The sequence below is a fragment of the Bombina bombina genome, chromosome 2 (genome assembly GCF_027579735.1).
Source record: "Bombina bombina isolate aBomBom1 chromosome 2, aBomBom1.pri, whole genome shotgun sequence".
Lineage (NCBI taxonomy): Eukaryota > Metazoa > Chordata > Amphibia > Anura > Bombinatoridae > Bombina > Bombina bombina.
In genome coordinates this window covers 378,948,886-380,102,318 of record NC_069500.1, presented here as the reverse complement: position 1 = coordinate 380,102,318, position 1,153,433 = coordinate 378,948,886, and the positions used below count along the sequence as shown (strand labels likewise).

Sequence of the window (1,153,433 nt, the reverse complement as noted above, 5' to 3'; positions counted from 1 at the left end):
ACCCTGAAAGAACACGGAGCAGAACCGGATCGCGCTCCTCTTATCTGGCTGTCAGCTCTTACTACTCCGGAAAGACCTCAGAGGTACAGGCAGTCACAGTGTCTGCCTTGAATGCTTGTTTGGAGCGGCGCCCTGTTAGAGAGAAACCTGGACTGCGCTCCGATATTGGTAAGACCTCTTCTATGCCCAGAACTCACCCCGAGTCAGTCAGTGACGTCCCACCGGCAGTAAACCAAAATGTAGAGAAGCCTAATATCTTCAGATGGCCTGCAGCTGCGATTTCCCCCGGGAGATTATCACCTTCGGATTTCATAAACCGCACTGTAGCTGGCAAAGACTTAACCCTTACAGGCTGGACATTTGAGCTATGGGAATTGACAGGCATTTGCAGCTTAGTTACCTTATGCGGCATAGGTTAATGAGGGGATGCAACGCTTCTTCTGTTTGCTTTCCCTACAACAGATGAAAACTCTATACGTGACTTTTGCAGTGCTTTTAGTTTTTCTCAAGCCCCACAGGTCACTGTTAATGATGACACATTTAAATTGTCTGATGCGGGGTTCCATGGGCACTCGTTGTGTTTATTTAGTTATTGTTGGGACAGTTTTCCTTACCATTTAGAACTGAGCTTGTTTAGGCCATGCGACTGTTTGTCCTACCACAGTTTTTCTAACATTTTCAATTTATGCTAATAAGTGTATTAGTGTGTTTTATCTCTATAATGTTCATACATTGTTGCACGAGGTCAGGACTTCATTCCATATGTTATATGGCCAGGGCTCTAGCTTATCATTATGTTTTCATAGTTATACATGAATGAGAGTGATGTTCCAGTTATTAGACCTACTTAACACCACATGCTTCTTTACTCCTGCAATATAGCCTTTATAGTTAGCTCTTCTAGATTCTAGTAAATTATTCTACACAAGATACTATTGTATGCTCACAGTTAAAGGAACTTGTCCTCCCTATGGTAGGAGGTCTCCCTCTTGTTCACTAGACAGTATTGGACAGTGCCTCTTCATTTATTTAACATCAAGTTAGTTTTGGTTAACATTAATTGTTTGTATAGTATCTGGCAAAACTGACCACCTGTTGGTGTACAGATTTTCATACTACATGCTGCTGGATACCACCATAGTCCGACTATATTCAACCTCATTTATGTCAGGAGGGAGGCTCCTCTTGCATTTTTACTGACTCCTACAATGCACACAAATGTATCACACTTGTTGGGGCCCTCACTTACTATTCACAAAAACCTGATAGTGCGTGCTCAATAATAGGGGTCTCCTATATTAATTTACCACCTCTCCTAACATAGAGCACGTGCTGTAAAGTTTATATCTGAAGAATTGCGCCTATGTAATTTTAGGTTTATGTTAGCTCCCCATTAGGGGTTTCTACAATTTTGCTGAACACTGTAATATAGTCCTATAGAGTTTTGTTTCAGTAAGCTTGCCTTATTATACACTTTCACTTTGTCGCACTTAAAAATCTGTTAGCAGCCTACTAAGGTCTCTCTATATTGTATATTCTAACTGGCTGTATGATTCGCAGGGATATTCCAGAGTAAAGTCTCCTACAATCTACTCTACTATATTATATGTATCCCCTAATACTCAAGTGTACCGAGGGAATATCTATATTACTCCTATAGAATATAGCTCAGATCCAACATGACCTAGCTGACGATTTTATGTTAGAGGCTATTCTATAAATATCGATGTTCACGTTTACTGTATCTCTATCTACACTTTACTTTAGCAAGGTTATTGAGACCACACAGACTTATAAGGGCAAAATCTATTACAAGCCACTCTAAACATTCTTACCCCTATACTAGCTTATAATAGGCATGCTCATGAGGGATACATAGTTTCGCCAGAGTGCCCCCTCCTCAGTGCATATAGGTAGGTCCCCCTAATTCTAGAATGTGTAGCAATGCTCCTTTATCCTTTAATGTTTGGGCTCATTATGTTAGATGCCTCTTAATTTAATCACTCCGAGCCATTCTCACCCCTATATACTGTATATGTGGATTAATGTGCCTAGCTAAGTGTATTTATCAGTACAAGATTACTCCTATATAGAATCTGATACCTGCTAGCCCTTCACTTACAAGATATATTTTGCACAGCGCTAGGGTATCAGTGCTTCATATAGCCTCCTCTAGTCCTCTCTAGCTCTTATGGCACAAACATATTACTCTGCCCTAGCTTGTCAGATTTATATAGCCTTCTCTAGATATTTAGCCCTTATACTGAGCTAGTATGTCTGAATTTTATTTATATTTTTTCTAATTATAGTTGTCCATATTCACCTCCGATATACTATACAGCTATTGCTAAAGGCTCCGCCCCCCCCTTATTATCCCCCCCCCTTATACTGAGCGGCTCTTGCCCGCTGAATTTCCCCCCATATACTCTGACCCAAGAGAGGCCAGACAAAAGCCAACTCCCTACATCATACCGCTATTAGCTCATAGAGCACCGTCTACATCAGGGTAGGGACCATTAATTATATTATATAAAAACTGAGGTTTTTTTTTTCGTTATGTGTTCCAGACACTCTTGTTCTCTATAAACTACCTTGCACTTTATGTTCATGGTTTCAGGAATATTGTTTTATATCATGTTAGTAGCTAGTTTCTGCTAATTGAACCTGATGTATCATTTAATAACGATTCTCATTTGTATACATCTGCCACTGCTTTTGTTTGAATTTAGTGACATTAATAATTGTAATGTTGGTTTTTCAATGCTTCAGTTTCAGTTTAATTTCTATATGAGAAATGTATAACCATTCTTCTCGTTTATGATCCGTGCCTGGACACATTTTCTGTTTTGTGATTATTTTCCATTACCTCAATAAAAAAAATATTAAAAAAAAAAAAAAAAAAGGACCCCTTAACGCTGCTTTTTAAGGCTAATGCAGAACTCGTAATCTAGGTGATTGTATCTTATTGTCAAATAACTCTAACCTCACTTGGATAGTGAATAGATACGTTACAAATTAAACTAGCCATAAAAACTTGGAAATGTCTTCCGACGATTTAGCACAGCAAGTTGTTGATTTGTCACAGAGGTTGGATAGTTTGACTCAGACTATCAGAGACCTGCAAAGTGATAATGAGACCGTGAAAATGTGCTTAAGAGATTTATATGCTGCCAAGGTTCCTCCTGCAGACAATCTGCCAGAACCTTAAGTTAGTCTTCCAGAAAAATTCTCAGGCAACAGAGCCCAATTCAGGGAATTCAAGAACGCCTGCTTACTTCTCTTCGAGCTTAAACCTCAGACTTACTCCACAGATAGACTAAAAGTCTTAACCATTATTTCCTACCTCTCTTGGCAGAGCCCCGTGCTTGGGCTGACTCTTTCTATGAATTACAAGATCCCATACTAAACTCCTTGGAAGATTTTCTTAAACAGATGTCATCCCTCTACAATGACCCGTTCAAGCAAAGCACAGCTGAGTCTGCCATAAGAGCATTAAAACAAAATCGCTTGCTAGTAGAAGACTATAGACTACATTGCTCAGTTTAAAATTCATGCCAGAAACTCCTTATGGAACGAACCTTCACTGAAGAACCACTTCCGTTTGGGTCTCACAGATGAAATAAAAGATGAGCTATCACGAATTGGGATTCCCCACACCTTAGATGGATTGTACACTTTGTCCATCTCTATTGATAGACGTGTCAGAGAACCCCGCTTGGAAAAGAGAGGTTGCTACAGCAGCTCCAGAAGATCCACATACCCCACACCTACAGCATCTAAGGATCAATAACCCACCGTCCCAATGGAGATCGGCTTCATTAAAGGTCCGCTCACTCCCCATGCAGAGAACAGGAGGCGGCTTCTCAACCTGTGCATGTATTCTGCCTCAAAGGATCATGAAGTCAAGCAATGCCCTACTCTGCTAAAACAGAAGACTGGTACGTTCTCCCCTTTTTGTCTCAATATTTCTCCCAAGATAAGAAACGCACCTTATTTTCTCTTGTCTTTCTCTTTACAGTGGCGTCGACACTCGGTCAGAGCTGAAAGTTTAGTAGATTCTGGGGCTTGCAGGAATTTTAAAGATGTAGAGTTCGTTAGAGCTAATAAAATTCCCATTGTAGCAAAATGTTCACCTGTGTCTTTTAATGTTGTTGATGGTACCCCTCTTTCCTCAGGGCCAGTTCTACATCAAACAGTTACCCTACTCATGGTGTCTGCTCATGGGCATACAGAGCAAATTTGTTTTGATGTAATAACCTCTCCTGTTTTCCCAGTCATTTTAGGTATCACATGGTTAAGGTTACACCAGCCTACCCTACTTTGGGATCACATGTCTGTATCTCTTACTTCAACTTACTGTTACACCAATTGCTACCCTAACTCTCTTAACTCACTAGTGGTAGATACCTCTTTGCCTTCTTGCTATAAGGCATTCTCAGATGTTTTTAGTAAGTCACAAGCTCAGTCCTTACCACCTCATAGATCCTATGATTGCCCTATAGACCTCCTACCTGGTTCTACAGTTCCCTCAGGCCATATCTATCCACTCTCAAAACCTGAGCTTGACCATTTAAAGAACTACATACAAGAGAATTTAGACAAGGGCTTTATCAGACCTTCCACCTCACCTGCTGCCTCTAGTATTTTCTTTGTCAGAAACAAAGACCAGACCCTCAGACCTATTATTGACTACAGACAGCTCAATAAAATTACAAAAAGAACAGGTATCCACTGCCCCTCATTCCAGAACTCATAGAGAGATTACGTGGTGCAAAGGTTTTTACAAAGTCGGAGCTCAGAGGTGCCTATAATCTCGTCAAAATCAGAGCCGGTGACGAATGGCTGACTGCTTTCAGAACTCAATATATTTGAGTATACAGTTATGCCATTCGGCTTATGTAATGCACCAGCTACATTTCAAAACTTCATAAACAGCATATTCAGGGATATTCTTGACACCTACAAAGTCATCTATTTGGACGACATATTAATCTTTTCACAGAATGTAGAACAAAATATATATCCCATGTAAAAACTGTCCTGGCTCGTTTACGTTGCCATAGTCTCTATGCCAAACTAGAGAAATGTTCCTTTCACACTAAGGAAGTTTCATTCCTAGGCTACCACATCACAGACACTGGTATCAGCATGGAAGATGCTAAAGTTAGTGCGATTCGTGACTGTCCCACTCCCAAATCTAAAAAAGAATTACAGAGGTTTTTAGGTTTTGCAAACTTTTATCGTAAGTTCATACATCATGTTGCAGCCATCACCAAACCCCTGTCCGATCTCACAAAATTACACACTAAATTTCTTTGGACACAGTGTGCACAAGCTGTTTTTGAATTATTTAAGACAAGTTTCACCACTGTGCCAATACTCCAGTTTCCTGATCCTAACCTTCAGTTCGTGCTAGAGGTTGTCGCCTCTAACTTTGCTCTTGGTGCAATACTTTCACAACGTAAGTCCTACAAACATCCCCTTCATCCAGTGGCTTATTTTTCCAGACTTATGACACCTGCTGAACTTAAAGGGACACTGAACCCAATTTTTTTCTTTTGTGATTCATATAGAGCATGCAATTTTAAGCAACTTTCTAATTTACTCCTATTATCAATTTTTCTTCGTTCTCTTGCTTTCTTTATTTGAAAAAGAAGGCATCTAAGCTAAGGAGCCAGCCAATTTGTGGTGCAGAACCATGGACAGTACTAGTTTATTGGTGCTGTCCAATCAGCAAGGACATCCCAGGTTGTTCACCAAAAATGGGCCGGCATCTAAACTTAAATTCTTGCTTTTCAAATAAAGATAACAAGAGAATGAAGAACATGTGATAATAGGAGTAAATTAGAAAGTTGCTTAAAATTACATGCTCTATCTGAATCATGAAAGAAAAAATTTGGGTACAGTGTCCCTTTAATTACCCAGTTGGCGAAAAGGAACTGTTAACCATTAAGTGTTCTTTTGAGCACTGGCGTCACCTTCTGGAGGGTTCCTCCTCACCCATTGTCGTTTACACTGACCACAAAAACCTTCAATACCTACAAATGAATAGGTCTCTCTCGGCTCGACAGCTTCAATGGAGTTTATACTTCTCGCGCTTTCAATACGTTATCACATACCGACCCGGTACAAGAAACGACAAGGCTGATGCTTTATCTCGAATACCCTCCAAACCAGTGACCTCAGTACCTCCTTCAACAGTGGTACCACCTCATAATATACTTTCCTCAATCACAGTACAAGCTTGTGATCTTAGGAACAGTCAACTATTGGATTCCACCAAACCAGTACATCTCCTCAATAAAGCTTCTGATGGTTTGCTTAATCATAACCACCGTCTATACATACCACCGCATCTAATAATCTCAACCTTACAATCTGTGCACGATACCCCCCTTGCTGGTCATTTGGGCATCCGGAAAACCTTAGATCTATTGCAGCGTTCGTTTTGGTGGCCTTACCTTACATCCTCTGTCATCCTTTATGTCTCAGATTGTTCTCTCTGTTCTTGCTCCAAATCCTCCCACATGAAGCCAGTAGGTCTGCTTCAGCCTTACCCAGTACCTAGCAAACCCTGGACTGACATTGCAATGGATTTCATAGTTGATTTACCAAAATCCTCCTCTTACACCTGCATAATGGTCGTTGTTGATATCTTTTCAAAGATGGCACATTTCATCCCTACAGCTTCCATTCCCACTGCGGTTCAAACTTCACACTACTTTATTAAGGAAATAGTTCGTTTACATGGCCTTCCAACATCCATACTCTCGGACAGAGGTTCTCAGTTCACCTCCAGGTTCTGGAGGGAGCTGTGCAGATCTTTACATATTACCCAAAAGCTTACCACCTCTTACCATGCTCAGACAAATGGCCAAACGGAGAGAACAAATCAATGGCTTGAACAGTACCTATGTTGTTACTGCTCACAACAGCAGGATTCTTGGTCTTAATACCTGCGACTTGCTGAATTCGCCTACAATAATGCAACTAACTCATCCACTGGTCATACTCCCTTCTTCATTAATTACGGAGTACATCCCCATTTTCATTACTTCCCATGGATTCAAAACTCTTGCCCTCAAGTTAATGATAACATCAATGATATCTCACAAGCCTTCTCTGTTATTGAACACAACAGCAAACATGCACAAGCAACGTATAAAAAGTATTACGATCTCTGCCATAGGTCACAACCAACCTATCATATTGGACAAAATGTTTGGCTCTCTACAAAGAACAAGAAATTGGGGAATTTATTTATTGGTCCCTTCCCCATAATTGCTCTTCCAAATCCTGTTACGGTCACCTTACAACTGCCCCATTCGTACCGGATTCATCCAACTTTCCACATCTCTCTGATTAAGCCCTGTACCTCCACATATACTTCTTCCCATTCCCTCCTGGATTCTTCCAATGATTCTGAGTTTGAGGTTCATAGCATCCTGGATTCTCGCTTACGCAACGGACAACTGGAGTACCTCATTCATTGGCGTGGTTCCGATCATAAGGGTGACTCCTGGAAATCTGCCACTAACCTCTCTGCACCCAAACAAGTTTCCCTTTTTCACCGACGGCATCCGGACAGGCCGTCTCCTTGAAACCTTGTTGAGGTTTCCTTCTGGGGGGGCTATGTCATGTTCCTTCACTTCAACATGCCTATTGGTGCTTGTCTCTTTAAGTATACCTTTCTAACAGGTTGTTCAGCTATTTAAGCTCCTCCCACAGAACTCTGATTGCTAGTTTAATGTGGTAACATGCAACCTGTGCTCTGCATCGTCTCTAGCTATCTCAGCTAAATCTCAGGATTATGAGATACTAAACTCTTTCAGCCTCTCCCAGATTGTGCTGATAACTTCGCTACCTGAACTTAACTACAAGCTGTGACTGGCTCACCTCTCATTGTAAGTTTTGCCTTCTCAGCTCAGCAAGCAGTACCGCACTTAGACCGGAGACTCGCATCCAGCTTCTGACGTCATCAGCTACTGCCGCTCTATCCTCTGTCCCTACAGCCACTCACATGCTGACAGGTTGTATTTGACGATTTCCCCTGTGGATTATTGTACTTATCTAGTAAGTGTACACGTACCTGTCTTATTCGTTTACCAGCCTGAACATTGTACTAAAGCCTGGTTATCCTATGTATGCCTTAACACCCTCTGGATATTACCTGTTATATGCTGACTCATAGTAATACCGTATACCTTGCACAGTCTGACTTGCCAGTTAATCCTTATTTCTGACATCAATCTATATGTTTAGAGATACCTTTTATTGGCAATACTAAGTCACAAAGTCAACATGTTGGCTGCAGTTGTCTTCGTGACACACATATAAGCTACATTGTATCCTAACTTGACTCTGCATTAAAGGAACAGCTTAAGTTTAGGTATAAATATTGTGTCTTATTGTCAAATAACTCTAACCTCACTTGGATAGTGAGTAGATACGTTACACTAGCATTGTTTGTTTGCTTCAACATGCTAATCATTTTATCTGTGATGCTATTTTTGATATCATCAAGATTGATGTTAAATCTATGTCTTTCGCTATTTTAGCTAGAAGAGCTTTATGGCTCAAATCATGGAATGCTGATATGGTATCTAAATCTATATTACTATCTCTATCATTCCAGGGTAATAATTTATTTGGTTCTCAGTTGTATTCTATTATTTCCACTATTACTGGGGGAAAGGTAGTTTTTTTGCCCCAAGATAAAAAATCTAAGGGTAAATCTAAAGCTTCTTATCGTTTTCATTCCTTTCGTCAGAATAGAGAACAGAAAACCATTCCTTCCCCGAAGGACTCTGGTTCCAATTGGAAGCCATCTTCGAGTTGGAATAAATCCAAGCCTTATAAGAAACCAATGCCAGCCCCCAAGACTGCATGAAGGTGCGGCCCTCAATCCAGTTCTAATGTGTGAGGAAGATTTAAATTATTTCAAGACATTTGGGCAGATTCTGTTCAGAATCATTGGATTCAGAACATTGTCTCTCAGGGGTATCCAATAGGTTTCAGAATAAGACCTCCTGTGAGTTGATTCTTTCCCTCTCACGTTCCAACAAATCCTGGGAAAGCTCAGGCCTTTCTGAAGAGTGTTTCAGATCTGGAGCTTTCAGGTGTAATTGTACCAGTTTCACTTCTGGAACAGGGTCTGGGTTTTTATTCAAATCTATTCATTGTCCCAAAGAAGGAAAATTCATTCAGACCAGTTCTGGATCTGAAGTTTTTTTTTTTTTTTTTTTTAAACAAAATTTTATTTATTTTCAAACTTATAGGAGTAACAATGAGGGACACGCAGGTCCCAAACACAACATTAATGGCATACAGGAGTATATGGTTATAAATAGAGCCAGGGGTCCCAAAGATGAGAAACAATAAATATTAATAAGATTAGATGGACTCCCCTGGTGGAGAGATGGCATCTTACATTAGTCTGAGGACAAATGGGATGTCTGAAAAGGAACCTATATAACACAACACCTGTCTTGAGGTCAGAACAAAGTCTAGGGAGGGGGGGAGGGGGAAGGAGGGGGGGGGGGAGTACAGAAGAGGAGAGGGAAATAATGAGGAAGATGGTAGATAGATCAAGAAGAGTCAGGCTGTAGGCTTTAGGACGTGACAGGAGGGCTCCAGGAAGTATCAAACTTGTCTTTCCAATCTGCCCAAGCAAGTTCGAATATATCCAGTTTGTTTAAATCAAAATATATAGTCTTTTCCATGGTGTATATGAAGGCCATGGTTTTCTCAATCTCGTTCCATGAGGGGGGGTTTTCTTTTTTCCAGGACCTAGCCAGGTTAGTCTTAATAGAGGCCAATAAGTAGGTACTGAAGATAGCTTGATGCTTAGGTAGATCCTGTAGGCCCAGGTGGAGCAAAGCAGTAGCCGGGCCAGGCGGAATTCTGATTCCAAAATCAGTAAGGGCGCGGAAACCTTGAGACCATAAGAAAGTAATTTTAGGGCATTCCCACCAAATGTGGAGCATAGTGCCCTGCAAACCACAGTTCCTCCAGCAAAGAGGTGACACACCTGGGTACATCCTTGCTAGGCGTGTGGGAACCAGGTACCAGTGAGAAATCACCTTGTAATAAGTTTCGAACATAGTGATGCAATGGAGGGTTTTTTTCGTCAGAAGGATGGCCCTTTGCCAGGCGTCTACCGAGATTTGAGAATGCAATAAAGCATCCCAGATCTGCAAGTGCGGGGCAATTTCAGGTGGGACAGTGCCATCAAGAGTCCTGTAATGGAACGATAATGGCCGGATAAGTCTGTGACCCGTCTTCCAGACAGACTCCCATGGGGTGGACTGACGAGAGGTAGTGGGGAGAAAACCCCAACTTCTCAGGAGACTTTTAATCCTGATAGTTTCGAAAAAGAGGACCAGAGGAATGTCCCCAGGGGAGCCCAGGAGAGTCGGGTCTATAAAGCCATCGGGCTGTGATGCGGACCAGAAGTCCGCGACCCGCCGAATCCCTAGTCTGGCCCATATATTCGGGTGAGTATCAGCCAACCCAGAGAGCAGACCAGCCACCGAAGTGGCAGGGGAAGGGTGGGGGACAATTAGTTGGCGATGCCGGATCTTGTCCCAGACCTGAAGGCATTCTGTGATGACTAGATTGCTGATACCTAAAATTCTGCGACTGTGTGGAGGAGTCCAGATAATATCCTTGAGCAGGACATTATGGGGTAAAGAGGCCTGTTCAATCTCGCGCCATTTGTCGCGGGACTGAAGAACTCCCCACTGGGAAATGTGTGTAAGCATGGCCCCCTCGTAGTATTTTACCACAGAGGGGGAAGCCAGGCCTCCTAGATGTATGGGGAATTTCAGGTTTTTTTGAGCTATCCTGGGGGTCAAGCCCTTCCAAATAAACTTTGTTATTTCACTCTGGAATTGTAGCAAGAGTGACATAGGGACTCTGATGGGAAGGCACCTAAACAAGTAGGTGAGCTTAGGGAGGAAAGACATTTTGATAGAGGCTATACGCCCCATCCACGAGATGGACTTGTGATCCCAAGCGTTTTTTAAGGATCTCAGTTCTGACAGCAAGGGGATGTAGTTATCCTTGACCATTTTTGAGGCATTGTTGGATATTCTAACCCCCAGGTGTGTGACCTGCTCCTGTGACCATTTGAAGTTATACCTTTTCTTTAAACTGTTAATGTAATTGTGGGGGTATCCCCACCAATATATCTCTGTCTTTTGAGTATTCAATTTATAAAATGAGAGGTCACCAAAAGTCTTCAGAACATCCAACAGTCTGGGGACAGCTCTACCGGGGTCCGCAGTGAAGATTGTGATATCATCTGCGAATAGCGCAATTTTTTGTAGAGTGCCTGAGAGCATTATCCCTGGAAGGGAGGCATCGTTCCGGATGAGGGCAGCCAAGGGCTCGATCGCGAGGGCAAACAACAGCGGAGACAGGGGGCACCCCTGTCTAGTACCATTGGAGATGTTGAAGGGGTCAGACTGAAAGCCAAGACCTCTAACAACGGCCGACGGGGCAGAGTATAGCGCCTGGATAGCCCTGCATGTGGACTGAGGGAAATTAAAGGTTTTGAGGGTTTCCCACAAGTAGGACCAGCGGATGCGATCAAAAGCCTTTTCGGCATCCAAAGAGATAACCGAGAAAGGCTTCTGCATTCTGGTAGATTCACACACTATATTAACAAGGCGCCTAGTATTGTCCGGCCCCTCGCGCCTATGAATGAACCCCACTTGATCCGGACCTATAAGGTGCGGGAGAAGCCTGCTAATACGGTTGGCAAGGATTTTTGAGTAAACCTTCACGTCCACGTTAATTAAAGAAATTGGCCTGTAGCTTGCACAGGACGAAGGGTCCTTATCTGGTTTTGGCAGAGTGACTATGGCTGCCTTCAAGAATTCCTCCTTCAAGGAACCTTCATCACTTGCTAAGGCAAAAAACCTCTGCAAGTAGGGGGATAATTCATTGACAAATACTTTATAAAACTGGGCAGAAAAGCCATCAGGCCCTGGAGCCTTGAAGGGTTTTAGATTTTTTATCGTTAGCTTAATCTCCGCCAAAGAGAAAGGAGCTGTGAGAGAGTCTTGTTGCTCTGTAGTAAGAGTGGGGAGGTTAGCAGAGGCCAGGAAGTCTCTGGTGTCCTGGCTAGAAGTTGGGGTGAGAGTCTCCGAATTTTCGATATTGTAAAGTTTGGAGTAAAAGTCAGCAAAACATTCTCCAATCTGAGAGGGCCTCTTATGCAACTTGCCATTATAATTGATCTGGGAGATGCAGGAGTTACTATGCTTATGCCTGAGCTTATTGGCAAGCATAGTGTCAGGTCTATTACCTTTGTAATAGTATAACTGTTTTAGTTTGCTGAGATTAATTTGTGTGCGGCGGAGCTCTAGGAGGTTGATATGCTCCTTAACTGTAGTAATCTGCGCAGCTACCTCGAGGCTAATGGAAGTGCGATTCAGGGATTCCAAGGATCTGAGTTTTGCGTGTGCCTGCGCAAGGGTAAGGCCCGCTTGCTTTCTCAGTGCTCCTTGTTTGCGAATGATAAGGCCCCTGATAATTGCTTTGATCGCGCCCCAGAGAATATCGTCTGAGGTCTGACCATTGTCATTACAGACTAACAGTTCAGTCAGGTCCCGTCTTAATTCCTCTCTGAACGGGATATCAGCCAAAATGTGCCTAGGGAGGCACCAATTGGATTTACTAGGCAATCTATCTGAGAGAAACAGCCCTGCCGTTACAAGGTCATGATCTGACCAGGAACAGAGGGGGATGCTGGAGCGGGAGACCGAGTCCAAAGACCCAGCCTGACAAAAGATGTAGTCCAGCCGGGAGTAAGTTTTGTGGGGGATAGAGAAATGGGTGAAGTCCCTATCGTTGGGATGTAAACTTCTCCAAATGTCGAAGTATCCAAATTGTGACATTACTGCCCTAAATTGGGCAGAAACATATGTCTCTTGTGAAGGTTTACTGCCAGCTTGAAGCTGTTTGCGGTCGAGAGTTGGCTCCCATGTCATATTGAAGTCTCCCGCGATCAAGACCCTCCCTTGCTTGATCGTATCAAGCGTCTGCAAAATAGTACGAAGAGATGCAGGTTGCCGGGAATTGGGGAGATAAACGGAGACCAATGTATGAAGGACATGGTCCAGTTTACAAACCAGGATTGTATATCTGGCTTGAGGGTCAGTAAGTGCGTAAATTTGCTCGTAGGCGATCCTGTTGTGGAGCAGGATGGCCGTCCCTCTAGCTTTTTTGGAGAAGGGTGAGTGTTCCAGGACTTTATAGGAACGGGAGTGAAAATATTGATTGGCGCCCGACTGCCAGTGAGTCTCCTGCAGGAAGACCACGTCGGGGTTGTGAAATTTAAGTTCACGAGACAAAAGACTCCTTTTAAAGGGGGAGTTAAGCCCCCTGACATTGTGTGTGAGCACCTTTAAAGAGTGCACCATCTCTCGGCCTTGGCCTGTGGGCAGGGGATAGAATGGAAAACGAAAGGAAGGGGTTAGGGGGGGAAAATAGGGTAAGAAGGCAGTTCAGAGGTGTTGTGATGGGAAATGAGGTGAAAATAGTTCACCTATGTGGAACCCTGGCGTGGGCTACCTATATGGGGGGGGGAGCTAGGAATAGGAACAGAGAGAGAGCCGATTCCATCGGCCCCCCTCTGTGCACACGTGGAGGATACAAAGAAATATATAAACATAAATTAAACCTGTGAAATCAGCAATGGAGATGTACATACAACCATAACGAACCTAAGTAAGGTACGAAGCATCCAGACTAGGTAAGTATAAAGTCAGTCATAACATGTTGAGAAAGAATAAATTCTTGTGCTATCTAAAGGGTGGAGGTAATACTATGCCTATTCATTTAGAGATGAATGACCTGTGCTGGGTTTGACCACATATAGAGTTAGAAAGCATACATAAACACTGATAGTGCAAACCTGCACATGAAATACAAAAAGGAAAAAATAATAATATTGACTGTAACTTAAGACCCAACGTGGGCCGACCTATGCTGGGTTGATCCCATATAGTATTAGAAAACATATATAAACACTGGTAACGTAAATATGCACATAAAGTAGGACCCTCCACAACGGGTGGGTACTATGTTAGGTCATGATGTCAGGTTAAAGCTGATGTTGACCAATGGTGCCATACATTCAAGAGGAGGGGTCTTGAGGACCCAGAGAGTCCTGTGTCTGCTGCGTTTTTTGCCTTTTGGAGCGCTGATCCTTAGCTGACCATTCTGGGGCAGTGGCCCTCAGTTTTGCCTTAATGGGAATAGGTTCCGTCGTGTCTCCTTTGGTGAGACCCCACTGTGCTAGCAATACAGTGCCCTGGGCCAGTGAAGAAATTATGTGGGTTTGATTATCCCTTGTAATTAACAACTTGGACGGGTACCCCCATCTGTATCTGATGCCAGCATTTCTGAGAGCCAGTGTGACTGGTTGGTACTGCCTTCTGAATTGTAGGGTGTGAGCCGACAAGTCGGGGAGAAGCTGGATGGTTTGGAACTTTTCTGGCAACTGAGGCTTACGGGAGGCGGCCTGCATCAGCTTGTCTCTAAAGATGAAACTGTGAAAACATGCTATAACATCTCTTGGCTTTTCTTGCGAGACGGACCTGGGGCGTAGGGCTCTGTGAACTCTTTCAATAGTAGAAGTTAGGCCCTCCACAGGACCCAACAGGCCATCGAAGAGCTCTTGGAGGAAACCCTGTAAGTCTGTTGGTGTAATGTCCTCCGGTATACCCCGAAATCTGATATTATTTCTGCGGGCCCTATCCTCAACATCCGCCAGTTTAAACTCGAGCTGACTCAGCTGGTCAGCCAACGATTCAGAATAGGCCAAGAGGTTGGATTGATCCGTAACGATATCATCCTGCCGCCTTTCCAGAGAGTCCACCCTTTCTCCTATTTCTGAAATGTCTTTTTTGAGTTCGGCGTGGTTTTTTTGAATTTCTTTGGTGATGAAGCGAGTTTGGTTAAGGAGCATCTTCTGAAGGGTATCCTCAGTAATGAAGTGCTGAGACCTGGGGTTTGACAAAGCATCATGCTGAGAACCATCTCCCAGAGATTCTGACCCACTTAGGCCATCATTAGAGTCATCTTCCAGCTCCTTTCGTGGTAGAGAGAAGTGATCTATCACCGTTTTTTTCACCGCACCAGGTGTTTTAGTGGTTCGTCTGATCGTATGAGGCATTTTGAGATTGTGGCAAAGGGAGAGTCCGTGAGGCAAGAGCAGACACAGGGCAGGTAAGTTAGTGGTGACACCAGAGGTTGGATTCACAGGGGGTTACAAAAATAAGAACATGAGCAAGTAATCACATTAGACAGTACACAGAGAGGGGCCCAGACGGCCTCCCCGACCCCTACCCCTCCATGACGGCCACCTCACCAGGGATTAAATGACCACAGGTCCAGTTTGCAAAAGAGAATAGGCCGCCACCGGGGGGCGAGGGCCGGCGAGACCTCCCAGACACAGGTCAGAGGTAAATTCACTCCAGAATTTATGGGTAAAATTGTGGTAAGTCCCCTTCTGGCCCGGGAATAGGGGGTACGACCTTACGGAAGGGAAAAGGAGAGAGGGAAGTGACCAGCCCAGACAAGCAGGGCCGGAAAGGGGGGGCCAGTTGGGGTTCACCTATTGAATGTAAACCAGTGCAATGCAATACAAAAAAAGAAAAAAAAAAGAAAGGCCAGAATGGGCCTCAGCAAGTAGTCTGGTGACAGGGAGTAGGGGATACGACCCGAAGGAAGGGAAAAAGGAAGTTGGAAGTGACCCACCCGGACAAGCCGGGCGGGAGCGGAGAGGTGAGGGGTCAGACAGTAGCCACCAAAAGTCAGATGATATGTCACAAGTAGGTAATGCAGATAAGTAAGACAATAAACAAGGCCCCGGGGGGGTTGAGGACAATAACTAATTAGGGTCTACAGAGAAGCCTGTGGAAGGAAAGAGATGTTATTAGATGACACTACACCATAGGCATCATGCCTAAGGACAATTGCACTGACGCAGCAGCCTTTCACATTTATTCCTTAATTCATGCAACATACACTAGCTGTTAGAGTGACAAAGGTGGAATATGTCCCAGTAGTTGCGCTCCTCTGAGGCTTATGTGCGTAGAGTTAGTGTTCCTGCAAAGGGGATGCTGCCTGTATTTCAAGCTGCTATTAGAAAAGGTTAATATGTTTAAACAGGCTCTGTGGTCGCCCTCTGGGTATAGGCTGCCAAAATATATTTATTAAGAGGTTGCAGTCCCTCGGAAGGTAAACAGTTCAGTGTAAAGTATAAATGCCAGTAACAGAGGAGATGCTTTATGGCACAAATATTTGCCTGTGGGGGTTTTACACTTAGTGGTCTGATCCCAGAGCAGTTTAGGCCCAAGTACAGTATTTATTATCTCTGTTAAACAGTGTGGAGCACAAATGCTCTATGATGGAATCGTGTCTCGGTACCACTTTAGATCAGGTGGTTTGTGGGCCGTGTAAGATGTAAGGACTTATTGCTGTGAGGTATGTCCCACGTGGGGCTGGTATAATGTTAGGCTGTAGGCCTGGCTGAAAGGAGAGGCCCAGATGTTACCCGTAATATTGCAGCTTTAATACTGCTAGGTGGTCGTTTACTTGGACTTTGTTTATTGGGTAGACTTTTCCCCCTGTAGAAACCAGACAGTGAGGCTATATCCTGGAATCAACAAGGCAGAGTTTGATTTTTGTTTTTATTTTATGTCCCCTAACTTTCAATGCTGCAAGCTGATGAGTTCACATGTATGGCAGCAATCTGTTGAGGGTTAATGTGGTCCTCAGGGCTATGGGGGGATAAAGTGTGGCAGATCTGCTCCCCTGATAGTATATGCTTAATCTTAATATGAGTGAACTATAGTAAATGACTCAGAGGTAACGCTAGTCAGGGAGCCAGTTATGGTGTGATCCGGCTAATGGCCGCGTTGTGATAAGGGTCTAAGCTTGTTGGCCTCCAGTCACGGGAGAGGTGTTGTGCAATAGCCCCTTCGCTATACTCTCTTACCTCTCTTCTTCTTTTCCTACGGGAGCTTGGCGGTGGCCAGATCCTGTTCACTCCGCTGGTGGTCGAGATGTAAGGCCGGGATGATGTAGAGACCCAGGCCTCAAGATGGCGGGGATTCGCGCCAAAAAGTCAGCGGCGCAGCTCCGCTCACAGTGTGGCCCCGAGGCCGCTCACCCTACAGCCCAGTACCGGTCACAGCCAGGCCGATCTCCGACACTGCTCGCCACTAGGATGTCAAGGTAGGACTTTCTGCCAGAGGAGATTCACTTGCCGGTAGTGTCAGGCCGCGTCGCTCTCACTGATGTCTGTATGGTGTGAAGCTGCTGCACCGGAGCGGAGCCCCGACCCTCCGGGCAGCAGGGGTAAACAGGCAGGGAAGTAGCTTGCTGATAACTCAGGATGGTATAGTTAGCTGGAGTGTGGGGTTGCCAGCGAACACCTCCGCTGATTGCGAGGTCACTCTTCCGATGCCGAAGCGGAGCTTCCAGGCAGCAGCACAGTTGTCTTCCGTTTTATATCCCAAAGGCTTCAGTATTCCCCAACCAGTCACAAGGGTCGAACTAGTGGAAGATCTGGGGTGAAATAAAACACCTTTTGTATGATTAGGATGACTAAATTTATGCTTAAATCGCTTAGTTAAGGGAGAGCTCCTGCAATGCACGTCTCTCCAGTTAGGCAGCTAGCTCCGCCCCCCATCTGAAGTTTTTTAATTATTTTGTAAGAGTCACAACTTTCAAGATGGTGCCTATAAGGACTATTCTGCCTTTTGTTCAGCAAGGTCATTACATGTCCACAATAGACTTACAGGATGCATATCTTCACATTCCAATTCATCCAGACCACTATCGGTTTCTGAGATTCTCTTTTCTAGACAAGAATTACCAATTTTTCGCTCTTCAATTTGGCCTAGTGACAGCTCCAAGAATCTTTTTGAAGGTTCTCGGTGCCCTTCTATCTGTAATCAGAGAGCAGGGTATTGCGGTGTTTCCTTTTTTGGACGATATCTTGGTACTGGCTTAATCTTTTCATTTAGCAGAATCTCACACTAATCAACTAGTATTGTTTCTTCAAAGAAATGGTTGGAGGATCAATTTACCAAAGAGTTTCTTGATTCCTCAGACAAGGGTCAGCTTTTTAGGTTTCCAGATAGATTCAGTGTCCATGATTATGTCTTTAACAGACAAGAGACGTTTAAAGTTGGTTTCAACCTTTCTAAACCTTCAGTCTCTATCATTCCCTTCAGTGGCTATGTGCATGGAAGTTTTAGGTCTCATGACTGCAGCATCAGATGCGATCCCCTTTGAATTAATGGTGCAGGGATTATACTCGGATATCACATTTGATATTCTTAAATCCCAACACTCAACTCTCTCTGACTTGGTGGTTAGACCATCGTATTATTCAATGGGCCTCTTTTGTTTGTCCTTCCTGGACTGTAGTCTCTATAGATTTAAGTCTTTCAGGTTGGGGAGCTGTCTGGGGTCTCTGACAGCACAAGGGGTTTGGAATCCTCAAGAGGCAAGGTTACCAATCAATATTTTAGAACTCCGTGCTATTTTCAGGGCTCTTTAGGCTTGGCCTCTATTAAAGAGAGAACAATTCATTCGTTTTCAGACAGACAATATCACAACTGTGGCATATGTCAATAATCAGGGTGGGACTTGCAGTCCTTTAGCTATGAAGTATCTTGGATACTTTCTTGGGCGGAATCCAACTCCTGTCTAATTTCTGCGATACATATCCTGGGTGTAGACAATTGGGAAGCGGATTATCTCAGCCGTCAGACTTTACATCCGGGGGAGTGGTCTCTCCATCCAGATGCATTTTGTCATATTGTGCAGATGTGGGGTCTTCCAGAAATAGATCTGATGGCTTCCCATCTAAACAAGACACTTCCCAGGTACCTTTCCAGGTCCAGGGATCCTCAGGCAGAGATGGTGGATGCATTGGCAGATCCATGGTTTTTCCAACCTGCTTACATTTTTCCACCTCTTCTTCCAAGGGTGATCTCCAAGATCATAATGGAACAATCGTATGTGTTTCTGATAACACCAGCATGGCCTCACAGGTTTTGGTTTGTGGATCTTCTCCGGATGTCAAGTTGCCAACCTTGGCCACTTCCTTTAAGACCAGACCTTCTGTTTCAAGGGCTGTTTTTCCATCAGGATCTCAAATCGCTAAATTTGAAGGTATGGAATTTGAACGCTTAATGCTTAGTCATAGAGGTTTCTCTGACTCAGTGATTAATACTATGCTACAGGCTCGTATGTTTCAAGGAAGATTTATTATTGGGTTTGTAAAACCTATATTTCATGGTATTCTTCTCAAAAAATCTCTTGGCATTCTTTTAGAATTCCTAGAATTTTACTATTTCTTTAGGATGGTTTGGATAAAGGTTTGTCTGCAAGTACTTTGAAGGGACAAATCTCTGCTTTTTCTGTTTTATTTCATAGAAAGATTGCTAAACTTCCTGATATTCACTGTTTTGTTCAGGCTGTGGTTCGTATCAAGCCTGTTATTAAACCAATCTCTCCTCCTTGTAGTCTTGATTTGGTTTTGAAGGCTTTGCAGGCTCCTCCTTTTGAGCCTATGCATTCTTTGGATATTAAACTACTTTCTTGGAAAGTGTTGTTCCTTTTGGCTATCTCTTCAGCTAGAAGAGTTTCTGAGTTATCTGCTCTCTCTAGTGAGTCTCCTTTTCTGATTTTCCATCAGGATAAAGCTGTTTTGCAGACTTCATTTAAATTTTTGCCTAAAGTTGTGAATTCTAACAACATTAGTAGGGAAATTGTTGTTCCTTCTTTGTGTCCTAATCCTAAGAATGCTCTTGAAAGATCTTTACATTCTTTGGATGTTGTAAGAGCTTTAAAATACTATGTTGAAGCTACTAAGGATTTCAGAAAGACTTCTAGTCTATTGTTTTTTTCTGGTTCCAGGAAAGGTCAGAAAGCCTCTGCCATTTCTTTGGCATCTTGGTTAAAGCTTTTGATTCACAAAGCTTATTTGGAGGCGGAGCAATCTCCGCCTCAGAGGATCACAGCTAATTCTACTAGATCAGTTGCCACTTCTTGGGCTTTTAAGAATGAAGCTTCGGTGGATCAGAGTTGCAAAGCAGCAACTTGGTCTTCTTAGCATACATTTACTAAATTGTACCATTTTGGTGTATTTGCTTCTTCTGAAGCAGTCTTTGGTAGAAAAGTTCTTCAGGCAGCTGTCTCAGTTTGATTCTTCTGCTAATGATTTAAGCTTTTTTCTTGAGATTTATAAGAAAAACTTATTTTTGTTTGGATTTAATTTCTCAGCTGAAATAACATAATTTATGTAAGAACTTACCTGATAAATTCATTTCTTTCATATTAGCAAGAGTCGATGAGCTCGTGACGTATGGGATATACATTCCTACCAGGAGGGGCAAAGTTTCCCAAACCTCAAAATGCCTATAAATACACCCCTCACCACACCCACAAATCAGTTTAACGCATAGCCAAGAAGTGGGGTGATAAGAAAAAAGTGCGAAAGCATAAAAAATAAGGAATTGGAATAATTGTGCTTTATACAAAAAAATCATAACCACCACAAAAAGGGTGGGCCTCATGGACTCTTGCTAATATGAAAGAAATGAATTTATCAGGTAAGTTCTTACATAAATTATGTTTTCTTTCATGTAATTAGCAAGAGTCCATGAGCTAGTGACGTATGGGATAATGACTACCCAAGATGTGGATCTTCCACGCAAGAGTCACTAGAGAGGGAGGGATAAAATAAAGACAGCCAATTCCGCTGAAAATAATCCACACCCAAAATAAAGTTTAAATCTTATAATGAAAAAAACTGAAATTATAAGCAGAAGAATCAAACTGAAACAGCTGCCTGAAGTACTTTTCTACCAAAAACTGCTTCAGAAGAAGAAAACACATCAAAATGGTAGAATTTAGTAAAAGTATGCAAAGAAGACCAAGTTGCTGCTTTGCAAATCTGATCGACCGAAGCTTCATTCCTAAACGCCCAGGAAGTAGAAACTGACCTAGTAGAATGAGCTGTAATCCTTTGAGGCGGAGTTTTACCTGACTCGATATAGGCATGAAGAATTAAAGATTTTAACCAAGATGCCAAAGAAATGGCAGAGGCCTTCTGACCTTTCCTAGAACCGGAAAAGATAACAAATAGACTAGAAGTCTTTCGGAAATTCTTAGTAGCTTCAACATAATATTTCAAAGCTCTAACTACATCCAAAGAATGCAATGATTTCTCCTTAGAATTCTTAGGATTAGGACATAATGAAGGAACCACAATTTCTCTACTAATGTTGTTAGAATTCACAACCTTAGGTAAAAATGTAAAAGAAGTTCGCAACACCGCCTTATCCTGATGAAAAATCAGAAAAGGAGACTCACAAGAAAGAGCAGATAATTCAGAAACTCTTCTAGCAGAAGAGATGGCCAAAAGAAACAAAACTTTCCAAGAAAGTAATTTAATGTCCAATGAATGCATAGGTTCAAACGGAGGGAGGAGCTTGAAGAGCCCCCAGAACCAAATTCAAACTCCAAGGAGGAGAAATTGACTTAATGACAGGTTTTATACGAACCAAAGCTTGTACAAAACAATGAATATCAGGAAGATTAGCAATCTGTCTGTGAAAAAGAACAGAAAGAGCAGAGATTTGTCCTTTCAAGGAACTTGCAGACAAACCTTTATCCAAACCATCCTGAAGAAACTGTAAAATTCTCGGAATTCTAAAAGAATGCCAGGAAAAATGATGAGAAAGACACCAAGAAATGTAAGTCTTCCAGACTCTATAATATATCTTCCTAGATACAGATTTACGAGCATGTAACATAGTATTAATCACAGAGTCAGAGAAACCGCTTTGACTAAGAATCAAGCGTTCAATCTCCATACCTTTAAATTTAAGGATTTGAGATCCTGATGGAAAAAAGGACCTTGCGACAGAAGGTCTGGTCTTAACGGAAGAGTCCACGGTTGGCAAGAGGCCATCCGGACAAGATCCACATACCAAAACCTGTGAGGCCATGCTGGAGCCACGAGCAGAACAAACGAGCATTCCTTCAGAATCTTGGAGATTACTCTTGGAAGAAGAACTAGAGGCGGAAAGATATAGGCAAGATGATACTTCCAAGGAAGTAACAATGCATCCACTGCTTCCGCTTGAGGATCCCTGGATCTGGACAGATACCTGGGAAGTTTCTTGTTTAGATGAGAAGCCATCAGATCTATTTCTGGAAGTCCCCACATTTGAACAATCTGAAGAAATACCTCTGGGTGAAGAGACCATTCGCCCAGATGTAACGTTTGGCGACTGAGATAATCCGCTTCCCAATTGTCTATACCTGGGATATGAACCGCGGAAACTAGACAGGAGCTGGATTCTGCCCATACCAGTATCCGAGATACTTCTTTCATAGCCAGAGGACTGTGAGTCCCTCCTTGATGATTGATGTATGCCACAGTTGTGACATTGTCTGTCTGAAAACAAATGAACGATTCTCTCTTTAGAAGAGGCCATGATTGAAGAGCTCTGAAAATTGCACGGAGTTCCAAAATATTGATTGGTAATCTCACCTCCTGAGATTCCCAAACCCCTTGTGCTGTCAGAGACCCCCAAACAGCTCCCCAACCTGTCAGACTTGCATCTGTTGAAATTACAGTCCAGGTCGGAAGAACAAAAGAAGCCCCCTGAACTAAACGATGGTGATCTGTCCACCACGTCAGAGAGTGTCGTACAATCGGTTTTAAAGGTATTACTTGAGATATCTTTGTGTAATCCCTGCACCACTGGTTCAGCATACAGAGCTAAAGAGGTCGCATGTGAAAACGAGCAAAGGGGATCGCGTCCGATGCAGCAGTCATAAGACCTAGAATTTCCATGCATAAGGCTACCGAAGGGAATGATTGTGAATGAAGGTTTCGACAAGCTGAAATCAATTTTAGATGTCTCTTGTCTGTCAGAGACAGAGTCATGGACGCTGAATCTATCTGGAAACCTAAAAAGGTTACCCTTGTCTGAGGAATCAATGAACGTTTCGGTAAATTGATCCTCCAACCATGATCTTGAAGAAACAACACAAGTCGATTTGTATGAGATTCTGCTAAATGTGAAGACTGAGCAAGTACCAAGATATCGTCCAAATAAGGAAATACCACAATACCCTGTTCTCTGATTACAGACAGAAGGGCACCAAGAACCTTTGTAAAAATTCTTGGAGCTGTTGCTAGGCCAAACGGCAGAGCCACAAACTGGTAATGCTTGTCTAGGAAAGAGAATCTCAGAAACTGATAGTGATCTGGATGAATCGGAACATGCAGATATGCATCCTGTAAATCTATTGTGGACATATAATGCCCTTGCTGAATAAAAGGCAGGATAGTCCTTATAGTTACCATTTTGAATGTTGGTATCCTTACATAACGATTCAATATTTTTAGATCCAGAACTGGTCTGAAGGAATTCTCCTTCTTTGGTACAATGAAGAGATTTGAATAAAACCCCAGCCCCTGTTCCAGAACTGGAACTGGCATAATTACTCCAGCCAACTCTAGATCTGAAACACATTTCAGAAATGCTTGAGCCTTCGCTGGATTTACTGGGACACGGGAAAGAAAAAATCTCTTTGCAGGAGGCCTTATCTTGAAGCCAATTCTGTACCCTTCTGAAACAATGTTTTGAATCCAAAGATTGTGAATTGAATTGATCTAAATTTCTTTGAAAAATCGTAATCTGCCTTCCTTAAATGAAGTACTATCTGCCGTAGGAATAGTAGTACGTTTAGCAAGAGTAGAGACAGCCCCATCAACTTTAGGGATTTTGTCCCAAAATTCTAATCTGTCAGATGGCACAGGATATAATTGCTTAAAACGTTTAGAAGGAGTAAATGAATTACCCAAATTATTCCATTCCCTGGAGATTACTTCAGAAATAGCATCAGGGACAGGAAAAACTTCTGGAATAACTACAGGAGATTTAAAAACCTTATTTAAACGTTTAGATTTAGTATCAAGAGGACCAGAATCCTCTATTTCTAATGCAATTAAGACTTCTTTAAGTAAAGAACGAATAAATTCCATTTTGAATAAATATGAAGATTTATCAGCATCAACCTCTGAGACAGAATCCTCTGAACCGGAGGAACCATTATCAGAATCAGAATGATGATGTTCATTTAAAAATTCATCTGAAAAATGAGAAGTTTTAAAAGACCTTTTACGTTTACTAGAAGGAGGAATAACAGACATAGCCTTCTTAATGGATTTAGAAACAAAATCTCTTATGTTAACAGGAACACTCTGAGTATTAGATGTTGATGGAACAGCAACAGGTAATGCAACATTACTAAAGGAAATATTATCTGCATTAACAAGTTTGTCATGACATTCATTACAAACAACAGCTGGAGGAATAGATACCACAAGTTTACAGCATATACACTTAACTTTGGTAGATCCAGCACCAGGCAGCGTTTTTCCAGAAGTATCTTCTGACTCAGTGTCAATCTGGGACATCTTGCAATATGTAATAGAAAAAAACAACATATAAAGCAAAATTGATCAAATTCCTTAAATGACAGTTTCAGGAATGGGAAAAAATGCCAGTGAACAAGCTTCTAGCAACCAGAAGCAATAAATAATGAGACTTAAATAATGTGGAGACAATAGTGACGCCCATATTTTTTAGCGCCAAAAAAGATGCCCACATTATTTGGCGCCTAAATGCTTTTGGCGCCAAAAATGATGCCGTATCCGGAACGCCGACACTTTTTGTGCAAAAAAACGTCAAAAAATGACGCAACTTCCGGCGACAAGTATGACGCCGGAAACAGAAAAAAAAATTTGCGCCAAAAAAGTCTGCGCCAAAAAAGACGCAATAAAATTAAGCATTTTCAGCCCCCGCAAGCCTAACAGCCCACAGGGAAAAAAAGTCAAATTTTAAGGTAAGAAAAAAATTGAATTATTCGTATGCATTATCCCAAATATGAAACTGACTGTCTGAAATAAGGAACGTTAAACATCCTGAGTCAAGGCAAATAAATGTTTGAATACATATATTTAGAACTTTATATAAAAGTGCCCAACCATAGCTTAGAGTGTCACAGAAAATAAGACTTACTTACCCCAGGACACTCATCTACATGTAGTAGAAAGCCAAACCAGTACTGAAACGAGAATCAGTAGAGGTAATGGTATATATAAGAGTATATCGTCGATCTGAAAAGGGAGGTAAGAGATGAATCTCTACGACCGATAAAAGAGAACCTATGAAATAGACCCCGTAGAAGGAGATCATTGAATTCAAATAGGCAATACTCTCCTCACATCCCTCTGACATTCACTGCACGCTGAGAGGAAAACCGGGCTCCAACCTGCTGCGGAGCGCATATCAATGTAGAATCTAGCACAAACTTACTTCACTACCTCCATAGGAGGCAAAGTTTGTAAAACTGATTTGTGGGTGTGGTGAGGGGTGTATTTATAGGCATTTTAAGGTTTGGGAAACTTTGCCCCTCCTGGTAGGAATGTATATCCCATACGTCACTAGCTCATGGATTCTTGCTAATTACATGAAAGAAAACTGTTTTTATTTTATCCCTACCTTTCTAGTGACTCTTTTGTGGTCTTCCACATCTTGGGTATTTCTATCCCATATGTCACTAGCTCATGGACTCTTGCCTTTTTATGGTGGTTTTGATTTTTTTTTGTATAAAAGCACAATTATATTTCCAGTTCCTCTTTTTGTATGCTTTTTTACTCCTTTTTTTGTTATCACCTCACTACTTGGCTATTTGTTAAACTGAGTTGTAGGTGTGATTGGAGGTGTATTTATAGTCATTTTGAGGTTTGGTAAACTTTGCCCCTCCTGGTAGGAATGTATATCCCATACGTCACTAGCTCATGGACTCTTGCCAATATGAAAGAAATTAATTTATCAGGTAAGTTCTTACATAAATCATATTTTTTCAATCAGGATCTTAAATCTGTGTGCTTGGTGGCATGGATATTTAATGGTTAGTTCTCAGGCAGAGAGGTTTTTCTGATTCGGTTGTTGAGACTTTGATATAGGCCCACAAGCCTGTGACTAGAAAGATTTATCATATGGTCTGGAGGGCCTTTATTTCCTGGTGTATAGATCATTATTTTTTATTTGGCATTTTTTTAGAATTCCTAGGATTTTGCAGTTTTTGAGGGATGGCTTAGATAACTGTTTATCTGCCAGCTCTTTGAAAGTTTAAATCTTTACTTTTTCAGTTTTGTTCCACAAGAAGATTGCTAATCTTCCTGATATTCATGGTTTTGTTCATTCTTTGGCTAGAATTAAATCTGTTATTAAGCCAATTTCCCCTCTTTTAAATCTTAATTTGGTATTGAAGGTTTGCATGCTCCTCCGTTTGAGCCAATGCATAAGATGGATATTAAGCTTCTTTCTTGGAATGTACTGTTTCTGTTGGCTATCTCTTCTGATAGAAGAGTTTCTGAGTTGTCTGTTCTTTCATGTGATCCTCATCTTATTTTTCATCAGGTTAAGGCAGGACTTTTTACCTAAGGTTGTGTCTTTGGATAAAATAAGTCAGGAAATTGTTGTCCCTTCTTTATGTCCTAATCATAAGAGTTCATCAGAGAGGCTTCTTCATAACTTGAATGCAACTAAGGATTTCAGACAAACATATAGTTTACTTGTTCACTTTTCAGGTTCCAGGAAGATGCAGAAAGGTTTGCTGTTTCGTTGGTTCCTATTTTGTAACTTTTGATTCACAAAGCTTATGACAGCCACCACCTAAATAGATTACAACCTCTTCTACCAGATCAGTTGCCACTTCTTGGGCTTTTAAAGGGCAAGTCAACCTAAAAAAATGTTCTTACTCATTTTGTTAAAGTTTCTAAGGATTAATAGTAAAAACTGTAGCCCAATTTTGGAAAATAAATAGTGTACAAGTAAAAAGACTTACTAGTTGTCCCTCGGCCGTTTTAAAATGGCCGCCTGCCCTCTTCTCTTGATTTCGTCATCCCCATCTTCCAGTCATCTTCCAGTGAATGTACAGTGGGGCAAAAAAGTATTTAGTCAGCCACCAATTGTGCAAGTTCTCCCACTTAAGAAGATGAGAGAGGCCTGTAATTTTCATCATAGGTATACCTCAACTATGAGAGACAAAATGTGGAAACAAATCCAGACAATCACATTGTCTGATTTGGAAATAATTTATTTGCAAATTATAGTGGAAAATAAGTATTTGGTCAATATCAAAAGTTCATCTCAATACTTTGTTATATATCCTTTGTTGGCAATGACAGAGGTCAAACGTTTTCTGTAAGTCTTCACAAGGTTGTCACACACTGTTGCTGGTATGTTGGCCCATTCCTGCATGCAGATCTCCTCTAGAGCAGTGATGTTTTGGGGCTGTCGCTGGGCAACACGGACTTTCAACTCCCTCCAAAGGTTTTCTATGGGGTTGAGATCTGGAGACTGGCTAGGCCACTCCAGGACCTTGAAATGCTTCTTACAAAGCCACTCCTTCGTTGCCCGGGTGGTGTGTTTGGGATCATTATCATGCTGAAAGACACAGCCACGTTTCATCTTCAATGCCCTTGCTGATGGAAGGAGGTTTGCACTCAAAATCTCACGATACATGGCCCCATTCATTCTTTCATGTACATGGATCAGTCATCTTGTTCCCTTTTCAGAGAAACAGCCCCAAAGCATGATGTTGCCACCCCCATGCTTCACAGTAGGTATGGTGTTCTTTGGTTGCAACTCAGCATTCTCTCTCCTCCAAACACAATGAGTTGTGTTTCTACCAAACAGTTCTACGTTGGTTTCATCTGACCATATGACATTCTCCCAATCCACTTCTGGATCATCCAAATGCTCTCTAGCATACTTCAGATGGGCCCGGACATGTACTGGCTTAAGCAGCAGGGGGACACGTCTGGCACTGCAGGTTCTGAGTCCCTGGGGGGCGTAGTGTGTTACTGATGGTAGCCATTGTTACGTTGGTCCCAGCTCTCTGCAGGTCATTCACTAGGTCCCCCCGTTTGGTTCTGGGATGTTTGCTCACCATTCTTGTGATCATTTTGACCCCACGGGGTGAAATCTTGTGTGGAGCCCCAGATCGAGGGAGATTATCAGTGGTCTTGTATGTCTTCCATTTTCTAATTATTGCTCCCACAGTTGATTTCTTCACACCAAGCTGCTTGCCTATTGCAGATTCAGTCTTCCCAGCCTGGTGCAGGTCTACAATTTTGTTTCTGGTGTCATTCGACAGCTCTTTGGTCTTCACCATAGTGGAGTTTGGAGTGTGACTGCTTGAGGTTGTGGACAGGTGTCTTTTATACTGATAACAAGTTCAAACAGGTGCCATTAATACAGTTAATGAGTGGAGGACAGAGGAGCCTCTTAAAGAAGAAGATACAGGTCTGTGAGAGCCGGAAATCTTGCTTGTTTGTAGGTGACCAAATACTTATTTTCCACCATAATTTGCAAATAAATTCTTTCCAAATCAGACAATGTGATTGTCTGGATTTGTTTCCACATTTTGTCTCTCATAGTTGATTTATACCTATGATGAAAATTACAGGACTCTCTCATCTTCTTAAGTGGGAGAACTTGCACAATTGGTGGCTGACTAAATACTTTTTTGCCCCACTGTAACTTTGTGTTCCTATGCGTTCCTGTGCTTTGCGCATGTGCAATGCACCAATTTTATTGAAGGGGGCCTTTTCAAGGTTCCTTTATGCGGTGGACCAGTGTGCTTTCTCTTCATGGCTCAGACAGCCTACCAGTCCCAGAGCAGTTCCTACTGTATTTGAAGTCATCTGCATTGGATCTTATCGATATTATAAAGTATGTGGATAATGTGGGTGGGTAATGACGGATAATAGTACACAAATACAAAATAAAGGCAGCAACAGCATGTATGCTAATTTAACACAAGTTTCATGGTATATTTGCATTCTTTTTCTGTAAAATTTTGTGGATCTATTTTAATAGTTTGAGCCCCAAATCAATGTCCCCCACATGACATATTAATGGTTATTGGAGGTGCTAGCATCACTTAGTTACAATTTTTTGTCATTCTCTTAATGTTTTGAACTACTGGCAGTGTGAAGTGTAAAATTAGTGTACATGCTGCCTTTATTTTATAATTGTGTGCTATTGTCCTTTGTTATCCACCCACATTATCCACATACCTTATAATATTGATAATATCCAATGCAGATGACTTCAAATACAGTAGGAACTGCTCTGAGACCGGTAGGCTGTCGGAGTCATGAAGAGAATGCACACTGGTCCGCTGCATATAGGAACCGCTATGATACTGAGTGGTTGTTTTTAGTTCCTTCTTGAAAAGGCCCCCTTCAATAAAATCATTGCATTGCGCATGCACGAAGAACGGGAACAGGAAATTGAGAGGAGGGGACAGGCGGCCATTTAAAAATGGTTGAGGGACAACTAGTAAGTATTTTTACTTGCAAACTATTTATTTTTCAAAATTGGGCTACAGTTTGCACTATTGATCCTTTTGGGTTGACTTGCCCTTTCAGAATGAGGTTTCTGTGCACCTAATTTGTAAGGCAGCTACTTGGTCTTCTTTGCATACTTTTACTAAATTGTACCATTTTTATGTTTTTGATTCTTCTGAGGCAGCATTTGGTAGGAAAGTCCTTAAGGTGTTTAATTGCATGAAAAAAAGAGAGAACATGTTTACCCTTTTTTTCTTTGGGTTCTATTGGGGTTGTGGATTTAGTTTCTCTTTGATATCCCACCATTTTTTCTCATTACTCGTGGACTCCACAGCTTGGGTATTAGTTCCCAGAAGTAATGAATTGTGGACTCTCACCAGAAGTAATGGATCATGGACTCTCACCACCTGTATGAAAGAAAACATTTATACTTACCTGATACATTAATTTCTTTCATTGTGGTGAGAATCCATGAGACCCCACCCTATATTTTTGGTCTTTTCTGGTTTATTTTTGAGCACATCTTTTTTTCCCTATTCCTATCATTTTGCTCTTATTAACTTTTTTGCTTGGCTATCCATCAGACTACTGAGGTGGGAGGGGGTTTATAGAGCTCTTGGGGTTTGGGACTCTTTGCCTCCACCTAGTGGCAGGGAAGATTAATTCCCAGGAGCAATGGATCATGGACTCTCACCACCATGAGAGAAATTAATTAATCAGGTAAGCATAAATTATCTAATTTTCTTTTTTCCTTGGTATCCTTTGTTGAAGAGTAAAACTATGTAGGCTAATAGAAGCTTTGGAGCATGCACGTGTCTTGGAAACAATGTATATAATTTGTATATGGAAACAATGTATAACATTGCTACAAAAATTGTTGCCAAGACTGCTGCCAGGTGGCTAAAGAAATATGAATGCTCCTGAGCTCACCTTGGAATACTCATTTCAGAAAGGATACCAAAAGAAATAAGCAAAGTTTTTTTTAAAATGTCCTACACTATCCAATCCATTTAAGTTTTATTTTGACATCAGGGGCAGAACTACCGCGGTCACAACAATAGCGACTGCTACCGGGCTCTTGAGGTTGGCCACTCTGGGGGAACCCAGCAGGTGTCACCTGACCTCTAACTCTAAAAAGTTTGTGCGTGCGTGCCTTTTCCATGGAAGCATACGCACGTGGCACACAAGTGCAGTCAGCGCAAGGTCTGTTGCGTGGTGCAGTTGAGATACTGGGAGCTTGCTTTCCCATTCACTAAGTACGGAGCGTGTGACTTCACGCTGAGCACTAAGGTAAGAGAGCTCTTGTCAGCACTGGTGACCTGGAAATAGCACATTCCCACAACATTTTGTGTGCCACCTTGGGCAAGCATGCCATACTTCACCACCTCTGGCCTAGATTCACTAAAACTGGAGAGTGAAACAAAATTCAAAATGATATGCGCTTGCTTAGCATTTCACCAACTGCTGGTTCCTACAGCAGTCAGTGAATCGTGAATCTCTGATACTAATTTGTGCCCTTTACAGTGGCACTAAGGACTTTATACAGCCACTTCTGATACAAATTCCATAGTAGCCTCCCCAGTGTACATTTCTAAGCTCTATATTTATCAACAACGTCTAGTAGACAAATGCATTTGAATGTCATATAACTGCTCTGCCAACAAACTGTGATAGTTTTTATGTGGACCGAGGAATAAAAAAAACCCAACAACTCTCAAATCTATTGTAATAAAATTAAGTTCTGACTAAAGTTCATTAAACAGGTTAATGAGTTTGTTGTTTTGCTCTACTTTAGACAACCTTAAAATTTGGCCTGAAGACAGGTTTGTAAACAAGGGCTTTAAGGTAAGAATTTAATTTCTTCTCTCTATACAGTAGAAGCCTTCAGGAGTCTTATAAGGCATGCCTCAATGCTGATCGTCAGGAACTAGATAGCAAAGACTCCTGAAGGTTTAATAGACCATCCTAGCTGTCCTGTGGCATTTTTGAATTACAGACATTACATAAGAAGTACATTATACAGTAATAAAACTGGGACCAAAATATAATCTTTTATAAATATAGTTATTGTTGCCTTGAATCCTCTTTTTCCAAAGAATAAATATGCTACCTAAAGTCAGCCAGCTGTGGTGCATACCAGTTAAACAAAGGATACTAAAAGGAAAATACACAAAGTAATAGAACAAACACATCTTGCTTGTTACACAAGCAACACATAAATATTCTCACAAACCAAATTTGTATATACTGTACAATGATATTTTGGGCTATTGTTTGTTATCCACTGAATAATAATCAACAATAGTTAGAAAATCAATGCTCTGAAATGTTTTGTTAGTGCTATTATTGTTGTCCTTATTGTTTTCTTTGTAATTGTTTCTAATGCCATTGCAATACATATTTTGATTTTCTACTAGCTTTTGGTTTGTGTTACAGTTCACATCCCAGAAGTGATCAAATGGGAAGCAGATTTTCACAGTCATCGGTTCCTTCAGCCAGGGGGAAAGGTCTCTTCATCCAGAAGTATTCAATCAGATTGTGGATCTTTGTGGTTATCCAGAGGTAGATCTGATGGCCTCTTGGTTGAACAACAAACTTCCCAGATCCTTTCGAGGTCTAGGTATCCTCTGGCAAAGTTTGTGGATGATCTGATAAGCCCCATGGTCCTTTCAGCTTGCCTATGTGTTTCCACCTCTAGTAATTTTTCCCAGAGTAATTTACAAGGTCAGGCAAGAGAATTCATCAGTGATTCTAATTGCTCTAGCCTGGTCTTGCAGAGTCTGGTATGCAGATCTGGTTCAGATATCCAGTTGCCTTTCCATGGTCTCTACCTCTGAGGCCAGATATTCTTTTCCAAGGTAAGTTTTTCCATCAGGATCTGAAATCTCTAAACTTGATAGCATGGAGATTGAACGGCTACTTCTCAGATTCTGTGATTGAGACTTGGAAACCAGGAAAAATTGTCATAAAGTTTGGAAAACTTTTATTTCTTGTTGCCTTAGTCATGGCTTTCAGAATTCTTGCAAGATGATTTAGATAAAGGTTTCACAAAAGTATTGCTAATCTTCCTGTTATTTCATTCAGGCTTTGATTCATATTAAGCCTGTTATTAAACTAAATGCTCCACTTTCGATCCTGAATTTGGTGTTGAAAGTTTTGCAGGCTTTTAAATTTGAGCTTATGCATAAGGTGGATATTGAGTTTCTTTCCTGGAAGTCTTGTTTTATCTAGCTATTTCCTCTGCTAGAAGAGTTCTGAACTTTCTGCTCTTTTTTTGTGATTACCTGATTTTTTTTTATCAGGATAAGGCAGTTTTAAGAACCAAATTGTATTTTATTTCTAAGATCGTGTCCTTGGATAATTTAAAGGTTAATTATACACATGATTTTTCTTTGCATACATGTTTTGTATATAACCTATACAGATTTTTTTTTAAATGTATAGTTTTTGCTTATTTTTGAATAACTGCACTGATTTTCAGACTCCTAACCAAGCCCCAACATTTTTGAAGAATTCTGATGTATACCTACTCCAGCTTGCTCCTGTTTGTGTTAACAGTCTTTACATATGCAGAGGAAGAGGAGGGGGGGGGGGATGTCTGCTCTTTTTGTGGGTGTTCTAGCTAACCATTTCAACAGAGCTAAACTGGAATCTTCTAAGAAAGTTTTGAAATGGTTTTATACTGGATTTTTAGATCAGTATCTGTGCATATTATTTTTTTATAGAAGTGTTAATTACATGCAGTTAAATGAAAATTGGTGTATACAATCCCTTTAAGCAGGGAAATTGATGTCCCTTCTTTGTGTCCTAATCCTAAGAATTCTTCAGATAGGCTTCTTCACAATTTGGATGTGGTGAGAGCCTTAAAGTATTATGTTGATGTTACTAAGGTTTTCAGACAAACTTCGAGTTTGTTTGTTCATTTTTGTGGTTCTAAGCGAGATCAAAAAGCTTCTGCTGTATCTTTGGCTACCTGGTTAAAGCTTTTGATTCATGAAGCTTACTTAAAAATTGGGTCAGACTCCTAATCGGACTACTGCTCATTCTACTAGATCAGTGGCTACTTGTTGGGCTTTTAAGAATAATGCTTCAGTTGACCAAATTTGCGAGTCTTTGCATAATTTCACAAAATTTTACAATTTTGATGGTTTTGCTTCTTCTGAGGCAGCTTTTGGTAAAAAGGTCCCTCAGGCTGTTATTTCTGTGTAATTTTGCCTGTTTGTTTGGTTGTTTTTAAGTGCATGGAAAAAAAATAAATAAATATATGTACTTTCTTTTTAGGGTTGTGAATTTAGTTTCTTTAAGGAAATTTTTTTTCTTATCACCCTATTTTTTTATTACTTGTGGACATTCCGCAGCTTTGGTATTGGTTCACAGGAGTAATAGATTGTGGACTCTTACCACCTTTATGAAAGAAAGCATAATTTATGCTTACCTGGTAAATTCATTTCTTTCATGGTGGTAAGAATCCACGAGACCCCACCCTGTTTTTGGCAGTTTTTTGTTGTTGTTGTTGTGGCACATTTTTTTCCTTGCTACGCTATTGTTTTGCTCTGTATTTCTTTTTCTACCCTTTTTTTTTCTTGCCTATTTATCAGACTAACTACCAGTGAGGTGGGAGTGATTATATATAGCTCTTGGGGATGGGGATCTCCTCCTAGTGGCAGGGAAGGTGATTCCCAGTAGAAATTGGTCAATGACTCTCACCACCATGAAAGAAATTCATTTATAAGGTAATCATAAATTATGTTTTAGTTCTTTTCTCTAAATTGAGCTGAATTAGGTTGTCTCTGATTGTGTAGCACTGGAGAGAGGAATGACCAGATTCAGATTGTTTTAATGTTTTTAAGTGTGTAATTTTCTTATGTAATTTGGTTAAAAGTTGAGTTTGAAATATAGCTAGTTTATTGTGTCTTTTGTAGGTGTGCTGTGGGGATGCTTCTATTTTTCTCTTCTTGGTGAAACATTTTGTTAGCATCCAGCAGTGACTGATCATTGCCTCACCTGATTCACATCACCTTCTTATTTCAACTTGTCACATCGCTATTAGACATAAATTGCCCCATCCCAACTTTTTCATCAGATTTGAAAAAGTGTATATTTTCAAAATTACAATAAATTCACAAAGTAAAACATCAAATAATGTGCTTTTTGTATATTACAGGGTGAATTGAATTTTTAAATTAGTCTTTTTGTTTGTTTTTTTGCATTTTTCATACTGTCCCAACTTTTTTGGAATTGGGATTGTATTATGACATCAATCTTCATAGATCCTTACAATAAAAGTTTAGTACATATTGTGCATGTATAACCACTGTTTAGAATTTTAAAGATAGTAACAATGAAAAAGATATTTAACATATTGTACCTTTAACCTGTTTCCTATCAGAAATATCACAAATACCAACTATATATGTATTTTGTTAAAAAAAGTTAATAGAAAATTCATTTAGTACTATACTGATCTAGCATCACCCTACCCACCTCTCTCACAAAATAATTATATAGTAAGATCCTCATTTTTATAATTCATTTTACTCCTAGATCTAATTACCATGGTTCCATGGTTGATAAAGTGACAGGGAGCTGTGTGCAGCATTCAGTAAAAACAGAAAAGATCATTTACAAAAGCAATACAACATACACCCGCAAAAATATGCTTATGACGCCATCTTGAATTTTAATTTACAATATTTCAAAATATCTCAAACTACTAATCACACAAATTTTCACCCAATGTAATGGCAGACCATCACCACACGATATATTCAAATACCACTCAAACAAATCCATTTCTTAGATAAAGTATTCTGTATCTTCAGTATGAATCCTATCGGATTTTAAACTCATGCCCCTGTTTTTTCAATCTCAAATATGTCAAAAACGACTTAACTAAATCATCTAACATTTTCCATTTTTCTAGTGCAGATCTAACCGCCACATTTCAGCAAGATATGTTATTCCACTCCAAAGATATGAACATTTCAAAACTCAAATTTTGAAAACAATAAAACACACACATGCAAAAATCTGCTTATAGCATCATCTTGAATTTTAAATAACTTAAAATATCTAAAAAATTACTAATCACACAAATTTTCACCTAAAGTAAAGGCAGACACTCACCACACAATCTATTCAAGTTTCAAAAACCAAGTTTTAAACAAATACATGCAGCTGATTCCCAGATAAACATGTCTAGATCTCCAATGTTAAGTTTATGGGATTTTTAATTCATATGTCATGGTTGTGCTATGTTGCTTCTATGGATTTTTGGCTTTTGACATGTATATTCCTCGCCCATTCTTCTGCCTGCTAATTCTACTCTGTTTATGTCTGTTTGGTTTTGACCTTGGATCTGCCTGACTTTTTTGAGTTTTTGGACATTGATTCTGCTGCCCAGTTTTCCTTGTAGTCTGACTCCTGCCTTGTGGAATTCACCTTGACCAATCCAGTCATTTTCAGTTATTCAGCTTTCTGCATTAGTCTTTGTGCTCAGTCATCTATCTCCTGGGTCCTAACACTGTTTCCCCAAAGATATTTCTTTATTATTCCACTTGATGCTGGGATAACAAGACTACTGTCTAGGATTGGTGTGATAGAGAACTATCTGAAGGGCCTTACAGATATGAGCATATTAATATACACAGTGGATATAAAAAGTCTACACACCCCTGTTAAAATGGCAGGTTTCTGTGATGTAAACAAAATGAGAGAAAGATAAATAATTTTAGAACTTTTCCCACCTTTAATGTGACCTATAAACTGTACAACTCAATTGTAAAACAAACTGAAATCTTTTAGGTAAAGAGAAGTAAAAATAAAAAATAAAATAATATGGTTGCATAAGTGTGCCTTAAACTAATACTTTATTTAAGCACCTTTTGATTTTATTACAGCACTCAGTCTTTTTGGGTATGAGTCTATCAGCATGGCACATCTTGACATGGCAAGATTTGCCCACTCTTCTTTACAAAAACACTCCAGATTGTGAGGGCATCTCCTGTGCACAGCCCTCTTCAGATCACCCCACAGATTTTCAATCGGATTCAGGTCTGGGCTCTGGCTGGGCCATTCCAAAACTTTAATATTCTTCTGGTGAAGCAATTCCTTTGTTGATTTGGATGTATGCTTTGGGTTGTTGTCATGCTGAAAGATGAAGTTCCTCTTCATGTTCAGCTTTTTAGCAGAAGCCTGAAGGTTTTGTGTCAATATTGACTGGTATTTGGAACTGTTCATAATTCCCTCTACCTTGACTAAGGTCCCAGTTCCTGCTGAAGAAAAACAGCCCCAAAGCATGATGCTGCCACCAAAATGCTTCACTGTGGGTATGGTGTTCTTATGGTGATATGCAGTGTTGTTTTTGCGCCAAACATATCTTTTGGAATTATGGCCAAAAAGTTAAACCTTGGTTTCATCAGACCATAACACCTTTTCCCACATGCTTTTGGGAGACTTTAGATGTGTTTTTGCTAAATTTAGCCGGGCTTGGATGTTTTTCTTCATAAGAAAAGGCCTCCGTCTTGCCGTCTACCCCAAATCCCAAACATATGAAGAATACGGGAGATTGTTGTCACATGTACCACACAGCCAGTATTTGCCAGATATTCCTGCAGCTCCTTTAATGTTGCTATAGGCCTCTTTGCAGCCTCCCAGACCAGTTTTCTTCTAGACTTTTCATCAATTTTGGAGGGACATCCAGTTCTTGGTAATGTCACTGTTGCGCCATATTTTCTCCACTTGATAATGACTGTCTTCACTGTGTTCCATGGTATATCTAATGCCCTGGAAATTCTTTTGTACCCTTCTCCTGACTGATACCTTTTAACAATGAGATCCCTCTGATGCTTTGGAAGCTCTCTGCGGACCATGGCTTTTGTGTAGGACGCGACTAAGAAAATGTCAGGAAAGACCTACTAAAACAGCTGAACTTTATTCGGGGTTAATCAGAGGCACTTTAAATTATGGCAGGTATATAATGACTATTTAACATGAATGTGATTGCTTACTTCTGAACACAGCTACATCCTCAGTTATAAGAGGGTGTGCACACTTATACAACCACATTATTTTAGTTTTTTTTGTTTACTTCCCTCCAACTTAAAGATTTCAGTTTGTTTTTCAATTGAGTTGTGTAGTTTATAGGTCACATTAAAGGTGGAAAAAGTTCTGAAGTGATTTATCTTTGTCTAATTTTTTTACATCACAGAAACCTGACATTTTAACAGGGGTGTGTAGACTTTTTATATCCACTGTATATATTACATTGTTGCATTCCTATTGGCTAAAAAATTCATATCAGCTAAAAGGAATGAGAGCTTCTTAAATCCCATTGGCTGTTCAAATCAGCCAATAGGATTTAAGCAGCTCAAATCAGCCAATAGGATTTAAGCAGCTCTCATTTCTATTGGCTGATTTGAATTTTTCAGCCAATAGGAATGCTACGGTACCCCTATATAAAAGGGGTACCTTGCATTGAATCTTCAGTGTGTGGCAGACGATTGCATGAAGAGGACCTCCACGTTGGACCGATAGTCCTCCGTCTGGACCTCCACCTCTGCACATCCACCGACCGCTCCACCTCAGCCGTTCCCGCGATGGATACAGATGGAGCTGCCTGGATGAAGACGCTTTGCCGCTTGGTTGAAGAGCAGTTAGTACCGATTTTGGGTTAGTGTTTTTTTGGGTGTTTTTTTTTTTTAGATTAGGGCTTTTTTATTTTTAATGGGCTTTTAAAGAGCTGAATGCCCTTTTAAGGGCAATGCCCATACAAATGCACTTTTCGGAGCAATGGGTAGATTAGGTTTTTTTAGTTAGTTTTTTTTATTTTGGTGGTTTGGGGGGTTTGTAATGTTATGGGTATTTGTAATTTTTTGGCAAAAGAGCTGTTAACTTTAGGGTAATGCCCTAAAAAAGTCCCTTTTTAGGACTATTGGTAGTTTATTATAGATTAGGTTTTTTTTTTTCAAACGGGGGTATTAGAATAGGAATAGCTTTTATTATTTTGTATTATTTTGTCTGTTATTTTTTGTAATGGTAGTTTTTTTATTTTTGTTTTTTTTTATTAGATTAAGACTTTTTTATTTTTAATGGGCTGTTTTTGTACTTTTTTTTTATTTAGGGGGTAGGGGATTTGTAATGTTAGGGGTATTTGTTTAATTTATTGGCAAAAGAGATGTTAAAGGGTCAGTATACACCAATTTTTATATAACTGCACGTAATATACGCTACATTAAAGAATAATATGCACAGATACTGATCTAAAAATTCAGTCTGAGACCTTTTAAAAACTTACTTAGAAGCTTTAAGTTTAGCACTTTAAGTTAATGTTGGCGATGTCGGGGAACGGCGGTTTAGAGGTTAATAGGTTTAGCTAATGTCGGCAATGGGGGGGTGTTGGTTTGGGGGTTAATAGCTTTATTTAGTGTTGGCAAACGGTGGTTTAAAGATTACTGGGTTTAGTTAGTGTTGGCGATGTGAGGGGGGGGGGTGGCAGCTTAGGGGTTAATAGGTTTAGTTAGTGTTGGTGATGTGGGGGGGGTGGCGGTTTAGGGGTTAATAGGTTTAGTTAGAGTTGGCGATATTGGAGGGGCAGTGGTTTAGGGGTTAATAACTTTATTTAGCGTCGGGGAACGGCAGTTTAGATAATTTTGTTTTCGCAAATTAGTTATGTGTTAAGTTAAATTGTTTTTCGGATCTGTTCGTTATTTCGGATCCATTCTTTATTCATATATTCATTATTCTATTGTAAACTTTAGAATAGAATAATGAAAATGAATAAAGAATGGATCCGAAATAATGAACGGATCCGAAATAATGAATGGATCCAAAAAACTATTTAACCCCTTGAGTGCTAACAACGGTACTGTGCCTTCACAAATTTTCTCATTCAGGTGCTAAAGATGGCTCAGAGCCGTCGCTAGCACTCACCCACCTTGAGGGCAATCTGGGGGCTCCCACCTACTCCTATACTGGCAATCTGGCCTGATTAGTGAGATGTCAATTTGCATCTTTATTTATTTTAAAATGGACAATGGACAAATATAGGGAGATGGGGGCATGCTGCTTAGAAGCCTGTATCTCAGGCATCTAAGCAGCTACAGACCAACAAGACCCACCGTTGGAAAGGTAGTCGACTAACCTGGAAAAAAAATAAAAAAGTTAAGAATAAATATATTTAAAAAAGTAAAGAAAATGATGTGGGGGTCTTTAGCGGCTCATAAATAAAGATAAAAAATTGCCAAAATTAATTTTCTAAAAATAAACTAGTATATCTTTAATTTTTTTTTATTGGTTTAAGTATTCTAGCTAAATGATCACTGTAGTAATCAGTGTAAATGCAGTGATCACTTAGCTATGAAATGTCACATTCCCTTTTCCAGACATCCCAACCTGAAAGAACTAATTTCCGGGAGGTGCCCTCCCTCAACTGCCCCCCAATCATTTCCCCCATCCCAATTCAGAATTCCTCAGTGCTCTGATTATGAAATAGTTGAAATTTTTATCACAAAGAGTATGTGGGGGAAAAACACACATCTAAAGACAAAATGAACCTTGCATGTATAAATATCTATATAACCATTTTATAGCTATAAAGTATAGGAGTCTGGCACAATATACAGTATGGGAGTCTGCACAATATACATTATGGCAGTCTGCACAATATACAGCATGGGAGTCTGGCACAATAAACAGTATGGGAGTCTGGCACAATAGAAAGTATGAGAGTCTGGCACAATAGAAAGTATGGGAGTCTTGAACAATATAAAGTATGGGAGTCTGCACAATATACAGTATGGGAGTCTGCACAATAGAAAGTATGGGAGTCTGCACAATATACAGAATGGGAGTGTGCACAATATACATCATTGGAGTCTGGCACAATAGAAAGTATGGGAGTCTGGCACAATATACAGTATGGGAGTGTGCACAATAGAAAGTATGGGAGTGTGCACAATATACAGTATGGGAGTGTGCACAATATACAGCATGGGAGTCTGGCACAATAGAAAGTATGGGAGTCTGGCACAATAGAAAGTATAGGAGTCTGGCACAATAGAAAGTATGGGAGTGTGCACAATAGAAAGTATGGGAGTGTGCACAATAGAAAGTATGGGAGTCTGCACAGTATACAGTATGGGAGTATGCACAATATACAGAATGGGAGTCTGGCACAATAGAAAGTGTGGGAGTCTGGTACAATAGAAATTATGGGAGTCTGGCACAATATATAGCATGGGAGTCTTGCACAATATACAGTATGGGAGTCTGCACAATATACAATATGTGAGTCTGTACAATAGAAAGTATGGGAGTGTGCACAATATACAGTATGGGAGTGTACACAATATACAGCATGGGAGTCTGGCACAATATACAGCATGGGAGTCTGGCACAATATACAGTATGGGAGTCTGCACAATAGAAAGTATGGGAGAGTGCACAATAGAAAGTATGGGAGTCTGCAAAATATACAGTATGGGAGTGTGCACAATATACAGCATGGGAGTCTGGCACAATAGAAAGTATGGGAGTCTGGCACAATAGAAAGTATGGGAGTCTGGCATGATATACAGCATTGGAGTCTTGCACAATATACAGTATGGGAGTCTGCACATCTCACCTTTGACACCTACAGGTAGAAATGAAAAGTGCAGGCACAAATTTGATTTTCTCTGGCACTGCTCTTTCCGGGATTTTGTGTTTAATTTGCGGGTGTAAGGGAGCCACTATTTCAATGCGGGAGACTCCCAGAACTTCCGAGAGAGTTGGGATGTCTGCTTTTCTAATATGGCTCCTCATATTATATTTGTAATCCCATGATCACCTAGATCATGTGGTTACAAATTACCAATGGTAGAAGGATGCTTTTTATGAAAAACTAATATTTTTATTAGTGGTAGAAGAGTAAACATCTTCTGCTCAGTTCTCCACATAGTCTAAAATCCTTTAATTTTTGCTACCAAAAGCCTTTTTTTTGCAGTAAAATGTATATCTTTTATATATCTTTATATAATTTCTAGCAGCATCATTTCTTTGAAAATATCTTTATTTTTGTAAAGAGAATTATGGCTAAGCGGCTGATGAGTGCTGAGAAAGCAGCTGAGATTCTTATGAACTCAGACTCTGATTACTTCTCTGACACATCTGCTGCAGAAGATTCTGATAGCGACTTTTTCCCTGGGCTTTCATCATATAATGACAGTTCAAGTAAGACAGATGGCGTGGCCACAGACAATTCAGAGCTGTTCCCGTGGCAGAGGGATGGCAACAACATTTGCAGTGGCCCCACAGCATACTGTTGGAGTCATGGGGGATGTTGCAACAACTACAGCAGTGGTCACACAGCAAACTGTGGGAGTCATGGGCATGAGACAATTTGCATTCCCAGGTGCAAGCAGGCCTGTTCCAAGCTACAAATGGACCTCCCCTAATATGGTTCAGCCAGTGTTGCCTTCATTTACTGGCAATTCTGGCCTCTTGGTGGGCACTGTAAATTATGAACCCATCAACTACTTTCAGTTGTTTGTGGATGATGAGTTCTTAGAATTTATTGTTCAGCAGAAAAAATTTTATGCGGATCAATTTTTTCAAAATACTGGCACAGAATTGAGCTGGCATGCCAGACTGCAACCAATTTGCAAGAGATGAGGAAATTCTGGTGCCTCACTCTGCTAATGGGGATTGTGCAAAAGCCAAGCATAACCTCATATTGGTCAAAGCTGTCTGCTCAGATGACCCCTATCTTCCCTGCTACAATGAGCAGGGACAGATATATGTTACTGCTCAAGTTTTTGCATTATAATTATAATGCAAATGCTCTCCCATGGGACAACCCAGAACATGACCGATTGTTTAAAATAAGGCCTGTTCTTGACCATTTTTTGGCAAGATTTCAAGAGTGCTATAATCCAGGTCAGAACATATTGGTCAATGAATCCTTGATTTTATATAAGGGACGTATTGTTTTTAAACAATACATTCCTTCTAAGAGAGCTTGCTATGGGATCAAGCTGTATAAGCTGTCTGAGAGCTGTAGTGGATACACCTATCAGTTTAGGGTATACACTGGCAAGGATTCTTTTCTAGCACCCCCTGACTGTCGCTCCTCTCTTGCTGCCAGTGAAAAAATAATGTGGGACTTACTCCACCCAATATTTAATAAAGGTTACCATGTATATGTGGATAACTTTTACACTGGTGTACCATTATTTAAATTGCTATATAGAAAGGGCACTGTCGCGTGCGGCACAATCCGTGCCAATCGCAAAGGCTTTCCGACTCACATGTTCAGAAAGCAAAAGAGAGAAGAGACCACAGCTTTGTGCTCTAATGAGCTGCTAGCTGTGAAATTCACAGACAAAAAGGATGTGCATCTTCTCACAACTATACATGATGAGAGCACATCACCTGTCTACAGGGAGTGCAGAATTATTAAGCAAGTTGTATTTTTGAGGATTAATTTTATTATTGAACAACAACCATGTTCTCAATGAACCCAAAAAACTAATTAATATCAAAGCTGAATAGTTTTGGAAGTAGTTTTTAGTTTGTTTTTAGTTTTAGCTATTTTAGGGGGATATCTGTGTGTGCAGGTGACTATTACTGTGCATAATTATTAGGCAACTTAACAAAAAACAAATATATACCCATTTCAATTATTTATTTTTACCAGTGAAACCAATATAACATCTCAACATTCACAAATATACATTTCTGACATTCAAAAACAAAACAAAAACAAATCAGTGACCAATATAGCCACCTTTCTTTGCAAGGACACTCAAAAGCCTGCCATCCATGGATTCTGTCAGTGTTTTGATCTGTTCACCATCAACATTGCGTGCAGCAGCAACCACAGCCTCCCAGACACTGTTCAGAGAGGTGTACTGTTTTCCCTCCTTGTAAATCTCACATTTGATGATGGACCACAGGTTCTCAATGGGGTTCAGATCAGGTGAACAAGGAGGCCATGTCATTAGATTTTCTTCTTTTATACCCTTTCTTGCCAGCCACGCTGTGGAGTACTTGGACGCGTGTGATGGAGCATTGTCCTGCATGAAAATCATGTTTTTCTTGAAGGATGCAGACTTCTTCCTGTACCACTGCTTGAAGAAGGTGTCTTCCAGAAACTGGCAGTAGGACTGGGAGTTGAGCTTGACTCCATCCTCAACCCGAAAAGGCCCCACAAGCTCATCTTTGATGATACCAGCCCAAACCAGTACTCCACCTCCACCTTGCTGGCGTCTGTGTTGGACTGGAGCGCTCTGCCCTTTACCAATCCAGCCACGGGCCCATCCATCTGGCCCATCAAGACTCACTCTCATTTCATCAGTCCATAAAACCTTAGAAAAATCAGTCTTGAGATATTTCTTGGCCCAGTCTTGCCATTTCAGCTTGTGTGTCTTGTTCAGTGGTGGTCGTCTTTCAGCCTTTCTTACCTTGGCCATGTCTCTGAGTATTGCACACCTTGTGCTTTTGGGCACTCCAGTGATGTTGCAGCTCTGAAATATGGCCAAACTGGTGGCAAGTGGCATCTTGGCAGCTGCACGCTTGACTTTTCTCAGTTCATGGGCAGTTATTTTGCGCCTTGGTTTTTCCACACGCTTCTTGCGACCCTGTTGACTATTTTGAATGAAACGCTTGATTGTTCGATGATCACGCTTCAGAAGCTTTGCAATTTTAAGAGTGCTGCATCCCTCTGCAAGATATCTCACTATTTTTGACTTTTCTGAGCCTGTCCAGTCCTTCTTTTGACCCATTTTGCCAAAGGAAAGGAAGTTGCCTAATAATTATGCACACCTGATATAGGGTGTTGATGTCATTAGACCACACCCCTTCTCATTATAGAGATGCACATTACCTAATATGCTTAATTGGTAGTAGGCTTTCGAGCCTATACAGCTTGGAGTAAGACAACATACATAAAGAGGATGATGTGGTCAAAATACTAATTTGCCTAATAATTCTGCACTCCCTGTATGTCAGGGGGAGAACACGCCAACTATGAAACCCATATGTGTCCTGGATTACAATCGGCATATGGGAGGGGAAGATCAGACTGACTGACCAGATGCTTGAACTATACTCTGCTTCTCGCAAAGCATATACATGGTACAAGAAACTGGCAGTCCACTTGATACAATTGTCAATGCTTAATGCATTTGTCCTGTATCAGGCTACTCAAGGAAGAGGGCTACGTTTCCTGAAATTTCAGGAATCTGTTATTATAAGCCTTCTCTCATCATCAGGGGATATTACAATAACTGGGTCAAGTGAGGAGAATGCAAGGTTCCATGGCCGTCACTTTGCTGAGTATATACCAGCTACTGAGAAAAAAACTTTCCATAGTAGAAGGTGTAGAGTGTGCAGTCAGCATGGACACCCGTTACTACTGTCCAGACTGCCCCTCTAAACCAGGGCTATGCATGCCAGAATGCTTCTGTATTTATAATACTATGGAAAAATACTAGCTGCATACCCTCACAACCCCAGGAGGCTCAAGATTCTGAAATGCAGATACATGGCTCTGGTTACGCCTGATTAGCCCATTGCCCTGGTTGAGGCTTAGGCCTGACCAGCCCAGTGATAATGGAGATATGAAAGGTGTGTGACTGGCCAGTGGTAGGGGTTGTGTTTCTGTGAGTGAATGAAGATACAAAAGGAGTGTGTATGGTCAGTAGTAGGGATCAAAGTCTTAATGTATGTAGGGGGTGGCTGCTTCTGTGAGTGAATCAGACATGAAAGGTGTGTGAATGGTCAGTAGCCAGGGTTAAAGCCTTGATGTGGCGTTACTGCTCACATGGGTATCCATGTGCTAATTCAACCAGTGTGAGTGCCTGTAATGCTTGTGTGGGTAATGCAAAAGAGTTTTATATTTTTAAACAGAAAATAAAATAGTTTTGAATTAGATTAATAAATTAATGAGGTAGATAAAACTGTTTAACTGCAGATATAACCCCTATATGTTTAAAGTGTTTCAAGGTAGCCATGTCTGCAGTTTGACATCTGTAGCCACCTGGGGATTAGAGATACAGTATACAAGGTACACAGTTTTGGAAAGTACACCCCTTGACGCATCAAATGAGGGGCTGCATGTATTGCTAGCACAGATTTGGAGTGTGTAAGACATAAATGAACGCTCAGTTCAGATTTTTCCTTCTACAAGTGTTATGTGTCCTGAGCTCAGGTATACCATTGTATCTTCAGATGGTGAAAATTCCTCTGAGAAGGAGGATTCTTCATCTGAAGTTGAACCTGATATTTCCTCTTTTTTTTGTTTGAACATTCGTTCTCTTTTAAACAAGGTCTTGGTAACTTTAGGGTTTAAAGTTCCTAAAGCCTCTAATGATAAACCTTATAATTGTTTAAATTCAATTTTTAGGAGTGTTGTTTATCCCCCTAAGGGTTTTCCTGTGCCTGATGCTGTCTCTGACATGATTGAAAGGGAATGGTCTAAGCCAGGTGTGTCTTTTAATCCTTCTGCAAGGTTTAAAAAATGGTATCCTTTACCTGCTGCCAATCTAGAGTTAAGGGAAACAGTTCCCAAGGTGGATAGGGCTATTTTCACTCTGGATAAACGTACTACTATTTCTTTGGAAGACAGTACTTCTTTTAAAGACTCTTTATAACCAGCATGTAAAAAGGCCCTTCTATGAAAAGATTCTAGCTTCCTGTCTATTCTCAAACCAGCAATTTATATTGCTGATATGGCTGCTGCTTCTATCTATTGGTTATCTAGCCTTTCAGAGCAGTTTTCTGATGAACATTTTTGTGTGCAAATCTACTGGGTTTTGTTCAGAGTGCCAATTCTTTAATTTGTGATACAGTGTTTGATATTATGAAGAGTAATGTCAAAAGCATGTCTTTAGCAATTCTGGACAGGAGGGCCTTATGACTTAAATCCTGGTCTGCTGATATGGTGTCTAAATCAAGATTATTGCCTCTCTCCTTTCAGGGAAAGAAATTATTTTGATTTGATTTAGATTCTATTATTTCTACTATTACTGGAGATAAAGTAGCTTTTCTTCCTCAAGACAGACGTCTAAAGTGAAATCCAAAGCCTCTAATCATTTTAGTTCCTTTCATCAGAATAAGGAACAGAAAACCGACTCTTCTGCTCCAAAGCCAGGCTCCTCAGTTTCAGTCTGGGGAGCCAATGCTAACTGGAACAAGTCTAAGCTCTTCTAACACTGCATGAAGTTGTGACCCCCGATCCAGACGTTCCAGTAGTGGGAAGATTAAGCCTCTTTCAAGAGGCTTGGTTTTAGTCTGTCCTAGATGCCTGGGTTCAGAATATTGTTTCTCAGGGATATCGGATTGGATTCAGAATAGGGCCTCCCAGATTACATTTTTTTCTTCAATCTGTCTCAGATCTGGAAAATATGGGAGTGATTGTTCAGTTCTTTTGCAGGAACAGGGGATGGGATTTCATTCAAACCTCTTCATTGTTCCAAAGAAGGAAGGCACTTTCAGACCAGTTTTGGATCTAAAGGCTCTGAACAAATTTATAAGGATTCCATCTTTCAGAGTTGAAATAATCAGGACTATTTTGTCTTTTGATCAGCAAGGTCAGTTTATGTCCACAATAGATTTAAAGGATGTTTACCTTCATGTTCCAATTCACAGAGAACATTACAAGTTTCTGATGTTTGCTTTTCTGGACAAGCACTTTCAGTTTGTTGCTCTTCCACGTGGACTAGCTACTGCTCCAAGAGTATTTTCCAAGGTTCTGGATGCCCTTTTGTTTGTAATCAGAGCTCAGGTTGTTGCAGTATTTCTTACCTGGACAATATGTTTGTCCAAGCTCTGTCTTTTCCTTTAGCAGAATTTCACACCAACTAACCCTTGTTTTTTTTCAAAAGCATGGTTGGAGGATGAATTGCCAGACAGTTGGTTTTTCAGGTATAGCAAAAAGGATAGTCAACCTCAGCTCTGGGATTAAGATCACAAAGCAGCAGTGTATATATAAGGAATCCCTCACTCCTTAAGATCTAGTATTGGGACAGGTTAACTACACTGTCTGTAGTAAACTGCAGACAGGTAATTGGCCACAGCTGCACTATTTAGAAATAGCATAATGTGTGCAGTATCTTTTTTTAAAAAATAGAAAGGAGAATTATATGTATTTAAAATTGAATTTGGATTTAAATGGGTATTAAAAAACTTTATAACACAAAAATCATACAATTGAGCAATGCATTGTAAACAAATAAATAAAATGTACACAGTCAATACAGATAAAAATTATGCACAGTTAATATAAATCACAGTTAATAAAACACACAATTAATCTAAAACAATACCATATAGCTTCAAGTGAATATCACAATAGGGCAGTCTCTTATAGCAGCTTGAAAGTCTGTTATGGCTGATAGAGTCTTTGTTAAACAAGTAAGACGTCGTCAGGCAAGCTTTTAGTAAATTTTCATCAAGCAGAGTGTTAGTCGCAAAGAGTAGCAGAAGACAAGGGTTACTTTCCTAGGTTTCTAAATAGACTCAGTGTCCATGAGTCTTTCCGTTACAGAGCAGAGAAGTTTAAGATTGGTGTCCACTTGTCTACAACTTAAGTCTCTTTCATTTTATTCAGTGGTTCTATGTATGGAAGTACTAGGTCTCATGATTGCGGCTTCAGATGCAATTTTATTTGCTCAATTTCACATGAGGCCTCCATCTTTGTATGCTGCATCAATGGTGCAGGGATAATACTCAGTTGTCTCAAACAATGTTTTTTGATCCCAGTACAAGTCAGTCTCTAACTCTGTGGTTGGATCGTCAGTCTCTTATTCAGCTGGCTTCTTTTGCTCATCCTACTTGAATAGTGATCACTACATGCACGACTTTCAGGTTGGGGAGCTGTTTGGGCATTTCTAACCGCACAGGGGGTTTGGGATCCTCAGGAGACGAGGTTACCAATCAATCTTCTGAAACTCTGTGAAATATTCAGGACTCTTTAAGCCTGGCCTCTGTTGTAAAAGGATTCTAATCTCCATTTTCTGTCAGACAATGTCACAGCAGTAGCTTATGTCAACCATTAGGGGGAATGCTCAGTTCCTTGGCTATGGTGGAGTTGTTCTGGATTCTTTCTTGGACAGAAGCCAATTCTTGTCTAGTCTCTGCAATTTACTTTACATGTGTGAACAATTGGGAGGCAGACTTTCTAAGTCACCAATCTCTACATCCAGGAGAGTGGTCTCTTTACCAGGATGTGTTCTATCAGATTGTGGATCTTTGGGATCTCCCAGAAATTGATCTGATGGCCTCTCATTTGAACAACATTCTTTCCAGGTACTTTGCAAGTTCCAGGGATCGATCCTCAGGCAGAGGTAGTTGATGCTCTAGTAGTGCTCTAGTAGTACTTATCTGATTCCTCCTCTGGTTCTTCTTCCCAGAGTGATTTCCAAGATAAGTTTGGAGAAGTAATTTGTAATCCTGGTAGTCCCATCATGGCCTCACATGGCCAGTCCCACTCTCAAGGTCCTTTCTTCTATCCATATCTCAAGTCTCTAAACTTGATGACATGGAAATTGAAAGTTTAGTTCTAAGACAAAGGGGGTTTCAGACTCTGTGATTGAAACTCTGATTCAGGCTTGTAAAAACCTGTTTCTTGGAAGATTTATCACAAAGTTTGAAAATCCTTCATTTCTTGGTGTGTCATCATGGTTTTTCCTGGCATTCTTTTAAAATCCCTAGGATTCTTCAGTTTTTACAGGATAGCCTAGATAGGGGTTTATCTGCCAGTTCTCTGAAAGGGCAGATTTCAGCTCAGCTCTATTAGATTTGTTCCATTGAAAGATTACTAATGTTCATTGTTTTATTCAGGCTTTGGTCTGAATGAAACCTGTTATCAAGCCTATTTTTTGCAGGTTCCTCCTTTTGAACCTAAGCACAAATTGGACATTAAACTTCTTTCTTGGAAAGTGTTATTTCTTCTGGCTATATCTTCTGCTAGAAGAGTTTCTGAATAGTCTACTCTTTCTTTTGAGCCTCCTTTCATCAGGAAAAGGCTGTTTTGCGGACATTATTTAATTTGTCTTTCATCAGAATACTTTGGTAGATAAATTGTTGTTCCTTCTTTGTGTCCTAATCCTAAGAATGCTTCTGAATGATCTTTGCATTCTCTGGATGCTGTTGATTGATTTTACTAAGAATTATAGGCAAACTTCTAGTTTTATTTATTTTATTGGCCTAGGAAAGGCCAGAAAGCTTTTGCTATTTATTTTTTTGCTATTTATTTGCCTCTTGGTTAAAATGTTTGATTCACACAGTTTATTTGGAGGCAGGTAAGCCTCCACTGCAGCGGATTAATGCTCATTATAATAGGTCAGTTGCCACTTCTTGGGCTTTAAAGAATGAGGCTTCGGTTAATCGAATCTGCAAGGCAGCTACTTTGTCTTCTCTGCATACTTTAACTAAATTCTACTATTTTGATGTTTTTGCTTCCTCTAACGCAGTCTTTGGTAGAAAGGTTCTTCAGGCAGTTGTCTCAGTTTGAGGGTAATGCCTGTTTTAAAGTGCCTTAAAAAAAATAATTCTTTGGGGTTGTGGATGTATTTTCTCAGTAATTTTTTTTTTTTAAATGCTCCCCGTTATGTTATTACTTGTGGACTTTACAGCTTGGGTATTAGTTCCTGTGAGTAATAGATCATGGTCTTTCACCACCTGTATGAAAGAAAACATAATTTATGCTTACCTGATAAATTAATTTCTTTCATGGTGTTGATTGTCCCTCCAACTCTTAGTTTTTTTGGGATTAGATTTTTTTGAGCACATCTTTTTTTCCCTGCTCCTTTCATGGCTCTTATTCCTTTTTCCTTACTTCACTTGGTAGGCTATATGTTAGACTGAGGTATGTGTGAGGTGGAAAGTGTTTTATAGAGCTCTGGAGTTCAAGAATCTTTTACTCTTCCTAGTGTTAGAGAAGAGTAAATCCCATGAGTAATGGATTGCGGATCACCATGAAATAAATTAATTTACCAGGTAAGCATAAATTATGTTTTCTTCTAAGTGAAAAAGAAGGTATTTGAAGTGTTTTGTAATGCACCTTTAACTTTATCGAAATTCAGAACAGGCTTTTGAAGTGTGCCCCATAGTAGTCTATGGTGAAGGAAGTTACTACAGCCGCACGCCTCTACTTGTAATCCAGCCCATAATGCTCACACCTGAGCATAGCTTAGTAGTACTTTTAAAGAAAGGATACTAAGAGTAAGAAGTAAATTTGACCATAGGAATAAATTGGAATGTGTTCTTCTTCACATACTTTTATTGTTAAAGGGTCAGTGTACTTGAAAATTTTTATTGTTTAAAAAGATAGAAAATTCCCTTTATTACTCTTTCCCCATTTTTGCATAACCAAGACGGTTATATTAATATACGTTTTACCTCTGTGATGACCTTGTATCTAAGCCTCTGCAGACTGCCTCCTTACTTTGCTTTTTAACCAATCAGTGATGACTGATAAATAACTCCATGAGAGTGAACACAATGTTATCTATATGGCACACATGAACTAGCACTGTCTAGCTGTGAAAAACTGTCAAAATGAGAGCGATAGTAGTAGCCTTCAAGGGCTTAGAAATTAGCATATAAGCCTACCTAGGTTTAGCTTTCAACCAAGAATACCAAGAGAACAAAACAAATTTGATGATAAAAGTAAATTGGAATGTTTTTTGAAAATTGCATGCCCGATCTGAATCATGAAAGTTTAATTTTGGCTGGACTGTCCCTTTAACTTCTGTGTGTTATTTTCTACTTCAATAACGAAATCATCCACTTCTACACTTAAACTGAATCTAGGGTCAGAGCTGCCTTGATTTGTGATAAAGCCGTTCTTTGCATTTGTACATTAACATTAGACATGGGCATCATTTAATATTCAAGCACTCGTTTTACAAATGGATGCTGAATATGGCCACAGACAGGGGCATTCTGCTATTTTCAGCACCTGATTTATTTGTATACTAGTACAACAGAAAACGATCTGTGCAAATCAAGATCTTTGTGCGTTGCACTTTCAAACAAATATTTCTGGCGTAGAAACTAGCTGAATGCTGCTGACTGTGGCCATATTCAGCATTCGTAAAACAAATGCTGAATACAAAATGATGCCCATGTCTAATTTACACATTAACCATATCAACCATATGTAAACCATATAATATACAAGTAACCATATGTATTGCAAGATTTTTGACTATTATTTATATTTATATTTGATTATTATTTATATATTTCAAGCACATACTTATTCCACATTTAGCGCCAGTTGCCAATCCCAAAATCCAAAAATTTAGTATTCTACTATTTTGTTTTCTATTTTTCTAGTTACTAATTAAAAAAAGTATTATTTGAAAACATGTGTACATATATACATATCCTGTATATAATGAATACTACTAGGTACAATATGAAGAAGTATTAAGAAATACACAATACTTTACATTTTATTACTTAAATATTTATGTTTTATTAAAGGGCCATAATAATAAAAAATGACATGCATGTACTTTTAAGACTACCAACTCTACATCTATACTACAGTGTGCTTAACCCCTGCAACACATTACTTTGTGTTAAACACTGCCACTGATCCAATCAGCAGTGCTAGTTGCACAATTTAGATGTGAAAATAGTGCTGCTGATTGGATCAGCTGCAGTTTCCACTTGGGACGGGTAGTGCTCTGTGGCTCCAAAGCTGCACTTCTACTGTGTATTTAACTCTTTGCAGTGGTTAAACACACAGTAGTGCAGGGTCAATAGTCTTAAAATTACATGCTCTAACGAATTAGAGCGTGTCATTTTTTTTACTATTATGGCCCTATAAACAGTTTAACATAACAAACATTAACATTGAAACTACTAAAGCAGGGACGTGGCATTTAAAAAAAGCAAACAAAATAAAACAAAAAACACTGCAGGCACAATAATTAAGTAATGTAGGTATATAGTTTATTTTTTCAATAAATATGATGCTGGGACATTGTGTGCTATGTATGTTTGCATGTGTATATATACAGTATATATATATATATATATAAAGATAGATATAATATTTAGATATAATATTTAGATAGATAGGTAGATAGAAATATAGATATAATATAATGTATAGATTGATATAATATATAGATAGATATAATATAGTAGATATATAAAAATTTGAGTTACTAAAAACCTTGACTGCAAATACCCCGTAGCCTTGTATGCTTCCATATATGTCCCACATATACATAGCTGCAGTTGTTTTCCTTATTTTTCAAGAGGAAGCTCACATGGAAAATGCTGCTTTTTAGCAGATACTAAAATATTGAAATATGTCATGAGGGGTCTGCGAGGAATAGGGAGCTGCAGCTATTAGACCCATCACTTTAATGAGGTGGCTGCTCTTCTTTTTTTTTTTATATAGATAACAAGACTTAAAGGGACAGTCTTCACCAGAATTTTTAATGTTTTAAAAGATAAATAATCCCTTTATTACCCATTCACTAGTTTTGCATTACCAACACAGTTATATGAATACACTTTTTATCTCTGTGATTACCTTGTATATAAACCTCTGTAAACTGCCCCCTTATTTCAGTTCTTTTGACATACTTGCATTTTAGCCAATCAGTGCTTACTCCTCAGTAACTCCACGTGCATGAGCACAGTGTTATCTATATGACACACATGAACTAACTGTCAAAATGCATTCATATAAGAGGCGGCCTTCAAGGTCTAAGATATTAGCATATGAATCTCCTAGGATTATCTTTCAACTAAGAATACAAAGAGAACAAAGGAAAATTGGTGATAAAAGTAAATGGGAAAGTTGTTTAAAATTACATGCTCTATCTGAATCATAGCATTTTTTTATTTTGGTGCACAATAAAAACAATCATCCTAAATGTAGTCAAAATAACCTACAGCCTGTTCCTTGAATATAGAAGATGATACCTCTGCCATGCTCACTTAGATAAATACTTTCCCTTCAGCAAGGAAAACCTCTCTGTTTCTTGGACTATTTATTGTAGACTTTAAATGGTAAATTTAATATCTCAAGGCTTTCTAGAATAACACAAGCATTGGAGAGAATGCTTAATGAGTATATTTGTTACTAAATATTATAATCTGAATATTATGAATGTGTTGCCTACCATCCCATCAGTGTTGCTATAACATTTATTTCTTTCATGTAAATGGCAAGAGTCCATGAGCTAGTGACGTATGGGATATACAATCCTACCAGGAGGGGCAAAGTTTCCCAAACCTCAAAATGCCTATAAATACACCCCTCACCACACCCACAATTCAGTTTTACAAACTTTGCCTCCTATGGAGGTGGTGAAGTAAGTTTGTGCTAAGATTTCTATGTTGACATACGCTTCTCAGCTTTTTTGAAGCCCGATTCCTCTCAGAGTACAGCGAATGTCAGAGGGACATGAAGGGAGTATCACCTATTGAATGCAATGATTTTCCTAACGGGGGTCTATTTCATAGGTTCTCTGTTATCGGTCGTAGAGATTCATCTCCTACCTCCCTTTACAGATATACTCTCATATACCATTACCTCTACTGATAACTGTTTCAGTACTGGTTTGGCTATCTGCTATATGTGGATGGGTGTCTTTTTTGTTAAGTATGTTTTTTATTACTTAAGACACCCCAGCTATGGTCTGGCACTTTATGCATTTATATAAAGTTCTAAATATATGTATTGTACTTATATTTGCCATGAGTCAGGTTCATGTATTTCCTTGTGCAGTCTGTCAGTTTCATATTTGGGAAATAAACATATTAAGAAATATTTTTTTCTTACCTGGGGTTTTGTATTTTTCAAATTGACTACATTTTTCTTACAAATTGTGGGCAACATTAAGCCCGCGGGTGCGCCAAATGCTAGACTTTATTGTGCCATTCTTGGCGCGATATTTTTTTTCCCGCGAAAAGTACGTCCATTGACGCAAGTTCGTCATTTCCGGCGTCGTAGTTGACGCGGAAGCCTTACAAACGGTTGCGTCGTTAGTGACGCAAGTGTGTCATTTCCGGATATTGTTGGCGCTAAAAAATTTTTCACTTACGTTGTTCATCATACTTGGCGACAAATTTTTCATTAGTTTTATACCTCATTGCTGTTTGCCTCTTGCCTTTTTCTATGTCAGAGGGCTATGCTGTTTGCATTTTTTCCCATTCCTGAAACTGTCATATAAGGAAATTGATAATTTGTCTTTATATGTTGTTTTTTCTTTTACATTTTGCAAGATGTCTCAATCTTATCCTGCCTCAGAAGTATCTGTTGGAACTTTGCTCCCTGACATGGTTCTACCAAAGCTAAGTGCATTTGTTGTAAGATTGTGGAAATTATATCTCTGAATGTCATTTGTAATAGTTGTCATGATACACTTTTACATGCAGAGAATGTATCCATCAGTAATAGTACATTGCCAGTTGCAGTTCCTTCAACTTCTAATGTACATGATATACCTATGAATTTTAAAGAATTTGTTACTGATTCTATTCAAAAGGCTTTGTCTGCATTTTCGCCTTCAAATAAACGTAAAAGGTCTTTTAAATCTTCTCATAAAGTTGATGAAATTTCAAATGACCGCCAACATAATGATTTATCCTACTCTAATGAGAATCTATATTATTCAGAAGATCCCTCCTCAGATATTGACACTGACAAATCTACTTATTTGTTTAAAATAGAGTATATTCGTTCTTTGTTAAAAGAAGTGTTAATTACTTTGGATATTGAGGAAGCTAGTCCTCTTGACATTAAGACTAGTAAACGTTTAAATGCTGTTTTTAAACCTCCTGTGGTTACTCCAGAGGTTTTTCCTATTCCTGATGCTATTTCTGATATGATTTCTAAGGAATGGAATAAGCCAGGTACTTTTTTTATTCCTTCTTCAAGGTTTAAAAAATTGTATCCTTTAACAGCAATTTCTATAGAGTTTTGGGAAAAGATCCCCAAAGTTGATGAGGCTATTTCTACTCTTTTATCCTTTAGATAGGAAACTTGAATCCTATCTAAGGAAAGCCTATTTATATTCAGGTCATCTTCTCAGGCCTGCAATTTCTTTGGCTGATGTTGCGGCTGCATCAACTTTTTGGTTGGAGAATTTAGCACAACAAGAATTGGATTCTGACCTATCTAGCATTGTTCGCTTACTGCAACATGCTAATCATTTTATTTGTGATGCCATTTTGATATTATCAAAATTGATGTTAGATCCATGTCTTTAGCTATTTTAGCTAGAAGAGCTTTATGGCTTAAATCTTGGAATGCTGATATGACATCTAAGTCTAGATTATTATCTCTTTCTTTCCAAGGTAATAATTATTTGGTTCTCAGTTGGATTCTATTATTTCAACTGTTACTGGAGGAAAGGGGGTTTTCTTTCATGTAATTGGCAAGAGTCCATGAGCTAGTGACATATGGCATATACAACCCTACCAGGAGGGGCAAACCTCAAAATGCCTATAAATACACCCCTCACCACACCCACAATTCAGTTTTACAAACTTTGCCTCCTATGGAGGTGGTGAAGTAAGTTTGTGCTAAGATTTCTACGTTGATATGCGCTTCTCAGCATTCTTGAGGCCCGATTCCTCTCAGAGTACAGCGAATGTCAGAGGGACGTGAAGGCAGTATCACCTATTGAATACGATGATTTCTCTAACGAGGGTCTTTTTCATGGGTTCTCTGTTATCAGTCGTAGAGATTCATCTCCTACCTCCCTTTTCAGATCGATGATATACTCTCAAATTTACCATTACCTCTACTAAGAACTGTTTTAGTACTGGTTTTGCTATCTGCTATATGTGGATGGGTGTCTTTTGGTAAGTATGTTTTCATTTACTTAAGACACTCTCAGCTATGGTTTGGCACTTTATGCAAATTATATAAAGTTCTAAATATATGTATTGTACTTATATTTGCCATGAGTCAGGTTCATGTATTTCCTTCTGCAGACTGTCAGTTTCATATTTGGGAATATAAACACTTTAAGAAATTTATTTCTTACCTGGGGTTTAGTCTTTTTTAATTTGACTACTTTTTGCATTTGCGGGTATTAGGCCCGCGGGTGCGTCAAATGTTAGACTTTATTACGTCATTTTTGGCGCAAAGTTCTTTGGCGCGGGAAATTACGTTTTTGACGCAACTTCGTCATTTCCGGCGTCATACCTGACGTCGAGACCTTTCACACGGCAGCGTCATTAGTGACGCAAGTGTGTCATTTCCGGTCATTTTTGGCGCCAAAAAAGTTTACGTTACATTGTGCGTCATACTTGGCACCAATTTTTTCTTCATTATTTCAATACCCCATTGTTGTTTGCCTCCTGCTTTCTTTTCTATCAAGAGGCCTATGCTTTTGCATTTTTTCCCATTCCTGAAACTGTCATTTAAGGAAATAGATAATTTTGCTTTATATGTTGTTTTTTCTCTTACATTGAGCAAGATGTCCCAATCTGATCCTGCCTCTGAAGTTTCTGCTGGAACATTGCTGCCTGACATGGGTTCTACAAAAGCTAAGTGCATTTGTTGTAAAATTGTAGAAATGTCACCGAATGTCATTTGTAATAGTTGTCATGATAAACTTTTACATGCAGATGGTGTTTCTATCAGTAATAGTACATTGCCAGTTGCAGTTCCTTCAACTTCTAATGTGCATGATATACCTGTAAATTTTAAAGAATTTGTTTCTGATTCTATTATGAAGGCTTTGTCTGCATTTCCACCTTCTAATAAACGTAAAAGGTCTTTTAAAACTTCTCATTTAGCTGATGAAATTTCAAATGACCAACAACATAATAATTCATCCTCTTCTGATGAGGATTTATCTGAAACAGAAGATCCTTCCTCAGATATTGACACTGACAAATCTACTTATTTATTTAAAATAGAGTATATGCGTTCTTTATTAAAAGAAGTGTTAAGTACTTTGGATATTGAGGTAACCAGTCCTATTGACGTTCAGTCTAATAAACGTTTAAATGCTGTTTTTAAACCTCCTGTGGTTTCCCCAGGTGTTTTTCCCATTCCTGAGGCTATGATTCTCAGTTGGATTCTATTATTTCAACTATCACTGGAGGAAAAGGAGTTTTTTTGCCTCAGGATAAAAAACCTAAGGGTAAATCTAAGGCTTCTCACCGTTTTTGTTCCTTTCGTCAGAATAAGGAACAAAAACTCAATCCTCCTCCCAAGGAATCTGCTTCCAGTTGGAAGCCTTCCTCAAATTGGAATAAATCCAAGCCATTTAGGAAAACAAAGTCTGCCCCTAAGTCCGCATGAAGGTGCGGCCCTCATTCCAGCTCAGTTGGTAGGGGGCAGATTAAGGTTTTTTAAGGATTGTTGGATAAAATCTGTCCAAAATCATTGAATTCAGAGCATTGTCTCTCAAGGGTATCGAATAGGATTCAAAGTAAGACCTCCTGTGAGAAGATTTTTTCTCTCTCGCATCCCTGTAAATCCAGTAAAAGCTCAGGCTTTTCTGAAGTGTGTTTCAGACCTGGAGTCTTCAGGGGTAATCATGCCAGTTCCTCTTCAGGAACAAGGTTTGGGGTTTTATTCAAACCTATTCATTGTACCAAAGAAAGAAAATTTGTTCAGACCAGTTCTGGATCTGAAAATTTTGAATCGTTATGTAAGAGTACCAACTTTCAAGATGGTGACTATAAGGACTATTCTGCCTTTTGTTCAGCAAGGACATTATATGTCCACAATAGACTTGCAGGATGCATACCTTCATATTCCGATTCATCCAGAACACTTTCAGTTTCTGAGATTCTCTTTTCTAGACAAACACTACCAATTTGTCTTCCATTTGGCCTAGCAACAGCTCCAAGAATCTTTTCAAAGGTTCTGGGTGCCCTACTATCTGTAATCAGAGAACAGGGTATTGCGGTGTTTCCTTATTTGGACGATATCTTGGTACTAGCTCAGTCTTTACATACTGCAGAATCTCACACGAATCAACTAGTGTTGTTTCTTCGGAAACATGGTTGGAGGATCAATTTACCAAAAAGTTTCTTGATTCCTCAAGACAAGGGTCACCTTTTTAGGCTTCCAGATAGATTCAGTGTCCATGACTCTGTCTCTAACAGACAAGAGACGTTTAAAGTTGGTTGCAGCCTGCCGGCACCTTCAGTCTCAGTCATTCCCTTCAGTGGCTATGTGCATGGAAGTTTTAGGTCTCATGACTGCAGCATCGGACGCGATCACCTTTGCTCATTTTCACATGAGACCTCTACAGCTTTGTATGCTGAATCAATGGTGCAGGGATTATACAAAGATATCACAATTAATATCCTTGAATCCCAATGTACGACACTCTCTGACATGGTGGATAGATCACCATCATTTGGTTTAAGGGGCTTCTTTTGTTCTCCCAACCTGGACTGTGATCACAACAGATGCGAGTCTTTCAGGTTGGGGAGCTGTTTGGGGATCTCTGACAGCACAAGGGGTTTGGAAATCTCAAGAGGCGAGATTACCAATAAATATTTTAGAACTCTGTGCAATTCTCAGGGCTCTTCAGTTCTGGCCTCTACTAAAGAGAGAACCGTTCATTTGTTTTCAGACAGACAATATCACAACTGTGGCTTATGTCAATCATCAGGGTGGGACTCACAGTCCCCAAGCTATGAAAGAAGTATCTCAAATACTTGCCTGGGCGGAATCCAGCTCCTGTCTAATATCTGCAGTGCATATCCCAGGTGTAGACAATTGGGAGGCGGATTATCTCAGCCGCCAGACTTTACATCCAGGGGAGTGGTCTCTCCATCCAGATGTGTTTTCTCAGATTGTTCAGATGTTGGGGCTTCCAGAGATAGAACTCATGGCCTCTCATCTAAATAAGAAACTTCCCAGATACTTGTCCAGGTCCAGGGATGTTCAGGCGGAAGCAGTTGATGCGCTGACACTTCCTTGGTGTTATCAACCTGCTTACATCTTTCCGCCTCTAGTTCTCCTTCCAAGAGTGATCTCCAAAATCATCATGGAACAGTCTTTTGTGTTGCTGGTGGCTCTAGCATGGCCACACAGGTTTTGGTATGCGGATCTGGTTCGGATGTCCAGTTGACTGCCTTGGCCACTTCCGTTACGGCCAGACCTACTATCTCAAGGTCCGTTTTTCCATCAGGATCTCAAATCATTAAATTTGAAGGTGTGGAAATTGAACGTTTCTCTGACTAAGAGATTAATACTATGTTACAAGCTCGTAAATCTGTTTCTAGAAAGATTTATTATAGAGTTTGGAAGACTTAAATTTCGTGGTGTTCTTCTCATAAATTCTCCTGGCATTCTTTTAGAATTCCTAGAATTTTACAATTTCTTTAGGATGGTTTGGATAAGGGTTTGTCTGCAAGTTCCTTGAAAGGACAAATCTCCGCTCTTTCTGTTTTATTTCACAGAAAGATTGCTATTCTTCCTGATATTCACTGTTTTGTACAGGCTTTAGTTCGTATTTAGCCTGTCATTAAATCAATTTCTCCTCCTTGGAGTCTTAATTTGGTTCTGAAGGCTTTACAGGCTCCTCCATTTGAGCCTATGCATTCTTTGGACATTAAACTACTTTCCTGGAAAGTGTTGTTCCTTTTGGCTATTTCTTCTGCTAGAAGAGTTTCTGAGCTATCTGCTCTTTCTTGTGAGTCTCCTTTTCTGATTTTTCATCAGGATAAGGCAGTTTTGCGGACTTCTTTTCAATTTTTACCTAAGGTTGTGAATTCTAACAACATTAATAGAGAAATTGTTGTTCCTTCCTTGTGTCCTAATCCTAAGAATTGTTTGGAGAGACCCTTACATTCTTTGGATGTGGTAAGAGCTTTGAAATATTATGTGGAAGCTACTAAAAATTTCAGGAAGACTTCCAGTTTATTTGTTTTATTTTCTGGTCCTAGGAAAGGTCAGAAATCTACTGCTATTTCCTTGGCTTCTTGGTTGAAACTTTTGATTCATCAAGCTTATTTGGAATAGGGTCAAACCCCGCTTCAGAGAATTACAGCTCATTCTACTAGATCAGTCTCCACTTCATGGGCTTTTAAGAATGAAGCTTCAGTTGATCAGATTTGCAAAGCAGCGACTTGGTCCTCTTTGTATACATTTACTAAATTCTACCATTTTGATGTATTTGTTTCTTAGGAAGCAGTTTTTGGTAGAAAAGTTCTTCAGGCAGCTGTTTCAGTTTAATTCTTCTGCTTTTGATTTAAGTTTTTGTCTTTCAAAGTGAAAATAACTTATTTTTTGGGTTGTGGATTATTTTTTCAGCGGAATATGGCTGTTTTTATTTTATTCCCTCCCTCTCTAGTGACTCTTGAGTGGAAGACTCCACATCTTGGGAATTTATATCCCATATGTCACTAGCTCATGGACTCTTGCCAATCACATGAAAGAAAACATAATTTATGTAAGAACTTACCTGATAAATTCATTTCTTTCATATTGGAAAGAGTCCATGAGGCCCACCCTTTTTATGGTGGTTATGATTTTTTTTGTATAAAGCACAATTATTTCCAAATTTCCTTTGTTGATGCTTTCTACTCCTTTCTTTATCACCCCACTGCTTGGCTATTAATTAAACTGAATTGTGGGTGTGGTGAGGGGTGTATTTATAGGCATTTTGAGGTTTGGGAAACTTTTCCCCTCCTGGTAGGGTTGTATATCCCATATGTCACTAGCTCATGGACTCTTGCCAATATGAAAGAAATGAATTTATCAGGTAAGTTCTTACATAAATTATGTTTTTCTGCCTCAGGATAAAAAACCTAAGGGTAAATCTAAGGCTTCTAATCATTTTCGTTCCTTTCGTCAGAATTTGGAACAAAAATCTTATCCTTCCCCAAGGAATCTGTTTCCAATTGGAAGCCTTCCTCAAATTGGAATAAATCCAAGCCTTTTAAAAAACCAAAGTCAGCTCCTAAGTCCGCATGAAGGTGACGCCCTCATTCCAGCTCAGCTTGTAGGGGGCAGATTAAGGTATTTCAAGGATATTTGGATTCAGCGCTGCAGAATCTGTTGGCGCTCTACAAATACCTGATAATAATAATAATAATAATAATAATAATAAATTCTGTCCAAAACCAATGGATTCAAAGCATTGTCTCTCAAGGGTATCGAATAGGATTAAGAGTAAGACCTCCTGTGAGAAAAATTTTTCTCTCACGTATCCCAGCAAATCCAGTAAAAGCTCAGGCTTTCCTGAAGTGTGTTTCAGACCTGGAGTCTTCAGGGGTAATCATGCCGGTTCCTTTTCAGGAACAAGGTCTAGAGTTTTATTCAAATCTATTCATTGTCCCAAAGAAGGAAAAATGATTCAGACCAGTTCTGTATCTGAAAATTTTGAATCGTTATGTAAGAGTACCAACTTTCAAGATGGTGACTATAAGGACTATTCTGCCTTTTGTTCAGCAAGGACATTATATGTCTACAATAGACTTGCAGGATGCATACCTTCATATTCCGATTCATCCAGAACATTATTAGTTCCTGAGATTCTCTTTTCTAGACAAGCATAAATTTGTTGCTCTTGAGATTCTCTTTTCTAGACAAGCATTACCAATTTTTTGTTCTTCCATTTGGCCTAGCAACAGCTCCAAGATTCTTTTCAAAGGTTCTAGGTGCCCTACTCTCTGTAATCAGAGAGCAGGGTATTGCAGTGTTTCCTTATTTGGACGATATCTTGGTACTAGCTCAGTCTTTACGTTCTGCAGAATCTCACACTAATCAAATAGTGTTGTTTCTTCAAAAACATGGTTGGAGGATCAATTTACCAAAAAGTTTCTTGATTCCTCAGACAAGGGTCACCTTTTTAGGTTTTCAGATAGATTCAGTGTCCATGACTCTGTCTCTAACAGACAAGAGACGTTTGAAATTGGTTGCAGCCTGTCGGCACCTTCAGTCTCAGTCATTCCCTTCAGTGGCTATGTGCATGGAAGTTTTAGGCCTCATGACTGCAGCATAGGACGCAATTACTTTTGCTCGTTTTCACATGAGACCTCTCCAGCTTTGTATGCTGAATCAATGGTGCAGGGATTATACAAAGATATCACAGTTAATATCCTTGAATCCCAATGTTTGACACTCTCTGACGTGGTGGTTAAATCACTAGCATTTAGTTCAAGGGGCTTCCTTTGTTCTGCCAACCTGGACTGTGATCACTACAGATGCAAGTCTTTCAGGTTGGGGAGCTGTCTGGGGATCTCTGACAGCACAAGGGGTTTGGAAATCTCAAGAGGCGAGATTATCAATCAATATTTTAGAACTCTGTGCAATTCTCAGAGCTCTTCAGTTTTGGCCTCTGTTGAAGAGAGAACCATTCATTTGCTTTCAGACAGACAATATCACAACTGTGGCATATGTCAATCATCAGGGTGGGACTCACAGGCCCCAAGCTATGAAAGAACTATCTCGGATACTTGCTTGGGCGGAATCCAGCTCCTGTCTAATCTCTGTGGTGCATATCCCAGGTGTAGACAATTGGGAGGCGGATTATCTCATCAATCAGACTTTACATCCAGGGGAGTGGTCTCTTCATCCAGATGTGTTTTCTCAGATTGTTCAGATGTGGGGTCTTCCAGAGATACATCTCATGGCTTCTCATCTAAACAAGAAACTTTCCAGATACCTGTCCAGGTCCAGGGATGTTAAGGCGGAAGCAGTGGATGCGCTGACACTTCCATGGTGCGATCATTTTCCTGCCTCTAGTTCTTCTTCCAAGAGTGATATCCAAAATCATCATGGAACAATCGTTTGTGTTGCTGGTGGCTCCAGCATGGCCATACAGGTTTTGGTATGCGGATCTTGTTTGGATCTCCAGTTGCCAACCTTGGCCACTTCAGTTAAGGCCGGACTTACTGTCTCAAGGTCAGTTTTTCCATCAGGATCTCAAATCATTAAATTTGAAGGTATGGAAATTGAACGCTTAATACTAAGTCATAGAGGTTTCTCTGACTCAGTGATTAATACTATGTTACAAGCTCGTAAATCTGTCTCTAGAAAGATTTATTATCGAGTTTGGAAGACCTACATTTCATGGTGTTCTTTTCATAAATTCTCTTGGCATCCTTTTAGAATTCCTAGAATTTTACAGTTTCTTCAGGATGGTTTGGATAAGAATTTGTCTGCAAGTTCCTTGAAGGGACACATCTCTGCTCTTTCAGTTTTATTCACTGTTTTGTACAGGCTTTAGTTCGTATTAAGCCCGTCATTAAATCCATTTCTCCTCCTTGGAGTCTTAATTTAGTTTTGAAGGCGTTACAGGCTCCTCCGTTTGAGCCTATGCATTCTTTGGACATTAAACTACTTTCTTGGAAAGTGTTATTCCTTTTGGCCATCTCTTCTGCTAGAAGAGTTTCTGAGCTATCTGCTCTTTCTTGTGAATTTCCTTTTCTGATTTTTTATCAGGATAAGGCGGTTTTGCGGACTTCATTTAAATGTTTACCTAAAGTTGTGAATTCTAACATTAGTAGAGAAATTGTTGTCCCTTCCTTGTGTCCTATTCCTAAGAATTCTTTGGAAAGATTCTTACATTCTTTGGATGTGGCGAGAGCTTTGAAATATTATGTTAAAGCTACTAAAGATTTCAGGAAGACTTCTAGTCTATTTGTTATATTTTCTGGTCCTAGGAAAGGTCAGAAGGCCTCTGCTATTTCCTTGGCTTCTTGGTTAAAGCTTTTGATTCATCAAGCTTATTTGGAGTCAGGTCAGGCCCTGCCTCAGAGAATTACAGCTCATTCTACTAGATCAGTTTCCACTTCATGGGCTTTTAAGAATGAAGTTTCAGTTGATCAGATTTGCAAAGCAGCAACTTGGTCCTCTTTGCATACATTTAATAAATTCCACCATTTTGATGTATTTGCTTCTTCAGAAGCAGTCTTTGGTAGAAAAGTTCTTCAGGCAGCTGTTTCAGTTTGATTCTTCTGCTGATGTTTTAAGTTTTTCTTTTCATTATGAGAATAACTTTGATTTTGGGTTGTGGATTATTTTTTCAGCAGAAAATAGCTGTTATTTATTTTTATCCCTCCCTCTCTAGTGACTCTTGAGTGGAGTTCCACATCTTGGGTATTGATATCCCATACGTCACAAGCTCATGGACTCTTGCCAATCACATAAAAGAAAACATAATTTATGTAAGAATTTACCTGATAAATTCATTTCTTTCATATTGGCAAGAGTCCATGAGGCCCACCCTTTTTATGGTGGTTATGATTTTTTTGTATAAAGCACAATTATTGCAGATTCAGTCTTCCCAGCCTGGTGCAGGTTTACAATTTTGCTTCTGGTGTCCTTCGACAGCTCTTTGGTCTTCACCATAGTGGAGTTTGGAGTGTGACTGTTTGAGGTTGTGGACAGGTGTCTTTCATACTGATAACAAGTTCAAACAGGTGCCATTAATACAGGAAATGAGTGGAGGACAGAGGAGCCTCTTAAAGAAGAAGATACAGGTCTGTGAGAGCCAGAAATCGTGCTTGTTTGTAGGTGACCAAATACTTATTTTCCACCATAATATGTAAATAAATTCTTTCCAAATCAGACAATGTGATTGTCTGGATTTGTTTCCACATTTTGTCTCTCATAGTTGAGGTATATCTATGATGAAAATTACAGGCCTCTCTCATCTTCTTAAGTGGGAGAACTTGCACAATTGGTGGCTGACTAAATACTTTTGTGCCCCACTGTAAAAAGCCCCCCCAAAATAAAAAAAACCCTAGCCTAAACTAAACTATCAATAGCCTTTAAAAGGGACTTTTGCGGGGCATTGCGTCAAAGTAATCAGCTCTTTTACCTGTAAAAAAATACAAACAACACTCCAACAGTAAAACCCACCACCTACACAACCAACCCCCCAAATAAAATACCATCTAAAAAAACCTAAGCTCCCCTAAGGACCTCTTAATGCTGCTTTTTTACCCTAACGCACAACTCGTAATCTAGCCGTAAGTTTGCATGTGGAAAAGTCACTCCTGGACCCTCATTGCAATTAAAATAATAAAGACTTAACGACCCATAACAATTTATATGATGAAAATTATATACAAACTGGTTTTAGTAGCTGTTAATAGGGGAGGAGCTATATATATATATATATATATATATATATATTTGTGGAGGTTAAAAAAATAAAATAAGAGCCATAGGCCTAGATTTGGAGTTTGGCGGTAGATGGGCTGTTAACGCTACGCGGGCTTTTTTCTGGCCGCACCATAAAATTAACTCTGGTATCGAGAGTCCAAAAAAATGCTGCGTTAGGCTCCAAAAAAGGAGCGTAGAGCATTTTTACCGCAAATGCAACTCTCGATTCCAGAGTTGCTTACGGACGCGGCCAGCCTCAAAAACGTGCTCGTGCACGATTCTCCCATAGGAAACAATGGGGCTGTTTGAGCTGAAAAAAAACCTAACACCTGCAAAAAAGCAGCGTTCAGCTCCTAACGCAGCCCCATTGTTTCCTATGGGGAAACACTTCCTACGTCTGCACCTAACACTCTAACATGTACCCCGAGTCTAAACACCCCTACCCTTACACTTATTAACCCCTAATCTGCCGCCCCCGCTATCGCTGACCCCTGCATTATATTATTAACCCCTAATCTTCCGCTCCGTAAACCGCCGCAACTTACATTTATCCCTATGTACCCCTAATCTGCTGCCCCTAACACCGCCGACCCCTATATTATATTTATTAACCCCTAACCTGCCCCCCCACAACGTCGCCGACACCTGCCTACACTTATTAACCCCTAATCTGCCGAGCGGACCTGAGCGCTACTATAATAAAGTTATTAACCCCTAATCCGCCTCACTAACCCTATCATAAATAGTATTAACCCCTAATCTGCCCTCCCTAACATCACCGACACCTAACTTCAATTATTAACCCCTAATCTGACGACCGGAGCTCATCGCTACTATAATAAATGGATTAACCCCTAAAGCTAAGTCTAACCCTAACACTAACACCCCCCTAACTTAAATATAATTTACATCTAACGAAATTAATTAACTCTTATTAAGTAAATTATTCCTATTTAAAGCTAAATACTTACCTGTAAAATAAATCCTAATATAGCTACAATATAAATTATAATTACATTGTAGCTATTTTAGGATTAATATTTATTTTACAGGCAACTTTGTAATTATTTTAACCAGGTACAATAGCTATTAAATAGTTAAGAACTATTTAATAGTTACCTAGTTAAAATAATAACATAATTACCTGTAAAATAAGTCCTAACCTAAGTTATAATTAAACCTAACACTACCCTATCAATAAATTAATTAAATAAAATACCTACAATTACCTACAATAAAACCTAACACTACACTATCAATAAATAAATTAAATACAATTTCTACAAATAACTACAATTACATAAACTAGCTAAAGTACAAAAAATAAAAAAGAACTAAGTTACAAAAAAATAAAAAAATATTTACAAACATAAGAAAAATATTACAACAATTTTAAACTAATTACACCTACTCTAAGCCCCCTAATAAAATAACAAAGACCCCCAAAATAAAAAAATGCCCTACCCTATTCTAAATTAATAAATTTAAAAGCTCTTTTACCTTACCAGCCCTGAACAGGGCCCTTTGCGGGGCATGCCCCAAGAAAATCAGCTCTTTTGCCTGTAAAAAAAAACATACAATACCCCCCCCAACATTACAACCCACCACCCACATACCCCTAATCTAACCCAAACCCCCCTTAAATAAACCTAACACTAAGCCCCTGAAGATCTTCCTACCTTGTCTTCACCTCAACAGGTATCACCGATCGGTCCTGGCATCCGGTGCTGAAGAGGTCCAGAAGAGGCTCCAAAGTCTTCCTCCTATCCGGCAAGAAGAGGACATCCAGACCGGCAAACATCTTCATCCAAGCGGCATCTTCGATCTTCTTCCATCCGGTGCGGAGCGGGTCCATGTTGAAGCAGCCGACGCGGATCCATCCTCTTCTTCCGGCGTCTCCCGACGAATGACTGTTCCTTTAAGGGACGTCATCCAAGATGGCGTCCCTCGAATTCCGATTGGCTGATAGGATTCTATTAGCCAATCGGAATTAAGGTAGGAATATTCTGATTGGCTGATGGAATCAGCCAATCAGAATCAAGTTCAATCCGATTGGCTGATCCAATCAGCCAATCAGATTGAGCTTGCATTCTATTGGCTGTTCCGATCAAGCCAATCGGATTGAACTTGATTCTGATTGGCTGATTCCATCAGCCAATCAGAATATTCCTACCTTAATTCCGATTGGCTGATAGAATCCTATCAGCCAATCGGAATTCGAGGGACGCCATCTTGGATGACGTCCCTTAAAGGAACCGTCATTCGTCGGGAGACGCCGGAAGAAGAGGATGGATCCGCGTCGGCTGCTTCAACATGGACCCGCTCCGCACCGGATGGAAGAAGATCGAAGATGCCGCTTGGATGAAGATGTTTGCCGGTCCGGATGTCCTCTTCTTGCCGGATAGGAGGAAGACTTTGGAGCCTCTTCTGGACCTCTTCAGCACCGGATGCCAGGACAGATCGGTGATACCTGTTGAGGTGAAGACAAGGTAGGAAGATCTTCAGGGGCTTAGTGTTAGGTTTATTTAAGGGGGGTTTGGGTTAGATTAGGGGTATGTGGGTGGTGGGTTGTAATGTTGGGGGGGGGGTATTGTATGTTTTTTTTACAGGCAAAAGAGCTGATTTTCTTGGGGCATGCCCCGCAAAGGGCCCTGTTCAGGGCTGGTAAGGTAAAAGAGGTTTTAAATTTATTAATTTAGAATAGGGTAGGGCATTTTTTTATTTTGGGGGTCTTTGTTATTTTATTAGGGGGCTTAGAGTAGGTGTAATTAGTTTAAAATTGTTGTAATATTTTTCTTATGTTTGTAAATATTTTTTTATTTTTTGTAACTTAGTTCTTTTTTATTTTTTGTACTTTAGCTAGTTTATTTGATTGTAGTTATTTGTAGAAATTGTATTTAATTTATTTATTGATAGTGTAGTGTTAGGTTTTATTGTAGGTAATTGTAGGTATTTTATTTAATTAATTTATTGATAGGGTAGTGTTAGGTTTAATTATAACTTAGGTTAGGATTTATTTTACAGGTAATTTTGTTATTATTTTAACTAGGTAACTATTAAATAGTTCTTAACTATTTAATAGCTATTGTACCTGGTTAAAATAATTACAAAGTTGCCTGTAAAATAAATATTAATCCTAAAATAGCTAGAATATAATTATAATTTATATTGTAGCTATATTAGGGTTTATTTTACAGGTAAGTATTTAGCTTTAAATATGAATAATTTACTTAATAAGAGTTAATTCATTTCGTTAGATGTAAATTATATTTAAGTTAGGGGGGTGTTAGTGTTAGGGTTAGACTTAGCTTTAGGGGTTAATCCATTTATTATAGTAGCGGTGAGCTCCGGTCGTCAGATTAGGGGTTAATAATTGAAGTTAGGTGTCGGCGATGTTAGGGAGGGCAGATTAGGGGTTAATACTATTTATGATAGGGTTAGTGAGGCGGATTAGGGGGTTAATAACTTTATTATAGTAGCGCTCAGGTCCGCTCGGCAGATTAGGGGTTAATAAGTGTAGGCAGGTGTCGGCGACGTTGAGGGGGGCAGATTAGGGGTTAATAAATATAATATAGGGGTCGGCGGTGTTAGGGGCAGCAGATTAGGGGTACATAAGGATAACGTAGGTGGTGGCGCTTTGCGGTCGGCAGATTAGGGGTTAATTATTGTAAGTAGCTGGCGGCGACGTTGAGGGGGGCAGGTTAGGGGTTAATAAATATAATACAGGGGTCGGCGGTGTTAGGGGCAGCAGATTAGGGGTACATAAGTATAACGTAGGTGGCGTTCGGCAGATTAGGGGTTAAAAAAATGTATTCGAGTTGCGGCGATGTGGGGGGGGCCTCGGTTTAGGGGTACATAGGTAGTTTATGGGTGTTAGTGTACTTTAGAGCACAGTAGTTAAGAGCTTTATGAACCGGCGTTAGCCCAGAAAGCTCTTAACTCCTGCTTTTTTCCTGCAGCTGGAGTTTTGTCGTTAGAGCTCTAACGCTCACTTCAGAAACGACTCTAAATACCGGCGTTAGGAAGATCCCATTGAAAAGATAGGATACGCAATTGACGTAAGGGGATCTGCGGTATGGAAAAGTCGCGGCTGAAAAGTGAGCGTTAGACCCTATTTTGAGTGATTCCAAATACCGGCGGTAGCCTAAAACCAGCGTTAGGAGCCTCTAACGCTGGTTTTCACGGCTAACGCCGAACTCTAAATCTAGGCCATAGTCAAGTAAGGGATCAGCAATACTGGGTTATATAGTATGCTGGCTAACCTATGAAGACAAAAGGATCTGACATAACAAGCTAACTTATGCCTCAATAATAGTAATATATGTAAAAAGTAGTAGCAATCGTGTTTTCATCTAGGATATCACAGAAAGCATTATTACATCTTTATTAGGAGAGGCTGCAAACTCTCATAGCGAAAAGGGTATGATCATTCATATTTAACAGCTTCCTATTGTATGAAGTTGGGGGGAGTTCCAAGCCACTATTAATGTTAGCATTGGTTGGATGTTTTATGAGATATATCAAGACATATGTACAACAAAGTATTGATCCTAAGCTCAAGTCCCTTAATATTCCTGTTTATATGAGTACATTGCAAGTAACCTGCATGTCTCTAGTAGCTAACACATTAAGACTCTAGATAGCTAAGTTAGAAAAATAAGTATTGACCATCAGGGTTATGTGACCTATACCGCTCAACCCCCCAATCAGCTTGCTATGGTAACTTTAGAGTTGTTTAGAGGCTTTGAGGGACATAGCAAGATGTGTTTATAGTAAAATGAAGTTTAACCTCTTAAGGACATATGACGGAATTTTTCCGTCATAAAACATTTGAGCAAACTGAAAGCTATGTCCTTAAAGGGTTAAAGATAAGTTATGTGTGTTTTATGGAGTATATGAATACATTGCAAGTTGCTTGCATGGCTCCTATATATAACATAACAAGACCATAGGCTGCCAAGTGAGATGAATAAATATTAACATTCAGAATTACATAAACTATATCTCTCCACCTCACATGCAACCTGGTGATTGAAATATAATATATAAAATGCCTCTGTAAATAGTCCAGTCTCTAAATCAATAGGGAACAATCTAGATTCTACTATCAAAGAGAGAATTGTAGAAACAGTAATGTGGTTGTACAAGTTTCATCCCACACCAGACCTCTTGATCAATGGGGGCCTTGGTTGTATGTCCAACATGTTCTGTATTTAGCCGCCATTTGTTTTTGTTTGCCGGGGTAAGGATAGAGATGCAGAATACAGAACTCCATTGTTTCCATTTATGAATAGAGACTCAAAGATCCGGCGTAACATACCATCTGCAGTTACAAGCTTCCCTGATCTGATTCTCCCAATCCGTGGGGTAGAGAGGTCCCTATATGCCGAACCTGAAGGTTGCAGACTAATCCTAGTCCAATCGGTTAGGGGTGCCAAGTCTTCGCAACCACCAGGGAGGCCGGCCACTTCCCTCCCGGAATCAGCAAAAGGCCTGATCAGTTTGGGGTCTACTACCAGTGTACGCTGCAAGGGCTGCTGACTGTTCTCATCCCCCTTGTAAGGTTGGAAAATGCATGCTCCTTCCAACTACTCAGCCAGAATCTTTGTCTGCGTCAGAACCTTACTTTGAGAGAGCGAGGGAGTGTCCATGTCATCTGGTGTAGGTAAGTACACAGTTAATAAGGGGTCATCATGACTGCTCACTGATTTACAGATGGAGACGAGGTCGTAAAACTTGCTATGCATTTTGGCCTCCAAATCTTTAAGAAGAAATCGTATGTTTGTGTTTAGCTCCTCTATACTGATAAACATTTATAGAAGATACAGTCCTATTTGTGACTGATGTACCCGGGCTGTCGGATGGGGGTGCTGAGGTTCTCGAGGAGTTCACTGCCCAAGGCCCCAGCAGTCCAGTTCAGTGCTCGTAAATCAAGTATAGTTTGTTCTGGTAGATTCTCCTTGTACTACAAGTAAGAGTATATTTGTCCCAGCTTAATATCTAATAAGTAAGCGTATATATTTAAAGGCAAGCTGGAGATTCAGTTAGATTGAGCAGGAGCCTCTGAAAATGCAACTAAGCATCATCTCTGCCCAGACACGCCCCTCATATGGTTTTTATTTTATACCATAGCAAATTAAATAATCCTACATACAGTAATAAATTAACAAAAATAAGTTATAGCAGTTAGAAACATCAACTATAGGTTCTGGGGAAGAAAACAGCTTCCTAGAAAAAGAAAGTTATTGAACTGAGAGAATGGAGAGAGTGCTGACAGTCATGGATGCCAGGTTATAGCGGACATGGAGGTTTTTTTTTTTTTTAAATAATTTTTTTATTGAAGTAGAGATTAACAAGATTCGCCCTTGAGCTATTGTTACATCACAGTAAGTCATATATTGTCTATAAGCTGATATTGTCAACACAACAACATTCACATGTAGAGAGAAAATTACATATCAAGTCTTAAAATGGTGATAGACAAGAGTTTAGGCGAGATTGATTGGAACTTAATTTTATATTATGTAACGGAGGATCTCCACAATGCAATAGAAAACATTTTTTAAACTATCTGAGTCAATGGTATCAGCCTGTGGAGAATTAGCATATGTATCGGCCACTCTTGGGCCGAGGTATGTAGGGGGGGAGGGAAGGTCAGCGGGCAAGAACAGCTCAAAGTGTAAGGGGGAGGTGGGGGCGGAGCTTTCCAACAGGGGGGATGGAGCTTATACTATGGCTTAATATTAAATGGTTTCCTCGACTGTTAAATAACTACTAAAAATAACTATAGGGTTATTAGGTTCCTGTTTCGGAAAAGTCAATCAAGCTTATTTCTGCCTATGTAGAGTAGGAGTATATACCACAGTGTGATGGGTATATTGTGAGATTAGTATACTGTGTAATTATACAATCTATAGGCACAGGGATAGTCAGATACAGCCACTACGGATAAAGTTTTGTTTAACATATTAATTGGGTATATTTAAATATATTTGTAGAAATGGATATGGAGATCAGGGATGACCATAGAGTTCAAAAAAGGGAGGTTAATAGCAGTGAGTATAGAATACTCAATAAATGCCTCTCATTATTAGATGTGGAAGGTGTAATAGTGTGGGGATATAGTTGTTCTAATAGGAAAGCAAGTTACAGGGCATGTATAGGCGAAGCTTATGGCAATATTATCTGTATATATGATTAAAAAGGACTATCAGTAGGGAGCTTAGTATCTGGTAAAAGCCTAGTAACAGTTGTGGGGGAGAAAGCTGATATAACACATTAGCTTGCTTTAGTGAGTATAATACATAGAATTCTCCCAGAGTCTTCTAAGAAGGGCATCTTACTTAAGAAGGTCTAGGGCAAACCCCCTAAACAATGATGATAGGTGGTCTAAAGGTATCAGGGGACTGTTATATGGGCTTACTAATATGTAAATGATGAGCATACAAGCATAGAGATCCCAAAAACTTATTGAGGAACATTTAAACTCCAATGGACATTAATTAGGCTACAAGTTCCATTCACAAGAGAGATATAGTAGTAATATATAACAACCCAAAATTGTAAAACATAGTAGTCTGCCTAGGTGCCTTTAAGCTTAAACTTGAGAAGGGTAGCTTAAGTAGACATAGAAACTTTTGGACTGGACTGGTACGCCTGTGACTATATTATGAACTAGTTATATTTTCCACAGACCTCCGACTAGCAAGAAAAGTCATAGTGTGATAGTGAACCAAAATAGGAATTATGTATTATATTATATAAGGTGTCATGAACTAATTAAAAAAAACCAAAAAAAAACATACTTATACAATATTAGACACTAAATAAGGAGGGCTGTGGGCTGGTTTACATCTAAATAACTATGTAGTCAGAGTAACCAAATTTAAATAAACGACTTTATAAACAGATATGAAAATATAAATGTCTCTCGTCCATGAGAGGCTGTTAGGATTAGTCTGAATTTCAGCCGCTCTGAGCTTCCAATGTGGGTCTAATGATAGCCAGTAACAACCGGCTATGTGCTTTATAAGTAAGGTTGGTGTGGTAACGCATGAACACATATGCGACATTGCACAGTGGGACCCGAATGACAAGGTTACACTTAGTGTGTAGCAATGTAACTATATTCAACATTTAAATAGCTGCAGAAATATGCGTAAGGAGAGTAAGGTACAAATAAATCAAGGTTCTCTTTTCAAAGTGCAGACAAACGGCCCGTCGGCACAAAGGGTTTGTGGAGTTGTCTTATCTTAGCCTATTCCAACCCTGGCCTGAAGCGTGGCATAGAAGATATACCATCTATGTTGCTGTACTGGTGCTATTTCCCTGCCGGAACCATATGCTGTATAGACCGTAAGACAATGGGAACAACTCGCTCTGTAGTAGGGCAGTTGGGCTCTCAGCAGATTACTTCTGGAAGGCTCTGGTACAATCCGCTCTGCGCTGTGACTGTTGATGTCGGCTGCCTGATTGGGTAAATTACATGTACTTAGATTGAGCACTTCTGCCTGCGAGTGGTTTAGATAGAGAAAAAGGAAAGGACTCCCAGCTTTGCCAAATAGCTACAGAGAGCTCCCTGGCTTGCGGGATGGTTTTCGGGTTTTACGAAGTGCCTGCCCCGCACCCGGAGGGCGCCTTCCCCGGGCCACGGTGAACACCCTCTTCGGATTGGTCAGCATCTGGTGAGATGGGGTGTCATGTGGGAGGGGACCTCTTTCCACCACCTTATCTAACTTTAGCTTTTGCGCGGGTCGAGTTGTCTGCAATGGTCGCGGTCCTCTATAGATTAGTAGTTGCATCGGCACAATGTGCCTCTGGGTGTCCACTAACTTAGTGTGTTGGGTTCGCCGACCTCCATCGTCTCCCTCAGATATCAGAAGCCTCTTGCTGACTAGTCTGCATAGTTGCGATAGACTGTGCTTGAGTTCTGCAAAACAGCGGTCAGAGGCTTTGAACGCTGCTTCGAATACTGTGTCAGCTGTGGCCATTTTGGAATCCTGGGGTCTGAATTAGTGCTCTGTGGTTTTGGCAGCCTAGTTAGTTATTCAAAAGGTTCAGAATCCTCAAAAGTACCGTAGGGCTGATTAGATCTGTAGTCCCTCTGGAAGTTTATATTCCACTTGCATAAATCATTCAAAGCTCTTCTGTAGTGTCAAACGGAGCTTCATTTAAGCAAGATCCCAAGTTGTGATGCCGGGCAATCTTGATGCGACACTTCTTAGCGCCCTGTTTAACCTTTTTCTTATAAAATCTAAATATGTATATCCTGGTTGTTCCTCTTGATGTATAGTCTCATTTTAAACAGTATAGAGGTCTCATTCTAGCGTTGTGTCTTGATATTTCTAAAACTTTTTGCAGAGAGTCATGAAAATGTGGCCATCTCGCTCCATAGCTGGCTCCGCCCCCCCCCGAGGTTTTTTGTTTTAATAATTAACTTTCTCTTCTCTCTTTTAACTATATTTCTCAACTCCCTTCTCTCTTCAATCTCTCTTTTTACCCTCTTCCTTCTCTCTTAGGCAATATCTTCTCTTTACTCTCTTTCTTTCCCCTTTCTCATATCTCTTCACTTTTTTCTCCATTGTCTCTTAACTCTACCTTCTTTTCCACTTTCACATTTTCTCTCCAATCTCTCTCTTTCTCTCTCTCTCTCTCTCTCTCTCTCTCTCTCTCTCTCTCTCTCTCTCTCTCTCTCTCTCTCTCCCCTCTCAGAAGTAACAGTTTAAGCACTAATAGGTTCCCTAAAGCACTAGAGGTATAACATATCCTGGCACTTTCATGGATATATAATATCCCTTTAGATAACTGTTTTAGCACAAAGCCCAACATGTATGTTTGTCAATGCTGCAATAGGAGTGTACATTCTGTAAATACAATGTGCCAACTGTGCTACTTACAACACGCCACCAGACTTCGGACTCAACATTCACTAACTAACTTTCACTCGCCACCATTAAATTTCCACTCACCAATAGCTAGTGGGCTAGTGAAAATGTTGAGCCCTGCTATAGCTAGTGTAAGGCAAATGTAGCCTATAATGTACATAAGGGTTAAGGATCCTTGGAACTGAATGCTGTGTGTGTGTGTGTAAGCAACATTGTTGCAATAGAGAGGGGGGAGTGCATTACCATTTATAGACCTGGGACAGGAAATCCACTTCCTGTTTGGTTCTGTGGATTCCTGGAAGCTTCCCCACCCTACCTTCCTTTTATTTATTTGGTTACATGTGCGGCAATCATTTTGGTATCCTTCTTATGAGGTTTCCTTTGTGTATTCGGGCATGAGAAGGATTAGAACTACTTCCTGGGACAGCAATGTTTCCTCCCCAGGTTTCAACATTCTTTGAGTCTCATTCCTGGAGCTACTGGTTTGAAGTTTATAAGATGATTTGTAACCTGGCTTAGGTGGTTCACCTTGGCCCTAGCGGCTGGTTGAGTGGTCAAGTGACGGTCTTTGCAGTAAGGGTGATGTCCCCAGGCTCGTAGCTTGATGGTGCTCTTGAGGGTTCCCGCACATCTAAAGCATTGAGCCGAGCTCCTTTTGTCAGCCATTTGGGCCAATGACCATCTAACCTTGCAGGGTTTCTTTTATACTTAGGCCTCTATTGCCGCCACCTGATTTTGGTTATAGTTATTTAACTGCCGGTTTTCTTGTGTTCTGCAATAAATGCGACCCTCGGGTCTTATACCCAATTATGTTGCTGTGTATTTATTATGTATAGTTAAATGATAGCTAAATTATTATTGGGTTAAGTGTGCACCTCAGGTCAATAGGACATTTAATCCCTTATGATTCCTATATTGACTGCTATTATAAATAAAAAAACAAATTTACAGAAAAACATGATTAAAAAAATAAATTAATCCATGAATTTATGCTTCTACATAGAAATCAACTTGACTCTATCTAGTAATTCCCATGTCTGTGGAAGCAGCTGTCTTATTTCTAAAGCTTGCTATCCATTCAAGCAAATAAAACACTCAACTGTAACACTCCAAGTAATTGCAATAGGTTCTTTACTTACAAATGTGTGTGAGGATTCTGCAAATATAACTGCTGTCTTTGATTATTATTATTTTTTTAAATCATAGGTTTTAAATACTTTATTTATGAAAGTAAATATTCTAAAATTATTAAAAATTTCTGAAATGGAAATCAAGACAATCTGGACAATTTGGCTTAGCGACTATAAGAGACCATAAATCAATGTGAGTGTATGTGTATATATATATATATATATAAATATATATATATATATATATATATATATATATTATATATATATACAGTTATGCTCATAAGTTTACATACCCTGACAGAATTTATGATTTCTTGGCCATTTTTCAGAGAATATGAATGATAACAAAAAAACTTTTCTTTCACTCATGGTTAGTAATCATAATGACAACAGAAACTACCCAAATGACCCTGATCAAAATTTTACATACACTTATGATTTTGGCCTGATAACATGCACACAAGTTGACACAAAGGAGTTTGAATGGCTATTAAAGGTAACCATCCTCACCTGTGATCTGTTTGCTTGTAATTAGTGTCTTTGTATAAAAGGTCAATGCGTTTCTGAACTCCTGACAGACCCTTGCATCTTTCATCCAGTGCTGCACTGACGTTTCTGGATTCTGAGTCATGGGGAAAGAAAAATAATTGTCAAAGGATCTGTGGGAAAAAAAGGTAGTTCAACTGTATAAAACATGAAAGGGATATAAAAAGATATCCAAGGAATTGAGAATGCAAATCAGCAGTGTTTAAACTCTAATCAAGAAGTGGAAAGTGAGGCGTTCTGTTTAATAACATACTGTATTAATCTTGCCATCAATTCTGACCAAATTTCCTTTGTAGCTTACACATCCCCAAAACACCTGAGTTTTGATGTATATTGAACTATACACTGTATAACTTTTTGGAGTCTCCGACGCTAATAGGTGCTCTGGGAGACGTCCCTACACACTTATTCAAGTTTTTATATCACTTAGCATTTTTATTTTTAACCTGGCTTCTGGAATTTAGGCTTCATATATAAGTTTGATTGGCTTAGCATTTTTTAGGTCTTTTATATTTGTACATATTATTATGCTTTTTTAGCACATATACCCTATTCTGAGTGACCTTTATTGTATAAATTTTTACAGCTTTAATTTCCAGTGATATATCTCATGTACTATTTGACAAAATATTGTGTATTTATATACATTTTTGCTATGTTAGAGAGATCTTGCAGTTGTAATCCTATGTTAGATAATACATTCTCACTCCAGCCAATTGGTGACTATAAATTGTGTGTATATATATATATATATATATATATATATATATATATATATATATATATATATATATATATATATATTTGTTACATTCAAATTTCATAGAGATATATAATTGTCTGCTTAGATTTAACTATTGTGTCATTTAAGAAAAAAAAACTGTAATAATTTTATTAATTAGTTGTTTTAAGCTGTCTTGCGATCAAATATTCACCATATACACTAGACTATTACATTACTTTGCTTTGAGCGCCCTCCAATTTTTTGTCTTTTTTGTGTCTAAACAGATGGTGTCTCACATGAAAGGTGACATTCAGGAGAGGCAGTGAGTTGCATTGTCCAGCACTACACTTCTATCTATACCTAAAAGTACCTCTAAGCATGATCACTACTAAATCCCCTCACTCCTCTCGGATTCTGGTACCTGTTACTCTTACCTTTCTTCAGAATTCTGTCCACACTCAAGCCTTCATTGACTCTGGGACAGCTGGAAACTTATTGGATCCCCATTTTATGATTCAAGCTGGCTTACCTCTTCTGCAGAAAAGACTGTCTCAAAATAACTACTCTGGATGGTACCCCCTAGGTCCAGGGTTGATCCATTTTGAGTCAGCACCCCTGAGCCTGACTGTGGGAGTCCTTCATACAGAACAGCTGCAGTTTGAGGTCATTCATTCCCTAGCACAACCTGTCATCCTTGGTCTTCCTTGGCTTCGTATACATAATCCGCAGTTCGATTGGACTGAAGGACAACTGGCCTCCTGGGGCACCTCCTGTTTCCACTTCTGCCTTGCTAAAGTCACTCCTCTGCTCCACAATACTATAGCCAGTCTTCAGACTCCTTCAAGCCTTCCCTTAGTTCACAACTTTGCAGATGTGTTTGAGAAGAAAGCAGCTGACGTGCTGCCACCCCACTGTCCTTATGACTGTAACATTGATGAGAAATGGATGATGTATAAAGCGCCTAAAAGGCTGGGTAATATATGTCACTGGTCAGACCAAATATATATTTTAGCTCCTTAAGACACTAAAATGTATAAGTTAAGTGTTCATGATAAAAATTTAAATATTAATTTAATACAACAAAATACAATAGTATAAAAACAATACATATAAACAGTGGTACAATGTAGATGGGAATTCCCAGGTCAAAAATACATAAAATCCAAGATCCAATAAATATCCAAATAATGTCCAACAAATGAAAGTGTCCAGAAGCCAAGTGTCCAAATTTCTGTATCAAAAAAGTCACTGAAATAAAGTCTTTAAATCCAAAAGTGGTGATGATAAAGCTGATGTAGTGAGGTTAAAAAAATGTGAAAAAATTGTGAAAAAATCAAAAATAAAAGTGAAAAATATAAAAATATATAAAATATATATATATATATAAAAATGTAAAACACACAAAAAATTAACAACGATGATAATAGTAAAAGCAAAAAATCCTCCAAATGTAATCCTACTAGTATTCTGTGCTTTAAAATTTAGTGTTGAAATGTCCTATAAAAAATATAAAACAACATAGTGTAGACCATATAAATTAAAATGGAATTATTGAAAATTTGCCTTGTAATGCCTTGTAATGCCTTTAGGGCTGTGTAATGCACCTGCAGTCTTCCAGGCATTTGTAAACAATGTCTTCCGTGACCTCCTCAATCGCACTGTCATCGTCTACCTGGATGATATCCTTGTTTTCTCTTCCTCATTGGAGGAGCATCATAAACATGAGAGACAGGTACTTCAACAACTCCGAGACAATTCTTTGGTAGCCAAGTTAGAAAAATGTGAGTTTGATCAAGTTCAGATCCAGTTCCTTTTGGGTGTTTTTTTTTTTTATATTAGGGATTTGGGCACTTTTAAAAGAGCTGAATGCCTTTTTAAGGGCAATGCCCATACAAGTGCCCCTTTAGGTGCAGTGGGTAGCTTAGGATTTTTTAGAGTTAGGTTTTTTTATTTTGGGGGTTGGTTCAGTAGGGGGGGTTTACTTTTAGGGGGGACTTTGTAATTTTTTTTAGGGTAAAAGAGCTGTTTAACTTAGGGCCCTTTTAAGGGCTAGTGGTAGTTTATTGTAGGTTAGGGGCGTTACTTTGGGGGGGGCTTTTTTATTTGTATAGGGCTATCAGATAAGATGTAATTGTTTTTATTTTTGATCATTTCGTTTATTATTTTTTGTAAGCTTGGAGTTTTTTTATTTTTCGTAATTTAGTGTTTTTTAAAAATATTTTGGTAGTATTAGGCTTTTTAAAATTTGTAATTTAAATTTTTTTAAATTTTATTAGAATAGTTATGTTACGTTAATTTATAGTTTAAACTTAGTTTTTTTTATTTCACAAGTAAGTTTTTATTTATTTTAAGATAGTTATATTTATATTTAAAGTTATGGGGTTGTTAGGTTTAGGGATTAATAGTTTTATTTAGTGTTTTGCAATGTGGGGGGGTGGCGGTTTAGGGGTTAATAGGTTTAGTTTAGTAGTTACGATGAGGGTGGATGGAGATTTAGGAGTAAATACTTTTATTGATATCTGACAGTGGTAGAATAGGGGTTAATAATTATATTTAGTGTCGGCTATGTTGGGGAGCGGCGGATTAGGGGTTAATCACTTTATTTAGTGTTGGCAATGTTGGGGAGCGGCAGATTATTGGTTAATCACTTTATTTAGGTGTTGATGATGTTGGGGGCAGTGGATTAGGGGTGTTTAGACTAGAGGTTTATGTTAGGGTGTTAGGTTTAAACGTAACTTTCTTTTCCCCATAGACATCAATGGGGAGGCGTTACAGCGATCTCCATTCCGCGATCACAGGTGTTAGTTTTTTTTCTAACACTTTTTTCCATTGATGTCTATAGGGGAAAGCGTGCATGAGCACATCAAATCAGTCCTTGGCTTTTGTGCGGTATGGAGCTTAATGCACCATAATGCACAGCACAAGGAGGCTTTTCAGTAACTCGTAATGGCAGCGATATGGAGAGTGCAATGACGTACATTTTTTGGCATTAGTTTCGCACCCTGTTTAGCGCAAAAACTCGTAATCTAGGTGAATGTAAATTGTGTTTATTGCTAAATTGAGGTATCTCCTCCAGCATATTTTGGGGCCGAATTATCAAGCTCCGAATGGACCTTAATGCCCCGTGTTTCTGGCAAATCTAAAGACCGCTGCTCCATAACCTGTCCACCTGCTCTGAGGAGGCAGACAGACATTGCCTGGAAATCAACCCGAATCGAATACGATCGGGTTGATTGACACCCCCTGCAACCGGCCGATTGGCTACGAATCTGCAGGGGGCGGCATTGCACCAGCAGTTCACAAGAACTGCTGGTGCAATGATAAATGCTGACAGCGTATGCTGTCAGCATTTATCGATGTGCAGCGGACATGATCCACAATATCGGATCATATCCACTTGCACCTTCTTAAATATTCCCCTTTTTGTGACCCATAAATTATATTAATAAATTTAAACCTAATTTTGCTTCTATGGGTATTACTGTTTCTTTTCTTTCTTCCTTACAGGGAATTTCAGCAATCAACAACTTTGCTCCTGAAATAAAATAGATTTTCAGATTTTTTTTAATATGCTGGCAGCTCTGCAACCTTCAAGTGAACATAAAAGGTCAGTTAATAATTTACCTTTTACTTATGTTATTTCTGATGTTTCTTTAGAAGCTGACGTTTCCTGTTAGATTCAGTGGTTTTTCTTCTTATTTTCTGTATAATTTATCCTCTTTTTTAATTTTTAGTAGAACATGTCCTCTTTTTAAGAAGATATTTTACCTAAGGGTTTAGATTTCTAATACTGTTGAGGTTGTTCTCTCTATTTGCTTAGATTATATTTTTAATATGTGGTTAAATCCCCTGAGGTTTTATTCCGTCACTGTTTCTATTTTAGAAGGTTTCAAGGAAATGGTCTAGGTCAGGTAATTTTTTTTTTATTCTTTTGCAAGTTTTTAATTTTTCTTACCTGCCTTTCTTTATTGCACTGTGGGATATTTATCCCTTAAAGGGACATAAAACACAATTTTTTTTCTTTCATGATTTAGATAGAACATAACATTTTAAACAGCTTTCTAATTTACTTCTATTATCAAATTTTCTTAGTTTTCTTGTTATCCTTTGTGGAAAAGCAGAAATGTAAGCTCAAGAGTGTTCATGTGTCTGCAGCACTATATAGCAGCAGTTTTGCAACAGTGTTATACATTAGCAGGGGCACTAGATGACAGCACTATTTCCTGACATGTAGTGCTCCAGGCATGTGCACGCTACCTACCTAGGTATCTCTTTAACAAAGAATAACATGAGAATGAAAAAAATTGATAATAGAAGTAAATTGGAAACTTTTTTAAAATGGTATCCTCTATCTGAATAATGAAATATTTTTTTGGGGTTTAATGTCCCTTTAAGTTAATAGGACCATTTCACTTTGGCTAAGTGTTTTTTTCCTTGGTAAAAAGTATCTCTTGTAGGACCCTTTTGTTTTAAGGTTGGAGTACTTTTATAGAAGGGCCTTTCTGTAAGTAGATTGTTTAATTTGATCAGCTAGCCTTGTTGCTGATGTTTCTGCTGTTTTCGACTTGACTTTGACTTTACTAGTAAGATTTTTTGGACTTTTTTGGATTTCTTATTGTGCTAATTTTTTTATTTGTGTTGCTGTTTCTGCATTATTTATACTATTGTCAGAAATCTATCATTGGCAGGCCTTTTTTTAAGAATTTTATAGTTGGTCTGCTATTATGTTGTTTTTAATCTAGACTTTTATCACCAACCTTTCTGGGAAAGATATTATTTAAATTCTAGGACACTAGTCCAGGGGTATATCTTAACTTCTAATCACTTTTAGTTCTTTAAGCTTTTTTTTAAGAAACTAGTTTTATCTGGGAAAAAGGGATACTTATTGGTATGTTCATTTTCACTAGGATTATTATCAGTTTCTGAGATCTGCTTTTTTGAACAAGCATTTTCAGTTTATTGCTTTATCATTTGGTCTTGATTTAACTTCTAGATTTTTTTTCTAGATTCTAGGTGCCCTTTTGTCTATAACAGAACTCAGGGTGTTGCAGTGTTTCTATGGGCCTTATCTTTTTATTTAACTGATTCTTTCTCCAGCAGTCTATTGTTGTTTCTTCAACAGCATGGTTGGGAGATCTTTTTTTCCAAGGTGTTCCTTAATTCTTCAGACAAAGGTTCCTATCTGGGTTATCATTTGGATTAATTATGCATTCAATTTTTCTCTGTCTGAGAAGGACGAAGTTTTAGTTTGCTTAATTCTTCAGTTTCTTCCCAGATACCTTGCAAGGTCAGGGGATCCTCAGGCAGAGTTTGTGGATGCTTTAGTAGCTTCCTGATCTTTTCTGTTTGTTTATGTGTTTCTTCCACTGTCTCTTTTTCCTAGAGTTGTTTCAAGTTCAGGCAAGAGGAATTTTCAGTCTTTCTTATGGCTCTATCCTGACCTCCTTCTTTCTTTTAGAACATTTTTTTTCCATCCAGATCTTAAATCTTTCAATACAATAGATGTAGTAGGAGACTGCGCTTGGTTATTACATACACGCTACACTATAAAAGATCTCCTAACTGGATCTTAGGTGATAGATACTCAATACTGAAATTATAGGAGAGCCAAACTGGCTAGTGTATGTGAACAGGAATAGACAATAAGCCAAAGGGCTAAAGGATATTATACTAATATACCTAACAAGTGTATACAATGTATAAGATGTTAAAGCCTATTTAAAACATATTTAGCACATTTATCAAGAACAAATCCTCGTCTAGTTTACAAGTTTTGCGTTATGAGGGTTGCGGTGCTAACTTGCACGTTATTGTCACCGCTCACCTCCCTACAGCGTTGGTATTACAGGTTTATAAAAACCCGGCGTTATCAGGCAAAAAGTGAGCGTAGAGTAAAATTGAGCTCCATACCGCACTCCAATACCAGCGCTGCTGAAAGCCGCGGTGAGCTGGTTTTACGTGCTCGTGCATGATTTCCCCATATGTATCAATGGGGAGAGCTGGCTGAAAAAAAGTCTAACACCTGCAATAAAGCAGCGTAAAGCTCTGCAACGCAGCCCTATTGATTCCTATGGGGAAACAAAATTTATGTTTACACCTAACACCCTAACATGAACCCCAAGTCTAAACACCCCTAATCTTACACTTATTAACCCCTAATCTGCCACCCCCAACATCACAGACACCTTCATTATATTTATTAACGCCTAATCTGCCGCTCCGGACATCACCGCCACAATAATAAACATTTTAACCCCTAAACCGCCACACTCCTGCATCACTAACACTAGTTAAATATTATTAACACCTAATCTGCTGCCCCTAACATCGCCGCCACCTACCTACATTTATTAACCCCTAATCTGTTGCCCCCAACATCGCTGCCACTATACTAAATTTATTAACCCCTAAACCTAACCCTAACACCCCCTAACTTTAATATAATTATAATAAATCTAAATAAAACCTACTATCATTACCTAAATTATTCCTATTTAAAACTAAATACTTACCTATAAAATAAACTAATAGTTACATTGTATCTAGCTTAGGTTTTATTTTTATTTTACAGGCAAGTTTGTATTTATTTGAACTAGGTAGAATATTTACTAAATAGTTATTAACTATTTACTAGCTACCTAACTAAAATAAATACAAATTTGCCTGTAAAATAAAACCTAACCTGAGTTACACTAACACCTAACCTTACACTACAATTAAATAAATTACCTAAATTACAAAAACAAACAAACACTAAATTACACAAAATAAAAAAAAGAAATTATCAGATATTTAAACTAATTACTCCTAATCTAATAGCCCTATCAAAATAAAAAAAGCCCCACAAAATTAAAAAACACCCTAGCCTAAACTAAACTACCAATAGACCTTAAAAGGGCCTTTTGCGTGGCATTGCCCCAAAGAAATCAGCTCTTTTATCTGTAAAAAAAATATAAACAAACCCCCAACAGTAAAACCCACCAGCCACACAACCAACCCCCCCAAATAAAATCCTAACAAAAAAACCTAAGCTCCCCATTGCCCTGAAAAGGGCATTTGTATGGGCATTGCCCTTAAAATGGCATTTAGCTCTTTTTCAAGTGCCCAAACCCTAACCTAAAAATAAAACCCACCCAATAAACTCTTAAAAAAACCTAACACTAACCCCGAAGATCCACTTACAGTTTTGAAGACCAGACATCCATCCTCAATGAAGCCAGGAGAAGTCTTCATCCAAGCAGCAAGAAGTCCTCATCGAAGCCGGGAGAAGTCTTCATCCAAGCTGGGAGAAGTGGTCCTCCAGATGGGAAGAAGTCTTCATCCAGACGGCATCTTCTATCTTCATCCATCCGGTGCAGAGCGGCTCCATCTTCAAGACATCCTGCGCGAAGCATCCTCTTCTTTCCACGGCTAATGACAAATGAAGGTTTCTTTAAATGACATAATCCAAGATGGCGTCCCTTGAATTCTGATTGGCTGATAGAATTCTATCAGTCAATCGAAATTAAAGGTGAAAAAATCCTATTGGCTGATGCAATCAGCCAATAGGATTGAGCTTCAATCCTATTGGCTGATCCAATCAGCCAATAGGATTGAGCTTGCATTCTATTGGCTGTTTAAAAAAAAAAAATATAAAAAAATATAATGTTCTTGAGAATGATAATCCTAGTGTCTAAAAGATAATCCTAGTGTCCAAAAGATGAGTGGGCAGAGATGAGGTAAACTCCCATAAGACTTAATCCTGGAAATCCCACAACAATTTTGATAGTGTATATTCTGTGTGATATAAGGATGATGTCGATAAACGAAAATAACCTAAAAAAGAAAGAAAAGATCTACATGTGAAAAAACGCTGTTTAAAAGGTGGAGTATATTGAAATAACACTCACCAAATAATAGACCATCCTGGGAGAAATACAAGCCTCACAAATCCTGGTACGAATTGGTCTGGTCAACGCATTTTGGCCCTTAAAGAGGGCCTTTTTCAAGACATAAGGAGGCTAGTAATAATCTAAGCTTATAAATGGTCTATTGACCAATAGTGTTATGGCAATCTTACCGCCAAAAAGGACAGCTGTTTGTGTTGGCGCCACTAGTTATCGCATTAACTTGACGTCACTTCCTGTATTACTGACGTCACTTCCGTTTTTTGCCACTACTTCTGGTTTTGCCTCTATATCCGGTTTACCGTTTTTATCTCACTTCCTGTTTACATAAAACGGAATCCATATTTGATAAGGGCAATTTCTAGCTAAGAGGAATTTATTATATTTAATGTGTAATTGATTTAATTGGAAAGAGATTTTTTAATCATTTTTTATAAATAACAAAATAAAGTGTAAATGTTTGTTTAGAAAAAAGGAGTCTGTCACAGAATGTCTTAAAACTCGCAAAAAGGTAAAATAATTTGAAAACTCTATAAGACATGTAAAAACTTATAATAATGATAATAATGATTATGGATAATAAAAGATGAAAAATTATGAAAAAATAGAAGTTAAAAATTAAATGGATTTTAGGCTTATATACCCCCCAAAAAGGATGTACATCTGTTGGTCAAATTTATAAATAGCAATCATAGTCTATAGTTAAAATATCATTATATAAAATTGTTAAGCCATTGGATTTGCACAAAGAACATAAGGGTATATAATTGTGTAAACAAAGCAATACATTGAATCTAATATTGTTAATTAGCGTTATATCAAATTTGGAAAAAAATACAAAAAAAATACATAAAAAATACACTTAAAGCTCTGACAAATAGAATTATATAGATAACATAAAAATGAAAAATTAAATAGCATTTATCTTTAAGGTGCTATGCTAGAAAAAAATCTAGCCCAACAATATCAAAGTAAAATCAGAAGAGGTGGACCACTTCAAAGTTGTCATGTAGACCTTTGGGGTAGATGCAGTCCAAATGAAATATCCATTTGGATTCTGTTCTAATCATTTTTAATTCCATATCTCCCCCTCTCCAGTCTTTGGGTTCTTTGCTAATACCCTTATATTTAAAGCTGGTGTCACTACCTCTATGGACATCTTTAAAATATTTATAGATAGGTAAATCTGCTTTTTTCCATTTAATCTGTAGCAAGTGTTTTCCGATTCTATCTCTGAGTTTGCATGTGGTCTGTCCGACATATTGCAGTCCACACCTGAACTCAATAAGATAGAAAACATATCTATATATACAACGAATGATGTTTCTGACCCTAAATGTCTCATTTGTGACCTTTGACTTGAAAGTTCCGGTCTTTTTCCCATGTTCACAGGCTTTACATAGGTGGCACGGGAAAAAACCTTCAAGTTTATTATCCATAATATCCAAGCTTCTTGAATTGGTCCTATAGTAGAGCGGGTGCTGCTGCAGGAAACGTCCGTCGGGTAAGAGGGAAACAGACCCACTCTGAATAGGGTAAAGTATGGAGCCAGTCCAGAAAAGCAGTGGACAGCCGCAAAAAGGTACAGAACAAAGCAGGCGGCTACTGAGCTACTGAAAAAAGGTACTTTTATTCCAGATAAAAAGTAAATATGAAACAAAAAAAGGGTGAATATGACACAACAAACCAGGGAGGGAAACAGCAGACTTACATGTTTCGCGCTGACTAGCGCTTAATCATAGAAGCTGTTAGACAAGTGAAACCTGCTGTGGCACTTACAGGGACAATGCACCAATCAAAACACCTTGTGTCAAAATCAGAACAAAACAGGTGTTGCATAAATGTATTGTTTCAAAATAAATGTCCACTAAAAGAGTCACAGATCAGATAAGAATAAAAACATAATATAATGGAAATACTTGTGGAGATGTTCAATCCAACGAAAACATCTGTATACTTAAAGCTAAATAATATAACAATATATTCGGTACACATATGGGATAATTAACACATGTATGCGAATTCAAATTCTAAAAAAGCACCATATACAGTGTTAACAAATTTTTGATTAAACAAAACTAGATGTAACAACAAAATATAATATATATTTTTTCAAAAAAGGAGAATAGAGTACAAAGATAAAACAGGAAAAAGTCTCTCAATGATTTGAAAAAAACTCTGAATAATCTCTTAATAATTTAGAAAAGATTGTGCTGCCAAACACTTAGAATGATTTTACAAAATTCAAGAAATTGCACATCTCCACAAGTATTTCCATTATATTATGTTTTTATTCCTATACGATCAGGCTGATTGATAACCCCTGCTAGCGGCCGCGAATCTGCAGGGGGTGGCATTGCACAAGCAGTTCTGGTGAACTGCTTGTGCAATGTTAAATGCTGACATCGTATGCTGTCGGCATTCAGCGATGTCTGTCAGCTACAGTGTATCATGCCGGACAGACATTGATAAATTGGCCCCTCTGTTTCTGGTTTAGAAGCTTGTGTCTAGGAATCTCTCTTCATAGGGTCTGTTAGGCCCTTTTATTCCTTAATGTTTTGGAATATGGCTTCTCCTGCTATTTTTTTTATAGTTTCATTGTGCAGGTTGGATAGGATAAGGGCTTAACTCGTAGTCTGTTGAAAGGGTGGTTTTCTGCTCTTTACAGTGTTTTTTTATCGAGAAGATTGCTTATCTTTCTGATTTCCAAAGGTTTTTTTATTGAGATTTTTGGGCCATATTTAGCTTAAAGGGACATGAAACCCAAAATGTTTCTTTCATGATTCAGATAGAGAATACAATTTCAAACAACTTTCCAATTTACTTCTATTATTTAATTTGCTTCTTTCTCTTGTTATCCTTTTCTGAAATGTTTATCTAGGCAAGTTCATCTGCAGCAGAAAACCTAGGTTCTAGCTGTTGATTGGTGGCTGCATATATAAACTAATTGTCATTGGCTCACCCATGTGTTCAGTTAGAAACCAGTAGTGCACTGCTGTTCCTTCAACAAATGATACCAAGAGAATAAAACAGATTAGATAATAGAAGCAAATTATAAAGTTGTTTAAAATTGTATTCTCTATCTGAATCATTAAATATTTTTTGGGGGTTTCACGTCCCTTTAAGTAAATCTTGAGGTCTGGGTTTGGTGTTGATTTTTTGTGGGCTCCTCCGTTTGAGCCTATGGGGTATATTTAACTATGCGCGATCGGACATGATAAAAAGTAGCGTATCATGTCCGCTGCACATCGTGGCACATCGATAAATGTTGAAAGCATACGCTGTCAGCCTTTATTAGTGCACCAGCAGTTTTTGTGAACTGCTGGTGCAATGCCGCCCCCGCAGATTTGCGCTAGCTTGGGGTGTCAATCAACTCGATCATATGCGATCGGGTTGATTTCTGTCCACAGCCTCAGAGCAGGCAGACAAGTTATGGAGCAGCGGTCTTTAGACCACTGCTTCATAACTTCTGTTTCCGGTGAGCCATATGGAGCTTGATAAATATGCCCCTAAGCCTGTGTATAAGGTAGCTCCTTTTGGCTATCTCTTCTGTTAGAAGAGTTTTTTGAGCTAACTACTCTCAAATTATCTTTTTAGAAAAAGGTGGTTTTTAGGACTTTGTTTTTCCTACTTTATGTTCTATTTTAGATTTGTTTTATAGAGGTTTTTATAGAGGCTACTGAAATTTTCAGACCCGCTTTGGTTTGTTCACTTTCCTGATTTTATTCATCTTTCCTTGTTTTTTTTTTTGTTTTTTTTTATAAATTTTTATTAAGTGATAATTAAAACATTACAAGCGGGCATTTCACAATTTTTGACAATAGCATTACAGTTTTTACATTATCCATCAAATAAAGTATAGGAAAAAACAAAACAATAAGAGGGTAAAAGAAACTTTGGATAAAATAAATGAACCTACATTCATGATACAAAGAGAAAAAAAAAACAAATAGAGTGAAACCTCTTCATTTTTAACTCCACAGAGCTTAACGTAATTGTTGCTTTGTTCTTCTAACAGACACACTTTTTTTGTGTTGGGCATATTTCTTCTATGTTCTTGCCTTTGTTAGTCCAAGGGGTTGTTTTATCTATTGGTATTATTAGTATTGTGTGATATAGTATATTCTTCCCACATAAAATAAATAGATAGTAGTTGTCAAGTCTTTTGGAGATAACAAAGTGATACTTTCTTTCATGTAATTAGCAAGAGTCCATGAGCTAGTGACGTATGGGATATACATTCCTACCAGGAGGGGCAAAGTTTCCCAAACCTCAAAATGCCTATAAATACACCCCTCACCACACCCACAAATCAGTTTTACAAACTTTGCCTCCTATGGAGGTGGTGAAGTAAGTTTGTGCTAGATTCTACGTTGATATGCGCTCCGCAGCAGGTTGGAGCCCGGTTTTCCTCTCAGCGTGCAGTGAATGTCAGAGGGATGCGAGGAGAGTATTGCCTATTTGAATTCAATGATCTCCTTCTACGGGGTCTATTTCATAGGTTCTCTGTTATCGGTCGTAGAGATTCATCTCTTACCTCCCTTTTCAGATCGACGATATACTCTTATTTATATACCATTACCTCTGCTGATTTTCGTTTCAGTACTGGTTTGGCTTTCTACAACATGTAGATGAGTGTCCTGGGGTAAGTGAGTCTTATTTTCTGTGACACTCTAAGCTATGGTTGGGCACTTTTTTATAAAGTTCTAAATATATGTATTCAAACATTTATTTGCCTTGACTCAGGATGTTCAACATTCCTTATTTCAGACAGTCAGTTTCATATTTGGGATAATGCATATGAATAAATCAATTTTTTTTAAATCCATTAAGAAGGCTATGTCTGTTATTCCTCCTTCTAGTAAACGTAAAAAGTCCTTTAAAACTTCTCATTTTTCAGATGAATTTTTAAATGAACATCATCATTCTGATTCTGTTAATGGTTCTTCTGGTTCAGAGGATTCTGTCTCAGAGGTTGATGCTGATAAATCTTCATATTTATTTAAAATGGAATTTATTCGTTCTTTACTTAAAGAAGTCCTAATTGCATTAGAAATTGAGGATTCTGGTCCTCTTGATACTAAATCTAAACATTTAGATAAGGTTTTTAAATCTCCTGTAGTTATTCCAGAAGTTTTTCCTGTCCCTGGTGCTATTTCTGAAGTAATTTCCAGGGAATGGAATAATTTGGGTAATTCATTTACTCCTTCTAAACGTTTTAAGCAATTATATCCTGTGCCATCTGACAGATTAGAGTTTTGGGACAAAATCCCTAAGGTTGATGGGGCTGTCTCTACTCTTGCTAAAATCTAAAGGTAAATTTAGGTCTAATAATCGTTTTCGTTCCTTTCGTCACAACAAGGAACAAAAACCTGATCCTTCATCCTCAGGAGCGGTATCAGTTTGGAAACCATCTCCAGTCTGGAATAAATCCAAGCCTTTTAGAAAATCAAAGCCAGCTCCTAAGTCCACATGAAGGTGCGGCCCTCATTCCAGCTCAGCTGGTAGGGGGCAGATTACTTTTTTTCAAAGAAATTTGGATCAATTCCGTTCACAATTTTTGGATTCAGAACATTGTTTCAGAAGGGTACAGAATTGGCTTCAAGATAAGGCCTCCTGCAAAGAGATTTTTTTCTTTCCCGTGTCCCAGTAAACCCAGCGAAGGCTCAAGCATTTCTGAAATGTGTTTCAGATCTACAGGGAGTGCAGAATTATTAGGCAAATGAGTATTTTGACCACATCATCCTCTTTATGCATGTTGTCTTACTCCAAGCTGTATAGGCTCGAAAGCCTACTACCAATTAAGCATATTAGGTGATGTGCATCTCTGTTATGAGAAGGGGTGTGGTCTAATGACATCAACACCCTATATCAGGTGTGCATAATTATTAGGCAACTTCCTTTCCTTTGGCAAAATGGGTCAAAAGAAGGACTTGACAGGCTCAGAAAAGTCAAAAATAGTGAGATATCTTGCAGAGGGATGCAGCACTCTTAAAATTGCAAAGCTTCTGCAGCGTGATCATCGAACAATCAAGCGTTTCATTCAAAATAGTCAACAGGGTCGCAAGAAGCGTGTGGACAAACCAAGGCGCAAAATAACTGCCCATGAACTGAGAAAAGTCAAGCGTGCAGCTGCAAAGATGCCACTTGCCACCAGTTTGGCCATATTTCAGAGCTGCAACATCACTGGAGTGCCCAAAAGCACAAGGTGTGCAATACTCAGAGACATGGCCAAGGTAAGAAAGGCTGAAAGACGACCACCACTGAACAAGACACACAAGCTGAAACGTCAAGACTGGGCCAAGAAATATCTCAAGACTGATTTTTCTAAGGTTTTATGGGACTGATGAAATGAGAGTGAGTCTTGATGGGCCAGATGGATGGGCCCGTGGCTGGATTGGTAAAGGGCAGAGAGCTCCAGTCCGACTCAGACGCCAGAAAGGTGGAGGTGGAGTACTGGTTTGGGCTGGTATCATCAAAGATGAGCTTGTGGGGCCTTTTCGGGTTGAGGATGGAGTCAAGCTCAACTCCCAGTCCTACTGCCAGTTTCTGGAAGACACCTTCTTCAAGCAGTGGTACAGGAAGAAGTCTGCATCCTTCAAGAAAAACATGATTTTCATGCAGGACAATGCTCCATCACACGCGTCCAAGTACTCCACAGCGTGGCTGGCAAGAAAGGGTATAAAAGAAGAAAATCTAATGACATGGCCTCCTTGTTCACCTGATCTGAACCCCATTGAGAACCTGTGGTCCATCATCAAATGTGAGATTTACAAGGAGGGAAAACAGTACACCTCTCTGAACAGTGTCTGGGAGGCTGTGGTTGCTGCTGCACGCAATGTTGATGGTGAACAGATCAAAACACTGACAGAATCCATGGATGGCAGGCTTTTGAGTGTCCTTGCAAAGAAAGGTGGCTATATTGGTCACTGATTTGTTTTTGTTTTGTTTTTGAATGTCAGAAATGTATATTTGTGAATGTTGAGATGTTATATTGGTTTCACTGGTAAAAATAAATAATTGAAATGGGTATATATTTGTTTTTTGTTAAGTTGCCTAATAATTATGCACAGTAATAGTCACCTGCACACACAGATATCCCCCTAAAATAGCTATAACTAAAAACAAACTAAAAACTACTTCCAAAATTATTCAGCTTTGATATTAATGAGTTTTTTGGGTTCATTGAGAACATGGTTGTTGTTCAATAATAAAATTAATCCTCAAAAATACAACTTGCCTAATAATTCTGCACTCTCTGTATTAAAAGCAATTAATGACTTAGCCTTGGGGAAAGCTCCTGGACCTGACCAATTGCCAGACGAATTTTATAAAATACTCGCGGAGACAATAGCTCCTACATTAACAAATTTATTCCATTTATGTTTCATACAACACAAAGAACCCTCTAAATGTTTTACAGCTTCAAACATTACGTTAATACTTAAAAAGGATAAGGACCCAAACTCAATGGATTACAGACCAATATCATTGCTCAATAGCGATTATAAAATTCTGGCAAGCATATTGGCAGGTCGACTTAAAGGGGTAATCGGAGAAATACTAAACATTGATCAGACTGGTTTTATTCCAGGTAGAACAGCGCAAAAGAACATTAGAAAAGCAATGATATTTATTGAACATGCTTTGCCCTAATAACGATCGATGCAGAAAAGGCGTTTGACTCTGTTCTGTGGGATCACTTATTTACTACCATGGAGAAATTTGGATTCGGAGGTCACTTTTTTAAATATTTAGGTATCCTTTACAGAAATCTCATTTCCTATCTTAGTATAAACAGTCTGCTTTCTACTGAAATTATCTTAAATAAAGGCACAAGGCAAGGATGCCCACTATCCCCACTACTATTTGATATAGCATTAGAGCCACTAGCAATAACGGCTAGAAATAGGTTAGAAGGTATGAGTACAGGTCAACCAAATACTATTCTATCACTCTATGCGGACGCCATTCTATTCTATATAAGGAATTAAAAAAAATATACAGATTCTCTTGAATATTATTGCAGAGTTCAGTAAATTCTCAGGATACAAAATAAATCTATCTAAATCAGAGATTCTCTGGGTGATTAAAAAAAACAACCCAGTTTATTGATAAATCCATTTAAACTAGTAGAGAGAAGCATAAAATATGTAGGAATACATTTATCAAAGAATCCAGAAGAATGGTATGATATAAATTATGGACCACTGTGGAAAAAATGTTTCAATCACTTTAAGCATTGGAGTAGGCTACCACTTACATTATCGGCAAAAATCACACTAATAAAAATGTAAGAAAATCAGATATCCAAAATTTTGATTCTAAATGTTCTTGGTTCTTATGGTCTTCTAAGAAACCACAAATTTCAATATCAAGGCTAACAGATCCTAAAGAGATGGGAGGATTTGCGCTTGCTAACATCCAATATTATATTCTTGACTGTCTATGTAAAATAGCATTGGATTGGCTTACAGAAGCTGATTATATTACAAACTATAAAATAGAAGAAGCGATAATCGCCCCGTATTCACTTAAAGCATACCTACACTCTAACCAACTTAGTGTAATGAAAAAACTATCCCTAAGATACATTATGCATAACGTAGTATTGGCATGGAGCAAAATTTGCTCCAAACTAGGAATCAATCGCACTCTTACTAAATATCTACCCATCCGGGGAAATATAGATTTTATCAGTGACTGTACATCTTCTACATATAAAAATTGGGCAACCAAGAACTTGATAAATGTGATTCAACGAGAAACTATTTCATTCTTGGAGGGCAGAGTTTCCAGATATCAGCATGAACTTTTTTCAAAAAAAGCTAACTAAGAGTTGAGAGATATTCATATGATATTACAATAAGAGAGTCACATTATAAACTCATGAACAGAGCATATCTTACCCCCAAGGTAATAGCAAAATGGAATAGACTTGGCATTAATTCATGTTATAGATGCAACTTCCAAAATGCTGATCTGATGCATGTTTTCTACAGTTGTCCAAAAATACAAAGTCTATGGAGACAGGTAGAGTACTGGTTAAATAAATATCTTCCAAATAGGATACACCTAGAAGCTTCACATATATTCTTCCTTTACTTGGAAAAGGACACGTTAAATAAGCCACTGATTAATACTGCAATACTATTAACCAGACAGATGATATTAAGAACCTGGAAAGAAAAAAAGGCCCCTAGTATAGCATCCTTTACACATAACATAATGTATCAAATGGTGGTAGATCAACATGACCCTATGATCTTCCAAGAAAACAAACTAAAATGATTTATGGACAAACAACGAATGGAGGTGGCGCCTATGGCTGTCTAACAGTAAATTTGAATCACTTGATAGTGCTTAAATGATTTAACAGTATGTAAAACTATTTGGGGATAACAAATATAGAATGTAATAATTAAAAATAATAATAATTGGAAATATATATATAAAATGTGTAAAAAAGCACAGGCAAATTGCTATATTAAAAACATATACATTTATTTAGATAATTCTAAAACAATACCCACAACAAATTAATCAGTGGAATACCCCCCTAATCTAATAAAGCCGGTGTTATATTATAAAATTTGAAACTCAAATAGAAAATGGAGTTAAATTACACTTTATTTAACAAATATGCTTGAAAACAGACGTTACTCATAGGGGGTAATATATAAGGGAAATAAATCCAGGGTTATGCAACCTCTGAACAAAAATTCAATCAGTTCCAATTCCCAATATTCCTCTATAGGTAATTAGACAAGTAAAAAATAAGGCAATATAGAAAGCTAGTGAAGAATGGGATTGTCACTTCCATAATTCAAAAATTCATTGCCTATATTCTATAAACCCAAATATTAAAATTAAGGCTGGTGGACAGGTGTAGCATGTCTAGTCAGACAATAGCATTAGAAAGAGAAGTTAGCAAAAAGATAATCTCATATGCACAAGGGGTTTCAATCATACAGGCATAAGCAAATATGCACTAGCTATGCGCTCAAAGGCGTCCTCCTCTCTGCGTACTGCTCTGATTTAACAGAGTCAGCCGATTTCTAACTTTTTCCCCTATCAGATAGGTCTAATTCACATACATTATTATCAGTATTAGAAAACTTAGCAACTATTCAGTGGAGATGTTATGCTGAGTGTTAACTAACAGCTAGTATTGCACTAGGTTAAATGCAAGTAATTTCATTTAGTCATAAGTCAGAGAATCAGAAGTTACTATGTAACCAAACATATAGCGTAGTAGCGTTTTATGTATAGAGTTAGACAAACTTGTTAACCTTACATTGAGTGCTAATTAATGGTAGTGTAACAGCATAACAGCAAAACCCCCCCCTGTATATAACCCGATATAGGCTAAGTAAGGCGGTATTAAATATAACAAACCGCTAAATTAGTATGTGAGCATTGTGACCGGTCTGGTTAGACCACGCTAGCTACAACACTGTCCACGCCCACCGATGCGTTTCCATCACTGAACGTGACTTCGTCAGGGCATAGGGCCAGCCCAGCATTAGATGCGGTGAAATATACTGATCCGTCGTCATGGCAACGTATGTAAATCATTACACAGTAAACACGGAGGTGTAAACTCCGCTATGGCCTCATTTGAATACATTAGATATATTAAGTATATTTTAAACCTTTAAAGTATTGATTAGTACCAAAACTATTGGGGCAAGAAGGGAGCTTAAATTAAAGCGCTCATATAACTAGATATATTGTATATTAGATCCGTTGGTAAAAGACACAAGATTCCCTCAGTAACTAGAGGTATAGGTGTATTGATAAATTACAGAACATATCTTGAACAGTAATTTCTTCAAAGGATTGCTAGTAATTACTAAATTAATTTAAATTTAAGCAATGAAATGATATACTTATAAGACTACTCGAAGGATCTTGAAAAATGTCCCTAGTGATCTACCTAAATGATCGTTCAAAATTAATTATTTACTCATTAGAAAGTCAAATGCTTATTAGGGAGAAGAGACAATTTCTCCTCATTGTTATACACAGTAAAGTATTAGTTTATGCAAACTAATCGTAATATTTAAATTATTTCAAAAGGTTTCAACTCATTTATATGCCATTTCAAAGATATTATTTTACAGTAGTGCATACATATTTAGTTTCAATGGTCAGAAGGGAACGGTTTATAAATAATAGGCATGCAAGACAAAATGTATATCATGATCCGTAGACTATAAGAAACATTTATATGATATTGCTTCATTCAGTCCCTTAGGTGAGGTGGATTGTTATTCATGAATCCATCTACATTCTTTTTGTAATAACATTTTAGTAATATCGCCCCTCCTCCCTTTCAATTTTACTTGTTCAATTGCACAGAAATAGATTTCATATTTATGTCCCTGATGTTCATTATTCATGTGTTGTGCTACAGGAACATTTCTATTCCATTTGATATCGCCTATATGTTCTAGCACTCTGGTTCTTAGCTCTCTCGAGGTCTCACCCACATAGATTTTTGGGCATTTGCACATAGCGATATATATAACTTGCTTAGATCTACAGTTTAGAAAATCTTTAATTTCATACTGTTTTTCTGTGTTGGGGTGTATGAAGGTTTTAGTAGGGGCCATGTTCTTACAGGCTTGACATCTTCCACACTTATGGAAGCCTTTGGTTTCTCGCAACCAGGTTCTAGGTAAGTCTTTAGAGTAATGACTCTCCATAAGTATGTCTTTAAGGTTTTTTGATCTTCTATAGGTAATGTTAGGTTTTTCAGAAATTACTTCCTTTAGGTCTTCGTCTTCTTGAATAACATGCCAATGTCTTTGGATGATATTCTTTATGCAGACATTTTTGTCATCATATGTACCAATAATTCTTATGGGCTGCTGTTCGTTTGTTTCTTGTGCATTAATTTGCTTACTGGTTTGCAATAGTGTATTTCTATCCAGTAATTTAGCTCTTTGATATGCCTTTTTAAGGCATCTACCTGGGTACCCTCTTTCTTTAAACCTTCTTTGTAATTCCCTCGCTTCTGTTTCAAAATCAAGTTCTGTGCTGCAGTTTCGTCTGGCTCTTAAGTACTGACCAAACGGAATGCCCATTTTCAATTTCTTAGGGTGATAACTCTCCCATTTGAGGAGACTGTTGGTCGCTGTCTCTTTTCTATACAGTTTTGTATTTAGTGTGCCATCCGTCTCTTTTCTGATCTCTAGATCTAAGAAAGAAATTTTGTTTGAATCTATAGTTGAAGTATACCTCATACCATCTTTGTTGTTATTCAGCCACAACATGAATTTTTCAAAGTCATTTTTAGTGCCCGTCCATAGAATTAAAACGTCATCTATATATCTAATATATAGATCCATATAATGCATATATGGGTTAACGTCTTCATTGAGAATACTCTTGTTCTCAATCCACCCCAGGAACATGTTGGCATATGTTGGAGCACAGCAAGTGCCCATTGCTGTGCCCCTTTTCTGTAAGTAGATCTTTTTGTTGAATAGAAAATAGTTATGTCTTAGTACATAATCTAATAGATCAATGATGAATTCATCTTCATCATTTCTGGTTGGGTTAACTGTTCTCAGGAAGAAAGTAACTGCCTCCAAGCCCAGGTTGTGGGATATGTTAGAGTATAGACTTTCAACGTCTATGCTAGCCAACATAGTATTATCACTGACTATAACATCAGCCAGGCATTTCAAGACATCTTTAGTATCTTGTACGTAAGATGTAAGGGTGTGTACAAAATGTCTCAGTTTTTTATCTAAAAAAATGCTTTCATTTTCAGTGATACAGCCATTTCCGGAGACTATAGGTCTCCCGGGTGGTTTTGTCATATCCTTATGAACCTTAGGAAGGCTATAGAAAGTAGCTATTCTTGGAAACTTATTAAACATAAACTGATGTTCTGCTTTAGTAATTACCCTTTCTTGTAGACCCCTATCCAGGAGGGATCTTAATTCTCGTTGGAAGGCATCAGTTGTACTGTAATTATCAGTATTGCTCAGAATATCGGTACAAATTTCTTCATATTGAGAATTGCTCAAGTAGTCTTATAAGTATATCATTTCATTGCTTAAATTTAAATTAATTTAGTAATTACTAGCAATCCTTTGAAGAAATTACTGTTCAAGATATGTTCTGTAATTTATCAATACACCTATACCTCTAGTTACTGAGGGAATCTTGTGTCTTTTACCAACGGATCTAATATACAATATATCTAGTTATATGAGCGCTTTAATTTAAGCTCCCTTCTTGTCCCAATAGTTTTGGTACTAATCAATACTTTAAAGGTTTAAAATATACTTAATATATCTAATGTATTCAAATGAGGCCATAGCGGAGTTTACACCTCCGTGTTTACTGTGTAATGATTTACATACGTTGCCATGACGACGGATCAGTATATTTCACCGCATCTAATGCTGGGCTGGCCCTATGCCCTGACGAAGTCACGTTCAGTGACGGAAACGCGTTGGTGGGCGTGGACAGTGCTGTAGCTAGCGTGGTCTAACCAGACCGGTCACAATGCTCACATACTAATTTAGCGGTTTGTTATATTTAATACCGCCTTACTTAGCCTATCTCGGGTTATATACAGGGGGGTTTTGCTGTTATGCTGTTACACTACCATTAATTAGCACTCAATGTAAGGTTAACAAGTTTGTCTAACTCTATACATAAAACGCTACTACGCTATATGTTTGGTTACATAGTAACTTCTGATTCTCTGACTTATGACTAAATGAAATTACTTGCATTTAACCTAGTGCAATACTAGCTGTTAGTTAACACTCAGCATAACATCTCCACTGAATAGTTGCTAAGTTTTCTAATACTGATAATAATGTATGTGAATTAGACCTATCTGATAGGGGAAAAAGTTAGAAATCGGCTGACTCTGTTAAATCAGAGCAGTACGCAGAGAGGAGGACGCCTTTGAGCGCATAGCTAGTGCATATTTGCTTATGCCTGTATGATTGAAACCTCTTGTGCATATGAGATTATCTTTTTGCTAACTTCTCTTTCTAATGCTATTGTCTGACTAGACACGCTACACCTGTCCACCAGCCTTAATTTTAATATTTGGGTTTATAGAATATAGGCAATGAATTTTTGAATTATGGAAGTGACAATCCCATTCTTCACTAGCTTTCTATATTGCCTTATTTTTTAACTTGTCTAATTACCTATAGGGGAATATTGGGAATTGGAACTGATTGAATTTTTGTTCAGAGGTTGCATAACCCTGGATTTATTTCCCTTATATATTACCCCCTATGAGTAACGTCTGTTTTCAAGCATATTTGTTAAATAAAGTGTAATTTAACTCCATTTTCTATTTGACTTATTCAGTGTATAATTCTAAACTTGACTTCAATGTCATAAATCCCCTTTTGGTTCCCTAACCTTACTACTATATAATATTTGAAACTCACATTCACTTTGAGGCCAATACACTTATAATCTATTAAAACTCTAAAAATGATATATTAAAGCAGACTTTTTCTGATCACTATAATACACAAATATATTGGGTTCAATTATATATAACAAATAGCTGGTGTTTAATCCAACAATATATGGATCACTGCAGGGTTACGCAAAGTCTATAAATTTATGTCAGTTCTTGCAATTCAAGTATCAACCGCAATAGTTCAAGAAGCTTGGTTACATTAAAGATGTGAATGTTCTTAGAAATAAATTTTCAGCAAAAGTTCCAATATGTCTAACACAGGGTGAGCTTTAAGCGGTTTCTCACACTAACCCAGTATCAGCTGTAGGGGTGGAGTCTCTATTTCTACTTTGTCAAGGCTCCCTGGAGAGCTGAAACACGTAGAACCTGTTACCCGACACGATTGAAAGGAGGACAACCAGCTGACTGTTTGCTGTTACATGCTCTGGCTCCCAGAACCGCAAAGCTACTTGTGACTGGAATCCTCTTCACAAGGATTAAAAATGGTAGGAGTACACTGAATGAACATAGGAGATCATCTTTAGTGTGCACACTTCAAAAGAGAAATCCTGTTTACATCTATTTGTTTCAAGTACATTTAACAAACACAAGCGGCAGAATTAGAGACTCCACCCCTACATCTGATACTGGGTTAGTGTGAGACACCGCTTAAAGCTCACCCTGTGTTAGACACATTGGAACTTTTGCTGAAAATTTATTTCTAAGAAGATTCACATCTTTAACGTAACCAAGTTTCTTGAACTATTGCGGTTGATACCTGAATTGCAAGAACTGACATAAATTTATAGACTTTGCGTAACCCTGCAGTGATCCATATATTGTTGGATTAAACACCAGCTATTTGTTATATATAATTGAACCCAATATATTTGTGTATTATAGTGATCATAAAAAGTCTGCTTTAATATATCATTTTTAGAGTTTTAATAGATTATAAGTGTATTGACCTCAAAGTGAATGTGAGTTTCAAATATTCTAATATAACACCGGTGTTATTAGATTAGGGGGGTATTCCACTGATTAATTTGTTGTGGGTATTGTTTTAGAATTATCTAAATAAATGTATATATTTTTAATATAGCAATTTGCCTGTGCTTTTTTACACATTTTATATAAATTTTTCCACTTATTATTATTTTTAATTATTACATTCTATATTTGTTATCCCCAAATAGTTTTACATACTGTTAAATCATTTAAGCACTATCAAGTGATTCAAATTTACTGTTAGACAGCCGTAGGCGCCACCTCCATTCGTTGTTTGTTCATCTTTGTATTTTAGTTAACTGAACAAGTTGTGAGAAGTGCAGTTAGTGAGGCAGCAAGTCTAACATTAGCTTAAATCTCAGTCACCACAAATCGTATTTGTTTGTATAAAATAATTTATGGCTAAATGGGACAGAGTTATCCTCGACCAACACAGTGATATTCAATTACAACTGATAGATTATTTCCGTTCCTCCCCTCTCTTCCTTCAATTAATTCTCATAAAGAATTATCCAAGCTTTTGGAGACAACATCTCTTCTAAAAGAGAACTTCCTTTTTTTTGTGTGTTGTGTTTGGTGGTTTGTGTTGACTGATAGAAGAACAATGGGACAAGAAGTCCGTAGAACGGTCCGTTATTTATGACGTTATTATAAGTTACTATAAGGAAATCAAGGTTTTGTGCAATCCTTAAAAGCAGACGAGATACATTAGTAACAAGGATTTATATTATGATTGTGCTATGTTGTAATATTTAAGTTTAGGTTGAATTACCATTAATGCGAACTATAAATGTAAGAGAAGTATGACAATGGTATAGATGTCTGTTTTTTTTCTGTGCAGTAATTTCTAAGGTAAATCTGTAACAGTCGTTCTTGTGTATCTTTATATGTTATGAATCACTTTCTGAAAAACTAATAAAAAGCTTTATAAAAAAAAATAAAAAAAAATAAGAGTGTCTCCCCAACCTACATTTGGACCTTGGGAGCAGTTCTATAGGTTGTTACCCACTACAATGACTTTCTATTTTAATGTTTTATGCAGGGGTGAAACTACAAGGGGTGCAGAGGTCGCAATTGCGACTGGGCCCCCAAGGGTGGGGGCCCAGCTTGAATTTTTTTTCCACAATAAAAAACGCTGACCTGCCACTGCCTGCACTGATATCATGTGAGTGTGACATGATGCTTCACTAGTGTCTCTGACTACAGGGGTTAGTGTTTTACCCATTGGTTTATGTGTGTGTGTGTGTGTGTGTATGTGTGTATGTATGTATGTGACTGTGTGTGTATTTATGCATGTATGTGTGTGTGTATGTTTTTGGAACCAGCAAATTACAGACCTTGCTACTACAGCATGGGGGAGGGGGTAAACAGTGTCAGTATATACAGTACCACTATATACAGTACAGGGGGGCTGGACCATGTCACAGAATACTGTGTTCACTTTATAAAGTACTGGGGCGGATAGGGTCAGGCCAGCCATCTCACCAGCAGATTACAGACTGTGTCACTGACTCACTATATACAGTACTGGTGGGTTAAACAGCGTAACTATATACATTAATAGGGGGTCAGACCATCTCACAGACCATGGGCACAGGGTACCTCCTTTTGCAGACATGGAATCTGATTCACATTTTTTTCGGTGTTAAATGTAAAAAAAATAAAAAAGAGATATGTATCAAATTCACTTTTTTTTTTTGGGGGGGGGGGGGCTTCTTAGATTCTTGCACCTGGGCCCTGTGGTTTCCAGTTACGCCTCTGGTTTTATCATTTTTAAGAAATCTCCACATATATATGGCATGCTCTTTCTGAGTCATGTAAGTTTTAAATTTTGAGTTTACTGTCCCCAATGCAAGGAGGAAACATATATTACTATTACAATTAGCAAGCCCATTAACAAAGAAAATGTAACTGACCTTATAGTTTGCAGTTAGTCTTGCCTTGGAATTTTGGTGCTTATGCCATTCTGATGTTTCTGAAGCTATCTCAAGGCCAAAATAAGTTATTTCATGTTAATAAACCTTTCATTGCAATTCCTAAAGTTATTTTAAAAAATTAATCAATGCTATGAAAATACATATTATCAGGGACTCATAATGGCAGTTTCTTCACTTGTGTATAGTATAGTTCTGATTAAAAAAAAGACCTGCATGTATTTTCATATAATTAGATTACACAGCATATTATTGACAACCCACAATCTGAATAGGAGACAGCTGCTAAAAAATTCATGACATCTGTTTAAATTGTCACCACATCTCCTGTGACATTAAATTGTCACTTATTATTTACCAGGGCTGGAGAGTTCAAACTGATAGATCAAAACAAACAACAGTTCCAAGTCTCAGACTTTATTTATATGTGTCTCTTGACAAACTTTTTTGAATAAAATTGACAAATGTAAATGTGTTGCATTTTAAAATTGGGGTGAGCTGCATATGCAGTGGAGATAGAGGTTAAAAAGGAGCAGACTGCGTAGGACTACCTGTCATTTCTGTACACAGAATTAGATTAGTGTAGACTTTTATCTCTCAGAGATAAATATTAATGATATCTAGTGGCGTGTTCCTGACCTCCACTGACTTCACATTTAGGACACAGACAAGTGCAGTTTATTCTTCATTGTGATTTTCTTTGAAAATCAGATTTGCTTATTACAATACAGAAAGCAAAATAAATGTACTGTAATCTTATAAAATACAACATGATACAGATAGGTTGGGATTACAAATATACTTGTATGGTGAGATTCCAGGATTTGACTTGCTGTCAAATTCAGTCCTTTTAGTTTTCCCTCTAAAACAGTCTCAGGTTATGTTGTAGTACTAATCTGTACATGCTAGAGATGTGAGGTTGTCAGTTACAATAAATGACAAACCCACACTGGAGTGTTTTCCCTTTCCTCAGTTAAGTTAATGGTACAGTATATGTGGAGTAGAGTAGAGTGGAGACCTTGGCATTTGAATGAATTAACCATAGATTTATCATTAATCATCACTATCTTTGGAACCAATCCCTATTTATGAGCTGACTGGAATTTAAACCCAATTTGAGCTTCTGTTTTCAATTCCACTGTAACTGTGGAATGTGACTTGAGATACTATTGTCGAGTCAAAATGACACTTTTATGATTCAGATAGGTCATGAAATTTTAAACAACTTTCCAATTTACTTTTATCATCAAATTTGCTTTGTTCACTGGTATTCTTTGCTGAAAACTAAAGCTAGGTAAACGCATATGCCCTTGAAGGCTGCCTCTTATCTCAAAGTTTTTCAGAGATAGACACTGCTTGTTCATGCGTGCCATAGAGACACCATTTTGCTCACTGCTGTGGATTTATTTATGAGCAGCACTGATTGGCTAAATACAAGTCTGTCAAAATAACTGAATTAAGGGGGCAGTCTGTAGAGGCCCAGATCAAGTATGGTGATGAAGCGCAGGTACGCCAGTGCAAAACATGTCAGGTGCTCCTGTCTGTGCTTTCCCTTGACTGTGGTTGAAATAAATCAAACTTTCTAGGCATTCACTTTGTCTGACAGCAGTTTCTTTCTCTTTTATTATTGGATTATTTACGGCTTGAGAGAGACGACGATTCTTCTGCTTCCACCAACATTGTGCAGCCCTCTACTTAACAAGTCTGGTTTGCCATTTACCTCATCTCCGGACCCGCCACAGACAGCATTACTCAGAATATACCCAAGGCAGCGTTTGGACCCAATCCTGGTCTGTCTTGGAGGACTCACCCCCTTGACGCAGGCTCTTTGACGTTCCATGACGGAAGCAGTGAATGGTGCAGAGGACGGTGGGCTACCTCAGCACCGGATTGGACTTTTCCTCTCTCTACATTGCTGTAGCTGTTGTGAGTGGTCGGACACTATTGTGCATTGAGTGACTGTGAGGGCATATACAGGCTAAAGCTTAAGCATTCCTCGGTCTTTGCTACTGATTAACATTAATATTTATACTAATTGTCAAAATTCTGGCTGGCTTACGTTTTTGGTTACAGACTGCACAACAATATTGGCTAACACTGGGCGGTGTACCTTGTCTACCCCTTGCTGTTTTCATGTGTATGTATATATATATATATATATATATATATATATATATATATGTGTGTGTGTGTACATATGTATTTCTGTATTTATATGTGTATTTATGTATTATGTTACACATCTGGTAGCGGAAAGAGTCTTTTTTTAGTTGTGCTCTATATGATATTTGTAGGTTTGAGTATTTGTTTGAGTATTTGTGTGTACACTTCCTGTCTTTCCTAAAGAGGTTGCTTGGCTGCTGCTCCAAAGGTGTCCACTACCACTTGTGGAAGAGGATCTAAAAATGTAAAATAATAGGGGGAATGCACAAAAGCAAAGGGAGGACAAGAAATAGATCCCTATTAGCGTAGTATTTTACAATTCAATGTATTAGAGAAAGTGATTTAAAAAGGCTTGCTCACCTTTTCATAACTCAAGCATATGAGGTATGTGATGCGTGTGGATGGAAGATTATTTCCTATCTGTGCTACAGCTGAAACAGGACACTTCCTTGTTACTTTAAACTGCTCTGTTTCACTTTCTTCCTTGTCTCTTGGAGTATAGTAGGTAACTTCTGGATCCAGAAGAAACTCACGATCCACAATCACACTTTGGTAACTTTCTTTAATGTTATAAAATCTAATTTATCTCCTTTTAATATAAACCTTATCTGTTAATAAGGCAAATGTTCCGGATAAGGAGTCTTTGATTAAATAGTCCAGATAAGAGCAAGGACTGAGGGTTAATCCTCCGATTCATGATAATGGAGAACTGTAACATCTCTTTGTCAGTCGTCACTGAAACAGTTTCTGCTTTTGGTGGTCTCGCCACACCGGAAGTGACATCACCTTTATGTGTTTCGTGAACAGTTTCATTTCATCAGGGGGATGGCTACATGGATGCTTCACTCCTTCTTAAATCGGATTTGCTACACTTATACTAACTATGGGCTAGATTACAAGGAGAGCACTATTTATCACTTGTACGCTAGCTCCACAAGAAGTAAGGTTTTTGTGTGTGTTGGTTATCGTGTGTATTACGAGTTGAAAGTAAAACGTTTTCGATCGTGAACTAACCTGGAACGCACAAAAAGCCAAAGTTAGAATATTGCGACCATGGTAATGTATTCCCCCATAGGATTCATTGGGGTGAGAAAAGTGGAAAAAAAAACAAGTTGAGCAAACTCGACTGCATTCTCTCAAGTGCCATAAACTGACATGAAATGTTAACATTTCACATTTCAATGTTCTTCACCTAGAAGAATATGTTCTATTTATTCATAAATACATATTTCTATAAATATATGATTTTATTTGGTACAATATATGTCTATACCTATATATATATATATATATATATATATATACAGTATATAGATATACATTGGAATATGTATTTACAAATTCTTAGAACATATTCTTTTATGTGAATAACATTGGAATGTGAAATATTTATAGTACAAACACAGTTAAACACTTTAAAAACCCTTTTAGCGCTAACGATTGCTCTGAGCCGTCGCAAATTGCCCCAGTCAGGTACTGACGACGGCTCAGAGCCGTTGCTAGCACTCATCCACCTTGAGGGCAATCTGGGGGCTCCCAGCTACTCCCACCCCGGCGATCTGGCCTGAATAGTGAGAGGCATCGCCGAGGCTTCACGATTCGTGCGATGATGTCCTGTGCAATGACGTGATGACGTCACAGCGCAACTTTATTTAAAACTAACAATGGACAATATAGGGAAATGGGGGTATGCTGTTTAGAAGCCTGTATCTCAGGCATCTAAGCAGCTACAGACCCCCAAGACCCACCGTTAAAGTAATCACCTAACCTTTCCAACGGGATCTGGAAAAATAAAGATATTTTAAAAAAGTTTAAAACAAAAAAAGCTCAAATCCAGCCTAGCACCCAGGTGGAAAATGGATTAGCAGCCAAGAGGTACATATGAATATTGATTAAATATTATTTTTTATGTTTTCAACTACTTGACTGTAAAGGGCTCCAATGCACTGTAAATACATATATACACATATAAATACATGAAAACATATGTATACAGATATAAACACACACATACATACATCACATATTTAGACATGTACAGTATATGTATGTATCTCTATGTTGAAGCCTTTTGAATGCCCCTCATATCTTTGAGCCCTTGTAATTTTCTTTTACAAAGATATGATGAGTTCACAAATTTCATCCTTACTTGTGGGATATTAACCTCCTGCTTACAGGAAGTGGCAAAGAGCACCACTGCAGAGCTGTATATATAGCCCCTCCCTTCCCCTCCACCCTCAGTCATTCTCTTTGCGTGTGTTATACTAGGAAGACATGGTAAAGTGAGGTGTTAGTTTTAGTTTCTTCAATCAAGAAGTTTTTTATTTTAAATGGTACCGGTGCATACTATATATCAGCTCTTTTACCTGAAAATAAAAATACAATACCCCCCCAAAACTACAACCCACCACCCACATACCCCTACTCTAACCCACCCAAATCCCCCTTAAAAAAACCTATCGCTAACCCCCTGAAGATCTCCCTACCTTGAGTCGTCTTCACCCAGCCAAGCCGAATTCTTCATCCAAGGTGCGCAGAGGAGGTCCTTGATCCGGCAGAAGTTTTCATCCAAGCAGGGCAAGAAGAGGTCTTCCATCCAGTAGAAGTGTTCATCCAGGCGGCGTCTTCAATCTTCATCCATCCGGAGCGGAGCCATCTTCAAAGTAGCCGACGCGGAGCCATCCTCTTCAACCGACGACTTCCCGACGAATGAAGATTCCTTTAAGGGATGTCATGCAAGATGGCGTCCCTTCAATTCTGATTGGCTGATAGAATTCTATCAGCCAATCGGAATTAAGGTAGAAAAAATCTGATTGGCTGATGCAATCAGCCAATCGTATTGAACTTGCATTCTATTGGCTGATTGCATCAGCCAATCAGATATTTTCTACCTTAATTCTGATTGGCTGATAGAATTCTATCAGCCAATCAGAATTGAAGGGACGCCATTTTGGATGACATCCCTTAAAGGAGGATGGCTCTGCGTCGGCTCCTTTGAAGATGGCTCGGCTGGGTGAAGACGACTCAAGGTAGGGAGATCTTCAAGGGGTTAGCGATAGTTTTTTTTAAGGGGGGGTTTAGTGAGTTAGAGTAGGGGTATGTGGGTGGTGGGTTGTAATGTTGGGGGGGTATTGTATTTTTATTTTCAGGTAAAAGAGCTGATTACTTTGGGGCAATGCCCCGCAAAAAGCCCTTTAAAAGGCTGGTAATAGAGCTGATTACTTTGGTAGTTTAGAATAGGGTAGGACATTTTTTTATTTTGGGGGGATTTTTTATTTTATTAGGGGGCCTAAATTAGGTGTAATTAGTTTAAACTTCTTGTAATTCTTTTTTATTTTTTGTAATTTAGTGGGGGTTTTTTTGTATTATAGAATTGTTTTTTTAATTGTATTTTAATTTAGTTAATTGTAGGTAATTTATTTAATTAATTTAATGATAGTGTAGTGTTAGGTGTATTTGTAACTTAGGTTAGGATTTATTTTACAGGTAATTTTGTACTTATTTTAACTAGGTAGCTATTAAATAGTTATTAACTATTTAATAGCTATTGTACCTAGTTAAAATAAATACAAAGTTGCCTGTAAAATAAATATAAATCCTAAAATAGCTACAATGTAATTATTAGTTATATTGTAGCTATATTAGGGTTTATTTGATAGGTAAGTATTTAGTTTTAAATAGGATTAATTTAGTTAATTTTAGGAATATTATTTTGTTTCATTTAAATTATATTTATGTTGGGGGGTGTTAGGGTTAGGGTTAGAGCTAGGTTTAGGGGTTATTAACTTTATTATAGTAGCGGCGATGGTGCGGGCGGGAGATTAGGGGTTAATAATTGTAGGTAGGTGGCGGCGATGTTAGGGAGGGCAAATTAGGGGTTAATACTATTTATTATAGTGTTTGCGAGGCGGGAGTGCGACGGTTTAGGGGTTAATACATTTATTATAGTGGCGGCGAGGTCCAGTCGGCAGATTAGGGGTTAATAAGTGTAGGTAAGGTAGCGGCGACGTTGGGGGGGGCAGATTAGGGGTTAATAAATATAATATAGGGGTCGGCAGTGTTAGGGGCAGCAGATTAGGGGTTCATAGGGATAATGTAGGTTGTGACGGTGTCCGGAGCAGCAGATTAGGGGTTAATAAGTGTAAGGTTAGGGGTGTTTAGACTAGGGGTTCATCTTAGGGTGTTAGGTGCAGACTTAGAGAGTGTTCCCCATAGGAAACAATGGGTCTGCGAGGTGTTAGTTTTTTTTCAGCCCATTGTTTCCTATGGGGATATCGTGCATGAGCACGTTTTTCAAGCTTACCGCTACCGTAAGCAACGCTGGTATTGAGGGTTGAAGTGGAGCTAAATTAGGCTCAGCGCTCCCTTTTCTGAGCCTAACGCAGCCCCTCAGACAACTCGTAATACCAGCATTGTCTTAAGGGTTCGCTGGGAAAAAAAGCAGTGTTAGCTACGCAGGTTTTTACCGACAAAACTCTAAATCTAGGAGATAGTCATTTAAATTTAAGATTGAACACCTCCGCCTGTTACTTAGGGAGGTTTTAGTGATGATTGTGACCCTATTGTGATTCCTCCAGAGAAATTGTGTAAAATGGATAAATATTTGGAGGTACCTACTTACACTGATGTTTTTCCGGTTCCTAAGAGAATTTCGGAAATTATTAGAAAGGAATGGAATAGACCAGGTATACCGTTTTCTCCCCCTCCTAATTTTAAGAAAATGTTTCCCATATCAGATACCATTTGGGACTCATGGCAAACGGTCCCTAAGGTAGAGGGAGCTATATCTACCCTAGCTAAGCGTACTACTACACACATAGAGGATAGTTGTGCTTTCAAAGACCCCATGGATAAGAAATTAGAGGGTTTACTAAAAAAAAATTTGTTAATCAGGGGTTTCTTTTACAAACTACGGCTTGCATTGTTCCAGTAACTACTGCAGCAGCTTTTTGGTTTGAGGCCCTAGAAGAGTCTCTTAAGGTTGAGACTCCATTAGATGACATCTTATATAGAATTAAGGCTCTCAAGCTAGCTAAATCTTTTATTACTGATACTGCTTTTCAAATTGCTAAATTAGCGGCAAAAATTGCAGGATTTGCTATTTTAGCACATAGAGCATTGTGGCTCAAATCTTGGTCTGCTGATGTGTCATCAAAACATAAGCTTTTAGCTTTTCCCTTTAAAGGTAAGACCCTTTTTGGGCCAGAATTGAAGGAAATCATTTCTGATATTACAGGAGGTAAAGGCCATGCCTTACCTCAGGATAAGTCGGTTAAAATGAGGGGTAAACAGAATAATTTTCGTTCTTTAACTTTAAACTTTAAAGGAGGACCCCCGCTTTTTCTTCCTCAAAGCAGGAAGGGAATTTTACCCAATCTAAGTCAGCCTGGAGACCTAATCAGAACTGGAATATGGGTAAACAATCCAAAAAGCCTGCTCCTGCTCCTAAGACAGCATGAAGGGGCAGCCCCTGATCCGGGACTGGATCTAGTAGGGGGCAGACTCTCTTTCTTTGCTCAAGCTTGGGCAAGAGATGTTCAGGATCCCCGGGCACTAGAAATAGTGACCCACGGTTATCAATTGGAATTCAAGGACTTTCTCCCAAGAGGGAGATTTCATCTTTCAAACTTATCTGCAAACCAGATAAAAAGAGAGGCATTCTTACGCTGTGTAAAAGACCTTTCTACTATGGGAGTAATTTGTCCAGTTCCAAAATTGGAACAGGGACAGGTGTTTTACTCAAACCTATTTGTGGTTCCCAAAAAAGAGGGAACGTTCAGACGCATTTTAGATCTCAAGTGTCTAAACAAATTTCTAAGAGTTCCATCATTCAAGATGGAGACTATATGAACAATTTTACCAATGATCCAGGAGGGTCAATATATGACTACCGTGGACTTGAAGGATGCTTAAATTCATATTCCTATCCACAAGGATCATCATCAGTTTCTAAGGTTTGCCTTTCTGGACAAACATTATCAATTTGTGGCTCTTCCCTTTGGATTGGCCACAGCACCCAGAATCTTCACAAAGGTTCTAGGGTCTCTTTTGGAGGTTCTCAGACCACGAGGAATAGCGGTGGTGCCTTATCTGGATGACATTCTGATTCAGGCGTCAACATATCATCTGACAAAATCTCATACGGACGCAGTGTTGTTTTTTCTGAGAACTCACAGCTGGAAGGTGAACATAGATAAGAGTTCACTTGTCCTGCATACAAGGGTTCCTTTCTTGGGAACTCTGATAGACTCGGTAGCCATGAAACTATTTCTGACGGAGGTCAGAAAATCAAAGATTCTAAATACTTGCCGAGCACTTCAGTCCATTCCATCAGTGTATGGAAGTAATTGGATTAATAGTAGCAGCAATGGACATCGTTCCGATTGCTCGCTTTCATCTCAGACCACTGCAACTGTGCATGCTCGGACAGTGGAATGGGGATTATGCAGATTTATAAAGCTGGATCAAGAGACCTGAAACTCTCTTCTTTGGTGTTTGTCACCGGATAATCTGTCCCAAGGGACTTGTTTCCGCAGACCCTCGTGGGTTATAGTGACAACAGATGCCAGTCTTCTGGGCTGTGGTGCAGTTTTGAACTCCCTGAAGGCTCAGGGTGTTTGGACTCAAGTGGAGTCTCTTCTTCCAATAAATATTCTGGAACTGAGAGCAATATTCAATGCGCTTCAGGCATGGCCTCAGTTGGCTTCGGCCAAATTCATCAGATTCCAGTCGGACAACATCACGACTGTGGCATATGTCAATCATCAGGGGGAACAAGGAGTTCCTTAGCGATGATAGAGGTATCCAAGATAATCAGTTGGGCGGAGGCCCACTCTTGTCATCTGTCAGCAATCTACATCCCAGGAGTAGAGAACTGGGAAGCAGATTTTCTAAGTCGACAGACTTTTCATCCGGGGGAGTGGGAACTTTACCCGGAGGTATTTGCCTCATTGATTCTCAGATGGGGCAGACTGGAATTGTATTTGATTGCATCCTGACAGAATGCCAAGCTTCCAAGATACGGATCCCGGTCCAGGGATCCTCAGGCCGAACTGATAGATGCCTTGGCAGTGCCTTGGTTGTTCAGCCTAGCTTATGTGTTTCCGCCATTTCCTCTCCTCCACGCGTGATTGCTCGAATCAAACAGGAGAGAGCTTCAGTGATCCTGATAGTGCCTGCATGGCCACGCAGGACTTGGTATGCGGATCTAGTGGATATGTCCTCTCTGCCACCGTAGAAACTTCCATTGAGACAGGACCTTCTCATTCAAGGTCCTTTCCAACATCCAAATCTAATTTCTCTGCAGCTGACTGCGTGGAGATTGAACGCTTGATTTTATTGAAGCGAGGATTCTCTGATTCGGTTATCAGTACTTTGATACAGGCTAGAAAGCCTGTCACTAGTAGAATTTATCATAAGATATGTCATAAATATCTTTATTGGTGTGAAATCAAGGGTTACTCATGGAGTAAAGTTAGGATTCCTAGGATTCTGTCTTTTCTCCAAGAAGGATTGGAGAAAGGGTTATCAGCGAGTTCCTTAAAGGGACAAATTTCAGCTTTGTCAATTCTGTTTCACAAACGTTTGGCAAATGTACCAGATGTTCAGTCTTTTTGTCAGGCTCTATCTAGGATTAAACCTGTATTTAGACCTATTACTCCTGCTTGGAGTTTGAATTTAGTTCTTCGAGTTCTCCAAGGGGTTCCGTTTGAACCTATGCATTCCATAGATATTAAACTATTATCTTGGAAAGTTCTGTTTTTGGTTGCTATTTCTTCTGCTCAAAGAGTTTCTGAGCTTTCAGCGTTAAATTGTGATTCGCCTTATCTCATATTTCATTCTGATAAGGTGGTTTTAGTAAACCGTACCAAACCTGGTTTTCTTTCTAAGGTTGTTTCAAATAAGAATATTAATCAGGAAATTGTTGTTCCTTCCTTGTGTCCTAATCCTTCTTCTAAGAAGGAGCGTATGTTACATAACTTGGACGTAGTCCGTGCCTTAAAGTTTTACTTACAGGCAACTAAGGATTTCCGTCAATCATCTTCATTATTCATTGTTTATTCTGGAAAGTGTAGGGGTCAGAAAGCTACGGCTACCTCTCTTTCTTTTTGGCTGAGAAGTATCATCCGCCTGGCATATGAGACTGCTGAACAGCCTCCTGAAAGAATTACGGCTCATTCTACTAGGGCTGTGGCTTCCACATGGGCTTTTAAAAATGATGCATCTGTTGAACAGATTTGTGAGGCTTCGACTTGGTCGTCCCTTCACACTTTTTCCAAATTTTCCAAATTTAATACTTTTGCTCCTTCTGAGGCTATCTTTGAGAGAAAGGTTCTTCAAGCAGTGGTGCCTTCCGTTTAGGTTCCTGTCTTGTCTCTCCCTTTCATCCGTGTCCTATTGCTTTGGTATTGGTTTCCCACAAGTAAGGATAAAATCCGTGGGTCATATCTTTGTAAAAGAAAACTAAATTTATGCTTACCTGATAAATTACTTTCTTTTACGATATGACGAGTCCACAGCCCACTCTGTTCTTTTTAAGACAGTTTTTCTTTATATTTTTGTAAACTTCAGTCACCTCTGCACCTTTTTACCCTTTCCTTTTCTCTTCTTATACCTTCGGCAGAATGATTGAAGGTGGAGGGGAAGGGAGGGGCTATATATACAGCTCTGCTCTGGTTCTCTTTGCCACTTCCTGTAAGCAGGAGGTTAATATCCCACAGGTAAGGACGAAATCCGTGGACTCGTCATATCATAAAAGAAAGTAATTTATCAGGTAAGCATAAATTTAGTTTTTTTATGATTTTTTTTTAAAATAAATTTTATTAGATAGTTTTATTATTATTATTATTGGTTATTTGTAGAGCGCCAACAGATTCCGCAGCGCTATAAACAAATGCGGAGTACAACTAAACTATTATAGGGATTAAATGGGTAGTGGGCACTGCCAAGAGTTGCACTGTTGTAGTCAGCTCTTAAGATGGTGATCTACAAACAGCTGAACTCTTAGGCTTACATGCTAAGGGGGTTCAGGGGATAGCAATGGATGAGAGAGTGGAATGAAATCTTAGTTGTGTCTTGTGTAAGGAAGTGTCTAATTTTAGAGATGTTTTTGAGGTGGAAGCGGCAGGCTTTAGCCAAGGACTGAATGTGAGGAATGAAAGAAAGATCTGAGTCAAATGTGACCCCAAGACATTGGGCATGTGGGGTAGGGGTAATGATGTAGTTGTCAACAGTTATAGAGAGATTGGGGGTGGAGATTTTGGAAGAAGGGGGAAAATATGGAGCTCAGTTTTGGAGAGCTTTAGCTTGAGGTAGTGAGAGGACATCCAGGAAGAGATGTGAGAAAGACAGTTAGTGACACGGGTTAGCAAGGAAGGAGATAGTTTTGGTGCAAAGAAGTAGATTTGGGTGTTGTCGGCATACAAATTATATTGTAAACTGTGGGACTTTATTAGGGAACCTAACGATGATGTGTAGATTAAGAAGAGAAGGGGACCAAGGACAGAGCCTTGTGGTACTCCAACAGAAAGTGGTGACAGGGCAGAAGAGGTCCCAGAGTAGACTACACTAAAGGTACGGTTTGACAGGTAGGAAGAGAGCAACGAGAGGGCTGTCTCACAGATGCCGAAGGATTGGAGGGTTTGGAGCAGAGGGTAGTCGACAGTATCAAAGGCTGCGGACAGATCAAGGAGGAAAAGCAGAGAGAAGTGGCCTTTTAATTTTACTGTAAGTAGGTCGTTGGTAACCTTAACAATTGCTGTCTCTGTGGAGTGATGGGGACGAAATCCAGATTGCAGTGGGTCAAGGAGGGAGTTTAATGTAAGAAAATGGGATAGCTGCGCATATACTAGTTTTTCGAGAAGCTTTTGAGGCAAAAGGGAAGAGGGAAATAGGGTGGTAGTTAGATGGGGAGGATGGATCAAGGAAAGGTTTTTTGTGGATAGGTGTGACCAGTGCATGTTTCAGAGATGAGGGAAATATAAAGGTGCTGAGGGAGAGGTTGAAAATGTGTGTGAGTATAGGGGTAAGTGTAGAAGAGAGGGAGGGGAGTAGCTGTGAGGGGATAGGGTCGAGGGGACAGGTAGTGAGGTGAGAGCGCAGTATAAGTGCCAAAACTTCTTTCTTAGTAACAGGGGAAAAAGAGCTAATGCCTATGTGGGTTGTGGTTGATTGAGAACCTTTGAGGGGGTGAGAGAATGGAATTATGTTGAGAGCTGATTTTGTTTCTGATGGAGTTATTTTTGTTATTGCAGTGGCTGGCAAAGTCTTGATCTGACAGAAAAGTTGTATTAGGAGGTGGGGGTGGGTGGAGAAGAGTATTGAAAGTGGAGAACAGACGTTTTGGGTTTTAAGAAAGATTAGAGATAGGAGTAGAGAAGTAGTGTTGCTTATAGAGATTAACGGCATAATAGTAGGAGTTCAAGATGAGTGTAATTATGAGTGTAATTGTACTTTTTAATGTATTTAATGTGTTTTTTGCAACTTTTTATTTGAGTGTAACAGTTAACTAGAGCTCTATAGTTGCACTAACCTGACGCTTGTTAAATTAAATTGCACCTTAGTAAAAGTGTTTACTTTCAACTTGGAATATGTGGCTACTTCTGATGCTATTTTCTGAGTTCTATTAACTCCTTCAGTATTGGAAATTTCAGAAAAAAATCTTGCCCAAAGTAACAGAGAATTTTTAGCATTTTTGCAAATTGTACCAGCATCAATCAGCTGCTCACTCCAAAATGACAGCTGATGACACTGATCTCCTGCTAGTTCCAACAGTGCAACGTGCTGCACAAAGCCATTATTGAAAGTGGTAGGAATCCTCCCAGACTTGTATTCATCAAGCATGCCGCGCACTGCTCCATCAGCTTGATGGTATATACCAGGGTTATAATACAATTTATTTATTATTATTCTTTAAAATAACCTCCAATTAAAATGTATATACAAAACACATTGCAATATATTAAGTAGAGACTAGCTTATGAATCAATTAGACACGTTTATTCCATTATAATATTCTTTACAAAGATCATAAAAGATATACCTTTAAAATGAAATTTACTCACAATGAATCACATTAAAATACCAGAGTATGGACCATTATCTTAACAGTGTTTAGTTAAACAGTATAACAAGAATTCTTCACACAAATCTTACTGGATCTCAGTAGATTTAAGATAACTGTCAGACAAATATAATTAAGCTACTTATCCCACAAATGATTCTATATAACTCCAATTAAAAACACATTGGGGCCTATCTATTAAGCTCCGAATGGAGCTTGATGGCCCATGTTTCTGGCAAGTCTTCAAACTCGCCAGAAACAGCAGTTATGAAGCAGCGGTCTAAAGACCGCTGCTCCATAACCCTGTCTGCCTGCTCTGAGCAGGCGGACAGGAATCACCGCAATTCAACCCGAATACGATTGGGTTGATTGACACCTCCCTGCTGGCGGCGATTGGCCGCGAGTCAGCAGGGGGTGGCGTTGCACCAGCAGCTCTTGTGAGCTGCTGGTGTAATGCTGAATACAGAGAGCATATTGCTCTCCGCGTTCAGCAAGGTCTTGCGGACCTCATCCGCACTGTCGGATCAGGTCCGCAAGACCTTTCATAAATAGAGGCCCATAAGTTGTATATATTATTAATGCAAACTGACAATTTATATGACAATAAGTCTGACCTGAATTTACCTCTTATTTAGCTACAATAAGGCAAGTTCTAATATATATATATAGCATTAACTGTAATTAATGTATGATATTAAAATACAGGATTCTTCCTAAACATTAATATTTAATACCAGTGTACTTATTACCCTTGGTCTAATTGATATTAAATCTAAGAATAAATCCTCCTTTTAAATCACAACTCTGATATAACTATAGTTTTAGAATACCTTTGTTTAAAATATTAAATATACAATTGATTATACTTTACAAGATCACCAGTTTGAGAATTCAGTTAATATCCAAATATGTCTATCGTCATATGTCTTAGGGGAATTATGCACATTTGTAAGAGAATTAATCTTGATAGTCTCTTATCCACAAAGAGTGTCCCAATGTATTTGTCTTACAGAAACTGTGTTCACACACTGGTCTCTCTATAAGCAAAACATGAGACAAATGTTCTCTTTTGAACCCTTTAGATGTATAAGGTAGAGGGGGGGTTTGCTGTAGTTATAGCCAAATCATTTTACAGGTGGCCCTCGGTTTACGCCAGTTCAAATTGCGCCGTTTCAGAATAACAACCTTTTTTTCAGTCATGTGACTGCTATTGAAAAGCTTTGGAAAGCAAAGTGCACTAATTAAAATAGCCAGTAGGCGGAGCTGTCCGCTTGTTTTGCAGCAAAGTTATGCAACTTAACAGGTCTGAAATTGATCTGTGTACACAGAGCAGACATTAGCTATCGAGCAGCCACTTCTCTATTATCTTCCTGTCCAGCAGCTTCAGATGAGGGTGCCTAACTGCTTATTAATCACTGAAGATTGAAATGCATAGAATATGTACAGACCCAATATTATCTAACATGCTAACAATGCAGAGAACTGATTGCCGAAAAATGCAAGTAAAAAAACGTTTTTGTTCATTAAACTTAGTTTGATGATGATGCAGTCTATTGTGTGATTATTTAATTAGGTGATGTTTAGCAAATGTTTTTGTTTATTAAACTTAGTTTGATGATGATACAATCTATATTATTAGGTTTATAATGATGTTTAGCATTTAAAGTCTTCATTTCAAAGCTTTAAAAATAGTGTATTAGGTGTTACTTATGCCAATTTTGAGAGGGGCCTGGAACCTAACTCCCTCACTTCCCATTGACTTACATTACAAACTGTGTTTCAATTTACAACGGTTTTGATTTACAACCATTCCTCCTGGAACCTAATCCCGGCGTAAACTGAGGGCTACCTGTATATCAGGTAGATATTAGTTCAATGGAATTATTAAAGGGACAGTCTACACCCGTATTAACCGTTGCTTATTATTTCGATCTACTTCTGATATTTCTAACTCACCCCACTTCAGTTACTATAGTGATTCACCAACGGAGGTATTCATATTCAAAACTCACTTTATCTTCTTTGTAAATGGCCGCCATGCCCCTCCTACTATTACATCATCAAGCCTCTCGATTGAAACCATCCAATCAAAAATAGATCACGGATGGAAAAACTTGATTGTGCTTTCGTCGTTTCGCGCATGCGCACCCAATGTGGAACTTAAAAACCGGAACAAAAATATCATTTAAATTTTGACACGTATATGTTTTTTAGAGTACATGCAATATCTATTGTAAGTATAGAGTACACTTGAACCTTCTCTTATCATTTCCGACTTAACTTCACTATTTAAAAAATAAAAATAGATTTCTTTGCAATGGGTCTTTTCAATTTATTTCACAATTGCTAGCAGCGCAACTAATGTTATTTTCACTATTATAAGCATCGCTCACAATTGTCATTTGAGCATATCACTAATAATCTAATAGCAACTTGTCATATCTATATTCTATTTTTTTATGTACTACCTAAGATATATTATTTTATTGTGAATGCGGATTAACAATTGGATTTACCATTCAATATTCGTTCTTCAGCTTTATATGATAAAAAATATGTATAATTTAAAATATTAGCTCTTTCTATCGACTTATAGTGCATATGTTTGAGAACAAAGACAATAGTTCCCATGCTTTATTGATATCATGTTTATTTTTAACTGCATACCCATCATCATCTTTTATTTATTTTTTTACTTTAAATGTTGAACCTCGAATCTAAAACATGAAGCACAGACGAACTTTTGCATTCACGTCACTTGTGTATATTCAAGCATGCGTATTCACACGCATGTGACGTAGGTGACTGACAGTGCACGAGTATGGATTAGATAGAGAAGGGAAGAAAAATTTAGAAGGAGAAGTGAATGGGCGGAGTTTGGCGGCCATTTATAACGGGTGATAATAAAGTTTGAATTTAGGAGATGCCGGTTTGGGAATCATCATATGAAGCTTGGAGCGGGTGAGTTAGAAATATCAGCAGTAGATCGAAATAATAAGCGACTGTTAATACGGGTGTAGACTGTCCCTTTAAATTATGTGACACATGCACAGTTTATCTAATGTCATTCAGCAATACCTTGACAAGCTCCATCAACTCAAAACACCAATGAAGATCCAGTCCACAACCATATGGTCTATGAGCCACCAGTGCAGTATGCAATATCTGTGTTAAGTTCTGAAAGTACGCAGGCTGAAGGGAAAAGCTTCATCGAACAAAAAGAAGAAGACTAATGGCACTACTATCTGGTATTCTTATGATGCTCTATAATAATTAAGACAGGTAATTTACCTTACTGTAATACTAAGAGTTAGGTGCTGTGTACCGTTTTATTCTGGAAAGGAGGGATTGTTTCAATACTAAGATTGAAAGATGTACACTAATTAGCACTCACATCTGAAAGAATGTGGCTTATAAATTAGAACATGTAGTTCCAAAGGGAAGACGGTCTATGCCGTGATATTTAAAATATAACCTTTATTAGGATTTAATAAAAAATAGGGTCCACAAAAGAAACACAAACATAAATGAATAAAAACACAGAATGTTGAGGAGGATACTGTGTACTGGGTATATATGCTAAACGTAGGCAAATGCACTGAGAATTGACTCTTAATCCAGGATTAGAATATTCCTGGTCAAGAGGATATTCCCTTATTGTGGCGAATTTAGTATACAGTATAGTGCTTGTGAATATAAGTATGTGTGATTCTTGAACTTAAACACTCAATTTTTCATGGTCATAGTATTTGTACTTCTAATAAGATGATATATGTACTTCACATCTTATTGTGCTCTTAATTCTATCAGTGATCCAGTATTGTGGTCTTTAAATTACTCTTTTGGTTAATACAGCAGGGTTTGCTAGCTGGGTTGTGGTTGTTAGATTATAGCCGTTATTTTAAAATAATATTGGCTCTGGTCACACTAGAATATAGAACAGAGTGCCCACTTGATTTGAAAAAAAAAAAAAAGAATATTTTTCATCACCCAATAACACGGTATATACACTACCATGCACTTATCATCATCTTATCTTGAACTCATCACATTCACGTTTTCATTAAAACCTAGGTCTCACCCTTTTATTATCTTATTATTATTAATTTTTTGAAATTTTTTTGCACTTTGATTTACACTCAATAGTTTCATTCACCTCAACAAACACCTAATTGTCACAAAATACAATCACCAAAAGGTATCTCTACAAAATATATAATAATTCCGGATCAATAGCACATCCTCAAGATATAAAATAATTTATTGCATAAAGATGCGATAAGATGCTGGCCAATAAGACCATGGTGAAACTACCCTTGAAAGTAGAAAGGAAACATGCAATAAACACTGAATAGTGAAAGTATTGTTTATTATGGACTTATCGTTAAAGCAATCTTTATAGTACTATTCATTTATTAATTACACACCTTCCAGCTAATGTGAGCCCTAAGTATAATTGTACATTTTAGACATGATATATAGTTAAGGAGATTAACCATAATATAGTGATCACTGAATATCATAGGTATTGATCATTACGAGTCTGATCCCTATAGATTGACACATACATACATGATATATCTCCTAGCCAATATGAATCCCATAAGTACGATCTGACAAACAATTGAGACAAACATTTGACACATTACTTTCAGCAAGAAAATAGTTCCGAAATTTTAATGCAAGTGAAAGAAATAGAAGTTGATAGAGCGAGCATACAGATCATAATATCTTTTTGACATCTTCTAAATCATTGAATACCGATAATGACCCAATCAGGCAAAAGGCAACATTAGGTTGTGATGTTAGAACCATTCTGATTGGTTCATAAGTAACAATGAATCGGATAAGACGTTACGTCATCACAAGGGGTGGGACCAGAGTCTATAAGAGACCACGCCAAACGCCGCGCCGTACCCTTTGAGAAAGCCACGCTGGTGGCGAAACATGTTAGGGCAGTGAATTGTTGTTAGGCTTTAAGCCAAACTTTTAATCAGCGAATGTTGAGAAAAGATACAGCACTTAGCTGCGTTATCTAAACCATGTTGTTATAACTTTGAATGGCGATTAGCCAAATGTACGAATGAATGGTGGAATTAACTTGCATCTAAGTCAATAGGCCATTAATACTAAAGATTTAGCTAACTATAGCAGCACGTTGCAGCGTTGTTAAAACTACGCCAATAGAATATAGAATGGCTAATAGCTAATTGTGTGAATGAATGGTGGACTATCTTACAACTAAGTTAATGGGCCAGTAATATGAAACGTAAAACTAACTGTAGTGCATTGCATAACAATAGCATGCAATGTTATTAGTACCTAGTCATTTAATACCTCTTGTGTGAAGCCCTTGGGCAGTTGAGTTCTATACCCTTAGAAACACGACAAAACAACCTGTGTATGAATCCACACTGTATGGATTCTTATAACCGCTACATTTAAAAGGCAACATTTGTATCAATTAGTGGAAGTTATACACACCCTTGAAAGTGTTACACTTATGTGTTAGACACTGTGGTTTTCTTATTTAGTTATAATACTTACTACAACCTGTGTACACCACATGGATGTGTAACTTAACTCACTATTATAATCCTATTAAGAATATAGCCACACGTGTCATTATAATTCAAGGATAATACCGGTACATGACACTAACCGCATGTCCAGCAGTTAACGGTTTATAAGTACTAACATCAATGCGTACTATTTATTAAAAGATTGTGTATCTATACAACCTAACCCGAAAGGGGAACCTTATTGTGTAAACATCCTTAAGGGTCAAATCAAGTGGGCACTCTGTTCTATATTCTAGTGTGACCAGAGCCAATATTATTTTAAAATAACGGCTATAATCTAACAACCACAACCCAGCTAGCAAAAGCTGCTGTATTAACCAAAAGAGTAATTTAAAGACCACAATACTGGATCACCGATAGAATTAAGAGCACAATAAGATGTGAAGTACATATATCATCTTATTAGAAGTACAAATACTATGACCATGAAAAATTGAGTGTTTAAGTTCAAGAATCACACATACTTATATTCACAAGCACTATACTGTATACTAAATTCGCTACAATAAGGGAATATCCTCTTGACCAGGAACATTCTAATCCTGGATTAAGAGTCAATTCTCAGTGCATTTGCCTACGTTTAGCATATATACCCAGTGCACAGTATCCTCCTCAACATTCTGTGTTTTTATTCATTTATGTTTGTGTTTCTTTTGTGGACCCTATTTTTTATTAAATCCTAATAAAGGTTATATTTTAAATATCACGGCATAGACCGTCTTCCCTTTGGAACTACATGTTCTAATTTATAAGCCACATTCTTTCAGATGTGAGTGCTAATTAGTGTACATCTTTCAATCTTAGTATTGAAACAATCCCTCCTTTGAAGGGAAAAGCTTGCCATACAAAACAAAGGTAGCTGGTACTTCTCCAATTAAGATCTTGAAGTTTATTGTCACTTTAAAATAAAAAAACATATATGGTGGAGGTTATGTCTTACATGTGTCAGCTTGGTGCCTTATTCATAGATATAACCATAGTAAAAAAACAAACAAGCACATTTTTAAAAGACTACACATTATGTTATTGAGCAATTGCTAGTCATGTGACATATTCATCTCCAAACTAAAGGTGGACGAATCTATAATGCAATACTATAACCATCAATTATAACTCAATATATCTATAAACCTTAATGTATGGTTTATTACATTTTAGCGATAGGCACATTTTAGTTTTCCATCTATCATTGATATGTGTTACTCTGCCTCGCATCACCCTGCAGCATCGCATCATCGCATCGCTCTGGCTGTTGCCAGGAATGCGGCAGTTCTTCTGAGTGTGCAACCATGAAGTCATCGTCAACGTCTCCTCCTTCCTGATGCCAGTCCTGGAGCTGTGGCACGAATCCTGCGCTTATGTAAGTCTCTTATTTTCCTGTTACCCCTGCCCAAGTATAGGTGTTTCTTAGTGTGCTTCTGGGTGTTATTTTTGCACTCTGCTGACTAATATACTGTTGCGGAACTCTGCTTGTTTGACCACTCTGCTTGTTAACCCCTAAAATGCTGGACTGATATACTGCTGCTGAACTCTGCTTGTTTGACCACTCTGTCTGTTAACCCCTAAATTGCTGGATTAATATACTGCTGCTGAACTCTGCTTGTTGACCACTCTGCCTTTTAACCCCTAAACTGCTGGATTGATATACTGCTGCTAAACTCTGCTTGTTTGACCACTCTGCCTGTTTACCCCTATACTGCTGGATTGATATACTGTTGCTGAATTCTGCTTGTCTGACCATTCTATTGGTTTATCCATGAACTGTTATACTTTTGGATTTCTCTTGGTTGTTAATTCCTGCCTGTTCCTGGTCCTTCTATTGGTTTTCCCCTGAACTGCTATACTGACAGATCTCCTTCCTATTTCCGCTATGGACTGCCCTGCCTACTGTGAGTACTGCGTACCTCATTTTGCAAACTTTCTCTGCTCTGGGATATTTTCTATCACTCCACTTGACGCCAGGAAAAGAAGACTACTAGCCAAGTTTGGTTTGATAGAGGAATATCCCACGAGTATTAAAATATGTTTATGAATTAATTAATTCCCAAAAGCTGAATTAAAGCCCCCTAGGCACATGTGTACACAGTGTAAAAATCCAAAAGCTTTCTCTCTTATAAAGCAGTTTATCAATATCACCTCCTGTTCTGTGATAAAGTGCTTCGCTAGTTCTGATCATTTATCTGATCTCTTTTATCAGAGAGGTGCTCTCTGATCCCTTCTCTCACCTCATGAGAAGTCCAACCTACGTACTGTTAGCAAAACATGTGCACAGGATCAGGTAAATAACATTCATAGAGCTACAATTTGCACATGATTGAACCTGGTATCTGTAATGTAGCTTCCAATCCCTCCCTCTCCATACCAAACCTTGGTTCCGTAGTGTAGCGTCTGCCCCTCCATCTCCTTTTACCTCTAAGCCATCTCCATCCTGTCTGCGACTCTCGCCCGTCCAACCTCACTGTTACTGTTTGTAACACAGTAACCATTTGATTGCTGTGATTCCCTATCAGAGAGATCACATGACTGCCCTGGGCTTTAAATTATTCCGGACACACTGCATCAGTTGTGAGATATGTTACGGTGCTGGGATGCGGGATCCCCTCACAAAGTCGATCAAAACGGGGGACGTACCATTACATCACCAGTGTTCTTAAAACCCATTTTTATGTGATGTAATGGTATGTCAAAAAATCCCAAGGGGTTAATCTTTCTCTGCCTTTAGTCGCTGGAATTTGTTCGGTTGCCTTTATTTTAAGTTTTATGACAAGAAAGGAGGCTCCTATTTTGCTTTACTTGCTTTACTTACTAGATAAAAGCAACATAGTATCTCAGTACAACCAATCAGAACATAGTCCATATAATATAGCAGGACTCTGGACAATACTCTTTCTCTTTTTTTACTGCTCTTCAGCAGAAAGGTGATGTAAACATTTTGTACTTGCAATTTGGATAATTTATATATTTAATCTAAAGACTCTGTCTATTTTTAAATCTATTCCGCTCATTCATTGAGAGCGGATCTTTCTCTTGTCTTATGACTTGATCTTTCTTTAATAATACTTTATTTTATTACCTTTTATTCTATTTCTCATTCTTTCTTTCCAATTCTGAACTTTCGGTTTCTACTATATATGAGTAATAAATTTTACATTGGTGATTCAGCGCAATCTTCACCATACAAAGGTTAGTAATCTAAAATCAAAACACAAGGAAAGAGGCACCGTATGTGTGGCAGTCAACCGGTTTCGGTCTCCACTGACCTTTCTCAAGACAGTCTTGAGAAAGGTCAGTGGAGACCGAAACCGGTTGACTGCCAGCTGGGTTGCTGAGAAAGCCAGCCTGCCTCTATTGGCACAACTGAGTGCCGCCACAGAATGTGAGTACCCTGCACGGATTGCTTATTTATCGGTGTACCCATACAGATTCACACAGTGGTGGGCCTTTGTTTGCACCTAGCTCCTGTTCCCATATCGTTGGACCCAGTGTCTACAGTCTGCTGAGAGATAGAGCCCTCCACCTTGGGTGTCCTGATTTGCCGGTTCAGCTAGCTGGTTTGCTGTGAATACCAGCCTGCCCCTATAGGCACACTGGAGTGCCTTTTCACATTGTGAGTACCCTGCACATGTATTATACCTGTTGTCGGCTGTTTCAGATTCACACATACGGCGCCTCTCTTTTGGTTAATACAGCAGGGTTTGCTAGCTGGGTTGTGGTTGTTAGATTATAGCCATTATTTTAAAATAATATTGGCTCTGGTCACACTAGAATATAGAACAGAGTGCCCACTTGATTTGACCCTTAAGGATGTTTACACAATAAGGTTCCCCTTTCGGGTTAGGTTGTATAGATACACGATCTTTTAATAAATAGTATGCATTGATGTTAGTACTTATAAACCGTTAACTGCTGGACATGCGGTTAGTGTCATGTACCGGTATTATCCTTGAATTATAATGACACGTGTGGCTATATTCTTAATAGGATTATAATAGTGAGTTAAGTTGCACATCCATGTGGTGTACACAGGTTGTAGTAGGTATTATAACTAAATAAGAAAACCACAGTGTCTAACACATAAGTGTAACACTTTCAAGGGTGTGTATAACTTCCACTAATTGATACAAATGTTGCCTTTTAAATGTAGTGGTTATAAGAATCCATACAGCGTGGATTTATACACAGGTTGTTTTGTCGTGTTTCTAAGGGTATAGAACTCAACTGCCCAAGTGCTTCACACAAGCGGTATTAAATGATTAGGTACTAATAACATCGCATGCTATTGTAATGCAATGCACTACAGTTAGTTTTACGTTTCATATTACTGGCCCATTAACTTAGTTGTAAGATAGTCCACCATTCATTCACACAATTAGCTATTAGCCATTCTATATTCTATTGGCGTAGTTTTAACAACGCTGCAACGTGCTGCTATAGTTAGCTAAATCTTTAGTATTAATGGCCTATTGACTTAGATGCAAGTTAATTCCACCATTCATTTGTACATTTGGCTAATCGCCATTCAAAGTTATAACAACATGGTTTAGATAACGCAGCTAAGTGCTGTATCTTTTCTCAACATTCGCTGATTAAAAGTTTGGCTTAAAGCCTAACAACAATTCACTGCCCTAACATGTTTCGCCACCAGCGTGGCTTTCTCAAAGGGTACGGCGCGGCGTTTGGCGTGGTCTCTTATAGACTCTGGTCCCACCCCTTGTGATGACGTAACATCTTATCCGATTCATTGTTACTTATGAACCAATCAGAATGGTTCTAACATCACAGCCTAATGTTGTCTTTTGCCTGATTGGGTCATTATCGGTATTCAATGATTTAGAAGATGTCAAAAAGATATTATGATCTGTATGCTCGCTCTGGTCTTATTGGCCAGCATCTTATCGCATCTTTATGCAATAAATTATTTTATATCTTGAGGATGTGTTATTGATCCGGAATTATTATATATTTTGTAGAGATACCTTTTGGTGATTGTATTTTGTTACAATTAGTTGTTTGTTGAGGTGAATGAAACTATTGAGTGTAAATCAAAGTGCAGAAAAATTTCAAAAAATTAATAATAATAAGATAATAAAAGGGTGAGACCTAGGTTTTAATGAAAACGTGAATGTGATGAGTTCAAGATAAGATGATGATAAGTGCATGGTAGTGTATATACCGTGTTATTGGGTGATGAAAAATACTCTTTTTTTTTTTTTAAAAGAATATTTTTCATCACCCAATAACACGGTATATACACTACCATGCACTTATCATCATCTTATCTTGAACTCATCACATTCACGTTTTCATTAAAACCTAGGTCTCACCCTTTTATTATCTTATTATTATTAATTTTTTGAAATTTTTTTGCACTTTGATTTACACTCAATAGTTTCATTCACCTCAACAAACACCTAATTGTCACAAAATACAATCACCAAAAGGTATCTCTACAAAATATATAATAATTCCGGATCAATAACACATCCTCAAGATATAAAATAATTTATTGCATAAAGATGCGATAAGATGCTGGCCAATAAGACCATGGTGAAACTGCCCTTGAAAGTAGAAAGGAAACATGCAATGAACACTGAATAGTGAAAGTATTGTTTATTATGGACTTATCGTTAAAGCAATCTTTATAGTACTATTCATTTATTAATTATACACCTTCCAGCTAATGTGAGCCCTAAGTATAATCGTACATTTTAGACATGATATATAGTTAAGGAGATTAACCATAATATAGTGATCACTGAATATCATAGGTATTGATCATTACAAGTCTGATCCCTATAGATTGACACATACATACATGATATATCTCCTAGCCAATATGAATCCCATAAGTACGATCTGACAAACAATTGAGACAAACATTTGACACATTACTTTCAGCAAGAAAATAGTTCAGAAATTTTAATGCAAGTGAAAGAAATAGAAGTTGATAGAGCGAGCATACAGATCATAATATCTTTTTGACATCTTCTAAATCATTGAATACCGATAATGACCCAATCAGGCAAAAGGCAACATTAGGCTGTGATGTTAGAACCATTCTGATTGGTTCATAAGTAACAATGAATCGGATAAGACGTTATGTCATCACAAGGGGTGGGACCAGAGTCTATAAGAGACCACGCCAAACGCCGCGCCGTACCCTTTGAGAAAGCCACGCTGGTGGCGAAACATGTTAGGGCAGTGAATTGTTGTTAGGCTTTAAGCCAAACTTTTAATCAGCGAATGTTGAGAAAAGATACAGCACTTAGCTGCGTTATCTAAACCATGTTGTTATAACTTTGAATGGCGATTTGCCAAATGTACGAATGAATGGTGGAATTAACTTGCATCTAAGTCAATAGGCCATTAATACTAAAGATTTAGCTAACTATAGCAGCACGTTGCAGCGTTGTTAAAACTACGCCAATAGAATATAGAATGGCTAATAGCTAATTGTGTGAATGAATGGTGGACTATCTTACAATTAAGTTAATGGGCCAGTAATATGAAACGTAAAACTAACTGTAGTGCATTGCATAACAATAGCATGCAATGTTATTAGTACCTAGTCATTTAATACCTCTTGTGTGAAGCCCTTGGGCAGTTGAGTTCTATACCCTTAGAAACACGACAAAACAACCTGTGTATAAATCCACGCTGTATGGATTCTTATAACCGCTACATTTAAAAGGCAACATTTGTATCAATTAGTGGAAGTTATACACACCCTTGAAAGTGTTACACTTATGTGTTAGACACTGTGGTTTTCTTATTTAGTTATAATACTTACTACAACCTGTGTACACCACATGGATGTGTAACTTAACTCACTATTATAATCCTATTAAGAATATAGCCACACGTGTCATTATAATTCAAGGATAATACCGGTACATGACACTAACCGCATGTCCAGCAGTTAACGGTTTATAAGTACTAACATCAATGCGTACTATTTATTAAAAGATTGTGTATCTATACAACCTAACCCGAAAGGGGAAACTTATTGTGTAAACATCCTTAAGGGTCAAATCAAGTGGGCACTCTGTTCTATATTCTAGTGTGACCAGAGCCAATATTATTTTAAAATAACGGCTATAATCTAACAACCACAACCCAGCTAGCAAACCCTGCTGTATTAACCAAAAGAGTAATTTAAAGACCACAATACTGGATCACCGATAGAATTAAGAGCACAATAAGATGTGAAGTACATATATCATCTTATTAGAAGTACAAATACTATGACCATGAAAAATTGAGTGTTTAAGTTCAAGAATCACACATACTTATATTCACAAGCACTATACTGTATACTAAATTCGCTACAATAAGGGAATATCCTCTTGACCAGGAACATTCTAATCCTGGATTAAGAGTCAATTCTCAGTGCATTTGCCTACGTTTAGCATATATACCCAGTGCACAGTATCCTCCTCAACATTCTGTGTTTTTATTCATTTATGTTTGTGTTTCTTTTGTGGACCCTATTTTTTATTAAATCCTAATAAAGGTTATATTTTAAATATCACGGCATAGACCGTCTTCCCTTTGGAACTACATGTTCTAATTTATAAGCCACATTCTTTCAGATGTGAGTGCTAATTAGTGTACATCTTTCAATCTTAGTATTGAAACAATCCCTCCTTTGAAGGGAAAAGCTTGCCATACAAAACAAAGGTAGCTGGTACTTCTCCAATTAAGATCTTGAAGTTTATTGTCACTTTAAAATAAAAAAACATATATGGTGGAGGTTATGTCTTACATGTGTCAGCTTGGTGCCTTATTCATAGATATAACCATAGTAAAAAAACAAACAAGCACATTTTTAAAAGACTACACATTATGTTATTGAGCAATTGCTAGTCATGTGACATATTCATCTCCAAACTAAAGGTGGACGAATCTATAATGCAATACTATAACCATCAATTATAACTCAATATATCTATAAACCTTAATGTATGGTTTATTACATTTTAGCGATAGGCACATTTTAGTTTTCCATCTATCATTGATATGTGTTACTCTGCCTCGCATCACCCTGCAGCATCGCATCATCGCATCGCTCTGGCTGTTGCCAGGAATGCGGCAGTTCTTCTGAGTGTGCAACCATGAAGTCATCGTCAACGTCTCCTCCTTCCTGATGCCAGTCCTGGAGCTGTGGCACGAATCCTGCGCTTATGTAAGTCTCTTATTTTCCTGTTACCCCTGCCCAAGTATAGGTGTTTCTTAGTGTGCTTCTGGGTGTTATTTTTGCACTCTGCTGACTAATATACTGTTGCGGAACTCTGCTTGTTTGACCACTCTGCTTGTTAACCCCTAAAATGCTGGACTGATATACTGCTGCTGAACTCTGCTTGTTTGACCACTCTGTCTGTTAACCCCTAAATTGCTGGATTGATATACTGCTGCTGAACTCTGCTTGTTGACCACTCTGCCTTTTAACCCCTAAACTGCTGGATTGATATACTGCTGCTAAACTCTGCTTGTTTGACCACTCTGCCTGTTTACCCCTATACTGCTGGATTGATATACTGTTGCTGAATTCTGCTTGTCTGACCATTCTATTGGTTTATCCATGAACTGTTATACTTTTGGATTTCTCTTGGTTGTTAATTCCTGCCTGTTCCTGGTCCTTCTATTGGTTTTCCCCTGAACTGCTATACTGACAGATCTCCTTCCTATTTCCGCTATGGACTGCCCTGCCTACTGTGAGTACTGCGTACCTCATTTTGCAAACTTTCTCTGCTCTGGGATATTTTCTATCACTCCACTTGACGCCAGGAAAAGAAGACTACTAGCCAAGTTTGGTTTGATAGAGGAATATCCCACGAGTATTAAAATATGTTTATGAATTAATTAATTCCCAAAAGCTGAATTAAAGCCCCCTAGGCACATGTGTACACAGTGTAAAAATCCAAAAGCTTTCTCTCTTATAAAGCAGTTTATCAATATCACCTCCTGTTCTGTGATAAAGTGCTTCGCTAGTTCTGATCATTTATCTGATCTCTTTTATCAGAGAGGTGCTCTCTGATCCCTTCTCTCACCTCATGAGAAGTCCAACCTACGTACTGTTAGCAAAACATGTGCACAGGATCAGGTAAATAACATTCATAGAGCTACAATTTGCACATGATTGAACCTGGTATCTGTAATGTAGCTTCCAATCCCTCCCTCTCCATACCAAACCTTGGTTCCGTAGTGTAGCGTCTGCCCCTCCATCTCCTTTTACCTCTAAGCCATCTCCATCCTGTCTGCGACTCTCGCCCGTCCAACCTCACTGTTACTGTTTGTAACACAGTAACCATGTGATTGCTGTGATTCCCTATCAGAGAGATCACATGACTGCCCTGGGCTTTAAATTATTCCGGACACACTGCGTCAGTTGTGAGATATGTTACGGTGCTGGGATGCGGGATCCCCTCACAAAGTCGATCAAAATGGGGGACGTACCATTACATCACCAGTGTTCTTAAAACCCATTTTTATGTGATGTAATGGTATGTCAAAAAATCCCAAGGGGTTAATCTTTCTCTGCCTTTAGTCGCTGGAATTTGTTCGGTTGCCTTTATTTTAAGTTTTATGACAAGAAAGGAGGCTCCTATTTTGCTTTACTTGCTTTACTTACTAGATAAAAGCAACATAGTATCTCAGTACAACCAATCAGAACATAGTCCATATAATATAGCAGGACTCTGGACAATACTCTTTCTCTTTTTTTACTGCTCTTCAGCAGAAAGGTGATGTAAACATTTTGTACTTGCAATTTGGATAATTTATATATTTAATCTAAAGACTCTGTCTATTTTTAAATCTATTCCGCTCATTCATTGAGAGCGGATCTTTCTCTTGTCTTATGACTTGATCTTTCTTTAATAATACTTTATTTTATTACCTTTTATTCTATTTCTCATTCTTTCTTTCCAATTCTGAACTTTCGGTTTCTACTATATATGAGTAATAAATTTTACATTGGTGATTCAGCGCTTTATACAATTACCGTTTTGCTGATAATCTGTATCTAAATAAAACCCTCAATCAGGATAGCCGTTGCTTACTTCTTTGCCGCCACATGGCTCTCCGGCATCCATCTTGGTAGATGAGTTCTATCATTGTGCTCTACGCACGCTTGCAACATCACACCACGTGACTGTGGCCATTTTGTATATCATTATTCACTATATCACCAATGTTTTTTCTTACAGAGCTTAATAAATATAGATGTTATTAGAATCTAACTACTCTTCCGATTCTGTAACTTTTAATTGTTATTCAATGTTTTGTGACAATAAGGAAAACAGAATAATAATAGGGGACAAACATATGTATTATGTTTTACAGCATAACGATAACAGAACGATTACCAGCAGCAATTTTCTCTATCAATACTATCTAAAAGAAATAATGTATCCTTTATATATATATATATATATATATATATATATATATATATATATATATATAAAGGTAATAGAAGACAGCACTTAAATAAAAGCTTCTATTGCTTATCCTTAAGCCCAGCGCTGTCTTCTATTACCTTTATTTCTACCTGCATTCAGCACCCTGGCAACTGGACACCTGTTTGTGCGAGTGCACCAACCTCTGTGAATATATATATATACAGGTATACCTCACTTTACAGCGCTTCACTTTACAGCGCTTCGCTAATACAGCGCTTTGTGGAGCTGAAGTTCAACCTCCAAGGATTTTGAAAAAGTGCTGTAATCTTCGTGAGATTGCGAGAAAAGGGACTGGCACCATTTTGTTATGCTAAGTTCACTCTGTTTACAGCATTACAGTGCAATCTGTGTCTCAGTGTTATAGTCTGGCAAATTTTACTACAGTAATTCTTACTATTTTACAGGTACAGTATTTATTGAATACTAATTGAATACTGTGCTGTGCTAGTGTTAAACTAAACATAGCACTATTGCACCCCTAATATATGTTAGTTCAAACATGTTTTCAAGTTTTTAAACACACTGGCAAGTGAAAAGAAAGCTAAAACCGCCTTGTTTCACTTTAAGGCGGTTTTCACTTTACAGCGGGGCTCCGGTCCCTAACCCGCTGTATGAGTGGGGTATACCTGTATATATATATATATATATATATATATATATATATATATATACTCAAATACATTTATACCATACAGAATAAATATCTAGTAATTCATAGCGGAACTCTATGAGTTCCGCAGCAGGCATCTTGTGTGTGTTTTTTCCCTTATGTAATATATATATATATATATATATATATATATACAGGTGGCCCTCGTTTTACAACGGTTCAATTTACACCGTTTCAGAATAACAACCTTTTTTTCCAGTCATGTGACTGCTATTGAAAAGCATTGAGAAGCAGTGCATTTATTAAAATAGCCAGTAGGTGGAGCTTTCCGCTTGTTTTTCAGCAAAGCCAAGCAAGCTGAAATTAATCAGTTTAACCAGACATGAGCTATCAAGCAGATTTCAAAGGAACAAGATCTTCCTGTCTATAAATTAGTCCAGATTGGAATGCATAGAAAGAACTGTTTGCAGAAAAATGCAAGTGACGTCTGTGTTGTGTGATTATTTTATTAGGTTTATAATGCTGTTTAGCAAACATTTTTGTTCATTTAACTTAGTTTAATTATATATTCTGTGTTGTGTGATTATTTTATTAAGTTTATAATGCTGTTTAGCATTTAAAGTCTTCATTTCAAAGCTTTAAAAAGCTTCTGGAACCTAACCCCGGCAGAAACTGAGGGCTACCTGTATATATATATATATATATATATATATATATATATATATATATATATATATATACAGATATCATGTCTGAAAGTTAAAATGAAACCCCTATCAATATACAATCTATGGTTACGGCCTCTGTATCCCAAGCAGTCTCTTCAGATCTAGATGCTATCTCCTCCATAGTTAAGACTATGATACAGGACACACTAGAACCTTTAGCTCTGACACAAAACGCCTCAGAATCCTCAGAGCCCTCAAAGAGGCGCACAGCAAAATCTAAACACCAAGGGGAGAACCCCCTGATTAAAAGAAACAAGCCTGCTTTAACCCCTACCCCTGTGGTAACAATATGGGATGATAATATTGATGAAAATGATAATACTGAACCTCCCAATTCAAAAGAAAAATACTACCCTGAAGCGTATTTATCAGATAATGAGTCAGAGAAGGATTGCCCTGAGGAGCCCCCTGAAATTCTCTTACCCAGGAGAGTATTGAATACCCTGCCCAGACCAACCCATGTTTGACACAGACCATATTAGACAACCTAGGTCATCTGAATGGTCACCTTCTCCTTATATTGTACAGTTTCTTCAAACTTGGTTAAGGAAACCCCTCCCAATTCCCACCAGAAATAAATTAAGGATGGAATGTCCTAGACCAGTCCTCCTGGATAGGGAATCTTCCACCCCTGACTTTGATTCCACCATGGTTACCTTCCTTACCAGTGGTGGGAGAGACCCTAGACGGGGCATAGATCGGTCCCTTAAATCAGCCCAGGACAAACTCTAAGATATGGTGGGCCCCATTACCAAACTTTTTCAGCTTGCATTACTCAAATTGTTCAGCCTGCTGGCCAAGCAGTTATAACTTCTCAACCCCTAGACCCTCATCAGGTCAGGGAATGGGCCAAGAGAACTATATGATTACTAGGAAATACCAACGTGGCCCTCTCTACAGAGAGACGCAGAGTTGCGTTATCCAGATTGGACCCCAAACTAGCGGACATGGCTAGAATTGAAGGGGGCTCCTTGACCAAAGGCTTGTTTTTCGGTGAATCATTCATTAAGGATTTAAACAGATATGTTTCTACTTTCACATCCCTAGATAGGCCACAGGCTAATGTACGTAGAGTACTATACAACAGAGGGTTTTTTGCCAGGGCTGGTCGATTCAGGGGGCCGTTCGTCCAGCTGAGCAGCATTCAGAGGCTCCTTCTGAAATCCACAATATGTACCTCACATCAGACCTCTATTCCCCACTAGAGGGTGACCTTTCAGAGCTTGAGGTCACCAACAAACCCCTCCAGCCGCCACTAACCAAGGTGAGTCCTTTACCTCTACTTGTTTTCCCCGTAAATTTAGCGGGCAGACTTGCCTCTTATTTCAATACCTTGTAGACCATAACCTCAGACCAGTGGGTCTTGCAGACAGTTCCAGGAATCCACATAGAATTCTTTCAGCTCCCATCACAGCCTCTCCCTCCCAACCCGATACCCTTTCCTCCGTCCATGCGGGAACTGATAGACACAGAATTACATCAACTCCTCTTAAAAGGAGCTATAGAACAAACCTCCACACAGGGTATTCTGAGTAATATGTTCCTAGTCAGGAAGAAGGATGGGGGCTTTCATCCTGTCATGAACTTTAGAGAATTAAACCTATTTCTAGCTTATTGCCATTTCAAGATGGAGGGTATACACCTCCTCAGAGATACCCTACAGAGCCAGGACTGGATGGTTTGCCTAGATCTAAAAGATGCCTACTTAACAGTCCCTATGCGTCAAGCATTCCATCATTATTTACAGTTCCTATAAAAAGGAGAATTTTGGCAGTAGACATGCCTTCCTTTTGGTCTCAGCTCTGCACCCTGGTGTTTCACGAAGATTATGAAACCGGTAGCTGCCTTTCTCAGAAGCAGGGGCATCAGGCTTATCCTCTATCTAGACGATATTCTTATTCTGGCCCAAAACAAGGATCTCCTACTCAATCACCTTGAGTTCTCTATAAATCTCCTTCAGAACTTAGGGTTTGTCATCAACCATGACAAATCTCTCCTAATCCCTTCCCAATCTCTAGAATTCCTAGGTTTCACAGTAGATTCAGTGTCAGCTACCCTTGCTCTCCCAGAAAAGAAGCTGACCACTATCAGGAAGGAACTCAGATCATCTCTGAAAAAACCCCATATCCAACTGAGACAACTGGCCAGAATTATAGGCCTTCTGTCATCCTCCATCCAAGCGATCTTCCTGGGTCCCCTGTATTACAGGGCCATGCCGAGGCTGAAACATTCTCACCTTCACGAAGATCCCTCCTTTGCCCAATTGGTGACTCTTTCCCCAGAAGTCCGGCAAGAGATATCCTGGTGACTTCACAACATGGAAGACTGGAATGGCAGGGCTATTTTCGGATCCTCCCCGGATTTTATAATAGAATCCAACGCCAGTCTCCTCGGTTGGGGAGCATCCTGTGACTTTCAAACAACAGGAGGCAAATGGACACAGGTGCAGTCATCACTCCATATCAATTGCTTGGAGCTTATAGCAGGCTCCTTTGCCATCCAATCCTTTAAGGACTCATTAACAAATTGCTGTGTCATCCTCCAGTTAGACAGCATCTCGGCTGTCCAGTATATAGGGAGCAACAGATCACTGACCTTGTCAAATTTAACAAGACAATTCTACCACTTCTGCTTTGCAAACAATATATCAGTAGTGGCGGAATATCTTCCGGGACAGCCCAACAGCGTAGCGGACTGGTTTTCCAGGTACTGGAGAGACGCCAGCGACTGGAAACTGAACAGATGGATCTTTCTCCAGATTCTCACACTCAGAGGTCCCTTATCTATAGACCTTTTTACGTCTCGGACCAACTTCCAGTTGACTTTAGTTGGTTACCAGACCCAGGGGCTCAAGCCTCAGATGCCTTTCTCCAGACTTGGCCCACGCACGGAGCTTACACCTTTCCCCCATTCTCCATGATCTCCAAAGTCCTAGCATTTGTTGGCAGACTCCAGATCTCTTTCGTGATAATCACTCCATTCTGGCCAGCCCAAGCTTAGTTCCCAGCCCTGTTAGAATTTTCGTGTCACCCCCTCTCCTAATGCCACCTTTTCAGGATCTCCTGATGAACATGGAGGGAGCCCCTCACCCATTGGTCCTAGACGGATCCCTCTATCTCCTATCATGGACTGTTTTAGGGGCTCCTGGGATCAGGCCTCAGGCCTTTCAAGCACATCTCAGGGTCTCCTCCAAGACTACTGGGCTCCAGGAACTAGGCGGTCTTACTTGGCCACCTGGTCAGTCTGGGTTTGTTGGTGCCTGGAAGAACGTGCTGATCCCTTTTCAGCACCTCCAGTAACGGTAGCCAATTTTTCGGCACACCTTTTCAAACAAGGAAAGACTTACCGCACGATAAACCTATTCCGTTCAGCCATATCAGCCGCTCATATTCCCATAAATGGAGTACCCTTAGGTAAGGATCCCCTTATATCTCATCTCTTTAGGGGCATCCGTCTTAGGATTCCTCCTCAATCTTAATATAAATCACTCTGGGATGTTTCTAAGATTCTCTTGTTTCAGTCATGGCCGGATAACTATCAGCCAAATTGGCCACTCTTCTCTGTCTCCTGTCCTTTAGAAGAGCTTCTGATGTTCAAGCCCTAGATGTAGATGAATTTTTTTTATCTCCTTCAGGTCTTCAATTCCACATTAATAGACGTTCAAAAACCTTTTTGTCCTCCGTCTCATATACTTCTCTGGATTCAGAACCCCTTTTATGTGTAGCCAGGTGTCTTAAGGAATACTATTCCTTTACAGCTCAGTTATGTAGGTCAGAATCAGGCCCCTTACTGATTACTTATGTTCAACCCTTTTGTCCTGTTTTGGTTCCTACCATTGCCAGGTGGGTCCGCTGGGTCATGTCTCTTGCTTGCATTCCTTCCTCCTTTGGAGCGCATTCAGTTAGAGGTTCGTCTGCATCATGTGCCTTTAGGAAAGGGTGCTCTCGGCAAGATCTTCTGGTAAAGGCAGATTGGTCTTCTGATACTGTCTTTCGAAAATTTTATTTTAAACCTGTTTCTCAAGCTGCTTTGTCTTTGTTAGATAATTAAGCTTTAAAAAAGCAAAATAGGAGCCTCCTGTCTTGTCATAAAATGTGAATTATGATAGTTTTTGTGACTCTATAGTCCCAGTTTTATTAAAGACAGGAGGCAGGATTCCCCCCCCCCCCTTATATATTATTCCCTCCATTTAAAAAAAATGGAGGAAAACATTTATTACGTGTTATTATTATGCATTATTTGTTTTCTTCTAGTGTGAATCAGCTGCCTTTGATCTAAGAGACTTCTTCTTGGAGATATCCATTAAAGGTCCTTTTAGTTCCTGTTTCCATTGAGGACCGTTGGCCGCTGTTCCATTCAAGTGTTCCTGAGGTGTGGTCCAGTTTTGAGACCAGTAAAGAAAGAGGATTGTCCAGAATGCTGCTATATTATATGGACTATGTTCTGATTGGTTGTACTGAGATACTATGCTGCTTTTTTCTGTACTTGTATTACTGCTGGAGTTTTAGGGGCCTATCTATCAAGCTCCGAATGGAGCTTGATGGCCCGTGTTCCTGGCGAGTCTTCAGAATCGCCAGAAACAGCAGCTATGAAGCAGCGGTCACAAAGACCGCTGCTCCATAACCTGTCCGCCTGCTCTGAGCAGGCGGACAGACATTCCCGGAAATCAACCCAATCGAGTACGATCGGGTTGATTGACACCCCCTGCTGGCGGCCCATTGGCCACGAGTCTGCAGGGGGCGGCGTTGCACCAGCAGCTCTTGTGAGCTACTGGTGCAATGCTGAATACGGAGAGCGTATTGCTCTCCGTATTCAGCGAGATCTGGCGAACCTGATCCGCACTGTGAGATCAGGACTGCCAGACTTTGGTAAATATAGGCCTTAGTAAGTAAAGAAAGTAAAGCAAAATACTTGCCTCCTGTCTTTAAGAAAACTGGGACTATAGAGTCACCAAGGCTATCATAATACACATTTATCTGCATTTTTATTAAAAAATATTCTCCCAGTCCATACTCAGAATCCTCATATTTAATATTATTTAAGTGTTCTCTTTAGGGTACGTTTCTTGCAACGTGCATTCTAATAAATACACAATGTATTCAGATTTGCAATTGGGATTTTTCTATCCCCTGTGTTTATGATCCATGTATTAATTTCCCTGTTCTTGTCTATGTGGCTACAGCAAATACAGTTCTTTTCGGCCACATTTGAAAAATCCTTTTAATTTTTGTTTAAGATGTGAGCTGATTTCTCAAATTCTGCTTAATTTGAACAATCTCTTTTCACCCTTTGAAACTGTCCAAAAGATATGTTTTTATCAACCCTAGGTAGTGGCAACTTTCCACGTGCAAATACCAATTGAGGTCAGTTTTGTAATGTAACTTTTGATCTGAATATTGTTGTTCTCAATTTATAGGGTAACATCTAGAAAATTCAGGGAATCAAGTTTCTGTAAATTTTAGGCTAAGGACATATTTATTTAGATCAGGGGCGCGATCCGATATACGGCGTAGCTTTCGGCGCAAGCGAGGTAACCCGCGCCGCCCATAATTTCACCTCGCACATCAGGGTATTACATATATGGCGTCGTCAGATGCTAAAGTGGCGTAAGTAGGACAAACTGGAGTTGTTCCGAAAAGTGCGCAAATACACATTTTAGTCGTCGCAAGTACTTATGCCAGTATTTTGTCCACGTAAAGTCTCAATAAAGTGTAGTTTTATGCAAATTAGGCTAACACTCATAAAAATGACCCGCAGCTCCATCTAAAAATGCGCAACGTAATTACGCTATTCAAAATTCATATATAAACCCATGCGCAGCCGCCATTTTCTTCAGTGTGTTTGGATGGTTCGTTGAGCTACATCACACTACAGTGGAGTTGAGAATTAGTTAGAGTAGAGAGAGAGGCGCAAACAGAGGAGTTAGTTAGGTCGCATTGTTGGTTGGGTAAGCTTGTACACTTACACATCTTTTTACATATTGCACACATTTTGCATACATACATATACAAAATACACAACACTTTTTTTTTCTAACACCTCACACATTTTGTTTCAATTTTACAGTGTGATAGGCTGAGTGTTTGGTTGTGATTGTGTGTGATTGAACTGGGAGTGAGTGTGTGAGTGTGTGTAGTGTGAGGATGGTAGGGAGAGGTAGGGCAGAGGGGAGGAGGAGAGAGGAGTGGCAGGGAGAGGAGTATTGTAGCGGACAGGAGGAGCAGCGGGGTCCCCGTTAGGGAGTAAGTGGAGTGGGGAGAGGCAGGGCCTGATTTACATCTCAGGTGCCTGTAGGCACAAAAACCTGAAGCGCCCCTCCCCCCCCCCAAAAAAAAGGAAAATAATGAGGACTTTTTTTATTATTATTTAGGACAACTAAAAATAAATATTAGATGTAAAATTACATTTTCCCTTTTATGGAGATACACAAATACACACACCAATTGCAATATTTGTTGTAATGGAAGCTACACCAAAAATCAATATTTCAATATTCACTTGACTCAAATGGCCATACAATTTCTATTATGTATAACAAAAACAAATCATGTTAAACTTTTAATGCAAAATATTCTAAAGAAAACCCTATTTAAAGGGACATAAAATGTGACAGTTTGCTAGGGCATTTTATTATTGCACTAGAGCTTGCACAGAAGTGTGTTAGCCTCTTGCAAAAGAGTTAAACGCATAGTCAATGTCAGTTCTGAGACCGCAATACACATCTGTGCAGACCCAGATGGGATCATAGGACATGTTTATTGACAAGCCATTAGTGTATTGCTTTTCTGGAGATGACTTTGACTTTGTGCTTAACATTTTGTTGGAGTTAAACACAGTTTTGTGTAAACAATAGCAATATTAAAACTAGCAGCATGCAAGCTCATCAACAACCTTTGCAGCCAGTGGAAGAAAATATAAAATGTAGGTTTTTTTTCCACTACATGAATGTTGTAGATTATATGTAATCCAGGGGTCAACAAATGTGTTTAAAATGAGAAATTTGAAATTCAGCTTACCACAAAACACAAATATACCACACTTACTTGATAAAAGAACAGATTAACAATTTTTAATGTGATGTGTGTGTATGTATGTACATACACATACATACATACAAACAAATATGCAATGTGAGTGGTTTACACACATACACATTTTATAGCCTTACAGTCTACAAACTTTGTTGTCAAAGTGCCCTAAAGGCTGTAAATCACAATTGGCAGCTTGTAATAAAGAGCAGAGCAGATAGTCCCACATAACCTCCTCATCTCCAAGGCCTTTATAGAACAAAAACATTCATCCTGAAGCAGAATTTAACCCCCTGGCTATCAAAATGCCCTACAGCACATAACAAGTGAATAAACTGCAACCTTCTCTGGTAGCCAAGGGGTTAAAGTGCTCTGCTTGTTATGTTGTCATTCTAGGCAGCATTAGAAGCCTTGTACAGTCCTAACCTGTTGTTCTGAAGCTTTCATTCTTTCAACAAAAAGTGTCTGCTACACATCAGCATGGAGCTTGGCTGTGTGAGGCAACAGAAGTACATAAAATAAAAGTGAAACTAAACATGCCTGGTGAAAATGGGAGGGGTTTAGTTTTAATCTTTGCCCCTCTCTCCTTCATGGCTCCCTCAACTGCTGTAACATATTCCCAAACTGCTGTAACATATTTTCAATGAAACACTGGACTCTGTAAGCACCTGGCAGCACAATTCTTACTAAAATGAATGCCCTCACAAAATTTTTTTTTTATTTTTTTTTTTATTATTACTGACAGGCAGACGCCCCTCACTGCAAGGCGCCTGTAGGCATATGCCTACTGTGCCTAATGGGAAATCCAGCCTTGGGGAGAGGGAGAGCTAGAAGGGATGATGGGAGGGGAGATGCCCAAGAGCCCCAGAGACCAGGGACATCAAGGAGAGGGACAGAGGGTGCACATGGGGACAGAAGGGGGGAGGAGGGAGAGGATAGGGAGTAAACCCACACCAGGGACATCGCAGGGAGGAAGCCAGGTGTCCACAGTGGATGAGAGGATGAGATGTCCTATTTTCTCATTCTCTGAGAATGTTGCCCTAGTCCAGGCCATCATTGACAATCACAGTGCCCTCTTTGGCCCGGAGAAGGGTAAAGGTGTTGCCAGAAGGCGGAAAACAGCATGGTTGGCGGTAGAGGATGCCGTCAACAGCGTGGCCCCGCAGAGGAGGACTGTTGAGGGCCTTAAAAAAGGTGGAACAACTGTAAGAGGCGGGTGAAAGAGAAGATGGGGCAGGAAGCCATGCACCAGAGGGGAACAGGCGGTGGTCCACCTCTGGACACAGAATACAACACCTGGCAGGAGATGATACGCAGGTCCCTGAGTATCACAGCAGTCCGTGGACTTCCAGGGGCTCGTGACTCAGGGGCTGCAACCACAGCACCTCATGCTGGTGAGTAACATCCCACACACCAGTATCATATGTATTTGAGATATAACATCCTTTAATGTCACACATTCATGTACACAATGAGGAGCATGGTATTTGGCCTACTAACAAAAACATCTACAATTATATTTCACATTAATGCTACTTAACACAATGCAATTCATGATATGAGGTGGAATAATGCAATACTAACATGTCTCAGAGTAACACAGGCCACAAACCACAAGCCACATGTAGAGTTTTCAGTAAATGGACACTATAGCCATCACAATACTTTTAGCACAGAAAGCAGGTTCTGTGCCTGCATCAGGCTAAAGTAAATTGTGTGACCATAGTGTCACTTAAAGAACACATTTTCTCCATCATTGACATGTACACATAACTATTGTATGAAACACATACCTGTATACTGTGCAGATTAAAATCCCTCATATCACAAATCACATTGTGCACATGCATGTTATAGAGTTTGACATGAGAATGAGTATAGGCCCTAGCATATATCAATGTACATTGTATGCCCACATGGACATATATATGACTGTACTAATCCCTCTCATCATTTGACTCCTCCACAGAACCTCCTGTCACCAGGCTGCAAACAGGCATGCCGCCACCTCCACCAACACCACCAGTCACAGGCATGCAGCCACCACCACCGCTACCACCAGTCACATTCATGCAGCCACCACCACCAGTCTTCAGGCAACAACTTGAACATTATGTTCCCAGGCATGAGCAGGGTTGGATGGCGTCAGTAGAGGACCCAAAAGTGATGCCACCACCATTGGCATATGACCCCTGGCTGGAGGAATACTCTTCTTTTGGCTTTGAGGGGGAGCCAAGTCAGCCACAAAGGGTACATGTCTTTACCCCCCCAAAAAAACAATATCAGGGCAGTCATGGATTTTATACACAAGGTATGTCCCAAGAAGTGCAAACTGGACAGGCTGAGTGGTCACACACTGCTCATCAATGGGACTACCAATCCACCCTGAGAGCTTCACCATCCTCTTCCCTTGGGAGAGCTCCACCATCTTCTTCCCTTTGGAGAGCTCCAGCATCCTCTTCCCTTGGGAGAGCTCCAGCATCCTCTTCCCTTGGGGGAGCTCCACCATCCTCTTCCCTTGGGAGAGCTCCAACATCTGCAGATGAGCATATAGCTGGAATTACTGAAGCACCAGCAGATGCAGCTGAGGATGTCCCACCAGCAGATGCAGCTGAGGATGTCCCACCAGCAGATGCAGCTGAGGATGTCGCACCAGCAGATGTAGCTGAGGATGTCGCACCAGCAGATGCAGCTGAGGATGTTGCACCAGCAGATGCAGCTGAGGATGTCCCACCAGCACCAGCAGAATCAGTTGGACCTGCACATCAAGCACCTAGAAGCCCTGCTGATGAAGAGCCTGTGGATGCTCTGTATTCTCCCCTGGGTGAGGAATACATTTCACTACAGAGGAGGCTCATAACAAGCTGCAAGAGCATTCAAAGAGACCAACAGAGGTTTCATAGGAGCCAAGAGAGGTTACTCAAGCGTAGCATAGAGCTGCAGAGGGACATTGCATCATCATTAAATGGAATTGTACAAAACCAGTCGCAGATGATGAGAATTCAGTCTGATATGCAGATGCAGATGGACAATAGATTGTGGGAACAAAATCAACTCTTGGGTGTGTTGGTTGAGCACTTTACACACCAGCAGAACACTGCATCCAGCCTATCATCTGTGGCCAGCACACCAGCAGAAACAGAACAATCCTCTCAAACCAGGAGAACAAGGAAATCCACTATAGCCACCTCAGCTCCCTCATACAAGAAGCCAAAAAAGAAATAAATACTCTTATAGTTCACCATAAATCTTGTCCTCTGTTATTTACCATATAATTGTCATCCACATCCATGTGAGGTGTGTTTTAGTACACTAATATTGTTAAAACATATAATATGACCTGTGTGGAAATGGCAAACAAATGTATTATTATCATGTTTATGACATATTCATGTCCTATAAAACACATCACATAGTTGTGTATGAAGGGTACATATAGTAATATTCACTTCAAGGATTTCTCACATCCAATATAAATTGCCACATGGGTATATATATATATATATATATATATATAAATAATAATGTATTTACAGAAGGTGTGAACATAAGGTATAAACATCCGTTTTCATTCTTATTAATGATAGTCAATAAATCATAGTGACATAAACATAAATTAAACAAATCAGACATTTTCAGTAATTAGGGTGGTTAAGGGAAGGGGGGGTGGGATGTAGTAGTTTCACTTACATGCAGTGGAAATCCACAGTATGTAATTCTGCAAGATATGATATATACACATGCAATGGTTGGTGAGGTACAGTCAAACATCATAATACTTGTGAATGTTACGGTTTACTGTACTTATGAACAAGTAACTTACAGGTGAAGTATTGATGGATGACAAGGTCCCTCACTTCATTCCCCTTCAGTGTCCCCCTGTCCACATCCTCCGGTACAGGAACCAGCTGCTGATCTTGTTCTGGTTCCATGTCCCCCAATATACGTGTGTCCACAGCAATGTTATGGAGAATACAACATGCATTGACAATGGAACACACTTTATTGGGGTTATACTGTAAAGCTCCGCCTGTCAAATCCAGACACCTGAATCTGGTTTTGAGTAGGCCGAAGCTCCTTTCGATGACATTTCTGGTCCGTATGTGGGACTCCTGGTACCTGAGTTGTGGCTCTGTAAGGGGGTGTACCAAGGGGGTTAACAGCCATGGTCTGCAGCCGTACCCTGTGTCCCCTGTCATGTAACATATGTATTCTGATTACTACAGGTTCATCATGTGCTTAAAGGGACATAACATGGATTTCATTTAAAAGATATATTTTGCAAATACATTAAATTGGTGAATTGTAAGCAATCTACTTTTATGCCAGGATTAGTCTAGACAAAATTCTATTTTCCTGATTCAGATAGAACATTCCATTTTAATAAAATGTCCTTTTAAGTGAAAAACTATTTATAGTATACTGTCCCTTTAAAGGGGCATGAAACACACATTTCTTCTTTCATTAGTTTAAAAGAACCTGCAATTTTATTCAACTTTATAATTTACTTCTATTATGTAATTATCTTGATATCATTTGCTGACAAGCATATTAGATATGCTCATTAGCTGCTGATTGGTGGCTGCACATAGATGCCTCATATGATTGGCTCATCTATGTGCATTGCTATTTCTTACACAAAGGATATCTAAAGAATAAATCAAATGAGATAATAAAGTAGAAGTAAATTGTAATGTTGTTTAACATTGTATTCTCTATCTGAAACATGCAAAAATTATTTTGTGTTTAGTGTCCCTTTAGTAGAAATATACAGATAGAATGAAGGTAGTGCATACCCACCAAGCAGCCAACCTCCCGAGAGTGTGCCAGATTCGAAAAGCTGGAATAAGGAGGTCTGGCGCAGGATGTAGGAATCATGTGCACTACCTGGAAAGCCTGCATACACATGTGTGAATTTCAGAGTGGTATGGCAGACCATCTGGCAATTCAACGAGTAAAACCCTTTCCTGTTAATATAGAGGAATGGCTCCTCATGTGGGGCCACGATACGCACATGTATGCAATCAATTGCCCCCATGACATTGGGAATACCCCCCAGTCGATAGAAGCCTTGTTTAAGACTGTTCTGTTCCTGGGGGGTATGGGGGAAATTAATGTATTGCTGTGTCTGGTTATCTAGAGCAGTCAAAACCTCCCCTAGAATCCTGGAGAAGGTGGACTGCGCTAGGCCAGACACAAGCCCCTCTGTTGACTGGAATGAGCCGGATGCCAGGAGGTGTACAACACACAACAGCTTCTGCATACCAATCAGAGCTAGGTTCCTATTCGCTTGAGGGTCAATATCATCCTTCAAGACCTTATATAGGTCAATGAGGCTTGCAGAAGTCAAGCGATACTTTTCCCTGACCTCCACTTCTGTCATCCCAAACAGGGTGACCCAAACCCTGTGTTTCCTTGCTGCCCTTGCTCTTTCCCTCTGCTGATGTCAACGTTGTATAGGCGCTGCTGGCCTATGACCAGCTGCAGCAACAACAGCAGCAGGGGCAGCACCAGGAACAGGGACAACAGCAGGAGGAGCAGGGACAGCAGCAGGTGGGACGGCTACAGCACCATGACCAGGTACCTCAGCAGCAACTATATCCTCCACAACAGGGGCTTGTAGGGCTTCCAGCACCCCTTGTGCCCCACGATGCTGTCTCTGTATGTACAGGGAGTGCAGAATTATTAGGCAAATGAGTATTTTGACCACATCATCCTCTTTATGCATGTTGTCTTACTCCAAGCTGTATAGGCTCGAAAGCCTACTACCAATTAAGCATATTAGGTGATGTGCATCTCTGTAATGAGAAGGGGTGTGGTCTAATGACATCAACACCCTATATCAGGTGTGCATAATTATTAGGCAACTTCCTTTCCTTTGGCAAAATGGGTCAAAAGAAGGACTTGACAGGATCAGAAAAGTCAAAAATAGTGAGATATCTTGCAGAGGGATGCAGCACTCTTAAAATTGCAAAGCTTCTGAAGCGTGATCATCGAACAATCAAGCGTTTCATTCAAAATAGTCAACAGGGTCGCAAGAAGCGTGTGGAAAAACCAAGGCGCAAAATAACTGCCCATGAACTGAGAAAAGTCAAGCGTGCAGCTGCCAAGATGCCACTTGCCACCAGTTTGGCCATATTTCAGAGCTGCAACATCACTGGAGTGCCCAAAAGCACAAGGTGTGCAATACTCAGAGACATGGCCAAGGTAAGAAAGGCTGAAAGACGACCACCACTGAACAAGACACACAAGCTGAAACGTCAAGACTGGGCCAAGAAATATCTCAAGACTGATTTTTCTAAGGTTTTATGGACTGATGAAATGAGAGTGAGTCTTGATGGGCCAGATGGATGGGCCCGTGGCTGGATTAGTACAGGGCAGAGAGCTCCAGTCCGACTCAGATGCCAGCAAGGTGGAGGTGGAGTACTGGTTTGGGCTGGTATCATCAAAGATGAGCTTGTGGGGCCTTTTCGGGTTGAGGATGGAGTCAAGCTCAACTCCCAGTCCTACTGCCAGTTTCTGGAAGACACCTTCTTCAAGCAGTGGTACAGGAAGAAGTCTGCATCCTTCAAGAAAAACATGATTTTCATGCAGGACAATGCTCCATCACACGCGTCCAAGTACTCCACAGCGTGGCTGGCAAGAAAGGGTATAAAAAAAGAAAATCTAATGACATGGCCTCCTTGTTCACCTGATCTGAACCCCATTGAGAACCTGTGGTCCATCATCAAATGTGAGATTTACAAGGAGGGAAAACAGTACACCTCTCTGAACAGTGTCTGGGAGGCTGTGGTTGCTGCTGCACGCAATGTTGATGGTGAACAGATCAAAACACTGACAGAATCCATGGATGGCAGGCTTTTGAGTGTCCTTGCAAAGAAAGGTGCTATATTGGTCACTGATTTGTTTTTGTTTTGTTTTTGAATGTCAGAAATGTATATTTGTGAATGTTGAGATGTTATATTGGTTTCACTGGTAAAAATAAATAATTGAAATGGGTATATATTTGTTTTTGTTAAGTTGCCTAATAATTATGCACAGTAATAGTCACCTGCACACACAGATATCCCCCTAAAATAGCTATAACTAAAAACAAACTAAAAACTACTTCCAAAAATATTCAGCTTTGATATTAATGAGTTTTTTGGGTTCATTGAGAACATGGTTGTTGTTCAATAATAAAATTAATCCTCAAAAATACAACTTGCCTAATAATTCTGCACTCCCTGTATTGCAGATAATGCAGGGGGAAACATGGTGGCTAATGAGGGTGTGCATTGCCAGGTGTTTTAAGGCTGCAGGTGAGAGGTTGTGCTGTTTGTGATTGGTTTGACACACTTGCAGGGGCAGGAATTCTGAATGCTTAGAAGAGGTTTAACTGTTTGAGATCTACTGATGATATGTATGTGATTGCGCATGCGTTTGTTAGGCCTTCAGGGAGTTACGTTGTTTTTTTAGTCAGTGCAAGGGTTCCTGCGCCTGCAATTTGTGGCGAGATGAGAATGGAGTAGATTTTCTGCACGTCCTTACACTGTAAGTCCTTACGCTGTATATTGGATACCAAATTGCGCATAGTTCTATGTTAGTGTATGGTTAAAAAAATTACGGCCGAAGGGTGAAATATACGCGCGTAACTTGTATGCTACGCCGTATATGTGATACCAAACCAGCGCAAAATCTGGCGTCGCCGGCTTTTGCGGGTGACGCTGCATATCGGATCGGGCCCCAGATGTGTAGGAGTTATATTCCTCCTCAGTTCAGTTCTGTTCCAGATAATAATAATATTGTCAATTAATCTTTTCCAAAGGACAATATTATCTGATTGTTCCAGATTTTTTGTTCCGCTAAAAAACCCATATAAAAATTAGCAAAATTGGTTATATTTGGTCCCCAATGCCGTGCCTTTTTTTTGTAAATAGATATTTCTTTTGAACTGGATGTATTTTTTTTTGTAATTTGAATCTAATTGCTTCTGTAATGAAATGCATTTGTTTAGAATTCATTTCCTTACTTTGTTCTAAATATAATTTTACACAATTCATTTTTCATGTGGTTTTGCTGTCTATAGTGCAGTTACATCTAAAGCAACAAAAACATAACGTTCAGTTCATGTGAAATTGTTTAACAAAGATAGTAAGTGTGGTTTATCCCTTAGATAGAACTGAAGTCGGTACTATTGTTTGTAAAAAAGTAAACAATAAATTGTTAGAGATAACTGGTAAGGCAGTTTGTACCTGATATTGAGCTCCATTATGAGTGGAGCGCTAACAGTTATGTGCAAGCGATAAGGGGTTTATCGTGTGTGTTTGTGCGTGTCAGGTTTTTCGCTCGTAATACAAGTTTAAATTAAATTAAACGTGATCACTTGAGCTCAACTGAAGTTAATGTTGTCGGGTTAGCACAACCTCTGATCTCTGGCGAAGCAAAAAAGGTGACACAAAACACATAAAAAATAAATAACAAAGTACACTTAAACTCATAATAAAAATCTAACATCCAGGCTTGTTACAGGGGGCAAAAACCTTTTTCTTTCTACCTGCGTAACAGAGTCTCATGGGCAATCAGTCCAATGAGAAAAGTCTTGTTTTGTATATACCATCAATGCAGATTTAAATACACACACATGCACACACAATGCTGTGTAAGTTGTGCACGAGTAGGGTGTTTTATTCCACTTTTTTTGCCCCATTAACTTCTATGGGGGAATAGATTATCATGCACGAAGTAAGGTTTTTACACGCATGCAAGTGAAAACTGTTTACTTTCAACCTGTAATATGAGCACAACCCATCACGCGCAAAAACCTTACATCTAGCCATAGTTAACGCTCGAGTGGAAGCATTAAAGAACCAGTAAACTTTTACATTTGCTTATCTTTTTTATTTAATTGTGTTAAATACTTCTTTTTTTAGAATGTATGTTATTATTTTATTTCTATACTTTTGTTTTAATTTGCTTTTAAACTTTTTTTTTTTCCCAAACCCCTTTTTCTGTGTTGTCAGCAGTCCTATCGGTTCACACTATCTGGATAGGACTGCGGCTACGCGCGACTCACATTTGCGCATGCGCAGTTGCACACTTGTACTGTAAGTGAAGATCTGTGATTTCACGTCACTTACTCGAAGCGGTTTTGCGCATGCGCAGTTGCGCACTTGTACCGTAATTGAAGATCGGAATCAGATCTGTTGTTTGACTTGTTTTACTCGAAGCGGTTTTGCCGCTCTGCAGTCCCATCAGTTTAGCGATTTGCTCATTGCCAGAGACTGCTTCTATTGATATATTTGCTATTTTGGTGCCACTGTGAATTCAATTGCGCATGCGCTCGGGAACGAGCACAGCCTAATTAGATATTCAAAACAAACATGTTTCATAGGTTGGATTTTAAATGAGCGTGAAGGGGATTTTTGAAGGGGCGGAGTTTACATGGAAAGACCATGAAACAAAAACGGTAAAATAGGAGATTTTTTTTAAATAAATTATTGAAAAAAACAGTTTAGCTCAATATTCATGCATATTTTTTAAGATAGCAATAAAAAAAAAAACTACATTTAGAAAAATTTACTGGTCCTTTAAATGACACTCTTCTTGTAATGTGGCACATTATTTGCCTTCCTCTGGGAATTTTTCATCTTTATGTATTTTAGGCAGGTAACACTGCTGTCTTGGGGGTATCGAGATTCAAAAGCTGAATTCATCTTCATTTAATATTGATTCTGTTTTGCTTCAATATTAAATTGTTGTATTCACTGAGATATTTTTTTTCAGTTGGATAATTCCTGAATATCTCGTACTTAGTCTTATCCGCTTGAAGTCTATGTGCTTCAGATATGTAATCGGAATTATTTTGAATTACTATAGCTCCGCCTTTATCCGCCTGTCTGAAAACTATCGGCTAGATTATGAGTTGTGCGTTAGGGTAAAAAAGCAGTGTCAACAAGTCCAATGCTGCTTTTCTATGCCCGCTGGTATTACGAGTCTTGAAGGTTTAGGGTCACCGCACACTTCTTTGGCCTTACCGCAAAATGACTTACGTAAACTTTTTCTCTATGGGACTTCCATAGCGCTGGTATTACAAGTCTGTCCTGGGAGGCCAAAAAGTGAGTGGTACACCCTCTACCTCCAAGATCCCTAAAGCATTTAAAAGTCAGTAGTTAAGAGTTTTATTGTACAACACTGTAACATAAAACTCATAACTAAAGTGCTAAAAAGTACACTAATACCCATAAACTACCTATTAACCCCTAAACCGAGGACCTCCCGCATCGCAAATAATAAAATAACATTTTTAACCCCTAATCTGCCGCTCCGGACATTGCCACCACCTACATTATATTTATGAACCCCTAATCTTCTGCCCTCAACATCGCCGACACCTACATTATATTTATTAACCCCTAATCTGCCACCCCCAATGTTGCCGCAAGCTTCCTACACTTATTAACCACTAATCTGCTGCCCCCAACATCGCCGCCACTATAATAAACATATTAACCCCTAAACCGCCGCACTCCCACCTCGCAAATATTAGTTAAATATTATTAACCCCTAATCTGCTGTCCCTAAGATCGCCGCCACCTACCTACATTTATTAACCCCTAATCTGCCACCCGTCGGATGAAGAGGATGCTCCGCGTCGGATGTCTTGAAGATGGAGCCGCTCCGCGTCGGATGGATGAAGATAGAAGATGCTGTCTGGATGAAGACTTCTGCCGGCTTTGTTGAGGACTTCAGCCTGGTTGGATGAAGACTTTTGCCTCTTCCTTGAGGATGGATGTCGGATCTTCAGAACAGTAAGTCGATCTTCAGGGGGTTAGTGTTAGGTTTTTTTAAGGGTGTATTGGGTGGGTTTTATTTTTAGGTTAGGGACTTTGGGCCGCAAAAGAGCTAACTACCCTTTTAAGGGCAATGCCCATCCAAATGCCCTTTTCAGGGCAATGGGGAGCTTAGGTTTTTTTAGTTAGGCTTTTATTTGGGGGGCTGGTTGTGTGGGTGGTGGGGGGGTTTAATGTTGGTTTGTATATTTTTTTTTATAGGTAAAAGAGCTGATTACTTGCCCCCGCAAAAGGCCCTTTTAAGGGATATTGGTAGTTTAGTTTAGGCTAAGATTTTTATTTTTATTTTGGGGGGGCTTTTTTATTTTGATAGGGCTATTAGATTAGGTGTAATTACTTTAAATATCTTGTAATTTGTTTATTATTTTCTGTAATTTAGTGGGGTTTTTTTGTACTTTAGCTAATTTAATTTAATTTAGGTAATTGTATTTAATTTAGTTTATTTAATTATAGTGTAGTGTTAGGTGTTATTGTAACTTAGGTTAGGTTTTATTTTACAGGTACTTTTGTATTTATTTATTTAGTTAATAACTATTTAATAACTATTCTACCTAGTTAAAATAAATACAAACTTGCCTGTAAAATAAAAATAAACACTAAGCTAGATACAATGTAACTATTAGTTATATTGTAGCTAGCTTATGGTATATTTTATAGGTAAGTATTTAGTTATAAATATGAATAATTGAGCTAATTATAGTAATTTTATTTAGATTTATTTAATTTATATTTGTTAGGGGGTGTTAGGGTTAGGGCTAGATTTTAGGTTTAGGGGTTAATACATTTAGTATAGTGGCGGCGACGTTGGGGGCGGAAGATTAGGGGTTAATAAATGTAGGTAGGTGGCGGCGATGTTAGGGACGGCAGATTAGGGGTTAATAATATTTAACTGAGTGCGGCGGTTTAGGAGTTAATATGTTTATTATAGTTGGGACGGCAGATTAGGGGTTAATAAGTGTAGGTAGGTGGCGGCGACATTGGGGGTGGCAGATTAGGGGTTCATAAATATAATTTAGGTGTCAGCGATGTTGGCGGCAGCAGATTAGGGGTTCATAAGTATAGTGTAGGTGGCGGCGGTGTCCGGAGCGGCAGATTAGGGGTTAATAAATATAATGTAGGTGTCGGTGATGTCGGGGGCGGAAGATTAGGGGTTAATAAGTGTAAGATTAGGGATGTTTAGACTCAGGGTTCATGTTAGGGTGTTAGGTGTAAACATATATTTTATTTCCCCATAGGAATCAATGGGGCTGCGTTACTGAGTTTTACGCTGCTTTTTTGCAGTTGTTAGACTTTTTCTCAGCCGGCTCTCCCCGTTGATTCCTATGGGGAAATCGTGAACGAGCACGTACGACCAGCTCACCGCTGACTTAAGCAGCGCTGGTATTAAAGTGCGGTAAGGAGCAAAATTTTGCTCAACGCTCACTTCTTGTTTTTTAATGCCGGGTTTGTAAAAACCTGTAATACCAGCGCTGCATGTAAGTGAGCGGTTAGCGAAAACTGCTCATTAGCACCACATAGCCTCTAATGCAAAACTCGTAATCTAGCCGTATATTTCTATTTTTACTCAAGTTTTTTAATGCTTCTCTTTCTCTATAGCTCAACCCTTTTGTTTAATGGAGAAATTACCATATAGTTCTTCAAATTTGTGATGGACTATATCTTCAAACGATGTTAAATGTTTCATTTTGAATGTATTGGATAAAAAACAGATTTTTATTAAAATCCACTATATTTCTATTTCTGTTGAATCAGATTCTAAAATAATTAAAGTTTCTAAAGTTTCTTTATCCCTTTGAGTTACGGAGTTTGATCTCGTCTTTTGCACTCATTCTTTTTTGCAAAATGTCTTTGTAAAGTGAGTTTATGAACACATTTCTTTCTGTCAATGAAAAGTTTAAAGGGGTCTGATTTATTTGTGGGGACAAAAGGCCTTTTTTAAAAAGTTCTTCTTCATTTGTTGTTAATGCATAGTCTGATAGATTCAATTTTTGAATTTGTTCTGTGTTATTGGGGACTTTCTCCACCACCTAAATACATAATGAACATATGCATATATTTGCATTGGAACCCTTTGCAGTCAAGTAGCTGAAAACATGGAAAATCATATTTATGCAATATTCATATTTAATAAAGTTTTTAACTATGTATTTACTGTAAATATTTAAAATTCCAATGTTCTTCACATGAGGTAATATGTTCTAAGTATTTATACATAGATATGCCTATATACAGTCATGGCCAAAACATTGGCACCCCTTCATTTCTGTCAGATAATGCATCACTTTGCCCAGAATATTGTTGGAATTACAAATGTTTAGGCATTCTCCTGTTTATTTCTTTTGTTTGTATTGGTATGACACAAAAAGTGGAGAAAAAATGCCAAATCTGACAGATTCCACGCAAAACTCCAAAAATGGACTGGACAAAATTATTGTCACCTTCTCAAAATTGTAAGAAATAATTGTATTCCAAGTTTGTGATGTTCCTGTAATTTGTAATTAAACTCACCTGTATCAATTAACAGGTGCTGACAATATAGAAATCCCACCGGCAACCAGTTAAAATGGTGAAAAATTGACTCAACCTTTCTGTTGTGTGAGCATGGAGAAGATATAGAGCAGCAAAGAATTGTCTAAGTATTTGAGAACAAAAATTGTGAAAAAGCATAGACAATCTCAAGGTTACAAGTCCATCTCCAGAGATCTTAATGTTCCTGTGTCCACTGTGCGCAACATTGTCAAGAAGTTTACAGCCCATGGCACTGTAGTTAATCTCCATGGACATGGACGAAAGAGAAAAAATTATCAAAGATTGCAAAGAAGAATTGTTTGAATGGTGGATAAAGAACCTCGATGAACTTCCAGACAAATTCAAGCTAACCTTCAGGCACAGGGTACAAATGTGTCAGCTTGCACTATACGTCGCCATCTGAATAAAAAGGGACGCTATGGTAGGAGACCCAGGAGGACCCCACTGCTGACACCAGATTGAATTTTGCCAAAACTTACTTGAGGAAGCCAAATTCCTTTTAGGAGAATGTGCTGTGGACAGATTAAACAAATTTACAGCCCATCATTCTACTGTTTTCAGAAAAAGAAATGAGGCTTTTAAATAAAAGAATACAGTCCCTATAGTCAAACATGGTGTAAGTTCATTAATGTTTTGGGGTTGCTTTGCTGCTTCAGGCACTGGATGTCTTGGTTGTGTGCATGGCATTATTAAATCTGAAGACTACCAAAGAATTCTGTGGTGCAATATAAGGCCCAGCGTCAGAAAATTTGGTCTCCATCAGAGGTCATGGGTCTTAAAGCAGAAAAATGACCCAAACCACACGTCAAAAAGCACCCAGAAATGGATTAAGACAAAGAGCTGGAGAGTACCGAACTGGCCAGCAATAAGTCCAGATCTCAATCCCATAAAGCACCTGTGTAGAGATCTCAAAACAGCAGTTGGATAAAGGAACCCTTCCAATCTGAGAGACCTGGAGCAGTTGGCGAAAGAAGAGTGGTCCAAAACTCCAGTAGAGAGGTGTTAGAAACTCATTGATGGTTACAGGAAGCAATTGATTTTAGTTATTTTTTTCCAAGGGGTGTGCTACCAAATATTAAATCTGTTAATAGTTTATTTTGTCCAGTCCATTTTTTGAGTTTTACGTCAAATAAGTCAGATTTGCCTTTTTGTTCTCCACTTTTTTGTGTCATACCAATACAAATAAAATAAATAAACATGAGAATGAAGAAAAATTTGTAATTGCATCAATTTTCTGGGCGAAGTGGTGCCTTATCTGACAGAAATGCAGGGGTGCCAATATTTTTGGCCATGACTGTATATAGGCATATCTATTTATAAATACTTAGAACATATTACCTCATGTGAAGAACATTGGCAAGAAGGAGATTGCTTTTCTTCTCTGTGAACATGCTAGAACTCCAGTATTATACACCTTGCCAAAGGTACATAAGAAATTACTTGCACCCCTGGGGCATCCCATCGTATATAGCATGAATTCAGTATGTTCTAACATTTTAATTTACCTTGACCACATTTTAAGACCTTTTGGTGAGTTATCCAGTTCATATATTAGAGATACTAGCGATTTTTTTATTAAATTGGGTGACTTAAATATGACAACTGATAAAACCATTTTACATACAATAGACGTATCTAGCTTATATACCTCTATAACGCACACATCTGGTATGGAAGCTGTGAAAAAGGTTCTACAGTAATTTAGTACATTTATTAACTGTCAAATTGATTTTATCCTTGATCTTCTTGAGATTGTACTAGGATGCAATTATTTCCTGTTTCAGAATGAATTCTATATTCAGCAGCAGGGCACGGTCATGGGGTCTAATGTCGCTTCAACCTACGCAAATATATTTTTGAACATCTTCAAAGAGAAATTTGGTTTTGAGAATTGTCTCTTCGTTCTATATGGCGCCACTTGGTGGTGCTACATAGATGATATATTTGACTTGTGCTTGGGCGACATTGGACCCCTGTGGAAATTTGTTAACCAATTGAATAGTGCAACTACACATATAAAATTTAGTCTAAAATGTAGTGAGGAAAACATTGAATTTTTAGATACCAAGATTTACAAATCTGGATATGGTTTTGGAACTGATTTACATGTAAAATTCACAGATAAAAATAGCTTGATTCACTTCAATAGTTTTCATCCAGAGTCCCTGAAATAATCATTGCCCCGTAGTCAACTCTTGAGAGTGTCTGATGATATGCAAGTCAAACAAAGACTGATTGAAATGGGTGACAAATTTAAATCTAGACAAAGAAATCAAGGAGGTAGCATTAATACCCAGGAATAGTCTGCTGGAATCATCCAAACCAAAAGTAAAGTTTAAGAAAAAACAAGATTGTCTGTTTTTTGTCACAAAATTTAATAATTTGAGTAATTAAATAAATTCTATACTTAGAAAGTATTGGCACATTTTGAGCACATGTAATCCCTTGGTTAAGGTATTTCAGTCAGGCTTTACACCAGCTTATAGGAGAATTGAGAACTTACGAGATAGACTTATTAAGGCCAATATAGGCCCTAAGAAATTGAATGTACAAACCTTTATTTCTAAAAAGTTTTTAGGATGTTACACCTGTTTGGAGTGTTCCAGCTGTAAAAGCATGATAAAGGGTAAATATTTTTTCCATCCAAGCAGTGGTAAGAAATATAGTATCAGAGGCCTATTTACTTGCAATACCACCTATGCCATATATATGATCAAATGCCCTTGTGGGGGGGAGTTACATCAGAGAGACCACTAGGATGGTCCGGGAGAGGATATGTGGGCATAGGTCTGATATTAGAAATAGAAAGATAAAAAATCCAGTAGCTGAACACTTTATCCAGGCAGGCCACAATATCTGTCAACTTAGGTTTCAGATTATAGATCACATTGCTATGCCCAGAAGGGGAGGGGACAGAGAATTGTTTTTTTAAGGCAGAAGGAGTTTTTTTGGATAAACAAATTAGAAACCTGTCATCCGATATAAATAAGTAATATGACTTTTTGGTCTTCCTTTGATATACCAGATGCCCTCCTTTTGCTTTGTGAACAACTGATGATGATTATGTAAATGACACTTTGTAGTCTGTACTTGCTTTTTCTGTATTTGAATATATTTAATATGTATTATTGTTTCAATTTGCAACGATTTTTTTTATATATGTGCACTTTGTATTTTTGTCACTAGATGGCGTATTCTCCATAACTGCTATGTATCACACATAATCTAATTGTGATTATACAATGAATGGGTTAAGATTAGGAGGTGTGGTTTGTTATACCTACTCCTTTATTAAGGTGTGATACCTGCATTAATGTATTGACATGTCTAAGGACTAGAGGTCTTTTTTACCTTGTTGTCCCAATAAAGACAGAAGTTTTGTTTAACTGGTGAGTGCTGCTGTGTTCTTGGACATTGTTGCATTAGTTTTGGGGGTATTGTGTGGAACCCTCTGCATCTTGCACCACCCATTACCATTGTGCTGTACCACACAAACTTTGTGTGCCAATATTTTTGGCCATGACTGTATTTATATATATCTGTATATCTATACCTATATATAATCATCTATGTACAGGGATAGATATATATATTTACAAAAATCTATCAGATATACAGTATATTTAAATATTTATTTATGAATAAATTGAACACATTCTTCTATGTGAAGAACAATGAAAAGTGAAACATTAATATTTCATACAAAAACAAAAGTCCTGGAGACATCCGTAATGAATAAAACCAGCTTTATTTTGAACTCTTTAAAAGGTGAAGCATCACAGACACACAAGAATCTGGCTAAGCTTACGCGTTTTGACATATTCATAGACAGGTATATGAATACGGTACAAGCCGAAACACGTAAGACCGGCCAGATTCTTGTGTGTCTGTGATGCTTCACCTTTTAAAGAGTTCGAAATAAAGCTGGTTTTATTCATTACGGGTGTCTCCAGGACTTTTGTTTTTGTCTTTACCACTATGGTGACTACCAGGAGTCCCCATCACCTATCTGGATTCATCCACCTTTTACCTCTGGATCCCAGCTTCTGTTCATTTGCTTATGGAGTAATTTCTACTGCCTGTAGCACATTGGATCTTTGATTTTATTTTGATGATCCCTAATTGGATGGGCTTCATCACGTGTCTTACGCCAAGTCTGGTGATCAACCCACAACAGTCGAGAGGAGATATGCCAGGAAGCGCTACTCTCAGACTGGGAGTGGTAATTAAACCACATTTGCTTTGGGATAGCACAGGCCAGCGTCCATCAACCTTCACCAAATACGCTTAGAGAATTGATCAGAGCACACGCAGCTAATGGAGTCCACTTCATCTATCCAGTGCACAGCTATACTTACAGAGCGATCCGAATCTCATTTGAATATATTTGCCGGGTCTTGTTTGGTAACCAAGCAGGGCCGTCTTTAATATTGACTGGACCCTGTGCAAAAATTTTCTTGGCCCCCCCCCATGCAATTTAGCTCTCCACCCCAACATCCCAAAAAACAACTAAATCAATTTTTTTTTAATTATTAGCCCAGCAGTGGATCATCCACTGCTGGGCTAATCATTTAAAAAAATAAAAATGAAATAAATTGCAATATGTGAAACTGGACCTAAGCAGTACTAATAAGTAAATAAATATATAAATTCCTCCACTGTGGATTCATTTAATATTCTTTTGAATGTGATTCTGGTGTGAGGTTAGCTGGTTAAAGCCAACAGGAGCAGCGCAAGGTAAAGACTGAGGAGGAAGCATGGAGGTGCAGACAAATATACGTTTACTGACTGGAACAGAAGAACTACTATGGGAAGCTGTAAAATCTGAGACAGAGAGAAAACTATAAAAATAAACATTACATTAATGTGTGAAGTATCAGCATGACACTATACATCAGCCACAGCAGCACATGTCACTTCTTTGCTAGGAACAAGTTCCCTTTCACCCTGCACTAGACAATGCTGCATGGGGAGGGGTGTGTGTGCATTCACTTATTCTTCCCACTGACACCTTTCTACAAAGCACTGTTCCCCTAACAAGCTTCAGTTAGTTGATCTCAGCAGAAAGAGCAGGGCTAAGGGGACCAGCAGACTGGATGCTGTCTGTCCAAGGCTGCATGGATATAGTGTGAGATAAGTCACACAGTCTCAAGACTGTGCGCAGATGCTCAAATCCTCACGCCCTTGCCGCTCCAGCTTTCTGCTGCATGCGCCTGCAGTCAGCCCTACCCAGAAACAATCTCCACCACCAGAGCAGTGACCTGGTAACAGTGGTAACCCCAGTAGGACCTTTTCTGATGGCTGGATACCAAGTTAGGGCTTTGCATTCAGTGCTGCACAGTGCACATCTAAAACAGCACATGGCAATAGCTTAGCATGTCACATGACACCGGCACGGTCTGGCAAAGTTAAAAAAAAATATATAAACAGAGTATTTTTGACTGTGACAGTAGTCACATCAGCAGTCTAGTATGAACCATAAAAAAAAATTTTTTTATTTTTTTTTAGGACTCTTGGGCCCCTCAACAGAAACTGGGCCCTGGGCAGCTGCCCCTTTTGCCCTGTGTTAAAGACGGCCCTGTAACCAAGTATACTGGTCTGAGAGATTGAACTTGACTTTTTGTTCTGATTAATATTTCATGTTGGGCTAGCACACTTTGTGAAAATGAATTCATTTTTGCTTACCTGTTGTTCGGACATATGCCTGGCTATATATGCTTCAGGTGGATAGAAAATATAATTTCTTTCATGGTGGTGAGCCATTACTCCTGGATATTCCACTCATGGCGACTAGGAAGAGGCAAATATTTCCAAAACACCAAGAGCCCTTAAAATCTCTCCTTCAGTATTGGTAAACCATTTTGACATATAGCCAAGAAATTAAAAGAAGAAAGCTAGGAAATGACAAAACCAAGAAAAAAAGGATCAGGGAAAAAAGAGGTGCACACTTAAACTGCCATCAGAAAAATATAATTAAAACCTAGCAAAAAATGGCCGGGTCTCATGGAATGACACCACCATGAAATAAATTAATTCATCAGGTAAGCAGACATTATATTTTCCTTCATAAAGTTGGTGAGAGTCCACTAGCCATTACTACTGGGAATCTGCGGAGTCCACGAGTAATAAGGGTGGGGTAAAATAATTTTAAATTATACTTATCCTTTAAATCAAAACCCTGCTTTTTTTTCTTATAAAAAATCTAATGTCCAGAAACTACTGCTTGAAGGACTTTCATACCAAAAGCCACTTCAGAAAAAGCAAAAACATCATAAATAAACAATTTGGAAAAGACATGAAAAGAAAAACCAGCACCCATAACTTTGCTCAAAGAAGCACCCTTCAGCTTGTAAAGCAAATAAGCTACCTGCTAGCAACACCCTGGTCCCAAGTATCTGCATTGCAAATTTGATCAATTGAAGCCTCATTCTAAAAAGCCCAGGAAAAGTCACCGACCTAGTAGAATGGGCAGTAAGATGTTGAGGACTCACCTCCGAAAAGCTTATGAATCAAAAGCTTCAATCAGAAAGCAATTAAAACAACTGTTGACATCTGACCCCTTTTAAAACCAGAAAAAAAGAACAAACTAGAGGATTGGCTAAAATCCTAGTAGACTGTATATATAATTTCAAAGCCCTAACAACATCCAAAATAAGAAGCCTCTTCTTAGAATTTTTTTGAATTAAGATTAATAAACTAATGATTAAAATTGTCTAAAGACAACAAGAAATCAAACTATCTCTCAAAACAACCTTATCCTGATAGCAAACCAGGAAAGCAACAGACAAAACAAAAAGTAAATGCTAATACAGGGAGTGCAGAATTATTAGGCAAATGAGTATTTTGACCACATCATCCTCTTTATGCATGTTGTCTTACTCCAAGCTGTATAGGCTCGAAAGCCTACTACCAATTAAGCATATTAGGTGATGTGCATCTCTGTAATGAGAAGGGGTCTGGTCTAATGACATCAACACCCTATATCAGGTGTGCATAATTATTAGGCAACTTCCTTTCCTTTGGCAAAATGGGTCAAAAGAAGGACTTGACAGGCTCAGAAAAGTAAAAAATAGTGAGATATCTTGCAGAGGGATGCAGCACTCTTAAAATTGCAAAGCTTCTGAAGCGTGATCATCGAACAATCAAGCGTTTCATTCAAAATAGTCAACAGGGTCGCAAGAAGTGTGTGGAAAAACCAAGGCGCAAAATAACTGCCCATGAACTGAGAAAAGTCAAGCGTGCAGCTGCCAAGATGCCACTTGCCACCAGTTTGGCCATATTTCAGAGCTGCAACATCACTGGAGTGCCCAAAAGCACAAGGTGTGCAATACTCAGAGACATGGCCAAGGTAAGAAAAGCTGAAAGACGACCACCACTGAACAAGACACACAAGCTGAAACGTCAAGACTGGGCCAAGAAATATCTCTAGACTGATTTTTCTAAGGTTTTATGGACTGATGAAATGAGAGTGAGTCTTGATGGGCCAGATGGATGGGCCCGTGGCTGGATTGGTAAAGGACAGAGAGCTCCAGTCCGACTCAGACGCCAGCAAGGTGGAGGTGGAGTACTGGTTTGGGCTGGTATCATCAAAGATGAGCTTGTGGGGCCTTTTTGGGTTGAGGATGGAGTCAAGCTCAACTCCCAGTCCTACTGCCAGTTTCTGGAAGACAACTTCTTCAAGCAGTGGTACAGGAAGAAGTCTGCATCCTTCAAGAAAAACATGATTTTCATGCAGGACAATGCTCCATCACACGCGTCCATGTACTCCACAGCGTGGCTGGCAAGAAAGGGTATAAAAGAAGAAAATCTAATGACATGGCCTCCTTGTTCACCTGATCTGAACCCCATTGAGAACCTGTGGTCCATCATCAAATGTGAGATTTACAAGGAGGGAAAACAGTACACCTCTCTGAACAGTGTCTGGGAGGCTGTGGTTGCTGCTGCACGCAATGTTGATGGTGAACAGATCAAAACACTGACAGAATCCATGGATGGCAGGCTTTTGAGTGTCCTTGCAAAGAAAGGTGGCTATATTGGTCACTGATTTGTTTTTGTTTTGTTTTTGAATGTCAGAAATGTATATTTGTGAATGTTGAGATGTTATATTGGTTTCACTGGTAAAAATAAATAATTGAAATGGGTATATATTTGTTTTTTGTTAAGTTGCCTAATAATTATGCACAGTAATAGTCACCTGCACACACAGATATCCCCCTAAAGTAGCTAAAACTAAAAACAAACTAAAAACTACTTCCAAAAATATTCAGCTTTGATATTAATGAGTTTTTTGGGTTCATTGAGAACATGGTTGTTGTTCAATAATAAAATTAATCCTCAAAAATACAACTTTCCTAATAATTCTGCACTCCCTTTAGAAACAAAACCTTTCAAGATGAAAGCTGAGTATTCAAATAGTGCATAGGCTCAAAAAAAGCAACCTTAACAATTCTTTGAACAAAATTAAGGTTCTAAAGAGGGGAACATGGTTTTACCACTGGCTTGATCGTGTAACAAAACTCTTGTTTCTTCCTGATGTTTAAACGGATAAAACACTATCCAAACCATCCTGAAGAAACTGAAGAATTCACAGAATTTTAAGAGTGCAAACTAAAAAAAAAAAAAATACTTCACATATCAATAAATCAAGGACTTTCAATAATTTTTAATAAAAGGGGAGGACTTTTAGTTCCTAGATTTATGAAGGAAATAAAAATTGACAGAAGCCTTAGACTTCTTGTTCTGAGGGAGAAAAGCTAATTTACCTCCAGTTACAGAAGAAATTATAGCATCCAGAGCAGGCGCAAACAAAAAAAGTCCCTGAAAAAGAAGGAACAAAAGCCTAGAAACCATGACTTAAGGTGATGGTAAACTTTCCCCTTTATAAAAAAAAACTGATCCAGAATGTTGGTAATATTTTTAGATGGAGCTTAATTCATCAGTTGTAATGAAGATGCGCTGTAACTTAGTTTTTAATATAGATTTGAAATTTAAATTCCACTCTGCCGCCCACTTCAAAAGACAATATTTCTGTGAGCTAAATGTTTGAATTGTTCTCCAATTAGCTGACCTTAAAAGTCTTAAAGGGACATAATACTCATATGCTAAATCACTTGAAACTGATGCAGTATAGCTGTAAAATATCATCAGAGCATCTCTATGTAAAAAAGGAAAATATTTTACCTCACAATCTCCTCAGCTCAGCAGAGTAAGTTCTGTGTAAAAAGTTATACTCAGCTACTCCCAGCTGCATGTAAAAAAAAAAATATGAAGAAATGAACAACAGCCAATCAGCATCAGCAATGCTGAGGTTATGAACTCTTTTACTGTGATCTCATGATATTTCACTTAACTCTCATGAGATTTCATAGTAAGCTGAATAGGGAAATAATATGAGAGTGCACGAGGCTCATCCCCTTAGCTGTCCCAGGACAGACATACTAAAATGCTTCTTAGAAATCCTTTACAATGGGATGTGGCTACTGAGGAACTTTTGAGGTAAAATATCTTTCTTTTTTACATAGAGATGTTCAGGTGATATTTTCTAGTCAGCTTTTTACAGCTATACTGCATCACTTTCAAGTGTTTAAACATTTGGGTATTATGGCCCTTTAATTGATTCTAAAACTCTTCACCACCAGAATCATCTGAAAATTGCTCTGATAAGCTATCACACCAAAGATTTAAGACTGCAGCAACACAAATACTAATTGCTGGTCTAGAAAAGAAACCCATTTGCTGAAAAGTCTTCCTCTGAAAATAATCTAACTTCCTATACATAGAGTCTAGTAAAAGAAGTACTATCCTCAAGAGGAATATTAGAATGTTTAGCCAAAGTAGAAATAGCCTCATCCATCTTTGGGATAGTTTACCAAACTTCAATGTTAGAAGCAGGTAAAGGAAACACCCTTTTAAATATTAAAGCTGGAATAAAGGGGATACCAGGCTTTGGCCACTCTATATAGATTAGTTCAGAGATAACATTAGAAACAGGAAAATAACTTTGGTGACTAAGCAATAGGTTTAAAAATCAAATCCTATTTTTTAACAAACCTACCCTCAGGAACCCTAGGATCCTTTCTCAGGTCTAAACAGAAAGAGGAGGATTCTGTATCTTTATCACAGACCAACTACTGATCATTTGAAAATACCTCACCTTCTGAGAACAAATAAGATGAACTAGGGTCTGAAATATACAGCTTAACAGACTTAGATCTATTTAAATCAGATAAGCAAAATGAGGATGATCATAAACCAACTCTATATGCTTAATTAGAGGAGGCATAGTCACAACATTTCAGATACAGTAGAGCATACAAAATCTTTAAATCCTGGAGAAAATTTTTAAGAACTTCCCAGTATAGAGCAAACAGAAGGAGGGCAGATATCCTTAGAAGCAAAATCAGCATTGGTCTGATTAAAATGCAATAAATGATCCATACATGAATTGCAATGCTAAGCAGGCATTGCATCAATGCACGTGGCAAAAAACACACTCAATATTAGTAGGAACGTGTTTAGAGAATCTAGATTCTAAGGAACCAATTTTTAAAGTAGTGGGGACAGAACCAGAATGCTCTTTCATGAAAAAAAACAGGTGTAGACTTAAAACCACAGAAATAAAAATGAATGTGGTAGGCAAAGAAACTATCAAGGATTTAAACACAAAAATCATTAAAAAAAAACAATAGGCAGGTAAATACAGAGCAAATAACCTTCATTAAATACACCCCACAAAATCGAAAATCTTACCCCCCTACCAGATAATGCCAAAGCAAACTGAAAAAGCGCTATGAAATCATGAAATAATGTGGCAGAGAGTGAAAGCAAGAACAAAAAATAAACACATAAAGTGTGGCAAGAAGCCGACACGTGCTTACATAACTTGAACACCCCATCATAATAATCCTCTGGCTATGATGTACAATACTAAGTGTACCTACTAATACCCTATAGGATATGTGAATGTCCACATAAATAAACTACAAACTTACTAATAAACCCCCACAGTAATATGTGGATTATAATGACAATCCAACAGGAGGAGTCTAGGAACCCGTCCCCATGACACCTTTGGAAGGTCTGTGACTATCTCCCACTCGGTGTAATTGAGCCACTACCTAATATGCGAAAAACCTCCTTCTGTCCAAACAGTAGTTTTCTAAAGGGGAAAATTAATGTCAAATTGGTCTGAGAACTCCTCTCACAAAAGAACACCTGGAGCAGCTCCATTCTTCACCTTCCTCCTGTGGAGGCAAAGATGAGACTCATTTACCAGTAAGGTAGGAGAGTTTTTAAGCACTCTTGGACTTTTGGGAATCTTTGCCTTCTCCTAGTGGCCACCAGTGGAATTACCAGGAGTAATGGCTCATAAACTCTTAGCACCTGTATGAAAATTATTTTATAAAATTTTGCATTAATAGGTTAACGTAATAGGGAGCCATCATTATACAACACTTGGCTTGCCTTTCTAAATTGTTAGGTAGTGAATGTAGTCCAGCGCTAGATTAGCACGGGTAGAGTATTTAGTTAAATTCTATAATTTGAATATATTGTATTTTGTGATTGGATAAATGTTTAATGTATGTACTGCAATGTTTTTATTATATATTTATTGTAGGTAATCCTAAGTATTTATCAACATTCAGTTAATAAAAAGATATAAACAGGTATATACAACTGATATATATAAACTTGTTGTCTAATGTGAGCTTCTTATCTATATATAAAAACTAATAAAACATTTGTATAATTAAACAGAAATTTAATAACTTGTTAAAAGCATACATAAAATAAAAAGAGACGTCTCCCTTATAACATCGATTTCATCAGAGAAAACAATTGAATAACTGTAGTATATATTTCTGCTATTTGATAATCAGGTACCTGTTATATAGTGTAACAAATGATAATGTCCAGAAATTGGATTAAAAAAACTTAAAGATCCAAACGAGATGACCTCCCCGCTATTGTGGCGGGTGTGTGTTACCGGTCCGTTAGTGAGAGACTGGTATTTAAAAATATGTCATGTGACTTTTCCTACGTCACACTTGTGATCATAGCTGTTTCAATATAGTTGTAATGTAACCAGTGATCCTTGATATTCTGTCAAGCGCTTATTATGTTGCAATTTTTTTAACTTTAATCTGTATGTGTATCAGAAGGTGTATTCCCCTATTCCGTGTGTAATTAGGGAGTCTTGGGGGAGATTGCAACTTACGCTGGTCTCTTGGCACACCTGATTTCTCTTTTAGTGTGGTCTTTGCGGTCACATTCAGTGACTTGGATGTTAAACTTTGCGGTCACGTGCAGTGACTATAATGCAATCCTCGCAGTGTGGACTTGGCGGTCACTTGTAGTGACTGTGATGAGGTCTTTGCGGTCACGGAGGTGACTAGTGGTGGGGTCTTTGCGGTCACAAGTGGTGACTAGGAGTAGAATCTTTACTGGACATCAGTGATGTTATACAGCAAGGTCTTTGAGGTCACAGATTGTGACTTGCATGTATTAACTTGCGGTTATATCTTTGCGGTCACAGATTGTGACTTAAAAGTGGTCTTTGCGGTTACTAACAGTGGTGACTTAGAGGAAATCTTTGCGGTCACTAGTAGTGACTAACAGAATGATCTGTATCGTTGGAGATCAAAGTAAAACTTGACAATCTCTCTGTGCAACTTAGTAGAGCTGATTAGAAACAAATGCAGGTTGTAGCAACGTCCAGCTGCAATGTTGCAGGAGGTAATCAGCAAAGGAAGTCTTGTAGTAGTTGTCTTTCCTTTCTTGGCAATTATAACAGCAATCAAAATAAAAACATAAAGTGCAAAGTGACAACAGTGTCAAGGTCAACGCGTTTCGCCCTTAGGCTTTATCAAGACATGTTTGTCTGTGTCACCTGAGTCTATATATAGGACTTAACTGGTTTGGATTGGCTATTCTATGTAATTTAATTAAATGTGGAAAGTATAGATATATGGAAATTCAATATAAAGGTGGAATTATATAGTTATGTGTGTCTACAAGAAGCTTATTGTCCTTCATTTGTTTTTGTTCTTTGTGTTGTAATAAATGAAAGAGAATTAATAGATGCTAGAAAGGTTCTTGTAAGAATGCAATAAACATTATTTAGAGAGTTCTAAATATATCTATATAATGTATAATGTATGTATTTGTATTGATTTTGATGTGCTTATAGTTGCTTGAATATTGAGCATATGTTAATTTTTAAATATATAAAACAATTAGAAATTATAAGTAAAGATTTTGTTTGTTTTCAGTATTTTCTTTTGTAATTGAACAGAGGGTATTATCTACTAAACCACATCTACCTCAACATTGTATATAGTGAAATACATGTATTAGTGAAAGTATATGTATATACACACACATATATGTTTATATACATTTATATTTACAATATGGTTTTGTTTGTATAAATGAAGACCATAGAGAAAGAAGTGATGATATTCATAAGAGACTAAAATCTATATAGATTGTTTTTAGTGGTAGTAAGGGATGTTTAGTAACATTTACCTGAACCAACAAAGGAATGTGGTGGGAATTGAACTCATGACCTTTAGAGTTAGAGAGGGAGATCTTAACCATTAGGCTATGTGTATCTCACTTTCTGTGTTAGCATAGAATGGAGGTATTTATATATATTAGTATGATGTAAAATTATTATAAGAAAGGGGAAATATTTAGCTCTGAATTTAAGCCAGTTGGAAATAGTATGTCCAAATTGTAGATCATTTTTGCTTCTAACTTCAATAATTGATTTTCTAAATTTCCCCCTCTCCAATTAAGTTTTATCTTGGCTAGACCCCAGAATTTAAAATGTTTGAGATTGTTATTGTGAATGTCCGTAAAATGAGAATAGAGGTGTGTGTCAAGAGTGCCTCTATCAATGCATGACAGATGTTCCCTAATTCTATCGCGGAGGGTTCTTGTCGTTTCACCTATATAGTACTTTTTACATGAACATTCAATTATGTATATAATTCCTTTGTCTTGACATCTGATTGTTTCATCAATTCTGTATTTAAAGTTATTCACTTCTATTTCTTTTAGTTTGCTACTGTATTTACAGGATCGGCATCCAAAGCATGGAAAGAAGCCTTTTATTTTATTTCCTTCTAAGTTTATATCTTGATTTCTTGTTTTTAGTGGTTTCAATTCGCTTGGCGCTAGTTTATTTTTTAAATTTTTTGCTCTTCTGTATATGATTTTTGGAAATTGTGTTACTTTATCCCCTATTATGGGATCCGTCTGTACTATGTGCCAGTGTTTTTTAAGTATTTTGTTTATTAATTTGTTATTGCAGTTGTAATCCGTAATAAATGACACATTTACCTCATTCTTTGTATCACCATGGCCCCTACTTTGTTTATTTCTATAAGATAGTAGATCTTTGCGGTCTATTTTATCTACCTCTTCCCTTGCTTGGTGTATTATTTTATCCTCATACCCTCTTTCTTTAAATTTATTTTCTAAGATTGTTATTTGTCTTTCATAGTCTAATTGTTTTGAACAATTCCTTTTAATACGCAGATATTGACCTTTGGGTATGTTATTTTTCCACCTTCCTAGGTGGCAGCTTTTGTAGTGTATGAAATTATTAGCGTCTACTTCTTTGAAGTGGGTAGACGTATTTAATTGGTTATCAATAATTTCTAGATCTAGATCTAGAAAGACAATTTTTTGTTTACTGAAAGTATATGTAAAGTTAATTGTCGCGATCGCTCAGCTGCTGATCGCTTCTTTTTACTTCTGCCTTCATTGGTTGCCTAGGAGGCCTTCTTATTCCGGCGTCTCCTCTCATCTGTGCCTGTTTGTTTTACTCGTGAGCTTTTGTGAGTACAGATTTATTCCTTTGATATTCTGAATCTGTGCCTGTTTATTCTGAACCCTAATACCCTACCTACCTGATATCGTTGCTGGACACTGCTTACCGGACTACTCTATTGGTTAACCCCTACCTGCCTGATAACACGTTGCTGGACACTGCTTACCGGACTACTCTATTGGTTAACCCCACCTGCCTGATAACACGTTGCTGGACACTGTTTACCTGACTACTCTATTGGTTAACCCCTACCTGCCTGATAACACGTTGCTGGACACTGCTTACCGGACTACTCTATTGGTTAACCCCAACCTGCCTGATAACACGTTGCTGGACACTGTTTACCTGACTACTCTATTGGTTAACCCCTACCTGCCTGATAACACGTTGCTGGACACTGCTTACCTGACTACTCTATTGGTTAACCCCTAGCTGCCTGATAACACATTGCTGGACACTGCTTACCTGACTACTCTATTGGTTAACCCCTATCTGCCTGATTACACGTTACTGGATATTGCTTGCCTGACTATTCTATTGGTTAACCCTTTCCTGCCTGATTACACGTTGCTGGACATTGCTTGCCTGATTACTCTATTGATTAACCCTTACTACACGAAGTTTCTTCTCCTGACCCTGCTGTGTCATCTTCCACTCTATTACTGTGAGTATATATTACACTACAGCTGTCGCAGGGTCAAGTCCTGGTATATACTCACTGTGCTAGGGTGTTTACCTATCCTGACATTACAAACAGGCCATATAATGGACCCTGGTGAGTTATCCAGAGCTGTAGCTCTACAGGGACAGCTTCTTGGAACCCACTCTGCACACCTGCAATCCCTGGATTCTAAATTGGATCAAATAACTGCTCTTTTGCATAATCTTTCTCCTCCTTCTCAAGTCTCGGCAACACCTGTTGTTCCTGTGGCCAGCTCTAACCCTGCATTTAATCCGCCACAACCTGCAGAACAATTTATTCCTAGAATTCCACTACCGGATAAATATGACGGCAATCCTGAAGACTGTCAAGGATTTCTTAATCAGTGCCGCCTTCACTTCAGAAATAATCCTGATGTTTGGTTCCTCTTCCTCCAAGATCACCTTTTTTAATTTCTCTTATGAAAGGTAAAGCCCTGGCTTGGGTTTCTCCACTGTTGGAAAAGGATGATCCTTTGCTCCAGGATATTGACACTTTTGTATCTATATTTTCTTCTGTGTTTGATAAACCTTGTAGATCAGTGGCGGCTGAAGCAGGACTTTTAGATTTAAGACAAGGATCTCTTTCTGTAGCACAATACGCTATAGAATTCCGGACTTTAGCTGCTGAAACTATGTGGAATCATGGGGCACTGCGTGCAGCATTTCATAAAGGTCTTTGTGATCGTTTGAAAGACGAATTGGTTTATAGGGATCTTCCCGATTCTCTAGAAGATCTTATCAATCTATGTATCAAGCTTGATGCTCGTTACTCTGAGCGTCTCCATGAACGTGACCGTAACAGAAGATCCTTTATCAGATCTTCCTTTCGTCCTATGCCTCATTCTCCAAAACTTCCTACTCCAAATACTTCTATCTCTGAGTCAAGTGAACCCATGGAGGTTGGTGCTATTAAATTATCCGAAGCTGAACGTCTCAGAAGGCGTAATCTGGGACTTTGTCTTTACTGCGGTATTAAGGGGCATATGTTAAAAGATTGTCCAACTCGTCCAGTAAAAGCCAGGGCTTAACTCCAGGAAGAGGGGCTGAGTTAAGCCAAAGTTCTTTTTCTTCCCTCAATCCCAAGCTGTTTGTTCCTGTTACTGTCCGCTTTGGCAACACCAAATTTCAGGCTCAAGCACTCATCGACTCTGGAGCTGCAGGAATGTTTATGGATTCAGAGTTTGTCAATGCTTTTCGTATTCCTTTGCTTTCCAAGAGCCAAATAATTAAAGTCACTACTGTCAGTGGTCAACCTTTAGGTTCTGGTTTCATTCGATATTCTACCATTCCTCTTCTCATGTTTCCCCTCATTTTGGGACTTCCTTGGCTTCAACTACATGATCCAGTTTTTTCCTGGTCCAAAGGAGAGCTTGTTGCTTGGGGATATTCTTGTTTCACACAGTGTTTACGGAATGCTCCCAAAACTTCTAGTACTGTTGTGGCAGTTTTGGACGTTCCTGATTCTTTGCCTGAACAATATCATTCTTTTTGTGATGTCTTTTCCAAAAAAGATGCTGAAGTATTACCTCCTCACCGGACCTTTGATTGTCCCATAGACTTATTACCAGGAGCACCTCTACCTAAGGGTAAAACTTACCCACTTTCTCGTCAAGAAAATGTTTCACTTGAGGAATATATCAAGGATAATTTGGCCCAAGGTTTTATCCGCCCTTCTTCTTCTCCAGTAGGGGCAGGTTTTTTCTTTGTGGAAAAGAAAGATGGAGGTCTTCGTCCTTGCATTGATTATCGAGCTCTTAATCAAATTACAATCAAGAATTGTTATCCACTCCCTCTTATTCCCGAATTATTTGATTGTCTCCAGGGTGCTTCCATCTTTACCAAATTGGATCTTCGTGGGGCATATCATTTGGTCAGAATTTGTAAAGGGGACGAGTGGAAAACTGCCTTCAACACTAGGTTTGGACACTACGAATATTTAGTTATGCCTTTTGGTTTATGCAATGCCCCTGCAGTTTTCCAACATTTCGTTAATGAAATTTTCAGAGACTGTACAGGATCACATTCATCATGTTACATTAGTACTCGAGAGATTACATGGAAATTCTCTTTTTGCCAAGCTTGAAAAGTGTTCTTTTCATCAAGAATCTATTCCTTTCTTGGGTTACATTATTTCTCCGTCTGGATTCAAGATGGATTCTGACAAACTGTCGGCTATCCTAGACTGGCCTAGACCTACTTCCTTAAAATCTCTTCAAAGATTCCTGGGGTTTGCCAATTATTATCGTAAGTTCATAAAGGACTTTGCTAACATCTCGGCACCCCTTACTGCTCTTACTAAAAAGGGTCAGGATTGCAAGCATTGGTCTGATCTAGCCTTACAGGCATTTGAATCTCTAAAATCTGCATTTACTTCGGCTCCCATTCTTTGCCATCCTGTTCCGACTCTTCAATTCATTCTTGAAGTGGATGCTTCTCTGATTGCTGCTGGGGCAGTACTATCTCAGCGAAATCCTGTTTCTAGCAAGATTCTTCCTGTGGGATTTTTCTCCAAGAAGTTCAATACCTCCGAACTGAATTATGACGTTGGAAACAAAGAACTGTTAGCTATTAAAATGGCTTTGGAAGAATGGAGACATCTGCTTGAAGGCACTGTTCAACCATTTCTTATACTCACAGACCATAAAAATCTTCTGTATCTTCATACTGCCAAACGCCTCAACTCAAGTCAAGCCCGATGGGCTCTGTTCTTCTCCAGATTTAATTTTGTCCTCTCTTATATTCCTGGCTCTAAGAATACGAAAGCAGACGCTTTATCTAGACAATTTCTGGCTTCTGATTCTACATTTCTGGATTCTGAACCCATTCTTCTCCCTGCTAAAGTTCTGGCTCAGTTATCTACGTTTCCTCTACAAGCGTTACAGTCTGCTCAAGCTTCTGTTCCTTCATCTTATGACATACCTCCTGGGATCTTATTTGTACCTACTGAATTCCGCCTAAAACTTCTTCGTTGGGCTCATGATAATGTTCTGTCTGGACATCCAGGAGTACGTAATACTTTGTGGAGACTCAAACATCATGTCTGGTGGCCTTCCATGGGCAAAGATGTCAAAGATTATGTTGCAGCTTGTAATTCCTGTACCTCAAATAAACAATCTTCATCATTACCTCTTGGTCTCTTACAACCTCTGCCTGTTCCGTACTATCCCTGGTCTCATGTTTCCATGGACTTTATTACAGATCTTCCTAATTCTGCCGGAAACAAGACCATATGGGTGGTGGTAGACAGGTTTTCCAAAGCAGCTCATTTTGTTCCATTAACTGGATAACCATCGGCCCAGAAACTCGCTGAATTGTTTATTCTCCATATCACCAGATTACATGGTTTTCCTTTGGACATCGTTTCCGATTGAGGAGTTCAATTTGTCTCAAGATTTTGGAAATCTCTGTGCAAACAGTTTGGAGTTACTATATCTCTTTCTACTGTGCATCATCCTCAGTCCAACGGGCAAACTGAGCGGGTAAATCAATCTCTTGAGTCCTATCTCAGGCACTATGTTAATCATCAACACTCCAATTGGTCTCAACTTCTTCCTTTAGCAGAACTTGCTTACAATTTCCGCTTTAACTCTTCTTTACAGACTTCTCCTTTCAAGGCAGCCTATGGATTCGAACCTAGAACTTTTCCTATGTCTTCAGGAGGTTCTGGAGTCCCTGGAGCAGATCGTACTGTGAGAAGTCTTTGTAAACACTGGAAGAAGATTCGGGAAATCCTTCTTCTCTCTACTCAAAAGTATAAACGATTTGCTGATCGCAGATGCCGGAAGGCGCCCTCTTTTCGGACTGGAGACAAGGTTTGGATTTCCACCAGATTCATCCAACTCAAACAACCCTGTGCTAAATTGGGTCCCAAATACATCGGACCATTCAGGATTGTTTCCAAGGTATGTTCTACTGCCTACAGGGTGGCTTTACCAGACAACTTGAAGATTCACCCTGTCTTTCAAGTATCTCTTCTTACACCAGCAGTCTCTAACCAGTTTTCCACCAAATGTAGAGTTCCCTCTCCGTTCCTTGTGGATGGTACTTCAGAATTTGAGATCAGTCAAATTCTTGATTCCAGATTAAGGGGTAACTGTCTGTACTATTTGGTCCATTGGAAGGGATATCCCATCACTGAACGTTCTTGGGAACCTGCTTCTCATGTCCGTGCCTCTGCTTTGATCAAACGGTTCCACGCCCAGAATCCTTCAAAGCCTGTTTGTGTTTTCCGGAGGGGTCCTTGAGGTGGGGGCACTGTCGCGATCGCTCAGCTGCTGATCTCTTCTTTTTACTTCTGCCTCAGCGCGGTAGCGCTTTCATTGGTTGCCTAGCAACCCTGTTCTTGTCGGCCCTTCCGATGACATCAGGAGGCCTTCTTATTCCGGCGTCTCCTCTCATCGGTGCCTGTTTGTTTTACTCGTGAGCTTTTGTGAGTACAGATTTATTCCTTTGATATTCTGAATCTGTGTCTGTTTATTCTGAACCCTAATACCCTACCTACCTGATATCGTTACTGGACACTGCTTACCGGACTACTCTATTGGTTAACCCCTACCTGCCCGATAACACGTTGCTGGACACTGCTTACCGGACTACTCTATTGGTTAACCCCAACCTGCCTGATAACACGTTGCTGGACACTGTTTACCTGACTACTCTATTGGTTAACCCCTACCAGCCTAATAACACGTTGCTGGACACTGCTTACCAGACTACTCTATTGGTTAACCCCAACCTGCCTGATAACACGTTGCTGGACACTGTTTACCTGACTACTCTTTTGGTTAACCCCTACCTGCCTGATAACACGTTGCTGGACACTGCTTACCTGACTACTCTATTGGTTAACCCCTACCTGCCTGATAACACGTTGCTGGACACTGCTTACCTTACTACTCTATTGGTTAACCCCTACCTGCCTGATAACACGTTGCTGGACACTGCTTACCTGACTACTCTATTGGTTAACCCCTACCTGCCTGATAACACGTTGCTGGACACTGCTTACCTGACTACTCTATTGGTTAACCCCTACCTGCCTGATAACACGTTGCTGGACACTGCTTACCTGACTACTCTATTGGTTAACCCCTATCTGCCTGATTACACGTTACTGGATATTGCTTGCCTGACTATTCTATTGGTTAACCCTTACCTGCCTGATAACACGTTGCTGGACATTGCTTGCCTGATTACTCTATTGATTAACCCTTACTACACGAAGTTTCTTCTCCTGACCCTGCTGTGTCATCTTCCACTCTATTACTGTGAGTATATATTACACTACAGCTGTCGCAGGGTCAAGTCCTGGTATATACTCACTGTGCTAGGGTGTTTACCTATCCTGACATTACAAACAGGCCATATAATGGACCCTGGTGAGTTATCCAGAGCTGTAGCTCTACAGGGACAGCTTCTTGGAACCCACTCTGCACACCTGCAATCCCTGGATTCTAAATTGGATCAAATAACTGCTCTTTTGAATAATCTTTCTCCTCCTTCTCAAGTCTCGGCAACACCTGTTGTTCCTGTGGCCAGCTCTAACCCTGCATTTAATCCGCCACAACCTGCAGAACAATTTATTCCTAGAATTCCACTACCGGATAAATATGACGGCAATCCTGAAGACTGTCAAGGATTTCTTAATCAGTGCCGCCTTCACTTCAGAAATAATCCTGATGTTTGGTTCCTCTTCCTCCAAGATCACCTTTTTAATTTCTCTTATGAAAGGTAAAGCCCTGGCTTGGGTTTCTCCACTGTTGGAAAAGGATGATCCTTTGCTCCAGGATATTGACACTTTTGTATCTATATTTTCTTCTGTGTTTGATAAACCTGGTAGATCAGCTGCGGCTGAAGCAGGACTTTTAGATTTTAGACAAGGATCTCTTTCTGTAGCACAATACGCTATAGAATTCCGGACTTTAGCTGCTGAAACTATGTGGAATCATGGGGCACTGCGTGCAGCATTTCGTAAAGGTCTTTGTGATCGTTTGAAAGACGAATTGGTTTATAGGGATCTTCCCGATTTTCTAGAAGATCTTATCAACCTATGTATCAAGCTTGATGCTCGTTACTCTGAGCGTCTCCATGAACGTGACCGTAACAGAAGATCCTTTATCAGATCTTCCTTTCATCCTATGCCTCATTCTCCAAAACTTCCTACTCCAAATACTTCTATCTCTGAGTCAAGTGAACCCATGGAGGTTGGTGCTATTAAATTATCCGAAGCTGAACGTCTCAGAAGGCGTAATCTGGGACTATGTCTTTACTGCGGTATTAAGGGGCATATGTTAAAAGATTGTCCAACTCGTCCAGTAAAAGCCAGGGCTTAACTCCAGGAAGAGGGGCTGAGTTAAGCCAAAGTTCTTTTTCTTCCCTCAATTCCGGTTACTGTCCGCTTTGGCAACACCAAATTTCAGGCTCAAGCACTCATCCACTCTGGAGCTGCAGGAATGTTTATGGATTCAGAGTTTGTCAATGCTTTTCGTATTCCTTTGCTTTCCAAGAGCCAAATAATTAAAGTCACTACTGTCAGTGGTCAACCTTTAGGTTCTGGTTTCATTCGATATTCTACCATTCCTCTTCTCATGTCTGTAGGAGTACTTCATTCCGAAACCATTTGCTTTGACATCATCTCTTCTCCACATTTCCCCCTCATTTTGGGACTTCCTTGGCTTCAACTACATGATCCAGTTTTTTCCTGGTCCAAAGGAGAGCTTGTTGCTTGGGGATCTTCTTGTTTCACACAGTGTTTACGGAATGCTCCCAAAACTTCTAGTACTGTTGTGGCAGTTTTGGACGTTCCTGATTCTTTGCCTGAACAATATCATTCTTTTTGTGATGTCTTTTCCAAAAAAGATGCTGAAGTATTACCTCCTAACCGGACCTTTGATTGTCCCATAGACTTATTACCAGGAGCACCTCTACCTAAGGGTAAAACTTACCCACTTTCTCGTCAAGAAAATGTTTCACTTGAGGAATATATCAAGGATAATTTGGCCCGAGGTTTTATCCGCCCTTCTTCTTCTCCAGTAGGGGCAGGTTTTTTCTTTGTGGAAAAGAAAGATGGAGGTCTTCATCCTTGCATTGATTATCGAGCTCTTAATCAAATTACAATCAAGAATTGTTATACATTCCCTCTTATTCCCGAATTATTTGATCGTCTCCAGGGTGCTTCCATCTTTACCAAATTGGATCTTCGTGGGGCATATAACTTGGTCAGAATTCGTAAAGGGGACGAGTGGAAAACTGCCTGCAACACTAGGTTTGGACACTACGAATATTTAGTTATGCCTTTTGGGTTATGCAATGCCCCTGCAGTTTTCCAACATTTCGTTAATGAAATTTTCAGAGACTATCTTAATCAATTTGTTATTATCTATCTTGATGATATTCTGATTTATTCCCGGACTGTACAGGATCACATTCATCATGTTACATTAGTACTCCAGAGATTACATGGAAATTCTCTTTTTGCCAAGCTTGAAAAGTGTTCTTTTCATCAAGAATCTATTCCTTTCTTGGGTTACATTATTTCTCCGTCTGGATTCAAGATGGATTCTGACAAACTGTCGGCTATCCTAGACTGGCCTAGACCTACTTCCTTAAAATCTCTTCAAAGATTCCTGGGGTTTGCCAATTATTATCGTAAGTTCATAAAGGACTTTGCTAATATCTCGGCACCCCTTACTGCTCTTACTAAAAAGGGTCAGGATTGCAAGCATTGGTCTGATCTAGCCTTACAGGCATTTGAATCTCTAAAATCTGCATTTACTTTGGCTCCCATTCTTTGCCATCCTGTTCCGACTCTTCAATTCATTCTTGAAGTGGATGCTTCTCCGATTGCTGCTGGGGCAGTACTATCTCAGCAAAATCCTGTTTCTAGCAAGATTCTTCCTGTGGGATTTTTCTCCAAGAAGTTCAATACCTCCGAACAGAATTATGACGTTGGAAACAAAGAACTGTTAGCTATTAAAATGGCTTTGGAAGAATGGAGACATCTGCTTGAAGGCACTGTTCAACCATTTCTTATACTCACAGACCATAAAAATCTTCTGTATCTTCATACTGCCAAACGCCTCAACTCATGTCAAGCCCGATGGGCTCTGTTCTTCTCCAGATTTAATTTTGTCCTCTCTTATAGTCCTGGCTCTAAGAATACGAAAGCAGACGCTTTATCTAGACAATTTCTGGCTTCTGATTCTACATTTCTGGATTCTGAACCCATTCTTCTCCCTGCTAAAGTTCTGGCTCAGTTATCTACGTTTCCTCTACAAGCGTTACAGTCTGCTCAAGCTTCTGTTCCTTCATCTTATGACATACCTCCTGGGATCTTATTTGTACCTACTGAATTCCGCCTAAAACTTCTTCGTTGGGCTCATGATAATGTTCTGTCTGGACATCCAGGAGTACGTAATACTTTGTGGAGACTCAAACAACATGTCTGGTGGCCTTCCATGGGCAAAGATGTCAAAGATTATGTTGCAGCTTGTAATTCCTGTACCTCAAATAAACAATCTTCATCATTACCTCTTGGTCTCTTACAACCTCTGCCTGTTCCGTACTATCCCTGGTCTCATGTTTCCATGGACTTTATTACAGATCTTCCTAATTCTGCCGGAAACAAGACCATATGGGTGGTGGTAGACAGGTTTTCCAAAGCAGCTCATTTTGTTCCATTAACTGGATAACCATCGGCCCAGAAACTCGCTGAATTGTTTATTCTCCATATCACCAGATTACATGGTTTTCCTTTGGACATCGTTTCCGATTGAGGAGTTCAATTTGTCTCAAGATTTTGGAAATCTCTGTGCAAACAGTTTGGAGTTACTATATCTCTTTCTACTGCGCATCATCCTCAGTCCAACGGGCAAACTGAGCGGGTAAATCAATCTCTTGAGTCCTATCTCAGGCACTATGTTAATCATCAACACTCCAATTGGTCTCAACTTCTTCCTTTAGCAGAACTTGCTTACAATTTCCGCTTTAACTCTTCTTTACAGACTTCTCCTTTCAAGGCAGCCTATGGATTCGAACCTAGAACTTTTCCTATGTCTTCGGGAGGTTCTGGAGTCCCTGGAGCAGATCGTACTGTGAGAAGTCTTTGTAAACACTGGAAGAAGATTCGGGAAATCCTTCTTCTCTCTACTCAAAAGTATAAATGATTTGCTGATCGCAGACGCCGGAAGGCGCCCTCTTTTCGGACTGGAGACAAGGTTTGGATTTCCACCAGATTCATCCGACTCAAACAACCCTGTGCTAAATTGGGTCCCAAATACATCGGACCATTCAGGATTGTTTCCAAGGTATGTTCTACTGCCTACAGGGTGGCTTTACCAGACAACTTGAAGATTCACCCTGTCTTTCAAGTATCTCTTCTTACACCAGCAGTCTCTAACCAGTTTTCCACCAAATGTAGAGTTCCCTCTCCGTTCCTTGTGGATGGTACTTCAGAATTTGAGATCAGTCAAAATCTTGATTCCAGATTAAGGGGTAACCGTCTGTACTATTTGGTCCATTGGAAGGGATATCCCATCACTGAACGTTCTTGGGAACCTGCTTCTCATGTCCGTGCCTCTGCTTTGATCAAACGGTTCCACGCCCAGAATCCTTCGAAGCCTGTTCGTGTTTTCCGGAGGGGTCCTTGAGGTGGGGGCACTGTCGCGATCGCTCAGCTGCTGATCGCTTCTTTTTACTTCTGCCTCAGCGCGGTAGCGCTTTCATTGGTTGCCTAGCAACCCTGTTCCTGTCGGCCCTTCCGATGACGTCAGGAGGCCTTCTTATTCCGGCGTCTCCTCTCATCGGTGCCTGTTTGTTTTACTCATGAGCTTTTGTGAGTACAGATGTATTCCTTTGATATTCTGAATCTGTGCCTGTTTATTCTGAACCCTAATACCCTACCTACCTGATATCGTTGCTGGACACTGCTTACCGGACTACTCTATTGGTTAACCCCTACCTGCCTGATAACATGTTGCTGGACACTGCTTACCGGACTACTCTATTGGTTAACCCCCAACCTGCCTGATAACACGTTGCTGGACACTGTTTACCTGACTACTCTATTGGTTAACCCCTACCTGCCTGATAACACGTTGTTGGACACTGCTTACCGGACTACTCTATTGGTTAACCCCAACCTGCCTGATAACACGTTGCTGGACACTGTTTACCTGACTACTCTATTGGTTAACCCCTACCTGCCTGATAACACGTTGCTGGACACTGCTTACCTGACTACTCTATTGGTTAACCCCTACCTGCCTGATAACACGTTGCTGGACACTGCTTACCTGACTACTCTATTGGTTAACCCCTACCTGCCTGATAACACGTTGCTGGACACTGCTTACCTGACTACTCTATTGGTTAACCCCTACCTGCCTGATAACACGTTGCTGGACACTGCTTATCTGACTACTCTATTGGTTAACCCTTACCTGCCTGATAACACGTTGCTGGACACTGCTTACCTGACTACTCTATTGGTTAACCCCTACCTGCCTGATAACACGTTGCTGGACACTGCTTACCTGACTACTCTATTGGTTAACCCCTACCTGCCTGATAACACGTTGCTGGACACTGCTTACCTGACTACTCTATTGGTTAACCCCTATCTGCCTGATTACACGTTACTGGATATTGCTTGCCTGACTATTCTATTGGTTAACCCTTACCTGCCTGATAACACGTTGCTGGACATTGCTTGCCTGATTACTCTATTGATTAACCCTTACTACACGAAGTTTCTTCTCCTGACCCTGCTGTGTCATCTTCCACTCTATTACTGTGAGTATATATTACACTACAGCTGTCGCAGGGTCAAGTCCTGGTATATACTCACTGTGCTAGGGTGTTTACCTATCCTGACATTACAAACAGGCCATATAATGGACCCTGGTGAGTTATCCAGAGCTGTAGCTCTACAGGGACAGCTTCTTGGAACCCACTCTGCACACCTGCAATCCCTGGATTCTAAATTGGATCAAATAACTGCTCTTTTGAATAATCTTTCTCCTCCTTCTCAAGTCTCGGCAACACCTGTTGTTCCTGTGGCCAGCTCTAACCCTGCATTTAATCCGCCACAACCTGCAGAACAATTTATTCCTAGAATTCCACTACCGGATAAATATGACGGCAATCCTGAAGACTGTCAAGGATTTCTTAATCAGTGCCGCCTTCACTTCAGAAATAATCCTGATGTTTGGTTCCTCTTCCTCCAAGATCACCTTTTTAATTTCTCTTATGAAAGGTAAAGCCCTGGCTTGGGTTTCTCCACTGTTGGAAAAGGATGATCCTTTGCTCCAGGATATTGACACTTTTGTATCTATATTTTCTTCTGTGTTTGATAAACCTGGTAGATCAGCTGCGGCTGAAGCAGGACTTTTAGATTTTAGACAAGGATCTCTTTCTGTAGCACAATACGCTATAGAATTCCGGACTTTAGCTGCTGAAACTATGTGGAATCATGGGGCACTGCGTGCAGCATTTCGTAAAGGTCTTTGTGATCGTTTGAAAGACGAATTGGTTTATAGGGATCTTCCCGATTTTCTAGAAGATCTTATCAACCTATGTATCAAGCTTGATGCTCGTTACTCTGAGCGTCTCCATGAACGTGACCGTAACAGAAGATCCTTTATCAGATCTTCCTTTCGTCCTATGCCTCATTCTCCAAAACTTCCTACTCCAAATACTTCTATCTCTGAGTCAAGTGAACCCATGGAGGTTGGTGCTATTAAATTATCCGAAGCTGAACGTCTCAGAAGGCGTAATCTGGGACTATGTCTTTACTGCGGTATTAAGGGGCATATGTTAAAAGATTGTCCAACTCGTCCAGTAAAAGCCAGGGCTTAACTCCAGGAAGAGGGGCTGAGTTAAGCCAAAGTTCTTTTTCTTCCCTCAATTCCGGTTACTGTCCGCTTTGGCAACACCAAATTTCAGGCTCAAGCACTCATCCACTCTGGAGCTGCAGGAATGTTTATGGATTCAGAGTTTGTCAATGCTTTTCGTATTCCTTTGCTTTCCAAGAGCCAAATAATTAAAGTCACTACTGTCAGTGGTCAACCTTTAGGTTCTGGTTTCATTCGATATTCTACCATTCCTCTTCTCATGTCTGTAGGAGTACTTCATTCCGAAACCATTTGCTTTGACATCATCTCTTCTCCACATTTCCCCCTCATTTTGGGACTTCCTTGGCTTCAACTACATGATCCAGTTTTTTCCTGGTCCAAAGGAGAGCTTGTTGCTTGGGGATCTTCTTGTTTCACACAGTGTTTACGGAATGCTCCCAAAACTTCTAGTACTGTTGTGGCAGTTTTGGACGTTCCTGATTCTTTGCCTGAACAATATCATTCTTTTTGTGATGTCTTTTCCAAAAAAGATGCTGAAGTATTACCTCCTAACCGGACCTTTGATTGTCCCATAGACTTATTACCAGGAGCACCTCTACCTAAGGGTAAAACTTACCCACTTTCTCGTCAAGAAAATGTTTCACTTGAGGAATATATCAAGGATAATTTGGCCCGAGGTTTTATCCGCCCTTCTTCTTCTCCAGTAGGGGCAGGTTTTTTCTTTGTGGAAAAGAAAGATGGAGGTCTTCGTCCTTGCATTGATTATCGAGCTCTTAATCAAATTACAATCAAGAATTGTTATCCATTCCCTCTTATTCCCGAATTATTTGATCGTCTCCAGGGTGCTTCCATCTTTACCAAATTGGATCTTCGTGGGGCATATAATTTGGTCAGAATTCGTAAAGGGGACGAGTGGAAAACTGCCTGCAACACTAGGTTTGGACACTACGAATATTTAGTTATGCCTTTTGGGTTATGCAATGCCCCTGCAGTTTTCCAACATTTCGTTAATGAAATTTTCAGAGACTATCTTAATCAATTTGTTATTATCTATCTTGATGATATTCTGATTTATTCCCGGACTGTACAGGATCACATTCATCATGTTACATTAGTACTCCAGAGATTACATGGAAATTCTCTTTTTGCCAAGCTTGAAAAGTGTTCTTTTCATCAAGAATCTATTCCTTTCTTGGGTTACATTATTTCTCCGTCTGGATTCAAGATGGATTCTGACAAACTGTCGGCTATCCTAGACTGGCCTAGACCTACTTCCTTAAAATCTCTTCAAAGATTCCTGGGGTTTGCCAATTATTATCGTAAGTTCATAAAGGACTTTGCTAATATCTCGGCACCCCTTACTGCTCTTACTAAAAAGGGTCAGGATTGCAAGCATTGGTCTGATCTAGCCTTACAGGCATTTGAATCTCTAAAATCTGCATTTACTTTGGCTCCCATTCTTTGCCATCCTGTTCCGACTCTTCAATTCATTCTTGAAGTGGATGCTTCTCTGATTGCTGCTGGGGCAGTACTATCTCAGCAAAATCCTGTTTCTAGCAAGATTCTTCCTGTGGGATTTTTCTCCAAGAAGTTCAATACCTCCGAACAGAATTATGACGTTGGAAATAAAGAACTGTTAGCTATTAAAATGGCTTTGGAAGAATGGAGACATCTGCTTGAAGGCACTGTTCAACCATTTCTTATACTCACAGACCATAAAAATCTTCTGTATCTTCATACTGCCAAACGCCTCAACTCATGTCAAGCCCGATGGGCTCTGTTCTTCTCCAGATTTAATTTTGTCCTCTCTTATAGTCCTGGCTCTAAGAATACGAAAGCAGACGCTTTATCTAGACAATTTCTGGCTTCTGATTCTACATTTCTGGATTCTGAACCCATTCTTCTCCCTACTAAAGTTCTGGCTCAGTTATCTACGTTTCCTCTACAAGCGTTACAGTCTGCTCAAGCTTCTGTTCCTTCATCTTATGACATACCTCCTGGGATCTTATTTGTACCTACTGAATTCCGCCTAAAACTTCTTCGTTGGGCTCATGATAATGTTCTGTCTGGACATCCAGGAGTACGTAATACTTTGTGGAGACTCAAACAACATGTCTGGTGGCCTTCCATGGGCAAAGATGTCAAAGATTATGTTGCAGCTTGTAATTCCTGTACCTCAAATAAACAATCTTCATCATTACCTCTTGGTCTCTTACAACCTCTGCCTGTTCCGTACTATCCCTGGTCTCATGTTTCCATGGACTTTATTACAGATCTTCCTAATTCTGCCGGAAACAAGACCATATGGGTGGTGGTAGACAGGTTTTCCAAAGCAGCTCATTTTGTTCCATTAACTGGATAACCATCGGCCCAGAAACTCGCTGAATTGTTTATTCTCCATATCACCAGATTACATGGTTTTCCTTTGGACATCGTTTCCGATTGAGGAGTTCAATTTGTCTCAAGATTTTGGAAATCTCTGTGCAAACAGTTTGGAGTTACTATATCTCTTTCTACTGCGCATCATCCTCAGTCCAACGGGCAAACTGAGCGGGTAAATCAATCTCTTGAGTCCTATCTCAGGCACTATGTTAATCATCAACACTCCAATTGGTCTCAACTTCTTCCTTTAGCAGAACTTGCTTACAATTTCCGCTTTAACTCTTCTTTACAGACTTCTCCTTTCAAGGCAGCCTATGGATTCGAACCTAGAACTTTTCCTATGTCTTCGGGAGGTTCTGGAGTCCCTGGAGCAGATCGTACTGTGAGAAGTCTTTGTAAACACTGGAAGAAGATTCGGGAAATCCTTCTTCTCTCTACTCAAAAGTATAAATGATTTGCTGATCGCAGACGCCGGAAGGCGCCCTCTTTTCGGACTGGAGACAAGGTTTGGATTTCCACCAGATTCATCCGACTCAAACAACCCTGTGCTAAATTGGGTCCCAAATACATCGGACCATTCAGGATTGTTTCCAAGGTATGTTCTACTGCCTACAGGGTGGCTTTACCAGACAACTTGAAGATTCACCCTGTCTTTCAAGTATCTCTTCTTACACCAGCAGTCTCTAACCAGTTTTCCACCAAATGTAGAGTTCCCTCTCCGTTCCTTGTGGATGGTACTTCAGAATTTGAGATCAGTCAAAATCTTGATTCCAGATTAAGGGGTAACCGTCTGTACTATTTGGTCCATTGGAAGGGATATCCCATCACTGAACGTTCTTGGGAACCTGCTTCTCATGTCCGTGCCTCTGCTTTGATCAAACGGTTCCACGCCCAGAATCCTTCGAAGCCTGTTCGTGTTTTCCGGAGGGGTCCTTGAGGTGGGGGCACTGTCGCGATCGCTCAGCTGCTGATCGCTTCTTTTTACTTCTGCCTCAGTGCGGTAGCGCTTTCATTGGTTGCCTAGCAACCCTGTTCCTGTCGGCCCTTCCGATGACGTCAGGAGGCCTTCTTATTCCGGCGTCTCCTCTCATCGGTGCCTGTTTGTTTTACTCATGAGCTTTTGTGAGTACAGATGTATTCCTTTGATATTCTGAATCTGTGCCTGTTTATTCTGAACCCTAATACCCTACCTACCTGATATCGTTGCTGGACACTGCTTACCGGACTACTCTATTGGTTAACCCCTACCTGCCTGATAACACGTTGCTGGACACTGCTTACCGGACTACTCTATTGGTTAACCCCAACCTGCCTGATAACACGTTGCTGGACACTGTTTACCTGACTACTCTATTGGTTAACCCCTACCTGCCTGATAACACGTTGTTGGACACTGCTTACCGGACTACTCTATTGGTTAACCCCAACCTGCCTGATAACACGTTGCTGGACACTGTTTACCTGACTACTCTATTGGTTAACCCCTACCTGCCTGATAACACGTTGCTGGACACTGCTTACCTGACTACTCTATTGGTTAACCCCTACCTGCCTGATAACACGTTGCTGGACACTGCTTACCTGACTACTCTATTGGTTAACCCCTACCTGCCTGATAACACGTTGCTGGACACTGCTTACCTGACTACTCTATTGGTTAACCCCTACCTGCCTGATAACACGTTGCTGGACACTGCTTATCTGACTACTCTATTGGTTAACCCTTACCTGCCTGATAACACGTTGCTGGACACTGCTTACCTGACTACTCTATTGGTTAACCCCTACCTGCCTGATAACACGTTGCTGGACACTGCTTACCTGACTACTCTATTGGTTAACCCCTATCTGCCTGATAACACGTTACTGGATATTGCTTACCTGACTATTCTATTGGTTAACCCTTACCTGCCTGATTACACGTTGCTGGACATTGCTTGCCTGATTACTCTATTGATTAACCCTTACTACACGAAGTTTCTTCTCCTGACCCTGCTGTGTCATCTTCCACTCTATTACTGTGAGTATATATTACACTACAGCTGTCGCAGGGTCAGGTCCTGGTATATACTCACTGTGCTAGGGTGTTATTAACCTCATTCTAGCATTTGGGTCTAACTCTGGACTTTACCTATCCTGACATTAATACTCATATCATTATTGTTCATGTCATTGATTAACATTTCTAAATCTGACAGTTCCCCTTTCCATATAAAAATAACATCGTCTATGTACCTCTTGTAGAGTACAAGATTTGCCTAGGGAAGAAAGATTCTTCCCAATATCCCATAAAGAGATTGGCATAGCTGGGTGCAAATTTTGTACCCATGGCTGTCCCAGTCCTTTGTCTATAGAACTTGCCCTCAAAAGAGAAATAATTTTGTTCAAGTATAAATCTGATACCATTTAATATGAACTCTTGTTGTTCTTTCTTTAGAGTGGTATCTTTATCAAGATATTTTCTAACAGATTCATGATTAATTATCGTATATAAGGAGGTCACATCACATGTTACAAGAGTGTAGTTGTGTTCCCATTTAATATTATTTAAAATTTGAAGTATTTCTGTAGTATCTTTGAGGTATGAAGGTAATTCTTTAACATATGTTTGGAGATATCCGTCTATATATTTTGATAAGTTAGAGGTTAGGGAGTCAATACCTGATATTATTGGTCTACCTGGGGGATTGGTGGAATTTTTATGTACCTTAGGTAGGTAATAGAACACAGGGATTTTAGTTATTTTTGGTAGCAGGAAACCATATTCTTTATCATTTAATATATCTTTATCTTTAGCTTCATTGATTAATTTCATGAATTTAAGTGAGTACTTCTTTGTAGGATCAAGTTTTAGTATTTCATATGTGTTGGTATCACCCAATAGTCGGGGGCAAATTTAGAAAATCAATTATAGAAGTTAGAAGCAAAAATTATCTACAATATGGACACACTATTTCCAACTGGCTTAAATTCAGAGCTAGATATTTCCCCTTTCTTATAATAATTTTACATCATACTAATATATATAAATACCTCCATTCTATGCTAACACAGAAAGTGAGATACGCATAGCCTAATGGTTAAGATCTCCCCCTCTAACCCTAAAGGGCACAAGTTCAATTCCCACCACCTTCGTTGGTTCAGGTAAATGTTACTAAACATACCTTACTACCACTAAAAACAATCTATATAGATTTTAGTCTCTTATGAATATCATCACTTCTTTCTCTATGGTCTTCATTAATACAAACAAAACCATATTGTAAATATAAATGTATATAAACATATATGTGTGTGTATATACATATACTTTCACTAATACATGTATTTGACTATATACAATGTTGAGGTAGATGTGGTTTAGTGGATAATACCCTCTGTTCAATTACCAAAAGGTTGTGAGTTCAATCACAAAAGAAAATACTGAAAACAGTTTTAAAATTTTTTTTTATTTTTTTTTGAAAAATGACTCACTAAGTCATAACTTTTTTATTTTAAAAAAATCTTTACTTATAATTTCTATTTGTTTTAAATATTTAAAAATTAACATATGCTCAATATTCAAGCAACTATAAGCACATCAAAATCAATACAAATACATACATTATACATTATATAGATATATTTAGAACTCTCTAAATAATGTTTATTGCATTCTTACAAGAACCTTTGTAGGATCTATTAATTCTCTTTCATTTATTACAACACAAAGAACAAAAACAAATGAAGGACAATAAGCTTCTTGTAGACACACACAACTATATAATTCCACCTTTATATTGAATTTCCATATATCTATACTTTCCATCTGTAATTAAATTACAGAGAATAGCCAATCCAAACCAGTTAAGCCCTATATATAGACTCAGGTGACACAGACAAACATTTCTTGATAAAGCCTAAGGGCGAAACGCGTTGACCTTGACACTGTTGTCACTTTGCACTTTATGTTTTTATTTTGATTGCTGTTATAATTGCCAAGAAAGGAAAGACAACTACTACAAGACATCCTTTGCTGATTACCTCCTGCAACATTTCAGCTGGACGTTGCTACAACCTGCATTTATTTCTAATCAGCTCTACTAAGTTGCACAGAGAGATTGCCAAGTTTTACTTTGATCTCCAACGATACAGATCATTCTGTTAGTCACTACTAGTGACCGCAAAGATTTCCTCTAAGTCACCACTGTTAGTGACCGCAAAGACCACTTTTAAGTCACAATTTGTGACCGCAAAGATATAACCGCAAGTTAATACATGCAAGTAACAATCTGTGACAGCAAAGACCTTGCTGTATAACATCACTGATGTCCGGTAAAGATTCTACTCCTAGTCACCACTTGTGACCGCAAAGACCCCACCACTAGTCACCTCCGTGACCGCAAAGACCTCATCACAGTCACTACAAGTGACCGCCAAGTCCACACTGCGAGGATTGCATTATAGTCACTGCACGTGACCGCAAAGTTTAACATCCAAGTCACTGAATGTGACCGCAAAGACCACACTAAAAGAGAAATCAGGTGTGCCAAGAGACCAGCGTAAGTTGCAATCTCCCCCAAGACTCCCTAATTACACATGGAATAGGGGAATACACCTTCTGATACACATACAGATTAAAGTTAAAAAAATTGCAACATAATAAGCGCTTGACAGAATATCAAGGATCACTGGTTACATTACAACTATATTGAAACAGCTACGATCACAAGTGTGACGTAGGAAAAGTCACATGACATATTTTTAAATACCAGTCTCTCACTAACGGACCGGTAACACACACCCGCCACAATAGCGGGGAGGTCATCTCGTTTGGATCTTTAAGTTTTTTTAATCCAATTTCTGGACATTATCATTTGTTACACTATATAACAGGTACCTGATTATCAAATAGCGGAAATATATACTACAGTTATTCAATTGTTTTCTCTGATGAAATCGATGTTATAAGGGAGACGTCCCTTTTTATTTTATGTATGCTTTTAACAAGTTATTAAATTTCTGTTTAATTATACAAATGTTTTATTAGTTTTTATATATAGATAAGAAGCTCACATTAGACAACAAGTTTATATATATCAGTTGTATATACCTGTTTATATCTTTTTATTAACTGAATGTTGATAAATACTTAGGATTACCTACAATAAATATATAATAAAAACATTGCAGCACATACATTAAACATTTATCCAATCACAAAATACAATATATTAAAATTATAGAATTTAACTAAATACTCTACCCGTGCTAATCTAGAGCTGGACTACATTCACTACATATCAACCACTGTTTTCTTAGAGGGGAATACATTAGTCTAGCAGGGTCAATTCTCCAGCGCCTCATCTTTCTCACTACCAGTTTAATCTCCTTTCTAAATTGTTAGCTCAAGTCTATGGTTTAGCCTAAAACTCTATTTTCTTTCTGTATTACTAGCTATTAATTGTATGACTTTCAATGTTGCAGACATGTCTCGTAGCAAACCAAATAAAGGTTTCCTCTTATCATAATATTTGCTATTTTTATTACACATTATTTAACAGTGTGTTCAGTTTCATACTATTCTCCAAATAAACAAGACTGGGTAATATATGTTGGGCAGATGGTATAGTCTATTAAATATTCAACTTTCAGATGGCATTAATTAAAACTCAGGGCCTTGGCATATGTTTCTAATTTGCTGAAATTGCAAGCAGTTAGTAGCACAACTTGTTTACACATCAAATATATTTATATACATACCCTGAATTACAGTTTAAATATGTGTAACTATAAAGCAAAGGTTGCATCAATAGCACACAGGCAACAACTTTAAAAGTAGATACTAAACGTCCAAGTAAAAATCATGAGTTTTAATCAGATGCCTGCAATATAAACAGCCATATGTGCCTTTTCTATTAAAAGCAGTAAACAAACTTCAGGAAACTGAACTCTGCTCTCTGTTCTGTGAAGTGTTCATTATTGGAAAAATAAACACTAAGGTTTCTCCACTAAGAAATGATGATGATTATTTCAAACTCACATTTGAGCAGTAAATAGTTATTGGCTTCAAAACGGAGCTTTAAAATGGAAATGGTCTTCCTTGGACTTATATTATGATAATAAAAAGGAATAACATTTGATTATTTTAGTGGAAGGAAAAGAAGAGGTTAATGAATTTATAATCACAATGGTTGCTACTGGATAGCAATTATAAATACAATTATTATGGACCAGTTCTTATATCCAGGTCTATTTCCTTCAACAAATATAATTTTTTCTCTCTAAATTAATTTTTAAAACTACTTCTATCTCTATTCTAGTGGAAAAACAATGTCATTATTATTATTTGGCTTCTTTATATATATATATATATATATATATATATATATATATATATATATATATATATATATATATACGCTGTGTGCAGAATTATTAGGCAAATGAGTATTTTGACCACATCATCCTCTTTATGCATGTTGTCTTACTCCAAGCTGTATAGGCTCGAAAGCCTACTACCAATTAAGCATATTAGGTGATGTGCATCTCTGTAATGAGAAGGGGTGTGGTCTAATAACATCAACACCCTATATCAGGTATGCATAATTATTAGGCAACTTCTTTTCCTTTGGCAAAATGGGTCAAAAGAAGGACTTGACAGGCTCAGAAAAGTCAAAAATAGTGAGATATCTTGCAAAGCTTCTGAAGCGTGATCATCGAACAATCAAGCGTTTCATTCAAAATAGTCAACAGGGTCGCAAGAAGCGTGTGGAAAAACAAAGGCGCAAAATAACTGCCCATGAACTGAGAAAAGTCAAGAGTGCAGCTGCCAAGATGCCACTTGCCACCAGTTTGGCCATATTTCAGAGCTGCAACATTACTGGAGTGCCCAAAAGCACAAGGTGTGCAATACTCAGAGACATGGCCAAGGTAAGAAAGGCTGAAAGACGACCACCACTGAACAAGACACACAAGCTGAAATGGCAAGACTGGGCCAAGAAATATCTCAAGACTGATTTTTCTAAGGTTTTATGGACTGATGAAATGAGAGTGAGTCTTGATGGGCCAGATGGATGGGCCCGTGGCTGGAATGGTAAAGGGCAGAGAGCTCCAGTCTGACTCAGACGCCAGCAAGGTGGAGGTGGAGTACTGGTTTGGGCTGGTATCATCAAAGATGAGCTTGTGGGGCCTTTTCGGGTTGAGGATGGAGTCAAGCTCAACTCCCAGTCCTACTGCCAGTTTCTGGAAGACACCTTCTTCAAGCAGTGGTACAGGAAGAAGTCTGCATCCTTCAAGAAAAACATGATTTTCATGCAGGACAATGCTCCATCACACGCGTCCAAATACTCCACAGCGTGGCTGGCAAGAAAGGGTATAAAAGAAGAAAATCTAATGACATGGCCTCCTTGTTCACCTGATCTGAACCCCATTGAGAACCTGTGGTCCATCATCAAATGTGAGATTTACAAGGAGGGAAAACAGTACACCTCTCTGAACAGTGTCTGGGAGGCTGTGGTTGCTGCTGCACGCAATGTTGATGGTGAACAGATCAAAACACTGACAGAATCCATGGATGGCAGGCTTTTGAGTGTCCTTGCAAAGAAAGGTGGCTATATTGGTCACTGATTTGTTTTTGTTTTGTTTTTGAATGTCAGAAATGTATATTTGTGAATGTTGAGATGTTATATTGGTTTCACTGGTAAAAATAAATAATTGAAATGGGTATATATTTGTTTTTTGTTAAGTTGCCTAATAATTATGCACAATAATAGTCACCTGCACACACAGATATCCCCCTAAAATAGCTATAACTAAAAACAAACTAAAAACTACTTCCAAAACTATTCAGCTTTGATATTAATGAGTTTTTTGGGTTCATTGAGAACATGGTTGTTGTTCAATAATAATATTAATCCTCAAATATACAACTTGCCTAATAATTCTGCACTCCCTGTATATATATATATATATATATATATATATATATATATATATAATCTAGTTAAGCACACAAACACTACTATAAGCAATAAGCATATGTTAAGAATACCTTTCGGAAGCAAAAAATGCATGATCAACACAACAGTAAAACATGACAGCTAATTAATTGATAATGACTGCACAACAAAATTGAAGTTAAGAGACAATTAGGGGACAGAAACAGTATGTAAAATTGAGTAATAACCCAACTAAAAAAATCCAGTCAGCCCTCTTAAAATTACTTAATGAAGCTAGGAAAGATGGGCTTATATCTCAGCAGGAATTTCAACTTCTGTACCCTGAATTCCCCAAAAAGCCAGTTTTTTATACCATTCCAAAAGTCCATAAAAGTATGTGTCAGGTTTTAACTTGTAAAGAATCAAATGTGCAGAACTGAAATAGTAAGTTCTTTATAAGAAACAAAATATTTAAATGATACAATCACATAAAGTGTATCTAGCAGGATGATATACTGTTTCCAGTAAACACATGTAGCAGTTTTGTTTGTACAAACCCAGAAGTGAACAGGTCGATAACGAATGTGGAAAACACTAGCACCTAGATTTAGAGTTCTGCGTTAGCCTTAAAAAGCAGGGTTAAGGGGTCCTAACGCTGCTTTTTAACGCCCGCTGGTATTTAGAGTATGGCAGGTACAGGTGTACCGCTCACTTTTTTCTGCGACTCGAGGCTACCGCAAATCCCCTTACGTCAATTGCGTATCCTATCTTTTTAATGGGATTTGCCTAACGCTGGTATTACGAGTCTTGGAGAAAGTGAGCAGTACAGCCTCTACCTCCAAGACTCCTACCACATAAAAAAGTCAGTAGTTAAAAGTTTTATGGGCTAACGCCGGAACATAAAGCTCTTAACTACAGTTCTACAAAGTACACTAACACCCATAAACTACCTATGAACCCCTAATCCGAGGCCCCCCCACATCGCAAACACTATAATAAAATTATTTAACCCCTAATCTGCCGACCGGACATCGCCGCCACCTACATTATAGCTATGAACCCCTAATCTGCTGCCCCTAACATCGCCGACACCAACATTATATTTATTAACCCCTAATCTGTCCCCCCAATGTCGCCACAAACTAACTACACTTATTAACCCCTAATCTGCCGACTGGACATCGCCACTTTAAAAAATGTATTAACCCCTAAACCGCCGCACTCCCGCCTCGCAAACACTATAATACATTTTATTAACCCCTAATCTGCCCTCCCTAACATCGCCGCCACCTACCTACAATTATTAACCCCTAATCTCCACCCCCCTAAGTTAAATATAATTTAAATAAAACAAACTAAAATTACTATAATTAAATAAATTAATCCTATTTATAACTAAATACTTACCTATAAAATAAACCCTAATATAGCTACAATATAACTAATAGTGACATTGTAGCTATTTTAGGATTTATATTTATTTTACAGGCAACTTTGGATTTATTTTAACTAGGTACAATAGCTATTAAATAGTTATTAACTATTTAATAGCTACCTAGTTAAAATAATTACAAAATTACCTGTAAAATAAATCCTAACCTAAGTTACAAATACACCTAACACTACACTTTCAAAAAATTAATTAAATAAATTAACTACAATTATCTAAACTAAAATACAATTAAATAAACTAAACTATAATACAAAAAAAACAAGCACTAAATTACAAAAAATAAAAAAATATTACAAAAATTTTAATCTAATTACACCTAATCTAAGCCCCCTAATAAAATAAAAAAAAACCCAAAATAATAAAATTCCAAAGTAATCAGCTCTTTTATACTAGCCCTTAAAAGGGCTTTTTGCGGGGCATTGCCCCAAAGTAATCAGCTCTTTTACCTGTAAAAAAAAATACAATATCCCCCCAACATTACAACCCACCACCCACACACCCCTACTCTAAAACCCAACTGATCCGCCCTTAAAAAACCTAACACTACCCCATCGAAGATCACCCTACCTTGAGCCATCTTCAGCCAGCCCGCCACCGATGGGACAGAACAGGACATCCAGACCGGCAGAAGTCTTCATCCTATCCGGGCAGAAGAGGACATCCGGACCAGCAGAAGTCTTCATCCTATCCGGGCAGAAGAGATCATCCGGACTGGCAGACATCTTCATCCAGGCGGCATCTTCTATCTTCATCCTTCCGGAGCGGAGCGGAGCCATCTTCTATCCAGCCGACACGGAACCATCCTCTTCTTCCGACGGACTAACGATGAATGAAGGTTCCTTTAAACGATGTCATCCAAGATGGCGTCCCTCAAATTCCAATTGGCTGATAGGCACATTGCAGAGCTGAATGGCATCACTGTGTATCCATACCTGGTACGGAAAGCAGTGAGCCATTCGTCTCCACTTCTGATTCGTATGAGATTGTATGCTCCCCTTAGATCCAGTTTTGTAAATATTGTGGCACTAGATAACCTCTCAATTAATTCATTAATTAGGGGAAGAGGGTACCGATTTTTAATAGTTATTTTGTTTAACTGCCTGTAGTCCACAATAGGATGAATGGTATTGTCTTTATTGCAGACAAAAAAAATACCTGCACCTGCAAGAGAGGTAGACGGTCTTATGAACCCCTTTTTTAAGTTTAAATCTAAATATTCCTTCAAATACTTTAACTCTGGTTGGGAGAGTGGATATATGTGACCATGTGGAACTACAGAGCCTGGATACAGGTCTATAGGACAATCGTATTGTCGATGGGGAGGTAGAGATTCAGCCTCTTTTTTGTCAAAAACTTCAGCAAACTGAGAATACTCTTTAGATATGGGTAAAACTGGAGTGATTTTGGGCTCTGTTACTTATAAAGTTGAAATAGAATTAAAACACTTATTCCTGCAGTGTTCTGAGTGAAAGTGTAGTTGAAGGGAGGACCAGTCTATGGTGGGTTGATGGACCTTTAACCACTTTTAGCCCAGAATGACTGGAAATAAAGGGAATAACAGTCTCTGAAGACACTTTACTGGTGTCATTAGATGTTGGAAGCCTTTACCCCAGAATGACTGGAAATAAAGGGAATAACAGTCTCTGAAGACACTTTACTGGTGTCATTAGATGTTGGAAGCCTATACCCCTCCATACCACATGACGTTGGCATAGAAGTGATAAGATCCTTTTTAGAAACAAGAGGCTCTAGGTTTGATAAACGCACTAAATTCATTTGTGATTTACTTGAATTTATATTGGAGAACAATGTTTTCTGCTTTGATGGTAGAATTTACAGGCAGGTACAGGGTACAGCTATGGGGGCGGTATGTGCCCCCCATCTATACTTGTCTCCATTTAGGAGCGTGGGAGCACAAAATTGTTGATAAATACAGTATTGTTTTTGAAGAATCAGTCCTAATGTGGATAAGATATGTGGATGACATCCTACTACTGTGGGATAGTCATATGGATAGCCTGATAAGCTTAATAACTGACTTAAATGTTAACAATAAGAATATTTTTTTAACTAGTGAAATTGACACTAAACAACTGGCATTCCTGGATATAAAAATTAAAAAGGAGGGGCTCTACATAGTCACAGAGAACTATAGGAAACCAAACGTAACCAATAGTATATTGGAGGCTAGAAGTGCACATCCTTATTCTTTGAGAGGTATCACGGTGTGCTAGTTCTTAAGAGTAAGGCGCAACTGTTCTTCCCTAATAAAATTTGATGAACATGCGATACCCATGATGGATAGGTTTAGAAAGAGAGGCTATTCCAGCAAGTGTATAAAGAAAGCCTATATTAGGGCTGGAAATACTAACAGAGACACTCTCCTCTATCAATATAGACTCAAGGGCAATACTAGACAGATAAGGTTTATAACAACATATAACAACCAATGGAGAAATTTAAGAGAAACATTGGAAAAAAATTGGTACATTTTGCACCTGGATGATAAGGTAAAAGAGGTGGTGGGAGATTTTCCCCTGCTTACAGCAAAAAGAGCACCAAATTTAAAAAATAAAATTGTAAGGAGTAAATTTGAAAAAAGCCCCTCATCAGTTGATTGGCTTAGAAAGAATAGGTGGATAAAAGGAAGCTTTCCATGTGGGAAGTGTGTATATTGTCCATACATGGAGAAAAGTTATAGGTTCAAAAGAATTTGATGTAAGATATTTTTTCAACTGTGATTCAGTGGAAGTAATATATCTTTTACACTGCAAATGCCCCCGATTCTATGTAGGAAAAACAAAGCGTGTTCTTAAAGACAGGATCCAAGAACATAGAGATGATAATTATTATAAGAGAGATACTAATGTAGCTAGACACTTTTTAAAGTGCCATGCGGGGGATCCAGGTTCACTGAAACTTGTAGCCATAGATAAGGGGGATCCAAATAATAGAAGAGGCGATATAGATAAAAAAATTTATGTCAGTTAGACGGTAGACGATCTCAGAACAAGGATGGCCAATCACCGGTCTGCCATTAGAGCAGCTATAGATAAAGGATCATCTGATCAACCGGTGGCCAGGCATTTGCTGATGCAAAACACAGTATCGCTGATCTAAAGTACATCATAATTGACCATATCTCACCACTGCCAAGAGGAGGAGATTGAGCAAAGATGCTACTCCAGAGAGAATCCAGGTGGATCTACACCTTAGGAACTATGGTACCTCGAGGGTTGAATGTGCACCTGGACTGGCACTGCTGCCTCTAAAATTGGCATGCATAGATGTACATAGTAATGATTTTTCCAGTGCTGTTTATATATTGAATTTTTTACATTTTGAATTTTATTGCCCTCTCATTTTAATTTTAGTAAGATTGCCCTCTATTTAGTTTCTCTTCCATACTGTATATGCGCATATGGTGCTATATTTTCCACTATAAAAATGCTAGACTCTGCGGCAGTTATAAATGCCCAAATATCAGTAAGTGTTTGCAGCCCCCTTTTGTATATAATTTTATTCTTATTACAGAATAGAATCGGTCCCTGTTTTTGACCTAACAAACGAGCACTTTATTATGACAGCTGCTACAGTAGTATCATGAGCTGAAAGGATATTAAGCAGTGTCGTTTCTATCTTTAGGGCAAATACATGTTGCTGATTATCCTCCAAGCAGGTTAGTTATATCTAGGTTCCCCGTATTAATGCCTATTTTCAATATTGTAGATCTCGCTCCTGCATGTTCACTTCTGTTTTGTTTTTAATTTCACATAGACGCTCCTGGTGTGGCGTCTGGTTACCATGGTTACGAAGATCGTAACGCGTTGGTTATGTGACATTGGTAACTTCCGGGACACCGCCAGGAATGCCATAATGGTGTAGGGTGTTTGTGTAGAAAAAGGGTGAGTTTGCACTGTACTTGTTACTTGCTTTGAAAATGGGGGAGACCCCGAAACTGATAAATAGTATATTTTAACTTAAGACCCTGTGAGTGCCTTCCAAACTTTGGAGCGTTATATATATATATATATATATATATATATATATATATATTAATAAATGTATTTCAAAGTAAAGACTGTACTCTCTGGATTTAAATAAAGGTGATAATCCTTATTTACTGCATCCTCAAGATGTTTCAGGGCATTCACCCCTTCATCATGTATATTTATACATTTTTGAGCCCTTTTTATTTACACGCCTTAAAAAATAATTTTTATTCAATTTTAATATTTAAAATGTGTTTTACTGTGTATTTACTGTAAATATTTTACATTCCAATGTTCTTCGCATAGAAGAATGTGGTCTTTGTATTTATAACTATATATTCCTTTATATATCTGTATATACCTGTATCTGTATATATTCATATAGAAATATATTTTATAAAAAAATTATAAAAAGTTGGGACAGGGACAATTTAGCACTAATAGCGATGTGACATGTTGAAATAAGAAGGTAATGTTAAACAGGTAAGGCAATCGTGTAATCATAGTATATAAGGAGCCCCCAAAAAAGGCCTAGTCCTTTAAGAGCAAGGATGGGGCGAGGCTCGTCAATCCGCCAACAGATGCGTCAGTAAATAATATTTCAGCACTTCAGAACAACCTTCTCCAAAGACAAATCTCGGTGCGTATACAGCAAGGACGAAAACCACTTCTGAATGTGCATTATCTCTGTTCTTTTTTTTTTTTTTTTAAATATCTTTATTTTTGTGTGCCACATACAGGAAGACCAGAACATTGCATACTCAACATGAGCATGTTAACACATAATTACAACATGACTTGTAGTTCATAATAATAGGCTGAGTCTACTGTGTCTTCATCTGTAGGAAGGTCAAAGAAAATGTCCTTGAGAAATACCGTTCCCCTCAAAACATAATATGAAAGCCTATGGACCTTAGTTCAGTCCTCCTGTAGGACATTTTTTAAACATAAACACAATACCAACATTATTACCCTAAACAACATTCGCCACCTCGGATTGCTTCACCTCTCCTCCTGTCTCTCACATTTCCCTATGTAGTCTAATTCCACTCCCCTCTCAAATTAGCCTCAAGTATATAGTCTGTGTGTTTGAACGGCGCTTCCGGGACACCGCCAGGAATGCCATAATGGTGTAGGGTGTTTGTGTAGAAAAAGGGTGAGTTTGCACTGTACTTGTTACTTGTTTTGAAAATGGGGGAGACCCCGAAACTGATAAATAGTATATTTTAACTTAAGACCCTGTGAGTGCCTTCCAAACTTTGGAGCGTTTTATATATATATATATATATATATATATATATATATATATATATATATATATATATATATATATATATATATTAATAAATATATTTCAAAGTAAAGACTGTACTCTCTGGATTTAAATAAAGGTGATAATCCTTATTTACTGCATCCTCAAGATGTTTCAGGGCATTCACCCCTTCATCATGTATATTTATACATTTTTGAGCCCTTTTTATTTACACGCCTTAAAAAATAATTTTTATTCAATTTTAATATTTAAAATGTGTTTTACTGTGTATTTACTGTAAATATTTTACATTCCAATGTTCTTCGCATAGAAGAATGTGGTCTTTGTATTTATAACTATATATTCCTTTATATATCTGTATATACCTGTATCTGTATATATTCGTATAGAAATATATTTTATAAAAAAATTATAAAAAGTTGGGACAGGGAAAATTTAGCACTAATAGCGATGTGACATGTTGAAATAAGAAGGTAATGTTAAACAGGTAAGGCAATCGTGTAATCATAGTATATAAGGAGCCCCCAAAAAAGTCCTAGTCCTTTAAGAGCAAGGATGGGGCGAGGCTCGTCAATCCGCCAACAGATGCGTCAGTAAATAATATTTCAGCACTTCAGAACAACCTTCTCCAAAGACAAATCTCGGTGCATATACAGCAAGGACGAAAACCACTTCTGAATGTGCATTATCTCTGTTCTTTTTTTTTTTTTTTTTTTAAATATCTTTATTTTTGTGTGCCACATACAGGAAGACCAGAACATTGCATACTCAACATGAGCATGTTAACACATAATTACAACATGACTTGTAGTTCATAATAATAGGCTGAGTCTACTGTGTCTTCATCTGTAGGAAGGTCAAAGAAAATGTCCTTGAGAAATACCGTTCCCCTCAAAACATAATATGAAAGCCTATGGACCTTAGTTCAGTCCTCCTGTAGGACATTTTTTAAACATAAACACAATACCAACATTATTACCCTAAACAACATTCGCCACCTCGGATTGCTTCACCTCTCCTCCTGTCTCTCACATTTCCCTATGTAGTCTAATTCCACTCCCCTCTCAAATTAGCCTCAAGTATATAGTCTGTGTGTTTGAACGGCGCTATAATCATTTTACTTAGAGTCATTGGGAGTGTGTGGATGAAGGGTTCCCACTTCGTGATAAAAGATTTCACTCTCTTAGTCATGTCCCCCAACCCATCTGACTGCTCAATAAACAATTGGTTAAGGAGTGCCTGTTTCAACTGTGCTACAGTAGGTGGGTTACGTTTGATCCAGTTTTGGAATATCAGACGCCTGGCTACCAGAACTATGTTGGCCATGAATAGCTTAGAATCTCTCGGAACTTCTCTAAAATCTAGCAGTATGATATTTCTAAACGTTACGTCATGAATGTGTGTATGCATACTAAGGTTTGCCCAATACGTCGTCATTTTCCAGAATTTAACTATCTTGGGGCAGCTCCATATCATGTGTCTAATGCCTGCTTCTTTCTTCCCACACTTTGGGCATTTATCCTCACTGTCAGTCCTCCACTTCTGATATTTCTTGGGTGTTATGTAGCTGTCGTGTATGAGTTTGAAATGTGTCTCTCTCATCTCAGACAAAAGAGTAGCTCGTTTGACCTTAAGAATACTTTCCTCTATCTCCTTACCAGAAATCTGCTCACCCAATAAAGAGCTCCAGACCTCGGCAATTTTACTCATGTATGATGTGTTCATCCCCTTGTTCAAGCTCTTGTAGAGCGGAGAAATGGACGTGTTACCTTGTTCTACTAAATGCACAATTTGCAAAATCTGCGATTGTTCCACTCCCCTTCCCTCCCTGAGCAGTGCCTCGTAGTAATGTCTAGCCTGAAGGTACGCATAGTGATGTGTTCTAGGCAACCCAAATGTCTGCCTCAGAGCTTCAAATGTTTGCATGTGATTCCCCCCTGGAACTAAGGTTTGCCCCACTGTGTGCAATCCCCTTTCCCTTCAATGATTAAAAGCCTCAGATGTAAGTCCCGCAGGAAATTCAGGGCCCCCCCCATGGCAAGTAGGTTAGTAGCCTATTATTACCTCCTAACTGTTTACATGTCAGCCTCCACGCTCTCGCGGGATGACTTAGTAAGTCAATGTCCGTCAGGTACTTAGTTGCTTGTGAATGGGTCATGTGTGGTAACATATCTAGTGTCCAAGGTTTGATTAATGTGTTCTCTAATTTAGTGTTTGTAAATTTCCCCTGCCCCGTCAACCAGTCAATGGCAAACTTGCACTGAGCTGCCCAATTATAGAATTCAAAGTTGGGTAACGCCAGACCCCTCATCTCACGGGAAGCTGTAAGTTTTAAGTAGCTAACTCTGTGCTTTTTGTTAGACCATATGAATTTAAGGACTGTCTGCTTCACTTCCCTTAAGTCTGATTTTTTAAGTAGGAATGGGAGTGTCTGGAAGAAATAAAGTAACTTTGGAAAGTACACCATTTTTATGAGTCCAACTCTGCCCGAGAGAGACAACGGGAGCGGGGACCATGTTTTAAGCATGTTCTTCAATTGACCAAGCAGGGGACCATAGTTTATCGAGTACCACTTCCGGGGATCTAAATTAAGGGTTATTCCCAGATACTTAAAGTTCCCTTCTACTACCTTGAAATCAAAGTTTGGGATCTGCCTGTCGCCTTTGGCTAACAGCCATAGTAGTTCTGTTTTGTCCGTGTTGATCACATATCAGGAGATCTTACTAAATTCCCTAATTAATTCCATCAATCTAGGAATATTCCTACAGGGGTCCTGAACAAATAATACCATGTCGTCAGCAAAAAGCGAGACGTGTGAAACCGTTTCCCCCACCTGCATTCCCTCCAGGTGATTCCTAATTCTCCACGCTAGAGGCTCTATTGCTATGTCAAACCGAAGCGGAGACAGGGGACACCCCTGTCTCGTGCCCCTGTGAAGCATAAAAGGGGGTGAAGCCGCTCCATTCACCAGAATGGAGGCCTGCGGGGTCTTATATAGGTTAGATATCGCCTGTACGAATGAGCCTTCTATCCCCATCTTCCCCAAAGTGTAAAAAAGATGCTCCCACAAGACCTTATCAAAGGCTTTTTCAGCATCGATTAGTAGTAGAGCTGCTTCTGTGTGGCGTTCCCTCTTTTTGCTGTCTCGTGACACCCTCCAATAATACTGTATGACTGTTTGGATTCTCCTGATGTTAGTTACAGAGGATCTTCCCTTAACAAAACCGGTCTGGTCACTATGAATGAGCGATGGTAAGACTCACGCCAGCCTATTCGCCAAGATTTTTGTCAGGATTTTATAATCCTGATTTAGCAGGGATATAGGGCGGTAGGACTGGGTCAGGAGAGGGTCACGCCCCTCCTTTGGTATAATACTAATGTGGGCCTCTGCAAGTCTAACCGAGGGTGTCACAGTGTCCTCTAGCAATCCATTAAATAGCTTCGCGAGGGTCTCAGCTATATCTGACCCCATGATTTTGTAGAATTCCGCCGGTAGTCCATCGGGACCCGGGGACTTCTCCAGTTTTAAATCTTTGATTGTGGCTACTATTTCTTCTGGGGTAATGGGGGCGTTAATTCCCCTGAGCTGGGTCTGATCTATCTTGGGTAGCTGAATATTATTCCAAAATCTGTCTCTGTCAGAATCGTGTATGCGTTGCTTAGAATATAGTTCTTTATAAAAACTAATGAAAGCTTCTTGGATGTCTGTGTCTTTATTATTTATAACCTCTCCTTGTTTTATCGCTAGGACAGAATTTCTCTTTCTAGTCAGCTTGGTCACTCTAGCTAATAGCTTCCTGGTTTTACTTCCAAACCTGTAATATTTAGCTTGCGTTTTAGCATAAGCTTTGTTAGATTGTTGAAAAATGTAGTTATCTCTCAGCGTTTTGGCTTCCCTATATTTTTGTCTGTTTACTGTGTTGGGATTTCTAAGGTATCTGTTTCTTGCATTAATGAGGCATGTTAGATACTGCTCTGAAGTTAGTTTGCTTTGTTTCTTAATTGATGTGGCATAGGCTGATATGATTCCTCTTAAGACAGCCTTGGCTGTTTCCCAGAAAAGAAGGGGGTTCTCTATGTGTGTTTTATTAAGGTCTATGTAAGAGTGCCATTCCCCTAGAATATGCCTGTAGAAATTGGGATCCTTATAAATGTATGTTGGGAAGACCCACTTATTGGGTGTACGGGCAGTACAGCCTGTTTGAATTTTCACTACTACAGGAGCGTGATCCGAAATTGTTATAGGGTCTATTGCTGCCTCTATGACCCTTGGGCAAAGATGCGCAGAGACCAGAAAGTAGTCTAATCTCGAAAGTGTGTCCTTTGCTACTGACATGCACGTAAATTCCCTGCTTTCCGGATATTTGGCTCTCCACACATCCTGCAAGTTCAAAGATCTCGCCAGTGTGTGTATCACCAATGATTCCTTTCTAGAATTCTGTATTCTCACAGCTGAGGGGGCTTTCCTATCCCGGATTAGAAAATCTATCTGCGGGTACCTGTGGGGCAATATTAAAGTCTCCTCCAATGAGGATAGGTGAGGTAGTGAACTTTATTATTTCAGAGTGTAGTGTCCTCCAAAATAATGATTTTTGGGTTTGCGGGCCATATACTCCCACCAACGCAAAGGACAGCCCCTCCACCTCCAATTGTATCATGACATATCTTCCCTCCCGGTCAATCTGTGTTTTGGTGATGGTGTATTGCAAGTTTTTCTTAAATAAGACCGCCACGCCTCTAGCTCTCCGCTGCTCGTATGTCATGTAGAACACTTCCCCTACCCAACTCTGCTTCAATTTCTGGTGCTCTAGCTGTGATAAGTGCGTCTCTTCTAGAATGGCGATGTCAGTCCCTCTAGAATGTAAATACCGCAATATTGCTCTACGCTTTTGCGGTGAGGTAATGCCCCCTACGTTCCAGCATGTTATGGATAGGTTACTAGGCAACATAGCTTAATATTCTATGTGTGTTCTGTGCTAGTATGTATAATCTTTTAATATGTTGTGTTGTAGCAGTTGTGAAATACCTTGAGAGTACCGTCTTTCTAGTGGTTATGGTCTGTCGGCTAAGACTTATCCCCCCCTTCACTGGGCCCCCGGAAGAGAGGCGAGCATCCTGTTGGCTAGACAAAAAAACAATAATTAAACAACATAAATAAAATGTTTGAACATTCATCAGATTTTTTGACGATGTACACCAGTTTTTCTTCAACTCTTGACTGGTGTTCATAACACTTTAACGGAACAGTGTAATACAGTACAGTACACCTCCCCCTTAAGACTAGTTTCAAAATCAAACGGCTAAACAACACTAAATTGAACTAATGGTAACTCTTCCCCCTGAGATTAGATTTTATATTGAGAGGTTAAACACTGTAGTTTTTACATTCCCTACTCTCTCCTAGGTGCTCACTGATTTAGAGAGGAGTGGGGGAGCAGATCTTACTCGCTCCTCGTTATGCTGGTCCGGCAGTGATTAAGTTTGTCCTGCCAAGGAGTTTAACTTTTTCGGCCGTAATTTGCTAACGGGACCTTAGATTGCGAGCTAAAGCACCCGGAGCTCCTCAATCCTGCGTCCTACAGCAGCGCCCGCCCACCGGAAGCTCTATCTCTGTTCTTTTAGATGTCACTGTCTCAAAAACCATCATGATACTGTAATGGATATCCTGACATAGGCTCAAGAATACTTTGGTAAACCTTTGACATTCTACTCCATTCGCCACTGCATCCACAGATGCAAGTTAAGGCTTTACTATACAAAATAGAAACCATACATCAACACTGTCCAGAAGCGCCGCCAACTTCCCTGGGCTCGGTCTCATCTGAGATTGACAGTAGCACAGTGGAATTATGTTTTGTGGTCTGACAAGTCAACATTTCAAATGGTTTTTAGGAAAACAGTTGTCGTGTTTTCCAGGCCAAAGAGGAAAAGGACACCTGTCATGGTATGGGGGTATGTCTTTGTGCAGGCATGGGTAACTTGCACATCTGTAAGAGCACCATTAATGCAAAAAGATATGTAAACATTTTGGAGCAACATACACTGCTACCCAGATGGCGTCTTTTCCAGGGACATCCCTGCATTTTCCAGCAGGACAACGCCAGACCACATTCTTTAGCAATGAAGGCTCCGTACAATTGTGCAGCTGAAGACATGCATAATGGATGAATAGGGGAAAATTCCATCTTGCTAAACTTAAAGGGCCATTATACACTCATTTTTTCTTTGCATAAATGTTTTGTAGATGATCTATTTATAAAGCCCATAAAGTTTGTTGTTTTTAAAAATGTATAGTTTTGCTTATTTTTAAATAACATTGCTCTGATTTTCAGACTCCTAACCAAGCCCCAAAGTTTTATTTAAATACCGTCAGCTACCTTCTCCAGCTTGCTCCTGTTTGGGTCTTTTCATATGCAAAAGAAGGGGGAGGGGGGGGAGTGTCTTGTTTCCCACTTGCTGTGGGCTTTCCAGCTACCTTTTCAACAGAGTTAAACTGAAAGCTTCTAAGTACGTTTTTAAACCATTTTATACTGGATTTTTATATCAGTATCTGTGCATCTTATTCTTTATAGTAGTGTCTATTACATGCAGTTATATGAAAATGAGTGTATACTGTCCCTTTAACCAACTGGTGTCTTCAGTGCCCAAATGCTTAATAAGTGTTATTTAAACAAAAGGTGATTACACAATGGTAAACAGTTGACTGTCCCAACTTTTTTGAAACATGTTGCAGTCATCAGATTTGAAATGAGTGTATATTTTCAAAAATACATTAAGTTCACAAAGTAAAACATAAAATAATGCGTTAATGTGTTTTAAATATAGTACAGGGTGAATTGAATTTTCAAATGACTCTTTTTATTCGTTTTTTTGCATTTTCTATACTGTCCTAACTTTTTTGAAATTAGGGTTGCATATATATTTAAAAATAAAAAGAACATTTTCTTCTATGTGAAGAACATTGGAATGTAAAATATATGAATAACTCACGCTGGGTTGAGCATACTTGGTCTTATGTGGTATTGGGTTTGCGCGTAAGCAATGTGTTTTTTTTATCAGAGCACTCCATTAAATTCTATGGGGAGAAGAAGTTTGCACGGTAGCAATATCTGAAGTCATGAAGTTAGCATACGATGGCTTATGCTTGCGCGCAAACCATTTACTTTGAACTTGTAATACGTGTGTTAACCCACGTACGTTAAATGCTAACTTTCAGTGTTGTCTGCGCTGAGCAAAAGCACTAAATAGTGGCCCTATATGTATCTCTTTCTCATGTATGATTATGTGCATAAATCTTCATAATACTTGTTTGCTTCCACATTTACTAATCCATGTGATCAAAGTTACCATTTCATCTAGAAATTCCCTTTTCCAAGTGACAAAAACCAAATGTAACACTAGATTGGTTTATCTAGCTTAATTTTAATTTTTTTAAATCCCTCTTCTTCCCCAGTTACCATTCTTGCTGCCTTGCATAGTGCATTGGACATGTAATCAAAGGCACTTCCATGCAAATCCATCTGGCACTTTTAATTTTTATGGATTATACAAGAAAGAACCAGTAACCACTAGAATCACCTTGGTTCTATACTTCTATATCAATTGGCCAAATAAGGCACGCCATTTTACTTATATGAAACAGACGTGACTGGCAGAAAATAGTCTAAATTTTAGCGAAAAACGTACACTTAAAATGTGCTCAGTTCTCCATAAACAAATTGCATTAAAATGTAGAAAATTAGCAGAGTTTTCACTAGAATATTTTTTGTTTAATGTACCAATTTAAAATTAGTTTGGGAAAGAAATTTAGGTCATAGTGTGGAAGAACAAGTAATGCATATGTTGACAAATTTCTGGCATGGATGGACTAAGCTACAGATTTAACGGCGAAATCTGTCAAGTGAAGTGAAGTGCTTCAAAATTCTAATAGAGTAGAGGAGATTTCTCCACATTAAACATACCAAGAATTATATATTCCCAGAGAGGCCACATTTTGTAACCCGTTTCTATGCTTCAAGATGAAAACAAAAATCGCACCTGTTGAAGAGTGCACTGAATTATCATAGAAACTCATACATTCTTCAATATTTATTCTACAATGTAGATGAAATTAACTATTTTATAAATGTACATTTTAAAATTAAATTAATTCTAAAAAATCCACACAGTTTTAATAAGAAATTATACTATATGCTGCCTAACTGTTTCAAATATTAATTTACCCCAAGTGTAAATCAGATTTTTGTGTACTGAAAATTAAATTAAGCATTTTTATGTGAATATTTGCAAAAATAAAGTAGTGGTTAATTATTATTTGTATAATGTATGCATCATACTATGCTAGTAGTGGTGGCTTGTAAAACAGAAAATAATGATACAGTAAAATGAAAAATAATTCAGTTCACTCCCATTAGGAGGTAAAAGCAACCGAGGGCCCGATCCGATATGCAGCGTCGCCCGCAAAAGCCGGCAACGCCAAATTTTGCGCTGGTTTGGTATCACATATACGGCGTAACCTAGAAGTTAAACTCGTATATTTCACCCTTCGGCCATAGTTTTTTGGCCCATAGAGTGATATACCAAACCCGCGCAGTTTGGTATCCAATATACAGCGTAAGGACTTACGTGGCAAAAATGGAGAAATCTTACTCCATTTTCACCTCGCCACAAATTGCAGGTGTAGTAAGCCTTACGCTGAGTATTGGAGCCCCGTAACTCCCTAAACTACCTGCAAATAAATATAACCTAACACCTAAAGCATGCGCAATGTCTATCAACCTGTCAACTGCAGAATTACAGTAGCTCTTATTCTATTGGCTATTCAAATCAGCCAATAGAATTAAAGTAGCTCTCATCCGATTGGCTGATTTGAATTTGAAGGCTCAAATCAGCCAATAGGAATTCAAGGGACGCCATTTTTAATCGCGTACCTTGAATTCCTATTCAGTGTACGGCGGCGATTGTATGAAGAGGATCCTCCACGCTCCATGGCTCCGGTCTTCAGTTCCAGCGTCGCCGATCTTCAGTTCCTGCATCGCCGGTCTTCAGTTCCAGAGAGGACGGTCTTCAGCTCCGCGGTCATCGGTCTTCAACTCCTCTGCTCCGCTTCGGCTGGTTCCTGGAAGAAGAAGAGGTCGCCGCCTGGAAGAAGACTTCTCCGCCTGGAACAGGACCTTCTCCGCTGGTCTTCAGGACAGGTAAGGACCACTTGGGGGTTAGATTTAGGTTTTTTTAAGGGGGGATCGGGTGGGTTTTAGAGTAGGGGTGTGTGGGTGGTGGGTTGTAATGGGGGGTTGTTCTTTTTTTTTACAGGTAAAAGAGCTGATTACTTTGGGACAATGCCCCACAAAAGGCCCTTTTAAGGGCTGGTAATAGAGCTGATTACTTTTGTAATTTAGTTTAGGACAGGGACATTTTTTTATTTTGGGGGCTTTGTTATTTTATTAGGGGGCTTACATTAAGTGTAATTATCTTAAAATTCTTGTAATCTTTTTTTATTTTTTGTAACGTGTTTTTTTTGTAATATAGTTTAGTGTATTTAATTATATTTTAGTTTAGATAATTGTAGTTTATTTAATTAATTTATTGATAGTGTAGGTGTATTTGTAACTTAGGTTAGGATTTATTTTACAGGTAATTTGGTAATTATTTTAACTAGGTAACTATTAAATAGTTATTAACTATTTAATAGCTATTGTACCTAGTTAAAATAAATACCAAGTTACCTGTAAAATAAATATAAACCCTAAAATAGCTACAATGTAATTATTAATTATATTGTAGCTATCTTAGGGTTTATTTTATAGATAAGTATTTAGATTTAAATAGGAATAATTTAGTTAATATTATTAATATTATTTAGATTTATTTCAATAATAATTACGTTAGGGGGTGTTAGGGTTAGACTTAGGTGTAGTGGTTAATATATTTAATATAGGTGGCGGCGGTGTAGGGGGATTCGATTAGGGGTTAATAATTTTAATATAAGTGGCGGCGCTGTAGGGGGATTAGATTAGGGGTTAATAATTTTAATATAGGTGGCAGCGGTGTAGGGGGATCATATTAGGGGGTAATATAGTTAATGTAGGTGGCGGCGGGGTAGGGGGCTCACATTAGGGGGTAATCATTTTAATGTAGGTGGCGGCAGGGTAGGGGGCTCACATTAGGGGGTAATCATTTTAATGTAGGTGGCGGCAGGGTAGAGGGCTCACATTAGGGGGTAATCATTTTAATGTAGGTGGCAGCGGGGTAGGGGGCTCACATTAGGGGGTAATCATTTTAATGTAGGTGGCGGCGGGGTAGGAGGTTCACATTAGGGGGTAATCATTTTAATGTAGGTGGCGGCGGTGTAGGGGGATCACATTAGGGGGTTAGACATTTAATGTAGCTGGCGGAGGTGTATGGGGATCAGATTAGGGGGTTAGACATTTAATGTAGCTGGCGGCGGTGTAGGGGGCTCAGATTAGGGGTTAATATATATAATATAGGTGGCGGCAGTGTTGGGGGCTCAGATTAGGGGTAAATATATATAATATAGGTGGAGGCGGTGTAGGGGGCTCATACAGTTAATATAGGTGGCGGCGGGGTCCGGGAGCGGCGGTTTAGGGGTTAATACATTTATTGTTAGGAGTGAGAGGGGGGATTGCGGATAGAGGGGTATACGTGTCGGGCTATGTTTGGGAGGCGTGTTAGACAGTAACGGGAGATTTAATATTTTAGCCAGTTTTTTTGTGCGGCGGCAGTTTCTAAAGTGCCGTAAGTCACTGGCTACTCCAGAAATTTGTACTTACGCAGATTTCTGGACATCGCTAGTTTGTCAGACTTACGGCACTTTAGCAACTGCCGGCGCCGTATATGTGATAGCTCACTGTGCGAGCTGAAACTACGGGTAACGCATGTTTCCACGCTTGCGCCAAAACCTACGCCGTATATAGGATCGCGCCCCCAGTTTTTTGATATTCCTTTGAGACTGGAATCCACAATAGTCTACTTAAAGGAAGTAAGATGAGCATAATCAGTTAATCAGAGGAAGCTTCTCACCAACTCTTCACAAGAATTTCAGCTTTCTTATCACACAAAATTCATAGTATACTATACAGATTTTCAACACATTTCAACTGTAGCATTCAAATGGATAGGAAAGTCAAAATTAAACTTGCATGATTCAGATAGAGCATGCCATTTTAGGACACTTTTAAATTCACTTCTTTTTTCAAATGCACTTGGTATCCTTTATTGAAAATGAATATGTACATATCCTACATTACTGGGAGCTAGCTGGCGATTAGTGGCTACCCACATTTGTCTTTTGTTATTGGCTCACCAGATGTGTTTAGCAAGCTGAGCTCCCAGTAGTGCATTGCTACTCTGGAGCTGACTTTCTCCATGTGTTTAATCCCTTTACCGGCACTAAACATACAGTTATATACAAACAATAATGCATATTAGAGCATTTTATTTTTGCACTTTTATTTCCTTTAATGTTACAGAAGCTTTTAGGTATCTCCATATTACAGATTGTTATATCCTCTCCTAAAAGACATTTGACCATTGTTTACCCTCCCATGGCAATACTGATGTACAATTAGGCAGTTTTTTTTAGAAGGAACTGAGGTAGCTGACTGCTGCTTTGTGAGGAAAGTATAGCTATACTTTAAAGTGATACTAAACCAAATTTTTTTCTTTCATGATTCAGATAGAGCATGACATTTGAAGCAACTTTCTAATTTACTGCTATTATCAATTTTTCTTCGTTATCTTGCTATCTTTTGGCTAGATTACGAGTTTTGTGTTATGAGCTGCTCGGTAATAACTTGCACGTTAAAGGGACATTAAACACTTTGAGATGGTAATATAAAATGGTAAATTGTATATATAAAACAGCTCTGCAATATACTTTCATTATTTATTTTATCCTCTTTGCCTGCAATTCCATTCTAAAATTGTGAGCTTTTCAGTTCCTGTTAGAAATGGAAGTGCAGAACACTGTTAAATCCAGCACAACCATTGGCTGCACACTCTAGTGACCTATTTATAACTGTCTCTAATTGGCCACAGCAGAGAAGGTAACACAAGTTACAACATGGCAGCTCCTAGTGTTTTATAGACACTGTCAGGCCCATTTATCAAAGGTCTTGCGGACCTGATCCGACACGTATTCGATCAGGTTGATGTCCGACGATTCCTGTCCGCCTGTTCAGAGCAGGCGGACAGGGTTATGGAGCAGCGGTCTTTAGACCGCTGCTTCATAAGTTGTGTTTCTGGCGAGTCTGAAGACTCGCCAGAAACACGGCCCTTCAAGCTCCGTACGGAGCTTGATAAATGGACCTGTAAAACTTTACACTTATTTTGTCACTTTTTAAACAGCTAATGAAACTTTAAAAAATACATCTACATGTTACTCATGGACTAATCTTTTCTTTGAATGTATCATTTTATCTAGCATGTATTTAGTGTTTAATGTCCCTTTAATACCACCGCTCAATTCCCTACAGCGCTGGTATTACAGGTTTACAAAAACCCGGCGTTAGCAGGCAAGAAATTAACGTAAAGCAAAATTGAGCTCCATACCGCACTCCAATACCAGCGCTGCTGAAAGCTGCGGTAAGCTGGTTTTACGTGCTGGTGCACAATTTCCCCATAGACATCACTGGGGAGAGCCGGCTGAAAAAAAGCGTAACACCTGCAAAAAAGCAGCATAAAGCTCCGTAACACAGCCCCATGGATTCCTATGGGGAAACAAAATTTATGTTTACACCTAACACCCTAACATGAACCCCGAGTCTAAACACCCCTAAAAATTTTAACCCCTAATCTGCTGCTCCGGACATCGCCGTCTCTATAATAAACATATTAACCCTGAAACCGCTGCACTCCCGCATCACAAACACTAGTTAAATATTATTAACCCCTAATCTGCCGCCCCTAACATCACCACCACCTACCTACATTTATTAACCCCTAATCTGCCGCCCCCAACGTCGCTGCCACTATACTAAATATATTAACCCCTTAACCTAAGTCTAACCCTAATACCCCCTAACTTAAATATAATAGTTACATTGTATCTAGCTTAGGTTTTATTTTTATTGTACAGGCAAGTTTGTATTTATTTTAACTAGGTAGAATAGTTACTAAATGGTTATTAACTATTTACTAACTACCTAGCTAAAATAAATGCAAATTTACCTGTAAAATAAAACCTATCCTGCCTTACACTAACACCTAACCTCACACTACAATTAAATCAATTACGTTAATTAAATACAATTACCAAAATTACAAAACCTCCCCACTAAATTACACAAAATAAAAAAAGAAATGATCAGATATTTAAACTAATTACACTTAATCTAATAGCCCTATCAAAATAAAAAAAAGCCCCCCAAAATAAAAAAAAACCTAGCCTAAACTACCAATAGCCCTTAAAAGGGCATTTTGCAGGGCATTGCCCAAAAGAAATCAGCTCTTTTACCTGTAAAAAAAATAATACAAACAACCCCCCAACAGTAAAACCCACCACCCACACAACCAACCCCCCAAATAAAATCCTAACTAAAAAAACCTAAGCTCCCCATTACCCTGAAAAGGGCATTGGGATGGGCATTGCCCTTAAAAGGGCATTTAGCTCTTTTCAGCCCTAAACCCTAATCTAAAAATAAAACCCACCCAATAAACCCTTAAAAAAGCCTAACACTAACCCCCAAAGATCCACTTACAGTTTTTGAAGACCCGATATCCAAACTTAACGAAACCGGCAGAAGTCCTCAACGAAGCAGCAGAAGTCTTCATCCAACCAGACAGAAGTCTTCATCCAGACGACATCTTCTATCTTCATCCATCCGGCGCGGAGCGAGTCCATCTTCAAGACATCCGGCACGGAGCATCCTCTTCAATCAACGTCTTCTTCCGAATGAGGTTTCCCTTTAAATTACATCATTCAAGAAATCTATCAGCCAATCGGAATTAAGGTTGAAAAAATCCTATTGGCTATTGTAATCAGCCAATAGGATTGAGCTTCAATCCTACTGGCTGATCCAATCAGCCAATAAGATTGAGCTTGCATTCTATTGGCTGTTCCAATCAGCCAATAGAATGCAAGCTCAATCCTATTGGCTGATTGGATCAGCCAATAGGATTGAAGCTCAATCCTATTGGCTGATTGCAACAGTCAATAGGATTTTTTCAACCTTAACTCCGATTGGCTGACAGAAATCTATCAGCCAATCGGAATCTAAGGGACACCATTTTGGATGACGTCATTTAAAGGGAAACCTCATTCGGAAGAAGACGTCGAATGAAGAGGATGCTCCGCGCCGGATGTCTTGAAGATGGACCCGCTCCACGCCGGATGGCTGAAGATAGAAGATGCCGTCTGGATGAAGACTTCTGCCCAGTTGGATGAAGACTACTGCCGCTTCATTGAGGACTTCTGCCGGCTTCATTAAGGATGGATGTCGGGTCTTCAAAAACTGTAAGTGGATCATCAGGGGGTTAGTGTTAGGCTTTTTTAAGGGTTTATTGGGTGGGTTTTATTTTTAGATTAAGTTTTTTGTCGGAAACAGAGCTAAACGCCTTTTTAAGGGCAATGCCCATCCAAATGCCCTTTTCAGGGCAATGGGGAGCTTAGGTTTTTTTTTACTTAGGATTTTATTTGGGGGGTCAGTTGTGTGGGTGGTGGGTTTTACTGTTGGGGGGTTGTTTTGCACCGTAAAAGGCTCTTTTAAGAGCTATTGGTAGTTTAGTTTAGGCTAGGGTTTTTTATTTTGGGGGGCTTTTTTATTTTGATAGGGCTATTAGATTAGGTATAATTAGTTTAATTAGTTTAAATATCTGATCATTTCTTTTTTTATTTTGTATAATTTAGTGTTTGTTTGTTTTTGTAATTTAGGTAATTGTATTTAATTTAGGTAATTGATTTAATTGTAGTGTAAGGTTAGGTGTTAGTGTAAGACAGGTTAGGTTTTATTTTACAGGTAAATTTGTATTTATTTTAGCTAGGTAGTTAGTAAATAGTTAATAACTATTTAGTAACTATTCTACCTAGTTAAAATAAATACAAACTTGCCTGTGAAATAAAAATAAAACCTAAGCTAGATACAATGTGACTATTATTTATATTGTAGCTAGCTTAGGGTTTATTTTACAGGTAAGTATTTAGTTTTAAATAGGAATTATTTAGTTATTAATAGGAGGTTTTATTTAGATTTATTTTAATTACATTAAAGTTAGTGGGTGTTAGGGTTAGGGTTAGACTTAGGGTTAGGTTTAGGGGTTGATAAATTGAATATAGTTGCGGCGATGTTAGGGGTAGGCAGATTAGGGGTTAATAATATTTAACTAGTGTTTGCGATGAGGGAGTACAGCGGTTTAGGGGTTTATATGTTTATTATAGTGGCGGCAATGTCCGGAGCAGCAGATTTGCAATGCGGGAGGGCCTCGGTTTAGGGATTAATAGGTAGTTTATGAGTTTTATGCTTTGTTGCGTAAAACTCATAACTACTGACTTTCAGTTTACGGTATTGATCTTGGCGGTATAGGCTGTACCGCTCACTTTTTAGCCTCCCAGGCAGACTCGTAATACCGACGCTATGGAAGTCCAATTGAAAAAGGACTTTTTGAAAGCTGCAGTAATTACGTTGCGTTACGGCCAAAAAAGTGTGCATTGTCCCTAAACCTGCAAGACTCATAATACCAGCGGTAGGGAAAAAGAGCCTTAATGCTGCTTTTTCACTCATACCGCAAAATTCGTAATCTAGCCATTTATTTATAAAGCAGGAATGTAAGGTTTAGGAGCAGGCCAATTTCAGATTCAGCGCACTGGATTGCGCCTGCTTATCGTAACCCAGGTTCTGAACCTAAAATCAGCCAGTTCTCTCCCTTCAGTCCAGAATTACTTTTCTGGGTATGATAATCGATTCGGTCTCTTTTAAGCTTTCCTTGACAGAACAGAGAAGGTTGGAGTTACTCTCAGCTTGTGTAAATCTTTAGACAGTTCCTTCTCCTTCTTGTGGCTGTTTGGAAGTTTTAGCTCTGATGATAGTAGCCTCAGATGCTATTCCTTTTGCTCAGTTTCATATGAGATCTCTTCAGCTTTGTATGCTTTGTCAGTGGTACAGGTTTCACACTCAGCTCAAAAGATTATTTTACATGCCAAAATAAGAGAATCCCTTTCTTGGTGGATCAATCATCTGTCTATTGTTCTGGGAGGCATATCTTGTCCATACAAATTGGACTGTGATCTCAACAGATGCAAGTCTTTTGTGTTGTAGTGCAGTCTGGGGGCTCAGAGAACACAGGGAGTTTGGTTACTTTGAGAGGCAAAGTTGCCTATAAGTGTTCTGGAACTCTTTTTCAGGACCCTTCCTTTTGGCCACTTCTGAAAAGAGGGACGTATCTACTTTTCCAGTCAGACAATATCCCATCAATGGCTTACATTAATCATCAGGGGAGAACTCACAGTTCCCTGGTGATGAGGGAGGTTTCACATATTCTGACTTTTTCGGAGAGCAGTTTCTTTATCATTTCTGTAGTAAAAATTCCATGAGTGATCAACTGAGAACAATACTTTCTCAGTCATAAATCCCTTCAACCAGGGGAATGATTTCAAAGTATCCATTCAAATTGTAGACCTGTGGGGTCTTCTAGAAGTGGATATGATATCTTCTGGTTTGAACAAAAAAATCCCCAGCTTGTCCTCACAGGATTTGGTTTGCAGATCTGGTGCAGGTCTAGTTGTCCTCTGTGGCCTCTTCCTATGTTTCATGACCTTCTGTCTCAAGGTCCAGTCTTTCATCAGTATCTAAGATCTCTCAACTTGATGGCTTGGAGATTGAATATTTAGTTTTATGACAGAGAGGTTTTTCTGATTCTGTCATTTAAGCTTTATTTTAGTCTTGTAAACCTGTGACAAGGATGATTTATCACAAGGTGTGGAAGGCTTTATTTCCTGATGTGTGGAACATGGGTTCAGTTGGCACTCTTTTAGAATTTCTAGAATTCTTCAATTTATTCAGGATGGTTTGGATAAGGGTTTATCTGCTAGTTCATTAAAGGGCCAAATCTCTGCTCTTTCTCTCTTGTTTCACAAAAAGATTGCTAAATTCCAGATATTCCAGGTTTTAGTCAGGATTAAATAAAAACACTAAAAAAAGGAGCATGGAACAAATGAGGTGCATGCTTTAAACTGCCGCCTAAAAAACCCATCACAATAGAAATAATTGGGTGGCGGCTTGTGGAATCTCACCAGCATGAAATAAATGAATTTGTCAGGTAAGCATAATTATATTTTCTTGTTGTGAGAGTCCACAATCCATTACTCCTCTGAACTAATACCCAAGATGTGAAGTGCACGAGTAATCTGGAAGAGAACAATACTTATACTATTCCAAATACATTGGATGATTATTATTTTTTTTCTATGCAGAAAAAATATAAATGCAACATATGTAATGCCCAGAAACAGATGCTTGAAGGACTATCCTACCAAAACCTGCTTCAGATGAAGCAAAAACTTCAAAATGGTAGAATCTAGAAATAGTACGTAAGAAAGACCACATCACTGCTAATTTGATCAACAGAGGCCTCCTTCTTAAAGGTCCAAGAAGTAGCATCTGATCTGGTAGAATGGGCAGTAATTCATTCAGAAGGAGACTGACCTGCCCCCAAGTAAGTTTCAAACAATAGGCAAATGAAACTGCAGTAGCCTTCTGACCCTTTTTAGCACTAGGAAAATTAAAAAACAAGCTAGAAGATTGTCTAAAATCTTTAGAATGAGGGCACAGTAAAGGATAGTATTTAAATCTGAATTCAACTGACACTAAGTATCTTGATAAAGCCCACACACGGGTGAAACACATTGAAAGTGGTGTCAGTTTGAACTACTCTGACATTATTATCTACTTTTCTCTCTTTTGGTATGTGTATGTAGTCTGTGAAATGTTATGTATTTACTCTGCTGATATATTGTCTTTATCTATGTGATGTTCAAACCTTGTCAATACTTGTGATATTTCCTAAATTTTTGATTCCACAAATGGTATAACCCCAACCTCCTCCAAATTCTATTGTCTGCTTTCTTAACTTATCTCACCCTGAATCAAATTTTCCCAATTGACCTTTGACTGTCTTTGATCATGTCACCAACTAATTTATTGCAATCAGCTGAATGCTCTGGCCTATAAATGTAACACTGCTATGGGGAAGCATTGCAGGGGTGGCATTGCAGGCTTAGATAGCAGTATTGTAACATCATATGTTCACATCTCTTAAGTGAACATTTATATGTGAGGCATTAACACTTGGGCAAAATAATTACACAAGAATTGAACAAGGATTGGACAAGGGATTAGGCAAGTTCTGTTGTAGCACTGTGTTTTATCCATTGTTTCCTTAGTTTGTTATAATGCTCACTATCTTCACATTCCTTTTTGCTGCCCTTTGTCTCTATAACAAATTTCTTTATTCAATTACTCCTTCCCCCTCACCACCTGCACTGTTCATTAGCCCATCTCTCTTAACCTCACCATACTTTTGTATTCATGAACTTCACACATTCCTAAATACTCTCTCCCCCCCTTGCACTTTAGCCTGAAAACAGTCTCATTGCTGCAAATCTGCATCTCATCTCATATCCCTCTCTCTCTTGTTTATACTGGCTGCTGGCGATGTCTCCCCTAATCCTGGTCCCCCACAACTTCCTAGCCTTTCACATCCATTTGTGCCTTTGAATAGACTTCAAAAACAAAACTCTGTTGACCTTATTCTCATTCCTCTTGCATCTAAAGCCACCACCCCCTTCACTTGTGCACTCTGGAACTCTCGCTCTGCTTGCAACAAGCTCACTTCTATCCATGACCTCTTTATCTCCTACTCTCTCAACCTTCTGGCTCTTACAGAAACCTGTCTCTCTGCTTCAGACACAGCATCCACTGCTGCACTGTCAAATGGGGGTCTCCACTTCAGCCACACTCCTAGCTCTGGCTATAGACAAGGAGGAGGCGTTGGTATTTTACTTTCCTCTCGTTGCACCGTTCAACAAATATAGACCTTCTCTTCCCTCACATTTTCTTCATTTGAAGCACACATGATTCGTTTATTTTCTTCCCTCTCTATACATGTTGCAGTCATATACCGCCCCCCTGGATCTTCAACTCAATTTTTAGATCACTTTGCTGTCTGGCTTCCTTATTTCCTTTCCTCAGACACCCCTTCCCTCATTCATGGTGACTTCAACATTCCTCTTGACAATCCCACTGCCTCCTCTGCAAAACAACTTCTGCAACTCTTTTCCTCTTTCGGCCTGTCACAATGGACTTACTCTCCCACTCCCAAAGATGGTCACTACCACAATCTGATTTTCAGCTATCGATGCACTATCTCAAATTTCACAAACATCCCTTTTCCTCTTTCTGACCATCATCTCCTCACTTGCAAAATCACTTCCCTCCCTACAACTCCCCCTCCCTCTACCCCTCAAACCAAACTTCACAGAAGCACTAAGTAATTAGATAAGCAATAGCTCGCTAGCTCTCTCGAACCTCTCCTCTCTTCCATCCCCTCCTTTTCCTGCCCTGACCAATCTATCTGCTATAACTACACCCTTACATCGGTCATTGACAATCTGGCCCCACCTACCATAGCTCAGAAACCACACTCTCATCCTCAGCCCTGGCATACTCCTCTGACATGGTACCTACGCAGATGTTCCTGTGCAGCTGAGTGACACTGGAGGAAATTTGGAGTTCAGCCAACTTTCTTCACTACAATTTCATCTTGAACTCCTACTATTCTGCCCTTAATCTTTTTAAGCAACAATACTTCTCTAATCTCATCTCTACTATTTCCTCTAACACAAAACATCGGTTTTCCATGTTCAATACTCTTCTCTGCCCACCCCCACCTCCAAATATAACTTCTCTCTCAGCTCAAGATTTTGCCAGCCACTTCAATAACAAAATTGACTCCATCAGAAATTAAAGGGACACTCAGGTTTTATTAAATTTTAATGATTCAGATACAGCATGTAATTTTAAACAACTTTCCAATTTACTTCCATTAAAAAAAAATGTGCATAGTCTTTTATATTTACACTTTTTTGAATCACCAGATCCTACTGAGCATGTGCAAGAACTCAGACTATACGTATATGCATTTGTGATTGGCTGATTGCTATCACATGGTACAAGGGGAGTGGAAATAGACATAACTTTGAAATGTGTTAGAAAATAATCTACAACTCATTTGAAATTCAGAATAAATGATATTGCATTGTCTTGTTATCTTGCATTTGTTGATTATGCAAATCTACTGTGTTTACTGGTCCTTTAAATCAGCTCTCAACCTACTACCAATCCCCCACCCCCTCAAAGGCTCACAATCGTCCAAAATCCAAATAGCCATAAATTTAGCTCTTTTCCCCAGAACTGCTTGTGCAATGCCGCCCCCTGCAGATTTGCGGCCAATCGGCCGCTAGCAGGGGGTGTCAATCAGCCCGATTGTATAGGATCGGGCGGATTAAAGACCGCAGCCTCAGAAGCAGCGGACCAGTTATGGAGCAATGGTCTTTATACCGCTGCTTCATAACTGCTGTTTCTGGCAAGCCTGAAGGCTCACACGGAAACAGGGGCATTAAGCTCCATTCGGAAGCTTGATAATTTGGCCCCATAAAAGGCATAAACTGATGTTTCTGAAACAAAAAATGAAATGTTGAAGAATCTGACACTGTTACAGAAGTAAATTAGGTAAAATGATGTTCAAATTATGTTCAGTTCATCATATTAATATAATCAGTATTTCTTTTAAAAACTCTATTTATTTATATAAAATGTATACTTTTATATATATATTTAATTACAAGTGTATATTGTATTGTTTTTGATTAGTTCAACATTTTGTTGGATAAGTCTTGTCTGTAATTATAACATCAGACACAGCCGCAATGTTAATTTTACATCTGTAAAGGGCTCATTGCTCTATGTATGTTTAGTACATTTTCTTCTGCATGTTTCTGAATTAATTTAACAATCCAGTATTTTTAGAATGGAAATAAATGTCTTCACTATCAGATGCAACATTATGATTGTGTGCTTGGTCTAGAAAAGGTTACATTTAGCACCTTTTATTACATTAATACAGTGATGGAAACTATCTGTTTTCTTATTGAACTTTAAATCAAGTCTATTGCTAAAACAATTAGAAAAGTTGTTAGAAAATGGCCATTTAAGGTTAGGAACGAACAGAGAATGCTGATGAAAGCTGCCCTTAAAAAAATGTGTCTTTACATTAGAACAGATTCATTAGCATTACATGATTAGAATCTGGCTTATCAAGAGGTTTGTGTGTGGCTGATGGATATATTTAAGGAAATAGGTTCTACTCCAAGCAGATGTTTCATTACTACAGTGGAAGAAAGTATAATATATACTATAGTTATTATGATGGATGAAGATGACAGTGCAGTGTATTCTGTGCCGAGGCAACATTGTGCCAAGATGCAACTCCTACAGGCTAATGGTATGTCTACTTCTTACATTAAGTCATTGTGTGCATTCCCTTTAGAATAAGACAGTACAAAGAATGTGTCCAATTAAAGACATCTGTCTGATGTTATCTATAGATGTGTCAGGTAAAAAAAAAGAATCCTTTATTTTTCTTCTATAAATAAGCATTTGACCTGTATTTTACCTCTAGATTTTCTTTCTCTAGAAAATGCAATTACATACTTTTTTTTTTTTTACCTTATTAGAATATAGCCCTTAAAACCAGAAAAGAGAGAGAAAAATCCTTCATGTCAGTAAGATTACTTAACTTTCATTTAATTATTCTTTCCTCATCTTGAGGTTCCTTTCTAATTAACCTTCTTGTCACATGACCTTACTGTGGTTATTAAATGAACTAAGTTAATATATATATATGTTGTAATAAGTGGAATATTAACAGGTATATAAACACATATATTTTACATACAAAACAGTCAAAAAAAATATACAGGGCAACTCTAGCTACCACAACTGCAATTTGTGCAACACTGCTAACTAAATAAAATAATCACAGTGAATTGTATCCCAGGAATACTTAGCCACAATCAGTCATCTTTATCATGAGGTGGGGGAGGGGGGCTAGTTTGGTTTCCCAGTTTTTTGCTCAATTCAAAAGTTTAGCCTATCATATGCCATTCAAAGGCTAATTGGGAGTATCTTTAACACCTAGCCTAAGAGACAACGGTGTATCTGGGGGGAAGGGGAATTTTAAAAACAGTTATGTGAATATTCCGTGGATAAAATAAAATCTGTAAGCTATGTCACCATACTTACCTTCTCTAATTCATTAGAAAAATAAATTCAAGATCATCTACCTCACTTCTATCTTCTTATTCATTGATATGCCATTTATTTCTAATTACATTCTTTATACTGACCCTGCTGCACAATGTTTTAGATAACTGTACAATGTGTTCAAGTTCAGCTTTTATATACAAACACAACAATTTTTTCATCCCACCAGACCTAGACTTGATCTCCTTTTTGAATACATACTTTACTTCTACAGCAGTAGAAGAGACCTTCAATTATTTTCCATTTCAATCAGATTATTGATTTGCTCTCTTACCATTGTATGGTCAAGCTATTTTTTTCTTGTCTCTTTTTTTTTTTTTACTAGTGCAGTGGTTGTTTTAGTCTCTTGGCTTATACATATTGCAAAGAGAATGTTGTGTTATAATGGTAAAGAGACCTCTTGTGGTCTTCTGAAAATTATATTTTTTTCTACCAAAAGCCAATCATAATTATTTTGTTTGCTTATTCAAAGATTCTACAATACAGAAAAAAATGAACCAAATCTAATTAACTCTATATTATTTACTGCTTTAATTATTTATTGATTGAAATATAAATTGTAGGTTATAACTTTCATATGAAAAAGCAGAATATAAAAATATATTTTTTTTGCATAACAAAATAGACTAAAATATATTTTAATTTAAATGGCTATTACAGAGATAAAATTGCATGCTATTTTGTAATTTTATCACTAGCAACACTGTAATATATACAGCACAAATGCGCAAAGCGCATCCATGATTCAAGTTATGCTAAAAACTGCTTAAAATCCACTTACAGAATGCAAAATCTTCAAAAGCTTAAAATACACAATCATAAAATCGTTGACCTCTGGTAGGTCCCTGTGAGTGTCCGTGCTAGGATAGCGCCACGCAAAACTATTTATTTTCAAAGCTTTGTATCGTTCCAGGGGATGATTCTGATGTGTTCCTTAAACACAAGTATAGGGTCTGTATCAGATCCACCCTACTGACTTTATACTTGTGTGTAAGGAACATATCAGAATCATCCCTTGGGACAATACACAGCTTTGGAAATAAAGACTTTAATGTGACACCATCTTAACATGGATGCTCAGAGAGACCTACCAGAGGGAAATGATTTTCTGATTGTGTATTTTAATGTTTTGTAGAATTTGAATTCTGTAAGTGCATTTTAAGCAGTTAGCTTTTAGCATATTAAGATCCAGATTACAAGGAGAGTGCTAAATATCGCTTATAACGATAATGTGCGCTGGTATTACAAGTAAATGACAATGCAAATGCGAGCTTATGTTCACATTGCTGGGAAGCATTGTACTCACGAGAGCACACCTTGCGCAGTGAAGGGGGTAAGTAGTGCAGCGATGGACAGCATTTTTAAATATATATGTATATCATTATATACATATATATTTACATGTTTACATGTTAATATGTGTATATACACATAACACATAAATATATATGTATATAATCATATACATATGTTACATTGAGGTCTATGGGAACACACAGTACCCATAGACCACAATATAAAGGCACTTTTCAGTGTCGTTTATTTTCTAACACTCCATTCCCTAAAAATTTAGACCCCAAAAACTGCAGAGTGCAATATTTTTTTTATTAAATTAAAAACTACAATGCCCTTTTTTTAGGGCATTTTAGGCACTTTTAGAAAATTAACCAGATCTAATTTCTGATTGAATTCTGAAGCTCTGATTGCTACCGCATGCTCACAGTAGCAATAACCAGCCACTTGTAATGGCTGGTTAATTATTGCACTGCCGCAAACAGGCAGATTTGACATTTGCGGTAGTGCAATAAATTAGCACTCCACTTGTAATCTAGCCCTATATGTATTCCACTTGAACAGCGGATGCACCTTGTGCATTTGTGTTTTGTAGATCGCTTGTTTTTGAGTCCTTTTGCTGAAATGCTGCTGTACAAATCTAATTGAAGAAGCCAGATCAAGCTTTCCATGAGAACATGTGACTGCAATTTTGTCATCCTAAATCATCAATGATTGAAACTTATTTAATCTACACAATACTGGGTGACTATTTTGTATGAGTCCCTTTCAAATACTGAGTAGTCCAGAGATTTTTCACTATACTTTTTAAAACAATATTTGTAATAGAAATAAGAGTTTCAATTTTTATTTTTATTTTTTGCCCATTTGCTATTTTAATCTGTCAGGGTTTGGCTTTGCGCTGAGATTAGTATAATGGGTTTTTGAGAAACACTGCAATGCTAATGTCAAAGCACTGCTGGTCCCAAGCCTAAATGTAAGCTGATCGAATCAGCAGTAGTAGTTGCATGAGCCGCTGATTGGATCAGCCGCAGTTTCCACTTATGACCAGCAGTGCTCTGCGGTTTCTGAGCGGTGCTTTGTGGAGGCTAAGGGGATATGAAACCAAAAAATGTTCTTTGTCATTGAAACAGAGCATGGTATACTTTGCTGAAGAGATATCTAGGGTCTGACGTGTTATGTGGGAGGAAATAGTGCTGACATTTAGTGCTCTTGCAAAAGGATAGCATGCTTGCAAAACTGCTACCATATAGAGCTCCAGGCACATGCACACTTCTTAGCTTATGTCCCTGCTTTTCAACAAAAGATACCAATAGAACAAATAAAGTTTAATAATAGAAGTAAATCAGACATTTATTGAATATTGCATCCATTATATCAATAGTGAAAGAAAAATGTTGGGTTTCATGTCCTTTTAAACACATAGCATTGCAGTGGCGCTAGGGTTGAATTGACATGTTCTAAAAGCATGCAATTTTACACCTGAGTAAACAATACAAATTCTTATTGCGAACACTCCTAGACCTCTAAAAAGATAAAACTACCCAAAAAAACGTATGACTCCCCAGGGTTAAAAATCAAATACTAATACACACAGGGGTAGCGCTAAAAAAGCAATCAAGGTCTTCCAATCAATAATAATTTTAATAAAATATATATAAAATATACAATATAGACACAATAAATATTGAAGACAGAATATATATATATACATATATATATATATACACTCACCAGCTACTTTATTACTTTATTAGTCGGCTGCACATCCATGATGCAAATCTCTCGTTCCACCACATCCCAAAGGTGCTCTATTGGATTGAGATCTGGTGACTGTAGAGGCCATTGGAGTACAGGGAACTCATTGTCATGTTCAAGAAACCAGTTTGAGATGATTTGAGCTTTGTGACATGGTGCATTATCCTCCTGGGAGTAGCCAATTAGAAGATGTGTACACTGTAGTCATAAAGGGATGGGCATGGTCAGCAACAATACTCATGTAGGCCGTGGCATTTAAACAATGCTCAATAGGTACTAAGGGTCCCAAAGTGTGCCAAGAAAATATCCCCCATACCATTACACCACCAGCCTGAACCGTTGATACAAGACAGGATGGATCCATGCTTTCATGTTGTTTACGCCCAAATTCTGACCCTACCATCTGAATGTTGCAGCTGAAATCGAGATTCATCAGACCAGGCAACATTTTCTTCCCCATTCTGATGCTCGGTTTAAACTTCAGCAAGTCAGCTTCACCACATCTAAATGCATTGAGTTCCTGCCATGTGATTGGCTGATTAGCAATTTGTGTTGCCAAGCAATTGAACAGGTGTACCTAATAAAGTGGCTGTTGAGTGTGTATATATATATATATATATATATATATATATATATATATATATATATATATACACACAAATATATACTAGGCGATATGCCTGCCTAGAGGGCAGTCTATTTAAAAAAAAAATTACAAACCCCAAAGCACAAATTACACAAAATAAAAAATGTTAAATTACAGAAAAAAATAAACAAAGCTATCTAAAATAAAAATTTAAACCTAAACTAATACCCCTATAAAAAATCGCCCGAAAAATAAAAACACCCCCTAATCTAATACTAAACTAGTTAAACAGCTCTTTTACCTAAACAAATTACCAATTACCCATAACAGTAAAAACACTAAAAAAAGCAACTAAACTACCCGAAGCCCCTGAAGGGGCATTTGCATGGGCATTGCCCTTAAATGAGCATTCAGCTCTTTTACTGCCTTAAGAAGGGCAAACATCTCTTTTCCAGCCCAAAAAACCCTAATCTTATAAAAAAAAGCCACCCCAAAAAAAATAAGAAAAAAAGCCTAAGACTAAGCCCCAAATAGGTACCCACCGTTACTGAAGTCAAACGGAGAAGGTCTTCTTCCAGGCGGCTCCATCATCTTCTATCTTCATCCATAATTAAGGTGGCGCAGGGCGGAGGTGTGGAGCTGTCTTCCACGATGCGTGGATCTGCTGTGGTCCTCAATGGCGGCGGTCCTCGGGGCGGCGGCATTCCTAGGCGGTGTGGAGGCTCCTCTTCATCCGATGTCCGTCAAACACTGAAGATTGAATGCAATTCAATATGGGGTACCTTGAATTCCTATTGGCTGAAATTTTGAAATCAGCCAATCAGATTAGAGCTACTGAAATTCTATTGGCTATTCAAATCAGCCAATAAGATTTCAGTAGCTCTCATCCTATTAGCTGATTTCAAACTATCAGCCAATAGGAATAAAAAGTACCCCAATAAATATGGGGTACCTTGCATTCAATCTTCAGTGTGCAAAGGGCAATCGCATGAAGAGGAGCCTCCACGCGCTGAGGACTGCCGCAGCTGAAGACCCCCGCTGAGAACCACCGCTGAAGACTGTGCATCGGAGAAGACAGCTCCGCACCTCCGCTCTGCACCCCCTTTGCTCCGGATGAAGATAGAAGATGATGGAGCCGACCTTCTCCGCCAGGCTTTAGAAATGGTGAGTACCTATTTGGGGCTTGTCTTAGGATTTTTTTTTATTTTTTTTATTTTTAAGTTTAGGAATTTAATGGGCTGTAAAAGAGCTGATTGCCCTTTTAAGGGCAATGCCTATACAAATGCCCCTTTAGGAGCAATGGGTAGTTTAGGTTTTTTAGTTTCAGGTTTTTTTATTTTGGGGGGTTTGGTGGGTGGGTTTTTTTTTACTGTTAGGGGGCAGTATTTTTTAAATGTAAAAGAGCTGTTTAACTTAGGGCAATGCCCTACAAAAGACCCCTTTAAGGGCCATTGGTAGTTTAGTTTAGGGGGTGTTTTTATTTTGGGGGATTTTTTATTTTCATAGGGATTAGGTTTAATTTTTTTTATTTTTAAAAATTTTGTTTATTTATTTTTTTAATTTTAGAGTTTATTATTTTTTTGTAATTTAATGTTAGGTTTTATTATTTTAATTGTAACTTAGTAGTGGGGTTAATTTAGGGGGTGTCAGGTTAGGGGGCTTAGTAATTAAATTAGTTATTTGCATTGTGGTAGGTTTGGCGGTTTAGGGGTTAATAGGTTTCTTAGGTTTATTGCGATGTGGGGTTTGGCGGTTTAGGGGTTAATAGGTTAATTAGGTTTATTGCAATGTGGGGGTTAGCAGTTTAAGAGTTAATAGGTTAATTAGGTATATTGCGATGTAAGAGCTTGGTGGTTCAGGGGTTAATAGGTTAATAAAGTTTATTGCGATGAGGGGGTTGGCAGTTTAGGTGTTTGTTAATACTTCGTGCGGGAGGTTACTTTTTTGTTATAATTCGTGCCGGCGGTTTACGTGTTTTTTATTTATTTCTTGCGGGCGGTTATGTGTTTTTCGTTATTTCGTGTTTGCATTTTTTTTTTTTTAAGGCTTCGGGTTTGCCTACGCTGCATCCAGGTGGATTCCGAAAATAGCAAGGTGGTAAAAGAACCATTTTCTTTGCTGCATCCAGGTGGATTCTTTTAGCTGCATGCGCAGACAACATTCTCTTGGCTGACTTGCGCAGCCAACATTCCTTTGAGGATGCGTGCACAACTGGCGATGGTGATGGATGCATTACAAAACGCGATTTTAGTATAGATATATATATGTAAAACCAGTGCCAGTATCCTTATTGGAATCACTAGTAGATCTATCACACATTTGTGAAGGTATATGAAAATCTAGCATTAGATATATTAGATATAGAGCACACATATCGTAGATATAGATAATAAAATACTGGGTGTATTAAAACATTAAATAATCATACAATGTAAAAAGTAAGGCTCCACAGCATTAAAACCTTAAGCTTCACCAAACTTATTTAAAACTTGATAGTTTATGGCAATATAAATACATAGATAAAGTAGGTGCTCTGAAAGTTCGGCTCCCCAGTGTGTAATTGGACATGTATCACTGTAAGAGGTGTGGTAATAGTTCAATACCTTCTAGTGCGCGGTTCCACTCACTTGTTATTCTTTAATTTCCTCTGATCTCTCCTTGAGAATGAATTGTATAGTACTTAGACAATAAAAGCTTTCCGGACTATGTTGGCTTTCTTACTGCAGTTCCTCACTTGGTCCGGAGACCGCACTGCCAAAACCATCACAGTCCTTCATGACGCTGATCAGTTAAACAATCCTCTGTGTGTGTGTGGTATACCTCAACTGAAATTTACAGGTGCCAATCAGGGTACAGCCCTACGCGTTTCAGCTCCACCTGAACCTTTGTCCTGTGTTTTAGTATGCAATTTTACACCAAAATGTCCCTTTAAATTCAAATATATTTTAGCTTACCTTTTTTAATACCAAAATATATATATTTAAATGCTGCTTTTTTATATGAGAACTTTAACTTGAAGCTAGAAGGCAATGTATCATTGCCCATAACTAGTATGTATAGCTGACTGGGGTGATAAGGAGAAGTCTGACAGGGAAAGGTAAGTTTCTTTGACACAATACATCCAAACAAAACAGTAATATAGTTTAAAATACCTGTCTTTTAATGGAACTAAGACACAAAATAAGTGTAATGCCCCCTAGTCGTATATAGACAAAAATTTGTGTACCAAGTTGGTTTATTTTAGGAAGGTTTGAAGTAGGTTAGGGTGTAGCCGGAATTATAATCATACTAATTAACATGCAGGTAGATTACGAGTTATGCGCGTTATAGGGAAATTAACGAACGCAACAAAAGTTGCGTTATTCCACCCTCTATAGCGCAGCCATTACAAGTTTTGAATCAGCCGGCTTGTGCGTGCAATATGGTTGCGTTGAGCTCCATACCGCACACAATACAAGCGTAGTTTTGACGTACTCGTGCACGCTTTCCCCATAGACATCAATGGGGAGAGCGGGCTAAAAAAAAAACTAACACCTGCGATTGTGGAATAAAAATCTCTGTAACGCAGCCCCATTGATGTCTATGGGGAAAATAAAAGTAATGTTTAAACCTAACACCCTAACATAAACCCTAAGTCTATTAACCCCCAATCTGCCGCTCCCGATTTCGCCACCACCAAATAAAACTATTGACCGCTAATCTGCTGCTCCCGATATCGCCACCACTATACTAAAGTTATTAAACCCTATTCCCCTGCACCCCAACATCACCCACACTATCATAAATCTATTAACCCCTATTTCGCTGCTCCCCTACATCGTCACCACTAAATAAAGTTATTAACCCCTAAACCTCTGGCCTCCCACATCACTGCCTCTAAATACACCTTTTAACCCATAAACCGCCAGCCTCCCACAACGCAACAACCTAAATTAAACTATTAACCCCTAAACCTAACCCTAACAATAAACCTAACCCCAACTCCCCCTAATTTTAACATAATTAAAATAGAGCTAAATTAAAGTTACAAATATTAACTTAAATAATATCTATTTAAAACTAAATACATACTTACCTGTGAAATAAAACCTAAGTTAGCTACAATATAACTAATAGTTATATTGTAGCTAGCTTAGGGTATATTTTTATGTCACAGGTAAGTTTGTATTTATTTTAACTAGGTAGACTAGTTAGTAAATAGTTATTAAATATTTACTAACTACCTAGTTAAAATAAATACAAACTTACCTTGAAATAAAACCTAAGCTGCCTTACACTAAAACCTAACATTACAAAAAATAAAAAACACTAAACTTACAAAAAATAAAAAAAACTACCATTGCAAAAAATAACAAACAAAATTATCCAAAACAATAACAATTATTCATATTCTAATACCCTTTAAAAAAAAATAAAAAATAACCCACCCCAAAATAAAAAAAACCCTAATCTATAATAAACTACCAAGGGCCCTTAAAAGGGCATTTTGTGGGCCCTTAAAAGGGCCTTTTGTAGGGCATTGCCCTAAAGATATCAGCTCTTTTTCTACAAAAGAAAAACAAACACCCCGTAACAGTATACAAACCCCCACGCCCCCAACCCACAAAATAAAAATAAAGTAAAACCTAATCTACCCATTGCCCTGAAAAGGGCATTTGTATGGGCATTGCCCTTAAATGGGCATTCAGCTCTTTTGCTGCCCATTACAAATAAAAAATGGCTATTCTAAAAAGAAAAACCCACCCCAAAACGGAAAAAAACATTACACAAAATAACAAACGAATTATCCAAAATAATAACAATTATTCATATTCTAATACCCATTTAAAAAAAAAAACACACCCCTAAAAAACCTAATCTATAATAAACTACCAATAGCCCTTAAAATGGCCTTTTGTAGGGCATTGCCCTTAGTTAAACAGATCTTTTACCTGAATAAAAATACAAAGACCCACTAACATTACACACCCCCACCCCTCCAAACCCACAAAATAAAAAAAACTATCTAAAAAAAACTAATCTATCCATTTCCCTGAAAAGGGCATTTGTATGGGCATTTCCCTTAAAAGGGCATTTAGCTCTTTTGCATTGCCCTGAAAAGGGCATTTAGCTCTTTTAAGAAAAGCCCAAACCCTAAACTAAAAAAAAAAACACCCAAAAAAAACCTTAAAAAAACCTAACACTAACCCCTCTTTAGGTACTCACAGTTGCTGAAGTCCCGCTTGAACGATCTTCATCCCGGTGGCTCCATCTTCATCCAGGCGGCATCTTCATCCAGACGGCTCCATCTTCATTCATTGCGGGACCAGCATCTTTTTCATCCCTGCAGAGTTGGAGCGGCGATGCGCAGAGGTCCAGGCCAAAGTCCAGGAGGAGGTCCGGGCGGAGGTCCAGGAGGAGGTCTATCGATCCAACGTGGAGTTCCTCTTCTTTAGATCGTCCGCCGCACACTGAGGATTGAAATGCAAGGTACCACTTTTATACTGGGGCTACAATTGCATTCCTATTGGTTGAAAAATTTGAATCAGCCAATAGGAACTAGGGCTGCTAAAATTGACTTTTCAAATCAGCCAATAGGATTTAAGCAGCTCTCATTCTATTGGCTGGGGGGTTTTACTGTTGGTGGTCTTTGTATTTTTTTTTACAGGTGAAAGAGCTGTTTAACTTAGGGCAATGAGCTACAAAAGGCCCTTTTATGGGCTATTGGCAGTTTATTGTAGGCTAGGTTTTTTTTAATTTTTATTTTTATATGGCTATTAGATTAGGTGTAATTCTTTTTTATTTTTTATAATTTTGTTTGTTATTTTTCGTAATTTAGTGTTTGATATTTTTTGTAATTTAGTCTTTTTTATTTTTTGTAATTAGATACTTTGTAATTTTTATAGTTGTGTTAGGATTTTTTTAATGTGTATTTTAGTTTTTTTAATTGGTAGTTAATTTAATTTTAGTTTAATAGTTATATTAGTTTCATTGTTAATTTAAACTTAGATTTTTTAATTTGACAGGTAAGTTTTAATTTATTTTAAGATAGGGGTCGCTAGGTTTAGAGGTTACTAGTTTAAATTAGTTTATTGCGATGTGGGGGCTTTCGATTTAGGGGTTAATAGTTTAAATTAGTTTATTGCGATGTGGGGAGGGGCAGAATAGGGGTTAATAACTTTAGTATAGTGGGGGCGATGTGGGCGGACGGCAGATTAGGGGTTAATATTATTCAAATAGTGTTTGCGATGCGGGAGGGCGGCGGTTTAGGGGTTAATAATTTTATTATAGTGGCGATGATGTCGGGGAGCGGCTGTATAGGGGTTAATACATTTTATTAGGGGCAGCGATTTCAGGAGCGGCAGATTAGGGGTTAATAACTTTAATATAGTGTTTTCCGATGCGGGAGGGCCTTGGTTTAGGGGTTAATATGTAGTTTATGGGTGTTTAGTGTACTTTGTAACACTTTAGTTATGAGTTTTATGTAACAGTTTTGTTGCAATAAACTCATAATTACTGCTCTCAGATGGCGGTACGGATCTTGTCGTTATAGGGTGTAACGCAAGCTTTTTAGCCTCACTGCAAAACTCTTAATGGCTGCGCTATGGAAGTCCCATGAAAAAACGTAATTTTTACGAGTGCGTTACAGGCTAAAAAGCTTGCTGTACAGCTATACCGACAAGACTTGTAATGGCTGCGGTGCTGTTTTAACGCTGAAATTACAATTTCTTTCAGCGTTAAAACCCTAACGCACAACTCGTAATCTACCTGATGATTTATTATCTATAATCTAAACCCAGGGGTACATGTTGCTACAATAATTCTAAATTGTGTATAATTCTTTTTTGCCTATATTTATTTTTCTATTGCCTACTTTAGCTTGAACCTTAAAATGACAGAGCATGTTGGTAAAATGCTAGCTAGGTGGCATATATGTAATTGTATTATATTATAAATTATTTGCACCATGATGCCCACAGTATTTGTAATGCTTTTGGCATCTCAATTATATAGAAATGCATAAGCAGTAAATGATTGGGCTTTTGAAATAAAATCCCTATCAAATAATATGCAAATAAATGCATTTCTTTTTCGAATCAAAGCAGTACACATGTTAGAAAAAATGTTTCTAGTTAAAGTATGTTTCAGTAATATATTTCACTGTTCATAGAGCATATCTGCATTCAAGCAGCGTACCTGCGCAGAGAGCATATATTGCATTCGCTCTTTTTGACTCAGTTTGCATCATTGTTTAGGAATAAATGCATAGGAGCCGGCCCATTTTTTTTCAGAACCTGGGTAGCACTTTCTGATTGGTGTCTAAATGTAGCCACCAATTAGCAAGCCATACCCAAGTGCTGAACCAAAAATGGGCCAGCTACTAAGCTAAAATTCAGATAAAGATAACAAGAGAACAAAGAAACATTGATAATAGGAGTACATTAGAAAGTTGTTTAAATAGAAACCACTGATAGTGAGGGATTTCTGCAACACCAATTCGGATAAACTATATACATTTGATAAATTTCAAGAAAACTTCCCCGCAGCACAAAGAAAACACTTATTTTTCTTCATACAAGTAAAAAATTATATTCTTAAACTAATAAACTTAGCTCCTCAGATATGGGGACATCACCCTCTTGTTGATTCAGTAAAAATAGGGAAAGGTTCACTGTCTTTAATCTACAAATTTTTGCTATCCTTAGAAGAAACCTCTTCGGTGTCAGAATTGGCATCTGGCTGGGTAACAACGGTAGAGTTAGCTGATTTAGATAAAACATTGTTAAAAAGCTTAAATACTATCCAAAAACTTTTTTCCTCATCCTATTATAGAGAATCCCAATTTAGAGTAAAATGGAATAAAACTGTGTCTAATTTTTGTCCTAAATGTCGTTTTTATGACCCAGATTTAGCCCACTTGCTATGGGATTGCCTTAAACTGAATCAGTTCTGGGCAAAGATGGAATATTTTCTTTCAAATATAGTCAAAAGGAAAATACAACTGACGAAAAACTTGTTCTTTTTCTGATGACCCACACTTCTTGGGATAGTAACGTGAACTTTATATTATCAGCATTAACAATTGTTAGGACACTTATCTTTAAGAACTGGATTACCTATAAAATACCTTCCATTGCAGAAGCAAAGAAATTGTTACTAGACTCAGCAATTAAAGCGGCGTATGAACTTAAATTAGAGGGGGTGACAGGAAAATCTTTTTATAAGACGTGGAAAGATTTTGTATGCTCCCAGGGTAAGGATGTTGTACTTTATATAGAACAAATTGTTAATATGAAGTTGAATTAGGGAGGGAGAGAGGGAGGAACAGGTGGAGGAAAAAGGGGGCCCTTTTTTTTTTTTTTTAATAGATATAAAGAGAGGAGAGGCATGGAGGGATTAGATTAATCCAGGCTACTGAATTGGAGGATTACGAACAATGTTTTTTTTGATGCTTTGTTTTGTTTCTTTTGTTTTTGGGATACTACCAACAAATCTTTGATGATTATGTTGTTTGTTTTTATGTATTGTACTATGTTGTTATTGTATGGTGTTTTCCTTTGTCTTTCTTATTTTTGTAAAATAAAGTTAATAAAAAAAAAAAAAGAAAGTTGCTTAAAATTGTATGCTCTATCTGAATCATGAAAGTTTAATTTTGACTAGACACTTTTTATTCGAGTGTAACAGTAAACCTGAGCTCTGAGGTCACGGTAATCATTCTAGCGTAACTCATGATTGTGCTCATGCGTTTGCATTTTCTTTCAACTTGTAATATGAGCGCTCCTTCCATTGCTCCTAAACAGCCTCAATAAACCCGATATCACTTGCGCGAAACAGTTAGCACGCCACTTGTAATCTGGCCCAATGTGCCCTGTCTGTGTGTGTGTCTGTGTCTATGTCTAGACAGGTCTGTGTGTATATCAGCCTACCTGTGTATTGGAGCTAGCCTTTTTATAAGTAGGTAGGGTTGCCACCTATCTTGCAAATATAGTGTGCGACAAGAAAAAAAACTTTACAATTTATTCTACAGACAATTTTACTTTCTTTTGAGAACATTTGTTAAACCTTGGCTCCTTTGAATGACACACTGAGCAGCATGTAAATATCTTGCGCACTATGTGGCAGCTAATTATTTCACCTGTTCTCTAGTTTAGATATGAAAATCTGGCCTGTGTTTGCTTTCACTGTATACAAAGATACATTTTTATAACTTGTTGATCTATATTGTAAGATAATTTTGAAGTACACAACACATTTTATTACATGCAGTCTAGTATAATAAATATGATTCATTTACATATATTTGTGGTAACCCATGCAAAAATATAATTTTATTATGTATTCTTATTAACATTACAATCAATAACTTAGCGTTCTTTTAAAAGCAGGGAAAAACTATTTTGTTATAATAAGCAGTTTATATGAGTTGTAGTTTCATGAAATTAACTAGCAATTCAAAAACACAGTAAACTTTTTTTTTGCCACAGATTCATTCTGTTTCATTAAAACCTAGTTCAATTTTAACTTGCTTTTTTCCCAGCAATGTTTAAAGAACAGTTTTCATGAAATGGGAAAAGAACCTACATTAAAAACTTCAGCTAATTCAAAGTAAGGGATTTAATCGAAATGCTAATTGCTGCTGTAATTGGATCTGAGTGCATCTCAGATTACTCATTCATAGGCCGTAGGAAATGGAAGACTTCCAGATGCCTTTAGTTCCCCGTGAGTTTTACCGAGTTGAAGAAAAGCTGATCTACTAATGTCTGCCTAGTCACCATATCTGAGTGAGTACAATGGGTTTCAAAACCTTCGTTCAGGTCCTAGAGGTATACACTAATTGGGTGCCAGCTGTTAAATATTCTTCTGATGATCATCTTTTGTTGGTATTTTTTTCTGATTTCAATACATTTTCTATGATTTTTAATGATGTCTCATCATATTGCTTTGCGTAATTAAATAAAATACATAAACTGAACCAAGCAGATTTCATTCTCAAATGAAGTCATTTGCACAGAAGTGAATGTTTTTAGGCTAGCGTGCGTAATACACATTGACACCATCTGTAGAAAGATTAGCTAAAGCCAGTAAACAAGCCCAGAGGTTGTTACCTACTGACTTTGGGTTCTTAAAAATAATGTATCCATATTTAATGTCATGGAGGACAGGTTTCTGATTAATTATGAATACATTACTAAGTTCCAATACTCAATTCTATAATCTTTAGATTTACATGTACAGTTAAAGGGACATTCTTAAATAATAATAAAATTCTCTAATTTATTCAAGCATTTAATTATAATTACATAAATGTTTGCTGGTAGCTATGAGTTTAACTCCTTCTTAATAGTTAAACACATAGGGCGAGATTATAAGTGGCACACTAACGTTAGCGCGGGACGCGATATGTAATATTGTGACTGCACTAACTAGCTTGCATATTACAAGTTGAAAGTAAAAGGTTGAGCTCGAGTGCAAACAGAAACTGTGCTAGAAGAATTAGTGAGACTGGAGACCTAGCGTAAACAGTAAGGGTTAAGATTTTTTCCCTCAAAGCACATCAAAAACATAACATAGAGATACATACATTTACATGTCTAAAGATGTACTGTATATATATATATATATATATATATATATATATATATATATATATATATATATATATACTGTATATATATACATATATATATACAGGTGGCCCTCGGTTTACGCCGGTTCAATTTGCGCCGTTTCAGAATAACAACCTTTTTTTTGAGTCATGTGCACTAATTAAAATAGCCAGTAGGTGGAGCTGTCCGCTTGTTTTGCAGCAAAGTTATGCAACTTAACAGGTCTGAAATTGATCTATGTACACAGAGCAGACATTAGCTATTGAGGAGCCACTTCCCTATTATCTTCCTGTCCAGCTGCTTGAGGTGAAGATGCCTAACTGCCTATTAATCACTGCAGATTGAAATGCATAGAATAGGTGCAGACTCAATATTATCTAACATGCTAACAATGCAGAGAACTGTTTGCAGAAAAATGCAAGTAAAAAAACGTTTTTGTTCATTAAACTTACGCCTAGATTTAGAGTTTTGTGTTAGCCGTCCAAACCAGTGTTAAGGGGTCCTAACGCTGGTTTTGGCCGCCCGCTGGTATTTAGAGTTAGTCAGGAAAGGGTCTAACGCTCACTTTCTAGCCGCAACTTTTCCATAGCGCAGATCCCCTTATGCCAAATGCCCCCCCCCAACGTCGCCGCTACCTACCTACACTTATTAACCCCTAATCTGCCGACCGGACCTCGCCGCAACTATAATAAATGTATTAACCCCTAAAGCTAAGTCTAACCCTAACCCTAGTTAATAACTATTTAATAGCTACCTAGTCAAAATAATTACAAAATTACCTGTAAAATAAATCCTAACCTAAGTTACAATTAAACCTAACACTACACTATCAATAAATTAATTAAATAAACTACATACAATTATCTATAATTAAATCAACTAAACTAAATTACAAAAAAAAACAAACACTAAATTACAAAAAATAAAAAAAGTTTACAAGAATTTTAAACTAATTACACCTACTCTAAGCCCCCTAAAAAAATAACAAAGCCCCCCAAAATAAAAAAATGCCCTACCCTTTTCTAAAATAAAAAGTAAACAGCTCTTTTGCCTTACCAGCCCTTAAAAGGGCCTTTTGCGGGGCATGCCCCAAAGTAAACAGCTCTTTTGCATTTAAAAAAAACATAGAATACCCCCCCCCCAACAGTACAACCCACCACCCACATACTCCTAATCTAACCCAAACCCCCCTTAAAAAACCTAACACTAAGCCCCTGAAGATCTCCCTACCTTATCTTCACCACGCCGGGTATCACCAATCCGTCCAGAAGAGGGTCCGAAGTCTTCATCCTATCCGGCAAGAAGAGGTCCAGAAGAGGCTCCGAAGTCTTCATCCTATCCAGCAAGAAGAGGACATCCGGACCAGCAGACATCTTCATCCAGGCAGCGTCTTCTATCTTCATCCATCCGGCGCGGAGCGGGACCATCTTGAAGCAGCCGATGCGGATCCATCCTCTTCTTCCGGCGACTTCTGACGAATGAAGGTTCCTTTAAGGGACGTGATCCAAGATGGCGTCCCTCGAATTCCGATTGGCTGATAAGATTCTATCAGCCAATCGGAATTAAGGTAGGAAAAATCTGATTGGCTGATTGAATCAGCCAATCAGATTCAAGTAAAATCCGATTGGCTGATCCAATCAGCCAATCAGATTGAGCAAGCATTCTTGGATGACGTCCCTTAAAGGAACCTTCATTTGTCGGGAGTCGCCGGAAGAAGAGGATGGATGGATCCGCGTCGGCTGCTTCAAGATGGTCCCGCTCCGCACCGGATGGATGAAGATAGAAGACGCCACCTGGATGAAGATGTCTGCCGGTCCGGATGTCCTCTTCTTGCCGGATAGGATGAAGACTTCGGAGCCTCTTCTGGACCTCTTCTTGCCGGATAGGATGAAGACTTCGGACCCTCTTCTGGATGGATCGGTGATACCCGGCGTGGTGAAGATAAGGTAGAGAGATCTTCAGGGGCTTAGTGTTAGGTTTTTTAAGGGGGGTTTGGGTTAGATTAGGGGCATGTGGGTGGTGGGTTGTAATGTTGGGGGGGGTATTGTATGTTTTTTTAAAATGCAAAAGAGCTGTTTACTTTGGGGCATGCCCCGCAAAAGGCCCTTTTAAGGGCTGGCAAGGCAAAAGAGCTGTTTACTTTTTATTTTAGAATAGGGTAGGGCATTTTTTTATTTTGGGGGGCTTAGTTATTTTTTTAGGGGGCTTAGAGTAGGTGTAATTAGTTTAAAATTCTTGTAATCTTTTTTTATTTTTTGTAATTAAGTGTTTTTTTTTTTTGTAATTTAGTTTAGTTGATTTAATTGTAGATAATTGTAGGTAGTTTATTTCATTAATTTATTGATAGTGTAGTGTTAGATTTAATTGTAACTTAGGTTAGGATTTATTTTACAGGTAATTTTGTAATTATTTTAACTAGGTAGCTATTAAATAGTTATTAACTATTTAATAGCTATTGTACCTAGTTAAAATAAATACAACGTTGCCTGTAAAATAAATATAAATCCTAAAATAGATACAATATAATTATTCGTTATATTGTAGCTATATTAGGGTTTATTTTACAGGTAAGTATTTAGCTTTAAATAGGATTAATTTATTTAATAAGATTTATTTTATTTTGTTAGATTTAAATTATATTTAATTTAGGGGGGTGTTAGGGTTATACTTAGCTTTAGGGGTTAATACATTTATTAGAGTAGCGGTGAGGTCTGGTCGGCAGATTAGGGGTTAATACTTGAAGTTAGGTGTCGGCGATGTTAGGGAGGGCAGATTAGGGGTTAATACTATTTATTATAGGGTTTTTGAGGCGGGAGTGAGGCGGTTTAGGGGTTAATACATTTATTAGAGTAGCGGCGAGGTCCAGTCGGCAGATTAGGGGTTAATAAGGGTAGGTAGGTAGCGGCGACGTTGGGGGGGTGGCAGATTAGGGGTTAATAAATATAATATAGGGGTCGGCGATGTTAGGGGCAGCAGATTAGGGGTACATAGCTATAATGTAGGTTGCGGCGGTGTACGGAGCGGCAGATTAGGGTTTAATAATAAAATGCAGGGGTCAGCGATAGCGGGGGCAGAAGATTAGAGGTTAATAAGTGTAAGGTTAGGGGTGTTTAGACTCGGGGTACATGTTAGGTGCAGACTTAGGAAGTGTTTCCCCATAGGAAACAATGGGGCTGCATTAGGAGCTGAACGCTGCTTTTTTGCAGGTGTTAGGTTTTTTTTCAGCTCAAACTGCCCCACTGTTTACTATGGGGGAATCGTGCACGTTTTTGAAGCTGGCCGCGTCTGTAAGCACCGCTGGTATTGAGAGTTGAAGTGGCGGTAAATTATGCTCTATGCTCCCTTTTTGGAGCCTAACGCAGCCCTTCATAGAACTCTAAATACCAGCGGTATTTAAAAGGTGCGGGGGAAAAAAAGCACGCGTAGCTAACGCACCCCTTTGGCCGCAAAACTCTAAATCTAGCCGTTAGTTTGATAATGATGCAGTCTGTTGTGTAATTATTTAATTAGGTGCTGTTAGCAAATGTTTTTGCTCATTAAACTTAGTTTGATGATGATACAATCTATATTATTAGGTTTATAATGCTGTTTAGGATTTAAAATCTTCATTTCAAAGCTTTAAAAATAATGTATTAGGTGTTACTTATGACAATTTTGAGAGGGGCCTGGAACCTAACTCCCTCACTCCCCATTGACTTACATTATAAACTGGGTTTCAATTTACAACGGTTTCGATTTACAACCATTCCTTCTGGAACCTAACCCCGGCGTAAACTGAGGGCTACCTGTATATATATATATATATATATATATATATGCAACATTCACCTGTCCGATTTATACCTATGTTTCTCTTGCTTTAAGGGGGTGTGAACTTAAAGCACACATCACCAAAAAAAGCACATTCTAACTCATATTGTTGCTTGGTATTGATTGTATTGATCTTTGTCCTGGCTCGGTTCTGATTTTATCCGTATTTGTAGCCTGCTAAAAATTCCCAAGTCTAATCCTCATCACTTGTCTGAAGTTGTTTTCATCATCCTCTGACTTGGTCATTTACCTTTACGGACTTCTCTGGTAATCACAGAATTCTCTGCTCTGAAGTATCAGCTTTCTCTCCATCTGCCTTCAAGCATGCTAGCGGCCGGTGACATCACCACAACGAGCCACTTGTAATTCTCTGCCTGGATTCAGCCATTACTCCATGCTGCCAGCTTTAGCGTGTAAGTTTGGTCCCCTTAACGAGCCGCCTGTTACTCTCTGCCTGAACCAGCTGCTCACTCCATGTTTTCAGCTTCATCCTGCACAACTCAAGATTCTGCAAGCAGTAAGTTACTTTATACACCTTGGCAGATCGTATCTCATGTTGCTCTCCTTTACATTTACTGTGCACATTCTATTTTATCTTTTTACTGCAGTCCTGGGTTGCTACTAGAAGATCTGTTCTCACAGCACTTGCTGGAGCTGCGTATTCCATTTCTTCCAGCTGCAGTGTTTGTGGTAGTAGTAAACCATATATCAAACTGCGTATATTACATGTAATATATTTACTTTGAACCAAGCAACATTTTTCTGAGTATTAGCACTGCAATTGAGGTCTACAAGTAATACATTTTCACTCTAATATAACTCAATTTTAAGAGGTATCTACTTTAAGTAAGAACTTATAAGTCCTATCATTACAGAATACCAAGCCCCCCAACATGGACCCAGCAGAGCTTACTAACCATGTTCTGGCACTATCTCAAAAAGTGAATCTTCTCATGCAGGGATTAAGAGTTTACAGGTTTAAAAAATAAAAAAATGTAATTAAGGAAGGTCTCAGTAATACCACTCCTATCCCTGAATCTATATCTGAACCACCAGTTACCCCCCCCCCCCCCGATTAATATCTTTAAAACAACAAAAAAGACCTGTTGAAGATTATATATCTGAATTTAAAACATGGCAAAAGGACTCTCTAAAAAATCAATTTCGTCTTGGTCTTTCTGGGACTATTAAGGATGAGTTAGTGAGAATAGATTTGCCCGATACGTTAGAATCACTCATGTCCTTAATCATTAAAATAGACCGTAGATTAAGAGAAAGGAAGCAGGAAAAGTACCCCTCCAATACTCCCCAAAACCCAACTTTTACCCCCCAACACCAGTATATAGTAAACCTACTGACGAACCTATGGACATAGGCTTTATCAAAGGACCTCTCTCCCCAGTAAAAGCAACGTAGATGCTTACACAGACTGTGTATGTACTGTGCCTCTAAGGAACAGACATTAACGGACTGTTCTACAATTAAAAGACAAAAGATGGGTAAGCCTACTTATGATAATCACTGCCTTTCTCTAAATAATTGCCAAACATCTTACTGTTTACTTACTGTCTCTTTGCAGTGGGAATACCAACATTTCAAGCTTGATGCAGTAATAGATTCAGGTGCCTATGCAACTTGGACACAAATATTATAAAAGCCAATAAAATACCACTTATTGAAAAAATAAACCTGTCATTGTGCATCTCATTGATGGTAAACAACTTAAATCTGATAACCATTGCGAATATATTTATTTTGATGTCATAACTTCCCCTATCTTTCCCATAGTATTAGGACTACATTGGTTACATCAACATCAGCCAACCATGCATTGGTCTGATAATAAAATGTATTTCTAGTCCAAATACTGTAAGACCACTTGTTACTCCTCGCTTCCTCTCCTTAACCTTACAGAGTCTCAGATTCCCTGTCAATATACTGATTTTGCACATGTTTTTGATAAACAGGAGGCAGAGACCCTTCCTCCTCATAGGGTTTATGATTGCCCCATTGAGCTGATCCCTGGATCAGACATTCCATATGAACACATATTTCCCTTATCAGAACCTGAACTACAAGAACTATAATCGTATTTTAACAAAAATTTACGTAAAGGATTTATCCGACCATCCACATCCCCTGCAGGTGCAGGTATATTTTTTGTCAGGAATAAGGACCAAACATTGCGTCCTATAATAGGCTACAGGGAACTTAACAAAAGGACAATACAGAATCACTAGCCTCTCCCACTCATTCCTGAACTGATTGAGAGATTACAAGGGACATCTATATTCATCAAATTAGACTTAAGAGGTGTCACGCCTCTGCGCTCCTAAAGCCGCCGCCGCTCCATTGTCATGGCCGTTGCTATGGACGTTGCAGTAGCTTCAGGTGCCGGCAATGATGTCCTCACCACATGCCTCTCTTCTGATGCCAGTCCGGATCCCTCCTGTGGCGTGAATCCTGCCCTATGTAGTGCCTCAGTTGCTCTCACCTGTGCCCAAGTATAGGTGTTGCTTAGTGTGCTCTTTGGTGTTGTATTACTTTGTGCTGGATTACTATACTGTTGCTGAACTCTGCCTGCTTATCCCCTGAACTGCTGAATTGCTATACTGTTGCTGAACTCTGCTTTTCTGACCGCTCGGCCTGCTTAACCCCTGAACTGCTGGATTGCTATACTGTTGCTGAACTCTGCTCGTCTGGCCACTCTGCCTGCTTAACCCCTCAACTGCTGGATTTCTATTCTGTTGCTAAACTCTGCCTGTCTGACCACTCTGCCTGCTTAACCCATTAACTGTTAGATTGCTTTACTGTTACTGAACTCTGACTGTCTGGTCCTTCTATTGGTTTACCCCTGAACTGTTATACTGCTGGATTTCCTTTTGTTGTTGACTCCTGCCTGTTCCTGGTTCTTCTATTGGTTTACCTCTGAACTGCTATACTGCTAGATTGTCTTACTGTTGCTGCCAAGAACTACCCTGTCTTCTGTGACTACTGCTTACCTCATTTTACAAACTCTCTCTGCTCTGGGATATTTCCAATCATTCCAGGATAAGAAGACTACTGGCCAAGTTTTGTCTGATAGAGGAATATCCCACAAGCATTACATTATACTTGGGCCATAGACCCAAATAAGGTAGCAAGAGCAGTCTCTCTTTAGGGACAGATGCTGGGAACCCATACCATGCATTTGCAGAATTTGGATTCTAAACTAGAAGCTATAACCACTATGCTCTCCTCACTGGTTGTAGAGAAGAACGCTGCTCCTGTTGTTACACAGCCGGTCCCTGCTGCTAGTGCTGCAGCTTCTTCCCCTGCTTCTGGAAGTATACCCTGAATACCATTACCTGATGTATGATGGTACTCCCGACTGTAGGGGTTTTCTCAACCAGTGCAGGCTGCACTTTCGCAACTTCCAGTCTCATCAGTCAAAGGTCAATTTTATCATTTCTTTATTGAAAGACAAGGCCCTAGCCTGGGTCTCTTCCATTTTGGCAGCTCTCAACTCCTGAACAATGCTGATGCCTTCATTTCTGCTTTGTCTTCTGTGTTTGGGACCTCCAGCCTCACTTCTGCTGCAGAGTACTCTCTCTTGGATCTCTGCCAGAGCAATTGAACTGTGGCACAATACGCCATCGATTTTTGCACCTTGGCACTTGAGACCATTTGGGATGGCAGTGCTCTCAAGGCGGCCTTTAGGAGAGGTTTGCATGAGTGCATCAAGGACGAGCTTATTTATCGTGATGTTCCTTCTTCCCTGGATGATTTCATAACACTTTGTATCAGTATAGTTTCTCTCTTTCAGGAGACACAAGCTGAGAGAGACAGAACTTGTAGAACCCTTCCCTCTCGTCCTCCTACTCATCCGGTCTCTAGACTATCCTCCTCCCCTTCAGTACCTCCAGTTACCTCTGTAGAGGATAAATAAAAAGAGAGAAGCGCTCAACCTGGGAACGAACAATAGCATAATAGCTTGTTCTATGGCAAGTTACCACCCTAGAAGCAGCCTCTTTTTGCTCAATATGTGCCTTTCACAGAGAAGAACTTTCCTGTAGCATATCAGTCTGATCCTGACTTCACAGTACAGTCCAGCCCCGAAATACCAGGCAATCCCTCTCTGAACAAGAGAAACAGCAAAACCCCAGACGTACGTTTCGGCCTATTGTGGGCCTCGTCAGTGAGGTGCAGCCATATCCCTCTAGGCACACTGAGCAACGGGTCCACGTCTGGATTCCCGCATCACACTTAGGGAGACTTCCCCAAGTGTCATAATTTGCATAAATAAAAAGTGAGAAGCGCTCAACCTGGGAACGAACAATAGCATAATAGCTTGTTCTATGGCAAGTTACCACCCTAGAAGCAGCCTCTTTTTGCTCAATATGTGCCTTTCACAGAGAAGAACTTTCCTGTAGCATATCAGTCTGATCCTGACTTCACAGTACAGTCCAGCCCCGAAATACCAGGCAATCACTCTCTGAACAAGAGAAACAGCAAAACCCCAGACGTACGTTTTCGGATCAGACTGATATGCTTCAGGAAAGTTTTTCTCTGTGAAAGGCACATATTGAGCAAAAAGAGGCTGCTTCTTGGGTGGTAACTAGCCATAGAACAAGCTATTATGCTATTGTTCGTTTCCAGGTTGAGCGCTTCTCTCTTTTTATGTATGCAAATTATGACATTTTGGGAAGTCTCCCTAAGTGTGATGCGGGAATCCAGACGTGGACCCGTTGCTCAGTGTGCCTAGAGGGATATGGCTGCACCTCACTGACGAGGCCCACAATAAGCCGAAACGTACGTCTGGGGTTTTGCTGTTTCTCTCGTTCAGAGAAGGATTGCCTGGTATTTCGGGGCTGGACTGTACTGTGAAGTCAGGATCAGACTGATATGCTTCAGGAAAGTTTTTCTCTGTGAAAGGCACATATTGAGCAAAAAGAGGCTGCTTCTTGGGTGGTAACTAGCCATAGAACAAGCTATTATGCTATTGTTCGTTTCCAGGTTGAGCGCTTCTCTCTTTTTATGTATGCAAATTATGACATTTTGGGAAGTCTCCCTAAGTGTGATGCGGGAATCCAGACGTGGACCCGTTGCTCAGTGTGCCTAGAGGGATATGGCTGCACCTCACTGACGAGGCCCACAATAGGCCGAAACATACGTCTGGGGTTTTGCTGTTTCTCTCGTTCAGAGAAGGATTGCCTGGTATTTCGGGGCTGGACTGTACTGTGAAGTCAGGATCAGACTGATATGCTTCAGGAAAGTTTTTCTCTGTGAAAGGCACATATTGAGCAAAAAGAGGCTGCTTCTTGGGTGGTAACTAGCCATAGAACAAGCTATTATGCTATTGTTCGTTTCCAGGTTGAGCGCTTCTCTCTTTTTATGTATGCAAATTATGACATTTTGGGAAGTCTCCCTAAGTGTGATGCGGGAATCCAGACGTGGACCCGTTGCTCAGTGTTCCTAGAGGGATATGGCTGCACTTCATTGACGAGGCCCACAATAGGCCGAAACGTAGGTCTGGGGTTTTGCTGTTTCTCTCGTTCAGAGAAGGATTGCCTGGTATTTCGGGGCTGGACTGTACTGTGAAGTCAGGATCAGACTGATATGCTTCAGGAAAGTTTTTCTCTTTGAAAGGCACATATTGAGCAAAAAGAGGCTGCTTCTTGGGTGGTAACTAGCCATAGAAAAAGCTATTATGCTATTGTTCGTTTCCAGGTTGAGCGCTTCTCTCTTTTTATGTAACCTCTGTAGAGGAACCCATGAATATCTCCTCCCTCAAGCCCACAGAATCTGAAAGACAGAGAAGAAGGAGATTGAGACTGTGTTTCTACTGTCGTTCTAATGCACACCAGCTAAAGAATTGTGATATTCTGCTGGGAAAAGCCAATGCTTAGAGGATAAAACTGGGGTACCTCTAAGCGTGGTCTCTACTAAATCACCTCACTTCTCTTGGATCCTGGTACCTGTTACCCTTACCTTCCTTCAGAATTCTGTCCACGCTCAAGCCTTCATTGATTCAGGGGCAGCTGGACATTTTCTTGATCACTGTTTTATGATTCAGGCAGGGTTGCCTCTTCTGCAGAGAAAACAATGTCTCAAAATAACTACTCTGGATGGCACTCCCCTTGGATCAGAGTTAATCCATTTTGAATCTGCACCCCTAACCCTGACTGTGGGAGTCCTCATACTGAACAGTTTCAGTTCGATGTCATTCATTCCCCAGCACAGCCTGTCATCCTTGGTCTTCCTTGGCTTTGTATACACAACCTGCAATTCGACTGGACTGAGGGACAGTTAGCCTCCTGGGGTACTTCCCGCTTCCACTCCTGCCTGGCTAAGGTTACTCCTCTGCACCACTTCCCCATAGCCAGTCTACTGACCCCTTCAAGTCTTCCCTCACTATATGCAGATTTTACAGATGTGTTTGAAAAGAAAGCAGTTGATGTGCTGCCACCCACCGTCCTTACGACTGCAAAATTGACCTCTTTCCTGGAGCACCACTTCCTAAAGGGAGGACTTATCCACTCTCCAAAGTTGAAACCAAGACCATGGAGGACTATTTTCAAGAGAACCTAGCTAAAAGTTTTATTCTCCCTTCCTCTTCTCTACAGAGCCCTAAACAACATCACTATCTAGAATCGCTATCATATTCCTTTAATCACTAAACTTTATGATTCGCTCCAAAATGCTCGCTACTTCACTAAATTGGATCTACGTGGGGCGTACAATCTTATTCGTATATTCCCAGGGCATGAATGGAAGACTGCCTTCAACATGAGATCAGGGCATTATGAATACCTCGTAATGCCTTTTGGGCTGTGTTATGCCCCTGCAGTCTTTCAAGCATTTGTCAACAATATCTTCCGTGACCGCCTCAATCGCACTGTCATCATCTATCTGGATGATATCCTTATTTTCTCCTCCACCCTTGAGGAGCATCATGATCACGTGAGACAGGTACTTCTACACCTCAGAGACAATTCTCTGGTAGCCAAATTGGAGAAATGTGAGTTTGATCAAGTTCAGATCCAGTTCCGTGGCTATGTCATCTCGAAGGAAGGTTTTGCTATGGATCATTCTAAGCTCACCGCAGTTCTGGAATGGCCTCAACCCACTTCATTAAAGGAACTACAGAGATTCTTGGGGTTCTCCAAATATTACCGCAAGTTTATAAAGAAATTTTCCCAGATAGTTGCTCCACTCACTGAGTTGACTAAACGGAACAAGGTGTCATGACCACCTATACCTTTAATTCTGAATCTCCACCCACTTTATTTACGTATTTAAGGGCAGCCTGGTCACAACTTGCTTGAATATCAGCAAGCATTACTGATTGAATTTTTGTTTGTTCTTACAGCTTGTCTGCTTCACATTTTGAGTCTCAGTCATTCTTAGCATTCCTAGTCTCTCAGTTACTGCATTTGTTATGCTCTTACCCTGTAACAACATTCCTATCAGAAATATGAAGCTGTAATCAGAGGACCTCTTCTCCAACAACTTGCAGCCCAGGATTTACACTGAACAGTTTGACGTCATCAAGAGCCGACACCTCTCTGTGTTTCAGCGTGTACCACAGCTCATAGTTGTCTGCTGTAACACATTTTCCTCTGCTAATGGCTTTCTGGTTCACTGACCCACAGCACTTCTCAAGTTTCTCCCTGACAGCATCTTAGTCCGGAACTGAAGCATACTGAAAAAGCAAGTATTTCTCCTGCACGGATTTTGAACTGCCATAAATCTGTTTTACTTGCTTACTGTGCATAAGATCAAAGCTGCAAGTATTACTCCTTCTTGGAGTTTCATCTGTTTCTATCCTGTGTGCTTGTCTAATTTATTTATTTATTTATTTATAAAATATTTTACCAGGAAGGATACATTGAGATTTCTCTCGTTTTCAAGTATGTCCTGGGATCACAAAACATTGCATTTATCAAATAGGGTACAATAAAATACAAAAACAATAATAAAAATACACATTATATGCAAACATTTAACATAGAGCAGGTATGAAATATTTAATCAACCATGACAGGAGCATTCTGTTTTGAGATATGTATAGAGGGATCTCTTAAAGGATTTTAGGCTTGGGGAAGTTTTTAAAGTGTGAGGGAGGTCATTCCATAATTGTGGCGCTCTGTAGGAAAAGGAGGATCGAGCTGCTTTTTTTTTGTATTGAGGCAAGCTAAATAATGTGCTGTTATTGGATCGGAGGTTATAGGAGGTGGGAATAGCAGGGGAGAGCATTCTGCTCAGGTAGGGTGGGAGCTTCCCAGAAAGGCTCTTAAAGACAAGGCAGGAAAGATGGAGGGTGCGTCTGGATTCCAGCGACAGCCAGTTTAGTTCTTTTAGCATGTCACAATGGTGGGTCCTGTAGTTACATTGTAGCACAAAGCGGCAGAGCGAGTTATATAACGTATTTAGTTTATTAAGGTGAGTTTGCGGAGCAGGTGCATATACTATGTCCCCATAATCCAAGATAGGCATCAGCATTTGCTGTACAATCTTTTCCTTTACTGTAGGGCTGAGGCAAGATTTGTTTCTGTACAGGGCACCTAGTTTTGGATAAAGTTTAGAGGCAATTTTTTCTATGTGGAGTCCAAAAGATAGATTGGGGTCTAACAACATACCTAAGTATTTAAAAGAGTGGACTGCGGTCAGCGTGCAATTGGATTTTGTTTTGATGCGAAGATGGGAATTTTGTAATTTATGTATTTTAGGTCCCATTCCAAAGATCATTGTGACCGTTTTGTCAGTGTTTAGGAAGAGTTTGTTTTTCGAGATCCACTTTTCTACCTCTGTGAACTGGTCTTGGAGCACTGTTTCAAGCTGCAGCAGATCAGATTTGTTTGCATAGATTACTGTGTCGTCTGCGTACATGTGTACAGTTGAGGATTTGCAGACATTAGGCAAATCATTTATAAATAATGTGAATAGTAGGGGGCCGAGAATGGAACCTTGGGGAACACCACATGTGACTGGGAGAGGGAGGGAGTCAATGTTAGAGACAGAGACATATTGTGATCGATCCGATACATATGATTTAAACCAGGTTAACGGGTGATCAGCAATACCAGAGTTTTTTAGTTTGAGAAGTAGTAGGTCATGGTCCACTGTGTCAAAAGCCTTTGCAAAATCAAGGAAAATAGCTCCAGTTAGGTCTCCTTGTTCCATGGCAGTTTGGATGTCATTGCAAACTTTTAGGAGGGCAGTTGTAGTGGAGTGATTCGGTCTGAAACCTGATTGATCAGGGGTCAGATAGTTAGAAAGTTGGTAATACTCGCATAATTGCGTATGGACGCATTTTTCTAGGATTTTTGACAATACAGGGAGCAGTGATATAGGACGATAGTTAGAAACCAAGGTTAACTCCCCACTTTTATGAATAGGCACTACTCTTGCAGTTTTCCAGAGTTTGGGTATGTATCCAGACACCAAGGATTCGTTAATTAGGGTTGCAACAGGCTTAGCAATTGCCGGCGCACTGAGCTTCAACAGCATTGCTGGGATTTGATCAGGTCCTCACTGGTTTTTCATTTTTAGATTATCGAGGTGTTTCTTAATGACATTGAAGGGTACAGGTCTAAAATTTAACTTTTCTATATTGGGTCTTTGCTGTTTTAGTGGGGCCTGATCCACATTTGTAGCTTCAGGATGCGTGCCATTTATTAGTTTGTCAATCAGGGTGGTGGAGCATCCTACAAAATAATTGTTAAAGGCATTTGCTACTTCTAAGGGGAGTTGCAGGTTTTGGTTATCCACATTGACAGTGGAGGGTTGGGAGTGGATTGGTGGATTTTGTAAGTTATTTATGAGTTTCCAAAACTTTCTAGGGTTACATATATTATTGTTCAGATTTTCACAGAAATATTGCGCCTTAGCCAATTTTGTTTGTTTAGTACATATATTTCGCCATTTTCTATATACACAGTGATCATTCATAGAGCCAGTATGCTTGAACTTTGACCACAATGAATCCCGAAATTGGTACATTTGAATGAGGTCAGCTGTGATCCAATTCAAGTGTGCTCCTTTTACTCTCACCTTACACAGCGGTGCATGTAAATTCCAAACTTGTAGGAGTTCAGACTGAAAGAATTCAACTGCAGAGTCTAGATCTGGGATTAGGTTTAATCTGTGCCAGGGGAGGTTCTTGATGTCATTTAGAAATGATTGAAGATTAAATTTTTTGAAGGACCTGGTGATTGTAACCTTGGGAGAGGATTTAGTTGCCTTTATTTTGCGCACGCAGTACACTAAGCAGTGGTCACTGAAATTGTTAGGGAGAACACCTGACTCCTGGATTCGGTCGGGAGAAGTGGAGAGAATCCAGTCGAGCAGGGTATGATTATGGCTTTTGATGTTTATGTGAGTTGGGGAGGAGATTAATTGCGTTAGATGCAAAGATTTAAACAGCGAGCGACAACTGTTATTTTTTGGATTCAGCCAATCGATGTTAAAATCTCCAAAAACCAAAATTTCACTTTTTGGGTTTTGAGTTATGGATTCACTAAGGAGCTGTGCTATGTCCGAAATGGAATGCACAGGGGAGCTTGGTGGGCGGTAGATTCCTGCAACAATGATTGATTTACTGCACGGGATCTCAATTTTGCCAGAAAGGAAATCAAAGGTGGCAGGAGAGCTAGATTTTTGTAAGGGGGTGAAATTTGTGGAATTGTCAACATAAATTACAATGCCACCTCCTCTCTTTGCTCTATCATTTCTATGGCATGAATATCCATGTATTGCAATGGCAGAGTCAGAAACGTGTCAATTCCTTTCTCAGAAGTAATTACAACTATTGTTTTCATTATAGCAAAGGACTGTGCTTATATCTAAAACTACACATATATGAGAGTTACAATCTATTCACTCATTGGGGGGTAGTTATCAAGCCGTCTACTTTTCTGGCTTCGTCGGCCCAATACGCCCGCCTAAGCTCGCCTACCTTCACCGCTGCGGACCTGAAAAAATACGCCTAAGTTATCAAATAAAGGTGTCAAAAAGCCGCGGGGCGATGAGAAGTGGACTGTGACAGTTATCACTCATCCGATCTCGCTGCTCTTCGGCTTTTTCCCAGCTTTATTGCTAACCTGTCACTAAGCACTCACACTAAACTACACTGTTCTATCCCTATACCGGCGCCCCCGGAGCCCCCCGCAACTCAATAAAGTTACTAACCCCTAAACCGCCGCTCCTAGACCCCGCCGCAACTCTTATAAATGTATTAACCCCTAAACCGCTGCTCCTAGACCCTGCCGCAACTCTTATAAATGTATTAACCCCTAAACCGCCGCTCCCGGACACCGCTGCCATCTACAGTATACCTAGTAACCCCTATCCTGCCCCCCCTACACCGTCGCCCTCTATTATAAAGTTATTAACCCCTATCCTGCTGATCCCGCACCTCTCCGCAACTAAATAAATAGTTTAACCCCTAAACCGCCGCTCCCTGAACCCGCCACAACCTATATTAAACCTATTAACCCCTATCCTGCCCCCCCTACACCGTCGTCACCTATAATAAATTTATTAACCTCTAATCTGCCTCCCCTACACCGTCGCTCCTATAATAAATTTATTAACCCCTATCCTGCCCCCCACTACGCCGCCGCCACTGTAATAAAATTATTAACCCCTAAACCTAAGTCTAACCCTAACGCCCCCCTAACTTAAATATTAATTAAATAAATCTAAATAATATTTCTCTTATTAACTAAGTTAATCCTATTTAAAACTAAATACTTACCTATAAAATAAACCCTAATATAGCTACAATATAAATAATAATTATATTCTAGCTATCTTAGGATTTATTTTTATTTTACAGGTACCTTTCAATTTATTTTAACTAGGTACAATAGCTATTAAATAGTTATTAACTATTTAATAGCTTACCTAGCTAAAAGAAACTGAAATTTACCTGTAAAATAAATCCTAACCTAAGTTACAATTACACCTAACACTACACTATACTTTAATAAATTATTCCTATTTAAAAATAAATACTTACCTATAAAATAAACACTAAGATAGCTACAATATAATTAATAATTATATTTTAGCTATCTTAGGATTTATATTTATTTTACAGGTAACTTTGTATTTATTTTAGCTAGTGTAGTATTAGGTTTAATTGTAACTTAGGTTAGGATTTATTTTACAGGTAATTTTGTATTTCTTTTAGCTAGGTAGTTATTAAATAGTTAATAACTATTTAATAACTATTCTAACTAGCTAAAATAAATACAAAGTTACAAAATTCTACTTTTGCCGGTCTCGAGCCTTTGATAACTAAGGCGTATCAGCCTCGCCACAAATATGCTGCGGAATTCCAGCGTATTTGAGGTTGACGGCTTGATAACTAGGCCCCAATGTGTTTATGCCTAACATAAGAATATCTTGTTATTCACAAATATCATATAATTGAGACTCTTATGTGATATTCCAAAATAAGACTATATTGCTATTTTCATATCTGCCTCAGCTCTCTTAAACCCTATTGAGCTGATATTTTAAATAGCTACATATTCAAACTTAATGTTCAACCTTATTTGCATTAAATCAGTCTAACAAGATATAAGAAACTGGTTATTGTTATTGCACAAGGACTGCAAAAATTGGCCTCCTGAAGCCATGGATGCTTTCTCTCATTTGAAAAAGTCCTTTTTTTCTGCTCCTGTGTTCTGCCATCCTGGTCCTGACCAGTTCACTTTAGAGGTTAACACCTCCGAGATTGGAGTTGGAGCAGTCTTAACCCAAAGGGATCCTTCAACCTCCAAGTTGCACCCTGTAGCCTTTTTCTCCAAATGCTTTACTCCAGCAGAGAGGAATTACGATGTGGGTAATTGTGAACTCTTAGCCATTAAGATGGCCTAGAATGAATGGCGTCATTGGCAAGAGGGTACTGGCAACCCCATTCAAATTCTCACTGACCACAAGAATCTGATGTACCTAGAAACTACTCATCGACTCAATCCTCGACAGGCCAGGTGGGCCTTGTTCTTTCCCCATTTTAACTTCGTGGTCTCTTATCTTCCTGGGACCAAAAATAAAAATGTTTCCTCAGTCTAGTGATTCCTCTGAAGCTTTTATTGAACATATCATACCCCCCTCCTGTGTGGTTGCTCAACTTAACACCTCTCTTCTTCAAAGACTGCAACGTGCCCAGTCTAGAAAGCCTCCTGAAGTCCCCGGGGCTCCTGATATATTTTTTGGCAATATATTCACTCTCAGTTACGTTCAGCTGTCTCCAGATATGAGAGGTTTACTGATCATCATTAAGCTTCTGTTTGTGCCTTTTCAGTAGGTGAACGTGTCTGGGTCTCTACTCGTCATGTTAGTCTACGTCAACCCAGTCACAAATTAGGGCCCAGGTATATTGGGCCTTACAAAGTCCTTAAAAGACTGTCTCCTGTGGCCTTACCCAGAACCCTGCACATACACCCAGTCTTCCACATCTCCCTACTCAAGCCTTACATCAAGAACATATATACTCAGCTCAGATCCCCTCCTCCTCCACTCTCAATTTATGATTATGATTTATGGTGACCCTGAGTATGAGGTTGCTAAGATCCTGGACTCCAGATACAGGCACAGGTAACTACAGTACCTCATGCATTGGAAGGGTTACTCTGTGGTAGATCGTTCCTTGGTTCCTGCCCGTGATGTGCATGCACAATCTTTCCACGCTGCTCATCCTTTGAAACTGACTCTGGTTCCCGGAGGGCACCCTTGAGTGGGGGTCTATGTCACGCCGCTGCGTTCCTGAAGCCGCTGCTCCATTGCCATGGCCGTTGCCATGAATGCTGCAGTAGCTCCAGGCGCCGGCAATGACCTCATCACCACATGCCTCTCTTCTGATGCCAGTCCGGATCCCTCCTGTCCTATGTAGTGCCTCAGTTGCTCTGCCTGCTTAACCCCTGAACTGCTGGATTGCTATAATATTGCCAAACTCTGCTTGTCTGACCACTCTGCCTGCTTAACCCCTGAACTGCTGGATTGCTATACTGTTGCTGAACTCTGCTCGTCTGGCCACTCTGCCTGCTTAACCCCTTAACTGCTGGATTGCTATACTGTTGCTGAACTCTGCCTAGCTAACCCCTGAACTGTTGGATTGCTATACTGTTACTGAACTCTGCCTGTCGGTTCCTTCTATTGGTTTACCCCTGAACTGCTATACTGCTGGATTGTCTTCCTGTTGTCGCCAAGGACTACCCTGCCTACTGTGATTACTGCTTACCTCATTTTACAAACTCTCTCTGCTCTGGGATATTTCCTACCATTCCACTTGACACCAGGATAAGAAAACTACTGGCCAAGTTTGGTCTGATAGAGAAATATCTGACGAGCATTACAAGAGGTGCTAATAATTTGATACGCATACATTCAGAAGATGAGTGGTTGACTGCTTTCCATACTCGGTACGGATTATTTGAGCATATCGTTATGCCGTTCCGGCTTTGCAACGCCCCAGCCACATTCCAGAGATTTATAAATTACATCTTCTGAGACCTTCTGGATACTTGTGTGGTCATTTATTTGAATGACATCCTCATATACTTTTCAAATGTCACTGAACACATAAACCATGTAAGATATGTACTTTCTAGATTACAATCCCATCATCTATATGGGAAACTAGAAAAATGTATCTTCCATACAACTGATATCACTTTCCTTGGATACCATATATCCCCTAATGGTATACACATGGAAGATGGCAAAGTAAAAGATATTCATGACTGGCCTACACCAAAGAATAAAAAACAAGATTTCTAGGATTTGCAAACTTTTATAGAAAGTTTATAAAAAACTTTGCCTCTATAGCAAAGCCATTAACAGGTCTAACCAAGTTGAATTCAACTTTTGCTTTGTCTAAAAAAGCTGAAAATGTGTTTACATTCCTAAAGAATTCTTTCACGACAGCTCCTATATTATCGTTTCCTAATCTTAAACTCCAATTCGTTCTTGAAGTTGATGAGTAATGTCTCCAGCTGAATTGAATTACCATGCTAGAGAGAAAGAACTACTTGCTATGAAAAGCGCCCAAGAACATTGGAGACACCTATTGGAAGGTACCAGTTTACCCATATTGATTTAAACCGATCATAGGAATCTCCAGTATCTAAAAACAAACCGTACCCTAACAGCTAGACAAGTTAGATGGAGCCTGTTTTACTCTAGATTCAACTACCTAATAACTTATAGACCGGCATCAAAAAATGCAAAAGCTGATCTCTTGTCTAGAATGCTACCTAAACCAGTAGTAGTGCCATCTCAGGGGACTGCAATACCTAAAATTATATTCTACAAAATCATCCTACAACCTTAACCTCCATTCACCTGGTATATAATATAATATAAACTCTACATACACTCCAGATTAAGGGAATCTTTGCTAAACGCAGTACATGACTCACTTCTGGCAGGTCATCCCGGAACCCAGAGAACACTACAACATCTGAAGAGATCTAATTGGTGGCCTAACATGTCTCAAGACACTAAAAATCATAGCCAAACCTGTAAAACTTTTACCACCTGTAAGATAGACAGGAAGCAACCTTCTGGTTACCTATTATCTCTCCTAATTCCGGAAAGACCATGGAAAGAAATAGCCATTGATTTTATCGCAGACCTACCGACCTCAAACAACAACAAAACTTTTATGGTAATAGTAGATCTCTTCACAAAAATGCCTCATTTCATTCCCTACCACAAATTACCCACTTCTCTAGAAACTGTTACTCTACTCTTTAACAATGTAGTGAAACTCCATGGTCTGCCATCATCCATTACTATGGAGAGAAGGACTCAAATCACCTCTAAGCTCTGGCGACAGTTATATCAAACCTTAAAAATTGAACAAAGATTAAGTACTGCTTTCCACCCACAAACAAATGGACAGACTGAGCGTACCAACTGATGGATGGATGAGTACATCCACTGTTACACCACCCATCAACAAGACAACTGGTCTTCACTGTTGCCGTTAGCTGAGTTACAACAGTTCACATTATTACACTCTCAAAACAACTCCCTTCTTTTCCAACTATGGTTACCACCCTACCTTTCACTTTTATCCAGAACTACAGAGTGATTGTTCCATGGTGAATGATCTCAATAATTCGATCTCTGAAAACTTTTCTGTCTTATCTGACAATATCAAGGCAGCCCAGATTTGGCAGAAAAAATAATACGACCTTTGAAGGAGACCTGCTCCTGTTTTCTCTTTAGGAGACTAGGGGGCCTATTTATCAAGCTCCGTATGGAGCTTGAAGGCCCGTGTTTCTGGCGAGCCTTCAGGCTCGCCAGAAACACCAGTTATGAAGCAGCGGTCTAAAGATGACAGTCTTTCCAAAACCTATATGCATTTATAAGATGATGCTTCATGATATCCCCCTTGTCTTCAAACCATTAAAACAAAAAACAAACATATACAGTATATCTAAATGTGTGTTAATGTATACATGACTATGTATGTATATACATGTGTTTATATGTGATTATTTTTTATTTTTTATAAATGATGGATTTTTCTAACATAATGTCTCTGATGTTCCTCAGCCCCCCGCTCATTTCCTGGTTTGGCAATTTTACAAGTAAGAGCAGTCTCACCCACTCTTACGTGTTCATCTGTGCGCGCTACCGAGAAGCAACATGTTTTGCACATGCATGATACGGATTACCAATATAGTTTAAACTTCTCTAATTATTATATTCTAATATTTTGCAATAAATATATAAGCTTACATTGTCTATGTATATTCTAATAAAATTATTTACTCATCATTTATTTTGAAAACGATTCCCCTGCTTGTATTATTTCCCTACTGAGGACAATGCCCATGCGTGTCTCATGAACGCTCTTCTATACAGGGAAGAAAACCTAATGAGACACGCATGGGTAGTTGAAGTTGGGGGCTTATATTCATGATTTTTAGATGCCACTGGGGGGACCAATAAGAACCTTTAAGATGATTTTTGCCATATAAAAAGAAAGTTTTTTTTTTTTATCCAGGCAGAGGAACGGTGATAAAAATAACCGGATTGAAAGGTACAATTGTGACCTTATTAGATTATATATAAAAAAAATCATGAATTAAACTCAACATAGTTTTATATGTATTTTACGTTCCTGCATAGAGGTGATTGATAGTTTACTTTAACTTTAAGGAATCATGGGAATTTGCTTCCTCCTGTAGGACTGGACTTTAATCCCACATGTGATGGCTTATGAACTCTCACCATCAAATATGAAATTAAGTTATCCAATAATCATAATTTTTTAAGTAATGTATAGGAAAGCAACATTAAGGTAGCCCTCTAAAGTGTTGTATAATGATGCACGTTGCATTCTTTTTTGATTTTCACAGCACTATTATCAAAAAGTACATGAATATTTCATTGTCGTACCTTTCCAGCAAAATATATGTAAGTCAGATTCAGTCTCTCTCCTCTTAGAAAATTATATATCTTTAATATCTCAATACTATTGCTTTGCCCTGCACATGTATAAATAAATACATATATATGCCTTGGCATGCATTGAATACACCTTTACTTTATGTTTTGCCAGCTAGTCACTTTAACTCCCTCATATCTGATTAAAGCTTTGACATATAGGGCTACATTTATGAAGATACTTAAATAGCTTTGGAGTCCTTGAGCGGCAGGCTCACTTACAACACTGCTTACTGATTTTTAATGTTGAAGATATACTGCAGGATAGCTTACATGTTAACGCCTAGATTTAGAGTTGGGCGATAGCCGTGAAAACCAGCGTTAGAGGGTCCTAACGCTGGTTTTTACCGCCCTCTGGTATTTAGAGTCAGTCAGGAAAGGGTCTAACGCTCACTTTCTAGCCGCGACTTTTCCATACCGCAGATCCCCTTACGTCAATTGCGTATCCTATGTTTTCAATGGGATCTTTCTAACGCCGGTATTTACTGTAGAATTGTGGCTGAAGTGAGCGTTAGAAATCTAACGACAAAACTCCAGCCAAAGAAAAAAGTCAGTAGTTAAGAGCTTTCTGGGCTAACGCCGGTTTATAAAGCTCTTAACTACTGTGCTCTAAAGTACACTAACACCCATAAACTACCTATGTACCCCTAAACCGAGGTCCCCCCACATCGCCGCCACTCTATTAAAATTTTTTAACCCCTAATCTGCCGACCGCACGCCGCTGCCACCTACGTTATCCCTATGAACCCCTAATCTGCTGCCCCTAACACCGCCGACCCCTATATTATATTTATTAACCCCTAATCTGCCCCCCTCAACATCGCCTCCACCTGCCTACACTTATTAACCCCTAATCTGCCGACCGGACCGCGCCGCTATTATAATAAAGTTATTAACCCCTAATCCGCCTCACTCCCGCCTCAATAACCCTATAATAAATAGTATTAACCCCTAATCTGCCCTCCCTAACATCGTCGACACCTAACTTCAAACATTAACCCCTAATCTGCCGACTGGAGCTCACCGCTATTCTAATAAATGTATTAACCCCTAAAGATAATTCTAACCCTAACCCTAACACCCCCCTAAGTTAAATATAATTTTTATCTAACGAAATGAATTAACTCTTATTAAATAACTTATTCCTATTTAAAGCTAAATACTTACCTGTAAAATAAACCCTAATATAGCTACAATATAAATTATAATTATATTGTAGCTATTTTAGGATTAATATTTATTTTACAGGCAACTTTGTACTTATATTAACCAGGTACAATAGCTATTAAATAGTTAATAACTATTTAATAGTTACCTAGTTAAAATAATTACAAAATTACATGTAAAATAAATCCTAACCTAAGTTACAATTAAACCTAACACTACACTATCAATAAATAAATTAAATAAAATACCTACAATTATCTACAATTAAACCTAACACTACACTATCAATAAATAAATTAAATACAATTCCTACAAATAAATACAATTAAATAAACTAACTAAAGTACAAAAAATAAAAAAGAACTAAGTTACAAAAAATAAAAAAATATTTACAAACATTAGAAAAAAATTACAACAATTTTAAACTAATTACACCTACTCTAAGCCCCCTAATAAAATAACAAAGCCCCCCAAAATAAAAAAATGCCCTACCCTATTCTAAATTAAAAAAGTTCAAAGCTCTTTTACCTTACCAGCCCTTAAAAGGGCCCTTTGTGGGGCATGCCCCAAAGAATTCAGCTCTTTTGCCTGAAAAAAAACACATACAATACCCCCCCAACATTGCAACCCACCACCCACATACCCCTAATCTAACCCAAACCCCCCTTAAATAAACCTAACACTAAGCCCCTGAAGATCTCCCTACCTTGTCTTCACCTCACTGGGTTCACCGATTGGTCCAGAAGAGGGTCCGAAGTCTTTATCCAAGCGGCGGCTGAAGAACTCCATCATCGGGCTGAAGTCGGAAGTCCATCATCGGGATGAAGTCTTCTATCAAGCCGCATCTTCAATCTTCTTTCTTCCGGAGCAGAGCAGAGCCATCTTCTTCCCAGCCGACGCGGATCCAACCTCTTCAAGCGACGCCTACTAGCCGAATGACGGTTCCTTTAAATGACGTCATCCAAGATGGCGTCCCTCGAATTCCGATTGGCTGATAGGATTCTATCAGCCAATCGGAATTAAGGTAGGAAAATTCTGTTAGTTTGCATCCTGTCCTGATTGATTTTCTAGCCAGTATTTACCCCGGGGTGTTAATCCCCTCTCACATTTTTTGTTGTTTGACAAATGTGTTATTGTCTTCACATTTTGTGCCTTGACGCTACTTTTGTAAATAAATATTTTTAAGTGCAAGTACCGCCGCCTGTGCTCCTTTTTTCTTTTTCTTTTTCTAGGAAAATTCTGATTGGCTGATGGAATCAGCCAATCAGAATCAAGTTCAATCCGATTGGCTGATCCAATCAGCCAATCAGATTGAGCTCACATTCTATTGGCTGTTCCGATCAGCCAATAGAATGCAAGCTCAATCTGATTGGCTGATTGGATCAGCCAATCGGATTGAACTTGATTCTGATTGGCTGATTCCATCAGCCAATCAGAATTTTCCTACCTTAATTCCTATTGGCTGATAGAATCCTATCAGCCAATCGGAATTTGAGGGACGCCATCTTGGATGACGTCATTTAAAGGAACCGTCATTCGGCTAGTAGGCGTCGCTTGAAGAGGTTGGATCCGCGTTGGCTGGGAAGAAGATGGCTCCGCTCTGCTCCGGAAGAAAGAAGATTGAAGATGCGGCTTGATAGAAGACTTCATCCTGATGAAGGACTTCTGACTTCAGCCCGATGATGGAGTTCTTCAGCCGCCGCTTGGATCAAGACTTCGGACCCTCTTCTGGACCGATCGGTGAACCCGGTGAGGTGAAGACAAGGTAGGGAGATCTTCAGGGGCTTAGTGTTAGGTTTATTTAAGGGGGGTTTGGGTTAGATTAGGGGTATGTGGGTGGTGGGTTGTAATGTTGGGGGGGTATTGTATGTGTTTTTTTTCAGGCAAAAGAGCTGAATTCTTTGGGGCATGCCCCACAAAGGGCCCTTTTAAGGGCTGGTAAGGTAAAAGAGCTTTGGACTTTTTTAATTTAGAATAGGGTAGGGCATTTTTTTATTTTGGGGGTCTTTGTTATTTTATTAGGGGGCTTAGAGTAGGTGTAATTAGTTTAAAATTGTTGTAATATTTTTCTAATGTTTGTAAATATTTTTTTTATTTTTTGTAACAGTTCTTTTTTATTTTTTGTACTTTAGTTAGTTTATTTCATTGTATTTATTTGTAGATATTGTATTTAATTAATTTATTGATAGTGTAGTGCTAGGTTTAATTGTAGATAATTGTAGGTATTTTAGTTAATTAATTTATTGATAGTGTAGTGTTAGGCTTAATTGTAACTTAGGTTAGGATTTATTTAACAGGTAATTTTGTAATTATTTTAACTATTTTAGCTATTAAATAGTTCTTAACTATTTAATAGCTATTGTACCTGGTTAAGATAAATACAAAGTTACCTGTAAAATAAATATAAATCCTAAAATAGCTATAATATAATTATAATTTATATTGTAGCTATATTAGGGTTTATTTTACAGGTAAGTATTTAGCTTTAAATAGGAATAATTTATTTAATAAAAGTTAATTTATTTTGTTAGATTTAAATTATATTTAATTTAGGGGGGTGTTAGTGTTAGGGTTAGACTTAGCTTGAGGGGTTAATCCATTTATTACAGTAGCGGCGAGATTCGGTCGGCAGATTAGGGGTTAATAATTGAAGTTAGGTGTCCGCGATGTTAGGGAGGGCAGATTAGGGGTTAATACTATTTATTATAGTGTTATTGAGGCGGGAGTGAGGCGGATTAGGGGTTAATAACTTTATTATAGTAGCCGTGCGGTCCGCTGGGGAGATTAGGGGTTAATAAGTGTAGGCAGGTGGAGGCGACGTTGAGGGGGGCAGATTAGGGGTTAATCAATATAATATAGGGGTCGGCGGTGTTAGGCGCAGCAGATTAGGGGTACATAGCTATAATGTAGGTGGCAGCGGTGTACGGAGCGGCAGATTAGGGGTTAATAATAATATGCAGGGGTCAGCGATAGCGGGGGCGGCAGATTAGGGGTTAATAAGTGTAAGGTTAGGGGTGTTTAGACTCGGGGTACATGTTAGAGTGCTAGGTGCAGACGTAGGAAGTGTTTCCCCATAGGAAACAATGGGGCTGCGTTAGGAGCTGAACGCTGCTTTTTTGCAGGTGTTAGGTTTTTTTTCAGCTCAAACAGCCCCATTGTTTTCTATGGGGGAATCGTGCACGAGCACGTTTTTGAAGCTGGCCGCGTCCGTAAGCACCGCTGGTATCGAGAGTTGCAGTGGCGTTAAATTATGCTCTACGCTCCTTTTTTGGAGCCTAACGCAGCCATTCTGTGAACTCTAAATACCAGCGGTATTTAAAAGGTGCGGCCAGAAAAAAGCATGCGTAGCTAACGCACCCCTTTGGCCGCAAAACTCTAAATCTAGGCGTATGTTAGTTATAAGGTAGTTTTACTCATACAATTTCATGCATATTTTAATGAATGTAACTTATTACAAAACTTTGATCTATAACATTGCTTGCTTAAAATAATATGATTGAAGTGGGCAAATCACTGCCTTGGCTGCTGGGATGTAAAAAACAAAAGTTTTTTAGGATTACTTAGTCTACGTATGTGACTTGTGTATTGCACTCTGGGTGATTATGATCCAGTTTTTTATTTAGCTGCACTGAGCATCCTATGATAGTGATTTATATACGGCTAGATTTAGAGTTTTGTCGGTAACGACCCACGTAGCTAACGCTGGCTTTTTTCTGGCCGCACCTTTAAAATAACTCTGGTATTGAGAGTCCACAGAATGGCTGCGTTAGGCTCCAAAAAAGGAGCGTATAGCATATTTAACGCAACTTCAACTCTCGATACCAGAGTTGCTTACGGACGCGGCCAGCCTCAAAAATCAGATTGAGCTTGCATTCTATTGGTTGATCGGAACAGCCAATAGAATGCGAGCTCAATCTGATTGGCTGATTGGATCAGCCAATCGGATTGAACTTGATTCTGATTGGCTGATTCCATCAGCCAATCAGAATATTCCTACCTTAATTCCGATTGGCTGATAGAATCCTATCAGCCAATCGGAATTCGAGGGATGCCATCTTGGATGACGTCATTTAAAGGAACCGTCATTTGGCGAGTAGGCGTCGGGAGAAGAGGATGTTCCGCGTTGGCTGGAAGATGATGGCTCCCGAAGAAAGAAGATTAAAGATGCCGTTGATAGAAGACTTCAGCCGGATCATGGACCTCTTCAGCTCCCGCTTGGATGAAGACTTCAGCCGGATCATGGACCTCTTCAGCTCCCGCTTGGATGATGACTTCAGCCGGATCATGGACCTCTTCAGCCCCCCGCTTGGGCTTGGATCAGGACATCGGAGGAGCTCTTCTGGATCGATCGGTGAACCTGGTATGGTGAAGATAAGGTAGGAAGATCTTCAGGGGCTTAGTGTTAGGTTTATTTAAGGGGGGTTTGGGTTAGATTAGGGGTATGTGGGTGGTGGGTTGTAATGTTGGGGGGGTATTGTATGTTTTTTATTACAGGCAAAAGAGCTGAATTTCTTGGGGCATTCCCCGCAAAGGGCCCTGTTCAGGGCTGGTAAGGTAAAAGAGCTTTGAACTTTAGTAATTTAGAATAGGGTAGGGCATTTTTTTTATTTTGGGGGTCTTTGTTATTTTATTAGGGGGCTTAGAGTAGGTGTAATTAGTTTAAAATTGTTGTAATATTTTTCTGATGTTTGTATTTTTTTATTTTTTGTAACTTAGTTCTTTTTTATTTTTTGTACTTTAGTTAGTTTATTTCATTGTATTTATTTGTAGATATTGTATTTCATTAATTTATTGATAGTGTAGTGTTAGGTTTAATTGTAGGTAATTGTAGGTATTTTATTTAATTTATTTATTGATAGTGTAGTGTTAGGTTTAATTGTAACTTAGGTTAGGATTTATTTTACAGGTAATTTTGTAATTATTTTAACTATTTTAGCTATTGTACCTGGTTAAAATAATTACAAAGTTACCTGTAAAATAAATATAAATCCTAAAATAGCTATAATATAATTATAATTTATATTGTAGCTATATTAGGGTTTATTTTACAGGTAAGTATTTAGCTTTAAATAGGAATAATTTTTAATAAGAGTTAATTAATTTTGTTAGATTAAAATTATATTTAATTTAGGGGGGTGTTAGTGTTAGGGTTAGACTTAGCTTTAGGGGTTAATACATTTATTAGAATAGCAGTGAGCTCCAGTCGGCAGATTAGGGGTTAATGTTTGAAGTTAGGTGTCGGCGATGTTAGGGATGGCAGATTAGGGGTTAATACTATTTATTATAGGGTTAGTGAGGTGGATTAGGGGTTAATAACTTTATTATAATAGCGGTGTGGTCCGCTCGGCAGATTAGGGGTTAATAAGTGTAGGCAGGTGGAGGCGACATTGTGGGGGGCAGATTAGGGGTTAATAAATATAATATAGGGGTCGGCGGTGTTAGGGGCAGCTGATTAGGGGTACATAAGGATAACATAAGTAGCGGCGCTTTGCGGTCGGCAGATTAGGGGTTAATAAGTGTAGGCAGGTGGAGGCGACGTTGAGGGGGTCAGATTAGGGGTTAATAAATATAATATAGGGGTTGGCGGTGTTAGGGGCAGCAGATTAGGGGTACATAGCTATAATGTAGCTGGCGGCGGCGTGCGGACGGCAGATTAGGGGTTAATAAGTGTAGGTAGCTGGCGGCGACGTTGTGGGGGCAGGTTAGGGGTTAATAAATATAATATAGGGGTCGGCGGTGTTAGGGGCAGCAGATTAGGGGTACATAAGGATAACGTAGGTGGTGGTCGGCATATTAGGGATTAAAAAAATTTAATTGAGTGGCGGCGGTGTGGGGGGACCTCGGTTTAGGGGTACATAGGTAGTTTATGGGTGTTAGTGTACTTTAGGGCACAGTAGTTAAGAGCTTTATGAACCGGCGTTAGCCCAGAAAGCTCTTAACTACTGACTTTTTTCTGCGGCTGGAGTTTTGTCGTTAGAATTCTAACGCTCACTTCAGCCACGACTCTAAATACCGGAGTTAGAAAAATCCCATTGAAAAGATAGGATACGCAATTGACGTAAGGGGATCTGCGGTATGGAAAAGTTGCTGAAAAGTGAGCGTTAGACCCTTTTTTGACTGACTCCAAATACCGGCGGTAGCCTAAAACCAGCGTTAGGAGCCTCTAACGCTGGTTTTCACGGCTACCGCCAAACTCCAAATCTAGGCCATAGTGTTTCTTTGTTACTATTACTTTACCACACCTTTTTTATCTAACTCCAAAGTGATTTTCTACATAAAATGACCATTAAAGTATATGGGGATTTTTTTACGAAAATTAGTTAAGTGTTTGTAAAGGATTGAAATCAACCCCTTTGGGGTCGATTTATTAAAGGCTTCTCCTGCCGACGACTGCAGGTTCTCACAAGAGAATTTATCAAGCAGCAGCCATCAGACCGCTTCTTCCCTAACTCTTTGCCACCTCTTAGGTGGAGAATTGATTTTTTTCCTGGTCTTGTGGAGATTGACAGCTCCTGCCTGCCTGTGAGTAGCTTTGCGCGGGCAGGGGGCAGCGTTGCACAAGAGCGCAAATAGCGTTCTGGTGCAATACTGAATTCCGTTAGTGGAATTCAGTCTGCCAGAGGCAAGATGTCCGCTGTAGCTTGATAAATCAAGGTCTTTGTGTCACCTCTCTTTCTTTTGTTCTGAACGTTGTAACAGTACCTACCTTGATCAATGTTTTCTTTTTTAATTGAGGCCATAATGTTGACCTTCAGCCAATCACATCCTGTCTGTGAAGACCCCTGTTGCTGGCTGAGAACATGCTCTGAGCCATTTTGCAGACACCCCCAAAATGGATGTTTGTAGTTTTCTCAAGGGTCATTAAAAAGTACCACTGTGTTACATTGCACATGTTGTTCTACATCTTTTAAGTGTCTGTTTTCAAGTTAGAAACTTCCAATAAAAAACATGTAACCAACTATTTCTTGTCATTCTACACTGTATACTGCTCTAGTATTGGCATGTTCTAGTAAAAAGGATATAGACATTCAGACATTCAATAGCTCCAGCATACTTTGGTAAATAACTAATTGCATTATAAATAATTGCATTATAAGTTGCATTGGTTAGAATTGTATTTAAACACTGTGGGGCCAATTTATCATAGTATGAGCTGACATGATACGATGTAGTGTATCATGTCCACCACACATTTATCATTGTGCTTGTGCAATGCCACCCCCAATCGGCTGCTAGCAGGGGGTGTCAATTTCTGTCCGCTGCCTCAGAGCAAGCGGACAAGTTTTGGAGCAGTGGTCTTTCCAGCAAGCCTAAAGGCTCGCGCAGAAACAGCGGCATCAAGCTGCATTCGGAGCTTGATAAATCGGCCCCTGAGACTATAACTTTATGCATGTTCATGATGATAATCTCAGAGCCTTGCGAGCCTGTGATTGCCAGATGCATTTATTTTCCATGCTGGTTGATGGCATCTTCTAATTTTTTTTTCATGCTGTTTTCCTCTCAGTGTTGAGTCACATTCTCGTGCTGTGTCATTCCATGTCTTGCGGTATTTTTTCATGCACTTCACTTTCATGACAATTTGTTTCTATATTATAGAATTTGCCTAACTTCCTGAGTAATTATTCTTTTGCCTCACCCTTTTTCTGTGATGTTTGGTTCCTGCTTGCTAACCTAGTATTTAACCCTGGCCTGGCTACTGATTATTCTGTTTATTTCCTCATTATCAGTTCATGCTGCTGCTCTCCTAGGGTTTAGCTCATCATAGGCCTGTAACACATCCCCCAAAGTGTTAGTTCCAGCTAACAACCAAGTTTTTACCTTACAAAATGCCTTTTATGATTAACTATACATAGCTTTAACCATGTCAAATGTATAAATATCACCAAATCTTTCTATTTATCAGTTTAGCTCTATTTCTCTATAATTTCTCCTTTTTATTCCGGTAAGCAGGTACTTTTTGAAATGTATTTTCTTTAACTCACTTAGACAAAACAAAGACTAAACAAAAAAAAAAAACCCAGAAGAATTGGCAACACTCAGCAATAAACGTATTCTAAAGCACTGGAAAGAAAGATAATCATGAGGGAGAAACACTCAAGCTGCGTAATTATCCAGTGAACATAAGTCAATTTCTGCCTTGGATCAATAGGGTAACAACCTTCCAATACCCAACCAGACTTCTTTTGTCCTTCACAGATCACTGCTTTATATTCAAACAACACAGCTGAGCTATTTAACGTGCATCAATCGCATCACTGATAGGGCTACAATGAAGAGAATGTATTCAGACTTATTTGACTGTGCTGGGGAATTTCATTTCATTTCGGTGTTCTCACCAAACACACAAGTGATCAATAAAGAAAGAGCAGAGAGCCCAGATGGACCTGCTATTTTACTTGAATTCCTGCATCAGAAAATAGATTTTTACATTAGAAAATTAAATAAAGTATGTGAATCCAACAACATAGATTCCCTGGTGCCAAATACTTAGGATTGAATGGTTAGTTACAATTGAGTTTGAATACAAACAGAAGGTTTTCACTTCTGGGACAATCTGTTCACTTGCAAAATAAGAGCCATGACTTGCTTAAATTGCACAACATTATTTGGCTCCTTACTTCAAAAACATTGGTAAAACTATTATTTTTATTGACCCAAATTTATTTTCTAAAAACAAAATAAATATTAATAAACACTGAAGCTTCTAAAGCAAACATAATCATGCTTCATAGAATTGTGTTAGTTTCAATATTTAGTGACTTTTATTTTTTTACTCTGTTATATGTGCTAGCTTTATTATTTATGCATATTGTTTTCCACAGGCTTAGAGTGGCAGTTTAGTAAATAAATAAACAAATACCTTCACTTAGATCAGAGCTTTCCAAACTTTTCATGTTGGTGACACACTTTTTAGACCTACATCATTTTGCGACACAGTAATTCAGATGTACTAGCAAACAGTAGGTTATCTAACGGTTTTAAGAGATATGGACACAAACATAAATTATATAACAAAATGTATTTACAAGTAACAGTATGTGTGTGCAAGAATTAAAAAAAAAGTTTAATATCACCAATAGCTACTTACTATTTTAATGGGATGTATGAGGTTGATGGGATGAACTCGCATTTCATCATCAAGCATTTTTAAGCTTCCACTTCCTATTCATATATTAAGAGCAGGAGCAGCAATGCACTACTGGGAGCTAGCTGCAAAAAAAAAAAAAAAAACACCTTCGGCTAGATTACAAGTTTTGTCGTTAAAAACTTGCGTTGCTAACAAGCTTTTTTTCCAGCGCTTACAAGTTTTCTGAATGGCTGCGTTAGCCTCAGAAAAGTGAGGGTTGAGCAAAATTTTGCTCCACTTCTACCTGTAATACCAGCGTTGCTTACGATAGCGGTAAGCTGGCAAAACGCGCTCGTGCACGATTTCCCCATAGGATACAATGGGGCTGAGCTGGCTGAAAAAAAACCTAACACCTGCAAAAAAGCAGCGTTCAGCTCCTAACGCAGCCCCATTGTTTCCTATGGGGAAATAAAAGTTATGTCTGTACCTAACACCCTAACATGAACCCCGAGTCTAAACACCCCTAATCTTACACTTATTAACCCCTAATCTGCCGCCCCCAAAATCGTCGCCACCTGCATATATTATTAACCCCTAATCTTCCGCTCCGGACACCGCTGCCACCTACATCATTCCTATGAACCCCTAATCTGCTGCCCCTAACATCACCGACACCTACATTATAGTTATTAAACCCTAATCTGCCGCACCCAACGTCGCCGCCATCTACCTACACTTATTAACCCCTAATCTGCCGACCGGACATCGCCACTATAATAAATGTATTAACCCCTAAACCGCCGCACTCCCGCCTCGCAAACACTATAATAAAGCCGCAACTTAGACGGCGAAACATGTCAGGGGAGGGTGTTGAACCTCTTTTCAACCCCTAATTATTTTAACTTTGCAAATAATTTAGACCGCCAAAATCACAATATGTTTGTTGATAACTAACTATAGTAGAACCATTTGCTACCCTATAATATACAAATAGTATAATGAGTTACTACCTAGGTAATATACACAAACCTTGTTGCGATCTAGATGTTCATACTGTAGTGAATTGAATTAATGATACATATATTAGCACGGGGAACGGCTCAAAAAACGGCTACCTTCATTAATAATTTATGCTAATTCAATACTCAGTAGTGCTATCTAGGTGGCCCTTACTAGGGCTAATTTGTAACACTTCAATACTACTCAATGTGAAACACTAGTACGTGACTCCTTATTCAGTAGCAATTTATAACGGATTGCAGCTATTTAGAAAGTGCTTCTAAAACTATGATAGAATGGAGCACCATCACAAACAGGTGCAAATAACTATATAACGCTAATATTGAAGCACCCAGTAATTCCCAAGGCTGTCAGTTAGCTAACCTGAAGTCCATATTGGAAGTTGAAAATACTATTTACGATATCTTACTACTTCCAATATATTAAAGGCTATATTTGAATTTATTTATTAAGTAGTAATTTATAACCGATTGCAGCCTTTTGGAAAGTGCTTCTAACAACTATGATAGAATTGAGCACAATCATAAACAGGTGCAAATAACTATATAACGCTAATATTTAAGCAGCCAGTGCTTCCCTAGGCTGCCAGTTAGCTAATCTGAAGCCAAAAATGAAAATACTATTTATGATATCTTGCTGCTTCCAATATATTAAAGGCTATATTTGAATTGAGAATAATGTTCCAGAGCAGTCTAATGTAATACAAACATAGCATTTGATGTCAGTATAATTTTCAAACCTATTTATATAGCAATACAGGAAGTTACGTTGAATTGCATGGAATAAGTGGACAATACGAGCCACCGACAAAAGACACTTTGCTATATCAAATGACAGATACACCCTTATTCCAATAAATTCACATGTACTGAAATTATTAACTAGAGACTTTGAATCTCAGTTAATGTATAGAAGTCCATATTTACATTAATTACTCAAATATTTTAGGATTATAATGACTCAATGCAAAAGATGAGTTACGAATAAGGTGAATTGCATTAAATGAATCCCAGAATAATTGACAGAATTTTATATTCTCATTAACACCGAAACGGTAGATACCCCAGTAACACTCACACTATTTTGATACTCATTATAGGCATAATGACAGTATAAACAACAATCACTGTGGACCATGTAATCCACAAATCTATATATACCACGTATTTGGTGACAATATCACATTACCTTATATTTATTCAAGTGTCTCTTTATCCATTTGAAAAGGGCACACTACTACAAATTATTACCTTTACGGGGTGGCCAATACAACATTCTACTGGTCTAAATTATTCTGTGTTTTTTAAACGTTATGTTGTTGTTGTTCTGTGATTTTAATTAAACTAATAAAGGTTAAATTTTAAAACACATCACCTAACCACATCTCCTAATAAGATGTTATAACCACTGTTATTTACAGGGAGAGAGAAGTGCTATATAGATGCATACTTTTGTTCAACTCCTATGTTGATTTTTTCTCTACCCCTAATCTTACACTTATTAACCCCTAATCTTCCGCTCCGGACACCGCCGCCACCTACATTATCCCTATGAACCCCTAATCTGCTGCCCCTAACATCGCCGACACCTACATTATAGTTATTAAACCCCTAATCTGCTGCCCCTAACATCGCCGACACCTACATTATAGTTATTAAACCCTAATCTGCCGCACCCAACGTCGCCGCCATCTACCAACACTTATTAACCCCTAATCTGCCGACCGGACATCGCCGCCACTATAATAAATGTATTAACCCCTAAACTGCCGCACTCCCGCCTCGCAAACACTATAATACATTTTATTAACCCCTAATCTGCCCCCCCAATGTCGCCGCCACCTACCTACAATTATTAACCCCTAATCTCCCGCCCCCAACGTCGCTGCTACTATAATAAAGTTATTAACCCCTAAGTCTAACCCTAACACCCCCCTAAGATAAATCTATTTTTAATAAATCTAAATAAAATTACTAATAAATTATTCCTATTTAAAAATAAATACTTACCTATAAAATAAACCCAAATATAGCTACAATATAACTAATAGTTACATGGTAGCTATTTTAGGATTTATATTTATTTTACAGGCAACTTTGTATTTATTTTAACTAGGTACAATAGCTATTAAATAGTTAATAACTATTTAATAGCTACCTAGTTAAAATAATTACAAAATTACCTGTAAAATAAATCCTAACCTAAGTTACAAATACACCTAACACTACACTATCAATAAATTAATTAAATAAATTAACTACAATTATCTAAAATAAAATACAATTAAATAAACTAAACTATATTACAAAAAAACAAACACTAAATTACATAAACTAAAAAAATATTACAAGAAGTTTTATCTAATTACACCTAATCTAATCCCCCTAATAAAATAAAAAATCCCCCCAAAATAATAAAATTCCCTACCCTAAAATAAATTACAAAGTAATCAGCTCTTTTACCAGCCCTTAAAATGGCTTTTTGCGGGGCATTGCCCCAAAGTAATCAGCTCTTTTACCTGTAAAAAAACCAAATACAATACCCCCCCAACATTAAAACCCACCACCCACAGACACCTACTCTAAAACCCACTAATCCCCCCTTAAAAAAACCTAACACTACCCCATGAAGATCACCCTACCTTGAGCCGTGTTCACCCAGCCGGGCACCACTGGTCATCCGATGGGGCAGAAGAGGACATCCGGACCGGCAGAAGTCTTCATCCTATCTGGGCAGAAGAGGACATCCGGACCGGCAGACATCTTCATCCAGGCGGCATCTTCTATCTTCATCCTTCCGGAGCGGAGCCATCTTCTATCCAGCCGACAATCGGATTTTTCCTACCTTAGGATTCTATCAGCCAATCGGAATTCGAGGGACGCAATCTTGGATGACGTCATTTAAAGGAACCTTCATTCGTCGTTAGTCATCAGGAAGAAAAGGATGCTCCTCGTCGGATGTCTTGAAGATGGACCCTCTCCGCACCGGATGGATGAGATAGTAGATGCCGCTTGGATGAAGACTTCTGCTGGATGGAGTACCTCTTCTGCTCCGATTGGATGAAGACTTCTGCTGGATGGAGTACCTCTTCTGCTCCAATTGGATGAAGACTTCTGCCGGTCCGGATGTCTTCTTCTGCCCCATCGGATGAACACTTCTGGACGTATCGGATGACAACTTGTGCCCGGCTGGGTGAACACTGCTTAAGGTAGGGTGATCTTCAATGAGGTAGTGTTAGGTTTTTTAAGGGGGGGATCAGGTGGGTTTTAGAGTAGGGGTGTGTGGGTGGTGGGTTGTAATGTTGGGGGGTATTGTACTGTTTTTTTACAGGTAAAAGAGTTGATTACTTTGGGGCAATGCCCCGCAAAAAGCCCTTTTAAATGCTGGTAAAAGAGCTGATTACTTTGTAATTTAGTTTAGGGTCGGGAATGTTATTATTTTGGGGGGCTTTTTTATTTTATTAGGGGGCTTAGATTAGGTGTAATTAGTTTAAAATTCTTGTAATATTTTTTTTGTAATTTAGTGTTTGTTTTTTTGTACTATAGTTTATTTAATTGTATTTTATGTTAGATAGTTGTAGTTAATTTATTTAATTAATTTAGTGATAGTGTAGTGTTAGCTGGATTTGTAACTTAGGTTAGGATTTATTTTACAGGTAATTTTGTAATTATTTTAACTAGGTAGCTATTAAATAGTTATTAACCTAAAGTGTGGCGCTTTAGGGGTTAATACATTTATTATAGTGGCGGCGATGTCCGGTCGGCAGATTAGGGGTTAATAAGTGTAGGTAGGTGGCGGAGACATTGGGGGGGCAGATTAGGGGTTAATAACTATAATCTAGGTGTCAGCGATGTTAGGGGCAGCAGATTAGGGGTTCATAGGTATAATGTAGGTGGCGGCGATGTCCGGTCGGCAGATTAGGGGTTAAATAATTTTATTATAGTGTTTGCGATGTGGGGGGTCTCAGTTTAGGGGTTCATAGGTAGTTTATGGGTGTTAGTGTACTTTGTAGCACTGTAGTTAAGAGCTTTATGTTCCGGCGTTAGCCCATAAAACTCTTAACTACTGACTTTTATATGCGGTAGGAGTCTTGAAGGTAGAGGCTGTACCGCTCACTTCTTCCAAGACTTGTAAAACCAGCGTTAGGCAAATCCCATTAAAAAGATAGGATACGCAATTGACGTAAGGGGATTTGCGGTAGACAAAAGTTGCGGAAGAAAAGTGAGCGGTACACCTGTACCTGCCATACTCGTAATACCAGCGGGCATTAAAACTCAGCGTTAGGACCCCTTAACGCTGCTTTTTAAGGCTAACGCAGAACTCGTAATCTAGGCGCTTGCCTTCTGACTTAAGCTCAGCATTTAAGATGCTGCACTCAGAGCTCTGCATGTCTGACTGACTACAGCCTGCGCCACAAACACACTGCTGTCCCACTCACTGACTACACATGCAGTCAGGAGCCAATGTGCCGCCAATAGGAATAGTTTCAGTTCCCGCTGAGCAGCAACAATAGGTTAAAATGATCTGTAACCCACTAGGTATCAATCATGTGTCAACCACATGATTTGCATAGCAGGCAGATGGAAAGTCGGAAACCTAAAAAAAAATGTAAATTAAAAAAATTTATGCTGAAGCTGGGACACACCTACACACTGCTGCCGACACACAGTTTGGAAAGCACTGACTTAGATTATTACATGCATAAGCAATGCATGAATATATCCAATAATTTTGTTTTGCAAAATAATATAACCATTACAGCTTTTGCTATTATATTGTTGTCTTTGAAACAATTGTTTTTATTTTTTTTATGCCTAGAGACACATTATAGCCAAAATTAAACTTTCATAGTTTGGATAGAGCATACAATTTAAACAACTCTCCAATTTATCTCTATATAAAACATTTGTTGTCTTCTCTTGGAATCCATTGACCTAAGTAGGCTTATAGGAACTCAGGCATGTGAACATGTCTTTATCACTCTATGGCAGCAGTGTTTGCAATAATGTTTTACACTTCAAATTCAAATCAGCCTATAGGATGAAAGGACGATACAAATCAGCCAATAAGAATGCAAGGGTTCCCCTATATAAAAGGGATACCTTGCCTTCAATCTTCAGTCTGCGGATGCAGACCACATGAAGAGGACCTCTGTGTCACTGGTCTGGAGAGGAGGACTGACATCGCCGCCGCTGCTGACCTTGCCGCTGACACTGAGATGAAGATAGAAGATGGACCACCGAAGCCGATGGAAAAAGATTAAGATGGAGCGCCACCCATCATCATCGGTGAATACCAATTTTGGGGTTAGACTTATTTTTTTTATTTATTTTTTTTAGATTATTTTTTTTTATTTATTTTATTTGGGCAGCAAAAGAATAAAGAGCTGTTCGCTTTAGGACAATGCCCTATTAAATGCCCTTTTAAGGGCTATTGGTATGTTAGTTTTTAATAGGGCTATTTTTTTTTGGTAATTTTTTGGTAATTTCGTTTGTTATTTTTTGTAAGGGTAGATTTTTTTTATTTTTTGTAATGGTAGGGTTTTGTTTAGGGTAAGCTTAGGTTTTACTTTAATTTTACAGGTAAGTTTTTATTTCTTCTATGCTAGTTAGAATATTGTTTAGTTAATTTATGGGTATTTTAATTGGGGTTAAGTTAGGGGGTGTTAGGTTAAAGGGTTTAGATGTTAATTACTTTGCGTTGTGGGGGGTGGCGGTTTAGGAGTTAATAGTTTATTTAGTTAGTTTGTGTTGTGGGGGGATGGCGGTTTAGAGGTTAATAGTTTATTTAATTAGTTTGCGTTGTGTGGGAATGGCGGTTTAGGGGATAATAGTTTAGTTAGTTTGCGTTGTGGGGGGAAGGCAGTTTAGGAGTTAATAGTTTATTTTAGTTAGTTTGCAATGTGGGTGTATGGTGGTTTAGGGGTTAATAGTGTAGTTTATGGGTGTAAGTGTACTTTATAATGTATGTTTGTTGTGTTTTGTGCAACTTTTTATTTTCGTAGAACAGTTTACCAGAGCTATAAGATCGTGGTAAGGATTGAAGCAGAAAAGGCTATTGTGCTAGTGCAATCGTGATTTCTACCGACTTGCAATATCAGTGGGAGATAATGGTTTGCGAAATCACGATTGCGCTAGTGCAAAATCCGTTGGGCGGCACTTGTAATCTAGCCCTTAGTAAGGTGATCACCGCAGCAACAGTGTTATTTACAAAATCTTTTCAAAATATATATCTTTTTTTTTTTTTACATTTTTGTAGCAGCCATCTTACCTGCAATGCAATATACACATAATAATCGTATATTCGGAATCTACTCATTCTGCTGAAAAAAAAGATATATAATATGGGTCACTTACTGATATATGACTTAAAGGGACACTCAATTCAAAATTAAACTTTATGATTCATATAGAGCATGCAATTTAAAACAGCTTTCCAATTTACTTCCATTAATAAAATGTGCACAGTCTTTTTATATTTACACTTTTTGAGTCACCAGCTCCTACTAAGCATGTGCAAGAATTCACAGTATTTATGTATATGCATTTGTGATTGGCTGATGGCTGTCACATGATACAGGGGGAGTGGAAATAGACATAACTTTGCAATTTATGTTTAAAAAAATCTACTACTCATTTAAAGTTCATACTAAGTGCTATTGCATTGTCTTCTTATCATCCATTTGTTGATTATGCAAATCTACTGTATTGACTGGTCCTTTAAGACAGTGTCTAAATGTGAAAAGCAAAAAATTAAAAACTAAAAACTAGCTTAGCACACAGGTATGAACAAGGCTTAGTAGCGAGGGGTTTAATCCCTTGCTCCAAATGGACATAGGTACTACATCACACAGTACTTTGCCCAGCATACTGTGTTTAACATAGAGGTGCATGCTGCAGTCCCCAATGTCAGCTTTTACATTGGCATATGTCTTCATTTGGTATCATGCTCCCTTTACCATAGGAAGACAGATCGCCAATACAAACAGTGACACAGCATACATGTCATATGCTTCCTCCAGGGCCCAGTTGCACCTGGTGCCCCCCTCCCCAGAGTGCTGGATTTCCAGAGTACCAGTCAAGACTGCTAGACCCCAACAGAGTGATGGACTTCCAGGGCCTGGTCGTACCTGAGAACATTGTGAGCATGGTTGTTCCGCCACTTGAAATGGGTGTAAAGTCTTAGGCCTAGATTTGGAGTTTTGTCGGTAACGACCCGCGTAGCTAACGCCGGCTTTTTTCTGGCCGCACCATAAAAATAACTCTGGCATTGAGAGTCCACATAAAGGCTGCGTTAGGCTCCAAAAAAGGAGCGTAGAGAATTTTTAATGCAGCTTCAACTCTCAATACCAGAGTTGCTTACGCAAGCGGCCAGCCTCAAAAACGTGCTCGTGCACGATTCCCCCATAGAAAACAATGGGGCTGTTTGAGCTGAAAAAAAACCTAACACCTGCAAAAAAGCCGCGTTCAGCTCTTAACGCAGCCCCATTGTTTGCTATGCGGAAACACCTCCTAAGTCTGCACCTAACACCCTAACATGTTACACCCCTAACCTTACACTTATTAACCCCTAATCTGCCGCCCCCGCTATCGCTGACACCTGCATTTTATTTTTAACCCCTAATCTGCCGCTCCGTAAACTGCCGCTACTTACATTATCCTTATGTACCCCTAATCTGCTGCCCCTAACACCGCCGACCCCTATATTATATTTATTAACCCCTAATCTGCCCCCCACAACGTCGCCTTCACCTGCCTACACTTATTAACCCCTAATCTGCTGAGCGGACCTAAGCGATACTATAATAAAGTTATTAACCCCTAATCCGCCTCACTAACCCTATAATAAATAGTATTAACCCCTAATCTGCCCTCCCTAACATCGCTGACACCTAACTTCAATTATTAACCCCTAATCTGCCGACTGGAGCTCACCTCTATTCTAATAAATGGATTAACCCCTAAAGCTAAGTCTAACCCTAACACTAACACCCCCCTAAATTAAATATAATTTTAATTTAACGAAATTAATTAACTCTTATTAAATAAATTATTCCTATTTAAAGCTAAATACTTACCTGTAAAATAAATCCTAATATAGCTACAATATAAATTATAATTACATTGTAGCTATTTTAGGATTAATATTTATTTTACAGGCAACTTTGTAATTATTTTAACCAGGTACAATAGCTATTAAATAGTTAAGAACTATTTAATAGTTACCTAGTTAAAATAATTACAAAATTACCTGTAAAATAAATCCTAACCTAAGTTACAATTAAACCTAACAATATACTATCATTAAATTAATTAAATAAAATACCTACAATTACCTACAATTAAACCTAACACTACACTATCAATACATTAATTAAATACAATATCTACAAATAACTACAATGAAATAAACTAACTAAAGTACAAAAAATAAAAAAGAACTAAGTTACAAAAAATAAAAAAATATCTACAAACATAAGAAAAATATTACAACAATTTGGACCTCTTCAGCCACCGGATGATGGATCGCCAACCCCCGCTTGGGTTGGATGAAGATTTTGGAGCCAGGACGGATCGGTGATACCTGGTGAGGTGAAGACAAGGTAGGATGATCTTCAGGGGCTTAGTGTTAGGTTTATTTAAGGGGGGTTTGGGTTAGATTAGGGGTATGTGGGTGGTGGGTTGTAATGTTGGGGGGGGGGTATTGTATGTGTTTTTTTACAGGCAAAAGAGCTGAACTTCTTGGGGCATGCCCCGCAAAGGGACCTGTTCAGGGCTGGTAAGGTAAAAGAGCTTTTAACTTTAGTAATTTAGAATAGGGTAGGGCATTTTTTATCTTGGGGGGCTTTGTTGTTTTATTAGGGGGCTTAGAGTAGGTGTAATTAGTTTAAAATTGTTGTAATATTTTTCTTATGTTTGTAGATATTTTTTTATTTTTTGTAACTTAGTTCTTTTTTATTTTTTGTACTTTAGTTAGTTTATTTCATTGTAGTTATTTGTAGATATTGTATTTAATTAATGTATTGATAGTGTAGTGTTAGGTTTAATTGTAGGTAATTGTAGGTATTTTATTTAATTAATTTAATGATAGTATAGTGTTAGGTGTAATTGTAACTTAGGTTAGGATTTATTTTACAGGTAATTTTGTAATTATTTTAACTAGGTAACTATTAAATAGTTCTTAACTATTTAATAGCTATTGTACCTGGTTAAAATAATTACAAAGTTGCCTGTAAAATAAATATTAATCCTAAAATAGCTACAATGTAATTATAATTTATATTGTAGCTATATTAGGGTTTATTTTACAGGTAAGTATTTAGCTTTAAATAGGAATAATTTATTTAATAAGAGTTAATTAATTTCGTTAGATTAAAATTATTTTTAATTTAGGGGGGTGTTAGTGTTAGGGTTAGACTTAGCTTTAGGGGTTAATCCATTTATTAGAATAGCGGTGAGCTCCGGTCGGCAGATTAGGGGTTAATAATTGAAGTTAGGTGTCGGCGATGTTAGGGAGGGCAGATTAGGGGTTAATACTATTTATTATAGGGTTAGTGAGGCGGATTAGGGGTTAATAACTTTATAATAGTAGCGGTGCGGTCCGCTCGGCAGATTAGGGGTTAATAAGTGTAGGCAGGTGGAGGCGACATTGAGGGGGGCAGATTAGGGGTTAATAAATATAATATAGGGGTCGGCGGTGTTAGGGGCAGCAGATTAGGGGTACATAGCTATAATGTAGGTGGCGGCGCTTTGCGGTCGGCAGATTAGGGGTTAATTATTGTAGGTAGCTGGCGGCGACGTTGTGGGGGGCAGATTAGGGGTTAATAAATATAATACAGGGGTCGGCGGTGTTAGGGGCAGCAGATTAGGGGTACATAAGTATAACGTAGGTGGCGGTCGGCAGATTAGGGGTTAAAAAAATTTAATCGAGTGGCGGCGATGTTGGGGGGCCTCGGTTTAGGGGTACATAGGTAGTTTATGGGTGTTAGTGTACTTTAGAGTACAGTAGTTAAGAGCTTTATGAACTGGCGTTAGCCCAGAAAGCTCTTAACTACTGACTTTTTTCCTGCAGCTGGAGTTTTGTCGTTAGATGTCTAACGCTCACTTCAGACACGACTCTAAATACCGGAGTTAGAAAGATCCCATTGAAAAGATAGGATACGCAATTGACGTAAAGGGATCTGCGGTATGGAAAAGTCGCGGCTGAAAAGTGAGCGTTAGACCCTATTTTGAGTGACTCCAAATACCGGAGTTAGCCTAAAACCAGCGTTAGGAGCCTCTAACGCTGGTTTTCATGGCTAACACCAAACTCCAAATCTAGGCCTTAGATTCTATAAATTATTGGGCCCTACCAAGTTGAATAACAGAGATTCAATCAGGGCATACATTATTTACATACTCTCTCTTTTATTCACTAAATATATGTGTCCCTAAATTTTCTCCTAAAAAGAGGTGGAAAAGAGATCAGGACAATAAAAACTGGCAATCAAGAGTAAACAGTTATACAAATGTAAAGCTTCAACATTTTAATGTCATTATATAAAAAAAAAAATTATGTAAAGGCAGATTACAAGTGGTGCACTATTTAGCACTTTTATTCATGCGCAAACAATGACAGAAGAAAAAACTCTTTATGAAATATTAACATTTATTAAAATGCTTTTTATGTTTTGAGGTATTTGAGTGGAAAGGGGTCCAAAGTATATATGCATATGTGTATTCATGGGTATATATGTGTCTATATGTATATATATGTATGCATATACATATATACACATATAAAAATAAATACACATGTATACACATATATACTTACATGTATACCTCACTTTACAGTGCTTCACTTTACATCGCTTCGCTAATACAGCCCTTTGTGGAGCTGAAGTTCAACCTCCAAGAATTTTAAAACAGTGCTGTACTCATTGTGAGATTGCGAGAAAAGTGACTGGCACCATTTCTCTTGTAAAGGTGTATCCAGTCCACGGGTTCATCCATTACTTGTGGGATATTCTCCTTCCCTACAGGAAGCTGCAAGAGGACACCCACAGCAGAGCTGTCTATATAGCTCCTCCCCTAACTGCCACCCCCAGTCATTCTCTTGCAGCTCTCGACAAGAAAGGAAGTATCAAGAGAGATGTGGTGAATTAGTGTAGTTTTTTACCTTCAATCAAAAGTTTGTTATTTTTAAACGGTACCGGCGTTGTACTGTTTTTACTCTCAGGCAGAAATTGGAAGAAGAATTCTGCCTGGAGGTTTGATGATCTTAGCGGTTTGTAACTAAGGTCCATTGCTGTTCTCACACATAACTGAAGAGTATGGAAAGAAAACTTCAGTTGGGGGGATGGTCTGCAGATTGCCTGCTTTGAGGTATGTTCAGTATATTTTTTTCTAGAGAGATGATAAAAAAGGTGGAGGGAGCAGTATCTACCCTAGCTAAGCGTACAACTATCCCCGTCGAGGACAGTTGTGCTTTCCTAGATCCAATGGATAAAAAATTAGAGGGTTTCCTTAAGAAAATCTTTATACAACAAGGTTTTATTCTCCAGCCTCTTGCATGCATCGCCCAAGTCGCTGCTGCAGCGGCTTTCTGGTTCGAGTCTCTTGAAGAGGCTCTTCAGGTGGAGACCCCGTTGGTTGATATCCTAGACAGGCTTAAAGCTCTTAAGTTAGCCAATTCATTTATTTCTGACGCCGTTTTTCATTTAACTAAGCTAACGGCTAAGAATTCAGGTTTTGCCATTCAGGCACGTAGGGCGCTATGGCTTAAATCCTGGTCAGCTGACGTTACTTCAAAGTCTAAGCTTCTCAACATCCCCTTCAAAGGGCAGACCCTATTCGGGCCTGGGCTGAAGGAGATCATTTCTGTTCAGGGCTGGTAAGGTAAAAGAGCTTTTAACTTTAGTAATTTAGAATAGGGTAGGGCATTTTTTTATCTTGGGGGGCTTTGTTGTTTTATTAGGGGGCTTAGAGTAGGTGTAATTAGTTTAAAATTGTTGTAATATTTTTCTTATGTTTGTAGATATTTTTTTATTTTTTGTAACTTAGTTCTTTTTTATTTTTTGTACTTTAGTTAGTTTATTTCATTGTAGTTATTTGTAGATATTGTATTTAATTAATGTATTGATAGTGTAGTGTTAGGTTTAATTGTAGGTAATTGTAGGTATTTTATTTAATTAATTTAATGATAGTATAGTGTTAGGTTTAATTGTAACTTAGGTTAGGATTTATTTTACAGGTAATTTTGTAATTATTTTAACTAGGTAACTATTAAATAGTTCTTAACTATTTAATAGCTATTGTACCTGGTTAAAATAATTACAAAGTTGCCTGTAAAATAAATATTAATCCTAAAATAGCTACTATGTAATTATAATTTATATTGTAGCTATATTAGGGTTTATTTTACAGGTAAGTATTTAGCTTTAAATAGGAATAATTTATTTAATAAGAGTTAATTAATTTCGTTAGATTAAAATTATTTTTAATTTAGGGGGGTGTTAGTGTTAGGGTTAGACTTAGCTTTAGGGGTTAATCCATTTATTAGAATAGCGGTGAGCTCCGGTCGGCAGATTAGGGGTTAATAATTGAAGTTAGGTGTCGGCGATGTTAGGGAGGGCAGATTAGGGGTTAATACTATTTATTATAGGGTTAGTGAGGCGGATTAGGGGTTAATAACTTTATAATAGTAGCGGTGCGGTCCGCTCGGCAGATTAGGGGTTAATAAGTGTAGGCAGGTGGAGGCGACATTGAGGGGGGCAGATTAGGGGTTAATAAATATAATATAGGGGTCGGCGGTGTTAGGGGCAGCAGATTAGGGGTACATAGCTATAATGTAGGTGGCGGCGCTTTGCGGTCGGCAGATTAGGGGTTAATTATTGTAGGTAGCTGGCGGCGACGTTGTGGGGGGCAGATTAGGGGTTAATAAATATAATACAGGGGTCGGCGGTGTTAGGGGCAGCAGATTAGGGGTACATAAGTATAACGTAGGTGGCGGTCGGCAGATTAGGGGTTAAAAAAAATTAATCGAGTGGCGGCGATGTGGGGGGGCCTCGGTTTAGGGGTACATAGGTAGTTTATGGGTGTTAGTGTACTTTAGAGTACAGTAGTTAAGAGCTTTATGAACTGGCGTTAGCCCAGAAAGCTCTTAACTACTGACTTTTTTCCTGCAGCTGGAGTTTTGTCGTTAGATGTCTAACGCTCACTTCAGACACGACTCTAAATACCGGAGTTAGAAAGATCCCATTGAAAAAATAGGATACGCAATTGACGTAAAGGGATCTGCGGTATGGAAAAGTCGCGGCTGAAAAGTGAGCGTTAGACCCTATTTTGAGTGACTCCAAATACCGGAGTTAGCCTAAAACCAGCGTTAGAAGCCTCTAACGCTGGTTTTCACGGCTAACGCCAAACTCCAAATCTAGGCCTTAGATTCTATAAATTATTGGGCCCTACCAAGTTGAATAACAGAGATTCAATCAGGGCATACATTATTTACATACTCTCTCTTTTATTCACTAAATATATGTGTCCCTAAATTTTCTCCTAAAAAGAGGTGGAAAAGAGATCAGGACAATAAAAACTGGCAATCAAGAGTAAACAGTTATACAAATGTAAAGCTTCAACATTTTAATGTCATTATATAAAAAAAAAATTATGTAAAGGCAGATTACAAGTGGTGCACTATTTAGCACTTTTATTCATGCGCAAACAATGACAGAAGAAAAAACTCTTTATGAAATATTAACATTTATTAAAATGCTTTTTATGTTTTGAGGTATTTGAGTGGAAAGGGGTCCAAAGTATATATGCATATGTGTATTCATGGGTATATATGTGTCTATATGTATATATATGTATGCATATACATATATACACATATAAACATAAATACACATGTATACACATATATACTTACATGTATACCTCACTTTACAGTGCTTCACTTTACATCGCTTCGCTGGAGCTGAAGTTCAACCTCCAAGAATTTTAAAACAGTGCTGTACTCATTGTGAGATTGCGAGAAAAGTGACTGGCACCATTTCTCTTGTAAAGGTGTATCCAGTCCACGGGTTCATCCATTACTTGTGGGATATTCTCCTTCCCTACAGGAAGCTGCAAGAGGACACCCACAGCAGAGCTGTCTATATAGCTCCTCCCCTAACTGCCACCCTCAGTCATTCTCTTGCAGCTCTCGACAAGAAAGGAAGTATCAAGAGAGATGTGGTGAATTAGTGTAGTTTTTTACCTTCAATCAAAAGTTTGTTATTTTTAAACGGTACCGGCGTTGTACTGTTTTTACTCTCAGGCAGAAATTGGAAGAAGAATTCTGCCTGGAGGTTTGATGATCTTAGCGGTTTGTAACTAAGGTCCATTGCTGTTCTCACACATAACTGAAGAGTATGGAAAGAAAACTTCAGTTGGGGGGATGGTCTGCAGATTGCCTGCTTTGAGGTATGTTCAGTATATTTTTTTCTAGAGAGATGATAAAAAAGGTGGAGGGAGCAGTATCTACCCTAGCTAAGCATACAGCTATCCCCGTCGAGGACAGTTGTGCTTTCCTAGATCCAATGGATAAAAAATTAGAGGGTTTCCTTAAGAAAATCTTTATACAACAAGGTTTTATTCTCCAGCCTCTTGCATGCATCGCCCAAGTCGCTGCTGCAGCGGCTTTCTGGTTCGAGTCTCTTGAAGAGGCTCTTCAGGTGGAGACCCCGTTGGTTGATATCCTAGACAGGCTTAAAGCTCTTAAGTTAGCCAATTCATTTATTTCTGACGCCATTTTTCATTTAACTAAGCTAACGGCTAAGAATTCAGGTTTTGCCATTCAGGCACGTAGGGCGCTATGGCTTAAATCCTGGTCAGCTGACGTTACTTCAAAGTCTAAGCTTCTCAACATCCCCTTCAAAGGGCAGACCCTATTCGGGCCTGGGCTGAAGGAGATCATTTCTGATATTACTGGAGGGAAAGGCCACGCCCTTCCCCAGGATAGGTCCAACAAATTAAGGACCAAACAGACTAATTTTCGTTCCTTTCAGAACTTCAAGAGTGGCACAGCTTCCTCTACTGCAAAACAAGAAGGAAATTCTACCCAGCTGTGCTAGTGTTAAACTAAACAGGATTAAAAAATTTAATGAACATAGGGGCGGAGCCTGGACAGGATACCTAATGGCCGCACATTGAGCGAGCTCTGAAGCCCTAGACCTCTCATTAATAAGGCCTACACAGTCACAGCCGCATCCAACATACGCAACGCTCCACGGGCAGGCATTAGACTATACCACATCTAAGAGAAGGAGCCCGTGGGCAGTGGCGACCTTATGAGAATCAGATAGAGACTGCAGGCCAGACTGTTACCTGCATTTATCGCACGAAACACAGCTGCCCTCTAATCCGGTCCCAGACCTACAGGAGGTGAACACCGCAGAGCGGGTAGGTCCAAAAATTTAGATAACTACGCAGCACTAAAATTTTTATTAACAGTTGGGGTTGAAGTGGACGGCCTCAGAACTTACTCAGTGGCACATAATTGTTAACAAACGGAGGGGAGACGACACAGGGCTCTCTTAATAGTATAGACTGTGCTGTGATAGAGGCCTCTGTAAATGGATTCTGTCACTTTCAATTTGGCAGCAGGGAAAGCAAGGAGTGATTAGGATAACTGTTGCACCGGTTATAAGCCCATACTGTGGCAGTGTAATCCCAACTAGAATACTGGGAGAGCTGGGGTCAGGATATTGTTCACTGTATAATATAAAGTGGAAGAAATGTCCAATAGGCGAATCACTAAACCTCACAAGGGCTCACAGTCCTCTAATATGGACAACTACCTCATTACACCTGATGTAACCCCCAGTGTGCCTAGAGAACATCCTGGTACGGTTGGGCACAATAACACAACCCAAATGAATGGAGCAGACATGCCACAGCCTGATTACCTTACAAAGGAGGATATAAAACATTTGTCTTCCAAACATGATATTAAAGAGGCAATTTTGGATGTAAAACGTATGCTCAGTGAAATCAAGCAAGACATTGTCACATTAGATCACAGGGTTGAAGAGGTAGAAGAAACACAGGAAACACTGCGCTCTGACTTACAACACCAGTCTAGCTGCCTACAGTCTCAGGAAACAATTGTGCATAGCCTAACTGAGCGGATTGAAGATCTTGAAAACAGGAGTAGGCGCAATAATTTGAGGCTGAGGGGGATCCCTGAAGCTGTTAGTCCCCCTGGCATTGTGAATTATATCCAAGACCTGTTTAGATTTATAAAGAGTTCTCAAACTGCAGAAGATGTTCAAATAGAATGAGCGCATAGAGCCCTCAGGCCTAAACCACCCTCCAGAGCCCCGCCGAGAGACATTATCGTCAAATTGTTATCTTATCGGGATAAAGAGGAGGACAGCCACCTTCAAAACACAAGCGGACCAACACAATTTCAATCAGACTCTGGGTCTACAGATAAGACCTCCAGCACAAAACCTAGGTCCGGGTCCTCAGGAGCCGGGAGCAGGTGTGGATGGGGCCCAGCTGGACAGACCTTGAGTTTTACCTTTGTATTCCTCGACATCATCTCATGCATCTGAGGGAAGTTCAGAAACTCACACACACCATACACCGGACAGATAAGTGAATATTACTATATAGGCAATGTTATCTTGTTAATATAAATCTAAGACTTCAGGCTCTGCTTGTTTACATAGACTCAGACTACCTGGTATCCATATATATGTGCTCCTAAGCTTGTGCCCAGGAGGACCGGCTCCGTGCCACGATTAAGCATCAGCAGCAGCCCGTTTCTTTCTTTCTAGGAATAAGATGATTGACTCCTGTTACTTGCATCTAACTATTCAATTTATGTTTTTGTGTTCACTTGTTTGTACAGTTCTTTGTTTTAGATGTTGTCCCAATTAATCATCTTTGACCACATGATTATAGCTTTACAGCCCTTGATTAGTATGTCAGATCACAAATTTCCAAGAGCAAAGGTAGGCGAAAGGAGGTGGGAGATGTGAAATATACCAATCTTGAATATTTGAAATTGTTATTGTCTGTGTTTGTAATAATGGGTACATTAGCTGCCTTTTTCCTACAAAGTTACTACAGAAAAATATATGTTCAGAAATGAGAGTTATGGGGCTACTACCCCCTGTTATACATATATACTGCAAATTTGATTGTTTATTCATTATTGACTTCTTGTTTCTATCCCAAAAGTTTGGGGATTGTTATCCAAGCCTTTCCATACACAACTAGCGACTGACTAGTTTCACACCTATTCTATTATCTCACTCTAGCTCCTCTTTCTTACTAAAACTCCTCTTCTCTTTTTCACTTCTCCCTTTCTATCTCCCCCACCCTCTTTCACTTCTCCCCCCCCCCCTTTTTTTTTCTTCTTGCCCCGCCCAGCCCCATTCAAAATAATGCTAATACACCTACGATGGCACACCTACGTGGGAATAGAGAGGGTCATCTTATTGACCTAATAACCATAAATGCAAAAGGCCTGAATAATCCAGGGAAAATATCAATTGTCACAAGAGACCTTCACAGGATGGGTGGTGATGTGATTTTTTTTTACAAGAAACACACTTCTCTAGACTTAATGAGCCCAGATGGCGCAGTCACCAGTACTCAGAGGCATACTTTGCATCAGGTCCCCAGAAGAAAAATGGCATGGGCATTTTGTTTCACTCCAAGATCCCCTTCCAGGTAGCTCAAATATATAGAGACCCCGATGGTAGATATTTAATTTTAACAGGTACACTTTACAATAGGCCCATCACATTGGCCAACTTATACTCCCCATGCACTGTGCAGGACTCATTCCTCAGAAAAGCAGCAAATAAGATCCTGGAAATGCAAACAGGAATCCTTTTTTTGGGGGGGGGGAGACTTCAATGCCTCCCTCAGCCCAGACCTAGATACCTCTGATGGCCTCTCCAGCATTCCACTTAAAATACTTAAGCACCTTACTAGAACACTCAGAGATATGGTCATTCATGATATTTGGCGTACATTACATCCTGTAACAAGAAATTACACATTTTACTCCCATCCACATAGGAAGTATACTAGAATTGATTACCTCTTTACAGATTCAGTAGGGCTTTCTTTGACAACCAGCAGCAGCATTGGCTTGATCACTTGGTCGGATCATGCCCCAGTTAGATGTTCCATAGACTGGCCTGACACACAACTGACTCCCTTTGTGTGGAGATTGGAAGAATCTCTTCTTGATGACCCTATTTTTAAACAAGAACTGCGGAACAACATTGGCGAATAGTTTTGTTTGAATTCAGATGAGCATTTGTGCCCAACTACTGTGTGGGAAGCCCACAAATGTGTGGTCAGGGGCATTTTGATCAAACGGAAAGCCGCCTTAAATAGAGGGAAAAAGGAACAATATGAGAGGCTCTTGTCTAGAGTCTCCCAAGCGGAACAAGCACATAAAGGATCACCCATGAATGATACGCTTAAAAAAGATGTGGTCACCGCCAGGTCGGAACTACTTCACTATCTAAAGGGTGAGCAACAAGCTAAGGCTTTCAAGCTTAGACAATGCTTTTTCGAACAAAGCAACAAGGCCAGGAGGCTTCTAGCGCGATCCCTTGCACGTCAGCGGCTCAAGTCGTACGTGTACGAACTAAAAGATCTAAGAGGAAATAGGTGTAGAGACGGACAATCAATCGCAAATGTATTTAGAGAGTTTTACGAAACTCTATATAACATTCATCCACCAAATCTGGATCAGGACATCCATGTAGATGATCCGGAGTCAGAACGGGCTATATTAGACTATCAAGCAGAGGTGGATATGCCGAGACTAACTCAAGAAGAAACATAGTTACTGGACGCCCCTTTGGGGACGGAAGAGATTGTGCTAGCTATTAAGGAGCTTCCTATTGGCAAAAGCCCCGGCCCGGATGGGTTCGGAACTCAATATTAAAAAGTCTTCTCGGACATCTTGGTGTCACACTTACTTCATATATTCAATATGCTGTCAGAAAGGCCAATCTTGCCTAAGTCGATGCTAGAAGCATTTATTACAGTTATACCAAAACCTGGCAGGCCAGTAGACTTGTCAGGAAACTACAGACCAATTTCTGTTCTCAACTCAGACATTAAGATATTGGCAAAGGTCATTGCTAATCGTCTCAAGCGTTATATGCCACGATTGGTGTCGCCAGACCAGACCGGCTTAATTCCCGCAAGGGAGGCCGTGACAATACCCTGAGAGTTATCCAGTTGATCTCGCATGCTCGGGCCACCTCCGCACCGTTGGCATTGGTGTCGACAGATGCGGAGAAGGCCTTTGATAGGGTCAATTGGAGGTTCATGCGCCATACTTTGGAAAAGATGGGTTTCGGACCAAAATTTGTAAGCAGTGTTTTCTCCTTGTATTCGGAGCCAACAGCATGGGTTTGTGTCAATGGCATTTTTTCTGCATCCTTTCGGATCACCAATGGCACCAGGCAGGGGTGCCCCCTATCTCCCCTCCTGTGTGCCCTGGCTATAGAGGTACTGGCGTGTAGGATTAGGGGCAATCCTAATATTGAGGGTATTAGAGTGGGAGGATTAGAACATAAACTTGCATTATATGCGGACGATGTTCTGCTAACACTAACCAATATTAAATCTTCTCTTCAAGCATTGCTTACCGAGTTTGAGAATTATGGGAGGGTGTCTGACTTCCAACTCAACCCAACCAAATCAGAGATCCTTAACATTACTGAACCTAGGGAGACCATAGAAGCCCTACGTACTCGGTGTACACTTCAAATGGCACCTGGTAGACTCAAGTATTTACGGATTATCTTAGCCCCTTCGGTAAAAGAGATTGTAGACATTAACTATAAACAGATCAGGGATGACATTGCGCGAGATCTTGCCACATGGAAAAATAAAAATATCTCCTGGGTGGGACGTATACACGTCGTCAAGATGAATATCCTGCCTAGAGCTTTATATATTATGCAGACTATACCCCTCTCTGCCGCATCGCACTTGACCCATCAAATTCAGTCAGAGATTGATAATTACATTTGGAATGGTATTAAACCAAGAGTAAATAGGAGGACAATGTACCTCCCTAGAGATAGAGGGGGGCTGGGGGTCCCTCAGCTTATGGTTTACCGTAAGGCTATTGGCCTTCAACGTCTAGTGGAATGGTGTCACAACTCTTCCAATAAAGCCTGGATAGGGTTGGATGGGGACATATTGAAGAGAAGCAATGTTGGCTCTCTTGTATGGGTTGCAGCATTGAAATGCCCTGGACAGATACAACAGTACCCACTGTTAGAGGATGTCTTCCAGCTGTGGGACAATCTAATAAAAACAGACAGGAGCTTATCTACAATAGACGCCCCGGTGACGCCGGTCTGGGAAAATCCAGACAATGGGCTCACTCAAAAACCCTACACTCGGGGTCTAGCCTATACCCTAGCCGAGGCCGCTATAGCTAACACCATTCATGTAGGGAAACTCAAAACTCAACAAGAACTGGCCGACTGGGACAGCTGGACGTTCTCGTCCTGGTTCTGAGTCGCCCAGTTTCATCATTACTTCAGTAGCCTTCAGGAAAGGGCACTGCCTCTAATATACCCGACCACTTGATCTCACGCTTATACAAGCTGCTGCTGGTAAGAGATGATAGAACCCTACCCTCCTTTGTGGATTCATGGCATAAGGAATTAGACATCAGAATTGAGACCAACACTTGGCTCAAGATCTTTGATAAAGCAAGAAATACATCAGTCTCTGCCCGCTTGCAAGAAATGCACTACAAGTTTTTGAGCAGATGGTATCTCACTCCCCAGAGACTTAAAAAAATCTATCCTCATTTGGGGGGGATTGCTGGAGGGGCTGCGGAGAGGAAGGTACGTTGATGCACATATGGTGGACATGCCCGCTTATATGCCCTTTTTGGGAGAATATGTTTCTTGAAAGCAATAGACTCCTGTCAGTCATCATACCCCCTGAGCCATACTATTTGCTGCTTCATAATCTACCTAAAATAAAGGAAGAAGCCAAAATGAGATTATTTATATTGATGTTGAAATGTGCCAAGGGATTATTCCCAAGACACTGGAAATCTTCACAGGTCCCAAGCATAGAGGAATGGAGGTTGGGAGTTGGAGACTTACTCAGCCTTGAGAGATACCTTTATCTCAAAATAGGAAAACTCACCACCCATGAATACATGTCACTAATCTGGGAGGGCAAATCATTATAAAAGGTAGAATTTCTCATAACCCTGCTCCTCATTTACTTGACCTCACTCCTTATTACATGTCCCCCCCCCCTTTTTTTTTCTCCCCCCCTTTTTTCTTATCCTTCCTCTTATCTATATTCATACTAGCCTCTTAATTCATTCTTATAACCTGCAGAGAGGTGGGCTGGTTGTGTCTTTCACCTACTCCTGTTCTATGAGTCAAGGTACAGGCGTATGCTGTCATGAATAATGTTAAAAACTGACTTACCATGATATTTAATGCTAGAGTATTACAGCAATTTGTTATGTTTGAAGATGTATTATTTTTTCTCAGGAACGTTGAACAAACAAAACTTGTTTTGCGGAGCATTTGGCATCCATATAGATTCCGATACTCCGGTTCTACATGTGTTAATTGCAAGATTGTACTTTTTGAAATGTATCACCATGTATGCATAAGCACGTTCAACCAATAAAGGTTTTTAAAAAAAAAAAAAAAAAAAATTTAATGAACATAATACATTGAATAATATTAATATGATAGTTATGTAGATCTAGGTTTAGTCAAATTTATTCTACAAAATCCTAATAAAATATATTAGTTCACTCTTAGAATATTTTATAATTCAAGTGTTCACTTCAGGTGATATAAATTGACTGACGTCTAAAATTGAACTTATTAGCAAACATTATTTTAATTAGAAGTGAAAGAAATGTAAACATTTACCAGTATTTGTTCAATGCAACGGATGGATGTTCAAAGCACTTTGCTTGAACACGAAATGCAAACTATAATTTTCTTATAAAAATAACAGACATTTATTTTAATTCAATTATCCTGTTTTGTCTTTTAAACACTGGTAAACTGAGTAGAGTGGAGTAGGCCATAATAGCAGAAAAGGGAAAGGTGCCCAAAATTAGATAAAAATCAGGTTTGTTTTACTGTGCAGTTAAAGGATATATTCTAACATATCATAATTTACATTATGTGTTTGAGTATCCCATAACAATATCAAAATTTCAATAAGTCCAATTAGGACTCCAAAAAGGGAGCGTAGAGCATATTTACCGCCACTGCAACTCTAAATACCAGCGGTGTTACGGACGCGGCCAGCTTCAAAAACGTGCTCGTGCATGATTCCCCCATAGGAAACAATGGGGCCGTTTGAGCTGAAAAAAAACTTAACACCTGCAAAAAAGCAGTGTTCAGCTCCTAACGCAGCCCCATTGTTTCCTATGGGGAAACACTTCCTATGTCTGCACCTAACACCTAACATGTACCCCGAGTCTACACACCCCTAGCCTTACACTTATTAACCCCTAATCTGCCGCCCCCGCTATCGCTGACCCCTGCATACTTTTTTTAACCCCTAATCTGCCGCTCCGTACACCGCCGCAACCTACGTTATCCCTATGTACCCCGAATCTGCTGCCCCTAACACCGCTGACCCCTATATTATATTTATTAACCCCTAATCTGCCGCCCCCAACGTTGCCGCCACCTACCTAGACTTATTAACCCCTAATCTGCCGACCGGACCTCACCGCTACTATAATAAAGTTATTAACCCCTAATCCGCCTCACTCCTGCCTCAATAACCCTATAATAAATAGTATTAACCCCTAATCTGCCCTCCCTAACATCACCGACACCTAACTTCAAACATTAACCCCTAATCTGCCGACCGGACCTCACCGCTACTCTATTAAATTTATTAACCCCTAAAGCTAAGTCTAACCCTAACACTAACACCCCCCTAAGTTAAATATAATTGTTATCTAACAAAATAAATTAACTCTTATTAAATAAATTATTCCTATTTAAAGCTAAATACTTACCTGTAAAATAAACCCTAATATAGCTACAATATAAATTATAATTATATTGTAGCTATTTTAGGATTTATATTTATTTTACAGGCAACTTTGTATTTATTTTAACCAGGTACAATGGCTATTAAATAGTTAATAACTATTTAATAGCTACCTAGTTAAAATAATTACAAAATTACCTGTAAAATAAATCCTAACCTAAGTTACAATTAAACCTAACACTACACTATCAATAAATTAATTAAATAAAATACCTACAATTATCTACAATTAAATCTAACACTACACTATCAATAAATGAATTACATACAAATACCTACAATTAAATACAATTAAATAAACTAACTAAAGTACAACAAATAAAAAAAGAACTAAGTTACAAAAAATAATTTTTTTTTACAAACATTAGAAAAATATTACAACAATTTTAAGCTAATTACACCTACTCTAAGCCCCCTAATAAAATAACAAAGCCCCCCAAAATAAAAAAATGCCCTACCCTATTCTAAAATACAAATAGAAAAGCTCTTTTACCTTACCAGCCCTTAAAAGGGCCTTTTGCGGGGCATGCCCCAAAGAATTCTGCTCTTTTGCCTGTAAAAAAAAAACATACAATACCCCCCCCAACATTACAACCCACCACCCACATACCCCTAATCTAACCCAAACCCCCTTAAATAAACCTAACACTAAGCCCCTGAAGATCTCCCTACCTTATCTTCACCATGCCGGGTATCACCGATCCGTCCAGAGGAGGCTCCGAAGTCTTCATCCAAGCCCAAGAGGGGGCTGAAGAGAACCATCATCGGGCTGAAGAGGTCCATAATCGGGCTGAAGAGGTCCATCATCGGGCTGAAGAGATCCATCATCCGGCTGAAGAGGTCCATCATCGGGCTGAAGAGGTCCATTATCGGGCTGAAGAGATCCATCATCCGGCTGAAGTCTTCTATCAAGCGGCATCTTCAATCTTCTTTCTTCCGGATCCATCTTCATCCCGCCGACGCGGAACATCCATCTTGGCCGACGACTTCCCGACGAATGACGGTTCCTTTAAATGACGTCATCCAAGATGGCGTCCCTCGAATTCCGATTGGCTGATAGGATTCTATCACCCAATCGGAATTAAGGTAGGAAAATTCTGATTGGCTGATGGAATCAGCCAATCAGATTGAGCTCGCATTCTATTGGCTGTTTCGATCAGCCAATAGAATGTGAGCTCAATCTGATTGTCTGATTGGATCAGCCAATCGGATTGAACTTGAATCTGATTGGCTGATTCCATCAGCCAATCAGAATTTTCCTACCTTAATTCCGATTGGCTGATAGAATCCTATCAGCCAATCGGAATTCGAGGGACGCCATCTTGGATGACGTCATTTAAAGGAACCGTCATTCGTCGGGAAGTCGTCGGCCAGGATGGATGTTCCGCGTCGGCGGGATGAAGATGGATCCGGAAGAAAGAAGATTGAAGATGCAGCTTGATAGAAGACTTCAGTCCGATGATGGACCTCTTCAGCCGGATGATGGATCTCTTCAGCCGGATGATGGACCTCTTCAGCCGGATGATGGATCTCTTCAGCCCGATGATGGACCTCTGCAGCTGGATGATGGATCTCTTCAGCCCGATGATGTATCTCTTCAGCCCCCGCTTGGGCTTGGATGAAGACTTCGGAGCCTCCTCTGGACGGATTGGTGATACCCGGCGTGGTGAAGATAAGGTAGAGAGATCTTCAGGGGCTTAGTGTTAGGTTTATTTAAGGGGGGTTTGGGTTAGATTAGGGGTATGTGGGTGGTGGGTTTGCCTGTTTTTTTTTTACAGGCAAAAGAGCATAATTCTTTGGGGCATGCCCCGCAAAAGGCCCTTTTAAGGGCTGGTAAGGTAAAAGAGCTTTTCTATTTGTATTTTAGAATAGGGTAGGGCATTTTTTTATTTTGGGCGGCTTTGTTATTTTATTAGGGGGCTTGGAGTAGGTGTAATTAGCTTAAAATTGTTGTAATATTTTTCTAATGTTTGTAAATTATTTTTTTATTTTTTGTAACTTAGTTCTTTTTTTATTTTTTGTACTTTAGTTAGTTTATTTAATTGTATTTAATTGTAGGTATTTGTATGTAATTAATTTATTGATAGTGTAGTGTTAGGTTTAATTGTAACTTAGGTTAGGATTTATTTTATAGGTAATTTTGTAATTATTTTAACTAGGTAGCTATTAAATAGTTATTAACTATTTAATAGCTATTGTACCTGGTTAAAATAAATACAAAGTTGCCTGTAAAATAAATATTAATCCTAAAATAGCTACAATATAATTATAATTTATATTGTAGCTATATTAGGGTTTATTTTACAGGTAAGTATTTAGCTTTAAATAGGAATAATTTATTTAATAAGAGTTAATTTATTTAGTTAGATAAAAATTATATTTAACTTAGGGGGGTGTTAGTGTTAGGGTTAGACTTAGCTTTAGGGGTTAATAAATTTAATAGAGTAGCGGTGAGGTCCGGTCGGCAGATTAGGGGTTAATAATTGTAGGTAGGTGGTGGCGACATAGGGGGCGGCAGATTAGGGGTTAATAAATATAATATAGGGGTCGGCGGTGTTAGGGGCAGCAGATTAGGGGTACATAGGGATAACGTAGGTTGCGGCGGTGTGCGGTTGGCAGATTAGGGGTTAAAAAAATTTAATAGAGTGGCGGCGATGTGGGGGGCCTCCATTTAGGGGTACATAGGTAGTTTATGGGTGTTAGTGTACTTTAGAGCACAGTAGTTAAGAGCTTTATGAACCGGCGTTAGCCCAGAAAGCTCTTAACTCCTGGCTTTTTTCTGCGGCTGGAGTCTTGTCGTTAGTTTTCTAATGCTCACTTCAGCCAAGAATCTAAATACCGGCGTTAGAAAGATCCCATTGAAAAGATAGGATACGCAATTGGCGTAAGGGGATCTGCGGTATGGAAAAGTCACGGCTGCAAAGTGAGCGTTAGAACCTTTCCTGACTGACTCTAAATACCAGCGGGCGGCCAAAACCAGCGTTAGGAGCCCCTAACGCTGGTTTTGACGGCTAACGCAGAACTCTAAATCTAGCAGTTAGACAATAAAGACTGCCTCTAATCTGAATGCATTTTGACTACTAGAGGGTGTTAGTTCATGTGTTTCATATAGATTACATTGAGCTCATGCACGTGAAGTTACCATGGAGTAAGCACTGATTGGCTACAATGCAAGTCTGTCAAAATAACTAAAATAAGGGGCAGTCTGCAGAGGCTTAGATACAAGGTAATCACAGAGGTAAAAAGTGTATTAATATAACTGTGTTGGTTATGCAAAACTGGGCAATGGGTGATAAAGGGATTACCTTTTTTTTTAAAGAAAACAACAAAAATTCTGGTGTTAACTGTCCCTTTAATGACATGTAACCACTATTACTTCTGTGATGGTGTTTTGGCATAATATGATAATCAGACTAGGAAGATTTGTGGATTTTTTTGGGCACAGGACTTTGTATAGCCCTTTTGTATATAGGCAACATTTATCTAAAAAAAAAAAAATTTTGGATGGTAGTGATATTATAGATACATGCTCCTGTTTAGGTGCTTGTGAATATTTCTGTTCCACTAGGGGTAATATAGGTGGGAACTTGAGTACTGTACACGTACATCCCTTAAAAGGTATAAAAAGGCAACTGTTTGCCTGATCCATAGTGGCTCGCTAATTATTTGCTCAATTCATCCAAGTCTATATTTAATGCCAAACTATCACTGCATAGAATACATAAAGGTTTCAAGTATAAAGTTTGCATATTTATTTGAATTATGATTCATATATATGTACTATATATGTAACAGATAGAAAGCTCAGATACAGGGAAATACAGGGAGTGCAGAATTATTAGGCAAATGAGTATTTTGACCACATCATCCTCTTTATGCATGTTGTCTTACTCCAAGCTGTATAGGCTCGAAAGCCTACTACCAATTACGCATATTAGGTGATGTGCATCTCTGTAATGAGAAGGGGTGTGGTCTAATGACATCAACACCCTATATCAGGTGTGCATAATTATTAGGCAACTTCCTTTCCTTTGGCAAAATGGGTCAAAAGAAGGACTTGACAGGCTCAGAAAAGTCAAAAATAGTGAGATATCTTGCAGAGGGATGCAGCACTCTTAAAATTGCAAAGCTTCTGAAGCGTGATCATCGAACAATCAAGCGTTTCATTCAAAATAGTCAACAGGGCCGCAAGAAGAGTGTGGAAAAACCAAGGCGCAAAATAACTGCCCATGAACTGAGAAAAGTCAAGCGTGCAGCTGCCAAGATGCCACTTGCCACCAGTTTGGCCATATTTCAGAGCTGCAACATCACTGGAGTGCCCAAAAGCACAAGGTGTGCAATACTCAGAGACATGGCCAAGGTAAGAAAGGCTGAAAGACGACCACCACTGAACAAGACACACAAGCTGAAACGTCAAGACTGGGCCAAGAAATATCTCAAGACTGATTTTTCTAAGGTTTTATGGACTGATGAAATGAGAGTGAGTCTTGATGGGCCAGATGGATGGGCCCGTGGCTGGATTGGTAAAGGGCAGAGAGCTCCAGTCCGACTCAGACGCCAGCAAGGTGGAGGTGGAGTACTGGTTTGGGCTGGTATCATCAAAGATGAGCTTGTGGGGCCTTTTCGGGTTGAGGATGGAGTCAAGCTCAACTCCCAGTCCTACTGCCAGTTTCTGGAAGACACCTTCTTCAAGCAGTGGTACAGGAAGAAGTCTGCATCCTTCAAGAAAATCATGATTTTCATGCAGGACAATGCTCCATCACACGCGTCCAAGTACTCCACAGCGTGGCTGGCAAGAAAGGGTATAAAAGAAGAAAATCTAATGACATGGCCTCCTTGTTCACCTGATCTGAACCCCATTGAGAACCTGTGGTCCATCATCAAATGTGAGATTTACAAGGAGGGAAAACAGTACACCTCTCTGAACAGTGTCTGGGAGGCTGTGGTTGCTGCTGCACGCAATGTTGATGGTGAACAGATCAAAACACTGACAGAATCCTTGGATGGCAGGCTTTTGAGTGTCCTTGCAAAGAAAGGTGGCTATATTGGTCACTGATTTGTTTTTGTTTTGTTTTTGAATGTCAGAAATGTATATTTGTGAATGTTGAGATGTTATATTGGTTTCACTGGTAAAAATAAATAATTGAAATGGGTATATATTTGTTTTTTGTTAAGTTGCCTAATAATTATGCACAGTAATAGTCACCTGCACACACAGATATCCCCCTAAAATAGCTAAAACTAAAAACAAACTAAAAACTACTTCAAAAAATATTCAGCTTTGATATTAATGAGTTTTTTGGGTTCATTGAGAACATGGTTGTTGTTCAATAATAAAATTAATCCTCAAAAATACAACTTGCCTAATAATTCTGCACTCCTTGTATAAAGGTTCAGTAAGTTTGGGAACAACTTTTATTGATTAATACATGAGATGTTTTTTTTATTGATTAATAAGTAAGAGAAGTTGGTTAAATACATAGACATGATTTGTTTTTTTGCAAGTGATAGTATTCAGGGTGTAGTGTATTACATACTATCTGTTTTACCTTAAACAAAAGCAAATCACTAATTCAATGATATATATCTTACAATTTACATGTGGGAAATTAACCTTTTGACTTCTAAAATAATAGCAAAAGTTGTAAATTAATTTTTCATACATTTAAGCTGGATCCTATGTGTATGCAGTGTATATGTATAGGGTTTGTTAAATATATGCATTATATTGCAAAATTGTTCATTATACATTTTTTCTAACTTTGTTAATTTAAAAATATATATATATATATTTTTTTAATTTTGTGTGCTTTTGGTTAACAATTAATAATCATAGTAACAGAATATTAATATATAACAAAAAATGGCCACATCTTTTCACATTTACATTCGTGTACTTATAAACTTTTCTTAAACTGTAAAATATGTATGACTTAATATTACTTAATGTTTCATCTTGATATTTTTGAAAACTTGTACAATGAATCTTGAAAGTTAAAAAACACCCCTTCAGCACAAAACCATGATGTGCTTACAGAGAAAAATAATGTTTTAAAGGGTCAGAAAACACCAAAAATGTTATTGTTTAAAAAGATAGATAATTCCTTTTTTTTACCATTCACCAGATTTACATAACCAACGCTGTTATATTAATATACTGCAGAATAGCCACCACTCAGCAAGTGCTACCCATGTGCTGAACCAAAGATGTATTTATGTCTTTGCACAATGGTTTTCTCAGTGTTACAACCTTGATTTATATATTCTCTCAAATTTCTATTGGTTCTTATGTGCTGTGAGACATAACATACAGTGTAACAAGCCAATTAATATAGTTAAATATTTAAATTTCAGGACCAATCAATAGTAAAGGACTACTAAACAGATATGAATTCATGAATCTAGACCATTGTATATTAAAGGGACAGTAAACCTTAAAAATAATGTTATATAATTCTGCACATAGTACAGAATTATATAACATTATTTAGGTGCTATAGCCATAAACACCTTTTTTACCTTTTAATTTGCTAAAAATATGGCGCTTTTACAGACCCGCTCTCTGCTCTCTGCTGAGCGGGTCTGCTATTTTTAGTCAGCGCATCGGGCCAGCTGTATAGTCACAGCCCGGCCCGACCGCGCCATAAGACTAAGTGCAGCTCGCTCCTGTAATACAGCATAAATGAATAGAAAAAAAAAAAACTACATCAATACTTGTAAAATTTAGGGGAAACATTCTGTAGCCATGCATAACCAGCTTTGCAATAGAACAAAAAAAAATGACATATATAACTTATGTTACAGCATAAATGAAATAAAGGGAAGTCAATTTAAGATTGCGGTACAAGTAAGATAGACCGCTAAAGTAGCCCTTCCAAACCGGGAGGTGCATTATATGGAAATGGGGGGGGGGGGGGGGAGGGAGGTGATCATTTAGGCCTGGTAGATATTGTTGTAGGTAAAACAATAGATGATAATAACTATTAATGGGGATAGAGCTCCTCCTGTAAGCCGGCTAAAGTGGTCTAAAGTATGAGTGTGCACCTTATGATAGGATGGAGGAAACCAAGTATAATAAAAGCTTACAGTGAGAACTTGACGGGAGAAACCGGGCTTAAGTTTATGAGAATATATAAAAAAGGGGATGAGGGTAGGTCGCACACACCTAAACTATGCAACATGGCTAATAACATACCAAACATAAGCAGTCAAGGGCTATCCCTGTTGTTTTACATAAATATAGACGCACCATTAGTTTTAAGAGGCTTATTCTTATGCCAAATGGGAAAAAGGGCATTACAAAATGTCTCAGGCATATAATTTCAGTAACAATCATAATATAGTATCTCCATACGCAAAAGAAAAAATGGATATAGGGAGATCAGCAAAGCATACACTAGAGGAGAAATGACTTGCAGCTAAAAACACTGAATAGCAAACTTAGATAAATGTTATATCATGTCATAGAGACAAAGGCAATATAATAGGATACCCAATCCCCTTAAGTATACATGGATTATCTGTATGGACTAGCAATATCTATAAATTTATCACAAATATTATATCAAACAATTAGTACAAATAAAAACCAGAGATAACCTAAGAGCAGCAGAACTATTGAACAAAAAAATAACTATACTTGGTGAAATAAGTCTTACGAGCAGGATTGGAGAAACAGATATGTCTTTAAGGGGAAAATTGCGCACAGATGTAGTCCCCAAAGTTTTTAGCATAAGTCCAAGTTCAGTCTCAGCCAGGCGGTCAGGGTGTGATAATAGAGACTGCTATGTTAGAAACAGTTAAAAAAAATCCAGCGTGGTGCCTACATATGAAGTAGTATGTGAAAAAATGAATCTATCAGTGGAACAGAGTGTATATCCTATATTTAGCCGATTCCAGATCGGCTCCTGCCATGTATTGGGGCCATAGCTACCAGGTGTTTAACAAAGGCTGGATTATGGATCGTGGATGGACTGCCTTCTAAATTCAAGCAACTGATGTCGCCAAATAGCAGAAATAATTGCAGGATGCTCTTGGGGTAAGTATCAACAGAGGCCTCATACTTAAATGCCCTGGGTTCCTTCCAAGCTCCTCCAAACCGATCCGCGGCAAGCACAGCACCTCGCCCAGCATAGATAGCAAGCTCTGCATCATGGTCCAAAAACCCCCGCTGTGGGATAATTGGAGACATACCTCTGATCCGTCTAGAATGAAAAGTCTCGGGTTCAGCAAAGTTCCGTGTAGAGGACACAAGCAGTGTACTCGCACTACCCTCCCCAATATATCCGCCCACTGTGGAAGCTAGGCACTCCGTGCTTAAAGGTAAGTTGTGTGCTGAGGGTAAATCCCCCGGGTAACGGATCGGATCAATAGCCAGACTGGAAACAGTAGTTGCGGCAAGGCAGTCCCCGATTCCAACCGCACAGTCCAACCTGGTGCTGCAGAGGTAGGTAGGAGCGTCCCTCTGCTTTAGGGAATCAAGATGGCTGCAGGCGATCTCAGGGGCCGGCATAGCAACACAGGCACTCTGGCCAACAATAGAGTCACTAGGAGTCAGAGTAAAAGTGGCATGATAGTCGGCCGACTGCCTAAATTTGTCTTCTCCTGCAGCTTTGGCACCATAACACTCACGGAGAACCAGCTCCAGGCTTGCAAAATGATCCTGCAGGAGCTGCGTCATAGCCAGCCTCCAGTCGGCCCAGGCCTCCATCGCAGTCTAACTCTTGAAACTCTCACAAAGCCAAAAAAAAAACAAAAAAAAAAACGTCCATCCAAGAGCTTTCAAGACTTCCAAAAAGAGCTGTATATGAAGGGGTCCACTTTTGGTGTATCAAAAGTAATTTTAGGGACTAATAAACAGAAATTATAACATATAAGAGCCGGGAGCTCTTTACACACACGTCTGGACCCTGTGATAGTTGGCTCCGCCCCCCTGTGCAATCTTTTTTAATAGTTGTATTATTAAAACGTGTTATATATAAGTGTTATTGTTAGTGTAACTGTACTTTTAAATGGTTTTTTTTATGTTTTGTGACACTTTTTTCTTTTGGGATACAATCATCCAGAAATTTAAGGTTGCACTATCCCTACGCACCTTAAATTCAACTGCGCAAACAGCTGCCATAGACCTGATATCGCTGGCGCGTAACTATTAGTGGACCCCCTCGGAATCTGACCCAAAATCTGTTGTTATATTTTGATCACTGTACCTAAATGTCTATCTTGTGTCAATAAAGTTAAGCTTAAAGGCTTTATTAGAAAACTTTTGACTTACTTGCCTCACAAATTCTTCCACCCAGTAAACTGTTTTCCTACAATAGGTTTTCACCTTTCATGGTTTGGAGAGCAGTACTCTGCAGTCCCTCTTACCACTTCATTAATCCAGTGATAATATTCATAAAAGAAACACCAGTTCACTTTTAGTAAAAAAAACTAATCTTTGTATTATCATTAAGTGGTTGGTGGCAACACCCCACAGTGGGGTCGTTTGTCATATTTCACACCAGTGAAAAATGTTGTCAATATTTTGTAAGTATAAAAAAGAGGGTAACCTTATTGTGAACTTTTGTGTCTCTCTTACAAGGCCGGATTGGCCTATTAGGATACCAGGAGATTTCCCAGTGGGCTACATCAGCTGGGGATGGAAAGCTACAAATTAAAGGGGTGATTAATGGATGCATATATACTGGGTAATGAGGGGGCGCTCTATAGGTTAATATAAATAACAAGCAACCAAATACCTATCAAGTACCATATTAAATTTTATATATATATATATTTATATATATATATATATATATATATATATATATATGTATGTACAAAACAAATCTCAATGAACATAAAGATCAAACCAAATATTGAAAAAGTTGTTATTAAGAAATGTCCCAATAGATAGTTCCAATATGTGGACAATGGATGATGTGGTATATCCAATGTGGTGGAACAATCCAATTCTGTCCATAGGGCACAATAACAGGGCTGCTCTCCTCCTCACAGAATTATCTGAAACTACAAAAGAAATAGGAGAATAGAGGGGTGCCTCATGTGTATATCAGTATGCCAATCAATCAAATACGTGTATAAGATGAAGCCAAATGGGTACTCACATTAGGCCCAAGTACACTTATGTACTGGTAGATGCGGGCTGGTAGTTTGGGGTGTACCAGCTAACCCTCCCCAGACATAGATCGGTCAATGCAGGGGGATCCTGCCACACTCAGCGTGAGTTGGAAGTTGGTTGCAGCGGTAGTGACTGCTCAATAAGGTGATAAACCAATGCTTGTATAAAACAAGTTAGTTTATTAAAAACAAGATTAAAATCATAAACAAGCAATGGTTAAAATGCAACGCGTTTCTCAGCCCCAGCATGATGCCTGATTAAACAGCCCATGCTGGGGCTGAGAAACGTGTTGCATTTTAACTATTGTTTGTTTATGCTTTTAATCTTATTTTTAATAAACTAACTTGTTTTATACAAGCATTGGTTTATCACCTTATTGAGCAGTCACTACTGCTGTCCCCAACTTCCAACTCACACTGAGTGTGACAGGATCCCCCTGCATTGACCGATCTACGCCTGGAGAGGGTTAGCTGGTACACCCCAAGCTACCAAACCACATCTATCAGTACATAAGTGTACTTGGGCGTAATGTGAGTACCGATTTTGCATTATCTTATATCTGATTGATTGGCATACTGATATACACATGAGGCACCCCTCTATTCTCCAGTTTCCTTCAAATAATGGATGCAATTGAGTTGCAGGGTGCCTATATAACAACAATCAGGCACTTTTTTATATGAACTGATATAATTCTGAAAAAAAATATTGGAGAAAGGAGTATCACAGAAATTCCCTTTGAGATAATGGGGTGTGCACATTCTACCGACTCAACAAAAAATAGGGCTGGTCTACAAAGGGCTGGTCTACAAAGTCTCCAGGGCTGCTTTTTATTCCCAGTCCGCCTCTGCTCTCTTATAACTATTTGGATCAAATGGATATAATTCCTTTATGTAGAAAACTTACTCAAACTCTCACCAATACATACTAGGAAAAAAAGTCATAACTAGTGATGTTGCGAATAGTTCGCCGGTGAATAGTTCCCGGCGAACATAGCATGTTCACGTTCGCTGCGGCGGGCGAACATATGCGATGTTCGATCCGCCCCCTATTCTTCATCATTGAGTAAACTTTGACCCTTTACCTCACAGTCAGCAGACACATTACAGCCAATCAGCGGCAGACACTCCCTCCCAGACTCTCCCACCTCCTGCACAGCATCCATTTTAGATTAATTTGGAAGCTGCATTCTTAGTGAGAGGAGTGACAGTGTAGCTGCTGCTGATTTAATAGGGAAATTGATAGCTAGGCTAGTGTATTCAGTGTCCACTACAGTCCTGAAGGACTCATCTGATCTCTGCTGTAAGGACATCACCCCAAAAAGCCCTTTTTAGGGCTAGAACATCAGTCTGCTTTTTTTTCCCCCCTGTGTAATCTAATTGCAGTTGCCTGCCTGCCAGCTTGTGTGTCAGATTCACAGTGTATACTGTGCCCACTTGCCCAGTGCCACCACTCATGCTGGTGGCACTGGCAGTACCCAAGGTGGCCGCCAATAAGGCAGATGGGGAGGGTTAGAGAGCTGTTTTGGGGGGGATCAGGGAGGTTGGGGGCTAAGGGGGGATGCTACACCACAGCATATGTAAATATGCTAAAAAAATAAAAAAAATTAAAAAACCTTTTATTTTAGTATTGGCAGACTTTCTGCCAGTACTTAAGATGGCTGGGACAATTGTGGGGTGGGGGAGGGAAGGGAGCTGTTTGGGAGGGATCAAGGGGTCTGATGTGTCAGGTGGGAGGCTGATCTCTACACTAAAGCTAAAATTAACCCTGCAAGCTCCCTACAAACTACCTAATTAACCCCTTCACTGCTAGCCATAATACACGTGTGATGCGTAGCAGCATTTAGCTGTTTTCTAATTACCAGAAAGCAACGCCAAAGTCATATATGTCTGCTATTTCTGAACAAAGGGGATCCCAGAGAAGCATTTACAACCATTTGTGCCATAATTGCACAAGCTGTTTGTAAATGATTTCAGTGAGAAACCTAAAATTGTGAAAAATTTAAAGTTTTTTTTTAATTTGATTGCATTTGGCGGTGAAATGGTGGCATGAAATATACCAAAATGGGCCTGGATCAATACTTTGGAATATCTACTACACTACACTTAAGCTAAAATTAACTCTACAAGCTCCCTACATGCTCCCTAATTAACCCCTTCACTGCTGGGCATAAAACAAGTGTGGTGCGCAGTGGCATTTAGCAGCCTTCTAATTACCAAAAAGCAACGCCAAAGCCATATAAGTCTGCTATTTCTGAACAAAGGGGATCCCAGAGAAGCATTTACAACCATTTATGCCATAATTGCATAAGTTGTTTGTAAATAATTTCTGTGAGAAACCTAAAGTTTGTGAAAAAGTAAACAATTTTTTTTTATTTGATCGCATTTGGCGGTGAAATGGTGGCATGAAATATACCAAATGGGCCTAGATCAATACTTTGGGATGTCTTCTAAAAAAAAATATATACATGTCAAGGGATATTCAGGTATTCCTGACAGATATCAGGGTTCCAATGTAACTAGCGCTCATTTTGAAAAAAAAGTGGTTTTGAAATAGCAAAGTGCTTCTTGTATTTATTTCCCTATAACTTGCAAAAAAAGCAAAGAACATGTTAACATTGGGTATTTCTAAACTCAGGACAAAATTTAGAAACTATTTAGCATGGTTGTTTTTTGGTGGTTGTAGATGTGTAACAGATATTTCAGGGCCTGCCAGGGCACAGTGTCACACCAGTGCAACTCATATCTGGTGTAACAGTAGTGTACATTAAAAAAAAAATACAATTTTGACTGTAATAGATTGAATAGCAGTTAGTTGTCTGCAAGTGTGTGTGTCAGGCCTACAGCGTCTACTCTGCCAACTTCTGCCAGTGCACAGTGCCACTCATATCTGTTGTCACAGTAGCTTGCCCGCATAGTACCACTAATTGAAAAAAAAAAATGACAGGCAGAGGCAGGCCACCCCGCAGGGGCTGTCGTGGTCATGGTGCTGTGATTCCCTTTGGCCCTAGAATAATGCCCAGTGTTCAGAGGCCACATACCCTGAACTCGAAAAGTTCTGAGGACATAGTTGACTGGCTAACACAGGACACCCAATCTTCAACAGCTTCCGCTTGGAACCTTGACGCACCATCCTCCTCCAGCTTAGCTTTGGGCACCTCTCAAGTTACCACTCGCCCGCCTGCCGCCACCACCAACACTAGCACCACAGCCGCTTCACTTGATCTGTCAGAGGAGTTATTTACACATCAGTCGGAAGAAATGAGTGATGCGCAACCATTATTTCCAGAGGATGTAGATAACAAGGATATGTCTCAGTCAGGCAGCATTACACACATGGACGTACAGTGTGATGATGATGTTGTACCCGTTGCGGGAGTTTGGTCTGTCACTGTGAAGCGGGCGTAACCCTTACACTACCTGATCGATACAACATCATACCTGATGTTTTAAAGCACGTTATTCCAAACAATTTAGGAATGTTAGGTGATTTATGCCCTTTATGGATTAAAACCAGACTCTGCATCAACTATGTAATTTTCCATGTGAGTTTTGCCATGGATCCCCCTCCGGCACGCCACAGTCCAGGTGTTAGTCCCCTTGAAACAACTTTCCCATCACTATTGTGGCCAGAAAGAGTCCCTGTGGGTTTTAAAATTCGCCTGCCCATTGAAGTCAATGGGGGTTCGCCCGGTTCGCCGGTTCGCAAACTTTTGCGGAAGTTCGCGTTCGCTGTTTGCGAACCCAAATTTTTATGTTCGCGACATCACTAGTCATAACTGCTAATACAGTCAATCAATGCAGCTAAAATAGAAACACAAAGCATACTTTTCTACAGTTCAGTCTGCAGCAAATGGAATAACTGTTTATTTGTTTCACACAGAGTTGATTTGCTTTGATAATGATATTTAGATGACATTATGACATTCATAGAAGATGATACATTATGTCATTAAATAGGTCTATGCAAGAAATGAATATCTACATAAATTAACTGCTAAATGAAAATGGGGAATGCAGAAACTAAATGGTGTTTCTATTGAAAAATGAGATTTGGCTGCCTAGTGTTTTCATGCAAGTGGGCAGAAATAAAATGAGCATAAGGATAGATGGTTTATCAGCCTTAATGTGACCAGGCAACAAAATTTACTATTCTTAATATTATAGTTTGAAGCTGTAAAATAGGAAATTACACTTTTTATTTCATTTTGTTAAGGATGCCAACCCATAGAACACGGTATATAGTGTGAAAGTAGATCAGAGGAATATGCAAAATTTATATATATCACATTAAAAATAAATAGCAGATAATCCCTCACTCTGCATGACTAACCATATTTTCAACTCCACTCTAACCTCTTCACATACCTTAGTTCCAATATTGCTAATTAAAGGTTTAACTGTTGTGCCTGAGCGAAAAGGGGTTTGTTGCGGTATTTTGCTCGTTTTACAAGTTCAAAGTAAACGTGATTGTTAAAGGGACAGTCAAGTCCAAAAAAAACTTTCATGTTTCAAACAGGGCATGTAATTTTAAACAACGTTGCAATTTACTTTTATCACCGATTTTGCTTTGTTCTCTAGGTTTTCCTAGTTGAAAGCTAAACCTAGGAAGGCTCATATGATAATTTCTAAGCCTTTTAATGCAGCCTCTTATTAAATGCTTTTTTATTTGCTTTTCACAACAGCGGATAGCTAGTTAATGTAAACCATATAGAGAACATTGTGATCACGCCTGGGGATTGTGGCAGACACTGCACTCACGAAAGTCAATAGATAATAAATAAAATGTCATGTGATCAGGGGGCTGTCAGAAGATGCTTAGATACAAGTTAATCACAGAGGTAAAAAGTATATTAATATAACAGTGTTGGTTATGCAAAACTGGGGAATGGGTGATAAAGGGATTATCTATCTTTTAAAACAACAAAAATTCTGGTGTTGACTGTCCCTTTAACTGTTCTGGTTAACTGTTTTGCAAAACAAAAAAGTCTCAAAAAACACATCACCAATGCATTACAAAGTACACTTACACTCACAATAACACCATCTAATAAAAATTATTTAAAAAAATATTGCACAAAAAAAAATGAGGTCCCAGGTGTTAGATGAAAAAAAAAGGCAAGCAAAGAGCTTTAACACAGACAAACATACATATGCATGTCTAAATATGTATGTATGTATGTATATATATATGTATATATAAGTATACATGTGTACTTATGCATTTATGTATTTATATATGTATGTATTCACACACATATATACACACATAAACACACAAATGCATACGTACACACACACACACACACATATATGTGTGTGTGTGTGTGTGCATTGGAGCCCTTTGCATTGAAAAGTACATGATGAAAAACATATTTATGCAATATTTATGCAATAATAATAATGGTTTTAACTATGTATTTACTGTCAACATTTCACATTCTAATGTTCTGCACGTAGCAGAATATGTTTTGATATGTATTTTTAAATAGATATTCATATATATAAATATATATATATATATATATATATATATATATATATATAATCATGTATATATACTCACCTTTACAAGCCCCGAGAAATCTGGGCCAGCTTTAATAAATTACTTTGACATATTCCACAACATCTCTAATTTGTTTTATTAACTTGTAAAAATAAAAGATTTTAAATATCAATTTACCACATACTTCAATGTTATCTTTAACAGGCAAATGCCCTATTAGAAGGCAGACAAAATGCGTAAAATACCTTGATATTTATCTAGCCCCTTCTCAATACCATCTAACAGGCTAGTACTTATTTGGGGTAGATCCCAGTGATTCTTATCCTATTTGTCGTTTTGTTTTTTTTTTGGCTCTCAATGTGTTTTTATATTCTAAGTGAACACAATCTGAACAATAACACAATTTACGTAATGGAAAGAGTTTGTATCGGATACGACCAGATAGTGAGAAAACCATACATAAGATGCATGGACAGTAATGGCTTTGGTGATCACAATCCCCATGACCAGAAATACAGTTTTGCACTGTATTTCTGCAGCAAAATGGACACATCTAATTAAACAAACAAAAAAGGGTGTCAATAAAGTACAGAACTGAACTTTTTGCTTGACAGTATTCCTAGATAATTTGGAGTAATTATTTTATCTTGTGCATGTGCAATACACTCTGAAATTTTCGATGCATATATCAATATATGCTCTAGATTCATTAAACCTATATTCAATATTATTGTATTTGTCCATTAATAGTGGGCAGGACAGACACATATGTATTTGTATTTAATAGACAGATATGTGATACCCTATAGAGCTAGATCATGATCGCAACATTAAAAAATGCATTTTTGGAATTGTAAAGTACAGTATTCTCATCTTTATGAACAGGATTTCTATTGGCAATCAGGTTATTGTGATCAGGAGTTAAGTATTTCCCATTCATTATTGTTTGTTTAAAAGCGCAATCTTCTTACAGTTATGGAAATGTGGCAAGGTGAAACTTCGATCTGTACAGTGAGAGTGTTGTTTGATCAAGGTTTGTACAATTCTTTTTAATGCAGTTTGCACAATGAGTTCTGCAACTTTGTATTATATTTAAAACTTTGTCATTTTGCAACTTCAAAATTTACATTGTAAGAACTGTTAAAATCCTTAATAAGTCACGGACACTTTTTTCAAATGGAAATTAATATCTTCTTGATTTTAGACAAATATCTTGCCAAAACAAAAAAATACGTTTTCTTAAAGAATATATATACATGATTATATATAGGTATAGATATATACAGATATATGTATATAGCAATATCTATTTAAAAATACATAGAACATATTCTGTTATGTGCAGAGCATTTGAATGTGCAATACTTACCATAAATACACAGTATAACACTTTATTAAATACTAGTACTAAAGCCCGTGTACACGGGCCACTTTTTTCAGGACAGCGGTCCCACCCCTTGCTCTCTCCCCCTTTCTTTTGCTCTCTCTTCCCCCCTCTCTTTTGCTTTCTTTCCCCCTCTCTTTTGCTTTCTCTCCCCCCTCTCCTTTGTTCTCTCTCTCCCCTCTTTTGCTCTCTCTCTCCCCTCTTTTGCTCTCTCTCTCCCCTCTTTGGCTCTCTCCATCCTTTCTTTTGCTCTCTCTCCCCCCTCTTTGGCTCTCCCCCCCCTTTGGCTCTCCCCCCCTCTTTGGCTCCCCCCCCCTCTTTGGCTCTCCCCCCCCCTCTTTGGCTCTCTCCCCTCTTTTGCTCTCTCTCCTCTTTGGCTCTCTCTCTCCCCTCTTTGGCTCCCCCCCCTTTGGCTCTCTCTCCCCCCTCTTTGGCTCTCTCTCCCCCCTCTTTGGCTCTCTCTCCCCCCTCTTTGGCTCTCTCTCCTCTTTGGCTCTCTCTCTCCCCCCTCTTTGGCTCTCTCCTCCCCTTTGGCTCCCCCCTCCCCTTTGGCTCCCCCCCTCTTTGGCTCTCCCCCCCCTCTTTTGCTCTCCCCTCCCCTCTTTGGCTCTCTCCCCCCTCTTTTGTTCTCTCCCCCCTCTTTGGTGCTCTCCCCCCCCTCTTTGGCTCTCTCCCCCCCTCTTTGGCTCTCCCCCCCCTCTTTGGCTCTGCCCCCCCCTCTTTGGCTCTCTCTCCCCCCTCTTTGTCTCTCTCTCCTCTTTTGCTCTCCTCTTTGGCTCTCTTTCCTCTTTGGCTCTCTCTCTCCCCCCTCTTTGGCTCTCCCCCCCTTTAGCTCTCCCCCCCCCTCTTTGGCTCTCTCTCCCCCCTCTTTGTCTCTCTCTCCTTTTTGACTCTTTTTCCTCTTTGGCTCTCTCTCTCCCCCCTCTTTGGCTCTCCCCCCTTCTCTTTGGCTCTCCCCCCCTTCTCTTTGGCTCTCTTCCCCGCCTTCTCTTTGGCTCTCTCTCCCCCCCCCATTCTCTTTGGCTCTCTCTCCCCCCCCCCTTCTCTTTGGCTCTCTGCCCCCGCCTTCTCTTTGGCTCTCTGCCCCCCCTTCTCTTTGGCTCTCTGCCCCCCCTTCTCTTTGGCTCTCTGCCCCCCCCTTCTCTTTGGCTCTCTGCCCCCCCTTCTCTTTGGCTCTCTGCCCCCCCTTCTCTTTGGCTCTCTGCCCCCCCCTTCTCTTTGGCTCTCTGCCCCCCCTTCTCTTTGGCTCTCTGCCCCCCCCTTCTCTTTGGCTCTCTGCCCCCCCCTTCTCTTTGGCTCTCTGCCCCCCCCCCTTCTCTTTGGCTCTCTGCCCCCCGCCTTCTCTTTGGCTCTCTGCCCCCCCCGCCTTCTCTTTGGCTCTCTGCCCCCCCCTTCTCTTTGGTTCTCTGCCCCCCCTTCTCTTTGGCTCTCTGCCCCCCCCTTCTCTTTGGCTCTCTGCCCCCCCCTTCTCTTTGGCTCTCTGCCCCCCCCCCCTTCTCTTTGGCTCTCTGCCCCCCCTTCTCTTTGGCTCTCTGCCCCCCCCCCTTCTCTTTGGCTCTCTGCCCCCCCCCTTCTCTTTGGCTCTCTGCCCCCCCCCTTCTCTTTGGCTCTCTGCCCCCCCCTTCTCTTTGGCTCTCTGCCCCCCCCTTCTCTTTGGCTCTCTGCCCCCCCCCCCTCTTTGGCTCTGCCCCCCCCCTCTTTGGCTCTCTCTCCCCCCTCTTTGTCTCTCTCCCCTCTTTTGCTCTCCTCTTTGGCTCTCTTTCCTCTTTGGCTCTCTCTCTCCCCCCTCTTTGGCTCTCCCCCCCTTTAGCTCTCCCCCCCCCCCCTCTTTGGCTCTCTCTCCCCCCTCTTTGGCTCTCTCTCCCCCCTCTTTGGCTCTCTCTCCTTTTTGGCTCTTTTTCCTCTTTGGCTCTCTCTCTCCCCCCTCTTTGGCTCTCCCCCCTTCTCTTTGGCTCTCCCCCCCTTCTCTTTGGCTCTCTTCCCCCCCCTTCTCTTTGGCTCTCTCTCCCCCCCCATTCTCTTTGGCTCTCTCTCCCCCCCCTTCTCTTTGGCTCTCTGCCCCCCCCCCTTCTCTTTGGCTCTCTGCCCCCCCTTCTCCTTGGCTCTCTGCCCCCCCCTTCTCTTTGGCTCTCTGCCCCCCCTTCTCTTTGGCTCTCTGCCCCCCCCTTCTCTTTGGCTCTCTGCCCCCCCTTCTCTTTGGCTCTCTGCCCCCCCCCCCTTCTCTTTGGCTCTCTGCCCCCGTTCTCTTTGGCTCTCTGCCCCCCCCCTTCTCTTTGGCTCTCTGCCCCCCCTTTTCTTTGGCTCTCTGCCCCCCTTCTCTTTGGCTCTCTGCCCCCCCGCCTTCTCTTTGGCTCTCTGCCCCCCGCCTTCTCTTTGGCTCTCTGCCCCCCCTTCTCTTTGGCTCTCTGCCCCCCCTTCTCTTTGGCTCTCTGCCCCACCCTTGTCTTTGGCTCTCTGCCCCCCCCCCTTCTCTTTGGCTCTCTGCCCCCCCTTCTCTTTGGCTCTCTGCCCCCCCCCCTTCTCTTTGGCTCTCTGCCCCCCCCTTCTCTTTGGCTCTCTGCCCCCCCCTTCTCTTTGGCTCTCTGCCCCCCCCCTTCTCTTTGGCTCTCTGCCCCCCCCCCTTCTCTTTGGCTCTCTGCCCCCCCCCTTCTCTTTGGCTCTCTGCCCCCCCCCTTCTCTTTGGCTCTCTGCCCCCCCTTCTCTTTGGCTCTCTGCCCCCCCCGCCTTCTCTTTGGCTCTCTGCCCCCCGCCTTCTCTTTGGCTCTCTGCCCCCCCTTCTCTTTGGCTCTCTGCCCCCCCTTCTCTTTGGCTCTCTGCCCCCCCTTGTCTTTGGCTCTCTGCCCCCCCCCCTTCTCTTTGGCTCTCTGCCCCCCCCTTCTCTTTGGCTCTCTGCCCCCCCTTCTCTTTGGCTCTCTGCCCCCCCCTTCTCTTTGGCTCTCTGCCCCCCCCTTCTCTTTGGCTCTCTGCCCCCCCCTTCTCTTTGGCTCTCTGCCCCCCCCCTTCTCTTTGGCTCTCTGCCCCCCCCTTCTCTTTGGCTCTCTGCCCCCCCTTCTCTTTGGCTCTCTGCCCCCCCCTCCTGCTCCCTCTCTGGCTCTGTCTTCGCGGGAGCCCGCCCGGCCACGCCCCATCGCGGCAACACCCGCCCGACCACGCCCCTCGCGACGCCCGGCCACGCCCCTCGCAACGCTCCCGTCGGCCACAAACAGCTGTGAGGTCTGGGGAGCGCGTTGCCGCTTCTCATGCAGCAGACCTCACAGCTGTTGAGTAGCTCGCGCTCCCTATCTCACAGCTGCTTGTATGCTGTGTACCTCACGCTCCCAATCTGTCAGCTGTCAGCTATGCCGAGGTGCGCGAGAATAGAATCTAAGGCCAAGTGTTTGTCTGTACTGCGCATGACGGCTTCAGACAAACACTTGTCTTTTATAATATAGGATGAATATTGCAAAAATATGCTTTTACCAGTTTTCATCTACTTAAAGGGAAAGTAAACACCAGAATTGTTGCTGTTTAAAAAGGTAGATAATTCCTTTATTACCCATTCCCCAATTTTGCATAACCAACAGTTATAATAATATACTTTTTACCTCTGTGATTACCTTGTATCTATGGCTCTGCAAACTACCCCCTTATTTCAGCTCTTTTGACGGACTTGCATTTTTAGCCAATCAGTGCTTGCTCCTAGGAGCTTCACGTGCCTGAGCTCAATGTTATCTATATGAAACACATGAAATAACGCCTTCTAGTGGTGAAAAACTGTCAAAATGCTTTCAGAATAGAGATGGCCTTCAAGGTCTAAGAAATTAGCATATATACCTCCTAGATTTAGCTCTCAACTAAGAATACCAAGGGAACAAAGCAAAATTGGTAATAAAAGTAAATTGGAAAGTTACATGCCCTATTTAAATCATGAAAGTTTTTTTTGACTTGACTGTCCCTTTAACTGCAAAGGGCTCCAATGCACTTATAAGTCTATGTATGTCTACATTAGGGATGGGTGAATGTTTCTAAAAATTAGAAATTTAAAATGAATTTTGATACATTCGCTCGTTTGAATCGAATTTCGAATGTTTATATAGCAAAAAAGAACACTCAGCCGTATAGCTTATATCTGACAGAATATGGTGCACACCTGGAGGACCTCTCTTTCCAGGGTCCTAGTATATATAGCAAAAAAGAACACTCAGGTGGCACTCAAAATATGGCAGCAGTGCCTTTATTAAGCTGAACAACTTTTCGGGGGTCCTGTCCGTTTATCAAGCTAACAAACAATGAGACATATCAAACATTTATGTATACAGGTAACCAATCACTGAGCCATGGGGAGGGGTCAGACAGGAAATAAGATCACGCATGACCTAATATGCATATTTAACACTCATTATTAACCCCTACACTCCTGCTGTGAAAAAGTCATCAAATTAATAACAAGTGCAGCAAGTTGCTATATATACTATACAATTACATCTAAATCATACATTACTAATGTCATACTGATTAGGTAGTTTAAACTAAACTAAATTGAGCTATATAGTCAACTAGGGCCTCAAACTAGTATCAAATGACAGGAAGTAAATCAAATTCCCTGTAAAGCCCCTTGGGGTGCATAGTGTCTAGTTTCCAAATCCATCTGGCCTCCCTATAGAGAAGATCTTTAACTCTATCACCCCCTCTGATACGTCTAGGGGCTTGGTCAATTACCATATATCTAAGTTGGTTAATTTGGTGGCCTTTCTCAATAAAATGTGCTGGCACTGGAAGGTTGGCTGTTTTCCCATTTCTAATGGTGGATTTATGTTGGCATATGCGGTCCTTGACCCTTTGGGTCGTCTCGCCTACATATAACAGCCCAGACGGGCACTTTAACGCATAGACAACATGTGTAGAATTACATGTGTAGTAACCTTTCATCAAAAAATTTTCACCAGTATATGGATGAGAAATACTGCCCCCTTTGATGACATTACTACACTGGCCACATCCCAAGCAGGGAAATGTACCGTCCTTGGGTTTCCCAAGAAATCTATGTCCCCCTCTGCTTTCAGGGTCTGAGTTGGGCATAGCTCTAACCAATCTTTTACCTATGGCATTGCCCCTATGGTAGGCCGGTCTTGGGATAGTTTGGAACTCTTCTATTTCAGGGCAAGCTTCCTTCAACAAAGGCCATTTTTTCTTAATAATATTAAAAACTTTTTGGCTCATGGCATTATATGAAGTAACAAAATTCATTATTTTAGTTACAGGTGTAGTATACCTCTTAGGGGGACCCTTAATGGATTTCTCCACTTCATCTAGTTGCTGACTGTCATATCCCCTCTTGATAAATTAATTTTTAATTTCAACTGATCTAACCCATCTCATCATGGGATCTGAGACTATTCTGTCCACCCTAATCAATTGGGATTTAGGGACGCTGTCAAATACTTTAGGGGGATGGAAACTTTGGCGATGCAACAAAGTGTTGCGGTCTGTAGTTTTTACAAACAAGTCTGTAATAAGAGAACCGTTTTGAACCATAGTGTCTAGAAACTATACTTTATGGTAGTTTGAGGTGTAATTAGTTTAAAATATTGTAATTTCTTTTTTATTTTCTGTAATTTAGTGTTTGTTTTTTTGTAATTTAGTTTATTTAATTTAATTGTATTTAATTGTAGGTAGTTTAGGTAATTAATTTAATTATAGAGTAGTGTTAGGTGTAATTGTAACTTAGGTTAGGGTTTATTTTACAGGAATATTTGTATTTATTTTATCTAGGTATTTATTAAATAGTTAATAATTATTTAATAACTATTGTGCCTAGTTAAAATAAATACAAAGATGCCTGTAAAATACAAATAAATCCTAAAATAACTACAATGTAATTATTAGTTATATTGTAGCTATATTAGGGTTTATTTTACAGGTAAGTATTTAGTTTTAAATTGGAATAATTTATTTAATTATAGTAATTTTATATAGATTTCTTAAAAATAGATTTAAGTTAGGGGGGTGTTAGGGGTTAATACATTTATTATAGTACTGGCGATGTTGGGGTCGGCAGATTAGGGGTTAATAATTGTAGGTAGGTGTCTGCGACGGGGAGGCAGATTAGGGGTTAATAAAATGTAACTAGTGTTTGCGAGGCGGGTGTGCGGCGGTTTAGGGGTTAATACATTTATTATAGTGGCGGCGATGTCCGGTCGGCAGATTAGGGGTTAATAAGTGTAGTTAGGTGGCGGCGACGTTGGGGACGGCAGATTAGAGGTTAATAAATATAATGTAAATGTCGGCGATGTTAGGGGCAGCAGATTAGGGGTTCATAGGTATAATGTAGGTGGCGGCGATGTCCAGTCGGCAGATTAGGGGTTAAATAATTTTATTATAGTGTTTGCGATGTGGGGGGGCCTCGGTTTAGGGGTTTATAGGTAGTTTATGGGTGTTAGTGTACTTTGAAGCACTTTAGTTAAGAGCTTTATGTTCCAGCGTTAGCCCATAAAACTCTTAACTACTGACTTTTTTATGCGGTAGGAGTCTTGGAGGTAGAGGCTGTACTGCTCACTTCTTCCAAGACTTGTAATACCAGCGTTAGCCAAATCCCATTAAAAAGATAGGATACGCAATTGACGTAAGGGGATTTGCGGTTTGGAAAAGTCGCGGAAGAAAAGTGAGCGGTACACCTGTACCTGCCAGACTTGTCATACCAGCGAGCGTTAAAAAGCAGCATTAGGACCCCTTAACGCTGCTTTTTAATGCTAACACCAAACTAGCCTTATGGTTCTTAAGCAAAACGGTTCTCTTATTACAGACTTGTTTGTAAAAACTACAGACCGCAACACTTTGTTGCATCTCAAAAGTTTCCATCCCCTAAAGTATTTGACAGCGTCCCTAAATCCCAATTGATTAGGGTGGACAGAATAGTCTCAGATCCCATGATGAGATGGGTTAGATCAGTTGAAATGAAAAATAAATTTATCAAGAGGGGATATGACAGTCAGCAACTAGATGAAGTGGAGAAATCCATTAAGGGTCCCCCTAAGACGTATACTACACCTGTAACTAAAAGAATGAATTTCGTTACTTCATATAATGCCATGAGCCAAAACGTTTTTAATATTATTAAGAAAAATTGGCCTTTGTTGAAGGAAGCTTGCCCTGAAATAGAAGAGTTCCAAACTATCCCAAGAGCAGCCTACCGTAGGGGCAATACGATAGGTAAAAGATTGGTTAGAGCTATGCCCAACTCAGACCCTGAAAGCAGAGGGGGACATAGATTTCTTGGGAAACCCAAGGACGGTACGTTTCCCTGCTTGGGATGTGGCCAGTGTAGTTATGTCATCAAAGGGGGCAGTATTTCTCATTCATATACTGGTGAAAAATTTTTGATTAAAGGTTACTACACATGTAATTCTACACATGTTGTCTATGCATTAAAGTGCCCGTCTGGGCTGTTATATGTAGGCGAGACGACCCAAAGGGTCAAGGACCGCATATGCCAACATAAATCCACCATTAGAAATGAGAAAACAGCCAACCTTCCAGGACCAGCACATTTTATTGAAAAAGGCCACCAAATTAACCAACTAAGATATATGGTAATTGACCAAGCCCCTAGACCAGGGGTCAGCAACCTTCGGCTCCCAGATGTTTTGGAACTACATTTCCCACGATGCTGAGACACTCTTTAGGCTATCTGAGCATCGTGGGAAATGTAGTTCCAAAACATCTGGGAGCCGAAGGTTGCTGACCCCTGCCCTAGACGTATCAGAGGGGGTGATAGAGTTAAAGATCTTCTCTATAGGGAGGCCAGATGGATTTGGAAACTAGACACTATGCACTCCAAGGGGCTTAACAGGGAATTTGACTTACTTCCTTTCATTTTATACTAGTTTGAGGCCCTAGTTGACTATATAGCTCAATTTAGTTTAGTTTAAACTACCTAATCAGTATGACATTAGTAACGTATGATTTAGATGTAATTGTATAGTATATATAGAAACTTGCTGCACTTGTTTTTAATTTGGTGACTTTTTCACAGCAGGAGTGTAGGGGTTAATAATGAGTGTTAAATATGCATATTAGGTAATGTGTGATCTTATTTCCTGTCTGACCCCTCCCCATGGCTCAGTGATTGGTTACCTGTATACATAAATGTTTGATATGTCTCATTGTTTGTTAGCTTGATAAATGGACAGGACCCCCGAAAAGTTGCTCAGCTTAATAAAGGCACTGCTGCCATATTTTGAGTGCCACCTGAGTGTTCTTTTTTGCTATATATACTAGGACTCTGGAAAGGGAGGTCCTCCAGGTGTGCACTATATTCTATCCCATATAAGCTATACAGGACATTTTTCAAAAGTGTGTGCTGGTCCTACTTCTCTCATATTCGAATGTTTATATAACATTCTAAGTTTCTATTTTCGAATTTTCGTTTTTGAATTTTTCAATAAAATTCAAAAATATTTGTTCGAATAATAGAATGTTTAGCTATGTATTCATTCAATTTCAAAATGTAATATTCAAATTTGAATGTGACATTCAAATTTGAAATAGTATTTCTAGTCTACAACTGTGTTTAATAAATGTAATATTCAAATTTGAATTTGAAATAGTATTTCTAGTCTAATACTGTGTTTTACATGTAATATTCGAATTCAAATGTGACATTCAAATTCGAATGTCACATTCGAATTCCAAATAGTATTTCTAGTCTAATACTGTGTTTTTTAAATGTAATATTCGAATTTGAATGTGACATTTGAATTTGAATGTGACGTTTAAATTCAAAATAGTATTTCTAGTTTACAACTGTGTTTAATAAATGTGATATTCGATTCAAATGTGATATTCGATTCGAATGTGACATTCAAATTTGAAATAGTATTTCTAGTCTAATACTGTGTTTTATAAATGTAATATTTAAATTTGAATGTGATATTCGATTCAAACGTGACATTCAAATTCTAAATAGTGTTTCTAGTCTACAATTGTGTTTTATAAATGTAATATTCAATTTCAAATGTGACATTCGAATTCAAATATGACATTTGAAAACTGTAAATAACATTCGAAAATCGAATTTTTAAGAATATTCGTTCTTATTAACATTCTATGATGAAAATCGAATTTCTACAATAACATTCGTTCTAACATTCGAATTTGAATATAAGCTCATTCGCCCATCCCTAGTCTACATACAGTATCTCACAAAAGTGAGTACACCCCTCACATTTTTGTAAATATTTTATTATATCTTTTCATTTGACAACACTGAAGAAATGACACTTAGTTACAATGTAAAGTAGTGAGTGTACAGCCTGTATAACAGTGTAAATTTGCTGTCCCCTCAAAATAACTCAACACACAGCCATTACTGTCTAAACTGTTGGCAACAAAAGTGAGTACACCCCTAAGTGGAAATGTTTAAATTGGGCCCAATTAGCCATCTTCCCTCCCCGGTGTCATGTGACTTGTTAGTGTTAAAAGGTCTCAGGTATGAATGGGGAGCAGGTGTGTTACATTTGGTGTTATCGCTCTCACACTCACTCATACTGGTCACTGGAAGTTCAACATGGCAAAGAACTCTCTGAGGATTGGAAAAAAAGAATTGTAGCTCTACATAAAGATGGCCTAGGCTATAAGAAGATTGCCAAGACCCTGAAACTGAGCTGCAGCATGGTGGGCAAGACCATACAGCGGTTTCACAGGATAGGTTCCACTCAGAACAGGCCTGGCCATGGTCGACCAAAAGAAGTCGAGTGCACATGCTCATCGTCATATCCAGAGGTTGTCTTTGGGAAATAGACGTAAGATTGCCGCCAGCATTGCTGCAGAGGTTAAAGGGGTGTGTTGAGTTATTTTGAGGGGAGAGCAAATTTACACTGTTATACAGGCTGTATACTCACTACTTTACATCGTAGCAAAGTGTCTTTTCTTCAGTGTTGTCACATGAAAAGATATAATAAAATATTTACAAAAATGTGAGTGGTGTTCTCACTTTTGTGAGATACTGTATGTATGTATGTGTTTATATGTGTATATATGTCTGTAAATACATATATACACATATAAATACATAAGTTTAAATATATAGACAAATATGTGTATATATATATATATACATATTCTTTCTTCTCTCTTTCTCTCTCTCTCTCTCTCTATATATATATATACACATACATACATATACATCTTTAGACATGTATATGAATGTATCTCTATGTTAAAGGCCTTTGTTAGGTCAGGTGACATTATACGTGCTCAGATATGAGCAGGTATCTGTTAAAAAAAAAAAAAAAAAAGTTTAAATCAGAGTTGCAGGATAAGGATTTTCAATGTTTTAATAGTTGGTTATTTACACACAACTTAAATACTTCCTTCATACTCATTTATCTAAACTTAATGTGTTTAGATACCCTACAAACTTTGAAAAGCTTTGCTTATTATCCACTCCCATTCAACATGTATTATTCCTGACATATAACATACTTCAACAACACCCACCTGTTTTTTACTGTATTATTTTGAAAGACTGAAACAAGAGTTAAACTGTATAATTACCACTAAATAGGCTACTCAACTTTATATCCATATAATGGAATCCTGTTCATCTACCCAACTATTAGAAATGTATTATAAACTAATTTACCAATGGTATTATACTATTATCTCAAAGACTGGGCAAGATTCTCCCTAAAGGCAATAACAAATATTTGGAGATGCTAACATGTTGTCGTTGTGTCATATTATATATAATTTTTGGTTGTCAGTAACTGAGGATATTGAAAAGATATTACAAACTTAATTGATTAGAAACCCTTTAGTTTGGCTTCTAAATAATAAAAAAAAAACTTTTAGACTATCCTTGTTCTCTTTACACTTTTTTTTTATCATTATGACTAATAGTGTTAAATGTCTAATAGCAAAAAATTCAAAGTGCTTGGATGCCCCTACTTTGCAACAGTGGAGTTTGAAGGTCACAGAGGCTTAGCCTTAGAGTGATACTGGTATACCAAAAACAATTGTCAAGACATTCACATTTGTCTGCCAAGGATATGGGAATAACATTTTTTAAATTTTGATAAGGCCTCTACATCACCTTTCCCTATTGATTATTAAAATGGACTAGTTATTTCTTTAGCAATCTCACTTACATTAATAATTTCATAATAACAAGAAAACAACAAAAAATTATAAGATTGGATTACGTTATTTACAAGTAAATTTACATTTCTATATGTTTATTCATTATATTCATTATGATTTTTCAATTACTTATAAATACTTCTGATCGATTACATACAAGGACTCTGGAGATTGGGAACTGGAGTTTCTTTGCTCTCTACCATGGACTTTGATACGTTTTTAAAGTGTGTTCGTTTTGCAAAGTTTCTTTTAAATGTATTTTTCAGTATTTTGAACTACAGGGGACTGATAAACCAAATGAGTTTATACTTCATAAAGTTTTCCTTTTTTATAATTGTATTAGTTGTCTTTTCTTTCATGCAGGTGGAAAGAGTCCACAATCCTTACTCTTGGGAATTACTCTTGTCTACCACTAGGAGGAGGCAAAGATTCCCAAACCCCAAGAGCAGAAGGATTCTGTCCCTAAATCTACCCAAGAAACGGAGTCTCCTGAATGTCTTTCTACCATTATTAGGTGTGCTTATTGTAAAGAAGCTGAAGTGCCTTTTTCAGCTCATTTATGTAGCTCATGTTTAGATTTGTTAATGCAAACAGACCAATCTAACACTGTTTTTATGGGTACTAATGCACCTACTATTTGTTTATTGCAGGTTGGTGCTGAGTTAGTGCCTCTTTCCATGAAAAGTTTTATCAAGACAACAGTTTTTGAAGCATTGGCTGCTCTCTTGCCTTCAAATAAATGTAAAGGGTCAGTTCAGATTTTTAGTATGCCCTGAGATCATGGATACTGTTTTGTCTTCAGATGGTGAAGTTTCCTCTGGGGATGAGGATTCCTCATCTGAAGTTGAACCTGATATTTCCTCTTTTTAGTTTAAAATTGAACATATTTGTTCTCTTTTAAAAGAGGTCTTAATGAATTTAGGGGTTAAAGATCCTAAAGTTTCTGATGGTAAAAAACCTTGTAATCATTTAAATTCAGTTTTTAGGACTGCTGTTAATCTCCTTGAAGTTTTCCCTGTGCCTGATGCTGTCTCTAACATGATTTCTAAGGAATGGTCTAAGGAAAGTTTAAAAAAATATATCCTTTACTTGCTGCAAATCTAGATTTCTTGGAAAATTGTTCCAAAGGTAGATGGGGCTATTTCCACTCTGGCTAAATGTACTATCATTCCTTCGGAAGGCAGTACTTTTTTTAAAGACCCTTTAGATAGATAATTAGAATCTTTCCATATAAGAGCCTTTTTACATGATGCTTATATTCTCAGCCCAGCTATTTATATTGCTAATGTAGCTGCTGCTTCAACTTATTGGTTGTCTAGTCTTTCAGAGCAGTATTCTGATGACCCTGTTACTGCAAATATATTGAGTTTGCTTCACATAACTATTTTTTTTATTTGTGATGCTGTGTTTTATATTATGAAGATTAATGTCAAAAGCATGTCATTAGCAATTCTTGCCAGGAGGGCCTTGTAGCTTATGTCTTGGCCTGCTGATTTGGTGTCTAAATCTAGATTATTGTCTCTTTCCATTCAGGGAAATACGTTATTTGGTTCTGATTTAGATTCTATTATTTCAACTATTACTGGAGGTAAAGGGGCTTTTTTCCGCTAATTGTTTTGTTACTTTAGTCAGAATAAGGAACATAAAACTAACTCCTACTCAAAAGCAAGGTTCTTCTTGTTCAGTCTGGAGCCCTAATGCTAACTGAAACAAGTTAAAGCAGGGTAAGAAATCTATCCCTACTTTCAAAACAATGTGAAGATGCGGCCCCCGACCCACAAGTTCTGGTAGAGAGCAGATTAAGCATATTTCAGGCTTAGTTTCAGTCTGTTCCAGGTCAATGGGTTTAGAATATTGTTTCTGAGGGATATTGAATAGGATTCAGAACAAAGCCTCCCAGAGGAAGGCATTTTCTTTCCAATGTTCCAAGGAATCCTGTAAATGCTAATGCTTTTCTTTATTCTGTCTCAGATCTAGAAGATATCTGAGCGATTGTTCCAGTTCCTTTGCAGGAAGAGGGGATGGGATTTTATTCAACTCTCTTCATTGTTCAAGAAGGAAGGTACTTTCAGACCAGTTCTGGATCTAAAGGCTCTGAACAAATTTGTAATGATTACATCTTTCAGAATGGAAACTATCATGACTATTCTGCTTTTTGTTCAGCTAGGTCAGTTTATGTCCACAATAGATTTAAAGGATGCTTACCTTCATATTCCAAGACACAGAGAACATTTCCAGTTTCTGTGGTTTGCATTTCATGATAAGCGTTTTCAGTTTGTTGCTTTACCATTTGATCTGGCTACAGCTCCAAGAATTTTTACAATGGTTCTTGGTGCCCTTTTTTCTGTGATCAGAACTCTGGGTATTGCAATGTTTCCTTACCTGGACGAAATCTTGGTTCAAGCTCTGCCTTTTCCTATAGCAGAATCTCACACCAACCAACTCTTGTTGTTTCATCAAAAGCATGGTTGGTGGATCAATTTTCTAAAGAGTTCTTTGGTTCCTGAGACAAAGGTAACTTTCTTGGGTTTCCAAATAGACTCAGTATCTCTAACAAAACAGAGATAGTTAAGATTGGTGTCAGCTTGTCAAACCCTTCAGTCTCTCTCATTTCCTTCAGTGGCCCTTTGTATGGAAGTTCTAGGTCTCATGATTGCAGCCTCAGATGCAATTCCATTTGCTTGATTTCACATGAGGCCTCTTCAGCTTTGTATGCTGTTTCAATGGTGCAGGGATTATACCTAGCCATCCCAAAAAGATGCTTTTGGATCCCAGTACAAGTCAGTCTCTAACTTGGTAGCAGTGTATTATTCAGGGAGCTTATTTTGGTCCTTCTACCTGTACTTTGAGCACTACAGATTCAAGTCTTTAAGGTTGGCGAAAGGTTGGGGAGTTGTCTGTTTTTTGACAGCACAGGGGGTTTGGGATCCTCGGGAGGCAAGGTTACCAATCAATGTTCTAGAACTCCATGCAATTTTCAGGGCCCTTCAAGTTTGGCCTCTGTTGAAAAGGGAGTCTCATCTCCATTTTCAAACAGACACGGTCACAGCAGTACCTTATATCAACAATCAGGGGGGAATTCGCAGTTCACTGGCAATGATGGAGGTGTCTCGGATTCTCTCTTGGGCAGAAGCCAATTATTGTCTAGTCTCTGCAATTCACATACCAGGAGTGAACAATTGGGAGGCAGACATTCTCAGTCGTCAATCTCTAAATCCAGGGGAGTGGTTTCTTCACCATGATGTGTTCAATCAGATTGTGTATCTTGTGGGTCTCCCAGAAATAGATCTGATGGCCTCTTGTTTAAATAACAAACTTCCCAGGTACTTTGCAAGGTCAAGGGATCCTCAGGGAGAGTTAGTAGATGCTCTAGTAGTTCCTTTATCATTTCAGCCTGCTTATCTGTTTCCACTTCTGGTTCTTCTTCCCAGAGTGATTTCCAAGGTAAAGCTAGAGAAGTTGTTTGTAATCCTGATTGCCCTAGCGATGGCCTCACAGGATTTGGTATGCAGATCTGATTCAGATGGCCAGTTACCCTCCTTGGCCTCTTCCTCTGTGGTCAGAAGTTCTGCCCCAAGGTCCTTTTTTCTGTCCAGATCTCAAGTCTCTAAACTTGATGGCATGGAAATTGAACGCTTAGTTCTGAGACATAGGGGTATCTCTGATTCTGTGATTGAAACTCTGATTCAGGCATGTAAACATGTTACTAGGAAGATCTATCACAAGGTCTGGAAGGTCTTTATTTCTTGGTGTATCAATAATGTTTTTTCCTGGCATTCTTTCAGGATTCATAGGATTCGGCAGTTTTTGCAGGATAGTGTAGATAAGGGTCTATCTGCCAGTTCTCTGAAAGGGCAGTTTTCAGCTCTTTCGGTTTGGTCCACAGATCAATCGCTAATCTTCCTGATGTTCATTGTTTTGTTCAGGCTTTGATTCATATTAAACTTGTTATAAAGCCTATTTCTCCTCCATGGAATCTTAAACTAGTGTTTTGGCTATATATTCTGCTAGAAGAGTTTCTGAGGTGTCTGTTCATATTTTCCTCCTTATCATATTTTTCATCAGAATAAGGCTGTTTTACGGACATCATTTAATTTTTTGCCTAAGGTTGTTTCTTCAAACAAGTTTGGCAGAGAGATTGTTGTTCTTTCTTTGTGCCCTAATCCAAAGAATGCTTCTGAAAGTTCTTTGCATTCTCTGTATGTTGTTAGGGCATTGAAATATTATGTTGATGCTACTAAGGATTTTAGACAATCTTCTTGTTTGTTTGTTCTTTTTTTCTGGCCCTAGGAAAGGTCAGAAGGCCTCTACTATTTCTTTAGCCTCTTGGTTAAAACTTTTGATTCACAAAGCTTATTTGGAGGCGTCAGCCTCCACCAGAGCGGATTACTGCTAATTTTACAAGGTCAGTTGCCACTTCTTGGGCGTTTAAGAATGAGGCTTCAGGTGATCAAATTTTCAAGGCAACTACTTGGTCTTCTTTGCATACTTTTACTAAATTCTGCCATATTGTTGTTTTTACTTCTTCTGAAGCAGCCTTTGGTTGAAAGGCTCTTCAGGGAGTTGTCTCAGTTTGATTTCTTTGCCTGTTAACTTATTGTGCACTAAGTGCATTTAAAAAAATATTGGGGTTGTGGATTTATTTTATCAGTTAAAAAAAATGTTTTAAAATCCCTCCCTTTATATATAGACAAGCATCAATGATTCAAAGAGTATTAGTGTGGCATTTAAAGGAGGACTCTAAAAACTGGGTAAAATTAGAGAGTACACTTATTTCCAGAAAGGCGATAAGCAATCAATGCTGGGTGAATAAAAAAGATAGATCTATAAAGATAGAAAGTTTTAGTATCCTGAAAGAAACATTTATGAGCTGGGACAAGATAATCAGGAAAAAAGTTGATATAGCAACGATTCCATCCCCATTACTTGCTCTAGTTGAGAATGATACATTTTTAAAGGGACAATTCAAAGGAGATAAGAATGATAATAATTATAGGATAATAGATTTAGTAGAAAGGGGGAAATTACGTACTCAAGAAGACTTACAGACGAAAGGCCTCCTAGGAGTAATAGATTGATTCCCATAATCCCAGCTCTATCACTATATAACAACAAATAAGGATACGATAATCAGACCATTAACACAATTTGAGAACTTATGTATATCTAAAGTAAATATAAAACATTTGCTCTCTAAATCATATGGGATATTACAGAATAACAGAGAGTCCATGCCTAAGTATATTAATAATTGGCAAGATGAACTAGAGCAAGATATAGAACCAAAAGTTTTGTTAAATATATTCCAACGAACAGCAAAGTCCTCCATCTCAGCAAGAATGATTGAACAAAATCTAAAAATATTAACTAGGTGGTATCTCACACCCACTAGAATACAGAACACCTATCCGCACACTCAAGATAGGTGTTGGAGAGGCTGTGGGAACAAGGGCACTCTATCTCATACCATGTGGTTTTGTCCACAAGTGAAGATTTTTTGGGCTCAAATTTTGCAGGTAATAGATAAAAGACTTGACCAAGACAAGTTGAATCATTTTCTTTCTGCTATTCTAAACACTTTAGATTATAAACTAGACAAAGCTAGATTATATTTGTACAAAATTCTGCTGAATAGTGCAAAGAATCTTATATTGACAAAATGGAAGACTCCAATAGTCCCTACAAAAGAGGAGTGGATCAAAAAGGTTAACGATAATATGGTCAATGAAGAGTATGTTTATTTGAAAAATGATAAGCAAGAAATCCACCATGAAGCAAAGGGTATCTGGGAAAATATGCCAAGGGTACTCCCTAAAATAATTTAAGTGGATTAAGTAAGGGGGGGGGGGTGTCAGTCTGAAATAGACCCCCTCAAAGTGTAAAGAGGCCATTAAAGACTATGAAAGAGATTCATATAGTTTACGTTTTGTCCGTTTGTGATTGGCTTCTTTTTGTATTTATTTTTGTAAGGAAAAAAAAAAAGAGAACCCCCCTCCCTTTATGTTTTTACTTGTGGGCTCCACAGCTCGGATATTAGTTCCCAAGAGTAAGGTTCATGGACTCTCAGCACCTGTCTTAACGAAAACATAATTTATGCTTACCTGATAAATTCATTTATTTCATGGTGGTGAGAGTCCACGAGACCCCACCCTTTGTTTTTTTTGTGAGGTTAGTTTTATCTTCAGCACATATTTTTACACTGCATCTTTTATGCACTTATTCCTTTTTCTTACCTCACTTGCTTGGTGTAATGCTCGGGAGATATTCCTCTATCAGACCAAACTTGGTCAGTAGTCTTCTTATCCCGTCGTCAAGTGGAATGATAGCAAATTTCCCTGAACACAGAGAGTTTATGAAATGAGGTAAGCAGTACTCATGGTAGGCAGGGCAGAAAATGGTCAAGACAGGCAGAGTCCGGCAAAAGGAAGGCAATCCAGCAGTATAGCAGTTCAGGAGTAAACCAATAGAATGACCAGGAACAGGCAGCAGTCAGCAACAAAGGAAAGCTAGCAGTATAACAGTTCAGGGGTAAACCAATAGAATGGCTAGACAGGCAGAGTTCAGCAACATTACAGCAATCCAGTACTTTAGGGGTTAAGCAAGCAAAGTAGTCAGACAGGTAGAGTTCAGCAACATTATAGCAATCCAGTAATTTAGGGGTTAAGCAAGCAGAGTGGTCAGACAGGCAGAGTTCAGCAACTTTACCCCAATCCAGTACTTTAGGGGTTAAGCAAGCAGAGAGGTCAGACAGGCAGAGTTCAGCAATGTTATTGCAATCCAGTACTTTAGGGGTTAAGCAAGCAGAGTAGTCAGACAGGCAGATTTCAGCATGTTATAGCAATCCAGTACTTTAGGTTTTAAGCAAGCAGAGTAGTCAGACAGGCAGAGTTCAATAACATTATAGCAGTCCAGCAATATAAGGAATACATCACCCATGAGCACACACAGTAACACCTATACTTGGGCAGTGACTGTAGGTTGTGAAGGTACTTACATAGGCGCCGATTCGCGCCAAGGAGCTCAAGGGATCCGGCTTCAGAGGAGATGAGGAGAGACGTGCTATGATGACATCATCGCCGCACGCTCAAGAGAACCGTTGCATCCCTGGCAACAGCCAGAGCAGCAATCTCCTCGTCCCTAGCAACAGCCAAGGCGGCACAAGGGAGCAGCGTGACATTTGGCTAGACGTAAGACTGATGTATGTGTGAGGTGGGAATGGTTTTAGAGCTCTCAGAGTTTGGAAATCTTGCCTTCTCCTACTGGTAGAGAAAAGTAATTGCCAAGAGTAAGGATAGTGGGCTCTTAGCACCATGAAAGAAATTCATTTATTAGGTAAGTATAAATTATGTCTTTTTCTTTAAGCTGTTCTATGAGAATAAAAAAAGAACAAATAATAAAAAAAAGAATAATAATATAATCATAAAATATTTTCCATATAAATTATGAAATACTACGTTACTTTTTTCAAGTTCAAGTTGTCACGGTGTAAAATAATCAGGAGCTTGATTCTCTATCTGCTCACACAAACAAACCAGATGTTGTAGGTGTTCAGTATATGCTGTGCTCCTTCACCTGTGTTTGTGAAAATTCACTTGTATTTAAAATCTAATTTATTTTTTTTATTATTCAGACTAATTTCTCTACAAAGTTAAAGGGACATGATGCTCTCATCTTTTCTTCATGATTCAAATAGAGCATACAAATAAAAACAACTTTTTTTATGTCTATAATCTAATTTGCTTCATTCTCTTCATATAATTTGATAAAAAGCATGCCTAGGGGTACACTTCTAATTAAATTTAAATAAAAGACAACCATGTTCTGAGTTCCGGAGGAGGAGCCTGTGGATGAGGCTGTGCAGCACAGGCTTCGCTCCCTGCAGACAAACCTTTGGCGGTAGTTTACGCGCCAGGAACCCCACAGCCGTGGGTAGACGCTGCAGTCGGCTTGGTGCTGGCCTGAAGGGACTCTCATAGCGCTATCACATCTTGCGCTATACTGCAACACTCGGTGTGTGGGACCCCATATACAACATCTCGGGGTGAGGACATACAAGTAGCTAGACTCACTGCGGCAGTCCCCCCCTCCCACCGGTGCTGCGTGAGGGGGGTAGATAGCCCGAAAAAACTAGGAATCCTCCAAGCGGCAGAACTCTAGAAGTAGTCCCCCCCTTCCACAGATGCTGCGCTTGGGGGGTAGACAGCTTTAATAGAACACACAAGGAGCGCTACCAAGACAGAATCCCTACTCATGTACCCGCATTGACCAACCTGTCAGCAAAGCCAGAGCTCTGGATTCTCACCTCTATTCCTGGTTGCAGCGTCAGCCGACCCAGGTTCTATCTGCGCATACTCAAGTTAAAGGTGAACAGCAATCGTAGCTCATAACCGGGAGGACATCGGCTGGATAAGCTGGGACAGACGTGTGCGCTCCCGGAGAAGATCACCAACTAAAGCCCCCATAAGGTAAAAAGGGAAAAGAGGTCAGAGAAGATATCGGAAGGGCTAAACGAGGGAGATAGGGAGAAAGGAGGGGAAGAGGTCTCTGCAGGATTATTAAGGATCTTTATACCTTAAGAATTGATACAGAACTGTGCCGGCATCCCAGATTAACCCCCCTGGTGGGGTTTGCAGGCTTCCCCCTCTGTAAATTACCTTAACCAGAGGACGAGAGGGGGTAAAAAATTGGATCTTAATCCAGTGTAAATCAGACATTTAGAGTAGTTGACAAATGATGTGTGAGCTAATAAAGGGTTAAAAGGAAGCTGCTGTGGACTCCTTATGATACAATAAGCTAAGTCTAAACAACATTACATGACTGACTTTTTACTTTATTACTCCCTCTACTATTGGTGGTGTTTGGAGCGGGGACCGTCGACTACCGGATCACTGGAGCTGCTGGCTGGCGGTGTTTGCGCCTCTCCTCCTGGATGTGAGAGGTTACTTTGTGGCGCTGGCAAGCGAGACAAGGCAGCAGACGGGTGAGTGGCGACCGGGAGGCCTTTGGTGGCAGGAGCCGGGTAGAGGCACCGGGCGGGCCGCCCTACGGAACCTGTGGACAGAGAGAGCCGTATTTACAGGGTGACGCAGTGGACTTTGCCCGAGTCTGACACAAATAAAAGAAGGTAACAAATGTATTACACCGTCTGGTACTGATATTGTTGCCCCATTCTGGAAGGGGGGAATAGGAAACAAGCCAAGAGAGGTGAGAGAAGTAAAGGGAAGAGGAAAAAAGGACAGAACAAAAACTTTTTTTTGATTGTGAACTATAGACATTGGGAAAAGGTGTAAACTGTTTAATATTTATTTGAGAGTCCACGGTGCATTCCTCCCTTGTTTCTCTTCCCCCTTTTCTAGGGTAAAGGGAGTCTTGACATTTATGAAGGTATAGGGGAAGAGGGAGCAAGAGAGTGAGCTCTAGAAGGGGGTTAAAGTAAGAGAGAATTAAGATCAGTCAAACAATATTTTAAATATATGTATGGATAAATTCCTAGGGGTTAACAAGATGACAACTAAATATAAGCAAAATGAGAGAAGACAGAAAGGTTCCCCTGAGGTATTAAATGAATCAATAGAAAGCACCCCTAGTAACAAAGATATGCATCAGATTGTGCAACAGATAAGCTCACTATTTCTTCCTAAAATGGAGAATCTACAAAAAGGCTTAGATGCTATTTCTGGTGAGATTAAACAGATTTCCAATAGGTTCACAGAATTGGAAGGAAGAGTGTCAGATCTTGAAGACACTTCTTCACATCAAGCTAATGCCATAGAAAACCTTATAAAACAAAATCAAGTTCTCCACTTACGCCTTGAAGACCTTGAGAACAGGTCAAGGCGAAACAATATTCGCCTAATTGGGGTCCCCGAATCTATTAAGCCATTAGAGCTGATATATTTTGTTGAAAACACTCTTGCAAATCTTTTAAAACTGCCCACAGGTATTCTTAAAGGTAGTGTAGAGCGGGCCCATAGGATTGGCCCAGAGTATCAAGAAGGGAATACACGTACACAGCCAAGACAGATCATGGTGAAAATATTAAATTTTCAAACAAAAGTGGCTATTCTACAAGCATATAGAAAGAACTCCCCTCTTATATTTGAGTGCTCTAAGATTCTGATGTTCCAGGATTACTCAATGGAGCTATCAAGAAAACGAAAAGAGTTCTCTCCACTATGCACTACTCTGAATAAGGAAGGTATAAAAGCCTTCCTGCTATACCCTGCCAAATTAAAAATACTAACACCTGAAGGGCCAAGGTTTTTTGAGTCCCCTCAGGAGGCTAAGGAATTCTTAGATCGGAGCACAAAGACCACCTTGTAGAAAAAATATTTATTTTTAAACAACTGTTTGATGTCCTTGGTTTTTTGCTTTGGTTTTTTTTTTTTTTTTTCTTCTTTGCTTATATACTAAGTTTGTAATGTTTTGAATTTATGATTGTATTTAATTTGGAAAATGGGGCAAATGGCCCTATCTGGCTATGTTGGATTGTCTTTGCTAGGGTATCTTGGTTAGATAACTTAATATCATTGGTAGAAATGAAATACAACAGAGGAAAAGAAAACTTAATGTTGGATGTGCGGGGTTTGTTTCTTTTTTTTTTTTTTTTTTTTTTTTTTTTTTTTTCCCTTTTTCTTTCTCCACTTTCCGCACCTGTGTTCGAGATGCGGGCTGAGTGTTTATCAGCTTTTTTCAGTGCACTATTATATAAAGAGTGTTACCTTATCACTGGGGCTTTTAACACTAATAGAATCACATGGGTATTTAAAGGACTCTCCTTCGTCCTTCTCACATACTTATTCTTGCACTTTCTGTCTGCTTGGTGTTTAGTAACAACCATGCTTTTTATGCACGTCTATAATATTTATGGACAGTTTTTTCACATTTATGGTTTGTTATATTTTTTTTTTTTTTTTTTTTTTTTTTTTTTTTTTTGTTTTCCCCTTTTTCTTTTTCCACTTTTCGCACCTGTGCTCGAGATGCGGGCTGAGTGTTTAGCATCTTTTTTCAATGCACTATTATATAAAGAGCGTTATCTTATCACTGGGGCTTTTAACACTAATGGAATCACATGGGTATTTAAAGGACTTTCTTTTGTCCTTCTTACACACATATTCTTGCACTTTTTGTCTGCATGGTGTTTAGTAACAACCATGCTCTTTACGCACGTCTATAATATTTATGGACAGATTTTTCACATGTATGGTTTGTCATAATTTTTTTTTTTTTTTTTTTTTTTTGTTTTTTGTCACACGTGCACTTTAACATAAGATATAGGTTGAATAATTATCACTTTATTATTTCTAACTACTACTACATCTGGAATGTAAATTTTTCACACTGGTTTTTTACAGCACTTCAAAGACTGCTTTCGGACCCTTCTTTTCACTTTTTGACACCTTTTGTTTGCACGGTGTTTAGTCATCACTATGTTCTCATAGATAAGATTATCTGTTTTTTTTTTTTTTTTTTCTCTTCTCTCTCTCCCTTCCTTTTTTCTCTCTTCTTTCTTCTTTTTCTTCCCCCTTCTCTTCTTTTTCAAGGGTTTATATGGTACATTTTTATAAAGGATGACCCTTAAGTTTGTCTCTTGGAATGTGGGGGGTATTAACTCTCCCATAAAAAGACAAATGATATTAGCTCATCTACGGCGGCTTAAGACAGATATAGCGTTCTTGCAGGAGACGCATCTATTGGATAAGGAACACGATAAACTATGTAGGGATTGGGTGGGATCCACAATCTATGTTTCTTACACAAAGGCAAGTAGAGGTATTGCAATTCTCTTTGGTAAGCGACTCCAAATTGAGATTGTTAAAACTATCAAAGATGCGGAAGGCAGGTATGTGATAGTACAGATAAAGTTGAAGGGGAAGATATGGGTATTGTGTAACATTTATGCACCTAATAAGAAGGATATGGGATTCTGGACAAATCTCCTACAAACCTTAGCGCCATTTCAAGGCCAGGACATAATATTGGGGGGTGATTTTAATCTGGCCCCTAACCCGGTGTGTGATAGATATCGAATGCCAGGGCAGGTACAAAAGCCCACTCTTAAAAACAAAGGGAAATTCGAGGAGAGAATTTTTAGAAAATTCCAAGACGTGCTCCAATTAGTGGATATTTGGAGACTTCGTAATCCGGATAGTAAGGATTATACGTGTGCCGCTAGAGCAGCCCCAGTTCTCTCAAGGATTGACCTATTTTTGGTATCGAACTCCCTGGTCTCTAAGGTAGCTAAGGATAAAATACATAATGTACTAATTTCTGATCATGCACCAATAGAAATTTCTCTACAGGAAGGCTATCAGTATAGTAATAGGAACACACTAAGGTTTCCATATTATTTGTATACGTCTGAAAACTTTAAAAAAATTTTGACACAATCATGGAATGACTATTATACCGATAATGTGGCCCATCTTGAAAGCACGGGAGTTTTTTGGGGGGCAGCTAAAGCTGTATTGGCTGGCAATATATTGGCTTATGACGCTAATATACGCAAAAAGGCAGGGCTGAAACTTCAATAACTTCAGGAGAAAGTCATGGCCGATTATCAGGCCTATTGTAGAAATTCTACAGCTAGCACTAGAGAATTATATCACGCGAGTAAGGAAGAACTAGATGCTTATCTCAAACAGCAAGCAGTAAATACATTACGAAAAAGAGATAGCCTTTATTATAGATTTGGAAATAGATCAGGAAAACTCCTGGCCTCCCTTACCAAAAATCAGATCCTAGGAAAAAATATTGCCACCATTAGACATAAAAATGTTACATTTAAAACTCCAGAATCTATTGCCTCTGCTTTTGCAGAGTACTACACGGAGTTGTATGCTAGGCAGGGGGTCTCACCAGTTCCCTCTCTCCAAGACTTTTGGGCTTCGATAACATTACCTCAAATTACCCAGGAGCAATTAGAAATTTTAAATAAACCTATTTTGAAGGAAGAAATTGAAAAAACGATCAAAACACTAGCGAATAGTAAAGCGGCGGGACCGGATGGACTTCCCATTGAATTTTATAAATTATTGAAGGATCAGATATCGTCGGTCCTTGCTAGATTGTATCAAGATCTTTCAATTGAAGGGAATCATCCAGAACAAAACTTTACTAACGCATTTATATCTCTAATCCCAAAGGCAGGGAAGGATCAGGTATTACCAGGGTCTTATAGACCTATATCATTACTGAACTCCGATTATAAAATATTTATGAAGGTACTGGCGGAGCGGTTAAAGATGATATTGCCTACCCTGGTACACAAGGACCAAACCGGTTTTATGAAGGGTAGGACCTCAGTGACAAATCTAAGGAGAGTACTACATGCAATCTCACATTTTTGGTTACGCCCAAGAGAGGGAGGGAATGGGGCCCTGTCGGAGGCCTTCCTGCTGTCTCTGGACGCAGAGAAGGCCTTCGACAGGGTCGAGTGGGACTACCTATTCTCTGCACTGCAGAATTATGGAATAGTAGGCAATTTTCTAGCATCGATTCGCAATGTTTATCATAATCCGATGGCTCATATCTTTGTGAATGGGGTCTTTTCCCCCACAGTATATCTTCAAAGAGGAACAAGGCAGGGATGCCCGCTCTCGCCTCTTCTTTTCAATCTGGCTTTAGAACCCCTGGCTATAAAACTGCGAGCTAGTTTCCCGGGGATGAACATTAAGGGAGAAGTTGTTCACCTGGCATTATATGCAGACGATATGCTGTTATTTGTTGAAAACCCAAACTTGCATATCTCTAAAATATTACAATTAATATAAGAATTCGGGTCTTACTCGGGTTACAAAATTAATACGGGTAAGTCAGAGATTTTATGGTTGCATAAAATCAAAAAGAATAAGTTTCATTATCCTTTTAAGGAAGTTGAATCCTCTTTTACGTATCTAGGTATAAAAATACCAAGTAACCCTAATCTAATATATGAATTAAACATTATGGAGCAATGTTCGGAAGTCATCTCGCTCCTAGTACATTGGAAAAATCTTCCCCTTACACTAGCAGGAAGGATAGCACTGATAAAAATGGTGGTGCTTCCTAAAATCTTATACCCTTTACTAATGCTTCCCTGTCTCATAACCAAAAGTGATTTAAAGAGGCTAAATCGAGCAATAGGAATGTTCCTTTGGAAAGGAAAGAAGTCTCGAATTGCTCTTTGGAAATTATATGCCAGTTATGCTAAGGGGGGCTTTGGACTACCTAATTTTAAATTTTATAACTGGGCTGCTCTGGCACGAATAGCATTAGATTGGCAATTAAACACATATCATTTTGGGGAAGAGACCCTGGAAAAAGCAGTACTGGGAGAATGGAACCTCTCGGTTTTACCCTTTATCTCTTATAAAGATATCCCAAAACAAATCCAATCGCATATACTTTATGGGGATGCTCTCCGAGCCTGGCATTCAATTCAAAAATTTGTAAAGGGGCCTGTGATATCGCCAAGATCAATCCCGTTTTTAAATAATATTTATTTCCCAGCAGGAATAGATACTGGGGCGTTTAGACTATGGGAGGCGAAAGGGTTAAAAACCCTAGGAGATATGGTGGATCCTTTAAGTAAAAATATATATTCGTTTCAGATGTTACAAAACAAGTTTGATATCCCAAATACGCAATTTTTTGCCTTTCTGCAAGCCCGTCACTATGTATCAAGTATGATAGAGGGAAACACCCTATTTTGGGATACTGCCTTTTTTGACCTTCCCCAAAAGAAATTCTTAAATGGCTCATTCTCGTTATCAGGGATATATCAAGCAATGAACAATAGGGAAGAACTGAGAGTAATGGATAATATATTGAGTAGATGGGGAATGGATATTAGGGAGAATCTTGGACAAACCTTGATCATGGACAGCATGCAAATAGCGAGGAGAGCAACACTGTCTGTGGTTCTTAGAGAATCACAGGCAAGAATGCTACATCGGGATTACATAACGCCGCGTAGGCTATCAAAATGGAACCCAAATAGTATAAATGTCTGTATAAAATGTGGCTGGAGAAATGCAAATTTTATGCATCATTTCTTAAGCTGTCCCAAGATATACCCCTTTTGGCAAAAAGTCCGATATTGGATCAAACAAAAGTTCAAAATCGATATTGAATTAGGAATCCCTCAAATATGTTTTTTAAGATGGGATAGAGCGAAAACTGAAAACCAACTGTTATTAACAATGATCATCCTACAGGCTCGTAAATGTATTTTGGACCTTTGGACAGTTAAGAATACCCCTACCATTCCACAATTAAAAAATAGATTAATAAAACAACTATTTGTTGAACAACAAGATGTTAAATCGGATGTTTTAAATAGGCTAGAGGGCTTCCTGGGGAAATGGAAACCATACATTATAACCCTGGAAATCTCAGTACAAAACCAAGTTATAAAGCCCTTTGCTCAGACTGAAATAATATTGGCTTCGAGATTGAGGGGAGAATGGGAAAGATTAGAAGATCTTTAACACTTGGTGATGGATGCACAACTTCATGCAGATATGGTGAATGGGGTCTTAGGGTTCTGTTTTTTTTTTTTTTTTTTTCTCTCCTCCCCTTTTTCTTTTCTTCCTTTTCCTTATGTTTTGTTGTTAAGTTCGGACCCGTAGAATGAAATAAATAGTGAGAAGATAAGATAGCCCGACTAAAAAATACATAGTCAGAATAAAGATGGTAACATTTGACCAGAACGAAATTGCAATATAATACCGAGTAAGACAATGAAAATTATTAATGGTTGATTAAATTATATGGATAAGTTAACGTTTATGATAATAACATCTACTAGATAGCTTTTTGGATGTTCAGCAAGAATTGTTTCTTTTTATGCCTCTGTAATTGTTTATTATTAATGAATAAAAAAAAAAAAAAAAAAAAAAAAAAAAAGCATGCCTAGGTATGTTCAGGAATAACAATGCACTACTGGGAGCTAGCTGCACTAAGCCACAACTTCGGTAAGTCATTTCCTCTTCCTCAAAACATTGAAGTATTACATCTGCTTTTGATCACCCTTTCTCTCTAAACTTCAGCACAGTGTGTTTCTTTCATGTAATTGACAAGAGTCCATGAGCTAGTGACGTATGGAATATACATTCCTACCAGGAGGGGCAAAGTTTCCTAAACCTCAAAATGCCTATAAATACACCCCTCACCACACCTACAATTCAGTTTTACAGACTTTGCCTCCTATGGAGGTGGTGAAGTAAGTTTTTGCTAAGATTTCTACGTTGATATGCGCTTCTCAGCATTTTGAAGCCCGATTCCTCTCAGAGTACAGTGAATGTCAGAGGGATGTGAAGGGAGTATCACCTATTGAATGCAATGGTTTTCCTCACGGGATCTATTTCACATCTATTATCGGTCGTAGAGATTCATCTCCTACCTCCCTTTTCAGATCGATGATATAATCTCATATTCCATTACCTCTACTGATAACCGTTTCAGTACTGGTTTGGCTATCTGCTATATGGGGATGGGTGTCTTTTGTAAGTATGTTTTCATTACTTAAGACACTCTCAGCTATGGTTTGGCACTTTATGTATTTATATAAAGTTCTAAATATATGCATTGTACTTATATTTGCCATGATTCAGGTTTTCGGTATATTTCCTTTTGCAGACTGCCAGTTTCATTTCTGGGAAATTATTTATTACCTGTGTTTTAGTCTCTTTTTTCAATTGACTGTTTTTTTTAATTCGTTGGCAGAATTAGGCTTGCAAGAGCGCAAAATGCCAAAGTTTACTGCGTCATTCTTGGCGCAAGATTTTTTGGCGTGGAGTTACGTTCGTTGACGCAAATTCATCATTTCTGGCGTCTTAGTTGATGCCGAGTCTTTCACAAGGTTGCGTCATCTGTGACGCAAGTGTGTAATTCCCGGACGTTATTAGCGCCAAAAAATATTTTTCTGTGTGAGTGTGTGTCATACTTGGCGCCAAATATTTTTATTATTTAAGACCCCATTTCTATATGCCTCTTGCCTTTTTCTCTATCAGAGGGCTATGCTGTTTAAATTTTTTTCCCATTCCTGAAACTGCCATATAAGGAAATTGATAATTTTGCTTTATATGTTGTTTTTTTCTCTTAAATTTGCAAGATGTCTCAATCTGATCCTGTCTCAGAAATCACTGTTGGAATCCTGCTGCCTGATAACAGTTCTACCAAAGCTAAGTGCATTTGTTGTAAACTTGTGGAGGTTATTTCTCCAGCTGTGATTTGTAATAGTTGTCATGATAAACTTTTACATGCAGAGAATGTATCCATCAGTAGCAGCTCATTACCTGTTGCTGTTCCCTCAACATCTAATGCACAAGGTATACCTGTAAATTTAAAATAATGTATTTCTGATTCTATTCAGAAGACTTTGTCTGCCATCCCGCCTTCTAATAAACGTAAAAGGTCTTTTAAAACTTATCATAAAGTTGATGAAATTTCAAATGACCAGCAACATGCTTAATTATCCTGCTCTGATGAGGATCTATCTGGTTCTGAAGATCCTACCTCAGATATTGACACTGACAAATCTTCTTATTTATTTAAAATGGAGTATATTCGTTCTTTGTTAAAAGAAGTGTTGATTACATTGGATATAGAGGAAACTAGTCCTCTTGATATTAAAACTAGTAAATGTTTAAATTCTGTTTATAAACCTTCTGTGGTTACTACAGAGGTTTCTTTCATGTAATTAGCAAGAGTCCATGAGCTAGTGACGTATGGGATATACATTCCTACCAGGAGGGGCAAAGTTTCCCAAACCTCAAAATGCCTATAAATACACCCCTCACCACACCCACAAATCAGTTTTACAAACTTTGCCTCCTATGGAGGTGGTGAAGTAAGTTTGTGCTAGATTCTACGTTGATATGCGCTCCGCAGCAGGTTGGAGCCTGGTTTTCCTCTCAATGTGCAATGAATGTCAGAGGGGTATGAGGAGAGTATTGCCTATTTCAATTCAATGATCTCCTTCTACGGGGTCTATTTCATAGGTTCTCTGTTATCGGTCATAGAGATTCATCTCTTACCTCCCTTTTCAGATCGACGATATACTCTTATATATACCATTACCTCTACTGATTCTCGTTTCAGTACTGGTTTGGCTTTCTACTACTTGTAGATGAGTGTCCTGGGGTAAGTAAGTCTTATTTTCTGTGACACTCTAAGCTATGGTTGGGCACTTTTATATAAAGTTCTAAATATATGTGTTCAAACATTTATTTGCCTTGACTCAGGATGTTCAACATTCCTTATTTCAGACAGTCAGTTTCATATTTGGGATAATGCATATGAATTAATCAATTTTTTTCTTACCTTAAAATTTTGCTTCATTTTATTGCGTCATTCTTGGCGCTGACTTTTTTCGCGCAAAATTTTTTTTCTGTTTCCGGCGTCATACGTGTCGCCGGAAGTTGCATCATTTTTTTGACGTTTTTTTGCGCCAAAAGTGTCGGCGTTCCGTATGTGGCGTCATTTTTGGCGCCAAAAGCATTTAGGCGCCAAATAATGTGGGCGTCTTTTTTGGCGCTAAAAAATATGGGCGTCACTATTGTCTCCACATTATTTAAGTCTCATTATTTATTGCTTCTGGTTGCTAGAAGCTTGTTCACTGGCATTTTTTCCCATTCCTGAAACTGTCATTTAAGGAATTTGATCAATTTTGTTTTATATGTTGTTTTTTCTATTACATATTGCAAGATGTCTCCGTTTGTCCGTGAGTCAGAAGCCACTTCTGGAAAAATGCTTAACTGAGTATCAGTTCTACAAAAGCTAAGTTCATTTATTTTAAATGTTATAAATGTTTATCTTTAGCTATGGTTTGTAATAAGTTATTATGATATACTTTTACATGCAGATTCCATTAGTATTTATGCTTTATACATTTCCATTCTTAAGTGCAAGAAATGTTTAGATTTATAAGAAATATTTTTTCTGATTAAGGCTATGTCTGACTTTGTGCCTTCTAATACGATTTTTAGGTCTTTTTCACTTCTTTTTTAATTATTGAAGTTTCAAATGACCAACAACATACTGATTTATCCTTCTCTGATGATGTTTTTTTCACTTTCAGAAATTCTCTTCATCAGATATTGACACTAACAAATCTACTTTTTTATATAATTTTTTTTATTATTAAAGTACATTTGTTCTTTGTTTTGTGTTGATTATTTTGGATATTAAGGTAACTAGTTCTTTAAGACTAGCTGACACTATTTCTGCCTTTTTATTTCTTCTGTGATTTCAGAGGTTTTCTTTCCAATTCCCCATACTAGGGAATGGAATAGGCTGAGAATTTTCTTTTATTTTTAAACTATATTCTTTGTCAGCAGTTAAATTCAATTTGGAGGGTTCTCCAATTTATTGGAGCTATCTCTACTCCTACTAATTATGCTATTGTTTTTTTTTTTTTTTTTTTTTTTTTTTTTTTTTTTTTTTTTTTTTTTTTTTTTTTTCCAAACAAGCTTTATTGAAGAATAAAAAAGTTACAATACAAATGAGCAAAGAAACACTCAGTTCAAGGTATATAAGGACAAATAAATGATATATAGTACAGGCGGTATTCAGGTGTGACTTATCATAAATCCATCATAGTCAAGTTCTCAGTGTCTCTTTGGAGTTTTTTTTTTTTTTTTTTTTCTTTTCAAGCTTGCGGGATTTTCTTCTGTTAATTCTTAACAAAACTTCTAACTTTAATAACATATAAACTTACAAACGTTACTACACATTGTCTGAATCTGCAAGTGTTGTTTCAAATACTAATTTCTATGCATATTGTCTTTTAAGGTGGCTGGGCATGAGGGTATCTCTAGCTCAATGATTTCTGCGTTTGCCAGAAGTTTTGTGTTAATTCAGTTATTTCCAGATGTATTTCTTAGGGGTTTGGGATTGTTAAAGGCCATAAGAGATCAGATGCCTAGGAACTACTCTTTTTTTTTTTTTTTTTTTTTTTTTTTTTTTTTTTTTGTAGCTATATAGATTGTGTCCAGATGCTTTGGAGTAGTATGTGTGGTGGAACAAAACCCCAGAGGTGTTAGTGGTGTTAGGTAAAAGCAGAGATAGATAGGGCAAGGGATGTTTAAATGCGACTTGGGGGAATGTAGTGACCTATAGTTTCTTGATGTTTCGGTTGATTGAGTTATATGTTGGTGTCTATATGGGATTGTTAACCAGGGGTGGTTGCTGTATCAGTGTGAATGTATGCTTCCCAGTATAGGGACATTGCACAATAGAAGTCCATTCTTTCTGTTTTGAGGTAGTGATACCTCTCCAGAGACAGGAGAAATGTGACGTTTTGGGACCAATCCTGTTTGGATGGGATCCTACTCTGTTTCCAGAGTCTTGGGATTAGTTGTTTTGCACTACTGAGCATGATGTATAATAGAGTGGCTTTATATTTGCATTTAATCTTTGGAGGATTGTTAAATAACAACGTTAAAGGGTCGAAAGGAATTGTCTGTGAAAGGATTTTCTGAATTTCCCCATGTATTTCCTGCCAATATGGCAGGATTATGGGGCACTCCCACCAAATGTGATATAGTGTTCCTGTCTGTTTGCAATTTCTCCAACAGAGGGGGTCGGAGTGTTGAAAAATTTTTGCTAATCTGCTTGGGTATAAGTACCATCTCCCTAGCAACTTCATGTTTGTCTCAGTGATTCCCATTGATGAGGGTGCCTTGCCCATCTGTTGGAAGATGGTGTTCCATGTACCTGGGGGTATCGTGGTATTCATCTCCGCCTCCCAAACCCTGGTGTATGATGGCAGGTTTTTCGAATGCATGGTTGTTAAAATTTTATATGTCATGGATAGTGAACCTCTCGTTACTTGCGGTGAATGGCATAGTTGCTCGAAGGGGTTAAGGTTTCGAGTAAGGTTAGGCTTATCTTTGTGGTGTGCAAGGAAGTGTGATAGTTGGAGATATTCAAACCATCTATTAAAGTATGTTATATTTTTTCCTTCTAAAGATGTTTTTGTTAAAATAGACCCCTGGTCTAGCACTGTGCATATAGGTAGGCCTGCTGTGATAGAGTATGAGCCCTTCGCCCACAGGTGCTTAAGTGGAGGGTAGTTACTGTTGTGGCATAAGGGAGTCAAGGGCGAGGGGATTGTGGATATATTTTTCTGAGATCTGGTGAGACTGTCCCATGTAGTTAGTGTATCAAGCACCAGTGGGGAAGCGAATACAAGGCTATCTCTATGTTGTCTATGTGTCCAGCACATGGCCCCCAGGCTTCGTGAGCCCGCTAGGTTGTGCTCCAGTTTAACCCATTCCTTGTTCGGTGCGTTCTTGCACCAGTCAATCACTCTGATGAGTTGGGCCGCTTGCTGATATAGTAAGAGGTTGGGTACCCCGAGGCCTCCGTTATCTCTGTTTCTATAAAGAACCGTTTTTGCTATTCTTGGGCGTTTATGTGCCCAAATGAAGGCGTTAACTATTTTTTGTACGGTATTAATGTAATGTGGTGGAGGTTGGATGGGGACAGTCTGAAACAGGTACAAGAGCTTTGGTAGCGTACTCATTTTAAAGGCTTGTATCTTTCCCAACCATGAAAGACTTTTACCCTGCCAAGACTTTAACTCCGATCTAATAGAATCTAGAAGGTGGAAGTGATTTAGTTGGTATAAGGAATCTCTGGATTTCGTTATGTGTATCCCCAAATACTTGATCGAGATGTTTTTAGATGTGAATTGAAATTGTGACGTGATCTGGGTGTTTGCTTGGTCTTTGATCCCTATGCCTAGAAACTCGGATTTTGACATGTTTATTTTAAAGTTGGAATATGTACTATATGTCTCAATCTCCGGGAGTAGCGACGAGAGAGACTGTAGAGGGGATGTGAGCGAGAATAGGATATCATCAGCGTATAGTGTTAATTTGTATTCTGTGTTGTTTATCTGAATCCCTTGTATATCTTTATTTTCCCTAACTTTTGAGGCTAGGACCTCCATGGCTAGAATAAATAATAAGGGGGATAGGGGGCAGCCCTGTCTTGTTCCATTTGAAATCCGGAAGGGGTCTGACAGAGAATCATTTAACTTAATACGGGCAGTTGGCGTTTGATATAGAGTAAAGATTTTCTCTATAAGCTTTTCCCCCAAACCAAACCTGGCAAGAACAAGTTTAAGGAACGTCCAATCTAGTCTGTCGAACGCCTTTTCGGCGTCGACGGCCAGAAAGACTGTTGGGATATTAAGGGTTTGTGTGTATTCTAATAAATTGAGAACCTTAATGGTGTTGTCTCTCGCTTCCCTTTGGGGTACAAAGCCCACCTGGTTCAAGTGAATTAGTTGGGGAAGGAATCTATTTAACCTGATGGCTATTAGTTTCGCAAATAGTTTCACGTCCACATTCAGTAATGAAATGGGACGGAAGTTTGAAGGGGTATCCGGTGATTTCCCGGGTTTGGGGATTACTGTGACATGTGCCTCCAACATTGAGGGTAGAAATGGGTGTGTCTGGTCGACTGCATTGTAAATGGAGCACAAATGTGGTAATAAGATATGTGCATACTTTTTATAATATGAGACGGTGAAGCCGTCTGGTCCTGGGCTTTTGCCAGTGGGGAGCTGTTTAAGAGCTGAAAGTATTTCGGGTGCAGAAAAGGGGATTTCCAGTTCTGCTGCCTGTGTTTCTGTCAGTTGGGGCAATAGGGAGTCTGCTAAGTACGTGTTGATCGATTGTGGCGTGTCTACGGGATGATTGTTTTTCTTTGGGAGGTTGTAAAGTTGAGAATAATATGTTAGGAACTGGGACAGGATTTCTGGCGTGGTGTGGACTTTCACGTTTGAGGGAGTTTTTACTTCATGTATGAAGGTTTTGAGTTTTTTTAGTTTGAGGGAGCGTGCAAGGAGCTTTCCCGCTCTATTGCTTTCAAAGTAGAACTTTTGTTTAGTTTTTAAAGCCAAAGTGTTAGCCTCCTTTATTAATTGGTCGTGTACTACCTTCCTAGCTTGTACAAGTTTTGCGAGGATTTGTGGGGATGTGGGGTTCCGTTTATGTTCGTATTCTAACTTGGATAAGAGATCTGTGGATGATTTGTATAGCATTCGTGTTTTCTGTTTAATGTGTGCTTGATATTTTATGAGTTCCCCTCTTATAAAACACTTGTGGGCTTCCCAGACTATCAATGGGTCTGTTTCAGGGAGTGAGTTAAATTGAAAGTATTCTGGAAGCACTTTCTCAATTTTACTATTGAGGTCGGGGCTCTTTAATAAATTATCCTCTAGTTTCCATTGATATGTGCTTTGTGGTGCAGATGGCCAATCGAGCCTAGTAAGTACTGCGGAGTGGTCAGACCAGACAGTGTGTGAGAGCTTTGAAGATAAGACGTTAGTGAGTCCCTTTTGATTAGTAAGTTGATAGTCGATTCTGCTATATGTACGGTGTGGGGAAGAGAAGAAGGAGTAGTCCCTCTTTTCGGGGTGTTTGAATCTCCAAATGTCGAACAGAGTTTGTTCATACATCAGTCTCCATAATTGTTTAGTTACTTGTTTAGGTGTTGTGGGCTTGGGGTTAGTGGTATCTAAGTTTGGTTGAATAGGGATATTGAAGTCCCCACCCATATAGAGTGCTCCTATTGTGAGGTCTAGTACCTGTGTGAAAACCTTTCTGAAAAAGGGGAGCTGTTTAGTATTGGGAGCATATAAGTTGACCAGCGTCACCGGGGTACCAAATAACAGGCCTGTGACACAAAGAAACCTGCCCTCTGTGTCTGTGTGTGTTTTTATGGGAGTGAAAGAAATGTTCTTGCCTATCAAGATGCTTACGCCATTGCGCTTATGGTCATAGGAGCTATGGAAGCATTGTGTGTATTGTCTTCCAAAATATCTAGGTTCTTTTGATTTTAGAAAGTGGGTCTCCTGTAAAAATAGGATATCACCCCCCTTCCTGTGGAGGTCTTTCATGGCTAAGGAACGCTTTTGTGCTGAATTTAGACCTCTGGTGTTTTGACTAATTAATGTGATTGTTCTATTTTTAATGGCCATGGCTAGCCTGGAAAAAGATATCTATTAGAGCAGTTATGAGTATGAAAGTAATTTCTGGCATTATAGTTTCTGTTTATGCATGGTGTTCCAGGCAAGTCCGCACACCCTCGCCTACAATGTGTAGCAATAACATACAAAATACAAAACAGTATGAGAAAAAAAATAAACAAGTAGCATAGATCAAATCTTAATAAAGAATATCTTAGATTACAAAATGTCATGTGACCTTTCAGGTTCTTGAGGGGCTATGAACCAGCTCCTTGTAACAAATATATAATTTATTGTAGAAGGATCTAAAACGTGTCTGAAATGAACTAACCCTGTCAACTGAGCGCATGGCATTATATTATAATGGGGATAGATTTAGCTCTTATTGCCACGGTGTCTCATGTTTTTTTTTTCTCTTTTTTTTTTTTTTTTTTTTTTTTTTTTTCCTAGATAAATGAATAAGGGTTTAGTTTCTAGGGGGTAGTATAGTTAACTTTTTTGTATAACTAGAAACTCTATAAAACAACATATTGAAAATATTATTAATGCAGTTGTTCACAAAAAAAAAAGTCAATAAGCACCATATGCTATACTTTACCAGGGCACAGTTCACTAATGTTGTTCACAGAGTATGTAGTAGGGCCTGGATGCAGTTTCTGAGGTAGTCCAGCATGTGAACAGTTATCCTTAGGCCATAGGCTGGGATAGGGTGCTCCGGGTCTTAGTCGGTGTTTGGGTCCTGGATCTGGGGGCAACCTTTTGCCATTCTCCAGGGGCCGCTCTCGATACTTTTTTCCTGGGGGGTTCTGAATGATCATCGGTCGATAGGCCCTCTGGCGGGTCTATTTCCAATGCAGAGCAAAAATCACTGACATCTTCATGGGATCTGCAGTTCAGTTTCCTGTTGCCATGCAGAACGTATAGATGGAAAGGGAATCCCCATCTGTAAAGAATCTTCTTTTGGCGGAGAAGTGTCGTCAGTGGGGCTAAGTCCCGTCTCCTTTGGAGTGTCCGTTGCGACAGGTCCTGGTAGAATTGGAGTACAGTACCTCTGAATTTTACTGGTTGATGTTTACGAGAAAGGTTTAGCAGCTCCTCTTTCACCCCAAAGTCCTTAAACTTCATGATAATGTCTCTTGGAGGTGTTGTGTCTGGGGGTTTAGGCCTGAGGGCTCTATGTGCTCTAACCCAAGGGATATCTGTGGAAGGAGGAGTATTCTTGAGATGAGCAAAAAGTGCTGGGAGGTATGTTGGGAAATCTTTGGGTAATACAGACTCAGGGACCCCACGGATTCTAAGGTTTTTCCGTCTGCTACGGTTCTCAAGGTCCTCTATTTTGTCATATAGATCAGCTATAATTTTAGTGTGATTGGTAGTAGTGTCATGAACTTCATTAATTTCTTCCTGTAAGTGGTCAGAGAACTCCTCCAATGCCTCCACTCTGTTGTTCATGGAGTGCAGATCTTGTTTGATTTCGGCAATTTCTTCGCGAATGCATGAGCGTATAATATCGGCTATGTCTTGTTTGGACGCCAACGTGGAGAGAATATTGTTTGGTACTGAGGTACTTTCTTCTGGTTCCTCCATGTTTTTTTGTGGTGTCAATTGCTTTTGTGAAAGCGATTTTCTGTGCTCTTCGCTTGCTGAGGCCTTAGAGCTTGTGGGGGAGAAAAATTGTTCTACCAGGTTGTCTTTATGATTAGATGATTTTAACAGTTTGTGGGGTTTTGAAGAGCGTTTGGCGTACATGTTGTCTTAGTGGCCTCTGGCAGCTCTCAATTGCCTCCTCAGTAGCCCCACTGTGAGCAGTAGGGCAGTGCCCTTGTGTTAGGTTGTTGCTATATATAAAATGTCTGGCTCTGCTGCATAAAGTATCTTCTATTAGGTATATTACAGGCCGCAGCCAACTTTTCTGATATAGATAAACTGTGATACCCTGTTGTCTAGGTTGAGCTTGTTCCACTATATTGCTGCTTGTAGGGTGAGGATCAGTCTTTCACAGAGTTGTGTATAGTGGCTAGCAGAGTATGTTTAGTGGGGCTGTTCTTGAGCACGGCGTGCCTAAGCTCCAATCGCCGTGGCTTTTTGCTGTAGCCTTTTGTTTCAATTAGGAAGGCCCTATAGTGAGTCTGTGAGTAAGGTCGTTATCGGCTTGCGTGTGGATTTGACCTGCGAGTGTCAGAGCTGTTATGTCTAGTCTGCGTGGCCTGCTCGTTTTGTCACCGGGACTGTCTGCCCTGTAGAGTGACAGCTCGCTATTTATGGCGTGACATGTACCGCTCCCGCGGGTAAGTGAAAAGGTCTGTGTCTATATAAAGTTCAGGCACATAATCTCACCGCTCTCCGGTTGCTGATGGCGCGCTGACTTTCACTTTTTTCTACTGATCTCGGCTCCGGGTATATGCAGCGTGCGTCTGAGGCCTCAGTATTAGACGTAGTTAGTGGCTGTATCGGTATTTGCGCAGCGATGTCAGATCTGCTTAGTTCCCTCTGTTCCCCAGATACAGGACATCTTTTGCCTCTATGTACTTATCATTAATCTGTAGTTAGTAGGGTCTTTTCAGACAGATTAGTGGAGCTAGTTTGCAGAGCTAAGGTGTTACGCAGCCATCTTTGCTGCGGCCAGCTCCGCCCCCCCTATGCTATTGTTTTTATAGCAAAATAGTATTTATTTTCCTTTATATAGTTGTATCTTATTTTTGGAAAATTATTTAGTTTCAGGTACTTTTCTTGGTCCTGTGATATTGCAATTGCTTCATTTTTTCTGTTTACTTTAAGATCAAGTATCAGATCATGATTTATATTAGCATTGTTAAGGGTCCTCTGTTTGGACTGGTCCTTTAAACTGGAGTATCATGCTAATGATTTCATCTGTGTCTTCATTTTATTGAATATATTCGCAAATGAGGGTTAATCTATGTCTTTAGCTATTTTAGCTAGAAGAATTCTGTGATTTAAAAAAAAAAAAAAAAAGAAAATCCATATTTCTTTTGTTCTAAGATAATCAATTATAATTGGATTCAATTCTTAACTGTTACTGTGGGCTTCAAGATTGAGTTCTAAGACTAAAACTTTAAGCTTATACTAGTTTGGTTGTTCTTATTAAGGAACGAATCCTGAGTTCTTTCCCAAGTAACATGTTTTTAATTGGGGTTCGAAATTAGCTCCCTAATGTTGCGATGCACGTGCCGTATTCCAGCTTGGCTGGTAAGGGGCAGGTTAAGACTTCTTTGAAATTTATTTGGTTCTATTTTGTCCAAATTTCTTTGATTTTATTCCAGTAAGGCTAACACTTTCTTTCAGTGTGTTTCTGTCCTATATATTTTGGATACTGTTGAGGCATGGCTGGGTACCCATGGGGTTCAAGCGCTGCTCAGACCTGGAATCTTCTGGGGTTTTTATTCCAGTTCCTTTTCTAGGAACTGGGTTTTGGAGTTTTATTCAAACTATTTTGCCTTTTTGTGGTCATTGATAGCATTATTTGTTTTCTTTAGATACAATAAATGCGTATTCTTAATTTTTCTGTTTTCATTCAGATTATTTCCTGAGGATGCAGATTCTCATATGTTTCACTTGCTCTTCAGGACATAATTAGAGGATCTTTTTTCAAAAGCTCTTGATTCCTCACGCAAAGGTCACCTTTTTTTAGGTTTCCAGATGGTTTATGTCACTATCTTTGTCTCTATCAGACAAGGGACAATTTGTATTAGGTTCCGTCTGTCGGTACCTTTAGTCTCTATTATTTCCTTCAGTTGCTATATATGCATAGAAGTTTTTAACAGCATTGGATTCAATTCCCTTTGCTCATTTTCAATGGAAAGATCCTTTCCAGCTTTTTATGAGTGTTGTTTCTTCAAGAACATGGTTGGAGGATCAATTAACCAAAAAGTTTGTTGATTCCTCAGACAAGAGTAACCTTTTTTAGATTTCCGGATAGATTCAGTGTCCATGACTCTGTCTCTGTTGGACAGGAGACGTCTGAAATTAATTTCAGCTTATCGAAACCTTCAGTCTCAATCATTCCCTTCGGTAGCCTTATGCATGGAAATTCTAGGTTCTTATGACTGCTGCATTGGACGTGTTCCCCTTTGCTCATTTTCACATGCGACCTCTTCAGCTCTGTATGCTGAACCAGTGGTGCCGGGATTATACAAAGATATCTCATTTAATATCTTTAAAACTGATTGTTCAACACCCTCTGACGTGGTACAGACCACCATCGTTTAGTTCAGGGGGCTTCTTTTTTTCTTCCAACCTGGACTGTGATCTCAATAGATGCAATTCTGACAGGTTGGGGAGCTGTATGGGGGTTTCTGACAGCACAAGGGGTTTGGGAAATCTCAGGAGGTGAGATTACCAATCAATATTTTGGAACTCTGTGCAATTTTCAGAAGCTCTTCAGTCATGGCCTCTTCTAAAGAGAGAATCGTTCATTTGTTTTCAGACAAACAATGTCACAACTGTGGCATATATCAATCATCAAGGAGGGACTCACAGTCCTCTGGCTATGAAAGAAGTATCTCGAACACTGGTATGGGCGGAATCCAGCTCCTGTCTAATCTCTGCGGTTCATATCCCAGGTATTGACAATTGGAAAGCGGATTATCTCAGTCGCCAAACGTTACATCCGGGCGAGTGGTCTCTTCACCAAGAGGTGTTTCTTCAGATTGTTCAAATGTGGGGACTTCCAGAAATAGATCTGATGGCTTCTCATCTAAACAAGAAACTTCCCAGGTATCTGTCAAGATCCAGGGATCCTCAGGCAGAAGCAGTGGATGCATTGTCACTTCCTTGGAAGTATCATCCTGCCTATATCTTTCCACCTCTAGTTCTTCTTCCAAGAGTAATCTCCAAGATTCTGAAGGAATGCTCGTTTTTTCTGCTGGTGGCTCCAGCATGGTCTCACAGGTTTTGGTATACGGATCTTGTCCGCATGGCTTCTTGCCAACCGTGGACTCTTCCGTTAAGACCAGACCTTCTGTCACAAGGTCCTTTTTTACCATCAGGATCTCAAATACTTAAATTTAAAGGTATGGAGATTGAACGCTTGATTCTTAGTCAAAGTGGTTTCTCTGACTCTGTGATTAATACTATGTTACAGGCTCGTAGATCTGTATCTAGGAAGATATATTATCGAGTCTGAAAGACTGACATTTCTTGGTGTCTTTCTCATCATTTTTCCTGGCATTCTTTTAGAATTCCGAGAATTTTTCAGTTTCTTCAGGATGGTTTGGATAAAGGTTTGTCTGCAAGTTCCTTGAAAGGACAAATCTCTGCTCTTTCTGTTCTTTTTCACAGAAGGATTGCTAATCTTCCTGATATTCATTGTTTTGTACAAGCTTTGGTTCGTATAAAACCTGTTATTAAGTCAATTTCTCCTCCTTGGAGTTTGAATTTGGTTCTGGGGGCTCTTCAAGCTCTTCCGTTTGAACCTATGCATTAACTGTTCATTAAATTACTTTCTTAGGAAGTTTTCTTTTGGCCATCTCTTCTGCTAGAAGAGTTTCTGAATTATCTGCTCTTTCTTGTGAATCTCCTTTTCTGATTTTCCATCAGGATAAGGCGGTGTTGCGAACTTCTTTTAAATTTTTACCTAAGGTTGGGAATTCTAACAACATTAGTAGAGAAATTGTGGTTCCTTCATTATGTCCTAATCCTAAGAATTCTAAGGAGAGATCATTGCATTCTTTGGATGTAGTTAGAGCTTTGAAATATTATGTTGAAGCTACTAAGAATTTCCGAAAGACTTCTAGTCTATTTGTTATCTTTTCCGGTTCTAGGAAAGGTCAGAAGGCCTCTGCCATTTCTTTGGCATCTTGGTTGAAATCTTTAATTCATCATGCTTATGTCGAATCGGGTAAATCTCCGCCTCAAAGGATTACAGCTCATTCTACTAGGTCAGTTTCTACTTCCTGGGCGTTTAGGAATGAAGCTTCGATTGATCAGATTTGCAAAGCAGCAACTTGGTCTTCTTTGCATACTTTTACTAAATTCTACCATTTTGATGTGTATTCTTCTTCTGAAGCAGTTTTTGGTAGAAAAATACTTCAGGCAGCTGTTTCAGTTTGATTCTTCTGCTTATAATTTCAGTTTTCTTCATTATAAGATTTAAACTTTATTTTGGGTGTGGATTATTTTTCAGCGGAATTGGCTGTCTTTATTTTATCCCTCCCTCTCTAGTGACTCTTGCGTGGAAGATCCACATCTTGGGTAGTCATTATCCCATACGTCACTAGCTCATGGACTCTTGCTAATTACATGAAAGAAAACATAATTTATGTAAGAACTTACCTGATAAATTCATTTCTTTCATATTAGCAAGAGTCCATGAGGCCCACCCTTTTTTGTGGTGGTTATGATTTTTTTGTATAAAGCACAATTATTCCAATTCCTTGTTTTTTATGCTTTCGCACTTTTTTCTTATCACCCCACTTCTTGGCTATTCGTTAAACTGATTTGTGGGTGTGGTGAGGGGTGTATTTATAGGCATTTTGAGGTTTGGGAAACTTTGCCCCTCCTGGTAGGAATGTATATCCCATACGTCACTAGCTCATGGACTCTTGCTAATATGAAAGAAATGAATTTATCAGGTAAGTTCTTACATAAATTATGTTTTTTCCAGTTCCTGATGCTATTTCTGATATGATTTCTAAGGAAGGGAATAGGCCTGGTACTTCTTCAAGGTTTAAAAAATTGTATCCTTTGCCAGCAGTTACTTTAGAGTTTTGGGAAAAGATCCCCAAAGTTGATGGGGCTATCTCTACTCTTGCTGAACGTACTGCTATTCCTACAGAAGATAGTACTTCTTTTAAGCATCCTTTAGATAGGAAACTTGAATCTTATCTAAGGAAAGCCTATTTATATTTAGGTCATCTTCTCAGACCTGCAATTTCTTTGGCTGATGTTGCAGCTGCTTCAACTTTTTGGTTGGAGACTTTAGAGCAACAAGTATTGGATCCTGAATTGTCTAGCATTGTTAACTTGATTCAACATGCTAATAATTTTATTTGTGATGCCATTTTCGATATCATCAAAATTGATGTTAAATCTATGTATTTAGCTATTTTAGCTAGAAGAGCTTTGTGGCTTAAATATTGGAATGCTGACATGACTTCTAAGTCCAGATTGCTATCTATTTCTTTCCAAGGTAATAATTTATTTGGTTCTCAGTTGGATTCAATAATTTCAACTGTCACTGGGGGGAAGGGAGTTTTTTGCCTCAGGATAAAAGACCTAAGGGTAAATCTAAAGCTTTTAACCGTTTTCGTTCCTTTTGAAAAAATAAGGAACAGAAACCTAATCCTCCCCCCAAAGAATCTGTTTCCAATTGGAAGCCTTCCTCAAATTGAAATAAATCCAAGCCATTTAAGAGATCAAAGCAAGCCCCCAAGTCCGCATGAAAGTGCGGCCCTCATTCCAGCTCAGCTGGTTGGGGGCAGATTTGGTTCAAAATCAATGGATTCAGAGTATTGTCTCTCAGGGGTACAGAATAGGATTCAGAGTAAGACTGCCTGTGAGAAGATTTATGCTCTCACGATTTCCAGCAAACCCAGTAAAGGCTACGGCTTTCCTGAAGTGTGTTTCAGACCTGGAGTTATCAGGGGTAATCATGCCAGTTCCGTTTCAGGAACAGGGTCTGGGGTTTTATTCAAATCTATTCATTGTCCCAAAGAAAGAAAATTAATTAAGACCAGTTCTGGATCTGAAAATTTTGAATCGTTATGTAAGAGTACCAACTTTCAAAATGGTGACTATAAGGACTATTCTGCCTTTTGTTCAGCAAGGGCATTATATGTCCACAATAGACTTACAGGATGCATATCTTCATATTCTGATTCATCCAGATCAGTATCCGTTTCTGAGACTCTCTTTTCTAGACAAGCATTACCAATTTGTTGCTCTTCATTTTGGCCTAGCGACAGCTCCAAGAATCTTTTCAAAGGTTCTTGGTGCCCTACTCTCTGTAATCAGAGAACAGGGTATTGCGGTGTTTCCTTATTTGGACGATATCTTGGTACTAGCTCAGTCTTTACATTCTGCAGAATTTCACACAAATCAACTAATGTTGTTTCTTCAAAGACATGGTTGGAGGATCAATTTACCAAAAGGTTCCTTGATTCCTCAGACAAGGGTCACCTTTTTAGGTTTCCAGATAGATTCAGAGTCCATGACTCTGTCTCTAGCAGACAAGTGACAATTGAAATTGGTTTCAGCTTGTCGGAACCTTCAGTCTCAATCATTCCCTTCAGTAGCTATGTGCATGGAAGTGTTAGGTCTCATGACTGCAGCATCGGACGCGATCCCCTTTGCTCGTTTTCATATGAGACCTCTCCAGCTTTGTATGCTGAATCAGTGGTGCAGGGATTATACAAGGATATCACAATTAATATCCTTAAATCCCAATGTTCGACTATCTCTGACTTGGTGGTTAGATCACCATCGTATAGTTCTAGGGGCCTCTTTGGTTCATCCAACCTGGACTGTGATCACAACAGATGCAAGTCTTTCAGGTTAGGGAGCTGTTTGGGGATCTCTGACAGCACACAGGGTTTGGAAATCTCAAGAGGCGAGATTACCAATCAATATTTTCAGGGCTCTTCAGGCTTGGGGGGGTAGTTATCAACGTGTCTATTTTACCTGTCTTCGCTGGCCCAATACGCCCGCCTAAGCTCGCCTCACATCGCCGCCGCGGACCTGCAAAAATTTGCCTAAGTTATCAAAAAAGCTGTCAAAAAGCCACGCACCAAGTACGGGGCGATGAGCAGCGGACTGTGAGAGTTATCACTCATCCGATCTCGCTGCTCTTTGGCTTTTTGACAGCTTTATTGCTAGCCTGTCACTAAACACCCACACTAAACTACACTGTTCTACCCCCTATACCGGCGCCCCCGGAGCCTCCCGCAACTAAATAAAGTTACTAACCCCTAAACCGCCACTCCTAGACCCCGCCGCAACTCTTATAAATGTATTAACCCCTAAACCGCCGCTCCCAGAGCCCACCGCAAGCTACTCTATACATATTGACCCCTAAACCGCCACTCCCTGACCCTGCCGCAACCTATATTAAATTTATTAACCCCTAATCTGCCCCCCCTACACCGTCGCCACCTATAATAAATGTATTAACCCCTATCCTGCCCCCCACTACACCGCCGCCACTGTAATAAAATTATTAACCCCTAAACCTAAGTCTACCACTAACCCTAACACCCCCCTAACTTAAATACAGTATTAATTAAATAAATCTCAATAATATTTCTATTATGAACTAAATTAATCCTATTTAAAACTAAATACCTTTAAAATAAACCCTAATATAGCTACAATATAAATAATAATTATATTGTAGCTATCTTAGGATTTATTTTTATTTTACAGGCAAATTTCAATTTATTTTAACTAGGTACAATAGCTATTAAATAGCTATTAACTATTTAATAGCTTACCTAGTTAAAATAAAGAGAAATTAACCTGTAAAATAAAAACTAACCTAAGTTACAATTACACCTAACACTACACTATACTTTAATAAATTATTCCTATTTAAAACTAAATACTTACCTGTAAAATAAACCCTAAGATAGCTACAATGTAATTAATAATTACATTGTAGCTATCTTAGGATTTATATTTATTTTACAGGTAACTTTGTATTTATTTTAGCTAGTTAGAATAGTTATTAAATAGTTATTAACTATTTAATAACTACCTAGCTAAAAGAAATACAAAATTACCTGTAAAATAAATCCTAACCTAAGTTACAATTAAACCTAACACTACACTATCATTAAATTAATTAAATAAATTAACTACAAATAACTACAATTAAATACAATTACATAAACTAACTAAAGTACAAAAAATAAAAAAAGCTAAGTTACAAAAAATAAAAAAAAATAAGTTACAAACATTTAAAAAATATTACAACAATTTTAAGCTACTTACACCTAATCTAAGCCCCCTAATAAAATAGCAAACCCCCCCCAAAATAAAAAAATACCCTACCCTATTCTAAATTAAAAAAGTTCAAAGCTCTTTTACCTTACCAGCCCTTAAAAGGGCTTTTTGTGGGGCATGCCCCAAAGAATTCAGCTCTTTTGCCTGTAAAAGAAAAATACAACCCCCCCCACATTAAAACCCACCACCCACATACCCTTAGTCTAACCCAAACCCCCCTTAAAATAACCTAACACTAATCCCCTGAAGATCATCCTACCTTGAGTCGTCTTCACTCAGCCAAGCAGCGATGGAACCGAAGAGGAGACCCGGAGCGGCAGAAGTGATCCTCCAAGCGGCGCTGAAGAAGTCTTCCATCCGGGCGATGTCATCTTCCAAGAGGCGCTGAAGAAGTCTTCTATCCGGGCGATGTCATCTTCCAAGCGGGGTCTTCAATCTTCATCCCGCCGTCATCTTCCAAGCGGGGTCTTCAATCTTCATCCCGCCGATCTATTGGCTGATCGGAACAGCCAATAGAATGCAAGCTCAATCTGATTGGCTGATTGGATCAGCCAATCGGATTGAACTTGAATCTGATTGGCTGATTCAATCAGCCAATCAGATTTTTCCTACCTTAATTCCGATTGGCTGATAGAATCCTATCAGCCAATCGGAATTGAAGGGACGCCATCTTGGATGACGTCCCTTAAAGGAGCCTTCATTCGTCGGTAGTCCGTCAGTAAAGAAGGATGTTCCGCGTCGGCGGGATGAAGATTGAAGACCCCGCTTGGAAAATGACATTGCCCGGATAGAAGACTTCTTCAGTGCCTCTTGGAAGATGACATCGCCCGGATAGAAGACTTCTTCAGCGCCTCTTGGAGGATGACATCGCCCGGATGGAAGACTTCTGCAGCGCCGCTTGGAGGATCACTTCATCGGATGGAAGATTTCTTCAGCGCCGATTGGAGGATAACTTCTGCTGCTCCGGGTCTCCTCTTCGGTTCCATCGCTGCTCGGCTGAGTGAAGACGACTCAAGGTAGGATGATCTTCAGGGGATTAGTGTTAGGTTATTTTAAGGGGGGTTTGGGTTAGATTAGGGGTATGTGGGTGGTGGGTTTTAATGTTGGGGGGGTTGTATTTTTCTTTTAGAGGCAAAAGAGCAGAATTCTTTGGGGCATGCCCCACAAAAGCCCTTTTAAGGGCTGGTAAGGTAAAAGAGCTTTGAACTTTTTAATTTAGAATAGGGTAGGGCATTTTTTTTATTTTGGGGGGGTTTGTTATTTTATTAGGGGGCTTAGATTAGGTGTAAGTAGCTTAAAATTGTTGTAATATTTTTAAAATGTTTGTAACTTATTTTTTTATTTTTTGTAACTTAGCTTTTTTTATTTTTTGTACTTTAGTTAGTTTATGTAATTGTATTTAAATGTAGTTATTTGTAGTTAATTTATTTAATTAATTTAATGATAGTGTAGTGTTAGGTTTAATTGTAACTTAGGTTAGGATTTATTTTACAGGTAATTTTGTATTTCTTTTAGCTAGGTAGTTATTAAATAGTTAATAACTATTTAATAACTATTCTAACTAGCTAAAATAAATACAAAGTTACTTATAAAATAAATATAAATCCTAAGATAGCTACAATGTAATTATTAATTACATTGTAGCTATCTTAGGGTTTATTTTACAGGTAAGTATTTAGTTTTAAATAGGAATAATTTATTAAAGTATAGTGTAGTGTTAGGTGTAATTGTAACTTAGGTTAGTTTTTATTTTACAGGTTAATTTCTCTTTATTTTAGCTAGGTAAGCTATTAAATAGTTAATAACTATTTAATAGCTATTGTACCTAGTTAAAATAAATTGAAATTTGCCTGTAAAATAAAAATGAATCCTAAGATAGCTACAATATAATTATTATTTATATTGTAGCTATATTAGGGTTTATTTTAAAGGTAAGTATTTAGTTTTAAATAGGATTAATTTAGTTCATAATAGAAATATTATTGAGATTTATTTAATTAATATTTAAGTTAGGGGGGGTGTTAGGGTTAGTGTTAGACTTAGGTTTAGGGGTTAATAATTTTATTACAGTGGCGGCGGTGTAGTGGGGGCAGGATAGGGGTTAATAAATTTATTATAGGTGGCGGCGGGGTCAGGGAGTGGCGGTTTAGGGGTTAATATGTATAGAGTAGCTTGCTGTGGGCTCCGGGAGCGGCGGTTTAGGGGTTAATACATATATTATAGTTGCGGTGGGCTCCGGGAGCGGCGGTTTAGGGGTTAAAACATATATTATAGTTGCGGTGGGCTCCGGGAGCGGCGGTTTAGGGGTGAATATGTATAGAGTAGCTTGCGGTGGGCTCCGGGAGCGGCGGTTTAGGGGGTAATAACTTTATTTAGTTGCAGTGGTGTAGGGGGGACAGATTAGGGGTGTTTAGACTCTGGGTACATGTTAGGGTGTTAGGTGTAGACAGCTCCCATAGGAATCAATGGGATATCTGGCAGCAGCGAACTTGTACTTTCGCTATGGTCAGACTCCCATTAATTCCTATGGGATCCGCCGCATCCAGGGTGGCGGATTGAAAACCAGGTATGCTGGGCCGTAAAAGTGCTGAGCGTACCTGCTAGTTTTTTGATAACTAGCAAAAGTAGTCAGATTGTGCCGCACTTGTGTGCGGAACATCTGGAGTGACGTAAGAATCGTTCTGTGTCGGACTGAGTCCGGCGGATCGAAGTTTACGTTACAAAATTCTACTTTTGCCAGTCTCTAGCCTTTGATAACTAAGGCGAATCAGCCTCGCCACAAATACGCTGCAGAATTCCAGCATATTTGAGGTTGACGGCTTGATAACTAGGCCCCTTGGCCTCTGTTGAATAGAGAACCGTTAATTTGCTTTCAGACAGACAATATCACAGCTGTGGTATATGTCAATCATCAGGGTGGGACTCACAGTCCCCTAGCTATGAAATAAGTATCTTGAATTCTTTCTTGGGCGGAATCCAGCTCTTGTCTAATTTCTGCAGTACATATGCCAGGTGTAGACAATTAGAAAGCGGATTATCTCAGCCGTCAGACTTTACATCCGGGGGAGTGGTCCCTCCATCCAGATGTGTTTTCTCAGATTGTTCAGATATGGGGTCTTCCAGAAATAGATCTGATGGCTTATCATCTAAACAAGAAACTTCCCATGTACCTGTCCAGGTCCAGGGATCTTCAGGCGGAAGCAGTGGATGCGTTGACACTTCCTTGGTGTTTCCAACCTGCTTATATTTTCTCGCCTCTAGTTCTTCTTCCAAGAATGATCTCCAAATTCATGATTGAGCAGCTGTTTGTATTGCTGGTAGCTCCAGCATGGCCTCACAGGTTTTGGTATGCAGATCTTGTCCGGATGTCCAGTTGCCAACATTGGAGTCTTAATTTGGTTTTGAAGGCTTTACAGGCTCCTCCATTTGAGCCTATGCATTCTTTGGACATTAAACTACTTTCTTGGAAAGTGTTCCTTTTGGCCATCTCTTCTGCTAGAAGAGTATCTGAATTATCTGCTCTTTCTTGTGAATCTCCTTTTTTGATTTTTCATCAGGATAAGGCGGTTTTGCGGACTTCATTTGAATTCTTACCCAAGGTTGTGAATTCTAGCAACATTAATAGAGAAATTGTTGTCCCTTCCTTGTGTCCTAATCCTAAGAATTCTTTGGAGGAATCCTTACATTCTTTGGATGTGGTAAGAGCTTTGAAATATTATGTTGAAGCTACTAAAGATTTCAGGAAGACTTCTAGTCTATTTGTTATCTTTTCTGGTTCTAGGAAAGGTCAGAAGGCTTCTGCCGTTTCCTTGGCATCATGGTTAAAGCTTTTGATTCATCAAGCTTATTTGGAGTCGGGTCAAGCCCCGCCTCAGAGAATTACAACTCATTCTACTAGATCAGTCTCCACTTCATGGGCTTTTAAGAATGAAGCTTCAGTTGATCAGATTTGCAAAGCAGCAACCTGGTCTTCTTTGCATACATTTACTAAATTTTACCGTTTTGATGTAGTTGCTTCTTTGGAAGCAGTTTTTGGTAGAAAAGTTCTTCAGGCAGTTTTTTCAGTTTGATTATTCTGCTTATGTTTTAAGTTTTTTTTTTCATTTCATGAGAATTAACTTATATTTTGGGTTGTGGATTATTTTTTTCAGCAAAAATGCTGTTTTTATTTTTATCCTTACCTCTCTAGTGACTCTTGCGTGGAGTTCCACATCTTGGGTATTGCTATCCCATACGTCACTAGCTCATGGACTCTTGCCAATTACATGAAAGTAAACATAATTTATGTAAGAACTTACCTGATTAATTAATTTCTTTCATATTGGCAAGAGTCCATGAGGCCCACCCTTTTTATGGTGGTTATGATTTTTTTATATAAAGCACAATTATTTCCAAATTCCTTTGTTGATGCTTTTTACTCCTTTCTTTATCACCCCACTACTTGGCTATTCGTTAAACTGAATTGTGGGTGTGGTGAGGGGTGTATTTATAGGCATTTTGAGGTTTTGGAAACTTTGCCCCTCCTGGTAGGATTGTATATCCCATACATCACTAGCTCATGGACTCTTGCCAATATGAAAGAAATTAATTTATCAGGTAAGTTCTTACATAAATTATGTTTTTCTTGCGTGTTTTTGGATTGTTCGTTGATCTACAACACACGGCCCAGGAGTTAAGGATTAGTGAGAGTAGAGAGAGAGGCGCAAATAGAATAAATAAATAGTTAGTTAGGTAGCATTGCTGGATTAAGTAAACTTGTACACTTAGACATATTCTGACATATTGCACACATTGCATACAGACATATACAAATACACTACACTTTTTTTCTAACACCTCACATATTTTATTTTTACAGTGTGATGTTTGGTTATGATTGTGTGTGACTGAAGTGGGAGTGCGTGGGAGTGTGTGTAGTGTGATTAGTGTGAGGATGGCAGGGAGAGGCGGGGAGGAGGGGAGAGGGCAGGAGGGAAGAGGAGTGGCAGGGAGAGAAGGATAGGAGAGGACAGGAGAAGCAGTGGGCCCCCTGACAGGGAGTAAGTGGAGTGGGGAGAGATGCCAGATAGCCCCAGATACCAGGAACATCCAGGAGAGGGACAGAGGGTGCACATGGGGACAGAAGGGTGGAGGAGGGAGAGGATAGGGAGGAACCCACACTGCCAGGGACATCACAAGGAGCAAGCCAAGTGGCCATGGAGGATGAAAGGCTGAGATGTCCTAACTTCTCATTTGATGAAAATGTTGCCCTAGTCCAGGCCATTATGGACAACTACAGTGACCTATTCAGGCAGGAGAAGGGCAAAGGCAGTGTCAAAAAAAGGACTGCATGGATGGCTGTAGATGATGCCATCAACAGTGTGGCCCTGCAGAGGAGGACTGTAGAGGTCCTGAAAAAAAGTGGAATGGTTGTAAGAGACAGGTCAAAGAGAAGATGGGGCAGGAAGCTGTCCACCAGAAGGGAACAGGCAGTGTGACAGCCCTGGAAATGGACTACAGCACCTGGCAGGAGATGATATGCAGATCCCTGAGTATCACAGCAGTCCGTGGACGTCCAGGGGCTTGTAACTCAGGGGTTGCAACCACAGCACATCATGCTGGTGAGTAACATCCCACACACCTGTATTATATGTAATTGCAACACAACATTCTTTAATATCACACATTCATGTACATGATGAGGAGCATGGTATTTGGAGTACTAACAAAAACATCTACAATTATACTTGACATTACTGCTACATAACACAGTGCAATTCATGATGTGAAGTAGAATAGTGCAATACTTACATGTCTCAGAGTAACACAGGCTACAAGCCACATGTAGAGTTTTCATTAAATGGACACTATAGCCATCCCAATACATTTAGCTCAATAAAGCAGGTTCTGTGCCTAGATCAAGCTAAAGTAAATTGTGTGACCATTAAAGAACACTTTATTTCATCATTGACATGTACACATAACTATTGTATGACACAGATCCCTGTATACTGCTCATATTCAAATACCTCATATACCAACTCACAATTAGTGATGTTGCGAATAGTTCCCGGCGAACATAGCTTGTTCGCGTTCGCCGCGGCGGGCGAACATAAGCGATGTTCGATCTGCCCCCTATTCATCATCATTGAGTAAACTTTTACCCTGTATCTCACAGTCTGCAGACACATTTCAGCCAATCAGCAGCAGACACTCCCTCCCAGACCCTCCCAGCTCCTGGACAGCAGCCATATTAGATTCATTCTGATCCTGCATTCTTAGTGAGAGGAGGGATAGTGTAGCTGCTGCTTATTTTATAGGGAAATTGCTAGCTAGGCTACTGTATTCAGTGTCCACTACAGTCCTGAAGGACTCATCTGATCTCTGCTGTAAGGACAGCACCCCAAAAAGCCCTTTTTAGGGCTAGAACATCTTTTTTCTTTTGCCTGTGTAATTTTGACTGTGAAACATCAGTCTGCTAGTGTAATCTAATTGCAGTTGCCTGCCTGCAGTGCCACCACTCATATCTGTTGTAACAGTAGTGTAAATTGAAAAAAAAAAAAACTTTTTTGACTGTGAAACATCTATCTAATCTATGTATCTATGTATCTATCATTTCAAATCTATCTATCTCGTGGTTGTGCAAATGGACTGTTTGCGGTTGTTTGCGGTGCGTTAAATGGGGAGTTTGGTCTGTCACTGTGAGGCAGGCGTAACCCTTACACTACCTGATCGATAACAGTAGTGTAAATTTTGTAAAAAAAAAACTTTTTTCACTGTGAAACATCAGTCTGCTAGTGTAATCTAATTGCAGTTGCCTGCCTGCCAGCGTGTGTGCCAGGCCCACTTGCCAGCTAGTGCCACCACTCATATCTGTTGTAACAGTAGTGTAAATTTAAAAAAAAAAAAAACTTTTTTGGACTGCTAGTGTAATCTAATTGCAAACTCAAGATTTAGGAGATCTCTCTATTCATGAGCCAAAGGACACAATTGAGCATAGTAATTTAAAGAGGAAATCTAGCTTCTATCCCCATTCAGCCCAGGGTGAATTCATTAGCACTTTTAATAGACTTGTCTGTAGTGATTTAAAAAAACTATGGGAAACTAAAGACAAAACCTGGGTAACCAAATATAATGATAATCTTTCCACATAAGAAAGAAATAATCTATAAATACTACAAAAAAACAATAACATCATAATAAGAGCAGCGGACAAGGGGGGAGGAGTCGTCTTACAAGATAGATGTGACTACCTCCAGGAGGCTACTAACATTCTCAGTGATACCCAAACTTACAAAAAATTACATTTTGATCCCACTAAAATATATAAAAAAGAACTTTTTTTCCATCTTGAAGGATGTCAAAAATAACGACATTCTAAATAATGATGAATTCAATTATTTAATGGAATTGCATCCATCAATATCCACCTTCTATCACTTGCCTAAGGCGCATAAAACCTTAGTAGCACCTCCCGGTAGGCCAATCATATCGGGTATAGGCTCCCTCACCAATAACCTTTCGGTTTACATTGATCACTATCTTCAACCCATAGTTAAATCAACCAAGGCCTACCTGAGAGATACTCTACATACCATCAATATCTTTGAGGGATTTGAGTGGCAAGATGATTATACTTGGATAACATGTGCCGTGTCCTCCTTGTATACCTGTATCCCCCATGATTCAGGAGTCAAGGCGGTACAGGAGACACTACAAAAAGCATATTTTGCACAAAAACACTTACGGCTAGATTTAGAGTTTTGTCGGTAACGACCAGCGTAGCTAACGCTGGCTTTTTTCTGGCCGCACCTTTTAAATAACTCTGGTATTGAGAGTCCACAGAATGGCTGCGTTAGGCTCCAAAAAGGGAGCTTACAGGCATATTTAACGCCACTGCAACTCTCGATACCAGAGTTGCTTACGGAAGCGGCCAGCTTCAAAAACGTGCTCGTGCACGATTCCCCCATAGAAAACAATGGGGCTGTTTGAGCTGAAAAAAAACCTAACACCTGCAAAAAAGCCGCGTTCAGCTCCTAACGCAGCCCCATTGTTTGCTATGGGGAAACACTTCCTACGTCTGCACCTAACACCCTAACATGTACCCCGAGTCTAAACACCCCTAACCTTACACTTATTAACCCCTAATCTGCCGCCCCCGCTATCGCTGACCCCTGCATATTATTATTAACCCCTAATCTGCCGCTCCGTAAACCGCCGCTACTTACATTATCCCTATGTACCCCTAATCTGCTGCCCTAACATCGCCGACCCCTATATTATATTTATTATGCCCTAATCTGCCCCCCACAACATCGCCTCCACCTGCCTACACTTATTAACCCCTAATCTGCCGAGCGGACCGCACCGCTATTATAATAAAGTTATTAACCCCTAATCCGCCTCACTAACCCTATAATAAATTGTATTAACCCCTAATCTGCCCTCCCTAACATCGCCGACACCTAACTTCAAACATTAACCCCTAATCTGCCGACTGGAGCTCACCGCTATTCTAATAAATGTATTAACCCCTAAAGCTAAGTCTAACCCTAACACTAAAACCCCCCTAACTTAAATATAATTTAAATCTAACGAAATAAATTAACTCTTATTAAATAAATGATTCCTATTTAAAGCTAAATACTTATCTGTAAAATAAATCCTAATATAGCTACAATATAAATTATAATAATATTATAGCTATTTTAGGATTAATATTTATTTTACAGGTAACTTTGTATTTATTTTAACCAGGTACAATAGCTATTAAATAGTTAAGAACTATTTAATAGCTAAAATAGTTAAAATAATTACAAAATTACCTGTAAAATAAATCCTAACCTAAGTTACAATTAAACCTAACACTACACTATCAATAAATTAATTAAATAAAATACCTACAATTACCTACAATTAAACCTAACACTACACTATCAATAAATTAATTAAATACAATATCTACAAATAAATACAATGAAATAAACTAACTAAAGTACAAAAAATAAAAAAGAACTAAGTATAAAATATTTACAAACATCAGAAAAATATTACAACAATTTTAAACTAATTACACCTACTCTAAGCCCCCTAATAAAATAACAAAGACCCCCAAAATAAAAAAATGCCCTACCCTATTCTAAATTACTAAAGTTCAAAGCTCTTTTACCTTACCAGCCCTGAACAGGGCCCTTTGCGGGGCATGCCCCAAAGAATTCAGCTCTTTTGCCTGTAAAAAAACACATACAATACCCCCCCCAACATTACAACCCACCACCCACATACCCCTAATCTAACCCAAACCCCCCTTAAATAAACCTAACACTAAGCCCTTGAAGATCTTCCTACCTTGTCTTCACCATGCCAGGTATCACCGATCGTTCCAGGCTCTGAAATCTTCATCTAAGCCCAAGCGGGGGATAGACATCCATCATCCGACGGCTGAAGAAGTCCAGAAGAGGCTCCAAAGTCTTCATCCTATCCGGGAAGAAGAGTAGATCCGGACCGGCAACCATCTTCTTCCAAGCGGCATCTTCTATCTTCATCCGATGAGGACCGGCTCCATCTTGAAGACCTCCACCGCGGACCCATCTTCTTCCGACGACGACTACCCGACGAATGACGGTTCCTTTAAGGGACGTCATCCAAGATGGCGTCCCTCGAATTTCGATTAGCTGATAGGATTCTATCAGCCAATCGGAATTAAGGTAGGAAAATTCTGATTGGCTGATGGAATCAGCCAATCAGAATCAAGTTCAATCCGATTGGCTGATTCAATTAGCCAATCAGATTGAGCTCGCATTCTATTGGCTGTTCCGATCAGACAATAGAATGCGAGCTCAATCTGATTGGCTGATCGTCATGAACCGTCATTCGTCGGATAGTCGTCGTCGGAAGAAGATGGGTCCGCGGTGGAGGTCTTCAAGATGGAGCCGGTCCTCATCGGATGAAGATAGAAGATGCCGCTTGGAAGAAGATGGTTGCCGGTCCAGATCTACTCTTCTTCCCGGATAGGATGAAGACTTTGGAGCCTCTTCTGGACTTCTTCAGCCATCGGATGATGGATGTCTAGCCCCTGCTTGGGCTTAGATGAAGATTTCGGAGCCTGGAACGATCGGTGATACCTGGCATGGTGAAGACAAGGTAGGAAGATCTTCGGGGGCTTAGTGTTAGGTTTATTTAAGGGGGGTTTGGGTTAGATTAGGGGTATGTGGGTGGTGGGTTGTAATGTTGGGGGGGGTGTATTGTATGTGTTTTTTTACAGGCAAAAGAGCTGAATTCTTTGGGGCATGCACCGCAAAGGGCCCTGTTCAGGGCTGGTAAGGTAAAAGAGCTTTGAACTTTAGTAATTTAGAATAGGGTAGGGCATTTTTTATTTTGGGGTCTTTGTTATTTTATTAGGGGGCTTAGAGTAGGTGTAATTAGTTTAAAATTGTTGTAATATTTTTCTGATGTTTGTAAATATTTTTTTATTTTTTGTAACTTAATTCTTTTTTATTTTTTGTACTTTAGTTAGTTTATTTCATTGTATTTATTTGTAGATTGTAGGTATTTTATTTAATTAATTTATTGATAGTGTAGTGTTAGGTTTAATTGTAACTTAGGTTAGGATTTATTTTACAGGTAATTTTGTAATTATTTTAACTATTTTAGCTATTAAATAGTTCTTAACTATTTAATAGCTATTGTACCTGGTTAAAATAAATACAAAGTAACCTGTAAAATAAATATTAATCCTAAAATAGCTATAATATAATTATAATTTATATTGTAGCTATATTAGGATTTATTTTACAGGTAAGTATTTAGCTTTAAATAGGAATAATTTATTTAATAAGAGTTAATTTATTTCGTTAGATTTAAATTATATTTAACTTAGGGGGGTGTTAGTGTTAGGGTTAGACTTAGCTTTAGGGGTTAATCCATTTATTAGAATAGCGGCGAGATTCGGTCGGCAGATTAGGGGTTAATAATTGAAGTTAGGTGTTGGCGATGTTAGGGAGGGCAGATTAGGGGTTAATACTATTTATTATAGGGTTATTGAGGCGGGAGTGAGGTGGATTAGGGGTTAATAACTTTATTATAGTAGCGGTGAGATCCGCTCAGCAGATTAGGGGTTAATAAGTGTAGGCAGGTGGAGGCGACGTTGAGGGGGGCAGATTAGGGGTTAATAAATATAATATAGGGGTCAGCGGTGTTAGGGGCAGCAGATTAGGGGTACATAAGTATAACGTAGGTGGCGGTCGGCAGATTAGGGGTTAAAAAAATTGAATCGAGTGGCGGCGATGTGGGGGGACCTCGGTTTAGGGGTACATAGGTAGTTTATGGGTGTTAGTGTACTTTAGAGCACAGTAGTTAAGAGCTTTATGAACCGGCGTTAGCCCAGAAAGCTCTTAACTACTGACTTTTTTCTGCGGCTGGAGTTTTGTCGTTAGAATTCTAACGCTCACTTCAGACACGACTCTAAATACCGGAGTTAGAAAGATCCCATTGAAAAGATAGGATACGCAATTGACGTAAGGGGATCTGCGGTATGGAAAAGTCGCGGCTGAAAAGTGAGCGTTAGATCCTTTCCTGACTGACTCTAAATACCGGCGGTAGCCTAAAACCAGCGTTAGGAGCCTCTAACGCTGGTTTTCACGGCTACCGCCAAACTCCAAATCTAGGCCTTAGACTTTATCCTAATGGGTATTAGATTCATATTGAATCATAATTATTTTGTTTTTGAAAAACAGTTTTTTTGTCAAATACAAGGGACTGCGATGGGGACTACATTTGCCCCATCGTATGCCAATATCTATATGGATAATTTTGAATCTAAGTATATTTGGGCCAACAATCCCCACAGCAGTAATCTGATCAAGTATCATCGGTATATAGATGATATCGTGATGGTTTGGAGGGGGTCGGAGACTAGCTGTGGGGAATTGTTGAAGCACATGAATAATAATGATTACAATTTAAAAATTACTTCCAAAATAGATAAACAGAAAGTGGAATTCCTAGACTTAGTGTTGTTTGTGGATGAGAACAAGAAAATAGCTGTTTCCAATTACCGTAAACGCACAGATAAAAATGGTTTTTTGAACGCAAAAAGCGGCCACCTACCGAGGTGGAAAACCAACATCCCGTTAGGTCAGTACCAGCGGATTTAAAGGAACTGCACTAAAGACACTGACTATTATAGAGATGAAGCAATCTTGGATAACAGGTTCAAGGAGAAAGGGTATGATCCGAAAGACTTACAAAAAGTGAAAGATAGGGTCAGAACCATGGATAGGATAAGCATTCTACAACCTAAAGATAAAGCTACACAAAATAAGAGCAATTTAAATACGGAAGTCAGATTTGTCACTACATACAATCAAGGCAGCAGAGACATTCAAAATGTTTTAAAAAAACATTGGGGAATATTAAAAGCAGATCCAATCTTAGGAGCTACCTTATATGAAACCCCTTTAGTGACTTTTAGAAAGAACAGAGATCTGAAAAATATTTTAGCTCCCACCAAATTACGTAATGTCACGAGAGATAAAATTGCTCCAACAACTTGGCTAGTACAAAAACCAGGAACATACAGATGCTGTGTGAGTAGGTGTGGAATGTGTAGTTTCATCAAAACAGGCAATTCCTTTACAAACCATGATGGATCTAAATAATTTACAATAAAATATAAAAGCAATTGCGGCACTAATTATGCCGTTTATCTCCTTAGTTGTAAATGTAACCTTATTTATATTGGTAGAACGAAAAGGAATGTACGCACCAGACTCAGCGAGCATGTTAATAACATAAAGACAGGCCTAACTACACATAGTGTATCTGAACATTTTAGGCTGTACCACAACAAAGGCCCCAGCTCTTTGAAAATACAAATAATAGACTGGATTCCAGCAAATAAATATCCTAATAGACTCCTCACACTGAGACGCAGGGAGTCATATTGGATTTACCAACTCGATTCTATGCAGCCTCACGGTCTTAATGTTGATCTAGATCTACAAGCTTTTATGTAACATTTTGCTTAAATTTTAACCTTACTAAATAACAATAGGGAGCTGTGAATGGATATAACTTCAATCCTTTTTTACATATAACCTATGGTACATACAGTCTATATCTAGGGAATGTAGGAATCATATCTATTTTAGTCCTCTCAGACTTTGTAATCTTAATTTTCATTTGGTACCACATATTTGTAAGAGGTTTCATGTACACTACTAACATTTAAGTGATGGACTCATACATACATATGCATATTTTACAGTGTTTTTATTTAAATTGTATTTTTTAGGGCAAATGTGGTTGTTGTTTTTTTTTGTTTTGTTTTTTTATTAAGCATTTTTTATTAAGTATTTTATATAAGATATGTTTTATGTATCTATTTTAGGCTATTTTAGGAATGTTTCTATTAAGAACTTTTTAGAGTGATTATTCTGATACCATTGGTACTGCTACAATCATATATTTTTTGTATGTTCTGTTGTGAGTTTGCTTGTGCTATAGTTGTAACAATCAGGATCTCGTTAAACTGTTATTGCATTCAGCCTTTAAAAATAATTATGCACACACAACAGGATTAATGATTGGCTGAGAATCTTTTTCCAATCACAGTGGCTCTTTTATAAAGCCGGTTTGAGCCCTGTGTTGCATTCAGTTCAATTTTATTTTTACTATACTCTTGAAAAAGTCTGAGCGAACTCAGACAAAATGTACGTAGAGTTATTTGTACTATACCACCAGTAGTAATTTTAGTTCCAGCACCTTTCACCCAGATTTTCCGACTGAGATGTTCGTGCCTGGGCTGTGAATACTATTACCAAACTAGAGGGATCAATTTACATCTATACTGCTGTTTTATCTTCTAAACGTTTGTGAGTATGTATTGTGTACCTGCACTTATGTCCTAATAAATTATCCTGCACTTGAATTGGGCTGCGCCTGTCTTCCATTCTGTCCTAGTGTAATCTAATAGCAGTTGCCTGCCTGCCAGCGTGTGTGCCAGGCCCACTTGCCAACTAGTGCCACCACTCATATCTGTTGTAACAGTAGTGTAAATTTTGTAAAAAAAAACTTTTTTGACTGTGAAACATCAGTCTGCTAGTGTAATCTAATTGCAGTTGCCTGCCTGCCAGTATGTGTGCCAGGCCCACTTGCTAAGTGCCATCACTCATATCTGTTGTAACAGTAGTGTAAATTTAAAAAAAAAAAAAAACTTTTTTGACTGTGAAACATCAGTCTGCTAGTGTAATCTAATTGCAGTTGCCTGCCTGCCTGCCAGCGTGTGTTCCGGGCCCACTTGCCAACTAGTGCCACCACTCATATCTGTTGTAACAGTAGTGTAAATTTTTTAAAAAAAAACTTTTTTGACTGTGAAACATCAGTCTGCTAGTGTAATCTAATAGCAGTGGCCTGCCTGCCAGCCAGCATGTGTGCCAGGCCCACTTGCCAACTAGTGCCACCACTCATATCTGTTGTAACAATAGTGTAAATGTTTTTTTAAAAAAAACTTTTTTGACTGTGAAACATCAGTCTGCTAGTGTAATCTAATTGCAGTTGCCTGCCTGCCTGCCTGCCTGCCTGCCAGCGTGTGTGCCAGGCCCACTTGCTAAGTGCCACCACTCATATCTGTTGTAACAGTAGTGTAAATTTAAAAAAAAAAAAAAAAAACTTTTTGGACTGTGAAACATCTATCTAATCTATGTATCTATGTATCTATCATTTCAAATCTATCTATCTTGTGGTTGTGCAAATGGACTGTTTGCGGTGCGTTAAACGGGTAGTTTGGTCTGTCACTGTGGAGCAGGCGTAACCCTTACACTACCTGATCGATACAACATCATACCTGATTTTTTAAAGCACGTTATTCCAAACAATTTAGGAATGTTAGGTGATTTATGCCCTTTATGGATTAAAACCAGACTCTGCATCAACTATGTAATTTTCCGTGGGAGTTTTGCCATGGATCCCCCTCCGGCATGCCACAGTCCAAGTGTTAGTCCCCTTGAAACAACTTTTCCATCACGATTGTGGCCAGAAAGAGTCCCTGTGGGTTTTAAAATTTGCCTGCCTATTGAAGTCAATGGCGGTTCGCCCGGTTTGCCCGTTCGCGAACAGTTGCGGAAGTTCGAGTCCGCCGTTCGCGAATGGAAAATTTTAAGTTCGCAACATCACTACTCACAATGTGCACATGCATGTTATAGAGTTTGACATGTAAATCAGTATAGGCCCTAGCATGTATCAATGTACATTGTATGCCCACGTGGGCATATATCTGACTGTACTAATCCCTCTCATCCTTTAACTCCTCCACAGAACCTCCTGTCACAAGGATACAAACAGCCATGCCACCACCACAACTACCACCACTACCAGTCTTCAGGCAACTGCACGAACAGTGTGCTCCTAGGCATGAGCATGGTTGGATGGCTTCAGTTGAGAACCCGGGAGTGATGCCACCGACATTGCCATATAACCTCTGGCAACATTCCTGGCCAGAGGAATATCCTCCCTTTGGTTTTGAGGGGGAGCCAAGACAGGCACAAAGGGTCCATGTATTTACAATCCTCCCAACACAATCACAGTCTCATGTCAGTCATGGATATTACCCACAGACTATGTCACAGGCTGTGCCTATTGTAGAGGCTGAGTGGTCACACACTGGTCATCAGTGGGAATACCAATCATCTATGAGAGCTCCACCTTCTTATTCACTGGGACGAGCTCCACCATCCGCTTCCCTGGGACCAGCTCCAACATCTGCAGATGGAAATACAGCAGAAACTACAGCTGCCCCTCAAGTAGCAGAAGCTACAGCTGCACCTGCCCCTCAAGCAGCAGAAGCTACAGCTGCACCTGCCCCTCAAGCAGCAGAAGCTTCAGCTGCACCTGCCCCTCAAGCACCAGAAGATACAGCTGCACCTGCCCCTCAAGCACCAGAAGATACAGCTGCACCTGCCCCTCAAGCACCAGAAGATATAGCTACACTTCCACCTCAAGCACCAGAAGAACATACACCAGCATCACCTCTTCTCCAACATCGTGGCCATCAAACAACTGCAATCCCTGTTGGTAAACAGTCTGTGGATGCATTGTTTTCTCCCCTGGGTGAGGAATACATTACACTCCAGAGGAGGCTCATCAGAAGTACTGAGAGCTTACAAAAAGGCCAAGAGAGGTTCTTCAGAGACCAAGAGAGGTTACACAGACGTAGTATAGAGCTGCAGAGGGACATTGCAGCATTGTTAAGTGCAAGTGTTCAAAACCAGTGCGAATGCGAATTCTGTCTGATATGCAGATGCAGATGGACAATAGATGGAGAGAACAAAATCAACTTTTGGGTGTGTTGGTTGAGCACTTTACGCACCAAAATAACCAAAAGTCCTGGAAGACAAAAGAGGCGCCCTTATTCGCACTTTACGCACCAGCAGGACACTTCCTCCAGCCTATCATCTGTGGCCAGGACACCATCAGAAACACCAGAATCTGCTAGAACAAGGAGAACAAGGCAATCCACTACAGACACCTCAGCTCCCTCATCCAAGAAGCCAGAAAATAAATAATATTATTATAGTTCACCATAAACCTTGTCCTCTGTTATTTACCATGTAATTGTCATACACATCCAAGTGAGGTGTGTTTTATTACACTAATATTGTTAAAACATATAATATGACCTGTGTTGAAATGGCAATAAAAAACAGGTAATATTATCATGATTATTACATATTTTTGTACTATAACTCACATCCACATAGTTGTGTATGAAGGGTACATATAATAATATTCACTTATAAGATGTAAATCAATGTATCTCACATCCAATATAAATTGACACATGGGTATATAATACGGATGCTACTGATAGGGTGGGCATTGTCAGGTGTTTTAAGGCTGCAGGTGAGAGGTTGTGCTGTTTGTGATTGGTTTGACACAATTGCAGAGGAGGAATATTGATTTTAATAATTAAGTGGGCAGCAAGGTTTAAAGGGAGAGTTTACTCAAAAATGTTCTTCCCTTTAATTTGTTCCCAATGATCCACTTCACCTGCTGGAGTGTATTCAATTGTATTTCCTTTACCCTTATGATTGCATTTGAAATATTTTATTTAGCCTGTGGTATCCCCACCCATCCTTAACACAGCCAGTAGAATAAATTACACTCCCAGTTGGTTCTAGAAGAGATAAGGAAATAAAATGATAATTTTCTATTGTTCTCTCCAAGTATTGGTGATTGGTTTATGAACAGATATAAAATAAAGAAGAAAGTACATGTACACAATGTGATAAAGTAATAAGATCTGATTATACCTACAAGCTTAACCCATTTTATTAGGTTGTGACTTCAAAACACAAAATCAGCTATTTCAAATACACAAATATACCTTAAAAAAGCAAATCTCATACATTTAATACTCTGCAGCTAGTAAAAGAAGTAATTGGAAAGAGAAAAACAATTTTATAGTATACTGTCCCTTTACCCTTTAACTATTTGAGAAGCTGCTTAAATGTATATGTTTGTTAAGGCTTCCATGGAGTTACGTTGCTTTTTTAGTCAGTGCAAGGGTTGTTGCGCCTGCCTATGTGTGGCGAGATGAAAATGGAGTAGATTTTCTCAATTCTGCACGCGTAAGTCCTTGCGCTGAATATTGGATACCGAATGGTGATGCCAGTTCTATGTTAGTTTATGGGAGTAAAAAATGGGGCGACGTGTAAAATATACGCGTGTAAAATATACGCATTGCCAACTTTTGCAGGCGACCCTGCATATGTAATCTTGCCCCTGATGTTAGAACAGGTCCCTGCAACTATACATAAACCCTGTATCTGAAATCATTGTAATAGTACAGCAAAATCAATTTAGTTCAGTCAGATGACTCTAACTTACTAAATAACCAACACATCTAATTTCCCAGATTGTTATAGATTAAATATGCCCCATGTATACTCCCATATATGCCCCTATATACTCCCCTCTACTCACAAAATGTATGTGTTTGTGGGTATGATGTAAAAGAGGTTGTGCATGACAGTGACATTATGGGCAATTTTGTGCTTAAAGGGACGTAAAGCCCACATTTTTTTTTCATGATTTAGAAAAAGCATAGGATTTTAAACAACTTTCCAATTTACTTCTATTATCTAATTTGCTTCATTCTCTTCATATCCTTTGTTGGAATGCATATCTAAATAGGCTCAGTAGCCTGAAAAATCCTGAAAAAAAAATGTTGGGTTTCATGAACCCCCCAGGCATCAGGTTATATATATATATATATATATATATATATATATATATATATATATATATATATATATATATATATATGTGTGTGTGTGTTTGTGTGTGTGTATACCGCACAGTCAGCTATATATATGTGTGTACACAGCACACACAAAAATATATATATTTTTTTTTCTGTGTTAAATGTTGAAAAAAAAAAGTATTAAATTCACTTTTTGGGGGGAGGGGCGGGGGCTCTTCTTGGATTCTTGCACCTGGGCCCTGTGGTTTCGAGTTACACATCTGCTATGCATAAAAATAGCTTTAATGTCTAATTAGAAGACAGTATACTTTATGACTATGGAGAGGGCAAAACTCACTAAGGTGTCTGTCCATCTTCTCTGAACTGATCAGCTTTTTCAGTTTCTATGTTTTTTTCTTTACAGGTGATTCATTTCCCAGATGGATTGAGAAATTAGTGAACTTCAGAGAATAATTAACAAAGAACACCACATAAACTGGGGAGGCTCTTGAACCTGTAGATCAGTGCTTTGCAAACTGTGTCCCGTGACACATTAGTGTGTAGGCAGCAGTGTGTAGGTGTGTCCCTGTTTCAACATTTTTTTTTCTTTTATTTTAACACTTTTTTTGGTTTCCGACTTTCTGCCTGCCTGCTACGCATATCACATGGCTGACACCTAGTGGGTCACAGATCATCTTAACATATTGGCGCAGCTCAGCAGGAACTGAAACTATTCCCTTTGGCAGCACATTGGCTCCTGACTGCCCGTGTAGTCAGTGAGTAGGACAGCAGTGTGTTTGCAGCGCGGGCAGTAGTCAGTAAGACTCACAGAGCTCTGAGCGTGGCAGCTTAAACGCTGAGCTAAAGTCAGAAGTCAGTGTTTTGTTTTTTTTGCAGCTAGCTCCCAGTAGTGCATTGCGGCTCCTGCTCTTGATATATGGATAGGAAGTGGAAGCTTCAAAATCCTTGATGATGAAATGCGAGTGTCTTTATCTAATATTCCACCAAATATTCAGAAACTGTGTTCATTCCATCAACCTCAAAATGATGTAGATCTAAAAAGTGCGTCACCAACATGAAATGTTTGGAAATCTCTGCCTTAGAGAATTCAGCCCAGTATTTCCTTACTAACAATGTTGATTCAAGGAGGCTGAATTATCAAGGGCCGAATGGCCCTGAATACCCCTGTTTCTGCGTGAGCCTTCAGGCTCGTCAAAAACAGGAGTTAAGAAGCAGCAGACTTAAGACCGCTACTCCTTAACTTGTCCGCAGCCTCTGAGGCTGCGGACAACAATCCGCCCGATCGCATACGATCAGGCTGATTGACACCCCCTTCTAGCAGCTGATTGGCCGCGAATCTGCAGGGGGTGGCATTGCACACAGAGTTAACTAGAACTGCTTGTGCAATGTTAAAGGGACACTGAACCCACATTTTTTCTGTCATGTATGCAATTTTAAGCAACTTCCTAATATACTCCTATTATCAAATATCTTTATTTGAAAAGCAAGAATGTAAGTTTAGATGCCGGCCAATTTTTGGTGAACAACCTGGGTTGTTCTTGCTGATTGGTGGATTAATTTAACCGACCAATAAACAAGTGCGGTCCAGGTTCCTGAACCAAAAATTAGCTTAGATGCCTTCTTTTTAAAATAAAGATAGCAAGAGAACGAAGAAAAATTGATCATAGTAAATTAGAAAGTTGCCTAAAATATCATGCTCTATCTGAATCACAAAAGAAGAAATTTGAATTCAGTGTCCCTTTAAATGCCAACAGTGTATGCTGTCAGACACTCTCACACTCTTACACACACACTTTCTCACACACAGACACACTCTCTCTTACATGCACACACTCTCACACACAGACACACACACTCTCTCTCACACACACACACACTGGCACACATACTCAGACACTCACATGCATTCTCACACACATGCACTCTCTTTACAGTCACCCTCATACACTCTTTCTCACACACACAGACACCCTCACACAGACATACACACTATCTCACACACAGACACACTCACTCTCACATACAGATGCACTCACTCTCACCTACAGACACTCTTACGCACACACTCTCAAACATACACACACAGGCTCACTCTAACACACACCCAGACACACACTGGCAGACACACCATCTCTCTCTTTCTCACACTCTCTCTCTCTCTCTCTCTCTCTCTCACTCACTCACTCTCACACACACACACACACAGACACACACACACAGACACTCTCTCTCACACACACACACACACTCACTCTAAAATGCACACTCACACTCATACACTCTCACACACAGACACTTAAACACACAACCTTTCTTACACATGCAGGCACGCACAGACAACCTCACACACTCACAGGCACTCACACACACATGGGCACTCACACAAATTCAGTCACACTCAAAGCACTCTGACAGAAGCATCTGTTGTAAATATGCCAAAGAGTTTTGCTGATCTAGATTTAATGGCAACTATTTTGCAAATATCGTTGTTAATATCTTTTTGTCTTTTTTTTTTTTTTTTCTCAGACCCTCGATTGTGTGCTTATTTCAATCTGACACCTAAACAAACAATTGAGCGGCAGAAAAAAAAGGAAAAAAGGGATAACATTAACAGGATAAATGTAGAAAGTAGAGGCAGGCATTTTAAGTTTACATATTATTTAGCAAGCAAAGTCAGGCTGCTAAAGAGACAGGCAGATATAGATTTAATTGTATTGAATGATATGTTACAGCGCTCAAAATATCCCAATATTGCTTTATGATAATGGGGTGCCTAGCTGCCCCCGAGGTTGATTTATATTGTGGTTGAATATCAGAAAGCGCCTAACTAGAGGCTTTGGGAGGTGGGTTAAAGGTTAGAATGTGCCTTTCTATCAAGTGTAGATAGTATTGCTAAAAAACAACACAAGGTTGTATGAAGTTAGATGTTTAAGCAGTATAACAGTTTAACAAGTTTATTGTCTACATACAATCAAATAAAAATTAAACATATAGTTGAGGACATTCAGTTAAAAACATGGATCCATGTACATATTGTAAATATTGTACAATATAAATCAATAAATAACAGTTGTTTGATATTAAAACAAAGACTTATTTTAAAAATTACTTTAAAATAATGGGTTGACAAAAAAATATTATTATTCAATTTCTTATAAGATCCTTAAAATGTGGTTTAGGTTTATTGCACCAGTTAGATGATCAATTAGATTGTCTCTAGTCCCTTAATGGAAATATCCTCCTCAGTGAAAAATTGTGAAAAAATAAAATAAAAATAAAAATGATTACTTTTAGTGAAAAAAACAGTGTTAAAAAAAATGGTGTTCAAAAAAATATATATCAGTGTCTTAAAAATGTGTAAAAATCGGAAATATGTTGGATCAAAAATATATTGGATCAAAAAATAATAAAAATTAAAAACTGAAACTCAAAAAATCGTGTTGTAATCCAAAAATAGTGATAGTGGAAGATCAGTTAGTGAAAAAAGGTTTATATGGTATAGATATAAATCCAGATCCTTTATCCAATAGTTATTTAGTGGTTCAAAGTGAATGTAATGTTAATAATGATGATTTAAAATCCTCCTTTCCTTTCTGGCAAATGCTTTGTTGTTGGAGTGTTTTTTAGAGTGTTCAGTCTATAGTAAAAGACTCTATCCTCATACAACCTGCAAACAACAAAACAACATAGTGCAATAATGCTACAGATATAAAAGGAATAATGAAATATTGCTCACCAAATTCTGTCAACGCGTTTCGGCCTCTCAGTTAGGCCTTTTTCAAGACTATGTTTTCTGGTGAGTTATGGTGGCTATTTAAGGTGTATTCTACCAATCATAGGGTCGTGAATTTGGCGCCAAAAAAACGCTATCCTAAGTTGACCCAGAAATGTTATTTTTCCTTACGTTTTTTGTGTAAACTCCTTTTTCCGTTTTATTATATTTTATTGTTCTTATTTTAAGTATTTTATTGTTAGTCTCCTTTGTGTTATAATTCTGTTTAGTATTTGGTAATAAATTGCTTACATTTCGTTTGTTTAGTTTCAATCGTTGAGCCGGATGTTTGTGTTTAAGTGAAACCGGAAGTGTCAGAGGCAGGAAGTTTCACTCGTTGAACCGGATGTTTGTATCTAAGTGAAACTGGAAGTGACGTCTTGTCTATTGCGTCACTTCCGGTATACCTAGTGTTTACAAACATTGCCGGTTACCATAACAATACCTCCGGTATTGTGTTTTGCAGAGGTGACAAATAATTAGTGGAGGTTTCTTAATATATTGAGTTCTAAGGGTTTGTATGTTCTATGGATGCCTTATATAATCATTCCTGCATGGTTATTAATATGACCTCGTTGGGATTGACGATGATATTTAAAAAACATTCAGAGAATATTGAATAAATAAAAAGGGGTGTTAAAAGAATCTACTATATTGGTAACATTTGAATTTAAAAAGGATTGAAATGGACTTTAAAAATGAGTATATAAAAAATTGGGATACATAATAATGGAATATAAAATATAATATAATATATGCTCCAGTGATGGTCGCAGGATTTTTAATACATTAAAACTCCCTTAAAAATATATATTACAATGTTAGTACAGGTGATAAATTAAAAATTATTATAAACTCTCAAAAAATGTCTCTAAAAATAATATTAATAGTACTGTGGTCCTGATTTTTACTTTTATCTTAGTGTTTTGAATCTATCTGTGGTTGTATTATCTATATGATCTGGTCCACTAATTGTTATAATCCCGTATATTGGATTGAAGGGTATTTCTATGTACTATTTTTCGAATACAGTTTGGAATGTGACTAAAAATAAATATTCTATATGGGTATCCAGAGATAATTTCTTTTTGTTCTATTAAAATGTTAGTACACCCAAAGAGAGGTTCCTTTTGTTCTATCAAAATGTTAGTACACCCAAAGAGAGGTTCCTACTTTGTCTTAATTTCTTGTTGGCCCTGTATTGGTGCTGAAATATCTAGTGACGGACAGCTTTAAAAGCTAGTATGAAAATACATGCTGGTTGGCTATGTGTCATCTTACAACGGTTTATGTAATTTGTCATTTCAGATTTGCCATTTTATCATTTTAGATTTAATAAGTGTGAGAGGTCTTCTCTATTATTCAGTCCCCTAGGGTATAGACTATCCATGTCGAAAATCCATCTGGATTCGGCAGTAAGTAGACTCTTTTGGTAGTTACCTCCTCTCCAATTAGGTTTTACTATTTATATTCCTGTGTAGTGGAAATCTTTCTTATTTCCCTGGTGGTGATTCGTGAAATGTCTGTACAGTGCAGTTTCTGTGTTTTTGTGTTTGACTTTTAGTAAATGCTCCTTAATTCTATCTTTAAGGACTCGGGATGTTTGTCCTATATACACTTTTTTTCACTAAAAGTAATCATTTTTATTTTTATTTTATTTTTTCACAATTTTTCACTGAGGAGGATATTTCCATTAAGGGACTAGAGACAATCTAATTGATCATCTAACTGGTGCAATAAACCTAAACCACATTTTAAGGATCTTATAAGAAATTGAATAATAATAATTTTTTGTCAAACCATTATTTTAAAGTAATTTTTAAAATAAGTCTTTGTTTTAAAATCAAACAACTGTTATTTATTGATTTATATTGTACAATATTTACAATATGTACATGGATCCATGTTTTTAACTGAATGTCCTCAACTATATGTTTAATTTTTATTTGATTGTATGTAGACAATAAACTTGTTAAACTGTTATACTGCTTAAACATCTAACTTCATACAACCTTGTGTTGTTTTTTAGCAATACTATCTACACTTGATAGAAAGGCACATTCTAACCTTTAACCCACCTCCCATAGCCTCTAGTTAGGCGCTTTCTGATATAGATTTAATGGCACATATTTGGTTAATATCCTTGTTAAAGGGACATGAAACCCAAATTCTTTCTATTATGATTTAGATTTACTTCTATTATCTAATTTGCTTCATTCTCTTAGTACCCTTTGTTGAAGAAGCAGCAGTGCACTAGGGGGGCAGCCACCAATCAGCAGCTTCTGAGCCTTCCTATGTTCACTTTTAACAAAGGATACAAATAAAACAAAACACATTAGAAAATTCACCCTCACCCTGAATAGAGATGGGAAGGACTGGAAAAAAACTGAAAAATTGGGAAAAAAACAGTTTTTTTCCAAGCCATTTTTTGTTTTTTTCTGGAAATTTAAAAAAAAAAATGTAGTGTGGAATATGTTCTTTTACAATGATAACTAATATGTCTATGACATGGTAGTCAAACTATATAACACAAAGACCTTAATAAAAGGCTTTTGAGACTTTACGTAAAGCCTCAAATCATTACAAGTTCTCTCAGCTGAACACAAGCAAATCCTGGAATACAATTCAAGTATACTGTACTTCTCAATGCAATTCTCAAATAAGAGAAATAAGCATTTCTGCCTCTAGGGGGCACTGCAGGGGAAAGGCTTCCATTTAGTTTGCTTGTGGGCTCCATCTTGTACCTCCTACAGTATGTGATTGTTGGTGTACAGTACATGATAGTTTGTCCTCTCAGGCCTTAATTGACAGGTTAAATTTGTCTGACAAATGTATCTTTATAACCTTTATCTAAATGATTCCTATTAATGTTCTCCCCAATCACAGCTAAATGTTTATGCTTTTTGTTCATTCTCTCAGTAAAATGGTGACACCAACATCAACAGTTTGGAAACATTTCCACAGTGCAATTGCTGCTGAGAGCAAATCTGCTATTTGCAAATACTATGAGAAGAAATGTTGTTTTCCAAATGCTACAATGATGACAAACACATCCTTGCATGCCAGAGGTGCCCTAAAGACATTAAAAAATACTTTATAGAAATAATTGATGAGGGCCATAATGAAAGTGCAAGTAGCTTTTCCCTCCAAAGTTCTCATCCCAGAAACACTCTTTATGCTGTTTTTATACTGAGTTTTATACACTGTCTATTTTGTAAAAAAAATGCACAATATCTTAATATCCCTGTTTGCCACCTTTTGTCTGTCCAACAAACTACTTTACTCAATTACTCCTTACCCCTCACCACCTGCATTGCTCATTAGCCTATCTCTCTTAATCTCACCTTACTTGTGTATTCATGAACTTCACACATTCCTAAAGACTCTCTCTCCCCCTTGCAACTCATCACCAAAACAGTCTCACTACTGCAAATCCGCATCTCATCTCATGTCACTCTCCCTCTTGCTCATACTAGCTGATGGTGACATCTCCCCTAATCCTGGTCCCCCACAACTTCCCTGCCCTGCACACCCATGTGTGCCCTTCAATAGACTTCAAAAACAAAACTCTGATAACCTTAATCTTATTCCTCTTGCATCTCTTTGCCACCTCCCCCTTCACTTGTGCACTATGGAACGCTCACTCTGTTTGCAACAAACTCACTTTTATCCATGACCTCTTTATCTCCCACTCTCTCCATCTTCTGGCTTTCACAGAAACCTGGCTCTCTCCTTCAGACACTGCTTCCTCTGCTGCACTGTCACACGGGGGTCTCCACTTCAGCCACACTCCTAGGTCTGACAATAGACAAGGAGGTGGTGTTGGTATTTTACTTTCCTCTCGTTGCACCTTTCAACAAATACAGCCCTTCTCTTCCCTCACATTTTCTTCATTCAAACTCAACATGATTCGCTTATTATCTCCCCTCTCTATACGCGTTGCAGTCATATACCGCCCCCTGGCTCCGCAACTCTATTTCTAGATCACTTTGCTATAACTCCAATCTTGATAACCTGGCCCCACCTACCATAGCTCGGAAAACATACACTCATCCTCAGCCCTGTCATACTCCTCTGACACGGTACCTACGCAGATGTTCCCGTACTGCTGAGCGACACTGGAGGAAATCTCGGAATTCTGCTGACTTTCTTCACTATAAGCTTATCTTGAACTCCTACTATTCTGCCCTTAATCTATATAAGCACCATTACTTCTCTACTCTTATCTCTACTCTTTCTTCAAACCCAAAACATTTGTTCTCCACATTCAATACTCTTTTCCACCCACCCCCACCTCCCACCACAACTTTTCTCTCAGCCCAAGATTTTGCCAGCTACTTCAACAACAAAATTGACTCCATCAGAAATGAAATCAGCTCTCAACATACTACCGGTCTCCCACCCCCTCAAAAGCTCACAATCATCCAAAACCTACATAGCCATAAGTTTTGCTCTTTTGCCCCTGTTACAGAAGATGAAGTTTCTGCCCTTATACTATCCTCTCACCTCACTAGTTTCTGCCCTTATACTATCCTCTTGCCTCACTACCTGTACCCTCGACCCATCCCATCACAACTACTCCCCTCCCTCTCTTCTACCCTTACCCCTATACTCACACACATCTTCAACCTCTCCCTCAGCACTGATATAGTTCCCACATCTCTTAAATATGCATTAGTCACACCTATCCTCAAAAAACCTTCTCTCGATCCTACCTCCCCATCCAACTACCAACCTATTTCCCTACTATCTCTTGCCTCAAAACTTCTTGAAAAGCTAGTATTTGCTCGTCTATCCCATTTCCTTACATTAAACTCCTTCCTTGACTCATTGCAATCTGGATTTCGCCCCCTTCACTCAACAGAGAAAGCAATTGTTAAGTTTTCCAATGACCTACTTACAGTAAAATCAAAAGGCCACTTCTCTCTACGTATCCTCCTTGATCTGTCTGCAGCCTTTGATACTGTTGACCACCCTATTTTGTTCCATACCCTCCAATCCTTCGGCATTTGTGACACAGGTCTCTCTTGGTTCTCTTCCCATCTGTCTAACCATACCTTTAGTATAGCCTTCTCTTGGGTATCCTCTGCCCATTACCTCTTTCTGTTGGGGTACTGCAAGGCTCTGTCCTCGGTCCCCTTCTCTTCTCAATCTACACGTCCTCACTAGGTTCCTTAATAAAGTCCCACGGGTTTCACTATCATTTGTATGCTGATGATACCCAAATCTACCTCTCTGCACCAGAATTATCTCCTTCCTTGCTAACCCATGTCACTAACTGTCTCTCTCATATCTCATCTTGGATGTCCTCTCACTACCTCAAGCTAAATCTCTCCAAAACTGAGCTCCTTATTTTCCCCCCTTCTTCCAAAATCTCCACCCCCCCAAGTCTCTATAACTGTTGATAACTCCATCATTACCCCAACCTCATATGCCCGATGTCTTGGGTCACACTTGACTCAGATCTTTCTTTCACTCCTCACATTCAGTCCTTGGCTAAAGCCTGCCGCTTCCACCTTAAAAACATCTCTAAAATTAGACACTTCCTTACACAAGACACAACAAAGATTTTAATTCACTCTCTCATCCTTTCCTGCCTCGACTACTGCAACTCTATCCTCTCTGGTCTCCCTAGCTGCCACCTAGCTCCTTTACAATCCATAATGAATGCCTCTGCCAGGCTCATCTTCCTTGCACATCACTCTTCATCTGCCACACCTCTCTGCCAATCCCTTCACTGGATTCCTCTTGCCTCCAGGATTAAACATAAAATTCTCACTCTGACACACAAAGCCCTCAATTGCACTGCTCCCCCCTACATCTCAGACCTTGTCTCCAGATACTCTCCCTCCCGTCCTCTTTGCTCCGCTCATGATCTCCTACTCTCCTCCTCTCTTGTTACCTCCTCACATTCCTGTCTACAAGATTTCTCAAGACTGGCTCCCATCTTATGGAACTCTCTGCCTCTCTCCACAAGAATCTCCCCTAGTTTGAAAAGCTTTAAGTGCTCCCTGAAGAGTTTACTATTCAGGGACGCTTACAACCTACACTAACCTTCCTATCTCTACTGCTATCCCCTAAAACCCCATAGCATGTAAGCCTATGAGCCCAGCTGTTTGTAGTTCACCTTCAAAAGAGCCAACTACAACAGTGCAACTCTCGGCAGGACCCTCTCTCCCCATTTGATCCCTGTAATCATTTTTTATATACCACCCATGTTCATAGTGCAGGAATGTGATGCATAGGAGCCGGCCCGTTTTTGGTTGAGAACCGGGGTTATGCTTGCTTATTAGTGTGTAAATGTAAGCCTCATATAAGCAAGCCCTATCCATGGTGCTGATCCTAAAATGGGCTGGCTGCTAAGATTTACATTCCTGCTTTGAAAATAAAGATAGCAAGAGAACAAAGAAAATTTGTTAATAGGAGTAAATTAGAAAGTTGCTTAAAATTTCATTCAAAAGAAAAAACATTTGGATTCAGTGTCCCTTTAACATATATAGACTGTGTTATTCCATTTGTAACAACAAATTAAGTTTTAAAAAGCAAGTTTAGTTTAGTTACTGAATAAACTGTACTTTTATATCAAGCACAATATTATTTTATACACTGGATTTTATGTTCCCAGTGTAACAAAATTACTTTTTATTTGTAAAACAACTCCACGCTGCATTTTTTAAAATTTTTCCCAAAATTTCCATTTTTTCCAGAAAAAAAACAGGGAAAAAAATAGTTTTTTCCATGGTTTCAAAATTTCCGGAAATTTTACATCTCTAGCCTTGACCAATATTTTCTAATACTGGGCAGATTATAAAAAGAAGAAATGAAAATAATCCACGTTTTTACCTCCTGCAAATAACCGAAGTGCTGAGGCATAGGGTGAACAACTTTAAAATCCAGTTTCTGTGCTTAGTGCTGTTCTCCTCCAGTGACAGAGCACACCTCCAAGGTACCAAACATTTCCCATGCTCTGTAATAGCGCTGCAGGGCGCCTACAGCTCTCGGGTCTGTGGTCTGCATCAGCGCATGCGCTCTGCTGAGTCAGTGGGCAGCAGAAATAAAAAAATCCCCATTAAAATAATAATAATAATACAAATCTAATTTATACAATTGCTGTGCATACCTTAGAGGGAATGGTGGTCACATAATTAAAGGGACAGTCAACACCAGAATTTTTGTTGTTTAAAAAGAAAGATAATCCCTTTATTACCCATTCCCCAGTTTTGCATAACCAACACAGTTATAATAATACACATTTTACCTCTATAATTACCTTGTATCTAAGCTTCTGCTGACTGCCCCCTTATTTCAGTTATTTTGACATACTTGTATTTTAGCCAATCAGTTCTCACTCCTAGGACACTTCACGTGCATGAGCTCAATGTTATCTCTATGAAACACATGAACTAATGCCCTCTTCAAGGTCTAAGAAATTAGCATATGCACCTCCTAGGTTTAGCTTTCAACTAAGAAATCCAAGAGAACAAAGCAAAATTGGTGATAAAAGTAAATTGGGAAGTTGTTTAAAATGGCATGCCCTATTTAAATCATGAAAGGTTTTTTTTTACTTGACTGTCCCTTTAAAACAATCTTTATTTATTTCCTTGTATTGGATACAAAGCTAAAAACAAACAATGCTTTCAGCACTTAGACATGACTCAATGCAAATAAATAAATTAATGTATTTTTAGGTAAGTGTCTGGACTTTTTGGGGTTTGACTGTGCTATGCAAATTAAGATATACACATATATGGGGGACTCTGTCTACAACTTACCTATCCTACAGACTTATGGTAGCACACTGATATTCAAAACACTTATAGAATTCTGTGAGTAACCCCTTATATATCACCACTACAAGAATGTTGATAATATTGCTGCTTTGACCACTCTCCCTACTTGACAGAGGCTATTGTATAAATCAGCATTGTTTTTATAATTAGATATGATCTTCACAAGCAATTATGTTCTTCAAGTGGTGAAAAATATTTTATCATTAACATATAGGCTGTTAGAATTACTGATCTACTTCATTGCAATATGTATTACGGTGTAGCATTTCTGTGTAATAAGTAAAATTCATCATAGACAGAGGGAATGAATATATTCTATCTATTGAGCACTGAAGATTTTCTCTGGCAGAAAAGGAGTTATGTGCTGTCTAGGATACAAGGGAATATAATAAGAAACTTAGAGTTTTGGTGATATTAATCATGGAGGGCACTATTAGTGATTGATATGCAGGACAAACAAATATCACATTCAGCAGGTATGTCACCATGCATAACTTCATTTATGTAGAACCTGTTTTTACCAGCCCATGTTTTTGGAATAACCTTGGAATTCTCAATAATCTTGTTTCTTAATCATTGCGATGATGAAAACTCTGGATGGAGGCCCATCACAGTCAGTGCCCAGTCTTAAAGGGCTTCTTGTGTGCCAAATTAGTCGCTTTTTAGCATTAAAAATGTGCATCACTAGCCAGCTGCTACATGTACTTTGGAGTAACCTAAAGGATTAGCATAAAGCAAGGTATCTGAAGTGCCAAATGACAACTATAGTTCCAGAAAATGGTCAGTTTAATTAATTAGTCCATGCTTTTTTATTTTAATTTAATTTAAGATGTAGTCTACTGCAAATTTTATGTGAAAATCATTAACTCTCCTGTATGTAGCAATGATATCAATTATTCTGCATTCAAATTTAAGAGCAAATCTACATACCCCAAGTAATGTTTAAAGAACTTGTGTAAGTTTCCATACTAAATAGTTTTAAAGGAAAAATGAATTCTGCAAAAATAGAAATCTATATTATTTTATCATTTTGGATAAAACATTTAAAGGGACAGTCAACACTAAAAAAATGTATTGTTTAAAAAGATAGATGATGCCTTTACTACCCATTCCCCAGTGTTGCACAACCAACATTGATATATTAATATAATTTATAACATTTAACCCTCTAAATTTCTGCTTGTTTCTAAGTCACTACAGACACCCTCTAATCACATGCTTTTTAATTAGCTTTTCACAACAAGAGACTGCTAATTCATGTGGGTCATATAGATAACATTGTGTTTATGTCCGTGGAGTTATTTAAGAGTCAGCACAACACAGCACTAATTAGCTAAAATGCAAGTCAATAGACAATAAGTAAAAACCATGTGATCAGGGAGCTGTCAGTAGATGATTAGATACAAGGTAATCATAGAGGTAAAAAGTATATTACTATAACAGTTTTGGCTATGCAAAACTGTGAAATGGGTAATAAAGGGAGTATCTATCTTTTAAAACAATAAAAATTCTGGTGTTGACTGTCCCTTTAAACATTTTTATATTATTTTCTGTGACTAACCAAATTTATGCACCCATTATCAAACATAAAATTTATTTTACAGGCCATTCCACTACTTACTCTAATCTGTATGGGACTACCTTGCAATTAAAGGTACAGTAAACACTTTCAGATTGTAATATAAAATGTTTATTTTGTTACAGTATTTTATTTCTGAAACTTTTTGGACTTTCCAGCTCCTGTTGAAAGTGGAAATACAAACGTAAGACTTAACACTACTGTATTCTTTGCTGCATTTTAAAGAGGATATTTTAATCAAATTACTGTTTGATTGTTTGCTTATTTATCTAGTTATTTATTTTTAACAAACAAACAAACTTTTTTCTGTATTTATGCTTTTGGGGCACGATACTATCCACCAACAAAGTTGGTACCTGCATACTTAGCTTTTCGCGCTCTGAGGAGTGTGCAAACCCGATCCTCTTCTCGCCAGAGCCCTGGCCGCGCTAAAAGGAAGCATAGCCATTTGACTCCCAGGACCTGCACGAAAGTTAGTGCAGGTCCTGGGTGCTGAGCCCGCTAAGCCTCCTGATAGCATGACCAGGCACCTGGCAAGAAGATAATCGGTTTTGCGCTCTCTCCAGAGCACGTTAAGTTAAGCATTAAGCCTTTAAAATTAACTTAAAGGAGACTCATATTTACTGACGAATTTCATCAGTGTTTTTTCGTTTTCTTTAAATTTTGCTGTTGCATTTAATATATATAAATAATAATCGCTACTAGATAAAAGAGCCAGCTGAGTGATACTGCTTGATTTCATAGTACAAGTCATTGATGAAATAGTTTAAGCATAGACATGTTTAGTGCATGCAATGAAATTAGCCCATCCCATAATTATAAAAGCCAAATTAAACTTGCTATTATAAGTTGATCATTGCATGCCAAGTGCACACAATAATCAGCTTTTCATTAATTTTGTTTGTAAAAGCTGGTGTAAACTTACTGGTATTGCTAACGGTACCCAGCATTTAACCTCTAAACCGCCACAACACACCAAAGCAATAACTATAACAATAATCTCTAACCACTACTAACCCCTTAACCACCATAACCCCCAAAGCAATACATAAGGAACACATATTCGTTGAGAAATTACACGTTGCCCTCTTAATTAGACACTAAATAACATTTTCACCAGATAATAATTACTCTAATAAGATTTTTGTTTTGCCACTCACCTCTAGATTTTATTGCTCTGAAAATCTTAGTGGGTGAGTATCAAAAGGATGAAACAAGATAATTAATTAAATTATAGCTACTGAAGTGTTAATATCTTGGCTCGATTAGCAGTCACAACCACCCTCTCTTTAAGCCCTACAGCTGTAAAAAAATAGTTACTGACACGAAAAGAAGGAGTCTGATACATACAGTACGTTTCAGACTTTGGGTTTTCTGTCTATCATCTACATACATACATTGTTATTGTTGAGTGCTTTGTAAGAGTATGAGTTAAGATATGTAAATTCAGTATGATGTCATTTCTAGTTGTTTTGTTCTGAATGTCTATTTGGACTTTTTTTTACACCTCACATTAAAAGGACATGAAACCTAACATTTTTCTTTCATGATTCAGATAGTGCTTACAATTAGAACAAAAGTTTCCATTTTACTTCTATGATCAAATTTACTTCATTTTCATAGACCTTTGTATTCTTTGTTGATGAGAATACCTAGGTAGGTAGTGTACACATGTGTGTAGCACTGCATGGTAGTAAACACCGCTGCCATCTACTGCTATTGCAAAAGTATAACATTTTTAAAAGAATTCTTGCAAGACTGCTGCCATATAGTTTTCCAGACACATTCCTAACTCTAACCATCTGCATTTAAACAAAGGATACCAAGAAAACAAAGTACATTTTACAATATAAATAAATTGTATAGGTTTTTTTCCCACCTCTGTCTGAATCATGAAAGAATTTTTTTGTTTTTTTTTGTACCTTTAACTTCATTTCTTAGGTTTGGTTGTCAATCCATCTGCACAGAGGAGATGAACCCAGGCACCACCTAACAGAGACTAAGGTGAAATGAGAGCGTGTATAATACAATGTGAAATTTATTCGACACAATGCAACAAATTAAAACAATATAAATAAATTGACGTCATGGATCCATGAAATAATACGTTAAAATGGGTAATAATTACTTGGTAATGAAATACTGTGAACAATAAAAACAATGGCGAGACAATAAAGATTGCAGACATTGATGGGTTAAAACCAAAAAATAAAGTGATGATCCTAAATGAAAAAAATGCAAACAAAAAACAAATGAGATCAGGCAATCCATGAGAGCAATGGGTGCTAAGTCAATGATAAAACAGTGATGACAGTGTCAATAAAAATGTGATGTCTGTGTCAATAAAAATGCAAATCCAAAAACGTAGAAATCCAAAATGTGTCCAAATGATCAAATAAGCAGATGACAATATCCACAAAAATGGTGAAGGTGATAAAAAATGGTGATTATGTAAAAATAGTAGACAAAGTGTTATATGTGTAACAAACATTCAAAATTGCTGTGTCTCCAATCTTCTAAGGGCTATCGGATTAGGAACCAAAAAATCAGAGCACAATATGGAAATCCTCCTGCAAAAGAAATAAAATATGTGTGTGGAAAAATCTTTAAATAAATGTGGCAATGAAATAAGGCTTACCAGTTCAAGGTCTATGCGTTTCGGCCCGTTCTAGGCCTTTATCAAGGTCTTGATAAAGGCCTAGCACAGGCCGAAACGCGTAGACCTTGCATTGGTAAGCCTTATTTCATTGCCACATTTATTTGAAAATGTTTCCACACATATATTCTATTTGTTTTGATAAAGCTCTGTTTAGAGCGAAACGCGTCAAGCTGTATGACTTGTTTGCATATATATTTTATGAACTTTTATGTTGCCAATCTAGGGACCAGATTGTGCATATATAACCCGGGTTATCTTTATCTGTACTTTTTTACTGAATATCTGAACCTCTGGATACTACACTAAAACTGCGTGCATAGCACTAAGGGCAGTTCATATCATTTTATTCTACTGATATCTGAGCAATAAGAGACTACCGGAGAAAACTGATAAGAAGAACTACTGTATTGCGTCCTCCCACTGGGGAGTGTGACGTCAGACGCCGAATTCACGCGGCATAGCTGAGAACATCACCAGCCAAGCTGTAAGAGGAGCCGCGCTTACAAAAAGTAAATAAGGTACAAGACAAACTGAATACTGTCTAAAGAGCTGCTATCAAAAAAGCTATTAAGGTAACTCTAACCGATGGTGCACTACATGAACTATTTTTGTCTGGGAAATACAAAGTATTAATAAGCTACAATATAACTGCGTGCATAGCACTAAGGGCAGTTATTTTACAAAGTATCGACTGAAAATTTGGCAACTTCTTTATTACGGTCTATCTGGTGAAAACCGTCACAGCCATTGATTGACATTTAATATTAGGACCGCTGTGTGACATACTGGCGTGCTTATAAAAACATATACTAATTGTGTCCATTGAGTCTAATATATTACTGTTTTTATGATTTTTGGGAGACGTCCCACAGCTGATGAGGTCATTTATTTAAACATTGGAATCGTAATTTTTTAATAAATTATATTTACTTTTACACATATATTAGAGTGGGCCTTTTATATATATCTCAGCCTTTTAGCTACACTAATTGGATTTTACAATCTATTCACAAATATTGTTTTCTATTAGATAAAAAAATTTTTTTTACACAGGGCACCAACTATATTAACAGTTGTTATATAACTTAAATCAATATATGTATTCTGCAACTTGAACAAACTCGTTGCACTATATAGGACACTTATTTTCAAAACAAATTTATTTTAATTTTGTTAAATAAGAGAATTCACATACAATTTTTTAAAGCACACTTTTAAAACACAACCTTTTTTATTATTCCTTCAGCTATAGCTAGCGCTCTGCATTCTTTATTGTCTCACCATTGTTTTTATTGTTCGCTCTGCATTCTTTATTGTCTCACCATTGTTTTTATTGTTCGCAGTATTTCATTACCAAGTCATTATTACCCATTTTAACGTATTATTTTTAATGTTCATTGATCCATGACGTCAATTTATTTATATTGTTTTAATTTGTTGCATTGTGTCGAATAAATTTCACATTGTATTATATAAGCTCTCATTTCACCTTAGCCTCCATTTGGTGGCGCCTGGGTTCATCTCCTCTGTACACTTGTTAGCGGTGATAGCTAGGGATCACCACCCCTGGGCGGTAAGGTTTCCAATCGGTGCTTGAGTATTCCTCAGTTTCTGTCAATCCATCTGCCACAACACATCTGAATACAGCAGCTGCTTTAAAGCATTCCTCCCACTTCCTGTGCATTTTCACCAGTATTAGGGTAACTTTTTTGTTGTGTGGCTGTTTATTTCTCTGATTTCCTTGTGCTCCAACTTTATTTCTGCTTTTCTAGTTAACTTTTACTTAGCCTATAATTCTGCTCCTTTCAGTCTACAGACACAACAGCCTGTTTAAAAAAAAATATTTACTAAATGTCTAACTCATTTTTCTTCCCACATTTTTATAAACGGGATATCTCTGTTTTCTAGTGTTCAAAAATGTAATTAAAATGACTTAGGCTTAGGAACCATGTTACAGACCTCCCAGCATTTTCTGGGATGTATCTGGGACCATGAGGATAAGAAAAAAGTTGCAGTATGTAGTCATGATGGACACTAGGGGGAGCTGTATGAATTGTGAGCAGATCTGGGGTGGTTCACTATTGGAAGAATGCTTTGTGATCCCTGGTCTTATGCAGTGAATCTGCTATACATATAAGGGAGACAGAACTGATAGTGTAGTGACCCCTAGTGGGAATGAAACGTATTAAGGGCTGTGGCCTTGCAAGGATAGGAATGTAAAGAAAAGATGGAGCTGCAACAATGTTGCAGCTTAAGGGGAGTGACTCACCTAGTGGTTTAAGAACTGATGTTCTGGAAGGTTCTGCCTCTTTCCTCTGGTTTTCTGTTAGAAGTTGGAGTTGTCTGAGTTGCTGACAGCATGAATCGTGCCAGGCGAGTATTTGTCCCACCTAAGAGGTTCAAGGATGGGTCCCCAGGTGGTAGTAGGACTCCTGCAAAGGAGAAAAGAGTGATTACTGAGGAAAGTCCCCTTCCCACGCAGGAGGGCATGATCCCATGTGGACAGGGTTCTAAGGCCCCCTCTCCAGCTCCCCCAGGCTCTCCCTCATTATATGAGGATGCAGAGTCGAGTGGGGGAGAGACTGAGGTGGGAGAGAGGTAGTGGATATGCAGGAGTAGAGAGAATTTGAGGAGGCCTCAGGCCCTGGGCCTAGTGGTGCAGGGCTGGAGGCCTCTCAGGTGTCCCCTATGGTGAGCAGGGGCTCGGTGCAGGGCATGTAGGCCTTGCCAGCTGAGGCAGCAGCGGGAGTGATGTCCCTCCTGCAGGCCTTGGTGGCGGCAGTTGCGCCTGGGGGTCTGGCAGGCCTTGGGCCCATTTTTGGGCCTGGTGTAGGAGTGGGCCTCGGGCCTAGTTCTGGGCCTCTTGGGCCTGGGATTGGGCCCTGTTTGGGGTCTGGAGGTGTAGTGGAGTCCGGAGGGCATGGCCCTCAGCCTGGGCTGGGTTTGGGGCCTATGGGGCCTGGGCTCATGCCCGGAGTGATGTTGGAATGGCAGGCGGGGGCTGGTGTGGGTTCCGGTGCAGGGCAGGGTTGGCCTAGTGCCGGTTCTCACCTGGCCCCGGCCTGGGAGCATGGCGGCGGTTCGGTCGGGCTTTCAGGCCTGGCTGGGCGGCCATAGCCTGGTAGGCCTATAGCCAGCAGCAGCCCATACGAGGTGGCTTCGGGTGTAGGCCTCCCTGTTTCTGCGAGTGTGAGTGTCGTGCGCTGTGGCCCCGCTCCTTCCGGTGACACACTTCCGGTGCGGCAACCGGAACCGGAAATGCCCCTGCGAGGCCGTGGCAATGATCGCGGTTGCAGGGGGAGGCATGCAGCAAGCAGGAGCGGGTCCTCACGCGGTGACCGGACAGGTAGGTTGGGGGTATCAGGGCCGAGGACCGGCCCTGCTGGAGGTGTTGGGGGCAATATGTTTGGTCCGGTGTCTAATGGGCCTGGGTTGCATCAACAGGGACATTTGGAATTGGGTGGAGTGTCCGGGGGTGGCATGCTGGTGATGGCTATGCAAGATAGTAGAGGACAAGGTGTGCAGGGCATGCAGCAGCAGGGACGTTTGGAATTTGGGGATAATGCTGCTGGGCAAGTGTCTGTGGGAGGCATGCAAGTGATGGCTTTTCCTGATAGGAGAGGACAGGGTGTGCAGGGTCCCAGTGTGACTCATCGGGTGCCTGTGGGTGCAGGTGGGGGTATGAATGTGGGGCTTCCAGGGCAGCTAGGGGGCCCACAAGGGCAGGTGATGGATGCAGCCAGCAGGGCAGCAGTTTATCCCACCGTCACTGCTGCAGTTACTGCAGCCACTATTGAATGTGTGGGGTACGCTTGGAGTGCAGGCAGCAGGCGGGGGTATGCAGGTAGCTGGAGGTGTGAATGCTGGTGGGGCAGTGGTCCAAGGCCCTGGTACTCCCGATGTTTCTGCTGTTTTACAGGTTCCAGTAGCAGGTTGTCGTGTGGAGGACTACAGAACAGCCAGGTCCCTTTCACTGGCCCAGGCGAATTGAGAAGCAGCCGGGATGTCTGAGGCGGTACCCTCTACGTCGACTAGCGGATCAGCCCCGTTGGGCAGAGCAGCTGGGACTTCTGGAGCTGGTGAGCTAACCACACTTACACTGGGGGGAAGTGGTTCTGATACATCCTCAGAGACAGGGTCAGATAGTGATCAGTCTTTGAAGTTGGAGTGCAAAGACAAGCGTAGGATGTTCAGGCTGCTGAACAAGTTAGTGTCTAATCAGGGTACGCAGACAGACGGGGGCGCTTGGGCAGGGGGAGCAGGCAGCCTCCCTGACGCCTTTGGGGGAGCAGGTATGCACCCCTCAAGGCAGCGTAGGGCGTAAAGTGGCGCTGCTCGGGGATACTTCCCCGTGTCAGGTGCACTGTCTTTATGGGCATCTAAAAACTAAGACTATGCAGTGAATACAGGCAGGCAAGTTTGTTAATGTGTTCGAACTGTCGGTCGAGGCACAGAGGCAGAAGGAGAGGAGTAAAGATGGTACAGGCCCAAAGAAGTTTAAGCGCCCAGATACGTACTTGGAATGGCATCACTGTTTCCGAGTTCTGGGTGCTTGCTATTTGGAGAAGCACCCTGATCAGATGCAGGCAGTCATCAAATACATGGATACGATTGACTGGATCTGTCAGAGGTACAAGGAGGGGGCGTGGTGCGATTACGATGACGAGTATCGCAGGAAAATGGTGGGGAACCCCCTTTTGAATTTTGGTACCACCGATATGCACCTGTGGGCTAGACTGGGGGCGGAGAAGTCTACCTCCCCCCCGGGCTCACCGGCAGGGGTGCAGAGGTCCTTTGCTAAGGTCCGGCGTAAGGGGCGTGAGTGTTGGAAGTTTCAGGACCGGCAGTGTGAAAGGGGCACAGCATGCTCCTTTCGTCACGTCTGCAAGTTCTGCGGTGGGGGTCACCCAGGTTGTGAGTGTAAACGGCAAGACCTCTGGGCAGACAGATGGCAGGCTAAGGGAGGAGCTGGGACGAAGAGCGCCCACCTCGCTAAGGGTGGACGTTCTTGAGCTTTGGTTTCAGTTTTACCCGGACCGCCAGGCAGCAGGGGTGCTGCTGGTGGGGTTGCGGGAGGGGTTTTGGATCCCCATCATGACTTACGTGAGGGGGTCGGCGACCCACCGCAATTTTAAGTCAGTTAAGGAATATCCTGAGGTGGTGCGGGAGAAACTTATGAAGGAAGTGCATCTTGGTAGAATGGTGGGCCCATTCGCGGAGTTACCAATCGTGGATTTGGTTGTGTCTCCCTTGGGGGTGGTACCCAAGAAAGAGCCAGGCAAGTTTCGGGTAATTCAGCACCTGTCCTACCCGGAAGGGGCATTGGTTAACAATGCCATTGATCCCGAACTGGCTTCAGTGCACTACCAGTCCTTTGACCGGGCACTTTAGGTAGTGTTGCAGGTTTGAAAGGGGGCTGAATTGGCAAAAGTCGACATTGAGTCGGAATTTCGTCTGCTGCCATTGCACCCCACGTCCTTTCGGTTAATGGGGTGTAAACTACAAGGGGAGTATTTTGTGGACAGATGTTTGCCCAAGGGATGTTCTCTGTCGTGCGCATTATTTGAGATGTTCAGTTCCTTCCTGCACTGGGCAGTGGTCACGGTGTCAGAGGATGATGCGGTAGCGCATTATCTGGATGATTTCCTCCTGGTGGGCTCACCAGGCTCAGGGAGTTGCGCCAGATTGATGGGTACTATGCGTTTCATGATGGCCAATATTGGGGTTCCGCTTGCCGAGTATAAGACGCAGGGGCTGTGTACGCGCCTGACGTATCTCGGCATAGAAATTGACACGGAGGCCGCACTATGTCGCCTGCCGAGTGATAAGGTCCTTAAGCTCCTGGAAGTGGTTAGGTTGGCTGCTGCGGGAGAATGGTTGCAGAAGAAAGAGCTGCAGTCATTATTGGGGATGTTGAACTTTGCCTGTAGGGTTATACCCATGGGTAGGGTTTTCAACAGGCGGATGGAGGGCTGTCTGGGGCCGGCAAGGACTGGCAGGGTACAGATTTCCAGAGATATTGTGGAAGATCTGCAGGTGTGGGATAGGTTCCTGACAGACTTCAATGGGGTTCGGCTGTGGCCTAGGCAGTGGGTCACCAGTCAAGAGCTGCAGCTCTTTACTGACGTGGCTGGGGCGTCCGGCTTCGGGGCCTTCTTTGAGGGAGAATGGTGTGTGGGGCCTTGGCCAGTGGAGTGGCATGTGCAGGGGCTTACGTGTAACCTGACTTTGCTTGAGCTATTTCCTATCGTGGTGGCGGTAGAATTATGGGCAGATCGCTTCAAGGATAGGGTAGTCACATTCTGGACTGATAACCAGAGCGTGGTGCATGCCGTTAATAACCTGTCGGCGGCCTCTCCAATGGTAGTGTGTTATTTGCGTGTTTTGGTATTGCGTTGCCTCCAAAGCAATATTCAATTCTCGGCACGTTATGTGCCGGGAGTGGATATGTGGTGGCAGATGCTTTATCGCGCTTCCAGTGGGATCAGTTTAGGAAACTAGTGCCAGAAGCTGCGGGAGTGGGGTTGACTTGTCCTCCTTCTCTCTGGCAACTGGCAAATCTGGGGGAGCCATTTTGTCATTAGTGGGTGTGGCGCTAGCCCCGGCAACTTGGGGGGCCTACGTGTCATACTGGAGAGCCTGGGATGAATTCTGCAGGAACTGGCAGGTTTCTGTACGGGATGGGTCTCAGGTAATGTTGCTGGAATGGTTACCCGTGCTCAAAAGGCAAGGGATGCGCAAAGCGGCTGTGCAGGCATGTTTGGCGGCCCTTAATTCTATAAGCTTGCAGGTGGTTCTGACCTGGCAGGGTCGTTTCTCGTGAAACAGATAGCGCGAGGCTGGGGTCGCACTGAAATTAAAGTTTCAGACTTGCGGGAACCTATAACCAGCGAGAGGCTAGAGCGGCTTTTGATTGGACTGGGGGGGGGTGTTCATCCCCCTATGAAGTCACACTGTTTAGGGCAGCATTTGTGCTGGCTTTTGCGGGCGCATTGCACGTGAGCGAGCTGGTAGCACCGGCAGCTAGGATATCTGGAAAAGGTGTTCTGCTTCAGCACGTTAGGGTGTATGAGTCGGCAGTTCTACTGTTTGTCCCCCAGTCTTAAAAGGACCAGGAGGGTAAGGGTGCTTGGATGACACTGGCTGGGAAAGGTGGTGGTGTAGCCTGCCCAGTTCGGATGTTGTCCGAGTTCTTAGGGGTGCTTCCCATAGGCGGAATTCAATTATTGGTACATGAGGACGGTTCATCGCTGTCGATCTACCAGTTTAAGAAGGTGTTGAAAACAGTGGCAGGCAGTGTGGGCATCAAGCCAAATAGTATAGGGACACATTCCTTTAGGATTGGCGCAGCCACGTCCGCAGTGGCAGAAGGGCAGTCAGCAGCTGACATTAAGCGGCTAGGCCGGTGGCACTCGAATAGATATAGGCTGTATGTTAGGCCATTACAGCAATAGATGTGAGGACGGGGCATTTTAGGGCTAGCAAGTTAATGTTCTGTTGCAGGTTGCTGCTACGGTTTGAGTTTAGTAAGTTTATTGTTGTTGTTTCAGGTTCTGCAGCTGCTGTTCGAGTTTGGATTGTGGGACATTCTTATGTCCATTGGGCTGCCATTCAGGCTGCCGCTTCAGTCGGGGGGCAACAATTAGGTTTCTCTATGGCCAGGGCGTCTCTTAGATGGTTAGGCAGGAGAGGCATGCGCTGGCGTGAGCTCCCAACACTTTTGCAGGATGCGCAGCGACGCTGGGATAGACCCCAGATAATTGTGTTGCACCTGGGGGGGAATGATGTGTGTGAGATTCCGGTGTTGGATCTCATCAAAATCATGTAAGCAGACATTGCTTGGCTGCGTAAATGGTCCCCGGGGGTCCGTGTAGGGTGGTCCAATATGGTGGCCAGGCTATATTGGAGGCACCTAGGTTCGTCAGGTGCCGGTTACAGGATTAGGAAAAAGATTAATAGAGAAGTGGGGAAGACGGTTTGCGGGTCGCAAGGGTTTGTAGTCAGGCACCCGAACTTGTCGGCCGATCAGAAGGCGTTGTGTCGCCCTGATGGCGTGCAGCTCTCTGACGTGGGTCTGGACCTATTTTTTGGTAATTTGAGAGAGGTGTTGGGCGCACAGCTTTAAGTTGTGCCGGGAGTGGTGGCAAGAGTCTCTTGTAGATAGGGTGGCGAGAGGTAGTTTCCTAAATTTGAAGCCTTGGGGTGGAGTGATTGGTCAGGCTGGAGAAAAGGCGAAGTCACTAGGTCCAGGCCTAGGATGCCTTTTCCTCGCAGGTAGGCAGACCGAAAAAAATCATCCTAACCCCCTTGACTAACACAAGATGGGGCGGAGTCATCCGGGGGACTCTGTCATATCCCGAATTAAAATTGGGCCGCTACCTCCCAAAGTAGGAGTTATGGATAGGGACTCATGCGCGCCGGCATATTTGCATATGCTGTTGGTTACTAAGTAACCTGCTAGTGCAAGCATGCGCACTAGCTGTTTGAATAAATGCGACCTGCGGGTCTTCCTCCCAACTTGGTGTTGTGTCTTTATTTCAGGGGAAAGAGGGGAGTAATAAAGTTTGGTTAGGTGAGTGTCCCTTTACTGTTATCCTGAAGTAAGTCATTCAGTCCTTATGTGCAAGGGGCAAGCCATTATGCCAGATGACTGATAACTGTGGTGTTATGAACTTTTCATTAACATACTTGATAAAATAGCATTTAAATTACATATGTACAACAATTCTTACTTGTTACCTATCCATCTAGTGCTTTTAACTTTTTTTTTCTTACTTCAATTGTGTCCTGGACAATGCACTTGCAAACATCTCCTTTAGTTTTGCTTCCGAAACCTAACTGCCATTTATTTTCTATACAATGCAAAATATCCCCCCCCCCCCCCCCCCCGCTTGTCTTACTCTATTTCTTATAAGCAAAAGATAAAACAAATATCATTTTTATCTTCATATAAAACACTATCGGCTAGATTTAGAGTTTTGTCAGTAAAGACCCGCGTAGCTAACGCTGCTTTTTTTCCCAGCGCACCCTTAAGACAACGCTGGTATTTAGAGTTGTCTGAGTGGCTGCATTAGGCTCAGAAAAGGGAGCATTGAGCATAATTTAGCTCCACTTCAACCCTCAATACCAGTGTTGCCTACGGTAGCGGTAAGCTGGAAAAATGTGCTCGTGCACAATATCCCCATAGGAAACAATGGGGCTGAGCTGGCTGCAAAAAAACCTAACACCTGCAAAAAAGCAGCGTTCAGCTCCTAACGTAGCCCCATTGTTTCCTATGGGGAAACACTCTCTTAGTCTGCACCTAACACCCTAACATGAACCACGAGTCTAAAGACCCCTAACCTTAAACTTATTAACCCCTAATCTGCCGCCCCCGCTATCGCTGACACCTGCATTATACTATTAACCCCTAATCTGCCGCTCCGGACACCGCCGCAATTTACATTATAGCTATGAACCCCTAATCTGCTGCCCCTAACACCGACCGGCACCTATATTATATTTATTAACCCCTAATCTGCCCCCCCCCAAACGTCGCAGCTACCTAACTACAATTATTAACCCCTAATCTGCCAACCGGACCCCCAGTCTAAAAAGGTGGCAGCGATTTTAGGGAGGGCAGATTAGGGGTTAATACAATTTATTATAGTGTTTGCGAGGCGGGAGTGCGGCGGTTTAGGGGTTAATACATTTATTATAGTGGTGGCGAGGTCAGATTAGGGGTTAATAATTGTAGTTAGGTAGCGGCGACGTTGGGGGGGCAGATTAGGGGTTAATAAATATAATATAGGTGTCGGCAATGTTAGGGGCAGCAGATTAGGGGTTCATAGCTATAATGTAGGTGGCGACGGTGTCCGGTCGGCAGATTAGGGGTTAAAAAATGTTATTAGAGGGTTTGCGATGTGGGGGGGCCTTGGTTTAGGGGTACATAGGTAGTTTATGGGTGTTAGTGTACTTTAGAGCACAGTAGCTTTATGTTCCGGCGTTAGCCCATAAAGCTCTTAACTACTGACTTTTTTTGGCGGTAGGAGTCTTGTCGGTAGAGGGTCTACCGCTCACTTCTTCCAAGACTCCAAATACCAGCGTTATGCAAATCCCATTGAAAAGATAGGATACGCAATTGACGTAAGGGTATCTGCAGTAGCCTGGAGTCGCGGAAAGAAAGTGAGCGGTAGACCCTTTCCTGGCTGACTCTAAATACCAGCGGGCAGTAAAAAGCAGCGTTAGGACCCCTTAACGCTGCTTTTGACGGCTAACACCAAACTCTAAATCTAGCCATATGATTTTTTAATGATATAATATCATTTAAAAGTATAAAATATACTTAAAATAAATAAATTGCTGCATGAACAATTTATTTGGATTTCTTGGTTTCCTTACTGTGTACTCTCATTTACTATGAGAATTAATGCAGATCAGGGAAAAATACTGAATTGTATTGAAGCTGGAACAGAGAAAAGATAACTTTAGTTTAGCATATGTCTGATCTATGAATTGAGGAGATGCATCTGACTGAGTATGAATGCAGAGAGCTGTCAGAGAACAAACGGGAGAGAGGGCAGCCTAACTACTGGTCATGTTCGTCAACGTAAGCAAAGACTCACACTGTGCTTTTTTCTGCAGATCTGAATTGAGTGTTCTGAATTTCAAGAGTTGGCCATTTGGTATAATGCTGAATAATTACCTCCCTGAAGTGATTCCATTAATGCAATCTACATGAGCAGATTTCTCTCCGGTGGCAAAATGAATCATGTTGAACACGTCATGTGGTACACTTCAGCTCCTTAAATTATGTTTATGCTGTATTAACCATTTCAGGTCAAGAGGAAAGAAAGTGTATATTATCCGTAATATGATATCCATAGAAACTCTGTAGAGCTCAAATTTAGTGAATAGACAGTACGGCTTGCTCATAAAGGGGCTTTTTTGTTTGTTCTATCAAAAAATAGGGTATTTAAAATGTATTACAATTTAGAGATGTGTATTTGTTTCCATAACAAAAAATTGATTAGTCAGTATTCGTTTGTTTTCTTTAAATTACCTTTAAGGGGTTAAATACTTACCTTTAGCGTTCTGGAGCACCGCGCTAACTTGCTCCTCTTCTTCACAGAGCTCACAGAGCTCACAGAGCTCCAGCTGCGCTAATAGGAAGCTGTGCCTACACTAATGGACCTTCTCCTTTATCTCAGGCCCTGGGAGCCACCGCCCAAAGCGGCTGGTGCTCTGTGAGAAAGGGAAGCTGATTCGCCAGGTTCTCCAGTGCGCTAAAGCTAAGTATAAAGCTACAGATGAACGTTTTCACCTGTAGCTTTAGAACATTTACATTAATTTAAAGGGACACTGAACCCAAATTTTTTCTTTCATGATTCAGATAGAGCATGTAATTGTAAGCAACTTTCTAATTTACTTCTATTATCAATTTTTCTTCATTCTCTTGCAATCTTTATTTGAAAAGAAGGCATCTCTGCTAAGGAGCCAGCAAATTGTGGGTTCAGAACCATGGACAGCACTTGTTTTAAAGGTGCTGTCCAATCAGCAAGGACAACCCAGGTTGTTCACCTAAAATGGGCCGGCATCTAAACTTACATTCCTGCTTTTCAAATAAACATACCAAGAAAATGAAGACAATTTGATAATAGGAGTAAATTAGAAAGTTGCTTAAAATTGCATGCTCTATCTGAATCACAAAATAATTTTTTTGGCTACAGTGTCCCTTTAACGAAAACTAAACTAAATGTTCAATAGAAGAAATCAATTAAAATCCATTTTAAATAACGCTTAGATTCTGGACCTGATTTTAAAACATGTAAAGTTTACCATCACTTTAATTAATGTGAAAATTGTGTTTTTTTCTACTGCCCCCTTGTAGAGAAGCTGAGGAAAATCCTACATGATGCAGAAATCTGACCAAGTTGCATGTTAAACAGTGCTTGCCTGATCTATGTAGTATGGGCTTTATATCTGTGCCCAATTGTTCACAGCAGAAGAGATTGCAGAAAAATACTGGTGACTTTTCAAGCGTTTTAACATTGGACTGCTCAGACAGCAAAACAATTTCTAACAAAAGTACCATTTAACTGCTTCATATTTCCTTGCTTCAAGATTTAAATACTTAAAGAGACAGTAAATTCAAAATTAATTGTTTATGGTTCAGACAGAGCATGCAATTTTTAAACAACTTTCCAGTTGACTTCTATTATCTTATCTACTTTGTTCGTTGGTATTCTTTGTTGAAAGGCATACCTAGGTAATGCACTGCTGGGAGGTAGTAGCTGACTGGTGGCTGCAGATACATGCCTCTTGTCATTGGCTCACCCACAGTATTTAGTTAGCTCCCAGTAGTACTTTACTGCTCTTTCAATAAAGGATTACAAGAAAATGAAGCAAATTTGATAATATATATAAACCAGAAAGTTGTTTAAAAGTATATGCACTAACTAAATAATGAAAGAAAACAATTGGATTTAATTTTTTTTGCATATATATATATATATATATATATATATATATATATATATATATATACTGTGTAACGTAACCCAGCTGCTCTTCATTAGTGGCTTGCTGAGCTTGGAAGTGCAATGCATGCAGTGTCTTGTATTATTCCACAAAGAGAGCAGATCCCAATGAGTTAAGGAACATATTTCTGAAGTGTTACCACTCTCCAAGGAATGAGGATTTGAAAGTTTCTGCTACTGGATATTCCAAGAGAAAAAGGAAGTGCTTTATTCCAAACAAGCTTTTAAGACAGCGTGATTTGACAAGTGATTACGTTTTCAACTTACCTCATACAGATTGAGGTTCTCTCAAGTAAGTGCATAGCCATAGGGGGATTGGTTGAAATAACATATCCGGATCCATTGGAACACGTTTTGCATTGTGCCTTTACCTATGTGTTTAAGGATACTTTTTTATATACATTTTAATTCATGTATCCTATTAATGCATTAACTTACATTGTATATTTATGAGAATCTGTGGTGTTATATTAAGTATTGCACACCGCGAACTTTTTTATGAATTTTATTTTCATTTGTATGCTTATTTATGCTAGGCAGCGCTAACCTTATATTTATTTTTTTAATCTTTTTCTAACTGAGAAGGGGGTAATAGAGAATCTCCCTTAGCTTTAGGTCAGCTGCAGCCAATTGCATTTACAGAACTAAGATTCTGTTATTTATAATATTTTGGGTTTGAATTTTTTACCCTCATTTGGAGCGCTAGTGGACCCAGAGCTTCCTTGAATTTATTTTTAGGATTCTACATATATATATATATATATATATATATATATATATATATATATATATATATATATATACTATCCTTATTTTAAAATGCTTTAATTTAATTTAGTAGTGTGTCCAGGTGCCCAGGGTTAATTATCACTTGATTATATGAATTTCTGTATTGTTTGGTTTAACAACAGTAAAACAATCTTGATTGTTTGTGATCATTAATGAAAAATGGACACTATTGGTGTGGCTGGAAGTTATTTTATGCCAAATAAATTCAGTTTTATTCACTGTAAGTTGTTGATAATATTTTTTGCTGACAAGCCTCCCCCACACATAGCTCCCCCTTCAGGGAAAATGCCCACTTTCCTCAGCCAAACCAAGGACTGGACTCCACCTAAGTCAGAGACTTTCAACTTCAACCCCAGCACAACCTCTCCTGTTACCTTACCTATCCACCACCAGACACCCATGTCTCCCTTGCATCCCAGCCTTGAAGGCTTATGAGAAATGTTAGGAGGTATGGGGATGTGCAAAAGAGGATAGGTAGTGAAAGATCACTATGTGTGATTATATTGTATGTTAAAGGGACAGTCAACACCAGAATGTTTGTTGTTTTAAAATATAGATAATCCCTTAATTACCCATTCCCCAGTTTTGCATAACCAACACAGTTATAATAATACACGTTTCACCTCTGTGATTACCTTGTATCTAAGCCTATGCAGACTGCCCCCTTATTTCAGTTCTTTTGACAGACTTGCATTTTAGACAATCAGTGCTCACTCCTCGGTAAATTCAATGTTATCTATATGAAGAACATGAACTAATGCCCTCTAGTGGTGAAAAACTGTCAAATGCAGAGGTGGCCTTTAAGGTCTAGGAAGTTAACATATGAACCTCCTAGGTTTAGCTTTCAAATAAGAATACCAAGAGAACAAAGCAAAATTGGTGATAAAAGTACATTGGAAAGATGTTTAAAATTACATGCTCTATTTGAACCATGAACGTTTTTTTTGGACTTGACTGTCCCTTTAAGAGACAGTGGTCAGAAAGATGAAATGGGTTTTTTTTTCAGAAAGAACATGGTGTATAAAAATCAGTTTGAAAAGGAAGCAAGTTGCCATTTTGGTGAAAAAGATAATCAATCTACAGTATATGTGACATGTCATAGGAATAAGTAACCTAGAGAAACTGTTGATTTTGGGCATTTAATGATGACATCATGGGTTAAAGGGCCTTTATGTTGATTTATCCATGTTAATAGTGTCTAATGATGCTAATAGGTAACATGTGCAATTAACCCGTTATGCTCCAACACCACAGAAATATGTGTGCATGTCTTTTTAATAGTTTTTAATGGAACAGGGACAATATCAGTATAGTGAGTGTGTGTTTTAGTTGGGTTAATAATTTTAATACTTTCTATTCTTATTATTTTTTTAACGTTAATTCATTTAGCAGGTAGTGTTTGTATCTGTTAGTGACAATGCCTCCTAAAGTCATCCAATACGAGGGGGTATCAATTTGTTTTGCACATGCACAAAACCAATGGTGGATAGGAAACCTTTTGGGGTAATCAGTAATAAGTAGAAAAAATAGCTGTGGTTTATAAATTCTTTTTAGCATTAGAATTTTATACATCAAAAATGTATAAGTAAAGGACCATTTTTCACCCAAATTATAATGAAAAAAGTGCTGCCAGTAAACAAACAGATTGTCTGAAATGTGTAGAATTATTTTCAAAACTATATAAATTCCTACTACGTACAAAAGGGTGCAGTAACAGCAAATGTTCTGAAGATGGGGAAGGAGATCCAGTGAAAAGAGAAAATTCTGCATACGGAATGTAAAGGTTTTAATCTTATCAGTCAAACAGCAGATACCTTTCTGCAGTTAAAATGCAATAGGAAAATTTGTATTCAGACACTAGAGGGTTAACTTCACTAAGTACCTGAATATCACGATTAGATCTGTAGGTTTTCATGAATTCCTTGATTATTAGACGATTTGTACACATAGGGGATAATTAACACGGAACATATTATTAATCTACAGGGCGTATATCGTAAATGTATGAATATTTGTAATTATACCCCTAGGGATGCCAATTTATAAGCACAGAAATAATTTAATCAACAGCTTCTATGTTCTTTTCTGGCATTTGCCAATATGTATCACATTTATGAGGGAAAATGCTAACCTAATAATCTTTGTATGCTTCAACTGAATGAGCTAATATTCTGCAAAAGCAAACTACTGAATAGAAAACATACTACTGAATGGAAAACACTGTAACATCTGCTTTAAATGATAACTTTTTATGTCTAAAAACACTGTTGAATTTACCAAGTTAATAACTTAGTACAAATGGTTATCATTTACATACACTATAAATTTGTTTCTGACAGACACACTAACTGGGAGTAGGGTTGCCATATTGCCACTTTTTTTTTTTTTAATACATTTTTATTGAGGTTATAAGAAATGTTACATATAATAGTTATCCAATGACAATAAGAACAAAACAATGAGACATATAATATATACCCACAAATATAGATAAGAAATAGAAAAATAATACCTCTGGGCATGGATTCTGAGCATCACACAAAGCATAGGAGTATGATAACTATGAAATATGCCATTATATCTAGCGTTCACATTACTAGTATAGTAGCTAAAGGAATTTACACTAAGCATTTAGTAGATAAAAGTGATATTGTATAAAAAGCTCAGCAAGAAAGTCATGGATGGATGATGAAACCTCATTTTTATATTATTTATTTAGAGAATATGGCCTCCACCTTGTCAAAAAGAACAATCACAAAATGATGTAGTCTAATAAAGTTGGGGCAAGTGTGGATTAAATTTGGTTGGCCGCTTTTGGGCCAAATTAGCGAGGGAGGGGGAAAGGAAGTTCAGCGGGCAAGAGCCGCTCTAGTTGAAGGGGGGAAGGTAATGGGGAACGGAGCCTTATAGGGCACTAGAGTGGTGGAGTCGAGGGAATGAGTGAGGGCATGCTATCTGGTTGTATAGGTAAACTTCAAGGAAGCGCTTTACTGTTTCTAAGACTAGTGGGGAGGGACATAGCTAATTCAAGGAATAGTGGTTAACAAAATAAGGTGTATCAATTATAGATGATGTACTTAAAGAGCTCTAAATATGACGGTATGTTAACACTCTTTGAATACTGCGTGTGCTACTCCAAATGATATAAAGTGACTAAGGTATTTCACTTTCAGCTCCATCTAGTACCAAATAACCTAACTTAGACAATAATACTCAGGGGTCCCTGCTGCTAACTTAGAGATGTATTCTAAGTGTTAGGCATGAAAACTAGGACAGAATCAACTGCAATACTGAAGTGAGTCTAGAACATAAATAATGTCATATACTGCAATCACGGATACTTAACACTCTACTGGGTATATATTAAGGCTGAGAACCTGGGAGCTAAGAAGGGAGCGTCTATTTAATCCTAAGAGAAGTGAAGAGCTCAGTACCTTGAGTTAAGGGTAAATCAGGCGGACAAAGCCGCTCAGAAATTGAAACAGGGCAGGGGGGAGGGCGAATCTGGGAGGTATAGAGATACAGTAGTGTCACATTTATGTAATTCACCATAGACCAAGTATAGCTTTATTTGGAGAAGCAGTGATTTAGTATGGGTTTTCGGGCGATACATAATAGAGCCATATTGCCACTTTAAAGTGAAGGTCAATTTGGATGAATTAGTGCCCAGTTTTTAATAAATCTATTAAAAACAAGGGCACTTTAATTCATCAAAATTTACATTTCATTCCTTTTCTTCAAAAACGTACCTTTTAATCCTGAAAGCCGCTCCAGCGATTCCCCGGCCGTTAGAAGCCTCTTCTTACATCAGAAATGATGAATCCGGCTTCCTCCAATTATGGCTTTTCCCCCGAGGCGATGATGCAACGCCATGATTGGAGGAAGCCGGATTCGTCATTTTGGACCCACGAAGAGGGCTTGCGACGGGCGGAGGAAGCGCTGCAGCCATTGTCAGGATTAAAAGGTAGGTTTTTGAAGAAAAGGAGTGAAATGTCAATTTTGATGAATTAAAGTGCCCTTGTTTTTAATAGGATTATTATAAACTGGGTACTAATTCATCCAAACTGACATTCACTTTAATGGAGGACACATATGACAAATACATATGTCAGGGACCGTTTAAAGAAATGTTTGAATAATGTTCCATTATAAGAAATCTGGCATATGTATTTTTCATATGTGCCCCCCCCCTTTTAAGCGGCAATATGGCACCGCTAACTGAGGCAAATTCATATGTGCCCCTGCTGACCCATGGCGTTATCCCCTTCACTACTAAGCCTTTTCACTGCTTACATTTAAATCCTAGTGTAAGTCACATTTCAGTGATTGATGCACACACACTATATGTATATTGGTGTTTGTTTTCTGCAGGTCCAGCAGATTTAAAACATACTATTATTATTTATATTTCATTTAAGGAGAGAAAATTGTAACAATATTGTTTTAAAAAAATATATATATTTTTGTTATGATTTTAGTGAATAACATTTAAAAAATCAATGTGACATCCGTTGCTACTGTGATCACCAAACTAAACTGTTATCAAGGGCATTTAAAATTCCATGAGGGGTCCATACATGCTCTTTGGGGGGGGGGGGGGGGTATGAAATAAAAACTAGAGAGAGCCCTTGTGCCAGAGTAGAAATAAAATCACATTTTATGCCAGGTGACCACCTGGCTATACAGAGATTTTTTTTTATTTTAATAAACTTTATTAGGGGTCTATAAACAATTTTTACTTTTTACTATATGTCCATAAAGCTTCAATTCGCAGAACAATTCTATCTTGTTACTGTATCAATTTTTTATTTTGGAGATTTTTGTGCTTTCCATTTGAAATAGCAGGAACGGAACAAGAGGAAACCGACAAAGAAAAGTATATTTTTCCCTAGATCTATGTGTAACTTGTTTAGCTTAATCAGATGATTCTTAAAGACTTTTCCTTCTTTAACCCTTTTGAGTGCTGAGCCATGTCACACTTCTGCGGTAGAGCTATTTTCTGCAGATAAAGCATACTATGACGTATATGACATATAGCAGCACTGGAGTGATTGTTTCCTAAATATTTCAATCACCTATTTTATAGTTTCACATTTAACATCAGTTTACTTCCTGAAAACTCAAAATTTAGGATTTTATTTCTATATTGTTTAATAGCAATTCATAATTGAAAATCAGAAGACAAAATGTATCATTTTTGTCACTTTGCACCATCTTACAATTTATGCAGAAAAGGAGTGGGTCTTAAAACTATAGCACTATTACATACATTTTAAATCAAAACAAATATCTAATTTCCCAGCTGGGTGGCTTCATCCACCTTGACAATGTCTATCTATCTATATCTATCTATATCTATCTCTCTCTATCTCTCTATATCTCTCTATATCTCTATCTATCTATCGATATATCTATCTAAACCACAACAAATAATTCTATTTATTATACTATATAGTATTTCACAATTTTGTATTTATTTATTGGTACAGGGAAGCATGGTTCTGTGAGCTCTTAACAAAAACATAACATAATGAGGCTAGTGATTGTTACCAGGTGATCATTATTGCAATGGCAATCACTTGACAGTTATACTGACATTAAAAATCTTATTTCTAAGGTAGGACCTCACTCTTTCAAATGAGGGGTCTTATGATTTAAACGAGCCTGCTTTCCGCCATGTAAGAAGCAGGGGTTACCGCAATGTAATATCAGTATATACTAGGGTTATAATACAATATATTTAATAATTCTTTAAAACAAACCCCAATAAAATGCATATACGAAACAATTAAAATTAATATAAATTCCTAAATTCTTTATATTAGTTAAAGTTATAAACACATTGTATTATATTTATAGAAAACCAGATTATGAATCATATGATACACACTTATGCTGTTATAATATCCTTACAAAGATCATAAAAATATATCTTTACAATTTACCTTATTCACAATAATCACATTAAAATACCACAATAAAATACCAGAATCGTCTGCTATTAACCAATAACTCTAGTTCAATGCTCAATATGGATTTTCAACTTACTATGCTTAATTAATAACTACCAGAGATATAATCACACTAACCAGTTTATGTACAGTTCTGAAAGAGTTCACTATAATAACTGACTTATACATCTGGAGTATAAAACCTTGTCTAGTAAATAAATTATTTAGCAATAATGACTAGTTAAGACTACACAGGACTATGAAACTCAAGCTTAAAATAATAATTGTGCCCTTTTAAATTTATCAGCTTCAATTAGACTGCAGCAACAATGAATGTATTTGCTTTAAAATATCAAGTTATAACAGTTTCTTATACTTCACCCAAATAAGCAAATAAATTCTTTCAGGGTTCCTCTGATAAATCCAATTTCACCTCATAAATTAAAAGAGTTAATTTTTGCAAGATGGATAAAAATTAGACTTGTGCAGCTTCGAAAAATTTGTTTCGTTTCGGTTCGGATCGATTCGGACCGATTCGAATTTCGGTTCGGATCTATTCGAATTCGGAAAAATTCAAATGAATTCGTTTCGGATTCATTCGGATTCTTTCGGATTCGGAAAAAATTTGGTTCGGTTCGATTCGGTTCGATTCGGTTTGAATCGATTCGGAAATTCGGAATTTCAGTAAGTGTTAGGTGGGATGTGCTGTGTATTACACTAGTATTATGTACAGTATATTAGGTTTAACCCATAGCAGAGTGATAAAACCTAATATACTGTACAATACTAGTGTAATACACGGCCATCCGAATCTACCGAATACATCCGAATCGATTCGGATGTATTCGATTCGATTTGGATGTATTCGATTCGATTCGGATTTATTCGGTAGATTCGGCAGTATTTTAATTTGGAAATTCGAATCGATCCGAATTTTCCGAATTTTCCGAATTTCCGAATCGATCCGAAACGAATTGCACATGTCTAATAAAAATTAGGCCCAGATTGCTTTATAATAGACTGGATCCCAAGGCAACAGTTTGTCAGTCAAAATTCAGCACAGAGTCCTTTTTTTTTCTCTTGCCTGGGGTTATATCATGCAATATAACCCCACCCTTTTTATTCTAATCATAGGTGATTATTTGGAAATGCCCCACGGTGCTTGTCTTTTGGATTGGCCCTTCGGATGCTTAGCATTGATTGGTTATTTGGGAGACGCCTTCCTGATTGGCTCATCTGGCTCTGCATGTGTTCCAATAGTTTATTTATTTGGCTGTCATACCAGTTTTAATCCCCTAGGGGGCAGTTTCACTATCAATTATTGCCACAGCCTAATATATCATTTTAAAGTGTTCATTTAACACACATATATTTTTATTCAACATACTATAATTTCTTAGTATTAATAAGTCACATGTACAAATACACATGGATCACACAGTACCATTTTTTCTGATCATTTTAAGACCGAACGTTAAAATATTCCACTTATGATATATTAAAAATGCATTTAAAAATCATATCAATAAAAAATTGCACTGTCAATTATTTGCTCTCCTCAGAATCATAGTATTATATTAATAGACATCTTGTTGTCTGAAAGATAAAGAAACAGATCTTGTTATTTTAAAATAAACATTTATACATTTATTATACAAGCCATTTATCAAGCTCAGCAAATATGTATCTAATATGTTACTGTTTCAGATCAATACACATATATATATATATATATATATATATATATATATATATATACAGTATATATACATATATCTATATAGATGTTTTTAATATGATCTGTGTATTTTAAATTATTATGAGGGTTTAGACACAATTTCTTTATCTGAGATCTCTTTTCTCATGTGCTGTAGGTAACTTGAGTTCAGATGCCTTCTCAACTGAGAATGTATATCAGATCTCAGCAGGGACAATTTAACACTTAGATGAGGACAGATGTATCCTTTGAACAAGCCTGTATATTCCCTTATTCTTGCAAATGGAGTGACTGGCTTTTTTATAAATAAGGAAAAATTCTTCACCCAGGCCTCCTTTGAAATGGGTAATTGGGACATTCTGGCTTGTGATCTGATAGGAACTTTAACTTCACACCTTTAGGCAGGAAATCTTTAAAAGCAATTCCTTTTGATGAATTGGGACAAAGATTTGCAATGCATCCTATATAACCAAGAAGAAGGGGGGTTGTTTTACCCAGCCAAAACCATCTGGCAGAAAGAACTGTAATTTATAGTAAATAAACTATATTATATATTATATCTAATAACACTCACAGATATCCTGACATAAATCCCCCTTCCAATTTTCAATGGATGTAGGACACATGTATTGGAATTGACTTACAGTCAGTGGTATTTGGTGAGTGTATTGACAGTATGCATTATAGACAGCCTTCTATGAAGAGAGTCCATTATTTTTGAGCCCTTATGCTCGCTAGCTAGGCATCTTTAAACAACATTATGTCTAATGTATTTGGGGGTATGATATTTCATTCTCCCTCTATGACTTGTAGTTGGGATCTAGGATGGCACACTCGCAACTGATTAATATGGACCCATTTATCCGTAAAAGTTTTAGAGATCCTAATTTTATAGGCAAACTGGAGATATTTTGCCAGTAACAACAAAAGGACCCTTCCTTGATGGAAGAAATTTCTCCTCCTTAACCTGATCTCTTCCAAAGTTATAAAGATAAACTTTATCATTTATTTCATATTCCTTTTTGGACGTTTTGAGATCATAATAGGTTTTAGTGGCAGTTGCAGCTTTCTCTAAATTACTTTGAGCAAATGCAAAAGCATATTACAGGTGCTTTCTTAGGTTCTCCACATATTGATGCATATTGGCAGCGTTTATAATGTTCTGGTTTGATGTACGGTACAGTAGATGCTGAGGTAGAACCAATCTTCTACCAGTCATCAATTCAAAAAGGTGACATCTTGGTAGCACTACTTGGAGTTGCTCTTAATGCCATTAGGACTAGAGGTAATTTTACATTCCAGTCTTTACCTGTTTCACTCACAAACTTTTTGAGTATTTTCACAATTAACTGGTTATAACGCTCTACACCACCCCTTGAGGCAGCTCTATATGCAATATGGAGCTTTCTTTTAACCCCTAGTAATTTCCACATTTTAGTCATCACTTCGCTAGTGAAGTGGGTCCCCTGATCGGATATAATTTGCTGGGGTAAACCAAATCTGGAAAAAAACATGGTTGATGAGCAATGCTGCGCATGTTTCAGCACTATTGTTAGGTGCACTGATGCACTCTACCAATTTAGTGAACAGGCATGTCACTGTTAACATGTAGTTGTTACATCTTGATGACCTAGTTACTGGACCAATAACATCAATTTGTATATCTGACCATGGCATTACCACCCCCCGTTTCTGCAATGACGCCCTAAGCGTTGGTGCAGTGGGTTGGAACTGTGGACAGATTAAACAACCTTGATAGTAAGTTTGAACATCTTTCAACATGTGTTGCCAAAATGTGTAATCATGCAATATTTCATACATTAATTTGGTGCCATGATGACCAGATGTGGGGGCATCATGGGCATGTTGAAGCATTAGACCTCTGAACTTGGTGGGTACCACCCATTGCTGGATGCCAGTTTTGGAGGTTCTAATTAACAAACCATCCTGTAACTTAAATTGTGATCTGGATTTCATTAAGATTCTAACGCCTAGATCATAAGTTTGGCGTTAGGGTAAAAAGCAGCGTTGTCCGGTCCTAACGCTGCTTTTTACCGCCCGCTAGTATTACGAGTTTCTCTAACGCCACAAAAATATCTGTCTCCACAGAAATCGTTTACATCAACCCAGACCCAGTAGTTAACATCTACTGCGAAACAAAACATCCACAAATCACACAAAAAACATTACACAAACTACACTTACACTCATACAAACACTACACTATATTTATTTTTAAGATTTTATATTTTATGGTCAAAATAGAACGGATCAAAGTTACGAGATCTCGGGTGTTTGAAAAAAAAACCCCACACAAATCCATTCTCCATTGACTTACATAGACACACGGGAACATCATATAGCTACATCTAACTACTAATATTATCACATACATACACTAATCGATACATACAAACAATATACAGCACATTACATACACAAATAAGATTTTGAATAGGAATTTAACACGATTTAGCTACTTTTTCACACAAGACCATGACGTCACTCACTTTACGCTCAAAACCAGTCTTGGATTTTATTTCTACACACATTTTTTCTCCTCCATTCACTTCTATGGGGAAGACGTGCTCATGCACGCAACAGCCAGATTTACCTAATGCACAGAAAAAGCGTAGCCAAGAAAACTCGTAATACCAGCGTTAGAATTGTGAAACTAACTCATGTTTTCTTGCGTTAGTTCCGCTATGACAAATAGATCAAGAAATGGCTATTTCCCTATGGAGTTATGACTTTTACTTCTGTGAAATTCACTACAACATCAAATTGTTTTATACATTTACATTACATCAACTACAAATCACCATCAACAATACGAAAAAAAAATTAATAAATTACATCAGATTTAAACGGACAGAAAAATAATTGGAACATTTTAGGATTCACAAACAGTAGACAATTGGAAACACCTCTCATTTACCTCTATTATAGCATTTCATTTATTCAACTCATATGCTTGCATGAAGAACATATCTACATAGGCTTAACACATGATCATTAATGGATGCACATACATCACTTTTATCATTCATTCATACATGTGCATTGATATGATGGGGGAAAAACACATTACATTCTCTGAATCAGGAAACATAAAATAGGGATTTACTGTCCCTTTAACATCACGATTCACTCAGAATATACCATTAGGAATTACGTACAATAAGAACATCATTTGAACAGGTTACAGCTGTCACTTTTTGGGAAGGAACAACAATGCTATACTGCTTTATAGAAGTCAGCATATGTGGGAGAGAATCACAATATCTACGTATATGTACATAACACGCATCACGCAACCACAAAGCACACATTTATATTTGAATCATCACACAATAACAATGTAGTAAAATACAACAACACAATGAGGATTTGATAACTACACAGGCAGGTTGATAATATGATGACGTCATTAGAAGCTTCAACCATACACATTGCCGCTTTACGACTGTACCACCCCTTTCAGAAGTTTAACACTCAATACTACAATACTACATATACGTAAACAACAGTTTGGAACATCATTATTATGGCGATTTTAATTGGACACGTAAAATATTGACATCTCGCCAATCACTTATATATACAATACTACAGATGTCAGCCGGAAGATCTTCAGTATCATTGCGATTTTAATGGGACACGTAAAATATTGACATCTCGCAAATCACTTATATATACAATACTAAAGATGTCAGCCGGAAGACCTTCAGTATTATTGCGATTTTAATGGGACGTGTACAATATTGACATCTCAACAATCACTTATATATACAATATTAGAGATGTCAGCTGTTACTTTATCGTTTACAAACAATATTGCAGAAACGTTGATCGATCATATTCTATGACATTATACACAAGTTTGCACTTTCATTCATATTAGCCTGGATGTGTGCTTTTTACTATAACATCGTGTTTAATAAGTATTTCTTACGCATATGAACAAACATTACGAAGATGCACTGTATGTGTTACATTTTACACTTTCACATTGCGATTCATTGGGGGAAAACAAAATTTCAGCAAACACCTAAAAAAAACGCCCACTTTGAAACCATTCGCGCCGCTCACATACAAACAAGTGTATACAATCAGCAATCATTACGAACACTCTACCATTGGACTAATTGCACTCTAAATCCCCCAAACAACATGGCCAAAGTGTCCCTTGTGATCGACATTGTATCAAATCGCTTTTGTGTTTTTGCATACCTTGTTACTCCTTGTGTTGTGTTTGCTCTGCTGTTTGGCTTTGTGCTGCTAAGCTTGGCAAATATGGATGATGCTGAGTTGGATGCTGTTGATGCTGCTGCACATATAGCATTCAATAGAATCAAGCGGGCTCATTTGGTTCAAGGTCCTTGTGTTCATAGGGTGAGACCCACCTTGGACAACATGATTGACTTCAAGGTTTTTGACAAGTGTAGGCTCAATTGCGAACAGCTCATTGGCCTTTACAATGTTCTTAGACCTCACATGGAGCCACGTAGACGTATGCAGACTGCTGTCCCTGGCATCACCAAGATGCTTAGTTGCATACACGTCCTGGCCTCCGGGAGTTTTCAATCTGGAGAGGTGTACATTCATAGCTTGGCTCAGAGTACCTTCTTGGTGGTTTTTGATAACTTTCTGGACGCCATGGTACGAGTCAGTGAGCGTTACATAAGATTCCCTCAGAATGATGGTGATTGTAGGCGCCTGAAGAGGGAATTCTTTGCTATTGCTCGAATGCCCAATGTCTTGGGAGCAATAGATTACACCCACATTGCGCTGCATGCTCCACAACATGATGAGCCCTTCCGAAATCGCAAACACTTCCATAGTCTGAACATGCAGTTTGTTTGTGACGCACGTATGCGGATTATGCAGGTGTGTGCGAATTTCAGCGGGGCTTGTCATGATGCCCGCATCCTCAGACAGTCGTCCCAGTGGCGGCAGTTTGAGGACAGAGAGTTTCCACCTGGGTGGCTCATTGGTGAGTACTTGTGCACAACATGGTTAATTAGTTAGACAATTGCCACTGTAGTCTTTAAAACCAGTTGTTTGGGTAATGTGCACAATGTGCAGCTATAGAATGCAATTTAACCATGTCATTGTATTTCCACAAACGTCATTTAGAGAATGCGATTTAACCATTTAAACGTCTAGTTTTAGCTCCAAACAGATATGTAGCATGTCTTAGCTTAAATGGGCAGATAGAGAATGCAATTTAACCATGTCATTGTCTTTCCGCAAATGTCTAGTTTTAGCTCCAAACAGATATGTAGCATGTCTTAGCTTAAATGGCCAGGTAGAGAATGCAATTTAACCATTTTGTTTTTATTCTAGCAAATGTCTGCTTTATGTGAAATACGAATACGTAGCATGTCTTAGCTTAAATGGGAAGATAGAGAATGCAATTTAACCATGTCATTGTCTTTCCGCAAATGTCTAGTTTTAGCTCCAAACAGATATGTAGCATGTCTTAGCTTAAATGGCCAGATAGAGAATGCAATTTAACCATTTTTTTTTTTTATTCTAGCAAATGTCTGCTTTATGCGAAATACACATAGGTAGCATGTCTTAGCTTAAATGGCCAGATAGAGAATGCGATTTAAACATATAAATCTTTTTTTATGAAAATTTTTATTTTAGGCGATTTTCGTGTACACAAATGAAAAGTATTTTAATTTAATATTTTTTTAAAAATTATTAATATTTGTAATTTTGTCATGTTCATTATTTATAGGTGATTCTGGTTACATGAGCCGGCCTTGGCTCATTACGCCATTGCGTAACCCCACCGATGAGGCCCAGGAGCGCTATAATAGGGCGCACAAGCGGACTAGGGCTGTAGTGGAGAGGATGTTTGGGCTCCTCAAAATGAGACTCAGATGCCTGGATAGATCTGGAGGAGCCTTCCAATACAGCCCTAGTAAGGTGGCGAAGATCGTTATAGCCTGCAGCGTCCTGCATAACATTGCACAGCGGGCTTGGATGCTGCCGGCCGTCCAGGCACCCCAAGGCCTCCTCCAAGATGAAGAGGACAATCCTATTCTAGAGGGGCCATTCCGGGACGAGGGGCTCAATGCAGAGCAGACATCATCAACCGCCACTTCAGACGGTAAATAATAAAAGTTAGATTGGAGTATTGTGAATATGTGTGAATTCTAGGGAAATGAGAAGGAGAGAATTGTGCAAACATGTTAGGATTGTTAATCAAATTATTATAAACATTTATTTTGATTATTATAGGTGATGCTCTTGGCATTGGGTCCTATAACGACTTCACCACCTGGTTTTTAAAGACATCAGCTGGTAAGTCTAAATAATGTATGGACTGTGGCTGGCAGGAATTTGGCAAAATCAACCATCATATGGAATACATTTTACAAAATAGTATTTAGTTTACACATTACTAGAAATTTGGATACTCAGAAAGGGATCCTCTAGCAAGACTATATGCTTCAAAGTCACACATCAGAGGTTAGGTCTGCACAATGTATGACTCATCTTCACACTTGATTGATAGAACATAACACAAGATGTTACACATGCTTAGTAAGCTAGTGATATAAATAGTTTCAGAAATGGGGGGGGGGGGCAGAACTAATTCACACACTTCTGTTATTCATTTTATTTTCACTTTTTCGGCCATTAGGGAGATGACTTCATCTGAAAGTGAAGAATTTACGACTGAAAGTGACGAATTCAAGACTGAAAGTGAAGAATTCAAGACTGAAAGTGAAGTATCCCAGACTGAAAGTGAAGTATCCCAGACTGAAAGTGAAGTATCCCAGACTGAAAGTGAAGAATCCCAGACTGAAATTGAAGAATCCAAAACTGAAAGTGAAGAATCCCAGATTGAAAGTGAAGAATCCCAGATTGAAAGTGATGAATACCAATGTGATCATGTCTGGCATTGTCTTTCAAATGTGCTAACCTTGAAAACCATACAAAGACACGTTCACATGGTAAGTAGCAACAATTTTATGGACTAAGACTGTGGATGCATCCTATTGGAGACACTTAGATTATTTTTCTTTTAGTTGGTATTTCACAATCCTCTATTTTGAAAATGATGAATAAGACACCTAATGAAGATAAACTGATATTTGGAAGATAATTGCCTTTCAAAGACAATACATCCAGGTTAGTTTGCACAATGCATGCTAGTTAAGAATCACAGGCGGTAGAATGTTAAAAGAATTAGGAATAGATGCATGTCCTATATTAGAATATGTTTAATTTATATACATTACCCCTACTTTCTGCAAGAGAGGAATCACATTCTGACCAATCAGACAAAGGAATATATTCTATAGTTGATATAAAGGTATATTATTTGAAGGGACATGAAATATTACATTCAATTATGTTCAGCATACAATATAAAAATATTTTTATAATGTGATATGAATTATTTTGTCTAATTTTAAATTCTAATGTTTAATTCTAAGATTGATTAGACAATATAATGGTATTTCTAATTATGGATAGATATAGATTTAAAGGGACACGTTACCCAAATATTTTCTTTTGTGCTTCAGATAGAGCATGCAATTTTAAGCAACTTTCTAATTTACTCCTATTTTCAAATGTTCTTTATTCTGTTGGTATCTTTATTTGAAATGCAAGAATGTAAGTTTAGCTGGCGGCCCATTTTTGGTGAACAACCTAGGTTGTCCTTGCTGATTGGTGGATAAATGCATCCACCAATCAAAAACTGCTGTCCAGAGTTCTGAACCTAGAAAAAAGCTTACATGCCTTCTTTTTCATATAAAGATAGCAAGAGAACGAAGAAAAATTGATAATAGGAGTCAATTAGAAAGTTGCTTAAAATTGCATGCTGTATCTCAATCACAAAAGAAAACATTTGGGTACAGTGTCCCTTTAATGTCTGAACCTTTTATAATATCAAGACCAAAAAAATTCATGTTAGAGCATAGACACAAGATGATTTACCAATTATTCGATTTAATGAATATTTTAAGACATGTGTTCATGAAATAACTAATGTTTATAATTTTCTTTCTTTTTCAGAGTTTCATCTGCAATGTTTTTTTTTCATCTGCGATTTTTTTTTTTTTTTTTTTTTATTTATTTTCTTGTCAATAAATTTATTTTCATACTATATCTTATTTTTTTTTAATTAAAATACATATTCTTAGAGACATATCTTTATCACAGTAAGATACAACTAAATATATCCATCTAATCTGACAAGTAAACCAAATATTACTCCCATGACTGTTAGTCATCTATTTGACAAGCACATGCCAGATATAACATAGAATAATTTGGGTTAATTTATTGAATGAAAAATATCAACACAGCTTATTCAGATAATGTTAAAGTCAAGTATCTTTCTCAAATTTAATTTTGACTTAAAGGGACACTGAACCCATTTTTTTTCTTTTGTGATTCAGATAGAGCATGCCATTTTAAGCAACTTTCTAATTTACTCCTATTATCAATTTTTCTTCGTTCTCTTGCTATCTTTAAAAAAAAAGAATGCATCTGAGCTTTTTTTTGGGGTTAAGAATTCTGGATAGCACTTTTTTTATTGGTGGATGAATTTATCCACCAATCAGCAAGGACAACCCAGGTTGTTCACCAAAAATGGGCCGGCATCTAAACTTACATTCTTTCATTTCAAATAAAGATACCAAGAGAATAATTTGATAATAGGAGTAAATTAGAAAGTTGCTTAAAATGTCATGCTCTATCTGAATCACAAAAGAAAAAATTTGGGTTCAGTGTCCCTTTAAATACATCTATGCTTTTATTGTGTGATTTATAGATGTTTAAATCATAAAATGTTTATGACAAGGATATGTAGTCTAAATGATACAAAACAACGTTCTTCATTTCACTTTTAAGAAAGGAAAGTGTTTAAAGGGACACTAAACCCAAACATTTTCTTTCATGATTTAGGAATCAAATAAATATTAAAATAACATTCCAATTTACTTTATTATCTAATTAGCTTCATTCTTTAGATATCCTTTGATGAAGAAATAGCAATGCACATGGGTGAGAATCACACGAGGCATCTATGTGCATCTATCAATCAGCAGCTACTGAGCATATCTAGGTATGCTTTCACGCAAAGAATATCAAGAGAATGAAGCAAATTAGATAATAGAAGTAAATTAGAAAGTTGTTTAAATTTGCATGCTCTTTCTAAATAATGAAAGAAAAAAATTTGGTTTTATTCCCCTTTAACTTACATTAAAGTGACAGTGTAGTTGAATGTTAGATTTACATAATAATATCTTTTTTTTAATTAGGTATCAAAAACATTATTACAATAAATATAGGTTATTCATCTTTAATTTTGTTAAAGTTAATTTGTTAGAAATTATCGGTAAATGAAAATTAAGTTAATTTCATATTTATACCAAGCTCATTATTGTATGCTATATTGATTACTTTTCAGTTCTAGTGGAGTCATTTGAAGGGTCATTTAACTATAGATAGATCAAAAGATAACTTATAGCAATTCTACTTACCTCTTGGATAGATAGCACATAACTAGATGTATTTTCAGTCAACTTTAGTTTTTTTTATACAATGTTAACTCCACATATTCCTAATGGTTTGGTCCTTAAAGGGACATTACAAAAATATTATTTTTTTAATTATAGACAATTCAAATTTTAGTTAAACAGCATTTAAATGTACTATTATTATCTAATTATATTCTGATTTTAGATATACTTTGTTAAAGAAATAGCAATGCACATGGGTTAGACAATGACATAAGGCATCTATGTGCAACCAACAATCAGCATCAAAAGAGCCTATCTAGATATGGTTTTCATTCAAGAATCTAAATGGTAAAAAAGATAATGAGAGAATAAAACCAAATGTTACGTTTTAACATGGTATTATCCATCGAAATCGGTATAGAACATATATCTTAAAGGGACACTGAACCCAATTTTTTTCTTTCGTGATTCAGATAGAGCATGCACTTTTAAGCAACTTTCTAATTTACTACTATTATCAATGTCTCATTGTTCTCTAGCTATCTTATTTTTAAAAATAATGCATCAAAATTTTTTTTAAATTTTTTTTTGGTTCTGACCTCTGGAAAGCACTTTTTTATTGGTAGATTAATTTATCCACCAATCAGCAAGAACAACCCAGGTTGTTCACCAAAAATGTTCCGGAATTTAAACTTACATTCTTGCATTTCAAATAAAGATACCAAGAGAATGAATACAATTTGAGAATAGGAGTAAATTAGAATGTTGCTTAAAATTGCATGCTCTATCTGAATCACAAAAGAAAATATTTGCGTTCTGTGTCCCTTTAATGTCACTGTAAGGTAAAGCTGTATAAATACAGCTATTAGAAGATATTTCATTCACAGTGGGGTAGACAATGCAGAAGGTAATACAAATATGCTTTATTCTCATTTTATACAAATTTTTCGAAAGGGAGGTGCATAGGTTTATGATCAGCAAAGCATTACTGGGAAATATCTACTTCATTGTGGCTGACCAACAATGCATATTTACAATGTTTAGACAGATGTATTTAGATCAAGTTCAAGATTGCATATTAGCTCATGAAAGGGACGGTAATTAAAAAGCGTTTCTTTCTGGAATCATAAATAAAATTTAATTATTAACAGTTAATTCTATCATCCATTTTAAATCATTATTTTTGGAGTATTTCCTTTACAACCATATCTAGATATGCTCAGTAGCAGAACATTGGTGGATGCACAGAGATGCCTTGTGTGATCAGCTCAACCATGTGCATTGCAATTTCTTCTTTTAAGGATATCTAAAGATTAATATAAATTGATAGTTACATTTTAAAGTATAAAAATTTATCCTCTCTCAGGATCATTTTGTGAAAATATTTGTTGTAATGTCCCTTCAAAAATAAAGACGCAATTGCCCAATAACAGATGTGAGCAGTTCAGACAAATACAAGCTTGAGGTTTATTTACTAATAACAAAAAACGTGTCTTTTAACATTTGTAAACAGATTATACAAGTTCCGGACATTATAACCAGAAATTACGCATTTAAGAAATCTTGCGTGGGAAACGTATCTTGCAACACGAGATTCGCATCTTTAAAAATTAGATTGTAATGTCACGCAATAGCACTCAATCAATGTGCATTATAAATACATTTAATAGAGCAATGTCAATACTTCACAATAAGTCACAAAATTGTTTTAATAAACAATAAATAAATACAATGTTATATTTGTATTATTACAACTTATTTGTATTAAAGAACATGATCGATATTAAACATCGAAATGTGTAAAACATTTAATAATGTGACTGGATTATATTTAAAAAAAAAAAAAGGTCAAATTAATATTTAATGGATCACGTATATTACAAATAAGTCTACATGCCAAATGGAGTAACAGCACCCCCAGGAGGTATGTGTATGGAAGTTACTAAGATATGAAACATTAAGGAACAACCAATCAGAGTTCATCACACAAACATAACTTGAGTCATTATGGTCTCACAGACATGATAACAAAATTTAAAAATTTGCTCCAATCAGATGTACAGATACCATGTCCCATGGTGCATCTCATGTTTACTTCACCATATAAAAGTCCATTACACAGTGCCATCTTTGTCAGTTCTCTAATGCCTGATGGTATAGTTATACTTATACAGTATATATATATATATCTATATTTTATATTCGGACTAACAGACATGACACCTCCCAGGTTCACCAAGCTGGAGAGTGCTGCACTGGTCAACGATGTCGAGGACTTCTATCCGCAGCTGTTTGGGAACAAGAAGTCGACGAAGCTGAGTATTAAGAAGGCCCTCTGGGAGTCTATCACCAATAAAATTAATTTGGTGTTGGGCGTACAGAGGAGCCAAGATCAAATCATGCAGAGGTTCGGAGATATGAGGTTGCGTTTGCACAAAAAAGTCAACCTCATAAGGGACAGGGTAAAAGCCCGTAAGAGAGATGGTAAAAAAACCAAGCCCCTACGGTAACTGTACCTACTCCCTTATGAGGTGACTTTATGTGACCTCCTCAATCTCCGGGTCCCCCGCAGATTTAGATCCTCTCGCTCCTCAGCCTCTTCTTCTTCCCCCCCAGCTGCTGGATCAGAAAGTCCTGACCCGGGGGCCAGTGCAGCTGCTTCTCCATCTTGTGGCCTGGGAGGAGCGGACAGAGAATCTGAACCAGGTAACTATCCAACTTCATATAATATATTGATATTTGATTTGATTTTTTAGAAACTTGTATATAGTCCTATATTCAACCTATATAGATCTCACAACATACGCTACATATGATGTTCAGATATCTCATTTTAGATTCGTCACACATGAAATAGGAGTGATGTTTCTTGCGCTCTACAGAATATGCATCACAGAGTGAAAAAGGAATTGCGCATCTGTGAAATCCCTATCATCCGCCATTTCATACATTGACTATCGAATCATAACACATTTCTAAATATTATTTGTTATTTTTCAATATTAACAAATATCCAATTTGAATCTCGTAATACACCCAATTACCAATATATTTGGCTGATGGTGTCCCTCGAATACCGATTGGCTGATAGGGTTCTATCAGCCAATCGGAATTAAGGTAGGAAAATTCTGATTGGCTGATGGAATCAGCCAATCAGATTCAAGTTCAATCTGATTGGCTGATCCAATCAGCCAATCAGATTGAGCTCGCATTCTATTGGCTGTTCCGATCAGCCAATAGAATGCAAGCTCAATCTGATTGGCTGATCCAATCAGCCAATCGGATTGAACTTGAATCTGATTGGCTGATTCCATCAGCCAATCAGAATTTTCCTACCTTAATTCCGATTGGCTGATAGAATCCTATCAGCCAATCGGAATTCGTGGGACGCCATCTTGGATGACGTCCCTTAAAGGAACCGTCATTCGTCGGGAGTTCGTCGGCCAGGATGGATGTTCCGCGTCGGCGGGATGAAGATGGAGCCGGAAGAAAGAAGATTGAAGATGCCGCTTGATAGAAGACTTCAGCCGGATGATGGACCTCTTCAGCCCCCGCTTGGATGAAGACTTCAGCCGATGATGGACCTCTTCAGCCCCCGCTTGGATGAAGACTTCAGCCGATGATGGACCTCTTCAGCCCCCGCTTGGATGAAGACTTCAGCCGATGATGGACCTCTTCAGCCCCCGCTTGGATGAAGACATCGCCCGGAAAGGATGAAGACTTCGGAGCCTCTTCTGGATGGATCGGTGATACCCGGCATGGTGAAGACAAGGTAGGGAGATCTTCAGGGGCTTAGTGTTAGGTTTATTTAAGGGGGGTTTGGGTTAGATTAGGGGTATGTGGGTGGTGGGTTGTAATGTTGGGGGGTGGGTATTGTATGTTTTTTTTACAGGCAAAAGAGCAGAATTCTTTGGGGCATGCCCCGCAAAAGCCCCTTATGAGGGCTGGTAAGGTAAAAGAGCTTTTCAATTTTTATTTTAGAATAGGGTAGGGCATTTTTTTATTTTGGGGGGCTTTGTTATTTTATTAGGGGGCTTAGAGTAGGTGTGATTAGCTTAAAATTGTAATATTTTTATAATGTTTGTAAATTATTTTTTGTAACTTAGTTCTTTTTTAATTTTTTGTACTTTAGTTAGTGTATTTATTTGTATTTATTTGTAGGTATTTGTATTTAATTTATTTATTGATAGTGTAGTGTTAGGTTTAATTGTAACTTAGGTTAGGATTTATTTTACAGGTAATTTTGTAATTATTTTAACTAGGTAGCTATTAAATAGTTATTAACTATTTAATAGCTATTGTACCTGGTTAAAATAAATACAAAGTTGCCTGTAAAATAAATATTAATCCTAAAATAGCTACAATATAATTATTATTTATATTGTAGCTATATTAGGGTTTATTTTACAGGTAAGTATTTAGATTTAAATAGGAATAATTTATTTAATAAGATTTATTTTATTTCGTTAGATAAAAATTATATTTAACTTAGGGGGGTGTTAGGGTTAGACTTAGCTTTAGGGGTTAATACATTTATTAGAGTAGCGGTGAGGTCCGGTTGGTAGATTAGGGGTTAATAATTGTAGGTAAGGTAGCAGCGACATTGGGGGGGGGGCAGATTAGGGGTTAATAAATATTATGTAGGTGTCGGCGCTGTTAGGGGCAGCAGATTAGGGGTTTATAACTTTATTATAGTAGCGGTGAGGTCCGGTCGGCAGATTAGGGGTTTATAATTGTAGGTAGGTAGCGGCGACATTGGGGGGGCAGATTAGGGATTAATAAATATAATATAGGGGTCGGCGGGGGTTAGGGGCAGCAGATTAGGGGTTCATAGGGATAACGTAGGTTGCAGTGGTGTCCGGAGCAGCAGATTAGGGGTTAATTGTGTAATGCAGGGGTCAGCGATAGCGGGGGCGGCAGATTAGAGGTTAATAAGTGTAAGGTTAGGGGTGTTTAGACTCGGGGTACATGTTAGGGTGTTAGGTGCAGATTTAGGAAGTGTTTCCCCATAGGAAACAATGGGGCTGCGTTAGGAGCTGAACGCTGCTTTTTTGCAGGTGTTTTTTTCAGCTCAAACGGCCCCATTGTTTCCTATGGGGGAATCGTGCACGAGCACGTTTTTGAAGCTGGCCGCGTCCGTAAGCATCGCTGGTATTTAGAGTTGCAGTGGCGGTAAATATGCCTGTACGCTTCCTTTTTGGAGCCTAACGCATCCCTTCTGTGAACTCTAAATACCAGCGGTATTTAAAAGGTGCGGGGGGAAAAAAGCACGCGTAGCTAACACACCCCTTTGGCCGCAAAACTCTAAATCTAGCCGATTGTTAGATATTTATATGGATACTCTTATTATCTTTTCTGCTTATTTTAAAATAAGAATCACAAATCAAAGTTGGGATTACATTGTAATATGAATAAAAAAATATGATTTTTTGAGGATATACCTTCTTTTCTTGATATCTTCATTTTAATGTAAGCTTAGGTTCCTGCCCATTTTATATTCTGCCCCTGTGTAGTTCTTTTGATTTTTTGGATACATTTAGACAACACTAACACATTTGTGAAAAAGTGCAGAATCTACAAATATACATTTCATACATTTTTTTTGTTTATTCTTATCCTTAAAGGGACATGAAAACAAACATTTCACTTTTAGGATTTAGACACGTGATTTCACAATAATTTCAATTTGGATTTGATTATCTAAATTGCTTCAGTCTATTGTTATCCTTATTAGAAAATCATATCACATGATGTCATGATGAGAGATTTTTCATAATTGTGATAGTTTTGCATTGTGATCAATATGTGTTGTGTCCTAAAAAAGATTAATGTACATAGCACAAATGGATCTATGTGCCACATGGCTTTGGTTTGATTTTTCACCAGTTGTTATTCAAAGTGTTGTTTGTGTGTATTATTTAAAAAACAACTATCAATAGGTATATTTAGATATGCAATAGAATCATCTGAGATGAATAGTCTGTCTAATTTATTAAAGGGACAGTATACTATAAAATGGGTTTTCCCTTATTGTGTTTCCAATTACTTTTTTTACAAGCTGCAGAGTATACAATGTATAAGATTTGATATTTTAAGGCTTATTTGTGTATATGAATTAGCTGATTTTGTGTTTTGAAGCCACAAACTAATAAAATTGGTTGAGCTTGTAAGTATAATCAGATCTCATTACTATATCACATTCTGTACATATACCTGCTTCTTTATCTTATATCTGTCCATAAACCAATCACCAATATTTGTAGAGAACAATGGAAAATTAAAATTTTATTACCTTATCTCATTCTATAACCCACTGGGAGTGTAATTTCTTCTACTGGCTTTGTTAACACAGCTTGGCCCTGATGTCCAAAACTTTCAGGATGGGTGGGGATACCACAGGCTAAATAAACTATTTAAAATGCCAATATAAGGGCAATGGAAATACTTGTAAACAATTTACTACACTTCAGCAGGTAAAGTGGATCATTGGGAACAAATTAAAGTGGAAAATTATTTTTAGTAAACTGTCCCTTTAAGAAATTAAATATATGTTAAAGACATCAATTTCTTTATAATCAACTTGATTAACTCATGCATTTATTGTTCATATTAGTGGTCTATTCTTCACATTTCTAAGTATATTCTTTTGAAAATGCGATACTGATGGGATTTAGTGATGTCCAATCTGTGTTCACTAATATATATCTATATCATTAATAGATATAGTTGCTGTGGGGATCCCAGAGGGATCCAGCACCAACGAGGAGATGCCTTTGCAGGACTTGGGTAAGTCCATTGACTCATGCATATGTCATTGAGGGTGTATTTGTAATAACTATTATGATCATGATTCTGATGAAGCATTACATTTGAATAAAACAGATAATTTAGTCCTCTGATTATATATCTATTTATTTTTAATCTTGAAAGATTAAGATCTCAAAGCTTCTTAGTCTACACCTTTGTTCTTCTGAACATGGATAGCATATTTTTCTTTTTAGTATAAATTTAGACAACAATCATGAAGTGATACACACATGAGAACTCTTAAATGTTCCATGTACTCTGCTTTTGAGATAGTTGTAAAAATACAGACACTAAAATGTAATTATTACTCATCGAGAATAACACATCTAATGTCATTTGTACCAACAATCAATGTCATCTAATGTCATTTGTACCAACATCTAATGTCATTTGTATCAACAATCAAAATGATGTAAATCATAACTTTGGCTCAGTATATCTTTAATGCAACATTGTTGTGTGTCCTTGAGCAACAGTAACATATGTTATAATATCTGATATTAACGTGTACACAACATGTTATGTTTTACAGAGATTGATGTAACATTTGGGATGGAGGAGGAAGAGGTTCCCTTGGAGTCTGATGGTATGTGAAATATATATAACATGTATCCAACATGTATTATTGTTTGAAAACATTCTCCGGAACAAAATCAAAGTCTACAGCTTTGGCACTTTAAAAATTATTATTCCATTATTTTTAGAAAACACTACTGCCCCCCTTTTTATATCATGCAGCATGAACATATGTTTGTATTTTTCTTTCATTTATGTATGATTTGCATTAATGACATCATGATGTCACATACATATTCCATTCCAAACCACAATAATCATCTTCTGATTGTACAGACAGTCATTGCTATTCATCTGAGTGCCTATATGCAGACCATATCCTTATGTCATCATTGTTTAGAAATTCAAAAGCACTTCTAAGTATACATAAAACATAATCATGTTTAAATGCCTTGATTTCATTTCATGATGTATGAGATGTTAATATATTTTTATTATCTAGTTCAGATGGACCCACCTCTTCTGGGCATCAGCATCACGACCCTACCCCGACCCCTCCCAAAGTAGATGTCCCTCCCCATAGAGAATCCCCTCCCAGCCCTTCCCATTCCTCCTGTCCTGTCCCTCCCAAAAAACACCCCTTTGCCCCCACTCGCTGCTCTCCCCTTATTTTGGCCCGTACAGCTCCCCCACCTAACCCCCCCCAGGCCCCTGACTCCCCAGCTGTATGGGCTAACCCAGAGTGGCAGCCCATCCCTCCCCAGCCCAATCCCATCCCTCCCCCCTTCCCTCCCCAGCCCAATGCCAGCCCTCCCCCCTCCCAACCCAATCCCATCACTCCCCCCAGTCCCAACCTTCATTGTCCTGGGTGTCGGATTATCCTTCCCAGGCACAGTTGTAAGTATTATTCTAAATCCACATTATAACATATTTGATCTCATATCACTCTATATACCAATCACCACTACTTGGATAGAACAATAGAAAAATACCTTTTTAGTACCTTAACTCTTCTCTAACCCACTGGGAGTGTAATTTGTTCTGCATGCTGTGTTTACTCAGCTTGGCCTCAAGGCCAAAAGGTTTAAGGATAGGTGTGGATACCACAGGCTAAGTAAATTATTTCAAATGCCAATGTAAGGACAATGGAAATAATTTTTAAAAATGTAATACACTCAAGCTGGTAAAGTGGATCATTGTGAACCAATTAAAGGGGAGAACATGTTTGAGTAAACTGTCCCTTTAATGGTTTATGTGTGAAGAACATATTTAATGTGTAAATCTTCGAGATAGAATATTTAATTATAATAATGATTTGTCTTTATTATAACAATGTATCTTTGCTCTCTTTTTATTATGTTATGTAATTATCATTAATATTCTTTGTTTGCTTTATTTTAGGTTGTGACTCAGCATGGCTGATGCTAGAGACTCTAGCATGTATAGAGCAGGCCGTGCTGAGGAACAGTCTGTTCCTGGGAAGGATGTATGACACCATGCATGCCCAGCTAGAGGTTCAGCGCTTGACTCTACAACGTATGATGCGTGTAGAGTCAATGCTTGAATCTGGAGCTGGACATGCACAGGACAATGAGGGTGATGCTGATGGCCCATAAGTGGAGGATCCGAAGATGCTCTGAGGGCGCAGATACGAATCTTCCGTCCACATGTTCCCTTTTTTACAGTTGTTGCCATTTGGCCTTTTTCATTTTTTTGTCGTGCCTGTTGCACTCTTTTACCTTGTCAAATGGCTCCAATGGGGCTGTGTTGGCCCTTGTCAACTCCCTCCAAGGACTTTGATGCACTCTTTTACCTTGTCAAATGGCTCCAATGGGGCTGTGTTGGCCCTTGTCAATTCCCTCCAAGGACTGTGATGCACTCTTTTACCTTGTCAAATGGCTCCAATGGGGCTGTGTTGGCCCTTGTCAACTCCCTCCATGGACTGTGATGCACTCTTTTACCTTGTCAAATGGCTCCAATGGGGCTGTGTTGGCCCTTGTCAACTCCCTCCAAGTACTGTGATGCACTCTTTTACCTTGTCAAATGGCTCAAATGGGGCTGTGTTGGCCCTTATCAACTCCCTCCAAGGACTGTGATGCACTCTTTTACCTTGTCAAATGGCTCCAATGGGGCTGTGTTGGCCCTTGTCAACTCCCTCCAAGAACTGTGATGCACTCTTTTACCTTGTCAAATGGCTCCAATGGGGCTGTGCTGGCATTTGTCAACTCCCTCCAAGGACTGTGATGCTTTATTTTACCTTGTCAAATGGCTCCAATGGCGCAGATTTTGAAATATGTTTTTTTGTAACGTTTTCTTATTTCTTTATGTTTTATGACATAATAATAAAATACATGTCATTCCAATATTATTTGTCCTCTTTATTCATGTCATTGATTGAAATCTATAGTTTATGTGGTTAATCCTTAAAGGGACATTGAACAAGCTAATGGTCTTTCATGATTCTTAAATATAATACTATTGTCAATAAATTTCATATTTACATCTCAGATTGAATTTGAGTCATTTTCTTGGTATACTTTTCATAAAGGTTTATCTTTGCCAGATTATGATTAGCATAGGACTGAAGTTATCTATATATATATTGCTGGTTGTATATATATATATATATATATATATATATATATATATATATATAATTTTTTTTGCACATCCATGTGTTCATTTCTAAACTATTCGTGAATTGATGTACCTTTAACAAATGATCCCAAGATTGATATAATGATCTAATCTATGTAAATTGACATTTTGATGTAAATAGTATCCTCTCTGTGAATCCATAAACTTAATTGTTTGTATTTCATGTCCCTTTAAGTGATGCTGACCACAATTCTTAAGGAATGGATATGCATTTTCAATGTATTTGTGTCCTTTTTACATCTACATGGACATATAATATTAATAAAAACAGACTCTTATTTGAATGTTGACAGCACATGTATTCCAATTTCACTTATATCTTATTGTAGTAGTGTTCCAAAATTAATCACTGTGTGTAATGCGCATATTTTAGATGATTTATATCTTTCTCTTATTCTTTTTTCTCTTTAATTATCCTACGATATATTGCTATAGGTAGGCTGACGATATTTCAACTTGAATAAGTGATAGTTTGATCAATACATGTGTCATTATTGTTATTCCAAATACATCTTAACATATCTGAAAACATCCCTGACATATGTATTTCTCATGTGTCCCTTTTTAAATGGTAAAGATGGACACCATAGCTATAGGTAACATATAATGTATAACCTATTTCATATGCGCCATGTTAATTAAGACGTCACATGCCAAGGTGTTAAATCCGTCTGATTGGATTACGTAGTCCCACAATATTTGAATTTTCATGTAACCCAGGTTTGTGAATGAGAAAACAAGTTTAAAACCATGTCGAGTATGGATTGTGTGAATCATGTACATTGTTGAACCATAGATGATAAAGAACACCAAAATCTCTTTTGATGGCTGTCTCGTTGAATAAATTAATGAAAGCAATATGTTTCCTGCATAAGATATTTTGAGGCAAGTGAAAATCCATAAATATAGTCCATCTTGTTTAATATGTTTGTCAACAATATTTTCATTTTTATAAATAATTAATTTTTTAAAAAATTTGCTACATATTGAATTCCTAAAGATGCGCTATTGTATTTGAATCAAGTAAGCAATATGCATTGACCTTTATCATATGCTAAATATATGAGATGCCTACTTATTCTAGATGTTATGTTGTGTTATTTTTTATTAAAGGGACATTATACACACATATATCTTTTTACTATCTATTTATATAGTACTTTTTTATAATCAATGTCTAGTTTTGCTTATGTTTGAATAACATTGCAGTGATTTTCTGACTACCCAAGCCTCAAAGTTTGATGTGAGTACCATCAGCTACCTTCTCCAGCTTGCTCCTGTTTGTGTAAAGGGTCTTTTCATATGCAAAGGAAGGGGGATTGTCTCATTTCCCACTTGGAATGGGCTTTCAAGCTAACTTTTCAACATAGCTAAACAGATTTTCTAAGTCTCTAAACCGTTTTCTCATGGATTTTGATATCAGTATGTGGTCATCTTGTTGTTTATAGTAGTGTTTATTAAATGCAGTTCTCTGAAAATGATTGTATACTGTGCCTTTAATGTAAATGCTCAGTATTGGGTCATGTATGAGTTCCACATTGGTTAATCTCCAAATATATTAGTGTGAGCATATATTTCAAAAGTAACTCGTAAAAGGACCTGAAACCATATTCCTTCTAAATGAAATGTATTTCTTAAATAATTCAAACACAATAATGTCTCTTTAAGAAAATAGACTTTATTTAACACGTCAATGTAAATATGGCATACAGGCTTAGTATCCTATTACAATATTTTCATGTTTGAACAAGTACATGTAGATATACCAACAATCCCTAAGGATTAGTATATGTTAGCATATGTAATTTTTTAAAGGGACAGTCAAGAAATTTTGATGATTTTAATGTTGAAAAATGCCTTTTTTTCAAAACTATATCTCAAACGTTTATCACCAATTTCTCTTAGTTCTCTTGTTATTGTTAGTTGATATCTAAACCTAGGAGGTTCATCTGCTCATTTCTTAGAGCTTGAAGAGTACCTCTAATCTGAATGCATTTTGACCACTAGAGGGCATTTTGTTGGCATTTTCATATAGAAAACATTGAGCTCATACATTATAGTTACCCTGGATTGATCAGTGATTGGCTGAAATGTTGGTCTGTCAAAAGAACATAAATAAGTGGTCATTTTCCAGAGGCATAGATACAAGTTTAATCACAGAAGTAAAAGGTGTATTTCTCTAAGTGTTTCCAAACTTGATAATGCGTAATAAAAGTGTTTTCTTTGTAAAAAAACAATAATGTTCTGACTGTCCCTTTAAGCTGTGTTGTTGGCATTCAAACAGTAATATGCCATCATGTATACTTGTAATGGTCATTTTGTTTGAGATTAGGGAAACAGTTTGGACATCACATCACAGAAACCAATCGATGTCATGAACAATGATAGGTATGTGATGATGTGGTGTCCACACACTTGTAACCCACACTCTGCAAACAATCTGCCTCCATGGACCCGGTCCCATAGAAGCAGATTATATACAGAGTGTGGTCCACAAGTGTAAGAAGACCACATCATCACATACCTATCCATTACACATAGAATACCTAAAAATATATATAGTAAAAAATACTTACTTCCTCTTCCTTCCCCTCTTCCCACAAGACTGAGGCTCGGGGGGGGGGGGCAACTGCCCCCTCCGACGAGTTCTCATGGGAGATGTTTGTGGAAGAGGGGAAGGAGGAGTACTGATATGACCCGGCTGAGGAGGAGGTTGAGGAGTACCAGGAGCAGATGGGCCAGGATCAGATGGCCCAGCAGCAGATGGTGCGTTATGCGCCTCCCGGAGGACCTGCAATATAGCTGTGAGAACATTTAAGATCTTGTTTTGTCCTTGGATAATGTCTGTTTGTGCTTCTCGAATGGCATGAATATCTTCTGATATCTGTATTCTGCTTTGAATATTTTCCTCCGGGAGGCACGCATCTATTCTTGAAAATCTTGTAAGATCCGCACCTCTGGTATCTCCTACTGAGGGGCTGCTGGTGGCCAGTGGGCTGCTGGTGCCCGGCAGGCTGCTGGTGCAGAAGGGGCTGCTGACGCAGGAGGGGCTGCTGGTGCAGGAGGTGCTGCTTGTGCAGGAGGGGATGCTGGTGCAGGAGGGGATGCTGGTGCAGGGATCTCTTCTGCAGTGGGGGCTTCTTCTTCTGAGGAGTATAGAGGGATGTCTTCCATTTCTCCCTGAGGTGGCGAGTCATCTTCACCACTCTCATACCTGAAGGAGGAGCCTGTAGTTGGTGTGCTGCCTCCTCCCCAGACCCTGTATATTGCAAAAAGAAAGAATTGTATATATTAGCATAGTTCCAAATAAAGATGTAAATGCTTTTGCTTACAATAGAATTACAAATGCAGCCTCATTAATCCACTTTGAAATATAACAATCAATACGATTTCCGCATTTTCCAAACCGTGTTTCTGATCTATCTGGTCAATCTGAATGTGTTTTTGAGTTTGTTTTCAGTCTGTTTAAATGCACACCTATGGGGATAGGGATAAACTGGCACTACACTGGTTTTAAGTAAGAAAAAGAATCATTAGATTCCGGTGCTACCCCTTGGAAACAATTGGTTAACAAAAGGGAGAAAAAGGATAGACAGGGGTTTATATAGCACTCATACTTACTTATGTGGGTATGAAGTTAGTTAAAAAAAACTATACTTTAATTATTTGTTTAAAAGATATGGGGTAACAACCCCTACCGTTACACACGAACCACTACCTAATGTCAGGAAACTAAACTAAACTAAAAACAAGCCAACAGTCACTTCTCTGTTTCCTGGCCGATAGCAGGAAACGTCGGCATCAGGTGGCTGAAGTGACTGACCGGCAATATACAAAATATTTAGAGCAAACGCGTTTCGGCTATGACCTAGCCTTTCTCAATGCTATATTTTGTTGACAGTTAGTGAACCCGAGGCTGCCGGGTGAGCGGACTTTTAAACCCATTCTCGGACCGAGAGTTAGCCAATTGGGTGAGTCTTTGAGGAGACGCCTTCTTAGTATCCAATGGTTACGCTGGGTGAGAGACGCCTACACACCTGATTGGACTATATGGCTGAGAAGTGTATTGGGTATGTCGCGCATGCGTGTTACTCCACTAATAGCATCTATAGAGAATCACTTGTATGACAACTGCTATATTTCCAAACAATATATATCTATGTTAATTAAACAAGTAAGTATCGTCTTCCAACGTAAACCATTCAAAACCCAAACTTAAGCAATATTATACTCACACGATTCCAGTATAGCGATTATTATGTACCCAAGCTTAAATAGTGCTATACCGTTATAAAGTTTTTACAGCACTAATAACAGCCACAATACTAATGTTAGCCATATGTTAAACCAAATAATGCTAACCACTGTACATTAAAAGCTTTATTCTGATGATAAAGAGTTATCACATAAGTATCTGGCCAAACTAAAGTATATTGGGTTACATACTTGGTTATAATAATTCCCACAAAAAATAATATTTCTTGGAATTTATGTGGGTATGATCCAATTTATAACCTCCATATATAGCGATAGTAATTAGTGTGAAAAGTGAGTTCTTAGGCTTAATCCTCACTGGTTTATCACCAAATGTCTGCTTAGTAATGTACAGGTGACGCAATGGTATTACGTCTAAGGCTACAATATTGGTTTTTAATTCCGCTATTAATGGCATTAATATGATACTTGGGAAACCACAGACTTAGAATCCTACGGTAAATATCTTTTAAAAATTATTGATTATTCACATTGTGGTTCTAAAAGAAAAAGTTTACTTAGATATATATTTTCTTTCTGGGTCCCAATCTATACACACACAGTATTGACCAGATATCCTAGATCTTGAGGATCCTGGCCAGGCATATATTATGCATAGACTGGGACCAGCAAGCAGTGCTATAACGTTCCATACAAGAAGTGATCTCTTGCTGCTATACATCTCATCAGATATATACCCAATAATTGTTGTATTCATTCATACCATGAGGCATGACGGTATTTAACAGAAAGAAGAGTTATAGAACCTTTGTGTTTTGATGGTAGTTAGTAATTTCTCTTATAGTGTTTTGTGATATTATCTGTTATATTTATTAATAAATCATGTTAAACACTATAGGAGCAGTGCGTAAGCATAGGAATACAATTTAATACTGATTGTGACTAAAACTGCTGTTGAAGCAGATTGGTCACGAGAAAAAAGAATGCTTCTATGCACTGTTTTAATAATTATTTCTATATTTCATTTGAATTACTGTGACTTGATCGTCTTGAAAGATATTGTACGTTAAAATTTAACTTTTATTGATTATTGGTTTAAAAGACAGCTTAAGTGGATGATAATACTGCCCTGTCTACTTCTTCTTGTCTGCGTGTTCTGGTTCCGATTTTTGCGAACCAGAACACGCAGACAAGTAAAATTCAGTCACAAATCACAACACAAAAAGAAGTAGACATTCCAGAATTGAACATAATTAATCTCTCTGATGTTACTCTCTCTAATGCACAAATATCTGTCCTAAAAAGAGGCTTATCATTCATACCCACACCAAATTTGAACAAATTTGAGGCTATAAAGGATATTCACTTATTCACTCGGAAAATTCTCCTTAAAAAATACTTCAGTAACTCTGAATCTGACACCTTCAATGCTAATGATCAAGCTGCCATTAATGATTTAATTGCTTTGTTAGATGAAGCCATTAGCTGTAATTCTGACCATGAGGACACTAGTTGGCGAACTATCTTAAAAACTAAGTCCAAATTTGTACCTCCTAATCATACGTCATATAATACACTGACCTTTCTTAATCTTGTATGTCAAGATATTTTAGACATACAGGACAATAGTGGCATTAACAATCATAATCTATCTAATGAAGAAATTAAAGTCCTGAAACAATTGAAAAATATGAAAGGTTTACAAATAAAAAGCAGTGACAAAGGCGGCAACATTGTTGTTTGGCCTGACACGATGTATAGGGAGGAAGCATTACGTCAGCTTAACAATTCATCTAATTACAAGCCACTTCTATGTAACCCTACAGAGATGTTTCTCAACAGTTATAATAAATTGATTCGTTCATCCCTTGACAATGGTGTTATAGATCAGAAGGAATTTAAATTTCTAGAAGTAAAAGAACCAAAAACAGCTACTTTGTATTTGCTGCCCAAAATACATAAGGATGCACGTAAACCACCAGGCAGACCAATAGTGTCTGGAATAGGCTCCCTTACTGAAAAAGCCAGCAAATACATAGACGCAAGATTAAGATATATTGTTGAATCACTTCCATCGCACACCAAAGATACGATGCATTTGTTAAACAAACTTAATGAGATCAACATTGACAGCAATTCAGTACTGGTAACTTGTGACGTGGAATCGCTCTACACGAGTATAAAAACACATTGGGGATGTAGAGCGGTGTCACACTTTCTTAATCAAAATACCAGTATGAGTGAGGAGGTTAAAGAATTTTTATTGAATATGATAGAGTTTATTCTAACTCATAATTTCTTCGTATTCGATGATAAGTTCTATTTACAGACCTGTGGGACAGCGATGGGCACTGCGTGTGCCCCAACCTACGCTAATATATATCTGGGCTGGTGGGAAGAAACTGTGGTGTTTAATGACAATCTTAAACATCTCACCAAATATATCTCCCACTGGTCCAGATATATAGATGACATTCTATTTATATGGAATGGTCCTGAGAATCTCCTACATGATCTCATTACAACACTAAATGAAAACCCGTTTGGACTATATCTTACATCCAATATACAAAAGTCTAAAGTAGAGTTTTTGGATCTCACAATTGAAAAAACTGATAATTCAATTGTGACTGAAGCATATAGGAAACCCACGTCCACTAATAATATTTTGCATGCAAGCAGTCATCATCATCCTGCTACTATTAGAGGACTACCGATGGGCGAATATATACGCTTAAGGAGAAATTGTAGCACCATTGAGAATTTTAAAATAGCTGCTAGAGAACTAAGACAAAGGTTACTGGAAAGAGGCTATTCAAAAAAATTGCTTGCCAGAGCATATAACAGAGCATTACTTAAAGATAGAGCAGAATTACTCACCCCTAAAATTAAGGAGAAAAATACCCCCTTAAGATGTTTACCACTTATTCCGCACAAAGTGATCAAATCATCGAGACCCTGACTAAACATTGGCATGTCCTAACTAGGGATGATCTATTAAAACCCTTAATAACAGAGAAGCCACTAGTGACATACAGACGTGCTAGAAATATCAAGGATACACTGGTTACAAGCCATTATGATAGAAATGCTAAGAAATTACCTATATATGAGGGCTCCATAGCATGTGGACACTGTTCAGTATGCCAACACATGGTTAAAAAACAAAAAATAGTGGATAGATTTGGAAGAACCTGTAATATCAAACAACATATAAATTGTCAAAGTACCAATGTTATCTACTGTATATCCTGTAGCTGCAATCTATATTACATAGGAATGACAACAAGGAGTATGTGTACACGTATAACTGAACACCTAAGTAATATTAGAACAGCTCAAAGAGATGTAGACAAATCTAAACAAATTACCAGTGTCGCTAGGCATTTCTTACAATGTCATAATGGAAAACCTAATGCCCTAAAATGTTGGGGTCTAGAGAAATTGAAGCCCGGAATAAGAGGAGGTAACACTGAGGATAAATTGTTACAGTTGGAAACCAAATGGGTTTTCAATTTAAATACCGTCATGCCTCATGGTATGAATGAATACAACAATTATTGGGTATATATCTGATGAGATGTATAGCAGCAAGAGATCACTTCTTGTATGGAACGTTATAGCACTGCTTGCTGGTCCCAGTCTATGCATAATATATGCCTGGCCAGGATCCTCAAGATCTAGGATATCTGGTCAATACTGTGTGTGTATAGATTGGGACCCAGAAAGAAAATATATATCTAAGTAAACTTTTTCTTTTAGAACCACAATGTGAATAATCAATAATTTTTAAAAGATATTTACCGTAGGATTCTAAGTCTGTGGTTTCCCAAGTATCATATTAATGCCATTAATAGCGGAATTAAAAACCAATATTGTAGCCTTAGACGTAATACCATTGCGTCACCTGTACATTACTAAGCAGACATTTGGTGATAAACCAGTGAGGATTAAGCCTAAGAACTCACTTTTCACACTAATTACTATCGCTATATATGGAGGTTATAAATTGGATCATACCCACATAAATTCCAAGAAATATTATTTTTTGTGGGAATTATTATAACCAAGTATGTAACCCAATATACTTTAGTTTGGCCAGATACTTATGTGATAACTCTTTATCATCAGAATAAAGCTTTTAATGTACAATGGTTAGCATTATTTGGTTTAACATATGGCTAACATTAGTATTGTGGCTGTTATTAGTGCTGTAAAAACTTTATAACGGTATAGCACTATTTAAGCTTGGGTACATAATAATCGCTATACTGGAATCGTGTGAGTATAATATTGCTTAAGTTTGGGTTTTGAATGGTTTACGTTGGAAGACGATACTTACTTGTTTAATTAACATAGATATATATTGTTTGGAAATATAGCAGTTGTCATACAAGTGATTCTCTATAGATGCTATTAGTGGAGTAACACGCATGCGCGACATACCCAATACACTTCTCAGCCATATAGTCCAATCAGGTGTGTAGGCGTCTCTCACCCAGCGTAACCATTGGATACTAAGAAGGCGTCTCCTCAAAGACTCACCCAATTGGCTAACTCTCGGTCCGAGAATGGGTTTAAAAGTCCGCTCACCCGGCAGCCTCGGGTTCACTAACTGTCAACAAAATATAGCATTGAGAAAGGCTAGGTCATAGCCGAAACGCGTTTGCTCTAAATATTTTGTATATTGCTGGTCAGTCACTTCAGCCACCTGATGCTGACGTTTCCTGCTATCGGCCAGGAAACAGAGAAGTGACTGTTGGCTTGTTTTTAGTCTAGTTTAGTTTCCTGACATTAGGTAGTGGTTCGTGTGTAACGGTAGGGGTTGTTACCCCATATCTTTTAAACAAATAATTAAAGTATAGTTTTTTTAACTAACTTCATACCCACATAAGTAAGTATGAGTGCTATATAAACCCCTGTAAATGCACACCTAACCTGTAGCCTAGATACTAATGTAATCGTAAGGTAATTGTGAATGCGTTTACGTAATAATGTGCTAAAAAGCGTCATAGCATTAATCATATCCTTAAATACATTCTTTATTTTTGATGTTATGAGATTATTACATGAGCTTACCATCAGATGAGAGTGGCAGGTTCCCGGTATCGACTCCTCCGATCCCGACTATGGCCACCTCGGAGATGCTGGGACGCAACATATCCTCCCATCGTGAATACTTAACGATATTTTCAGGACCGCCACCGGTCCCTGTTGCTTATTGGTACTCCCTCGATATTTTTTTTTTAGTTCCATTTTGCAGTCCCGGTAGCGGTGCTTGATTGACTCGATATCCCAGTTATGGGCCCCCACTGCATTAACTGCATCCCTGATCTCAAGCCATAAATTCCTCTTCTCCCTCGGGGTGGCCTTCTGAGCCTGCAGCCTCTTAGCCCTCAGCATATATGCCTCTAAGAGGGCCTCCTTCTCCTCCATGGTATACCTCGCCTCCCTAGTCAGCTTGGCCTTCCCTGTGATGGTGTCCTCTGTTTCCCGGACTGTGAAGCTCTACGCTGTCTGCCACTGGGCCCAGCCACTTGTTCATCTTGAACAAAGTGACCGGGTCCACCCACCGCTTCCTCTCCCCCTTCCTCTCCCCCTTCCTGTCCTGTTCCTCTTCCTCTCCCTCTCCCCCTCCCTCTCTCCCTCTCCTGACGAAACTCCTGCCTGACGTTCTCTATAACCTCTCGTCTAAACTCAGTCCTGAGGAACTGTAATAGTTCCGGGCTAATCTGCCCCTTATCCCACCCTCCCGACATACTCCAACAAAAAGTGACTGTGCACAAATGAAAGGGGGTCAAAATAAATAACAAAAAATAACAAATGCTCAAAGTGTGAAAAGGATATAAATAAAAGAGGGTAAGGAGTATTTAACAAACAAAAATGTATTAGAAGAGTAAAATGAAGATATGTAACCAAAATCTAACTATGGGATGGGTATGGGCTTACAGGGAATGGGGTATGGGATTACAGGGAGTGGGGTATGGGATGAAAGGGAATGGGGTATGGGATGAAAGGGAATGGGGTATGGGATGAAAGGGAATGGGGTATGGAGTGTAGTATGAGAGCGGATGGGGTATGGAGTGTATGTAGTGTTATTGATAGGTGTATGTATGTATTGAATGTGTTTGCGTGTAAATGTGTTACGTATACAGAAAAAGCACTCGCACACTCACCCAAACCAACTCTCTCTCACTACCGCTCTCTTACTATCTCACACTACAACTAACTAACTCACGCCACCACTAACTAACTCACGCTACCACTAACTCATGCTACCACTAACTCACGCTACCACTAACTCACGCTACCACTGACTCACTCTACCACTAACTCACTCTACCACTAACTCACACTACTGCTAACTCACACTACCACTAACTAACTCGCACAATAACACAAACTCACTCTCTCACACTAACCCTAACTCTCACAATAAGGCACTAAATTAGTATGTGTGCAATGTGTATTAGTTGTGTGAATTTGCGCATGCTCATATTGAGTTAGTATTTGTGGAATGTGTAGAATGCAATGATGTCATAGTGATTGTTTTCCATAACATTGTCCAAAAGTATTATGTGTAAATGTAAATGTTAATTTGTGATGGTGTCGTATTTGTGAAGTGTTGTAAATGTTTGTTTGTACTAATATTCCATAATGTTGAATGCGAGTGTTTTTCTTGTGTATGAGTGTGCTTTTTTATTTTCGTGTTGTTTTGTTCCGTGTTTCTGGATTGTAAGGTATATCTGTATTCCTCAGTTAGTGTATTTTTTTTTTGTTATTTTCCCGCTTGTAAATGTGTAATTCGTCTGTGCTATGTTTTGTGATTGTTGTTAGTACATTTGCTGTGTGTTTTTGTTGTACATTATGTGGTATACGTAATTTGACAGAGCAGTGCATATTTCTCGCGAGATAGAGTGTTAGTTGAAAAATGCGTGCTTCTCTGATTTCTCATTGATCTCTATGGGAGACTGTTTAACGCGTGCGTGATTACGCGTATAAAATAAACGCGTTAGGAGTCGCGTTAGGAGGTTGTTTTTAAACTCGTAATACCAGCATTAAAAACAGTGCGCATAAGAAATAAAAGACGCGTAGCTAACGCACCCCTGTTACCACCAAACTCGTAATCTAGGCGTAAGATCTTCCTTGCCAATACCATCCCCATGATCCTTAGCAGTACAGTCATGGAGCTCAGCAAGCGACTGGATTCTTTTAGTTTTGCTTATAGTGAATTTCTAAAGGCCAGCCTTGTAAGGAAAGAGTCCAAGCTGTTATGCGGCTATTAGACAAATTTCCATCTCTTATTCTCTCACTTTGCAGATATAGTAAAGGCAGGTGGGCCGTTTCTACAATAATTTTCTCGCCATGTATATAGCTGCGGAATTTTTTTAGAGCCCATACAGTAGATAAGAGGGCTTTTTCGCAATCGCTAAATTTTATTTCTATTGGGGATAAAGTTTTGCTCGCATAATCAATGACTTTGCTTAAATTATAATGCTTTTAGTATAAAACAGCACTCATGCTTATATCTGTGTAACCTGTTTCCAAGTAGAAAGGTTTACCACCTTCAGGGTACGCTAAGCAAGGTGCTTGAGTGAGTTTTCTCTTCAGCTCCTTGATGGCTGTCTCTTGAGTCTCACTCCAGTGCCATTTCACATCCTTATTTAGAAGAAGTAGTAGTGGTTTAGCTAATTCTGCATAATTATCAATACATTTGCGAGAATAATTCATCATACCCAGCAATGATCTCAATTCCTTTAAGTTAGTTGGGTTCTTAGAATTTATTATAGCTTCCACCTTTTTCTTCTGAGGATTTAACCCTTCAGAAGTAACTTCATGTCCTAAGAAATTTACACGAGAGCGACACCATTGAGCTTTTTGTAGGGATAATTTGACACCTGCCCTTTTAAGTTGGCTGAGGATGTGTTTAAGCGCTGTGATGTGTTTTTCAAAGTCTGTGCTTTTGATTAAAACATCATCACCATAAGATAAAGTCCCCCTCTCCAGTGCATCAGGCATAGCCTTATGCATGAATACAGCAAATTCATGTCCTGAATTTATGTATCCAAACGGGAGTCTCTGGAATGCATACTAGACCTTTTGGAATGAGCTTATATTGGTCCTCTTCATGTATCTTTATGGTCCAATATCCCTGTGTACAATCAATGGCAGTGAATATTTTGGATCCCTGCATCTGTGCTAGGCACTGGTCAATGTATGGCATGGGCCAGCCAGACATGTACACTAGTTTGTTTAGCTGTCTTAAGTCAGCACACAAATGCCATTGTCCATTGGGCTTAAGAAGACCTAGAATAGGATTGTTATAGAGCTATGCACCTGTCTGATAATACCTCTTTCTTCCAAGTTCCTTATGATTTCTGCAAGAGAATCATAGGCTAAAGGAAATCTGTATTGTTTAACAAAGACAGGTTGAGCATTGGGATCTGTTTGGATTCTTGCAATGTGCAAGTCTGTAGTCCCACAGTCATAAGAATCCCTAGCAAAAATATCCTTGTACTCTATCAGGAGTTCTCGTAGCTGTGGGCGTTCATCATCATTGGAACAGCCATTAGCTAAAGAAATTTGCTCTTGAGATCCCCTAGATTATAATTTATATTGCCCCCATGAATCAGGGTATTGGGGTATTCTTGTGCTTTGATCGGCTGATCAAATACTAGAGAGGCTTCTTCAATTTTACAGATGCCTTCCTCTGAGCGGAAGGGATATATAGACTGAATTGTAAATAGACCCTCTGGCATAGATGCAAAGGATTGTTCTATTAATTGTTCTTCAGTTAAGTATCCTTCAGGTATTAGCCCAATTACATTATTCTGGAATCCAAAAGTGTAATAACTTGATTCCAGCGCATATCCTACGGTAGTTCCCTTGGATAAGGTTATATCCTGTGGGGTCATGTTATGCACGATAACATGTATTGGAAGAGTTCTGTTATTTACCAAAGGAGTATGGGTCATTGTTATACCCAGATTTCGCATTCTATGGGAGAGGCAAATTAGTGTTTCAGATGTTTTTAAATTCTGACCTCTCTTCTACCTGTAAGAATAAGAGGAATTTATCAGCCCCAGCAGGGATTATAACATTGTTAGACACCTGCATATTTACAGCATATGGCAATTGATGGTTTGATTTTAGGGCAGCACTTTCATTCTGAACTACTTCAGGGTCCCCCTTTAACCTGATCCAGAGGCAAGAGTTAATCAAATCTATTACCTATAGAGATAGATAATAAACATTTGGATGTGACATTATAGCTTTCAGACCTGTCATCCAGGCCGTGGACACAGTGGTCTTTGGGAGAAAGATATTTAATCACCTTAGGTTCGGCGATCTGGGCTAATAAACCTTCACTTATGTAGCTAGATTCCTGTTTTAAGTTCAGTTTAGCATATTTGGTTTTACCAAGGTCATTACTAATAATATGTCAGTATATACTAGGATTATAATACAATAATTAATTAATTAAAATTAATATAAAATCCTGAATTCTTTATATTATTTAAAGTTATAAACACATTGAATTATATTTATAGAAAACCAGATTATGAATCATATGATACACACTTATGCTGTTATAATATCCTTACAAAGATCATAAAAATATATCTTTACAATTTACCTTATTCACAATAATCACATTAAAATACCACAATAAAATATCAGAATCTTCTGTAATTAACCAATAACTCTAGTTCAATGCTCAATATGGATTACCAACTTACTATGCTTAATTAATAACTACCAGGGATATAATCACAGTAACCAGTTTATGTACAGTTCTAAAAGCGTTCACTATAATAGCTGACTTATAAATCTGGAGTATAAAACCCTGTATAGTAATAAAATTATTTAGCAATAATGACTAGTTAAGACTACACAGGACTATGAAACACAAGCTTAAAATAATAATTGTGCCCTTTTAAATTTATCAGCTTCAATTAGACTGCAGCAACAATGAATGTATTTGCTTTAAAATATCAAGTTATATATTTAACAGTTTCTTATACTTCACCCAAATAAGCAAATCAATTCTTCCATGGTTCCTCTGATAAATTGAATTTCACCTCATAAATTAAAAGAGGTAATTTTTGCAAGATGGATAAAAATTAGGCCCAGATTGCTTTATAATAGACTGGATCCCAAGGCAACAGTTTGTCAGTCAAAATTCAGCACAGAGTCCTTTTTTTCTCTTGCCTGGGGTTATATCATGCAATATTATCCCACCCTTTTGATTCTAATCATAGGTGATTATTTGGAAATGCGTCTTTCGGATTGGCCCTTCGGATGCTTAGCATTGATTGGTTATTTGGGAGACGCCTCCCTGATTGGCTCATCTGGCTCTGCATGTGTTCCAATAGTTAATTTATTTGGCTGTCATACCAGTTTTATTCCCCTAGGGGGCAGTAGACAACCGCAAATGCAGTTTCACCATGAATTATTGCCACAGCCTAATATATCATTTAAAGTGTTCATTTAACACACTTATATAGTTTTATTCAACATACTATAATTTCTTAGTATTAATAAGTCACATGTTCAAACACACATGGATCACACAGTACCATTTTTTTCTGATCATTTTAAGACCGAACTTGAAAATATTCCACTTATGATATATTAAAAATGCGTTTAAAAATCATATTAATAAGCAATTGCACTGTCAATTATTTGCTCTCCTCAGAATCATAGTATTTAACATCCTGGCATTATATTCATAGGACATCTTGTTGTCTGAAAGATAAAAAAACAGATGTTGTTATTTTAAAATAAACGTTTATACATTTATTATACAGCCATTTATCAAGCTCAGCAAATATGTATCTAATATATTACTGTTTCAGATCAATACACACATATATATATATATATATATATATATATATATATATATAGATGTTTTTAATATGATCTGTGTATTTTAAATTATTATGAGGATTTAGACACAATTTCTTTATCTGAGATCTCTTTTCTCATGTGCTGTAGGTAGCTTGAGTTCAGATGCCTTCTCAACTGAGAATGTGTATCAGATCTCAGCAGGGACAATTTAACACTTAGATGAGGACAGCTGTATCCTTTGAACAAGCCTGTATATTCCCTTATTCTTGAAGATGGAGTGACTGGCTTTTTTTTAGATAAGGAAAAATTCTTTACCCAGGCCTCCTTTGAAATGGGTAATTGGGACATTCTGTCTTGTGATCTGATAGGAACTTAATCTTCACACCTTTAGGCAAGAAATCTTTGAAATCAATTCCTTTTGATGAATTGGGACAAAGATTTGCAATGCATCCTATGTAACCAAGAAGAAGGGGGTCGTTTTACCCAGCCAAAACCATCTGGCAGAAAGAACTATAATTTATAGTAAATAAACTGGTGCAATCCGTTTCATATATAATGAATCCTGTGGTCTTATCATGTATAAATAATATATATATATATATATATATATATATATATATATATATATATATATATATATATATATATATATATATATATATATAATAACACTCACAGATATCCTGACAGTAAGAAGCAGAGGTGGTAGAAATAAAACACGTTTATTCAGGCTAGAAAAAAGGGGCCGGTGTTCCACAAGTTATAGGTCCTATTGGTTTATTTTTTTATACTGGGATGGGTCATTTACTTGACCAAGAAATTCTGTTTCCTTAAACTTAGTATCTTATGGATTACATTTTCACTGTTTTGTTTTTATTAATTCTGACAGTGGGAAGGTCATATTACCCATTATTTTGCATTACAGATCAGATGTTTGTAATTATTTAATTTTTGCCACACAAGAGACACAGCTTCTATGTCCTCCCCTACAAAGCTGGTGTACAATGGGTTAAGACATTGCATTTTTAACATCAACTACATGCTATATGCAGTGTTATGGTACACCTTACTTGATATTCACCTATATTAAAGGGACATACTACTCATATGCCAAATCCCTTGAGAGTGATGCAGCATAACTGTAAAAAGCTGACAAGAAAATATCACCTGAACATTACTATGTAAAATAGGAGGATATTTTACCTCACAATTTCCTCAGCTCACCAGAGTAAGTGCTATGTAAACAGTTAAACCTCAGCTGCTGTCCAGCTGCAGGTAAAAAAAAAGAAAAACAAAAAAAGGAAGAAATGAACAGTAGCCAATCAGCATCATCAGTGCTGAGGTCATGAACTGTGATGTCATTAGATTTCATAGTAAACTTTCTTAAACTGAATAGGGAAATAACATGAGTGTGCATGAGGCACACTCCCTTGCAGGTCCCGGGATAGGCATACTGATTAGCTGCTTAAAGTCCTTTAAAATGCGGTGTGAACACTTATGACATTTTGAGGTAAAATATCTTTCTTTTTTACATATAGATATTTTTTATTTTTACTGTTATGTTGCATCACTTTCAAGTGTTTCAACATTTGGGTATCATGTCCCTTTAAGTAAGTAGTCTCATGGATTAATTTTGGATTTGTTTTTGGCTGAGACAGAGGTAGGGTCAGCAAAGCAGATCAGCTCACCAATATGCATTTATAATACTCTACAAAGGGGTTCTAACTGATTAGAAAACTTGTATTTTTATGTTGAGCAAATAAAAAACAATCGGCTAGATTACGAGTTTGGTGTTAGCCTTAAAAAGCAGCGTTGGCCAGTCCTAACGCTGCTTTTTAACGCCCGCTGGTATTACGAGCCTTGCAGGTACAGGTGTACCGCTCATTTTTTTGGCCAGTCTCGGAAATACCGCAAATCCACTTACGTCAATTGTGTATCCTATATTTTCAATGGGACTTGCATAGCGTCGGTATTATGAGTCTGACAAAAAGTGAGTGGTAGACCCTATCCTGCCAAGCCTGGTCCCGCATTTGAAAGTCAGTAGTTAATAGTTTTACACTACAACGCCATAGTACCAAAGGGCTAAAAAGTACACTAATACCCTTAAACTACCTATTAACCCCTAAACGAGGCCCTCCCACATCGCAAACACTAAAATAAATATTTTAACCCCTAATCTGCCGAACCGGACATCGCTGCCACTATAATAAATATATTAACCCCTAAACCGCCGCACACCTGCATCGCAAACACTATTTAAATATTATTAACTCCTAATCTGCCGGCCCTAACATCGCTGCCAACCAACCTACATTTATTAACCCCTTATCTGCCGTCCCCAACGTCGCCGCCACTATAATAAAGTTATTAACCACTAAACCTAAGTCTAACCCTAACCCCACCTAACTTAAATATAATTTAAATAAATCTAAATAAAATTACTACAATTAACTAAATAATTCCTATTTAAAACTAAATACTTACCTATAAAATAAACCCTAAGCAAGCTACAATATAACTAATAGTTACATTGTATCTAGCTTAGGGTTTATTTTTATTTTACAGGCCACTTTGTATTAATTTTAACTAGGTACAATAGTTATTAAATAGTTATTAACTATTTAATAACTACCTAGTTAAAATAAAGAAAAATTGACCTTTAAAATAAAATCTAACCTAAGTTACAATTACACCTAACACTACACTACAATTAAATTAATTACCTAAATTAAATACAATTCATTACAATTAAATAAAATTATCTAAAGTACAAAAAAACAAACACTAATTTACAGAAAATAATAAAGAAATTACAAGATTTTAAAACTAATTACACCTAATCTAATCCCCCTAACAAAATAAAAAAAGCCCCCCCAACATAAAAAAGCCCTACCCTACACTAAATTACAAATTGCCCTTAAAAGGGCCTTCTGCAGGGCATTGCCCCAAAGTAATCAGCTCTTTTACCTGAAAAAAAATTACAATTCCCCCCAACATTAAAACCCACCACCCACACAACCAACCCTACTCTAAAACCCACCCAATACCCCCTTAAAAAAACCTAACGCTAACCCCCTGAAGATCACCTTACCGGGAGAAGTCTTCATCCAAGCCGGGCAAAGTATTCCTCCAGACAGGCAGAAGTCTTCATCCAGACGGCATCTTTTATCTTCATCCATCCGGCGCGGAGCGGGTCCATCTTCAAGATATCCGATGCGGAGCATCCATTTTTTCCGACGGCTAAACACAGAATGAAGGTTCCTTTAAATGATGTCATCCAAGATGGCGTCCCTTCAATTCCGATTGGCTGATAGAATTCTATCAGCCAATCGGAATTAAGGTAGAAAAAATCCTATTGGCTAATGCAATCAGCCAATAGGATTGAAGTTCAATCCTATTGACTGATCCAATCAGCCAATAGGATTGAGCTGGCATTCTATTGGCTGTTCCAATCAGCCAATCGGAATTGAAGGGACGCCATCTTGGATGACATCATTTAAAGGAACCTTCATTCCGTGTTTAGCCATCGGAAGAAGAGGATCCTCCACGTTGGATGTCTTGAAGATGGACCCGCTCCGCGCTGGATGGATGAAGATAGAAGATGCCGTCTGGATGAAGACTTCTGCCTGTTTGGAGGACCACTTTGCCTGGCTTGGATGAATACTTCTCCTGGCATCGTTGAGGACTTCAGCCCGGTTGGGTGAAGACATCTCCCGGTAAGGTGATCATCAGGGGGCTAGTGTTAGGTTTTTTTAAGGGGGGATTGGGTGGGTTTTAGAGTAGGGTTGGTTGTGTGGGTGGTGGGTTTTAATGTTGGGGGGGGATTGTATTTTTTTTTCAGGTAAAAGAGCTGATTACTTTGGGGCAATGCCCCGCAAAAGGCCCTTTTAAGGGCTATTTGTAATTTAATGTAGGGTAGGGCTTTTTTATTTTGGGGGGGCTTTTTTATTTTGTTAGGGGGATTAGATTAGGTGTAATTAGTTTAAAAATCTTGTAATTTCTATATTATTTTCTGTAATTTAGTGTTTGTTTTTTTTGTACTTTAGATCATTTTATTTAATTGTAATTAATTGTATTTAATGTAGGTAATTAATTTAATTGTAGTGTAGTGTTAGGTGTAATTGTAACTTAGGTTTTATTTTACAGGTAAATTTGTCTTTATTTTAACTAGGTAGTTATTAAATAGTTAATAAATATTTAATGACTATTGTACCTAGTTAAAATAAATACAAAGTTGCCTGTAAAATAGAAATAAACCCTAAGCTAGCTACAATGTAACTATTAGTTATATTGTAGCTAGCTTAGGCTTTATTTTATAGGTAAGTATTTAGTTTTAAATAGGAATTATTTAGTTAATTGTTCCTATTTTCCCCATAGGAATCAATGGGGCTGCGTTAGGAGCTAAACACTGCTTTTTTGCAGGTGTTAGGTGTTTTTCAGCCGGCTCTCCTCCATTGATTTCTATGGGGAAATCGTGCACAAGCACATTTTACCAGCTCACCGCTAATGTAAGCAGCGCTGGTATTGAGGTGAGATGTGGAGCAAAATTCTGCTCTACGCTCACTTTTTTGCGGTTAACGCCGGGTTTGTAAAAACCTGTAATACCAGCGCTGTCTGTAGGTGAGCGGTGAGCATAAACTGCTCGTTAGCACCGCACCCCTCCTAACGCAAAACTTGTAATCTAGGCGAGTGGTTCCAATGACCTCTTAGTTCAGAGAGGAGATTTATTTATTTTCCAATGAGGTGTCATATTCCTTCAGTTTACAGCTTTCATTCCTTACTGCATCTACTACTACAGATAATGTTCAATTCACATTTATATTATTCACTATCACTGCTTCAATCAGTGGGTCCAATACAAAGAACAAGTGTATTGTTAAAACATGATTTATATTGCTCACATGATAGGTCTTGCTGAATTGTTTTGATAAGAAACTTCAAGGCATCTATGAATTCAGGATTTCCACATAGGAATTAAGTGTTGAACAAGTTATTCATCAAGACAAAAATATAATAGGAGATTATAAATTGGTGTACATACCAAATTAATGGAAAAAAACTGATGTTTTGTTAAACACAACTATTATTATATGTTAGTTAATTTTCCTAAACCTTTTTGTATGTATTACTCAATATAAGAGAGATTTGCAGATACGACAGGATAAAGACTGGTTGCAGCATTATTTGAAATATCAATACTGCAGCTTTATGTGATGCTGGAAGCTTATATCAATAGAGCAGCACACATGGGAAAGTTAACCCACTTTTTGGACTAAAAGACAAATTTAAGATCATCAGCTCACACATATATCTATATAGACATACATACAAATGTCAAAATAATAATATTGCAGTAAATGGTAATACCTATTTATTGGACTAGAATTCCATATTTAAAGACAAGCTTTCAAGAGATATTCTTAGGTCTGCAGCGATATAATATTGCTTAAAACTTGAGAAATAGAGGACTTCACTAATAACCTTGGCCTAGATTTGGAGTTTGGCGGTAGATGGGCTGTTAACGCTACGCAGGCTTTTTTCTGGCCGCACCATAAAATTAACTCTGGTATCGAGAGTTCAAAAAAATGCTGCGTTAGGCTCCAAAAAAGGAGCGTAGAGCATTTTTACCGCAAATGCAACTCTCGATACCAGAGTTGCTTACGGACGCGGCCAGCCTCAAAAACGTGCTCGTGCACGATTCTCCCATAGGAAACAATGGGGCTGTTTGAGCTGAAAAAAAACGCAGCGTTCAGCTCCTAATGCAGCCCCATTGTTTCCTATGGGGAAACACTTCCTACGTCTGCACCTAACACTCTAACATGTACCCCGAGTCTAAACACCCCTACCCTTACACTTATTAACCCCTAATCTGCCGCCCCCGCTATCGCTGACCCCTGCATATTATTATTAACCCCTAATCTGCCGCTCCGTACACCGCCGCAACCTACGTTATCCCTATGTACCCCTAATGTACCCCTAATCTGCTGCCCCTAACACCGCCGACCCCTATATTATATTTATTAACCCCTAACCTGCCCCCCACAACGTCGCCGCCAGCTACTTACAATAATTAACCCCTAATCTGCCGACCGCAAAGCGCCGCCACCTACATTATAGCTATGTACCCCTAATCTGCTGCCCCTAACACCGCCGACCCTATATTATATTTATTAACCCCTAATCTGCCCCCCTCAACGTCGCCGACACCTGCCTACACTTATTAACCCCTAATCTGCCGAGCGGACCTGAGCGCTACTATAATAAAGTTATTAACCCCTAATCCGCCTCACTAACCCTATCATAAATAGTATTAACCCCTAATCTGCCCTCCCTAACATCGCCGACACTTAACTTCAATTATTAACCCCTAATCTGCCGAACGAATCTCGCCGCTATTCTAATAAATGTATTAACCCCTAAAGCTAAGTCTAACCCTAACACTAACACCCCCCTAAGTTAAATATAATTTAAATCTAACGAAATTAATTAACTCTTATTAAATAAATTATTCCTATTTAAATCTAAATACTTACCTGTAAAATAAACCCTAATATAGCTACAATATAAATTATAATTACATTATAGCTATTTTAGGATTAATATTTATTTTACAGGCAACTTTGTAATTATTTTAACCAGGTACAATAGCTATTAAATAGTTAAGAACTATTTAATAGTTACCTAGTTAAAATAATAACAAAATTACCTGTAAAATAAGTCCTAACCTAAGTTATAATTAAACCTAACACTACCCTATCAATAAATTAATTAAATAAAATACCTACAATTACCTACAATAAAACCTAACACTACACTATCAATAAATAAATTAAATACAATTTCTACAAATAACTACAATTACATAAACTAACTAAAGTACAAAAAATAAAAAAGAACTAAGTTACAAAAAATAAAAAAATATATTAACAAACATAAGAAAAATATTACAACAATTTTAAACTAATTACACCTACTCTAAGCCCCCTAATAAAATAACAAAGACCCCCAAAATAAAAAAATGCCCTACCCTATTCTAAATTAATAAATTTAAAAGCTCTTTTACCTTACCAGCCCTGAACAGGGCCCTTTGCGGGGCATGCCCCAAGAAATTCAGCTCTTTTGCCTGTAAAAAAAAACATACAATACCCCCCCCCAACATTACAACCCACCACCCACATACCCCTAATCTAACCCAAACCCCCCTTAAATAAACCTAACACTAAGCCCCTGAAGATCATCCTACCTTGTCTTCACCATACCAGGTTCACCGATCGGTCCAGAAGAGCTCCTCCGATGTCCTGATCCAAGCCCAAGCGGGGGGCTGAAGAGGTCCATGATCCGGCTGAAGTCTTCATCCAAGCGGGCCAGAAGAGGTCTTCCATCCGATTGAAGTCTTCATCCAAGCGGCATCCATCCGGAGCGAAGCGGCAGCATCCTGAAGACCTCCACCGCGGAACATCCATCCTGGCCGACGACTGAACGACGAATGACGGTTCCTTTAAATGACATCACCAATCAGCCAATCAGATTGAGCTCGCATTCTATTGGCTGATCGGAACAGCCAATAGAATGCGAGCTCAATCTGATTGGCTGATTGGATCAGCCAATCGGATTGAACTTGATTCTGATTGGCTGATTCCATCAGCCAATCAGAATATTCCTACCTTAATTCCGATTGTCTGATAGAATCCTATCAGCCAATCGGAATTCGAGGGACGCCATCTTGGATGACGTCCCTTAAAGGAACTGTCATTCGTCGGGAGACGCCGGAAGAAGAGGATGGATCCGCGTCGGATGCTTCAACATGGACCCGTTCCGCACCGGATGGAAGAAGATCGAAGATGCAGCTTGGATGAAGATGTTTGCTGGTCCCTATGTCCTCTTCTTGCCGGATAGGAGGAAGACTTTGGAGCCTCTTCTGGACCTCTTCAGCACCGGATGCCAGGACGGATCGGTGATACCTGTTGAGGTGAAGACAAGGTAGGAAGATCTTCAGGGGCTTAGTGTTAGGTTTATTTAAGGGGGGTTTGGGTTAGATTAGGGGTATGTGGGTGGTGGGTTGTAATGTTGGGGGGGGGTATTGTATGTTTTTTTTTACAGGCAAAAGAGCTGATTTTCTTGGGGCATGCCCCAGGGCTGGTAAGGTAAAAGAGCTTTTAACTCTATTAATTTAGAATAGGGTAGGGCATTTTTTTATTTTGGGGGTCTTTGTTATTTTATTAGGGGGCTTAGAGTAGGTGTAATTAGTTTAAAATTGTTGTAATATTTTTCTTATGTTTGTAAATATTTTTTTATTTTTTGTAACTTAGTTCTTTTTTATTTTTTGTACTTTAGTTAGTTTATGTAATTGTAGTTATTTGTAGAAATTGTATTTAATTAATTTATTGATAGGGTAGTGTTAGGTTTAATTATAACTTAGGTTAGGACTTATTTTACAGGTAATTTTGTTATTATTTTAACTATGTAACTATTAAATAGTTCTTAACTATTTAATAGCTATTTTACCTGGTTAAAATAATTACAAAGTTGCCTGTAAAATAAATATTAATCCTAAAATAGCTACAATGTAATTATAATTAATATTGTAGCTATATTAGGGTTTATTTTACAGGTAAGTATTTAGATTTAAATAGGAATAATTTATTTAATAAGAGTTAATTAATTTCGTTAGATTTAAATTATATTTAATTTAGGGGGGTGTTAGTGTTAGGGTTAGACTTAGCTTTAGGGGTTAATACATTTATTAGAATAGCGGCGAGATTCGTTCGGCAGATTAGGGGTTAATAATTGAAGTTAGGTGTCGGCGATGTTAGGGAGGGCAGATTAGGGGTTAATACTATTTATGATAGGGTTAGTGAGGCGGATTAGGGGTTAATAACTTTATTATAGTAGCGCTCAGGTCCGCTCGGCAGATTAGGGGTTAATAAGTGTAGTTAGGTGTCGGCGACGTTGAGGGGGGCAGATTAGGGGTTAATAAATATAATATAGGGGTTGGCGGTGTTAGGGGCAGCAGATTAGGGGTACATAGCTATAATGTAGGTGGCGGCGCTTTGCGGTCGGCAGATTAGGGGTTAATTATTGTAAGTAGCTGGCGGCGACGTTGTTGGGGCAGGTTAGGGGTTAATAAATATAATACAGGGGTCGGCGGTGTTAGGGGCAGCAGATTAGGGGTACATAAGTATAACGTAGGTGGCGGTCGGCAGATTAGGGGTTAAAAAAATTTAATCGAGTGTCGGCGATGTGGGGGGACCTCGGTTTAGGGGTACATAGGTAGTTTATGGGTGTTAGTATACTTTAGGGTACAGTAGTTAAGAGCTTTATAAACCGGCGTTAGCCCAGAAAGCTCTTAACTCCTGCTTTTTTCCTGCGGCTGCAGTTTTGTCGTTAGAGCTCTAACGCTCACTTCAGAAACGACTCTAAATACCGGAGTTAGAAAGATCCCATTGAAAAGATAGGATACGCAAATGGCGTAGGGGGATCTGCGGTATGGAAAAGTCACGGCTGAAAAGTGAGCGTTAGACCCTATTTTGAGTGACTCCAAATACCGGCGGTAGCCTAAAACCAGCGTTAGGAGCCTCTAACGCTGGTTTTGACGGCTACCGCCAAACTCTAAATCTAGGCCCTTGTCTTTTAAAACTGAATGCTACTCCAATAAGATGTCACATGCTTTAATATGTTGTTAATATGTCATCTGAACTAGCACTGACAATCAACATGAATATATAAAAATCAAATAGCATTTCCCTTGTAAATCTCATTTTTCAGAATGTGCAAAACTTTAGATTGCAAGACCCCATTCAAGACACTAAAATTAATATATTTAGAAATACTATAGGCACAGCATATTTTTTTATAGCAGCTCCAGTTTAGCAATTTGATTATACACCCATTATTAATATTTAGTTACAATGAGAATATCTGGACTTCTGACCCTAGTCACTTTAACAAAGATACCTTTTAAGGTGCTAGTGTTGTAGACCATTAGCCCTAACTGTGACATCAGTTCAATTAACCCTAACATCCACTGACCCAGAATCTCTAAACCACAATCAGCCCTAACCTCTCCTGTCTCAGGTTCCAATCCTGCACTGAAATAAAAGCAGAGACAAAAAGAGAAAGGCACTCAACAGTCTCATCATTAACAGAATGTGGTGAGGATAAAAAAAGCTTAATAATAACATTTTGTTATTTGTCTTAAAAGGGTAAATGTAGAAGATTTTTCTTCCAAACAGAAGAGTTATTTGAGTTTAAATGTGGTGCTTTTTAGTTTTAAAAAGTAGACTTTTCTAATATTGGGTAGGGGATTTTCGATGATTAGGTTTAGGTAATGCAAAGGATTGTTTAGAAGGGCTTAGATTAAGAGAGTTATCATCCAGTGTGGAGGAATCAAATTGAGTTATTAATTAAGTGTAAGAATGGTGATTGTGGGGAGCACAAATAGGATTTCCCTTGAGGGGGTTCACATTGAGTTCAGTTTAGTGTTGGGTGGGTTGCTGGTCATATGTTTGTGGTGGAGGACATAGGGAAGATATAGTTAAAGGGTTTTGTGATAGGGAGTGTTGGTTATGGCTAACTGAGGTTGTGGGGTTGGGCAGCACAGTTCACGTTAATTGCGCTGGAGCATGAGGTTCTTCTTTGTTAAGAATAATTGTAATGAGATTTTGAATTAGCATAGTTAGGGTTCATTTTGAGGGGGTGTTGGCAAGAGGTTCACAGTTAGGTTTAAGGGATAATGGGAGACTCACAGGTTTAATGGGGCTATGACACTGGTTCCTATGCAATATTGATACAAGTGTTATAGCTAACACTTGTATAGCAAGATTGTCATAGTGACTAGACCTCAATTGTTTGCTGTGTTTCACTTGCATTAATTAACAGTGATTAAATAATGGTCTCTCTCTCTGTCTGTCTCTCTCTGTCTATCTCTCTCTGTCTCTCTCTCTCTGTCTCTCTCTCTCTGTCTCTCTCTCTGTCTGTCTCTCTCTGTCTCTCTCTCTCTGTCTCTCTCTCTCTCTCTCTCTCTCTATATATATATATATATATATATATATATATATATATCCTTATATGCTTATAAGATACAAATGAAACCTGCTCAACGGAGCGCCCCTGGGGTATGTAAAAACAAATCCTGTGAATATGATAGGCACTAATAGAGTGAGGGTATATGTGAAAAAATATAAATGATATCCTAGGCGGCAAGCAAATATTCCCAGTGCGTCTGCACACGCACAAAATAGTAACAGTCCATCCAATGTAGGGAAAAATAAGCGCTCCAAGCCCACAGATATATAAAAGTTCAATTTTATTCCAAACTTGTTAAAATCATACAAGATAGATTAAAAAGTGGTAAGCACAGTAGTGCAAAAACAGGTTGTAGAACAGGTGCAAAAAACAGCAAACGTTATATCCTTATATCCTTGACATGGTTGTATATCACCTGTTTTTTGGTAAATATATATTTATGTATACTGTAAGCTGGTTCTTTTCCAGGTTTCCAGCAGTGCACTCTAACCGTGCACATTCTATATGTAAGCAAAAATCATCATCTTTGAAAAGTACTGACAGATGCCAGAATACAGTATGAGTGTTTACGTGGGTGTCAGGCATTTCGTTAATGATGCACTTTATGTCTCATAATTCTTAGAGCTCCTAAGTCCTTAGCCATGTATGTGCTAAATACACACAGTGTGCTGCCAAATATATATTCTGAATTGATGTTGTCAATGATTTTGTATAATTTGTATTCATTACTGGCCCACCATTCCAATACATCTGCATTTCCATGCAAAGTTTTTTATTTTCAAAGCTATTTACAGTCCACTTATAAACTCGATCATAGCCCATTTAGAACAAGCTTTTTAAATGTTTAACAACGCCTGTACCTTGCATGGGGTCTATTTAACAGCGCTATCTATTATAAGCAGCACAATTATAAATATAAAATAATATATATGTGCTGAGTGTGTGTGTGTGTAAGCTTGCAAGCTCACAGCTAAGATTAAAAGCAAAACTAGAAGAGTTAGTTACCGGACCTGGCCAAATAGGACAAGCCCAGGTACCACGTCAAGATCTCTCCCAAAACCTGGTCCCTAATACAGCCATACAAATGCAAGCTCTCAATCAAACAAACTGGGAACAAGTCAAGGGTTCACAGACTTATGTAATCACCCTAGACATACAAAACACGGAAGGGGACTGCACTCTCAGACTAGACTTGGTACATATACTATGACCCTGCAACATGCTCAGCCCTGGGTGGTCAATAGTTCTCTCAGGAAGTACTCTCAGGCAGACAAGTCTGGGTGCAAGGCCCATTGGGAAAATTACAAAATAAATTTATACAACACACAAAGAAAGTCCAGCACTCGCTTGCAAGCTCACAGCTAAGATTAAAAGCAAACCTGGAAGAGTTAATTACCGCATTTGGCCAAATGGGACAAGCCCAGGTACCACGTCAAGGTCTCTCCCAAAACCTGGGTCCCTAATACAGCCATTCAAATGCAAGTTCTCAATTAAACAAACTGGAAACAAGTCAAGGGTTCACAGACGTATGTAGTGTGTGCATGCTGTGTTTGTGTAGTGTGTAGATTGTGTGCTGGAGTTGTAGTGTGTGCATGCTGTTTTTGTGTAGTGTGCAGAGTGTGTGCTTGTGTTTTAGTGTGTGCATGCTGTGTTTGTGTAGTGTGTAGAGTGGGTGCTTGTATTGTAGTGTGTGCATGCTGTGTTTGTGTAGTGTGTAGAGTGTATGCATGTATTGTAGTGTGTGCATGCTGTGCTTGTGTAGTGTGTAGAGTGTATGCTTGTGTTGTAGTGTGTGTATGTTGTGTTTGTGTAGTGTGTAGAGTGTGTGCTTGTGTCGCAGTGTGTGCATGCTGTTTTTGTGTAGTGTTTAAAGTGTGTGCTTGTGTTGCAGTGTGTGCATGCTGTGTTTGTGTAGTGTATAAAGTGTGTGCTTGTGTTGCAGTGTGTAGAGTGTGTGCTTGTGTTGTAGTGTGTGCATGCTGTGTTTGTGTAGTGTGTAGAGTGGGTGCTTGTGTGTAGTGTGTGCATGCTGTGTTTGTGTAGTGTGTAGAGTGTGTGCTTGTGTTGCACTGTGTGCATGCTGTGTAGTGTGTAGTGTATAACGTGTGTGCTTGTGTTGTGTGTGCATGCTGTGTTTGTGTAGTGTGTAGAATGTGTGCTTGTGTTGCAGTGTGTGCATGCTGTGTTTGTTTAGTGTGTAGAGGGTGTGCTTGTGTTGTAGGGTGTGCATGCTGTGTTTGTGTAGTGTGTAGAGTGTGTGCTTGTGTTGCAGTGTGTGCATGCTGTGTTTGTTTAGTGTATAAAGTGTGTGCTTGTGTTGTAGTGTGTGCATGCTGTGTTTGTGTAGTGTGTAGAGGGTGTGCTTGTGTTGTAGTGTGTGCATGCTGTGTTTGTCTAGTGTGTAGAGTGTGTGCTTGTGTTTCAGTGTGTGCATGCTTGTGCTTGTGTTGTAGTGTGTGCATGCTCTGTTTGTGTAGTGTGTAGAGTGTGTGCTTGTGTTGTAGTGTGTGCATACAGGAAATGTAAGGCAAATTGCCTGGAATGCACATAAGGGTTAAGGCCAGAACGAAGGAGTGGGAGTGTTCTTGCGTGTGTGTGAAATAATGTTGCAGTTAGAGTGGAGGGGTTCTGCTTACCTTTTTAAGACCTTTACAGGAAATCCAAATCCTCTTTCTGCTTGTTTCTTTGAAGTTTTCACATGAAGCATTCCAAGAGAGTCTCTGTTCCTCCAAGACGATTCATGAAGTCTAAGGAGAAATCTGCAGAAAGAGAAGTGATTGATGAGAGCAAAGCTGAGGATTGGACTCCTCCTTCTCCTAATGTGGTGGGTCATACCCCTTTTCTTAGTTTGTCCCTTCCCCCTTCACCTAGTGGGTCTGGGTTGGGTGGCACCTCGTCAAGTGACAGGGAGATTTCTGATCAATCCCTGTTAGAGGTCTTGGACTCAGATCAGGGATGGGGTCTAGGGAGCAGAATGACCTAACAGATAGGGAGGTGGTAGTTGTAGGCCCAGAGGCCCATATGGGGCCCTCCTCAGGCGCATCCTTTGCGGATGCGGTTGTGGGCCCTTCCTTTGCCCATTACCAAAGGTGTCCCCTTGTAGCAATGACTGATGATGGCGGTGTGTCTGGGGGAGCTCTGGTACTTTACCGGGGATTCCGAGGTTGATTTCTGGGGAATCCGTTGCGGCGGCACTATCGCTACTTCAGTCCCTAGCATCCGTCCTGTCCGGTGTTGCGGTGGGGTCTCCGTCGGGTCCTGGTGTTTTATAGCTAAGTCCACACGGTCCTCCATGTGCATCGGCCTCCATCGGCGTCACTTCCGATTTGGGGATCCTCTCCGGAGGCGTTTCCGGAAATGCCAATAGTCAACCAGGTAAGACAGGAGTGCCGCGAGGGGGAACTTCGGCTCCAGGAGGCAGGTCGCAAGGAGCGGGGGAGCCTCAAAGGTTTGCGGATGCTATACAAGAGTCCTTTGGGCAGTCAAACCTTGGAGCCAGTAATTTAAAAATGGGGGATGTTAGGCCGAAACCACAGGCTTGCTGGATACTAATAAACGCGCAGGGGCAGGTCTACTGCCAAGGAGTTAACAGTCAGCAGTAGAGGATTATGGGAACCTCATGGCTCATGGGGGGCTGGGCTCGCAAGTACGAGTCAGAATAACAATGTTATGAATGAGGAGGCTGGATAAGGAACGTCTGGGGGTATTCTGAAATGCAATAAAGATAGAGTGGGGCAACAATGCGTCCGCATATCAGAGAATAAAGTGTTAACTATATCAGCTGTTAAGCAGGGCCATACCCTACAGTTCCACAGCTTAGATAGGGAAGTTGCTCTGGCTAGGAATAAAAGGAAGCCATCTCCCCAGGCTCCTAAGGTGGTACATTTTATTGAGCAGATACAAGATTATTCTGATGATGAAAGTGGTGTGCTTGAAAATGTGGTGCAGTGTGAACCGACAAGGGTGCCTAGGCTGAATGAGAAGGGGACTACGCAGCATGTGCAGCATGGGAGGGGCAGAGCTGAGCTTCCTCCTCGTGGTACTCCCTTCTCGTCCTCTGTTTTGCAGGAAGACGATATGGCTAATACTGGTGATTCTGGCAGCGGCCTGGAGAAGGATCTGGAAAGCTTTGCTGATTCCATGTGGTCAGAGGATGAGCGTTCATCGACATCGGGCGTGGTGGCTATACCAACAAGAACGTGGTCTCAAACTGCTGAGTCCTCAATTTCAGTGGGGTTTAGGGGTTTCACATCATCTTCGGATGACTCTGGTTCTGAGAACGATAAGGAGTTGGGTTTAAATGCCAAAGGGAATAAGCATATGTATAGGATGCTTAGGTGGTCGACAGAGGATAAAGAGACTAGAAAAGGGTTGCAGAGGTCATCAGAACCTGTTTCTGTTGCTAGGTCAGCTAGGGCATCCCAACCCAGAACCAGACTCACTGATATACATGGACCTGCCAACCGCAAGGTGTCACTCAATGGTGATACGCACTCCTGGTCTTCATATGATTTGCATGAGCATCTTAAAACTAAGATGGTCAGGTGCATTCAGGACAGGAAGTATGTTAATATCTTCGAACTCTCTGTGGAAGCCTTGAGGCAAAAGGAGAGATCTGAAGATGAATTCCAGCGCCCAGACATGTTCCGGGAGTAACGGAGAGGTTTTAGGATATACTCTTCTTGCTATTAAGAGAAGAGACCTGATCAGTGTTTGGCCATATTGAAATTAATGGAAAACATGGAAATTATTGAGGAGAACTACCGTGAAGGAGTCTGGCATGATAATGATGAGGAATTTCGCAGGAAATGGTAGGTAATCCTCTTCTGGACTTTGGATGTGTGGAGAGGCAGCTCTGGGCCTGGCTGGGTCCAGAAAAGGTCCCTGGGACTTCCGCTCCTCCAACTGGTTCACCACAGATATGTTCTGCCAAAAGATTTCATAGGCGCCTCGCTGGGGTCTGTTGGAAATTCCAGGACAAGCATTGCACGCTGGAAACTGGTTGTCCCTTTCGGCACGCATGCCACAACTGTGGGGGGCCTCACCCAGCTGCAGATTGCATTAAAAAAATTGAAAAGCAAGAGAGGGCAGGAACTAGAGACGCTGCTGCGGGTATGGGTGGACACTCCACTGAAGGTGACCACAATTTGAAATCTGTATAGCAGTTCCCTGATGCACTGAAGGAGATGCTGGGTAAGGAAGTTTCCCTGGGTCGTATGGCAGGCCCCTTTAGGGAAAAGCCAATACCAAAGTTGGTAATTTCACCGTTAGGGGTGTTGCCAAAGAAGGGCCCAGGTAAATTTAGGATGATTCAACATATTTCCTACCCAAAGGGTAAGTCAGTGAATGATGCCATCCCGGCTGAACTGAGCACGGTGCACTATCAGTCATTTGACGATGCACTTCTGGTAGTGCGGAAGGCAGGACGAGGTGCCATGCTGGCTAAGTTAGATCTGGAGTCAGCGTTCTGTTTATTGCCAATTCACCATACTTCTTTTTACTTAATGGGTTGTTTTTTCAATGGATCCTACTATGTTGATCGTTGTTTTCCGATGGGGTGTTCGATCTGCGCTTACTTCGAGGCCTTCAGAACCTTCTTGCATTGGGCTGTGGCTGAGGCGACGGGGGAAGATCGAGTTGCTCATTACTTAGATTACTTTTTGTTGGTAGGGAGACCCAGTTCCAGGGAATGTGAGTTGCTCCTGCACACCATGAGAATTCTGATGAATAAATTTGGTGTTCCCCTGGCAGAAGATAAAACTGAAGGACCGTGTATATGTGTGACATTCTTAGAGATAGAAATTGACTCCGTGGATGAGGAATGCAGACTCCCGGGGGGATAAAATTCAGAAGATGCTGGCAGAGGTTAGAAGAATTGCTTATTCTGCTTTTTGCACGTTGAAAGAGATGCAGTCCCTTTTGGGTCTGCTCAACTTCACGGGGTGAGTTATCCCTATGGGGAGAATTTTTCTAAAATTAATGGAGCACTTGTTACCGGGGATGACTTCCCTGAAGGCAAAGATTGTGGTTAACAAAGACATGAGGGATGATCTCCAGATCTGGGATCAGTTTCTAAGGGATTTTAATGGGGCTTGCATTTGGCGCAAACCGCAGACGTCACATTCCATCCACTTATTCACGGATGCTGCAGGATCCTTTGGCTATGGAGCTTACCTAAATGGTAAGTGGAGCATGGAGCCATGGCCGGTGGAATGGACTGTTAAAGGGCTTACCAGGAACCTTTGCCTCCTGGAGCTCTTTTCCATATTGGTGGCACTGGAGATATGGGGTGACGGAATGAGGGACAGATCAGTTGTTTTTTGGACAGACAATATGAGTGTGGTCTTTGCCATGAATAGACTCTCCTAATCATCCCCAGCAGTGGTAAGATAGCTTCGGATTCTGGTTTTGGGATGCCTTAAGCTGAACATTGAGTTTCAGGCTCGGCATATTACTGGGGTTTCTAACATCATAGCTGATGCGCTTTCCTGTTTTCAATGGGATAATTTTAGGAAGGTTGCGCCTAACACCGCGACTCATTGTGTTACCTGTCCTCCTTTGCTTTGGCAGGTGGCACTGGATGGCAATCACTGATACCGCTACTGAAGGCTTCCCTGACACCTTCCACTTGGAAATCATACGTGAGGTATTGGGAAGAATTGGTGTTCTTTGAGGTTCAGGGATTTTCATCCTGCGCAGCTGAGCAAGATTGGTCATTGTGATGGCTCGCGGAGCTTAGAGGTAGACAGGTGAAAAAGGGGGCGGTAACAGCGAGGTAAGCAGCGGTGTCCTTCTTCTGTAAGTTGTTTACCCTGACGGACTCTTCCAAGACGTTTTTGGTTCGCCAATTTCTATTGGGCTTGGGGAGGTCGGAGGTACGATGACCAGACGTTCGGGAACCCATAACCGCTGACAGGTTACTCCTTTCACTACAAGTTTTACCTGAGGTCTGCTCCTCAATATATGAGGTGCAGCTCTTTTCCGTAGCATTTGCCATGGCATTTCACGGGACCCTTAGAGTGGGAGAATTAGTACCACAGTCAAAGACGGCAAAAGTTGGAGGGGTATTGTGCGAGCATGTGAGATTCGCAGAGGATGGGGTATTGTTATTTATCCCTAGATCCAAAGTGGATCAGGATATTAGGGGCGCATGGTTATTGCTCCCTACAAATCAGGGAAAGCTAAGTTGCCCTTATGCTTTGTTGTAGGCCTTCACGGATGTGCGTCCAGTGGGTTCTCCTAGGTTCCTAATTCACCAGGACTGTACCCCTCTCACGAGATTTCAATTCCGTAGGGTTCTAGGATGGGCTGCTTAAAAGGCTGGGTTGAATCCTAATATGATAGCCCCTCATTCATTTAGGGTTGGGGCTGCTACAACTGCGGCGGCTTTAGGCTGGTCAACTGACTGTATAAAGGCACTGGGGAGGTGGAAATCCAAAAGGTATCAGCTATATGTGAGACCCCTTTTATCCCACTGCTAAGTTAATACGGTGTGTTTATGTTGTGATGCTTCCCTGTTGTGGTGTGAAATTAACACTCTTTGCAGGGCCTAGCAGAGGTCCGATTTATGTCTGGATAGTGGGGGACTCGTTCGTGCTCTGGGCAGCCATCCAAGCGTCAACACGACCTGGAGGACAGCAGCTGTGCTTTTCTTCATCTAGAGTGGTGCTTAGGTGGCTAGGGAGGAGAAGCCTTTGCTGGGCAAGTTTGTCTGGATTGCTGCAATATGCCATGAGAAGTTGGGAGAAACCCCACGTCTTGATCCTCCATTTGGGGGGAAACGATCTTGGATCAATTCCCGGACGGGATTTGAGTGCAGTGATCCAGTCTAACCTGCACACGTTCAAAGCCTGGATGCCTGGTGTAAGAATAGGATGGTCAAATATTATCCTCAAACTGATTTGGCGGCATATGGCCAACCGCAGGGCTGCTTTTCAGATCAGGAAAAAGCTGAACAAGGATGTGAGAAAATTAATGTTCGAGCTTAGGGGCTTTGTTGTGGAGCACAGGAACATTACAGCAGCTGACCAGAGCCTCTACCGAGGCGACAGGGTGCATCTTTCTGACCATGGAATGGATCTGTTTATTGAGGATTTGAGACAGTCCCTACTCCTATTTGTGTGAGTTTGGGTGGCGGCGAGAGTTGCCCTGAATATGTGGGCGATCTTGTGGTGGGTGGACAGTGTCTGGGGGGCAGGATGTGATTGAGGTAGAGTGACGCATATTTCTGGCCAGGGGTGAAGTCCTCAGAGGCGCGTCTGGGGTGTTCCCTGCCCATGTGATTCAAAGCCAAGAACTCCCTAAGCCATTCCAGTATCTAACTACGCTCTGCTTCCTCTCCTGCATCCCTGGTACTGCCCATCTTGTTAGCATGGATTACTACGCATTAGCTAGTACCTGATTGCCACCCCCCTGGTCTATGTTTATTTGTGCTGGTCGTTTGGTTCCTTGTGTTGCCACAATAAACTTGACCTGCGTGTTTTATAATTAGAAGTTGTTGTGTATTTATTTCTATGTTAGAAATAAGGTTAAAGTTTACATTAAACGTTATTATGTAAATAGTTATTATTTATGTTTCCCACAGAGGAATGCACATAAGGGTTAAAGCCAGAGCAGAGGAGTGGGAGTGTTCTTGTGTTTGTGTGTGTGTGAAACAATGATGCAGTTAGAGAGGAGGGATTCTGCTTACCTTTTTAAGACCTGTACAGGAAGTCCAAATCCTCTTTCTGCTTGTTTCTTTGAAGTTTTCCCCACCCTATCCCTCCCTGTTAATGTTCTAGGTGGCAATCATTAGAGGGATTCATCACTATGGTGGTCCCTATAGCGTTAGGGGGCTTTGAGGCATGATGAGAGCTAGCCAGCCTATTTCTACAAGTCCAAGCATGTTATGTTTCAGCTCCCCAGGTGTTCAATGTGGTTTTCACCATGTTGACCCTGGTCCTAATGGTCTGGAGTGGTGGGTTAGTACCCTGGGCTGGCGGGTGGACAGTGTCTGGGGGCGGGATGTGATCGAGGTAGAGTGACGGCTATTTCCGGTCAGGGGGGAAGTCTTCAGATGCGCGTCGGGGGTGTTCTCTCCCCGTGTGATTCAAAGCCGAGAACTCCCTAAGCCATTCCAGTTCATGTTCTAGCCGGCAATCATGTTCTAGGCAGCAATCATTAGAGGGATTCATCACTATGGTGGTCCCTATAGAGTTAGGGGGCTATGAGGCATGATGAGGGCTAGCCAGCCTATTTCTACAAGTCTGAGCATGTTATGTTTCAGCTCCCCAGGTGTTCAATGTGGTTTGCACCTTGTTGACCCTGGTCTGGAGTGGTGGGATAGCACCCTGGGCTGGCGGGTGGACAGTGTCCAGGGGCAGGATGTAATGGAGGTAGAGTGACGGCTATTTCTGGCCAGGATTGAAATCCTCAGACGTGTGCCTGGGGTGTTCCCTCCCCATGTGATTCAAAGCCAAAAACTCCCTAAGCCATTCCAGTATCGAGCTACGCTCTGCTTCCTCTCCTGCATCCCTGGTACTGCCCATCTTGTTAGCATGGGTTACTACGCATTAGCTAGTACCTGATTGCTGCTCCCCTGGTCCATGTTTATTTGTGCTGGTCGTTTGATTCCTTGTGTTGCCACAATAAACGTGACCTGCAGGTTTTATAACCAATAAGTTGTTCTGTATTTATTTCTATGTTAGAAATAAGGTTAAAGTTTACATTAAACGTTATTGTGTAAATAGTTACGTTATTATTTATGTTTTCCACAGAGGAGTATATGGCATTTAATCCCTTAAGGAAATGTAAGGCAAATTGCCTGGAATGCACATAATGGTTAAGGCCAGAGCAGAGGAGTGGGAGTGTTCTTTTGTTTGTGTGTGTGAAACAATGATGCAGTTAGAGAGGAGGGGTTCTGCTTACCTTTTTAAGACCTGTACAGGAAGTCCAAATCCTCTTTCTGCTTGTTTCTTTGAAGTTTTCCCCACCCTATCCCTCCCTGTTCATGTTCTAGGTGGCAATCATTAGAGGGATTCATCACTATGGTGGTCCCTATAGCGTTAGGGGGCTCTGAGGCATGATGAGAGCTAGCCAGCCTATTTCTACAAGTCCAAGCACGTTATGTTTCAGCTCCCCAGGTGTTCAATGTGGTTTTCACCATGTTGACCCTGGTCCTAATGGTCTGGAGTGGTGAGTTAGTACCCTGGGCTGGCGGGTGGACAGTGTCTGGGGGCAGGATGTGATCGAGGTAGAGTGACGGCTATTTCCGGTCCGGGGGGAAGTCTTCAGATGCGCGTCGGGGGTGTTCTCTCCCCGTGTGATTCAAAGCCGAGAACTCCCTAAGCCATTCCAGTATCGAGCTATGCTCTGCTTCCTCTCCTGCATCCCGGGTACTGCCTATCTTGTTAGCATGGGTTACTACGCATTAGCTACACCCTGTTCCAAATTATTATGCCAATGATATCTTTCTCATTTACCTAAATAATTGATTTAAACAACAGTCAGCATAATTCTAATGTTATCAACTATTAAGAGTACAATTCAAATTTTATTGAACAAACCTCCTAATGATAACAGTATTTTTTTTAAAAAAAAAAAAACTTACAATGCACTGTTCCAAATTATTATGCACAGTAAGTTTCAAAACACTTTATAGGTTATAAAGAACTGAAAATTGTTATTTGTTGTGTTTGCAGCATATTTACTGAAATCAAAAGCTATTTCAATCAAACTTTGAACAACATTTTAACTTTTTAAACATTTTAACAGGTCACGTTACATTTTTACTTGCACCCCCCCTGGTCCATGTTTATTTGTGCTGGTCGTTTGATTCCTTGTGTTGCCACAATAAACGTGACCTGTGGGTTTTATAATCAAGAAGTTGTTGTGTATTTATTTCTACGTTAGAAGTAAGGTTAAAGTTTACATTAAACGTTGTTATGTCAATAGTTACGTTATAATTTATGTTTCCCACAGAGGAGTATATGGCATTTATGTGTTTGTGTAGTGTGTAGAGTGGTTGCTTCTGTTGTAGTGTGTGCATGATGTCTTGTGTAGTGTGTAGAGTGTGTGCTTGTGTTATAGTGTGTGCATGCTGTGTTTGTGTAGTGTATAAAGTATGTGCTTGTGTTGTAGTGTGTGTATGCTGTGTTTGTGTAGTGTATAAAGTATGTGCTTGTGTTGTAGTGTGTGTATGCTGTGTTTGTGTAGTGTGTGTGCTTGTATTGTAGTGTGTGCATGCTTTGTTTGTCTAGTGTGTAAATTGGGTGCTTGTGTTGTAGTGTGTGCATGCTGTGTTTGTGTAGTGTGTAGAGTGTGTGCTTGTTTTGTAGTGTGTGCATGCTGTGTTTGTGTAGTGTGTGGAGTGTGTGCTTGTGTAGTAGTGTGTGCATGCTGTGTTTGTGTAGTGTGTGTGCATGCTGTGTTTGTGTAGTGTATAGAGTGCGTGCTTGTGTTGTAATGTGTGCATGTTTTTTTGTGTAGTGTGTAGAGAGTGTGCTTGTGTAGTAGTGTGTGCATGCAGTGTTTGTGTAGTGTGTGTGCTTGTGTTGAAGTGTGTGCATGCTGTGTTTGTGTAGTGTGTGTGCTTGTGTTGTAGTGTGTGCATGCTGTGTTTGTGTAGTGTGTAGAGTGTCTGCTTGTGTTGTAGTGTGTGCATGCTGTGTTTGTGTAGTGTGTGTGCTTGTGTTGAAGTGTGTGCATGCTTTGTGTAGTGTGTTGAGTGTGTGCTTGTGCTGTAGTGTGTGCATGCTGTGTCTGTGTAATGTGTAGAGTGTCTGCTTGTGTTGTAGTGTGTGCATGCTGTGTTTGTGTAGTGTGTAGAGTGTGCGCTTGTGTTGTAGCGTGTGCATGCTGTGTTTGTGTAGTGTGTAGAGTGGGTACTTGTGTTGTAGTATGTGCATGCTGTGTTTGTGTAGTGTTTAGAGGGGCTGGTTGTGTGTAGTATGTACATGCTGTTTGTGTAGTGTGTAGAGTGTGTGCTTGTGTTGTAGTGTGTGCATGCTGTGTTTGTGTAGAGTGTGTGCTTGTGTTGCAGTGTGTGCATGCAGTGTTGTGTAGTGTGTAGAGTGTGTGCTTGTGTTGCAGTGTGTGCATGCTGTGTTTGTGTAGTATGTACAGTGTGTGCTTGTGTTGCAGTGTGTGCATGCTGTGTTTGTGTAGTGTGTAGTGTGCTCTTGTGTTGCAGTGTGTGCATGCTGTTTTTGTGTAGTGTGTGTGCTTGTGTTGTAGTGTGTGCATGCTGTGCTTGTGTAGTGTGTAGAGTGTGTGTTTATGTTGTCGTGTGTGCATGCTGTGTTTGTGTATTGTGTAGAGTGTGTGCTTGTGTTGTAGTGTGTGCATGCTGTGTTTGTGTAGTGTATAAAGTGTGTGCTTGCGTTGTAGTGTGTGCATGCTGTGTTTGTGTAGTGTATAGAGTGTGTGCTTGTGTTGTAGTGTGTGCTTGCTGTGTTTGTGTAGTGTGTAGAGTGTGTGCTTTTGTTGTAGTGTGTGCATGCTGTGTTTGTGTAGTGTGTAGAGTGTGTGCTTGTGTTGCAGTGTGTGCATGTTGTGCTTGTGTAGTGTGTAGAGTGTATGCTTGTGTTGTAGTGTGTGCATGCTGTGTTTGTGTAGTGTATAAAGTGTGTGATTGTGTTGTAGTGTTTGCATGCTGTGTTTGTGTAGTGTGTAGAGTGTGTGCTTGTGTTGTAGTGTGTATATGCTGTGTTTGTGTAGTGTGTGTGCTTGTGTTGCAGTGTGTGCATGCTGTGTTTGTGTAGTGTATAAAGTGTGTGCTTGGGTTGTAGTGTGTGCATGCTGTGTTTGTTTAGTGTGTAGAGGGTGTGCTTATGTTGCAGTGTGTGTATGCTGTGTTTGTGTAATGTATAACGTGTGTGCTTGTGTTGTAGTGTGTGCATGCTGTGTTTGTGTAGTGTGTAGAGTTTGTGCTTGTGTTGTAGTGTGTGCATGCTGTGCTTGTGTAGTGTGTAGAGTGTATGCTTGTGTTGTAATGTGCGCATGCTGTGCTTGTGTAGTGTGTAGAGCGTGTGCTTGTGTTGTAATGTGTACATGCTGTGTTTGTGTAGTGTGTGTGCTTGTGTTGTAGTGTGTGCATGCTGTGTTTGTGTAGTGTATAAAGTGTGTGCTTGTGTTGTAGTGTTTGCATGCTGTGTTTGTGTAGTGTGTAGAGTGTGTGCTTGTGTTGTAGTGTGTGCATGCTGTGTTTGTGTAGTGTGTAGAGTATCTGCTTGTGTTGTAGTGTGTGCATGCTGTGTTTGTGTAGTATGTAGAGTGTCTGCTTGTGTTGTAGTGTGTGCATGCTGTGTTTGGGTAGTGTGTGTGCTTGTGTTGAAGTGTGTGCATGCTTTGTGTAGTGTGTAGAGTGGGTGCTTGTGCTGTAGTGTGTGCATGCTGTGTCTGTGTAGTGTGTAGAGTGTCTGCTTGTGTTGTAGTGTGTGCATGCTGTGTTTGTGTAGTGTGTAGAGTGGGTGCTTGTGTTGTATTATGTGCATGCTGTGTTTGTGTAGTGTTTAGAGGGGCTGGTTGTGTGTAGTATGTACATGCTGTTTGTGTAGTGTGTAGAGTGTGTGCTTGTTTTGTAGTGTGTGCATGCTGTGTTTGTGTAGAGTGTGTGCTTGTGTTGAAGTGTGTGCATGCTGTGTTTGTGTAGTGTGTAGAGTGTGTGCTTGTGTTGTAGTGTGTACATGCTGTGTTTGTGTAGTGTGTAAATTGTGTGCTTGTGTTGTAGTGTATGCATGCTGTGTTTGTGTAGTATGTACAGTGTGTGCTTGTGTTGTTGTGTGTGCATGCTGTGTTTGTGTAGTGTGTAGTGTGTGTGCTTGTGTTGCAGTGTGTGCATGCTGTGCTTGTGTAGTCTGTAGAGTGTGTGTTTGTGTTGTCGTGTGCGCATGCTGTGCTTGTGTAGTGTGTAGAGTATGTGCTTGTGTTGTAGTGTGTGCATGCTGTGTTTGTGTATTGTGTAGAGTGTGTGCTTGTGTTGTAGTATGTGCATTCTGTGTTTGTGTAGTGTATAGAGTGTGTGCTTGTGTTGCAGTGTGTGCATGCTGTGCTTGTGTAGTCTGTAGAGTGTGTGTTTGTGTTGTCGTGTGCGCATGCTGTGCTTGTGTAGTGTGTAGAGTATGTGCTTGTGTTGTAGTGTGTGCATGCTGTGTTTGTGTATTGTGTAGAGTGTGTGCTTGTGTTGTAGTGTGTGCATGCTGTGTTTGTGTAGTGTATAAAGTGTGTGCTTGTGTTGTAGTGTGTGCATGCTGTGTTTGTGTAGTGTATAGAGTGTGTGCTTGTGTTGTAGTGTGTGCTTGCTGTGTTTGTGCAGTGTGTAGAGTGTGTGCTTTTGTTGTAGGGTGTGCATGCTGTGTTTATGTAGTGTGTACAGTGTGTGCTTGTGTTGTAGTGTGTGCATTCTGTGTTTGTGTAGTGTGTAGAGTGTGTGCTTGTGTTGCAGTGTGTGCATGTTGTGCTTGTGTAGTGTGTAGAGTGTATGCTTGTGTTGTAGTGTGTGCATGCTGTGCTTGTGTAGTGTATAAAGTGTGTGACTGTGTTGTAGTGTGTGCATGCTGTGTTTGTGTAGTGTGTACAGTGTGTGCTTGTGTTGTAGTGTGTGCATGCTGTGTTTGTGTAGTGTGTACAGTGTGTGCTTGTGTTGTAGTCTGTGCATTCTGTGTTGTAGTGTGTAGAGTGTGTGCTTGTGTTGTAGTGTGTGCATGCTGTGTTTGTGTATTGTGTAGAGTGTGTGCTTGTGTTGTAGTGTGTGCATGCTGTGTTTGTGTAGTGTATAAAGTGTGTGATTGTGTTGTAGTGTTTGCATGCTGTGTTTGTGTAGTGTGTAGATGGTGTGCTTGTGTTGTAGTGTGTATATGCTGTGTTTGTGTAGTTTGTGTGCTTGTGTTGTAATGTGTGCATGCTGTGTTTGCGTAGTGTGTGTGCTTGTGTTGCAGTGTGTGCATGCTGTGTTTGTGTAGTGTATAAAGTGTGTGCTTGGGTTGTAGTGTGTGCATGCTGTGTTTGTTTAGTGTGTAGAGGGTGTGCTTGTGTTGTAGTGTGTGGATGCTGTGTTTGTGTAATGTATAAAGTGTGTGCTTGTGTTGTAGTGTGTTCATGCTGTGTTTGTGTAGTGTGTAGTGTGTGTGCTTGTGTTGTAGTGTGTGCATGCTGTGTTTGTGTAGTGTGTAGAGTGTGTGCTTGTGTTGTAGTGTGTGCATGCTGTGCTTGTGTAGTGTGTAGATTGTATGCTTGTGTTGTAATGTGCGCATGCTGCGCTTGTGTAGTGTATAAAGTGTGTGCTTGTGTTGTAGTGTGTGCATGCTGTGTTTGTGTAGTGTGTAAAGTGTGTGCTTGTGTTGCAATGTGTGCATGCTGTGTTTGTGTAGTGTGTACAGTGTGTGCTTGTGTTGCAGTGTGTGCATGCTGTGTTTGTGTAGTGTATAAAGTGTGTGCTTGTGTTGTAGTGTGTGCATGCTGTGTTTGTGTAGTAGGTAGAGTGAGTGCTTGTGTTGTAGTGTGTGCATGCTGTGTTTGTGTAGTATGTAGAGTGAGGAAATGTAAGGCAAATTGCATGGAATGCACATAAGTGTTACGGCCAGCATGGAGGAGTGGAAGTGTTCTTTTGTGTGTTTGTAAAACAAATGAAGCAGTTAGAGAGGAGGGGTTTGGCTTAGCTTTTTAAGACCTTTACAGGAAGTCCAAATCCTCTGTTTCTTTGAAGTTTTCACATGAAGCGTTCAAAGAGAGTAAAAGTACCTCCAAAATGACTCATGAAGTCCCCAGAGTAGTCTGCGGAGAGAGAAGTCATGGAGGAAAGTGAAGCAGAAGCAGAGGAATGGATCACACCTTCGCCTGATGCGAGGCGTCATACTCCTTCACTTAATCCAACCCATGTCCCTTCCCAGGTTGGGCCTAGTGAGGGGGGCAACTCCATGATTGTAACTGAAATTTCGGATTAGGCCTTGTTGGAGGCCGTTGATCCGGAGGGTGGCTGGGGGGCACAAGGCGATTTAGGCCTCCCGGATGCGGCATCCGAGTTATTGGGTCCTATGGCTCTGGCTGGGCCTTCCCAGTTTATGGCCGATGCGGTTACCGGTCCCTCCCATAACTTTCCCAGTTCCCCTTAGCCTGTGCAATTTTCTTCCATCGGTGGTGGGCATAGTGGGAGCCTTACCTGGGCCTTTAATGGCTTTGTCCAGTGAATCCATCACGGCGGCAGTGTCCCTCTTCCAGATGCTAGTGGCGGGGATGTCTGTGGCTCCGGGCGGGTCCTCCGCGGTCAAAAGTCCATCTCTCTGTGGTCCACTTCCGGTTTCAGGTCCACTAGTGATGGTCCTTCCGTGATGTCACTTCCGGTATCGCCATTCGATACCCGGCGCATCACAAGTTCTTCACGAGGTTCCATAGGTAAGAAAGGAGTGCCGCGTGGGGGAACTTTAGCTCCAGGGGGTAGGCCTCAAGGCGCGACAGGTACTCAGCTATCGCAGGGGGGCCAGAAACTTAGTATAGCTAAAATGGGAGGCAGCGGAGTTTAGGGGGGGGCAAGCTGGTACCGGAATGGGGTTAGGAAACAGGCAAAAAGGGGACAATAAAAGCTCAAGTGCGCGATCGGTGGCAAAGGCTGCTACAGGCCGCAATAAAGGTGCAGAGGCGCCTTAGAGGCATAGTATGAATGTGGCAGATAATGTAGACTCGGATTCTACAGGCATGGCTCTAGGCACGGATGATGGCAGTATGGATAGTATGGAAGGCACGTCTAGGGACACTAGGCCCCAGCGTGTCGCAGCTGCGCAGGCTAGCACTAGGAAAATGGCACTAGATCCGCGGTTAAACAGGGGCACCCATCCCAATTCCATAATCTAGATATGGAAATGGAGTCGACTAGAAGTCGTAGAAACCCTTCACCCCAGGCCCCTCAGACAGTTCACTTTAGTGACGAAATTGAGGATTTTTCTGAGGATGAACATGTGCAAGCGAGAGAAGGGCTGGGCAAGTGCCCATGTGTGTTGAGAGTGCTTAAAGGGAGGGGTGAGCAGATTGTGAATAGAGGGAGGGGGAGAGCCAAACTTCTCCCGCGTGGTACTCCTCTCTTGCATTCTGTTTTTCAGGATAGCGATATGGTAACGACTGGAGACTCAGGAAGTTGCCTGGAGAGAGGTACAGGGAGCGGTGCTGATTCCATCATGTCGGAGGCTGAGCGTCCATCAACATCGGGTGTGGTGGCGATACCAACCAGGATGGGAACACAGGCCGGTGTGTCCTCAGTTTCACTGGGGTTTAGGGGTTTCAGGTCATCTTCGGATGACTCTGGTTCTGAGAATGATAAGGCTTTGGGTTTAGATGCCAAAGGGCACAAGCGTATGTGCAGGATGCTTAGGTGGTAGACAGAGGATAAAGAGGCTGCAAGGAAAGGGTTACAATTGTCATCAGAGCCTGTTACCTCTGATATGTTAGCTAGGGCATCCAAACCCCGGACCAAACTCACTGACATACGTGGAACTGCCAACCACAAGGTGGCACTCCACGGCGACATGCACTCTGGTCCTCATATGATCTGCTCAAGCATCTTAAAACTAAGATGTTAGAGAGAGCAGACACGTTTTATGGAAGCTCCTGCTTAAACTTACAATTTCTAATCAATTATCTATGCTCTCTGGAAGGATAATCACTGTTTTTTCTATCTTGTCTTATGGTACGAGTTCCAGAGCCTATGATTGAGACTGAAAGGTGGAAGCTCTGACACGAAGCTCCTGTTTGAAGTTGCCCTGATTGCCTGAAAATCTGAGCCGCCATTATATCCTTACTCTTGCTACTGACTGAACAACGGTATCTCTATACAACTCCTCATCGCTAGCTGCAGGCAAGTTGGGAAGAGAAGAATTAGATCAAACAACTTTCTAATGTAAACCCTACTTTAAGGATCTGGTTCAAAACCAATACCGCTTAATTCACATTCAGGGCAACCGATCCCCCACCTCCCCCCTGCTTTCCCTCTGATATCTGGGGCAAAGATCTACCGCCAGACAACACTAGAGACTGGGCCCTGAAATACACTTTCTTTGCTGTGTATACGCTCTCCTCATCTTAATTCCTCTAGAACATGGAATCCGATGACAGAGAGGAGGACTTACTATTTAAGCACACAGAGGAACATTTTGCTGACCTGAAAGGGAGCTTGCTTGCAGTGTGGGAACTCGCCGTGCAGCTACCACAGGAGGATCAAGCAACAACACATTATAGCTGCGTGGAGATCCCTTCTGGGCATGAGAAACAGTAAAATACCTATGACTCAAGACGCCACAGCGGCGGTACATGATACTCTTGCCGGGACTTTCCCTCATAGCCGATCTCACAATAACCACAAAGACGCTACCACTTCAGTTTCTCACGCTCCCTACCTTCTCATCTGGGTAATACTCGGCCATAGGAGAGAGAAAATGTCAGTTGGAGATCTGCCCCTGCATCGCCACAATGCTCGGACTACAACAGCTCTTTCCTCAGTAAAAATGTGGAACTTAAGCAAACTGCTGGGACACTTGTTTAATCTCACCCCATTTTACCCCAAATGCGAACAAACTGGTGTTGGTTGAACGCCCTGCATACTTACATATGCCTGTAAATCCTTCTCTGGACTAGAGTAGCCTTCCCTAATTTTCCTTCATGATCCCCTCTCCCCCGGTTTTGATTGTGTTACTTGTTATCTTTTATGTTACCTTTGCTCCTCGAGCAGAAACTCAGTTAAGAATAGTGTGAAATCCTGTCTTTCTGCTCATCACAGTATGTAGTTTGACTTTTGGAGGAGATGAGGCCCCACAGTTTATTGTGTTTATTTCCTGTTTTTACCGAAGGATAATGCATGTGTGTTACACGTATGACACATAGAGATCTCTAAGTATTAGAAGAACTATACATCTACATCAATCTCATATGAGACATTAAAGATTTTGGGTACCTTAACTCCTTTTGCAGACTGAAGCTTACCCTTAACACAATCTCTTTTAAAATTAAAGAATCGTTTAGCCTATATAAGACAGGACATAACACCAAACTTCACTCTCATACCTATATAGCATTTATACATACAGATGCTGCCGGCGGCCGAGGTAGCAATACATCCAAGAAGAGTGTAGGGAGATGGTTTGGTAAATATGTATTCTATTAAACTTTAGAGACTCTTATAGAGCTTCCTTCATTTATGTTCAGTAGGTCCCAATGTTTTACAGGTATCTTACAAAAATCTATGTATAGGTTTATAATTTTATTGTGTTAAAATCTTGGTCATGAATATGCACTAACTTATCCCATAGAATCATTTCACACTTGAGCTACTATGGACTTATATACTCCCATAGATAAGCTCATAACTTACTATATCAGGGGTTGTTAGGGCATGTTTACCTTCGCTAATCATATTGACTGCATGACAAGCGCATCCAGGACGGAAAGTACGTTAACATCTTCGAACTCTCTGTGGAAGCCTATAGGCAAAAGGAGAGAGCCGAGGATGGGACTGGGCCTAAAAAATTCCAGCTCGCTAGATACGTTCCGAGAATGTAGAATATGTTTCAGGGTCTACTCTTCGTGCTATTTGTAGAGGAGACCTAATCAGAATTTGGCCATATTAAAATACATGGAAATCATGGAGATTATTGAGAAGAATTATCGCGAAGGAGCCTGGCATGATTACGATGAGGCCTTTCATAGGAAAATGGTAAGTAACCCTCTCCTTGACTTTGGATGTGTAGAGATGCAGCTCTGGGCCCGGCTGGGTCCAGAACGGGTCCCCGGGACTTCCGCTCCTCCAACAGGTACATCTCAGGTAGGTCTAGCCAACATATTTAGGAGGCGTCCTACTGGGGTCTGCTAGAAATTCCAGGAAAAGCATTGCACGCTGGGAACTTTGTGTTCCTTTCGGCATGCATGCAGCAACTGTGTGGGGCCTCACCCAGCCGCAGATTGCATTAAAAATTCCTGAGAAACAGGAGAGGGCAGGACCAAGAGGTGTTGCTGCTGGTAAAGGCGGCCACCCCACTGAAAGTGGCCGCAATTAGCCCATGGCTCACTTTGTACCCTGATAAGTGAATGGGCCCTGAAATACACTTTACTAAGGGAAGGCCTTCAGGAGGGGTTTATCATTCCTGTTCAGGGTAAGGTTACAGGCTCCACACTGCGCAGGAATTCTGCATACCAGTTCCCTGATGCTCTGAAGGAGAAGTTGGGTAAGGAAGTTTCACTGGGCCGTATGGTAGGCCCCTTTAGGAAAAAGCCAATACCGGAGTCAGCTTTCCGATTATTGCCATATCACCTAACTTCTTTTTACTTAATGGGTTGTTTTCTCAATGGACGGATCCTACTATGTTAAGTGTTGTCTCCTGCGCTTACATGGGGGTCTTCAGCACCTTCTTGCATTGGGCTGTGGCCGAGGTGGTGGGGGAAGACTGAATTGCTCATTATTTAGATGACTTTTTATTGGTAGGAAGACCCGGTTCCAGGGAATGTGAGCTGCTCCTGCACACTATGAGAATTCTCATGAATACATTTGGTGCCCCTTGGCAGAAGAAAAAACTGAAGACCCATGTACATGTCTTACATTCATAGGGATAGAAATCTCAGTGGCAGAGGAATGCAGACTCCCGGCAGATAAAATTCAGAAGATGCTGCAGAGGATAGAAGAATTGTTTCTACTGCCTTCTGCACGCTGAAAGACTTCCAGTCCTTTTTGGGCCTGCTCAACTTCGCGGGGCAAGTTATCCCTATGGGAAGAATTTTTCTAAAAAGAATGGAGCACTTGTTACTGGGGGTGACTTCCCCGAAGTCAAGGATCATGGTTAACAAAGACATGAGGGATGATCTCCAGATTTGGGATAAGTTTCTGAGGGATTTCAATGGGGTTTCCATTTGGTGCAAACCTCAGACGTCCATGCATTCCATCCATTTATTTATGGATAGTGCAGGAATCTTTGACTATGGAGCTTACCTAAATGGTAAGTGGAGTGCGGAGCCATGGCCGGTGGAATGGACTGTCAATGGGTTTACCAGGAACCTTTGCCTCCTGGAGCTCTTCTCCATATTGGTGGCACTGGAGATATGGGGTGACAAACTGAGGGACAGATCAGTTGTTTTTTGGACAGACAACATGAGTGTGGTCTTTGCCATCAATAGACTCTCCTCATCATCCCCAACAGTGGTAAGATATCTGGTCTTGGGATGCCTTAAACGGAACATTGAGTTTCAGGCGAGGCATGTCCCTGGGGTTTCTAATATCATAGCTGATGCACTTTCCCATTTTCAATGGGATAATTTTAGGAAGGTATGCACCTAACACCATGACTCATGGTGTTCCCTGTCCTCCTTTCCTTTGGCAGGTGGCACTGGTGTGTTGTAGTGTGTGCATACTGTGTTTGTGTAGTGTGTAGAGTGTGTGCTTGTGTTGTAGTGTGTGCATGCTGTGTTTGTGTAGTGTGTAGAGCGTGTGCTTGTGTTGTAGTGTGTGCATGCTGTGTTTCTGTAGTGTGTAGAGTGTGTGCTTGTGTTGTAGTGTGTACATGCTGTGTTTCTGTAGTGTGTAGAGTATGTTCTTGTGTTGTAGTGTGAGCATACTGTGTTTGTGTAGTGTGTAGAGTGTGTGCTTGTTTTGTAGTGTGTACATGCTGTGTTTGTACAGTGTGTAGAGTGTGTGCTTGTGTTGTAGTGTGTGCAGTGCTTTTGTAGTGTGTAGATTGTGTGCTTGTGTTGTATGGTGTGCAGTGATTTGTAGTGTGTAGAGTATGTGCTTATGTTGTAGTGTGGGCATGCTGTGTTTGCATTTTATGTGTATAATTTGTAGACAAGTGTAGTGTGTGTAGTGAGTTTGTAGTGTGTGTACTGTGCATATTTTATATTTGTGTATTGTGCGTACATGCAGTGTTGGCTGGCTGCTATGTTTTTTTTTTAGATTTATGCTTCTGAGCCTTGCTGAAATATATCTGAATAAGGGACATTAAAAGCAATCTTTCATGAGCTTGCAATTTTAAGTAACTTTCTAATTTACTCCTATTATCAATTTTTCTTCATTGTCTTTGTATCTTTATTTAAAAAGCAGGGCCACAAAGCTAATAAGGGGAATGGGGAATTTAAGCTATGGGGAGAGGTTAACCAAACTGGGTCTATTTTCTCTAGAAAAAAGGTGCTTGAGAGGTGACATTATTACGTTATATTAATACTAGTCCTAAAGCCTGTGTACACAGGCCATTTTTTGCAGTACAGTGGTCCCACCCCTTGCTCTCTCTCTATCCCCTTCTCTTTTGCGCTCTCTCCCCCCTCTCTTTTGTGCTCTCTCCCCCCTCTCTTTTGTGCTCTCTCCCCCCTCTCTTTTGCACTCTCTCGCCCTCTCTCTTGTAACACTCCCTACCCCTCTCTTTTGCACTCCCTCTCCCTCTCTTTTGCGCTCTCTCCCCCCTCTATTGTGCGCTCTCTCCCCCTCTCTTTTGCGCTCTCTCCCCCCTCTCTTTTGTGCACTGTCCCCCCCTCTCTTTTGTGTACTCTCCCCCCTCTCTTTTGTGCTCTCTCCCCCTCTCTTTTGTGCTCTCTCCCCCCTCTCTTTTGTGTTCTCACCCCTCTCTTTTGTGCTTTCTCCCTCCTCTCTTTTGCTGTCTCTCTCCCCCTCTCTTTTCTATCTCCCCCTCTCTTTTGCTGTCTCTCTCCCCTCTCTTTTGCTGTCTCTCTCCCCCCTCTATTTTGCTGTCACTCTCCCCCCTCTCTTTTGCTGTCTCTCTCCCTCCTCTATTTTGCTGTCACTCTCCCCTCTCTCTTTTGCTGTCTCTCTCCCCTTCTCTTTTGTTGTCTCTCTCCACCTCTCTCTTTTGCTGTCTCTCTCTCTCCCTCTCTCTATCCCCCCTCTTCTGATCTCTCTATCCACCCTGCATTTTCTGCTCTCTCTATCCCCCCTCTTTAGAGCTCTCTGTCTCCCGGCATCTGGCCATGCCCATGTCGTGGCCGGTCACGCCCATGTCACACACGACCATGCCCACTCTGTATCCGCCCAGCCACGCCCACTCCACCACACGCCAGGAGGTCAGTTGGAAGGTCAGGTGTGTTTGTCCTGGTGCGCAGTTTCTACTGCACATGACAGCTTCGGACAAACACACTTGGCCTTTTATTATATAGGATATTCAATGCCCATATACAGAGATGGCAGAAGCTCTGTTTATTCCAAGAAAATTGTTTGTGACAAGAGGTCATAATTTAAGTCTGGAGGAAAGGAGATTTAATCTCTTGCAACGGAAATGTTTTTTCACTGTAAGAGCAATAAAATTGTGGAACTCATTACCAAAGGAGGTAGTGAATGCCAATACCTTAGATAAATTTAAAAATTGTTTGGATACATTTCTGGCTGGAAACAGAATTCAGGGATATGATTGCTTGTATTAAATGGTTCACCTTTTAATGGGATTAATTTAAGCTCAACTGGAGCTTTTTTGTAAATATATTAGATGTGTATAGGTTGTACTCGATGGACTTCAGTCTTTTTTCAACCTCATCTACTATTTTACAATGTTACTATCGGCTAGATTTAGAGTTTTGTCGGTAACGACCCGCGTAGCTAACGCTGGCTTTTTTCTGGCCGCACCTTTTAAATCACTCTGGTATTGAAAGTCCACAGAATGGCTGCGTTAGGCTCCAAAAAAGAAGCGTAGAGCATATTTAACGCAACTTCAACTCTCGATACCAGAGTTGCTTACGGACGCGGCCAGCTAAAAAAACGTGCTCGTGCACGATTCCCCCATAGGAAACAATGGGGCTGTTTGAGCTAAAAAAAAACTAACACCTGCAAAAAAGCCGCGTTCAGCTCCTAACGCAGCCCCATTGTTTGCTATGGGGAAACACTTCCTACGTCTGCACCTAACACTCTAACATGTACCCCGAGTCTAAACACCCCTAACCTTACACTTATTAACCCCTATTCTGCTGCCCCCGCTATCGCTGACCCCTGCATATTATTATTAACCCCTAATCTGCCGCTCCGTAAACCGCCGCTACTTACATTATCCCTATGTACCCCTAATCTGCTGTCCCTAACACCGCCGACCCCTATATTATATTTATTAACCCCTAATCTGCCCCCCACAACGTCGCCTCCACCTGCCTACACTTATTAACCCCTAATCTGCCGACCGGACCGCACCGCTATTATAATAAAGTTATTAACCCCTAATCCGCCTCACTAACCCTATAATAAATCGTATTAACCCCTAATCTGCCCTCCCTAACATCGCCGACACCTAACTTCAAACATTAACCCCTAATCTGCGGACTGGAGCTCACCGCTATTCTAATAAATGTATTAACCCCTAAAGCTAAGTCTAACCCTAACACTAACACCCCCCTAACTTAAATATAATTTAAATCTAACAAAATTAATTAACTCTTATTAAATAAATTATTCCTATTTAAAGCTAAATACTTACCTGTAAAATAAATCCTAATATAGCTACAATATAAATTATAATTATATTATAGCTATTTTAGGATTAATATTTATTTTACAGGTAACTTTGTATTTATTTTAACCAGGTACAATAGCTATTAAATAGGTAAGAACTATTTAATAGCTAAAATAGTTAAAATAATTACAAAATTACCTGTAAAATAAATCCTAACCTAAGTTACAATTAAACCTAACACTACACTATCAATAAATTAATTAAATAAAATACCTACAATTACCTACAATTAAACCTAACACTACACTATCAATAAATTAATTAAATACAATATCTACAAATAAATACAATGAAATAAACTAACTAAAGTACAAAAAATAAAAAAGAACTAAGTTACAAAAAATAAAAAAATATTTACAAACATCAGAAAAATATTACAACAATTTTAAACTAATTACACCTACTCTAAGCCCCCTAATAAAATAACAAAGACCCCCAAAATAAAAAAATGCCCTACCCTATTCTAAATTACTAAAGTTCAAAGCTCTTTTACCTTACCAGCCCTGAACAGGGCCCTTTGCTGGGCATGCCCCAAAGAATTCAGCTCTTTTGCCTGTAAAAAACAACATACAATACCCCCCCCCAACATCACAACCCACCACCCACATACCCCTAATCTAACCCAAACCCCCCTTAAATAAACCTAACACTAAGCCCCTGAAGATCTTCCTACCTTGTCTTCACCATGCCAGGTATCACCGATCGTTCCAGGCTCCGAAATCTTCATCTAAGCCCAAGCGGGGGCTAGACATCCATCATCCGACGGCTGAAGAAGTCCAGAAGAGGCTCCAAAGTCTTCATCCTATCCGGGAAGAAGAGTAGATCCGGACCGGCAACCATCTTCTTCCAAGCGGCATCTTCTATCTTCATCCGATGAGGACCGGCTCCATCTTGAAGACCTCCACCGCGGACCCATCTTCTTCTTCCGACGACTTCCCGACGAATGACGGTTCCTTTAAGGGACGTCATCCAAGATGGCGTCCCTCGAATTCCGATTGGCTGATAGGATTCTATCAGCCAATCGGAATTAAGGTAGGAAAATTCTGATTGGCTGATGGAATCAGCCAATCAGAATCAAGTTCAATCCGATTGGCTGATTCAATCAGCCAATCAGATTGAGCTTGCATTCTATTGGCTGTTCCGATCAGCCAATAGAATGCGAGCTCAATCTGATTGGCTGATCGGATCAGCCAATCGGATAGAACTTGATTCTGATTGGCTGATTCCATCAGCCAATCAGAATTTTCCGACCTTAATTCCGATTGGCTGATAGAATCCTATCAGCCAATCGGAATTCGAGGAACGCTATCTTGGATGACGTCCCTTAAAGGAACCATCATTCGTCGGGAAGTCGTCGGAAGAAGAAGATGGGTCCGCGGTGGAGGTCTTCAAGATGGAGCCGGTCCTCATCGGATGAAGATAGAAGATGCCGCTTGGAAGAAGATGGTTGCCGGTCCGGATCTACTCTTCTTCCCAGATAGGATGAAGACTTTGGAGCCTCTTCTGGACTTCTTCAGCCGTCAGATGATGGATGTCTAGCCCCCGCTTGGGCTTAGATGAAGATTTCGGAGCCTAGAACGATCGGTGATACCTGGCATGGTGAAGACAAGGTAGGAAGATCTTCAGGGGCTTAGTGTTAGGTTTATTTAAGGGGGGTTTGGGTTAGATTAGGGGTATGTGGGTGGTGGGTTGTAATGTTGGGGGGGTATTGTATGTTTTTTTTTACAGGCAAAAGAGCTGAATTCTTTGGGATATGCCCCGCAAAGGGCCCTGTTCAGGGCTGGTAAGGTAAAAGAGCTTTGAACTTTAGTAATTTAGAATAGGTTAGGGCATTTTTTTATTTTGGGGGTCTTTGTTATTTTATTAGGGGGCTTAGAGTAGGTGTAATTAGTTTAAAATTGTTGTAATATTTTTCTGATGTTTGTAAATATTTTTTTATTTTTTTGTAACTTAGTTCTTTTTTATTTTTTGTACTTTAGTTAGTTTATTTCATTGTATTTATTTGTAGATATTGTATTTAATTAATTTATTGATAGTGTAGTGTTAAGTTTAATTGTAGGTAATTGTAGGTATTTTATTTAATTAATTTATTTATAGTGTAGTGTTAGGTTTAATTGTAACTTAGGTTAGGATTTATTTTACAGGTAATTTTGTAATTATTTTAACTATTTTAGCTATTAAATAGTTCTTAACTATTTAATAGCTATTGTACCTGGTTAAAATAAATACAAAGTTACCTGTAAAATAAATATTAATCCTAAAATAGCTATAATATAATTATAATTTATATTGTAGCTATATTAGGATTTATTTTACAGGTAAGTATTTAGCTTTAAATAGGAATAATTTATTTAATAAGAGTTAATTTATTTTGTTAGATTTAAATTATATTTAAGTTAGGGGGGTGTTAGTGTTAGGGTTAGACTTAGCTTTAGGGGTTAATCCATTTATTAGAATAGCGGCGAAATTCGGTCAGCAGATTAGGGGTTAATAATTGAAGTTAGGTGTCGGCAATGTTAGGGAGGGCAGATTAGGGGTTAATACTATTTATTATAGGGTTATTGAGGCGGGAGTGAGGCGGATTAGGGGTTAATAACTTTGTTATAGTAGCGGTGAGATCCGCTCGGCAGATTAGGGGTTAATAAGTGTAGGCAGGTGGAGGCGACGTTGAGGGGGGCAGATTAGTGGTTAATAAATATAATATAGGGGTCGGCGGTGTTAGGGGCAGCAGATTAGGGGTACATAGCTATAATGTAGGTGGCGGCTCTTTGCGGTCGGCAGATTAGGGGTTAATTATTGTAGGTAGCTGGCGGCGACGTTGTGGGGGGCAGGTTAGGGGTTAATAAATATAATATAGGGGTCGGCGGTGTTAGGGGCAGCAGATTAGGGGTACATAAGTATAACGTAGGTGGCGGTCGGCAGATTAGGGGTTAAAAAAATTTAATCGAGTGGCGGCGATGTGGGGGGACCTCGGTTTAGGGGTGCATAGGTAGTTTATGAATGTTAGTGTACTTTAGAGCACAGTAATTAAGAGCTTTATAAACCGGCATTAGCCCAGAAAGCTCTTAACTACTGACTTTTTTCTGCGGCTGGAGTTTTGTCGTTAGAATTCTAACGCTCACTTCAGACACGACACTAAATACCGGAGTTAGAAAGATCCCATTGAAAAGATAGGATACGCAATTGACGTAAGGGGATCTGCGGTATGGAAAAGTCTCGGCTGGAAAGTGAGCGTTAGACCCTTTCCTGACTGACTCCAAATACCGGCGGTAGCCTAAAACCAGCGTTAGGAGCCTCTAACGCTGGTTTTCACGGCTACCGCCAAACTCTAAATCTAGGCCTATGTAAGCTTAGGAGCCGGACCATTTTTGATTCAGCACCTGGGTAGCGCTTGCTGATAAGTGGCTAAATTGCATGCTCTATCTGAATCATGAAATAGAAAAAATGGGTTTAATATCCCTTTAATAAAGACGGGTGCAGAATTTTGCACTGTAGGATCGCCTTATAGTTTTCATTTGAAATTCATAGGGAACAGTACCCTACCCCCAAACCCCCTCCCCCAATTTTAATGCTCAATCAATTTACTTTATTTTTTTTTTTTCATTTCTTGTCACAAAACTTTCAAAGAAATCTATTCAAGCATGCCAAAGTTACAAGTATCTCACCTTGTAACAGTGATAATGCTTCTTGACATAACTGTGATGAGCTAAACTTACGGAATTATATATCTACATTATATCTATCTATCAATTTCTATCTATATATTTATCTATCATCTATCCACCTATCTATCTATCTATCTATCTATCTATCAATAGAGGGCTAAAAATGTCAAGTCCTAAGCTACTAACCAGGCCAAAATGTTACTTGTTTTATATATATGACATTAAAGGCAATTTTTTTCAAAAGACCAGCGAGTGCAATCCATGGTTTATTGCTGTTTGTTTTCTGTTTGCACCCTGGCATGTTGACTTAAAGTGAGAGTGCTCTCCATTTGCTCATTTATATATACAGGGAGTGCAGAATTATTAGGCAAATGAGTATTTTGACCACATCATCCTCTTTATGCATGTTGTCTTACTCCAAGCTGTATAGGCTCGAAAGCCTACTACCAATTAAGCATATTAGGTGATGTGCATCTCTGTAATGAGAAGGGGTGTGGTCTAATGACATCAACACCCTATATCAGGTGTGCATAATTATTAGGCAACTTCCTTTCCTTTGGCAAAATGGGTCAAAAGAAGGACTTGACAGGCTCAGAAAAGTCAAAAATAGTGCGATATCTTGCAGAGGGATGTAGCACTCTTAAAATTGCAAAGCTTCTGAAGCGTGATCATCGAACAATCAAGTGTTTCATTCAAAATAGTCAACAGGGTCGCAAGAAGCGTGTGGAAAAACCAAGGCACAAAATAACTGCCCATGAACTGAGAAAAGTCAAGCGTGCAGCTGCCAAGATGCCACTTGCCACCAATTTGGCCATATTTCAGAGCTGCAACATCACTGGAGTGCCCAAAAGCACAAGGTGTGCAATACTCAGAGACATGGCCAAGGTAAGAAAGGCTGAAAGACGACCACCACTGAACAAGACACACAAGCTGAAACTTCAAGACTGGGCCAAGAAATATCTCAAGACTGATTTTTCTAAGGTTTTATGGACTGATGAAATGAGAGTGAGTCTTGATGGGCCAGATGGATGGGCCCGTGGCTGGATTGGTAAAGGGCAGAGAGCTCCAGTCTGACTCAGATGCCAGCAAGGTGGAGGTGGAGTACTGGTTTGGGCTGGTATAATCAAAGATGAGCTTGTGGGGCCTTTTCAGGTTGAGGATGGAGTCAAGCTCAACTCCCAGTCCTACTGCCAGTTTCTGGAAGACACCTTCTTAAAGCAGTGGTACAGGAAGAAGTCTGCATCCTTCATGAAAAACATGATTTTCATGCAGGACAATGCTCCATCACACGCGTCCAAGTGCTCCACAGCGTGGCTGGCAAGAAAGGGTATAAAAGAAGAAAATCTAATGACATGGCCTCCTTGTTCACCTGATCTGAACCCAATTGAGAACCTGTGGTCCATCATCAAATGTGAGATTTACAAGGAGGGAAAACAGTACACCTCTCTGAACAGTGTCTTGGAGGCTGTGTTTGCTGCTGCACGCAATGTTGATGGTGAACAGATCAAAACACTGACAGAATCCATGGATGGCAGGCTTTTGAGTGTCCTTGCAAAGAAAGGTGGCTATATTGGTCACTGATTTGTTTTTGTTTTGTTTTTGAATGTCAGAAATGTATATTTGTGAATGTTGAGATGTTATATTGGTTTCACTGGTAAAAATAAATAATTGAAATGAGTATATATTTTTTTTTTGTTAAGTTGCCTAATAATTATGCACAGTAATAGTCACCTGCACACACAGATATCCCCCTAAAATAGCTAAAACTAAAAACAAACTAAAAACTACTTCCAAAAATATTCAGCTTTGATATTAATGAGTTTTTTGGGTTCATTGAGAACATTGTTGTTGTTCAATAATAAAATTAATCCTCAAAAATACAATTTGCCTAATAATTCTGCACTCCCTGTATATATATAATTAACAATATTTATACATATTTGTAATGTTATGCTCTCCAAATATAAATGAGTACAGAAGATGCAGTGATTAACTTTGGTTAATGTTCTCATTATTGAAGAACTTGTATTTGTATAGATATAAACCATTTACATGTTTTATTCATCACATAGCTTGTGCAGCCCACAAAAATATAACGTCATCTGCCTGCACAAGCATGGGGTAGGGACATAACTTAAAAATAAGCAGGACTCAACTAACTCACATATCCAATGCGTCTATTTTTCAAAAGTGAACTCTTTAATGAAAAGACCTGGAATTGGCTTAAAAAAATCAATGTTCTAATTTTTTTTCTCCTATAATGCAATACAGACAAGTTTACTTTATAGTGGTGATTTAACAAAAGCAAATGATACTACCTATACTACTGCCTCTCATCCAAATATAAACAAGCTCATTAGAAAATATTTGTATATTACAAATTTGACTGTATCCCTGGCAGCAAAGGGGTTAACTGCTGTTCATGCATTAATTTTACAAACAAATCATATTATAGATGACCCTAAAGATTTAGAACAGAGGCACCAGTGACATCTACTGCACACATTACACAGCAAGCTCTGCGGCCCAGCTGGTAGTGTATGCTGGAACATTATCAAAAATGTAACATTTGACGTGAAGATATTCTTGTTCATTTCCATTTTCACTCTAACAGAAACATCTAATTTGTTACCCTTCCCTGACAGGGTAAATCAAAAATAGTTGTTAAAGATTATCTCCTTGCTGATTTAATCACAAACGCAGAGAAATTAAAAATGCTAATCCTGACACGTGACCCAATATGAATGTTTCACAGCCTGCTACTTTTCCCACAGAGAAAACCATTTATATTGCTTTTGATAGAAAAGGTTTTCCACAACAGTTTGGTCAGCGGGAGATAAATTACATTCTATTCAAATGCTTGCAATACATTTTTCTTTTAATGTTCCACCGGACAAAAAAAAAAAAAAATGACTATTAAAACTATAAGTGAGTTGCATTTCTATTGGACCTATTTTGGTCTATTAAAATATGCAATGTTGTGGTAAGAATATTATCTCCATTAAAATGACCCCAGTGGTTAAAGCTGACAATGGCCGACAACTCCCAGTTTAGCAAAATTTACTTTAAAGGGACAGTCTAGTCAAAATTAAACTTTCATTATTCATATAGGGCATGCAGTTTTAAACAACTTTCCAACTGACTTTTATCATTAAATTTGCTTTGCTTGGTGGTTTTTTGAAAAGCTAAACCTAGGTAGGCTCAAACTGATTTCTAAACTGTAGAAAACTGCCTCTTAGCTCAGAGCATTTTGAAAGTTTTTCACAGTTAGACAGTACTAGTTCATGTTTGTCATATAGATAACACTGTGCTCACTCCCGTGGAGTTATTTAGGAGTCTGCACTGATTGGCTAAACTGCATGGCTATCAAAAGCACTGAGATAAGGGGGACAGTCTGCAGAGGCTTAGATACAAGGTAATCACAGAGGTAAAACATATATTAATATAACTGTGTTGGTTATGCAAAACTGGGGAATGGGTAAATCAAAGGATTATCTATCTTTTTGAACAATAATAATTCAGGTGTAGACTATCCCTTTAAGGAAGTTTTCCCTAAAACCTAACACCTAACGCATGCGCAATGTCTATCTACCTGTCAACCGCGATCCCCAGCCGCAATCCCTAATAAAGTAATTAACCCCTAAACCGCCGCTCCCAGACCCCGCCGCCACCTACATGTATAAATGTATAAACCCCTAATGTGATCCCTTCTACACCGCCGCCATCTACATTACCTACCCCCTAATGTGAGCTCCTACACCGCTGCCATCTACATTACCTACCCCCTAATGTGAGCCCCTTACACCGCCACCACCTACATCAACTACCCCCTAATGTGAGCTCCTACCCCGCCGCTAGCTATATTAACTACCCCCTAATGTGAGCCCCTTACACCGCCGCCACCTACATTAACTACCCCCTAATGTGAGCCCCTTACACCGCCGCTACCTACATTAACTACCCCCTAATGTGAGCCCCTTACACCACCTACATTAACTACTAGTGATGTCCCGAACTGTTCGCCCGCGAACGGTTCACAGCGAACATAGGTTGTTCGCGTTCGCGTTTGTGGGCGAACACATGGCGATGTTCGATCCGCCCCTATGTGTCATCATTGTGGAAACTTTGACCCTTTATGTCACAGCCGCCTGACACATTAGAGCCAATCAACATCAGACACTCCCTCACAGACACTCCCAGCTACTCGGAATCCGCCATTTTAGACTCATAACGACCTTGCTTTTTTAATGAGAGGACGTGTTGTGTTTTTGCTCCTGACATTAATAGGAAAAACATAGCTAGGCTAGTGTATTTACAGTCCAGAAGGACTCCACTCATCTCTGCTGCAAGCACAGCACCCCAAAAAGCCCTTTTTAGGGCTATATTTCGTGCCGTTTTTTTTTTTTTCTTTTTTTTTATTAGCATTTGCCTGGCTTTCAGCTGTGTGTTTAAGGCTCACAGCATATGCTGTGACTACTGCCACCACTGATATCTCCCTAACAACATTAGTTTAAATTTAACTAACCCAAAAATATAATTATTTTTCTAGTGTAATTTTTTTTCATTTTCTATCAGGCCAGTGTCACACAGCATATACTCTGGTTCATTGCTCTGTGCCAGCCAGCAGCCAGCAGTGTTAATATCCGTTTATAACATTATTTTTAATTTTAAAAAAAAACACAAAAAAATTTTTTTCTAGTGTAATCTAATTACATTTACTATCATGCCTGTGTCTGTCAGGCTCACTCAGCATTAATATACCTCTTTTTTTTCAGTCTTTTGGTTAATTGGTCTGTGCCAGGCAGCCACCCAGCACTCATATCTATTTTTCTTTCACCTTAATTTTAATATATATAAAAAAAAAAAAAGTTTAAATTTGTTTGCTAGTGTAATCTAATATAATTTTCTATCCGGCCTGTGTGTTTTGCTGACATAGAGAGCCTACTGTGTTTACTTGCTGCCCTCCCTAGTCTATGAGCCACGACTCATATGTGTTTAACCTTTTTTTAATTTCCCCCCCCCAAAAAATAATTTCAATCATTTTTCTAGTGTAATCTAATAGTATTTTCTATCAGGCGTGTGTGTATCCGACATACAGAGCCTACTGTTTTTAATAGCTGCCCTTCCAAGGCTATCAGTCACGACTCATATGTATGTGCTTAACCTTTTTCTTAAAATTTCCAAAAAAAAGTCTTTAAATCATTATGCTAGTGTAATCTAATTGTATTTTCTATCAGGCCTGTGTCTAACTGTCTATCTGACTTACACAGCATACTGTTGTTATAATTGCTGCCCTACGTAGCAGCCAGCCAGTGCGACCACTCATAGAGTCATATGTGCATTGCACTTCTTAACATAATTTTAATATTAAAATCTAAAATTTTAAAATATTTTGCTAGTGTAATGTAACTTAATTTTCTATCAGTCCTGTGTTTTTGTCACTTACACAGCATACTGTGTTAAATTGCTGCCCTACCTACCATCCACGACTCATATCTGCCAGCCTGTCTGCCAGGCCCAAGTAGCCAATTAGTGGCACCAGTCACAATTCTTGTAACAGTAATAAAAATAAAAAAAAACATAATTTTTTGGACTGCAAATATTCAGTCTCCTAGGGCCATTGAATTTCATTTACCTCCTGCCTGCCACTGCCAGCCTTTTGTGCCAGGCCGTCTAGCCAACTATTTACACCAATCATAATTGTTGTCACAGTCAGACAGTATAGTTATTAATTTAAATAAAAAAATTTTTTAGTGTTGATCTTAACCCTCAGTTTGCTCGTGCCTTTGAATTGCACTTTTCTACAGCCTTCCAAGCCTGTGTGCCAGGCCTACTTAAAACATATTTACACCAATCATATTTGTTGTGACAGTATTCTAATAATTAAAAATATAAATTTTTGGTAATAGTTGCTGTGATTTGAATCCTCAGTTTGCTGGTGCCATTCAATAGCACTTTCCTCCTGCCTTGCAGCCTGCTGTGAGCCAGGCCCACCTAGCCAATTGTTGTCAGCAATCATATTTCTGTTAACAGTATTGCAAAAATTGTCAATCATCACTGTTTAGACTGTCAGTAATCAGTCTCCTAGTGTCCTTGAATTGCATCTCCCTCCTGCCTGCCATCCTTTTGTGCCATGCCGTCTTGCCAGCTATTTACACCTTTTGGTAATAGTTGCTGTGATTTGAATCCTCAGTTTGCTGGTGCCATTCAATAGCACTTTCCTCCTGCCTTGCAGCCTGCTGTGAGCCAGGCCCACCTAGCCAATTGTTGTCAGCAATCATATTTCTGTTAACAGTATTGCAAAAATTGTCAATCATCACTGTTTAGACTGTCAGTAATCAGTCTCCTAGTGTCCTTGAATTGCATCTCCCTCCTGCCTGCCATCCTTTTGTGCCATGCCGTCTTGCCAGCTATTTACACCAATCCTAATTTTTTGTCACAGTATAGTTACTAATTAAAATTAAAAAAATCTTTATTGTTGATGATCTTAACCCTCAGTTTGCTCGTGCCTTTGAATTGCACTTTTCTACAGCCTTCCAAGCCTGTGTGCCAGGCCTACTTAAAAAATATTTACACCAATCATATTTGTTGTGACAGTATTCTAATAATTAAAAATTAAAAATTTTGGTAATAGTTGATGTGATTTGAATCGTCAGTTTGCTGGTGCCATTGAATAGCACTTTTCCATTATGGCTTAAAAGCAGACTCTGCATCAACTATGTAATTTTCCATGGGAGTTTTGCCAGGGATCCCCCTCCAGCATGCAACAGTCCAGGTGTTAGTACCCTTGAAACAACTTTTCCATCACTATTGTGGCCAGAAAGAGTCCTTGTAGGTTTTAAAGTTTGCCTGCCTATTGAATTCAATTGTGGTTCGCGCGGTCCGCGCATTCGCGAACAATACCGGAAGTTCGAGTCCGCGGTTCACGAACCGAAAATTTTAGATTCGCGACATCACTATTAACTACCCCCTAATGTGAGCTCCTACCCCGCCGCCAGCTATATTAAAATTATTAACCCCTAATCTAATCCCACTATACCGCCGCCACCTATATTAAATTAATTAACCCCTAAAATACTAAACTATCCCTACCACTAAGTATAAGTCTAACCCTACAAATAGCCCTGAAAAGGGCTTTTTGCGTGGCATTACCCCAAAGTAAACAGCTCTATTGCCAGTCCTTAAAAGGGCTTTTTGCGGGGCTTTGCCCCAAAGTAATCAGCTCTTTTACCAGCCCTTAAAAGGGCTTTTGGCGGGGCATTGTCACAAAGTAATCAGCTCTTTTGCCTATAATCTAAATCCCCCTATACCGCCGCCACCTATAATAAATGTATTACCCCCTAATCTAATCGCACTATACCGCCGCCACCTATATTAACTATATTACCCCCTAATCTAATCGCACTATACCGCCGCCACCTATATTAACTATATTACCCCCTAATCTAATCCCCCTACACCGCCGCCACCTATATTAACTATATTAACCCTAATTATATTAGGGTTAATATAGTTATTATATTATATATATTAACTATATTAACCCTAATTATATTAGGGTTAATATAGTTATTATATTATATATATATTAAGTATAATAACCCTATCTAACTCCCCTAACTAAATTATTTTTAAAATAAATCTTATTAATATTAATCTTATTAATTAAAATATTCCTATTTAAATCTAAATACTTACCTATAAAATAAACCCTAAGATAGCTACAATGTAATTAATAATTACATTGTAGCTATTTTAGGGTTTATATTTATTTTACAGGTAACTTGGTATTTATTTTAACTAGCTACAATAGCTATTAAATAGTTAACTATTTAATAGCTACCTTGTTAAAATAATTCCCAGTTTACCTGTAAAATAAATCCTAACCTAAGTTACAAAACACCTACACTATCAATAAATTAAACTACAAATATCTAAACTAAAATACAATTTAATACACTGAACTAAATTACAAAAACAAACACTAAATTACAAAATTAAAAAAAGATTACAAGAATTTTAAGCTAATTACACCTATTCTAAGCCCCCTAATAAAATAACAAAGCCCCCCAAAATAAAAAAAATTCCCTACCCTAAACTAAATTACAAAAGTTAACAGCTCTATTACCAGCACTTAAAAGGGCTTTTTGCGGGGCATGCCCCAAAGTAATCAGCTCTTTTGCCTGTAAAAAAAACACAATACCACCCCCAACATTACAACCCACCACCCAGATACCCCTACTCTAAACCCACCCAAACCCCCCTTAAAAAACCTAACACTAAGCCCCAGAAGATCTCCCTACCTTGAGTCGTCTTCACCCAGCTGGGCCGAACTCTTCATCCAATCCGGGTGATGTCTTCATCTAAGCGGCAAAGAAGAAGTCTTCCATCAGGCGATGTCTTCATCCAAGCGGCAAAGAAGAAGTCTTCCATCCGGCGATGTCTTCATCCAAGCGGCAAAGAAGAGGTCCTCCATCGGGGCAAAGTTTTCCTCCAAGCGGCATCTTCAATCTTCTGTCTTCGGACCTCCGACGCGGAACATCCAGCTGGCCCGACAACTGAAAGACGAATGAAGTTTCCTTTAAATGACGTCATCCAAGATGGAGTCCCTTGAATTCCGATTAGCTGATAGGATTCTATCAGCCAATCGGAATTAAGGTAAGAAAATCTGATTGGCTGATTCAATCAGCCAATCAGATTCAAGTTCAATCCGATTGGCTGATCCAATCAGCCAATCAGATTGAGCTCGCATTCTATTGGCTGATTGGAACAGCCAATAGAATGCAAGCTCAATCTGATTGGCTGATTGGATCAGCCAATCGGATTGAACTTGAATCTGAAGAAAGAAGATTGACGATGCCGCTTGGAGGAAAACTTCGCCCCGATGGAGGACCTCTTCTTTGCTGCTTGGATGAAGACATCTCCGGATGGAAGACTTCTTCTTTGCCGCTTGGATGAAGACATCGCCGGATTGAAGACTTCTTCTTTGCCGCTTGGACGAAAACATCGCCCGGATTGGATGAAGTGTTCGGCCCGGCTGGGTGAAGACGACTCAAGGTAGGGAGATCTTCTGGGGCTTAGTGTTAGGTTTTTTTAAGGGGGTTTAGGTGGGTTATTAGTTATTAACTATTTAATAGCTATTGTACCTAGTTAAAATAAATACAAAGAGTTACCTGTAAAATAAATATTAACCCTAAAATAGCTACAATGCAATTATTAATTACTTTATAGCTATCTTAGGGTTTATTTTATAGGTAAGTATTTAGATTTAAATAGGAATATTAATAAGATTAATATTAATTAGATTTATTTTAATAAGAATTTAGTTAGGGGTGTTAGAGTTAGATAGGGTTATTATACTTAATATATATAAATATATATATATATAATAACTATATTAACTATATTAACCCTAATATAATTAGGGTTAATATAGTTAATATATATAATATAATAACTATATTAACTATATTAACCCTAATATAATTAGGGTTAATATAGTTAATATAGGTGGCGGCGGTGTAGGGGGATTAGATTAGTGGGTAATATAGTTAATATAGGTGGCGGCGGTGTAGGGGGATTAGATTAGGGGGTAATATAGTTAATATAGGTGGCGGCGGTGTAGGGGGATTAGATTAGGGGGTAATACATTTATTATAGGTGGCAGCAGTATAGGGGGATTTAGATTATAGGCAAAAGAGCTGATTACTTTCTGACAATTCCCCGCCAAAAGCCCTTTTAAGGGCTGGTAAAAGAGCTGATTACTTTGGGGCAAAGCCCAGCAAAAAGCCCTTTTAAGGGCTGGCAATAGAGCTGTTTACTTTGGGGTAATGCCACGCAAAAAGCCCTTTTCAGGTGGCGGAGGTATAGGGGGATTAGATTAGGAGTTAATTAATTTAATATAGGTGGCGGCGGTATAGGGGAATTAGATTAGGGGTTAATTAATTTAATATAGTTGGCGGCGGGGTAGGGGGATTAAATTAGGGGTTAATAATTTTAATATAGCTGGCGGCGGGGTAGGGGGATTAGATTAGGGGTTAATAATTTTAATATAGCTGGCGGCGGGGTAGGAGCTCACATTAGGGGTTAGTTAATGTAGCTGGCGGCGGGGTAGGAGCTCACATTAGGGGACAGTTAATGTAGCTGGCGGTGGGGTAGGAGCTCACATTAGGGGGTAGTTAATGTAGCTGGCGGCGGTGTAAGGGGCTCACATTAGGGGGTAGTTAATGTAGCTGGCGGCAGGGTAGGAGCTCACATTAGGGGATAGTTAATGTAGCTGGCGGAGGTGTAAGGGGCTCACATTAGGGGGTAGTTAATGTAGGTGGCGGCGGGGTCCAGAGCGGCGGTTTAGGGGTTAATAACTTTATTAGGTGCGGCAGGGTCCGGGAGCGGCGGTTTAGGGGTTAATACATTTTTTATTATTAGGAGAGTGAGGGGGGATAGCGGATAGAGGTGTATACGTGTCGGGCTATGTTTGGGAGGCGTGTACGGGAGATTTAATAACTTAGTCAGGTTTTGCCGTAAATCACTGGCGACTCCAGAAATTTCTACTTACGCAGATTTCTGGACATCGCTGGTTTATCCGACTTACGGCACTTTAGCATCTGACGGCGCCGTATATGGGATAGCTCGAGTTGCGAGCTGAAACTACGGGCGGCGGGGGTTCTCTTGCTTGCGCCGCAAACTACGATCTATATCTCTATCTCTATCCCCTCTATTTTGTTCTCTCTATCCCTTATATTTTGCTCTTTCTCCCCCTCTCTTTTGCTCTCTCTATCCCCTCTCTTTTGCTCTCTCCCCCCTTTCTTTTGCTCTCTCTATCCCCCCTCTTTTGCTGTCTCTCTCCCCTTTCTTTTGCTCTCTTTCCCCCCTCTCTTTTGCTGTTTCTCTCCCTCTCTCCCCCTCTCTTTTGCTCTCTCTATCCCCCCTCTTTTGCTCTCTCTATCCCCCATCGTTTGCTCTCTCCCCCCTCTCTTTTGCTCTCTATCCCCCCTCTTTTGCTCTCTCTATCCCCCCTCTTTTGCTCTTTCTCTCTCTCTCTCTCTCTCTCTCTCTCTCTCTCTCTCTCTCCCCCCTTTCTTTTGCTCTCTTTCCCCCCTCTCTTTTGCTGTTTCTCTCCCTCTCTTTTGCTGTCTCTCCCCCCTCTTTTGCTCTCTCTCTCCCCTTTCTTTTGCTCTCCCTCCCCCTCACTTTTTCTGTCTCTCTCCCTCTCTTTTGCTCTCTCTACCCCCCTCTTTTGCTCTCTATCCCCCCTCTTTTGCTCTCTCTCTATCCCCCCTCTTAGGAGCTCTCTTTTTCACAGCCGCTCGGCCCCGCCCGGCCCCACCCACGCCACACCTGGCCTCGCCCACACCACATCCGGCCCCGTCCGCGTCACATCCGGCCCCTGTCACACCCGGGCCGGTCGGCCCCAGATGCCAGTAGGTTAGTCTGTTGAAGGCCAGGTGTGTTTGTCCTCGCACAGTCTCTACTGCGCATGACAGCTTCAGACAAACACACTTGGCCTTTTATATTATAGGATGAATATTGCATAAATATGTTTTACGTGTTTTCAGCTCCAATGCACATATATATATATATATATATATATATATATATATATATACATATATATATATATATATACACACATATATATATATATATATATATATATATGTTCAACTAGATTACTTTCCTAATCAAATCACCTTATTAAAGGTATAGGTACATTTTTTTTTTCTCAAAAATAAAGACATTGCACAATGCCAGGTTCCTATATGATACGCAAATAAAGGATTATATTCCCCTGTGACCGATACATTTATGTATGTCTATATCAGTGACGTGCAGTAATAGGAGGCAGGGGAGGCAGTGCCTCCCCTGTCCAATCAGGGCAAAAAAAAGATTTAAAGTAATATTTATTAAAAAATAAAAAAACTTTTTTTTTTTTATCATGCCCTCCCCCGCAACAATGGTACCCCCCATGGCGATTTTACCAACATTATGTTTATTTTACTGTGCTTGCGCACTCGCAGCAGCCAAATTTTGCATAGCATATTGCATTGTTGCGCAATTAGGAGGCAGTGAGGCGGTCCGCTGCCCTCCATTAATTGCGCAACAATGGATCTAAAATATAATCCTCTGCTCACTCCGAGCTGCGCCACCCACTGGTGACTCGCCGGGCCCTCAGTAGCTCCAATGGAGGCGGTTCTAAAAACCGCCTCCATGATGAACTAGATCACTCAGCCAATCAGCATTCAACACTGCGGGAGGCGTGCCTGCTGATTGACAGAGTGACGTGTGGAGCTTCAGGCGGGAAGTCTGATAGAGAAGATAGGAGGGAGCTCCTGCTGCAACTGTGTGCCGTATTGCATTTGCAAAGACAGTGGACACAGTGCAGTCTCAGTGAGTCAGCTGCGCAGTGATGTGGCTCAGTGTGGAGGTTGGAGGTGCTGGATGGATTCCTGGAGTGGAGGTCGGAGGACTGTGGTCAGGTGTGACTGTGCTGTGCTGCAGTCAGTACAGTGCAGTGTGTGTCATGGAGATTGGACTCAGGAGGTTCCGAGGTGGAGCAGTGCAGGCTGCAGGAGCCGAGGACAGGAGCAAGTGGAGGAACGGACAAGGAGCCTCGCTGCTACGTGGGTGGACCCGCTGACCCAGTGGAGTGTGTGACACTCAGTCTCTCAGAGTCTCAGTCAGCGGCTGAGCAGACCTACCGGACCTCATCACCTAGAGGTACTCATTGGCTTATAAATTGGTACTCATTGGCTTATAAATAATACATATGTAAGTGTAACCACTCTCAAGCATAGAAAAACTCATCCTTAGCTTAGCAGCAGATGCAGACAAAATGACCCACAGCTTATCAAATTGATGATTAGAACTGTATCCATACATTCTCTGTCTCTAGTGACAGCCTTATAATATGTATACAGTTCTTATCATCAATTTGATAAGCTGTGGGTCATTTTGTCTGCATCTGCTGCTAAGCTAAGGATGAGTTTTGCTATGCTTGAGAGCGGTTACACTTACATATGTATTATTTATACATTTAAAAATAGAACATCAATGCTTTATAATTATTGTAGAGATATATCCTGGAAGAAATGACATACACTTCAATCATTTAATGGATAGGATTAGAGTGGCTATATCTGAGTGAGATATATGGTTGCTTAGCTTTTGTGCTCAGGTAAGGACCAGGACCAGACTAGGTTAGGCCTCAGTGTGCTCACTGCTGCAGCCCAATTTTGCAGAATTAAATAAAGTCATCATAAACAAAAATCATTATTGCTGCCTTGCTGTGAGTCTGAGATCATGAGTTGAATAACAGTTCTGCTTAAACGTGAATGTGAGAGACATAGGAGTAGGAGGAATTGGAGATTTGTACTGTTAAGGTTGATTAGAAAGGTATACACTATACTACAGTCATTATTAACACATTCTGAGCTTAGTTTATTAATAATTAATGTAGTATTGTATACCTTTTCTAATATCATTTTGAATATGCTTTTGTCTGACAAAAGCATATTCAAAATTATATTAGAAAGGTATACACTATACTACAGTCATTATTAACACAAACTGAGCTTGGTTTATTCAATAAACCAAGCTCAGAATTTGTTAATAATGACTGTAGTATAGTGTACCTGTCTAATCAACCTTGATAGTTCAGGACTTCAACTGGGAGTTTTTTTTTTACATTTTTATATTTACTGAATAATGAAGGTATCTATAAGCATAATTTGCAGCATTAAAGTAAAAAGTGTGTTTTAAACATATTTTAATGGGCCTGGATTTCTAGATCTCATAATCAGAGCAAGCATTTTGTTATCTGGCAAGAGTTTCTGTTACAATCCTTTAGACTAAAATCAGATGTTTACTAAGTTGACCAGTTTTCCAAGACACCATTTAAAGGGACATGAAACCTATATGTTTTCTTTCATGATTTAGAAAGAGCATGCAATTTTAAATAAATTTCCAATTTACATCTAATATCTAATTTTCTTCATTCTTTTGATATCCTTTGTTGAAATCATATCTAAATATGCAGATAGTAGTAGTAGATGGCGCTGGTCTATTGAGTGATCTTCTCTAGTAAGTGAAGAGAAAAAAGGCTTGACGCATATATTGAAGCCAATTAATATGGGTGCAGTATACTCACTCCATAAGTTGAATCTTTACAGCTGAAAGGGAACGTAGTGTCAGATGACAAGAGTCCACAGGTTCCTGGAGTCAAATACTGAATTTTCAGGTTTATCCAAAAGTGGACTATAAATTAATAGAGACCCAAATGACAAAAGTATACAGTGTATAATTGAAAAAATGTAGTAACTTACTCCATAAATAAGGAGATTCCAGCTCAGCACAGCAAAACAAAATCTTGACAATCTTTCAACAAAGGATAAAAGGTTTTATTTGCTCAACGCGTTTCAACGTATTACACGTCTTTATCAAGAGCATACATTAAAACAAGTAAAACAGGTAAGTAAAACCCTGAGGTTTTGTCTGGAAACATCTGAAGCTGTTACACCTTTTGGGACATTTTATACATATCCTTTGGTGCACTATCACATTGGTTTATATATATATATATATACACACACACACACAGAGAGGTCCACTCACAGGAACGAACAACCAGCTCAATACCATTGTTAGCCTGTTCTATGGCGATTTACCACCTGGGTACAACTTCTTTTAGCCCAGTAATGCTTTTCACAGAGTAAAACTTTCCTGTAGTATATCAGTCTGATCCCGCCTTTTACGGTCAGTTCAGCACCAAAATACCAGGCAATTATTTTTCAATAAGGAACACAGCAACCCCAGACGATCGTTTCGGCCTTCATTGGGCCTCGTCAGTGAGGTGTACCAGTGTTCCTCTAAGCACACTGAGCAAGGAGCCCACGTCTGAGGAATTGCCTGGTATTTCGGCACTGGACTGACCGTAATAGGCGGGATTAGACTGATATACTACAGGAAAGTTCTACTCTGTGAAAAGCAGTACAGGGCTAAAAAGCTGCACCCAGGTGGTAAATTGCCATAGAACAGGCTAACAATGCTATTGCGCCAGTTGTTCATACTCTGTATGTATTTAGTCTCCCTATGGGAAAAAAGGGGAACCAGATGTAGACTCCTTGCTTAGTGTGCTTAGAGAACTATGGCTACACCTCACTGACGAGGCCCAATAAAGGCCCAAACGATCGTCTGAGGTTGCTGTGTTCCTTGTTCAGAGAGGAGTTGTCTGGTATTTCAGCACTGGAGTACAGGAAAGTTCTACTCTGTGAAAAGCATTACTGGGCTAAAAAGCTGCACCCAGGTGGTAAATTGCCATAGAACAGGTAAACAATGGTATTGATCCAGTTGATCGTTCCTGTGAGTGCACTTCTCTCTGTATATATATGTTTTTTGACAGTTAACCAGAGTTCTGAGGACACACTAACCGGATACTTGTTAACTTGAATTATGCTCAAGTGATCGCATTTACTTTCAAGTTGTGATATGAGCGATAAACCTGACGCGCACAAATACCTGCGATAAACTCATTATCGCTTACACGAAACTGTTAGCCTTCCACTCGTAATCTGGACCATTGTGGGCCAGATTACCATTGGAGCATTAGTTAATGCTCCTGCTCAAGCGTTAACTGCACTAGAAGAAAGCTTTTTGCTCTTGTCGGGTTGCACTCATATTACAAGTTGAAAGTAAACATTTTTCACTCGCACTAACTTGAGAAGCGTAAAAAGCCAAACTTACATGTGAAAACACTCTACTCTCACGCAAACCAGATTGCATATATTCTTAAATGCGCTAACCCGACATGAAAATATGAATACTTCACATTCCAATGTTCTTCACATAGAAGAATATGTTCTATTTATTTATAAATAAACATATTGCAACACACCACTAGCACACCTTATCGCTGATGGTCTACAACAGCCGATGGCCACGTCAGGTGCAGTTGTTATCAGAGAAGAACAAGAGAGCACACATTCTGTGGGCACAACAACACCAGCCCTGGATCATCTATGTTCCTTGTGCGTGATAATGATAAAAGGCTCTGAATTTGGCAAAAACAGCATTAATCATGGACTTGTCATGTATGATAAAAACTGAGCAAGGTGTTGGGGGCAATGTTATAGTGTGGGGAATATTTTTCTGCCACACGTTGGGTCCATTGATACAACTAGATTCACGTCTGAATGCCACAGTCTACATAAACATTGTTGCTGGCCAAGTGCATCCGTTCATGTTGAGAGTTTATCCTCAGGCAGATGGTTACTTCCAGGAGGATAATGTGCCGGTGCACAAAGCCCGCATCACTATGGGATGGTTCCTGGAACATGACAATTACTTTTCTTTGCTGCAGTGGCCCGCTCAGTCCCAGATCTCAATCCTATTAAACATCTTTAGGATGAACTGGAAAGGGCTATTTGCTCCAGGCCTACATCTCCATCGAATCTCCAGGAGTTGCATGACACACTCATGTCTGCATGGTACACAATACCTCCACAATGTTTTCAGCATCTTGCTGAATGCCAAAACACGTAAGCCTGTTGTGCTGCGCATATCCATTTTTTGTATTCATGGTCGGCTGCTGTCACCATTTTTAAGAAGTAAATAAAAGTGATGTTTTATACATGAGCGGAGTACTTTTCGTCCTTTGATCTATGCATTACTAACCGGCACTCAGTGCTAATTTGTGCAACGCTTACCTCTTATGGATTAACAGAGACACACACACCCTTCTGTGATGTCACAACTTTGAAGACAGCAGGACACTGAGGCTTGGAAGGCCTAGAAGCCAGGCATCTCACTCGAAACGGAGGAGCGGTGGAGAACTTGGCCGCAGTTGATGTTTTGCTGAACCAGCGCTTTCAGTCCCGTATGGTCAGAGAAGAAGAGGGTACAGTTTGACACCCACAGATGTATGTGCTGAGCTATGGAAAAGCAGAGTGGTAGCACATTAGTGCATGCGTGCGTGAACATAGTGTTCCAGAGAAGCTTAACTCTCTGTCATCCAGCCACTTTAGCTTTAGGTATTGTATTCCTGGGATGTACACAGCCTTATTATTCTCCAAGGGTGTCAAGGGCACTCCACAGAGGGTGTAGGAAACACTTGCATTGAAATCTCACTTTTGTCTCAGGATTTGTTGTTGGTTTAATACCATACTGACTGTAAATGGTGTTTTATCACACATAGGGGCCGAAAGATCAAGCTCTGAATGGATCTTGATGCCCCTGTTTCCACGCGAGCCAACAGTTATATATCAGCGGTCTAAAGACCGCTGCTCCATAACTGGTCCGCCTGCTCTGAGGCTGCGGACATCAATCCACCCAATCCTATATGATCGGGTTGATTGACACCACCTGCTAGCGGCAGTTTGGCTGCAAATCTGCAGGGGGAAACATTGCACAAGCAGTTCACAAGAACTGCTTGTGCAATGATAAATGCTGACAGCGTATGCTGTCGGCATTCATCGATGTCTATTGGACATGATCCGCTGAGCGGATAGTGTCGGACAGACCGATGATAGATTGGCCCCATAGACTTATTCCTACTATATTTAATATCAACACCCATCATCTACCCAATCCCTCTTCCTTTCTATCTTTTTTTTTTAATCTAATTATCCAAACTCTCCCCATTTCTCCTTCATCTCCTTGCCCAACCCACTCTACATCATGCTTTCTGCACATCACTACTCTCCCATTTCCCCTACACCAACCAACCTGCTTATGCTGCTACCCCATTCCTTCAACCTTACACATTTCACCGTCTTTCAGCTCATAAGCCTTTTTCTCTCTTTCTCTGTCTCTTTTTCCTCTCTTTTTAACCTACCTCCTTTGCCATTCACCTATTCCACTTACCACCATACCCGTCTCTTACGTGTCCATTTTCTTTTGCTGCATTTATTTATGTGCTGCCTGTAGTCAGCTAGCTCCTCAGGGTCCCTGCTCTTTGTAATGCTTCACTGTCTGACACCGTGCACTATAGTTACCCTTTAGCAATCCATCTCCTCTCACCACTGGCACTTAAATAGTCAGGTAGTGATCTGCTTTGTATTTGTTCTGAGTATTCAGTAAACTGAAATATTTACATCATTATGATACACTGGGAAAATAATTTGAACATCAGGATAATTAAGGAAGAACAATAAATTGTTAAAGACACTAAACATCAGTTATCTGACACCTGGAAGGCAAAAAGCACTTTTGAATTATTATTACTACAAAGACAAAAAATGCAATGCAATGAGAAAAAAAATGTTAAGTGATGTGGTCTAGCTAGAGTGCTTGAAGCTTTGCATCTAATATTTACAAATTGTACAGCAACCATACAAATATTGTGTGTGTGTGTGTGTGTGTGTGTGTGTGTGTGTGTGTGGGGGGGGGGGGGGGGGGCTTATATATATCAAGAAATACTGTGATTTTTTTTATTACAGCAGTGAATAAATACATAGATTCAATTAAACTGATGTCATTATAAAATGGAAAAATGTCTCATTGATATTGCTGCCATTGTTTCTCTATTTTACTAATAGTCTAGTCTAGTACTGTACTGTATATCAAACGTTTAGGGGTCAAGCAAGTTTAATTAAAATCATCATTCTGTGCTGCATTTTGCCTGCCTGTGTGTCATACGTATTTGTCTGCTGATTCCGTCCTTGATTAGAATCTGGCCTGGTTACATCTCTTTCTCTGCGCTTACATTCATTCCGATCAGAATTATGTTCATTATAATTACTTGCTCAAAAAGAGTTGGAAGTATCTGCAAATAGCAGAACTCAAATATAATAAACTTTGCAGAGAGTGACATATAGAAAATTGTTGTTTTAGTTTATTTGAGGTGGTTCTAGACAAATTTGAGGAGCTGACAAAGTTGGCATTAAACTCCATATCAAGGGTTTACTGGAAAGGAGTTGATTAGTTTATTCTGTGTAATCCTGTATTTTCTTATTAAACTCCTCTGTTATCCAAATTTGTCCTATCTTTTGGTCCTGTTTAGAGCAAAGTATATGTAAATAAGGGGCCATTTATGGCAACTGACACCTTTGAAAAACGGGAGTGATGCAATAAAAATTGGGGCTGTAAAAAAGTGAATTCACTAATGGAGTATTATACAATATATCAAATAATCAATAATTTGTCTTATCACATGGCAATGACATCACCAATGATCAAATCAGCTATGAGGTCAAACAGAATGAGCTGTCTACTACAAATGCTACACATCATCAGCCAGCTTTTCAGCTCATATGAACTTGAACATATTACAAAAAAAATCTATAGTTATAAATCACTGCTTCTCATTCGGCTAGATTACGAGTTTTTGTCGGTAAGGTTGTGTATTGCTAACGAGCCTTTTTTTCTTACCGCTCACTTAAGACAATGCTGGTATTACAGGTTTTCTTCAAGCCGGCGTTAGCCTCAGAAAAGTGAGCGTTGAGCAAAATTTAGCTCCACATCTCACCTCAATACCAGCGCTGCTTATGGTAGCGGTAAGCTGGCAAAATGTGCTCGTGCACAATTTCCCCATAGGAAACAATGGGGCTGAGCTGGCTGAAAAAAACCTAACACCTGCAAAAAAGCAGCGTTCAGCTCCTAAAGATTTGTTATATGCTGTCACCATCGCAATATTGCACTAGGAGGCGCCTTCTTCTTTGTGATCTTGTTCACAGATATCTGGATTGTGTTTGTCTTGTATGAGAGGAGCTGCCTGCATTCTACAAGTCTGTTCCAAATAGTATCACAATTACAGACGAAAAACCCATTTGGATTATCTATTATATATGGACTTGAGATATCAATCTCTTGGAAAGACTCAGATAAGAAACAAATCTATTATTGTTTATTGTCCTGCTTACATATCACTGCCATATTACTGCTATATATGACATGGACATAGAGTTATATCTAACATACTAGTTTTATTATAATTTTAAATTCCAATTTGTTAGATCTGAAATCTTACATATTTGTATTAAATTCTGGTATAGCGCCCCCTTGGGCTGAATATTTAGTTATTTCAGCAGTATTGTCGTCAATTAATGCAACTCTCCTCCTAAAACCGGGATTAGGGTTATTTCCATTCATAACATAGCAGGTGTTATAGGTACCCCAGATCCTTAGGCTATGAGGCCTATTTATCAAAGGTCTTGCAGACCTGATCCGACAGTGCGGATCAGGTCCGCAAGACCTCGCTGAATGCGGAGAGCAATATGCTCTCCGTATTCAGCATTGCAACAGCAGCTCACAAGAGCTGCTGGTGCAACGCCGCCCCCTGCAGACTCGCGGCCACCAGCAGGGGGGGTGTCAATCAACTCGATCGTACTCGATCGGGTTGAATTCCGGCGATTTCTGTCTGTCTACTCAGAGCAGGCGGACAGGGTTATGGAGCAGCGGTCTTCAGACCGCTGCTTCATAACTGCTGTTTCTGGCGAGCCTACATTCGGAGTTTGATAGATATGCCCCTATGCTTCTTTATATAATATGCATATATACTGTATGTGTGAATTATTTTATTATATTTTGAATGTGTTTTGTTATGCTTTTATTCTATCTCTAAAACTTCAGGTCTCCAGACACACTATTTTTTGAGTGCAACACATAACTCACCACTTATATATGAGAGATGAGAGAGCACCCTGCACTATCAATTGAAAGTAGGGGACAATCCATCTGAAGTGGTCCAGTAATTGTCAAGTTGGTTGGTTGACTATTTTTAATGTTCCTAGTTCCTTTTTTTTTAATCATTACCTCTATGCATTGGTATTGCAAAACTACCAGTTTTTATTTTACTTGGTTTAACCATAGTGACCATCTTTGTGTCACGGTGCACCACAAATTTTGGTTATACAGATGTTTATAGAAACCTCAGTATCTCAGCTCAGGATGGCCCTAGCTCCTTGGAACAAAAACTCATCTCTAGATCACATTACAAGGTGCATGCACATATATAAACATGTTGCACATTCTTAATCCTTAGGGGTCAATTTATCAAGGCCCGAATGCATCTGTATGCATCTGTTTCCGTGCGAGCCTTCAGGTTTGCCGGAAACAGAAGTTAAGAAGCAGCAGCCTTAAGACCGCTGCCCCTTAACTACTCCGCCATCTCTGAGGCGGCAGAGAGCATTCAGCCCGATCGTATACGATCAGGTTGCTTGACACCCCTGCTAGCGGGCGATTGGCCGCAAATGTGTAGGAGGCGTCATTGCACACAATGATAAATGCTAACAGTGTATGCTGTCAGAATTTATCGATGTGTGGTAGATATGATCCGCTGCAGCGGATCATGTCCGCTCGCACTTTGATAATTCGGCCCCTTAGACTTAGAACTTAAAGGGAAAGTCAAAATTAAACTTTCATGATTCAGGGCATTCAATGTTAGAGTTTTTTTGGAGTCAGCACTGATTGGCTAAAATGCAAGTCTCTCAAAAGAACTGAAATAAGGGGGCAGTCTTAAAATGCTTAGATTCAAGGTAATCACAGAGGTAAAAAGTATATTAATATAGCCATGTTGGTTTTGCAAAACTGGGGAAATGGTAATAAAGAGATTATCTATAATTAGCACTGAAGAATCTGTTAACGGTCTACAAATAACCGATAATAATAATAATCTATCTATCAAAACAATACAATTTTTGGAGTAGAATCTCCCTTTAAGTTCTAATGTAATGATGACAATTGCTGAAAGTTCCATTTTAATGGTCAATTTATAATGGGAAGGGCTCGCATCTCAATCCTAATTTTTTAGAGTTGTACCTTGGTAGTACAGAACTTTTCAGGTTTGCGACTTCTGTTTTTTTTATTTTTTATGGCAGTGATTTTAACATTTCCTCTCACTTTGGGGTTGATTATCTCTGGTGGGGGACCAGATAGGAGCCTCAAAACAGTGGCCCAGATTACGAGTTTTGCATTAGAGGCTATGCGGTGCTAACAAGCAGTTTTCCCTCACCGCTCACTTACCTGCAGCGCTGGTATTACAGGTTTTTACAAACCCGTCGTTAAAAGACAAGAAGTGAGCATTGAGCAAAATTTTGCTCATTACAGCACTCCAATACCAGCGCTGCTTAAGTCAGCGGTGAGCTGGTGTAACGTGCTCGTGCACGATTTCCCCATAGGAATCAACGGGGAGAGCCGGCTGAAAAAAGTTTAACACCTGCAAAAAAGCTGCGTAAAACTCCTTAATGCAGCCCCATTGATTCCTATGGGGAAATACATTTTATGTCTACACCTAACACCCTAACATGAACCCAGACTCTAAACACCCCTAATCCTACACTTATTTACCCCTAATCTGCCGCCCCCGACATCGCCGACACCTACATGATATTATTAACCTCTAATCTGCCGCTCCGGACACCGCCACCTCCTACATTATACTTATGAACCCATAATCTGCTGCACCCAACATCGCCGACACCTACATTATATTTATTAACCACTAATCTTCCGCCTCCAATGTTGCCGCTGCCACCTACCTACATTTATTTACCCCTAATCTGCTGCCCCCAACATCGCCACCACTATAATAAACATATTAACCCCTAAACCGCCGCACTACGGCCTCGCAAAAAATAGTTAAATATTATTAAGCCCTAATCTGCTGCCCCCAACGTCGCCACCACTATAATAAACATATTAACCCCTAAACCGCCGCACTACCGCCTTGCAAAAATGAGTTAAATATTATTAAGCCCTAATCTGGCGCCCCAACGTTGCGGCCACTATATTAAAGTTATTAACCCCTAAACCTAAGTCTAACCCTAACCCTAACACCCCCTAACAAATATAATTAAAAGAAATCGAAATAAATATTCCTGTCATTAACTAAATTATTCCTATTTAAAACTAAATACTTACCTATAAAATAAACCCTAAGATAGCTACAATATAACTAATAGTTACATTGTAGGTATTTTAGGATTTATTTTTATTTTACAGGCAAGTTTTTATTTATTTTAACTAGGTAGAATAGTTACTAAATAGTTATTAACTATTTAATTACTACCTAGCTAAAATAAATACAAAAGTACCTGTAAAATAAAACCTAACCTAAGTTACAATTACACCTAACACTACACTATAATTAAATTAATTCCCTAAATTAAATACAATTAGCTACAGTACAACAAAAACAAAACACTAAATTACAGTAAAATAATAAAAAAATTACAAGATTTTCAAACTAATTACACCTAATCTAATCATGAGGAGAGGTGGACTCTAAAGTAGATTTTATAGACTGCCAGCAAACCTATCTTATTAAGAAAAGCACCAAGAATTAAAGCTATCGCGCTATTAAACTTAAAGGGTGTAGAGTAGTTCTGTAACTTTTAAGAGCGTCAAAAGCCTCAAGTTATTTTGTTTTGACTTTGAAGTATTTTATGTTTTAACTAAGTGTAACCCCCTACTATTACCTTGGGCCTATCGGTTTGAGTGCATACCTTAGAGTTGTTGTAGCTCTAATGTGTGTATCTTTACTAGGAACCCTGCTTTATACCTGTTACATCAACAGTTTTATGCTATGGGCTTTCTTATCATTTCTCTTTGAGGTTCTATCTTAAAGGGGCAGTCTAGTCAAAATTAAACTTTCATGATTCAGATAGGGCATGTAATTTTAAACAACTTTCCAATTTACTTCTATTATCTAATTTGCTCAATTCTTTAGATATCCTTTGTTGAAGAAATAGCAATGCACATGTGTGAGCCAATCACACAAGGCCTCTATGTGCAGCAACCAATCAGCAGCTACTGAGCATATCTATATATGCTTTTCAGCAAGTGATATCAAGAGAATGAAGCAAATGAGATAATAGAAGTAAATTAGAAAGTTGTTTAAAATGACATGCTCTTTCTAAATCACGAAAGAAAAAATTTGGGTTTCATGTCCCTTTAAGAATAAAGTGTCACCATATTCTACCTCAAGTATTAAGTATTTTTTTCTGCACAGTGTTACACTTTATTGTTATATTTTTGTTTTAAGTTATGCTTTTTATGTAATCATTTCAATAGAAGTCCAATACAGTCTGCAAGCATGCTTGCTCCCAATGCACAGATCGATAGCCAGATGTATAAGCACTGTAGAGAAAATATACCGCTGTACAGAAAAAAAAAATTCTGAAACTGTCATCTGTGCAGGGCTTAAATTCAACCCAGCACAGTTCTTCACACTTGCAAAGATGTTATCACCCTCTTCTTCTTCCCTGAGCATCCTGAGGAAGGAACACACAGAGGGGATACGCTACAGATGAATAGGAGAGCGAGCATGGAGTTTACAAACGTACGTTTGATTTTAGTAAGCTGGGGGTTTGCTGGCGGCAATGCAATTGGCTACAAACTTTTGCAATAACTACAGGGATTTTAACATTTACATTTTTTTAAAACTGGATATAAGATATTTGTAAGGAATATAAAATGTAACAATGCAGAAAAAAAATGAATGTACACAGTCCCTTTAATAGTTTGTCATTCTGACCTGTTTATTGGCAAACAAGATGTATTATATTAAACAGAAGTACCACAAATCATGTTTTTAAAAAATACAATTTACATTATCGATAACTTTGTGTCACCATCTTCTTACAGAAAAACATATTTTACAAAGGCAAACATTGCTCTCTACAGTGTGGATCGAAACTCTAGGTGTATTTTAAAGGGACAGGCTACTCCAGAATTTTTATTGTTTAAAAAGATAGATAATCCCTTTATTACATATTCCCCAGTTTTGCATATCCAACACGGTTTTATTAATATAATAATTACCTGTGTGATCAACTTGTATCTAAGCCTCTGCAGACTGACTACTTATTTGACTTGAATTTTAGCCAATCAGTGACCTCTCATAAGTAATTCCATGAACGTGAGCACAATCTTATCTATATGGCACACATGAACTAACATCCTCTAGCTGGGAAAACTGTAAAATGCATTCAGATAAGAGGCAGCCTTCAAGGGCTTAAAAATGTGCATATAAACCTACCTAGGTTTAGCTTTCAACTAAGAATACCAAGAGAACAAAGCTAATTTGATGATTAAAGTAAATTGGAAAGTTGTTAAAAATGAAATGTCCTATCTGAAAGTTTAATTTTTACTAGTCTGTCCCTTTTACCTAATCCCTTAGCGGATTTACAATTTACAGAGTAAAAACTTTTTAAATACCCTTTTAGAAGTGGCTACTGTTCTTCTTAAATTTTAGATGAAAATATTGCCATAATGGAAAATGAGGTTTTCTTAATGAACAAACAATGAATTGAAAAAACAAAAACTTTAATAGAAAAGGTTGAAACACATGATTGATTAAACATGCCCAATATACCCATGAAGCCTACAGTGGGGCAAAAAAGTATTTAGTCAGCCACCAATTGTGCAAGTTCTCCCACTTAAGAAGATGAGAGTGGCCTGTAATTTTCATCATAGGTATACCTCAACTATGAGAGACAAAATGTTGAAACAAAGCCAGACAATCACATTGTCTGATTTGGAAAGAATTTCCAACAGTCACACTCCAAACTCCACTATGGTGAAGACCAAAGAGCTGTTACAGGACACCAGAAACAAAATTGTAGACCTGAACCAGGCTGGGAAGACTGAATCTGTAATAGGCAAGCAGCTTGGTGTGAAGAAATCAACTGTGGGAGCAATAATTACAAAATGTAAGACATACAAGACCACTGATAATCTCCCTCGATCTGGGGCTCCACGCAAGATCTCACCCCGTGGGGTCAAAATGATCACAAGAACGGTGAGCAAACATCCCAGGACCACACGGGGGGGGGGGGCTAGTGAATGACCTGCAGAGAGCTGAGACCAACATAACAAAGGCTACCATCAGTAACACACTACGCCGCCAGGGACTCAGATCCTGCAGTGCCAGACGTGTCCCCCTGCTTAAGCCAGTACATGTCCGGGCCCATCTGAAGTATGCTAGAGAGCATTTGGATGATCCAGAAGTGGATTGGGAGAATGTCATATGGTCAGATGAAACCAAAGTAGAACTGTTTGGTAGAAACACAACTCGTCGTGTTTGGAGGAGAGAGAATGCTGAGTTGCAACCAAAGAACACCATACCTACTGTGAAGCATGGGGGTGGCAACATCATGCTTTGGGGCTGTTTCTCTGCAAAGGGAACAGGACGACTGATCCGTGTACATGAAAGAATGAATGGGGCCATGTATCGTGAGATTTTGAGTGCAAACCTCCTTCCATCAGCAAGGGCATTGAAGATGAAACGTGGCTGGGTCCCAAATACACCACCCGGGCAATGAAGGAGTGGCTTCGTAAGAAGCATTTCAAGGTCCTGGAGTGGTCTAGCCAGTCTCCAGATCTCAACCCCATAGAAAACCTTTGGAGGGAGTTGAAAGTCCGTGTTGCCCAACGACAGCCCCAAAACATCACTGCTCTAGAGGAGATCTGCATGCAGGAATGGGCCAACATACCAGCAACAGTATGTGGCAACCTTGCGAAGACTTACAGAAAACGTTTGAACTCTGTCATTGCCAACAAAGGATATATAACAAAGTATTGAGATGAACTTTTGATATTGACCAAATACTTATTTTCCACCATAATGTGCAAATAAATTCTTTCCAAATCAGACAATGTGATTGTCTGGATTTGTTTCCACATTTTGTCTCTCATAGTGGAGGTATAGCTATGATGAAAATTACAGGCCTCTCTCATCTTCTTAAGTGGGAGAACTTGCACAATTGGTGGCTGACTAAATACTTTTTTGCCCCACTGTATATGCAAATTGCATACATATTGCTAAGAACTTATTATAAACACTACTCTATCCAATAGCAAAACACGCAAGGACTCTATTAACCCCATTAACTCATTTGGTATTTCATTTATTAGCATCTATTAATGGAACTCCAGAGTGCTGTTGTGGGAAAATAGAGATTAAATCTTCTGTTAACAATCTCTGCAGTGCTTGATACATCTGTTCATGATTTTCCAACATTGTAAAAAAATATTGTTGCCCCGCGAAAATGTTCTCTCATCTCAGTTATGGAACTCTCCAGTTCCTTCAGAGTAATCTTTAGTTTTACTGTTGCTTCTCTGATTAATGGCCTCCTTACACAATCACTTACGGCTAGATTACAAGTTTTGTCTGTAAAAACTTGCGTTGCTAACGAGCCTTTTTTTTCCAGCGCTCACTTTAAACAACGCTGTTATTACAAGTTTTCTGAATGGCTGTGTTAGCCTCAGAAAAGTGAGCGTTGAGCAAAAATAAAATACAATTAAATAAACTAAACTATATTACAAAAACAAACAAACACTAAATTACAAACTAATTACACCTAATCTAATCCCCCTAATAAAATAAAAAAGCCCCCCAAAATAATAAAATTCCCTATCCTAAACTAAATTACAAATAGCCCTTAAAAGGGCCTTTTGCGGGGCATTGCCCCAAAGTAATCAGCTCTTTTACCTGTAAAAAAAAGAAATACAATACCCCCCGAACATTACAACCCACCACCCACACATCCCTACTCTAAAACCCACCCGATCCCCCCTTAACTTGTACTTTGTAGCACTGTAGTTAAGAGCTTTATGTTCTGGCGTTAACCCATAAAACTTTTAACTACTGACTTTTATATGCGGTAGGAGTCTTGGAGGTAGAGGCTGTACCGCTCACTTCTTCCAAGACTTGTAATACCGGCGTTATGCAAATCCCATCAAAATGATAGGATACGCAATTGACATAAGGGGATTTGCGGTATGGAAAAGTTGCGGAAGAAAAGTGAGCGGTACACCAGTACCTGCCTGACTCGTAATACCAGCAGGCGTTAAAAAGCAGCGTTAGGACCCCTTAACGCTGATTTTTAAGGCTAACGCCGAACTAGCTAGCTAGCCAATCTAGCTATTAGGTTTTATAGATAATCTTCTCTAATTACATCTAAGTACAATTGTGGCTGTTACATATTCTATCCATTTTTTAATAATGGATTTAACAATGATCCAGGAGATGTAAAAAGCTTGGCTTATTTTTGTAATGCAACCTTCATTGGTGAAACCATTTAAGTACTTGACTTCTAAAGGCATTGGATTGCACCAGAACTTATTTAGGGCTTCATTGAACTGTGAACTGTATACTGATTCAACCAACAAATGCACATTTAAAGAGTTAGGTGTTGCAAATCCCAATAAATACATTTTAAAGGGACACTCAAGTCAATATAAACATTTATGATTCAGAGCATGCAGTTTTAAGACACTTTCCAATTTACTTCCAAATTCAAATTTTGCACAATCTTGTTATATACACACTTTCTGGGTAACAAGATCCTACTGAGCATGTGCACAAGCTCACAGGGTATACGTATACTAGTCTATGATTGGCTGATGTCTGTCACATGACTATCACATGACTGCATTGCGTGGTCCTGCAACACTACTTAATGAGAAAATGTCCAAAGTACCCGAGTAAACTGAATATTAAGTTTATAGCTGCAAGAAAAAAAGCTTTAAATAGACAGTAAAGTCAATATGAAATGTCCATGGTTCAGACAGAGCATTTAAAACAACTAACCCCTTTACATCTATATTGTAAGATTTTTCTTTGTTCTCTTAGTATCCTTGTTGAAGAGTAAACCGAGGTAGGCTGATAGGAGTTTGGAAGTGTGCATGTGCCTTTGACATTCTATGGGAGCAGTATTTGTTACCATGTAAAGCATTACCATAAACCAGTGCTTTCCAAACTGTGTGTCGTGACACATTAGCAGTGTGTAGGTGTGTCCCTGCTTAGGCACTAATTTCTTTTAATTTAATTGTTTTTTTTTTTTTGGTTTCCAACTTTCCGCCTGCCTACTACGCATATCACATGGTTGACACATGATTGAAACCTAGTGGGTCACAGATCATCTTAACCTATTGCCGCAGCTCAGTGGGAACTGAAACTATTGGGACTTTGGCTGCACATTGGCTCCTGACTGTACATATAGACTCCTCAATTGGCTCGTGACTGCACGTGTAGTCAGTGAGTGCGACAGCAGTGTGTTTGCAGAACTGGCAGTAGTTAGTTAGACTCGCAGAGCTCTGAGGGCAGCAGTGTTTTGTTTTTTTGCAGCTAGCTCCCAGTAGTGCAGTGCTGCTCCTGCTCTTGATATATGGATAGGAAGTGGAAGCTTCAAAATGCTTGATGATGAAATGTGAGTGTCTTTAATATTCCACCAAGTATTCAGAAACTGTGTTCATCCCATCAACCTCATACAGCCCATTAAAAAAGTAGTAGCTATTGGTGTTATTAAACTTTTTTTTTAATTCTTGCGCATACTTACTGTAACTTGTAAATATATTTTGTTATTATATCATTTATGTATGTGTCCGTATCTCTTAAAACAAGTTAGTTTAACCTCCTGTTTGCTGGTACAACTGAATTACTGTGTCGCGAAATTATGTAGGTCTAAAAAGTGTGTCACCAACATGAAAAGTCTGGAAAGCTCTGCCATAAACAATGTTGCAAACACTGCAGCCAGATGGCTAAAGACACGTGCACACTCCTGAGCTCATCCATAGATGCTCTTTAACAAAGGAAGTTGTTTAAAATTACATTTCAGAAATCTCTGGCAACTATGGGTTTAAAGTCATGTTAATGCTATGAATGTTTTTCTCATACACTTTCTCATTATTTTTTCCTTAGGCCATTTTAAACTAAAGATCTACAGAAGTAGTGAACCAAATTAAATTCTCTAAAACTAGAAAATATTCAGTCTTTACCTGGCTCCCTTGGCAGCAAATGTTTCCTTGAATTAGCTTCATACATAGCAAATAGTTCTCATGATTTCACATATGTATTTTGTATTATTTTTGCCATATTTCAAGCTAAAAAATATTAATAACAATTTCACTTAAATTTTAGCTTTATGGGGACTGAAGATTTTTAATCTGTTTACAAATTACCAGCCAGTTTGATTGCTTTTGTCAAGTTGTGATAACTTGAGAGCTGCATTTAACAAAGAACAATCATTCAATCAAACTGCATATTTTTTCCAAGGTTTGTATGGTCTCAAACTGCAAAACCTTATATACCGATGAAGAGCTTACTATGTGCCAATTTTAGTAAAGGAGAAATTATATTTTCGGTGTCTGTTTAAAGGATTACTTTCTGTTATAATTTTTAAGCTAAACAACTAACATATTAAAGTTAATAAACATTAATTAAAACCTACTGACCTATATTTTCTCCAAAACGAAGTTTCATAACGTTCTAAAAGTTATATCTTTTATTCGCCGATGATGTCACGTTATCCTGCCCACTATTTTCAGCACTGAGTGTTCAAAATGCTTAAACCAATAACTTTGTGTTTAAAGCGCCATTTTAAAACCTAGGTATTGTAAACGGATTGGTACAGAGCAAAGGATACCCACTGAGTGGGTTTGGAAAACAATTAAATTTGCAGACAAGATTTCTGATATACTGTAGAGATATGTTAATGAAATGCTATTGATAAAAAGTGTATTTGGGGTAGTTAGTTAGTAACAGGCATAGAAAATATTTACTTACAGTGGCCCTTTAAATGGAAAATTAATTCTTGATTGGGCATAATAGTTTTAACTTTTATTGTTGTTGACATATGAAAACATAATTTTATTTTATTAAATCATAAACAGTACTAATTTCTAGATAGGCTTACATATATTACAATCGCTTTCTGACTTATTAAACAGTTGCTTTCAACCATTTTGAATATGGAAAATCCTTTTATAACACCAGAACATTTTGCAGATAAGATTAATTTAAAATATACATACATGGAAAAAGCCTTATTAATATCAGTCTTGAAGATCTCAATCAGATGAAAAATAGCAGGAAGACTCTGGCTTTCAGGTTTTTCTTATTGGAAAGTCAAATGCTGAAATCTACCTTAATGTCCTGACTGCAAGTAAAACTACAATATAGCATAATACTATACTCAAAGCTCTTTGATGATATATAATAGTAAAACATCCAACCAGTTATACTCTGTGTATCAGTCAGTAGACCTATATTATAAACTATTCATATCTTAGTAGCAGTTACTGCACAATAATAACATTACATACAAAATTGGTCCACCTTAGATCATTGTGTGGCATATTCACAAACATTCACTCTCTGAAATTCTTCTTTCTTAGAGATTTGTTTGTGATTATTCTTTGCCCTCCATTTAGATCCCATAACTTAAAACTCACACATATTTCTCAAAGGTTCATGCAATAGTGTTGCCTGTAGCTTTGCCTAAAATCTTCACAATTCACCTGATGATCAAGCCTTTTTTTGAGCATTATATTGCAATATATGTGTCTGCCCTTCAGACCCAGATCCCTGCATAGCTAAATAAACAGCATTTAATCTAAAATCGGCCATTTTAAAATTCTTTGAAGGACCTTGTGATATTGACAACATCTTAGATAATCTAACCAGAGCGGAGAGCTTTACATAATTTGACCCAATATCATATGCGAGGCATATCTTTTTTTTTTTTTATGTCTTATTAACCCAAAAAGAGCTGAACAAAATTACTTTATACTTTTTCAGTGACCTCCAATCTGAATTAAATTGCCAAAATGTAGTCAAAAGTCAGATTTTTTACTGTAGTAAATTCATTTTAGATCTTATTTCCTCCACTTTCTTCATTTTTCAAACATTTATCCACAATATTATTTTCTTGTCCCTGTCAGTTTATTTTATTCCTGTGCCCTTCCCCTTCTTCCATGTTATTTATTCCCCTTTCTATTTTACTATAATTATTATATTTTCTTACCCTCTTCACTGAAACTTTCCATTTTACCTTCCATTTTATATAAAATATCACCTGACCTGTGATCCTTTCATTATTCTTTCTTCGCCTCCACTCTTCATCTCATTCTTATCTTTATATCAATGACTCATACATTAATTATATTTCATACATCTGAGCTGTTAGTTATTAACTACTTCTAGTAATAAACATTTAATGCACAATGTTCCTATAGGTAAAACACATATACAATGTGATTTAATCCCTTTTCCACTAGTAGCACACAGAACGGGTATTATCCCTTTTCAGTCAGTAAAACACACAGGGATAAATTACAAGCAGAGCTCTATTTAACGCTTTCGCTCCTGCGCAGTCACTGCCAGAAGTAAACTTTTAACGAGTTGAAAGTAAATGATTTGTGTGCAAGCGAAATCCCGATGTGCGCTAATGTGAGGTCTTTGGATATCTCTTCCCCCATAGACTTTAATTGAGCATGCAGATGAAAAAAACAAACACTTTTTGCATGCGCACTAACCTAACATCGCGTTAGACCTACAGCGCTAAACCCAAAGGTAGCTATTCATATGTTACATTCAACATACATTCACCTAGAAGAATATGTATTTTTAATTTTTAAATATATATTTCTATATATATATATATATGATTCATTTTTAAAATATATACATACACCTATATATCTATATGAATATATCAATATATACAGATGTATATAGGAATATATATCCCAAACTACACAGTTCCCAACAACCCAGGCAGTTAACCCCTCTGTTTTGTATTTAAGTTAAATTACAAAGGCATGTGACACCCTGGTGTTGGTTCTCAGTTTGTTTGAAAGCATGAATTGTGTTGCTGCTTGGTTATGGAACCAGGAGGGGAGAGACCTAGACCTTGTCCTGGGCTTATGCCGTTTGGTGTCAAATGCAACAGACTCTCCAATTTTTGCTTTTAAATTTTACTGTGTGTTTGCTAGTGAGTGTCAGGTTTTTTGTGTGTTGTGTTAATAATTTTTGTAACTTTCCCTTTGGGCCGGTCATGCAGGCTGCTCAAGGATTAATGCCTGAGTTGCTGGGAACTGTGCAACTGTCTGAAAGTATTCAGGGTGTTTCTGTGTTGTGTGTTTGCATATATATATACTGTATATATATATATATATATATATATATATATATATATATATATATATATATATACATACAGTATATATATATATACACATACATACATACCTCCTAGCCCTTACCATTTAAACACCTTGTTGTCATATACCATATAACCTTTAACCCTTATATAAATTGTTTTTATTAATATTTAGATAGTGTATATATAAGTGTAACACTTTTTTTTTTTATAAAAATGTACGTGTGTTGTGTTTGGTGCACATTTATTTTTAGCCCTAACCCTTTACACAAGATCTTCAGTCACGCTAACCCGACAAGCACAAATTTAGATTGAGCTGGGTGGTGTGTGTTTATTTTCAACTTGTAATACGCGTGCAAGTTAGAGCGGTTGTTATACTGCAATATCACAACCAGGCTAACATTAGTGCACCACTTGTATTCTAGCCCACAGTGGAGGGCTAAGCCAAGCACACGAGCGATAACGGGCTGCACTAAACAGATCAAAAATACATTTAAAAGTACAGTTACCTAAGTTGCAAACCCCAATGTGCGTTATGCATATTTAACATTCCTAGGTTCCTTTACATAAAAAATAATGCACTTGTTATTATTAAATAGTTACATATATATATATATATATATATATATATATATATATATATATATATATATATATATCAAAATATGAAGAAAAAATGCACTCTCTAGATTTATAAAGCAAACTCTTTTTTACTATGTGACGTTTCAAGGTTTTCACCCCTTCCTCTGAGGAAATAAAAAAATATGTATTTACAATAAAAAGTACATTATTTTGTAAGTGAACAATGAAGTCTTAAATATGTACAGTACACACATAAAAATATCAGGCCCGGACTGGCCATAGAGCATACCGGGCAAATGCCCGGTGGGCCTCTGGTTAGCTTAGCCCCACCCACTATTTGTGTGAATAGTCATACCGAAAATATATTTTATTTAATAAATATTGTTTATTATTATGTATGTATTATTTATGTTTATATGATGACTATGCAGCATTCACATTCATTTTCATTGCTATAATACCGGGCCGGTCGTGCCGGTGGCCGCACACTAATTGTGACTGGTGGTGGTGACGTGACTGATGTCAGACTAACTCTGCTTGAGACAAGTACACACTTCGTGCCAGTGTGCAGTACCCCTCCTCACGAGTCAGCCTTGTCCCTAGACAGGAGGGCAGTCAAATGGTTCAGAGCACTGCTGGGGAATGCAAATGCAGGTGAGTGTACGGGCCTGGGCCAGCATTACTCTCCTACACTACTCCTGAGTCCTGAGAAAGTCGGTATCATGTGGACACGGCACGCGGCTGAACTACACTGATGCCGCAGGTGCAGCGCATGCTGTGTCTAGATGACACAGACTGTCTAAGGACTCAGGAGTAGCGTAAGAGAGTAATGCTGGCCCAGGCCCTTACCTTACCCAGTGCTACAGCATTTGTCCTAAACTCCGCTTTTCATGCACTGTTACGGGGAAAACTCCTGCTCCATGTAACCTCAGCACAGTGTGAAGTGCAACGGCGGGAAGAGAGGCGGGAGAGACCTGAGGTGTGTGCGAGTTGCTTACCAGGTAGCCTGCAATACAGAGCACAGCTGCTCCGATAAGGAAAACATTTCCCCCCTCACATTGTCCTCTACAAATAGTTATTATGAGCTATATTATTTTTCAGTGCTTAAAGGGACATTAAACCCCAAAAAAAGCTCTCATGATTCAATTAGAGAAAACAATTTTAAACAACATTCCAATTTACTTATATTATCTAATTTGCTTCATTCCTTAGATTTCCTTTGTTGAAGAAATAGCAATTCACATGTGTGAACCAATCACACGAGGCATCTATGTGCAGCAACCAATCAGCAGCCACTGAGCCTATCTAGATATGCTTTTCAGCAAAGTATATCAAGAGAATTAAAGGGACACTGAACCCAAATTTTTTCTTTTGTAATTCAGAAAGAGCATGCAATTTTAAGCAACTTTCTAATTTGCTCCTATTATCAATTTTCCTTCATTCTCTTGCTATCTTTATTTGAAAGAGAAGGCATCTAAGCTTTTTTTGGTTTCAGTACTCTGGACAGCACATTTTTATTGGTGGATGAATTTATCCACCAATCAGCAAGGACAACCCAGGTTGTTCACCAAAAATGGGCCGGCATCTAAACTTACATTCATGCATTTCAAATAAAGATACCAAGAGAATGAAGAAAATTTGATAATAGGAGTAAATTAGAAAGTTGCTTAAAATTTCATGCTCAATCTGAATCACGAAAGAAAAAATTTGGGTACAGTGTCCCTTTAAGCAAATTAGATAATAGAAGTAAACTAGAAAGTTGTTTAAAATTGTATTCTCTTTCTAAATCATTAAAGAAAAAATTTGGGTTTCATGTCCCTTTAAAATCACATCAATGACTGCACATACGTAATTAAAAAAAACAAAAAACATTTTACTCTTTTTTATATTTAATCAGGTGCTAATCCATAATGAATATTAGATTTCTTTTTTCTTCAGACACTTTCACACAAGTATAGTCAGAGCAGATGTCATTGATAGGGTTGATTTTAAGAAAGTGATACATTGTAAAAAAATAAATACATATTATAGAAAATTTGCATTATAATAAAGTAGTTGTATGGGCATTTAATTTCTTAGAGCAGTTAATTTGTTAAAAAAATATATTTTTTTGTAACTAAACAATAACCTGACACCCTTCTGTGCCCTCTACATGAGAATATGGCTTCTAAACTAATAAAGTGCTATACGTGTGTATACTGCACACTGGCGCAAAGCACCACGGCACGGAAGAAGCTCTCTAGATCCTGTGGTAGCTGCCATCTCTGCCACTCTATATACGCTCGACAGGAAAGCTCAGCACCTGCACAAGATGGAGAACTTCACATTTGCCCCCTGCGTCAGGGCGAACAAGACCATTATCCAGCTCCAGGGAGACCTCAGGCATATGTTACAGAGGCTGCCAGCAAGACAGCATCAGCTGATACTGACAGAGACCGCCCATGCAGAGCCTGAAAGAGAACATAACCCGTGTATTGTGTGTATAGGGAGATCTGAAGAGAGATAAGGGGTTACATTAGGTTTTAAAATGCACATATATAGGTAGTACCAACCAGAGGCCCTCACCTTGAATGGTAGCACAAATCTCTACATGTAACCAATCATCTGGGATGAGAGCTGTCTGCAGAACAGACTAAGCAGGTGAGGTCCGTCAGATAGAGGACCAGGACCTTTTTTGGTGGCATGTGACATATACTTTGTGCCCATTAGCTACAGCTAAATGTGTGTTATGTGACATATACATTGTGCCCTATAGATACAGCTAAATGTGTGTTATGTGTCATATCATTTTTGCCCTTATAGCACTTTATGTTAAGCGGAGGTGGGGAGGAGTGGGACTCTTTTCCCTAAAATGCCCGGGCATCTTTTTGATCCCAGTCCGGCCCTGAAAGACATAGATACATATGCACATGCTACATATAAACATACAGTATATACTGCAAATCTGCCCTATTCAGGGGCTGAAAGTAATACGGATAGCTGCTTCCCACAGTCCCTATGCCAGGTACTTGCATATCTTTGCCTGGAGTTAAATTATGTCATTCATGACCTTTGCATTAACTTTTTTTTGCATGGCACAGAAATGCATTTTCTGGGATGCAGTAAAAAAAGATAATGCCAAGGCGCTAAATGTATATATAGCCATATCAAGCAAACACTTCCATATATATTCTTAAAGAAACAGTCCTAAAAGACAAAAGACGAGAGGCGCTCTTGGTGCAGCAAATTCCAAACAGAGACAAACTACGAATACACAATATGTTCCAGGTACTCACAAGCAAAGTTGCACAAGCAGTGCAATATCGTGCAGGCCGAAACTTCTGAGCCGTTCGGCTGACTCACAGTGGCTGAAGCAGATGGTATCCAAAATGAGGCTCCAATCCTGATACTAATCACCTCTCAGGAACGCCAACAGGAACCGATCAGCACTGTAGATATCTGGCACTTGGCTCAGAGCCCAACCAGGCGGTTCACTCCAACAATGGGAAATAATAACAAGTCCTGAGCAAGACTTAAAATAACATATACACTTTATTAAAACATATAAAAGTGTTGCTTAGCAACGCGTTTCTCGGCTGAGTGCCGTTTCATCAGGCTATTGTTTTGCTTTAAGTCTTGCTCTATTTAAACCCCTTCTAACCTATCAGTGGCTTTAAAATTTGGCGCGTCTCCTATCCCGGCTCTATTCGAATCCTAACATTGGTTAATACAGATGAGAGCCAGTATCCAATAAAATCCAACGGTTAAGGCACTCCTCTGGAATGTGGTGCATCGTCATAATCATGATAATAATATCCGTTGGATTTGCTTGGGCTAACGCATATTACTATTATGCTCTGGATGATCTAGGCATAAAATAAAAATAAAATACTCCTTGTACTATAACCTTTAGGATACAGATTCCACTATAAAAGTACTGGATTATAATGTTCGCTAATAAACTATATTAACACAAGGTCACTACGATACAGATGACCCTTACATGCAGTAAATACCATTACAACCATATTGAAGAAAATACATATACAGATATATAAATCTACATATATAGAACCAATGGGGAAATTTGCATTAGTTTACCCTAAGCTAGTTCTAATAAGCTTATTTAACAAAGCTTCTGTTCCAACTGATAGATGTTAAATGTTATACCTGATATTACCATTCTTTTATCCCCAACATTTTAAAATAAATTAATACATTCAATTTACATTTGTTGTTGAGAAACAATACATAAATAAATATAATACCATTGTAATTTGAAGATAAAATTAGAAAATAAAAATAAAAATAAAATTACCCAATTAAATTACATTATTATTGAAGGAAAAATCAAATTAACCAAAAAGTTGCTACTAACAGAAATAATATATATATATAATAATATAAGGGATATGAGGATACTAATTGTTCATTCAAGATGTTAATTGGGCACATTAAATATACTAGGATTCATCATACCCCCCTATATATCTAATTCCTAATGCTATGTGTACTGTGGATTTGTATTTTTATAAAATATAAGTGATAAGGTAAATTAGACACCCTATCATTGGTGAATATATCATGAATAATTTATGTTATATATGTGAGATACTAGAATAATATAAGTGATATATATATGTGTATAAATTATAAATAATTGTGCTAAATAAACTCTATGCTAACATATTATGTATAAGAGGTGTAAATAACCTATGTGTGTTTATATATATTGTAACTAATCACAAATCATATAGATACATATAAAATACCGGTAGGTGCAACAGTGAGCTAGTGTACATGGGGGGGGGGGGATACCATGGGAATTGGCTGGAACGTGATGGCATTCTCCTGTGGTGTACCTAAAATGCATTAGGAATATCTTTAGGGGATGTCTGGGGAAATCTGATACAGTTATATATATAGTGTATAGTGTCCCAGTGGCTCAGATAGATAATGGACAAGTTAATATTATGATAACGCCTAGAACTGGGATAAGGCGATAATAGACTTTTAGATAATGGATTACATTAAAAACATTAAAAACATTAAAAACATTAAAAAGCTGCTAGATCCACATTTAAATTCAGTCCCATAGGATGAATAGTTTTTAATTTGTGGATCCAGTAAGTCTCCCTTTGTCTTAATCTTGTAAATCTATTATAAAGATGTGAAGTAGGGACTTCTTCAATGGGAATAATTGTATAACAACTTGGGTCACCATTATGTTTTGAATGACAATGTTTAATCACGCTGTGTGATTTTTTATTTCTCAAGATACTGCAGTAGTGCTCGGACCACCTATGGCTGAGGCGTCTAATAGTACGGCCTATATACTGGATTCCGCAAATACAGGATAGCAAGTAAATAACATAATATGAAGCACAAGATAATCTGCTCCTAATCTTGTAAGATTTTTTGTTTACAAAAGAATGGAATACTGTCTTTTTATTTTCAATATGATCACACATCTTGCAGTTTTTTATGTTACATTTGAATGCTCCTCTTGTAGGTGGTCGGCGATGATTAATTCGTTCATTGGCTGTCCTATTAACTTTAGTGGTGTTCTTATGTTTTACTATTTTACTTGGTGCTAAAATATTCTTAAAATGTGGTGCTCTTTTATACACTATAGAAGGTTTTTCACCTATCAATTCATTTAAAATAGGATCCCGTTTCAAAATTCTCCAATGTTTGTGCAGAATATCACTAATAAGATTGTAGTTACAATTAAATTGTGTAATAAATCTAATTTCTGGAGGTTTAGATGTTTCCCCAATAGGTTCCCTATTTTCTTGAAAATATTCATCTCTATTTTCGATTTTAGCACGGTTAAAACTTTGTTCTATAATGCTCAAAGGATAGTTCTTTTCAGTAAATCTATCTTTTAAAATAAGACTTTGTTTTTCATAATCAGAAAGTTTACTACAATTACGCCTAATCCTCTTGAATTGTCCATATGGGACATTCCTTTTCCAAGGATGATGGTGATTACTATGAAAATCCAGATAGCTATTACTATCAACAGTCTTGAAATGGGTAAAACTATCTATTCCTCCTATATCATTAAGTGTCAGACATAAATCCAAAAACACCACTGTTTTGGGATGAATACAGCCAGTGAATATCAAACCTTTATCATTACGATTAAGGTGATCCACAAACTCCTGAGCTTCTACACTGGTCCCTTTACATAAAAAAATCAAATCATCTATAAACCTGCCATAGAACACCAGGTTCGCCGCAAACTCAGGGCGATATATATATATTGCTGTTGAAAATTACCCATATACAAATTTGCAAAGCTTGGGGCGAACCTGGTGCCCATGGCAGTTCCTTTAACCTGTAAATAAAATTCATCTTGAAACATAAAATAATTGTGCTGTAATATAAATAATATAAGTTGTAAAATAAATTGTTTCTGGAGTGGGGGTATATACCAATCCTCCTCCAAAAAAACAGAGATGACCTCCACTCCTAAGTTATGGGGAATGTTAGAATATAAGGCCTGTACGTCACAAGTTATCCACCTAGAATCTGCAGGAACATTTAATTTATTCAATTTCATCAAAAGATCTGAAGAATCTCTGATATGAGAGTCAAGATTAATCACATACTTCTGAAGGAAGTAATCCACATAGGCCGATGCATTTTCCGTCAAACTACCTATGCCCGCCACTATCGGTCTCCCCGGAGGATTGTTAGTATCCTTATGGATTTTGGGGAGATGATAGTAGAAGGTATATATATTCTTCTCTATCCAAAAATCTATCACCCCAGAATGGTGCCTAAATGCTACTAATGGTGTAGCAGTGGAGGAAAATAACTAGAAATATGCTTTAAGTTATAAAAGAGTTGGGGTAAGAAAATCACTTTGCCATGCCAATCACTCATATTGAATCGTCTTGCCTGACACTATACATATTAAATTGCATTGTCATCTAGTGTAGGAAAAGAAGGAAGCAGCTCTGTATTTGCTTATTTAATACATTTAATGATACATTTAATCAGAAGGTCAAAATGCCAAGTGTGTTTTGACATACCTTTTTCAGATTGTCTTGCAATTTCAACTCTCAGTGTTCCAAAGCCAGTAACAATTCATGCTTTAAAGAAATCTTGTAATAAGCACAGCTATAGTAACTATACTGAAGCATTCTTTGTGCAATGTATAAGGTCTTTGGAGAAAAAAATCTATAATAAAGTCAGTAAAATAAAATAAAAACAAATAAGAATGAAGTGACACTCTTTGCTTTTATTTTTGTGTGTTTGGAGAATGCACTAGGCTCTGTTAGAACAGGGGAGAGTTTTTGTCTAGACTAACTAGGTCTGTGCCTAGAGCAGTAAGATTTAGCAGATCAGCAAACTTTTTTAGGGGTATTTATATGACATGATGCTTTTCCACTGCTCCCAAACTTTTTTTTATTTATTTTAGAATTATTTTAACAAATCAGTTATTCTTGGATGTCTAATGGGGATGCCTGGTTCCTCTATGTGTCCTTGCTCTCTAGTTGTGAAAAATAGATGCATTAAATATGGGCTAAAACATTTTTTGGGGGGTGTTTCTGCTGTGGCAGATTTCCAGTTGCCTAGGGCAGCACAAATACTAAAACAATCATTGGCGGCCCCACTCCCTTGTTCCTAAAATGTAAGTAAAAAGGAATTCAGTTTCTGAGCTACTGCTTAAAAGTTACTTGTGAGCCAAAAGTCATTGTTACGTGAGGTAAAATAAAGTAATGTAATATAGTTATCTGCATGACGAGCGCGATTGCTCTATGAAATTGCATTTGACCCTTACACATAAAGCCTTTGCCACAAACCATATAAGTAGTAACACTACACGCATCTTAGGAAATTGACGGCTTTAATTAGAGCCCCTGTCTTTTTTCATCCTAGAAAGGGGATGACTGTTCATGGTTTATTGCTCACTGACATTTCTGTTTTTCACATTTCTGCTGGAGAGAAAGAAAATTCTGGACATATAATCTCATAACAAAACAGAATGCTCCTTTTAAAGTTAATGATTATAATATCTCTTTCAAAACACGTTAAATGTATTAGTATTATTTTTTATTATTATTGTGTAAATGATCATAGAAATTTTCGTGGCTTTCAGCCTAGGGACAATTTATATCTCATTTGTGAAAGTAATGTTTTATCAGATAAGTCTTGATTTTTAAATAGGAAATCTATAAGTATAAAGAAGAAAAAAGATGTTAGGTTAATTTACTTTGCTTACTCAAGTTCGTACAAATGTCTTGCAGCAGATACATTTTTGTTTAATTGAAAATTGTCAGCCATGGGACTTATATTGAAGAAAAAAAAAAAGCTATTTTATTGTGACCATTTTTATTCTCTTAAATTTTAAAGTCAATGCTACCCATGTGGGTTTGTAGTGCACTTATTTTGTTGAATATAGAATATATTACTAATCATTTAGAGAAGTAAAACACTTTAGTGAATGATATTTGATTAATTCAGTTGTTCTAAACTTACCAGTATGAGCAATGGTCAATAACGCTGTACATGAATCACCATAGGATGACCAATCAAATATTATGCCTAAGAAGAAGTCGAGACGCATATTCAAATATGCTTGTTGATTATTTTGCAAAGGTCCAAGCTATGTTTAAATGTATTTCAATCCATCAGAAAAATAAGATTTCAAGAGGTTTCTGGGGAAATTATTTAGCATATTTGAAAAAAAAATTAACAAATCCTCTCTAACTGAATGTTTGTTAACCCCTTAATGACCACAGCACTTTTCCATTTTCTGTCCGTTTGGGACCAAGGCTATTTTTACATTTTTGAGGTGTTTGTGTTTAGCTGTAATTTTCCTCTTACTCATTTACTGTACCCACACATATTATATACCGTTTTTCTCGCCATTAAATGGACTTTCTTAAGATACCATTATTTTCATCATATCTTATAATTTACTATAAAAAAAATTATAAAATATGAGGAAAAAATGGAAAAAAACACACTTTTTCTAACTTTGACCCCCAAAATCTGTTACACATCTACAACCACAAAAAAACACCCATGCTAAATAGTTTCTAAATTTTGTCCTGAATTTAGAAATACCCAATGTTTACATGTTCTTTGCTTTTTTTGTAAACTATAGGGCCATAAATACAAGTAGCACTTTGCTATTTCCAAACCATTTCTTTTCAAAATTAGCGCTAGTTACATTAGAACACTGATATCTTTCAGGAATCTCTGAATATCCATTGACATGTATATATTTTTTTTTAGTAGACAACCCAAAGTATTGATCTAGGCCCATTTTGGTATATTTCATGCCACCATTTCACCGCCAAATGCAATCAAATACAAAAAATCGTTCACTTTTCACAAATTTTTTCACAAACTTTTGGTTTCTAACTTAAATTATTTACAAACAGCTTGTGCAATTATGGCATTGTTGTAAATTCTTATCTGGGATCCCCTTTGTTCAGAAATAGCAGACATATATGACTTTGGCGTTGCTTTTTGGTAATTAGAAGGCCGCTAAATGCCACTGCGCACCACACGTGTATTATGCCCAGCAGTGAAGGGGTTAATTAGGGAGCATGTAGGGAGCTTTTTGGGATAGTTTTAGCTTTAGTGTAGTGTAGTAGACAACCCCAAGTATTGATCTAGGCCAATTTTGGTATATTTTATGCCACCATTTCACCGCCAAATGCGATCAAATTAAAAAAAAAGTTAAATTTTTCTCAATTTTAGGTTTCTCACTGAAATTATTTACAAACAGCTTGTGCAATTATGGCACAAATGGTTGTAAATGCTTCTCTGGGATCCCCTTTGTTCAGAAATAGCAGACATATATGGCTTTGGCATTGCTTTTTGGTAATTAGAAGGCCTCTAAATGCCGCTGCGCATCACACGTGTATTATGGCTAGCAGTGAAGGGGTTAATTATGTAGCTTGTAGGGAGCTTGCAGGGTTAATTTTATCTTTAGTGTAGAGCTCAGCCTCTGTCCCCGCCATCTTAAGTACTGGCAGAAACTCTGCCAGTACTAAAATAAAAGGTATTTGGCCATTTTTTTTTTTTAAAAAAAAAAGCATATTTACATATGCTGATGTGTATGATCCCCCCTTAGACCCCAACCTCACTGATCCCCCACGTAACAGCTCTCTAACCCTTCCCCTCTGCCTTAATGGGCGCCATCTTGGGTACCCAGTTTTGCAAAAAATTTGCCATTTTATTAAAAAAAAAGCAATTTTCTGTAGTGTAGCTTTCCCCCCCACCAAGACCAACCCCCCACCCCTTCCAGATCCCTTAGATTATATTTTTTAAAGTTTAAACTTTATTTTTTTTTAATACTTTTTACTATGTTTTTCTGTAGTGTAGCGGTTCCCACCCGCTCCCGCCCTGTGCACGCGCCCGCCCTCCAACCCCCGTGCACGCGCGCGCTCCCATGCGCACCCCCGTGGGTCCCACCCCCGATCCCACCCCCCTCCACTCCATACACAACATCGATGGCCGCCCACCCGCCTCCCACGTAAGCTCCCACCCACCAACGATACCGGCCATCGATGTCCGGTGCAGAGAGGGCCACAGAGTGGCTCTCTCTGCATCGGATGGCCAAGGGGGGTTATTGCAGGATGCCTCCATATCGAGGCATCACTGCAATAACCGGAAAGCAGCTGGAAGCAAGCAGGATCACTTCCAGCTGCTTTCCAGACCAAGGACGTACGCCACACGTCCTCGGTCATTAAGTGTATTTTTTTTGAGGACGTGTGGCGTACGTCCTTGGTCGTTAAGGGGTTAAACAGATATTCATTTTCCCTTTATAAAATATAACATTTGAATATCTCAATAATGTTTTCATATTCTAATATTAACATTTGAATATTGATTCTCATATTATTCTATGAATTTACAGACATTAGTATGGAAATGTTACACTACATGTTCAAAGATATTTCAAATGTATAATATATAACTAGTTAAAGTGAGGTGGAAGTGGCTAATACATTTAAGTGTAATTAGAATGCATTAAACAAACTGTTTGGGTTTTCCATCCTTGGAAAATGCCTCTCTCTACAAAGTAACAGTATTGAACTGAGAAGACACTCAACAGAAATGGAGATCAGATTCTTCCAGTGGGCAGCATTTCAAGATGGCCACAAACTTGTAAAGATCTGTGCAAGGTCTTTATTTTGTGCTGTCGAGTGTAGTCGCATCTCAAACCATCCTTATTTCAATTAGCAGTTTAGCTGTTTGGGAGTTTTATGGGATCAAGAAGAGCATCACTTGGCCACTGAGAAGCTGAAATAGTTTTGTATAGGACTAGAAACTATGAAAACATCTGCAGAGATTTTGGTACAAGATATAGAGGCCTATTTATCAAGCCATCAACCGCAAATACGCTGGAATTCCGCAGCGTAATTGTGATGAGCTTGATTCGCCTCATTTATCAAAGCCTACAGACCGGCAAAAGTTGAAATCTGTGATGTAACATACGATCCGCTGGTCTCAATCCGACACAGATCAATGCTTACGTCATTACAGATGTTCCGAATGCAAATTTGGCACTATCTGACTACTTTTGCTAGTTAACAAATATCTAACAGGTACGCTCGCCACTATTCCGGCCTAGCATAGCTTCTTTTCAATCCGCTGCCATGTAGGCCGCGGATGCCAAAGGAATCGTCTGAAAGCAGCGAAAGCTCATGTTCGCTGCTGCCTGATATCCCATTGATTCCTATGGGAGAATACAAGTTATGTTTACACCTAACACCCTAACATATACCCCTAGTCTAAACACCCCTAATCTGCCGCCCAACATCGCCGCCACCTACATTATAATTATTAACCCCTAATCTGCCGACCCGCCACCGCCGCCACCTACATAAAAGTATTAACCCCATCCTACCACTCCCGGACCCCGCTGCCACCTAAATAATGTATTAACCCCTATCCCGCTGCTCCTGGAGCCCACCACAACTAAATAAAGTTATTAACCCCTAAACCCCTGGCCTCCCACATCACTACCACTTACTAAACCTATTAACCCCTAAACTACCAGCCCCCCACATCGCCATAAACTAAATTAACCTATTAACCCCTAAACCTAACAACCCGCTAACTTTATATTAAATATTAACTCATCCCTATCTTATAATAAATTTAAACTTACCTTTAGAATTAAATTAAACTATATTAAACTAGTAATTAACCTACCCTAACTATTATACTAAAATTACATTAATCTATAGTAAACTAATAATGAATCCACCCTAACTGTTATACTAAAATTACATTAAGCTACAAATTAAATAAAATATATTATATAGTTAAAAACCTAACCCTACTCAAATAATTGAAATCTACTATTAAAAATTTACAAAGTTACAAAAAACTAGCAACTTACACAAAATAACAAACACTAAGTTAAAAAATAAATAAACACTGTTACACAAAATAAAAAATAAATTATCAAATATTTAAACTAATTACACCTAATCTAAGAGCCCTATGAAAATAAAAAAGCCCCCCCAAAATAAAAAAAAACCCTAACCTACAATAAACTACCAATGGCCCTTAAAAGGGCCTTTTGCGGGGCATTGCCCCAAAGAAATCAGCTCTTTTACCTGTAAATAAAAATACAAATACCCCCCCAAAAGTAAAACCCACCACCCACACAACCAACCCCCCAAATAAAAACCCTATCTAAAAAACCTGAAAAGGGCATTTGGATGGGCATTGCCCTTAAAAGGGCATTTAGCTCTTTTTCCTTGCCCAAACCCTAATCTAAAATTAAAACCCACCCAATAAATGGCACGGAGCGGCTCCCTCTTCAAGACATCCGGCGCGGAGCATCCTCTTTTTTGAACGTCTTCTTTACAATGAGGTTTCCCTTAAAATGATGTCATCCAAGATGGCATCCCTTAGATTCCGATTGGCTGATAGAATTCTATCAGCCAATCGGAATTAAGGTTAAAAAAATCCTATTGGCTGTTGCAATTAGCCAATAGGATCGAGCTTTCATCCTATTGGCTGATCCAATCAGCCAATAGGATTGAGCTAGCATTCTATTGGCTGATTGGAATAGCCAATAGAATGCAAGCTCAATCCTATTGGCTGATTGCAACAGCCAATAGGATTTTTTCAACCTTAATTCCGATTGGCTGATAGAATTCCATCAGCCAATCGGAATCTAAGGGATGCCATCTTGGATGACATCATTTAAAGGGAGACCTCATTGTAAAGAAGACATCGAAAGAAGAGGATGCTCCGCGCTGGATGTCTTGAAGATGGAGCCGCTCCGCGCCGGATGGGAAAAGATAGAAGATGCTGTCTGGATGAAGACTTCTGCCCAGTTGGATGAAGACTTCAGCCTGCTAGATGAAGACTTCTGCTGGCTTCGCTGAGGACTTCTGTCACTTCGTTGAGGATGGATGTCGTGGTCTTCAGAAACTGTAAGTGGATCTTTGGGGGTTAGTGTTAGTTTTTTTTTAAGAGTTTATTGGGTGTGTTTTAATTTTAGATTAGGGTTTGGGCAAGGAAAAAGAGCTAAATGCCCTTTTAAGGGCAAAGCACATCCAAATGCCCTTTTCAGGGCAATGGGGATCTTAGGTTTTTTAGATTAGGTTTTTATTTAGGGGGGATAAAAGAGCTGATTTCTTTCGGACAATGCCTCGCAAAAGGCCCTTTTAAGGGCCATTGGTAGTTTATTGTAGACTAGGGTTTTTTTATTTTGGGGGGCTTTTTTATTTTCATAGGGATCTTAGATTAGGTGTAATTAGTTTAAATATTTGATCATTTATTTTTTATTTTGTGTAACTTCATGTTTATTTTTTTGGTAACAATCGGCTAGATTACGAGTCTTGCGTTAGGCTTTAAAAGCAGCATTGGCCATTCCCAATGTTGCTTTTTAACGCCCGCTGGTATTACGAGTCTTGCAGGTACAGGTGTACCGCTCACTTTTTGGGCCAGACTCGGAAATACCGCAAATCCACCTACGTCAATTGTGTATCCTATTTTTTCAATTGGACTTGCATAGCGCCTGTATTACGAGTTTGACAAAAAGTGAGCGGTAGACCCTCTCCTGTCAAGACTGGTACCGCATTTAATTGTCAGTAGTTAAGAGTTTTACACTACAACGCTGTAGCATAAAACTCTTAACTAAAGTGCTAAAAAGTAAACTAACACCCATAAACTAACTATTAACCCCTAAAACGAGCCCCGCCCCCCACATTGCAAACACTTTAAAAAAAATGTAACCCTAATCTGCCGCCACTATAATAAATATATTAACCCCTAAACTGCCGCACTCCCGCCTTGCAAACACTAGTTAAATTTTATTAACCTCTAATCTGCCATCCCTAACATCGCCGATACCTACCTACATTTATTAAACCCTAATCTGCCGCCCCCAACGTCGCTGCCACTATATTAAAGTTATTAACCCCTAAATCTAAGTCTAACCGTAACCCCCCCAACTTAAATATAATTTAAATAAATATAAATAAAATAACTATCATTAACTAAATTATTCCTATTTAAAACGAAATACTTACCTATAAAATAAACCCTAAGCTAGCTACAATATAACTAATAGTTACATTGTATCTAGCTTAGGGTTTATTTTTATTTTACAGGCAAGTTTGTATTTATTTTAACTAGGTAGAATAGTTATTAAATAGTTATTAACTATTTAATAACTACCTAGCTAAAATAAATACAAAAGTACCTGTAAAATAAAACCTAACCTAAGTTACAATTACACCTAACACTACCACTATAATTAAATTAATTCCCTAAATTAAATAAAATTATCTAAAGTACAAAAAAACAACACTAAAAACAGAAAATAATAAAAAAATACAAGATTTTTAAACTAATTACATCTAATCTAATCCCCCTAACAAAATAAAAAAGCCCCCCAAAATAAAAAAAGCCCTACCCTACACTAAATTACAAATAGCCCTTAAAAAGGCCTTTTGCGGGGCATTGCCCCAAAGTAATCAGCTCTTTTACCTGTAAAAAAAATACAAATCCCCCAACAACATTAAATCCCACCACCCACACAACCAACCCTACTCTAAAACCCACCCAATCCCCCCTTCAAAAAAACTAACACTAACCCCCTGAAGATCACCCTACCGGGAGATGTCTTCATCCAACCGGGCAGAAGTCTTCATCCAAGCCGGGCAGAAGTGGTCCTCCAGACAGACAGAAGTCTTCATCCAGACGGCATCTTCTATCTTCATCCATCCGCCAATAGGATTTTTTCTACCTTAATTCCGATTGGCTGATAGAATTCTATCAGCCAATCAGAATTGAAGGGATGCCATCTTGGATGACATCATTTAAAGGAACCTTCATTCAGTCATAGCCGTGGAAAGAAGAGGATGCATTGCGTCGGATGTCTTGAAGATGGACCCGCTCCTCGCCGGATGGATGAAGATAGATGATGCCATCTGGATGAAGACTTCTGCACGTCTGGAGGACCACTTCTGCCCGGTTGGATGAAGACGTCTCCCGGTAGGGTGATCTTCAGGGGGTTAGTGTTAGGTTTTTTAAGGGGGGATTGGATGGGTTTTAGAGTTGGTTGTGTGGGTGGTGGGTTTTAATGTTGGGGGGGATTTGTATTTTTTTTTACAGGTAAAAGAGCTGATTACTTTGGGGCAATGCCCCGCAAAAGGCCCTTTTAAGGGCTATTTGTAACTTAGTGTAGGGATTTTTTGTTTGGGGGGGGGCTTTTTTATTTTGTTAGGGGGATTAGATTAGGTGTAATTAGTTTAAAAATTTTGTAATTTTTTATTATTTTCTGTAATTTAGTGGGGGGGGGGTTTGAACTTTAGATAATTTTATTTAATTTAGTTAATTTATTTAATTATAGTGTAGTTTTAGGTGTAATTGTAACTTAGGTTAGGTTTTATTTTACAGGTACTTTTGTCTTTATTTTAGCTAGGTAGTTATTAAATAGTTAATAACTATTTAGTAACTATTGTACCTAGTTAAAATAAATACAAACTTGCCTGTAAAATAAAAATAAACCCTAAGCTAGCTACAATGTAACTATTAGTTATATTGTAGCTAGCTTAGGGTTTATTTTATAGGTAAGTATTTAGTTTTAAATAGGAATAATTTAGTTAATGATAGTTATTTTATTTATATTTATTTGAATTATATTTAAAGGGACACTGAAATCAAATTTTTTTCTTTCGTGATTCAGATAGAGCATGCAATTTTAAACAACTTTCTAATTTACTCCTATTATCATTTTTTCTTTGTTCTCAGGCTTTCTTTATTTTAAAAAGAAGGCATCTAAGCTATTTTTTTGGTTCAGACCATGGAAAGTACTTGTTTATTGGTAGGTGAATTTACCCACCAATCAGCAAGAACAACACAGTGTGTTCACCAAAAATGGGCCGGCATCTAAACTTACATTCTTGCATTTCAAATAAAGATACCAAGAGAATGAAAAGAATTTGATAATAGGAGTAAATTAGAAAGTTGCTTAAAATTGCATGCTCTATCTGAATCACAATAGAAAAAAATTGGGTTCAGTGTCCCTTTAAGTTAGGGGGGTTAGGGTGAGACTTAGGTTTAGGGGTTAATAAGTGGCGGCGACATTGGGGGCGGCAGATTAGGGATTAATAAGTGTAGGTAGGTTGCAGCGACATTGGGGGCAGCAGATTAGGGGTTAATAAATATAATGTAGGTGTCGGCGATGTTGGGGCAGCAGATTAGGGGTTCATAAGTATAATGTAGGTGGCGGCGGTGTCCAGAGCGGCAGATTAGGGGTTAATTATTAGTGATGTCGCGAACCTTAAAATTTTGGTTTGCGAACGGCGGACTCGAACCGGCGAACCGCCATTGATTTCAATAGGCAGGCGAACTTTAAAATCCACAAGGACTCTTTCTGGCCACAATAGTGATGGAAAAGTTGTTTCAAGGGGACTAACACCTGGACTGTGGCATGCCGGAGGGGGATCCATGGCAAAACTCCCACGGAAAATTACATAGTTGATGCAGAGTCTGGTTTTAACCCATAAAGGGCCTAAATCATCTAACATTCCTAAATTGTTTGGAATAACGTGCTTTAAAACATCAGGTATGATGTTTTATCGATCAGGTAGTGTAAGGGTTATACCCACTTCACAGTGACAGACCAAACTCCCCGTTTAATGCACCGCAAACAACCGCAAACCGTCCATTTGCACAACCACGAGATCGATAGATTTGATAGATAGATACATAGATTACATAGATCAATAGATGCAATATACATTTGATAGATACCAATTACATAGATCAAAATATGCAATATGCATTTGATAGATACGAATTACATAGATCAATAGATGCAATATACATTTGATAGATACGAATTACACAGACAATAGATGCGATATATATTTGATAGATACGATTGATAGTTAGATAGATTTGATAGATAAATAGATAGATTTGATAGATATATAATTTCCCTGACAGAGTATAACAATAAGACATGCGGTCTGGGACCCGTGGTGTGTTAAGTAGTACTATTCTGAGCAGTTTACTACCTGTTACTCCCCCTATTGGGGGAGGTCTATATGGCCTGCATTTTTGGAACAGGGAGATGGAAGAAGATGATTGGTCTGTCCTCCTACTTCAAATTTGGCCTAAACACAAGTGGCTGTCTCAAAACAGTCCGGCCATGAGATAGATAGATTTGATAGATAGATATACATAGATTGATAGTTAGATAGAATCGATAGAAGATAGATAGATTTGATAGATATATAATTACCCTGACAAAGTATAACAATAAAACATGCGGTCTGAGACCCATGGTAACTAGGTTGTGTTAAGTAGTACTATTCTTAGCACTTTAATCCCTGTTACTCCCCCTATCAGGGAGGTCTATATGGCCTGCATGATTACCCTGACAAAGTATAACAACAAGACATGCGGCTGGGACCCATGGTAACTAGGTTGTGTTAAGTAGTACTGTTCTTAGCAGTTTAATCCCTGTAACTCCCCCTTTCGGGGGAGGTCTATATGGCCTGCATGATTACCCTGACAAAGTATAACAACAAAACATGCGGTCTGGGACCCATGGTAACTAGGTTGTGTTAAGTAGTACTGTTCTTAGCAGTTTAATACCTGTTACTCCCCCTATCTGGGGAGGTCTATATGGCCTGCATGATTACCCTGACAAAGTATAAAAACAAGACATGCGGTCTGGGACCCATGGTAACTAGGTTGTGTTAAGTAGTACTGTTCTTAGCAGTTTAATACCTGTTACTCCCCCTATCGGGGGAGGTCTATATGGCCTGCATGATTACCCTGACAAAGTATAACAACAAGACATGCGGTTTGAGACCCATATAAAACAAATATGATTCGTGGCACTAGTTGGAAAGTGGGCCTGGCACACACGCTGGCAGACAGGCAACTGCAATTAAATAACACTAGCAGACTGATGTAAAAGTTTTTTTTTTTTTTAAAGTTACACTAATGTTACAACAGATAGGAGTGGTGGCACTGAGGATGGAAGTAGGCACAGTATATGCTGGCAGCCTGACACACAGACTGGCACTAGTGGCAGGCTGGCCTGGCAACTAAAATTAAATAACACTAGAAGACTGATGTAAAAGTTTTTTTTTTACAAAATTTAAACTAATGTTACACCAGACAGGAGTGGTGGCACTGAGGATGAAAGTAGGCACAGTATATGCTGGCAGCCTGACACACAGGCTGGCCTAGCACTAGTGGCAGGCTGGCCTGGCAACTAAAATTAAATAACACTAGAAGACTGATGTAAAAGTTTTTAAAAAAAAAAAAAAAATTACACTAATGTTAACCAGATATCAGTGGTGGCACAGAAGAATTAATCACAGTATATGATGTGAGCCTGACACACAGGCATGATGGAAAATGAAATTAGATTACACTAGCAAAATGATGTAAAAGTTTTTTTTTTTTTAAATTTACACTAATGTTAACCAGATATCAGTGGTGGCACAGAAGAATTAATCACAATATATGATGTGGGCCTGACACACAGGCCTGATAGAAAATGAAATTAGATTACACTAGCAAAATGATGTAAAAATGTTTTTTTTAAAATTTACACTAATGTTAAGCAGATATCTGTGGTGGCACTAATCACAGTATATGCTGTGAGCCTCACACACAGGCTGACAGGCAGGCAAATGCAAATAAAATTACAAAAAAAAAAAAAAAAGGGCTTTTTGGGCTTAAGTTCTAGCCCTAAAAAAGGGCTTTTTGGGGTGCTGTCCTTACAGCAGAGATTAGATGAGTCATTCAGGACTGTAGTGGACACTAAATACACTAGCCTAGCTATCTATTTCCCTATAATATCAGCAGCAGCAGCAGCAGCACTAAACCTACTCTCACTAAGAATGCAGGATCGTAATGAATCTAAAATGGCTGCTGCCAAGGAGCTGGGAGGGTCTGGAAGGGAGTGTCTGCTGCTGATTGGCTCAAATGTGTCTGCAGACTGTGAGATACAAGGTCAAAGTTTCCTCAATGATGACGAATAGGGGGCGGATCGAACATTGCATATGTTCGCCCGCCGCGGCGAACGCGAACAAGCTAAGATCGCCGGGAACTGTTCTCCGGCGAACAGTTCGCGACATCACTATTAATAATATAATGTAGGTGTCGGCGATGTTGGGGGCAGCAGATTAGGGGTTAATAAGTGTAAGATTAGTGGTGTTTAGACTCAGGGTTCATGTTAGGGTGTTAGGTGTAGACATAACTTTTGTTTCCCCATAGGAATCAATGGGGCTGCGTTAGGAGCTAAACGCTGCTTTTTTGCAGGTGTTAGGGTTTTTGTCAGCCGGCTCTCCCCCATTGATTCCTATGGGGAAATCGTGCACGATCACGTTCAGCCAGCTCACCGCTAACGTAAGCAGCGCTGATATTGAGGTGAGATGTAGAACAAAATTTTGCTCTACGATCACTTTTTTGCGGTTAATGCCGGGTTTGGAAAAACCTGTAATACCAGCTCTGTGTGTAAGTGAGCGGTGAGCATAAACTGCTCGCTAGCACCGCACAGCCTCTAACGCAAAACTCGTAATATAGCCGTTAGTGTTTGTTATTTTGTGTAACTTAGGTGTTAGCTTTTTGTAACTTTGTAATTTTTAATAGTAGATTTAAATTATTTGAGTAGGGTTAGGTTTTTAACTATGTAATCTATTTAATTTAATTTGTAGTTTAATGTAATTTTAGTATAACAGTTAGGGTAGATTAATTATTAGTTTAAAATAGTTTAATGTAATTTTAGTCTAATAGTTAGGGTAGATTAATTAATAGTTTAATATACTTTAATGTAATTTTAATATAATAGTTAGGGTAGGTTAATTTTTAGTTCAATATAGTTTAATTTAAATCTAAAGGTAAGTTTAAATTTATTATAAGATAGGGATGAGATAATATTTAATATAAAGTTAGGGGGTTGTTAGGTTTAGGGGTTAATAGGTTAATTTAGTTTATGTGGGGGGCTGGCGGTTTAGGGGTTAATAGGTTTAGTAAGTGGTAGTGATGTGGGAGGCCAGGGGTTTAGGGGTTAATAACTTTATTTAGTTGTGGTGGGCTTCGGGAGCGGAGGGATAGGGGTTAATAACTTTATTTAGTTGCGGCAGGGTCCAGCAGCGGCGGGATAGGGGTTAAACAGTTTAGTATAGTGGCAGCGTTTAGTGACAGGGTATAAATAAAGTTGGAAAAAGCGGAATAGCAGCGAGATCAATGACTGTTAGTTAACAACAGTCCACTGCTCATCGCCCCGTACTTGGTGCGCGGCTTTTTGACAGATTTTTATATAATTATTTATATAATTATGGAGAGCGATGTCAGACGATGTCAGGCGAGCGTATTGGTGCCGTCAAATGCAAGAAAGTTGACGGCTTGATAAGTAGGCCACCATAAAGACTCAGATTATATAGAAGCTTAATAATATGGATTAAGCCACACAGAATTTTGATACGTCAGGTACAGAATCTCAAGTTTCGAAGTTCCCGATCTCTGGGTTTCCAACTTCTTAGGGTAAGATTGTATGAGTGTGCCTGCACACCAAAGGCTTAAAACCAGTATCCACTGCTTTGTACATTATAATAAATATATTAACCCCTAAACTGCCGCACTCCGCCTCGCAAACACTAGTCAAATTTTATTAACCTCTAATCTGCCATCCCTAACATCGCCGATACCTACCTACATTTATTAAACCCTAATCTGCCGCCCCCAACGTCGCCGCCACTATATTAAAGTTATTAACCCTAAATCTAAGTCTAACCGTAACCCCCCCAACTTAAATATAATTTAAATAAATATAAATAAAATAACTATCATTAACTAAATTATTCCTATTTAAAACTAAATACTTACCTATAAAATAAACCCTAAGCTGCTCACGACCTCCTACTCTCCTCCTCTCTTGTCACCTCATCACACTCCCGTTTACAGGACTTCTCAATACTGGCTCCCATCTTGAGGAACTCTCTGCCTCGCTCCACAAGACTCTCTTCTAGTTTTAAAAGCTTCAAGTGCTCCCTAAAGACTCTACTGTTCAGGGATGCATACAACCTATGCTAACCTTTCTTTATACCATCTCCTCTCCTCCATTGCTATCCCCTGAACCCCCCTATCATGTAAGCCTAATAGTCCAGCTGTTTGTTGATCACCTTCTCAAGAGCTGACTACAACAGTGCAACTCTTGGCAGGGCCCTCTACCCATTTGATACCTATAACTGTTTTGTTGTACTCAGCCTTTGTTAATAGCGCTGCGGAATCTGTTGGCACAAATAACAGATAATAATAATAATAATAATAAAAACAATGCAAACATTAAAAACACATTTATTTAAATAATGAAGTTTGTTAAAATACATATGGAGCACTATTAATAGCGCAGGGTACGCTATCCATATCCCAACCCTGTGCTAAGAATAACGCAAAATTTCATATTACAAGTCAATGGTTAAAGATATTCAGCAAAGGACGTTTGCGCTATTTTATTTTCCATGGCCGTGCTAACACCGCTTGGATTACAAACGGTAAGCTATGTTTAGGGCCTGAGCACAACACATAATAGCAATGAAAATATTTGCACTTCTTAGGACCTGAAGTAAATTGTTAGGGTTAGAATACAATTATAACAAAACACATATATAAGGTATTACAATAAAAGATTGATCACACATATATGCATATTAAATGTAATATATATGTTTTTTGTTAATAGATGTGCTTTAACAGGGATATGGTATATGGGCCAGGTGTCGGACTGCAAAGGGTCAAATGTGTGTATATATATATATATATATATATATATATATACAGTATATATGGGTTTGTATGTATATAGATATATGTGTATACATGTGTGCATGTGTGTATGAATGTATATATGTGTATAAATACATACACACATACAAATCCATACACATTGACATAGAGTCTTTCACATTTTCATATATTATATCTCTTTAAATCAGAGTAAGAACACTTTTATTAATAATAAAAAAAACATATACATCTCTATCTCTCTATCTATCTTTCATCTATCTATCTATCTATCTATCTATCTATCTATCTATCTATCTATCTATCTATATATCTATTTATCTAGAAATAAATTCAAAATATAGTTTGTGAAAAATTTTTTTTTTTAAATACTGTTTTAGCGCTCAAGCGAAGGGCAGGACCTGAATTTAGCAACAGTTTTAATTGTTGCCCAATCAGCGCTCTCACCATATGGCATTTTTGTTTGTTGTAGCTATAGCGCTGATTGAAGAACCATTCAAACCGTTAGCGCACAGAAAAATTGACTTTTGAAGTTGGTAGTGGAGAGTGGGGTATTTGAATTTTATATCTATATTAAAAAGTAAGTTATAGTGCTTCACTTACCATCACTTTAAGTGTTTTTTATTCTAATATAAGTATTGTAATTTCCACAGGTGTTTTTGCTCAGAAATTGTACATTGCTTTGTTTAATGATACTTCTCTTCTACCCTGGACTGTAAAATTACAAATTTTTACTTACTGTTGTCTATAAATTAAAGTTAAGAAAATACTGGAGATCATCTATTCTCTCTAGGACCCAATTATTTGATAGTGCAGCACTTGAGGAGCTGAATGTCTAAATTAATAATGCATTAACTTTTCTTGTGTGTCCCATAACTTAAAGGGACAGTCTATTCAAAATTAAACTTTCATGATTCAGATAGGGCATGCAATTTTTAACAATTTTCCAGTTTACTTTTATCATCAAATTTGCTTTGCTCTCTTGGTATTCTTTGTTAAAAGGTAAACCTAGGTAGGCTCAAACTGATTTCTAAGCCATTAAAAGCTGCCTCTTATCTTATCTTATCTTATCTTATAAAACAAGGATAGGAGATCAGCACATCCAGCAGAGTTGCCAGGGAGGAGACCTGCCCCATACAGTCAATACAGGTAAACAAAATAGCAACAGCACCAGCAATGGTTAATCTTCAACCTTTATTTTAGGAAAGAGAAACAGAACACAACGTTTCGGGGAACTCAGCCCTTAATCATGTTCACATGATTAAGGGCTGAGTTTCTGAAATGTTGTGTTCTGTTTCTCTTGTCCTAAAATAAAGGTTGAAGATTAACCATTCCTGGTGCTGTTGCTATTTTGTTCATCTTATCATCTTATCTTATGGCAGTGTTCACAGTTAGACACTGTCAGTTAATGTGTGCCATATAGATAACATTGTGCTCACTCCCATGGAGTTATTTATGAGTCAGCACTGATTGACTAAAATGCACGTCTGTCAAAAGAACCAAAATAAGGGGGCAGTCTGCAGAGGTTTAGATACAAGGTGATCACAGAGGTAAAAAAGTATATTAATATAATAGTGTTGATAATGCAAAACTGTGAATTGGGTAATAAATGGATTATCTAATCAATTTTTTTAAACAATACAAAGGTTCAAGCAGACTGTCCCATTAAAAATAATCCCTTTGTGTCACAATTAGTATTATGGAATATTTAAATCTAAAAAGTTCAACTACATATTGTATTCACACTATTCATTCCAAGAGAAAAGTTTTAACCATATCACTCATTTAGTTTATTTTAGATAATATGAAACAAAACAGTCTGTGATACTCTTGTCTTTTCATACATTTTAAAGTACTTTAAAATAATGCACATATTTCTAAAGTATGCAGGGCTTTTTGAGCTTAATTCAGATACGCAATAGACAATGGGGCATATCTATCAAGCTCTGTATGGAGCCTTCAGTCTCGCCAGAAACACAAGTTTAACCTGTCCGCCTGCTCTGAGGGGGCGGACAGACATCGCCGCAATTCAACCCGATCGAATACGAAGAGCCCTATGAAATTCTATCAGCCAATCAGAATTAAGGTAGCAGGTAACAAAATGTTCCTGCACAAACACACATACATATACTGTATATATACTCATACACATACATATTTTCACACAAATATACATACACATTTATACACACACAGAAATACTCATGCACACATATTTACACACACACACACATTTATACATACATTTATACACACACACATACATATTTACACATCTTCATGCACACATATTTACACACATTTACACACACACACAAACATACATACACAATAACAGACACACACATTTATACACACACACCCACATGCATATTTATACACACATACTTACACACAAACACAAACATACATGCAAAATGACACAGACACACACATTTATACACACACACCCACATGCATATTTATACACACATACTTACACACAAACACAAACATACATGCAAAATGACACAGACACACACATTTATACACACAGAACGACATATATATTTATACACACATACTTACACACACACACACACACACATACATACATACAATATGACAGACACACACACACTTACACACACAAACATACATACACAATGACACAGACACACACACAGACACACATACATACACTATACCACACCTAATACCACACACACACACACAATACCACCCATTACCGCACCATATACACACACAATACCACCCATTACCACCACACACACACAATACCAACCATTACCACCCCACACACAATACCACCTATTACCACCCCCCACACACAATACCACCTATTACCACCCCTCCACACACACACAATACCACCCATTACCACCCCCCCACACACAATACCACCCATTACCAACACACACACAATACCACCCATCACCACCCCCTCACACACACAATGCCACCCATTACCACCCCCCCACACACAATACCACCCATTACCACCCTACACACACACAATACTACTTATTACCCCCCACACACACACAATACCACCCATTACCACCCCCCACACAATACCATCCATTACCACCCCCCCACACACACACACACACAATACCACCCATTACCACCCCACACACACAATATTACCCATTACCACCCCTCCACACACAATATTACACATTACCACCCCCACACACACAATACCACACATTACCACCCCACACACACAAGACCACCCCACGCACAATACCACACAATATCACACCACACAATACCATCAGAGAAAAATATTGTGAAGCAGGTGAGAAGCCCCAATCAGGACACTGTTTCTGTCAGTTTAGCTCTAATTTACTGCCCCTTCCATGCAGCTAGCTAGCCTAGAAACCTTTAAGCAGCAGCTGTGCCGGTTTGAAACTACTATGGCACATATAGTGTTAAAGCTATGACCCCCACATAACTCATCCATCCTCCACCCCAAGCAGATAAAAACAGCCAAGTCTCTCCTGCTCTCTCACCTTCACTATAACATGATCTCCATATACTTGTGGGTCGGCTGCAACCCCCCGAAGTCCTGTAAAGTACTCAATCACACTGTCAGGAAGACTGTTCCCGGATGCAACAGAAAGATCTCCTATACATTTAAAAAAAACAAAAAAAAACGATCTAATATACACTTACCTTTCAAGCTCCGATGTCATCATCTGCAGCCTGCACGTCCAATTACAGATTGATGTGCAGTTGAAGATTATTCATTTTCCTCCCGCCTATTAAGCACCGTACATGATTTAATACATATAAAATAATAATAAAAAAAAAAAAATACAATTGTTAGCCATAGATGTGCTCACATAGATGTGCATTACCAAATGCTCCTGCTCTAAGTTTGCGTCCCCTGCAAAAACTTAACTAGGATTTTCATGCTATTTGGGTTAACGCTAGCACAAAATATTTTTTTTTGGAACCTGTAATACGAATGCAACCCAACTAGCGCAAAAAGCTTAACTCTAGTGAAGTTTTCCTGTAGACATAATCTACGGGGGCGTGTTTTCAAGCAGCACATTTTTTAATTCATTACATCATCTACTTAGATTAAGCCTAATCTACAGGTGCGTGTTTTCAGTCAGTATATTGAGTGGTAGCAAAATTGGTTGCTGCGTGTTGGATACTGATAATCTGCCACTTATCAGTCAATTATGAAGCCATCTACTTTATATTTTGTGATGAACAGATTCTACAGATCCTGCTGAGCTTATTGATACAAGATTGTGTTGAGTTCTGCACCATTTACTCTGAAACGTTGAGGCCTATGGGAACCCTCGTGGAGGCCTTTAACACCCCCCCTGCAAGTAATAGACGGGGTATGTGCAGCTTTTATGCTGCTAAAAAACTTGTTCTTTTATTTACAATTATCTGCTTTAAGATAATACTAGCACATAAGATGGAATCGACTGCTGCTGCCATAATGGAACTCATTAACTTTTTAACAAGGTAAGGTTAATACTGCAGAGATAGAATCTTTAAGATAGGGTTACATCGAGGAATCAATAGCCGTGTTCGTCGCCCTTTTGAAAAATTTCTCCTGTATATTCCAATAAACCCTTCTGTGGTAACAGTTTATCCAGCATAAGATCACAATTGTAGAAGGAAAATAAACGACTTACCGCCCGTATCACCACATACCAGAACTGCTCACTCTCTCTGTTTGAAGATTCTCATACCGTGAATGTCATGAACGTTCTCCATTCTCTGTATGCACACACTGTAGCATGTAGATATTGCTGCGTACTTCCTCTCCTCACGTCGTTCGTGTCCAACCGGCTTTAGCCTTACGCTCTGGCTGTCAAGGTTCCCCCTCGACCTCCATACAACAAATTACAGATTCCAAATGACAGCATTCAGGGTGTTTAATAAGGTTAAGACATCAGGAACTCCAAGTTTTAAAAGTAAAACATCTTTATTATTATGAAAAGTTAAAAGTCCAATATAAGGGCACAGCACACACAACACTTAGTGTACACAACTGACGCGTTTCACGCCCAAGCGGCGTTTCCTCAGAGCTGATTTAACACTAGAAACACAAGGCTATTTAGCAGTTAGGAGTTAATATTAACAGCCAATCACATTATTCAGCATTTTTTTCAAATTTGTCAATTATTCGTATAGACAGCCTCTAACTGCTAATAGCTAATAAGTAAATTTATGAAAAAGAACTATATACACATAATTCATATACTATAAAAACATATATAAGGTGCAAAAACTTTAAAACTAAAAAAGTGAATTTCATAACTCAATTCTTTCCAAACGCCAAATAATATACTGTGGCATTATGTGTGGCAAAATGTTTTGCTACCGGTGTTCTTGGTATTTCAGCCTCCAGGGACAGGAGATGCTCCCTAATCCTGTCCTTTAGAAATCTAGAGGTTAACCCTTCATATTGCATTTTACAAACATCTTATAACTTGCAATGTTTGTAAAATGCAATATGTAGGGTTAACCTCTAGATTTCTAAAGGACAGGATTAGGCAGCATCTCCTGTCCCTGGAGGCTGAAATACCAAGAACACCGGTAGCAAAACATTTTGCCACACATGGTTCACAATTGAATATGTTCAGCTTCCAGGGTATTGAATGTGTCTCCCTTGGCCTTAGAGGTGGAGATAAATGTGCTGCTTTAAGTAAACGAGAGGTTTGTTGGATATATACCTTAAAAACATGACAGCCGTATGGCAGGAACAAAATCAGTGATTTAAAATTGTTTATAGACAATACTTAGGCATGATCTTGTTACCATTATTGTTGTGTGATAAAACTTATCACATAACTCTTTGTATGTAAACAATCTGCATATAAATAATTAGAAATATAAAGAACAGTACCATTAGATTTGTGGGATATAGGAATGAGAACTGAAATAAAATAAAAAATTTCAAATAATAAAAATAAAAAAAAATTAAAATAATTATGGCGTTATTAAAAATAACTGTATATAGGGCTCTAACATCTATAGAACACTTATTTAGATACCAGGATAGGAGATTGTGGAGGTGTGGCAGTATAGTTGCAAATAGTTGCAAAATGTTGTTTACAAAGTGGTAAAATAATATTTGACTCTTTAATTCATATTTTTATATGTGCAATAGAATCATGTTTACCATTAAAAAACAACCAAAATGACTGCTTCTTTATATAGAAAAAATCATGTAAGATTAAGTTACCCAGAGTTGCACAGATACGTATGCTTATTTATACCATGCATGCTAAGTGTTAATGAGAGAGATACTCCACAGTATATTATTTGGTGTTTGGAAAGAACTGAGTTATGAAATTCACTTTTTTAGTTTTAAAGTTTTTGCACCTTATATATGTTTTTATAGTATATGAATTATGTGTATATAGTTCTTTTTCGTAAATGTATTTATTAGCTATTAGCAGTTAGAGGCTGTCTATACGAATAATTGACAAATATGAAAAAAATGCTGAATAATGTGATTGGCTGTTAATACCAACTCCTAACTGCTAAATAGCCTTGTGTGTCTAGTGTTAAATCAGCTCTGAGAAAACGCAGCTTGGGCGTGAAACACGTCAGTTGTGTACACTAAGTGTTGTGTGTGCTGTGCCCTTATATTGGACTTTTAACTTTTCATAATAATAAAGATTTTTTACTTTTAAAACGAAGTTCCTGATGCCTTATCCTTATTAAACACCCTGAATGCTGTGTGCTTTGGAATCCATAATGGAACTCAGCAAGCTCCTTGGATTTCATCAAGCGGCCCTTATGGAAACATTAGAAGAAGCATTTAGCTATCTTTGTGTGGCCGTATATCAGGGGAGTAACAGAGTCGCTCTTAATAAAGAGCTCTGTGTGAGTAGTGGAGCACTGGGACTCCGACATTCGTCACTTACATTTGTCACCCTGACTTGGAAGCAGTCCAGCTGGCCTCCTGGGAGGATATACAGATAACGAACACATCTCAAGACTCTTGTGGTCCGACTAAGCAGACCTACCACCGTCCAGATTATGCGTCCCCGACTGTATTGACAGAGCAAAACTACAAGGGTCTATGCCCCCTACTTCCACAACAAGCCACAGCTCTCTCAAGGGCCCACAAAGTCAGCCAACCATCTGGAGGATAGAGAAGCGGTAATCTTGGGATCTTCACAAGTTCTGACATACAAGAAATCCACTCTCCCATTAGGACGCATTGATCATTTTAGGGGTTCGTACACACTGGAGCTCCTAAGGGAGTTTTTTTTTTTAAACCATTTTATTGAATAACCATGGCGATACAATGTTCAAAATGTCAGCTGAACACAAGTGTCCTTACATCATCCTGAGTTGTACAACATGCCTTGTCAATCCGTACAAATAAAGAGAAGAAAAAGAAAATGACCTCTTACTAATGTCTTCTACAACTGAATTCGGAATTAATCACAGGTGTTAGAGAGATTATGTAGGTCTACAGATTAACAGTTGAAACGGGTCCAAGATGTATATCTCGAACAAACAAAGCACCATGCAATTCTCATATGATTATCTCAATGAAAAGAAAAAGAAAGGAAGGGGAAGTGGGAGGGGTGGTGTGGGGGAGTCCGGTTGGGTTAAGTGTTGTCGTACTACAGAGTACTACTGTGTAATGCTTGTTTGTGATGGAGAATACAGTAAAGTCTCCCAGAAAAACTAGACATCATGAAAGAATTTCAGATTACCATTTTTGAAATATGAATATTCCTCTACTGCAAGGAGTTCAGATGTGTTGTGCAACCACTCATGACGCGTGGAAATCTGTTGATGTTTTCCATTTGCATGCTATTAGTTGTCTTGCACTATGAAGACTAAATTGTAACATTTTCCATTTAATTTTACACATTTTGCCTGGCCTAAGGTTTAGGAGTGCAGTGATAGGAGGTAGTGCAAATGAGTTACCAATGACAATTTTCAAGTGGTTTGTAATCTTTTCCCAGAAAGGATGCAGTATCTGACAATGCCACCAAATGTGTATCATCGTGCCAGGAGACCCAAACCCCCTCCAACAGGAAACATTAGCGTTGGGATATATATTCTTAATTCTCTCAGGTGTAAGGTACCACCTAAATAGTATCTTATGATTTAATTCAAGAATCCTAGGGGAGGAAGATGACTTTGCGGTGTTGTGAAATATATTCTGCCAGCGGTCTTTAGTGATAGGAGGAACCAGATTCACCTGCCAATGTTAATCGTTGGAGGAAGGTGGCAAAGAAAGGTATTCATCTAATATCTTTTTCACAATTGAAAGTGACTCCCGTAATGGCATTCCCCCGAGGCATAAACATTCACATTTTGTTAAGTCCCTCAGCAAATCCTGTTTGTGGAGTGATGCTCCTATTAAATTTGTTAACTGTGCATACTTGAGCCACTTAGAGAACCCCCCCCCGGCAGTCTCAGATAGCTGTGATTGTGGTCGTAGTGTCCCCTTCCCTGTCAAGCTAGCAAATGGAATGGAATAGCCTATGTCCCTGGGGCAGGTGTCATCAGAGATGATTCCTCCCGTGAATTCTGCATTTAGGGGTATTGGCATCATTGGGGAAATAGGCGTGGAAATCCCCTTTACCCTAGTGCGAACTATGTCCCAAGTGTAGAAGATATGGGCATATGTCGGCGATGCTCTTGCGAGGATGGGTCTGCTTGTTTGCTTAATCCAGCATAATGGGCCTATCATGGGTAAGGTTAGCAAAGAGGAGTCAATAGACACCAAAGCTTTAGTGTATGTCAGTTCATGCCACTCCAGTACCCTTTGCAGTGTTACAGCTTTGTAATATTGGAGAATGGATGGTATGCCCATGCCTCCCTTGGCTAGCGGTGTCAACAATACTTTTTTGCTGATGCGTGGCTTAATATTACCCCATACAAATGCGTTTATCAATGACTGAATCTGATTCAAATAAGTCACTGGCAAGTGGATCGGGACAACCTGGAGGATATAGAGTAATTGGGGGAGAATAGTCATCTTAACTGATTGTATACTACACCACCAGGACAAGGGTTTATGTTGCCAAGTGTCAAAACTCTTTCTTGATTTTGTGCAGGATAGGCAGATAATTATGTTTGAATAGTTTATTACTAGAGGGAGTAAGGTAAATTCCTAGGTATTAAATGTTGTTGTTATGTAGTCTAAATGGACAGTACACTTGCATAGCCTCAAAGTTCTCTTTTTTCATATTGACATTGAGGATTTCAGATTTTTGAGCATTAATTAAGAAATTGGAGTGGGTGCTGAATTTGTAGAGGTGGGCAGAGAGGTGAGTAAGGTTAGTACATCATCTGTGTATAGGGTTATTTAATAATTATTGGGGCCCAACTGGAGACCAGTAATTTTTGAGTTATTCCTGATGTGGGAAGCTAATACTTCTATTGAGATTGCAAAGAGTAACGGAGACAAGGGACACCCCTCTCTCGTGCTGTTCCGGATCTCAAAGCTATCTGATAAAAAGCTGTTAACTCTGACCCTAGCAGTAGTTTGTTTGTAAAGGCTAAATATTCTGTGAAGCCTTTTAGTTCCAATGCCAAAGGCTGCTAGGCACTTTCTTAGAAAGTTCCAGTCCAACCGATCAAACACTTTTTCAGCATCAGTTGAGATTAAGATAGAGGGTGTTTAAGACCGGTTGGACTGTTCAATCAGTAGTATAACTCTGATCGTGTTATCCCTCGCTGCTCTTTTTGGTACGAAGCCCGTTTGGTCAACATGTATGACTTGGGGGAGAATTGTTTTGAGGTGTGTAGCCAATATTTTGGCATATAATTTGAGGTCAGTGTTTAGCAGGGATATGGGCCTATAATTTCCTACCTTAGTCGGATCTTTATCCGCTTTTGGTATGACCGATATGTGTGCTTCAGAAATATATTTAAACCAAGACGCTGCATTATCAATGGATTGAAACATAGATGTGAGGTGAGGTACTAACTGGCTCTGAAACTGTTTATAGTATATATTAGGTTAAGCCATCTGAGCCTGGGCTTTTGTGCAAGGGTAAAGATTTAATAGCCATGAGTACTTCTTGCGCATTAATAGGGTCATCCAGTGCCCCAGCCTGTTCTTTGGAAATGGTAGGCTTGGCTTCCGAAATGTATTGTTCTGTAGCTACAGGGATAGCTGCGGAGGGTGGCTCTGGTAAGTTATATAATTTACTATAAAATTGTTTAAATTGGTCCGCGATATGGGCACTACCTACTACATGGTGTCCGGATGCATCTATTAATTTTTGTATATATGTGCTAAGATTTTGTTCCCTAAGAGTTCTAGCTAGGGAGGGGCCAATTTTGTTTTAGTTAGCCAGGTACAATTTTTTTTTAAATAGAGTGCTTTGTTCTGGGCTTCTTTATATAATAGTTGGTTCAGCTCATTCCTTAACTGTCTCAATTTAGTGGATAGGGAGCAGTCTTAGATTTCGGATAGCCTGCAGAATATTCATATGTTTTTCCCTGTATTGTTTAGTGCAATGTGCTTTGTGTTTGCAAAGCTTTCCCTGTATTACCGACTTGTGTGCCTCCCATAATGTGTGTGGGGAGATATCAGCAGTGTCGTTGAAGCTAAAATATTCCTTAATGGTCTCGGCCAGTCGCATAGTTATGGTAGGGTTTATGAGCAGGGACTCGTCCATCCTCCACATAAATAGCGATAAGGGCGCATCTACCTAATTCAGGGTGACCAAAACCATAGCATGGTCTGACCAACTAGTTGGCTCGATGTCCAAGTCCCTAGTCATATTGTATGTAAGCTGATCCACAAAAACATAGTCTATGTGAGAGTAGTTCTTGTGAGGATTAGAATAAAAGGTAACATTTTGTTGCCCAGGGTGTTTTACCCTCCACGTGTCAAGCAAGGCGAGACGATGAATATGAGACGTTATATCCAGAAGGGTTTTGGGAGGAATACCACTGCGGCCTGTGGAACAGTCTATGGTGGGTTCTAGTGCAATGTTAAAATCCCCTGCCAAAATTAAGGACCCCTTCTGAATGGCACCGCTCTATGAATTAAGATCCCAACTATCCCAATCTTTCTCACATTGGATGCAAAAAACTTGTGGAGAACTCTTTATTAGAAAATGTAGGTGTACACTCTTTAGGGAAGTGGGTCTCCTGCACAAAGACTATATCGGCCTTAGTTTTCTTGAACCAGGCGAGGGCTACCGATCGTTTTTTTCGGTGAATTCAGGCCCTTGGCGTTTTGAGTGATTATTTTAATTGTGTGGGGCCCCATGTGTATATTATGAAGAAAGGTTTATTGGGATGAGTGGATGAACTGCCTTGCTAGAGGTAGGAGCATGCAGCGTTGAGGTCTGTGTGTCGGTGCAAAGACATAGTGGCTTGTGAGGTATCAGGTTTACCTGGTAATCATGCTCTGTGCAGATGATGCCCCAACCGGACTAGGTAGGGAAATGAGAGGGGAGGATGGGTGTAGAAGAAGAACATAAAACAAGAAATCTGTAATAACAAAGATCACATATTAATATTATAACATGTAATACAGTACACACAACATGAACTGTAACAGGAACCATTAATTACTCTTAAGAGTAAGGTAGGGAGGGGTAAAAGTGACACCTACAACTTTTGGTAGCAGATCGGCTATAGTCTCCTCTAACTAGAGGGAATGTGTTTCCTAGAAAAAGGGCAGACATATATATATATATATATATATATATATATATATATATACCTGGGGCTTATAGTAGTAACCTCCCCTGTGGCTCACTAAAAAGTCACAAACTTTAGTGTTCACAATATATTAACTTAACTAACATTCTTTTGCTCTTTTCCAGCTAGTTCAAGTTCTGGGGAAATAAATAGTAGGAGAACCCCATGAGTCTTTCACTCTGATCCAACCTTACAAGGCCAGACTCTATGGTAAGAGTGGCTGCATCCAAAGTGTGCTAAGGACATAGCAAGAAGGGCCTCCTGGCAAACAAAGTCAATTACGTTAAAGAGAAGGAGAGTCCCAGCTCAAGTGGTCTGTTCAGACCCCTCCGGTGGAATGGGTTGTAGGTTCTTTGTAGAGGCCTTGCTTCTTTTTTTTTTGAATAGCCTGTGTCCATTCCTGACAATGTGGTTTAGGCATCCGAGTTTCTTGACAGGAATCAAGAGTGGGTGGTAAATGTAGGGTGCCGTATGCCCAGCTGAGAGCAAAAGGTATCCAATGATCTGTACAGGGCCGTAAAGTTGTTTCTGGTCACTTTGAGGCTAAAGGGGAATCTCCAGTGGTATGAAATACTGAGATCTCTTAGGTGCTGTGTTAGGAATTTAGTCTCTCACCTTTTAGACAGGATCAGCTGACTGAGATCAGCAAAAAATTGTAGGGGGCCGCACTCAAGTGTAACAGGTGATTTCTTCCTGGCTGCAGACAATATATTCTCCTTATCTCTGAAGCTTGTGAATTTGAGGCCAACATCTCGTGGTGTCGCAGAGTACTTAGGAGGTGGTTTTAGGGCACAGTGGTACCTGTCAAGGGGATATTCAATCATTTCTTTATTATCCATGAGCCTGTTAAATATTTTTTTGAGAAAAGGGAGCAGTTCAGCAGTTTTAATGTTCTCTGGGATACCCCAAATTCTAATGTTTTGCCGCCTCCCCCTGTTATCTAGGTACTCAACTTGATCCTGGAGTTGCTGGATAAGTGTGGAATTATGTGAGGTTTGGCGGGTCTGTTGATCCAGAAGTCTGTCTGTCTGTTCCACATCCTCTTCAAGTTGCATTATTTTGTTACCAATTTCGTTGATCTCTTTTTTTCACTTTGGAAAGACTAGTTTTATAATTGAGCTCACTGGAGTTATAAAATTAGCAAACTCCTCTGTTGAAGGAAGGGCCTGAATGTCGGCTTTAGTGAGCATGGTTTCAGCTCCGACAACTGTCTTAATTTCAGTAGTCGTAGAGTGTAACTTTTCTAGTGTAGGAGATGTTTCCATAGCAACATTATCCATTGCGTTGAAGAAGGAGTGTACCCTAAGGGTTGTTGTTGCAGGACCTTTACAGGATTTGTCTGACCTGGGGGCTCTCTTGGATGCCATGGGATGCTAGTATACTCTTGGGAAACCTAGGTCTGTCATTTGTAAGTGCAAATTATAGAGCTGTTGGTTATGGGGACAAGGCCCAGGCCCATAGATGCAGTGTCTAGTGCCAACTAGCATACCAGGAGGCTGTCAACCTATTGTCGCAAGCAATGTAGATGCGGCTTATGGGTTGTAGGTGAGAGAGAGAATTAGTGTTCTCTGGTTTAAGAGCATATTATGCATTTAGATAATACAAGGCCTTCATTCTGTGCTGTAGTGCGTGCAGCGTTGTGGGCATTCATTTGCTTATTTTGGCCCCCAATGGTATAAGTAAGTGGCCACCTCAGATTGTGACAATGTTCATGTTCCCCTTTGACCGGGCTTATTTATATGGGCCATGTGTGCAGGGTACTCACAGCCTAGATGGGCGAAGTAAAGAGGAAGAACTATGCTGCGTAGTTATTCTTTCAGAATCAGTGCTCCGTAGTGCTGCTAGGAAGTCTGCGTCTGTGATATAGCTCATCCAGCTGCTGGGTGATATTAGCATTCCTGTGAGCCCACAAGCAATGCGTCATGTAAGTCCATCTACTGGGGCTTATAAAGGTGCGTTAGGGCCTCATAACAGGCAGTAGATCATTGCCGGAGCAAGCTGCTCTCACTCAGTGGTGCTTCCGGTGCAGACTCATGACAGACTCGGAGGATCCCTTGGCTTCTAGGGAACAAATGCTGGCAATATTGCCCCTTAACTCACATTCCAGCGTCCTCAGAAAAGAAGTAAGGCGGACCTCACTTTGGAGCTCTAGGCGCCTGCGACCATCTTAGGTGCCAGCTAGCTCTGCCCCCCGCTCCTAAGGGATTTTTATAAGGAAAGAGTCATAGGTGTCCGTAGCTTATACTAAATTGTTTGCCAAACAACTGGAACCTGGACTATACCCTTCTCAGGTCAACAAGATTGGAGTAGGTTAATTATTCATGTTAACTGAGAGAGACAGCTGCTTCTCTCACTGGAACTTCACTTTAACTGTACCCAGATATATCACTGTTTTATATATGGCTCTATCAACCCTCCGTAATCACAAACCTGAATACCAGAACATTTTGTAATGGTACTGCCCTATAAGGTTGTAATTAAATGTATTGGGTCTGCAAACAGATTAGCAATGCTCTATAAAATTTTGGACATTATTTCTGGATTGATAACCTCAGTTACGCTACACTAGTAAGCTGATGTTGACTACATTTTTGCATTGTTAGATATTTTTTGTGTGACTCAGATAATACAGCCTTTTTTTAGACAACTAGAGCTTTTACCCTGCTGGCTTAAGTTTGTATTTAGTTTGCTATTTGCAAATTACTTTTCTTATGTTTCTGTATATCCAGCTTGTTTAATTTGTCTATTGATTTAATTTATGTTATGCCTTCGCTATGACTGTTTGATGTCTGTGGCTAATTGCTGTAACAAGGCTAGCTTTCTATCGGGTATGGAACTGTAGTTATATATGTGCTGGTACACTCAAATTAGTAAACTCTATATTTATTAATAATCTGCCTTTGATGCACTTCACAGGTTGAAAGTTCCACATAAAAGATATAGAAGGAAACCAGCATTTATGGTTACTGTTCAGCTTAAGCCCTTTATAGATAATTTTATATAAGGTAGATTTTTATCTCCTATCTGTCATAATACATTATTGTAGATCATTACCATTTTTAAGTTCATTGCATCCTCTACTTGGATTAAGCCCAACACACCAGGGATTCTATTTTGGTGAAATACAGTGCCTAGAATGTGCTTCCTTCTTATAATATTATTTACGGTTAGCCAATCTCAGCATGTTTAGATAGCCCATATAAATAAATCTTGATCAGCTTTTTATATATATGAACATAATATCCTAACTATTATAGGTTCTGTATATACTATAACCTACATTTTTCTGAAAGTTTATTGTTTCAAAAGTGTGCTCTGTCAGTGGCCGAGACATAGTTAAATGTTCTTATGTACTACACTATATGTAGAAAGAAGAAAATTATGTTTTAAATGCTGTCATCTTATATAGATGTAGAACTTGATTAGACATAGCCTTCCAGATTGGGCCATCTAACCAGTTAAAACGTACACATCCCCTTCAGTTACTATTACATATTACTACTGATATACCCTCCAACACCACCCATAGTCATTTGGATTTAATAGATCCATATCTATCTTCATGCACAGTCTCACATTCTTAAAGACACCTTGTGAGCAATTTCGGCCTCCCATTTTATATATATGTTTGCTACCATGGTCTACTTAGCTGAGTTAGACATTATATACTGATGGTACGCAGCATATATGTTCATAGCAGATATGTTCTCCTATAGCTTCTTTCTAAACCTTAACACTTGAAAATTAGAGTTAATTAAATAAAATAAAAATAAATTAAAAAATAGATTTGTCGGCTGAGCTCCAAGAGTGGTCTCTTTTGTCATAGCAAACCTTCTGCAAATTTGTTAAATAGTTAGAGGGTCCAAAAGTGGCCTCAGATGTCTTCTGGGAGGTTTATAAATCAGTTGGCATACAACTGGCATTTTATGTTCTTGGATTTATCATTAGAAATGTTCTGTGTAATTTAAAAAAAATCTCTATATTGTGTATATTCCATTGCCCTTTTGTTATGTGGATCCATAATGTTTATAAGCTTTGACAAAAACCTCAATTTAAAAAAAAAAAAAAAATAACAAAAAACCACCACTTGTAATCTAGCCCTAAATAAACTAAATCATCAATGGCTGAAGTTAAACAACATTCCTTTATCATATTTTTAAATTAAAATTATTTAACCAACTTCTTTAAAGTTTCATTTCTGAGTATAAATATGTTTGTCTCTCTCTCTTTATTTTATTTTTGTAATCATTTTTCTACATCAGTTATTTCCAGTATTTTGCTATTGTCCTTCATGCTGAGTGTTTATTTTGACCATCAGTTTTCTATTGCTTTTTGATAATTCTATCTTCTGTGTAATTTAAAAAAAAGTCAGCAACAGGGCATTTTAATGTTTACTTTCATTGCTTTTCTTTTTTTATTATAAGGAAACATGTTTCCATCTAAAATGTTTGTCTATGAACAACTATACCACATATGAATTTATATCCCTCTTTCTACATTTCCTTTAGATAAAACCTTACCTTTACTTTTTTCATAGCCTTTTATTTTTCTTAAGTACACCTTTTATGTATATTAGAATGCATTTTACTTTATTTCAAAACGCAATGAGTTATTTAATTAATTTATTTATTTATTTTTATTTTCTCCAATGTCCACAGTAACACTTTTTATATGTGAAATGCCAAAAATATTATTTATAACCTGAATGTCAGTCTGAAACCCTTTTTCTTGCTCTGAGAGGTTCCCATTCGAATCCATAAACATTTGCTGTGGAAGAATACAATATGCATCGCTGGTGATATTTGTCTTCCTTTTCTAGGCAATTCCAACCCACTTGTAAAACTGTCATTTAAATTAATTAAGCTATCTGAGTTTAAACAAAAAAAAAAAGGATGTGTCACTAAAAGGAGGGTTCTTTAGTAAACATATATGGAGGCAAAATATTTGTGACCCATTCGAAAGTAAATGATAGTGGCTGATTATATATTAAATATAGATAATAATCACCTAATATATTTTATTGCAGTTCTTTCCTCTAAACTAACGTGTGTTCAATAAACAATTACAAATCATTTTGAATACATTTACAATGACCAAATTCAATTTTAAAACACTTTAATGCAATCCTAAACAAACATTATGTGTGATTAGAAATATAATCTATAATCTATAATATTATATAATCTATAATATAATTAAGTGTGATTAGAAATATAATCTTTTCAGCAATTTGTTAAAATTTAAAATATGTGTATTTATTAATATGTGTTCAAATAATGTACAAAAAAACATTTTATTTAAAAAAAAATGTACAAACCAAGTTACGCTGTTCAGAGGGATTTTTTTTATTGTTCAATGCTTTTGAAGTAGAAAAGTTGAGAAAAAACAGAAGATCATTTTTGAAGGCTGCATAGGTCTAGTAATATGACAATAAACTGGTGTGAAGCCACTGGCAAGTCATACAATAATTAATTTTACATATGATGGGAGTGGCTTCAAATCTATTAATCTGTCATTTAGCCTAAATATTTAAATAAATTAGTAGATTTTGTACAGAATACAAACAAACGTTTATTCATGGCAGTTCTAGTTTGCACTGACTAAAAATGGAGTTTACACATGTAAAATTTGCATCTAAATTTGTTTAGGTCGGTAAACAAAAACAAACAAATTTAGAACTATTAAAAGTCTAGCAAGTTATATATCCACAATTAATCAATTTACAAAGAAATAATTTGAGATTAGATAATCAAATCCAGACAAAATTACTGCTTAAGTCATGGATATAAAATGGTATATTCTGTATGTGATGATTTAAGAGTTAAAAAATTATAAGTTTTAAGTATCATCTTTTATCTATAAGCTATATCTGATAGATATTAATTAAAGTATTCAATGTGCATAAATATATTAAATAATTTATATGAAAATGCACCCCAATTTTTAAACATAAAAAATAAAATATACCTATATATTTTCTTGCTACCATTCTTAAAAAATGGCTGAAAAAACGTACTGTTTGAAAACAGGGGGTAATAGCCTCTTGCAAATAAACAAAAACATTTTTAAATGCTGCAAAATTTGCCAGCAAAAAAACACCTATGCTTTTATATTAAAATTAGTCACATAGTATGGCCATATTGTGCTTAGCCAGTCAACAACTTACAAGGTGTCCCGATGTTGACTGGTCCTAACACTGAAATATGTTGTTTTTACAGGCTGAATCATTCTTGCTTTTTATTTTTATAATAGCATGAGACTATCTGGCTTTATATACAATGCCAATACACTGGTACACCTGAGTTTGGGTGGTGTACTTTAACCAATTGAAGATAGTCAGTCTCTCCCTTTTAAATACAAATCCACAACGTTTGGTTTAGAACACCTATTTGGTCTCATTGGCTGCACTCCCAAAGATGTATTTGTAAGGTGTGCTAAACCAAAACTTTGTGAATTTGCATTTTTAAAAAAAAAGAGAATTTAGGATTAGGGAAGCGTCACTGTACCCTTTTACTAGGCATTTTGCTATATGTCAACCTCAATGTGATCGTATCTGACATGAATACCAATCCTAAGGTTTTCATGCAACACCAAGTATCTGGATTTCACAGCGTTAACTATAGATCAAAACATTTAGAAAACCATATGAAAACAGTGCTTTTCTTATGGATTCAGTTTATATAACCCTTTTAAAACACGAGGGGCACATGGTAAAGCTTTTGTATGGTGCCAGAAAATATCATATTTTATTTCCATTTTTACTTAGTCTATGCAAAAATATGCATCAGTAAATCTTTAATCCAAACTTTTTTTTTCTATTTGCTTTGCCCTATTCGTTTAGTTTCCCTAAAACTTTTATATTCCCATACTCTTATTTGTCATTAGTTTTCATTCACAATCTAGCAATTCCTACTCCCAAAAACTAAAAATGTATCTCACCAGTGACTTGCACATAGGTTAAAAAAATATTTTACTCTGTAGTAGTCTCATATACGACAGGAAGGGGTGCTATTTGCTTTAGATATAGCAGAACTAGATCCACATTTTTCAAGTTTTCAGTAATTTGTTGTTGTTTTTCCACAGTTAAAAACATGTACACAATGATTATTTTCCTAATGTTTTTAGTTATGTGGTTTCTTGTGTTGGCAATGCACTGAAACGTGACTATTTTAGCAATATATTCATCTATATGTATTTTTTTCTGACCATGAGATGCAACTATCCTATGATGAGAGTAACAACGAATAGAAAAAGTCATGGATAAAGAAACACACAAAGGTGAAAAGGGACATAAAACCAAACAATTTCCTTTTACGATTCAAACAGAGCATACATTTGTCCCCCAATTTACTTATATCATCTTATTAGCTTTGCTCTGTTGGCATTCTTTGTTGAGAAGTATACCCATGTTAGTTTAGGGTCAGCAATGCACACTGGGAGCTAGTTGCTGATTGGTGGCTGTGCATATATTATTTACCATTTTCTCACCGAATTTGTTCAGCTAGCTCCCAGTAGTGCATTGCTGCTCCTTCAACAAAGAAAGCAAACGAACCGAATGAACAAAGCAAATTTGATAATAAAGGTCTGTTGTAAAATGTTATGCTCTATCTGAATCATGAAATACATTTTTTGGGTTTTGTGTCTCTTTAATGTTCCCCTGTATTGCAATTTCTGTCTTGCTAAACGGCTGTAGCCCATCTACATATATATTATTAATCAGACGTATTTGTCACATAACAGCATTAAAGCATAGATTAAACAAGATATTACCATTGTATGACATAAAGCATTTAATCACAATTTGTATAATATATATTTGTATAAATAAATATTACATTACATTCTTTCAGTCTACAATGCTTTTATTTTTGTCATCATGTAATCATTCCTAGGTACGGTAGCTAGTATTGGATCCTTTAAAGGTGACTTAAGAAGAATGAAAACTGACAACCAGAAAACCATCCTAAGAAACCAGTTGTAGCGGCTGCCAAATAAAGAGTAAACGTTAGGTAAAGATAGAGTAACATTACCTACACCTTCCGGTAGGTTAATTATCAGTTACAGTAAAATGCAATTCATTTGGTAAACAGCCTGCATATATATGCGCAGAATATGACAGAAAGTGGTGAAACTCTATGTTCACCTAACAAACACAACTATGTGTTTATCATTGATATAGTGGCGGCTCTTTATTGGGATAAATGTGTTATTATCAAAAGTCAATTCATTAAAATTTAGCAACAAGGTCATAATTAAGAATTATGCTTATATTTGTAATGCAACTCCTGGAGACTGCTCTCAAAAAGGACGTTGTACAAAAAAAAAGTAGAACTGCATTTACAAAAATCACTGCTACAGCTTTAGTGATAGAGGACATGCTTCTGCAAGTATGAGAAGAAAACACTGTTTTATTCAGGGCAAATACAAGTTTGTTTGTTTGCTTTTTTTAAATCAAACATTTTGAAATGCCTTCTTTAAGATTAACCAAAGAAACGTTGTCTACAAGTCCCTTTAAACAATAACTTTTAAGTAGTTGATAGTAGTATATACAAAGGCTTTTTTTGCTCTTACATTTAATTTGCAATGTTTTTCAGTTAACAAATGGTATTTGATAATAGTCAGAATATATCAGAAATTTATTCCATGGTCAGGTCCTCCAGAATGCTTTAGATATGATTATCTGATCAATTGCAAATGAGGACCAAAATCTGTTGATGACTACTCTCTACTATAACTTTAATGCAATTCAGCCTTTGAATATACCCCACATGGAAGTTGTTCAATGATTCTTTCACATAGACACAGATGACTCTCCTTGGCTTTCTGTATTTCACTTATTGCACCATGTTGAACTGTGCAGATTATCTGTATTATCAGATCATATCATGATTGAACACAGCTACAATGAGATACACATTAGTAGTGATAACTGATCTAGTAAATATCAGATCTCAGTGTGTATTTTCAGTACAAAAAACAGAATTTATGCTTACCTGATAAATTACTTTCTCCAACGGTGTGTCCGGTCCACGGCGTCATCCTTACTTGTGGGATATTCTCTTCCCCAACAGGAAATGGCAAAGAGCCCAGCAAAGCTGGTCACATGATCCCTCCTAGGCTCCGCCTACCCCAGTCATTCGACCGACGTACAGGAGGAAATATGCATAGGAGAAACCATATGATACCGTGGTGACTGTAGTTAGAGAAAATAATTCATCAGACCTGATTAAAAAACCAGGGCGGGCCATGGACCGGACACACCGTTGGAGAAAGTAATTTATCAGGTAAGCATAAATTCTGTTTTCTCCAACATAGGTGTGTCCGGTCCACGGCGTCATCCTTACTTGTGGGAACCAATACCAAAGCTTTAGGACACGGATGAAGGAAGGGAGCAAATCAGGTCAACTAAATGGAAGGCACCACGGCTTGCAAAACCTTTCTCCCAAAAATAGCCTCCGAAGAAGCAAAAGTATCAAATTTGTAAAATTTGGCAAAAGTGTGCAGTGAAGACCAAGTCGCTGCCTTACATATCTGGTCAACAGAAGCCTCGTTCTTGAAGGCCCATGTGGAAGCCACAGCCCTAGTGGAGTGAGCTGTGATTCTTTCAGGAGGCTGCCGTCCAGCAGTCTCATAAGCCAATCGGATAATGCTTTTAAGCCAAAAAGAAAGAGAGGTAGAGGTTGCTTTTTGACCTCTCCTTTTACCAGAATAAACAACAAACAAAGAAGATGTTTGTCTGAAATCTTTAGTAGCCTCTAAATAGAATTTTAGAGCACGGACTACGTCCAAATTGTGTAACAAACGTTCCTTCTTTGAAACTGGATTCGGACACAAAGAAGGTACAACTATCTCTTGGTTAATATTTTTGTTGGAAACAACTTTCGGAAGAAAACCAGGCTTAGTACGCAAAACCACCTTATCTGCATGGAACACCAGATAGGGCGGAGAACACTGCAGAGCAGATAACTCTGAAACTCTTCTAGCAGAAGAAATTGCAACCAAAAACCAAACCTTCCAAGATAATAACTTAATATCTACGGAATGTAAGGGTTCAAACGGAACCCCTTGAAGAACTGAAAGAACTAGATTTAGACTCCAGGGAGGAGTCAAAGGTCTGTAAACAGGCTTGATTCTAACCAGAGCCTGAACAAACGCTTGAACGTCTGGCACAGCTGCCAGCCTTTTGTGAAGTAAAACAGATAAAGCAGAGATCTGTCCCTTCAGAGAACTTGCAGATAATCCTTTCTCCAAACCTTCTTGTAGAAAGGATAGAATCTTAGGAATTTTTATCTTGTTCCATGGGAATCCTTTAGATTCACACCAACAGATATATTTTTTCCATATTGTATGGTAAATTTTTCTAGTTACAGGCTTTCTGGCCTGAATCAGAGTATCTATTACAGAATCTGAAAACCCACGCTTTGATAAAATCAAGCGTTCAATCTCCAAGCCGTCAGTTGGAGGGAAACCAGATTCGGATGTTCGAATGGACCTTGAACAAGAAGGTCCTGTCTCAAAGGTAGCTTCCATGGTGGAGCCGATGACATATTCACCAGGTCTGCATACCAAGTCCTGCGTGGCCACGCAGGAGCTATCAAGATCACCGAAGCCCTCTCCTGATTGATCCTGGCTACCAGCCTGGGAATGAGAGGAAACGGTGGGAATACATAAGCTAGGTTGAAGGTCCAAGGTGCTACTAGTGCATCTACTAGAGTCGCCTTGGGATCCCTGGATCTGGACCCGTAGCAAGGAACCTTGAAGTTCTGACGAGAGGCCATCAGATCCATGTCTGGAATGCCCCATAATTGAGTTATTTGGGTAAAGATTTCCGGATGGAGTTCCCACTCCCCCGGATGGAATGTCTGACGACTCAGAAAATCCGCTTCCCAATTTTCCACTCCTGGGATGTGGATTGCAGATAAGTGGCAGGAGTGATCCTCCGCCCATTGAATTATCTTGGTCACTTCCTCCATCGCCAGGGAACTTCTTGTTCCCCCCTGATGGTTGATATATGCAACAGTCGTCATGTTGTCTGATTGAAACCTTATGAATTTGGCCTTTGCTAGTTGAGGCCAAGCCTTGAGAGCATTGAATATTGCTCTCAGTTCCAGAATGTTTATCAGGAGAAGAGATTCTTCCCGAGACCATAGACCCTGAGCTTTCAGGGGTTCCCAGACCGCGCCCCAGCCCACCAGACTGGCGTCGGTCGTGACAATGACCCACTCTGGTCTGCGGAAGCTCATTCCCTGTGACAGGTTGTCCAGGATCAGCCACCAACGGAGTGAATCTCTGGTCTTTTGATCTACTTGAATCGTCTGAATTCGTGCAAAAGGAACTATGTCCATTGCTGCAACCATCAATCCTATTACTTCCATGCACTGCGCTATGGAAGGACGAAGAACAGAATGAATTACTTGACAAGAGCTTAGAATTTTTGATTTTCTGACCTCTGTCAGAAAAATCCTCATTTCTAAGGAATCTATTATTGTTCCCAAGAAGGGAACTCTTGTTGACGGGGACAGAGAACTTTTTTCCTTGTTCACTTTCCATCCGTGAGATCTGAGAAAGGCTAGGACGATGTCCGTATGAGCCTTTGCTTTTGACAGAGACGACGCTTGAATCAGGATGTCGTCCAAGTAAGGTACTACTGCAATGCCCCTTGGCCTTAGAACCGCTAGAAGGGACCCTAGTACCTTTGTGAAAATTCTCGGAGCAGTGGCTAATCCGAATGGAAGTGCCACAAACTGGTAATGCTTGTCCAGAAAAGCGAACCTTAGGAACTGATGATGTTCCTTGTGGATAGGAATATGTAGGTACGCATCCTTTAAATCCACCGTGGTCATAAATTGACCTTCCTGGATGGTGGGAAGGATCGTTCGAATGGTTTCCATTTTGAACGATGGAACCCTGAGAAATTTGTTTAGGATCTTGAGATCTAAAATTGGTCTGAATGTTCCCTCTTTTTTGGGAACTATGAACAGGTTGGAGTAAAACCCCATCCCTTGTTCTCCTATTGGAACTGGATGAATTACTCCCATCTTTAACAGGTCTTCTACACAATGTAAGAATGCCTGTCTTTTTATTTGGTTTGAAGATAATTGAGACCTGTGGAACCTTCCCCTTGGGGGTAGTTCCTTGAAATCTAGGAGATAACCTTGAGAAACTATTTCTAGTGCCCAAGGATCCTGAACATCTCTTGCCCAAGCCTGAGCAAAGAGAGAAAGTCTGCCCCCCACCAGATCCAGTCCCGGATCGGGGGCCATCCCTTCATGCTGTTTTGGTAGCAGTGGCAGGCTTCTTGGCCTGCTTACCCTTGTTCCAGCCTTGCATCGGTCTCCAGGCTGGTTTGGGTTGTGAAGTATTACCCTCTTGCTTAGAGGATGTAGAATTATAGGCTGGTCCGTTTCTGCGAAAGGGACGAAAATTAGGCTTATTTTTAGCCTTAAAAGACCTATCCTGAGGGAGGGCGTGGCCCTTTCCCCCGGTGATGTCTGAAATAATCTCTTTCAAATCAGGACCAAACAGTGTTTTACCCTTGAAAGGGATGTTAAGCAATTTTGTCTTGGAAGACACATCCGCTGACCAAGACTTTAGCCAAAGCGCTCTGCGCGCCACGATAGCAAACCCTGAATTTTTCGCCGCTAATCTAGCTAATTGCAAAGCGGCATCTAAAATAAAAGAGTTAGCCAATTTAAGTGCTTGAACTCTGTCCATAACCTCCTCATCCGAAGATTCTTTATTGAGCGACTTTTCTAGTTCTTCGAACCAGAAACACGCTGCCGTAGTGACAGGAACAATGCATGAAATTGGTTGTAGAAGGTAACCTTGCTGAACAAACATCTTTTTAAGCAAACCCTCTAATTTTTTATCCATAGGATCTTTGAAAGCACAACTATCTTCTATAGGGATAGTAGTGTGTTTGTTTAGAGTAGAAACCGCCCCCTCGACCTTGGGGACTGTCTGCCATAAGTCCTTTCTGGGGTCGACTATAGGAAATAATTTTTTAAATATAGGGGGAGGAACAAAAGGTATGCCGGGCCTTTCCCACTCCTTATTTACTATGTCCGCCACCCGCTTGGGTATAGGAAAAGCATCGGGGGGCACCGGAACCTCTAGGAACTTGTCCATCTTACATAATTTCTCTGGAATGACCAAATTGTCACAATCATCCAGAGTAGATAATACCTCCTTAAGCAGTGCGCGGAGATGTTCTAATTTAAATTTAAATGTTACAACATCAGGTTCAGCTTGTTGAGAAATTTTTCCTGAATCTGAAATTTCTCCCTCAGACAAAACCTCCCTCCTGGCCCCTTCAGATTGGTGTGAGGGTATGTCAGAACAGTTATCATCAGCGTCCTCTTGCTCTTCAGTGTTTAAAACAGAACAATCGCGCTTTCTCTGATAAGTAGGCATTTTGGATAAAATGTTTGCAATAGAATTATCCATTACAGCCGTTAATTGTTGCATGGTAATAAGTATTGGCGCACTAGATGTACTAGGGGCCTCTTGTGTGGGCAAAACTGGTGTAGACACAGAAGGGGATGATGCAGTATCATGCTTACTCCCCTCATTTGAGGAATCATCTTGGGCAATATCATTATCTGTGGCATCATTGTCCCTACTTTGTTTGGACACTATGGCACAATCATCACATAAATTTAAATGGGGAGAAACCTTGGTTTTCATACATATAGAACATCGCTTATCTGATGGTTCAGACATGTTAAACAGGCTTAAACTTGTCAACAAAGCACAAAAAACGTTTTAAAATAAAACCGTTACTGTCACTTTAAATTTTAAACTGAACACACTTTATTACTGAATATGTGAAAAAGTATGAAGGAATTGTTCAAAATTCTTCAAAATTTCACCACAGTGTCTTAAAGCCTTAAAAGTATTGCACACCAAATTTGAAAGCTTTAACCCTTAAAATAACGGAACCGGAGCCGTTTTTACATTTAACCCCTATACAGTCCCAGGAATCTGCTTTGCTGAGACCCAACCAAGCCCAGAGGGGAATACGATACCAAATGACGCCTTCTATAAGCTTTTTCAGTGGTTCTTAGCTCCTCACACATGCATCTGCATGCCTTGCTCTCCAAAAACAACTGCGCATTAGTGGCGCGAAAATGAGGCTCAGCCTATGACTAGAAAAGGCCCCCATTTGAAAAAGGTGTCCAATACAGTGCCTGCCGTTTTTTTAAAACAATCCCCAAGATTATAATAACTATTTAGAGTTATAATCTGCAAAATATGCTTAGCAAAGTAATCGTTTTAGCCCAGAAAAATGTCTACCAGTTTTTTAAGCCCTTATGAAGCCCTTTATTCTTTTACTTAATCTAAGAAAATGGCTTACCGGTCCCCATAGGGGAAATGACAGCCTTCCAGCATTACATAGTCTTGTTAGAAATGTGGCCAGTCATACCTCAAGCAGAAAAGTCTGCCAACTGTTTCCCCCAACTGAAGTTACTTCATCTCAACAGTCCTGTGTGGAAACAGCCATCGATTTTAGTAACGTTTGCTAAAATCATCTTCCTCTTACAAACAGAAATCTTCATCTCTTTTCTGTTTCAGAGTAAATAGTACATACCAGCACTATTTTAAAATAACAAACACTTGATTGAAGGATAAAAACTACATTTAAACACCAAAAAACTCTTAACCATCTCCGTGGAGATGTTGCCTGTGCAACGGCAAAGAGAATGACTGGGGTAGGCGGAGCCTAGGAGGGATCATGTGACCAGCTTTGCTGGGCTCTTTGCCATTTCCTGTTGGGGAAGAGAATATCCCACAAGTAAGGATGACGCCGTGGACCGGACACACCTATGTTGGAGAAATATACATTTTCTTCTAAAGCTTTTGCCGAGTTGTAAATGTATGTGACAAATATAATACTTTTTTAATGATATATCTGAAAGGTACATTTTCAAAGTGAACCAATTCAAAATGATCAACACATTTCCCTTATTTGTGTGCAAAGTAAGTTTACAATGGGTACAGCCCCAATCAAATATTGTGATTCAAAAGTTCCAATATCTCTTAAGCTGTTACCTAATACAAAATATAGGAATTCAGGAAATGTTGCGGTGAGTCGGAAGTAAGTCTAAGTTTTGTTAATACCCAATGTGGCTAACTGGTTCTCAGCTTTTTGTAGATACCTTTCTTTAATGAACGTATTTATCCCATAGATTGGTGTTGAGTCTTCAGACATTCCTTATAATTATTTTCTATCACAGTATATAAATTCCAGTACTGGAGATGCTAGGAACCAGCAAAGCACATATAAACATAACATATATAAAGGTCAGCTTCCACGGTGTAGATCATATGCCTCTTACCATTGTTTACACTCATTAACAGAAAAAAAAAGTCTGAGAAATTCTTACAGATTAAGGGGCATGAGATGGTAATTTAAGTTTTAGCAAACTGTGGGAATATGCTATTGTTCTAAACTCATACTGATTGACTTCTGTGTTTTAATGTGAGACTATAAAGTATAAAAGTGCATCTGCCCGAAAGCAACCTGATAATTGGAAAGTAAGATATTGCCTATTAAAAGATCAATGAGAATTAAGAGGCATGCTGTTTTTTGTCTCAAAGTCAATTAAAAACAGCTTTTATTCCTTGGCTAATAGATTGTTTAGAAATGCATTACTCTGCACTTGGAATCTCATAAGGTTAAATAAACTTTTTTTTTTAGTGTTTTTCTTTTACTATTCCAAACTGTTCCAGTGAATTCCATTAGAATATCTTCACATACACCATAAATGAGATAATACATAATGAAGGGATTTTTTTTAATCTTTGATTATATTAGAAAAAAATAATTATTAAAGTACAGCCTATTAAAAAAACACCTAAAGACCTAGATTATATGTGGAGCACAACAATTTTAGCAGCTTCACACTCATAGCGTAAGAACTTGAACATTAGTCTAGGGCTCACTAAAATCTGCATGTTGGATAACACAGGTGCTGTAAATCCCTCACATAATAGGCTTCTAAGGGGTGCTATGTAAGATTCATGTAAGATATTGCACAAGCACTAAGCTGAGGGTGCACTAATCTGGTGGTGCACAAGTGGTAGAGTTCTTCCTGTAGTTCTGTGTTATACTTTTAATAATGATGTAAGCGCTATAATTTATCTTACCTTTGTGGGCGCACAGTGTTACTAAGCAAGTGAGTTGGATTTTTCAGTTTTCTCCGCACTACCTAGTCCAGGCATGCTATTACTAAAGACAGGTCCTACTGAACTAACTCCAGGTACCGTTTCCACCACGCTATCACTTCTAAGTTCAGGTGTGCTATCTTGTAAGTCGGGTCAGCTGTGCTAATGCTGAAGTTAGTATTGGCTGCACTATACTATGTCTTTCTCTCTCAGCCTGAATTTGGGGGCATGCTTACACTTGCACGCTTAAGAATGTACAAATATTTAAAGGATTTTCCAGTGGGTATGCATATACCTCATAATGACATAACACGCTTTGCTATAAATTCCTTTGAAATCCCCCAGAACTTGCTTAGTTATTCTAGTGACAAGTCATTAGTATCCCCTGCTCCCAGATACACTTGTTGGTGTTCCTGGCTCTGTAGTTCATCCTACCTGCTTCTAGCCCTTTGTTTACTGTTATCTTCTGGCTCCCTGACCTCTGGCTTTCCATTTTGGATTTGATCCTACCTACTCCTTTTGCCTGATTGGACTGATTCTGGTTTAACCTTGGCCTGGACTTTGACTGTTCTTTGCTTTTACCATGCTGATTTGATGTCTGGCAGACAGTCCAAAAGTTGATGACCTTGGCCTTCTTCTGACCTTGCCTGCTGCCTTTGCCCTCCTGTACCTCTTTGATTAATGGATCTTCTGGTTAGACCTTGGTGCCTCTTGACTCTGGCTTTGGATATTCCCTGGCACTACTTACAAGCCCTTGTGTCTACTACCTCTCTAGCAGACCTGTCCCACTTCAGGGTGTGTATGGAAGAGAGTGCTATATGCCTGCAAGTGGGTTCCTACTCAGCAACTCTCAGGTAACCTTAAAATTAGTCTTAAAAACTGCCAAATTGTACAGCAGTATTTTGGATTGCACTCAAGCACAACACCTAACTCACTACTGTAATACGAGTGCAATGAGCGCTATCCAGTATGGGTCCATAACAGTTGAGCAATAATAAGATGCTTTAGTTAAAATATTTAACCATCCACTTGTAATACCAGATTGTGCGTTATACTTTGTGCAAGGTCGCTAAACAAATAATGCACCCTGAGCTCTTGATTGTGCACCACTTGTAATCTAGACCATTATATTTGACTCAATCCTGAAATTCGCTTGATATTTAAAAGGAAAGTAAACACTAAATAAATATTTTCTTGACTGATGTATTCAGAGCAAAGATTAGCCTGAATATAATTTGTACATGTATTTTGAAAATTATTTTAGTTGTTTAAATATTGAAAAACTAAGGGTAATAGTTTAATCTACATAAAGCAGTGGACACCGCTATTTTTTAATTTAGGTTAACTTTTCTGCTGAGGCAATTTAGGAATAGGTATAAATGGCTTACTAGAGTGTGCAACCAATGATAGTGTGGAATATAGCTGTGTCTGCACTTCCATGTTAACATGAATTGGAAAGCCCACAATATAAGTATATTGCAAAGTTGTTTTACTGCATGTAATTAAACAGTTGCTATTAATATCTTGGGCTGTTTAATATCCTTTTAATGTACAATTTACTTAAAGGGATATTGTACTCAATAAAACTGATGCATAAGAAGCGAGATCTTTAAAATATTTAAACTATATTTTTCATAAAAAAATATTTTTAACTTGATCTGAATATTGCAAAAATTGTATGTTTGTGTGCCCTGCTATATAAATAGTATCAATACTCCTCGACAGAATCTGAAAATACCCACAGGTCTATTACTGAAGAGGGATAACTCTCCATGAGCCTACTAAGTAAAAGATGTTTTATTGAACATAGAAACATCCATATTTTTCTTTTCAAATACAAAAAGATGCAATAGATTTTTCAATGTCTTATTTTTGATGACACAATGAAAAACAAATAGTACAATGTCCCTTTAGCCAGTATGAACTGTAGGCAGAAATAAGTGTTTTCCCTTATCAATTGATTTGTAAAATGAAGTGGGCATAGCTGATTGGCTAAAATGTGAAATGAATATGTATTATGTCTTTATTACATTTTATTAGAAATATAAAGCATTTTTTTCAATATGTCATTTATATTTTACAAACCATTTTTGGTACCTCCAATGTGTGATGCTCATATGCATTTTAATTGATATTTTCACTTTGCATATGCCAAAATTCAATCAAGGTTTCTCCCTCAGTTCTTTTCAGATAAAGTTCCTCTACTGTGTGCAGACGCTTGATTTAAAAACTATACACAATTTGGCATCTTCATATATCATTGAAGAGACTGCTCTTGGAGAATATCAGTGTTTTTTTCTTCTAAGCATAACCTATAAAAGTGAAGGCATCAAATAGTGGTTAAATATAATTAACCACTTAAGAGTTCTAATTATTCTTTGTACTTCTGTATATAGTTTCTGAGATCCTCTGACTCTCCTAGGTCCATATCCTGACATACCCATTTAATATCATCCTCATTTCCTGTCAATATAGAGTTGACAGTTGGGCAACTATCATCAGCGGGAATGGTGGTAAATGTAGTGAATTTTACTCGTTTCCTCTTTGAAGTTGGGGAATGCAAAGGTTCATTTTTTTTGTCTTTCAAAACCTTATCTGTTTGTTCGGCTGACCGGTGTATTTGACTCTGCACGTTTTTCTGAGTGTTGCCATTGAAAATATGGTTTGTATCTTCCAATGTTGGTCCCCTGTCAATAATAGTAGTATGTTCATCCTGTTGTGGTGAAATTTCTGGTGTACTTTCTAGCAGCTCTGTCTCATTGCCTAGCCAAACCCAGTCATGTGAGTGGGTCATATTAGCTTGCCCTTCCATAGGCAATTGCTTGTGTCTGTATTTGAGGGCAAATGTTGCACAATTAATTAGGAAGACTAGTATAGCAAGACAGAATACACCTAGCAAAGCATACATTCCAATCTCAAGATCGCTCAATCCTCTAGGTGCATGCATAAGATCATTGTCTTCCAATTCTTCAGTGCTCTTTGGCAAATCTACCTGTGCAGGAAAATTGGTAAAATCTATTGGGATGTTTTGTAGATGACCATCATCAGAAAGTCTGCTCCCATCGACTCTATTTAATACTGATCTAGCTGTAGTACTTCCTTTACGAATAGAACTTTTATCTCGATCTTGAGAAGACTCATCAAACCTCCCATCATTACCATAGCGTTCGTTGTCTGACACCTTCTGCCTTCGGTCACTAGTATGGTTTTCAATTTCCTCCCCACCATACTCTCTTCCAACTTGTGAATTGGCATCATTTTGACCAAACTTTACTTTTATGTGGCCATATCCCACTGCAAGAATACTTTTCCTCTTTGATTTCTGGCAAGCCTCTGAGATCATCATATCTAGTTTGATCAATGGTCCTTGTCCCTCTCCTTCTGCTAGAATAGTAGGCCACCTTAAAAGACTGCTTTGTTGAGTAGATACAACAGATCCATCTAATGATGTAGCAGTTATGGAAAATTCCTTGAAATCATAAATGTCAAGAGGGGTAACCAAACCATCACTAAACTGTATCCATGTGCTGATCACAGCTTCCTACAAATAAAGAAAATACAGATGTTACTATCATTAATTAACAAAAGAATAAAAGATTGCCTGTGATAACTTTATGTTTTCACTATATGCTACAGAAATCTTAATAATGACAAAGGTGTATGAAACAATAATCAATCTGGAATCTTTATAACCTTCCAAATTTTTATTAAAACTGCAGCTAAAGCAGAGAAATTCCTGGTTGTCCTCACCTTGACTGAGAATCTCTGTTTTAAGAATATATAATAGTTATCATTTTAAATAAAAGTTAATAAATTATTTAAATTGAAAGACTCTGGCCTCTATTTACCAAAGTCTGGTGGACCTGATAAGACAGTGCGGATCAGGTCCGCCAGACTTCACTGAATATGGAGAGCAATATGCCCCCCGTATTCAGCATTGCACCAGCAGCTCACAAGAGCTGCTGGTGCAACACCGCCCCCTGCAGACTCGCAGCCAATCAGCCACCAGCAGGGGGGTGTCAATCAACCCGATCGTACTCGATCAGGTTGAATTCCGGCGATGTATGTACTTCTGCTCAGAGCAGGCAGACAGGTTATGGAGCAGCGGTCTTTGTGACCGCTGCTTCATAACTGCTGTTTCTGGCGAGCCTGCAAACTCGCCAGAAACACGGGTCATCAAGTTCCATTTGGAGCTTGATAGATAGACCCCAATATCTCTGGAAACATAATCCAAAATGTATAATAATGCTACATATAACCAGGCCCATTAGTGCGCTCCATTCATCATATTTTTGAAACCCTAGCTAGTCTAAATCTAGAAGTCATTCATGTTTTTAAAGAGCACTATTTATTACACAAGATCTCTTAATTAGTAATACGTGATGCAAAATCTTCAGCAAATACGTTATCCCTCTAAATAAATATATGTTGTAAAATGTTAGAATATATTTACATTAATATGTTATTTATATATCGTGTCAGAATTCACAAGAACCACTGAACTATTTTAAAACTCAGAAATAGGTTTGACCCAACCATGTTACATGAGGAGTTATATATTTTGTTTATTCAATGGCATGGAATAACATAATTTATGTAAGAACTTACCTGATAAATTCATTTCTTTCATATTGGCAAGAGTACATGAGCTAGTGACATATGGGATATACAATCCTACCAGGAGGGGCAAAGTTTCCCGAACCTCAAAATGCCTATAAATACACCCCTCACCACACCCACAATTCAGTTTAACGAATAGCCAAGCAGTGGGGTGATAAAGAAAGGAGTAGAAAGCATCAACAAAGGATATTTGGAAATAATTGTGCTTTATACAAAAAATCATAACCACCATAAAAAGGGTGGGCCTCATGGACTCTTGCCAATATGAAAGAAATTAATTTATCAGGTAAGTTCTTACATAAATTATGTTTTCTTTCATGTAATTGGCAAGAGTCCATGAGCTAGTGACATATGGGATATCAATACCCAAGATGTGGAGTCTTCCACTCAAGAGTCACTAGAGAGGGAGGGAATAAAACAAAAACAGCCATATTCCACTAAAAAAATAATCCACAACCCAAAAATAAGTTTATTTTCACTTTTGAAAGAAAAAAACTTAAATCAAAAAGCAGAAGAATCAAACTGAAACAGCTGCCTGAAGAACTTTTCTACCAAAAACTGCTTCCGAAGAAGCAAATACATCAAAATGGTAGAATTTAGTAAATGTATGCAAAGAGGACCAAGTGGCTGCTTTGCAAATCTGATCAACTGAAGCTTCATTCTTAAAAGCCCATGAAGTGGAGACTGATCTAGTAGAATGAGCTGTAATTCTCTGAGGTGGTGTTTGACCCGACTCCAAATAAGCTTGATGAATCAAAAGTTTCAACCAAGAAGCCAAGAAAATAGCAGAAGCTTTCTGACCTTTCCTAGGACCAGAAAATAAAACAAATAGACTGGAAGTCTTCCTGAAATTTTTAGTAGCTTCCACATAATATTTCAAAGCTCTTACCACATCCAAAGAATATAAGGATCTCTCCAAAGAATTCTTAGGATTAGGACATAAAGAAGGGACAACAATTTCTCTACTAATGTTGTTAGAATTCACAACCTTAGGTAAAAATTGAAAAGAAGTTCACAAAATTGCCTTATCCTGATGAAAAATCAGAAAAGGAGACTCACAAGAAAGATCAGATAGCTCAGAAACTCTTCTAGCAGAAGAGATAGCCAAAAGGAACAACACTTTCCAAGAAAGTAGTTTAATGTCCAAAGAATGCATAGGTTCAAATGGAGGAGCCTGTAAAGCCCTCAGAACCAAAGTAAGACTCCAAGGAGGAGAAATTGACTTAATGACAGGCTTAATATGAACTAAAGCCTGTACAAAACAGTGAATATCAGGAAGTATAGCAATCTTTCTGTGAAATAAAACAGAAAGAGCGGAGATTTGTCCTTTCAAGGAACTTGCAGACAAACCCTTATCCAAACCATCCTGAAGAAACTGCAAAATTCTAGGAACTCTAAAAGAATGCCAGGAGAATTTATGAGAAGAACACCATGAAATGTAAGTCTTCCAAACTCTATAATAAATCTTTCTAGAGACAGATTTACGAGCTTGTAACATAGTATTAATCACTGAATCAGAGAAACCTCTATGACCTAGAACTAAGCGTTCAATTTCCATACCTTTTTTAAATTTAATGATTTGAGATCCTGATGGAAAAACGGAAGTGGCCAAGGCGGGCAACTGGACATCCGAACCAGATCCGCATACCAAAACCTGTGTGGCCATGCTGGAGCCACCAGCAACACAAAAGACTGTTCCATGATGATTTTGGAGATGACTCTTGGAAGGAGAACTAGAGGCGGGAAGATGTAAGCAGGTTGATAACACCAAGGAATTGTCAGAGCATGCACTGCTTCCACCTGAACATCCCTGGACCTGGACAGGTATCTGGGAAGTTTCTTGTTTAGATGAGAGGCCATGAGATCTATCTCTGAAAGCCCCCACATCTGAACAATCTGAGAAAACACATCTGGATGGAGAGACCACTCCCCTGGATGTAAAGTCTGGCGGCTGAGATAATCCGCCTCCCAATTGTCTACACCTGGGATATGCACCGCAGAGATTAGACAGGAGCTGGAATCCGCCCAAGCAAGTATACGAGATACTTCTTTCATAGCTTGGGGACTGTGAGTCCCACCCTGATTATTGACATAAGCCACAGTTGTGATATTGTCTGTCTGAAAACAAATGAACGGTTCTCTCTTTAGTAGAGGCCAGAACTGAAGAACGGAGTTCTAAAATATTTATTGGTAATCTCGCCTCTTGAGATTTCCAAACCCCTTGTGCTGTTAGAGACCCCCAAACAGCTCCCCAACCTGAAAGACTCGCATCTGTTGTGATCACAGTCCAGGTTGGGCGAACAAAAGAAGCCCCTTGAATCAAACAATGGTGATCTATCCACCATGTCAGAGAGTGTCATACATTAGGATTCAAGGATATTAATTGTGATATGTTTGTATAATCCCTGCACCATTGATTCAGCATACAAAGCTGTAGAGGTCTCATGTGAAAACGAGCAAAGGGGATTGCGTCCGATGCTTCAGTCATGAGACCTAAAACTTCCATGCACATAGCCACTGAAGGGAATGACTGAGACTGAAGGAGCCGACATGCTGCGACCAATTTTAAACGTCTCTTGTCTGTTAGAGACAGAGTCATGGACACTGAATCTATCTGGAAGCCTAAAAAGGTGACCCTTGTCTGAGGAATCAAGAAACTTTTTGGTAAATTGATCCTCCAACCATGTCCCTGAAGAAACAACACTAGTTGATTCATGTGAGATTCTGCAGTATGTAAAGACTGAGCTAGTACCAAGATATCGTCCAAATAAGGAAACACCACAATACCCTGTTCTCTGATTACAGATAGTAGGGCATCCAGAACCATTGAAAAGATTCTTCGAGCTGTTGCTAAGCCAAATGGAAGAGCAACAAATTGGTAATGCTTGTCTAGAAAAGAGAATCTCAGAAACTGATAGTGTTCTGGATTAATCGGAATATGAAGGTATGCATCCTGCAAGTCTATTGTGGACATATAATGTCCTTGCTGAAAAAAAGGCAGAATAGTCCTTATAGTCACCATCTTGAAAGTTGGTACATAATGATTAAAAATTTTCAGATCCAGAACTGGTCTGAACAAATTTTCTTTCTTTGGTACAATGAATAGGTTTGAATAAAACCCCAAACTTTGTTCCTGAGACGAAACTGGCATGATTACCCCTGAAGACTCTGGTCTGAAACACACATCAGAAAAGCCTGAGCTTTTACTGGATTTACAGGAATGTGTGAAAGAAAAAATCTTCTCACAGGAGGTCTTACTTTGAATCCTATTCGATACCCTTGAGAGACAATGCTCTGAATCCAATAATTTTGGACAGATTTTATCCAAAAATCCTTGAAAAACCTTAATCTGCCCCCTACCAGCTGAGCTGGAATGAGGGCCGCACCTTCATGCGGACTTAGGGGCAAACTTTGGTTTCCTAAATGGCTTGGATTTATTCCAATTTGAGGAAGGCTTCCAACTGGAAGCAGATTCCATGGGAGGAGGATTGAGTTTTTGTTCCTTATTCTGACGAAAGGAACGAAAACGGTTAGAAGCCTTAGATTTACCCTTAGGTTTTTTATCCTGAGGCAAAAAAACTCCTTTTCCTCCAGTGATAGTTGAAATAATAGAATCCAACTGAGAACCAAATAAATCTATTGGCTGATCGGAACAGCCAATAGAATGCAAGCTCAATCTGATTGGCTGATTGGATCAGCCAATCAGATTGAACTTCAATCTGATTGGCTGATTCAATCAGCCAATCAGATTTTTCCTACCTTAATTCCGATTGGATGATAGAATCCTATCAGCCAATCGGAATTGAAGGGATGCCATCTTGGATGACGTCCCTTAAAGGAATATCCATTCGTCGTTAGTTGTCGGGAAGAAGAGGATGGCTCCGCGTCGGCTCGTCTGAAGATGGCTCCGCTCCACTCCGGATGGATGAAGATTGAAGACGCCGCCTGGATGAAGACTTCTATCGGATGGAAGACTTCTTCAGCGCAGCCTGGATGATGACTTCATCGGATGGAAGACTTCTTCAGCCCCGCCTGGATGATGACTTCTACTGCTCCGGATCTCCTCTTCGGTTCCATCGATGGTTGGCTGGCTGAAGACGACTCAAGGTAGGATGATCTTCAGGGGGGTGGTGTTAGGTTTATTTAAGGGGGGTTTGGGTTAGTTTAGGGGTATGTGGGTGGTGGGTTTTAATGTTGGGGGGGTTGTATTTTTCTTTTACAGGCAAAAGAGCAGAATTCTTTGGGGCATGCCCCGCAAAAGGCCCTTTTAAGGGCTGGTAAGGTAAAAGAGCTTTACAATTTTAATTTTAGAACTTTTTTAATTTAGAATAGGGTAGGGCATTTTTTTATTTTGGGGGGCTTTGTTATTTTATTAGGGGGCTTAGATGAGGTGTAAGTAGCTTAAAATTGTTGTAATATTTTTTAAATGTTTGTAACTTATTTTTTTTATTTTTTTGTAACTTAGCTTTTTTTATTTTTTGTACTTTAGTTAGTTTATTTAATTTAATTTAATTGTAGTTATTTGTAGGTAATTTATTTAATTAATTTAATGATAGTGTAGTGTTAGGTTTAATTGTAACTTAGGTTAGGATTTATTTTACAGGTAATTTTGTATTTCTTTTACCTAGGTAGTTATTAAATAGTTAATAACTATTTAATAACTATTATAACTAGCTAAAATAAATACAACGTTACCTGTAAAATAAATATAAATCCAAAAATAGCTACAATGTAATTATTAATTATATTGCAGCTATCTTAGGGTTTATTTTACAGGTAAGTATTTAGTTTTAAATAGGATTAATTTATTTAAGTATAGTGTAGTGTTAGGTGTAATTGTAACTTAGGTTAGTTTTTATTTTACAGGTTAATTTCTCTTTATTTTAGCTAGGTAGCTATTAAATAGTTAATAACTATTTAATAGCTATTGTACCTAGTTAAAATAAATTGAAATTTGCCTGTAAAATAAAAATAAATCCTAAAATAGCTACAATATAATTATTATTTATATTGTAGTTATATTAGGGTTTATTTTAAAGGTAAGTATTTAGTTTTAAATAGGATTAATTTATTAAATAAGAGAAATATTATTTAGATTTATTTACTTAATATTTAAGTTAGGGGGGTGTTAGGGTTAGTGTTAGACTTAGGTTTAGGGGTTAATAATTTTATTACAGTGGCGGCGGTGTAGAGGGGGACAGGATAGGGGTTAATAAACTTTTTATAGGTGGCGACGGTGTAGGGGTGGCAGGATAGGGGTTAATAAACTTATTATAGTTGCCGCCGTGTAGGTGGGGCAGGATAGGGGTTAATAAATTTATTATAGTGGCGGCGGTGTAGGGGGGCAGGATAGGGGTTAATAAATTTATTATAGTTGCGGCGGTGTAGGGGGGGCAGGATAGGGGTTAATAAATTTATTATAGTTGCGGCGGTGTAGGGGGGGCAGGATAGGGGTTAATAAACTTATTATAGTTGCGGCGGTGTAGGGGGGGCAGGATAGGGGTTAATAAACATATTATAGGTGGCGACGGTGTAGGGGGGACAGATTAGGGGTTAATAAGTTTAATATAGGTTGCGGCGGGGTCTGGGAGCAGCAGTTTAGGGGTTAAACTATTTAGTTGCGACGAGGTCCGGGATCGGCAGGATAGGGGTTAATAACTTTATTATAGGTGGCGACGGGATAGGGGGGTCAGGATAGGGGTTAATAGGTATAATGTAGGTGGCGGCGGGGTCTGGGAGCGGCGGTTTAGGGGTTAATACATATATTATAGTTGCAGCGGGGACCGGGAGCGGCGGTTTAGGGGTAAACATATTTAGTATAGTGGCGGTGGGCTCCGGGAGCGGTGGTTTAGGGGGTAATACATTTATTTAGTTGCGGCAGTGTAGGGGGGCAGATTAGGGGCGTTTAGACTCGGGGTACATGTTAGGGTGTTAGGTGCAGACAGCTCCCATAGGAATCAATGGGATGTCTGGCAGCAGCGAACATGAACTTTCGCTATGGTCAGACTCCCATTAATTCCTATGGGATCCGCCGCCTCCAGGGCAGTGGTTTGAAAACTAGGTACGCTGGGCCGGAAAAGTGCCGAGCGTACCTGCTAGTTTTTTGATAACTAGCAAAAGTAGTCAGATTGTGCCGCACTTGTGTGCGGAACATCTGGAGTGACGTAAGAATCGATCTGTGTCGGACTGAGTCCGGCGGATCGAAGCTTACGTCACAAAATTCTACTTTTGCCGGTATCTAGGGCTTGATAACTAAGGCGAATCAGCCTCGCCCCAAATACGCTGCGGAATTCCAGCGTATTTGAGGTAGATACGTTGATAACTAGAGGCCAAAGCCTTCATAATAGAATCAGAAACTAATTCTTTAAAATTTACAGGTATATCATGCACATTAGAAGTTGAAGGAACTGCAACCGGCAATGTACTATTACTGATGGATACACTATCTGCATGTAAAAGTTTATCATGACAACTATTACAAATGACATTCGGTGGAATAATTTCTACAATTTTACAACAAATGCACTTAGCTTTGGTAAAACCGATGTCAGGCAGCAATGTTCCAGCAGAAACTTCAGAGACAGGATCAGATTGGGACATCTTGCTCAATGTAAGAGAAAAAACAACATATAAAGCAAATTATCTATTTCCTTAAATTACAGTTTCAGGAATGGGAAAAAATGCAAAAGCATAGGCCTCTTGATAGAGAAGAAAGCAGGAAGCAAACATCAATGGGGTATTGAAATAATGAAAAAAAATTGGCGCCAAGTATGACGCACAACATAACGTAAACATTTTTGGCGTCAAAAAATGAAAGGAAATGACACACTTGCTTCACTAATGACGCCGCCGTGTGAAAGGTCTTGGCGTCACGTATGACGCCGGAAATGACGAAGTTGCATCATAAACGTATCTTTTCGCGCCAAAAAAAGTTCACGCCAAAAATGACGCAATAAAGTCTAGCATTTGACGCACCCGCGGGCCTAACACCCGCAATTGCAAAAAAGTAGTCAAATTGAAAAAAAGACTAAACCCCAGGTAAGAAATAAAATTCTTAAAGTGTTTACATTCCCAAATATGAAACTGACAGTCTGCAGAAGGAAATACATGAACCTGACTCATGGCAAATATAAGTACAATACATATATTTAGAACTTTATATAATTGCATAAAGTGCCAAACCATAGCTGAGAGTGTCTTAAGTAATAAAAACATACTTACCAAAAGACACCCATCCACATATAGCAGATAGCCAAACCAGTACTAAAACAGTTCTTTAGTAGAGGTAATGGTAAATTTGAGAGTATATCGTCGATCTGAAAAGGGAGGTAGGAGATGAATCTCTACAACCGATAACAGAGAACCTATGAAATAGACCCCCGTTAGGGAAATCATCGTATTCAATAAGTGATACTCCCTTCACGTCCCTCTGACATTCGCTGTACTCTGAGAGGAATCGGGCTTCAACAATGCTGAGAAGCGCATATCAACGTAGAAATCTTAGCACAAACTTACTTCACCACCTCCATAGGAGGCAACGTTTGTAAAACTGAATTGTTGGTGTGGTGAGGGGTGTATTTATAGGCATTTTGAGGTTTGGGAAACTTTGCCCCTCCTGGTAGGATTGTATATCCCATATGTCACTAGCTCATGGACTCTTGCCAATTACATGAAATATCTCTATTTATCTATCTATATATATATATATATATATATATATCATCTATCCAACAGATTTTTCTAACATGCATGACAGAACAACATAATATTCCACTATAAAGCTTTATATTGCTGGTCCTACTGCTCAATTTTCATAAAAAAATAAAAAAAAAATATTTCATGATTCAGATGGAGAATATAATTTTAAACAACTTTTCAAATGACTTCTATTATTAAATTTGCTTCAATCCCTTGGTATTATTTGTTGAAGAAGCAGGAATGCACTTCTTAGATCTAGCTGAACACATTGGATAAGCCAATGGCAAAGACATAGATGCGCAGCCACCAACCAGCATTTACCTCTCAGAAGTGCAGTGCTGCTCATGACAGCAAGGCAAATTAGATAATATACTGTAAGTAAAATGGAAATTTGGTTAAAATTGCATGCACTGTCTAAACCATGAACGTTACATTTTGACTTTACTGTCCATTTAAGCTTTTATAAAAGCCAATTTTACTATACATACACCTACACATTACAATTTCTGTATTTAGTAAAAAAACAATCATTACGGGGTTGTTCCATCTAATGCAAAATTAGCATGTTGTATTATGAAAGGCGATCATAATAGGGGTGGGGCGTCAGCCTGTCAGTGCTCAGACCATACGCTGCACACTGTATCAAATTGGTCTGCATAGCTGTCGTCCCCAAAGGAAGCTTCTTCTAAAGATGATGCACAAGAAAGCCTGCAAACAGTTTGCTGAAAACAAGCAGACTAAGGACATGGATTACTGGAACCATGTACTATGGTCCGATGAGACCAAGATAAACCTATTTGGTTCAGATGGTGTCAAGCGTGTGTGGCGGAAACCCGGTGAGGAGTACAAATACAAGTGTGTCTTGCCTACAATCAAGCATGGTGGTGGGAGTGTCATGGTTTGGGCCTGCATGAGTGCTGCCTGCACTGGGGAGCTACAGTTCATTTAGGGAACCATGAATGCCAACATGTACTGAGACATACTGAAGCAGAGCATGATCCCCTTCCTTCAGAGACTGGGCTGCAGGGCAGTATTCCAACATGATAATAACCCCAAACACACCTCCAAGACGACCACTGCCTTGCTAAAGAAGCTGAGGGTAAAGATGATGGACTGGCCAAGCATGTCTCCAGACCTAAACCCTATTAAGCATCTGTGGGGTATCCTCAAATGGAAGGTGGGGGAGCACAAGGTCTCTAACATCCACCAGCTCTGTAATTTCATCATGGAGGAGTGGATGTGGACTCCAATGGCAACCTGTGAAGCTTTATGCCCAAGAGGGTTAAGGCAGTGCTGGAGAAAAAATGGTGTCCACAGAAAATATTGACCCAATTTGGACATTTCCACTTAGGGGTGTACTCACTTTTGTTGCCAACGGTTTAGACATTAATGGTTGTGTGTTGAGTTATTTTGTGGGGACAGCAAATTTACACTGTTATACAGGCTGTACACTCACTACTTTACATTGTAGCAAAGTGTCATTTCTTCAGTGTTGTTACATGAAAATATATAATAAAATATTTACAAAAATGTGAGGAGTGTACTCACTTTTGTAGGAAACTGTATATATATATATATATATATATATATATATATATATATATATACAAACACATACATAAACATTGCTACTTACAAAATGTTTTAGATTTCCATTATATTTGGTACTTTATTTGATTTAAACTGGAATGTCATTTTATAACATATAATATATACACCTGAGAAAGAGAGTGAAAGAGTTAAGAATGGAAAGGATCAATGGAAAGGATGGATGACAAATAAAAGAAAAAGGATGGATTACTAAATCACTCCTTGAAAAAGCCGAATTAATTTGGTGAAGCATACGACAGACAGTTAAACACACAAATACTGACATTTCACAGGAGTTGGGGAGATTTTTCATAGGCTACACAGGACGCCAGTTCTGAGATCGGTGGAGAACATTGAATGTTGGTCCTTATAAGTCCTTTGTGTTATGTCTTTTTAGTTGTGTTGTTTTTAATAATAATAAATGTACTTACCTGAATTTGCCTGGCTGTTTACCTTTCCTGTGATGGAGTGGAACTCATATTGCGCTTTTCCTGAGAACTCAGTTATTAGCTCCTCAATATGTGAGTAACGTCCTACTTCCCAGGTTGTTCCCTTTGTTATACAGGGAGTGCAGAATTATTAGGCAAATGAGTATTTTGACCACATCATCCTCTTTATGCATGTTGTCTTACTCCAAGCTGTATATGCTCGAAAGCCTACTACCAATTAAGCATATTAGGTGATGTGCATCTCTGTAATGAGAAGGGGTGTGGTCTAATGACATCAACACCCTATATCAGGTGTGCATAATTATTAGGCAACTTCCTTTCCTTTGGCAAAATGGGTCAAAAGAAGGACTTGACAGGCTCAGAAAAGTAAAAAATAGTGAGATATCTTGCAGAGGGATGCAGCACTCTTAAAATTGCAAAGCTTCTGAAGCGTGATCATCGAACAATCAAGCGTTTCATTCAAAATAGTCAACAGGGTCGCAAGAAGCGTGTGGAAAAACCAAGGCGCAAAATAACTGCCCATGAACTGAGAAAAGTCAAGCGTGCAGCTGCCAAGATGCCAATTGCCACCAGTTTGGCCATATTTCAGAGCTGCAACATCACTGGAGTGCCCAAAAGCACAAGGTGTGCAATACTCAGAGACATGGCCAAGGTAAGAAAGGCTGAAAGACGACCACCACTGAACAAGACACACAAGCTGAAACGTCAAGACTGGGCCAAGAAATATCTCAAGACTGATTTTTCTAAGGTTTTATGGACTGATGAAATGAGAGTGAGTCTTGATGGGCCAGATGGATGGGCCCGTGGCTGGATTGGTAAAGGGCAGAGAGCTCCAGTCCGATTCAGACGCCAGCAAGGTGGAGGTGGAGTACTGTTTTGGGCTGGTATCATCAAAGATGAGCTTGTGGGGCCTTTTCGGGTTGAGGATGGAGTCAAGCTCATTTCCCAGTCCTACTGCCAGTTTCTGGAAGACACCTTCTTCAAGCAGTGGTACAGGAAGAAGTCTGCATCCTTCAAGAAAAACATGATTTTCATGCAGGACAATGCTCCATCACACGCGTCCAAGTACTCCACAGCGTGGCTGGCAAGAAAGGGTATAAAAGAAGAAAATCTAATGACATGGCCTCCTTGTTCACCTGATCTGAACCCCATTGAGAACCTGTGGTCCATCATCAAATGTGAGATTTACAAGGAGGGAAAACAGTACACCTCTCTGAACAGTGTCTGGGAGGCTGTGGTTGCTGCTGCACGCAATGTTGATGGTGAACAGATCAAAACACTGACATAATCCATGGATGGAGGCTTTTGAGTGTCCTTGCAAAGAAAGGTGGCTATATTGGTCACTGATTTGTTTTTGTTTTGTTTTTGAATGTCAGAAATGTATATTTGTGAATGTTGAGATGTTATATTGGTTTCACTGGTAAAAATAAATAATTGAAATGGGTATATATTTGTTTTTTTTTTAAGTTGCCTAATAATTATGCACAGTAATAGTCACCTGCACACACAGATATCCCCCTAAAATAGCTATAACTAAAAACAAACTAAAAACTACTTCCAAAACTATTCAGCTTTGATATTAATTAGTTTTTTGGGTTCATTGAGAACATGGTTGTTGTTCAATAATAAAATTAATCCTCAAAAATACAACTTGCCTAATAATTCTGCACTCCCTGTATGATACTTCACTATTTTATTTATTTCCTTTTTTGGAGCTTTACATCAGATTTGAACCTACATTCTTCATTCATTTTGGAATATATACTTTATTTTATATTACACAGTAATATTGCAATTGTATATCAGGGATGGCCAGCTGGTGACCTACATACTACATGTGGACCTCTACCCTAAGTTTCACAGACCCAGGCAAAAAGTAGAATGTGTGCCATAGATTTTGTGGTCGCAGGAAAAAGTGGAACTAAAATATGTTCTTTGTGGCTCTGGCTGGTGGGCAAACTGAAAAGAGGGGGATAACAATATATATACACAATGTACAGAATAAGCACATGGGGTGATGAATAAAGATAGATGCATCTTCTGGCAGAATTATTATTATTTCATTTATTTTTTTCTTCACAACTTCCCTGGCTGGTGCTCACTATCTCAGCTCCAATTAACAAATGGGCAACTGGGCATTAGAAGCAACTTGAACACAGGACAGAACATGTTTACGTTGGAATGGATTGGGACAGCAGTTTGCAGACAGGACAGGCCTTGATAATCAGTTTAATACTATGAACAGAAGCCACTGTTAATTTAGCTTGAAACAGACTGACCTAATGCAAAGACAACCTCCATAGGAAGTACCCTACATTTTATTAGGAACCTACCGCCTCCATGTTTTACATCACTGTGCTTTTCTGTGAAAAGTAATGTGAAAGGAGCATCAGGAGAATGTTGGTATTGTGACAGCTGGCAAAACACTACAGAGACACACTGCATTTATGGCAGTCTATCATCACCAGTCTGAAAGTTGTTTTTGTGGTAACGCCATCACCAGAAGAGCATGGTAATATATGCCAGCTATAGGCCATGCAATGGGCCTTTATAAATTATATAAGGAACAGAATCAGCAGATGTTGCCTTAGTAGCACCTTGAAAAATGAGCATTAATAAACCATTATTGGTTTTGCACAGCTTCTGCATACGTAAAAAAAGGTCTTATTCTTCTACAGTGGAAATTATTACCTACCCTCTACTTTAGCACTGCTTCACATGTTTAGCGTTAGAAAAGCAATCTAGAATGATACAAAAACTATTGCTGCTTACAATATGATATTAATAAGGATGATAGTTTTAGGGCCCAATCACAATTTAAGGTTCAGCGATAGAATTGAAGTGAGAAATTTAACAATATGAAGTGTATGAGACCAACTTCATTCAATAACTATATTGGAGGAAATGTTCACAAAACGCATAAAAAAAGTAATTTTGTTTAAACGAAAAAACATAATAGTTTTCCGAAAAGATCTAATAAAAAAGATAGAATACTTCCATGTGGCAGACTTTTCCTTTGAAACCAAAGCTTACAGCAATATTGTACTAATTAGTTTTTTTTTCTTGTAGTGCCAGCTGAAGTTATATACACACTTTTTCTTCTGCACGATGTAAAAAAAATCTGCTAAGATGTGCAGAATGAGCTACAACTCATTAAAGCATTGGGCATCCGGTAATTCCGGCTTAATGTCTTCTACTGGCACTTAACAAATCACACAGGCAAAAATGCATTTACAGGTACAGAATTTTACATTGCAGTTTATTACAGGAGTCTTTACTTATAATCTTTGTTGTTTTGCTATATTACACAAACAGGATATTGACCTCACACTATGCATGCACAGTTACCAAAATGCACATGCACTTCATCCAAGTAAACATATGAAACAAGTAATTTCAATTCACCCCTTCGCTACCAAGAATTTAAGAGAAAAACTTGCTCAAAATACCAGTGTATTTTTAGCATTTTTGTTATCACTCCATTTAAACAGAAATAGAGCTTTTTTTATTTTCCTATCAAAACTATATAATTTTTTTTAGTAGACAATCCAAGGTATTGAGCTAAACCCATTTTGGTATATTTCATGCCACTTTTTCACCGCCAAATGTGATAATATAAAAAATTAACTTATTCACAAACTTTGGGTTTCAGACCGCTTGTGCAGTTATAACACAAATGGATATAAAAGTTTCTCTGGGGTCCCCTTTATTCAGAAATAGCAGACATGCATGTCTTTGCTATTGTTTTTAGGTAATTAGAAAGCTGCTAATTGCATCTGCACACCATACTTCTGAAATTCCTGGCAGTGAAGGGGAAAATTAGTTACCTTCCTATCTCCACTGCTATCCCCTAAAACCCCATAGCATGTAAGTCTATGAGCCCAGCTGTTTGTAGTTCATCTTCATAAGAGACGACTATAACAGTGCAACTCTCGGCAGGACCCTCTCTCCCCATTTGATACCTGTAATCATTTTTTTATACCACCTATGTTCATAGCGCTGCGGAACCTGTTGGCGCTCTACAAATACCTGATAATAATAATAATCATAGCTGGCAAGGGTTATAGTATTCTAGTCTAAGGATTACTCTCCCACCTGACACCTCCCATGTCTTTGATCCCTCCCAAAAAGTTCTTTCCCCCCACCACCCATAGTACTATCCATTATCTTAGGTACTGGCAGACAATCTGCCAGTATTAAGTTTTAGGGCTTTTTTATTTTTATATAAATTCATTTTCTATATTTTTTCTGCAGTGTAGCATCCCACCTCCCTAATCTCTCCCAAACAACTCTCTAATCCTCCCCTCTTAATGGTGTCTGCCACCTAAGTTACTGGCAGCTTTCTGCCAGGAGCCAGTTTAGGTTTAGGTTTTTTTTTTTAGTTATTTATTTATTTTTCTGTAGTGTAGTAGCTCCCCCCTCCCCCTCCCTGCGATTGCCACCTTAAACATTTTTTCACCACAATTTTAAAATTCCACCTTTAAAAAAATCCACCTTCAAAGTGGCGTCCTATCGCAGGGACTCTATTGGTATAAAAGACTGGCCCCATACACAGGAAACTTATCTTAATAAAGCCCTATAAACAGGCAAAACACGTAGAATTGCTGTGGGGTGCCACTTATGACAATACCAAAGTCATTCTTCCAACTTTGAGACAAACGATATTAAAGAAAAGTCTTAAACTGAAAGACCGTTCTTGGACCAATCAGAGGACAGCAAAAGGTCAGCTGACAGACTGCATCATTAATCACCCATGCAGGTGAATTTGAACTGAACAGCGGAGAATCAGAAGTGAAAACGCTGTGAGTTGGGGAGTGGAAGCACTGTGAAAGGCTGCATACTCCTTTTTCCTTCTAAGGAGGGACTGTGATCTTGCTGCTGGTGAGGTAATGTTAAACCGGTCTGTATATCCGAGCTACTAGCAAAGAGGCTCCATTCTTACATTCAGCAAAGCTGTTTTGAAAAGGTATTGGGATAGTCACATTGTGACAATTTGGGACTAAGCATCTAAGTTTTTGGCAAAGATTATTGTATAGTCTAAAAAAAGACTTACCAAGGCGAATTTACATCGTATTGTCTTAAAAGAAATATAAAAACATAAAGGTCTAAAAAGCTCTATTATTTTAAATAAGTTGGTACATGTTGAACTTCCTAAATAAGGTGGTTATTTTAAAAGTGTTGCTAGCAAATTTAAAGGGAGACGTCCCTGGTTTTAACATATTGTATTTTTTCTGCATATATGATTGTTTCAGCATTTGAACACATTGAAGAGAATTGTGCTGAAATAACTGATATAGTCACTTTCGGCTAGATTACGAGTTTTGTCGGTAAAGCCGTGCAGTGCTAACGAGCCTTTTTTTTCTTACTGCTCACTTAAGACAGCGCTGGTATTACAAGTTTTCTTCAAGCCGGCGTTAGCCTCAGAAAAGTGAGCGTTGAGCAAAATTTACCAGCGCTGTTTACGGTAGCGGTAAGCTGGCAAAACGTGCTCGTGCACAATTTCCCCACAGGAAACAATGGGGCTGAGCTGGCTGAAAAAAAAAACCTAAAACCTGCAAAAAAGTAGCGTTCAGCTCCTAATGCAGCCCCATTGTATCCTATGGGGAAATAAAAGTTATGTCTGCACCTAACACCCTAGCATGAACCCCGAGTCTAAACACCCCTAATCTTACACTTATTAACCCCTAAACTGCCGCCCCCGCTATCACTGACACCTACATTATATTATTAACCCCTAATCTGCCTCTCGTGACACCGCCGCCACCTACATTATACTTATGAACCCCTAATCTACTGCTCCCAACATCGCTGAACCCTACATTATATTTATTAACCCCTAATCTGCTCCCCCAACATCGCTGCAACTATATTAAATTTATTAACCCCTAATCTTCCGACCCCAATGTCGCCGCTACTATATTAAATAAATGTATTAACCCCTAAACCTAAGTCTAACCCTAACCCAAACACACCCTAACTTAAATATAATTTAAATAACTCTAAATAAATTATTCCTATTTAAAACTAAATACTTACCTATAAAATAAACCCTAAGATAGCTACAATATAACTAATAGTTACATTGTAGCTAGCTTAGGATTTATATTTATTTTACAGGCAACTTTGTATTTATTTTAACTAGGTACAATAGTTATTAAATAGTTATTAACTATTTAATAACTAACTAGCTAAAATAAGTACAAAATTACATGTAAAATAAACCGTGTGGTGTAAATACACCTAACACTACACTTTCATTAAACTAATTACCTAAACTACCTACATACAATTAATTACAATTAAATTAAATAAACTAAATTACGAAAAACAAAAAACACTAAATTACTGGGGGAAAAAAAAGAATTACAAGAATGTTAAACTAATTACACCTAATCTAATCCCCCTAATAAAATAAAAAAGCCCCCCAAAATGATAAAATTCCCTACCCTATACTAAATTACAAATAGACCTTAAAAAGGCCTTTTGCGGGCATTGCCACAAAGTAATCAGCTCTTTCACCTGTAAAAAAAATACAATACCCCCCCAACATTAAAACCCACCACCCACACAACCAACCCTACTCTAAAACCCACCCAATCCCCCCTTAATAAAACCTAACACTAACCCCCTGAAGATCACCCTACCTTGAGCCGTCTTTACCAAGCCGGGTCCATCTTGAAGACATCCGACGCAGAGCATCCTCCTCCTTCTTGATCCGACGACTGAATGAAGGTTCCTTTAAGTGACGTCATCCAAGATGGCGTCCCTTGAATTCCGATTGGCTGATAGAATCCTATCAGCCAATCGGAATTAAGGTAGGAAAAATCCTATTGGCAGATGCAATCAGCCAATAGGATTGAGCTTGCATTCTATTGGCTGTTCTAATCAGCCAATAGAATGCAAGCTCAATCCTATTGGCTGATTGGATCAGCCAATCGTATTGAACTTCAAGCCGATTGGCTGATTGCATCAGCCAATAGGATTTTTCCTACCTTAATTCTGATTGGCTGATAGAATTTAAGGAATCCAATTGGAATTCAAGGGACGCCATCTTGGATGACGTCACTTAAAGGAACCTTCATTCAGTCGTCGGATCAAGAAGGAAGAGGATGCTCCACATCGGATGTCTTCAAGATGGACCCGCTCCGCTCCAGATGGAAGAAAAAAGAAGATGTCGTCTGGATGAAGAGTTCTGCCGGTCTGGATGTCCTCTTCTGCCCGGATCGGATGAAGACTTCTGCCCCTCTGGAGGTCCACTTGTGCCTGGCTGGGTGAAGACGGCTCTTGGTAGGGTGATCTTCAGGGGGATAGTGTTAGGTTTTATTAAGGGGGGATTGGGTGGGTTTTAGAGTAGGGTTGGGTTTGTAGGTGGTGGGTTTTAATGTTGGGGGGGTATTGTATTTTTTTTTACAGGTTAAAGAGCTGATTACTTTGGGGCAATGCCCCGCAAAAGGCCCTTTTAAGGGCTATTTGTAATTAAGTATAGGGTAGGGAATTTTATTATTTTGGGGGGCTTTTTTATTTTATTAGGGGGATTAGATTAGGTGTTATGAGTTTAACATTCTTGTAATTTTTTTTTCTGTAATTTAGTGTTTTTTTTCCGTAATTTAGTTTATTTAATTTAATTGTAATTAATTGTAGGTAGTTTAGGTAATTAGTTTAATGATAGTGTAGTGTTAGGTGAAATTGTAACTTAGGTTAGGATTTATTTTACAGGTCATTTTGTACTTATTTTAGCTAGGTAGTTATTAAATAGTTAATAACTATTTAATAACTTTTGTACCTAGTTAAAATAAATACAAATTTGCCTGTAAAATAAAAATAAATCCTAAGCTGGCTACATAGGTAAGTATTTAGTTTTAAATAGGAATAATTTATTTAATTATGTTAAATTTATTTTGTTTAATTTAAATTATATTTTAGTTATGGGGGGTTAGACTTAGGTTTAGGGGTTAATAAATTTAATATAGTAGCGGCAACGTTGGGGTCGGAAGATTAGGGGTTAATACATGTAGGTAGGTGTCGGCGATGTTAGGGACGGCAGATTAGGGGTTAATAAAGTTTAACTAGTGTTTGCGAGACGGGATTTGTCCTCCTTACGGAGGTGTGGTTCCTTTTTTCAGGGGCCTCTCCTGTGTTCGGGAGGTCAGAACAGATGTTTCTGGTTCAGGGATTGGTATGCTCTTTGAGTTGTTCCTTTCCATCTGGGGAGCTGCTCGCTCCGTATTGAGACTTTAGTTGGGTGGCTTTGCTAGATCTCCTTGGGTCTAACGCCTGCTCGATTGTCTCTATATTGAAGTGGCTGTGTCCATTCTTCTGCCCTTTTAGGGGCCGGTCTTGGGGTTCCTTTCTGTTCCCTTGCTTTCAGATCTGCTGTTGCTTGGGTTGGTCCGGCTAGGTGTAGGATCTGAGATCTGTTGTTCATCCTCAGGTCTTGGGAGTGCCAGTTAACCTTTTTTTAGAGGTTCTGTGCCTCTCCCCCTTTGAGATCTGTGAGTAGGCCTGGCGGCCTGGATTGCCTGGAGTGTGTCCTCTGTCTTGGAGGTTGTGGAATCTGCTATTTTGTTTGGCCACTTTTTCCTTACAGATAGTGTTTTCTCTGTGTCTTCCTACGGATGGTAGCGTGTTACTGGACTCAGATGTTTATCTTTCTGAGTTTGCTACTTGTAATTTTTCTGTTTGCTCAGTCTTTGACGTTTTAAAGGAATTTGCCTTCAGCTGTCTTTTTCGGTGCTGTTGTACAATGTTTGGCAGATGTTTCTTCTCCTTGATGAAGCCCAGTTGTTACTTGAGGGTTGGACGTCGTCTCCTCTTTGTTCTCGAGATCCATTCATGTCTCTGTGGACTTGGCCTTCTTTTGAAGGGGTTTTTTCCTTTATTGGATCTTGCTGTACCTTTTGGGTATCCCTTTGGCTCACCCTTGTCCTCTCCCTTTTGGGGATTTTGGTACTGTACTATAAGGGTTGTGTGGGGACCGACTGCTGGGCGATGGTTCTCTTGGCAGAATGTTAGCTCAGTGAGTCTGCTTTGCAGTCTCTAGTTAGGCTTTCGGGCTATCTGTGGGTCAGTGTCCTTGGGGCCTTTTTCCTTCTTTTTTTGCCCGGCTCTGAGGAAGCGGGGTTTGGTTGGGTTGTGGTTTTTTCAGGCCTGGTTCCCTCAGAATAGGCCGCCTATTGTACCCTCCCGTTTTTGCATTCAGTGTCCTCTATAGCTTGGGTATTGTTATCCTAAATTAATGAATGCAGCTGTGGACTCTTTCCATTTATGAAGAAAAACAAATTATTCTTACCTGATAATTTTCTTTTCTTCAGGTGGAAAGAGTCCACAGCTCCCCACCCATATTTTTTCTGTGGGGCGTCTCTTATTTTTTATTCTTCTGGCACCTTTTCACCCTGGTATTTCTTCTACTGTTCCTTGTTCCTCGGCAAAAGGACTGGGGGATGAGGGAAGTGGGAGCTATTTAAGCCTTTGGCTGGGGTGTCTTTGCCTCCTCCTGGCGGCCAGGTTTTTATTTCCCAAAAGTAATGAATGCAGCTGTGAACTCTTTCCATCTGAAGAAAAGAAAATTATCAGGTAACCATAATTTAAGTTTTTTTAATCTAGTTGAATATATTATTTCAATAAAACATTATAAGAATAATAAAAAATATAGGTACTAAGATATATTAATGAAGAACGTTTTGTGGCAGAACTAAAGGGATGTGATATATACAAAGAAGTGGGACTGTGAAGGTGTCAAAAGTATATGTGTATGTGTATGTGTGAAGTCTTAAAGGGACAGTAACGTCAAAATTAAACATTTATGATTCAGGCAGAAAATAACATTTTAAATACCTTTCCTATTTACTTCTATTTGCTTTGTATTCTTGGTGTCTTTTGTTGAAGAGTAAACCTAGACAGGCTGATAAGAGTTTAGGAGTGTGCATGTGACTTTAGCTTTCTGAGGCAGAAGTGTTTGTAACCATGTACAACATTGCTTTAAACATTGTTCAAAAACACTGCTGCCAGATGGCTAAAGACACGTGCATGCTCGTGAGCTAACCCTAGGATTAATCTTTAAAAAGGGATACCAAGAGAACTAAGCAAAATTGATAATAGAAGTAAATGTCATGTTCTATCCAATCTATTTAGATATCATTTTGACTTTACTATCCCTTTGTTTTATTACAAAAGTATAACACAGAAGCAAATGAAGATATTTTGAGTGGAGTTTTTGCTCTTAATTGGCTTAGTGCTTAAACATGATCTGATATGATATTACACACCCCCATAGAAGTCTATTATGTGGGGAATAAAACATAACTGTGGACTTGTAGCATTGCAGTATAGTAGTAATGTTAACTCACATTAGAACTTATAGTTTTAGAGAGATAAATGTTGACTTGAGTGTAATACCCCTTTAAAAGTCTAAACTATGCATCTAGGGGCATATTTATCAAGCTCCGAATGGAGCTTGATGCCCCATGTTTCTGGCGAGCCTGCAGGCTCACTAGAAACAGCAGTTATGAAGCAGCGGTCACAAAGACCGCTGCTCCATAACCTGTCCGCCTGCTCTGAGCAGGCGGACAGACATCGCCGGAAATCAACCCGATCGAGTACGATTGGGTTGATTGACACCCCCTTGCTGGCGGCCTATTGACCGCGAGTCTGCAGGGGGCCGCGTTGCATCAGCAGCTCTTCTCAGATCAGACCTTGATAAATAGAGGCCAATGTCTTGTCTCCTCATAGCCCTCAAACCAGTCTCTCCTTTCTACCAATAACCTAGACCTTACTATATTTCAACATATAGTGAACTTTCTGTGCTACATCTAGTTTATGTTATTCATACCCTCATCTTGCAAATCACATTTTATTATCACAAGTCACAGTCGAATCCTTGACCAACCTTCTGACATTTTTTTAACCATGTTATCAGTCACCTCATGTTTCAACTTCCATCATCCTCTGTAGCTTTAAAACATTCATGAGCAGCATTCCCATATGCTTTCTGTATCAATCTATGGTCATTGTATATCAATTTCTACAAAGCTGTAGAATATAAATGTGAGCTGCTAGTAATCCAACTACTAGTTAATTATCAATATTATATTTTATATTTGTTATTAAAAATAAATAATGACTCTGTATACATATTATATATGGTTTTAAAATGAAATTTGCTTATATTCCATAATTATGTGTCACATTTATGTTACAAATTTCAGAATCCTTTTGTATGCAATCTAGTTATCTAGTTGCCTGAATTAATCTAAAAATGCAAAGGAAACTCAGTTGGAACCAATTACTCCATCATTCCACATGACCTTTAAAGTCGTCAATCCCCGGCCTAACCTTCTAACATTTAACAAATAACTTACTTGCTATAAATAAGAGTTACACATAACTTTGGTATAAAATTTGGCCGCAGCCATTTTATTAATAACATAAGTTAAATATTAGATAATAAAACATTTCCAAACATTTAAACAGAACATACCTGATGTTCATAAATAACATTCCACATCAAAACATACTGTCAATTCCCCACAGCGGTGCTAGTTCCCAAACCCACAAAAACAAGAAGGCCGTTATTCAAAAACTGGACTCAACTATATCCCCGTTGAGTCCGTCCAAGCACACCTCCACTTTAATAGGGAACCCCTTGTCCCTATAAAACCAGTTGCCCGCTCACCCCATGGAGAGGCAACTACTTAAAATCCTCGAAATCACTTGGCCATATTGCTTAACATATTTGTCTGGGAACTAGCACCCCTGCCTTGCTGCGACGAACACGAAACAAGGAAGGGACACCACGGATTCAGGGAGGGAGGGAGCACTTTCCACAGAAGTTTGATTATTAATCTGATGACAGATTCTCCCGTTCTTTCCTTAAAAGCGTAATAGCGCGTGCTAAGCCCGCCCCATTACAGGCACCCAACCAATCACACAATCGGCCTATTCCTCCAAGGTCAAAGCCCCTTCCCGTTACTTCGAATTCCCAGGGGCTCCCTTATGCTTATGTGAAGATGCTTAGATGCATGGGTGTTTTTAATATCACAAATGAGACCATTTGGGGGGAATGCTAAGCAATGCCTACAGCTTTTTGGTGTATTTTTTGTTTTGTTCTTTAACGCAAAGGTACACTGAACCCAAATGTTTTCTTTTGTGATTCAGATAGAGCATGAACTTTTAAGCAACTTTCTAATTTACTCCTACTATCAAATGTTCTTTATTCTCTTGGTATCTTTATTTGAAATGCAAGAATGTAAGTTTAGATGCCGGCCCATTTTTGGTGAACAACCTAGGTTGTCCTTGCTTATTGGTGGATAAATTCATCCACCGATCAAAAACTGCTGTCCAGAGGTCTGAACCAAGAAAAAAGCTTAGATGCCTTCTTTTTCATATAAAGATAGCAAGAGAACAAAGAAAAAATGATAAAAGGAGTAAATTAGAAAGTTGCTTAAACTTGCATGCTCTATCTGAATCCCGATTGAAATTTTTTGGGTTCAGTGTCCCTTTAAGGATCTGGTCTTTCTCTAGGGATTGTAGGATTAATAAAGCAGTGTTGCCGCTTTTTCCGGGGTGACCTGAAGGGAGGATATAATAGCGATATTAGTAGCAAGAAAAACATAAACGGCTGGCGGCATACATGGTACTTCATGGTCATTAAGGGTTTCAGCCATTAAAAGGAACATTAATCACTAAATCGCAGATATAATTAAATTGTTTAAGTGAAGATTAACCATGAGAATAATATGCAGATGTATTTTTCAATTATATGAGGTGCTTAAATATTGAAAAAAATTGTGTTAAGATTTAGTATCCATAAAGCTATGTGCACTGCTGTGTTGTAGCCTAACTTTCCTTCCATGCTAAGAACAATTAAGAACAGCTATAAATGGACTATTTCCGTGTGCAACCAATTACTGTGTGGGATATAGCAGTGTTTAGTCTGGAATCTTCAGGTCCTCTACTACCAGGTCTTGGAAGTCAACATTTTTTTTTTTTAAACAAACTTTATTGTAAGCAAATGTACGATATTGCATAAGTTTGTGGGTAACAATTTTGCCTGTTTTCCCTGTTGTGTTTTCCAATATATAGGTATTAGCCCCTTAGCTGCACTTAACATCAGAAGCAGTAAAAGGTGCTTCACTTCTCCACACACCTTAGGAAGCTTGAGGTATATTAAGTGATTTGGGTTGGGTTTGATGGTGACCTCAAGGACTCTGCCCATTTCTGTTGGCACTTCGTCCCAAAAAGAACAATTGTAGGGGCAAGACCACCACACATGGAGAAGTGTGCCCTCCCCTCGGCAGCCCCTCCAGCCCTCCCCGTTAGTATTTGGATACATTTTTTTAATCCTCTGAGGGGTCAGGTACAAACGACTCAGACATTGTAGTGCATTTCCTGAATTTTAGCTGTTATCAAAGTCTTCTTGGCCTTCTCAATTATTTTATACCATTCCTTAATCTCTATAGTTTGTCCTAGCTTGTTGTGCCAGGCATGTACATATGAAGGTAGATTAGAATCTCCCCTTGTAAGAAGGATTTTATAAAATTGTGAGATTAAGTGTTTTGGGGGCTGGTGTGCTACACATAGGCTCTCGAAGGGAGTTTTTTGTCTGTTAAAGTGTGTTTTATTCCTATGTGATGAGTAGTAATGAGTACGCTGTGCCATCCAAAAGCAGGAGAATGTGTAACCATCCCTTTCTGCAAGCTCGGCCTGTGGTTTAATTTTCCCATGGTGTAGGACGTGTGCTATTGTGTTGTCAGTCAAGAAGTACAAGTGTGCGGGAACCCGCGTGCCACGTCCAAATCCAATATCTGGATTTTCTCTTATAGGGGTCAGAAGAGAGCAGGGAGAGGAAATAATGGCCCCCCATTCAAATTAGCCTGTCCCACATTGAGAATACTTCCTGTAGTAGTGGATAGTGCTCAATCAGACCGGGGCGGCGATACGGTGCCACCCATTCCAGGGATACAACATTCTCCCCTTGTAGTATCTCACAGTCTGTGTCCATGCTTTGTCCTTAGGGTTACGACACCATTCAACTAGTAGGGTAGGAAAAATCCAATTGGTTGATTAAATCAACCAATCTGATTTTTTCATACCTTAATTCCGATTGGCTGATAGAATCCTATCAGTCAATTGGAATTCGAGGGACGCCATCTTGGATGACGTCATTTAAAGGAACCTTCATTCTTCATTAGGACTTCGATTGAAGAGGATGGCTCCGCGTTGGCTGGATAGATGATGGCTCCACTCCGCTCTGGAAGGATGAAGATAGAAGATGCCGCCTGGATGAAGATGTTTGTCGGTCTGGATGTCCTCTTCTGCCCCATCGGTGCCCGGCTGGGTGAACATGGCTCAAGGTAGGGTGATCTTCAATGGGGTAGTGTTAGGTGGTGGGTTGTAATGTTAGGGGGGTATTGTATTTCTTTTTTTTACAGGTAAAAGAGCTGATTACTTTGGAGCAATGCCCTGCAAAAAGCCCTTTTAAAGGCTGGTAAAAGAGCTGATTACTTTGTAATTTATTTTAGGATAGGGAATTTTATTATTTTGGGGGGCTTTTTTATTTTATTAGGGGGATTAGATTAGGTGTAATTAGATTAAACTTCTTGTAATATTTTTTTATTTTTTGTAATTTTTAGTGTTTGTTTTTTTGTAATATAGTTTTGTTTATTTAATTGAATTTTATTTTAGATAATTGTAGTTAATTTATTTAATTAATTTATTGATAGTGTAGTGTTAGGTGTATTTGTAGCTTAGGTTAGGATTTATTTTACAGGTAATTTTGTAATTATTTTAACTAGGTAGCTATTAAATAGTTATGAACTATTTAATAGCTTTTGTACCTAGTTAAAATAAATACAAAGTTGCTTGTAAAATAAATATAAATCCTAAAATAGCTACAATGTAACTATTAGTTATATTGTAGCTATATTAGGGTTTATTTTATAGGTAAGTATTTAGTTTTAAATAGGAATAATTTATTTAATTATAGTAATTTTATTTAGATTTATTAAAAATATATTTAAGTTAGGGGGTGTTAGGGTTAGACTTAGGTTTAGCGGTTAATACATTTAATATAGTAGCGGCGACGTTGGGGGCGGCAGATTAGTGGTTAATAATTGTAGGTAGGTGGCGGTGACGTTGGGGGCGGCAGATTAGGGGTTAATAAATATAATATAGGTGTCGGTGAGGTTATGGACAGCAGATTAGGGGTTCATAGGGATAATGTAGGTGGCGGCGATGTCCGGAGCAGCAGATTAGGGGTTAATAGTATAATGCGGGTAGCGACGATGTTGAGGTTTTTTTTTCAGCCGTCTCATCCCCATTATTTCCTATGGGGAAATTGTGCACGAGCACGTTTTGTCAGCTTACCGCTACCGTAAGCAACGCTGGTATTACATGTAGAAGTGGCGCTAAATGTGCTCAACGCTCACTTTTCTGAGGCTAACGCTGCCATTCAGAAAAAAAAGGAGCGTTAGCACCGCAAGTTTTTACCGACAAAACTTGTAATCTAGCCGTATGTCTCCAGAATGGTGTTTGAGATCTTTTAAGACAATTCCGTGTTTATTGCGACTATTTAGGCCCTTGGCGTTTACTTTAAGAAGAGTTAAATTTGGTGTATGTGCTGTACGTGGTCGATACAAAGAAATATATTTTCAGAAGCATGATATACTTTTGGATATGAGACCTGGAATTCAAGTAAGATGTTGACCATTTCCTACACACAACATTATGAACAAAAAAGGAACAATAATTAGAAAGCATAATAAAATCAGTGATAATAACAATCGTGTATAGAAACATCTCAACACAAAAGAGGGATGCATCATGGTCGACCATCCCCAAAGTTTTAATATTTAATGGGAGATGGGGGGTAGTAGAACGTCTAACTAAACTGGTTATTTACATCTAAACCTCATAACCTTATGATGTATAAAGCTATAACTACATTTTCGGTTAACCTGGGACTATAGACAAGCTGCAGCGAGGGCCGAGGCCCATGGGAACTCATAACTTGGCGTTGATAACAATGGGTATCATAAATAAGAAACAGGAAAAAAAAAAAAAACATTTGCGTAAGCATGTCATAACTTTAAGGCAGTATAAGATAAATCAGAAATTATGCTTTCTCTTCAAATGAAAAGTCTATCAGCGTACAGCTGTCCATAACGTGAGAGAGGAAGCATTGAATCAAAACAAGAATACAGGGTCTCACCACTTTCTTGATAGGGAAAGATCAAGTTATCTGTTCTTCAGGGTTTGTTGGTGGAGAGGTGGTTCTGTCCTTGCTTTTACCGTGTTGAACTTTATGCCATCTGGAGGATTGAGCTTTGGATATTCCATGTGTTGCAAGACTACTTTGTGAGATATTTGCAGAGGGTCTTGGGTGGGGGCTTCTATGTCCAGTCCCAAACTTGTCGCAAGAGTCTCCAAATCTTGCAGGCCTTTATAGATATGTGTGGTGCCATCTTTAGAGACTGTTAGGCTAAAGGGGAAGCCCCATCTGTATTTAATGCATTTATCCTTCAGAGCTTTAGTGAGGAACCAAACCTCTCTTTTTTAAATTGTGGCAGGGCATAATAAATAAATAAATTTGTATACTGTGATTGAGATACTGTATTTGTGGGGTTTGTTGTGCTTTTAGCCATATCTCCTCCTTGTCTTTGAATATTAAGAAGCGGGTTATAACGTTTCTAGGTGGTGAGTTGGATGAAGCTGCTCTTAAGGCTCTGTGAGCCCTGTCCAACTCTACCGGTGGGGCTTGCGGGTTAGCCTTGATATATTGGAACAGGCCTTGCATATAGTCGTGGAGGTCTGGGGGTTGAACAGTTTCCGGTATTCCGCAGAACCGTAGATTGTTTCTACGGCTCCTATTTTCAAGGTCTTCGACCTTATCTTGAAGTGCATCTATTTTGGAGTCCTGTATTGTAGCTTGTGTGCCAATGTTGCTAACCATTTCATTTAAAGTATCTTGAGTTTCCTTAACCTCCTCCATCCTGTGGCCTATATCCGTGATGTCTTTCTGAATAGAGGACAACTCAGATTTTATTAGTGATCTCAAGAAATCAAAGTTATCTTTACTGGGGAGGTTTGCTATGTCAGCCTTAAGTTGCTCGGCGTAGTCAGCCGTTATGGCTGCTTAAGAGGTAGCAGTTTCTGAGGCCTTGCTTCTCGCAGTGGAAGAGTCAGGCATATTGCTGCATAGAGGTTCCTGTGCAGGGAAGAAGGTGCTGACAGAGACTGGCATACTGGCGTTGGTTTTTAGGCCCTTTTCCACTCTTGTTGATTTCTTTCCCACCATGCGGTTAGATGTAATGAGGAGTAAGCTCCTTCGCTTGAATGGTGCAGGATGTCTGAAAGGAGATGCTTTATCGCAGTTTAAACATAGGTGATCCGGAAAAGTAGTTAGGTGTCAGAATGGTGCCACTTCACTCTGCAATGGCATGTTAAGGGTTAAATGTTCATTATTAATAACTGCCTATAACTAGGTATACATATGCCTACTAAGAGGCTGTGTCCTTTGTATTGTAAAAGTCCCAGGTTAGGAAATTTCAGGAGATGCTGTGACAGCCAGTTATCATGGTCTCACTGTAGCTCTTTTTCTTTTGTTACAGATTTACCCCTATAAAACATTAGGAGTGTGCTTTAGCTTGTTGAACTGGGGTAGTTGGAGCTATACTTATTTACCGGTAGGTGTGATTTAAGTTTTCTACGGGCTTTAGCATGCTAGTGCTTATTGAGCAAGTATGTACTGGTAGCGTTAAAGTTTTACCTTATGTCCCCAGGATACATCGTATATGTTCAGCGTGCGGTCCTCATGCGGCTCTTAGCAGTTGCAGCAGGGTGGGTCTGCTTGTTAATTTGGAGCTGTACGGGGCATTAGCTGCTGATGTCTGCCTAATTCATGTTCCAGCGTGCAGCATGGATTCAGGTTGCTGCGACAGGCCTGTAATGCGATGCGCGCCTAATGGCATGTTTTAGCGTGTCATACGGCTCCGGAGCAACAGGAAAAAGGGCTCTGCTAAGTCAGGGCATGACCCGCTGCCAAAATATATTGTAGCAGAGAGGTTCCTCGCTAGATTGGTAGGTCAGGAGGATGAAAATCAGCCACTTTTGCACTGAGCTCATTCACACAGCGGCCAAGCTCCGCCTCCTATGTTAGTGTTTTTTAATTTTTGTAATGTTAGTTTTTTTTGTAATTTAACATTTTTAAATAATGTTAGTTTTTTTTTTAGTTTAAGCTTAGGTTTTAATTTTGTTTTACAGGTATTTAAGGTAGTTAGTTTATTTTTACTTTCATTTAGGTGTATTTTAATTGGGGTTAAGTTAGGGGGGAGTATAGGTTAGGGGGTTTAGATATTAGTTTAATACTTTGCATTGCGGGAGGATGGCGGTTTAGGGGTTAATAGTTTTCTTTAGTGGTTGCGATGTGGGGGGATGGTGGTTTAGGGGCTAGTAGATTTTTTAGTGTTTGTGATGCAGGGGAATGGCGGTTTAGGGGTTAATATATTTATTTAGTGTTTACGATGCAGGGGGTGGCAGTTTAGAGGTAAATAGATATATTTAGTGTTTGCGATGCAGGGTGATGGCGGTTTAGGGGTTAATATATTTATTTAGTGTTTGCGATGTGGGGGGTGGCAGTTTAGGGGTTAATAGACTTATTTAGATACTTAGCGATGTGGGGGGATGGTGGTTTAAAATAACTTTATTTAGTGTTTACGATGTGGGAGGATGGCGGTTTATGGGTTATTAACTTTATTTAGTGTTTGCGATGTGGGGGCATGGTGGTTTAGGGGTTATTACACTTGGGGCTTATGGTAGGGTGTTTTTGGGCCAATTTTTTTTCTCCGTAGACTTCAATGGGGAATGCGATCGCAGGTGTTTTTGGGGAATACGTGCACGGCGCACACGCCAAATCAGAAATTGGTTTGCATGCAGTATGTGGCTTAACACAGCATAAAACACGCAAAAAGTAAGTTATTTTAAAACTTTTAATGGCAGCACAATGGAAATTGCAAAAAAGCCACAATGCGCACGGTGTGTTGCTCATGAGCGATAAGGGGGTTATCACAGCTCTTCGCGTGCTTCGGAAGTAGTACATGTATTGCAAGTTGAAAGTAAACATATTTGCTCAAGCGCAATTGAAATTAACTTGCATAGAGATAGCACAGCTTTAGAGATCTGTTTAGCTGTTATGCTCAACTAAAAAGTTGCATAAAACACATTAAAAATACATTTAAAAGTACAGTTACAATCATAATAACACTTTATAGTAAAAAAATATTGCAATAAAAAGTTATAAGGGCTCAAAGGTATGAGGTATCAGGTATCAGGATTGTGAAGGGCTTTAACATACAGTAGATCTACATGTCTAAATATGTTTATATATATCATTTCAAAAAATGATAGACATATATATAGGTGCATTGGAGCCCATTGCAGTCGAGGAGCTGAAAACATGTAAAATCATATTTATGCAACATTCATATTTAATAACGGTTTGATTTTAACTATGTATTTAATGCAAATATTTCCTATTCCAATGTTCTTCACATAAGGTAATATATTCTAAGTATTTATAAATATATATATATATATATTACCTAAAAACCGCTATCTATAGAAATATGTATTTAAGAATAAATAGAACATATTCTTCTATCTGAAGAACATTTTAATGTGAAATATTAATATTTCATGTCAGGTTAGAGTACTTGAGAAAACGCTATTGGGTTTGCGCTTGAGTATGGGTGTTTTTTCCCCAACATTTTTTAGAATCCATTGAAGTTTAGTGGTGGAATACGTTCACACATTCATGGAGGCCGACTTAACAAGGGCCGAATGGCCCCTGTTCCCCTTGTTCCTGCGCGAGCCTTCAGGCTTGCCCGAAACAGCAGTTAAGAAGCAGCGGTCTCCTTAACTTCTTGACTGGTCCACTGCAGACATAAATCCGCCCGATCCTATATGATACACCCCCTGCAAGAGGCCGCAAATCTGCAGGGGGTGGCATTGCACAAGCAGTTCACTAGCGATGTCTGGCTGTAGCGTATCATGTCCGCCAGACATTGTTAAATCTGCCCCATGGTATTCGAAGTTTGGCATTACGTGTGCGTTGGGTTAGCCCTTGTGTGCAAACTTTTACTTTCAACTTGTAATAAGCATGCTACCCTATGCACGCAAAAAAGCTTACTGTTAGCAGAGTTAACGACCAAGAGCAATAACTAGTGCTCCACTCATAATCTAGCTCTAAACGTTTACTAGTGCTCAAGATGCATGGAAGGTTTTTTTCCCTATCTAGATATGCTCAAATGGGAAGAAGCCAAGAGAACAAGGTAGAATTCAGAATTAAAGTAAACTAGAATGTTTTTTTGAAATTGCAAGCTCTGGATCATGGCATTTTAATTTCCCATATCCCTTTAACATGCATGACTGTTATATGACAGTTAAATTAGTAGTCTTTTTAATTGTTATATTATATATTATACACATACACACACACGGCATATATACGTATATATATATATAAAGCAAAGTCAATAGAATAGGCACTCCATATTCCAAAGGTCCATCAGCTCCCAGGATGCACTTCCAAGAAAATATCCAAGTGTAACAATGATGAAAAAGGCACTCACTGGTATTAGTAGTATTAGAGGTATTATTAGTAAAACATACCATGTTATGTTTTACTACTAATACCAGTGAGTGCCTTTTTCATCATTGTTACACACACACATATATATATATATATATATATATATATAAATATAAATATATATCTTTTAAAATTATGGGGAGGGAAGGTAATATTAAAATCCTCCACTATGTACACAATGTAGAAATAATAACTCATTATGTAGTCCATTAAAATATCTGGACAAGTTTTGTTTCCAATGTAGCAAAGAATTTGGGGTAAGACATGTAAATGAGGTTCCCAATGTCTAACGTTTTTGCTACAATCTGCTTGTAGGCAGATTTCCTTTAAGTTCTTTATTGCTGTACTAACCCTGGATAAGCATAAAAGCTGTGTATACAGCAGTGCTATAGTTTAAAGGGAATCTGCCTAATTACAGAATGTAGCAAAAAAGTGAGACCTCATTTACATGTCTTACCCAGAATCCTTTGTTGCTTTGGAAATTCAATTAGAATTTTGCATGGGATTCGTTATGTTACCTGTTTGGGAGCATGAAGCAGCTCCTGAGCTGTTGAGGTTGCAACAATAGCCTTGTTATTTGCTGTGCTAGACTGAAGATAGAGTGACAGTCCAGAGACAAGCTGCACTCCCAGGTCTGTTATTGTCACTTTGTCATCCAGCACTGTCACTGTCTTTTCTGCCAGGATGGAATCGGAAAGAGGGGACATCACCTTCAACAGACAAAGAGACTGATTTAATAATAAGCAGACATATCCATTATTTATACTCAGATTCCTTCAGAGCGACCAAGCTAGAATAAACAAAAACTATATTTCTTATGACCCTGTCTTATTATATAGCCAGAAAGAATTAGAAGAGAACATTAACCACTCTTATGCTGAATAAGCATAGACACCCAGTTAATAATTTACCATAAATCTCTACAGTGAAATTAACCTGCAAAGACATCCTGTATATTTTTTCCATAATTATCTGAATTTTCATTGTTCAAAATGCCAAGCCATTCAATTTGCATAGTATCTGTATTTTTGCAGCTTAAGGCCATTTATTAAAACAATACTAAGCTCTATGCCAAGCTGTTGGACCTACTAAACAAAGGGGGAGGGGGGGGGCACAGGTGATTGGTTGTTAGTGCTTCTGTAAAACTTTTTGGCAGCCCACAACATCACTGCACTCCAACAGGAGAGTGACAGGGAAAGGTAGAGCTAGAAAATAAAAATAGCATTATACAAAAAGAGCCAGTTTCCAATATTCTTAATTGTTTGAACATTCAACTCTTTATTCATTAAAGTGAAACTTATTAATTACATTAGGAGTGATTTCCCAACATATTAGTGACTTGGTGATATAAAATAATAATAATCAGGGGAAATTTTCTCTCTGGAGTGGTCATTGCAATCTTACTAAATCTGGAGAAGCTTCTACATATGTCTCTGGATTTTGAAATGTAATTATGCATTGCTGATTGGTGTACAGTGGTGAAAATACTGCACAGAACTTTGCTGACAGTATTCACAATCTTTGTATTACTACAGCACAGCTTGTGAATGTTTTACTTACATAGGTTATAACTTATTCTACAATCAGTAGCCTGTATGGAAAGCTAATATAATCAGCTAAAGATGAAGCCCATTGGTTAGGGTTATAGATAAGAAAAACAAATCATGTACTTGTATTGTTGTCATGCCAACTTCCCGTCCAATCAGGAGTCTTCCATCTTGCAGCTTTGCTATGTGAGGCTCTTCGAGTTTCATGAAGTCTGTTACCATATCTGTCACATCAAACTGCCATTCTGAGCCCAGCAAGAACATCAGTTGTCCTAGAGGACTTGAATCCTCAGCAACAAACTGTGTGAGAACACGAACCATTGCATGTTGGTATTGAAGTGAGCATCCTCTACCTCTGCGTTCATCCTCCTCCTCATCATCACTGTCTCTTGTTGGTCTGAAAAGCATTCAAATGCAGGGCTTAAAGAGTATGTACAAAATAATCATTATGACTCTTTATTCTGAAAATACTTCAATTAAAATCCAGGCTTTTATTACTTAACGTTCTTAATACATTTTCTGTCACTATTATGTTATAACATATTTTATTTTGCTATTGATTATTAGGCATGAACATTCATTTGTTATTTGTGAAACACACAAATATCTGGATAAGACTAATAAATCCAGCATGAAAAATAGCCAAATGTCACTGCCCATGGTCCTATTCAGTAGGCACATGTCTATTGATTATAGTTAGTTAAAGGGACACAAAACCCACATTTTTCTTTCATGATTCAGATAGAGCATGCAATTATAAGCAACTTTCTAATTTATACAATAAATATACAATTAGTTGCACTCTTTATTTAATTGAATATCAACATGTAATTTGGTTGCAGTGTGCTGGCAGTCATCATATGAAAATATAAACCAAAGTAAATAGATAAGAGCAGTATAAAAATATTCAGCTGCCAAAGAATGACACTGCCGCACCAATGCTTAATTGTAACAATTGTAGCCTTTATTGTGTGAGTGTAATAAGAACTACCTTACTGCTCTATTTACTTTGGTTTATATAAAATTTCTAATTTACTCCTATTATAATTTTTTCTTCGTTCTCTTGCTATCTTTACTTGAAAAAGCAGGAATGTAAGCATAGTAGCATACCCATTTGTGGTCCAGCAACTGGGTAGCAGGGTATATTGGATGTATTTGGGTGTGAAGTGTACCACAATATGTGAATAAAGTGGTAACATCCTTATTGAAGAAACCGGGTGCAAGTTATTTCTTTGGAGTATATATATATGTTTGAAGAATTCAGAGTTCAGGAGAAAAAAACCTCTGGTTTAAATCAGAGATCACACAAAAATGACTAACACTTACAAAGAGACTGCCTGTTATTTAGTAATTTATATATACAGTAGATCATTCTTGTTAAGAGTAATTTTATACATTTAGCTGCAACACATTGCTACCCAGTGATCCAATAAGATGCCGGGAAATGCTTAAGGATATTTTTATTTACTGAACATTCAAAGGCCGAAAGTAAACACATATGGTAATAGAGTTTAAGTTCTCATTCAAAAAAAGAAATAGGAAATCGCAGGTTTTTTTAAAGTAATGGAAATTGGAAATGTTAACGCCTAAAGCTTGTGCTGTTAAATGAAGAACTCCTGGTTAAGATGGTGCAGTCATTTTTCTATTTGCTCTAGCAAGCTGTGTATTTGGTAAATAACAAAGTGTTAGTCTCTCAGATATTTAATACGAGAGAGCATAATCAGGAGTCACCCTGACTTTCTCACATTTGATTAGGACTCAGCTTTCGCATCAATGCAAGTTTTTTTTTACATTTGATTATAAGTGCTGATTCCTCACAAGTGTTAAATAAAAAAACGTCGCATGTGTCACAAAATTGCTGATAAACTAGTGACTGGACAATAAAATAGACAGCTTAATAAACCTCTGTTTGAGTTCTGAAACAGAATAATAGAAATACTTTGTATGAAATGTGTTCATAAAGCATTGCAGTGATTTCTGTTACTGAAACTTACTTTATGAAAGAGACTCACCTTCTGTTGGAAATTATAGGCACTCTCCATCCTTTGATTTGACTGAGTTCAGTATCAGATATGTCTAGCTGGAGAGGCAGCCGTGGTACCCAGATAGTTATCTGAAGGGGTGCACTCAAATACTGGTATGTGAAATTCACCATCATGCCAACCTTGCCTTTCATTTCCTTTCCATTCACAAACACATAGTCACATCTCTCTGACACCTGCACATATATTAAAAGTAGCAATATTATTCAATCCACATTTGTATTAATCACAGTATCAATACACACAAATTAATTACATTTTGTTTAGTGCATTTATTTATTCAATGTCAGTAGTGTATGTAGCAAGGGTATATATAAAATATCTTGTACAAAACCTGTATAGTATTTTCAATGCCTTGCTAAACAAATGATGTTCCTAAGTGATTTACAGCCACTAATACATAATTAGTATAATGAGAGTTTTTATTACTGGTTTAGCTGTATGGCATATTAAATAGAGTAGCTGTTATATAAAGGAGCTATTCCTTATATTTAATTTAATTATATCCATTGTTAGCATATTATTTGGTCCCGTATTATTATAAGCAGCAACCTTCCTATTTGCATACTCCAGCTTGACTGCTTGATATAATTGACAGGTGAAAGAGAGAATAAACAATACAATATGCATATTATTGTCATATGCACATTACTGCTAAAGTTTAAAGCATTCATAAAGAAATCTCTATAAAAATCATGAATTGTTTCCCTATTATGATTAAGTTGCTCTAAAAAGGCAAATAATTACTTGTGAAAAAATAAGCAATATAATATTCATAGTGAAGTTTATTTTTCCTATGTTACCATACTGTTCATGGTACTGCCTAGACAATAGGTATTAATCAATAAAAACTGTACAAATATGTACATATAAATAAACAGTTTTTTTATATTGTATGTCATTGACACTTTACATTTTAGTAGCAACATTAAATGAATGCCTGCTTTTGCCTAGATTTATATGGCTACAAATATTTTTTATTTAGTATAATATATCATTTTGAAAGAGACCATGACAATACAAAATGCCCTTTTTGTATTTTTAATAAAGGCTTCTAGCTGGGAAAGGACCATGGGAAACACAAATGCATTTCTCTGTGTGTCAGAAGATAGGGGTCTGAAGTGTGCCTACAAGCCTGCACATTATTTATGGGTTGCTGGCATGCTATGCAAACGCAGACACTTGCACATCTCTTCTCTTGAATTTGTAATAAGATCTACTTTTTCAGCAGAGCAGAAAAACTAGCGTTCGTTAGAAGTGTACAGCCAATCATCAGAACTTTCTGACAAGAGCGTCACCTTGAGGACAAAACACCGAAACAAGACGTGAAAGCTGCCTCTTATGTTCAGAGATATTTTTTTCTATAGATGCTGAAAATATATAGCAAAGGAATATATCCTAATTCAGAAGAGCATGCCATTTATCATACTGTCTATAGAAATATCATTAAGCAGTATTCTAGAGGAAGTGGAAAAACCTTTACCCTGTGCATAGAAAGTGACGTACTCTAGCATGGTTATTTACATTAGAATGTAGAGTGTTTGCAACCCGTGAATTGTTTATGTGAGTTCCAATAAAGAATGTTGTATTTTTTTTTCTGTAACTATGTTCTTGTCACTTCTACTTTAATGAACCATAGTTCCACAATGGTCTCAGTTTGAGAGCTCAGTAGTGCTAAACCCCACCCACTTGGGTTGTCAGATTTCTGAAAAACAAACAACAATGCTAATTAGCATAAATTTGCATAAATAATACAACATACAAAACTGAAGATGCAATTTAAATATTGTATAGCCAATTAGCACATCTAGGCAAGTATCCCTGGCTTGTTTTCCCCAGAAGTGTTCTGTAATACATTTTTACCAATGCATCAAAGAACTCTGGGTGAGATATGCAAATGAGATATACAACATCTCATACTTTTTGCTTTCACTACTGTGTTTAACCACAAAAATCCCCTTATGGGGTAGGTGCAGCAAAAACAAAACCACTTCTGGACAGCCATTTTAAGCTCATTAGCTTTTATCAGCAAAAATTAGGTTTGATTTGCTGCCAAGTCTAGCTTATTTCCAGGGCAAAAGCCATATTCATTTAAGTTATGAGAAATATGCAAGGTATGAGGGAAAGAGGAGATGTGAAATATTAAGGGCTAGATTACAAGCACTATTTAGTGCTTTCCCTCAAGAACTAACACTGCCAGAAGTAACATTTTTGCAAGCGCAGGTTAGCTTTTATATTACAGTTTTAATGTAAACATTTGAAACCTGACGTGCGTTAACTAAAGGACTTTGAATATATAGGCTAATTTCTAAGCCTTTATAGGCCGCCTCTTATCTGAATGCATTTGACAGTTTTCACAGCTAGTGGGCGTTAGTTCATGTGTGCCATATAGATAACATTGTGCTCATGCCAGTGGAGTTACTTATGAGAGGGCGCTGAATGTAAGTCTGTCAAAATAACTGAAATAAGGGGGCAGTCTGCAGAGGCTTAGATACAAGGTAATCACAGAGGTAAAAAGTATATTAATATAACTGTGTTAGTTCTACAGAACTGGGGAATGGGTAATAAAGAGATTATCTATCCTTTTAAACTATAAAAATTCTGGAGTAGACTGTCCCTTTAAACCCACAACACTATTCCTGACAGGAGTTATTAATCTTGTGCATTCCAATGTTCTTCACATTAAGGAAAATGTATTTTTTTTTATAGATATTTCTATATATATCTATATATACCTATATCTGTATATATATTCATACAGATATATAGGTATAGATATATATTTTACATTAACATCATTAAATACATACAGAAATATATATATATAAAAAAAATATATGTGAAGAGTATAGGAATGTAAAATTTGTGTAACACGCTTCGGGTTTCATGCTGTAGGTCTAGCATGGTGTCGGGTTAGTGGACATGAAGAATTAGTTATCCTAAGGTGCGTTATGTAAATATTAATTATAAAATTTAAAAACAGTATTCATAATAATTATAAATTATATAGTTACTGTAAAATATACATATATATTCAAATGATTTGTTTTAATATTTAAGAACACCTATAATAATTATTTACATTATTATTATTTTTTAATATTAATACTTTTTTGTCTGAGGAAAGGGATTTTGGTACCAAAACGTCACCACCTAAAATACATTTTTGGAGATGTTGAAATCTTTTTGCCATTAGCCTCTACACTTACTGTCAGTGAGAGTGCAAATCGTAACTTTGTCTATATATATATGTATATATATATACATTTTGGGCTATGTGCTAAAAATATTGTTTAAAAGGATATTATAAATCCATGAAAGGGCAAGGATACGCTATTCCTCTAGAGCTGTAGAAACCCGATTAGTAATTAGACTGTTATTTCTGAAATGGATAAATGGGTGCAGAGAGAGAGAGAGATTAGAGAGGAACAGTGAAAGTGGAGAAGAAAATAGAGATAAGAGAGAGTGGAGAAATAAAAGAGTGAAGAAATATGAGAGAGGGGAAATAAAGAGTGTAAAGAAAAGCTATGGCTTGAGAAAGAAGGAAGAGGGTAAAAGTGAAATTGAAGAGAGGAGAGAGTGGAGAATTAATTAATTAATTAATTAAGAGATAGAAGGGAGAAATGATCATTTTTAGAACAAAATCTCTAGGTCTACTTTGACTGTCAGCACTCTTTCTACACTCTCTCAGTGACATTATTTAATTTGTTATGGTATAAAATAAAAATTACTGCACAATAATGTGTTTTACAATGGCTAAACATATGCAAAGAGGGGGTGGAATAGTGGGTGTGGTGTGGACAGATAGTGGGTTGGATCAGAAGTGGCGAGTGACATTTTGGCTTGGCTAGTAGGTTGGGACTGGAAATTTTGAGCCCTGTATATATATATATATATATATATATATATATATATATATATATATATATATATATATATATATATACTGCATATATATGTGTGTGTGTGTGTGTCTAGTGTGTCTATACATGTTTATACTGTATATGTGTTTGTATGTATATATAATATATGAATATACATATATAAATACATACACACATATATATATATATATATATATATTTATATATGCAGCCATACGCATATATAGGCAAACACACATATATATATATATATATATATATATATATATTTATATATTATAGCCCTTTGCAGTCAGCTACACGGCCATATACCATATACCTTTAAACCCTTATAAAAAAAAAAATGCATTAAAATGACAGTCTAGTCAAAATTAAACTTTCAAGATTCAGATAGGACTGCAATTTGAAACAACTTTCCAATTTACTTTTATCATCAAATTTGTTTTGTTCTCTGTTTTTTGTTAAAAGCTAAACCTAGGTAGGCTCATATGCACTGGAAGGCCACCTCTTATCTCATTAGTGCATTAAGCGACGCGTTTCTCGGGGTAACCCCGTTTCCTCAGGCTTGGAAATGGGGATACCCCCGAGAAACGCGTCACTTTCTATCTCTGTATGCTATAGGAGATTTGATTTTTACACACCCAGCTGTAATTTGTTACATTGCTGGCCATTTTATTTTGTACAATAAATGCTAGTTTTACTATCTTACCAAGACTGGTGTGTGTATCAATCTCCTCTCAAGTAACCCAAGGGCTGTTTAGCCTTTCTCCCCCGCTCCAATTCGCAGGAAGCCATCCAGGCAAGGGTTGCCGTTCAGGAGATCCACTGTTACCAGACATCATCACGGGGATTTATTCACACAGCCAGCTGGTTTGCTGATTGAATACCAGCCCGCTTCTAATAGGCACAAGAGAGGGCCTTTACGTTTGTGAGTACCCTGTATCTTGCTCAGTTTGTTTTCTGTGGTATCCGTTGACCTACACATGTGGCGCCTCTGTTTATGTTTTGTTTACAGTTTTCCATCTCAGAAGTCGCATCATTTGTGAAGTGAAGACGAGAGCTGCCTTTTCCTCATACGGACCTTTGTGGGATTATCTCCATACATCTTTCACATTGGCCACCACTTAGTGCCACGTGTGTATATATATATATATATATATATATATATATATATATATATATATATATATATATATATATATATATACATTTGTATATACCTTCTGTATATAATTATTTTTACATTTTATTATTTTTTTGCTCTATTACACATTTTTTATGCATTTGGTGTTTTAAAATGCAAGTTTAACACTTGGGTAATTTTTACTACTGTTGCGTAGCGCCTCCTATAGGTGATCTTTGGTATTTTTAGTACAGATCTTCCGGTTTTTTAACATTTACTGTATGTGCATTGTTTAGTCTTATCAGCTATGTATCATTTGTAGTTATTTCCATACACCTGTGATTATCCACAGTCAATAAATTGAGATTTAAAAAAATGATCATCATCAAATATTATTAAGCAATATGGTTTATCAAAATGTTCCACTATGGAAAGCTTTTATGCTCAAAGAAATATATCTTACGTACTTCTGATTGTTACATTTAAGCATGAGATTAAAATCCTCTGTTTCATAATAGTAAGAGCCACAGAAAATATTGTATAGCCAATTAGCACATCAAGGCAAGTATCTATAAAGGATATTGAATAATAATATATTAAACATAAGACTCTGTCAGCCATATATGTAAATTAAACATATATATTTAGAGGCTTTCTGGTAAACAGGGAAGTGAGGGGGGCTTGTGGGTGGTGGCCCAACAAAGTGTTGTGTGAAGTAATTTAATTAAGGGAGGGTCATATGTGTGCAGTGGCTGTGGGCTGGCATGCCATGGGTGTGCAGTGGCAGTGGGCAGCCATATCATGGATGTGCAGTGTCAGTGGGCAAGCATGTCATGGGTGTGCAGTATCAGGGGCAGGCATGTCATGGGTGTGCAGTGGCAGTGGGCAGCCATATCATGGATGTGCAGTGTCAGTGGGCAAGCATGTCATGGGTGTGCAGTATCAGGGGCAGGCATGTCATGGGTGTGCAGTGGCTGTGGGTAGGCATGTCATGGGTGCGCAGTGTCTGTGGGCAAGCATGTCATGGGTGTGCAGTGTCTGTGGGCAGGCATGTCATGGGTGTGCAGTGTCTGTGGGCAGGTGTGTCATGGGTGTGCAGTGGCTGTGGGCAGGCATGTCATGGGTGTGCAGTGACTGTGCACAAGCATGTCATGGGTGTGCAGTGTCTGTGGGCAGGCATGTCATGGGTGTGCAGTGACTGTGGGCAAGCATATAATGGGTGTGCAGTGGCAGTGGGCAGTCATGTCATGGGTGTGTAGTGTCTGTGGGCAAGCATGTCATGGGTGTGCAGTGTCTGTGAGAAGGCATTTCATGGGTGTACAGTGGCTGTGTGCAGGTATGTCATGGGTATGCAGTGACTGTGAGCAAGCATGTCATGTGTGTAAAGCGGCAGTCAGGTCATGGGTGTGCAGTGTCTGTGGGCAGGCATGTCATGGGTGTACAGTGGCTGTGGGCAAACATGTCATGGGTGTGCAGTGGAAGTGGGCAAGCATGTCATGGGTGTGCAATGGCTCTGGGCAAGCATGTCATGGGTGTGCAGTGGCTGTGGGTAGGCATGCCATGGGTGTGCAGTAGCTGCTGGCAGGCATATCATGGGTGTGCTGAGGCTGTGGGCAGTCATGTCATGGGTGTGCAGTGTCTGTGGGCAGGCATGTCATGGGTGTACAGTGGCTGTGGGCAAACATGTCATGGGTGTGCAATGGAAGTGGGCAAGCATGTCATGGGTGTGCAGTGGCTGTGGGTAGGCATGCCATGGGTGTGCAGTAGCTGCTGGCAGGCATATCATGGGTGTGCTGAGGCTGTGGGCAGTCATGTCATGGGTGTGCAGTGGCTGTGGGCAGGCATGTCATGGGTGTGCAGTGGCTGTGGGCAGGCATATCATGGGTGTGCAGTGGCTGTGGGCAGGCATGTCATGGGTGTGCAGTGGCTGTGGGTAGGCATGTCATGGGTGTGCAGTGACTGTGGGCAGGCATGTCATGGGTGTGCAGTTGCTGTGGGTAGGCATTTCATGGGTGTGCAGTGGCTGTGGGCAGGCATGTCATGGGTGTGCAGTGACTGTGGGCAGGCATGTCATGGGTGTTCAGTGGCAGTGGGCTGTTATGTCATTGGTGTGCAGGGTATGTGGGCAGGCATGTCATGGGTATGCAGTGGCTGTGGACAGGCATGTCAAGGGTGTGCAGTGGCTGTGGGCAGGCATGTCATGGTTGTGGAGTGGCTGTGGGAAGGCATCTCATGGGTGTGCAGTGGCTCTGGGCAGACATGTCATGGGTGAGTTGGGTGTGGTCAGGGCTTGATGGGCAAAGCTGCTGGATGGATGGCAGGTAGATGTCCCAAGTTCTGCAATATGTGGGACAGTTGCCATGTGTGTGTTTGCATGTTTATTGTCAGTCAATCACATGTACAGGCCGCATGCCCAAAACAGTTTTTATCCCATTGTTAGGCAACATTTCCTAAAAGTATTATTATTAACATTATTAACAGGTATTTGTAGAGCGCCAACAGATTCCGCAGCACTATAAACATAGTTGGTATACAGAATAACATTTATAGGGATCAAATGGGTAGATGACCCTGCTGAGAGTTGCACTTTTGTAGTCGGCTCTTATGAAGGTGATCTACAAACAGCTGGGCTCATAGGCTTACATTCTAAGGGGTTTAAGGGGAAAGTGATGGAGTTAGGAAAGGTTAGTGTTGGTTGTATGCATCCCTGAATAGTAGAATCTTTAGGGAGCGCTTGAAGCTTAAATCTAGGGGAGAGTCTTGTGGAGTGAGGCAGGGAGTTCCACAAGATGGGGGCCAGTCTGGAGAAGTCATGTAAATGGGAATGTGAGGAAGTAACAAGAGAGGAGGATAGTAGGAGGTCATGAGCAGAGCGAAGGGGACGGGAGGGATAGTATCTGGAGACAAGGTCTAAAATGTAGTGGGAAGCAGTGCAGTTGAGGGCTTTATATGTCAGCGTGAGGATTTTATGTTTCATAATGGAGGCAAGAGGAAGCCAGTGAAGGGATTGGCAGAGAGGTGCAGCAAAAGAATAGTGACGTGTAATTAAGATGAGCCTGGCAGAGCCATTCATTATGGATTGTAAAGGAGCCAGATGGCAGCTAGGTAGACCAGAGAGGACAGAGTTGCAGTAGTCGAGACGGGAGAGAGTGGATTAAAATCATAGTTGTGTCTTGTGTAAGGAAATGTCTAATTTTAGAGATGTTTTTAAGGTGGAAGCGGCAGGCTTTAGCCAAGGACTGAATGCGAGGAGTGAAGGAAAGGTTTGAGTCAAGTGTGACCCCAAGACATCGGGCATGTGGGGTAGGGGTAATGATGGAATTATCAACAGTTATAGAAAATTGGGGGCTGGAGATTTTGGAAGAAGGGGGGAAAATAAGGAGTTCCGTTTTGGAGAGATTTAGCTTAAGGTAGTGAGAGGACATCCAAGATGAGATATGAGAAAGACAGTTAGTGACATGGGTTAGTAAGGAAGGAGGTAGGTCTGGTGCAGAGAGGTAGATTTGGGTGTCATTGGGACTTTATTAAGGAACCTAATGATGATGTATAGATTGAAAAGAGAAGGGGACTGAGGACAGAGCCTTGAGGTACCTCAACAGAAAGTGGTAACAGGGCAGAGGATGCTCCGGAGAAGGCTACACTAAAGGTACGGTTAGATAGATAGGAAGAGAACCACAAGAGAGCTGTGTCGCAGATGCCGAAGGATTAGAGGGTTTGGAGAAAAAGAGGGTGGTCAACAGTGTCAAAGCCTGCAGACAGATCAAGGAGGATAAGCAGAGAGAAGTAGCCTTTGGATTTTGCTGTAAGTAGGTCATTGGTAATCTTGACAATTGCTGTCTCTTTTGAGTGATGGGGACGACATCCAGATTGCAGTGGGTCAAGAAGAGAGTATAGTGTAAGGAAATGGGATAGATGTGCATTTACAAGCTTTTCAAGGAGCAAAAACTACAAAGTCACAGAATATTACATGTAAACAGGGATATGTTAACTGTAAGATCTGATTAATATATTAAAAACTTTAAAAGAACTTGTAACGCATAAAATGTAAGTATGTGAGTCTGTCTCATAGAAGCCTAAATGACTTTACACCAAACAATTATCATAATGTTTCACTGCCCCATTGTACCTGTTTCAATATAACTACAATTATATTATTATCATCATCATCATTATTATTATTAATAATAATAATAATAATAATATCAATAATAATGATACAAATATAAAAAATAGTATCAACATCACATGGTAATCTGTTGCTAATGCAAGATGTATATTCAGTAAAAAGTAAACTGGCATTGACATACATTATCTGAAATTATTTAACATTACAAAGTCACAGTATTCCTATTTAAAATAATTATCTAAAATTACTTGCATAACAAAACATGACACATGTCAACAATTGTAATCAAAGTACAAAACCCTCTATCCAAATTTCTTTGGACTGGTAAAGGTTTGGATTTTCAGAATATCTTGTATTTAACAATATTTATTTATTTGCATCTGTAAAACAGACAGCTTGAAGAGGGGTTGGGACCAAGTTTAAACAGCAACATCTAATGTCATAAAACATCTCTGGCTATGACTACGGCATCTCGCCGAAACGCGTAAGCCGGTGTGCTGCGCTTTCCCTTCCAATTTGTACTGAATGGCTTGCTATCCCAATTTTAAAGAATTGAAATAAAGATGTTATTTTATAGAGCACATATTTCTTCCATTCTTTATATAATAAATCTTATTCATGCAACCTAAAGGTAGTTTTATATCATTTTTAATACAAGCAGCCAGCTAAAAGGGAGGATCTGCGTTACCTTTGGTCTAAAGATTTCTGAATTGCAACAGTTACATTTTTAAATGAATGTTGGTGATGTATCCAGGACTCTATTTTAACATAGAGCAATATAGGATCTAGCAAATATCTGAAAAGCTTCTTAAAGGGACAGTCTAACTTGAAAAGTGTTATTATTTAAAAAGATAGATAATTCCTTTGTTACCCATTCCCCAGTTTTGTATAACTAGCACTGTTATATTAATACACTTTTTACCTCTTTGATTACATTATAATAATCAAATTCTCTGCAGACTGCCACCTTAATTCAGTTCTTTTGACAGACTTGAATTTTAGCCAGTCAGCACTTCATAGGAGTGAGCACAATGCTATCTATATGGCACACAAGAACCAGCGCTGTCTAGATGTGAAAAACTGTCAAAATTAGATAAAAGGAGGGTTTTAAGGGCATAGAAATTGGCATATGAGCCTACCTAGGTTTAGCTTCCAACAAAGAATACCAAGAGAATAAAGCAAATTTGATAATAAAAGTGAATTGGAAATTTGTTTAAAATTGCATGTCCTATCTGAATCATGAAAGTTTAATTTTGATTAGACTATTAGACTGTCCCTTTAACTGCAGATTTTCCAGACTTGCATTGATTGTCAGTCATAACACATTTTTGAAAAATTGGTTGATGCATTCCAGAGGCACAAGCATTTAAATAAAAAAATAGTAATATTAGAAAATACAACAGATATTATTACTATGTATTATCACAAATAGATAATATATAGTAAAATAATATTATTTTGTAGTCAAATTTAAAAAATAGGAATCCTGCCTTCTTTAATATTTCCATAGGTGATCTATTACTAAAACGTTAAATTGATTAAGTTTTATTCTTTTTTTTTTTAATTATGGTGATATAAAGTAAAATAATTTTGAAAGGCCTTACTATTTTATATCAATAGATATCAATAGTAGAGAATAAGAAGGATATACTGTATGTTCTATCTGTAAAGGAGAAAACAGTACTTTTTTGGCTTGAAAAGCCTTCTTGATGAGCCATATCTTACACTACAATCTATAGAAAGGTGATCTTACACAGACCTGTTATTAAATAACATATGCTTCTTTCAACAAATTATAAAACTAAAAAGTGACTAAATAATAAATATATCATGCTCAACAAATCAATAGAAAATAAATCAAATTACCATAGGCTTCTACGAGTTAGAAACAGCAGAGTTTTATTTGTGCCATATATTAAAATAAAACAACTGTCTACATTTATCAACTGATAAATGTAAAAGTCAAACTGATACAGATTTTAATAAAAATGTGCAGTTGTTTCTCTCTTGCAGAAAAAATATAACTGTTTAATTTAAACTAGAAAAAAACGCATCTCTTATCTAAAAAGAGGAAAGAATACTTGTCATTATATGGTGTATGAAAATAACAATTCACCTATTCCTCTGGGATGGTGCCCAACTCGTAAAGAGGAGATCTTGACAAGAACAAATACTATATCAACACAAAGAAGTAGAGAGTGCTTCCTATCCTGTCACAGAACATTGATAGAATCTAATTTCTATTACCTTGAACACATCAAGCCTGCAGGCTAACCTACCGCATAGCGCTGGCTATTGGACATTTAACAATATACAAATAACCTTAATATGCTCTGGGTATAGACATCGCTATCCTTTATCTAAAGCTGCACAATGCTAGACAAATAATAAGCAAGGTATGATAGAAACCTTAAGTTGCAAAATGGTATGTTGAACATTAAATGTTACATCCAATTCTTTCCATTTACTGTATTTTAAGAGATACTTTGCATAGTTTTATCATCTATGTATCATTTGTAATTATTTTTACACACCTGCGAAGTTCCACAGTCAATACAATGACATAAAAAATAAATATTCATAATCGAATATTAAGCAATATGAGTTATCAAAACATTTCACTAAGGAGAACATTTATGCTCAAAGAAACTTATCTTGAGTACTTTTAATTGTTTCATTTGCAAGTCTAATTGTGTGTGAGACCCGAATCTGCAAACATATTTTCAAGGGAGGGTGGAAATACAATTTTCTGATGATTTCAATAACATAAATATATACAATATATACTAGACATGTTGAGCTAGATTAGAAGTGGAACGCTAAATAATCGCACGCCCCCAAACGGGCAAACGATAATTAACCAGCCATTACAAGCTTGCGGTAGCAATTAGCGCTTATAAAATTAACCATTGATCAGATCTCTGGTTAATTTTATGAATGTGCCCCCCAAATATTGTGTAGTATATTTTACTAAAAAATAAAGATAGCAGCATTTACTTGTATTATCATTATTTTGTTTCATTCTCTTGTTGTCCTTTGTTGAAAGAGCAGCAATGCACTACAGGGAGTTCGCTGAACACATGTGATAAGCCAATGACAAAAGATATATACAGTATGTGCAGCCACCAATCAGCAGTCATCTCCTAGTAGTGTATTGCTGATTTTGAGCCTACCTAGGTATAGATACTAACGGTGAGATTACAAGTTTTGTGGTATGAGTGAAAAAGCAGTGTTAAGGCTCTTTTTCACTACCACTGCTATTACGAGTCTTACAGGTATTTCTGTACCGCACACTTTCAAAAAGTCCTTTTTCAATGGGACTTCCACAGTGCCGGTATTACGAGTTTGCCTGGGAGGCCAAAAAGTGAGCGGTGCAGCCTATAACTACAAGATCCATAACATAAACTGAAAGTCAGTAGTTATGAGTTTTGCGCTATAAAGAGGTAACATAAAACTCATAACTAAAGTGCTAAAAAGTACACTAACACCCATAAACTACCTATTAACCCCTAAACCGAGGCCCTCCCGCATCCCAAACACTAAAATAAAAATATTAACCCCTAATCTGCCGCTCCGGACACGCTGCCACTATAATAAACATATTAACCCCTAAACCGCCGCACTCCCGCATCTCAAACACTAGTTAAATATTATTAACCCCTAATCTGCTGCCCCAAAATCGCCGCCACTATACTAAAGTTACAAACCCCTAAACCTAAGTCTAACCCTAACACCCACTAACTTTAATATAATTAAAATAAATCTAAATAAAAATTACTATCATTAAAAAAAAAACATCCTATTTTAAACTAAATACTTACCTATAAAATAAACCCTAAGCTAGCTACAAAATAACTAATAGTTATACACTAACCCACGAAGATCCACTTACAGTTTTTGAAGACCCGACATCCATCCTCAACGAAGCGGCAGAAGTCTTCATCCAAGCCGGCAGATGTCTTCATTTAGAAGGCATCTTCTATCTTCATCCATTCGGCGTGGAGTGGCTCCATCTTCAAGACATCCGGCGCGGAGCGGCTCCATCTTCAAGACATCCGGCGCGGAGCATCTTCTTCTTTCCACGGCGACTGAAGAATGAAGGTTCCTTTAAGGGACTTTATCCAAGATGGTGTCCCTTGAATTCCGATTGGCTGATAGAATTCATTCTTCAATCGCCGTGGAAAGAAGAGGATGCTCCGCGCCGGATGTCTTGAAGATGGAGCCGCTCTATATACAGATAGAGCATACACGTTTAAATAATGTTTCAGTTTATTGATATCATTACATTTACCTCTTTATTTAGGTATCTTTTGTTGAAACTTAGATTCATCCTATAAGTTAGGCTGAGGAGTCTGCACGTCTTGCATTTATGTGTGGACCCTTATGCAATAAACTAAAAAAAAAACACTTTAATGTTAACCTCCCGAAGGACAGTAAAGTCTAAAGTTTCATAATTCGAACAGACATTTTAAACAACTTTCTAGTTCTCTTGGTATCCTTTTTTGAAAACCATACCTATGCAGGCTCAGGAGCAGAAAAACACTACTGAGATCTAGTTGCTGAAGGGATATCAAGTGTATGAAGCAAATTTGAAAACAGAAGTAAATTTGAAAGTTGTTTACAATTGTATCTAATTCATGAAAGAAAATTTTTGGGTTGCATTAAAAACATTTGGATTTTGGTAGGATTTTATATATTCTTTTATTTTATCATAGCAGTTTCATTTAGTAAGTAAATCTCTTATATATAAATAAATAAATCTAGTAACCCTTAAACCGCTGGCCCCCACACATCGCCAGCACTATAATAAAGTATTAACCCCTAAACCTCCAGCTCCCTCGTAACTAATAAACTAAACCTATTAACCCCTAAACCGGCCTATGATTTTAGGAGGTAAGGAAGGTCCAAGAAATAAATAAAAAGTCAAGATTCCATAGAAGCAGCTAAATATAAGAAAACAAATTGCACTGGATTATAACAGAATGGCCCATGGAGATTTTGAAGATAACAGGAAGTACAGATGGGGTTTAAGGTATAATTACTCAGATGCCCCTTTGCTCTGTTGGTGGACATGCCTAAAAAGCATAAAAAAAAACATTTCGTTTTCTCAGTTCTCTTACACCCGATATCCTAAAAAGAGAATAAATACATTTTAAAAAAAAATCAATTTTGTGTCCCTTTACAAGCAGGCTGGGTACAGCTAGAACCTGTATGTAAAGAAGAGTCACTAGCAGGGAGACCAAAGCAAGTCACCTCCAACAGGGAACAAAACATCAAGTCACTTCTGGTGTTCTAGTTAGCTTTCCTGAAACCTGCAGAACCATATTCAACCACAGGCTCAGCGACTGAAGGACAAACCCTGCTGTGCCAACTGCCTTTTGTTATTCCCAGGCCTGACAGCCTCTGAGTGATGTCCACATTTTTTTTTTTTTTAATATTATATAGGATCTACAATTTGCTTGCGCATTATGTTACCTCTAAATTCTGACAGGCTATGTGACTAAAATATTATCTGAGCAGCGCTATGAAACCTATGGTAAAATTTAGGCCACAAAAGGAGAGTGGGCATAAGTAAGCCAAGAAAATGAGCTAATTATTTTAATGAAAATCACAGACATGGCTGTATAACAATACAACATTCTGAAATGTTTATCTTTTTTTTGTAAATTGTTATCAAAATGAAATTTTAGTACATTATTAGAATCAATAAAACTTTTAAAAACTTAAACAACCTGTGTGTAATATTCCTAAGTGTGTTTTGGGTTAAAAAAAAAATACTTGTACACACACTCTTGCAAGCACACACACACACACTTACACAAGCTCCCATGCTCGCAATACACACACACACAAGCTCCCACGCTCGCAATGCACACACACATACGCTCACATGCTTGCAATGCACAAACACACAAGCTTGCATGCTCGCAATGCACACACAAACAAGCTCCCATGCTCACAATGCACACACTTACACAAGCTCACATGCTCGCAATGCACACACACATAAGCTCCCACGCTCGCAACGCAAACACACATACGTTCACATGCTCGCAATGCACACACTTACACAAGCTCCCATGCTCGCAATGCACACACACACAAGCTCCCATGCTCGCAATGCACACACACATAAGCTCCCATGCTTACAATGCACACGCACACAAGCTCCCATGCTCACAATGCACACAAACATAAGCTCACAAGCTTGCAATGCACACAAACATAAGCTCCCATGTTCACAATGCACACACACACAAGCTCCCATGCTCGCAATGCAAACACACATAAGCTCCCATGCTCGCAATGCACCCACACTCAAGCTCCCATGCTTGACATGCACACACAGATAAGCTCACATGCTCGCAATGCACACACACATAAGCTCACATGTTTGGAATGCACATACACATAAGCTCACATGCTCGCAATGCACACACACATAAGCTCACATGCTCACAATGCACAAACACATAAGCTCACATGCTTAGAATGCACATACACATAAGCTCACACGCTCGCGATGCACACACACATAAGCTCACATGCTCACAATGCACACACACATAAGCTCACATGCTTGGAATGCACATACACATAAGCTCACATGCTCACAATGTAAATACACAAGCTCTCATGCACACGCACACAAGCTGATATGCTTTCAATGCACATACACAAGCTCACATGCTTGCAATGCACACACACATAAGATCACATGCTCACAGTGCACACACACACACATAAGCTCACATGCTCACAATGCACACACACATAAGCTCACATGCTTGCAATGCACACACACTTAAGATCCCATGCTTGCAATGCACACACACATAAGCTCACATGCTCACAATGCACACACATAAGCTCACATGCTTGGAATTCACACACAGACATAAGCTCACATGCTCGCAATGCACAAACAAACAAGCTCGCATGCTCGCAATGCACACACACACACAAGCTCCCATGCTCACAATGCACACACTTACACAAGCTCCCATGCTCACAATGCACACACTTACACAAGCTCCCGTGCTCGCAATGCACACACAAGCTCCCACGCTCGCAATGCACACACACATACGCTCACATGCTTGCAATGCACAAACACACAAGCTTGCATGCTCGCAATGCACACACAAACAAGCTCCCATGCTCATAATGCACACACTTACACAAGCTCACATGCTCGCAATGCACACACACATAAGCTCCCACGCTCGCAACGCAAACACACATACGTTCACATGCTCGCAATGCACACACTTACACAAGCTCCCATGCTCGCAATGCACACACACACAAGCTCCCATGCTCGCAATGCACACACACACACAAGTTCCCACGCTCGCAATGCACACACACATACGCTCACATGCTTGCAATGCACAAACACACAAGCTTGCATGCTCGCAATGCAAACACAAACAAGCTCCCATGCTCATAATGCACACACTTACACAAGCTCACATGCTTGCAATGCACACACACATAAGCTCCCACGCTCGCAACGCAAACACACATACGTTCACATGCTCGCAATACACACACTTACACAAGCTCCCATGCTCGCAATGCACACACGCACAAGCTCCCATGCTCGCAATGCACACACACATAAACTCCCATACTTACAATGCACACACACACAAGCTCCCATGCTCACAATGCACACAAACATAAGCTCACAAGCTTGCAATGCACACAAACATAAGCTCCCATGTTCACAATGCACACACACAGAACCTGTATGTAAAGAAGAGTCACTAGCAGGGAGACCAAAGCAAGTCACCTCCAACAGGGAACAAAACATCAAGTCACTTCTGGTGTTCTAGTTAGCTTTCCTGAAACCTGCAGAACCATATTCAACTACAGGCTCAGCGACTGAAGGACAAACCCTGCTGTGCCAACTGCCTTTTGTTATTCTCAGGCCTGACAGCCTCTGAGTGATGTCCACATTTTTTAAGTGGTTTCATGTAAAAATGTCTAAACCTTGTACCATACGGCTTTACAATTATAGTATTTACTGGCCACAGAACTAAAATACACAAAATCATTTTAAATAGTAAACCTAAATATTACTTTTCTTTGTAGATGACTGATATAAGAAAACTTTCAAGAATTTCAGTTTTAAAATAGTTGTCAGGTATTCTGATTTGATGGGAGGGCATGTGGCAGGGACATGTGAGCTCTGATGTGGGCAGGCTGCTGACAGTGCGGCTGCAGAGCCCTGGCATCTGTTTGATTTACCCTTCATGTCTGTATGGTTTACGGCCCATCATTTTAGTGCTTTAATGACATTGGCTATTTTAGGCGTAGCAATAAGAAGTGTCATCAATGCTGTGTGTGCAAAATCCTGCATTTAACCTATTTGCTGTCAGCACAGTGCTGTATTAATTACATGTTGTCAGGAGTGTAGTTATTAGTGTTTATGTGTTTCCATGTTACCTCTCTCATACAGTACCCATTATTGTTTAAGCTTAATGATTAAATTATACAAAAAGAATTGATCTATCTACAACTACAAAGCCCAGTGTTGCATGCATTTAAAAATGAATCATTGGTGTTGTATGTTTTTCAAAGTTTCAGGGCTGTCCAAAAGAAAAAGAAAAAAAAACTGCACATCAAAAGCCCTCCTTTAAAATGTTTTAAATCTGTGTTTTTGCTCATTTGTTACTTTATATGGAATTCTTGCTGTTAAACAACTACGGAATCACATTGAACAAGTGTCTGGGCATCTGTTTGCATCATTGAACATCTTTGAGAGTGGTCATATGAATCAAAAGAAGGTGTTAAAAAAAATAAAGGATTGTTTGGTTCAAATATCCTTCATGCATTTTTCAAAAGCAGCAAGCAAGAACAGTATTTTATGCAAGGATGGGCACAAATTGCTCTAGATTAGCTTCAGCTCCTATCCTGCCTGTTCCCTGGAATCGATTGTCCATAAATGTATTTCTCTATGTTTTTTATGAAGCCTTAAATCTATTTTATAAAGGCCTCTAGAAGGAGGGACAATACCATAAAACAGACAAATTGGCATATTTCAAAACCCTTGTACTGCTCTTGGCTGTGTTTTTCATTAAACATTAAAGAACAAAAGATATAAAAATATTTGTGGAACAGAGAAAGTGTTCCAAAGCCATTGGCTGCAAAATAAAAATCTCTGATATTGTTTTAAGCAATAATTTTATGAACTCGATTTAACAGGCATAAACAAGGCAATTGGTTGCGGAATCACCAGTATCAATTCATATGTTCCCTTATGGTACCATACTTCTGCTTCTATATGCAAAAAAGTGTGGCCCACCAGGGAACTGACACTTTACACACTTTGTAAAATACTGCATCTTTTGCCTGTATTATTTTCTATCCTCAAATTATATACTTTTTGAACATACAGACAATAATAGAGGGGAAACTAGCTACGTTATTAGTTAAAGGGACACTGTACCCAAAAAATTTATTTTGTGATTCAGATTGAGCATGCAATTTTAAGCAACTTTCTAATTTACTCCCATTATCAAATTTTCTTCATTCTCTTGGTATCTTTATTTGAAATGCAAGAATGTAAGTTTAGATGCCGGCCCATTTTTGGTGAACAACCTGGGTTGTCCTTGCTGATTGGTGGATAAATTCATCCACCAATAAAAAAGTGCTTTCCAGAGTACTGAAACCAAAAAAAAGCTTAGATGCCTTCTTTTTCAAATAATGATAGCAAGAGAACGAAGAAAAATTGATAATAGGAGTAAATTAGAAAGTTGCTTAAAATTGCATGCTCTTTCTGAATTACAAAAGAAAAAATTTGGGTACAGTGTCCCTTTAAGTAGTCGGCATAGACATGATGGCTCTTATGCATTTCATGATCAAAGTTGCTTAGCTTCATAAGTGAGTAGTCATTTTTAAACATAGATTATTACAGCTGAAGGCAGAAAAGCATCTTAAATGGATATTAAAATTGTAAAAACAAGCTAAAAACTATCATGCATATTAAATAACATTATTTCAATTTATTAACATGTTAATATTAAATATATATATTAATATAATAAACATAAAGTGCATGATTAAATAGCCATAATGTGAGATATATCAAAGAAAAAAATAGCTCATGTTTGTCTGAGGAAGAAGCCAATTAGCCTTGAAAAACTAATTTAATAACTTTAAAAAAGTTAAAATAGTGCAGATTTTGTAAATGTAAGTTAATCTATAATGCCCACTCTAGACTCAAGATATTTCAGACACCTGCTATTGACCTCTGCTATTGGGAGCGAGTGAAACCACAGTTTTAATTACTTCTCCCCATGGAGTGCACTTAAAAAAACCAAAAAACAACTTCACACTTATTGCTTGCACGCCAACCCGACACCTCGTTAGAGCAACCACGCTAAACCCATGTGCGTTAGGGTAAAAAAGCAGCATTAAGAGGTCCTAACGCTGCTTTTTTACGCCCGCTGGTATTACGAGTCTTGAAGGTTTAGGGTCACCGCACACTTCTTTGGCCTTACCGCTAAACGACTTACGTAAAGTCTTTTTTCTATGGGACTTCCATAGCGCTGATATAACGAGTCTGTCCTGGGAGGCCAAAAAGTGAGTGGTACACCCTACCTTGTCAAGAGTCCTAACGCATTTAAAAGTCAGTAGTTATGAGTTTTATGGTATAACGCCGTAGCATAAAGCTCATAACTAAAGTACTAAAAAGTACACTAACACCCATAAACTACATTAGAAAATAGGTTAGGGGTTAGCAGAGTTAGCGTAAAGTAACAGGTATCTCTGGTATTATCTTATATATAATCGCATATAAATGCTTAAATTATTAAAAGAAATACCTGTTGGGGTTAGCTGGTTTAGAAACATAAAACAACTAGTAAAACTAATTGTAACAGAGGATACAATCCAGTTTTAGAAAAGAACCAGTTCCACAATAGTATAGTACCAGTGAACTCTGCTAGAACAGAGATTATGAAAATATTAAAAGTGTTCCATATCAATCATACATTTACACTTTATTGTTATCAACTAGGAACATGCACACATACAGTAGCAAGGCTACAAGTTAAAAACGCTTAAGCTCTGTGGATTGCACAATCGCAATATGTACTGCAATAGGTAATCTGTAACTGTTAACAGTCCTCAGTCCGTAAATTATTAGGAGTAAACTAAGCCCTTACAATCCGAGGGCTGCTTTAACATTACTTGTAATGCTACTAAGGACCAGAGGCTGTCATATATATCATTTAGTTAAAGGTACATTACTTTTACCACAAGAGCAAGCTGATTAAAAAAACAGACAGGAGAGACAAAGCTGCTCCTGACGGACCGATTGGCTGATTGAATTCTATCAGCCAATCGGAATCTAAGGGACACCATCTTGGATAACGTCACTTAAAGGTACCTTCATTCTGTTTTAGTCGTCGGAAGAAGAGGATGCTCCGCGTCGGATGTCTTGAAGATGGAGCCGCTCCGCGCCGGATGGATGAAGATAGAAGATGCCGTCTGGGTGAAGACTTCTGCCCGTCTGGAGGACCACTTCGCCCGGCTTGGATGAAGACGTCTCCCGGTAAGTCGATCTTCAAGGGGTTAGTGTTAGGTTTTTCTTAAGGGTGTATTGGGTGGGTTTATTTTTTAGATTAGGGGTTTGGGTTTGCAAAAGAGCTAACTGCCCTTTTAAGGGCAATGTCCATCCAAATGCCCTTTTCAGGGCAATGGGGAGCTTAGTTTTTTTAGATAGTATTTTATTTGGGGGGTTGGTTGTATGGGTGGTGGGTTTTACTATTGGGGGGTTGTTTGAATTTTTTTTTTACAGGTAAAAGAGCTGATTACTTTGGGGCAATGCCCCGCAAAAGGCCCTTTTAATAGTTAATAACTATTTAATAACTATTCTACCTAGTTAAAATAAATACAAACTTGCCTGTGAAATAAAAATAAAACCTAAGATAGATACAATGTAACTATTTGTTATATTGTAGCTATCTTAGGGTTTATTTTACAGGTAAGTATTTTGTTTTAAATAGGAATAATTTAGTTAATGATAGGAATATTTATTTTGATTTATTTAAATTATATTTAAGTCAGGGGGAGTTAGGTTTAGGTTTAGACTTAGGTTTAGGGGTTAATAACTTTAATATAGTGGCAGCGACGTTGGGGGCGGCAGATTAGGGGTTAATAAATGTAGGTAGGTGGCGGCGATGTTTGGGCCGGCAGATTAGGGGTTAATAATATTTAACTAATGTTTGTGAGGCGGCGGTTTAGGGGTTAATATGTTTATTATAGTGGCGGCGACGTTGGGGGCAGCAGATTAGGGGTTAATAAGTGTAGGTAGGTGGCGGCGACATTGGGGGCGGCATATTAGGGGTTAATAAATATAATGTAGGTGTCAGCGATGTTGGGGGCAGCAGATTAGGGGTTTATAAGTATAATGTAGGTGGCGGCAGTGTCCAGAGTGGCAGATTAGGGGTTAATAATTATAATTTAGGTGTCAGTGATGTCGGGGGCGGCAGATTAGGGGTTAATAAGTGTAAGATTAGGGGTGTTTAGACTCAGGGTTCATGTTACGGTGTTAGGTGTAAACATAAATTTTATTTCCCCATAGGAATCAATGGGGCTGCGTTAAGGCGTTTTACACTGCTTTTTTGCAGATGGTAGACTTTTTTTCAGCCGGCTCTCCCCATTGAGTCCTATGAGGAAATCGTGCATGAGCACCTTACACCAGCTCACCGCTGACTTAAGCAGCGCTGGTATTGGAGTGCGGTAATGAGCAAAATTTTGCTCAACGCTCACTTCTAGTCTTTTAACGACGGGTTTCTGAAAACTCGTAATACCAGCGCTGTAGGTAAGTGAGCGGTGAGTGAAAACCACCAAAAAAGTGAAGAAAGGGGTAGTGGAGGAGGGAAATTTCTTATCTAATTTCTGTTTTCAGTGGGTGGTAATGTGAGGAGGTTAGGGTGTTTAGAACTCAGAATGCAGGAAAAGATATGCAGAACAATGAAGATAACAGAAACAGCCCTTTGCAGAACACTAAAGTCCAATACAAGGTTCAGAATACTTTAGGTAGTTTACAGTAACAAGGTCCAATTGGCACTGGTGCTTAAAGTGAACAGTAACAGGTGAGGTTGTCACAGAATGCCTGTTAGGTAAAGCAGACACAGCTAATGAGATGAAAGCAGACACCGGATACCCAGCAGGTACTGTTGGTGAGACTGTTATGGGATACCAGATAGGTGCAGTAGGCACAGCTGGTTTGAGGAAGGCTGTCACTGGTATCATAGATACAGGTTTCTCAGTAGGCACAGGATACCCAGCAGGTACTGTTGGTGAGACTACCACAGGGTACCACATATGTACAGCAGGCACAGCTGGTTTGAGAAAGGCTTTCACTGATATCATAGACTCAGTTTTCTCAGCAGGCACAGGATACCCAGCATTTACTGTTGGTGAGATTGTTACAGGATACCAGATAGTTACAGCTTCAGGAACAATATAAGTGTGCACAGGTATCAGGCAAGTCTGCTTGGCTTTCGGTGAGCTAACTAGGTGAGCATACAAAAGGTAAGTATGATGGGTCTCTTGAACAGGGTGAACATACACAGGTATCAGGTAAATATGAGTGGTGTTTGGAGCAAGGTGAGCATACACAGGTATCAGGTAAGTATTTGTTGTGTCTGGAGCAAGGTGAGCATACGCAGGTATAAGGCAAGTGTGCTTGATCTCTGGAACAAGGTGAGCATACACAGGTATTGTCAGGGTTTCAGGAATCAGACTTAGACGTGAAGTGCAAAAATAATAACACTTTTATTAATAACAAAAAAATAATAAAAAGTCCACAAGCCAAATGACAAGCCAGGAGTCAAAGCCAGAGCTGGTAGTCAGACGAGCCAAGTCAGGAGCCAAAATGAGTAGCCAGACAAGCCGGGATCAGGAACTAGGAAAACAGCAGAGTCAGGAACAAGCCAGGGATCAGGAATCAGAAGGGTTGTAAGACAAGTCAGGTAATATACAGGAACTAAAACACAGGAACTAACAAACAAGTCTGAGACAGCGCAAAAGCAAAGCATACTGAACAGAGGCCCTTTAAATATTAAGTGTGACATCAGAATCCTGGGACTGCAACCTGTCTCACACTGATGATATTCACCAGTTTGGCCATAAGAGGGTGCCCAGATGAGAGAGCCGCACTAAATACTCTGCATCAGATTCAGTGAGAGAGGTAAGTAAAATGGCAGACAGCAGCAAAAAGCAAACAAAGCAGGGTGAAACCCTGACAGTACTCTCCCCTCAATGACCCCTCCACTGCGAAAGGACAAAGGGCTTATTGGGGAGATGGGCATGGAAGGCACGGGGGAGGGCGGGAGGATGAACATCAAGGGAGGGAACCTATGAATGCTCCTCCGGACTGTAACCCCTCCAGTGAACCAAATACTGAACGCGACCCCTGGACATACGAGAATCAATAATACTGCAGACCTTTTTCATGGTTGTTAACTGAGATAGGACGGGGACTGGGGCAACACAGTGGTAAACCGATTACAAACCAATGGTTTCAAGAGGGAGACATGAAAAACATTGGAGATGCGCATTGCAGGAGGAAGGTCAAGAGCATAGGCAATAGGATTGACCCGTCTGAGTATTCGCAAAGGACCAACATAATGGGGAGCCAGTTTATTGGAAGGCACACAAAGGTTCAAGTTGTGGGAGGACAGCCAAACCCTCTCACCAACTTGGTAGGAAGGTGCAGGCAGACGCCTACGATCAGCCTGGAATTTTTGGCGCTGCATAGACCGATGAAGGCAATCCTTAATCTGCACCCACTTGGAACGGAGTTGCCGGAGATGCTCCTCCAAAACCATAGTTGACGGAATACCCTGAGACATGAATGAATCGGGCAACAAGGATGGTTGAAACCCATAATTCGCCATGAACGGGGATAACTGGGAGGAAGCATTAACAGCACTATTACAAGCGAACTCTGCCCAAGGTAACAGTTCAGACCAATTATTGTGGTGATCTGAGACATAGCAATGGAGGAACTGTTCCAGAGCTTGATTGGACCGTTCATAAGCCCCATTGGATTTAGGGTGATATGCGAAGGAGATGCAAAGCTGGATCCCCATTTGAGCACAAAAGGAGCACCAAAATCTGGAAACAAGCTGGCTACCCCGGGCCGAGACTATATCCTTGGGTAACCCATGTAAACGGAAGACCTCCCAGGCAAATATTGAGCAGTAGGCAGTTTCTTCAAGGGAATGCAATGTGACATTTTAGAAAAACGGTCAACCACCATTAGGTTAACAGTATTGCCATTGGAAACAGAACACTCGACAATAAAGTCCATGGAAAGATGTGTCCAAGGATGCTCACCGTTAGCAATTGGTTGGAGAGGACCCACAGAAAGACGTCGAGGAGTCTTGTTCTGTGCACAGACTGAGCAGGAGGCAACATACGCAGCAACTTCAGAATGAAGACCTGGCCACCAGAATTGTCGAGTGACAGACCAAATCATTTGGTTCTTGCCCAGGTGATCTGCGGCTTTAAGACAGTAGTAATTATGCAATAGTTTAGTTTGAAGATTCTCAGGTACAAAGCACTTACCACTAGGTTTCTCAGGAGGTGCATTGGTTTGTGAAGCCAGGATCTCCTCCCACAAGGGAGAAGTCAAATTAGTACTTATGATGGCCAAAATATGGTCAGGAGGTATGGAGTGGGTACAGACTCCTCTTTGGACAGAGGCGAAAATTGTCGAGTGTCAGGTATTCCACCTTAAACTGACTTGTGTGAATAACTTCCAATACCACCTTTATTCATTAGACCAACATACCTACTCTATATCACCTGTCTTCTAACCTTAGACAAGTGCTTAGTTATTGAGTGTTATAGGAGTAACATAGTTGCTCTCTCTGCTTTATCCTAAGCTATTTTGGATTACAAATTATTGTTCTAATCTCCTTTATCTACTGAGATATTTCAAGCATCCTAAACAATAGGAAACTTTCCAATCATTAAACTGCCTGCAGCAAAGGATCTTTACAAACTGGGAGACTGATTCCCACTTCATGCTGACTCCCACAAGCTGCAGCAATCATCTCCTCTCAAAGAAAACAGTTGTGCTATGATACCAAACCTCTGCACTTTTGTTTGTCACAGTCACTGTAACTAAGTCTGCCGCTGACTAATTACATTAAAGGCTCTAAGGAATAACAACCTGTAATTGAGTTCCAGTTTCCATACAGCCTCTCTGTCTCTTACCTGATTGCATTGCTTCACTGTTGCCTGTCAGCTGCAGATCAGAAACTCTCCTCTCACAGAAAATAACTACAAGCAAAGTGACCTGAGGTTGTGGTAAGCATGAACATGTTCTAATTTGTATATATGTAAAGTTTCTCATCACTGCAATTCGTTACTCACCTGGTATATGATAACAAGAGACACTGTTCAGTTAATCAGGACTGCCTGCCTAATTATATATATAGCTCTTCCTCATAGAGAGAGACATTCTTCTGATTTATTTCTGAGATCATAACCAGGTTCATACCTGAATATACCTCAAGTGTATCTTACTAAAAATTCACTGTGAGCTAGCTGGTTGTCTTCCTGATAAGATAAATCTCAGCTCCATTGAGACATTCGGTTTCGCAGTTGCAGATCCAAACAACTGTCTTTCATCAGTTGAATCCTAACATAATAACTAAGCCAATAAAATGGATCCAGCGGACCTGCCGCAGATAGTGTATGGTTTATCTCAGAAAGTGGATCATATGGGTCAAGCCCTCACCACCCTACAGGTTGAAAACGAAACCTTAAGGAAGATCATAAAGGATGCTATAACACCGAAGGCAACCACCTCTGAGAGCGTCCCTGAACCACACATCTCTCCTCCAGATGTTTTCTCAGGGGATAGACGGCTGTACAGACAATTTAGAATTGCCTGTCTCCTTACCTTTACGTTAAAACCAAAAACCTATCCCACTGATAGGGTGAAGGTAGTGACAATGATCACCTATTTAAGGGGTGATCCAAGAATCTGGGCAGACTCTTTCTTTGAGACCAACAACCCCATTATCTCGTCTCTCCCTAGCTTTTTGGCTGCAATGGATGAATTATACTCTGACACCAACACACAATTAACAGCTGAAACTAAAATGAGGGCACTAAAACAAGGTTCCCGCTCTGCTGAAGTATACATCATGAATTCAAACAGTTTTCAACAGACTCTCAATGGAACCATATAGCACTAAGGAATCAGTTCCGTTTAGGACTGTCTGACGCAATAAAGGATGAACTGGCCCGAGTAGAACTTCCTGATTCCTTAGAAGGTTTAATGAGACTCTCAGTACAAATTGATAGACGGCTGAAAGAAAGAAAGAATGAACACCATGGTTCAGATCAAACTTATAAAAGGCCATCTCCATCTACCTACCATCCCAGTGCGACTGCTGTCACACAGGAACCTATGGACATAGGTCTATTAAGATGTCCGTTATCCCAGGAGGAAAAACAAAGAAGGAGGTCTAAAGCATTATGTTTATATTGTGCCAATCCAGCACATACTGTGAGAGAATGACACTTATTACAGAAAAACAAGAAGAGTAAGTGGGTTTTGAGTAATACTGTTGATTCTCCTCAGGTTAAATCTAACTACTGTACCATCTCTCTCTTCTTGCAGTGGGACCGTAAGCGCTACCCATCAGAAGCCATAGTTGACACGGGTGCTCATGGGACTTATATTGATTTGGAGTTTGTTAGAATTAATAAAATACCACTTGAGCAAAAACAACAGCCTGTGTCTATTCGTGTTGTTGATGGTACATATATTTCTAGCGGCCCAATAACTCACCATACTGTACCCATATTACTAAGTACTCACTCTAACCACCATGAATTTTTGCGCTTTGATGTCCTCCCTTCCCCCCATTTCCCTATTGTATTGGGTATGCAATGGCTCAGACTACATGAACCTGTAATAAATTGCAAAACTCTACAGGTTTCTTTAGATTTCTCTCACTGTCAAAAAGTCTGTTTAAACACTCCTCATTCTATAAATATGTCTGAGGAATGTTTACAAATACCTCCCGAGTATGCAGATTTATCTGAAGTGTTTAGTAAAAGGGATGCTGAAACACTACCTCCTCACCGTAGTTATGATTGCCCCATAGATTTGAAGCTGGGCTCAGCTATACCCTATGGCCATCTATATCCCTTAAGCCAACCTGAATTGGTACACCTCAAGTCTTATCTAGACGACAACTTGAAGAAGGGATTTATAAGACCTTCTGTCTCTCCTGCTGAAGAACAAAGATCAGTCATTACGTCCCATCATAGACTACAGGGAACTAAATAAGATCACAGTAAAAAGCAGATATCCTCTCCCTCTAATCCCCAAACTGATTGAACGGTTGCATGAGGCTACCATATTTACTAAACTCGATTTAAGGGACGCGTACAATCTCATTCGCATACGAGAGGGAGATGAGTGGCTGACGGCATTTCGTACCAGATATGGGCTCTACGAGTATCTGGTAATACCGTTCGGCCTATGTAATGCCCCTGCCACTTTTCAACATTACATCAATGATGTGTTTAGGGACCTGTTGGATATTTGTGTCGTAGTCTATTTAGACGACATTTTAATATATTCACAAACTTTAGAGGATCACATTAAGCATGTGAGATGGGTTTTATCCCGGTTACAAGTTCACAGTTTGTATGCCAAAGCAGAAAAATGCCTTTTACATACCACCAGGATCTCCTTTTTGGGGTACTCTATATCCCCAGAAGGAATTGAAATGCAACCGAACAAAGTGGAAGCTGTTGAAAAGTGGCCTACCCCAAAAAACCGAAAGGAACTTCAGAGGTTCTTAGGGTTTAGCAACTACTACCGAAAGTTTATCAAGGGCTATTCCACAATAGCTAAACCTCTGACAGCTTTAACCGGATCATCAACCGTATTTCAATGGAACCCAAAGGCTGAAGAAGCATTTACATTCCTAAAAACCTCTTTTACTTCTGCTCCAATTTTATGTCATCCAAACCCTGAATTACAGTTTGTTTTAGAGGTTGATTCCTCGGATTATGCACTTGGAGCAGTACTTTCACAAAGACAAGACAGCACACACCCTTTACATCCCATAGCTTTTTATTCGAAGTTGTTATCTCCTCCTGAAAGGAATTACCCTATAGGGGAAAAAGAATTGCTTTCCATCAAGAGATCGTTTGAGTACTGGACACATCTCCTAGAGGGCACATTACTTCCCATCTTGGTGTATACCGATCACAAGAACTTGGAGTACTTACAGCAGAATAAGACACTTTCAGCACGTCAGGTATGCTGGAGTCTTTTTTTTTTAGTAGATTTAATTTCCAGATAGTCTACAGACCTGCCTCAAAAAATGGCAAGGCAGATGCTCTTTCCAGAAGAGATCCTATACCTGTAAATAATGACAATCCAACAGAAATCATCTCTCATGAGAAATTCATTGGCTTAACTTACTGTGGCAAGGCTAAGTACCACAAGGCTCTTCATTTGGAAACCCATATTCCAGACGATCTACAGAAAGCCTCAGATGGTTTATGGTACAAAAAGGATAAATTATACATTCCTATCTCCCTACGCAAGGAGTTAATTAAGGACCACCACGATCCTCCTCTCTGCGGTCATCCAGGCATTACAAGAACAAATGAAATAATCTCTAGGAGTTACTGGTGGCCTAAGATGATACAAGACATAACGGAATATGTACATAACTGCATCGTCTGCACATCTTCTAAGTCTGATAAGAAAGCTCCTTATAGCTTATTCATGCCCATTCAGATACCAGATAGACCATGGTCCCATTTGGGCATGGATTTTATCGTTGAACTACCAGTATCATCAGGTATGAATACCATTTTAGTCGTTATAGATCTGTTTACGAAACAAGCTCATTTCATACCATTTCACAAACTTCCCAGTTCCTCTGAAACCGCTCAGCTCTTCATCGATAATGTTGTTAGATTACATGGCATACCATCTATACTAACCACGGACAGAGGGACTCAGTTTACCTCCCGCTTCTGGAGAAACCTCTGCCAGAAACTCCAAATTAAACACAGATAAACCACTGCATATCATCCGCAGACCAACGGACAGGCTGAACGCCTTAATCAGTGGCTTGAATCCTACCTACGATGTTATTGTGCATATCATCAAGATGAATGGAAAAAATACTTATCTTTAGCTGAATTTTCGTACAATAACTCTACCAATTCCTCTACTAAGTTATCCCCATTTTTTGCTAATTTTGCATACCATCCCAATATCTCCATAAATTCAAAACAAGTCACATCGAATCCTTCCATTGAAGAATTGGCTGATAAAATAACTGAGAATTTCCAACTACTTCGCAGAAATTTGGAGACCGTACAGGTAGTGCAGAAAAATTATTACGATCTCAGGCGAAGAACACCACCGACATATACTACAGGGGATTGGGTATGGTTGTCGACAAAAAATCTACGACTTCAAGTTCCCAGTAAAAAATTAGCCAGTCTATTCATAGGACCATTTCAGATCGTTTGTGTAATCAACAAGAATGCAGTCACCCTTCAGTTGCCTTAACCATCCATCCGACCTTCCATGTCTTCCTGTTGAAACCAGTTAAATTACCAAGACTCAGGTGATGCCACCAACAACACCACTTTTGGACTCTGAGGAAAATGAAGTGAAGGAGATCACTGACTCCAGGATTCATAATGGTGAACTACAATACTTGGTTCGTTGGAAGGGCTACTGCCCCGATGAGGACACTTGGGAACTGGAGTCTCATATAACTGCCCCTAGGCTTGTTGCTCAATTCCATAGACGCAATCCTCATAGACCTCGGCCACAAACCGTGGTGCGGTTTGCTTGAAGGGGGGATTCTGTCAGGTATTCCACCTTAAACTGACTTGTGTGAATAACTTCCAATACCACCTTTATTCATTAGACCAACCTACCTACTCTATATCACCTGTCTTCTAACCTTAGACAAGTGCTTAGTTATTGAGTGTTATAGGAGTAACATAGTTGCTCTCTCTGCTTTATCCTAAGCTATTTTGGATTACAAATTATTGTTCTAATCTCCTTTATCTACTGAGATATTTCAAGCATCCTAAACAATAGGAAACTTTCCAATCATTAAACTGCCTGCAGCACAGGATCTTTACAAACTGGGAGACTGATTCCCACTTCATGCTGACTCCCACAAGCTGCAGCAATCATCTCATCTCAAAGGAAACAGTTGTGCTACAATACCAAACCTCTGCACTTTTGTTTGTCACAGTCACTGTAACTAAGTCTGCCGCTGACTAATTACATTAAAGGCTCTAAGGAATAACAACCTGTAATTGAGTTCCAGTTTCCATACAGCCGCTCTGTCTCTTACCTGATTGCATTGCTTCACTGTTGCCTGTCAGCTGCAGATCAGAAACTCTCCTCTCACAGAAAATAACTACAAGCAAAGTGACCTGAGGTTGTGGTAAGCATGAACATGTTCTAATTTGTATATATGTATATATGTGAAGTTTCTCATCACTGCAATTCGTTACTCACCTGGTATATGATAACAAGAGACACTGTTCAGTTAATCAGGACTGCCTGCTTAATTATATATATAGCTCTTCCTCATAGAGAGACATTCTTCTGATTTATTTCTGAGATCATAACCAGGTTCATACCTGAATATACCTCAAGTGTATCTTACCAAAAATTCACTGTGAGCTAGCTGGTTGTCTTCCTGATAAGATAAATCTCAGCTCCATAGAGACATTTTATAACAGTTTCGCAGTTGCAGATCCAAACAACTGTCTTTCATCAGTTGAATCCTAACATCGAGAGAGGGCAACAGCCCTAACATTCTTACTACCAAGTAGGTAGGAGACCACATAATTAAACCGAGACAAAAATAGCGCCCATCTGGCTTGTCGGGGCGACAAACGTTTTGCTTCGGATAGATAAGTTAAATTCTTATGGTCAGTAAGAATGACCACTGGTACACTAGAACCCTTGAGAAAATGCCTCCATTCCTTGAGTGCCAAAATTATGGCCAGTAATTCCCTGTCGCCAATTTCATAATTGCATTCCACTGGAGACAATTTCTTAGAGAAGAAACTGCACGGATGCAAAGAAACATCAGGCATAGGACGTTGAGACAAGAGGGCACCTACTCCAGTTTCAGATGCATCAACCTCAAGAACTAAAGGCAGGACAGGGTTAGGATGAACCAGAACTGGAGTGGCAGCAAAGACAGTCTTAAGACTCTCAAAGGCCTTAATGGCAGTAGGTGACCAATCGAATGGTTCATTCTCTTTACGGGTCATGTCTGCTGGAGCATTACATAGGCAAAAGGGCATTACAAGATATTCATACTGCCCGCTCCTGGTATTAAATATTGTTTTCCGGGGGGTGGAGCCAACCACCATACTGGCCGGTCGCACCTAGCTAGAGCTCTGAGTTCTAGTTAGCCAAAAAACAAAATATACCAGACAAATTCCCTTAGTATTAAGCTATTTTCCATCAGTTGCGATCCCATATCCTTAGCAGGGACACAGAAACACCTATTAGAAGGCTCAGCACGACGTCGGAGGAAGTTACAGAATTACTAGCACCGCTTCTGCTGCCGGAAGATCTGCCCTGTCCCTGGCCGCCTTTCCTATGACCTATGCCCGCAATCCTAACAGCATAGCAGCCAGCAACCTACTGTGCAGCATAGCCGCGATAGCAGGGGCTCCAGACCCAGCGGCACTGGAAGTTTGAATGACCCTCCATATTTGGCTTTGGAAGAGCTGTGCTGCAGCGGAACTCCCCGCATCTACCCACACTTCACGGCAGCGGAACCGGACTGGAGCACTGAACCGGGGAAGTCCACTGCCCACTTCGGAGCCTGCTCTCCCTTAAAACTTTGGGAACCCGCCAGAGATACCGCACAACTCGCGACCCCATAGAGGAACAGCTTCCACGTGGTGCCCAGCTGATCACCTCCCTGTAAGTACTTGCAGCCTGATCTGCAGGGGACTACACTGCTCAGTTAAAACCATACTACCTGCAAACACTCCAGCCTAAGGGGACCCGGAGACTGACAGAGACTTACCTAAACTGAATTAACTCACTGGCTGGGCGCCACTTCATGCCGATACTCCTTCCCCATATAGTGGCGCGAAAACGCCATCTTTAATTTCTAGCTATACAAGCACAGTAGCCTGTCAGCGCGGCCTTCCTCACAGTTACACTCAGAGCGCCAGAAGAAGCCGCAGCACAGGCATTTGTAAGGACTATACCCAGTATAGGTACTTTCCTGCTAACACAGGTACAACTGTAACCAGCTTGCCAACCACTTATTAACCTGTCGCAAGCCATGTGAAAATTTAAACTCTATAAAGGGGCCTGCAAACTTACTGTGCAGCAACTACTATATGTTTTCCCACCACCAACAGCTCCCCTTGAGAGGACAGTGACTACACAAGGAGATAAGCAGCTAACCCACAATAACTCAAGGGCTCCTAGGCCTACACCACAACAATACCCTTAGGCTCTAGGTGAAAGCAATCTGCATACCTAACAATTACAGCACTTGTTCTGTCACAAAGTAGGACTGTGTTACACCATCTGCAGCAGCTTAGGAGCCGCAATATATCTTGCCTTTAAGTCATAGCTGGAGTGCACTCTCCTGTCCCCTTTCCTGCTGCATTTTGATGCAGTAGGTCATATCCATCACCCCTTTTCCGGCCTGGCCCAGAGGTGGCAATTTCCCTAGGGAGAGTGCCCCAAATCTATTCTGAATACATCCAGACTCTTCCAACGCCAGTGACATTTTCATTTTTTCTAGGGTACACATCTGCTTAAAATGGCATAAGCACGTATAGGCCATTTAAGCCTGTCTACCACACAGTGACCCTTCTTTGTCCTGAAGCGGGGCCGCCCTGCCATACCTGACCTCTAACCTCTCAAAGTCTCCTTCTGCAAAGGACCCAGCTTATTTCCCCCTCACCATGTCACAATCAGCCAGAGGGAAAAAAAACAAACAACCTTTTTTACCTAAAAAAACTGTGATGGATCACTTTGGGCCCCCTGGAGGGCTCTCACAAGGTGACATAGAACCCCCAGACTCCCCTGGGTCTGACACTTCGGATCTCACACTGGCGGCTATCCAGAACATCCAACAAGCCTCATCCGAGGCAGTTACTCCCTCATTCATCATGGACTCACTTAAGTCCCTACTGGACAAGCACCACGCTTCATTCACTGCCCAAATGGCGGCCTCTACCGCTGAGCTCAAGAAAGAGATCTCTTCAACAAATGAAAGAATTGACACTTTGGAAAGAAAGCAGGAGGATGCCGCTGTGGAACATTCTAACCTGCTTTCTTACACACAACGCCTTGCAGACTACCTAGATGTTGTCGACGATAAGATAGCGGACTTGGAAGATAGATCTCGGAGGAACAACCTCAGGATTCGAGGTATCCCCGAGTCTGTCTCTGCTGGCGATTTACAGCCGTACCTAAAAGAACTGTTTCTTGTGCTAGCACCCCCCGCCACGGAGGCTGAAGCCCTGATGGACCGGGCACACCGGTCTCTTAAGCCCAAAGGACTCCCAGACGACCAACCCAGAGACACAATTGTCCAGCTACACTACTTCACTTACAAAGAGAGAATCCAAAGAGCCCATTTTCAGAAACCCTCCCTCCCAGATAAATTTAAAAAACTACAAATTTTTCCTGACCTTTCTGCAAGAACTTTACAGAAGAGAAAAACTTTTACAGAAGTTACATCCATTCTAAGGAAAAACGAGATCAGGTACAGGTGGGGCTACCCCATAAAGCTACTCATCTTCCGGAACAATCAGATGTTTACCATACAGACCCCTAACAGAGGGTACGAACTACTCAAGTTATGGAATCTATACCCTTCACAAAAGGACAAACCGCACACCAGCCAAACCCAGTTGAGAGTCACAGTTGCAGAATGGGGGGGCCCCTCCGCCCCTGAAGACCGACGGAACAAATCAGATGTCTCCGGGGTGGGAGACTGGACTACCCCTACAACACGAAGGTTTGGCCTTCAGAAGCAACATGAGGGCCAGGAATGGCCGACCCTCACGCAGAGACATAGATCTGGATCACCAGTTTCCTAGGAAGTGCATCACAAACCCTAAGATGTAGCTTACTCTTCCTGGACACTTGCTATGTGAAGTTACTTTCTTTTTTCCTCTTTTAGCATATACGGATAACAGGTGGTCACGCACCATTTGGACTCTAGTAGCTGGCATGCTGATTTTGATGACCTTTGGACGATAAGTATCTTTAACTTGTTTTGCTCCTTTACAATATACAGTACTCATATCATGGTGAACATTGTTTACATTTCTGTACAGAGGTTTTATCGCTTGTTAAACTGTTATCATTGCTTTTTCTCTGGAACATTAAGGTTTCATCCCTACCACAATTAGCAGTCAAGCATCCATAGACCCCACACACAACATTTACTGCCTCCAACCAAGGTTACTCTAATTTATAGGCACCATGTGCTCAGCGAGGGCCCGGCTGCAGCACACTCCCTGCACACATCCTTCTCGTGACTTAGACAGATACACTAGAAAAGTAACCCCTACGCATACAACACTCGAAGTACCCCTACAGCACACCCGCTCACATAGAGTTTTGATCACTTAATTGTCAATAGAACACTTCACCCCATGCATCAGAGTGCTATACCACAGCACTGCAACCTCAGCTGCCCATTACAAACTTATAGCAGCAAGACTAGCGGATCACACGCCTAGAATAGATCATTCCGATCACTTAATTGTTAACAGAACACTTTACCCCATGCATCTGAGTACTCTACCATAGTTCTACAATCTCAGCTGCCCATTACATACTCACAGGAGCAAGTCCAGTGGACCACACACCTAGAATAGTTCATTAGCTGAACTCACTGCCTACACCAAGACACCATAGTCTCGACTCCTCAACTTACTCTGTAAGGTCTACACCGAGATACTTACCCGAATATCTGTTATAGTATTGTTGTTTTAAATTGTTTGTTGTTCTGGTTGCTGTTTTATGTATTGCACTGTTGTTTTCTTATAAAGTAAATTGAAAGTTCTCTACTGTCACTGTCATATAACTCCAATTGATACACCACCTCTTCACTAGACAGGCTATTAGGCCGTTATTCTATCCTCTTCCCTCCCGCCACTTTTAACATTCCACTGATAAACAGTGGCGCGATTGGCAACCCCCACTACCTGACCAGCTATTAACAGTACATTACTTCATAGTTTCCAACAACCTCCCCCCCCCCACAAACCCAAGCCCCCTTCTTCCCTCCACTTAAATGTGCTTCCCCTATTAGGGAAGACGATTAACGCGGTTTCTCTTGATTATACCGCAATATCTATTTGCCAATTTATCTGTACTAACATATATTTGACTGAACGTAATATCTTTTTGTACTCTATCAGAAGTATAAGAACAACCAATCTTCCCTGTCTTTTTACTTTTTACACCTCTCTTTCACCTCCTTCTCCTCCTAGCCTCTTAGCGCTTCCTCCTTTTTTTTTTTTTTTTTTTTTTTTTTCTCTCTTCCCCCTCTTCTCCTGCTTTCTCACTCCCCACTTCTCCTTAACACTACTTCAACATGTCCCTTATTTGCACCTCACTTAACACTAGAGGGCTCAATACCCCTAACAAGAGAAGTAGATTAGTTAGTTACTTAACTCGCGCCAAAACTAAAATAGCCTTTCTCCAGGAGACCCATTGGGCAGAAGGAACCCCTATACCCTTTCGATGTAAACAATACCCGATAGTGGAGACAGCCTCATACCTGGGGAAATCGAGAGGTGTAGCTATTCTGATACATAAATCCGTTCTCTTTGAGAAAGTAGAAACCTTCAAGGACCCAAAGGGTAGATTCCTGATACTGACCTGCAGGATAGACGATACTCCATACACTCTTGCCAATTACTATGGCCCAAATTCTGGACAAATTAGAGCCTTTAGGAAGTTTTTAAGATTGCTGGCCTCTCACAAAACACAAAACTTACTACTAGCTGGTGATTTCAACATGCTGCTAGACACAACATTAGATAGACGCTCTCCTAAGCTTAAACCCTGTGACAAACAAGCCTCTAGGACTGCAAAGCATTTCAACAATCTCTTGGCCCAACATAGTCTATTCGACATCTGGCGTTCCCACCATCCTTCCTCAAGAGACTACTCCTTTTATTCTAAAGTACACAATACCTACACCAGGATCGATTACTTTTTCTGTGAACCGAGACTTTTAGACTCGGTCCAATCGGTACTTATGCCTGAGTGTACATGGTCTGACCATTCCTCGGTTCAGCTTACCCTAAAAAATCCCAATAGCACACCCTTTCGATCCTCCTGGATGCTTCCGGAACACCTCCTTTCTAGTCCAGAACAGGTTGCACTGATCCGGAAAGAGATTTCCGAGTTTCTAAGTATAAACGATAACGGCGCAGTTAACGACTTCTGTTTGTGGGGCACTCTCAAGGCCTTTCTTAGAGGGGTATTCATTAAATTGAATGCAGAGCATAAGAAACGGTTGGGTAGTTCGCTCGCCCAACTCCATGTCTCCCTGAGAAACCTGAACACATTACATGTAACATCTTTCGACCCGCAAATTCTCACCCAAATTGAAACTATTAAGACACAAATTGCAACCCTAGAATTAAAAAGGCAACAGACTCAGGTTCAGAAATTCAAACAAACATTTTATGCCAAAGGAAACAAAGCAGACAGGCTATTGGCCAACAAACTTAAGCAAAAGACTGCAGAAGCCCGCATTCCATATATTAAAACTCCCCAGGGCAATGTCCGGCTCCCAGCAGACATAGGGAAAGCTTTTGCTTCTTATTACTCTGCATTATATAACCTAGCGAGTTCCCCTACCCAACGTGTCCCGACATCACAACATATTCAGGACTTCCTAGACACCATCTCTTTGCCGACCCTGACGGCAGCTCAGAGAGATCTGCTTGATGCTTCATTCAGCATTAAAGAAGTCCTACATGCCATCAACTCCCTAAAATCCCACAAAGCCCCAGGTCCTGATGGTTTTGGAGCTCTGTTCTATAAAATGTTCAGACTCCAGATATCTCCACTTCTTACTAGAATCTGCTCCCTGGCCAGACAGTCCGGCACCCTACCAACTGAGCTTTTAGAGGCGACCATAGTGACCATCCCGAAACCGGGTAAAACTCCTAACGTATGCGAACACTTCCGCCCCATTTCACTGATCAATGTTGATGTAAAGTTGATGGCGAAACTTTTGTCCTTCAGATTAAATAAAGTTCTCCCGTCGCTGTTGGACGGCGATCAAGTTGGCTTTACTCCAGGTCGGGAAGGACCAGACAACACTCGCCGGATCCTCAATATATACTTTGAAGCCAAGCAGCGTAATCTTTCCTGCACGACCCTAGCCTTAGATGCCGAAAAGGCTTTTGATAGGGTCAATTGGACATACCTATTTGAGGTCCTTGATAAGTTCGGCTTCCCTCCGGGATTTTGCTCTAGTGTTAGAGCTTTGTACTCAGCCCCCTCGGCCTCGGTTAGAGGCCTGGGATTCCGTTCCCCGACCTTCCCGATCACCAACGGGACGCGCCAAGGCTGTCCCCTCTCTCCGCTACTCTTCGCTCTAATCATGGAGCCGCTAGCTGAGGCGATCAGAGGTAGTCCTGATATCTGGGGAGTGGAACTAGAGAATACCCTGCAAAAAAACGCCTTATTCGCGGACGACCTAACCATATTTCTTAGCGATCCTCTCCATTCCCTCCCTGCCCTTTTCAAGTTACTGGATAGGTTTGGACAGATTAGCTACTACAAGCTTAACATCAACAAGACGGAGGCATATTCCATTAACGTGTCAGATACTGATCTTACAGAACTCCAACAACGGTACCCATTTAATTGGTCCCAGCAGAGGATCAAGCATCTTGGAGTTTATCTCTCCTGGAACATCACCACTATAATAGAGTCTAATTTCAATCCTCTCCTCCAGCAGTTCCAATCTTGTACTGACAGGTGGAGTGTCCCATGCATCTCCTGGCTGGGACGTATTGCTGCATTCAAGATGCTCCTGCTTCCCAAGCTCACATACCTGTTCCGTTCACTCCCTATCCCTGTCCCTAAATGTCTGATTGGAAAATTTCAACAGATCTGCAATAAGTATATATGGAAAAATAAGCACCCTAGGGTCGCTACTAGAATACTCCAGCAACCACTCTTGTGCGGGGGCGCGGGCGCCCCCAACATAACGTATTACCATGAAGCTTCAAGGCTTTCTCAAGTCCTAGCATGGAAGACCACAGACAGCAAAAACAAATGGCAAGTGCTAGAACAAGCAATGCTCCCTAGTCCTCTTACCCTACAAGACCTCATTTGGTTACCCAAGCATGTCAGGTCGCTCTTCAAAATCCAGAATACAATAATCTCACATGCCCTTCGAATATGGGATAGATTGCGCTCGCTACCTCAGATAGCCCCACATCCTTCTCCTGTACACTCTCTAACGGGCCTGCTAGCGGCCCTTAGAGACTCCCACCCCCATCTGTGGCAGGAACATGGAATCCACCGCATAGCTGATCTGTTTTTCAACGGCCAATTCATCACGACCGCACAATTTACCAATAATTACAATCCACCCCAACTTCTTCTATTTGAGTTCTGGAGGCTTAGAAGTCTATTAAAATCCTGGGGATTTTTAAATCAACCTCCCAGACCACCCACTATGTGGGAAAAAAGATGGACCAGCAGCGTTAAGATTCCCAGGTCGCTATCGGTTTCCTACAAAGATCTGATGAACTCCCCCCTTTTCTACAGGTCAGCTTACACTTTGGCCTGGGAAAAGGCTTTTCACTTTCGAACGGAACAGGACGAATGGGCCCGAGCAGTGGCCCTAACCAAACAAGCACTTCACTGTGTTACACTACTAGAGTTATATCTTAAAATCTGTACACAGTGGCATCTCACCCCGCTCAGGTTATACAAAATTTCTCAGACTAACTCTCCACTATGCTGGAGGCAGTGTGGGATGGTGGGTTCGCCGGCCCATATTTGGTGGGAATGTCCGAAATTGACTACCTTCTGGCAAGTTATCTCACACAAATGTAGAAACCTAATCCCCCATTTACACAACTTCCCGCAAACAGCCTTATTGCACTTAAACCTAGACACAGCCACACCCCCAGAGGCCTTACTCTCCGTTTATATACTTATCTCAGCCAAACTAGCTATAGCGAGATTATGGAGACAGCAAACTCCACCTTCATGGGGAGAAGTGGTCAAAACCATGTCCTACCTGGAGATAATGGAGGGTCCAATCTTTACTCAACGTAATAAAGTCTTTTTGCATTCGGAAATCTGGGCAAAGTGGAAGCTCCTGAACTGACTCTACTGCAGGGCAACTAATGGGAACAGTAGCTGTAGGCCCCATACATCAACTAACTCCTCCTCCTTCCCCCCTCCTCTACCCACTCATCTCCTCATCACCCCCTCTTCTTTCCCCCCTTTTTTTTTTTTTTTTTTTTTTTCTCTAACTACTCTCTGGTTGGTCTTACTTGATACGTTCAACTATATAAGTGTATATCTCAAATGCTTTTGGCTCAGTGGGTCCTCTGGCGACTAACTGACCACCTAATGTGTGTACAGTTCAAAAAAAATAAATAAATAAATAAATAAATAAAAATAAATAAACAATAATAAAAAGATAAAGAAAAAGAAGTGCAGATTATTCAGTCTTACGATGGATATTAATATTTGCATTATTTTCAAAAATTTAGACTGTTCTTTTGTCCATTTTCATATGTCAGTATTTTTACACTTTATTCTGTTCTAAAATGGAAAAAAAAAAAAAAAAAAAAAAAGAGGTTAAGTTTATTTCTTATTTGATTGGATTATCCTGTGATGAAACAGAATAGACTTTATGTGTTTTTTATGTGCATAATGTGTTGTATTCATGCATATCTCGATGTATCACAGTTGTACTGTAATGTGAAGCTAACCTCAATAAAAAATTATTTAAAAAAAAAAAAAAAACTATTGTTTTCCATTCGTGGCCCTCCTTGGTCCTAACAAGATTTTACAATCCTCTCAAATCAAGTTTAGAAAAGACCGTAGCTCCCTTGAGGTGATCACAGAGTTCTGTAATGAGCAGAATAGGGTAAGCATTCTTAATGGTAAGATGATTAAGATCCCTATAATCGATGCATGGTCTTAACTCGCCACCCTTTTTCTTCACAAAGAAGAAGCCAGCCCCTGCAGGAGAGCAGGATTTGTGGATGATTCCCTGCGACAGAGCATCAGCAACATACTCCTCCATAGCACAATTCTCCACAACAGACAGAAAGTAATCCCAGCCCGAGGAGGAATGACTCCGGGTTGCAGGTCTATGTTACAATTGTAAGACTGGTGAGGAGGCAACGTACCAGCACGCATACCAGCATGCACCTTGTCAAAAACGTCTAGGAACTCTCGGTACTCCTCTGGCAATTGAGATACCGAAGAAGTGCACAAGACTTTGACTGGTTTCTAAAGACAAGGGGAAATACATTGCGAAGACCATGACAACATTTCAGACCTGCGCCAGTCGAGACTGGGATTGTGCTTTTGGAGCCAGGGATAACCCAGAACAACCGGAAAATGTGGAGAGTTTATCACCTGGAACTGGAGGGTTTCAAAATGGAGAGCCCCAACAGCCATAGATAACGGAACGGTTTTGTGAGTAACGAGAGCGGGCTGAAAGGGTCTGCCATCATTGGCCTCAAAAGCAAGCAGAACGGACCGAGGCAATACAGGAATGGAGTGCTTTGATACAAACGCACTGTCAATGAAATAGCCCGAAGCTCCGGAGTCAATGAGAACCTAGGTGACAATGGAGGAGTCCACCCAGGAAAGGATAACCGTGACCAAAGGTTTCTCCTTTAGTGGTTCCGGGGACAAGGATAAACCACCCAAGGTCTGCCCCCAACAGAACCTTAGGTGTGAATTTTACTGGCCGTGTAGTACAAGACTTTAAAAGGTGGCCCTGTAACCCACAATAGAGGCAGAGCCCCTTCCTCCTCCTAAAGGCCCTCTCAGCCGCTGAGAGACGTGTGAATCCCAACTGCATTGGCTCTGCAGTACCTGGTGACTTGGGACCAGGAGGCATGGGAGGAGAGGGAGGCATGGGTGGGAATGAACACGTAGGAGACAACGGAACAGGAGGCTTTCGCAAGTGCTCCTTAAAAGAGGGCCTCTCTCTGAGTCTGATGTCAATTAGAATTAAAAAAGACACCAATTCCTTGAGATCCTCTGGTAAATCTCTAGCAGAAACTTTGTCTTTAATCGCATCAGAGAGCCCATGAAAGAAGGTGGCAACAAGGACTTCATTGTTCCAACCTACCTCTGCGGCAAGCATACAGAACTCAATGGCATACAGAGCAACATATCTCGTACCCTGCTGAATGGACATGAGTCGTTTAGCAGCAAAGGAGGAGGGAGCCAGAACATCAAATACCCTTCAAAAGGAGGTCACAAATTCAGTTTTGAAATCACTGGTTTATTAGTCTCCCACAAGGGATAGGCCCAATCCCACCTTAGCTCTGTCAGAGGGAAACGCCTGAGGTAACATCTCAAAATAAATGCCCACCTGGTTCAAAAACCCTCTGCACTGATTAGGATCGCCAACATATTTCTGAGGTAGAGGTACAGAACCGGACATGCTCCTGGTAGGACTAGGTGCAGCAGCGGAAACAGGAGCAGCCATGACTTGTGGGACACTCTGATCCAAATGTGCAGTGCGAGTCAGAAGGGTTTGCAGGGCTAGTGCAAATTGCTCCAAGCGGTGATCCTGTTCATTCATCCTGGAAATGATGGTGGGTAAAGGTGGATTATTAGCACAGTCAGGATTTATGGCCCTTGCGTAATGTCAGGGTACCAGGAATAAGAATGAGATGTGAAGTGCAAAAATAATCACACCTTTACTAATAACAAAAAATAATAAAAAGTCCACAAGCCAAATGACAAGCCAGGAGTCAAAGCCAGAGCTGGTAGTCAGACGAGCCAAGTCAGGAGCCAAAGCGAGTAGTCAGACGAGTCAGGAACTAGGAAAACAGCAGAGTCAGGAACAAGCCAGGGATCAGGAAACAGAAGGGATGTCAGACAAGCCAGGTAATACACAAGAACTGGAACACAGGAACTAACAAACAAGTTTTAAACAACCCAAGGGCAAAAGCATACTAAACAGAGGCCCTTTAAATAATGTGTGACATCATAATCCTGGGACTGCAACCTGTCTCACACTGATGATGTTCACCAGTTTGGCCATAAGAGGGCGTCCAGATGAGAGAGCAGTGTTACACACTCTGCATCAGATTCAGTGAGAGAGGTAAGTAAAATGGCAGCCAGCAGCAAATAGCAAACCAAGCAGGGTGAAACCCTGACAGGTATCAGGTAAGTATACATGGTTCCTGGAATAAGGTGAGCATACACAGGTATCAAGTAAGTATGCAAGAATCTCTGGAACAAGGTGAGCATACACAGCTAGCAGGTAAGTATGCTTTACCTTTCAGGAACCAGGGACAAGGTTTAAAGGCAATAACTTAGCCCAGATGAATGGACTGAGGAAGCTTTTATTGGAACTCCCACACCTGAGTCCTTCAGGTGGGAGTTCCTGTAATTAAGATGCAGCCCCTTGAAATCTAGGCAGGGCACAGCCATGCACTCCTATAGAGCTGCAACCGTAGCTTGAAGGAAGACTGTAAGCGTTGGACCAGGAGGACCGGTAAGAATCCTCACAGGCAAATCTTTTTTCAGTTGAGCTTCTAGCCCTGGTCATTTAAACAACTACTTGTCTCCAAATTCCCTACATAATCCCATGGAGATGCACTGTTGCTGCTTTTTAAATAGTGACTCGTGTCAACACATCAGTCATAGTTGAAATAACCTCAGTATATTTTTACTGCCTGATGAAACAGCATTGCACACCGAGAAAAATATTGCATTTCTCTTCTGTCATCTTGTAAGATGACAGTGCATTCATTTTTTTAATTTTTTATACTTTTTAATAAATTACTTTACTATTGGATCGTGTTCTTGATACTAACATTGCCCAGTACTTGGGATCTTGGAGTTGCCGGAGAGATAGTGTGCTGAACCACTTCTAATTGTTCAGACTTCTTCCACCAGCACATAAGTGTGCTCCTGCTACCGTGAGTATCCATTTTACTGATTGCTTATCATCGTATTGTTTATAGTTCACACGATGCGGCGCCTCCTTTGTGTTTCCTTTTAGGATCCATCTGTTTGTACATTATCCATACTTTGCTTATGGAGAAGAGCTACCAAATCACGTATTGTGGACCACATTACAAACTTTTAATCCTGCCCTGGATTTGGTATTGTATTATTTAAGTGCCTCTTATTGTTTTTTTGCTGAAAAGCTTTTTTTTAGTATTGTCCAATATATTTTTTTGTCCTTGATTTGTATTAAATTATCTATAATCTTTTTGATTGAATGATTATAAATTACTTACACAAACAAGATACACATATACATGCCATGGTATATTTGGTATAAAAAGTGTATCATCCACTTTCCTCTACTTATGAAACAGTATCTTTGTGTTTGTAAGATAGTTACATGATGCATAATCATCTCTGCTGTCTTCAAGAATTAACATTCACATTTTTGTGCTCTGGGGTTGGTAAATTGATTAAATTCAATTTATGTTTTTAAATCGTATTTGATGCTTACTTAATTAAGTTTAATGTAATTAACATGACTCCTATGCACTTGATTCATGCAACAATTCACACATTAATTGGAATGCCCAGTATGTGACTTGTGAGTTATTTTTTTGATCAATACTCTTTATATTGTAGGATGTCATTTCTTCAGTTTTGATGAGTTTTTAAATTAATTTTCTCTTAAGAATCTATTGTCAGTTTTTCTGTTGAAGGGCAATTAAATAAGCAAACTGGTTTTAAACAATGTCCCTTTCAAACACCATAGTGTGTGGCAACCTCTGCTATTGTTATAAAGCATTACACATAAAGGTTAAAGGGACACTGTACCCAAATTTTTTCTTTCGTGATTCAGATAGAACATACAATTTTAAGCAACTTTCTAATTTACTTCTATTATCAAATGTTCTTTATTCTCTTGGTATCTTTATTTGAAATGCAAAAATTTAAGTTTAGATGCCGGCCCATTTTTGGTGAACAACCTGGGTTGTCTTTGCTGATTGGTGGATACATTTATCCACCAATTAAAAAGTGCTGTCCAGAGTGCTGAACCAAGAAAAAAAGCTTAGATGCCTTCTTTTTCAAATAAAGATAGCAAGAGAACGAAGAAAAATTGATAATAGGAGTAAATTAGAAAGTTGCTTAAAATTGCATGCTCTATCTGAATCACGAAAGAAAAAAATTTGGGTTCAGTGTCCCTTTAAATACAGAAGTATAGAGGCGGGGCTTGGAGCCGTCCTAAGATGGAGCTGTGATTACTGAGCTCCGCAAACACTGCTCAATTTAAGGTTACTACAGAACAGGTAGAATCCTCAAAATCACTCAGGACTGGGGTGACTACGAGTAGAACACTCGGACAAATGATGGAGAGGTGAAACAAGAACGCTGCAGGAACGCTCAAAGTACTTTAGGCAGCAGCGGTAAGAACCCAGACGCCATATTGCCCACGTGGCAAGACAAACTTTACTCTAAGACTGGGGTAACAACTAACAAACGAGCCGCAAGAAGCTTTAACAGGCACCGCTCCTCATTAACGGGCTCTGCTCACTGGACATAAAGAAAAGTCTGACAGACAAGTAAGGAAAAACGTGCATGCTTTTATTGAACGGCTGTGGGATATGTGACCTAGATCAGTCAGGTTGCGGAAGTGAAGGAGGGATGTAATCAAATAAAAGTTTATTGTGGGACATTACAACCATAACATCCTACAAAGGAGCTAATAAAAGACACCAGGTCTGAGCTACTATAAGCTACGCTGCATGTTCAGACACTAGGAAACTGCAGCGGTTTGAGAGCAGAATAAATTAGGGGGGGTCAGTGAAAATCCTTGACATGTTCAAGCAAGAATAAAAATAAAAAGGAAGAGAAAACCTTTATATAGCAACATGTGGATGTGGGACATTTTAATATTGCCGCTGTAATCAGACTAAAGGCAGGTCTGTCATTATTTATGCAAAGAGCTGAAAATAGCTATAAAAGGCCATTGCACCGCTGTTTAGAGATATCTGCTAGTTAGAAAAGGGCCTGCTCTGAGCAACATGTATCAACATAACTACTAGGATTATTCATGCACACTCCCTATCTAAGACAAACACCTGGGCTTTCTGACTGGCTGGGAGGAATTTATAGAAACATTTAAATCCTTCTGAAAATGTAATAAGGCTGACCCTATAACTACGCACATCCTGGTCAGAAATGTGATACACAATTCAGTAACGAAGAAAACTTAAAGCTACAGCACAGGAAAAAGCAGAGACACATCCTTTACACTCACCCTGCATATATCTGGCTACAAAACGTTGAATTACCCCAATAGGTATCAGCTCTCTATCTTTGAGTCCAAAAGAAAGGAATTCTCAAGCACTTGACTGGGTTCTGTTCCCTTACCGCCATGTCAGTCAGGAAGCAAAATAAACCCTCCCAAGGGCCCAAAGCATCAGCGGCTGCCTTGTTTTTCAAACCAGCAAGAGGGGAAAAAGCTTTAAAAAATGCAAGTAATAACGCAGAAGAGGAGGTTGAATCTGACACTGACTCACTACTCCACGACGAAGATTCTATACCTGCTACAAAAGCTGACCTAAAATCCCTGGTGTCTAAGCAGGACATTAATAAGAATTTTGACAAACTGTGGGAGAAATTCGATTCTTTCCAAAATACTGTCACTAATAGCCTTGAAGTGACATCACGGAACTAGGCACCAGAGTGGAAACATTAGAGGAAGCAGAAATCACTAACACGGAAGATTTATCAACCCTGAAACATCAGATGTCGGATCAACAACAAGAAATGAATGAGATTCAAGAGAAATTAGAAGATCTCGAAAATAGAAGCCGCAGATGCAACCTGCGACTGAAAGGAATACCAGAATCAGTCTCTGCTGACGAACTAAACATCTATCTACACCAACTTTTTCAAGCAATTACTGGGGAAGTTGACGATGAAAAGTTTCAATTGGAGAGAGCTCATAGAGCTCTACGAGCCAAACCCAAAGAAGATGCCCCACCCAGGGACGTAATCGTGAAACTTTTCAGATTCACAGAGAAAGAGGCAATTCTAGCGGCATCTAGAAAAAATCCCACTTTTAAATTCCAAGGGACAGTCATCCAATTCTTTCAGGATTTATGTGTCAAGACTCTTCAACGAAGATTCCTTCTGAAACCACTCACTACCCTATTGAGGAAGAATCAGATAAGCTACCGATGGGGATTTCCCTTTAATCTCCATATCTTCCATAATGGGAAATCTCTAAGTCTAAAAGAACAGCTGGAGATCCCAGCAATATGCAGCAAACTACAATTGGAGGTTCCGGATTTGCCGCAAGCTAAAACACCAGAAGACACATCACAGTAACCAACTGACTTGGGCCAACCACAACGACCGAGATGGACCAGGGTGACGAAAAGAAAAGCTAAAATGTGACATTTTTATCTCTTAACTTAATTGAGGGTATGCTAGTCGAGTTATAGACTAGATGTATTTCCAGGGTGTGATGCCACAAGGCACTGCTCTCTTCTCTTCTTTGCTTTATCCATTTTTAGATCAGGAGAGCAGGTCAGTGTGACAATATAGGACTCTGTACTCAGAGTATCCAAAATAAATAAAGATCCAGTAGCTTATTCAGAAGCAAGGCAATTAGGTTATGTAATGTAAGAAGTTACACATACATCTGGTTGATTAGGAGGAGGTGGGGGTCTTTTACCCCCCCCCCTTTTTTTGTTTTTTTTCTCTCCTTTTTTTTTCTTCCTTTTTTAACAAAAGAAGAAAGATGAAACCTTAAATTTCCTGTACTAGACATTAAGCTTACAAGCAGTGAAGGTAAAATGTATTTAAGAAATGTTGTTTATGTGGATTGGAGGGAGGGGGTTGGGATTTCTTTTATTTTTTTTTGTTTACTGTTTTTCATTTATTTTTCAACTATAGAGAAGATAAGTTTTTTGTTATTATCAGTACTTATACTCTGATGTTGACTTTCGTTCTAACATGTTGTTTTGCCTGTTTGTTTGAGGTGACTGAGGAAGGAACCATATTTCTTCAAAGACTACAGATGGTTACTACACATAATCTAGAGGTGGATTCAGGGGAGGAGCCCCAGACCAAAAAACAAAAACAAACTGTAAGTAATGACGGGGGACATTAGACTAATTACACACAATGTGAGGGGTCTAAATTCGAATATTAAAAGGAGGACAGCAATGAACCAATACTCTAGGCTAAAAGCTAACATCATCTATTTACAAGAAACACACTTTACCAAAGAGATAGTACCAAAATACTGGTCGAAATGTTTCACCCAACATTTCCATGCTACAACAGACAAAAAAAAGAGGGGAGTGTCAATTTTACTTCATCAATCCCTAAAATTTGTAGTAGAGGAAACAATAAAAGACCCAGAGGGGAGATTTCTGATACTAAGAGGGACACTTTGAGACAAACAAATAGTCCTATGTAATGTCTATGCACCTAATGAGACACAAATTTCTTTCTTCTCACATATCTCATACTTGCTCACTCAATGGTCTCAGGCGCGGATACTGATAGGGGGGGATTTCAATATATCAATGTATGGACACTTAGACACAGGAGAACATAAGTTAACTCAGAAACAGTTGAGACACAATTCCTTGGTCAAAAAGATTAAAGAGGTTTTCCTATCTCACAACATAATAGATTCCTGGGACACCTTATAAGGCAAAACCACAGATTACACATACTACTCCCATGCACATAAAATCTACTCTAAACTAGATTATGTCTATGTGAGCCAGATTTGGATTCCAGATTTAAGGGCCTCCACTATCCATGCATGCGTATGGTCTGATCATTCAATAGTCCAAGTGGACATTAAAGAAACATTCCAAACCAGTACAGCTCGCTCATGGAACTTTGACCCGTATGTAATCCATAACCCGACAACACATAATTTTATATCCCGCGAATTAATAGAGTACTGGGAATTAAACACAGGCACCACCGCCAATCCAATTAATGCATGGGCAGCTCATAAACCTTTCATAAGGGGATTACTTATTAAAGAAAAAGCTATTTTAAACAGGACTAATAGATCTCAGATCGACTCTTTACAGGCACAAATAGACACTCTGACTAAAACACACCAGAAGAATCTAGCAGCAGACACTTTCCAAGAATTGCAAACTAAAAGAACCGAATTAGCAACAATTCTAAACAAAGCATCCCTCAGAGCAGCCCAAAAACTAAAATCACAATATTTTCTGTTCTCTAATAAGCCGGACAGATATTTAGCACACAAACTCAGAGAAAAGACTAAATCTTATGCGATTCCACACTTGCAGAAAAAAGACGGGTCGACTACTTCTAACCCCCAAGAGATAGCAGACATTTTCTCCCATTACTATGCCCATCTTTATGATGGAGAGAAGACTGCACATGACGACAAGACTAGACAACTACGACACCAATTCTTAGTAGACGCAAAACTTAGACACATAGATCAAAAGATCAATGACGATTTAAATAAAGCGGTGTCGACCAGGGAGGTGCTTATAGTGATTAAGGAACTCAAACCGGGAAAAGCAGCAGGCCCAGATGGCTTCCCAGGAGAGTACTATCAGATTTTCAAAACCACTTTAATCCCACATATAGAAAAATTCTGTAATGACATTTTGCAAGGTAGGGATATCCCAAAAGAAATATTACAAGCCAAGATTGTTGTGATACCAAAACCAGGTAGAAACCCCAAACTATGTCAAAGCTATAGACCTATTTCCCTAATTAATCAAGACATAAAGATCTTTACCAAAATTCTGGCGAACAGACTTAAACAGTACCTTCCTGACCTGATCCACCCGGATCAGGTGGGTTTTATATCAGAAAGAGAGGCACCAGATAATACCAGACGTATGATCTCCCTGGTCGACTACCTGAACAAGACGCAAACGCCTTCTCTGGTCCTATCTCTGGATGCGGAGAAGGCGTTTGATAGGATAGATTGGGAATTTATGATGGAGGTCCTAATGAAATCGGGATTTAAAGGTCCCTTTATACAAGCTATTAGGAACATTTATTCCCGCCCCACAGCCCATATTAGAGCGGCTGGCTATCAGTCAAAAATTATAGAAATACGGAATGGGACAAGACAGGGCTGCCCCCTTTCGCCACTGCTGTTTGTGCTATGCATAGAGCCCTTGGCAGGGATGATTCGCCAGACCCCAGAGGTTCATGGAGTCGAGATAGGAGGACATGAATTCAAAATGTCTCTGTTTGCGGATGATGTCCTCCTGACCCTGACTAAACCGATGAAATCCCTACCATACTTATATCAAATACTACAAAATTACTCGACCATATCAGGCTATAAGATAAACCTAGATAAATGCGAGGCAATACCTATTACCCTTCCAAATCATACCAAAAAAGTAATTGAGGCCAATTTTACTTTCTCATGGGCTACAGAGTCGATCAAATATCTTGGAATCAGAATATCAAGTGACGTAGCAGAACTATATAAACTTAATTACACCCCACTATATAAGACAATTAGGAAAGATATAAGCTCCTGGAGGACAGGCGGCTTTTCTTGGTATGGTCGTCTATCGGTTATTAAAATGAACATTCTGCCTCGGATACTGTACCTTTTCCGCGCTCTGCCAATCAGAATCCCCCCATTAGAACTTAATAAACTACAGACGGATCTGATAGGTTTTCTAAGGGGCAACAAACAGGCTAGGATCCCTTCCCGTACATTATTACTACACAAACAAATTGGAGGGGTGGGAGTTCCAAACTTGTTGAACTACTATCAAGCGGCGAGGTTAGCGCAGACGACTCTTTTCGGTAAGACACCAAATGATTTGGTGTGGGTGAGAGTGGAGACCCTTTTGTCGGGAAGCAAACACCCGGATGACATACTTTGGGAACGACCGGGGCAACCACCAAAAAATACGCAGACCTCGAGACTAACGGAAGAGATGATGTCTATGTGGTATTCACTAACGACATCTCTTCAGTTGCTTCCAGGGGACTCACTGATGAGACCGATTAGAACAATTATTAACCCAAAATTGCATTAAATCCACTTTTCGGTGGTACCTCACTCCGATAATCACCTCATACTACACTTCAAAGGGTAGTAAAAACTGTTACAGGGGATGCGAGGAGAAAGGTACATACATTCATATGTGGTGGGACTGTCCACACATAAAACAGTTATGGACCAACCTATCTACTCTATTGAGTGATGTGTTATCTGAAAATATTATATTGACGGCATCACAAGCATTACTAAATGAACACATCCACCCTTTTAATGCACCTTGTGACAGGAACACTTTTAACCACGGTCTTCTAGGGCACAAATGCAGCACAGGACAATCCACTGTAGTTTAAAAAGCTTTATTTTTCACAGCAATAACAAACAGGCAGTTCATTTCCAAAAGAGGGAAATCCTTCCTCTGCAGCAAAGTTAAGTGCTTTTAAATGTGTCCCAGCACTTCACAGCATTCCACAAGTGCTTTGTAAAAATAATGTCCTTTTATAGTTCACAGGAACAAAAGTCTTTTACACAGTGTAACAAACACACACACCAGCTTCTGTAGCTGTATATCTCTCTCTCAAGGCCTAAGTGAGGCTGCTATTTAAACCCTCACAACTTATAATTAGCCACACCTGTGATTAGCTGCTGGACAGCTTCACAGCTGTCTGGGATAATGGCCCACCCTCTCTCCAATTATCCCAAACCCCAGGGACCCAGAACACAGTTTATCAACTGCATAATCAAATACACACTCTTTCTCCCTGGGGTTTTAACTGAAAGGAGAAATAGCATGTACAATGCTTGGTCTTAAATATCTTCCATTTATAACCAGGCCTTGCTTTCTGTCACATATCCTCCCCCCCAGCTCACACCCAGTGGGTTGAGCGACCATGGACATCAATGAATGTACCCGAGACAAACCATCAGCATTGCCCTGCAAAAGACCGGCCCTGTGCTCAACAGTAAAATTGAAGGGTTGCAAGCTAAGAAACCACCTAGTAACCCTTGAATTTGTTTCCTTATTCTGACTCATCCATGTGAGAGGAGCATGATCTGTTATTAATTTAAATTTTCTTCCCAACAGATAGTACCTAAGGGTCTCTAAAGCCCACTTAATGGCAAGGCATTCTTTTTCCACTATAGAATAGTTCTTTTCCTGTGAAATAAGTTTTCTGCTTAGGAAAAGGACAGGATGCTCTTCTCCCTGACACTCCTGCGAGAGAACTGCTCCTAAACCAACATCAGAGGCATCTGTCTGTACAATAAAATCTTTAGCGAAATTGGGGGTTACCAAAACTGGATGGGCACAAAGGGCATCTTTCAACTGCTTAAAAGCTTGTTCTGCTTCTGGGGACCATTTTATCATAATTGGGGCCCTTGCTTTTGTGAGATCCGTCAAGGGTGCCGCAATTGTAGCGAAATTCGGGATAAACCTTCTATAATAACTAGTTATCCCAATAAATGCTCTTACTTGTTTTTTAGTTAGAGGCTGTGGCCAGTTCTGTATGGCCTCTATTTTTGTTGTCTGAGGTTTAACTAATCCTCTACCAATAGTATAACCCAAGTACTTAGCTTCCTGTAAACCAACAGTACATTTTGCAGGATTGGCAGTTAACCCAGCGGACCGTATTGCATCAAGTACTGCTTGAACTTTTGGAAGATGGGATTCCCAATCTGTACTATAAATTATAACATCATCCAAATATGCTGCCGCATAACGAACATGGGGTTTCAGAATTCTATCCATCATCCTCTGGAATGTTGCCGGGGCCCCATGTAAACCAAATGGCAACACCCTATACTGAAATAAGCCCTCTGGGGTTGAAAAAGCTGTCTTTTCCTTTGCTTGACTAGTGAGAGGCACCTGCCAATACCCTTTCGTTAAATCAATTGTAGTGAGATAACGTGCTTTTCCTAGCCTTTCTATTAACTCATCTACTCTAGGCATTGGGTAGGTGTCAAATTTGGAAACACAATTAAGCTTACGAAAGTCATTACAGAACCTTAATGAACCATCCGGCTTTGGAACAAGCACGATTGGACTGTTCCACTCACTTTGTGATTCCTCAATTACCCCAAGCTTTAACATTTTTTCTACCTCCAGTTTAATAGCCTTTCTACGAGCCTCAGGGACCCTATAGGGTTTAAGGCAGACCTTCTTCCCTGGTTCTGTTATTATGTCATGCTTAATAACATTAGTTTTTCCCGGTACCACAGAAAATACCTCTTTGTTTCTTCTAATAAAATCCTTGACCTCTCGCTTCTGATGTACAGATAGGGTTTCTGATATATTTACCTCTGGTTCAGTGACAGGGAGTTCTGTCGGTTTTAAGGCAACTAAAACTTCCCTATCTTTCCAAGGTTTTAACAGATTTATATGATATATTTGCTCAGGTTTCCTTCTCCCTGGCTGACTTACTTTGTAATTAACATCACCCACTTTCTCAATTATCTCATATGGGCCCTGCCAAGTAGCCAAGAATTTATTTTCAACTGTAGGGACCAGAACTAACACCCTATCCCTAGGTTGAAACACCCTGGCTCTAGCATTACGGTTGTAGCTGTACTTTTGTGCTTCCTGTGCTTTTCCCATATGTTCCCTTACAATGGGCATGACAGCTTCCATACGATCCTGCATTTGGGAAATATGTTCAATAATACTTCGATAAGGTGTTGTCTCTTGCTCCCAAGTCTCTTTAACTATATCTAGTAATCCCCTGGGATGCCGCCCATATAACAGTTCAAATGGGGAAAAACCTGTAGAAGCCTGGGGAACCTCCCTGATAGAGAACATTAAATAGGGTAACAGAAGGTCCCAATTTCTCCCATCTGTGTCAATTACCTTTCTTAGCATACTTTTGAGAGTTTTGTTAAACCTTTCTACTAAACCATCAGTCTGAGGGTGATATACTGAGGTCCTTAGTTGTTTTATGCCAAACAACTTACACAATTCTTTTGTAACCCTGGACATAAATGGAGTTCCTTGGTCTGTCAAAATTTCCTTAGGTATCCCGACCCTGCTAAACATTAGCATGAGTTCTTTTGCTATGGACTTTGCAGAGCTGTTACGAAGGGGAACTGCCTCAGGATAGCATGTAGCATAATCAAGGATTACCAGTATATACTGATGTCCTCTAGCAGATTTAACCAACGGACCCACCAAGTCCATAGCAATTCTTTCAAAAGGCACATCAATTATAGGCAAGGGCACTAAAGGGTTACGAAAATCTTTAGCAGGAGCTGTAAGTTGACACTTAGGGCATGAAGCACAATAATCCTTGATGGCTACAAATATCCCTGGCCAATAAAACCTTCTAAGAACTCTCTCTTTGGTTTTCTCAACTCCCAAATGCCCCCCTAGAATGTGGTTATGTGCAAGATTTAAAACAGTGTTCCTAAAAGTCTGGGGCACCAAAAGTTGTTTAACAATGTCTGTTCCTTTCTTCTCTACACGATATACCAAATCATTAACTGCTTCAAAATAAGGATAGGGTAATACATTTCCTGGCTGTGTCACAACATCATTTATAACCCTGATATTATTTCTTGCCTCTACCAATGTTGGATCCTCCCATTGGGCTTTTTTAAAATTACCAGGGCCACCAACCAGATCTATCAAATCATCAATATTTTCCGAGCTAGTACTTGGTACTTCATTACTCTGAGAAGGTTGATCACCTACTAATACAGGCATAGGGCAATAAATCTTATTTTTCTCCTTTTCAATGGAACCCCCTTCAAAATCAGTTTCAGAGAAAGGAAATACATAAATATCAGAAGTTTGACATATTTCTGGAGATTCCCATAACTCCAGAAATTTTGGAAAATCTCTCCCTATCACCACCTCATGGGCTAAATTTGGTACTACACCAACACAATATTTTAATTTACCACACTGAGTCTCAATCTCCACCTCAGCTGTAGGATATTCCCGTTTATCTCCATGAACACAGATAATTCCCATTTTTTCCCCATAATCTAATATTGCATCTGGTACTAAAGATTTAGCCACTAGTGTGACCATACTTCCTGAATCAAGCAAAGCCCTAGACACTTTACCATTAACCATCACAGTACACCAATGGGAATCATTATTAACAGAGCTGTTGCTATTAGACAATAGTGAATGTGCAACATTACAGTCCATAAATTCATCTTTATCACAGTCTCTAGCAATATGCCCAACCTCATTACATTTAAAACATCTTACAGGTTGGTTATATTTAAATGTTTCCTTAACTCCTGGGGAAATGTCTCTGGTGTTTTGCCTATACACCTGCTGCTCTCTTATCCCCTTTATCCCCTGAACAGTCTTACCAGTTCTTGTAGAGCTCTGGGACTTGGGATTGTGGGGCTGATCCATTGAAGATTGTTGCAAATCTTCTCCTGAAACTATAAATCTTTCGACCAATACAATCAACTGATCCGCTGTTTGAGGATCACCTTGATTAACCCACCGCCGCAGGGAAGTAGGTAATCCACGCTGAAACCGGTCCATCACCAGTAGTTCCACTATTTTGGTAGCCGAATTAACCTCTGGTTGCAGCCACTTCCTGGCAAGGTGTATAAGGTCGAACATCTGGGATCTTGCAGCATAATGAGATGAAAACATCCAGGAATGGAATCTTTGTGCACGGACTGCCGAAGTCACCCCCAGGCGTGCAAGGATTTCTGCTTTCAATTTCTCATAGTCACCGGCTTGTGCTGGCTCTAAATCAAAGTAGGCCTTCTGAGGTTCACCACTAAGAAATGGCGCAAGTATACTCGCCCACTCAACTGTCGGCCATTTTTCTCTTTCTGCTGTGCGTTCAAATGCCAAAAGATACGCCTCAACATCATCAGCTGCTGTCATTTTTTGAAGATAATGACTAGCCCTTATTACTCTGGAACCTTGGCTGCCACCAACATATTCAGAGTTCAGTCTTTCTGATATGGCTTGAACCTCTCGTTGCAGAGTCTGTGTAGCACTTTGCTGCTCCTCCCGGGTCTTCCTGGATGTCTCAGCTTGCACAGCAGCCATCTGTTGAATCAACAATTCAGTGTTCTCCTTCTGTGATTTAGCCAGCAGCATAGCACTCTCTGACTGGGCCAAGACCAACTGTTGCAGTGCTGCACTATTTTCAGCAGCTTTTCTGTTAGTCTCCTGCTGTATAGCATTAGAATGGATCAAAGCTTTAATGACTTCCTCCATGTTGCTTGCAGATTATTATGCCCACAGACATACAACGTGGTTGCCCGCATTCTCCACCAAGTGTGACAGGAACACTTTTAACCACGGTCTTCTAGGGCACAAATGCAGCACAGGACAATCCACTGTAGTTTAAAAAGCTTTATTTTTCACAGCAATAACAAACAGGCAGTTCATTTCCAAAAGAGGGAAATCCTTCCTCTGCAGCAAAGTTAAGTGCTTTTAAATGTGTCCCAGCACTTCACAGCATTCCACAAGTGCTTTGTAAAAATAATGTCCTTTTATAGTTCACAGGAACAAAAGTCTTTTACACAGTGTAACAAACACACACACCAGCTTCTGTAGCTGTATATCTCTCTCTCAAGGCCTAAGTGAGGCTGCTATTTAAACCCTCACAACTTATAATTAGCCACACCTGTGATTAGCTGCTGGACAGCTTCACAGCTGTCTGGGATAATGGCCCACCCTCTCTCCAATTATCCCAAACCCCAGGGACCCAGAACACAGTTTATCAACTGCATAATCAAATACACACTCTTTCTCCCTGGGGTTTTAACTGAAAGGAGAAATAGCATGTACAATGCTTGGTCTTAAATATCTTCCATTTATAACCAGGCCTTGCTTTCTGTCACAACCTATAAACACTTTCATTCGCACCCTCTGTACAGCTACCAGGATATGCATGGCTAAATACTGGAAGACAGGAGCACCCACCTGGGGGGAGGTAATGGAAAAGATTAAATATACCCATAGGATGTCAGAACTAGCATCCTTCACACAAGATACCCATGAACGATTTTTAAAAGTATGGAACTACTGGATATTGAAGGGTTTATAGGACCACAAATTTTGGCCTAGATTTAGAGTTCGGCGGTAGCCGTCAAAACCAGCGTTAGAGGCTCCTAACGCTGGTTTTGGCCGCCCGCTGGTATTTGGAGTCAGTGATTAAAGGGTCTAACGCTCACTTTACAGCCGCGACTTTTCCATACCGCAGATCCCCCTACGCCATTTGCGTAGCCTATCTTTTCAATGGGATCTTCCTAACGCCGGTATTTAGAGTCGTTTCTGAAGTGAGCGTTAGAGCTCTAACGACAAGATTCCAGCCGCCTGAAAATAGCAGGAGTTAAGAGCTTTCTGGCTAACGCCGGTTTATAAAGCTCTTAACTACTGTACCCTAAAGTACACTAACACCCATAAACTACCTATGTACCCCTAAACCGAGGTCCCCCCACATCGCCGACACTCGATTAAAAATTTTAACCCCTAATCTGCCGACCGCCACCTACGTTATACTTATGTACCCCTAATCTGCTGCCCCTAACACCGCCGACCCCTGTATTATATCTATTAACCCCTAACTTGCCCCCCACAACGTCGCCGCAAGCTACTTAAAATAATTAACCCCTAATCTTCCGACCGCAAATCGCCGCCACCTACGTTATCCCTATGTACCCCTAATCTGCTACCCCTAACATCGCCGACCCCTATGTTATATTTATTAACCCCTAATCTGCCCCCCTCAACGTCGCCGACACCTACCTACACTTATTAACCCCTAATCTGCCGAGCGGACCTGAGCGCTACTATAATAAAGTTATTAACCCCTAATCCGCCTCACTAACCCTATAATAAATAGTATTAACCCCTAATCTGCCCTCCCTAACATCGCCGACACCTACCTTCAATTATTAACCCCTAATCTGCCGACCGGAGCTCACCGCTATTCTAATAAATGTATTAACCCCTAAAGCTAAGTCTAACCCTAACACTAACACCCCCCTAAGTTAAATATAATTTTTATCTAACGAAATAAATTAACTCTTATTAAATAAATAATTCCTATTTAAAGCTAAATACTTACCTGTAAAATACATCCTAATATAGCTACAATATAAATTATAATTATATTATAGCTATTTTAGGATTAATATTTATTTTACAGGCAACTTTGTAATTATTTTAACCAGGTACAATAGCTATTAAATAGTTAAGAACTATTTAATAGTTACCTAGTTAAAATAATAACAAATTTACCTGTAAAATAAATCCTAACCTAAGATATAATTAAACCTAACACTACCCTATCAATAAAATAATTAAATAAACTACCTACAATTACCTACAATTAACCTAACACTACACTATCAATAAATTAATTAAACACAATTGCTACAAATAAATAAAATTAAATAAACTATCTAAAGTACAAAAAATAAAAAAGAACTAAGTTACAGAAAATAATAAAATATTTACAAAGATAAGAAAAATATTACAACAATTTTAAACTAATTACACCTACTCTAAGCCCCCTAATAAAATAACAAAGCCCCCCAAAATAAAAAATTCCCTACCCTATTCTAAAATACAAATATTACAAGCTCTTTTACCTTACCAGCCCTGAACAGGGCCCTTTGCGGGGCATGCCCCAAGAATTTCAGCTCTTTTGCCTGTAAAAAAAAACATACAATACCCCCCCCCCCCAACATTACAACCCACCACCCACATACCCCTAATCTAACCCAAACCCCCCTTAAATAAACCTAACACTACCCCCCTGATGATCTTCCTACCTTGTCTTCACCATGCCAGGTTCACCGATCCGTCCTGGCTCCAAGATCTTCATCCAACCCAAGCGGGGGCTAGACATCCACTGAAGAAGTCCAGAAGAGGGTCCAAAGTCTTCCTCCTATCCGGCAAGAAGAGGACATCCGGACCGGCAAACATCTTCTCCAAGCGGCATCTTCTATCTTCTTCCATCCGATGACGACCGGCTCCATCTTGAAGACCTCCAGCGCGGATCCATCCTCTTCTTCCGACGACTAGACGACGAATGACGGTTCCTTTAAGGGACGTCATCCAAGATGGCGTCCCTCGAATTCCGATTGGCTGATAGGATTCTATCAGCCAATCGGAATTAAGGTAGGAATTTTCTGATTGGCTGATGGAATCAGCCAATCAGAATATAGTTCAATCCGATTGGCTGATCCAATCAGCCAATCAGATTGAGCTCGCATTCTATTGGCTGTTCCGATTTTTACAGGCAAAAGAGCTGAAATTCTTGGGGCATGCCCCGCAAAGGGCCCTGTTCAGGGCTGGTAAGGTAAAAGAGCTTGTAATATTTGTATTTTAGAATAGGGTAGGGAATTTTTTATTTTGGGGGGCTTTGTTATTTTATTAGGGGGCTTAGAGTAGGTGTAATTAGTTTAAAATTGTTGTAATATTTTTCTTATCTTTGTAAATATTTTATTATTTTCTGTAACTTAGTTCTTTTTTATTTTTTGTACTTTAGATAGTTTATTTAATTTTATTTATTTGTAGCAATTGTGTTTAATTAATTTATTGATAGTGTAGTGTTAGGTTAATTGTAGGTAATTGTAGGTAGTTTATTTAATTATTTTATTGATAGGGTAGTGTTAGGTTTAATTATATCTTAGGTTAGGATTTATTTTACAGGTAAATTTGTTATTATTTTAACTAGGTAACTATTAAATAGTTCTTAACTATTTAATAGCTATTGTACCTGGTTAAAATAATTACAAAGTTGCCTGTAAAATAACTATTAATCCTAAAATAGCTATAATATAATTATAATTTATATTGTAGCTATATTAGGATTTATTTTACAGGTAAGTATTTAGCTTTAAATAGGAATCATTTATTTAATAAGAGTTAATTTATTTCGTTAGATAAAAATTATATTTAACTTAGGGGGGTGTTAGTGTTAGGGTTAGACTTAGCTTTAGGGGTTAATACATTTATTAGAATAGCGGTGAGCTCCGGTCGGCAGATTAGGGGTTAATAATTGAAGGTAGGTGTCGGCGATGTTAGGGAGGGCAGATTAGGGGTTAATACTATTTATGATAGGGTTAGTGAGGCGGATTAGGGGTTAATAACTTTATTATAGTAGCGCTCAGGTCCGCTCGGCAGATTAGGGGTTAATAAGTGTAGGCAGGTGTCGGCGACGTTGTGGGGGGCAGATTAGGGGTTAATAAATATAACATAGGGGTCGGCGATGTTAGGGCAGCAGATTAGGGGTACATAGGGATAACGTAGGTGGCGGCGGTTTACGGAGCGGCAGATTAGGGGTTAAAAGTGTAATGCAGGGGTCAGCGATAGCGGGGGCGGCAGATTAGGGGTTAATAAGTGTAAGGTTAGGGGTGTTTAGACTCGAGGTACATGTTAGGGTGTTAGGTGCAGACGTAGGAAGTGTTTCCCCATAGGAAACAATGGGGCTGCGTTAAGAGCTGAACGCTGCTTTTTTGCAGGTGTTAGGTTTTTTTTCAGCTCAAACAGCCCCATTGTTTCCTATGGGAGAATCGTGCACGAGCACGTTTTTGATGCCGGCCGCGTCCGTAAGCAACTCTGGTATCGAGAGTTGCATTTGCGGTAAATATGCTCTACGCTCCTTTTTTGGAGCCTAACGCAGCATTTGTTTGAACTCTCGATACCAGAGTTAAATTTATGGTGCGGCCAGAAAAAAACCCGCGGAGCGTTAACAGCCCTTTTACCGCCGAACTCCAAATCTAGGCCATAGTGACCAGACACCCGATCATGATAATAAGTAGATAACCAAACAAGTGGACATGGGGGATATGAGACAAAGACTGTACGTACAAACCCATGTTCGATAATGAGACCGCGGGCTCCTTCCCTGGATCAACAGCAGTAAAAAAGATAAAGAGGCAGGCAAGTTATTGTTATTGTTATTTTTATTACTATTTTTACTGTTAAAAATATTTTTTTTTTATTATTTTTTTATTATTTCTTTTATACTAATTTATTTTCGTTTAGCACTGGAGTTAATGTGTTTGAAATGTAATGTTGCAATTTTTTGTTACGGGAAAAGTGAGGTTAAAGATGAAACTTATGGGAACTAAAGGGAGAGAGGGGACACGAAAGGACAATATTGCTCAAATTCTCTTCTTCTTTGGACATTATGTTCACCTCCCTTATAAGAAACCTCCATTTATGTACTGGAACATACTGCATAGCAGTTGCACATTGTTCAACCTGAGTTATGATGCTGATATGTAAGATGATTAATGTGTAATGTTCAAAGCCACTTTGTTTTGTCAAGTATGTTCAACAATAAAAAACTATTTCAACTAAATACAGAAGTATATACAGTTAAAGATGTGGTCTTAAAATCACTGCTACTTTAAAGTTAAATGAGTTAAAACAGTTGAATAAATCATGTAAATTAATGCTTCCGGTATGTCTAGCCTAGATTGTTCAATATTCCTATGGCACACTTCCGTTATTTTTTTTTTATTTATTGTCTTAATTTTCTTTTGAATTAGGAACTTAACTCTGTATATAGACAGTTCTTTTAAAAAGTGTTTTTCTATATTTGATAGACTGCTAAGATGAAGCAATAGTTTCAAGTGGATAGCATAGCACAGGGTCTTAACATTTACAAGACATGAAATTCAGTGGTTGGTGTATTGTGTACCAAAAAGCATTAGTCAATCATGCGCTTACATAGAACAGCATAGAGTTTGTGGTTTGTTTATGTAGAACTATATTATCCCAACAAGCTCTAATAAAAACCATAGGAATGGCACTGGATGCTCCCCTAGATTCACAAATACTGAAACAGCCACTCCAAGCTAACCCTTGCAATATGATTCTAGTGAGGCTTTTTTACTAGGGCTATAAAGAATCATGTAGAGAGGAAGTTAAAGTGACAGTGAATATAGAATATGCTATGTTAAAAGAGAATGTTTACAACATATTGTTAGAGGGGGAGAGAGTGTGAGGGGCCTTACAGAATAAATTGAAGGGAGAGGGAGGGATGGGGCACTGTACTACAAAAAAGGTTGGAAATGGGGGTTCCCATTGTATCGGTCGCCGGGGGAGTGTTAGAAAGCTGTTTGGTAGGAATCAGGGAGGTGGGGGGGGGGGGGTTAGGGGATCACTGCACTGCAGAAAAAAGTAATAATAATACAAAAAAAAACTAAACTGCATACTGGCAGACTGTCTGCCAGTAGCTAACATGGTGGGGATGAGTTTGTGTGTGTGTGTGTGTGTGGGGGGGGGGGGGGCTGTTTGGGAGGGATCAGGGGATGGGAGGGTAATCTTTGCATTAAAGCTAAAATGAACCATACAAGCTACCAGATTAACCCCTTCACAGCTGATTTTTAAAATATGATTGCATTTGGCGGTGAAATACTGGCATTAAATATACCAAAATTGGCCTAGATCAATACCTTGGGTTGTCTGTTTAATTTTTTTTTTTTTAGTTCTGACAGATAAAAAAACCAAGGCTCTATTTCTCGTTAAATTGAGTGATAGAAAAAATGCTAAAAATTTGCTGGTATTGAATAAGTTCTTCTCTGAAATTCCCGGTAGTGAAGGGGTTAAGTGAGTGCCGCATTAGTGATTTCAATTCTTTCTTTACCAATCTGATCAGCACAGTTAACAACAGTTTTTGTTCCATTAGCAATATCCTTAATGCTATAGTGTCAGTATTAGTGAATCTAGAGAAGGATGTTGATTTTGGAAAGTCAAATTTATTTTCACATTTTAAGGTATTAAGAGCACATGTGGCAAGAATAAGATAGATAGGTCAACATCAAAGTATTTTGTTTTCTTTGTGGAAATCCATAATTTTATGTTTTATTTTCTCAACTCTTATACATATATAAAATGTTTATTCTTAGACCAACTAGTGAATAAAAACAAAATTTATGCTTACCTGATAAATTTCTTTCTCTTGTGGTGTATCCAGTCCACGGGTTCATTCATTACTTGTGGGATATTCTCCTTCCCAACAGGAAGCTGCAAGAGAACACCCACAGCAGAGCTGTCTATATAGCTCCTCCCCTAACTGCCACTCTCAGTCATTCGACCGAAGACAAGCAAGAAAAAAGGAGAAACTATAGGGTGCAGTGGTGACTGTAGTTTAAAAATAAAAAACACCTGCCTTAAAGTGACAGGGCAGGCCGTGGACTGGATACACCACAAGAGAAAGAAGTTTATCAGGTAAGCATAAATTTTGTTTTCTCTTGTAAGGTGTATCCAGTCCACCGGTTCATCCATTACTTGTGGGATACCAATACCAAAGCTTTAGGACACGGATGAAGGGAGGGACAAGGCAGGAACTTAAACGGAAGGCACCACTGCCTGCAAGACCTTTCTCCCAAAAATAGCCTCAGAGGAAGCAAAAGTATCAAATTTGTAGAATTTAGAAAAAGTATGAAGTGAAGACCAAGTCGTCGCCTTACAAATCTGTTCAACAGAGGCCTCATTTTTAAAAGCCCATGTGGAAGCTACCGCTCTAGTGGAATGAGCTGTAATTCTTTCAGGAGGCTGCTGGCCAGCAGTCTCATAAGCTAAACGGATTATGCTTCTCAGCCAAAAAGAAAGAGAAGATGCCGAAGCCTTTTGGCCTCTCCTCTGTCCAGAGTAGACAACAAACAATGCAGATGTTTGACGAAAATAAAACTTTAAAGCACGAACCACGTCAAGATTGTGTAATAGACGTTCCTTCTTTGAAGAAGGATTAGGACACAGTGACGGAACAACAATCTCCTGATTGATATTCTTATTAGATACCACCTTAGGAAGAAACCCAGGTTTGGTACGCAAAACTACCTTATCTGCATGGAAGATCAGATAAGGGGAATCACACTGTAAGGCAGATAACTCTGAAACTCTTCGAGCCGAAGAGATAACTACCAAAAACAGAACTTTCCAAGATAAAAGCTTGATATCTATGGAATGCAGAGGTACAAATGGAACCCCTTGAAGAACTTTAAGAACTAAATTTAAACTCCATGGCGGAGCAACAGGTTTAAACACAGGCTTGATTCTAACTAAAGCCTGACAAAACACCTGAACGTCTGGAACATCTGCCAGACGCTTGTGCAGAAGAATAGACAGAGCAGAAATCTGTCCCTTTAAGGAACTAGCTGACAATCCCTTCTCCAATCCTTCTTGGAGAAGGATAATATCCTAGGAATCCTGACCTTACTCCATGAGTAACCCTTGGATTCACACCAATGAAGATATTTACACCATATCTTATGATAGATTTTCCTGGTGACAGGCTTTCGAGCCTGAATCAAGGTATCAATGACCGACTCGGAGAAACCACGTTTTGATAAAATCAAGCGTTCAATCTCCAAGCAGTCAGCCGCAGAGAAATTAGATTTGGATGTTTATCGGAAGGAGGGCTTTCCTCCTGAGTCCAGAAGGCTGGCACCTGTCGTCACTATAGTCCACTCTGGCCTGTGGAAACTCATTCCCCTGGACAGATGGACCCTTGATAACCACCAGAGAAGAGAATCCCTGGTCTCTTGATCCAGATTTAGCAGAGGGGACAAATCTGTGTAGTCCCCATTCCACTGATTGAGCATGCAAAGTTGCAGTGGTCTGAGATGTAGGCGGGCAAACGGAACTATGTCCATTGCCGCTACCATTAGGCCGATTACTTCCATACACTGAGTCACTGACGGCCGAGAAGTGGAATGAAGAGCACGGCAGGAAGTTAGAAGCTTTGATAACCTGACCTCTGTCAGAAAATTTTTCATTTCTACTGAGTTTCTATCAGTGTTCCTAGGAAGGAAACTCTTGTGAGAGGGGAGAGAGAACTCTTTTCTTCGTTCACCTTCCACCCGTGAGACCTCAGAAAGGCCAGAACAATGTCCGTATGGGACTTGGCGAATGTCGTCTAGGTAAGGAGCCACCGCTATGCCCCGTGGCCTTAGAACCACCAGTAGGGACCCTAGAACCTTTGTAAAGATTCTTGGTGCCGTGGCTAACCCAAAGGGAAGAGCCACAAACTGGTAATGCCTGTCTAAGAAGGTGAACCTGAGGAACTGATGATGATAGCTGTGAATCGGAATGTGGAGATAAGCATCCTTTAAGTCCACGGTAGTCATATATTGACCCTCCTGGATCATAGGGAGGATGGTTCGGATAGTCTCCATCTTGAAGGATGGAACTCTGAGAAATTTGTTTAGGATCTTGAGTTCCAAGATTGGTCTGAAAGTTCCCTCTTTTTTGGGAACTATAAACAGATTTGAATAGAAGCCCTGCCCCTGTTCCTCCCTTGGAACTGGGTGGATCACTCCCATAACCAGTAGGTCTTGAACACAACGTAAGAATGCTTCTCTCTTTATCTGGTTTACAGATAATTGTGAGAGATGAAATCTCCCCTTTGGAGATGAAGCTTTGAAGTCCAGAAGATATCCCTGGGAAACAATCTCTAATGCACAGGGATCCTGGACGTCTCTTGCCCAAGCCTGGGCGAAGAGAGAAAGTCTGCCCCCTACTAGATCCGGTCCCGGATCGGGGGCTACTCCTTCATGCTGTCTTAGAGGCGGCAGCAGGTTTTTTGGCCTGCTTCCCCTTGTTCCAAGCCTGGTTCGGTCTCCAGACTGGTTTGGACTGGGCAAAATTTCCCTCTTGTTTTGCATTAGAGGAAGCTGCGCCACTCTTGAAGTTTCGAAATGAACGAAAATTATTCTGTTTGGTCCTTAATTTATTGGACCTATCCTGAGGAAGGGCGTGACCTTTTCCTCCAGTAATATCAGAAATGATCTCCTTCAGGCCCGGCCCGAATAGGGTCTGTCCTTTGAAGGGGATGTTAAGAAGCTTAGACTTTGAAGTAACGTCTGCTGACCAGGACTTAAGCCATAGCGCCCTGCGCGCCAGAATGGCTAAACCTGAATTCTTAGCCGTTAGTTTGGTTAGATGAAAAACAGCGTCAGAAATAAAGGAATTAGCTAACTTGAGAGCTTTAATCCTGTCTAAAATATCATCTAACGGGGTCTCCACCTGTAGAGCCTCCTCAAGAGACTCGAACCAAAAAGCCACTGCAGCAGTAACTGGGGCAATGCATGCAAGAGGCTGGAGAATAAAACCTTGATGGATAAAAAATTTCTTAAGGAGACCCTCCAATTTTTTATCCATAGGATCTAAGAAAGCACAACTGTCCTCGACGGGGATAGTTGTACGCTTAGCTAAGGTAGAAACAGCACCCTCCACCTTAGGGACTGTCTGCCACGAGTCCCGTATAGCGACATCTATGGGAAACATCTTTTTAAAAGCAGGAGGGGGAGAGAACGGAAGACCTGGTCTATCCCATTCCTTAGTAATAATTTCCGAAAACCTCTTAGGGACTGGAAAAACATCAGTGTAAACAGGCACTGCAAAGTATTTGTCCATTTTACACAATTTCTCTGGAACTACAATGGGGTCACAGTCATCCAGAGTCGCTAAAACCTCCCTGAGCAATAAGCGGAGGTGTTCAAGCTTAAATTTAAAGGCTGTCATTTCAGAATCGGACTGAAGTAACGTCTTCCCTGAATCTGAAATCTCACCCACGGCTTCGGAGCATTGTGAGGGTATATCGTACATAGCTACTAAAGCGTCAGAAAGCTCTGTATTTGTTCTAGCCCCAGAGCTGTCTCGCTTTCCTTGTAACCCTGGCAGTTTGGACAATACCTCTGTGAGGGTATTAGTCATAACTGCCGCCATGTCTTGTAAGGTAAACGCATTGGACGAGCTAGATGTACTTGGCGTCAGATTGAGCGGGAGTTATAGGTTCTGACACGTGGGGAGCTAGATGGCATAACCTCCCTTTTGTCAGTCTGAGAAACCTCTGGTGATAAATCTTTAAATGCCATAATATGGTCTTTATAATTTATAGAAATTTCAGTACATTTGGTACACATTCTAAGAGGGGGTTCCACAATGGCTTCTAAACATATTGAACAAGGAGTTTCCTCTATGTCAGACATGTTTAACAGACTAGTAATGAGACCAGCAAGCTTGGAAAACACTTTAATAAATGTGAAAAAGCAATTAAATAAAAACAGTACTGTGCCTTTAAGAGAAAAAAACTATCACATAAACTGCAAAACAGTGTTAAAAAGTAGTAAACTCTTCGAAATTTTTACAGTGTGTATAAGGGACTAAAGCAGAATTGCACCCACTTGCAAATGGATGATTAACCCTTTAGGCCCCAAACCGGATTTGAAAAACGTTAAAAACCGTTAATAAACAGTTAAACACCTTGCCACAGCTTTGCTGTGGCTCCTACCTGCCCTCAAATACGATTTAGGAAAGAAATAAGCCCTCTATAGTGGTCCTCAGAAGCCAGAGGACTCCTTTAGGGAAGCTGGATGTCTCAGTCTGAATATGAACTGCGCATCTAGAGTGCAAAAATAGGCCCCTCCCACCATGCACTCGATGTCAGAGGGCCTTAAAAAAATACTCCTAGGAGTATCTGACTAGCCATGTGGAAACTAGGCCCCAAAAAAATGATTTATCACCCTCAGAGAAAAAACGTTCTTTCTATATAACATGTAAACGTTTTGTCACTAAGAAATATGAGTATTAACATGAATATTACCCTTTTTTGTAAGCATGATCCCAGTCGTTGTTAAATCACTGCATCAGGCTTACCTCAATTATACAAGGCTCTGTCAGCATTTTCTAGATCTTATCATCTCTCTAGAAATAAATATACTGAACATACCTCAAAGCAGGTAAACTACAAACCGTTCCCCCAACTGAAGTCTTTCCCATACTCTTCAGTTAAGCGTGAGAACAGCAATGGACCTTAGTTACAAACCGCTAAGATCATCAACCTCCAGGCAGATTCTTCTTCTAATTTCTGCCTGAGAGTACAACAGTACAACGCCGGTACCGTTTAAAAATAACAAACTTTTGATTGAAGGTAAAACTACACTAAGTCACCACATATCTCTTGATACTTCCTATCTTGTGGAGAGAATGACTGGGAGTGGCAGTTAGGGGAGGAACTATATAGACAGCTCTGCTGTGGGTGTCCTCTTGCTGCTTCCTGTTGGGAAGGAGAATATCCCACAAGTAATGGATGAACCCGTGGACTGGATACACCTTACAAGAGAAAAGAAATTTGAAAAAAAAGGCACTTCCAATCTATGTGTTAAATTTCTCTCACAGCTGTGTGTAATGTTCTATATGTGGCAGCCACAATAAAAAGTGGGTGTGTGAATATTAGCCAGCAATTAGTGAGGAGCTTAAATAAGTACTACTGGCATTTGATAAAAAGAAAAAGCTTTTGCTCTCTGCCCATTGACAGTCATAGGTGTGTAGGAAGACATAGCTTGTAAAAGACATATAATAAGGGCAAGAAGAGCTTGGCACCCTACTGTGAAAGAGATTTCAAATTAGAGATACAGATTACTTGGGGCATAAATGGAGGTAGCATCATCTGTTAAAGGGGAATAAGAAATAGGGAACAGGTGTTATAGTACTGAGTACTATCTATCTATCTATCTATCTATCTATCTATCATCTACATATATAATACATAAGGGTTGAACCCTTACTAAAAACTTTATTCTAAAGAACATGGTACCAATCAGCCAATCAGATTGAGCTCACATTCTATTGGCTGTTCCGATCAGCCAATAGAATGCGAGCTCAATCTGATTGGCTGATTGGATCAGCCAATCCGATTGAACTTGAATCTGATTGGCTGATTCAATCAGCCAATCAGATTTTTCCTACCTTAATTCCGATTGGCTGATAGAATCCTATCAGCCAATCGGAATTCGAGGGACGCCATCTTGGATGACGTCATTTAAAGGAACCTTCTTTTGGACTTAGGACGTCGTTAAAAGAGGATGGATCCGCGTTGGCTGCTTCAAGATGGTCCCGCTCCGCGCCAGATGGAAGAAAATAGAAGATGCCGCATGGATGAAGATGTTTGCCGGTCCGGATCTCCTCTTCTTGCCGGATAGGATGAAGACTTCGGAGCCTCTTCTGGACGGATCAGTGATACCCGGCGTGGTGAAGACAAGGTAGGAAGATCTTCAGGGGCTTAGTGTTAGGTTTTTTAAGGGGGGTTTGGGATAGATTAGGGGTATGTGGGTGGTGGGTTGTAATGTTGGGGGGGGGGGTATTGTATGTTTATTTAAATGCAAAAGAGCTGTTTTCTTTGGGGCATGCCCCGCAAAAGGCCCTTTTAAGGGCTGGTAAGGTAAAAGAGCTGTTAAATTTTTATTTTAGAATAGGGTAGGGCATTTTTTTATTTTGGGGGGCCTTGTTATTTTTTTAGGGGGCTTAGAGTAGGTGTAATTAGTTTAAAATTCTTGTAATCTTTTTTTATTTTTTGTAATTTAGCGTTTTTTTTTTTTTTGTAATTTAGTGTTTGTTTTTTTTGGTAATTTAGTTTAGTTGATTTAATTGTAGATAATTGTAGGTAGTTTATTTAATTAATTTATTGATAGTGTAGTGTTTAATTGTAACTTAGGTTAGGATTTATTTTACAGGTAATTTTGTAATTGTTTTAACTAGGTAGTAGTTATTAACTATTTAATAGCTATTGTACCTAGTTAAAATAAATACAAAGTTGCCTGTAAAATAAATATTAATCCTAAAATAGCTACAATATAATTATTATTTATATTGTAGCTATATCATGGTTTATTTTACAGGTAAGTATTTAGCTTTAAATAGGATTAATTTATTTAATAAGAATTATTTTATTTCGTTAGAATAAAATTATATTTAACTTAGGGGGGTGTTAGGGTTAGGGTTAGACTTAGCTTTAGGGGTTAATACATTTATTAGAGTAGCGGTGAGGTCCGGTCGGCAAATTAGGGGTTAATAATTGTAGGTAGGTGGCGGCAACGTTGGGGGCGGCAGATTAGGGGTTAATAAATATAATATAGGGGCAGCAGATTAGGGGTACATAGGGATAACGTAGGTTGCGGCGGTGTATGGAGCGGCAGATTAGGGGTTAAAAATAATATGCAGGGGTCAGCGATAGCGGGGGCAGCAGATTAGGGGTTAATAAGTGTAAGGCTAGGGGTGTTTAGACTCGGGGTACATGTTAGGGTGTTAGGTGCAGACTTAGAGAGTGTTTCCCCATAGGAAACAATGGGGCTGCGTTAGGAGCTGAACGCTGCTTTTTTGCAGGTGTTAGTTTTTTTTTTAGCTCAAACTGCCCCATTGTTTCCTATGGGGGAATCGTGCACGAGCACGTTTTTGAAGCTGGCCGCGTCCGTAAGCAACGCTGGTATTGAGAGTTGCAGTGGCGGTAAATATGCCTGTACGCTCCCTTTTTGGAGCCTAACGCAGCCCTTCAGAGAACTCTAAATACCAGCGTTGTTTAAAAGGTGCGGGGGAAAAAAAACATGTGTAGCTAACGCACCCCTTTGGCCGCAAAACTCTAGGCGATTGTTTATGCCCAAATTGTAATCACTATCTTTGAAAGGGCCATAATAGTAAAAAAAAAAAACTGCATGCTCTATTTTGTTAGAGCATGTAATTTTAAGATTACCCATACTGCACTACTGTGAGTTAAACACACAGTAGAAGTAAGGTTTGGGACCTGCAGAGCACTGCTGGTATTGAGAGAAAACAGCCAATTACCTAATGAGCAGAGCTGGTTCCATAGCTGAGTTGTGTGACTAGTGCTGCTTATTGGATCATCTGTGGTTTCAGCACAGGACCAGCATTACTCTGCATGGGGTTAAACACATAGTATTACAGGGTCAATAGTCTTAAAATTAAATTTTATGTAATTGTTCCTCTATAATAGCCCTTTAAACAGGGTCTCATGATGTTGAATACCATAACATGAATATGAACAAACTTATATATACATTTCTGAAGATCAGGGACCATTTTCAGAATAAAGAATGGTTTTATAAATTTAACATATCTTTGTGATACTTTTGTGATAGCTCCACTTGTAATCTAGCTCTTTATGGGGTGTTCATACAGTTCTGCAGATATCAGTTTAGAGTTTAGAAAAACATGTTTTTAATAGAATAAATTGGGATATCTGCTGTAGCTAACAAGATGTTACCTTTGACTGCACAAACTATTCTATGACAGCCTGACAGTTTCCTCGTGTCACCAATCAAACAAGCAATGTAAGAAATGTGTCAAATTTTCTTAAACTTTTAAAGCTCCATCCATCATTGTCATCTTGAGTTTCACATGGCTCATTTGTTACATCTAGTTACACTGCTGGTTAAGTTGAAAACAAATTCATATTGTGCCGTCTTAGCCAACTTTCTATTTAATTTAAGCATCAAAGTGTAACTTTGTTTTGTAAAAAATAATGTTTCACAGCTGTATGAGAGATCAAGTACAGACACCATATTATTTACCCAAACTACTGAATAATTTGCAAGCTATAATGATTTTTACATAGATATATAAAAATATTTAGATTCTTCAACACTTCTGTTTTATATATATATATATATATATATATATATATATATATATATATATATATATATATATATATATAAAGAGAAGTCATAACTGAATGTAATAGTTATGAAAAGGAATGACAAGGCAGCACTCAGATTGCATTGAAAACAAGTGGTTTATTTTTTTTTATCTTCCCTCTCCCAAATGTCACTGCTAAGTAGGGGTTTGTCCTTCTGTCTATCAGCACACCTTGATAAATTTGAATTCATAAAGGACCTCAACCTGTTTGCAAGAAAACTGGTCCTCAAAAAAGTTATGAAGAGAAAAGATGGTCCGGGTGTGCTGCTGGACACGAAGGATAAACTAGCCATGGATGACCTACTATCACTATTAGAGGATCAAAATGAGGATGTTGATGGTTTTCAACACCCTAAAAAATCCAAATTTAAACCACCGTCCAAATATATGCCCCCACTCTCATCCGCTCCAGAGATTCAGAACTTTGTAAGATGCGTGGAAAGAGAGTTTGGGGAACTACAAGTCTGTGGTATAATTCAGGATAATTTGAGTGTCAGTGAAAGGAAATCCCTTTCTGAGTTACTCAATAGTAAGGGACTCGTTTTTAAATCCTCAGACAAGGGTGGAAACCTAGTAGTCATGAATGATCATGATTACGTAGCAGACCTCAACAGGTAGACAATATACCATTAAACAATGGATCACCTGTAACACAGCAGGTGTCATTTACCTCTTGCACTGTTCATGTCCCCTATATTATATAGGAAAAACTAAGCGTGACTTGAAAGATCGAGTGAGGGAGCATAGGGATGATATCAAAAATAAGGAACAGGATAGCCCAGTAGCCAGACACTTTGAATTGTATCATAATTCTGATTTCACTATCATGAAAGTGACAGGGATACAACATATCAAGCAGCATCGCCGTGGTGGTGATGTGGACAATATGTTACTAAGGAATGAGTCCCGTTGGATTTATCGTTTAGACACAATGGCTCCAAATGGCCTTAATGAAAAAATAGATTTCTCATGCTTCCTATAGTAACTCCCTTTCAGGGGATTGTGGTTGGTCCTATAATGGCCTCTTTAAGAGGCATAATCATTTACTCAACATAGTGAATCTTTGTTTGCCCCAGGCAACATGGTGTTAAAATGTTTTTCTGTAATTTTGTGATTGATGTAGGCCGTTTGCCATCTCCAGAATGAAATCACCCCATAAGATTTTGCACTAAGTTACAATTGCCTTTTAATAATGCATGTGTGCAAATGTGTTGTGTTTTTTTCTGTAAATAAGTTTGCTGTGATGAAATTATATCATAAATTAAATATTCAAATGAGCATCCATGCTATAAATGGAGTACAATTGCCGTACACAAGCATCCGATGAAGCCCTGAAGTCAGCCCATTGAGGGGGAGGGGCGAAACGCGTCATGTCTGACGTCTGAGAAGCAGCAACTTTTGAAGTGGAGTATACTTACCTAGCAGTGGTTTTGATGTACCGTGTAACTGAGGAGCGGTTGCGGTGACCAGCAATAACAACAGCAGCCTTGATTTGGAGTTCCGGTTCCACAAGTAAAAGGAGGTGATAATCGCAAAGAGGATTACTTACAGTTACCCTTTTGTGAAATTGCCATGATTCCCTGTGGAGCGAGTGAAGCTTGCAAAATGGATAAAGTGGTAATTACCTAGGTGTACACAGGAACTTCTACCGCGCATTGTGGTGAGGCTGCTTTTTTCATGTTGTGCTGGCTGGCTCAAAATCAGTAACGCTGGAACTTTTTGTGCAACTTTCCCATGCAATACAGAGCGTGTGATTCACACTAAGTGCTCTGGTGTCTCTGGACATTTGTTTCTTTATGTCTAATGGTGATATTTGTTGCTCAAATGTATCCTTCACATGATTGATTATACAAAGGAGAGTGTGTTGCAATATAATTGCGCTTTCGCTTTATATATGTACAAACAGATTTATGTGTAAGGAAGTGTTCTGTTAACCAGGCCTGGTATTTGTATATTACTCCTTTTAAAACACACTTTGGTTTAGGGGTTAATTGATGTCTCTGATGGTTTGGGATAAGCAAAATAAACCACTTGTTTTCAATGCAATCTGAGTGCTGCCTTGTCATTCCTTTTCATAACTATTACATTCAGTTATGACTTCTCTTTATATTATTTTATTATAATTATATGTTTATGACAGCAAGCACCTGGTTCTTTATTTTTATAACAATAGTAGAGTGCACACATCCTGTAAATATAAATATAAATATATATATATATATATATATATATATTTTATATATATATATATATATATATATATATATATATATATATATATATTATTTTCTTCTTTAAATCTTTATTATTTGTACATTGATGGAGTCAATGTTTCTCCAAGCGTAAGGTAATGAGAAATCTATTTTAACTCCATCTATGTATAATGCTATTGTCTATTTAATAAAAAGTATAGCACAGCACACCATGATGCAGTTCCCACACATTCATTTCACAAGTCAAGTTAATAAAAGCGGCACTGCATAAAACTACAGTTTTCATAAAAATCAATAAAATGATGGATTTGAGGGGGGCATATATTTGCCTGGAAGGAAAGATGATACAGGAAGTTCTGTTAGACAGGATGGCCTAGATAAAAAAATGTATATAATATCAAAACAAATTAAATTCTTTGTTATATTCTAGCGTTAATTTATCTAGAAGTTACATTTTCTTACTTATAAATCTGCCTCAAGCAATAACATTAAAGAAAAATATTACTGTTTGATAAATATAGACTTTATTACACATTAGCTCACAATGCAACTACATGGAACTTTACATGGAACCTTATAATATAAGCTGTCTCGTTCTGATATTAAAGATACTATGCCAAAACATTTTCATATAATGTATATGAAAAAACTGCAATTAAATGTTTTAAATATATATATATATATTTTTCAAAAATACAAATATTTAAAAATATTTTTTTTAACCCCTTATGCATTTTGGACGTAATTACTACGTCACAGGGTACTTTTCTTAGCGCACCCTGTTGACGTAGTGCCTACACCCAACCTTCTGCCTTATACTACAGTCCTCGCTGTCAGCTGTGACAGCTCAGCCAGGGGCAGAAAACATCTGACTTCATATGATCATGCTCCCTTTACCATATGAAGACATATCTCTAATGCAGACAGTTCCCTATGCTACAGAATGGGGTGAGGGAGGGGAAACCTATGAGAAATTGGTTAGGGCTGGGGATCGCTACACTACAGATTTTTTTTTAAAAAAAAATAAATAAAAATAAAATCCTTTAGTGGGTAATGGCAGACAGCTGCCAGTACCTTAGATGGCAGCACTTAGTGAGAGGGGGGAGAGTTAGAGAGCTATGGGGATGGGGGATCATGGAGGTGGGGCATGAGGAGGGCATGAGGAGGGTTTCCTACACTACATAAATAACTAAACTGCATACTGGCAGACTGTCTGCCAGTACCTAAGATGGTGGTGACCAGTGGGGGTTGAGGGAGGGAGGGATCAGGTGAGAGGGCAATCTACACTTCAGCTAAAATTAACCTCACAAGCTACCTGGTTAACCCCTTCATTGCCGGGAAATCAAGAACAATGGTGTGCAGCTGCAATTAGCAGCCTTGCACGTCTGCCAGCATGGCTTATAGCTGCATTAGTTGTGTGTAAATAATTTCAGTGAGAAACCCAAAGTTTGGCGGCAAAACAGTGGCATAAAAACATACCAAAATATGCCTAGGTTGTCTACTAAAAAAAAAAAGATATCGTTTTGATAGGTAAACTAAAAAAAACAAGGCTCTATTTCAGCTTAAATAGAGTGATTCTCTGGTACTTTTGGCAAGTTTTTCTCTAAAATTCACAGTACTTAAGAAGCATAGGTGGCTCTACCATTAGGCCAAATAGGCATTCACCTAAGGCCGAACTTAAACAGGGGCCTCACAGTGTGCCTTTATCTTCACATATGGGGATTTGTATGTGCAGCATGTATATGGCATGTCGATGAGTAAATAAAACACTGTTGGATAGTTGACAAAGAAGCATAGGAAGTGCCTGTGAGCTCTGTCCCTGACTTTCTGCTAGTAACTACTGTTTATGACCTTCCTTTACTACCTCCATTCTCTTTCTGCACTATCTCCTCTATCTTTTCTTTCCTTGTTCTTTTACTTTGTCGTGTGTGTATATATATATACTGTATATAGAGTATATAATATATTTATTCATTTTTCAATGGTTTCTTAAGAGAACTTTGCATTTTAAAGTAAACTTACTATTTTAATTTTGTGACTTTCACAGATTCTCTTTGGGCATTTAAAGTATTGCTCTGGTAGTAGATAGCTAAACAAGGCTGATAACCTTATTCAATTGTACACATCATCTATTCTGATTTCTTACCATCAACATAAAATGAATAAAATGAGAACAGAAAATAAAAATCACTCATCTTCTACTAAGTTTTTCAAGCTATTGTAGCTCAAACATTTTGATTGTGTATCCTAAAGGCAGTGAAAAATGTGCTACTGCAAGAAACTAATTTGTCATGTGAGACACAGTTAAAATAAAAAATCACTGCAAGAAATTACATACATTTTACAAAACACTGCACTCGAGTGTTTGGTTTGTAGTGGCAGATTTCAAGCCTATTTCAAAAGAGATTGAGTTATACGCAAAGCTCTTTGTGCATTAGTTTCACCTATTTTAGCGGCCATCTATGGATTGAATTTATAGTGGCAGAACAACATAATATTTCAAAAAAATTTCAGTAGTAAAACTTATTTTGTTTGAAAATGTTAAGCTGTTTTTATAAAAGATACAAATAGGCCTCTTCTTTTTTTTTAGAATTTAGAATATCGTAACCACGTTAAACAGACATTAAACACTTTGAGATGGTAATAACATTTTTTATAAATCATATATATTAAAAAAACTCTGCAATATGCTTTCATTATTTATTTTGTTCACTTTTCCTGTAATCCCATTCTGAAATTGTGAGCTTTTCAGTTCCTGTTAGAAATGGAAGTGCAGAACACTGTTATATGCCACACAGCCATTGGCTGCACACTCTAGTGACCTATTTATAACGGCCCCTAACTGGCTACAGCAGAGAATGCAACCTAAGTTACAACATGACAGCTCCCATTTCTTTTTATAGACACCAAAACTTTACAATTATTTTGTCAATATTTAAACAGCTAATGAAACTTTTTTTAAAAAAAAATCATCTACGTGTTATTCTCAGACTAATCTGTTCTATGAATGCATCATTCCATCTAGCATTTATTTAGTGTTTAATGTCACTAACATATTCCCCAATAGACTTCAATGGAGCATGAAATGTTAAAAAATCCTAATACCCAAGGCACACAAACCCTATCGCATTTTCTCAGGTGCACTAACCCAACATGGAATATTGATATTTCACATTCGAATGTTCTTCACAAAGCACAATATGTTCTATTTATTCTTAAATTTATATATATATATATATATATATATATATATATATATATATATATATATATATATATATATATATATATATATATAAAACAGTCCTTCATATGCCAGGGTGCTCGAATATGGGTATGATATAACAAGCAAGACAGCACTCTCTGGTCTTAGTAGTAGAAAACAAAGTAGTTTGATTTAGTGACCTTTCGGGGAATGCTCCCCTTCAACAGACTGACAAAGGGGAGCATTCTCTGAAACGTCACTAAATAAAACTACCTTGTTTTCTACTACTAAGACCAGAGAGTGCTGTCTCTTGCTTGCTATGCGGTTACTAACCTTTCCATTTTTGTTTTAAATCTTAGCTGAGAGCTTGTAAGTGAGTGCTGGACTTTCTCTGTGTGTTATATATATATTTCAGGTTGCTTGAGAGTTCTGGTTGCATGAGTTCTGGTTAACAGAGTTTACTGCATATACAGTATATCTATATATATAATTATTTTGGATAAAATAATATCTATACCTATATATATATATATATATATATATATATATATATACAGTATATATATATATATATATACACATACATATATACAGCATATATATATATATATATATATATACACATACATATATACAGTATATATATATATATATATATATATATATATATATATATATATATATACACATATAAAATCAGAAACAGACCTTGCACTCGCTGGATTTTTTAACAAACTTTTTTACTTGGCAAAAATAGTGACGTTTCGGGGACAGTGTATCCCCTTCCTCAGACGTCTGAGGAAGGGGATACACTGTCCCCGAAACGTCACTATTTTTGCCAAGTAAAAAAGTTTGTTAAAAAACAAACTAATTTCTAATTTCACTAGCACCCTGGTTGTTGCATATAAGTGAGAGTGCACATCTTTGCTAAACGTATATATATATATGATTATATATAGGTATAGATATATAAAGATATATATACTGTATATAGGAATAGCTATTTAAAAATATTCCCCTATGTGAAGAACATTGGAATGTGAAATATTTACAGTACGTACACAGTTAAAGTTAAAATGTAAGTATACCGAATCGCTATGTGTGTCATGAAAATACTTAACTTACATTCATCATTTTTTTTTAAACGTCTTATAAATGATCGGAACAGCCAATAGAATGCGAACTCAATCTGATTGGCTGATTGGATCGGCCAATCGGATTGAACTTGAATCTGATTGGCTGATTCCATCAGCCAATCAGAATTTTCCTACCTTTATTCCGATTGGCTGATAGAATCCTATCAGCCAATCGGAATTGAAGGGACGCCATCTTGGATGACGTCCCTTAAAGGAGCCTTCATTCGTCGGTAGTCCGTCGGGAAAGAAGGATGTTCCGCGTCGGCGGGATGAAGATTCAAGACCCGGCTTCGAAGATGATCTCGCCTGGATAGAAGACTTCTTCAGCGCCTCTTGGAGGATCACTTCATCGGATGGAAGATTTCTTCAGCGCCCCTTGGATGATCACTTCTGCCGGTCTGGATGTCCTCTTCAGTTCCATCGGTGGCTCGGCTGAGTGAAGACGACTAAAGGTAGGATGATCTTCAGGGGATTAGTGTTAGGTTATTTTAAGGGGGGTTTGGGTTAGATTAGGGGTATGTGGGTGGTGGGTTTTAATGTTGGGGGGGGTTGTATTTTTCTTTTACAGGCAAAAGAGCTGAACTCTTTGGGGCATGCCCCCACAAAAGGCCCTTTTAAGGGCTGGTAAGCTAAAAGAGCTTTGAACTTTTTTAATGTAGAATAGGGTAGGGCATTTTGTTATTTTGGGGGGGTTTGTTATTTTATTAGGGGGCTTAGATTAGGTGTAAGTAGCTTAAATTTGTTGTAATATTTTTTTAAATGTTTGTAACTTATTTTTTTATTTTTTGTAACTTAGCTTTTTTTATTTTTTGTACTTTAGTTAGTTTATGTAATTGTATTTAATTGTAGTTATTTGCAGGTAGTTTATTTAATTTATTTAATGATAGTGTAGTGTTAGGTTTAATTGTAACTTAGGTTAGGATTTATTTTACAGGTAATTTTGTATTTCTTTTAGCTAGGTAGTTATTAAATAGTTAATAACTATTTAATAACTATTCTAACTAGCTAAAATAAATACAAAGTTACCTGTAAAATAAATATAAATCCTGAGATAGCTACAATGTAATTATTAATTACATTGTAGCTATCTAACGGCTAGATTTAGAGTTTTGTCGGTAAGGACCCGCGTAGCTAACGCCGGCTTTTTTCTGGCCGCACCATAAAAATAACTCTGGTATTGAGAATCCACATAAAGGCTGCGTTAGGCTCCAAAAAAGGAGTGTAGAGCATATTTAACGCAGCTTCAACTCTCGATACCAGAGTTGCTTACGGACGCGGCCAGCCTCAAAAACGTGCTCGTGCACGATTCCCCCATAGGAAACAATGGGGCTGTTTGAGCTGAAAAAAACCTAACACCTGCAAAAAAGCCGCGTTCAGCTCCTAACGCAGCACCATTGTTTCCTATGGGGAAACACTTCCTACGTCTGCACCTAACACTCTAACATGTACCCCGAGTCTAAACACCCCTAACCTTACACTTATTAACCCCTATTCTGCCGCCCCCGCTATTGCTGACCCCTGCATATTATTATTAACCCCTAATCTGCCGCTCCGTAAACCGCCGCTACTTACATTATCCCTATGTACCCCTAATCTGCTGCCCCTAACACCGCCGACCCCTATATTATATTTATTAACCCCTAATCTGCCCCCCTCAACGTCGCCTCCACCTGCCTACACTTATTAACCCCTAATCTGCCGACCGGACCTGAGCGCTACTATAATAAAGTTATTAACCCCTAATCTGCCTCACTAACCCTATAATAAATAGTATTAACCCCTAATCTGCCCTCCCTAACATCGCCGACACCTAACTTCAATTATTCACCCCTAATCTGCCGACTGGAGCTCACCGCTATTCTAATAAATGTATTAACCCCTAAAGCTAAGTCTAACCCTAACACTAACACCCCCCTAACTTAAATATAATTTAAATCTAACGAAATTAATTAACTCTTATTAAATAAATTATTCCTATTTAAAGCTAAATACTTACCTGTAAAATAAATCCTAATATAGCTACAATATAAATTATAATTATACTAGTCCTAAAGCCCGTTCACACGGGCCATTTTTTGCAGTACAGTGGTCCCACCCCTGGCGTTCTCTCCCTCCCACTCTCTTTTGCTTTCTCTCTCTCCCCCCTCTCTTTTGCGCTCTCTCCCCCTATCTCTCTCTCGCTCCCCTCTATCTCTCTCGCTCCCCTCTCTCTCTCCCCCCTCTCTCTCTCCTCTCTCCCCCCCCCTTTCTCTCTCTCCCCTCTCTCTATCTCACCCCTCTCTCTCTCTCTCCCCTCTATCTCTCTCTCTCCCCCCTCTCTCTCTCTCTCGCCTCTCTCCCCTCTCTCTGTCTCTCTCCTCTCTCTCTCTCCCCTCTATCTCTCTCTCTCTCTCTCTCCCCTCTCTCTCCCCCCTCTCTCTCTCCCCTCTCTCTCTCTCTCTCTCTCTCTCTCTCTCTCACCCCTCTCTCCCCCCCTCTCTCCCTGTCTCTCTCCTCTCTCTCTCTCCCCTCTATCTCTCTCCCCTCTATCTCTCTCTCTCCCCCCTCTCTCTCTCCCCCCTCTCTCTCTCCCCCCTCTCTCTGTGTCTCTCCTCTCTCTATCTCTATCTCTCTCCCCTCTCTCTCTCCCCTCTCTCTCTCTCTCCCCCTCTCCTCCTCTCTCTCCCCCCTCTGTCTCTCTCTCTCTCCCCATCTCCCCCTTCTCTCTTTTTCTGTCCACATCTCCCCTCTTTCTCTCTCCCCTCTCTCTATCTCTCTCCCTCTCTCTCCCTCTCCCCCCCCTCTCTCTCTCTCCCCCCTCTCTCTCTCTCCCCCTCTCTCTCTCATTCTCTCTCTCTCTCTCCCCCCTCTCTCTCTCCCCACATCTCCCCCCTCTCTCCACATCTCCCCCCTCTCTCCACATCTCCCCCCTCACTCCACATCTCCCCCCTCACTCCACATCTCCCCCCTCTCCCCACATCTCTCCCCTCTCTCCACATCTCCCCCCTCTCTCCACATCTCCCCCCTCTCTCCACATCTCCCCACATCTCTCCCCATCTCCCCCCTCTCCCCACATTTCTCCACATCTCTCCCCTCTCTCCACATCTTCCCCCTCACTCCACATCTCCCCCCCTCTCCCCACATCTCTCCACATCTCCCCACATCTCTCCACCCTCTCTTGAGCTGTTTGAGCTCTCTCCACGGCCCTTCACGGGCCTTCACGCTAGGCTCCGCCCCCTTCACGGACCTTCGCGTTAGGATCCGCCCCCTTCACGCTCGACCACGCCCACTTCTGCGCGGCGCAGTCGGCAGAACAGGTAGGGACTTAGGCCAGGTGTGTTTGTCCTCGTGCTGTCTCTACTGCGCATGACAGCTTCAGACAAACACACTTGGCCTTTTATAGTATAGGATTATAGCTATTTTAGGATTAATATTTATTTTACAGGTAACTTTGTAATTATTTTAACCAGGTACAATAGCTATTAAATAGTTAATAACTATTTAATAGTTACCTAGTTAAAATAATAACAACATTACCTGTAAAATAAATCCTAACCTAAGTTACAATTAAACCTAACACTACACTATCATTAAATTAATTAAATAAAATATCTACAATTACCTAAAATTAAACCTAACACTACACTATCAATACATTAATTAAATACAATATCTACAAATAACTACAATGAAATAAACTAACTAAAGTACAAAAAATAAAAAAGAACTAAGTTACAAAAAATAAAAAAATATTTACAAACATAAGGAAAATCTTACAACAATTTTAAACTAATTACACCTACTCTAAGCCCCCTAATAAAATAACAAAGCCCCCCAAAATAAAAAATGCCTTACCCTATTCTAAATTACTAAAGTTCAAAGCTCTTTTACCTTACCAGCCCTAAACAGGGCCCTTTGCGGGGCACGCCCCAAAGAATTCAGCTCTTTTGCCTGTAAAAAAAACCATACAATACCCCCCCCAACATTACAACCCACCACCCACATACCCCTAATATAACCCAAACCCCCCTTAAATAAACCTAACACTAATCCCCTGAAGATCTTCCTACCTTGTCTTCACCTCACCGGGTATCACACCGATCCGTCCTGGCTCCGATATCTTCATCCAACCCAAGAGGGGGCTAGACATCCATCATCCGATGGCTGAAGAAGTCCAGAAGAGGGTCCAAAGTCTTCATCCTATCCAGGAAGAAGAGTAGATCCGGACCAGCAACCATCTTCTTCCAAGCGGCATCTTCTATCTTCATCCGATGAGGACTGGCTCCATGCTGAAGACCTCCACCACGGACCCATCTTCATCCAGCGACGTCCAACTGAAGAATGACGGTTCCTTTAAGGGACGTCATCCAAGATGGCGTCCCTCGAATTCCGATTGGCTGATAGGATTCTATCAGACAATCGGAATTAAGGTAGGAATATTCTGATTGGCTGATGGAATCAGCCAATCAGAATCAAGTTCAATCCGATTGGCTGATCCAATCAGCCAATCAGATTGAGCTTGCATTCCATTGGCTGTTCCGATCAGCCAATAAAATGCAAGCTCAATCTGATTGGCTGATTGGATAAGCCAATCGGATTGATCTTGATTCTGATTGGCTGATTCCATCAGCCAATCAGAATATTCCTACCTTAATTCCGATTGGCTGATAGAATCCTATCAGCCAATCGGAATTTGAGGGACGCCATCTTGGATGACGTCCCTTAAAGGAACCGTCATTCTTTAGTTGGACGTCGCCGGATGAAGATGGGTCCGCGGTGGAGGTCTTCAGGATGGAGCCGGTCCTCATCGGATGAAGATAGAAGATGCCGCTTGGAAGAAGATGGTTGCCGGTCCAGATCTACTCTTCTTCCCGGATAGGATGAAGACTTTGGAGCCTCTTCTGGACCTCTTCAGCCACCGGATGATGGATCGCCAGCCCCCGCTTGGGTTGGATGAAGATTTTGGAGCCAGGACCGATCGGTGATACCCGGTGAGGTGAAGACAAGGTAGGATGATCTTCAGGGGCTTAGTGTTAGGTTTATTTAAGGGGGGTTTGGGTTAGATTAGGGGTATGTGGGTGGTGGGTTGTAATGTTGGGGGGGAGGGTATTGTATTTTTTTTTTACAGGCAAAAGAGCTGAACTTCTTGGGGCATGCCCCGCAAAGGGCCCTGTTCAAGGCTGGTAAGGTAAAAGAGCTTTGAACTTTAGTAATTTAGAATAGGGTAGGGCATTTTTTATTTTGGGGGTCTTTGTTATTTTATTAGGGGGCTTAGAGTAGGTGTAATTAGTTTAAAATTGTTGTAATATTTTTCTTATGTTTGTAAATATTTTTTTATTTTTTGTAACTTAGTTCTTTTTTATTTTTTGTACTTTAGTTAGTTTATTTCATTGTAGTTATTTGTAGGCATTGTATTAAATTAATGTATTGATAGTGTAGTGTTAGGTTTAATTGTAGGTAATTGTAGGTATTTTATTTAATTAATTTAATGATAGTATAGTGTTAGGTTTAATTGTAACTTAGGTTAGGATTTATTTTACAGGTAATTTTTTAATTATTTTAACTATTTTAGCTATTAAATAGTTCTTAAATATTTAATAGCTATTGTACCTAGTTAAAATAAATACAAAGTTACCTGTAAAATAAATATTAATCCTAAAATAGCTATAATATAATTATAATTTATATTGTAGCTATATTAGGATTTATTTTACAGATAAGTATTTAGCTTTAAATAGGAATAATTTATTTAATAAGAGTAAATTAATTTCGTTAGATTTAAATTATATTTAAGTTAGGGGGGTGTTAGTGTTAGGGTTAGACTTAGCTTTAGGGGTTAATACATTTATTAGAATAGCGGTGAGCTCCGGTCGGCAGATTAGGGGTTAATAATTGAAGTTAGGTGTCGGCGATGTTAGGGAGGGCAGATTAGGGGTTAATACTATTTATTATAGGGTTAGTGAGGCGGATTAGGGGTTAATAACTTTATTATAGTAGCGGTGCGGTCCGCTCGGCAGATTAGGGGTTAATAAGTGTAGGCAGGTGGAGGCAATGTTGAGGGGGGGCAGATTAGGGGTTAATAAATATAATATAGGGGTCGGCGGTGTTAGGGGCAGCAGATTAGGGGTACATAAGGATAACTTAAGTAGCGGCGCTTTGCGGTCGGCAGATTAGGGGTTAATTATTGTAGGTAGCTGGCGGCGACGTTGTGGGGGGCAGGTTAGGGGTTAATAAATATAATATAGGGGTCGGCGGTGTTAGGGGCAGCAGATTAGGGGTACATAAGGATAACGTAGGTGGCGGTCGGCAGATTAGGGGTTAAAAAAATTTAATCGAGTGGCGGCGATGTGGGGGGGCCTCGGTTTAGGGGTACATAGGTAGTTTATGGGTGTTAGTGTACTTTAGAGTACAGTAGTTAAGAGCTTTATGAACCGGTGTTAGCCCAGAAAGCTCTTAACTACTGACTTTTTTCTGCGGCTGGAGTTTTGTCGTTAGAATTCTAATGCTCACTTCAGACACGACTCTAAATACCGGAGTTTGAAAAATCCCATTGAAAAGATAGGATACGCAATTGACGTAAGGGGATCTGCGGTATGGAAAAGTCGCGGCTCAAAAGTGAGCGTTAGACCATTTTCTCTTGTTAAGTGTATCCAGTCCACGGATCATCCATTACTTATGGGATATATTCTCCTTCCCAACAGGAAGTTGCAAGAGTCCACCCACAGCAAAGCTGCCATACAGCTCCTCCCCTAACTGCCATTACCAGTCATTCTCTTGCAAGTCTCAACATAGATAGGAGGTCGTGAGAGTCTGTGGTTTTTTATACTTAGTTTATTTCTTCAATCAAAAGTTTGTTATTTTTAAATGGCACCGGAGTGTGCTGTTTATCTCAGACAGTATTTGGAAGAAGAATCTGCCTGCGTTTTTTCTATGATCTTAGCAGACGTAACTAAGATCCAGTTGCTGTTCTCACACATTCTGAGGAGTAAGGTACTTCAGAGGGGGAATGGCGTGCAGGTTTTCCTGCAAATAAGGTATGTGCAGTAAAATATTTTTCTAAGGATTGGAATTGACTAAGAAAATACTGCTGATACCGAAGTAATGTAAGTACAGCCTTTAAATGCAGTGAAAGCGACTGGTACCAGGCTGATTGATAGAGATATATGCTAAGGTATGTGCAGTAATATATTTTTCTAAGGAATAGAATTGACTAAGAAAATACTGCTGATACCGAAGTAATGTAAGTAAAGCCTTAAATGCAGTGATAGCGACTGGATCAGGCTTATTAATAGACATACATACTCTTATAAGAATGTGTTTTAAAACGTTTGCTGGCATGTTTAATCGTTTTTTAACATATGTTTGGTGATAAAACTTATTGGGGCCTAATTTTTCCACATGGCTGGCTTAAATTTTGCATAGAAACAGTTATAGGGAAGGTAATCCACAGCTCAGCTGTGGCAGTTTTGTTGTGTCTGTTTAAAAAAGTCGTTTTTTTTTTTTTTATCTGTTTTTTGCATTAAGGGGTTAATCATCCATTTGCAAGTGGGTGCAATGCTCTGTTAACTTATTACATGTACTGTAAAAATTTCGTTTGATTTACTGCCTTTTTTCACTGTTTTTCAAATTTTGACAAAATTTGTTTCTCTTAAAGGCACAGTAACGTTTGTTATATTTGCTTGTTAACTTGATTTAAAGTGTTTTCCAAGCTTACTAGTCTCTTTATTAGTTCTAACATGTCTAACATAGAGGAGGCTCTGTGTTTATTATGTTTAAAGCCATGGTGGAACCCCATTTTAGAATGTGTACCAGATGTACTGATTTCATGTTAAACAATAAAGATCATTTTTTGTATTTAAAAACATTATCACCAGAGGATTCTGTCGAGGGGGAAGTTATGCCGACTAACTCTCCCCACGTGTCAGACCCTTTGACTCCCGCTTTAGGGACTCACGCTCAAATGGCGCCAAGTACATCAAGGGCACCCATAGCGTTTATTTTACCAGAGGATTCTGTCGAGGGGGAAGTTATGCCGACTAACTCTCCCCACGTGTCAGACCCTTTGACTCCCGCTCCAGGGACTCACGCTCAAATGGCGCCAAGTATATCAATGGCGCCCATAGCGTTTATTTTACAAGACATGGCAAAGGTTGTGTATAATACACTGGCAGCAGTATTAGTCAGACTACCTGAAATTAAAGGAAAGCAAAACAGCTCTGGGGGTAGATACAGAGCATACAGACGCTTTAAGAACCATGTCTGATACTACCTCACAATATGCTTAGTCTGTGGGTGATATTTGTGACTCAGGGAAGATGATTTAACCTGATTCTGATATTTCTACATTTAAAATTTATGCTTGAGAACCTCCACTTGTTGCTCAGGGAGGCTTTAGCTGCTCTGAATGAATGTGTACAATCGCAGTGCCAGAGAAATTGTGTAGACTGGATAAATAATATGCAGTGCCGGTGTGTACTTATGTTTTTCCAATACCTAAAGAGGTTTACTAAAATTTTTCATAAGGAATGGGATAGACCTGGTGTGCCGTTCTCTTCCCCTCCTATTTTTTAGAAGAATTTTTTCTAATAGATGCCACCACACGGGACTTATGGCAGACAGTTCCTAAGGTGGAGAGAAGAGTTTCTACTCTAGCTAAGCGTACCACTACCTCTGGCGAGGACTGTTGTGCTTTTTTAGATCCAATGGATAAAAAATGTTTATTCAACAAGGTTTTATCCTGCAGCCCCTTGCACGCATTGCTCCTGTCACTGCTGCTGCGGCGTTCTGGTTTGAGTCTCTTGATGAGGCTTTACAGGCTCCATTGGATGAATATATTTGACAAGCTTAGAGCACTTAAGCTAGCCAATTCCTTTGTTTTCTGATGCCTTTGTTCCTTTGACTAGACTAACGGCTAAGAATTCTGTTTTTTACTATACTGGCGCGCAGAGCGCTATGGCTTATATCATGGTCAGCTGTCGTGACTTTAATAAATAAGCTACTTAACTTCCCTTCAAGGGGCAGACCCTATTCAGGCCTAGTTTGAAGGAGATTATTACTTATATCACTGGAGGAAAAGATCATGCCCTTCCTCAGGACAGGTCCAAATCAAGGGACAAAAAAGGCCTAATTTTCGTGCCTTTCAAAAATTCAAGGCAGGTGTGGCATCAACTTCCTCTAAGGCAAAATAAGAGGGAACTTTTGCTCAGTCCAAGGCGGTCTGGAGACAACCGGACCTGGAACAAAGATAAGCAGGTCAAGGAGCCTGCTGCTGCCTCTAAAACAGCATGAGGAACGGACCCCTATCTGGTAACGGATCCTATAGGGGGCAGACTTCATTCTTCGCCCAGGCGTGGGCAAGAGATGCCCAGGATCCCTGGGCATTGGAAATTATACCCCAGAGATATCTTCTGGATTTCAAAGCTTTCCCCCCCAAAAAAGGGGAGTTTTTGCCTTTCACATTTATCTGCAAACCAGATAAAGAAAGAGACATTCTTGCATTGTGTACGTGACCCATTCAGTTCCAATAGAGGAACAGGGACACAGTTTTCCTCAAATCGGTTTGTGGTTCCCAAGGAAAGGAAACCTTCAGACCTATTTTGGATCTAAAAGATCTTAAACAAATTCTTTAGAATTCTATCATTTAAGATGGAAACTATTCGTACCATCTTAACTATGATCCAGGAGAGTCAATAGAGGACTACAATGGATTTGAAGGATGCTTATCCTCACATTACGATGCATAAAGATCACCATCGGTTTTTCAGGTTTGCCTTTCTAGACAGGCATTACCAGTTTGTAGCTCTTTCCTTTGGGTTAACTACAGCCCCTAGAATCTTTATGGAGGTTCTGGGGTCACTTTGGCGGTCCTTAGGCCGCGGGGCATAGAAGTGGCCCCTTATTTAGACGACATCCTGATACAGGCGTCAAACATCCAAGTTGCCAAGTCTCATACGGACGTAGTACTGGCATTTCTGAGATCGCATGGGTGGAAAGTGAACAAGGAAAGAGTTCTCTATCCCCAATATCAAGGGTTTCCCTCCTAGGGATTCTGATAGATTTTGTAGAAATTAAAATTTACCTGACGGAGTCCAGGTTGTCAAAGTTTCTAAATTTCTGCCGTGTTCTTCATTCCATCCGCGCCCTTTGGTGGCTCAGTACATGAATGTAATCGGCTTAATGGTAGCGGCAAGGGACATAGTACCGTTTGCACGCCTACATTTCAGACCACTGCAACTATGCATGCTCAGCCAGAGGAACGGGGATTACACAGATTTGTTCTCCTGTTAAATCCGGACCAAGAAACCAGAGATTCTCTTCTCTGGTGACTATCTCGGGTCCATCTGTCCAAGGGTATGACCTTCCGCAGGTCAGATGGGACAATTGTTACAACAGATGCCAGCCTTTTAGGTTGGGATACAGTCTGGAACTCCCTGAAGGCTCAGGGATAGTGGACTCAGGAGGAGACCCTCCTTCTAATGAATATTCTGGAACTGGGAGCGATATTCCATGCTCTTCAGACTTGGCCTCAGTTAGCAACTCTGAGGTACATCATATTTCAGTCGGACAATATCACGACTGTGGCTTACATCAACCATCAAGGGGGAACAGAAGTTCCCTAGCAATGTTAGAAGTCTTAAAATAATTCACTGGACAGAGACTCACTCTTGTCTAAAAGCTATCCCTATCCCAGGTGTTGAGAACTGGGAGGCAGATTTTCTAAGTCGTCAGACTTTTCATCCGGGGGAGTGGGAATTCCCTCCGGAGGGGTTTGCACAAGATCAAGCAGGAGAGTGCTTTGGTGCTTTTGACAGCGCCTGCGTGGCCACGCAGGACCTGGTATGCAGATCTGGTGGACATGTCATCCTTTCCACCACGGTCTCTGCTTCTGAGACAGGACCCTCTACCTCAGGGTCTTTTCAACTATCTAAATATAACTAATCTGAGATGGACTGCCTGGAGACAGAACGCTTGATGTTATCAAAGCATGGCTTCTCCGAGTCAGTAATTGATACCTTAATACAGGCATAAAAGCCTGTCTCTAGGAAAATTTAACATAAGATATGGTGTAAATATCTTATTGTTATGAATCCAAGGGTTACTCATGGAGTAAAGTCTGGATTCCCAGGATATTATCTTTTCTCCAAGATGATTTTGAGAAAAGGGTTGTCAGCTAGTTCTTTAAAAGGACAGATTTCTACTCTGTCTATTCTTTTGCACAAGCGTCTGGCAGGTATTCTAGACGTTCAGGCATTTGGTCAGGCTTTGGTTAGAACCAAGCCTGTGGTTAAAAATGTTGCTCCGCCATGGAGCTTAAAGCTGGTTCTTAAGGTTCTTCAAGGAGTTCCATTTGAACCTTTTCATTCCATAGATATCAAACTTCTATCTTGGAAAGTTCCTTTTTGGTAGCTATTTCCTCGGCTCATAGAGTCTCCGAGTTATCTGCGTTGCAATGTGATTCTCCTTATCTGGTTCTCCGTACGGATAAGGTAGTCCTGTGTACCAACCTGGGTTTTTACCTAAGGTGGTATCTAACAAGAATATCACTCAAGAGATTGTTGTTCCATTCTTGTATCCTAATCCTTCTTCAAAGAAGGAACGTCTATTACACAATTTGGACGTGGTTCGTGTTTTAAAGTTTTACTTACAAGCTACTACAGATTTTCATCAAACATTCACCTTGTTTGTTGTCTATTCTCGACAGAGGAGAGGTCAAAGGACTTCAGCAACCTCTCTGTCTTTTTGGTTAAAAAGCATAATTCATTTAGCTTATGAGACTGCTGGACAGCAGCCTCCTGAAGGGATTACAGCTCATTCTACTAGAGCTGTGGTTTTCACTTGGGCCTTTTTTAAATGTGGCTTCTGTTGAACAGATTACAAGACGGAGTCTTGGTCTGCGTTTCATACTTTTTCAAATTTAACAAATTTGATACCTTGCTTCTTCGGAGGCTATTTTTGGGAGAAAGGGTTTTTTACAGGCAGTGGTAACTTCCGTTTAAGTAACTGCCTTGTCCCTCCCATCATCCGTGTACTTTAGCTTTGGTATTGGTATCCCATAAGTAATGGATGATCCGTGGACTGGATACACTTAACAAGAGAAAACATAATTTATGCTTACCTGATAAATTTATTTCTCTTGTAGTGTATCCAGTCCACGGCCCGCCCTGTCACTTTAAGGCAGGTAATTTTTCCATTAAACTACAGTCACCACTGCACCCTATGGTTTTCCTTTCTCTGCATGTTTTCGGTCGAATGACTGGTAATGGCAGTTAGGGGAGGAGCTGTATGGCAGCTTTGCTGTGGGTGGACTCTTGCAACTTCCTGTTGGGAAGGAGAATATATCCCATAAGTAATGGATGATCCGTGGACTGGATACACTACAAGAGAAATAAATTTATCAGGTAAGCATAAATTATGTTTTTTGAGTGACTCCAAATACCGGAGGTAGCCTAAAACCAGCGTTAGGAGCCTCTAACGCTGGTTTTCACGGCTACCGCCAAACTCTAAATCTAGGCCTAAGGGTTTATTTTACAGGTAAGTATTTAGTTTTAAATAGGAATAATTTATTAAAGTATAGTGTAATGTTAGGTGTAATTGTAACTTAGGTTAGTTTTTATTTTACAGGTAAATGTCTCTTTATTTTATCTAGGTAAGCTATTAAATAGTTAATAACTATTTAATAGCTATTGTACCTAGTTAAAATAAATTGAAAGGTGCCTGTAAAATAAAAATAAATCCTAAGATAGCTACAATATAATTATTATTTATATTGTAGCTATATTAAGGCTTATTTTATAGGTAAGTATTTAGTTTTAAATAGGATTAACTTAGTTAATAATAGAAATATTATTTAGATTTATTTAATTAATATTTAAGTTAGGGGGGTGTTAGGGTTAGTGTTAGACTTAGGTTTAGGGGTTAATAATTTTATTACAGTGGCGGCGGTGTAGTGGGGGGCAGGATAGGGGTTAATAAATTTATTATAGGTGGCGACGGTGTAGGGGGGGCAGGATAGGGGTTAATAAATTTAATATAGGTTGCGGCGGGTTCAGGGAGCGGTGGTTTAGGGGTTAAACTATTTATTTATTTGCGGCGAGGTGCGGGATCAGCAGGATAGGGGTTAATAACTTTATTATAGAGGGCGATGGTATAGGGGGGGCAGGATAGGGGTTACTAGGTATAATGTAGGTGGCAGCGGTGTCCGGGAGAGGCGGTTTAGGGGTTAATACATTTATAAGACTTGCAGCGGGGTCTAGGAGCGGCGGTTTAGGGGTTAATACATTTATAAGACTTGCGGCAGGGTCTAGGAGCGGCGGTTTAGGGGTTAGTAACTTTATTTAGTTGCGGGGGGCTCCGGGGGCGCCGGTATAGGAGGTAGAACAGTGTAGTTTAGTGTGAGTGCTTAGTGACAGGCTAGCAAGAAAGCTGTCAAACAGCCGAAGAGCAGCGAGATCGGATGAGTGATAACTCTCACAGTCCGCTGCTCATCGCCCCGTGGCTTTTTGACAGCTTTATTTGATAACTTAGGCGTATTTTTTCAGGTCCGCGGCGGCTAAGTTAGGCGAGCTTAGGCGGGCGTATTGGGCCGGCGAAGGCAGGAAAGTTGACACGTTGATAACTACCCCCCATAGCCATCTTTAGCCATGCATATGTATGTATGTATTCCTATGTTAAAGCCCTTTGGCTGATAACTCATATTTTTCAGTCTTTATCATTTTTTAGTGTACTTTTTATTTTAATATTTTTTTTAGATAGTGTTATTAGAAGTGTAACTATAATTTGTAATGTATTTTTATGTTTTGTGACACTTTTATGTGTTTTGCGAAACAGTTAACCAGAGCTCTGAAGTCGCTGTAATCATTCTAGCCTAAATCGTGATTGCGCTCAAACGATTGCATTTCCTTTCAACTCGTAATACAGAGGTAAGCCAGATGAACGCAAACCCAGGCGATCCACACGTAATCTAGCCTTATATATTTAAAGTAAATACACAGTAAAACACATTAAATATTATATTACTATATAGCCTTTTGCAGTCAAATACATGGCCATATACCATGTATAAGTCTAACACGGTGCCAGGTTAGCGCATATGAAAACTTAGTTATCTTAATTAAAAAATATTATAGATACCTAAATAATGCCTATAATATATATATATATATATATATATATATATATATATACACACACACACACACACACACACAGAGAGAAGCACAATCACAGGAACGAACAAACGGCTCAATACTATTGTTAGCCTGTTCTATGGCGTTTTTACCACCTGGGTGCTGCTTCTTTTAACCCATTAATGCTTTTCACAGAGTAGAACTTTCCTGTAGTATATCAGTCTGATCCCGCCTATTACGGTCAGTCCAGCGCCGAAATACCAGGCAATTCCTCTCTGAACAAGGAACACAGCAACCCCAGACAATCGTATCAGCCTTCATTGGGCCTCGTCAGTGAGGTGTAGCCATATTCCTCTAAGAACACTGAGCAAGGAGTCCATGTCTGGTTTCCCCTTTTTCCCATAGGGAGACTAAATACACACAGAGAGAAGCACACTCACAGGAACGAACAACCGGCTCAATACTATTGTTAGCCTGTTCTATGGCGATTTACCACCTGGGTGCAGCTTTTTTTAGCCCAGTAATGCTTTTCACAGAGTAGAACTTTCCTGTAGTATATCAGTCTGATCCCGCCTATTACGGTAGTCCAGCTCCGAAATACCAGGCAATTCCTCTCTGAACAAGGAACACAGCAACCCCAGATGATCGTTTTGGCCTTCATTGGGCCTCATCAGTGAGGTGTAGCCATATTCCTCTAAGCACACTGAGCAAGGAGTCCACATCTGGTTTCCCCTTAGGGAGACTAAATACACACATAGAGAAGCACACTCACAAGAACGAACAACTGGCTCAATACTATTGTTAGCCTGTTTTATGGCATTTTACCACATGGGTACAGCTTCTTTTAGCCCAGTAATGTTTTTCACAGAGTATAACTTTCCTGTAGTATATCAGTCTGATCCCGCCTATTATGGGCAGTCCAGCACCGAAATACCAGGCAATTCCTCTCTGAACAAGGAACACAGCAACCCCAGATGAACGTTTCGGCCTTCATTGGGCCTCATCAGTGAGGTGTAGCCATATTCCTCTAAGCACACTGAGCAAGGAGTCCACATCTGGTTTCCCCTTTTTTTCCATAGGGAGACTAAATACACACAGAGAGAAGCACACTCACAGGAACGAACAACCGGCTCAATACTATTGTTAGCCTGTTCTATGGCATTTTACCACCTGGGTGCAGCTTCTTTTAGCCCAGTAATGCTTTTCACAGAGTAGAACTTTCCTGTAGTATATCAGTCTGGACTGACCGTAATAGGCGGAATCAGACTGATATACTACAGGAAAGTTATACTCTGTGAAAAGCATCACTGGGCTAAAAAGAAGCTGCACCCAGGTGGTTAATCACCAGAGAACAGGCTAACAATGGTATTGAGCTGGTTGTTTGTTCCTGTGAGTGTGCTTCTCTCTGTATGTATGTAGTCTCCCTAAGGGAAAAAGGGGCAACCAGATGTGGACTCCTTGCTCAGTGTGCTTAGAGGAATATGGCTACACCTCACTGACGAGGCCCAATGAAGGCCAAAACGATTGTCTGGGGTTGCTGTGTTCCTTGTTCAGAGGGGAATCGCCTGGTATTTCGGCGCTGGACTGACCGTAATAGGTGGGATCAGACTGATATACTACAGGAAAGATCTACTCTGTGAAAAGCATTAATGTTAGTAGTCAGCGCACCCAGGTAGGTAAAGAAATACGTAGAGAAATGATATTTGATCCAACTCTTTTATTTGTAACAAGTCACATTACAAATGTTAAGGCATCAAAAATAATACGGCTGGCAGCTCAGGTCAGGTTAGGAAAAAACAAAAAGGTCAGACGCGTTTCTTAGTGCATTAAGCACATAATAAGCATTAGCTCCTTAGCTCCTCAGTGACCATTAATGTGTACCCATGATTCCAAGGTTTATATGCACAGGTAAACTCCTCCTAGGCAATTGCCTAGCCAATTATGTGTGAGCAGACAGGGCAAATATGGGGAAACTGCACATATAGGAAAAATTGGGTGCACATTAGGGGGATTGTTAGAAATAACACGCTCAGTATACTGCAGTCCCAAAATAAAAAAAGTCAGAAAAAGACTTAATATAAATATATATTATTTGATATCCATAATATACTGAAAAAGTTTGGGACGGTGCAGTATAAGTATGTGTGTAGTTATTTCTAAGAAACAACAATTAAAGACACATTTCTTTAGATGCAGAATGTGATTATAAAGATAATTTGTCTAAGGCACAACATTCTGCCATTAAGCAACTACAGGCTAACTGTGAGTTAGTCATACGTAACTCTGATAAAGGGGGTAAGGTTGTTGTTTTGGATCGGCAGGCATATCTAACTGAGGCATATAGACAATTGTTGGACACTACAGTGTATGAAAAGCTCAAATTTAACCCCATTTTCTTTTATAAATCTGAGTTACGTAACATATTGGTTACAGCTTTGAATGAGGGAATTATCAAACAATCTAACTTTGACTTTCTATACACTGAGCATCCGGTTATGGCCATTTTTCACTATTTGCCGAAGGTCCATAAGCAAGGTACAAACCCCCCAGGGAGACCCATAGTGGCAGGGATTGGATCCCTCAATGAACCACTTTCTGAACTCATTGATGGCTATCTTCAACCATTTGTATTGAACCTTACAAGTTACATTAAGGACACGTCAGATGTTATTAGCCAGGTTGAAAGCATTCAATGGCATAAAGAATTTACTTTTGTTACCATTGACGTGTCCTCACTGTATACTTGTATACCACATCAACAGGGCATACAAGCAATTGAATTTTTTTTGAATACTTATTCAAACTATGATGAGAATTTGAAGCTGTTTATCAAGACTGCTGTGGAATATCTGTTGACACACAATTTTTTCTTGTTTGAGGGAGAGTTCTATCTCCAGAGGCGTGGGACGGCTATGGGGGCCAAATTTGCCCCCTCCTATGCCAACCTTTACATGGGTTGGTGGGAGCTGTCCCACGTCTATGGAGATAGAAACCCCTTCAGACATTTTATTCAATATTATGGTCGGTACATTGACGACATCCTTCTTATCTGGAAGGGCCCAATGGATCTTCTTGAACAGTTTCAAATCTATCTCCAGGACAATTTGTTGAATCTTAAATTCACCATGGAGGTAAACACATCTTCGATTTCATTTCTTGATATCGAATTATGTGCTAATCTACATACCTCCACTATAGAAACACAATTGTTCCGCAAATCCAGTGCAGGAAATACTATTTTGAATGCCCGGTCATGTCATCCCAGACATACTATAAATTCCATACCCAAGTCCCAATACATCAGGGTTAAACGTAATTGTAGCAATCAACAGACTTATTCAAAATTTTCTGCAGAACTAACAGCCAGACTTATTGAGAGAGGTTATTCTAAGGACCTTCTTGAACGGACCAAACAGGAAGTAGATCAGTTTAATAGGAAAACTTTTTTTCAATCAGAAAAATCTACCAAAATGAGTGGTTTCAATAAACTCAAGTTCATCACTACGTATAGTGTTGAATTTGGGCAAATCTGTGATATAGTAAGGAGAGCGTTACCAATCTTAGATACCGATGAGAGCCTTAAAAGCATTTTAAGAGATGGCACTTGCTTTGTGTCACGCAAATCACCAACTCTAGGGAATCTTCTCTCTCCCTCCATGTTGCCACGAGTACCACATACACAGAATTGGCTTTCAATTAAGCCAGGGTTTTTCAAATGTGGGAGCAGGAGGTGCAAATCTTGTTCTCATGCCTCTTTTGGGACAAGCTTTGTATCTTCTGCCAATGACAAGAGTTTTCAAATTCGGGAACATATGACTTGTAATTCTTGTTATGTCATCTATCTTTTGACATGCAAGGGTTGTTCAAGGCAATATGTAGGTCAAACTACACGTGCCTTGAAAGATCGCTTTCTTGAACATTTACGCTCTATAGAGGACCCCGAGTCCACTACCCCAATATCTCTACATTTCAAAAAATGTCATAACTCTGACATTTCCCTCTTGACATTCCAGGGTATCCAATGTATCCCGAGACACCCCAGAGGGGGTAATAGAGGGATAACCCTCAGTAAAAGAGAGGTTTTTTGGATTTTTCATTTGGATACTCGAATGCCAATTGGTCTTAACTCAGAGTGGGATGTTAAGCTGTATGTGGATCAATAGTAAGCCTGATTTGAATCTTTATTTATGATTATTTTTTCAAAACTGTTTTCAACTTTTTAATTTTAATTGTTCATTGCTGTACCTTTAAATTTTTCATCACATTCTGCATCTAAAGAAATGTGTCTTTAATTGTTGTTTCTTAGAAATAACTACACACATACTTATACTGCACCGTCCCAAACTTTTTCAGTATATTATGGATATCAAATAATATATATTTATATTAAGTCTTTTTCTGACTTTTTTTATTTTGGGACTGCAGTATACTGAGCATGTTATTTCTAACAATCCCCCTAATGTGCACCCAATTTTTCCTATATGTGCAGTTTCCCCATATTTGCCCTGTCTGCTCACACATAATTGGCTAGGCAATTGCCTAGGAGGAGTTTACCTGTGCATATAAACCTTGGAATCATGGGTACACATTAATGGTCACTGAGGAGCTAAGGAGCTAATGCTTATTATGTGCTTAATGCACTAAGAAACGCGTCTGACCTTTTTGTTTTTTCCTAACCTGACCTGAGCTGCCAGCCGTATTATTTTTGATGCCTTAACATTTGTAATGTGACTTGTTACAAATAAAAGAGTTGGATCAAATATCATTTCTCTACGTATTTCTTTACCTACCTGGGTGCGCTGACTACTAACATTACTGATTGAATTTGGAGCGCAGGTGGAACGTTCCTGTCCTCGCACCAGTCGGGTGAAGCTGTGACATCATTACGACGCATTGGAGGGGGTGTGACTCTCTACGTGAAGGCCACTGCAGGGTTCCTGGTAACCTTTTGCCGCATCGAGTGCAGTGTCTGAGCGCTTCCTGGAACTTTTGTCTGTGAAAAGCATTACTGGGCTAAAAAGAAGCTGCACGCCGGTTGTAAATCTCCAGAGAACAGGCTAACAATGGTATTGAGCCAGTTGTTCGTTCCTGTGAGTGTGTTTCTCTCTGTATGTATATATATATATATATATATATATGATTGTACCTATCTACAGATATATAGAGAAATATGTATTTAAAATTAAAATATGCATGTGAAGAAAATTGTAATGCTAAAGTGAAGGTAAACTTTGATGAATGAAAGCCCGTTTTTTAAAAATACTATTAAAAACAGGTGCACTTTCATTCATCAGAATTTACAAAGCAGTAGTTTTGATGAAAAACTTACCGTTTTTTCTTTTCACAGCCAGAGCAGCTTCCTCCTCCTGGAAATCATCTCTTCACACGTCAGCGATGACTTATCCAGCTTCCTCCAATCACAGCATGGCCTCAGGCAATGACTACCCTGGGGGGAAAGTGGTGATTGGAGGAACCCAGATTAGTCATTGCTGATGTGTGAAGAGAGGATTTCCAGGAGGGGGAAGCTGCTCTGGCCGTGAAAAGAAAAAAGGTAAGTTTTTAATCAAAACGGCTGCTTTGCAAACTTTGATACACACAGTATATAATAGCCTTTTGCAGTCAAATACTTGGTCAATCAATGAATCTGCCTTAATGGGTACAGTCCACCAATTATTTTTTCTGATTGACATTGTCATGCTGTCAGCATTGGTGTATTCTGGAGCCGTACACTTATAAGTGACTTTTACTTATTTTTTATATCTTTATTTGCAATCTTTTATCTTTATAGTTTGATATATTAGAGAGTTGCTAAAATAGGCTTCTGGTATTTGAATCATAGTATTTACTGATATATTTGGTAATTTCTTAAACATGACATAAAATATTACCATTCCATAAATTAGTACTGATATTGTATTATTTACAAGCAATACTAATATGCAGAATCCAACTGTCAGTGTAAAACTGCTGACTGTACTCATGCTTTAGACAAGACATTGCGCATCAATCATTTTTTGACCTTCTATTTAATGTTATACACTTGATTTTTCTATCTTGGTACAACTTTAGGCTCATTACTTAGTCACTTTCTCCTACATTTGTCCTTGTTGACTAACCTTTCTTGGACCATTTGATTTCATACAAGACGTATTATATTTCAACACATTTTTTAATCTTACGATTGCAAGCACTGGAGATGCATCAAAACCATTGAGTTTATTACTAGTGACCTCTGTGAAACGAGCAGAGAATATACTGGGCAGCACTTGCCTATTTATCATACAGACTCAATGAAACTTCATGCCTAACCTTACTAATTTCTCCCTTCTCCCACTGCAGCACATTAATGGGTTTAGCTATATTTTGCAGGACTTGACTAATCTTTTTATAGATTCATCATCGTGATATGTTTGGTTACTGTTCCTAGGTTTCTATGTAGAGGACATTGAACATTCTCTTACTTATTAGAAGTTTATCATTTTTCTTTCTCCTTTACTAATAATTTGTAATTTTAGTGAAACGGCAAGCTTTCACAAGGTAAATTGGATGCAATAACTGAGAAGTTAAAGCCTTAATAGAGGAATATCGAACTCAAAAGCTAGAGAGAGTTGATTTTTTAAGTAAGTATAACAGTGTGTGAGAATAAGGGATGCAATTATTGGCTTTTACGTTTTAATTTGCTCACATAGGTTTGTCTCCAGGCCTCGGGGACTATCATCAGACAACTAATACATCAGTAAGAGGTGCCTGTAGCACGTTTCATTAGTCTTAAAAAAATCAGTTTGGGATTTCTTTATGTTTGGTTGTTTTTTTTTTGGTAGAAACTCAGCAGGGATCTGGGACTAATAAAACTATGAATCAATAGTATATTTAGGCCATATTAATTTACCCCACATCCTCATTTAACTGTGGGTGTTCCTAAGGAACCATTGCTTTTATAGGTCCCCATATGCAAATAATATCTATCTATCTCTCATCTATCTATCTATCTATCTATCTATCTATCTATCTATCTATCTATATCTCTCACTCTGTCTGTCTGTCTGTCTGTAAATGTTAACCAGTTCACTACTCCTGGAAAAGTATAGAATTCCAATGTCCTATCTTTAAAATTAACTAGCAAATTGTGGAGTTATTTATTTAAATCCTTATATATATATATATATATATATATATATATATATATATATACAGGGAGTGCAGAATTATTAGGCAAGTTGTATTTTTGACGATTAATTTTATTATTGAACAACAACCATGTTCTCAATGAACCCAAAAAACTCATTAATATCAAAGCTGAATAGTTTTGGAAGTAGTTTTTAGTTTGTTTTTAGTTATAGCTATTTTAGGGGGATATCTGTGTGTGCTGGTGACTATTACTGTGCATAATTATTAGGCAACTTAACAAAAAACAAATATATACCCATTTCAATTATTTATTTTTACCAGTGAAACCAATATAACATTTCAACATTCACAAATATACATTTCTGACATTCAAAAACAAAACAAAAACAAATCAGTGACCAATATAGCCACCTTTCTTTGCAAGGACACTCAAAAGCCTGCCATCCATGGATTCTGTCAGTGTTTTGATCTGTTCACCATCAACATTGCGTGCAGCAGCAACCACAGCCTCCCAGACACTGTTCAGAGAGGTGTACTGTTTTCCCTCCTTGTAAATCTCACATTTGATGATGGACCACAGGTTCTCAATGGGGTTCAGATCAGGTGAACAAGGAGGCTATGTCATTAGATTTTCTTCTTTTATACCCTTTCTTGCCAGCCACGCTGTGGAGTACTTGGACGCGTGTGATGGAGCATTGTCCTGCATGAAAATCATGTTTTTCTTGAAGGATGCAGACTTCTTCGTGTACAACTGCTTGAAGAAGGTGTCTTCCAGAAACTGGCAGTAGGACTGGGAGTTGAGCTTGACTCCATCCTCAACCCGAAAAGGCCCCACAAGCTCATCTTTGATGATACCAGCCCAAACCAGTACTCCACCTCCACCTTGCTGGCGTCTGAGTCGGACTGGAGCTCTCTGCCCTTTACCAATCCAGCCACGGGCCCATCCATCTGGCCCATCAAGACTCACTCTCATTTCATCAGTCCATAAAACCTTAGAAAAATCAGTCTTGAGATATTTCTTGGCCCAGTCTTGACCTTTCAGCTTGTGTGTCTTGTTCAGTGGTGGTCGTCATTCAGCCTTTCTTACCTTGGCCATGTCTCTGAGTATTGCACACCTTGTGCTTTTGGGCACTCCAGTGATGTTGCAGCTCTGAAATATGTATGTAAATAGTCTTCCTGCGCTAAAGGCCAGATTATGTGGACCTAAAGCTAAAACATTTGAGGTGACACTGAATAGATGGAAATGATCACTCAGGACATAAAATATGTTAAATATGAGCTAATATTTATTATTAATAAAAGAGATGATTAAAATATTTTCTTTGAAAATTTATTAGTAAAATAATTTTTTAAATTTTTTTTAAAAAAATTGATTAAAAATAGAATTTAATTGAATTTTGTATTAAAAAGCTGATATAATAATGTTTTTCAGCAAAAATAACAGAGGCAAAAAAGATGAAAAGAAAAGATATAAGTGAGGTGAGTGTACTGAGCAGAGGATATAGTTAGTATACACAGCACATTTAGTTAGTATGTTAGTATAGTTAGTGAGGTTATTCAAACAACAGATGCGGTTAATATACAGCAAGTGTAATGAGTGCAGTGGATTTGATTGAGGTTAAAGTGTAAACTAAAAATGGGTCAGCTAAAGGTGTATAAGCTCAAGTGGTGTGTGCTAAAAGTGGTGTGTGCTAAAAATTTATTATAAATTAAAATTATGTCAACTAAACAGCTATAAAATAAATATACCTAACTTCATCAAGTGGACAGTTGTGCAAAAAAGCAATGTAAATGAAACTTAGCTAAAAAATAAAGTTAAATATTAAAGTTAAATAGAGCTAGGTTAATAAGGCAAAGTTAGTACAACTAAAACAGCGTAACTAAAATTTGGTATTAAAAATTGCCATTTCAAACACAATTGTGATAGAACTGTAAAATGAAAGTTCTTTTCTGTGCACAGATAAAGAGTGTTGGCATATGCAAAATGTTGGGCAAGTGAAATTTTCAGTGCCGTCTCCTTTTTATGTTAAAAGTACCTTGTAAGATCAGACTCACAGTCTTTTTTGTAATTCAATCCTATGGTAAAATCAAATGAAGTAATCCAAAGTTCAGGTAATACCAGGTTACCTTAAGCTGCTTTTATTCAAGTAAGCATCTGTCAGGTTGTTAATATAGTACCTTGTTTCTTTCCTTGTCCTTTGTGGTAAAGCCAGGTTACCACTATGAATTTCAAGCCGCATACAGGGCTGGTGTGACGTTAATGTGGTGCTTCCGCGTCTGGAAGCAGAGTAGTTCTCGTCTGGTCTTTTTCTTGATGATGGTAGTCTGACGTCACAGACTACGGTGGCTCAAATTGGCCAAAAAGAAGTAACGCGTTTCGGTCGTGGACCTTTCTCAAACTTCTGATTTGCTCCGTGTTCGTCTTGGTCTTTATATAGCAGAGCTTGTAACTTGACGTATGTAAGCACCTCCTTATTTGTTGTCAAAGGGCTAACATCAGATATGGGATGCCAGGAATCAGGTGATCACCAGTTGGGTAGAGTATCAGTGGAGAAATTGTCTAGTCCTGGAATCTGAGTCACTCAAGAGCAGGGTGACCTTGGAAGGAAGTGAAATAATGTGATACCTGGTATCACATTATTTCACTTCCTTCCAAGGTCACCCTGCTCTTGAGTGACTCAGATTCCAGGACTAGACAATTTCTCCACTGATACTCTACCCAACTGGTGATCACCTGATTCCTGGCATCCCATATCTGATGTTAGCCCTTTGACAACAAATAAGGAGGTGCTTACATACGTCAAGTTACAAGCTCTGCTATATAAAGACCAAGACGAACACGGAGCAAATCAGAAGTTTGAGAAAGGTCCACGACCGAAACGCGTTACTTCTTTTTGGCCAATTTGAGCCACCGTAGTCTGTGACGTCAGACTACCATCATCAAGAAAAAGACCAGACGAGAACTACTCTGCTTCCAGACGCGGAAGCACCACATTAACGTCACACCAGCCCTGTATGCGGCTTGAAATTCATAGTGGTAACCTGGCTTTACCACAAAGGACAAGGAAAGAAACAAGGTACTATATTAACAACCTGACAGATGCTTCCTTGAATAAAAGCAGCTTAAGGTAACCTGGTATTACCTGAACTTTGGATTACTTCATTTGATTTTACCATAGGATTGAATTACAAAAAAGACTGTGAGTCTGATCTTACAAGGTACTTTTAACATAAAAAGGAGACGGCACTGAAAATTTCACTTGCCCAACATTTTGCATATGCCAACACTCTTTATCTGTGCACAGAAAAGAACTTTCATTTTACAGTTCTATCACAATTGTGTTTGAAATGGCAATTTTTAATACCAAATTTTAGTTACGCTGTTTTAGTTGTACTAACTTTGCCTTATTAACCTAGCTCTATTTAACTTTAATATTTAACTTTATTTTTTAGCTAAGTTTCATTTACATTGCTTTTTTGCACAACTGTCCACTTGATGAATTTAGGTATATTTATTTTATAGCTGTTTAGTTGACATAATTTTAATTTATAATAAATTTTTAGCACACACCACTTTTAGCACACACCACTTGAGCTTATACACCTTTAGCTGACCCATTTTTAGTTTACACTTTAACCTCAATCAAATCCACTGCACTCATTACACTTGCTGTATATTAACCGCATCTGTTGTTTGAATAACCTCACTAACTATACTAACATACTAACTAAATGTGCTGTGTATACTAACTATATCCTCTGCTCAGTACACTCACCTCACTTATATCTTTTCTTTTCATCTTTTTTGCCTCTGTTATTTTTGCTGAAAAACATTATTATATCAGCTTTTTAATACAAAATTCAATTAAATTCTATTTTTAATCAATTTTTTTAAAAAAAATTTAAAAAATTATTTTACTAATAAATTTTCAAAGAAAATATTTTAATCATCTCTTTTATTAATAATAAATATTAGCTCATATTTAACATATTTTATGTCCTGAGTGATCATTTCCATCTATTCAGTGTCACCTCAAATGTTTTAGCTTTAGGTCCACATAATCTGGCCTTTAGCGCAGGAAGACTATTTACATAGATTTCAATCATCAATTTTATCTGGGGATTTTTTGATATCAACCTGTATACTTTGAGGTGAATTGTTTCAGCGCTCTCTCTCTCCCTAGATATATTCCAATTCAGCTCTGAAATATGGCCAAACTGGTGGCAAGTGGCATCTTGGCAGCTGCACGCTTGACTTTTCTCAGTTCATGGGCAGTTATTTTGCGCCTTGGTTTTTCCACACGCTTCTTGCGACCCTGTTGACTATTTTGAATGAAACGCTTGATTGTTCGATGATCACGCTTCAGAAGCTTTGCAATTTTAAGAGTGCTGCATCCCTCTGCAAGATATCTCACTACTTTTGACTTTTCTGAGCCTGTCAAGTCCTTCTTTTGACCCATTTTGCCAAAGGAAAGGAAGTTGCCTAATAATTATGCAAACCTGATATAGGGTGTTGATGTCATTAGACCACACCCCTTCTCATTACAGAGATGCACATCACCTAATATGCTTAATTGGTAGTAGGCTTTCGAGCCTATACAGCTTGGAGTAAGACAACATGCATAAAGAGGATGATGTGGTCAAAATACTAATTTGCCTAATAATTCTGCACTCCCTGTATATATATATATATATATATATATATATCCTATACTATAAAAGGCCAAGTGTGTTTGTCCGAAGCTGTCATGCGCAGTAGAGACAGCACAAGGACAAACACACCTGGCCTTAAGTCCCTACCTGATCTGCCGACTGCCGCAAGCAGAAGTGGGCATGGCTGAGCGTGAAGGGGCGTGACCTAGCGTGAAGGCATGTGAAGGGAGCGGAGCCTAGCATGGAGGTGCGTGAAGGGGGCGGGGCCGTGAAAGGCCGTGGAGAGAGCTCAAACAGCTCAAAAGAGAGAAGAGAGAGATCAAGAGGGGAGAGAGAGATCAAGCGGGGGAGAAAGAGAGAGGGGGAGGGAGATAGAGAGGGGAGATATGGAGAGAGAGAGGGGAGACAAAGAGGGGAGAGAAAGAGGGGAGAGAGAGAGGGGAGAGATAGAGAGAGGGGAGAGAGAGAGAAAGAGAAGAGAGAAGAGAGAGAGATGGGAGAGAAAGAGGGGAGAAAGAGAGAGAGAGGGGGAGAGAGAGACAGAGGGGGGAGAGAGAGAGACAGAGGGGGGAGAGAGAGAGAGAGAGAGAGAGAGAGACAGAGGGGAGAGAGAGAGAGGAGAGAGAGAGGGGAGATGTGGAGAGAGAGGGGAGAGAAAGAGAGGAGAGAGAGAGAGGGGAGAGAGAAAGAGAGAGGGGGGAGATGGAGAGAGAGAGATGGGAGAGAGAGAGGGGGAGAGAGAGACAGAGGGGGGAGAGAGAGAGAGAGAGAGAGAGAGAGGGGAAGAGAGAGAGAGAGAGAGAGAGAGAGAGAGAGAGAGAGAGAGAGAGGGGAGAGAGAGGAGAGAGAGGGGAGATAGAAATAGGGGAGCGAGAGAGAGTGTAGAGAGAGGGAGAGAGAGAGAGAGGTTGAGAGAGGGGAGAGAGAGGGGAGATAGAGAGAGAGGGGAGATAGATAGATAGATAGATAGATAGATAGATAGATAGATAGAGGGGAGAGAGATAGATAGAGGGGAGGGGAGAGAGAGAGATAGATAGAGGGGGGAGAGAGAGAGAGAGAGAGAGAGAGAGAGGGGGGGAGAGAGAGGTTGAGAAAGGGGAGAGAGAGAGAGGGAAGAGAGAGAGAGAGGGGAGATAGAGAGAAAGAGAGATGGGAGAGAGGGGAGATGGGAGAGAGAAAGAGAGAGGGGAGAGAGAGGGGAGAGAGCGAGAGGGGAGAGAGAAAGAGAGGGGAGAGAGAAAGAGAGAGGGGAGAGAGAGGGGGAGAGAGAGAGAGGGGGGAGAGAGAGAGCGCAAAAGAGAGGGGGGGAAAGAGAGAGCGCAAAAGAGAGGGGGGTAAGAGAGAGCACAAAAGAGAGGGGGGAGAGTGAGCTCAAAAGAGAGGGGGAGAGAGAGAAAGCAAAAGAGAGTAGGAGGGAAAGAACGCAAGGGGTGGGACCACTGTACTGCAAAAAATGGCCCGTGTGAACGGGCTTTAGGACTAATATATATATACATAAATACACACACACATAAAATGGAGCATTTTATGTGGGGCCGATTCATCAAGCTTGATGCAGCTGTTTCTGCGCTAGCCTTCAGGCTCGCCGGAAACAGGAGTTAGGAAGCAGCGGTCTTAACAAGCAATTACAACAAAGATGAGTCGCTTGAGTTTTTGTGCCAGGAGTGGCATAAAGTCAGCCAAGAGCAATCTGAAAGACTGGTGGAGAGAATGCCAAGGTGCATGAAAGCTGTTATTCAAAATCAGGAATATTCCACCAAATATTGATTTCTGAACGCTTGCTAAGTTAAAACATTAGTATTGTGTCGTTTAAAAATAAACATGAACTTGTTTTCTTTGCTTATTAGAGGTTTGAATAAACTGCTGATATTTTGACCAGTTGTCATTTTCTGTAAATAAATGCTCTAAATGACAATATTTTTTTGGGGAATTTGGAAGCATTATCAGTAGTGTTTAGAAAAAAACAAAAATGTTCATTTTACACAAACACATACCTATAGATAGTAAAAACAAAAAAACTGATCATTTTGTAGTGGTCTCTTACTTTTCCAGAGTTCTATATGATAACAAAGCACAAACCAATTCTATAGCTTGGTGATCTGCACCAACATTGTACTATTATAAGGAATTATTAATTAATTACACATTTGAAACAGCTATAGCTTTTATTGGAAGAATTTTTGCTTATACATGTATAATACAAAAATGCTGCTATTCAAAACTTAAATGCACCCATGTGGATTGTCTGAAATGTCCCTTTAAGGAGCTAAAGTGCAGTAAGGAAAGATAATCTCACTCATATCATTCTAGTCCACTACAGAGAAGCAATCCACTTTCACTCTTGAGCTGGGCACAAGAGGCATAGCTGCCAATTACCGCTGTATCAAGCTCAAGAGCAGTCAAGTCCCAAAAAAACTTTCATGATTCAAATAGGACATGTAATTTCAAACACCTTTCCAATTTACTTTTATTACCCATTTTGCATTGTTCTCTTGGTATTCTTAGTTGAAAGCTAAACCTAGGAGGTTCATATGCTATATTCTTAGACATTGAAGGCCGCCTCTTTTCTGAAAGCATTTTGACAGTTTTTCACCACTAGAGGGCATTAGTTCATGTGTTCCATATAGATAACATTGAGCTCACACACGTGAAGTTACCTAGGAGTGAGCACTGATTGGCTAAAATGCATCTCTGTCAAAAGAACTGAAATAAGGGGGCAGTTTGCAGAGGCTTAGATACAAGGTAATTACAGAGGTAAAACTTGTATTATTATAATTGTGTTGGTTATGCAAAACTGGGGAATGGGTAATAAAGGGAATATCTATCTTTTTAAACAACAAAAATTCTGGTGTTGACTGTCCCTTTAAACACCCCTTGCTGTTGTGAAAAATGTATGCTTGTCCCATGCTCTATGGAGAGGACAAAAAGCAAATTCTGTTACCCAGCTTTCTATAAGACACATACCAGTATGATAGTATAATAATCTAGCACTTTACAGCATTTTCCTAGCAAACTATGATATCCGTGTAACTACATAATTTCTTCTCTACTCAGTCCCCAAAGCATAATGACTTGTCAGAATTTAGGAATACCACAGCCTGAACACGACTCAACTTATTATAAACACTATGACCCCAATATTCCATTCATTGAGAGATCGACAAGAAACTGCGTTTCTGGCCTCATCGGCTTCACAGTCCATTGGTCTGTTGATATGTTCTAAAAAAAGGGGGCGGACCCAAGAAGTGCCAACAAGTGGCTATGTGTCCCCCATAGGATATAATAGGGAGTGCTACATCAGCTAAACATAGTTGACACTTGTCGGAACTTTCAGCGAGCGGGTGGGGGGCGTATTTGAAGTGTTCCTACACTGCACAGACAGTGCGCGCACTGAACCAAAAACTTGACTAATAAAGTAAGAAAAAAAAAAACAACCTCCCTATCTATACTATAATTGCTTTTGTAATGTCCGTCGCCATCGACAGTTGCGCATGCATCGTCAATGGAATGGTGGCAGCACGAGGTGCCACCCTGCCATTTTCGGAATCCACTGGGATGCAGCAAAGGCAAACGGAGCATTACAAAAAAAAAAAACACTGCCCGCACAAAGTATAACAAAAAAACCTAACCTCCCACATGAAGTATTAACATTTAAACAGCAAACCCACACATCGCAAAATAATAAGGTAATTAACCCCTAATCCGCAAATAACCTAACATATTAATCCCTTAACCGTCAACCACCCACATCACAATAAACCTAATTACCCTAGTAACCCCTTAAACCGCCAAAACCCACAAAGCAAATAACTAATTAAATTACTAAGCCCCCTAACCTAACACTGCCTATATTAAACCCAGTTACCTAATTAAATACAATTAAAATAAAAAACCTAACATTACTTTTAAAATAAAAAAAACTCTAAAAGTTTAAATTAAACTAAAATTATAAAAAATAAAAAACTCTATACAAATAACTTTACAGAAAATAATAAACAAATGATCAAAAATAAAAAAAATAGGGGGTGTTTTTATTTTGGGGGGGATTTTTAATTTTCATAGGGATTAGGTTGAATTTTTTTATTTTGGATAATGTGTTTATTTTTTTCTGTAGTTCTATTTTTTATTTGTTGTATTTACAATACATAGACAGCCCTCTGGGCAGGCTTACCAGCTAGTGATACCTATAAGAGCTATGTCGCCTCATTTATATACAATGTTTAAATGATATGCAGTTGCAGAAGAAGCTGTCAAGTGCCAAGCTAGTTCAGCTCCACGCTGCCGATCTTTAGCTTTCCCATCCTTCTGCTCCTTCTTGAACTTTTACCCACTGCGGTCTTCCTCATAGCTGGAGATCGCATGGTCAGTCTGACTAGGAAAGCACTGATTAATAGATGATCCATATAAATTGTCTTCTTTCTGGGCCTCAGCCTTACAGGTCAGTGACACTGGGCTGACATTCCTGTTCATTCTAGTAGCAGGCACATAATGGTAGGCATGTTTGTGAAATGAGAACTTTTTACATAGGCACACATGCTGTATACACTGTACTGTAACTGTTGTTGCATAAACATTTAGCCTTCAGTGTCTTTCTGGGCCTCAGCCTTACAGGTCAGTGACACTGGGCTGACATTCCTGTTCATTCTAGTAGCAGGCACATAATGGTAGGCATGTTTGTGAAATGAGAACTTTTTACATAGGCACACATGCTGTATACACTGTACTGTAACTGTTGTTGCATAAACATTTAGCCTTCAGTGTCTCTAAGGAATGATTTATAATTTCTACATATGAAAAACTTTTGGTAAGGGAGAGGTGACAAGATCATAGCAGCTGTACTCTGACACAGCTTATGCCTAACAGCTGCTTTTGCTTTCTTTACTGCTTTTCAATACCAGGTAAGGGGTTAAAAATACTGCCACATGTTATAGGCATTCATGGGTTAAATCACTTCATATCAGAAGCATGTATTGCTTTAAATTATTTATACAGAGCATACTTTTTAAACAACTTTCCAATTTGATTCTCTTATCAATTTTGTTCATTCTTTTGGTATCCTTTTTTTTGAAGGAGTAGCAATGCACTACTGAGAGCTAGCTGAGCATATTGGTAGAGTCAATGACAAGAGGCATATTTGTTTTTGAACAAAGGATACAAATAGAACAAATTTGGTAAACAATTAAATTGATTTTTTTTTTGTAATGGAATGCTCACTCAAAATCAAGTTTAATTTTGACTTTGACCTTACTGTTCATTATCAACCCTTTAGAGTTATCTATACTGTCAGACAGGACAAAAACATAAATTATGCTTACATGATAATTTTCTTTTCTTCAGATGGAAAGAGTCCACAGCTGCAATCATTACTTTTGGGAATAAGAACCTGGCCACCAGGAGGAGGCAAAGACACCCCAGCCAAAGGCTCAAATACTCCTCCCACTTCCCTCATCCCCCAGTCATTCTGCCGAGGAACAAGGAACAGTGGAAGAAATACCAGGGTGAAAAGGTGCCAGAAAATTTAAAAATAGCAGACACTCCACAGAAAAAAATATGGGTGGGCGGCTGTGGACTCTTTCCATCTGAAGAAAAGAAAGTTATCAGGTAAGCATAATTTATGTTTTTCTTCATAAATGGAAAGAGTCCACAGCTGCGTTCATTACTTTTGGGAAAACAATACCCAAGCTATAGAGGACACTGAATGCAAGAATGGGAGGGTAGAATATGCGGCCCATTCTGAAGATACCAGGCCTGAAAAACCACAACCCAACCAAACCCTGCATTGTCAAAGCCAGGCAAAACAAAAACTAGAAGGAAAAGGCCCAAAGGACACTGACCGAACTAGAGACCGCAAGTAAACACACTGAGTCAACACTCCTCCAGGAGAACCTTCGCTCAGCAGTCGGTCCCCACACCCCTCTTGCTAGCACAAGTATTAAACCCCCAAAAAGGGAAAGAATAAAAGGGAGCTGTAGGAATACCCAAAAAGGTACCGCAAGATCCAAAAAGGAACAACAAGCCCACAAAGACCCGAAGATCCTGAGAACAATGGTAAGCGATGCCCAACCCAGGTAAAACCACAGGAGCATACTGAGCCACATCAAGGAGAAGAACATCTCCCCAACATCGAGCAACGGCATCTAGAAAGACAGCGAAGGACCAAAGGTCCTCAATGTCAAAACTCAGAGACTGAGCACATGAAAAATATTACCAGTAGTAAACTCAGAAGGGTAAAAATCCGAGTCCAGTAACCCGCTGCCATCCGTAGGGAGGCATGGACAATCACTATCCGTAAGGGAGAGCGGCCGATAAACTTTCCAATTGCCCCACCTCCAGATAGAAGGTATACTCCAGGAAATTTAGGCCGCCAGGCCTACGTACAGATTTCAAACATGGAAGAGGCACAGAACCTCAAAAAAAGGTACACTGGCACCCCCAAGACCTGAGGAGAATCGACAGATCTCAACCTTCACCCAGCCGTACCAGACTAAACAACGGCGGGACTGAGGCAGGGGAACTCAAAGGAACCCCAAGACCGGCCCCCAAGAGGGCCGAAAAAGAAGTTGACACAGCCACCTCACCCAGAGACAGGAAGCAGATGGTAGACCCCAGGGGATCTAGCAAGCCACTAAGTCTTAACATGGAGCCAGCAGCTCCCCAGATGGAAGAAATAACTCAAAGAGCAGACTACTCCTCCAACACTGGATGACCATCTGGCCAGATTCCCGAACACCGGAGAGGCCCTTAAAAAAGATCCACACCTCCAACAAGTTACCTTAGTAAGCTGTCTCAAGGGAACCGTATCTGCCGGCACAAGACGAGCCTCCAAGGAGCCCCATCTCTCACACAATCTGGCCAAGATGTAAAACAGAATGACCAGAACAAAGGCTAAGCCCAAGTACCCTGGAACCCCCAGGCCCATCCTAAGAGCACAAGGTCCGGTAACATCCCGCAGCGGGACCCACAAGGTGAAAACACAGAGTCAAACCCTAGACAACCAGACGAATCAGGACAAGAGGCCGGGACCCACAAATGTTTAGATTAAACGACGTCCAGGAAAGTAATCCCTCATCTGATAACAAATACAGACTTCCCAGGGAAAAAATCCAGATTAAACTGGATGTCCAAAGCAAGAAGCCCTTGCAAGTCCCAACCCAAAGGGAAGAGACCACCCCTTATAGGAGCCCAACACTCCAACGGAGCTAAGCTTCCTTAGGCCATACAATGACGCTAGAGCTGACAGGTGTCCATCAACATGACCTGAATGTGCTTGAAAAATGTGACTAATCCCCTTTAAACAAGATTGAAGTTGGAATGCGTAGCTAATCCCCCTAAAGGGATTCAAGGGTCTGCTCATTCTATCAATCTCGAGAAAAAAGCTAAGGCTCATTCTAACAACCTCAAAAGGAGGAAACTGATGAGACCTCGCTGGGGATCAAACTTTCAACCCTCGGATGCTGAGCTAGTTTTCCAAGCACAAGTGGAACAGAGAGGACAAGTCACCCGAACAGAGTAACAGCATGCCTCTGCAACACCTCAGATACAAAGTCAGAGGACAGAAAACCCGGGTTTAAATGCCACATGTATGGCAATACCTGAACCCTATAAGCGGGAAGCTACTAGGACTACTGCTACTTCAGTAGAATATGCAGAGCATTCCAAGCACGGGAGAGGACCCCTATTAGAGCCCAAAAAGGACCCCACTGTCTAATGTTCCGAAAAGGAGTGATCAACCCCTGAAGGGAACCATGTCCCCAGAGGAGACAAAGTCCATAAAGGTCTCTGAGAAGAGAACCCCTAAAGGAACAAGTCTGAAGAGGACAATCTCCAGAGCCTCCTAGAGGCAAAACTGCCCAAACCGGTGGAAAAGAGGCGCTAAACCCTCTAATCTTCCCACCACATGGGAAGGAATACTCTAGGTCCCTAAGGTATCGGGAGCAGCAGAGAGTGACGCAGTAAAAATCATTGACCCAGTCACCAGAGAAACAAGAAACATAAATAATGGCGCCCCAACCTGACCAGCTAGATAGAACAGACCCCCCGTGTCTAAGCCGCGAGACAGAAGATCTAAGCCTAAGCAGGACCAGCCTGCAACCGGGTCATAACTGCCAAGCCAGCTAAATCCACCCTCAGAGAGGGAGGAAGAAAACAGACAAACATGGGACTAGCATGTCTCAAACAACTTTCATAGAAGTAAACAGCAAGTATCGATCCCAGATAAAGTTCCCGAAGGAAACAAAAATAAAAATAAAATTCATCCTAACCGGATAAAATTAAATGAAAGGCAACTCCAAGGTTAATGCCTAAGAAGAACAGAATGCCCGCAGGACCAGCCTAGCGGAAATCAGTTCTTCCACAAAAACTGGGAAGGATCTCGATAACAAGACTAAAAGGAGATTACGTCATCCCCCTATGTCTAACGAGGTAATCCATTTGAAGTAGACGACTGAGGAGTCCCATAGCCGAGAAGGATAGGGTCCCTAAACAACTCAATAACGTGTCTAAGGAGAACACAAAGGTGAGCCAGCTGGTAACGAAAGGCACACCGCATGTGTAGTAGTAGAAGGGAATGGTAGGGAACTCGCCTCCCGGAGGACAGGGCCCCCCGAGGCGGAAGGCTCAGCAGTCTCTTGAAATCCCGAGCCCGAGGAACAAGGCGCTCTAGAACAGCCTAAAGAACATAACTGACTGACCTGTGTTAATGGGGCCAATTCACATTCTTCACAGGACAAAGAATCTGAATCAGAAAGTGGAACAATCTCAACATCAGTATCCTCCATAATTGGATAAAGGATACCAAAAGATGGATTATATATTAAACAATTTAGATGGCACATGACACCCACAATGGCTGGGGCACTCACCACCTCCTATGCACTAGACACCAGTGGACCAGATTTCTCCATCGCCACACAGTCAGGAATGTGGAAATGGGAACCAAAACATAAACACGCTCGGTCACAAGGTGAACCGTACAGTCCAAATAAATCATGCCGAACCGTAAGGTGGCGTCACTTCAAAACGCCATTATGTTCCGAAGCCATGAGCCCAGATAACACTACACATAAGCAGATTGAATCACATAACAAACATGATTAAAAAAACCCTGTTCAATAATCCCCCTCAGGAGATATTAACCCTCGATTCCAAGATACTAAAGGAGTCCCACTGAGACCCTGCATTTTTCATGTAAATTCTCAGGAACAATTAAGTGACAGTACATTCATGAACAATTAAAATGAAACAATCTTACTGGAATCTACGCTGTGGAACAGGAACATGGCCCTTCACGTGTGACAGATAGTAGCATTGCCTCCGCCATGGACTTGAGAGAAGAAAGCCAGCAGTGAAGCGAAGTTCGACAACGCTGATTGCTTGTGGAGTTGTTAAAATAAATCGGAATGGTTTTGCAGAAAGACTCATCCTGCATCTCCGGATTCTAACTTTCCAAGCCCTCACTGAGAGACTGAAAGGATTACTTAAAACTCCCGTCCCATGTCGAAGAGTACTACCCTCCATAAGAGACGAAAACTAAACATCTGACACTTCTCTGCCAACCTCCTGGGACGAAAGGCAAAGAATGACTGGGGGATGAGGGAAGTGGGAGGAGTATTTAAGCCTTTGGCTGGGGTGTCTTTGCCTCCTCCTGGTGCCCAGGTTCTTATTTCACAAAAGTAATGAATGCAGCTGTGGACTCTTTCCATTTATGAAGAAACAGACTTCATATTTTATTCTTGAATAACAAGATCCTTTTTCTGCAGGGATAACTATTTTGTGATGACAGTGACATGCACACATCACTGAGCAAGTCTAAGCACAGCTCTTGTCATTCTATTTTGCTAAACAGGTGCAGGGGGTGGAACCTCTGACAATAACCTGAGACATTGCAATATTACATGAGATGGTAAATAATATTGAAAAAAAATATGTGGGGGGCGACCATTGGAGCTCTGTTAGTAGAGAAGAAATGTGTCCCTCTTTGGCCCTTTCATAAGTTGGGAGGTAGACATGTCACAAATATACTTTGACTTTAATGTGAACAATACAGGTTGTATATCTCTTTAAGCGCTGGTCACAATAGTTTACTTAAGTTCAGTACAGTTACTTACTTTTACGACATCCTCATCAGAAGACTTACACTCCACTAGCTCAGAAATATCCATTACGTAGTTGTTTTCTTCAACAGACACTACTTTTACAGGTACTGCTACTGTCTTTCCGGTAAGAATAGCTGTGTTCAAAATCTCTGTGTCCTGTGAGGAGAGAAATATATTTTATTATATAAAGCATAAGGAAATTATGTGCCTGTCAGATTTGCAACTCTTCATTTACCTGTTTTAGATTTCTACAGTCTTGTTCTAATATATCATCACCTACAACTCCCAATAATAAGAACAACAAAAAAAGTTGTTGTTTTTTCAGAGCAGAAAAAAAAAAGTTTTTCAAAAACAAAGCACTGTAATACATTTTAAACATTATGTATCCGCAGGAATGGACAACATTTTTGGGTGTTTTCATAGTTATGGGGAATAAAAACTAAATGAAACTTTCATGATTCAGACCGATAATACAATTTAAAACAACCCCGAATATACCTTTATTATCAAATGTGCTTTGTTCTCTTGGTATCCTTTGTTGAAGAGTAAAGCTAGGAAGGTTCAGGAGCAGCAATGCACTACTGGGAGCTAGCTAAATAAATACTTTGGGTGAGCGTATGACAAGAGGCCTATATGTACAGCCACCAGCTAGAGAACAAAGCAAATTTAACAATAGAATTTGGAATCAAAATTTTTTAAACTTGTGCTTTGTGGCATCACCAAATAGGTTAAAATGTACAAATAATATAGGATTAGTTTAAAGGCACAGTGTACTGTAAAATTGTTTTCCCTTAATGTGTTTCCAATGACTTATTACAATAATTGCAGAATATGCAATGGCCTCAATTTAACAAAGTCTAGTGGACCTGATCCGACAGTGCGGATCAGGTCCGCCAGACCTCGCTGAATGCGGAGAGCAATACGCTCTCCGTATTCAGCATTGCACCAGCAGCTCTTGTGAGCAACGCCGCCCCCTGCAGACTCGCAGCCAATGGGTCGCCAGCAGGGGGGTGTCAATCAACCAGATCGTACTTGATCGGGTTGATTTCCGACGATGTCTGTGACCGCTGCTTCATAACTGCTGTTTCTGGCGAGTCTGAAGACTCTCCAGAAACAGGGGCCGTCAAGCTCCTTTCGGAGCTTGATAGATAGGCCCCAATGTATGAGAAATTGCTTCTTCTAGGTTTTTTGTATATGAAGTTTTTTGAAACCACAATCTATTAGATGGGTTGAACTTGCAGGGAAATCAGATATTTTTATTTTATAACATTCTGTGCACACAGACGTTTCTTTATATTATCTCTGTCTGTATACCAAAGCCCAATTATTAGAGACAACAATTGAAAATTAACATTTTTTTATCCTAATTCCCACTGGGAGTGTAATTTCTTCTGCTGTCTATGTTTACACAGATTTTCTATAGCCAATAGTTAAGTATAGAAACGTTTAGTATAGGTAGGGATAAAATAGGCAAAATCAGTTATTTCAAATGCCAAAATAAAGGTAGAGTAGCTATTTGTAAACAATGTATTGCACTCTAGCAGGTAAATTACATAATTTGAAAATTACAAATCAAAAGGGAGGGCAAAAAAAGGATACACTGTCCCTTTAATTATTGCCCCTTTTATACATATAATTTCCAGGTTCTACTAGATATGTGTTGGTACGTATTATAATAATCTGATTATCAGAAAGGCATGTAATTTAGTGATGGTTCTAGGCATTATTTAATAACTTTGGACATACTAAACAGTGCAGGGCTCTTTATATTTTGTGTGACCTTAGCAAAAAATAACACTAATAGGTCAGATCACAAGAGGAGCATTAATGATAGCGCAGGACACGAAAAGCAATATGACGGGAATTAGATAACATTATTACGCAGCTTGATATTAAAAATCCATGGTAAATCCCATTTACCAGAGGAGGGTAAGCATAGCAGGCATCGCTCTATTGCAAACTTTACTTCCAATAAATATTGTGACTATGCTAAATAGCACTCATATTTGTAAGTTCAAAGTTATGGGTTGTGCTCAAGCAAAAGCTGAAACTGCGCTAGAATATTTAACATAACTTGAGAACTAAAGGAAAATGTAAGGGTTCACAAAACACATCCGAAACATATTAAAATAAAGTGATGGGGGGCAATTTACTATGCCCCCAATGGGGCCAACTTGCCCTGTTTCCGCGCAAGTCTTCAGGCTCACCGGAAATAGGAGTTAAGAAGCAGCGGTCTTAAGACCACTGCTCCTTAACTGGATCTGCCACCTCTGAGCGGCGTACAGCAATTAACCCAATCGAAAACGATCGGGTTGATTGACACCCCCTACTAGTGGCCGATTGGCAGAGAATCTGCAGGGGGCGGCATTGCACAAACAGTTCATTAGAACTGCTTGTGCAATGCTAAATGCCGACAGCGTATGCTGTCTGCATTCAGCGTTGTCTGGCGGACATGATACGCTGCAGCTTATCATGTCCGTCCGACATTAATAAATCGGCCCCTTAGACTTACATATACACTTCTTAATAAAATATATAATTTTAATATTGTTAAAAAGTTATATGGCAAAGTGTTTGACTGGATAGGGCTCCAATGTGTATGTGTATATGTATATACTGTATATAAATAAATAAATATATATATATATATATATATATATATATATATATATATATATATATGAAGAATCTAAAAAAAAGCAAGTGCACAAAAAAACTACTTATAGTGTAGAATATTTTAAAATAAACTTAATCGTAAATCAGATACACAGTTCCCCTGAGCAATGGCTACTCACAAAATAGGACCTCAATCATATTAGGTAAGGTATGCGTCCTGTACGAAAAAACAGTAAAGATGTCCAGGCTAGGCGACCATATAGGAGAGCTGGAGATGTAGCCGATGACTTCTTAATTCTATTGCCAAGTCAATATATTCCAGGGCTTTCACAAGGTTCGGAATCATTAACCGCTAGGCCAGTCTGATGTCCAAACACGCTCATCTACCACAAGCAGCATGGTGAATCGATACAGCGTGTCCAACAACATGACATAAGGTGGGTGTGGTGTCTGACAAATCAGACACATCCATGAAACATGTCATCGGCAACATCTCCAACTCTCCTATATGGTCGCCTAGCCTGGACATCTTTACTGTTTATTCGTACAGGACCCATACCTTGATTATTATTTTGATTTAATATAAATTCTGTGCTATTTAGTTAATAATTTACCTATTATCCCATTTACTGTGTGTGCAGCTATATATAATATTTTGTGTTTATCACAGATTCATTATATAAAAATGTTTTTATATACATATATATATATATATATATATATATATATATATATATATATATATATATATATATATATATATATATAAAAGAAAAACAGCAACATTCCAGGATTTTCATCAAATAGTGGTCAAATGTTTTGACGTTTCAGGGAATATACAGTCCCTTTCTTCAGAATAATTGTGACCACTATTTGATAAAAATCCTGGAATGTTACTAGGAGCTGAACGACCATGTAGTTGACTACAGGAGGGCGGATTCACAAATTATATATATATATATATATATATATATATATATATATATATATATATATATATATATATGTATATATATATCTATAAATAAAAATTTGATAAGCCTGTGTTTTCAATTGTTTGATATCATGAGAGCAGAGTATTTTTGTGTAATTTTTAACGTAAGATCAAAAGGTTAAACATTAAAGACAATTTTTCCCAGCCTTCATATTCACCAAGGGTGCCAATATAAGTGAAGGGCACTGTATGTAAAAAACATAATTTATGCTTACCTGATAAATTTATTTCTCTTGTAGTGTATCCAGTCCACGGATCATCCATTACTTGTGGGATATTCTCCTTCCCAACAGGAAGTTGCAAGAGGATCACCCACAGCAGAGCTGCTATATAGCTCCTCCCCTCACTGTCATATCCAGTCATTCGACCAAAACAAGACGAGAAAGGAGAAACCATAGGGTGCAGTGGTGACTGCAGTTTAATTAAAATTTAGACCTGCCTTAAAAGGACAGGGCGGGCCGTGGACTGGATACACTACAAGAGAAATAAATTTATCAGGTAAGCATAAATTATGTTTTCTCTTGTTAAGTGTATCCAGTCCACGGATCATCCATTACTTGTGGGATACCAATACCAAAGCTAAAGTACACGGATGATGGGAGGGACAAGGCAGGAACTTAAACGGAAGGAACCACTGCCTGTAGAACATTTCTCCCAAAAACAGCCTCCGAAGAAGCAAAAGTGTCAAATTTGTAAAATTTTGAAAAGGTGTGAAGCGAAGACCAAGTCGCAGCCTTGCAAATCTGTTCAACAGAGGCCTCATTTTTAAAGGCCCAGGTGGAAGCCACAGCTCTAGTAGAATGAGCTGTAATCCTTTCAGGGGGCTGCTGTCCAGCAGTCTCATAGGCTAAGCGTATTATGCTCCGAAGCCAAAAGGAGAGAGAGGTTGCCGAAGCTTTTTGACCTCTCCTCTGTCCAGAGTAAACGACAAACAGGGCAGATGTTTGACAAAAATCCTTAGTAGCCTGTAAGTAAAACTTCAAGGCACGGACAACATCCAGATTATGCAAAAGACGTTCCATCTTTGAAGAAGGATTAGGACACAATGATGGAACAACAATCTCTTGATTGATATTCCTGTTAGAAACCACCTTAGGTAAAAACCCAGGTTTGGTACGCAGAACTACCTTGTCTGAATGAAAAATCAGATAAGGAGAATCACAATGTAAGGCAGATAACTCAGAGACTCTTCGAGCCGAGGAAATAGCCATCAAAAACAGAACTTTCCAAGATAAAAGTTTAATATCAATGGAATGAAGGGGTTCAAACGGAACTCCCTGAAGAACTTTAAGAACCAAGTTTAAGCTCCACGGGGGAGCAATAGTTTTAAACACAGGCTTAATCCTAACCAAAGCCTGACAAAATGCCTGGACATCTGGAACTTCTGCCAGATGCTTGTGCAAAAGAATAGACAGAGCAGAGATCTGTCCTTTTAAAGAACTAGCTGATAAGCCTTTGTCCAAACCCTCTTGGAGAAAGGACAATATCCTAGGAATCCTAACCTTACACCATGAGTAACTCTTGGATTCACACCAATAAAGATATTTACGCCATATCTTATGGTAGATTTTCCTGGTGACAGGCTTCCGTGCCTGTATTAAGGTACCAATGACTGACTCTGAGAAGCCACGCCTTGATAGAATCAAGCGTTCAATCTCCATGCAGTCAGTCTCAGAGAAATTAGATTTGGATTATTGAAAGGTCCATGGTGGAAGAGATGACATGTCCACTAGGTCTGCATACCAGGTCCTGCGTGGCCACGCAGGCGCTATCAGAATCACTGATGCTCTCTCCTGTTTGATTTGGCAATCAGTCGAGGGAGCAGAGGAAATGGTGGAAACACATAGGCCAGGTTGAAGAACCAAGGAGCTGCTAGAGCATCTATTAGTGTTGCTCCCGGGTCCCTGGACCTGGATCCGTAACAAGGAAGCTTGGCGTTCTGGTGAGACGCCATGAGATCCAGTTCTGGTTTGCCCCAACGATGGACCAGTTGAGCAAACACCTCCGGATGGAGTTCCCACTCCCCCGGATGAAAAGTCTGACGACTTAGAAAATCCGCCTCCCAGTTTACGCCTGGGATGTGGATCGCTGACAGGTGGCAAGAGTGAGACTCTGCCCAGCGAATTATCTTTGAGACTTCTAACATCGCTAGGGAACTCCTGGTTCCCCCTTGATGGTTGATGTAAGCCACAGTCGTGTTGTTGTCCGACTGAAATCTGATGAACCTCAGTGTTGCTAACTGAGGCCAAGCTAGAAGAGCATTGAATATTGCTCTTAACTCCAGAATATTTATTGGGAGGAGTTTCTCCTCCTGAGTCCACGATCCCTGAGCCTTCAGGGAGTTCCAGACTGCGCCCCAACCTAGAAGGCTGGCATCTGTTGTTACAATTGTCCAATCTGGCCTGCGAAAGGTCATACCCTTGGACAGATGGACCCGAGAAAGCCACCAGAGAAGAGAATCTCTGGTCTCTTGATCCAGATTTAGTAGAGGGGACAAATCTGAGTAATCCCCATTCCACTGACTTAGCATGCATAATTGCAGTGGTCTGAGATGCAGGCGCGCAAATGGCACTATGTCCATTGCCGCTACCATTAAGCCGATTACTTCCATGCACTGAGCCACTGACGGGCATGGAATGGAATGAAGGACACGGCAAGCATTTAGAAGTTTTGATAACCTGGACTCCGTCAGGTAAATTTTCATCTCTACAGAATCTATAAGAGTCCCTAGGAAGGAGACTCTTGTGAGTGGTGATAGAGAACTCTTTTCCACGTTCACTTTCCACCCATACGACCTCAGAAATGCCAGAACTATCTCTGTATGAGACTTGGCAAGTTGAAAGCTTGACGCCTGTATCAGGATGTCATCTAGATATGGAGCCACCGCTATGCCTCGCGGTCTTAGAACCACCAGAAGTGAGCCCAGAACCTTTGTAAAAATTCTCGGGGCAGTGGCCAACCTGAAGGGAAGAGGTACAAATTGGTAATGCCTGTCTAGAAAGGCAAACCTTAGGAACCGATGATGATCTTTGTGAATCGGTATGTGAAGGTAGGCATCCTTTAAGTCCACTGTGGTAATGTACTGACCCTCTTGGATCATGGGTAGGATGGTCCGAATAGTTTCGATTTTGAATGATGGAACTCTGAGGAATTTGTTTAAGATCTTTAGATCCAAGGTTCCCTCTTTCTTGGGAACCACAAACAGATTTGAATAAAATCCCTGTCCTTGTTCCTTCCGCGGAACTGGATGGATCACTCCCATTACTAGGAGGTCTTGCACACAGCTTAGGAATGCCTCTTTCTTTATCTGGTTTGCTGATAACCTTGAAAGATGAAATCTCCCTTGTGGAGGAGAAGCTTTGAAGTCCAAAAGATATCCATATGATCTCCAACGCCCAGGGATCCTGAACATCTCTTGCCCACGCCTGGGCGAAGAGAGAAAGTCTGCCCCCCACTAGATCCGTTTCCGGATAGGGGGCCGTTCCTTCATGCTGTCTTGGGGGCAGCAGCAGGCTTTCTGGCCTGCATGCCCTTGTTCCAGGACTGGTTAGGTTTCCAGGCCTATCTGGAATGAGCAACAGTTCCCTCTTGTTTTGAAGCGGAGGAAGTTGATGCTGCTCCTGCCTTGAAATTTCGAAAGGCACGAAAATTAGACTGTTTGGCCTTTGATTTGGCCCTGTCCTGAGGAAGGGTATGACCCTTGCCTCCAGTAATGTCAGCAATAATTTCCTTCAAGCCAGGCCCGAATAGGGTCTGCCCCTTGAAAGGAATGTTGAGTAATTTAGACTTTGAAGTCACGTCAGCTGACCAGGATTTAAGCCATAGCACCCTACGCGCCTGGATGGCGAATCCAGAATTCTTAGCCCGTTAGTTTAGTCAAATGAACAATGGCATCAGAAACAAATGAGTTAGCTAGCTTAAGCGTTCTAAGCTTGTCAATAAATTCATTCAATGGAGCTGTCTGGATGGCCTCTTCCAGGGCCTCAAACCAGAATGCCGCCGCAGCTGTGACAGGCGCAATGCATGCAAGGGGCTTCAAAATAAAACCTTGTTGAATAAACATTTTCTTAAGGTAACCCTCCAATTTTTTATCCATTGGATCTGAAAAAGCACAACTGTCCTCAACCGGGATAGTGGTACGCTTTGCTAAAGTAGAAACTGCTCCCTCCACTTTAGGGACCGTCTGCCATTAGCCCCGTGTAGTGGCGTCTATTGGAAACATTTTTCTAAATATAGGAGGTGGGGAAAAAGGCACACCGGGTCTATCCCACTTCTTGCTAATAATTTCTGTAAGCCTTTTAGGTATAGGAAAAACGTCAGTACACACTGGCACCGCATAGTATCTATCCAGCCTACACAATTTCTCTGGAATGGCAACAGTCATTCAGAGCAGCTAATAACTCCCCAAGCAATACACGGAGGTTCTCAAGCTTAAATTTAAAATTACAAATCTCTGATTCAGGTTTCCCCGAGTCAGAGATGTCACCCACAGACTGAAGCTCTCCGTCCTCATGTTCTGCATACTGTGACGCAGTATCAGACATGGCTCTAACAGCATTTGCGCGCTCTGTATCTCTCCTAACCCCAGAGCTATCGCGCTTGCCTCTTAATTCAGGCAATCTAGATAAAACCTCTGACAGGGTATTATTCATGATTGCAGCCATGTCCTGCAAGGTAATCGCTATGGGCGTCCCTGATGTAATTGGCGCCATATTAGCGTGCGTCCCCTGAGCGGGAGGCGAAGGGTCTGACACGTGGGGAGAGTTAGTCGGCATAACTTCCCCCTCGACAGAACCCTCTGGTGATAATTCTTTTATAGATAAAGACTGATCTTTACTGTTTAAGGTGAAATCAATACATTTAGTACACATTCTCCTATGGGGCTCCACCATGGCTTTCAAACATAATGAACAAGTAGGTTCCTCTGTGTCAGACATGTTTAAACAGACTAGCAATGAGACTAGCAAGCTTGGAAAACACTTTAAAACAAGTTTACAAGTAATATAAAAAACGTTACTGTGCCTTTAAGAAACACAAATTTTCCCAAATTTTGAAATAACAGTGAAAAAATGCAGTTACACTAACGAAATTTTTACATTGTATGTAATAAGTTAGCAGAGCATTGCACCCACTTGCAAATGGATGATTAACCCCTTAATACCAAAAACGGAATAACAAATGACAAAAACGTTTTTTAAACAGTCACAACAACTGCCACAGCTCTACTGTGGCTTTTTACCTCCCTCAATGCGACTTTTGAAGCCTTTTGAGCCCTTCAAAGAAGTCCTGGATCATGCAGGAAGAAGCTAGAAGTCTGTGTCTGTAATTTTCGCTGCGCAAAAAAGCGCTAAAATAGGCCCCTCCCACTCATATTACAACAGTGGGAAGCCTCAGGGAACTGTTTCTAGGCAAAATTCAAGCCAGCCATGTGGAAAAAAACTAGGCCCCAATAAGTTTTATCACCAAACATATGTAAAAAATGATTAAACATGCCAGAAAACGTTTTAAAATACACTTTTATAAGAGTATGTATCTCTATTAATAAGCCTGATACCAGTCGCTATCACTGCATTTAAGGCTTTACTTACATTACTTCGGTATCAGCAGCATTTTCTAGCAAATTCCATCCCTAGAAAAATATTTTAACTGCACATACCTTATTGCAGGAAAACCTGCACGCTATTCCCCCTCTGAAGTTACCTCACTCCTCAGAATATGTGAGAACAGCAAAGGATCTTAGTTACTTCTGCTAAGATCATAGAAAACGCAGGCAGATTCTTCTTCTAAATACTGCCTGAGATAAACAGTACACTCCGGTACCATTTAAAAATAACAAACTTTTGATTGAAGAAATAAACTAAGTATAAAACACCACAGTCCTCTTACGACCTCCATCTTAGTTGAGAGTTGCAAGAGAATGGCTGGATATGACAGTGAGGGGAGGAGCTATATAGCAGCTCTGCTGTGGGTGATCCTCTTGCAACTTCCTGTTGGGAAGGAGAATATCCCACAAGTAATGGATGATCCATGGACTGGATACACTTAACAAGAGAAATATGTATTTATGAATAAATAGAACATATTCTGCTATGTGCAGAACATTGTAATGTGAAATATTCATATTTTTATGCTGGATTAGCGCACTTGAGAATATGCGATCAGGTTTGCGTGCCAGTAGTGTGTTTTCCACTTTTTTTACTTATATGGGAGAATAGGTTATTGCACAAGTGACATTGTACGTTTGGCTTTTTACGTGCATTGGTTTAGTACACAAGTGAAATCATTTTCCTTTCAACTTGTAATATGAGCGCAACCTGACACATGCAAAAGCTTATTTCTAGCACTCGAGCGGGAACGTTAAATAACACTCCACTTGTAATCTGGCCCTTTATTGGGCATTTGAGGTTATGCTGAGCTAACATCTGTTGAAGTTTAAATGTGGCAGAGAAATGGATATCAGAACTCTCACATTTTATTCAATGCTCTTAACAAAGGACCTGTGGTAGTCTATGAGACCTTGTCAAGCATCTCCTGGGGCATGTTGAAAAAAAGGGTTAAAGAATGGAAGACAGGTAACTCTCTGGGTTGGAAATATTTACTAATTCACTAGTCCAGGACTAGTAAGAAAGGAACTATAACAGACTAATAAGAAATGTGGCTATATTATATATTTAAACTGAGTGGTCTAGAAATCACCGTTACTTACTGGCAAACTGTAGCATACCTCCAAAAGTTTTCAGGAACAGGGAGGTGAGGGGTACTTGTTGATGAATGCGCATCTGTGTTTTGTGGGTGGAGCCACCACAAGGGCTGAAGATGTACATGGATGTGGTAGGACCAGTAATATAGCATTATGCAGAACAGTTGGGAGGTATGCAATATTTATCCCTCTTTACTTAGAACTTACATTAATCAAAGTGCTAAATTATTAAATGACGGGCCAATTAAAGGGATAGAAAAAACATTTTTTTTTACTCCCACTTAAATCTAATTTATATGCTTTAAATCTTTGCAATTAACACTGTTCATGCAATTTCTCATCAGAATATATAATGTTGCCAAAAACATATAATGCTAATTATCTTGGCCCTATAATGATGTTCTACCTAGGTAGAAACATCACGGTGGCCCGCATGCGATGTTCAGCAGGCTCCTGACAGGCGCATATGCATATTGCAGTACCTTATCTTCTCTCTCCTTCGTCACATCACTATCCAGGTTCCATGCGCTGGTGTTCTGTCGAGAACTCCAATTCCTCGAAAACTCCAATCTGACGTCACGTCCGGTGACTCTTCTATTTTCACTATCTGTTTTTGCCTGTCTTGGGGGGCGAACCACCGATCCTCTGGCATACACCCCAAGTAAACCTTGGGGAATGAGGTTTACAAGGGGGGCTTTGCTCCACCTTGAACCCCCCAGGCAGAGGCAAAATAGATAGTGAAAATAGGCGATTACAATACCCATCTAATTGGTTGTGAATCCTGTCACTCACTAAGACATGGACCAATTAGATGTATGGAATCATTGGTAGTGACGGCAGATTGGAGTTTTCAATGTACTGGAGTCCACAATAGAACACTGGATCGTGATGTTGACGCTGGAAGAAGTTGCAAACTACAGAGGAGGAGTTCAGAAGCTCACGGACAGAGCAGAAGAATCTCAGATTTGTTACAGGTAAGTATTCCAACTGCCCCTAGAACAATGAGCAAGGTGAATTATTTTTATTATGCGGATTACATGTGGAGACTCCATCTGCACATGCAATAACCTTTGAATACAAGTGTGCATGCGATGTTGCGCAATTACAATATTTAAATCACTGTTTGCCGCTACCTCGCCATTGGATCGGGTGCGGTAGCTGAATTAACATAAAGTCTGCCTCCTTTTGTGGGCGGTCATTATCGCTCTTTTATAGAGGGTTTCAAAGAAAAAAATAAGGTATTTAGAAACTTCGTTTTTATAAAAAATACTTTTTATTTTATTCCATATAGTATAATAATTATAATTATGAGTTTTATTTATGTCATTATATGATACACTTTCTAAGCCTTTGAGGTCTGCATTAGGCATTTAAGATATACTTTATATAAAGATGTAACAAATAAAAATGTATTGATAAATACTTAAATAGGGTTATATAGTTAATTCCCGTGAAAACAGAAAGATCCACATCATAAGCAGATATTTATAAAAGCCATGCTGTGTAAAAGTGTATATTGAACCCATTTTCTTATTATTTTATTATTGCGTGCCTAGTATTATTTTCAGAACCTAATAGAAAAGCTGTGTAAAAATAGCAGAAAAACATATTACTAATGTATGTAGATAAAATGTGTTATTACTCCAAAAATAAAAAGCAAACAGTCTTTGAATGATACACTTAATTATGATATTGTCTTTGATGCAGCTGTGCATGATAAAAAAAAAAGTTGAAAGCTTTTTATAAACATCACACAAAAAGTCTTGATTTATAAAAAATATTTAGGTGCCTTTGGATATAATAAAAATGCAAGCTCATATGCTACTATTTTGGAGACTTACATTTGAGACTTCTAAATATGTGTCTTGGGTAATAAATAACGGTAAATGTACAGATAATTTTAACTTCTTCAGTGTTTTAAATTATAAAAAGATTGCATATAAATGATCTGTAGATACAAAGTTTCTACCTCACAATGATAATGATGGCATATATTGCATATTATCCGATACTGAAAGTGATAGAGTTCATGGACTTGTGTGCTGCATTTGCTCCCAAGTAAAAGGGACATTTATTACTTGCTATGGGAGTTGCTATAACTTTATAATGTCAGTATCTTATGAGCTTTGCTATTATGTGCGGCATAAATCTGTTACTGCTGTTACTAAACTGCTTTTAGTTGTCGTGCAACAAAATTCATTGTGGAGCATCATAAAAAAATTATCCTTTGCATCAAGTTAACCCCAACTACAAATGACATCTGACTAAGAAGCCCGAATCATAATTACCTTACCCCCTTATGTTCTTCAGACACAATTAACCTTACTTGCTGCTAAGGCACTTTTTCTTTAAACAAAAAAATGGCCTAGAAAGAAGAGGGTGAAGATAGATATTTTTCACATAGACATTAAGATAAGTGAACAGTGGGTTTGGGGGTTAGGTGTTATAGTTTGTTACCATGGGAAACAGGGGTTAGGTGCTTTGTAGTGATGGAAGTAAAAAATCACATAGAAGGGATTTTGAGTAAGGAGAATATATTAAAATGGGGAACTTGTATGGGGTAATTTAGAAAAACGGGGTAAAAATAGCAGGAGAGACATTTAAGGGTAGATTTACCAATGTCTGTCCGACATGATACGCTGTAGCGTATCAACAGATTCAACGTTTCAACAGATAATACGATTGAATTCCGCGTAGAATATGACACGAGATTGATTCGCTGTAGTTAACAAAGCATCAAGATTGTCAAATGTTGCAAAGTTCGACATAATTTACACTCCCATGAGATGAATCTGACGCATATCGATACTCGTGGTCTTCAAGCGGAATACTGATGATCTGCTCTGATATCCTCCAAAATTGTAGCATAATACTGATGATACGAGTTGTCATTCGATTGTAATTGAATCCTTTGAAATGTATCCAATATTCAACATTTACGCTTGCGTCCATTTCGATGCGGCGTACCTATCGTTCAAACAGCTACCTCTGAGGCTGCGAATGCCATAGGAATCAATGGGAGTCTGAAAATGTTTGATCTAATGTTTTTTGTCATTGCAGACAACTGACAATATACAAATTTAATAATTGAAATAAACGTGTCTTTTTTTGTCAGTGATGTTCGATATTAATGAACTATAATATTCATGTCCATTTTATAAATGTTACCATGGTTCACTTCTGTTCTCATGCTACAGTAATAAGTCTGTGTATTGCATACCCTAATTCCTTGTATAATGAAAAATTTATTTTATATATATATATATATATATATATATGTATATGTGTGTGTGTGTGTGTGTGTGTGTATATATGAGTATATTCGAAGATGGTATGAATAAAGTATGAATAAAATTGCAAGAAGAAGAATAAAATGTCTTCACTTTATAGACATTCAGGGTAAAGATTTAGATATTTTGCATACAAAGAGAGAAGCGCTCTACCAGGAACGAACAACAGCTCAGTGGCTTGTTCTATGGCGATTTACCACCCGGAAGCAGCCTCTTTTAGACCAGTGTGCTTTTCACAGAAGAAAACTTTCCTGAAGTATATCAGTCTGATCCTGCCAAGTAAGGTCAGTCCAGCCCCGAAATACCAGGCAATTCTCCTCTGAACAAGGAACATGACAACCCCAGACGATTTAGATAAATAAGGTTATTCGCAACATTGATAACTCTTATATAACAAAAGTACGATGCTCATTCCGATGGTCATCGCGTCGTACTTGACGCGCTTGTTTTTGACTGAGCTTTTCATAAATACGGGAGTTATGTAAATTTGCGGCATCGGTGTCTAGTGAGCGTATTGATGTCATCTAATGCACTGAGATTGACGCCTTGATAAATCAAGGCCTTAGTATTTGTTTTTTTGCAATGTTTTTTTTATTTTTCATTTATTTAATTTTTTTTAAATAGTTATGTTAGGTTTATTTATAGTTTAAGCTTAGGTTTTTTTATTTCACAGGTAAGTTTTTTTAATTTTAAGATAGTTATATTGTAACTTTAATTTAAAGTTCGGGAGGTGTTAGGTTTAAGGGTTAATAGTTTAATTTAGAAGTTGTGATGTAGGGGGGCAGCGGTTTATGAGTTAATAGGTTTATTTAGGTGTTAGCGACGCGGGGGCAACGGTTTAGGGGTTAATAGGTTTAGTTTAGTATTTGCAATGTGGGGGGCTGCAGTTTAGGGATTAATAGCTTTAATTAGGTGTTAGTGATGCGGGTGTGCAGCGGATTAGGGGTTAATAATTTTAATTAGTGTCGGCGATGTTGGGGCGGCAGTTTAGGGGTAAATATCTTTATTTAGTGTTGGTGATGTCGAGGGGTGGCAGATTAGGGGTATTTAGACTAGGGGTTTATGTTAGGGTGTTATATTTATACATAACTTTCTTGTCCCCATAGATATCAATGGGGATTGCGTTATAGTGATCACTATTCCGCAATTGCAGGGGTAATTTTTTTTAACACTTTCTCGCCATTGATGTCTATGGGGGAAAACATGCACGAGCACATCAAGTCAGGCCTTGGCTTTTGTGCGGTATGGAGCTTAACGCAACATATTGCACAACAAAATACATTTTTTTCTGAAATGTGTAATGGCAACGCTATGGAAAGTGCGGTACCGCTAAATATTTAGCGTTATTTACACACGTAGTAGTGCACAACTTGTAATCTTAGTGTATGATAGGAATTATCCTTAGATTCAAATTCTTTTATTTTCATATTTCATTGCTAGTTGGGTATCTTTTTATAATAGCTTAAATTTTTAATTTGTATTGATATTATTTAGCTGGATGATATATAGGACTGTCTCCATTTACTATTGGTTGAGCAGTAGCAAATCATGTCTGCCAGACTTTGCTGCGAGTGGGCAGAATATTCATTGTAGCCCTTTCCAGACAAACACCTTGTCATATACCATATACCTATAAGACCTTATAATTTTTTTATTAATATTTAAATGAATATTTGTTATCAGAATCTGTATACATGAGTGTAACACTTTATTTTTATGTACATATCTTGTGTTTGATGCAAATTTTTTTATCCCTTACACTTTATGCTAGATCTTCAGTCACGCTAACCAGACAAGCGCAAATTTGTCTGGTTAATCAAGTTTGTCCTTGAGCACACCTGTTTACTTTCAACTTGTAATACACATGCCAGTCAGCATGGTCGTAATATTGCTTATCGCTACCCATGCTATCTTTTGCACTTCACTTGTAATCTAGCCCAGAGATGGTCACAATACATATGGTAAGGTCATTCAAGAACGCCTGGGATACGCATATCTTTAGGATTAACTACAGTTACACTTCAAATAAAATTGGAGCAGGGTTGATGGACTTCAGAAGAAAATTTGAGCAGATTTAATGGACCCTATGCTTCTTACCTGCTGTCAAAAACCCATGGGTTCCATTAATCAATTAGCAGGTGATTAGATTTCTTATTTGAGAATATGTCCACCTGTGATTGCAGCTAGAGGACAACATCAAGCTGTCTACATTAATTACTGCATGAGTGGTCACTAATGCAGCATTGCACTCTGCTCTCCCAAACCAATTGCACAAGAGCAGGGGCTATTAATCACCATGGTCACATTATAAAGGGCAAGCTGAGAGCTGGTTGAGAGGCTAAGAAACAGTGGCCTGAAGACAGCATGAGCTCCAAAGCTGCTTCCACAACTTAATAACTGGAGACCTATGTCAATGTGTAACTGGTAGTGACAACAAAAGTCTCTTTTTTATTGTTCCTGTAAACGTGATTCCCTTTCTGTTTAGAAAAATAACCCTTCTGTTATCCATTACAATGAAGTGAATGTATTTGACCACAATCAATACTTGGAATTTATCAGTCTTATTTTAAAAAAAAAACATCAGAGGTAGAACACATAAAATACTAAATAAATGTATTTTGATTAGATAACCATCAAAAATGATGTGATTTATATAATGACAATATTAACTATAAATTTTGTACACTATATCGTCTCTTTGTAAGGATTAAATAATAAAAAAAAACCATTTATTCTGAAGACAATTAAATACCAAAAGCACTCAAAGTGTTTTTCACATATATACATTTAGCATCCCCTACACTTCTTGCTTAATGTCTCTTGAATATACTGGTTCCATTTTAGCAGATACAATCGATGTTCTGTATAATTCACATAATAATAAACACAACCAATATATTCTTTAGTCTAGAGTTGTTGTTACTCCAAGGAATACACCAATTAATTCTTAGCACTGGTATGTAGACAACTGCCATTGAGTACTAGGCTGGAAAGCATTGAAGTGGGACTAATTTAGGTACTAATTTCCCATTAACTTGGGCAGAATAAGAAATTGAAGTGACAGCTACTAAATACAATCTGCCAGTGTTTATGGCTTTAGGAATAATTTGGTTACAGACTAACAAATCTCTTGGTAGAACTAAATTGCAGCATGTCCATCAAATATACCTTTAGGAAGCATTTTGTTTTTTTCTCATTGTGTAAAGAGGCAATTAGTAGACATTGCCCATCATGAGCAAAAAGAGAATTAACACATTTTAGAGTAAATATCTGCATACTAGAAAAATGTAAGATATCCTATTTAAAATTACTTTTATCAGTTATGCACACCATTTGTTAAAACTAGATTTTAAAAGTTTGTAAATCCAGTGGTTTATATTATTATTATTCCTTATTTATAAAGCGCCAACAGATTCAGCAGCGCTGCCCATGGGTACAAGGATGAAAGTACAACGGAGAAACAATACAATAAAAAACAAAATATTACAGACAAATACAGGGGGAATTGAGGGCCCTATTCCTGTGGGAACTTACAATCTAGAAGGGTAGGATGATGGGAAACAGGAGGTGGGGACTGCAAAGGTAAGAATGATATTAGTGAGGAGATAGATGAGGGCAACTGTTAGGTAAGTAAAGTTCATTTGTTAATGAGTCGGGTGATAAGCTTTCCTGAACAAAAACGTCTTTAGGGAACATTTTAAGGAGGAGAGGTTAGGGAAAAGTCTGACAGCTCAATGAAGTGCATTCCAGAGGGTTGGTGCCTCACAAAAGAAGTCCTGTAGTCTAGCGTGACAGGAGTTGATGGTAGAGGACGCAAGGAGCAGGTCATTGTTGGATTTTAGGGGGCAGGCTGGAGTACATTTGTTGATGAGTGAGGGCAGGTAGGGTGGGGCACCATTGATGAGGGCTTTGTAGGTCAGGGTGAGAATTTTCAATTTAATTCTGCTGTGAATGTGGAGCCAGTGAAGGGACTCACAGAGAGGTGCAGCAGAAACGGAGTGTCGAGAGAGGTGGATTAGCCTGGCAGATGCATTTAGGATGTATTGAAGGGGAGAGAGGCAGGAGAGAGGAAGGCCAGTTAGTAAGTTATTACAGTAGTCAAGTCGGGAAATTACTAGGGAGTGGATTAGCAGTTTAGTAGTTTCATCACTTTGAAAGGGATAAATTTTGGAGATATTCCGTAGGTGGTTGCAGCAGGATGAAGAGAGCAATTGGATGTGGGGAATGAAGGACAGATTTGATTGAGTCAAGTGTGACTTTGAGCGTAAAATATTCTCCAAATATTTGTCTGCATTTGTACATATATATCTTATTATATAGATGTCACCATTTTGGACCATTTATCCATTAAAAAATGCCCTTTATCAAAGGTGCACATATGTTAAATTCTTCAATATAATTTTACATTCTTTATTTGCAGTTGCATTGTTAAATAAAAAGTAGGATGCAATATAATCATCTTACTGCTTTTTATTGAACCTATAATTGCTTAGGGCCCAGTGATCTAAAGTTCTACGATCAGGCGAGATGATCTGAGAAGTCTTGTAAGTATGGTGAGGTCCCAGAAAAAAATTTAAAAACTCAAAATTTACCTTAAGACATGTTTATCTCACTATGCAGCATTCTGTATGTGAAGGAGAGGCACCTATATTACAATATAAGGTCTAAAATAAATTATGTGTGATTTTTCTCCATGCCAACGACTTTCTGATCATTGGGCCATTAGTGTTTATATTTGATCCATAGAGGTATTTTACATAAATGCTTATTAACCATACTGCTGCAGTGTAGAACATTATTGTGTTATGCTGTAGGGCCTTTAAAGTCACAATTTTTTCTTTGTTGCATTAAAATAGTTTTTTTTTACGTTTTGTTTTTATCTAATAGAATATGTTACTGTCCACTAATAAAGTTGTGGGAGGATTTGTAATCAGTAAGCTTCTATCCAACATACAAATTGTGCACTTCATGTTAGTTTCAAAATATAAACACATAGGGGCTTATTTATGAAAGTGATACAATGTAGCGTATCATGTCCACTCCATATCGATAAATGCCGACAGCATACGCTGTCTGTATTTATCATTGCACAAGCAGTTCACCAGAACTGCTTGTGCAATACCGCACCCTGCAGATTCACGTCCAATCGGCCGCTAGTAGGGGGTGTCAATTGACCCAATCGTATTCGATAGGGTTGATTTCTGTCTGTCGCCTCAGAGCAGGCGGACAAGTTATAGAGCAGTGGTCTTTAGACCGCAGCTTCATAACTTCTGTTTCCGGTGAGCCTTCAAGGGGCATTTGGAGCTTGATAATTTGGCCCCATAAATTTAACCTTGTTTAATGCAAAATGTATATTACTTTTTAACAAGATTAAAAAGTTCTCATACATGGTAGAAATTTGATAAGGTTAATGTTTCTTTGATTTGAAGTATTTGGCCATCATCCTACACTACAAACTCCATTTCTCAACTGGCGGGTGGACAAGGTTCACTTTCATGAACCTTGTCCTCCCAGCTTCATGTCAACATTGCACAAACCACTGCTCAAGCACAAGCATGGGCTGTCAATCATCCCAATTGAATCTGGATTGTGAGCCTGAACAGCTTGAAAAATGGAGCCCTAGATCCTTTACACTCCCCATCAGTCTTACACTGAGTGCCCATCAGTACAATCCCCTCAGCTAGTTCATTATTGCCCTATCCAGGAGGGTTCAATGCATATATTACCCTATCTGGGTTATATATGAGATTTATGCAACATAAGCAACACCATTCATCCTGCCAAAGCACTGCTCATTTAAAGTTTATTTTGGTAGAACATATTATTGTTTTGTTTATGTGTTTATAAGTCTTGCTACCTAGTTATTTACATATTTAGAATCTGAAACAGCCACCAAAAACTAATTTATAGAGTATGATGTGTTGCTCCTTCAATAGTCCCACCCTAGACCTGAGCCTAAACATAAATATAATAATATACATAAAAATAAAAATAAAAAGTGACCGCACTTCCAAATATGATAAATGCTCAGGCACGGGATGGAGTCGGTCCTCAACTCAATAATAATATATAATAAATAATCCCAGCCAAAGAGACTTTGAATTTTTTTTTTTAATTAAAGTGTAAGATAATACCTAATGTATCAATCTCAGGAGAGATACAAAGTTCCGCTTGCTCACATCCACATTCTCTGATACCCCACTTTTCTCCTTTCGGAGAAACAGAAATCTGAGGGACACATTAATTCGTGCAGATTGGGGTTCTATGAAGAAACCACTTGAAATAAGCAAGAAAGGATCTTTTCCCTGTATGAATTGTGCCTTGTGCCATTCGATGCAACAAGGAGATTCTATTAGTCACCCTCAATCAGGAAAGAGGATACCTATTAAAGGACGGTTTTCATGTAGCTCCAAGTACGTAATTTACGTCATTAAATGTCCGTGTGGCTTAGCATATGTTGGCGAGACCACCCAAACTGTGAGGGATCGGATACGCCAACATAAAACTGCGATTGGCAAAGATGATGAGGATGCACCAGTTGCACATCATTTTACTAGATTTGCACATAACAAAAGCCAACTTAGATTTCAGATTGTTGATGGGGTACCACCTCTACGTAGAGGTGGGGACAGACAGAAATTACTTTTTAGGAAGGAAGCACAGTGGATTAGAAAATTAGACACTATGGTACCCAAAGGTCTCAATCGAGACATTTCATGGGGTAACTTCATCTAAATTTGGTTATGAAATAAGTGGCTTTGCAATAGGATGCATGTGGCAAAGAGAATTGCATATAGAGAGCTGTTTGGCTCACGATTATTGGCTTTAGGTGATGTAGGGATCAAGGTTGAAACCTAAGTTTTTTGCTTTTTCCGATATTTATACCATTGAAGTTTGGATCGATGATCTCGATATTTTGCAGTAATGATTGAATAATGGCTCATGGCCTAAACAAGAGTATTATTGTTTTTTGTCTTTTATCACAATATTGAGCAGATAACATATACTCATGTATTATTGTCAACAGTAATCACTGAAGGAGGTTCTATTGTCTAATAGGGTTATTGATATAGATCGTAAAATGAGCTTCGTTTTTGAATCTTAAAATTATATAGAAGTGCAGCTTAGGCTGCAACATATTTTGCAAAATAGAATTGCGTCTGGGCAGCTTCATGTATGTACTTTGGGATCAAGATACCTTTAAAGCACAAATGTGCAGAGCTGTATGGTTCTACACGCAGTTAATGTTTTTTACATCATTAACTCAAACAAATCTTTTTTTTTTTTAGTCTCTTTTTCTTTTTTTAGAGAGTAGCGCCCTATAGCTTGTATACTGCACATATAAGTAAGCATATACAGATATATTTTGCAGTGCTCGATGGCTTTAGAAAGATATGTGATACATTGTGGGAAGTGTGCAGGCTTTAATGTTTCTTTCATTATCAATGATAGTCTTCGTTTGAATAAAGCACGCTCTGTTAGGATTATAACTATGTTCGTTATTTAATAATTTTTGCTATACCCACGTTGTTTTGTTTTCATCTGAGTGCTATCGGTACTATTCGTGAGGCTTAGTCGTATCCGGTATCCACGGCAGTATGAACATATGCAGCGTACATGTTGTGATGTATGGAGGGTGTGTTTGGGCTATCCAATAGATTTGTAGCTTTACAAGTTTAAATGTTACACCCTTTCTAGCACCTGGACATTCCTTGACAAAGGGGCGGAGTCCCCGAAACGTGCGTCGGAACCAGTAAAGACGCTATCACCGAATATTACCTGCTGTGCTGAAGCCACTCTGTGTATCGTCTACATGAAGCGTGCTTGAGGTAAAAAGAGCGAGATGGGATGCGGTCCATTTTCACACTGAAGATTTCTCCGGTGACGAGTCTCACGGTAATATTGGCTACACTGGCCGGGTAAGGCTACACCACACCTGTTTGTTTGCTTTTGTCTTCAACATCCAAGGCATTCTATAACTGACGGCTATGATATCAAGACGACTATAAGCAATGTTTGGTGGAAACTGCATATGCTGGGCTTTATATTACGTGAGTGAAGATATAATAAAGAGTGTGAAGTTGGATTAGCGGTATACCTCGCTAAGCACTGCTTTCACAGCAATTCAGTATAATATATTGTGTGATCCATTACACAGTGTGGCAAACAGCTTATATCTTTTAAGTTTGATAACAGGATATTGTGAGATTTAACATATAAATTTGACAAAACAGCTTATACCTTTTTCAAGTCTTCAGTTTGTCCTCAAGAGTTATGGATTGAGACATTATTCTTTGTTTGCACATATATATTGCTATAGCGAAGCTGTATGGACTGCTGTCAAGTCTATTGAGTTGCAAGAAGATAACCGGATACTCTATATGGGGAAACATACAGAGGAAAATGTTGCCTGACATAGAGCAACTGTAATATTTACTTTTGATACAAATGATTTGATTCCTGTTTCTTTCCAGACTTTACAGAGGACTTTTGTTACTTTTGCTTCAACATTTCTATTTGTTTTTTAAGTGATTCAGGTGATACTGTCCTTTCTCACTCCCTGGGGACGCCTAGGAGTGGGAACCATATTATTATCATTACTATTTTTCTGGAAACTGTTTTTCTTTTTGTTATTTAGGTTATTCATTTTGTATGTGGTACGGATGTATCTGGTGGATGGGGTTTGTGTGGATGCGAGCAAGCGGAACTTTGTATCTCTCCTGAGATTGATACATTAGGTATTATCTTACACTTTAATTAAAAAAAAAATGTCAAAGTCTCTTTGGCTGGGATTATTTATTATATAAATATAATAATGTTTTAATTTTATTAAAACTTTTAACTATCGCACTTTAACTATCTGCACATTAGTAGCAGCTAGCAGGGAGTGTCAATCGACCAGGTTGTATCCGATCAGGCTGATTGCTGTCCGTCACTTCAGAGGTGGCGGACAAGTTAAGGAGCAGCGGTCTTATGACCGCTGCGTCTTAACTTACATTTCCGGCGAGCCAGAAAGTACAGGGTTAGATAGCAACATCTGCTGCTAGGTAAATCTACCCCAAAGTATTGCCTTTAACAGTAGTGATTTTAAACATAAATATGCCCCTGTCTATCTAACCAACAACTTCCTTAGTTCTAAGATATACATTGTATCTCATTATAACTATTTGAAAGCTTTGGCTCTAGTAAATTATTTCATTATTTTCCAATCAGAAAGTCAAACCTTTTTTTTCTTCACTTGGGTAACAAAAGGAAAAAAAAAACATATTCTGCTTGTCTTCTTTAATGAATATTCAAGTGAATTATATTCCGTTACTTTCATTTACAGTTAGCAGAAAGAAAACCAAAACATAAAAAGACTTGAAATCAGGAAACTTTTTGGCCTAAAGCTATATGGAATTTCAGAAGCCAGTCTCATGACATGACGTCTTTGAAGTACACACAGTTAATATCAATGCATAAAGAAAAATATATTCCAACTAACTGCTGCTTTGATGTAGAGTATTAGAATTGCCTGTATTAGTAAAATTCAATTACATTATCAGTTAATATTAAAACTTTTGCTACAGCCATAAGAGAGTATTATCAAAAAGAAAAAAAAGCTATTTCTCAAGACCTTTTTTTCTTTGCATTTTAAAATAATAATATTCACAATGGGTTTAAAAGTGTTTTTTTTTTCTTCTAACCAGTTAAAGAATAGATGTTGGTCCAAGAAATTATTAGAGAAAAGTCATTCTGATGTTTTATGATTTAAAGAAGCATATTCGTTCCCCAATAAGAATCTCATCCTATGAAACAAACTACATTGTTTTCCAAATATAAATACACAGGAGGTGTAGCTGTCAGGGGCACTTACCTAGTACTGATGAAAGTTGCTTCAGACTTTTGACTTATAGGAATTAGCTGCAGATATGTTTGAGTGATCAAATCTACACCAGAGAAGTTCAAGTATAATATGTAAAATAAGCATGATCAGTTGGTACATCAGTAGATTGATTGCTCTGAAAGCAACCATTCCCAGCTTTTCACAGTTAATGTGCAAAGCCTGACACCTTATGGAAGTTTGGAAATTGCTATGCTATAAAATATATTTAAAAAAATATTTGTACCTAAACCAAAGACGTTGCAGGTTTCCCAGAACACTGAGGGATTTATTAGATCACTCCAGAGACTTACATCCTATTTGTAAAAGCTAATACTACTTTTAAGTGTAGAATGCCAAATAAGAACACAACATGGCCTATCAACCAATATCCCTCGTCCCAGACAGATTCAATTAAAATAGCAACTGTATTTATGGTCCTTTGGCAGAAACACTTGCACACATATATACGTAAGCACTTTTTGGTACTGCAGCGACAACCAATGATGATTTCACATTGTTGTCATTAATGTTTTTCATCCAGCAAATAGTCTTTAAAATGGCTGTTAAATAAGCCTGTTAGATTATTGTTTTGAGCTACCTAAAGTATGGCAGTTGAAGATTGTTTTGAGCTTTCATTAACTTCACTATTGAAGATGTGTATACTATAGCGAGTGCTCCAACTACTTGGCAGGCATACATATTAAAAACTTAAGGGCCAGATTACAAATGTAGCGTGAAATATAGCTTCTGTGAAAGCAATATTTACTCTCCACTGAGTAATACCAGCACACGCTAATGTGGGCTAATATTACAAATTGACTACTTGCGTTTGCATTGCTGGGAAACATTGCGCTCATGAGAGTGCGCTTCCATAGGCTCCACTCGGAGTCTCGTTCTCATGCTGTGACACATGGCATAAGAACTAGCGCAGTGAAGGAGGTAAGTAGTGCAGCGATGGCAGCAATGTGTACATATATATGTATATGACTATATACATATATATTTGTGTGTTAATATGTGTATATACACATATTAACATATAAATATATACTGTATATGTTATAAGCATATATAAATATATTTACAGGGGACACAAAGTTCACATAAACTGCAATGTAAAGGCACTACAGCCGCTGACGTTAGCCCCCAAAAACTGCTAAATGCAGCTTTTTTTCTTCTTCAAATTCTACATTTAAAGAAAAAAAAAACTAACAATTAAGTTTGGGGACATTTATAAAAATTAATCTAGAGATCTGGGGGCCTATTTATCAAATGTCTGTCCGACATGATCCGATCAGCGCATCATGTCCGACAGACATCGCTGAATGCAGACGGCATTACGCTCTCCGCATTCAGCATTGCACCAGCAGGGGGTGTCAATCAATCCGATTGTATTGAATCGGGTTGATTTCTGGCGATCGCTGTCAGCCTCCTCAGAGCAGGCGGACAGGTTATGGATAGGCTGACCATATTGCCGCTTTAAGAAGGAACACATATGAAAAATACATATGTGAGGGTTCTTATACAAAACCATTTCGTTAAACAGCCCTGAAAACAGCCCTGACATATGTATTTTTCATATGTGTCCCTTTTTAAAGCGGCAATATGGTCAGCCTAGTTATGGAGCAGCGGTCTTTAGACCACTGCTCCATAACTTGTGTTTCTGGCAAGCCTGAAGACTCGCCAGAAACACGGGATTTCAAGCTCCATAAGGAGCTTGATAAATAGGCCCCCTGATATCTAGTAAATTTTATAAGCGCTAATTGCTACCACAAGCTCGTGGTAGCAATAACCAGCCACGGGCAAGCAATAAATTAGCGCTCCACTTGTAATCTTGTCCTAAATGTGTTACTTTCTAAATAGCACAGTAAATAAAGTATACAGTTTTGGTCAAAATATGTTTTTTATCTGTCCCTTATGAGATTATAAATATTTTTTTGTTACCATAGATGAAAGGATGCATAGCTATCAATTTCATTGTACGGGGAAAAAATCTTAAAAGTAAATCCTCAAAGACCATAAACTTTGTATTCAGTGTTGTTGACATGTAAATGACATGTAAATGAATACATTTCTGTGTATTTATATGTCTGATATTTTTCTAGCTATTGTATAATATTCTGACATTTGGAAATCTAGAATGAACTAAACTATTGTGCAATATATAGTATTTAGCGGACCTACACTATAGCAATCAACGTTTCTGAATAAAACAGACTTTTATAAAACCTCAGTACATTTCCATGCTTGAATTGCCACTCTCTGGCCATCATCAAAGCAGAAAGTGTGCACAGTTCCTATTTTTTGTCTATCATAATCAATGTGTATCAGCAGTGAAATACCCTCAGGCGTGTGCCTCTTTTGCTCTGCAGGAGTGGTGATGCTAAGTAAAATGAAATATAGTTCAGAGAAAGGACAAGTATTAGTTTATTTCCTAATGCTTGCCACGGTGGTATTGCTATTTTCAGCATCATTTTATGTAAGTTAATTCAGCCAGAATTTCTGTAGTTATAGTGTAATATTTTTACTTTAAGTCTAGGGGAATAAACTTAAATCTGTATTTTAGTTTAAAAAAAAATATTAACGGCCAAGGTACATAAAACCCAAAATTATTCTTTCATGATTCAGATACAGCATATATATATATATATTATTGAATTTGCTTCATTCTCTTGGTATCCTTTGTTCAAGGAGCAATAATGGACTACTGGGAGATAGCTGAACATACTGTATCTGGTGAACCACTGACAAGAGGCATATACACACAGCCACCAATGATCAGCTAGCTCCCAGCAGTGTTCTGCTGTTCTTGCGGCTTGCTAGGTATGCTTTTCAATAAAGAATACTAAGAGATGGAAGCAAATTAAAAATAGAAGTAAATTGTAAAACTGTTGAAAATTGTATGTTCTGTCTGAGTCATGATAGAAAAATGGTGGTTTCCCTTTAATTAAAAAACTGATAAAGACACTGAAGACAGAATTAAACTTTTTTTTATTGAAATAGTGTCCAGTTAAAGAAAGCAAAAACTTTCCAATTTACTTATTTTACTTATTCATAGTAAGGGAGTATTAATTTGTTGAGAGTGAATACATTGTTTTAAACATTTTATCAAACACTGCTTCAGCATAATGGTTAAGCCACATGCATGCTCCTGAGCCTTAATATGTTCTTATGCAAAATAATTACATTTATACAAAGAATTTTAAAGGTTGCAAAATCTATCGGAATCATGAAAAATGATGTTGGACTTCCATGTTCCTTTAAGGGATTTCAGAAAATCTGGATTGGTTAAAATAAGATAGGATATAATATGGACCAATGGCACCACATCAAACGCCCCTTTAATATGGATATTTTTGTTTAAGCCTTCAAATAAAAAAATGCTATAAATGCTATGTATTTGCAGCATTTACAATCTGTTTCAGAAAGAAAACCATCTAATCACTCATGGTATTGTTGTGTAAGTGCAATGTCAATTCAGGACATTTTAAAACTAAAATATAACTTTTATTGCATAACTAATTATAAAATGATAAAATACAGAGACCCTGTAAAGTCTAATGGTGCTTCAGAAGACTGTATTATTGTCAATTCTCATGTATCTAAAAATGATCTTCCAGAATCCTACTTTCACTGGTTTGGATAATACTGGTAAGTAAATGTGGATAACTGTTCTAAACAGAAAATGAAGCATTATTCCAGAAACTAACAACAGCTCAGTAGCTTGTTTCATGGCACAGTTACCACCTGGGAGTACCTTCTTTTAGCCCAATTGTGCTTTTCACAGAGAACTTTGCTGAAGGGTATCAGTCTGATCCCACCAAATAAGGTCAGCCCAGCCCAGAAATACCAGGCAATCCTTCTCTGAACAAATAAAATGGCAGACGACCGTTCTCCTCTGTGAAAAGAGCAACTGGGTTTAAAGAAGCTACTTCCAGGTGGTAACTGGGTCATAGAGCAAGCCACACAGTTGTTTGTTCTTGGCAGATTGCTTCTCTTTCTGTATGTATTGGGATTTCTGATCTATATTCCAACATGGCTCCCATAAAAATAAAATCTTAAAAAAACAGATTGTTTAAAGTTATATTAGCATAGCCTCTATACTGCAATTTACAATCTTGCATTCCTCACCTCCTGTTTCCCAACCTCCTACCCTTCTACATTGTAAGTTCCCACGGGAATAGGGCCCTTAATTCCTCCTCTATGTGTTTGTAAATTTTGTCCTGTCTCTTACAAGTTTTATATCATTGTTTTATTTCAATGAATTGTAACCATGGACAGTGCTGCGGAATATGTTGGCACTTCATAAATAAAGTATAATAATAATAACACTACTGACATGTTTCTCCATTATCGCCTAAATTTAGAATTTTTCGGCCAAAGGGGTGCATTAGCTACGCGTCTTTTTTTTCTAGCGCTGCTTCTAAACAACGCTGTTATTGAGATTTCTCTGAAGGGCTCCGTTAGGCTCCAAAAAGGGAGCGTTGAGCCAAAATTACGGCCACTTCAACCCTCAATACCAGCGTTGCTTACGGTAGCGGCTAGCTGGAAAAACGTGCTCGTGCACGATTCCCCCATAGGAAAAAATGGGGCAGTTTGGGCTGGAAAAAAACCTAACACCTGCAAAAAAGCAGCGTTAAGCTCCCAACGCAGTCCCATTGTTTCCTATGGGGAAACACTTTCTAAGTCTGCACCTAACACCCTAACATGAACCCCAAGTCTAAACACCCCTAACCTTACACTTATTAACCCCTAATCTGCCGCCCCCTCTATCGCTGACACCTGCATTATACTATTAACCCCTAATCTGCCGCTCCGGAAACCGCCGCAACCTACACTATACCTATGTACCCCTAATCTGCTGCCCCTAACATCGCCGACACCTATATTATATTTATTAACCCCTAATCTGCCACCCCCCAACGTCGCCGCTACCTACCAACACTTATTAACCCCTAATCTGCTGACCGGACCTCGCTGCTACTATAATAAATGTATTAACCCCTAAACCGCCGCACTCCCGCCTCACAAACCCTATAATAAATAGTATTAACCCTTAATCTGCCCTCCCTAACATCGCCGCCACCTAACTTCAAGTATTAACCCCTAATCTGCCGACCGGACCTCGCCGCTACTCTAATAAATGTATTAACCCCTAAAGCTGTCTAACCCTAACCCTAACACCCCCTAAATTAAATATAATTTTAATCTAACAAAATAAATTAAATATTATTAACTAAAGTCTTCCTATTTAAAGCTAAATACTTATCTGTAAAATAAACCATAATATAGCTACGATATAACAAATAATTATATTGTATCTATTTTAGGATTTATATTTATTTTACAGGCAACTTTGTATTTATTTTAACTAGGTACAATAGCTATTAAATAGTTATTTACTATTTAATATCTACCTAGTTAAAATAATTAACAAATTACCTGTAAAATAAATCCTAACCTAAGTTACAATTAAACCTAACACTACACTATCAATAAATAAATTAAATAAACTAAACTAAATTACAAAAAATAATTTACAAAAAATTACAAAAAAAACCCCCACTAAATTACAAAAAATAAAAAAAGATTACAAGAATTGTAAGCTAATTAAACTTACTCTAAGCCCCCTAATGAAATAAAAAAGCCCCCCAAAATAAAAAAAATTCCCTACCCTAATCTAAATTACAAAAGTTAACAGCTCTATTACCAACCCTTAAAAGGGCTTTTTGCGGGGCATGCCCCAAAGAAATCAGTTCTTTTGCCTGTAAAAACCCCCCCACAATACCAGCCCCCAACATTACAACCCACCACCCACATACCCCTACTCTAAACCAAACCCCCCTTAAATAAACCTAACACTACCCCCTGAAGATCTCCCTACCTTCAGTCGTGTTCACCCAGCCGTGCACCGATGGACCAAAAAGAGGACATCTGGAGCGGCAGAAGTCTTCATCCTATCCGGGCAGAAGAAGACATCCGGACCGGCGGATCCATCCTTCTTCCCCGACGCCTACTTGCCAAATGAAGGTTCCTTTAAATGACGTCATCCAAGATGGCGTCCCTCGAATTCCGATTGGCTGATAGGATTGTATCAGCCAATCGGAATTAAGGTAGGAAAAATCTAATTGGCTGATTGAATCAGCCAATCAGATTCAAGTTCTGGATCTGCATCGGCTGGAAGAAGATGGCTCTGCTCCGCTCCGGATGGATGAAGATAGAAGATGCCGCTTGGATGAAGATGTCTGCCAGTCCAGATGTCCTCTTCTGCCCGGATAGGATGAAGACTTCTGCCGCTCCGGATGTCCTCTTTTGGTCCATCGGTGCCTGGCTGGGTGAACACGACTCAAGGTAGGGAGATCTTCAGGGGGGTAGTGTTAGGTTTATTTAAGGGGGGTTTGGGTTAGAGTAGGGGTATGTGGGTGGTGGGTTGTAATGTTGGGGGGTGGTATTTTTTACAGGCAAAAGAGCTGATTTCTTTGGGCATGCCCCGCAAAAAGCCCTTTTAAGGGCTGGTTATAGAGCTGTTAACTTTTTTAATTTAGATTAGGGTAGGGAAATTTTTTTATTTTGGGGGGCTTTGTTATTTTATTAGGGGGCTTAGAGTAGGTGTAATTAGCTTAAAATTCTTGTATTCTTTTTTTATTTTTTGTAATTTAGTGGGGGTTTTTTGTAATTTAATTTAGTTTATTTAATTGTAGGTAATTGTAGGTACTTGCAGTTAATTTATTTAATTTATTTATTGATAGTGAAGTGTTAGGTTTAATTGTAACTTAGGTTAGGATTTATTTTACAGGTAATTTGGTAATTATTTTAACTAGGTAGCTATTAAATAGTTTATAACTATTTAATAGCTATTGTACCTAGTTAAAATAAATACAAAGTTGCCTGTAAAATAAATATAAATCCTAAAATAGATACAATATAATTATTTGTTATATTGTAGCTATATTAGGGTTTATTTTACAGGTAAGTATTTAGTTTTAAATAGGAAGACTTTAGTTAATAATATTTAATTTATTTCGTTAGATTAAAATTATATTTAACTTAGGGGGGCTCTTAGGCTTAGGGTTAGACTTAGCTTTAGGGGTTAATACATTTATTAGAGAAGCGGCGACGTCCGGTCAGCAGATTAGGGGGTTAATACTTGAAGTCAGGAGGCGGCGATGTTAGGGAGGGCATATTAGGGGTTAATACTATTTATTATAGGGTTTGTGAGGCGGGAGTGCGGCGGTTTAGGGGTTAATACATTTATTATAGTAGCGGCGAGGTCCGGTCGGCAGATTAGGGGTTAATAAGTGTAGGTAGGTAGCGGCGACATTGGGGGGGGGGGGCAGATTAGGGGTTAATAAATATTATGTAGGTGTCGGTGATGTTAGGGGCAGCAGATTAGGGGTTCATAGGTATAATGTATGTGGCGGCGGTGTCCGGTCGGCAGATTATGGGTTAAAAAATGTTATTAGAGTGGCGGCGATGTGGGGGGCCTCAGTTTAGGGGTACATAGGTAGTTTATGGGTGTTAGTGTACTTTAGAGCACAGTAGTCAAGAGCTTTATAAAGCGGCGTTAGCCCAGAAATCTCTTAACTACTGACTTTTTTCTGCGGCTGGAGTCTTGTCGGTAGAGGGTGTACCGCTCACTTCAGCCAAGACTCTAAATACCGGCGTTAGGAAGATCCCATTGAAAAGATAGGATACGCAATTGGCGTAAGGGGATTTGCGCTATGGAAAAGTCGCGGCTTCAAAGTGAGCGTTAGACCCTTTCCTGCCTGACTCTAAATACCAGTGGGCGGCCAAAAGCAGCGTTAGGAGCCCTTAATGCTGCTTTTAACGGCTACCGCAGAACTCTAAATCTAGGCAAATGTTTTTATTCAAAGGACAAAATGCACAATATTAGATACAAGAGGTAAGCAAAAAATAATCCAATATTCAAGACTTTTTTTTAGATACCCTTCATATAACTTTGTGTTATTTAGAATAACATTTTTAAAATTACTAAAACAATTTTGTGTAATGATTGTATATTTTATATGTAATATGTATGTACCTTCTTATAAAAAATAAAGCAGTCATGTTTATTTAATTATGAACTAAGCACCAGAAAACTTTTACAATAAAAAGGGGTTTTCAAAAATAAAAGAATTTGAATTAGGATAATAGAAATGTGTAAAACCCCATGTGAAAACTTCTTTCTGAGATCAGATTACCATTGGTGAGTTGTCTCAAAGTGAAATACCTGATGAGTTAACACAGTCATAAGAAAACCTTAAAAAACATAAAAATATAATTATAATAATTATTAAAAATTATTATACATATTATACAAATATGTATATTCTATGGCCCCTATGTATCAAGCCGTCAACTTACTTGCATTCGATGGCCCCAATACGCTCGCCTAAGTACATGGACCTGAATATGCTCTCCAAAATTATCAAAAAACCTGTCAAAAAGCCACGCACCAAGTACAGAGCGATGAGCAGCGGCCTGTTGTTAACTAACAGTCATCGATCTCGCTGCTCTTCGGCTTTTTTACAGCTATATTGCTACCCTGTCACTAAGCACCCACACTATACTATACTGTTTTACCCCCTAAACCACCGCTCCCGGAGCCCCCCGCAACTAAATAAAGTTATTAACCCCTAAACCGCCGCTCCCAGAGCCCCCTGCAACTAAATAAAGTGTTTAACCCCTAAACCGCCACTCCCGGAGCACCCCACAACTAAATAAAGTGTTTAACACCTAAACTGCTGCTCCCAGAGCCCCCCACAACTAAATAAAGTGTTTAACCCCTAAACCCACGTTCCCGGAGCTTCCAACAACTATATAAAGTTATTAACCCCTAAACCATCGCTGCTGGAGCCCCCCGCAACTAAATAAAGTGTTTAACCCCTAAACCTCCGCTCCCGGTGCCCACCGTCACCTACATTATACATATTAACCCCTGATCTGATGCCCCCTATACCGCCACCAGATACATAAAGTTATTAATCCCTATCCTGCCGCTCCCGGACCCCGCCGCAACTAAACAAAGTGTTTAACCCCTAAACCACCGCTCCCGGAGCCCACCGCCACCTACATTATATTTATTAACCCCAAATCTGCCAACCCTACACCGCCTCAACTATATTAAATTTATTAACCCCTAAATCTAAGTCTAACTGTATTTATTTTAACTAGGTAAAATAGTTATTAAATAGATATTAAGCAATTTAATAACTACCTAGCTAAAATAAATACAAATTTACCTGTAAAATAAATCCTAACCTAAGTTACAATTACACCTAACACTATACTATAATTAAATTAATTAAATAAATTAACTACAATTAAATAAAATTAAATAAATTAATCAGAATTCAAGGAAGGCCATCTTGGATGACGTCATTTAAAGGAACCGTCATTCGTCATGTAGTCGTCAGTCTGGATGGATGCTCTGCGTCGGATGTCTTCAAGATGGAGCTGCTCCTCGTTGGATGGATGAACATAGAAGATGCCGTCTGGATGAAGACTTCTGCCCGTCTGGAGGACCTCTTCTGCTCGGTTGGATGAAGACTGTCTGGCTTCGTTGAGGACTTAGGCTTGGTTGGGTGAAGACATCTCAAGGTAGGGTGATTTTCAAAGGGTTAGTGTTAGGTTTTATTAAGGGGGGTTTGGGTGGGTTTTAGAGTAGGGTTGGGTGTGTGGGTGGTGGGTTTTAATGTTGGGGGGGTATTGTAATTTTTTTTACAGGTAAAAGAGCTGATTACTTTGGGGCAATGCCCCGCAAAAAGCCCTTTTAAGGGCTATTTGTAATTTAGTATAGGGTAGGGCTTTTTTTATTTTTGGGGGCTTTTTTATTTTATTAGGGGGATTAGATTAGGTGTAATTAGTTTAAAATTCTTGTAATTATTTTTTTATTTTCTGTAATTTAGTGTTTGTTTTTTTTGTACTTTTTTAATTGTAGTTAATTTATTTAATTAATTTAATTATAGTGTAGTGTTAGGTGTTATTGTTACTTAGGTTAGGATATATTTTACAGGTAAATTTGTCTTTATTTTAGCTAGGTAGTTATTAAATAGTTAATAACTAATTAATAACTATTGTACCTAGTTAAAATAAATACAAAGTTGCCTGTAAAATAAAAATAAAGCCTAAGCTAGCTACAATGTAACTATTAGTTATATTGTAGCTGTCTTAGGGTTTATTTTATAGGTAAGTATTTAGTTTTAAATAGGAAGAATTTAGTTAATTATAGGAATTTTATTTAGATTTATTTAAATTATATTTAAGTTAGGGGGTGTTAGGGTTAGAGTTAGACTTAGATTTAGGGGTTAATAAATTTAATATAGTGGTGGCGGTGTAGGGGGGGAAGATTAGTGGTTAGTAAATATAATGTAGGTGGCGATGGGCTCTGGGAGCGGTGGTTTAGGTGTTAAAGACTTTGTTAAAGGGACAGTATACACTCATTTTCATATAACTGCATGTAATAGACACTACTATAAAGAATAAGATGCACAGATACTGATATAAAAATCCAGTATAAAACTGTTTAAAAACTTACTTAGAAGCTGTCAGTTTGGCTCTGTTGAAAAGGTAGCTGGAAAGCCCACTGCAAGTGGCAAATAAGACACTCCCCCCTCCCCCTTCTTTTGCATATGAAAAGACCCTTTACACAAACAGCAGCAAGCTGGAGAAGGTAGCTGACAGTATTCACATAAAACTTTGGGGCTTGGTTAGGAGTCTGAAAATCAGAGCAATGCTATTTAAAAATAAGCAAAACTATACATTTATTTAAAAAAAAACAACTTTATGGGCTATATAAATAGATCATCTACAAAACATTTATGCAAAGAAAAAATGAGTGTATAATGTCCCTTTAAGTTGCGGCGGGGTCCGGGAGCGGCAGGATAGGGGTTAATAACTTTATGTAGGTGGCGGGCGGTATAGAGGGCGGCAGATCAGGGGTTAATATGTGTAATGTAGGTGGCGGTGGGGTTTAGGGGTTAAAAAAACAATTTATTTAGTTGTGGCGGGGTCCGGGAGTAGCGGTTTAGGGGTTAAACAATTTATTTAGTTGTGGCGGGGTCCGGGAGCAGCGGTTTAGGGGTTAAACAATTTATTTAGTAGCAGTGGGCTCCGGGAGCGGCGGTTTAGGGGTTAATAAGTATAATGTAGGTGGTGGCGGTGTAGGGGAGGGGCAGATTAGGGGTGTTTAGACTCGGGGTACATGTTAGGGTGTTAGGTGTAGACATTACCATAGGAATCAATGGGATATCGGGCAGCAGCAAACATGAGCTTTTCGCTGCTGTCAGACTCCCATTGATTCCTATGGTATCCACCGCCTCCAGGGTGGTGGATTGAAAACCAGGTACGCTGGGCCGGAAAAGTGCCGAGCGTACCTGCTTGTTATTTGATAACTAGCAAAAGTAGTCAGATTGTGCCAAACTTGCGTTCGGAACATCTGTAGTGACGTAAGCAATGATCTGTGTCAGACTGAGTCCGGCGGTCTGTAGCCTTTGATAACTAAGGCGAATCAGGCTCGCCACAAATACGCTGCGGAATTCCAGCGTATTTGCAGTTGACGGCTTGATAAGTAGGGTATTATTTAGCATGTTTTGCAGTATATATAATAATTATAATTATTATTAATTATTATTATTATTAATATTTTATAAGTAATATTTAAAGGGACAGTCAAGTCAAAAAATTTCATGATTCAAATAGGGCATGTAATTTTAAACAACTTTCCAATTTACTTTTATCATCAATTTAACTTTGTTCTCTTAGTATTCTTAGTTGAAAGCTAAACCTAGGAGGTTTATATGCTAATTTCTTAGACCTTGAAGGCCGCCTCTAATCTAAATGCATTTTGACAGTTTTTCACAACTTGAGGGTGTTAGTTCATGTTTTTCATATAGATAAAATTGAGCTCATGCATGTGAATTTACTGAGGAGTGAGCACTGATTGGCTAAAATGCAAGTCTATCAAAAGATCTGAAATAAGGGGGCAGTCTGCAGAGGCTTAGATACAAGGTAATCACAGTGGAAAAATGTGTATTATTTTAACTGTGCTGGTTATGCAAAACTGAGGAATGGGTAATTAAGGGATTATCTATCTTTTAAAACAGCAAAAAATCTGGTGTTGACTGTCCATATAAAATAACGCATCATAAGATTGGTGTTTCTTCATGTGTGCATAGGAAAGTTAAATATGTACAGTACATATACAATAAAACACATATAAATATGTACACACATCTATACATATATATAGGGCAAGATTTATCAAAGTGAGAATAAGAAAATTCTCACATTAGTCATAAAAAAAACCTCACAAATGATATCACCATATGTATGAAAGGTTATGCGCTAATAAAGTCGCAACTTTTCATATGTGCGAACAAATTGACTCATAACCATTCGCAAGTCTTAAGTATATGCGAATAAGTTGTCTGGAAATGCCTAATTCTTGTATTAATCTCTATTGGCATTTTAAAGTACCCATATATATTTGCAGTTCTCATATATTTATTAAAAGTTGTGCATGCAGTATTCACTGCTTTTAATCTCGCCAATTTGTAGGTTGCGAGGAGTGAAAAATAAAGAGCCATATTGTTGTTTGTCTGGAGGGAAAATGGAAATATGTCTTTTTCTTCCTGTATCTAGGGTTAGAAATTGCTCACAACAAGGCGCAGATCCTGAATAATAATAAATATATTATAAAAAAAGTAAAATAATTTAAGTGCAAATGAAATAAGTGTATTAAAAAGAACGAAGATGAGCTCCAAAAAACGGCCAACCTTCCTTAATGAAAGAGAGCCAAAGAAGGGGCAAAATAAAAATAACTTTAATATATAAGAAATAACAGTCTTTTAAAAAATCACTTGATTAAAACAATAAACTATTTACCAGTGTCTAAAATTAAGATTGATAAATAAAGTGAAAATGACATTTTCGCAAGAAAAGTAGGATCAGCCATTCGCTTGACATCGCAAAAAAGTTTTGCCCCAAAAATGTCTCTAAAATTTTGATAAATACTGGTGACATTTTTGACTTCACACATTGCGAACTATTGCGAAAATAATCACGACTTTTTAGGCACATTTTTTCGGGGCTTGATAAATTTTGCCCATAGAGTGCCCTCCACTAATGTTGGCACCCTTGGTAAATATGAGCAAAGAAGGCTGTGAAAAATTGTCTTTTTTTTTTTTTTATATTCAATAATTTTATATTCAATAATTTTTATTGATTTTTTGCATGTTTCGATAACAATTACAATACATATAAACATTCAACAGTTGAAACATTATATAAGAGAGCAATATCAAATGATTGATAAAAGGTTACAATTTCCTGTATTCTTTCCATATAAAACAACCGTGAAATTGAGTGTTTGTTGATTAGAGTGTACTTAAGAGAAAACTTATCTGTAGTTGTTCAAGAAATTAAGCAAGTGAGTGGTAGTAGAAGGGAGAAAGAGAGAAAAAAGAAAAAAGAAAGAAGGGGAGGGACAGAAGGGGAGGTATAGGAGGGGGGGGGCACTTCAATAATTCCTTGATATAATTGCTTCCAACTATTATAATTGTTAGGATGTTCTGTCTTCTAGTCTAAGTTAATGATACCTTGTTCCCAAATAAAGAACAGGTCTGCAAAGTTATCTTGTTTTCCCACATAGTAAGAATATTGTTTTTCTAATACTAGAGTATGCTCTACTTCTGCTAGCCATTGTGCTTGAGTCGGAACACTTTGGGTCTTCCACAATCTAGGTATCAGCCGTTTCGCGCAGGCCAGCATTAGTTGAAGAAGCTTTGTGCGGTACAGACATTGTATTTGGGGTAAGATGTTAAGCAAAACCAGTTTAGGGCCGAAGGCAATATGGAGGCCTAGTATTTTGTTGACACTGTTTTCAATTTGCTTCCAGAACTTGGACAAGAGCGGACAATTCCACCAGATATGTAACATGGTGCCTACCTCCCCACAGCGCCTCCAACAGGCTGAAGATGCAGTGGGATAAATGTACCTAATCCTCTCAGGTGTCAGATACCAGTGAGTCAGTATCTTATAATTCATTTCAGACAGGGAAGTTGAGGTGGATACTGAGTGTGACATCCTAAAGCTAACCTTCCAGTCGTCATCTGTGATTATCTCTGGACTCTCCGCATCCCACCTCCCTGTGAAGGTAGGGCGCTGCTCTAGGAAAGACCCCCTTAGCATTTTATTAATAAGGGAGAGATGAGCTCGTGAGATATCGGGATTTATGCATAATTTCTCAAATGCTGTTAACGGTCTGAGTGTGTCAGTCTTAAGTGTGTTGTCATAGAGCGCATGTCGTATCTGTAGGTACGAATACCAGTTATGGAAAGCTGGCCCCAGTTCGTCATTTAACTGTGTTCTGTCTTTGATCCGTCCTGAGTCTATTAGTAGGTAGGTGCTCCACCTCATTGATATGAGTGAAATTAGTAGTCTGCAGAAAGATTTGGTTGTCTAGTATAGGGGTAAGAGGTGAAATGGGAGTAGACATTCCTGTCCTGTGTGCTAAAACATGGTCCCAGACGGTGAGGGTAGCCTTGATGAAGTCGTTATCATATGCTAGGGATGGCCGGTGGCCTTTGGGAGTTCATGCTAAGTCCCTCATGCAGTTACCCTTTAATAGGGAGCTTTCAACCTGCACCCATAGGGCAGATTGAGATGAGTGTGTCCAGGCGACCACCCTGGCCATGTGTACAGCTCTGTAATAATTTAAGAGGTTGGGGACATTAAGTCCGCCATCATCTTTATGTAAGTAAAGCGTTTGTTGGGAAATTCTAGGTTTTTTATAGGACCAGATGAAGGAGTTAATCAATTTCTGTTGGCCTCTCAGGTAAGAGATCGGCAGGGCCATTGGCAGGGTCTGAAGGAGGAATAGATATTTTGGAATTATCATCATTTTTATAGTATTGACCCTTCCTAACAAAGATAGATGTCCCTGCTTGTGCCAGCCTTCCAATAGAGTTTTAACTGAGTTTTGGAGGGAGATATAATTAAACTGAAATAAATCCTGATAATTGTGTGGTAATATTAGCCCTAGATATTTGAGTCTGTCAGCAACTCGAAATGATGTGTGATTTTTTACAAAGTCGGTATCATGTTGGGGCAAATTCAATAATAGTATCCCCGACTTTTCCATGTTGATGGAGAAGTTAGAGACCTGACCATAGTCATCTAAAGTCTTAAGCAACGCCGGTAGGGTAGTAGAGGGTGATTTAAGGGTAAAAATGACATCATCTGCAAAAAGTAAACATTTCTGATGTATATGGTTATATTGTAGTCCTAGTATATATTCGTTAGCTCTGATATTAATTGCTAGGATCTCTATAGTAATAGCAAACAGTAGAGGTGATAGCGGGCATCTCTGGCGGGTACCATTTGTTATTGGGAAGGGTTGGGAAGTGGTGCCATTCACCCGCACTCTGGCTTGTGGGCCAGAGTACAATGCCTGAATTCTGGTCACAAAGTCTTCGGAAAAACCAAACTTTGACAGGGCCCCCCACATAAATTGCCAGCTGACCCTGTCAAAGGCCTTCTCAGCATCCGTTGATAGGAGCACCAGAGGGGATTTATCCTTGTTTGAGGTCTGTAGGGTATGTAGGACTCTAATCGTATTATCCTTTGCCTCCCTACCTTTGACAAAGCCCACTTGATCTGGGTGTATAATCTTGGGCAACACTTTATTAAGGCGATTTGATAGAATTTTAGCGTATAACTTTATGTCAATATTGAGGAGTGAGATAGGCCTATAGTTACCTGCCAGGGTCCCCGCCTTGTCAGCTTTTGGAATCACTGTGATAGTTGCTTCCAGTAGGGAGGTGGAGAAGAAGTCACCTTTATCTATTGATGTGAAGAGCGCATGTAGGGGAGAGTTTAATTGTGATTGGAAAATTTGGTAGAATTTGGCTGGCAACCCGTCTGGGCCAGGGGACTTCCCATTTGGAAGTGTCTTAATAGTATTAGAAATTTCTTGGATCGTTATAGGGGCATCTAGTAAATGACTATCCTCCTCTGGGACTTTTGGGGTCTTTAATGTATTAAGGTAACGGGAAATCTCATCAGCTTTATCCCGTGAGATCTTGGGATTTAGGTTGTACAGTTTTGTGTAGTAGGATACAAAAGTGTCTGCTATTTCATCATGTTTGCTTACTAATCTACCGGATGGGTGCGAGATAGATCTGATAAATGAGTTGTATTTTTGTTTTTTAAGTGATCTTGCCAGTAAGCGGCCAGCTTTGTTGCCTTCTGCAAAAAATTTAGCCTTGGTAGTTAATGCTCTTAAATGTGCTTTTTGGGTAAGAAATTTATTAAGACATTCTCTCGCTGATGTGAGGTCTGCGAGTTTTTGGGGGGAGGTAGGGTCATTTTTGTGTGACCTATCTGCACTAGCCAAAGTGTTAGTCAGGGATATAAAGTGGGCCAATCTTTTTTTCTGAATGTTAGCCGTATGTTTTATTAAATGGCCTCTAATGTAACATTTATATGCCTCCCAGTTATTACTGGTAGACGTATCTTCTGGTTTATTATTTAGAAAAAACTCATCAGTTGCTTTAGTCAGCTCTTCTATGGTTGTTTGGTTTGTCAAAATGGTCTCGTCCAGTCTCCAATTTAAAGTATTTTTTGGCTTGGAAGGCCATTGGAATGTAGATATAACCATACTATGTGTTAGGTTAGTTAAAAGCATTTGGCTACACATTATGTAATCCAGCCTAGAATAGGAATGCTGAGGGTGAGAAAAAAATGTGTAGTCTTTCTGTGTAGGGTGTGCGACTCTCCATGTGTCCAATAAAGAGACAGAATATAAAGCGGAACAATTGGCCTTTATAATTTTGTTACTAATATAAGATGTCCCTGTGGAGTTGTCCAGGGAAGGTTGCATCGTGAAATTTAGACCCCCCCCTAAGATAATTGGGCCTCTTGAAACATCCAATACTTTATTGATAACTGATCTGTAAAAGAGGGGCGTGGGTCTGTTTGGGGCATATACATTGACCAGGGTAACTACGGCGCCATATAGCAGCCCAGTTAAAATCAACAGTCTACCCTCTTTGTCCGAATGTTTCTGGAGCAATTCAAAGGGGACATTTCTTTTAATTGAGATACATACACCATTTTTCCTACCCTGCCCTGAGCTAAGATAATGTTTGTCAAAATATCGGGTGGCCAACTGGGGTTCGCTTCTTTTCTTAAAGTGGGTTTCTTGAAGCATTACTATATCTGTGCCCTTCTTATGGAAGTCAAAGTATGCTATTGAACGTTTTTCAGCGGATAGGAAACCTTTAACATTTTGACTCGCTACTGTGATGGTGACCATCGTTACAGTCTAGAGGGCGTATGCGAAAGCACTAGTTTTATTTGTCTCTATGTTTCTGCCTAATATTTAGGGTCCTATACCAGAGGGGAGGAAGGGAAAATCAGAGGGAAAGAGAGAGAAAAAGAGAGAAAAAAAAGAGGGGAAAAGTGGATCAAACACTCAGGGTGGGATATAACTGATTGTATTATCTGAGGGTACCTTAAACAGAAAAATGGATTGGTTTACAAATCAAATTTTATGAACTTTAGGAAAAAAACATTTCAACAACAACAATGGAGGCATATTAACACACCGGGTTGCTAAGTAGTTGGTTAGCATGATCTTCAGCCTTGTGTCAAGTGAGTAATAGTATTCTTATCATCAGAGATTACTTTAACTCACACTTAACAGTACAGTGCATTATTCAACTCAATTTGTGGATGATCAGACCTATATACATGGGGAATTTGGCATGCTTTTAAATTTGCATTTACAATTATTAACGTAATAAGCATTAGTATATCTATCTTTCCTGGACTATCTCCAGGCGTTAAAGACACATCTAGTTGATCGCTCCCCATTTTGCCTCCTCTGCTTCAACCAGAGCAAACATAAAGGCATACGGGAATATGTAAAATATTCAAACTAGTTCAGAAGAACTAATTGGTGATGTCCGTGGGCATGGGCTTAGTGGAACATATTAAGAGCTCTGGTATATGATAAATTATGTAAGCATATAACTTAGGAACAAAACGTCATGAAACAGCAAAGGGATCAAACTGTTACAACATCAACACTAAACATTGTGTATTTAGTTAACTTAGTCTTGTGCATAATTCAGCATACTAATAACATAGAATATACTTGCCACCTCTTAGTTTAGTTCTTGCAGTCCTGCAACCATCCAAGGGTTATATGTCCTGGATGGAGGTTAAGCTGTATCCCAACTAAACGAAGATTACTCAGTAAACAAAAAGGAACAGTAGGAGCCATAGGAGCCCCCTTTATGGTAAGACTGGATACAAGAAGTCACATTGTGATCATCCTGGTTGATTCGGGTCATTGTCTGCCGGGCTGTCCTGCTTTCTCTTGACTTGGCTTGTGGATTTCAGTGGCCAGGGTTTCCTCTGTGGTTTTGAGGCTGTTCGTTCCGCTGAAAGCTTGTGGTGTGACTGTTCTGGGTCTCCATCAGGGTGGGGGATTCCCAGTATATTGCAGAACTTTCCAACATCAGAGAGGTTTCGGCATTCGCATCTAGTTCCATTTTTGGTGGAGATCACTGAGGTGGGGAAGCCCCATCTGTATGGAATCTTTAGTTGTCGAAGGTGAAGAGTCAGGCCAGAGAACTCTCTTCTTTTCTGCAGAGTTCTTGTAGATAAGTCTTGAAAGATCTGGATGCGATATCCTTGGTATGCTACCGCCTGTTGTTTCCTAGCTAGAGAGTATATGTCCTCTCTGTGTTGGTAATTTTGGAATCTGACGATAATATCCCTAGGTGGGGAATCAGCATCAGGCCTAGGGCGCAAAGCTCTGTGTGCTCTATCTAGAGTGACATTTGACAGTTCCACATTTTCTGCAGTCGCCAGTTCTGAAAAAAAACCCTGCAGAAATTCTTGTATCTTGTTATTTTGTATTGTCTCAGGAATCACTCTGAAATGCAGATTATTGCGTCTCGTGCGATTTTCAAGATCATCAATCTTATCTTCCATATCTACAAAACTTTGATGTTGGTGTGTTACCTTTGAGGTTAGATCTGCCATCTTTTGCGAGAATACAAACTCATGTTCCTCCAAAGAATCTACTCTACGGCTCAGATCGGAAATGTCCTTTTTCAGGCCTGCGCATTCTTCCTTTATGCAGGTCTTAACTTGGTCTTTTAGGGCGGCAATTGCGTTATATGTTATAGGTGGGTCTTCAGTGGCACCGTTTGCTTCTGGTGACAAACATCTAGAATTCCCAGAGTCATCTTCTCTTTCCTCTGAGGCATTGTGAAGTATTGTGGATGGTCCAATTTTTTGTTTATTCTTTTCCGCCTGTTTAAAAAAGGCATTGACAACCTCCTGTGACTTTTGAGGCGTCTTTGGTATTTTGTCTGATTTAACTATCCTTCGTTGTGACATTTCTGGATTTAAAAGTGTTGTATGTGCTTATTAGAGGATGAGAGGCCCCAATCCCCAGGGGAAGTACTCTCACAGAGTGATCTCGGAAAAAGGGAGATGGATATGACCCGCTAACCTTAAGGACAACGGGAAATGGAGGGGAGCAGGGTTGTTGCCAGCAGATTAGTAGAATGAGCAGTAGTATTTAGGTACTGGAACTGTAGAGTTAGACTAACTCTCTTTGCTGATGTTTAGTAAAGGTGAAGGTAACTAGGCCCTTAATGTCCTTTGGTTTTTATTGCAATAGCTTAGGAGGCCTAGCGGGATAGTGTCAAATTAAATGCCCCACTTCTAAACCAATACCCATTAGTGTCTTTGTCAATCTGAGGCAAAAACAAGGAATTTGTAGTGATCTGCAGCTTAGTGTGGATATTTCTGAGTAACTTAGCTATCCGGTGTTATGGAAGTGGAACACAGCAAGAAAAAACTTTCCTTAGTAGGTTCGGTGCAGAACTTATCAAAAAGTTGTATAGCCTCGATATTATATCCAAGTTATAAGTGGGGCTGTAGCAAGCTGCTGTGTAGCTGCGTCATATGCTTTTCATCATCTCACAGGCCCTAAGCTTTAATTAAATATACTGTCAATTAACAGTTTTTAACTTTAGTGGGCTTTCGCAGCAGTCGTAATTTCCTAATGACACAGTGGATATCTAAGCAGCCTAAACTCCGTGCTTCTCAAATTTATGACAGATAGATATATATTAATAAGCTCTGCCAATGCTTAAGGAAACATAATGTCCTCTTGTATGACGGTAGTGACCCTCGTACTAAGCATACTTGAGTAATTCAGTTGTACTTTTAGCATTGCCGTCTCATAGATAGAGAATATTAAGTTGTCAGTATGCCGTTAGAGTTTCTCCGGTTGTCCTCATCCGACTGCGTCACAAATGTAAGGCCTCTGCTCCTAGAGTCGGTGTCGTTCTCCATTTTCCGGAGCCCTGCCAACATGAACGAGGTATCTGTATGATCCTGACACTCTCATGCCTCTAATTATGCCATCAGAACTTGAGCAAAGCTGAATAATAGAATTTTTATTATCTTAGCTCCCGGTCTGTCTCAAGAGCCTTAATGTGTAGCGGCCATCTTGGTGGACCGCTCGCTCCGTCTCCAATTGTCTTTATTTTTTAACTTTTTGTTTTAAAAAATACACAAAAATACTCTGTTCTCATGGATATCAAACAATTGCAAATACAACACAGGATTATCCAAAAATAAAATAAAAAAAATCTTTGTTAAATATATGTGTGGCACAATTATTGGCACCCCTATGAATTCATATGAGAAAAATAAATTTAAAGTGTATTCCCATTGATATTTAAAAAAAATTAGTACACCTGGGTGACTAGGAACAGAAAAATATTCAACCATGGCTTCCTGTTTCACAGGGGTATAAATATGATGTAACACATAGGCCAAATTCCCTAAGTCATTCATCACAATGGGTAAGACCAACGAATATAGCTGTTATGTGCAACAAAAAATTATTGAGCTTCACAAAAGGGGAAGTGGCTATAAGAGCTGTTATCTTGGCAAAATATTAACTAAAACGGTGCCAATAATTGTGACCACATATATTTAGCAAAGATATTTCGGGGGGATAAACTTGTGTTGTGTTTGCAATTGTTTTATATCCATGAGAGCAGAGTATTTTTGTGTATTTTTTAACAAAATATCAAAAGGTTAAACAATGAAGAAAATTTTTCACAACCTTCTTTGCTCATGTTTACCAAGGATGCAAATATTAGTGTAGGGCACTGTTTTTATACATACATACATATATTATGCATACATTATAGCCATTTACAGTCAAACACCTTGTCATATAAAATATATCTTTTAACCCTTATAACTTTAATATATATATATATATATATTTATATACATGTTGATAGTGTCTATATGTAACTGTAATTTTGAATGTATTTATGTTGTGTTCTGTGCAACTTTTTTTTAACACACTATCCTTTACGTGAGGGTTTCAGTCGTGCTAAACCATCAAGCATAAAATTAGATTACGTTCTTGCGATTGCGTTTACTTTCAATTTCTAAACACTATTTCTGTCGCATGCAAAATGACGAAAAAAACTATATAGCTTGCGAGCAAAACTTAAAACGCAACTTGTAATTTAGTCCACAGTGTTTTATTATGGATCAAAATGCCTTGAATTTGAAAAGACCTTAATTTGACTGCACAAAGGGTCCTTCTTTAAAAAATAGTATTATAATGGGTAAATGTAATAGGGTTTTGCAAGTCTTTCAGGATACTAGAAATAAACTGTAGCTAACTGCCATTAAAAAGCAATAAACCTTAGAATCAATATACACAGTGCTGCTATAGGAACTTACTTTAAATACTTAACAATCTGCAGATTCAATAAGAAGTTTCAGAGAAGCAAATATTCTGGCCACCCTGACTGCACTTCATATTTATATTTACCTGTGTAATGTACAAGAACATTTTCTGAGTTTTTGTTAAGCAACAGATAATTTAGCCACAGGTTAACAAAGTAGGGGTGCATACATAGCTTTTTTCCGCTCATGCTATGACATCATACTGTATGAATTACCTACAGTCTAAGTGGGATGATATGAAAGCAGAATGATGGTGCGCTAAAGACAAGAATCAAGGGTTATTTAGTAATAGCTCATGGGAGAGAAGGTTCCAAAAAGGGGCAATAGGCAATGGGTTTATAAGAAGAAAGATGTTATAGTTTCAATCACTGGCCAAAGTTTCTGGCATAGCTATATAAATCAGTGTTCACTAAGATAGTCAATGATGGATATAGGCTTGCTACTTATTTTCATAAAAACAGATTAGCAGACGTCATTAGCATAGAGTTATGCAACATTATTCACAAACTAAAATGTATACACAAAGTTTATGATGATTGTTCACTTCAAATAAAATTCCCACATACTGAAAAGTTTTACTATATCAAGTCCTTTCTTTTTGTCTATTTATACTTTGTTATCTACAGTATATTGACCAATTCTGACCATGCCAGTAAAATACTAGCTGGGTGCCAACCTTGGTTGTTGGAGACCTAGAGGCCCATTTATCAAGCTCCGTATGGAACTTGAGGACCCGTGTTTCTGGCGAGTCTTCAGACTCGCCAGAAGCACAAGTTATGGAGCAGCAGTGTAAAGACCGCTGCTCCATAACCCTGTCCGCCTGCTCTGATGAGACAGACAGGAATCGCCACAATACAACCTGATCGAGTACGATTGGGTTGATTGACACCTCCCTGCTGGCGGCCCATTGGCCCGGAGTCTGCAGGGGGCGGCGTTGCACCAGCAGCTCTTGTGAGATGCTGGTGCAATGCTGAATACGGAGAGCTTATTGCTCTCCACATTCAGCGATGTCTGTCTGACCTGATCCTCACTGTCAGATCAGGTCCGACAGACATACAATAATTCGGCCTCCTAGTATAAGAAAAAGTTGTAAATATTGTGAAAATACTTCAGTAAAGTATCAGCTCAGTTTAATTGTTCACCCTTAATTATAACTATACCGTTTCTGGGATTCAGAACTTTTAGACAATTGGTGCTATTTTTTGCTCAGGGAAATGTCACTTGTGCAATAATCAAGGAAAATAAAATGATTCACAAAAATAAAAAGCAAAATATTACTTTGAATAGTTTATTTTGAAAACTTGAAATTATATATGTTTCAACTTATACCAACCATGCAATTTAAATAAATGTTAAGTACATTTTCATGGTATTGTTTTAAATCAAATCACCCTAGTACTCTTGATTCATAGCTTTTAAAATATTTTATCAGTTTTACAATGCAAATAAACCTATTCTGTGGTTTTCAAACATAAAATAATTCTTACATTCCAGTAAACATTCATTTTACATTGGAATTTGGTTGACAGTTTAATAGACAATTAAGAAAAGCACTTAATTACGCTCTCACAATATTTATTTTACTTGCTAAAACAACAATATCCAATATGTTAATTTGGTATATATATATTTTTCATTTTAATGAAGAGCATTAGCAATTTTAAAGGTATTGTTCATAAACCATTGAATGTTAAAAAAAATACACATTTCAATGTAAAAAGCTCTATTACAAACAACAATAATATTTTATCATTCTGTCTTGTTTTACTTTTTTTTTTTTATTAAAACTGTACAAAATTAAAAACCCTTCTGGAAGAATGCTAGAGAATATGTACCGAAGGCAATCGGAAATGATTTCATAATTCATATTTACACCCAGCTAACCATCATACCACAGCACAAATTAATTATCTATGTTTGAAAATGCAAACAAGCTAAATATGATGACAAGCAAGGAATAGCAGTATAATCTTTGAAGGATTGCAGCATAAATAAAAATTAGCCTCAAGACAATGTTAATTACACTTCTTTCATTACAAGTGAGGTAATTGAAGTGTTCATTTTACAGAAAAGAGTCAGGCCATTTCCAAAAGGAAAATGTTAAGTTTAATGTACTAATTAAGGTATGAGGCTATAATAATGAGCATGACAGATACAAAATAAATGATGTTAAAGATGTATTTGTTTAGGTAATAGATAGCAGACACAGTGCAGACTTAGATATAGCTATAGAGTATAATGAAAATGATGTCGTTTGAGAATTGGGGAGGTTGTAGTGGTGGACAAGCTGTAGTGCCAGGTGACTTTACTAATGGTCGTTCATTAGATGCTGGTATGATGTTAATGCCATAAGAGCATAGGGTCAAATGATTTGCAAAGCTTGGCCAATTGCCAAAAGTGTAAATTGCCCTTGAAATGTTACAACTGGCCATTATCACCATGTTGCATTCTAGGTTTCTTGCAATCCCTGTCAACAGCAAAGCCATTTTGTGAGATGTTTAATAGATGTGGCTCTGTAATAGTGCAAAGAAGTGAAACTACCCCCACAAAAAGGAAATATGCCACAAAAAGCAACCTTTATTATTACATTAATAATCAGAATCTTATTGCTAAAATCTCGTAAGCTACTGTAAGCATACTGTTAATTAATAACTCAATCACAGAAAACATTTTTATTTGTCTGTCTGTGTTGTTTACAAATTAACTTTGCTCCAGATTTCTTTAGAAGTTGGCAAGTACACAAGAGCTAATTTCATGGCAGGGGGTGGCAAATTGTTATGATTCATTGGAGCTAGATAGAATATAAAAGAGATAGCAATACTTAGCAGGCAACACATGATGGATATACAATAAAGCAAATTATAATAATAATAGTAATAGAAAGCTATGAGCCAGAGGAAATATCTTTGGATTCAAGGCTTCAACATTCCAAGGGGCCGAATTATCAAGCTCTGAATGGAGCTTGATGCCCCTGTTTCCGCGAGAGCCTTTAGTTTTGCCGGAAACAGCAGTTATGAAACAGCGGTCTAAAGACCGCTGCTCCATAACTTGTCCGCCTGCTCTGAGGCATCAATTCGCCCAATCCTATACGATCGGGCTGATTGACACCCCTCCTAGCGGCCACTCTGCAGGGGGGGGGGGCATTGCACAAGCAGTTCACAACATTTATCGATGTGGTGGCGGACATGATAAGCTACATCGTATCATGACCGCTTGCACTTTCATAAATCAGCTCCCATGACATGACAAGCTCCAGTACTCAAGTACTCCTAACAACCAAGATTGTCATGATATCTGAACTAGAGCACAGGTGAAATAATCAGATGATCATTAACCATGGTTATTAACTTGCTCTTACCCCAACAGCTGATTATAATTTCACCTATACTCTAGTTAAGATATGAAAATCGGGCCTGTCAGAGGTACTTGTGAAACACTGCATTACACAACTGTACCTACACAGCGCTTGACTCTCTTTTAATGTAGATATTTAAAAGAGCAATTACACATTTATTAAATTATTTATTTACATTATTGGTAAATGAGCAAACACATACGCATAATCTCAATAATTATTTGTATTATAGTTATTCTTAATTTATGGAGTACAAAACAAAGTATGGAGTGCAGAATATATAATGAGAACAGCAATTCTCATCCAGGATATTTGGGCGCTCTTGGGTTTCACATCCATCTGTTAGGATTATCACACAATAGTGGTGTATTTAAATGTATTTTGATTCATCAGAAGAGCTATACAATGTTCTTTGCCCTTTTGTGTGTGTTTTCAATTTGAGACCTGTCCAACCCATGAAAAAGCCTGTTGATTATATGACTTTCCAATGGAAATTCGTAATTAAATTTAAAAGCAGTATCAAAGCAGATTTCCTCATAGTTTTTGGGGTTTTCTATTTCAACAGCCTTATCTCTTACAACCCATTGCTTTCTCTTTCATATAACTTACCCTTGTTTTCTAATGGGTTTAATATTGTTTGCTGGTTTAATAAAAGTTAAAAATATATTTCTCAAATGACACTTTTAATCTTGCTTGCAACTAAAATAGGGTAATTGGAATGTTAATTTATGATTACAATGAAGTGTTTAGACTCCTACAAAATGTTAATTGAAAAAGAGCTTTTAATTCCAACATGTGGTTCTGGCAGGTGTAAGGAAACCAGGGCTTTGAGAAGTTTGAGGGCTGATGATATTGAGTTTGTCATCTCAGAAGAGAAATGTGAAAGGCATTTTGGCTAGCATAGATATTTAAAATTGGACAAACTTTAAAATTAAAATTTGAGAAGGCGCTTACAGCATTTAGGTTAAATTAGTCAATTCTGTCAATATTATAAATAAATATGTTTAAAATCAATTTCCAAGGCGGTTATATAAACATCTCTCAATATCCACTTAAAATTGTAAAAACGTATTTAATAAAGCACATCCATAAAAATTCAAAAACATCAAATATCAAAGGTTCATAAATTCATAACAGCTTAATCCTAAAAATATAGAGGGAAAAAATGCCTTTAAATTGGCTTAAAAATGACTCAAAATATAATTCGCCAGAGTCCCAATAAGAAAAAATCAAATTAAAAGTTTGTTTGCAAATGTTTTCATTCTTATATATGTTAAATTCCCTTTAAAATATGGGTAACCAGGGCTGAATGTCACAGTTATGCACTGCTTATAGTCGCTCTTGTTTAGCGATAAGGCAAAGGTGAATGTTCTGGTCTGTATAACGTTTGTTTTTAAACATGAGCCTTCCTTACTTGTCACGTCTATTGGTAGTCTTTACTTGAGTTTCACCTTTTAGTTCTTGGTACAATTGTTGGGTTTAGGTTTTCTCCTTGAGGCATTCTTACCTCTCACTTCTCGTGGTGGGTTTCTGATTCTTACCGCTTCTCCAGTCGGTTAGTATGACGTCACTTACTTATGACTTTTAGTTGTATACTTGCGCAAGTACTGTCTTTATCCACTGTCTCCAACCTTTTTCCAGCTTCTCGGGTGGGGTCCGCTCTTACTCTACACTTTAGTACTTGGTACGCAGAGCCTAGACCATTCTTCTTTTCCACTTTGCTGTACTCAGGATTAACAGATCACTCCAAAAGCTCCTAACAAACTGCAAAAAATTCAGTATCGCCACTGTCACAGATCTAAGCATTTCACCCCTTCAAGGCTTTCTCAAGATACTGTGTGTCAGCTTGGCTCCATTTTTAAATACCCCACTCTTCAATCTAATTGGTTATTCACCTTGTTTCGTTCCTTTACCAATATTTAAAGGATCCAACATTTTATTCATTCAGTCCTTCTTTATTTAGTAACAATTTATTTTAAAATGTACACCTTAGCCTAATTTTGCCTATACATTTCTCAGTTTATTCGAGTCATTCAAAATAGTTCCCTTGCTACTTTGTTTCATAATATTAAAAAAGTTATAACAATCCCAAACATATTTAGAAACATTTGAATACAAATATAGTAACATACACTCCTAAGTCAGAAATTAATATATGCAAAAAAACATCAGAGTAGAATAAAAAGACTTTATGAAACACTATAAAAACATGCATTGCTGTTTTAAATTGACTCTAATTTCATTTTATCTACAGATTCCTTAAGATTCTAAAAATTGTTATGTTAAGCTTTGCTTTCTAATTTTAAACTAGGAATGGCCTGATATCCATTTCTGAGTTCAGACCATTGGGGTACAGTGTAATAAAATTGTAAATAAACTCGGCCTCTTTTTAAGGAGCTTATTTTTGAAATTTCCTCCTCTCCAATCATATTGTACTTTACAAAAACTCCAATATTTAAGGTCCCTTATATTATTTTTGTGTTCCTCTTTGAAATGTAGATATAGATGTGTATCCAGATTCCCCTTTTCTATATTGCATAAGTACTCTCTGATCCTATCCCTGAGCATCCTGGTAGTTTCCCCTACATAGATTAAATCACATGTACATTGTAGCATATAAATGACCCCTTTATTGCTGCCTCTAATGGTGTCCTTGATAACAAATGCTCTCTGAATCAGGAATAGCAATTTTTTTCTTTTTACTACTGTACCTAAAGACCGCTGATCCATAACCTGTCCGCCTGCTCTGAGAAGGCGGAAATACATCACCGCAATTCAACCCGATCAAAAACGATTGGGTTGATTAACATCCCCCTGCTAGCGGCTGATTGACCGCGAATCTGCAGGGGGCGGCGTTGCACCAGCAGTTCACAAGAGCTGCTGGTGCAATGCTGAACACGGAAAAGGTAATGCTCTCCGCATTCAGCGAGGTCTGTCGGACATGATCCGCAATGTCCAATCATGTCCGACAGGCCTTTAATAAATAGGACCCACAGTATCTTGAGAAAGCCCTGAAGGAAGTGAAACGCATAGATCTGTGACAGTGGCGATACTGATTTTTTTGCAGCTTTTGGAGTGATCCGTAAATTCTGAGTACAGCAAAGTGGAAAAGAAGAATGGTCTAGGCTCTGCGTACCAAGTACTAAATTGCAGAGTAAGAGCGGACCCCCTAGAAGCTTGAAAAAGGTTGGAGACAGTGGATAAAGAAAGTACTTGCGCACGTATACAACTAAACGGAGAAGCGGTTAAGAATCAGAAACCCACCGTGACTAGTGAGAGGTAAGAACATACAAGGAGAAATCCTGAACCCAAAGATTGTACCAAGAACTAAAAGGTGAAACTCAAGTAAGGACCACCAATAGAAGTGACAAGTAAGGAAGGCTCACGTTTAAAAACAAAAGTTATAAAGACCAGAACATTCACCTTTGCCTTATCGCTAAACAAGAGCGACTATAAGCAGTGCATAACTGTGACATTCAGCCCTGGTTACCCATATTTTAAAGGGAATTTAACATATTGTAAGAAGGAAAACATTTGCAAACAAACTTTTAATTAGATTTTTTCTTATTGGGACTCTGGTGAATTATATTTAGAGTAATTTTTAAGCCAATTTGAAGGCATTTTTTCCTCTATATTTTTAGGATTAAGTTGTTATGAATTTATGAACCTTTGATATTTGATGTTGTTGAGTTTTATGAATTTTATGGATGTGCTTTATTAAATATCGGCTAGATTACGAGTTGTGCGTTAAGGTAAAAAAGCAGCATTAAGAGGTCCTAACACTGCTTTTTCACTACTGCTGCTATTACGAGTCTTGCAGGTATAGGTGTACCGCACACATCTTTGGCCTTAGCGCAAAACGACTTACGTAAACTTTGTAAAGCCTTATTTCTATGGGACTTCCATAGCGCTGGCATTACGAGTCTTTCCTGGGAGGCCAAAAAGTGAGCGGTACACTCTCTACCTCCAAGATCCGTAACGCATTTAAAAGTCAGTAGTTAAGAGTTTTATGGTACAACGCCGTAACATAAAACTCATAACTAAAGTGCTAAAAAGTACACTAACACCCATAAACTACCTATTAACCCCTAAACCAAGGCCCTCCCGCATCGCAAACACTAAAATAAAAATTTTAACCCCTAATCTGCCTCTCCGAACACTGCCGCCAGCTACATTATATTTATGAACCCCCAATCTGCTGCCCCCAACATCGCCGACACCTACATTATAATTATTAACCCCTAATCTGCCGCCCCCAATGTCGCTGCAACCTACCTACACTTATTAACCCCTAATCTGCCGGCCCCAATGTCGCCGCCACTATAATAAACATATTAACCCCTAAACCGCCACACTCCTGCCTCGCAAACACTAGTTAAATATTATTAACCCCTAATCTGCCGGCCCTAACATCGCTGCCACCTACCTACATTTATTAACCCTTAATCTGCCGCCCCCAACGTCGCCGCCACTATACTAAATGAATTAATCCCTAAACCTAAGTCTAACCCTAACACCCCCTAACTTATATATAATTACAATAAATCTAAATAAAAATTCCTATCATTAACTAAATTATTCTTATTTAAAACTAAATACTTACCTATAAAATAAATCCTAAACTAGCTACAATATAACTAATAGTTACATTGTAGCTAGCTTAGGCCTAGATTTGGAGTTCGGCGGTAAAAGGGCTGTTAACGCTCCGCGGGTTTTTTTCTGGCCGCACCATAAATTTAACTCTGGTATCGAGAGTTCAAACAAATGCTGCGTTAGGCTCCAAAAAAGGAGCGTAGAGCATATTTACCGCAAATGCAACTCTCGATACCAGAGTTGCTTACGGACGCAGCCGGCATCAAAAACGTGCTCGTGCACGATTCTCCCATAGGAAACAATGGGGCAGTTTGAGCTGAAAAAAAACCTAACACCTGCAAAAAAGCAGCGTTCAGCTCTTAACGCAGCCCCATTGTTTCCTATGGGGAAACACTTCCTACGTCTGCACCTAACACTCTAACATGTACCCCGAGTCTAAACACCCCTAACTTTACACTTATTAACCCCTAATCTGCCGCCCCCGCTATCGCTGACCCCTGCATTACACTTTTAACCCCTAATCTGCCGCTCCGTAAACCGCCGCCACCTACGTTATCCCTATGTACCCCTAATCTGCTGCCCTAACATCGCCGACCCCTATGTTATATTTATTAACCCCTAATCTGCCCCCCACAACGTCGCCGACACCTGCCTACACTTATTAACCCCTAATCTGCCGAGCGGACCTGAGCGCTACTATAATAAAGTTATTAACCCCTAATCCGCCTCACTAACCCTATCATAAATAGTATTAACCCCTAATCTGCCCTCCCTAACATCGCCGACACCTACCTTCAATTATTAACCCCTAATCTGCCGACCGGAGCTCACCGCTATTCTAATAAATGTATTAACCCCTAAAGCTAAGTCTAACCCTAACACTAACACCCCCCTAAGTTAAATATAATTTTTATCTAACGAAATAAATTAACTCTTATTAAATAAATAATTCCTATTTAAAGCTAAATACTTACCTGTAAAATACATCCTAATATAGCTACAATATAAATTATAATTATATTATAGCTATTTTAGGATTAATATTTATTTTACAGGCAACTTTGTAATTATTTTAACCAGGTACAATAGCTATTAAATAGTTAAAAACTATTTAATAGTTACCTAGTTAAAATAATAACAAATTTACCTGTAAAATAAATCCTAACCTAAGATATAATTAAACCTAACACTACCCTATCAATAAAATAATTAAATAAACTACCTACAATTACCTACAATTAACCTAACACTACACTATCAATAAATTAATTAAACACAATTGCTACGAATAAATACAATTAAATAAACTATCTAAAGTACAAAAAATAAAAAAGAACTAAGTTACAGAAAATAATAAAATATTTACAAACATAAGAAAAATATTACAACAATTTTAAACTAATTACACCTACTCTAAGCCCCCTAATAAAATAACAAAGCCCCCCAAAATAAAAAATTCCCTACCCTATTCTAAAATACAAATATTACAAGCTCTTTTACCTTACCAGCCCTGAACAGGGCCCTTTGCGGGGCATGCCCCAAGAATTTCAGCTCTTTTGCCTGTAAAAAAAAACATACAATACCCCCCCCCCAACATTACAACCCACCACCCACATACCCCTAATCTAACCCAAACCCCCCTTAAATAAACCTAACACTACCCCCCTGATGATCTTCCTACCTTGTCTTCACCATGCCAGGTTCACCGATCCGTCCTGGCTCCAAGATCTTCATCCAACCCAAGCGGGGGCTAGACATCCACTGAAGAAGTCCAGAAGAGGGTCCAAAGTCTTCCTCCTATCCGGCAAGAAGAGGACATCCGGACCGGCAAACATCTTCTCCAAGCGGCATCTTCTATCTTCTTCCATCCGATGACGACCGGCTCCATCTTGAAGACCTCCAGCGCGGATCCATCCTCTTCTTCCGACGACTAGACGACGAATGACGGTTCCTTTAAGGGACGTCATCCAAGATGGCGTCCCTCGAATTCCGATTGGCTGATAGGATTCTATCAGCCAATCGGAATTAAGGTAGGAATTTTCTGATTGGCTGATGGAATCAGCCAATCAGAATATAGTTCAATCCGATTGGCTGATCCAATCAGCCAATCAGATTGAGCTCGCATTCTATTGGCTGTTCCGATCAGCCAATAGAATGCGAGCTCAATCTGATTGGCTGATTGGATCAGCCAATCGGATTGAACTATATTCTGATTGGCTGATTCCATCAGCCAATCAGAAAATTCCTACCTTAATTCCGATTGGCTGATAGAATCCTATCAGCCAATCGGAATTCGAGGGACGCCATCTTGGATGACGTCCCTTAAAGGAACCGTCATTCGTCGTCTAGTCGTCGGAAGAAGAGGATGGATCCGCGCTGGAGGTCTTCAAGATGGAGCCGGTCGTCATCGGATGGAAGAAGATAGAAGATGCCGCTTGGAGAAGATGTTTGCCGGTCCGGATGTCCTCTTCTTGCCGGATAGGAGGAAGACTTTGGACCCTCTTCTGGACTTCTTCAGTGGATGTCTAGCCCCCGCTTGGGTTGGATGAAGATCTTGGAGCCAGGACGGATCGGTGAACCTGGCATGGTGAAGACAAGGTAGGAAGATCATCAGGGGGGTAGTGTTAGGTTTATTTAAGGGGGGTTTGGGTTAGATTAGGGGTATGTGGGTGGTGGGTTGTAATGTTGGGGGGGGGGTATTGTATGTTTTTTTTTACAGGCAAAAGAGCTGAAATTCTTGGGGCATGCCCCGCAAAGGGCCCTGTTCAGGGCTGGTAAGGTAAAAGAGCTTGTAATATTTGTATTTTAGAATAGGGTAGGGAATTTTTTATTTTGGGGGGCTTTGTTATTTTATTAGGGGGCTTAGAGTAGGTGTAATTAGTTTAAAATTGTTGTAATATTTTTCTTATGTTTGTAAATATTTTATTATTTTCTGTAACTTAGTTCTTTTTTATTTTTTGTACTTTAGATAGTTTATTTAATTGTATTTATTCGTAGCAATTGTGTTTAATTAATTTATTGATAGTGTAGTGTTAGGTTAATTGTAGGTAATTGTAGGTAGTTTATTTAATTATTTTATTGATAGGGTAGTGTTAGGTTTAATTATATCTTAGGTTAGGATTTATTTTACAGGTAAATTTGTTATTATTTTAACTAGGTAACTATTAAATAGTTCTTAACTATTTAATAGCTATTGTACCTGGTTAAAATAATTACAAAGTTGCCTGTAAAATAAATATTAATCCTAAAATAGCTATAATATAATTATAATTTATATTGTAGCTATATTAGGATGTATTTTACAGGTAAGTATTTAGCTTTAAATAGGAATTATTTATTTAATAAGAGTTAATTTATTTCGTTAGATAAAAATTATATTTAACTTAGGGGGGTGTTAGTGTTAGGGTTAGACTTAGCTTTAGGGGTTAATACATTTATTAGAATAGCGGTGAGCTCCGGTCGGCAGATTAGGGGTTAATAATTGAAGGTAGGTGTCGGCGATGTTAGGGAGGGCAGATTAGGGGTTAATACTATTTATGATAGGGTTAGTGAGGCGGATTAGGGGTTAATAACTTTATTATAGTAGCGCTCAGGTCCGCTCGGCAGATTAGGGGTTAATAAGTGTAGGTAGGTGTCGGCGACGTTGAGGGGGGCAGATTAGGGGTTAATAAATATAACATAGGGGTCGGCGATGTTAGGGGTAGCAGATTAGGGGTACATAGGGATAACGTAGGTGGCGGCGATTTGCGGTCGGAAGATTAGGGGTTAATTATTTTAAGTAGCTTGCGGCGACGGTGTGGGGGGCAAGTTAGGGGTTAATAGATATAATACAGGGGTCGGCGGTGTTAGGGGCAGCAGATTAGGGGTACATAAGTATAACGTAGGTGGCGGTCGGCAGATTAGGGGTTAAAAATTTTAATCGAGTGGCGGCGATGTGGGGGGACCTCGGTTTAGGGGTACATAGGTAGTTTATGGGTGTTAGTGTACTTTAGGGTACAGTAGTTAAGAGCTTTATAAACCGGCGTTAGCCAGAAAGCTCTTAACTCCTGCTATTTTCAGGCGGCTGGAATCTTGTCGTTAGAGCTCTAACGCTCACTGCAGAAACGACTCTAAATACCGGCGTTAGGAAGATCCCATTGAAAAGATAGGCTACGCAAATGGCGTAGGGGGATCTGCGGTATGGAAAAGTCGCGGCTGTAAAGTGAGCGTTAGACCCTTTAATCACTGACTCCAAATACCAGCGGGCGGCCAAAACCAGCGTTAGGAGCCTCTAACGCTGGTTTTGACGGCTACCGCCGAACTCTAAATCTAGGCCTTAGGGTTTATTTTTATTTTACAGGCAAGTTTGTATTTATTTTAGCTAGGTAGAATAGTTATTAAATAGTTATTAACTATTTAATAACTACCTAGCTAAAATAAATACAAAAGTACCTGTAAAATAAAACAATAACAGCTAACACTACACTATAATTAAATTATCTAAAGTACACTATAATTAAATTAGCTAAAGTACAAAAAAAAACCCCCACTAAATTACAGAAAATAAAAAACAAATTACAAGATATTTAAACTAATTACACCTAATCTAATAGTCCTATCAAAATAAAAAGCCCCCCCAAAATAAAAAAAAACCTTAGCCTAAACTAACCTATCAATAGCCTTTAAAAGGGCCTTTTGCGGGGCATTGCCCCAAAGTAATCAGCTCTTTTACCTGTAAAAAAAAATACAAACAACCCCCCCAACAGTAAAACCCACCACCCACACAAACAACCCCTCAAATAAAATACAATCTAAAAAAACCTAAGCTCCCCATTGCCCTAAAAAGGGCATTTGGATGGGCATTGCCCTTAAAAGGGCAGTTAGCTATTTTGCAGGCCCAAACCCTAACTTAAAAATAAAACCCACCCAATACACCCTTAAAAAAATCTAACACTAACCCCCTGAAGATCGACTTACAGTTCTGAAGACCGGACATCCATCATCAAGGAAGCGGCAGAAGTCTTCATCCAACCGGGCTGAAGTCCTCAACGAAGCCGGGAGAAGTCTTCATCCAAGCCGGGCGAAGTGGTCCTCCAGACGGGCAGAAGTCTTCATCCAGACGGCAACTTCTATCTTCATCCATCCGACGCGGAGCGGGTCCATCTTCAAGACATCCGACGTGGAGCATCCTCTTCGTCCGACGACTATCCAACGAATGAAGGTTCCTTTAAGTGACGTCAACCAAGATGGCATCCCTTAGATTACGATTGGCTGATAGAATTCTATCAGCCAATCATAATTAAGGTATTGAGAGATGTTTATATAACCCTCTTGGAAATTGATTTTAAACATATTTATTTATAATATTGACAGAATTGACTAATTTAACATAAATGCTTTAAGCGCCTTCTCAAATTTTAATTGTAAATTTAAAATAATATTATACTTCAATAAAGAAAGTTCTAGATTTTCCCTAGCTTTCTTCCTCTTACAGTCTGCCACTATGGTCTGATCTTGCACTCACAAAGATGGACGCTCCCTTGATTTGATTTTCAGCTATTGATGCAGTCTCTCAAACTTCCAAAAATCCCCCCTTTACTCTTTCTGACCATTATCTCCTCACTTGTAATATCACAGCACTTCCTACTGCCCTCCTTCTAACCCTGACACCAAACTTCACAGCAGTATTAAGTCACTTAATCAGCAACATCTTTCGAACTATCAAACCTCTTCCCTCTTCCCTCTCCTTCTTTTCCTTCCCTGACCAATCTATCTGTCCCTATAATTCCACTCTTACAGCGGTCCTTGACAAATTGGCACCTCCTACCATAGCTCAAAAGTCATCCACTCATCCTTAAGCCCTGGCATACTCCTCCAACACGCTACCTACATAAATGTACCTGCACTGTGGAGCGACATTGGAGAAAATTCCGTTGTTCAGCTGACTTCCTTAATTGCAAGTTCATCTTAAACTCCTACTATTCTGCCCTTAACCTCTCTAAGCAGGATTACTTCTCAAATCTTAACTCTACTCTTTCTTCAAACCAAAAAAGTCTGTTCTCCACTTTGAACACCCTTCTCCGCCCACCTCCACCTATTCCAACTTCTCTCTCAGCTCAAAATTTTGCTAACCACTTCACCAACAAAATAGATTCCATCAGAAATGAAATCATTTCAACACACTACCAGTCTCCAACCCCCTCAACTGATCACTGATTTAGATTTTTTGCTCCTGCTACTGAGGAAGAAGTTTCTGCCCTTATATCCTCCTTTCACTTCACTACCTGCCCCCTTGATCCCATTCCCTCACTACTACTGCCCTCCCTCTCTCCTACTCTTATTCCTATCCTCACACAAGTTTTTAATTTTGCCCTCAGCACTGGTATATTTCCCTTATCCTTTAAACATGCACTAATCACACCTATCCTCAAAAAAATCTTCTCTTGATCCATTATCCCCATCCAACTACAGCCTTATTTCCCTGCTCCCCTTGCCCAACACTCCACAGTAACTGCAATCATTAAGGTTACTAATGACCTGATTACAGCAAAACCAAAAGGCCACTTTACTCTGTTAATACTTCTTGATCTGTCTGCATCCTTTAACACTGTTGACCACACTTTCTTGCTCCAAACCCTCCAATTCTTCGGCATCTGTGACACAGCCCTTGTGTGGCTCTCCTCTTACCTTTCTAAGTGGACCTTTAGATTAACCTTCCCTGGCACATCCTCTGACCCTTTACCACTTTCTGTTGGGTCTGTCCTTGGTCCCCTTCTCTTCTCAATTTTACATCATTCTTAGGTTCCTTAATACAGTCCCATGGGTTTCAATACAATTTGTATTCTGATGATACCCAAATCTATATCTATGCACCAGACCTATCCCCTTCCTTATTAACTTGTGTCACTAACTGTCTTTCTAATATTTCATCCTGGATGTCCTCTCACTACATTAAGCTAAATCTCTCAAAAACTGGGCTCCTTATTTTCCACTCTTCTTCCAAAATCAGTACACCTCATCTTTCTCAAACTGATTATAATAACATCATTACCCCGCATGCCCAATGTCTCGGGGTCATAATTGACTCAGATCTCTCTTTCACTCCCCACATCCAGTCTTTGGCTGATTCCTGCCACCTCCACCTTAAAAACGTCTACAAAATTTGCCACTTTCTCACACAAGACACAACTAAGACTTTAATCCAACTCAATCCTCTTTGGCCTCACTAGCTGCCTCCCATCTCCCTTACAATCCATAATAAATGCCTCTGCTAGGCTGATCTTCCTTACACGTTGCTACTCATCTGCTGCACCTCTCTGCCAGTCCCTTCACTGGCTTCCTCTAACCTCCAGAATAAAACACAAAATCCTAAATCTAACTTTTATAGCTTTCAATAACACTGCTCCACCCTGTATCTCCAACCTAGTCTCCAGATACTCTCCCATACCCTTTGCTCTGCTCGTGACCTCTTTTTCTCCTCCTCTCTTGTTACCTCCTCACATTCCAGTCTACAAGACTTCTTCAGACTGGCCCCTATTTTGTCGAACTCTCTGCCTCGCTCCACAAGACTCTCCCCTAATCTTCAAACTTTCAAGAGCTCCTTAAAGAATCTACTCTTCAGGAATTCATATAATATACACTATTTTTTTTCCTATCTTAGTTCCTCTCCTCCTTTAGTTATCCCCTTGACCCCCTTAGCATGTAAGCCTACAAGCCGAGCTGCTTTGTAGATCACCTTAATGAGAGCTGATTTACAACAGTGAAACTCATGGCAGGGCTCTCTATCCCTTTGTCTCCCATAATTGTTACCCTGCATTAGAACTATGTGTTTAGAACTACAGAATCTGTTGGCACTCTACAAATTAACTGATACTAATAATAATTGTTCTTTCTGGCTAGTGATAATATCTGATGGGTATATTAAGTAATTTTAGTCCAGATACCATTCTTTTGTGAAGTTCATGTGCCATCTAAAGATAAAAACGTGTAACTAGTCAAGAGAAACAATAGCAGTGAACCCTAGAATGGTATACCTCTTTCTGTCAGCAAAACATACTTTCTGTAAGAAGTGCTTCCAGTCAACTCATACATTACTGTTAAGACATGGTAAACTACTACAAGTTGCACATAGGTTATCAATCAAGTGGTGGTTGGTATTGGCCCTAGGACCAAAACAGCTCAAAGTGCTAAAAACATCTGGGGACTTTAGAGAGTGCCTTAGGCACAGCACCATTCAACAAATTTGATACAACGACCATTTGTTTCATTCTTACAGATGTATGAATATTTGCATAATTCTGAAAAGGCTACAAATCATAAAATTGGTGTCTGTTAAGCAGCTGTGTAAGGTAGATGTAGATTTGCAGCACCTAGGGAAGCAAACTCCATGAAAATGTTAAAAAAACCTATATCTACTGCAAGTAACCACTTATTTTCAAAACATTTTCCCCACAAATTTTCCAAATTCCAAAAATTCAATATGCTGGATGTAAATCCTAATATAAATTCATATCCATGACCTCAGCATGTTGAGACTAAATATTAAATGCCACAAATTATTCGGTAATAAAATAAATAGCTTAATCATCTATCTTCTTTCAGCAATCTAAGCTAGAATGTGGAGGATCAAGAAACATATGTAACACCTCTTAATATATCAGCACAAAAATTGAAACACAAAAGTGAAACATGCAGTTAGAATCACATCATGAATTGGTAAACCTTTACACATAAAAAAATATTGTCTTTAAACACAATAGTAATTAAAAAAATCCCCAAAAATAAAAGTTTTTTAAAATGTCCCTATCTTTGAGTAGACAGTGACTTCATCTTAACTTCACAAATTTGAACTCTCAGTTTCTTACCCCACAAGACTTGTCCAGTTTCTAAGAGGCTAAGAAACATATTTCTACTTAAAAAAATATATATAACAATCCTAATAGTGTGCTCCGATCAAGGAATGACATTTGACAAGAAGAATTTACTGAATGAACACTTGTGGGAGATTCTTCTCAACTCAGCCTTTCACGCACGTTTGTTTCATAGTATGTCAATACTTTTGTTTGGGTTGATCTCTTAATCCTTTTAGTGCACTTGTGCGTTTGTTTGTTATCATGCTACAGTATTTTAAATTATTTAGAGCCCGATGATATAATCTTTGCCAGCTGAAACCTACTTTTCCTCGCTGACTTTAGCAGGGCTGCCCCGGTGCAATGATCGTAAAAAAGGGGCAGTCCCTGCGAGTGGCGAGATGGCTCCTATTAAAGTTGTCAAGCTCGCTGGATAGGGACACTTCGCTCCTTAGTGTGAAGTTAGCAGGGGGAGCACTTTAAAATGAAAATCATGCAGCCAATATAACCCAGATTTTGCTGCTTTCTGCATAGAGCATCTAACATTCGCCTATATGTATGCATTTGATTTTCTATTAGGGTTATAAGTCTTCATATTGTTTTGAGAAAAGCTTACCATCTTTTAGTTGGTGAGAAAAAATTGTGATCTGCAGTGCGAAAATCTTTATAGAATTACGCTGGGATTAGAGAGACATTTTCATATACGCACATGAAATGCCCATGTTCAGCCCATTCTACCAAAAAACAACAATTACGCTTTGCATTTTGTATTTATATGTTCAAATTTCTGTGTGATTTTTGCACATCCAGTGTACTACACTTAAGATTTACGCTGCACATATTTAATTTGATTTATTCCTGTGTAAATTACACACAAATTTAACATTTTTGTTAACATACGATTTTTGGTGAAGAATTTTGTTTTACGATTTTTGATGCACCTTAACAATACAAATTTTCCCTGCTTATTTTTGTGTGAATGGTTCAAATATTTGTTTTGTTTGATGCTTAAAGTACAAATTTTGTTGTGAACATTTCATATGAAAATGCAGTATACGCCCCTTAGCGAGACAGCCTGTTTTCAGCTTTAGATCATTCCACCAGGGAAATAGAAGGACTGGTGAGCATTCTTTAATAATCTTGCCAGCCCAGAGAGCTTTCAATCATCAAGCCCTTAAAATCAACAAGATTGACCAGTGGAATTTGTGATGCCAACAAATTTACTTACAAAAAAAACAGGTAGCTTCACAAGAAAATGCATTGTCATAATAATAAATAAAAAAAAAGCAACAGCAGAGTCAGTGAATAGCTTTACAAAAAGGGTCTGAGATATTTATTTTACTTAAAGGGGCATTCTTTTTTCTTTCTTTCATGATTCCAATAGAGCATGCTATTTTAAACAACTTTCTAATTTAGTTCTGTTATCAAATATTCCTTGTTCACTTGGTATCTATTTTTAAATAGCAAGTAGGTAAGCTCAGGAGAATGCACGGGTCTGGAGCACTGTATGGAGCAGTTTTTCAAAAATGTTATTCTTCTAAAAAGCGCTTGATAGCAGCACTATTTCCTGCTATGCAGTGCTTCAGAAAGCTACATAGGTATCTCTTCAAAGAATACCATGGCAACAAAGCAATATAAGTAAACTGGACACTTTTAAAATTGTACTCTCTGCCAGTGGCGTAGCGTGGGTTGTCAGTGCCCAGGGCAAGGCAAGTATTGCGCCCCCCATCCCCATTTTAGATATGCTGCTTCTTCTTACATTTGGGACAAACCAAGCAAAGACCCAAGCCTGGTAGATCACATAAAGCAAGGGACACTGTCTCCTCTCCAACAAAATGCTCCCTTAACCATCTTTACTGGATAACTAACAGTTATTGCTGATGATACCCATATCCCCAAAATATGTCCCTTGTCATAAGCAGCTGCTAATCAGTAGCGCCTTACAAACAAAGCCATGAAAATAATATATTGGCAATACAAGAGGCAGTGGGTGAAGCCTGCAAGCATTATGTGCTATCCCTGTCTGCAGCTCTCCAGAGCTGGGCAAATATATACAATATTAAATTTTAAGATTTATTCTCGTTTTACACATGGGGGAAAGCCCCCTTAACCCCCATCTGGTGGTGACATGTCCTGAACTGTAAAACTTCATGGTACAAATACTGCAGACCACAGGGTGCACCCACCCCCACATTGCAGCAACCCATATTGTATATGTGGTGCAATAGGTTTTTGGTAAGTCGTTAAAAAGAGGAAAAGGGGACACACAGGTTGGCAGCTGTTACATAAGGTTGTCCCTGCTGGGCAGACTGTCTTTTGGGTGCCAATGACATATAGAAGTGGGGTATATATTCTACCTTAATAAATATAACATTTGTAAGTAATCAATATAAAAGGGGCATGGGACAGACAACCCAGCATTACATACATATATGGGGGGAGGGTGTATGGTATTTAGGGGGGTGCTGTTAAATTTATTTACTAACACAAATTATAGTTATTTTTTTTTTTACTTTAAATGCAGTAAGGGTGGGTTTAATGTAAATAAAAAAGGCAATGAGCACCCAAACCCTAAAAATCGGTAAAAGTCCACACCTCAGGAGTTCAGCAAGAAATAGATTCAAGATGGTGAATTCATAGGACTTCTTTGATAGGAGACAAACACAGTGAAATGCCTGGTGAGCAGCACAATCCTGGTGCCAGACAGCACACAAATCCCAAAATCTACTTCTGCCCTAGGAAGATCATGGAGGGGAAAAATCAAATACAGGAAACAAGGCCTCATTTTTGTCAACTGTCACAAATATACTTTTTTTGTGCAAGGACAAGATGGCGTAAGTTGTAATCAGAATCCGGTCAAACATGAAAGTATGGTCTCTGATCACCCCACCATCCCACTAACTAGGTAACTGGGGTTAACAGAAAGGCAGAGCCCAGCCATGCTGCCACCAGTGCCACAGGTTTGAAAGAGATTTATTGCACTTTTTAAGGATTCCTCCCCCCCACCTCTGCTTAGAGATCCTTAAAAAGTGCCCCAGGCAATGCATGGCATTCTGGCTCTGGGTCCTTTGTTGGAAGGGAACTTACTTGTTGGGTAATAATAGAACCGTAATTAAGCTGCATTTTGCGTGTTGCTAGTATCAGGCAAAAACAGGGCTATAAGTAAGTCTGGTCCTGACACCTTACCTTAGTCGCGGCATCACCACATTCCTGACGGGTCGCAGAACAGAGCTGGGGGCCTGTCATTTAGCCTCCCTTCTTCCCTTTGCTAAGTTGAGGCTGGAAGCGCCCCTCAGAATTATGCGCCCGGGGCAACCACCCCTGTTGCCCCCCCCACGCTACGCCACTGCTCTCTGCCCCCTATTTAAGAAAGTCTGGTGGACCTGATCCGGGTCCGCCAGACCTCGCTGAATACGGTGAGCAATACGCTCGCCGTATTCAGCATTGCACCAGCAGCTCACAAGAGCTGCTGGTGCAACGCCGTCCACTGCAGACTCGCGGCCAATGGGCCGCCAGCAGGGGGGTGTCAATCAACCCGATCATACTCGATCGGGTTGATTTCCGGCGATGTCTGTCCGCCTGCTCAGAGCAGGCGGACAGGTTATGGAGCAGTGGTCTTTGTGACCGCTGCTTCATAACTGCTGTTTCTGGCGAGCCTGCAAGCTCGCCAGAAACACGGGTCATCAAGCTCCATTCGGAGCTTGATAGATAGACCCCTCTGTCTGAATCGCAAAATATTATTTTTGGCTTTCATATCAATTTAAATGTTTTCTGGTTATGATTATGTGGACAAAAATGATAGGAACAGTATTTTACTACTGCCAATTCACTTGCTAGGTGCTTTCTAACGTTGGGGATCACAGAACATCTGTAAAGGTTGATCACAATGGACTTTTGTATGTATCCATTCTTACTATGTAGCGAAGTGTAAATATAACACACTTATGTACAACCGTGACAAATGCATAGAGATTAGAGACAAACCAAGAATGATATTCTATCATTAATATCACGTGGTTTCCCAGCACATTTTACATAGTAGATAAAAGAAAACCAATTTAAATGTTTAACAATTGGGGAGAGTTTTACAGCTCAGTAATTTGCTACTAATGTCAGGAAGTGATCATTTTTCAGAATGATTTTAGGTGAAAACTTTATTGAGTAAGATAAAGCATTACATTTTATTATTTAAAGATGTGACATTTAATTTACAAAAAATGAATGTCCTGACTAGAAGTGGAATATCTGACCAGTAATGGATTTTAATGGCTCCCCTCCTACAGTCACATTTCCATATCTCCTTTATTACTGGCAATAATAAAAAGTCAGGGGGAAAAAGACACATCCCGTTGTATTATTTTCAAAGGTTAAACATATCAAAAGGAGAGTGGATACAATTAGGAGAGATGCAGGGGAAACCGGATATATACAAGTGTTACAACAAGAGAAATCCTGTCAGCTACCAGTTCATTTCAAGCTCCTTTTTGAAAGATTTTTGCATTTTTCTAATTTAAAAGTCTTTATTTCACAATAACTTATTTTGACCTTATATGAATTGCATACCTTGACTTTTTGAATGGCATTTTGGTTAAGACAGTTTTTGCACATGCTCAGTTCTTTTGTTAATAAACACAGCCACTTCCTGATTTATAAAAAAAGTTACACATAAAGATCAAATCCCATTTTCTACATGATGAAAGCTGTACATAGCTAAAATGTAGTCACAATCTTCATTTATCATTGCAAATGATTGTGTAAATGTCACAGTAAAGTCCACAAATAGTATAAAGCACCACTAATTTGGAGATTGGTTAAAGGGCAAATGGCACACTAAATATAATGCCTAAAAATAAAGTTTGATTGCAATCACCATTTAGTGAAAAAAAAAATAGGAAATTAGTTAATATTCATTAACTTAATTTATCAAACTAATGATGTGTTCTGTTTAATTGTGCTGAATTCCACACAAAAGGGCCTTACTCTAAAGGAAAGCAAAAAGTATGCCTCTGATAGTTTTCTATGTGTTTATCCAATCCATGGGCAAAAAAAAAGAGATTTTCCAGATATATCAATAATAATTATTTGCTTTAGTTTTACAAATTCAAATGATTGCACTTTTAATGCATTAGACTGCTATGTTTAAAAAAAAAAAAAATCCCATCACATGGAAAACTGTGACCTATTTGAATGGGTTCTACTATTATTTACCCTATTTAAAATTAAAAAGTTAATTTATTTGTGTTTTTTCCATTTTATAGGTAATTAGTTCATTCTTGTAGACATTCTGCTAAACCCCTTAATGACAGGGATGTACCCTGTAAGTTGCTTGTCCCAATTTGTTTTTAACCCTGTAAAAACACAGATCTTGCCTACAGTAGGGAGAACTCACTTTTACTGCATGTTGGCGAGACTCGCTCTATTTAACCCTTTACTAAAAAACAGCAGCCAAAATACAAGGAACGTCAGCTTTTGTTAACTGGTTAAAGTAAACAAGAATCTTTGAAAAGCATGCACCATAATATCAGGATACTAATACTTAAAAGTAACACATAATAGGATATTAATGGTTTTTACCTTGCAGTGAGAATGCAATTTTATATATGCAAAAAATTTGCTTTGCTCCCTTGGTGGTATTTTTTTTGAAAAGCTAAAGCTAGGTAGGCTCAAACTGATTTCTAAACCAATGAAAACCGCCTCTTAGCTCAGAGGATTTTGAAAGTTTTTCACAGTTAGACAGTACTAGTTCATGTGTGTCATATAGATAACATTGTGCTCACCCCCGTGGATTTATTTAGGAGTCGACACTGATTGGCTAAACTGCATTCTTTCAAAAGCACAGAGATAAGGGGCCAGTCTGCAGAGGCTTAGATACAAGGTAATCACAGAGGTTAAACATATATTAATACTGTGTTGGTTATGCAAAACTGGGGAATGAGTAATTAAGGGATTATCTATCTTTTTAAATAATAAAAATTCTGGTATAGACTGTCCCTTTAATGCGCGTTGAGATAGTGCATCCTCAGAGCTCTGTTTAACTGTTTCATGAAACATAAAAAGTAGCAAAATACTTCAAAAATACATTTAAAAATACAGTTACACTCATAATAACACTAGCTTATAAAAATTATGAAAAAAAAAATACTGCACAAAAAAAGTTATAAGGGCTCAAAGATATGAGATCTCCGGTGTTAGAAAAAAAAGGCAGGCTTTAATGTTGAGATACATACATGTCTAAATATGTATATGTATGTGTATATATATATATATATATATATATATATATATATATATATATATATATATATATATATATATATATATATATATATATACAGTGGATATAAAAAGTCTACACACCCCTGTTAAAATGTCAGGTTTCTGTGATGTAAAAAAATGAGACAAAGATTAATCATTTCAGAATGTTTTCCACCTTTAATGTGACCTATAAACTGTACAACTCAATTGAAAAAAAACCTGGAATCTTTTTAGGTAAAGGGAAATAAAAATAATTAAAAAAAAATAATGTTCTTAGACATGCAAGTAACCCTCTCTGCCTTCAGCAATGCAGACATTATACTAATTAACAAGTTATCAAAAACCATGAAAGCTTTTGGTCCAAAATTACACATTTCAGTTTATTTGAAAAATGACTCGCCAGTAATATTAGCTTTTATCGTGTATCGCTGCTATTTGCCAAAATGCCACATTATCTTGTCAACTCTTGTTATTGAAAACAACTCCCTTACACTGCCAATTCCTGAGCACTCAAAGCCTTCTTTACTATCTGGTGTACATCCTTTTATCCACACTCCAATCCATTTGATTATTTTTTTGAGAGCTAATGTATACCTGTCAAGATCTGTAAGGAAAGGCTGTCTGTATGTAGGTTGGACTTCATCTAATGTACACTAGAAGAAATCATGGCAAAAGAGTATGACAGTTATTCCATCAAAATGTCCTTCCATTTCAACAAGAGCTGTTAAATTTTAAAATTTCTCTTGAAAAAGAAAAAAAAAGTTTTCACTAGTAAAGTTTTTTTTTTTAAGAATTGAGAAAACTGCTAGCAATGGTTCTTTTATTAGACATCTTGACTTAGAACCTAAAAGCTGGAAGAGATATTGCTCATCAGGGACATGTGGTATAGACAAATTATGAAGCCATTAATGATACTGCAATTACTAAGGTTATCTTTAGCCTGGCAAGTGACTGCACCACGAGCCATAAGTCTCGCAATCTACTGTTGCAGATGATAAAGGGATTAAAAAGACCAGCTCTTATATCTCAGAAAACCTTAAGGTTTAGAGAGCATGCTATAAATATATGATTAGGAAACTGGTTAATATTATACATCTTGACATAGTGGAGAGAAACCTGTAATTATATAAAAAAAAGAATATTAAAAAATAAATAATAACAGTTGTAACTCAGTATCCACGGTAACTTCCAGTTTCTTACAAGATATAATCTCTACCAATATGAAAACGTGAAGTTGACAGTGTCCCCTGAGTCAGCTGTTTAAACCAAATGAAAATCAGAGAAGTACTTCACACACACACACATATTGGCTTCTATAATACCAGTCAAAAACAGACCTGTGGCAAGCTGGGGATAGCAAACAATTAACTTAAAGCAGAAGGATGCTAAAACACTGAGGGGTCATCAATACTATTTAGCTATGTTCTAATTCATCAACGTAGCTATTTGTTTTCTAGAAAATATAGAACATTGACTTAAAGCTGAATGCAATACATGTGAAGAGGAAACTTTAACCTGTGAGATCCGTGACTCACTGCACACATCAATTTATTACAACCTGAAAGACGGACCTCATAAATAAATGAGACAAAATTAGCTTTTGTCAACAGATATTAGTGCAGAATTATGCTATAGTTTACGTAGGGCATCCTTGGTGCTTAACCTGGGAATATTGGCAAAGCATTTGTGAAAAATTTTAAAATGATTAGGAAAAATATATATAGTGAAGTGATATGCTGTTTATAGAAATTTCCATTTCAAAAAGCAATTCCAAAGCAGTATTGAATTTAATTCTAATGCAAATATTCACTGTCATGTATTTTAGAAAGTTTTATTATGATTGATGTTTCAAGGATCAGAGAAAGTATGTGTGTGCATGTATATATATATATATATATATATATATATATATATATATAACAATGATTGGGTGCACACTTTTAACCCAGGATTTATTCAAGGTGCAGACAGTCATATACTATTATTTAACAAAAAAAGAAAAAGAGAGAAGGCAACCACAAGTATGCGTGGGTGTCAAAGAATGACAAGGTTGCAGACTAAAATCCTCATTCAAGAAAAAGCGTTTATTTAATCTTTATGTAGGTCGTCAAACGGACTCCCCTCACCCCTCCCAAGTGCAAAAAAATGTTATAACATTAAATAACAACAATTACAGCAACATTCAAGATAGAGAGCATATGTCCCTTTAAGTCCGTGAACCAAGAGAAAATCAGTGAGCACTTAGTGTAAAAAAACACGCTCACGTCGCTGCTAAACAACCAAATTGCAGCACGTCTCTTATTTGTATCCAATTGACACTTGCAAATAACAATTGTGGAAAAAAGAGAAAACAATGTTGCATCTAATGATCCTTGGTTAGATCACAGACCGAAACATCACCATTTGTATCACTTCAAGCACTTAGTGTATAGAACACGCTCAAGCACAGCTATAGATGGTGAAACACTGTTCAGTGTAGGACAAACAATACTCGCATTTCATTTACTTCAATATTTTCTCACTGCTCATACTTCATGGATAACCGATATTGCTGCATGAGACGTGTTTCCACAATAAATCTTTGCTGTCGGTTACTTTTTCCAGATATTTGCAGGCGAGGAAGCAAGCTGAGTTTGTAACAGCTCCTAGTTTGAAGTTGCTGGTTAGATGAGCGCCAGTATGACGCATTTTGCCCCTCCCACAAACTGGGCTAGCTTTCAGGGCTTCATCAGATGCTGTAACTCTGGGGTGTTGCCTTTTTATTTTGTTTCCAACACCTCCTCCATTGTGCTCTAATCAATCTTTTAATTTAAAAGGCAATGACATTTGCCTAACAGCAAGATATACTAATACATTTCCATTTACAAGAACCTACTGTTAGATAACTTTGCTAGTGATAGGGTGTGTGCCATAAACCACCATGACTTCAATTATTTTGAAGAGCAGGCAAAGGAGTTGTCACAAAGATTTTTAGAGCGGGGGTACTCAAAACGACAGATTAAAAAAGCTTGGATTAGATCCAGACAGAGTTCTAGATATGATCTTCTGTATAACAAGAAAGAAAAGCAGGATGAAGGGAAGATCAGATTAATAACTAGATATAACCCACACTGGAAACAAATTAGGAAGATTATGAAAAAGTACTGGCACATTTTAATTATTGACTCAGATTTAAGGAAATATATTGGGGAGTATCCATTAGTAACAGCAAGAAGGGCGCGAAGCCTAAAAGATAGTTTGGTATATAGCAAGTATACTAGGAAAGAAACCCCAAATACTTGGCTAAATCAAGTGAGAAAATGGCTTGGTGTATTGCCTTTTTATTTTGATTCCAACACCTCCTCCATTGTGCTCTAATCAATCTTTTAATTTAAAAGGCAATGACATTTGCCTAACAGTAAGATATACTAATACATTTCCATTTACAAGAACCTACTATTAGATAACGTTGCTAGTGATAGGGTGTGTGCCATAAACCACCATGACTTCAATTACAACAATGTTCATTTAAGATTTCGACTTCCTAAACAACATAATACTGACACAATGTAATTTTTTTATATAATTTTGCATGTTTGCAAAATACTTTTTAACCATCCTTTGACTTTCTTTCAGTTACTTTCTTTAACCCTGATTAGGTAATACAGAAATATATGTAAAACTCACAATAACTTGGCTTAAAGGGACAGTAAACACCAGAATTTTTTTTGTTTAAAATGGTAGATAATCCCTTTATTACCCATTCCCCAATTTTGCATAACCAACACAGTTATAAACCACCATGACTTCAATTATTTTGAAGAGCAGGCAAAGGAGTTGTCACAAAGATTTTTAGAGCGGGGGTACTCAAAACGACAGATTAAAAAAGCTTGGATTAGATCCAGACAGAGTTCTAGATATGATCTTCTGTATAACAAGAAAGAAAAGCAGGATGAAGGGAAGATCAGATTAATAACTAGATATAACCCACACTGGAAACAAATTAGGAAGATTATGAAAAAGTACTGGCACATTTTAATTATTGACTTAGATTTAAGGAAATATATTGGGGAGTATCCATTAGTAACAGCAAGAAGGGCGCGAAGCCTAAAAGATAGTTTGGTATATAGCAAGTATACTAGGAAAGAAACCCCAAATACTTGGCTAAATCAAGTGAGAAAATGGCTTGGTGTATTGCCTTTTTATTTTGATTCCAACACCTCCTCCATTGTGCTCTAATCAATCTTTTAATTTAAAAGGCAATGACATTTGCCTAACAGTAAGATATACTAATACATTTCCATTTACAAGAACCTACTATTAGATAACTTTGCTAGTGATAGGGTGTGTGCCATAAACCACCATGACTTCAATTACAACAATGTTCATTTAAGATTTCGACTCCCTAAACAACATAATACTGACACAATGTAATTTTTTTATATAATTTTGCATGTTTGCAAAATACTTTTTAACCATCCTTTGACTTTCTTTCAGTTACTTTCTTTAACCCTGATTAGGTAATACAGAAATATATGTAAAACTCACAATAACTTGGCTTAAAGGGACAGTAAACACCAGAATTTTTTTTGTTTAAAATGGTAGATAATCCCTTTATTACCCATTCCCCAATTTTGCATAACCAACACAGTTATAATAATATACGTTTTACCTCTGTGATTACCTTGTATCTATGCCTCTGCAAACTGCCCTCTTATTTCAGTTATTTTGACTGACTTGCATTTTTAGCCAAGAGCTTCACGTGCTTGAGCTAAATGTTATCTATATGAAACACAAGAACTAACGCCCTCTAGTGGTGAAAAACTGTCAAAATGCTTTCAGATTAGAGGCAGTCTTCAAGGCTTAAGAAATTAGCATATGAACCTCCTAGATTTAGCTTTCAACTAAGAACGCCAAGAGAACAAACCATAATTGGTAATAAAAGTAAATTGGAAAGTTGTTTAAAATTACATGCCCTATTTGAATCATGAAAGTTTTTTTTTTTTACTTTACTGTACCTTTAAGCAATTTAGGGATACACATGTTATAAACAGTCATATATATGACCTATTTACTGAATCTTCTTCATAGAAAGCAGGAAAAATCAATTGTTTCATTCAAACCAAATGGTGCTAGAGTTTTTAATCTATATATCCACCTACTCTCATGTTGCAATAGAAGTTTATCTATATCGCCTCCACAGCGGTGTTGTTTAATGTGTTCAATTCCTGTGACCATTAGAATCATGAAGTCAGAGTTATGTTCACTTTCAAAATGCTGTGCTACAGGACTCTCTTGAATTTTATTCTTGATATCATCCCTATGCTCCTTAACTCGATCTTTAAGGTCTCTTTTTCGTTTTTCCTACGTAGTATCTGGTTCACGAACAATGAAGGAGATAAATTACGCCTGTTGTGTTGCAGGTTATCCATTTCCTTATATCATATTGTTCCTCTGAATTAGTGCCAAACGTATTGTTTTTTTGGATAAACCTGCAATACACACAATGGCCACACGGACTTCAACCAAGCCATTTTCTCACTTGATTTAGCCAAGTATTTGGGGTTTCTTTCCTAGTATACTTGCTATATACCAAACTATCTTTTAGGCTTCGCGCCCTTCTTGCTGTTACTAGTGGATACTCCCCAATATATTTCCTTAATTTTGAGTCAATAATTAAAATGTGCCAGTACTTTTTCATAATCTTCCTAATTTGTTTCCAGTGTGGGTTATATCTAGTTATTAATCTGATCTTCCCTTCATCCTGCTTTTCTTTCTTGTTATACTGAAGATCATATCTAGAACTCTGTCTGGATCTAATCCAACCTTTTTTAATCTGTCGTTTTGAGTACCCCCGCTCTGACAACTTTGTGACAACTCCTTTGCCTGCTCTTCAAAATAATTGAAGTCATGGTGATTTATGGCATACACCCTATCACTAGCAAAGTTATCTAACAGTAGGTTCTTGTAAATGGAAATGTATTAGTATATCTTACTGTTAGGCAAATGTCATATCTGGAAAAAGTAACCGACAACAAAGTTTTATTGTGGAAACATGTCTCATGTCCTGAGCGTATTGGTCCGTTGCTGCAATATCGGTTATCCATGAAGTATGAGCGGTGAGAAAATATTGAAGTAAATGCAATGCGAGTATTGTTTGTCCTACACTGAACAGTGTTTCACCATCTACAGCTGTGCTTGAGTGTGTTCTATACACTAAGGGGCCCATTTATCAAAGGGCTTGCGGATCTGATCCGACACTGCGGATCAGGTCCGCAAGACCTCGCTAAATGTGGAGAGCAATACACTCTCCGCATTTAACATTGCACCAGCAGCTCACAAGAGCTGCTGGTGCAATGCCGCTCCCTGCTGACTCGTGGCCAATCGGCCGCCAGCAGGGAGCTGTCAATCAACCCGATCGTATTCGATCGGGTTGATTTCCGGCGATTCCTGTCCGCGTGCTCAGAGCAGGCGGACAGGGTTATGAAGCAGTGGTCTTTAGACCGCTGCTTCATAAGTTGTGTTTCTGGCGAGTCTGAAGACTCGCCAGAAACACGGCCCTTCAAGCTCCGTACGGAGCTTGATAAATGGGCCTGCAAGTGCTTGAAGTGATACAAATGGTGATGTTTCGGTCTGTGATCTAACTAAGGATCGTTAGATGCAATATTGTTTTCTCTTTTTTCCACAATTGTTATTTGCAAGTGTCAATTGGATACAAATAAGGGACGTGCTGCAATTTGGTTGTTTAGCAGCGACGTGAGCATGTCATTTTACACTAAGAGCTCACTGATTTTCTCTTGGTTCACGGACTTAAAGGGACATATGCTCTCTATCTTGAATGTTGCTGTAATTGTTGTTATTTAATGTTATAACATTTTTTTGCACTTGGGAGGGGTGAGGGGAGTCCGTTTAAGTAATTAATTCACACATTGTCAAATATTACCACTATGAACCTTTTCTGTGAGACTTAAGAATCTCATCTTTTTAAACTTATAGATTTTTTTTAAAAAAATCCTAAAAAAATGTTTTATCCAATTTTTTCAATTTACATTTATTATATATTTATAGATTTTTATATCTCACACTCTGCTGAAGCACTTTTTGCTTTAAGCGCCCTCCACCTCACGTTTTTTACACTTTTTTCACTGGGGTGGATGCCAGATGATCAGCGAGGCGCCCCCTTCAGCCCCCCAGGCAGAGGCAAAATAAAAGTGTAGATGTTGGAATTACAGTACATCGGGCTTTACCCACAGATGCTTTGGTAATGTCCATTTTACCTGGTAATCCTAGGATTACCTGGATATCTGACTTTACCCATAACACACACATATATATATATATGCAGAAATAATTTTATTTATTTAATACCTTGAATAATGAAAATTATTAGACCCGGTGAGTGCCTTTTACTTCGGACTCTATATACTTATTTTCAAAGTTCACACAACAACAAGTGGGAGGCGGCAGTCGCTGAATTATTTTCAAGTGATGTTTAATTCTGTGACGTTTTGGGGTAATTAATCCAAAACATAAAAGAATTAAATACCACTTAAATAAACCCTGGGAGTGCCGCCTCCCACTTATTATTGCTCTGGGTCTTTAGAAATGATTCTATTTAGGCTGGACAACTTGGTCACTTCTATTGGAAGTGAGAGTGCCCTATCCCCTACTTGGACTATATATATATATATATATATATATATATATATATATATATATATATATATATATATATATATGTGTGTGTGTGTGTGTGTGTGTGTAAATATAGCAACTGAATCAAAAGAGTTGCTACCAAAATTAAGAGCCAAAATAGTAAATTAGTTATATGTTCAGGTTAAATTAGTTCACAAACAAGCTCTACGTGTAAAGCATCTTCCTTGTAGATTTGTTTTTCCTTAAAGGGACAGTCTACACCAGAATTTGTATTGTTTAAAAAGATAGATAATCCCTTTATTACCAATTACCCAGTTTTGCATAACCAGCACTGTTATATTAATATATGTTTTACCTCTGTGATTGCCTTGTATCTAAGCCTCTGCAGACTGCCCACTTATCTCAGTGCTTTTGACAGACATGCAGTTTAGCCAATCAGTGCAGACTCCTAAACAACTCCACAGGAGTGAGCACAATGTTATATATATGACACACATGAACTGGTACTGTCTAACTATGAAAACCTTTTCAAAATGCTTTGAGCTAAGAGGTGGTTTTCAACGGTTTATAAATCAGTTTGATACCTAGGTTTAGCCTTTGAAAAATGCGACTAAGGGAACAGAGCAAATTTAATTATAAAAGTCAATTGGAAAGTGGTTTAAAATTGCATGTCCTATTTGAATAATGAAAGATTAATTTTGACTGTCCCTTTAAAATGCATATAAATTCAATTTATTCATTCTATTTAGATTTATTTATTGGGAAATGAAATGTTCATATCCTTACAACTTAAGAATTATGGCTTTCTTTCTTCTTCTTTTTTTATTTTTTTAAAAAAGCTAATGATTTTATGTTAACAGAGAATGTGGTAGCTGTTTATGAAGTGAAGACAAAAATTATTTCTCTCTGGAGCAGGTCCTTTGTCTGTTTTTATGTCTGACTAAATATATCATTTATTTTTGTACCAGCATCGTGGAACATATTGACATTCTACAAATAAATCATAATATTAATAAGAATGTACAGATGAATATCAGCATATGCTGTCTTCAAAGTGAATGTGCCTTGAAACAGTAGAATTATTGCTGATTGTGTGTATGCATCAAGGAAATATGCTGTACAGAGCCTGGCTTCAATCTAAAACAGAGCAGATACCATATGGTAGAAATGCACATGCTCCTAATGAAGCCACTGCAGATTCAACAACGAATTTGCCTTAACAAGGACTCTATTAAACAATGAAGATACGGGCTGAGAATCACAATCTGTATAACTGTATGGTAAGCAGAACGCAAGAGGGACAAAAAGTGCCACCATCAACTTAACAAAGGTCAATTAATTAATATTCCATTAAGAGGCATTTTCAATCCATGATTATACTTGGAAATAAGCAACTCAATGCAATATCCTGACATACTGTCTCAGATTAATATGTATGTAGCATTATGTGACATTTAAATTGAAAGTATCGGCATGCCAACTCAATGGTGTTAGGTTCATGATTAGGACTGGCTCGGGTTAACACCTGGCAGCTGCTGTTTTGGCTGGCATTGAAAAGGTTAACTAGCCTAGAACAACTGGGCATTACAATATCTGCCAGTATTGTAATTGTGTGGGCAGTTTTAACAGTGACATTTAAATATTAAAATTCTAGGCATAAAATAAAATGTAATATTTTCATATTCAAAGAAGTCATATGGGAAGAGAAACTATTGCCTAGCAAGTAGTAAGATTAGATTGTTGCAAGTTTACAGTACAAGTAGGCGTTTTTCCAACATTCTATTGTTGTAGAAATATAATATAAATTATATTTTAGCCACAGATGGACAAAAGAACTCATACACTGGAATAGGCATTATTGAGACAGTAACAGAGAAGACAAACAAGCTGATTTTCAACTTTAGATATCAGCTGCATAGTTGAATGAGCAAGTAACATAAATGAGGACTGTGTGTGTAGTCAGTAAGGGTAAGCATAGGTTCTCAACTAAATGGTTCACTGTAATACCATTCAACTATTTACTGCATGTAAGTAGTTTGGGGTAGTATGAAGTCTGAATGCAATTAGTGCAGAATACTTCAAAAATTCAGAAGATCAAGCAGATATGTGTAGAAATACAGGTTAAAGGCACATTAACTGTATATATCAGCTGTGTATGCTGGTCTTTTGCCAAAATATTCTAACAAATCATGCACTTGAATTGGAATGTTTCTGATTTACCATTTCTCTTATTGAAGTAATATAGACCATGCTAATTAAAGATCACACAAGGATATGACTGTACTTGTGATTGATGTATAATTATGGTACTATATGGGTAGAAATAATAATAAAAATAATTCATGAGTGTTTACATTACATATAACTATCATAACTACACAGTAGCTATTGTTAATGTCCATACATGCATTCCATGTTAAGTGCTCATTTTAATTGGAATGGGTATTCCTCTTCTATCCCACAGTGTTTTACATTATCAGCACATGCCAGGTTTTGCCTTGTTCTGTGATTTCATATTGAAAATGTGTGTTTTTTTCTGGTGTGGCCTCTAAACGTTACTCTAGTCTTAATTATTGAGTCACACTGTCTGCCCTCTGGGTGCAATATTCCATTCTGCTGATTTCCTTGTTTGCCTCTTGGCCTTACTTTCAATCACAATCTTCTTATTTCTCTATGTTTAACCTTGCTTTCTGGGCCTGACTTCCCTTAACTGTTTTGCCTTTAATTACTGTCTGGACACCTGTCTATGTTTCTCCCTGATCACTTTTCCTATGCTTTATGCATCTTCTGCTACAAGTTAAGTTAAGATCTTTATTTACTTTTTATCAGTGTGTCAAACACCAAGATTATACAAGTGCATTGCTGATGGTTTATTAATCTGGAACAAATTTGGCTGTCTAATACCTGTCATATATTGTGTGTGTGTGTGTGTATTAAAACAATTCTGAAAAAATACTGGCCTATTTTAGAACAAGACAGGTTTCTAAAAAACAGTATAGGACCTGCCCCTTAAATAACCTTTCGAAAAAATAGAAGTCTTAAACAAATTTTAGCACCAAGTAGATTAAAAGAACCGACTTCTAAGTCTAATTGGCTGACTTCAACAACAAAAGTTTTTTTAAATGCAACAGGGCCAACTGCAAAGGATGCGAGCACGCATATGATACAAAAGAAAACAACTAAAATAATTAATTCAAAACTTTCCCTCACAAAAATTGCACAATTAATAGTATAACAATCTATAAAAGTACATTTGTTGTGTATTTACTTGAATGCTCCTGCACATTGCAGAATATTGGACATACAAAACGTCCATACAAAAAGAGACTGTTGGAACACCTAAAACACATAGAAGCTGGGTTCAAAGGGCATGGTGTATCCAGGCATTTAAAAAAAATGCATAACCAAGACCCAAAATGTATCAAAGGAACAATTTTAGAAAAAGTTCAGGTTCCATGCCGAGGGGAGATAGGTTTCAAAGACTAAGGCAACGTTATGCAAATCTTTACATGGGGATATGGTAAATGGACTTTATATACCATAATAATCCATTTCAGGACAATATAATTTGTTGGGACAGATACATCAACGACATTATACTTGTCTGGGATGGAGATGATTCTGCAACCACCAAATTTTTGCAACACATTAATGATAATTCATTTTATTTACAATTTACCTCCAAGATCTCAAAAGAAAGTATTGAATTCTTCGATCTAGTTTTGTTTCATGAAGATAACCAAATATGTACAAAACTATATTGCAAGGCAACAGACTGCAATGGTTATCTGAAAGCTGACAGTGGTCACTATAAGCCTTGGATACAGAATATACTATACGGACACTTTCAATGGATAAAACGGAACTGTACAAAAGAAAGTGACTATAACAAGGAAGCCCAAATACTAAAAGAAAACTTGTTACAAAAAAATATCCAAAAAACTAATAGACAATTCCCTAAACAATGTTAGGAATATGGATACTAATCTCAAATAAAGAGAAAGGTACATATACTAACAACAGAAATACTGTAGGGATGATAACAACTTACAATGAGGCAGCACCAGAAATTAAAAAAAATCTAAAAAAATAATGGCCTATTTTAGAACAAGACAAGTTTCTAAAAAACAGTATAGGACCTACACCTAAAATAACCTTTAGAAAAAATAGAAGTCTTAAACAAATTTTAGCACCAAGCCGATTAAAAGAACTGACTTCTAAGTCTAATTGGCTGACTTCAACAACAAAAGTTTTTTTAAATGTAACCGGGTCAACTGCAAAGGATGCAAGCACGCATATGATACAAAAAAAAACAACTAAGATAATTAATTCAATGACTTTCCCTCACAAAAATGGCACAATTAATAGTTTAACAAACTGTAAAAGTGCATTTGTTGTGTATTTACTTGAATGCTCCTGCAAATTGCAGTATATTGGACGTACAAAACGTCCATAGAAAAAGAGACTGTTGGAACACCTAAAAAACATAGAAGCCGGGTTCATAGGGCATAGTGTATCCAGGCATTTAAAAAAATGCATAACCAAGACCCAAAATTTATCAAAGGAAAAATTTTAGAACAAGTTCAGGTTCCATGCAGAGGGGAAGATAGGTTTCAAAGATTAAGGCAACATGAAACCTACTGTATCCACTATATGGGAAGCATGAACCTGACAGGGCTGAATGAGGATATTAATCTAGCAGCTTTTGTATGAAGATATAGGCTCTAGACTAAGCATTGAAAAATATTAATCTAGCTGTAAAACACTCCTAAATCTAAAATGCCAAATACCTCACAGAACAGAAACAAAGATGTGTGAGAAAATATCACCTATGACCATCACATAGTAAGTAGTCCACTACTTCAGAATGGATATCTCTTTGACAAAATGTATATTAATAGCACAATTACTAATATCCCCAAGGATAGGTACAAACACCAGTCACATATTATACAAAGGGAGTTTGGTATAATTTATACACCCCTAATGTGTGAGTCATATACACCAACATGTATGATTACAAATAGGCATAAACCACCTCCCACATGCTTTTACACAGCTATTATCACACAATAAACTAAAGACTAAGAACGAATATCTATCTTGTTCTATAGGCTAACACACCAAAGTACATAATTGGTCCTATTTAGCAAGGGTATAGAACAGTTACACATAACTTGGTCTCTTTTTTAATGATTATATATTCTCTCATCAAATGGTTAAAAACAAATTATATATTATATTACATTTTTTTTAAACAATATGCATCAGTCTAATAGGCTGTAATGCATTAGCCGTTATTTAGACTGTTAGTACTTTGAAATTAAATACTGAGCATTTCTTGGAACTTTTTCATATAACCAAAACGTTAGATTGCTTTTGAATCAAACACACATGATACAATCCTAAGGGCATTAGGACCCTACACAGCCTCCTACTGAAATAGGGAAATCTAGTACACGCCAGGTTGCCATAGCAACAGGAGACAAAATAGTCTCCACCAGCCATCGTAGCTAACAGGACATCATCCGTCACAAGCCGTATTGGAGAAAGAAAAAATACGCCCATTTCAGTGCCCTTTTAAATGCAACTAGCCGGAAATCTGTCTATTCACTTTCCTCTGACGAAGAAGTTTGTGGTAACTTTGAAACGCGTAAAGACGATATAAGTGGGCGGACAGGTTCTTCTCCAACCAGCAGCCAGCTACAGTTTGTTGCTACAGCTGATTATTTTATGTATTATACGACACAGATACTATTCCTATAACAGCTTGATCTTAACAGTACCATTTTTTTATTGAACTTGGGTGATACTTTTATACTTCTATACCCAACTCCTCACTAATCAATACAAGCAAATATACTCTAAAGGTTATAGGCTCCTTGATGGAACTAAGAGAGTAATGTGAGTTATAGAGTACATACACTCTACTGCTTTAGCGAACATTTATCCACAAGGTCTCATCTGGAAATATATTATTATCTTTGTTTTGGATAAAAGCCACAAATCTTACCTCATCATGGATTGAGGTCCACTAATATTTGGGAACCTTTGCCTATTACTCTTCATATTCCGGAGGGGTTAAAGATTCTCACCAGCACAGGAAAAAATAGTAGAGAGTCCAGAATTACCATTGAATATAAAGGCTCCTTCTAACCAAGGGATCAAGAAGTGGACCAAGAAATCATAAGGACACCACATCGAGGTTGAAAGACAAAATAATCTTTATTCACACAGAGCAGACATCTTACCTCATATGATTGAGGTCTGAGTTGGTAAGCAGGAATTTTATTCTTCAATATAAAACAGTAAGAAGTTATCTACAAAAGAAACTACTAAGAACAACACACAGCTATTATCTTAGAACGGTCTTGCTTTAAGAAGGATTGTATAAATTGTATATCAGAAAGACTGATTATAGCATTATAGCAGAGCACCTTTTTTACCATTTTTGATGGCTCTTTTCTCAATATAAATATATATATATATATATATATATATATATATATATATCAAATCTAAATAGATACTGCACACTCAAGACTTGTGAAAAAAAATCACTGGTTTAATCTCACGAGATGTAATATTTATGTACCTGGACCCTGGCCATAATGAACGTGAGTGCTTGGTTCTGTTATTGAATATATATATATATATATATATATATATATATAACACAGAGAAAACCCAGCACTCACTTACAAGGGTGGTTACATATTCCTGTGCACCCTTCCCTTGTTTTCAGTTTGTTTGGATTTGAAAGCTTGCATTGTGTGGCTGTTTTAGGGTCTCAGGTATTGGAGAGGACCTTGACGTGGTACCTGAGCTTGTCCCATTTGGCCAGATGCGGTGACTAACCTTTCCATTTTTGCTTTTAAATCTTAGCTGAGAGCTTGTAAGTGAGTGCTGGGTTTTCTCTGTGTGTTGTATTAATTTGTTTTGTAATTTTCCCTATGGTTCTTGCACCCAGACCTGTCTGGGGTTAACTGCTTGTGGCTCTGGGGACAGCACAGCTTCCTGTGAGTGCCAGTGGCACCCAGGGCTGAGCATGTTGCAGGGTCATGGGATGTGTACCCGGTCCGGTATGAGAGTGCAGTTCCCTTCCGTGTTTTGTATATGTCTAGGGTGGTTACATATTCCTGTGCACCCTTCCCTTGTTTTCAGTTTGTTTGGATTTGAAAGCTTGCATTGTGTGGCTGTTTTAGGGTCTCAGGTATTGGAGAGGACCTTGACGTGGTACCTGAGCTTGTCCCATTTGGCCAGATGCGGTGACTAACCTTTCCATTTTTGCTTTTAAATCTTAGCTGAGAGCTTGTAAGTGAGTGCTGGGTTTTCTCTGTGTGTTGTATTAATTTGTTTTGTAATTTTCCCTATGGTTCTTGCACCCAGACCTGTCTGGGGTTAACTGCTTGTGGCTCTGGGGACAGCACAGCTTCCTGTGAGTGCCAGTGGCACCCAGGGATGAGCATGTTGCAGGGTCATGGGATGTGTACCCGGTCCGGTATGAGAGTGCAGTTCCCTTCCGTGTTTTGTATATATATATATATATATATATATATATATATATATACAGGTAGCCCTCAGTTTACGCCGGGGTTAGGTTCCAGAAGGAATGGTTGTAAATCGAAACCGTTGTAAATTGAAACCCAGTTTATAATGTAAGTCAATGGGAAGTGAGGGAGTTAGGTTCCAGGCCCCTCTCAAAATTGACATAAGTAACACCTAATACATTATTTTTAAAACTTTGAAATTAGAACTTTAAATGTGAAACAGCATTATTAACCTAATAAAATAGATTGTATCATCATCAAACTAAGTTTAATAAACAAAAACATTTGCTAAACCGCACGTTTTTTACTTGCCTTTTTCTGCAAACAGTTCTCTGCATTGAGTCTGCAGCTAAGGGAAGTGGCTGCTAGATCTTGTTCCTTTGAAAGCTGATCCATTGATCATGTCTCACTTGCTTTTCTTTGCATGTGTTTGCTGAAGCACAAGCGGACAGCTCCACCTACTGGCTATTTTAATGTATGCATGTGCTAATGCTTTCAATAGCAGTCAATGCTTTTCAATAGCAAAAAAAAGGGCGTTATTCTGAAACGGCGCAAATTGAACTGTCGTAAACCGAGGGCCACCTGTATATATATATATATATATATATATACTGTATATAAGTAGAAGACGACACTCACTGGGTTTATGGATTATACAAGTGCATTGCTGATGGTTTATTAATCTGGAACTGATTTGGCTGTCTAATTAATGTCATAAATAAATATATATATATATATATATATATATATATATATATGGTTACTGCTTTAGCACCCTCCAACAAACAATAAGCCAAGATACCTACAAGCCCATTTGGAGTCTGGGGTTTTGTTCTCCAAATTGTTGCTTTTATCTGTGTTGCACATATACAACTTATAAGTTTTTTTTGTCTGATTTGGGACTGTGCCAAGATTTACGTCACCAGCATGGATCAGCCTAGTGTATCTTTGTTGGGATCTTTGGTGGCAAGTCAACAGGAAATGGATGAAGATGAAGGCGTGTTTGCCTTCACTGATGATGATGCAGAATGCATCCTACAGGACTGTGGCATTGAGGACATTGGGGAATCACCCCTCAATCTGTATCACAGATTACTTAATTTAAGAAGAAAAGAAGTCAATTATATATTACACTCTAATTTCTTGGCTGATTATTATAAGAAAAAGCATATCCCACAAATTAAAAATCAGCCCACTTTTGGGCGTAACAATGTTGAGTTTTGCAAGAAATGGGTTCTTTTAGTTATTGAAGAAGTGACACAGCTGAAAAAGATCACAAAAAATGAGATAGAGGTGTTGGAAATTGAAAAAGCTTCTTGTTTAACGAATGATACCAGTGAAGATTGGCTAGAGAAATTAAAGACCCAGTTAGACCAATACAAACAGGAACTCATCAATTTCAAAAACAAAACATTACATGCAGTATAACTTGACTATAAAGAAAAAAAGAGTTTACCCGTGGCTTAGTGGTAAACAAACATCTTACTGCAGACGTTTTAGGGATAAACGTACCCAACAAAGCATACTGACTGTTGACACCAGTGGGGGGGGGGGGATTCCAGTGAACCTGACTGTTTTAATATTGGTACAACTTCACATAGAGATACACAAAGAACACAAACAAGATCACAGAACAAAAAATCAGATGGGGTGGGTATCAGAACAAAATTTAAACTACTTTAGTTGAGAATGTAGTGTTATTAATCTCAGCAACCGTGCTTTAAACAAACAAGAAATTTCCCTTTTGAATAAAGGCCTGAATTATGTACCAACTCCTAAGGTGGCTATGTTCAGTAACCAAATAAATTTAACTAGGTTTCAGCGTCAACTCAAACTAAGGGACTTTTTTCAAAAACATTAAATTTAAAAAGAAATCTAAATTTGAACCGGTTAATACCCATCCAGCGATCAAGACCTTTACGTCATTATGCAAGATGTTTGTTTACCACTAAGCATTTTGGTAAACATTATAGTAATATGAGTACACAGGAATGGGAGGCCATTAATAATTTACAAGATGACAAATCTATAGTCATCTGTGCGGCTGGCAAAGGCGGCGCCATTGTCATTCTTGATTATTCTTATTACAAAGATAAATTGCTATCGCAGCTAATGGTTCATAAAACGTATTCCATATTGATCAAAAATCCAACCAAGGAGTATAAATCATCTTTGGACAATTCTTTGTCGATGGCCCTACAGTGTGGTTTCATTGATGAGACCATACATAAATTCTTAACCACTGATTACCTCAAATACCCGACTCATTTATAGTATCCCTAAAATCCATAAGGATCCTGTGAAATCCCTGTGTCGTCCCATCATTTCAGCCATTGGGTCTCTGTATTAATGTGTAGCCCAATACATTGATTTTTATTTGCAGGATGCTGTAAAGAAAACCAGGGCATTTTTGATGGACTCCATATAACTAATTAAAATTCTCAGGGACAAAACTTTCCCCCATGAGGTATTTCTTGTCACGTTCGACATGGCAAGTTTATGTACTATTATTCCCCATGATCTGGGGTTAGAAGCTGTCAGAAGCAAGTTGAGCTCTGATCCTGAATACAGTGGCCCCCCTATTACATTTTTGTTAGAATTACTTAATATATGTTTAACACATAACTATTTTCGATTTGATAACAAATATTATCTACAGCTTGTAGGTACCGCTATGGGCTCTCCAGTCTCCAATGGCACCTGCCTATGTGAACCTGGTATGAAGACAAGTATGTATTGTGAACCAACAACCCCAATATTCTATTGTATCGGAGATACATTGATGATTTGTTTATCATTTGGAATGGTAGTGAGTCGGAACTCCAGGTTTGGTTCGAACAATTAAATAACAACCTTTCTAATGTTCAGTTTAAAATGGAATACAACTCCAAACAAATTAAGTTCTTAGACTTATGCATTTACTAGAATCACGAGGGGTCCCATTGTACTTTAAATACCAAACTGACTTATCACAATACTTTGCTGAAATTTCAGAGTTTTCATCCCCCACAACTCAAATTTGGAATTCTTAAGTCTCAATTATTAAGAGTCATAAGGAACAATACGGATGCAGAGAACAAACAGTCCCAATTCAATCATATGAGAGACCCATTTGTGGCTTTACACACCCCGATACAACTAAACAATATTTCATTAGACACAGACTCACTTGTACGTCAGACTACGTTGTGTAAATAATTGTCCGTGTGACAAATACTATGTTGGCAAGACTTGTACCCGTTTTAGAGATCGTCTAGCTAACCATAAGAGTGCCATTAGGTCAGCTTATAAAAACCAGACTAGTGATCAACCTATTGCTTGTCAATTTTTTAACCAGGGACATAACATTGCCATGATGAGAACAATGCTAATAGATTGTGTCCCTCTGTTAATAAAAGGGGGCAATAGGGATGAAGATCTAGTGAAAAAGGAGGCTATGTGGATAAACAAATTGGGCATTATGCATCCCAAAGGCCTTAACACTGATTTAGACTTGTCATTATTTTACTGATGGGTCACCTCAATTGGTTTATTTTTGTAATGGCTTCCTACTATTCCTTATCATGCATTAAATACATTTATTCACTACTGTTTGGGCTTATGTATCCATTAAGCGTTTGCAGCATGGACACATGCTTCTAATTAATGTTATGCGATTTTTGTTATGCAAGCCTCACATGATGTTAGTCGTGATTATGTATGTTTAACATATTGTCTCTTATTTTGATGCATTCAATATGATGTGTTGCACATTCATTTTTATTGTTTAAGGCCGTTCTTAACACTCGGTCTCTGAGCAGTGTGCACCTGCATCCGAATCTCCTAACGTTTCAGTCTATAACATTACAGTAATGCTCTTGCCCTATTGATCCATTTGACACACCCACTGATACACATAGGATGCACTGTGACGTAGTGCTTCAAGGTTGTATTTAGGCAGGGAAACCCCGTGTCTCCACATCAGTTTTGTCTTGGAGATGTGGCGTGAGATGTCATAATTCTCATGAAGTAAGGTATTTTACATTTGATCTATTTATTTATATTTTGGCACAACAGTCATGTAGTATTTGTTAAGTTGTTACATTGGATGTCCATTCCTTAATGTGGTTTGACATGATTTAGCTTTGATGGCCCTAAACTATACATTGGATATCTTTTTAACCTATGGGGCATATATGGTTGCTTAGCCACCATTATGCTTGCTACATTCATTTTGATACAAGTAGTACTTTTGTTCCTATGTATGGTTTAGTCAGCTGTTTAAATGTAATATTAACCAATATCAGTCCTATTTCTGTCAGTTGATATACTGTTTAATGCTTTTTTATTACTAAAATGAGAATTTTGATTGTGTAAATTAATTTCATGTGTAATTAATTAATTTAATGATTTTTTTTAACTTTGCATGGGTATTTATGTTCTCTTTTTTTTGTGGGGTTTTATTTGCATTTGTGTGTCATACCATGTGTTTTATGTTTGTTATATATGCATTTGCTTATAACATGAGTGATTTATTCATGTTACTGTTTTTTTTTTTTTTTTAAATGTCTTGCAGAAGACTCGATATGTGAGCCGAAACGTCGACTTATTCATTTTCAAGTATTCCTTTCTTTGATGTTGAAAAGACCTGTGAGTGCCCTGTCCTTTTGTTCATTATATATATACAGTATATATATATATATATATATATATATATATATATATATATATATACTATAATCAGCAGAAGTAACCCAGCGAACTCAGGCTTAATCAAAACGGGTGAATTTATTGTAAGTCTCAAAAAATATATACCAACACACTGATATAGAAAAAGAGGGGGATAAAATGATTAAAGTTAAAAATCAAAAGAATGACAGTTACGCTGTGACCATCGGCTACCAGTCGGCCTTACGCATTTCGGCTGGGTAACTTAGCCTTAATCATAGATCTAAGGGATATCCGGTGTTCAGCCTTAAGTAACCCATTTAATGAGACCCAAGGGTGAACAGCTGATGGTCACAGCATATTTCTTTGCTAAGAACTGACAAGTTAACAGTAGTATGATATAGAATGTTTAACTTACATGGAAGTTCATACTCTTAGAAATATACAATAGAAATAAGTTACCATCAATCAACCCCGTAGGATATATTTACCATGATGACATCACAACATTTAAACAATTTAAGTATATATTGCCCTACAATTCATTTAGCTGGAAATATATCTAAAGATACTTTTTTTAAGGGTAAGAAGAGTATTTTGTTTAGTGAGTCTAGAAAGCGGAACAGACAATATGTAGATTAATGGGACATACATTTCTGTACTGAGAAACACATAATCTAAGTACAATACTGTTATAGCATATCCCCTACAATACTCCTCAAAGTCAAATATTCCAGAATTTTGTGACCTGCAAAGAGTACAATCAATCAGTTTTGTTCAGTTATATTTGCTCACTCCTAACAGTTTTATATTTTTATATATCAACTGTTTCTCAACTCTTCATTAAATCCCTAAATTATTGCATGTATTATTTCCATATTTCCAAAAGTTAAAAATGTCCCCAGCTACATTAAAGCCTTTGGGACGTCTGGTCTGGAGGGTAAAAATCCAGAATGCTTCTCTATATAGAAGTCTTTGCATTCTATCTCCCCCTCTTGGAGTGTGAGAAATTCTCTCTATCACTTGCCATCTGAAACTGTTGACTGATTTATTGTGCTCATAAATAAAATGATGCACCAAGTCAGAAACATCCCTTTCTTTGTCAATATTATTGAGGTGCTCACTAATGCTATATATATATATATATATATATATATATATATATATATATATATATATATATATATATATATATATATATATATATATATATACTGTATATAAGTAGAAGATGGCACTGGTTTTACTTGCAAAATCAAATCAATTCCTTTAATACATCATTTGTGTCTCCCCTTTCTTAGATGTTTTTATTTGTATGCTGCATTCTGGCACTCTGTTACTTTGATCATGTTTTGTTTGTGAGTGTGCACAACTTGAGATTGTATTTTATATATATATAGAGAGAGAGACACACACACAGTTGAGCTAAAACAATTACAATTTGAAAGGGAGAGACTAATTACTCTTATTTAGAGACGATTCCTTCATATGTAACTACTTTATTAAAAAGAACAACAAAAGGATGTTCTCAATTTTTCTTATGTAGTGCAGAGGATATTTCTCAGTCATCTACCAAAGGGGTAAATGTATTATCACTGCAGGGGGACAACCAATTGCCCTAGAGAAGGTCACACTGAACGAGCGAGTGGTGGGGTGTTTGATCTCGCCACTTTTGAGGTGGCGGAGAAGAAAAAAGAAGCAGTTTTAGCTTTTTAGATATACTGTATGGAGCAGGCTCACTTATACAGAATGAAGAGGTGATGGTTGACCTGTTGTGATGATGTCAGAACTAGAGGTGCTTCTTCTTTGCTACAGGTTTAAGCAGGAAGTCCTTACAAATCATGTATTAAATTCATCAAAATATTTTATTCAAACTCTTTTTTTTGCATAAAGTGTATGATGATGGAAAAGTGACAAAAATTAAATTATGCTATATGCATAAAAAACAAAATCTGAGATTTTTGAGACAATGGGGCCGATTTAAGAAGCTGTGAATGCAACTGTTTCCATGTGAGCCTTCAGGTTCACCGGAAACAAAAGTTAAGAAGCAGTGGTCGTAAGTGTCACGGCGCGCCGGTCTAGCTGTTGCTAGGGACGCGGAGTCTACTACCTTGCTCGTTGTCAGGGGCTATGTCGGCTCTTGTTGCGTGCGGCGCTGATGTCATCACCGCATGCTCCTCTCTGAAGCCGGTCGGGTCTCCCTGTGGCACGAATCCTGAGCCTATATAAGTATCTCCTTTGCAATCCATCACTGCCCAAGTATAGGTGTTACCAAGTGTACTCCTGGGTGTGATAGATTGTTGTTTACTGGATTGCCTTATCGTTTATGAACTCTGCCTGACTACTCTGCTTGCTTAACCCCTAAAGTACCGGCTTGCCTCACTGTTAAAGAACTCTGCCTGTCTGACTACTCTGCTTTATTAACCCCTCAAGTACTGATTGCCTCACAGTTTATGAACTCTGCCTGCCTGATGTTCTGTTGCTGAACATTGCCTGCCTGACCACTCTGCCTTTTTATCCCTTGAACCTTTGCACTTCCTTACTGTTGTCGAACTCTGCCTGCCTGACCATTCTAGTGGTTTACCCTTGGATTGCTATTTTCTCTATCTGTTGCGATCAAAGGCTATCCTGATGCTCATCAGTCCTTCAAGTGGTTTTCCCTTTAACCACCAAGCCGCTGATTCCCTGCCTGTTGACGCTAAAGGTTACCCTGCCAATTGTATGTACTGTTTTTTTCTTTTGCGAACTTTAACTTTCTCTGCTCTGGGATATTCCCTTTCATTCCAGCTCGACAAGAATTACATTATACTTGGGCCATGGAGCCAAATGAGGTAGCAAGAGCAGTTTATCTTCAAGGACAGATGTTGGAAATCCATACCACACAGTTGAAGAGTGTGGATTCCAAACTAGAGGCTATAACCGCTCAACTCTCTTCACTAGTTGCAGCCAGGAATACCGCTCCCGTTGTTGTACCACCAGTCTCTGCTCCTAGTACGGCGGCTTCTTCCCCTGCTTCTGGAAGTATACCCCGGATAACATTGCCTGACAAATATGAAGGTGCTACTGATTGTAGGAGTTTTCTTAACCAGTGCAGGCTGCACTTCCACAATGATCCTCAAACCTTTCAGTCTCACCGGTTAAGGGTCACCTTTATCATTTCCTTACTGAAAGACAAGGCCCTAGCATGGGTCTCCACCTTTTGGAACAGATTGCTCCACTCCTGAACAATGCTGATGCATTCATTTCTGCATTTTCTTCTGTGCTTGGGACTTCTGGCCGTGCTTCTGCTGCAGAATTTTCTCTCCTGGATCTCCGCCAGGACAATAAAACTGTGGCACAATTTGCCATTAAGTTTCACACCTTGGCACTTGAGACCACTTGGGATGGCAGTGCTCTCAAGGTAGCCTTTAGGAGGGGTCTGCATGAACGCATCAAAGATGAACTCACTTATCGTGATATTCCTTCTTTTTTATATGACTTTATAACTCTTTGTATCAGTCTAGACTCTCGCTTCCAGGAGAGACAAGCCGAGAGAGACAGAAATCGGAGACTCCTTCCCTCCAGTCCTTCTATTCATCCAGTCTCTGCAGTATCCTCTACCCCTTCAACATCTCCAGCTACCCCAGTAGATGAAGTCATGGATCTTTCCTCCTTCAAACCCACAGAGTCTGAAAGACAGAGAAGAAGGAGATTGAGACTATGCTTTTATTGTGGTTCTAACTCCCACCAGCTCAGCCTGTCAACCTTGGTCTTCCTTGGCTTCGCATACACAATCCACAGTTTGACTGGGCTGAAGGACAACTGGCCTCTTGGGGTACCTCCTGCTTCCACTCCTCCCTTGATAAAAAGTCACTCCTTTGATCTGCATCCCCATAGCCAGTCTTCAGACTACTTCAAGCGTTTCCCTCAGTATATGTGGACTTCGCAGATGTGTTTGAGAAGAAAGCAGCCAACGTGCTGCCACCCCACCATCCTTATGACTGCAAAATGTACCTCTTTTCTGGAGCCCCACTTCCTAAAGGGAGGACTTATCCACTCTCCAAGGCTGAAACCAAGTCCATGGAGGAGTACATCCAAGAGAACCTTGCTAAAGGTTTCATTCGCCCTTCCTCCTTTCCTGCTGGGGCAGGCTTCTTTTTTGTCAATAAGAAGGATGGTGGGCTCAGACCCTGTATCGACTACAGGGCCTTAAACAACATCAACATAAAGAATCACTATCCCATTCCTTTGATCACTGAACTTTATGACTCACTCCAGAATGCTTGCTTCTTCACCAAGCTGGACTTACGTGGGGCATATAATCTGATTTGTATCTTCCCAGGCCACGAATGGAAGACAGCCTTCAACATAAGATCAGGGCATTACGAATACCTCGTAATGCCCTTTGGGCTGTGTAACGCCCCTGCAGTCTTCCAGGCATTTGTCAATGATGTCTTCCGTGACCTCCTCAATCGCACTGTCATTGTCTACCTGGATGACATTCTTATTTTTTCTTCCACTCAGGAGGAGCATCATAAACACGTGAGACAGGTACTTCAACATCTCAGAGATAATTCCTTGGTAGCCAAACTAGAAAAATGTGAGTTTGACCGAGTTCAGATCCAGTTTCTTGGTTATCTCATCTTGAAGGAAGGTTTTGCCATGGATCCTGCTAAACTCAACACAGTTTTGGAATGGCCTCAACCTACATCATTAAAGGAATTACAGAGATTCTTGGGGTTCGCCAATTATTATCACAAGTTTACAAACAACTTTTCTCCACTCGCTGAATTGACAAAATGGAACAAAGACTGTAAACATTGGCCTCCTGAAGCCATAAATGCCTTCTCTCATCTAAAAAGGGCTTTCTGTTCTGCTCCTGCATCCTGATCCTGACCTACAGTTTACTTTAGAGGTTGATGCCTCCGAGATAGGGGCTGGAGCAGTTCTAACCCAAAAGTATCCTATAACCTCCAAGCTGCACCCTGTAGCCTTTTTCTGTAAACGCTTTACACCTGCAGAGAGGAATTACGATGTGGGTAATAGTGAACTCTTAGCCATTAAGATGGCCTTGACTGAATGGCGTCATTGGTTGGAGGGCACCACCAATCCCATTAAGATTCTCACCGACCACAAGAATCTGACTTACCTAGAGATTGCTCATCGACTCAATCCTCGACAGGCTATATAGGCCTTGTTCTTTTCCCGTTTTACCTTTGTGGTCTCTTATCTTCCTGGTACCAAAAACAAGAAGGCTGATGCCCTTTCCCATCAGTTACCTCACTCTAGTGATTTCTTTGAAGCTCCTATTGAACACATCATACCTCCCTCCTGTGTGGTTGCTCAACTGAATACCACCCTTCTTCAAAGACTGCAACGTGCCAGTCTAGAAAACCTCCTGAAGCCCCCATGGCTTCTGATATCTTTTTTGGACCTATGAACCTACACACTCCTGTGCTATCCTGGGTTTATGATAGTAAACTCTCAGGACATCCTGGTTTGACAAGGACTTTTAAGCGTCTTTACCAACATGTATGGTGGCCTACTATGAAGTTCTGTTGCTGAAAATGTCCTGCCTGACCACTCTGCCTGTTTATCCCTTGAACCTTTGGACTACCTTACTGTTGCCAAACTCTGCCTGCCTGACCATTCTAGTGGTTTCCCCTTGGACTGCTATTTTCTCTATCTATTGCCGTCAAAGGCTATCCTGTTGCTCATCAGTTCTTCAAGTGGTTTTCCCTTTAACCAACTAGCCACTGATTCCCTGCCTGTTGCCGCTAAAGACTATTGTGAGTACCTCTTTTGCAAACTTTAACTTTCTCTGCTCTGGGATATTTCCTTTCATTCCAGTTCGACGCCGGGATAAGAAGACTACTGGCAAGGTTACAGTAGGTCTGATAGTGGAATATCGAGCAATACAGTAAGACTCGCATCCACCACCTCTGTGGTGGTGGATAGCAATCATCCCGATCAGATACGATCGGGAGGGTTGACACCCCCTGCTAGCGGCCAATGTGCAGTGGGCGACATTGCACAAGCATTTTATACAAAATGCTTGTGCAATGATAAATGCCAACAGCTATAGCGGATCATGTCTGCCCGACACTTGATAAATCGTCTCCAATGAATCAATGTTAATTGTGTAACCATATTTAAGTGTATGACTGAAATATTTTGGACTACCATGTGTTATGTGCTCTGCATAGTGTTTTTGTTTTTAGTATTGGTTTCCCCCATTTTGGGTGCTTCTGCAAACTACAGTCATTTCTAAAAGTACTTTGTATATGCATATACATAGTAGAATGCATGCATATACATAGTAGAATAAATATAGCAAAATATGGGACATTATACACTCATTTTTTATTTGCATAAATGCTTTGTAGATGATTTATATAGCCCATAAAGTTTTTTTGTTTTTTTTTAAATGTGTAGTTTTGCTTATTTTTAAATAACATTGCTCTGATTTTCAGACTCCTAACCAAGCCCCAAAGTTTTATGTGAATAACGTCAGCTACCTACTCCAGCTTGCTCCTGTTTGTGTAAAGGGTCTTTTCATATGCAAAAGAAGGGGGAGGGGGAGTGTCTGATATTTCCCACTTGCAGTGGGCTTTCCTGCTACCTTTTCAACAGAGCTAAACTGAGAGCTTCTAAGTAAGTTTTTAAACAGTTTAATACTGGATTTTTATATCAGTATTTGTGCATCTTATTCTTTATAGTAGTGTCTATTACATGCAGTTATATGAAAATGAGTGTATACTGTCCCTTTAATCTATACATGCTCAGTTTTTCAACACAAAATAATTAGAACTTCTAGGCTTTCCAGCTACCTTTTCAACAGAGCTAAACTGAGAGCTTCTAAGTAAGTTTTTAAACAGTTTTATACTGGATTTTTATATCAGTATCTGTGCATCTTATTCTTTATAGTAGTGTCTATTACATGCAGTTATATGAAAATGAGTGTATACTGTCCCTGTAATCTATACATGCATGTGTGGGGTTATCAATCCTTAATAATGTTAAAATCTATATAAGAAGCAATAATGCAGGATAATTTTTAAGAAATTATTTTATAAATAAATCAAAATAAATATATAAGAAATTGTGTGCGAGTGCATGCACGCGTGGACAAATAAAATCAGCGCTCACTTTTCTTAATTATTCTACAGTGTTTTATTGCTCCATTAAAATGAAAGAAAACCTCTTACCTATCAGATTCTTATTTACCCTTCTATTGCCGTTAAAATCAACACCATTGCACCAAATTAAGAAATAAAGGGTTAATCCACTTGTCTCTTTCATATATTTTGTTTTCAAGAAGCTACTTGTAGCTTCAGCGATGTTATTAGACGCATTTCTTTGGTTAATAAAAGAAGAATGAAACATATGGGATTTGTGAAAGGATCTCCACACTATTTTATCCTGTTATATTACTTTCTAAGGCTCCAAACACCATAAACCATATAACCACCCTTTAGAGATGAATCTGCAACCAACTGTAATGTACTAACAAATAATTGATTCTCTGGTATTTTGTTATGAGCAGCAATGGATAGCTAGAGGGATGTCATAGCACGGCTAATGGATACAAATGGACTGAATTTATCAGTAGTTGAAGATACAGGAATTATCCAAGCAATGTCAAATTGGTTCATTTTAAAGATAGACTTGGAAGTGTAATTTGCTAGAAGAAAGACACTGGCACATATTAAAATGCACCAATATAAAGAGATAATGAAAATATTTAATATTATTATTAAATGCAATATCAATTATATTTCACATATGTTATGTGCTTGTGCACACAGGCTTTGTACACAGAGAGTTTCTGTTATTCACAAAAGCAGATAAAGGTCACAAAGTGACCATATAAGAATCAAGTCCCAATTTCTTGAATATCACTGTAACTCAATCATTCCAGGGTACTGCAAAAATGAAAAATATATATATTTATCTTTATTCAGACACAGGAGTATATTTACCAATGTGCGAGCAGACATAAGTAGCGTATCATGTTAAGAATTATAACGTTCAACTGGTCCGTCTGGCATCACGGCTAGTGGGCAGCAATATGCTGTCCACATTTTTTATTGCACAAGCCACTGCATGTGCAGCGCTGCCCCCTGCTCATGCACAGCCAATTGTGCACAAGCAGGGGTTGTCTATCACCCTGGTCTGACAAGTCTGGAGGGATTGCAAATTGCCAGAGCTGGGGTATAGGTTAGGAAGCAGCGGTCATTAGACTGCAGGCGATCCAAAGCTGCATCCGCGACATGTTAAAAGGAGATCATAGTGTCTTGTATATTAAAACATAATATAAACATGATTACAGCTCCAAATAAGTTGTAAATACGAAAACAACAAAAATGCTGTGCTGAATCCTGTAACAATCAAATTGTTATTGCCAAAAAAAATGTGCTAACTAATAATAACTTACATATTCCCATTCACACTGAAATGTATTATTAATTAACAAAACCGTCATTCAAACACGCACTTTAAAAACACTTAAACTATAGCCGTTCCTAATATTTGTGCTCTACATTCAAAATTATTTATATGTGGGTTAATATAAATATAACATTGTAAAATAACGCATACAGTTGCTTGATAAAAATGAACTAAGCTCCTACAATCCGGGAGATACAAATAATATAAGCATTATAATTTGCAAACGTTGGTTAAAAAAAGTTCTTATTAAAAATGACCATTTAAGGTTAAATTGCAAACAAATTAGGGTTTAAAAATATCAAAATATAGGCAGAAAGATATAGCTATAGTAAGCTGTTAAACAGAGACAACTCTCAGTTGAGACCCCTGATGCATATTTCACAATAGCGCTTCCTCAGAGGGGGAGCGTGCCAATGCTGTTTCAGTTTATTTATGTATATGCAAATCCTACACTCTGAGATCAGTTGGATCCTACTTGTGACACTGTTAAACTTTATTGGCTTGTACCACTGTCTATCGTCGATTGGTGACCAATCAAGAAACATTAACCACGTGGCATTACTCTGTTTCGTCATAGCCAATCATAATATTATATTACTTCCTGTTCTATTTTCATTGGCTGATGATTGTTTACACAAGTTCTTGTTCCACATGGATGTAATGTTATATTAGTAACTTAATGTGTTGCAGTTTTAATGTTAAACAATTGCTGTAACAGGATCGGTTAATGAAAATGAGTAAAAGAGTTAAAAATGTTTTGGTAAAACAAGTATATTTTGAAAATGCTTCTATTTAAAATTGAAATGCAAACAAAGATATTTAAAATGCACATCTTGAATATGATGTCTCTTTAATGAATAACAAAATTACCGTTTGTTGGATTTTTACAGTGATTAGCTTAAATCTAAAACAACAAAGCACAGAGTAAACCTTAACATTGCTCCATCCAACTAGGGACACTGCCTTTGAGGCAGATTTTATTCCAGCTCAAAAGCTTAGCAGTATTTTTCTACAAAAACCTCTGTTTAAGACTATTGGGATTTGATATATTATATGGTAAGCTTTAAAACTGAGTGGAATCAACCTCTCTGTTGCAAAAATTTCAGCCACATACATTTGCATAATTAAATATGGAACAGTCTTCTGAAACTTAAAGTTATGGTACACTTTCCCCTTTGTAAAAACAGATCTGGAATGTAAGTGATATTTTAGATAGAGTTTAATTCATCAATTGTAATTAAGATACACTTTAACTTAATTTTCAATGTAGCACAGAAATTCAAATACCCTGCGCTCCAGCTGCCCACTTGTGTGAGTGACATATGGCTAGAGCGTCAATTGGAGAACAGTTCAATCCATTAGCTCATAAAAAAAAATAGTTTTGAAGTGGGAGGCCGGAGCGCGAGGTATCTGAATTTCAGCACTACATTTAAAAGTAAATTGTGTATCTTCAGTACAACTGATTAATTAAACGCCATCTAAAATATCGCTAACATTCCTGATCTGTTCATACAAAGGGGAAAGTTTGCCATCACTTTAAGCTGTTACTATTGATTAAAAATGTATTTAAGGGGATACTAAAAACAAATGTTTTCTTTCATGATTCAGATGGAACGTGCAATTTTAAGCAACTTTCTAATTTACTCCTATTATCAATTTGTATTTGTTTTTGGTATCTTTATTTGAAAAAGCAGGGTTGAAAGCTTAGGAGCCAGCTAATTTTTAATTCAGCATCCTGGATAAAGCTTGCTGATTGGTGGCTACATTTTGCCACTAATCAGGAAGCTGTACCCAGGTGCTAAACCTAAAATGGGTCAGCTCCTAAGCTTTAATTACTGCTTTTCAAATAAACATATGAAGAGAACAAAGAAAATTTGATAAGAATAAATTTAAAAGTTGTTTAAAATTGCACGTTCCATCCGAATCATGAAAGAAAAAAAATTGGGTTCAGTATCCCTTTAATAACGGAGTATTTTATATAAAGGAGACCTTCCAGGCATATCTAGGTCTTATTTTTATTCTATTGACTATGTTAAACAGAAATTTAAACACACTCGCCTAGATTAAGAGTCTTGCTTTAGCTTTAAAAAGCAGCGTTGAGAGGTCCCAACGCTGCTTTTTAACGCCCGCTGGAATTACGAGTCTTGCAGGTACAGGTGTACCGCTCAATTTTTTGACGCAACTCGAAAATACTGCAAATCCACTTACGTCAATTGCGTATCCTATATTTTCAATGGGATTTTCCTAATGCCAGTATTACGAGTCGTCCTAAAAGTGAGCGGTAGACCCTCTCCTGTCAAGACTGGTACCGCATTTGAAAGTCAGTAGTTAAGAGTTTTATGGGCTAACGTTGTAGTATAAAACTCTTAACTAAAGTGCTAAAAAGTACACTAACACCCATAAACTACCTATTAACCCCTAAATCGAGCCCCCCCCCCCACATCGCAAACACTAAAAGAAAAATTTTAACCCCTAATCTGCCGAACCGGACATCGCCGCCACTTTAATAAATAAAAAAAAATATTAACCCCTAAACCGCCGCACTCCCACCTCGCAAACATTAGTTAAATTTTATTAACCCCTAATCTGCCGTCCCTAACATCGCCGCCACCTACCTACATTTATTAACCCCTAATATGCCGCTCACAACGTCGCCACCACTATATTAAATGTATTGACCTCTAAATCTAAATCTAACCCTAACACCCCCCTAACTTAAATATAATTTAAATAAATCTAAATAAAATTACTATAATTAACTAAATTATTCCTATTTAAAACTAAATACTTACCTATAAAATAAACCCTAAGACAGCTACAATATAACTAATAGTTATATTGTAGCTATCTCAGGGTTTATTTTTATTTTACAGGCAACTTTGTATTTATTTTAACTAGGTACAATAGTTATTAAATAGATATTAACTATTTAATAACTACCTAGCTAAAATAAGTACAAATTTACCTGTAAAATAAAACCTAACCTAAGTTACAATTATACCTAACACTACACTATAATTAAATTAATTACCTAAATTAAATTAAATTAATTACAATTAAATAAAATAAACTCAATCAGCCAATAGGATTGAGCTTGCATTCAATTGGCTGTTCCAATCAGCCAATAGAATGTGAGCTCAATCATATTGGCTGATTAGATCAGCCAATAGGATTCAACTTTAATCCTATTGGCTGATTGCATCAGTCAATAGTATTTGTTCTACCTTAATTCCGATTGGCTGATAGAATTCTATCAGCCAATTAGAATTGAAGGGATGCCATCTTGGATGACGTCACTTAAAGGCACCGTCATTTAGTCGTTGGATGAAGAAAGAAGAGGATGCTCCGTGTCGGATGTCTTGAAGATGGACCCGCTCCGCTCCAGATGGATGAAGATGGAAGATGCCATCTGGATAAAGACTTGGATGAAGACTTCTGCCCGTCTGGAAGACCACTTTGCCCGGCTTCGTTGAGGACTTCGGCCCGGTTGGGTGAAGACGTCTCAAGATAGGGTGATCTTCAAGGGGTTAGTGTTAAGTTTTATTAAGGGGGCATTGGGTGGGTTTTAGAGTAGGGTTGGGTGTGTGGGTGGTGGGTTTTAATGTTGGGGGGGTATTGTATTTTTTTTTACAGGTTAAAGGGCTGATTACTTTGAGGCAATGCCCCGCAAAAAGCCCTTTTACAATTTAGTATAGGGTAGGGATTTTTATTATTTTGGGGTGCTTTTTTATTTTATTAGGGGGATTAGATTAAGTGTAATTAGTTTAAAAAACTTGTAATTATTTTATTATTTTCTTTAATTTAGTGTTTGTTTGTTTGTTTGTTTGTACTTTAGATAATGTTACTTAATTGTATTTAATTGTAGTTAATTTAGGGAATTAATTTAATTTAATTATAGTGTAGTGTTAGGTGTAATTGTAACTTAGGTTAGGTTTTATTTTACAGGTAAATTTGTATTTATTTTAACTAGGTAGTTATTAAATATTTAATAACTATTTAATAACTAGTGTACCTAGTTTAAATAAATACAAAGTTGCCTGTAAAATAAAAATAAACCCTATTAGTTACCTACTATAACTACTATTAGTTATATTGTAGCAAGCTAAGGGTTTATTTTATAGGTAAGTATTTAGTTTTAAATAGTAATTATTTAGTTAATTGTAGTAATTTTATTTAGATTTATTTAAGTATATTTAAGTTAGGGGGTGATAGGGTTAGACTTAGATTTAGGGGTTAATATATTTATTATAGTGGTGGTGACGTTGGGGGCGGCAGATTAGGGGTTAATAAATGTAGTTAGGTTGTGGCAACATTGGGGGCGGCATATTAGGGGTTAATAAATATAATGTAGGTGTCAGCGATGTTGGGGGCAGCAGATTAGGAGTTCATAAGTATAATGTAGGTGGCGTCGGTGTCCGGTGCAGAAGATTAGGGGTTAATAATATAATGCAGGTGACGGCGATGTCGGGGTCGGCAGATTAGGGGTTAATAAATGTATGATTAGGGGTGTTTAGACTCGGGGGTTCATGTTAGGGTGTTAGGTGTAGACATAAAATGTATTTCCCCATAGGAATCAATGTGGCTGCGTTAGAAGCTGAATGCTACTTTTTTACAGGTGTTAGGTTTTTTTTCAGCCAGCTCTCCCCCATTGATTCGTATGGGGAAATCGCGCGCAAGCACGTTTAGCCAGCTCACCGCTACAGGTGGTATTACAGTGAGATGTGGAGCTAAATTTTGCTCTCCGCTCACTTTTTCTATTGGCTGTTCCAATCAGCCAATAGAATGCAAGGTCAATTCTATTGACTGATTGCATCAGCCAATAGGATTTTTCCTACCTTAATTCCGATTGGCTGATAGAATTCTATCAGCCAATCGGAATTCAAGGGACGCCATCTTGGATGACATCATTTAAAGGACCAGTCATTCAGTCGTCGGCCGTCGGATGAAGAGGATGCTCCGCGTCAGAGTGTCTTGAAGATGGACCCGCTCCACTCCGGAAGGATGAAGATAGAAGATGCCGCCTGGATGAAGACTTCTGCCAGTCTGGAGGTCCTCTTCTGCCCGGATAGGATGAAGACTTCGGACCCTCTGGAGGACCACTTGTGCCCGGGTGGGTGAAGACGGCTCAAGGTAGGGTGATCTTCAGGGGGTTAGTGTTAGGTTTTTTAAGGGGGTTTGGGTGGGTTTTAGAGTAGGGTTAGGTGTGTGGGTGGTGGGTTTTAATGTTGGGGGGGTTGTATTTCTTTTTTTACAGGTAAAAGAGCTGATTACTTTGGGGCAATGCCCCGCAAAAGGCCCTTTTAAGGGCAATTTGTAATTTAGTGTAGGCTTAGATTAGGTGTAATTAGTTTAAACTTCTTGTAATTTTTTTTTATTTTCTGTAATTTAGTGCTTGTTGTTTTTTGTACTTTAGTTTATTTAATTTAATTGTAAGTAATTTTAGGTAGTTTAGGGAATTAATTTAATGATAGTGTAGTGTTAGGTGTAAATGTAACTTAGGTTAGGATTTATTTTACAGGTAACTTTGTATTTATTTTAGCTAAGTAGTTATAAAATAGTTAATAACTATTTAATAACTATTCTACCTAGTTAAAATAAATACAAACTTGCCTGTGAAATAAAAATAACCCTAAGATAGCTACAATGTAACTATTAGCTATATTGTAGCTAGCTTAGGGTTTATTTTATAGGTAATTTTTTAAATAGGAATAATTTAGTTAATAATAGTAAATTTATTTAGATTTATTTAAATAATATTTAAGTTAGAGGGGGTGTTAGGGTTAGGGTTAGACTTAGGTTTAGGGGTTAATAAAATAAATATAGTGGCGGCGGTGAAAGGGGGGGCAGATTAGGGGTTAATAAATATAATGTAGGTGGCGGCGGGGTCCGGGAGAGGCAGTTTAGGGGTTAAGCATTTTTTTATTTAGTTGCGGCGGGGTCCGGGAGCAGCAGTTTAGGGGTTAATACATTTATTAGAGTTGTGGCGTGGTCCGGGAGCAGCGGTTTAGGGGTTAATAAGTATAATGTAGGTGGCAGGGGTGTAGGTGGGGCAGATTAGGGGTGTTTAGACTCGGGGTACATGTTAGGGTGTTAGGTGTAGACATTTCCCATTGGAATCAATGGGATATCGGGCAGCAGCGAACATTGATTCCTATGGCATCTGCCTCCAGGGCCTCGGATTGAAAACCAGGTACGCTGGGCCGAAATAGTGGCGAGCGTACCTGGTAGAATCTTGATAACTAGCAAAAGTAGTCAGATTGTGTCGAACTTGCGTTCGGAACATCTGGAGTGACGTAAGCATTGATCTGTGTCGGACTGAGTCCGGTGGATCGTATGTTACGTCACTATATTCTACTTTTGCCGGTCTCTAGCCTTTGATAACTAAGGCGAATCAGGCTCGCCACAAATACGCCGCGGAATTCCAGCGTATTTGCGGTTGACAGCTTGATAAATAGAGGCCCAAGTGTAAACAACAATATTGTATGACACTCAGGCAATATTTACAAATTATGCATGCAACCTAAAAAGGTAGTTTTATATAATGTTTAGTACTTTTATATACATAGTACCATCAGAGAGATAGTACAATACTGTAATCAGAAAGTTTATAGTTGTTTTAAATAAATTTAGTCTATCATTTGCTTTCAGAACAAAAAAACCAAAGGCACAGACAGAGAAGATTGTGATATAGTGGCAGGGAATTTTTTTTTTTTTTTTTTTAAATATTATAGTTAATAAATATTTATGGAAAAGTATGGATTTTAGAATTCCTGATTTCAGGATTTGTATATTTACAGCATCTGGTAAATTTCTTTAAAGGATGTTTCTATAAAGGATACACTACAATAGGGCACACAAAAAAAATATTTAATAATGTCTAAAACAAATAAATTAAGTATTTAAATAAGAAGACCCTGTAAAAAATGTATTGTTTAATCACATAAAAAATTGTAAAGAGACTATATTGCAAAAATGATATTTTATGGAAAAATTACAAAAAAACAAAACCCCCACTGTTTAATGCATACAGTAGAAAATGTAATAAAACTACAATTCATATGCAAAAAATATGTGTATGAACGTCAAACACCTAAATTACGAGTTTTGCGGTAAGATGAAAAAGGAGCGTTAACAGGTCCTAACGCTGCTTTTTTACGCCCGCTGCTATTACGAGTCTTGCAGGTATAGGTGTACCGCACACTTTTTTGGCCTTACCGCAAACCAACTTACGTAAATTCCGTAAAGGCTTTTTTCTATGGGACTTCCATAGCGCCGGTAAACCCTCTGCCGCCAAGATTCCTAACGCATTTTAAAGTCAATAGTTATGAGTTTTACACTACAAAGCTGTAGCATAAAACTCATAATTAAAGTGCTAAAAAGTACACTAACACCCATAAACTACCTATTAACACATAAACCCAGGCCCTCCCGCATCGCAAAAACTAAAATAAAATTATTAACCCATAATCTGCCGCTCCGGACATTGCGCCACTAGAATAAACATATTAAGCCATAAACCGCTGCACTCCCGCATCGCAAACACTAGTTAAATATTATTAACCCCTAATCTGCCGCCCCTAACATCGCTGCCACCTACATTATACTTATTAAACCCTAATCTGCCATCCCCAATGTCGCCGCTACTATTCTAAATTTATTAACCCTTTAAACCTAAGTCTAACCCTAACACCCCCTAACTTAAAGGGCCATAATACCCAAATGTTTAAACACTTGAAAGTGATGCAGCATAGCTGTAAAAAGCTGACTAGAAAATATCTCCTGAACATCTCTATGTAAAAAAAGAAAGATATTTTACCTCAAAAGTTCCTCAGTAGCCACCTCCCATTGTAAAGGATTTCTAAGCAGCATTTTAGTGTGTCTGTCCTGGGACATCTGAAGGGATGAGCATTGTGCACTCTCATCTTATTTAACCAATCAGGTAAAGGAAGTTTACAATGAAATCTCATGAGAGTCAAGTCAAATCTCATGAGATCACAGTAAAAGTTCATGACCTCAGCACTGCTGATGCTGATTGGCTGCTGTTCATTTCTTCATTTTTTTTAATTTTTTTACCTGCAGCTGGGAGCAGTTGAGTATAACTTTTTACACAGAACTTACTCTGCTGAGCTGAGGAGATTGTGAGGTAAAATATCTTCCTTTTTTACATAGAGATGCTCAGGTGATATTTTCCTGTCAGCTTTTTACAGTTATACTGCATCAGTTTCAAGTGATTTAGCATATGATTATTATGTCCCTTTAAATATAATTAAAGTATATATAAATACAATTCCTATCATTACCTAAATTATTCCTATTTAAAACTAAATACTTACCTGTAAAATAAACCCTAAACTACCTACAATATAACTAATAGTTACATTGTAGCTAGCTTAGGGTTTATTTTTATTTTACAGGCAAATTTGTATTTATTTTAACTAGGTAGAATAGTTACTAAATAGTTATTAACTACCTAGCTAAAATAAATACAAATTTACCTGTAAAATAAAACCTAACCTAAGTTACATTAACACCTAACACTACACTACAATTAAATAACTTACATAAATTAAATACAATTAAATAAATTAAATACAAATAGCTAAATTAAAAAAAACACACTAAATTACAGAAAATAAGATATTTAAACTAATTACACCTAATCTAAAAGCCCTATAAAAATTTATTTTTAAATAGGAATAATTTAGTTAATGATAATAATTTTATTTAGATTTAATTAAATTATATTTAATTTAGGGGGTGTTGGGGTTAGGGTTAGACTTAGGTTTGAGGTTAATAAATTTAGAATAGTGGCGGCGACGCTGGGGGCGGCAGATTAGGGGTCAATAAATGTAGGTAGGTTGCGGCGACATTGGGGAGGGAGATTATAATGTAGGTGTCGGCGATGTTGGGGGCAGCAGATTAGCGGTTCATAAGTATAATGTAGGTGGCGGAGATGTCCGAAGCGGCAGATTAGGTATTAATAAGTATAATGCAGGTGTTTGCGATGTCGGGGGCGGCAGATTAGGGGTTAATAAGTGTAAGATTAGGGGTGTTTAGACTCGGGGTTCATGTTAGGGTGTTAGGTGTAAACATAACTTTAGTTCCCCATAGGAATCAATGTGGCTGCCTTATGGAGCTTTACGCTGCTTTATTACAGGTATTAGACTTTTTCTCAGCCGGCTCTCCCCATTGATGTCTATGGGGAACTCGTGCACGAGCATGTACAACCAGCTCACTTGCTTTACGCTCACTTCTTGCCTTTTAACGCCGGGTTTATAAAAACCAAAACCATAATACCAGTGCTGCAGGGAAGGGAGTGGTGAGAATAAACTGCACTTTAGCACCGCACCCCTCATAACGCAAGACTCGTAATCTACCCAAAAGTTTTTGTGTTTCTCAATGTAAAATGAGATTCCCTGCTTATGGGCTAAACAGGGGCGTTCCATGTTGTACCTAAATATTATCTGTCAGTTTATCTAAACATTTTTCCCCTACAAATCATTTTTATGTTTTATTTAACAAATAATGGTGAGATTTTGTCATAATACCCAAACCACGTATTACCTTCATTGAAAAACACATGCATATGAAAACAGAGCAGTAATTTACTGTACGCTGAGAACAGACTACTACGATTTGCATTGGCTGCAGTATTTATTAAAGAGTGCCCCCTGGTGAGATTTTGGGGCCTATGGCCCATAGTTATCAAGGTCTGTCGGACCTGATCCGACAGTGCGGATCAGGTCCGAAAGACCTCGCTGAATACGGCGAGCAATACGCTCGCCGTATTCAGCATTGAACCAGCAGCTCACAAGAGCTGCTGGTGCAACGCCGCCCCCTGCAGACTCGCGGCCAGCAGGGGGTGTCAATCAACCCGATCGTACTCGATCGGGTTGATTTCCGGTGATGTCTGTCCGCTGCTTCATAACTGCTGTTTCTGGCGAGCCTGCAGGCTCGCCAGAAACACGGGGCATCAAGCTCCATTCGGAGCTTGATAAATATGCCCCTATGTCTCAACTCTTCAACCAGTAGAGTGTAAGCTCTTTGGAGTAGTACCATCTTCTTTTATTCACTTTCTTTATTTAGCCAGTTTTAAGTATCTGTATTTTGTTACTATGAATTGGTATCAATGTGTACCCCTAATCATTTACCCAGTGCTAAATAAAATAATAATAATAACTTACAAGATTACTTACTTACATCTGCTATCATGTGCTAGCATTACTCTGTTTTCACTGTGGCTGAGTTCTGGCTGCCAGTAATACACATTTTCACAGTTTTATAGCGTTCAGGAACTGCACCATTAGTAACATAACTCAGTTTTATTTGGTTATCAAGCTACACACTATTTTAGCTTGCTGCAAGTGTTGATGACCTTTTCCCAAGTCTGTAACTATTTCTTAGACTGTCTGGTGATTCTGATATCTCTGTGTAACTTGTCACTAGTCTGCCTTATAGTCATGCTGATAATATAACAATAATCATTGCACACATTTTTTTTGTGTCCAATTCGCTCATACTTTCCTGACAAACCATCTTCAGTAGTTGTCCAATTTTAGATTAGCAGTTATATAAAAAAAATCATTCTTTTAGACCAAATGTATATTCTTACCATGGATAGAGGCACAATTCCAACAAGGTCTTTCTGGCTGATGAAGATTTCTGATAGGATAATGTCAGTTGTGCTTTTCCCAGGATACTCAACCTGCCATGAGATAGGCTGTGTTCCAGACAGACTGCTGAAACTGGTAATCTCAAAGTTCATCTGTACAACCTCATTAAACAGGTTATTTCTAAAATAAAAAAATATATAAAAAAAATGTTAAATTGATATTGCACATTCATAAATGCTGCATTCTACAAATTATTATATACGTACTTTTTGTTCTAACAAGCAGCAAGTGAATGATTATTTTACATATACAGAGTGTGCCCTATTTTGATTACTGTATTATTTTCAAATGTACTTTCTTCACTTTGAGTCTAATAATCTCAGAAATAATAAATAAATAAATTGCATAGTGACAAAGTCCAATTACATGAAAAATAGCCCAATGACTTAACAAAAGTCACATATCTAAAACAAATGTTTTAAAAAGGGTCAAAAAGGTATATGGCATATGGCAATGTGTTTGGCTGGAAAGGACTCCAATGTGTGTATAAATAATCTATATTATACGCATGCTATTTCCAGTGCGCAAAAACCTGATATCGCTCACGCACATTAGTTAGCGTGCAATTTTTAATCTAGACCAATATATGTGGGTTTCTCCAATAGGGCTTAAATGTGAGCAGCATCTTAAAGGGACACTGAACCCAATTTTTTTCCTTTGTAATTCAGAAAGAGCATGCAATTTTAAGCAACTTTCTAATTTACTCCTATTATCAATTTTCTTTGTTCTCTTGCTATCATTATTTGAAAAAGAAGGCATCTAAGCTTTTTTTTGGTTTCAGTACTCTGGACAGCACTTTTTTATTGGTGGATGAATTTATCCACCAATCAGCAAGGACAACCCAGGTTGTTCACCAAAAATGGGCCGGCATCTAAACTTACATTCTTGCATTTCAAATAAAGATACCAAGAGAATGAAGAAAATTTGATAATAGGAGTAAATTAGAAAGTTGCTTAAAATTTCATGCTCAATCTGAATCATGAAAGAAAAAATTTGGGTACAGTGTCCCTTTAAACTGCAAAACAGCTCAGCACAGTGGTGGAAATGATTCCGCTAAGGGGTTAAAACTTGCATGCTCTAATTAAATAATGAAAAAAAAAATTTGGATTACATGTCCCTTTAAAGCAGGGGTGTCAAACTAATTTGAGTCGCACAACATTTTCCATACAAGTGCAACTCACGTGGGCCGCACACTACCTACATATCTTGCCATTGCGTTTGCTATAACTGCATACCTTTAAAAAGATTGTGTGATTTGGTTGCTCTCCCACTGAATTTCATACTTTTTTTCTCTAACAGCCCTGTTCTGAGCGCGCTCACAGTTTAGCATAGACATGCGCATAGTATAACATTTCCTCTGCATTATAAACAGTGGATCACAATGCTGACAGGATAGCGACCCACTGTTTATATTGTGATAGACATACATACCTGTTGTATATAATATAAATAAATACATATAAAATATATATTTATCAAATATAAAGTATGTCATTGTAGATAAAGAGAAACGTATGGAAATGAATGGGCAAAAATAATGCGTAAAATCAGTGCTGCCATAATAATGAACACATATAAAGAAGTGCTGCATGTGTCAAATCATTATGCACTTACAGTGGGGCAAAAAAGTATTTAGTCAGCCACCAATTGTGCAAGTTCTCCCACTTAAGAAGATGAGAGAGGCCTGTAATTTTCATCAAAGGTATACCTCAACTATGAGAGACAAAATGTGGAAACAAATCCAGACAATCACATTATCTGATTTGGAAAGAATTTATTTGCATATTATGGTGGAAAATAAGTATTTGGTCACCTACAAACAAGCAAGATTTCTGGCTCTCTCAGACCTGTATCTTCTTCTTTTAGAGGCTCATCTGTCCTCCACTCATTACCTGTATTAATGGCACCTGTTTGAACTTGTTATCAGTATAAAATACACCTGTCCACAACCTTAAACAGTCACACTCCAAACTCCACTATGGTGAAGACCAAAGAGCTGTTGAAGGACGCTAGAAACAAAATTGTAGACCTGCACTAGGCTGGGAAGACTGAATCTGCAATAGGCAAGCAGCTTGGTGTGAAGAAATCAACTGTGGGAGCAATAATTAGAAAATGGAAGACATACAAGACCACTGATAATTTCCCTTGATCTGGGGCTCCACGCAAGATCTCACCCCGTGGGGTCAAAATGATCACAAGAATGGTGAGCAAACATCCCAGAACCACTCGGGGGGACCTGCAGAGAGCTGGCTACCATAAGTAACACACTATGCTGCCAGGGACTCAGATCCTGCAGTGCCAGACATGTCCCCCTGCTTAAGCCAGTACATGTCCAGGCCCGTCTGAAGTATGCTAGAGAGCATTTGGATGATCCAGAAGCGGATTGGGAGAATGCCATATGATCAGATGAAACCAAAGTAGAACTGTTTGGTAGAAACACATGTTTGGAGGAGAGAGAATGCTGAGTTGCAACCAAAGAACACCATACCTACTGTGAAGCATGGGGGTGGCATGGGGGTGGCAACATCATGCTTTGGGACTGTTTCTCTGCAAAGGGAACAGGAAAAATTATCCGTGTACATGAAAGAATAAATGGGGCCATGTATCGTGAGATTTTGAGTGCAAACCTCCTTCCATCAGCAAGGGCATTGAAGATGAAATGTGGCTGAGTCTTTCAGCATGACAATGATCCCAAACACACCACCCATGAAATGAAGGAGTGGCTTCGTAAGAAGCATTTCAAGGTCCTGGAGTGGCCTAGCCAGTCTCCAGATCTCAACCCCATAGAAAACCTTTGGAGGGAGTTGAAAGTCTGTGTTGCCCAGCGACAGCCCCAAAACATCACTGCTCTAGAGGAGATCTGCATGCAGGAATGGGCCAACATACCAGCAACAGTGTGTGACAACCTTGTGAAGACTTACAGAAAACGTTTGACCTCTGTCATTGCCAACAAAGGATATATAACAAAGTATTGAGATGAACTTTTGATATTGACCAAATACTTATTTTCCACCATAATGTGATTGTCTGGATTTGTTTCCACATTTTGTCTCTCATAGTTGAGGTATACCTATGATGAAAATTACAGGCCTCTCTCCTCTTCTTAAGTGGGAGAACTTGCACAAATGGTGGCTGACTAAATACTTTTTTGCCCCACTGTATCTGTGTTTGCCTATTTTTTTAAAAAAACAATGTTACAGTGGTTTGAATGATCTCGCTATCATAGTGCAGCTGCTCACTATACAACAAGTGAATCGCAATGGCAGAACAAAGGTATACAGTCATTATAATGGAGAGCTGAATGTAAGTACTCTTTAAGTAATAAGAATATATTTTTCATATATTATTTTTCAGAGGATCACCAATAGAGGAAAACAGCACCAAACCAACCAAGTACTCAATGCCCTAAATGAGACAAGCAAAAATAAAACCGCCAGAATATATATAACAATGAGTTAGCATAACATTGTCATGTCCAATGCAGAAAGCTAAACTTATTGTACACACCAATTTACACTGTCCAATCAGGAAATCATAAAAAAAAACAAAAAAACATCCAGATAACATTCATATTGATCCTTTCTATGCTAGACGGAATGTCTATACATGTTTTTGCAGATGATGGGGCTGATTTATCATGCCCCTTATGTATCTTAATGCATCTGTTTCCGCGCGAGCCTTCAGGATCCCCGGAAACAGGAGTTAGGAAGCAACAGTCTTAAGACCGCTGCTCATTAACTCGTCTGCCACCTCTGAGGCGGTGGACAGCAATCAGCCCAATCGGATATGATCGGGTTGATTGACACCCTCTGCTAGCAGCCGATTGGCCGCAAATGTGCAAGGGAAGGCATTGCACAAGCATTTCACTAGAAATGCTTGTGCAGTGATAAATGCTGACAGCGGATGCTACAGCGGCTCATGTCCGTCAGCACATTGTTAAATCTGCCCCGATAACTCCTTCAGAGATCAGATCTCATTTTTTTATGGCAAATTGAGCTATTTGCTCCTGCTGTATGCTTGTTGTTCTTATCTTCATCTGACTTGAGACAAATGAAATGATTCCAGCTTAGTGAGTTTGCATCTATTGTGATCTTTTGTTCTGCTGCACATATAGATTTTGCGTCATTCTATATGTTCTGAGTTTTGGTGCCATCCCTCCCTTTTCTGTGTCAGTGCTTATTTGTCTTGAAGTGTGCCTGCTTCATTTTGTTTGCACAACACTGATATCGGCTCCCTGCCTTGATTTTCTGATTACCTGACTTTAATTTCACATACTAATTTGGCACATCTGCTTACTTACTGTTTCCAAGTGCTACTGATTTATGGCACTTCAAAAAATCAGTTAAATGAAGTAGTCCCAAAGTAATTGTTTCCTTTTTATTATTCAGGAACAGCAGGTTTGTGTTCTATCCAAAAACAGCATTTGGTTTGTATCCCATTCATACTTTACTTATGTTAAAAACATACACGGCACATTTATTCCTGGATGTGCAGCTCCTTGTTAGTATACCATTTTGCATAAGGGATGACAATTCACTATTATAAAATTCTGCAACTTAAAGTACTAGTTTAATATCAGTGGTCTCGTATTTGAATCCTACCTGAAAATTGTAGAGAAGCTTTACAAAGATGGTGCAGACACTGCACCTGGAATAGAGTACACTTCTTCTGGGGAAGTACAAAAGTCACATGAAACTTAAAAGGACAGTATACACCAATTTCATATAGCTGCATGTAAAATGCACTACTGTAAAGAAGAATATGCACAGATATTGATATAAAAATCCAGTATAAAACATTTTCAAACTGTTGATGAGGTTAGGCTGGGACACCCACTGAAAGGGGCTAAGAAAGCAGGAAGAGCCGAAACCCCCCCCCCTCCCCTGCATATGAAAAAACACATTAAACAAACTGAAGAAAGCAGGAATCTGTAGACTTCAGTATACTTTAAAAAATGTGGGCCTTGGTTAGGAGTCTGAAAATCAGCACAATGTTAAAAAGTAGCAAATTACAAAAACAATACTAGATCGGCTATATAAATGGATCACATACAAAACATTTATGCAAAGAAAAATCTAGTGTACAATGTCCCTTAAAATTTAGACATGGCTGTTTTTTGTGGATACTAACAACCATGAAATGGATGATGAAGAGCATGTAGTTAAAAATAACTCTTATTTCAGGATAAGATCTACGTAAGTTGAATTCATATTCAAGCTCAATACTAATCACTCCACACCAGGAAGCAGCCACTATAGCCCAATTATGCCTTTCAAAGAGAAGAACTTTCCTGAAGTATATCAGTCTGATCCCATCTAAGTAGTACGGTCCAAACCCAAAATACCAGACAATGTGCTTCTGAATGAAGAACATGGCAGCTCCAAGCAATCATTCTGGTTGAGCATTTCTCTCTCTTTGTATATTTGTATTATGACCCTGAGGAAAGTCTCCCTAATGGTGATGAGGGACACCAGATGTGGACTCCTTGCCAATGGGCCTAGGGGGATATGGCAGCACCGCACGGACAAGACCCAAGGAAGGCCAAAAGATCTTCTATGGTTGTAATGTAAGCAAATGCATCACAGTCAATCAGTGATTGTACGGGTGTTTACTCATTAGAATTTTTGGGTTTGGGAATTTCTATACTAAAGTGACACATACATAGATAATATTTAATTACAACCTATTACTATTTGATAAAATAAGGTCATACATATTTCAAAGAATTGTAATCTACAAATTCACAACACAGACTAGTGTTTGTTCATGAATAATATCACTATAACATACATATCTCCAACACTATATTTAAAGTGAAGGTCAATTTAGATGAATTGGTGCCCGGTTTTTAATAATCCTATTAAAAACTAGGGTACTTTAATTCATAAAAAATAACATTTCATTTGTTTTCTTCAAAAACTTACCTTTTAATCCTGACAGCCGCTCCAGCAATTCCCCCGGCCGTCGGAAGCCTCTTCATACATCAGAAATTACGAATCCGGCTTTCTCCAATCACGGCTCCCCCCCCAGGGGAATCATGGCCTGAGGCAACGCCGTGATTGGAGGCAGTTGGATTCATAATTTTGGAACCGCGAAGAGGGCTTGCGACGGACGGAGGAAGCGCTGCAGCGGCTGTCAGGATTAAAAGGTACGTTTTTGAAGAAAATGACTGAAATGTCAATTTTGATTAATTAAAGTGCTCTTGTTTTTAATAGGATTATTAAAAACGGGGCACTGATTCATCAAAATTTACCTTTTTTTTTGTTAGACATTCAGAAGGCAGAAAACAATACAGAAAACACAAGACACTTAGCATTGTACATCATCCATCTTTCAATTCAGTCTTTACTTTGTTCCTTAGTAACGTAATAAATATAATTTCTGTTTGTTCTATGTTTCAAAGATGTTTTATACAGAACTTAAGCACATTCTCTATGAGCTGAAAATAGTCAACATTTTTGCAATACGGGTTTATAAAATCTTCGTCTGTAGATTGTCAACTAGAATTTACAACATGAAATAAATATAATATTTGGGAATCAAACACCCTCCCCACCTCATGCATTTGGATTGTTAAGTATACATGCCAAATGTTTTGAAGTCTATAAAACTTAAGTTCAAGATGTTATAAACAAGCCTTTAAAAAAAAAAAATTGTGCTGTTATGTGGCTGGATATAAGCTGAAGTTAATACAAATCACTCCAAATTCTATAATCGTCTTGCAGACACCAGAGGATGGATGGTACCCTTGGCATTCGAGCTGCTAGCAATGTGCTTTTTGGCTTTCAAAATACTGCTGTTACCTTGATTCACAATCTCTGGAAAAGCAGATATTTTCTCAGCCTGCCATAAAGCGCTTGATGCATGTATTCTGTCTGTGATTGAATACGTACATTTCTACAGGTGTTAAATATGGAAGAGGATCACCATGGTATGTTAGCCTTGTTAGGGGAACCCGTGGAATAATAATTATTTTATACTGCTCATGAAACTCTTATCATGAGACGGAGGGAAACATAACTAACATAATAGATGCATAACCGGAAGAAAATGTATAAACAACTGTGTAACTTTTGCTTCCATTTGTGCCTTTACAAGTAGTTAAATGTATCTATTAGCAAACGTGAGCTGTTCCATATGTACCACGTGAAATCCAATTAAGCTCTCAGAGGTTGCGAAAAAATGTTTACCTTAAAGGGACATTCCGGTCAAAATTTAATTGCACATAGATGAATTATATCATTGAACAGAACCATTTGCAAAATACATGTATTGGCAAAAAAAGCTTCTAGTAAAAGTTATCACTGTTTTAGTGTTAACATTTTTCTCTTCATGTGCATGTGAACCATAGCTAGATATTCTCAGTAAACCAGTGTTTTAAATACTGCAGCTGCACAGAGCACCAGTGGGACTTGTATCATGTCAGCAATTAAACAAATTGGGTCATTACCAGATGTTAAAAGCACCTTAAGCTCTCTGAGCAAGTGCTGTGTTTAAAATGCTGGTGCACGGTACATATATAAATAAAATTATTAAACAGCTATAGCTTTTATTAGAAGCATTTTTTCTAATACATGTATGATACAAAAATGCTTCTATTCAAAACTTTAATGCATCCATGTGGTTTCCAATTTTGGCTGGAATGTTCCTTTAATATTCATAGTATATACATAAGTATTTGGTGAATAAACATGTCAACCTGATCTGATAACTTTGAAAATATTACACAGTGTGTCCAATTTATAATACATTATGCAACTTTGTTTTATCAAGATGAATGTATTATTATTTATTTTACTATTCACTGGTTTCCACCATACCCTGAACAATAAAAAAATGAATGGACTTCAACATGTTGAAATCTCGGTTTCCCCTAACCTAATCTCTTTTGCTAAGGCCAATTATGGACGATATTAAACAAGGAATAAACTGTGGAAACAATAGCTAAGGGGGAAACCCGTAAGATAGTTCATTTAACATATTCCAAACAGTTATTGTTTCCACAATTCAGTGGTGTTTGGATACTTTATTGTCTGTTTTATTCCTGTCCCCAATTGTCCTCAGCAGAAGATAAAGGGACACCTAGGTTTCAACATGGCACCATTTCTTTATAGAAACTAAAGCAATTTTTATACATCTTAAAACTTTACACATAACAATTAATATAGTTTTTTTTAAATACATTTGTGTATTACTCTCAGGCTATTTTTTGCTGTGTATACAATTACATCAATATATCATTGTTTAATGTCCTTTAAATTCAGCTCTGTGCTGAAGTGACGTTTATGTTTATCCTAAGGGACATACAACTACAATTCAACATGTTTTATTTATATACAAATAAATTAAACAGCGGATTTTATGAATATAAAATTATAGGATGATTACGGCTCAAGCACCAGAACCCGCACAGGTTGAGGGCGTGTTACTTGTTTGTAGTATCTGACTTAACAGGCTTTTAAACTATTTAGAATAAAGGATCAATTTTAATTTTTACCTGTGGATCACATCTCTATTTTTCTATGATAGTTATATGAATGCACCTTTGTATATTAGCCATGCCCTGCCATGTGCTGACATTACATCATGGTCTGAATTTGATTCTGTCATCAAAATCTGTTTTTGTTGATCACAGATGAAAAACACACTTTGATCACTGATGCCTCTTTATAATCTAAAAATATTTACAGTCAGTTTTGATGTGATTTTCTCTTTTTTTTCCACCACCCTACATTCTGTTAAAGGGATACTAAACCCAATTTTTTTTCATGATTCAGATAGAGCATGCAATTTTATGCAACTTTCTAAGTTACTCCTTTTATCAATTTTTCTTCGTTCTCTTGATATCTTTATTTGAAAAATCAAGAATGTTGCTGATTGGTGTCTTAATGTAGCCACCAATCAGCTAGCGCTACCCAGGTTCTGAACCAATTGTGGGCCGGCTCGTAAGCTTACATTCCTGCTTTTTCAAATACAGATACCAAGAGAATGAAGAAAATTTGATAATAGGAGTAAATGAGAAAGTTGCTTAAAATTGCATGCTCTATCTAAATAATGAAAGAAAAAAGTGGGTTCAGTATCTCTTTAAGTCCAAGAAAGTTCATTTTCATCTTCACACTGTGTAAATTCCACTAATGTTTTGCATTGAGATATTTTTATATAATAAGGTAGGTTTATTTGTTATTTTTTAATTTGTCTTACTCACTAGCCTTCACCACTTAAAAACCAATTGTTATCTAATTTGAATGAAATACATTGAATATCCATAAGTTTTATGCAGATGCTGAGTTTGCATGTTAATAGATGCAATCATTTTTGGTATTAATATTATTATTAATATAATTTATTTGTATAACGCTGCAAAATTCTGGTGTGTTAAGCTTCATACCGCACAAAACCCAAGGGCTGATTTGACGTCCTTGTGCGCGCTTTCCCAATAGACATTAATGGGGAGAGAGTGTTAGAAAAAAAACTAACACCTGAAGTGCGGAATGAAAAATCTCCATAAGTAACACAACCCCACTGATGTCTATGGGGAAAAAAGGCAATGGTATGGGCATTGCCCTTAAAATGGCATTTAGCTCTTTTACACTTCCCTTAAAAGGGCATTCAGCTCTTTTACAAGTACCCATCCCTAATCTAAAAAAAAAAAACAAGAGAGGGTGTCGCAGCCTGGATGAAGATGGATGTCCGGAATTTAGGAACCTTAAGTAGATTTTATGGGGTTAGTATTCGTTTTTTTTTTTTTTTTTGATTAGGGATGGGCACTTGTAAAAGAGCTGGATGTCTTTTTTAAGGGCAGTGTAAAAAAGCTGAATGCCCTTTAAGGGCTATTGGTAGTTTATTGTAGGTTAGGGGGTGTTTTTATTTTGAGGGGGCTTTTTTATTTTTATTGGGCTATTAGATTAGGTGTAATTGTTTTTATTTTTGATAATTTAGTTTATTATTTTTTATAAGCTTAGTGTTTTTTATTTTTCATAATTTAGTGTTTATTAATTTTTGTAATTTTAGATTTTTTTATTTTTTTCATAGTGTTAGGTTTTTTTAAATATGTAATTTTGATTTTTTAATTGGTAGTTTTTTTTTAGTTTATTAGAATAGTTATGTTAGGTTAATTCATAGTTTAAACTTAGTATTTTTTTATTTTAAGAAAGTTATATTGTCATTTTAATTTAAAGTTAGGGATGTGTTAGGTTTAGGAGTTCACAGTTTAATTTAGTGTTTTGCGATGTGGGGGGGGGGGCGGCGGTCTAGGGGTTAATAGGTTTAGTTAAGCAGTTATGATGAGGGGGGCTGGATATATAGGGGTTTATGCTTTATTATAGTTTTGGTGATGTGGGGGGCTGGCGGTTTAAAGGTTAATAGGTTTGTTTAGGTGTTGGCGATGTCAGGGAGCAGCGGGTTAGGGGTTAATAACTTTTATTAGTGTCGGTGATGTTGGGGAGCAGCGGTTGGGGGTTAATATACATAAATATTGTTGGCGATGTGGGTGGGTGGCATATTAGGGGTTAATAGCTTTTTTTAATAGTTGGGATGTGGGTGGGCGGCAGATTAGGGGTTAATAGGTTTAATATAGTGTTTGCAAAGAAGGAGGTGACGGTTTAGGGGTTAATAGGTAGTGTTTGGGTGTTAGTGTACTTTGTAACAGTTTAGTTATGAGTTTTGTGAAACATTTTTGTTTTGCAAAATCCATAACTACTGGTCTCAGATCATGATATGGATCATGTCGGTATAGGCTGTAACACAAGCATTTTAGCCAGACCGCACAAACTGTAATACCGGCGCTTTGAAAATCCCACACAAAAACATCATTTTGTGAGTGCAGAATGGACGTTGCGTTACAGGCTAAAATGCTTGCAGCATAGCTATACCAACACGACTCGTAATATGCGTTCCTGGCCATTCCAGCTTACTGGCCAATTTGTCAACGTTAAAAGCCGTTCCGCACCGTAACACAAAACTCGTAATCTAGGTGAATGTTTTTTTTTATGTATGTGTGTATATCTCTCTGTCTGTCTGTCAATCTCTTTAACTCTTTAAAATATACAGTTTCCTCAGTTCTATCAATATTAGCTGTGGTGCATTTGGGAAAGATGGAATTTTCTGAAGAAAATAAAATGTCAGCAAAAAACAAAATAAACTTTTTTTTTTTTTTTTTTTTTTAAATAAAAACAGAGATGTGCACAGCTAGCAGAAAAAAACAGTATACCAGACACAAATGGCCTAAACAAATAGAGGGATAGACAGATAGATAGACAGACAGATAGATATTACTTCAAATCCATGAAGTCATGAGTTATCAAGGCAATACTATTTCCACCTCCCATAAGCTTAATTAATTCAGTAGCTGTCTCAGAGTCTTTATATATTTAGCCTCTTCCTCAGTGCTCTGGTTCTATACAGAAGAGATTTGTTTCTCCCCTGTGTGCCTTACTTGGAGCTACAGACAAATTCCAATCATTATCACTTGCAAAATTTGCCATCCTTTGATTCATTCTGGTCTGTCAACTGTAGCTGTAGAATATAACCAAGTATAGTACTTTTATTGCTGGATCTTTATTAGGTTTTGTCACATTTAGCAAACCTTTGTGTGTCCTACAAAGATTGGCTTCTCTTTTAGAAGAAATCTTAAAAATGTTGCACTTCTGAAAGTGAAGCAAACTATTTTTCAAAAATTAACTTTATATCTTCATAGATATATTTTTGTCTATTTGAAGAAGATTTACTCTGACCCATTTTTCATTTTGTTATGTGCTTATAACTAAAATAAAAAGCAATATAAGAAAGTTACACTTGCAATAAATAAATAAATAGATAATTAAATAATTAAAAAGATATTTTAGAGAATAAAGAAAAGGAGAAGAACACTGTAGGGAAAGAAGAATGAAAATCAATACTTTTATTTTATGCATTTACAGAAGCCCAGAAGCCAAAACAAAAATAAATATGCAAACATCTTATTGACTTCTAGTGGAAAAATTGAACTTCCCAAATGCTTGGAGGAGACATGAAATAGATAAGATGTTGAAGAACAAGACTTAGAATCATTAAGTTAAAGATGAACTTCCAGCTTCTTTTAAACATTAGCCAGTGGCATATTTACTTTTTTTCTGTCTAATGCATTAATTAACCGTGGCACTACCATTTCTTAAATAATAGTATTCTAAATCCATTAAGAATTCATAGAACTCCTGATCAAGAAAGATAACTCCAATTTACTTTACACCAGCCTTTTCCAAACTATGGGACATTAATTAATTATTCTCCATAATGAATGCTTCCTTAATTCTTGTAATAAGAGTATGCTTCCTAAAGTATCAAAAGCAGCTATTTAAAAAGTTCAATGATAAGAAAACTGTTTTGAAAAAACTGACCGAGACTGTCCTATCACAACCCTTGTTCTAGGGCAGTGATATCAAACCTTGGCACTCCAGATGTTTCAGAACTACATTTTCCATGATGCTTAGGCCATCTGCAGACCAGTCGAGCATCATATGAAATGTAGTTCTTAAACATCTGGAGTGTCACTTGTCTAGGGTCATGTCCCTGATCCACTCTGGTTACACACCTTGTCTTCCCAGTTCCATTCCAATTGTATTCCAGAGCTCCCTATCATGGGATAGAAATATAATAACTATGAGGTAGGGAAGATACTCCCTACATGTGTATCAGCTTGGTCTATGTAATAGCACCATCATTTTACCAGACCTTCTCTTTATGCTCATCTGAGTTAAAAGAAATAAGCTGAGTCCCTTAAATAAAAGGTTTGGTCACCCGTATGTTATACTACAGAGCTGAATCAACAGTGTGTGGAGATCTAATTCATGTGTTATCTATATTTTTAAGGTTTTACTTATAATTTTCTCCCTCTTGGATATCATTCTCAGCTTAGTACACCTACCTCAGAAGTGAATAATGCCATTCTAACAGGTCTTATTATGAGTACTTTACTTGGATTTCATTGTTTTCTAAACTGACTATCATGTATTGTCACTGTCTGTGTGATGCCTTAATAGAAGTGACTACATTACAAAGATAAAACCCAGAACAAGCTGGTCATGCAAAAACCACCTTAATAGCATAGAAATCAGCAGGCTACTCTTAATCATGACATGATACGAGGTGCAAGCCAATGTCTTCTTAATCTTTAACCATAATATGAAATAAAAGTATTTGATTAATTGTATTTGTGTTGATGCAATTCTCGTGTTTTAGTAAAGAATACATTATCAGCAGTCATGCTACATTACATAATTATAGGCTGGAGGGCTAAGGGGATGATACAGCATATCTTTGAGCACTGGTGCTAAGTACTAAATGCTAAATACATAATGTTTTCATCATCAGGTAGCATGTTTATTCTTTACCTCACTTTATTGCAGAATCGGGGCTTTACTTTTAATATATTGCACACTGGCACAGATAAGCAATGATACAGTGCTCCAAAAGCAATTTTATTTTTAAATAAGATTAACCTGAATTTTTAGTCCATCTCACCATGTTCAAATAACGAGAAAGACTGGCTGAATTTTCCTTTAGCTTCATGCTTAGTAATGCTAATGAAATCAGGTAAACTCGCTACTGCCAAAACAAAAATATGACCCTAATAATTGTTTAGTGATCCACAAGCGAGAAGTTCCTTCAAATGATGAGGTCTAAGCACAATTTCTAATGGTGAATACAAATAGGTAATCTCTCTTAGATTGTGCTTTAAATTAGTAAATAGACGATATTGGCAGCCTTAATGCTTGTAGGAAATTACTGAAAAGCTTGCTATAGCATGCGTATAAGCACTTAGCATTAGAACAGCTTCTTATCTAATTTTACCATTTGTTTGAAAAGCAGTAACTGGAAGATTGCTATAATTGTTGACATTCTGGGTGGCATTTTATGCAGACTTCAGACAAGTCTGAAAGATATAATATCGATAAGAACTTCACAACTGCAGACACAGAGGCATTAAACTTCAATAATATGCCAAAACTCCAGCACTCAGTTCATTCAGTTAAAAGTCAGTTACAAGTAATCTTTATTTACATTATGCAAAATACTTGGAGGAAAGTGAAATGCTTCCAGTCTAGAAGTGCTTAATAAGCGACTAGAAACCCCCCCCACACACACACACACAGTTATAATCTTCCCATCATTTCAAGCAAGCAGTTTAATGGATAAAAGAAACATCTATGTTAAGATGCATGAGACTAAATCATACCTGATATTATAAAAGACATATAACAGAGGAAAAAAGAAAATGCTCTAATATGTAAGAGCATTTTATTATTGCACTGTTGCTTTGATATAACTGTGGGTAAAAACATATTTAAAATCAGATCAAGAGCTGCAATACACTATGGGGAGCTAGTAAATAAATCATGTGAGCCAATGACAAGAGACAAATGTGTGTAGCCAACATTTTTTTTTTCTGTCTGTGTGGGTAATTAGGGGTGGGATTATTTTCACCTGTGTGGACCTAGCAAGCCTTTATTTAGCATAGTAACTCTGTTGAGCCTGCTCTAATTGGGTCTGTTGTATTGATTCTCTGTTAAAGTAAGATTGTCTGTTTAAGTATAATAGTTAGCTAACCAAGTTATTTTTTTAATTATTTGCTTTGCAAGGGTTGCATTTAAAAAAAAAAAAAAAACTTTATTTCTACCATTCAATTTTTATTTTTTGGGGGTAACTAGGGGTGGGATTATTTTCACCTGTGTGGGCCTAGCAAGCCTTTATATTTAGCACAGTAACTCTGTTGAGTCTGCTCTAATTGGGTCTGTTGTATTGATTCTCTGTTAAAGTAGGATTGTCTGTGGTGTTTAAGTATAATAGTTAGCTAACCAAGGTAGTTAGGCAAACAAGGATTTGGAGTAACCAAGGGGAAATATAATTATTTTATATTTTTAAGTTAAACCTTTTATTAAGAATGTGTGAGAATCTCATTCAGTGTACAGTTTGCCACATGTTTGCAACACTGGAGAAGCCGCTTCTGGGATTATATGTTTGTGGCAAGTGAGAGCATATTGTCTCTTTAGAAACTCGTATTGGGGATCTGGAGGAACGAATTGCAACACTGCATGAAATGGAAATGGATAGGACTGAGCTGGTTGTTAATGGTTCCAGCAGTGGGAATGGAGAGGATTCAGATGAGGAGACTCCGAATGTAGCTGGGTCACAGTAAGAGGGCGAAGTAAAGGTAAGCGGAAGAGACAGGCCAGTTCTGAGCTGGTACACCCCAATAGATTTGCCAGATTACGTGAAGATGTTGGGGATATCAGTTTGGGGGTGGTAGTGTCAGAGAGGGCTGTTTTGCCTAGTATAATGAACAGTCCTTTAGTTGTGGAAGAGCAGCATACTATGGTGGGCAGTCCTTCAGTCATGGCAGAGGGGCATACAAGTCAGGGACTGATGCAGATGTTGGTGGTAGGAGACTCTATTATTAGGAAGGTTGATAGGGAAATTTGTCATCCAGACCCTTTACATAGAACAGTTTGATGTCTTCCAGGGGCTCATGTTAGGCATATTGTGGAGCATATTGATAGATTGTTAGAGGGATGTGGGTCTGATCCTGCAGTCATGGTGCATATTGGTACTAATGAAGGAATCGGCAGGAGATGGAGAGTCCTAAAAAATAATTTCAGGGAGTTAGGTAGCAAGTTTAAAGCAAGGACCTCAAAAGTAATATTTTCTGAGATATTACCAGTGCCATGTGCTAACTCAGTAAGGCAGATGGAGCTAAGGTCTCTTAATTCATGGTTAAAAACATGGTGTAAAATTGAGGGGTTTGACTTTTTAGAACACTGGGCTGATTTTTCACTAGGGTACAATTTGTACAGTAAGGATGGATTGCACCTGAATGACATGGGTGCAGGTGTGTTGGGGGAAAGGATGGTAGCATGTTTAGAGAACCTTTTAAACTAGGCAAAGGGGGGAGGGTCAGTTAGAACACAATAGAACAGAGAGATTAGTCTGTGAATATGTCACTCCCTTAATATCTCAAGGAAGGGATGACTTAAGAAATGTCACATTAGAAAGTATAGCGGAAAGCACACCAAATAGCAGCAGAAAGCACATGAAAATTAAATGTATGACAACAAATGCAAGAAGCATGACAGGTAAAATGGGGGAGCTGACGCTCTTAGTTGCAGAAGAGGACTATGATATCAGTATAACTGAAACTTGGTGGGATGATTCACATGACTGGGCAGTTAACTTAGAGGGGTATACTTTATTTAGGAGGGACAGGAATAATAAAAGGGGTGGAGGAATCTGCATGCATATTAAACCTAACTTTAAACCTACAATAATGGAAGATATTTATGATACAAGTGACAATGTAGAGACCTTGTGGGTTGAAATAAACAGTGGGGGGGAAAAATCCTAAAACAATATTACTAGGAACATGCTACAAGCCCCACAACATTAGTGACCTGGAGGAAACTCAACTACTTATCCAAATAGGTAAGGCTGCTAATAGCAGTGCTGTAATTATTGGAGATTTTAACTACCCTTATATAAACTGGGCCAATGAAACTAGTAATTCAGCTAAGGGGCATAGATTTTTAAATGTTCTCAGGGATAACTTCTTGTCACAATTAATACAGGAGCCGACTAGGAGTAAAGCTATATTGGATTTAGTGCTATAAAGCAATACAGAGATATAACATCAAACATAGAAGTCAAAGAACATTTGGGTAACAGTGATCATAACATGGTCACATTTGAAATCTCTTTTCATATGCAATGTCTTAAAGGTTTAACTAAGACTTTTAAGTTCAAGAAAGCAAAATTCAACGATTTAAGGAAATCATTAAATAATATAAATTGGGACAATGTATTCTCTAATACAAATACAGATGATAAATGGATAATATTTAAAAATTTGTTAAATAAATATACATATCAACAAATACCATATGGTTATAAAAATAAAAATAAAAAATCAAAGCCATTATGGCTAAATAAAAATGTGTTAAGAGAAATTAGGACAAAACGTAGGGCATTTACATTATTAATAGAAAATAGTACAGACTCAACATACAATATTTATAAGGAATGTAACAAAACATGCAAAAAAGCAATCAAATTAGTCAAAATTGAAAATGAAAAATTAATTGCCAAGGATTCTAAGTCTAACCCTAAAAGGTTCTTTAAGTACATAAATAGCAAAAAATCTAAGAAGGACAATATAGGTACATTAAAATGCGTGAAGGGTAGCATGATAATGCCCATGCTAAATAGTTTCTAAAGTTTGTCCTGAATTTAGAAATACCCAATGTTTACATGTTCTTTTCTGTTTTTTGCAAGTTATAGGGCAAAAAATACAAGTAGCACTTTGCTATTTCCAAACCACTTTTTTTCAAAATTAGCGATAGTTACGTTGTAACACTGATATCTGTCAGGAATCCCTCAATATCCCTTGACAAGTATATATATTTTTTTTAGTAGACAACCCAAAGGATTGATCTAGGCCCATTTTGGTATATTTCATGCCACCATTTCACCGCCAAATTCGATCAAATAAAAAAAATTGTTCACTTTTTCACAAACTTTTTCACAAACTTTAGGTTTCTCACTGAAATTAATTACAAATTGTGCAATTATGGCACAAATGGTTGTAAATGCTTCTCTGGGATCCCCTTTGCTCAGAAGTAGCAGACTTATATGGCTTTGGCATTGCTTTTTGGTAATTAGAAGGCTTGTAGGGTTAATTTTAGATTTAGTGTAATGTAGTAGACAACCCAAAGTATTGATCTAGGCCTATTTTGGTATATTTTATGCCACCATTTCACCGCTAAATGCGAACAACTAAAAAAAATAGTTACATTTTTCACAATTTTATGTTTCTCACTGAAATTTTTTACAAACAGCTTGTGGAATTATGGCACAAATGGTTGTAAATACTTCTCTAGGAACCCCTTTGTTCAGAAATAGCAGACTTATATGGCTTTGGCGTTGTTTTTTGGTAATTAGAAGGCCGCTAAATGCCGCTGCGCACCACACTTGTATTATGCCCAGCAGCGAAGGGGTTAATTTAGGTAACTTGTAGGGTTAATTTTAGCTTTAGTGTAGGGATCATCCCACCCCCTGAACCCTCCCTGACCCCCCTCAAACAGCTCTCTTGCCTCCCCCACCTCACAATTGTCACCGCCGTCTTAAATACTGGCAGTACTAAAATAAAAAGCATTTTTTTTTCATTCAATTGAATCTGCAGTGTTGGATCCCATCTTAGCCCCCAACCTCTCTGATCCCCCCATACAGCTCTCTAAACCCACCCCCTCTACCTATTTACCGCCATCTTGGGTACTGGCAGCTTTCTGCCAGTACCCAGTTTGACCCCAAAAATGTCTGTTTTTTTTTTTTTTTAAATAGGATATTTCCTGTAGTGTAGCTGCCCCCCTTTAAGATCCTACCTCCCTCCCCCTCCCAGATCCCCTGCCCAACAGCCAATATGTCCTCACCTAGGCATCAATGCAAAAAACTTTGGCATAAGTCTTTATTTCACCACGTGTGCGGTGATCAGGATCGCTTCCAACGCTTGAAACCCCTGAGGACGTACAGGGTACATCCTTGGTCACTGACATTTTTTGTAGGACGTACCCTATACGTCCTAGGTCCTTAAGGGGTCAAACGTTAATGATTCAGATAGAACATGCAATTTTAAACAACTTTCCAATTCAATTACATTAACAAAATGTGCACAGCCTTTTTATATTTACACTTTTTTAGTCACCAGTTCCTACTAAACATGTGCAAGAATTCACATAATATACGTATATACATTTGTGATTGGCTGATGGCTGTTGCATGATACAGGGAGAGTGGAAATATACATAACAAAAATTTGTCAGAAAAAAATCTACTATTAATTTGAAGTTTAGACTAAGGGGCCGAATTATCAAGCTCTGAATGCAGCTTGATGCCCCTGTTTCCGTGCAAGCCTCCAGGCTCGCTGGAAACAGCAGTTATGAAGCAGCAATCTAAAGACCGCTGCTCCATAACTGGTCCGCTGCCTCTGAGGCTGCGGTCTGCAATCCGCCCCGATCCTATACAATCGGGCTGATTGACACCCCCTGCTAGTGGCCAATTGGCCGCGAATCTGCAGAGGGCGGCATTGCACAAGCAGATCTGGTGAACTGCTTGTGCAATGTTAAATGCCAACATTGTATGCTGTTGGCATTCAGCGATGTCTGTCGGACATGATACGCTACAGCGTTTCATGTCAGACAGACTGATAAATCGGCCCCTAAGTGCTATTGCGTTGTCTTTTTATCATGCATTTTGTTGATAATGCAAATCTATTGTATTTACTGGTATTTTAATAACAACTGCATGTTATACTAACATTATGACCATGGTTGGCCTTGTTGTTTGCAGACTCAAACCCAGATAAGTTCCTCCTAATAAGGAAAACGGTAGATGAAATTTGTCTGTTGACAAACAATTGCCGTAAAAAGGGTGTTCATTTGTTTAGAAAACATACATGGTTATGTCATTCTATAGCAACACAACAGAAATGCCTTTTAATTCCAAGGTGATTCCTGCCCTTTTAAAAAACAGGTACTAAGTGGTATATAGTTCTCATAGCTTGACACAAGCTGACTGCATTATCTATATAAGCTGTAAATGAATCTGAAATGTTCCAGCTGTGCCCTAAGATAAACAGTGGCATTTACCAAAGAAACATTTCCCTCAAGAGTTAGCTTTGATGCAAAAGCAAACAGAGAAAAGCTTTTAACTTGTGCTGCAAACGCTTTACATTTGTCCAGAGGAGCACAGGGTCTTGTCACATCACCTTGCATTTCTCTTGTCTGAGGTGAATATCATGACATGACATCAACCTTAACATGTGCTTTCACCTTTTTATTTGAGGTATTGAGCTTGATTGATCTGTTATTGTTAGAGGGCTAACATTTTAAAGTGACTTTCTACTGTAAAAATAAAATGCCCTATTTCATTAGTTCTTTTTATTTTAAATTGACTTTTCCATTACGTGTTTAGCCTACGCAAAGGAGTAGAACACATATTAAATTCATTCATACAAGTGCAACGTGTTGTTGCTGCTGAGAAAGATATGACTGGTGAGTCAGTCAGAATTGGCATATGTACATATCCACCAATCAGCAGCCAGGTCTTGTTCGCAAACATCATGTGAGCAAGCCAGGAAGCCAGCAAGCCAGGAATGTATATTTAACTATTTATTTAACACATTTGTAGATGTTGAACATGAAATGAAAAACTGAAAGCTTTTTTTGAAAATAACATAAAATAAAATGCTCTGATGAAATACAGCATTTGACACTAAAATGTCCGTTTAAGGTAGGAGACAGAAATTACTGCACTTAATAAGTAACAAACTGAAGCTTTTAAGTGCAATCAACATATGAAACATCTCCATTGGAAACTGGTCAACTCACATGAGTTCTTGATACCTATTGGACTACCACGTTTTGACATAGCATAAACTATTAATTAAAGGAAATACAAATAAAGCTGTGTTTTCTGAATGTATTTTCTTATCTTCTATTCATGTGCAACTATTATAGTGATTTTAATGATTAACCCCTTAAGTATAATTGATGACACGTAATTGTCATCCGCACAATGGCCCCTATTTATGAAAGTCTGGCGGACCTGATCTGACAGTGCGGATCAGGTCCGCCAGACCTCGCTGAATACGGCGAGCAATACGCTCGCCGTATTCAGCATTGCACCAGCAGCTCACAAGAGCTGCTGGTGCAACGCCGCCCCCTGCTGACTCGTGGCCAATCGGCCGCCAGCAGGGGGGTGTCAATCAACCCGATCGTACTCGATCGGGTTGATTTCCGGCGATGTCTGTCCGCCTGCTCAGAGCAGGCGGACAGGTTATGGAGCAGCGGTCTTTGTGACCGTTGCTTCATAACTGCTGTTTCTGGCGAGCCTGCAGGCTCGCCAGAAACATGGGGCATCAAGCTCCATTCGGAGCTTGATAGATAGGCCCCCATGTATTAAGCACAGATAATGACCTTGTATTATCATCATACACCGCATCCCTTGTGGTCTAGGGCTCCAGTATTGCTCTGGAAACCCAGAAGTACTGGTAAGGAGAACAGAGTTTAAAGGGACATTAAACACTAAATACATGCTAGATAGAATGAAGTATTTAAAGAAAACATTAGTCTGAGAATAACATGTAGATGTATTTTTTAAAGTTCCATTAGTTGTTTAAATATTGGCAACATAAGTGTAAAGTTTTAGTGTCTATAAAACAATAAGTGCTGCCATGTTATTAATATTATTATTATTATTATCATTATCAGGTATTTATAAAGCGCCAGCAGATTACACAGCGCTATACAAATAATAAAACATTACAGGGATGCATTACATAGACAAACAAGTACAATAGATGTACATTACAGTTGTAGGTGCAATGATTGGGTTATACAAAAGGAGAGGAATACCCTGCCCTTAGATTACCTTCTCTGCTGTGGCCAATTAGGGACAGTTATAAATAGGTCACTAGAGTGTGCAGCCAATGGCTGCCTGGAATATAACAGTGTTCTTCACTTCCATTTCTAACAGGAACCGAAAAGCTCACACTTTCAGAATGGAACTACAGGAAAAAGTTTTTTTTATATATATATATATATATACAATTTGTCATTTTATATTACCATCTTAAAGTGTTTAATGTCCCTTTAAGGATACTGGATGGAGGGGTTGGTATTTAAACCCTCAATCTCAGCTTTCATAAGCCTTACAATCTCTCAAGACCCACTGTTTGAAAGCTAACCACATGCTGTTTCAAACAATTTATGTCTTTGGGATTAAAGTTTAAGCACTTTAAAATACAAACAACCCCCCCCCCCCCCACCCACACTTATTTTAATACACTAAACATATAAATACCCTTATAACCGGCTATCAAAAAGGCCTAGATACCCAAGACCCCATTTTTTAAAGCCCCTCTTAAAAATAAAGCCCCTATATAAGTTTTAATAGCCAGTGATCACTGCAGCAATATTGATCAGCTAGCCTGAATATATGTCCATTTATTTGATGCTCATGTGAGACCCGATGTGCAGATCACAGTTACATAACTATATTGAAAGGCCCTTATTCATATGAGGATAACCCCTTCTTTTAACTATAGAGTTTAGGAGAGAAACACACAATATTGTTTATAACCTTCTTTATTGAAATTGTAATTAAAAAGTGCATTTTTTACCACTTTTGTCACAGGTTTCTTATATGTCATGATATATACATAAAATAATGGTATAATCTATACCGCAGCCCAGTTATCACATTTAATTAGCTGGAACATCACAAAGGACCACCCTCGCTGGTTTGACACTGAACAGTCAGTACTTCCGACAGGACTCACTCTTACCGACTTATTATGGGTCCCCCCTCATCACAGAGACAGATTGGACAACATTTCCCCGATTTTAGTAGACTCACTCAAGTTTTGGGATCAAACCAGACACCATTCAGACTTGGCCCCACACCCTTTACTAGTACTTACACTGACGAGCGCCCTTTACTGCCTACCAGACTCTCACCTTGAACTTTGGCAGAGCTTCTCACTCTCCACGATTATGGATTTCTATGAACAGGGTAGGTGAATCTCACACCCCCAGTTCTGCACTAAATTTGAAATCCCCCCCCCTCTTTACACTTTGAGGCATTTTGTCTCAGCTCCTGGCTCAAATCATGGGGATTTCTAGGTATATTTTGTGTGTGCGCGTTACTTCCGGGACAAAGAATCATTCGTGAGAGGGTAGATTCTCACTACTACTACTATCTGACTAGTACCAGTCAACTGAGGCTGGGAATCTACCCTCTCACAAATTATTCTTTGTCCCGGAAGTAACGCGCACACACAAAATATACCTAGAAGAACAAAAACAATCTCCTTACTAGCATGCGGAAGCGGATCTGTGCGCAATTACTGACAGAGGCTTCTTTTCCGCATTCGTTTCAAAAGACGAAGGATACATACCGAGGAAGTCTAACTACCATACTTCAGGATCTGCACTGCTGAATACCTCTTCCAGGTTTCAAACTACCTAACAGCCTGGAGATATCAGCAAGTTGGGCTTTGTTCCAATACGGCGGCTACTTACCTCATATTGATTGAGGTTTTTAGAAGTAAGTGTGTGGTGATAGGGGTTCTGTACCCCATATTGTATATTTCCAGTTCCATACCATCTACATCTGTTTATGACTCCACTTCTGAAGGAAGGCACAGACACTCAGTCTTTTGTCCATATCCTTTAAACTGGTAAAGGTTTTTGGGGATTCTTCACATGTATTTTGTTTCTGCTGCCTCCTTTTGGATTTATTAAATCCTGTGGACTTATGGACCTTTTATTAAATACTAAATATATTTTTAGTATTATTATATTTTGACCACATTTAATATTTTGTATTTTTTTCCCTTTCTTATCTGTGGATTATATATATCAGTATTACTACAGAAGCTTGTTTTAAAGACATACAATATACATATTACCTGGGTGATAGCACGGAAAAACATTCTCTTGTTTGTGTATATATATATATATATTTATATATATATAACTATCTATACTATAATCGCGTTTGTAACTCGTCTGTCGCCATTGCCAATTGTGCATGAATCCTCAAAGTAATGTTGGCTGTGCGAGGCAGCCAAAAGGATGTTGGCTGTGCGCGCAGTCAAAAGAATCCACCTGGATTCCGCAAAGCTGGACACCCTGCCATTTTCGAAATCCACCTTGATGCAGCATTGGCAAACCCAAAGCCTTAAAAAAAAACACACAACCGCCTGCACGAAATAACGAAAAAACACGTAACCACCATTAAGAAATAAATAAAAACCACATAACTGCCCGCACAAAATAACAAAAAACCTAACCGCCCGCACGAAGTATAACAAAAAAAAACCTAACCTCCTGCACAAAGTATTAACAAACACCTACACCGCAACCCCCCACATCGCAAAATAAAAAGGAAATTAATCCCTAATCCGCAAATAACATAATTAAAATATTAACCACTAAACTGCCAACTCCCACATCGCAATAAACCTAATTAACCTATTAACCCCTCAACCACCAAACCCCCACATCGCAATAAACCTAATTAACCTATTAACTCCTAAACCGTGAACCCCTCACATCGCAATAAACCTAATTAGCCTATTAACCCCTAAACCCCCAAACCCCCACATCGCAATTAACCTAATTAACCTATTAACCCTAAACCGCCAACCCCCCCACAATGCAAATAACTAATTTAATTACTAAGCCCCCTAATCTAATACCCCCTAAATTGACCCCAATACTAAGTTACAATTAAAATAATAAAACCTAACATTAAATTACAAAAAAATTATCTAAAATTACAAACAAATATAAATTACTGAAAAAAATAAACAAAATTATCAAAAAAAAAAAAATTAAACCTAATCCCTATGAAAATAAAAAAGCCGCCCCAAAATAAAAACACCCCCTAAACTAAACTACCAATATAGTTTAAAAGGGCCTTTAGTAGGGCATTGCTCTAAGTTAAACAGCTCTTTTACATTTAAAAAGTCCCTGCTAACAGTTAACCCCCCCCCACCAAACCCCCCAAAATAAAAAAAACTAAACTACCCATTGCCCCTAAAGGGGCATTTATATGGGCATTGCCATTAAAAGGACATTCAGCTCTTTTACTGGCCATTAAATTCCTAAACTTAAAAATAATAAAAAAAAAATCCTAAGACTTAAAGGGATATTTATCAAAATGTCAACTGAAAATCCGCTTGAATCCCGCGTCGTATTTGTCACATGATTGATCCGCTGTAGTTATCAAAGCGTCAAGTGTCAAATGTGTGAGGAAATATACGCTCCCGCGATCTCAATCCGACACAGATCGATGCTTGCGTCATTACAGATGTTTAGAATTCACATTCGACTCTATTTGACCATTTTCCCAATTTATCAAACATTTCACAGTTATGCTCGCGTCTATTTTGACGCAGCGTACCTAGTTTTCAATCCGCCACCCTTGACGCCGCAAATGCCATAGAAATCAATGGGAGTCTGAAAACACAGAAAGTTTATGTCAATGCTCTAAGAGAATGAAGTATATTACATACTAGAAGTAAATTAGAAACTTTATTAAAATAGTATACCCTTTCTAAATCAAAGAATATTATTGCTCCACATTTGGTGCACTAGTAGATATAGGGATACAAATGAAAAATACATTACTACTTATGGATTATGTTACAACTTTGTCTGTCATTACAAAGCAAGGGGACTATTATTTCTCCACATTTTTTGAAAAGTTTTTCCCCACATATTGGTTGCAATAATAGATATAGATATAAAAATTAAATAAATACACAGCATGATATAGCTAACTTCATTTTTATTTTTTTGGAAAAATCTATTTGCACCATGTTTAAGCCATGTAATACAAGTAGGGTTGCCACCCGTTCCTTAAAATACAGAACACTTATCCATTACACATGCTGCTGGGTGTGCAGGGAGGAATATGAATAGTGCTGTCCAGAAACACAATACATGATCCTCCCTGCACACCCCGCAACATGTGTAACTCATAAGTGTCTAGGAAAACATGGCTGAGGTGGCAACCCTAAATACAAGTCCCACTCTCCACTTCGCACCAAATTTGACGCTAACTCCTAAACAACCCACACACTAGTGCATTTTTCAACCACTTTTAATTGGAATATGCATAATCACATGATTTATGACATAAGCCAATATGATTCAAATATACATTTTAAACAATCACTAACGAATAAAATTGCTCGATACTTGTGTCATTGATCACTCATCAGAACTTGTAAGTGCCATTTGTTACATTGTGTATTATACTTTGAAAGTATGTATATGTGAAATTAGTATTAAAGATAAACATTGATGCTGACATTAAGACACACAGGCCTAGATTTAGAGTTCGGCGGTAGCCGTCAAAACCAGCGTTAGAGGCTCCTAACGCTGGTTTTGGCCGCCCGCTGGTATTTGGAGTCAGTGATTAAAGGGTCTAACGCTCACTTTGCAGCCGCGACTTTTCCATACCGCAGATCCCCCTACGCCATTTGCGTAGCCTATCTTTTCAATGGGATCTTTCTAACGCCGGTATTTAGAGTCGTTTCTGCAGTGAGCGTTAGAGCTCTAACGACAAGATTCCAGCCGCCTGAAAAAAGCAGGAGTTAAGAGCTTTCTGGCTAACGCCGGTTTATAAAGCTCTTAACTACTGTACCCTAAAGTACACTAACACCCATAAACTACCTATGTACCCCTAAACCGAGCTCCCCCCACATCGCCGCCACTCGATTAAAAATTTTAACCCCTAATCTTCCGACCGCCACCTACGTTATACTTATGTACCCCTAATCTGCTGCCCCTAACCCCGCCGACCCCTATATTACATTTATTAACCCCTAATCTGCCCCCCACAACATCGCCGCCAGCTACTTACAATAATTAACCCCTAATCTTCCGACCGCAAAGCGCCGCCACCTACGTTATCCCTATGTACCCCTAATCTGCTACCCCTAACACCGCCGACTCCTATATTATATTTATTAACCCCTAATCTGCCCCCTCAACGTCGCCGACACCTACCTACACTTATTAACCCCTAATCTGCCGAGCGGACCTGAGCGCTACTATAATAAAGTTATTAACCCCGAATCCGCCTCACTAACCCTATCATAAATAGTATTAACCCCTAATCTGCCCTCCCTAACATCGCCGACACCTACCTTCAATTATTAACCCCTAATCTGACGACCGGAGCTCACCGCTATTCTAATAAATGTATTAACCCCTAAAGCTAAGTCTAACCCTAACACTAACACCCCCCTAACTTAAATATAATTTTAATCTAACGAAATAAATTAACTCTTATTAAATAAATTAATCCTATTTAAAGCTAAATACTTACCTGTAAAATAAACCCTAATATAGCTACAATATAAATTATAATTATATTATAGCTATTTTAGGATTAATATTTATTTTACAGGCAACTTTGTATTTATTTTAACTAGGTACAATAGCTATTAAATAGTTAAGAACTATTTAATAGTTACCTAGTTAAAATAATAACAAATTTACCTGTAAAATAAATCCTAACCTAAGATATAATTAAACCTAACACTACCCTATCAATAAAATAATTAAATAAACTACCTACAATTACCTACAATTAACCTAACACTACACTATCAATAAATTAAATAAACACAATTGCTACAAATAAATACAATTAAATAAACTAGCTAAAGTACAAAAAATAAAAGAGAACTAAGTTACAGAAAATAAAAAAATATTTACAAACATAAGAAAAATATTACAACAATTTTAAACTAATTACACCTACTCTAAGCCCCCTAATAAAATAACAAAGCCCCCCAAAATAATAAATTCCCTACCCTATTCTAAATTTAAAAAGTTACAAGCTCTTTTACCTTACCAGCCCTGAACAGGGCCCTTTGCGGGGCATGCCCCAAGAAGTTCAGCTCTTTTGCCTGTAAAAAAAACATACAATACCCCCCCCCCAACATTACAACCCACCACCCACATACCCCTAATCTAACCCAAACCCCCCTTAAATAAACCTAACACTAATCCCCTGAAGATCTTCCTACCTTGTCTTCACCATCCAGGTATCACCGATCCGTCCTGGCTCCAAGATCTTCATCCAACCCAAGCGGGGGTTGGCGATCCATAATCCGGTGCTGAAGAGGTCCAGAAGAGGCTCCAAAGTCTTCATCCTATCCGGCAAGAAGAGGACATCCGGACCGGCAACCATCTTGATCCAAGCGGCATCTTCTATCTTCATCCGATGACGACCGGCTCCATCCTGAAGACCTCCACCGCGGACCCATCTTCTTCCGGCGACGTCCAACTGCAGAATGACGGTTCCTTTAAGGGACGTCATCCAAGATGGCGTCCCTCGAATTCCGATTGGCTGATAGGATTCTATCAGCCAATCGGAATTAAGGTAGGAATATTCTGATTGGCTGATGGAATCAGCCAATCAGAATCAAGTTCAATCCGATTGGCTGATCCAATCAGCCAATCAGATTGAGCTCGCATTCTATTGGCTGATCGGAACAGCCAATAGAATGCGAGCTCAATCTGATTGGCTGATTGGATCAGCCAATCGGATTGAACTTGATTCTGATTGGCTGATTCCATCAGCCAATCAGAATATTCCTACCTTAATTCCGATTGGCTGATAGAATCCTATCAGCCAATCGGAATTCGAGGGACGCCATCTTGGATGGCGTCCCTTAAAGGAACCATCATTCTGCAGTTGGACGTCGCCGGAAGAAGATGAGTCCGCGGTGGAGGTCTTCAGGATGGAGCCGGTCGTCATCGGATGAAGATAGAAGATGCCGCTTGGATCAAGATGGTTGCCGGTCCGGATGTCCTCTTCTTGCCGGATAGGATGAAGACTTTGGAGCCTCTTCTGGACCTCTTCAGCACCGGATTATGGATCGCCAACCCCCGCTTGGGTTGGATGAAGATCTTGGAGCCAGGACGGATCGGTGATACCTGGATGGTGAAGACAAGGTAGGAAGATCTTCAGGGGATTAGTGTTAGGTTTATTTAAGGGGGGTTTGGGTTAGATTAGGGGTATGTGGGTGGTGGGTTGTAATGTTGGGGGGGGGGTATTGTATGTTTTTTTTACAGGCAAAAGAGCTGAACTTCTTGGGGCATGCCCCGCAAAGGGCCCTGTTCAGGGCTGGTAAGGTAAAAGAGCTTGTAACTTTTTTAATTTAGAATAGGGTAGGGAATTTATTATTTTGGGGGGCTTTGTTATTTTATTAGGGGGCTTAGAGTAGGTGTAATTAGTTTAAAATTGTTGTAATATTTTTCTTATGTTTGTAAATATTTTTTTATTTTCTGTAACTTAGTTCTTTTTTATTTTTTGTACTTTAGCTAGTTTATTTAATTGTATTTATTTGTAGCAATTGTGTTTATTTAATTTATTGATAGTGTAGTGTTAGGTTAATTGTAGGTAATTGTAGGTAGTTTATTTAATTATTTTATTGATAGGGTAGTGTTAGGTTTAATTATATCTTAGGTTAGGATTTATTTTACAGGTAAATTTGTTATTATTTTAACTAGGTAACTATTAAATAGTTCTTAACTATTTAATAGCTATTGTACCTAGTTAAAATAAATACAAAGTTGCCTGTAAAATAAATATTAATCCTAAAATAGCTATAATATAATTATAATTTATATTGTAGCTATATTAGGGTTTATTTTACAGGTAAGTATTTAGCTTTAAATAGGATTAATTTATTTAATAAGAGTTAATTTATTTCGTTAGATTAAAATTATATTTAAGTTAGGGGGGTGTTAGTGTTAGGGTTAGACTTAGCTTTAGGGGTTAATACATTTATTAGAATAGCGGTGAGCTCCGGTCGTCAGATTAGGGGTTAATAATTGAAGGTAGGTGTCGGCGATGTTAGGGAGGGCAGATTAGGGGTTAATACTATTTATGATAGGGTTAGTGAGGCGGATTCGGGGTTAATAACTTTATTATAGTAGCGCTCAGGTCCGCTCGGCAGATTAGGGGTTAATAAGTGTAGGTAGGTGTCGGCGAAGTTGTGGGGGGCAGATTAGGGGTTAATAAATATAACATAGGGGTCGGCGATGTTAGGGCAGCAGATTAGGGGTACATAGGGATAACGTAGGTTGCGGCGGTTTACGGAGCGGAAGATTAGGGGTTAATAATAATATGCAGGGGTCAGCGATAGCGGGAGTGGCAGATTAGGGGTTAATAAGTGTAAGGTTAGGGGTGCTTAGACTCGGGGTACATGTTAGAGTGTTAGGTGCAGACGTAGGAAGTGTTTCCCCATAGGAAACAATGGGGCTGCGTTAGGAGCTGAACGCTGCTTTTTTGCAGGTGTTAGGTTTTTTTTCAGCTCAAACAGTCCCATTGTTTCCTATGGGGGAATCGTGCACGAGCACGTTTTTGATGCCGGCCGCGTCCGTAAGCAACTCTGGTATCGAGAGTTGCATTTGCGGTAAAAATGCCCTACGCTCCTTTTTTGGAGCCTAACGCAGCATTTGTTTTAACTCTCGATACCAGAGTTAAATTTATGGTGCGGCCAGAAAAAAGCCCGCGGAGCGTTAACAGCCCTTTTACCGCCGAACTCTAAATCTAGGCCACAGTGTAATATTTTAGACATTGATTTTAAAATTCGAATTGATGTTTGATTCAATATAATCTTAAAGGGACAGTCTACACCAGAATTTTTATTGTTTTAAAAGATAGATAATCCCTTTATTACCCACTCCCCAGTTTTGCATAACCAACAAAAATATATTAATATACTTTTAACCTCTGTGATTATCTTGTATCTAAGCCTCTGCAAACTGCCCCTTTATTTCAGTTCTTTTGACAGACTTGCAATTTAGCCAAACAGTGCCTGCTCCCAGATAACTTCACGTGCACAAGCACAATGTTATCTATATGAAACACATGTACTAACACCCTCTAGTGGTGAAAAACTGTTAAAATGCATTCTGAAAAGAGGAGGCCTTCAAGGTCTAATAAATTAGCATATGAACCTCCTAGGTTAAGCTTTCAACTAAGAATACCAAGAGAACAAAGCAAAATTGGTGATAAAAGTAAATTGGAAAATTGTTTAAAATTGCATGCCCTATCTGAATCATGAAAGTTTATTTTGGCCTAGACTGTCCCTTTAAAGGGACAGTCAAGTCCAAAAAAAACTTTCATGATTTAAATAGGGAATGTAATTTTAAACAACTTTCCAATTTACTTTTATCACAAATTTTGCTTTATCTTGGTATTCTTAGTTTAAAGCTAAACCTAGGAGGTTCGTATGCTAATTTCTTAGACAATGAAGACTACCTCTAATCTGAATGCATTTTGAACACTAGAGGGCATTAGTTTATGTGTTTCATATAGATAACATTAAGCTCATGCACGTGAAGTTACCCTGGAGATAGCACTGATTGGCTAAAATGCAAGTGTGTCAAAAGAACTGAAATAAGTGGGCAGTTTGCAGAGGCTTAGATACAAGATAATCACAGAGGTAAAAGTGTATTTCTATAACAATAAATGGGTAATAAAGGGATTATCTTTCTTTTTAAACAACAAAAAATCTGGTGTTGACTGTCCCTTTAAGCTCAAAGGGATAGCCCACCTAACATTAAACTGTCATGAATCAGATACAGCAGAAATTAAAATCACCTCTTTACTGTCATGCTATTTTCAGTGTATGTCTTCCTTCTCTTGAATTTCTTTTTCAGTAAGAAATGTCATGTTATATGCAAGCCCATTTTATAACACCTGTGTAAGGGTGGTTTTTAAAACTAGATTGTGATCAGGAGGGGTTACACAGGTACAGAGAGAAAACTGGCCCAGTTCTTAAAATATCCATTGATTGCAAATAAATACATATGATAACCTGATTACATGTTATATTCGCAATTATTCCTGCTCAGAATAATAATACATTTACACTATATACTGTACATATAGTGGTATAAATAAACACCAAAATATGAAAGACAACATTGATTAGAACAAAAAAAGGAATTTAGGGACATGTAAATATGTTTGCAAAAGATTTCTGACATAACACACACACACATATATATATATAGACACGTATGTGCAAAGATATACAGTATCCCACAAAAGTGAGTACACCCCTCACATTTTTGTAAATATTTTATTATATCTTTTCATGTGACACCACTGAAGAAATGACACTTTGCTACAATGTAAAGTAGTGAGTGTACCGCCTGTAAAACAGTGTAAATTTGCTGTCCCCTCAAAATAACTCAACACTAAGCCAGTAGAGACCTTGTAACACTAATGAGTCACATGATATCGGGTAGGGAAAATGGCTGATTGGGCACAATTTGGACATTTCCACTTAGGGGTGTACTCACTTTTGTTGCCAACGGTTTAGACATTAATGGCTGTGTGTTGAGCAAATTTACACTGTTATACAGTCTATACACTCACTACTTTTTATTGTAGAAAAGTGTAATTTCTTCAGTGTTGTCACATAAAAAGATATAATAAAATATTTTCAAAAATGTGAGGGGTGTACTCACTTTCGTGGGATACTGTATGTACAAATTCTTGCACTAATAATCATTTATAAAAAAAAAACATGAGATAAAAGCATATCATGACTTCTAGAAATACAAATACACATTAATTTATGTGAAAGTATCATATACCAGATTTGTTTGTATAACAAATAAATATGAAAATAACTTTCTATGAGATATTGTTTGTTCAGGTATAAATCTATATATTTCTTGGACATTAACAGATGAAAAATAAAAGATTAGCTTTACAAAAATGTGCTTGTTCATGGACAATAATGAAATGGTATAAATAAAGTTGGGAAAAACCCAAATAACCGAGACATCAATGACTGTTAGTTAATAACAGTCCGATGCTCATCGCACCATACTTAACGCACGTTTTTTTGATGTTTTTTTTTTTTTTAAATAAAGGGCATTGTATGTGGATCCGCGTCAGCAATGTCTGGTGATGTCTGGCAAGTGTATTGACGCCAGTGAATGCACCGAGATTGACGCTTTGATAAATATCCCCCTAAGCCCCAAATAGGTACTCACCGTTCCTAAAGTCCGGCGGAGAAGGTCCTCATCCAGGCGGCTCCATCATCTTCTATCTTCATCTGGAGCAAAGGCAGTGTGGAACGGAGGTGCGGAGCTGGCTTCCCCGATGCACGGATCCTCAGCGGGGGTCTTCAGCGGCGACGGTCCTTAGCAGTGTGGATGCTCCTCTCCATGCGATCGTCCATCGCACACTGAAGATTAAATGCAAAGTACCCCATATTTATTGGGGTACCTTGCATTCCTATTGGCTGAAATTTTGAAATCGGCCAATAGGATGAGAGCTATTTCAATCTTATTGGCTGATTTGAACAGCCAATAGGATTTTAGTAGCTCTAATCCTATTGTCTGATTTTAAAATTTCAGCCAATAGGAATGCAAGGTACCCCAAATTGAATGCGGTACCTTGCATTCAATCTGCAGTGTTAAACGGACATCAGATGAAGAGGAGCCTCCATGCAGCCATGAATTGCTGCCGTTGAGGACCGCTGCTGAGGACAGCTCTAAACCTCCGCTCTGCAATGCCTTCATTCCGGATGAAGATAGAAGATTATGGGGCTGCCTGAAAGAAGACCTCCACCGGGCTTCAGGAACAGTGAGTACCTATTTGGGGTTTAGTCTTACAGGCCCATTTATCAAAGGGCTTGCGGACCTGATCCGACACTGCGGATCAGGTCCGCAAGACCTCGCTAAATGCGGAGAGCAATACGCTCTCCGCATTTAACATTGCACCAGCAGCTCACAAGAGCTGCTGGTGCAACGCCGCCCCCTGCTGACTCGCGGCCAATCGGCCGCCAGCAGGGAGCTGTCAATCAACCCGATCGTATTCGATCGGGTTGATGTCCGGCGATTCCTGTCCGCCTGTTCAGAGCAGGCGGACAGGGTTATGGAGCAGCGGTCTTTAGACCGCTGCTTCATAACTTGTGTTTCTGGCGAGTCTGAAGACTCGCCAGAAACACGGCCCTTCAAGCTCCGTACGGAGCTTGATAAATGGGCCTGTTAGGCTTTTTTTTTGCTTTTTTTGGGGTGGCGTTTTTTTTTAGATTAGGGTTTTTTTGGGCTTGAAAAGAGCTGATTGCCCTTTTAAGGGCATTAAAAGAGCTGAATGCCCTTTTAAGGGTAATGCCCATACAAATGCCATGCTTTGCTAAATATCCCCCTAAGCCCCAAATAGGTACTCACTGTTCCTGAAGTCCGGCGGAGAAGGTCCTCTTCCAGGCGGCTCCATCATCTTCTATCTTCACCTGGAGCGAAGGCATCATGGAACGGAGGTGTGGAGCTGGCTTCCCCGATGCATGGATCCTCGGCGGGGGTCTTCAGCGGCGACGGTCCTCAGCGGTGTGGACGCTCCTCTTCATGCGATCGTCTGTCGCACACTGAAGATTAAATGCAAGGTATCCCATATTTATTGGGGTACCTTGCATTCCTATTGACTGATATTTTGAAATCGGCCAATAGGATGAGAGCTATTTAAATCTAATGAACTACACAATGAGTTATTTTCTCTATATTTTGTGCGTAGTGGAAGATTTTAAACTCACATTTCTTCTGTTATGTGTGATCAGTCCACGGGTCATCATTACTTCTGGGATATAACTCCTCCCCAACAGGAAATGCAAGAGGATTCACCCAGCAGAGCTGCATATAGCTCCTCCCCTCTACGTCAGTCCCAGTCATTCTCTTGCACCCAACGACTAGATAGGATGTGTGAGAGGACTATGGTGATTATACTTAGTTTTTATGACTTCAATCAAAAGTTTGTTATTTTAAAATAGCACCGGAGCGTGTTATTACTTCTCTGGCAGAGTTTGAGGAAGAATCTGACAGAGATTTTTTACTATGATTTTAACCGGAGTCGTTAAGATCATATTGCTGTTCTCGACCATCTGAGGGAGGTAAAGGCTTCAGATCAGGGGACAGCGAGCAGATGAATCTGCATTGAGGTATGTGGCAGTTTTTATTTTCTGAATGGAATTGATGAGAAAAGCCTGCCATACCGTTAAAATGACATGTATGTATACACTTCAGTATTCTGGGGATGGTATTTCACCGGAACTACTGTGTTAAAGGTCACTAATCCTTTTAATAACTATTCTCATGTTAAACGTTTTTGCTGGAATGTAGAATCGTTTACATTGCTGAGGTACTGTGTGAATAAATATTTGGGCATTATTTTCCACTTGGCAGTTTTTTGCTTTAATTGTGACAGTTTCGTTTCTCTTCACTGCTGTGTGGGAGAGGGAGGGGCCGTTTTTGGCGCTCTTTGCTACGCATCAAAAAATTCCAGTCAGCTACTTTTATATTTCCTGCATGATCCGGTTCATCTCTGACAGATCTCAGGGGTCTTCAAACTTCTTTGAAGGGAGGTAAATTCTCTCAGCAGAGCTGTGAGAATTCTTATAGTGACTGTGTATAAAAAACGTTGTTTTGTTTTCTTATGTACAAATTTAATTAGTGTTGTTTTTTACTAATGGGAACAAACCTTTGCTAAAAGTTGTGTTGTTTTAAAGTTTGATGCAATAACTGTTTTTTCAGTTCATTATTTCAACTGTCATTTAATCGTTAGTACCTCTTTGAGGCACAGTGCGTTTTTTTGCTAAAAAAGATTATAACCAAGTTGTAAGTTTTTTTGCTAGTGTGTTAAACATGTCTGACTCAGAGGAAGATATCTGTGTCATTTGTTCCAATGCCAAGGTGGAGCCCAATAGAAATTTATGTACTAACTGTATTGATGCTACTTTAAATAAAAGTCAATCTGTACAATGTGAACAAATTTCACCAAACAGCGAGGGGAGAGTTATGCCGACTAACTCGCCTCACGCGACAGTACCTGCATCTCCTGCCCGGGAGGTGCGTGATATTTTGGCGCCTAGTACATCTGGGCGGCCATTACAAATAACATTACAAGATATGGCTACTGTTATGACTGAAGTTTTGTCTAAATTACCTGAACTAAGAGGCAAGCGTGATCACTCTGGGGTGAGAACAGAGTGCGCTGACAATGCTAGGGCCATGTCTGATACTGCGTCACAGCTCGCAGAGCATGAGGACGGAGAGCTTCATTCTGTGGGTGACGGTTCTGATCCAAACAGATTGGACTCAGATATTTCAAATTTTAAATTTAAATTGGAGAACCTCCGTGTACTACTAGGGGAGGTCTTAGCAGCTCTCAACGATTGTAACACTGTTGCAATACCAGAGAAACTGTGTAGGTTGGATAAATACTTTGCGGTACCGGCGAGTACTGACGTTTTTCCTATACCTAAGAGACTAACTGAAATTGTTACTAAGGAGTGGGATAGACCCGGTGTGCCGTTCTCACCCCCTCCAATATTTAGAAAGATGTTTCAATAGACGCCACCACTCGGGACTTATGGCAAACGGTCCCCAAGGTGGAGGGAGCAGTTTCTACTTTAGCTAAGCGTACCACTATCCCGGTGGAGGATAGCTGTGCTTTCTCAGATCCAATGGACAAAAAATTAGAGGGTTACCTTAAGAAAATGTTTGTTCAACAAGGTTTTATATTACAACCCCTTGCATGTATCGCGCCGATTACGGCTGCGGCAGCATTTTGGATTGAGTCGCTTGAAGAGAACCTTAGTTCCTCTACGCTAGACGACATTACGGACAGGCTTAGAGTCCTTAAACTAGCTAATTCTTTCATTTCGGAGGCCGTAGTACATTTAACCAAACTTACGGCTAAGAACTCAGGATTCGCCATACAGGCACGCAGGGCACTGTGGCTAAAATCCTGGTCAGCTGATGTTACTTCTAAGTCCAAATTACTTAATATACCTTTCAAGGGGCAGTCCTTATTCGGGCCCGGTTTGAAAGAAATTATCGCTGACATTACGGGAGGTAAGGGCCACGCCCTACCTCAAGACAAGGCCAAAGCTAAGGCTAGACAGTCTAATTTTCGTCCCTTTCGGAATTTCAAAACAGGAGCAGCATCAACCTCCACTGCACCAAAACAGGAAGGAGCTGTTGCTCGTTACAGGCAAGGCTGGAAGCCTAACCAGTCCTGGAACAAAAGCAAGCAGGCCAGGAAACCTGCTGCTGCCCCAAAGACAGCATGAACCGAGAGCCCCCGATCCGGGACCGGATCTAGTAGGGGGCAGACTCTCTCTCTTCGCCCAGGCCTGGGCAAGAGATGTTCAGGATCCCTGGGCACTAGAGATAATATCTCAGGGATACCTTCTAGACTTCAAATTATCTCCCCCAAGAGGGAGATTTCATCTGTCAAGGTTGTCAACAAACCAGATAAAGAAAGAAGCGTTTCTACGCTGCGTACAAGATCTGTTAACAATGGGAGTGATCCATCCGGTTCCGTGGTCGGAACAAGGACAAGGGTTCTACTCAAACCTGTTTGTGGTTCCCAAAAAAGAGGGAACTTTCAGGCCAATCTTAGATTTAAAGACTCTAAACAAATTCCTAAGAGTTCCATCGTTCAAAATGGAAACTATTCGGACAATCTTACCCATGATCCAAGAGGGTCAGTACATGACCACAGTGGATTTAAAGGATGCTACCTTCACATACCGATCCACAAAGATCATCACCGGTATCTAAGGTTTGCCTTCTTAGACAGGCACTACCAGTTTGTAGCTCTTCCATTCGGATTGGCTACGGCTCCAAGAATCTTCACAAAGGTTCTGGGTGCCCTTCTAGCGGTACTAAGACCGCGAGGGATTTCGGTAGCTCCGTACCTAGACGACATTCTAATACAAGCTTCAAGCTTTCAAACTGCCAAGTCTCATACAGAGTTAGTTCTGGCATTTCTAAGGTCGCATGGATGGAAAGTGAACGAAAAGAAGAGTTCTCTCTTTCCTCTCACAAGAGTTCCATTCTTGGGGACTCTTATAGATTCTGTAGAAATGAAGATTTACCTGACAGAAGACAGGTTAACAAAACTTCAAAATGCATGCCGCGTCCTTCATTCCATTCAACACCCGTCAGTAGCTCAATGCATGGAGGTGATCGGCTTAATGGTAGCGGCAATGGACATAGTACCTTTTGCACGCCTACACCTCAGACCGCTGCAATTATGCATGCTAAGTCAGTGGAATGGGGATTACTCAGATTTGTCCCCTACTCTGAATCTGAATCAAGAGACCAGAAATTCTCTTCTATGGTGGCTTCATCGGCCACACCTGTCCAGGGGGATGCCATTCAGCAGGCCAGACTGGACAATTGTAACAACAGACGCCAGCCTACTAGGTTGGGGCGCTGTCTGGAATTCTCTGAAGGCTCAGGGACTATGGAATCAGGAGGAGAGTCTCCTTTCAATAAACATTCTGGAATTGAGAGCAGTTCTCAATGCCCTTCTGGCTTGGCCCCAGTTAATAACTCGGGGGTTCATCAGGTTTCAGTCGGACAACATCACGACTGTAGCTTACATCAACCATCAGGGAGGGACAAGAAGCTCCCTAGCAATGATGGAAGTATCAAAGATAATTCGCTGGGCAGAGTCTCACTCTTGCCACCTGTCAGCAATCCACATCCCGGGAGTGGAGAACTGGGAGGCGGATTTCTTGAGTCGCCAGACTCTTCATCCGGGGGAGTGGGAACTTCATCCGGAGGTCTTTGCCCAAATACTTCGACGTTGGGGCAAACCAGAGATAGATCTCATGGCGTCTCGCCAGAACGCCAAACTTCCTCGCTACGGGTCCAGATCCAGGGATCCGGGAGCAGTTCTGATAGATGCTTTGACAGCACCTTGGAACTTCAGGATGGCTTATGTGTTTCCACCCTTCCCGCTGCTTCCTCGATTGATTGCCAAAATCAAACAGGAGAGAGCATCAGTAATTCTAATAGCACCTGCTTGGCCACGCAGGACTTGGTATGCAGATCTAGTGGACATGTCATCCTGTCCGCCTTGGTCTCTACCTCTAAGACAGGACCTTCTGATACAGGGTCCATTCAAACATCAAAATCTAACTTCTCTGAAGCTGACTGCTTGGAAATTGAACGCTTGATTTTATCAAAACGTGGTTTTTCTGAGTCGGTTATTGATACCCTGATTCAGGCTAGGAAGCCTGTTACCAGAAGGATTTACCATAAAATATGGCGGAAATACCTATACTGGTGCGAATCCAAAGGTTACTCCTGGAGTAAGGTTAGGATCGCTAGGATATTGTCTTTTCTACAAGAAGGTTTAGAAAAGGGTTTATCAGCTAGTTCATTAAAGGGACAGATTTCAGCTCTGTCCATCTTGTTACACAGACGTCTGTCAGAAAATCCAGACGTCCAGTCCTTTTGTCAGGCTTTAGCTAGGATCAAGCCTGTGTTTAAAGCTGTTGCTCCACCATGGAGTTTAAACTTAGTTCTTAACGTTTTACAGGGTGTTCCGTTTGAACCCCTTCATTCCATTGATATAAAAATGTTATCTTGGAAAGTTCTGTTTTTAATGGCTATTTCCTCGGCTCGAAGAGTCTCTGAGTTATCAGCCTTACATTGTGATTCCCCTTATCTGATTTTTCACTCAGACAAGGTAGTTCTGCGTACTAAACCTGGGTTCTTACCTAAGGTAGTCACTAACAGGAACATCAATCAAGAGATTGTTGTCCCATCCTTGTGTCCAAATCCTTCTTCAAAGAAGGAACGTCTTTTACACAATCTGGATGTAGTTCGTGCCCTCAAGTTCTACTTGCAGGCAACTAAAGATTTTCGCCAAACTTCTTCCTTGTTTGTCGTTTACTCTGGACAGAGGAGAGGTCAAAAAGCTTCTGCTACCTCTCTCTCTTTTTGGCTTCGTAGCATAATACGTTTAGCCTATGAGACTGCTGGACAGCAGCCTCCTGAAAGAATTACAGCTCACTCCACTAGAGCTGTGGCTTCCACTTGGGCCTTTAAGAATGAGGCCTCTGTTGAACAGATTTGCAAGGCTGCAACTTGGTCTTCGCTTCATACTTTTTCCAAATTTTACAAATTTGACACTTTTGCTTCTTCGGAGGCTATTTTTGGGAGAAAGGTTCTTCAGGCAGTGGTTCCTTCTATATAATGAGCCTGCCTATCCCTCCCGTCATCCGTGTACTTTTGCTTTGGTATTGGTATCCCAGAAGTAATGATGACCCGTGGACTGATCACACATAACAGAAGAAAACATAATTTATGCTTACCTGATAAATTCCTTTCTTCTGTTGTGTGATCAGTCCACGGCCCGCCCTGTTTTAAGGCAGGTAAATATTTTTTAAATTATACTCCAGTCACCACTTCACCCTTGGTTACTCCTTTCTCGTTGATTCTTGGTCGAATGACTGGGACTGACGTAGAGGGGAGGAGCTATATGCAGCTCTGCTGGGTGAATCCTCTTGCATTTCCTGTTGGGGAGGAGTTATATCCCAGAAGTAATGATGACCCGTGGACTGATCACACAACAGAAGAAAGGAATTTATCAGGTAAGCATAAATTATGTTTTTACCTCCCCCTAATTTTAAATGTTGTTGTATTTTGCCCGGAATCAACTTCACCCAGCAGTGATTCAAACCTTCTCCCAGCTGATGATTAGCAATAACTACGAAACAGTCTGTCCTGGGATGGTTATGAATCACTGCACTAACCCTAGTTAAGCTTAAAAGCTGTGTGAACAGTGATGCTTTGGCGTAAAGGGAATTTGCTGAAAAGCAGACTTGAAGTAAAAAGGTGTGTCATTGTGAACCAAATTTGCATATCTTACCCAGAATCCTTTGCTGCACTGGAAACAATGTAATTCAGAGGTTTTCTGTGGGAAAAACAAGCCTTCTGGCCTGTCTAGATTTGTTAATGAACTACACAATGAGTTATTTTCTCTATATTTTGTGCGTAATGGAGGATTTTAAACTCACCTTTTACCTCCCCCTAATTTTAAATGTTGTTGTATTTTGCCCGGAATCAACTTCACCCATCAGTGATTCAAACCTTCTCCCAGCTGATGAGTAGCAATAACTACGAAACAGTCTGTCCTGGGATGGTTATGAATCACTGCACTAACCCTAGTTAAGCTTAAAAGCTGTGTGAACAGTGATGCTTTGAAAAGCAGACTTGTAGTAAAAAGGTGTGTCATTGTGAACCTAATTTGCATATCTTACCCAGAATCCTTTGCTGCATTGGAAACAATGTAATTCAGATGTTTTCTGTGGGAAAAACAAACCTTCTGGCCTGTCTAGATTTGTTAATGAACTACCAATGAGTCTCTCTCTCTCTCTCTCTCTCTTTCTTTTTTTCTCTCTTTCTTTTTCTCTTTCTTTTTCTCTCTCTTTCTTTTTCTCTCTCTTTCTCTCTCTTTCTCTTTCGCTCTCTCTCTTTCTCTCTCTCTCTCTCTCTCTCTCTCTCTTTTTCTCTTTTTCTCTCTCTCTCTTTCTCTCTTTCTTTTTCTCTTTTTTTCTTTCTTTTTCTCTTTCTTTTTCTCTCTCTTTCTCTCTATTTCTCTCTTTCTATCTTTTTCTCTCTCTTTTTGCTCATCTTTTGGAAGCAATTTGGTACTTGTGGTATTGCAACGGGGAAGTGAATGTGGATACATTTTGGTGGATTGAGCACATAATAATTTAATTAAGTGTAGTTATATGTTGAGGGGTTACCATGGACCAGATTTTATATAGGAAGTGATTTTGATTAACTGTCATGGGCATTATTTAGAAGAGAAGATTTAAGGATCTTGCAGTAGGATGTCTCAGGCTTGGCTTAAGTTTTGGTAAACTGGGTCATAGTTGGTTAGGGATTTAAGGCCAGGCAGCCATTTGAGATATTTCACTTTGTTGTATTAACTCAATGCAGAGGAGTATTTATTTGTATGCACTGTATTAAGTTTTAGGTTGCCTAGATGCTTTTGGGTACAGCAAAAGTTAATGTTACCAGCAAGGAGCGTGTGGTAGAATTTTTTTTTACCTTCTACACATAAGTTATAGAAATAAAATACTGCTTTTATGATATGATGGCTCCCATAGAATATCTGTTGCAGTTACTTTTTAATTGTCATGATGCTTTTGATAGTTACAAGCCTTCTATTATGCTGAGCTGCTGTAATTAATAATAAACATAAGATCTAGCTTCTATTCCTATATTAATAGTGCAGGCATTTAATGATACACATAGAACACAAAAGGTATAGAGATTCCTCCCCTTTCTTTTTCACTCCCCCTTTCTATCTCCTTTTATACCCCCTCTCTAGCAAGAGCTTAATTTGAGGCTTCCTGTTCCTGCTACTTTCTCTCTCCCTTTCTCCATGCTATGTTAGACAATCACAGTGATTGATAAACTGAGCAGCCCAAACATAAAATACTTACAAATGTGACCCAAGGTGATGACAGTACCAGGTAGTATAATGTGTTCACCCAGTTTGTGTGCCATCTCAGTTTCTGCTCTGTAAGGCACTGACTTTAAGATCAGATGTATTTTGTGATACTTTAAACAGGATTCCCAGGATCAGAGAGTCAATGGATTGATAGTGTAGTGACCCCTAGTAGGAATGAAACGTATTAAGGGCTGTGGCCTTGCAGGGATAGGAATGTAAAGAAAAGATGGAGCTGCAACAATGTTGCAGCTTAAGGGGAGTGACTCACCTAGGGGTTTAAGAACTGATGTTCTGGAAGGTTCTGCCTCTTTCCTCCGGTTTTCCTTTTAGAAGTGGAGTTGTCTGAGTTGCTGTAAGCATGAATCGTGTCAGGCGAGTATCTGTCCCTCCCAAGATGTTCAGGGATGGGTCCCCAGGTGGTAGTAGGGCTCCTGCAAAGGAGAAAAGAGTGGTTACTCAGGAGAGTCCCCTTCCCACGCAGTAGGGCATGATCCCATGTGGACAGGGTGCTAAGGCCCCCTCTCCAGCTCCCCCTGGCTCTCCCTCATTATATGAGGATGCAGAGTCAAGTGGGGGAGAGACTGAGGTGGGGGAAGTAGTTGATAGGCAGGAGGATAGAGAGTGTGGGGAGGCCTCAGGCCCTGGGCCTAGTGGTGCAGGGCTGGAGGCCTCTCAGCTGTCCCCTATGTTGAGCAGTGGCTCAGTGCAGGGCTTGCAGGCCTTGCCGGCTGAGGCAGCTGCAGGAGTGATGTCCCTCCTGCAGGCCTTGGTTGCAGCAGTTGTGCCTGGGGGTCCGGCAGGCTTTGGGCCCGTTTTTGGGCCTGGTGTTGGAGTGGGCCTCGGGCCTAGTTCTGGGCCTGTTGGGCCTGGGATTGGGCCCTCTGTAAGGCCTGGAGGTGTAGGGGAGTCCTGAGGGCATGGCCCTCATTCCGGGCTGGGTTCGGGGCCTATGGGGCCTGGGCTTATGCCTGGAGTAGGGTCAGGATGGCAGGCGGGGGCCGGTGTGGGTTCCGGTGCAGGGCAGGGTCGGCCTAGTGCCGGTTCTCACTTGGCATGGGAGCGTGGCGGCGGTTCGGTCGGGCCTTCAGGCCTGGCTGGGCGGCCGGGGCAGGGTAGGCCTGTAGCCAGCAGCAGCCCATACGAGGTGGCTTCGGGTGTAGGCCTCCTGGTTTCTGCGCGCGTGAGTGTCATGCGTTGTGGCCCCGCCCCTTCCGGTGACGCACTTCTGGTGCGGCAACCGGAACCTGAAACGCCCCTGCGAGGCCGCGGCAGTGATCGTGGTCGCAGGGGAAGCAGGCAGAAAGCAGGAGCGGGTCCTCACGCGGTGCCCGGACAGGTAGGTCGGGGGTACCGGGGCTGAGGACCGGCCCTGATGGAGGTGTTGGGGGCAGTATGTTTGGGCCAGTGTCTTTTGGGCCTGTGTCGCATCAACAGGAATTGGGTGGAGTGTCCGGGGGTGGCATGCAGGTGATGGCTATGCAAGAGGGTGTGCAGGGCATGCAGCAGTACGGACGGTTTTAATTTGGTGATAATGCTGTTGGGCAAGTGTCTGGGGGAGGCATGCAAGGGATGGCTTTTCCTGATAGGAGAGGACAGAGTGTGCAGGGTCCCAGTGTGACTCATCGGATGCCTGTGGGTGCTGGTGGGGGTATGAATGTGGGGCTTCCAGGGCAGCTAAGGGGCCCACAAGGGCAGGTGATGCAGCCAGCAGGGCAGCAGGTTATCCCACCGGTGCTGCTGCAGTTACTGCAGCCGCTATTGAATGCGTGGGGTACGCTTGGAGCGCAGGCAGCAGGCGGGGGTATGCAGGTGGCTGGAAGTGTGAATGCAGGCAGGGCAGTGGTCCAAGGCCCTGGTACTTCCGACGTTTCTGCTGTTTTACAGGTTCCAGTAGCAGGTTGTCGGGTGGAGGATTCCAGAACAGCAAGGTCCCTTTCGCTGGCCCAGGCGAATAGAGAAGCAGCCGGGATGTCTGAGGCGGTACCTCTACGTCGACTGGTGGATCAGCCCCGTTGGGCGGAGCAGCTGGGACTTCTGGAGCTGGTAAACTAACCACACTTACACTGGGGGGTGGCGGTTCTGATACATGCTCAGATACAGGGTCAGATAGTGATCAGTCTTTGGAATTGAAAGGAAAAGACAAGCGTAGGATGTTCAGGCTGCTGAATAAGTTAGTGTCTAATCAGGGTACACAGGCGGTGAGGCAGGCGGGGGCGCTTAGGCAGGGGGAGCAGGCAGGCCCCCTGATGCCTTTAAGGGAGAAGGTATGCACCCCTCAAAGCAGCGTAGGGCACAAAGCAGCACTGCTCGGGGATACCTCCCCGTGTCAGGTGCACTGCCTTTACGGGCATCTAAAAACTAAGACTGTGCAGCGAATACAGACGGGCAAGTTCGTTAATGTTTTCAAACTGTCGGTCGAGGCACAGAGGCAGAAGGAGAGGAGTAAAGATGGTACAGGCCCAAAGAAGTTTAAGCGCCCAGATACATACTTGGAATGGCATCGCTGTTTCCGGGTTCTGGGCGCTTGCTATTTGGAGAAACACCCTGACCAGATGCAGGCAGTCATCAAATACATGGATACGATTGACTGGATCTGTCAGAGGTACAAGGAGGGGGCGTGGCGCGATTACGATGATGAGTATCGCAGGAAAATGGTGGGGAACCCCCTTTTGAATTTTGGTACCACCGATATGCACCTGTGGGCTAGACTGGGGGCAGAGAGGTCTACCTCCCCCCCGGGCTCACTGGCAGGGGTGCAGAGGTCCTTTGCTAAGGTCCGGCGTAAGGGGTGTGAGTGTTGGAAGTTTCAGGACCGGCAGTGTGATAGGGGCACAGCGTGCTCCTTTTGTCACGTCTGCAAGTTCTGCAGTGGGGGTCACCCAGGTTGTGAGTGTAAACGGCGTGACCTCGGGGCTGACAGAGGGCAGGCTAAGGGAGGAGCTGGGGCGAAGAGCGCCCACCCTGCTGATGGTGGACGTTCTTGAGCTTTGGTTGCAGTTATACTTACATGAGGGGGTCGGCGACCCACCGCAATTTAAAGTCAGTTAAGGAGTATCCTGAGGTGGTGCGGGAGAAACTTATGAAGGAAGTGCGTCTTGGTAGAATAGTGGGCCCCTTCGCGGAGTTACCAATCGCAGATTTGGTGGTTTCCCCCTTGGGGGTGGTACCCAAGAAAGAGCCAGGCAAGTTTCGGCTGATTCAGCACCTGTCCTACCCGGCGGGGGCGTCGGTTAACGATGCCATTAATCCCGAACTGGCTTCAGTGCACTACCAGTCATTTGACCGGGCACTTGAGGTGGTGTTGAGGGTTGGAAAAGGAGCTGAGTTGGCAAAAGTCGACATTGAGTCGGCATTTCGGCTGCTACCATTACAACCCGAGTCCTTTCAGTTAATGGGGTGTAAACTACAGGGGGAGTATTTTGTGGACAGGTGTTTGCCCATGGGATGTTCTCTGTCGTGCGCATTATTCGAGATGTTCAGTTCCTTCCTGCACTGGGCAGTGGTCACGGTGGCAGAGGATGATGAGGTAGCACATTATCTGGACGATTTCCTCCTGGTGGGCTCACCCGGTTCGGGGAGTTGTGCCAGGTTGATGGGTTCTATGCATTTCCTGATGGCCAAATTTGGGGTTCCACTTGCCGAGGACAAGACGCAGGGGCCGTGTATGCGCCTGACGTATCTCGGCATAGAAATTGACACGGAGCCCGCACTGTGTCATCTGCCGATTGATAAGGTCCTTAAGCTCCTGGAAGCAGTTAGGTTGGCCGCTGCAGGAGAATGGTTGCAGAAGAAAGAGCTGCAGTCATTATTGGGGATGTTGAACTTCGCCTGTAGGGTTATACCCATGGGTAGAGTTTTCAACAGGCGAATGGAGGGCTGTCTGGGGCCGGCAAGAACTGGCAGGGTATGGATTTCCAGAGACATTGTGGAAGATCTGCAGGTGTGGGATAGGTTCCTGACAGACTTTAATGGGGTCCGGCTGTGGCCTAGGCAATGGGTCACCAGTCAAGAGCTGCAGCTCTTTACTGACGCGGCTGGGGTATCCAGCTTCGGGTCTTTCTTTGAGGGAGAGTGGTGCGCAGGGCCTTGGCCAGTGGAATGGCATGTGCGGGGGCTTACGCGTAACCTGACTTTGCTCAAGCTCTTTCCTATAGTGGTGGCGGTGGAATTATGGGCTGATCGCTTCAGGGATAGGGTAGTCACGTTCTGGACTGACAACCTGAGCGTGGTGCATGCCGTTAATAACTTGTTGGCTGCCTCGCCAATGGTGGTGCGTTATTTGCGTGTTCTGGTATTGCGTTGCCTCCATAGCAATATTCAATTCTCGGCTCGTCATGTGCCAGTAGTGGATAACGTGGTGGCAGATGCTTTATCGCACTTCCAGTGGGATCAGTTTAGGAAACTAGTGCCAGAAGCTGCGGCGGTGGGGTTGACTTGTCCTCCTTCTCTCTGGCAGCTGGCGGATCTGGGGGAGCCATGTTGTCATTAGTGGGTGCGGCGCTAGCACCGGCAACTTGGGTGGCCTACGTGTCATACTGGAGAGCCTGGGATGAATTCTGCAGGAACCGGCAGGTTTCTGTACGGGATGGGTCTCAGGTAATGTTGCTAGAATGGTTATCTGTGCTCAAAAGGCAAGGGATGCGCAAAGCGGCTGTGCAGGCTCGTTTGGCTGCCCTTACTTACTTCTATAAGCTCGCGGGTGGTTCTGACCCGGCAGGGTCGTTTCTTGTGAAACAGATAGCACGAGGTTGGGGTTGCACTGAAATTAAAGTTCCAGACTTGCGGGAACCTATCACCAGCGAGAGGTTGGAGCGGCTTCTGATTGGACTGGAGGGGGTGTGTTCATCTCCCTATGAAGTCACACTGTTTAGGGCAGCATTTGTACTGGCGTTTGCGGGTGCATTGCGCGTGAGCGAGCTGGTAGCACCGGCGGCTAGGGTATCTGGAAAAGGTGTTCTGCTTCAGCACGTTAGGGTGTATGAGTCTGCAGTTCTACTGTTTGTCCCCCGGTCTAAAACGGACAAGGAGGGTAAGGGTGCTTGGATGACACTGGCTGGGAAAGGTGGTGGTGTAGCCTGCCCAGTTTGGGTGTTGTCCGAGTTCTTAGGGGTGCGTCCCATAGGCGGGATTCAGTTACTGATACATGCGGACGGTTCATCGCTGTCGGTCTACCAGTTCAAGAAGGTGTCGAAAACAGTGGCAGGCAGTGTGGGCATCAAGCCGAATAGTATAGGGACACATTCTTTTAGAATTGGTGCAGCCACGTCCACAGCGGCAGAAGGGCAGTCAGCAGCTGACATTAGGCGACTAGGCTGGTGGCGCTCGAATAGATATAGGCTATATGTTAGGCCTTTGCAGCAATAGAGGCAAACGGGGCAATTTAGGGCTAGCAAGTTAATGTTTTGTTGCAAGACGCTGCTTCGGTTTGAGTTTAGTAAGTTTATTGTTGTTGTTTCAGTTTCTGCAGCTGCTGTTCGAGTTTGGATTGTGGGACATTCTTATGTCCATTGGGCGGCCATTCGGGCCGCCGCTTCAGTTGGGGGGCAACAATTGGGTTTCTCTACGGCCAGGGCATCTCTTAGACGGTTAGGCAGGAGAGGCATGCGCTGGCGCGAGCTCCCGTCGCTTTTGCAGGATGAGCAGCGGCGCTGGGGTAGACCCCAGATAATTGTGTTGCACCTGGGGGGGAATGATGTGGGTGAGATTCTGGTGTTGGATCTCATTAATATCATTGAAGCAGACATTGCGTGGCTGTGTACCTGGTCCCCGGGGGTCCGTGTAGGGTGGTCCAATATGGTGACCAGGCTACATTGGAGGCACCTAGGTTTGTCGGTTGCCGGTTACAGGATTAGGAAGAAGATTAATAGAGAAGTGGGGAAGACGGTTTGCGGGTCGCAAGGGTTTGTGGTCAGGCACCCGAACTTGTCGGCTGATCAGAAGGCGTTGTATCGCCCTGATGGCGTGCATCTCTCTGACGTTGGTCTGGACCTATTTTTAGGTAATTTGAGAGAGGTGTTGGGCGCTGTGCTGGGAGTGGCGGCAAGAGTCTCTTGTAGATAGGGTGGCGAGAGGTAGTGGCCTAAATTTGAAGCCTTGGGGTGGAGTGATTGGTCAGGCTGGAGGAAAGGCGACGTCACTAGGTTCGGGCCTAGGGTGCCTTTTCCTCGCAGGTAGGCAGACCGAAAAAATCATCCTAACACCCTTGACTAACACCTGATGGGGCGGAGTCATCCGGGGGACTCCGTCATATCCCAAATTAAAATTGGGCCGCTACCTCCCAAAGTAGGAGTTACGGATAGGGACTCATGTGCGCCGGCATATTCGCATATGCTGTTGGTTACTAAGTAACCTGCTAGTGCGAGCATGCCTCCCAACTCGGTGTAGTGTCTTTATTTCAGGGGAAAGAGGGGAGTAATAAAGTTTGGTAGGTGCGTGTCACTTTACTGTTATCCTAAATAGGTCATTCAGTCCTTATGATCAATTAAGAGAGTCAGGCAAATTTTTCTATGCATGCAGTATCTTGTCCTTAGAGGGACACTAAACCCAATTGTTTTCTTTCGTAATTCAGATAGAGCATGCAATTATAAGCAACTTTCTAATTTACTCCTATTATCAAATTTTCTTAGTTCTCTTGTTATCTTTATTTAAAAAGCAGGAATATGATGCATGGGAGCTGTTCCATTTTTGGTTGAGAACCTGGGTTATTCTTGCTTATTGGTGGCTAAATGTAAGCCACCAATAAGCAAGCACTATCTATGGTGCTGAACCTAAAATGGGCTGGCTGCTAAGATTTACATTCCTGCTTTTTAAATAAAGAAAGCAAGAGAATGAAGAAAAATTGATAATATGATTAAATTAGAAAGTTGCTTAAAATCCCATGCTCTATCTGAATCATGAAAGAAAAAAATGTGGGTTTAGTATCCCTTTAAGCCGGGTATAAAATCTTTTTGTCTCTGGTCTGGAATTACTTTTTCACTGCTGCTCAGTGGAATTCATATGGATGTTGTATATGTGTGCATGTATGCAAGTGTGTGAATATCTATGCGTGTTTATGTATGTATGTGTACTTACATTAAAGTGTATGGGTGTGTGAATGAGTATGTGTTCATTAGAAGGTGTGTGTTTGCATTAGAGTATGTGTGAGGGAGAGTAAGAGTGTATCAGACTGAATGTGTGTATGAGTGCATTAGAGTGTGTATGAGAGCGTGTGTGGGTGTGCATTAGTGTGTGTCTGAGAGTGAGAGTGTGTGTGTGTGAGAGAGAGTGCATGTGTTTTTGGCTGTGTGTGTATGAGACTGAGTGTGTGCATGTATGAGAGTGCATGTGTGAGTAAGAGTGCATGTGTGTGTATGAGAGCACATATGTGAGTGTCTGGATGTGGGAGTGTGTGACTCTTTGTGTGTATGAGAGTTTGTCTGTGTATAAGTGTGAGTGTCTGGGTGTGTGTGTGTCTGGGTGTGTGTGTCTTTGTATGTGTCTGTATCTCTGGTTATGTAGGGACAATAAATAAAAATTAAACTTTCATGATTCAGACAGAGCAGCAGTTTTAAGAGACTTCCAAAGTTACTTTCATTATCAATTTCTGCACAGTTTTTTTTTATATATTCACCCTTTTCTGAGACACAAGCTACTAATGAGCATGAGCTTAAGTTTACAGTGCATACGTATACTAGTCTGTGATTGGCTGTCACATGATACAGGGGGACAGGCAAATGGAGAACAAAAATACATTTGTCAGATAAATACATCTACTATTTATTTCAAATTCAGAGCAAGGGTTAGGAAACTTAAAGGGACACTGAACCCAATTTTTTTCTTTTGTGATTCAGATAGAGGCGCCCATTTAACAAGCTCTGTAGTGAGCTTCTGGGCACGTGTTTCTGGCGAGCCTTCAGACTCGCCAGAAACAGCAGTTATGAAGCAGCGGTCACAAAGACCGCTGCTCCATAACCTGTCCACCTGCTCTGAGCAGGCAGACAGACATTGCCGGAAATCAACCCGATCGAGTACGATCGGATTGATTGACACCTCCCTGCTGGCGGCCCATTGGCCGCGAGTCTGCAGGGGGCGGCGTTGCACCAGCAGCTCTTGTGCGTATTGCTCTCCGCATTCAGCGAGGTCCGGCAGACTTTGTTAAATAGAGGCCAGAGCATGCAATTTTAAGCAACTTTCTAATTTACTCCTATTTTTTCTTCATTCTCTTGCTATCTTTATTTGAAAAAGAAGGCATCTAAGATTTTTTTGGTTCAGCCTATGGACAGCACTTTTTTATTGGTGGATGAATGTATCCACCAATCAGCAAGAACAACTCAGGTTGTTCACCAAAAATGGACCAGCAGCTAAACTTACATTCTTGCATTTCAAATAAAGATACCAAGAGAATGAAGAAAATTTGATAATAGGACTAAATTAGAAAGTTGCTAAAATTGTCATGCTCTATCTAAATCACAAAAGAAAAAATGTGGGTTCAGTGTCCCTTTAAAGTGAATAAAAAAAAGGGCAAAAGAGGGGGCGGGGGAGGCAGTGAGGGTCCCTTGCCAGATTTTTGCCTGGGGGCCCTGGTAGGTCTCAGTCCGCTCCTGATATATATATACTTCAAAGTTATTTTGCTCCTAAAAACTTTCTATAGTATTGATAAACATGTAATTGTTGATATGCATATAAACACAGTGTGTGTATATAAAATAATATTAATTATGAAGGCGGTGGAAATCTTGGTTTCTTGATGAGTTCCCACTCTTTTGTTTTGTAGGACTTGACCCCTGGGTGGAAACTAGCAGTGGGTGTAACCAATATCCCCAATGACCTGTTTATTTAAAGGGAAATTAAATCCAAATTTTCTTTGATAATGGTGGTGAGAGTCCACAAGCCATTACTACTGGGAATTATACTCCTGGCCACTAGGAGGAGGCAAAGTTTCCCAAAATTCTAAGAGCTCTTAAAACCCCTCCCACCTAAAAACCAGTCTTATTGTTTCCTCCGCAGAGGAAAATAAACAATGGAGGTGCTCCAGATGTTTTTCTGTCTTCAGACTGATTTAAGGCCCATTTCCCCCTCAGAAAGCTACTGTTTGAACATTTATGGAGTATTGGGTATTTGCACAATTACACCCAGTGGGAGTTATTTACAGACCTGCCACAGGTGTTAGGAGGACTGGTCCCTAGCCTCTTCCTGTTGGATTATCGTTATACTCCACATACACAGATCGTCTGCTATCATGCGTACAGCACTGGATTGGCTATCTACTTTAAGCAATTTGTTCTTCTGTTACCTGGTAAGTCCAGTTGAGTGGGTGCTTATTAGGTAAGTATGTAGTTAAAATTTATGTGGGCACTCACTTAGCCTATAGGCTATTCATAGCTACACAAAGAGGCCCATTTATCAAGCTCCGTATGTAGGGCCGTGTTTCTGGTGAGTCTTCAGACTCGCCAGAAACACCAGTTATGAAGCAGCAGTCTAAAGACCGCTGCTCCATAACCCTGTCCACCTGCTCTGATGAGGCGGACAGGAATCTCTGCAATTCAACCCGATCGAGTACGATTGGGTTGACTGACACCCCCCTGCTGGCGGCCGATTGGCTGCGAGTCTGCAGGGGGCAGCGTTGCACCAGCAGCTCTTGTGAGCTGCTGGTGCAATGCTGAATACGGAGAGCGTATTGCTCTCCACATTCAGCGATGTCTGTCGGACCTGATCAGCACTGTCGGATCAGGTCTGACAGACATATGATAAATAGGCCTTAGTGTTGTAAATCATAGTGAGGGATATATTGTGACAGGCAATTATTTATTATATGTTATGCATGGAATTGTGGACTGCCGAAGCTTTATCTATTTTTAATTTACACTATATTTTTCATTTTTGGTAGTGCACGTTGGTTATTTTGAGCATGTTATGTAGGTTTTCACACGTGTTATTATTATTTAGTGCTTGTTAGCTTGTTTGCACACCTTGTTTGTTAGTGTGTGTTGGCTTTGCGCCCACATCCATTTAGGGCTATCAATTTTGTGCACTGTTCAGATGCCAATGTGTCGGCTTGATTGCGCACCTCACATATTTAACGAATGTCGTCTTTAGTTTGAGCACATTCTTCTAGTGCTCTGTTTAGTGTTCTGCTCAGATGCATGCTTGTGGGTTTTTTTAGTGAGCTTTGGTTTTATTGGTGGATATGCCTTCTCCAAGAAAGCGTAAAAGGTCAGTTTTTGATAATACTTAATTTAGCTTATCTAATTTAAATTTGTTTTGTACTCAGGAGCTGCTGATTGGTGGCTGCTCAAATATGTCTCAGCTAGCTCCCGGTAGTGCATTGATACTCCTTCAACGAAGGACACAAGGAGAATGAAGCAAAAATAGAAGTAAATTGCGAAGTTGCTTAAAATTATATTCTCTATCTGAATCATGAAATAAAATTTTGGGATTTATATCACTTTAATTGCTATGCTGCAAAGAATGCCTGGAATTTAGTTTTTTCAAATTTTGGAAACTATCAATACAATTGAAATGTATCTTGTAAGCTAATTAAAACTTTAGAAAAACAATCCTTCTGCATGTATTATTTACTTTACATTTCTGTGTCACTTTTGGTGGTAATCTAAATATGGTATATGTAAGATGTAAATACAGTATCAGATGTCCATATTCTGCGAAATTCTACATACACAGTTAAGGACTAGATTACAAGAGGAGCGAAAAATATTGCTTTGCAAAAGCACGCAAATGTTGCTCTGAAGCATTGCGCTCAGGAGAACGTGCTTCCATAGGCTCCAATGGGAGCTATCAAACACTGCATGAGAACTAGTGCAGCGAAGGTGGTAAGTCGCACAGCGATAGCAGCAAATTATAAATATATAGTATATAACCATAAACATATATGCGTTAATATGTGTATACACACATATCACATAAATATATATGCATATCAGCATATACATATATATTTACTGGGAACACACAGTTCCCATAGCCCGCTATGTAAAGGCACTTTTCAGTGCCATTTTTTTTCTAACACCCAACAGCCGCACACTTTAAACTCTCATAACTGCTTATTGCAGTTATTTTATTAAAAAATAAAAATGCTACTATCTTTATTTTTTAATAAAGTATATTATACTTCAGTGGACATTTATAAAATTAACCAGAGATCTGATCTCTGGTTCATTGAATAAGCACTAATTGCTACCGCGAGCTTGCAGTAGCAATAACCAACCACTTGTAATGGCTGGGTATTTATCATGCTCCCACAAACGTGCAAATTTGCACATTTGCAGGCGCGCAATAAATTAGTGCTCCACTTGTGATCTAGCCCTAAATATGTAAAATACTGCAAAAAATAAAATAAAAATAAAAACACACTTTAGAGTCTGAATTACAATTCTAATTAAAAAAGGTCCTAGCAATTATGTGAAATTTCAACAACTGTTATTAACAAACTTACACACATATGATTATAGTTTTTACAGGGAGTGCAGAATTATTAGGCAAATTAGTATTTTGACCACATCATCCTCTTTATGCATGTTGTCTTACTCCAAGCTGTATAGGCTCGAAAGCCTACTACCAATTAAGCATATTAGGTGATGTGCATCTCTGTAATGAGAAGGGGTGTGGTCTAATGACATCAACACCCTATATCAGGTGTGCATAATTATTAGGCAACTTCCTTTCCTTTGGCAAAATGGGTCAAAAGAAGGACTTGACAGGCTCAGAAAAGTAAAAAATAGTGAGATATCTTGCAGAGGGATGCAGCACAAATTGCAAAGCTTCTGAAGCGTGATCATCGAACAATCAAGCGTTTCATTCAAAATAGTCAACAGGGTCGCAAGAAGCGTGTGGAAAAACCAAGGCGCAAAATAACTGCCCATGAACTGAGAAAAGTCAAGCGTGCAGCTGCCAAGATGCCACTTGACACCAGTTTGGCCATATTTCAGAGCTGCAACATCACTGGAGTGCCCAAAAGCACAAGGTGTGCAATACTCAGAGACATGGCCAAGGTAAGAAAGGCTAAAAGACGACCACCACTGAACAAGACACACAAGCTGAAACGTCAAGACTGGGCCAAGAAATATCTCAAGACTGATTTTTCTAAGGTTTTATTGACTGATGAAATGAGAGTGAGTCTTGATGGGCCAGATGGTTGGGCCCGTGGCTGGATTGGTAAAGGGCAGAGAGCTCCAGTCCGACTCAGATGCCAGCAAGGTGGAGGTGGAGTACTGGTTTGGGCTGGTATCATCAAAGATGAGCTTGTGGGGCCTTTTCGGGTTGAGGATGGAGTCAAGCTCAACTCCCAGTCCTACTGCCAGTTTCTGGAAGACACCTTCTTCAAGCAGTGGTACAGGAAGAAGTCTGCATCCTTCAAGAAAAACATGATTTTCATGCAGGACAATGCTCCATCACACGCGTCCAAGTACTCCACAGCGTGGCTGGCAAGAAAGGGTATAAAAAAAGAAAATCTAATGACATGGCCTCCTTGTTCACCTGATCTGAACCCCATTGAGAACCTGTGGTCCATCATCAAATGTGAGATTTACAAGGAGGGAAAACAGTACACCTCTCTGAACAGTGTCTGGGAGGCTGTGGTTGCTGCTGCACGCAATGTTGATGGTGAACAGATCAAAACACTGACAGAATCCATGGATGGCAGGCTTTTGAGTGTTCTTGCAAAGAAAGGTGGCTATATTGGTCACTAATTTGTTTTTGTTTTGTTTTTGAATGTCAGAAATGTATATTTGTGAATGTTGAGATGTTATATTGGTTTCACTGGTAAAAATAAATAATTGAAATGGGTATATATTTGTTTTTTGTTAAGTTGCCTAATAATTATGCACAGTAATAGTCACCTGCACACACAGATATCCCCCTAAAATAGCTAAAACTAAAAACAAACTATAAACTACTTCCAAAAATATTCAGCTTTGATATTAATGAGTTTTTTGGGTTCATTGAGAACATGGTTGTTGTTCAATAATAAAATTAATCCTCAAAAATACAACTTGCCTAATAATTCTGCACTCCCTGTATATACAGACTTACCAAACATGGAATATTTAAAGTATTTTCAGTTATATTTCCAGGAAGTTTGATCACTTTAACTATAGGTTTGTCTAGAGTTGGGTTACAATGTTTTATGCTTGTCTTGTAAATACAACTCTATTTGGACTTTTCCCAGGAGGCTTTTATTACATTGATGATAATACTTTAAAGTTTCATACCATTTAATATAGTCTTTGAATTACACTTGTGCAGCAGCTTAAAATTCATTTCAGACAAATCTTTCAGGAACGAATATTCTGAAAAATTAGTTTTTCAGAATATTTGTCTGCTGCACTTTTTGTTAATAATAAATATTTGGCGAATATTTACATTTGTTTTGGCTAAACAAATATAAATGTTCCTTTGATCCAAGCGAAAAAGTTCACCTGCAGCATTATACTTAACTCTAGCGCACTGGAGAACCGCGCTAATCTCAAGCCGTCTTCACAAAGCCCAGAGTCACTCTAATAAGAGGTCTAGCAGTTTGGATCCCAGAGAAGATCCTTTAGTGCAGGCTCTGGGAACCACTAAAATAAGTTGGTGCATTTGTACAGAATGTTTTGGCACATTCATTAAAAATAAATGAGTCAAATTTATGGCTATTAACTGACACTCATCTTTTAATTTTATGTTTTGCCATATTTAACACGGTTCAATATACAAATAATTTAATTATTTTTTATTTATTTTTACATTCTACTTTTTTAGATGAGATATTTGAATGTTGCATTCAATATAGCAAAATGTATAATTTGTTTCAAAAGTTAAACATTCAAAGGACAGAAAAAATGTCAACGGTAATATTCGTTCTGCCATTCAAATATCAAAAAGGAAACATTCATCCATCCATACCAGTTATGGTCTTGTAGGTTGCTAAATGGATATAACTAGACTCCAATATAATATATAACTCTGAGGAATTATGTATATTGAGAATGAGTGATAATATTTTCCAATTAATAGTATTTTTAGTTAATAAAAGTCATCTAATTTAAAACTGACAAAAAAAGGGAGTATAAATTTAAACAACTTGTAGTAAATGACATAAAGGGATTGATTTATGCAGCAGCGGAGGAGGCGGACAGCAATCCGCCTGATTTAATACGATCAGGTTGATTGACACCCCCTACTAGCGGCCAATCTGCAGGGGGCAGTATTGCACCAGCAGTTCACAAGGTGCAATGATAAATGCAGAGAGCGTATGCTGTCGGCATTTATCGATGTGCGGTGGACATGATACGCTACATCGCATCATGTCCGTTCGCACAATATTAAATCAAACCCCATGAGTTTAAATCAATACATAGAGTATGCAATATCTAGTGTTATAGAGATTCAGTTAGAATATACATTTCTTTAGATTTGTTCTGTATTATATTATGCTACAGAGCACATCCCGTACTCATAAGAAAAAAAACTGATCCAACTAGATGATGCACAGATTTATAGACTAACAAATAGAAAGAGACACTAACAAAATATGAGAACTGTAGAGAGAAGGGAGACATTTTAAAAGTGTGCAGTTGACAAATTAAAGAAACAACAGGGATCAGGAAAGGCAGAGTGAATGGCAAAAACAGGAGTTTTGAAAAATATAGAAAATGGATAGTGGGAAGTAATGCAGGGTAGAGAGGGCATACAAATATGTGTGAGAAGTAAAAAGTGGTGCAGTGCTAGTAAGCAAGAAAGTTAAAAAGGGAACATATCTAATGTTTAAGAAATAGAAAATTGAAAGAAATACAGAGGAGAAAATGGAGAGAAATAGAGGAGCAGAAGGAGGGATGTGAAAAAATATACCTTTGTGTTTAGCAAATGTTTCCAATGTTTCATCATTATTACAAATGACAGGGCTATAAGGGTCAGAAATGAAATCAAGCGCACAGTTGAGTTTTGATTAGAAATTTAGCAATATACTTGTACTGGAGAAAAAGCTTTTAGTAAAAGCAGTGTCAGTGGTATGTGCATCACTTTGTCAGCGGTGGTTGTATGAAGCAAATGATGTCATCACTAGCATAATATACCCAACAGCTGGTTCTCAGGCGCAGTACGCATGTGCATGGGGAATGCGCAACATATGTGCTTTCACTAGAATCAATTCAAGAATCGATCATCATTTCAATGTCACAATTGTGGGATTTCAGCTGTTTCTTGGAGCCATGAACGTGTTTTTGGTTCAACAAAAATAGTCCTATTTTTAACATGGAGCCAAAATGTTCATGATAATCACAATCCATTTTCTTGATACTTTTCAACAGGCGTTTTAAAACCATTTTATAGAAGGCACTTGATTGAAGTGAAGGTAAACTTGAGCATAGTTGCTCAAGTCATAGGAAAGAATTTTAAAAATAAATGAGACTTTCATTCATCAAATGTGTAGGATATACGTATCTTCTGTGATTTTTAGATTGTAATGATAGAAGTATAAGTGCTGTTCCTCTGTCCGCCATATTCATCAATTGATTGACAGATGACGAATCTGCAATCAACTAATCATTGTTCCCACCCCCACCCCCCCGGGATGTTTAGCCCCTTAGCACAAATGCCATGGCCCGGGGGGGGGGGGGAAACAACGATTGATGGATTATCAATTGTTGAATATGACCCGCGCTTATCCTTATTATTACAAGGTAAAAATTGCAGAAGATACATATATATACTAACACATTTGATGAATGAAAGTCTCATTCATTTTTAAAATTCTTTCCTATGACTTGAGCCACTATACTAAAGTTTACATTCACTTTAAGTACTGAACTGGCCTTTTTGACATCTTTGCAATTATTCCAAGACATCTTGGAATAATTCTATTATGTTGCACATATGCAAGACACTCCGACATGGTCAGAGGTGACATTTTAGAGGTGTATTTGTATATGTGGTCTAGATTCATTAAAGCTCTATTCATCACTGTTGTACAGTCAGTTTGCAGTGGGCAGGACACATATTGGAATATGTAAATTTACATATGTATTTAATAAGTAATATTCTATACAGCTAAGGAGATGTTCACAAGAGATCAGGACCCCACCATCTAGAAATGTAGTGTAGCAATCAGTTTCTGTAAATTATGATTGTCACTTTCACTGCAGGTATTTTGTTAAACGGGATTTCAAATGAGAATGCTCATGATTGGTATTACCTGTAGAATTGTGCCTTTATGAGCAGGATTTTAAACAGCAGACAAAATCCATTCATGTCAGTTTCCAGTTTTTGTGGCTACTTTATTGAAGGTGCAATCCAGTTTGAAAGCCTGGTCACAAGGGTACAATACTATTTGGAAGCTCAGTAATAAATGCATGTTTCATTTTGTAAAGTCCGATCATAAAAGTGCGTTTCCTTTTAAAAATGATGGTCATAAAGGTGTGTTTCCTTTTAAAAATCCGTTCATGAACAAACTTTCCTGTTGGAATCCCGATCACTTAGGCCCAATTCTGTTTGAACTACATTTTTATGGCTACATTATTGCAATGGAGAAGTTTCCCAGTTAAACGACTAGTAAATACAGAAGATTTGCATAATCAACAAATGTATTATAAAAAGACAATACAATTGTACTTAGTTTAACCTTTTAATGCCGTTACGACGTTGTTATTCCGTCCAAATTTTTCTGGGCTTTAACGCAGATGGACGAAATACAACGTCCTAACTGGGTGGCTTTCCTGAAGCCACTGGCGCTTCCCTGATGGGATCGCGGTCTGGAGGGCGTGCCTAGCATCATAGTGACGCCCCCCTGACGCGATCCCATCATTGAAATCTCGTGATCACTTGCACGATCGTGAGATTTCAAATTGTTTACATCAGAACAGTTGTTCCAATGTAGATACTTTAACCCATACAGGAAAGGGTTAAATGTCAAATGGGCAGTAGATTTTTTTCTGACAAATTTCAAACTATTTCCACTCCTTCTGCCATCAGCCAATCACAAATGCATATGCTTATATTCTGTGAAGTCTTGCACATGCTCAGTAGGAGCTGGTGACTCAAAAAGTGTAAATATAAAAAGATTGTGCACATTTTGTTAATAGAAGTACATTGGAAAGTTAATAATTGTATGCTCTATCTGAATCATGAAAGTTTAATTTTGACTTGAGTGTCTCTTTAACAGCGTGACAATGGTTAAAATCCAATTTTAGAAGATTAGATAAGTTGTGGTCACTTATTTCTAATAAAACACTCTAGTGTACTTCTTGATTTTAGAAGTATATCTTGCAAAAGGGTGCTGTTCATTTAATAATTGAAAATAATGGAAAAGAACTCACACATGTAAATGAGTATTTCCCTTACACACCAACAACAGCTACTTAACATCCGAATCAAAAACTATTATACAGCTGAATCCTTTTTGGATTGTGATCACTCAAAAAACGTGCTTCCCATATCGGCCAAAACTGAAAGCGAATTATCGGGAGCCAATACCAGAAAGATTGTAATTGACCTCTAAATTATATTGCAAAAATGCTTAAATTAATCATTCAAATGCACTCATGCACACAAAGCTTTCAAATAATTTGGTAAATTACACTTTATGAGCCGCGCTGTAAAAAGTGTGCAAGCCTGGACTGCCAAAAGCATCTGAGAAACAGTTTTAGCAAATAACACTCATTTGTGTTAATTCCACCATTATCATGCTGAGCCATTTTGGATGCTCTGTCTTTATGCCATTTCCATTGATTTCACTACATTTTAAACATTTAGCTAAACTATAATTAGAAATGTCCATCCCTGAAATGTCACAACTGTATGACCAGAAATGAAAGATGATCATCCATGCAGACTAAATTGTTCTTTAAAGGGATATAAAACACCAAATTTTTTCATGATTCAGATAGAGCCTGCAATTTTAAACAACTTTATAATTTACTTCCATTATAGATTTTTCTTAGTTCTCTTAGTATCTTTTGTTGAAAAGCAAGGATGTGAGCTTATGAGCTGGCCTATTTATTGAGCACTATAAGGCAGCTGTTTTGCAAGAATGTTATTCATTTGCAAGAACACTAGATGGCAGCACTATTTCCTGCCATGTAGTGCTCCAGATGTCTACCTAGGTACCTCTTCAACACAGAATATCATGGTAATGAAGCAAATTTGATAATAGAAGTAAATTGGAATCTTTTTAAAAATGGACCTTGCCGCTACTCTAATAAATGTATTAACCCCTAAAGCTAAGTCTAACCCTAACACTAACACCCCCCTATGTTAAATTTGATTTAAATCTAACGAAATAAAATAAATCTTATTAAATAAATTAATCCTATTTAAAGCTAAATACTTACCTGTAAAATAAACCCTAATATAGCTACAATATAACAAATAATTATATTGTAGCTATTTTAGGATTTATTTTTATTTTACAGTCAACTTTGTATTTATTTTAACTCGGTACAATAGCTATTAAATAGTTATTTTAACTAGGTAGCTATTAAATAGTTATTTACTATTTAATAGCTACCTAGTTAAAATAAGTACAAAATTACCTGTAAAATAAATCCTAACCTAAGTTACAATTAAACCTAACACTACACTATCAATAAATTAATTAACTAAACTACCTACAATTATCTACAATTAAATCAACTAAACTAAATTACAAAAAACAAACAAACACTAAATTACAAAAAAGAAAAAAAGATTACAAGAATTTTAAACTAATTACACCTACTCTAAGCCCCCTAAAAAAATAACAAAGCCCCCCCAAAATAAAAAAATGCCCTACCCTATTCTAAAATAAAAAGTTAACAGCTCTATTACCTTACCAGCCCTTAAAAGGGCCTTTTGCGGGGCATGCCCCAAAGAAAACAGCTCTTTTGCATTTAAAAAAACATACAATACCCCCCCCAACATTACAACCCACCACCCACATACCCCTAATCTAACCCAAACACCCCTTAAAAAACCTAACACTAAGACCCTGAAGATCTCCCTACCTTATCTTCACCACGCCGGGTATCACTGATCCGTCCAGAAGAGGGTCCGAAGTCTTCATCCTATCCGGCAAGAAGAGGTCCAGAAGAGGGTCTGAAGTCTTCATCCCATACGGCAAGAAGAAGACATCCGGACCTGTAGACATGTTCATCCAGGCAGCGTCTTCTATCATCATCCATCCGGTGCGGAGCGGGACCATCTTGAAGCAATTAGGGGTATGTGGGTGGTGGGTTGTAATGTTGGGGGGGTATTGTATGTTTTTTTTAAATGCAAAAGAGCTGTTTTCTTTGGGGTATGCCCCGCAAAAGGCCCTTTTAAGGGCCGGTAAGGTAAAAGAGCTGTTAACTTTTTATTTTAGACTAGGGTAGGGCATTTTTTTATTTTGGGGGGCTTTGTTATTTTTAGGGGGCTTAGAGTAGGTGTAATTAGTTTAAATTTCTTGCAATTTTTTTTATTTTTTGTAATTTAGTTTAGTTGATTTAATTGTAGATAATTGTAGATAGTTTAGTTAATTAATTTATTGATAGTGTAGTGTTAGGTTTAATTGTAACTTAGGTTAGGATTTATTTTACAGGTAATTTTGTAATTATTTTAACTAGGTAGCTATTAAATAATTATTAACTATTTAATAGCTATTGTACCTAGTTAAAATAAATACAAAGTTGCCTGTAAAATAAATATAAATGCTAAAATAGCTACAATATAATTATTTGTTATATTGTAGCTATATTAGGGTTTATTTTACAGGTAAGTATTTAGCTTTAAATAGGATTAATTTATTTAATAAGATTTATTTTATTTCGTTAGATTTAAATTAAATTTAACTTAGGGGGGTGTTAGTGTTAGGGTTAGACTTAGCTTTAGGGGTTAATACATTTATTAGAGTAGCGGCGAGGTCCGGTCGGCAGATTAGGGGTTAATACTTGAAGTTAGGTGTCGGCGATGTTAGGGAGGGCAGATTAGGGGTTAATACTATTTATTATAGGGTTTTTGAGTCGGGAGTGAGGCGATTTAGGGGTTAATACATTTATTATAGTGGCGGCGAGGTCCGGTCGGCAGATTAGGGGTTAATAAGTGTAGTTAGGTAGCGGCGACGTTGGGGGGGGGGGCAGATCAGGGGTTAATAAATATAATATAGGGGTCGGCGATGTTAGGGGCAGCAGATTAGGGATACATAGCTATAATGTAGGTTGTGGCGGTGTACGGAGCGACAGATTAGGGGTTAATAATAATATGCAGGGGTCAGCGATAGCGGGGACAGCAGATTAGGGGTTAATAAGTGTAAGGTTAGGGGTGTTAAGACTCGGAGTTCATGTTAGGGTGTTAGGTGTAGACTTAGGAAGTGTTTCCCCCTAGGAAACAATGGGGCTGCGTTAGGAGCTGAACTCTGCTTTTTTGCAGGTGTTGGGTTTTTTTTCAGCTCAAACTGCCCCATTGTTTCCTATAGGGATATCCTGCACGAGCACGTTTTTTAAGCTGGCCGCGTCCGTAAGCAACGCTGGTATTTAGAGTTGCAGTGGCGGTACATTATGCTCTACGCTCCCTTTTTGGAGCCTAACGCAGCCCTTCAGAGAACTCTAAATACCAGCGTTGTTTAAAAAGTGCGGGGGCAAAAAAACACACGTAGCTAACGCACCCCTTCTAACGCAAAACTCTAAATCTAGGTGTAAGTATTATAAAATGGCACCGACATAGACTTCACAAACAGATCAGTTGTTAAACAAAAAATGTTTGTATGTCACTCACTATTTAATATATATATATATATATATATATATATATATATATATATATATACATACAGGGTACACCATGAATAAAAAAATATTATGACCAAAAAAGGCCTAAAACCTAGGGATGGGGAGGGGGCAGCAACATTTTGAGTGCCTAGGGCAGCACAAAACCTAAATACGCCACTGCTGCAGCTGGTTTAACAAGTCATTGGAAACGCATTAATGGAAAAACTATTTTATAGTATGCTGTCTTTTTAAATTATATAAATGCCTTTAAGTGTATTTTTGAAAACACACACACACATATACTGACTTCCTAAAAATGCATTACCTTTGAAAATGAGATGAGCTTACATGTATATGTTGCATTAATAATTCGTAGGTAGATTTATTCAAATACAGATAATGGTCACCACAGCCTTCATGGCTGAGAGATAATCTTTTCCCAGGCTATACATGGATTTCTGTCTATCACAAATGCTTGATAAGATTTTTGACACTTGAGGCATCTGTATTTAAATATACATACAATTTTGTGTTTTCTTCTGATTCTCAAGTTTATTTGAATACTCAATATGACTTTATGTTTCTTCCAGGCATTTTGTAAGTATATATTTCTACCTAATCCTCAAGTTTATTAAATATTCTGTAAAATAATAATTTTGCAAAAAAAAACCTTTCAGGTACAACTTTGAATCCTTGAACACGTAAAGAAAAGCAGTTACTCAACAAAACCAATTAATCATAAATACAAATATAATCCCATATTCTAATATGCCTATGTAAAAAAAGCACACCAAAAAAATATATTAAAAGGACATAGAAGTGCATAATGAGCCAATGACAAAAGGCATATGTGTGTTGCCACCAATCACTAGCTAGCTCCCAGTAGTGCATTGCTACTCTTGAGCCTATCTATACATGTTTTTCAACAACGAACACTAAAGGAATAAAGTAAATTATTTGGTAAAAGAAGTAAATTGGAAACCATATAAAAACTGTAAACTCATGAAAATCATGAAAGTTGAAATTTGATGTTCCTGTTCTTTTAATGACAATGTTAAAAGGAACAAACTAGACAGTATAAATCACACTTCTTTTTTTTACATTTGTTGGCTATTTGAGCACAATGGAAAAAAGTAGAATCCCCAATCACTATGCAATTTGAAGGCCATGGTAACATGCTTTAGCGCATTGCATTATGCACATTAAAATACCTTTCTGCATATAAGGTTAAGCAAATGCTGCTTAAATGGAAATGAAAGCATGTTTTGTCCCTACAAGAGGGTAATTTTGTTAAACAAATGTTCCTGTACTGAGATAAAAAATGTTTTTATGCCTGTCACATGTTCTTAAAGCTCAGTTGTACACAATCCATGTACTGTCGATTGGCTTCAGACTGAACGTAAATTGCTTTAACACAAACTTTTTTTTTTGCCAAACCTTATTTTATTATATTAAATTGTGTGTTTTTTTGTTTATTGCCATTTTAAATTTAAATTCACATTTCAGACCTCAGATAAAACCCCTGAAGTCCTACAGTGCCTATCAGGGCCGCCACTAGAAATTTTGGGGCCCCTGACTTAACCATTGATCAGGCCCCCCCCCCCTCCTTTGACATGTGCAATTTTTGACCAAGTGACTAAAACGTATATGCACTTTATTCTTAAGTGTCTATTTAAACTTGGAAATGTTGTAAAGGTAGTAACATACAAACACACAGACACACTCATACACTGAAACACACACACACACTCACACATAAGGATTCACATATAGACACTCTAGCAAACAAGCAAATAAACTCAGACACAGACACCCAAACAGACACTCAGCACTTGTTTACATTGACCTGACAAGTAATGAGGTAAACTACAGTTTTGTAAAAAAAGGAGATTTAGAAAACAAAATATGGAGTTCTGATTATCTTTTTGTAAAGGAAGATGCCAACTAAATGATGACAACAGCATGCAGTGGCTGAAAGGAAGGGCCCTGAACTGCCTAAACAATAATTTAAAGGTTAAATGGTAGATTGGTGACTTCCGGAAAGGTCTCATTAGTCTCAAAGTCTGTAGAAAGATGTGAATAATCAGTAGTAAGGTCAAAATGTCCTAAAAAGGAACAGACAATGGACACACACAAACTCAAACGTGCACATACACCCAAGGAAACACCAACAGAGACAGCCTCAGAAAACACACAAAGACATACACACACACACAGACACCCACAGAAAACACACAAAGACATACACACACAGAGGGACAACCACATAAAACACAGAAAGACATACATACACACACCCTCACTGAGACATCCACAGAAAACACACAAAGACATACACACACCCTCACAGAGACACCCACAGAAAATACACACCCTCACAGAGACATCCACAGAAAACACAGACATACATACACACACACACACCCTCACAGAGACATCCACAAAAAACACAGACATACACACCCACCCTCACAGAGGCATCCAGAGAAAATACACAAAGACAAACACACGCCCACCCTCACAGAGACACCCATAGAAAAAGCTCAAAGACATATGCACACACCCTCACAGACATCCACAGAAAATGCACAAGGACATACACACCCACCCTCACAGAGATACCAACAGAGATCACTTTTTAAAGAATCATATTTGTAAATGTGCAAACAAAAATAATTCTGTGAATTCAAAATTGTACATTAATGATCTGGGTAGATGGCTAGATGAAGAAAAAAAAAGAAAAAAGTACTTTTAAAAGGTTGACATATGTTTGTTTGATATTTTTCCCATTTTCCCCAACCAAGAGCACCACTTCAAATATAGTGTCCAAATGTTCCCATCTGTCAGCTGTACTTGTGGAATTTGAAAATGCTGTACTCTATATTGTCTTGGTGGAACCATAAGCTGTGGTACTTATACCATTAGATCTGGTTAAATGCAGGATTTGAGCTTGTTGGTATGCTTTTCAAAATTAAGTCAGCTGTAGTGTAAACTGAACAGTTTTAAGTTAACCTGTCTCATTTCCAACACTGAGCAATCTTAGTCTGAGAGTATAACATGTTATGCAGATGTAAAAATCTTAGATAAAATGCCTCCTTGTATCTGGACAGTCCTTGCATAAAGGGGCAGTAAACTGGAATGTAATATACATCATTTGTGTATTGAGGAGGAAACATTTCTGCATGGTTTTAAATATAGAATTTCTACAGCATTGTCAAATAATCATAAATGCACTGCTGCTAAAAAAAATGTGTTTTTATGGACCCCTGGCCCCACCATACAACTACTACCACACTGAAGTTACAATCTTAAATTGCACAAAGAAATAAAAAAACATTTGCTAAGTAATTCCTACCTCCTCTGCAAATGAAAGTGATCAGCCATCTAACTCAGTCACAAACTGTACAAACAAAGTGCCAAGTCTGTCTCACGCTGTGCATAGTGGTTTAGTGCACACTCAGAAATCCTCTCAAATGCTAATACTTTACTCCTTGTAATAACATTTCCCATGCTCAATTAGCACTTTGCTGTAGTACTCACTGGTGGCTGCCTGATGGCGGCCCTGGTGCCTATGTCAGTTACACACCTGTATGAGATAAGCTTCCATTTCAGCCTATAAGCATAATGCCCATATCAGAACAGACTCCTTACCCTGTAATACCCTGTTAGCTGCACATACCTACATTATATCTGACCATGTAATTCCCTATACCTTCCACAAACTCACATCATATCAAACTCCTAGACCTGCAGTCCTTATGTCACCAACATACATACATTAAGTAGCCCCTCTGTCAGCCGCATACCCACATGAGATCAGACCCCAAGCCTTTGTGGCTCCTCTGTAAGTCACATACTAACATGAAATTAGACCCCAAGTCCATGTGGGTCACATACCTACAACAGATTAGACCCCAGGGCCCTGCAGCCCCTCTGCCAGTCGGTTACATCAGATCAGATGACTTGTTTTGAAGCCCCTTTGTGGGTCACTTACCCACAACAGATCAGACCCCTGGTCCTGAAAACTCTTATCTTAATATCCCAGTTACACATGAGTTCCTTTCTCTGGAGTGTGGTGTGTTGCTGGTGAACTACCCCACACAGGGCCTTTCTGTGTATGAGGAGACGACTTGGCCTGCAAACCTATGGGCGTCAGCTCCCCGCTGGGGAAGGGAGGTGACTATAATTTAAAGATAATAGTAAGCTGCAAGACAGTATTAGGGTGCTCCAAGAGGAGCGTTAATGCAATGGGCAAAGGAGAATGGATCTAGAGTGGTGTCACCACTTTGCCAGAGAAAAAAGGTTACCAGGAGAGCTTCAAATAAAAGACTTGAAGACTCCGGGTCAACTCCCATATGGGAACATGAGATTAAACTACTGTGCTGCCATAGTAGTAATAAGTAATATTTTCTCTGGGCTCCAGTCATCAAATTGTGGGCAGAAGTTTAATAGCCAGTGAACCTGTCCATGTATATTTGGGCCTTGTGAGCCAACACCATTGCCTATAGTTTAAATTGCACAGGCATTTGTGCAGTCATGCCCCTTTTACATGCTGAACCAATCATTCTAGCGTAGTGCTTACAAATCATCCCATATTTACCCTTCTGGGATAATTTAACTCCACTACCTATGAGCAGTGTTCCCTCTAAGGCCAGTTTTATGAGCGACCCAGCAGTGAAACAGTTAATAAGGGAACTACACCTTGCCCCACAAGGTCATCAAAGAAGGAAATGCAGCTTGATAACAGGAGCCCTAGTTTTTTTGTAAGTTATAACTTTATATTAAAACTATGAAACAACCATAAACAGATACTACTTTTTATCTTTTAAAACAAGGTAAAAAAAAACATATAAGAAAATTGAAATGTATCCTAACTGAATGAGCAAACATATTCAAATATGAAATTTGTTCGAGCAGGGGAAATAACTTATACATTTCCATTATCTTTTTCTTTGGAAAAGACTTATTTCAAATGCTAAATATTCCAGACACAAAATATAATGTTACTTTTGACAGCTTTACTCTTTTTATCAAGATGTATCTAATGCAACTGCCTCTTTCAGCATTTCAAAAATAAGGGCTCAATGCAACTAAAGGGATTCTTCAAATCAAAGGTATTGATGGCAGGACTGCTGGGCAGGGAGCATCTTTTGGGACTGGCAATTTAATGCATGCGTTTCAGAGTCAGCCTAGTCTAAGCATGGAGCTAAGATTTTGAAATGAACTAGTTCCTTCGAGAAATCAGTTCAATAGCTGTAATTTCATTGTAGAGGAAAACTCAGATGAGTTCCCTGGGCCCAAAGCTGTTTGGGGAAATTGAAAAATAATGCAAAAAAAGTTACAGCTAAAAAATATCTTTAATAATGGACTCTTCAAATCCCAGAGTCATCATGATTGACTGATTTTTTTTTTTTTGCTAACAGAGACTTGCAAGAGTTGTCTGTATGAATACTTGCTTGCCCTTTTAAGGTAACCCCAATCTATTTATAACACACATAGAGAAAGATTAGTCTGGATATATTTTATCCAAATTGCTTTATTTATTGTATTTTTCAATAAATCATATTGAAAATGGACTTTCAATATTTTGGAAATGATCTCAGTAATTGTTTACATTTAATACAGTATATAGGGCTAGATTACAAGTGGAGCGTAAACATTTGGGCCAGAGCAATAAGGGGTTTATGGACGTGATCTGACAGTGAGGATCAGGTCCGCAAGACCTCTCTGAATGCGGAGAGCAATACGCTCTTAACGCCGCCCCCCGGCAGACTCACGGCAAATGGGCCGCTAGCAGGGAGGTGTCAATCAACCCGATCGTATATACAATCAGATTTATGTAATTTATTAAATATTTATTTATGAATACATAAAATATATTCTGCTATGTGTAGAACATTGGAAGGGAAATATTAACAATTTCATGTTGGGTTAGGTTTTTTCCACTTTTTTTCTACATTGATGGGGAATACGTGAACGCGCACGTGATATTCTAACTTCGGATTTTTGTGCTTATTGGGTTAGCTTAAGAGCAAAACAGTTTACTTTCAACTCGATATACGAAGAGTGTAAAAATCTTACTTCCAGCGGAAGCATTAATTTGCACTCCACTCGTAATCTGGCCTATAGTAGGTAACATTGCCACTGAAACCCCCCCACAATAATATATTTTTATATTCAAAAGAATGAAAATGTTTTTAATTTTAACATCCAGAACAGTTCCTTTTTCTCTAAGATTTTAAATCTACTCCCCCCCTCCCTCTGGTAGAGATAGTCGCTATATCAATCTATCTATCTATTGGGTACTTATAGAGCGCAAACTAATCACCCGTGAGGGCGCTGATTTTAATTGTCATATCTGCTATGTTGGTAAAGTGGTACCCATTAAAAACACACCATCCCATGGGTATAAATTGGGAATGTGACATCAACTTTTTTATTGATAACTAACTTTCGGCTAGATTATGAGTTACGAGATCCAATCAGCCAATAGGATTGAGCTCACATTCTATTGGCTGTTCCAATCAGCCAATAGAATGCGAGCTCAATCCTATTGGCTGATTGGATCAGCCAATAGGATTGAACTTCAATCCTATTGGCTGATTGCATCAGCCAATAGGATTTTTTCTACCTTAATTCTGATTGGCTGGTAGAATTCTATCAGCCAATCGGAATCTGAGGGACGCCATCTTGGATGACATCACTTAAAGGAACCGTCATTTAGTAAGAAGACTTTGTTGGAAGAGGATACTCCGTGCCGGATGTCTTGAAGATGAACCCGCTCCGCGCCGGATGGATGAAGATAGAAGATGCCGTCTGGATGAAGACTTCTGCCCACTTTGCCCAGCTTGGATGAAGACTTCTCCCTGCTTCGTTGAGGACTTCGGCCCGGCTTGGATGAAGACTTCTCCCGGTAAGTCGATCTTCAGGGGGTAAGTATTAGGGGTTTTTAAGGGTGTTTTGGGTGGGTTTAATTTTTAGGTTAGGGTTTGGGTGGCAAAAGAGCAAACTGCCATTTTAAGGGCAATGCCCATCCAAATGCCCTTTTCAGGGCAATGGGGAGCTTAGGTTATTTAGATAGTATTTTATTTTGGGGGTTGGTTGTGTGGGTGGTGGGTTTTACTGTTGGGGGGTTTGTGTGTATTTTTTTTACAGGTAAAAGAGCTGATTACTTTGGGGCAATGCCCCGCAATAGGCCCTTTTAAGGGCTATTGGTAGTTTAGTTTAGGCTAGGGTTTTTTTATTTGGGGGGGGGATTTTTTATTTTAATAGAGCTATTAGATGAGGTGTAATTAGTTTAAATATCTGTAATTTGTTTATTATTTTCTGTAATTTAGTGGGGGGTTTTGTACTTTAGCAAATTTAATTTAATTTAGGTAATTGTATTTAATTTAGTTAATATAGTTAATTTATTCAATTATAGTGTAGTGTTAGGTGTTAGTGTAACTTAGGTTAGGTTTTATTTTACAGGTACTTTTTTATTTATTTTAGCTAGGTAGTTATTAAATAGCTGATAACTATTTAGTAACTATTCTACCTAGTTAAAATAAATACAAACTTTCCTGTAAAATAAAAAAAAACCAAAGATAGCTACAATGTAACTATTAATTATATTGTAGCTAGCTTAGGGTTTATTTTATAAGTATTTAGTTTTATTTATTTATTTAATGATAAGAATATTTATTTAGATTTATTTCAATTATATTTAAGTTAGTGGGTGTTAGGTTTAGGGTTAGACTTAGATTTAGGGGTTAATAACTTTAATATAGTGGTGGCGACGTTGGGGGGGTGGCAGATTAGGGGTTAATAAATGTAGGTAGGTGGTGGTGATGTTAGGGACGACAGATTAGGGGTTAGTAATATTTAACTAATGTTTGCGAGGCGGGAGTGCGGTGGTTTAGGGGTTAATATGTTTATTATAGTGGCAGCAACGTTTGGGGCGGCAGATTAGGGGTTAAAAAGTGTAGGTAGGTTGTGGCAATATTGGGGACGGCAGATTAGGGGTTAATAAATATAATGTAGGTGTTGGCGATGTTGGAGGCAGCAGATTAGGGGTTCATAAATATTATGTAGGTGGCGGCGGTTTCCGGAGCGGCAGATTAGGGGTTAATAATATAATGTAGGTGTCGGTGATGTCGGGGGTGGCAGATTAGGGGTTAATAAGTGTAAGATTAGGGGTGTTTAGACTCAGGGTTCATGTTAGGGTGTTAGGTGTAGACATAAATCTTATTTCCCCATAGGAATCAATGGGGCTGCGTTACTGAGTTTTACGCTGCTATTTTGCAGGTGTTAGACTTTTTTTCAGCCGGCTCTCCCCATTGATTCCTATGGGGAAATCGTGCACGAGCACGTACGACCAGCTCACCACTGACTTAAGCAGTGCTGCTATTGGAGTGCGGTAATGAGCAAAATTTTGCTCAACGCTCACTTCTTGCCTTTTTAATGACGGGTTTCTAAAAACTCGTAATACCAGTGCTGCATGTAAGTGAGCGGTGAGGGAAAACTGCTCGTTAGCACCGCATAGCCTCTAACGCAAAACTCATAATCTGGGCCTTTATTAGTGTGTCATTTACTTCCATTATATATAAAATATTTGGATGTTTATATATTATTTTCTAATTTAGTGATGTCATTTTACACATTTTTAAAAACATAGGTTATCCATCATTTACATACTGATATGACCAGTTATTGTTGATCATATATCAGTACTAACCTTAGTGTTATTCATACCTGCTATAAGAGCAAATTATTGCATTTAGAATAAATGTTTATTGTTGTATATGGTCTATTACACTTACAGCAGTACGCAATTTCTATTTTGTTTTTGTTAATTTTCTGATAGTGTCCATTTTCCAGCAATGATTTTAGTAAATTCTGATGAAGATGTCAAATTTTCCTTCATGTATTATGTCAAAACAGTGTGACTTGAAATTATGTGGATCTGTTTCTTTTAATATTTTTGTACATTTGTTCGCCTATATTTGGAGAGCACACCAGCTATTTACTTATATAGTTTAATTATCTGTGCACCTTGGCAGTATTTTAGCCTATTACATGCAGGTTGGCTCATTAAAAAGTGTCTGTTCGTCTCTTCTACTGTATGGTAGCCCTATACAGATGCATTTACACTTACTGAACAATTTCTGGATGAATAACCCAGCTTTATATCAATACTGCTCTGTTCTCATGATTTTAGCAAAGTTTGCATAGATAGTTAATCATTAGGTTTTTACACTTCATCTTATCCCAGACAATATATCCTTATCTATTGATTGTATAACATTTGTGATATGTATTACCCTCTCTCACTGTCTTCTTTTTAGCGATGGACACCTGTTATTGTATGTATTTGACAAATATCTCAATAACAAAAAATTATTTAAAGTAAAAAGTGTCTGTTCAATGTATTTGTCATGTCTACGAATAAGCACCACTAGGGGGCGCAAAACGCGTCAGGCGTTACTTTTTGGCTCTCAGCGTTTGCAGGTTTTTAAGTGTCTAATAAACCTGGATGTTTTACAATTTTTACAGTACCCCTGTGTAGTGCCTGCTTGTTTCCACGTTGCATTGAGACTTTTGTGGCTTGATTCCGCCACCGCTACGGCAATCCGTGACAGTGGGAGGTTTGAGGATGACCTTTACTAGAGGGTTCATTTCCACTGTTGGGGCTGAAAGGATCGGAAGCTGCTTGGACCAGTGCGCTCTGTTTGTATCAGTAAAGGATTAAGAATATATCCATCATTGTAAGGGGATGAAATAGATATCTAAAGTTTCTTTATTTCTTTCTCTTTCTTTCTTTCTTTCTTTCTTTCTATAAATGCATTCAATATTTACCGGGTAAAATAATTTTATAATATGATATTAATAAAATAAGGAATACCTGAGGATTGAAAGATTTTGTTTGTTTGTTTATTTTATAGTTTGTGGCTGGGATAGGCATATTTTATAGTGCTAGTTGTATCAATACATTTGTTTCTAGAGAGTATTAGCATCAATAATTGATTAGAATAGAATAATTTATTCACCAAGTATAAAAAAGAAAAATATACAAAGAATTCTTCATGGTGCAAAATGTATAAGATATCAATAAACAAATTAATACAATCAGCAGTGTAAAAAAACTAATCATCAAATATATTCACAAAGAGTGACTAAAGTGCAATTTATTGTACCAAAAGTGAAATAACAGAAGTATTCCTGTTTGCTATTTTAATATCCTTTGGAGAAAAAAAAAACACTATTCAGAAAATGGTTTGTCCGAGTTTGTAAATCTCTCAACCTTGGCCTTTGATAAAAAGAAAGACAATTAAAAAACAAGAACCAGGGTGAAATGAATCAGATAAAAGTTTTCAGACTCTCTTATTCACCCTTGAAAGGTAAATGTTCATAAGAGAAATACGTTGACACCCAATTATTATTTTTTTTGCAGATCTCACAATTCGGTGTAGTTTCTCCTTTAATGAAATTGTAGCAGATCTATAACAGGTTAAAATACAGGATGATAAAACTGATTCGATGATGGCTGAATAAAGTTCATAAAGTTAATAATTTTTGAGTTGCCTTTAAATGTTGATGATGGAAGTAAATTTGAAAGCTGTTTACAAACTGGTTGCTCTATCTAAATCATGAAAGTTTAATTGTGACTTTAGTGTCCCTTTAAAAAGACAGGATGCCCTACAAGTAATGCTTTATGAGAAATATGATACTATAAAATAAGATAAGCTCTTGCACTTGACCCCATTAAAAACGAGTGGAAAAAAGAAACTGTACAGTTAGCAACATATTATTTTGGCATTCTCATTTCCGTCATTGCTTTGAGATAAAGTTCTGACTTCACATTAACCTTTAAATAACCCCTGTTTTTTTCTTACAGATAAATGTTGCTCTTTTTACTTACATTGGTCATCAGTTCATACAGTTGGTGCTCAGGTGCTCCCATCCGGCTGTCACACTGCAGTAGAGTGATGTGTCCTCAATATATCAGTAAGACAAATGCAGCAGACATGAGCTAAATGCTAAGTGACTTCCAGGTAGAGGAAACCACTTGCCAATTTGACAAGGCATCTGATTATCACAAGACAATGATAGAAAGAGGATCAGTTCACATGATATTAGCAGGTTTGAAAGCTATGGGAAAGTCCCACTAGGTAGCTGAAATGTGAATCAGGAAACTGAAAATGGATTTGATAGAAACAGGTCAGTTTTCAGTTTTAAGGTCTTTGGTAAATGATGCTGGATACTTTACTTTGTATCATGCTAAAAAAAAGTAGTTGCAGCAAGTAATTTCTATCTTTTTATGGTAAATGATGATTAGAGATTTCTTTAAATAACCTCCATAAAATGATCTTTTATGTTGTATTCTGCACCAAATGGTGTGGATTTATTAATATGCTCTATAGTCTTAATTATTCCAATGGTATTGCTTGATGTCTATTCACTAAGGTTCAAATATACCTCTATTATTCAGTGCACAGCTCCATAGATAAGCGTAAAGAGGTTGTAGTGACAGTTTAAAGGGACAGTAAATACAAAAATTCAACTTTCTTATTCAAATAGAGAATGCAATTGTAAACAACTTTCCAATTTACTTATACTGTATTATCAGTTTGCTTGTTCTCTTGGTATCTTTGGTGAAGAGTAAACCTAAGTAGGCTCATAGGACCTCAGGTGTGTGCATGTGTCTTTAGCAATCCATGGCAGCAAACATTTAGAACTTGGCTACACACATTGCTAAACACACATGAACTCTCCTGCGGTTCTATGAGCCTACTTCTGCTTTTGACAATTATTAACTAAATGCAATAAAAAATGCTTAAGAAAGACCCCCATTGGTTTTGCGTGATTTCTCTCCATGCTGGCTAGTTTCTGATCATCAGGTTCTAAAAAATAAAAATTCTTATTTTAGGTTGATGTCCCTTTAAAAATGCCTTATCTGCTTTCTGTCTCCGTGCAGTGTGCATATTACCAAACAAGCACTAACTTTTTCATGAAAAGACCTTTCCAATCACTTGTGCCATTCTCTGACATATACAAGTCAAGCAACAGGATTCTTGAAAGGTCAATGCATGAGTTAAAGTAAATGTAATGTTTCTGCATCCCTGAGACGGGAATTCTTATTGCCCAATTTTTTTTTCTATTTAACATTTTGTTTTCAGCCCACTGCAGAATTTATAATTTTATATTAGATTGTGGGAAGAAACTATGGGGCCGATTTATCAATGTCAGAAGGGGGCCAAATACCCCTGTTTCCGCGTGAGCCTTCAGGCTTGCCGGAAACAGGAGTTAAGAAGCAGCGGTCTTAAGACTGCTGCTCCTTAACTTGTCCGCTGCCTCTGAGGCTGTGGACATCAATCCGACCAATCGTATATGATCGGGTTGATTGACACCCCCTGCTAGAGGCTGATTAGCCGCGAATCTGCAGGGGGAAGCATTGCACAAGCAATTCACCAGAACTGCTTGTGCAATGTTAAATGCCAACAGCGTATGCTGTCGGCATTCAGCAATGTCTGGCGGACATACTATGCTACAGCATATCATGTCCGCCAGACATTGATAAATCGGCCCCCAATATTCATATAGTGCAACCCTATTTGGCAACCAAGGAGTAAATATTTAAAGCAGATTTAAGGGGTATTCTAGTATATTAATACAATTTCTAAATAATTACATAACTTGTATTACACCATTGTGTAGTGCTGGGCATGTGTTTCAAGGTAAAAAAATAATGAATAAAAATACATTAAAATTACTGAACTCAACAAATTAATACAATAGACAAACGCCTAGGTTATGAAGAATTTACAATCTACAAGAAATTATTATTAATATTCAAATGCCAATTGTCACTTTTTAAAAATCCTGCAAAGGTTTGCCATTCCTAATCCTAAGACTCCAGTGAACTAATCAGCAATGCCATATGTATGAATCTATCACAGGTGGTGTCCTGTCCAGGTATGTCAATGAAGCACACTTTTTGCACCCTTCATATGTTAGGCTAACAAAGGGGCACGGTTCCACGTCACAACGAGCACACTTGACGTAGGCTTGGGAGACTTGTGTCAAAAGGAGAATCTGCTAGGTGCAGCCGACATACGGGTTCCTCAGAGCAGAGGACGGCTGTAAAGTCGAGCGAGATGGGACGGAAGGCAGACATCTGGAATTCACATCCAACCGGCTGGAAACCTTGTAGCCTGGTTTAGTCAAGCGTGTTCGTTTTCCCTAGGTGGAGTGTGGCCAGAGCGTGGAGTAGGAGGGTCAAATCTCACGGAATACAGAAGGTATGGCAAGCTAAGGCTGTAAGTCCTTGATGGTTTTGTTGGACATATGATGTAGAGGAATCACATTATATAGTGCAATATTTCATAATACCAGCTCATCTGTGGAACTGTGTGGTGAAGGAACACAGCTCGACCCACAGTAACTGCGGATGTAACTATGACCCACTCCCCCTCGGCAACACTGAGTAGCCAGGTTTATTTACCATTGTTATGGTGGCGCCACAGAACCATTAAGGCAATTGTGATACTCTTTGCACCCCGGAGCCATCAAATACTATAAGGGTTGTGGAATTCTTGGGGATAAAAGAAATGTTATTTGAATATGTAATATCATTTTGGCACTTAAATTAAGGTGGACACCTTGAAGCTTATTTTCAGCCCCATAAGATGAACCTCTGCATATTCTCATGTTGAACTGCTGCTGAACAGAATTTCTCCTTAGTTTGCCTTTTTCCTACCAATTCAATCTATGTTTGTCTCTGCTCTTTTCTCTTCTGGTTCTAAAAAGATAGAGAATTAGACTACCTATGCAAGCCCCTACTTATTTTAAAGAAAAATTGTTAAGGCAAAGTGATCAAAGAGCCTTCAAATCAGTTAAGGCATGCTTTTCTAAAGGTGGAAATTAAGCAAAAAAGGAGGAGAACGGGAAGGGAAAGGATAAGAGTTAATTACAAAGACAAATGGCCTGCTTGCTTATACACTGTATCTGGATGCCCTTCCCTGCCCCCATTTTTTCTTCTTTCTCCTCACCCTGCCTGCCTCTTGTTGTAGAAAGAGAGGAAGAAACTTAAGTTATCAACAACTTGTTTTTATCTGTTGTCCTACTGATTGAGTGTTGGGAAAATATATACTTTCTCTTCTTGCTTCAAATTTTTATCAAAAAATATATTTCATATAAGATTCATATAGACATCTTTGTTTGCCAATTTTAGCACTATATAGTCTGTTTATATTGAATCTGTGACAAAGGTGTTTTTTGTTTTTTTGAGTAAGGTATTTTTTGTATCATAAATCTTTTGCCTGCCTAAAAATGTGTATAATCTGGTAAAATGGCCTCTGTCTGTTTTTTTAAAAGATATAATATGGTTTTGGTAATATTAAAGTGATGATGGTGTCTTTTTTGTGACCCATTTATCACAAATATTTTTTTTTCTCCCTCTTCATAAATTTTTATGCACATAGCTTTGAATAATTTGGTAAATACATCTTGTTTTTTTTTTTCCTCAGAGCACATTATTTTGCCACACAAATTTTTGCGTACATAGCTTTGTATAAAACACCTAACATTATAACCATTATCATCTTATTACAGGGTTGACCGAGGTAATATGTATCACTAAAAATGATGTCAGTGGCCTTTGGCGAATTTTATATCACTGTTTGTATGTTTTATTTATATACAACAATTAGTTCCACTCATTTACACCTATAGGGGGAGTGTAATAGTTAATGGCAGAATAAAGATTGTGTCTCTCACTAATTCTGTGTATTTTTTTGTTTGTTTGTTTGTACCCTTTACCTTCTAAAATAGAGTTCTATGGATAAATATATCTCGTCCGCCTCTCACTCTAAAACTTCAGTAATGGCGGCTAGAAGGCATCAGGAAAAAAAGCAAGCTAGACGTAGCACAGAGTCAAGTTTAGATTCCCCTCAGGAAGATGGATCTGAGCTAGTAGGAGGAAATAAAGAACTTGTTTCTCTACAAAACAGTGCAGATGCAATTTTACAAGAAGTGAAACAATTCTCCTCCAGATTAGCTCTAGTTGAACAACGTATATCAGACTTGGAGGATAGAGATATTGAAAAAGACAAGGACATTGCAGGAATGCTCAAGCAATTTCAATTTTTAAGTAACAAAGTTGAGGATCTTGAAAAAAGATCACAGAGAAATAATATAAGAGTTATTGGAATACCAGAAGCTCTAGCAGAGAAAGAATTAATGCATTTTGCTGCAGTACAGCTTCCCTCACTTCTAAAAATCTAAAATATTAGTCAACCTTTCCTAGTGGAACGTGCCAATAGGATTGGTATGCTTAGAAACCAAGATGATTTAAGTGATAAACCCAGGCCTATAATCATAAAATACTTACATTTCCAAGATAAGGTAACATTTTTACAGGCAAACAGAATTAAAAAAGGTGTATTTTCAGAATAAAAAAATCATAATATTCCAGGATTTCTCCTATGAAACATCTAGTAGAAGGAAACTGTGCGCACCAATATGTACCCGACTAATTCAAGAAGGAAGGACAGTGATGCTCTTATATCCAGCTAGAATCAGTATAAAAACTAAGGAAGGCTTCAAGGTCTTTGATAGCCCACAAGAGGCAGATAACTTTTTAAGGGATGAAATTAAGTAACTTAAATTAAGTAACATTAGGAGCTGTAGAATACGGGGCCCAGTCAAATTCAATATAAGTAAAATTTTATTTGATGGAAAGGAATAATAGATATGTCTGATAGTAGACGTACATTTGGAGTTTTCATTAACTCTTCAGTCCCCCCCTTTTTTTTCTTTCATTATAACTTTATATCACTGTTTGTGTGTTTTATTTATATGAAAACGAGGAAAGAGAAACGCTGGGTCTTTCGGTGAATATAAACAGTTTATTAGGAGCAGGCTTCCATAAAAGACATCAGGTAAGCTCCTATCTCACGCGTTTCGCGCATGAGCACATGCGCTTCATCGCATTTCAGTGTTTTATTTATATACAAGAATTTGTTCCACTCATTTACACCTATAGAGGGAGTATAATAGTTAATGGCAGCATTAGGATTTTAAGTGTCTCTCACTAATTCTGTGTCTTTTTTTGTCTTTTTTTTTTTGGTTTGTACCCCTTCCCTTCTAAAATAGACTTCTATGGATAAATATATCTCGTCCGCCCCCACTCTAAAACTTCAGTAATGGCGGGTAGAAGACATGAGGAAGGATGATAGATATGTCTGATAGTAGACGTACATTTAGAGTTTTCAATAACCCTTCAGTCCCCCCTTTTTTTATTTTTTATTTCTTTCTTTCTTCTCCCTCGCTGGTCAACCCAGGGGGTAGAGTAAAATATATCTTTCTATTATTGTTTATTTATAAGATTTGGGATGCATAATTTTAGGTCATGGAATGTAGGGCAGTTTACTTCTCCAATCAAAAGGAAGTCTGTTTTACAGCACTTAAATAGATTGAAAGTCGATAAAGGTTTTTTAAAAGAAACTATTTTGGATGAATGAGAAAGCCAAAAATTAAAATGGGGTTGGGTGGGAGAGGTTGTTTTTGCTAATGGACTTCATAGGAAAAGAGGAGTGGCTATACTTTTCAGGAATCAATTACAGTATCAAATTCTCAAGAAAGAAGTGGATGGCCAGGGTAGGTTTATTATATTAGAAGTTGATTTGGGTAAAAGAAGAGTGGTGTTATGTAATGTATATGGCCCTAATGAAAAGAAAGGTTGTTTTTGGAAACTAATACAAACAAAGCTTTTGGAGTTCAATAAGAATATTATTATTGGTGGTGACTTTAACATGACCCCCTCATGGCAATTGTATAGGAAACAAAATGGGAATAGGGACTTAAATTTAAGCAGGGATACTAAAGTATTTAAGTCTCTTTGTCATAACCTCGATTTAATAGACATTTTGAGGAATCACCATCATGATACTAAGGAATCTACTTGCATTTCCAAAGCACACAAATCTTTATCACATATTGATGTGTTTCTAATCAGTAAAAATGTATTTTCTATAGTTCAAGAGGATTCTATTATGCCAATTACTATTTCTGAACATGCCCCCATATAACTGTCTTTAGTAATTAACCCAATACATCAGTTGAATAATAAATGATTTTTTCCTAAACATTTATATAATAATTTGAGTTTTCGAAAATTTCCTGGTTAGTAAATGGGATGAATATCATAGTAGGAACAAGAATTCGGTGGATAAAGTGGAAACGATTTGGCAAGCTTTTTTTTTTTTTAATCAAAGTTTTTTATTGAGGTATTTCTTGATACAACAACCATATTCTCAGCACATGTGCTGAGATTACAAATCACGTTGACATGTTAGCATGCATAAAACAGAAAATTAACACAAAACACAAATTAAATTGTATTAGTAAAATGTTCCTAGTTGATGTACGCTTTAACATATTTGTGAAAATCTTAAGCTCTATTTGTTATACCTGGTTGGTAGATATTCACCAAAAAGAATGATACCTCATTTTCTAAAATTATAGTAATATACATGACTCCCTGAAAAACATAATTACCTTGTAGTGTGATAACATGTAAACACTTATGAAATATTAGTATACAAGCATGTTTTGGAAAGAGAAGGGAACTATAACAAGTTGCAGGCAGTGCTACTTTCACAATAGCGAGTCGGTTACTTATGATTCTAAATCAATCGAGCTTAAAATACCTTATTCGAGACATCTCTATTTTTACTAATACATTAAGGCAATACTTGCTCTTAATTTACAATTCACTGAAGTCTCTACTTTGAGTATGCCCTCACTAAACCAACTCAAAATATCAAGTCTATATTCTTGCAACTTGTATCATTGCTATCAGATAGGTGGGTTAATACCGCTTATACATTCACTAATGCGGGAGAATGCTGACTAAGAAAATATTTAGCATCTGGTAATACTAAATGGTGAAATAAAATATGTAGACTCTTATGTTTTTAATAGATAGGAGGGTGAACTACAGAAATATATAGGTAGTATGGGGAGTGTCACTTTGCGCCTTTGAGCTAAGATAGGTAACCACTATAGGGTAGGTTTATATCAGATATACAAAGTACACTGTGTAACAGCAACTAGAAACAAACAACCACCTGTAAGAGCAGAATAAAAATATTTGATATGCATAATCATAAGGCGAAATAGCATAAGGTATAAAAGTAAATCTATATGTTTCTGACACCGTATCCCTACAATCCAGCCTAAAACCTTTACATTGCATCCTTAATCTAAGGAAGGCGACAAATAGTGGACTTTTAGTAAGGAGCTGCAATATAAGAGGCTCCGTTAGTTTAGTACCCCAGTTTTAGTGGGCTTCCTGAAGTTGTATTAATTTCATTTTCCTAACAGACAGTATAAGGAGCCTAAAATGATCTAACAAGCTATCTAACAAGAATGAACACTAAACAATAGCAGTGCTAGTTATTGGAGTATGTTATAAAAGAGATTTAAGCTTTTATATTGGATGTGAATAGTCCCTGTTAGTAGAGGTATCTTAATCGTTGCCTATGAGGGGTATTGTGGAAGGAAAATTAGGATGAGACCATGTTGTCCCAATGTATATCTGAAATGTGGTTGTTGGGATAAGTAGAAAGTTTGTAGGATAAGTAGAAAAAGGATTTCTAGTTATCAATGTGATCTTTGCGGTTAAATATATGCCGCTCAGTGGGAACTTGAATATTTCAACTGGGTATAGCTGGTATTCACTTTGTCTTCTCAAATCCTGTGCAGGTGTGCTCTGGTATCAACATGTTTCGGCTGGACAGCCTTTTTCAAGATACCAGATGTGGGGATTCAAAGGCTATTTAAAGCCTCTCTAATTTAGCAATAAATCACTAATTGTTGATATACATAAACTCAAAAAAATCAGGAACAATTATAAAATGCTGTTTTATTATATAACATAGGTATCCTTGGGTCTTAATTATAATATAGTTGGGTGTTTTTATGTAGAGATAAACATTTTATATGATTACTTTTAAAATAGAGAAAGATATTATATATCTTAATGTCAATTACTTTTAGAGTGTATATTTTAGTCACTTTATGAAACCATGGATATTTTTAAAAGGTTTCTGTAATTAGAGCGTAATATTAGTGTGAAATACTTTGTCTATACTTATCGTTGTATGGATATTTTAACCATAAAATATAGTTAAAACGGGGCCAATGGTGAAATTAGAATTTAGTGAAATAAAAGTTAGATGGGCCAAAAGAGAATATAAATTTAAGTGAATCTTTTGACTCTAGTTTGAATGTTTCTATTTGTTATCTGTGGGCTACAATAACCAGATAGTGGGTATTGTAAAAATATAGTAAAGAGCTGTATGATCCAATGAGTGTGTTGTACAAATACTTTTCTAGTTTTTGTGGATATTAGTATTATCGGATGAGAGATTAGCCTTCTTGTATGAATTTTTATAATTATTGTAGGAATTTTAAAATTTCAAGTTGTTTGTCCTTAGACTGTAAAACTAAGTTGTAATTTTGTCAAATATATATATATATTATTTTAGAATTCTATTGTATTTAATCAACTTGGTTTGTTAGTGTGATGGCTTGGTTTTTATGATCTTAAAAAATGGCCTATGTGTTAGTTTAAATTTCAAGTGGTGTGTCCTTAGACTGTAAAACTATATATTTATTTATGATATATATATATATATATATATATATATATATATATATATATATATATATATATATATATATATATATATATATATATATTTTCTTGAGTAGTTTTATTATGTTTAGTAAATATGTTTTAATGGTGTGTTTGCGTGTTTTCGTGTCTATACTTATCGTTGTATGGATATTTTAACCATAAAATGGGGCCAATTGTGAAATAAAAATTAGTGAAATAAAAATTAGTGAAATAAAAGTTAGATGGGCCAAAAGAGAATATAAATTTAAGTGAATCTTTTGACTCTAGTTTGAATGTTTTTATTTGTTATCTGTGGGCTACAATAACCAGATAGTGGGTATTGTAAAAATATAATAAAGAGCTGTATGATCCAATGAGTGTGTTGTACCAATACTTTTCTAGTTTTTGTGGATATTAGTATTATCGGATGAGAGATTAGCCTTCTTGTATGAATTTTTATAATTATTGTAGGAATTTTAAAATTTCAAGTTGTTTGTCCTTAGACTGTAAAACTAAGTGGTGATTTTGTCAAATATATATATATTTTATTTTAGAATTCTATTGTATTTAATCAACTTGGTATGTTAATGTGATCGCTTGGTTTTTATGATCTTAATCTTTATAAAAATGGCCTATGTGTTAGTTTAAATTTCAAGTGGTGTGTCCTTAGACTGTAAAACTATATATATATATATATATATATATATATTTTTTTTATTTTTTTTATGATATATATATATATATATATTCTTGAGTAGTTTTATTATGTTTAGTAAATATGTTTTAATGGTGTGTTTGCGTGTTTTCGTGATATTTATCTTATAGAATTGCATTGAGGTCTAGTTCGCTATTGAGGCCTTTTGGGTGTAGAGTTTTCATTTTGAAAATCAATTCTGCTTCATGGTATAGTAGTTTTTTTTCCATATTTCCGCCTCTACCATCTGTCTTTATTTTCTTAATGCCCCAAAATTTCATGTCATTTGGGTTACCTTTGTGGAATTCTTTAAAGTGGGCATAAAGTCTGGTATTATCTTTTTCTTTTTCTATGCATCTGATGTGTTCTCTTATTCTTTCTTTCAGTTTCCTTCCCGTTTGACCTAGGTACTGTAGTTTATATGAGCACTGAATTAAATAGATTATGTTGGTGTCAGTGCATCTTATGGTGTCATTAATCTTCAGTTCTTTCTGGGTTACATTAGATTTTACCTTTTTGGTTTTGGTGCTAAATTTGCATGATTTGCATACATGACATGGAAAAAATCCTAATAGTTTTTCATTGTTTAAGTTGTATTGCTGGGGACCTGTTTTTGATTTAAATTCGCTTGGCGCTAAGATATTCTTTAAATTAGTGGCCTTTCTGAATATAACATCAGGGCGATATTTTAGTCTTTTCCCTATTATGGGGTCACTTCTGGCTATGTGCCAGTGTTTCTTTACAATGTTCTCAATTAATTTATGTTGACTAGAAAATGATGTAATAAATGGAATGTCATATGGATCTTTTCCTGCCTTGTTAGTCATATTGCTGTCTTCTAGTAGTGACCTCCTGTCTATTTGTCTAACCAGTTTGTTGGTTTCTAGTAGTTGTTTGGGGTGGTATCCTTTCTCTAAAAATCTGTTGTGCAAGATCTCTGCTTGTGAGTCATAATCTGCGATGTGTGTGCAGTTTCTTCTGATTCTTGAGAATTGCCCTTTTGGTATGTTTCTTTTCCATTTATTATGATGGCAGCTTTTAAAATCAATATAGCTGTTGGCATCGACTTTTTTAAAAAAGGTGGTTGTGGTTATTTCATTATTTATTATAGATATTTCTATATCCAGAAAATTAATTTTTACTTTGTTATATTCATATGTGAATATTAATCCGAAATCATTGGTGTTAAAATCTCAAATGAATTGGTCTAGTAGTTCCTCATCACCTTTCCAGATAATGAATATATCATCAATAAACCTTTTGTAGAGCACGAGATTCGCACCCCACGGAGTTCTGGACAAAAAAAGTTCTTCAAAATGCCCTACGAACAAATTGGCGTAACTGGGTGCGAATCTCGTGCCCATGGCTGTGCCCTTTTTTTGCAAATAGTAATGCCCATTAAAACAGACACAACGAAGACAATATGCACACTAACTGGAGATATCAGCACACAGAACAAAAAGATTGGGAAGCTACTATACCATGAAGCAGAATTGATTTTCAAAATGAAAACTCTACACCCAAAAGGCCTCAATAGCGAACTAGACCTCAATGCAATTCTATAAGATAAATATCACGAAAACACGCAAACACACCATTAAAACATATTTAGTAAACATAATAAAACTACTCAAGAAAATATATATATATATATATATATATATATATATATATATATATATATATCATAAAAAAAATAAAAAAAAAAATATATATATAGTTTTACAGTCTAAGGACACACCACTTGAAATTTAAACTAACACATAGGCCATTTTTATAAAGATTAAGATCATAAAAACCAAGCGATCACATTAACATACCAAGTTGATTAAATACAATAGAATTCTAAAATAATATATATATATATATATATATATATATATATATATATATATATATATATATATATATGACAAAATCACATTCTCTTTTGGCCCATCTAACTTTTATTTCACTAATTTTTATTTCACTAATTTTTATTTCACAATTGGCCCCATTTTATGGTTAAAATATCCATACAACGATAAGTATAGACACGAAAACACGTAAACACACCATTAAAGCATATTTACTAAACATAATAAAACTACTCAAGAAAATATATATATATATATATATATATATATATATATATATCATAAATAAATATATAGTTTTACAGTCTAAGGACACACCACTTGAAATTTAAACTAACACATAGGCCATTTTTTAAGATCATAAAAACCAAGCCATCACACTAACAAACCAAGTTGATTAAATACAATAGAATTCTAAAATAAAATATATATATATATTTGACAAAATTACAACTTAGTTTTACAGTCTAAGGACAAACAACTTGAAATTTTAAAATTCCTACAATAATTATAAAAATTCATACAAGAAGGCTAATCTCTCATCCGATAATACTAATATCCACAAAAACTAGAAACGTATTGGTACAACACACTCATTGGATCATACAGCTCTTTACTATATTTTTACAATACCCACTATCTGGTTATTGTAGCCCACAGATAACAAATAGAAACATTCAAACTAGAGTCAAAAGATTCACTTAAATTTATATTCTCTTTTGGCCCATCTAACTTTTATTTCACTAAATTCCAATTTCACCATTGGCCCCGTTTTAACTATATTTTATGGTTAAAATATCCATACAACGATAAGTATAGACAAATTATTTCACTCAAATATTACGCTCTAATTACAGAAACCTTTTAAAAATATCCATGGTTTCATAAAGTGACTAAAATATACACTCTAAAAGTAATTGACATTATGATATATAATATCTTTCTCTATTTTAAAAGTAATCATATAAAATGTTTATCGCTACATAAAAACACCCAACTATATTATAATTAAGACCCAAGGATACCTATGTTATATAATAAAACAGCATTTTATAATTGTTCCTGATTTTTTTGAGTTTATGTATATCAACAATTAGTGATTTATTGCTAAATTAGAGAGGCTTTAAATAGCCTTTGAATCCCCACATCTGGTATCTTGAAAAAGGCTGTCCAGCCGAAACATGTTGATACCAGAGCACACCTGCACAGGATTTGAGAAGACAAAGTGAATACCAGCTATACCCAGTTGAAATATTCAAGTTCCCACTGAGCGGCATATATTTAACCGCAAAGATCACATTGATAACTAGAAATCCTTTTTCTACTTATCCTACAAACTTTCTACTTATCCCAACAACCACATTTCAGCACCCAGATCGGTCACTGACCGACATCTAAGAAACCTGGGAACAACAGACCGGAAAGGCACGCAAAAATTCCACATCAGGAGGTTATCCAACAACCATACCATCGTGATCGGTCACTGACCGACAGACAAGCCACAGAATAGAAAAACCGGAGATACTTAAAAAACATCAGCAAACGGTTAGCACTTAACCGCAACGAAGATCCCACCAAGAAACCCTTAAGAGCGCGATCGGTCACTGACCGACAAAGGATAAGGTAACTGAGCGGCCACGACAACTACCCAAACACTTATATAAAAGTGAATTTTCTCGCAGCAAACAGATAAGCCCACCTAATAAGAGGAAACCAAAGCAGCATTTATTTAACCGCCAGCAGCTCATATAGAACTGCCACCAGCTTGATCTTGAAACTTAATCAAAACACTGGCATAGCGGCGTTTATTTAACCGCAATTATCTCACAAAAAAGATATCAAACAGATACACTTCAAGGTACTAATTTGTATACTTATATTATAGTGTGATAAAAATCGCACCAACATACCTCTACATTTGATATATAGTTGCCTAAGATAAGATCTCAATTGCATAGCTGAACTTGAAACAAAGTATCCTATATGAACTATACAGCAACTATTGTTTTATCCACTATAAAATTGTATCTACAAACATTCTGTTAGAAATTACAACTTGTGATAAACCCAAAACTGTATAAATTATAAGATTTCAACAGTATTATTTTAATTTAATTAATTTTTTTATATATTATGTACATTTTTATACATAGAGACACCGGTGTAATTTTTTAAACTTTGAAGGAATTGTAATAATTTTTGTTTAACTGTACTTTTAGCATCACTACTATTGGGTAAATTTACCATAATCAAATAAAGGATCATATTTATTTCTTAAATAGTTTCGACATCCATTTTTTCCAAAAGAGAATATAAAATTAGGACTCATCAAAACATTAACATATATTGAGCCCACATATTATCACACATATTTACAGTAAGACACATTGGGAATAGCAACTTGTTTTGCGCCACCTACTACAACTAACCACCATTTTCTCCACTCTGCCCAGATATTTCCCCCAGGTGGGTGGAATTTGCAGGCAAGCTTCAGAACCCAGCCGCAGGAGCCGTCCGCACTCCAGCAACCGAGGGCCATATATGTGAAGTGGATAGTTATTGCCTTCACACCAGAAGTCATTGTAACATTTGGTGCAAGCAGATTATTCTGGGTAAGAAACTCTGTAATAGCGATAGCATATTTTCGCCCTGAAGATGACCAGGTCAAGTGCGAGGTCTCAAGGCACAGTGCTGGAGTCTGATTTGTGTCCAGATGATCTGCTGGCGGCGTAGTTGAGATTGCCTCCTGGATAGTTAAATTTTCGACAACTTCCTCTGTGCCGCCATTTTTAACTGTTTCTACGAGATCCTTAAATCCCCGCTCTGCCTTATGCTCTAGCTCTGCCAATAGGGTAAAAAGATTTGCATAGTATCCCTCCATGATTGATCTGTGGTAGCGTGTTCCTGTTTTACCCAGGGAACCCGGGGGGAGGATTTACAGTAGAAATTTTAGGAAGGCCTCCTTCTGACGGTACAAACAGTCCAGCTTTTAGGATTCCAGGCTATGTAAACTTCATAAAATTAACTCAGAACAATGTACTGATAGTTTGCAAAGTAAATACAGCTATCGATCAGTATTGATGACTGTCTGAAGTGTATATAATTGGCTTATTACAGATATTTTGTTAGGAGCCTCTGAATCTGTGACCGATCATGTCTGCTGTTAAGACATGCCCCCCCCCCCCCTCAGCAAGCTTTTAAAGCTGCAATATGGGGGGAAATTTTAGCTTTCTTAGTCAAAAAGAAAAGGAAAAACTTATAATTATTTGATTCAACTTACTAACCAGATTGTTAATAAATATCAGCAATATCTACAGAATAGTAATAACAAGCACTGGAAAGCATAGTTGGCAGCAAAAAGGAAAAGAGACTCTTTTTGTATTCAAAATGAAACTCAATGCGAGGTAAAGAGAAATAGTAAATGTATGTCCTTGGTAACAAAATAGGATAATATCTGGCAAATTTGGTTAAGTTCCAAAAACAAAAAAAAAATATTACATCTATTAAAATTAAAGATAAATTGCTTAATCAACCACAAGATATTTTACGATAATTTTACCAATATTTTAAAGATTTATATACTAATAAAGAAATAGATTATTAAAAGAAATATCTATTTTTGAAAACAATTAAACTCCCTCAAATTTCAAAGGATAAGCTAGAAATTCTTAACTCCCCGATTTCTATAGAAGAAGTAAAATCTGCCATAAAAAAATTGGCACTTAATAAAGCTCCAGGCCCTGATGATATACCAGGAGAGCTGTATAAAATCTTGGATGATAGAATTACCCCTCTATTGAATAAAGTGTACAATTCTTTCTTCCTTGAAGGAAAAAATCAATTTAAATAATTTAATGAATCTAGAATAGTATTGATTCTAAAACAAGGGAAAGACTCTTATATAATGGATTCTTATAGGCCCGTATCCATTTTAAATGTGGATTACAATATTTTAACCGAAATCCTGGCAATAAGACTTCAATCTGTTATTGACTCCCTTATCCACCCAGATCAAACTAGTTTTTATCAAAGAAAGAACATTAATATCTAATATTAGGAAGTTGGAGATAGTGCTAAACAACTGTGAAATAGCCACGAAGAAAAAAACTTTTCCTGGGAAAGATGCAGCTATTATAACTTTGGACACACAGAAAGCGTTTGATTCCCTAACATGGGACCATATGTTTACTAAAATTAAGAAGTTTGAAATTTTGGGCAACTTTCTTAATCTTATTTCATTATTATATACAGTGGGGCAAAAAAGTATTTAGTCAGCCACCAATTGTGCAAGTTCTCCCACATGTGGAAATAAATCCAGACAATCACATTGTCTGATTTGGAAAGAATGTATTTGCATATTATGGTGGAAAATAAGTATTTGGTCACCTACAAACAAGCAAGATTTCTGGCTCTCACAGACCTGTATCTTCTTCTTTAAGAGGCTCCTCTGTCCTCCACTCATTACCTGTATTAATGGCACCTGTTTGAGCTTGTTATCAGTATAAAAGACCCCTGTCCACAATCTCAAACAGTCACACTACAAACTCCACTATGGTGAAGACCAAAGAGCTGTCGAAGGACACCAGAAACAAAATTGTAGACCTGCACCAGGCGGGGAAGACTGAATCTGCAATAGGCAAGCAGCTTGGTGTGAAGAAATCAACTGTGGGAGCAATAATTAGAAAATGGAAGACATACAAGACCACTGATAATCTCCCTCGATCTGGGGCTCCATGCAAGATCTCACCCCATGGGGTCAAAATGATCACAAGAATGGTGAGCAAACATCCCAGAACCACACGGGGGGACCTAGTGAATGACCTGTAGAGAACTGGGACCAACGTAAGAAAGGCTACCATCAGTAACACACTACACCGCCAGGGACTCAGATACTGCAGTGCCAGACATGTCCCCCTGCTTAAGCCAGTACATGTCCGGGCCAATCTGAAGTATGCTAGAGAGCATTTGGATGATCCAGAAGCGGATTGGGAGAATGTCATATGGTCAGATGAAACCAAAGTAGAACTGTTTGGTAGAAACACAACTTGTCGTGTTTGGAGGAGAGAGAATGCTGAGTTGCAACCAAAGAACACCATACCTATTGTGAAGCATGGGGGTGGCAACATCATGCTTTGGGGCTGTTTCTCTGCAAAGGGAACAGGATGACTGATCCGTGTACATGAAAGAATGAATGGGGCCATGTATCGTGAGATTTTGAGCGCAAACCTCCTTCCATCAGCAAGGGCATTGAAGATGAAACGTGACTGGGTCTTTCAGCATGACAATGATCCCAAACACACCGCCCGGGCAATGAAGGAGTGGCTTCGTAAGAAGCATTTCAAGGTCCTGGAGTCTCCAGATCTCAACCCCATAGAAAACCTTTGAAGGGTGTTGAAAGTCTGTGTTTCCCAGCGACAGCCCCAAAACATCACTGCTCTAGAGGAGATCTGCCTGCAGGAATGGGCCAACATACCAGCAACAGTGTGTGACAATCTTGTGAAGACTTATAGAAAACGTTTGACCTCTGTTATTGCCAACAAAGGATATAAAACAAAGTATTGAGATGAACTTTTGAAATTGACTGAATACTTATTTTACACCATAATTTGTAAATAAATTCTTTCCAAATCAGACAATGTGATTGTCTGGATTTGTTTCCACATTTTGTCTCTCATAGTTGAGGTATACCTATGATGAAAATTACAGGCCTCTCTCATCTTCTTAAGTGGGAGAACTTGCACAATTGGTGGCTGACTAAATACTTTTTTGCCCCACTGTACTTCTCCCTTATCTGCTTTATGCATTAATATGACCCTATCAGATCATTTTGTCTTACAGCGAGGAACACATCAGGGTTGTCCCATTTCACCCCTTCTTTTTAATTTATCACTGGAACCATTAGCTATCTATTTCAGGAATATGATTGAGGGCATTAATATAGGTAAGCAGAAAATTCAGCTGGCTATATATGCTGATGATCTATTGATCTTTACTCAAAACCTCCAAAATAATCTACCATTATTTATCAAGGTATTAGATGATTGTAAAACTTATAGAGGTTTTAGTATCAGTAAGGTTAAGACGGAAATCCTATGGTTGATTAAGCATAAGAACTCGCCCCAAACCCCATTTAGAGAGGCAAAAGAAATCATTTCAAATTTAGGTTTGAAATTCTCAAGAGATCCAAAAAAATGGTATAGTCTAAATGTACCCCCATTGATTACTTCTTTTAAGAGGGATATTGATAAATGGTTGAACTTGCCCTTATCCATTTAGAGTAGAATTTATTTAATCAAACTGGCTGCCCTCCCTAAATTTCTGTATACATTTCAGGCCCTCCCACTTCTATTATAGAAAAAAGATATCTTTATAATTGACAAACATATTAGACTATTTATTTTGAGAAATAAGAGACCTAGAATAATCATGAATCGGTTATATGCTGGGAAAAATAGTTTTGGAATGGCAGTACCAGATTTTGAAAGTTATAATATAGCAATAAATGCTAAATAGCTATTTGACTGGATTTTAAAATTAGGGCACTTCTTAATTCGGGAAGTAGAAGAATCTATGGTAGCACCTTTCTCACTAAAGCCCCCTGTCCATATGCCCACAAATAGACTACTTAAAAAAATAAGCAACTATTAGTCAAAGAACAACCTATATGGGCCTGTGTGCAAAGCTAGGTATTAATTATAGGATATCCTCCTTTTTAACTATTAGAGGGAACCCAGGTTTTTCTGAGGGTTATGACTCAGCAAGATTTGAAAAATAGTCTCGATTAGGAATAAGATTTATGGTTCAGTCAATTAATATAGAAAATAGTAGAGTAAAAATATTTGATGAATGTAAGAGGGAGTTTGAGATCCCAAATCAACATTTTTTTTCATACCTACAACTTCGACATTATGGTGAGCAACTATTGAAACTGAGGGATATAGAGTGGGATAATACAGTTATAAGACATATTTTTTTTAATATTTCAGCAAGGAAATCTCTCTCTCTCTACTACGTACATCTGTTCACAGGAAGACAGTAACATAAGATATCTAAAGGTAAAATGGGGTGAGATTGCCAAAAATCAAAAGGAGATGGAGCTATTGATGAGTTCTGTAACAAGGGTAGCTAAAGCTATGAAGGGGAATATTATAAAGAACAGCAAATTAAGATATTATATCAGACTTTTATTACCCCTAAATATTTCTCACAATGGTTAAAAGAGAATATTAAATGATTTTGTATAAAATGCAAATTTAGTTGTGCAGATATGGTGCATTATTTTTGGTTTTGCCCAATAAGCCAAAGGTTTTGGGGAAAAATATCATTTTGGGCAACAGAAATTCTGAACCAATATATATATAATTGTCCAAACATAATGTATTTTTTATCAACTTATAATGAAGTTGAGAATAATACTTTGCTACTAAATACAGCTATTTTCCTTGGAAGAAAAATAAATTTTGAAGTATTGGCAATCTCATAGAGAAGCTAAATTCTCAGAATTTAAGAATGGTATCCTATATCATCTATTTCAAGCAAAAGTACAGCTGGAAACTGAATTTAATATAAAACACTTCTTTGCAAAATGGAAGGACTACATCAGGTCATTAGATATTAACATACAAAAATCAGTCCCTCTTCCATTAAAAAATTCAATCTTCATATTGGAATCAAACTTAAGAGGAGAATGGCTGTATGGATGTATAGATCTGTAAAAAGGAACTGGCTTATAAACAAAAAGGGAAGCTGCGACTTCCAACCTTTGTATATTTCGCTATTATTAAATAAAGCTGGTTTAGAAAAAAAGAAAAGAAGCGTACTTTGTGCTTAATTCTTTTGTATGGATTAAACACTATGGGCCTCATTCTCTAAAGGTCCATCACAAGATTCTGTAGGGGCAAAATGTTCCTTGATAACTGTATTACTCAATAAAGAATAGATTATTAAAAACTCTTAATTGTAAAGAGAAATTACTTCACATGGGGAGAGCTACATTTCATAGAAAGTAATGAAACTCTTTGGTATGCAAAATATCACGGATGAGAGTGAGATTAACAGAGAAGCACCTGAAATTGATGTAAATTCTCAGTTTGCAGCAAATACAAATTAAACTGAAATATTTTTCACTACACATTAACTTGCTGCTGCTTATAGCTTGGTATACATTATACTTATATACTATAATGGCATTGTAAATTTTGTGCAATCAGACAGCTTCATTACTTTCTATGGGAGGCAGCTCTCATATATTTGTGAATTCCAGGTACCATCCCTTTTCTTAGAGAATTAGGGGAATTCTGCCCCTGCAATGTCTGCACTTTAATTTGTCTCCAGGGGTCTGCTTATCAATAACTCACTGGCATGAGGAGAAATCCTGTGAAATCCTTCAAGGCTTTTTTTTAAGCATTATATTGTAATGTATGTTTCTTCTTCACACCCAGGGTCGCTAGCCTTAAAATGACATTTTCAATTATAAATGCTCTTTAATTGATAAACATCAGTAAACTTCAAGAATAATTTGGATATGTAGCAATCGTGATTGGAAGTCACAGAAATTACATTGTATTTTTGACATTAATGCTGAAATTCAGTTAACAGTTTACAAAATTGTATGGAAAGAAAAACACATGAACAATTATGTGTAAATTATGAGATTAAAAACATTTTAGGTTCTGCATGAATAACTTTTAATTAGGTTTATTAAACCTTAATTTATGGTTATGAAATGATGTTTGCAGGGTAGTTCAAGGGACACTGAAGTCAAACATAAATTTTGATGATTTAGATACCAATTTGATCTCAGTCTTTTTATATGCATACTTTCTGAAGCACTAGCCTCTAATGAGCATGTGCAAGAGTTCACAGTGTAAATGTTTATGAGTCTGTAATAGGCTGATGGTTGTCACATGATATAGTGGGCAGAGAAATAAAGCAATATTTTATCTGCTATTAATTTGAAATTTAGATTAAGTGCTATTGCGTTTTCTAGTTTAAAGGGTCATGAAACCCACAATTTTAAACAACTTTCCAATTTACTTCTATTATCTAATATGCTCCATTCTCTTGGTATCCTTTTTTTAAAAGCATATCTAGATAGGCTCAGGAGCTTGGCACCTGCTGCTGATTGATGGCTGAACTTGTATGACCATTTTCATTGGCTTACAAATGTGTGCAGAAAGCTCCCAGGAGTGCATTGCTGCTCCTTCAATAAAATATACCAAGAGAATGAAGCAAAATTGGTAACAGAAGTAAATTGGAAAGTTATATAAAAATGTATAATCTATCTGAATCATAAAATAAAATTTTGGGGTTTCATGTCCCTTTAAGCATTTGTGGAATATACAATTCTGCTGTATTTAATAATCCTTTAATTTATATATCTCACTAACAAGGAACACCAAATTATGTAACATAAACATTGCTCAAAGGCTATCTCAGGTCATAACTAGGAATGGGCGAATGTTTCGCAACATTCGAAAAACGGCACGAATTTTAACACCTTCGTTCATTCGAATCGAATTTCGAATGTTTACATAACATTCTAACATTCGATTTTCGAATGTTCGGTTTCAAATTTTACGATTACATTCGAAAATATTCTTTTCGAAAAATTCGAATTTAGATTGTAATAGTATTTCTAATGCTTTTTCTTTAAATGTAATATTCGAATTATGCAATATTCGAATTCGAAAAATTCGAATTTAGATTGTAATAGTATTTCTAATGCTTTTTCTTTAAATGTAATATTCGAATTATGCAATACGTGTATTCGAATTTGAAAAATTTGAATTTAGATTCTAATAGTATTTCTAATGCTTTTTCTTTAAATGTAATATTCCAATTATGCAATATTCAAATTCGAAAATTTTTAATTTATATTCGAATTCGAAAAATTCCAATTTATATGTTTGTAATAGTATTTCTAATGCTTTCTTTAAATGTAATATTCGAATTATGCAATATTCTATATGGAAACATTCGAAATGATATATTTGTATCTATTTATGTATCAATTTACTAGATTCCAGCCCTACCACATGAACTATTGAACTTCTGAATAGTATTTGTTAAATAGAATGTTAAATTCGAAATTTCGAATGTGGACATTCAATATAATTATAAACATTCGAATTCGAAAGTGACATTTGAAATCTGTAAATAACATTCGATTTTCGAATTTTTAAGAATATTCGTTCTTATCGACATTTGGATTTAGAATTCGAATTTCGGTAATAACATTCGTTCTACATTCGAAATTCGAAAATTTACACGTTCGCCCATCCCTAGTCATAACCCTGGACTGCAAAACAAGTTTTAAATGTCTTTAAAACATTTCTTTTGTATGCAGTGCTTAAAGGGACAAAGTACTCAAAAATGCATATGAGTGGGCACTATTTACATTTCATCATATTGAAAATATTGTTAGCTAAAAAAAAACATAAATTAGTACAGGCGTACCTAGTACATATTGCGGGTTCGGTTCCAGATCACCAAATTAAAGCGAATATACTGTAGTCCATTAAGTGTGTCATATCATTATGTCTAAAAAAAAAGGTACATACCCTAATTAAAAAATACTTTATTGCTTAAAAATGCCAACGATCATCTGAGCCTATAGCAAATCATAATGTTTTGCTGGTGGTGTGTATATATACGTGTGAATATAAGTGTATTCAAGTGCATTTATTTATGTTTTTATATGTTGGAAAAATGGTGCTGATAGACTTGCTTGACACAGGGCTGCCACAAACCTTCTATTTGTGAAAAGAGCAATATCTGCAAAGTGCAATAAAGTGAAGAGCAATAAAACGAGGTATGCCTGTATTATTTGTGTACTTCCTACTATGCTCATCAGCTGATACAACGCAATCTACAGCCCTATAGGTGCAGAGAGATACACCCAAGTAAGCATAAGGATAGAAATTTGCATTAAAAAAAAAGAACACATTTATTAACGGGACATGAAACAACATTTTGTCATTCATGATACAAATAGAGCATGTGATTTTAAACAACTTTCCATTTTATTTCTATTATCTAATTTACTTTGTTCTCTAGGTACCCTTAGTTAAAAAAGCAAATTTAGGTAGGCTCAGGAGCAGCAATTTATTACTGGGAGTTAGCTGTTGATTGGACATGAAACTCAAAATATGTATTTCATAACTCAGAGCATGTGATTTTTTTTTTTTTTTTTCAAATTTCAAAAGCTTTAATGAACATTCAACATAAATTACATAGAAAAAATGTAAATAAATAACAATAAGAATCCTCTGATTAAAGACAAGGTCTAAAGACCCGGGTGTATGACATGTCAGTTCAAAATGAAGTCAAGAACATAGCAGTTCAATTTTGTTCAAGTCAACATCATTGTAATATCGGAACTAAGGAGAGTTCACTGAAATACAACTTTTTTTGCATTGATGGTTCATGGGGGGGGAGGGGAGAGGCATATATATAAGCCATGGTGTTACAAATTCTTGTCCAGCGGGGGGGGGGGGGGGGGGGGGGGCGACGACTCCTTTAGAGCATGTGATTTTAAACAGCTTTCCAATGTACTTCTATTACCAAGTTTGCTTCATTCTCTTGTTATCCTTTGTTGAAAGAGCAGTTATGCACTATTGGGAGCTAGCTAAACACATATGGTGAACCAATAACAAATGTGTGTGCAGCCACCAATCAGCAGCTAGCTCCTAGCATTGCATTGCTGCTCAACTAAGGATATCAAGATAACAAAGAACAATAGATAATAGAAGTACAATGGAAAGTTGCTTTAAATCACATGCTTTATCTGAATCATGAAATAAAAAATTGGGTTTTAAGTTAAGGTTTTAAGTTCCTTTAATAAACCTGTTTTTTGTTTGTAATGCACATTCCTGTTTGGGCTTATATGGATGTATCTCCCCCCCCCCCCCCCATAGACCTGTATATTGTGCCATATCGACTTATGAGCATAATACTAATTTATATATATTTTTTTAAATAAAAATATTTTCAACATCATTAAATATAAATGAGGCCCATTCAATTCTTTGTCCTTTTAAGCACTGCATACAAGAAATATTTTAAAGACATTTAAAACTTGCTAATAAAGCATATGAATGCCCATGAATAGTTTTCATTGCTGCAAATTGTGCAAACTTGTGATAACAAGTATCTCCATTGTAGTCTATGTTTTATGTTCTCATCATTTTACACAGTTTCCAAAGCAATGGGAACTAGGCCACAGTTGCTTATTTGCTCATTAAAGTAAACAGGTACATGGGTTACAAAGTATAAATTTGCAAAGCACCATTTTTCCTGGAATAAAATGTTAGAAACACAATGGATATCCTTTATCTGCTGTCCAAAGCTTCTGCTAAGAAGGGTAAGGGTAGTACAGCTACTGGGACACTGAGGTTTGCTAAGTTCGGTGCCCAGATGTGTTGTTGGATACATGATCACAGGGTCAGCAGCAGTAGCTAAACATAGCACAAGCAGTGAGGGCTATACAGAAGATGGCACTATTGGTAAACGTTATGTCACAAATGACCTTGCAGCTAAAGTGGAGCAGAAAGTTATAAAAGACCCATGAAGATGTTATTTGGCTCATGGTTAGCTGTTTATAATGATCCTGTTATTTTTATTCCCATGGACTTTGCCTTGTGCCTGCTCCATTGTTGTGTTTATTGTTCTGAACTGATTACCTGACTGCTGACCTTTTGATGTGTACTTTAATATATTCTTCTGGTACTTCATGATCTGGCTTCAGATTGATTTACTGGCTCCTCTCCTTAGTCTAAGACCAGACTACTCCTCTGATATTGACATCTGGTTCCTGACTGCTTATATGGCTACTAGCCTTGTTCAAAGTTACTGCTTCCAGTCTTTATCCTCCACAAGTGAATCTAGCAGTCAACCATGGTAATACCTTATTACATTTACAGTTATTATAAGCCACATTAATCTGCTGCATTTTTCTATCTTTCTGTCTGTCTGTCTGTCTTTCTCTCTATCATCTATATATCTATCTATTATCTATCTACCTATCTATCATAAACCCATCCATTATTTCTACCTATATTCTGAATATTATACTCTGGCCATACTTTTTAAACTATTAGTTATCATTTCATTGAAATACTATTTGGGTGTCAAAGCTAATTATAATAAAATGTATATGATCTACAAATACAACAACACCACCCTATTTACTAAGAAAATACATTTGCTGGCCATTAGAAACCCCAGAATAGGAATGCTAAATTTACCAGAATAAATAAAGATATGTTGCAACATAATAATGGATAGAAGATTAATTTATAATGTGATGTCTGTGCTGAGCTTGGAGACATCTATACAGTAACATATCAATAAATAGTAAACTAATGCAAAAACCAATGAGTCAGTGAAAAATTACTCCTGACTTAAAATATTTGGGTCAATCTTAAGAAAGGGTTAAGATGTAAGAACAAAGATAGGTTTTCATTGGTTACTCTCATGTAGCTTATCTAGCACAAGATAATGAAATGAAAATTAGATGATTGTGAACGCAAGTGGTTGACATGGGGAGCGATGACAGTTTGCATTTCCCAGTCCTGGTAGTGATTTACCCTTCTTCCTCAGAAGTTGGGAAGGCTTGTTAGACTTGTAGAGCACTCTGGCATCTATTCTCTCCAAGGCATAAAGCAGTGATGGATGGCACAGTTATTCTATTTATTTGGCTCTGTTTCATAATGTGGCAGTGAGGAAATATTGAGGTCTGGCTAAAACAAGGAAGGTGTAATGAGCATTGTCCAAGTAGAACGAATGTCATGTCACAAACATAAAGAAAAGGCATCATTTTATTAAATTACACAGGTGATGGATGACTTGTATCACTGTTGACAGATATGTCAGCAATTTCTCACTACAGAATAAATAATGTCCTTTAAAGTATGGAGTTGGAAATTTGAGATAGAAAATATAAGCATTAAGTTCATGAGTAAAGACAATGAACATTTTCTAAAGCTACCAATTAAAGTGAATCAGGATTCTTTCTAACATCATCTAATAAAGAACTCTACATATTTGTTTTATAATACAGTTATATTATTCTTAAACATTGTGTTATTTATCAGTATATTCAAAATATATCATGCAATATAGAACAAAAAAATATAATACAGGAAATTATTACCATACAGTAAATTAAATCTGTAATACTTCCTGTTTATTATTCAGCTTTCTCATCACTATTGGTAGAACTTTTGCCTAGTAATTTAATATTCAATTCATTATTGATGCAGCTTTTGCTTTCGATGACTAGCGGAGTTATGTTTAATGAGGTTATTGTTGCTCTCATTTAGCATATTTATATTACCATTATGCTTGGTATTATGCCCTTTTATATACTTTTAACTTTAGGATGTGCTTTGGTGGCAATAAAGATTATTGGAAACTCTGCCTGAACTTGAACATCCTTTTTCCAAATGGATTTTACCTGAACTGTCTGCCTGTGTTTTGAACTCTCACTGTTTTTTTGCTTCGCTTGTCTCCCTGACTCATTGTAATCATGAACTGCTACTTGATGCATATATCAAGATATATAAACGTGTATATACAGGAAGGGAATATAAAGATACCATACAAACTGCTACATGCATTTATTTCTCTCCCCTGTTTTCTCATACTGGCAATTGTCAGCCTCCTTGTACTTTTCACCTTAGACTCCCATGTGTTTTTACCTTCTCCTGTCCCTGTACTCAGACATTTGCCCTTTTATCCATCCTGTGTTTGAAGATATAGGCCTACACTAGAAGTGGGACACAATTAAAGGGACAGTAAACACCAAAATTTTTGTTGTTTAAAAAGGTAGATAATCCCTTTTATTACCCATTCACAAATTTTGCATAACCAACACAGTTATAATAATATACTTTTTACCACTGTGATTACCTTGTATCTATGCCTCTGCAAACTGCTCCCTTATTTCAGTTCTTTTGACAGACTTGCATTTTTAGTCAATCAGTGCTGACTCCTAGGAGCTTCACGTGCCTGAGCTCAATGTTATCTATATGAAACACATGAACTAACACCCTCTAGTGGTGAAAAACTGTCAAAATGCTTTAAGATTAGAGGCAGTCTTCAAGGTCTAAGAAATTAGCACGTAAACCTTCTAGATTTAGCTTTCAACTAAGAATACCAAGAGAGCAAAGCAAAATTGGTAATAAAAGTAAATTGGAAAGTTGTTTAAAATTACATGCCCTATTTAAATTATGAAATTTTTTTTTTTTACTTTACTGTCCCTTTAATAGCTCAGGGTGCGCTATCCATCTTGTGAACCTGTGTTAAAGGGACATAATACTCATATGCTAAAGCACTTTAAAGTGTAAGTGCTATGTAAACAGTTAGGGGTCAATTTATTAAGGTGCGGATGGACATGATACTCTGTATCGTATTATGTCCGCCGCACATTGATAAATGGCAACAGCATACTGCTGGTGCAATGATAAATGCCAACAGCGTATGCAATACAGCCCCCTTTGCGGCAAATCGGACACAGGGGGTGTCAATAAAGCCGCTGCTTCTCTTATTTCCGCTTCAGGCGGACCTGAAGCAGAGTGGGTCGGAAGGAGCATCCGCTGCTTCATAATTCGACCCCTTATACTTCAGTGGGGTGTAAATACTTAGGAAATTTGAGGTAAAATATCTTCGTTTTTTAGATAGAGATGTTCAGGTGATGTTTTCTAGACAGCTTTTTACAGCTATGCTGCATCACTTTCATGTGCTTAAACGTTTGGGTATCATGTCCCTTTAAGTATAGCAGAATATAATGTTACAAGTAAATGGTTAAACAGATTTACCAGAGAATCTTAATGCAGCCAAAAATTTTTAGCATGCTCTGTACTTTCAATAGACAGTGCAGGGTGAGCAATATTTTCTCATATTACAAGAAGTGAGCTATGTGTTGTGCTTTAACACAACACATCATAGCTCTGGAAATTTAGCTTCCTTGGAGACCTGAAGTAAATTGTTAGGGGTAGAATATATGAATAACAAAGCACATGTATAATATATTAAAAAAAAGTATGTATGTGTGTGTAAATATGTATATATGCGTGTGTGTATGTATGTGGGTGGGTGCCAATTCTCGCTATTTCAAAGCTTACAAGGTTGTCCCTTTTTAATTTAATTTTATTTCCATTTACTTGTTTTCAAGTTTTTTTTTTTAAATGTGTCAATGTAGACTGTTTTATTGAGGATATTTTTTTGGTTTTAATTTATTTGTTCTGTAAAGTTTTGAAGGCACTGTTATAATGCCAATATCCTTCATAGTGAGGTGAATAGTTCAGAGATTTATGCTTCTGCATTGATTATAGCAGGGAGTGACTCTCAGATCGTGGACAAAATGAGAAATAGGTACAACTATTTATGAATTCACAATTTTTAAAGTTACAATGTTGTGAGGTTTTTTTTCTTTCTAAAAAATATTACTTTAACCCTTTGAGTGCTAATGACGGCTTTGAGCCGTCACAGAGTTTCCCACTCTGGTGCTAATGACAGCTCAGAGCCATCACTAGCACTCTCCCACCTTGAGTGAGATCTGGGGGCTTCCAGCCGCTCCTACCCCGGCGATCGTGCCTGTAGAGTGACAGGCATCGCCGGGGCTTCCCATTTTGTGAGGTGGCATCACGGGCAATAACGTGATGATGTCACCGTGCAACTTTATTTATACTTAACAATGTTAAGTATAGAAGCAGGAGGCATGCTGATTAGAAGCCTGTATCTCAGGCATCTAAGCAGCTACAGACCCCCAATACCCACTATTGGAAAGGTAATCACCTAACCTTTCCAACTGTGTAAGTATTGGGGGTCTGGGAAAAAAAAAAAAAAAAAAGAACATTAAAAAATCTTAGCACCCGGTAGGAAAGTGCTTAGCACTCAAAGGGTTAAAAAATGGGCTTTATTGAATCTAAGTCAATATTGTGATTTTCAAATTATTTATTTTCAAATGTGAATAAGAAAAACCCAGGCAAAAACATTCAAGACACTTTCTTCTAATGGACTGGAATAGACCCCACAGTCAGTTCTAATATCTGCTGGTTTTATACTTTTCTAATGAAAAGGTACATGCCATGTTAATTAGAAAGCATAGGCTGCACAAAACTTGGTGCATCTTTTAATTGGCAGATGTTTCCAGTTTTAAATATTTTCCTAATAGTTGGCAAAATGCAAGCTGAGTAGGTGAAGACGGCATTACACTTTATTTGGATCTCAGCCCAGAGCTGAAAACTTTTTTTTTTACTTACAAGGCAATTGGTAAATAAAAAAAATTGGTAAATAAAATCAAAACAAAAAACCCCCGAGCACTAGCTTGTTAGAATAGAGTTTAGTATATTAAAATGATGTTACATTCATAAATTTATTCAAGCAGCAGAAATGAATCACAGCCTCACTGCTATTTTGCTGTATTGTCCAGGAGCATAATACTTACTTCCTTTTGTTGTGGTCAAGTGACGTCACCACGGCCACGGCCAAATGTAGTGACGTCACTTACATCCCTAGAATCCCCCAACTGAGACCTAACCAGGCATCACCTCATAAGTCATCTAAGACTGCAGAGGGGACCCCGATCATTTCCAAAAAAAACCCAGGATGACGACATTTTATTAATTTTCAACACTCATTATCCTCAGGCATAGTATCTCAGGACTGGTGTGAAGCTGTTGTGGTGCCACTTTTTAAGAAGGGAAACAGTGCTGTCCCAGGAAGCTCACGACCAGTTAGTCTGACATCGGTAGTGAGCAAGATACTTGGAGGGATTATAAGGGATTATATTGATGAGTACATTGGTGTAAAGAAGATTATGAGTTCAAATCAGTATGGTTTTTGAGAAACAGATTTTGTCAAACTAATCTAATATGAGGAAATAAGTAAAATTATTGTTAAAGTTTATGTGACATACTTTGATTTTGCAAAGGCATTTGATACAGTGCCACATGAGAGATTATCTGTCGGACCTGATCCGGACTGTCGGATCAGCTCCAACAGACATATGATAAATAGGCCTCTTTGTGTGCATAGTAATGCAGTATTGTGACACCTTGGGGCTGAATTATCAATGTGCGGACGGACATGATCCGCTGTAAAGGATCATGTCCGCCGCACATCGATAAATGCCGACAGCATACGCTGTCGGCATTTATCATTGCACAAGAATTTCACTAGAAATGCTTGTTCAATGCTGCCCCCTGCACATTTGATGACAATCGGCTGCTAGCAGGGGGTGTCAATCAAGACTGCTGCTTTTTAACGCCTGTTACGGCAGCGCATAAACAGGTGCATACGGCACCATATGGGCATGATAAATCGTCCCCTATGGGTTTCCTCTAGAGATGTCTATAAAAATACAGGTCAGTCAATAAATGACCCAGGGAAAGTGGTCTGTGTGGTCATGATTAGATACAAATCAAATCCCATTGCGCTACAGCTCCTGTAACTCATATGCCAACATGGGCCCTTGTCAGTTATATGTTCTTATTAAACTTCAGATTTGACCTAATCTGTTAAATGAACATAAACCACACATTTCATTTCATGATTCGAACAGAAAATTCTGGAAAAATTCCAATTTACTTGTATTACCAAATGTACTTTGTTCTCTTGGCATCCTTTGTTTAAGAGCAGATAGATAGTCTCAAGAGCGTGCACATATCTAGAACACTATATGCTACAAGTTTTGACATTCAAAGGGTTAATATATGCACAGATGTAAACTACACTGAGATCTCCTGAATACATGATAGTTGATATGTTGCAGAACATACCTAGTAAACTACCCAACAGGCCAAAAGTAACCATGTTCATCAGCATGTCCTACATGTTAGAGAGTATGCAAAACTGACATTAAGATATTTATCAATTGCCTGCAATTTTAAAAACTGTTTCCTTGGCACTCTAAAGCCCTTTCTGCTGTCTCAATTAAATAATCTGCACTAAACTTTCCAAGCCATTTGTAAATGCATTTGCAATTACCTTAACGATAGGTTAAGCAATAACTTCCTATGAAATTGTCTTTTTTTCCCATTGGCTACATATTGGATTCCTTCAGCAATGCTAAGGTTAAAAGGCCAAAAAATTAGAAAAATACAATTTTCATCTGAACTAATCCTGAAATGCTAAAGCTTCATCCAGAGAGGCAGAGGACCAGACTTTAATCCGAAAAATGTGATTTTAGCTTGGAGATGATATACTGAATACACAAGTCTAAACATATTTACCAAATGCATATTCAGCATTAAACATCCATAAAAATCATGTTTTCTTGCCCTCCAATGTTCTCGGCTCTCATGTCTAGTTATTTTCCTTTAACTAATCCAGGAATTTTAGTTGTTACTTTTAATGTAGGTTTGGACTCACCTCAATAATTCTCACTGCCCCAGGAAAGCTGAAATAGCAAGATAGACTGCCTGGTAAATTAATCCATAAAATTCATATTATATCAACGGGTCAATGGTTTCCCCTTTAAGACTGAAACTAGGGCTTTATATGCAACAAGTCAAGTTATCAAAATCCTTATACAGCCTATCAACTCTCACTGATTGCCCATATACTACTGATTTAGAGTCTGTTTTACTGATATTTAGAATCAGAAGTGTCACAGATTTCGGAGAAATAAAATTTTTCCATTAAACTGTTATTGTGTTGCCAGGAACCATCAAATCCCTTTGAATTGAGTCCTAAGAGGCTCATGTCTCTTCTATACATATTAACAAGCGTAATCAGCACTGACAGTTTCCCAAGAAAGAACACAGAATGACAGTACTCTAAACTTTTCTACATGTCTCATGGGCAGAAAAAATGTCTTAAACAGTCATGCAGATCTTGTTCAAAATATATAGGCTAACTAGGCTAGTAATATGGGCCAGATTACGAGTGGAGCGGTATATAATTCTCCCGCGCTAACTCAACTAGAAGTAAACTTTTTCACATGTCTGGGAGCACTCTTAGTACAAGTTGAAAGTAAACAAGTTTTCGCTCACACACTAACCTGATGCGCATAAATAGATGAAGTAAAAATATTGTGATCGCATTAACGTATTCCCCTATAGAAGTCAAAAGGAGCAAAAAAGTAAAAACAAGAAACACCCTAATCGTGGACAAACCCGATTGCATATTCTCAAGTGCACTAACCCGTTATAAAAATATTAATATTTCACATTCCAATGCTCGTCACATAACAGAATATGTTCTATGTATTCATAACAACATATCTCTACATACATCTGATGGTATTTTGGCACAATATATATATATATATATATATATATGACTACATATAGGTGGCCCAATTCAATTTGCGCCGTTTCAGAATAACGCCCTTTTTTCAGTCATGTGACTGCTATTGAAAAGCACTGAGAAGAAAATGCATTGATTAAAATAAGGGCAGGCCAGTAGGTGGAGCTGTCCGCTTGTGTTGCAGCAAATATATGCAAGCCAAGCAGGCTGAAATTAATCAGTGTAACCAGACCTGAGCTATCGAGCAGCTTTCAAAGGAACAAAATCGAGCAGCCATTTCCCTTTTATCTTCCTGCCCAGCTGCTTGAAGATCAGGGTGCCTATAAATCAGTCCAGACTGGAATGCATAGAATAGCTGCAGACCCAATATTCTCTAACATGCTAACAATGCAGAGAACTGTTTGCAGAAAAATGCAAATAAAAAAATGTTAATGTTTATTAAACTTAGTTTGATGATACATTCTGTGTTGTGTTATTATTTTATTAGGTTTATAATGCTGTTTAGCATTTAAAGTCTTCACTTCAAAGCTTTAAATATAATGTATTAGGTGTTACTTATGACAATTTTGAGAGGGGCCTGGAACCCAGTTCCCTCACTTCCCATTGACTTACATTATAAATTGGGTTTCAATTTACAACAGTTTCTATATACAACCTTACATTCCTTCTGGAACCTTACCCCAGCGTAAACTGAGGGCTACCTGTATATATATATATATATATATATATATATATATATATATATATAATTTGAATATTGCATAAACATGATTTTTCATGTCTTAATCTACTTGACTGCACTGGGCTCCCATGAATTTCTAATTATGTCTATATATATATATATATATATATATATATATATATAGTATTTCAAAATAGGACTGCACTCACTGGATTTTCAGCATAAAAATTATTTTATTGTGGTAACGTTTCGGAGTCCACAGACTCCTTCCTCAGACCAGAACGTTCTGGTCTGAGGAAGGAGTCTGTGGACTCCGAAACGTTACCACAATAAAATAATTTTTATGCTAAAAATCCAGTGAGTGCAGTCCTATTTTGAAATACTGTGAATACTACTGACCTGGCACCCTGGTTGATGACTGGAAGAGATTGTGAGTGCAGATACACATGAAGGATATATATATATATATATATATATATATATATATATATATATATATATATATATACAAATGAATTTATGTGTTCATATTTGTATATTTGTCTGCAAATACATATATATATACATATTTACACACACATATAAACACACACACATATTTTTACATACATACATACATACATACATACATACATATTTTTAGGCATGTATATGTATGTATCTCTATCCTTTGCCTGTCTTTTATTTCTTACACCTGAGACCTCATATATTGGAGCCCTTTTTATTTTTTGTGCAATATCTATTTTAAATAATTTTTATTAGCTAGTGTTATTATGAATATAACTTTTAAATGTATTTTTTATATGTTTTGTGACACTTTTTTGTTTTGCGAAACAGTTACCAAAGCTCTGAGGTTGCGTTTTTCGACTTCCATTGCACTCAAGCTATCACATTTACTTTTAACTTGTAATACAAGCATTACATCCGATGCTCACCCACAACTGTTAGCACTCCACTCGTAATCTGGCCCTACGTGTTTTTAAAAGCATTTTATATAATGCTCTTAGCTATATTTGCATTACTTGGCAGTCAAAGTATGTCTTATCTTATTTGATGTGGCCAGGCGCTTACATTGGTCGTGATATCACTGTGTAGAATCTTGTATGATGAGAGTTCTTGGTTCTGCAGGTTGCACTTTAGGAGCAGTGGAAAGAAAACAATGTTCAGAGTTAAATTACAGGAAAAGCAGGAAAAAAAAGTTATAAAAGTTAATTGTAAAGTTTTGTTTACTACTCATAAGTAAACATTTTGAGGTTGATTCCAATCTTTCAGAGTTTTTTTTTGCTAATGTTGTAAAAACGAGAATTGACAATTTTTTTGTTTTATTTTTTTTGTTAATAATGTGATCTTTCCGATTCAAATGGAAATACACAAAATTGTATTTCCTTTTTTCCACAATGACACTTTGAACTGCCAATAATGTGCCAGATTACAAGGTGGCACACTAAATAATTTTCCAGTCGCATGCCAACACCGCTGAAAGTAAACTTTTAACATGTGTAGGATAGCACACATATTACAAGTTTAAAGTAATTGTTTGCATGTGAGCTAAACCCAAATGTGCGAGGACTTCAGATATCTTGATCAGTTTAACTTAAAAAAACAAAAAACAACTTGCGTGCTAACTGCGTAAGACTTACAGCTCTAAACCCCAAAGGTAGTTCCAATGTAAAGTCAGAATGTGAGGTTTTATTGGGGAAGAAAATTTTAGATCATAGATATCAGCAAAAGAAATCTCTGTGCATGCCTACTCATTGCTGCTCTCTAATTCACAAAACAGTGATTTCTAAAGAGATACTGGCACCATCAATATAGATAACCTTCTGCATTAACAAATAAGCTTATTATCCATGGCTAATTTCTGTATGGATCTTAAATAGAGTAGTGTGTCTGTACCATATCAAATGAAGACTATGGCAGGAAGCCGAAACGCGTAAGCTGATTTTGCAGACACACTGGAATACTTACTTGCCGCTTGATGTTTTAAAGCTACGAATAAAGTGTCTTTCATTTTAATTCCTCCAGATTCCCAAACTTTTTTTTTCTAGAACTTTAGAGACACACCAAAAAAATATGAAATGTGTACAGACCAACAATAAAGTAAACAAGTCGCCCTGAACAAACAAGTGCTAAATCAAAGTAAACATTAAAAGAAACAGACTGTGTAAAAACAGCAAACATTTTACTTGTTTTTTTTGCAAAATGAGTAATTAGAAGTCCGCAGTGTAGCCCTTGCCTTCAGGGAAATTAGACGGTTGACATGTTAGTAACTTAAGTTGCATTCTGCCTCTTCTGAGCATGGGCAAAACTGACTACCTGTTTCTCTTGCATTCACTAAACACTAAGCCAGCTCATGTTACTCTAGAAGATTTATGTTTATTCCATATTCTTTTTTAAATGCAAATTAAAAATGTTATTGGTGGGACAGAAATGTTTTTAAAACTAATGATATTGGTGATGGGCAACGATACTGAGATGATCAACATCTCATTACCCCACCACTAAACTTGCAATTTTATAGCTACTTATATTTTGCCCATAAAGAAGGTTGTGAGTTATAGACATGTAACATAAAATATTTCTAGCAGGGGACTTCTGTGCGGCGGCCATCTTACTGGTCACACTGAGCTTCAGCTCCTTTAGCTCTCTCCAAAACTAATAATTTCTGTGAAGCTGAACTGGATATATCCTATTCAAAATAGCGGAGAAGCTTGGCTGTTGGTGACCTGATCTGAGATATAGGGTTTTGGATCGAGGCGCGGCTTAATTGCCCTCAGTGCCAGACTATTACATTTGAGGCCTTTCCCTATACCAGAAGACTCAACACCATCCCCACAACTAGCTGTGCCCTGAGTGCACAGTTTTTTCTTTGATGCAGTGCATTGACACAGATACTCTCTATACAACACTCATTAAGCATCGATCAGCATGGCTGTTAACTTACATAAGCTTGAAGAGGCTATATGTGAATTATTGGAAGACCATTTTGCAAAGTTACACCGGCTCGTTGACAACTGCTTTCACGTCTGCCCAGATTATGTATAATTTGTTTTATTCTCTTGATATTCTTTGCTGAAAAGCATATCTAGATATGCTCAGTAGCTGATGATTGGTTGCTGCACATAGAAGCCTCATGTGATTGGCTCACCCATGTGCATTGCTTTTTCTTCAAATAAGGATATCTAAAAAATGAAGCAAAATAAATAATAGAAGTAAATTGTAATGTTGTTTAAATTTGAATGTTCTATCTAAATCATGAAAGAAAGATTTTGGGTTTAGTGGCCCTTTAACTTTTGTATCTTATTGTGGTTAAATTACCTTTTGTCATTACTCTCTGCTCAACATCATGACAAACAATACTGACGTCACCTAATGAGTCGACTCCTCCCCAGAACCATCGCATTCACACACAGAGTGGCAACACAGGAAAGTCAGACGCTCTAAGGAAAACTGAAAGGTAAACAATAACGAACCCTTATATAAATCCGTTATGTTTTTTATGCATCTGTGACATACACACTAAGTATATCGTTGTTGGAATTATAAATTGACCTGTAGTTCAATTGGGAGCCTAATCGATATTGAGACCTGTATGAGACATTTCAGACAACTAACCGCAGTAACATTTATTTAAAATATTACTGCTCTAAATAATAACAACTAAGTAACAATCTTGATATTGTTATTTTCACTGCGCATTAAGATAGTCATTAAAACTTTATTGTGGCTCTATTTTGTAAAGTGATACAAAGCAGCACTTTTGGTTTAAAACAAAAAATCTGCAGCTGAGTTTCCACAAAAATCCTTTATATTTTTCTGGTATTAAAAGTCACAGAAAAGGATCCTGATACACAGCTTCTCCAAATGGGAAACTTCCCCTCGAGGCTAACTTGAGAACTGAGAAAAATACTGACCCCAACAACCGCGGTAATGGTCATAAATTGACCCCATACTCAACTGAAATGATGAGGCAACATGGTGTCCAGACCGCAACTGGTGGGCCTGCTCGGTGTGCACACGATGGGGCTTTGCTGCAAAGATCCTCACATGGGCTGGATTCAGACGCTGACAGGCTTGCACAACAAGCTCCAGGCCACGAATCTTCCGCTGCTAGTGAGGAGACGGTAAGCGGCAAGGAACTGCCCATTATCACAAGAGGATACGAGAAAGAAGCCGCTTTCATGCATCAACAAGCAAAGGAGTGTTGGTCTGCCGACTCTCCCACCTACCTGTAACCCTTCCCCGAACCAAACTATACTGGAATGGACTGCAGGTCGTATTGAGAGGTCGGTCTGGAGTGGGCTGAATATTTTATTTCGGTACAGGTGGGGAATCAACATGTAACCCTCAAAGTGGACAGCCTGCTCACTAATCTAAAATAGTACTCCCCGCAAGGACTCCCACTTTGACTCTATCATTGTTCTTCTTTAGCGTGGTGATATCAATTGCCCCCTGCACCTAAGTTCATGCCCCTTTTAACTTACCCAATTTTTATTTCAATCTTGAGGCATCTGATAGTCAAGTGGCAGACCTCTTTATTTTTTACTTTTCTTAATTGCAGATATGTATGCTTCCATGTCATGCTCCCACTACTGACCACAACTGCTCTGAGTTTGTTACTATTATCATGTTAGTCATTATCGAGAACGTAATGATACCCAATGATAATTTTTATCTTATCACTGTATATAATTACTTGTGGCCACATTGCATGATCTCCACCAATGCTAGCCTGTTTAAATGTTATGTAAACAACAAACATATCCATTATCAGTTTTAGTTCAGTTTTCGAGACCTCTTGTAACTAAGGGGTAGACCTCTTCATTTGCATTTTTTCTCAGCTATGGTTTATGGAAGCTCCCTAACCAGCTACTGCATACAGCCTCCTGTGATCACATTGCATGTTCCTTACCAGGGCTAGCCTATCCAAAAGTTATAAAATCTACAATGGAGCCCATTAACAAGTTCTAAGATGGTCTCTTCATACCACATTTCAATGTTGCCCGCAAATGTCTGGAGATCACTATTGCTCTCATGCTGGTCATTATAGAGAACTTAGCGCTACCCATTAGCAATCTTATTTTAATACCTTATACAATTGCTTGTGGTCACATTGCATAATATTCACCATTGCCAGCCAGTTTAAATATTTTATGAACAGCAAATATGTTCCCTTCCATTCTCTAATTTATTAGCCACTTATGCCTCTACTTTGTTCCATTAATGTTTTGTATATACATATATTCATAGTCATTTTGTTTAACCTATAAATGTCATATTTACAGTTGATATTTTCCTCCTAAGGCCCAAAAGTGGCCTTATTTAAATAAAATCCTCTTCTTATATATCCCGTTAGCTAAATTGTAGGTCCAAAAGTGGCCTCACTAGTTCTGAGGAGGTTGTAAAATGAGGGTTGAAATCCTATATTTTATGATATATATTAAAGGTACAATCTAGTCAGCTGAACGTACTCTTGTATTACATATTCCCATGTATTAGCCGGAATTGCTCGTTTGTATGTCATTTAACTGCCATGGAGAGTACTAATAGTATATCTTTTTATTTTTTTATATTATTTCAATGTACCCATATGTTTATACAACTTTAACCCTCAATAAAAATTACTTTAAAAAAAAAAAATAATAATAATTCCAGCAACGCAAAGGCATTAGGCTAAATTCTGTAAATCTTGTTTTTTTATAAAAGTTCCCCTTTTTGGTTTTATATGGAACCTCTCTGGTGCCATCTGAAAAAATAAATAAATGTCAGTGTAAATTTAACAAAAAAAAATAATTAATTTTTTTTTTTTCTAGCAATTCAATTGTAATGTAAATATTTTTATAGAAAGTATGTTGTTAAATTTAAAAGTTGGTTTGCTTTTTTCATGATGTGCTATGGGCAGGGGTAGGAAGTGGTCAGAATGCGATATCACATGGGCAAGAAAAGGGCAGATCAGAAGCATATCTAGGTATCCCTCTGCAAACCATGACCCATATAAGGTGTGGGAGAGCTGAAGGGGGTACAGGAAGCAGAACATACAAACTATGACCATCTTGCTGCATAACCCATACATATTCTTTTTCTTTTTTTTTTGCTCATCTATTCAACTTATATATTGGTTTTAACATTTATTTTATTACTAAATATATGTATGTGAATGTGTGTTCTGATAACAGCTAGGCTCTGAGTGGGTTAACCATGAAAAGTAATAATAAAAATAAAGCCACATTTCTGGATGCACAGAGATGACCTACTCTTGAATGGATATACTGTTCATTTTGGTATTGCACTGAATGGAAAACAAGTCACATGACATACACTCATAAAACTATACAGCTTTTGGTAACAGAAGCACAAAAGGTGTTTGGCTGGTATTTGTTATTTAAAAAAAAACTGGAATATTTTAAATTACCAACATGAGTTTTGTCTAAATTATAAAAAGATGTGTTAAACTGACATACAAATACACACACATACAAAGTAGATGTAGTCATTTATAAAGCAAAGTATTGCTGATAGCTTTCTCCACCAGTACATGATAAAATGCAGTATTAGGCAAGGTCTTTTCATTGTAAAATTTGACCTTGTTTATAAAATTAAAGGAAGAAGAGTATTAGAACTCCAAATAGAACAACAAAACAAATACTTCAATTATACTCAGCTCAATTTTTTTAAGATGCATTGCTCTATATTCCCACTTTAGATCAGGAAGCTCTTTCACAAATATGGTAACGTTTCTTTTGTTTGAAATATAAAGTACAGTACATATGACATGTACAAACCGATGGTCATCAAAAGAATACAATTTAGCAGAGTGAATGACATAGTTCTCTATCTGGGGGATGCGAGGCCAATATATTTCTACGTTTGCAGAGAATGTTCAAGGTTACTTTTGTGTACAATTTGAAATGATCATAATTTGTAGAATTCAGACTCCTATCACTGTTGTACACCCATTACTGCCGTTTGTGTTTCTCTTTTAATACTGTTTTTATTTACATATATTACATCAGAACATTGCTGAGGTTGATAAAAAGTACAATGAATACATGTTATATAAAAGCTAAACAGAACTTAAGAAAATCAAGAAATTGCATTCACATATGTAGATGTGATGTGATGATATCCAGGGGTATATCTAGAAACAGACCAACTAGGATTGTTGCTTAAAGGGACATAATACTCAAATGCTAAATCGCTTGAAAGTGATGCAGCACAGCTGTAAATAGCTGACAAGAAAATATCTCCTGAGCATCTCTACGTAAAAAAGGAAGATATTTTCAGCTGCTGTCCAGCTGCAAGTTAACCCCCCCCCCCAAAAAAAAAAAACAATAGACAATCAGCATCAGCAGTGGTGAGGTAATGCTTTGCTTTTGCTGTGATCTCATATCAATGACAAATTCAGCTTCCTCTAATTGTTGTGTTGCCCCACGAGCTGGATGCCAAAGGGGGCACACAACAATTGGAGGAAGCCGGATTCGTCATCGATCTGCTAAAGAAAGCAGGAGCAGGTGGAAGATCAGCGTTATGTTCACCATAACACAAAGGTAAGAATTTTTAAAAAAATAAACATCTTTGTAAACTTTAATGAATTAATGTGCCACTGTATTTGATACTGGGCTTAAATTTGTTAAAGTTTACAATCACTTGAAGCGTTATTACAAACTGCTGAGTTGTAAGAACTATGTAAGATGCAAATATGATACAGAAAGGGATGAGAGCCATCAGATTTCCCTGTAACTAGGACAGTATAAAATCCAAACACAAAACTAAGTTCATGGCATCAATATACAAACTAATTATAAAATGAACGCATGCACGCATATCATATTGGAGCAGCACACTATACTGTTACTGCTAAAAAAAATACACAATTTATATATAATCTTCCTCCTAAATTCTACTGTATGCATTTTTTTGTTTTAAAATGCATATTCCCATGGTATGTTATGTTTTAGAAGCAGAGTATGCAACAGATGCGCTGGATGAGGGTGTCAAGATTTTCTAAATGAAGTTATGTTCAGTTTCATTTTGCAATGCAAACATAAAATATTAATCACTGACAATTTCCAAAGCTCTGACTCTGATAATTTAAATAGCACACAATCTCTTGCCTTGTTTTACTTTATTCACTGAGCCTGACTACCAGAATGTTTGCTCTGTGCCTCTTCATAAAACCAAGCAATTGACAATCTCTTTTCATTGTATGCATAGCTTTGTTAATGCCCTATTTTTGTCTGGCTGATGCATACCCATTCACTACAGCGTCAATGACCAGTGACATGGAATTTCTCAGCTGCTTGGTGCCCCAGTGCTGAACTCAGCTGTTCATGACTCAAGCAGATGTTGCTGCCTTTAAAATAGGAAAATATGTTTACGCATCATTTTGTCCATTGGGTGATATTATCAATGTGTACAAAACAGGTATTAACCCATTTGCTGCATTTTATACCATAATATTAATCCTCACAAACCAACTAAAGTTTAAAATCAGACCTACTTACTAAGGTTTCATCATTCCTAAACCCGTAAACTGTGTTGGGTGTAAAAATATATTTACAATAAATAAGTTTGAAAGAAAGCAAAAATAAGCCCAGGTTAACTATTATTATTTATTCCCTTAAACAACTGTTCAGTATTACAAATGTGTAATAGATCATGAATATGTTTACAAAGGTATAATATGACACCACTCTAAAGTAAATGCATAAGAAAAATAAATGATTACACTGACTTTAACAGACAGCCATAATAAGAAACGGTAGGATTAGAATTTGAAATTGAACAGAATTGAAGAGTAATGGCTGCGTTGCTGTTTTAACGCTGAAATCCCAATTTTTTTCAGCGTTAAAACACGAACGCACAACTCGTAATCTACCTGTTAATTAGGTATATTGCGTTGTGGGGGGTTGGCGGTTTGGAGGTTAATAGTGTAATTATATACTTTGCAATGTGGGGGGATGGCGGATTAGGGGTTAATACATGTTTTAGGTAGATTTGTGATGTGGGTGAAAGGTGGTTTAGGGGTTTATAGTTTTAATATTAGTTGCGATTTAGGTGGATGGCGGGTATAGGGGTTTTGACGCGTCGTGTTTATTTTCGGGAGGCGTGTTACACTTTTACGGTCAATGTAAAAAATGTTTTTATTTTCTTGGGCGCCCGAAGTTTCTAAACTGCCGTGAGTCACTGGCGACTCCAGAAATGTGTATTTACACACATTTCTGGACATCGACAGTTTATCCGACTTACAGCAGGTTATGAATGCCGTATATGTGATTCCCCGATGTGCGAGCTAAATTTACAGCGACGCGGGTTTCAGCAGTTGCCCTGAAGCCTGTGCCGCATATGTAATCTCACCCCTTGTTTGGAATGGTGTCAAACATTTATATGGTACAAACCACTGCTGGCTCTCTATGCAGATATACAACCGTGTAAAGTAAAACCTCTCACTGAAAAAGTGATTATAGCTTTTACTAGAAGCACGTGTATTGCAAAAATGCTTCTATTTCAAACTGAAATGTTACTATGAATTTATTAGATGTGAAAAAAAACCTTTTATAATAGACTGGCACAAATGTTTTAATTTTTTTCTTACAGTAAAAAACCTTTATAATATTACTGTGTTCTGTTTTTTTGTGAATAGTTAATTATATTATAAACTATTAGAAGCACAAGTATTGCAAAAATGCTTCTATTCAGAAACTAAATGATTTTCATACTATTTTTTATTTTTGATAAAGAGCAAGGTTTGCTGTGTGAAACACACCAGAAGGCATGTTATAGATCATGGTGTCTTACAATAAAGTTGTTTGACTTTAATATTCCCTATTCAGAATCTATTTTTCTTTACCCTGTGATGAAAATTTGGCTTTTTCATTGACACGCCATCCTCTCCTGACTGATTATCAAAGCTAAATGGAGCCAGTGGAAAAAAGGGGTCAGAGGATGCGTTGTCACTACTAAAATAGTGGTGATTCTTATTTAGATGTATATATACTTTGGAGACTTTTACACTCAAGTACTTGAAAACACGAAGAATAATTTTTATTCAAATGTTATATATATTAATGTGCTTTACTGTGTATGCATTTTAATTATTTTACATTAAAATGTTCATCACATATAGGAAAATGTTTTATGTATTTTTAAATAGATATTTTTATATATATATATATATATATATATATATATATATATATATATATCCTCTTCGGTCGCCTCACTATGAAAATGTCACTACAGTTTATTTGATTGGTGTATGGTTCCTCCAATAGGGGATGCACCATATACTTTATGTAAAATAGTATCCACACGGTCTTGTGCTTATTATTAGAAGCCACATCGGGCAGAAGTTCCACTGCGCAAGTGCAATCTTAGCTACGATCCTAACGCAGCATAAAGTAAACAGTGAATCTTCCTTGCATATTAGAGCAACTTTGCAATACACATAATATTAATCTTGATTGCTTTTCCTGTAATTGAAATCAGAAGGAAAGGATGGAGTGTGGTATGTGGAATAAATATGTCTTAGATATATTATGCAATGCATTGGAATATAATGTGTCTGTTATTTAAATGCTAAGGGGCCTATTTATCAAATGTCTTGTGGATCTGATCCGACAGTGCGGATCAAGTCCGCAAGACATTGCTGAATGCGGAGAGCTCACAAGAGCTGCTGGTGCAACGCCGCCCCCTGCAGACTCGCGGCCAATGGGCCGCCAGAAGGGGGTGTCAATCAACCCGATTGTACTCGATCAGGTTGATTTCTGGTGATTCCTGTCCGCCTGCTCAGAGCAGGCAGACAGGGTTATGGAGCAGCGGTCTTTTTGACCGCTGCTCCATCATTTGTGTTTCTGGCGAGTCTGAAGACTCATCAGAAACACGGCCCGTCAAGCTCCATACGGAGCTTAATAGATAGGCCCCTAAGTATCTAACAAATTGATATGATGAAAAGTAAAGTTCTAAAACCTTTAAAAGCCTGTTTTGTTATGGTTTGGGGTGGCATAGAATTTGAAAATGGCCTCTCATACCACACTAACTATTGCAAAATGCTCATCAAGAAAAGTAAAATATAACCCATGTTTAGGAAATAGTTCATAATTATCTAAACAACTGCTTAGTGACATGTTCAAATTTCAACAGGCCTCATGGGTCTTAAATATTGCTGAATATTTATATTTAAAATTAGTTTAAATGTGCACTGTGACAAAAAAAAATCAACCAACACGTTCAATATCCTGATTTCCAACCTGAATCTATAAATAGCTACATATTGCATCAAAAAGAATGTAGGTTAATTTAACATAGAACAATTCTAAATTGGATGCATTTAACTATACTAGATGTGTTGCATTATATTTACAATAGTGTGGGATGGTTGTTGCCCCATTCCTATAAAAAACTGAAGGTCTCTAATATCCGGTTATTTCATCAATAGAACAGAGCTTCCTTTACTAATAAAGGGAAGCTGTTTATCTTGATGGGTAGCACAAACAGACAGTTGTACTCACCAAACTTGTCATCTTATACCACTTTTCTTCTTTATTTTCTCCAATTCTAATAGACATTATATTAACTAGCATATGAGTATCTGGCATTTTCTTTATAAAAACAGCAATGCATAAAAGGTAGGGATTATTTGGGATTTAAATAGCACTAGCTAACAAACATTACTAATCAAATATTTAGCCATAATTTACATAAGCAAATCTAAATTAGAAAAAAAAAAATATAAAACTGAATAAAATATAATGGAATAAATTATGAGTGAACATATAACCAGTAAAAAGCAAAATCACCATTACATATTTTTTTTCAATGACAGTAAAGTATTTATGTGTCACTAACTAATACCAACACATTCCAGCTGCTGCCACTGACCAAAATGTACACATTTGTTTACATCGTTTTTGGGTCCTTTAAACCCCTAGGATCCTTTCTGCTTAATAAAAACTAATCAAGACCATTCATGCCTAAACCTCAAGACAAAAAACCTAAAACAAACAAAAAACACCCAGCTAGATTACGAGTTTTGAGCGCTATAGGGAAATTAACAAGCACCACAAAAGCGGCATTAATTCATCTCCCTATAGTGCTGCTATTACAAGTTTACAAAAAGCAGGCTTGTGCGGGCGATATGGTGGCGTTGAGCTCCATACCTCACCAAAAACAAGCGCTGCTTTGACTTGCTCGTGCACGATTTCCCCATAGACATCAATGGGGAGAGCCGGCAAAAAAAAAGCCTAACACCTGCGATCGAGGAAACAAAAGCTCCTTAACGCAGCCCCATTGATGACTATGGGGAAATAATGTTATTAACCCCTAATCTGCCTCCCATAACATCGCCGCCTCCTACATTACAGTTATTAACCCCTAATCTGCCGCCCCTAACATCGCTGTCACCTACATTACAGTTATTAACCCCTAATCTGCCGCCCCTAACATCGCTGTCACCTACATTACACTTATTAACCCCTAATATGCCGCCCCCAATGTCGCCGCCACTATACTAAAGTTATTAAACCCTGAACCTCTGGCCTCCCACATCACTAACACTACATAAATATGTTAACCCCTAAACCTAACCCTAACGTAACCCTAACCCTAAGCATAACCCTAACCCTAACACCCCCTAACTTAAATATAATTAAAATAAATCTAAATTAAACTTACAATTATTATCTAAATAATACCTATTTAAAGGGACACTCAAGTCAAAATTAAACTTCATGATTCAGATACAGCATGACATTTTCTACTTTCTAATTTACTTCCATTAACAAAATGTGCAGAGTCTTTTTATATTTACACTTTTTGAGTTACCAATTCCTACTGAGCATGTGCAAGAATTCACAGCATATACGTATATGCATTTGTGATTGGCTGATGGCTGTCACATGATACAGGGGGAGTGGAAATAGACATAACTTTGCAATTTATTTAAAAAAAAATCTACTACTCATTTGAAGTTCAGACTAAGTGCTATTGCATTGTTTTCTTATCATGCATTTGTTGATTATGCAAATCTACTGTATTGACTGGTCCTTTAAAACTAAATACAAACTTACTTGTAAAAAAAAACCCTAAGCTAGCTACAAAATAACTAATAGTTACATTGTAGCTATCTTAGGTTTTATTTTTATTTTACAGGTAAGTTTGTATTTATTTTAACTAGGTAGACTAGTTAGTAAATAGTTATTAACTATTTACTAACTACCTTGTTAAAATAAATACAAATTTACCTGTAAAATAAAACCTAACCTGTCTTACAATAAAACCTAACATTACAAACAAATAAAATAAATTAAATTAATAAAATACAATTATCTAAATTACAAAAAATAAACACTAAATTACACAAAATAAAAAACAAAATTATCAAAAATAAAAACTAATTACACCTAATCCAATAGCCCTATCAAAACAAAAAAAGCCCCCCCTCCCCCAAATAAAAAAAATCTAGCCTACACTAAACTACCAATGGCCATTAAAAGGGCCTTTTGCAGGACATTACCAAAAGAAATCAGCTCTTTTACCTGTAAAAAAAATACAAATAACCTCCCAACAGTAAAACCCACCACCCACACAACCAAACGCCACCAAATAAAAACTATCTAAATAAACCTAAGCTAAACATTGCCCTGAAAAGGGCATTTGGATGGGCATTGCCCTTAAAGGGGCATTTAACTCTTTTACATTGACCAAAACCCTAATCTAAAAATAAAACCCACCCAATAAACCCTTTAAAAAACCTAACACTAACCCCCGGCGATCCACTTACAGTTTTCAAAGACCGGACATCCATCCTCATCCAAGCGGGCAGAAGTCTTCATCCAAGCGGGCAGAAGTCCTTCTCGAAGCCTGCAGAAGTCTTCATCCAAGCGGGCAATGCCCATCCAAATGCCCTTTTCAGGGCAATGTTTAGGTTTATTTATTTATTTGGGGGGTTTGGTTGTGTGGGTGATGGCTGGGTTTTACTGTTGTTTTTTTTTTTTTTTTTTTACAGGTAAAAGAGCTGATTTCTTTGGGGCAATGCCCCGCAAAAGGCACTTTTAAGGGCCATTGGTAGTTTAGTGTAGGCTAGGGTTTTTTTTATTTTTTTTTGGGAGGGGGGTGCTTTTTTATTTTGATAGGGCTATTAGATTAGGTGTAATTCATTTTTATTTTGATAATTTTGTTTTTTATTTTGTGTAATTTAGTGTTTATTTTTTTGTAATTTAGATAAATGTATTTAATTAATTTAATTTATTATATTGTAATGTTAGGTTTTATTGTAAGGCAGGTTAGGTTTTATTTTACAGGTAACTATGTATTTATTTTAACTAGGTAGTAGAAAACTATTTACTAACTAGTCTACCTAGTTAAAATAAATACAAACTTACCTGTGAAATAAAAATAAAACCTAAGATAGCTACAATGTAACTATTAGTTATTTTGTAGCTAGCTTAGGTTTTTTTTTACAGATAAGTATTTAGTTTTAAATAGGAATTATTTAGGTAATAATTGTAAGTTTAATTTAGATTTATTTTAATTATATTTAAGTCAGGAGATGTTAGGGTTAAGCTTAGGGTTAGGGTTACGTTAGGGTTAGGGGTTAATATATTTATGTTATAGAGTTAGTGATGTGGGAGGCCAGAGGTTTAAGGGTTAATCATTTATTATAGTATATTTCGTTGTGGGGGGCTTGCGGTTTAGTGGTTAATAGGTTTATTATAGCAGCGATGTGGGTGGACGGCAGATTAGGGGTTAATAAAGTTTAAATAGTGTTTGCAATGCGGCAGTGCTGCGGTTTAGGGGTTAATAGGTTTATTATAGTGGCAACGATGTTGTAGAGCAGCGGAATAGGGGTTAATAAATTTTTAAAGTGGCAGCGATGTCCGGAGCGGCAGATTAGGGGTTAATTAATGTATTATAGTGTTTGCAATGGGGGAGGGCCTCGGTTTAGGGGTTAATAGGTAGTTTATGGGTGTTAGTGTACATTGTAACACTTTAGTTATGAGTTTTATGCTACAGCTTTGTAACGAAAAAACTCATAACTATTGACTTTAGATGGCTGTACGAATCTTGTGGTTGTAGGCTGTACCGCTCACTTTTTGGCCTCACAGCAAAACTCGGAATACCAGCGATATGGAAGTCCCATTGAAAAAGGACCTTTTTTAAAGTGCGGTACTGACATTGCGTGACAGCCAAAAAGGTCTGTGGTACACCTATACCTACAAGACTCGTAATACCAGCATTAGGGCATTGTTATGAAGCATAATGCTGCTTTTTCACTCATAACGCCAAACTCGTAATCTAGCTGACTATTAACTATTATGATGAGCCTGAACCACCCACCGTTATTTAACCGTAACTGCCCAACTCTCCCTTACTATTAGTTGTTAAACCATTTTATGTGATGTTCCTGTCCAGGTGCAGGAAAAAAGCACAAACTCATTTATTTCAGAACAGTAACTCAGAACCCACTGCAAGATTTTACTGGTCCCTATCTTACTTAAAGCATTAATTATCAACCCAACACTCACAAGCCCTACCGTCTATGCAATGCAAGACCAACCCTAACACACAATGGATATCCCTATACAATCTTCCCAATTACAAATACCTTAAAAATTCTTGGGGGCATATGTATCAATGTGCGAGCGGACATGATACGTAGTAGCGTATCATGTCTGCTGCACATCACTACACATCGATAAATGCCGACAGCATACACTGTCTGCATTTATCAATGCACCAGAAGTTCTTGTGAACTGCTGGTGTAATGCCACCCCGCTAGCAGGGGGTGTCAATCAACCTGATCGTATTCGATTGGGTTGATTTCTGTCCGCCGCCTAAGAGCAGACGACAAGTTATGGAGCAGCAGTATTTAGATCGCTGCTTCATAACTTCTGTTTCCGGAGAGGCTGAAGGCTCATCGGAAATAAGGGGCATCAAGCTCCATATAGAGCCTGAGAACTATGCCCCTTGGTCTTTTCACAGCGTGGATGTTTGTTTTAGAGTAGCCAGTATGGATACCTCTGCTAAGATATTAGTTGTAGCGAAGTTAGGTTAAGTTGTGGTATTCCAGCTTTTGTCAGGTTATAGCCACATTGGTCATTGTGGTTAAGGTTAATAACAGTGTGTGGTCATTTTTTTTCGGTATAAAACAAATAGCTATATTTATGGATATATAGTTATTAGGTTTACTTTATTGGTAGAATTAATAACAAAAATAAGAAAAAGAAAGCATTGCCAAATACCAGGAAATAACTAGGGAAAGAAACACAATATATACAGTGTATCTATGTATCTATGAACACAACCACTTCTGGTTTCTCAATCTATTATATTAGTCCACACCCCTGTACAATGACGAATAAAAAATAACTATAATGTTGGCTATTAAAGGTAACCATCCTCACCTGTGATCTGTGTGCTTGTAATTAGCGTGTGTGCATTAAAGGTCAATGAGTTTCTGGACTCCTGACAAACCCTTGCATCTTTCATTCAGTGCTGCACTGATGTTTCTGGATTCTATATATATAAAAATACTTAGAACATATTAGCCTTTGTGAATAACATTGGAATATGAAATATTTACAGTAAATACACAGTTAAATAATATGAATATTGTATAAATATGATTTTAAATGTTTTCAGCTACTTAACTGAAAAGGAGCCTAATGGTTTTATATATACGTCTATATAGGTATACATAAGTATTTATATGTGTATATATGTCTGTAAGTGCATATATATACATATAGATACAAAAATGTACAAACATATATACAGTATATATATATATATATATATATATATATATACACACATACATATACATATTTAGACATGTATATGTATGTATCTCTATGTGAAAGCCCTTAGCAGCCTTTTTTTCTAACACCTGAGACAGTGAGACCTCATATCTTTGAGTACTTATAATTTTTTTATGGATTTAAAAAAAAAAATTAGTTTTATTAGATAGTTTTATTATGAGTGCAATTATACTTTTAAATGTATTTTAATGTGTTTATTGCATTTTATTTGAGTGTAACAGTTAACAGTGCTCCCACTAACAAGATGCACATTAATTTCAATTGCACTCAAGCGAATAGATTTACTTACAACTTGTAATATGCACGCTACTACAGATGCACGTAAACAGGCATGATAAACCCGATATTGCTCGCATGCAACTGTTATTTCACCTCTTGTAATCTGGCCCTATGTTTGCATGATAGGTACCGCTCTATTACAGGACAATCCAAAGGGAATGGCTGTATCTATCTCTTGTGTCACACATATAATAGTTGTTTAAAAATTACTAGGTATTGTCAGAAAATCCTCAAAAACAGTCCTTTATCAAAGCAAATAGTTACAAGCCAGACTACTAGGAGTGAAATGCTGCCAACATACGTGGCGCCTGAGCTTTATCAAGTCAAACCAGAGCATAAGGTAGCTTATAAATGTTTAAATATCCAATCAGGAAACACCTAGCAAAAAAGCCTGCAAAATTATTGGTGTGTGAACACGTGACCGTGATTTACCAATCACGGGGATCATATACAATTGTTCTTTTCACTCTTATCATATTATGCATTATTTTAGCTTCAAAGCTGTGTCATCATCACCCCTCATTGAATGGATTCTATTAATCACATGACACATATACCTTATGAATATCGGGATACCTATAACAACACTAACATCCGATGAAAATTATCTCTCATGAAGATATATGCTAATCAGTTCAATTTATATATCAAATGAGCTTTTAAAAAGTGCATATTTTGGACATGTTTAAATGTCCACAAAAGCGGATCTTAAATCTTAGTTACAACAATATATAGACCTGCCCCCAAGCATGACATATTCCGGGGCATAATCATTCAATTAAATTCATACAAATATCGATACATCATACAAATACTTTGTAATTAATTTTTGTATAAGTATCCTATGTAGCACCCCAAAGGTTAGACAAAATAGTAATGTTGTATAGACAATCAACATCTAAGTAAGTTAGCTCCATAACTCTCTAGTATTCCAAAGCTAACCACAGATTGGAAAATCAACATCTTAATATGCTACTACGGCACATATGAATAATCATTACTTGTTATGCCATTCCACCCACAGTCTGCATTCTGTTTTTTTTAATATAGATCACAGAGAATAATGTCAACATACACTGTCACAAAAATTATCCAAATACTATCCACCTCCACCTGCAATAACATTTTCTCCACATCTCCTTCTCTGATTTTAACCCTCTGTAGGATCCATGCCCATAGACTAGGTTTACCATCATGTTTTTTAAAATAAACGTTTTGCTACCAATGTTGTTTTTCTGCCTGCTTCCAAATCCCTTTTTTTATTTTTGCTATTGTTAAGATGTTTGCTCAAGCATATGCAGAATTCTCTTGTGGACATTCATACATACCTGATGACACGTGCATTCCAAACAATAAATAATATTTTTGGTCCTGCAAGTATACAGGCCCTTATTCCATCTAACTCCCCTTGGGGATATTTTGATCTCTTTAACATAAGAAATATATTTACAATAGGAGCAAAAGCCACATGGGAAGGTATCACTCAGGTAACGACTTAGGGGTTGCTCTATGATTTATTTCATAATTACACCTGTTTCTATATTTTGTATTACTTTATTGGTAGGTCTTGTGCTTAGGGGTGAATTTTATGGGGGATTAGTTAGATATAAGAATAATACTGGATTTGAGGTTATTAAAACTGGGGAACAGTTTAGTTAATTAGTCATTTGTATTGTAATATTGTGTTCAAGTTGACATATAAAAAAGGTCTTGCAAAAACCCTAAAATTATATTTGGTACCCTGTGGCTAGGATTATCATACTGACACTTTAAATGAGGACACATAAAAAAACATATGACAAGGCCATTTAAATGGAACATTATACCATACTGCTTCTTTAAACTGAAATACATATTTCACTATAAACTTTTTCATTAAAAGCTGCCACTAGTGTTTGAGATAATAAAAAGTAAGTTGCATTACAATCCAAGTCTTTACATTTATGTTGATAGTAGTATGCAGTTTATTAATTATCCAATACGCCCGCAATACAAAAATATCATCTGGTTGTGAGGGCTATTTCTCTAATCCCTGCATTGTTTAGTTATTCATATCTATGCACATGCTCATTCTAAGAGGCAATGTGTACACAGTGAACACTGTACTGGGACATAAAGACTATAATAAGCAATTCTAATGAGCAGAGAGGGTCGGAGTTGAAGACTGAAACAGATGAAGGTTAGTGTGAGCACTTGATTACCTTGCTCCCCAGATAAATATAACACACATACTAGCTTGTTCTCTAGTTAGAGATACAGCTTTGTATCTAACATCATATGGTGCTGATAAAGAAACAAGTTAGACAGGCTGTTAATTATGTCTACATCCTCATAATACCATCCACTGTGTAAGCACAATTTGTGATCTGGTGCCCTTCAAGTAGACTCTACTGAACAACAAAGATTCTTGCGTTGCTTAAATGTTGACATTAGAGGGATTGTGACAGATGGGATCTGTATCTGGGTTTGGCTGTTTATCCCTACAGCTTCTATTCTTAAAGATGCCCAAAGGCTTGTGTCTCTAGACCATCTGTCTAGTAGGGCACAGCAATACACTTTTTCCAAACTCACAGAAAATAATCTTCTCTTTCCAAGTGAATGATAAAAAGAGAACGGAATATTGTCATACAATGCCTTTGCTATGTGGTAAAGCTCTCATTTGATGCATCATACTATACTCAGCCAGCACTGAAACACACATAAGTTGTTGGCACACATTTGCTTCCTCATCCATGTAGCACACTGCGTCAGGGACAGCTGCCCTGGAATAGCCAGCCAATGGTCAATTAATAAACTTCTAATTCTCTGTATGTCTATAAACATTCTGAAAATATATTATGTCTAAAGTAGATCAAATTATCAGTAAACAGCAACTTAAATTCAAGCAAAGTTACAAGTAAGAAAACTGATAGCTTGGTAATATAATTTGTTTATTATTATTTTTAGAAGGATCAACATGGATTAAGGTGTTAGCATACTTTTATTTTTATAAAGTTCCAACGTTTCTCACAGCATAATTCAAGTGTACCATAAATTTATCATAAGAAGTAAATTATTTGGGAGTACCTTTGAGTTGTACTAGGATTGGACTACAGTTAACTGCATGTAGTGACTTCCTCTGCATAGACTTAGATGCTACTACACTCAAACCACTACATTTTTATGCAGCTTGATATAAATGGTTTGCGGCAGGGTTGCCACATTTAGGCTAGATTGCAAGTATTGTTCTATTTAGCACTGGGTAGTGCACATATTACACATTGAAAGTAAAAAGTTTGCCCTAGATAGAAACCTGGTGTACGCTAACTTCCAGACTTCAGATATTGAGACCACTCTAACCCATTCACCCCCAAGACTTCAATGGAGAGCGTAGAAGAAAAAAAAACTAACACTCAGCTAGATTACGAGTTGTGCGTTATGAGTGAAAAAGCATTGTTGTGGCTCTTTTTCACTACCACTGGTATTACAGGTGTTGTAGCTATAGCTATACCGCACACCTTTTTGTCCATCACACAACGTAAGCACCGCACTTTTTAAAAAGTCCTTTTTCAATGGGACTTCCACAGCACCAGTATTTTGAGTTTTGCTGGGAGGCCAAAAAGTGAGCAGTACAGCCTATAACTACAAGATCTGTACCGCCATCTAAAGTCAGTAGTTATGAGTTGTACGTTACAAAGCTGTACCATAAAACTCATATCTAAAGTGTTAAAAAGTACACTAACACCCATAAACTACCTATTAACCCCTAAACCAAGGCCCTCCCGCATTGCAAATACTAAAGTTAAATTATTAACCCCTAATCTGCCGCTCTGTACATGGCCTCCACTATAATAAACATATTAACTCCTAAACCGCCATACTCCCGCATCGCAAACACTAGTTAAATATTATTAACCCCTATTCTGCTGCCCAAAATGTCATCGCCACCTACATACACTTATTAACCCCTAATCTGATGTCCCTAACATCGCCACAACCTACATTATTGTTATTAACCCCTAATCTGCTGCTCCCAAAATTGCTGCACCCTAACTACACTTATTTACCTCTAATCTGCTGCCCCCAATGTCGCCGCCACTAAAGTTATTAACCCCTAAACCTAACCCTAAGTCTAACCCTAACCCTAACGTAACCTTAACCATAACACTTACTAACTTTAACATAATTAAAATAATTCCAAATAAATATTACAATTAATACCTAAGTTATTCCTATTTAAAACTAAATAAATATTTACCTGTAAAATAAAACCTAAGCTAGCTACATTATAACTAATAGTTATATTGTATCTAGCTTATGTTTTATTTTTATTTCACAGGTAAGTTTGTATTTATTTTTACTAGGTAGATTAGTTATTAAATAGTTATTAACTATTTACTAACTACCTAGTTAAACTAAATACAAATTTACCTGTAAAATAAAACCTAACCTGTCTTACAGTAAAACCTAATATTACACTAAAATTAAATAAATTACATTAATCAAATACAATTAACTAAATTACAAAAAAAAACACACTAAATTACACAAAATAAAAAATAAATTATCAAATATTTAAACGAATTACTCCTAATCTAATAGCCCTATCAAAATAAAAAAGCCCCACAAAATAATAAAACCCCTAGCCTAAACTAAACTGACAATAGCCCTTAAAAGGGCTTTTTGCAGGGCATTGCCCCAAAGATATAAGCTCTTTTACCTGGCAAATGAAAATACAAACATCCCCCCCAACAGTAAAACCCACCACCCACGCAACCAAATAAAATCCTATCTAAAAAACCTAAGCTACCCATTGCCCTGAAAAGGGCATTTGGATGGGCATTTAGCTCTTTTACATTTCCCAAACCCTAAGCTAAAAATAAAACCCACCCAATAAACCCTTAATAAAACCTAACACTAACCACCGAAGATCAACTTACAGTTTTGGAAGACCGGACATCCATCCTCATCCAGCCGGCGAAGTCCTCATCCATGCGGCAAGAAGTCCTCAACGAAGCTGGCCAAAGTCTTCATCCAAGCGGCAAGAAGTCCTCAATGAAACCGGGAGAAGTCTTCATCCAAGCGGCAAGAAGTCATCATCCAGGCGGGCAGAAGTCTTCATACAGATGGCATCTTCTATCTTCATCCATCCGGCACAGAGCGGGTTCATCTTCAAGACATCAGGCGTGGAGCATCCTCTTCATACGGTCCCAGCCATTCACTCAAGGTTCCCTTTAAGGGGCATCATCCAAGATGGTGTCCCTTGAAATTTGATTGGCTTATAGAATTCTATCAGCCAATAGGAATTAAAGGGTAAAAAATCATATTTGCTGATGCAATCAGCCAATAGGATTCAGCTTTAATCCTATTGGCTGATCCAATCAGCCAATAGGATTGAGCTCACACTCTATTGGTTGATTGGAACAGCCAATTATTATTATTATTATCGGTTATTTGTAGAGCGCCAACAGATTCCACGGCGCTAATAGAATGCAAGCTCAATCCAATTGTCCTTTTCAGGGCAATGGGGAGCTTAGGTTTATTTAGATAGGATTTTATTTGGGTGGTTCGCTGTGTGTGTGGTGGGTTTTACTGTTGGGGGGTTGTTTGTAATTTTTTTTACAGGTAAAAGAGCTAATTTCTTTGGGGCAATGCCCAGCAAAAGGCCCTTTTAAGGGCTATTGGCAGTGTAGGCTAGGGTTTTTTTTATTTTGGGGGGGATTTTTTATTTTGATAGGGCTATTAAATTAAGAAAAAATTCTGTTTATTTTTGATCATTTTTTTTTATTTTGTGTAATTTAGTGTTTATTATTTTTTGTAATTTAGATAAATTTATTTTTTTTAATTTAATTTATTTAATTTTATTGTAATGTTAGGTGTTAGTGTGAGGCAGGTTAGGTTTTATTTTACAGGTCAATTTGTATTTATTTTAGCTAGGTAGCTAGTAAATAGTTAATAACTATTTACTAACTAGTCTACCTAGTTAAAATTAATACAAACTTAACTGTGAAATAAAAATAAAACCTAAGATTGCTACAATGTAACTATTAGTTATATTGTAGCTAGTTTAGGGTTTATTTTACAGGTAAGTATTTAGTTTTAAATAGGAATTATTTAGTTATTAATAGTAGGTTTTATTTAGAATTATTTTAATTATGTTAAAGTTAGGGGTGTTAGGGTTACGTTAGAGTTAGGGTTAGACTTAGGGTTAGGTTTAGGGGTTAATATATTTATTTAGTGTTAGTAATGTGGGAGGCCAGAGGTTTAAGGATTAATAACTTTAGTATAGTGGCGGCGGTAACATTGGGGGTGGCATATTGGGGTTAATAAATGTATGTAGGTGGCGGCGACGTTGGGGGTGGCAGATTAGGGGTTAATAAGTGTAATGTAGGTGTCGGCGACATTGGGGGTGGCAGATTTAGGGGTTAATAAGTGTAGGTAGGTGGCGGCGACGTTGGGGGCGGCAGATTAGGGGTTAATAAGTGTAGGTAGGTGGCGGCGAAGTTGGGGGAGGCAGATTATGGGTTAATAAGTGTAGGTAGGTGGCGGCAACATTGAGGGTGGCAGATTAGGGGTTAATAAGGGTAGGTAGGTGTTGGCGACATTGGGGCGGCAGATAAGGGGTTAAGATAAGGGGTTAATAAGTGTAATGTAGGTGGCGGTGATGTTAGGGGCAGCAGATTAGGAGTGTGTAGACTCAGGGTTTATGTTAGGGTGTTAAGTTTAAACATACATTTTCTTTCCCCATAGACATCAATGGGCTGCGTTACGGAGCTTTACGCTCCACGATTTCAGGTGTTAGGCTTTTTTTTTTAGCCAGTTCTCCCCATTGATGTCTATGGGGAAATTGTGCATGAGCACGTCAAAGCAGTTCAAATTATTTGTGTGCGGTATGGAGCTCAAGCCTGCACAAGTCAGGTTTTTGCAAACCTGTAATAGCAGCGCTATTAAAGTTGAGCGGTGGAAATAACTTGCAAGTTATTAGCGAGCCAGCCATAACACAAAACTCGTAATCTGGCTGATTTATCACTAACGTGCTAGCCCAACAGTAGTTATCAATATTTCACATTCCAATGTTCTTTACTTACAGGACAATTTTATTTTTATTGTAAATACATACTTATATATATATATATATATATATATATATATATATATATGTATCTGTATATACCTATACCTGTATATCTATTTCTAAATAGGCATAGATATCTATTTTACATTAACATTATCAGAGATATATAGAAATATATATTTAACTTTAATAATTAAAAAAAAAATCTATGTGAAGAACATAGGAATGTAAAATATGCGTAACGCAGTGTAAGGTTGTGCCGATGAAAATGTAGTCATCTTAAGGCACGTTATTGAAATATTACATATAAAATATTACAAATTATTAATAGTAATTTTTAAATATAATTATGGATACTGTAAAAAATATATATGTATGTAAAAAACAAATATATATATATATATATATATATACACAGTCTATCTTCTATGGATTATTTAGCATTTTTTACAGTATCTATATTATTTTTTATAATTATAATTAATATTTTTTAATACCTTATATGTAATATTTCAATAACATCCCTTACGATAGCTAAGTTTTCATGTGCGCGAACCCTATACTGTGTTAGACCTAAATCGCAAAACACGTTACGAATATTTTACATCCCTATGATCTTTACAAAGAAACAAATTATTATTATTAAAAATATATTTTTGTATATATCTGATAATGTTAATGTAAAATAGATATCTACAGTCATGCGACAAAGAAAGTACACCCTCTTTGAATTCTATGGTTTTACGTATCAGAACATAATAACAATCATCTGTTCCTAAGCAGGTCTTAGGGGGATCATTGTCCTGTTGCATGTCCCAATTTTGACCAAGCTTTAGCTATTGGACAGATAGCCTCACATTTGATTCTAGAATACTTTGGTACACAGAGGAGTTCATGGTCGACTCAATGACTGCAAAGTGCCCAGGTCCTGTGGCTGCAAAACAAGCGCAAATCCTCACCCCTCCACCACCATGCTTGACCGTTGGTATAAGGTGTTTGTGCTGATATGCTGTGTTTGGTTTTTGCCAAACGTGGCGCTGTGCATTATGGCCAAGCATCTCCACTTTGGTCTTGTCTGTCCAAAGGACATTGTTCCAGAGGTCTTGTGGTTTGTTCAGATGCAACTTTGCAAACCTAAGCCGTGCTGCCATGTTCTTTCAAGAGAGAAGTGTCTTTCTCCTGGTAACCCTTCCATACAAACCATATTTTTCAGTCTTTTTCTAATTGTACTGTCATAAACTTTAACATTTAACATGCTAACTGAGGACTGTAGAGTCTGAGATGTTTTTTTTTTGCAATTTCTCTGAGCATTGCATGATCAAACCTTGGGGTGAATTTGCTGGGATGTCCACTCCTGGGAAGATTGGCAACTGTGTTGAATATTTTCCAATTTATCTTTCTCACTGTAGAATGATGGACTTTAATTTGTTTGTAAATGGCCTTATATCCCTTCCCAGATTGATGGGCAGCAACATATGCTTCTCTACATCATTGCTGATGTATTTCCTCCTTAGCATTGTGTTAACACACACCTGAATGCTCCAGACAAGCAAGCTGCTAAAACGTTGGCTTTTATAGAGGTGGTCACACTTGCTGATGATTAATTAAGGGCATTTGATTAGCAGCACCTGGCTGCTACTTATCCTCTTAATTTCTATGGAAGCAATAAGGGTGTACTTAGTTTTTCACATATGGCTTCTTCATTGTGGCTTTATTGCTTTATTTGTGTTAAATAAATAATGACACTGTGTAATATGTCATGTGTTGTTTATCTGAAATTGTATTTACCTAATTATAAAGAAGGTGTCCTTTTAGCACAACTGTATACCTATAAATCAATATGAATAGATTTACAGGTATAAGAATATACAGATATTTATAGAAATATCTATTTACAATAAAAATATCATTCTACTTTATGTGATGGACATTGGAATGTTAAAAATGTACAGTAAATACACAGTAAAACATATTTTAAATATTATTATGGAATTATTATTTAGACTTATACATATATAACACAGCCCTTTATATTTAAATGCATGCCCTTATACCTTTGAACTCTTATAAATATTTGTATTAATATTTAGATTACTAATTTTGATCACATTGTGTAACAGATTATTTTAGTGTATTTATGTTGTGCTTGGTGCAACTTTTTTTTTAACTTACTATTTTTTACGTGAGGTTTTCAGTCGTGCTAACCCGATGAGCCTAAATGGCGATCTCAAGTTCACTTTTAACTTGTTACACGCAAAAATCCAAAAAAATAACGGATATAGGTCACGTGCAAAACTTAGCATGCTACTTGTAATCTAGCACTTTAATGGCAAAATACTTATGCTAGTTAGCATAAATTTGCATGAATATGTATACAACATAACTAAACCCACATGACTGAAGTTATACTTTGTTTAAATTTAGATTTAGAATAAGTTGTACCATATCATGTCCCTTATTTCTATATTTATTTAATATTATATATATATACAGGTGGCCCTCGGTTTACACCGGTTCAATTTGTGCCGTTTCAGAATAACAACCTTTTTCCTCAGTCATGTGACTGCTATTGAAAAGCAGTGCACTAATTAAAATAGCCAGTAGGTGGAGCTGTCCGCTTGTTTTTCAGCAAAGTTATGTAAGTTTAACAGCCTGAAATTAATCTGTGTACACAGAGCAGACATTAGTTATCGAGCAACAATATTTAGCATCCACTTTCCTATTATCTTCCTGTCCAGCTGCTTGAGGTGAGGGTGCCTAACTGCTTATTAATCACTGCAGATTGAAATGCATAGAGTAGGTGCAAACCCAATATTATCTAACATGCTAATAATGCAGAGAACTGATTGCAGAAAAATGCAAGTAAAAAACGTTTCTGTTTATTAAACTTAGTTTGATGATGATGCAGTCTGTTGTGTGATTATTTAATTAGGTGCTGTTAGCAAATGTTTTTGTTCATTAAACTTAGTTTGATGATGATACAATCTATATTATTAGGTTTATAATGCTGTTTAGCATTTAAAGTCTTCATTTCAAAGCTTTAAAAATAATGTATTAGGTGTTACTTATGACAATTTTGAGAGGGGCCTGGAACCTAACTCCCTCACTTCCCATTGACTTACATTATAAACTGGGTTTCAATTTACAACAGTTTCAATTTACAACCATTCCTCCTGGAACCTAACCCCGGCGTAAACTGAGGGCTACCTGTATATATATTGACCTGAATTATAAAAATACCGGCAATGCCAGTAAATTTAAACCAGCTGGTGACAACCCTACTTTGGTGGAGAAGTCAAACATTGCTTATAGAATGTGATCTAGTCCTTAAAGGGACAGTATACTCAAACAGTTTTATTGTTTAAAAGATAGATAATCCCTTATTACCCATTCCCCAGATTTGCATAACCAACACGGTTATATTAATATACTTTTTACCTCTGTGATTACCTTCAATCTAAGCCTTTGCAGACTGCCCCCTTATTTCAGTTCTTTTGACAGACTTGCATTTTAGCTAATCAATACTGTCTCATAAGTAACTCCACGGGCGTGAGCACAATGTTATCTATATGGCACACATGAACTAATACCCTCTAGCTGTGACAAACTGACAAATGTATTCAGATAAGAGGCCGCCTTCAAGGGCTTATAAATTAGCATATGAGCCTACCTAGGTTTAGCTTTCAACTAAGAATACCAAGAGAAAAAAGCAAATTTGATAATAAAAGTAAATTGGAAAGTTGTCTAAAATTGCATGCCCTATCTGAATCATGAAAGTTTAATTTTGACAAGACTGTCCCTTTAATATATATAAATATAAATATGTATTTTTAGAAATAAGTTAAACCTAGTAGAACAGGTATTCAGCAATACCTCTGTTGATAAAATTCTTAACAGTAACATTTCCTGCTGTTATCTCATGCCATTATTTTTGTTTTTTGTGCAATATAAAATGTAATAGAAAGAAAGTGTTTAGCTTCACATAATTATTTTTTTCTGACAGGTAGAAAAGGTCTTTATGGATGGCAAAAAGGCAGCAATCAGGGTAATTGGCACATGTGCATATTATTGGGTTATTACAGTCATATTCAATTTTCCTAGGAAATGAAGAACAACAAATTTGCCTTACGATGTACTTGCAGTACATAAATTGCTATTTAAGCACAAAACAAAGGTACATTTTTAGTAGATGTGTAATTTTTGGATCTGATCTAAAATATCCTAAGGAAGACATTACAGAGCTTAATTTTTTGTATTGCTTGTTTTATGTTCCTAAAGGGAGCTGTCCTTTCCCAAGGTGCTGATTCCATCACACTGCCAAAGAGCTTAACATAGTCTTCAAACTTGGCTCTGCACCATGCTTCTCATCTTATGTCATCTCTGAACTATGGTGCACAGCTGCCAATGCTGAAGAGTGTTTATATTTTCATGGCTTGGAACAGGGTTGATCAGTAACAGGTCTCCAAACCTGCAGCCCATCCATCTGTCACCACCAATATTTAGATGTATTTTTCTAATACAGTTTATACCAAATTCTGGCTTGGTTACATTCTCCAGTACAAATGACATATTCCATGGAACACCCCCTGATGCTGTAGGACAGAAATGTATCACTTGGTTATTAAATTCTCTGTGTTAATATAAAACACATTGATATGATTGCTGTTTAACTGTTTATTGCAATGCAATGCATTGTAGCCCTCTCTGGTTACTAAAGAGTTACTTTAACTGAAACTCAATTTTTTTTTTCTGAAACATTACATTTTCTTCTCATCATGCTCACTTTAGCTTTAAAAGCAATTGAGAAGAGCTTATTGGTGGCCATTTTCTTGGCTGAGGTGAAAATATGTGCCATTTTAAAATAGCTATTCCAATACTTAATAAAGCTACTTTTGCCTTGAACACCTAATAAAGCAGCTGGTATTCTTTATACCTAAGTTTGTTAACCAGCAAATAACCTTCTGCAGACCTCCTTCTAAGCAAAGGACATAGTTAAAGGGACATTTTAATGTTAAAATGGTGTGCTCTAATTTTTTGCAGCACATCATTTTTTGCACTAGTTTCTGTGGATTACTATGTTTAATGCCCCGTAAGGGTCTTTGCAGCTCCCAATCTGAGCACAGCTGATGATTGGCAGGATCATAGAACTGCCACTGGCGATTGGCTTATCTGCTTAGGACCAGCAGTTCTCTGTGGCTCTAGAGCAAGATTTTAATTATGTGTCCAACCCTTTACGGGACGTAAACACAGAGTTCCACAGTGAGTATGAATTAGAACAAACATTTCTCAACTATAATAACCATTTAAGAAGAATTTGCTTATTTTTTAAAATGCTTTGCATGTTTTCATTACTTGGGTTTTGAGAGACATAGAGGCCAATTTAACAAATGTCTGTTGGACCTGATCCGACAGTGCGGATCAGGTCCGACAGACTTTGCTGAATGCGGAGAGCAATACGGAGAGCTGCTGGTGCAACGCCGCCCCCTGCAGACTCGCGGCCAATGGGCCACCAGCAGGGGGGTGTCAATCAACCTGATCGTACTCGATCGGGTTGAATTGTGGCGATTCCTGTCTGCCTCATCACAGCAGGTCGGACAGGGTTATGGAGCAGCGGTCTTTAACTTGTGTTTCTGGCGAGTCCGGAGTGTCATAAATGGGCCTCATTGAGAGAAAGCTAAATAGATAAAATGAGAACTTTACCTTTGATAAACCATGTAAGCTGTTCCCTTGAGCAGATGTATGAAAGTGCTTTCTATGTGGTCTGTGTGTTTCTAATAAAGGCTATAGTTAATTTAGCAAATTCTCAGAGAATAACACTTTAACTGTTTATTGCTACTGATCATTTATGATGATAAGCATTTTCTCCAATCTAGATTGATGAACTCCCTCTATATTTACAAACATGTTCTTCACAATACCCCTAAACAAAATCACCTAAAAGTATAACTGTACTCTATCCACCTCATAAAAAAACTTTGAAAGAAAATACTCATGTTAGAACTTGACTAAACAAACTTCACCAATTGGCTGCTGGAGATATTAATCGTCTGCTATACTACACAAATGAATACTTTAAAGCATCATAAAAGTACAAAAATGAAACAGATCTTAAGTGTTGTAGCATTTTATTGATGCACTATTGCTTACATATAACTATGTGTTTAAACCTAGTAAAGGTGGTTAAACACATAGTTACAGACAGTTTACTACTGGGCCCAAGCTGAACACATCTGTTGATTCAATAACAATAGGCATATGTGCATAGCCATCAATAAAAAGAATATGTGCACAGCCACCAATCACCAGCTAACTCCCAGAAGTGCATTACTATTACTAATAGTATATTTGATAGAAAAAATAAAGTGCAGTCTCTAAAATTGTATTTTCTATCTTAGCCATGAAAGTTTAATGTTGACTATCATGACCCTTTAAATATAAAGTCTACAAACTACCTATCTTGCTTATAGTGATTGCAGTTTTTCATAAACATATGACTGACTAGACATAGCTATGTTGTGATGTAATATAATCAGAATACTTCATAAACCAGGTGTTCTTTAGGTATATGTTTCATATGGGCAGAAAGATCAGAGAACCGACTGGATAAAAACAAAGACACGTATCAACCCTTTTCTTAAGAATTATGGAAATACTAGAAAAAGATATTTCCCAGTAGAAAAAAAGACATTGGTGGTTCAACTCATGAGAGGAACGGAATGTATACATTTATCTACATGGAACCAGGGTCTATTAGCTTATAGAGATTTACCTATTTTTAGAGAGTTATTGCTCCTGAAAATTTCAAGACAAATTAGAGAGTTTGCTCCATGTAATTATGAGAGAAGCCCTCAGTGATTCTCTATCAGAACATCTGATGAAATTCCACAAGGAGAATTATTAAGAAAAACAAATCTTGTTATAAAAAATAATTAGGGTGAAATCTTGTTAATGTAAAATTAACAGTATATATGTAATCAAGCAGAACAGACTACATGGGCACAGGGCATTGTGGTTAACATTTCCTGAATAATCCAATCCTTAATACACATAATAAAATGTCATGAAATACAAAGTTGGCTATGCTTATCACAAATAAGAGAACTATTTACATAGGCTAATGCAGTTAATGGTAATTAGGACATTAGCCTTCATTTGCATAATCAGTGCTTACCATTTTTCATGGGTTAATTAGACATTATGTAAATACTGCAGTGATTGTTGTCTGCTAAACCTGTTCGCTGGAAAGTTGGAGAACATTACTTAGTCTCTCCTGAGGTTTTTTTATTATCAATCTGCAGCTTGATTGTAAAAAGTACTTTAGTCTCTACAGATACTGTGGTTTAGAATCAAGGAATTTAAAAGAATATAATCATTTTTTTATCATTAAAAAAAACCTGATTTCATTCTGATTCATTCTGTAACTCTGTAAATTTAAACATTTGGACATTTGGCTAAACTGTGAATATTCATCTTAGAAATAACATCAAATATTCATCATTATTTTTTTTTTACCTGATCATTCAAGGCAAATGATGACATTTGACTTTATGCATACCATTAAATAAAAGTTATTTTTGTATTGCATTAAATATATTCTATTTGGTATATCACATTTCGGACACTTAACTGAATGGGTTTAATTTGCTTGATGCGTACATACGCCTGGCAGGGGCATCAGGCCATATATTAAATCTGCGGTCTTGTATGGGTTATACCTGGCAGGAGTTTCAAGGTTATGTGCTTAATTAATTAAATCAGAGCCCACAGCACAGAGGTTGTAAATACAAATGAATCCTGAATTCATTCTGATCACAGGTCCATTAAGGCATAAGGCTGACAGGAGATGCCGGGTCATGTGGTCTTGTCTGAGTCCATGGAAAACAACCAATAATGAATATTTAATAATATGTATTAATCCTGTTGAATTATAACCACTCCAGGGATACAATTAATGAATTTGAAGTACCTGAAAATAAAAAGCACCTAAAAACGAATGGACTTGTGAAATGATTTTGCTGAAAAATAATATCAATATTCAGCAGTCCCTTAAAAAAATTATCATTATTATTATTTGCCATAAAATCACAGAAAACAGATTTTGATCCAAAATAATCAGTTATCCATCCTTATATTTTCTCTGGTTCTAACTCGTATCTGTATTAACTAATCTTAACAACAGTGGGCTAGATTACACGTGGCACACTAATGATAGCGTGTGCTGATAACCAACATTGCTAGACCGTGCTACCATTAACGTGCAAATTTGATATTACAAGTCCATGGTAAAGCACACTAACCAGACAATGGTTAGTGTGGCTGAATTTGCTTTAGTGCAGCCTATATTTTCAATGAATATCACGACTGTGCTAATTTGTGCTTGTATTACAAGTTGAAAGGAATATCCAAACAGCTGAATGCTGTTAGCAAATGGGTCTCTGGACCACAGATTTAACAGCTTTGATGAGTTAACAATTGTCAGTGCTTTACCTGTTCCTGGTGCTTGGTCCTATTCTCTGACAAATAACAGAAGTTGTAGAGTGTTTGCCACCGTTCCCCAGTTCTTGCTGCACATCCCACTGCTGTGGATCACTGATCTTCACATTCAGAATGTTGACTCCTTTCTTCACTTTGGCCCTGTGTAGAAACATATAAGATTTACAAATGCTATAACCATCTAAAATGATTAAGTTCTGCAACAATACTACTACAAGAATTTCATGTAAAACGTGTTTATTTTTGTATTACATTTAAATATACAAACTGAGGGCCAAATTACAAGTGGAGCGGTATTTAATGCTCCAGCTCGAGCATTAACTCCGCTAGAAGTAAGTTTCTTGCGCACGTCGGGTATTATAAGTTGAAAGTAAACTGTTTTCCCGAACGTAGAATATTGTACACATGTCAATTTATTCTCCCATAGAAGCCAATGGAGCAAAAAAGTGGAAAAAAACAGATTGCATATTCTCAAGTGTGCTAACCCAACATGAAAATATGAATATTTCACATTCCAATGTTTTTCACATAGCAGAATATGTTCTATTTATTCATAAATGCATATTTCTACATATATCTAATGTTTTTTTTTGTAAAAAATATAACTACACACACACACACACACACATATATATATATATATATATATATATATATATATATATAGTTAAATAGCTGGTGGCCCAGCACTCTCTGAAGCAGAATGATGACCTGGGTACAGTCCTCAATATTCAAATATAAAGCATTGTAAGAAGGGAGGGCATTCACTGGATTTAAATTATGCAATAGTGTTCATCAACAGTTAAGCAAGAGAAGTCATAGTCAAGGTTTCGGCTCTTTAAATGAGCCTTTTCAAGACCATTTTAATCTATAAAAAACAGAGAAATATTTTATACAGTGCAGCGTAGGTGAGGACAACAAGGGCACCCATCACCACATATATAATAGAAGTAAAAATATAAATTTGTCAAATAAACCAGCACTCATATCCAAACCAAAGAAACAGAGAACCAAATTACCCACAACCAAAGGGATACTCAGGAGACTGTGTGGCCAACCTGTAGAGCTGGTAACAATCCAAAAGCAGGTAACTAGTGTTGTTGGGAAACTTTCCCACGTCTGCGTCCTCTACTGGCTGTAATTTACATATGTAGGTCTGCGGGTCTACAAAAGTATCACTATCTAGCACCGTAAGGAATAGGATACAAATCCAATATTTAAACTGGAGAAATTAGAAAGACACTGGGGGCCAGGTGAAAGACCTGGGCCCAGTTATTGCCCCAATCCTAGTTGCACCTCACACCATCAATATTAGGGGGAAAAATGAAATCATAAAGAAAAACTGATGACCAGTATACTCAACAGGAAGCTCACAAGTCATCACATTGGAGACTCAGTTAAACCATAAGCCTCATAAGGTAAAATACAGCGTGCTACATACCACAAATATACTAGGCGTAAATTATGCTCAAAGCAAACCATCCTGTGCATGCCTTACAAATTGTATAACACTCTAACTTTACAGTCAGGTTAGAAACCCCAATCATATAGACCTGATTAACGTGGACATTAAACTATAAGAAGGAAGTGAATATATATATATATATATATATATATATATATATAAAGAAAATATATGTAAAAGCAGCTAATGCCGCACGCGTGTTCACACTTATACATATAGGCTCTGAGCTTGTAGTATTTTTTTGACCCTTACATTACGGCACTGGTGAGGCTAGACACAGTTCAGGCTAGTTGTCTGCCGATTTTGACAGTTGGCTTCTTTATAGTCTATCTGACACATTGAGTCTTTGTCAGTTGTGGTGACAGGTTGTCAGATTTATATTTATGCGTCTAGTGCTCTACAGTGTTCCGTATACACAGCTGACTTCTCTGACAGTTTGCGCCACGCACGCATACAGCTGAACTAATCAACAGTCTGGTTCGACACTTATAAAAGGCACGTTGTACATGCTTGCGGCATTAGCTTTTCTCTCTTTCGGGAGTATGGCGTATCAGCTGAACTGAGGTATGTTTTACAGGGCTTTCTTGCCCCTTTAACTTTGAGCGGTTTTCTCTGAATATCTTGCTTATTGCAGCTAACTTGTTTTTGAGTGTCATGATGGGTACATGATGTGTTTAGATAATATTCTCTGTATTTAGAATTCTCGCAGATGACGCGTGGCTCTTATGTGGACCATGATGATTTTCCCCATTAGAGAGTATGGTACTGCTGCTTTTACATATATTTTCTTTATATATACACTTCCTTCTTATATTTTAATGTGCACGTTAATCAGGTCTATATGATTGGCTGGTATTGGGGTTTCTAATCTGACTGTAAAATTAGAGTGTTATACAATTTGTAAGGCATGCACAGGATGGTTTGCTTTGAGCATAATTTACACCTAGTATATTTGTGGTATGTAGCACGCTGTATTTTACCTTATGAGGCTTATGGTTTAACTGAGTCTCCAATGTGACGACTTGTGAGCTTCCTGTTGAGTATACTGGTCATCAGTTTTTCTTTATGATTTAATTTTTCCCCCTAATATTGATGGTGCGAGGTGTAACTAGGATTGGGACAATAACTGGGCCCAGGTCTTTCACCTGGCCCCCAGTGTCTTTCTAATTTCTCCAGGTTAAATATTGGATTTGTATCCTATTCCTTACGGTGCTAGATAGTGATACTTTTGTAGACCCGCAGACCTACATATGTAAATTACGGCCAGTAGAGGACACGGACGTGGGAAAGTTTCCCAACAACACTAGTTACCTGCTTTTGGATTGTAACCAGCTCTACAGGTTGGCCACACGGTCTCCTGAGTATCCGTTTGGTTGTGGGTAATTTGGTTCTCTGTTTCTTTGGTTTGGATATGAGTGCTGGTTTATTTGACACATTTTTATTTTTACTTCTATTATATATGTGGTGATGGGTGCCCTTGTTGTCCTCACCTATGCTGCACTGTATAAAATATTTCTCTGTTTTGCATAGATTAAAATGGTCTTGAAAAGGCTCATTTAAAGAGCCGAAACGTCGACTATTGCATATTTTAAATCCTGTGAGTGCCCACCCTTCTTACAATGCTATATATATATATATATATATATATATATATATATATATATATATATATATATATATATATATAGGAATATCTATTTTAAAAATATTTTTAACATATTCACTTGTGTGAAGAACATTGGAATTTGAAATATTACATGATATACACAAACACGTTATTACCTATTAATATTGCATACACATGATTTTACATGTTTTCAGCTACTTGACTGCAGATGACTCCAATGTGTGTATGTATATATATATATATATATGTGTATATATATATATATACACGTGTATATATATATATATATATATATATATATATTATATATATGGCATATTTATACCTAAGGCTTTTCTTCTGGGGGTACTCATGAGAGGTAATATTTCAAATCATCATGTAAATACTCTAGTTTTCACAAGAGGGGGCTGCAAAATACATCAAACATACACCTAGATTACAAGTTATGTGTGCTATAGGGAATTTAACGAACACAACAAAAGTTGCGTTATTTCATCCCCTATAGCGCAGCCATTACAAGTTTTGAAACAGCCGGCTTGTGCGTGCGATATGGTTGCGTTGAGTTCCATACCGCACACAATTCAAGCACTGTTTTGATGTGCTCGTGCATGCTTTCCCCATAGACATCAATGAGGAGAAGGTGTCAGGAAAAAACTTAGCACCTGTAATCACGGAATAAAAAGCTCCGTAACGCAGTCCCATTGATGTTTATGGGGAAAAAAGTAACGTTTAAATCTAACACCCTAACATAAACCCTAAGTCTAAACACCCCTAATCTGCTGCCCCTGACATCGCCGCCACCTACATAATGTTATTAACCCCTAATCTTCCGCTCCCAATATCGCCACCACCTAATTAAATCTATTAACCCCTAATCTGTCGCTCCCGATATCACTATACTAAAGTTATTAACCCTTATTCCCCTGCACCACAACATCGCCCACTAAATAAAATTATTAACCCCTAAACCTCTGGCCTCCGACATCACTACCACTAAATATACCTATTAACCCCTAAACAACCTAAATTAAACTATATTAACCCCTAAACCTAACCCTAACATAACCCTAACCCTAATGTAACCCTAACTCTAACCCTAACACCCCCTAACTTTAACATAATTAAAATAGAACTAAATTAAAGTTACAATTATTAACTAAATAATACCTATTTAAAACTAAATACATACTTACCTGTAAAATAAAACCTAAGCTAGCTACAATATAACTAATATTGGCTGATTTGAATAGCCAATAGAATTTCAGTAGCTCTCATCCTATTGGCTGATTTGAACATGCTGGGTGCATGCCGGGTGCGTGGGGCGCACGTGTGTGTGCGCGCAGCAATCACTGCCAACAATGGAAATTAATGGGAATAAAGATTGTATGATCTAGGAGGGGCAGAGGGAGGGGGTTTTGAGGGGGGCAGCTACACTACAGAAAAATTATATATATTAAAAAAAAAATAAAAAAAAAAAAATTTGGGGGGGGCAAAATGGGTCCAAGATGGAGGCAAATAGTTAGCGGGGGAGGGAGCTGTTTGGAGGAGATAAGGGAGGTTGGGGGCTAAGGGGGGGGGGGGGTCCATCAGAGTTACATAATTATTATTATTTTTTTAAATAAAAAAAAAGCCTTTTATTTTAGTGCTGACAGACTTTCTGCCAGTACTTAAGATGGTGGGGACAATTGTGGTGTGGGGGAGGAAAGAGAGCTGTTTGGGAGGGATCAGGGGGTGGGATGTGTCAGGTGGGAGGCTGATCTCTACACTAAAGCTAAAATTAACCCTGAAAGTTCCCTACAAGCTACCTAATTAACCCCTTCACTGCTTGACATTATACAAGTGTGGTGCACAGCGGCATTTAGCGGCCTTCAAATTGCCAAAAAGCAATGCCAAAGCCGTATATGTCTGCTATTTATGAACAAAGGGGATCCCAGAGAAGCATTTACAACCATTTGTGGCATAATTGCACAAGCTGTTTGTAAATAATTTCAGTGAGAAACCTAAAGTTTGTGAAAAAGTTGTGAAAAAGTGAATGATTTTTTTTATTTGATCGCATTTGGTGGTGAAATGGTGGCATGAAATATACCAAAATGGGCCTAGATCAATACCTTGGGTTGTCTACTATACTAACCTAAAGCTAAAATTAACCCTACAAGCTTCCTACAAGCTACCTAATTAACCCCTTCTCTGCTGGGCATAATACACGTGTGGTGCACAGCGACATTTAGCAGCCTTCTAATTACCAAAAAGCAACGCAAAAGCCATGTATGTCTGCTATTTCTGAACAAATGGGATCCAAGAGAATCATTTACAACCATTTGTGCCATAATTGCACAAGCTGTTTGTAAATAATTTCAGTGAGAAACCTAAAATCGTGAAAAATGTAACAATTTTTTTATTTGATCGCATTTGGCGGTGAAATAGTGGCATGAAATATACCAAAATGGGCCTAGATCAATACTATGGGGTGTCTACTACACTACACTAAAGCTAAAATTAACCATACAAGCTCCCTAATTAACCCCTTCACTGCTTGGCATAATACACATTTGGTGTGCAGCGGCATTTAGCGGCCTTCTAATTACCATAAAGCAATACCAAAGCCATATATGTCTGCTATTTCTGAACAAAGGGGAGCCCAGGGAAGCATTTACAACCATTTATGCCATAATTGCACAATCTGTTTGTAAATAATTTCAGTGAGAACCCTAAAGTTTATGTAAAAGTTTGTGAAAAAGTGAACTTTTTTTTTTATTTGACCGCATTTGTCGGTGAAATGGTGGAATAAAATATATACCAAAATGGGCCTAGATCAATACTTTGGGTTGTCTACTAAAAAAAAAAATATATACATGTCAACGGATATTCAGGGATTCCTGACAGATATCAGTGTTCCATTGTAACTATTGCTAATTTTGAAAAAAAAAAATGGTTTGGAAATAGTGCTACTTGTATTTATTGACCTATAACTTACAAAAAAAGCAAAGAACATGTAAACATTGGGTATTTCTAAACTCAGGACAAAATTTAGAAACTATTTAGCATAAGAGTTTTTTTGGTGGTTGTAGATGTGTAACAGATTTTGGGGGTCAAAGTTAGAAAAAGTGTGTTTTTTTCAATTTTGTCATCAAATTTTATATATTTTTTTATAGTAAATTATAAGATATGATGAAAATAATGGTATCTTTAGAAAATCCATTTAATGGTGAGAAAAATGGTATATAATATGTGTGAGTACAGTAAATGAGTAAGAGGAAAATTACAGCTAAACACAAACACCGCAGAAATGCAAAAATAGCCTTGGGGATCCATTTATCATTGTGTGGACGAACATGATCTGCTATAGCGAATCATGTCTGCCGCACATTGATAAATGCTGACAGCATACGCTGTCGGCATTTATCATTTCATCATTAATTTCACAAGAGCTGCTGGTGCAATGCCGCCCCCTGCAGATTCACGGCCAATCAGCTGCTAGCAGGGGGTGTCAATCAACCCGATCGTATTCTATTCCTGTCCGCCGCCTCAGAGCAGACAGACAGGCTATGGAGCAGCGGCCTTTAGACCGCTGCTTCATAACTTGTGTTTCTGGCGAGCCTGAAGGCTCGCCTGAAACACAGGGCATCAAGCTCCATTCTGAGCTTGATAAATAGTCCCCTTGGTCCCAAACGGTCAACAAATGGAAAAGTGGTCTGGTCATGAAGGGGTTAAAATTACATGCCCTATCTGAATCATGAAAGTTGAATTTGGACTTTACAATCCCTTTATAGGAAAAAATAAATGTACCAAAAGAGTTAAAGTTAAGTTTTCATGAATGAGTGCCTGGTTTTTAAAAATACTATTAAAAACAGGGGCACGCTCATTCATGAAAATTTACATTGCAGCGGTTTTGTTAAAATACCTTTTTCTTCTTCCAAGCCGGCCCAGTGATCCTCTGCCGCAGCTGCTCTGTACTTACGTCAGCAGCAATGACAAATCCTTCCTCCAATCATGACTTCCCCCCAGAACAAACATTTCCTGAGGCCATGCCGTCATTAGAGGAAGCTGGTTTCGTCAAGTAAGTACGGCAGGAAGAAGCTGGCAGGGGATCGCTGGTCCGGCTTGGAAGAAGTAAAAGGTAAGTATTTTAACAAAACCGCTGCAATGTAAACTTTCATGAATGAAAGTGACCTATTTTTAATAGTATTTCTTAAAACTGGGCACTCGTTCATGAAAATTTACCTTCACTTTAAAAAAACTTCTTTGATAGAAAATGTAAAGTTAATGGGGTCAATATATCAAGCTGCGTATGGAGCTTGATGCCCCGTGTTTCCGGTGAGCCTTCAGGCTGTGAAATGTTTTTCAAATTATATAAATCTAACCACAATTTGCTTTTTGTTTTTTTTTAATAATTGAAAAATGTTTTTTATTGCAAACTACTGTAATTAACCCTTTTCGGTCCAATGTTGGAATATATCCGACAAAGGATATTACTGCTTGCGGAACAATGTCGGATACATTCAACATAGCTGCTGTGCACATTTTTTCTGTGCATGCCAGGCAATCATTGTGGCCAATAGCAAGTTTGTCTGCTTTGACTGACAAGCAAAACAACCAACAGAACCCATACTTGAACTCTTCAGTCTCGCCCAACCCTAGGAAACATCTGTAACAGGGGGAAGCGGGCAACAAACAACAGACGATGACCTAAGGGGCATGACCACATGCATATGAACCAATTCAGTCCAAGCCATGCCCTTAGGAAATGCCCACAAACCACAATGCATATTGAGAGCCATCACAAGCCAAAAGCCAGCAGCTAGCCATCGGCAGTTCTCGTGGTCTGCTCAGTACAACAACAGAAAACTCAGTGGAAGTTTCCATCACCACCTCCCCCTGCTGGAAGTGGGCCACTCACACACCACTGTATGTGTTTTGTTTTCAGAAACTAAATAAGACCTGCTGGCGCACTAAGAGTAAATTTATAAGACTGGAAAGGGTTAAAAATGAAGGATCAAGAATGTTGCATTGTGGCCCCTGGCCCTTAGGTTAGACAACTTTGCTTTATAGCAAACTGTTTTGATGATACTATTGAATATGCAGATCAGTGCATATTATCATTTTTTTTATTTGGCAGGTCTGAATAAATCATGAATATTTATATACCATATATAAACCATCCAAGCTTGATCAAATTTAATAAACAAATTATATGTAATGATTGTGTAAATATCTTTATTGATACAAACTGAATACCCAATGGTCTGAAACCATTAACTTTTTAAAAACCACATTTAAAATACAGAATGAACCAGTGTCTCCTGCTGTTCAAACCCATCAACTATAAATCTACACAAATCTGAAACTCTGTAACAGCATACTTTGAATACATGATACATTCTAATATTTTTTTTCTATAATATTAATTTTGAGAGGTGTTGCATGAGTTTTCATTTAATCACTAACTTCATTTGGTTATAGATATTAACAATCCGATTTGAAGCATACAGTGGCCCTTAAAGATGATGAATATTTTATATGGCTAAGCATCATTTACATGGAGTTATAGCCCATCTCCAGGGATGCTCAGGCACATATTTTACATAAACATTAGTTGTTTAAAGGCATTTGACCAGACACATACATATTAACTATTTGCTTGGAGCACATGAAATGGAAGGACTAGCCGCTGGTATGCAAGCTGCTATGTAAAACAATGCAAATTATTGACATTTACATGAATGCACAAAGAATATTATACGGTCTGAAATACTTGACCTTGCACCCTTTAATCCACAGATTTCTATAAACAATGATATTAATGCATGCAGACAACTCACATTAACTCTTTCACTTTCAGAAGTTCTGCAACACTGTGTACTCTGTTGCAATTTACTCGTATGTCTAGATTTAGAATGGTTACAAAAAAATAAAATAAATGATAATTTCTGAAGCAGATTCAAATGTATTCAACTACTACCACTGATTATTTCAATACTGACTCCCTCTCATGAGGCAAAATATTCAAATATAATTCAAAAGATTCATAATTATTTTTCTAACTGCAGTAAATAAACCAGAGCATATACTAATGTATTATTTAGAAAGGAAGACACAATTATATTTTAAACAAGACAGATTTAGACCAGCCTATTCTTTATGCACTTGCTGTAAAACATCATGAATGGTTTTAGCTTATTTGATATAATTATAATAGACATAACTAAACTTATATAGCTAGACTTGTTTCTAAGCATTTTTTTGCTTCATTGCTACATTTTTGCTGTAGGTCTATTTCGTACATTGACTAACTAGGTAATCTCACAAGCTACTGGCAAGCTACTACTATACATTATAAATTAATAATGATATAATAAATATCACAAAGACATTTGATGTAAGAATACGATATTCTAGTTTGGAGAATTTTAATTTTATACAAATGATAACTAAGGCTGGTGTGACTTTAAGGTGCAGCATATGCCCGTAGCAAAACACTGGCTGTGCCCTGCTCTGTACTGGCACAAGAATGCTACTGGCATAAAAAGTTAACTAAAGTAGGTTTCCTGTGTGTTTATCTCTTTGCAGGTTTTATACACATAGGAGTTGATCACAGCCCTCTAGAAAAACGTATCAAATGATTTATCTACACAAATCCCCTTAGACTATAATGGTGATTTTCTGTAGAAAATCCTTGAATATATTTTTGACAAATCTACACCACTGGCCCATATTCAGAGCTTTATAAAATAATTAATCAGCAAGCCATATCATTGTGTTTCATTACATATGTAACCAATAAGGATTTGAATAACTAGTTTTGCACTTTGGTGAATCATGTCCTTATGACAATATTTAACTTGGGGAAGTTTCAAACTTTGAAGATTTATTAATAATCAAAGGCATGTTGGACTAGATGTAATACATCTTGCAAGATTTTACAATTTTAATGTAAAAAATTCTCACATTGGCCTATATTATTATTATAATATTATTATTATACTTTATTTATGAAGCGCCAACATATTCAGCAGCGCTGTCCATGGATAAAATTCATTTAAATAAAACAATACAAGACTTGTAAGAGACAAAACAAAATTTACAAACACATACAGGAGGGATTAAGGGCCCTATTCCAGTGGGAACTTACAATCTAGAAGGGTAGGAGGTTGAGAAACAGGAGGTGAGGACTGCAAGAGTGAGAAAGATGTTAATGCAGAGTTAGATGAGGGAAATGTTAGGTAAGTTTATTATTTAGTTGGGTGGTAGGCTTCTCTGAACAGAAAAGTCTTCAGGGAACATTTAAAGGAAGAAATATTAGGGCAAAGCCTGACAGCACGAGGGAGAGTGTTCCAGAGGGTAGGTGCTGCACGACAGAAGTCCTGCAGTCTAGCATGGGAAGAGGTGATAGTCGTGGATGCAAGGAGCAGGTCATTGTTGGATCTTAGTGGGCGGGTTAGAGTATACTTGTGTATTAGAGAGGATAGGTAGAGGGGAGCGGCATTGGTGAGAGCTTTGTATGTAAGCTGATAGTGATATCTATGAATCTGGAGGCAGATACAGGTCACAAGCTCAGCAAGGCAAGCAAGCTTAATTTGTTGTATCTATCTATAAAAGCTTTTTTGATTAAACAAAAGGGGGGGGGATTTTTTTTTACCAGCAGTCATAGAGCTATATAACAAGTGGGGCGCTATTTAGCATATTAAAAGTTGAAAAAATGTTCCACTCACACGCTAAACTGACTTGCGCAAAAAATGAAGTAACAATAAACCGATCATGTTAACGTACTCCCCCAAAGACCTCAAGAAGCGTGAAAAACTGAAAAAAACTAACACCAATACTCGTGCACTAACCTGAATCGCCATAAGCCCCCTACTCTAATAACCCCTAAACCACCACAACCCTTAATCGCAAAGTACCCTCTGCACTATTTATCCCTAAACTGCCACACCCCCACATTGCAACGTACCCGCTACACTATTAAGCCCCCTAACCCCCAACCAGCTAACCCCCCCTTAACATCTCTAACCTAACACCCCCTTAGTTACCAAAAAAACAAAAGTACCATTACAGAAAAAATATTGCCAAAAGAAAAAAACCCACATAGTTATGCCTATTCTAAAATTAAAGCCCCACTGAAAAAAAAAACACCCCAATAAACAAACTAAAAAACCTATAATAACGCTAACATTTTTGCAGGGCTTTTTCACCAAAATAATACTACTGCATTCTACAATAAAGGTAAACCCCACAAAAAATCTTAAAAACATACTCTAAAAATTGTCCTAAAAAGGGCATTTGGTTGGACGTAGGGAAGTGCCCTAAAGGCCTTTTGCTGCCAACCCCCCAAAAAAACCCTATTGTAAAAAAACACCCAAAAAGCCTACAATTAAACCCCAAAGATAGTAGAATAACTACTGCCGTCGGGATGAAGATAGTAGACCACCGCCGCCAGTATTAACGAGTAGCACCAGCGTTTTTTTTAGAATATGTTTGTTTTATGGCTGTTTATGAGCAGCAAACGAGCTATAGGGAACTGACCTACCAAATGCCCTTCTCAGGTCTTAGCCCAAGTTACACTCAGGGCTATAGCCTCTATAAGCTCTCTGTATTATGATTATGTCCATTTCACTGGTAAAATGTTTTTATTTCTTCATAAGTATATGCAAACAAGTTTATCAGAGGTAGAAATGTAGCGTAACAGAACTATACTTCCATCTCAGCAAAGTGTTGCAGATTTATCTGGTATTGAAGATGTAAAAATAACCAGCTGCTGTTTCATTTTAATCTTTATTAGAGAAAAAAATGATAAAGTACTGCTTATATGAATGGAAGTCAATGTTTATTTTCAAGACATGATGCAAGTCTGTCTTCTTAAACACAAACTGCTATAGTCTGCAGTTCAGCAGCAAGAAACTGAATTCTTAAACTGGAAGAATAACCTTAGATGTGCTACAGCTGGTATTTTCCATCTGCTCCTCTACAGAAGGTTTACATTTAGCTTCAGATTTATAGGCTCTAGCAGCTTGATTGCATTTGAATTAGCCCTTTAAACCAAACTGCAGAGGTCTACACTAAACCACATTTTTTTTGGTATGTGTTGTATCACTTATATTTCCCTGTAGATGGAATGTTTAGGTCAAAATCAGTTCCAATAATTGGCTCTATTTAACACTTAATGTGAAGGGCTATTTGGCATTAAAGCAAATAGCTTTGGAGTCTGGGGAGATATGGATTTTCACAACCCCACATCATTTGCTTTTTGTTACTAGCTCTTGAACCAGATGTAGAATAGACTTCATATATTGTGGATATTTTAAAATGATTTGCCCAGTGATTCTGTATATTAGTTACTGATGTTATATTACAGAGTTTCCTTTCCTTAAAATATTTATAAACTAAATATATATTGCAACCTTTCTAGATGTTCATCAGAAAACACAGAATTAAATGATAGGTTGATCTGGAGACTAACATACATTTTTTTCATGCCAGTGTGTCAAAACAAAGGGGTATTCCTCTCAAATATGAATTCGCTAGAGGGGATGGAGTGTGGTCTTTAAGATCTGCATAAATAATGTATTGCCTTGCCATTAGGGAACCTCCAGATTAAGGGCTCAATAGCTATGGCTGTGGCATTTTGCTGCAATACAAAGTTGTCCCTTAAGTCAAATAACCTAACACACATTAACAGATTTTTTTGTTTATTGCCAATTTTTTCTGAGCTTTCTTGCTTGCCAAAAGGTGTAGCGGTGCAGTTTCTGCTATTCTACCAGTAGAGGGCAATAAAGACTGTCCAGATATGGATAAAGGTAGTAAATAGGTTGTATGGTAACCCGAAGAGTACATTAATGAAAAACTAAAATAAATTCATAAATATGGTAAACTAAAGGCTCAGTATAAAATATAGACAATATGTTACAACTTGTGTCATTATACAAATCTATTATCAATAGATATAGTGGAAATGAGGCATTAAGTACAATGATTAACTTGAGACTAAATGGCATAAACCTCCTTATTTAAAAAAAAAAAAATTAAAAAAAAACAGCATTCAAGTTTGCATATTTTTAGTAATTAATTACCTTTTTTGCAGATTTTAAGCCTACCTCTGTACCCTGCAATTTATTATTTAGTAAGCAGGAGAATTACAGGCAATAAAAGATTGTATCACCTGGGAATTTTGAAGCATACAGTGTTAAAAAGAGTACATGTAAAAAAAACGAGTTTGAGTTGACTTTCAACTAATAATACAAGCGATAAACCTGATGCGCACAAACACCTGCTATAAACCCATTTTTGCTTGCACGTAACTGTTAGCGATTCACTCATAATCTGGCCCTGAATTGGGAAATAAAACTTTGGGGTTTCATATCCCTTTAACTAATTATCTTTAAAAGGGTTACCTACAAGTTTCTGGTGGCAGCAAAATGTAACTATGTGGATCATAAGTTATTTTACTGTAATTACTGTAACCTACAAAAAAAATGTTGAGTAAAGCTATTTCTGATGGACTTTATTGGAAAAAACTTAAAGTGAAGGTCAATTTTGATGAATTAGTGCCAGGTTTTTAATAAACCTATTAAAAACAAGGGCACTTTAATTAATCAAAATTGACATTTCACTGTTTTCTTCAAAAAATTGCCTTTTAATCCTGAATGCCGCTCCAGCGATTCCCACAGCCATCGGAAGCCTCTGCAGACATCAGAAATGATGAATCAGGCTTCCTCCAATCACAGCTTCCCCCCTGGGGGAATCTTGGCCTGATGCAATGATGTGATTGGAGGAAGCCAGATTCGTCATTTTGGATCCGCGAAGATGGCTCGCGATGGCCGGAGGAAGTGCTGGAGCGGCTGCTAGGATTAAAAGGTAAGTTTTTGAAGAAAACAGTGAAATGTCAATTTTGATGAATTAAAGTGCACTTGTTTTAATAGGTTTATTAAAAACCGGGCACTAATTCATCAAAATGGACCTTCACTTTAACATGTCACTAATTGGTAAACTAACAGTTAACACAATACAAAATATTTTTAAACGTTTTGAAAGATATTTAAAACCTCTTTCTCTAATAAAATGAAATGGCTCCAAAAGTCAAAATAGCTCATTGTACTATGTTAAACTAGGTGAAAAGCACATTGAAAAGGATAGAAGAATACCCTATATTTGCTGAACACTCTCAAATGTTTCCAGTTGTCGTCCTTGCAAAGATAAGAAAAACAACCAGATTCTCTTCATAACATAAAGAGATAATTTAATTCCTAAATGCTTGACAGATGTAGTGGGCCAAGCTATTTGTATTTATACCTTAGTTACATTATGTGGAGTGGCTGTGAAAGCAGATCACATGAGTCAGAGAGCATTTTCTGTAGGACCATTTGGTTCTAGGGAATCTGCTGTACAACTCTAGTGGGAAGGTAGAGAAACCTACTATGATTTAGAAGACAGTTAATTTATAGCTAAAATACAAAACTGACTCATCAAAGAGATATAGTAAATGCCCCCTAAATGCCATTAATTACATCATTAGTATCCAGGTCCCACTGTGATCTCATGGAAAAGTTCTAAGTCTACAGCTGCAGACAATCAGCTCTCTGGTCCATTCATCGTTATGTAAGTAATTGATCATGTCCCACAAAGTGAGAACCAATCAGGTTGGACTTGTGGCATCATTTATTGCAGCAACATAGCAGCTGCCATCAGAGCTGGGGATATGCTGAACACCAGAGACCCAACTGAAAGCTGCATAGTGCAGAGGCACCAGGTATGAGCCAACGTTAACCAAAAAGTGTTGTGAAAGATTAGATTGTGCAGATCAGCTGACGCTACTGCACTTTCCTCAGCTCAGGCTGGTTCTTGTCCTATGCTTCTGGCACATGTTGATTATGGCCTCCTACACAGGGCGGCTGCTCCTCCATTTGTGAATCACATGATCTGTTCTCCCTAATGGTGCATGGGGTTTTGTATAATAGGAAAGTAGCACAAGTTAAACATAACCATTAACTAAAACATACGTTAGTTGTGAATTCCTATGATTTGGAATCATTTGGTTTATAACTGAGTGCACTTTCAATTTAATGAAAACAGAACAAGGCCAATAATTAATTTTGTGGTTGGGTTAGGAATACTGTATACCACCTGCATAAAGTCTATTTTTTTAGTATAGCAGCCAATGTTAATACAGAATACCATGAATCTGTGTGCAGTATAACAGGCTTAGCTTGATGTTCTTTCATTAAAATAAAAATTGAGAAGAGACAGCAAGCACCTCTTTGTCTTGCTGTAATGACTAATTAAGGAAAGCAAAAGTCAAGTTATCAGCAGATAATGGGCTATGTTCTAGCAAACACATGGCATATATAGATAGTAAAAAGTGCTATCAGTCTGTCTGTCTTCTGTCTAGTTATCTTTTTGCCCACTAGCCCTCCAAAGGCAAACTCATAACCCAGTCTCTGCTGAAAAAAAGTTTGTACACCCATGCACATGACCTATTAAATTTTAATGAAGAGGTTTTGAAAAAGGCAAAAAATATCTTACTGGATCAATATAAAATTAATTAAAGTGAAATATATGTAAAGCCATCAGCTACAGTAAATGCATAAACATTAATGTAGAGAAATATAAAAGACTGAAGAAATACATTACATTGTATATGCCACTGTAGCTATCAACATTACTTAAAAATATAACAAACTCTTTTCATTTTACCAGTCAGAAGATAATACAAAAAGGTAAGAAAAGATCATATTGGCTAATCATAAGAAAAGCAATAGGTTCAGTCAGGTTTAATATGTCCAACTGTCTACTATATCTGTGCTGTCATATTTGGGTCCTGATATTTAGTCTTGGATAAAAAAATGCCAGACACTGAACCCAGTAAGGTGTACCAACCACAACATTTTATAACAGGGGATGTCCCAGTTATGTTCTGTGTCACCATTATTAAACCAGAAGAGAAGAATATGAGTAAACTGGTCGAGTAGAGTACATCCATAGTGAATACAAACATAAAAACAAAATGCACAATAAGCACAGAAATACATTTCAGTGGACACATTTGTAGAACTTATATATTATCTATAGCGTTAATTCACTAAGTGCGAGATTACAAGTCACACGGCAAATCTGTTGCGAAAACACTGCACGTGTTTCGGCTTTTTCACATTTGGGGTTGTGCAGCTATTACAAGTTGCAAAATAACTAATTTTGTGTGGGCGTTAAGCCGCGTAATGAAACAGCCAAATCGCACGCAAGAATTCCCCATAGAAGTCAATGGAGAAGATAAATAGAAAAAAAACACACAAAGACCATAGTATGTTTCGCAAAGCCGTTGACGTATTCTCCTTGAAAAAATGTTTTCGCAACAGAATATCTTATATTTATTAATAAATTAAAATGTATCTACATATGTGATGATATTTGCACTGATATATCTATTTAAATATATGTATAGGAATTTATATGTATGTGTGTATGTGTGTATATATATATATATATATATATATATAGATAGATAGATAGATAGATAGATAGATAGATAGATAGATAGATAGATATCTTGAGATCTATATGCAAATATCTCTTTGAAAATCCCTCTGAGATAATGTTTAATGTGCATAACATTGTAATGTAAAATATTTTCATTATCTCCATAGTTAAACATATCTCTATACCTATAAATCCATGTTTCTCTATGTATGTGTGTGTATGTATGTCAATGTAAAATCCCTGCGTTGACTTTTTTTTCTAACACCCGCAATCTCGTATCTTTGAGAACTTATAACTTTTGAGTGCAATATTTTTTTTTAAATCTTTTTTAATAGACAGTGTTAATATGAGTGTAAGAGTACTTTGTAATGAATTTTTGAAGTGTTTTGTGAAACTTTTATGTTGCACAAAACTGTTAACTACAGCTCTTCGAGCACGGAAAGAATTTTTGAAAACTTAAGGAAAACTGATTTGGAAAAGACCACTTCACTTGTGGAAAACTCATAGGCCCCTAGTTATCAAGCCATCAACCTCAAATACGCTGGAATTCCGCAGCGTATTTGTGGCAAGGCCGATTCGCCTTAGTTATCGAGCCCTAGACACCGGCAAAAGTAGAATATAGTGATGTAAGCTTCGAACCGCCGGACTCAGTCCGACACAGATCGATTCTTACGTCACTCCAGATGTTCCGAACACAAGTTCGGCACAATCTGACTACTTTTGATAGTTATCAAAAAACTAGCAGGTACGCTCGGCACTTTTCCGGCCCAGCGTACCTGGTTTTCAACCCACCGCCCTGGAGGCGGCGGATCCCATAGGAATCAATGGGAGTCTGACCACAGCGAAAGTTCATGTTCGCTGCTGCCAGACATCCCATTGATTCCTATGGGAGCTGTCTACACCTAACACCCTAACATGTACCCCGAGTCTAAACACCCCTAATCTGTCCCCCCTACACCGCTGCAACTAAATAAAGTGTTTACCCCCTAAACCGCCGCTCCTGGAGCCCACCGCAAGCTATAATAAATATGTTAACACCTAAACCGACGCTCCCGGTCCCCACCGCAACTATAATATATGTATTAACCCCTAAACCGCCGCTCCCAGACCCCGCCGCCACCTACATTATACCTATTAACCCCTATCCTGCCCCCCCTACACCGTCGCCACCTATAATAAAGTTATTAACCCCTATCCTGCCCCCCCTACACCGTCGCCACCTATAATAAATTTATTAACCCCTATCCTGCCCCCCCTACACCGCCGCCACTGTATTAAAATTATTAACCCCTAAACCTAAGTCTAACACTAACCCTAACACCCCCCTAACTTAAATATTAATTAAATAAATCTAAATAATATTTCTCTTATTAACTAAATTAATCCTATTTAAAACTAAATACTTACCTTTAAAATAAACCCTAAGATAGCTACAATGTAATTAATAATTACATTGTAGCTATTTTAGGATTTATATTTATTTTACAGGTAACAATTTATTTTAGCTAGTTAGAATAGTTATTAAATAGTTATTAACTATTTAATAACTACCTAGCTAAAAGAAATACAAAATTACCTGCAAAATAAATCCTAACCTAAGTTACAATTAAACCTAACACTACACTATCATTAAATTAATTCAATAAATTAGCTACAAATAACTACAATTAAATTCAATTAAATAAACTAACTAAAGTACAAAAAATAAAAAAGCTAAGTTACAAAAAATAAAAAAAATAAGTTACAAACATTTAAAAAATATTACAACAATTTTAAGCTACTTACACCTAATCTAAGCCCCCTAATAAAATAACAAAGCCCCCCAAAATAAAAAAAATCCCTACCCTATTCTACATTAAAAAGTTACCAGCTCTATTACCTTACCAGCCCTTAAAAGGGCTTTTTGCGGGGCATGCCCCAAAGAAAACAGCTCTTTTGCCTGTAAAATAAAAATACAACCCCCCCAACATTAAAACCCACCAGCCACATACCCCTAATCTAACCCAAACCCCCCTTAAATAAACCTAACACTACCCCCCTGAAGATCATCCTACCTTGAGCCGTCTTCAGCCAGCCAACCACCGATGGAACCGAAGAGGAGATCCGGAACGGCAGAAGTCATCATCCAAGGGGCGCTGAAGAAGTCTTCCATCTGATTGAAGTCAACATCCAGGTGGCGCTGAAGAGGTCTACCATCCAATAGAAGTCTCAACAGAACCTTTTTACTTTCAATTACCCCACAGTCGCAGAATGTTTATCTCTAGCGGAGTTAGCTCCACTCGTAATCTGGCATTTATTTAGATATTTAAAGATGTATAATACATCAGGACCTTTCACATGATTGTGTTACTGAAAATATTTATATTCCATTTGCAACTATTTATATCAAAACTCGAAAAAAGACAAGGAACTCGAGCTTCTTAATTACACTATGGCTGATTAGGAGACATAGGAGCCGATTTATAATCGGTCTGGCCGACATGATCTGCTCAGCGGATATGCTGTCGGCATTTAACATTGCACAAGCAGTTCTTGTGAACTGCTTGTGCAATTCCACCCCCTGCAGATTTGCAGCCAATCGGCTGCTAGCAGGGGGGGTCAATCAGCCCGAACATATAGGATCGGGCGGATTGATATCTGCAGCTTTAGAGCATGCGGACAAGATATGGAGCAGCGGTCTAAAGACTGATGCTTCATAACTGCTATTTCCGGCGAGCCTGAAGGCTCTCGCGGAAACTGCCTTCAAGCTCCATTCGGAACTTGATAATTCAGCCAGACATTGTTCATGAAAGCACGTTGTCTTTCTACTAAGCCATATTAATATATTAATATATTTCTGTTTGTTTTTTTACATAATAATATTTCCTCCTGAGATCCATGTAACATCAAGTTAATATTTTCTAATCTATAACCCACAAAATACAAAATATTGCACTAAGAGAAACAGAGACAGAGAGTGAACTAAAATAACAGGACTACAGAGAGAGACATGAAGTTAATTTCATTATGATGTATATAGTGACAGTGATGTCTTTCCTGGCTCAGAATAACTCAAAAGGGTATATTTAATCTGTCTAGATTTACAACCTGTTAACATTGTGCCTGCAGCATGGATAAACATTACGCGCTTATAATAGTCACGGAATCTGTCACTTGGGTGCTATTTAGCTTGGATCAGCTGGTTAGTACCGATCGATGAATTATAGTATATGGGTTGCTGAGAGTCTCTCCAAACCACTGTAGTGAGCATACTTGTCCAGCTGTAATAGAAAACAGAAGTTGACACTAAGCCAGCAAAGATCTAAATGTAAGCCACGAGCAGTGCAATTTAATGGCTCTTCGTTCAAGTACCGCAGGAGCTGTAACTCCTTATATCAAATCTTCAGAGCAGCTATTGCACACTGACTGCTGATGTGTTGGTCATTAAACATCTAATGTAGTAGCCTTTTAATGAAAGGATGATAGATACATGGGACAGTATTTAAGCAGATGAGGCAGAAACAAATCTGATAAAGATCTGTATACAGACACATATATAAGTGTGTGTGTAATTTAATAATCTCAAAGCACTAGATGGATAGATTATTATTATTATAGACAGATAGAACCTTTTTTGAGTCACTAAAAAGGTGCCTAAAAAAAGGTGCTGTAAATGCAGTTCCCATTTAAATTAAAACTAATACATAAGTATCAGTTGTATATTTTCATAAACGTACATTAGCTGATTCTTTCTACTAATGATGGCTGACTGACAGTTCCTATCAATGTTAAAGGGACACTGAACCCAATTTTTTTTCTTTTGTGATTCAGATAGAGCATGCAATTTTAAGTAACTTTCTAATTTACCCCTATTATTAATTTTTCTTCGTTCTCTTGCTATCTTTATTTGAAAAAGAAAGCATCTAAGCTTTTTTTTATTGGTTTAGGACTCTGGACAGCACTTTTTTATTGGTGGATGAATTTATTCACCAATCAGCAAGGACAACCCAGGTTGTTCACCAAAAATGGGCCGGCATCTAAACTTACATTCTTGCATTTCAAATAAAGATACCAAGAGAATAAAGAAAATTGATAATAGGAGTACATTAGAAAGTTGCTTAAAATTTCATGCTCTATCTGAATCACGAAAGAAAAAATTTGGGTTCAGTGTCCCTTTAATTGGGTAACAAGTATTCCTTTTAAATGCTCAGGTTTAAATCCTGTTCTCTCGTCAATGCTGTAGCAACTGTAAATTATCAGCGAAGTTAGAATTATTTAATGACAACCAAAAAATTCCCAGAATGTTATGACACTCATATTGCTAGATCAGTATTTAAAGTGAAGGTAAACTTTCACGAATGAGTGCCCGGTTTTTAAAAATAATATTAAAAACAGGAGCACTTTCATTCATGAAAGTTTATTTTTCAGCGTTTTTTTTTTTTAAAATACTTACCTTTTCTTCTTGCAAGCCGGAGCAGCGATTCCCCACTCACAGGTCGTCTCTTCTTACGTCAGCAATAACGAATACGGCTTCCTCCAATCATGGCGTGGCCTTGGCAATGTTTTGCTCTGGGGGGGAAGCCGTGATTGGAGGAAGCCGATATTTTGCTTCATTGACTTCTATGTGATAATACGTTATTATGCGTGCAATAATAATACAGTTTTTCTTTTTACTCGCATTGGGTTAGCGCGCACGCGAAAGCGGATTCATTTTAACTTGTAATAAGAGCACTACCAACGCACGCAAAAAGCTCACTTCTAGTGGCATCAGTGCTTGAGCGGGAGAGTTAAATTTCGCTTCACTTGTAATCTGGCCCAAAATATTTAGCATATTACTGCAGATATATGGTGTCTCCTTTATGGAAGGCTCTGCAGACAAAAAATAATTAAGATATTATTATTCAAAAAGGATTTAGTCATTGATTTTAGTTTGCCAGAGAATTTTTGTTTATTATTAACAATATGCAAATATGCAAATTAGTAAGCAGCTGAAATTGGATCATTGGAATGAATTCAATTATATTGATGGGTTGTTCTTTTTTAATATAAAATGCTTTTGCAAACTAATTTGACCAATCATAAATATTTTACTGCTAAGAGAAAAAATGTCTATTATACGGTACTTAAAATTTCAGACTCTGGTATAAATAACTGTATTTATAGGGGATATAGTGGTTCAGCACTGCAATTTGAACGGTTATACAAATACCTTTTCCATTATACATTATACTCTAGATATTTAAAATAAAGAATTGACTCAGCCAGAAATATCTATACTATAATCGCATTTGTAACACGTCTGTCGGTGTCACCAGTTGCGCACGCATCCTCAAAGAAATGTTGGCTGTGCGAAGCTGCATCCAGGTGGATTCCGAAAATGGAAGGGTGGTGGATTCTTTCACCACCCTGCCATTTTTTAAATCCACTGAAATGCAGCGAGGGCAAACAGAGCATTACAAAAAAAAATAACCGCCCGCAATAAGTATTTACAAAATGACCCGTACGAAGTATTAAGAAAAAAACAAAAAAAATGTCCGCACAAAGTATTAAGAAAAAAACAAAAAACAACTACATAATAAAATAATTAAACCCTAAATCTGCCAACCCCAACATCGCAAACTACCTAATACATATATTAACCCCTATTCCGCTATTCCCCCACATCGCAAATAAAATAATTAATGTATTAACCCTTAAACCGCCATATACCACCAATGCAATAAACATAATTAACATATTAACCCCTAATCTGCCAACTCCTCCAAAACATATTAATCCTAATTTACCTATTAACTGTAAAACCGCCCCACCGAAAATAACTAATTTAATGACTAAGCCCCCTAACCTAACATCCCCTAAATTAACCCCTAATTACATAAAATAATAAAATACTACATTACAATTAAAATACAAAATCCTAACAATATTTTACAAAAAAAAACTAAGATTACATTAAATTAATCTAAAATTACACAAAACAAAAAAGGCTAACATTAGAGAAAATATTAACCCACATTATCCAAAATAAAAACACCCCTAATCTAAAAATAAACTACCAATAGCCCTTAAAAGGGCCTTTTCTAGGGCATTGCCCTAAGCTCTTTTCCTTAAAAAAATACTAAGTCCCCCCTCTAACAGTAAAACCCCCCACCGACCAAACCACCTAAAATAAAAAAACCTAACACTAAAAAACCTAAACTACCTATTGCCCCTAAAGGGGCATTCAGCTCTTCTTCAATTGCCCAAATAACCCTAATCTAACCCCCCCCAAAAAAAAGCCTAACACTAAAGCCCCAAATAGGTAATCACGGTTCCTGAAGTCCGACGGAGGTCTTCTTCTAGGCGGGTCCATTATCTTCTATCGTCATCCACAGCGAAGGTGGCGCGTATAGGTGTTCCCAGATATGGCAATCCTCTGCAGCAGCAGTCCTCGGCGGCATGGAGGCTCCTCTTCATGCGATCATCCGCCACACACTGAAGATTGAATGCAAGATACCCCAAATTTATTGGGGTCCCTTGCATTCCTATTTGCTGAAATTTTTTAAATCAGCCAATAGGATGAGAGCTACTGAAATCTTATTGGCTGATTTCAACAGCCAATAGGATTTCAGTAGCTCTAACCCTATTGGCTGATTTTAAAATTTCAGCCAATAGGAATGCAAGGTAACCTAAATTGATTGCGCTACCTTGCAATCAATCTTCAGTTTACGATGGACATCGGATGAAGAGGGGCCTCAATGCCGCAGAGCAACGCCGCCGCAGAGGACCGTCGCCGTTGAGGACTGCCACTGAGGATCCAGGCATCAGGAACACAGCTCTGCATGCCACCTTCACTCCAGATGATGGATTCGTCTGGAAGAAGACCTTCTCCGCCGGACTTCAAGAACAGTGAGTACATATTATGGGCTTAGGTTTAGACTTTTTTATTTTAATTTTTGGGGTGGTTGTTTTTTTAGATAAGGGTTTTTTGGGGCTAGAAAAAAAGCTTTTAAGGGCAGTAAAAGAGCTGAATGCCCTTTTAAGGGCAATGCCTAAACAAATGCCCCTTTAGGGGCAATGGGTAGTTTAGATTTTTTTTAATGTTAAGTTTTTGTATTTTGGGGGGTTTGGTGGGTGGGGTTTTTTTACTGTTAGGGGGACTTAGTGTTTTTTAGAGGTAAAAGAGCTGTTTAACTTAGGGCAATGCCCTAAAAAAGGCCTTTTTGAGGGTTATTGGTAGTTTAGTATTAGATTAGGGGGTGTTTTTATTTTGGGGGATTTTTTCTTTTTCTAGGGGTATTAGTTTAGGTTTAAATGTTTTATTTTGGATAGCTTTGTTTATTTTTTTCTGTCATTTTACTTTTTTAATTTTTGTAAATTTAGCTTGGGGGTTTGTATTTTTTTTTTAACATAGACAGACTTATCGCCTAGTTTTATTAATAACTTCACATTTTTACATAATTCACCTTTTAAAAGCACTGAAATAAAAACAAAAGGGGGACAATTGCAGGCTCAAAAGAAATGGTGATAGATTGACTATTAACCATCGGCTAGATTTAGAGTTTTGTCGGTAACGACCTGCATAGCTAACGCTGTTTTTTTCCCCTCACCTTTTAAATACCGCTGGTATTTAGAGTTCACAGAAGGGCTGCGTTAGGCTCTAAAAAGGGAGCGTATAGCATATTTACCGCCACTGCAACTCTCAATACCAGCGGTGCTTACGGACGCGGCCAGCTTCAAAAACGTGCTCGTGCACTATTCCCCCATAGAAAACAATGGGGCCGTTTGAGCTGAAAAAAAACCTAACACCTGCAAAAAAGCAGCGTTCAGCTCCAAACGCAGCCCCATTGTTTCCTATGCGGAAACACTTCCTAAGTCTGCACCTAACACTCTAACATGAACCCCTAGTCTAAACACCCCTAACCTTACACTTATTAACCCCTAATCTGCCACCCCTGCTATTGCTGACCCCTGCATATTTTTTTAACCAATAATCTACATTATCCCTATGTACCCCTAATCTGCTGCCCCTTACACCGCCGACCCCTATATTATATTTATAAACCCCTAATCTGCCCCCCACAACATCACCGCCAGCTACCTACAATAATTAACCCCTAATCTGCCGACCGGACCTCACCGCTACTATAATAAATGTATTAACCCCTAATCCGCCTCACTAACCCTATAATAAATAGTATTAACCCCTAATCTGCCCTCCCTAACATCGCTGACACCTAACTTCAAGTATTAACCCCTAATCTGCCGACCGGACCTCACCGCTACTCTAATTAAATGTATTAACCCCTAAAGCTAAGTCTAACCCTAACACTAACACCCCCCTAAGTTAAATATAATTTAAATCTAACTAAATAAATTAACTCTTATTAAATAAATTATTCCTATTTAAAGCTAAATACTTACCTGTAAAATAAACCCTAATATAGCTACAATATAAATTATAATTATATTGTAGCTATTTTAGGAATAATATTTATTTTACAGGCAACTTTGTAATTATTTTAACCAGGTACAATAGCTATTAAATAGTTAATAACTATTTAATAGCTACCTAGTTAAATAATTACAAAATTACCTGTAAAATAAATCCTAACCTAAGTTACAATTAAACCTAACACTACACTATCAATAAATTAATTAAATAAAATACCTACAAATAAATACAATTAAATAAACTAACTAAAGTACAAAAAATAAAAAAGCTAAGTTACAAAAAATAAAAAAAAATATTTTACAAACATAATAAAAATATTACAACAATTTTAAGCTAATTAAACCTACTCTAAGCCCCCTAATAAAATAGCAAAGCCCCCCAAAATAAAAAAATGCCCTACCCTATTCTAAAATTAAAATAGAAAAGCTCTTTTACCTTATCAGCCCTTAAAAGGGCCTTTTGCAGGGCATGCCTCAAAGAATTCAGCTCTTTTGCCTGGAAAAAAAAAACATACAATACCCCCCCAACATTACAACCCACAATCCACATACCCCTAATCTAACCCAAACCCCCCTTAAATAAACCTAACACTAAGCCCCTGAAGATCTTCCTACCTTGTCTTCACCATGCCAGGTAACACCGATCGGTCCACAAGAGGCTCCTCCGAAGTCTTCATCCAAGCCCAAGCGGGGGCTGGAGATCCATCATCCGGCTGAAGTCTTCTATCAAGCGGCAAGAAGAAGTCTAGAAGAGGCTCCAAAGTCTGCATCCTATCCGGGCAGAAGAGGAGATCCGGACCGGCAACCATCTTGATCCAAGCGGCATCTTCTATCTTCATCCAATGAAGAGCGGCTCCATCTTGAAGACCTCCGACGCAGATCCATCCTCTTCTTCCGACGTCCTAAGTCCGAATGAAGGTTCCTTCAAATGACGTCATCCAAGATGGCGTCCCTCGAATTCCGATTGGCTGATAGGATTTTATCAGCCTATCGGAATTAAGGTAGGAAAAATCTGATTGGCTGATGGAATCAGCCAATCAGATTCAAGTTCAATCCGATTGGCTGATCCAATCAGCCAATCAGATTGAGCTTGCATTCTATTGGCTGATCAGAATGCGAGCTCAATCTGATTGGCTGATTCAATCAGCCAATCAGATTTTCACTACCTTAATTCCGATTGGCTTGATAGAAGACTTCAGCCGGATGATGGATCTCCAGCCACCGCTTGGGCTTGGATGAAGACTTCGGAGCCTGGACAGATCGGTTATACCCGGTGTGGTGAAGACAAGGTAGGAAGATCTTCAGGGGCTTAGTGTTAGGTTTATTTAAAGGCGGTTTGGGTTAGATTAGGGGTATGTGGGTGGTGGGTTGTAATGTTGGTGGGGGGGTATTGTAGGTTTTTTTTTCAAGGCAAAAGAGCTGAATTCTTTGGGGCATGTCCCGCAAAAGGCCCTTTTGAGGGCTGGTAAGGTAAAAGAGCTTTTCTATTTTAATTTTAGAATAGGGTAGGGCATTTTTTTTATTTTGGGGGGTGTTGTTATTTTATTACGGGGCTTAGAGTAGGTGTAATTAGTTTAAAATTGTTGTAATATTTTTCTAATGTTTGCAAAAAAAAATTATTTTTTGTAACTTAGTTCTTTTTTATTTTTTGTACTTTAGTTAGTTTATTTAATTGTATTTATTTGTAGGTATTGTATTTAATTAATTTATTGATAGTGTAGTGCTAGGTTTAATTGTAGATAATTGTAGATAGTTTATTTAATTAATGTAATGATAGTGTAGTGTTAGGTTTATTTGTAACTTAGGTTAGGATTTATTTTACAGGTAATTTTGTAATTATTTTAACTAGGTAGCTATTAAATAGTTATTAACTATTTAATAGCTATTGTACCTGGTTAAAATAAATACAAAGTTGCCTGTAAAATAAAAATAAATCCTAAGATAGCTACTATATAATTATTATTTATATTGTAGCTATATTAGGGTTTATTTTACAGGTAAGTATTTAGCTTTAAATAGGAATAATTTATTTAATAAGAGTTAATTTATTTCGTTAGATTTAAATTATATTTAACTTAGGGGGGTGTTAGTGTTAGGGTTAGACTTAGCTTTAGGGGTTAATAAATTTAATAGAGTAGCGGTGAGGTCCGGTCGGCAGATTAGGGGTTAATACTTGAAGTTATGTGTCGGTGATGTTAGGGAGGGCAGATTAGGGGTTAATACTATTTATTATAGGGTTATTGAGGCGGGAGTGAGGCGGATTAGGGGTTAATACATTTATTATAGTAGCGGTGAGGTCCGGTCGGCAGATTAGGGGTTAATAATTGTAGGTAGGTGGAGGCGACGTTGGGGGCGGCAGATTAGGGGTTAATAAATATAATATAGGGGTCGGCGGTGTTAGTGGCAGCAGATTAGAGGTTCATAGGGATAACGTAGGTTGCGGCGGTGTGCGGTCGGCATATTAGGGGTTAAAAAACTTTAATAGAGTGGCGGCGATGTGGGGGGGCCTTGGTTTAGGGGTACATAGGTAGTTTTTGGGTGTTAGTGTACTTTAGAGCACAGTAGTTAAGAGCTTTGTGAACCGGTGTTAGCCTATAAAGCTCTTAACTCCTGACTTTTTTCTGTGGCTGGAGTTTTGTCGTTAGATTTCTAACGCTCACTTCAGCCAAGACTCTAAATACCGGCGTTAGAAAGATCCCATTGAAAAGATGGGATACGCAAATGGCATAAGGGGATCTGTGGTATGGAAAAGTCGCGGCTGCAAAGTGAGCAGAAGACCCTTTCCTGACTGACTCTAAATACCAGCGGTAGCCCAAAACCAGCGTTAGGAGCCTCTAACGCTGGTTTTGACCGCTAACGCCAAACTCTAAATCTAGCCGTAAGTTATTCTACTAAACTTATGCAATAAAATACACTATGTTATCTATCAATTCTTTAGTTAAATGGCCTTATGGAACAACATATAAAGGGGTGACACTGAAGGAACTCAGCTATTAAAAAACCGAGCTGTGTAGTGTGATAAAATAAACGCACAACCATTTGTCATTTAAAGTTGAACAACTCTCTTCTCTTTGCTTCAGGTTTAAACAGATATGGATGTATTTCCTATTGTGCCCATCACAGTGCCTGATTATCAAAAACTAACTGGCATAGAGAGAGAACACACAAAATCTTTGGGAGGGGGAGGGTTGAGCATTCTATTGCAATCTATGTGACTTCCCATTACATTCATAACCCTATATAGATAAACAGCTATCAGGCTAACATTTGCCTTTCTAAAATTATTTGAGGGACCTCACTGTGCTGATGAGATATCTTAGATCATCTCACCAGAGCAAAGATCTTTTGTTCATCGGGCCCACAGTCATAAATGTACACTTGAGTTTAAATTACAAATCTCCTATTAACAGGAGAATTGCCTTGAATTTTGGGCTTGGACTGTCTTTTTAAACTAGACCAGACTAATATACTTCAAGTAATTTCCCTTTCCTGAAAGTCATAACAGGGGTAAAAAAGGCACCACTCTAGGTGGCCATTTGCAGTAGGTGGCACCTGATGGGCCAGGGTTGAATGTATATCTCAAAGCCTTCCCATGAATACTTCATCCCACCGACCAGAGCCAGAAAGAATGCCTCTTTTATGCTGTATTTAACCAAAGAAAACACCTACATTCTCCCCTTCACTACTCTTTTCTTACTTAATTAGCATAGTCACATACATAAATTATTTAAACATTTTTGCCTTGGGTTTAAAACTACAAAAACAGCTTTCAGAAGACTCAGGGGATACACACATGATCCCCTGTGTGTCTTAGGCTGCTAATAGGACAATGTTTTGGCACACCCATATTAAATAATGAATATTGTGCATATGTTTCCATCTAAATCAAAGTGGATTGTTAGGGAAACTTTTCAATAATTATTAAAACAATGATATTTAATGTGAAAATTAATTTAAAAACAACACAATATAAATAGCAAAAAAAATTGGTTTATGAAAGTTGTTGAGAATCAAACCCTTAATTTTAATTTGGTTTTCAAAAGTATTTTAATGGTTGAAAGGAGAACATTAATTTTTTTAGGTTCAAATGAAAATAAATACATTTACTCTTTACTACTAACAAGATGCTTAAGATCCAGTTAAGCTTTATCCTACGAGAGGATGCAATTTTAAACAACTTTTTTCTTTCCTTACATTATTTAAATTGCTTTGTTCTCTTGGCATCCTTTGCTAAATAGTATACCATGGTAAGCTCAGGAGCAGCAATCCACTACACGGAGGTAACTTCTGGGGAGCGATCCGATATCGATCGCAGTTTGCGGCGCAAGCGAGGGAACCGGCGTCGCCCGCAGTTTCAGCTCGCAACTCGAGCCATCCCATATAGGTCGCCGTCAGATGCTAACGTGCCGTAAGTCTCACAAACCAGCGATGTCCAGAAATCTGCGTAAGTACAAATGATCGGAACAGCCAATAGAATGCGAGCTCAATCTGATTGGCTGATTGGATCAGCCAATCGGATTGAACTTGAATCTGATTGGCTGATTCAATCAGCCAATCAGATTTTTTTAACTTAATTCCGATTGGCTGATAGAATCCTATCAGCCAATCGGAATTCGGCGGACGCCATCTTGGATGACGTCATTTAAAGGTACCTCATTCCAAGTTCAGCAGTCGGCCGGGATGGATGCTCCGCGGCGGCGGAGCGAAGAAAGAAGATTGAAGATGCCGCCGGAAGAATGAAGACTTTGCTGCCGCTTGGAGGAAGACGTCGCCGGAGGAAGAATTCTTCTTTGCCGCTTGGAGGAAGACATCGCCCGGATCGGATCAGGAGTTCGGCCCGGTGTGGTGAAGACAAGGTAGGGAGATCTTCAGGGGGGTAGTGTTAGGCTTTTTTAAGGGGGGTTTGGGTGGGTTTAGAATAGGGGTATGTGGGTGGTGGGTTGTAATGGGGGGGGGGTATTGTATTTGTTGTATGCAAAAGAGCTGAATTCTTTGGGGCATGCCCCACAAAAGGCCCTTTTAAGGGCTGGTAAGGTAAAGAGCTTTGAAATTTGTTGAATTTAGAATAGGGCAGGGAATTTTTTTTATTTTGGGGGTTTATTATTTTATTAGGGGGCTTAGAATAGGTGTAATTAGCTTAAATATCTTGTAATCTTTTTTTTATTTTTTGTAATTTAGTGTTTTTTTTTTTTTGTAATTTAGTTTAGTTAATTTAATTGTATTTTTAGATAGATGTTTGTAGTTTATTAAATTTATTGATAGTGTAGGTGTATTTGTAACTTAGGTTAGGATTTATTTTACAGGTAATTGGGTAATTATTTTAACTAGGTAGATATTAAATAGTTAATAACTATTTAATATCTATTATACCTAGTTAAAATAATTAACAATTTACCTGTAAAATAAATATTAACCCTAACATAGCTACAATGTAATTATTAATTATATTGTAGCTATCTTAGGGTTTATTTTATAGGTAAGTATTTAGATTTAAATAGGAATATTTTAGTTTATAAATGAATTAGATTAATTTAATATAAATTTAGTTAGGGTTAGATAGAGTTAATATAGTTAATATAAATACTATAGTAACTATATTAACTATATTAACCCTAATATAATTAGGGTTAATATAGTTAATATATATAATGTAATACCTATATTAACTATAATATACTTAGGGTTAATATAGATAACATAGCTGGCGGCGGGGTAGGTAGATTAAATTAGGGGTTAATCATTTTAATAGAGATGGCGGCGGTGTAAGGGGCTTACATTAGGGGTTAATAATTTTTATATAGGTGGCGGCGGTGTAAGGGGTCAGATTAGGGGATAGATAAGGTAGATGGTGGCGGTTTTAGAGGCTCACAGTAGGGGGTTAGTTTATGTAGATGGCGGCGGGGTCCGGGAGCGGCGGTTTAGGGGGGTAATAACTTTATTAGGGATTTCGGGGGGGGGGGGGGGGATCGCGGTTGACAGGGAGATAGACATTGCGCATGCGTTAGGTGTTAGGTTTATTTTAGCAGATCGCGGTTGACAGGGAGATAGACATTGCGCATGCGTTAGGTGTTAGGTTTATTTTCTAGTTAGTTTAGGGAGTTACGGGGCTCCAATAGTCAGCGTAAGGCTTCTTACAGCTGCTTTTTGTGGCGAGGTGAAAATGGAGTAAGTTTTCTCCATTTTCGCCACGTAAGTCCTTACGCTGCATATTGGATACCAAACTGCGCGGGTTTGGTATACCTGCCTATGGCCCAAAAACTGCGGGCGACGGCAGAAATATACGGGCGTAACTTTTAGGTTACGCCGTATATGTGATACCAAATCCGCGCAAATATTGGCAAATATATGCCTCTTGTCATTGGCTCCTCTGTTATGTTCAGCTAACTTCCAGTAGTGCATTGTTGCTCATCCAATAAAGGATAATGTGATACTTTGGAATATTTGATAACAGAAGTTAATGGAAAGCTGTTTAAAATTGTATGCTCTACTTCAATCATGAAATAAAAATTCTGGGTTTCAGAAAAAGCAAACAAAAAAATGCAAACAAACAATAGTTCAGTCTGACAACTAAGGCCTAGTTTCCATTGAGGTGGCAAAATATGGAAACTGGTGGTAACATAAAAACTCTCCTTAGCCTTTAATGGAGGTAAAGGTTTTTTTATCACATTTCCAACCTTTGCCAACTTAATGGAAACGAGCCCTGAGTTGGTAAATGATGCTGTTGACTGGAAGACAGCTTTGTCCTGTACTAATGTGCAATGATTTAGAAGCTTGGCTCAGAAAACTTAATGTTGAAAACAAATGTTTAATCTGCCTTTATGCACTTGCCTATTCCTCTGGATGTTTTCTTTTCAATGGGCAGCAAATTTAAGTTCAATTTTATTGGTGACCTATGTCTCTCAATGGGTGCTCAGTTTCCTGTTCTTAATTTAGCCTTTTAGCTGGTACTGGGTAACTGAGTGGCCTATTATCCCGGATGATTTCCTACTAGCAAGTGAGCCAGACTTCTGGAAATGTGCCTTATTAACTGCAAGTAATGTGAATTTTTGCGGTTCCCTATCCAAGAAGAAGGCTCAAGGTCCTTCCAAATGTTCTAAGGAGTGAGATAAATGCAGTGGGGAAAGAATAAGAAGCTATAAGAATTCATTGTAATGGAAAATGATATGATTGCATATTCTGACTGTTGTTTATAGTATTTTTCATTTAAACTGCTAAAGAACTTCTTTGGACAGCTTCTTAGTCTTGTTTAATAACCAAATTATTCCTCTATATTTTTGGTTTAACATGATCTTTATGCAGTTCCTGGAGATAAGCATTTGTTTATACATCAGATTTTATTATAAAAATTATTATTATTATTATTTTTTTAAAATGCTTTATTGAAGTGACATAAAAAAAAGGTGAACAAAGTCTTGCTGGGGCACCGGCAGATTACAATTCAATAAAGAATTCTACATGTCAATCTTAAGCCCAACAAACAAAAGAAATATAATGCACTTCGGATTGTTGATACTCTCATCTCTTCGACCATAGTCAAGAGAGAGCATTTACAAAGATAAAAAAGGAATTTTTCAAAAGAAAGTTTGACAATAATATAAGATAATGCAGTATTTTTTAAATCCAATGAATTGGGTGTACACACCATAAGGGGGTAGGTAGGTGAAGTATGAAAGAAGAATGATAGGGAGGGGAGGGGCAGGGGAGAGGGAAGGAAGAAGGGGAAGGAAGAGAAAAAAAAAAAAAAAAAGGAAGTATTGGGGAGGACCCGCGACCGCCGCTCGACCACCATCGGCTTCTTTTCCTGTCTTTTTTTTTTTAAATTGTACCGTGCCAAATTGCTTTCATCAATTCATAAGTATCTAGCTTATGTATTTTCAAATAATGGTATCTCTCCATGAGTAAGGCCTCCTCCACCTGGGAGAGCCAATCCCCCACCGTAGGGGGGTCTCACATTTTCCATCTTTTGGGAACCAATTTCTTGGCGCTAGTGATTAGTATTAGCAATAAGGCTAGATGGGCCTGACTATAAAAATTAAATTTATATTGATATTTCTTTCATTCCATCATAGTTCAGATTAGTCTTTGAAAATAAACAAATAATATGTTTTTTCCTCGACAGGGAATGCTAAATGTGAAATGTGAACACCTATTTCCCTTCAGATATTTTATTATTATATTTTTGAAGTAGCTTTTTTTGGAATACAAAGTATATTGTGTACTCATTCATTTTTGTTTCCTAGTCACAAGCATCTGTTCTATACTGTACTTAAAATAATAGAGAACACAAAACAAAAGAATAATTAAATGCATAACAAATAAGAATGGGTCTATAGTTCTTTATGGAAGTCTGAGCAGAAAATTGATAGTGTGAAAGTATGAGGTCACTACCTTTCTTTCAATTGTGTGTGAGGATATGAAAAACCAGGCTATCCCAAAATTCCATTTTATTAATGTAAAAGAGATGGAAGGCAAGATGTCTTTTTTCTTCCTGCGTGTGCAAGAATTTAAGAGTCTGAAAGCTGAGACTGATACCTACAGTATCACGAGCCTATGCAAAAGAAATCAATATTCTTACTGTTGTATTTTCTAACTGTGGGATACCATTATTCACAATAATATTATATTCCCACTGGCAGCATGCTCTTATCCTCTTTGTTTATTAAATTGAAAGCCGCTAAAATGCCACAGACTGAACACTGATAAGCAGTTAAAATGGAAAACAACAAAAAGACATCTATTTCAAACGTCTTTAAGCAAGTTCCATGCTATTTTTAACGGTTTAGTTGTGTGCCAGGTACTGGAATTTATGTATATTCTGATGACTCTATAGACTGCACTTTACATGTTCATTTCTTATTGCTGTCTTATTGGTAGAAACTGTAGTTTTACAAAGGATGATAAGTAATAAGGAATTAAGGAATTAAGTTTATTTGTATAGCAGGTACTAGCTTTGAGCCATCAAAATGTTGCAAGTAAAACAACATTAAGCTAGTTTATTAAAAGGGATTTTTACATAATTTTTCCGGACTGTTTCTGAAAGTTATTTCCCTGTCAGCTAGGAAGGGATATTTCTTGGGAGGGTGAGATATATTTTAAGATATTTAGGTTGGGGGCCATTAAACTCAAAATGAAATGCCCCATAATGGCGTGCTAATTATTGTTCTCATGATTAATTGTGCTAGAAGTAAGCTTTTTGCGCTAGTTGGGTTGCACTTGTAAAATGAGTTGAAAGCAAAGTGTTTTGCTCCCGAGTTAACCTGATGAGCACAAAAATATGAACTTAGAATATCATGTGCAAGTTCACGTATTAACCCTTAGACATTAATGGAGAAAAAAAAGTGGAAAAAACCTAACACCCAACTCTCGCGCAAACCCAATCGAATATTCTCCTGTGTGCTAAATAAATATTTCTATATACTGTATAACTCAGGTTGTTTTTGTACAATATCTATCACTTTCTCTCTCTATTGGAATGTTAAATATTTACAGTAAATATGCACTATAACACTTTATTAAAAATTAATTTTGCATTAATTAGTTTTCTTTATGTTTTGCTTTACTTAACTGCACAGGGCTCCAATGTATTTATGTGTTTATATGTGTATGTCTGTAAATACATATATAGACATATGCATACATAAATACGTATGTACACACACACACACATATATATATATATATATATATATATATATATATATATACTCACCGGCCACTTTATTAGTTACACCTTGCTAGTACCGGGTTCGACCCCCTTTTGCCTTCAGAACTGTCTTAATTTGTCGTTGCATAGATACAAAAAGGTGTTGGAAACATTCCTCAGAGATGTTGGTCCATATTGACATGATAGCATCACGCAGTTGCTGCAGATTTGTCAGCTGCACATACATGATGCGAGTCTCCTGTTCCACTACATCCCAAAGGTGCTGTGTTGGATTGAGATCTAGTGACTGTGGAGGCCATTAAAGTACAGTAAACTCATTGTCATGTTCAAGAAGCCAGTTAGAGCTGATTTGAGCTTTGTGACATGTTGCATTATCCTGCTGGAAGTAGCCATCAAAAGATGGGTACACTGAAGTCATAAAGGGATGGACATGGTCAGCAACAATACTCAGGTAGGCTGTGGCATTGAAACGATGCTCAGTTGTTACTAAGGGGCCCAAAATGTGCCAAGAAAATATCCCCCACACCATTACACCACCACCACCAGCCTGAACAGTTGATACAAGGCAGGATGGATCCATGCATTCATGTTGTTTACACCAAATTCTGACCCTACCATCTGAATGTGGCAGCTGAAATCAAGACTCATCAGGTAATGTTTTTCAAATCTTCTATTGTCCAATTTTGGTGAACATGTGCAAATTGTAGCCTTAGTTTCATGTTCTTAGCTGACAGGATTGTCACCCGGTGTGGTCTTCTGCTGCTGTAGCCCATCTGCTTCAAGGTTCAACGTGTTGTGCATTCAGAGATGGTATTCTGCATACCTTGGTTGTAACGAGGGGTTATTTAAGTTACTGTTGCCTTTCTATCATCTCAAACCAGTCTGCCCATTCTCCTCTGACCTCTGAAATCAACAAGGCATTGTCATCCACACAACTGCCGCTCACTGGATATTTTCTCTTTTTTGGATCATTCTCTGTAAACCCTAGAAATGAGATCAGATCAGCTTGTCTGGCACCAACAACCATGCCACGTTCAAAGTCACTTAAATCCCTTTATTTCCCATTTTGATGCTCGGTTTAAACTTCAGAAAGTTGTCTTCACTACGTCTAGATGCCTAAATGCATTCAGTTGCTGCCATGTGATTGGTTGATTAGCAATTTGTGTTACCAAGCAATTGAACAGGTGTACCTAATAAAGTGGCTGGTCAGTGTACATATTACATATGTATATGTATGTATCTCTATGTTAAAGCCCTTTGCCTGCCTTTTTTTTCTCTAACACCTGAGATGCCTTTATAACCTTTGTGTGCAATATTGTTTTTGAAAAATTTTATTAGACGGTGTTATTATAAGTGTACTTTGTAATGTATATTTGATGTGTTTTGTGCAACTTTTATGTTTCTCTAAATAGTTAACCAGAGCTCTGAAATCACGGTAATCATTCTAGCATAAATCTGGATTGTGCTCAAGCGATCACGTTTACTTTCAACTTGAAATACGAGCGGTAAGCTTGAGAAGTGCAAACCCCAGCAATAAACCCCTTATTGCTCGGGCGCAAACTTTTGCACCCCACTCGTAATCTGGCCTAAAATATTTAAAGGGATAGTAAACACCTTCTAATTACAAAACATTTCTGTTGTCTTGAAATAGATTAACATATCAACTAAATCTACTTTTTTTTTAACATCTTGTTTGGCACAATTGATTTTAAATAGCCAAATACCACCACCTACTTACCTTATTTGGAGGAGCCATTCTGGCTTCAGCCTGCAGACAACAAGATGTTAGTATAAAGTATATAGCAGGTTTAGCCTTGAAAAGTCAGCAGTATGAATTTCAAAATTTCTGAGAACAGAAAATCCTAATTTTTTCAGAGCTAAATTACATGAAAAATGGGTGAAATAAATAGTAAAACATTTTATATTACAATCTCAAGGTGTTTACTGTCCCTTAAATTAAAACTGTGTTTTTCTTCAACCTGAAAGAGGCTGGGGTATCTGGTACCTACTTAAAAGGACATACAAGTTTTTTGCATAAACTGCTACTTTGAAAAACTTTTCTGATACATTTGAGGTGGGTATACATACATATTGGAGCTCACTGTTTCTTCTATGTATCCAAACCAGCACACAATTATTTAAAAAATACGCACATGAACTAGATTATCGGCTAGATTTAGAGTTTTGTCAGTAAAGACCTGCGTAGCTAACGCAGCTTTTTTTCCTACCGCTGCTTCCAAACAATGCTGGTATTTAGAGTTGTCTGAAGGGCTGTGTTAGGCTCCAAAAAGGGAGCGTTGAGCAGAATTTACCTTCCCTTCAACCCTCAATACCAGCGTTGCCTACGGTAGCGGTAAGCTGGAAAAACGTGCTTGTGTACGACTCCCCCGTAGGAAACAATGGGGCAGTTTGGGCTGAAAAAAAACCTAACTCCTGCAAAAAAGCAGCGTTAAGCTCCCAACGCAGCCCCATTGTTTCCTATGGGGAAACACTTTCTAAGTCTGCACCTAACACCCTAACATGAACCCCGAGTCTAAACACCCCTAACCTTACACTTATTAACCCCTAATCTGCCGCCCCCGCTATCGCTGACACCTGCATTACACAATTAACCCCTAATCTGCCGCTCCGAACACCACCGCCACCTACATTATCCCTATGAACCCCTAATCTGCTGCCCCCAACTTCGCCGACACCTATATTATATTTATTAACCCCTAATGTGCCCCCCCCAATGTCGCCACCACCTAACTTCAAGTATTAACCCCTAATCTGCCGACCGGACCTTGCCACTACTATAATAAATGTATTAACCCCTAAAGCTAAGTCTAACCCTAACACCCCCCTATGTTAAATATAATTTTAATCTAACAAAATAAATTAACTCTTATTAACTAAAGTATTCCTATTTAAAACAAAATACTTACCTGTAAAATAAACCCTAATATACCTACAATATAACAAATAATTATATTGTAGCTATTTTAGGATTTATATTTATTTTACAGGCAACTTTGTATTTATTTTAACTAGGTACAATAGCTATTAAATAGTTATTAACTATTTAATAGCTACCTAGTTAAAATAAGTACAAAATTACCTGTAAAATAAATCCTAACCTAAGTTACAATTAAACCTAACACTACACTATCATTAAATTAATTAAATAAATTAGCTACCAATACCTACAATTAAATACAATTAAATAAACTAAACTAAATTACAAAAAAACAAACACTAAATTAGAGAAAATAAAAAAATATTACAAGAATTTTAAACTAATTACACCTAATCTAAGTCCCCTAATAAAATAAAAAAATAAAAAAAAAAAAATAAAAGTGCCTACCCTATTCTACATTAAAAAGTAATCAGCTCTTTTACCAGCCCTTAAAAGGGCTTTTTGCGGGGCATGCCCCAAAGTAATCAGCTCTTTTGCCTGTAAAAAAAAATACACCCCCCCAACATTAAAACCCACCACCCACATACCCCTACTCTAACCCACCCAAACCCCCTTTAAATAAACCTAACACTACCCCCCTGAAGATCTCCCTACCTTAAATCGTCTTCACCCAGCCGGGCCGAAGTCTTCATCTGATGGGCAGAAGAGGACACCCAGACCGGCAGAAGTCTTCATCCTATCCGGGCAGAAGAGGACATCTGGACCGGCAGACATCTTCATCCAAGCAGCATCTTCTATCTTCATCCATCCGGAGCGGAGCGGAGCCATCTTCTTCCCAGCCGACGTGGATCCATCCTCTTCAACCAACGCCTACTCACCGAATGAAGGTTCCTTTAAATGACGTCATCCAAGATGGCGTCCCTCGAATTCCGATTGGCTGATAGGATTATATCAGCCAATTGGAATTAAGGTAGGAAAAATCTGATTGGCTGATTCAATCAGCCAATCAGATTGAGCTCGCATTCTATTGGCTGTTCTGATCAGCCAATAGAATGCGAGCTCAAACTGATTGGCTGATTGGATCAGCCAATCGGATTGAACTTGAATCTGATTGGCTGATTGAATCAGCCAATCAGCATCAAACGAACTCACCCATCCTTAACTCATTAGCAGATTTTTTCCACACCATGGATGAACTCTATTCTGACACTGACATACAGCTTTTAGCAGAATTAAAGATGAGACAACTAAAACAGGGTAAAAGACCAGTCGAAGACTATATAACCGAATTTAAGCTATATGCCACAGATTCATCATGGAGTCTAGTCTCTTTAAGTAACCAATTCAGACTTGGTCTTTCAGAAAGTCTGAAAGATGAACTTGCACGCACCGAACTGCCAGACACTTTAGAAGCGCTGATGAAATTAGCAACCCAAATAGACCACAGATTACGGGAACGAAAGGCAGAACATTACCATGCTGATTCTCAGACTAAAGTACAACCCACATTCCATTCAAAACCACCTGGAACTTCGACAGATCGTACTGCACCAATGGAGATTGGTATGTTGAGGACTTTTAACTGCAGAGGAAAGACTATGACGCAGGGTACAGCGCTTGTGCATGTATTGCGCCAATCCCAACCACACAGTCACTGACTGCCCAATTCTGTGCAAGAATAAAAAACGTAAGTTTACATATTTGCATAAAACTGAAACCCATGAAATAACACAAACTTACTGCAATTTATCTCTTTCAATTCAGTGGGACCTTAAAAGGCTGAATACCAAGGCAATAGTCGATTCTGGCGCCTCCGGCAACTTCATCGATGCCACTTATGTCCATCTCAATAAAATACCTGTTGTAAAAAAGAAATTACCAGTATTTCTCAGAGTTATTGATGGGTCTACTCTTACGACTGGTCCCATCACACATCATAATGTACCACTTCTCACTACTACTGATACTGGACATACAGAATTCATTATTATTTTTCACAATTATTTGACATAATTCCATCACCTCATTTCCCAGTTGTACTAGGTCTTCACTGGTTACAGTTACATAACCCCTCCATTAACTGGCACACTCTAAAACTCAGCTTTACTTCACCTTACTGTAAAACTACATGCTTTCCACAACAAGATGTATTACTTACACCTACTGACACTTTACCATTACCTCCGTGCTATTCTGATTTCACAGATGTGTTTAGTAAGGTTGAAGCAGAGACCCTGCCACCTCACCAGGACTACGATTGTCCAATTGAGTTAATTCCTGGTTCTACACTACACGTTGGTCATTTATATCCCTTAAGCCAACCTGAGCTTAACCACTTGAAAGAATATCTACAGGAAAATCTCCGTAAAGGTTTTATTAGATCCTCTACTTCCCCTACAGCAGCAGGGATGTTTTTCGTCACAAACAAAGATAATACTTTGAGACCCATTATAGATTATCGAGAACTAAACAAATGCACCGTAAAGAACCATTACCCCTTACCCCTCATACCGGAACTAATTGAAAGATTAACTGATGCCACTATATTTTCTAAACTAGATCTCAGAGGCGCCTACAACCTCATAAGAATACGTAAAGGTGATGAATGGCTCACCGCATTCAGGACCAGATATGGTCTCTTTGAATATTTAGTGATGCCATTCGGTCTATGTAATGTCCCTGCCACGTTCCAGCATTTCATTAATGACATCTTCAGAGATTTGCTGGACATGTGTATGGTGGTATATTTAGATGATATACTTATATATTCAAAAAACATAGATGAACATATCAAACATGTTAGATGGGTGTTGGCAAGATTAAGAATTCACAAACTGTATGCCAAACCTGAAAAGTGTTCCTTTCCTAACACCACTATATCCTTTCTGGGTTATACCATCTCACCCAGTGGCATACAAATCCAGTCTGAAAAGGTTGAAGCCGTGAAAGACTGGCCAACACCCACTAACAAAAAGGAATTACAACGATTCTTAGGATTTTCGAATTATTATTGAAAATGTATTAAAGGTTTCTCAGAAATTGTAAAACCCCTCACACAACTGGCAGGAACTACTCATCCTTTTAAATGGACCGTCGTCCATAATCAGGTATTCGAGCAGTTGAAGGCCTCCTTCACTACTGCCCCCATTCTAAAATTTCCTGATGTCAATCTACAATATATACTCGAGGTAGATTCCTCTGACCATTCCATAGGGGCTGTCTTATCTCAACAGAAAACCACTACAGACCCAATACACCCCGTTTCATTCTACTCAAAAGCAATGACCCCAGCCAAAAGGAATTACACCATCGGGGATAAAGAGTTACTGGCTTTCCAAAAATCATTGGAGTTCTGGAGACATCTTTTAGAGGGGGCTCTTCATCCTATCTTGATTTTCACTGATCACAAAAATCTCCAATATTTGCAGAATAATAAAACCCTTTCTGGTAGACAAGTACGATGGAGCTTATATTTCTCCAGGTTTGATTTCCAAATAATATATAGACCCGCCAGTAAAAACGGTAAAGCTGACGCACTCTCTCGACAAGATTCAACTCCTCCAATTCTACAAAATCCAACTAGTATCATTCCTTCAGAATGATTCCTTGGACTTGCTTCAACTTTTCTCAAAGAAGTAAAGAAATTCTCCAACGAGCCTCCACCTTTCACTAATAAACATATAACCTACAAAGACGGAGTTTATTTTTTCAAAGAAAAGATTTTCATTCCCAAAGAGATGAGATCCCAATTATTGGAACAACATCATGATTCTCCACTAGCTGGACATCCCAGCGTTTCTTGTACTTTAGACTTATTGTCTAGAAAATATTGGTGGCCTTGTATGTATTCTTCAGAACATGATTATGTTAAGAGTTGTGCTATATGTCAGGTCTCAAAAACGGAAAAGAAATCTCCTTACGGATTCCTCATGCCCATACCCATATCACAACGTCCCTGGCAACAAATTAGTCTAGACTTTATAGTTGAGTTACCACCATCTGACACTTATACCACTATATTAGTTGTCATTGACACTTTCACTAAGATGGCACACTTCCTCCCATTCCACAAGTTACCAACATCATCCGAAACTGCTACATTATTTCTCGATAATATCATTAAATTGCATGGCATTCCAAACATAATAATATCTGACAGAGTGTGGTATTGTGAGCTTTGTAAATCAGGAAACAAGTATTTATGGCAATAGTTATGAAGGTTAGCCCTAAAATTAGAGCTTGTTGCTCTTTTTTGTATTAATCAGAAAACAACTTCTATGTAGCCTGATTAAACAATATGAGACATTTAATATATGATGAATTTTAGTATTAACTACAAACTTATGTGTTAATAAAGATAAGGATATAATAATGAGATACATATCATATGTTCAATATATATCGAAAGGAAGCCACAGAAGGAGTAGATATACTGACATGGTCTGAATCAGTAATGATAGTAACAAAAATAGAACTCCTTTACTTCACGCAATCACACACATCCTAAAATATTTACAAGTTCAGACACTCCGCAGACACACATTGTTTGTTTGTAATGGATATTGCAGATAATAGGATTTGCCCAATAATTCAGAATGGTGACAACAACATGCAGGTAAGAAGCTTAAAGGCTTTAGTTTAGTTCGTGTACGTTACCACCTTAAGGACCGTGAGTGTTCCGTTACCGCATTGGGAGATCCGTGTCTGGGACAGGCAGCGTGTGTGAATGCGGCTTACTTCCGGGTAGCGGTAAAAAAGTAGATCCGGCCGTTCAGTGATCCAGAGTCGGTAATAACAAAGTTGCAACAAAAACATATGAGATTCAAAAAGGTAACAAAAGTAAATATTAGAACGATACTTAGCACAGAATATAAGTGATAGGAGACCTGAAATAGGAATAGCTACATCAGAGTAGGTATGACTTCAATAATCAGGCAGTAAATGAATGCAACAGGTAGTCCTTAAATAGGAAGGAGATCACATAGGAGGAGTTAGAGTTAAAGGTATACCACATCTCCCCCCCTTCAAGGAAGCACCCCAGGGGATTCCAAACTAGGTTTCTCAGGATAGCGGCGATGAAAATTCCGCAGAAGACGGGGAGTGCGAAGATCAGAATGAAGTTGCCAAGAGTTATCCTCTGAACCATAACCCTTCCATTTCACAAGGTACTCCAACCTCCGTCTATGGATCCTAGAATCCAACACAGCTTCAACCTCATACTCCTCTCGATCATCAATGACTATCGGAGGTGGTCTAGACAAGGAGAGGGACTGAGGTGAAGGAAGATATGGCTTCAGCAAAGAGACGTGGAAAGAGGGGTGAATTTTAAAATCCTGAGGAAGCTCCAATCTCAAAGCATTTGGGTTGATTATTTTAGACACCTTAAAAGGACCCAAATATTGATTAGCTAGCTTTTTGCTAGGAACGGAAAGTTTAAGATTCTTTGTTGATAGCAGAACCAAATCTCCAATTTGATAGGTAGGACCTGCTGTATGATGGGTATCATACAACCTTTTCTGATATTCTTTGGCTTCTGAAAGATGTTTTTTCAGGATGTCCAGCCTTTCATGTAAATTAGTCGCAAAATCCAATGCAGAGGGTGAGTTCACTTGTTGAGAACTCAAAGAGATGGTGGTAGGATGATATCCGTAAGTAACAAAGAATGGGGATAATTTAGTTGATGAAGAAGTGGTATTATTATAACAGAACTCTGCCAAAGGTAGATAAGATGACCAATCATCCTGAAGATGAGATATGTAGCAGCGAAGATATTGCTTAAGGGTTTGGTTAAGTCGTTCCGTGAGACCATTTGTCTGGGGGTGAAATGCAGTCGAGTATCGTGAATCAATCTGGATTAGCTTGCATAAAGATTTCCAAAAATTGGAGGTAAACTGAGTACCACGGTCAGTTATAATAACTTTAGGCAATCCATGCAAGCGAACTATATTGTCTAAGAAAACATGAGCTGTTGTGAAAGCTGTAGGAAGACCTTTTAATGGAATGTAATGAGCCAGTCTTGTTAAATGGTCAATGACAACTAAGATAGTATTGTATTGATGGGATTCAGGTAATTCAACAATAAAGTCCATTGATATGGTACTCCAGGGTTTGTCAGGAATAGGCAGAGGAGACAAAAGACCTGATGGTCTTTTGTGAACTAACTTATTTCTGGCGCAGGTATCACAATGTTTTACATAATTTGTTATATAAGTATCCATGAGTGGCCACCAATAATTTCTCCTAGTTAGGTCAATAGTTTTAGAAATACCTGGATGACCCGCAAGTGTCCCATCATGGGTTTGTTTAAGGATGGAAGATCTCATTTGTTGGGGGATGTAAAGTTTAGATTTATGGTAAAAAAGACCAGTATTGGAATCTTTCTGACAGTCTATTCCATGTGGTGGTTCATGCTTTAATTCTTTTAATATATCTTCTTCCAAAGGTGTAAGTAAACCTATAATCTTTTCTTTTGGAATGATTTGGTTGATTTGATCTTGAGTGTCTTGATCATGTTGTCTAGAGAGAGCATCGGCTTTGGTATTCAAGTGTCCCGGTCTGTATGTTAGAAGAAAATTAAAACGATCAAAAAATATCGACCATCTTGCTTGGCGTGCAGACAAAGTCTTACTTGTCTTTAGGAATTCAAGATTTTTATGGTTGGTAAAAATCTTAAAAGGCAGTTTGGAACCTTCTAATAAATGTCTCCAGTGTTCTAGGGCACGTTTTATAGCTAGAAGTTCTTTATCTCCTATGCTATAGTTTTTCTCAGCGCTAGTCAACATCTTTGAATAAAAAGCAATAGGATGAATCTCAGTCATGTTTTTATCCTGTTGTGATAATACTGCACCGATACCTGAGTCAGATGCATCTACTTCAAGAATAAATTCCAAATCAAAGTCTGGCATAGCTAAGATGGGTGCTGTGGTAAAATATTCTTTCAACTTGTTGAAAGCTTGACTTGCGGATTCTGTCCATTTAAATCTTTGTTTTTCACTAGTAAGTGCTGTTAATGGTCTAACGATTGAAGAATTTTTTTTAATAAACTTTCTATAAAAGTTCGCAAAACCAATGAATCGTTGTACAGATTTTGTTGAAGTGGGAGTAGGCCAATTCAAAATTGCTGATACCTTCTCCGGATCCATTTGTATTTTGTTGGGACTGATGATGTAACCCAAGAATTTTATTTCTGTAACATGAAAAGAACATTTTTCCAATTTAGCATATAATTTGTGTTCTTTTAAACGAGTTAATACCCAGCGTACATGTTTTTCATGTTCCTGTGGTGTTCTAGAATAAATTAGGATATCATCAAGGTATATTATGACACAAACGTCAATCAGGTCTCGGAATATCTCGTTTATAAAAAACTGAAAAGTTGCTGGGGCATTACTCAGACCGAAAGGCATTACATTATACTGAAAAAGGCCATATCTAGTCTGGAATGCCGTCTTCCATTCGTCACCCTCTTTGATTCTAATCAAATTATAAGCCCCCTTTAAATCTAGTTTGGTGTAAATAGTGGCACCAGTTAGACGCTCCAAAAGTTCTGGTATTAAAGGTAAAGGGTATCTGTTTTTTATTGTGATGTTATTCAATGCCCTATAATCAATAATAGGTCTTATGGTATCATCCTTGTTTCTTACTAGAAACATTCCTGCAGCTGCAGGGGATGTGGAGTGTGAAATAAATCCCTTACGTAAATTTTCGTCTAGGTAATTTCTAATATATTGAAGTTCCTCTTGAGAGAGAGGATAGATCTTACCATGAGGGATTTTAGAACCAGGTATTATATCGATAGGGCAGTCAAAATCCCTATGGGGTGGAAGGTTTTCTGCCTCTTTTAAATTGAATACTTCTGCCAAATCCTGATAACACGAGGGTAAACCATTATCAAGTGACGCTATGGTTTGATGTGGGTAACAAGTCTTTGAACAAAAGGCAGAATCTAATGTTACCTTACCTGAAACCCAATTTATGTTTGGGTTGTGTTTCTTCAACCAAGGATACCCTAAGATGAGAGTATGCTGATGTATGGATATGAGATCAAAGGATAAATATTCAGTGTGTCCTTGGAATGATGTTACAAGCAGGGGAACAGTATGATGTGTGATAGGTCCTTGTTCTATGAATGAACCATCTATCAACTTAATGGAGACAGGGTTTTGTTTGCATATAACTGGTATTTTATTTTTATATACATAGGTGGAATCAATGTAATTGCCAGATGCTCCTGAATCAATTAATGCCTTGGTTTGGATATTTTTCTGGTCCCACTGTAAAGAAATGGACAAAGTCATATGGGTATCATTTGTAATGCTGTAAATAAAGTCACTGGTTATTGTCTTACCATTCTTTTGTTTTTTTAACATAGGACAAGTGGATACTGAATGTTCCTTGTGAGCACAGTATAAACAGAGGTTTTCCAACCTCCTTCTAATTTTTTCCTCTGGTGGCAGAGGTCCTCTAAGAACTCCAATCTCCATGGGGGTAGCACTGCCATGAGCTCTGTCATGGCTTGTGGTGACTTGGTAAGGGTTCCTGGATGGGGTATCATAAGAGGCCCTCTCTGCTCTCCTTTCTCTCAAACGTCGATCCAAAGAGGTGCTTAATTTGATAAGCCCCTCAAGAGTATCAGGGATCTCAAGACGTGAAAGTTCATCTTTGAGTGATTCAGATTCAGATTCTTTAAACTGATTTCATTCCACTGAGAGTCCTCTGCCCACATCTGAAACTCAGTGGTATAATCTTCCACATTTCTCTTACCCTGTTTTAAAGACCTTAATCTCGTTTCAGCATTTATTTGAGTATTTGAGTCTTGATATAGACTAGTCAAAGCAGAAAAAAAATCCTGTAATGAATCTAGGATAGGGTTATTGTTTTCAAAAAACCTATTAGCCCAAGTCCTAGGTTCACCTTGTAAAAAAGATATTGTGGTACATACTTTAATCCGCTCAGTGTGATAAGTCTTAGGTCTAAGGGAGAATAATAAGTTACAGGCATTCTTAAATTCCCTGAACTCAGAACGTTTCCCTGAGAAAGGTTGTGGATAATTAATATGAGGTTCAGGTGGATCATGAGGTTTTTGTGAAACATAATCTTTAACTATAGTTTTAAGTGCAGCATTTTCAGTTTGCACTTCAGTTACTGCTCTTGCCAAATAATCAAGTTTGAGATAGACATTATTAAACTCCTTCTTTATTTCATTAGGATCCATAATAGTAAATATTCCAATCAAAAAAGATTTTGATTGTCTTTTGGGCCTGATTATTATGTGGTATTGTGAGCTTTGTAAATCAGGAAACAAGTATTTATGGCAATAGTTATGAAGGTTAGCCCTAAAATTAGAGCTTGTTGCTCTTTTTTGTATTAATCAGAAAACAACTTCTATGTAGCCTGATTAAACAATATGAGACATTTAATATATGATGAATTTTAGTATTAACTACAAACTTATGTGTTAATAAAGATAAGGATATAATAATGAGATACATATCATATGTTCAATATATATCGAAAGGAAGCCACAGAAGGAGTAGATATACTGACATGGTCTGAATCAGTAATGATAGTAACAAAAATAGAACTCCTTTACTTCACGCAATCACACACATCCTAAAATATTTACAAGTTCAGACACTCCGCAGACACACATTGTTTGTTTGTAATGGATATTGCAGATAATAGGATTTGCCCAATAATTCAGAATGGTGACAACAACATGCAGGTAAGAAGCTTAAAGGCTTTAGTTTAGTTCGTGTACGTTACCACCTTAAGGACCGTGAGTGTTCCGTTACCGCATTGGGAGATCCGTGTCTGGGACAGGCAGCGTGTGTGAATGCGGCTTACTTCCGGGTAGCGGTAAAAAAGTAGATCCGGCCGTTCAGTGATCCAGAGTCGGTAATAACAAAGTTGCAACAAAAACATATGAGATTCAAAAAGGTAACAAAAGTAAATATTAGAACGATACTTAGCACAGAATATAAGTGATAGGAGACCTGAAATAGGAATAGCTACATCAGAGTAGGTATGACTTCAATAATCAGGCAGTAAATGAATGCAACAGGTAGTCCTTAAATAGGAAGGAGATCACATAAGAGGAGTTAGAGTTAAAGGTATACCACACAGAGGTTCTCAATTTACCTCTCGCTTCTGGAGAAGCTTATGTCAATCTCTAAAGATAAATCACCACTACACTACATCCTTTCATCCTCAGGCTAACGGACAGGCTGAAAGACTAAATCAATGGTTAGATGAGTATTTAAGATGCTTTTGCTCATATCAACAGAATGAATGGCATAGATTCTTGTCTCTTGCAGAATTTGTATACAACAACCTAACTAATTCCTCGACCAAACTTACTCCATTCTACGCCAATTATGGTTATCATCCTAATTTTGATTCTTATGCTATAAGTCCATCTGTATCTCCAACAGTGGATGCATTAGGTAACGCCATACTTGATAATTTCATATTCCTCAAAGATAACATCTCAAAGGCTCAACTGACGCAAAAGCATTATTATGATCTACAACAAAGAAAGCCACCAGAATACAAAATAGGAGATAAGGTCTGGTTATCCACCAAAAATTTACGTATACAAGTTCCAAGTAGAAAACTTACACAAAGTTTTGTGGCCCTTTCCCAATTATCAAGATTATCAATGAGAATGCTGTGACATTAGAATTACCTGATAGTTTAAAAATTCATCTGACCTTCCACGCCTCGCTAATCAAACCTTATTTTCCAACTAGAACTACTCTCCCAGTCCTACCAACATCCTTAGATCCAGATGACTATGAAGTATATGAAGTCCATTCTCTCTTTGATTCCAGAATCCATAAAGGAACTTTACAATGCTTAGTTCACTGGAAGAACTTTACTGCAGATGATGACAGTTGGGAGCCTTCCTCTAATCTCAATGCACCTCAATTGGTTGCTCAATTCCACAGACGATTCCCTGATCGTCCACGGCCTAAAGCTGTGGGACAGCTTGCTTGAGGAGGGGGTCCTGTCAGGTTACTTTCATGTGTATGCTCCTTTAAGACATGTTACACCAATCACATTCACACACCCTCCTTATAACACCTGTGCTTGCCTAACTCACTGCTTAGTAATTTGTCTAACTGCCTCATTATAGAACTTTTGCTGCTCTAAGCTCCTGGATTTCTTCCATAACTGTTGCCTATTCATATTCCGTTACTAATTTCTCAGCCGTGTCTGTGCAATCTACTTTGCAACTCCTGTGTGCAGCTGCAACATCGTTATCTCTAAGCTGTACGGATCTCACATAGACTTACTATCTTGCAAGTTTCCATCTAATTTCTCAGCCGTGTCTGTGCAATCTACTTTGCAACTCCTGTGTGCAGCTGCAACATCGTTACCTCTAAGCTGTACGGATCTCACATAGACTTACTATCTTGCAAGTTTCCATCTGACAGATGAACTTCAAAAGTTACAACCTTATGTTCAGTTTCTTACTTTAAAATTGCAGCTTGTATTTCCTAACAGTACTTTGCTACAAAGCCGACTTCGGTGCTCTGACGTCAGACGCCGCATTGAGTAGGAGCAGGACAGACCGGAAGAGAGCTCTCTCTAGAGAATTGCACACTTCTGTATAACAAGACTTTCTCTGCACCGCTTCAACTACAATCAACTACCAGAGTTACAACTTAGATGTAAATATTATCCACTGTAAATATTGATATTTTTCTGAAGTTGTTTTGAGACCCTCTGCTTGCCACTACTTATTGAATTGTGCTAATCTACAGTTACTGCATCCAAACGGATTATTTATCATTGCTCAACATTCAATGTATATACTGCAAGTTTAACTATTGTGTTGCAATAGGATTACGCCTCTAAATACCTATATTAACTAAACTAACCAGTGCAGAAGATGTTTTCTGTTTTCTGTCGCATATAACTCTACTAACTCTGAATGCTTCTTCCATAAGTATTCTAAGTGCCGTTATTACTGCTTATGATCCTGCAGCTAACAGACATTTTAACCCACTGCTTCTTTTTGCATTTTGGACTGAGATATCAATTCTGCCTAGTAATAATAGTCTTGAAAGCTCATCTGAGGCCATCCTATGACTAATGGTAGTTTCTAATTATCACTTACCATTCATCCCCTGTTGGGATTATCAAAATAATATCACCTTTACCCTCTGTTAGTACTTCCTCATAGTACTGATATTTACAAGGTGTAACATTTATTCATTTTTATTTTTAAACTGTGATTGAATTGAGGTATTCATTTTTTTCTATACAAGAGGGTTATAGGAATTGTTATTTAACGGTTACATAGTGTAGTGTTAGGTTTAATTGCAACTTAGGTTAGGATTTATTTTACAGGTAATTTTGTAATTATTTTAGCTAGGTAGCTATTAAATAGTTAATAACTATTTAATAGCTATTGTACCTAGTTAAAATAAATACAAAGTTGCCTGTAAAATAAATATAAAACCTAAAATAGCTACAATATAATTATTCGTTATATTGTAGCTATATTAGGGTTTATTTTACAGGTAAGTATTTAGTTTTAAATAGGAATACTTTAGTTAATAAGAGTTAATTTATTTCATTAGATTAAAATTATATTTAATTTAGGGGGGTGTTAGGGTTAGACTTTCGGGGTTAATACATTTATTATAGTAGCAGCGAGGTCCGGTCGGCAGATTAGGGGTTAATACTTGAAGTTAGGCGGCGGCGACGTTGGGGAGGGGCAGATTAGGGGTTAATAAATATTATGTAGGTGTCGGCGATGTTAGGGGCAGCAGATTAGGGGTTCATAGGGATAATGTAGGTGGCGGTGATGTGCGGTCGGCAGATTAGGGGTTAAAAATATTTATTAAAGTGGAGACGATGTGGGGGGACCTAGGTTTAGGGGTACATAGGTAGTTTATGGGTGTTAGTGTACTTTAGAGCACTGTAGTTAGGAGCTTTATATACCGGCGTTAGCCCATAAAGCTCTTAACTACAGCCTTTCCATGGGCGTTAGGAGTCTTGTCGGTAGGGGCTGTACCGCTCACTTCAGCCAAGACTCTAAATACCGACGTTAGGAAGATCCAATTGAAAAGATAAAAGGTGTTACGCAATTGGCGTAAGGGGATCCGCGGTATGGAAAAGTCGCGGCTTGAAAGTGAGCGGTACACCTTTACCTGGCCGACTCTAAATACCAGTGGGCGGCCAAAAGTAGCGTTAGGACCCCTTAACGCTGCTTTTGACGGCTAACGCAGAACTCTAAATCTAGGTGATAGTTTTCTATCACATTTTTTTATTTCTTACTATTTGATAGGTGCTACACTTATTTAGGATAGATCATTGGGGGTGGTCTAGCAGAGTATAGCGCTACACATATTAAGGGCGGGACGGGAGTAGTTTGGAGTGAAGCGTGGGAAAAGGCAAGGAAGCAGCTCCAGAGACTGTGAAATATCTTTTGGACTGTGACTGGCATATGGCAGATTATTTAAGTAAACACCAAGTAGATTTTAGCAGAATAAAAAATCCAAACTATCTATCTATTTATCTATCATCTATTTATCTATCTATCGATCGATCTATCTACATGCATATATTTAGACATGCATATGTATGTTTATATATATATATATATATATATATATATATATATATATATCCCTTATCAGTCAAATGCCTTGTCATATACCTTTTCACTCTCATAACTTTTTAAAAAATATTTATATGACTAATTTTATCAGTGTTTATATGACTGTAAGGGTAATTTTTAATGTAATTATGTTGTTGTAACAGGACCTAGTGGATTGCACCCTGAGGTGAGGGTCAGATCCATCCCGCTGTGCTGTTCTCCCTTCTCCAAGTACCTCCACGGGGCTACAGGGACCAGTCTACTCGACTAAAAGATCCTCCTGGGAGATAAGGTTTCCAGGACATAGCATTTAGCCCCGCCCACCACCTTTTTAACTCTTGTCAATTTAACGTGTTTGGTATCATGTTAAAGCTTTCTTTCCGGTGCACATTCTGGGAAGGTTTTGTGTATTTTGGTCACATGGTTTGGGAACAACAAGCCTTTTTGGGTTTACCAGGTCCTCACAAGGTAGCGTAGCCAGGATTAGTAGGCGGTACAGCGGCTACAATAAAATACATCCAGACAGCTAGAAAAATTTCATGAAAATTGTGCTTTTGTGTCACAGTTGTGTTAGGTGCAACGTTTTTCTAACACACTACCCACTACGTGATGCTAACCCGCTGAAAGTAAAATGCCATCACACTCTCGCAATTGCATTTACTTTCAACTTGTAATACGCTCGCTATTGCCGACGTGCACAGAAATTTATATATATATATATCAAATATTATAAACTTTTAAAATATATATTTAAAAACTGATCATTATTATTTTTTAAATTGCAATCTTTGACAAAATAGGGCAGTTTACTGATTTAAATTAAAACGCAACAAAAAATTCACCCTGTGTATGTGCAATACAAATGCATTTTTTTTAAATTAGGCATTTGTATTTAAAGGCCTTAAAATCAGTTTCTCTAAATAGTGCTAGATTACTGGGGGTGCGCTATTTAGAGCTCCCACTCCAGCGTTAACTTCTGATAAATAGTAAAGGCTTTCTTTAGGGTGGCCCATAGAAGTCTATAGGGAAAGAGAGTTAGCGTGGTCATGACATTCAAAATCTTGAAGTTAGCACGTCTTAGTCTTTCACTCGCACACGCTATATTTTGACTTTCAAATTATATTACTAGCGCTAACCTGAGAGCACTAATTTTTTACCTTGCGCACAGGTATTTAATGTCTATTTAAACAGCAGTTTTCAATTTGCACTAGTGGAGAGCCATTTAAAAAATGTGGATCTCTGCACTGTGGAAAACCCTTATGTAACAAAAGTATAGCAGTTAGCTTGTCTGTCACAGGAAAGGATGATTTTAGTGGCTGTCCTTTAAATTAATTCTAGCAAGGATGCTGTTCAAATTTACCAAAAAACTATGCAAAATATGTCTGATCTTTGACAATAAAGTGGATATTTTCAAAGGGCTCCTTTGCTTTCTGAACTTGCCCCTTAGAATTTATACAAGATAGGAATCTTCTGCCTCATTCATCTTATAGGTTGTTTCAGTCTGAAATATTTTTACCCTTTGAAGTCAGAGGAGTAATCAATTTTGAGAGCATATTCACATTTTCTTCATAGGCCTAGCACAAAATATGCCTTCAGCAAATTAACTTATCATTTCTTCTAATGCGGAACCTGAATAAACAGATATCTATTGCATTGCTGGGAAAGGACTACCAGCAAAATTAGAAAAATGCAGTAGTCAAAATCTTTAAAATAACCACAGATAACTTGAACAATCAGATCATATGTAAATAGCATGGGGCTCCATTTAAGAAGCTGTGAATGAACCTTTTCTTCACTTTTGGCTTCCCACACCACACAAAATATTGCTAAATAAGTGGTAACACAGGCACCAATTAACTCATGAAGATCAGCTGCAACATTGTTACTGGTGATTACATTACCTAGATGTACATTAAGAATGCCACAGTCATATTGTCTGTCAGCTAATCATATAGAACCTGAACATTACCCAGCATGCCACTGAATCCGCTTACATGCACATGACCTCATCTCCACAAAAGAAAATATACAAACTTCAAGCTCATTAATAAGTTCTTGACAGTATATTACCAGTTTTCTGTCTCTTTAAGGCAGTGTTTTTCAACCAGTGTGCCGTGGCACACTAGTGTGCCGTGAGAGATCCTCAGGTGTGCCGCGACAGACTGACAACAGTGTGACATATTTTTTAAATTTTGTTTGATATATATATATATATATATATATATATGCTGTATTAGGCTACAATGTGTGATTTTTTAATGTAAAAAAGTGTGCCACGGCAAAAAAAAAGGTTGAAAATCACTGCTTTAAGGAAAAACACTGCTTGCAGAAAAAAAATATTAAGAAAAGTCAAGTGGGTATGGATAACGGGTACAAAATACAGCAAAATATGAAAACTGAGGTAGTAACCCATACAACCTTTTTAAATACCAGTATACAAACATTAGAATAGATTGGAATTTTTCCATAAGAGTACTGAATGTCCTACCTGTTTCTTGTAGGTCTTTAAATAAAATACAAAGCATATCAGTCAGATGAGAAAAAAAATCTGTGGTATGAAAACATGGAGTCATGGAAGCCAGAACATACAAGTAAAACATCCATTCAGCAAAATGTTCATAACAGAAAACATCAACTATCTTTTATGTGAAGTCCTGAGAAAGCCTTTCATCAAGGTGGGTGTTGGCTTTTGTCCTATTTACCCCAGTAAAGGACTTTCTGCTGGACACATTGGCTGACCATTATATGGTATTATGTTGCACTTCAAAACAGTGCCACAATAATTTACTGCACCTCTTAAACTTCCTATTTGGTTTACACCACTGTACTATATACTTTGAGACTGCCAGAACTGGGGAAGTTGTGCTGGTATAACCAGTTTCTCAGTGGTTTGGCTTGGCAGAGTGATCCATCCACTGACAGAGTGGAGAACCCGCCCCCACCCAGGTGAAAAGTGGCATTTGTGAGTAAGATCCCTCTGGTGTATTAGCCTATATTAATAGGAATGAGAGCAAATCCACAATGCTATTGGCATGGAGAAGGCTGCTGTCAAGGAATTTAAAGTTTTATTAATTTTCTACACAACTCACAGTATTTGCATTTGATGGTTACCGAGGACCTGAATTTAATGAACTTCTTTTTTTCTATTTAGTGACTTTTTCCTTACTGGTGTATTAATTTAATCCTTTTATATATATACTTAAATTGTTATAGAATCTATGCACATACCTTTAAGTATTTTTTTAATTAACATTTAAAAGGGTGTTAAGACACCAGTGCTAATATAAAGTCATTGTTTTTCTTTTTTATTTATTCTATAAATATCTTTCATATGCCTGATATTTATCAAGTGTCGTAAGGTGCTGAGAAGCATCCAAGCTTTGTGACAGCTCCTCATATCTTTACCAAGTTTACTGCTTTGCTATGCTAACTGCATGGGTTTAGTCATGGAATAAGACACATTGCAATAAAAACCTTTATGAACACATACAATCAGCATGGGCAACATACATCTGAAAACCATCATAGTAAAGTACTTTGACCCACTGTGGACATTAATATTTATTTGCCGGTTTAATTTCTGAATTAAAGCTTTGAAGAGATTGATAAAAATTCAGGGATTGTTATTCTTCCTGTTTGCTGATAACATACAGAATTACTTTGGAAGATCAAAGGGCCACAAGGAACATGCAACCATTGCTTTCAATATTGGATGGCATCTAACCAGCTCCATCATAGTGCAGCAAAAAAATCTAGAATTCGGATAGTGGCCCAAAAGTTAGCACTGTTCATTCATATTTGTTTGGCAATTTTGCTACCTCTCCTACATATCCCCTTTTTCTAATAATAATAATAAATTGCTGAAGATTCTAGTGTTGATCAAACCCAATATAGGTCTAGATTACGTGAGGAGACCTAGAAGTAAGCTTTTTATGCGCATTTGGTAGAGATAGTATTACAAATTAAAAGTAAAAATGTTTTGCATGAACACTCTCCTGACGAGCTCAAAAAGCGAACAAGGAATATTACGAACACGTTAATGTATTCCGTCATTGACTTGAATGGAGCGCGAAAAACAATTAACCAACTAACACCAAGTCGCGCAAACCTGATTGTGTTTTCTAAAGTGCACTAACCTGACATAAAATATTTATATTTCACATTCCAATGTTCTACGAATAGCAGAATATGTTCTATTTATTCATATATATATATATATATATATATATATAATTTTTTTATTATTATTATTATTATTTTTGGGGGGGGTAAAATATATATCTATCACAAACAAAATATCTGTCAGACCAGCACTGTCCAAATAGTGGCTAGGAACCACCATGAGCTACTGCCAAGCTCACATATAACACAGAAAACAGCAAAGCGGAAGTTCCATAGCTCATAAAAATTCCCCTTAATCATGTGATACTCACTACACATCCTCTGCCATAATTTATAGCCATATCAATTAACTTACATAATTATTCAAACCCTTAAATTGCCTTGTGTCATATCTCATAAATGTCCATAGAGGGCAGCAGAGTATATAAAGATCAAGTACAATTTACCACAATATAAGTAACAACATATAGTATATGCAAAGCATCCTAAATATAACAAAACATCCAGTTAAACACACTATAGAAGATTATGAGTTATTTAATTATTTAATAATCTCTATATACGATTTAATAAATATACCTCAAAATATTTAGTAAAAAACTAAAGATCCAAAAAATAATAGCTTGCTTATTTGATGTCCCGCCTGTAAGGTGAGCCGCCACTGGAGCAGTCAACACCTTACACCGGATATTACTCTATTACCGGATATTACTCTTACGTTCATATATTTGATCTTTCACACGTCTGGTGGTCTTCCCCACATAGCTACGCTCACAGAGGCATTTAATCAAATAAATTACATAAAAGGTGTCACACGTATAATGTGCATTATGATAACATTTATAGCCAGTCTGGGGGTGTGTAAAATAAGGACCCTTAATGACAGAACCACAATTTATACAACCCAAGCAGGAAAAGCATACTAAGTTTTTTTTTTAAATAAAAGATTGTTTCAAAGTCGTATTATGGACCTATATCTGCTTTTATCAAAACATCTCTCAAATTAGTACTCCTCTTGAACTCAGGCATAGGAAAGTGTTTAAACTCCTTAGCATCTGCAATACCATCACTTATCAGATGCCAATGTTTACGTACAATCTTGGAGATCTGTTTTTAATGAGTAGAAAATTCTGAGACAAAAGTTAATCTCTTAGGCCTTTTCTTAACCTGTTTGGGCTCTATCAACTCCTTTCTCTGAATTGCACTCACCTCTTTAGTGACCAGTTCTATAAATTCAAATGGGTACCCCCTTTCCAAAAACTTCTGACCCAACACTTTCAGTCTCTGGGGAACTTTTTCCTCATCTGAAACAAATTTTTTCACCCAAAGATATTGACTACAGGGAAGAGATTTGATAAGGGATGACTGATGTGCACTGTCATAATGCAAAAGACTGTTGTGGCTAGTCTCCTTCCTGAAAATATCAGTGCTAAACTCAACTCCACTTTTATTGATAGTCACATTCAAAAAATCCAAGCTTGTCTCACTCCATATAAGTTTAAACTTGATAAAATTAGTAGAGCGGTTTAATTCATCCACAAAACATTCCAGGGTCCCAGCATACTAAATATTTTGAGGTAGATTTATTAAAATCGTATATAGAGATTATTAAATAATGAAATAACTTATAATCTTCTTTAGTGTGTTTAACTGGATGCGTTGTTAAATTTAGGATGCTTTGTAACATTGTTTTTAATATTTTATATACTATATGATGTTACTTATATTGTTGTGTTTGAATAATTAAGTAGGTTAATTGATATGGCTATAAATTATTGCAGAGGATGTGAAGTGAGTATCACATGATTAAGGAGAACGCCCCTGAAACATTCCCCCATGACAGAAAAATAAAGGGATTTTTATGAGCTATGAAACCTCCTTTTCACTGTTTTCTAAAATATATATATAAATATCTATTTAAAAATACTTACGACTAGATTACGAGTTTTGCGTTATTCTGAAAAAGCAGCGTTATCAGGTTATAACGCTGCTTTTTCACTACCGCTGGTATTACGAGTCTTGCAGGATTAGGGGCACCGCACACTTTTTTGGCCTTACCGCAAATCAACTTACGCAAATTGCGTATAGACTTTTTTCAATGGGACTTCCATAGCGCCGGTATTACAAGCTTTTCCTGGGAGGCCAAAAAGTGAGCGATACACCATATCCCGTCAAGATCTGTAACGCATTCTAAAGTCAGTAGTTATGAGCTTTATGTTAGAAAGCTGTAACATAAAACATAAACTACCTATTAACCCCTAAACCGAGGCCCTCCCACATCGCAAACACTAAAATAAAATTATTAACCCCTAATCTGCTGCTCCGGACATCGCCGCCACTATAATAAACATATTAACCCCTAAACCGCTGTACTCCCGCATCACAAAAACTAGTTAAATATTATTAACCCCTAATCTGCCGCCCCTAACATCGCCGCCACCTACCTACATTTATTAACCCCTAATCTGCAGCCCACAACGTCGCCGACACTTTACTAAATGTATTAACCCCTAAAGCTAAGTCTAACCCTAACCCTAACACCCCCTAACTTAAATATAATTAAAATAAATCTAAATAAAACCTACTATCATTACCTAAATAATTCCTATTTAAAACTAAATACTTACCTATGAAATAAACCCTAAGCTAGCTACAATATAACAAATAGTTACATTGTATCTAGCTTAGGGTTTATTTTTATTTTACAGGCAAGTTTATATTTATTTTAAATAGGTAGAATAGTTACTAAATAGTTATTAACTATTTAATAACTACCTAGCTAAAATAAGTACAAATTTACCTGTAAAATAAAACCTAACCTAAGTTACACTAACACCTATCACTACACTACAATTAAATAAATTACCTAAATTAAATACAATTAACTAAATTAAATACAAATCCCTAAATTACAAACAAAAAACACTAAATTACACAAAATAAAAAACAAATTACAAGATATTTAAACTAATTACACCTAATCTAATAGCCCTATCAAAATAAAAAAGTCCCCACAAAATAAAAAAAAACCCTAGCCTATAACTAAACTACCAATAGCCTTTAAAATGGCCTTTTGCGGGCATTGCCCCAAAGAAATTAGCTCTTCATCCAGACGGCATCTTCTATCTTCATCCATCCGGCACGGAGCGGGTCCATCTTCAAGACATCCGGCGCGGAGCATCCTCTAGGCTAGGGGTTTTTTTTATTTTGGGGGGGCTTTTTATTTTGATAGGGCTATTAGATTAGGTGTAATTAGTTTAAATATCTTGTAATTTGTTTTTTATTTTGTGTAATTTAGTGTTTGTTTGTTTTTTGTAATTTAGGGATTTGTATTTAATTTAGTTAATTGTATTTAATTTAGGTAATTTATTTAATTGTAGTGTAGTGATAGGTGTTAGTGTAACTTAGGTTAGGTTTTATTTTACAGGTAAATTTGTCTTTATTTTAACTAGGTAGTTATTAAATAGTTAATAACTATTTAGTAACTATTCTACCTAGTTAAAATAAATACAAACTTGCCTATGAAATAAAAATAAAACCTAAGCTAGATACAATGTAATTATTAGTTATATTGTAGCTAGCTTAGGGTTTATTTTACAGGTAAGTATTTAGTTTTAAATAGGAATTATTTAGTTATTAATAGTAGGTTTGATTTAGATTTAATTTAATTATATTTAAGTTAGGGGGTGTTAGGGTTAGGTTTAGACTTAGATATAGGGGTTAATAAATTTAGTATAGTGGCGGCGACGTTGGGGGCGACAGATTAGGGGTTAATAATATTTATCTAGTCTTATTATATATATAAATGTTAATTATAGTGGCGGCGATGTCCAGAGCGGAAGATTAGGGGTTAATCAGTATAATGTAGGCGATGTCGGGGGCAGCAGATTAGGGGTTAATAAGTATAAGATTAGGGGTGTTTAGACTCGGGGTTCATGTTAGTTTGTTCCCCATAGGAATCAATGGGGCTGCGTTACTGAGCTTTACACTGCTTTATTGCAGGTGTTGGACTTTTTTTCAGCCAGCTCTCCCCACTGATGTCTAAGGGGAAATCGTGCACGAACACGTATAACCAGCTCACCGCTGACTTAAGCAGCGCTGGTATTGGAGTGCGGTATGGAGCACAATTTTGCTCTACGCTCACTTCTTGCCTAATAACGCCGGGTGTATGAAAACCTGTAATACCAGCACTGTAGGGAAGTGAGTGGTGACAATAATGTGCAAATTAGCAATGCACCTGTCAGGATTCCATTCCAGCTTTTCTTTTTCACCTAAGCTTACCTGCCTTGCTTTTACCACTCCCCTATTTAAGGCATCACAGCACCTTGCACAGGTGCTTAGTTATTGTTGATTTGCAGCTAGAAGCTATGCCAAAATTCTACCTGACTCCTTACTGAGGATTAAGACAGGATTACAATTTATACCAAAGAACTAAAGATTTATTTGAAGCCTCTCTTTATTCACTGCAGCTTGCCTGAAGTGCTGCAGCGCTTGTTTGGATTTCCTTATTCATTTACCTGAATGTGATTACCAGCGTCAGCGCAATCTCTCAACTGAAATTCAAAAGCTACAAACTGGGACATTTCACTGTTTCAATCTGTATTAGGTATTGAGGTTTACTCGGGACATACTAAACATCTACTTGTTACCTTATATAATGGATAACCCACTGTTGATTAACGGAACTTAGCCACGCCCACCAACTATCACCGTGACACAACCGCCGACTCTGATTTAACAACTCACTTGCTCATCACAGCTGTAGCAAGCTATCTCTTGATACACAGACCGCATAGCTCCGGTAACTACTCCCAGCAGCGTCTCTGACGTCACTCCTCAGTAGTTGAAAACTGACACTCGAATTTCATTTCGCTGCATCGCTTAAGCTATAACAAACCTCCTTACTTGTATGTGCTCTGTCTCTAGTAATATTTAAAGGGAACGTAACAAATTCTCTCTGTGCATTTAGTTGCTAGGATAAAAGCAACTAGAAGTAAAATAACAGGTTCTCATACATAATAGAAACCTGCTTATGCAAAGTCTGATACTTTCATCTTACCTTAAGTACTATTCTTTAAAGGACTGTTTCATCATATAATTTACAGACTTCTCATTTAATTAAATTCACTTATGTCACTCTGAGCTCATCACTTATATAAGCACAGAGACTAAAGTGATACAGTCACTCATTTTTGGATAATTAGATCTGCAGTTGAGATCCATAATTTCCTTTAACAGTGTCAACTGCTGACACTCTACGCAGATTTTCACAGCACCCCTCTTACCACAGAGCTCTTAATCTGGCCGTTAGAACATAATCCTCTTTGTGAAAAACATTGAAATGTGAAATATTTACAGTACATACATAGTTTAAAACTTTATTAAATATGAATATTGCATAAATATAATTTTTCATGTTTTCAGCTACTTGACTGCTAAGGGCTCTAATGCACAATAGTGTGCGCTGGTATTACAAGTCAATTGCAATGTGAACGCAAGCTCACAAGAGCGCACTTCCATAGACCCTGACGTAGGTAAGTAGCTGTATATGCATATACTGTATACATATATATATATATATATATATATATATATATATATATATGTTAATATGTATATATAAACATATTAACACATAACATATATTTGTATATAAGCATGTACATATATATTTACATTGCGGTCTATGGGAACACACAGTTCCCATAGACCGCAATGTAAAGGCATCCCACTTCCACCAACTTTAAAACCCCAAAACTGCCTAGTGCCTTTTTTATTTAAAAAAAAAATGCTAAATTTAAAAGACAAGAAACAAAAATACAATGTCCTCTATTTTTAGGGCATTTGGGGTACATAAATTAACCAGAGATCTAATCTAATAAAAAATTACTTCAGCACAAACATGAAAGTATTCAAATGTAAAACATGAGATTTGTATAGAATAGAACATTAAGAATAAAACATTTTTTATTTGCTTGGAAGGTGACTAAATATTGTCAGTGATTGAATCAGTCCTCCAAAAATATTTTTTATATAGGGAAACATTTCTATATTTTATCTTCCCTGGTTTATCCTGGTTAAAGAGAGAATACATATATATTTTTAGATTTAGAATTTGATCTTTTTTTTTTTGTTCTTTTTTTCTATGGTTTATTCAAGTTCTTAAGATGGTAAACGAATAACACTAAGCGCCCTCCAGATATGAGACCTAGCTTCGGTTTATTGACTCCTAGTAGTCAAAAATAAATTAAGAAATGTGAAGATGAAAACCAAAGCGCCAACTCAAGGCTCGGTCCGCATAAACCAAAAATAATACTACACAAAATAGGATAAAATAAAAACACTATCTACTTTAATTGCACATAAAAAATAAAATAATTCACATAACAAATGAAATAATTCACATAACAAAACAGATTATATAAACAATGACGAAGCATATCACAGTAACTTTGTAATTTATGCTTTGTCATTGTTTATATAATCTGTTTTTTGACACACTGTTTAGTTTCTTGTATGCCACTGACATTAGAAGATTTGTAATTTAGATTTATTTGTTTATCATCTACTCACGATATTGGTTTGATCACTTTGTTAAGCACAGAGGGTTTTGACCCAGCGCACACTTATAACATTTGCAGTTTGTAATAGAACTGCAGACGGCATCTTTTAACCTGTTTGAGCCGCAGATCGACCTATTTTAAATAGGTACTTGTTAAGTCACCAATCAGGAGTAGAGGAGTTTCGACTCCCACGTTTCTAACAGTATTCGTTATTTGGAATAGTCTAAGTGTAGACCTACGTTTTTATACTACTCAAGGATAGTATTTTAATTAGTGTTTTTAGAACATTTGCTATGTGAATTATTTTATTTGTTATGTGAATTATTTAATTTTTTATGTGCAATTAAAGTAGATAGTGTTTTTATTTTAACCTATTTTGTGTAGTATTATTTTTGGTTTATGTGAACCGAGCCTTGAGTTGGCGCTTTGGTTTTCATCTTCACATTTCTTATTCAAGTTCTTACCAAACAATTTTAATTTAGTGTAATAATTAAAGTTATAATTTCTTGTTTGCAGAGTGTGCAATATAAAAGTTTTCTTACATTTCGGCCTGCACAACCCCTCCAACATCCCCAGAAGGCCCCAGGGTAAACAGTGCTCAGTCGCAATTGAGTTAGGTAACACCACAATTATGATCTCTCACAAATTTCATAGTGCGCAAAAAGTTAAAGGGACACTGAACCCAATTTTTTTTTCTTTCATGATTTGGATAGAGGATGCAAATTTAAGCAACTATCTAATTTACTCCTACTATCAATTTTTCTTTGTTCTCTTTGATTTCTTTATTTGAAAAAGAAGGCATCTAAGCTAATTTTTTTTTGGTTCAGAGCCATGGAAAGCACTTGTTTATTGGTGGGTGAATTTATCCATCAATCAGCAAGAACAACACAGTGTGTTCACCAAAAATGAGCCGACATCTAAACTTCCATTCTTGCATTTCAAATAAAGATACCAAGAGAATGAAGAGAATTTGATAATAGGAGTAAATTAGAACGTTGCTTAAAATTGCATGCTCCATCTGAATCACAAAAGAAAAAAATTGGAATCAGTGTCCCTTTAAGTACACAATATTGCGATATTCCATTATAAAAAGATTATATAATCATGCATTTGTTGCTAGTTTGTGTCTAGGTGTCTAGATCACTATGTGACAGGAAACAGTGCTGCAATCTAGTGCTCTTGCAAATGAATAACACTTGCAAAACTGCCACTATAAAGTGTTCCAGAAATAGGCTGGCTCCTTACAAAAGATACCAAGAAAACAAAGAATAAATAGTAATAGAAATAAATTATAAAGTTGTTTAAAAGTGTATGCTCTATCTGAATCACAAATAAATGTTTTGGGTTTTATGTCCCTTTAAGCAAAACATTATATTTAAGTTGCAGTTCTTTTTATATACAGTAATTGCATCCGCATTTTGTAGTAGTTTATTAAATGACAGATTTAAAATAATTCTATTAAAAAACAGTTATTCTCTTACAGTCACGGAATAGTTAAAGTTTTGTGTTCCTGTTACAGATTTGACTTGCAGGACATGAGCTTTGACAGCTAAGCTCTGTGATATGTGTTTCATTCTAGAGAGACATAAATTAAATTAAATGAAAAGTCAACCCTTCTAGTTTCCCTTTGAAATATTAAGATGCCTTATCAAATAAAATGTCTAAAGGGAAATTTATGCCGACCCAAAGCAATTGTTCACTGTAAGCAGCTCTTTGGAGTCTGTTAGGGTGGGTTTGCATAAAAGTAAAACTTAACATCTAAACTCAAATTGTAACTAATACAGAGAATCTGCTCTGCACTTAACCCAGTATGTCCCATCAGGGTCACAATATTTCAGTAGGTATCTGCTCAGTGACTTAAAACTAAAATTAGTAAATGCCAGGGGTGTTCAAGCACTTCACATAAGTGGTTGTATTAAATATTTATTTCAAATACTGCAGAAGGATATTGCAATATATTACACAGTAAGACAAACATAAACACAAGTAAAGAAAGGTGTCACCTAGCTCTTTGCCCAATTAAAGGCACGCTGTACTGTAACATTAGTTTCCTCTTATGGGCTGAATTACAAGTGGCGTGCTAATGTTTCTGCGTGAGCGATATCGGGTTTTTGCACGCAAGTTAAAGTAAATACGATCGCAAGCGTGCAATTACATTTTACACTTGTCATGTTAGCGTGACTAAAAAGATTATCTAAAGGGTAGTAATAGTAAGCTACACAAAAAGTTGCACTAAGCTCAACATAAATACATTTAAAAATACAGTTACACTCATAGCAACACTATCTGATAAAAGAAATGTCATATACATTTTAAAAAAAAGTTATAAAAAAGTTATAAGGTCTCAAATGTATATGGTATATGACAAGTGTTTTGACTGCAAAGAGCTATATTGTATATATACATACGTAATATGTGTATGTACATATATATATATATATATATATATATATATATATATATATATATATATATATATGAGCAACTGGAGAGCACTCTCACTTCCTAGGTCAATCTGCCAGGGTGCATGCAGAGGTTGAATAGTATAATGAATAAAAGACGTCTGAGGAAGGGGATACGGTCCCCGAAACGTCACGAAATAAATTGCACATGTAAAGGACCAGTGAGTGCTGCCTTTTATTCATTATACTATATATATATACATACATATGTATTTATTTGTGTATATCTATACTATAATTGTGTTTGTAATGTCCGTCGCCGTTGGCAGTTGCGCACGCAGCTAAAAGAATTCATGCCATTTTCGGAATCCACCGGGATGCAGCGGAGGCAAATGGAGCATTACAAAAAAAAAACAAAAAAAAACCACAGCCCGCACAAAGTATAACAAAAAAAACACGATCCTCCCACACAAAGTATTAACACATACACCGCAAACCCACACATTGCAAAATAATAAAGTAATTAACCCCTTAATCCCTTAATTGCCAACCACCCACATCGCAATAAACCTAATTACCCTATTAAACCCTAAACCGCAAAATCCCCACATCGCAATAAACATAATTTACCCATTAACCCCTAAACCCCCACATCGCAATAAACTTATTTACCCTATTAACCCCTAAACCGCAAAAATCCCACATAGCAATAAACCTAATTAACCTATTAACCCCTTAAACCGCCAAAACCCACAATGCAAATAACTAATTAAATTACTAAGCCCCCTAACCTAACACCCCCTAAATTAACACAAATTAATTACCTAAACTAAAAAAACTAAAGTTACAAAAAAATAAAAAAGCTAAGATTACAGAAAATAAAAAGGCTAAGATTACAGAACATAAAAAACAAATTACCAAAGTTTACAAAACTAAACATAATCCCTATGAAAATAAAAAAGCCCCCCCAAAATAAAGACACCCCCTAATCTAAGAATAAACTACCAGTAGCCCTTAAAAGGGCTTTTTGCAGGGCATTACCCCAAGATAAACAGCTCTTTTACATTCAAAATACACAAGTCCCCAATAACAGTAAAACCCCCCACCCATAAAACCCCCCAAAATAAAAAAAACTAACACAAAAAAACCTAAACTACCCATTGCCCTGAAAATGGCATTTGTTGGGCATTGCCCTTAAAAGGGCATTTAGCTCTTTTACAAAATGCCCACCCTAAACTAAATTTAAAAAAAAAACAAAAAAAACGTTCCTGAAGTCTGGCGGAGAAGGTCCTGTCCTATGCGGTGAAGACTTCTTCCAAACGGCGTCCTCTTCTTTCTTCTTCCAGGAACAATCCGGCGTGGAGCGGAGGGCGGAGCTGAAGACTGATGACCGCGGAGCTGAAGACCCGCGACCCTGGAACTGAAGACCGGTGACCGTGGAGCCATGGAGCGTGGAGGAACCTCTCCGATCGCCGCCGTACACTGAATAGTGAATTCAAGGTATGCGATTTAAGATGGCATCCCTTGAATTCCTATTGGCTGATTTGATTCTTCAAATTCAAATCAGCCAATAGGAGAGCTACTCAAATCCTATTTCCTGTTCAAATCAGCCAGTAGGATGAGAGCTACTGAAATTCTATTGGCTATTCAAATCAGCCAATAGAATTTGAGTAGCTCTCATCCTATTGGCTGATTTGAACAGCCAATAGGATTTGATTAGCTCTCATCCTATTGGCTGATTTGAATTTGAAGAATCAAATCAGCTAATAGAAATTCAAGGGACGCCATTTTTAATTGCGTACCTTGAATTCACTATCCATTGTACGGCCGCGATCGTACGAAGAGGATCCTCCACGCTCCATGGCTCTGCGGTCACCGATCTTCAGTTCCAGGGTCCGCGCCAGATGTTCCTGGAAGAAGAAAGAAGAGGTCGCCGCTTGGAAGAAAACTTCACTGCATGGGACAGGACCTTCTCCGCCGGACTTCAGGAAAGGTGAGTACCAACCTGGGGGTTAGACTTAGGGTTTTTTAAATTTAGATTAGGGTGGGCATTTTGTTAAAGAGCTAAATGCCCTTTTAAGGGCAATGCCCAACAAATGCCCTTTTCAGGGTAATGGGTAGTTTAGTTTTTTTATTTTGGGGGGTTTGGTGGGTGGGGGGATTTACTGTTATGGGGGACTTTGTGTATTTTTAATGTAAAAGAGCTGTTTATCTTGGGGCAATGCCCTGCAAAAAGCTCTTTTAAGGGCTATTGGTAGTTTATTCTTAGAGTAGGGGGTGTTTTTATTTTAGGGGGGGGGGTTATTTCCATAGGTATTAGGTATAATTTTTTAAAATTTGATAACATTTTTTTTTTTCTGTAATATTAGATTTTTTTTATTTTCTGTAATTTTAGCTTAATTTAAACTTAGGTTTAATTTTTTTATTTTTGGGGTTGATGTAGGGTTATTTTTTTTTTTTTTAGATTAGGGATGGGCAGCAAAAGAGCTGAATGCCCTTTTAAGGGCAATGCCCATACAAATGTCCTTTTTAGGGCAATGGTGACTTTAGGTTTTTTAGTGAAAGGTTTATTTATTTTGGGGGGTTTGGTGGGTGGTGGGTTTTACTGTTAGGGGCGACTTAGAATTTTTTGTAACTGCAAAGAGCTGTTTAACTTAGAGCAATGCCCTACAAAAAGCCCTTTTAAGCTATTGGTAGTTTAGCATTAGATTAGGGGGTGTTTTTATTTGGGGGGTTAATTTTCATAGGGATTAGGTTTAATTTTTTTTATTTTTGATACTTTGTTTATTTATTTTTTTAGTTCAATTTTTTTTAATTTTATTAACAACACATAGACTGCCCTTTGGGCAGGCTTACCAACTAGCTAACTCGGGTTAGTGCAAATGTTGTCTTAGAGGGACATAATACTCATATGCTAAATCACTTAAAACTGATGCAGTATAACTGTAAAAAGCTGACAGGAAAATATCACCTGAGCATCTCTATGTAAAAAAGGAAGATATTTTACCTCACAATTTCCTCAGCTCAGCAGAGTAAGTTCTGTGTACAAAGTTATAATTCAGCTGCTGCCCAGCTGCAGGTAAAAAAAATAAAAAATAAAGAAATGAACTGCAGCTAATCAGCATCAACAGTGCTGAGGTCATGAACTCTTTGACTTAACTCTCATGAGATTTCACAATAAACTTCCTTAAACTGAATAGGGAACTAACATGAGAGTGCACAAGGCTCAATCCCTTAGCTGTCCCGGGCTGACAAACTGATTTGCTGCTTAGAAGTCCCTTACAATGGGATGTGGCTACTGAGGAACTTTTGAGGTAAAATATCTTTCTTTTTTTATATAGAGAAGTTCAGGTGATATTTTCTAGTCAGGTTTTTACAGCTATGCTGCATCACTTTCAAGTGTTTAACATTTGGGTATCATGGCCCTTTAAGGTGCATTATGGAAATATTACATATAAAATATAAAACAATATTATAGATACCGTAAAAAAATGTTATATACATATATATATATATATATGTCTGTTCATATGTATTTATTTGTGTATATATGTATATAATAACATATAAAAGCGGGTGATGTTTCAGGGTGATTAGTCCCGTCCTCAGATGTTTCGGGGTGATTAGCCCCGTCCTCAGACCATAGGTATAATAAATATCTTTTAGTTAAGACCCGGAGAGTGCCTCCTTTACTTCCCTATACGTGTATTCTTTGAATGCACACTGGGCAATTCAATATAGAGGCCTCTAGTTATCAACGTGTCTACCTCAAATTCCGCAGCGTATTTGAGGCGAGGCTGATCCGCCTTAGTTATCAAGCCCTAGATACCGGCAAAAGTAGAATTTAGTGACGTAAGCTTCGATCCGCCGGACTCAGTCCGACACAGATCGATTCTTACGTCACTCCAGAAATTCCGCACACAAGTGCGGCACAATCTGACTACTTTTGCTAGTTATCAAAAAACTAGCAGGTACGCTCGGCACTTTTCCAGCCCAGCATACCTGGTTTTCAAACCGCCACCCTGGAGGCGGCGGATCCCATAGAAATCAATGGGAGTCTGACCATAGCGAAAGTTCATGTTCGCTGCTGCCAGACATCCCATTCATTCCTATGGGAAATGTCTGCACCTAACACCCTAACATGTACCCCGAGTCTAAACAACCCTAATCTGCCCCCCCTACACCGCCGCAACTAAATAAATGTATTACCCCCTAAACCGCCACTCCCGGACCCCGCCGCAACTATAATAAACTAATAAACTGATTAACCCCTAAACCGCCGCTCCCTGTCCCCGCCGCAACTATAATATATGCATTAACCCCTAAACCGCCGCTCCCAGACCCCGCCGCCACCTACATTATACCTAGTAACCCCTATCCTGCCGCCCCTATACCGCCGCCACCTATAATTAAGTTATTAACCCCTATCCTGCCGATCCCGGACCCCGCCACAACTAAATAAATAGTTTAACCCCTAAACCGCCGCTCCCGGACCCCGCCGCAACCTATATTAAACTTATTAACCCCTAATCTGCCCCCCCTACACCGTCGCCACCTATAATAAATTTATTAACCCCTATCCTGCCGCCCCTACACCGCCGCCACTGTAATAAAATTATTAACCCCTAAACCTAAGTCTAACCCTAACACCCCCCTAACTTAAATATTAATTAAATACATCTAAATAAATTTAACTCTTATTAACTAAATTAATCCTATTTAAAACTAAATACTTACCTTTAAAATAAACCCTAATATAGCTACAATATAAATAGTAATTATATTGTAGCTATCTTAGGATTTATTTATATTTTACAGGCAACTTTCAATTTATTTTAACTAGGTAAAATAGCTATTAAATAGTTATTAACTATTTAATAGCTACCTAGCTAAAATAAAGAGAAATTTACCTGTAAAATAAAAACTAACCTAAGTTACAATTACACCTAACACTACACTATACTTTAATAAATTATTCCTATTTAAAACTAAATACTTACCTGTAAAATAAACCCTAAGATAGCTACAATATAATTAATAATTGCATTGTAGCTATTTTAGGATTTATATTTATTTTACAGGTAACTTTGTATTTATTTTAGCTAGTTAGAATAGTTATTAAATAGTTATTAACTATTTAATAACTACCTAGCTAAAAGAAATACAAAATTACCTGTAAAATAAATCATAACCTAAGTTACAATTAAACCTAACACTACACTATCATTAAATTAATTAAATAAATTAGCTACAAATAACTACAATTAAATACAATTAAATAAACTAACTAAAGTACAAAAAATAAAAAAGCTAAGTTACAAAAAATAAAAAAAATAAGTTACAAACATTTAAAAAATATTCTAACAATTTTAAGCTACTTACACCTAATCTAAGCCCCCTAATAAAATAACAAAGCCCCCAAAATAAAAAAATGCCCTACCCTATTCTAAATTAAAAAGCTACGAGCTCTTTTACCTTACCAGCCCTTAAAAGGGCCTTTTGCGGGGCATGCCCCAAAGAAAACAGCTCTTTTGCCTGTAAAATAAAAATACAACCCCCCCCAACATTAAAACCCACCACCCACATACCCCTAATCTAACCCAAACCCCCCTTAAATAAACCTAACACTACCCCCCTGAAGATCATCCTACCTTGAGTTGTCTTCAGCCAGCCAACCACCGATGGAACTGAAGAGGAGATCTGGAGCGGCAGAAGTCATCATCCAAGGGGTGCTGAAGAAGTCTTCCATCCGATGAAGTCATCATCCAGGCGGCGCTGAAGAGATCTTCCAACCGGGCGATGTCATCTTCCAAGCGGCATCTTCAATCTTCTTTCTTCCGGATCCATCTTCATCCCGCCGACGCGGAACATCCTTCTTCCCCGATGGCCGACGACTGAATGAAGGTTCCTTTAAGGGACGTCATCCAAGATGGCGTCCCTTCAATTCCGATTGACTGATAGGATTCTATCAGCCAATCGGAATTAAGGTAGGAAAAATCTGATTGGCTAATTGAATCAGCCAATCAGATTGAAGTTCAATCCGATTGGCTGATCCAATCAGCCAATCAGATTGAGCTTGCATTCTATTGGCTGATCAGAACAGCCAATAGACTGCAAGCTCAATCTGATTGGCTGATGGGATCAGCCAATCGGATTGAACTTCAATCTGATTGGCTGATAGTATCAGCCAATCGGATTTTTCCTACCTTAATTCCGATTGGCTGATAGAATCCTATCAGCCAATTGGAATTGAAGGGACGCCATCTTGGATGACCCCCTTGAAGATCACCCTACCTTGAGACGTCTTCACCCAGACATCAGCCAATAGGATTTTTCATACCTTAATTCCAATTGGCTGATAGGATTCTATCAGCCAATCGGAATTGAAGGGATGCCATCTTGGATGATGTCACTTAAAGGAACCTTCATTCTTCAGTCGCTGTCGGATGGAAGAGAATGCTCCGCGTCGGATGTCTTCAAGATGGACCCGCTCCGCTCCGGATGGAAGAAGATAGAAGATGCCGCCTGGATGAAGACTTCTGCCGGTCTGGATGTCCTCTTCTGGCCAGATCGGATGAGGACTTCTGCCCCTCTGGAGGTCCACTTGTGCCCGGCTGGGTGAAGACGTCTCAAGGTACGGTGATCTTCAAGGGGTAGTGTTAGGTTTTATTAAGAGGGGATTGGGTGGGTTTTAGAGTAGGGTTGTGTGTGTGGGTGGTGGGTTTTAATGTTGGGGGGGTATTGTATTTTTTTTACAGGTAAAAGAGCTGATTACTTTGGGGCAATGCCCCGCAAAAAATCCCTTTTAAGGGCTATTTGTATTTTAGTGTATGGTAGGGAATTTTTTATTTTGGGGGGCTTTTTTATTTTATTAGGGGGATTAGATTAGGTGTAAATAGTTTAAAAATTTGTAATTTCTTTTTTATTTTCTGTAATTTAGTGTTTTTTTTCCGTAATTTAGTTTATTAATTTAATTGTAATTAATTGTAGTTAGTTTAGGTAATTAATTTAATTATAGTGTAGTGTTAGGTGTAATTGTAACTTAGGTTAGGGTTTATTTTACAGGTAAATTTGTACTTATTTTAACTATGAAGTTATTAAATAGTTAATAACTATTTAATAACTATTCTACCTAGTTAAAATAAATACAAAGTTGCCTGTAAAATAAAAATAAAACCTAAGATGGCTACAATGTAACTATTAGTTATATTGTAGCTAGCTTAGGGTTTATTTTACAGGTAAGTATTTAGTTTTAAATAGGAACAATTTGGTTAATTATAGTAAATTTATTTAGACGTATTTAAATTATATTTAAATTAGGGGGGTGTTAGGGTTAGACTTAGGTTTAGGGGTTAATAAATTTATTATAGTGACGGCGGCGGCAGATTAGGGGTTAATAAATTTAATATAGTTGCGGCGACGTTGGGGGGGCAGATTAGGGGTTAATAAATAAAATGTAGGGTTCGGCGATGTTGGGGGCATCAGATTAGGGGTTTATACATATAATGTAGGTGGCGGCGGTGTCCGGGGTGGCAGATTAGGGGTTAATAATATAATGTAGGTGGCGGCGATGTCGGGGGCGGCAGATTAGGAGTTAATAAGTGTAAGATTAGGGGTGTTTAGACTCGGGGTCATGTTAGGGTGTTAGGTGTAGACATAACTTTTATTTCCCCATAGGAAACAATGGTGCTGCGTTAGGAGCTGAACGCTACTTTTTTGCAGGTGTTAGGTTTTTTCAGCCAGCTCAGCCCCATTGTTTCCTATGGGGAAATCGTGCACGAGCACCTTTAGCCAGCTCACCACTGACTTAAGCAACGCTGGTATTGAGGTGAGATGTGGAGCTAAATTTTGCTCAACGCCCACTTTTCTGAGGCTAACGCCGGATTGCAGAAAACTCATAATACCAGCGTTGTCTTAAGTAAACGGTGAGAAAAAAAGGATCGTTAGCACCACACACCATTACCGACAAAAACTCGTAATCTAGCCGTATATGTGTTCATCTAGCTGCCAGTAGTGCAATGCTGTTTCTTAAGGAAAGGATAACAAGAGAATGAAGCAAATTTCGATAACAGAAGTAAATTAGAAAGTATTTTTTTAAAACTGTATGTTCTATCCAAATCATGAAAGAAAATTTTGGGGTTTCCTATCCCTTTAATATTTCCATAACGTGCCTTAAAGGGACATGTGCTGAAGCACTTGCAATTGATGCAGTATAACTACAGGTGACTTTAATTATTAATTAAACAGGTGTCCAGCTGACAGTTGGTTATAAAAGGGTGTTACTCATCAAAGAAAACCCCTTTCCATGTCATACTGTCAGCAATGGCACCACATGAAAGAGAACTGTCACAAGGCCTGAGAAAGAAAATAATTTCTTTACACAAGAAAGGTGAAGGCTATAAGAAGATCAGCAAAGCTTTACTTATCAGTCAGAATACTGTAGTAAAAGTGATACAAAAATGTAACAAAGAAGGAACTTCAACCATCTCACAGAGATGTCCAGGCCGTCCACGGAAGTTAACACCTCGACAGGAGCGTCTTATGATGAGAAGGGTTGAAGAAAAACGCCATGCAAGTTCACTGCAGTTAGCTAAAGAGGTAGAAAGCCAAACTGGGGTGATTGTTTCCGGTGACACAATATGGTGTACACTGCAGAGGAATGGCATGCATGGGTGTCAACCACGAAGGAAGCCTCTCCTAAAGCCCATGCACAAAAAACCCACCTAGAATTTGCCAGGACACATGCTGAAAAAGAAGAAGACTACTGGGACTCTGTACTCTGGAGTGATGAGACCAAGATAAATGTTTTTGGAACTGATGGCTTCAAAACTATATGGCATCGTAAAGGTGAGGAGTACAATGACAAATGCATGGTGCCTACAGTGAAACATGGTGGTGGCAGGGTTCTTCAGTGGGGTTGCATGAGTTCTGCTGTTGTCGGGGAGCTGCATTTCATTGATGGTATCATGAATTCACAGATGTGCTGCTCTATATTAAAAGAGAAGATGCTACCATCACTCTGTGCTCTTGGTCATCGCACAGTTTTCCAACATGACAATGATCCAAAACACACATAAAAGGCCATTGTTGCATTTCTGAATACGAACAGAGTGAAAGTGATGCAGTGACCAAGTATATCTCCTGAGCTGAATCCAATCGAACAGCTGGGGGGAATTCTGAAGAGACAAGTTGAGCATCACTCTCCATCCAGCATCCAGGCTCTAAAAGATGTCGTTTTTGAAGAATAGAAAAAGATAGATGTTGTAATATGTCGCCAACTTGTACATTCCAAGCAATGAATACTTGGTGCTGTCCTTACAAATTATGGAGGTCATACAAAATATTAGATTTTGTAATCTAAGTTACATTATTAACCTTACTTTCATGTAATGAGCTAAACAAATGTTCTATAAAACTCAGTTTTGTCAAAATTATGGAAATTATTCTTGCATTCATTGAGATATTGATTAAAATCTTACTTTTCAAAAGTGGTGTACTCATTTATGCTGAGCACTGTACATACATATATTTATTTATTGCTGCCCAACACTGTTCGATTTGCCCCCTGAGCTGCGCTAGATGGTTTTCTTGTCTATCGGCATTTAAACGAGGTTCCCATTGGAGCCTAAGGAAGCACAATCTCGTGAGTGCTTGGCTTCCAGGCAATGTGAACGTGAGGCCGCGTTTATATTGCACCTCACTTGTAATACCAGAGCACATTGTGTGTTCTGGTATTACTGAGAAGAGGGCAATATTGCACTCCACTCGTAATCTAGCCCTTGGTGGGTTATTCAGCCTACTTTTCCCAGGACACCCCAAGGGCACAGAAGGGAAGAGGTATCAACTTGAAGTCATCTACCTCCACACATGGGTGTTCACAGAACTTTTTCTAGAGGGAGGGCTAAATAATAAAATGCATTGGATAAAATTAGATCTGTGGCAACATGTGCAACAAGAGTGGCAAGTAGGTTTGTTAATTCCTACTGTAGAAGAAACCCAGGGGATTAAATATGGAATAGTGTTTTGCATATCCCAATTGATCTTTACTTCCTTTACTGTATTTGTCCTTTCTCATAGGTGATTATTATTCCATGTATCACCTACATTTTTTCATAAAGAACTGAATGAAATGATTCCTTAAACTGATGCCCTCAAATCAAAGCATAGACTCTTGTTATTAGCAAAAAATACCATACCAGCTATAATGCCAATAGAGACATTAGTCAGATGCATGGCTCCTGCAACCCCACCATCCCAGCTACATACCCAAATTAGATACATGGACCCTGTAGCTATCTCTTGACATAATAATCAGCGCTACGGAATTTGGCAGCGCTTTACAAATAAATGATAATAATAATAATAATCTAGGCAGAGGTACATTCCACTTTGTCAAACATGTACTGAGGGACATTTGTTTTACAATGAAATGCTAATGCTCCAATGATATAGATGATCACTTTAGTTTTACAATGTTTTATGTGCCCTTTAAGCTTTATATTCATAGAACTAACATCTGTTCCAAACGAAGCTAGAAATATTCTAACCAAAAGATCCAGCTGTCTGCCATAATCACTGGGGTTTTGCTGTAGCCTTATCTAAAAATGATTTATTTTTTCTCACACTATTCAAAAACATGATTTTTCACACATTTTAAATTTAAAACACTGAACATATTTACTTCCTGGAGAGATTTAGGTAACAACCACAATTTTCCATTTTCAAGTCTACTACTTTCATCAATACAAATGTTATAAGTATTTGAAGTTCAGTGTTTATCACTGAAATAAAATAAAGCTCAACAAATGTGATCATAGTGTTAGAGCAACCTGAAACATTCTGAGCCACAAACTTCCCCTTTTTTACCTCTGTAATTGCCTTGTATCTAAGCTTCTGCTGACTGCCTCCTTATCTCAGATCTTTTGACAGACTTGCATTTCAGGCAAGTAGTGCTGACTCTTAAATAACTTCACGTGCGTCATGAACTAACACCCTCTAGCTGTGAAAAACTGTCAAATGCTTTCAGATAGAGGTGGCCTTCAAGTGCTTAGAAATAAGCATATGAGCCTACCTAGGTTTAGCTTTCAACAAAGAATAACAAGAGAACAAAGAAAATTTGACGATAAAAGTAAATTAGAAAATTGTTTAAAATTACATGTTCTATCTGACTCAGGAAAGTTTAATTTGGACTTTACTATCCCTTTAAGAGTGGAGAACTATAATTTGCGTGCCAGCAAAATCAGCTTTTTTCAGATTTTTGTGCAAGCCGGAAAAAGAGCGCATATAACAAGTTGAAAGTAAACATGTTAGCTCAAGCGCAATCAAGTTTTATGCTTATCAAGTTAGCGCAACTTAAAAGCTTGTGTAAAAGGTAGGGGGAGAAAAAAAAGTTGCATTAACCCCTGAATAATTCTGTCATGGAACCATTGAGCAAACTGGAGCTATGTCCTTAAAGGGAAACTGAACCCACATTTTTTCTTTCGTGATTTAGATAGAGCATGCAATTTTAAGCAACTTTCTAATTTACTCCTATTATCAAATTTCCTTCATTCTCTTAGTATCTTTATTTGAAATGCAAGAATGTAAGTTTAGATGCCGGCCCATTTTTGGTGAACAACCTGGGTTGTTCTTGTTGATTGGTGGATAAATTCTCCCACCAATAAACAAGTACTTTCCAGGGTCTTAAACAAAAAATAGCTTAGATGCCTTCTTTTTCAAATAAAGATAACAAGAGAACGAAGAAAAATTGATAATAGGAGTAAATTAGGAAGTTGCTTAAAATTGCACAAAAAAAAAAAAAAATTGGGTTCAGTGTTCCTTTAAGGAGGTAAACACAACATCCATACATTTACAAGTACAGTTACACTCATATAAACACTGTCTGATAAAAAATAAATAAGAACTGGAATAAAAAGTAGAATACAGGCTTCCTGAATTTAAAGGGACATTTCGGTCAAAATTGAAATGCACATAGATGAATTACACCTTTAAATAGAAACATATTTGCAATATACATGTATTGGTAAAAATGCTTCTAGTAAACGTTATCACGGTTTTAGTGTTAACATTTCTCTCTGCATGTGCATGTGACGCATAGCAAGACATCCTCAATTAATCAGCATTTTAAATACTGTAGCTGCTCAGAGCACCAGTATTTTATAGAGCTATTTGGTAATGAGAGAACTGAGTTTTTACAACTCTTTTGGAAAAAAAAGGTACACAAATAAATTTTAAAACTTGCAAATTGAAGGCTAGATACGAGTGGTGTGCTAACTGTTGCACGCAAGTGTTATAGGGTTTATCGCAACTGTTTGTGCACATCGGAAGTAGCACGGATTACAGGTTGAAAGTAAATGTGATTGTTTGAGAGCAAATTAATTTAACGCACGTCTGGATAGTGTAACTATAGAGCTCTGGTTAACTGTTACGCTTAAATAAAAAGTGGCACAAAACACATCAAAAATACATTTAAAAGTACAGTTACACTCATAATAACGCTAAAAAACATTATTTTAAAAAATTGCATTAAAAAGTTATAAGAGTTCAAATATATATGGTCTCAGGTATTAGAAAATAAGGAATGGGCTTTTACATAGATATACATACATACACAGTAGTGTGCAAAAGTCTGAGGCCACCATTAGATTTGTTGTTTTAGCACAGTTTTTAAGACCATCCATTTTTTTATTTCTGGTCTCTTTATTAAGATCAAACAGAAAATACAGGAACTTTGTACACAATGCATATATATATATATATATATATATATATATATATATATAAACAATTTTCAGAACAAAATGGCTTCTTCAGGCTAAAGTCAGTATTTTATGTGACCTCCCTTAGCACTAAGCACATCTTGAACTCTTTTTGGGAGACTGTCTTGAAGTTTTCTGTAGTAATCTTCCGTTATATTTATACCACACTTTTTCAGCACTTCCCAGAGTTCTTCTTTAGATTTAGGTTGCCTATTATTTATTTCTCTGTTCAGGTGATCCCATATTGCATCTATAATAATCAGGTCTGGACTCTGTGGAGGCCAGTCCATGACTGTCAGTGTTTTATCAGCTGTTTTTCTCTACAAATATGATTTCACTGCATTAGCAGTGTGCTTTGGATCGTTATCATGCTGAAAAATAAAACCATTCCCAACCAGGCGCTTTCCAGAAGGAATGGCATTATGAATTAAAACCTGTCTGTAATTTTCAGCATTCATGATCACATCAATTCAGACAATATCACCAACACCACTGGTAGAAATGCAGCCCCAAACCAGGTCAGACCCTTCACCATGTTTCTGTGCAGGCGGCAAGCACTCATTCTTACATCTCTCTCCAACTCTTCTTCTCACATATTGTCAATGATTGGACCCCCAAATTTTTTATTTTTTTTAAAATAATTTTTATTGAGGTAATAAGTAATAACAATAGAACAAACAATAGGTCCAGGCACGGATCAGGAATAAGAAAGACACTAATGCATTTCTCATACAAGAAATAAATGTGGGCTAAAACATTGGTGCACCACTAAAGTAGTTGTTCTCACAATATCTAACCCATATTGATGTCATATATACATATAAATAATAGTAGAACAGTTGACAAGCGTTATAATACCACTTCTGCCACCATGAAGGGAAAAGGTAAAATAATATACAAGAAACACAGGTGACTGGAGCATATATCAATGAGACCTCGATTTTTATATTATTCAACTAATGATCCCTATCTCGGGATAAGAAGTGTTTTATAAACTATAAATGATAGGAGATAGGGAATTTGGCTTTTAACCGACCTCTCAGAGGTCTGAGTGTGTGTGGGGGGGGGGGGAATGCAGCGGGCAAGAGCCGCTCGTAATGAGGGGAAGTGGAGGGCGGAGCCAATTAGGATACTGGGAAAATAAAGACTACAGGGCAAATTATCTTAATAGTTGTAGGAGCTCTAATCTAACATCAGGAAGATGGTCATACATACAAGTTGACCCACATATCATACCATATATCTTAACTGAGCGCTATTATATAGAGAGGGGTCATAGTTAAGTAGAAGGCAACTGAGTCTTAATCCAACACGTAATACGGACCCAAACATTTCAAACTTGGATTCGTCACTTCATAATACTCTTTTCCACTGATCTTCATTCTAATCTTTATGAGCTTTAGCATATTTTAGCCTTTTCACCCTGTTCCCCTTCTGAAAAAGTGGTTTCTTGACTGCTACCCTTCAATATATATATATATATATATATATATATTTATATATTTTACCAAGAAAATATCATATATATGTAAAAATATGTATTTATGAATACAGAGGTCCATATTTATCAAGCTCCGTACGGAGCTTGAAGGGCCGTGTTTCTGGCGAGTCTTCAGACTCGCCAGAAACACAAGTTATGAAGCAGCGGTCTAAAGACTGCTGCTCCATAACCCTGTCTGTCTGCTCTGGAATCGCCGGACACCTCCCTGCTGGCAGCCGATTGGCCGCGAGTTAAATAATGCCCTCGTGGTAAAAAAAACTGTCAGATTAGAGGCGCCCTTCAAGGGCTAATAAATTAGCATATTAACCTCCTAGGTTTAGCTTTTAACTAAGAATACCAAGAGAACAAAGCAAAATTGGTTATAAAAGTAAATTGGAAAGTTGTTTAAAATCGCATGCCCTATTTGAATCATGAAAGTTTATTTTGAACTTGACTGCCCTTTAAGCATAGCAGTTGAAAAAAAGCAACACAAAAACAGTTAAGCTCAATCATTTAGGAAAGCTGGTGAATCCAAAAGGGATCACTAATAAATCTATGATGACATATAGAAGATCCAACTGGTAATATTTATGCAAAGTGAAGGTTTTATTTAACTGCTGCATACTCTGTACAATGGCAGGTTTCTTGTACCACCAATAAGATACTGTATATCCAAAAGGCCAATTGCAGATGATCCTTTTTTACTTTAGAATGATTTAAAAGTATTGCTGTAAAAGGCAGAGGCATAATAAGATTTTTAAAAACATACCGTATGGTTGTATATTTAATTTAATTGGCACTTTTCGCACAAGCCTTACAGCTCCACATATGTTCGACTATAAGTACAGACAGTAATAAACTATTCCAGGTATTTGTATAATAACCCTGCAATTATTTAATAAAAAATGTTAGTTTAGGAAAGATCATTAAAATCTATTTTGGCATTTTTATATAGGTGAAGAGGGATAGAAAACCTTTTGTTTTGCTTTCATGTGACCTGTCCCTAAATATTATCAGATATGTCATTTGTGAGTGATGGCACAATCCAGCTAATCTGGGCAGATTTGTCATTTAAACTGAGAGATGTGACATCTCTTATAATCATAAGAGACATTGCTGTGTGCCCATTAATATAAAGAACATTAAGTTTCAAAAGAAAAGTCAGAATCGGTAGATAACATTTGCATCTTCAGTGCTACTAATAAATGAAATTAAAACAACATGTCTGCACAATGACCTTGGCCAAAAAATTAACGATTCTTCTAAAACTAGGTATAAAATTAGATTTGTGTTAGGATATATATAAGGATAGATATATAAATAGATAGATAGATAGATAGATAGACAGAGTCTCTTTAAAGTAGATAGATAGATAGATAGATAGATAGACAGATATATATATATATATATATATATATATATATATATATATATATAAATATATAAATATATATATATATATATATATATATATAAATATATAAATATATATATATATATATATATATATATACAGATATACAGATATAGAGCTATAAAGACAGATAGACATAGATAGACATGATAGATAGATAGATAGATAGATAGATAGATAGATAGATAGAAAGATAGAGTATATTACAAGTCTAATAAAAAATATGTTGAGTAAAAAAGATGTGGGGAAAAAAAACTCCTATACTATGAGTTAAATAACACTCAAAAGATCACTGTAGAGCCCATCTGCACATCACCCACAGAAAACGTAAACTAGATGAATCTGGGAATATACAATGCCTTGCAAAAGTATTCACCCCCCTTGGCATTTTTCGTGTTTTGTTGCCTCACAACCTGGAATTAACATGGATTGTTTGAGGATTTGCATCATTTAATTTACAGAACATGCCCACAACTTTGAAGATTTTTTTTTTATTATTATTGTGAAGCAAACAACAAATAGGACAAAATAACAGAAAAAAAATCACCCCCCCTAAAGTCAATACTTTATAGAGCCACCTTTTGCAGCAATCACACATCCAAGTCGCTTTGGTTAAGTCTCTATGAGCTTGACACATCTTACCACTGGGATTTTTGCCCATTCCTCCTTGCAAAACTGCTCCAGCTCCTTCAAGTTGGATGGTTTGTGCTTGTGAACAGCTACCTTTAAGTCTGACCACAAATTTTCTATTGGATTGAGGTCTGGGCTTTGACTAGGCCATTCCAACACATTTACATGTTTCCCCTCCCCTTAAACCACTCAAGTGTTGCTTTAGCAGTGTGTTTGGGTTCATTTTCCTGCTGGAAGGTGAACCTCCATCCTAGCCTCAAATCACACACAGAGTGGTACAGGTTTTGCTCAAGAATATCCCTGTATTTAGCACCATCCATCTTTCCCTCAACTCTGACCAGTTTCCCAGTCCCGGCTGCTGAAAAACATCCCCACAGCATGATGCTGCCACCACCATGTTTCACTGTGGGGATGGTGTTCTTTGGGTGATTTGATGTGTTGGGTTTGCGCCAGACATAGCGTTTTCTTTGATGGCCGAAAAGTTCAATTTTAGTCTCATCAGACCAGAGCACCTTCCTCCATACATTTTGGGAGTCTCCCACATGCCTTTTTGCAAACTCAAAACGTACCATTTTGTTTTTTGCTGAAGGTAATGGCTTTCTTCTGGTCACTCTGCCATAAAGCCCAACTCTATGGAGCGTACAGCTTATTGTTATCCTATGTACAGATACTCCAGTCTCTGATGTGGAACTCTGCAGCTCCTCCAGGGTTACCCTAGGTCTCTGTGCGGCCTCTCTGATTAATGCCCTCCTTGCCCGGTCCGTGAGTTTTGGTGGGCGGACGTCTCTTGGCAGGTTTGCTGTTGTGCCATGTTCTTTTCATTTGGTTATGATAGATGTGATGGTGCTCCTGGGGATCATCAAAGATTTGGATATTTTTTTATAACCTAAACCTGACTTTTACTTCTCAACAACATTGTCCCTTACTTGTTTGGAGAGTTCCTTGGTCTTCATGGCAGTGTTTGGTTAGTGGTGCCTCTTGCTTAGGTGTTGCAGCCTCTGGGGCCTCCACCTTTCAAAAAAGGTGTGTATATGTAATGACATATCATGTGACACTTAGATTGCACACAGGTGGACATCATTTCACTAATTATGTGACTTCTGAAGGTAATTGGTTGCACCAGAGCTATTTATGGGCTTCATAACAAAGGGGGTGAATACATATACGCACATGCCAATTTTCTGTTTTCTATTTCTAAAAAATAGTTGTATGTATATATTTTTCTCATTTCACTTCACCAACTTAGACTATTGTGTTCTGATCCATCACATAACATTCAGGTTAATAAAACTTTGAATTTAAGGCTTTAATCTAACAAAATTGGTAAAAAGTCATGGGGGGTGAATACTTTTGCAAGGCAATGTATAGGTAAATTAGGTACACAATGTCCTACCTGTTTTGCTTCAACTATCCATTTCAAACACAGACTCCCACATGCTACAGATAGTTGAAGCAAAATAGAAGGAACATTGTGTAGCTAATTTGCATATCATTTCCCAGATTCCTCTTCTCCAGTAGTTCACGTTATTTGTGGGGGATGTGCAGATGGGCTATACAATGATTTATTGAGTAGATAGATAGATAAATGATAGATAGATAGATAATGAGGATTCAGAAACACACCGATCCTGTGAAGTCTAATACCAAAAAAATATTTTAGTCTTACAACTTTTTGTTTTTCCCTAAAACAAAACATTACAGTAGAAATCCCACTTCTTAAAAGTGCTTTTCAGTTTATATCCCTTGGTACAGAATCAGAAAGCATCACAATTTATTGATGTATTTTTGCACATTTTTTTCTTAAAATTAAAAATACAATTTTCTTCTCAGTGGAGAACAATACTATTTAAAATATATCTTAATGCACATTTGGCTTAAGTGCACTTGGCTTAGCACACCTTTGGATTAGTGAAGAAAGCAAGATCAAGCTTTTGTAGCACACCCCATAGACGTTTAAGGGGAAAAGGACATAGCACGGCTTCACTATCCATCCTCCAGATGTTTTCAAGTGAAAACTTTTTACTTTCAACCTGTAATAGGAGAATAGGAGCGCTATTTATTTAACTTGAGCATTGTTAGTGCTCAGCAGTGCTAATTACAAGGTTTTACTGTCCATTTAAATGATACTAAACAAAAACATACCAGAATTTCAAGGCAGAAAGATACCTGAGGTAACCCTGGAAACAAGAAATAATATTTTCTTACTATTTAGAATTTCCTTCAAACCAGAGGCGTAACTAGAAACCACAGGGCCCAGGTGCAAGAATCTAAGAAGGGCGAGCTTGCGGTAACAATTAGTGCCCTGGTTAATTTTCTAAAAGTGCCCCAAATGCCCTCAAAATAAAGGGCATTATAGAATTTTTTTAAAATAAAAAATTACTGCACAAGGCAGTTTTGGGGCTTTAAAATTGGTGGGAGTGGGGTATAAGGAAAAAAAAAAACGCACTGAAAAGTGCTTTTACATTGCAGTCTGTGGAAACTTCATTGGAGTCTGTGTGTTTCCAGTAAATTTATATGTATATGCTTATGTACATATATATTTAAGTGTGAATATGAGTATATACACATATTAACAAATAAGTGTATATGTATATAAGCATATACATATATATTTACAATTTGTTGCCATGTCTGATGTCATGAGAACGAGGCTCTCATTGGAGCCTATGGAAGAACTCTCTTGTGAGTGCAATGCTTCCTAGCAATATGAACGTGAGGTTGCGTTCTCATTGCGCTCATGTTTTAATACCAGTGCACATTAGCATGGGCTGGTATTACTCGGTGGAGCACTAATATTGCTTTCTCGAAAGCAATATTTAGTGCTCCACTTGTACTCTGCTTCATAACTTGTCCGCTGCTCCATAACTTGTCCGCCTGCTCTGAGGCTGCGGACATCAATCCGCCCGATCCTATACGATCGGGCTGATTGACAACCCCTGCTATCGGCCGATTGGCTGGAAATCTGAATGGGGCGGCATTGCACAAGCAGTTCCCAAGAACTGCTTGTGCAATGATAAATGCCGACTGCGTATGCAGAGCACTCCCCCACCTTCCGTTTAGGGGATGCCCCACAGATGCTCAATAGGGTTTAGGTCTGGGGACATGCTTGGCCAGTCCATCACCTTTACCCTCAGCTTCTTTAGCAAGGCAGTGGTCGTCTTGCAGGTGTGTTTGGGGTCGTTATCATGTTGGAATACTGCCCTGCGGCCCAGTCTCTGAAGGTAGAGGATCATGCTCTGCTTCAGTATGTCACAGTTCATGTTGGCATTCATGGTTCCCTCAATGAACTGTAGCTCCCCAGTGCCGGCAGCACTCATGCAGGCCAAGACCATGACATTTCCACCATCATGCTTGACTGTAGGCAAGACACACTTGTCTTTGTACTCCTCACCTGGTTGCCGCCACACATGCTTGACACCATCTGAACCAAATAAGTTTATCTTGGTCTCATCGGACCACAGGACACGGTTGCAGCAATCCATGTCCTTAGTCTGCTTGTCTTTAGAAAACTGTTTGCGGGCTTTCTTGTGCATCATCTGGGACGACAGCCATGCAGACCAATTTGATGCAGTGTGCTGCATATTTTCTGAGCACTGACAGGCTGACCCCCTACCCCTCCAGCCTCTGCAGCAATGCAGGCAGCACTCATACGTCTATTTCCCAAAGACAACCTCTGAATATGACGATGAGCATGTGCACTTTACTTCTTAGTCGACCATGGCGATGCATGTTCTGAGTGGAACCTGTCCTGTGAAACCGCTGTATGTCCTTGCCCACCGTGCTGCAGCTCAGTTTCAAGGTCTTGGCAATCTTCTTATAGCCTAGGCCATCTTTATGTGGAGCAACAATTCTTTTTTTCAGGTCCTCAGAGAGTTCTTTGCCATGAGGTGCCATGTTGAACTTCCAGTGACCAGTATGAGAGATTGTGAGAGCAATAACACCAAATTTAACACAGCTGCTCCCCATTCACACCTGAGACCTTGTAACACTAATGAGTCACATGACACCGAGTAGGGAAATGGCTAATTGGGCCCAATTTGGACATTTCCACTTAGGGGTGTACTCACTTTTGTTGCCAACGGTTTACACATTAATGGCTGTATGTTGAGTTATTTTGAGGGGACAGCAAATATACACTGTTATACAGGCTGTACACTCACTACTTTTCATTGTAGCAAAGTGTAATTTCTTCAGTGTTGTCACATGAAAAGATATAATAAAATGTTTCCAAAAATGTGAGGGGTGTACTCACTTTTGTGACATACTGTATATATGTACATATAATATATATATATATATATGTATATATATATATATATATATATATGTGTGTGTGTGTGTGTATGTGCATGGGTATGTATATATACAGGGCCGTCTTTAATATTGACTGGACCATGGGCAAACATTTTCTTGGGACCCCCCCCCATCCATGCAATTTCACTCCGCACCCCAACATCCCAAAAAACAACTAAATCAGTTTATTTTATATTTTTTTTAAAATGATTAGCCCAGCAGTGGATCATCCGCTGTTGGCTAATCATTTAAAAAAAAAAAAAAAAATGAAATAAATTGCAATATGTGAAACTGGACATAAGCAGTTCTAATAAGTAAATAAATATATAAATTTCTCTACTGTGGATTAATTTAATATATTTACTAATTAATTTATTAATTAAATGTTGGTTTTTAAGTACATAAATATTTAATGCAATGCATGGCATTGCATAGTAAAAATCAGTGGCGGACCTAATGTCTACAGGGCCCCAGTGCAAGAATTGATTTTGGGCCCCTCTAAAAGCATCTCACCAGTTTTGGGATATTCACTACATATTTATTGTTTAAACAGCCAATGTACAGCAAAATTACCACTTTCATGACTACCAAGGGAATGTCTAACATAACAAACTCCCCTAACCCATATACACACACACTCTCCAGAGCATACACATATACATGTACACACAAACACACACTTTCCAGAGCATACACAAGTACACACAAGCACACACTCTCCAGAGCATACACATACACATGTACAAACAAACACACACTTTCCAGAGCATACACATACACATGTACACACAAACACACACTTTCCAGAGCATACACATGTACATACAAACACACACTTTCCAGAGCATACACATGTACACACAAACACACACTCTCCAGAGCATACACATGTACACATAAACACACACTTTCCAGAGCATAGACATGTACACACAAACACACACTCTCCAGAGCATACACATGTACACACACACACACTACAGAGCACACACAAATTTATGTACATTTATATAATCCAATATTAAAAATGCAAAGTATGTGTGCACTGTGCAGTATACTGAGGTGTGTCTGACCTGTTAGGAGGAATCCCGACATTTGGGGAGAACAAGATCAGCTATGGATCATCTAATCAATCAAGCTAATGCTTTTCAATGTGATTCTGGTGTGAGGTTAGCTGGTTAAATAGATTTAGGGCTGGTTAAAGAGATTTAGGGCAGCCAACAGGAGCAAAGCAAGGTAAAGACTGAGGAGGAAGCATGGAGGTGCAGACACATATAAGTTTACTGACTGGAACAGCAGAACTACTATAGGAAGCTGTAAAATCTGAGACAGAGAGAAAAAAAATATATAAAAATAAACCTTACCTTAATGTGTGAAGTAATCAGCATGACACTATACATCAGCCACAGAAGCACATGTCACTTCCCTCTCACCCTGGGGGAAGGGCGTGTGTGCACTTATTCTTCCCACTGACACCTTTCTACAAAGCACTGTTCCGCTAACTAACTTCAGTTAGTTAATCTGAGGGCCACAGCAGAAAGAGCAAGACTAAGGGGACAAGCAGACTGGGTGCTGTCTGTCCAAGGCTACATGGATACAGTGTGTGTGAGACGAGTCACACAGCCTCAAGACTGAAGAGAGCAGTGTCTGCAGCTGAACAGATGTTCAAATCCTCACGTGCCTGCTGCTCCAGGTTTCAGCTGCATGCACCTACAGTCAGCCCTGCCCATAACAATCCCCACCACCAGAGCAATCACAGTCTGGCATGAACCAAAAAAAAAAAATCTTGGGCCCCACTACAAAGACTGGGCCCTGGGCAGCTGCCCTGTGTTAAAGACGGCCCTGTATATATATATATATATATATATATATATATATATATATATATATATATATATATATATATATATATATAGACACCCCTCAACACCCCACCCACCTTTTTTCTGTAGTTTAGAACCCCTTCCCTCTCTCTCCCTTTATTTTTTATTTTCTTCAGTATAGGGCCCTCCCACTCCCTCCCCATCGCTGCTGGGTCACCCACCCATCTCCTGGATTACCTCCCACACCTCCCACTGGCATCAGCAGAGGATCGTCACAGACAGTGGCTAAATAAGTAATTAAAGTATATTACAAAGCTGTTGTACTATTATGAATCATTTTATATTATAATATCAAGGTGCTTACTGTCCCTTTAGACAAGACGTCTGGGGAGTGGGCATTGATAGAGTGAAAAGACAGGATAAGGAACTGATAATGTTTGAATTGGTTAACAACTGATATCTTGAGAGGTGCTTGAAGAAAGGGGAAGCTGTTTGGATGGCTCTTGTGAGAAAACATCACACTTAAACAGTCCTTCCTTCACTGTTGTAAAGGAGCAGTGAGTGATTGTCCCAGTGTTGGAGAGTGATCCTGGGTCACTGCGTTGGATAAATGTATGTGACGTAGGAACCTATGAAGTCTAGGAACCAATGAAGTGCAACATTTTAATGAATATTAGTCCTTTAAAATGTATCAATATCAACACAAAACTACACCAGATAATAGTTGTAAGGGTAATTGCTTGTGTGGACAAAAACCAAAATTGTTAGTGTTGGGTAGTTTTTATTGAGAATGTGAAGCACTGCTCAATATTTCTATTCCTATTTTTCAAGAATAAAACATTGAGTATCTGCTGTATCCCGCCCTTGTTTTATTTTGTTTTACCTCACTTTGGTCTGTTTGGGCCATGATTGTTACTTGGGTGGGGATTTCCTTTCTATTGCATAAGTCAAAATACATACATTTCCTTTGTCAAATAATGTGTAAATAAGATAGACACCCACAAGTCAATTAGCAACAATTCTTCTACAAATTAATAAAGGAAGAAAGCTCTCTAGCACACAATACAATGGTACTGTTTTTTACATTTAGAGGTTCAATATCACAGTCAGAAGCAACTTTTATTTTCTGAGCCGCATATAGGGTGTTGTCACTAAATAGTGTCAGTGTCAGTTTAATTAGCTTAATATAAGTAGATCTGCTATGAGAAATCAGCTGTCGCTAGATTATAGTGGGTTACATTGGATCTATACCTAAGTGCATTATATTATTCACGAAAGAGAGGACAGAACAAAACCACCTGCCACATCCAAGTATTCTCTCAAGTCCTTTTTTTTGTCTTTGTCTACTCAGTATAACCCCGTGTCTAGGCTGCTCTATAACGTTGAAGGGACACTGAACCTATTCAGATAGAGCATTACAATTTAAGAAACTTTCTAATTTAATCTTATTATCCAATTGTATTCATTCTCTTGGTATCTTTATTTGAAATGCAAGAATGTAAGTTTAGATGCCGGCCCATTTTTGGTGAACAACCTGGGTTGTTCTTGCTGATTGGTGAATAAATTCATCCACCAATAAAAAGTGCTGTTCAGAGTCCTAAACCAAAAGAAAAGCCTAGATGCCTTCTTTTTCAAATAAAGATAGCATGAGAACGAAGGAAATTTGATAATATGAGTAAATTAGAAAGTTGCTTAAAATTGCATGCTCTATCTGAATCACAAAAGAAAAAATGTGGGTTCAGTGTCCCTTTAAGACAAATAAATCATTTCTTCCTTCAAGATTATATATATATATATATATATATATATATATATATATATATATCAAATCCATTATACTCACCTCTGACTGTCTCTTCTTTATCCCTTGCAGAGCCAGAGTTTTCTCAAGAATAAATCCTTTTTCAGCTTCTTGTCCCACACCTCTATAAGTATGGTGCATTTGGATATCTGCTAAACCGCTTTTAACAACCTTTAAGGACCTTTTGATAAACTGGAAGTCAAAAGTATGCGGGTGCTATATTGTACTATCGCAAGCTCAGACATTGTTATGTTTTGCTAATATCAGCAAAGGCTTTAACTATTTCTTATACAAAGCTATGTACATTAAACATTAGACGTGCATTTAGATTCAGACTAATGTGAAAACAACACAGATTTGTTGTTGCATTCATTTGAAAATTCATCTGACTCCCTATATGAAATAGTGAGTTATGTGTTTTTTTGTTACCAAATAAACTCCAAACTACTCATGAGTAAACATGGGATGAAACAAAATCATTTTTTTTGTGACAAACAATTTGTGCACATCTATTAAACATTATTAAACACAAGATTATTGTTCTCTCTCAAATGTTTAAAACCCAGGGTTGATGCTGTTACTTAAAGGGACAGTAATGCCAAAAAGAAATAACATTTTCATGATTCAGATAAAGCATTCAATTTTAAACAACTTAAATAATTTACTACAGTTATCAAATTTTGCTTTGTTTTCCTAGGCCTAGATTTGGAGTTCGGCGGTAGCCGTCAAAACCAGCGTTAGAGGCTCCTAACGCTGGTTTTGGCCGCCCGCTGGTATTTGGAGTCAGTGATTAAAGGGTCTAACGCTCACTTTTCAGCCGCGACTTTTCCATACCGCAGATCCCCCTACGCCATTTGCGTAGCCTATCTTTTCAATGGGATCTTTCTAACGCTGGTATTTAGAGTCGTTTCTGAAGTGAGCGTTAGAGCTCTAACGACAAAATTCCATCCGCCTGAAAATAGCAGGAGTTAAGAGCTTTCTGGCTAACGCCGGTTTATAAAGCTCTTAACTACTGTACCCTAAAGTACACTAACACCCATAAACTACCTATGTACCCCTAAACCGAGGTCCCCCCACATCGCCGCCACTCTATTTAAATTTTTAACCCCTAATCTGCCGACCGCCACCTACGTTATACTTATGTACCCCTAATCTGCTGCCCCTAACCCCGCCGACCCCTATATTATATTTCTTAACCCCTAACTTGCCCCCCACAACGTCGCCGCAAGCTACTTAAAATAATTAACCCCTAATCTTCCGACCGCAAATCGCCGCCACCTACGTTATCCCTATGTACCCCTAATCTGCTGCCCTAACATCGCCGACCCCTATATTATATTTATTAACCCCTAATCTGCCCCCCTCAACGTCGCCGACACCTGCCTACACTTATTAACCCCTAATCTGCCGAGCGGACCTGAGCGCTACTATAATAAAGTTATTAACCCCTAATCCGCCTCACTATTAGGGGTTAATAACTTTAGGGGGGCTTTGTTATTTTATTAGGGGGCTTAGAGTAGGTGTAATTAGTTTAAAATTGTTGTAATATTTTTATTATGTTTGTAAATATTTTTTTATTTTCTGTAACTTAGATCTTTTTTATTTTTTGTACTTTAGCTAGTTTATTTAATTGTATTTATTTGTAGGAATTGTATTTAATTAATTTATTGATAGTGTAGTGTTAGGTTAATTGTAGGTAATTGTAGGTAGTTTATTTAATTATTTTATTGATAGGGTAGTGTTAGGTTTAATTATATCTTAGGTTAGGACTTATTTTACAGGTAATTTTGTTATTATTTTAACTAGGTAACTATTAAATAGTTCTTAACTATTTAATAGCTATTGTACCTGGTTAAAATAATTACAAAGTTACCTGTAAAATAAATATTAATCCTAAAATAGCTATAATATAATTATAATTTATATTGTAGCTATATTAGGATGTATTTTACAGGTAAGTATTTATCTTTAAATAGGAATAATTTATTTAATAAGAGTTCATTAATTTCGTTAGATTTAAATTATATTTAACTTAGGGGGGTGTTAGTGTTAGGGTTAGACTTAGCTTTAGGGGTTAATACATTTATTAGAATAGCGGTGAGCTCCGGTCGGCAGATTAGGGGTTAATAATTGAAGTTAGGTGTCGGCGATGTTAGGGAGGGCAGATTAGGGGTTAATACTATTTATGATAGGGTTAGTGAGGCGGATTAGGGGTTAATAACTTTATTATAGTAGCGCTCAGGTCCGCTCGGCAGATTAGGGGTTAATAAGTGTAGGCAGGTGTCGGCGACGTTGAGGGGGGCAGATTAGGGGTTAATAAATATAATATAGGGGTCGGCGATGTTAGGGCAGCAGATTAGGGGTACATAGGGATAACGTAGGTTGCGGCGGTTTACGGAGCGGCAGATTAGGGGTTTAAAAAAATATGCAGGGGTCAGCGATAGCGGGGGCGGCAGATTAGGGGTTAATAAGTGTAAGGTTAGGGGTGTTTAGACTCGGGGTACATGTTAGAGTGTTAGGTGCAGACGTAGGAAGTGTTTCCCCATAGGAAACAATGGGGCTGCGTTAGGAGCTGAACGCTGCTTTTTTGCAGGTGTTAGGTTTTTTTTCCAGCTCAAACAGCCCCATTGTTTCCTATGGGGGAATCGTGCACGAGCACGTTTTTGAGGCCGGCCGCGTCCGTAAGCAACTCTGGTATCGAGAGTTGCATTTGCGGTAAAAATGCTCTACGCTCCTTTTTTGGAGCCTAACGCAGCATTTGATTAAACTCTCGATACCAGAGTTAAATTTATGGTGCGGCCAGAAAAAAGCCTGCGGAGCGTTAGCAGCCCTTTTACCGCCGAACTCCAAATCTAGGCCTTAGTATCCTCTGTCGAAAAGAATACTTTGGCAGGCTCAGGAGAAGCAATGCAATGCCAGAAGCTACCTGCTACACATATATGCCTCTTCTCATTGGCTAACCCAATATGTTAAGCTAGCTCACATTAGTGCACTGAAGCTCCTTCAACAAAGGATACTAAGAGAATGAAGCACATTTGATAATAGAAGAAAATTGTAAAGTTGTTTAAATGGTATGTTCTATCTGAATCACAAAAGAAAAATGTTAGGTTTCTTGTCCCTTTAAACACACAAAGCTTTGGAATTTTAAACTCACTGCACCATTGGGCTTTTGATGACAGTATACATGATGCCACATCTAAAAACTTACATCATCAATTACATCACAGACCACATTTTATATGAAATCGCAATTGATAACACACACAACTTTTGGATGTTTGTCTCAGTCTATTGTATAACATACAATTAATTTGCCTTTACACAGCGGAGGCCTAACCATGATTATTTGCAGTGATGTTACTACATTAGTAGGATAATTTATAATATGCTATTATAAGAGTTATTCAAGTACCAAATACTGGAGTGTCACTTTGTTTATTTATGACATTATCAGCTATGTAAGAGTCGACCAAGCTAATGCCCAGGAGAATATCTACTTTCAGATATTCCAACTTTATACAGCAATTAAATAGCAAACAGCATTTCTATTAATTACTACCTTTACATACGAAGGAACAAATAGCTACAATGAATTGCCTTTGTGTGATCTGCTATTAATATAGATGTCTAAACCGAGTAGTCAATATGCCAATTAAAATAGTAATGCTATCTGAGATGCATAGCCAGGCTAATTGTAATGATGAGTGAATTAGTCACTTCTTTTAAAAAATGTCTACTTTATATATTTTCCAGCTTTTATACAGAGGTTGTACATGTTTATTTAATAACGGAATTTAGTACAATAAGCGCTGCTTCTGTAATGGTGCTAACGGGGGGAAAAAAGATGTGCGTTCACACCTTTTCACTGCTAATATCTCTATTCTAGGAAATACAAAAGACTTGATCATTTTGACTGAAATTTTTTTTAAAGAAATATTCTTTTATTCAAACATGAATAAAATGACATGGTAGTGCAGCCAGGGAAAAAATAGAGCTTATTTATTGGATCTAACATAAAAAATGCGTAAACAAGTCTTTTTACAATATTTGTCACATGATCAGCTAGCGCTACTCATGTATCCAGTAATTCATACACCAGCCTTTCAATTCTTTTAACCCGTGTTACCTATGTAATCACCTTCACAACAAACCACATAACTGCTAAATAACCAATTGTAATATTGCTCTATAAATTGTTAAGTGATATTTTCTTCTAGCAGCCTTTAAAAAACGTGTCCACATAAATCATACATATATACAAATTAATATATTATTTTAAATGCTTTTATAAACAAATCACAATTAAAATGACACATAAAACATATAGCCCCCTCCCACATACACACACACACACACACACAAAGTGATGCTATTTTAAAATCAAACTTGTTTCAGTCTTTTGGAAAAAGTATTAAGCAATATCACAAATCCAGGACTTTTTAATAAAATAACTTTGTCAGTGACACAACCATAGCTAAAATTCAGCATTTTTTGCCTAAAGCTGCCATCAGAATTTAAAAGTAAAGGGACAATAATCTAAAAATGATCCTCCCTAAAGTGGTTAACCAGGCATAAATAAAAAAATATATATTTTTCCTGCTTTACCAGTAATATTACAGTTACATGCTACACACTGATTGCTTGATCTTTGCTGGAGGTCATGTATATCTGTCACTAACTGGGCCCAGACATTGAGATAAGATAGAGGAGACTAGTATTTGGCTAATAACCTGCTCATTTCAGTCTTTAGCTTCTCAATGGTCAGTGAAATATTATTTCTAATCAATGGGAATCAAGCATAGGGTATGAAAATATTAAGAATATGCATTATGGAAATTCATTTTCTCCTCACTGAGTAAGAGAAACAGCTTGTAAACATAGCACAAAGTATGTCACAAGATAATCAACATTTGAGTGCATTTGTTCACACATGGGGGTATATTTATTATAGTGCGAGCAGACATGAAACAATGTAGCGTATCATGTCTGCTACACATCGATAAATGCTGACAGCGCACATGATACGACCGCTAGCAGGGGGTGTCAATCAACCCGATCGTATTCGATCGGGTTTATTTCTGTCCGCCGCCTCAGAGCAGGCGGACAAGTTATGGAGCATTTATTTTTGTATTATTACTTTTAGTAACATATTTGTATATAGAGATGAAAAGAGTTACATGAAGACAAGCGTCATGTTGCATAAAGCAGGTTATGCACTCTTAAATGCAACATTACAAAGATATAAATGTAAAAAGCAAAAGAAGTTTCTCCTTTCCGTGTGTGCCTCGGGTACAGCTCCCCTCCTCGCCCCTGCCCAAATAGGTATATCACTTCCATGCAGTGTCTACAATTAACAAGGTAGATTGGCTCAAATACAAATTTCTCACAGATCGATACTAGAGGACTCGGTCCTGGGGGGGCATGCACTCACCCGCTAGATGTGGTGTCTCCGGTTCTACCGTCCGCTCCCCTGCTCGAGCTACCTGGGATCCTTGATGCCGTGTGAGTTGATGCGGCCAAGTTCGATTCGGCGTCTGACGTCACAGTGCGGTTCCGCCTACTTCTCCTATTGGGTGGGTGAGGGGGCTCGACCTGGAGCAACGTAGCCAGTCTCCATCGTTGGCTCAGAGTGAATACGAACAATGAAAATGAAGGAGTCCGGTACTTCTTGGTGCTTGGTGCACCAAGAAGTTCCGGACTCCTTAATTTTCTTTGTTCATATTACAAAGATATACACTGAAGCTCTAGTCAGAAAAACTATATGGCTTTATTCACATTTCTTTGGAAATGTTTGGTGACATCCAGATTTCCACTAAATATATATCTATAGTAAATATACCCACTAAATAGTTATCTGTCCTCACTGTAGTGAACAGCTAATATTTTCTAACCAATTCCTCCTAATTCCTTAAAGAACCGCTCAGTGCAGTAGAATTACATAATTAAGAAGGGCATAATAAAAAGACAATGAAATAACACCTACTCTGAATTTCAAATAAGCAGTAGATTTTTTTCTGACAAATATATTTTTTCTCCCATTTTCCAGACCCCTGTATCATGTGACAGACATCGGCCAATCACAGACTAGTAAACATATACTCTGTGAACTTGGGCACATGCTCAGTAGGATCTTTTTACCCAGAAAGTGTGAACATAAAAGGACTGTGCAAAATTTGATAATGGAAGTAAATTGTAAAGTGTCTTAAAACCGCATGTTCTGTCTGAATCATAATAGTTTATTTTGACTTGAGTGCCCCTTTAAGTGACATTTTATTGCAAACTGTTACGGGGCTTTGTTAAACGTTTATGCTCTAGAACCACCCTTTTCACACTGCTCTGAATGTTACATTGCTAACAGAATATACATCACTAGCATTTATAAAAATATTCCCTGAACTTTAAAGGGACACTGAACCCAAATTTTTTCTTTCGTGATTCAGATAGAGCATGCAATTTTCAGCAACTTTCTAATTTACTCTTATTATAAAATTTTCTTCCTTCTCTTGGTATCTTTATTTGAAATGCAAGAATGTAAGTTTAGATGCCAGCCCATTTTTGGTGAATAACCTGGGTTATTCTTGCTGATTGGTGGATAAATTCATCCACCAATAAAAAAGTGCTGTCTAGAGTCTGAAACAAAAAAGAAGCTTAGATGCCTTTTTTTTAAAATAAAAATAGCAAGTGAACGAAGAAAAATTGATAATAGGAGTAAATTAGAAAGTTGCTTAAAATTGTATGCTCTATCTGAATCATGAAAAAAAAATTGTGTTCAGTGGCGCCTATTTATCAAGGTCTGGCGGACCTGATCCGACAGTGCGGATAAGGTCCGCCAGACCTCGCTGAATATAGCGCTATAAGCTCACCGTATTCAGCATTGCACCAGCAGCTCACAAGAGCTGCTGGTGCAACGCCCCCCCCCCCCCCCCTGCAGACTCGATCGTATTCGATCGGGTTGATTTCCGGCGATGTCTGTCCGCCTGCTCAGAGCAGACGGACAGGTTATGGAGCAGCGGTCTATGTGACGGGGCATCTAGCTTCATTCTGAGCTTGATAGATAGGCCCCAGTGTCCCTTTAATGCATTATTGTTCCTCCTAATAATTGGCAGTTCTGTTTTATATTTTATTAACTATGAAGCAAGCAAAATAATTATCAATGCCACAAACCTGGATGAAAGGCTAAATATTTGATTTGTACTTAAGGCATTGCATAGTTAAAAAATAAATATTGGCTTTAGAATAAAACATGAAAACTCTTGAGAAATGTAATCTGAGTTAAAAAATACACAAGAGCAGTATAGCAAAAAATATTCAGCCCTTCGGCAACAAAACCATTCTTCCAAACAGTATAAACAACAGCTAAAATTTACCATGCTAAAATAAAATATATTAAATAGATTAAAGAAAAAAAAAAACTCAGAGAAGCTAAGGAAAAAATACTTTATAATGAAATGTCATGCACTGCATTTTCAGAATAAAATGAAATTCTATATAACTGAAACTGTAAATACATCCACTGTAATATTTAGCATCAGCTCACGTCAATAATATTTTTTATGGGACATTATATTATCCATATGCTCATATTAAAAACTGCGCAGACATTTTATGCTGGTGTCAAAACGCACATGACAGAAGGGAGGTCATAGTACAAAGCTAAACAGAATTTGTCAGTATAGCTCTAGAAGACCATATGTTTCTCATTTGCTTGGCCAAACTTGGCATAGCTCTTTCATTAAGCTTCATTTTTTTTTGTTCCCTAGTGTGCCCTTTTAACATTCCCCCAGGCAACAAACTCATTCCATATTAATTATGACAGGATATTGTCCAAAAGAAAGAGTGACGATTCCTGCCAAGTATCACACACACTGATGCTTCCGGAGCACAAAGTATCAGGATGCAATGAGTTAGATGCTTTATATTATCGGGAGAGGATAAAGAGGTAAATATTTTTTAAGCAAAAGCTCAGCCTCCTTAAAGCTGAGGAGGCCAACAAAAATCTTTACATTAATAAAATACAGCTTCAGCAGACATGTACTGTACATACTTCTTCAAACAGAAGATATTAACAAGTGGAGACACATGTACACATGCAGGGGCATATTTATCAAGCCGCAGACAGAAATCAACAGAAATTGACACCCCCTGCTAGCGACCCAAATCTGCAGGGGGAGGTATTGCATCAACAGTTCACAAGAACTGCTGGTGCAATGATAAATGCCGAGAGCGTATGCTGTCGGCATTTATCGATGTGCAGCGGACATGATCCGCTATATCGGATCATGTCCGCTCGCACCATCATAAATAGGCGCCAAAGTATCACTTAAAAAAACAAACATAGAATTATGATATTCCTGCATGTTCATACAGTCATGTTTTATGTCTTTACTATGAGCTAGATTATAACTGGAGTGCATAAATATTAGCATTATTGTGTGTTAACCAATCGCTTGAGTGCAATACGGCTTCTATTTTCATAGTCATTTAACAGTCCAAAGTTACTTTTTACTGATTGAGCATAGGTATAAGGCACACTAAAGTCTTCATGTCAGATAATGTGGATACTCCCTAACATAATAAACTTATTTGCAGTGTAGTAAACTTCATGTTAGATATCACTTGAGTGTAAAGCCAATGCTGCGCTAAGCTGAGGGATGCACTAAGTCAATAATGCACAAGTTGTTGAGTTCTTCTGTGCTATACTGTTAAAGGGACAGTCTACACCAGAATTTTTATTGTTTTAAAAGATAGATAATTCCTTTATTACCCATTCCCCAGTTTTGCATAACCAACACATTTATATTAATATACTTTTTACCTCTGTGATTATCTTGTATCTAGGCCTCTGCAAACTGCCCCTTTATTTCAGTTCTTTTGACAGACTTGCAGTTTAGCCAATCAGTGCCTGCTCCTAGATAACTTCACGTGCATGAGCACAGTGTTACCTATATGAAAAATATGAACTAACACCCTCTAGTGGTGAAAAACTGTTAAAATGCATTCTGAAAAGAGGTGGCCTTCAAGGTCTAAGAAATTAGCATATGAACAACCTAGGTTAAGCTTTCAACTAAGAATACCAAGAGAACAAAGCAAAATTGGTGATAAAAGTAAATTTGAAAATTGTTTAAAATGAGATGCCCTATCTGAAAGTTTATTTTGGACTAGACTGTCCCTTTAATAATAATGATGCTTTTTTTCAGGTCTTAAAAAGCAGTATTTTGAATTATGCTTGAGCGTAACGCTTAAGCATAATACAAAAAGAGCTACCTAGGTAGGCATCTGGAGCACTACATATCAGGAAATAGTGCTGCCATATAGTGCTCTTGCAAATGGATAAAATTCCTGCAACACTGCTGCCATATAGTGCTCCAGAAATGGGCTGCTTCCTAAGCTTATATCACTGCTTTTCAAACAAAAGATATTAATAGAACGAAGAAAATTAATAACAGTAAATTACACATTTGTTTACAATCGTATGTTCTATTTGGAAAATGAAATAAAAAAAAATAGGTTTCATATTCCTTTAAGATTATCTTAATATTTCTTAAAGGGACATGCAACCCAAATATTTTCTTTCATGATTTAGAAAGAGCATGCAATTTTAAACAACTTTCCAATTTACATCTACTATACTTCATTCTCTTGATATCCTTTGTTGAAAATCATATATAAATAAGCTCAGTAGCTGCTGATTGGTGGCTGCACATCGATAACTCATGTGATTGGCTCACTCATGTGCATTGCTATTTCTTCAACAAAGGATATCTAAAGAAGGAAGCAAATTTGATAATAGAAGTAAGTTGGAATGCTGTTTAAAATTGTATTCTCTAGCTGAATCATGAAAGATAAATGTTGTGCTTAATGTCCCTTTAAGTTATTATTATTACAGGGCAATTTATTAAGATCTCCAGGATTAAATAGGAAAGTAGGAAGTGAAATGTGTATGATGAAAGATAAAGAAAAATTATTTTTCATCTTGGTTATTAATTAATCAATTATGGCAGACACAAGAGAATTGCACACTGCTGCTTTAAGTACTTGTGCATAGATTTCTTTTAGTACTACTATAGATATGGTGTCCCTTGATGGATAGTTAATGTGGACAGTTATTAATCAACATCCTACATCATTTCCTATGTCATGTAGAAGTAGGAGAAAATCATATAAAATAAATGATTACACTCCTACACTTGCTACATTGACATTACTATTTTAAAATGAATTGAATCATCCAATCAGAATAATGGGTGGATTTAACCTTGGCAGCAGTCCAACCAGGGCTAAACCCTCCTTATAAAATTAGGGAAGCCAAGTAGGAGGGGGTCATGCGCTGGCTAATCCCTTGAAGAGTTTGTTGTTTAATTTCATTTTCAGTAGGCAGGATTTTATTAAGTCAGAAAATATTATTATTAATGTATCTTTCATATTACAGAGATGTTTTATATATTTAACTAGTGGGCTTAAGAATTAGATGTGGGGGGTTGTACTGGATGATATTTGTTGGGGGAATATTTAAGGGGGAAGAGATAACTGGGGGATATTTATTTTAAAGTGGAAATTTTTAGAGGAATTGAGGTAAGAAATAATTGTGTTGAGAGGTTTTGCAGTATTTGTAGTAAACAGTTATTTACAGTTGGGCTTTGAGGGCACTAGTGATTAGAATCAATCTGTGAAGAGATCTCAGTGATGATGTAGTTTAAAGGGACATTGTACACTAGATTTTTCTTTGCATAAATGTTTTGTAGATGATCCATTTATGTAGCCCATCTGGTAGTATTTTTATAAAAATGTATAGTTTTTTTTTTTTTTTAAGAACATTGTGCTGATTTTCAGACTCCTAACCAAGCCCCACAGTGTTAGATGTATACACGTGTTTACAGACTCCTGCAGGCTCCTGTTTATGTTGTCTGTCTTTTCATATGCAGGAAAGGGGGAGGGGGGAGTGTCTGCTCATTTTGTTTACTAAGCCCCTTTCAGTGGATGTCCCAGACTACCTCATTAACAGTGCTAAACTGGGAGCTTTTTAACTAAATTTTTACAAGGTTTTATAATGGATTTTAAGATCAGTGTCTGTGCATATTCTTCTTTATAGTAGTGTCTATTACATGCAGTTAAATGAAAATTGGTGTATACTGTCTCTTTAATACCACTGCGAGACTCAGGGGGTGCAGATAAAATGCACTGGGCAGTCTGGGGGATTGTTGTTAGTTTTGTTTCTTTTTTAATATTTGGAATGTATTTATGTAAATACAAATAAGAGAGCAAAAGGGAGAGACAACATGGATCATTGTGGTGATGGTCATAAGATACTGCCACTACAATGCTATGGTATAGGAGGTTGCTACTGTATGTGTCGCAAGCTGCTTCCGCAATTCAGCTTGTGCTACCATTTATAGTAAGCTAGGTATAATGGATGCTATTTTTTTGTACAAAGAAATCTGTTTCACAGCTATCAGTGAAGATAATTTTTTTTTAACCTTTTCTGCTAAATTAAAGGGACAGTAAATACCTTGAGATTGTAATATACAATGTGTAATTATGGGTAGTGAAACAACTTTGTAATATTATTTCCTTACTTTTTTCCCTTTTCATGTAATGTAAGTTTGTTTTTTAAAATGTTTTAATAAATGGAAATGCATACTGCAGTCGGTGCAAGGCTAACCCTGCTACATATATGCCTCTAATTGGATTCAGCAAACAACAAATGTAAAACAATGCAGTTTTTGGCTCCATTAACAAGTCTAGAGGGGTTCTTATAAATAAGGCAAGTGGGCCTCCTTTACATATAGAGTGTCGCCCACAAAAGCCGGCGACGCCGGTTTTTGCGCATTTTTGGTATCCTATATACAGCGCCGCATCTAAATGCGGCACGTATATTTCACCCGTCGCTCGCAATTTTTACTCCCATAAGCTAACACCTCACTAACTTAATTATTATTTAAATAAATCTAAATAATATTACTATTATTAACTAAAGTATTCCTATTTAAAACTAAATACTTACCTATAAAATAAACCCTAAGATAGCTACAATATAATTAATAATTACATTGTAGCTATTTTAAGATTTATTTTTATTTTACAGGCAACTTTGTATTTATTTTAACTAGGTACAATAGCTATTAAATAGTTAATAACTATTTAATAGCTACCAAGTTAAAATAATTACACATTTACCTGTAAAATAAAACCTAACCTAAGTTACAATTACACCTAACACTACACTATCATTAAATTAATTAAATAAATTAACTGCAATTACCTAAAATTAAATACAATTAAATAAAATAAACTATAGTACAAAAAAAACAAAAACTAAATTACAGAAAATAAAAAAAATGACAAGAAGTTTAAACTAATTACACCTAATCTAAGCCCCCTAATAAAATAAAAAATCCCCCCAAAATAATAAAATGCCCTACCCTATACTAAATTACAAAAAGAAAACGAGGTCTCCAGCACTGTTAATCACTTTATTGTAACACAGACAGCGACGTTTCGGGGATCACAGCCCCTTATTCATGCTTGGTGCTGGAGACCTCGTTTTCTTTTTGTATTACTGCCTCAGGGCTTGGCAGTGCTCTGAAGGCTTCCGTGCACTGACCTCTATTGTGTGCTGTTCCCCAAGTTTCTACAACTATACTAAATTACAAATAGCCCTTAAAATGGCTTTTTGCGGGGCATTGCCCCAAAGTAATCAGCTTTTACCTGTAAAAAAAGTACAACCCCCCCCCAATATTACAAGCCACCACCCACACACCCCTACTCTAAAAACCCCCAAATCCCCCCTTAATAAAACCTAACACTACCCCCTTGAAGATCACCCTACCTTGAGCCGTCTTCACCCAGCCGGGCACAAGTGGTCATCCGATCTGGGCAGAAGTCTTCATCCGATGGGGCAGAAGAGGACATCCAGACCGGCAGAAGTCTTCATCCTATCCGGGCAGAAGAGGACATCCGGACCGGCAGACCGTCTTCATCCAAGCGGCATCTTCTATCTGCTTCCATCCGACTAGGAGCGGCTCCATCTTGAAGACATCCGGCGCGGAGCATCCTTCCTGGCCGACGGACTAACGACGAATGACAGTTCCTTTAAATGATGTCATCCAAGATGGATCAGCCAATAGGATTGACCTCGCATTCTATTGGCTGATCCAATCAGCCAATCGGATTGAACTTCAATCCGATTGGCTGATTAAATCAGCCAATCAGATTTTTCCTACCTTAATTCCGATTGGCTGATAGAATCCTATCAGTCAATCGGAATTCGAGGTACGCCATCTTGGATGATGTCATTTAAAGGAACCGTCATTCATCGTTAGTCCGTCGGCCAGGAAGGATGCTCCGCGCCGGATGTCTTCAAGATGGAGCCGCTCCTCGTCGGATGGAAGAAGATAGAAGATGCCGCTTGGATGAAGACTTCTTCTGGTCCGGATGTCCTCTTCTGCCCGGATAGGATAAAGACTTCTGTCAGTCTGGATGTCCTCTTCTGCCCCATCGGATGAAGACTACTGCCCGGATCGGATGACCACTTGTGCCCGGCTGGGTGAAGACGGCTCAAGGTAGGGTGATCTTCAAGGGGGTAGTGTTAGGTTTTTTTAAGGGGGATTGGGTGGGTTTTAGAGTAGGGGTGTGTGGGTGGTGGGTTGTAATGTTGGGGGGGATTGTACTTTTTTTTTTTACAGGTAAACGAGCTGATTACTTTGGGGCAATGCAACGCATAAAGCCCTTTTAAGGGCTATTTGTAATCTACTTACCCCTCTCAGCCTGATCCTACTGCCCTCAGATTTAATCTAGTAAATAGATTAAATCTGAGGGCAGTAGGATCAGGGTGAGAGGGGTAAGTAGATTAAAGCTGAGGGCAGTAGGCTCAGGGTGAGAGGGGCAAATAGATTAAATCTGAGGGTAGTAGGCTCAGGGTGAGAGGGGTAAATAGATTAAATCTGAGGGTAGTAGGATTGGGGTGAGAGGGGTAAATAGATTAAAGCTGAGAGCAGTAGGCTCAGGTGGGTGAGAGTGGTAAATAGATTAAATCTGAGGGCAGTAGGTTCAGATGTTTTTTTAATTTTTATTTGGTGTGCTTGCTGCATTCATTAAGGGGGTAAGGGGGTAGTCTTATACGGCGAGTATAGCACAAACCCTATATTTTTAACAGGAAAAGTAGGGGGTCATCTTATACGCCCAGTGGTCTTATACGCCGGAAAATACGGTATATCAATATAACAGTGTTGGTTATGCAAAACTGGGGAATGGGTAATAAAAGAATTATCTATATTTTTAAACAATAACAATTTTGCAATAGACTATCTTTTTAAGTTTTGAAATAATCCTTGATATAATAGGTATACAGCTATAAAGATTTACATGTATAATTAATATGGCACAATGATTTTAGCACTTGTTTTTAAACTCCCATTCAATTTAAAAAGAAGAAAATTGTCAACTAAGATTTTTTTTCCTTGAAGACTCAAACATAAAAAACCTCCAGACAAGGATTGAGGAGGGACAGCGGTACAAAGATGTAGGGGGTTAATCACAATCCTTAAGAAACACTTATTAAATGATTTATCTACAGATTATCTCCATAAAAATGAATAGTGATTTTCTGTAAAAAAAAAAATGAGATGTTTTTTTTCTAAAGGACTGTGATCGACACATGGTGGCCTGTGGCAATATGGTTTACAACTGAGATGAGAAGATAGATGGAAATGTAGGAAAAAGTGATCAGAAAGAAAAAAGAGGGTCAAGAGGTAAGAAAGCAGTACCTAGGAGCAAACTGATGCCACATTAAAAGCTTTGCACTTTTGAATAACTAGGTGGAAGGGTAAACAAAGAGTTTAAGTACAGTGGGCAGAGAGTACTATCAGCAGAGTATTAAAGGGACAGTAAAGTCAAAATTAAACTTTTATGATCCAGATAGAGCATACAATTTTAAACAAACTTTCAATTTACTTCTATTAATAAATTTGCTTTGTTGTCTTGGTATCCTTTGTTGAAAACTAATCATAGGAGCTTATGAGTGTGCACATGTCTATAGCAGTCTATGACAGCAGTTATTTTAACTATGTATAACATTACTATAAACAATGTTGCAAACACTGCAGGCAGGTGGCTTAAAGGGACATGAAACCCCCCCAAAAATATTTCATGATTCAGATAGAGAATACAATTTTAAACAAGTTTCCAATGTACTTCTATTATTAAATTTGCTTCCTTCTCTTGTTATCCTTTGCTAAAAGGTTTATCTAGGTAAGCTCATGGGCAGCAGAGAACCTAGGTTCTAGCAGTTGATTGGTGGCTGGATATATTTATTGATTGTGATTGGCTAACCCATGTGTTCAGTTAGGAACCATTACTGCATTGCTGCTCCTTAGATAACAGAAGTAAATTAGAAAGTTCTTTAAAAATTGTATTCTCTATCTGAATCATGAAAGGTTTTTGGGGGGTTTTATGTCCCTTTAAGACACTTGCTGAACTTTCCTAGGATTATTCTATAAAACCAACAAATGGGAAGCGCTAAAAGCAAGGGAGATATGGATATAGTATATAAAGATAAAGTTTACTCAATCACAATTAAAAAACAAAAGTTGTGGCCACAACATACAACACATTAAAAAGCACCATACATATAAACATCCAAAATGGACAAAGACAAACAAACAATGGCACTATTAAGGCTTGTTCCCTGCTCAATGAATCAATTAAATGGAATGTTTGAAATGGACAAAGGCAAACAAAGTGTTTGAAATGGACAAAGTCAAATAAAATGTTCGAAATGGACAAAGACAAAGAAAGGATAATTATCCCCAGAGAATCGGCGGTCAATTATCGGGCGGGACTTCAGGTATGACAGGGTATTTATCCCCAGAGAATCGTCGGTCTGCCGCCTTTGATAAAGCCCGGAGGGGTGAAATGCGTCAGAGGACTGTATTGAGCATTAGGGGGCTCTTTTTTTAATTGACAGGACTTTATCATCTTTTAGTGATAACATTTGTCTCGATTGAGACTTACGCTAATACTTGATGTATCTAGTCACTATATAGATGTATATGTACAATTGTGGTGTCTGGGTTGTGTCAGATATAATTTATATAAGTACCTTGATCCCGGCCTGAGATCGTCCTAATATCATACTGTAACCAGTTGCATGCACAAGCGTCTGCTTTAACACAACACTTCGTATTAACTTAGGACTAATCCGTGAGCATCAGTTTTCTCTGATAGTGTCCTTAGCTATTGCATGTATTGATTGTGCACCTGTTTGACAGTTGTATACAATGTTATATACCTTATCTCATCTGCCTAAGAATGGATATTTAGAGGTGGTAGATATTATCAACCTAATGATACTGTAGCTACAGAGGTAACAAGCTATTTAGCAACCACATTTGATATCACATTGGTAACCACTACTTTATCACCTTAAAACATAACCTCCATATGATGAATATAATCAGACGCTTATTAGCTCATATTGCTGAATACGCAGTAAAGGCAGTCATAGTGTTTTTTTGGTGCTAATGAGATATAGATGTTTAGACTTATATACTGAGCACAAATTTATTTAACATTATTAATTATTAATCAATTGTTGAAGAGAACCACATCACAACTGAAGTATAATATTATAGAACTTTGCCTAAGAATTTATTTGGGAAGACGGAGAATACCATATGTAGAAAATAACATTTCAAGCCGTCTGTTAACAACAGGTTAACTTTTACGATTCTCTCATTGTCAAAGCTATAAAATACATACAGATACCTGTGTTGAAGCATAACATATTGTGTACAATAAAATTATATGTCACTAGATGAACTAACACTTGTTGGCCCTGCAAGCGCTTACATTTAGCATTTTTCTCATGACTCTTATATAGACAGGGCAAACTAACATGTAATCATAGGTGGATACATATGATATTATTCAAATATTTTTCCAGCAACGATAGAAAATATCATTTGCAGCAAGTACCAATCTTATTCATTTGCAGAATCTATGAGCGCTCACAACAAGTGTAATTGTTGCCACTGACTATGCTACTTGATGTCATAGATCAATGTGTAGAAGTATAACACACTGTGCATGACAATATCCCTTGCTAATTAACAAATAGACAGGTGCTGGCTCGGAGAGTATTTATATTAATGTCACTCCTATGGCTCCTAAATTGACAAGGCAATTTGTTATGACATGACACACAGGTGAAACTCAATACATATTGTATGATTACACTGCATACTACCGGGTTTACAACTAGCCACTGAGAGCATCCATATTTATAAGGAACTAGTTTATGCATCACGATTCCTATGCAATTTAGTCAGGAGAACGCTTCATAATTATGTGACCTTGTAGTTTCATGATCCCCACTATAATACAGGCACGGGACAATAGTACCAACACATGCATCCTTTCTTGTGGAATTCTCTCTTTTTTCCACTTTGTGTTACATATAAACATCCGAGTATGATGATATAAAGTCCCAAATGTCAAAATGACACTCTGGGACCTATTTATTAATGTGCGAGTGGACATGATCTGATATTGTGGATCATGTCCGCCGCACATTGATAAATGCCGACAGCATACACTGTTGGCATTTATCATTGCACCAGCAGTTCTTGTGAACTGCTGGTGCAACACCGCCCCCTGCAAATTTGCGGCCAATCTGCCACCAGCAGGGGGTGTCAATCAACCCGATCGTATTGGATCGGATTGATTTCCGATGATGTCTGTCCGCCGCCTCAGAGCAGGCAGACAGGTTATGAAGGCTCGCCAGAAACGTGGGGCTTCAAGCTCCATATGGAGCGTGATAAATATGTCCCTCTATATATAAAATCCTTTAGGAAGCAATATAGTCTATGCAATCCTTGGAGGGAGTGACCGGGCTTACCAGGAATTATTTTACCATTCCTCCAACAGTTGTCAGCACAGGTTTTGTGGTCTAGGGCTCCAAGATAAGTTTGCCCTCACACAGCATCTAGTCCCAAGACACATGATCACTTGACTCACTCAGCAAGTGTTCTTGGCTAACCAATCAGGAAATTGTAATCCATGAACATTCACTTCACAATAAAATATACTAGTCTAAAACAGATATTTAACAAAGCATAGCAAGAGAACTAAGTAAAATAATAATATAAGTAAATTTGAAAGTTTTTTAACATTTCATGCTCTATCTAATCAATTTTAGTTTAATATTTGCTTTACTGCCCTTTAAGTATGCCAAGAACAAGATATTTTTAGACAAAACTTCTTTCTTCAGACAGACTGAAAGAACATTGTCCATAAATGATTTAGCGTTAACTTGGAGTGATAAAATTGATACAAAGAAACAAAACATATGAACCATTCCATTCTACAGTATTTATCCCACTGTGCTTCAGACAAGTGTGCAGCCAAGCTACAAGGGTATAGAAGCAGCTTTTGGGAAATGCAAGCACAGCAGAACAACATCTATAAGGATGATAAGCAACATAATAAAATAAAGAGCATTGCTTGACCTGCTATGAAGAAACAAAACATTGTTTAATTTTCAAACATTATAATTATGAAAACAAAAATGTTAGACTTAGCGCTAAGTGTGGGCACCTATAGCTCTTTATGAAGGGTTTCTAGCTAACCCTTAATTAGAGAAACTAATGCAGTGTGTATAAAGACCACCTAAATAAAAGGCTAAGGTGGCATACAGAATACTATACAATCATTTATTAAAATGGTGAAACATATAGTACTAAAATCAAAATAATCCTAAAATCTAAATACTAAAAACATGGATCCATGTGTGGACAGTTAGTTATAGAGATGCATATATATAAAACTATAGTCTATGGGGCCGAATTGTCAAGCTCGAATGGAGCTTGATGCCCCTGTTTCCATGAGAGCCTTAAGGCTCGCCGGAAACAGTAGTTATGAAGCAGCGGTCTTAAGACCGCTTCTTCATAACTGGTCCGCCTGCTCTGAGACTGCGGACATCAATCCTCCCGTTCCAATATGATCAGGCTGATTTTCACCCCCTGCTGGCAACTGATTGGCCGCAAATCTGCGGCATTGCACAAGCAGTATTTGCTGTCGGCATTCATCGATGCCTGAGCGGATCATGTCGGACAGACCGATGATAAATTGGCCCCTATATGTGAAGTGGATAGAGTCCAGAGGTTAGGTGCTCTGCCAATAGAGATGGCGATGCCAATAGAGATGGCGATGTGTGGTCCATAAGTGGTCTGAAGAAGGGTACAGTCTAACATAAACTTTAAGTGGTGAAAAAATGTAAAAGTTGAAAAAATTAATGAAAAAGTTGAAAAAAATGTAAAAAAAAATTAAGAACTGAAAAATATGAAGAATATAAAAATAAAAAGTGGATAAAAATATATATATATGTGAAGAAAGTAAAAAGCTTTTAAAATTCAATATGGTAGGTCTTGATAAAGGCCTAGCTTGAGGCCAAAATGTGTTGACATTACTGGTAAGCCTGCATCCAAGTCTTTTTTAAATTATATTTAGCTATATCGCACTATATTACTCTATTCCCATAGGAACCATTAGCACAGGAAACCTCTACAGAGGGAGAGTTTTATATATATACCTTATTCAGAAAGACTACCATATTGAATTTTAAAAGCAAGTTTTTAATTTCTTCACATATATATTTTTATCCACTTTTTATTTTTTATATTCTACATATTTTCAGTTTTTCAATTTTTTCAACTTTTTCATTCATTTTTTCAACTTCTAAATTTTTTATGTTAGATTATACCCTTCTTCGGACCACTTAATGACCACACATTGCCAATGCCATCTCTATTGGCTTCGCCATCTCTATTGGCAGAACACCTAACGACTGGATTCTATATAGACTATAGCTATATACCTATGCATCTCTATAACTAACTGTACACACATGGATCCATGTTTTTAGTATTTAGATTTTAGGATTATTGTGATTTAAGTACTATATGTTTCACCATTTTAATAAATGATTGTTTACTGTATACTGTTCTGTATTCCACCTTAGCCTTTTATTTAGACGTTTACATGATTATCTCAGGTTTTGGTTTAAAAGCATTAAATAGCATTAAAACATTATAAAAGAGCCAAAGAAACTGATCTAATAAGGACATATTTGTTTATATTCTTGGACATTTCTATTATATGCATTTTACTTTACCTTTCACTTTCTATTAATTCATTGTATAAGTAACACAATTTGTAAATTACAGTAGAGTGAATTTTAGTTTGTACAAACTCATTTGATTAATTCCATATGCAATTGATTATCTTGGCTAACTTAATAAGCTGAAATTTAAACTTCAACCAGTGTAGCCAAGAGATTAATAACACTTTGTTCAAAACACATTCCGATTATATGAAGAAACAATCTTCAACCATGGCCCACAAATAAATACAAATCCTTACACACTCTATAAAAACAGTAACGTTTTGAAGGTGATGTCTAGAAAGATATGCTATGATGCTTTTAACTGGTTTGGATTCTAATAAAAAAAAAATTAGTGTATGAATATAAATTCATACACTGCCCTTCTTCTCACATCTATAAAATCTAAATTAAACTTTCTCACTGACAATATAAAAACACACACATACACACTACATACATGTATACACACACACAAACTTTACATACTACACACAAATAAAATTCAACCAGACACTCCAGTATTTCAGCAGACTGTCCAGTAAAATCCATAAAAAAATACCGGACACTCAAATGTCCCCTGATTCATGTCTAAGTTTTAAATGCCTCCTATGCCACTATGCATTACAAATATTGTCCAGAAAGAAGTGGAAAATACACATACACCCCTTCATGTGTTAATGATAGCCAAGAAAGAAAAAAAACGTTGTTTTATGTGCTACCGAAAATCATTGGAGAGTGTAAAAAAACCTGCTCTATGTATGTTACATGTAGCTATGGTGTAAAATGACTGCTTTCTGTTTTACTAGTAATGATGAGGGTGTAAAAAGACTGCTTTGTGTGTGCTACTGGAAATCTAGGGGAGCTATGCATGTGCTACTGGCAACCCAAGATTTATAAAATTATCCTTTGTGAAAAATATATAGATTGAGGTCAAGGGTAGGGTTTCAGTTACAGCTTGGGGAGGGGCCACTGTGTGTAACTTAACCTACCCCCAGTGCCAAGTCACCTACCTTCTGTAGAGGGCACTACACGCATGCTAAATGCTACATATATGCACACACACTTCTAAGTCCAGGATTTTTAGGTTCTAAAAAAAAACTAAAATTTGTTGGGGGGGGGGGGGTCATCTAGTCTTTTAGGATTTTATAAGATTTAAAAATTGTCATGTAGGACTTTTTAATTTTAGGCAAAAAGAAAAAACTTCTAACAAACCATTATGTTTCAATAGATTTGAATCTCAAAAATGTTCTTTTGGAATTCAGACAGAGCATACAATTTAAAAAAAAAAATCCAATTTACTTCTGTTACCAAGAATTTGCTTTGTTCCTGTAATATTCTTTGTTTAGAGAAATACCTATGTAGGTGTCTGCAATGCTAGAAGTCAGGAAATACTGTTGCCACTAGAAGGAAATTGGAAAGTTGTTTAAAACTGCATGCTTTGGGGTAGATTTATCAAGTAGTGGATGTTGCAATCAACCCCCGATGTCTCCAGCTCACTGGAAACGGTAGTTAAGAAGCAGCGGTCATAAGACCACTGCTCCTTAACTCGTCCACCACCTCTGAGGTGGCGGACTGCAATCATCCCGATCAGATACTATCGGGATGATTGACACCCCCTGCTAGAGGCTGATTGGCAGCGAATGTGCAGTGGGCGGCATTGCACAGGCATTTCACCTCTGAGGCGACGGACAGCAATCATCCCGATCGGATACAAATCGGGATGATTGACACCCCCTGCTAGCAGCGAATTGGCCATGAATCTGCAGGGGGTGGCATTGCACAAGCATCTCACTTGAAATGCTTGTACAATGATAAATGCTGACAGCTACAGGATCATGTCCACCCGCATCTTCATAAATCGGCCCCTATTTGCGTGGCACTGAAAAATTAAAAACTAAAATAAACTCGCAGCACGCTGTTGTTTTGAAACACTATAGATTAATTAAACCTTCACATGTTTTGTGTGACACCAAACAATTAAATACTTAGATATAGTTTCAGAAGGAAACCCTCATCTCTTAAAATATACTTGAATGGGGAAAAAGTGTGTTCTACGCCACACAGGGTAAGAGGTGTCTTTCTTAAGCCCTCTCTACACAGAGAACTAGGCCCACCTGCTCCATCTGCTAGAAATCAGGATTAGACACATGCAAGCAGGATTTATACATCCAAGATACAACCAGGTACCTTCCAGCCATATGAACTACAGAAACATATCATTTGTGAATAGACCAAACACCTAGACCAATGGTTTGCATACAGACCACACGAAAATATGAAAGTATGAAACCTGTAATTTATTCAGATTTGTTGAGCAAAATAATAAAACAAAAAACCCAGTGCTACTGTGTGTTTAACCCCAGCAAAGGTGTTAAACACACAGTAGTAGAACCAATAGGTGACCCACAGAACACTGCTGTGGGGGACAAGCACACAGTAAAGCAGAGTCAAATTAGAGCATATAATTTTTTGATAATTATTGTCCTTATTTAGGGCTCCATGTATGAAGCAGCGAGAGCTGCTCCAGTGCCATTGAGGGGCAGGTCCGCATATGTGAGGCTGCTTCCCGCAATGTAAGAAGCAGCGGTCCTTAGACTGCTGCTTCTTACACACTACACCACCTCTGAGGAGGCAAGGGAAAATCACTGAGAGCTTGCTCGCTTTTGGTGATTGACAGCCCCTTCAGTCACGCGAATGAAGGGGCGGGCATTACACACTGCAATTAATGTGTAATGATACACACGGGCCAGCGTACGAACAGATCCACTGCTCGTATGTAGAGAAAGGCGGACGGACAGCTTTGCAAGTTGAGAAGTTGTACACCCACCTGTTAGTACATGGAACCCTTAGGGTTAAATACTCATCCCATTATCCATTAATATTATAAGACCGGCCAGTAGTATAAATACAGTCTCTTAGTGTGTAAGGTATTCAGCTCATAATTGGAGATAAGCTCATATAATTCATTAATAGTTAGTCTCTTTTATACTTAAGTTATATGTAATGGTTGATGCAAGGTGTTTAGAATTAGATACTTTTGTGCTGTTATAGAGTTTTTTTCGCCACTTGCTTACAATGGGTTCACCAGCAATCAAAGGGAGAACGTTTGCACTGTGATCAGACTTGGATTTGTTCGGGTTAAGACAAGTCTGATTGCTTGTTGGATAGCAAAAAAAAAAAAAAAAACTGTTCTCAATTGTAAGAGTCTGAGAACATTTTAATGATAAAAATGATTCCTTTCTGAGAGACAAGATGTTGGTTTACTGAAGAGGAACCTTGTAGAGTGAAAATAATTTTCTCTGTGTAGAATGTTAAATAGAAATATTCTTTTGATTAATAAGTGTCCCCTTCTCAATTAAGACAGGATTTCTAAATTAATACAATTCTAATATCCACATTTTAGAACTGGAATGAACATGAATCGTCATTGATACTCTATATTATATTAAAATATCCCAACATGAAATAATGGAAAGCAAAACTTAAAGGGACAATTTAATGCAACTAATTTGTTAGAGCATGTAATGTTTGCATCACTGATCCTACATAACAATCCAGCTTCTGTAAAGGTGTTAACCGCATAGGTAAAGTCCAGCTTGGTGGCTGCAAATGATACAATCAGGAGCACAAACCACTAATCACTGCCTGCTTCAGTGGACTTACTTGCTGCTCTTGAGGCCTTATTTACATTGTTGTCTTTAAAGGGATATAAAACAGTCTGTTTCATTCATGTAATAAAAAAACACTAATGACTTATATTTAATAGAAATCATTGCAATACGTATAATTCATTATTTTAAATAAATGTTACCATATGGTTCTTATTTTAAACTTAATTTGTGCAATGTCTATTACTTCCTGTCATAGCCCTACAAGGAGGCTGTGGTCTCTACAGGAAGGTTTTCTAGCTTCATGTCATAAAATGTCTAGAGTAGCATAAGCTAGTTTAGTTTTAAAGGGATATGAAACCCAAACGTTTTCTTTTGTGATTCAGTCTATATGCTGAAGAGATACCTAAGTAGGTGTCTGGACTCTACATGGCAGGAAATAGTGCTGCCCCTAGTGCTCTTGCAAATAGATAACATTCTTGCAAATCTGTTGCCATATAGTGCTCCAGAAACGGAATTGATCCGAAGCTTACATCCCTGCGTTTTTAACCAAAGATACAAAGAGAACAAAGAAAAATTGATAATAGAAGTAAATTAGAAAGTTGTTTAAAATTGAATGCTGCATTTGAATCATGAAAAAAAAATGTTGGGTTTCATATCTTATTAAGTTAATAGAGTAGATAAACAGGAAGTCAGATTTGCCCATGCTCAGAACAGGCAGAATACAACCTAAATTGCCAAAATGCCTCCTCTCTTATCACTCTGAGGGAAATGGCTAAGCTAAGAATTTATAAGTGTTCATTTTGCAAAAAACAAGTAAGTTTTTTTTATCTCTCCACAATCTGTTTCTATCATGTTTACTTTGATTTCATATTTTTGTTTTTACCAAAGGAGCACTGTTTATATACCTTAAATTATTATCTACTGCCGTTAAGCTTTAATTTTTCCTGTTAATGCTTAGGGGCCGAATTATCATTGTGCGAGTGGACATGATCCGATATGGCCGCTAGCAGAGGGTGTCAAGCAACCCGATCGTATTCGATCGGGTTGATTTCTGGTGATGTCTTTAGACCGCTGCTTCATGACTTGTGTTTTCAGCGAGCTCGCCAGAAACACAGGGCATCAAATATGCCCCTTAATGTCCTTGACAGCTTCCATTGACCCAATTTTATCACTTTGCACTTCCTAGATCTTGTTGCAGTTTACCATTTACAGTAAATGAGAACTAGCATGGTATTTATACTGTACAAATTATTCTTTTACACCTGCTGCACAATGACCAAAACTTACTGCTCACAAAAGGCACATAGAGGCAAAATATAGTGAAAGTATACCCAAAACCAAATCCAAAAATCTGCATGTGTAAACTGAAACTGACTGCTATTTGTATATAGGCATGATGGTGTTAGGGAAAAATGTTTTTAATTCTGTATATTTTTCTTATGTGTTATAATGGGCTGACTATAGCAGTTACATTTACTTGTCAGTTCAGCTATTTTCTGCTGTGTATGCAAAGTCTTTTCAACTATAGTAACAACACCCAAAGTTTGTATGGACAAGATAAGAAAAGACCACAAGGTGCTTACATGTGAAGATTCTCAGAAGCACTACACATGGGCTATAAAAGAGACTCTGTTCTTATCTGATTCTGCGCGCCACACTCTGTATTACTGTAAAGTGACCTGTTGCCATTTTGTTGTAATTTTGTTTAATTGTACAATTATAACCTTATTAATTGGTGCCGAAACCCGGGAGTTTGAAAGCGATTGTGGACAGAGCCAGGACCGGAATTTTGAGGACAGGAGACCACAAGGCGCCAAAAAGGTAAGAACCTTTGTTTCTCAATTTGCTCTCCTATCCTCTGATTCCTAAACCCTCTGTCCTGTTGTGAGTACAAACTCCCAAGAACCTGAGACAGTTGTATTTTATGTTTTAACATCTTTTGTTATGAATGTGTGAGTGTAAGAGGTCCTTTACGGCGTGTGAATGTACTGCTCCAAGACGCCCCTCTGCGGAGAAAGCAAGTGGGAGCAGTAGTGTGTTAAGTAAGAGGATCCTACTGTCCTCGGAGACAAATGTTTTCTATTTTCTGTGTTTGTTAAGTAAACTTTTACTAAAATTGTCTGCACAGTAAAGGGACAGCAGAATTTCTTACTAGTCTACCTTGGTCTGTCAGTACAAAGTCTCTGGGTACCCCCTGTGCTCGGCCTATGGACATCATTGATTAAGTTCAGCTTCAGTCAATTGCTGCTATTGGGCATAGTGCTATTCCCAGAGAACAAGGGCAATTCTGATCTTTTGATCACCTCTTGGCTTTGTTTCTGAAAACCTTGGACACAATGGTTTGAGCTTGCACGCTCCTATACTGAAAGGCGCATCCCTGAGCTGTAGTAGACTTGTCTATAATGATATATAAAACTGTTGATGTAAGTCCCCTAGCATGGTTTGATTTTGATGATATAAGAGGCCAAGTACTTTTAGGATTTGTCTCCCTACTGTTTATTATTTGGGTTTGTTGGAAAATTTGGAGGGATCAGAAGCGGGGATTTTTAGTATGGGATTTTTAGAGTGGGATTTTTAGTGTGGGACTTTCCCTGACAGCCACAGTACTGCTAAGATTCGAGAAAGAAGGGTAAGAGTCCCCTCCATCATAACAGGGTTATGGAAAACGATTTTTAGCAAGGGTGACATGAGGTCATCCTTAAGTAATGGACGTCCAAAATTTCCTCAATAGCCCACAGGAGGAAATGTATAAAGAATATAGTATGTGGGTCAACTGGCATCTGCCTGAATGGTGCAAACTGACTAAGGGAATGGATGTTGGGTTTCCAAAGGGGGAACCTTTGAATTATTCTCTAGCAAAATCTCTATAAAAATAACTGTAGAATCCTATCAGAAACAGCCCAATGTATTTCTTTTTTACTGTAGAAGACAAAGTATGTTTAGAATCCAGTTTCTCTGATGTGTGCTGCAGCTGCTGTACTGGGTGGGGGCTTCCAACCCCCCTCCCTCTAGCACACAGCAGAACAATTTTTGCTGTTGTTTTTTTAACCATTTTTTGTCCTAGACTTTTTGTGATTGCTAGAAATTTTTGTTCAACTGAATTAAATGTAAGATTATGTATGTTTTGCACACACACATATGCAAGTCTTCCATTAAAATACATAAGAGTGTATGCTATGCTTGAGGGTATTTAGGGGTTTTATATCCCTGCTTGGTATTTATATGGGTTAACTGGAGTTTTAAAAGGCCAGCACTACTGTGACTTGCACAAGTGACACTGCAATAGCCATACATTGTCCCTTTGTACATTATGGTCCTAGTGATATCTTTGCAGTAGAATTAATCTAAATTACAATATACACAAGATTCTAGTAGTGAATCTTTAAGAGGTCTGGTTTGATAGTTACTTTATTGGTAATTTCACTTTTACTACCCTCAAGTATTTTCATTACTGATAAGACCACTAGTACTTACCCCCCTGAAAGTTATTTGGTCACTAATGGTAGCCCTTGCATTTATAAGGTTAGATATTTGGTTGTGGGTCTTATTGTATGTGGTCACTGGCAATTGGCTGTCTATTGCCATTTGTGACTGCATACCAAGGCCTTGTGGACTATGTGCCCTAGTCCTAGGGTTTGTGTGCATTTTTTGTAGAGTGTGTAGAATCTGTGTGCCAGTTTGTCAGTGAGTGTATTTGATAGTAAATACATGCGTGTGAGAGTGTGAATATTTATGTCACAGTGTTTATATGTGTGCTGTATATGTATATGCATGTATATCTATGTGTATGTATATCTATGTGTATGTATGCACTGTATATGTGTGTATATATGTATAGATGTATGTATGTATGTATGTATGTGTATACTGTGTATGTATACTGTATATATATATATATATATATATATATATATATATATATATATATATATATACAGGGAGTGCAGAATTATTAGGCAAGTTGTATTTTTGAGGATTAATTTTATTATTGAACAACAACCATGTTCTCAATGAACCCAAAAAACTCATTAATATCAAAGCTGAATAGTTTTGGAAGTAGTTTTTAGTTTGTTTTTAGTTATAGCTATTTTAGGGGGATATCTGTGTGTGCAGGTGACTATTACTGTGCATAATTATTAGGCAACTTAACAAAAAACAAATATATACCCATTTCAATTATTTATTTTTACCAGTGAAACCAATATACCATCTCAACATTCACAAATATACATTTCTGACATTCAAAAACAAAACAAAAACAAATCAGTGACCAATATAGCCACCTTTCTTTGCAAGGACACTCAAAAGCCTGCCATCCATGGATTCTGTCAGTGTTTTGATCTGTTCACCATCAACATTGCGTGCAGCAGCAACCACAGCCTCCCAGACACTGTTCAGAGAGGTGTACTGTTTTCCCTCCTTGTAAATCTCACATTTGATGATGGACCACAGGTTCTCAATGGGGTTCAGATCAGGTGAACAAGGAGGCCATGTCATTAGATTTTCTTCTTTTATACCCTTTCTTGCCAGCCACGCTGTGGAGTACTTGGACGCGTGTGATGGAGCATTGTCCTGCATGAAAATCATGTTTTTCTTGAAGGATGCAGACTTCTTCCTGTACCACTGCTTGAAGAAGGTGTCTTCCAGAAACTGGCAGTAGGACTGGGAGTTGAGCTTGACTCCATCCTCAACCCGAAAAGGCCCCACAAGCTCATCTTTGATGATACCAGCCCAAACCAGTACTCCACCTCCACCTTGCTGGCGTCTGAGTCGGACTGGAGCTCTCTGCCCTTTACCAATCCAGCCACGGGCCCATCCATCTGGCCCATCAAGACTCACTCTCATTTCATCAGTCCATAAAACCTTAGAAAAATCAGTCTTGAGATATTTCTTGGCCCAGTCTTGACGTTTCAGCTTGTGTGTCTTTTTCAGTGGTGGTCGTCTTTCAGCCTTTCTTACCTTGGCCATGTCTCTGAGTATTGCACACCTTGTGCTTTTGGGCACTCCAGTGATGTTGCAGCTCTGAAATATGGCCAAACTGGTGGCAAGTGGCATCTTGGCAGCTGCACGCTTGACTTTTCTCAGTTCATGGGCAGTTATTTTGCGCCTTGGTTTTTCCACACGCTTCTTGCGACCCTGTTGACTATTTTGAATGAAACGCTTGATTGTTCGATGATCACGCTTCAGAAGCTTTGCAATTTTAAGAGTGCTGCATCCCTCTGCAAGATATCTCACTATTTTTGACTTTTCTGAGCCTGTCAAGTCCTTCTTTTGACCCATTTTGCCAAAGGAAAGGAAGTTGCCTAATAATTATGCACACCTGATATAGGGTGTTGATGTCATTAGACCACACCCCTTCTCATTACAGAGATGCACATCACCTAATATGCTTAATTGGTAGTAGGCTTTCGAGCCTATACAGCTTGGAGTAAGACAACATGCATAAAGAGGATGATGTGGTCAAAATACTCATTTGCCTAATAATTCTGCACTCCCTGTATATATATATATATATATATATATATATATATATATATGCGAAACCCAAATGTTTTTCTAGGTAGGTTTGGGAGGAGGAATGCATTACTGGGAGCTAGCTGTTGATTGTAGGCTGCACATAGATGGACCTTTTCTTTGGTTTACCTGATGTGTTCAGCTGACTACCAGTGGTGCCTTGATGATCCTTTCATAAAGAATATCAAATGAATAATGATATTTTGCTAATAGACATGAAATGGAAAATTGTTATAACTGTGTGAGAACAATTGATGGACTGGGCTTTCAGTGCTACCAATCTGTCTGAGAGCAGAGGGGGTGATGCCTTTGTTCGCCTGACCCTCTCTGACATGCCATACCATTTTGTGGAGTGTTTGGTGGACACTGTAACAGACCGCAGCGTTTTCAAAAGAGCTATAGCTGTTATGAAATTATAGGCACATCAGCAAGCGATAGATCCTATCACTATGGGTAATAATAGGGTAGATGAAGCAGCCAAGAAGGCAGCTCTCATGATACTCCAACAGTCCTCTGAAACTGTGGAGAATTTGACAATGGATGTCTTAAAAACCCTCCAAAACCAAACAGGTTCCCTAACTCAGAGCAAGTGGAAAAATGCTGGTTGCAAACTGGAAAATGAGGTTTGGAAACATGGAGATGGTAGATTATGTGCACCTACAGTGCTATATCCTGTTTTAGACAGTTTATCTCATTTCCCTTTCCATGTTTCCAAAGGGGGAATGATTGCAAGTGTTAATAAATTTTGGTTTGCACCAGGTTTATCACAATTTGTAACTGAATGGTGCAAGAAATGCATGATTTGTGCTAAATACACTCCAGGTAAATTGACAAAGGTGGAGATGAAACATCTTGTAAAACCTGCAAATAGACTATATTCAGCTGCCCAAATGTGCAGAAATGATGAAAGGGTTGCAGATTAATCGTCTGGGAAAGTAGAGCGAGCCAATGGTGTTTTAAAAAATAAAATAGCTAAAATCTGTGAGCAGACAAAACTTACTTGGGTACAAGCCTTACCTTTAGCCTTCTATGCAGTAAAGACACACCCCAAAGGCAAAGCATGGCCTTTCGCCATTTGAAATTTTGTTTGGTAGACCACTAATAGGTCTTTTCTTTCCACAAGAATTACATGGGCAGTATGCTTCTCTAACTGATTATGTTGTTCAGCTGTATGAGCAACTGACTAATTTGTATGGAAAAGTTTTCTCTTCATTACCAGATCCAGAACAAATAACTGGAACTCACCACCTGCACCCTGGAGACTGGGTGGTGATAAGAAGATACGTGAGGAGACACTTAGAGCCCTGGTTTGACGGCCCATACCAGGTGTTTCTGACAACACCCACCTCAGTCAAAGTGGAAGGGAAACCAAACTGGATACACGCCTCTCACTGTAAGAAAGTGAACTTCCAGGCCGGTGATAAAAACCTGTATCAAAAGGGTGAAACCACTGGGGACAAAGTGGGTTAACTAACTGAAAAAATGCATATACTGTCCTGTTTCTGTCTTTGTCCTTTGCTTTGTTTTTTTTACCTCTATACACCAGTGAAGGGTGACAAACGGACAAATTCCATCTTGCTTTTACACCAACAAACCGCCAAGCAACTGAATGCCACAGACTGCTGGATATGCTCTCATGTTCCTGCCAGTCATAAAGGAATCCCTTTAATAGGTGTACCAATATCAATGAATGATTTAAATGTGACAGATTACAGCTATGATGTTCAAATAGATATAGATCACTCTGTTCATAATGCTATCTCAGATCAAGGTACATAATTAAAACTTGCTGGTATAGTTTCTATAGCTACAATGTGTCTTGGGCCAATGTATTTTAATTACATAGCAAACATAAAAGGTCGCATATTTAGTTTGCCCAAGGAATATGTGGGGAAACAGATTGTAGAAATGCTACCTTTACATTTAATATGGAACCTAACAAAGCCCCATGTGATACAGTAACTGCTGATTCTAACAGTTTATGTTTTTGTTCAACATTAAAAGCTTTGTGTACCCCTAGGTGTGCCTGTCTTGAATAGTCAGACAATGATGAATGGAGCTGTCAAACTCAGTTATATAACAATATGAGATGGTTTCAACTATGGCTGGGAAAGATGGTAAGATTATTCCAATGGTGCTTAAACAAGGTATAAGTGAGAATTATTCTCATCTGCAGATAAAGCCTGGATGTGGTTTCCAGTTTGGACAGGTTGGGGAATTGAGCTAGCAAATAGAATTAACAAATATGCTAGTATTATGGATGGGATTATTAATGAGACTACAAGTTCTACACATGAATAAAGTAAAATAATTACAACAAAGATCTAGAGATATAGCTAAGGAAGGATGGGATCGATTGGAACTTGGTTTAAAAATATGCTTACAAATCTTTTAAAACCCATAGTGGAAGTGATAGGAGTAATTCTAACGTGCCTAATTGTTTGGAAATTGTTAATGATTTGTGTTTCTCGCTGCAGCAAATAGATGAAGACACTGATTGTTTAGGGTGATGATACAACAGCCACAGAGATGACCGACTGAAAACCTAGTTAAGCTAATAAAGATAAGATAATAAAATTATCAATAGGGTGAGAAATGTTAGGGAAAAATGTTTTTAATTCTGTATATTTTTCTTATGTGTTATAATGGGCTGACTATAGCAGTTACATTTACTTGTCAGTTCAGCTATTTTCTGCTGTGTATGCAAAGTCTTTTCAACTATAGTAAGAACACCCAAAGTTTGTATGGACAAGATAAGAAAAGACCACGAGGTGCTTACATGTGAAGATTCTCAGAAACACTGCACATGGGCTATAAAAGAGACTCTGTTCTTATCTGATGCTGCGCGCCACACTCTGTATTACTGTAAAGTGACCTGTTGTCATTTTGTTGTAATTTTGTTTAACTGTACAATTATAACCTTATTAATTTGGAACAGCTGTCTGATGTTAATTATTTCTTCAACAATGGGTATACTAAACATGTCTGTTGTGTCCAATGATTATATATTTTTTTGCTTTCCAGCAGTGATTGAAAAAATGACTTTTCCCATTTTGGTGATGGTTTTCATTTAAAAACAGGAAGTGTTTGAAATAATTTTTCATAGAAGAAAGTAGCCGCCACTATTCTCATCCTCATAAACAGGATTTTATAGTTCTCACACTGTAAATGATGAAACTACTAAATAGCAAAGTTTTAAATAAAGTCCACAGTTGCAAAACTCACTTTACAGACCGCGTTTTCAAAAGTCAATGTACAGACCGTGTTTTAAAAACTCACTGTACAGACTGCATTTTAAAAACTTACTGTACAGACCACGTTTTCAAAACTCACTGTACAGACTGCATTTTTAAAACTTATAACTCATAACTGAAATTTGGCAGAAAAGAAATTTGCTACTTATTTGAAGTTCAGACTAGGGGTCCGATTTAACAAAGTGTGAGCGGACATCAATAAATGCAGAGAGCATACACTGTCAGCATTTATCATTGCACAAGCAGTCTGTGGCATTCTGGTGAACTGCTTATGCAATGCCGCCCCCTGCAGATTTGCGGCCAATTGGCCCCTAGCAGGGGGTGTCAATCAACCCGATTGTATGCGATGTCCGATTGTATTTATGTCCGCCGCCTCAGACGAGACGTACGAGTTAAGGAGCAGTGGAGGCAGCGGACCAGTTAAGGACCGCTGCTTTTTAACTCCTGTTTCCAGCGAGCCTAAAGGCTTGTGCGGAAACAGTTACATACAGGCCCCTAAGTGTAATTGCATTGTCTTTTTATCTCGCATGTGTTCATTATGTAAATCTATTATATTTACTGGTCCTAATATCACTGTAATTGTAGTAGAATATACATATTCCAAAATATATATAAATGTCTGTGTTACTGTCCTGTAAGCCAAGATTTCCATTTATAAAATGGAAAGGGCAAATAAATGATGATATGCAGAAGAGGGTTCTTTGGTATATCACAAAATAAAATCGGTTTAACCTATGTAGTTTTCCCATTTCAGCTTGTATATGCAAGTAACTTTGAACTATTAAAAAACATCTATTATAAAAAGTTGTTGTTTTTTTTATCATGGCCCTGCAGGTCAGAAACATTTACAATTTAAACCCTTTGAAAATAACTTTAACAGGTAATTTTATGTTTGTGCTTGTAACTGAAAATCAACAAAGCCACAAATCCTAGGAGGAGCTGGAATAATGAAATAGTGATTATTTCTTGAAATGCCATTATCCATTTCTTGTAGGAAAATAGAACATGACTGTATTTGTGGAATAGAATAAAACTAAATAAGGTCCATTTCTTGTGTGTGTCAGTGACTGTTCTGTCCCCATTGCTCCCTATTAGTGAACCAATGAGAGGCTGGACTAGATTCACAGATGCTCATTAAGTTGGTGATCCTTGCTATAAAGATACAATCATATTTGAAAATCATTGAGGCTCACTTCACCTACCTCTTCCAGACTTTTGTTAGTGGGCATTCCCTGCATTAACATATATAGTTCTTTTAAGTGGCCCAATACATGACATCTTATACAAACATGAACCAGTAGCAGCTCAGAAAAAATAATATTTACAAACACAACATAATTGTTAAAAGGGTTATGTAAATGTTTGTAACTGAAAAATATTTGTGTGTCTATTTTGATTGGATAATGTAGTTTCGCTTAAAAAAAATGAGAGACATCTCAAAAGCCTAGGGGAACGAGGTGCTTGACGAGGAGTTTCCAGGGTGTTCTAGAGGTATTGTCAGTTTTTTTTGTTAAACCCTGTTCAAGAATGCAGAATTCATATGAACTATATTGCCCTTATGAATTATCTTGTGGTCAAGTCTTATTACAAATCTGACAAAGTTGACTTGTTTTTAATTTTGTTGAATTTTCCTTTAATGGTTCTTTTGTTCATATGATAAAGTGGACTGCCTGATACATGGAGTTTTTATTTTGGTTTAATGTATTTGTTTAGTAACAACTTGAATGCTAGTATCATTGACAGTTGCCCTCCTTCTACATGGTAAGAAGTTAAAGAGACAATACAGTCAAAATTAAACTTTTAGACAGGGCATGCAATTTTAAACTATCCAATTTACTTTTATCATCAAATTTACTTTGTTCACTTGTTATTGTTTGTTAAAGGCTTAACCTAGGTAGGCTCATAGGCTGATTTTTAAGCCCTTGATGGTTGCCTTTTATCTCGGTGCATTTTATAAGCTTTTCATGGCTGGACAGTGCTAGTTCATATGTGCCATATACATACCAATGCACTTACCCCTGTGGAGTTATTTATGAGTCAGCGGAAATGCAAGTTTGTAAAAAGCACTGAGATAAAGGGACAGTCTGCAGAGGTTTAGATAAAAGGTAATCACAGAGGTAAAAAGTGTATTAATATAACAGTGTTGGTTGTGCAAAACTGGAGAATGGCTAATGAAGTGATTATCTATCTTTTTAAACAATAACAACTTTCAAATAGACCGTCTCTTTAATGGTTACAAAGCAGGTGTTGCTGTGGATGAAAATAATAAAACTAATCTCACTACTCATGGCTTTGGTGAGAGGCAATTACAAATCTTAATGAATTCTGAATTTTTAGACTTTCTCTATACAACAAGATATTAGTTTCACAAACAAGATTTATTCACTATAGGTTCTGATGATGGTTGTTAATGTTATCAATGTATATAGAAGCCTTCGAATCTTGGTTCTGATTATGGTACTCTGTGTTACCAATTTAAATAGAAGCCTTCAGCTTCTTTTTTACATAAGGTTTCTCCTCTAGAATGATATATACATATACAAATGTGGAAAAATATTAATATAAATTTTTGTTATAACTAAAAGTAAAATGTGCGTCAGCTTAATTTACATTAAAAAAAAAGCTTTCAGACCAGGCTTGAAAAAGCCCATTGAATAGATCAAAGGATAACCTAAGATCTCAGTCAGTTTTTCCAGTTATTTGGGGATATGCCAATGAACAACTTGGCCTTAAAAACAAGAACCAAACTACAGAACTCCCACTGATAAATTGAATAAGAAAGGAAGTGTACAGTGTGAGTTATGACCCCACTTTTATTTTTATATTGTAAGTATTACAAAATCAGCATCAGCGGCATTCCTTATTTCTTTAGTGAAATAAAGCAGATAGAAAACTGGGGGGTAGAACAAAATATTCATAAGGTTTTTTTAACTCCACTATTCATATTATTTTAGCATTATTTTAACTAAGATATTTATTTACGATAAACTCTTTTAAAACATTAAACAAATCCAGAAGGAAGCAATTTTAAAGAATTATAATTACAAATAATTGCTTATCAAAGTTGACTTAAATTTTTGTAATATAATTTTTTTCACAATGATACTTCTGAGAAAGTAATCATAGGATTTGTGATAATGTTTATTGTGCATGCAGCTCCCATAGCAACCACATGCACTCACATCCAACACATGCACGTTCTCCAACTAATGGTGAGGTCAGCTCTTTATTGTCACTTGATTATCTGTTCTAAGGCTCTGCCTCTTCATTTGTGCTTGATGCAATAGAGTTTGCAAGGTCACACAGACTAAAACATACAGACCCTGGTGAGCTTGTGATTTCCCATATATTAGATATTCAGATAATAAAAGTGATATACCTTGGAGTGAATGCGAGTTTAGTAACGGCTAGATTACGAGTTTTGCGGTAAGCTTAAAAAGCAGAGTTACAGGTCCTAATGTTGCTTTTTAACGCCCGCTGGTATTACGAGTCTTGCAGGTATAGGTGTACCGCACACTTCTTTGGCCTTAACGCAAATCAACTTACGTAAATTTCGTAAAGTCTTTTTTCAATGGGACTTGCATAGCGCTGATATTATGAATTTGTCCTGGGAGGCCAAAAAGTGAGCGGTACACCTCCAAGACTCGTAACGCATTTTAAAGTCAGTAGTTATGAATTTTACGCTACAAAGCTGTAGCATAAAACTCATAACTAAAGTGCTAAAAAGTACACTAACACCCATAAACTACCTATTAACCCCTAAACCGAGGCTCTCCCACATCACAAACACTAAAATAAAAATATTAACCCCTAATCTGCCGCTGCGGACATCGCCGCCACTATAATAAACATATTAACTCCCAAACTGCCGCACTCCCGCCTCACAAACACTAGTTAAACATTATTAACCCCTAATCTGCCGCCCCTAACATCGCCGCCACCTACCTACATTTATTAACCCCTAATCTGCCGTCCCCAATGTCGCCGCCACTATACTAAATTTATTAACCCTAAACCTAAGTCTAACCCTAACCCTAACACCCCCTAACTTAAATATAATTAAAATAAATATAAATAAAACCTACAATTATTACCTAAATAATTCCTATTTAAAACTAAATACTTACCTATAAAATAAACCCTAAACTAGCTACAATATAACTAATAGTTACATTGTAGCTAGCTTAGGGTTTATATTTATTTTACAGGCAAGTTTATATTTATTTTAACTAGGTAGAATAGTTATTAAATAGTTATTAACTATTTAATAACTACCTAGCTAAAATAAATACAAAAGTACCTGTAAAATTAAACCTAACCTAAGTTACACTAACACCTAACCTAACCCTACAATTAAATAAATTACCTAAATAAAATACAATTAAATAAATTAAATTAAATTAGCTAAATTCCAAAAAAAACCCCCCACTAAATTACAGAAAATAAAAAACAAATTGCAAGATCTTTAAACTAATTACACCTAATCTAATAGCCCTATCAAAATAAAAAAGCCCCCCCCCCCCCCCAAATAACCCCCCCCCCTAGAGTAAACTAAATTATCAATAGCCCTTAAAAGGGCCTTTTGCAGGGCATTGCCCCAAAGAAATCAGCTCTTTTACCTGTAAAAAAAAATACAAACAACCCCCCAACAGTAAAACCCACCAACCACACAACCAACACCCCAAATAAAACCCTAACTAAAAAAAACAAGCTCCCCATTGCCCTGAAAAGGGCATTTAGCTCTATTGCTGCCCAAATTCCTAACCTAAAAATAAAACCCACCCAATACACCCTTAAAAAATCTTAACACTAACCCCCGAAGATTCAGTTACCGGGAGAAGTCTTCATCCAAGCGGCAAGATGTCCTCAACGAAGCCGGCAGAAGTGGTCCTCCAGATGGGCAGAAGTGGTCCTCCAGATGGGCAGAAGTCTTCATCCAGACGGCATCTTCTATCTTCATCCATCCGACGCGGAGCGGGTCCATCTTCAAGACATCCGACGCGGAGCATGGCATGTAGTGTAGTGTTAGGTGTTAGTGTAACTTAGGTTAGGTTTTATTTTACAGGTAAATTTGTATTTATTTTAGCTAGGTAGTTATTAAATAGTTAATAACTATTTAGTAACTATTCTACCTAGTTAAAATAAATACAAACTTGCCTGTAAAATAAAAATAAACCCTAAGAAAGCTACAATGTAACTATTAGTTATATTGTAGCTAGCTTAGGGTTTATTTTATAGGTAAGTATTTAGTTTTAAATAGGAATAATTTAGTTAATGATAGGAATTTTATTTAGATTTATTTAAATTATATTTAAGTTAGGAATAGGAATCAATGGGGCTGCATTACTGAGCTTTACGCTGCTTTTTGGCAGGTGTTTTTCTCAGTCAGCTCTCCCCATTGATGTCTATGGGGAAATCGTGCACGAGCATGTACAACCAGCTCACCGCTGACTTAAGCAGCGCTGGTTTTGGAGTGCGGTATGGAGCTCAATCTTTCTCTACGCTCACTTCTTGCCTTTTAACGCCGGGTTTGTAAAAACCTGTAATGCCAGCGCTGTAGGTAAGTGAGTGGTGAGAAAAAACTGCACGTTAGCACCGCACAGCTCATAACACAAGACTCGTAATCTACATAAACTGTACATATACCAGGTCTTCTTGGACCTCGATGTTGGTTTCGGAAACTGTTAGATACTTTGTTTGTAGGCAATGATGCTACTAAGTTCTCCGTCAGTTGGCCATATGGCAAGTATCAACTTAGACGAAGACATTAAATATATGCAAATGTACCCCACCTCTGAAAATTGTCTCTTTCTAATAATTGGGCTACTTTCCGAGAAGCCGTAGAGACTTGGGGTTAGATTTATTTAGCGAAGCATGTCCGCTCAACCTCGCTAAATGCCGACAGTATACGCTGTCGGCATTTAACATTGCACAAGCATTTCTAGTGAAATGCATGTGCAATGCTGCCCCATGCTCACCAGTCGGCCAATCGGCCGCTAGCAGGGGATGTCAATCATCCCGATCGTATCGGGATGATTTCAGTAGGTGGCGGAGAAGTTAAGAAGCAGAAGTCTTACGACCGCTGCTTCTTAACTTCCATTTCTGGCAGACCAGAAACCATCGGGGGCGGAAGCAGCATCCGCTGCTTGTTAAATCGACCCCTTGGAGTGCATAGTGCAATTTTCCCAAGATTATCAGTATATAAATCTCAAGTTTACTTTAGAGCAGCCTTTGAGGGCTATTTATCAAGCCGGCAACCGCAAATACGCTGGAATTCTGCAGCGTAATTGTGTTGAGCCTGATTTGCCCTATTTATCAAAGCCTACAGAAAGGCAAAAGTTGAATTTTTTTACGTAACATACGATCCGCCGGTCTCAATCCGACACAGATCGATGCTTACGTCATTACAGATGTTCCGAATACAAATTCGGCACTATCTGACAACTTTTGCAAGTTATCAAACTTCTAACAGGTACACTCGCCACTATTCAGGCCCAGCGTACCTGGTTTTCAATCCGCCACCCTGGAGGCCGCGCATGCCTTAGAAATCAATGGGAGTCTGAAAGCAGCAAAAGTTTATGTTCGATGCTGCCAGATATCCCATTTATTTCTATGGTAGAATAAAAGTTATGTTTACACCTAACACCCTAACATAAGCCCCGAGTCTAAACACCCCTAATCTGCCGCCCCGACATCGCTGCCACTAAATAAAGTTATTAACCCCTATCCCACTGCTCCTTGACAACGCTGCAACTAAATAAATGTATTAAACCTTATCCCACCACTCCCGGACCCCACCACAACTAAATAAAGTTGTTAACCCCTATTCCGCCGCTCCCGTACCCCACCGCAACTAAATAAATGTATTAACCCCTATTCCGCCGCTCCCAGTCCCCTCCGCAACTAAATAAATGTATTAACCCCTAAACCTCTAGCCTCCCACATCACTACCACTTACTAAACCAATTAACCCCTAAACCACCAGCCACCCACATTGCCATAAACTAAATTAACCTATTAACCCCTAAACCTAACAACCCGCTAACTTTACATTAAATATTAACTCATCCCTATCTTATAATAAATTTAAACTTACCTTTAGAATTAAAATAAACTATATTAAACTATTAATTAACCTACCCTAACTATTATACTACAATTACAATAAACTATATTAAACTACTAATTAACCTACCCTAACTATTATACTACAATTACATTAAACTATATTAAACTATTCATTAACCTACCCTGTGATACTAAAATTACATTAAACTACAAATTACATTTTCTATATTACATATTTTAAAACCTAACCCTACTCAAATTATTTAAATTTACTATAAAGAATTATTAATTTACAAAAAAATAACAACTAAGTTACACAAAATAAAAAACACTAAGTTACAAAAAAAAAATAAACACTAAAATACACAAAATAAAAAACACTAATTAACAAAAAAATAAACACTAAATTACACAAAATAAAAAAGAAATTATCAAATATTTAAACTAATTACACCTAATCTAATAGCCCTATCAAAATAAAGAAGCACCCAAAAATTAAAAAAAACCTAGCCTACAATAAACTACCAATGGCCCTTAAAAGGGCCTTTTGCAGGGCATTGCCCCAAAGAAATCAGCTCTTTTACCTGTAAATAAAAATACAAACACCCCCAACAGTAAAACACACCACCCACACAACCAAACCCCCCAAATAAAAACCTATCTAAAAAAAACCTAAGCAACCCATTGCCCTGAAAAGGGCATTTGTATAGGCATTGCCCTTAAAAAGGCATTTAGCTATTTTTCAGCCCAAACCCCTAATCTAAAATTAAAACCCACCCAATAAACCCTTAAAAAAACATAACACTAACCCCCGAAGATTCACTTACAGTTTTTGAAGACCCGACATCCATCCTCAACGAAGCGGCAGAAGTCCTCAGCGAAGCCGGCAGAAGTCTTCATCCAGGGGGGCCGAAGTCTTCATCCAACCGGGCAGAAGTCTTCATCTAGACAGCATTTTCTATCATCATCTATCCGGCGCAGAGCGGCTCCATCTTCAAGACATCCGGCACGGAGCATCCTCTTCTTCCGACGTCTTCTGAACAATGAAGTTTCCCTTTAAATGACGTCATCCAAGATGGCGTCCCTTACATTCCGATTGGCTGATAGAATTATATCAGCCAATAGGAATTAAGGTGGAAAAATTGGGTGTTGCAATCAGCCAATAGGATTGAGCTTTCATCCTATTGGCTGATCCAATTAGCCAATAGGATGGAGCTCACATTCTATTGGCTGATTGGAATAAACACACACACATATAAATATTCACACACATATATATATATATTAACTTTTAAGCCATTTCCAGTCAAACACCTTGTCATATACCATATCACTTGTCAAATACCATATTACTTTTAAACAATATGAAATAGAAATAGTTTAAACAGTTTTGTTCTTCACTCATTTAAGGGAATATCTATATATATATATATATATATATATATATATATACAGGGAGTGCAGAATTATTAGGCAAATGAGTATTTTGACCACATCATCCTCTTTATGCATGTTGTCTTACTCCAAGCTGTATAGGCTCGAAAGCCTACTACCAATTAAGCATATTAGGTGATGTGCATCTCTGTAATGAGAAGGGGTGTGGTCTAATGACATCAACACCCTATATCAGGTGTGCATAATTATTAGGCAACTTCCTTTCCTTTGGCAAAATGGGTCAAAAGAAGGACATGACAGGCTCAGAAAAGTCAAAAATAGTGAGATATCTTGCAGAGGGATGCAGCACTCTTAAAATTGCAAAGCTTCTGAAGCGTGATCATCAAACAATCAAGCGTTTCATTCAAAATAGTCAACAGGGTCGCAAGAAGCGTGTGGAAAAACCAATGCGCAAAATAACTGCCCATGAACTGAGAAAAGTCAAGCGTGCAGCTGCCAAGATGCCACTTGCCACCAGTTTGGCCATATTTCAGAGCTGCAACATCACTGGAGTGCCCAAAAGCACAAGGTGTGCAATACTCAGAGACATGGCCAAGGTAAGAAAGGCTGAAAGACGACCACCACTGAACAAGACACACAAGCTGAAACGTCAAGACTGGGCCAAGAAATATCTCAAGACCGATTTTTCTAAGGTTTTATGGACTGATGAAATGAGAGTGAGTCTTGATGGGCCAGATGGATGGGCCCGTGGCTGGATTGGTAAAGGGCAGAGAGCTCCAGTCCGACTCAGACGCCAGCAAGGAGGAGGTGGAGTACTGGTTTGGGCTGGTATCATCAAAGATGAGCTTGTGGGGCCTTTTCGGGTTGAGGATGGAGTCAAGCTCAACTCCCAGTCCTACTGCCAGTTTCTGGAAGACACCTTCTTCAAGCAGTGGTACAGGAAGAAGTCTGCATCCTTCAAGAAAAACATGATTTTCATGCAGGACAATGCTCCATCACACGCGTCCAAGTACTCCACAGCGTGGCTGGCAAGAAAGGGTATAAAAGAAGAAAATCTAATGACATGGCCTCCTTGTTCACCTGATCTGAACCCCATTGAGAACCTGTGGTCCATCATCAAATGTGAGATTTACAAGGAGGGAAAACAGTACACCTCTCTGAACAGTGTCTGGGAGGCTGTGGTTGCTGCTGCATGCAATGTTGATGGTGAACAGATCAAAACACTGACAGAATCCATGGATGGCAGGCTTTTGAGTGTCCTTGCAAAGAAAGGTGGCTATATTGGTCACTGATTTGTTTTTGTTTTGTTTTTGAATGTCAGAAATGTATATTTGTGAATGTTGAGGTGTTATATTGGTTTCACTGGTAAAAATAAATAATTGAAATGGGTATATATTTGTTTTTTGTTAAGTTGCCTAATAATTATGCACAGTAATAGTCACCTGCACACACAGATATCCCCCTAAAATAGCTATAACTAAAAACAAACTAAAAACTACTTCCAAAACTATTCAGCTTTGATATTAATGAGTTTTTTGGGTTCATCGAGAACATGGTTGTTGTTCAATAATAAAATTAATCCTCAAAAATACAACTTGCCTAATAATTCTGCACTCCCTGTATATATATATATACATATTTAATACAAGATAAATGTCCTTCTGAATGAATAACAAGGCTATTTAAAATATCTCTTAACACACCTTTTGCTTAGCACATATGAGGAGAGGGATTTAGTGTGCCTGCTCTATCGGACCTCCGGATGTTAGTGCACCAGAGGATTTTGCTTGAGGCCCAATGTTTTACTTGTAATATGAGAGCAAGAATGAGAACAATATTGATTTAACTTATGCAGTGTTAGCTCTGAACATAACTAATATTTATGTGCTCCACTTGTAATGGGTAGTTAAAAAGCTATTAAAAGGTTAATTATGTGTAACAAAAAATGCAATATATTTTAATTATTTATTTTGTCCCTTTTTCCTGTATTTTAACTTTACAAATTGTGAGGTTTATAATTCATGAGAGAATTTTAAATACAGACTACACAAGCTAACACTAATGTGTTCTTCACAGCCGTCCCTAATTATCCAAGGAGGGGAGATATGATAGCTTTTAAAGGAAACCCAGGTTTCTATATGGCACTGTCCCTTACTTTAGTGAGGTAAAATGAAATTTAATTTAACACATTTCTTATTAACATTTTAAAAATCAACCTGCAGAATATCATCAGTCTATTCTTAGCCTCAAATGCATCATCATTATGGCTACCATTTTGCTTTTTTGTCCCTTTAACTAAGAATAGAGTTTTAAAAAAATAATAATGATGAAATGTTTGACCTTTTTTTAAAAAAAAAAACAGCTCAAAATTTAAAGTTTTTGAATTGCCACTGGTTTCTATATATTGGTTCTTGGTACCTATCTTCCAGCAATTGTTACCAATTTGATGAGTTAAAATATAGGGATTACGACAGTATTGCTGTAGTGTTTTTAAAATATTGCTAAATGTATGTGTGCACTGTTGCTATATAATGTCTATTATAATTGGATTACTAGAGAAATACAAGAATTTGCTGTTACAAAACAGGTAAATACAATTTATTTTACTTTTCATTCAGCTATTATTTGAGAGAGAAAAAAAAAACCACTACACCAAACCAATTTCCCTATACTTCTCAGAATAAATATAAAATACCACATTTATATGCATAATTTATAAATCACATTTGCCTTTTTCACAAACACTTTTCAAATATTCTTTTTTTCAAAATCATACAGCTCAAAACAAACAAATGGCGCCTTGAAAAGGTAATTTGGATCTGCACTTATGCCGTACATTCAGTGTGCTGAGGTTGCTAGGTTGCAAAATTTCAATATAATGATGAATATATACTGTAATTTACATATTAAAAAGAAAGCTATCAAACTCAAGGTGTGAGGTGAAAATTACCATATAAATATGTAAGTGAAAAAAGGTTTGTTAAATAAAATAATCTGTTCTTTTCTCTGAAATAATAGATAATAGGCCTCTATATTGTTCAGTCTATATTTGTGTCTACAGTTCTACTTATGAACAGCCTGCAGTGTATAATTCTACTGAGTATCTAAGCTATAGATAAAATGGTGCATTCTTCCTTTATTTTAAATAGCATTGCAAGATTAAGCTTTACTGTAATGTAGTTTACATTTGTCCTGCTTTAAAAAAAATTAAGTACACTTGACTATAACATTACTTTTTTGATCAAATAACACCAAAAACAAAAAGGGCCTTTTTGATGCCCATAACAACCACACATACATATATTAATGCCACTACCACTTCCTGGACATGCCAAATGATATATGCCATAAACAGTTTAACCCCTTCCTGCCGTTAGGACGTTGCTGAACTGGACTTTAGCGCCCTGAAACCATAGCGGCTTGGTAAATGTGATCGTGGGTTGGACGGAGTGCCTAGCATGATAGCGACCTGATCCCATCATTGAAATCCCGTGATTGAGTGATTTCAATTTGTTTACATTGTAACTTTGTTCTGATGTACACAAATAAGTCCTGGTGGGAAAGGGTTAAAGGAGCATTTTAATGGAAATGGCTCTAGGTTTACTGTGATCATGCCAATCCTGAGATAACAGAAGTGTAATTCTTGGGAGCATGCATTTGGATGACCCTTTAGTGTACAGTAGGAAGACCCTTTTGAGCACTATTGGGAGCTACCTGAGTACATTGTGTGAGCCAATGACAAGAGATATTTACATATTCAGCCACTAATCTGCAGCTAGCACCTAGTAGTACAATGCTCAGAGATTAATCAGTGCTATTGTCTCCTATTTGTATAGCTTTTCTACAGAGAAAATGTTTGTTACTCATTACCAGAGTAGGTGGGGATACAACATACAAAATCAGTTATTTCACATAACAAATAAAGGTAAAGTAGATGTTTGCAAACAATTAAATACACTCCAGGAGGTACAATAGACCATTGGATATGGGAAGACATTAATGGGAAGATAATAAGAGTACAGGGTCCATTTGCATGCAATCCTATCCAAGGTGAAAATCAATCTCTCCTCAATATAAATTAATCTAATATTTTATGATTTTAATTTATTTTATAATAATGTTTATTGGTACAATTTATGAATATTTATTTGATACATTTTCTGAAATCCATTTTTCAGACCTCTAATCTCTGATAAAAATATTTTACATTTTAATTGGAAAGTATATATCTCCTTGACTGAACAAGAAGTTTAGGCAGCATAAGCACTAAATAAATAAAATTAACTCAATTAAATGGGTCTTTTTTATCGTGGATGAATGTTTTACATCTCTGAGGTCCCATTTGCTCTTTATCATTACCAATTAGTCTAATTCCAACTACTCTAAGTTATAAACATTATAAGAGCAATAATCCTTTGGGACAAATCATTGCTTAAGAAAAAAAAGTAAAACATCTTTTAACCAATTAATTTCCCATTGGGTTTGTACTCCATAGTGTAAAAAAAACGATTTACATTTCTCAGAATTAACAAATTAATGGGAAGAAATACAATTGAACCTTTAATATATTAGCAAGACATTGTATTGCTAAAAAAAAATCAAATTAATATCCTCTCATTATACTCAGTTATTGACAGTGATCCCAAAATAAGCATAAAAATAAAAATATGCCGCACACAATTGTCATAAGAGGTAGAACAGGTTATGGGTGTTTAGATTAGATCACCGGAAATCAACCCGATTGAGTACGATTGGCCGCGAGTCTGCAGGGGGTGGCGTTGCACCAGCAGCTCTTGTGAGCTGCTGGTGCAATACTGAATACGGCGAGCGTATTGCTCGCCGTATTCAGCGAAGTCTGGCGGACCTGATCCGCACTGTCGGATCAGGTCCGCCAGACTTTGATAACTTGGGGCCTGTAAGTATTCACATTCCAATGTTCTGCACATAGCAGAATATGTTCTAAGTATTTCTAAATAGATATTCCTATGTATATCTATACCTATAAATAACCATGGATATATACTGCACCAAAAAAACATCAAATTTATGTATAGAAATATGTATTTATGAATAAATAGAACATATTATTGTGTGTGTAGAACATTGGAATGTGAAATGTTCATATTTTCATGTAGGGTTAGAGCACTTGAGAATATGCAATTGGGTTTGCGCTAGTAGGGTCTTAATTTTTCCCCCACCTTTTTTGCTGCATCAACTTCTTTGGAGGAATAGGTTTTTGCTGATGATATTCTAAGTTTGGTTATTTTTGTGCGTTGGGTTAGCAGGCGAGCAATAACGTTTTACTTTTATCTTGTAATACGAGCGCAACCTGACAAAAGCTCACTTATATCACAGTTAATGCTCAAGCGGGAGCATTAAACAGTGCTCTACTTGTAATCTGGTCCTTCATAGAAATTTGTGGAATTCAATTTTGTAGTGTACTGACTAATGGCCTAAAAAGCTACATTTTTACATTCAGTGTGAAAAATATCTCTACCTGGCTTTTCCTGTAGAATTAATTAAGACATTATGGGGACCATTTATCAAAGGGCTTGCGGACCTGATCCGACACTGCGGATTAGGTCCGCAAGACCTCGCTAAATGCGGAGAGCAATACGCTCTCCGCATTTAACATTGCACCAGCAGCTCACAAGAGCTGCTGGTGCAACGCCGCCCCCTGCTGACTCACGGCCAATCGGCCGTTAGCAGGGAGCTGTCAATCAACCCGATCGTATTCGATCGGGTTGATTTCCGGCGATTCCTGTCCGCCTGCTCAGAGCAGACGGACAGGGTTATGAAGCAGCGGTCTTTAGACCGCTGCTTCATAAGTTGTGTTTCTGGCGAGTCTGAAGACTCGCCAGAAACACGGCCCTTCAAGCTCCGTACGGAGCTTGATAAATGGGCCTGCTTGATGTAGACAACTCACACTCACTTTAGTGAATCTGCTTTAGAGGATACTATAGGAATTGGACACATTTGTTTCACTTGAGGGGCAAGATTACATATGCGGCGTCTCCTGCAAAAGCCGGCTCGGTTTTTATGCGGTTTGGGTATCACATATACAGCGCCGCGTATAAATGCGGCACATATATTTCACAAGTCGGCTGCAATTTTTACTCCGATAAGCTAACACAGAACTGTGTCACAAATCGGTATCACATATTCAGCGCAAGGACTTACGCATCGAAAACTGAGAAATTTTACTCCATTTTCACCTCGCCACACATAGGCAGGCACAGCAAGCCTTGATCTGAGTATGTGAGTACTGTAACTCCGGTAACAGCCTAAAAATATTAACTGACACCTAACGCATGCACAATATCTATCTACCTCGTGAAAATAACCAACACCTAACGCATACACAATATCAATCTGTCAACCGCAATCCCCCACCGCAATAACTAATAAACAGCCAGATTACGAGTTTTGCATTATGAGTTGCTCGCTAATAACTTGCAAGTTATTTCCACCGCTCACCTTTAATAGCGCTGCTATTACAGGTTTGCAAAAACCCGGCGTTTGCGGGCGATATGGCAGCGTTGAGCTCCATACGGCACACAAATACCAGCGCTGTTTTGAGCTGCTTTGACGTGCTCGTGCACAATTTCTCCATAGACATCAATGGGGATAGCCGGCTAAAAAAAAGCCTAACATCTGCAATGACGGAGCGTAAAGCTCCGTAATGCAGCCCCATTAATGTCTATAGGGAAAGAAAATGTATGTTTAAACCGAACACCCTAACATAAACCCCGAGTCTAAACACTAAACACCCTAATCTGCTGCCCTCGACATCCCCGACACCAACATTACATTTATTGACCCCTAATCTGCCGCCCCAATGTTGCCGCCACCTACATAAATTTATTAACCCATAATCTGCTGCCCCCAACGTCGCCGCCGATATACTAAAGTTATTAACCCCTAAACCTCTGGCCTCACACATCACTAAATAAATATATTAACCCCTAAACCTAACCCTAAGTCTAAGCCTAACCCTAACGTAACCCTAACACCCCTAACTTTAATATAATTAAAACAATTCAAAATAAAACCTACTACTAATAACTAACGGCTAGATTACGAGTTTTGCGGTATGAGTGAAAAAGCAGCGTTAAGGCTTTTTTTCACTACCGCTGTTATTACAAGTTTTGCAGGTTTAGCTGCACCGCAGACTTTTTTGGCCGTAACGCAACCGAACTACCGCAGCTTTCAAAAAGTCCTTTTTCAATTGGACCTTCATAGCGCCAGTATTACGAGTCTGCCAGGGAGGCCAAAAAGTGAGAGGTACAGCCAATACCGTCAAGATCCATACCATAAACTGAAAATTAGTAGTTATGAGTTTTACGCTACAAAGCTGTAACATAAAACTCATAACTAAAGTGCTAAAAAGTACACTAACACCCATAAACTACCTATTAACCCCTAAACCGAGGCCCTCCCGCATAGCAAACACTAACATAAAATTATTAACCCCTAATCTGCCGCTCCGGACATCGCTGCCACTATAATAAACATACTAACCCCTAAACTGCCGTACTCCCGCATCGCAAACAGTAGTTAAATATTATTAACCCCTAATCTGCTGTCCCTAACATCGCCACAACCTACATTACACTTATTAACCCCTAATCTGCCGCCCCCAACGTCGCCGCCACTATACTAAAGTTATTGACCCCTAACCCTAACCCTAACACCCACTAACTTTAATGTTATTGAAATAAATCTAAATAAAACCTACTATTAATAACTAAATAATTCCTAATTAAAACTAAATACTTACCTGTAAAATAAACCCTAAGCTAGCTACAATATAACTAATAGTTACATTGTAGCTATCTTAGGTTTTATTTTTATTTCACAGTTAAGTTTGTATTTATTTTAACTAGGTAGACTAGTTAGTAAATAGTTATTAACTATTTACTAGCTACCTTTGTTAAAATAAATTCAAATTTACCTGTAAAATAAAACCTAACCTGCCTCACACTAACACCTAACATTACAATAAAATTAAATACAGGTGGCCCTCGGTTTACAACGGTTCAATTTGCACCGTTTTAGAATAACAACCTTTTTTTCAGTCATGTGAATGCTATTGAAAAGCATTGAGAAGCAGTGCATTGATTAAAATAGCCAGTAGGTGGAGCTGTCCGCTTGTGTTGCAGCAAAGATATGCAAGCCAAGCAAGCTGAAATTAATCAGTTTAACCAGACCTGAGCTATCAAGCATCTTGCAAAGGAACACAATCTTCCTGTCTATAAATCAGTCCAGATTGGAATGCATAGAAATAACTGTTTGCAGAAAAATACAAGTAAAGTCTGTGTTGTGTGATTATTTTATTAGGTTTATAATGCTGTTTAGCAAATGTTTTTGTTAATTTAACTTAGTTTAATTATATATTCTGTGTTGTGTGATTATTTTATTAGGTTTATAATGCTGTTTAGCATTTAAAGTCTTCATTTCAAAACTTTAAAAATAATGTATTAGGTGTTACTTATGCCAATTTTGAGAGGGGCCTGGAACCTAACTCCCTCACTTCCCATTGACTTACATTATCAACTGGGTTTCAATTTACAATGGTTTCGATTTACAACCATTCCTTCTGGAACCTAACCCCGGCGTAAACTGAGGGCTACCTGTACATTAAAAAATAAATGTATCTAAATTACAAAAAAATAATAAACACTAAATTAAATAAAATAAAAAAAGAATTTATCAAAAATAAAAATGAATTACTCCTAATTTAATAGCCCTATCAAAATAAAAAGCCCCCCCCAATAAAAAACCCTAGCCTACACTAAACTGTCAATAGCCCTTAAAAGTGCCTTTTGCAGGGCATTGTCCCAAAGAAACCCACCACCCACACAACCAACCCCCCAAATAAAATCATATTTAAATAAACCTAAGCTCCCCATTGCCCTGAAAATGACATTTGGATGGGCATTTAGCTCTTTTACATTGCCCAAAACCCTAAGCAAAAAATAAAACCCACCCAATAAACCCTTAAAAAAACCTAACACTAACCCCTGAAGATCCACTTACAGTTTTTGAAGACCGGACATCCATCCTCATCCAGCCGGGAGAAGTCTTCATCCAAGCGGCAAGAAGTGCTCAATGAATTCTATCAGCCAATCGGAATTAAAGCATAAATAATCCTATTGTCTGATGCAATCAGCCAATAAGATTGAGCTTCAATCCTACTGGCTGACCCAATCAGCCAATGGGATTGAGCTTGCAATCTATTGGCTGTTCCAATCAGCCAATAGAATGCAAGCTCAATCCTATTGGCTGATTGGATCAGCCAATAGGATTAAAGCTCAATCCTATTGGCTGATTGCATCAGCCAATAGGATTTTTTCCCTTTAATTCCGATTGGTTGATAGAATTCTATCAGCCAATTGGAAATCAAGGGATGCCATCTTGGATGACGTCCCTTAAAGGGAACCTTCAGTGTACGGCTGGGACTGTATGAAGAGGATGCTCCGCGCTGGATGCCTTGAAGATGGACTCGCTCCACGCCGGAAGGATGAAGATAGAAGATGCCGTCTGGATAAATACTTCTGCCCGCCTGGATGATGACTTCTTGCCGCTTGGATGAAGACTTCTCCCGGCTTCGTTGAGGACTTCTTGCCGCTTGGATGAAGACTTTTGCCTGCTTCGTTGAGGACTTCGCCGCCTGGATGAGGATGGATGTACAGTCTTCAAAAACTGTAAGTGGATCTTCGGGGGGTTAGTGTTAGGTTTTTTTAAGGGTTTATTGGGTGGGTTTTATTGTTAGCTTAGGGTTTTGGGCAATGTAAAAGAGCTAAATTCCCTTTTAAGGGCAATGCCCATACAAATGCCCTTTTCAGGGCAATGGGGAGCTTAGGTTTATTTAGATAGGATTTTATTTGGGGGGTTGGTTGTGTGGGTGGTGGGTTTTACTGTTTGAGGGTTGTTTGTATTTTTTTATACAGGTAAAAGAGCTGATTTATTTGGGGCAATTCCCACGCAAAAGGCCCTTTTAAGGGCTATTGGCATTTTAGTGTAGGCTAGGGGTTATATTATTGGGGGGGGGGGTATTTTGATAGGGCTATTAGATTAGGTGTAATTAGTTAAAATATTTGATAATTTATTTTTTATTTTGTGTAACAGTGTTTTTTTTTTAATAAGTTTAATAACAGTGTATGTCATTAATGTAATTTATTTAATTTTAGTGTAATGTTAGGTTTAACTGTAAGACAGGTTAGGTTTTATTTCACAGGTAAATTTTTATTTATTTTTACTAGGTAGTTAGTAAATAGTTAATAACTATTTACTAACTAATCAACCTAGTTATAATAAATACAAACTTAGCTGTGAAATAAAAATAAAACCTAAGATAGCCTTAATGTAACTATTAGTTATATTGTAGCTATCTTAGGTTTTATTTTACAGGTAAGTATTTATTTAGTTATAAATAGGAATAATTTAGGTATTAATTGTAATTTTTATTTGGAATTTTTTTAATTAGGTTAAAGTTAGTGGGTGTTAGGGTTAGTCTTAAGGTTAGGTTTAGGGGTTAATAACTTTAGTATAGTGGCAGTGACATTGGGGGCAGCAGATTGGGGTTAATAATATTTAATTAGAGTTTGCAATGCGGGAGTGTGGCGGTTTAGGGGTTAATATGTTTATTATAGTGGCGGTGATGTCCGGAGCAGCAGATTAGGGGTTAATAATTTTATTTTAGTGTTTGTTATGCGGGAGGTCCTCGGTTTAGGGGTTAATAGGTAGTTTATGGGTGTTAGTGTACTTTGTAACACTTTAGTTATGAGTTTTATGGTACAGCTTTGTAACGTAAAACTCATAACTACTGACTTTCAGGTGGCGGTACAGATCTTGTAGTTATAGGCTGTACCGCTCACTTTTTGGCCGGACAGGCAAACTCGAAATACCGGCGCTGTGGAAGTCCCATTGAAAAAGGACTTTTTGAAAAGTGCGGTAGTTATGTTGTGTGACGGCCAAAAAGGTGTGCGGTACACCTATACCTACAACACCTGTAATACCAGCGGTAGTGAAAAAGAGCCATAACGCTATCTGAAAGTATATTAACCCCTAATCCTCCATTAACCCACATCGCAAGAAAACTAATAAAGTATATAAACACCTAATCTGCCATTAACCCACATCGCAATAAACCTAATAAAGTATATGAACCTCTAATCCGCCATTAACCCACACCACAATAAACCTAATAAAGTATTTGAACCCCTAATCCGCCATTAACCTACATTGCAATAAACCTAATAAAGTATATTAACCCCTAATCCACTATTAACCCACATCGCAACAAACCTAATAAAACTATTAAACCCTAATCCGCCAAACCCACACAACGCAATAATCCTAATACATCTATTAACCCCTAATTTGCCAAACCCCCACAACGCAAATACCTAACTAAATGACTAAGCCCCCTAACCTAACACATACTAATTTATAATTAAAATAAAAAAGCTAACATTACTTAAAAATAAAATAACCTAAATTTAAATTAATCTATGATTACAAAAAAATAAAAAATTCTAACATTACATAAAATAATAAACCAAATGATCAAAAATAAAAAAATTAAACCTAATCCCTATGAAAAAAAGTGGCCCCCAAAATAAAAACACACCCTAATCTAATATTAATCTACCAATAGCCCTTAAAAGGGCCTTTTGTAGGGCATTGCCCTAAGTTGAACAGCTCTTTTACTTAAAAAAATACTCCCCCCCTCTAACAGTAAAACCCCCCACCCACCAAACCCCCCAAAATAAAAAACCTAGCACAAAAAAATCCTAAACTACCCATTGCCCTTAAAGGGGCATTTGTATGGGCATTGCTCTTAAAAAGGCATTCAGCTCTTTTCAGAGTGCCCAGAAATCCCTAATATAAAAAAATAAAAATAAAAAAAAGCCTAAGTCTAACCCCCCAAATAGGTACTCACCTTTCCTGAAGTCCGGCGGAGAAGGTCCTGTTCCAGGTGGTGAGGTCTTCTTCCAAGCGTCCAACATCTTCTTACAAGTGGGGACCTCTTCCCTCTTCATCCATGAATTTTTGAAAGAGCATCAAAAACCCCCAATGTTTAGGCAATAAGCACATTTTATAGGCCACTAGTGTTTATTGGCTGACTAAGTGAAAGCTGTTTTAACACTAAGAGGCCGATTTATCAAGGGCCGAATGACCCCGGATACCCCTGTTTACGCGTGAGCCTTCAGGGTCGCCGGAAACAGCAGTTATAAAGCAGCGGTCTTAAAGGGACAGTCTACACAAGAATTGTTATTGTTTAAAAAGATAGATAATCCCTTTATTACCCATTCCCTAGTTTTGCATAACCAACACATATAATATAAATACACTTTTTACCTCTGCGATTACCTTGTATCTAAGCCTCTGCAAACTGCCCCCTTATTTCAGTTCTTTTGACAGACATCCATTTTAGCCAATCAGAGCTGGCTCACTTGAACTCCACGTGCGTGAGCACAGTGTTATCTATATGAAACACATGAACTAACACCCTCTAGTGGTGAAAAACCTGTCAAAGGCTTAGAAATTTGCATATGAACCTAGGTTTAGCTTTCAACTAAGAATACCAAGAGAACAAAGCAAAGTTGGTGATTAAAGTAAATTGGAAAATTGTTTAAAATTATATTCTCTATCTGAATCATAAAAGTTTATTTTGGACTAGACTGTCCCTTTAAGATCCTTAACTGATCTGCTGCCTCTGAGGCTGTGGACATCAATTCGCCCGAAACTATACGATCGGGTTGATTGACACCCCCTGCTAGCAGCATTCCACAAGTGGTTCACCAGAACTGCTTGTGCAATGTTAAATGCCAACAGCATACAGCGTATCATGTCGCCAGACATTGGTAAATCGGCCCCTAATAGTGATTTCAGTGGAAGCTAGTAGTCACTTATGGAATATCTTTTAACCTCTTAACGACCAGCACCGTACCCTGTATGATGCTGGTCGTTATGCCCTTAAGGACCAGCGATGTACCCTGTATGTCGCTGCAGTCCTGGGCTTTTCTCTGCCGTGATCTCGCTCAAAATAGCGAGATTGCACTATTTCTGCATGAGTGGGGCACTGCAGAAATAGATTTGCAGCGTTACTGATGCAGAGAGGGCCATTCTGTGGCCCTCTCTGTATCGGACAGTGGTGGTGCCTATCGTTGGTTGGTGGGAGCGGAAGGAGGGAGGCGGAAGGAGGGCGGGAGGGGGTGGGACAGATCGGCCACGCTACAGGGTATAGAAAAAAAAAACTGTGTCATTGAGGGGGAAGGAGGGAGTAGGGGCAATGAGGGGGATCACATGTGGGATCCATTAACAGAAAGGGACCTGGGAGGGGGGGTAGTGTATTGAGGGGGGTAGCTACACTACAGAAACAATTGGACTTTTTTTTTTTTTAAATTGCCAATTTTGCAACATACTGGATACTGGCAGACAGCTTTTTTTTTTTGGGGGGGGGGTCAGGGAGGTTGGGGGTTAGGGGGGAACCTACACTGCAGCAAATATATTAAAAAAATTAATTATAAAAAAAAAAAGGCTTTTATTTTCATACTGGCAGACTTTTTGCCAGTACTTAAGATGGCGGTGCCAATTTTAATGTGGGGGAGGGAGCTGTTTGAGGGGGGGACAGGGAGGGGTCAGGGGGTGGGATGTGTCAGGTGGGAGGCTGATCTCTACACTAAAGCTAAAATTAACCCTACAAGCTACCTAATTAACCCCTTCACTGCCGGGCATAATACAAGTGTGGTGCGCAGCAGCATTTAGCAGCCTTCAAATTACCAAAAAGCAATGCCAAAGTATATATGTCTGCTATTTCTGAACAAAGGGGATCCCATAGAAGCATTTACAACCATTTGTCCCATAATTGCACAAGCTGTTTGCAAAAAATTTCAGTGAGAAACCTAACATTGTGAAAAAGTTAACATTTTTTTTTATTATTTGATCGCATTTGGCGGTGAAATGGTGGCATGAAATATTTTGGGTTTTCTATTAATTTTTTTTTTTTTTAGAGTTTTGATAGGTAAATATAAAAAAAATAAAGGCTCTATTTCTGTTTAAATGTAGTGATGGCAAAAATGCAAAAAATGCTCTGGTCTTTTGGGGAAGTTTTTATTTGAAATGCCCGGTTCTTAAGCGGTTCATCTTATCTGGGAATCAAAACTACTCAAGCTTTTTCAATGGCTTTTACAGAAGAAAAACAATTTCTACTGTGTGAATAAACTACTGCATGCAGGGCTGTTTCTAGGGGTGGGCAAAATGGGTAGCTGCCTGGACCAGGATTACTACCATACCAGAGGGCTAGATGATAATTACCCCCTGAACCAAGTGGAAGTGTTTGCGCACCCCTCCGTGTCCCATGATAGGGGTGTTGTGTAACTGTCTGCAGCAGGCATCAGCGTAGGAGCCAGGGACACAAATACCCCTCAGATTTTATAAAGAGTTGTTCTTCTCTACCACCTCCTAGCAGCAGTGCCACCGTTACTGCTTGTTTATACAGGAAGTGTAGTCTTGGCTACCTGCCTCCTCCCTAAACTTCCCCTTTGCATGGTGCCGTGTGATTCTGCATTAGGACAAAGGTCTCTAAGGTTAGAGGCAGAGGAGCTGGTGTACAGAACAGGGTTGTTACCAGCAGGAAGGGCACTTACAGTCTTACTGCTAACTTTCACACCACTGATGGACAGAGCAACAGCTTGTTTCTTGCCACTGTACCGTTACTATTTTATGCTACATTTTAAACTTCTTGTCTGGGTTTTCATGTCTTAGGACAACACAGCTATCTCCTATCCAGGGTCTTCATTGGGGCACTGCTTCTAACATGGTTTCAGTTTTCACTTCTTGAATCAGCAGATGCAACCCCCTTCCCCTTTCCTCCTCTGAGATAGGGTCACAAACTTTATTGTAATTGCACTGGGATAGGAGATATATGTAAAGTTAATTCCTGTTTGTGTGCATGTTTATGTTTGTATATGTATTTATATGTGTGTGCGTGTATGTCTGTTTATATGTGTGTGTGTTTATACGTTTTTATACTGTATGTGTGTATATGTAAATGTATTGTTTGTATATAAATTTATATGTGTGTTTGAATATATATCCCACAAAAGTGAGTACACCCCTCAGATTTTTGTAAATATTTTATTATATCTTTTTATATAACAACACTGAAGAAATGACACTTTGCTACAATGAAAAGTAGTGAGTGTACAGCCTGTATAACAGTGTAAGTTTTCTGTCCCCTCAAAATAACTCAACACACAGCCATTAACATCTAAACTGTTGGCAACAAAAGTGAGTACACCCCTAAGTGGAAATGTACAAATTAAGCCCAATTAGCCATTTTCCCTCCCCGGTGTCATGTTACTCGTTAGTGTTACAAGGTCTAAGGTGTGAATGGGGAGCAGGTGTTTTAAATTTGGTGTTATCCCTCTCACACTCTCTCATATTGGTCACTGGAATTTCAACATGGCACCTCATGGCAAAGAACTCTCTGAGGATCTGAAAAAAAGAATTGTTGCTCCACATAAAGATAACCTAGGCTATAAGAAGATTGCCAAGACCCTGAAACTGAGCTGCAGCACAGTGGGCAAGACCATACAGTGGTTTCACAGGACAGGTTTCACTCAGAACGGGCCTCGTCATGGTCGACCAAAGTAGTTGAGTGCACTTGCTCAGTGTCATATCCAGAGGTTGTCTTTGGGAAATAGACGTAAGAGTGCTGCCAGCATTGCTGCAGAGGTTGAAGGGGTGTAGGGTCAGCCTGTCAGTGCTCAGTCCATACGCCGCACACTGCATCAAATTGGTCTGCATGGCTGTCGTCCCAGAAGGAAGCCTCTTCTAAAGATGATGCACAAGAAAGCCCACAAACAGTTTGCTGAAGAAAAGCAGACTAAGGACATGGATTACTGGAATCATGTCCTGTGGTCCGATGAGACCAAGATAAACTTATTTGGTTCAGATTGTGTCAAGCGGGTATGGCGGCAACCAGGTCAGAAGTACAAAAACAAGTGTGTCTTGCCTACAGTTAAGCATGGTGGTGGGAGTGTCAAGGTCTGGGCCTGCATGAGTGCTGCCGGCACTAGGGAGCTACAGTTCACTGAGGGAACCATGAATGCCAACATGTACTGTGACATACTAAAGCAGAACATGATCCCCTCACTTTGGAGACTGGCCGCAGGGCAGTATTCCAACATGATAACAACCCCAAACACACCTCCAAGACGACCACTACCTTGCTAAAGAAGCTGAGGGTAAAGGCGATGGACTGGACAAGCATGTCTCCAGACCTAAACCCTATTGAGCATCTGTGGGGTATCCTCAATTGGAAGGTTGGGGACCGCAAGGTCTCTAACATCCACCAGCCCTGTGATGTCATCATGGAGGAGTGGAAGAGGACTCCAGTGGCAACCTATGAAGCTCTGGGGAGCTCCATGCCCAAGAGGGTTAAGGCAGTGCTGGAAAATAATCATGGCCACACAAAATATTGACACTTTGGGCCCAATTTGGACATTTCCACTTAAGGGTGTACTCACTTTTGTTGCCAACGGTTTAGACATTAATGGATGTGTGTTGAGTTATTTTGAGGGGACAGCAAATTTACACTGTTATACAGGCTGTACACTTACTACTTTACATTGTAGCAAAGTGTAATTTCTTCCGTCTTGTCACATGAAAATATTTAATAAAATATTTACAAAAATGTGAGTGGTGTTCTCACTTTTGTGGGATACTGTATATACATTTAAACACTAGAGGATAGACAGATTAGGGGTTTAGATAGCACTCACTCTCACTTTCAAAGGTGACATTATAAAACATACATGCTTTATTTAATTAAGTAAAAAAGAAAAGGGGGATAAACCTCCCTAAAAATGGTTAAACTACCCACAACCTTAGAACCAAAAACAACTTTTAAAAGCAAATAAAACGCTAGTCACTCCTCTGTTTCCTGGCCGGGAACTGGAAACACCGGCATCAGGTGGCTAGAGTGACAATGCGGTATTAGACTCTAAAGTTTAAATAACAAACGCGTTTCGGCTCCGTGAGCCTTTGTCAATGTTTCACTTAGAGATTCTAAAATCATTTTCATTTTAGAATCTCTAAGTGAAACATTGACAAAGGCTCACGGAGCCGAAACGCGTTTGTTATTTAAACTTTAGAGTCTAATACCGCATTGTCACTCTAGCCACCTGATGCCGGTGTTTCCAGTTCCCGGCCAGGAAACAGAGGAGTGACTAGCGTTTTATTTGCTTTTAAAAGTTGTTTTTGGTTCTAAGGTTGTGGGTAGTTTAACCATTTTTAGGGAGGTTTATCCCCCTTTTCTTTTTTACTTAATTAAATAAAGCATGTATGTTTTATAATGTCACCTTTGAAAGTGAGAGTGAGTGCTATCTAAACCCCTAATCTGTCTATCCTCTAGTGTTTAAATGTATCTTATTTAAAGGGGTAGCACCGGAATACAAATTTCTTATCTCACTTACCTACAGTGTAGTGCCAGTTTTTTTCTTTTTGTTTTCAATAATACTGTATATACACACACATATAATATATTTTAGATAGAGTTTAATTGATCAGTTGTAATGAAGATGGGTTTTAACTCTTTAACTTACTTTTTTAATGCAGCAATGAAATTCTAATTTCCAACGCTTCGGCTGCCCACTTAAAAAGTAAAACATTTTTGGTGAGATAACGGTTTTGATTTTTCTTTAATCAGCACTCTAGCTGTAAGGCACCCACACAAAAAAATTTTGTAGCGAGAGCACTGATTAGAAAACATTTCAAACTGTTAGTTCAGAAGGGAAGGTTATTAGAATTTCGGCGCTACATTAAAAAGTATGTTAAAGTGGATCTTCATTACGGCTGATGAATTAATCAACTCCATCTAAAATATTGTTAACATTACGGATCTTTTTATATAAAGGGGAAAGTTTAACATCTATTTAAGATGTATGCTAGTGTGGCTATATATTATGTTTACAGGGTTAAACCTTGTCAAACAAAAGCACAACACATCACTCACACAAAACATTAAAGGGACACTGAACCCAAATTTTTTCTTTCATGATCCAGATAGAGCATGCAATTTAAACAACTTTCTAATTTACTTCTATTATCAATTTTTCTTCGTTCTCTTCCTATCTTTATTTGAAAAAAAAGGCATCTCAGCTAAGGAGGCAGCAATTTTTTTGGTTTAGTACCATGGCCAGTACTTTTTTATGGGTGCTGTCCAATCAGCAAGGACAACCCAGGTTGTTCACCAAAAATGGGCCGGCATCTAAACTTACATTCTTGCTTTTCAAACAAACATACCAAGAGAATGTAGAAAATTTGATAATAGGAATAAATTAGAAAGTTGCTTAAAATTGCATGTTCTATCTGAATCACGAAAGAAAATGTTTGGTTTCAGTGTCCTTTTAAGTTTAAGTGTCTAATCTAATGTTAGAGAAACAATTGCTATATTCAGAGCTGTATTAAGAGGGTGTATACTATATATCTATATACGCACTACATAGAGCCTGTATAAGGCTGATGTGGTGCAGACTGTTAAGAAACTTTATATGAAAAAATACAAAGAGAAGAAGCGAAATGATGTACATACCATCATGCCAAGAAAAGACAGGAAATACAGCACTCTTTAAAAAAATAAAAGTCAAACAGCTCAATTAAATAGAATATCAAAAAGATTTATTATAGTATTGAAAAATTTAATTTTAGATCCACAGTCTTTAAAAAATGCAGACAGATCAAATCTCTACTAAACCTGCATCATAAAAGTACACAATCCTAACAAGCATACATATAGGACTCTGACCGGTCAAAGTGAACACAAGGCGCGCCGCCAATGTAACTGCATATAGCAATGCTAGCAAGTGTTAACAGGATGGATTCCTAACCAACTACACCCTCGCTACACACAGAACCCCCGAGAACAAGACAAAGAGATATGACCTGGGCAGGTACATAATAGGGATCTAAGTTGTCAGTAAACCCACCCTGTAATGCAAAAGCATGTAAGATGCAAAGCAAACATGAACATGCATAAGTTAGTAAAGCATAGAGGCATGTGTAGCAAGAGTCAATAGTGGCAATTAAAAGTGGTAGTCACAAAAGTGAAGTGTAATACTGTCCAGATAGCATGAGTCTTGCGTTAAACAGCAACCATAAGATCACTTTTGAGGCATCATGTAGAAGCATATATCTCAAAGTCTGTATTGATTACAGTGATAAGTAAAAAAAAGTCCCTTAGAAATTGGACCGAAGCTGTTTAGAGCGTAATGGCAAGTATATCCATACGTAATTACCAAATCTGATTAAGGGTATATACTGCACCTGTAATAAGTATGCTAGTAAAAGCATTTTGAATATTAAATCAACACTGCTGAAAGAAGGCAGGAACAATCAGTTAAAAAATGCTATAAAAGTTATTTTACTTACACCTCTGTCAAGCAATTTGAGTTTGTCAAGATTGCACACTTGAATGTTCTATTTATGTGCTAACTTACGTTTGACCCATGCAAAATAACTGCTTTTGGACCTCCTATTAAAGTTTGACACATGCCGGGATAGTGTAAACACAAGATTATGGGCCAGATTACAAGTGGAGAAATATCATTTCTGTGCAAGCGATATCAGGTTTTCACTTTACGTGATGTACGCTAGAATGGTGACTGCGACCTCAGCGCTCTGGTTAACTATTTTGCAAAACTAAAAAGTGTTACAAAACATAAAAATACATTACACAATACAGTTACACTCATAACACAATTTAATAAATACATTTCTACATATGTGTACATATGTATTTATGTGTTTATATGTGTATATATAATACATGAATACAGGGAGTGCAGAATTATTAGGCAAATGAGTATTTTGACCACATCATCCTCTTTATGCATGTTGTCTTACTCCAAGCTGTATAGGCTCGAAAGCCTACTACCAATTAAGCATATTAGGTGATGTGCATCTCTGTAATGAGAAGGGGTGTGGTCTAATGACATCAACACCCTATATCAGGTGTGCATAATTATTAGGCAACTTCCTTTCCTTTGGCAAAATGGGTCAAAAGAAGGACTTGACAGGCTCAGAAAAGTCAAGAATACTGAGATATCTTGCAGAGGGATGCAGCACTCTTAAAATTGCAAAGCTTCTGAAGCGTGATCATCGAACAATCAAGCGTTTCATTCAAAATAGTCAACAGGGTCGCAAGAAGCGTGTGGAAAAACCAAGGCACAAAATAACTGCCCATGAACTGAGAAAAGTCAAGCGTGCAGCTGCCAAGATGCCACTTGCCACCAGTTTGGCCATATTTCAGAGCTGCAACATCACTGGAGTGCCCAAAAGCACAAGGTGTGCAATACTCAGAGACATGGCCAAGGTAAGAAAGGCTGAAAGACGACCACCACTGAACAAGACACACAAGCTGAAACGTCAAGACTGGGCCAAGAAATATCTCAAGACTGATTTTTCTAAGGTTTTATGGACTGATGAAATGAGAGTGAGTCTTGATGGGCCAGATGGATGGGCCCATGGCTGGATTGGTAAAGGGCAGAGAGCTCCAGTCCGACTCAGATGCCAGCAAGGTGGAGGTGGAGTACTGGTTTGGGCTGGTATCATCAAAGATGAGCTTATGGGGCCTTTTCGGGTTGAGGATGGAGTCAAGCTCAACTCCCAGTCCTACTGCCAGTTTCTGGAAGACACCTTCTTCAAGCAGTGGTACAGGAAGAAGTCTGCATCCTTCAAGAAAAACATGATTTTCATGCAGGACAATGCTCCATCACACGCGTCCAAGTACTCCACAGCGTGGCTGGCAAGAAAGGGTATAAAAGAAGAAAAACTAATGACATGGCCTCCTTGTTCACCTGATCTGAAACCCATTGAGAACCTGTGGTCCATCATCAAATGTGAGATTTACAAGGAGGGAAAACAGTACACCTCTCTGAACAGTGTCTGGGAGGCTGTGGTTGCTGCTGCACGCAATGTTGATGGTGAACAGATCAAAACACTGACAGAATCCATGGATGGCAGGCTTTTGAGTGTCCTTGCAAAGAAAGGTGGCTATATTGGTCACTGATTTGTTTTTGTTTTGTTTTTGAATGTCAGAAATGTATATTTGTGAATGTTGAGATGTTATATTGGTTTCACTGGTAAAAATAAATAATTGAAATGGGTATATATTTCTTTTTTGTTAAGTTGCCTAATAATTATGCACAGTAATAGTCACCTGCACACACAGATATCCCCCTAAAATAGCTATAACTAAAAACAAACTAAAAACTACTTCCAAAACTATTCAGCTTTGATATTAATGAGTTTTTTGGGTTCATTGAGAACATGGTTGTGTGTGTGTGTGCACATTGGAGCCCTTTGCAATCAAGTACATGAAAAGATGTATAAGCATATTTATGCAATATTCATTTTTAATAAATATTTTACTAGGTATTTACTGTAAATATTTTACATTAAAATTTTCTGCACATAGCATGAATATAATATATATCTGCAAATGTGGTACACATGATACATTGCACTGCATGTGAAGTGGGGTGCTATATTGGAGAAACAAGCCAAAAACTGCACCTTCGGATGAACTTACACAGACACTCAATCAAAAATCACTGTGAAACAAAATACTGCACCCCTGTTGGTCACCATTTCACCCAACCTGACCACTCCATCCAAAACCTCAAAATCAAAATTCTCAGAGGCAACTTCAAAAACACCATGGAAAGAAAAACCTTTGAAATTAAAATGATAATGCACTTCAACTTGTTTAATTCTGGACTAAATGTGGACTCTGGATTCTTAACACATTATCAAAATGTTCCCAGAGTGTATTTTTAACCATGCTGTGAGTACTTTACTGACAACAAGGCAGTGAAATCCCTCAGTAATGATGTGGATGACATCAGTAGAAGTGTTGGCCTGTTACGTTTGCGCCATAACAAACTGTGGTTTGATAAGGAGACAATGGCTGGGAGTGGAAAGTTTTTCACAGAGCCCCTCCAGAATCTAGCACTAGTGAAGCTGCCTTACTGCTGTATCTTTTCAATCCCCACCGGAAATGGATATAAGTACCTTACTGCTTTGGTAACTTGACTCTGTGAGCTGGGGGATATAAAAACAGGGCTGGGAATGGATATGTTCCACAGAGCTCCCACAAGATAAACTACGAGGCTGGTGAGTCTTACCAAGTCGTCAGTTTAATTAATTATATGATACATGAACTGTTTCTTTTAATTGTTTGCTACCCATCACTACACAACACAAATATTACATCTATTTATATGACCTCTTAACTGAACTCGAATTGGGACTGTTAGTCCTTACTCTTTTGTGTATGTACTTTGTTCTACTAAGGGCAAAGAGAGCGGTAAATTGGGAGATATAGAGGATTTCAATATCAAAGGCAGAAATAAACGGTAGAGAATAATGAGCCCCATATTAGCACCCTTCCCCTTACAGCTTTGTAGAACCTTTGCTAACAATCATCAGTTTTTTAATGCCTAGACCATTTACAAAGGATATGGTGTTGCCTAAATAGTAGGGTCATATTATGAAATGAAGAAATAGTATGAATGATATGCTGTTAGCACAATACATGTAATGAGCTGTAAAACATACCTTAATGTAAACTGATCCAATGTTGCATTGTTTGCAACTGTAATATACACTATTAAAACTTCTCCTTGCTTTGCAGGTTTGGATGGCAACCAGAGAACAACATGACTGTCAAGCCTAAGCTCTGTTAGCTGAGAATTTTCAGGAGTTCTGTACAGTGTAATAGTCCCAATTCTCTGTAACTGAGACACAGAGTCCTCTGTGGGGTCCTTTCCTTGACGAATAGCATTGCCTTTTCTGGTCTCCTGAACTGTACATTCTGTTTTCTCTTCCTCTGACTGCACACTGTAATAAAGATCAACAGGGATCCCATCAAACTGATCTTGATTTCTTTTACGGCTTGTAATAGGTGGTAAACTAAACCAGGAAGGTTGAAATTCAAGTTCAGCTACGCAGAGTCCCAGAATCCCTTGTAACCTGCAACTTCCTTTAGCCTCTCTAGTTTCTCGAAATGCAAACAATCTTAGGCAAGGAAGCTTTTCTGTAGCACTATAATCATCCCAATCTCTGCCTGCAATGTAAAATAAAACTTGAACTTTAGGTTTATTAGTATACACTTTCTGATTGAGGATATAGGCTTTGAGATTCCAGTTAAAGCTAAACTTGTTGAATCCAAAGACAGATGATCCAAGCAGTAGATCTTCTGGAATGTCCTGTTCTGCAGAAAAAGGTCCATAACTAACATTAAGAATAGGAGGTTTCCGAGACTTGTGAATAAAAAAAGTTTCTACTCTGGACTGTAAACTAGAGTTCCTCATAAAGTCTTGGTTATTTTCCTTTAAAAAAAAGACTGTTTCTGCATTCATAAGTCGATAGCTCACAGGTAGATATGTTGATGATGCCGAGAACCTCTGAAAGTTATCTGGTGCCCCATGGGACTGTGTAACTAGGAAAAAACAAAGCAGATAAGTTAATTAAGGATGGAAAGATTGTATTGATTTGCTTAACTCATACCTGTTGAGCCACCAGGGCACTTAACATTTCAGCACAGAACCTTACAAATCTGCTTACCAGACTCTGATACAGTTATGAAATTTTAAAATGTCACATGTCAAAATAACACATATTTATGTGCAGATTGTGGATAGTTTTTCATGAGCATAAATCTAGTTCATCAGCAGTTTTATGTATTTAAGTCTCAAACGTTTAAAGTTGATTTAAAAAACATTGACTATATAATATTGGTTCAATACCTGAAAGCAAGCTTAAGTGTAACATAAATAGACATTAATCTCAAATTGTAACAATCCATTAGTGCATATTATGGGGTCAATTTATTATTGGCCGAATTGGGCCAGTTCACCCTGTTTCCACGCAAGCCTTTAGGCTCGCTGGAAACAGGAGTTAAGAAGCAGCGGTCTATAGACCGCTGCTCCTTAACTCATACGCCACCTCTGAGGCTACGTACAGCAATCCGCCAGATCCTATCCAATCGGGCTGATCAATACCCCCTGCTAGCGGTCAATTGGCTGCAAATCTGCAGGGGGCGGTATTGCACAAACAGTTCACTAGAACTGCTTGTGCAATGCTGAATAAGGACAGTGTATGCTGTCTGCATTTAGCGATGTCTGGGGGACATGATACGCTACAGCGTATCATGTCCGCAAGACTTTAATAAATTGACCCCTATGAGTTGAAAGTGAACATGTTCGCTTGAGCGCAATCTAATTTAACGCAAGTTGGGTTAGCACCACTTCACAGCTCTGTTTAACTGTTACACAAGACAAAAAAGTTACACAAATACATTTAACAGTACAGTTACACTTATAATAAAACTAACTGATAAAAAATATTTTTCTTTTAAAAGTGCATTAAAAAGTTATAAGGGCTCAAAGATATGAGGTCTCAGGTGTTAGAAAAAAAGGCCTCAAAAGGCTTTAACATTAAAATACAAACATTCACATGTCTAAATATGTGTATGTGTATATATATCTATATATCTATATATATCTTTAACATAGAAATACATACGTACACATGTCTAAATATGTATATATATATATATATAAACCAAAAAGAAGGGAGGCATTCTCCGGATTTACTTAGGGGGTAATCTTTTTAATCCCATGTGATGCTTCTGGGTGTAATCCCCGTCTTCAGACCAACACCCCGAAATGTCACAAGGGATTAAAAAGATTACCCCTAAGTAAATCCGGAGAGTGCCTCACTTCTTTTTGGTTTATGCAAAGATTTTGTTGTGCACCCCGGTTAAACGTGGTTACCGTGAGTGCTAGACCAGCCTGGATTCATTATCTATATATATGTATATATGTATAAACAAAGAGAAGCACACTCACAGGAATGAACAACCATCTCAATACCATTTTTAGCCTGTTCTATGACAATTTACCACCTGGGTGCAGCTTCTTTTTAGCATAGTAATGCTTTTCAAAGAGTAAAACTTTCCTGTAGTAAATCACTCGGATCCCGCCTATTACGGTCAGTCCAGCTCTGAAATACTAGGCAATTCCACTCTGAACAAGGAACACAGCAACCTCGACGATCGTTTCGGCCTTCATTGGGCCCCGTCAGTGAGGTGTAGCTATATTCCTCTAAGCACACTGAGCAAGGAGTCCACGCCATATATGTTTATATGTGCGCACATATGTATTTATGTATTTATATATGTATATATGTTTTTACAGACATATATAAACACATAAATAAATATGTACACATATATAGACATATATATAAGTGCATCGGAGACATTTGCAGTCAAGTGGCTGAAAACATGAAAAATCATAATTATGCATTATTCATATTTTAAAGTGTTTGTGTATTTATGCATTATTCATATTTAATAAAGTGTTTTACTGTGTATTTACTGTATATATTTCACATTTCATTGTTCTTCAATTAGGGGACTATGTTCTAAGTATTTTTAAATAGATATTTATATATATATATATATATATATATATAAAGGCATAGACATATATATTACCAAAAAACATGAGGATATATATATATATATATATATATATATATATATATATACATATATTTATATAAATATTTATTAAAGAATAAATAAAACATATTATTCTATGTGAAGAACATAATTCATGTTGAGTTTAGTGCACTTGAATAAACACAATCGGGTTAGAGTGGTGTTAGGTTTTTTTCTTGCAGTTTGCACGCTCCATTGAAATCTATGGAAATCTATGGAAGAATACGTTAATTTTTAAGCGCATCAGGTTTTGGCTCTTGCACTAACTTTTTCTTTCCACTCATAACATGAGCACAACACGACGTGGGCAAAAAGCATCTGTCTAGCGATGTTAACGTGTGAGTGGGAGCTCTAAATAATGCTCCACTAGTAATCTAGCCCTAAATGTTTGTTTAATCATTTTGCAGGCTCTAAAACCCTGACTTTGCAACATTCTACACAGTGATTGTAAATTATATATTTATCTTGATAACATTATGAAAATTCTGATTAAAATAATAATAATAAAAAATACATTTAATTTTAAGTACATGCTTCTATTCATGTGAAAAACTTAAGCAGCGCACAGTTTCTGAATATATCCTTCTTGAAAGTTTTCAGATGGCTTCTCCACTGTTTTGAAGGTAATTTAATACAATTAATCATGAAAATAATAATTTTTTAACCTTGGCCAGAATTGTCAGTGTGCAAAATCTGCGACCAGACGATCTGCGCATGCGCGCAGTTACGTCATTACGTTACTGAACCGCTCCTATCTTGTTGGTCTAAATCTGCTTATAATACCCGCTGCCAGTCATATAGCAAAGTGGACACTGCGTCAGTCATCGTAGCATTAACTCAGGTCAGAGATTACAGATTTTAAAGGGACTTAAAACTCACAAATCCATTACATTATGCACTATAGTTTTGTTTTATAGAATTTTGGCACCTGGTTGGTGACAGTGTGTGTGTGTGCATTTTCAAAGCATGGCACAGCACTCCTCTGGCACTTTATTTTACTGATGTATACAAAAGGGACACATTTATTTGGAGCAAGTTGCAGGGAGCTCCACCAGACCCAGAGAAACCTAATATATTATAGAGTTATCACTTTTAAAACTGATACGCTTTATTTTATTTTACTGCCATGCTTCCCCTTGGTTCTTTAATTAGCTACAACAGAGTAGTGATTTTGTCTCTTATTTGTAGACCCTTCGAGCATAGAAATTATTGTATATATATGTAAGTGTGTGTATATATGTGTGTGTTTATATATGTGTTTGTGTGTGTGTATATATGTGTATGTGTGCATATATATGTGTATGTGTGTGTAAATATGTGTATGTGTGTGTGTATATGTGTATGTGTGTGTAAATATGTGTATGTGTGTGTGTATATGTGTATGTGTGTGTGTGTGTGATTATTTTTTTATTGGGGGGCGGAAAATTCACCGTCACCTGTGTTGGCTGGAATTGCCCCCCAGGCCTAAGGCTGCCAGCCCTCCCCTGGCTGCACAGGCATGATGCGCACCATTGACAGAAGCAGGTAGGCAGTACTCAACAAGTTTACACTTTATACTCAGGCTGCAAGGCATGGAGCTAACCAGTATAATTTTTTTCCTAGGGCAGTGAACCCCCATTTGAGTAACCCACAAGCCGACACTGCATCCACCCAAAAAAAACAAAGTTGAGATCTTTGACATTAAAATTAAATAGTGGGCAAGTGTGTTTGTTGAATTATTATTATCACCAATTGGATTTTTTTAACTTTAATTGATTAAGCAGTTAGCATTTGTATCTTGCTTGTATGTTGATCCCTAACAATATCCAATATGGTGGTAGGTAATTTCAGTGTGCATTGCCCATGCACAAAACCAATGTTAAGCTAACAAATCTTTTGGGGTACTTGGTAATAATTTAAAAAGTGTTGCCTGGGTTTAGCTATGGAATAAGTCAAAATGGCCTAGTAAAAGGGTTGTTAAATAGATCATTTTTAACTGGGATTAGCAAGGGAGTACGGGCACATGCAAAGTATAAGGTCAGTTTCACCAAACTAATAATGAAAAATGTACTGCTGATAAACAATGAAAATGTCTTATTGTGATCAGGTCTACATTAAAAAGTGCTCATGTGCAGCTGTAAACATGCCGATAATGATAAAACAATAGATTGTGATTTACAAATATCTAGAGCTGCAACACATTACAACTTCTGAGTAGCACGTGGCTGCTGATTGGTGGTTACAATCATATGCCACTCCTAATTGATTCGCTGGCCATATTTTGGTCAGGAGCTGCATTTAGCTGTAGCTTTCTCGTGGCACTTTAGCTATGTATTTTAATATGCGCTAATGAATAGCAGTGTTTTTCTCTATAGACATGGCAGTAGGATGCACTTCTATTTTCTTCCAGCTCATTGGTATCATATCATATGATTCACAAAAATAGCAATAACTTTTAAAATAAACATTTAAAAAAAAAAGTATATTGAAATCTGTTGCTGTGTGTTATAGTTTTCAGCTTTATGACTCTTTAACAATTGACAGAAGGATGTCATCATTTAAAATAATATTTATTGTTCATATATAGTTATGATGTCACAATGCTTCAAATTTTAGAAATAAAGGAATACCTTGAAAGTTTGTCTTTTAAAGACTGGTGATACACTACACACTGCAATACAAATTTTTACCTTTGTGTGTTTTATATATATATATATATATATATATATATATATATATATACAGTATATATATACTGTATATATATATATATATATATTTATATTTATATACTATATATATATATATATATATATATATATATATTTACACATATATAAAGACTAAAATTGAAAGTTCATTTACATTCCAGAATCCCCATTGCTTCCAGTTGTATTTATAGCTATTAGTAGGATGATATGCGGTTGGCACAGAGACTCATTATCAGTGTATCAGGAACCACTTATGATTTCTGTATCTTCTCCTCCCACAAGCTTTATACTTTTCCATCTCTCGATTATCTCTGCATTCGGCGATTCCCTCCAGAGTAATTAATTACAATGAACTACAGGGCACTTTCCTGGGACTGAACGGCTGATCAGTGTGTCCCCCATGCTGCTTTGCTAAGCAGACAAGCTGCTCAGATTCTCCTGCATGCTCAGAGACCTAATTGATTTTTTGCGTATAGCTATTCTCGCTCTGAGACTTTAAGTAAAAAGTGTATAGATTACAAAAGAAATACAAACACCTATTAACATTTACAACATTAACATTTCAATCCTTTTTTCAAAAAGAAAGATCTCATGCTGTTTAATGGACTAAATTTCAGAATAGGTTGCAGATGCTTTTGACAGCTACGGGTCACATTATCAATATGTGTAATGCAAACCTTTAATTAACTCTGCAGAGTGCGATTCAAGTACCCTTTACATTTGTATAAGCTATAACCATTATGCCTTGAAATATTAGCTATGCATATAAGAAGCTATATGACCTATATATACAGTCAAATTCCTTTTTTTGTACTATAAGAACAAAAAAAATTAAACTTGCCTTTGTGAACATTTCCGAGCGTGCAGAATATTTAATTTAATTCTGTTACATTTTAAGCATTTTTGTAGGGCAGTGCATTAACACGTAATCAAGTAATTTTCTAATAAGCAGCCATTCATTTGTTATGTAATACAAACAAGTTACTATATGATATGTGATAAAATTGTGAGACACAATCCTTTGTCATGTCAAATTCATTGCACTCAAGGGGTATATTTATTATAGTGCGGACGGACATGATACGATGTAGCGTATCATGTCCACCTCACATCAATAAATGCCAACAGCATATGCTGTCAGCATTTATCATTGCACCAGCAGTTCTTGTGAACTGCTGGTGCAATGCCGCCCCCTACAGATTTGCGGCCAAGGGGTGTCAATCAACCCGATCGTATTCGTTTGGGTTAATTTCTGTCCGCCGCCTTAGAGCAGGCGGACAAGTTATGGGGCAGCAGTCTTTTTGAAGGCTTGCCGGCAACACGGGGCATCAAGCTTGACCCCAAGAAGTTTACTTCAAAAATATTTGTGCAAATTTAAAAAAATAAAAATAATTGTGTCAATTTTTTGGTAGTGGATTCTTATTTGAATATTTGATGATGTTACAAAAAGTGCAATATCTTATTTTTTTTTCTCTTCCTTCAAACTCTTCTTATTTTATTTATTTCTACCTTGTTTTCACCATTGTTGTTGCATTATTTATGGGAATGTTTATAGCTTATTTTTTTGTTCTAAAACCCCAGAAAAATATTACACTTCTAAAGTGCCATATCTTAATATTTCCTTCACTTCAACTCATTTTTTACAGGTTCTTTTATAGGAGCACAGGCGCACGCGAACCCTCTAAAGAGAGAAAAAAACAAAACTTTTTGGCTGAATAAATATAATTTTTCCAATAGCCCCCCTATTGTCCGTACAACTTGTTTGTAAGAATTGCACTGAATTGAACTGAGCAAAGAAAAAACTATTGCCAGAGTGGACTCGAGTTATTTAACAAAACCAGGGAATAGAGTTGTCAGGATTTCTCGGAACAACAGTGACACCCGGTATTGAGATCCACTGTCTTTCACTCTTTGAACCAAACATATAGAACAAGCGGTCCTGAGTGATACTCCAATCTACATGTTCATACATACCTCACAAGTTTGAGGTTGACTCTTGTGAGTAGACACCCTACGGGGGAACTGTTTTAACATATAATTGTTTCATTGTATTATTAAATTGATTTGCACTATGTAGGTGCCTTTGTGCGCTTTCTTTTTTCTTTTTGCTTTTAGATTTCTACCTTACTCCGTGAGATTCCGGAGGATTATTAAGATACAGCAGCCAACACCTACAATCGATCTGCACTATTACGTGGGATCAAATTAAACTTATCCTTTTTTATATAGATATTTAATCTTGCTAGATATATTGGGATTTCTTGTCATTTGTTTTTAAAATTATAATATTTCAGTGTATGCTTTTATGAAATTCTGAACGTTTGTCTTTATTGCAACATTGTAGACATAATAAGCATATACACTGTTAAAGTTTTTTAAGAGGTTTATTTAAGAGCGCAGTTCAGTGTTTTGAAGGAAGGGGTCTTTTACGCTTTCTCATACACGTTATTTTGCTATATATATATATATATATATATATATATATATATATATATATATATCAATGGAAAGTAAAATATTCACAGTAAATACACAGTTTAAAACATTATTAAATATTAAAATTGAATAAAAAATATTTTTTTTGGTTGCAGGTATTCAACTGAAAAGGGCTCACATTTTTTTAACCCCTCGCCCCTTTACGCAAGGCCTTCAATCACCCTAATCTGCCAAGCGTAAAATTAGTTTGCGCTTAAGCGTCCGTGTTTACTTTTGACTTGTTATAGTGCGCTAAAGTTAGTGCAGTCGTGATATTGATATTGCGACTCGCGCTATGCCTAGTGAACCACTTGTAATCTAGCACAATATTGGGTGGATTATTTGTTTCCTATATATTTATCCCTTAGTAATAATATTTAGTGTTATTATTCAGTGTTGTATATGTATTAGAAATACAGATACTGTTGTAAAGTTACAGATGGTTATTTAGGTCTATACACAACATATTTCAAATCTAGTGGGTTTCTTTCAATCATTCAATGACCTTAAAGATCTGTGTAACCGCTTCTCAACTGCAAAGGTCTGTGAAGGTCATAGGAATCATTCACCTTATCAATACTGACAGGACGAGCATGTCCGACTTACTTAGCTTCAGCAGACTGACATGTGAGTGCAGTGAAATGCAAAATCATCCTGCTCCTACATCAGATGTCATTTCAGGATACACAGCGTGTATTACAAGAGCGCGCAGGATTACTTACCTATTGCAGAATTGGTTTTATTTCTTAATCGTTATCATTTCTTATCATTTTTCCAGTAATGCACCAGTCTTTGAAACTTACAACTACCTAATGAAACCCTCATCAGACTTTCCACTTTTAAATCCTTTTTAAACTACTTATATAATAAAACATATAGCTCATCTGCACAATATACACCTTAAACTCAGCCATGTTATAAAAGCAAGACATTGGGCTCCATGTACTAAGCAGTCAGCGAGCTACCCGCAACAAATCTCGCGTCAAAATTCGCAAACTGATATGTACAAAGCCGTCAATTATGTTAAAACTCGCATCTTTAAAATTGCGAGCGTACTTATCCGCCAAACCTCGCTACCGCTCCATTTTTCACTGTAATTAGACACATTTGACCACCAACTCGCCAAAAACGAATGTACTAAAAAATCTATTTGTCCGCCCGCTACAATTTCCGCTCCCACCTCGTTATTTTTGCCTCGCCACCTTTTAGGTGGCGGGCAAGGTACAAAACAATAGGAAAGTCAATCTAGACGCCAGTCTAGACATATATAAAAGGCAGTAATATCAGCATTGTACTTACAGCATAACTGGCGTCTAATTTGTCTCTCATTTCCATGTACATAAATTGCGCCCAATTTGTCGACTGTAATTAAAGAGTAATCTATTTAAATTTGTATTGTATAGTTGTCAATCTTTATAATTATTTTTATATTAATATTTATATATTATCAGATCCAGATGAAGCCATATCCAAATTGTAAATAAATATTACAAAAATAACGCTCTGTTATCACTCTTCAAAAAATTTTGAACAATAATAAAGTTGTTTAGATAAGTTGAACTTTTATAGGAGCAAAATTCTATTCCCGCAACTACTATGATGTTCGTGACACCTTGCATGTCACGTGTTAATAATTGGCCAGACAATTCAACTGAAAGTTAAGTACATCAGCTTAGTCGCGGCGAGCGAGGCGTCAAATTTATCAACAATCCGCAACTGCTCGCGGCGGGCTAGACTTGTCTATTTATTGGGGGAATATTAGTACATAGCGACAGCGGACACCATTTCGCCCGCGGCGAGTAACGGCGAGTTTATCCGCGTCTACAATGACGGATGAATTGACTGCTTAGTACATGGAGCCCATTGTGTAGAATTTACCCTGGGAATCACCAGACCCCCTATTCTGCTATATTTAAATAAAGGACAAAAAACTCAACTTCAGAGCATGAGTAAATAAAGAGGGTAACCTGAAATGTTTCCTCTTTTCTTTGATACACTATTATCTCATTTCTCACTTCTCTATTCCCTTTAGTTTCCTTTTCTTTATTGTCTCCCTTTCATCTGGATTGCCTTTCCAAACTCCCAGACTTTATACACTCTGAATTAGAGATCCTTAAAGGGACATGAAACTCATTTTTTTTCTTTCATGATTCAGATAAAGCATATGTTTGTAATCAACTTTCCAATTAACTTCTGTTATCAATATTGCTTCATTGTCTTGGTATCCTTTGTTAAAGGAGTCGCAAAGCACTACTGGAAGTTAGATGAACACATCAATAAGACAAACACAAGAGGAATTTTTGTGCAGCCACCAATCAGCAGCTAGTCTCAGCTCTTGAGCCTATCTAGGTATGCTTTTCAACAAAGGATATCATTAGAACAAATCAAATTAGATAAAAGGAGCATTGCACTATTGTGATTCCGATAGAGCATGTAATTTTAAGCAACTTTCTAATTTACTCATACTATCGATTTTTCTTCGTTCCCGTGCTATCTATATTTAAAAAGCAGAAATTTAAAGCTTAGGAGTCAGCTCATTTTAGGTTCAGCACCCTGGATAGTGCTTGCTTATTGGTGGCTACATTTAGAAAACAATAAGCAAGCATAACCAATGATTTGAAACAAAAATGGACCGGCTTCTAAGCTTTACATTCCTGCTTGTTCTAATTAAACAACAAAACAGTTCCTACTTACATCTATTGAATACCTCCTCACACACAATTTCTACATGTTTGAGGGGGGTTTCTATCTCCAGAGACGTGGAACCGCTATGGGGGCAAAGTTTGCCCCCTGCTACGCCAATCTCTTCATGGGATGGTGGGAGCGGTTCCACGTCTTTGGAGATGGAAACCCCCTACAAAAGAATATAATTTTATATGCCCGGTTTATAGATGATCTCATCTTTATAATTGACAGTGATGAACAAAGTGTTGACCTATTCTGTGACCACCTAAACAACAATAGTAGTGGAATCAAACTGATAGGAGAACAGAATCAAAATACTGTTTGCTTTTTGGATATTAAGATAACTGGTAAAAATAATGGTATCATAGAAACAGATTTACATAGGAAACCAACATCAGGAAACACCATACTAGACTATAAATCTTGCCATCCTAGACATACTATACAGGGGATACCTAAAGGCCAATTTATAAGAGCTAAGCGAAATTGAACAAAACAGAAGCTACTTACAATTTACAGGCAGATATACTGACAAATTGCCTCAAAGAAAGAGGATATGAATCAAAGGTGCTGGAGAAAGCACGCAAAGAAGTAGTCTGTCTAGGGAGGACTTGCTAAAATACTGTTATAAAAAGATGAGAAATAAGAGTAAAATTGATCATTCAAAACCTAAGTTCATAACCACATATAGCCTAGAATATGGCTGAATATGTAATATAATAAAAGAGAGCCTTCCTATATTATACACTGACCCTGGACTCAAACAGGTTGTACAAAATGGGTGCGACTTTATATCAAGGAAAGGGAAATCTATTGGCAATTTCATTTCTCCCTCAGACAGCTCAATTAAATCTAATAGCTGTTGGCTCAAAAAAAGAAAACTATGTTTCTGAGGGCGATAACTTTACTTCCACATTCACACATAAAATTTACAACACTAAATTTTTTATGAATTGTGACACAACTCATGTAATATACCTATTGACCTGCAGGGGGTGCTCCAAGCTGTTCGTAGGGAGAATTAAGAGACCCCTAAAGGACAGGTTTTTGGCTCATATCAGATCAATAGAAGACGAAGAATCTGACACCCCCATTGCCCGACATTTTAGGGAATTACATAATGCTGATCATAAACTGTTAAGTTTACAAGCTATAGACCATATACCCCTTTGGAAAAGGGGTGGGGATAGAGAAAGTAAATTAAATTTAAGGGAAATATTTTGGATCTTTACCCTAAATACAACTATCCCCCAAGGTCTAAACTTTAGAAGAGATATTGATTTGTGTGTATAAATCCCAATTATTTCCTCCATTATAAGGTTCTATTACTTGTATCTTTAACTATAACAGTGCTTGATATGAAGAAATATACGTGATAATTTAGGTTACTTAGTTTGATTAAATGTACAGCACACTAATAGTTAACAGCTAATAGACAATACCAGCCAGACAGAAAGTATTCATTCAAGGCTATTAAGGTGACTATGTTAATATATGTATGTATCTTTAAGAGAAATGCCAATTTAAGGTGAAGTGATTGGGTTAACCTGTGAGCAGTGAACATGTCTGCTGCAGTCTAAGCCAGCAGTCTCCTTGCCTGTTTGTTACGGAGCTTGCTATCTATGTACTGACTGTGCATATTCATGTTTTTACTGTGGATTACTGAATAAAGAAGCGTTTTATGGAAACTTTTGACTCCTGGAACATCCTTTTATAGAACTTTGTGTGCCTTTACAGCGCTTGGGACGAGAGCGTTGTGTTCCGGTTGGTGAGTCGGAATCTCGGCGTGTGACGTCATCCCGCGCTCCATAGTGCCGTGAATACAGGAAGAGGGTAAGGCAGAGCGCGTCGCTCAAATCTGCTTGTTGTTTTTCTAATTAAAGATAGCAAGACAACAAAGAAAATTGATAATAGGAGTAAACTAGAAAGTTGCTTAAAATTGCATGCTCTATCAGTAATAATAATAATAAAAAAAAGGGTTTAGTGTCCCTTTAATTAAACCCATCTCTTCTGCTAACCCATTACACACAGAGCAACCAATAAGCATACACACATGTTCTCATGCAACCTTTGCTTTAAATACTTCATCATAGGCTGACCATATTGCCGCTTTAAAAAGGGACACATATGAAAAATACATATGTCAGGGCTGTTTCAGGGCTGTTTAAAGAAATGGTTTTGTATAAGAACCCTCACATATGTATTTTTCATATGTGTTCCTTCTTAAAGCGGCAATATGGTCAGCCTAATCATAGCTGTTGTTTAGCATTTGCTTAGCATCTATTGCTCCTTTAAAGAAATATGAAACCCAAACACTTATGTGCAGCCACTAATCAGCAACAAGCTCCCAGTAGTGTATTGCTGCACTTGAGCTATATATGCTTTTAAACACAGGATAGCTGGAGAACAAAGCAAATTAAATGTTTGCTCTATCTAAATCATGAAAATGGAATTTTGACAAGCCTGTTTGAGAGGGCTTCCTTAAAAAAGACAATAATATAAATAGTTACAAACATTCCCTTTCATGATAGGGAATGTTTGTAACAATTTATATTATGTCTGTTGTTTTTTTGTTTGTTTTTTCTATTATTGAAAAGTTTTACATAAGTAGTCAAATAATCATGAAACATGAATATGAACATAAGATCAGTCAATATACACAACAATAAATGCACACAGGTGCATATACAATAGAATCAAAATACAATTCTACAGGATTTATTTTCCTCTGCTTACGCAGTAAGCTTAAGGGTGTAAGGAATTGGCGTAAGGGGGGGCGGAGTCATCTAACACTTAAAGGGGTGAAGTTAGGGGATAAGATTAAAGAGATATAAATTAAAGGCTGGGTTGGTATAAAAATGTCTGTCACCGCTAGCCTCATATGGTGAGAGACATATGTTGTATCTCCCCTCAGGGGTTGCTGTCCCCACTGGACGCAGATGGGAAAGGGACATTGGATATGACCCGCTCTATCTCTCAGAGCGGGAAAGGGTGAGGGGAGATACCTTTTTTACTTGATAAACAATGGTGTGGTAAAAATTATATACTGTAGAAAAATAGGTATTTGAAGTATCTAAAGAATATAAAATGAAACCTCTTTTATATTTAGGTCAGGGCTATATCCAAGCATTTGCTATCGGTCACACTTGGACCATGAACAATTAGGGTATAGGTAGATTGGACCATTGGTACTTTATAGAGTGTTAGCAGTAAGTGTACTTTGGTATATTAGTAATGAAGCGTGTAGGGGAAAGGGACTGTTAATGCAAGAGTAGGTTGAAGTTCCAATAATAATAGTTTAGGGTGCATAAATTTGTCAAGCAGAGTTGAGAGGTTAATATAAATCTTGTATTATGGATATGCCTACCTATGTAGAGGTTATATGAGTAATTTGCGCCTACAGGTTATATCTAAGGTATGTAGGAGGGTTAACACTAAATATATTGCCCACAAAATTATAAGCTACGATCTAGGTCGCTGACAGGGCTGCCACCATTTAATATTCCAGTGCATTCACGCTCATTAATTGTAAGTCAGAGCAACATAGTCCAACAGGGACTAGGTATAAAACCCCATCTCCTACAATTCACATTTCAACTCTGTTTAGTATGATAGAAACATATATCCATATAAAAGAAGGTTTTAGATAATGACAACTAGGAAAGTAGGTTCTGTCAAGCAACACGTAAATGTCAGATGCATTATAAGAAATTCCTAGTAAACTCATATTATTGAAATTGACTATTTTAGTAGGACTGCAATATCAGGTTCAGCTTAAACATGCATCCTTTAACAGCGAGAATATACAAACATCTTCTAAACTTGGGTAATGTTTGGTAAGGACATTATATATCTATATCACAAAGTGAGATCAGAGTCCTGTTCAAATATAATAGTAATAATAGTGCTCTTTGTCTTTTGAAGATCCAACTATTAATTTAGCTCACATACATCTTGCTGTCTCGGCCGCTGACAGCACGATAGTATCCTACTTAATTATTGCATATAAAGGTAGAGGCACATATTTATAAAACTATTATAAGAGAACTCTGCTCTATCACACACTAAACAGCCACAGTATACAGTATGTGACATGGTGCAACACTGTCCATATAACAGGTTTTTTCTTCGTGATAGACTGGCCCTGTAATTATCATCTAGGTGAAGGTGAACCCATAACCTTACCATTAGCTTTGCACAGTCTATAAACAGTTAATGATCCAGGAATAGGCCAAGGTTAAATATGATTTCCAACAGGACTAACATAAAATCTATAAGGGGTATACAGTATAGTGAATCTTACATTCTGGACATATAAAAATCGGTAATTCACGAGCCCCTCTAATAAAACATACCTATCTAAATGTTAGCAGCCCAAGTATACACACTTAGAAAATCTGTATAAGACATAAGAACTATATATAAAAAAAACAATATAAGAACCTATGTACACTTCTGTATAACACAATAAAAGACAATATTGAATCTACCATAACGCAAACACATATACTTGCAGATATTATCACATCAGTCCACATCATATAGTCCTGCATCTGTAGTATAATTCAAAGAACAGAAATTAGCGTTATAGCACCCTTAGTCAGAGTTACAATGGAGTAAACGTTGGAGTTAGGCTAGTTAGTTTAGTATGAGATTACTTTTCAAATTTATCTGATGCCCGAGCGTCTTTGCTGGGGGTTGTCGGACCATGGACAGTTCAGTAGTTGAAGAGTCTGAGGCCAGATAACATCTTGTGAGAGATATGAAATCTTTCTGTTGTCATCTTTCCATTGTGGCCGCACTTTCAAATACAGAAGGTCTCCTACGTCTAATCGCAGCGTATTAGTATGGGAAGGTGCTGGAGGCTCATTAGTGCCGCATGGGTTCTGCGGTAAATCCATTGTAGAAATCTGTTCTATCCTTTCCCAGGGCCTATATACCTCTCCACCGGCTCGACAGCAGGACACATGGGAGATGACATTGCAGTCTCATGGGAATAGCTCTGAAGCATCATTCTTGAAGTTTCCCATGGGCCAAGTGAATTGCTACCACCTGAAGATATCCAATGACAGGCACAGGCTCCAGTGTAGGTAGGTAATTCAGCTGCTTGTGGAGTCGTTCCACAGACCGGGTTGGCTGCGTCTTATAGGTTGTCAGAGCAGCGCTATACGGTTGGAACTCTGAAGCAAATAACATTGGGTCAGTATCCCGGCAGCCTGCCATTGCTAAAAGAGAGGTGATCTCCATTGTTAGGGTCCGTTCGTTATTCTGTAGACACAGTTTGAGAGCATGTCACACTTTCATTCCCCATGCACTCGTTGCTGCCATTTTAGTAGCGTTATCCGCTATGTCTGGTCTCTTTATTAAGTTTATAACAAATCTTGGACAGGTTGCATTCAATATAACTACTCTTCCAAGTTTCAAAGGATATATAGTCTCACAGAATGCGGGATTATACCACCTCAGTGTCAGAAATATATTTCAATATATTAGCATTTTTTATAATGTCCTTCCTTGCTAAAAAATAATATTTAACATCATTTAGGGTTGCATTGAATATAATTAAGATGTATTTATTCTCAAGCATATTTAGGTGATGGTGTGTTCATAAGCATTTTCTTTTTTCTATAAGTACATGTGTGGTGATGATTTGATTTTTTGGTTGTTGGTAATATGTATTTAACAGAAAACAAAGTCTTGAAAAGGCTTACAGTTAAGCCAAAATGTAGACCTAAAATCTGATGGATTTTGGATAAAGAATTTTTATGTACAAGACCTTTGAGTGCCCTTCAATAACAAGATTGTATTCTAATGGAGATAAGGATGCACCCAGGCAAGGTAACTAAGTGCTAGGAGTGAGTGCATGGCAACAGCTAAAGTGTATTATTATATAAATTCAGCTGCCAGGGTGCAAACAGGCTATGAAATACAAGTAAAAAATGAGCACCAGCTATTGTGGGGCATCATTTAATTCTCTGACCCAGGCAGCACAATGTCTTGAGCTGGCCCTGAGGACAGCTGTCCATTTTATAAGAACAATCCAAACTTCTGTTGGTTTTATAGCAATTGTATGTCATTTGTCATCTACTGTACGAAGAAAAAGATCATGGTGTCTTAAAAAAACGAAATGTTCATTACTGCGGATAGATACTAAAGTATCACATTTACATCACTTTTAAAGCCTTCTCATTTTTCATTTCAATTAGTTCTATGTATTTACAACAATCAGCTTAAAAATAAAAATATTTATCTAACATTTACTATATATATATATATTCTTTTTTGCTTTTTATCATACACCGTACAGCACCCTGGTAGTTGTTGAACGTTGGTGAGAGTGCACATACACCAATTTTTTGCCCCAATTTTTTGCCTATATATATATATATATATATATATATAAGAATCCCATGTGAATCCAGCACTCTCTTATACTGTTACAGCAACCGGGGTGCACTTTAAACCAATCATACAAAAATCTCAAAAAGAAAGGCACTCTCCGTTGTACTTATTAAAATGGAGAGTGCCTTTCTTTTTGAGATTTATATATATATATATATATACTATAATCGCATTTGTAACGCGTCCGGTGGTGTTGCCAGTTGAGCATGCATCCTCAAAGGAATGTTGGCAGTGCGAAGCAGTCAACAGAATGTTTGCTATGCGCGCAGCCAAAATAATTCACCTGAATTCTGAAGGTGGATGTTTTCACCACCTTGCCATTTTCAGAATCCACCGGGATGTAGCGAAGACAAATGGAGCATTTAAAAAAAAAAAAAAAAACACCCGCAATAAGTATTAAAAAAACAAAATCGAAAAAATCTGCCAAGTAATAAACCAAGTAATAAAAAAAACTTACAGCCCGCAATAAGTATTTAAAGAAAAAAAAAAAAGAACCGCCCGTACAAACTATTAGGAAAAAAATAAACTAACTGCCCGCACAAAGTAAAAAATACCCAATAAAATTATTAACCTCTAAATCCGCCAATAACAACATCGCAAACTACCTAATACATCTATTAACACCTAATCCTCCAACCCCCATCAATGTATTAAATCTAAATTACCTATTAACCCCTAACCCGCCAATCCCCACAATGCGAAAAACTAATTTAATGACTAAGCCCCCTAACCTAACACCCCCTAAATTAACCCCTTAATTACATTAAAAAAAAAATACATTACAATTAAAATAAAAATAAAAAAAATATATTACATTAATCTAAAATCACAGAAAATAAAAAAGGCTAACATTAAAAAATAAAATAAACAACACTATCCAAAATAAAAAAAAAATAAACCTAATCCCTATGAAAATAAAAAATCCTTCCCAAAATAAAAACACCCCCTAATCTAATACTAAACTACCAATAGCCCTTAAAATGGCTTTTTCTAGGACATTGCCCTAAAGAAATCTGCTCTTTTACATTAAAAATAAATAAAGTCCCCCCTAACAGTAAAACCCCCCACCCACCATACCCCCTAAAATAAAAAAAACAACAACACTAATAAACCTAAACTAAACATTTGTATGGGTATTGTCCTTAAAAGGGCATTCAACTCTTTTTCACTGCCCTTAAAAGGGCATTTAGCTCTTTTGCAAATTGCCCAATAAACCCCAATCTAAATAAAACAAAACATTAAAGCCCTAAATAGGTACTCAAGGTTTCAGAAGTCCAGCGGAGGTCTCCGCTCCACGCCGCCTTTGCTGTGGATGAAGATGATGGACCCGTCTGGAAGAAGACCTTCTCCGCCGGACTTCTGAAACTGTGAGTACCTATTTGGGGCTTTAGTGTTAGGGTTTTTTTTTTGGGGGGGGGTTGTTGTTTTAGATTAGGGTTTATTGGGCAATTTGCAAAAGAACTGAATGCCCTTTTAAGGGCAGTGAAAAAGAGCAAGCATGCAAGCGGGCTTCAGGTGGTTGACTTTAGGCTGCTGTAAGTTTACATTGGGTTGATTGCAATAAAGATATTAAGTCCATGAAAATTAAGTTCAGAGTTTGTGAAAGCTTCAGGCATTCATAAATAAAATAGATGAGTATGGCAGAACATAAATGATGGATTTGAAAGTTTGTGTTGAGGCCACCAGAGAAAGGTGTGCTGTGGTCATGGTAGGCCACGATGAGAGAGTGAAAACATATGTTAATGTGTGAGAATGTCTGAAAATTTGCAAATATCATTTAGATGAAAGTTACAGGATATTGCATGGCACTTAAATATGAAATGTGGAATTAGTTTGGATTTTAAAATACATTTAAAGGGTGAGTGAATGGGCAGAGGCCCACTTGGGTACCATCAACATACAGTACCTATGATACTAAAACTAATGAGTTCCTATAGCTAATCCACTCAGTTAATCATAAAAGCAGTAACCATCACTACAGAAAATGTCCCTTAAAATGCTGCCATTAATTGCCAAAGTCACTTGGGATTGCACAAATGGATCATACCACTGTTGACATTCAGGTGCTGGTGCTATAATGCAATAGTTAGTGAGACTAAATGGTCAATTAGATCTGCCAATAGCTTCCTTCAGCTGAAAATATACAGCAAGAAATTCTGATTTAATAAACAGAGGTTTATGTGAACAAGCATATTTATGAATGGATCTCCAATGAAAAAGCACAGACAAAACCTTTAGCATAAAAGATAAAGTACAAAAAATAAAACACAGGCAGTGTTTGTGGACACATGCAGTGTTAAATTAGTAGCAATAGCTTCTCTGCAGATGCGGGTAAGCTGTTGTTACTGATTTGAAAGAATCAACTATGAGACACAGCCAGTTAACAAGGATTGCAAATACGGTTGTGACTACATTTTTACAAAAACTTACAAAATATGTGATTGCATTGTATGGAATGTATGGATTTTCAATGTGCAAGTCTCACCAAGAGACTTATACGGTGTTAGAGGCTCTGAAAACCCTTGCCCGGTGTTAGAAGGAAGCCCTTTCACATTTGGATGATATACAAGAGGCATGTTAAGTACAGAAAAATCCATTCTGTCTCCTGCCAGTTAAAATGATTGATACCTACAGTGAAACCAACGTTCTACAATGGCAGCATTCATAATTAGAAGTAGATGCTCAAAATGTGCTTTGTTTTTAATGTATTTTAAAGTTATTATTTGATTTCTACAGGGCTGAATTTACATCCCAGGTGCCTGTAGGCACCAAAATCTGAAGCCCCACCCACCCCTGCTCACTGTTCACCTCTGTTTTGGCAACCTTAACTAAGATGGCTGGTGGTAGAGAAATAACAGCACCGCGCATGTGCCATCTTTGTTAAGGCCGTCGCAAGCATTGAGCATGGGCAGTCAAAGCCAGTTGCCTTGCATGCATAATACTTGTGGTGATCTTAACAATGATGCTGTTATAACAGTGCTGTTATTTTACTGCCTGTGACCATCTTAGTTAAGGTAGACCAGTATTTATTATAGACCGAGACAGGCACCCCTCTATGTAGGGCACCTGTAGGCCTACTCTGCCTTATTATAAATCCAGCCCTGGATGTCTACTGTGGTTGACTCTAAACATATCAGCAGAAACACAATTCACTAAGAGGTCTCTTCAATTCCTCTATCTTCCTCAACCGTTTCAGCTTCACATCAGTTCCTATCTCAGTTCCTATGTCTTGATAGATTCAACAGTCCCTATGTTAGTTTTTGCAGCTAATTCCCCAAAGAATTGTGGGATAAGATTGATTCAGCAAATCTGTTGCATAAATTATCACATAGTTGGGAGAAAATGTTATGACTAATAATCTGAAACTATTAATACATTTTAAATAAAAAAAAAATATCTAGAAGAGAGAAGAAAGCAGAATATACAATGGGGCCTATCTATCAAGCTCTGAATGGCGCTTGATGCCCCGTGTTTCTGGCGAGCAAGCAGGCTTGCCAGAAACAGCAGTTATGAAGCAGCGGTCACAAAGACCGCTGCTCCATAACCCTGTCCACCTGCTCTGAGCAGGCGGACAGACATCACCGGAATTCAACCCGATCGAGTACGATCGGGTTGATTGACACCTCCCTGCTGGCGGCCCATTGGCCGCGAGTCTGCAGGGGGCGGCATTGCACCAGCAGCTCTTGTGAGCTGCTGGCGCAATGCTGAATACGGAGAGCATATTGCTCTCCGTATTCAGCGAGGTCTGCGAGACCTGATCCGCACCGTCGGATCAGGTCCGCCAGACTTTGTTAAATAGGGGCCAATATCTTAAATAGAGGTAACATAGTAACATAGTAGATGAGGTTGAAAAAAAGTTTGAGGACCATCAAGTTCAACCTATACAAATCTAATATACTTACAAAAAAACTACAATTGATTTTAAATTAATCCCATTAACACAAGCAATCATATCCCTGAATTCTATTTCTAGCCATACATTTATCCAAATATTTTTTAAATGTATCTAAGGTATTGGCATTCACTACCTGCTTTGGTAATGAGTTCCACAATTGAATTGCTCTTACAGTGAAAAAATGTTTCCAATAATATTCACTAAACCTCTATAGATAATGAGTACATCTTGTGAAGTTAAAAATTAAATTACCCTTTTAAACTAATATTGTATTCTATTGGAGTTCTAAATTATTTGTTTTAATATTTTTCTTAAGCCAAAAGAAATTAAATTCTCTGTACTTTCATTTTTAAAGGGACACTCAAGTCAAAATTAAACTTTCATCATTCAGATAGAGCAGACAATTTTAAACAACTTCTATTAACAAAATGTGCACATTCTTTTTATATTTACATGTTTGGAGTCACAAGCTCCTACTGCGCATGTGCAAGACTTCACAGTATATATACGTATAGGCATTTGTGATTGGCTGATAGCTGTCACATGATACAGGAGGAATGGAAATAGACATAACTGAAAAAAATCTACTTCTCATTGAAATTCAAACTAAGTGCTATTGCATTGTCTTTTTATCACACATGTATTGATTATGCAAATCTACTGTATTTACAGGGTCTATTAAGAAAGAAAATGTAATTAAAAAAAGCTTCCTCATCAAATTGTATTTATTCACTTGGTATCCTTTGTTGAAGAGCATGCCTAGATTAGATCTATATGTCAGCAATATTTGCAACAATGTATAGCATTGTTAAAACGCATTGTTGCAAACACTGCTTCCATATAGTGTTCAAGACACGTACATTTCTCATCTTAACTTGGTGAAATCTTCAAGAAAGAATATTAAGAATAAAAAGAATTGCATTTAAGAATAGAAATACATTTGAGAATAGAAGTAAATTAGATTTTTTAACAGAATTATCTGGATCACAAAAGTTAAATTTTGATTCTCATGTCTCTTCAAATATCCATAGTGATTTGTTTAAGAAGTACTTATTATGACCCAGTAAGTAATCATAGATATGACTGCTTATCCATTGCTATTTTATCAAAATCATTAGCACTTAAAGAAAAAACAAAGCTACTAATGAGTTAAAGCAAAACTATATAGATACGTCTGCTGCTTTCTTTGCATTGATATTTATAGTGAGGAAATAAAATGACAGATAATGAACAGTTTGGCCCCCTTTTATAAAGCGCTGTGATTAGCTTCAGGATTGTTCCAGTTTCAGCCTGCAACTGTGTCCACACACAGTTTTATAAATGGGGGCCACTGTCTTGTCTTATTTCCTTTTAAATTATCATTGCTTAGTAAGTTGTGATATGTGATGATTTGTTATTTGATTTTTTTCTATTTCTACAAGCACCAAAATCTGTTTAAATTAATAAACATAATAAATAAAAAAATAAAAATAAAGTATAGATCTCTCCCTTTCTGATGTAGAAAGGGCTATAAGATCATGTACTTATGTCACCATAACATGACAGGATAGGGAGCACAGGATTCATTCCAGGTTACAGTGTCGGCTATGAAAAGTCATCCTCAGACCAACCCAAGATATATTGTATACTTATAAAGATACATTATATTTGATTTTCCTTTTATGTGTTGTCTTGGTACATCCAAAAATGATAAAACATATTTTTTTTTTTACTAACAAATCTATTGAGCTTTAAGTTCACCTAAATCTTGAATGGATTTTTTTGATGTGCATTAATTAATGTAACTGTCGATATCACAGGACACATTAAAAAAGATTTTTGTGCTGTAGTCATTGCAGTGTAACAAACCAAATCTAGATTAATTTTCAAGGGAAACTGCAAATCTATGCAGAATCCTGCTTAATGTATCTTCCGGTAACCTTTTTATTAGTGAACAGGGCATTTGGAAGTGTCAGAATGAATGAAAATATGATGCGTGCTGCATTGCAAACATTAACTGTAAAAGTATAATTGTTTCTGCTTAAAAACATAAAACATATGGGTCAGGATTAATTATCACAAAATAAAGCAATAAATGTACTGTACTCTTGGTACCTGCCTGATGAAACTCTTAACGATTGATCATTAACTGGAATACTAGTTAATGACTGAAACTGTACTATTTTAATAAATGACTTCATGTGTCTTTTGCTGATTTTCACTACTGAAACTGACTCATTAACTTGGAAGGACTACAAAAAAACACATTGCTGGAATACCATCATAATGCGTGTTTTTATCATCTGTAATTGTAGTGTTTAATGGGAAAGGAAACTCAAACATTTTCTTCCATGATTTAGAAAGAGCATGTCATTTTAAACACTTTTCTAATTTATTTCTATTATCTAATTTGATTCATTCTCTTTATATCCTTTTCTCAAAAGCATATCTAGATAAGTTCAGTAGCTGCTGATTGGTGGCTGCACATGGCTCACCCATGCGCATTGTTATTTCTTCAACAAAGGATATCTAAAGAATGAAGCAAATTAGATAATAGAAGTAAAATGGGATGTTTTTTAAAATTGTATTCTCTATTTGAATCATGAAAGAAACATTTTGGGTTTAGTGTCCCTTTAATATATTATTTTTCTTTTGAATCTATATGCCAACAAACTTTATGTGTGTATATATATATATATATATATATATATATATATATATATATATATAATTGATTTATGAATACATTTAATATTTCCATTAATGTCCCATTACATTTAAAACAAAAAGGTAACTGACCAAATATATTTCTAGAAGATTATCGCCAATGTGGGCACATAATGGAAAAAAAATAAAATAAAAAAGTCACCACCTATTTATACAGAATGCCTTCAAAGCCTTACAAGGAGCTACAAGGCATGAGGAAGAACTTTAAAGGGACAGTCAAGTCCAAAAAAACTTTCATGTTTTAAATAGGGCATGCAATTTTAAACAACTTCCCAATTTAATTTTATCACCAATTTTGCTTTCTTCTCTTGGTATTCTTAGTTGAAAGCTAAAACTAGGAGGTTCATATGCTAATTTCTTAGACCTTGAAGACTGCCTCTAATCTGAATACATTTTGACCACTAGAGGGCATTAGTTCACATGTTTCATATAGATAAGATTGAGCTCATGCACGTAAAGTGACCTAGGACTGAGCACTGATTGGCTAAACTGCATGTCTGTCAAAAGAACTGAAACAAGGGGGCAGTTTGCAGAGACTTAGATACAAGATAATCACAGAGGTAAAACGTGTAATATTATAACTGTGTTGGTTATGCAAAATTGGGAAATGGGTAATAAAGTGATTATCTTTCTTTTTAAACAACACAAATTCTGGTGTTGACTGTCCCTTTAACTCTGGCTACTACTGGAAAATGGGACAAGGTGGAATCTAGAGAACTTAAACAAGGTCAACATAGTAAAGAAAAAAGAGCAGATATAAATAATAAAAAAGAACAGATATAAAACAAGAGAGTAATAAACTATTACCTTTGCAGTTATCATTTGTCTTTTTTGCTTAAAATCAGGAACTATTAAGACTTTTTGCTGTTTATGGAGTAGGAAAAGGAGTGGGATTATTTCATGTTTTTCTCATTTTTTCTTACCACCATATGTTCAATGCCAGAATGTCTGGGGATTGCTGTAAAAGTCTGGCCTTATTAGAGACATATTTTATAGAAAAACCTATATGATGGATGATGAAGCTGTCCCTCACTTGTTCATGACGAGGTGATGGAGGGCTGTTTGTGTATAGACAATGCAATAGAATGGCTTGTATTGTCTTTGGCTATGAAATTGCTTCCCAATGTCCCACCATCTATTGACAGGTTTAGACAGGTATGTGAAATGAATGGGCCTGGATCTGTAAGGACTGTGGCAGAAATATTACTTTACCAACACTCTGCTGATTGAAAAGAAATAGGAATGCCAGCACATATTGGGAACGACTATATGATTAGTATCTAAAGGGACAAAGAAGTGAATTATACAAATTAAAATGAATCTTACATTTTAAGATATAAATAATGTGGCACACATATTTTAAAAATGTGTATCTCTTCTAAGTGTTTGCATGAAAATTTGACTTTTTGGCACTCTCTGCTAATGTACAGGTAGGTATTCTGCAGTCATTAAAGCTATTACTGTGCATGGAATTTGTTAAAGTTTTTGTTTTTATATTGTGAATTATTGTTGCTTAGAGGGAATGATCTGCTTTAAAGGGATAGTAAACACCAAAATTGTTATTGTTTAAAAAGATAGATAATCCCTTTATTAAAAATTCCCTAGTTTTCCATAACCAACACTGTTATAGAAATAGACATGTTTTCCTCTGTGATTACCTTGTATTTAAACGTTTGCAGACTGCCTTCTTATTTCAGATTTTTTAACAGACTTGCATTTCAGGCAAGTAGTGCTGCTGACTTTTAAATAACTTCACATGCTTGAGCACAGTGTTATCTATATGAAACACATGAACTAACACCCTCTAGTTGTGAAAAACTGTCAAAAGCATTCAAATGAGAGGTGGCCTTCAAGGGCTTAGAAATAGCATACGAGCCTACCTAGGCTTAGCTTTCAACTAAGATTAACAAAAGAACAAAGCAAATTTGTTCTCTTGTTCTCTTTATCTGAATCATGAAAGTTTCATTTGGACTTTACTATCCCTTTGACTTGACAATGCCTCATATCCTTATATTAAAAAGCTACTTCTTGGTTTGAAGCTGGAATATATGTGTGTGTGCGTGTATGTATATGTTTGTGTGTGTGTTTGTAGTACCTGCTGACTTTTTACTTTACTATTGAACCTGCTAGCCTAGTACCTCCTCATTGAACCAGTTGGCTTTTTACCTGCTCATTGTGGACTGGATTACAAGTAGTGGAGTGATATTTATTGTTTGCTCTCTCATGCTAACTGCACTCGACTTTGGCTTTTTGCACGTCGGTTACGGCGCGTATTACATGTTGAAATTAAAAAGTTTTTACTTGCGAGCTAACACTGACATGCGCTAAAAGTTACAATATTGCGACAGCAAAAAATGGAGAAAAAACATAATTTATGCTTACCTGATAAATTTATTTCTCTTGTAGTGTGTTCAGTCCACGGGTCATCCATTACTTATGGGATATATTCTCCTTCCCAACAGGAAGTTGCAAGAGGATCACCCAAGCAGAGCTGCTATATAGCTCCTCCCCTCACATGTCATATCCAGTCATTCGACCGAAACAAGACGAGAAAGGAGAAACTATAAGGTGCAGTGGTGACTGGAGTTATAATTTTAAAATTTAGAACCTGCCTGAAAAAGACAGGGCGGGCCATGGACTGAACACACTACAAGAGAAATAAATTTATCAGGTAAGCATAAATTATGTTTTCTCTTGTTAAGTGTGTTCAGTCCACGGGTCATCCATTACTTATGGGATACCAATACCAAAGCTAAGTACACGGATGATGGGAGGGACAAGGCAGGAACATTAAACAGAAGGAACCACTGCCTGTAGAACCTTTCTCCCAAAACCAGCCTCCGAAGAAGCGAAAGTGTCAAATTTGGAAAATTTGGAAAAAGTATGAAGTGAAGACCAAGTTGCAGCCTTGCAAATCTGTTCAACAGAGGCCTCATTCTTAAAGGCCCAGGTGGAAGCCACAGCTCTAGTGGAATGAGCTGTAATTCTTTCAGGAGGCTGCTGTCCAGCAGTCTCATAGACTAAACGTATTATGCTACGAAGCCAAAAAGAGAGAGAGGTAGCCGAAGCCTTTTGACCTCTCCTCTGTCCAGAGTAAACGACAAACAGAGAAGAAGTTTGTCTAAAATCTTTAGTTGCCTGCAAGTAGAACTTCATAGCATGGACCACGTCTAGATTATGCAAAAGACGTTCCTTCTTTGAAGAAGGATTAGGACATAACGATGGAACAACAATCTCTTGATTGATATTCCTGTTAGAAACAACCTTAGGTAAAAACCCAGGTTTAGTACGCAGAACTACCTTGTCTGAATGAAAGATCAGATAAGGAGAATCACAATGTAAGGCAGATAACTCAGCGACTCTTCGAGCCGAGGAAATAGCCATCAAAAACAAAACTTTCCAAGATAAAAGCTTAATATCAATGGAATGAAGGGGTTCAAACGGAACACCCTGAAGAACTTTAAGAACCAAGTTTAAGCTCCACGGAGGAGCAACAGCTTTAAACACAGGCTTAATTCTAGCCAAAGCCTGACAAAAGGCCTGGACGTCTGGATGCTCTGCCAGACGTTTGTGTAAAAGAATAGACAGAGCTGAAATCTGTCCCTTTAGCGAACTAGTGGATAAACCCTTTTCTAAACCCTCTTGTAGAAAAGCTAATATCCTAGGAATCTTAACCTTACTCCATGAGTAACTCTTGGATTCGCACCAATATAAATATTTACGCCATATCATATCCGAGCCTGTATTAATGTACCAATAACCGAATCCGAAAAACCACGCTTTGATAGAATCAAGCGTTCAATTTCCAGGCAGTCAGCCTCAGAGAAATTAGGTTTGGATGGTTGAAAGGACCCTGAATTAGAAGGTCCTGCCTCAGAGGAAGAGACCATGGTGGACAGGACGACATGTCCACTAGGTCTGCATACCAGGTTCTGCGTGGCCACGCAGGCGCTATCAGAATAACCGATGCCCTCTCCTGTTTGATCCTGGCAATCAGTCGAGGTAGCAACGGAAATGGTGGAAACACATAAGCTATGTTGAAAACCCAAGGGGCTGCTAATGCATCTACCAGCACCGCTCCCGGGTCCCTGGACCTGGATCCGTAACAAGGAAGCTTCGCGTTCTGGCGAGATGCCATAAGATCCAGATCCGGTTTGCCCCAACAATGAATCAGTTGAGCAAATACCTCCGGGTGAAGTTCCCACTCTCCCGGATGAAAAGTCTGGCGACTTAGGAAATCCGCCTCCCAGTTCTCTACGCCTGGGATGTGAATCGCTGACAGGTGGCAAGAGTGAGACTCTGCCCAGCGAATTATCTTCGAGACTTCCAACATCGCTAGGGAACTCCTGGTTCCCCCTTGATGATTGATGTAAGCCACAGTCGTGATATTGTCCGACTGAAATCTGATGAACCTCAGCTTTGCGAACTGAGGCCAAGCTAGAAGAGCATTGAATATTGCTCTTAATTCTAGAATGTTTATTGGGAGGAGTTTCTCCTCCTGAGTCCACGATCCCTGAGCCTTCAGGGAATTCCAGACTGCTCCCCAGCCTAGAAGGCTGGCATCCGTTGTTACAATCATCCAATCTGGCCTGCGAAAGGTCATTCCTGGTCCAGATTTAGCAAAGGGGACAGATCTGAGTAATCCCCGTTCCATTGACTGAGCATGCATAGTTGCAGTGGTCTGAGATGCAGGCGCGCAAATGGCACTATGTCCATTGCCGCGACCATTAAGCCGATTACCTCCATGCACTGAGCTACTGATGGGCTTGGAACGGAATGAAGGACACGGCAAGCATTGATAATCTTTGATAACCTGGACTCCGTCAGGTAAATCTTCATCTCTACAGAATCTATAAGAGTCCCTAGAAAAGGAACCCTTGTGAGTGGTAACAGAGAACTCTTTTCCACATTCACTTTCCACCCATGCGACCTCAGAAATGCTAGAACTATCTCTGTATGAGACTTTGCATTCTGAAAACTTGACGCTTGTATCAGAATGTCGTCTAGGTACGGAGCCACCGCTATGCCTCGTGGTCTTAGTACCGCCAGAAGTGAGCCCAGAACCTTCGTAAAAATTCTCGGGGCCGTGGCTAACCCGAAGGGAAGAGCCACAAACTGGTAATGCCTGTCTAGAAAGGCAAACCTCAGGTACCGATAATGATCTTTGTGAATCGGAATATGAAGGTAAGCGTCCTTTAAGTCCACCGTGGTCATATATTGACCCTCCTGGATCATGGGTAGGATGGTTCGAATGGTTTCCATCTTGAACGATGGTACCCTTAGGAATTTTTTTAAGATCTTTAAGTCCAAGATTGGTCTGAAGGTTCCCTCTCTTTTGGGAACCACAAATAGATTTGAGTAAAATCCTTGTCCCTGTTCCGATCGCGGAACTGAGTGGATCACCCCCATGATTAAGAGGTCTTGTACACATTGTAGAAATGCCTCTCTCTTTACTAGGTTTGTCGATAACCTCGAAAGATGGAACCTCCCTTGTGGAGGAGAGGTTTTGAAATCCAGAAGGTATCCCTGAGATATAATCTTTAACGTCCAGGGATCCTGCACATCTCTTGCCCAAGCCTGGGCAAAGAGAGAAAGTCTGCTCCCCACTAAATCCGTCTCTGGATAGGGGGCCCTGACTTCATGCTGTCTTAGGGGCGGAAGTAGGCTTTCTGGCCTGCTTGCCCTTGTTCCATGACTGGTTGCCTTTCCAACCCTGTCTGTAACGAGCAGTAGTTCCTTCCTGTTTTGGAGCGGAGGAAGTCGATGCTGTTCCTGCCTTGAAGTTACGAAAGGCACGAAAATTAGACTGTTTGGCCTTTGGTTTGGCCCTGTCCTGAGGAAGGGCGTGGCCCTTACCTCCCGTAATGTCAGCAATAATTTCCTTCAAGCCGGGCCCGAATAAGGTCTGCCCTTTGAAAGGAATGTTAAGTAGTTTAGACTTGGAAGTTACATCCGCTGACCAGGATTTAAGCCAGAGCGCTCTGCGCGCCTGTATGGCGAATCCGGAATTTTTAGCCGTAAGTTTGGTTAGATGTACTAGGGCATCTGAAACAAACGCATTAGCTTGCTTAAGGGTTCTAACTTTGCTCAAGGCCTCATCCAACGGCTCTGTGCGAATCGCCTCTTCCAGAGACTCAAACCAGAATGCTGCTGCAGCCGTGACAGGTGCAATGCATGCAAGAGGCTGCAATATAAAACCCTGTTGAACAAACATTTTCTTAAGATAACCCTCTAATTTTTTATCCATTGGATCTGAGAAAGCACAGCTATCCTCCACCGGGATAGTGTGTACGCTTGGCTAACGTAGAAACTGTTCCCTCCACCTTAGGGACCGTCTGCCATAAGTCTCGTGTGGTGGCGTCTATAGGGAACATTTTTCTAAATATCGGGGGAGGGGAAAAAGGCACACCGGGTCTATCCCACTCCTTACTTATAATTTCTGTAAGTCTTTTTGGTATAGGAAAAACGTCAGTACACACCGGTACCGCATAGTATCTATCCAACCTACACAATTTCTCTGGAATTGCCACCGTGTCGCAATCATTCAGAGCCGCTAATACCTCCCCTAGTAACACACGGAGGTTCTCAAGCTTAAATTTAAAATTTGAAATTTCTGAATCCGGTCTCCCCGGATCAGAACCGTCACCGACAGAATGAAGCTCACCGTCCTCATGTTCTGCAATTTGTGACGCAGTATCAGACATGGCTCTCGTGTCATCAGCGCGCTCTGTTAGCCATATCATGTAAAGTGATTTGTAAGGGCCTAGATGTACTAGGTGTCTCAATCCTACGCATCTCCCGAGCGGGAGACGCAGGTACTGACACGTGAGGAGAGTTAGGCGGCATAACTTCCCCCTCGTTGTCTGGTGATAGCTTCTTCATCGGAACAGATTGACTTTTATTCAAAGCAATATCAATACAATTGGTACACATCGTTCTATTGGGCTCCACATTGGCTTTTGAACATGATGAACAAACAGTTTCCTCTGAATCAGACATGTTTAAAACAGACTTAGCAATGAAACTAACAAGCTTGGAAATCACTTTCAATAAGTTTACAAGCAATATAAAAAACGCTGCAGCGCTTCAAAAATACAGATATAATTAAACAATTCTTAACAAGAAGTGTATTATTAGCAGAGGATTGCACCCATTAGCAAAAGGATGATTAACCCCTCAATACCCAAAACGGATAAAACAGATATCAATTAAGATTTAACGCTTTTAATCACAGTCAGCACACTGTCACAGATCTGCTGTGACTGATTACCTCCCTCACAAATGAAATTTGCAGACCCCTGAGCTCTCTAGAGACAACCTGGATCAAGGAGGAAGAAGCAGAAAGACTGTGTAATAATTTTAACTGCGCAACAAGGCGCTAAAACAAGGGCCCTCCCACTCCAATCACAACAGTGGGAGCCCTGATATAACGGTTTCCATGCAGAAAAATATGTTAGCCATGTGGAAAAAAATCATGCCCAAAGCGATTTATCACCAAAGTACCTCACAAAAACGATAACATGCCAGTAAACGTTTTAAAAACAACATTTTTCAATGTCATGCAAAGCTATCACGAAGCCTGCTACCAGTCGCTACCACTGCAGAGAAGGCTTAAGTATTATTTCAGTGTTAACAGTATTTTCTCAGTCAAATTCTAGTCCCTAGAATATAACTCGACTGCGCATACATTTATCAGCCTGATACCAGTTGCTACTACTGCATTTAAGGCTGTACTTACATCATACAGTAACAGCAGTATTTTCTTAGTCAATTCCATTCCCAGAAAATAAAGTACTGCACATACCTCATATGCGGAGGACCCCGCATGCTATTCCCAGTTTCTGAAGTTACCCCACTCCTCAGAATGTCGAGAACAGCCAGTGGATCTTAGTTACGCCTGCTAAGATCATAGATAAAAAACGCAGGCAGTTTCTTCTTCCAAATACTGCCTGAGATAGAAAAACAGCACACTCCGGTGCCATTTAAAATAACAAACTTTTGATTGAAGAATAGTTAAGTAAAAACTCCAGCTCCTCTCGCGACCTCCTTCTTTGTTGAGGGTTGCAAGAGAATGACTGGGTATGACATGTGAGGGGAGGAGCTATATAGCAGCTCTGCTTGGGTGATCCTCTTGCAACTTCCTGTTGGGAAGGAGAATATATCCCATAAGTAATGGATGACCCGTGGACTGAACACACTTAACAAGAGAAAAATGAGTTGAGCAAACCTGATCGCATTTTCTCAAATGTGCTAACCCTACATGAAAATATTAATATTTCATATTCCAATATTCTTTAAATAGCAAAATATGTTCTATTTATTCATAAATACATGTTTCTATATATATCTGCTGTTTTTTGGTAATATATATATATATATATATATATATATATATATACACCTATATATATAGATAATTATATATACTTATAACTATATACAGATATATTTATAGGAATATCTATTCATTAATACTTAGAACATAGTCCCCTATGTGAAGAACATTGGAATGTGAAATGTTTCATTAAATACAGTTATACACTTTTTCAAATATGAATATTGAATAAATATGATTTTACATGTTTTCAGCTACTTGACTTCAAAGGGCTCCAATGCTGCTTCTTAACTTATGTTTCAGCGGAAACTGAAACTACGGGGGTAGATTGCAGCATCATCCGCTGCTTGTTAATTTTGCCCCTATGTATATATATATATATGTTTATATATATGTGTTTATATGTATATTTATATCTGCAAATACATGTATACACATATAAATACATAAATGTACACACACATACACACACACACACATATATATATATATATATATATATACACACACACACACACATATACATCTTTAGACATGTATTTGTATGTATCTCTATGCTAAAGCTCTTTGCAGTCCATTTTTTTCTAACACCTGAGCCCTTTTAAATTTGTTGTGCATTTTTATATAATATTTTTTATTAGATAGAGTTATTATGAGTGTAAATGTACTTTTTAATGTAATTTTGATGTGTTCTGTGTCACTTTTTTGACTTGTGTAACAGTTAACCAGAGCTCTGAGATCGCCTTATCCCGACGCATGTTAAATTGCACTTTAGCGAACACATTTACTTTCAACTTGTAATACATGCACTACTTCCAATGGGTGAAAACACTGTGATAAACCCGATATTGCTTGTACGCATGCTGTTAGTGCGCCACTCATAACCTGGCCCAGTATCTGCTAGCCCTTTACCTGCCCTTAGTATCCGCTAGCCCTTTACCTGCACACAGTACTTGTGGTTGATTACTTGCCTTTTGTATTTTGGTTTGTTTACTGTCCATAGTATCTAAAATACATCATCTTAAAGGGACACTACACCTAAAAATTTTCTTTCATGATTCAAGTAGAGAATACAAATTTAAGCATAATTCCAATTTACTTCTATTATCTAGTTTGCTTAATTATTTAGCTATCCTCTGTTGAAGAAATAGCAATGCACATGGGTGAGCCAATCATATGAGGCATATATCTACAGCAACCAATCAGCAGCTACTGAGCATATCTAGATATGCTTTTCAGCACAGTATATCAAGAGAATAAAGCAAATTAGATAATAGAAGTAAATTAGAAATATATTACAAATTGCATGCTCTTTCTAAATCATAAAAGAAAAAAATTGGGTTTTATGTTCCTTTAATTCCTCTTAGTATAAAGAAGAAACCAATAAAATTAGACCCTATTTGTTATATAGCAGTGAACATATGAATGCAAATTTAAATAGCTACACTTTAAATTCATATTCTTTTTATGATAAAAATAAAAAGCTAGGTTGCATAAAATTAAAAAGCTCCCATCCTTCTAGCAAAATATTGTTCTTTATTTGTCTAGCTTTGTCATCCTGAAATGTAGTCAATGGTATTTAAACTTTTACAAATCCCGCAAAATTGCCTTGCAGCCCAGATGTATCTCACAGCAGCAGACTGCTTTAAAAATCAGCTTTATTAAAGTTATCCCAATGTCTTCTTCCAGGGAGCTGCTTTGGGTCTCTTTGCACTTGATTAGACACAAAACACAGTAATCGCTTACCGAGTGTTTTGGATCATTATTCAAAACTTTGTAGGCAGATATAAATGAGAAAAACGTTGCAGTAGCTGTTGCTCTAAATTACTTTTCTGCATATACCGGTTGCTTTTAAATTGAGACTATTTCTCTTTTTCCTAAATGCTAGTTACAATATAGATTCAAAACTAATATGTGATGCTAACAATTATACTTCTGGGGTATTTTAAATTGCCTTTTATTATTTAAAATTAGTTTGATTTTCCTTTTGTGCAGTAGAGAGCACATCCTTATTTGCAGAAACGCGTTATTTTCATTCTGAATATGAATATAAAAACACATTTCTTAGTACATTCCACAAACTAAATTACTTTGGTAATATAAAGTTAAACAGCCACTATGATTAATGACTAATTATGCATTTACAGTTAAAGTTGCCTTTCTATAAGCAGATATGGTGTTCACAACAAGCTTGGTTAATGCTACGTATCATTCCCATAGAATCTACACAACTTTTTGGTTTACGTTACTGTTAATAACATTATGGGGTTTATTAAGCAGTCAAGCTGCTTTTTCCGAATCAGGAGTTAAGAAGCAGCGGCCATAAGACCACTGCTCCTTAACTCATCCGCCAACATCAATCATCCCAGTCAGTAACGATGAGGATTATTGACATCCCCTGCTAGCAGTCGATTGGTCGCGAATCTGCAGGGGCAGCATTGCACAAGCATTTCACAAGGAATGCTTGAGGAATGATAAATGCAGACAGCGTATGCTGTCAGCATTTATCGATGTGGAGCGGATATGATCCGATACAGATAATCATGTCCGCATGCACATTGATAAATCTGCACCAAAGAATTAAATGTTCTAAATTTATTACAACTGCACTAAGGATTTCCAAGCCTTAAAGGGACAGTAAACACCTAGTGATTATAATATAAAATGTTTAATTATGCACTGTAATATACTTAAATTATTTTATCCCACTTCTCCAGTAATTTAGATTTGAATATTGTGTTGTTTTTTTTAGTTCTAAGAACTCAAAGTGCACATATCTTCTTCACAAACCTTGCTCTGCCATATATCTGCCTCTAATTGATTTCATCAGAGAGGATAAGATCTGCAAAACAAGCAGGTTTTGCTAATATAATAACTGTGGCTAGCCGTGTCCTCTCCAGACAAGGAATCCTTGACAAAGCATACCAGCGAAACGTACGTCGGAACTGAACTGTTCTATATTGAGTTTTATTGCGTCTCTACACTAGCCAGGACACCTGGGGGCTTAGCGCTATTGTCTTGCTACTAAAAGGTTTTGGTTTCAGCGGTCACACTCCTGCTGATCCATTTACCTCTTTGCAAGTTTGGCGATTTGAAGCATTTGTTACAGCATATCTGTTTTGTACCCTTACATTGTGGTGTTATCAAGGCTTATGTGACGCTTTTATATATTTTAAAATAAATTTGTATCCAAGTTTTGCCTAGTGTACTGTTTTCCCATCAGTATAAAGTGGGAGTGCGCATATCCTTGAGCTTAGTGGAAAGCTCCAACAAATGTGAGTAGTCATTTGTTACAAAACAACTACTTCCTCAAAGTGCCATTACAGATTCACACTATGTTGCAATTTTCTGTTTCCTTTTTTATGGGATCTCACTGAGGAATGCTAACAAGCTGAAAAACTCATCCAGAGGACACAGACATATCCTTGATTCAGAACTTTATTTAGTTTTAATTACATGGTGTTTACTTAAAGGGATAGAAAGGTCAAAATTGATATGTGCATACATGCATTTAAATTTGAAATAAAAGCATTTTTGCAATATACTTCCATTAGCAAAAATGCTTCTAATAAAAGTTATTACTTTTTTTCTGCGGCATATGCACGTATCCTGTGAGGACCTGTGCACCAATATTCAAGCTCAGAGAGCTGACATTGGGGGGTTTTTCTTCTGTGAAGACTTAGGGGCCTATTTATCAAAGCATCAACTATGTTGCATTCGCCGGCGATAATACGCTCGCCAGACATCGCTGATGCGGACCTGAATACGATCTCCTTATTTATCAAAAAAGCCGTCAAAAACATGCACGTCAAGTACGGTGCAAAGAGCATCGGACTGTTGTTAACTAACAGTTATCGATGTTGGGGTTATTCGTGTTTTTCACAACCTTATTTCTACCATTTCATTACTGTCCATGAACAAGCACATTTCTCTAAAGCTAATCTTTTATTTTTCATCTGTTAATGTCCAAAAAATAGATTATACCTCAACAAACAAACCTCTTATAAATAGATTTATACCTCAACAAACAATATCTCATAGAAAGTTATTTTTATATTTATTTGTTATATGATACTTTCACAGAAATTAATGCGCATTTGTATTTCTAGGAGTCATATTTTTTATTTATTTTTTTAAATTATTATTAACATATATCCTTGTACATAATATATATATATATATATATATATATATATATATATATATATATATATATATATGTGTGTGTGTTATGTCAGAAATCGTTTGTTTGCAAACATATTTACAGTTCCTTTTTTTGTTCTAAACAATGTTGTCTGTCATATCTCTGTTTTCATTTATACCACTATATGTATATATTGTAAATGTATTATTATTCTGAGCAGGAATAATTGGGATTATAACATGTAATCAGAGTATCAGATGTATTTATTTGCAATTAATAGATATTTTAAAGGGATAGGAAAGTAAAAATTTAAGTTGCATGATTCAGATAGAGCATGTTATTTTAAAACACTTTAAAATTAACTTCTATTTTCAAATGTGCTTTGTTCTCTTGGTATCCCTTGTTGGAAAATAATATGCACATATCCTACACTAATGGGAGCTAGCTGCTAATTGGTGCCTGCACACATTTGTCTCTTGTGATTGGCTAAATAGATGTGTTCAGCTAGCTGCCAGTAGTGCAATGATGTTCCTTCAGAAAAGGATAACAAGAGAATGAAGCAAATTTGATAATAGAAGTGCATTTGAAAGTTGTTTAAAATTGTACATTCTATCCAAATCATGAAATAATATTTTGGGGTTTCCTGTCCCTTTAAGAGCTGGGCCAGTTTTCTCTCTGCACCTGTCTAACCCCTCCTGATTGCAATCTATCGGCTAGATTTAGAGTTTGGCGCAAGCCGTCAAAACCAGCGTTAGAGGCTGCTAACGCTGGTTTTGGGCTACCGCCGGTATAGGTCGTGGCTGAAGTGAGCGTTAGAAATCTAACGACAAGACTCCAGCCGCAGAAAAAAGTCAGTAGTTAAGAGCTTTCTGGGCTAACACTGGTTTATAAAGCTCTTAACTACTGTACTCTAAAGTACACTAACACCCATAAACTATCTATGTACCCTAAACCGAGGCCCCCCCACATCGCCGCCACTCGATTACATTTTTTAACCCCTAATCTGCCGCTCCATATACCGCCGCCATCTACGTTATCCCTATGAACCCCTAATCTGCTGCCCCTAACACCGCCAACCCCTATATTATATTTATTAACCCCTAATCTGCCGCCCCCGCTATCGCTGACCCCTGCATATTATTATTAACCCCTAATCTGCCGACTGCACATAGCCGCCAGCTACGTTATCCCTATGTACCCCTAATCTGCTGCCCCTAACACCGCAGACCCCTATATTATATTTATTAACCCCTAATCTGCCCCCCACGTCACCTCCACCTACCTACAATAATTAACCCCTAATCTGCCGACCGCATCTCACCGCTACTATAATAAAGTTATTAACCCCTAATCCGCCTCACTCCCGCCTCAATAACCCTATAAAAAATAGTATTAACCCCTAATCTGCCCTCCCTAACATCGCCAACACCTAACTTCAATTATTAACCCCTAATCTGCCGACCGGAGCCCACCGCTACTATAATAAATGTATTAACCCCTAAAGCTAAGTCTAAACCTAACACTAACACCCCCCTAAATTAAATATAATTTAAATCTAATGAAATAAATTAACTCTTATTAAATAAATTAATCCTATTTAAATCTAAATACTTACCTGTAAAATAAACCCTAATATAGCTACAATATAAATTATAATTATATTGTAGCTATTTTAGGATTTATATTTATTTTACAGGCAACTTTGTATTTATTTTAACCAGGTACAATAGCTATTAAATAGTTAAGAACTATTTAATAGTTACCTAGTTAAAATAATTACAAATTACCTGTAAAATAAATCCTAACCTAAGTTACAATTAAACCTAACACTACACTATCAATAAATAAATTAAATACAATACCTACAAATAACTACAATTAAATAAACTAACTAAAGTACAAAAAATAAAAAAAGAACTAAGTTACAAAAAATAAAAAAATATTTACAAACATTAGAAAAATATTACAACAATTTTAAACTAATTACACCTACTCTAAGCCCCCTAATAAAATAACAAAGACCCCCAAAATAAAAACATGCCCTACACTATTCTAAATTAAAAAAGTTCAAAGCTCTTTTACCTTACCAGCCCTGAAAAGGACCATTTGCGGGGCATGCCCCAAATAATTCAGCTCTTTTGCCTGTAAAAAAAAACATACAATACCCCCCCCAACATTACAACCCACCACCCACATACCCCTAATCTAACCCAAACCCCCCTTAAATAAACCTAACACTAAGCCCCTGAAGATCTTCCTACCTTATCTTCACCATACCAGGTTCACCGATCCGTCCTCTGAAGTCTTGATCCAAGCCCAAGCAGGGGGCTGGCGATCCATAATCCGGCTGAAGTCTTCTATCAAGCGGCAGCTGAAGAGGTCCAGAAGAGGCTCCAAAGTCTTCATCCTATCCGGGAAGAAGAGTATATCCGGACCGGCAACCATCTTGATCCAAGCGGGCAGAAGAGGACATCCGGACCGGCAAACATCTTCATCCAAGCCGCATCTTCTATGTTCTTCAATCCGAT

The 1,153,433-nt window shown here is 38.4% G+C and overlaps 1 protein-coding gene across 1 annotated transcript; it reads right to left on the bottom strand.

Moving 5' to 3' along the window:
- Nucleotides 1-566,754: 566,754 nt before the first annotated feature.
- On the bottom strand, nt 566,755-1,130,324 carry TMEM132C (transmembrane protein 132C). Its single transcript, XM_053699778.1, has 10 exons — nt 1,130,226-1,130,324; nt 1,129,934-1,129,976; nt 1,114,624-1,115,506; nt 962,557-962,703; nt 824,120-824,300; nt 716,952-717,095; nt 603,533-603,738; nt 601,644-601,917; nt 600,492-600,683; nt 566,755-568,513 (listed from the first exon to the last, which is right to left on the bottom strand). Exons 1-10 carry the CDS (start codon nt 1,130,322-1,130,324, stop codon nt 567,344-567,346), a joined length of 3,339 nt encoding a protein of 1,112 aa, XP_053555753.1. The 3' UTR covers nt 566,755-567,343.
- Between the last annotated feature and the right edge of the window lie 23,109 nt (nt 1,130,325-1,153,433).

Excerpts from the sequence above, each read along its gene's own strand:
- TMEM132C (XM_053699778.1), bottom strand. The coding sequence starts at position 1,130,324 with ATGGATTTACCGCAGAACCCATGCGGCACTAATGAGCCTCCAGCACCT. Across the intron at positions 601,918-603,532 it reads CCTATAATTTCCAACAGAAG|ACCAACAAGAGACAGTGATG; the intron begins GTGAGTCTCTTT and ends AATGCTTTTCAG. Across the intron at positions 600,684-601,643 it reads TTGGCATGACAACAATACAA|GTGATGTCCCCTCTTTCCGA; the intron begins GTACATGATTTG and ends TGTCTGTTGAAG.